This window comes from Neovison vison, chromosome 1 (assembly GCF_020171115.1).
Source record: "Neovison vison isolate M4711 chromosome 1, ASM_NN_V1, whole genome shotgun sequence".
NCBI classification, from domain to species: domain Eukaryota; kingdom Metazoa; phylum Chordata; class Mammalia; order Carnivora; family Mustelidae; genus Neogale; species Neogale vison.
The window spans coordinates 257,908,926-258,899,357 of NC_058091.1; the positions used below are offsets into that span (position 1 = coordinate 257,908,926).

Sequence of the window (990,432 nt, forward strand, 5' to 3'; positions counted from 1 at the left end):
ACTTCTGTATTCTCATCACAGAATGGGGACAATAATACCACCTAACACATAGTGTTGTGAGGATTAGATGAGATATGATATGCATCGTGATTGGAAAGGTGGTGGCACATTGTATATCTTTAGTAAATATAAGGAAGGCACTATTAGTAAACGTGTTACCTTAGAAAAGGCCAGTCACATGACTGCTTCCTATCTCAATATCCCCTTATATAAAAAGAGAGAATATAATTATTATAAGGATTAATTGAGAGTGTGTATTTTGTTCATTTAATTTTAACCTTTTTCTTTTTTTTTTCCACTTTATTTATTTTCAGAAAAACAGTTAATTTTAACCTTTTTCATTGTTCATTTAATTTTAACCTTTTTATTAAAAATACTGTAAACATACACAAAAGTAGAGACTGATGTGACCTTTGTTCCTAATTCTCCATATGAGGAGCTTGGAAGTTGCCTCTCTGTTCTAATAGGTAAAAAGCCAAATAAACGAGAAAAATAAGAACTCTTCTAGGATGTGTTAGGAGAGGATGCAGGGTAAACCCCTGCCTTCAACATTGGAGAGACAGAGAGATGAATACAGAAAGGCATAACTTTCTGGAATAGAGACTTAAGTGGGTACCCTTAGAGCAATAAGTGGCATGTAGGAAAACACAAGCCATAATTGCCAAATTGCTTGAGGCTCAGTGCAGACAAGAGTCAGAGTTAAAAACTCCAGGGGAATCCAGGCATAAGGGGACCCTATAATATTGTGAGATTTACCTCCAGGAGCTTGGCCAGGTTCACACAGTAAATATGGGAGAAAAATCCCATCATCTTTACAGCAAGGAGAGGGGAAAATAAATCATTTTGAAATATGCCAGAGCACTCTGTTCTTAACAAGACCTGCCATGAGGAGTAGCTAGCTAACCAGGGCCTAACCTGGCAAAGTATTATCATAGCTTAACTGACCCAGGGAACAGAAATAACCCGTTTCATCTGGCTCCAGCTACTCTGTGCCAACTAATGGGGGAGAAAAACAACAACAACAACAACTGAGAAACACTTGTGAAGTTCACAGTCCAGAGAGGTAGGCTCACTGAAAGTTTGAAACCTGATCATAGCACTATAGTACATCTCTCCCCAGCTACTACCACATTACTAAACACTATATATATATATATATATATATATATATATATATGTATATATATAAAATAGTTTGAAGAGACAAAGCAAGACATGGCAGGAAGGTTGGAATTAGACTGAGAATTTAGAACAACTGTGATTAATATGCTAAGGGCTCTCATGGATGAAGTAGGCAGCATGCAAGAACAGATGGGCAATGTTAGCAGAAAGATGGAAATCCAAAAAATCCAAAAAAAAATAAATTCTAGGGAGAATAATATAAATAACTGTATATGCCCATCATCAAGCATTAACAATGATCACTTTTTGCCATTTTTGTTTCAACTGTTAGTCCATCAGTTTTTTTCTGGGGCTTTTTGAGTAAGTTACAGATGTTACATTATTTTAACCATAAATTCTTCAGCATGCCGATACAATAGATTGTTTGCAAGATGGCCACAAATACTCTTCTGTGTACAATGTGACTTTGCAATGTGAGTTTATATCTCCTCCAGTTAGGAAGTGGAGTCTGTTTCCAGTCTTATGACTTGCCTTGATTATTGAATCTGGAAAAAGTGGTATTGTGGGATTTCAAACCTCCAAAAATTGTCCATTTGAGCCTAATCCAACTGCTGACCTCACAGAATCGTGAGTTAATAGCACTACTAAGTTTTGAGTGGTTTATTTTGCAGCAATAGATACCTAATGTAGTGATGTGTTTTTAAAAGTGCCTAGCACAGGTCTTCATACATAACAAACACGAAGCTTTTACCATCCTGTCCAGAAGACTGAACTCACAAGGTTTCAGACATTTTATAACTCTGGAAGAGATTATCAGCATGCTAGGGTTAGTGTGGAAATAGTATCCCATGGCATGAATCCTAAGTAAGATAGCCTTCTGTGGCTGAATCAGATATTTCAGTTTAAGGTCTAAGGGATGCTGATCCTTGACCCAAGCTTTATTGGATCAGAGTCTCCTTTGAGGATCTGATGTAATCTATACACCTTCTTCTTAGAAACAAATACGTGTGTACACAGATCACTTTGCATGCACATGTGCATGTGCATGCATGCATGTAAGTGTGCTTACATCCTGGGGGATCGTGGCTCAATCATCTTGCATGAGCACTGAATCCCTGTGGCTGCATCGTCAATGCTAACTGCCAGACAACTGTCTAGGTATTTGCTTCATTGTAATTGCTGTTGCAGCTACTAGTGAATGAGGAAGAACTCTTGGTATGGGTATGGCTGGATTTCAGATTTAGAGTCTAAAAGCTTTTTTTTAAAAAAGTCTTTCATATATTTTATTTTTTAAAATTATTTTTAGTTAGCCACCATATACTACCTCACCAGTTTTTGATGCAGTGTTCAGTGATCATTAGTTGTGTGCAACACTCAGTGTTCATCACAACATGTGCCTTCCTTAAAGCTTCTTGGCCAATGCTTAATTTAACCAGTTCTGTTTCTAGACCCTTCACAGCTTCCCTACCCAGACCTTCCTTTAGCCCAAACTCTGGGTGACAGAATGCTTGGAGGGTGGCAGCTCCCCAGAAGAGCCTCAGCAGCTGCACCTTACCATTCTGCTGGCGCTGTCCGATGTACTGGATGCTCCCACAGGACTCTGCTTTGCATTTCTTGAATATTGAAGATGGTCATTTGTTTGGCTTGCACAGACTGTAAATATTGGCCTTGGTTCACATTTTACACTGCTTGATTGCTATCTGCTGTGTACCATACACTAGTGGGTTCAAGAGCTTATTGATGGAGATGGCCAGCTCTTTGGCCATTGAGTCCATCTTGTGCTAGTAGTCATAGTGTCCACTATTCTCCAGGAACAGGCGAAGCTGGATGGAAGCAAGGACATGCTGAAGACTAGAGAGCCAGCTGTAGACTCGGGTGAACTGAGAACCTGGAATACGTCTACAATCAAAATTAAAGTAACTTTATTATTTATAAAAAAGATAAATGAAAGGTATTGATTATTGGTAAATATAAAGTAGCACCACTTCATGTCAATTATCACTCTCTCTCCTCTTTGTTTTCTTCTTTGAAATAGCACTTACTGCCTTGCATAACAATGTGGATCTATTTATTTATCGTTCACCTTCCTCCATTTTAATGCAGGCTTTATTAGAACATGGACTCTGTTACATTGCCAGCACAGTGATTGGCATAGAGTAGGTGCTCCATAGTTACTATAATTCCCTTTTGAATAAGTGGATGAATACTTGAATGAACTAATGGTAGTAAACTGGTGGTTCCCAAAGTTCTTCCAACATTCTTGTGTGTAAGCATTCTCTGGAGAGGGCTTCAAAAGATGGAACTGTCCATTCTATATTTCGAGGGACTCTCATTATTAGGATGAGAAATGAACTCCAGAATCAGGTATTTAAGCTCTCCAAGTTATGCTGACACAAGATCCTAGATAAGCATTTTGAAAAGCTGCCTCAAGTGATTTATTTTCCCTCCAAAGATGTACACCAGGAACATTTAGCAAAACACTGGAGTCCCATCCTTTGTCCCTGGTAATTTGGGATAAATAAAAATATAACAAAATTCTAAAATAATCAAATAGTAATTCAGTAAATCATTTTCATTTAAAATAATTTTTCTGTTTTCTCCCCATTTTTTTACTGTGTCCCTGGATTTCTGTTGTTTTAAGTAAAGTTAGGTAATGGATATATGGTGTTGCTGTAAAATCCTTTTTTTTTTTTTTTTCTTAACATTTTATTTACTTTTTTGAGAGAGAGACATTGAGAGAGAGCATGAAAGGGGAGAAGGTCAGAAGGAGAAGCAGAAGGTCAGAGGGAGAAGCAGACTCCCTGTGGAGCTGGGAACCCAATGTGGTCTTGATCCTGGAATTCCAGGATCATGACCTGAGCTGAAGGCAATTGCTTAACCAACTGAGTCACTCAGGCATCCTGTAAAATTCTTTTTCTAGAAAAATTCTAATGTAGCTAGCATACAGTGTTATACTAGTTTCAGGTGTACTATATAGTAATTCAACAATTTTATATATTACTCAATGCTCACCACAATAAGTGTACTCTTAATCTCTATCCCCTATTTCCCCCATTCCCTCTCTGTATATGTGCTGCCGAAGCGAGCACACCCCATTCCCTCTCTGATAACCATCAGTTTGTTCTTTATATTTAAGAGTCTGTTTTTTTGTTTGCTTGTCTCTTTTTTCTTTGTTTTGTTTCTTAAATTTCATGTATGAGTGAAATCATATGTTATTTGTCTTTCTCTGACTGACTTATTTTACTTAGCATTATACCCTTTAGATCCATCCATATTGTTGCAAATGGCAAGATTTAATTCTTTTTTTTATTACTATGTTATGTTATTCATCATACACTACTACATCAATAGTTTTTGATGTAGTGTGCTGAGATTCATTGTTTGCACTGTTCTTAACCTCACTGTTCTTTTTCGTGGCTAAGTAATATTCCATTGTATACATACAACATACCTTCTTTATCCATTCATCTGTTGATGTACACTTGGGTTGCTTCCATATTTTGGCTATTGTAAGTAATGCTACAATAAGCATAGGGAGACATATATACCTTCAAATTAGTATTTTCATTTTCTTTGAGTAAATTCCCAGTAGTGGAATTACTGATTCATATGGTAATTCTAGTTTTAATTTTTTGAATAACCTTCATACTGTTTTCCACAGTGGCAACACCAGTTTGCACTCCGTTAGCAGTTCCTTTTTCTCTAAATCCTTGCTAACACTTCTTTCTTGTGTCATTTATTTCTTTTTGTAGGTTTTCCTGAGATATATATATCTCATAAAGGCTGAAAACTGCTCCTAACTATATATTTTTTCTGAGGAAAATGTGGTATCAGTTTGCAAAAGGAAATGTTTGAAAAATGGACAGACTCACTTTGGCACTGGAGTCTTTTTTTTTTTTTAATTTTTTATTTATTTTTTTAATTTCTTTTCAGTGTACCAGAATTCATTGTTTATGTACCACACCCAGTGTTCCATATAATACATGCCCTCCATAATACCCACCACTAGGTTCACCCAACTTTCCACCCCCCACCCCTCCAAAACCTTCAGATTATTTTTCAGAGTCCATAGTCGCTCATGGTTCATCTCCCCCTCCAATTTCCCCCAACTCCCTTCTCTCCATTTCCCCATGTCCTCCATGTTATTTCTTAGCTCCACAAATAAGTGAAAGCATTTGATAATTGATTCTCTCTGCTTGACTTATTTCACTCAGCATAATCTCTTCCAGTCCCGTCCATGTTGATACAAAAGTTGGGCATTCATCCTTTTTGATGGAGGCACAATACTCCATAGTGTATATGAACGACATCTTCCTTATCCATTCGTCCATTGAAGGGCATCTTGGTTCTTTCCACAGTTTGGCGACCATGGCCATTGCTGCTATGAACACTGGGATACAGATGGCCCTTCACTACATCTGTATATTTGGGGTAAACACCCAGTAGTGCAATTGTAGGGCCTTAATTTCTTAAGGAACCTCCACACTGTTTTCCAAAGTGGCTGTACCAACTTGCATTCCCACCAACAGTATAAGAGGGTTCGCCTTTCTCCACATCCTCTCCAACACACATTTTTTCCTGTCTTGTAGATTTTGGCCATTCTAATTGGTGTAAGGTCTCAATGTGATTTTGAATTGAATCTCCCTGATGCCTAGTGATGATGAACATTTTTTCATGTGTCTGTTAGTTGGCACTGGAGTCTTATAAGTTAAAGAGCATATAGGTCAACTAACACCTATACTTAAAAAAATCAGTTAAGCGTCAAAGAATATAATCAATTAATTCATTTTTTAAAAAGAAATCAAATAGTTAAAAGCATTTTTAAATTTTTTACTGATCAAAGAAATGTAAGAGTAGTGAGATTTTTCACTGACCAGTTTGGCAAAAATTAATATCCATTGTGGGAAATGTTGTAGAAAAACAACAAGGTGGTCTTGTACACAAAAACAAGCACTCCTACATGACCTGGAAGAAGTTACCTAAAGGGCGGCTTAGAAATAAGTGTCAAATTTTTAAATGTGAAGACCCATTGCCCCAGCAATTATATTTGTGGGAACATGTCCATAAGAAATCATTAGATATGTGTTAAAGATATATTTTCAAATATATTAAAGGATGAACCATTTATAAAATCAAATATTTTCAAACAATACTAATATCTACTAATCAGGATTAATGAACTTAGTTGACATATATCCATAAAATGAAAGTAGCTAGCATTTATTGAGCACTCACTGTTTGCTTGCTTTTGTACTAAGTTCGTTATAGGAATTAACTCATTTAATTCTCATAATAATTCTCTGCAGAGATAGTACTATTATCTCATTTTAAAAATGAGGGGAGTGAGGCACAAGGAGGTCAAGTAACTTGACCAAGGTTATGCATCTGCCAAGCAGTTGAGTTGGGGGTGACACCCAGGTACTCTTGCATGAGTCTGCATATGTGGACTATAACACAACAAGTATATGGAAAGGGGACAAGGATATATTAAGTAGAGGCAAGTAAATTTCAGAAGAATCTAGCATGGTTACAGGAAGAATAGAGTGGAGGAAGGAAGAATATATATAGAATGCTTAGACAAAATTTGCAAGAGGTAATGCCTAATATATCTGGGGTTACTTTTAGATGACTTCCACTTTCTTCTTTATAATTGATTACAATCTGAGATTCTTGTTTAGTAGGGTTGTTGTTTTTTTGTTTGCTTGTTTGTGTTTGTTTTTTTTTTTTTTTTTTTACAATTTAAAAGGTACTTTAAAAACAATACCATCCAACCTTTAACCATAAATTTGTTTTGACAAATTTCAGGGCATTCATTTTTAAATCAGTTGGTATTGGTTTTCCCTGCCAATGTTTCCTACAAGTCAGTACCTTCCTAAATTTCAGTTATTAAACAGTTTAATGCTGGTTCCCATCTATATTTTAATAAAACTCTATATAACTATCCTGTGAGTTGCAATTAAGGAAGTTGCAGGGATATGAAGATATAATACTGAAATGATTATAATAGACACGGTTACTTAGTTACCTAACTAGTCATTGTTGGGATCTCCACTCTGCAGATTAGGAAAGCTGAATACTCACTTTCACAACCACTGTTGGACCTAGAGTTGGTCATGGGACAGAAGAGACCAAAGGGGCTGGCTGCTGCATGAGCTTCTACAGAATATTTTCTTTTCCTGGTAGAAAGATCAAACCTAAGTTGTACTGCTTTTCTGTCCCTCAAGCTGACAGCCAGTTGTGACAGCATGATTTTTGCAGTTATAGAAGCCATTTTGTGAATTTGAGGTTACAAGTGAGGGCAAAATCAAGAGAAGTTCTGATCCTAACATATGATGCTGCTGAACCAAAAACAACTGAAGCTTACCTCCAGACTTCTTGTTTTGTGTGGAAAAAGAAAACCTTATTTGTTTAGGCCACTGTGAACTCTTTTATTACTTGCAACCAAGAATATTCTGAATGGACAAAATGCTCAGGTATTATTTTTTATTGCACTTAAAAATGTCTTATATCTTACCTTGTGTAGAAATACTGTTTAACTGATTTTTATGGAATTCTAAAGAGCTAAAAGTAAAACTAAAATTGAAACTTAATTAGAAATAGAGTTCTTCTGGTTAAATTATTTTTTTACTGCAAAAAATATTTAGGGAGAGTAAATAATTAGCACAAGTTTGTTTGACTAGTAGATTTTTTTTTTATAAACATATTCTGGAACTTTGTATGGTGATGCCTTAAGGTGGCTATTTCTTCTTACTGAGAGTCATAAGTCACAAGGTATATGAAGTACAAGATGATAAGACTATGAACAATCTACAGCATCTCAACAAATAAACTTGCCTGACAAGAAATATGTCTGCTCCTTCCCTGAGCATGGGAACTACTGGCTGATGAATTCACAGAAGATATGCATGAAAAATGCTTGCCTGAGTGTATTGGTAGCTGTTCTTCATCATAAGCACTTAAAGAGTCATTTTGTTGGATGATTTTGGTCACTGATAGAGGTTGAGATGTGCAAGCCTATGGCAGCCAGCACAGCAATGAACTCATTATTTTTGTCTAAAAGGCTAGCTCAGCCTCCACGAGAACATCTTTTTGGGATTTCTGTATCACTCACAGCTAATGAGTCTGGACTTGCAACTTACATTTCCAAAGTGAATTCCAGTGGAATAATATCATTTTAGAGTGAAGCTTAAAAAGGAAGAAGGTTGACACTAAGGTTATAATATACCACCTCATCCACAAGATATTTATTATAATAACTGCATATGAACCTCTACCAATAAGATCTTTTTTTCATGGCCAAGCCATAAAATGGCCCCCAAATCAGAAAACAGCTCTATCCTAACATTTGTGAGTCAGCTCTCAGCTCAAAAGTCACCTCCAGTAGAACATTCCCTAATTCTTCAATCTGAGGCAGTCTTTCAGCCACTCTAAGATATAACTACACTTTAGTTTCTTCTAGGCTTTTATTACCATCTGGCCATTATTTTGTTAGTTTTGCTCCTTGTTCATTGTATCTCTCCCCTCACTAGCATCTCCTATCAGAGGCAGCCAGACCCACTTTATTGTGTTCACTGTGGCATCCTCAGTGAAGATGTTGGGCCTGAGAGTAGGAGTTCAATAAATTATATGTTGAATGAATTGTTGAAAGAGTGACTATAATGCTTTCTTTACTTTGACTATTTAGTCAAGTCAACAAATTATCTTTTCAGGGGGAGATGGAAGATGAAGTCTCTCTTTTTAGTTTTGGTGGTGGTATCAATTTATGAGTTAGCCGAGTACTTATGTCTTGGCCTGAAGAGTTACAGTACAAATTAGTGAAAATATATTGGAGCAGTTAGAACTAGCACATGCCTTAGTCACAACAAAATTTATATTTGTGTGTGTGTGTATGTGTGTAACACATGTTGATTGGTCAGGTTTCTATAACTTGCTTTTAACTGGGTGGCCAGTGGCCTAGATAACTGAGGAAAAGATACTGTTTAAAATTATGCCAGAATTACACAGCTATTTTCACATTTTACTGCATAATGTGTTAAACAGATATTTTCACAACCTTCAACTGACCCCGTGCTCTAAGCATACATATATATCACTTATCCAGTGTAGACCCCAATATTAAAAGCCCTGAAACCACACCAGCATCAGACTCACTTAGAAAACCTGGGGATCTTGAGAGGTTGATGCTATGCCCAAGGGAGAAAAGCCCATAGTGAACCCTGACACACCCTGCCTACTCTTGGGATGGGAAATCATGTGGGATGTGTATAGCAATAGCATCATTCTGCTCCAAAGAGTAGCTAAAGCTGCCAGGAAACTAAATTTTCAGAGCAAGATAAAACATTAATTACAGATGTCAAGATTAAAGTTTGCTTTTTCTGCAGATTCCATGAGGTCTCTAAGCAACTTGAACTTTGTATTCCCAAGGTACTAAAAGTCTACACAGAAGAGATGGTTGTCTTAATTTTGCAAGAATCCCCACCTTCAACATTGCCAAATAAAAATCTTGCTTAATGACACAGACTACAAGGAATATTTTGGGGCTTCTTTTAGAGGACTGACATTTAAAATACAATTTAAGCTGATAATTTAAGTTCTTCCAAAAAAATCTATGAGTATACAAGTGCCTTGCCTGAGCTTAAAGAAACAACTGTGTAATAATCAAAATTGGATTTTGATTTTAGGAAGCCTTTCCACACACTACTTTTTAAAAGTCGTGCCACTCTGAAAGTGTTCATCATTTTAAAAGAAAAGCACTTACCAAAAGAGGAATTTGGCTGCTGGAAGGCAAAGAGCTGAGTTCTCGTATTAAGTCAACTTTTCCTCTCTTCTTGCCTTCGTCCATTAATACTGATCTCAGAATCCTAGGGAACAGAATACAGATTAAATTACCAATGTCTAGGGTTTGGAAAAAGTTACAAATGTACAAGTAATATCTATTAGAGAGAAAATGTTTTTGTTCTGGGTATATGCTCTCAGACCACAGAAAGATAAGTATACAAGAAATGGAATATGCTTTTTTTCTCTCTCTCTCTCTTTTTTCTTCTCCTTTTTTTTTTTTTAAGCACTGACCTATATCTTAATATCAAGCCCCCATTCTGTTGAATGGCATAAAACATAAAGTTAGTTGTGGGTAAACTCCGTCCTTCCAAGTTTAAGCTTCGTAAGTTGAGAGTTTCTTTCTCTGTCCTTTTTCCTGGAATAGCATTAGCATCGTGGCAATTTACAAATCTCTCTGAAGCAGTGGGAATGATGCAAAGCTTAGCTGCTCTGGTCTGTCTTTAGTAATGTGGTTGGCCATCTTCAGCTCACTAGGCCTTCAACAGTGCATGCAGCCTTCTTTACCTTTTTCCTCCAGGCAAGGCCACTGTCTCCAAAAATCCAGGTGGGAAGTATAATACAAGTCTTCTATGTTATCATATCTGAGCATTATATCTCTTCCCCTTCTGCAACAAACACTAGCCACTTTGATGAGAGCCCCCCATTAACATCTCACTATTATGCTCTTTTCTGATTCTTTTTTCTCCATTGCAAAAAGTTTGTTAATTTTGAAAAACTCAACCTTCAGAAATGTTGTAAGACTAATATAATGAACATCTGTATGTCTTTTACCTAAATATGCCAATGGTTAATTTTTATATCATTTGCTTTTTCTCCTTCTGTCTACACACAGAGATACACAGACACAAACACACAGACACACACAGTTTTCCTTCCCCTGAATCAATAGAGTTGCCTACAACATATCATTTCATCCTGAAATACTTTATCATGTGTCTCCCAAGAACGAGGCATTCCTCTACCTTATTGCATTTGGGAATTTAACATTGACACAATGCTTTTACTAGTATTACTAATATAGATCCATATCTAAAAATTTCTAGTCCTCTTGGCAATGTCCTTTATACATTTGTTCTTTTATAATGATCTTTATATAATAGTCTGGGATCCAGTTTGGGATTACTAACTGCCTTTAGGTATTATGGATCTGACTCACCCTTAAATGAGATTATCAGCTCAGAGAATTATCTAGTCAGAGTGCATGGAGGGAAAGAAGGAGAGAGTAGAGAGGGAAAACCTCACTTTGTTCTTTAGGCCAAGCCTTTGGTTTTTAAGGCTCAGAAGCCAAGAGATCTATTATTGTACCGCTATCTGCCTCATTGCTCAGCTGCCTATCTTATAGGCAATATGAGTGCTAGCAAAGGAAAACTGGAAGGAGAAAGATCATGCCAGTTAATATTACACTTCAAATTGTTACCCCGCCCCAGTGTTACTACAGAAAAATGGATTTGTATCTCCCATTAAAGTACATTCTTCTCCTTGGGGATTTCTTGATAGTGTCCCAGAGTCATCTTGTTCTGCCTTATAAAACTCGGTCTCTGGAGGATGGTGTTCTTCCTTCTCACCTTGCTCTCTCTTCTGATACCCTTCTTAGTGTCATATTATTGCAACTGATGCTAGAGAACAAATACTTTTAGTTGGCTTTTTGGAGGGATGTTTTGGACGCTGACTAAATTTAGAAAGACAGTCCTGTGGATCGGTATGAAATCAGTACTCTTTTTTTTTTTTTTTTTTGACAGAGATCACAAGTGGGCAGAGAGGCAGGTAGAGAGAGAAGGGGAAGCAGGCTCCCCACTAGGAGAGAGCCTGATGTGGGGCCCAATCCCAGGACCTTGAGACCATGACCTGAGCTGAAGGCAGAGGCTTTAACCCACTGAGCCACCCAGGCACCCCAAAATCAGTACTGTTAAAGATCAAAATTTGCAGGACACTGGCAATGAAGTGAATTGTTTTTGCACAGGCCTCCTGTAGCTAAAAGCATCAGTAGCAGCCTCAAGTTAAGTGTAGCAAGGTAAGAGTGTCTTTGCTTTCTGATTGTCTCTGTAACTGTCTCTGGGCAGATGAGCTCAGTTTATTAATTAGAGCTGATAACTTGTGAAGTTTAAATCATTTGCAGGTTTTCAGCATGATAACCTCATACTTTTGAGAGGCTTATATTACAAAGACAACAACTTTATGACAATGAACTAACAGCCTTTTGTACTGTTCTAGGCAGTATTTTACTTGATGTAGGGAGATGTTGTATAAATACTTACCAATTGCAACACAAAAGAGTAATTATTCTTATTCAATGATAACATAAACAATTGAGCTCAGCTTCTGGGATTTACTCAGTTATCCCTCAGAACATGCTTTGCTACTACAGAGATGTGCAGGGGATAAAAGAGAAAACAAACAAACAAAAGAACTCCGCTTTTCTTTGAAAGACTAGTCATAGACTGGGAAAAATATATATTATTTGCTAATAGTATATTTACTATTTACTAATAATATATTTTCTATTCACCTATATGATAAAGGAATTTTATCAGAATCTACAAAAATTTCTCACAGTTCAATAATAAGAAGGCAGACAATCCAATTAAAAATGGGCAAAAGATGCAGACAGACACTTTGGCTGATAAGCAGACAAAAAGGCACTCAATAGCATTAGTCATCAGGGGAATATAAACTATAATGAGATACCATCTCACACCAACTAGAATGGATAATGTTAAAAAGACTGCTAATACCAGGTATTAGTAACCCAAATATCTGTCAGGATGTGAATATGTTAGTATGTCCACACAATGAGATACTACTCAGAGAAACAATAGAAAGGCATGAAGCAATAGCCTGGATAAATCTCAAAATGATTATACTGAGTAAAAAAATCCAGGCAAAAAAAGAATACATATGATATGATTCCTTTCATATGAAACTCTAGAAAATGTGAAGTAATCTGTAGATGCAGAAAGCATACCAGTGGGTACCTGAAGGTGGAATGGGGAGAGGGTGTCTCAGGGGAATGGACTACACAGGGGCATGAAAGAACTTTGGGAGATGATGCATGTGTTTAGTTTCTTGACTCTAGTGATGGTTTCATAGGTGTACAGATAGGTTAAGACTCATCAAATTTTACACCTTAAATACCTACAATTTTTTGTATATCAGTTATACCTCCCTAAAGCTGTTTTAAAAAAAGAAAGCATAGATTGGGAGAAAATGTTTATGATATATAAAATTTAAAAAGGACTAATTTCCAGAATATAATAAATCAAATTTACACAGCTCAGTAAGGAAAAAAGACAAACCAATAGGAAAATGAGCCAATATCTCTTATGGAATATATTATCTTACCATGGTAGCTCAGAAGTAAGATGGCAGGAGGGAGGTAAATGGAGTTAAAGTGTTCTATCATCCTTGAATTTCTTGGGAATTGGCAGAAGTACTTATTTATATTAACTTTAAATATGTTAAAGATGAATATTCTAATTTCTAGGAAAACCACTCTAAGAGTATATAAAAATACATGACTAACAAGGTAATAGGGAAGGAAAATACAATAATAAAAACCTTTATTTTTAATGCTCCCTATCCTAAGAGCTCTGAGTTTAAGTTTTCCATATCCCTCTCTAACCCTGGTTCAGTGTTCAAAACAGGACAAATTTGGAAATTGTTCAGGTTTCTTTTGTTTTTTCTTTTTTCCTGGTTTGGGGTAAGAGTTATGTGTGTATGTGTATATGTCACTTATTTTATTTTTTGCTTCTCCTGCTTATTCTTTTCTTATTATTATTACTATGACTAATTATGTGCTGTATGTGAGAACAAATAATGAAAGAAAATTTAATCTGTTACTTACCTAAAACTGGGTAAAATACTTAACTGAGAAGGAGTCTGAAACTCCTAGTTTACATGCATGATTTATGTCTCCTGTAGTTTTATCTGCACTATCACAGTGTACTTTGAAAACAGATAATTGAGAAGTACGATATTTTGCTTTCAAATTTGTCTCAGGGACAGCAAAAGAGTCCCATCACATTTACATATGTAGGCATCTGAACTTTAGCCCCTACACTCAGTAGTTTTCTTACTCCTTTTTCCAATGAGTCATGACTAGGGAATTGCCAGAGAGTTGGGTGAAAGATTTTAAGTTTGTAGACTTGAATCTACAATAGCTCTATAATAAATTACTACTGTTTCTGAAGTTAGTATTTATATGTATTTAATCACATATTTACTGTTGCTCTTTATTACTTCTTGGATCTCTGTGCTTCAACCTAGGATCATTTGCCTTCCACTTCCCTTCACTATTTGTTTATATGAAAATGACTATTTTGTCTTCATGTTTAAAGAATTTTTTTATTGGACATTGAATTATAAATTTACAGGTTTTTCCCAGTGTTTTTCTTATATGCTTCCATTGTCTTCTGACTTCCATTGTTTATGTTGAGAAGTCAGTGTCAATTTTTTGTCTTCTTTGTCAATAATGCATCATTTTCCTGTGTCTACTTTTTTCCTCTTTTTATTTTGAAAAAAATTAAAACTAGAAAATTTGAAATAATGGTACAGTGAAAACCTATATATACTATACCAATATACACCAATTTTTTAACATTTTTCCAAGTTTGTCTTCTCTCTCACTCTCTCTGTTCCCCATATACATGCAGACATATATACATGCACATATGTATATTTTTATGTATACATTTACATATATACATGCGTACACACACACACACGTCCTCACTGTCTTCACTCAGAATATCTTACAATCTGTCCTCACTCAGAAATGTACTGCTCTTAACAGTAGAATCTGATTGTCCTAATTCATCTCACCAACAACTCTGTTCACTGTTTTTTTTTCTTTGTTAAATGCAAATTCTTTTTTTTTGTTAATTATTTTAATTAACATATAATGTATTATCTGCCCCAGGGATACAGGTCTGTGAATCGTCAGGCTTACACATTTCACAGTACTCACCATTTCACATCTCCTCCCCAATGTCCATAACCCAAACACCTTCTCAATAACCCCCATACCTCCAGCAACCCTCAGTTTGTATTGTGAGATTGAGTCTCTTATGATTTTTCTCCCTCCCAATCCCATCTTGTTTCATTTTTTCCTTCCCAAACCCAAACCCCCGACTTTGCCTCTCAAATTCCTCATATCAGGGAGATCATATGATAATTGTCTTTCTCTAATTGACTTATTTCACTCAGCATAATACCTTCTAGTTCCTTCCACGTAATTGCAAATGGGAAGATTTCATTTCTTTTAATGGCTGCATAGTATTCCATAGTATATGTATACACCACATCTTCTTTATCCATTCATCTGTTGATGGACACCTAGGTTATTTCCATAATTTGGCTATTGTGGACATTGCTGCTATAAATATTCGGGTGCATGTGCCCCTTCAGATTACTACATTTGTATCTTTAGGTTAAATACCCGAGTAGTGCGATTGCTGGGTCATAGGGTAGCTCTATTTTCAACTTTTTGAGGAACCTCCATGCTGTTTTCCAGAGTGGCTGCTCCAGCTTGCATTTCCACCAACAGTATGGGAGGGTTCCCCTTTCTCCACATCCTTGCCAGCATCTGTTGTTTCCTGATTTGTTAATTTTAGCCATTCTGACTGGTGTGAGGTAGTATCTCATTGTGGTTTTGATTTGTATTTCCCTGATGCTGAGTGATTGTTGAGCACTTTTTCATGTGTCTCTAGGCCATCTGGATGTCTTCTTTGCAGAAATGTCTGTTCATGTCCTCTTCCCATTTCTTAATTGGATTATTTGTTCTTGGGGTGTTGAGTTTGCTAAGCTCTTTATAGATTTTGGATACTAGCCCTTTATCTGATATGTCATTCACAAATTCTCCCATTCTGTCAGTTGTCCTTTGGTTTTGTTGACTGTTTCCTTTGCTATGCAAAAGCTTTTGATCTTGATGAAGTCCCAATAATTCATTTTTGCTCTTGCTTCCCTTGCCTTTGTTGATGTTTTTAGGAAGAAGTTGCTGTGGCTGAGGTTGAAGAGGTTGCTTGCCTGTGTTCTCCTCAAGGATTTTGATGGATTTCTGTCTCACATTGAGGTGTTTCATCCATTTGAAGTCTATTTTTGTGTGTGGTGTAAGGAAATGCTCTGGTTTCATTTTTTTCTGCATGCGGATGTCCAATTTTCCCAACTCCATTTGTTGAAGAGACTGTCTTTTTTCCATTGGACAATCTTTCCTGCTTTGTCGAAGATTAGTTGACCATAGAGTTGAGGGTCTATTTCTGGGCTTTCTATTCTGTTCCATTGATCCATGTGTCTGTTTTTGTGCCAGTACCATACTGTCTTGATGATGACAGCTTTGTAATAGAGCTTGAAGTCTGGAATTGTGATGCCACCAACTTTGGCTTTCTTTTCAACATTCTCCTAGCTATTCAAGGTCTTTTCTGGTTCCATATAAATTTGAGGATTATTTGTTCCATTTCTTTGAAAAAAAATGATGGTATTTTGATAGGGATTGCATTAAATGTGTAGATTGCTTTAGGTAGCATAGACATTTTCACAATATTTGTTCTTCCAATCCATAAGCATGGAACATTTTTCCATTTCATTGTGTCTTCCTCAGTTTCTTTCATGAGTACTTCATAGTTTTCTGAGTACAGTTTCTTTGCATCTTTGGTTAGGTTTATTCCTAGGTATCTTATGGTATTGGGTGCCATTATAAATGAGATCAACTCCTAATTTCCCTTTCTTCTGTTTTGTTTTTGGTATATAGAAATGCAACTTATTTTTGTGCATTGATTTTATAACCTGACACTTTACTGAATTCCTGTACAAGTTCTAGAAGCTTTGGAGTGGAGTCTTTTGGGTTTCCCACACAAAGTATCCTATCATCTGCAAAGACTGAGAGTTTGACTTCTTCTTTGCCCATTTGGAAGCCTTTTATTTCTTTTTGTCTTATTGCTGAGGCTAGGAATTCTAGTACTATATAGAATAGCTATGGTGATAGTGGATGTCCTTGCCTTGTTCCTGACCTTAGTGAAAAGCTCTCAGTATTTCCCCGTTGAGGATGATATTCGCTGTGGGATTTTCATAGATGGCTTTGATGATATTGAGGAATGTACTCTCTATCCTTACACTTTGAAGAGTTTTGATCAAGAAAGGATGCTGTACTTTGTCAAATGCTTTTCAGCATCTATTGAGAGTATCATATGGTTCTTGTTCTTTCTCTTATTAATGTATTGTATCACACTGATTGATTTGCAGATGTTGAACCAATCTTGCAGCCCAGGAATAAATCCCACTTGGTCTTGGTGAATAATCCTTTTAATGTACTGTTGGATCCTATTGGCTAGTATTTTGGTGAGAATTTTCACATCTGTGTTCATCAAGGGTATTGGTCTGCAATTTTCTTTTTTGATGGGGTCTTTTTCAGGTTTTGGGATCAAAGTAATGCTGGCTTCATAAAATGAGTTTGGCAGTTTTCCTTCCATTTCTATTTTTTGGACAGTTTCAGGAGAATAGGAATTAGTTCTTCTTTAAATGTTTGATAGAATTCCCCTGGGAAGCCGTCTGGCCCTGGGCTCTTGTTTTTTTGGGAGATTTTTGATGACTGTTTCAATCTCCTAACTGGTTATGGGTCTGTCCAGGTTTTCTGTTTCTTCCTGGTTCAGTTTTTATAGTTTATATATTCTTAGGATACATCCATTTTTTCATGTTCACTGTTCCATGTTCACTGTTGTTGATTTAGAGAATCTCTAAATATTTAACCAAACAATATAAGCATTTGAAAAATACGTTAGTGTATTAGTTTTCTATTGCTTCATAAGAAGTCACCACAAACTTAGCAGCTTAAAACAACACATTTTGTTATGTATCTCACAATTTCTATAAGGCAGGAGTCCTAGTGTAAGTTAGCCAGGTCCTCTGCTAAGGCTCTCATGAGTCTGCAGTTATAGTGTTATAGCTGGGGCTGTGACCTCATTGAGACTAGGGTCTTCTTTCACACTCACTAGTTGGTTGGATTCAGTTCATTGTGATTATAGGACTAAAGTCCCCATTTTATTGCTAGCAAGAGGAACAGCTCTCAGCTGCTTTCAGGTCCTTGTTACATGTTCCCCTCCACGGGCAGTTTAGACATGGCCGTTTGCTTTTTCAAGGCCAAAAGGAGAATCTCACTCTTGTCTGCTATGATATAGTCTCATGTAACATAACACAATTACAGAGTGACTATCCCATTGTTACGGTCCCTATCCACATTCATAATGAGGGAATTACACAGCACAAATACACCAGCAGGCAGGATTCTTGGGGGCCATCTTTCTATTCTGCCTACTGCAGTAAAATTTAAAGACATTGATTAAAATGATATTTGGAGAACGTCCTACTTCCCTTTCCCTTGGAAACTCAGATTGCTAAAGCATTGCAGACATGCACTTGTTCAGAATTGTTTTCAGAATTGTTCTTTACTTAATTAGTTGTCTTCCTACTTTATTTTCAGAAGTAAATGCAGTTGACCCTTAAGCAATGCAGGGGTTTGGAGTGCTAATCACCTGCATAGTTGAAAATCCACATAAAACCTTGATGCCCTCAAACTTAACTGCCAATAGCCTACTGTTGACTAGATGTCTTACCAGTAACATAAATAGTGATTAGCACATATCTGGTATTTTATATTTATTACATATGGTATTATTACAATAAAGGAAGCTAGAGAAAAGAAAATATTATTAAGAAAATCATAAGGGGGAGAAAATACATTTATTTTACTGTTCTGCATTTGATACTATAATCAAAATACATTTGATACGTAAATTTACATCATCTGCTTACAAGATGGATTGTCTGTCAGTACCTATGTCTACTGTCTTATGTAATACAAAATAGTGTAGGGTTATTATTATTATATGGTATTATAATACTGACTACAGTTAGTATTACTAACATGACATCAAAAATGAAAAGAATGTGAAAAGTATTTATTTACAGGTGTAACAGTTCATTCATTGATAATAAAGAAGCAGCACTATGGTTGCTTTTGGTGGCCTCGTGTAATCAATATGATTGCTTCTTGGTAGCCTAGCCTATACACTAATGAATGAATAGTTATAGAAATTCTATGACATAGAGTATTACAGTCATATTCATAATACAGTGTGAATACATTGCTAATATGTTTTAAAAAAACACCTGTGATTGTAGGCTGTTACAAAGTTTCTCTAATTAGAGAGAGAGGCAGGCATACTGTATAGTAATATATTTTGAGAACAAATTTATAAATCAGTACTAAAAAAACCCACATCATTAATTTTTTTTTTTAAAGATTTTATTTATTTATTTGACAGAGAGAAATCACAAGTAGATGGAGAGGCAGGCAGAGAGAGAGAGGGAAGCAGGCTCCCTGCCGAGCAGAGAGCATGATGTGGGACTCGATCCCAGGACCCTGAGATCATGACCTGAGCCGAAGGCAGCGGCTTAACCCACTGAGCCACCCAGGCGCCCCCACATCATTAATTTTATACTAAATATCATTCACCTTGTGGCTGTCCCATTTCTTTACAAGTCTTGCACACAGTGTTCTACATGATCAATAATACTTAGGTGATGATGACAATACAAAAAATTTACAGTTCTTGCTATACAGTTGTTAGTTTTTTCACATGAAGACACATACATGCATACACAAACAGGTAAGTTTATTCACTATATGGCGTAATGATTATTTATTGTTAATTAAATGAAAGTGGATCATCATCAAGGTCTTCATCCTTGTCAGTTTCAATGTTGCATAGGCTGAGGAGTAGAAGAGGAGAGGTTGGTCTTGCTGTGTCTGTGGTAGCAGAGGTAGAAAAAGTAAAGGAGGTAGAAGGGGAGACAGGAGCAGTAGGCACACTAGTATAACTTTACAGAAATACATGGCAATTCCTGAGTTTTTGTTTTTCATTTCTCTAAAACTGTTTCTTTATAGTACCAATCCTTCCACCATTTGCTTTAATTTCAGCACCTGTTTCATAGAAGCCTCTATGTTGTAAAAAAGTCAAAAGCAGTCTTGAATAATCAGAACCTTTCTGCCAGATTGTCTACTGTCAGTTTGTTTTCTGGCACTGCTTCTACATCTTCTTCAACGTCTGGCACTGGTTTAGAAGTACTCATCTCCATCAAATTCCCTTCTGTTCATTCCTCTGGTGTGGTGTCTATTAGCTCTTGAATTTCTCCAAGATCCATATCTTGAAACCCTTTGCCTCTCACCTTTTTTGCCATATCCACAATCTCTTTCATGATTTCTTTGATTGACTGTGTTGTTATCCTGTGAAGTCGTGAATAACATCTGGACACAATTTCCTCTAGCAGCAATTTATTGTTTTGAGCTTTGATGGCTTTCACAGGTTTTTATATAACTGGGATGGCATCTCTAATGGTGCAGTCCTTCCAGACTTTCATGCTGTTCTCCCTATCGGGATTCTCATCCATAGTATTGACAGTTCTTTCCATGGAGTACCATGTGTAATGAATTTTAAAGGTCCTTTTGACACCCTGATCTGAAGGCTTAAATAGAGAATTTGTGTTTTGGGGCAATTAGAACACTTAATTGCTTTCATTGTTGAGCTCATGGAGTTCTGGGTGGCCAGGGGCACTACCCAATATCAAAAGAACTTAAAAGTCCGTCCCTTACTAGGAAGGTATTTCCTGACTTCAGGGACAAAACATGGATAGAACTAGTGCAGGAAAAGCATTCTCATTGTCCAGTCCTTCTTGTAATCAAAAACTGGCAACAGGTGTTTGTATTTTCCCTTTATGGCTTGGGGGTTAACCACTTTATAGATAAGGGTAAATAAGAGTAGTCTTGATTATAAGCGTAATTGCATTTGCGTACAACAGTAGAGTTAAACTATCCATTCCTGCTTTAAATACTGTATTCACTGCTCTTCCTCAGTAATAAATGTCCATTGTGGCATTTTTCCCCCCAGAATAGGACACTTTTGTCTGTATTAAAAACCTGTTGATAACAGACATCCTGTCTCCTCAGTGATTTCTTCTGGCCTTTGGAACTCATCTGCTGCCTCTTGATCAGCAGAAGGTATGTTATCTCAACTAGGCATTCAGTTTTAAGCCAAACCTCTTTCTAAAATTATCAAACCATCCTTTGCTGGCATCACATTCTCCAGCTTTAGACCCTTTACCTTCTTTTTGCTTAAAGTTGTCACATAATGACTTTGCTTTTACTCAGGCTGTGTTAGATTCTATAGACATGACTTTCCTTTAGCAATCTTGCACTCATAATATAAGCTACATTTTCAATACAAGATAAAAAGGTAGTTCACAAAAAGTGCAAGGTTTTTGTATCTGCTAGGATAGCTACAGTAACAGTTTTACACATTTCCTTTTCTATTTTAACCACTTCCTTACACTGGATTAATTTATCTTGAAATAGTGGGCAACCACAGCTACAGACCTCAGTCCATGATACATACCAAGCAATTCATCTTTTTCTTATAATGTCATGACTTTTCTCTGCTTCTTGAGAGCACCTCCAGCATCACTAATGGCACTTTATGTGGGTTCCATGGTGTTACTCAAGGCTTACGGTATTACACTGAACACAATGAAAAATATGCAAGAACCATGAGAAATCACTTTTCACAGCAATATTCAATTTACCAGAGAATGAACTGCTCACAGAAATGATTAGTGTCATATAGCATTTTAAGTGGATGCTCACAGCACTTGAACTCACCACTATGAAATTCTTACAGTAGTACAGCATGTGCTACAATTTACTTCACGTAGTTAGGATTAGTATTGCATCCTTATGTTTTGTTTACATTTCTCTTGACTGCAAATGATCCCATGTACAGTCTGTAAGTGTGTGTGTAAGTTTTGATAAAGTTTAACTTTTAATAATACATTTATGTATATTTTAAGGTAGTAAGTGATAAAAGAGTGTGTCCATATAACTTATGTATTCTTGACATATCTTTGTCTTAATTTTTCAGTATTTCTGGGGCACAGGGTTCATCTGTAAGTTGTTTCAAATTGTCACAAAAATCTCAAAAAAAATGTCCGATATATTTATTGAAAAAGTCCACATGTAAGTGGACCGATGAACTATAAACCTGTGTTGTTCAGGATCAACTGTATTTTTAAATGTATATAAGTAAAATAAAAATCTATGTTTGTAAAAAAGCTTCTCAGATGCAGCAATGTAGAGAGGAAGAAAGTGATCTCCTTTCAGTTCCTCTTTCCATTCAATCCAGTTCATTCTCTAGAGATAATTGTTGCTATTGGCTGGTCCTTTCACACTTTCTTCTATGCTTTTATGTACTTATACATGCATGTTTGCCTAATTATACTTAAATAATTAATAGAATCATCCTTCACTTATTGTTCTGCCATCTTTTTTCACCTCACAGTGTATTTTTCAGAGTTTTTAATGGCAGAAGCTACCGCTGGATTCTATTTTTAAATACTGCATAATTCTGTATTTAAAAGAAGAATCGTGCTAACATGTACTAAGTACCTGTTATGTGCCAGATAATGTTCTGGCTCTTTAAAGAGGTATCTCATTTAATTCTCACAACAGCCCTACAAACAAGGAAGTTTTGTTTTCTTTTTATCATTGGGGAAGATTGAGTCACTGGAAAGCTAAGCAATTTGCCAAGGTCACATAGTTGATAAGCAGTGGAGCTGAAACGTAAGCCCAAGCAATTTGGTTCTGAAGATTTTGTTCCAACTACTATACTCTGCTCCTAATAGGAGATATATATATAGATATATATATATCTATATATATATAATATATTTTTAGTACTCACCTATTCCTGGACATTTAGGTTATTCCAATTTTAGACTATTATAAGTAATACTACATTGAAAAATCCCTGTTTATATGTCTTTGTGTTTCATGTACAAATATTTCTATGGGATAGAGACTTAAAAATGTACTGTCTAGGTCAAAAGGCATGCACACTTTAAAGTGTGATAGTTCAGATAAATGAAGGCCCATTGTATTTGACCATGATTAATGGTCATGATTATTGACCATGATTAAAATCAAACTCAGGGGCGCCTGGGTGGCTCAGTGGGTTAAGCTGCTGTCTTTGGCTTAGGTCGTGATCTCAGGGTCCTGGGATTGAGCCCGCATCTGGCTCTCTGCTCAGCAGGGAGCCTGCTTCCCCCTCTCTCTCTGCCTGCCTCTCTGTCTACTTGTGATCTCTGTCTGTCAAATAAATAAATAAAATCTTTAAAAAAAAATAAAAACAAACTCAGAGCAAGTTATCACAGGTCCATCTACAGGATTTGTGAAATGTCTGAGCACTCAAGCCCAGTTTATTCTTTTATACTGTGATCTCATCCTTTGCTTCATGGACCTTGCAAAACTCCTTTCACAATCTGTCTCTAAGGAGAAATTGCCTAGTCCACATGTTGTTCTGCCCCAAATTATTGTTTATTTCATTTGCATTTGGCTTGTCTTGTAATGATGCAATTAGCAGAGGAGTAGCAGTTGCCCAGGGGGTTGTGAAGGGAGACCAGAGTTCCATCTCGTTGGGACCTCCTCAGGTCTTTTTGGTTGGTTAGACTCTTAACAGTGCTCTTGGTTATGCTTATTCTTGGAGTCACAAGAATATAAACATCTTCTCTGCCATTCTTTGTTTATTTAAAGGTCTCATCAGCCTATTCTCTTTACCTCTAAGTTTTCTAATTTAACTCTTTACTTTGACTTACTCATCTTCCTACCTTTCTCTTCTCCACTATAGTATATTCACTTTCTGAACAATACCGAATACTCAACATAGATGTCATTTGTCCAAGATTGCACATTTATGTTAAGTTTCTCATTTAGATGTGTGCCTTAACCGACTTAAGAGAGCTGAAATCTCCAAGTAGTCAAATATAATTGCCTTGATTTATTGAAAATGCAAGCAAGGGCTTATATTTGAGTACCCTGGGCATAAAGTAATCAAGTAATCATGTGATGTGATATAGAGATTATGAAATCAGATTTAACCTGAAACTTTCTTTTTGGGGAACTACCTGAGAGGTCCCCTCCTGGATAAGCAGAGGACATTTTGTAAGGGTCCAACTCTGTGAACATTTTTAGAGAAGACAGAATTTTTAGAGAAAACAGAGAAACCTGTGCTTGTTGGTGGAATGGTATTCTGCTTTCCTGACAAATATTCTCTTTCTGCCAATACCTTAAGGTGATGTATGTTCCATTAAGGCTTTTTTTTTTTAAAGATTTTATTTTATTTTATTTGATAGGCAGAGACCACAAGTAGGTGGAGAGGCAGGCAGAGAGAAAGAGGAGGAAGCAGGCTTTCCGTGGAGCAGAGAGCCCAATGCGGGGCTCGATCCCAGAACCCTGGGATCACGACCCGAGCCGAAGGCAGAGGCTTTAGCCCACTGAGCCACCCAGGCGCCCCTCCATTGAGGCTTTTAATAAATATTTGATATGGTGTTCATTTCTTGTATTTCAGGTAAACTGATGGAAGTAGTCAAAATTGGTGTTTAAGAGAAATTTAATTATAAGCCTCCCTTCATTTTTATGTATGCCATACAACTCCCTAAGTCAAATACATCTTTTTATTTCAACTCTCCATTGCATGGTTAAGTAATGGCATTTCTAACCTCTGTGAAGGTAGAAATTAATACAGAAATTTTATCACTGAATTAAAGTCAATTCATGAAAGATGACTTCAGTCTCTTTCCAGATTCTTTTGAGTCTCTTCCTTGAAATCCTTCCCCATGCATGTGGACCAAGGGGTCCAGAAGGACAAGGTCTTCCCCCACTAAAGGGAGAATCTGCCAGCAAGCTGTGCAGCAAATTGAGCCACAGTCAGAAGCAAAACATCAGTGGAGATGGAACTAACAGAATTGAGGGGTCTCCTGATAGCACCAGTTCCACCACTGCATAGAATAAGCCACTGATGTGTTTTGACTTCTGGAGCATTTCAGAGTTTACTGCATCTCTTGTGGACTCCCTTTTGCTAGGAGAATGCCCAAAGTTAAGTAAACAAAACACAAGAGGTTGACTTGCTGTGGATAATAAATAAGAAGGGGTATGTGAATGTTCCTGCATTCATTGATTAGATTTGAGACACATCTTCTATTTCCTATTAAAATCTAATGTCCTAGAAAAAAAGCATTTTTGGAAAAACTCCACTAGAATAAATACTAATCAAGAACTTCCTATCTTCGTTGAAATATCTGGTACATTCTCTCTTGGCCAACCAGCCATTGTTAGGCCAGATCCATTGAAAAGGTGAAAGATGCACATCACCTACATGAATTTCAAACATTGCCCTTTGCTCTGATAATTAAAACGTTGTCTTTGAGGCTGGGCTTCAAAATTATTTCCCTTTGATTGCCAAGAGCTCCTGTTTTCCACAGGAATGACAAAGTGTCTGGTGAAAGGTAAGATTATCATTATCATCATCTTCATTGTCATCATGACAGTGCATTCTCAACTGAGGAAAAGAGCATTTTAAGGTTATAAGTATTTAATTTTCATAGCTCTGCTCTTTCCATGTATTTTTTTAAAGACATGGACATTTTTATAAATGAGGCTAACCCTGCTCATCCTTTTTTTTTTCTTCAATTTATTTATTTTCAGAAAAACAGTATTCATTATTTTTTTCACCACACCCAGTGCTCCATGCAATCCATGCCCTCTATAATACCCACCACCGGGTACCCCAACCTCCCACCCCCCCCGCCACTTCAAACCCCTCAGATTGTTTTTCAGAGTCCATAGTCTCTCATGGTTCACCTCCCCTTCCAATTTACCCAAATTCCCTACTCCTCTCTAACGCCCCTTGTCCTCCATGCAATTTGTTATGCTCCACAAATAAGTGAAACCATATGATAATTGACTCTCTCTGCTTGACTTATTTCACTCAGCATAATCTCTTCCAGTCCCATCCATGTTGCTACAAAAGTTGGGTATTCATCCTTTCTGATGGAGGCATAATACTCCATAGTGTATATGGACCACATCTTCCTTATCCATTCATCCGTTGAAGGGCATCTTGGTTCTTTCCATAGTTTGGCGACTGTGGCCATTGCTGCTATAAACATTGGGGTACGGATGGCCCTTCTTTTCATGACATCTGTGTCTTTGGGGTAAATACCCAGGAGTGCAATTGCAGGGTCTTAGGGAAGCTCTATTTTTAATTTCTTGAGGAATCTCCACACTGTTCTCCAAAGAGGCTGCACCAATTTGCATTCCCACCAACAGTGTAAGAGGGTTCCCGTTTCTCCACATCCTCTCCAACATGCTCATCCTTTTGATGTGATAGGCAAGCAAACTTTGTGGAAACTGCTTCCTTTCAGATTCTATAGTCAGAAAAATATGTCCCATTTTCTTTTTTTTTTTCATTTATTTATTTGAAGCATAACAGTATCATTATTTTTTCACCACACCCAGTGCTCCATGCAATCCGTGCCCTCTATAATACCCACCCCCTGGTACCCCGACCTCCCACCCCCCCCCGCCACTTCAAACCCCTCAGATTGTTTTTCAGAGTCCATAGTCTCTCATGATTCACCTCCCCTTCCAATTTACCCCAACCCCCTTCTCTCTAACTCCCCATGTCCTCCATGCTTTTTGTTATGCTCTATTTATATGGATAATTGAGAGCTGATTAGATTTCTAGATGCATTACAATAAGTGATTAAGTTATAAACCACTGGATGTCACTCTTAAGCTATGCAAGTATAGCTGCAGTAGAGATTTTTGATAGCGAATTGGAAGTGGATAGTTAGGAGATAGAGCTAGGGATAGAAACCATTTGAACTGCTGGGGTAGGTACATTTACAATGTTAGTGAACTATGGCAGAGTTTGCCCTTAAGTTCTTATATATTTTCTCTAGTCTCATTTCTCAGTGACAGTTAAACTAGATTAGTAATCAGAGAAAATTCTCTTGGCACCGAAGAGCCAAAAAGACATTCATTTATCTGTTCAATATGTACATTAATCACATGCTATAAGCAGGTTACTAGGCTAATGAACTATAGGATTCCAAGAAAAGGTGAATTGGCATCATGAATACATTTATCTTACTGGAATTCAACTATGGTAAAAGAAAATGAAGGAAAACTGCCTATTATTCCACTCAGTGAATTTATGCCTGAGAGTAATTTTACCTACTGTCTCTCAGCCTCAAGCTGAGAGGATTTTACACTCCACTCTAGGACACTGGAGCTGAGACTATGCAAACTACATTTCCCAGACTTCTTTGCTGGCCTCTGGTTAGGTTCTGCTGACGGGAGGCACTGGCAGGGGACAGGAGAGCAGAAGAAATATTGTTTCTGTTTTCTGTTCTAGCCAGCTTCTCTCCAGCAGTAGCACTCAAGTAGGACTCCAGGCTTGAGCTGATTTTAGCATTTCTAGCACCAGTTCTCCTGTAGTCCCTGCAGAGGTACCAGTAGCAACTGTGCCACATTTCCTCTTCCAGCCATCTACCAGAGGCAAGTAGCAATTACGTGATGCCCCCCCTCAGAAGTCCCAGAACTAGCTGAGCAGTGACGCCTTGGAGGTCTGAACATCTGCTCTGTGGAGACACTTCCCCCAAGATCCCAGGTTCTGCTAACACCATTTCTTCTCTTTCATACTCTCAGCCCTCAGAACAGTTACTGCTTCCTGAGCTACTAATACCAGGGTTCCCTTAGCAACTGGTTTTGCTCTTTCAGCCTTCTAAATGTTGTATAACTGATCCTCTGCATTAAATCACCTCTGTCTTGAAATGTCATGAATGGTTTCTCTTTACTTGATGGGATTCTGACTACAGTGAGCATGAGATGAGAGACGTGAATGTTCTCTTTCCTCATTCAGTATCAGATTTTGGTGCTTCTGATAGTTGAGACATCTTGTAACACTGAACGAAAGTCTAGTGTTTATAGTTCTCCTTTTCAAATAATGTGGGCCTTAATCATAAGGCAGCTAAAAACAGTAGAATGTAAAGCTTCATGCAAATAAAGGATTTAATAATACACCACCCTGTTCCAACACCAAAGGAAACCTGGTCACAAAATTGCCCTTTTCTAAGAGCTTTCCAAGGATGATTTGACCATATAATATTTTTGCCTTTCAAGTTGATTTTAGAAACTGAATTTCTCACAGTACATGTCTCCATAGTATAATTTTGGAAAATTGAATAGGATAATAGTTCTTGCCTTCAGGAGTTTTCAGTCTGGTAGAAGAAATAAGTATATACAAACAGGAAGAAAATACATGGCAATGTTTGATAGGAACAACATACAAAGACAAACCCATTTGTCACATTAGTAGTCAGGCTTCATGAAATAGGTTGAACCAGTAGCAGGAAAACAGGGAACATGATGCACAGTTTCTGCTAGAAATTTTATTCAGTTCCCTGCTTAGAACAAGAAATGATTATCATTATTACTATTTCAATTTGAAAGACCTGTTTAGAATAAGATGCTTGCCTAATCATGGAGTTTTGCTTCCTGTATAACCTTATCTTCTTTTGATATGTTTCAGTTCCATTTTATATTATTTTTCCCAGTGACAATAGAGAACATCTTATTCCTCCTCAATGTCCTTCAATAATATACTCTTTAAAGGTTTAGAAGACCAGTGTTAATTCTTCATTTTATGCTACCAGAGTTTCTTTTTCTTTCTTTTTTTTTAAAGATTTTTTATGTATTTATTTGACAGAGAGAAATCACAAGTAGATGGAGAGGCAGGCAGAGAGAGAGAGGGAAGCAGGCTCCCTGCTGAGCAGAGAGCCCGATGCGGGACTCGATCCCAGGACTCTGAGATCATGACCTGAGCCGAAGGCAGCGGCTTAACCCACTGAGCCACCCAGGCGCCCCCAGAGTTTCTTTTTCAATGTTTGTTTGTCTGATTTTTTTCCCTAGAAAACCCATGACTATATTCACTAGTTCCGATTGTTATCATCCCCGATCCTTCTTCATGTCTTACTTCCGGGACCGATGAAATAATCATTGTCCTTTCAGCACAGAACACCAGGTTTAGAAAGACAAGAAAAGAAATATTCTAGCTCTAGTTCTGGGAACATCACTCCATAGGCACTTTTGAACTTCAGTATGTTTCATCCTCATACCAGGTCATTTATCTTTGAAGGTGGCAACATACTAGGGTGAGAGATGACCTAATGATGAGGGATGTCTTCACAAGTTATGAAGAAGTAGTTTAACTCTTTTCTTAACTGCCGATCTTTGGGGATTCAGCACTTTTTCAAAATATATTTGCTTAAAATTCTTTAAGGATTCCTTTAAAGGACAGGAACAAAAGGGAAACATAGAGGTTCAGAGCTGAAGAGAAAATATTTGTTGCTTTTTTCCCTCATGATTTGAGCTTTTTTGAGCAGTGTTTGGCCTGCCAAATGACTTAGGTTGAGGGGCTCTCCCTGTTTTGAACAGTGAGAGCGGTGTAGAAAAAATTTTTTCCCAAAATACCTCTCCTAATACTTAGAACTATATCAGAACACACTCCATGCATAATTCTGTGCATTTACCTCCTCTCTCTCTCTTTTTTAATGGCAGCTCATTCTAGATGAATGTGACAGTCTGAAAGGTATTAATACAATGGAAGTAATACACTTATTTAAGTCAGGGTTTACTCTACCCTAGAATGAAATATTTATGTAACTATAGCTTTCTGATTAAAACTTTTTACAAATGAAGGATCTGACGAGATACTGATATGTTTTGAATATAGGTCCATGTTAGAAGAACTTGGCTGCCTTACAACATTACATTATGGACACACTTCAGTGTGGGGTAATACAATTCATACACACCTTAATGGGAACCTCCTGGCTCTGACTCATGGCAAGAAAGGAAGCCAAACACTCTGGTCTATAGTGCTTGTTTTAAATCTGGAGTCATATTTACTTTGCACTTACTTTCTGAAGTGAATAGTATCATGGTGGCCAGCACTAATGGGTAGTTAGGAGATACTTCACCCTTTGGAAAAAAAAAATTCATATGGTACACCAAAAGAGACCATTCTCAAACAGTAAAGGTATAAACAAGAGCCCACAGAGAAAAATCCAAAGGAGGATTTCAACTTTATTCAACTTTATAATATGATTTAGAAATCATCTAACCAGGATATATGGGGGGAAATAATGCTAATTTCTAAAACAGGAAAAAAAATTCATGGAGCTAAATCTTAGCCTGTAGCACCTAAACTATATGAATATATAAAGGGATTTCAAATTTGCAATCAATTAATTAAATAACAACGTCAGACCAGCTTTTGCTGTCATTGAATTAGACTGGTTGATTGATTAGTCACTTTTGCTATCTTATAAAATGAAACTGGCAATAAGCTTAATGTTAGATCTATGTAATATGATTAAATTCCCTTGGGATGATTAAATCATTGCATTTTACTATCTATATAACTGATTGTGGTAATGGTAACTTGATCCACAGTGGTGCAGCAAAATTCTGTTTTTGAGATAGGCCCCCATGGCTTGTACAACTATCATTATTTTAGTTGTGAAAACACAGTCTTAGTCTTCATGACCTAAGCAATGCAGGTGGTTAGGGCAACTCTCCAAGTACTCTAATTCAGAGAAAACATAGGCTCTTCTAGAAATTAGCTGGGTCACTTGACATGTGGTTTGCTTGAACTTGTTCAATACTTTTTCCAATCCCTTACTTTACTTCCTCCAAAGAGACACAACCCTCTGATGTCTGGACACAGAATATAAAATAGAGATGGAGAATTTCCTTTTTAAAAAAAATTATTTATTTATTTGACAGACAGAGATCACAAGTAGGCAGAGAGGCAGGCAGAGAGAGAGGAGAGGAAGCAGGCTCTCTGCTGAGCAGAGAGCCTGATGTGGGGCTCGATCCCAGGACCCTGAGATCATGACCTGAGCCGAAGGCAGAGGCTTTAACCCACTGAGCCGCCCAGGCACCCTGAGATGGAGAATTTTCTATGCTGTAAGGCTTGAATAGGATTTTTCTGACCTGGCAGGTACAGTTTCACCTAAAATTAGGAAATATTGTTGACCCAGGTCTGCGTTGCACTGGATGTATGTGGAGTGAAATAACAGAGATCTGTAGCTGTTGAAGATCAGGAACTAGGATGCCAAAGCAGCTTTGCAATCAGATTTACAAATAATATCTTCCACACCAGTAGTTTTCACAAAAATTTTTTACTAATTATTCTATCAGGATTCCACTATCTTAGAAAAAGTCAATATTCTAAAAGAGGAGACTTATATGATTATAGTAGGAAATACAAACTTAAATGTCAGGATAAGATGACTGAATTAAATGCCCAAGTATAAACAATAGGTAATGGTGGAGACTACAGCAAATTGGAACTCATGCCTCATCTAAAGACAGCATTCATTCGTTACTCAGTTCATCCAATGCATTTTGGGTGCAAATATGACCCCAGTCATGCCAAATCTTTCATTTTTCAACAAAACTGAGAAACCTAGACCTTTATGTGAAATTTCCCAATGTTTAAATGTTGACAACCTCTTGAAGTTTGTAGAAGTCAATTAATAACACCCCCTTACTTTGCTTCTTGAGTTCATTAGCAATTAAGAAATGACACAGGAGTAAGACAGGTGGAGATCAAGATGTCAGCATTATTACTGATAAAGCTGATTGAAGAACAAGTCTGAAATCTTCAGCCAGATATATTTTCTAATCACCACTCTCCTCAGAAGAAACATTAGGTATGCAGAACTGCCTCAAGGTGGGGGGGTGGGGATGAAAAAAGAGCTCATACTACTCTCAAATTGTTAATAGGATAACTTTACCCAATTAATAAATGACCAATGGAGATCATATATAGTCTTCTACACATTTGGGAGAGAAATCAGAGGGTTCCTAGAGAGGAAGTCCCCAACACACACTATCACTTACACATGAAAATGTAAGGTGTAAGGCCAGGGGAATAGTAGAAGTTACACCATAGTAAAAACTAATTTATTTTTTAAAATGCTGTGTAGGAGGGGCATTTGGGTGGCTCAGTCAGTTGGGTGTCTGCCTTCAGCTAGGGTCATGATCCTGGGGGTCCTGGGATCAAGTGAGGCTCCTTGCTTGGCAGGGAGCCTGCTTCTGCCACTTCTCTGCTGCACCGCCCACACCTGCTTGTGCTCTCTCACTCCTGTCTCTCTAATTAATTAATTAATTAATTAACTTAGTTAATTAAAAATCTTTTAAAAAAGACTGTGCAAGGGACGCCTGGGTGGCTCAGTTGGTTGGACGACTGCCTTCGGCTCAGGGCGTGATCCTGGAGTCCCGGGATCGAGTCCCACATCAGGCTCCCAGCTCCATGGGGAGTCTGCTTCGCTCTCTGACCTTCTCCTCGCTCATGCTCTCTCTCACTGTCTCTCTCTCTCTCGAATAAATAAATAAAATCTTTAAAAAAAAAAAAAAGACTGTGCAGGACAAATACAGCTAAACTTAGCCCACCGATACCCAATTTGCAACTCTGGTTTATACTTAAACTGTTTTTGGTCAATTAATAGCAATTTTAAGACTAAACATTTTCAGTAATAATATTATAAACATAAGTGCTAAAAATAATATTTACTTTTATCAGAATTCAACATATTAGAATACTTTTTGATGATTTTATGTGATAATTTAATAATTGTGTCTTCATTCATTGGCTAAATTTTCCCAACAATGTATGTCATGAAACAGATTTCAGATGATGTCCAACTCTGTGCTCTTTATTTTCCTGACCCCATAAAGAAAGTCTGTGTTCAGGGGTCCTGGGTGGCTTAGTGGGTTAAGCCTCTGCCTTCGGCTCAGGTCCCAACCTCAGGGTCCTAGGATCGAGCCCTGCAACGAGCCCCACATTGGGCTCTCTGCTCAGCAGGGAGCCTGCTTTCCCTTCTCTCTCTCTGCCTGACTCTCTGCCTAGTTGTAAACTCTACCTGTCAAATAAATAAATAAAGTCTTAAAAAAGAAAAGAAAAAGAAAGCCTGTGTTCAAAGTTCACAGCCCCACTTCCGACTTCACATTTCTCTCCCACTTGCACTTTAGTTTCATATCTGCTAAGACTCATCTTCTAATTTCTGTCCTTGCCTTACCCTTCTTTTTTAACATCTGAAGTTGTTTTCTTGGTGACTATTTTAACTGCTCCCTTATTCCGATTTATCCTTCCCTATCCATTTCCAGCCATGCTCCCTCTAGGTGCTTTGGGTAAACACTCTACTAGATTCAACACCAGAGATCTCCAGACACTGTGTGGTTCTCCCGTTACACTTACTCCAGACACTTCAACAGGTGATGGCATTCATAAGTTTTCCATTCTTGGTGGTTCTGGAAATTTTTATTAAATACATTTTGCAGTGAGTGGACCACTGGCCAGGGCAATGATATTTGTCATAACAGGATCAGTCCTGTTCTAATGGTTTGGCATTTTAAATGGGTTTCTTATTCAGCAGAGAAAGAAATCAACGTCATCCTTGATGGGAATATCTTGATGTTTCCTCCCTAATGTGACTAAATCTCAAAAAGTGATTTTAAAATCTAGATCCCACTTTTTATAAAACCCCTCTCTTAGAATTATAATTGAATAAAAAAGTATTTTTTTTAACTTCATCATAGTGGTAGTCTGAGGCTTTTTTGATGTGTAGTCCTAATTCACTGCTTGCTCTTTGGTGTGTTTTTTATTACTTAAAAGCTGTTTTTTAGGCAAATGACACCTACATATCAAAATGATGACCCTTTCTTGGCATATTATCCCTGGTATTTCCCCCATTCAGAGCCTTCTCCCACCAATATTCAAGGGAGGTCTAGACGATCAGAGTGCTTTGAAGGGGGCATGAAACTGGATGATGGAATCTGTTCTTGTCTTATTTTTCCCTAAGATGACCCTATAAAAGAAATTAACTATCTATTTGGGGGCATGGGGGAAGAAACCTCAGACCTGGCTTCTCAGTCTTCTCAGCTATGGGCCTTGAACTTATGCTATGGCTAGCACAATACAGTACAGAGAAGTTAATCTCAACTCAGGCAGGCAGAAGGTCAGAAGACTTGGCTGACCAGCCATGAGCTGTGCAGAGAGTTAGGCTAGAAATTGTGGGTACCAGCTAGGGTGAACCCTAGGCATGTAGCATCCACCAAAACTCAGTTACCAAATGGTGTCCACTTATTAAGTACCTACCATGAATTTGGAACTGCACTGTTTTTCATATGTAATCTCTTTTAATTTAATCCTTACTACATCCATGAGATAGGGATCCTCATAGATGAAGAAACTCAGGCTCACATGGTTAAAGTCATAAACAAGGTCACACATCCAGTTAGTAGCAGAGTTAGAATTTAACTTTGGTGATTTGATCCAGTGCCTGTCAAACACTGTCCATTGGCCTGTCCCTACAGTTTTTGTTTTCACTGAGGCATTCCATTCAGCATTCCAGTTCTCCATTTGTCTGGGAACCACAACATTTGCCTTGCTTTTAATAAACTGCCCAGGTAGATTTAGAGCTGCCATCAATGGGGTGACTCTGACTGTATCTTTAATGCTGAACTCTCAGTTGGAGACAGTCTGTCTTAACTTGCATCCCTTCCCATTCAGCAGAAAAAGGGACTTCAGAATGCCTGTCATTATGCCTGTGATTGAAAAGACTGATGCTCAAGGCCGTTCTCTGAATATGAAAATTGTTCCATGAAGTCCAGTTATATTACAGATTAAAGATATATCCTAACTTGAGGCTCTTACTTTTTGCCATTTTGATCTTTGTGTTATAAGATGAACCTTATCTCTCTGGCAGACATTTTTATAGCTGATGAGTATTGAAAAGTATCTTTTGGGGGAGGTTCTGGCAGTGGAATGTCATGGTTATATATATAAACTCTGGGATCTGATGCCCTGGTTAGTTTTTGAGCACTACTTTATGGCTAAGTGACCTGGGGTAGGTTTCTTGATCTCTTTATGTTATACTTTCCTAATATATAAAGAGAAAAAAATAATAACAACTACATAATGGAATTTATTAACATTAAGTAAATTAAAATATATAATGAAGTTACAACAGTATCTGGCCCATTGTAAGTACTCAAAAATCTTAAATCTAATATTATTAGTGTGAGAGTTTATAGAATTGTCTTTATCCTTTAGTTTTGTTTTATAGTAGGTAATTTTTACAAAATGTGGATTGTGATTCATGGAGGGTTTTTTTTTTTTTTTTAGTCTACAAAAGATAAAAACATGATCCAACTGGTTTATATATAGAAAAGAAATTACTGACTCTTGTAAATTAAGCAATTCATAGACCAGTTTCCAGTATGGTTTGATCCAGGGCTCAAATGATGTCTCTGAATTCAGTTTGTCTCTATACGTTTCTCAGCTATGTTGACTTGGTTTGTTTCCATTCTTGGTGGTTCCTTTCTTATGTTTGAAAGATGATTATTTTTTTTAAAAGATTTTATTTATTTGAGAGAGAGAGAATGAGAGAGAGAACATGAGAAGGGGGAGAGCCAGAGGAGAAGCAGACTCCCTGCTGAGCAGGAAGCCCCATGTGGGACTTGATTCCGGGACTCCAGGATCATGACCTGGGCTGAAGGCAGTCACTTAACCAACTGAGGCATGCAGGCGCCCCTGAGAGGTGACTATTATCAGCCTTTGGAGCTCCGTGCTTCTATGTTGAAATCCAGTAAAAAGGAGTGAGCATCTTTATCCTTGAATTCCCAGAAAACATTCTGGGGTCTACTCTGATTGGACTAGGTCAGTCTGTGTGCTCATCTTTGATTTGATAACTGATGCCATTTTGGTCAGGTCTGGATCATTAACTCCATTTTTGAGTTAAGGGTGAGTCAACTCCATAGCAAGCACATGGATTGAAAGGGGAAATTGGGGAATAGATACCAGAAGAAAGATAAAAATATCCCAGATAGCAAAATAAAAGGTGTTCACAGCGTGAATGCTTTTAAATAAAGTTGGACTACTTTGCAATTATGGGGACCCTAGTTATTACAACTCAGCTGTGTTGTGTTTCCAAACCCATTACACTGGATTATGTCTAGCATTATATAAAAGACAGTATGAATGCAATAGAGATAGTGGATCTTCTAAATGAACCAAGCAGATATATGTTAACATATATAATGCTGAGGTATGAAAGATTTTCACATTTTGGTTTCTAAGAATGGAGAAGAGCTCTTAGACTCTTCTTTTTTTTTCATTTATAACCTCTTCCTTCCACCTGCAAAAGGGGGAATTATGGCTACAGTTGGGCACTTTGTGTGAAGTTCCTATACACAGATGGTTAAGAAGTTCATTTCCTCTTTTTAGAATAGTCTATTACACTTGGTCTTGCTACGTAGGGAGAAGGCCTAGCCATCTCTCTTTGGGTGCTTTTTTTTCCAGTGGGTCCTAAGAATTCCCAGTTTAGCTTTGGGAGCTAAAAATTTTGCAGAGATAAGCATTCAAACTGGTTGGGCTTTGTTGAGATGGAATATCCTTTCTGTTGGCTTATAGTTCTTTCAGACCCATTTCATTTTGATATATATAGCTGTCTATAGATTCAGTCCTGACTTGCTTGAATTTTGCGTTGGCTTTTGGGGTCAAAGCTCCTGTACTTTATATTTGTTTAATAGCTCGCTTGTAGATATTATAAAAGAAATAGTGGTATACTCAAGGCAAGAATTCAGGTAAGGTCCTCTGGCTAAAATACCATCAAAATACCTTTATACCATCACTTAATTGCACCTAATTATACATTCCAAACACAACTTTTGAGAACATTTAGATGTAATATTATTGGCTTTAAACTCCAGAATTAAAGGTCCAAGGAACAAATAAAAGGGAAATCAAAGGCACATTATATTGCTCACACACTTGAAGAATTTAGATCAGTAATCTGAGCTGGGCTGTCACAACTTTTTGTTAAGAACAAAGGAATCTGGCTCAAAAAACCAAACTTGAGTAAAACCTCTTAACAGAACTGAATGTTTACTAATATGATTTCCATGGGAGGAATCTGGCCCTAGATCAAAATTGTATTTAGTACAAACTAATCTACTAAGGGGATTTGTTTTCTTAACCCAAAGCCTGAAAATCATTTTTGTGAAGTCCATCACTGTATACAGTGTGACTATTGTGCATTCCCCGTATTAGGAGAAAGAGTGGAAAATATCAATCTTGTCAAATGAAGCAAAGGAAAAAAATTAGAGTTTCATTTGTAGGAGAGAAAATAACACCCCTGGGACTGAAATGCCTGCTCTATTACTAGACAGTCTCTAATTGAGCCCTCCTTCAAAAATCTAACTTCATGACATGTCTTAGAAATTCCCTCTAATTTAAAGTGCTCAACAGTTTAACATCTGAGAATGTCCCCTTCTGAGCTATAAGGACTAATGATCAAACAGAAACCTGTGAGGTATAAAGACAGTTAAATTCTCTCATGTGAGTTCAGTGATTTAGAAAAGATTGATATGCTAGGTTTTTTTTTTTCTTTAATGACCTTTCTTGTATGTGGCCTCTCTGATTCCCATAATAACATTTTGTTTATACAGGTAATTTTCTCTCCAGCAGGAGCCCTTACATGCTTTAATACCCTTTTCTCATAAATCAACTCAGTGCACTGTAAAGTTTGATGAGGTACAGGGGCCAGGAAGGGTTTCCTTAAGTCTGTCAACTGGGGCTCTGATTGCTTCATTACCCACTCCTGAACTTTCAAGTGGGTTGATGTTGGTGTAGGGACCTGGGGGCAGGGCTTGACTAGGTAGGGAGGTCATGCCACAATGGCCCAGGGGTGAGTACAAGTTCTGTGAGAAACAGAGTATCTGAGAAGGTCTCATGTGAAGAAGACAAAATCTGCATTTGTGTTCATAGTGAGGAAATCTTGGATCAGAGATTCTTGGGTTGGTTGTAGATTACCTAGGAATGCCATACTTTTTACTGACCCAGGCCTTCACTTACAAAATAAAAATGTCTCCACTGGATGATTTGGGTAGATTACATAGTATTCTTTTGGTAGCACAAGACAGAAACAGTTCAAATTGGCACAGACACAAAAGAAAAAAAAGTGGATGGTATTAGTAGGATACCCAATGAAGGGGTTTAGGTACAGTCTGATCTAAGGAGCTTTTTCTTTTTCTCATTTTTTGGCTTTAGCATTCTCAGTCAGGCTTTTTACACATAGTGAGAAAAACAGTTAGCAGCCTCCTTTTTCTCATCTTGATAATGTAGGCTCCAAAGGAAGAGAGAGAGAGAGAGAGAGACCTTCCCTCTCTTGGCATGTCTGTATCAAGCTTTAAGGAATACAGTGACACTGTGGTTGATAATCCCAGCAAGACCCACATGAACTCCATATGAATGGGTTTCCCAGAAGTGTCAGAGAAAGGAAATGGGAAAATCTGCTAGAATGACCCATCTGTCAGCTCTATCATCCTCTTTCCTATAACCTGCCTTGCCCCTAGCACCCACCCACATACATGCATGTGAGTATATATAACCCACACATACATATGAAGTATTGTTTACAGTTCTGGCTAAAATATTCTGAAAGGAAACCTCATAAAAATTAAAAAAAATAAAGAAATATGACATAAACAACAAATTATAGTTCTTGTGGGTCTAATTGTAGTACTACAAGAAATTCCCTAGAATCACTTAATGTCTGTTTTATTTCACATGTCTGTACTAGGCACTATTCTAAGTATTTTACAAATATTAACTTATTTAATTCTTATGACAACCCTATGAGGTACATACTATTGTTATTCCTATTTTAGGAATTTCCAGTTTAGGAAATTGAGGCACAGAGTGGCTAAAGCATTTGTACCCAAGTAGTAGGAGTCAGAACTAGGATTTTTTTTTAATTTTTATTTAATTTTTATTATTTTTATTATGTTAGTCACCATACAGTACGTCATTAGTTGTTTTTTTTTTAAGATTTTTTATTTTATTTATTTGACAGACAGAGATCACAAGTAGGCAGAGAGGCAGGCAGAGAGAGGAGGAAGCAGGCTCCCCGCTGAGCAGAGAGCCCTATGTGGGGCTTGATTCCAGGACCCTGGGATCATGACCTGAGCCGAAGGCAGAGGCTTTAACCCACTGAGCCACTCAGGTGCCCCCAGTACGTCATTAGTTTTTGATGTAGTGTCCAAGATTCCTTGTTTACGTATAACAGCCATTGCCATGCAATTCGTGCCCTCCTTAATGCCCATCACTGGACCAACCCATCCCCCACCCTCCTTCCCTCTACCATCAGTTTGTTTCTCAGAGTTCACAGTCTCTAATGGTTTGTCTACCCTTCCAATTTTCCTCCCTTCATTTTTCCCTTCCTTCTCCTAATGTCCTCCATGCTATTCCTTATGTTCCACAAGTAAGTGAAACCATATGATAATTGACTTTCTCTGCTTGACCTATTTCATGCAGCATAATCTCCTCAGTCCCATCCATGTTGATGCAAAAGTTGGGTAGTCATCCTTTCTGGTGGCTGAGTAATACTCCATTGTATATATGGACCACATATTCTTTATCCATTCGTCTGTTGAAGGGCATCTTGGCTCTTTCCACAGTTTGGATATTTTGGACATTGCTGCTATGAACATCAGGGTACACACGGCCCTTTTTTTCACTACATCTGTTTCTTTGGGGTAAATACCAAGTAGTACAATTGCCGGGTCATAGGGTAGCTCTGTTTTGCAGACTGGATAAAAAGAGAGGACCCCATCCATATACTGTCTACAAGAGACTCATTTTGAACCTAAAGATACATCCCGATTAAAAATGAAGCCATGGAGAATCATCTTTCATGCCAATGGATCTCAAAAGAAAGCTGGGGCAGCAATTCTCATATCAGACATATTAGATTTTAAGCTAAAGACTGTAGTCAGAGGTACAGAAGGACACTATATCATTCTTAATGGGTCTATCCAACAAGAAGTTGTTGTAAATATCTATGCCCCAACATGGGAGCGGCCAACTGCATAAGCCAAATGTTAACCAAAATAAAGAGACATATTGATAATAATACATTAATTGTGGGGAAATCTTAACACTCCACTCTCAGCAACAGACAGATCTTCTAAGCAGAAAATCAACAAAGAAACAAGAGCTTTGAATGACACACTGGACCAGATGGACCTCATAGATACCTACAGAACATTTCACCCTAAAACAACAGAATACTAATTTTTCTTGAGCTCACATGGAATTTTCTCCAGAATAGACCACATACTGGGTCACAAATCAGGTCTCAACCAATACCAAAAGATTGAGATTATTCCTTGTGTATTCTCAGACTACAATGCTTTAAAACTGGAACTCAATCACAAGAAAAAGTCTGGAAGAAATTCAAACTCTTGGAAGCTAAAGATCATCCTGCTCAAGAATGTTTGGTTAACCAGGAAATCAAAGAGAAAGTAATGAGAATGAAAACACATCAGGTCCAAAACCCATGGTATATGGCAAAGGTGATCCAAAGGGAAAAATGCAGAGCCATTCAAGCCTAACTCAAGAAAATAGAAAAATCCCAAGTGCACAAACTGTCTTTACACCTTAAAGAATTAGAGAATCAACAACAAATTAAGCCTACCACATGCACGAGAAGGGAGATAATTGAGATTAGGACAGAGATCAATGAATTAGAAACCAGAGGTACAGAAGAACATATCAACAAAATTAGAAGCTTGTTCTTTGAAACAGTAAGATCAATAAACCACTGGCCAGATTAATCCAAAAGAAAAGAGAAAGGACCCAAATTAATAAAATTTATGAATGAAAGGGGGCACATTGCAGCTAACACCAAGTAAATAGAAACAATGATCAGAAATTATTATCAACAGCTATATGCCAGTAAGTTATGCAAACTAGAAGAAAGGGATGCATTCCTGGAAACCTATAAATAACCAAGACATAAACAGGAAGAAATTGACAACTTGAATAGACCAATAACTAGTAACAAGATGAAAATCTCCTAGTAACCTAGTAACAAGATAGTTAAATATCTTAAGTAACTAGTAACCTAGTAACCTAGTTAACCTAGTAACAAGATTAAAAACCTCCCAAAAAAACAAGAGACCAGGACCCAATGGATTTCCTGGGGAATTCTACCAAACATTCAAAGGAGAAATAATACCTATTCTTCTGCATCCCTGGGATGCAAAGGTGGTTCAACATTCACAAATCAATCAATGTGATAGAACAAATTAATAAGAGAGGGAAGAACCACAGGGTCCTCTCAGGTGATACAGTGCAACTTCCTAAAGGTGCACAGGAGAAGAATGAGGCACAAACAAGTCAGCTGTTAAGAGAGAGGGAGCAGGGGACAACAGCTGGAAGAGCTGTCACCCTGAACAACTCCTCAATCCCCTATTTATTAGATATAAGATAACAACCAACAAAGGAGAAGAAGGTTATATATTAGCCCTAGGTCTTGTAGGTAAACAAGAAGGAATATGAGTCATATGTTGGTCACAAGTCTTACAGGTCAACAGAAGAGTAAGGTGTGTCTGGTCAAGCAGCATGAAGCTATAGTTGAGCAAGTGCACTTTAATGGATTACCTTAACAGCAAGTATCTCTGAGGTGGGGAGACAAGGAAAAAGGGAAGCAGGCGGTGTTCCACTTTGAGCGGGCTGGGTATCCCCAGCTGCTCAACTTCAGTGACATATATCATCCTCTCCACCAGAGGCCTGCTGCTAGTATAGGTTTTTCTCAAGGTCATCTTTAAGCACGCTTGCATGACCAGTACATCTCCTCATTAATTAAAGTTATGTTTTAAGCAGCGTATTATTCTGGTAGACGGTTACAATGCAGAAAAAGCATTTGACAAAATACAGCATCCTTTCCTGATTAAAACTCTTCAGAGTATAGCGAAAGGGGGAACATTCCTCAACTTCATAAAATCTATCTGTGAAAAACCCACAATGAGTACCATTCTCAATGGGAAAAAGCTGAGAGCCTTTCCCTTAAGATGAGGAACATGACAAGGATGCCCACTCTTGCCACTGTTGTTCAACATCGTACTACAAGCCATAGCAACAGCAGTCAGGAAAAAAAAAAGGAAATGAAAGAATTTCAAATTGGCAGAGAAGTCAAACTCTTGTCTCCTTACAGATGACATGATACTTTATGTGGAAAACCAATGCACAGAAATCAGTTGCTTTCTTATAAACTAACAATGTTACTGTACAAAGAGAAATGAGAGAATTGGTTCCATTTACAATAGCACCAAAAACCCTTGGAATAAACCTAACCAAAGAGGTAAACTATCTATACTCTAGGAACTACAAAACACTCATGAAGGAAATTGAAGAAGACATGAAAAGATGGAAAAACATTCCATGTTCATGAATCGGAAGAATAAACATCATTACAGTGTCTATGCTGCCCAGAGAAATCTATACTTTCAGCGCCATTCCAATCAAAATACCATCAGCATTTTCTAAGTGCTGGAACCGTCCTAAAATTTGTATGGAACCAGAAAAGACCTTGAATCATCAAGGAAATGTTGAAAAAGAATAACAAAGCTGGGGGCATCACATTGCCTGATTTCAAGCTGTATTACAAAGCTGTGATCACTAAGACAACATGGTACTGGCACAAAGACAGACACATAGACCAATGGATCAGAGTAGAGAGCCCATGTATGGACCCTCAACTCTATGGTCAAATAGTCTTCGACAAAGCAGGGAAAAATAACCAATGGAAAAAAGACAGTCTCTTCAATAAATGGTGCTGGGGAAATTGGATAGTTATATACAGAAGAATGAAAGTGGACCATTTTCTTACACCATACACAAAGATAAACTCAAAATGGATGAAAGACTTCAATGTGAAACAGAAATCCATCAAAATCCTAGAGGAGAACATAGGCAGTAACCTCTTCAATATGGACCACAGCAACCTCTTTCAAGACACATCTCCAAAGGCAAAAGAAACAAAAGTGAAAATGAACTTTTGGGGCTTCATCAAGATCAAAACCTTCTGCACAGCAAAGGAAACAGTCAACAAAACAAAGAGGTAACCCACGGAATGGGAGAAGATACTTGCAAATGACACTACAGACAAAGGGCTGATATCCAAGATCTATAAAGAACTTATCAAACTCAACACCCAAAAACCAAATAATCAAGTGAAAAAATGGGCAGATGACATGAGCAGACACTTCTCCAAAGAAGACATACAAATGGCTAACAGACACGTGAAAAAATGTTCATCATCATTAGCCATCAGGGAGATTCAAATCAAAACCACATTGAGATGCCATCTTACACCAGTTAGAATGACCAAAATTAGCAAGGCAAGAAACTACAAATGTTGGAGAGGATGTGGAGAAAGGGGAACCCTCTTATACTGTTGGTGGGAATGCAAGTTTGTGCAGCCACTTTGGAAAACAGTGTGGATGTTCCTCAAAAAATTAAAAACAGAGCTAGGATTTGAATCCAGGTATTCTAGAAAAAGTTCCATGGAAAAGAAATTAAATATATTAAATTTACTATCTCCTGCTCATTAGCCCTTGTCCCATTAAAACTACTTCATTAACGTCTTCTGCATCCTTTGCTTGAACTGCACTTTAGAGTTACCAGCATGTATATGTAATATGCTATCCACTGCTTCTGACCAATCTCCTCACCTATTACATACAGCAGGGTTGGCATTGCTTCTGATCCAGACAGACCACAGAGATACTATGCAAAGAATCTGACACACAGTGGACTATCAATATGGATTCATTTTATCTACCTAAACTGTTTTGTTTCAGCTTACTGTTACTTGGCTATTTTATTTATTTCTTAGTTTTGGTTTTTTAAAATGAGGGGATCACTGTATCTCATTTGAAAGAGCCAACATACTGAGCTTTGAGCAGAGTTGGGAATAGCTTTGTGTTCTTATAGAAATATAAATGCCTTTCTTCTTGGGATCTGTTATATCATGGACCATTTATCCAGACAGATAATCCAGCAACTAAAATCTCACTCCTCCCAGACTATAATCCTATGATAGAAGACTGAACCATTTGTAGTGGGTTGAATAGTATCCCCCAAAATTCATGACTCTCTGGAATCAGAATGTGACCTTACTTGGAAATAGGGTCTTCGCTGATATAATTAATTAAGATGAGGTCATACTAGATTAGAGGGACCCATAAACCAAATGACTGTTGTCCTTATAAGACAGCCATGTGAAGATCCAGACATACAGAGGGAAGAGGGCCATGTGAAAACAGAGGCAGAGATTGGAGTGATGCAGCTACAACCAAGGAATGTCAGGAATCTCTGGCAACCAACAGAAGCTAGAATAGGCAAGGCAAGATTCTTCTTTAGAGCCCTTAGAGGGGCATGGCCCTGCTGATACCTTGATTTCAGACTTCTAGCCTCCATACTGTGACAGAGTAAGTTTCTATTATTTGAAGCTACCCAGCTTATAGTAATTTGGTATAGCGGCCCTAGGAAACTAATGCACTCTTTGTGCTGATTATTTTCTCAATGCTTCAAGTACTCCCTCCTAGATTCTGCTCTGTGATGCCAGGGCTAGTACTTTGAAGCCGTGTTTATGCTTTGCCAGCAGCTCCCTGTTAGCTCTCCCAATTTGAATCATAGAAGGAAGCTTCACAGTTGGGGAGAGTTATGAGTTATGAGGCACACTTTGTCCTGTTTGCTACTCTTCTGATATGTGTTAACACAGCAATGCTTCTTCACCCTCGTGTGGACAGTTAATTCCAGGAGCAGCCCATACTCTCAGAACCAGTCTCATTGACCTCCTCAACCAAGAAACCAGTTCCAATCTTCTCATTTCCCCACAACAATCATGGGGCTCCATGTCCTAGGAGATCGTCCTCTAAGTTTTTACATGATAATAATCCAACCTCCTACCTTTACTTCCACAGCCCTAGGGTGGTCAGCTATAGTTAGTCTGTAGCTATAGCCATAGTCTTTTTTTGCTCTGCCAGTTCTTAGTACTAAGTTAACAAGTCTTTAAAATATACTTCACCCTTAAAATAACTAATGTAGTTTCTCCTTCCTAACTGGACTCTGGTTCAGCCTGTAGTCCTTGGCTTAGTAAAATGCTCCATTCCTCCCTGTTTGTTCAAATTAGCCATGGGGAGGCAGATCAGTTAGGAGGATTGGGAGCAGTAACAGTAAGACCTGACTACAATGGCTTAACCCAAAGGCTTTTCTTTCTTTCCTTTTTTTTAATTAAGACTTTATTTTTTTAGAGTAGTTTTAGTTTTACAGCAAAATTGAAGGGAAGGTACAGAGAGTTCCCATATGCCTCCTGTCTCCACTTTTACACAGCCTCCCCCATTATCAACATCCCTCACCAGAGCACATTTGTTACAACTGATAAACCTACGTTGACACATGGTAATCATACGAAGCCCATGATTTATCTCAGGGCTCACTCTTGGTTTTGTGTGTTTGGACAAATGTATAACAACATACACCCATCATTATAATATCATACATAGTATTTTCACTACCCCAAAAATCCTCTGTGCTCTGCCTTTTCTTTTCTTGGCTTCTCCCCCATCCCATCCACAACCACTGATCTTTTTTCTGTCCCCATAGTTTTGCCTTTTCCAGAATGTCATGTAGTTGGAATCACACAGTATGTAACCTTTTCACATTGGCTTCTTTCATATAGTAATATGCATTTAAATTTCCACTGTGTCTTTTTTTGGATTGACAGCTCGTATCTTTTTAGGGCTGAATAATATTCCATTGCCTGGGTGTACTACTCTTTGTTTATTCACCTACTGAATAGGTGAATAGGATATCTTGGTTGCTTTCAGGTTTTATCAATTACGAATAAATATGCCATAAACATCTCTGTCCAGGTTTTTGTGTAGATACATGTTTTCAACTCCTTCGGGTGAATATAAAAGAGTACCAAAGGCATTTTTTATGAGGAAATATCCAGAAGCTGGCTTCCCTGTTGATTAATTCAGTGGCTCAGGGCTATAGTGTCATGACTCATTCAAAAGCACTTCCTTTTTCTCACATCTCCCTCATGGCCATGGGATGTCTACAACAGTTCATGACACAACAGATGTCACAGGGAGAGATGAGCATGCTTCATCCTATATGCCTTTTACTAGGGAGTAAAATCTTCACAGAAGCCTCAAATTCCCCCAAAGGTTGAACTGGCAACTCATGTCCATACTCTAGCTTGGATAGGTGTCAAAAGTGAGCATCTGGCATTTGTAGCCTCTTATATGCAGGACAGTCACCATCAGCTTCCTTCACTTGACAAACCTTTTCTAATATGAGCCTCATTTTCCTTGTCTATTAAGTAGGGTAATAAAAACTATCCATAAAAGATTTTTGCATGAACTAAATGAGGTAAAGGACTCAAATGTTCCTAGCATGTGTGGCATTTAACACACATTCTATAGAAACAGACTTGTCCTCCTGTTATCTGACTTCTTGTCCAAGGGGACTGCATACCCTATACAACCAAGAAGATGCTCTTGGTTCTTGGTCTTGTATGTGGGAGGCCAGAGCTCAAAACTCCTGCTATAGCTAATGGATCTTCCTTTTACACAACACTTTGTCTTTTTTTGGAGTGCTGTCACCTATGTCACACAAAAATTGTGTTAGGAAGTCATCATTACCACAAATGTGGAAGTTGAAGTGCTAAGGAAAGAGTTGGATCCCTGCCCCTGATGAGTTTATCAATATGACTTTTTAGTGCAGAGTTGTGGGAACCATTCTACCTTTTAGGATGAATCTAGATGTCCACAGAGATTTTGCCAGGAATAACATAGACCCCCATTTTATGCTAACAAGGCTTTCTGCTCAAGTCTCAACCACTGAAATTTTCTGAGGAGTTCCTGGGAGTATACACTATGGAGTATTATGCCTCCATCAGAAAGGATGAATACCCAATTTTTGTATCAACATGGATAGAACTGGAAGAGATTATGCTGAGTGAAATAAGTCAAGCAGAGAGAGTCAGTTATCATATGGTTTCACTTATTTGTGGAGCATAAGAAATAATACGGAGGACATGGGGAGATGGAGAGGAGAAGGGAGTTGAGGGAAGTTGGAGGGGGAGATGAACCATGAGAGACTATGGACTCTGAAAAACAATCTGAGGGTTTTGAAGGGGTAGGGGGTAGGAAGTTGGATGAGCCTGGTGGTGGGTATTATGGAGGGCACAAATTACGTGGAGCACTAGGTGTGGTGCATAACCAATGAATTCTGGTACACTGAAAAGAAATTAAAAAATAATAAAAAAATAAAAAAAGAGTTCCTGGGAGAAGTATTTTCTGTACACAGTTGTAAATGTATTCATCTATACCCTAAGAACATCATATTTTTAACACTGCATTTTTATTTTGACTTCGACTCTCCCCAGCCTTGTTCATCTGCACAAAGAACCACTTTGAATCCTTTCTGTTTCTGCTGAACTCACAAGCATATTAGAAGCATCAAAAAGAGGGGCGCCTGGGTGGCTCAGTGGGTTGGGCCGCTGCCTTCGGCTCAGGTCATGATCTCAGGGTCCTGGGATCGAGGCCCGCATCGGGCTCTCTGCTCAGCAGGGAGCCTGCTTCCTCCTCTCTCTCTGCCTGCCTCTCTGTCTGCTTGTGATCTCGCTCTGTCAAATAAATAAATAAAATCTTTAAAAAAAAAAAAAAGAAGAAGCATCAAAGAGAAAATGAGGTTGTTGGATCTGGGACAATGCATTCTGAGTAATGGAGGATGTATGCTGTGTTATGGCCCAAGGCAGCCCCTAGGACAAAAACCTTCCCAGCTCATTTCTGGGGCCACTGGGGTATCTTCATGCTCTATCCTTGTAGGTCTGGGGAGGATTGCTCATTTGAAGAATCAGGACTACTCAGTCTTCTCTTTTCTTTATTTTTCCCTATTTGTGTTACATAGTATCCCTCCTGATATGGGCTGTTAAGTGTACAGTCTTTTAACTATAATGTATCAGGAAGCAAAGGGTATTCACATTGATTAACCAAGAGGTAAATTACCAAGTACCTTGACTTTGAAACATCCCTCTGAATCTTCTATCTTACAAGAATTCTGTAAGCACTGGTTTCCTCTCCCTACCTTTCCCATGATAGTGTAGACTTACCCTGGGAAACACTGTCTTTCCTTCTTAACCAGAGAGACTCTGTTGCAATGGAGTGGTTCTCAAACTATGGTAAAAATACTAGGTTCTTCCACTTAACATCTTGAAGAACTGTTTAGATCCAGTGTGTGTGTGTGTGTGTGCACGCACACACGCGCACACACTCTTGTGTGGGAGTACACACAAGCATGCTTGCACAGGTGCATGGAGGGTAGGCAGTAAATGTTACATTCTTCTCTAGGACAATCAGAATTTCTCATTCCTTTTTAAATCTTCTGTAGCAAAAGAGCTGAAGCACCCTCTTGCCATTTTTTATGGAATCCTCCCCCCTCCCAACACACGCATGCATCTCTGCAGTTAGTGCTTAAAAAACTATTACTGTCTGGGTTTGAAGTGGCGGGGGGTAGGGAGGTTGGGGTACCAGATGGTGGGTATTATAGAGGGCACAGCTTGCATGGAGCACTGGGTGTGGTGAAAAATAATGAATACTGTTTTTCTGAAAATAAATAAATTGAAAAAAAAAAACAAAACAAAAAACTATTACTGTCTGGCTGTACTTGGAAGGAGACAGGGCAGGAGATGAAGGGCGCCATATCTGTGAAAAGCTTCCCCTTCAGTCAGCAGGAAGCTTACTTGTCTACTCTATGGAACTTGGAGCCCAGCCTGCCCCCTACATAACAGGACATGTTATCAGGAAGGACGCTATTTGACAAGTATAGATCAAACTGGTCTTATGGATGGCAATTGGTATTCTTGTATGTAGCATAGTGGGGTTATCTGAGCATCTGTCAGGCCTCCTTTTAATTTGATGAAAATGCAAACAAGTTATGTGAAAAGTCAAATGAAAAAAGTTCTCAAAGCATTTTGAGGCGTAGTGGAAACAAAACAACAAATAAAAACAAAGTATTTCCTTCTCCGGGAACTGCATATGAAGACTTCTGGAGAAGCAGGAAACAGCCTGACTAGGAACAAAGATTTTCCTCAGGCCTGGGTTCTGGTCCTTGTAACCGTCCCTCAATAATATATTGCTCAAAATATAACTTTAACTAATGAGGAGTTGTACTGGTCACACAAGCCTGCTTAAAGATGATCTTGAGAAAAACACGTACTAGCAGCAGGCCTCTGGTGGAGAGGATGATATATGTCATTGAAGCCAAGCAGCTGGGGATGCCCAGCTCTCGCAGGGGCAGGACATCACCTGCTTCATATGAGCCAAGCATCTGGAAATGCCTGGCCTGCTCAAGGTGAAACACTGCCTGCTTCCCTTTATTATTGTTGTCTCCCCTACCTCAGAGAAAGCTTGCCGTAAAGGTAATCCCTTTAAGTGCACTTGTTCAACTACAAATCCATGCTGCTGGACCCCACACACCTTACTCTTTAGTTTACCTTGTTTGCCTTTAAGACTTGTGACCAACATATGACTCACATTCCTCCTTGTTTACCTACTAGACATATGACTATTGTATAGCCTTCTTTTCTTCTCCTTTGTTGCTATCTTGTATTTAATACAAAGATGTTGTTCAGGGCTACAGTCCTTCCAGCTGTGGTCTCCTGCTCCCTCTCTCTTACAGTTGACTTGTTTGTGGCTCATTCTTCTCCTGTGTGCCATTAGGTCCTGTCCATGATACTTACCCAGAGATCATGGGCAGGTCATTTAACCTCTGACAGTTAACAGGGTTAACTTTTTTTTTTTTTTAATGGAATTTTAGGATAAAATGCAGGGACATCTGCTGTGACTGCAGGAGCAAGCTGGCATTGGCAAAGGATGAGAGCTAAGTGTTCACTAATAAGAGTTCTGTGTTTTGTTTTACAAGTTGGAATATTTTTTTTCTCTAATACATGGTGTATTTGTATGTAAATCTATGGCATGCATTTTAACATGGGGTTCATGTTACTCCAAAGAAGCAGCAGACTTTTTAAAATCTCAGCTTAAATGTGGCTCATTTTTAAAGAATCTGAAATGAATTATTCTGCCTTTTTTCTTTCCTTCCTTTTTCTTACTTTCTTTCTTTCTTTCTTTTTTTTTTTAACAAAAAATCATTTAGGGAGAAAGGTCAAACCTTGAACTTCTCTGTTGGAGAAGAAACGTTTCTGAAAAAGAAACCCTTCAAAGTTGAACATGAAGTAAAAAATATATACTTCTAAATAGGTAATAAGTGCCAAAAAATTAATCTAATATGTTCTCAGACTCAACAAACATGGTTCTCTGCACAGGAGACAGATTTCCATGCCCAGTAGAAAGAGGTGGGATGGGGGAGAGTATGGAGAACAGGGGTCTGATATCTATAAGCTCTTCATTTCTCCTCAGTCTGCCTCTGTCATCACCATTCCCACCCTGTCCGACCCATGGCAAATGAAGTCAGAGATCATACTACTATATTATGACTTTAACCTTGTTGATTTCTAAGAGTTAAAAATTGACATTTTTAAAATGTTTAGCCTAAATATATTATGCAATCACAGCAACCATGTTTTAGCTTAGCACTAAACTGCTTTGCTACTAATGAAACAGATAAAACCACATTTTCATGCCTTTTCCTGCAGCAAATATGTTGCCTAGTTCAAAAACACTTTATTCAGAGAGGGAGTATAGGAATAATCCCCAGGATCAAAATTACTTAACCTTCAATATTTGCTATTATGAGCAGTGGTGCTGTGAGCATTCTTGCATGTCTCTTCTGGTGAGGGGTTGCAAGAGTTTGGTGTATTGGCTTAGGAGAGGAATTGGTGGAAGATAGTAAATGCAATTGTTCAATCTTACAAAATAATGTCCAGTTGTTTCCTGAAGTATTTATACTAATTTACACAACTGTAAGGAGTTGGGTTGCTACAAATCCCCACTGATACTTTGTATTATCAGACCAACCGATCTTTGCCAAACATCTATCTACATATTGAAGCAATAATACAATGACAAAAATAAAAAAGACAGCATAAGGTATACTATTTTTATAAAGTTCACAAAAAAGGCAAAATAAAACTATTATTTAGAACACATACATAAAACAAATTTTATAAAGTATCAATCTAAAACTGAGTAATGGTTACTTTGGGGAGTGAAGGAAAGGACAAGGATAGGATTAGGCAGGAGCACACAGTTATTGGTAATGATCTAGCTGTATTCTTATGCTTCGTAACTTACACACTGAGGCTTCCATTCATCCTCTCTAGAAAATGGGGCCAATGAAGAATATAAATTTCTTAAAGTTGTTGTGAGGACTAAATGACAGAATGCAAATAAATAAAGTCTTTATTCTAGAGTTGGTACCTTTAAACATGTTAGTGTTTGTTTTACAAGAACTCTCTTGCTGGACCTTAGAAGTTTAGAGAAAAGGATGGGTAAATTTGCATTTGGGTCTTAGATACCTTTGGAAGAGAAGCCTTTGCAACTTTTCTTCTCAGACACCCAAAAGAATCCATATCCATCTGGATGACAGATTGAAGTTGGTGTTTGTTAAGTCCCTGGGGCAGGAATTATACCCTGAAGTAATATTTTGGTCGTGGAATGAGATGGGCCATGTGGGGTGGTGTTCAAAAGGGTCTGCAAAGTTACAGACACACTAAAACTTGTCCTGAATCGCGCATCTTGGTGTCAGGCCACAGTCCTAGAACACCAAGCAGTGGGTATGAATCTAAACAGGCCAGAATTTGACCACCACTATCACCTCGTATCATTAATATGCAATAGCCACCACGTCAGCAGTGAGCAGGATACTCAGTCCCAATCACAAGTCTTTGCACTGCTGGGATTTCCTTGAATGTTGACTTGGACTCTGTCCTTGGTGTGTACAGCAGCATCAAGTAGGGCATGGAGTCATTCCAAGCTTGTAACCCTTTGGGTTGCATATTTCCAGAATGATGAGGATTCCAACCAGTCTTTAACTCCAACTTAGGCCTCTGTGGCAAGCAGGTATTCTTTGGCGGTGGCAGGGAGACCTCAGCCTCAATGTGTCTTTGTAGGTAAGAGCAAGTAGGTCTGGATGTGGGAGCAAGATGAAAAAGCACCACCGGGTTTGTGCTTTCTAGACATTGCAGAGTTGCAGGGAAACCTCTGCGAGGAAAGACAGGATTTCCTTGCTAACCTCGGCCCTGGGAGATCTGAGTGTTTACTATACTTTGGCCCACAAGTGGTTGGGAAACAATCATTATTTGGAATCCAACCTATAAAGCCAGACACTCCATCAAAATATTTTCATATTGATTACAATAAGATGACATGTCTGCAAAGTATGAAGGCTGCCATCAGTTGAAAATGAGGCCTTGTACTCTGTCAGTAGGATACATATTTATGTCCTCATCTTGGTTAGATCTTGTGGGATGGAAGGGAAACTCTTTTTGAGTGTACACTGGAGTGTGCTCGCTTCGGCAGCACATATACTAAAAAATGAGTGTACACTGGATAACTTAGGACCTATAGTGGTAGTTCTAAGTCCTCTAAATTGCATTTAGAGGGTTTTTTAAAAAAACTTCATTTGTATAATTTTTAGTATAATAAGCACTCTTATTCCTACCATATAATATTAATAATTGCCAACATTTGTTCTACTTGCTAAATATTTTAAAAAGAAATAAAACATTATAAATAGATCAAGTTGAAGTTCTTTTTCTTACCCATTCTATCCTATTCTTACCCATTCTGTTTTCTTGCTCTTCCGAACTGCTCTAAGGCAACTAATAATACAACTTGGGAGGCATCCTTCCCCTGCATGTTTTTATACCTTGACCATACTTGATATATCCTTACAACATTATTTAGGTTTGATTCTTTGTTTTTTAAGTCACTATAAATTGTATCATCTGTACATATTTTTCTGAAACTTCTTTCATGCATTTGTTTTTGAGATCTGTCCACTTTTGATGCATTACAATTTTGCGATAATATGAATACTATAATATAAATATTCCATAATACAAATATATAATGTTTTATTTATCTATTCTTTTACCCATGGCTATTTAGATTTTTAAAAATATTCACAAATTCAAATAAAGCTATAATGAATAACCTCTTAAAGGATGTTCTGAGCATGTTCTACCAGTTAGATTTGCCTACTTCACAGGAAACATGGTTTATTGTAGCATCAACATAGTCATCAAGGGCGATCTGTGATCACACTGTGGCCAGCTTGTCTTGTTTTGCAAAAGGCAGTTGTTAAAATTTCGTGAATTTTGTAAGGCAGTTAAAAATAGCCATTATTAAAAACACAATCTAATTTTACAGTATAATAAAATTATATTTTAAAGGTAGTAAGTACTCAAAACTCAACACTTCCTATTTCACAATAACTTGTGATTATGCTCTTGAAATTATTTATGTCTTATTTCTGTGTGGTGGAAATACTATATGATGATGCATGACTCTAATCTCTCAACTTTGCCTTGTATTGTTAGCTTGAAATTAGCCAAAGAGGGAGTATTTACACTATAGAAATCAGCGACGCTACCAAATCAAGGCTTGATTTATTGTTTTGTTGATTACACAGACCAAGAGTTGGTAAGCTTTTTCTATAAAGATCCACAGAGTAAATATTTTAGGCTTTGCTGGCCACATGCAGTTGCTCTCCGCACCCCCTCCCCCACTTTCTTCTTCCCCCTCAGCTCTTCCTCCTCCTTCTTTATAATCTTTTAAAAATGGAGAAAAAACAGTTAGCTAATGAGCTTTACAGAGAAAGGAACCAATGGCCTGTAGTTTGCTAACCCCTGGTCTAAACATAAGAAAGTAATAGAGAAAATGTTAGTGCAGATTAACTTAAGAGTGTGTGGGGTATATAAATACACATTTCCGAATAGTGAAAAAAATTGGAGATGTTCTTCTAGTGTTTGAAAACTGTTACCTGCTTCAACAAAGAAGCTGTTCACATCCTTCACAAAGGAATAAAATTTTGACATATGTGGGGGACAAGATGGCGGGGTACTAGGAAGAGGCGTCTTTTCAGCTGGTACCCCAAAGTGAGCGGATTACCTACCAAAGAACTCTGATCACCCATGAAATCAGCCTGAGATCAGAATTATACACGTCTGGATCTCTACAGGGGCAGAAGACGCCAGTGAGCAGGTAAAGCGGAATGGGAACAGCGGACTGATATCGGAAGATAAACAAAAGGGGGAGGGAGCCACCAGAGGCGACCGGTGCAAAAGTAATACCCCGATACGAGCGAGAGTGCCCTGCATCTGGGGACCAGCATTAACTTGGAGACTGGTTGAAAGCACTCCAAAAGAGCAAAGGATCTCGGGGGGAAATTGTGGGAATCGGGGAGGCTAGGGACAGGGGCTTAAGTCCCCGGTCCCAGACGGCCTCCCCGGCGCGGAGGCAGAGAGAGTGCGGCGGAGAAACCGGCTCCTGGTCCCTAAGCCGCCAGCGCGCCCCAGAGCGCGTGGGTTCCGGCTCCTGTGAGGGGATGGGAGCCGTGCCGGTCTGCAGAACGTGCGCTAGCCCTACCACAAAGCTTGAGATGCGCGCGCACGTCGCTCCAGCTCTCCTGGGTTTCTAAGGCCCGGGGGCGCTTCTTGACCCGGGCCATTGTTTCAAAGTCTAAGCCAAGCGCGGGCGAAACTCTTCCCCAGACAGAGGCGCGCAAAAGCCCAGCCTGCGGCTTACGGACCAGCGCCCCATTCTCAGTGCCCCAGACGCGCGCCCGACCCACAGCCGCCTCTGATAAGAGGTGCGCGCAAGCCGGGCACTCCCAGCCCCGGCCGACGGCAAAATCTCAGTGTGCGATCGCTGCTTGGAACCTCTCTGGCGGTCAGGAGCTCCCAGACAGCCGCCACTGCCTTGGCTTTGGGGACGAGCAAAAGATCCTGCGCCCCCAGGGTCTTTAACTTGGAACCTGCACTGCCAGCGTCCAAGGGGGAATTTATTCAGCTTCTGCACCCAGACTGAGGCTTCTCTCTGAGACGGAGATCAGGAAGTGTTCCAGGGTGCACCTTGACTGCACCAGAGTTGATACATCCAGCTACATCTGTTCAGTCTTCTCCCACCAAAATGACTAGGAGGAGGAATGCCCAACAGAAGAAAAATACAGAGGATGGACCTTCTGCAATAGAGCTAACGGCTATCAACATAGACAATATGTCGGAAAGAGAATTCAGGCTAACAATTATCCAGGCAATAGCTAGGTTGGAGAAAGCCATGGATGACCGAACAGAATTGATTAGGGCCGAACTGAAAGCGACCAGACAGGATGTTCACAATGTTAGGGCGGAGCTTAAAGCTACCAGGGAGGAGGTCCACAGTGCTCTCAATGAGTTCCAATACAATCTAAACTCTCTCAAAGCTAGGGTAACTGAGACAGAAGATAGAATTAGTGATCTGGAAGACAAACAGATAGAGAGAAAGGATCAGGAGGAAGCCTGGAACAAACAGCTTAGATCCCACGAAAGCAGAATTAGGGACATAAGTGATGCCATGAAGCGTTCCAACGTCAGAATTATTGGAATTCCTGAAGGGGAGGAGAAAGAAAGAAGTCTAGAAGATGTCGTGGAACAAGTCCTTCATGAAAACTTTCCGAATCTAGCGAATGAAACCAGCGTTCATGTACTAGAGGCTGAACGGTCTCCACCCAAGATTATACACTCCAAAAAAACATCACGACACCTGATAGTCAAATTGAGAAATTATAATTGTAGGTATAATCTCTTGAAAGCTGCCAGGGCAAAGAGGCTCCTTACTTACAGAGGGAAGCCCATCAGAATAACGTCAGACCTGTCCACAGAGACCAGGCAAGCCAGAAGAGGCTGGCAAGATATATTCAGGGCACTAAATGAGAAGAACATGCAGCCAAGAATACTTTATCCAGCAAGACTGATATTCAAAATGGATGGAGAGATAAAGAGTTTCCAAGACCGGCAAGGCTTAAAAGACTATGCAACCACCAAGCCGATACTGCAGGAAATATTAAGGGGGGTGCTATAAAAGAGGAAAAATCCAAAGAATAGCATTGAACAGAAATATAGAGACAGTCTACAGAAAGAAAGACTTCAAAGGTAACTCGATGTCAATAAAAACGTATCTATCAATAATCACTCTCAATGTGAATGGCCTAAACGCACCCATAAAACGGCACAGGGTTGCAGATTGGATAAAACAACAGGACCCATCCATATGCTGTCTACAAGAGACCCATTTTGAACCTAAAGATACACGCAGACTGAAAGTGAAGGGGTGGAGAAGCATCTTTCATGCCAATGGGACTCAAAAGAAGGCTGGGGTAGCGATTCTCATATCAGATAAATTAGACTTCAAACTAAAGACTGTAGTCAGAGATACAGAAGGACACTACATAATCCTTAAAGGGACTATCCACCAAGATGATCTAACAATTGTAAATATCTATGCTCCCAATATGGGAGCAGCCAATTACTTAAGAAAACTGTTAATCAAGATAAAGAGTCATATTGATATGAATACACTAATCGTAGGTGATCTTAACACGCCTCTTTCAGAATTAGACAGATCATTGAAGCAGAAAATCAATAAAGAAACAAGAGCATTGAATGACACATTGGACCAGATGGACCTCATAGATATATACAGAACATTCCACCCTAAAACAGCAGAATACTCATTCTTCTCAAGTGCACACGGAACCTTCTCCAGAATAGACCACATACTGGGTCACAAATCAGGACTCAGCCGATACCAAAAGACTGAGATTATTCCCTGCATATTATCAGATCACAATGCTTTGAAACTGGAGCTCAATCACAAGGAAAAGTTCCGAAGGAACTCAAACACCTGGAAGCTAAAGACCACCTTGCTTAAGAATGCTTGGATCAACCAGGAGATCAAAGAAGAACTGAAACAATTCATGGAAACCAATGAGAATGAAGACACTTCGGTCCAAAACCTATGGGATACAGCAAAGGCGGTCCTAAGGGGAAAATATATAGCCATCCAAGCCTTGCTCAAAAAAATTGAAAAATCCAGAACACACCAGCTGTCTCTACACCTTAAAGAACTGGAGGATCAACAACAAATCAAACCAACTCCACACATAAGAAGGGAAATCATCAAGATTAGAGCTGAGATCAATGAGGGAGAAACTAGAGATACAGTAGAACGTATCAATGAAACTAGAAGCTGGTTTTTTGAAAGAATCAATAAGATCGATAAGCCACTGGCTACACTAATCCAAAAGAAAAGAGAGAAATTCCAAATTCATAAAATTATGAATGAAAAGGGAGAGATCACAACTAACACCAAGGAAGTAGAAACAATCATCAGAAGTTATTACGAACAGTTATATGCCAATAAGCTTAGCAACCTAGATGAAATGGATGCATTCCAGGAAAAATATAAACTACCAAAATTGAACCAGGAAGAAATCGACAACCTGAATAGACCGATATCTAATAACGAGATTGAAGCAGTGATCAAAAATCTCCCAAAAAACAAGAGCCCAGGACCTGACGGATTCCCTGGGGAATTCTACCAAACCTTTAAAGAAGAAATAACACCTATTCTCCTGAAGCTGTTTCAAAAAATTGAAGCAGAAGGAAGACTTCCAGACTCTTTCTATGAAGCCAGCATTACCCTGATCCCCAAACCAGGCAAAGACCCTACCAAAAAGGAGAATTTCAGACCAATATCACTGATGAATATGGATGCTAAGATTCTCAACAAGATCCTAGCCAACAGGATCCAACAGCACATTAAAAAGATTATCCACCATGATCAGGTGGGATTCATCCCTGGGCTATAAGGATGGTTCAACATTCGCAAATCATTCAATGTGATACAACAAATTAATATGAGAAGAGAGAAGAACCACATGGTCCTCTCAATTGATGCAGAAAAAGCATTTGACTAAATCCAGCATCCGTTCCTGATTAAAACGCTTCAAAGTATAGGGATAGAGGGAACATTCCTGAACCTCATCAAACCTATCTATGAAAGACCCACAGCAAATATCATCCTCAATGGGAAAAAGCTTGCAGCCTTCCCATTGAGATCAGGAACAAGACAAGGATGCCCACTTTCACCACTCTTGTTCAACATAGTATTAGAAGTCCTAGCAACAGCAATCAGACAACAGAGAGAAATAAAAGGTATCCAAGTTGGTAATGAAGAAGTCAAACTCTCTCTCTTCGCAGATGACATGATTCTTTATATGGAAAACCCAAAAGACTCCACCCCCAAACTACTAGAACTCATACAGCAATTCAGCAACATGGCAGGATACAAAGTCAATGTGCAGAAATCAGTGGCTTTCTTATACACTAACAATGAAAATACAGAAAGGGAAATTAGAGAATCGATTCCATTTACTATAGCACCAAGAACCATAAGATACCTGGGAATAAACCTAACCAAAGAGGTAAAGGATCTGTACTTGAGGAACTACAGAACACTCATGAAAGAAATTGAAGAAGACACAAATAGATGGAAGACCATTCCATGCTCTTGGATCGGAAGAATAAACATTGTTAAAATGTCTATACTGCCTAGAGCAATCTATACTTTTAATGCCATTCCGATCAAAATTCCACCGGCATTCTTCAAAGAGCTGGAGCAAATAATCCTAAAATTTGTATGGAATCAGAAGAGACCCCGAATCGCTAAGGAAATGTTGAAAAACAAAAATAAAGCTGGCGGCATCACCTTACCTGATTTCAAGCTTTATTACAAAGCTGTGATCACCAAGACAGCATGGTACTGGCATAAAAACAGACACATAGACCAGTGGAACAGAGTAGAGAGCCCTGATATGGACCCTCAACTCTATGGTCAATTAATCTTCGACAAAACAGGAAAAAATATACAGTGGAAAAAAGACAGTCTCTTCAATAAATGGTGCTGGGAAAACTGGACAGCTATATGTAGAAAATGAAACTCGACCACTCTCTTACACCGTACACAAAGATCAACTCAAAATGGATAAAAGACCTCAACGTGAGACAGGAATCTATCAGAATCTTAGAGGAGAACATAGGCAGTAATCTCTTCGATATCAGCCACAGCAACTTCTTTCAAGATACGTCTCCAAAGGCAAGGGAAACAAAAGCGAAAATAAACTTCTGGGACTTCATCAAAATCAAAAGCTTCTGCACAGCAAAGGAAACAGTCAAAAAAACAAAGAGGCAACCCACGGAATGGGAGAAGATATTTGCAAATGACAGTACAGACAAAAGGTTGATATCCAGGATCTATAATGAACTCCTCAAACTCAACCCACACGAAACAGACAAACACATCAAAAAATGGGCAGAAGATATGAACAGACACTTCTCCAATCAAGACATACAAATGGCTATCAGACACATGAAAAAATGCTCATCATCATTAGCCCTCAGGGAGATTCAAATTAAAACCACATTGAGATATCACCTTACACCAGTTAGAATGGCCCAAATTAACAAAACAGGAAACAACATGTGTTGGAGAGGATGTGGAGAAAGGGGAACCCTCTTACACTGTTGGTGGGAATGCAAGTTGGTGCAGCCTCTTTGGAGAACAGTGTGGAGATTCCTCAAGAAATTAAAAATAGAGCTTCCCTACGACTCTGCAATTGCACTCCTGGGTATTTACCCCAAAGATACAGATGTCGTGAAAAGAAGGGCCATCTGTACCCCAATGTTTATAGCAGCAACGGCCACAGTCGCCAAACTATGGAAAGAACCAAGATGCCCTTCAACGGATGAATGGATAAGGAAGATGTGGTCCATATACACTATGGAGTATTATGCCTCCATCAGAAAGGACGAATATCCAACTTTTGTAGCAACATGGACGGGACTGGAAGAGATTATGCTGAGTGAAATCAGTCAAGCAGAGAGAGTCAATTATCATATGGTTTCACTCATTTGTGGAGCATAACCAATAGCATGGAGGACAAGGGGCGTTAGAGAGTAGTAGGGAATTTGGGTAAATTGGAAGGGGAGGTGAACCATGAGAGACTATGGACTCTGAAAAACAGTCTGAGGGGTTTGAAGTGGCGGGGGGGTGGGAGGTTGGGGTACCCGGTGGTGGGTATTATAGAGGGCACAGCTTGCAGGGAGCACTGGGTGTGGTGAAAAAATAATGAATACTGTTTTTCTGAAAATAAATAAATTGGGAGAAAAAAAATAATTTTGATAAAGTAAAACTCATATGTGATTCACTATCAAAAAAAAAAAAAAAACTTGCCTTAAGCTACCAGATTGCCTTTGCCACCACTAGCCATACTGTATGTTTGTTTGTTTAATTTACTTTCACGATAAACTCTCATGTCATGAAAAATAAAAATATAAATGTATTATGATCAACCCCCCCCAAAAAAAAAAAGCTTCATTTTCACAGTTCTTGGTTAGTTCAAATAAAAATTCTGAGGAAAAAAAAAAATTTGACATATGTTCTTATTGTTTATCTCTTTTTCTTTTTTTTTTTTTAAGATTTTATTTATTTATTTGACAGAGAGAGACCACAGTAGACAGAGAGGCAGGCAGAGAGAGAGAGAGGGAAGCAGGCTCCCTGCTGAGCAGAGAGCCCAATGCGGGACTCGATCCCAGGATCCTGAGATCATGACCTGAGCCGAAGGCAGCGGCTTAACCCACTGAGCTACCCAGGTGCCCTGTTTATCTCTTTTTCATCTTACTCATTAACACAAATGAAATATCAACCAACATTCATCAGAACTACACCTGGAAATGTAGTTGTTGAACATGTATCAACATCTCTGGATCACACCCATTCAGTTTATGAAGAAAAGAAGCACAGAGTAATTTGATTGAGATGCCTTATTATACACCACAAACACCCACCCACCCCTGCCCCCACACACACCACTCATAGAGTTAGCATATCTTCTTCTTATGTATGGTCTTCCAGTTTTCCACTTAAAACTATTTAAATTGCTACTTTTTTTTAACATTTTTTTCAATTTATTTATTTGGAACTTGTATTCCCACCAACAGTGTAAGAGGGTTCCCCTTTCTCCACATCCTCTCCAACACATGTTGTTTCCTGTTTTGTTAATTTTGGCCATTCTAACTGGTGTAAGGTGATATCTCAATGTGGTTTTAATTTGAATCTCCCTGAGGGCTACTGATGATGAGCATTTTTTCATGTGTCTGATAGCCATTTGTATATCTTGATTGGAGAACTGTCTGTTCATATCTTCTGCCCATTTTTTGATAGGTTTGCCTGTTTCGTGTGTGTTGAGTTTGAGGAGTTCATTATAGATCCTGGATATCAACCTTTTGTCTGTACTGTCATTTGCAAATATCTTCTCCCATTCCGTGGGTTGCCTCTTTGTTTTTTTTGACTGTTTCCTTTGCTGTGCAGAAGCTTTTGATTTTGATGAAGTCCCAAAAGTTTATTTTCACTTTTGTTTCCTTTGCCTTTGGAGACGTGTCTTGAAAGAAGTTGCTGTGGCTGATATCAAAGAGATTACTGCCTATGTTCTCCTCTAGGATTCTGATGGATTCCTGTCTCACGTTGAGGTCTTTTACCCATTTTGAGTTTATCTTTGTGTACGGTGTAAGAGAATGGTCGAGTTTCATTCTTCTACATATAGCTGTCCAGTTTTCCCAGCACCATTTATTGAAGAGACTGTCTTTTTTCCACTGTATATTTTTTCCTGTTTTGTCGAAGATTAATTGGCCATAGAGTTGAGCGTCCATATCTGGGCTCTCTACTCTGTTCCACTGGTCTATGTGTCTGTTTTTATGCCACTACCATGCTGTCTTGGTGATCACAGTCAATGTGCAGAAATCAGTGGCTTTCTTATACACTAACAATGAAAATACAGAAAGGGAAATTAGAGAATCGATTCCATTTACTATAGCACCAAGAACCATAAGATACCTGGGAATAAACCTAACCAAAGAGGTAAAGGATCTGTACTCGAGGAACTACAGAACACTCATGAAAGAAATTGAAGAAGACACAAATAGATGGAGGACCATTCCATGCTCTTGGATTGGAAGAATAAACATTGTTAAAATGTCTATACTGCCCAGAGCAATCTATACTTTTAATGCCATTCTGATCAAAATTCCACCGGCATTCTTCAAAGTGCTGGAGCAAATAATCCTGAAATTTGTATGGAATCAGAAGAGACCCCAAATCACTAAGGAAATGTTGAAAAACAAAAATAAAGCTGGGGGCATCATGTTACCTGATTTCAAGCTTTATTACAAAGCTGTGATCACCAAGACAGCATGGTACTGGCATAAATTGCTACTGTTATTAATACTATGAACATCTTTATCATCATCATCATCATCACCATCATCATCATCATCATTTCACAGTCTTACTTCTCACCAGTTGGCAAACTTCTCAAGGGTAGGAACTTTGTTGTAATTATTCTCTCTAAGCCTCAGCATTCTCATTTGAAAAATAAGCTTAATAATAACTACCTAATAGGAGTTTTCTGTGAGCATTAAATGAGATAATATATGTGAAGTGCTTTTGATGGTACCTGGCATATTGTAAACACTCAGTAACTATTAGGTATTATAACCTTTATAAATATTAGTGGTATTAATATTATTCCCATTATCCTCAATATCAGGGTAGCTTCAAATCCCAAAAGAGTTCCTGGCCTATTGCATATACACTGCAAGTGTTAAATTCATGAACGTGACCTCTTCTTAGCATATGGGATATACCAATAAAAAAAATTAAGCTGTTTAATCTACTTTCATGTCCCTACGACAAAACACTAGGTGATGTGGTGATACCAATGTATGTGACACATAATTGCAATTCCCTTATTTAATGAGTTGACTAGGGAGACTGACCACCCTAAACAGTAGATGGTAAAGTGCAGTGGAATGGAATAGGCTCTAAGTGCCAGGGCACAAGAGGTCAGGGAAGCTACTATCTTCTGCAATGATCAGGGAAGGCTTATGGGTGAGATGGGTCATGGCCTGTTTCAGAGGGGCAGAATTTCTTTTGTCATGGCCACCTAATACCACAAATTAATGTAGATCCTTAAAATAATGTATCTACCTTCCCCTCTCTTTTTTTAGCAAATCATTTTCTTCTCTCTATGAAATGCCCTCAGTCTCTCTCACTTATGTATCCAGAAAAGCATCTCACCTCTCAAACCATAAAAGCAAATTCTGACATATAAACAGCACCAAGTGCATCCTTGCAGATGCTGGCAGCCTCCCTACCTAAAAGAATTTGCAAATTCCTACTAACCCTAGACAGTACTCCCACATCCCATAAAGAGCTGCAGTAAGTTACTCAGGAAATATTCTACTTCCATGTTAATATTCTCAATATCTGACAGGGCCATCTTGCAAGAAGGCCTGACATCCGTCTTAATGATGCTCATCCATGAAGCTGTCCTGTGGTGAGCCAGGCTTTCTCTGAAATGGCCTCACCCAGATCCCCAGGTCTTTTCTTCTGTCTATTGTGATGTCTGTTGTGATGTTTCTGATCTACAAGGTGTCCTAGGGCTCTCATCACAAGCTCAGGAAGAACCTGAGGAGGACGCATAATTCCAAAAGAATGGTCTTGAATATTTGTTGGCCTGCCAAAAAGGTCTGCATATTCTACTAGCTGGGTTTCTAGTACTGCAAAGTAGAGCTGTTATCATGCATATCATGTACCTTTCTTTCTCTTTACCTGTTGGGTTTTGTGAGGGTGTAATTAAACTCACACTTCACCCCTTTGAGGTCTAAGCCTTTTAAGTAATACACACCCAAGTCAGATGGAGCTCAAAATATCTATAACATAATTGGCAAAGATGGTAGAAGAATGATTTGTTAGGGCCTAATGAGCATCCTGTTCTTTACCTCTAAGTCTAGATCTTGGGATGAACATGGAGTAAGTGGGTCTACATAGCAGATTCTCCTCTAACCAGCCACATGGACAGACATGGCTGGCCTCATACCCTGCTGAGGCCAGAGTCCTGAAAGAGAGACACAGAGACCTGGCCCTAGACAATAGTGCCTTCAAATCATTACCCTGCCCATAGAGACTGGCAAACACTAGATGCCAGAATCTGATCCCCTCACCAAGCAGAGAAGTCTCTCTTCATCATAGAGGAGGGCCAGAAAGAGGTAGAGAGAAGTGCAGCAGTCTCCCACTTCTCCTCCACGCCCAATGCCTCTAAGAAGGGGACATTCCTATTTTTGAGTCAAGATGTTGGGCAGAGGGAAAATGCTCAGTTATCTAACACACACAGAGGAATACCTCATTCCCAAATAAACTGCTGACCAATCACTATGCATCTCCATATTGTGACCAGTTGTTGTTGGCCTAAGGGAAAGCCTCTCTCTCTCCTCTCCTCTCCTCCCCCCGCCCCGCCTCCATTCCCCTTTCCTCCGTTTTCTGCACTCCCATTTTTTCTTTTCTTTCCTCTTTCCTTCCTTTGTTTTGTTTTGTTTTTTTTTTTCCATTTTTCTTTATATTTTCCTTTCAATAAATATTTATTGAGTGCCTGGTGTATGCTGGTGATAGAATGGTGACCAAGACCAATATAACCCTTACTTTCAAGGAGCTTACATCAAGTGGGTAAGACTGTTGAAAAAGTAAGTACCAAGCAAATAGTAGTTAAGTCATGGTAAATGATGTGAAGGAATCAAACAAAAATCTGAGATAGAGAATAATGGAAAGCATTTAGGCATTTATTTAGAGACCTAAGGTCTCTATGAGAAAGTCTCTTTGGAGAGGTGTGTTATAGCTGAGTTCCAGAGTTCCATAGGATAAGAAGTCAGGAGAGAAGAGAAAGTAGAAAGGTAGGGGGAATAGGGCAGGGGAGAGCTTTTCCTGGGCTACTTACAGGATTGGCCCTTCAGACAGGCCAAAGAAAGCAGCCTCTGTCACCAGATAGGAGCTGCCTGTTGGTTTTCTCTCTCTGTGCAATGCTGATAAGTTGGCTTCCTCAAGTGTTGTCTTTTAGGTCCTTAAAGTCCTGATAGTAAAGAGGTCCATGGAAAATTGGTTGTGCCTGCTGTGGGAGTAGAAAGGGCTCTTGGGACAGAATTGTCCCTCCTATTCTATAGGATTTTTCTGGTGGTCTGATTTCTAGGAGGTGAGCTGGGAAGAATATGAGGATGATGTAGTTCCCACTATTACCCTTAAAATAAAATTATTCCACTCCACACCTTCTATAGCAGAAGGTTTAGTAACTCATTCAGCAAGCATTTAGCCAATGAGCTGCAAGATTGAATGTATCTGACCCCACCTTAATGTATCTCTTCAAAATTATTCCATAACTCTCCTATGTGTTACTTCCAGCAGTTGGACAAATTCCTAAAGAGAAGTGAGGAGTAGATTCCTCCCCATCCTGCTTTCCCATTTTAGAGTCTTTTTGTGACCCTACTATATGGAAAGTTAGGTGGCCTATTTTTGTGAGGGTGGAGGGATGCAGAAAATTTCTTTGGAGCACTTGGAATTGCAAGAACTACTACCTCTTAAATGGGGTTTGCCTCATTCAATAAAAACCCATAAAATCCCGTATCACATGATATACGTGCAAACCTGTATATTTATGAGTCATTTGGATCTGTGTTTCTCAAGTGATATATTCTTATCAGTAGCTGTACATGAGATAATGTTATGTGGTGTGTGGACTTTTTAATTTTAATATGTACGTTAAGATAAGAAAAGCATTGGTCTATGATTTATACAAGAGATAAAATGAACTTTTCTAGTGAATCTATGTCAGTACAAGATGATTTTTAAATAGGGGGTTATCATATAGATGGTATATGAATGTAAGAAAGGTATGATGCTGATGATATGTACACAGCTGACATTTGGGAAACACATTTCAAGTTTTATATGGGTTCAGTAGTGTTCCCCCCAAATTAGTATGTTGAAGTCATAACCCCTAGTACCTCAGAATGTAACCTCATTTAGTTAGTTTCTTTTACTAAGAGTGAGCCCTAATTTAATATAACTAGTGTCCTTATAAAATGGGAACACTTGGGCACAAAGACAGGCATGCATAGAGGAAAGACCATGTGGAAAAACAGAGAGAGAAGACACCTATCTGTAAACCAAGCAAAAAGACCTAGAACAGATTCTTCCTTCATAGCACTCAGGAAGAATGAACTGTTCCTTGCTCACACCTTGATTTTTAACTGCTAGCCTCAAGAACTATGAGACAATAAATATCTATTGCTTAAGACATCTGATTTACTTCATTTTAGTAGCCCTAACAAATACAGAGTTTATTTTTGTAAAGTTGCGAACAATTGCCTCCTGGACGATTGTTGAAATCTCAGAAGTGTGGGCTTCTAAAGGATGGGAACTCCCAAGTGCCTGTAATGCCCAATAGCATGTACAGAAGATAGCTTAGTAAATCCCTTTTTCGTAGACAATCAATATTCTATTAAGTGTGTGTGTGGGGGAAGAAGTTGCTTCTCAATATCTAGATTATCTAGTAGAAACAGTACTGGCCTTGGAGTCCAAAGACCTGAGCTCAAGTTCTTACTCTGCCACAGACTGTAAGGACTTTTTTTTTTTTTTTTTTAACAATTTCTTCATTTCTGAACTCTCCTGGGGTCCTATGGTACCTATTCAGTTCTGTTTTTCTCTCTTCAAGAATCTATGTTTAGAAAGTATATGTCAGTCATCTCCACAGCTGGAGAGGAGGAGAGTCAGGGCAGGGCTCATGAGATGGGAAGAGGTTTGACTAGCTGTCTAGACAGACAACCTCAATGTTTAAACCTGGCTGAACATCTGTTATTCATCTAAGATACTCCTGACGCTACATCAGTCTGGTCACCTGGCCAGCAAAGATATTCTCTGATTGTGGCAACTCAGGGGCTACAAGATAGTGAATTAGTGAATGGGAAAGAATCTATCTAGTCTACCTAGAATCCAAGTCCTAAATGATATTAGGAACTTGATTAGGCTACTAGCTTTGGTCTACTATGATTAAAATTCAGTTTTCCTCTTAATTGGCAGGATTCCAAGACCTAAAAACTCTCATTGCCAAGTGTTTAGTCTGGCTATAAGAAGATGTATAAATTTTATTCTCAAAAAAATAAGTTAATCTGAATTGGAAAAGGTACCTCTTTATTTAGTCTTTACTCCAAGAGAGGCCCCGTCCTCTCCAGTCACTACCAACCAAGTGAGGGAAAGACACTTACTCTGACATTGGAGATTATCTCCTACTACCTTCTTGTTATCTCCTTGAATTTTGGGGAACTCAGAGTGAAAATAAGAAAGGAATTTGACGGGCTCCTGGGCAGCTCAGTCATTAAGCATCTACCTTCTGCTCAGGCCATGATCCCAGGGTTCTGGGATCGAAACCCACATTGGGCTTCCTGCTCCTTGGGAAGCCTGCTTCTCCTACTCCCCAAGCTTGTGTTCCTGCTCTTGCTGTCTCTCTCTCTGTCAAATAAATAAAATCTTTTTAAAAAGTAATTTGAAAATCAGTCACATGAAGTCAAGTTAATCACATCACGAATCCAATCACGGTGAGCGGCTGCCTTTTTGGATCTGTCTTAGGCAGCAAGAATCCGACCAGAACTCCAGCTAGGTTGGTTGTGGTTATTTAGTTTCCATCTTCCCCTACAGTGATAGTTGCTGAAGCTGCAGGAGAAAAAGGAATCTTTAGATGGGAAAGACATAGGCTCATCCTCAGCTCTGTATTTATCTGGCTTCAAATGAGAGAGAAGCTAAGAATATCAATATTATTCAATTATTCAATATTCATTATTCAATATTATTCAATATTCATATTTAATAATCAATATTATTTAATATGAATAATCAAATGAGAGAGAAGCTAATCTAAAGAGAATGAAAAGATATGAGGCAAAAAAATATTGTTTCTTCAATCTCTTTTCCAATACCACATTGTCAAAACAACAATAAATGTTTCTCTGAGATAGTATTAGGCATTAGAGATCCACCAATAGCAAATATAGCCCTGGTCTCTCCCCTTTCCGAGCCTGTTAGGAGGGAAGCCCAGTGTTTTTCAGAACACTGGATGTGCTAGTGTTTTACATGGTTTATCTCATTAAATACTCCAACAACACTATTGGGGGACTATTATGATACCTGTTGTGTTATTAGGAAAATTGAGGTTATGCATGGTTTATCTTTGCCTATGGCCATGTATCCTAAAAATGGTGATAGTGACAATTGATTCCAGGCACTCTAGGGCGGAAGACCGTATACTTTTTTTTTTAATTTATTTTATTTATTTATTTGACAGATAGAGGTCACAAGTAGGCAGAGAGGCAGGCAGAGAGAGAGGAGGAAGCAGGCTCCCCATGGAGCAGAGAGCCCGATGTGGGACTCGATCCCAGAACCCTGAGATCACGACCCGAGCCGAAGGCAGAGGCTTTGACCCACTGAGCCACCCAGGCGCCCCGGAAGACCATATACCTATTCATCCGTTCTCAGACTTCCCAACATAGTCCTGTAAACAGTTATATATATTATCTCTGCTCTGTTTACATGTGTGTTGGTGCCCTGGGAACCAGGACACATCCCTGACTGGACTTTGGCTTACTCACCAACATCTCACTCTTCTCTTAGGTCCTGGAATTCAGAATTCAGCATTCTTGTTTAACTTACCTCTGTCTCTCAGAAAGCTCAGTTGCAGAATGCTATTTCAGTTCTGCAACCTACTTTTTTTTTTAATGTGTCTTCTGACCTCTTTGTTCTCATATTCTCATAGTAACAGTTTGATAAGGATTTTTTTAAAGATTATTTATTTATTTATTTGACAGAGAGAGAGAGATCACAAGTAGGCGGAGAGAGGCGGGGGAGAGGGGAGCAGGCTCCCTGCCGAGCAGAGAGCCCAATTCGGGGCTCGATCCCAGGACCCTGAGATCATGACCTGAGCTGAAGGCAGAGGCTTAACCCACTGAGCCACCCAGGCGCCCCTGATAAGGATGTTATATCTGATTCTGAATTGGTATTTCTTCCAGATTTTGGTTCTGTATTTGAGGTTTGATACCAGTTACACATTCATTTCCTTCCTTCCTTCCTTCCTTCTTCTTTCTCTCTCTTTCTTTCTCCCTTCCTTCCTCCCTTCCCTTTCCCTTCCCTTTCCATTTCTGTCCCTTCCCCTTCCCTTCCTCCCTCCCTCCCTCCCTCTCTCTCTCTCCTTTCTTTCTTTCTCTTTCTTTCTTTCTTTCTTTTCCTTCCTTCCTTCCTTCCTTCCTTCCTCTGTCCTCCTTTTTTCACCAGTGGCAGACAGATATAAGGAGATGGGGAAGACCAAATTCCTGGATCAGCTTTATGAATACCCAGATTTAGGGCCACTGGCACTCTGTGCTGGAATGTAGAGTGACCTTGAAGTAATAATGGGTCTTCCGATAACTGCCTCTTCCCCATACCCTAAGTTTAAACTTTGGTACTCTCTTTGGGTCTGCACAGATGATTGGTAACTAACCAGTTACCTGAAGGTCTGTAGAGATAAAGATAGGATAACAGGATAAAGAGCTGAAGAGGGGACTAAGTTTCTAGATCTTCCCTTGGAGACAGATCCATAGCCTGACCTGGCATGCTGTCTGTGTAAGAGCAGGAACACAAAGTACAATTTGACCCCTTTGCTGGGAGGCTGGCTGAAGTAAGAGTGGGCAGAGCCTGTTTCCCACTTTTGTGGCAGAGTTTCTCCATGCACTAGATCCAGGATTTGGCCTTCCTGAGAATTTTCTGGGCAGGAAGGTAGTGATCATATTAGTGGGTGGAGAGAAGAGTATAAGTGCTGGTGGAAGTATACCCTTTTCTGAAAGAGTAAAGGTAAGAAGAGTAAGGAATTCCTTCAGCATTCAGACATCTGACGTATGATTTCTCCATTTAGCAGACTATAGAACTCTTCTTTCTGGGTGGAAAAAAGAGCCGGAAAAACACTCAGTGCTGGAAGAGGCAAACTCTTTAATTTTGCAGGTAGAAAACCAAGAACTTCAGTGATTTGCCTGAGGGCGCACATCTGCTTAGGAACTGAACCAAGGAACCAGAAGTCCTGACTCCACTTCCAGTGCTTCTCTGTTCATTGACTCAGGCTGAACTTAAAGACTTCTCTCCCTGAGAACATCCACAACACCCACAAACAGTTTTCAACTCACTCTCAAAATCATCATATAATAGCTAAATTCACTTTGTTCAAGAGCTTTGATCAAGTGGCCTTAGGCAGTACATGGCTCATTCCATTCTCAATCCAATTGTCTCTGTCTGTTGACTGTCACCCTCTTCCCAGCAGTCTTTTGTTCTACACCAAGAACCCTAAGGGCAAGCCTGGAAAATCAAAGAGCCATCCTAGTAAGTGCCCTGTTACTCTGGACCAGCCTGGAATAGGAATAGGTGTTTAGTGACCCATCTTCCTAATATTCTTCTTGAGAAATTTTTAATTTGAATTTCTGTTTATTAACCAAGTAGTATAATGAGAGTTATAAAGATGGCGTTCTCATCTCAATGGAGGACATGAACGGGTGCAGGCTTGAAATCAAGGAGGACTGGGTGCAACTTCTAGCTCTGCCACTCCATTGATTTATGACACTAAAAAAGCTTAATCTCTTTGAATTGTAGCTTCTTCATCTATAAGTGGAAATAAAAAAAGGTGTGTGTGTGTGTGTGTGTGTGTGTGTGTGTGTGTCTATTAAAGCAATAATGTTTATAAGGTCCTGGATATGTATTTTCAATAAGCTTTAGTTCTCCCCCACTCTCCTTCTTTACTATAGCATTTTAATTTTTCTGTACTTTCTTTAAGTTCTTGTCCAAATGCAGATATATCTTCAAAGGCAGTGGATGTAATTTTGCTTCTTGCATTTTTCATCTAATGTTATACCATCATTTGTTTTCCTCCATTTCTTTTACGTTTGGATTCGATGAAATTGCTCATATTCATCTGTTTTGAGCCAGATAAAGGAATTTTATATATTCCCATCTAATACAGAGTTTTTAGATCATCATTGTAAAAGATTATTTTATTGGAATTGATATACCATGATTTGTATAAAGATTCCCCATTGTTGAACATTTTGGTTATTTCTCATTTTTCCCCATTAAAAAATCTTCCATAATAAAAATCTTCATCAACACAGATTTTTTTCCTTTCTTTGGATTAATATTTTTGGAATGAATTTTTAGAAGTGTCTCCAGTTTTTATTTTGAGGCCTAATGAACTCTATTCATTTTTCCCATATTTATCACTTCCTTGATCTGTTCCTTTGGTCTGGTTAGGAATGAAATCTTGGGTAGAAACAACTCAGAAAACAATGGTAATTCTAGAAACCAGCACCTGGTGTTTGTCAGGGCTGAGGCAGAGGGGCAAAGAACAAAGATACAGTGGGAATTCATTTCTGGAGGCCTGGTCAATCTCTGCTAGAAATTAAAAAAAAAAAAAAGAGGAAGGAAGGGAAAGGAAAGGAAAGGGGAAAGGAGGAAGGAAGAAAGAAAGAAAAACAGTTAATTCATGTTGAGCTGTCAAAAAGGAAAAAAAATGTACAAAAAGGAGAATCTTGGAAATGTTCATCAGTAGGAGAATAAATAAAATGTAATGTGGTTCTCTGATGGACTATTGTAAGCAGTTAAAAGTGAACTAAATCTATATATAGCAATATGAAAAATTCTCAAAAAGAATTAATGAAGAAAAGTTAATTAAAGTACAGTATATAATGTGTTGTTGTCAACTTAAAAACCATATGTTATAATACTTTATATTATCATGGATACTAACATATGTATTTAAAATGAATGAAAACAAACAGGAAAGATACACATCAAAATCATGATCCTCTTTACCCATGGAAAGGAGGAACAGAGGTGATTTGAATTATGCCTATAATGTTTTTAATTAAAAAAACACAGAAGCAAATATGGCAAAAAGTGAATGATAGTGAATTCTAGGAAGAGATGCTTAAATTCTAGGAAGAGGACATCTTCTTTTATTATTTTTGGTTCTTGTCTGTATTTGTTAAATTTCTCAAATTGTCATTATCTTCATCATCAATAACAAAAGCTCTAATGATGAGAAGTGGCAGAGTTGATGGACAGGGGAGAAGGGCCACCCAAGTGGAACCTACAGCAATTCTCTTATCTAGTTCATACTGTCTCTTTGTTACTCTTTGCTAAGTCAGTTTTCCTTTGCTGACATTAAGACAGCTCTGCCCTCTTGTTGGCTTCTAGACACTTTCAAGTGTTCAGTCAGCTGGTGTTTCTAGGAAGTGCTAAAACCCCAAGGCTATTTTTCCAGTCTTGCCAGGATCCCATGGAGTCTGAATCTCCACTTGAGATTCTAGGAGTGATCTGATAGAGCAGCTACTTACCTGATTCTGGAGCAAATACTGGTGATTCGGACACTGACCAGTTGCTGGTTTAGCTAATAAGTAGTTTTTGGTAGTTTATTTCTGAGCAAGAGCAAGAAACTGCAAGGAAGGGACAACCTATGAAAATTTTATTTTTGATCTAGAATGAACACATTTTAAGTCAGGTCAGGCATGTAAAACATAATAGCCAGAGAATAGATAGAGCTGAATGCCAAACACAGAGGTTAAGCTGAGAAGGCCAAGAGATCATATTGTCATATTACCCACCTGTTGTGGATACTGTGATATACCACAGGGCTCTGCCTTTGGATTGAGACACTTGCCAGGCGCCGGTAATGTTGACTCCTGACAGCTCACAGCTCTGTCCTTCCTGAGGAATTGCCTAAAGCAGTTGCCCTGCCCAGGGTTATCCTTTTTCCTTAGGTATAATGGATATCCAAAGAGTGGGCTCAGTGGATATATAAACACCTGGCTCCTTTGCCTCAGTTGGGACGATTCAAGGGCCGTTTCAGCACCAACGCTCCCTATGAAATTGACTGAAGACGGTTAAAACTATAGCACAGTTCAGCGTCTTTCTTCCTCTGCCCACTCTTCATCCCTTACTCCTTGTCCCTCGTGCCCCAGAGCTGTTGATCTCAGAGCAGTAGCTTTCTGAATTCAAATCTCAGTCTCAAACGAAAGCAAAAGTAAAAGTGAAAACAAAATAACGATAAAAAACCCTTCGAGTTTTCACTGTCTGTTTATAGGGAGCCTGATCTACAATGTGTTGACCTTGAAATCAGCTTTTTCTTACACTTGTCCCCATTTGGGTCGTTTATATTACTTCTGTAAATTGATAACCCTGATTCCTGTCATCCCTCATAATTAATTAATCACCTATTGTGCTTGCAAGAAGAAGAATCCAATACAAGTCCTGGTCTTGAGTAATTTATTTAATCAGATTGAAAACTAAGATTTCAATTTAAAAAATAAAGTTCCTCCAAATCAAATGATAATGAAAATCTAGCTAAGCAATACTACAAATCTACTTGCTTTGAGTGGAACAGACTTATTCTGTGAGCGCAAAGGAAAGAAAATGTGGTGGATTAGAGAAGTTAGCAAAGAGATTGGAAAGTTAGCAAATAATAAGAGAATTAGAAAATTAGAAGAAAGTTCACAAAGAAATTCTCCATAGATACAGTGATGAATTAGATGCCTAAGGAGTGAATGGAGGTAATTCTGTATTAGAGTTTAGACTGATTAAAGGAGGAGCAAAAAGCTAGCTGGAGGAAGTGTAGGGAAAAAGAGGGGAAAGGTATACTGGGACTCACTCATTGACGGATTGTGAAGAACATCCCCTATTTGGCTAAGGAGCTTGGTTTTACCCTGAAAGCAATGGGTTGGACTTAAGGAGGGGGCAGACACTGAAAGCTTGGGAGTAGGGTAGAGACAAGTGGGCAATAGTGTTGAAAGAAAGCTGAACTGGTGGAGGGTATGTAAGATCCACTGGTATAAGATCCAGTGGTATAAGTTCCACTGGAAGGGATGAACCCAGAGGCAGCCTGAGGCTTTGTGTGGAGGTCTACCTTCTAATTGTAAGACAGAAAATAAGGATAATGGCAAGCCTGCTTCCTGGGATGACTACTGAAAATTAGTCCATAGGTTTAGTGCAGATGTTTAGTGCAGTGGCACAATAGTTGCCATATCTCTGCTTTTGGTTCTATTCCCTCAGTAACCTCCTTATCCATCAGAAGATGGATCTACATACCACTTGTTCAGTGCAGCCCAGGACAAGCCATGCCTCCTTCATGAAGTCCGCTCTGTCCCCTTCAGTCCACGGTCATCTCTCTCTTCTTTGAACTCCTATAGGCTTTTAAGCCAAACTGTTTAATTATTTGGTCTGAGTTAATCTCAATTAGCACTGTCTTATAACTTATTGTTGAAACTCATAATTATGTCTAGAAAAGTGCTAGGAACCAGCTATGTACCACTGTGTTGTCTGGTTTCTTAATTCTTTTCAAAAATAAATTAACAATGTTTATTCTTCCAATCTGTGAGCATGGACATTTTTTTTTCCATCTTTTGTGTCTTCAGTTTCTTTCATGAGTGTTCTGTAGTTCCTGGAGTACAGATCCTTTACCGCCTTGGTTAGGTTTATTCCAAGGTATCTTAAGGTTTTTGGTGCTATTGTAAATGGAATTTATTCTCTAATTTCTCTTTCTACAGTTACATCATTAGTGTATAAGAAAGCAACTGATTTCTGTACATTGATTTTGTATCCTGCCACATTACTGAATGGCTGTATGAGTTCTAGTAGTTTGGGGTGGAGTCTCTAGGGTTTTCCATGTAAAGTATCATGTCATCTGCGAAGAAAGAGAGTTTGACTTCTTCTTTGCCAATTTGATTCTTTTTGTTTCTTTTTATTTTCTGACTTATGTTGCTAGGAATTCTAGTACTATGTTGAACAATAGTGGCAAGAGTGGGCATCCTTATCATGTTCTTGATCTTAAGGGAAAGGCCCTAGCTTTTCCACCTTGAGAATGATGTTTGCTGTGGGTTTTTCGTAGATGGATTTTATGAAGTTGAGGAATGTTCCCTCTATCCATATACTATGAAGAGTTTTAATTAGGAAAGGATGCTGTAGTTTGTCAAATGCTTTTTCTGCACCGAGGGAACCATGTGGTTTTTGGAGAAGTTGTGGAGAAGGGGGAACCCTCTTACACTGTTGGTAGGAATGCAACTTGGTGCAGCCACTTTGGAAAACAGTGTAAGGTTCCTTAAAAAGTTAAAAATAGAGGTACCCTTTAACCCAGCAATTGCACTACTGGGTATTTACCCCAAAGATACAGATGTAGTGAAAAGAGGGGGCACCTGCACCCCAATGTTCATAGCAGCAATGTCCATAATAGCCAAACTGTGGGAAGAGCCAAGATGCCCTTAACAGATGAGTGGATGAAGATGTGGTCCATACACACAATGGACTATTACTCAGCCATCAGAAAGGATGACTACCCAACTTTTGCATTAACATGGGTGGGACTGGAAGAGATTATGCTGAATGAAATAAGTCAAACAGAGAAAGTCAATTATCATATGGTTTCACTTACTTGTGGAGCATGAAGAATAGCACGGGGGAAATTAGGAGAAGGAAGGGGAAAATGAAGAGAGTGGGAGATGAACCCTGAGAGACTATGGACTCTGGGAAACAAACAGAGGGTTTTAGAAGGGAGGGCGATTGGGGATGGGTGAGCCTGGTGATGGGTATTAAGGAGGACACAGATTGCATGGAGCACTGGGTGTTATATGCAAACAATGAATCATGGAACACTACATCAAAAACTAATGATGTACTGTATGGTGACTAACATAACATAATATAAATAAATAAATGAATAAATAAATTTAAAAAATTAAAAATAAATACATAGATTTTTTAAATTGAGGTATAATTGAGATATAACATGATATTTGCTTCAAGTATATAACATAACATTCTGTATTTGTATATATTTACAAAATGATCATCACAGTAACACCTATCACATAGTTACAAAAAATTTTTTTCTTATAATGAGAACTTTTAAGATCTACTTTCTTAGCAACTTTGAAATAATGCAATTCAGTATTATTAGCTATCATTGCCATGTACATTACAACCCCATGACTTATTTATTTTGTAACTGGGAAGTTTATACCTTTTGACCTTCTTCACCAATTTCTCCTACCCTCCACCCCTCTACCTCTGGGGACCACCAATCTGTTCTCTGTAACTGTGAGCTTGTTTTCTTGGCTGTGTATTGATTTTGGTTTTGTTTTTTAAATATTACACATATAAGTGAGATTGTATGGCATCTTTTCTGATTTCTTAATTCTTAAATAGTCGATGGATTTCCCTTCTTCACCCTCATTTCTAAAATATTCTTCTCATCTATCTTTTCCACTTCTGAGTAAAGACTAGTGTTTGACACTTAATAGTGACAATTGAAATTCATTAAACACTTACTAAATGTCAAACCCTTGTTTTGCACTTACAGCTCTCTAATTCTCATAGCAATCCCAAGAGGTAAGTCTTGTCATTATCTGCATTTTAGGGAACATGAAGCACAAGAGGTTCAATGACTTGCTCATATTTACACAGCTAGTAAATAGTAGAGTCCAGGTTCTAAACTAGGCAGCCTGACTCTACTACCTACCCATTTAATCCCTGTACTATTCAACAACGGACTCGGAAAAGAGTTGATGGATGCATGAGGGAATGAGGAATGGATCAGGTTTGACATGTCTAAGTCTTGTTACACAGTAAGATATTAGCTTCTCAGGGAGGGTATTCTCTGAATGTTTGTAAGGAAAGAAACTTTGCTACAGATCCCAGGTATTTCCATGGTAGATTTAGGGTGTGTGTATAGGCTGCTGTTGAAGGGAACCATCCAGTTCTTAAAGATTAAGAGAATATGAAACTCTCAGAAAGAGTACTGAAACTAGGAACTTCTACAAAGCATGTTTGATTGACTTAGATGTATATTTAAATTAAGTGCTAAACCAGTCACAAATCCTTTTAAGTATATTGTTCATCTCAACTATAGCTTCAAATGCTCATAAACCTCTCCAGATATCATTAGATGGGCCTATAGGGCTTGGATTCCTCTGGGGCTCTGTTAACTTAAAACAACCAAGGCAAAAGTACATCCAGTGGTGTTTATCATCAAGGCTCATCATTGTTTTCCACTTTTCTCTTCCTTTCTTCCTCTGATATGTGGTTATCAGAGGGTTATCGCTTATTGCCAAGTGAAAAAGCACAGCTGAGTTGGATTTAGCTTGATGGCCCCACTGCTGAAATTCAGGATCTCTTATCTTTGCTTCCACTTCTCCTGTCTAGACACTTGACAATGATTTGCAGGAAATTGAGGAACTTACCCCTGCTAAGAAGTCAGGGCTAAAACATTTCTAAATATAATTTGTGTGTGTGTATGTGTGTGTGTATTTGATGCAAGTTAATGTTCATTCAAAAGGAAAACAACGATGTTTTTCTCTGGCACTGGGGTTAGCTGACTCTCACTCAGACAGAGATATGTGACTTTTCATATTCTAGTTTTTCGAGGCCAGTAAGTTTTTCTAGTTTTTCTTGTCCGGTTATTTAGGGCACAAAACACTGACCTCTCTTCCAGGAGATTCTTGTATTCAACCATTGTTTTTTCTTTTATTTGCTTTCTTTTTATTTTATTTTTCTTATAAAAATGAAAAAATAATTTTATTCTTTTCACAGCTGGTATCAGAACTTCTTATAAAGAAAATTTGGGTTTTGTTGAAAAAAAATGCAATAATAAATTCACCTCAGGGTTTCAGGGCCTAGGTAATTGTCATCTGGCATCCAGGTTTTGAAAGGAGGAGAGAGGTTTTACTGCTAGATAGCAGAGAAGGAATTTGGGATTTGGCTTTCCTGGGAGCATCTAGAGAGGGTGAGACTTTAGGGTGAACGCTGTTGGGGAAAGAAAAGAGAGGGCTTCCAAAGTTGTCAATTTTAAGAAAAATATTTGAGGGAGTATAAAAAAGGCTAAAGGCAGGTTTTAAGGTTTTTGCTGTTGGATAATTAATATAAACTACTCTCACCTCACCCCTCATTTCTCCTATGAAATCTAAGGGGGTTTTTTTGGAGGAAGAGGAGCCAAATTGTATGTTCCTGTTAATGACCAATATTCTTTCATGGATCCAAGAGCCAGAGTTAAGGAACACAGTTGTCTGGGTCATATAGGACTATCTAAATGTTGAATTTTTGCACAGTGGACCTAATTAGTTGCAGATTTTATCTGATTCAGTCAAAATAGCTAACTGACCAATAGGCAGTGCTTAACCCCATTATCTTTCATTCTGCTGCCCATTCAGGAGGAAGGAATTGAGGAAGAGCTAGCACTTGGCAAAAGGCCAAATTTTCCTATAAGAAGCATTTCAGACTGCAATGGAAATTTATTTTCTCACAGTTCTGGAGGCTAGTCTGAGGTCATGATCTCAGTGGGTTGATTTCATCAGAAGGTTTCTCTTCTTGTCTTCTAGAGGGATGTCTTCTCCCTTTTCTTCACCTGGTCTTTGCTCAGTTTCTGAGTCAGTGTCCTAATCTTCTCAGAAGGACACCAGTCCTTTTGGATGAAGGCCCACTCATACGACCTCATTTTACTTTGATTACCTCTTTAAAGGCCTATTTTCAGATACAGTCACATTCTGAGGTATTGGGGGTTAGGACGTGAACATACAAATTTTCTGGGGATACAATTCAGTTCATAACAGTAGGGTTACTGGGGAAATTATTAACAGGAAGGTTTGGGGAAATTTCTGCACAAGTGCACATATAACACACATGCACTACATCTGAAGACACACATTTTTAGCTGCTACACAAAAGCACACATGCATGCATTTTAGTAAGTTTGAAGGATTTCTGCCATTGCTGGAGGCATGAGTGGAGGATATGCAGTAAATTCTACTGAATATTGCATGATGTAGCCCACCAGGAATGTTTTCTGTTTTGCAGCACTCTTTACAATCACACTGGGGATTCTTTTCCCATGTCTGTAAACTCCAAACGGTATTACTTTAAACCATGCTATGCTTGTGAAACTCAGACCTTGATTTTGTCTCCTGCAACAGCCAATGCTTTTTTTGTTTGTTTGTTTCAACTCAGCTCCTGGTTTTCTTTAGTGTTTCTACAATTGCTCAAGTAGGATACCTCTAGTATCTATAAACGGAATTGGCAAGTCTTTTAAATATCTCCAGCCTGCCCACCTTGCTTTTTTGAGAAACATATCAACCTTGAATGTGTCTAAGGATGTTCCTTTTATAACTGGAGATGAAGAAGTTAGCCATAGCATCAGAGCCCGGCTTTTGTTCTGGTGTCTGTGGCCCTTTGCTTGAAGAAATGAGGGGCCTCCACTCTGGAGGAGCTTGTGTGACTCGTGATATGCTTAAGATAATTGTGAGAATTTCCATTCCTCTTGCTAGTGACTAGTTTGAGCATGGAACCTTAAAGAAAGTCTGCTCAGTGGCTTTTGGGAAGAGGTACTTGGGAGATAATACCCCTTCTGTTTATTACTGGCTGTGCTTTTATGGGTTTTTATATTTGGACTGTTGCAGCTATCTTATGTCTATGAAGGGTCTTTGTCTCAGTGTAATAGTATCTCTCTTTAAAGTGTCAAGAGGACCAATTATGTTAAATGCTTATAAAATATTTAGGACTGCATAAAACATATAAGCATTCAACATATGAATGTGAGGGGCATTTTATCAGCCTTGCTGAAGGTGGCAGGGCCCCAATAGTAATGATATTGCTGAAATTCTGAATTAACTAACTCCAACTCTGTAGCTACCTACCACTGGGCATCTTATTTTGTGGGATAATACATACCCTCATTATTATTGAAGATACTTTTTGTTGGGACTTATGTCCCAACATAAGTCATCCTTACTGATACATATCAATAGATTCTTCTGAGTGAAGGCATGGGTAGGATCACTAGATGCTTCCATTGTTTCCAAGGGTACTAAATGCACTTGAGAAATTCTTGTGGGATAATACATACCCTCATTATTATTGAAGATATTTTTTGTTGGGGCTTATGTTACTTGCAACAAAAGTCATCCTTACTGATACATATCAATAGATTCTTCTGAGTGAATGCATGGGTAGGATCACTAGATGTTTCCATTGTTTCCTAGGGTACTAAATGCACTTGAGAAATTCGTCATTTTTTAAAGAGTTAACTATGCTTCATAGTCAAGGGCAGTATTTTTCATCTTCCAAGTAATTCATGGCAGTACTCTGGGATTCAAAAGCAATAGACCTTGCATTTCTTGGAGGCAGTAAAGGCAGTAATATTATAGTGAAAAGAGCCTGGAATTTGTAGTCTCTAGTAGTTGAGCTTACATACCTAATGAACCACTTACTGGTTCTGTGATCCTGGACAATCTGCTTAATCTGTATGTGTCTGGGTTTCTTTATCTATAGGATGGAAACAAATAATCTTCACTTTCCATGGTTACTAAGAAGCTTAAAAAATTATATATGTAGTAATAATATTGAGGTTTTCCTATGTGCCATCAGTCACTGTGCTAAAACACAGACATGTTTTTCTCCCATCCATGAATCTACCTAAAACAGCATTAAATATTTCATCAAAGCAGAGTCCCATTTTACTCACAGATGTTTAAACTGCCCTGACTGAAGATCTTGACATTAGCGCACTTGAGAATAGGAGTAACACCAGTTATAGATGAGCCTCTTCATAGTTATTTCCATTTGTGGAACATTTGAAAATGGCATTTGGTTTTCAATGATATGCTGAGAGAAATGATGAAATTTTCCCCCAACTTGACACAAAAGCCTTAAAATATTTCACTGTATCAGAAAAGCACTTATTTGATTTCAGTGTTCCTGAGACTATTCTGAATCAAAATGCAGTGGATCAGAATAATTTGCATTGAACAGAGCCTTAAAGAGGCTAAAGAAATGCTTGCCAAACGCAACTCCCCTTAGAAAAATGTGCCAAGACAGGTTCACTGTCAGATACCCAACTAATTGGTGTGTTCTGAGTTCAGTTAACATGAGTGGAGATATGTTGATCAATATCCCTCAAGATACTTATAAAAAGAATCCTAATGTCATGTTTTTCTCTTTAGGCAGAGTACAGCATGTTTCTTTTATACTCTCATAATGATGTTTACTTTTTATGTCTTAATTTCCAGAAGTCCCAGAGGTAAAATTTTGTGTTTAATAGTGGTAAGTAGCTTTAGGTAATGGTTCTGGTCAAATTAAATTTCCCTTCTCCACCATTTCATGGTTCTTGATCCAATGTCCTTCTTAAAATGGTCTACATATACTGTATGGTGAGTCACCTCAAATCTTTTTCTAGGAAGTGGATATTATCCATTCATTGATTTATTCATACAACCATGAACAGGTATTTTTGGGCTATCTGTGCTATTTGCAGAGAACTCAGAGGTAAATAAGAACCTCTGCCTTCATCCCCATTATTCTAATAACCCACTGGGAATGAAAGATGTTAAATAACTTATAAGTAATTTTTTTAATTACTAAAAATTAGAAACACAAGGTCCAATGAGAATGTGAAATAGGACTTGTGGGAGTACACAGTCATCACATGCATATTCTATAAAAAGTCTCTCTAGCACTCCATGAATCTGAGTTGCAGATATCAATAAGCTCTTTTACTGATATGTATAGACAGCGCCTGAAGGAGATCCTTTACACATAAAGAATTGGGTCCTTATTATTATTTGCCATTTAAAAAATTCATCCATATTTAGCTCATGATTATCTTCATCAAATATAATCTTCAAAATTCCCAAACCATAATATATGATAAAGAAATTTACTTGACATATATTTTCTCAACATGCAAGTTCTGTTGTCATTTTAACTTTTTTCTCTATCTCTGCTGACAAGAAAGGAGGAATTGTAAGTTCCCAGAGGAGGGTTCTACATCTTTCTACTTTGTTTGGCAGCATATATTGCACCAAGTCTGTTTTAAATAGGAATTTTTGTTATTTTATTTTGAGATTATTTATCTTGACCATTAAGTCTTTGGAAATTTTCTAGGCAGAATTCACAGCTAAGTGTATACACTGACAAATGCATTTGGGAAATTGTTCAAGAATTTAGAAACATAAAATCTTAGTCAAAAGGACTGAAGACATTACTGAGGCTTAATACCTCATTTTTGGTGGGGAAACTGACCAGATAGAAGTAATATACCTAAGCCTAAGTGCTATATCTCATAGGCTATTGCTTATATATCTTATCCTTGGTAGACTCCCAATTTCATCATCACTTCTGCTATTTCTTACTCTAATTTCTGGACCGACAAAAGGGCAGTAGAGTAAGGACATGGAGTGACGTACAAAGGCATTCAAATAACATTAGGGGGCACCTGGGTGGCTCCGTGGGTTAAACCTCTGCCTTCGGCTCAGGTCATAATCTCAGGGTCGTGGGATCAATCCCCGCATCAGGCTCTCTGCTCAGCGGGGAGCCTGCTTCCCTCCTCTCTCTGCCTGCCTCTCTGACTACTTGTGATCTCTCTCTATCAAATAAATAAATAAAATCTTTTTTAAAAATTAACATTAGACCAGGGCCTGGGTGGCTCAGTTGGTTAAACGTCCAACTCTTGATTTTGGCTCACCTCATGATTTCAGGTTCCTGGAATCGAGCCCCAATTTGGACTTCACACTCCATGGGGAATCTATTCAAGATTCTCTCTCACCCTCTCCCTCTGCCTCTTCTTGTGGACTATCTTTCTCTCTTTCTCTCTCTAAAATAAATAAATCATTTTAAAAATAACATTAGATCATCTAAAAAAGTCACAATGATGGCTATACTTAACTTCTTTGAGACCAATTTCTTGCTCTTTATCCATATGTAAAGCAGCATGCTATAAAGTACAAATGTAAAAACTGAAGGTTTGTACCAGGAAATACATATCTAGGAAAAGCCCAAGAAATCACTTTATTCATATTTTGGTTTCATCTGGATACACATGGTTAGAGCACAATTTATGAGGAGAAAATAAAACATGACATTGTTCATTTTGAGGAAGGTTTCGCCCTTCAAATCCAGGGCAGTGAACTGATTATTTCTTTTTTAGACAAAACCTATTTAGTCTGACTGAGGAACCTGCTGTTTCTTTCTACCTTTTGCAAAATTGCTGTTTAAATGTAACCTAATGGAAAATTTCATTGTTTTGCCTCAGGAATTTCTGTGGCCTTTTGTCTAACAGGAAGTCAAGGTCATGAAGTGTTTGCATCTTCCAGAATCTACTCTGAAATAACATAAGCTTCTGAGGCATAATGGCTTTCTAAGGTATCCTTCTAGGTAACTTTGCCATTTTTTAATCAAAAGGGAAAAATAGGGTACCATAAAATAAAATTTGCTCCAAGAGGCTTGTTTTTTTTTTTTTTTTAAAGATTTCACTTATTTATTTGACAGAGAGAGATCACAAGTAGATGGAGAGGCAGGCAGAGAGAGAGAGAGAGAGGGAAGCAGGCTCCCTGCTGAGCAGAGAGCCCGACGCGGGACTCGATCCCAGGACCCTGAGATCATGACCTGAGCCGAAGGCAGCGGCTTAACCCACTGAGCCACCCAGGCGCCCCAAGAGGCTTGTTTTGATGGGTGCTTTTGAGCAGTGATTCTCAATGCTGGCTGAACATTCAAATAACCTAGGAGCCTTAAAAATAATGCAAGCTCACAGACATTCTAATGTAATTAGTCAGGAGTGAGTTAGGGTCAGAAATACAAGGGACACATCTCTTCCATCTTTCTAAAGGATCCTCTTGCCTCTCTGACAATTTTCCACTGCTTCTTCTTTGCTACACGGCTGCTCAGCCACCTCCCACACCACACATATACCACCTCTTCAATTCCCACTTCTCTTGAGCTAGCTGGAGCTCAAACTTCAAGTAGCAAGAGTCTTAAGCACCAAATGTGGAGTTTTTGCTACTTAGAGTCTTCTCTCTTTTTCTGTAGATTTGGATAAAATGCTACATGCCAGGGCATGGGATTTGATTTCCCGAGAGTAGCCATGGGCTGATGATATCCAGGAAGCAGCTTGCCATAAGGTGAAACTGGGAAATAGGAGACAAAAGGGAAAAGGGCAGATAAACTTCCCCCCTCTTTTTCTCTTCTGTGGACTGCTCTGATGTGAGACTGCTCCTTGCATTTCTGCAGAGGTCCTCATGAGCAGCTGCTCTGTCTCTTCATACTTTACTGGTAAAGTGCTGGCCATCAAAGTAAGCCCATATGACATTACTTTGCGTCTTTCTTTGCCTATTTCTCTTATCTCTTCACCTTCACTGTCCTGTGCTTGCATCACACAAATAAAGTGTCAAGCTTTTTAATCTTTTCTTCATGCTCTGCTTTCTACAGAACTTAAATTCAGGCCTTTTTTTTTTTTTTCCCGGTTCCCTGAATGATTCTACCTTATAGCCAAAATGGAAAAGCACTGCTTCTGAGAAAGATGTGAACTCCCATCTCTTCTAGAATATCACATGGGAATGGGATTTTTCTTGATGTTGTTTCCTTTTATTAATTTTTCAAAATAAGCTTATAATTAAATTTAAAAATTCTCTCTTTACATTCCTTTTCCTCACCATTCCCTATCCACTAGCTTTCTCAAAGTTCCAGCATTAACTACTATAAATGGTTTGATATACTGTCTTATAGAAATGGATTTCATAAATGGACAGAGTCCAGAGTTCTTTTATTTTTCACGACCTTGATCACCTATCCATATTGTCTTATAATGCTTTTGTTAGTTAACAATATCTCTCAGAGATTGTTGTAATACCAAAGGCTCCTTTATTGTTTTGAGTTGTGGTATATTATTTCATGATGTGGTTATATGGAATTACCCTGAATAAAAGAGCTTTAGATCGCTCATAACTTTTTGATGTTAAAAACAATGCTGAATTGAGTATCTCTTAGTGTGTATCTTTGTGCACATGTGAATGTAGTTCTCAAGTTAGAATTGGAATTGTTGAGTTGAAAAGCATAGTCACAGTAAATTTTGATATATTATTCCCAAATGCCCTTTAAAATGGTGTCTCAATTTATACTTCTACCAAGAGTATATGAGAATTACCATTTCTTCACACCTTTGCCAACAGTGGGTATTTTCAGTTAAATAAATTGTCAATTTGTGTGAATAATGATTGTTTAAATTTATTAAACACCATTTTTTAATCTTTATTTTAAATCTCTTTTTGGCCTTGCATCTCCAGTATGGAAATTTTTATTAGAAACTTTATTAGAACAGGATGTGAGCACAGTATGGCTGAATTAAGGCAGATCTAATTACTTCACACTCTCTATAACATTGGGGTTTGGAATTTAGAGGGCTGAACCATCCCAGCCCCCTCTCTGAGAGGAATCAGACCTAGGTACCAGAGGATGATTGAAAAGGCTTCTAATATTTGAGTTGCTGGAAGAGACTTTCACACCTGCCTGGCCTGCTCTCCAAATTCCCTGTTGACTCCAAGCAACCAGTCTGAACAGAAGCAAAGCAGGCTGAGAAGTTTCTCCAAAGACAAACCAATACCCTCTGCCAGAGAGTCTGAGTCAGAGAGGCTGGGCCAAGATTTCCTTGGTAAACAAATTTTAGGTAAAGCTAATGTTGACTTGCCAACATGAAACAGCCCAGCTCTTTAGTATGATTGGAGCATGGTAGTAGTAAAGATAGGGAAACTGTGGTAAAATTGAGGCTTTTTATCAGATATAGGCTGTAGGCCCCAAGCCAGCCTTGCATCTCTACTCCTTATATTGGTAATCAATATTTTCATGTATTACCCTTCCCTGAGAAGAAAAAAGGCATGGTCCCTATCCTTAGGATGCACCTAGTCTGATAAAGAGACATGGTCCTTGGTCCTAAATGCTCCCACACCTACTGAGAAAATAGATAGTGTTATGTCTAGTTGAAATTTACAATATAGTTGATGAAATGAAATGTCAGCACAAAATGACTCAAGAACACTTCAAAAAGCAATGTATAGTGAATTTAATGTATGCACATTCAGCACGGAAGGGACCAATAGGAGTAGTTAATTTGGGCACAGTTCTAAGAAGCAGTGTTTAGCACTAAGGAGCCCAGGAATTTGGCTCCTTTCCATTCTTTTCACTTAATTTTTCATCCCTGCTTATCCCTAGGTATCTCCTTCACTGTGGCCCAAGATAGAAAGTCCGTGAGTACTCCAGACTGGTTCTGCTTCCTTAATTCATCTTTCAGAGAGAAAAACAGGTCCTGTTTAGTGTGATGGCTTTTAGCTTAGAATGTTACTCTCCCCTGTCTCTGAAGATCTCCATATATGTGGAATTCAATCTAATTCAGCATACTTATTAAGAAGCCCTCTAGTGTCAGGAACAACAATGACAAAAACACAATCTCTACTAACAACTTGAGAGAGAGAAACACAAACAAGTAGCTATAAATAGTGTGATGAATACTACAGGGAGATTTTAAAAAGAATTGGTGGGAACCAATTATTTTGTATACGTTCCGTTCTAATAGCTTATGGGTCATCTAGCAAAACATGAACAGTAAATTGTTGGCTAGATAGATCTAGAAATGACACAACAGACTGAGGTAATGATGGAAATTCGGTATTCATCAACACATGGGTTTACTTGAAATTTTGGGATGAGATAACCCAGGGATAGAGTGATAAAGGTGAAGAACAATTGAATGGAAAAATACCAAGCTTTAAAGAATGAACAGAACTAGAGCCCATGAAAAATAAGGAAGCACAGCCTTACAAAATGTTATTACCAGGGACCTCCATGTTCACTTAATGTAGAGTAAAAGTGATCAAATTCACCCTCCCACCTGAAAAAATAAATAAATAAATAAACACCATCACCAACAATAAAACAATAAAATAAAGCACCACCAACAATAAAACAGAGAAATATGTAACAAGAGTTTTCAAAATACTGGACATTGAGCAACAAAGCATTGTGATGCATGTGAGATGGGAAAAAATGAGGTAAGCCCTAAAATTGCCCCAGCTTACTGCCTTGAGAGAGTTTCCAGGCTTCAACACAGAGGGATCCCTGATAGTGCCTGGTGGACTCCATGAGTTGACAAAAGGTAGTAGAGAGTCTGGGGAGGGCAAGGCAGCTATGATTCACAGGACAGAATACAGGAGGGAGAAATCTGCAAAGAAAGAGAATTTCAGCAGTCTGAAGATGGTTCTTCTCTAATATTCAGATGAAAACTGACTAGTGTATCCATATGAAGAAACTACGCAAAACCAAGTAAATAATCACCTGAAATGAATAAAGGGACACTCTGGGGTTCATATATACAAGACCAGGATTAATGCTTGTTCTTACCAGCTAAAGTGGAAAATTTTGATATCTTAACTATATATAAGGGAAAGTACTCAAAAGGGTTTTACTTTAGTAGTATGGTAAAATTAGCCTTAGACTAAATTCACCTAACAAAACTTAGAACCAAGACCAAAAGGATCAAGCTCTCTCCAAGTAACTTAACAGTATTATAGAACAAAGCTCAAGAATATTTATAAGAATACTAAAGTATTCAACAGCCAACAATGTAGAATTCACAATGTCTTGTATTCAACCAAAGTTACCAGTTAATCAACTGAAACTCTTTCAGACAGGCACCTGAATGGCTCAGTCAGTTAAGTGCCTGCCTTTGGCTCAGTTCATTATCCCAGGGTCCAAAGCGACAGGAAGATAGACCGCGGAGGGAGGGGCCGGCTCCCGGCAAGCGGCAGAGCAATGGAGCATAAAATGAGGACTTTTAAAAGTCTGCTCCACCGAGGGACATTGCTCTAGAGGCTAAACCAGGGAGAAGCCCATGCGGGGTCAGCATAACCCCAGGTCCCATGGGGTCACAGGACTGGGGGTGTCTGAATGTCACAGAGTTCACAGGTATTAGAGCGGGGAAGCCGGCTACAGAGACAAAGCTGAGGAGTGAGCTCTCAGCTCAGGGTTACCTTGAACCAGGCACAGGCTGGGTGAGCTCAAAGCGGGGCCAGAAGCCAGGGAAACAGAGTGACTGAGCACTTGCCTCCAAGTGCATGGCTGGAGGCCAGGGAGATGGAAGCAACTGAGCTCTTTTCTCCGAGCATGAGCGATTGAGCACTTTTCTCCAAGCATGACCAGAGGCCACGGAGATGGGAGCAATTGGGCACTTTTCTCTGAGGGTGCACTGAGGAGTAGGACCCCGAGCTCTCGGCTCCTCCGGGCCAGAGATTGAGAGGCTGCCATTATCATTCCCATCCTCCGGAAGTCTAAAGAAAGCATTCAGGGAACAAAAGCCACCGAAAGCAAACCCAAGTGGATTACTTAGCCTGGCCCCTGATAAGGGCGGGGCAATTCTGCTTCCCCCAAAGACACTTGAGAATCATTACAACAGGCCCCTCCCCCAGAAGATCAACAAGAAACCCAGCCAAGACCAACTTTACTCACCAAGGAGAACAGCGGAATTCCAGAGGATGAGAAAGCAAATCTTATCTGGACAAAATGACAAGGTGGAAAAACTCACCACAAAAAAAAGAACAAGAGGCAGTACCGAAGGCTGGGGACCTAATCAATACGGACACTGGTAATATGACAAATCTAGAGTTAAGAATGATGATTCTCAAGGTTCTAGCTGGACTTGAAAAAGGTATGGATGATATTAGAGAAACCCTCTCTGGAGAGATAAAAGCCCTTTCTGGAGAAATAAAAGAACTAAAATCTAACCAAGTTGAAATTTAAAAAGCTATTAATTAGGTGCAATCAAAAATGGAAGCTCTTACTGCTAGGATAAATAAGGCAGAAGAAAGAATTAGTGACATAGAAGACCAAATGACAGAGAATAAAGAAGCTGAGCAAAAGAGCGACAAACAAATACTGGACCACAAGGAGATAATTCGAGAGATAAGTGACACCTTAAGATGACACATCATTAGAATAATTGGGATTACAGAAGAAGAAGAAAGAGAGAGAGGAGCAGAAGGTATATTGGAGAGAATTATTGTAGAGAATTTCCTTACTATGGCAAAGGGAACAAACATCAAAATCCAGGAGATGCAAAGAACATCCCTCAAAATCAATAAAAATAGGTCCACACCCCATCATCTGATAGTAAAATTTACAAGTCTTAGTGACAAAGAGAAAATCCTGAAAGCAGCCCAGGAGAAGAAGTCTGTAACATACAAGGGTAAAAACATTAGATTGACAGCGGACTTATCCACAGAGACCTGGCAGGCCAGAAAAAAACTGGCATGATATATTCAGAGCATTAAACGAGAAAAACATGCAGCCAAGAATACTATATCCAGCTAGGCTATCATTGAAAATAGAAGGAGAGATAAAAAGCTTCCAGGACAAACAAAAACTGAAAGAATTTGCAAACACCAAACCATCTCTACAGGAAATATTGAAAGTGGTCCTCTAAGCAAAGAGAGAGCCTAAAAGTAGTAGATCAGAAAGGAACAGAGACAATATACACTAACAGTCACCTTACCGGCAATACAATGGCACTAAATTCATATCTCTCAATAGTTACCATGAATGTTAATGGGCTAAATGCCCCAGTCAAAAGACACAGGGTATCACAATGGATAAAAAAACAAAACCCATCTATATATTGCCTACAAGAAACTCATTTTAGACCCAAAGACACCTCCAGATTTAAAGGGAGGGGGTGGAATACAATGTACCATGCTAATGGACATCAGAAGAAAGCTGGGGTGGCAATCCTTATATCAGATCAATTAGATTTTAAGCCAAAGACTATAATAAGAGATGAGGAAGGACACTATATCATACTCAAAGGGTCTGTCCAACAAGAACACCTAACAATTTAAAATATCTATGCCCCCCTAACATGGGAGCAGCCAACTATATAAACCAATTAATAACAAAATCAAAGAAATACATCGACAATAATACAATAATAGTAGGGGACGTTAACACTCCCCTCACTGAAATAGACAGATCATCTAAGCAAAAGGTCAAAAAGGAAATAAAGGTCTTAAATGACACAATGGACCAGGTGGACATCACAGATATATTCAGAACATTCCATCCCAAAATAACGGAATACACATTAATCTCTAGTGCACATGGAACTTTCTCCAGAATAGACCACATCCTGGGTCATAAATCAGGTCTCAACCAGTATCAAAAGATTGGGATCATTCCCTGCATATTTATAGACCACAAAGCCCTGAAGCTAGAACGCAATCACAAGAGGAAATTTGGAAAGAACCCAAATACATGGAGACTAAACAGCATCCTTCTAAAACATGAATGGGTCAAGCAGGAAATTAAAGATGAATTGAAAAAATTCATGGAAACAAATGATAATGAAAACACAACAGTTCAAAATCTGTGGGACACAGCAAAGGCAGTCCTGAGAGGAAAATATATAGTGGTACAAGCCTTTCTCAAGAAACAAGAAAGATCTCAAGTACACAACCTAACCCTGCACCTAAAGGAGCTGGAGAAAGAACAAGAAGGAAAGCCTAAACCCAGCAGGAGAATAGACATCATAAATATCAGAGCAGAAATCAATGAAATAATAACCAAAAAAACAATAGAACAAATCAATGAAACTAGGAGCTGGTTCCTTGAAAGAATTAATAAGATTGACAAACCCCTAGACAGACTTCTCAAAAAGAAAAGAAAAAGGACCCAAATAAATAAAATCATTAATGAAAGAAGAGAAATCAAAACCAACACCAAAGAAATACAAACAATTATAAGAACATACTATGAGCAACTCTATGCCAACAAATTCGACAATCTGGAAGAAATGGGTACATTTCTAGAGACATATAAACTGCCGCAACTGAACCAGGAAGAAATAGAAAACCTGAACAGACCCATAACCAGTAAGGAGATTGAAACAGTCATCAAAAATCTCCAAACAAACAAAAGTCCAGGGCCAGAGGGCTTCCCAGGGGAATTCTACCAAACATTTAAAGAAGAATTAATTCCTATTCTCCTGAAACTGTTCCAAAAAATAGAAATGGAAGGAAAACTTCCAAACTCATTTTATGAGGCCAGCATCACCTTGATCCCAAAACCAGACAAGGATCCCATCAAAAAAGAGAATTACAGACCAATATCCTAGATGAACACAGATGCTAAAATTCTCACCAAAATTCTGGCCAACAAGATCCAACAGTACATTAAAAGGATTATTCACCACGAACAAGTGGGATTTATTCTAGGACTGCAAGGTTGGTTCAATATCTGCAAATCAATCAATGTGATACAACACATTAATAAAAAAAAAACAAGAACCATATGATACTCTCAATAGATGCTGAAAAAGCATTTGACAAAGTACAGCATCCCTTCCTGATCAAAACTCTTCAAAGTGTAGGGATAGAGGGCACATACCTCAATATTATCAAAGCCATCTATGAAAAACCCACCGCATATATCATTCCCAATGGAGAAAAACTGAAAGCTCTTCCGCTAAAGTCAGGAACATGGCAGGGATGTCCATTATCACCACTGCTATTCAACATAGTACTAGCAGTCCTAGCCTCAGCAATCAGACAACAAAAGGAAAATAAAGGCATCCAAATTGGCAAAGAAGAAGTCAAACTATCACTCTTCGCAGATGATATGATACTCTATGTGGAAAACCCAAAAGACTCCACTCCAAAACTGCTAGAACTTACACAGGAATTCAGTAAAGTGTCAGGATATAAAATCAATGCACAGAAATCAGTTGCATTTCTCTACACCAACAAGACAGAAGAAAGAGAAATTAAGGAGTCCATCCCATTTACAATTGCACCCAAAACTATGAGACACCTAGGAATAAACCTAACCAAAGAGGCAAAGAGTCTATACTCAGAAAACTATAAAGTACTCATGAATGAAATTGAGGAAGACACAAAGAAATGGAAAAATGTTTCATGCTCCTGGATTGGAAGAATAAATATTGTGAAAATGTCTATTCTACCTAAATCAATCTACACATTTAATGCAATCCCTATCAAAATCCCATCCATTTTTTTTCAAAGAAATAGAACAAATAATCCTCAAATTTATATGGAACCAGAAAAGACCTCAAATAGTCAAAGGAATATTGAAAAAGAAAGCCAAAGTTGGTGGCATCACAATCCTGGACTTCAAGATCTATTACAAAGCTATCATCATCAAGACAGCATGGTACTGGCACAAAAAGAGACACATAGATCAATGGAACAGAATAGAGAGCCCAGAAATAGACCCTCAACTCTATGGCCAACTGATCTTTGACAAAGCAGGAAGGAATGTCCAGTGGAAAAGAGACACCCTCTTCAACAAATGGTGCTGGGAAAATTGGACAGCTGCATGCAGAAAAATGAAATTGGACCATTTCTTTACACCACACACAAAAATAGGCTCAAAATGGATGAAAGACCTCAATGTGAGAAAGGAATCCATCAAAATCCTTGAGGAGAACACAGGCAGTAACCTCTTTGACCTCAACCGCAGCAACTTCTTCCTAGGAACATCACCAAAGGCAACAGAGGCAAGGGCAAAAATGATCTATTGGGATTTCATCAAGATCAAAAGCTTTTACACAGCAAAGGAAACAGTTAAAACCAAAAGACAACTGACAGAATGGGAGAAGATATTTGTGAATGACATATCAGATAATGGGCTAGTATCCAAAATCTATGAAGAGCTTAGCAAACTCAACGCTCAAAGAACAAATAATCCAATCAAGAAATGGGAAGAGGACATGAACAGACATTTCTGCAGAGAAGACATCCAGATGGCCAACAGACACATGAAAAAATGTTCTACATCACTTGGCATCAGGGAAATACAAATCAAAACCACAATGAGATACCACTTCACACCAGTCAGAATGGCTAAAATTAACAAGTCAAGAAATGACAGATGCTGACGAGGATGCGGAGAGAGGGGAACCCTCCTACACTGTTGGTGGGAATGCATGCTAGTGCAACCACTCTGGAAAACAGTGTGGAGGTTCTTCAAAAAAACTAAAAATAGACCTACCCTTTGACCCAGTGATCGCACTACTGGGTATATATATCTAAAGATACAAACGTGGTGCTCTAAAGGGGCACGTGCACCCTAATGTTATAACAGTAATATCCACAATAGCCAAACTCTGGAATGAACCTAGATGTCTATCAACAGATGAATGGATAAAAAAGAGGTGGTATATATATACAGTGGAATACTATGCAGCCATCAAAAGAAATGAAATCTTGCCATTTGCAACGATGAGGATGGAACTAGAGGGTATCATGCTTAGTGAAATAAGTCAATCGGAGAAAGACAACTATCATATGATCTCCCTGATATGAGGAAGTAGAGATGCAATGTGGGGGGCTTGGGGGGTAGGAAAAGAAAAAAATGAAAGAAGATGGGATCAGGAGGGAGACAAACCATAAAAGACTCAATCTCAAAAAACAGACTGAGGATTGCTGTGGGGAGGGGTGACCGGAGAGCGTGGTGGGGATATGGACATTGGGGAGGGTATGTGCTATGATGAGTCCTGTGAAATGTATAAACCTGGCGATTCTCAGACCTGTACCCCTAGGGATAAAAATACATTATATGTTTATTTAAAAAAATAAAAATTAAAATCAGATAATGCAAAAAAAATAAAGCTGGTTTTTTGAGATCATTAAAATTGATCAAGTGTAGCCAAACTGCTGAGTTAAAAGGAGCATACAAAGTACCAATATCAGGAACAATTGAAGTAAAATCATTGCAGAATCTATAGATATTAAAAGAATAATAAGGGGGATCTTATGAACAACTTTATACCTGTAAATTGAACAACTTAGATAAATTGGACAAATTTCCTTGAAAAAACACTAACTACCGAAATTCATTCAGGAATAAATAAATTACCCAAATATCCTTAAGAAACTGAACTTGTAATTAAAAATCTTCTCACAAAGAAGCTATTCAGACACAGATGGATTCACTGGTGAATTCTACATAACATTTCAGGAAGAAGTAACACCCAATTCTACATAAACTCTTTTTAAAAAGCAAAGAGGGGGAAATACTTTCCTACCCATTATTTGGTGCCAATATTACCCTGACTCCAAAGTAAGACCAAGACATCATAAGAAAAGAAAACTACAACTTGATAAATATGATGTCACTAACATCAAAAACTTCTGCATCTTGAAAGACACTGCTAAGAGAATGAAAAGACAATGCACAACTAGTAGAAAATATTTTCAAAACATAAATTTGATAGACCCATATTCAGAATATATAATCATATCTCATAACTCAATAAAAATAAAACAATGAACCTGATTTAAAAAATAGGTGAAAATTTGATATGGCATTTCATCAAAGAAGCTATCCACATGGTAAATAAGCATACAAAAAATGCCCAATATTAATTAGTCATTGAAGAGATGCAAATTAAATTCAAAATTATATACCACTAAATACCCATTAGAATTTCTGAAATTAACGACTAAACCTTACCAAGTGTTGGTGAGGATGTGGAGATACAGGAACTCTCAAACACTCCTGCTGGGAATATGAAATGATACAATCAATTAAGAAAAAAAGGTTGGCATATTCTTAAAATATTAAACATGCACCTCACATATTATCCAAACAGTTGATTCCTAGGTTTTTACTCAAAAACACAGAAAGCACATGCACATATAAAATCCTGTACCTAAATGTTTATAGTAGCTTTATTTGTAATAGCAAAAAACTGTAAATAACCCAAAAGTGTATCAGCAGGTGAATGAATAAACAATTTATGGTATATACATACAAAAAATATTACTTAGCAATGAAGGGGAATAAGCTATTGATGCTGGAAACAATACGGATAGATTTCAGAATTATGATGATGAATCCAGACCAAAACCAAAATAGCCTGTATGTTTCCATTTATAAAAAACTCCTGAAAAAAAAAAAAAACCTCCTGAAAATGCAAACCAACCCATAATGATTGAAAGCAGATCAGTGGTTGCTGGGCATGTGGGGTCAGGAGGGTAAGAAGGCAGTATTACTTTGGGGCATAAGGAAATATGGGGGAGGGGATGATGGATATGCTTACTTTTTTGATTGTGATGTTTCATGGGTGAAACTCGTATATCAAAACATCAAATTATAAATGTGTATTTATTATGTATAGTTTATTATATATCAAATCCCAATAAAGCAGCTTTTAAAAATCCTATAATCATTTTTCTGTATTGACATAGGTGAAATTGATTTTCTTCATGTTAAATGAAGAAACCTTTCAAGGGCATTACACTTCTACATGTCCTGTTGTTTCTAAACAACCAAGTCAAACCTAAACAACCAAGTCATCTTTACCATGATAGCTGAAATGCCTTCAAGAAATAACACAGCCGGTATACAAACCTAGATAAGGCTTATAGTATTTAGGGATAATTTGTAATCTCCTACAGATCTGCCACATGTGGTGTGCTTCCTTTCTATGTGTGATAGAGAAACTTGAGATGGTATAAAATAGGGACCAGGAGGTGGGCACTGCAAAGAGATTCCTGTCTTTGCCATTAACTAGCTATGTACCTTAAGGCAAGTCATTTGCCCTCTGTGTTCCTTTATTCAGTTTTAAAATAAAGTGGTTTTGATTTGAATTTCCCTGATGGCTGAAGATTAATACCCATCACCAGGCTCACCCATCCCCACCTTCTAAAACCCTCAGTTTGTTTCCTGGAGACCATAGTCTCTCCTGGTTTGTCTCCCATTCCGATTTCTCCTCCTCCAGTTTTCCCTTTCTTCTTTAATGTCCTCCATGCTATTCCTTACGTTCCACAAGTAAGCAAAACCATATGATAATTGACTTTCTCTGTTTGACTTATTTCACATAGCATAATGTCCTCCAGTCCCATCCATGTTGATGCAAAACTTGGGTATTCATCCTTTCTGATGGCTGAGTAATATTCAATGTATATAGAAAACATCTTTTTTTAAATTAACATATAACATATTATTTCTTTCAGAGGTACAGGTCTATGAATTATGAGTCTTACAAAATTCACAGCACTCTCCATAGCAATGTCCATCACCCAGCCACCCTATCCCTCCACCACCCCTGGCAGCCCTCAGTTTGTTTCCTGAGATTGAGTCTTTTATAGTTTGTCTCCCTCCCCAGTCCCATCTTGTTTCATTTTTCCTTCCCTTCCCCCCAACAAACCCCCACCCTGACTCTCAAATTCCTCATATCAGAGAGATCATATGATAATTATGTTTCTCTGATTGACTTATTTTGCTTAGCATAATACCCTCTAGTTCCATCCATGTCATTGCAAATGGCAAGATTTCATTTTTTGATGGCTTCTATATATTATGCAGCCATCAAAAAATGAAATATATATATATATGTACATATATATATCACCTCTTCTTTATCCATTCATCTGTTGGTGGACATCATCTAAGTTTTTTCCATAGTTTGGCTATTGTGGACATTGTCGCTATGAACATTGGGGTGCACATGCTCCTCTGGATCACTACATTTGTATCTTTAGGGTAAATACCCAGTAGTATGATTGCTGGGTCATAGGGTAGCTCTATTTTCAACTTTTTGAGGAACCTCCATGCTGTTTTCCAGAGTGGCTTCCCCAGCTTGCATTCCCACCAACAGTGTAGGAGGGTTCCCCTTTCTCTGAATCCTCGCCAACACCTGTCATTTCCTAACTGGTCAATTTTAGCCATTCTGACTTTGAGGTGGTATCTCACCATGGTTTTAATTTGTATTTCCCTGATGCAAAATGATGTTGAGCACTTTTTCATGTATCTGTTGGTCATTTGGATGTCTTCCTTGCAGAAATGTCTGTTCATGTCTATTGCCCATTTTTTGATTGGATTATTTGTTCTTTCGGTGTTGAGTTTGATAGGTTCTATATAGATTTTGGATACTAGCACTTTATCTCATATGTCATTTGCAAATATCTTCTCCCATTCTGTTGGGTTGTCTTTTGGTTTTATTGACTCTTTCCTTTGCTGCACAAAAAAAGCTTTTGATCTTGATGAAGTCCCAATAGTCCCTTTTCACCCTTGCTTTCCTTGCCTTTGTTGATGTTTCTAGGAAGAAGTTGCTGTAGCTGAGGTCGAAGAGGTTGCTGCCTGTGTTCGTCTCAAGGATTTTGATGGATTCCTGTCTCGCATTAAGGTCTTTCATCCAGTTTGGTACTGTTTTTGTGTGTGGTGTAAGGAAATGTTTGTTTCATTCTTCTGCATGTGGAACACGCAGAAGAACCATTTGTTAAAGAGACTATCTTTTTTCCATTGGACATTCTTTCCTGCTTTGTTGAAGATTAGTTGATCATAGAGTTGAGGGTCCATTTCTGGGCTCTCTATTCTGTTCCATTGATCTATGTTGGACCACATCTTCTTTATCTGTGTTATGTACAAACAATGAATCATGGAACACTACATCTTAAAAACTATTGGTTTTTATGGGGACTAATATAACACAATAAAATTAATTAATTAATTAATTAATTAATTAAAGTGGGACAGGATGATCCCTAAGTTTCTTTTAGGCACCAAGATTGGGGTTTTTAGCATACTCTGTGATCATACAAAGGTTTTTTAACCCTGTTTCCAATATATGGAAGACTATTTTCACCACTTATCCTGTGATAGCATGATTCCACATTCAGGTAGATTTACTACTGCTGTAGCCACCTTCTGGATTATTGCAGTGTACGTCAGCATGTTAAGTGCTTGGGAGGTCCTGCAGGGGGGAAAAAAAGAATATAATTTTGTTTTTACTCTGTCTTCCCAAGTTTTGACCACAGCATCATATGTTTCACTAAACACCTTATAAATACCTCAGGATTTGGGGAATGCTGATGTCACAGATTGTCCTCCAGAGGGCAGAAATTAACTGGGGGAGGTTGCCCTTGGATGGCTGGTGTGCTGACCCTTTGGAACCAGGAAATGGAGAAGTTGAAAGGGATATGCATGAAAGTGACCAAGTATTGGAAAGAGAAAGCTTGGAGGGTCGTGAAAATGTGTAGACATTTTGGAGTGGGCTGTTGGGGAAGCAAGGGCAAGTGGCTTCCTTTGGGATATATATTCTAAGACCTTCAGAGTCACCTCCATTCTCTCCCCACCCTCCCCAGTTCCATGCAGAATCACTGCAAAGTACTTTTCTTTATATCCATCAGTCTGCATATTCTGCTTGACTTTGAATCTCTCTAATTAGATTTTTAGCAGACAGAAGTCTTTCTGATGCTTTAGATCAATATCTCCCATTGTGTACGGAAAAAGGTTTGATGCAGGTGTGGTTCTGTAGGCACAAATTTCCTCTGAGGCTGGAACCTCCCCATCCAGGGCCCAGTGCTTCTAATATTTGAGAGAATTCAGGTCACACATCCTCTTAAAATTGATTGCTAATGAAACTTGCTGTGTTGCTTTTTTTTCTGTACGTAGATTTACAAATAGTCAAAAAGATAAAAACGCTATGTAAAATTTTGAGGAAAATGGTGGAGAATTAAATTTTACTGCCTGTGATAACTACTATAATTATGATGACCATCTTCCATTTGTCATTATATATGTATATATAAAAATGCATATTTATAATATATGTATATATATTTGCATACTTATATATGTATACACACACGTATATACATACACACGCACATAAATATATGCATTTACATTTGCAGGAATGGAATATGATTTGTGGTAGACAGAGCTCTCACAGTTCCTAATCCTCAGAACCAGTTTGTTACATTACATGGCCAATGGGATGAAGGTGGCAGGTGGAACTAAGTTTGCTAATTAGCTGACCTTAAAATGAGGAGATTATGCTGAATTATTCATTTGGGCCTAATATAGTCACAAGGATTTTTCAATGTAGAAGTCAGGAGCAGAAGAGTTAATAATGTCAAATTGTTATGATATGAGAAACATTGAACTGGTCATTGTTGGCTTTGAAGATGAAAAATGCTGCCACCAGTCAAGGAATGTGGTTGGCTTCTTAAAGCTAGAAAGGCGTATAAAACTAATACATGCTGTAAATACTATTATTACGAAGAACACTTTTCAACCTAAGTCCTTCTACCTCCTTTCCTGGTCTTTACTTCCCCACCCCATATAAACAGTTTTAATGACTTGTTATGTACCTATCCTTCCATGCATTTTCATGCTTTTTTCTTTTTTACATGCCCACTGATAGATGACTTTGAAATTATTTTATAAAAATGGAAGCACAGTTCCCATATGCATCATATTTGAATTTTTTAGATTGATTTTACAACTAAATATGACAGCATGTGTCAAAATTAAGGCAGGGATCTACCAGCCTTATGAGAATTTTCTTGGTTTCTGAATGGAGTCCAAGGATATGACCGAACCAATGGCAAAAAAAAAAAAAAAAAAAAGTGATGCAGAGGTTCTGAGCTGTTGGAGACAGTGGTTGAGCTGTTAGATTGAACTTGGCCACGTCTGAACTTTTCAGCTACATAGGTCAATAAATTCACTTTACTTTATTTTATTTTTTAGCTATTTTGAGCTGACTTTTTTTTTTTTAGTAACGTAGCAACACATCATCCTGAGATATAAACTCTAAAAATCTGTTCATCTTTGGCTATTACACTATTTATTACAAGGTTTGGGAGGCTAGATGGCTTATCAGCTCCTTCCCTCTCCCCACCATATTTCAAACTCTGGCAATTATTTTAGTCAAAAGGCAGTAACAATCTAGCTTATACCAAAAAATAAATAAATAAATAAAAAGTCCCTCATGAAACTCGGAAACACCACAAAAGTTGTCCTCTTAGCTTTATTGTCTTTCTGTTTTCTCTGAGAAGCTCTCTTCAGTGGACTGGATCTGTACCAGGGAGTGCTTAGCTCATGTCCTCAAAGTGTAACAATCAAAGAAGAAAGAGACCTTCTCGATCCTAGCTTTGGTTCAGAAAATCCAATTTTTGGTTCAGAAAAGGAAAGCTTTCTGATTGACTAGCTTGGGTCAGGTGCACAAGGGATAAGAAGCTATGGTTGGTCCATCTTGGGTACTAGTCTACCTCAGTGGCCATGGTTGGGGTCATAGTCTTTTCCCAGATGATAGAGTCATAGTACAGATGTTTCCAGAGAATTATTGCAAATACATTACATGCAAACTTGACAGTCAATAAAAGACTGAATCAAAGAAAGGTAAGTCAGAGAATACTCATGTTTGAGTGTGTCCCTCTTGGGCCTCTGGGTTTTCTTGCTAAAATATGAGGAAAATTTAGGACAAAGTGAAGTACTTACAATGCATCATTAAATAAAGAAAAACAAGATGCAGACAAATAACATGGAATACACAGTCTGTTTCATATGTTTAACTTTTAAGGCAAGTTGACACCAGAGGCGAATATTGAAGACACTTCTTGCCCCATGACATAATTCCTGATAGGCTGGTCATTTTCAGAGGTCACAGGTCCATTTCTAGGAAGAAGCACCTTTGAGACTCTCCTGTTCCTACAATTCTCTTGTGAAGGTGGTTCTGGCTGTCATCTTTTCTTTCCCTCCCTGCTAGACAAGTCTTAGTCCTCTCCCTGGCACAAGACAGATGACATTTTGAGTCAAGCTGTCTCTTGGAAACAGAAATCATTATGAGAGTCTGGGATGGGATGATGGGAAAACTGGCATTCAGCTGAGTGGGAGGATGAAGAACAAACCACTTGCCAGATGCTGAAGAGAATGTTTGCAAAGCATATGAAAGAGTGATAGAAGAAAAATGCTGAACATCGTGTGTGGGGGCGTGTGTGTGTGTGTGTGTGTGTGTGTGTTTGTGTGTACAAATGCCATTCTCCCATCCAAGCTTAAAGAAGAGACTAATGGCATGGGAGCCCCAAACCTCCCACAGATGGTGTAGGACCCTTTATGGTCTAGAAGGTGGAGTGGATGGCCTCTTTCTCTCTGAGGCCTCCATCACACCATTTAAAGCTTATCAGTGCTTACATTACTTCTGTGTGTATGTAAGACTCATCACCTCTCCCCCATCTGTACACCTTAGGTGGGTAATTTAACCTGCTTGTGGATTGATCCCAGTGACTGGCCCACTCCAGATTCTCTTCAACTGCTGCCCTAAGATGATGAAATAGGCACTTTTTATTGAGCTCCAATTGCATGCATGGACTGTGAAGTCAGACTTTCAGGTACTGGCCCTTCTAGCTACTAATTTAGATATATCACTTAAATGCTATTGCAGCAGTGAGATAATAGAAAGGGTATAGAAGAGTAAATACTCAACAAATGTTAACTATTGATATTAACCTTGTACCCTTCTTGAAACAATAGGGGGAAGGTGGTATATTGCACTTTAGAAATGAGGAAACTGAGTGCCAGGGAATAAATTAGTAAGTGGCTTTCTGGATCACACAACTTCTGAAAGATGTTGTTCCTGCTGTTCCTCTGAATAGAAAAGCTGCATCTTATTAAAGAGGCACCTCCTTCCAAAGTTCATGAACATGTAGGAAAACAAATTCCTGCCTTTAAGACTGAGCTGATTATGTAATGCCTCAGAACCTGTTTCCCTGTTTATATGGTATTCTTGCATAACAGTTGTTATGATGGCTAAATGAGATAATGTCATAGAAGTAGTAAATATTCATGTCTTTTCAGTCTCCTTCCTTTTTATAGCAAGCAGAATGAAACATTATGGAAGATGTAGATTTCATACCTGAGAATATGCTCTCAAATGATAAGTTCTTTTTGGTTTATTTTATGTTGTAGATCATGTGCATTCCCACTCTCCTCATGGTGATGGAGAGTCAACAGCTGATAACTCAGCATCTTCTAATCCAAATTGTCTCTTTCCTTCCTTAGAAAGACATGAGATATGTGTGCAGCAGTAGATAGTACAAGGTAGAGACAGGCATTGGGCAGGCATTCAGAACATTGGTGTCCCAGACCAATTCTGCTGTTAACCACTGTGGGTATGACCTTGTCAATCACTGAACATCTTTGGGACCCCAATTTCTCATTTTAAAGTGTAGCCAACGACATATCCTCTGATGTCCTCACATGAATTATTGTGAAGGACACAAGAAAGAATTACAGCAAAATAAATTCAAAGAGTAACATGTTATAAAAATGCAGGTATTTTAATTGATGTCATACCCAACTTGATCACTGTTCTTGGGAACTTCTGACAGTCCTTCCCTTTTAATAACAAGGCACCACAGAGGGCTTGACTTAGCATCTGCATGGCACAGTTCAAATTTTAGCTTCAGAACCTTGGCAAGTCACATCTCTTCTCTGGACTTACATTTTCTTTTCTGTGAAACTGGAATTATTACTCCTGCCCTGACTACTAAAATATTTGTCATGAGGATCAGATGAGATCATATATGTAAAAGAGTTTTACAAACTGCATGACATCATGTAAACTATACAGAACCCAAACAGGGAGTCATCCTAGGCATTTCTATTATGTGAACAAGAAAGCTTCTAGTTTTTATTCTCTGGTTTTTATTCTCACCCTGAGAACTTTACAGCCCTGCCCCATTCTCTGTTCTTTCAGTCTCTCCATCTTTTACTTCCCAGTTCAGAGATGGCACACCATCTCACTAGCTTTGTTTGTCTTGAGTGGGTGGCCAAAGGCAAGTTGATGATAACATCTAAACTGGCCTGGTGGTTGGTGTTCTCAGACCAACAGGTATTCAGCCAGGGACAATAAGGGGTGAATAAAGCAGTGTGGAGGACTAGGAAAACTTCTCTTTTCTTTCCTTCTAGGTTCCCTGGCTAGCCTAATAATTAAATTGATGTAAGAAAAATTAGCAGGAGAAAAACAAATTTAATTTTGTCTATACAGGACCTCATAAAAATATGAGACTCAAAGAAGTAACCAAAGCAGGCATCTTTTATACATTTAATCATAAAAACAATAAATTTGTGCAGAATTGACAAGACCTAAGAAGTCTGGGCTTGAGATAGTAAATTAGTGAAGAAGTAGCAAAGTTTAAAGCTTTCTTGGTCCTGAATTCCATATCTTTCTGATAACGATGTCTCTTTACCTCCTGGTACAGAGAGGGTATCTTTCATATAGGAAATTTGTTTTCTGTTTTCAGGGTGGAGGGACAAAGGAGGATCAGAGTGTCCTTTTTTTTTTTTAATTGTTTCTTAAGTAGCTTTAATTTCTAAGTTATCAGTATGCCAAAGTGGCATATTTGGGGGCAGCCTGCCCTGAACTTCATCAACAAGGAAGGTTTGATATGGCAACCTCATTACTAGGCCTACAGAGTAGAGATTTCTTTCCTGGGGTGACAGTAAAAGTTAATGACAGGAAGATTGGGCAATGCCACCCTGGTAATGAAGCAAGTTTGGGGAGACTCCTGCAGTATTAGGAGACACCCCTTTGGTTGCTGGGTAGTATGGAAGTATTGGTCATAGGAGGTGAACCAAGCACCTAGTATGATAGTAGAACATTCAGGAGGAGCAATGGAAGCAATGGAAGCAATGGATATTCACTAGCCAGTTTGCAAATCAGCATTTTCAGTGTGTAACTATTTTCTAGTACTGCCTTAGCTGAGACTACCAGATGAGTACCAGATTTGCTTTTTACCTAGACATAACAAAATGAACCTTATCTTTAGTTTCTTCAAAGAGTAGGGCAATGTGCCCAATGTGCTTTTTCCTCTTCCTCCTCCTTCACTTTCACCCCCTTCCCTCCTTCATCTCCATTTCTTCTTCTACCTCTGCTTTTTTCCTCCTCTTTCTTGTTTCTTTTAACACGGTATGAATAAAAAACCCAAACATATGAAAAAAAGATGACGCATTCCTGCACATTTGGCCCTGAACATTTGGTCAGGGTTTGGCCCTCTCCCTTCTAATGACTCCCTTCAGTCATTTATTGAATCAATTTCATTCTCTCCTTAGTCTTTAAAAAAAATATCTGTTTATAATTCAGCCACAGTGTTAGTAAACACTTGATTCAAACAGGAACAAGAATCTTCCATTTCTTCCCTGGCCTTCCTCTTAGGGCAAGACTGAAGGTTTTCTTTCTAGAAAGGGATTTATAGCTGCCATGAAGAATAATGGGAAACCCAAAAATATGATTAATTAAGCCAGGGGGCAATAAAGAAAATTCAAATCTATTTGCATGGAAAAAGTTGAATTTAAACTGTCTTTGTAACATGAGAAGTGCTGTTTGTTTTTGTTTTCAAATATGAGAGTATCTGATTTGAGATCTAGAAAGCCACCTAAATAAGTTCTGGGGAGCTTGACAGCTGGGCTATCATCTGTCTGAACTAACTAGCTCTGTGAACTTGGAAAAATAACTTAATCTCTGTTCCTCAGTTTTCTCATCTGTAAATGTGAATAAAAGGACTAGTTACTATGTCAGAGTCGGTGTGAGATTAAATGAGATCATTCACGAGCATGCTTAGAGCATTGACTGATATATAGTAATTGCCTAATAAATGTTTGTATTAATCAAGCTTCACCAGGGGATAGAACAAATAGGATATCTATCTCTATATATCAATATCTATCTCCGTACATATATCTATAGAGAGAGACAGAGAGATGGTTAGACAGACAGAAAAATATGAGGAAGATTTGGCTCATACAATTGCAGAGGTTGAGAAGTCCCACAGTTCGCCAGCTGAAAGCTGGAGAGCCAGAAAGCCAGTGGTATAATTCCAGTTTGAGTTTGAAACCCTAAGAACCAAGGGGCACATGATGTGATGAGCACTGGGTATTCTATGAAACGGATGAATTACTGAATTCTACATCTGAGACTAATTACATACTATATGTTAGCTAACTGAATTTAAATAATAAAAAAGAAACTAAGTCTTCTATAATAGTAAAAAATAAAAAGAGAAAGTGGTGATGCAAAAGGCAAATACCTCTCAGAGTTTTTGTAAAGTTAAATTGACTTAATATAAATTTATACTTATATTTGTATATATACGAATTTGTAAGTTTGTAGCACACAATAGTCCTTAAGAAAAACAACTTATTTTTGAGTTGTTTTATTCTTCTAAAAAGAATTTTAGTTACTTTATTAGATTACTTATGGACATTTATTAAGTGGATGTCTGGTTCTTTTTACTCTATTCTCTCTCTCTCTCTCTCTTTTTTTTTACTCTTGTGATGTTTATTTATTTATTCATTCATTTTTTTAATTCTACCAAACATTTATTTTTTTCAGATTTTCAAAATGTGATTTCTTTTTTTTTATGTTTTATTATGTTCAGTTAAACATACAGTACATCATTAGTTTTTGATGTAGTGTTCAGCAGTTCATTAGTTGTGTTTAACACCCAGGCTCATGACAACACATGCTCTCCTTAATCCCCATCACCAGGTTACCCCATTCTCCCACCCCCCTCTGTAACCCTCAGTTTGCTTCCCAGAGTCAAGGGTCTCTCATGGTTTATCTCCCTCTCTGATTTCTTTCTATTCAGTTTTCCCTCCTTTCCCCAATGGTCCTCCATGTTATTCCTTATGTTCTACATATGAATGAAACCATATGAGAATTGTCTTTCATTCCACTGTTGTGTACCCTTTTTCAAAGGAGGCTCTTCCTATGCTTTGTGACCCTGATTTCCTGCTGCCCTTGTAGTCGGCTATCCCACTTTATGTCCCCTTGAGTACTTTCTTCTAAAGAGGCAACATCTAAAGTGTGACCTTAAAAATCCTTGAAAAATCAACCACTCTTTTTTTCAGCCAAGGCTAACTCCTCTGGTTATTTTATTCACACATTGCTGAGGCAAAAATGACTGTGATGGGAAACCAGCAGAGGGGTACCAGAGCACTGGAGCTTTTGGCCCTTGAGATTTTTGAGATTAAGAGGCTGAGTTTCAAAAAAAAGAGGCTGAGTTTCCATACTATGTCTCTGCTTTCTTGTAGATTCCGTGGATTGGGAATTAAGAAAGGGAAGTAAAGGGATAACTTACTCTGCTTCATGATGTCCGGGGTCTCGGCTGGAACACTTATAGGCTGGAGGCTAGAGTCAATCATCTGAAGGCTTTTTTACTCACATGTCCAGTTGTTGGTACTGGTTGTTGGCTTGTGGCCTCAGTTACTCTCCTTGTGGGCCTCCACACAGGTTTGATTGGGCTTCCTTGCAGCATGGCAACTGATTCCAAGTAGAAACATCTTGAAAGAGAGAGCCTTTTGTAATTTAACCTCCGAAGTCACAGAATATCACTTTAGCACTGTGTTCATCAAACTTGTTACAAAGTCTTACCCAGTTTCAAGGGAAGGGAAGATACAGTCCACAAATTTTTGAAAAAGCATGTGGGACCAGAAATATGCTATAGCCAATTTTAGAAATTATGACCTTTCATAGCTTAAATGCTCTAAAGTTCCTGGGATCATAGAGATCATCACATACTTGCAACTTTTGGAATGACTGCTAATTGAAATGGTTCTGGGACTTCTTAATTTGATGATTTCAGTTTATGGACTATGCTGATGGCTGAGGATGGCCCTGTTCTTTTAGAGTTTCTCTGGTTGTTTTTTTCTGGCAAGAAAGTAGAGACCTATAGCAGAAAATATTTTCACACGTTTCTTGCATTGTTCCAGGCTACAAACCTTCCACAATAAATTCTGCCCTTTAAAGTTAAGATTCAGTTAATCAAATCATCTGTGTTTTTACTGAAAGCATATTTAATTCCCATACCCCAAATCCCAACATTTGGATACCAAGGTTCTACCAAGTTGATGACATGGACCAGCACGCTTCCTTAGGACTCTACAGGGAAGGAGTCCAGACTGGGAATCTGAATTAGAGACCAAGTTAGAAAAGCATTCATTCTTCTTGTAGGATATCTGCTTGCAAGGAGCATTCATCTCTGTTCATTTACATTTCTACCCAGAAACATCCCACATAAATATTTTAACATGGTGATGGTGTTGACACATTCTTTCTTTCTGCCACAAGTGTAAAGGATTCTGTCACAGTGGCCAGTTGATGTATTTTATGACTTTGGTACTCAAGCTACTAAAGATTGGGAACTAAAATTAATTTATAATGAATTTGAATTAGATACTTTACTCTTTATTTCTTGTTCTTAAATCAGCTTCCTTTGGTTTCACTCTACTTGCAGAGAAGTCAGGAAATTTTAATGTAGTCAAGATTGTGGTGGTGGTGGTGGTACTAGCAAATCATGGGGGTTAAGTGGGGTGGGGAGGTTGCTCTCTATTTCTTCAGTTTGTACATCTTGTCTAGAATATCAGATTGTAGCTTCCTATCTTCAGTCGGTTGCTATTGCTATTGATATTCTTACCGTTCAAGCTGAAGAATCAACAGCTACCTAAAGAAAGTTCTTCCCAAATCAAGAGCAGGAGTCAAGAGGGTGAGTGAAAACCCAAGAGGCCTCTTAAGGCCTTAAAGCTAAAGCTCAGAGCTTTGCACTGCCAGTTCTGCTGCATTCTATTTTTCAGGCAACTTTCATTGCCAAGCCGAGTCAATGGCAGGCAAGTACACGTCTTCCACAGTGGAGCATTGCCATGGGTATGGATGTAGAAAGGGTTGAATAATGGAGGCCAACAGTTCAGTCAGTCACAGTTCCCCTTTTCCTCCCTATAATTTATTTGTTGAAGAAACTAAATACATTGTCCTGTGGAATTTCCCACATTCTGGATATTTCTGATTGCATATCTGCATATCCATGGTATCATTTTACATGTTTCTTAGTTTTCTGCATTTCCTATAAACTGATAGTTAAATCTAGTGGCTCCACTGACATGACTTTTTACAAGGATGCTCTGTAGGTAGTGATGTGTCCTTTCATCAAGAGGAGCATAACATCTCGTTGTCTCTCTTTTTGTGTTGTTATTTGCCATCATTGATCTTTACCTAGATCCATTATTTAGTTGGGGGTTTACTAGAGAATAATAGCATTTTTCCTTCATTTATTACTAGGAACCCTCTATAAAGAAAAAAACTTTTCCTTATCAACCCTTATCTAAGGAATAGGTCCTACAGGAAATCAGGATAATAGCTTAATTCTTTCCTTTCTTTACCAGTTTTAAGAGTAATGTGGTTCCTCAGCAAGCTCCAAAGAGGACATTTAGTATTGCTTTTAGTACCTTCTGAACTCATGGAGATATAGATAGATAGATAGATAGATAGATAGATATAACTTCCTTGGTATGATATTATTCATGTCAGTGCTTGAATTGCCCCATTTTAGTCAATGGAAGTCTTTTTTGGACTAATTATTGACCTTCTGATTTGACTCCCATAGTCTTTGACAGTGATCCTACTCTCAGGTATGGTAAGACATTCCAGGGTCATCTTGTACATTTTCTGCCTCTGTTTTTGTTGTTGTTGTTGTTCTGAAGGATTAGGATAACTCTGCCTCATTTGGGTGCTAAATTGAAAAAAAAAAAGATAAACTTTTGGGGGTAGTGCTTAAACTAGTATATTTAGAGGTGGGCAGGGGATTTAATGAGGAAATGGGCATTGCTAATGGATAAGACTGTTTACTGACTGAGCCACAGAAAGTGGGAAATCCATATTAGGAGAAGTCTTGGGGTTTTAGAACTCTGACATTCCTATTTACCTCTTTGCAGGTCTGATTGTCCATAGATCCATGACCCAGTGTTCTCTGGGAGCTTTTGGTAAAGCCAAGAAATTTGTGTAACAACAATTAATGAGCATAATGGATTTGTCTCGAGGCAATGCCATCTCTGGACAATAAAACAGCCTTTAAGCTCTAGGGCACAGCTTCATTTTTAATCTGTCTGCCTGCTTGTTCAGATAGCCATTTACAGATCAGCCCCTCAGTCTTGAGTTTTGAACAGCTGGTAGTAATTTTCTTGCACTAAATGACCACTAATTATCCTATACACCACACTTAATTCATGCCTTGTTGACTGAATTGTGAGTTCACCTACTCATTGTAATTACTCCTTACCCTCATTCATTTTTACTGCCCCCTTCTCTCTTATCCTGCCTTGTATTTCCAGCACCACAATACGGGGAGTTAGATCCAATTGAAGAGAGGTTTCATAGCACTAGCAAGTCTCCATGGGTCAGGAGATGAACTGTGGTCTCTGCAACATGCCACCTAATGATGAGACGATGAAAGCTCCAAGGAGAAATTGTCATCTCAGCATTATGGTAAACCAGAAAGCATCACAACCAGGAGGCTAAAACCTTGGTATTTAGTACCATTGTTAGACTTTCTGCCTTTGATTGTGTCATTTAATTTAATACATCAATCTCAGATTTTTCACATCTAGAATGAGGATGATAACCCTTCCCTGTTCATCTCACAGGCTTAAAGTGGGATAATGTATATAATTTGGATTAATTATAAAGTCCTAGTAAGTATTAATTTTGAAAATTCAAGTATTTTGAAATATTACCAAATCTTCACAGTAAATGGCAAGGGGGAGAAAGTCTTCCAGGCATGTGAATAGTAATATGTCATTTCTAAAGACTTTCTCTGTAAAGACAGTATGTCTAAAGACATTATCCTACTGAGTCCTCATAAAAAATGATGATCTGGGTTAGACAGGTGGAATTATCCCTGTATGAGTTGAATTGTATCCCAGAAAAAGATATGTTGAAGTCCTAGCCCCCAGTACCTCAGAATGCAGACCTATTTAGAAATAGCTTGCTGCAGGTTTAGTTAAGATGAAATCGTACTTGAATAGGTGGACCCTTAACCCATAGGACTGGTGTACTAATGAGAAAAGGAGGCGTGCCTGGTTGGTTCATTTGTTAAATGATTGCCTTTGGCTCAGCTCATGATCCTGGAGTCCCAGGATTGAGTCCCACATTGAGCTCCCTGCTTGACAGGGAGTCTGCTTCTCCCTCTGACCTCTGCCCTCTCGTGCTCTCTCCCTCTCTCTTTCTCTCTCTGTCTCAAATAATTAAATAAAATCTTAAAAAAAAAAAAAAAAAGAGGGGCACTTGGGTGGCTCAGTCATTAAGCATCTGCCTTTGGCTCAGGTCATGATCCCAAGGTTTTAGGATCAAGCCCCACATCAGGCTCCCTGCTCAGTGGAGCACCTGTTTCACCCTTGCCCACTCCCCCTGCTCGTGTTCCCTCTCTTGCTGTATCTCTGTCAAATAAATAAAATCTTCAAAAAAAAAAAAAAAAAAAGGAAAGAACCCCACAGAGAGAATACCATGTGACAACAGAGACAGAGGTTAGAGAGATGGAGCTATAAGCCAAGGAATGCCAAAGATTAACAGCCACTACCAGAAGGGAAGAGACAAGGAGGGATTCTCACCTATAAATTTCAGAGGGTTGATACCCTGGTATTGGATTTCTATACTACACAAATGTTACAGAATAAATTTCTGTTGTTTTAGACCACCTAGTTTGTGGTACTTGTTATGAAAGCCTTAGGGAACTAATATAGTTCCTATATTTCCGACCAGTATTCTGAGTTTTAAAAAGTTTAGTCAGCAATTTTTTGTTTAGAGTCAGTTGTGTGCGAGGTACTTTTCTAGGCCCAATCCATACAGATCTAAATAAAACAAAATTTAAATCATGCTCTAGATTATACAGCTTGTTAAAGACAAATAATATAATGATACCCAGGTCTCTGGGCTTTCAGATCAGCATTTCTGTTGTGTTTTATTTTCATTATATCCTCCAAAGTAAGGAGGCAATGCTTATACTGCTTGTGAATGTGCCTAGATTGTTTTGCTATTCTCTTGGGAACTCAGGAACCTATCTCCTTAATAGTGAACCTATATTTCCCTACAGATACATTACATGTATGATTACATTCCTCTCTAGCCCTGAGGATGGACACCCTTTTTTCCCTTTACCCTGAATTTGGGAATCAAATAATCTGATTCAAGAATAGCTGCTTGTGATGGGGCATTTTTGAATGAAGAGAGAGAAAGGGAATTCCAAATTGCCACACTTTGAGTTATGGAAGTAAGTATTTAAAGCCCTCTGAAGTGTTGAGAGTCACTGGTCAAGGGACTTACATAGAAAAGTCCTTCTGGAGCCCCTGAACTTACTCTTCCACATATGAGGAAGAACAGGAGATGGTAGAGTATTGTCTGACTTTAGTCCTGCCATGGAGAGAACAAAAGTTGGCTTCTCAGCTCCTTGGTGATGGGGCTAACAGACTTGTTATTTCATCACTTAAGGGTAAGAAAAGGTAAAATAAGTGTGTACAGGAACCTTACTCCATAAATAAAACCAACCACAGCAATAGCCTTGAAAGACTTATTTCAAGACCTCCTTTCCCTCCTACCTTGACATTTTAATGGGGTAGGCAGCTTGAACTTCATTGTAATGGAAACCAGAAGACAATCTCCAAAAGTGAAAGGCTACAACAGAGGCCCAGCAGCCTTTGTGTCTAAATGTATCAACTCTGTCCTCAGCAAATGGCAATGTTGCCTGACAGGCAATTACTGCTGTTCCTAATTGCTTCCATCAAACCCAGCTGTTTGAAATACCTAGAGCCCCATACCAACCCATGTCTCAGCCAACAGTTTTCTTGGCTTTGGTTAATGCTTTATTTTTGGCATGCTGGTTTCTGTCTGGCAATTGAATCTATTCCGACCCATTAAACTTTCTGAAGACCCTCTCTGATCAAAGCCAGAAGACAATCTAATTAGGTTGTTTTAAGTGGAAGATTGGCAAGGCAAAGAGTCTCCTGTTCAATTTGTTGGTACAAGGGTAGAAGATGAAAGCTCTACTTAGAACTCTGCCCACAGATATACAGCTCATGATAGAGCTGCCCAAGAGTGGCATTTTCTCGAGTGCCTATAAAAATGGTTTTTTTTTGTGGAGAACTCTGAGCAACATGAGAAAGGGTGAATGAGTTTACATTTTTTTTCTTTTTAATTTTTTATTTTTTATAAACATATAATATATTTTTGTCCCCCGGGGTACAGGTATGTGAATCACCAGGTTTACACACTTCACAGCACTCACCATAGCACATACCCTGCAATGGGTTTACATTTTTAAAGTGCGTAAGTTTTATTAGTTTGCTATAGGAAGCATGACTTTTTCTTAACCTAAAAGGTTTCCAGTGCAATTATATGAGAACTCTTGATATTTTTCTCTACGAGTATCCTCAACTCAGGAAAGGTACAGACATGCAGATAATTATGAGTCATCTTTGGGGTTTTCATGTCCCTCATCTGCTGTTACTTTGAGTTCCTTTTCTATCTCCACTATTACCAATGTTTCTCAGTCCCTGCTATCTTGCACCTGGACTGGGAAATAGCTTTCTAATAATTCTTACTGATTTCTGTCTTCCCTCTCTCCAATTCATTCTCTGCAATGCAGCAGTGATGCACTTTTAAAAATGTACATCCAATAAAAGGCTACCTACTTTATGATTCCCTGTATATGACATAGAAAAAGCAAAACAAGAAAGAAAAAGAAACTGTTTTCCAGTGTCTAGGGACTGGATTAACCTCAAAGGAGGGAATTAAAACTTTTGGTGAGGGTAATAGAAATGTTCTATATCTTGATTGTGACATTGGTTAAAAGAGTGTAGGTATTGCCAATATTCATCAATCTAAATACTTAAAATCCTCAATTTCATTGCATGTAAGCCACAATAAACTTGACCTTTAAAAGTAAAAAACAAAACAAAGCAAAACAAAAAAACCAAAAAACTCCAATCTTAGGATTTGTCTTTATTTGACTGATGCAAAGCTCTGCTGTCTGTGAATAGCCCACTTGTCAAAAACAATCAATGGCAATTGTTTAACATCAGAGTTGTTGTGGTAGCATTATCAGTTGAGGCTAACAAGAAACTTTGAGCCAGAACAACTTTAAAGGAAAAATTTGGGAATAAGATGCCCACAGGGGAATTTGAAAACTAATGATATATTCCTGGGATTCTAGAAGGCCTTACATATATGCAGGGCAGCGCACCTTCCCAGAAAAGACACAAGAGAAAAAGAAGTCAATACAAACTGTCCCTGAGGAATCTCAGACATTGGGCTAACTGGTTAAGTACTTTAAATCAAGTCCTAAAAATAAGTTCAAAGAAATAAAGAAAGCAATTTAAAAAGTAAGTGATGAAAATGATACTTTCTAAATGGGGAATATCAATACAGAGATAGAAATTATTTTCAAAAATAAAAATTCTGGAGTTGAAAGATACAATTTGAAAAATCCACTAGGGGTGTTCAAGAGCACATCTGAGATAGGAGAAGAAAGAATCAGACGAAGTGAAGATAGATCAATTGTGGGATTAACTAGTTAGAAGAACAAAAAGGAAAAAGAATGAAGAAAAAAGAGCAGAGCCTCTGAAAACTGTGGGAAATACCAAGCCTACAAACATACACATCACATAGTGGGAATCCTAGAAGGAGAGGAGAAAGGGAAAGGAAAAGAAAGAAATTTGAAGAAACAATTGCCAAAAATTCCTTAAATTTGGTGAAAAACATTAACCTACACATTCAAAATGCTCAATTAATCCAGGTAGAAAAAACTCTAAGAGATATATATCTGAATACATAATAATCAAACTATTGAAAGACAAAGAGAAAATCTTGAAAGAAGCAAGAGAAAAACAATTCACCCTGTACAAGGGATCTTCAATAATAATTAAAAACTGATTTCTATTCAGATTCTCCTATGGAAGCCAGAAAGCAGTGGGATGACATATTCAACATGTTGAAAGAAAAGACTGTCAACTGGGAATTCTATAACCAGAAAATTATTCTTCAATAAAGGAAGAGAAATTGGGTAATTTTCAGATAATTACAAACTGAGAATTTGTTATGAGCAGATATGACCTATAAGAAATGCTTAAAAAAAAAAAGTCCTTCAGGCTGAAATAAAAGGACACTAGGCAGTAACTTGAATTCACATGAAGATATAAAGATCACCAGTATAGTAACTATGTAGTTACCATTTATATAGGTAAATATTTAAAAAAGTGTAAATATATTTCTGTTTATAACTCTTTTTTTCCTCCTATCTGATTTTAAAAACACTGCATAAAGCAGTAATTATAAAACTTTTGATCAGCTTTTAATGTATAAACATGTAATTTATATGACAATAAAAGCATGAAGAAGGGGAAATAAAGGAAGTTTTATTGCAGCAAAATTTTTTGTGTAGCATTAAAAATAAGTTGGTGTTAATCTGATCTAATTTGTTTTAGGTTAACATGCCAGGGCAACCACTAAAACTAAGTTAAATTTTAAAAAATTATATATATAAATTAAAATGATATATGACCAAATATGTATTTAACACAAGAGAAGGCAATAATGGAGGACTAGAGGAACAAAAAGGATGTTCAATATATAGAAAACAAATAACAAAATGGCAGATGTAAATCCTACTTTATCATAATTATACTAAGTGTAAATGAACCAAACACTCTATTAAGAGGCAGAGATTAGCAAAATTGATTTCTTTTTGCCTTGCTTTCTTTGATTTAAATTCAATTAGTCAACATATAGTACGTCATTAGTTTTTGAGATAGTGTTCAATGATTCGTTACTTGCATATAACACCCAATGCTCATCACATTACATGCCCTCCTTAATGCCCATCACCCAGTGACTCCCCAACCCCCACCCACCTCCCTTTCTGTAGCCTTAGTTTGTTTCCTGGAGTCAAGAGTCTCTCTTGGTTTGGCTCTCTCTCTGATATCTTCCCATTCAGGTTTCCCTCCCTTCCCCTATGAAATTCTGCATTATTTCTTATATTCCACGTGTGAGTGAAACCATATGATAATTGTCTTTCTCTGCTTGACTTATTTCACTTAGCATAATACCCTTAGGTTCCATCCATGCCAATGTAAATGGTAAGTATTCATCCTTTCTGATGGCTGAGTAATATTCCATTGTTCATATAGACCACATCTTCTTTATCCATTCATCTGTTGAAGGACACCTTGGCTCCTTACACGGTCTGGCTATTGTGGACATTGCTGCTATGAACATTGGGGTGCAGGTGTCCCTTCTTTTCACTACATCTGTATCTTTAGGTTAAATACCCAGTAGTACAATTGCTGGGTTGTAGGGTAGCTCTATTTTTAACTCCTGAGGAACCTCCATACTGTTTTCCAGAGTGGCTATGCCAGCTTGCATTCTCACCAACAGTGTAAGAAGGTTCCCCTTTCTCCACATCCTTGGCAACATTTGTTGTTTCCTATCTTGTTAATTTTTGCCATTCTAACTGGGGCAAGGTGGTATCTCTTTCTGGTTTTGATTTGTATTTCCCTGATGACTAGTGATGTGGAGCATTTTTTTCATGTGTCTGTTAGCCATTTGTATGTCATCTTTAGAGAAGTGTCTATTCATGTCTTCTTCCCATTTCTTGATTGGATTATTTGGTTTTTGGGGGGTTGAGTTTGAGATGTTCTTCATAGATCTTGGATACCACCTTTTTATCTATACTGTCATTTGCAAATATCTTCTCCCATTCTGTAGGTTGCCTTTTAGTTTTGTTGACTGTTTCCCTAGCTGTGCAGAAGTACTTGATCTTGTTGAGGTCCCAATAGTTTATTTTTGCTTTTGTTTCCCTTGCCTTTAGAAACATGTCTTTCAAGAAGCTACTGTGGCCGATGTCAAAGAGGTTACTGCCTGTGTTCTCCCGTAGGATTTTGATGGATTCCTGTCTCACATTTAGGTCTTTAATCCACAAAATAGATTAAAAAAATACATAAGTTTATGTATTTAAACTTAAAATACATAAATAATTTTAAAATAAAAAGAGATATCATGCAAATAATAACCAAAGAGAACTATATTAAAGCCAGGCAAAACAGACTTCAACACAAAAGGTGTCACTAGAGACTAAAGAGGATTTTTTAATGGTAAAAGTGTCAATCTAGAAGGAAGAAAAAATAAAAGTTATAAATATATGTACCTAGCAATAGAACTGAAAATACATGAAGCAAAAAACTGACAAAATTGAAGAGACCAGCAGAGAGAGTCAGCTATCATATGGTTTCACTTATTTGTGGAGCATAACAAAAAGCATGGAGGACATGGGGAGTTAGAGAGAAGGGGGTTGGGGTAAATTGGAAGGGGAGGTGAATCGTGAGAGACTATGGACTCTGAAAAACAATCTGAGGGGTTTGAAGTGGCGGGGGGGTGGGAGGTCGGGGTACCAGGTAGTGGGTATTATAGAGGGCACAGATTGCATGGAGCACTGGATGTAGTGAAAAAATAATGATACTGTTATGCTGAAAATAAATTTAAAAAAATTGAAAAGAAAAATAGAAAATTCAACAATAAGAATTGGAAATTTCAATATCTACATTCAATAATATTTAGAACAACTATATAGAAAATCAAATGGAAATAGAAATCTTTAAGAACATTATAAATCAAGTAGACCTAACAGATATGTATAGAATACTACCCAACAATAGAATAGATATTCTTCTTAAGTACACATGGAATATCCATCAGGATAGACCATATTTTAGGCCATAAAACAAGTTAAAAAATTTTAAAAAGGATTGAAAACATACAAATTATATGGGAGGAAATTAGATGACAATAATGAAAGGAAATTTGGGGAAATCACAAATATGTGGAAATTTTACAATCTGCTTCTAAATAACCAATCGGTCAGAGAATAAATCACAAGATAAATTAGAAAATACTCTGGGATGAATGAAATAAAAACACAGAATACCAAAACTATGAAATGTAGTATAAAGCAGGGCTTAGAGGGAAATTTTACCTTTAACTTATCATATTAAAGAAGATCTTATATCAAGAGCCTAAACACCACTTTAAGAAATTAGAAAAAAGAAGAGCAAACCAAAGCCAAAGCTATAAGAAGGAAGAATATAATTCAGATGAGAGTAGAAGTTAATGAAAAAAATAATTAGAAAAACAATAAAAAATGTATAAACCCAACAGTGTATTCTTTGAAAAGATCAATGAAATTGACAGACTTTTAGCCAGACCATTAAAAAAAAAAAAAAAGACCCAAATTACTAAGGGACACCACTACCAAACTTAAAGAAATAAAAAGTATTATAAGAGAATAGTGTGAACCCTTGCATGCCAAAAAATTAGATAACAAAGATGAAATGAAAAAAAAAAATCCTAGAAAGACACAAACTACCAAAATTGACTTAAAAAGAAATAGACTATCTGAATAGACCTACAGTAAGTGGAGTAAATTATTAATATTATTTTTTTTCACAAGGAAAATCTCAGGTCTGGATGATTTTGCTGTTGAATTTACTAGATGTCTAAAAAGAATATAATCATTAGCAAACTCTCCAAAAAAAAAAAAAATAGAAGTTGCAGGAGCACTTCCTAACATATTCTATGAAGCCAATAATTATTCTGATACCAAAACCAGACAAAGTCATCACAAGAAAACCACAGATTAATATCCTTTATGAATATGAAAGCAAAATTCATCAACAAAATACTAGCAAACCAAGTCCAGCAACATATTTAAACTAGTATACACTATGACCAAATGTGATTTACCTTGGAGAATGTAAAAGAATGCAAAATTGGCTTACAATATGAAAATCAATCAATGTAATATATTAACAAAACAAATAACATAGATATAATAGTGCTATTGACTCAAAAAAGGCAATGACAAAATAGTACACCCTTTCATGATAAAAATACCTAACAAAGTGGGAATTAAGGGCAACTTCCTCAACCTGATAAGGAACTTATATAAAATATACACTTCTAACATGATACTTAATGATGAAAGACTTAAAATTTTACCCCTAAGGTCATACATAAGAGAAAGATGTCTACTATTTCTATTTCTATTCAATACTGTTTTAGAGATTCTAGTCAGGGTAATTAGGCAAAAAAGGGACACACATACATGCATATACTATTGGGTTAATAAAAAAGTTCAGCAAGATTGCAGGTATGAGAACAATATACAAAAAACAGTGTATTTCTATACACCACTAATGAACCATCCAAAATGGAATTTTAAAATCCCATTTGCAGTTGCATCAAAAAGGATAAAATGCATAAGAGTAATCTAAGAAAAAAGTATAAGATGTGTACACTGAAAAGCACAAAATATTGTTGAAAGAAATTAAAGAAGATGTTAATGATTAAGTGAAAAATCATCATATATTCACAATCTAGAAGACTTAGAATGAAATACTTTACAAACTGACCTGCAGATTTAATAGTATCTCTGTCAACATTCCATTTGGCTCCTTTTCAAAAATTGACAAGCTAAACCTAAAATTCTTGAGGACTCATACTTCTCAATTTCAAAACTTGCCACAAATCTACAGTTATCCAGACTGTGTGGTACTATCATAACGTAGACATACAGGTAAAGTAATGAAATTGCAAATCTACATCTTTAATGGTGAAATGATTTTTGAAAAGGGTGCTAAGACTGTTCGGTGGGAAAAGAATAATCTTTTCAATAAATGGTGCTGGGACAGCTAGATATTTATATTGAAAAGGTTTAGTGGGACTCTTGTCATACCACATACAAGAATTAATTCAAATTGATCATAGACCTAAATGTAAAAGCCAAATCTATCAAACTCTTAAAAGCAGAAAGTATAGGAATAAATCTTTGTGACCTTGTTAGACAAAGCCTTATTAGATACAACAACAAAAACACAAGGAACAAAAGAAAAAATAGGTAAATTGGCTTTTATCAAAATTAAAACTTTTTGTGTTTCAGAGGTTATTATTAAGAAAATTAAAAGACAACACCCAGAATGGGGAAAATACTTATCAATAATATATCTGATAAAAGACTTATATCTAGAAAATATAAAGAACTCTTCCAACTCAGAAACAAACAAAAAGGGGCACCTGCGTGGCTCAGTGGGTTAAAGCCTCTGCCTTCGGCTCAGGTCATGATCTCAGAGTCTTGGGTCTGTATCAGGCTCTCTGCTCAGCAGGGAGCCTGCTTCCCCCCTCTCCCTCTGCCTGCCTCTCTGCCTGCTTGTTATCTCTGTCTAGCAAATAAATAAATAAAAATCTTTAAAAATTAAAAAAAAGAAACAAACAGAAAATAATTAAAAATGGGCCACGTATTTGAATGAGCATTTCTTCAAAGAATATGAAAAAATAGACAATAAACACATAGAAGATGCTCAACATTATTAATCATTCTGGACATGTAAATCAAAATTACAATGAGATACCACTCTATACCCACTAAGATCACAAAAATAAAAAATAAAAAAAGATAATAACAGGTATTGGTGAGGATGTGGAGAAATTGGACTATCCTTTGTTGCCAGTAAGATTGTAAAATCATAGCAATTTTGGAAATTGGTTTAGCAATTCCTCAAAAAGTTAAATACAGAGTTACCATATTACTCAGTAATTCTATTCTTAGTCATATGCCCAAGAGAAATAAAAAAAAATCCACATAAACCTTTATACAAATGACTATAGTAGCATATTTCTTAATAGCCAAAATGTAGAAACAACCAAAAATATCCATCAACAGAAGAATGGATAAATGAAAGTGATATATCCATACAATGCAATATTATTCAGTCATAGAAGAAATGAAGTAGTGATAACGTGCCACAAGATGGATAAACTCTGAAAATCATGCTAAGTAAAAGAAACCAGATTCCATTTATATGAAATATCCATAATAGCAAATCTACAGAGAAAGTAGATCAATGGTTGTCAGGGTCTGGGACTAGGAGAAAATGAGGAGTGACTATTAATGGGAGTTCTTTCTGAAATATTTGAGATGGTCTAAAATTAAGTAATGGTGATGGTTGTATAACTCTGTGATCATACTAAAACTACTAAATTGTACACTTTAAAAAGAATGACTTATGATATGTGGATTATAGTTCAATAAGTCTACTATTTTTTAAATGTAAATTATATTATTCTAAATACATTTTTAAGCGCTTCGGTAGCTAGCTTCTTATTCTTACAATAAAGTCGAAAGTTTGGCCATGGCCTACACTATCCTGCCCCTGTAGAACACAATACTCTCCTGCAGAATCCTGGCTTTTGTTTTTCCTTCTACCTGGAATGTCCTTTTCTGCCTTGCCCATGGCTTTCTCCATTTCACTTTTTCTTTGTCTAAAGTAATTGCTTCTCCTTCCATATATTTTATCACATCAAATTTTATTTTTTTAATTTTTATAAAGATTTTTATTATTATTATTTATTTATTTCACACACAGAGAGATAGCAAGAGAGGGAAAATAAGCAGGGGGAGTGGGAGAGGGAGAAGCAGGCCTCCCACTGAGCAGGGAGCCAGATGCGGGCTCAATCTCAGGACCCTGGGATCATGACCCGACCTGAAGGCAGATACTTAAGGACTGAGCCACCCAGGTGCCCCATCACATCATATTTAAAAATTTTTTTTATACACTCATAATCCTAAATCTTGTTTATTTATGTATTTATCTGTATATTTGCCTATTTATCCTCTGGCCTTTTACCTCTACAATAAGATATAGCTTCCTCAGGGAGGACTACCTCTGTCTTGTTTTTCACTCTATATGTAATTTTGAGAAAAGTGTTTATCCAGCAGTTAAATGCTCAGTGTGTATTTCTAGAACAAATAAATAAATGCTCAGTATAATGAATGACAGATCTGTCTCTAAACTTTTCACAGACAATACATTCTACACAAGGGCCCTCTAACAGATAAACTTCCTGGGAACCAGATGGGTGGTTATGTTTTTCCTCTTAATGGCATCAGGGAACCCAGAAGTTCTTGCCTTTTGCCCTTATTTGGTATTTCATCCACTGAGTCCTGCATTCACATATTCTTCCAGGTTGTAGGAATGTAAAAAGGCTGCCCTTAAGGGGCCCACATCCTAAGGATGGAAACATACCCAAACAGTTGTGAAATAATGCAATAAATGCTAATGGAGAGCCACAGTGCACTAGGGAAATACAAAGTTGAAGGTGTAAATTCTTAGTTATAGGAATATGGCTTTAGGGAAGACTTCACTGAAGGGGTTAAATTTATGACTCGTGATTCTCAGATTGGTGGTGGGGATAGTAGGGGAGATGGTTTTGCCCTACAGGGCATATGTGGGCATTGTCTAGAGACATTTTTATTGTCACAACTGGAGGCAGGGGAGGTGCTATTGGAATCTAGTAGGTAAGGACTAGGAATGCTACTAAACATCCTGCAGTGCACTTGACAACTCCCACAAAAGAATTACCCTGTCTAAAATGCTGATAGTGCTGAGGCTGAGAAACTCTGATTACAACAATAATTATTAATTGCTAAAACTGTTAGGTGAGAGGCTGCTAGGTAATTTTAGGATGGATGGATCAATCTGATAATACTGATTAGTCTTACCAGAAAAAAAAAGAGATAGCCAATTGTTCCATGTCCCCTCATGATGTAGTATATGAAGTGCTCTCACCAAAACATCAAATCTGAGCCTGACCAAAATTCTAGTACAGCACTGACTATGTGAAATATGGGAGCCACATACGTAATTCTAAATGTTCTAGTACCCATGTTAAAAGATAAAAAGAAACAAGTAAAAATTAATTTTAATGAGTTGACCCTTGAACAACACAGGTTTGAATAGCATGGGTCCACTTACACACAGATTTTTACAGTACAGTACTTGAAATAAATTTTCTCTTCCTCATGATTTTCTTAATAATATTTTCTTTTCTGTAGCTTACTTTATTATAAGAGTACAATATTTAATACCTAGAACTAGAAAATATGTGTTAATCAATGACTTATGTTTTTGGTAAGGCTTCTGGTCAACTCTGTGCTCTTAATAGTTGTTTTTGAGGAGTCAAAATTATACATGGATTTGACTGCGTGGACGGTCAATGCACCTAAACCCTGCATTATTCAAGAATCAATTGCATATTTTACTCTACCCAGTATAAGCAAAGTACTATTATTTCAACATATAATCAGTATAAACATTATTAATGAGTTATTTTACTTTTTTTTGTACCAAATCTTTGGAATCTGGTGTGTATTTTATACTTACAGAACCTCTCTATCCAGACTAACCACATTTCAAGTGCTCAAAAAGCACATAGCTAATGGTTACAATTTTGGATAGAACAGTCTAGAATTAAACACCAGTTTGTAGAACAATTAGAGAACAGAGGGATATGTTACACATACTTCAAGGATGTAATCAGAAGAGATCTGGAATGTGGGAAACCTTTTAGGAGAATGATCTGGTTTCTTTCACAAATTAAAGAAAAAGGGAGGGGGGTATATTATCAATTTAAAGTGACTTATGAAATATACCCATCAAATGGATTTGTGGATCTTGCTTGAATCCTGATTTGAACAAAATGACTGTAAAAAAATTATATTTGAAAGATTGAAGGCTATTTTGATATTAAAGAATTATTAATTTTGTTAAGTGGGAAGCTGGTATTGTGATTATAGTCAAAATCAAACTCTTCTTAGAGACACGTACTGACATATTTACAGGTGAAATGAAGCAACACCTCTGTGACTGGGGAGGGAGAAGTGGGTGTGAGTATAGAGGAAACAAGATTGGCCATGAGTTGGTAATTCTTGAAAGTAGGTGATGAGTGAGTGCATGGGTGTTTATTATACTTTACTTATGTAAATATTTTTAAAATTAAGATTCATTAAATATCTTAATAAATATTTTTTAAAATATGCTTGATTTTAACAAATACTACATGCGAATATGTTTTGTTGTCCTGGCCGATGGCATGCATGTGCCTCTGATACTTGATGATGGCTTTCCAGAGGAGATCGCTGTCTTTTCTTCTCCCCCATTCCCCTACAGAAGCCACTTGTAGGTGATATATTCAAAGGGACGTGAAAAGAATTGATGTTTATATTACTTATTTTCATTTAGGAATTGTAATCTTTTCAAAATAAGGCATTCTGAAGATTCTGCATATTCTAGCATTGAGATAAGAGCAGCAATTGAAAGTTTACATAAATGTTTATGTCAGGAATGAAAAAGAGAAACTGAAAGAGAATGTTTATATTGCTAACCTTCTGAGACAGCATGTCCCTATTGCACAAAGGCAGTTGGTTTTTCCCCCTAAAAAATTTACCCATAAGATATGATTTTAGATGGTATAAAAGAGCTTTAATATTATATTCATTTTATGTGTAGTAAACTAAAAATTAAGTAGCATATCAAACTCATAATTATGTGGATGTTATCAATTGGGGGAAGGATAAGAAAGATAAGATAATAGATAAGTTTAAACATAAGTATTAAATAAATATAGTAGGTGGGACACAGATATGGCATGGCATAAATTCTGAAGGTGATTCACAAATGGTTGAGAGTTTGGGGAAATGCTAGATGCAGAGATTTTCTTCTCCTCGTAACCTGGATCTTAGGGGAAGAAAATTACTGAAAAGCACATGGAGAAATAATCATATAAAACAATTCAGGCTGAAACATCATTTTAATCAAGAGTGATTTTCATTATGAGAGTGACATATTCCTAGATCAATCTCTTTGTCTTGTGCCAAGACATATTTTCCCATATCTTGTGCCTCCCGGAGCACAAATCTGGTGGGAAATATAAAGAGAGAAAGTATGATGGTTTTGCTCTAGGGACAACATGTGCTGGGTAATAAAGTTCTGGATAGAGATGGAGAGATCTCTGCTTACATGTGCTATATCACAGACATTATTAAGTCAACTAGTGCCTCAGTTGTTGGCCTTGTGTGATCTGGTCCCTGCTCCTCTCCAACCTACATCTCACCCTGTAAGCTCAGTTTTATGGCCAGCTTTCTGAACCCCAGTATGCAAGACTTGTCCTATTTCAGAGTCTTTGCACTTGCTCTTTCTTCCTTCTGTCTGCCCTCCCAAAGTTCTTTGCTTGACTAGTTTCTTATCACTGAGCATCAGGTCCAACATTATAGCCTCTTCTCAGGGTCTTTCTCTCGAAAGAACCACTTCTGTATCAAAGAACCACTTCTTTATCACATTATCTCATTTTTGTCTTCTTCATAGAAACTAATGGTCCCTGAAATCATGGTTTTTGTTTACTTGCTCCATGAAAGAAGAGACTTGTCTGCTTTGTTCCCAGTATTTCTCCATCATGTTGAATGGTGTCTGGCAAGTGGAAAGAGCTTGGCAAATATTTGTTGAATGAATACACGAATTAGATAAGCTGGGGTTTGGACTAGATCATCTCTGCGGGTCTCCTTCCAGCTATGAAGTACTATGATTTTCAAAATCCATCACCAAGAGCATTCATCTTTCCAACACAGAGGTTTTCTCCATAAATCGGCCAAGATAGGATTTCTCAGGGCTTAACTGAAATGGTGGGTAAGCAAGCTAAGTGAAACAGATGCCTCCGGGTGCCGACACATCTTTCTCTGAGTTTAGGAACAGAGCAAAGAGCAATCATCATAATCAGTGAAGAGGTGGATGAGAGAGTAACTAGGTCCTCTGCCAAATTGCCTTTGTGAATGTCAGAGCCAGCGTCTCTGAAAACAGCCCTTTATTTAAAACATTACTCCAAGTGAAGCGAGCCCCCAACTCCACCCCCTTCCCTCTTACTTGGGCCTGGGCCCTCCAACTTATCACATATGTGTTCAATTGCTTTCTTAACATCAGTTTGGGTAACCCTGATGTGAGGGAGATGTGAGAGTCAGCCATTAGCTCTGTGAAGGCCTGATGAAAGCAACTTTAACACATAACCATTTGCTTTGGCAGGAGCTCAGGCCAAGAGCAAAAGTCCTCTTGATGTGTCAAATTATAGATAAACACAAGTTTCAAAAACATTTGTGATATAACTGCAAATAAATGCTGGTAACTGGCAGGGTGCTCCGTTTACAAATAGTTCCTGTCAACCAAACAGTAAGAGGATAAACTTGAACACGACTGACTTCCCAAACATTTGAAAGCACTTTAATAGCAAGGCTCTGAGGCTGCAAGTATAAAACAGAATAGTAATTAAGGCTTAAAATGCCATCCGGCCAACGGCAAAGCTGCACGGGACTGTGTCTTGGGTTCTGGGGTTTATCACGATGAGTCAGTGTCTGATTCCTTGGGCCTCTCTCATATTTCCGAAGACCCTCTGAGATGTCCATGCCCTGGCTTTGGTTTGAGTTGTCTTGTTTTCTTCACATCCCCAATCCAAGAAGCATGACCTGTGGAAACTGGAACAGTTGATACTTAAGAAGAGATGATGCATTTCTTGCCTAGGTGGGGAGTTTTAGGCCCCAATAAAATAGTTTCATCTGGTAGGTTTTTTGTAATGGGACAAAGTCAAAACAGACACTTGCCATGTCTGTGAAGCTCTTTGGTGATAGTGATAATGGTAGGATGAAGATGGGAATATACTTCCTTCTGTTCATTGGCCACTATGAGTTTTCATCCATCAGTGCATCTATCCATGATTTGAGAAAGAAGTATTAAGTTCTTCTGATATGCCAAACATGGTGCTAGACACCAGAATACATTGGAAGAAAAACGTGGGTACTGGAATCTGATGTCTATGATACAGTAAAGCTCTGAAAAAGGAAGCTGTAAGTATAGGTTTGGGTCTGTATTAACATTAAATCTGTTGTCTTAGTGCTATATCAGGAGATTCAAACTCAGTGCTTTATTAGATAGCAAGTGAATGAAGCAATCAGGGTAGGAACCATGTCTACTCTGGAAATTTTGTGCCCCATGCACAGCAGGTGGTGAGACCCACCTCTGGCTAAGTGTTGCGCTTGAAGATGGTAGAGATTTCCATATTTTCAAGACAAGCAGGGAATCTTGACCTTTAAAATGTAAAATTCCCTCATAAATATTCATGATTTAGTTTTTAAAAACACTGGTCAGGACAAAAAAATTAAAACCCAGGGTATAATTTTCTCAGTTTGTTCATCAGTAAGAGAAAAGTCCTGTATCTGTGGAGTCTGATGATCCATGTGGTGATTTATAGGCTGCAGCTGGGGCAGCCTGCCGCATGCTTGCTAGTTGTAGGTTCTAGTTAAGTTGTTTACCTTTTCTTTTCCTCACTGTCATTTTTAAAATGGGGACTACAGCAATATCTACTCACAGGAATAGTACGAAGAGGCAATGAGTCAATATAAATAAAATGATTAGAACAAGGCCAGATGTGATGATGATAGGTAGGTAGGTAGGTAGATAGATAAATATCTCTATTATATTATATTATATTTGATTCCATATATAAAATTGGGCTATTATTATTTTAATTTCTAGTTCCTCTCACTCCCTTCTCCATTCTTTTCTCTCCTCACTTACCTCTCTTTTTCCCATTCAGAAACAAAAACAAAAATATGTCCATGACTTGTCTCTATTTTCACCCAGATTAGTTTCTCTTCTTTCTCCTCTGAGCTCTTGGCTCCTGCTGATGTCATATCCCAAGTATGTTTACCAAGGTGTTTTCCAAACAATGATAGTTCCCTCCCTAAGAAGGATTAAGATGTCAAATGTCAAGAAAATATTTTTTCTACATGTTATATTTTATAGATGTTCCATATTTTAAAGATATTTTATTTATTTATTTGACAGACAGAGATCACAAGTAGGCAGAGAGGCAGTCAGAGAGAGAGGGAGGAAGAGGCTCCCTCCTGAGCAGAGAGCCCAATATGGTGCTTGATCCCAGGACCCTGGGATTATGACCTGAGCCAAAGGCAGAAGCTTTAACCCACTCAGCCACCCAGGTGCCCCAAGGTGTTCCATGTGTTAAAAATAAGTATTAAAAACACTGGTTAGGTCTTCAGGGTGTTTTCAGCCTCTAAAATTCCATGATTCCAGGGAAATGAAGTTTCCTAGCAGCCTGAGATGCCTCCGTACATGTCTCCTCATGATGGATCAGAAAAGGCTGGAGCACACAGCCTGGCTAAAGCTCCTCCAATACTCCAGAGCTTGGAGATACTGTTGGCCCTTTCCTAAGGAGTCAAAGAGGCTGCAGTTCTGGAATGCTAGAACCTTGTACAATATTCAGATTATATACTTTCTCCTCAAAAAAAAATTTTTACCCCATTACTCTTAGATTAAATTACTATTTCTAGCCTCTTTAATCCACCCTACCTTGAGAAAAGTCAATCATGCCGATGATATGGATGGAGACAGACTTCTCTCGGTAAAGAGAAAGAATTATCATAGATTTTTTAAATCTTATTTTTGTATATTGATTTTGGCTTATAGTTAGAATTAGCATATACAAAATCCTCAAAGATCCGTTCTCTTCTCATTCTTCAATAGAGCCAATAATCATATATATATACACACACACATAAATATACACACACACATATATATAAAGCATATATATGTGCATTATAATTTTTACAAAGCATTTTTTCATCTATTACAATATTCATAGAGGAAAACAACACTGAAAAGAAAACCTTCCAAGATCTATCTCAGTTTTAGATCTGCTCTATGAGACCTTCCTTTCTTGTCACTGTGGCTTTGATAAAAGGATGGCAGTCTGATTTTTTGGTGACTAGTTTCTATCCTTGGCATTTGTTAGAATGAGAAGTTGAGATATTCTATTGTAGGTTTGGGAATAGATATTAGGAAAATGAAAGGAACAGGAAAGGCGTGTTCTGCAATCTGTTTCACAAGGTGTGTCATGGAAAGAGCATAGCAGACTTGGCACTGAGTTTTAGCTCTGACCCTAACTAGCTTTATGAACTTGGGTAAATAAAATTAACCTGAGCTTAGATTCTTCCTTTGTAAGGTAGGAATGAAAATGTCTGCCTCAAGAGGCTATACAAGTTTGATAACACCTGTAGCAGGGGTTGGTCCTCTTTTGTGAAACATGTTTCTCTCCTATGGAGTCTGCTTGCATTTTATTACTACCTTTTTAGCTCCTCCTTCTCAGTCTCCTTTTCTTTTCTCTAGGCTAGTTTGAGTTGAATTAAGCTCTTCAAAATTTGGATCTAAAAGCAATTGTCTTCTCCCTTGACACTTTTCTCCTAATTTCACACATACTATATTTATTTTTATTCCACTAGAAAGGATAGGAGGATGGTTTCCCATTTCCTCATGGAATAGAAAAAGAGGAAAGGAGGAAAGGAATATATAGTAACATATTGGTGCCCAAATGGTTTTCAGTTTTGGTTTTTTTCCGGAAGACATTGCCCTAGAAGATAAGCAAGAGCCTGTTCGAGGAGCAGTTGAGGTAGGCTGAAATGGGGAAATGATCAGTGGTCTAACACCAACTAGGTCTAGTACCAACACCCTGTATTCATGACAGCAGGATCCTGAGAGCATGGAATATTTCTCACACTAGTAGTGAGTCCCAAAAATCATCTGAGGGAACTCTGAGGCCCTGCTGCCATGTACGGGGTGTTGGGGAGCACTGAGGTGCAAATGTAGCTATACAAGGGAACATGGCCACATTTGTGTCTACAGGCTGGTGAGACCATCTTGAACACCTGTTATAAATGTGGAATGCCTAACCAACCATGGGTTCCCGATACATTTAAATAATCTCTTTCCCATTTATTTGGGTACCAGAAGCCATATGTCCTATTAAGAACTAGTCATTTTTGTTCTAATGATTGAATTTTATTACAGATTTCATGGAATTTTATAGTTGGAAGAGACCTTAAAAAGTCAGTGTAGGTTCTTCTTACAGTTCTTCTTCCAATGGGATTAAAGAAGCTTGCAGATTCTTTCAGTATAAAATAAATAATTTAAGAGTAAAAGAAAATTGGGAATATCTGAAGGACTCAAAAGGAGTTGATGTCTTTAGACACCTGATTTGGGCTAATTATAAAACTTGCGGTAATACATTTTTGGCACAAACTTCCTGGCAGTGAAGGCAAAATGGAAACATGTTGGGTTATTTAGTTTTGGTTTTCTGATGGTGGAAAGCATACACATTTTTCTGTAAGGACGAACTTTTTCCTGGAACCAAACTTAGACATTTATCACATGAGTCACTGTGAGGCAGAATGGACAATATCTCCCTCCATGCCTTTTTATGTAATGTGCAGTTTTTCAACTGTATGTTCTCATCTTGACCATTTATGAAAGTGAAAATTCAAGTAACTAAGAATCCCCTTTCTGATGCACTGAGAGAGTCTGAAATAAATCCAAAAACCAAATCACTTATGCTGTTCTCCTCACCACTGTGAAGAAAACCTATGGAGAAAAACTTTGGAAGGGGCTCTATTTAGGTATAATCTGAAGGCAGTCATTTTCATCATCATTATAACTACCTTTTATCAAGCACAAATACATTTTATAAATAAAAGCACATTAACTAAAGCTTGGTGAGATTAAATAACTTTTTTAAAGATTTTAAAATTTTTTTTATTTATTTGACAGACAGAGATCACAAGTAGGCAAAGAGGCAGGCAGAGAGAGAGAGAGAGAGGAAGGGAAGCAGGCTCCCTGCTGAGCAGAGAGCCCAATGTGGTGCTTGATCCCAGGACCCCGGGATTATGACCTGACCCGAAGGCAGAGGTTTTAACCCACTGAGTCACCCAGGCGCCCCTCCTCCTGGTTTCTAACTGCATTTGATTGGTGGTGTTTCCTTGAACCATTGTGTTGAGGAGGATTCTGAGGTCATGTTGTATAACAATAGCAAAGAGTTCCATGATCAATTCATGATGTTTGCCTGTGAGAGGGTAGTGAGACTTGCTGGCCTTGCATCTACCATCAATGTGTGGTTACATTTTCCTGCTAGCAAAGCAACTTTCATGTGACAGTAATTAGCAGATAAATGTGCTGCATATAATTCCTCTACATTTGTTGATGGAAATATCCCAAGATGTATGTTACTTAACTACTTTCTATTACATACTGCTTGGAACTTAGGGATGCCCAGAAGCTGATATAAATTCATAAGAACCAAACCAAATGAAAATCCCAACCTCATCACCTACCCCCTGCACACAAAAAGAACACCCAAGCCCACAATGCTAATTAGAATTATCAATATGAATTAAATATGTCTGCATAATCCAGTTTACAAATTTATTAACTGCTTTTTAGTCTTATCTCATAGCTAGTATATAGTATTTACTTATTTAACCAAGTGATAGAATCCTTTAAGAGTTACAAATTTTATAGGTTCTCTATGTGACACTTTGAATGATTTAGCAATTTCAGACTGTATGCATCAGTTGAAGTATAGTGACTCTGTCTCCTGAAGAGCTGTGGTCCCTCAAAACAAAACCTTTATTCCAAGGTTGCATGGGGCAACTGATCATCCAAAGTCAGGGGCTGCTGCTTTTACCTACCTACCCTCTCTGTATCTGGAAACAGGAACATCTCTTTCTCTATCCTCAGAGCATTAAATTCTGGTAGAATTGACTCCGCCTCCTGACCTAGGCGTATACCCACCCTGGCACCTTGTTCCCCCAACCAATGAATGAGGCAAAGATGTACAAGTTACCAAGTCAGGCCACTTAAGGCCCACCTACCACTTTGGTTGAAGCTCCAAGATAAATGCCTTCACTATCCTTGGTTTGCTGGGCTAGTAGAATGAACAGCCAATAGCTGCAGGTGTACATAATCTGAGCAAATGAATGTAGCCCCAAACAAAGTATCAGTGGGTGGAAAAAGAGGGAGTCAGAGCTTTGAGTATATATGTGAGTTCTGTATCCATAACCACAATCAATTTTAGGACATTTTTATAACCTAGGGAAGAAAGCTCATTTCTCTTAGCCATCATCCTCAAATGCTCCAAGCACTGTCTCCAGTCTTGGTAACCACTAAGGTACTTTTTCTTTCCAGATTTGCCCATTCGGACATTACTTATAAATGGAATAATACAATATGTGGTCCTTAGTTCCGTTTTCATTAATTTCATAGCTCCCTTTCCTTCTTCTTGCAGCCCTTATTACAATTAAAATTTTTTTCCCAATTTATTTATTTTCAGAAAAACAGTATTCATTATTTTTTCACCACACCCAGTGCTCCATGCAAGCTGTGCCCTCTATAATACCCACCACCTGGTACCCCAACCTCCCACCACCCCCCCGCCACTTCAAACCCCTCAGATTGTTTTTCAGAGTCCATAGTCTCTCATGGTTCATCTCCCCTTCCAATTTACCCAAAAGCACATACCCTCCCCAATGTCCATAAAATTTAAAATATGTATAATCATTTGTTTAATGTTTTTCTCTTCCATTAGACAATACATTCCATCAGAGCACAGTCTCTAAGTGTTTAATTGACTATTGTACTCACAATACCAGTGTCTACCCCAATACCTGTACACCACAGAGTATACACTTCACAATATTTACTCAGTGAATAAATGGATAACAAATGGATGGCTGAATGAATAAATTAGATACCCACCCTGTCACCACCAAGACTGATCCAGAAATTCCAGTCTAGTTAGTACAGTGAAAGAGGCTGATCTTGTTAACTTACTTCAAAACCAGTTCCCCATGTTAGGCAGAAAGAGAAATAAATATCTATTTAATGAGAGTGTGTGGTCACACATGCAGATGTGTAATGTTTGTAAATGAGACGTGAATTGTTTGTGTATAGGGGTAGAGAAGCTAGAGACTCAGTAAGCTGGAGCTAAGTTAAAGTAAATTATTTATTGCACTAAGCCACAAAGTCGCCACTGCCAACTGATCACAACTGCAGTCCCTTCTTTTTCTTTAAGACCTCAGTCTCTGTAAGATACACTCTGAGTAATAGGAAAGAAGACATTCTTTATCTCAGAATTTGTTCATGGCATCTTCAAGTGTTTAAGGCCTTATTCAATGAGTATTTAGTTCTAGTTGTTTTCTTCCTGTGCCTGTAACCACACAGGCAAAGAAAGGGATGGGAGAAAAATCAGATGCCTACTTTGTTCCTTGGACAAGAAGATCGTGGAGTTGGAAACATACTTCCGCTGCTACACTGAGGCTTGGCAAAGCAGTTGCTGAAAACGTTGAACAAAATAAACTACAGAATAGAGAAGGAATGCAGAAAAAGTCATGAAAAACAAATTGATGATTCATAGAGATTGCAGTCTAATGGCTACAAGATTTTCCCGGCTTTGATTTGAACTTTCCCAAGAAATCAGTTGCAGTAGAGTCTCCGTTGGTGGTTGGACATGAGAGGGGGCTTTCTAGAAATAATGAATTTTTTTTAGGGTATTTATTTTATTTTTAATAAAGCAAATACTGTTTTTATTCCCTTGCTTCTGCACAAGAAATAAAATCTCTAAGTAATCCCAGCTCTTGTATGCATGCAGCATAAAGAATACACGCAAAGAGATCATTTCAGAGATGGGATCCTTTTTGTAATTTATGAGCACTTCAACGACTATAAGAGTTATAAATGGCAAATATGGCAGGTATGTATCTGTGTGTGTGTGTGCTTCTGCCCCTTCTCTTGCGCTCAAACAAGTCCTTAATTAGAAATGTGAGATTGGGGGGCGCCTGGGTGGCTCAGTGAGTTAAGCCTCTGCCTTTGGCTCGGGTCATGGTCTCAGGGTCCTGGGATCAAGCCTCACGTCGGGCTCTCTGCTCAGCGGGGAGCCTGCTTCCTCCTCTCTCTCTCTCTGCCTGCCTCTCTGCCTGCTTGTGAACTGTCTGTCAAATAAATAAAAATCTTAAAAAAAAAAAAAAAAGAAAAAGAAATGTGAGATTGGGGGTGCCTGGGTGGCTCAGTGGGTTAAAGCCTCTGCCTTCAGCTCAGGTCATGATCCCAGGGTCCTGGGATCGAGCCCCACATCAGACTCCCTGCTGAGCAGGGAGCCTGCTTCCTCCTCTCTTTCTCTGCCTGCCTCTGCCTACTTGTGATCTCTGTCGGTCAAATAAATAAATAAAATCTTAAAAAAAAATGTGAGACTGAATTCTTAGATGAAGATCTCTATTATGATTATCCACAAGGTTATAATTGATTTTTTAAAAAAAGATTCAAGATTCAAATGAAGAAGTGACCAAGATAAGTTTGACCAGTGGGATATTTAGTAATATAGTTTTTTGGAATGTGTACTCCAGAGATACTGTACAAAGTTAAAATGCCCAGAGCAGCTTTGCTCAGTGAAGGGATATACACATACCTACCTTGTATAATAAATAGGAAGAGCCTATAGTGTTTTGCTTCCTTGGCCTTGTCCCCAGCCACTTATCTCTCACTTGTCTATAGCTCTTGTTGCTAAATTCTCCATTCATCCCTCAGTTCTTTCAAATAATTCAGAACTTTCTAAATTCTTCTGATGGTAAAAATTACCTGAGACGCTTGTTAAAATCAGAGATTCTAGGTCTTACCCATGCAAACAGATTTCTCAGACAAATCCCTCATTTTAGATGATTTTTATAAACAGAGGAATTTAGGAAACATGGGGCTAATAGTTTTTCACTTTTATTTTACAATAACAAAATGCTTTCATGAAACCCTTTCAGAAGATCATCATCATGAGTCTGTGACAAAAATATTATTCCTGGGGTGCCTGGGTGGCTCAGTGGGTTAAGCCTCTGCCTTCAGCTCAGGTCATGATCACAGGGTCCTGGGGTCGAGCCCCACATAGGGCTCTCTGCTCAGCATTGTACCTGCTTCCCCCTCTTTCTCTCTCTGCCTGCCTCTCTGCCTACTTGGGCTCCCTCTCTTGCTGTCAAATAAATAAATAAAAACTTAAAAAAATATATTATTCCCATTTTACATAAAAGGTAACTGAGCTGCTAAAAGATAAAGTACCATGTTTAAGGTCATTGGCACTATATCCTGACTACAGGCCTTGTGGCCTAGTCCAGGCCCTCCCCACCAAGCCACACTGCTTTTCAAGAGCTTATGGTAATAGTGATGACATTGGTATCAAGCAAGTTTTGGTTGAGCAAAGAAAGGAGAGGAGGGAATTGTTGATAAAGGCTTTGAGAGAACTAAGCCTTGAAGAATGAGAAACTCTTAATAGTTGAGGATGAGAGAAGAGAGTAGATGAACAGTCATGGAAATGTGAAATCTGTTGTATTTTTGATTAATGAGAAGCTGTTGAAAATAGTGGGATCCTAAGAGTTCTGTAAAGTCTCCTCTACAGAACACTAGTTCTTTAAGATATACCACATGAAGGGGGTTCTTGACTCAAATAAGTTCGGAAAACATAGTGACCTTTACTCCAGTGAGTAGATTCCCAGAGCACATGAGCATATTAAAGGCTCTGCAAAGTCTAGCAGAAAAAAAAAAAAAATTAAAGCTTTAAACCTGCAATATCACAAACTTACTTGATCATGGAACTCTTACCCCATTTACTTATAAATTATACAGAAACATCTGAGGAAGCCCACTATGGGAAATACTGGCCTAAAGCATAAATTTAGATTTGGGAATAAATGGATGGGAACAGTTGTAGTATTAAACACCCCAGAGATTGTTTTTTGTTTTTGTTTTTTCTATTTTGCCTTTGCTCATTCTGGAGAGAAAGACAGACAGACTACCACCCATAAAATAAGCAACAGAATATTTATTTCTCTGAAGTTTGTTCTCTCTTATTACTAACACAAAGCAAGTGTATGGCAAGAGAACCAAGCAGGAGCTGAGCTAAGCCCTGGGGTGTAAAACTCTGGTCTGTCTCGAGCTTCTGACTCTTTCCAGTCATCTGCATTAGAAGCCCAGTTTGTCTTCCTTTCTGTCCTTGCCAATTTGCCTCTGCAGGAATGAGCAAGTCTAAAGATGTCTCCTCACGGACATGCTTCCTGCTCTTTGTGTTAACTGTATTGATTCAGAGGGATTCTGCATTCCAGAGGCCTTTTAGGCTCCAAGACTTCCCTAAGCAAGATACAGGTTGTCCCTGGTCAGAATAGCAGCAGAAGGAAAAGTAGGCAGGTTTGCCAATTCATCAGTGAACATCACTCTGGCAAGAATGGAAATGGCATGGGCTTGTGGTTATGAGTCCCATACGTCAGAGCCTGATGCACCCAGAGATGCCTCCTTAGCTTAAGTGGGTAGTCAGGTAAAGACAGGCATGGTGTACAATAGCTCAGATGACTGGATGGGACTCACATTCAGGATGGAGGGTTAAGGAAGAATGATCTTCCTTCTTCATTCTTTGTAAACTTAGGCTTTACACAGGGAGAGAAATTATTCCAGTTGCTTGTGTTTGTATGCTTTGGAGATGAGCATATCCAAATATGTTCATATGTTCCTCAGAAATATGTACATTTCTCAAAAATGTAAACTCTAGTATTATTGTTCAAGTGAATCCTGATCTTGACCTACCATAGGTCTGACATAGCAAAAATGGCATTTGGAGGAAGGTAGAACAAAGAAGTTTTGTTTAGAAGAACAGGGTTTTTAAAATGAATTTGTATGCATTCTCAAGGGATGGTTTATTACCATCTCAGTGTCTTAGGGGCATGTTGATGAATATTTAATGACCAGTTCTCCAAAAATTAATAAAGTGTGTGTGTGTGTGTGTTTATAAATTTTTACTGACGTAAAGGACGTATAATATAAAACTTCTAAATCATAAAATATACAGTATCTTTTATTATAAATTTCATATAGCTAGTTGATTCTCAAGGGATTATTTCACTGATTTTCATTGAACTATCTTATCCATAGCCAACCTATAGTTGCAACTGACAAACAAGTACAATTCCAACAAGCATGATTACTGATTTTTTAAAAAATATTTTATTTATTTATTTGACAGAGATCCCAAGTAGGTAGGGAGGCAGGCAGAGAGGGAGAGAGGAAGAAGCAGGCTCACCGCCAAGCAGAGAGCCCGATGCGGGGCTGGATCCCAGGACCCTGAGATTGTGACCTGAGCTGAAGGCAGAGGCTTTAACCCACTGAGCCACCCAGGCACCCGTTACTGATATTTTTATCTATGTTAAGGGTAAGATGAAACAATGAAGATATACATATCTCTAAGGTTGCCAGATTTGACAAATAAAAATTCAGAAGACTCAGTTAAATTTGAATTTCAGATAAACAGTAAATAAAATTTTAGTGTAAGTATGTTCTGAACCATAGTTGAGATACACTTAGGCTAAAAATATTCTTGCTGATTTAAATTTAAATTTAACTGGGGCTGCAAGTTGCCTCAGTCAGAAGAACATGTGTCTCTTGATCTCTAGGTTGTTGAGTTCAGTGGGTGTAAAGATTACTAAAAAACCAACCAAACAAACAAGCAAATAAATTTAACTGGACATCCTATATTTTACCTAGCATTAAAGAATTTCACTGTTCTTCAATAAAACAAATGACTTCTTTGCTGAATCATACTAGATTTTGAATACTAGAAGACTATTTCCTCAATTTTTTATGCTATTCATCGTGTAATGATTGTAAACATAACATAGTTTTGATTTTTGTCATCATTATGACATTTTGCCATCACTCTCTTCAGTCCAGGAAATCAACAAAACAATAAGCCAAACCCTGTTTTGTAGCATTAGCCAATTTCTGTGATGCCTAAACTCCCACCATAGACAATTTTATTCAATCAACTTGACATCACTGGGCAAGGAATTTTAAAGAGATGCACAGGAACACAGAGTATAGCATTTCCATCATACAAATACAGTAGACACAACCTCAAAAACATAGATAGGGGCACCTAGGTGGCTCAGCCAGTTAAACATCTAACTCTTGATTTTTGGCTCAGGTCATGATCTCAGGGTTGTGGGATTGAGCCCCAAGTCAACCTCCACACTTAGTGGGAAGTCTGCTTGAGATTCTTTTTCTGCCTCTCCCTCTTCCCCCTGCCCCTCTCTCCCACTTGCGTGCTCTCCCTTTCTCCAAAAATATAAATATTTTAAAAAATAGATAAAGCAACTCTTATTAAAATAATTGGGAAGTGATGAGTTTTGAGTTTTATTCCCTTTGTTTTTTAATATAATTTATATAGTGGTTAAGTTAATAAAAGCTTTGCTTATGCTGGTTCACAAAAGTCTTCACAGTGTAACAGTTGGCTCTTACAAGCTGGTAAAACCACTGCAATGTACTGAACCTGTCCATGTCATCTTACCCAAGTCTTTTTTATTAATTCACAAAATCTTCTTGTCTCCTAGAGTTGTTTGAGTTTGTGGCCTTTGTTAAGTTGTTGAGATTTTAAAGACCAAAAAAAAAAAAAAAAAAAAAAAAAAAAAAAAAAAAGATACAACGTTTCTCTAGGGAACTTGGAGCTGTTCAAGGGAAGAACTAACATTTATTGAGCACCTTCTCTATTTGAGACACTGCTCTCTACTACAAATTTAAGATTACAACTTATAAGATGCCATGTTATACAAAAGTCAGAAAGGTAGAGGGGACATACACTCTAGACAGAAAAAGGTCACTAACACTGTAAAGTAGAAAGTTAAAAGATGAACTCTATTTGCATTCCCACCAACAGTGCATGCATGAGTGTTCCTTTTTCTCCACATCCTTACCAACACCTGTTGTTTCTTCTGTTGTTGATTTTAGCCATTCTGACAGGTGTGAGGTGATATCTCATTGTAGTTTTGATTTTCATTTCCCTGATAAGTGATGATGAGCATCTTTTCATGTGTCTATTGACCATCTGGATGTCTTCTTTGGAGAAGCGTCTGTTCATGTTTTCTGCCGACTTATTAATTAAATTATTTGTTTTTTGAGTGTTGAGTTGTGTAAGTTCTTTATATATTTTGGATATTAACCCTTTATTAGATATGTCATTTGCAAACATCTCCTTCCATTCTGTAGGTCGCTTTTTAGTTTTGATGATTGTTTCTTTTGCTGTGCAGAGGCATTTTATTTTGATGTAGTCCCAGTAATTTATTTTAGCTTTTGTTTCCCTTGCCTCAGGAGACATCTAGAAAGAAGTTGCTGCTACTGATGTCAAAGAATTTACTGCCTGTGTTCTCTTCTAGGATTTTTATGGTTTCAGGTATCATACTTAGAATTTGGAATTTATTTTTGTATACAGTGTAAGAAAGTGGTCTAGTTTCTTTCTTTTGCATGTTGCTGCCCAGTTTTCCCTCGCACCATTTGTTGAAGAGACATTCTTTTTCCCACTGGTATTCTTCCCTGTTTTGCTGAAAATTAATTGACCATATAATTGTGGGTTTATTTCTGGATTTTCTATTCTGTTCCATTGATCTGTGTGTCTGTTCTTGTGCCAGCATCATACTGTTTTGATCACTATACCTTTGTAATAGAACTTGTACAGAATTGTGATGCCTCCAGCTTTGCTTCTCTTTTTCAAGATTGCTTTTTCTATTAGGGTCTTTTAGGGGCTCATACAAATTTCAGGATTCTTCTAGTTTGTGAAAAGTGCTGTTGGTATTTTGACAGGGATTGCATTTAAACTTTTTTTTTTTATTAAGATTTTTTATTTATTTATTTGAGAGAGAGAGACAGGGAGAGAGAGCATGAGCGAGGAGAAGGTCAGAGAGCGAAGCAGACTCCCCATGGAGCTGGGAGCCCGATGTGGGACTCGATCCCGGGACTCCAGGATCACGCCCTGAGCCGAAGGCAGTCGTCCAACCAACTGAGCCACCCAGGCGTCCCCAGGGATTGCATTTAATATGTAGATTGCTTTGGGTAGTATATATGTATAGATTTTTTTAAAGATTTTATTTATTTATTTATTTGACAGAGAGAAATCACAAGTAGATGGAGAGTCAGGCAGAGAGAGAGAGAGAGAGGGAAGCAGGCTCCCTGCTGAGCAGAGAGCCCAATGCGGGACTTGATCCCAGGACCCTGAGATCATGACCTGAGCCGAAGGCAGCGGGCTTAACCCACTGGGCCACCCAGGCACCCCTAAACATCTATATAAAACATATAGATGGTCAAGTTTCATTCTTCTACATATAGCTGTCCAGTTTTCCCAGCACCATTTATTGAAGAGACTTTTTTCCACTGTATATTTTTTCCTGTTTTGTCGAAGATTAATTGACCATAGAGTTGAGGGTCCATATCTGGGCTCTCTACTCTGTTCTACTGGTCTATGTGTCTGTTTTTATGCCAGTACCATGCTGTCTTGGTGATCACAGCTTTGTAATAAAGCTTGAAATCAGGTAAGGTGATGCTGCCAGCTTTATTTTTGTTTTTCAACATTTCCTTAGCGATTCGGGGTCTCTTCTGATTCCATACAAATTTTAGGATTATTTGCTCCAGCTCTTTGAAGAATGCCGGTGGAATTTTGATCGGAATGGCATTAAAAGTATAGATTGCTCTAGGCAGTATAGACATTTTAACAATGTTTATTCTTCCGATCCAAGAGCATGGAATGGTCTTCCATCTATTTGTGTCTTCTTCAATTTCTTTCATGAGTGTTCTGTAGTTCCTCAAGTACAGATCCTTTACCTCTTTGGTTAGGTTTATTCCCAGGTATCTTATGGTTCTTGGTGCTATAGTAAATGGAATCGATTCTCTAATTTCCCTTTCTGTATTTTCATTGTTAGTGTATAAGAAAGCCACTGATTTCTGCACATTGACTTTGTATCCTGCCATGTTGCTGAATTGCTGTATGAGTTCTAGTAGTTTGGGGGTGGAGTCTTTTGGGTTTTCCATATAAAGAATCATGTCATCTGCGAAGAGAGAGAGTTTGACTTCTTCATTACCAACTTGGATACCTTTTATTTCTCTCTGTTGTCTGATTGCTGTTGCTAGGACTTCTAATACTATGTTGAACAAGAGTGGTGAAAGTGGGCATCCTTGTCTTGTTCCTGATCTCAATGGGAAGGCTGCAAGCTTTTTCCCATTGAGGATGATATTTGCTGTGGGTCTTTCATAGATAGGTTTGATGAGGTTCAGGAATGTTCCCTCTATCCCTATACTTTGAAGCGTTTTAATCAGGAACGGATGCTGGATTTAGTCAAATGCTTTTTCTGCATCAATTGAGAGGACCATGTGGTTCTTCTCTCTTCTCATATTAATTTGTTGTATCACATTGAATGATTTGCGAATGTTGAACCATCCTTATAGCCCAGGGATGAATCCCACCTGATCATGGTGGATAATCTTTTTAATGTGCTGTTGGATCCTGTTGGCTAGGATCTTGTTGAGAATCTTAGCATCCATATTCATCAGTGATATTGGTCTGAAATTCTCCTTTTTGGTAGGGTCTTTGCCTGGTTTGGGGATCAGGGTAATGCTGGCTTCATAGAAAGAGTCTGGAAGTCTTCCTTCTGCTTCAATTTTTTGAAACAGCTTCAGGAGAATAGGTGTTATTTCTTCTTTAAAGGTTTGGTAGAATTCCCCAGGGAATCCGTCAGGTCCTGGGCTCTTGTTTTTTGGGAGATTTTTGATCACTGCTTCAATCTCGTTATTAGATATCGGTCTATTCAGGTTGTCGATTTCTTCCTGGTTCAATTTTGGTAGTTTATATTTTTCCTGGAATGCATCCATTTCATCTAGGTTGCTAAGCTTATTGGCATATAACTGTTCGTAATAACTTCTGATGATTGTTTCTACTTCCTTGGTGTTAGTTGTGATCTCTCCCTTTTCATTCATAATTTTATGAATTTGGAATTTCTCTCTTTTCTTTTGGATTAGTGTGGCCAGTGGCTTATCGATCTTATTGATTCTTTCAAAAAACCAGCTTCTAGTTTCATTGATTTCTACTGTATCTCTGGTTTCTACCTCATTGATCTCAGCTCTAATCTTGATGATTTCCCTTCTTATGTGTGGAGTTGGTTTGATTTGTTGTTGATTCTCCAGTTCTTTAAGGTGTAGAGACAGCTGGTGTGTTCTAGATTTTTCAATTTTTTTGAGGGAGGCTTGGATGGCTATGTATTTTCCCCTTAGGACTGCCTTTGCTGTATCCCATAGGTTTTGGACCGAAGTGTCTTCATTCTCATTGGTTTCCATGAATTGTTTCAGTTCTTCTTTGATCTCCTGGTTGATCCAAGCATTCTTAAGCAAGGTGGTCTTTAGCTTCCAGGTGTTTGAGTTCCTTCGGAACTTTTCCTTGTGATTGAGCTCCAGTTTCAAAGCATTGTGATCTGAGAATATGCAGGGAATCATCTCAGTCTTTTGGTATCGGCTGAGTCCTGATTTGTGACCCAGTATGTGGTCTATTCTGGAGAAGGTTCCGTGTGCACTTGAGAAGAATGAGTATTCTGTTGTTTTAGGGTGGAATGTTCTGTATATATCTATGAGGTCCATCTGGTCCAATGTGTCATTCAATGCTCTTGTTTCTTTATTGATTTTCTGCTTCGATGATCTGTCTAATTCTGAAAGAGGCGTGTTAAGATCTCCTACGATTAGTGTATTCATATCAATATGACTCTTTATCTTGATTAACAGTTTTCTTAAGTAATTGGCTGCTCCCATATTGGGAGCATAGATATTTACAATTGTTAGATCATCTTGGTGGATAGTCCCTTTAAGGATTATGTAGTGTCCTTCTGTATCACAGTCTCTTCAATAAATGGTGCTGGGAAAACTGGACAGCTAAATGTAGAAGAATGAAACTCGACCATTCTCTTACACCGTACACAAAGATAAACTCAAAATGGATAAAAGACCTCAACGTGAGACAGGAATCCATCAGAATCCTAGAGGAGAGCATAGGCAGTAATCTCTTCGATATCAGCCACAGCAACTTCTTTCAAGATATGTCTCCAAAGGCAAAGGAAACAAAAGCGAAAATAAACTTTTGGGACTTCATCAAAATCAAAAGCTTCTGCACAGCAAAGGAAACAGTCAAAAAAACAAAGGGGCAACCCACGGAATGGGAGAAGATATTTGCAAATGACAGTACAGACAAAAGGTTGATATCCAGGATCTATAATGAACTCCTCAAACTCAACACACACGAAACAGGCAAACCTATCAAAAAATGGGCAGGAGATATGAACAGACACTTCTCCAATCAAGACATACAAATGGCTATCAGACACATGAAAAATTGTTCCTCATCATTAGCCCTCAGGGAGATTCAAATTAAAACCACATTGAGATATCACCTTACACCAGTTAGAATGGCCCAAATTAACAAAACAGGAAACAACATGTGTTGGAGAGGATGTGGAGAAAGGGGAACCCTCTTACACTGTTGGTGGGAATGCAAGTTGGTGCAGCCTCTTTGGAGAACAGTGTGGAGATTCCTCAAGAAATTAAAAATAGAGCTTCCCTATGACCCTGCAATTGCACTCCTGGGTATTTACCCCAAAGACACAGATGTCGTGAAAAGAAGGGCCATCTGTACCCCAGTGTTTATAGCAGCAATGACCACGGTTGCCAAACTATGGAAAGAACCAAGATGCCCTTCAACAGATGAATGGATAAGGAAGATGTGGTCCATATACACTATGGAGTATTATGCCTCCATCAGAAAGGATGAATGCCCAACTTTTGTAGCAACATGGATGGAACTGGAAGAGATTATGCTGAGTGAAATAAGTCAAGCAGAGAGAGTCAATTATCATATGGTTTCACTTATTTGTGGAGCATAACAAATAGCATGGAGGACAAGGGGTGTTAGAGAGGAGAAGGGAATTTGGGTAAATTGGAAGGGGAGGTGAACCATGAGAGACTATGGACTCTGAAAAACAATCTGAGGGGTTTGAAGTGGCGGGGGGGGGTGGGAGGTTGGGGTACCAGGTGGTGGATATTATAGAGGGCACAGCTTGTATGGAGCACTGGGTGTGGTGAAAAAATAATGAATAATGTTTTTCTGAAAATAAATAAATTGGAAAAAAACATATAGATGTTTTAACAATAGTTATCCTTCCAATTCATGAGCATGCAATGCCTATTTCTTTCTTTTTTCTCTTTTTTATTTAAATTCCAGTTAGTTAACATACAGTGCAATATTAGTTTCAGGTGTACAATTCAACACCTGAATTCACAACTTCTGTACATCACTCTGTGTTCATCACAGCAAGTGCACACCTTAATCCCTATCACCTATTCAACCCATCCCTCCACAGACCTCCCTTCAGGTAACCATCAGTTTGTTCTCTATAGTTAAGACTCTGTTTCTTGGTTTGCCTCTCTGTCTCATTTTTTTCTGTTGGCTCATTTGTTTCTTAAAATTCCACACATGAGTGCAATTATATGGTATTTGTCTATCTCTGACAGAATTATTTGCTTAGCACACTACTCTATAGCTCCATCCATGTTGTTTCAAATAGCAAGATTTCATTCATCTTTATGGCTGAATAATATTCCAATATATACATATATATCATATCTTCTTTATCCATTCATAAGTTGATGGGTGCTTGGGCTGTTTCCACAATTTGGCTATTATAGATGATGCTGTTATAAATGTTAAGGGGCATAGTATGTCCCTCTGAATTAGTATTTTTGTATTTGTTGGATCATTACCTAGTAATGTGTTTGTTGCATCATAGCTAGTTCTATTTTTAACTTTTTGAGGAAACTCCATACTGTTTTGTCTTCCATTTATTTGTGTAATCTTCAATTTCTTTCCTAAGTCGTTCACCTCTTTGGTTAGGTTTATTACTAGATATCTTATGATTTTGTGTCCAATTAGAAATGGGACAGTTTTCTTATAAATGGGATTCTTTCTACTGCTTCATTATTGGTTGGAATGCAAACTGGTACAGACCTTGTGGAAAACAGTATAGAGGTTCCTCAAAAATTATGTATGTATAATAGAATACTGTTCAGCCATTAAAAAAGAATGAAATCTCACCATTTACAACAACTAACATGGATGGAGCTAGAGTATATTATGCTAAGTGAAATAAGTCAGCCAGAGAAAGACAAATACCATATAATTACACTCATGTGTGAAATTTAAGAAATAAAGCAAACAAGCAATGGGAAAAAGAGAGAGAGAGAGGTCAAGAAACAGATTCTTATTATAAAGAGCTGATGGTTACCAGAGGTGAGGTGGGTGGGGGGATGGGCCAAGTAGGTGATGGTAATTAAGGAGTGCATTTGTTGTGATGAGTATGGAAGTATGGAATTACTATATCATACACCTGATACTAGATAACACTGTGTAACATCTAACAAAGTTGAAAACTTAAAAAAAATAAATAAATATGGGCATACTTCAAAAAAGTGATGAAATCAAAATTCCTAGCATGGTTGTAATATTACTGGTCATCTATACCCATAATTAATGACTGGAAGGGCTTATATGTAATTTTTCCTTTAGGGCAATGGTCTTAAAGAGTGATGTATTTTTTCTATATTTTTCTTTGACGTTTTTGTGAAGATTTTCTGGACAATAAGCACTAATGTCTACAATTCAGACAACAAATACATTAAAGTAATTGAAGGGGCATTTCTCTGTGCTGACAGAGCTTTGAGGGAGCATGTGGAGTGCAAGCTAGGCCTTAAAGAATGGGAGGGATTTAGACAAGTACAGAAAACATTCTAGGCAGGGGAAATGGCATAAGGGTTAGAGAGAGGTATTTTGAAGGAATAATAAATAAAATAGTCTGTCTGGAAAAGGTTCAGACATATCCATATATGTATAAACTATATAAAACCAGGCCCCAGAAAGTCCACTTTTGGCCTGGAATCAAATTCAAATAACTAATAGTTGGAAAAATTGAAACTAATTTAAATCTTTACTACAGCTGCTTTAAGAAAACACAAAAGCTAGAGGACTTCTGCCCCTCATCACCAGTGTTTCTCTCCCCTTAGGTTCTCATCTCTTCTGGTAAATTTTTCTCTCCCTGTCTTGGCCCTTCTCTACTTCATTGATTACCTCAGTCTTCCCATTAAGTTTCGGGACAGGATTGAATAGAAATAAGAATTTTCCTTAGTAGGCTGCGGAGAGAAATAGGCTGGGTACTATTGTAAATTTACCTCTTGTCTGACACACGTGGCAATAATAGTCATACGCACATATGATGATTATATCAATAAGCCATTTCTCTATGCTTCCTCTCCTTTCCAACTCTATAGTATTAAATTATGTTCATTTCTTGATTTTTTTATTTGTTCTTCTTTGCATTAGTCTTATACTTGCTATCAACCTGCATATAATATTCATTTCTTACCCAATTCATGCTAATCCTGAAGGATTCATTTATTTTTATTTTATTATTTTATTTTATTTTGTGGGAGGAGGGAGGGAAGAGAAGAGAGAGAATCTTAAGCACTGGGTGTGGAGCCCAACATCTGGCTCGATCTCATAACTTAGAGATCATGATCTGAGCAGGAATCAAGAGTCAGACACTTAACTGACTGAGTGACCAAGGCACCCCAGGATTCATTTTAGAAATGACTTCACCCAGAAGCTTTCTTTGACCATGTAACCTGGAGTAGTTGCCTCTCTCCTTTGAATCCAAACTACCTCTTGTTTTAGCACTGATTGCATTACCTTATCATTGCCTGTTTTACCTGTCATGTCCCCACTGGACTATGGAAGATTTGAGGACAAACCCTAGGTCTTATTTGATGTGTGTGTATATACTTATATACAACAATATCTCTCTATGCATGTAATATACATATATGATGGATTTATATACATATATATTTATTTATTTTTGAGTGCTCCTTTTATAGTTTTGGATAAATTAGTCCCTTTATTAGCAATTTCCGTGTGACAGACACTATATTAAACAATTTGCAAACAAAGTTTTCCTTCTCTGAACAACCATATAAAGTAAAAGTTACCCTTAATTATCAAAATAATCAAAAGAGAAATCTAGGACTTACAGAGGTGTGATGCTTGCTCAAGGTCCCACAACTAGGAAATGGCAGCAAAATAATTTGAACCCCAGGGTGTGACTATGTGTATGCTTCAGCATAATGCATAGAAAGTCCATTATGGAGCCTGCCTTCAACAGGGTGGAGAGAGAAGATGTGTTATCAGACAAGAGATGGGGGCTGTTTGGAACTGACTGTCACCCAGGCCCTGGTTAGCCATTGGGAGATGAGCTTATGCCAGCTAGCTGCTGCTAATTCAGTCAAATACTGAGAAAAGATGGATGGAGAATAGATGTAAGCACACATTCATCACTTGTAGTTAAGGGACTCTTGTTTTTTTATTCCTTTGCTTCCCTTATTATGAGACATTTAAATAAAAACAGCATTTCTTTTCAATAATGACCTCCTGTCCTCCTTTAAAAGACTCTGAATGGGTCTCCTAGGTGACAAGCAGATACTCTCTTTTAAAAGTTTTAACAGTTGTATAAAGTTGTATGAGTATCCTACAATGGCTATAACAAAGTACCACATACTTAGTGGCTAAAACAACACAACTAAGTTCTATAGGTCCGAAGTCCAACATGGGTCTCACTAGGCTAAAATCAGAGTATCGGCAGAGATACAATACTTTTTGGAAGTTCTAGGGAAGAATCTGTTTCCTTGTCTTTTCCGGTTTCTAGAGATGATCTGCATTCCTTGGCCTGTGGCACCTTCCTCCATCTTCAAAGCCAGCAACAGTAAGTCAAATCCTTCTCATGCTTCTCTCTCTCGCATACTTCCATTGCCACACTGCATCAAACAACAACCAGGAAGGTTCTCCACTTTTAAGGATTCAGATGATTAGATTGGCCCCCCCTGGATAATGCAGGATAATCTCTGCATCTCAAGGTTCTTATTCTTAATGACATTTGCAGAGTCCTTTTTGCCATATAAGACAACATAGTCACTAGTTCTGGGGATTAGAGTGTGGGCATATCTGGGAGGCTGTTATTCTGTTATACCACGAAATAACCCATTCTACAGATGAAGAAACTAAGACTCAAAGAGGTGAAGTGACTTTTCCATAGTCTCATGTCTAATAAGTGACAGATTTGAGATTCAGACTTGGCTCTGTATGACTCAGAAGTTGATCACTCTTTCTGGAACAGCAAGCTGTCTTTTCTAACATTTCTGTGCAGGTCATAGAACTGAGTAGTGGTCTTGAAGAGGTGGCAACTTACAGAATGTAATGATTGGATGGCTTTCCAATTGGGAGCAGGGAAGCATCATTGAGTAATGAGAAAACGGAGACCCCTTACTGATAAAAAGGCCCTTACTGACAAAAAGGATAATGTTGCATTTTATCTCAGGTGTCTTTTTACAGTTTCCCCCGCAAATTACATTGCAGGTGACACTACCACATATTAGATGCTGGACCATGGCACATTTATTAGTCAGCTTGGACTGCCATAACAAGATACCATCGACTGAATGGCTTAAACAGAATTAATTTTCTTAAGTTCTGGAAGCTAAAAGTGCAAGACAAAGGTGTTGTGAGGGTTGATTTCTAGTGAGGCCTCTCTTCTTGGCTTATAGATGGCTGCCTTCTTGCTGTGTCCTCCCAGGGACTTTTCTTAGTGCTCAGAGAGAGAGAGAAAGAGAGAGAGTACTTTGATGTCTCTTCCTCTTCTTACAAGAACACAAGTCCTGTCAGATTAGTTCTCCACCATTATGACTTTATTTAACATTTTTAACTCCTTAATGGCTCTATTTCCAAATACAGGGGGCTAGGACTTCAACTAATATAGATTTTGGGAGGACACAATTCAATCATAACAGCATATAAAAGGCATTCAGTAAATATTAACTGAATGAATGAATCAATCAATCAATCAATTTGTTGAGCAAATATTATATGTCCATCACTAGAAATCATCATTTGTTGTTCTTTTAGTCCTTAGAACAATGTACAATGTAAGTTTTATTAACCATACTTCTCTAGGCCTTGATACATTGACCTATAATACAAGGTAGTCTCAGTTTAAGAATCTGTGATCCCATTAATTACCTTCTATGGGCTTTTTAGGGATCTTTTGTCCTGACACCTCTGACCAAAGATCATGATTGATAAGAGTCTTGGCTTCTATTAGACAAGCCTTGTATGTTTTTTTCCCTAGATCAGCCTTCCATGGGAAGTATAGTAATAGTCCCCGGGTCAGCATTTTCATTGGCCTGGAGGTCAACAGAACACATTACCTGAAGCATGTTACCTAAAGAGGTGGTGATAGAGGAGGCCTTTGCGAGCAGAGAAATGCACCACATATACTCTTGCAGAGCCCCAGCCTACTCAGGTGCCTGGTTTGCATTGACTCCTATCTATTACATGCCAGGTGCCAGGATTATAGAAATTACTTGACCCTGAAGGTGTTTCTAGTCTAGTCAGGTAAACACACAGGTAAATCAGCAAGTACAGTCTAGTATACTAAATACTATATTAGAGCAAAGAGCTAGGGCTATGAAAGTATAGAAAAGGGATATGTAAACCAGTCTAGAAAGGTTGGGAAAGGCTTCCTGGGAAAGGTGGTGATTGGACTGATTATGCAAGGATAAGAGATATTTAGCCACAGGAAGAAAGTAGAGGGAGTTAAAAAGAATGCTTAATTATAACTGTGCCATTCCTGTGTGTACATTCATAGCAAGAAAGAGGGCAGTATGTATCAAGGTACTACAAAGTGAGTATAATTCTTCATCTGTTAATTTCACTTCTAGGAATTTATCCTGAGGAATTTACTAGACATGCACATAGAGATTTATGTGCATGGGTGCTCATTGCTATATGATTTATAAAAATAAAAAAACAGAAATAGTGTAAAAGTTTATAGTGAATTGGATAAATGAATCCATATGATGGAATATAATGTATATATTAAAAGCCACATTTAATGAGAGGAAGTGCTCAAGCTGTAGTAAGTAGGGAAAAAGTAGTTTAAAATATGATCCCAATATTGTTAAAATTGGCTATAAAGTAGAACAAATGTATATTATTTATATAAGTTCTCCATGGAAAAAAAAGATTAGAATGAAATATATCAAAATGGTCAGGAGACAGTAGAAATATTGATTTAAATTTTTTCCCTTTGTATTCTTTCAAATGTTCAATAGAATCATTCATTACATTTATAATTTTAATGCAAATTTAACCCCTCAAAACTGCAAAGTGTTGTTTTTTGCCACTCACACATCCCTTAGCATCCTCTCAATGCTATATCCCATTCATGCTGGGGCCCCAATCACTATATCTCCATCTCTACCTGGGACTGTGCACATGTCTGCAAGAGAGAACAGGAACACAATTTCAAGATGGTATTTCTATTTCAGTACCCACAGCTTTCCTTTTTCCACGTCCTTTTCCTCCTTTTTCATGATCCCTTTCCTCCAGATAGGTCCAGTTCTGTGCAAGTGGCTCTGTTGGTCAAGCCCTACTTTTAGGGAATAAAATAAGTGCATTTATTGAACACTATGTGGCAGGCACTATTCTAAGCACTTTACATGGATTGGCTTGATTAATCCACAGAGCATCCAATAGATACTACTATAACTTCCATTTTACTGATGCGTACACCAAGGCCTGGGGAAATTCAAGAACAGGCCCAAGTTCACCTAATTAGTAAGGGCTGGAACCTGGATTTGAATGCAGGATGTCCCTGTGCACATGACAGATTCTGAAAGAGATGCTTATATGTAATCAGGAGCAGAACTTTTCCCGGGAAAGTGTGTGTTTTCGTAGAAGACTGAATTCTCAACTGACATAGAAAAATGCAGTGGGATTGGGATAGAGAAGTTAATATTTAGGAGGTATTGTGCCTCCCATTCCTATGAGATTCTCAGGGTGTTTTATAGACCTGTTGATATATGATTCCATGTTCTAATTTCTTTGAATCTCACTTCTGGACAAAACACCCATGGAACAATGAGGAATTGAGCTCCTGAATGGAACTAAGAGAGTGTACCTATAGAAAGGGCACACAGAAACTGCATTCTGTGATTCTGCAATTTCATGAGGTGCCCTATTATTGTTTTTCCTTATGCCAAGGAGGGGAATACCCAATCTCTAAAGGGTTGTATGCAGAAAAAAACACCTAGCATGCAAAAGGGCCTGGCCAGAGCTTTTAGTAGGTTGAGAACCCCAATCCTGAAGGGGTCCCTCAGTAGGGCAAACCCTTTGTACCCAGGTGAGCATGGGCTGCAGAGGCAGAGGCCTGGGCCTGATGGTGAAGTTAGTTGCCAGATATGCATAAGCTGAGGTTCCAGGGAGCTCCAGCTCACTGGCATTCACCAACTCAGCCGACTCCAAGATGACCTTTTATATTTGTGCCAATGTGTTCCATCCAGCTCAGAGTGCTTGATGCAGTCCTCCAAAGGAATTTTTTGGCCTTCCAAAAAGGAAATCAATTGTTAGAAATCAAAAGATTTCTTTAAAGCTTTAATATAGGTAACCTAGAGCCAAGATAATAGCTTTGGTAATACTAAGAATACACAGTTCATTTTCACATACATTGACCCAGGGGTAAAAGAAGCATTTTAAAGCCTACATTGAGGTACTCCACCTGTTGTCTTTGTCAAGGGAAGGAACTGCTTTATCAGTCATCTTGGTTTCCTCTCCATGCTTCCTTTGTACCTTGAGTCAATAGGATGAGATGAGTATGACCCTGAAGAAGGTCTGTCCCCCCTATCTGCCTGTCCCTGATACAAGGTATGAGTCATCCACTACAGAACCAAGATACAAAGTCCAAAAGCCCATACTATCAATTTTTCAAAATGTGAGACAGAAGGAGCACTCCTTTGGAACCTGCAAGATAGTTGTCCTACCTTATAACTAGGAAAAAGGCAGTTGGGTTGAGAAGAAAGGAAGGGGAGTCAACAATGTGAGACTGATGAACTCGGCAGACTCCATTTATCAGCAGAGCCAAGTGGCAGCTGAGATACCACCCATTTCTCTTTGTCACTGTCAACCAATGAGAATGACCAGCCATCAGCCAGATGGTTCCCAACGATCAACAACTGTCTGGGCTTAAGGCTTAGCTTGGCTCCCATCCAACCATTCCACGAAGACAGCCCTCATTTAATGGCCCAGATTCTGAGCATCCTTGAAAGGACTCTGCACTCCTAGAGGCCATGCCTTAGCCTGAGAAGGAAGCCTCCATCTCATGCTGGTGGGACTAGATAGAACTAGACCTGGAATTCTTACGGAACCTTGCTTAGGTAGAGGTGAAACTCACAGTCGTGTGTGTGTGTGTGTGTGTGTGTGTGTGTGTGTGTGTGATCTGTTATCCTCCCTGCCTCAGCAGCAAGGAGTAGTTGGAAAGTGACCCAAGCAGGGTATAGGAACCTCAGTTTTGGTACTGACTCACAAGGAACCAGCCTTTGCCTTGGGGCAAGTCCTTCCAGTTCCCTCTCTGCATTATCAGCTACCTCAAGTAAAAATATCAGGCCAATGATTTCCATCATCTCTGCATTTAAATCACCTGCTTTCCCTTTTCCTAACATATGCCCTTGTGAAAACTTACCTTCACCTCTTTGAACCTCAGTTCCTCATCTATACGTTGGGGATTGAAATACTTAGAAAATAAAATAAGATGTACCCCAAACAGTTGTTTTCAACTCTGGCTGCATATTGGAATCATCTTCAGAGCTTTAAAAAATACTGATGCCCTGGCCCCACCTCCAAAAAATATAACTTAATTGGTGTGCAGTGCAGCTTCTAGGAAATACCAATGTGCAGCCAAAGCTGAGAACACCTATATAAAAAGAATAGCACATTTTCTGGCTCCAAAATATGTGTTTGATGAATGGACGGTCTTAGATAATAATAACCTTCTCTAAGAAGATTCCCAATGGTAGAAACTTCAGGTGAGGTGAAGAACTCTTTGGCTTTTTGTAGCTACTGATATCAGGGCATGTGCGATCAACTGCGTCCATGGCAGAGGGGTTCAGATGCAATATTCTGTGTTCAAATCCTTTTTAAAAATAAATAATACTTTTTCTCAATGTAGAAACGTTGGAAACCATGGAAAATTATGAAGAATTCCATCACCAAGGGTCAACCACCATTAATGATTTGATGTATCTTCTAGTTTTTTCCCCACCGTAGTTAAATTCAACAACTAACTTAAGGTATTTGCTAGTGTTTATTATGTATCTACCATACATCAAGTACTATTTGGGATACTAAACTAGTTTATCGCATTCCAAGACAAATGGATATAATTTCACCTTCTACTTTTTTCACTGGACATTTTAGTTTGAGTGTGTTTTCACACCTTATTAAATATTCTTCCAAATCCATGGTTATTAAGGGCTAAATAATCCATTTTATGGTCTTACTGTGATATAACCACTGTTGGATATTTAAATTATTTCTTGTAATGTTCAGATCTTAGGAATAACCTTTAAAGCATTTTATTTATGTCCCTTGCTTTTTTTTCTTAATGTATCATAACAAATGTTCCCTAGCAGATCAAATCTTTTTTAAAAAAATTTTATTTTTTGACAGAGAGCGAGCACAAATGGGGAGGAGCAGCAAGCAGAGGCAGAGGGAGAAGCAGGCTCCCTGCCAAGCAAGGAGCCTGATGAGGGACTTGATCCCAGGACCCTGGGATCAGGATCTGAGCTTAATTTAAGGCAGTGGTTTCACTGACTGAGCCACCCAGGTGTCCTAGATCAAATAGATCTTAATTTTTAAGTGCTTCATCATAATCTATTATTTAACTGAACTGTAATTTGTTAACCAACTTTCTTTCAATGGAGTTTAGATGTTGTCAATTTCTGCAATTATAAAAATTGTAATGAATATTCTTACATACGTTCTTAATAATATTTTTTCCTGATTATGAAAAAATATTAACTCATCTATATAGAGAATTAAAGAAATACAGAGAAAAAAGAAGACAATAACATTTATCTAAAGATATTCATCATTAATATTTAGTTCCTTTGTCTTCTTGATACTTGATTTTTATATTCATTTGTATGGTACAATTTTTTATTCTTTATTTAACTTTTACTTTCTATGAGCATTTTTCCTATGTCACTAAACACTCTTCAAAAGCAACATTTTAGAATGCTAGAGAATTTTCCATCATATGGCTATACTTTGATTTATTTAACTATCGCCCTTCTATTGGACATTCTGGTTGTTTGGGGGATTTTTGTTTGTATATGTAGTACTTCAACATACACATTTGTTCATAATCTTTGGGTTTCTACTTATACTAAGAGGAGGTTACTTGAAGAGGAGAATGAACTTCCCTTTAGACCTGTTATACACATTTTCAACTTGCTTTCTAGAGAATCTGTGCCAATTTGCCCTGCTACCAAGATGCCAGTGAGCATCCATTCACCTAACTCTTGCTAACATTGTGTGGTAGTTACTAGGGCTTGTCACAAATATTTCCCTTTTCATCTTCCAGGCGTAATGTCTGATTGCACTTCTCTACTGCCTTAAAGTTAGAAGTGGCTGTGTGACTTGACTTGCTTTGGTTACTGAAATGCAAGTGGAATTGGCATGTGTCATTTTTAGGTGGAAATTTATGAGGCAGTGTGAAAATCACTGTCTTTTCCCCTATCACAGCAACCAGAAACATTCTGAATGGTGGAGACACTATCTGCCTGAGTTTCTGAGGCAGGAGATGCAGAGCCAAAGTCCCAATCACTCCTCTTTGGATTCTTTGCATGGATGAGAAATAAACCTTTGTTTTTAAAAAGCCTAAACATGAAGTTTTTTTGTCACTATTTATATAATTTATTTTTGAAGCAACATGTGATAAACCTCAAAGAGAAAAGCAAGGGAAGGCCCCAATGACTAACACATTCTCTTTTTATATAAGACTTTGCTACCTTCTTCTGTTATCAAAAAGAATTCCAAAGCGGGCTCCAGGAATGATAATGCTCTACTTCTTACACTAGGTGGTGTACTTACTGGTGTGTGCTGTCCTACAATCACATACATTATTAGAGCCCATCAAAAGTCACATATAAATATTTTATTTTTCATTTTTTATGGTATTATCTTTTTTTAATTATGTCCAGTTAGCTAACATTTAGTACATCTTTAGTTTTTGATGTAGTGTTCAATGATTCATCAGTTGCATATAACACCCCAGTGCTCATTCACAACTTGTGCCCTTCTTAATACCCATCACCTGGCTACCCCATTCCCCAATCCCTCTCCCTTCTGAAACTCTCAATTTGTTTCCTGGAGTCAAGAGTATCTCATAGTTTGTCTCTCTCTCTTTGGTTTCTTCCCCTTCAGTTTTCCCTCCCTTCCCCGTTGGTCCTCTGTGCTATTCCTTATGTTTCACATATGAGTGAAACCATATAATAATTGCCTTTCTCTGCTCAACCTATTCCACTTAGTATCATATCCTCCAGTTTCATCCATGCCAATGTAAATAGTAGGTATTCATCCTTTCTGATGGCTGAGTAATATTCCATCGTACATATGGGCCACATCTTCTTTATCCATTCATCTGTTGAAGGACATCTTGGCTCCTACCACAGTTTGGCTATTGTGGACATTGCTGCTATGAACATTGAGGTGCAGGTGCCCCTTCTTTTCACTACATCTGTATTTTGGGGGTAAATACCTAGTAGTACAATTGCTGGGTCATAGGGTAGCTCTATTTTTAACTTCCTAAGAAATCTCCATACTGTTTTCCAGAGTGACTATAACAGCTTGCATTCCCACCAACAGTATTAAGAGGGTTCCCCTTTCTCCACATCTTTCCCAGCATTTATTATTTCCTGTCTTGTTAATTTTTGCCATTCTAACTGGTGTAAGGTGGTATCTCATTGTGGTTTTGATTTGAATTTTCCTCATGGCTAGTGATGATGGGCATTTTTTCATGTGTCTCTTAGCTGTATGTCTAGTTTGGAGAAATGTATGTTCATGTGTTCTGCCCACTTTTTCACTGGATTATTTGGTTTTTGGCTGTTGAGTTTGAGAAGTTCTTTGTAGATCTTGGATACCAGCCCTTTATCTGTTCTGCCATTTGCAAATATCTTCTTCCATCTTGTGGGTTACCTTTTAGTTTTATTGACTGTTTCCTTTGCTGTACAGAAGCTATTTATCTTGATGAACTCCCAGAAGTTCATTTTTGCTTTTGTTTTCCTTGCCTTTCAAGAAGTGTCCTGAAAGAAGTTGCTGTGGCTGATGTCAAAGAGGTTACTGCCTGTGTTCTTCTCTAGGATTTTGATGGATTCCTGTCTCACATTGAGTTCTTTCATCCATTTTGAGTTTATCTTTGTGTATGGTGTAAGAGAATGGTCCAGTTTCCTTCTTCTGTGTGTAGCTGTCCAGTTTTACCAGCACCATTTATTGAAGAGACTATCTTTTTTCCATTGTGTATTTTTCTTCCTACTTTGTCAAAGTTTAGTTGACCATAGAGTTGAGGGTCCATTTCTGGAGTCTCTATTCTGTTTCATTGTTCTTTATGTGTTTTTGTGCCAGTACCATGCTGTCTTGATGATCACAGCTTTGTAATACAGCTTGAAGTCAGGCATTGTGATGCCCACAGCTTTGTTTTTCTTTTTCAACATTCCCCTGGTCATTTAGGGTCTTTTCTGGTTCCATACAAATTTTAGGATTGTTTGTTCCAGCTCTATAAAAAGTACCAATGGTATTTTGATAGGGATGGCATTGAAAGTGTATATTGCTCTGGGCAGCATAGACATTTTAACAATGTTTATTCTTCTCTTTTAATGGTGCTCATCAGGAAAACTAAGCTCTGCTGCCCTAAGGATCTGCTGCAAATGAAGAATCATCTTTTCGCTTACCCATCTAAATGGTACTACGTACATATTTCCCCCAAACCTTGTATATGCATCTATAAAAAGAACATTTAAATTCTTTCCGTTAATATCTTTAAATGTGCATCTTTTCCTGCCAGGACCCCAACAATCCTAACAATTAACATTTATTATGCTCTTACTATATACCAGGCATGGGTGCTATATACTTCTTATTTATTGCTTAATGTTATCTCTCTATGATTGTATTCCTGTTTTATGGATGGTGAAACTGAAACTCAAGGAGCTTAAGTAATCTGCTTTTACTTATTTTATTTTTATTTTTTGTGGTATAGTCAAAAGTATATTGACAATGATTTATTGCCTAGAAGTGTAAATTTTCCAAATACTTGTCTTCTTATGGTTGATACATGGTTTGCAGCCAGCAGAACTGCAGGGACATGCGCTGCTCACAATCTGGTTACAGCCTTTGTTCACCATGAAAAATTGCACAGTAGATAATATTAACTTCTGACGGCACTTTTTCAATGTTTGTTCCTTTTACCAATACTGTAAATATTATTATAGCAAGTTTTAGTTTTTCAAAGACTTTACTGTGGTGAAGATAATTTATAACATTATTCAAACTTTTTTTTTATTATTGGTAACGATTCTCATAGAAATTTGAACACAAATGGAATGTGCTTAGCACTTTAAACTTTCTTACATAGCTTTTAAACATTATTTCCATCTGATATCATTGGGAGACATTCTAAAATTAATCTGCTTTTAAAAAGTAACCTTACTACATTAGTGGTAAATGGTGAAGCTAGTTTTGCAACCATGTCTTCCTGACTCCAGGTTTTAGAGTTGATTAACTCCATTTTTCTATTCCCAATTGTCTGCACTAGACATCAAGAGAAGGAGTCACAAGCAGATATCTTTCAGACAGGACCTAGCCATCAGATAAATTTTGTTTTATTTTTTTCTGTTTTTAAAAATTGGAAAATTTCAAAGTATCTATGTCTCTGATTTCTACTGACAAACCAGATGTGAAAGCAATGAACCTGAATTGTGCAGAAACAATTGTCTGAAATGAAATAGCAGCTTTCTTCTTTAGATGGGTTATGAGATCTCTAGCCTCCACAGTCCCCACTGCTCCCTATTGTCCTGTAACCAAATCACTGTTCCTGGCTGCTATCTGTCCAGCCTCTGGAGTCATTGGATTTGTGAATCCTGACCTGAATCTCACTGTGGTATTGTGCAAAGAATGATTCACTAGAATACGCGTTCCCCAAGACAGGCAGGACTTGTTGTCTGTTTTCTTTTTTTCCTTTCCTTTCCTTTTCTTTTTCTTCTTCCTTTTCTTTTTTTTTTTTTTTTCCTTTAGAGAGAAAGAGAGCATGTGAGTCGAGGGCAGGGGGGATGTTGAGAGAGGGACAGAGGGAAAGAGAGAATCTTAAGCAGGCTTCCTGCTTGCCTCTATCTCACAACCCTGAGAACATGACCAGAGCTGAAATCAAGAGTTGGACACTTAACTGACTGAGCCACCTGGGTGCCCTGTCATCTGTTTCCTTAACTGTATCTCCAGGACTTGGAACAGTGCCTAAAGGATTCTAGACTTGCAGTATATATTCGTGAATGGATGAATGGTGTCTTTGTATGGAACAGGTGTTTTGATGGTGAGGAGAAGTAGTCAAGAAAATTCTTTTGGTTGAGAAATATGTGCAAAGCCATCTGATACTAAATCTCTTTCTTTGCCTGATTTCATACCATGGAGGATCCAACTCTTTTGCTGAACTTGAGTTTGGGGACAGATGCTCTGAATGTTGCAGGTTGCACTTCCCTTCCCTTCCCTTTCCTGCCCACTAGATTATTCTACCCGGTCATCCTGAGGCCCCTAAAAGTGTAAGACCCCAGCATATTTGGATTACAGACAATTTTAATTGTCTTTCAAGAGCCTACTTAGTGAGATTCTACCATCCAAGAAAACTGCTTCGCATTCAGAGCTCCAGATGCTTTGGGTGGGTTCTTGGCAAAGAAAGGACTTTTGAACCTAGATGAAAGGTGTTAAGAATAACTGGGCTTGAAAATCACTGGCTGCTGCATTAGTGGAGCTAGGATTTGTTGGAGCTAGGAAGAGAGGAAACTTTCTCTTCCTCTACTTGGATCCATGTGAATTTCTGCTCTGCTATGACTGCATCAGCAGGGGAGTCAGAGACATTGGAGCGATGAATCCTCTGTGACCCTCACAAAGCATTTGCTTTGACTTGAAGTGGTAGTTGCTAATTCCTCAGAACGTGCTGGTGGAAATAAGTTTTGATGCAATATAGTAGCAACTTCTGTCAACAGTTCAGAGCCTTGCTAGGAAAGAAGTGAATCCCAGTCACTGGACATTCTCAGGACTTCTTTCCCTAGAGCTACATATTAAGGAATGAAGTTGTAGTTTGCCAGGGGAATAGTAACCTTCCACAAGCATATACTATGTCATTGGCTGGTTGCATATCTGTTATCTCTTTTCATCTTTACTCTATTTCATAAATAGAAAACCTGAGACTCAGAGAATTTCAATGACTTGTCCAAAGTCACATAAACAATAAGTAGAAGAGTCAGAATTTAAACCCAAAACCCCAAAATCGATTGCTGTTGGTGTCTGTATTTGCCATAGAGAAGATGGAAAACCCATCTGGGCGGAGATGCAATGAGCATGTGTAAGACAAAAATGTAAAAGGTTGGGATATTGAGGTAAGTGGGGAAACTACATTGCAAATTGTACCAAGGGTACCTGTCATGGCGAGAAGGGTCAGCCTTCTTTTTTTAAAGACGACTTTTATTATACTTTTAGAAAAATGAGGAACAAATACATAAGCTGTTCTTCCTGGGTATTGCAGTAAATAAACTGAACGATTTTAAGATCCAGACAATGAATAAGGAGCCCATGTTCACTTAACATTTTCACCACTTAATCCTTAAATCTTCCCTCACCCGCCCACACTATTGCAGCTGGGGCCAAAGAGGCCTTGGCTTCTCTTACCCAGAAACTGGAGCTACTTCTGTGGTAAGCCACAGCTCCCTGGGGCCTGGCCTGTGATGCGGGTTAATGACGTCATCTTCAGCAGGAGTTTCAGATGGAGAATTCCCTAAGGACCTTATAATCAATATGTCTCCTGCCCCTGTCGCCTTCCCAGACAGAAAATATATTCATTCCTTGAGTTTTATATGCTGCTCTAATATCTCAGCTTGCCACCAAGCTTGATATTCCTTCTTACTCATATCTACCACCCACTCCCAACCCATTTCATCAAAGCCCAGCTCAAGTATGGTGAACTTCAGAGCATTTCAGCAATAAAAATGCCCAAATTTGGAACATTCACTTTTCCATTTGTCCTCTGTGGCTTCTTCAGTGACTAGGGAGAAGGATGGGGCACCAGAGTAAACCTTCTCTCCTCACCTCTTTTTAAGGACAGCAGATGCTCTTTTATCTGTTTTAGATTTTGAGCTTGTACATATAATTCTTTTTGAGCCAGAACTGAAAGAATTCAAAACCTACCTCCTTACAGAACATCTCTGCAGAGGTGTTAGGGATTCTTGGGAAACTGTCTGATTGTACCATATTTCTGGGCAAAAGCTGTAGGGGACCCATCTGGCAGGGCAAATGGAAGCCATAATGTGAGCTCATGGAAGGAACATGAATAACTGTCATTTCTTGGCCCCACTTGCATTACTGAGAAGGTGAATGGAAGAAAATTATCATGCATTCATTAAATCAATATTTTATTTCCTCCCTGCCCCCAGCTACCCTTCCAGCTTTGATCTCTTTGCCTCTGGAGCAGAGCTGGACCGGTGACTTTCACAATGCAAATTAGGACCACTGGGCTCTCTGCCCAGTCTTTGATCTCTACCAGAGGAGAAGGCTGGTAGGCAATGCCATGTGCCCTGGTCCTTTCTCACCCACTGTAACCTTGGGTAAAGTAGAGCCTGTGGAAGGGCTTTCCTTTCATCCTGTAGAAGAGTAACATGGCTCATAGCAGCAGTCATTAAGCTGAGTTATGATCATTTACATCATAAGAGGCACAGGAGAAGCTGGAGAGGAAAGGGCATCTTGTTGAAAAGATTTTATTAATTTACATATTTTTACTCAAAGGTTAAGAAGCTGAGTTTAGAGCAAGACCAAGGATATTGGGAAATAATTTTTCCCACCCGTCTTAATTGGTAGCTGCTTTATTGAGTCTGATAAAAGCTATGTACCCTCCCCCATTTCCCAAAAGTTTATACTTCTGATGGCCCCTCTATACTGTCTGCATAGATGTTTAGCCATAAGCCTGGGGAAGGGAGGAAGAAGGACATGACAAAGAGGGAGTGGGAGGTCTGGAACTACCTTTTGCTAAGGAAAGGGCAGGTTGAACAAGAAAGGGAGATAAAAGCAATTCCTAACCTTTTCAGTCCTGGGGTTTGTGAGGAAAAGCAGAGAGACAGAGGGAGAGGGATCAAGGAGAATCATCAATGTTGCCATTCTTAATAACCAAGAATTTGATGATGAGTGCTTGGGAAGTGGGGATTTGATTCTATCTTGCTTCACATTTCAGACTCTGAGTACATCTATTTGACTTCATTAACCTGAATAAATTTAGCTTCATGAACAAAAATTCCTATATTGTCTTTATATTTCTCATTACATTGCTGAGTGGTGAGAAACCCATTAGTGCAAGTATTTATCCATGGACTAGGTTCTGGAAATCTCTGCCCTATACTATCACCACATAGGTATTTAGTCTCCTTCTAATTGGATTTTAATTTGTTATATTGATTAGAGTTTAAGGAAAAAAGATTTCCTCAAGTTGGTTCAAGTAAAAAAAGGTACTTTGAAGATAGACGTGCTTCTATTAAGCACTAGAAACCTTGGACACCACAGCAGTCCTGGGAACTGACACTTCTCTTGGAAACTATACTTCTCTATGTCCATCTCCTTCCTTTCCCGTGGACCTGCTCTGGTTATCTATTGCTGCCCAAGCCACTCTGAAACTTAGTGACTTAAAATAACGCTCACCATTATTTTTCATAGTTCCGTGAGTTGACTACACTCTATAGTTCTCACCTGAGGTGTTTCATGTAGTTGCAGTCAGATGGCAGCTGGAGATAATGTGATCTAAAGGCTCAACTGGGCTGGACTTATAAAATGTCTCTCTCACATGGTTGGCACTTGATTCTGGCTGCTGCTGCTGGCAGTTCAGCTGAGGCTGTTGCCTGGAGGAACTACATGTGGCCTCCCCATGTGGCTTGGATTTCTCTTTGCATGGCATCTGGGTTTCCAAGAGAGACCATTTCAAGAGCCAACATTCCAAGAGACCTAGGTGGAAGGCAAGGCTTCTTGTAGCCTATACTAGGAAACTGCAACTCTCTCACTTTCACCATATGTGACTGATTATAGAGTCAGGCCAGATTCAAAGGGAAAATACTACAATGAAACATGAATACCAACTGGATATTAGGGTTGACTGAGAGGGCCATTTCTGGAGACCAGTTACCATAGGACTATTTGTTTGCTTACCCATAGTTTCTACTCCCTCGTAACTTTAGTTTGCATGTCATCCCTTCCAACGGCTGCCCCTGGCCTCTCTAGACTTTTTCTGTGACATTCTTTCAAGTTCCTGTCCTTACTCTCACTGGCTTACTCGCCTAGTTGACAAATTTCAATTTTTTTGTAATGTAATTAGTCATGACACGTTTTTGTATATTACTTTTTTTAGTTATTGAAGTGTAGTTGACATACAATGTTATTTAAGTTTCAGGTGTAGAACAGTGATTTGACAGTTGTAAACTTGACTCAGTGCTCACCACAGTAAGTATAGCTACCATCTGTCACCATACAAATTATTATGTTATTGACTATATTCCCTATGTTTTACATTTCATCCTTATGTCTTACTTATTTTATAACTGGAAGTTTGTACCTCTTAATCCCCTCAGTTACTTCTGGCATCTCACACACCCCATATCTCACACATAGATTTATTATACATCTAGCAGTGGATACATAGGTTGCTTCCATAATTAGCTAATATAGATAATGTGCAGCAAACACAAGGATGCATATATCTATTTTTTTCTTTTTTTTAATAATGCTAAGCATTTTTTAAAAGATTTTATTTATTTATTTGACAGACAGAGATCACAAGTAGGCAGAGAAGCAGGCAGAGAGAGAGGAAGGGAAGCAGGCTCCCTGCTGAGCAGAAAGCCCAATGCAGGGCTCCATCCCAGGACCCTGGGTTCGTGACCTGAGCCGAAGGCAGAGTCTTTAACCCAATGAGCCACCCAGGTGCCCCTGCATATATCTTTTTGAATTCGAGTTTTCTTTTTCTTTGGGTAAGTAACCAGTAGTGCAATTACTGGATCATATGGTATTTCTATTTTTAGTTTTTTGAGGAACCTCCATGCTGTTTTCTACAGTAATTGCACCAATTTACATTCCTACCAACAGTGCATCAGGGTTCCCTTTTCTCCACATCCTCATCAGCACTTGTTACTTCTTTTCTTTGATTCTAGCCATTCTTATTGGTGTGAGGTGGCATCTCATTTTTATTTTCATTTCCCTGATGATTTTTGATATTGACAATTCCAAGTTCTTGACGGCACACTCTCTCCAGAGTTTCCCTGGACAACCTATGGATTGCTTGTTCAATTCCTTTCCTATCAGTTATAGACAGCTTTGTGTGGAGCCAAGTGGCACTAACCAGATTTGCCTTCTCATTAAGGTTATGGGTGGGATAATCACTCTAGAAGGCATGTCTTGTACAAATTGCTTTTTCTTTTCCTTTGTTCATAGGATTTGATAATTAACTTATATAATTATAAAGGGACCAAAAGTTCAGAGAGGTTATTTCCACAGCCTCTGTCTTATGTCTGACATACAGTTTGTAGCTCTTAAATTTTGCTGCATAGTTCTATTAGGATAACATCTACAAATACTGGCATTTAACCTTGGCCTTTGTTGTCCATGAGTCAGAGAATACACTTCAATATCTTAGTGCTTGAATAAAACATGTGGTCATAAGTTCTGGAACCCTCATTTTAGAGATGAGGAAATAGTGACTTCAGAAGCATATTGATTATAAATTCCCTAAGCATAAAGGCAGAAATAGACCAAACTCATTTCCCAAGACTCCAAATCCAGCCTCCCCAGTGTACACTGATGTTTCCTTGGGAGGAACAAGCAACTCTGTGACCAGAAAAAGTAGATACACAGAACAAAAATGAGAGCAGGTGGGCCTGTGTTGATGCCAGCAAGTCCCATTCAGACAGAAAATACTACTCACTTTCTCACAATCAGGTTTTTACTCTTTGGTTGACTGCCGGCATTTGCAGGTCCAAGTGACCCTCACTACAAGTCAGTATGCAGATCTTGGTTAGCTCAACTCTCTGCCCATCCCAGTGACTGGGCTTAGCTCTGAATCTCCTGTCCCACTCCTGCTTCTCAAAGAGAAAGAGGTCAGCATCTTGGCACATCTCTATAAAGCCATTTTCACATGCTGCTATAGGCTCTTTGGGGATTTTGATAATATTCTGGGCTCAGTGACTTCAGGCTGTATAAACTCATAGAGTATTTACTTATATGGGATTTTTCAACCCCACTTTCTACTCTGGGCTGAAGAATTAGGCAAAATGCCTTGAATTTATCCTGGGAATCATAAAATGGGTTCTGCAGAGCAGTATTGGTTAAAAAATAGTTCTCCATATGGAACATAGAAGAGTGCTGGAGAACAACCTTCCTTGAAGATTTTTAAGATAAAAACAACAATGTTTATAGTTTAAGGATAAATTGGGTGACAGGAGGACTAAGTTTGTCAAGGTTCTTTCCAGGTGCAGCTCTTAGGAAGTAGTATTTTTCTTACATATAGTAAAGAAGAAGAAGATACTACATTTCTCAGTTTTATATATTTTTAAGTGCTTGAGACAGAGCTGTGGCATTAGAGTTGGTCAACTTTAAGGTCTACATAGACAAAACTGTGAATTCAACTTATCTGCTATTCCACCATTCTTTTAGGCACATTTTCACTCCCATCACAGAAATCCTTTTCTCCCCTTTCCAGTGGAATTCCACTCCTTTACTCTGTTATCAAAACCTGTTAAATATTAAGCATAACCTAGCGTATATTGAGTGATGATCATCATCCAATATATTGATTAACTTAAGGGAGGGACTTCTCTCATATTTCCAAAATTATGAAAGGCAGAAATGCTCTCCCTCCACCTTATTAATGCATTGACCCTGGACCTGTTTGCCTGGTGTAGTATCATGGAAATAGCTAGGCAGACCTTGCGTGAGTGTGAGCAGTCATTAACTCTTAAGTCTCTGTTTTCTCCTTTGCAGAACAATAGCTATTGGGGTGAACTCTTTGAAATTGTCAGGTTAGTATCTCCTGACCTGTCAGGCTGGTACCTAATATTTCCCAGGGTTGTCATGAGTTTTAAATTAGATAATGTACAGAAAGTGTGTAGCACATGGCCAGTCACATATCAGATGCTTCCTCTTGTTTATTGAGTCTGTTCCAATGCCATGACAATGGTATTACTCTCTTCCTTTCTAAAAATGAAAACAGGTCCCACCAATTTTCTAGAGAAAGTCCTTTAGTTTTTCACTTCAGTTTGTGGTTTACATGATGAAATATTGCTCATCTAAATAACAGAGAGCTACCAGACTTATAGAATTTTCCTTTATCCAAAATTTTCTTATACTAACTGATAATGGCCTCCTTCCCTCCCTCATGCCTTTTTTCCCCTTAGAAATATGCTTTGCCCCAGAAACTGGCTATTTACAATACGTATGTTCCAGAAATCCCTTGTAATGAACCATACAAATCTATTTGTCCTGCTGCTACTATAATTGCCTATATCTTATTATAACTTAATATGTAACAGATTTTTTTGGCGAGGCCAGAAGCAACTGAGCATTCACTGAAAACGCAGACGCTGAAGGTTGTTGAGGAGCCAGTGAACCCACTAATTGGATAAAGTGGGGGATGGTGTGGAAATTTAATTAAACTGGCATTTGCTCTAGCTGCTGAAAATATTAATCAGAAAATGAATTTTGCAAAAAAAAAAGGTAAAAGGCGGGGGTGGGTGGCAACATGAAAAATTCCATAGGTGCCATTCTTTCTGGCATTGATGAGAAAGTTACTTTTTTTTCCCCTATGAGGTGTGGGTCATCTGTCCAGTGAGCTCTGCCTACAGCTTACTTGGGCAGAGATCACAAAGAAAGGCGCTTGGAAAGCTGTGAGTTGGGAGGAGGAGTGTGAGATTCTTGATTTGGGGACCAGATGCATCTCTTGGCAGTCCTTGATACAAACATAAAGATAAAATATGTGTCTGGGAAAAAAAAAAAGGAAAAGAAGAAAAAAGCCAATTTCCCCTTTTCTTCTAAAGAAACACTCTTCCCAACAAGAGATGAGCTGAACATCTGCATCCATTCAAGCAATAATACTTAAACAATTGTCAAATTTGAGAGGGGTAGATGAGGATTTTGAACCAGGCGTTTAAATACATTCCATAACCCAGGAGCCATTGGAAAGACATTGCCCTCCCTCGGCTTGCAAACAAGAGTGGAGGAGGGCAAACACAGATGGGGACTCTTGTGTTTGGTTTAAGAGCTGCTCTTATAGGTTTGTTTAAGTGCTTTGAGTGGCCCGGACAGTTGTTCCCCCAGAGACCATTGCCCTGTCTCTACTGGGGACAGCTGGACCCTGCAGGAAACTCAGTGTTAATGGACTTAGCTCAAGAGCCTGTAGGAAAGAAGATAATTCTTCACTCAGAAGGCTAAAGGTCCTAGAGTTTTCTCCTCAGGCTTGGCCATTTGGACTTCAGCTTCCAGAAGAGCCTTTTCGGGCAATGATTGCTTCAGCTTATGGTTTAATGTTGCTTGCTCCAAGAACACCTATCATATGAAAATGAGAAGGTACAAATGCCCAAGATTCTTGCTACTTTTTCGTGGCTGTTTTTTAATTTTTTTTAAGTCATTTGGGAGAACTCTGATGACCAGTGCTGATCTAGACAAAATGTGTGGCAATACTTCTATATAAATTTTTTTTCCAATTTATTTATTTTCAGAAAAACAGTATTCATTATTTTTTCACCACACCCAGTGCTCCATGCAAGCTGTGCCCTCTATAATACCCACCACCTGGTACCCCAACCTCCCACCACCCCGCCACTTCAAACCCCTCAGATTGTTTTTCAGAGTCCATAGTCTCTCATGGTTCATCTCCCCTTCCAATTTACCCAAAAGCACATACCCTCCCCAATGTCCATAACCCTACCTCCCTTCTCCCAACCCCCCTCCCCCCAGCAACCCACAGTTTGTTTCGTGAGATTAAGAGTCACTTATGGTTTGTCTCCCTCCCTATCCCATCTTGTTTCATGGATTCTTCTCACTTAAGCCCCCATGTTGCATCACCACTTCCTCATATCAGGGAGATCATATGATAGTTGTCTTTCTCCGCTTGACTTATTTCACTAAGCATGATACGCTCTAGTTCCATCCATGTTGTCGCAAATGGCAAGATTTCGTTTCTTTTGATGGCTGCATAGTATTCCATTGTGTATATATACCACATCTTCTTGATCCATTCATCTGTTGATGGACATCTAGGTTCTTTCCATAGTTTGGCTATTGTGGACTTTTGGGATTTCATCAAAATCAAAAGCTTTTGCACAGCAAAGGAAACAGTTAACAAAACCAAAAGACAACTGACAGAATGGGAGAAGATATTTGCAAACGACATATCAGATAAAGGACTAGTGTCCAAAATCTATAAAGAACTTAACAAACTCAACACCCAAAGAACAAATAATCCAATCAAGAAATGGGCAGAGGACATGAACAGACGTTTCTGCAAAGAAGACATCCAGATGGCCAACAGACACATGAAAAAGTGCTCCATATCACTCGGCATCAGGGAAATACAAATCAAAACCACAATGAGATATCACCTCACACCAGTCAGAATGGCTAAAATCAACAAGTCAGGAAATGACAGATGCTGGCGAGGATGCGGAGAAAGGGGAACCCTCCTACACTGTTGGTGGGAATGCAAGCTGGTGCAACCACTCTGGAAAACAGCATGGAGGTTCCTCAAAATGTTGAAAATAGAACTGCCCTATGACCCAGCAATTGCACTACTGGGGATTTACCCTAAAGATACAAACGTAGTGATCCAAAGGGGCACGTGCACCCGAATGTTTATAGCAGCAATGTCCACAATAGCCAAACTATATAAATTTTTGACTATTTCTTGTGAGTGGCCCTGAGAACCACTGCCCTCAAATGGGCAACTGCTGAATAGGGCACACTCTCCTATAGCCTCCAATGTCCAGATCCTCTGTCACCTCCCCTGCTCTCTCTTTGGCCATGTAGCAAGACAGTAGGGCCAAAAACTAGGAGAAGAGGAAGTATTTTTCCTTGACTTCACTTAGTTCCCTCAGAATAGCCTCTATTAGTTTCCTAGGGTTACTGTAACAAAGTACCACACACTGGGTAATTTAAAACAATGGAAATTTGTGACACCTGGGTGGCTCAGCGGGTTAAACCTCTGCCTTCGGCTCAGGTCATAATCTCAGGGTCCTGGGATTGAGCCCCGCATTGGGCTCTCTGTTTAGCAGGGAGCCTGCTTCCCCTCTCTCTCTCTGCCTAGCTCTCTGCCTACTTGTGATCTCTATCTCTCTCTTTGTCAAATAAATAAATAAAATCTTAAAAAAAAAAAAAAACACACACACAATGGAAATTTAATGTCTTATAGTTCTGGAGGCCAAAAGTCAAAAATTAAGCTGTTGACAGGGCCAAGCTCCTTTTGAAGACTCTGGAGACAAATCCTTCCTTGCCTCTTCCTAGCCTCTAGAGGTTCCTGGCAATCCTTGGCATTTCTTGGTTTGCTTCCATTTTCACATGGCCATCTTCCTCTATGTTTGCCTCTGTCTCTGTGCTGCTCTCCTTCCTCTCATAAGGATACCAATCGCTGAACTAGGGTCCACCCTGAGCCATTATGTCCTCATCATAACTTGATTACATCTGTAAAACTGTTTCCAAATGAAGTCATATTCATAGGTACTAGGAGTTGGAACTTCAGCATATTTTTTTGGGTGACACAATTTAATCTACCAGTCTTTACTGAAAAAAAAAAATGGTATTATTAGTTATATTGCTTCCATTTGTGCCCACATGCCTGTGTCAACCTGGATTTTAAATAAAGGCCATGATAAATTTTAGAATATGAATGAGCTCTATATTGTGTTCTGCTGGTGAATGTATTTTCCTAACTTGACCTAACTTGTACCAAAATGAATTACATGCAAAATAACACCACAAATTTAAAATATATTCTGCAATTCTTCAACATTTAAAAGGTTTTTAAAGAATCATTATATTGTTGTTTTTTTTTTAAGATTGTATTTATTTGTCAGAGAGAGAGCACAAGCAGGGGGAGAGGCAGGCAGAGGCGGAAGCAGGCTCCCTGCTGACCAAGGAGCCCTATGTAGGATTCGATCCCAGGACCCTGGGATCATGACCTGAGCAGAAGGCAGATACTTAACTGACTGAGCCACACATGCATCCCAAGAATCATTATTTTGTACACCCAAGTTTCATATAACATTGTATGTTAATTATATTTGAATTTAAAAAGAATATAAAATAAAAAATGAATACATAAATAAAATTTGAAGTAAAAAATATCTATTTTAAAATTAGTGTACTACTTCCAACTGTTATTTCTTTTTTTGTTTGTTTGTTTGTTTGTTTTGTTTTGTTTTGTTTTTCCAATTTATTTATTTTCAGAAAAACAGTATTCATTATTTTTTCACCACACCCAGTGCTCCATGCAAGCCGTGCCCTCTATAATACCCACCACCTGGTACCCCCAACCTCCCACCACCCCGCCACTTCAAACCCCTCAGATTGTTTTTCAGAGTCCATAGTCTCTCATGGTTCATCTCCCCTTCCAATTTACCCAAAAGCACATACCCTCCCCAATGTCCATAACCCTACCTCCCTTCTCCCAACCCCCCTCCCCCCAGCAACCCACAGTTTGTTTCGTGAGATTAAGAGTCACTTATGGTTTGTCTCCCTCCCTATCCCATCTTGTTTCATGGATTCTTCTCCTACCCACTTAAGCCCCCCTGTTGCATCACCACTTCCTCATATCAGGGAGATCATACGATATTTGTCTTTCTCCGCTTGACTTATTTCGCTAAGCATGATACGCTGTAGTTAATTCTTTGGAGGATTATGTCTTTCTTGCATTTTGGTGTTCAGATGTCACTCCTATAATGAAATAATCGTGATTCTAAATGGTATTTATTGGGACTCCTGGGTGGCTCAGTTAAGCTTCTGCCTTCCACTTAGGTCATGATTACAGGATCCTGGGATTGAGTCCTGCATCAGGCTCCTTGCTCAGTGGGGAGCCTGCTTCTCTCTCTGCCTCTGCCAGATCTGCCTGCTGCTCTACCTGGTTGTGCTCTCTCTCTCTCTCACACACAAACAAATAAAATAAATAAATCTTTAAAAAATGGTATTTATTTTTAAAAATTGTATAATGTCCTAACTTGCAAACTGAAGTTTTAATAAACTGAAGTTTTAATAATCCTGTCAATTCCCAAATACTTTGGACTCTTTTGTTTTAAATTTATATTTATTTACCTTTTAAAGTCCAGTATATTTTACATATAGTGTTATATTATTTTCAGGTGTACAATATTGACAGTCCTATACATTACTCAGTACTCATGATGATAAGTGTATTCTTAATCTCCTTCACCTATTTCACCCATCCCCCCACCCACCTCTCCTCTGGCAATCACTGGTTTGTTCTCTGTATTTAAGAGCCCGTTCTTTTATTGGTCTTTTTTTCTTTGTTTTGCTTCTTAAATCCCACATATGAGTGAAATCATGTGGTATTTGTCTTTCTGTGACTGATTTATTTCACACAACATTATACCCTTTAGATTCATCCATGTTGTTGCAAATGGCAAGATCCCATTCTTTTTATGGCTGAATAATATTCCATTGTGTATATATACTACATCTTCTTTATCCATCTATCTATCAATAGACACTTGGCTATTGTGAATAATGCTGCAGTAAACACAGGGATGAGTATTTCTCTTTGAATTAGTGTTCTCATTTTCTCTGGGTAAATACCTAGTAGTGGAGCTACTGGATCATATGGTAATTCTATTTTTAACTTTGAGCCATTTTATAACCTAGTAAATCCCAAAAGTATAGGAATCACTGTAATAGTTTTCTATTTTCATCTCTTAATGACTAAAGAGTTCCTTTATTAAAGTAATCTCTTTTTTTTTAAAGATTTTATTTATTTATTTGACAGACAGAGATCACAAGTAGGCAGAGAGGCAGGCAGAGAGAGAGAGAGGAGGAAGCAGGCTCCCCGCTGAGCAGGGGCTCGATCTCAGGACCCTGGGATCATGACCTGAGCCGAAGGCAGAGGCTTTAACCCACTGAGCCACCCAGGCGCCCCTAAAGTAATCTCTTAAATAGAGAACATCACTAATTCCTTAAAGTTTGGTTTTTTTTTTTTCCAATTTATTTATTTTCAGAAAAAAAAATACAAAAAAAAAAAGTTTGGGTTTTTATTGTTGTCATTATCCATAAAATTAACTCTGTCTAGGAAGAGATGGAGCTGGAATTTACAAATAAACCCAAGGTTGACATACTGAATCAGAAATTGAAAATTGTTAGAATGTAGTTGACAATACATATGGAAAGTTAATTCTGGTTTACAAAAGTTGCATATTCCTGACTTTTTAGAGGCTTTTTAGACTTTTTAGAGGCTCTTCTATATCAGATGTACTATGTCATTTTCAAATTGCGATACTGATGCCTCATGTGTGGCTGTGATTCAGTACATCTGCAAAAACCAAATGACACAAGGCTCCATCTAAGTGGTGTGAACTTCTCTCCCAATTAGTCACGAGATTGAAAGGCCTAGTATAGTGATAGGCTTGAATGGTCCGACAAATAAGTAAGTCACAGACAGGACAGCTAAACTAATCATAGAAAATGGATTTCTAGATTTTTTAAAATGTGAAAATTAGTTCAGATATACACACTTCAGCAGGAACAAACAGCTTTTCATCATGTGAAAGAGGCTAGGCAAGCATTAGACCTGTTGATTAGACAAGATTGACTCTGGATATCATCATTTAACCTTATCAGAGATCTTCAGAGCTCTCAAGAGAGGCTGATTAATTATTGACAGGCAGGGTATGAAGAAATCCCATGGGATTGTGGTTACCTAGAGATAGAAATCAAAGCTAAGGAATGACTTAATAAAGTCTGCCCAGCAACCTGTAAAAAGAAAATGGGTTCCCACTGCAAGGGGGAGAAGGAGAGGTAGGACAACTGGAAGAACTTCCTATCAGGAACTTGAAGAGTTTTCAAGTGCAGCTGTGATGCTATTTCCCCAGAGATCATTCAGGTTCAGATGAAGTGACATGTGTCTGGGATGGTTAGGCAGGTTTTCTCCTAAGTGGGCAGGGGAATATAGTTGAGCTGTATTCCGTTGTAATGATAGGACTCTGTCTTCTTCATGGTTCCTATCATGTGTTCCCGTGAATACAGGAAAAGAGGATTTGGCTGTCTGTGTCAGGGCTCGCTTTAAAGGTATGTTTATCGACAGAGCAGGTGCACTTATATGTAGACAAATCCTACCTCACCTGTATACAACTCAGCGTCAGTTTTAACTTCAGTGAATGCTCTTTCCCAAATTAGGTCAGTTAGGTCATTTGCAAATGGCATAGGCTTGTTTGGGGCAGCATAAATTAAGAAAAGCCCTTTATGGGGAGGAGAACTTTATCTCCTCTCCCTCCACAATTCTACATAAGTCTAGAGGGGAAGAAACTGCATCCTTCTCCCCATCTCCACACACATTCTCTATCCTTCCCAAGGGAAGTGCTGCTAACTCTGTTGATTGAATAAAAAATATTCACTGGGCCCACCTGATGCTAGTGGGTGAGTTAGCTGCATCAGGCCTCAGGTATGGTCTTTCTTCTCTTTCTGACTCTTCATGCTACTCAGCAGAGAGCCTTGCTCTTTTCAGACAGGTTGGTCATCCTTGGCCACACAAACTGTGGGATTAATAATTTATGGGTCTGCATACCTAGCTCTATTTTTTAAAGGAGGAAGTAGATAAAGCCACATTTTCTAGCTTCACTATCGGATATGTTATCTATTGTGGGAAAGAAGGAATGGAAGAAGAACGAGGTGGCTTGGACGTACCCTTCTATAACCCACCTACAGCTTTGCGGTTAGTTTCTTTGTAAATAAACCTTCCTCAATGAGTGTAACCCTGGGGTTCTAGATGATAGAATAGTCCTTGTACATATGACAGTGTTAGAAGATTAATTTTGTATATCACTAATTACTTTTCAAAGGAGATCCATCTTGAAATTTCACTTTTCTTACATTTAGTAGCTTCAGAATATCTCTCCATTCTCTCAACCATTATCCTTGGTTTACTGAATGGTGGTGGTGTTATCTCCTTGAATGCATATGTTGTTTTAGAGAAGCCAATCTTCAGTCTCCCCATGACTTGACTTTGGAACCTCTTGGGGAAATAGATATTGAAAGAAGAAAGGAATAAAGATTTCAACTTTAATGCCTTTTGAGAATGCATTCCCCCTTTCTAGCTGAAATTTAACTTATGTGCTCACCCATATATAGAGAGGAGAAGCCCTGCTCCATTGAGTTTGCATCCCATGGGACTGCAGGAAATGCAGAAAACACTCAAACTCTGTGGACATGTCCCAGGGAGCCAACTCAGATGGGGCTGAGCCCTGCAAGTTTTTCTCCATTTTCCATTTCATGAGTCAAACCATTCCTTCCTCCTTGGCAAGAGGGCAGAGAGGGACTTAAAAGGAAGGAAACCTGTTGTTTTTCAAGTATCATAGAAAAATGAGAAGTTTTATTGTACATAATAAGGCAAGAGTACTGGGAGTACTTCTATATAGAAACAGTCTTCTAAAATCAAAACCTTCATCTGGCTTGACCATAGGTTGGGAATGGTGTGACTTTCTTGATATTTTAAAAAGAAAGCTTCCTCCCTAGTCTGGTCCCTATATGAGGTGGGAAAGGAGAGTGTATTCTGCCCTGAGTTGCTATCATATTTTCATATATCTATTCCTTGGACACTTTTGAATATTATCTTTCACTAAGAATGAATGAATGAAGTGCTGGGTTTTTTTTAAAGATTTATTTATTTATTTATTTGACAGAGATCACAAGTAGGCAATGGGAGGGTGGGGAACAGGCTCCCCGGTAAGCAGAGAGCCCAATGCGTGGCCCAATCCCAGAACCCTGAGACCATGGCCTGAGCTGAAGGCAGAGACCCAACCCACTGAGCCACCCAGGCACCCTGAAGTGTTCTTTAAATCAGGAACTTTGTTGAGTGCCTGTCATGTCTTAAGTTTTATACCAGATGGTGATAGAGGAATAAAAGATAGGAACACTATCCTGAAGAAGTTCACAGATGGATGGGAAAGAAAGCTGTAAAAATATAAGGTGACAGCAACAAGTGATATGAAATAATGGCTGCTCATATTTATTGAGTGTTGAGTGTGCCAGATATTGATGAAATAAACATGAAATACACTTTACATGCATTATATAATTTAATCCTCATAACACCCCTTCAAGGTGCTTTTATCTTCCCCATTTTACAGATGAGGAACCTGAGGCATAGACTTATAAACAACTTGTCCAAAATAACAATAAATGGCAGACTTGGGATTTGAATTCCAGCAGTTCAACTAATGGCCAGAGCTACTGATTGATACAAACATGCTATCATAGAGATAAGTATGGGTAACTCTGGGTATGCAGAGAAACGGGCCCTAAACAGGACCAGAGGTTCACGAGATCTTTTTCAGGGGACTTCACGGGTCACTTGTTTCCACAATCTTTGGGGACAGCTGGAGATTACCATGTAGAGAAGAGCTTTTCATTTAACCTAGTGCAAGGTCCAAGGGAGTCAGAGTCTCCTCTGAGATTTGTTTGGCTTTGTCTTCACATCTTTCCCTTCCAGAGATAGACCCAGGGAGTGGGCCAGAGGAACCAAGCTCTCCTTCCTTCAAAACATCCCCATATCCCCATAGAACCGATAACTCTCTATTAGGAATCTAGAAATGGATCCTCTCTTTGCCAGCCTTTGTTACAAAGAACAGAGTTTCATGAGCAAATCTGGCTCCTTCCTGCCTAATGACAAACTTGTGAGCATCTCTCTGCTTCAGTCAAGTGTGACCTTTGGGTGATTAAATCAGCTTATACCCTTGTAAGATCTTGGACATGCAGAGCACTCTGGAGAGTCTCTTATTGTTCCAAGATGCTTTGGAGATCGGTTGGGAATCCTATGAGGAATTCCATTCACATTCCCCCATAGACTGCAGAGTAAATGCTCTCTGTGCTGACACCCACAAAGGGACAGATGTGGTTAGCATCTGTGGAAGGTCTCTCTTTGCTCCCAACTCAGCTTCTTGGAATCCTTGCAGGCTAAAGCTGTTGATTATCTCCAGGATACAGTGTTTGTACTCACACTTTGCTGTAACACAGTGGTGAAGAGAATAGGATTCGGAGTCCTGGAGCCCAGGGCTTGAGCCCCCTTTTCTCCACTTATATTGACTGGGGAACCATGTAAAACAACCCCATAGGATTTGTGGGAGGGTCAGTGAGCAAGGTAGGCTGTGCTCAGTATTGTCAGCTCCCAATAAGCGATGGAGAATATTACTACTGTTACTGTTATAGCTATTAAGTGTTAACAACTGATTGTGCATAAATATCCTAAATTGAAGACACAGCCTTATCCTCTGGAATTCTCTGAAGCCTGCCTTCTCCGGTCTAATTTTTTCATGGCCATATGATAGGTAGATAGGGACAAGGCTACCTAGGGCCCAGGTAGAAATGGGTGCTCTTGATGCCAGGTCTATATCCCAAACACATTGCTTTTTATCTAGGAGTTTACCTAAATCATTTTTGGATTTATTTGGAGTTATAGTCAAAAGCTAAAGAAGATTCCTGTCTGCTCTGTAAAGTAGCATTTCAGCTGCAACTGATCTGACCCTGTGAGGTCTAGTTTTCTAGGATTATGTAACCTTATCTCTGTTTGCTCTATCCATGTCCATTATGGTTTTATAACACCTGTCTTTGGTTCTTCCCTATAAGGAAGAATTTCTTCACAAGTATAGATGCCCATTTAAAGAGCCATTCACATATCTCTCTTCTTTGGTGTCCTATGAGAAGCAGAAAGATTACAATTTTGAATTATCTTTCTTACGAATTTTAACTCCATGCTTGGCTGGGATGCCTACATCCTAAAGGACAGGATAAGTTAGTGTAAGTTAGTGGCCAAACATGTGCTTCGCTATCTAGGTTCCCTCAAGTACCAGCAGTATTAATTCTTCAATCACAGGCCATTATCTATAAATGGGGATGATAATAATGATTTCTACTTTGTAAAGTTTTTATAGACTTTAAGTGAAACAAAGAATGTCGTACAGAACCTCTCTCAGAGTAATCCTAAGTAAATGGAATATTAGGATTAGCAATACCAATTGGAATGGGGATTAGAATTAGCATTAATATTAGTACCCCTTGTCTTCACATATTCTATGCCTCTGTCTGAGTGGCCCTTCCCCAGTGTTCTTTGTAGATACCAAATCATCCCTCAAAATCCATTTCAGATGAGATCTCTTCTAGGATACCTCCCCTTTTCTCCCAGGTAGAATTTATCCATCCCCCTAGTACTTTTTTTTTTTTTTAATTTGACAGAGAGAGATCACAAGTAGGCAGAGAGGCAGGCAGGGAGAGAGAGGAAGGGAAGAAGGCTCCCTGCTGAGCAGAGAGCCTAGGGCTCCATCCCAGGACCCCGGGTTCATGTCTTGAGCCCAAGGCAGAGGCTTAACCCAATGAGTCACCCAGGCCCTCCCCCCCCCCCAGTACTTTTTAATCTCCCTCCATTGTAATACTAATTCCTCTAAATGGCATTCATTTATTAATGAGGCCATCTCTCCTGCTAGACTGCTTCCTGAGTGGGCCCTGGGCCTAGGTCATGTCTGTATGATCTGTCAGCAAATCTACTAGAACTGTCCCTTCTTTTTTTTTTTTTTTTTTAAAGATTTTATTTATTTATTTGACAGACAGGGATCACAAGCAGGCAGGGAGGCAGAGAGAGGAAGGGAAGCAGGCTCCCTGCCGAGCAGAGAGCCCGATGCGGGGCTCGATCCTGGGATCATGACCTGAGCCTAAGACAGAGGCTTTAACCCACTGAGCCACCCAGGTGCCCCTAGAACTGTCCCTTCTTAAAGGCTCTATAATTTGAAAAGAACTGCAAAGGCTACTCAAGATACAAGCAGACCCAGAAGTACACGGAGATATGATGACTAGAGGAAAATCAATACAGAGCCCTCTACCTTAGCTGTATTGTGCAACTTCCAGACAGTGTTTCTTTTCACAGGAGCTAGGCCAGCTTTGCCAGCTTTGGGGCACATTGAGGAAGTTTCTGAAAGTTATACCAAGTCTCTGCCTTTGCAGAGAGACAGGAACTAGTGAATGGCTGTCTTGTCATGCTGTCAGATGCCATGAAGACACCAGGGCCTGTGACAGGGAGTGTGGAAAGGAGGCACATCACTTTTCAGTTGTTAGCATTGCTTTATTTATTTACTTTGTAGGAAGGGGAGTTGAGTGCTTCATGCCAGCCCCGCTCCTTCCCTTTTATTCACGAAGCCTCCTTTCTTCTTGATATTTATTGCTATGAGTCACTCCTCTGTGTGCCAGATGGAAGATGCAGAAGCTTGGGCTCCTGTGAAGAAACATGAGGTTGAGGGTGGGGGATCAGGCTGAGAGTGGGGTGTGGAAAGGGAGCTGGAATGGGGACACGAGATTTGTTTTCAGATGGAATCAAGCTCCTAGTCTCCTCCCTCTAGTCCCACAGGGTTTGAGCAATTCTCTAGAGATGGTTATTTGCATGAGTTTTCTTTCTTGCTCTTTGAGCCCATCTGCACATTGCGGGAGAAATTTAATCCTTATGGGCTCATTCATTAAACTCATTAAGCTATTGTTTAATGAGAACACTTTTCTGACTGTACACCCCTCCAAGTTGACTCCTAACGGCTATGATTTCCTATGTGTGAAGACCTCGGGCACTGAAGACTGAGATGGGTGTTCCTCAGGCCTCTTGTTCTAGAAGTGAGACCTCTCCATTCCAGAGAGGGCTGGAGAGGCTGTGTGTCCTGATTGCCAGAAACAGCATTAGCACCATATCTGTCCTTCTAGGTCAAAATGACCACATCTATCTAGACCTGGAAGATTTTAGAATCTCAAAAGCCCTGGTCTTTTGGATTTATTACAGGTTATATCACTTCCGTGAAACTTGCTCCAGTACCTGAACAGGATCTCTTCCTTGGTTTGATTCTCTTTCTACCTCTCTTATATCACTGCTTATATATTTCTTATATTATAGGTATAACTGGTGTGCTCCACTAGATGATAACTAATTTATACAGTGGGTTAAGCCACTGCCTTCGGCTCGGGTCACGATCTTGGGGTCCTGGGATCGAGTCCCACATCGGGCTCTCTGCTCAGCAGGGGGCCTGCTTCCCTTCCTTTCTCCCTGCCTGCCTCTCTGCCTACTTGTGATCTCTCTCTCTGTCAAATAAATAAATAAATAATCTTAAAAAAAAAAAAAAAGTGCTTAAAAACACGGGTCTTGAGATCAGAGAGGCCAGGGATGTCTTAAGTTGATGGGTATCCCATCTTAGAAAACTCAGTTAAAATCTCTGAGCCTTGGTTTTCTATCCATTTAAAACCTCTTTTAAAACAGAGAATATGTACAAACCATAAACATATGGCTTAATGAATTCTTATGAAATGTGTGCACGCAGGTCACACCAATCAGGGCATGATATAGAACTTTATCAGGACCTTAGAGGCCCTCTCTGTGCCCTTTTCCCATCACACATCATCCCCCTCACCTAAATATAACTATAATTTGAGGTATATAGTGAAAACTTATTTACATTTCTTCAGTTTCACCATGTAAATACTCCTAAATACTGCAGTTCCCCACCCCCCGGTTTGAATGTTGTTTAAATGGAAATCTGTAGTATGTATTCTTTGTGCATGGCTTCTTTTCTTCAATATTGTATTTGAGTGGTTCAGCCACCTCATTGTGTGTAGCTATAATTCACTCACGTTTGTGATTGTGCAACGTCCCATTGCATGCATATACCCCAGTTCATAAAGCCATTCTACTTGTGATAGACAGTCAGGTTATTCCCATTTTGAGCCAAGACAGGTAATGCTGCTGTGAACCTTCTTGCTTTTTATTTCCAAGGAACTTGTTCCTGAATCCTGTATTACTGGGTCACAGGCTTGGATTAGCTTCAAATTTAGTATCTAATGTGAAAGTGTTTCCAAAGTGTACCAACTTAAAATTCTATCAGCAGTGTATGAGAATTCTCATCACTTGATATTGTTCCATCTTTTTAAGTTTCAACTATATGACTAGGTGTGTGATAATATTTCATTCTGGTTTTAATTTTCCTTTTCTTGATTATTGATAGAATATGTATATTTATGTTTATGGATTACTTGGATTTTCTCCCTTCCTCCCTCCCTAGTTTCCTTCTTTCCTTCCTTCCTTCCTTCCCTTTCTCTTTTTCTCTTTCTCTTTTTCTCTTTCTTTCTCCCTATCTCCCTCCCTCCTCCTCCCTCCCCCCCTCCCTCCCTCCTGCTTTCTTTCTTTCTTTCTCTCTCTCCTTCTGTCTCTCTCTCTCCTTCTCCCTCCCTCCCTCTCTCTTTTCTCTTCTCTTCTCTTCTCTTCCCTTCCCTTCCTTTCCCTTCTCTCCTCTCTCTTTTTTTTTCTTTTTTTTTTTTAGAATCTTAAACAGGCTCCATGCCCAGAATGCAGCCCGATGTGGAACTCAATCCCATGACCCTGAGATCATGACCTGAGCCAAAGTCAAGAGTTGGACACTGAACTGACTCAGAGGCCTCAGATTTTCCCCTCTTTTGAAGGATCTGTTAGAGTCTCTGCTCCATTTTCCTTTTATTTTTCTTTTAAACTTTTCTTTCTTTGCCTATGTTTCTGCTGGATTGTCTATATTATTTTTATCAATTTATAAGAATTCTTTAAATCTTCTGAATATGAACTCCTTTTGGGTTATGTTTGCTAATATCTATTCACGAAGAGAGTCACTAATAGAATTGCTAATATTCTATCATGTGGAATGCCTTTTTATTTCTTAGTAGTACATCTTGAAGAAATGAAGTTCTTAATTTGAATGTAGTCAAATTTATCAACCTGGTTCTTTTTTTATGTTATATTTAGAACTTTTGTCTGAAACTAAAGTCATAGAGATAATCTTTTCCATTATAATCTAAAATGTTATTGTTTGCTTTTTATATTTACATCTGTAATACTCCTAGAATTGACTTTTTGTTTATGGTGTTAAGATAGGAGTCAAATTTATTTTTTCCCATATGCTACTTAATTATCCCAGCACTATTTATTGAAAAAGCCATCCCTTCCTTCTCTACAGTGACATTTTTAGGATAATCAAGTGTCCCTTTATTGTGTAGATCTGCTTCTATTTTACATTATTGTTTATTTGTTGAAACTGATACTTATAAAATATTACCTTCTTCTTATAACTTTATAATAAATATTGATATCCAATATAGCAATTCTCCTCACCTTGTTTTCCCTATTTAATTGTCTTTGCTATTCTTGCATGTTTGCACTTCTATTTACATTTTATTTATTTATTTATTTATTTATTTTTAAAGATTTATTTATTTGACAGAGATCACAAGTAGGCAGAAAGGCAGACAGAGAGGAGGAAGCAGGCTCCCTGTTGAGCAGAGAGCCCAATGCGGGGCTCCATCCCTGGACCCTGGGATCATGACCTGAGCCATAGGCAGGGGCTTTAACTCACTGAGCCACCCAGGTGCCCCCTATTTACATTTTTAAATCATATTGAAAAATTCCACAAAAAAGATTTTAGGATTTTTTGAAGGCAGAACCAATATGAAGAGAAGATTGAACATTTTGTAATAATGAGTCTTCTAATTTATAATCAAGATATATCTCTGTCTATTTAAGACTTTTAAAATTTCTATTATAATATTTTGTGATATTCTATTCGAAGTTTTTCACAAATTTTGTTAGATTCATTCCTATGAATTTGTTTTTTAAAATCTACTGTGAATGGTATCTTTTTATAAAACTTGTTTTCAAGCTGCCACTTGAATTTAGAAATATAATTGATTTTTATATGTATCAACCATGTTAATTTTATTTTGCTTAGTCATTTCATTTAGATTATTTCTCATATTTATCATTTTAGTTGTTCCTTGTTCCTTCCTGAATCTCACTTTCCTTCTGTCTTAATGGTATCCTTTAGTATTTCCTTTAGTGCAAAACTACTGGCGGCACATTCTCTGTTTTTCATGGTCTGAAAATGACTGCATTTAATTTTTTTCCAGTTTGTTTTTGTGAATTGAAATCCTAATCAAGTCTATATACATGGTAACTACGGAATAAGATTTTCAATTATTTTAACCTATCATTTCTCTCCAAGTCTTCTTTTTACTACATTTTAATTTTTGAAGCTATCCTGATTTTTCCTATAGAATTTCCCTGTAAACTTAGTTTTACTGATGGCATCCCTGGAGCATCATTTAACATGTCCCTCTCTCCCTCTATTTCTCACAAATTAGTAGTTAAAGGACTTATTGCATACAGATTCAATTATTTGGCAAGACTATTCATATATGGTATTGAATCTTTTCCTCAGGACGCACATAATACCTGGTTGCCTTTTTTTTCTGATGAGAGCAGTTATCCATTAAGTGTAACTATATTATGTCAGTAATTCTCATATTATGTTAGACAACTCACTTTGGTTGTCTGAAGCCTTTCATCTAATGCTTTCCTCCAAAAGTGCTAATGAGATAAATATTCTTTTTTTTTTTCCAATTTATTTATTTTCAGAAAAACAGTATTCATTATTTTTTCACCACACCCAGTGCTCTATGCAAGCCGTGCCCTCTATAATACCCACCACCTGGTACCCCAACCTCCCACCCCCCCGCCACTTCAAACCCCTCAGACTGTTTTTCAGAGTCCATAGTCTCTCATGGTTCACCTCCCCTTCCAATTTACCCAAATTCCCTACTCCTCTCTAACGCCCCTTGTCCTCCATGCTATTTGTTATGCTCCACAAATAAGTGAAACCATATGATAATTGACTCTCTCTGCTTGATTTTTGTCAATTTTCTTAATCACTTTTAGCTTTGCAGTCTATATCTGTGGGTTAGAATCTTTATCATTGTTTCTGGTGTAGTTTCATTGTCTGTAAGGGTGTTAGTCTGCTCCTCATTTTCTTTTTTTCATCATATCTTCCAATGGGTAATGAACAAGGTTCTTTTTGGTTTCTTTTCTTTACACATCAAATTAGTGTTATTGGACTTTCAGGAATGAGGGTAAATAGTTTTTGTAGCTTTGCTACTCAAGAGTTCTCTTTCTGTTGTTGTTTTTGTAAAGTGTTAAAAAAATATGATCTCATATTTTATGAAACTTCCTTGCATTTTTCCCCTTCTCCCCTTTTACCTGGCTCTTCTCTTTTCTTTGCTCCTGCAGACCCTGTCCTACTCAACTTTAACTCTTTTCCAACCCTTTTCCTACAGTGGAAGATTTCATGCTGGAAGAAAACTTGAGCAGTTTAGTTTTGAGAATTTGTAGGACCCTGGGTGCTTCAGCCATTCATACCTTCTTAAAGATCCCTTGCCCTCTGTTGTAAATAGCAGTGTAAAAAATTCCTCCCAGTTTTAGCTTCTCAATCTCAGTTTGAACTCTTAACATTTTTCAGAGAATAACTATCCAGGATTTCGCATTTCTTATTTCAGGGCAATAAATGTCCTGTTGCTTCCTTCTGCTGCCATTCCTATACATGCTGACACCACACATGTCCAGTAGCTGCTGTCCAGTGATTCATCCAAATCACTTGTGTTTGGATCAGTGGAGGTACCTTTGTCTCTATTTTGTTGTAGATATTACTCTTGGTCTCTTAGTTTTTCAATCTTAATTGCTCTGGATAATTTTTACAGGATGATTCAGAGAGATTAAAGAACAACCATTGCTATACAACTACAGCTATATTCCCAGAATTCTTCCCTTCCCTTTATTATTGAAGAATATTTTTTTGTTGACAATTGTTTTCTTAAAGTAAATAAAAGCCTGTCATTCTGCTGTCTGCTGGCTTTCACTGTTGATGTGGAGAGTCAGCTGTCATTCTTATTGTTACTCCTTCAAGGTTATCTGCATTTTCCTTTAGCTACTTTAAGAATATTTCCTTTTAAAAATTTTCAATATGATGTTTTTAAGTGTGGGTTTATTTTTATATTATGCTTGGGATTTATTAGGTTATCTCAAATCAGTAGGTCAATATTCTCATCAATTTTGAGCCACTCTCAGTCATCATCCCTTCTTCCATCTTCCCTTTTCTCTTCCAGTGCTCCAGTTACAGGTATGTTAGACCTCCTCATTGTATCCTCTGGGGTTCTGCCTGATCTACTCTGTTTTATATACATTTTTCTTTTATGATATTTCCTGAACAGTTTCTTCTGACCTCTCTTCTAGTTTACTTACTCTTTCTTCAGGTCTATTTAATAAACTATTGAATCAAGCCAGTGAGTTCCTTTTTAATTCTAGAATTTCTGGTTATTTTCTAAATCTGCAAAGCTAGATTTAATAGTTTCTAGTTCTTTGCTGAAAATACTAAGTTCAACTTTTGTATTTGTGAGAATAATAAGCTAATTGTTTTCATAAGTTATTTCTAGAATTTTCACTATTTGGAACACTTTTCAATTTAAGTTATTTTTATTGGTTTTCTTTTATATTGTCTTATCTTCTGTTAGCCTGGTTGTTATTGATTATGTACTGACTATTGTATATGAAAACTCATTTTTAAAAATAATTTGATGGATACGATGCTCTTATCTTTGTCAAGAAAGAGTTCTCATTTGCTTTTTCTAGATACCTGGGGTCTTTAGCAGCACAGGGTCATCTGAATCAAAATTCAGGCCTTGAAATTTTTGTTGGCCACTCAGATGAATTAAAACTATTTCATATGAATGTGATTTCTTCATTGCGTCTAGAATCTAGTTCTTCCAGGTTCTAGTTTATAATGTAGCGTGTTTTCTTAGGACCCCTAAGTTTGGCAAGCCCCAGATTTCAACTTTTATCTACCTACACCTGTATGATGCTGTGAAAAGCACGGCTTAGCCTCTTATCTACTTATTCTGCATTAATAGGCATTAGTAATATTAGTAAGTATCCTTTGAGTTGAAGTGGAACTAAAAGGAAGTGTAGCTTCCCTTTTCTGAATGTTTGTTTTCACTCAGGTCTTTCCCTAATAATTCCATTCTAATTTGCTTGCTCTGTATTGCTTTTAGAGGAAGATGTTTTACATATTTTTTCTAGAATTTTTTAAAATTGTCTTCAGCCAGAATAGCAGCTTAAACCACCTAATCCACTGCTGCTCAAGACTTGATTTCTTCATCTGCAGAGTCCCTGAATATTGATCTTACGGTTTTGTTGTAAGACCCAAATGATACATTAATAAAATATTAAGCAGACTATTTGGCGTATAATGAGCTCTCAATTTAAAATAGCTATTATTATCATTGTGTCATTGGCAAGGACAATGTCTTACTAATTGTTACACCAATGCAGCAACTGTTAAATCTCTCTGACACAAGGGGAAATAATCATATAATTAGCACATTATTGAGAATTTCAAACTATGTAAGTGGAAAGAAAATATTTTTCCATCCCAGGCTTACCTTGTAACTAAGATAATCAGAAAGAGATAGAAATCATTAAGGAATGGTTAGAATCCATTCATGTTTCTTAAACATTTCAACAAGTTATCCATTGATTATGGAAGGGATAGATAAGATAAAAATAAAACAAGATTAAAATACAAATGTTTTATTCAATATCTTGCTTGAAAATAAGCTCATTGGCCTTTCTAGTCTTCATCTACTTAACCCTCTATAAGATTACATGGTAAGTAGGAGAGACAACAAAGTTCATTAATTTCTTAAAATATGGAATGAACAAAAGGTCATGAAGCCTATTGGGTAATTTAATTTCATCCTCTGATATATTTGTTTTAAAAGTTACTGATTGGCAGGAGCGACTGCTGAGTTTAGTAACAGTTGAAATGAGATATTATCAGGTTGGAGATTCAGTTGCCTGTCCTTCCTTATCCAGGGGCTCTAATGGCTTTGGTTTCTTGGTCAAGAAAAATAAAAGGACACTGAGATCCCTTCACTGCTCCATCTTGGCCCATGTATGTGAGGCCAAGGCCTCCTGAAAACAGCAGACTTTGCTCCACTTTCAGACCCATTATTGAACACTATGCAATAATGACAGTTATAAAACTATTATAATCACTAAATGAATTACTAAGCACTTTGCATGTTTTAACTCACTATGATCACAAGCACTGTAAGCACTAAATGTTATTATTATAACCATGAAAAAACGGAAGCAAAAAAAGTTTAATCATGCAAAGCCCCATATTGAGTAATGTCTTACTAACCTCTCAGACTTTATACTATCCACCTGCAAAATGGTAAATAGTAATTAGTCTTGATGGGATAATTGGATAAGGAAATTATATAATATACCTGACTTGTGTAGGCACTCAATATTATAGTTGCCTACAAAGGTAGAAACATGTCATAGAATGATAGAATCCAATGAACTATTTTTTCCACTGGTGGGTTATTTTGATCATTACAGATCTAAGTGCCTAACATAGTGCCAGGTACAGTATTGGTACCCAATAAGTATTTGTGAAAATGTTAGCATATAAGTATTACATTTAAAGAAGGACTTTAGAAGTCATCTAAACCAATCTGACTCATTTAAGAAATCCTTTATTAAGACATCACCAAAGAGAAAAAGCAAAAAATTCACCATTTTCATAAGCCAATCATTTTGTTGTTGAAAAATCCTTATTCTTAGAAAATTCTTTTTTTTTTCTTTTTTAATCTTAAGGCAAATAATCTGTAAATTTAGGGCATTAGCTCTGATTCTGACCTCTGGAAGTTTATGGAATAAGTTTGTTTGTTTTAAATATTATATGATTTTGCCCGAATCTTCCTTCAGACACTGCAATACAGTTCATATCCACTTGGTATCTTCCATTCCAGACCAGATATGTCTAGTAACTTCCATTATTCATCATATAAACCAGATGTCAATTCGGACAGTCTGTCCTTTGAGATTTAAATAAAATTGGCTAAAGCCTTCTATCCCACATCCTGTGGGAAATTCAGGTCCCAACCCAAGGTTTCTGTGAATTCCTGGCAATTTATGTTCTTAAGGTAACCTCTGGCTTTTGAGTTTCTAGGTCCACAGAACTCTATCTTACTCAAGTTTCTTTGTCTTGGATTTTTCTCAATTCTCTGCCATGATCTTGACATAAGCTTATCCTCTTGAACCTTTAAAACCACACACATGTAGTATCTGGGTGCATGACAGAGTTTACTGATAGTGATGATAGAGGCAATTTTCACTGTTAAGCATGATTTGAAAGTAAATCTTTGATAATACAGTTCTTTAAATCTCTTATCCATTATGCCACTGAGAATTTATTTTTTGCCCCCTTTTCCTTTGTATTATGTCTTCTAACATATTGCCCTAGCCCTCCTCTCTTCATTACTCTTCACATTTCTTATTCTTTTTTTTCTAACAATACACAAATTTCTGCTCATTACTTATGCAGAGTTCTCTCCTTGCAAGCTATGCCTGCAGGGTCTTCCACACCAAAGCTATTTATCAGAATACTTAACTAAACAACAAAATAATCTTTCTAAAAGGGCCCCTTTATACCCCTTCTTCTCTCTCCTAGATGTGCTCATTAAATAAGTTTACTTGTTGATATCTTTTCTGGAATAGATCTCCCAGATGGGATATGTGCGGTCTGAGAAAATACCTTTATTATGTAAAAACTGTACCCGTTAGAGTTCCACAGTGGTGCCTCGATAGGCCCTCTATGTAATATAAATGCCAGACATGAATAACATGATGGCTGTTATTTCTTCTCCCTTAAGGTGTTTCCAGCCAGCTAGAGATTTAATTTACATATGCAGGCACCAGTAGAATACTTAGTTGTTACTCCAGCAAATATTCTACACTACGGATGGGATGCAGATACCCTGGGCACAAGACTCCCATTCTGAGTGATGGACATGTTTTCTTCTCTCTGCGTATATGGGGAAAGTTATATTAATGTCACATGCATACTTTTAAATCTACATTTGATTGCTTATGGATGTCAAGATGTGACTCGGGCTTCTTAAAGCATAAGAAAGCAATCAGATCCAGAATGATAATAACAACTTGGGAAAGCCCCAGTTTTGGTCTAGCAGTCATCATTTCTGTAGACAGTTTTGGAGTTCCCTAGAATGCTAATTTGAAATTGCATTCATAATTGATGGCTTGAAGGACAGAGGAGCCTAGGTTTCCTTTCAGGTACAATTGTGCATATTTCCTAAGTACTTACTTTGGGCCAAGTACTGTGTTAAATGCATTATATCTATTATCTTATTTCTTCCTCCCTAAAGCCCTAGACTATAGATAACTTTATTCTCCCCATTATGTAGATGAAGAGATTAAGGTATAGAGCGGTTAAACAGTATGCTCAAGGAGAGACAGCTAAGAAGCAGGAGAGTGAGTTGCCAACTCCCTGGCTTAAAAGGCAGTGTTCTTAACCCCTGTGCTCTTCTCCTACTCCTCCCATCCTGAGGTGGAAGAAAAAGAGACCAGGTAGAACATTTCTCTTCTAAATTTTAATTTTTTTTTGCAGGGTGCCTCAACAGCTTCCTTTTGGGTCTTTGACATACTATTATTGGCAAATCTAAACCAGGTGGCTGGTCGATTTTTTAAAGGGAATTTGAAGGAGGAATTGCTTCTTCGACTTTCCCTTTTGGGAGACAGAGCTGCATAAGAGTAATGGGAAAGCTCACTGAATTTTAAAGAAATTTTGAAGAGGAAGGAGGCAGTGGCTCAGAGAAGTCATGAAGAGGTTACCAGGGAGATGCAGGGGTGACAGCTATCAGAGATGAACTGGTCCTATCTTGGTCTCGGTGGAAATGTCAGTCCCTTTCAGAGAGGATTATTTTGCATCTTTATTAAAGTGTCTCAGGAGATGAACCTTATTAAATAGAAACAATTGGTTGAAAGCGTGTAATTAAGCTAAACCATTTTTGTTCATCAAACAGCTTCCTTGGGCAAAAGACAGTGATAGCCATAGACTCACAGTAGTAAGAATTCTCTGAACGATTAGAAGTCCTCATATTTCCTCAGGGCCTGAGCTCACTTTCTAAAACTTAAAACTCCTACTTCACAGAACACACATGCATGAGGACACTCACAATCTGGAATATCAGAGTCAAAGATACTGCTTGGGACATCACCTACTTTATTGATTTGCTGATTGATTCATTTAATCTTTAGTAAGGCCCTAACATATATCAGGTACTAGGAACCCAGGAGTGATGAAGGCATATTCCTGGCCTCGAGAAAGGTATAATCTAATATGAAACACAGCAGTCTTCCTTTAATGTTCTATAGGGATTCTTTCTTTATTCCTTTTCCTTTCTTTCTGTTTTTACTTTTTATTCTCATCTAGGTGATCTTGGCCATTCTCATGAAATCAAACCATTTTAATGAAGATGATTCTCAAATATATATGACCTATCTGGTCTTGTCTTGAACTTCACACCCATACACTTAACCATCTCTATGTTTTTGCAAATTAAATGACACAAATGAATCTTAAAGTTCACGCAGCCAAAATTCAACTTTCAATTATCCTCCAAAATCCTTCTCCAGCCTTCTACCATCCTTATAAATGGCCCTATAATCTACCTTGGACTTGAAATCAGAAACCCGAGAGACGTGCTGAACTTTCCTCTTATACCCTCCATGTCCAATGGATACACAAGCCTTCTTCCTGCTCTTTCAAAGCTAACCTCAATAGATTATGTCTCTTCATCCCTCTATCCACTTCACTATTCTAAATCTCTGGTATCTTTTACCAGGGCTACTGCAACAGCCTCCTAAACAGTCTCCTTGCTTCCATTCTTATCCTTCTCCAACCTGTTCTCCACACAGCAGCCAGAGTGGCCTTCTCAAAGTATAAATTGGACTATCCCTATTCTGCATAAATTAGCATAATGGTCACAATAATTACTATGTTCTGTAAGGCCTCTCAGATATGGCTTGGCCTACCCTCAACCACTTCTTAGAAATCTCAGCCCTCACAGGTCTGGTTTGGCCTGATAGTAGGTTACAGTGGGGAAGTACACGGGAGAGATTCTAAAGTCCTTATAATAATGGCTACCATATGCCCAACCCTGTACTAAATGGTTTACTTATAGAATTTTTAATCTAAAGCCACACTCCCCTGCAAAGAAGACATTAATATGCCCATTCTACAGATGAAGAAGTATAGACGTGATGTCACTTAGCTATTGACTGGAAGAACTTGGACTCAGCCCTAGGCCTCTGTCGCTTCAAGGTAGATGCTGTATCTAATCTACCTCTGTTGTGCTTCTTAATGCCCAACAAATATTCTGCCTCAAATTGTACAGCATCAATGACTATTTGAACCAGAATTTGAATCCAGAACTCCAAAGCCTGGGCTTTTTTAATGCTACTGATATAACTCTTCCTCTTCTATCAGGAAGTCATAAAAGTTATGCTGGCTGTGCAGAAGAAATTTTAAGTGTCCCTATAAGTAACAATCAACCCTGGCATCATAAGCTCATGTAGAACTTTCATAAAATAGTCATAAATAGGCCCCTTTTCAGGGATTCTGTTTGAATTGGACTGTGTTGGAACAGGAGGTCCAGATACATTTTTTAAATGTGCTCCAAGTGATTCTAACATATCCAGAATTGAGAAGCTGTTTTCGTTTGGTTGGAAGGTGCCTAATTCAAGTTGAGACTATCCTCATGGGCTGTTTCTCCCTTTTTAAGCCCACTGGCCAGGCCAGGTGAGCGGGCAGCCTCAGCACCTGGTTAACTAGAGTCTGATGGAGAGCTTACATCACTTCCTGAATGGTACACTTGGACAAAGGAACACTTCGAGAACCAAATATGATAACTAGGGTTTCTAGAGACTATTTGGTTACACAGAATCATTTGAACAATAGTTTCAGATCTCTTCCAAAAATTCATTTTATGCTGAGCAGCTTCTGAGGAAATGTAATCAACGTCTCTCTTCCTACCATCCTCCAGAAGTTTCTTTTCAGGTAGATGAATGGCTCCTGAAGATTGAGGTTCTATTCATCCCTAGGGGAAACTTTGAAAGTTTAGTTAAGATCTGCAAGAAGTTTGGGGGGAAAGATGAGGAATTAAGGATAAGGCTTGGGTAGAAGGAGGAGACATTAATAAGCTCTCTCATTTTCCTATTCCTCTGGACTGCCCTTGTACAGAATTGAGACGATCCATCAGCAGGTTAAACTGGGAGTTAAAATATACTACTTTTCATTTTAAGGAGGAATAGTAGTCCCATTGTTCAGTCTGCAAATCTTACCCTATAGTGTAAGGATCACCTCGACAATGGGCCACTTCCTTCTCTTTACTATCATCACATGATCCCTGAGTACTGTTAACAGCATCAAAATAATTGGAGTCAAAGTTTACTCCCTTTATAATGGCAGAGCTGTATGATTAAAAACCTGAACTCTAGAGCTTGATTCTTTAGCAGATTAGATTCTTTAGATTCTGAGAATCTGCTCCTTACTGATGGAATGAATACTTTAGGCAAGTTACTTTGCCTGTTTATCTATAAAATCAGTACTCTAATTTATGTGGATTAAAATAATATATGTGAGTACTTATAATAATTCCTGGCACTTAGTAAATATTATATAAATATTTATCTTAAGGGGTGCCTGGGTGGCTCAGTGGGTTAAAGCCTCTGCCTTCGGCTCAGGTCATGATCCCAGGGTGCTGGGATCAAGCCCTGCATCGGGCTCTCTGCTCAGCAGGGAGCCTGCTTCCTCCTCTCTCTCTGCCTGCTTGTAATCTGTCTATCAAATAAATATATAAAATCTTTAAAAAAATTTATCTTAAAATATTATAAAATACAGCCCACAACCAGGTGGATTAACTGCTAGTTTGTCAAACTTCCATGAAAAATCTAGGAGAACATTCAGTCTTTGAGTGTGGTGGTATTCCCTATCTTACATACATTTTTTTTAAAGATTTTTATTTGTTTATTTGACAGACAGAGATCACAAGTAGACAGAGAGGCAGGCAGAGAGAGAGAGAGGGAAGCAGGCTCCCCGCTGAGCAGAGAGCCCGATGCGGGACTCGATCCCAGGACGCTGAGATCATGACCTGAGCCGAAGGCAGCGGCCTAACCCACTGAGCCACCCAGGTGCCCCTCTTATATACATTTTATATGGGCTAGAGAGTAGAGAAGAGTTCTCTATAATATTCTTGTCATCTTTCAGTTCATCTAAAAGCTTGGGTTATTAGCTGTGGGCTTCTGGGAACTCCATGTAGCATCACTAATACCAGTAGAAACCCCTAACATCCCTTCTTGGGCACTAGTTCATCTGCTTCCATGCCTTCTTAATCCTTTCAATTCGTTGTTTCTCCCAAACTCCACTCCTTAGCCCTCACTAAGGTTCTGGTCTAATCATCTGCTGGCATAATTTATCATTTATTCATGTCTCTTGCTTCCAACACTATTTAAAGATTGGAAGTTAGATCTTGAGAATGGAGGCAGGAAGACAAGAAGATGCTCTCACCAGGGTTTGGTCACAGAATGAGTCTCTGCATGATAATCAGACCTTTCATTCTATCTATATTAAATGCTTGCTGGTGTGTGTGCTTTTTTTTAATGCAGCATCATTATAAAATTTTTTCTTTGCCATTTATTTTCTTGGATTGTTATGTGTCAGCTCTTATGGAAGGTATATCTGTTTCACTGTGAAATCATAAATAATAACTGCCATTCATTGAGCACCTCACCATAGGCCACACACAAACCATACTGACACTGTCTGTACTAAGACCCTTCAAAAGTAAGCAAGCATTATTATTCCTACTTAGAGTCACAGAAACCTGGGATAGAGGGATTCCTTATCTATATGAGGCTGATTTTCAAGACCTTAAAAGGTGAATCACTTCAGGAACCACAGGCACCAAAATAATTAAAGACTGCTTTAACCACATTTTAACCACATTTATTCTTTCAAAAATCATAGTAAAGCATTCATTATCTTTCCCATTTTTTAAATAGGAAAACCAAATTTGAGAGGGTTTAAAGGGCATGCCCTAGGTAACACAGCTAATACAAAACTGGAACCAAAAGCTGGGTCTCCTGACATGAATCCCACATCCTGGCCACTATACCAGTTGTATATACAGCCCACATTTCTTTGTGGCTTTTCTTAGTGCAAAATTGGAGCCTAGCATGCAGTACATTATCATCATATATTTTTTGAATAGATGAATGAGAAAGTGAAGGCTGTCTTTAGTCCCTTCTTCACCTCTTTTCCATGCCCCCCCAGATAGCTAATCTTAGTTGATACTTAGCAATTTCCTACCCAACTCTCAGGCAGCTTCCTGTTCCCTGTTCCCATTAAGAACTTAGCCATCTTTTATCCCATTCTTTCTAGTTTATAAGAACATAAGCTGTCAGACCAGTTAACAGTTATTACGTATGTACTATGCTTTAGGTACTTACTCATCATATTAAATCCTTATAGCAAACGTTAAGGCTTAGGATTATTTACATTTACAGGTAAAAAACCAAAACCTTAAAAGTTATATGGCTTATAGAGCTAGAAAGTGTGGGATCTGGAATCCTATCCCAGGTTTATCTGATTCCTGAAGTTGAAGGCCATACTTGTTGAACTTCCGTATCTCCACACAAAGCTGAAAGTGACTGCCAAGAATTTATTTTTTCACTCATCCTTCCCAGAAGACACTTGCATTTTAATAAGGTCTTTCAGCACTTTATCCCAACAGTTCTCAAAGTGCAGTTCATGGCCTCTGGGCTCCTTAAGAAACTTTCAGGAGGTCTTCAAAGTCACAAGTATTTTCATAATAATGCTAAGATCTGTCATTCTCACTAAGTTAACATTTTCACTAAGTTAACATTTGCACTGATGGTGCAGGAGCAATTGTGGACATAACTGCTGCCACTTTAGAACAAATCAAGGCAGGATACCCAACTATCATTGCATACTTCCACACCACACATTCATGGGAAAAACAAAAAGGAAGTTTCCTTAAGATTTTCTGTGATGAAGCTATATTACTAATTTTATTAAAATCCCAGCCCCTGAGTACACATATATTTTTTTAAAATTTATTTGTTTATTTGAAAGAGAGAGAGAGTACATGCATAGGGGAGGCAGAGGGAGAGGAAGAGATTGAAATTTTAGCAGACTCAATGCTGAACACACAGCCCAACACAGGGCTCGATCCCACAACCCTGAGACCATGACCTGAGCTGAAACCAAGAGTGAGACATTTAACTGTGCCACTAAGGTGCCTCAGGTACACCTATTTTTAAAATTTTCTGTGACAAAATGAGAAGCACAGATAAAACATTTTTGAAGTATACCAAATTCTGAAGAAAAAGCATTTATGAGATTTTTTTTTTTTAACTGTGAGCTAAACCAGCCACTTTTGCCATGGAACACCATCTTTTCTTGAAAAATTGACTGACAAACTGGTTATTCACACTTGAGTATCTGGCAGACATTTTCTCAAAAATGAACAAAGTATGTCTGTCATTTCAAGGAAAACAGCTGATGCTATCTGATTTCAATGATCAAATTTGAGCTTTCAGTGAAAATTAGAACTTAAAAATAAATTTACCTGCCACCATGAGCTTGACAAGTTTCCAATACTTAATATTTGTCTCATAAGATCAGGGGTGATATTAATAGATGTGAGATTTTTTATATTGTATAGTGGAATGTATCAACATTTGAAAGATCTGCATAACTCAGTGAATCGATATTTCCTAAATGATTAATGTATGATATTACAGAACCATGCATGGATAAAATATCCATTCAAAGTACAGGACAGATTAGTGGACTTTAATGTAATAGAGTATGAAAAGTTCATTGATATGGGGTCAGGTTCCATTCTACAACTAACCTGTTTTGGTGTACTAAAAAATCACCACAGTTATCTAAAAAGTCTCTTGAAATACTCCTCCCTTGCCTAATTACATACTATGTGAGATGGGATTTTCTTCATAACCTTCAACCCAAATAACATATCACAACAGACTGAAAGCAGAAGTAGATCTTAGAATCCAGCTGCCTTCTATTAAGCCAGACATTAAAGAGATTTTCAAAAACGTAAAACAGTAATAGTCTTCTCAACCAAATATTTTTTATTTAGAAAATATATTTATTTTTTCAGAAAAATATTATGCTAATATATGATGATATATTGTTATTTTAAAGGAATTAATGAATTGAAATTTAAAATTTTTCTCAGTTTTAATTTCCAATATAGTAAATATGGAAAGGTATGATTCACACAAACAAAAGCTCTTTGTAATCCTCCATTATTTTTAAGAGTATAAATGAGATTTAAAACCAAAATGTTTCCAAACCACTGCTTTAATGCAAGGAAGTGATAATTTGGGTATTTCTGATAAACCAGAGGAGTGGCCATTGAGCAAGAGGACTTTTTACCCTCGCTCTAAAAACCAAATATACAATCCATGCATATTCCTCTGAGAAAACTTGTTCCCAAGAAACTCCCAATCAAGACTTGGGTTGCATGCTCTCCTTACATTACCATTTCACAGTGCCAGTTAAATCTTTGCTCAGGCAAAAGCTCAGCATGGCATGCATTTAATTCAGATTTTTTCATGGATCATGACCTTTCAACTATAGAAGTCAGTAAAGGGAGAGGATTTCTATATAGTACAACTGGGAGGGTATATTTCACCCCCAATGTGAATCTTAGTCTGAGAACATTTTTTGGCAGGTTCTAAGAGTCTGTATCTAATTAATCACCTCTTCAGATACTCGAGTGGACAGCCCTTGGGGCAGGAAGGGAGAGGCCTGGGAGGCAAAGCAGAATAAACATCTTAATCCAAGTCAAGACTGAGGCCAGCTGTCCAGGCTGTCTTGTGGCCACAACTCACAGTGCTGCTGCCTATGGCTGCCTCTACTTTATCCCTTGAAAGTGCCTCCTTCCTTCTCCTTCCCACGCAAGCAGCCAGTCCAGTGTATAAATTTGTGGGTTGGACTCTAATTGCTAGCTGTGCTGGGAAGCCTGCCTTCCTGTAATTCAGCCTTGACACAAATAGCTAGAAAGTTCACTTGCAAAGCCACAACTCCCACAACAAGGCCCTTGGAGGTTCCCTTCTAGAGAGAGGACTTCTATTCCATTCAGGTCAACAGCTAGTTACCAAGCACCTATTTGGTACTTAGCATACACTGTGAAAAATTAATCTGAAAAACAAATTTGACAGAATCATAAAGGCTTGGAGTTTCTAGGTATCTCATCATAGCTCTACCCTCACACAGGGCCCACCAGCCTCTACTTGGACCACTTCAGTGATGGAGACCTAGCTGCCTCTTCAAGCATTTTTAGAGAGCTTTAGTTGGTAGAAAATTCTTTCTGCTTCTCTAGGAGAGGCACCATAGCACAATGGTTAAGCCACACAGACCTGGTTTTTAATCTCATCTCAGTCACTTATGATCTTGAGCAAGTTGCTTTATCTATCTATGCCTCACTGTCCTTATCTATAAGAAGGGAATAATAATACCCATCACACACCATTGTTGTGTTAAAATAAACTATACTTGTGAAATATACTGCCCAGGTCCTGGTACAAGTTAAGTGCTTATTAAGCCAGTTCCGTCGTGTAATCACATTTGACCTTTAGCAAAGTTGTTAATTCAGACTCTAACTGAAATAATACTACAACTTAGGGTTGTTAGGATGCATCTCTGATTAGAAACCTACTAGTTTTAGGACATTGGACAAGTTATTTTAAATCTTTAAAGCTAGAAATGTCTTTATCTGTAAATAGCAGTAGCGGTGCTTGCTACCTAAAGGAGTTTTGTGAGAAATAAAGTATATTAAGATACATATTAACTCTGTGCTTGGTAAACAGTAGACTTCATTAACATTCACTCTATCCATTTGTCCTGAGAGACATCTCCCTCCCATGGTCTTTTGCCCACTATTTGGATCTACACAGACTAAGTCAAATCTTTCTACCAGTTGGATTCTTCATTCTAATGTTTCCCAGGTGTGTTCTTTCCTCTGGTGTATACTTCTCCAGTATCTCCAAAGCATTTCTTGCTTTTTACCATCCTGGGAATGTTTCCCAGATGACCTTTAGTTTGTCAAGTTTCTTTTCAAAATATGGTATTTGGATTTAAATGTGAAATTCCAGGTGAAGACTGACCAGCCCAGAACAGTTTGAAACCGTTGTCTTCATTGTGTATGATGCTGAATTTCTTTGAATGCAACCAAAGTTTAAGTGGTCGGTTTATCATATTACTGATTCATATTGAACTTGTAGTCGACTTAAATCATAGAGTTGTTTTCATATTTAACTGCTGTTCAACCACGTCTCTCCTGTACCATACTCATGAAGTTTAATTTAAAAAGGAAAAAAAAAACATGGAACACTTCACAAATTTATGTGTCATTCTTGCTCAGGAGCCATGCTAACCTTCTCTCTATCATTCCAATATCAGTTTATGTGCTGTTGAAGTATGTTTAATTTTTAATCCTAAATACAGGATTTTTTTCTTCATCTCTGATAAAACTGATTTCATTATTTTGACTCATTTTTCTTACCATTCCTTTTAAAATAAGTCCGTATTTTGATATCCAGCATATTACCTACTTGCTGCATTCTCTGTTTACAAATTTAATCAGAATGTCCTTTATTTAATTTAATTAAATTGTTGGATAGGCCAAGTCAGAGCTCTGTAGGATGAAAGAGTGCACCCCACCCCCAACCAGATGGATTTTGATCAACATTATGAAGGTCTAATCAGTTAAATCCTAGTAACTGTCTGTATTGTAATACTATCCAGGTCTCAGTTCTTTTCCATTTTATACACTCCATGCTTGCAATATGATGAAATGAAGTTATCTCCCTCCTCTGTGGCACAGGGGAAAACATATAGCTGAGAACAGGGATTCAAATCTTTGTTCTTTAACACACTTGTTGGATGTCATGTGAAAAACTACTTAAACTTACCCTTGATTTTCCCATATGCAAAAAAGACAACACTATTACATTCCTCACCTTTTATCATTACAACACTATTACATTCCGCACCATTTAGCACCTTAACAATGGTGATAATTAGAATAAATTCTCCGTAAAATGCAGATATTGCTTACTTCAGTAACTGGATTGGAATACGGATTATCTTTGCATATGTTTTAAATATACAGTTAAAGAAAAGATGTTCAACGAAGTAAAGTAACACCAAAATTCAAACTCGTATCTGTTTTTCTTAAAAATACATTATCTTTTGTTTCCTTTGCCTTTGGAGATGTATCTTGAAAGAAGTTGCTGTGGCTGATATCAAAGAGATTACTGCCTATGTTCTCCTCTAAGATTCTGATAGATTCCTGTCTCACGTTGAGGTCTTTTATCCATTTTGAGTTGATCTTTGTGTACGGTGTAAGAGAATGGTCGAGTTTGATTCTTCTACATATAGCTGTCCAGTTTTCCCAGCACCATTTATTGAAGAGACTGTCTTTTTTCCACTGTATATTTTTTCCTGTTTTGTCGAAGATTAATTGACCATAGAGTTGAGGGTCCATATCAGGGCTCTCTACTCTGTTCCACTGGTCTGTGTGTCTGTTTTGTTAAAATGTGCAGTTCAGTGACATTAAATACTATTCACATTGTTGTATAACATCACCACCATCGTTTCCAGAACTCTTTTCCTCTTGCAAAACTGAAACTCTGTACCTACTAAACAGTAACCTGATTGTCCCCTTCTTCCAGCCCCGGGCAACCATTATTCTACTTCCTGTCTCTACAATTTTAACTGCTCTAAGTACCTCACATAAGTCAAGTCATACAGTCCTTTTTTTGTGTGATTGGCATATTTCACTCAGCATAAATTCCCTAAGTTTCATTCATGTTGTACCATGTGTCAGAATTTCCTTCCTTTTTAATACTTAATAATATTCCATTGTATGTAAATGCCACGTCTTGCTTATCCATCTGTCAGTGGACCTTGAATTGCTTCTACATTTAATTATTGTAAATAATGTTGTTAAAAAAAAATACATTATCTTTCCACAATGCTATGGTACCTGAGAATTATCTGTATAAAGTGCTTTGTATTATAAAATCTCAGATTAATATGAATTGTTATCATAATTCAGTTTACCATTTAGAAAAGACAGTTAGGTTCATTTAGCATAATTTGTCCTCCATGAATGCAAGTGGCCTCTGGTAATTACAAATTCACCTTTTTATATACTCAAAAAACACCTTTTAATAATTTTTTTGCTAGTTTTTTTTTTTAACTTTAGACACAATAAGTTTATAAATTATAGAATCATCCCATCTTTCTTAGAAAAACTGAAAATATTTAACCTTCTCAGGTTTCTGGTACTTCTCACATGGAGAAATATGCCAGGTTATTTTGTGTGGGTTTTTGTTTTTGCCTACAAAATGTTACATGTAAATGTGGGAAACTATACAATAGGTAAAGAGTTACGTAAAATGTGGTAAGGTATTAAAACGAATGACAGAACTCAAGAATTGTTCTAGAGGATCAAGAAAGTGATTAAGTGTGAGCTGCAGATGTCAGCAAAGACCTCATGGTATGGACTGTAATTCTAGACTCCAAAAGATCAGTCCTTGATTTTTGAATTTTCCATAATGAAGCAAGGGAGCATTGATTGTGTTCCTTGAAGATTCCAGGAATCTGTTTTCAGTGTCCTGTGCTTACTTGGGCTCCTTCTATCTGCACTGGTACCCAGTAGCAGTGTCAACTGTCAGAGCTGACTGGTTCACTCCTGTTGACCTGTTGTCCATGAATCCAGATATACTTTGCTGAGAGAATCATCAGAAGAGCATGGGTTTTGCTATTGTGAATATTGCTGCTATGAACATTGGGGATACATATGGCCCTTCTTTTCACTACATCTTATCTTCGGGGTGAATACCTGTGTTGACTGAAAAGCAGGGGGAGTAGTTATTGCCCAGAATTCCTGAAAAAACGGAGCGACAACAAACCCAGGCACTTTTGCCCAAAGTCTGTAAGTTTTTAACTTATTTGTATTACAAACATGTATTCAACATTTGCTCTATAGGGGACACTGGACTAAATGTTGGAGATAAAAAGTCAAATTAAACATGTCCTCTAGGAAGTTTCTCATAGAAAATGAAAACTTAACTTTTTAGTTGAATTTTGAGGAGCCACCTGCTATTAGTTGGATGAAAATGTGAACAGAGTTAAGGTATACCAGAGAGTGGAAACAGGTAAGGGAAAGCAAGCAGAGAAGCATGAGATATCCTGTCAAATTTGGGAAACTGAAAATGCTTTTAGGTGACTAACAGTACAGTGACTATGAGGGAGTGATGGGGGCAAAACTAGAGGAGTAGTCAGGAGCCAAATGGTGAAGAATTCTGGCTGCTAAGATTAGGAGTTTGAACTCTTATCCTGGAGGTTATGGTGGCCCACAAAAGGAATTTAATCAGCAGAATGAAATAATTATAACTATGCTTTTAAAAAGATGGCTTTTATGAGAGGTATTTAGAGTAAAATGGGAAAAGAACTGTTCTGAAACCCAGAGAGTCCAGTTAGGAGGCTGTGGCAGTAATCAGATTAGAAGCAATGGCTACTGACTAGAGCAGTGGCCATTAGTGGGAATCAAGTAGAGGGAAGAAATGCAAGTGATATTAAAGGAGGTAGAATTTGAGTCCTTGGCAGCAGCAAGAATGACATGGGAAGAAAGGGAAAATAGTAAAGAGTCTAAGGCAATTCTCATATTTCTTATATGGCTCACTGCATTGATTATTGTTCCTTTCATTGAAATAGGGCATGAAGTGGGAATATGAATTTTGGGGTGGTAAGATGATGAGTTCAGTCTTCAGTGTATTATAGTTTGAATCTACAGGATTTCTAAGGAAATATTCTATTTATCTATCTATCTATCTATCTATCTATCTATTCATCTATCATATTATGTTAGTCACCATAAAGTACATCATTAGTTTTTGATGTAGTATTCCATGATTCATTGTTTGCATATAACCCCCAGTGCTCCATGCAATACATACCCTCCTTAATACCTAACACTGGGCTAACCCAACCCCCAACCCCCTTCCCTCTAAAAACCTCAGTTTGTTTCTTGGAGTCCATAGTCTCTCATGGTTTGTCTCCCTCTTCATTACCCCCCTCTTCATTTTTCCCTTCTTCTCCTAATGTCCTCCATACATTTCCTTATGTTCCACAAATAAGTGAAACCATATGATTTGTCTTTATCTGCTTGACTTATTTCACTTAGCATAATCTCTTCTAGCCCCATCCACGCCGATGCAAAAGTTGAGTATTCATCCTTTCTGATGGCTGAGTAATATTCCATTTTATACATGGACCACATCTTCTTTATCCATTCATCTGTTGAAGGACATCTCAGCTCTTGCCACAGTTTGGCTATTGTGAATATTGCTGCTATGAACATTGGGGATACATAGGGCCCTTCTTTTCACTACATCTTATCTTTGGGGTAAATACCCAGTCGTGCAATTGCTGGGTCATAGGGTATCTCTATTTTTAATTTTTTGGGGAATCTCCACACTGTTTTCCAAAGTGGCTCTACCAACTTGCATTCCCACCAACAATGTAAAAGGGTTCCCCTTTCTCCACAACCTCTCCAACATTTGTTCTTCCCTTGTCAATTTTTGCCATTCTAACTTGTTTAAGATGGTATCTCAGTGTGGTTTTTTTTTTTTAGAGAAAATATAACTTTATTTAAACACTAAAAGAACCATAGTCTTAATTTGCATTTTCTTTTTTTTTTGTATTTTTTTTCCAATTTATTTATTTTCAGAAAAACAGTATTCATTATTTTTTCACCACACCCAGTGCTCCATGCAAGCTGTGCCCTCTATAATACCCACCACCTGGTACCCCAACCTCCCACCCCCCTGCCACTTTTTTGATTTGAATTTCCCTGATGGCTAATGATGATGTGTCTGTTTTGTTTTTGTTTTTGTTTTTGTATGGGTCTGTCTTCTGCTCCCCCCCCTTTTTTTACATGATTATTTGGTTTTTGGATGTTGAATTTGAGAAGTCCTTTGTAGATCTTGGATATCAGCCTTTTGTCTGTAGTGTCATTTGCAAATATCTTCTCCCATTCCGTGGGTTGCCTCTTTGTTTTGTTGACTATTTCCTTTGCTGTGCAGAAGCTTTATATCTTGAGGTCCCAAACGTTCATTTTTACTTTTGATTTCCTTGCTTTTAGAGATGTGTCTTGAAAGAAGTTGCTGTGGCTGATGTCGAAGAGGTTACTGCCTGTGTTCTTCTCTAGGATTTTAATGGATTCCTGTCTCACATTGAGGTCTTTCATCCATTTTGAGTTTATCTTTCTGTATGGTATAAGAGAATGGTCCAGTTTCATTCTTCTGCATGTAGCTGTCCAATTTTACCAGCACCACTTATTGAAGAGACTGTCTTTTTTCCACTATGTATTTTTTTCCTGCTTTGTCAAATATTAGTTGACCAAATAGTTGAGGGTCCATATCTGGGCTTTCTACTCTGTTCCATTCATTGGTCTATGTGTCTGTTTTTGTGCCAGTACCATGTTTTCTTGGTGATCACAGCTTTGTAATATAGCTTGAAATCAGGCAACGTGATGCCACCAGTTTTGCTTTTCTTTTACAACATTTCTTTGGTGATTCAGGGTCTTTTCTGGTTCCATATAAATTTTAGGATTGTTTGTTCCAGCACTTTGAAAAATGCTGGTGGTATTTTGCTTAGGATGGCGTTGAAAGTATAGATTGCCCTGGGCAGCATAGACATTGTGACAGTGTTTATTCTTTCAATCCATGAGCATGGCATGTTCCTCTATCTTTTTGTGTCTTCTTCAATTTCTTTCATGACTGTTCTGTAGTTCCTAGAGTATTGATCCTTTACCTCCTTGGTTAGGTTTATTCCAAGGTATTTTATGGGTTTGGGAACTATTGTAAATGGAATTGATTCTCTAATTTCTTTTTCTACAGTTACATTGCTGGTGTATAAGAAAGCAACTGATTTCTGTGCATTGATTTTGTATCCTGCCACATTACTGAATTGCTGTATGAGTTTTAGTAATTTGGGGGTGGAGCTTTTAGGTTTTCCACATAAAGGATCATGTCCTCTATGAGGAGAGAGAGTTTGACTTCTTCTTTGCCAGTTTGAATACCTTTTATTTCTTTTTGTTGTCTGATTGCTGTTGCTAGGAACTCTTGTACTATGTTGAACAATAGTGGTGAGAGTGGGCATCCTTGTTGCGTTCCTGATCTTAAGCAAAAGGCTCTCAGCTTTTCCCTATTGAGAATGATATTCACTGTAGATTTTTCATAGATGGAGTTTATGGAGTTGACAAATGTTCCCTCTATCCCTTTATTCTGAAGAGTTTTAATCAGGAAAGGATGCTGTATTTTGTCAAATGCTTCTTCTCTACCAATTGAGAGGACCATGTGGTTCTTGTCTCTTCTCTTATTTATGTATTCTATCACATTGATTGATTTGCAAATGTTGAACCACCCTTGCATCCCAGAGATAAATCCCACCTGGTCATGGTGGATAATCCTTTTAATGTACTGTTGGATCCTATTAGCTAGGATCTTGTTGAGAATCTTGGCATCCACATGCATCAGGGATATTGGTCTGAAAGCCTCCTTTTTGATGGGGTCTTTGCCAGATTTGGGGATCAAGGTAATGTTAGCCTCATAGAATAAGTCTGGAAGTTTTCCTTCTGTTTGTATTTTTTTGAAACATCTTGAGAATAATAGGTATTATTTCTTCTTTGAATGTTTGGTAGAATTCCCCCAGGGAATCCATCAGGTCCTGAACTCTTGTTTTTTGTGAAGTTTTTGACAACTGCTTCAATCTTGTTCTGGTTATTGGTCTATTCAGGTTGTCAATTTCTTCCTGTTTAAGTCTTGATTATTTATCTGTTTCCAGGAATGCATCTGTTTCTTCCAGGTTGCTCAATCTATTGGCTGTTAATTATAATTTCTGATAATAGTTTCTATTTCCTTGGTGTTAGTCATGATCTCACCCCTTTCATTAATAATTTTATTAATTTATGTCCTTTCTCTTTTCTTTTGGATAAGCCTGACTAGTGGTTTATTGGTCTTACTCTTTCAAAGAACTAGCTTTTAGTTTCATTGATGTGTTCTAATATATTTCTGGTTTCTAATTCATTGATCTTGGCTCTAATCTTAACAATTTCCCTTCTTGTGTGTGATTTAGGCTTAATTTGTTGTTGATTCTCCAGTTCTTTGATGTGTAAAGAGAGTTTGTGTATTTGGGATATTCCCATTTTCTTGAGTGAGGCTTGGATGGCTATGTATTTCCCCCTTAGGACTCTCTTTGCTGTATCCCATAGGTTTTGGAGTGTGTTTTCCTTCTCAGTAGTTTCCATGAATTGCTTAAGTTCTTCTTTGATTTCCTGGTTGACCCAAACATTCCTGAGCAGGATAGTCTTTAGCTTCCAAGTTTGAATTTCTTCCAAACTTTTTCTTGTGATTGAGTTCCAGTTTCAAAGCACTGTAGTCTGAGAATACTCAGGGAATAATCTCAATCTTTTGGTATCAGTTGAGACCTGATTTGTGACCCAGTATGTGGTCTATTCTGGAGAAAGTTCGATGTGCACTCAAGAAAAATGAGTATTCTGTTGTTTTAGGGTGGAATGTTCTGTATATATCTATGAGGTCCATCTGGTCCAGTGTGCCATTCAGACCTCTTATTTCTTTGTTGATTTTCTGCTTAGATGATCTTTCTGTTGCTAAGAGTGGGGTGTTGAGGTCTCCTACTATTAATGTATTATTATCAATATGTCTTCTTTATTTTGGTTAACAATTGGCTTATGTAGTTGGCCACTCTCATGTTGGGGGCATAGATATTTACAATTGTTAGATCTTCTTGTTGGGTAGACCCTGTAAGAATGTTATAGTGCTCTTCTGTAGCTGTAACTACAGTCTTTGGCTTAAAATATATTCTGTCTAATATAAGAATTGCTGCCCCAACTTTCTTTTGAGGTCCATTGGCATGAAAGATAATTCTCCATCCCTTCACTTTCAGTCTGGATGTATCTTTAGGTTCAAAATGAGTCTCTTATAGACAGCATATGGATGGGTCCTGTCTTTTTATCCAGTCTGCAACCCTGTGCCATTTTATGGGAGCATTTAGGCTATTCACATTGAGATGATTTTTGAAAGATATGATTTTATTGTCATCATGTTGCCTGTGAAGTCTTCGTTTCTATAGATTGTATCTGCAAATTTCTGTTCTATATCACTCTTAGGGTCTTTCTCTTTTTATAGAATCCCCCACCTTAATATTTCTTGCAGGGCCGGCTTAGTGGTCACATATTCTTTCAGTTTCTGCCAGTCCTGAAAGCTCTTTCTCTCTCCATCCATTCTGAATGACAGCCTTGCCAGATGAAGAATTCTTGGCTGCATGTTCTTCTTATTTAGTACCCTGAATATGTCTTGCCAGCCCTTTCTGGCTTTTCAGGTCTCTGTGGACAGGTCTGACATTATTCTGACATTCTTCCCTCTGTATGTAAGGAATCTCTTCCCCCTAACTGCCTTAAGATGGTTTCCTTGATTCTAAGATTTGTGAGTTTTACTAGTACATGCCGAGGCATTGATCGGTTCTCCTTGATTTGGGGAGGGGTCCTCTCTGCTTCTAGAACACGAATACTTGTTTCATTCCCCATATTAGGGAATTTCTTGGCTATGATTTACTCAAATATGTCTTCTAATCCTCTCTCTCTCTCTCTCTCTCCATCCTCTCAGGGATCCCAATAATTCTGACATTGGAATGTTTCATGGCGTCATTTATTTCTCTAAGTCTGTTTTCATGGATTTTAAGCTGTTTGTTCCAACCCTCTTCCTGTTCCTTCTTTTCTATCAATTTGTCTTCTAGATCACTAATTCATTCTTCTACCTTATTTACCCTAGCTGTTAGAGTATCTATATTAGACTGGATCTAAATGATGGCATTTTTAAGTTCCACCAGATCAGCTCCCATTGGTGCTATTAATGAGTTTTCTCCATCCTAGCTATCATCTTCATAACTCTTACTCTGAAGTCTATTTCTGACATCTTGTGTATATCCATATTGATTAGTTCTGTGGCAGAGATCACAATCTCTGAGTCTTTCCTATTTTGGGGGTTCCTCCTCTTAGTCATTCTGTTGAGGGGTAGTTGAGGGAATATACAGAGTCCAAATTATTGCCCAGAACCCAAGCAAGATGTATCTGTTTTATAGGGACCTTAGGATAGTTGGCTCTTGTTCTTCTTGACTGTCTTCCGGGAGAGGAGCCTGTGGTACTGTTACTCAGGTAACCCTGTTTGGACAGAGTTGCTATACCCCTGTTGTGGGAGGGTGGGTCGTCAGTGAGAACTGGTTTTGGGGGCTTTTGTTCTCTGGTGACTTTCCCTGATGGCTTTCCTTGTCTCTTCTGAGAGTCAGAGCGGAAGTGACCATATCCAAACCTCTGTCTCAGAACAGAGAGATCAAAGTCTGCCCCTCGGTGAGCTCTCCAGGCCACACTGTCTCCATTTCTTTCTGTGCTGCTAAAAACTGCAGCATCCTGGATTATGCACCCAATAGCAGCACTCCCAGCCCTCACTTCCAGGTCCAAGCACATTTCTTCCCTTTGTGCTTCTAAAACTGCCAGCCACCCCCAGTTCACACATGTGCCCCTGTAGCTCCAGGTTTCAGTTTGGGAAGCTGCCCTAAAGTCTTTTCTCCTCTGCTACCAGTCTGCAAGTCTCTGCCTGGTCCCCAGCACATGAGTCTTTTGCATTCCCATGGCACAAGATCCCAGAGGCTCCTTACCCCTTCTGTTCATCTTCTGATATCTTCTTGTAGAATCATGGCTCCCCACTTCATACCTCTGAGACCAACCACCTGAGAGATCTGTTTGTATAGATCTAGATATATCTTCTTACATCACAGGCTGATTTCATGGGTGTTCAGAATGGTCTGGTAGATATCCAGCTCAATTCAGAGGACTAGTTGCAATAGGGTCCCCTACTCCTCCACCATCTTTGTGACTCTCCCCAGGGGAGTATTTTAGTTGGCAGTTTTATATAAGAGTCTGAAATTCATTTGAAAGAACAGAGCAAAGAGAGATTCATTGGTGTATAAAAATTGTGGCTTGAAACCATGGATTGACATGGAAGGAGGAGATACCAATAACAATTATTTTGGAAGGTCTGTCCAAAACATTTTTTTTCTCTAAGAATTGTCCCTCACCTGATCCATAGGTGGACATGTTTGAATAGTATGACCTTGCCATACTGTCCTAATTGTCATAGCTAGTTGGTACAAACTGGACAAATTAGAATATATCAGCTAGAGGATCTGACATTGAAACATCCTTGCACAATATCTCCATAAGTTGTTTGGCTGTGGAAATGTAAATTCAGGAAGTATGGGACAACCATATTTGGCTATTAAAAAGCTTAACTAATTAAGTTGAGAGTAATGGAGGCAAGCCTGGGAGATAAGAGAGAGAAAAACTCCATATTACTTAATAGTTTTTGAGACTGTGACAGCCCTTCACTAAGCCTTGGTTCCTTGGGAAATACCCCCCAAAATTCTACCATTAAATCCCAATTCACCCCCTCAAACATCCCATTTCCCCCCTTAATCTTATATATGATGAAAATGTTATTTACATGCAGAAGGAGAATTAGAATATAACTGATTTGAAAGCCTTAATAAAACTATGAATCCACGCAGTAAGTAGTAATAGCTGCTAACAAAACAAAAACTAAGCAAATATTATGTGTCTCTAGGTGGAACTGGACAACATCACCTATGGTGAAATACTCCCAGAAGATCAAACTTGAGTCTGATCAAGTCTCTAAATCTAACTAACAGTTTACAGGAAACACAGGGTCCAGGGGAGCATGTTAAGCTTTCCCATGGGGATAAAATCAGTAATATCCAGACTGGACAAGCATTACCAGACCAATTACCTTATTTTTTTTCATGCAGAAAAAGAGACGGGAGGAGGTGGGAGGGGGATCCAAAAAGTTAAATGAAAGTTAAGGGACATATATGAATCAATTTTAATATTTAGACCTTATTTTGATCTTGAGTCAAATTTGTTAAAAGGTATGATATAATGAAATGTGTTCCCTGACTGGACATTTTTTGATATTGAGGAATTATTGCTTTTAAATATGATAATGATACTATGACTATTTTTAAAAATAGTCTTATACCCTTCAAGATACATATATAAGTAGTAACAGATGAAGAATATAATTTCTGGGATTTCCGTCAAAATTATGAGAATGTGGCAGAAAAAAGCAAAGAGTATAGGTGAAATAAATTGGCTCTGGAGTTGATAATAATTGAAGCCAAGGGTTTATTTTATTATCCTCTCCACTTTCTATGTGTTTAGAATTTTCCCTTATAACAAGTTGGTTGCTTTTAGTAACAGCTTGACATACCTAGGAAATGGTGTCTGAATATCACTGTACTATACCTTGTCAATAAAGGATAAACCCCACATGGTCATTTCAATAAATGCAGAAAATACATATGACACTTGTCAAACTAGAAATGGAAAGGAACTTTCTCAAGCTGATAAAGGTCATCTACAAACAAAACAAAACAAAACAAAAACAAACCCAGGAAATAAGATACTTAATTGTCAAAGACCCAATGTTTTCCCTCTAAAATTGAGAACCAGGCCTGCTTTGACTATGTCTATTTAAAACTCTGCCAGAAGTTCTAGCTAGCACAATTAGGCAAGAAAATTAAATAAAAGACATTTGCGTTTTAAAGGGAAAAGTAAAACAATCTCTGTTTGTAGATGATATGACTTTGTATTAGGAAATCCTAAAAAACTCACTAAAAACATTTAGAATACTAAATGAGTTCAGTAAAGTTTTCAGGACATTAGATCAATATACAAAAATCAGTTGAATTTCTATATATTAGCATTGAACAATCTGAAAATGAAATTAAGAAAACAATTGCATTTATATTAACATAAAAAAGAATAAATAGAATACAAAAAAAACACTTAAGAATTAATTTAACAAAACTTATAATCTGAAAACCATAAAACACTGATGAAAGAAATAAAAACCTAAATAAATGGAAAGAAATGCCATGTTTGTTAATCAGAAGGCTTAATATGTCACGATTACAGTTTGCCCCAAATGTTTGTCTGATTCAATGCAATCACTATTCAGATCCAAGCCTGTATCTTTTCAGAAATTAGTAAGCTGATTCTAAAACACATATAGAAGTGCAAGGGAAGAAGAACGGCCAAAACAATCTTGAAAAAGAACAATGTTGGGGGAAATCACACTTTCTGATTTTTTTTAACGTTTTAGCTTTTATTCCAATCCTGTTCCATTTGTTGCATTGGGGAAAGCATAAGCAGCAACATCTGTTTCCAAGAACACTGGAAGAGGAGTGCATATAGACAAAACATGCAGTCATAAACAGACAAGTCAGGAGACAAAAACTCTCCTAGTTTATAAATGGGAGGGCTTGAAGCAGTAAAAACCAGAGTGATCACTGAGCAAGAAGATTTAAAAGAAGAAGAAGAAGAAGAAGAAGAATAGCAGGCGAAGAAAGATTGTACAAAAAATAAAGGTGTACAGATCTCCAGAATGGATTCATCTTGCATAACTGAAACGTTGTCTCCTTTGGCTGACAACTCCCCATTTTCCTATCCTTCCAGCCCTGGGAACTGTTATTCCACTCCCTGGTTTTGTCAATTTGACCATTTTATTTTTTTAATTTAATTTTAATTTTTTAAATTAAATTAAATTAAATTTATTTATTTTGTGTGTGTTCCAAAATTCATTGTTTATGCACCTCACCCTGTGTTCCATGCAGTACGTGCCCTCCTTAATACCCACGACCAGGCTCACCCAACCCCCCACACCCCTGCCCTCCAAAACACTTTCTGATTTTATTTTATTTTTTTTAAGATTTTATTTATTTATTTGACAGAGAGAGATCACAACTAGATGGAGAGGCAGGCAGAGAAAGAGAGAGAGAGAGGGAAGCAGGCTCCCTGCTGAGCAGAGGGCCTGATGCGGGACTCGATCCCAGGACCCTGAAATCATGACCTGAGCCGAAGGCAGCGACCTAACTCACTGAGCCACGCAGGCGCCCCACTTTCTGATTTTAAAACAGTAAAAATCTACACTAATCAAAAGAGTATATATTGGCATAAGGACAGATGTGTAACTGAATGGAATAGAACTGAAAGTCCTAAAATAAAACTCTCACAGGGATGGAAAGTGCTCCTTCCACTAACCACTGATGACTGAAAGAAAAGAGAAATGTCTTTTTACCAGGGAGAGTGATATGTGGGGCTGTTGGCCCTACTTAATTTTAATTGCTTTAATTTATAGCTCATTAGAAAAAAAAACATTAAGTTTTTGCCCATATGTAAAAGACTCCATGAAAATCAGAACACACAAAGAAAAGGAAAGAGGAAAAGAACACTAATTACAACTACAGTGATGATGACAATAACAGCCAACATTTATACAACATTTACTAAATGCTGGGACTATTTCTAAATATTTTCGTTTATTGGGTTGTTTAATACAAAAATCATATGTGCCACAAAAATCATACATACCATTATTATTATTCTCATTACATAGATGAGAAAACTGAAGCACTAAGAGTTTATCTAGCTTACCCACAATCAGGTGGGTTGGAAGCGTAAAGACAGGGGTTCTCAACACTGATTACACATGAGAATCATGTCAGAAGCTTGTAAAACACCTAATGATCAGTTCATATCTCAGACCAAGGTGATTTCACTATGTGATCAAGTCTAAGAACCACTATATTAAAGCCCATCCTTAGTGATCAAAGAGGCCTACTCACCTGATAGTACAGTGTCCTCTGCTTTAAAGACTGATTTTTCAGAAAGTGGTTCCCAGAGGCATTGCATGAATTTTGAAGTGAAAGTGAACTAAAATTGTCAGGTCTCCATCAAAACCTTGGGTCTGTGTTTTAACTACCCTACAACGTAAGTCTGATGCTAGTTCAAGTTTGGGAACTAGTAGTACGAGGATTAGGGCAACTTCCTCTTCTCTTGTACCATGGCCTAGGAGACTAGAGGTGAGCATTTTTAGTGCAAAGTTCCATCTTGGGTGTATATCCACTGGCAAGTGTTTTGTCTATGAAGTCCTTAGATTCTTCAGTTGTAAAGTGAGGAGAAAACAAAAATCTCTCAGATGTTCTCTAAGGTCAAAAACTCTACTTTTAAAGAATTCTTTCCTAATTTCCAGAACTGATTCAAGTTACCTGATAAAAGGAGATTTTCCTAAACCATAAACAAACACACCCTTATTAACAAATATGAGAAGTCACTATAGCAAAGTGATTTAAGAGCATGGGCTCCTGGCCCTATCGAGGTTTGAATTCCATTCCTACCCTTCCTATCTGGTCATAGAAAAGTTTTAAAATATGTGGGCCTCAGTCTTTATTATAAAATTGGATTCCTATTCATACCTACATCTTAGGCTTATAGCAAGGTTGTATAAACAGTTATATGCCAATAAGTTAAGTGACCTGGACAAAATGGATGCATTCCTGGAAACCTATAAACTTCCAAAACTGAATCAAGAAAAAACTGACAACCTCAATAGACCAATATCAGTAACGAAATTGAAGCAGCAATCAAAAACCTCCCAAAAGCAAAAATGAACTTTTGGGGCTTCATCAAGATCAAAAGCTTCTGCACAACAACGGAAATAGTCAACAAAACAAAGAGGCAACCCACGGAATGGGAGAAGATATTTGCAAATGACAGTACACACAAAGGGCTGATATCCAGAATCTATAATGAACTCCTCAAACTTAACACACATAAAACAGATAATCATGTCAAAAAATGGGGGGACGCCTGGGTGGCTCAGTTGGTTAAGCAGCTGCCTTCAGCTCAGGTCATGATCCCAGCGTCCTGGGATCGAGTCCCATATCGGGCTCCTTGCTCGGCAGGGAGCCTGCTTTTCCCTCTGCCTCTGCCTGCCTCTCTGTCTGCCTGTGCTCGCTCTCTCTCCCTCTCTCTCTGACAAATAAATAAATAAAATCTTTAAAAACAAAAAATGGGTAAAAGACATAAACAGGTACTTCTCCAATGAAAACATACAAATGGCTAACAGACACACGAAAAGATTCATCATCACTAGCCATCAGGGAGATTCAAATCAAAACCACATTGAGATAGCACCTTACACCAGTCAGAATGGCCAAAATTAACAAGACAGTAAACAACACATGTTGAAGAGGATGTGGAGAAAGGGGAACCCTCTTACATTGTTGGTGGGAATGCAAGTTGGTAAACAGTTTGGGAAGTTTGGAAAACAGTGTGGAGATTCCTTAAGAAATTAAAAATAGAGCTACCCAATGACCCTGAAATTGCACTACTGGGTATTTAACACAAAGATATAGATGTAGTGAAAAGAAGAGCCATCTGTACCCCAATGTTCATAGCAGCAATGGCCACAGTCGCCAAACTGTGGAAAGAACCAAGATTTCCTTCAATGGACAAATGGATAAGGAAGATGTGGTCCATATATACAATGGAGTATTATGCCTCCATCAGAAAGGATGAATACCCAACTTTTGTATCAACATGGGTGGGACTGGAGGAGATTATGCTAAGTGAAATAAGTCAAGCAGAGAGAATCAATTATCATACAGTTTTGCTTACTTGTGGAGCATAAGGAATAACACAGAGAAAATTGGGAGATAGGGAGGAGAACTGAGTTTGGGGAAATCGGAGGGGAAGACAAACCATGAGAGACTGTGGACTCTGAGAAACAAACTGAGAGTTTTGGAGGGGAGGGAAGTGGATGTTGGTTGAGCCTGGTGATGAATATTAAGGAGGACAGGTATTGCATGGAGCACTGGGTGAGGTGCATAAACGATGAATTTTGGAACACACACACACACAAAATTAAATTTTAAAAAAAGTGCTTTTTTTAAAGCACTGAAAACTCTAATCCCAAAACAGCAGTTATCTTTTAAACAACACATTCTTTTTGTTTTGTTTTGTTTTGTTTTCTAAATTTTATTTTATTTTATTTTAGTGTTCCAAAATTCATTGTTTATGCACCACACACACCCCCCAAAAAAGTATTAAGTGCAAAGAAGTAAAGAAAAATAAGTTATATTTTCTTATAATAATAGGAGCTATTTATAACATACATTTTTATATGTCAAGCATTGTGTTAAATACTTTACAATCATAATCTTTATAATAATACTGAGAATTAACATTATTATCCCAGGTTTACAGAGAAGGAAACTGAAATTTAGAAACTAAGTGATTTGCCTAAGGTGAAGAAGTGGTAGAATAAAGATTTTAAACCTGCAAAAAAAAAATGCTTATGGAACACTTAACATCAGCTGAGGCACACACTGAGCTCTCAATAAATGAAAGCTATATTTATAATTATTAACATTGTTTTTCCACAGTGGATATTGCACAGAATTTGTATTTCAATATTGCCCCCATTTCCAGGCATACCCCAAAGGCAGGTATGAATAAGAAACTTTTGGCAATTAGAAGAGAAAGTGACTATAGAGGACATGGGGCTGTGAGCAGAGATTATTCAATAAAAATGAAATCCTAGGTTCATTCTATCTTAGAGCTGGCAGGGACCTTAACTACCTTCTAGGTCAACCCTCCATCCTTGTGGATCTGGAGAAAGGGGCCATGGTGGGGTAGAGTCTTGGCCTTGAGGGGTAGCAATTTATGAAGCATTAATGCGGGGGGTCCTATTAATGAATGTGACTGGGGTTGGGCTTTGACCTACAAATAGACTACTATTAATTCAGAATGAAAATAAAAGCCAATATAGGAGAAAGAAGATTTTGGATGGAGGAAGTCCCACATTGTCTTAACCATCAAACCAAATGTTAAGTGTCCTCCAATTCACCAGAATGGCTCCTGAAAGTAATCTGTCTTGCATACTGAAAGGTGTTTCATCCATTGGAAAGTTCTGTCAGACACCCACAAGATTTATCACCTGTTACACAAAATTCCCCATACCTTTCCTGTGCCAAAAACTGATTTTTAAAATACACATGAGATAAAGGGCAATGAGAAGGGAGGATGCAGAATGGACTTAAGGTTGAGAGTAACACTCTCAGTGCCCCTCAGAGGAGGGCACTAGAAGGTATTCTTGGCTATGGGAAGACAGAGTGGGGTGCTGGTACCTGAGGCCAGAGACATGAGAAGTAGTTGCCAGGTGTAGAAAGCAGATGTGGGAGAGTGTTGGAGGACAAACTGTAATCTCAGTTTTATGTATTTCCAAAACCCCTGGCCTGTAATAATCTGCTGCTCTTTCAGAAGCAGAGGAGGATGCTAGGTAAAAGACTCTGAATCACTGTAGTAATGTAATTCTCTCAGGAACAGCCATAGTAATTTTCTGAGTCTGCTGAAACAAAATTTGGAGGCTTGAAGTTCAAACTCAAGGTATTAGCAGAATTGGTACCTTCTGAGGGCAGTGAGGGAGAATCTTTTTCCTCTCCAAGCTTCTGTTGACCTCAAACATTCTTGGCTTGCAGATGATGTTCTCCCTCTGTGACCTCACTTATGTACTTCTGTATGTGTCTGCCTCCATGTCCAAATCTCCCCTTTTCATAAGGACACAGTCATATTAGATTAAGGCCCATCCCAATGACCTTATCTTAATTTGGTCATTTGCAGAGACCCTATTTCCAAATAAGTTCACATCCACAGTTACTAGAAATTAGGACATTAATACCTTTTGGAAGGAAACAGAGTTCAACCCATAATATAGCCCTTGCATTGCTCCTAACTCTGGCTAACATGAGGCATATACAAACTTTCCTTTGTTATTCAATTTCTTGAGTCTTCAGTGTTCTATCTCTTATTCAGAACTGTATGGCTTCCAGGCAAATTCTCTACTGCCTTCTACCTGGAGACGTATGGGTGGTCCCCATACCTCTCTGCAAGGCACTCTGTCTAGCAGAGAAAATCCTTAAAGTTTTCTTCCTAGAGCCGTTGGCAGGCAGCTGTTGCATAGAGAAAATGTAGATCTGGGAGGAACCTCAGGGGTCATGTGGTCATAGGATAGAACAGTGAACTGGGACACAAAGTCATTCTTGTTCAGGTATATAGCAGAACTAGTTACAAACTCAGTGTCCTTATTTGAAGGGCAGCACTCTTTCTATTCCACTTTTGACCAGCTCAGTATTATATCAGGCACTGTACAAGAGTCAAAGGAAGTATAATATTCCATTGAGTTAAAGATGTGCATTATTAGGGGCTCCTGGGTGGCTCAGTGGGTTAAAGCCTCTACCTTCGGCTCTGGTCATGATCCCAGGGTCCTGGGATCGAGCCCCAAATACAGCTCTCTACTCAGCAGGGAGCCTGCTTCCTCCTCTCTTTCTCTGCCTGCCTCTCTGCCTACTTGTGATCTCTGTCTGTCAAATAAATAAATAAAATCTTTTAAAAAAAATAAAATAAATAAAAAATAAAAGAGTCACTTCTTTGAAAAACCTTTTCTAACTCCCTGAATAGGTCAAATTGGTTCCTTATAAGCTCTCAAAGTAACACATATCTTTTCCTTTGTAGCATTTGCTATGGATACATATAGTAATACATAAATTTGATCATTTGAGTAATACCAGTTTCTTCTATTAGACTTGAAGATCCTTGAGGATGGATTCCTGTCCATTGTGTCCCAGGACCTAGCATAAAGCCTGGTACATAGATGATGCCAATAAATATCTGTTGATGAATGAATGAATGATCAATCTATACTTATTTATAAAAGATGTCATGGTAGCTTTATGATTTGACCTTCATCTTGAAAAATGGTGGGCAATGAGCTTAGAGAATATCACAGTCATTGGATCATGCAAACATGAAGTAAAATCCTAATTCTGTCTTCAGTGGAATAATTGAGATCATTAAATTAAATAATATATAAAACACCTATGCAGTATCTGGAATGCAGATAACAATAAATCACAGCCTTTTTTGTTGGTATTACATGCTTATCTCTAAGAGGCTCTTTGGGGATAGGGATCATGCTAAATCGGTACTTCTGTACATGTGTTGTATCTTCTGCCTGCCATGTCCATAAATGTCCATTGACTGAATGCATGGCCTTTAAGGTTAAAGAAACATCTCTGGGATAAATACAGGAATGCTTTGTGTCTAGATCTACATGTAAGTAATAACTGTAAAAGTCACTTTTATGTTTTTCAAGAAATCATTTATGAATGATAGGGAATCCTTCAGAATGGTAGGAAACTTTATCCCATCTCTCTCTCAGTGCAAATGTTCCTCATGTGGCACCTGTGATTCAGTAGCATTTTCAGTTTTGTCACCAGTCCATGGCTTAAGGGGGAAATGGAATGCCTAAATCAAATCATGGGACAGGGCTTATTAATGCCATTGGCTTAGAATTCCCACTGTGGCCCCCAGGGCTATTCACAAGCTCTTGGCTCCTAGCTTCTTCATCGGACTATCATTTTTGGCTACAAGACTCCTAATACAGAAAGTTTGACACTGTTTTTAAGTCAAGCAGAGAAAGACAATTATCATATGGTTTCACTTACTTGTGGAACATAAGGAATAGCATGAAGGACATTAGGAGAAGGAAGGGAAAAATGAAGGGGGTGGGGAATCAGAAGGGGAGACAAGCCATGAGAAACTATGGACTCTGGGGAACAAACAGAGTTTTAGCGGGGAGGGGAGTGGAGGGCTGGGTGAGTCGGGTGATGGGTATTAAGGAGGGCATGTATTGCATGAGTACTGAGTGTTATATGTAAACAATGAATCATGGAACACTACATCCAACACTAATGATGTACTGTATGGTGACATGCATAATAAATAAATAAATAAAATGTCTTTTCTCTCATTATGCCTAAATTTTGATGAGTCTTTTAAATCCATGAATATTGGCATTTTTTCACCATAGAAACATTTTAATCTCTTTTTACCTTTTAGTTCCATTTTTTAATACTATTTGTCTATATATTGTTTATCTATTCTCTTATCTTTGTGTATCTATTAGATATTGTAGCTATTCTCTTATCTCTAATTCTCTAAATGTCCTTATAGTTTTGTTTTTTTGTGTGTGAGTTAACTTTTCCTTTGAGATCATTGTAGATTTACATACAGGTATAAGAAAAATATAGAGATCTTATATACCCATTGTTCAGTTTTCTCCCATGGTAGTACCTTGCAAAAATATAATATAATTAATATAATATAATATAATATAACATCACAGTTAGGATATTGACATTTCTACATACACCGATTGTTCAGTTTTCTCCCGTGGTAGTATCTTGCAAAAATATAATATAGCATCACAGTTAGGATATTGACATTTCTACAATTTTCCAATCTTACTCAGATTTCTCCAGTTATACTTGTATTCCTTGTGTGTGTATGCATACTTAGTTATTTGTAATTTTATTACATGCATTGGTCCATTTTCTACCTCCACAGTCAAGATACAAGAGTTCTATCACCACAAAGATCCCTGATGTTGCCCTTTTATAATCACACCTAACTCCTAGCCATAGTCCTCACTTCGCTATTTTTCCTCTACATTACTTTCATATTTATCTACTACCGTACTGACTGGATTTTCTGCAATATCAATCCTGCTCTTCACTGCTTCCAGTATAAATGGTAATTCGACAGACATACTCTTTTTTTCCCTCATCATCCTTTTTTTTTTTCCAATTTATTTATTTTCAGAAAAACAGTATTCATTAATTTTTCACCACACCCAGTGCTCCATGCAAGTTGTGCTCTCTATAATACCCACCACCTGGTACCCCAACCTCCCATCCGCCACTTCAAACCCCTCAGATTGTTTTTCAGAGTCCATAGTCTCTCATGGTTCATCTCCCCTTCCAATTTACCCAAAAGCACATACCCTCCCCAATGTCCATAAACAACCCCCCTTCTCCCAACCCCCCTCCCCCCAGCAACCCACAGTTTGTTTCGTGAGATTAAGAGTCACTTATGGTTTGTCTCCCACCCTATCCCATCTTGTTTCATGGATTCTTCTCCTACCCACTTAAGCCCCCATGTTGCATCACCACTTCCTCATATCAGGGAGATCATATGATATTTGTCTTTCTCCACTTGACTTATTTCGCTAAGCATGATACGCTCTAGTTCCATCCATGTTGTCGCACATAGCAAGATTTCGTTTCTTTTGATGTGGTATATATACACAATGGAATACTATGCAGCCTCATCATCCTTTTTTAAAAAATCTTGTTTGTATCTCTTGTTTTCTTATTCCCTTTTCCTCTTGTAGCTGTTCTCACGTGAGCATAAAATTGAGTGGGAGCATGGGGAGTCATCTAATCCAGGGAGGCAAATTCTTAGAAAATATGCTGACAGATATATCTATACTTCATATATGGTAAGCTTATGGCCAAGGCACTTACGACTAATCAATTGGATGTGGCCTACAAAAGCACATCTGTTTGCCATTCATGGCCTTTTCCAATCTTCCATGTCGCAAATGAAGAAACTAAGGACAAGTATAAGAGAGTCTGTACCAAATTGTACAGGTAAGATTGGGAAATAGATCCATATCTGAAAATGAAATGGAAAACCAATGCCATTTGCATTCTTTTAGTTCCAAGTGTCTTTGCTTGGCTTCAGGGATGCTTTGCATCTAGGCTGGATGTAGGGTCCTTCTGGATGACAAAGAACTCTCAGGAGGGATCTGCTGATAAAGCTGTTTTTCAAAAGTCTTCTCCGCCTGAAGAATTTACTGCCTAAATAAGGCAAAAGAAGGAAAGACTTCCTCTTTATCCCACCTCTAGTTTTATTTATCTTATTTAAGACTTCTCTCCCCACCTTTCTCTTCAGCTAATCAAATCAATCTTTAAAAGCAAACAGGATCTAATCTGGCTATATGTAACTAACAATGCAAAACAGCACTAGTAAGAATGGGTAAGGAAAGGCAATTTTCTATTTTAAAACAAAGAATATGGCTATGTATTATAGACCTCACTTCAGAAGAGAGGCAGTATTATTTAGTGGCTAGGGCCATACATACTGGATCCAGCTTCTGGCATTTGAAGTCCATCTCCAGCACTTTTTGATTTGTGACTTTGAGCAAGTTAGTTAAGCTTTTATTGCCTCAGCTTCTTCGTTTGTAAAATGGGGATTATAATATCAGTACCTACCTTACAACAATGTTGTATAGATTAAATAAGTCACATACACAAAGCACTTGGAAGGGTTCCTGGCATATAGTAAGTGATATGTAAGTGTTTGCAATGGTTATTTCACCACACCCAGACGTAATGTACATAATGATCTTATGACGTAGATATTGCTTTTCCCATGAGGGAAATAAAAACTCAGGAAGTTACAGTACCAATTTTAAATAAAGCATAGAAAGCTATGGAATGCTTCTTAGAATAGGTGGATAAGTACATAGGGAAGGAAGGAGACCATTAAAATATGAATGGTTGAAAAAAAAGAACAAAAGATGTCAAACCCTGGGTGTCAGGTCTTCTGGGGAAGGATACCAGATGCATAAGACTTAGACCAGCAACACTGTATCATTCCTTACCTATTTATTGGGCATTAGTTAAATATACACCTGGATGTAATTATGATGAGGAACATAAGACAGTAGAGAAAACATAACCCCAGCCTCAAATGTAAGTACTATGTATTCTTCTAGGAGAGAAGAAATGGAGGGTAGAGATTGGTCATTTTCATGCCCTTTTATTATATTATTTTCTAATAAATTTCTTAGCACTGATCAGATGAAATTTTCCATAATGATCATACTTTGAGGTCCATTCCTATTACTGAAAATGTCATCAAAGTCTGTCCTCTCAATGATGGTGTCAGAATAGAGGTTGCAAACTGAAATCCTATAGGAGCCAAAAGGGATAATAAACCAATGAGGCATTCTGGATATAAGTGCAGGAGCTCTAGGAATGTAAAAGTTGAGGTGTAGACCACAGAAACATGGGGAGCATACAGCCTGTATAAAGGGCACACACTCTTCACTTGTAGTGAGTTATTGCCAGGTCTTTTTAAATCTTTGAGAGAATCCAGAAATCTGAGAATTTAATGTGAAAGCTCTTTATTTTTAAATACTGCATCAAATATTATAAACAAAACTAGGTGTGCCAAACAAAACGTGTCTGAGAGTCATTTTTTAGCACTTGGCAACCAGCTGGGAGCTCGAACAATCAATGATATACAGTGGATGCTGTTGTCTTTCCAGCTCTCTGAGAAAACCCAAAAGTCCTGCTCCAAAGCCCTCCTCCCAGATACCCTCTACTCTATCCCCTTATGCCCATTGGCTCCCCAGACAATAAGCCAGACAACTTAAACCAAGGGTCTTACCGCCAAGGTATTGCTGCTGAGATTTTCAAGTTTCAAGTCCCTGGTTTAGAGTGAGTCATTTCAGATTCAATTAGTGGAGAGTTCCTCTGGGTTTGTCACTATTGGCAGAGGGGAAATGACTCAGACAGTGGAGTATGCAGTGCCTAATGGGTCCAGCATGTGAGGGCTTTTGAGGTTGCTGGGTATAGTGCTCATGGTACCCAAAGGGAGCCCAGAGGAGGGCTAGAGGTTGCAACATGCTCTCAGCTGAACTCACTGCTGGCTCTTTTCAACTAAAAAGAATTTGAGATATTTGCATCTGTCCTCGAACATAAAGTAGGTCCAGCTCCTCAAAGATATGTATTATTACAATTACTCTGGTTCCTTCCCTAACCTTCTTTTCTTCTGTCTGTCCAAACTGTGTGTGCACTTTGCATTTGGTATCACCAAGCTTTGCAGTTCTCCCAACCCCCTTTCTTGCTTCTATACCTTTGTAAATGCCTCTTTGTCTTCCTGGGATGCCTTTGGCATTTATATTTTGCCTTTGTATTTCACAGTACCTTGTACATAGACAGGCAGTCAATAAGGGTTTACAGACCTGTATTGAATTGGAATACTACACAGCCCTGAAGTGATCACATTGTGACCTATCTCAATTTTGTGGGCCAGACCTAAAATATGATTGACTCAGGCTCTGCCATCTAAGCCCTTCTGAGCTATCTGTGGGCATGAGTGGAGTGATTAGAGCAGAGAAAACAGGAATACACAGATAATTGAAAAGCCAGTAGTTTCACCCCAGTGCTATCATTCACTCAAATTCAGTAAACATTCTTTGAAAAAATACTTTGTCAGGTATTATTCTAAACACTTGGGATGTAGCAGTCAGGGAGAGGAATCTGTTCCCTGCTCTTTTAAAGCTTATATGTGGTAGGGAGGAGAAGTAAATCAGTAAATATAAACATGAGAGTGCCAGGTAATATTAAATTCAATGAGAAAAATCCCATAATCTGATAGAGACAAAATAGGTGAGGTGGCATCCCAAACAGAGTAGTAGGCTTGGTCTTTCTAGAAAAGCATTGTTTGTGCTGAGACATAAGTGATGAGGACTCAGCAATGCTGACAGGAAGAAAGAAAGAGCATTCTCATAGAGGAAACAGGAAATGCTAGGCGCTGGGAATGAATTTGGTGTGTTCCAGAAAGAAAAGGGCCAGAATGGCTGGGGCAGCATCACAGAGGGCAAGAAATAAATTTTAAGAAGTAGTCAGGCCCAGAGAATGAGGGGCCCTATGAGACCACAATAAGGAATCTGAACTATTTTGAATGTGATAGCAAAGCAGTTTTATACAACTTTCTGTCACGTTATGACTTTCCTCCACTTGGCCATGAGAGGAGGAGAAACAATAGAACAGAACAGCTGAGGCTGAGATGGAATGCTGGATAGCCCTTTGCTTATGGACCCTGTTTCAGGCCAAAAGGCCTTTATTGTTAGGGATCAAGGCCTTGGCATTGCTATTAGGAACTTGTAGACTCCATGACGTGCACTATTGTTGAAACCATTAGACACAGGCAATGTCCTTTCTGATGCATAGAGGGCTCTTTGGGGGGTCTGTATTCTTCCTTTGCATATAAAATCTATGAGATGTTGTTTCTCAAACCTTAACATACATATGAAACATCTTAGCAGATCATATTACAATGCAGGTTCTGATTTGGTAGATTTCCTTTTCTTTCTTTCTTCCTTTTTCTTTTTCTTTCTTTCTTTTTTTTTTTTTAGCTGCTTGATGAATAAGTTTATTATCTTTATCTGAAAAATCTTAATAGAAAAATGTGGTTTGGTTTATTAGCTCTCAACAGCCCACTCCTGAGTGCTAGGAAGCTAGCCTTTTTCTGAGCTATGCAGTTTCTCTCCTGGGCAAGAGGCATTTTGGGATGGTTCCACTTTTTTCCTTTTCACTTCTTTTTTAGGCTTCTTCTCATAGAATAGATTCTCTCATATAACAGTGTGAGCTTTCTTAAAAATGTCCTCCATTTTGTCTGGAGTTACATTGTTTGGGTATTGAGAGAATTGTTTTTTATAAGTATTTCATCTTCTTCCATTAGGTATCACATATAATCTGCAACATTCTGACCCATGATGTGCTTCTACTGTAGTTCTGCATTAAATTCATTGCATTCTGAATCATAATCAGGGAATAATTTGGTACTGTGAGGGGTAGACAAGTCTCCATCCACAGCTCCCTTGAGTGCCCCAAAAACTTCATTTCCAGTAGTAGTTCTGGCAAGCCTTGCATCCAGATAGTGGATGATGGCACCACGTTGGCCATCAGTCTTCCCATATTGTATTCATCTCTGGTCACCTCCAGTTGGCCTTCATAGATCTTGTCCATGCCAAACCTGTTGAGAAGCCTGTGGACCAGCAACATGCCCATACAATATGATGCATCATAATTTTTCAGGCCAACCTTCATACCATACATTGGGAGTTCATAAGCATAAGCTGCACAGACTATCATATCTCCTTCTCTACAGGCATAAACAATCTGACAAATGACATCTCCTTTGATCATGCACTATCATCCTGTATTTAGGTGTGTTGTACTTATTTTTATCCTATAAGTTGTACTTATAGGATATAAGGCTTATAAAACTTAAAAACTTATAAAACTTATAAGTTTTATAAGTTGTACTTATTTTTACCAAGCATTTCTGAGTATAGTAATCAGTTTTACCCTCTCATCTTTTTCTAAATTTCACATGGTATCTCTTGAAGTAAGCCTTATTCTTTTAACCCCCATCCTGCAGAACAAAGACTAGTGTCTGGCTTGCTATCAAGCAGCCAGGGTGTTGCATTTCAAGTAATCTCAGAAGTGATACTGAGGCATCATATAGTCAGATCATGCAGTCTGAGGACTACATTTTAAGAAGCCAGAACTAAGGCCCCTTTGACAAGGATGCAGTTGGATTCCTTCACCTGTCTCCAGTTTACACGTTCAGATTCAATCCCCTTGGTTCCAGAGCTGGAGTGACCTGATATAAAGGGAAGTAAAAGATGAAAAATATAAGTATAAGATGTATAAGATAAGAAGTATAAGATGCAACTTGAGGGGCACCTCTCACCCTTTAACCTAGGGTGGCACCTAGGTTAAAGCCTCTGCCTTCAGTTCAGGTCATGATCCCAGGGTCCTGGGATCGAACCCCGTGTAGGGCTCTCTACTCAGCGGGGGGCCTGCTTCCTCTCTCTTTCTCTCTCTGCCTACTTGTGATCTCTGTCTGTCCAATAAATAAATAAAATCTTAAAAAAAAAAGATGCAATTTGAAATCATACCTAGGCCCATGGGATCCTGAATTAAATAGTGAGGCCAGATGGACCAAGTCAAATAAAAGTCCTATGCATGTTAGGTAGTCACTCTATTTGCCCCTCCGAAGACACCAAGGTCATTTGTTCCAGAATCTCTTAGAAGACAGAAGGCAATTTGAAACCAAACCTGAACCCTGAGCACCTAGGGCTGGCCAGTGGGGCCAGCTGACCCTGATCAAATGGCACCCCACTTCTGTCTCCAGAGACACGAGTCTCCCCAGCCTGGCTCCTGCAATGAAAGTTTTTTTTTTGTATTGCACAGGATATTAGCCACTTCCTTCTCTATAATTCATCCTTCCACTTTGCCATCTGGAATATTTCTCTTTTACAAGTGCCTAAGTTGTTACAGTTTGAGGCAGTTGAATCTTAAATTTGCCATTTTAGGTAATTTATTGTTTTTAATGCTTTCTTCCCTAAATTCAGAGTTTGTGGTTTGAAACAGACTCCAGTCAGGATTTCTGCTTCCTACTTGGATATCTGGTGGTCTGCCCTTTCCAGGTCTTCTCTGGATTTATTTTTCAGCTTCCCACTGGTGACTACCAAGGGTTTCTTCAAATCACTTCTCCCACTGAATCCCATTAGTTTCCACCATCCCATCACTGTCCTGAATGCCTTGGTCAGACCCCTTATGGTGGGAGCTAAGAGGTCTTACTGTGCCTAAAACTTCTTTATACTGATAATCTAAATCCTGCTTTTAAAAACCTTTTGGGCTATGGTCATATAAACAATAGGTAGAAATAAGTACAAAGTAAACAATGAGATTTGAAGGGAAAGAGGCCTCACAATTTTGAATATTTACTATGTGTAAAAGTCTGAACTGATAGAATAAAAAATATCATTCCTACTGTGCAGATGAAGAAACCAAGGCTCCAAATAATTTTCCCAAGGGATCCTGAGTTACAAAGTGGTGAGGTCAAAACTTGTACAAGATCTAACTCAAAGCCCATGTGTTTGTCATCAGGTTAGTACTGGAGGATTAGGTGAAGAACAGGATACCGGGCAAAGGATGAAAACCAGGTTCTGAGGGTATTCAGGGGTGGGATAATCGAGCATAAGTCAAATAAGGAAGCAGAATGGGCACAGAATTTCTAGAACAAAGTACCAGCTACTAGACAGAAGCTTTATGTTGAACTAACCTTGGCATTATCTCAAGATTTTATGAGCTTCTTATTTATGGAAAGAGCTGTACTTCTGGTTTGGTTACCTTGAAGCTTACAAATGAAAGTGAATGGCAATAATCTGCTTTATGGAAATTTTGAGTAGGAGTGGGAGAAGATTAGTTGATCCCTGGAAAATTTTCCATGATTCTCTTTGAAGAGGCATGTTTAGGTAACAATACCCTAGTGGTTCTCAACCCTTGGGAACTTTGGAATATTTAGTATATATGGGCTCCATCCAAGACCAACTGTTGGGTTTCTAGCTGTGGGACCCTGGCATTTATGCTCTCGAAGCTATCCAGGACTGATGGGATGCCAGGGTTAAAACAACAGCCTCAGGATAAATGAACTTACTATTTTTCCTTGCTCTGAGAAGGACAGACTTAAAACACTGCACAGTTCTAAGGGGCAGAGGAGAATAGGGGAAGCTTTCTAGTGCTAGAAGTTGGAAACCTGAACTTTTGTCATTTGGAAGGAGAAAAAGACACGTTTTAACCACTTTCCAATTTTGTCAAAGGACCATCCACCCAGAAATTCTCTTCATCTCATGTTTTGATGAGTCCAGTTTCCAGGGTTTAACCTTCATGGAATCAGGTTCCAGAGTGAGTTTGGTAACATCTGACACTCACTTAAAAAGCTCAATTTTAAAACTCACCACACTACATACAAGATCTGCTCTTTATCTAAAGCACTGACAGCTAGGGAAAACGCTGCTTCGTTGATTTAGACCCAGATAATCAAAGGAACACATTAGTTATTTGTCCCGACCAAGCTGCTTATGAAGCCATCAGGGAGCCAGAGCTAGGCCCTGCCCATCCTAGACTGTCTTCTTGAAGTGGAGCAGCATTTAAGATACTCCTGAAATGTGATGAGAAATATAATCATCCCAATAAAATTAACAGGGGGTGCTGAAGGGAAACAGTCTGTGTACCCAGCTCAACCCAGCCTCATAATGGTGGCCTCATAATGGGGCATCATGGTTATAGTTCCAACTTTTTAGCAAGCCTCTCTTTTTTTGGAATTGCTGTAATACCCCAAGATGAACTATAGCACACTAAATCAGAAATGAACTATAGAAGATGATGGAAATTTCAAAGCAAGATGACCCCCAGCTAGCATTCACTCTTTCCTAATTTGTCCTTGGTCTCTTTCTTGGGATGTATTACAACTCAGAAAAAATAAATAAATAAATAAATAAATGAACCATATTCATGATAGCTAAATGAGATTTTTGCCTAAGAAGAGGTATGGTCGAGAGAGAGAACATAAAAATCCCGTAGAGTTGAACAAGAATTTTAGAGTTCATCTAGGTTAGTGTATCCATCAGGATTGGGCAAGAAATGAAAATGTCTTGGGGCGCCTGGGTGGCTCAGTGGGTTAAAGCCTCTGCCTTCGGCTCGGGTCATGATCCCAGGGTCCTGGGATCGAGCCCCACATCAGGCTCTCTGCTCTGTGGGGAGCCTGCTTCCTCCTCTCTCTCTCTCTGCCTGCTTGTGATCTCTGTCTGTCAAATATATTTAAGAAATGAAAATGTCTTCCCCATATCCCATGAGTTCATTTCATTGGTAGGATGTAATCCAAATACAAAACCTTGGCTACCCAAGTCTGAGAAATGTAATTTTTATTCCTAACTATTCTAAATGGAAGGATGGTAAAAAAGAAAGTTTAGAGAACCAATCCAAGGATTGCCCAAAACCAGCAATTTTCAACCTGTATACCATGGAATAGTGACATGTAGCTACATGTTATTTTTTTAAGACTTATTTGAGAGAGAGAGAGAGAGAGAGAGCATAGGAAGAGGGGCAGAGGAAGAAGAAGGGAGAATTTCAGGCAGACTTCTCACTGAGTTTGGAGTCCAACATGGGGTTCAATCCCAGGACCCGAGATGACAACCCAAGCAAAAACCAAGAGTTGGACGCTCAACCAACTGTACCACCCAGGTGTCCCCATGTTTTGTTTTGTTTTGTTTTTTAAGAGGTTTTGTTCTCAGATGAATTTGAGCCATCCTTGACAAAACAAAGCTGAATATGATTCTTTACTGAAATAGGCCTCAGGGTCTTCAACATCCATGCAGGCAACCCAGTTTTTCATATTTTAGGAAACATGAATTGGGTAAACACTTATCTAAGCCCATTTTTCTGATGAGAAAATTGGAGTCCAGAGAGATTAAATAAGACACCTGAAGTTGAATAGCCAGTTCCAAACCAGAATCCATGTCCCTAAAGCAGCCAGGCACGTTCTCTGCTAGAAGAGAATGAAAAAGAGGTAGGGGTGGCAGACCAGCCAAAAAGAAGAAAGATGAAACTGACATGAAGGTGAGAAGGGCTAGAAATCTAGAGGAAAAATATGCATCTATGTCTCTCCTAGTTACTGAGAGGAAAAAGTACAAATCACTCTGCATGTGTCCTGACCCAGATGCAGAGTGATTTCATTAAAGAGGTCGGAGCCCTGAACCCACTTCTCATCCCTTCCCACATGTGCCTAGAATATGTTGATGCTTTAGCCTCAATTAGTAACAGAGAAAACTGGTTCTGTGGAACATGTCATCTTTAAAAATAGAACCAGAGTCCAATGGTTTCTAAATAGTCAGGAGAAGCTCTGTCTTCTGGTATCAGCTATTTATTTGTATTTCTGTTTCATAAAACGCACCTTCTCTGGTCCTAGGCTTCCATTAGACGTCTGCTCTCCTGCCCCAGATGTGCTACACAGGTTCCTGTCTTCTTGACTCAGACCCCTGGGAACAGGGCCAGTGGGCACTTTCTCCTCTGGTCCCTGCCAAGGTTGTCACTGTGGTGAGGATGTTTGTGTTTGATAGTAATTCCTCCTTTAGATGGTGCACTTAGGGGAAGGAAGGGAAAGAAGAAATATCTTTTTCAGCCGCTATGCCTCAGTGGCCACATCTCTTTCTCTCAGCCAACCTGCACATTTGTTAATTCTTTTTAATAAAAATTTTAGTGTGTCAGTTTTTCTGGTTTGGGTATATTTTGTCACTCACAAGAAGTAAATTGTAATTCTGAAATGATGCTGGGCAATCTGGTGATGTTAAGGTGCCAAGTCTCTCCTCCACTCCTGTCTCTCTCTCTCTCTCTCTCTCTTTCACAAGCACTCTCTTCCTCAGGTAACAGACAGAAACCTAAGCTCAATCAGCAAAGCTGAAAAAGACTTAGGATTCTTTAGTAATGTAGCATTTCCTTTTCTGATAGACTTGATTTTAAATGAACCATTCTGGAAATGAAGAACTCAGTAATTTGTGAAGCAATTTATACTATAAATAGCTATTTGTCTCTATTAGTTAACACATGTTTGGCCACAACTAATAGAAGAGCCAATTAAAACTGGCTTAAACCCCACCTCATACATACCCCACCCCCAAAAGGTAATTTACTGATCACCCAAAGAACAGTTAAGGAGTAGACCTACTTGTTATACTGTCGGATCCAGGAGCCAAAACGTTACCGGGACACAATTTCTCCCTCGCTACCCCTGCTCCCTGCTCACCCTCAGCAGACTTCTCTCAACCAAGAGGTGCCCAGATGCCCCAGACTGACAACCTCACAGCTCCCAGTCAGCAAAAAGAGAGAGTCTATCCTTCAGTTGCTCAAGCAGGTCCTTAGATGAGTTTCACTGTACCAAGTTCAACCATGTCCAGTCTCCAGAACCAGTCACTGACCAGAGCTGTTCATGGGATTGCCATGACCTGGGTCATGGGCCCACTTCTGGAGCCAGCAGTGAGGTGCTGTTACCAGGATGTCAGGCAATTATTGCTGGTCAGGAAAAAATACTCTTGGTTACACTCTATTTAGGTATCATTCATTTATTCATTTTTGCAGAGATGAATTGAGGACTTGTTTTGTGCTGGAAACTAGGGATAAAATCCTGGATAACTTCTGCTTGTCCTTCATGATACAGCTGAAGAGTCAGCAATTTTATGATGAATTTCCTTCACTGACACCCCCTCAGCAGAACAAGGTATTCCCTCCTGATGCTCCTGCTTTTCTCAGTAAATACCTACCATAGCACACACTATTCGGATTTATACTGATGTCTCATCATCTTTCTCCCTAATTTACTGTGAGCTCCTGGAGGACAGGCCTTCTGTCTTATTTATTTTGGCCTCCCCAGATACCAACAGCAGGCACAAAGCACTCAAAAAACCTTTGCTGAATAAATATACGAGCGATGAGTTATTTAATTAGTGAATTAATACATATGTTCCTTGGAGATTTTGGAAACTCTCAGGAGAAAAGAAATCCTTAAATAACTAACTGGAATACATGCAATCAATGGGACAACAGCTGTATGACCAGAGACCTGTGAAGCACAATGGAAGATGATGTGTAACAGAATTATTGAAAAAATTTAAGGTATTTTTTGGTATTTCAAATCTAAATCTATCTCCCTATGACTTGTACCTGCATTTTTTAGTTTTTCATTTTTTGAATAACTCCAAATATGTCTATCTGTTTTTCTAGCATCTGGGACAATTCCTGACAACACATGAGGCACTTAATCAATATTTCTAAGAGAAATCATTGCGTTTTCTCAGCTACATAACAGTATCAGTTGTGTAAAGATAGGTATCTTATCGTACTATTGGATATTCTCTGATAATTGCTATTTCATTGTAAGAGTGAAAATACTCTCTTGTTGACAGTCCCCTGTGTTGGTATGTCTGCAATCCCAAAATCAAATTGAAAATTGGTTGTTTGAAACCTGAATTACATTTTTTTAGGTAAAATATGGTCAGTGGTGCTTGCTTTCCAACCTATTACTCACTAGCTGATTTGGTGGCTATTGGCGCTCACCTGGGACTCAGGAGTCAGAAGCCTCTAAGTAGTCCCAAGCCTATTTAAGGTATAAGTTGGGTTCAGGCAGAACTGGGTCAAATCAGTCTCAGCCTCCTTTAACTGCTGATATTCCTCTTCCTTCCTCTACTGTCCTCTGAGACTCTTATACTTGCAGTTAGCACCCAGTCTTCCTCAAGACCCTAAAGTCAGATAGATAATCTGCTCTTCCTGATTTCCTGACTTAAATTTCAGACTGTTTCTTATTTTTACTTGATTTATACTTTAAAATTACTTTGAAGATTCATCTTGATCTGCTTTTACATGGAAATAAATGGGAGTAAAAAGAAAAGGTTTCCAGTGCAATTTTTTAATTTAAATTCAATTAGCCAACATATAGTACGTCATTAGTTTTGATATAATGTTCAATGATTTCATTGGTTGTGTGTAACACCCTGTGCTCATCACATCGTGTCCCCTTCTAAATACCCATCACCCAGTTACCCCATTCCCCCCACCTCCCTTTCCTCAACCCTCAGTTTGTTTTCCAGAGTCCAGAGTCTCTCGTGGTTTGGCTCCCTCTCTGATTTCTTCCCACTCAGTTTTCCCTCCCTTCACCTATTCTCCTCTGCACTATGTCTTATATTCCACATATGAGTGAAACCGTATAATAATTGTCTTTCTCTGCTTAACTTATTTCACTTAGCATAATCTCCTCTAGTCCCATCCATGTCCTTTCTCATAAATGGTAGGTATTCATCCTTTCTGAAGGCTGAGTAATATTGCATTGTGTATATGAACCACAACTTCTTTATCCATTTATCTGTTGAAGGACATCTCAGCTCCTCCTGCAGTTTAGCTATTGTGGACATTGCTGCTATGAACTTTGGTGTGAATGTGCCCCTTCTTTTCACTACATCTGTATCTTTGAGGTAAATATCTAGTAGTGCAATTGCTGGGCCATAGGGTAGCTCTACTTTTAACTTCTTGAGGACCCTCCATACTATTGTCCAGAGTGGCTGCACAGCTTGCATTCTCACCAACAGTGTAAGAGGGTTCCCCTTTCTCCACATCTTCACCAACATTTGTTGTTTCCTGCCTCATTAATCTTAGCCATTCTAACTAGTGTAAGGGGGTATCTCAATTGCACCAAAAACTGTAAGATGGTTAGGAATAAACCTAACTAAAGAAGGTAAAGGATCTGTGCTCTAGAAACTACAGGACACTTATGAAAGAAATTGAAGAAGACACACAGTGGTGGAAAACACTCCATGCTTATGGATTAGAAGAATAAACATCGTTAAAATGTCTATCTTGCCCAGAGCAATCTACACTTTCAGTGCAATCCCTATCAAAATATCACTGACATTTTTTTAGAGCTAGAACAAACAATCCTAAAATTTATATGAAACCAGAAAAGATCCTGAATCACCAGGGGAATGTTGAAAAAGAATACCAAGGTGGGGGACATTACAATGTCTGACTTCAAGCTATGTTACAAAGCTTTGACCATCACGAGAACATAGTACTGGCACAAAAACAGACACATAGATCCATGAACCAGAATAGAGAGCCCAGAAATGGCTCAGCTCTATGTTCAAGCAATCTTTGACAAAGCAGGGAAGAATAGCCAATGGAAAAAAGATAGTCTCTTCAATAAATGGTGTTGGGAAAATTGGACAGCCACATGCAGAAAGATGAAACTGGACCATTCACTTACACCATACACAAAGATAAATTCAAAATGGTTGAAAGACCTCAATGTGAGACAGGAGTCAATCAAAATCCTAGAGGAGAACACAGGCAGTAACCTCTTCAACATCAGCCATGGCAACTTCTTGCAAGACATGTCTCTAAAGGCAAGGGAAACAAAAGCAAAAATGAACTATTGGGACTTCATTAAGATAAAAAGTTTCTGCACAGCAAAGGAAAGAGTCAACAAGGCTAAAAGGCAACCTATGGAATAGTAGAAGATATTTGCAAATGACATAACAAATAAAGGGTGGGTATCCAAGATCTATAAAGAACTTATCAAACTCACACCCCAAAAATAAATAATCCAGCCAAGAAATAAGCAGAAGACATGAACAGACACTTCTCCAAAAGAAGAAATATAAATGTCCAACAGACACCTGAAAAAGTGTTCCACGTCACTTGCCATCAGGGAAGTACAAGTCCAGTGCAATTTTTCTGAGTTTCTGTCCCTTCACCTCCCAGCAACACTATGCATGCAGTCCTGTCAGACTGAGACATTGGACATGTCAGGTGAATAACCTGGATCCTTTTTACACAATTTTGTCTGTTCCTTTATACATCTGTTCAGTATTTAATAGGAATGGAAAAAATAATAAGAATAAATGCTTTTTTATGTTTAAGATAAAGAAATATTTTCCATGTACATACTACACATGATTTTTGAACTAGACAATTTCTTGAGGAGGCATATTAAACTCTTTAAATGTAGACATTTTAAGAAGCCATCCCCAGAAAAGACCACATACAGCATCATGAATTTTTCAGTTTCAGAATTTCAGCAGGCTGGTTGGTTACACAGAACTCTCAGAGGGCCAGTCTCAAAGTTAGTGGTGAAGGCTTGTACACACCATGTACTGCCACAAAAAAATATCAACAGAGAGAGGTTGGCAGCAATAGGGAGTGTTTAACTGCAGCCAAACCAGTTTATGTCTCACCAGTTTTGTTAACCATTGTGTGTGGAGAGCTGAGTTAACTGGATCCCTACCCTAGTTTTATGCCAATAACATTTTGGGAGCCCCTATTGACTGGTGCTCTGGACATCTGCCTAGTGGTTCACCCATTAAACTGGCCTGTATCATTCTTAGCCTGGGGTATAGAATGGACTCAGACTGAAATACCATGTCATGTCTCTGAAAAGCCCCCAGAGAGCCTGAGTGCCATCTGGCCAGAGGAAGACTGGGGAGAGGGGAACCTGGTAGAGATAGATGAAAGAATTTGGTGCTGGTCATGTACCTGGAAGGGTGAAGGAGAGCTGTGGCAGGAAATCACGGGTTTTTCTCACCATCTGAGAAGGAATGTCTTCAGTGAAAGAAGGGAGGGGGTAGAGGTTTTCAGTTTTGCCATTCCTCCCGCCCCCAAGAACATTTGGCAAAGTCTGGAGACTTCTTTTGGGTTGTCACAACTGGTGGAGAGGTGCTATTGGCATCTAGTGGGTAGAGACCAGAGATGCTGCTAAACATCCTATAATGCGTGGAATAGTCCCCACAACGAAGAATTATCTGGTCCAAAAGATCAGTAGTGCTGAGTCTGAGAAACCCTGCTAGACCCAGGCTTACCTCTAGTCCTGGGCTAGGATAATTTATGAGTCTTTTATTTCCTTTCTCTGATAAAAGCTTTCCTACAAATCTTCCTTTGCTTCAACCTTGGTTTACCTTCTTCTTGTCTGAGTCCTGTAGCACCTAGAGTATGTTCCACACCTTTATTCCATACTGGTGGAGAGCATGAGTGGCCAGAAGCTGGGATGGAGGGGAAGGCAGGGAGCTTTGATACAAGGCACTCCCCATCTTCCCTGTCTGGGCCTTTCATTTGTACCCTGAGGCATTCACAGGAAGGGAAAGCCTTACAGACTAACAAGGAGATGGCTCAAGAATTAGTGACATCCAGATTTGTGCAGAGGAAGGAGAGTTTCCAGAAAAAATAAGTTTCCTTATTAACACTTACATGGGAGAGGGAGTGTGAGTGGTATGCTTATGTCCTATTTATCTAAATAATGTTTCCATAAAGTCAGAAACCTTACCCTACGTTCTGACTATCCATAAATGCATAACAAACCACCCCTAAATTAGCAGCTTAAAGCAATGTATTAGTATCTCTCACAGTTCTTGAGTTGGCTGGGCTCAGCCAGGTAGTTCTTGCTTAGACATCTCACATGTGGTTATAATCAGATGGTGGTCAAGGCTAGTCATCTGAAGCCTCGACTGGCCTGGATGTCCCAGACAGCTCACTAATACTGGCTGCATTTATTGTTGGCTCTCAGCTTAGAACTCAGCTGAGGCTCCACCTGGAATGTCTACCTGTGACCTCTCCATGTGGGACAGACTTCTTACAGCATGGCAGCTGTCCTCTAAGAGGGAGCATATGGAAGAGCAAACTGCAAATCTTTTTGTGACCTAGCCTCAGAAATCTCAGATTTCAGATGGTTAGAATAAAGTCACTGAGGCAGATTCAAGAAGAGGGAAATTAGACAACTTCATCTGACGTGAAGAGTACATGCACACAGGGAGGGAAAGGATTGATTCTTGCCATCTTTGACTGTTTACCACTTCCTACTCTTTGAAGTCTCAAACTCTCCCTCCCAACCCCAAACAAAAGGGCCCAGCATAATGCTGTGCCATGTAGGTGAGAACCAGTATAGAGTAGTGGTTAAGACCATAGGTGTATAGAGGCAGGGAGACTTGGGTTTGAGTCTGGGATTTTCCACTTACCATCTGTGGATCTTGGGCAATTTGTCTAACCTATTGCCCATTTGTGAAAGGGTGTTAATAAGTACCTCCCTTCTTTGTATCTTTTTGGGGTGTGGGAGAGGATGCTGATCTCAATGAATTCCTTTGGCTTTCTGGCTTCTGTTTAGGTTCAGTCAATGAAGGATCCAGCAGGAGACTGAAGGGCACAAAGCAAGAGAGTTTGAAATATTTATTCCCAATGGAATGCTGCAGTTCTGTCATTATCTGTGATACTCCATGACCACAGCTTCTGCAGGGCAACTCACCATCCTGGCTCCAGCTGTCACTGCTTCCTCCCCTTGCCTCTTCAGGCCTAGGGGTAAAAATGGCTTCTCATTGTAGCTTTGCTTGGGTGCCTTAACATCTTGCCTTGGTCCCTTTAACTCCACCATGCACAGGAAAATAATTCCCTCTGTAAATTATTTCAACATTTCACTGAAGTATGATTCAAGCAAACCAGCAGTTACCTCCTAACATCTTAAGGGCTACATCCACCAGTGGTTTCCTGTTGGTCTCAGGGTGGAGCCCAAGCTCTTCTTCACAAGGGCCCCATAGCCCTGCTAGATCTAGACCCTGCCTGCCTCTCTAGCCCCACTGGGCTGTTTGTCTCCTCTGCATCTAGTACCCTGCCTTTAAGTTAGTTTTTACAATGCTCGTTCCCACTGAATGTGCCTTTAAGCCTTCCTGGAAATCCTGTCCTCATTATCCCACTTCCCTTGCAGAGTTCACTCAACTTACCCTCAGCTCAAATGCTCCTTGCTTGGGAAAATCTCCACAAATCACTAGATTGGGCATTTTATTTGTTTCTTAAATTTCCTTCATATTTATATCACAATTTATGTATTTGTTTGATCAGACTGTCTCTCCTACTAGACTATAAGAGGCAGGGGATTGAACTCATAGAAACAGAAAGTAGAAAAATAGTTGCCAGGGGCTGGGAAGTGGAGGAAATAGAGCTAGTCAAAGAGTACAGATTTGAGGTATAAGATGAATAAGGTGTGGGGGCGCCTAGGTGGCTCAGTGGTTTAAGCCTCTGCCTTCAGCTCAGGTCATGATCTCAGGGTCCTGGGATCGAGCCCTGCATCGGGCTCTCTGCTCAGCAGGGAGCCTCCTTCCCCCGAATCTCTCTGCCTGCTGCTCTGCCTACTTGTGATCTCTGTGTCACATAAATAAATAAAATCTTAAAAAAAATGAGTAAGGTCTGAAGATTGAACGTATAGCATAGTTGCTCTAGTTGATAATACTATGTTATATAATGGAAATTTGCTAAGAGAATAGAACTTGAGTGTTCTTGCCCAAAAAAAAGGGGGAGAGGAAATACATGAGGTGATGGGCTTGTTAATTAACTCACTAGGGGGAATCCTTTCACAATGTGTATGTTTATCAAATCATCACATTGTACACTTTAAACATCTTACAATTTTATTTGTCCATTATACCTCAGTAAAACTGGAGGTGGGGAGAGGCAGGGAATAGGCACCATGTCAATTTGGCTCACTTTTACATCCCCAACATCTAGCATGGTACCCTGGCACATTTAGAATTTTTTAATCAATACTTATAATCCAAAATTCCAGATCTTACCACAGGAGGTTAGAAAAAATGAGTTGGTGCTTCCAAGGTCATTTTAAGAAATTAGATGCCGTGTTGAGGACTTGAGTCACCAGATTTCCTACGACTTAAATTGCCCCTCTGCACCTTCAATTCCTTTTGGATATTTTTAGAAACCATGTGTCCAAACAAAGCTCTGCAAGGAAAATTTATACCCCCACCACCACCACGTGTGTGGTATGCAGCAGAGCAGAAAAACAATCAGAAAAGCACTTGATGAAGGAGAAAACAGCAGAATGTGAGTCCCTGGGCAAAGCATCTTGGAGAAGCCAGCCCAACAGCTGCTTGCATTAAAAATGATTGCTTTATATTTACGGCGGACGGGCAACAATAAGCAGTTTATAGCCTGTAATCTAACACAAATGACTTGGGAAAATAGTCTTAATAGATAGTTCAGCTGAGTATCCCAGGGCGTTAGGAAGCCTAGCAGGGAACACTCAGAGTTGGCCTTCATTGATCCAACAAAACCTCACTGACTGGCTGCATGTTAAACCATTTCGCTGTACAATTTTATATTCTCCCACTTAAGGAGACTCTGCAGAAGACCCATCATACTCTGGGGGCACAGACTTTACTAGATACTCATACCCCAGAGTTCCCACTGGCTTCTTAGAAACTAAACCCTTCTCCCTGGGCTGCATCAAGCCAGAGAAAATGAAGCGTGACCTTGTAAAATATCAGTTCCTGGCTATTTTTCCCCTAATTGTGGGGATGTTATCATGGCAGAAGAAAAATATCATTTTTCTGCCCTCCATTCTGGAAAATGATATCCATCTGTGGGAGTGCTGAGCAGGCACAATTGCTGTGGCCAGGCATGGTATCAGACTGACAGGCTGAGTAAGAGTTTGGTTTTTATGAGGGGTCAGCTAGAAGAAAGGAAGTAGGTTCTGGGGGAATTTGTGTTCTCACTGCCCTTTCTTCTGTCCCTCTCACCGGTGCCTTGGGCCTTCTTGCTGTGCAGTGGTGCCTATTTGAGCCCGGAACACCATCTTATATCATTGGTTCCTGTATTGTACACACATATTCCTAACTAGACTACATGCTCCTCAAGGTCAGGTCAGAGTATCTGACCTGAGTCAGACCTCTTAGTCTCTCCTGGACCTCATTAAGACAACCGTTTTACTACTTCCTGCTAGAAAAATAGTAGTTCCATCTACAAGAAAGAGCACAGCCTCCCACCTCCTAACCGTGGGTAATATTTTGTGTTACACCAATGCCCCCACCTATGTTAAATTGGTCTGACCTATATTCCCATTTCTCTTTCCTCTTAATAGTTAAGAACTTAAGATCCAATAGCAGGGAATTAGTGGCCAGCATTCCAGCTCACTCACAGTGGTGTGATCTTTGGGCAGTTATTTAATCTCTCAGTATTCTTATCTGTAAATGTGGCTAACAACAATACTTACCTCACAGTCTTGTTGTAAAGACCGAGTGTAATATGTACAGCATGTTCATGTTGTTTGCACAGCACATCCACATAGTTAGCATCAGTCAGTGTCAGCTTCTTGCTATAGTCTGGATGTTTGTGTCCCTTCAGAATTCAATTTTTCAAATCCCAGTGGCCAATGTAATGATATTTGGAGGTGGGGCCTTTGGGAAGTTGATAGGATTCTGAGGGTAGCACCCTCATGAATGGGGTTAATGCTGTTATAAGAGACTCCACAGGGGTGCCTGGGTGACTCAGTTGGTTGAGCATTGAGCTCTTGGTTCTTGGTGTTGGCTCAGGTCATGATCTCGGGGGTCACGGCATGGAGTAGCATCGGGCTCTGCACTCAGTGGAGAGTCTGCTTGAGGATTCTCTTTCTGCCCGTCCCCACGTCTCAAATAAATAAATCTTTAAAAATATATAAATAAGAAAATAAATAAAAGAGACTCCACAGAGCTTCCTCACCCCTTCCAACATGTGAGGACAGAGTGAGACGGTGACAGCTATGAACCAGAAAGAGCCCTCACAAGAGTGTGACCATGCAGGTGCCTTGATCTTGGGCTTTCCAGTCTCCAGAACTGTGAGCAATACATTTCTGTTTATAATCTACCCATTCCGTGTTATTTTCTTAACAGCAGCTAAATGAACTAAAATATGAATTCTCTCCCTTCCCTTTTTTTCCTTCATTTATGAGGGTAATCTCATCATTGCCTACAAATATTTACAGATTTTTTTTTTAAGAAGTAGAAGTTTCCTACTAGAAAGGATTGCCCTAATGAGGACCAAGAAAGACAAGGAGGTCTGAGACACGGACCTGACCTGCAGGAGCTTGTAGTTCAGTTAGTGATAAATGTGTGCAATACTGGAACCAACAATACAAGACAGTGAGCTCTGAGTCCACAGCAAAAAGAGCAGATACTCTGAGCACAAAAAGAATAGCTCCATAAGCTTGGGAAATCTTATCAGAGAAGCAGGGTCTTTAAGTTCTCAGAAAAATCAACAGGAGAAGTACTCTGGACTGGAAAATGATATCAGTAAAAATCTTTACGTAAGAAATAGAAAGTTCAAAGGACAACAAATAGACCATATGACTGAATTGCCCTGCGTGTGCTTGGCCAGTAGTGAAACATGTGGCTATAGGAAGCCTTTGCTCCAGGAACCATAGCCCCATGGGTGTTTTTACACATGAAGTTGGGCTATTCAAAGTCACAGAATAACACAGTATGTCTTCCTGGAGCTTCAACTTTCTTGAAAATTAAATTTCAAATATATCATGTTTACATTAAAATAAATCCAGATATAATGTGCAGCAGACTAAAAGATTCACATGAAAATCAGGATAAAGAAAGAGAATTTACAAATGCTATGCATTTTATTTATTTATTTATGTATTTATTTTATTTGAAGGAGAGAGAGCATGAGAGGAGAGAGGTCAGAGGGAGAAGCAGACTCTTCACCAAGCAGGGAGGCCAATGCTGGGATTTGATCCCAGGACTCCAGGATCATGACCTGAACTGAAGGCAGTTGCTTAACCAGCTGAGCCACCCATGTGCCCTGTTTTGCATTTTGGGAGGCTTCTTAGAACTACTGCACAGATCTTATGGAGACTCCCCATTAGAGTACTTGGTAGTCAAAGTTTGAGATTAACAACTAAACCAGGGAATTGTTTCTAGTAATTGAAATTGTGTGGGTAAGAGAAAAAAAGAGTGGTAAAATTTTAGATACCAAATCCCTTTTCCTAATTTTGTATTTGGAGAGAACAAGGTTTCAACAGAAAGCAGTTATTGCCTGGGGGTACCCAGCTAAGTCTCACCAATGCTTTTTAAATAACAACCAAGAGATCATATGTGGGGTGGCTGTAACATAATCTGTTTCCCTGCTTCTGAGATGCTCTCTCAAAGATGAAACCTTACAAGTTGTGATAGAAACCTTGTGTAATCTTTTGAATAGCTTGTAATTTTTCTATGTGAAATATAAAGCTTCTTGTTCAGGGATTCTGAATCTAGGCACAATTTTCAGTCTGGGAAAAACATGTGGGAAATCTTTTCCTGGCTGCTTGTCAGTTGTTGCTCAAGTGGTGACATTTTAGGTTTCCAGTCTTTTTAGCTCTCATTCTGATGATGTCAGGTGAAATGGTTCAGGAGGTCTGGGTGATCAGTGAACCCTTAATTCTACTGGCAGTCAAGAACCCGAAAGACACAAATCAGTTAGGAAGATCAGTCTGGCTTCAAGAGCAGTGTCTACATGGGTCCCAAAAGAACATGGAAAATTCACCTACTCCTATGGTGTCCCCACTACACTATAGCAAGGTGGAAAAGGATAAGCAAGACATTTTAGCAGACAGACTACAGAAATCTTAATCAAGCAAGGTTTTCTTCAGACCCTAAGGAAAGTCTCCAAACCACAAACTGGAAAAAAATACTTAAAATTCACAGCTGACAAAGAATTACATCCAGAAATTATAAAACTTCCTCATAAATCAAATAAAGGGAAGACTGAATTACGATAGAAAAAATGGATAATTCACAGAAGAAACCTGAAAAACCATAAGCATGGAAAAAAGTTCAAATTCATAGTAATCTTGTAATTGCAAATTAAAACCGTAATGAAAGAACTTTCTGTATCAGATGGACAAAAAGTAAAAGGTCTAACAAAACCATGTTTTGAGTTGGATATTGAAAAGTCAAGATCATATTCTCTATCAAAATGCTTATGACTATAAATTAGCACAACCACCTAGGATAGTAATTTACCAACACTTAATAAAGTTAAAAATGTCCAAATCCTATGACCCCATAAGTGTATAGCCCAAAGACACTTCCACAAATGTGTACAAGGAATATTCATGCAACAGTAATTTATAATAGTGAAGAATTGGAAACAACCTAAATTTCCATTAATAGAAAAATGGAAAAAATATTGTTTTTGAGTTTTGAAAAATGGAAAAAATGTTATAGTGGATTACTATACAGCAATTAAAATGAATGGGCTTGATCTGTATCTGTCAGCATATTTAAATCTTGAAAATATGTTTACTGTAAAGAAAATAGGCTGTAGTATATAACCATAATATAATATGAATTGGTATAAATTTTAAACCACGGATCAACACTATATACTAGTTTTAGACACTTAGTCAAAGTATAAATACATGAATAGGAAAGACACAAGCCATCTTCAGAATATGAATCACTTCTGGGGAACAGAGTTGGAAAGGGGATAAGAAAAGCTTTAACTGAATGCTCTGTGGCTGAGAAATCATATCCCCAAGCTTGTTGCTTAGATGAATATGAGTCCATATTTTTTAAATTTTCAATTAGCCAACGTAGAGTACATTATTAGTTTTTGATGTAGTGTTCAACAATTCATCAGTTGTGTATAACACCCAGAGCTGATCATAACACATACCTTCCTTAGTACCCAATACCCTGTTACTCCATCCCCTACCCTCCTCCCTCCTATAACCCTCAGTTTGTTTTCTGGTATCCAGAGTCTCTTAGGGTTTGGTTCCCTCTCTAATTTCTTCCCATTCCATTTTCCCTCCCTTCCCCTTGAATATGAGTCTAAATTTACAGTACTTGAGTGACATAAAAATCTCCAGCTGAGAAACTGGTATTTAATAAAAGCAGTCTTGTACTGATAAATGCCTAAAACATACGTGGGGAAACACTTTCACAACTTGGGGTACACATGATTGACTACCACACTCATGCACACATAAATCCCTACTGATAATCAGCTCACAAACAAACAAAGAGTAGAAAGTTGTACATCATGAAGAAGAGTCAGTGGACACCACTAAATGAAGAATGTGCCTTCCAAGAAGTGGGTATTATAGAACATTCTTTTTTTATTTTTTATTTTTTTTATTTGACAGATGGAGATCACAAGTAGGCAGAGAAGCAGGCAGAAAGCTAGGAGGACGCAGACTCTCTGCTGAGCGGAGAGCCTGGATGCGGGGCTCAATCCCAGGACCCTGGGATCATGACCCAAGCTGAAGGCAGAGGTTTTAACCCACTGAGCCACCCAGGCGCCCCATTATAGAACATTCTTAAAGAAACTAAATAACAATCAAGAAGTTCCTATCCCTATTGAAGTGGGCCATCACAATATGCATCTTCCTTTTCCCCTTTTCCGAATAGATGTTTTCCCTGAAATTATCCTGCTGGTGTTGTTCTATTGTTGTGCTGGGGAGAGGGGGAGATAGATACTTTTTGTTTCATAGACCTCAAGGCAAAAAGGAACCATGTCCGAATCTGATGGAATTTAAACTGAATGAAATGACTGGATGGACTTTTGTGTAGCTTCCCTTGGGGGAGGGGATGGCTTGAATGTGTTCTACAACTGGAAAGAAGGGGGCAAAAGAGTATTCAGTTATTAAAAAGCAGAAACATGTACTGTTCACCAAATATTCATATGTTCCTCACAATTTTCAGGCCACTTACAGTTAGATAGGAGCATGTGACTATTTCTTCTTCTTTTTTTTTTTTTAAAGATTTTATTTATTTATTTGTCAGAGAATGCACAAGCAGGGGGAGCAGCAAATAGAGGGAGAGGGAGAAGCAGGCTCCCCACTGAGCAAGGGCCTGATATGGGACTTGATCCCAGGACCCTGGGATCACGACCTGAGCTAAAGGCAGATGCTTACCTGACTAGGCCACCCAGGCATCCCACCATGTGACTATTTCTAAGCAGTGCATTGAAGTGGAAGTAACATGGGTTACTTCTGGACCAAAGCATAGAAGAGAAGGCACAACATCTTCTGGCCTTCATGAAAAATTCCTCAGTGACAATGGCAGCTCCATCTTGAGATAGTTTAGCCCCTAGATGGAAACAACTGGGTTGCCAGATCACGACTTGGAAGGAGATGCTGACTTTCCATGAGAGAAAAATAAACTTTCATGTGTTAAGCCAAAACTTGTATTGCGTGTGACTCTTATAAACAAATGCACACACAACCAAGGCTCATTGAAAAGAAGATCTCATACTGGGGTGCCTGGGTGGCTCAGTAGGTTAAAGCCTCTGCCTTCAGCTCAGGTCATGATCTCAGGGTCCTGGAATCGAGCTCCACATTGGGCGCTCTGCTCAGCAGGGAGGCTGCTTCCTTTCTTCTCTCTCTGCCTGCCTCTCTGCCTACTTGTGATGTCTGTAAAATGAATAAATCTTTAAAAAAATAAAAAAAGAAAGAAAAGAAGATCTCATACAAAAATTAAAATTACCATGAAAGGCCATCCAGTATAAGGAGAACAACAGATATAGCAAAATGGGAATAATGTTTCAGAAGTCTGAGATAATGGAACTATATGATAGAGAATATATTAAAAAGTACATTTTAGATACTTGAAATGCCATTTACAGAGATACAGGGTAGTATTGGGAAAGTTTTTAAAAATTTATTTAAAAACAAAATTAACAGACCTATTAAAAAGGAAAAGCATTGCATTTCAAATTAAAAAGAAAAGAAGACACACACACATATGTTTACTCATTTTATGACAGAAGTGAAACTGAAATGTAGTAGGAAGTAGGGTCTCTTTTCAATAACTTAATTTTTCATCAATTAGATACCCATATGAGAAAAATGAATTTTGATTTATACTTCACATTATAAAAAAATTCCAGGTATATTGCAGATCTAAATATAACAATAAAGTTTCTACTTGAAAACATGGAAAATATTCATGGCAAAGATTTCTTAAGTAGAATAACTATAAAATATTAATTAAAGACATGCTGGACTGTGTTAGAAATAAAAATTCCTGCTTGCCTAAAAATGCCACTATGAAAGTGAAAAGGCAAGCCATAGAATGGGATAAGATATTTACAGTATGTATATCTGACAAAATATCAAAGGAACTACCACAGAATAATGATAAAGACATAAACTCAATAGAGAAATGGGCAAAAGACTTAAAATAAGTATTTCAGAAAGAAAGCTTTCCAAAAGCCACTTACCACTGAAAAAGATATTCAATATTATTAGTAATTAGAGAAATACAAATTAAAACATCAGTGGGGTGCCTGGTTGGCTTAGTTGGCTGAACAGCTGACTCTTGATTTTGGCTCAGGTCATGATCTCAGGGTCCTGGGATCAAGCCCCATATTGGGCTTCAAGCTCAGTGGGGAGTCTGCTTGAGGGTTTTCTCTCTCCCTCTCCTGCCTCTCCCCCCACTATAAATAAATAAATCCATCTTTAAAAGAAACAAATTAAAACATCAGTAAGATAACAATCCAACACCACCAAAATGAGTAAAATGAAAAAATAAAATAAGTGTTGGCAAAGATATCAAGCAATGGAACTCCCCTCTACTGCTATAGGAGCATAAATTGGTACAGACAATTTAGAGAAATATTGCAGAGTAATATACTTATATACATACACATATTCTATGTGGTAGAATAATGAGGGGCGCCTGGGTGGCTCAGTGGGTTAAAGCCTCTGCCTTTGGCTCGGGTCGTGATCCCAGGGTCCTGGGATCGAGCCCCGCGTCAGGCTCTCTGCTCAGTGGGGAGTCTGCTTCTCCCTCTCTCTGCCTGTTGCTCTGCCTACTTGTGATCTCTGTCAAATAAATAAATAAAATCTTAAAAAAAAAATCAGTAAGATAACAATCCAACACCACCAAAATGAGTAAAATAAAAAAATAAAATAAGTGTTGGCAAAGATATCAAGCAATGGAACTCCCCTCTACTGCTATAGGAGCGTAAATTGGTAGAGACAATTTAGAGAAATATTACAGAGTAATACACATATATACATACACATATTCTATGTGGTAGAATAATGGATCCCCAGAGATATTTGTGTCCTAATCTCCAGAACCTGTGTTAGGTTACATGGCAAAGAGGAATTAAGTTCACAAATCACCTGGCCTTAAAAGAGGGAGATTACTGGAATGTGCCCATTGTAATCATATGAGTCCTTAAAAGTGGAAGAAGGAGTCGGAAGAGAGAATGGATGAAACAAGAAGGATCCGTATTGAAGTTACTAGAGGAAGTCAGGTGCAAGCCAAGGAAAGCTGGTGGGTTCTAGAAGTTGGAAAAGGCAAGGAAATGGATTATTTCCTAGAATCTCCAGAAAGAAAGGCAGGCCCGCAAATATCTTGCTCTTAGCCCAGTGAGATTCATGTGGGACTTCTGACCTACACACTGTACATTATTAAATTTTTGTTGTCTTAGGCCACTTTGTCTGTGGCAGTTTGCTACAACATCAAAATGAATCTATCCTGTGACCCAGCAATTCTACTCCCAGATAGGTACTCACAGGAAGGCAGAGATGCATACACAAAAAAGACATGTACAAGAAGGTTCACATGGCTTTATTTATAATTACCTAAAATGAGAAACTACCCACATTTACATAAATGTCAAATGGATCATGTGTAACATCTTAATACAATGGAATACTAAACCACAGTGAAAAATGCTGCACACAATGGTGAGATGGTTCTCACAAACATAATGTTGAATAAAAGAAGCCAACAGAGCTCAAGTAGAAAATTCCATTTATATTAAGCTTAAGATTAGTATAATTAAACTATGGTGTTATAATCAGAATTGTGGTTGCCTTGGCAGGTGTCTGGATAACTGAAAAAGGGTGCAAAACAGGTCTACTGGTGCTAGCAACAGTCAATTTCTTGATCTGGGTGGTGGTCTCAGTGTTTGTTTTGTGGAAAATGAGTTGAAATCTGTGATTTATGTGTAGTTGTGTATGTATTTTTTATTTCAATAACTAGTTTAACTTTAAAAAGGCAGTAGATTGCTTAAAAAGCAGATAGACACAATAAGGGTGAAAATTGAAAACTGAGAAGTAAATCTGAAGAAATTCTCCAGAATGCAACTAGAGGATGAAAAGATGGAAAATATAGAAAGGAGTGTAAAAATGAGAAAGATCAAATTTATCTATAATAGATGCTACATCAAGAGAGAGTAGAGAAAATAGAAGAGGAAATATTCAAAGAGGTAATGCCAAAAATTGTCCAGGCCTAATAGAAGATAGGAGACTTCAGATTTAGAAAGCAGGGTTTAAAAAGATGAAAATAAATGCATCCCTTTATATATTGTAGTTAAGCCTAGAAATACCATTATCAACAACAGAGGATTGAAAGCAGTGGAATAAGCTCAAAGTTCTGAGGCAGAAGCAGAGCAGTCAGCCTATGTATTTTTTTTTCTAAACTCAGGTTAAAACTTAGTTTCCGTAAGGTAAAATTCTCTCTTTTTAGCATATGGTTCTGTGAGATTTGAGAAATGCATACAGTCATGCAAACTCTACTACAGTCAAGATACAGAATGTTTCTGTCACACACACACAAATTCCCTCATGCCTCATTGTGATCAACCCCTCCTCCCACCCAGTGCATGGCAACCACTGATCTATTTTCTGTCTCTGTAATTTCCAGAACATCATATAAATGGAATCATACAGAATGTGGGCTTTTCAGAAAAACTAATTTCACTCAATATAATGCATTTGCAATTCATCTAAGTTGTTGTGTGTATCTAGAGTCATTTTTTTTATTGCTGAGTAATATTCCATTGAATATATGTAATTCAGTTTATTTATCTATTCACCAAGTAGAAAGGCATTTGGGTTGTTTCCAGTCAATAAAATTTATGGAAAAAAATTACTATAAATATATGCATACAAAGTTCTGTGTAAACATGTTTCCACTCTTTGGGGTAAATAACCTAGGGATGAGATTGCTGAGTCATATATGACAAGTGTATATTCAACTATATGAGGAAACTAATGATTTTCCATACCATTCTGTATCTGTACCATTTTGCATTCCTACCAGCAACATATGAGAATTTTGTTTTCTCTATATCCTCACCAGCACTTTGTAGTACCCATTTTTTCTTCTAAAAATGTGTGTAGTGATATTTCATTGCCATTTTAATTTGTATCCTTGCATGTACTCATTTATCACTGGTATACTTCATGAGTTAAGTATTCAAATCCTTGCCCATTTTAGTTCAGTTGTTGGTTTTGTCTTTTAATTGTTTTAACTATATTTTGAAGAACAAAAATTTTTAATTTAAATGAAGCTCAATTCGTGAATTTTTTAAATATATAATGCTCTTGATGTCCTATCTAAGAAATATTTGCCTAATCTTAGATTACAAAAATTTTTTCTTATGCTTTTTTTTCTAGGGATTTTTAGGATTTGCCTTTAGGTCTCTAAATTCATTCATTGTTGTTTGTGGTACAAGATATGGGTGGAGGACTTTTGTTTTTTATTTTATTTTTTCATGTGGATGCCCAATTATTTCATCACAAATTGTTAAAAAGACCAACCTTCTCTACTGAATTACCTTTATGCATTTATCTATTGTCTATATATGTGTGGGTCTTTTTCTGGACACTATTCTGTACTATTGATTCAAATGTCTACTTTTTCACCAATACCACACTATCTTAAATACTATAGCTTGACATTAAGTCTTGAAATCAAGTGGTTTAAGTTTTCCATCTTTGTTCTTCTTTTTCTAATTGTTTTGACTATTCTAGTTTTTTTTTTCTTTACAAATAGATTTTAGGTGCAATTTGTCAATTTCTACCAGAATGTTGGTTAAGATTATCTTAAATCTATATGTCAATTTGGGGAAGGATTTACATCTGTAGAATATTGTGTTTATCACTCTATAATTCCAAAGAATCTATTTTAAATCTTTAAAACTGTTTTTCAATATTTTGTAATTTTAGCATATAGTTCTTGCACGCACAAATGTTATTAGGTATATACCTATTTACTTCATGACTTTTGGTGATATAAATTACACTGCTATTTAAAGTTCTAATTTTTCATTAGTACTATATAGAAAAACATTTGATTTTTTAATTCTTTATCCTGTAACATGTTACTCTGGCAGATTTTTGGAGATTCTTTGAGATTTACTCTATGGCAATCATGTTATCTGTGAATATAGACAATTTTATTTCTTCCTCTTTAACATAAAATCTTTTGTTTCATGCCTCACATAAATATCCTCACTTTATTCGTGAGAAAACATTCAGTTGTTTAGTAATAAGGTATCTACAAAACTCTACAATTAACATCACACTTGTGACAAATGATAAATACTAACAGTACAATGATATTGTACTAAGCTATTTGGTCGAATCATAGAATTATTTTTTTAAATATTTTATTTATTTATTTAGAGGGAGTGTGTGTGAGTGGAGGGAAGGGCAGAGGGAGAAGGAGACAGATTCCCAAGCAGACTCCCTGCTGAGTGTGGATCCTGACATGAAGCTTGATATCACAACTCTTGAGATCATGATCTGAGCCAAAATCAAGAGTTGGATGCTTAATTGATTAAACCACCCAGGTACCCCTAAAATTAATTTTTTATAGCTTCCCAGTATAAAGAGTACAACTGGAATTCTTTTTCATAGATAAGGAAAATTAAACTCTTGTTTATTAAGTCATTTTTCCTAGCAAATGGAAAGCCCGGATCTCTAATCTGGGTCTGATTTCTTCCAAAGCTGTACTATGAGGGCCTGTCCTGCTTGCTTTCCTGAGTTTAAGGCTCTTCTCCCTAAGCTTTAGCATCTCATAGATCTAAGATCTTTCCAATCTCTCATTCCAGTTACCATAAGATATTTTATGGCCTACCATAAGATATTTATGGCCCCACCTCATGGACAACCATTTTTACGTAATAATGTTTAGAGATTAATGGGCAGTAATAGTATAATAACTTCCTTCCTACACACATGATGTAGTTACAGGGATCTACCTTCAGAATCACGAAGCCTAAACCCAGAGTTAAAGATGGGAAGAGACTTCCTCAAAGCATATTTGAAAGAAGAACAGAGATTTCTAAGGATCCTTGAGATACAACATGCCTATGATTCTTTTCAAGATTTTATTTCAATAAATGGTTTTCTCCAAGCATATGAATAACTTATATTAGCATGGGTTGAATGGAGAAGCTTGGATTTGGGACTCAGATAGACCCAGCTCTATAACCTACCATGTGAAATTAAGCAATCTGCTTATTAGTTTATTCATTCAGTGACACTGAATACCTATTATATGCCAAGCTCTATTCTTAGCATTGGGTTATATTACTAATTAAAATAGAGGATCCTTCCCTCAGGAAGTTCATATTCTAGCATAGGAGATAGTCAATAAACAATACACATGAAAAATAAGTGATATATTGTACCAAAAAAAAAAAAAAAAAAAGATAAGTGCTTGGCAAAAAAAGAAAAAAATAGAATAGGGCAAGGAGGAGTCAGGAGAATAGGTAGAGAAATGGAGGTAGATTGCTATATTAAATAACATGGTCAGTATAGGACTCATTGAATAGTCAGATAGGAACAAAGGCTTGTAAGAGGGGAGGGTGAGACAAGAGGGTATTTAGGGGAAGTTTGCTCTAGGCTTAGGGAAAGTCTGGAGCAAAGCAAGACAAAAGGGTGCCTGGTACATTCAATGAACAGGAAGGAAGTCAGTGGGGCTGGAGTAGAATACACAAAGTGGGGAATAATAAGGAAGGTCAAAGATGTAATCTGGGTGTGTGTCAGATTATGTGGAGTTTAAGACACTATAAAGACTTTGACTTTGAGTGAAATTGGAAGTCACTGGAGTATTGTGGCAGCAATGATAGAAACAACCCAATTAAGGGACTATTGCAATAAACAAAGAAAAATGTCGTTATGGTTTAGAGAAGGGTCATGGAAGGGTGAGAATTAGCCGGAATCTGAATGTATTTTGAAAATGAAACTGACAGGATTTCCTGAAAAATTGGATGTAGAGGTGAGAAAAGGGAAGGAGTCAGGGATGATTACAAAGTTTTTGGGCTGAGAGACTGGAAGGATAAAGTTGCCATTCACTGAGATGGGGAAGACAACAAAGTTTTAGAGGGAAGACCAGGAATTCAGCTCTCTGGACATTGACCCTATTACAATAAAAGAAGAGATCTAAAGGTTGTAAGTGGCTTAAAAGGAAAGTTTTGTCAAACTGCCTTTTTTTTTTTTTTTTTAAGTCTCATTTCTTCCCCTCTTTTCAAAAGTTTGAATTAAATTAATTCCTGGGTCAACATGTCCTTGCTGATAGAGTGAGATCTTGCTCCTTCTCAGCCAGGGAAGAATATAGGTTTTGAACAACAAACATAGGTACTAGAGCCCAGATCTGTGATGCACAGGGTATATGGCCCAAGGCAAAGCCATTGAGATGCTCTGTGCCTTAATTCATCATTGTGAAATAGGAACCATACCTATGTCACCTGATGGTTGTGGGGGTTAGTTCTAAGTATTTAGTATCATCCTGCATCCAATTACCAATGAATGGTAATGATTGCCATGTTATTATCATTATTATAATTGTTATAATTAAAAAGCAAAATAATGATTATGGTGGTGCAGTTTGCAGATAGGTCTGGTATAGGACATTTAGCTATGGGTATGTTTAAGGAGTTTGTCTCCAGTTGAAATAAATGACTAGAAATTGGGCCCATAAGATGTGATACCTCAAGACAGTTGGGGGAGAAAATCTGTGAAGGCAGTAGATACAAAGGTCAAACCACAAGCATTACTGTTAGAGTTGTAATGGGACCTAGATACAGGCTGAGTTCTGAGACCAAATGAAGGAGTAAGCCCACCTCCAGAGAAAGTGGAAGAAAACACAAAATGTATTCAGTTACTCTAAGTGTAATTATGTCAGCTATGAAAATGCATTTACATGTTGTACTGTTGTATGTCAGAACTCTGATACCTCCTAGGCCACAAGAAATAAATAGAAACATTTTTCTAGAATTTTTCCTTCAACCCAGAGAACATTCCAATGCAAACTAAGAAAAGAGATTAGGGTGTGAATTCGAAAAGCAGAATGTATTCACTACAGTCTGAATTCCAGGGTATCTGCTTGACCCTGAGAAGACTGACTCTGTCTTCCTCTTTTATTAAATGTCATTCTCACTTAAGTATTGCCCAATTTACCAGTACATATGGAGCATAATAAAAGATGCTGGTCATAAATATATTTTATCTTTATTTCATTTTATTTCAAAATGGCAAATAGTAATCAGAGCAATGAATTAGAAATCAGGGCCAGAATGATATTTTCATGGAAAAGATCATTTAAAAAAATTACAACAGTAGCTGCAATTATATAGATGAAGAAACTGAGACTTAGATGAAATTTTGAGGAATCAGGTTCATTGAGATATTTATAGATATTTATGAGATATTTATACTTTTTAAGAGTATAGTGAAGTAAGTTTTGACAAATGGGTATAGTCCTATAACCAAACCATAACTAAGGCAGAACATTTCTATTACTGCAGCAAGTTCCTTTGTGTCTATTTATAGTCAGTTATCTCCCTTCACCCCCAGTCCCTAGCACTCAGAGATCTGGTTTCTGATCTGCTTTTTGCCTTTTCAATATGTCATAGGAATGTAATCATAAAGTACGTAAGTTTAGTCATAAATATATTTTATCTTTATTTCAGTCACATAGTGGCATAGTGCTTTTGACATTCACCTACTTTTTGCCTGTTTTGATGCTTTATTTTTTTATTGCCGAACTGTGTTCTATTATATTAATGTATCACGAATTGGTTATCCATTTAGCAGTTGATGAGCATCTGAGTTGCTTCTATTCTTTATTATAAACAAAGTTTCCATAAACCTTTGCATATGCATGTTTTGTGAACATAGGTTTTCCATTTTCTTGGATAAGTATTAGTAGGGTTTCTGGGTCACACAATAAGTGAATGCTTAACTTTCCTAGAAAGCACCAGACACTTTACCATTTTGTCTTCCCATAATTCATGTGTATGAGGCTTCCAGATGCCTTATATACTCAAGAGCACTTTTCAGTTTAAGCTCTTCTAACGGGTATCTAGTGATATCTCATTATGATTTTAACTTTCATTTCCTCAGTAACTGGTGATGTGTAGTTTCTTTTCACAAGTTTATTTGTCATATGTGTGTCTTCTCTAGTAAAGCTTTTACCCCATTTTTATTTGGTTTCTTGTCTTATTGAATTTTGAGACCTCTTTATATATTCTGGACATGAACCCATTATCAGATATGTGTCACCTCTTTATGTATGTCACAATATCTTGCAAAGGACAGATGCTTTTAATTTTTATTCAGTTCAACTTATCAATTTTTTTTTCTTTTCTGGTCTGTGCTTTATGCATATTATTTAATAAACTTTTGCCTAATTCGAGAGCAAAAGGATTTTCTCCTATGTCTCGTCTTCTAGAAGTTTTTATACATTTAACACTGACATTTAAATATAAGCCATTTCATGTTAATTTTGTATATGATGCAGGAAAAGGTCAAGGTTGTTTCCTTATTTAGCATATAAGTAGCCAATCTTTCCAGCACCCGTTGCTGAAAAGATGATCTTTTGTCTTTTTTTTTTTTTTTTAAAAGATTTTATTTATTTATTTGACAGAGAGAGATCACAAGTAGGCAGAGAGGCAGGCAGAGAGAGAGAGGAGGAAGCAGGCTCCCCGCCGAGCAGAGAGCCCGATGCGGGACTCGATCCCAGGACCCTGAGATCATGACCTGAGCCGAAGGCAGCGGCTTAACCCACTGAGCCACCCAGGCGCCCAGATGATCTTTTGTCTTTTGAATTACCTTACCACTTTGGTTGAAGATCAGGGAGCATATGTAAGGGTCTGTTTCTAAACTGCAGATTCTATTCCCTTGAATTCTGTCTCTCTTACAGCTAATACCACACTGTCTTGATTATTACAGCCTTATTGTAAGCCTCCAAATCAGGTTATCTGAAATCTCGAACTTTGTTCTTCATGTCCAAGACCTACTTTAGGTCTTTTAGTTCTTTCATTTTTCAATATAAATTTTAGAATTAACCTGTAAATTTCTACAAGAAAAAAATTCACACCAGGATTTTGATTGGGATTACACCGAATGTATAAATTAATTTGAGGAGAATTGACAGCTTAACGATATTGAATTTTCTAATCCATGAGTACAGGTATATAGCTATCCATTTATAAGGTCCTCTTGGTTTCTCTAATCAACCTTTTTGTCATTTTCAGCTTTTAAATCCCATACATAGTTTTGCCTCTAAGTATTTATTGTTTCTTGTTTTTTTTAAAGATTTTATTTATTTATTTGTCAGAGAGAGAGAGAGAGCATAGGCAGACATAGTAGCCGGCAGAGGCAGGGGGAGAAGCAAACTCCCTGCAGAGCAAGGAGCCTGATGTGGGACTCTTGATGTGTAATCATGACCCGAGTCGAAGGCAGCGGCTTAACCCACTGAGCCACCCAGGAGTCCTGTATTTCATGTTTTTTTTAATGCTATTTTTTGTTTTTATTTATTTATTTTAAATTTTATTATTTTTTATTGTTATTTTAGTCACCATACTTTTTAATGCTATTGTAAATGGTACTATTTTTGTAATTTCAGTTTCCAGTTATTCATTGCTAGTATCTGAGAAAACAATTGATATTCATATATTGACCTTATATCATACAACATTACTGAATTCACTTATAAGTAGATTCTTTAAGATTTCTTATGTAGACAATCATGTTGTCTGTAAATCCAAGTTTATGTCTTCCTTTAAAATCTGCATGCCTTTTTACTTTTTCTAATATTACAACATCAGTTGGGACCTCCAGCATAGTGTTGGAAGTGAGTGATCAATCAGACATCCTTTCCTTGCTCCTGATCTTAAGAAGAAAGCCTTTGTTTTTTCATCTTAGCTAACTGTAGAGTTTTTGTAGATATATGCTATTAGTCTGGGGAAGTTTCATCTTTCCCATTTTCTGAGAATTTCTATCATGAATAGATGTGAAATTTTGTTAACTTTTTCTCCATCTCTCTAGATGATCATATGCTTTTCTTTTTTTTACAGTCTATTCATGTTTTGCACTCTGCTTTTATTTGTTACACTTTTTTACACTCAGTTAAACAATACTGATTAATTTTCAAGAATTGAACCAATTTTTCATACTTATGCCAAACTTTAGTTGGTCATGAGGTATTATCTTTTTTATTACTTAATTCCATTTTCTAATATTTTGTTAAAGATTTTTGATATTTATGAGAGACATTGGTATATATTTTTTATTTTTTTATAATATCTTTTTTTGGTGGGCAGCAAAGTTTTTTTTTTATTATGTCCAGTTATATCTTTTTCTGTTTTTGATATCATGATAATTCTTACCTCATAATGAGTTTGAAACTCTTCTCTTTTTTTCTGTTTTCTTGAACAGTTTATGTGAAGTTGGTTATATTTGCCAGTGAAAATATCTAACCTGGATTGTCTTTGTGGTAAGGTTTTTAAACCATGAATTCAAATTTTAATAGATGTAGGGCTAATCAGGTTATTTCTTCTTGAATAAGCTTTTGTAGTTTGTGTTCTTCAAGGAATTTGTCCATTCCATCTAAATTATCAAATGTTTGGCATCAAGCTTTTCATAATATTCTATTATTCTTCCTTTAATGTTCATTGGCTTTATAGAGATGTCTCCTGTTTAATTCCTGGTATTGATCACTTACGTCTTCTCTCTTTTTCATGATTATTATTTTAGAGATTTTCCACTTTATCCCTTCAAAGAAAAAAAAATGATTTCATTGGTTTTCTCCGTTGCATTCCTGTTTCAATTTTAGTGATTTCTGTTCTCCATTATTTCCTTCCTCCTGTTTACTTTGGATTTGACACACTCTTCTTTAGCTAGTTTCTTAAAGTAGAAACTTAGGTTATTGATTTCCATCCTTCTTTCTTATCTAATAAAAGCATTTAATGCCAAAATGTTCCCTTTAAACACTACTTTAGCTTCATTCCACAAATGTTCACATGTGGTGTTTTCATTTTCATTGAATTAAAAATATTTTTTAAATTCCCTTGTGATTTCTTCTTTCACCATAGTTTATTTAGAAGAGTGATGTTTAATTTTCAACATTTTAAGTGATTTTCCATGTATCTTTGTATCTTTGATTTCTAACTTAATTCCGTTGTGGTCAGAGAATATTTTTATACAATTTGAATCCTTTTAAAATTATTGTAACTTACTTTATGACCCAGACTATTGTTTATCTTAGTGAATATGCTAAGTGGATTTGAAAATAATGTATATTCTGCTATTGTTGGGTGGAGAGTTGTCTAATGTCAATTAGTCTTATTTGGTTACTAATTTTTTTTTCAGTTTCTTATATCTTTAATGGTTTCTTGTCTACTTGTAGCAATTACTGAGATAAGAATGTTGATACCCACAACATAATTGTGGAACGGTCTATTCTTTTTTTTTTTTTTTTTTTTTTTAGCTCTACTGCATTTTGTTTTCATGTATTTTGAAGCTGTGTTGTTCGGTACATCCACATTTAGGATTGTTATGTTCTCTTGGTGAATTGACACCTTTATCATTATGAAACATATTCTCTTTATCGAGGGAAATAATGCTTCTTTTATTTGTTTCTTTTTTTAAAGTTTCATGTAAATTCAGTTAATTAACATCTAGTGTGGTACTAGTTTCAGAGGTAGAGTTTAGTGATCCATCAGTTGCATTATAACACCCAGTGCTCATTACATCGCATGCCCTCCTATTGCCCGTCTCCCAGCTACCCCATCCCCCCTACGTACTTCCCCTCCAGCAACCCTCAGTTTGCCTATAGTTAGGAGTCTCTTATGGTTTGTCTCCCTCTCTGACTTTGTCTTATTTTTTTTCCCTCCTTTCCCCTATGATCATCTGTTTTGTTTCTTAAATTCTACATCTAAATAAAATCATATGAAAATTATTTTTCTCTGTTGATTAGAAATAATGCTTATTTTAAATTCTGCTTTCTCTAATAATAATATAGCCACTCTAAGTTTCTTTGAGTAGTGTTTTCATGCTGCATTCTTTTCCATCCTTTTATTATTACACTCTCTGTGTCTTTATGTTTAAAGAAGATTTATTGTAGATATCATTCAGTTGGGTCTTGCTTTGCTTCATCCAATCCCACAAGTCTTTGGCTTTGCTTATTTTATTTATTTATTTGTTAAGATTTTTAATTATTTGAGGTGCCTGGGTGGCTCAGAGGGTCAAGCCTCTGCCTTCAGCTCAGGTCGTGGTCGCAGGGTCCTGGGATCGAGCCCGGCATTGGGCTTTCTGCTCAGAAGGGATCCTGCTTCCCCTTCTCTCTCTGCCTGCCTCTCTGCCTACTTATGATCTCTCTCTGTATGTTAAATAAATAAAAATCTTTAAAAAAGTATTTTTAATTATTCATTTGAGACAGAGAGATAGAGAGACAGAGATCACAGGTAGGAAAGAAAGGGAGAAGCAGGCTCCCCACTGAGCAGGGATCCTGATGCAGGACTTGATCCCAGGACTCTGAGATTATGACAGACATTTAATCAACTAAGCCACCCAGGTGCCCCAAGTCTCTGGCTTTAAATTGGATTGTTTAAACCATTTATATCTAACGTTATTATGGCCATACGGGTTTGAGTCTACCATCTTGCTATTTGTTTAATATTTGTTCCATCTGCTCTTTCTTGCCTTTTTTCCTATTTTCTTATTTTAGTGAGAAATTTTTATCACTTCATTTTATTTCTTCTACTGGCATTTAGTTATATGTCTTTTTTTTATGATTTCCTTAAAATATTGTTTATAACACATATTTTAAATTTTCATAGTTTATCTTCTACTCTCCAATAATATTATACCACTTTTCCTATAGTATAATAACCTTACACAGTATACTCCCATTACCTTCTCCTTTCCTTTGTGCTATTATTTTCATATCCTCTACTTTTGCATATACTATAAACTCAGTGGTAAACTGTTGTCATTTTACTTTAAACAATTAACTTTTTAGCAGCTTTATTGAGGTATAATTTAAATCCACTTGCCGGGAGCCAGCCCCACCCCCCTGCAGTCTATCTTCCCCATCGCTTTGGATTCACTTCTCCGCCGGTCCTACCTTTCAGAAAGTGGTGGATTTTCTGTTTCTAGAATTGCTGATCTTATTCTCTTTGATCTCCTGTTGGATTTGCAGGTGTTCAGAATGGTTTGATAGAATATCTAGCTGATCTCTTGCTACCTGATGTCATCTCAGCCTGCTACTTCTCCGCCATCTTGACTCCTCCTAAATACAGCAAACATTTTTAAGTCCAGTTGACTTTTGAGTTTGGGTAAGTATATAGATGAGCGACTATCATCACCACAATCCACTCTTGAACAATTCCAAAAATTTCCTTTATACCTGTTAGCAGTTAATTTCTACTGCCCATCCTACCCTACACCCAGCTCCAGGAAACCACTAATTTGCTTTCTGTATCTATAACTTTCCTTTTCTTTATATCTGATGTAAATGGACTCATAGAAAATGTAGTCTTATATTTGCATCTGGATTATTGCAATTAACACTATGATTTTGATCTGTATCCACGTTGTTGCATGTATCAGGAGTTTGTTCCTTTTAATGAGTGAGTAATACTCCATTGTGTGGATATATCATTTTTAATTTTGTTTGTTTTATCTGGTCATCAGTTGATGGACATATGGATGGTTTCTAATTTTGAGCTATTATAAATAATATTGCTATACAAGATTTTGTGTAGACATATATTTCCCTTTTTTGTTTGGTAGGCATTTAGGAGTGAAATTATTGGGTCATGTGATAAGTATATGTTTAACTTTTAAGAAACTGCCAAGCTGTTATCCAAAGTGTTTGTACCATTTTTATTCCTATTAGCACTGAATGAGTGCTCAAGTTTCTATTTATCCTCTTCAACACTTAGTAATTTCAGTCTTTTCAGTGCTAGCCTTTTTAATGGCTGTGTAGTGGTCTCTCATTGTGATTTTAATTTGCATTTCCCTTATGACTGATTTTTTTAAAAGATTTTATTTATTTGACAGACAGAGATCACAAGTAGGCAGAAGGCAGGCAGAGAGAGAAGCGGAAGCAGGCTCCCTGCTGGACAGAGAGCCCGATGTGGGGCTCGATCCCAGGACCCTGGGATCATGACCTGAGCCAAAGACAGAGGCTTTAACCACTGAGCCACCCAGGCGCGCCCCCCCCCATGACTGATTTTGAGCATTCTTCCATGTGTCTACTTGTTACCTATATCTCTTCATCTACCTCCTTGGATGAAGTGCCTCTTTAAGTCTTGGGTTTATTTTTAATTTGGCTATTTGTCTTTTTTTTTTTTTTTTTTTAAAGATTTTTATTTATTTATTTATTTGAGAGAGAGACAGTGAGAGAGAGCATGAGCGAGGAGAAGGTCAGAGAGCGAAGCAGACTCCCCATGGAGCTGGGAGCCCGATGTGGGACTCGATCCCGGGACTCCAGGATCACGCCCTGAGCCAAAGGCAGTCGTCCAACCAACTGAGCCACCCAGGCGTCCCGCTATTTGTCTTTTAATTATGGAGCTATATTAGTTTTGGGTTTTTTTGTTTTGTTTTGTTTTGTTTTGTTTTGTTTGTTTGTTTGTTTTTATGAATTCTGGGTACAAGATTTTGGTGAATTTTACCTGCTGCCAATACCATCCAGTGCCTTTACATGTTAGATACTAATTTTACATCTTTAGAAGTTCCATTTGCTTCTTTTTATATCTTCTTTTATTTTTGCTTCCTAAATATTTAGGAAGTTATGTTTAAAATAGCTGTTTTAGGGCACCTTGGGGGTTCAATGGGTTAAAACCTCTGCCTTTGGCTCAGGTCATGATTCCAGAGTTCTGGAATCGAGCCCCGCATCTGGCTCTCTGCTCAGCAGGGAGCCTGCTTCTCCATCTCTCTCTGCCTGCCTCTCTGCCTACTTGTGATCTCTGTCTGTCAAATAAATAAATAAATAAATAATCTTAAAAATAAATAAATAAAATAAAATAGCTGTTTTACTATCCTTGTCTATTAATTATTATCACCTCTACCATTTCTGTGTCTGTTTATATTGATTTTTTTTCCTTTTTTTGTAAATCATATTTTTCAGGCTTCTTTGTGTTCCAGGTGATTTTTGATTGGATGGCAGTCATTGTGAAATTTCCATTGTTGGTTGCTCTAGTATTTCTTTAAAAAGCATGGAATAGCCAAACTGTAGAAAGAGCCAAGATGCCCTTCAACAGATAAATGGATAAAGAAGATGTGGTCTATATTATGCAATGGAATATTACTCAGCCATTAGAAAGGATGAGTACCCAACTTTTGTATCAACATGGGTGGGACTGGAGGAGATTATGCTGAGTGAAATAAGTCAAGCAGAAAAAGTCAATTAGCATATGTTTCACTTACTTGTGGAACATAAGCAATAGCATGGAGGACATTAGGAGAAGGACGGAAAAATGAAGGAGGGTGGAATCAGAGGGGGAGATGAGCCATGAGAGACTGTGGACTCTGAGAAACAAACTGAGGGTTTTAGAGGGGAGTGGGTAGGGGGATGTGTTGGCCCATGATGGGTATTAAGGAGGGCATGAATTGCATGGAGCACTGGGTGTTATATGTAAACAATTAATCTTGGAACACTACATCAAAAACTAACTAGTCCTATATGGTAACTAATATAACTTAATAAAAAACAATAATAAATAAATAAATAATAAAAAGCATGGACTTCGTTCTTCTCACAGTTAAGTTACATAGAATCAGTTGGAGACATTTGGCCCCAAATGTCTTCAGCTCCACTGCAGAGGTAATATTACTCTGAGGTTTCTACTCAATGCATTATATTATGAGGGTCTATCAGTGTGGCTGGTGGAAACACTATCTATTCCTAGTCTTATGTGAACTGTGAGAATAATTTAGCCTATTCCTGTCAGAGAGTTCTCTCCTCAGCCTCATGTATTTTTCTCTAATAAATACTTCACCAAAGACTCAAGGAAATCTCTCAGTAGATCCTAGATTTCTCTTCTGTTCAGCTCCCACCTCTTCGTTACAACTCTAGTTGTAGTGTTACAACTCTACACAAAGTTGTCTTTCCAGTCTCTGTCTCTTCAACTTCAACTTAGAATGCTGAGTTCTCATCCCTATACTGCAATCTGGAAATTATCTATAGGAAACAAGGTGTAATTGTACAGTTCACCTCACTTGTTTCTCATTTTAGGGAGGGGTCATATACTTCCTATCTTCCGATGTTTGAAAATAATCTTTTTTATATATTGTGTCCTATTTTCTATAGGCTTAAGGTGGAAAGGTAAATCTAGTTTCAGTTATTCCATCATAGATAGAAGCAGAAGTCTCCATAGGAAGTTTTAGATCACAAGAATTACATGATCTGATGTATATTTTAACAATGTGGGGCTGCTGAGTTAAAGGTTGGCTATAGAAGGTAGGGAGTAATGGAGGCAAGGAGTTAGGAGATGATTGCCAGAATCCAGGCCAGAAGTGACCATCATTTGTTGTAATGGTAGACATGAAACAAAAGGATTGAGTTCTGGACTTGAAGAAAAAAACAAATGTGATTTGCTGATTATTTAGTTGTGTATGAAAAGAAGGTAGAAATGAAGGATGACTCTAAGACTTTTTACTTAACTAGAAAATGGGGGAGTCATTGGAAATAACAGTTTCAGCTTTGGGGAGAAATTCTGAAAGGGGTGGTAGATTGAAGAAAGAATAGAGGAGTTAGACACAGTGAGGATAGACCGCTCTCTCAAGAAGGTCAATCAATTACATTCCATCTGTCAAGAGACCCACAATCTAGTTGGGCAAGCGGAATATTCATAAGTAGATAATTACATCAGTGTAGGAGTGCAGAATAGAAGTTTACAGCCACAAATCAAATGAAGAAGTCTCTAATATAGGAGGGAAGCATAAAATACTTCACAGAGGTGGAAATGCTTTAGCTGCATGGCAAAGGACCAGGACAATTTCACCAGAGGAGGTGGGCAATGGCATTGCAGAAAGTGTGAAGAGAATGGGATAACTTGACAGATGGTAGACAACTCAACACTTTCAGGAAATTCTAATTCTCTATGGCTCAGCCTAAAGTGGGAAGAAGGATTTGTGAAAAAGTGAAGCAAGAGATAAAGGCAGAGACAAAGACCTTTCTTTACCATGTACATAGTTTAGACTACACTGTAAGTAATGGAAATACTTCTAAGGCTCTGAAATGTGACTGGAGGAGTTGAGCAGGGAAGCTAGGTAAGAGCCTGGGTGAGAGGCCATTATGGGCAGAACAAATCCAAGGAGATGGAACATTTGGGGTATGAAATCACAACATTTAAAGCTGAGGAGTCAAGAGGTCTGGGTGAGCTGATGGATGGAGTAAATTAAAAGGAATAAAAGGGGAAAGTTAAAGATGATGTTTAGGTTTTTTTCTTGGCCAACTGGGTAGATGGTGATGCCATTAGCTAAAGTTGGGAAATAAAATATTTTACAGAAAAGCACACTTTTTACCCAAGACTAGATAATCCCTCAATGAGCTGGTGGCTCCAAGAGTGGATTAGAAGATCCTTAATCTCCTACTCCAGTGGTCTTCATCAACTCCATCCCTTATCCCCTAGCCACATTAAAAACTTAAAAGCTATGGGAAAAAAATATGTTGCTACTTATGCAAGATACCTTTAACTCAAATCCCTTAATTAATGTTCATTTACTAGCCCCTTTATCTACAAATATCCCTGGAATTGCAACTGATTCTGTGTCCAGTCAGATTAGTACAAAAATTTAGGTTTCTCTTCATACATACAAATAATAAGTAGTACTTCACATAGCCCAGGATCAGTACAACATGAAGAAGAAATAATTCTGGCCTTCCCAGAAAAAGTGTCCCTCATATTCTAGGATCCATACAGTGCCCTTTTTTATGTTCCTCAACTAGTGAACTCACAGCATAGGGCCTTTGGATGTTTGTCTCTTGGAATAGTGACCTATCCCATACCTTATTATATCATAGCTATATATCATGCATATTTTATATATATATATATATATGTGTGTGTGTGTGTGTGTATACACATATATATTATATCATAGCTATATATCATACATATGATATATATATATGTGTGTGTATATATATATATATATCTCATATTCTTCAGGTCTTTTGCATCTCCTTCCATGGCCATTTTTGAGACATTTCCAGCCTCAGTTAGTCTTTATCATATGACCTTGTTGATTCCCTTCTCAACACTTTATAATTTCTAATTATATATTATTATTAATTGATTTTTTACAATTAATTGATTGTTTTACATCTATTTCCCAAATAAGACTCTATAAGAGTAACAATTATGATTTACCATGTCTTCATTAGAACATATATGATGTGACCTTTACCCAAAAGTACACAGTAAATATATGTTGAATCAATAAATAAGAAATAAATAAGTCAGACAATTAGGGTTACTATTTAAAAACATTTCATTAATTAACCAATAGGAGGAGGTATTATTTTGGGAAGGGAGAAATTTCCTGTTGTTTCTGAAATCATACCACATAGATAATGGTTTTTCCTAAGATTCATCCTGTGTGATTTGGGGAAGACATAATTTCAAAATTGCATTGTTATCCCTTGCTTTCACAGAGCAAAAATGAACTTTGGGGACTTTATCAAGAGAAAAATCTTCTTCACAGCAAAGAAAACAGTTAACAAAACAAAAAGGCAACCCACAGAATGGGAGAAGATATTGCAAATGACATTACAGATAAAGGCCTGTATCCAAGATCTATAAAGAACTTCTCAAACTCGACACCCCCCAAAAAACAAATAACCAAGCCAAAAAATGGGCAGAAAACATGAACAGACACTTTTCCAAAGAAGATATATGAATGGCTAACAGACACATTAAAAAAATGCTCAACATCATTAGCCATCAGGGAAATTAAAATCAAAACCACTTTGAGAAACCACTTTGAAATACCACCTTACACCAGTTAGAATAGCAAAAATTAACAAGTCTGGAAACAACAAATGTTGGAGAGGATGTGGAGAAAGCCTCTTACACTGTTGTTGGGAATGCCAGTTGGTATAGCCACTTTGGAAAACAGTATGGAGTTTCCTTAGGAAGTTAAAAATAAAGCTAACTTATGACTCATCAATTGTACTACTGGGTGTTTACCTCAAAGATACAGATAGAGTGAAAATAAGGGGCACCCCAATGTTCATAGCAGAAATGTCCACAATAGCCAAACTGTGGAAGGAGCTGAGTGCATTCAACAGAAGAATGGATAAAGAAGATGTGGTCCATATATGCAATGGAATATTACTCAGTGATCAGAAAGGATGAATACCCAACTTTTGCATCAACAAGGATGGGACTGGAGGAGATTATGCTGAGTGAAATAAGTCAAGCAGAAAAAGTCAATTAGCATATGTTTCACTTACTTGTGGAACATAAGCAATAGCATGGAGGACATTAGGAGAAGAAGGGGAAAATGAAGGAGGGGAAATCAGATGGGGAAATGAACCATAAGAGACTCTTGACTCTGGGAAACAAACTGAGGGTTTCAGAGGGGAGTGGTGTGGGGATGGGTTAACCTGGTGATGGGTATTAAGGAGGGCATGTATTGTAATGAGCACTGGGTGTTATATGCAAACAATGAATCATGGAATGCTACATCAAAAACTAATGAAGTACTGTTTGGTAACTAACATAACATTAAAAAAAAGATTTCATTGGTATATCAGCCTATATTAATAATAATGAACAACTCCAAATCTTAGCGGGGGTGTTAAGTTATTCTCCTATTACAGACTGTATGGTAATTGCCTTCTATGTAGTGATTCAAGGATTCCAGTGTCTTCCTTTTTGTGGCTCCACCATCCTCTCGGGCAGGACACTGTGATTCTTCACTGGATCCCCTCTGTTTGTGTAGCGAACAGGCAGAGAGAAGACCTGCCTGGTTACATATGAGGTTTCACAGATCAAGTCTGGACGTGGTGTGCATCACTTCTACACAAACTTTATTGGTCAGAATGAAGCATATGACCCCACCCTAAGTTCTGGGAAGGCTGGGAGGGAGGCCGGTAAATATAGTCTTTTTGTATTCCCAAAAAGAAGAAACTGGATCTGTGAGCATCAGGCTAGCCTCTGCCACAAGAGGGGACTTCATTTGGTTGTTATTAAGATTAGAGAGTTAATATATGTAAAATACTCTGAACAGGCCCAGCATATTGGGGGCATCCATGATGTCAGGTTAAGTTGCAAGAGGAGTTTCTCTGATTTTGCACTAATCACTGCTTGCTAAACAAGGGTGGCATTCTAAAGTTTCTGTCAAGCCCAACAGCTGGCTGGAGAGTTTTTTGAGCCCCAGTGCCCAAGGAAGCCAGCCAAGAATGCAGATGCCACCGCCAAGTCCGTGTGGCACATCCTCATGCTTTGTTTAATTTGGTTCCCTGGGTGGGATGAATTTTATGAGCAGGTGTTCTGGTTAATTAGGTGATTAATACTCTTCAAATTGGAGAGCCATTTCCCCAGTGACAGTTCTTGCTTTGCTCAAATGTGAGACAAAGCTTCATTGCATAGTTTGTACAGACCCATGATTGCACTCACCTGTCTGCCAGGCCTCTCAGGTCCGCCCTCTGGTGCTGAGGACCAAGAGCCTGACCCCACATCTGGCTGAATCACCACCATCTTGATGTACCAGTTTAGAGAAAAAAGAGCTCTTCACTTCATCTGGCCTCCTTTCAGACCAGGGCAAAGCTGATCTGGGATATAGTTCTGGTTCCTTTCTGGGGATTCCAATCTGTATCATCTCTCCTAGAGCCCAGATGGCCAACCCATGTCCAAAAGCAAATCAAGTATCAGAGCTTTTTCCCGAATTTGCTCTCAAAACAATAGGAATCTGTCCTAAACTCTCTTATGTTCCACATTCCCAAAGCCCTTTCCTTACACTCATATACCATTCTTTTCCTGCCTGTTCATAGGCATAGGTTCATAGTGTTTGCTTCCCTCAAGAGGAAGACCCTTTTCCCTCACATTGAGCTCATCAAATCTGTGTATTCTCCAAAAACTGACTGGCATTCCTCAGCACTTCCAATCCAGTTCGAAGTGATTTTTTTTTTCCTTTTTAGAATTTTTGTAGCACTTACTATCTGACTCACATTAATTAGCATTTAATTATATACCATATCTTTTATCTTCTTTCATATATCTTAAACTTCTCTTCCTAATTGGATTGTTGGCAGCTGTGAGCTGTGTCTTCTTCTGGGCGTATATAAAGTTCCCAATAAATGGCTGCTCGATTGCTAAATTAAGCTAGATTCCACTTACACTTCTAGAAAATGGGTCAAATCCATTTTATTATACCAGCTGGGCCATACAACTGAAAATACGTCTACTCATTCTAGTTTCTCACATGTTCCAACTTTACAGTTACAGAGGAACTGAATCTCTTTCTCCAGTTCCAGTTGGAAAAATTTCAGGAAAGACTCCGATTGGCTTTATGTCAGTGCTCACCCCTAGAAAATCACTATTATGAGAGAGAGGCAAGATCATATAACAAGAAAGTTCTAAATTATAATCACATAGTTGGAGTGAAAGATGAAGTAAGAGTTGTCCATTACAGGTGGCTCTGGATTTTGGAAGGTTCTATTGCTTTATCTTGTTCCCCAGGATAGGTTATATATTTTAAAGTTATGTATTCAAGTCATCAAACATTTATCCATTCAGAGTAGATCTTGCCCCTTTGGGAAGCTCAATAGTATAACTGGCAGTAAAACTTTAATATTCTTTTTTTCTCAACAGAGAGAAAAGAAGCCTTTGCATGGAAAATAATGACCTTCCAGGTCCAGTTGATGGTACCTTTACTCAATCCTGCTCCCCAGAAATGCCCTAAAATTCACATATGTGAATTTTTCCCTCCCCTGGGAAGATTTAGCAGGAATCACAGTCTTAATCTCAAATTGGAGTTTTCGTCATCTTTCCCTTCCCTCCCCGTTCACATATTCCTCAGAGATCTACTAGGATGGCTCAGTGAGGGAGTGTGTCAGTTCCGGGGCCCCTGGTAAGAAGCAGACAACACAACCCAAAGGAGTAATTTGAAGAAGGTGAAGTAGAGGGACTATTTAGAAAAGTGAGATAGCGTTAAGGAATCAAAAGATGGGGACTGCCCAAGGTTTAGCAATAATGGAAGGCTACTCCTACTCTCTAAAGAGATAAGGGGATGGGAATGGCAGCTGGAGGACATGAACTCTGACCTTCAGTAAAGGAAGGTAGCCACTGCCACACTGCTGTCCTTATAGAGGAAGCGCTGACTTTCCTCCAGATTTCTGGGCTAGTTCCCCACATGGGCAGACCCAAGGGAGCACAGGTGATACAGTCCATATAGTGGGCAGAGCAGTCTGGACAGTTCACTGGGGAACAACCAGCACAAATGGTAAGTTTCAGTGGGATGGGAGCAAACATATCAGAATGTGGGGTGGGGCGGAGAATGCACATAGTTATCAAAAAACAAAAAACAAAAACCCACTCAGAGTTTCTAGAAGAGTATAGTCTCCTCCTCCTCCCACAGAAGATCAAGTAACACTGATCGAAATAAGTAAAACTGCAGCAAGAGGGTGTCAAATAAGCTAGGTGATTGGAAAGATGATTCATTTGCATACTTGTAAATTAGTCATTCACCAATCATCAGAGATGAATTTGTACCTCTAGGCATCAAGCATGCAAAAATGAATTAGATACTACTGTATGTTTGAAAATTTTAAAAATAAATGTTGGAATTAATAGATTCTATACATTCCCTGACTTTGAAAATCTAATAGACAGGATCCGCAAGGTTTCCTGGAGAAATGAAAGGCTCCACTAACTCTGGGCTAGCCAGACAGGAAAGAGCCAGGAAGAATGTTCAGGAGGGATGTTACGCGGAGTGGGTGTGGGAGAGCAGAAGGAGTTGAGGTACAGAGGTAGAAATCTACTTCAAAGTTCAGGTTTGCATTGCAATGTGTGCATTTTAGAAAAAAATCCCTTCATCATCTGGACCAAGGATGAATTGTTGGAACAACAACAACAAAAAAGTAAGAAAAAGAATTGAGTTGGGGGCTGGTGTGAGCAATGGCTGTGCCTGAAACAAGGATCTGAACAATAGAGCTGGACGCCCAACGATGAAGAGGGAACAGATGCAAGTGATACTCCTGAGGAATAATTAACGGGACTCGGGAACTGAATGGCTGTGGTATGAAACAGAGGGAAGATGCTTTGGTGCTGTTTTGCCTTCTCGTCATCCCCTTACTTTTTCAGTTTACAGCTCCCCAGTTTTCCTTTGAGAACACTGCTCCTGCCTGCCTCGCTGAGTATAACTTTCACGGAACTGTTATCCACAGATTCTGGCCTTCTGTGGTTAACAGGGTGATTACATAACCTAAGCCAGGCCAGTCTTTGTGTCTTGGGAATTTGGAAGTTTGGGCTTGATCCTAGATCCTGCTTGGTTTGTGTCTTTTTAAAAACTTCCTTCTTTAGTTTCTTCCTCCTTAAATTTGTATGCTACCCAAAGGCATTCATAAAAATTATTTCTTTTTAACTTCAATTAGCTAGTTTCTATTGCTGAAACCAGAAAACCTCAACTGATTATAGTAGCCATGTAAATAATGTTGCCTTCCACTGAGAGACAGAAAACAGGTGGAGGAGAAAGTTTGAGGTGAGTTTCTTTGGGGAATGGGTGGGCAGTTTGCTTTTGAGAAGCCTCGAGAGAACTAAAGGAAAAAAATCCAAAAGTTGGCCCTGGAGGCTTATGCGAAACTCTGAAAATGACACCATAAGGTGTAAATGCCATCTCTGGTACTTAGACATAATAAGTCCTACCCAACAAACTCGCCTCCTAAGGACTCACTCATACTTCTCTGGGAAGAGTAATGCTTCAGAAGCCGTAAGGGAGAGTGGGTAGAGCCTAATTCTAAGCACTGGGAGCCCTGAGTCCTGGCTCTGGCTCTTTCATTAATTAGCTGGATAACCGTGTACCAGTGACCCTCCCTCTCTGAGCCTCAGTTTCCACATTATTGAATACAGAGGCTGAATTATATTGGGTGTTCTCCAAAAATTTCAAAAGAATTTTAAGTTTATATGTAAAAGGGTCAGCTATATCAGGGAAACTGGGTTCAACAAACCTTAAACCAGTTTCCCTACTGCAGGACTTCTCAGAATCTTAAATATGCTCATTGGTGATGCCAATCTCCAAGAGTGGTGAAAGCGAGCATTTCTCACCCTATTTTTGCCCAAGAAACCCCCCCCCTTCCCCACTTTCTTTTTTTTTTTTTTTTTTTTTCTTCCCCACTTTCTTGAAGAAACATGTAGAACTAGTAGTCGTCAGAACACACTTGCAGAAATGCTGGATCAGGTGGCTTTCAAGGTGGTTCCAGCACTGCTCCCTAATTTTGTATGGCCCATGCCCTCTTCACCGCCTGTTTCTTTGGGATGATTGACTCCCAGGCTCTGTTCTGAAGTGTTCTCCCAAAGAAAAGCAAGCACACTTGAATGCCTATTAAGTCACTTAAAGATCTAGTCAGGCTCATGAAATTTCCCATCAGCTTAAATAGAAAACAAAGTCCCTGCCCTCCACCCCACCCTCACACTGTGCTCAGAGCACAGACCCAGGCCCAGCCTAAAAGGATTGCAAAACATGCTCTAGCGTGCATTTGGGAAAACAAAGAAAACTCCACTCTTTTCTGCTCCAGACAGTCTGAGACGCTTTTGTGCCTTTGGTTCTTTGCCCAGTTCTCTCATCTGCCTCAGTCCTGGTACTAAATTGGTTCAAGGTTTGGAGGAAAGTTTCAGAGGAAAGGATGTTTAGAGTTCTTAGAAGCTGAAGTCACTCTATGGACCAGGGCTTAGACTCTCTATGGTCACCAGAGGGCGCTGAGAACAGCTTCGGTATGGAAAGCTGCTCCCAAGAAAAACAGCAGTAAATTACGCCTAATGTGTTTATGAATGATGGAGGGGCTGAAGTGTGTGTGACTGTGTATGTACGTGCACACGTACGTGCAGTTGGGTGCCTGGAGCTATGATTTAGAAAATATGTTAAATAGTATAAAATAAAATCTACACCTCTACTATAAATTCACAGGATACGGTCAAGTCGTTGAAAATTTCCTTCAAGGAAAATGAGGTAGAAGGAATTAGAATAGTATTTATATGAAAGAAAAGGAAAGAGCTCTCAGTAGCGTAATTATTATTGTGGTATGTGTGATTGTGCATAGTGTGAGGCGATGCATGTACACATGTGGGTATGTGAGTGTGAGGGTGTATAAGGGTGTGTGTGTGAGCCTCAGTATAAGCATGTGTGTGCATGCAAATGTGTGTGTGGTTGGGGCTGTGTGCACGCACGTGCATGTTCAGGGCTCATTTAGACTTTTCCAGTGTGAGCAGACCTTAAAGAAGTCTGGGCAATACTTCCTCCAGTTGCTGCCCTCTCCCTCCAAACAAACAAACAAAATCATTCCTACAAGTATTTATGGAGCCTCTAACACACGCGCCCCTCCCCACCAGCATCTGGAAAAGCTCAGACCTGGCCAATTTAGAGCGCTATGGAAGAATGAAGGCTCTGGGGCCGAAAGGATGTCTCACATGCGAATGACTGTTTTGCAAAAGCACTTTCTCTTCTTTGATGCTCCAAACAACCCAGATAGGCGGTCCCAAACAGAGCTGTGGCCCCTTGCTTTGAGGAAACCGAGGCTCAGAGGTGACATGATTGGCCCGGAGTCACCAAGTCAGGGAGCAAAAGCTGACTATGGACAGGCATTGTCAGTCCAGGGATCCTAGTCCCGGCCATCGTGACTTGTAGCTGCACAGTGGGCGTTGGGTCTAGGCAAAGCAGGACCCGTCTGCATGTGGGGTTTGTCAGCAGCAGCCTGATGAACGACACTATCAAACATTTTATGTGACACGTGTGACTGTGAAATGCGTAGTATCAATAAAACAGGTCCTTTAGGAAGAAGTTGCAGATCTTTGCCAACATGAGGTAGGATCTTTGAGGATCTTCCTAGATGAGTGACGGACACAGCTTCGATGGGCTGTGGTGTAAAATATGAGTGAATGTGAGGACTGCTGTTTGGGGTACCTAGGAGCTGTGTGGCCTTGAGCAAGTCCCTTTACTTCTCTGAACTTTGTTTCATTTATAACATGGGGTACTCAGATGCCCTCTTGCGGGACGATATTGAAACCCAAGGAAAGAAAACTGAGCTAAGTGCCTAGCTCAGTGCCAGAATAAAGAGAAGGTGCCACCAGCCTGATCAATCCTTGGCTCCGTAACAGTGAATGGGTCTCAATTTGGGGACCCTGCTGGCCGAGCCCTCTTTCCTCCCCTCTAACACATCTCCTGCCTCCTCCCCTCCGGGCTCTGGGTTGCTCCAGCAAAGTTCCCAACTTAGTCGACATGACGTGCGGCGCAGCCAATGAGAGGCGGGGCTGGCGTTTTTGGGGGGGGGCGGGAGGGGTGGGCCCCGCGTCTCCGGTGTCTGCCCTGCTCAGTGAATGGAGAGAGCGAGCGCAGTCCAGCTCACCCGGCCGCCCCGTGCCCCAGCCGCCGCCGCCGCGCTCCCGAGCTCAGCCCCAAGTCGGACCGCCTCGGGCGCCGTGCCCCACTGCGCTCGCCCCCAGGTCCCCGGCCCGGCCCACGCCCCGGGCAGCGGGCCAGCGGGCCCAGGAGGCGCTCTGTACCTGGGCACTCCGAGCGATGCGCAGCGGGGCAGCAGCAGCCCCGCGGATGGAGCTGCTGCCGCCGCCGCCGCCGCCGCCGCCCGGCGCGCCCCGCTCCGCCCGCGCCCCGTGCGCCTGAGCGCCGAGCTCGCTCCTCCTCCGCGCCAACTCCGCCGCCCGCTCCCCAGGCCGCTCGGGCTCCGCGCGCGATTTCCCGGGCTCCACGCGTCTTGCCCCGCCGAGGCAGCCTCCTCTGGGCGCGGGCCCCTGCACACCATGGCCCCCGGGCGGACAGGGGCCGGCGCCGCCGTGCGCGCCCGCCTGGCGCTGGCCTTGGCGCTGGCGAGCGTCCTGAGCGGGCCCCCAGCCGCCGCCTGCCCCACCAAGTGTACCTGCTCCGCCGCCAGCGTGGACTGCCACGGGCTGGGCCTCCGGGGGGTTCCCCGGGGCATACCCCGCAACGCCGAACGCCTGTGAGTACCCCCGCCCCACCCAACCCGGGCCACCCACCTGGGTCCATAATGGGGCCCCCAGGCACCAGATCTTTCCTCTCCCCTTGGCCGCACTGGATGCAGTCTCTGCTGTCACCTCTCCCGGGTCGGATCCTTCATCCCCTGAATTGGGGTCTGTGGCATTGGGCAGGTCTAGGGAGAGAGGTCTTGAAGCCCACTGCGATGGGCAAAGAGCACTGCTTCTCCAGGGGTGAAGGCTCCAGACGCAGGGCCGGGTGACAGCTTCCAGCAGAACGCTGGCAGGAAGCGAAGGGAGGAAAGAACACTGCAGCCAGTGAGGTCTTAGGACGAGGGCAAGGGATCCGCGCACACTTAAGAGGTGGGCGAAGGAGAAAGCCGAAAGGTGATGGGGCGTAAGGGCACGGAGACGGGAGAGGGCCGAGACTCTGACCTGCCTGAAGATCAGAAAGGGCCAGTCACTTTCCGGCTGCCCTTAGAAGCGAAGTTGAGAGTGTGTATAAAGGTCTAACTTCTGAGGAACCAAGCGAATTGAGAGTGGGGTGCTTGCAAAACCCGCCCTGCCTGGAGCGCAGCCTCCCAGATGCCAAGTTGCAGCCGGGGTGAATTTTTTATGGCTTGGTTATAAATGCCTCCCCAAACGGGCCGGAGAATGGAAATGCTGACAGCCCTTTAAATGAGACCGAGCGCTATAATCTTACAAACCGCACTCAGCCTCGGATCCTGGGTTTGGCAGCAAGAGGAGAGGCGTTTGGAGAGTGGGGTGGATTGACCCTCGTTTTAACCCCAATTGTGCAACCAAATATTTACTTTTCATATGTCAACGTTTTGGAAACATTTATCATTTTGATCCTCGGACCAAATTCAAAACTTGGACTCCGAGGGTGGGCTCTTCCCAGCCCACAGTTGGAGTAAGGAAAGAAGGAGAAATGGAGGAGGGGGTTGGAACCGGCCTGGGAACACAGCCCAGAAGTGGGTGAGGGTTTGCTCCAGTGTAATCGACTTCTCCGCGTCTTGCTCTCCTTCTGTCTCCCTTGCCCATTGCATCTCAGGGGTGGGTGCATTGGGTCTTCCATTCTGCTCTCTTGACTTGAGGCTGTAAGAGAGTGGCACGAGACTGAATTGTCCTACAGCGTGTTACTCCTGTTGATCACCTCCTGTCACCTCACGTCTCTTCCTCTAACTCTGCGTGTCCCTAGGCAGAGACTCAGTATAACTGCTTTCCTTTCTCCTGGAGCTTTCCTGTGGCTCAAAACATACATTTTTTTTTTCCAAGTGCATTCTTTATTCTGTGTGGTCGTGCAATTCTAGAGCACTGGAGCCGAACCTTCATTAACATAAGTAGAAAAGGAGGCTCAGACTTTTAAGAAGACTTGCCCAAAGTAATGCAGCAAGTTAGTGGCAAAAAAGGGGCCACAATCCAGGTGTCCACAGCTTAATTCAGATCTTATATTTTACAGTACCAGTTTAAAACTAGTCGTAGTGGTATTTCTGGGTATCTCCCACTCTACTAGCCGTCTTTGGAACAAGGGTCAGTTGGGGCCAAGATCTGTAAATAGATGCTTCTGGGAGGTTTCTGGCTGGGCTTGGGTCTTAGGGTAGCCTGCTCTTGCTGCTGCTTCGGGTGGACCCCGCCAACATTCAGCTTGCTGTGACATTGGCTCTCCTGTTTGGAATCGTGAGACTACCTCTCCTTCATCCTCAAAATCATGGTACCTGTTTGGGAAACCGCGGGTGGGGGTGTGCATGGGCCCTTCTCCTGCTGGCAGGTAGGAAGTCCTCAAAAGCTATAGACACAGCACTGCAGCCAGTATGCCACCCACCCACCTTCCCCGGGAGACCCAGGCAGCTTGGAGCGCCCCATCTGCTCTACCACTGGAGACACTGGGTGGAGACCGAGTCCTGGGGATTCCCATGCCCCCCTGCTGCAGTCACCGTCATTCGCAGCCACTGGCAGAGTGGGAAGTGCTTTGGGATATCTGAGTCTCAACTACCTTGGTTCCGGGCACTGGTGCCTCTTGGGCTGGGGTGTGTGGAGTGATGTGGCTGCCAAGGCTGGCTCCTCATTTTGGTCTTCCTACCCTGGGAGAGGGGACAGCCTTTAGAAGAAAGCTTGGTCAGGAGGGTTGCACAGGGGAGGCCCAGCCCACCCACAGTCCTTCACCACATCTCATCCTCTGTCAGTCAACGCAGATGGAACGTTTGAGTTCTGCAAACTCTTGGGGGGATGTTTGGCATTTCTAAGCTATGGGAAGGATTTTTTTAAGGGAGGAATTTCTCATTCATTCCTTTCTTCATTCATTCAACAAACATTACTTGAACCTCTATGCATTCCAGTAACTGTATATAAAATCATTGCATATACAGAAGAAAACCAGCAATTCAGCTTAAAGAATGTAAGCAGAGGACAGAAGAAGGAAACTTCCTTTAGTCAGGCTTTGAAACTCCCCAGCACTCGTTTTCTTCACCGGGCATATGGTCTGTCAGCATTGGCATCACATGCTCAGGACTTTCCTCAAATCCAGTTTTCTGATCTCTAATGTTTATGTTGTGTTTTATAACAAAGGAGAAGCATTTTCTCCCTTTTTCCATTCCTGCTACTTGGCCTCCCAGAGAGGCTTCTCCGTAGGAGTGTGTGTATGTGTGTGTGTGCACATACATGTGCAAATGTGTGTCATTGTCTCTCTGGGGGTTTTAACTTCTGAGGCCTTATGTGCTCATGCTACCCCTTAAGGAAAATCTGTATGGGTATAATGTGGTCACCATTTGGACTTTGCTTCAGGCCGGGAATGGGGCTTGTTTCATTGTTCATGATTAAGCTGGTATCAGAGTTGGGGGTCTGTGTTCCAGCTTCTTCTCCATAATGTCAGCACATTACACAGAAAGAGAAACTCTATCGTTTATAAACTACTGACATTTTTTCCCCTCAGTGAGGAGGTGACACCCACAAGAAAACTAAATAAACGCAGGGGAGAATTCAGTGTAATTTATTATCCGTGCAGCAAAGATAGAGGACAAGAGGAGAGGAAGTGAATGGTGGTGCTTGAAACAAAACATTTACCATGGAGCACAGAGTAAACAGATGTCGCATTTACCCTTCTGAGTACAAAAGGAGCCCACAGATGTAATTCTTCTCCAACCACAATCTCGGCCTGGAAAAAGAGGAGACAGATGAAAACGAACTCTCACAAGGGGCCCCTTCTCCCCATGCCGCCTCAAGGCAGGCAGAGGCCTACTTCTCACCCGCAGCGAGGTGGTGGCCTAAACACGGAATGGGGCAAGAGTGGACATCTTTGGTTTTTCACTTGGCTCTGGAACATGCTGGAGACTGCTGTATTTAAATAAACATTTCCTGTTTGCGAAGGAAAACGGGCGAAAGGCTGAAACGTGAGAATGTGGTAACTTAATTTTCTCCATCACTCCAGATGATGGCAAGCTTCGCCGGTGGTTGGGTCCAATAAAAACCGACACCATGTCACAGGCTTTCCCTCACTTGACCACAGAGGTCTCCAGGTCAAGTGGGAGACGTTCCAAGATGCTCCACAGCCAAGCCCTGCATCCTGGTACTTCTAGCCTTGGAGGCAGCCCTGCAGACGAGGGGCAGTTTGGTGAATCACGGGCCCTCTCTGAGCCACCCGTGGTGATGTGGCCTTTCAGAGAAGCACAGTGCTCTCCTGGTGAACCCGTGGGCTGGACGGGGGCAGTTAAGCGCACCTGCCTCCAGTGTGCTGTGCTACTGGACGGATTGCTTTGCCTTTCTGGGCCTCCTTTTCCTGAAAGCAGAAGTCTAGTGTAGTCCTAATAGCTTTCCCTGTACGGTCCTCTTCCCCAGTGCCTGACAAATGGTAGGTTTTCAACCGGTATGTGTTGATTAAATAAGTAAGTCTCAAAAATACAAGTTTCTCTTTAGTTCTTACAAGTAAAAGATGGGTGATTATGGTTTTGCGTTTTTTATGTATGGCCAAGGGCAACTTACTAGTAACCTATTACATGAGTTATTAAGGGTTTCTAAAATTTGGCTTTCATGAACTAAAATTATTGTCTTACTAGAGTTACCAAGGACTCCTAATGAGGGATGCACTCTGGAGTCTGGTTGCCAGGCGTTGCTTAGCAACCTTGCAAAACTCCTACTGTGCACATGCCCATGAAAAGAGCTGGCAGTCCCGAACACTTAAACTGTAGGCCTTTCTAATCAGAACCTCATCAGCATCATCCTGAGCTCTCTGTGGTTTTTGATTGCTGCTCTTCTTGTATTAATTGATGTATTTGTAGGATCATTATTAAGTTTTGCTTTTGCACATCATCTGGGTCTTGTATATTTCTGCATTTTTTGCATTTTGATTGTTATTTTGTTTCTCTCCGCTTCTGTTTGTTGTCTCTGAGTTCTTCCTCCCCTGCAAAGTGAGAATGGTAGATCTGAGAGCCATGGGATCTTTTGCAAGGACTAAGTCGACTGTGGCAAGGTTTCAGAACCCCATGCCTCCCAGTTCAGGCTGTGGGCTCTGCAGACAGGCAGCTCTGGTTTGAATTCTGTCTCTGTCAGGGCTTTGCTGTTGCACCCTGGGCGAATGACTCCGCTCCTCTGTAGTGTGTTGAATCCCTTTGTACTGCATTTCCGCAGCTGTAATACTGGGATGATGATCACACTGGCCCAGTGAGCATGCTGTGAGTGTGGCCCCGGACGAGCCATGTCAGGCACTCAGCACAGTGCCCAGTTCTCCAGCTACTGCTCTCTACCGGTAAAGTGTGCGTCATATATGCTCCTCTACGGGACAATCAGAGAAAATAATGAACAGGAAGCGCTTAACACAGTACCTGGCGCTTAGGCCTCTACCAGCTATCCCTAGTGGTGACCATGGCCGTTTCTTCTGTTGCTTCATCTCGGGCCCCATCCAGCTGGAAAGTTGGAGATGCCCACTGTTTCAGTGTGCGCCACTGAGGCAAGCTCCTCGCCTGCACGTACACTGTGCCCGGCGTAACTCGTGCCTGGTCCCCTCCCTTTCCTCTCCAGCTAAGCCCAGGTTGGCCTCAGTTCCATAAAAAGGGGATTACGGTTGAAGTGGTTTATATCTTTTCCATGGGCGTGCTGCTTTGTGGTATATTTAAATAAGGAATGTGTTTTATTTATTTATTTTGGGGGGTTGCATTTTCATGGGGGAATTTTTGGCCCTGACTTTTTTTTTTTTTTCAAAGCTCATTCTTTCTGTCTTTCCCTAAATACCTTTTACTGACTTCCCGTGTCTGCCTCTGTTACTGGTTTTACTTGAAACAGCTGTATTTACTAGTACGCTCCACCCTCATTACGTAAGGTGGTCTTAACCCTTTTCAGAACGGCTGAGAAGGAAAAAGTGAGGCACGAAGGCTTTTCCAGGACGCTTTTCTAGGCCATTACTAATCCCAGATAGGATAGATGCAGAGGGTATCCTGCTCGGGTGCGTGGTGTTGAGTTTCCAAGGCATTCTCCAGCCTTGCCTAGATGAGAAGCTCTCATAGTGGGAATCTTCTGCTTCTCGGTTCTGAAGACCAGCATTGTGTTTCTTAAGTACTGCTAGGGCTGGTCTGCCAAAAGGTGTCCTTTCCTTCCCACTCATTGTGGTCTTTGTAGCTCTGTGGCCAGCACTGTATTTGATACAGCATTCCCTGGAAAACATTCATCAGGATTGTGTCGTTAAAAGCCCTCAATAGTGAGTGGATGGGGAGGTGGGAAAAGCAACAACCTTTGGGTAAAGGCCTAGACTTCAGAGGCAGACAGGGCCCACTCCTGGTTGCTCCGCTTACCAGTTGGGTGACCTCAGTTTTCTCATCTGTAAGGTGGGGATGATAAAACTACCCCCTTCGTAGGAGGCCGTGAGTACCGAATTTACTCACACGGACTGCCCAGATCACAGCACATCCTCCCGAAGTATTCCTAGTGTGGTTTTCATAGTGATTTTTACTGACTGTAGCCCTCCTTCCGGGACAAGCCCAAGTCACAGCCTGATGGGAACAACATGGACTGTCAGGGTTGAAAGGGCGGCTCTGGTTCATGTTCCAACCACGTGCAGACTGATCTTCCACCGACATAATTTTGGAGAGAGTGGCCATTCTCCTTTGCTGGATTACAGCTAGTGGGGAGGAACTCAGTTTTCCCTAAAGCAATTTATTCCATTTTAGAAAACAGTTTTAACAAGAAAATTTTCTTTGCCTGGGGGTTGAACTTATCTCCCCCTGACTGTTGTTACACAGAGCAAATATAATCCTTCTTCCAAATGGTAGGATTTCAAAAATGTTACTGCTGTCGTGCTTCTCACTACCCACTTATCTTAGTCTTCTTCTTTCTTCCATAAATTTTTATAATTGCCTCAACTGTTCTGTGTGTGTTAGGCTCTGAGACAGGCCCTCTTCCCGTTCCTAGTTATCGTCCTCCAGATAGGTTCCAGTCTTCTTTGCTGGTCTTAAGAGTTAGAATGAGTCCTTCCACTCCCTTGCTATCTAAACTTCTATCAACATCCCAAAGGGATATTTTCACATCAGAGAGCCACACCCCTGGCTTGGCTCTTTCCCACCAGGCTGTTCATTGCATCCCTGGTGTCACCCAGCCCTCCCTGCTGTTGGTCCTATTTTCTCCATCCCACATTTGCACAGTTGACTTTTTGGAGTCTAAGTGCAACACTCTGCATTTTCGTAATTAAATTTTGGCAAATAGTTTAATTTCATCAGCTCTTCAGCGACATTTTCTGTTCGGATTCGCTCATCTAGCGTGTTACTACTCCTCCCCCTTCTCCCTCTGCAGGGTTCCTGAGCTCGCCCTGTGGATCTTGATCCAGCTTGTCAATGGAATCAGCGGAGTCCTCTCTGCTTGTTTAAAGTCTTTCTATGGCTGGGGTTTGGATTACATGAATATATTGTCCTGTTCTTTCTGGCTGGGATGCATAGAAATGTTGCGGTCTTCTTGGCCAGTAGCATCTTCATCCCCTGGGGTTCTGTTGTTCATATTTTCTCTGGAATGATTTCCTATTAATGCTTAATTCCTCTGTTTGTCAAATACTTTCTAAAGTCTTGGTTACTCTTGGCCCTTTCTGTTATGATTTGAGTTTCATCCTTGTCCTATTAGGCTGGTACCAGAAGCCCCCCTATTAGGCTGGTACCAGAAGCCCCACCAGCATGGGATGGGCCTTGATGGGACATGTGTGTGTGAGCGTGTGTGTAGACACGCCCACGTGTGTGTTCTCTCCTGTAAAGTACTGTAACGTGTGAAGTTAGCTCTTCTGTCAGCAGCAGAGCGCCATGGAGAAGCCTCACTCTTGTGAAGTGATTTCCTTTAACATCTTGGGCACCCACTGGCACAGAGCACATTTGCTTGAGCAGTGCTGGGCATGGACGTGATGGGGAATGAGGCATAGAGGTGCACAGGCTCTCCCCGAATTTTGAACCAATGATAACGATAATGACAACAACAGTCACTGCCACACGGGTTGTTAACCCCCTCATTGTGCCTGGCACTACTCTCACCCCCTCATTGTGCCTGGCACTACTCTCACACTTTCTGTACATACTTTCTCTCATTTAATTTAACAACCGTGCAAGGCAGAAACCCATCCTGTCCTCATTTGACGGATGAGGAAACTAAGAGAGGTGAAGTAATTTTCCCAGGTTTGAGCAGTAGAGTCAGGGCTCATTCAGGCAGACTGGTCTCAGGTCTGAGCTCCCCCCGCTGATATGCCATCATTCCTCAACAAGCCTTCTAAGTCAGCCCCCTTGCTTGTTTTCCAAACCCAATTCTCAAATAAGAAGGAGGAAAGAAGGAAAAAAAAAAGAATCCCGGTTGAAACAGTGAGCACCTGTTTGATGTGAGGCATCCCAAAAGAAATGCTGGGGCTGCGTTCTGGATAGTTGGTGGTAGAGCCGTCATGTCCAGTCTGGAGAAGCAGGCGGCATTCAGATTGGAGCTCGAAAGATGAATAGAGTTCCCATTGGGAGTGATGGAAATGTGGTACAGATTTGCGGGAGTTCATGGTAATGTTGAACAAAAGAGAGCGTGAGCCCAATTTAGAATGAATAGAAACTGTTCTTGAAGAAGTGTCATCTAACAAGGGTGTTTAGAGAAGAATCCATTAGGTCAAGTCTGAGGAAAAGTATCACCATGGTTAGATGGCTAATATTTTTATTTTGGATTTGAGGAGATAAACTCCCTAAGAAGAATTCTGAGGAGGCTTCTTGACCAATATTTTCCCCAAAAGTATTTGCTTAAATTTTTGCTGGGATTGCCTTCCTTCCCAGTTAGATGTACCACTGGGCTTCTCTCCGCCTTGATCTCTGGGCTCCCCCACCCTGAAATCGGGTCCTGATAGAATAGGACATGTAGAAGATGCATCCCAGTTGGAGTAAATATGCCTCCACTTTCCACTGCCTGTGTGGGCTTCGACTCCTCTTGTCCAAAATGCCAGTCTGGCTTCTCGACCCCTGATTCATTCTGCACTTTGGCAGTAGTGTGGATTGTGGTTCCTGAAATTGAGCCAGCACATTTAGCCACCCACCTTGACTCCCTCTTGAGTTTTTCGGGCTCCCTAGTTCCTGTACTTCCTGTCTGCTACCTGGCATACTCACTACTTGCTCCCCTGCCCTCTAGAATTAGTGTATGCCCTGACTCAGGCTGGTCTATAAGATGTGGAGCCCATGGTCCTCTTCTAATCTGAGATATGTGGGCTTAACCATGGACCTGTACATTTTGTGCTTCCCTCCTTGAACTTGAGCTGCTCCTGGCCCCTGCCTTGACCCTTCCAGCTTGGCTTCTTGCCTTCACATCCTGCCCTCCCTTTCAAGTAGCTCTCCATAACATCGGCACTGAATTTGGACATTCACCACCTAAGCCTCAGGTCCTGGAATTGTATTTCAGGAGGTTCTTTGTGACCTGGACCTTCACTGGAGACTGGAGACGCCCAGCTTGCGGTTGTGTCCTGGAAACACCTCAGACTTCCTGTTCGTGGCCACTTGAAGGCATTTATGATGCCCAGGGTGAAGTGTAGAGATGCTCCAGGGCTGGGCGCTGTGCATGATCAGTTACTTACAGTGTGCAGTTACTTACAGTTGCTGCCGAGTTTCCTATAACCCAAAGAGAGAATAGAGCAGATTTTTCTGCAATTGAAAAGCTCAGCTGTGATGATTTCATTGAAGAGATGTCCTGTTCAGAAATGTGGTACAGAAATTTCTGGCCTGTCTAGCACTTTGCTGATATTCTTTCTTCTCTTCTCCATCTCTGCCCAGCTCTAGAGTGTACGTAGATTAGTGTTTAAATATGGGGTTTCTTTTTTTTTCTTTTTTTTTTAAATTTAAATTCAATTAACCAACATAGTACATCATTAGTTTCAGATGTAGTGTTCAATAATTCATCAGTTGTGTATAACATCCAGTGTTCCTGGGTGTCAGGATTAAGGAGGGCTTGTGATTATAGAGGGTTTCTAACTGGTATTAATGAGAAACCAATAATGAGTACAATTTGATATAACCTTAACTGAGTAAAAAGACTGAGGCCAAACCCTGGTTTCTATCACCACCCTCACTTTTTCTTTTAACTGTGGGACCTTGTACAAGTGTCTTTCTGAGTCTCAGTTTTCTCATCTGAAACCTTCAGAATGGTAGGACTAACCCTTCTCCTATGGGGCTGATGCAAGGTTTATATGAGATCAGATGTCTGCAGATGCCTCCTAAATTTAGAGCTCTGTGAATACCTTAATGAGTCCACCCACGATATCTGATTTTAACCACTAAATCCTATATCTGAAAGACGATCAGCGTGCATTTTCAGAAGAGGAAACTCAATAATGAGTTCAAAGTCACGCATGCCTTCAGACTCTTGCTAGGTTTTCCTTTTCACTTCTTAAGGGGCATCTTTTACAAATGCAAATAAAGCACCTCACCAGCCAAGTCAGCAACCCAACTGGGGGAAGTTTAGAGGAATTTTCGCCTGAGTAATTGAGAAATGGCAGTTTCCAAGAAAGTAGAACCACAGAATGGGGCTGTATGAAGGATGGAGGTGTTTAAAGGAGCTGTTGATTGAATGCCTACTATGTGCCAGGAACAACAATGAATAAAGCAAGTGAACTGTCCTCATAACTAGAATAGCTCAAAATGACATGGAATGCAGTCTGGGCTGTTGCTTCCCACCCAGTGACTGACAAGGCAAAGGCCACCATGCTAGGTTCAGAGAGGATGGAATCGTGGGGGGAGATGCGAGAACAATAAGGGAGGTGACACCAAGCCCTCAGGAACCACTGATGAAAACTAGTCCCACTCATCCCTTTTAGTGGATACAAATATGCAGAAAAACTCACATGTCATTAAAAAAAAAAAAGTACAGTAGAATTAAAAAAACTCATGGGGAAAATATTAATCTGAGAACAATTGTATCCGAGAAAGCATTTAAGTATGCCTCTGCAGCTAGCTGGCAAACAGCACCAGTTCTGCATTTTATTAGAGCCCTAACTCTGTGTAGAACACTGACCTTATTTGAGAAGCATTTTATAAACACTGACACACAGCGCTGCAGCATTGGAGGCCACGAGGAGATCCAGGGCCGCCTCTGCGCCGCCAGCTTCCCCTCCTGGGTGCTTGTGGCTGTTGCTAGACCACTAGACACTATTCCCCTGTGGTGCTAATTCCCTTTCTTCTCTTTTAGGTTTAACAAACAGGTAGGGATTTTCCCAGGGGAAAATGAAACAGGGGGCTTTGGACTGGCATGTGCTCTTTGTGCAGGTTTGCCTGCGAGAGGGCTGGGCCATGTGCTAGACTAAGCTTAGAGGGGAAGGGGAAGCTGAGAACTTTGGTTTGGCCCCGTTTCTTGTTGGAGATGTCATCTTGTGCCTCGGACTTAGTGCTGTGTGTACGTAGAGGAGGCTGGTTCTTAGGCGGCATTCACCTGGTCCTTTGATTGGAAGGCCTGTGGCTTGTAAAAGCCCTGAGAAATGTGTACACCACATCTCCTCCTACTAGAAGCTGGCGGTTTTCTTTCCATCTGCTGCCAGCTGAAAAATTCTGAATTTCTGCCGTGGAACTTGGCTCTGTCCCTCTCCCCTCTCGTTTCCTTCCCTAGCCAAGAGATTTTTAGGCTTTGGAGGTATCTCTAGGGATCATCTGGTCTATTCCTTCCCCACTGATCCAGCCTCCTGGACAGATAAGTGTCTTAGAGAAATCATAAGAGGCGATCTCCTGAGAAGTTTGCCCCCTCTCATGTCAGCCTTGTTCATAGCGTTGGTCCAGAATAAAGATCTCTCACCCTTAGGAAGCCTCTGCCAATCTGGGAAGCTAGGGAGACAGAAGAGGGACCAAATCTAGTACCAAAAAACCCAAAGAACAAAACAACAACAACAACAAAAACAAAAAAGAAAAACAAGGAATAATGTGGAGCTGGAGGGGAGAGGCACAAAATGGGTGAGTTGGGACAGTAGCTCATACTCAAGGCCCTAAGCACCAAAGTAGCTTATTTAGAGTCTAGAAAGGAAAGACCTCAGATAGGAAAACTGTAAGGGAAGGAACGCTGGGAACCAGGTCTGGAGCAGGAATCCAGAATGGGAAGGCCAATTACTTCATGGGAGTTTTTAATGAGTCTGGTGCCCCCCCTTCTAATTACTTCATACCACAAGATGGTATCCAATCTGCTCTGTTTACTCTGTTTAGGCATACATTTTAATACTTTCTGAAACATTTCCCATAAGCTTCCTCCTGCCATGTGCCCTCCTTGTATGTTCTAGAAATTTTGCAAAGACCTAAATCTCCTCTGCGTTCTTTCCTGACTGGAGCTGCATGCTGATTCAAGCCATATTCAGCCAGGAAGCTCTCTTCCCGTCTTTAAAACAAGAAACATCTCCTTCTGAGAAGACTGTGCTACAGTTTTCTTTGTCTGTGTTGCTAACGAACAAAGAGGCCCCACTGCAAAACAGCATTTCACGAGCATAGCAGGGCTGATAGGACCTCTTGCCAAATGTGACTGTGTGTAGTTGTGCGGGGTGGGGGAAGCAGCTTTGTCAAGAGGAGAGCCGAGGGAGGCAGCTCTGGGGAATTTTTAGCAACTGCAGCATGGTGTAGTGGAAAAAATACTTGCATGGGAATTCGGAGACCTGGCTGCGTGTCCGACACACCGAGTGCCCTCAGACAAGTCACTTGACCTCACTGGGCCTCAGTTTCCTCATCTTTAGAGGGGATGAAGGGAACAGGCTGGATGATCTCCAAGGATCCGTTCAGCCCTATACATCCTCACTTCTGGGGGCTGGGATTTGAGGTTTAGACCTGAGCCAACATCCAGCCAACCCAAGGGACTTTAGAAGCAGTAGAATGGCCGGGACAACTGCTTCAGGGAGTGGCTGGTCCTTGATTAAGGCTCAAATAATGAGCTCAGCTCCACAGTTAGCCTTCTGAAATTAAGAAAGAAAAAGATGTTTCATTTCAAAAATAGCAGTTGGTGTCTCTTCAAACTGATTGGCTTTGGGTTTTGTAGACTTTGTGCACAGACATAATTTTCCTCCCTCTACAGCAGCGCAGTGTGGAGTTATCAATACCAGAGTTGGCGTGACCTGGGCTCGAATGCTATAGCTAACTAGGTGATCTTGGGCATGTTCTTTATAAGACCAGTGCTCTAACCCCTGAGCTATGGGGCCTGGCATGGTCTTTAATAGTAAGCTGCTTCATCGGGTTCCTGGAAGTTTCAGATGAGTAACACATGTCGAGCTTAGAGGACAGTGCCTAACCTTAAATGACCACTCAAAAAGCCATTATCCTGATTACTTACTGCTGCTTAACAAACCACCACAAAACTTAAGGTTGTAAAGCAACAACCATTTCACTGGTTTTTGCCCTATGCTGCCTTGAGTTAGGGTTGGGGACATAGCTCAAATGGGATGGCTTATCTCTGCTTCTTAATGTCTGAGACATCAGTGTGGGAATGATTGGGGGAAGAGTTGAATGGCTGGGTGCTAGAATCATCAGCAGGCTGTTCACTCACATACCTGGCGAATAGACTGGGTTGACTTGAAGGCTGGCCTTGGCTGTGATCATTGACCAGAGCCCCTGAATGTGACTTCTCTATGTGACCTGGGCTTCCTTACAGCATGGTGGTTTTTGAGTGCTCTAACTTCTCACCTGGAGGCTCAGAACTCCAAAAACAATGTGACAATAAACAACAAAGAGGTTGCATGACTTTTTAGGAACTGGGCAAAAATGGTCACTTCTGTTGTATGTGATTGTTCTAAGCAGCACACGTTAGCCCAGATTTCAAGGGTGAGGATCAGCTCTCAAAGGAAGTCCCAAAGAATTTGTGGCCATTGCCACTGTGTTTTACAGCCTCTACAGCCATATAATTCTCAGTGTTGTTATCTATACTGTGTAACTGATATCTTAAGTAGGTAAAAGCTTCTTGAGGGCAGAAGCTATACATTTCTCTACAGGGGCTTAGTAAGACTAAGTCAACACATTTTTTTAAAATTTCTAATTTAATTTTATTTTCTTTCTTGTCAGTGTTCCAGAATTCATTGTGTATGCACCACACCCAGTTTAAAATAGCAAATTGACTTGAGTAGGCAGGAGGTTTAGTGGAAAGACCCTGAGCCAAAGAGAGTTAAAATCAGAACTCTGTGTTAAAAAACGAGAACTTTGGTGAATTATTCATCTTTCTACATTCAGCTTTCTCCCCTCACCCCACCATGGAGACACTAATACCTATCTCAAGCATTGTTGGAAGAATGAGGGTTAATATATGCAAAGTGGCCAACACATAGTTAATTGATGTTAGTGGACATTGTGAAGCATTGTGGCACTGTGGCAAGGACACAGATACTCAAGGTGATAGACTGATTTCAAATCCTATCGCTCACTGTGGGACTACAGAGAAATCCTTTCATCTCTATGGGTAACATGGATATAATAGTATATATGTTTTAGGTTTATCGTGAGGATGATTAATACATTATGTAAAGCTTCTAGCTCAGTTCCTGACGCATACTAAGGACCTTAATACCTAGCACCTGCACATTGAACAGCCATAGTTAAAAATTGTTGTTCTTTTTTTCAAATATTGACTTATCCATGAATTGACACATAGAACAATTATTTATTTAATGCTAATAACTCATAATAGACTCATTTCTCAAGTCTGTGCATGCTAGGGGTCTGTGGATGCCCAGATCTGGGAAGATTATTCATGGATGGAGAACTGGTTTTTTGGCTCCTGGGTGCAGGCCAGCTGCTTGGGACAAGGTTCTTTTTGAACACAAGTGCAGTTGAGTTTTAATTGCCTTTGTTAATTCTTGACCCCAGAATTCCCCTGGCTTCCTTCAGGTATAGCCATTTTGCTCAGATATACATTTGTGTCCTTTCCTCTTTGGGTCTGTCTTCTCCTTCACTGCCATGTAACTACAGACAACACGCAAGCTCTTTGTTTCTGTTTTTGTTGTGCGTGATCTTTTAAAAAAGTGTTGTTTTCCTGGTTCAAATGTGTCGAACTGTACCAGTCTTGTCTGTGTGAGCCAACCAGGACACCCAGTTTAATTTTTCCAGGTGGTTCTGGGGACCTGAAGCTCTGTTAGGAACTATTGACTAGGAGCTCCTTCCTTTCTTTCTGAAGATCTCCCCAAAGCCCCAACCTTAGCCTTTTTTTAGAAAACAAGTCTAGATAATCTGATAAAATAAATTGTCCTTTGGAAAAATACACACACTCACAATATTTTGCGAATGATCTTGAGGCCATTTGTTTTCACCTTCCCAGGTGGTGTATTTCTTCTGAATCACTGTTTCATGGGCTTCTGGGTTTCTGCTAAGTTCTACTTGAGGATCATAGTATACCTGTGAGACTTAGATCTTCCCGTTTTTCCATGTCTTGCACTTCCTTCATCGTGATAGACATGTGCTGTGTTTGGCTGCTGAGGATTCAGTCTTCCTTCCTAGCCAAGTACATCTTCTGTACCCACAGGGTACAGATGGGTTGGTGTGTCATCTGGGGCCTTGCCCTACCCTGGTCAGAAGATGAGCTCATGCCCCAAAGTCAGGTCCATCAGGTGCTTCCTCTCTGAAAATGGAAACTTGACCAAAGGACAGAGAGATTGGCCATGATTTCTTGCCATTTCAGCTAAGCACTTGTGCAATGACCAGAGATTGCCTTCTTTCCTTCTCCCCAGCCCTGTCCTTAAGAATCTCTTTGAGTCTAGAAGTTCCTGATAGTCTTCTAGTGAATTCCCTTTTGCTCAGGTTCATAAACTTGCCACCAGATAACTCTGAGAAAGCCACAGACAATAAACTTCTGGGGTGGGAAGTGGCATAATGAAAAAGATTGTGACTGGCATTTGGAAAAAGGCAGACCCAGGTTTGAATCACAGTTTTACCAATTCACCAGCTGGGTACCCTTAGGCAAGTTCATTTTTCTCTTAGGATGTCAGCATCACTGCAAAATAAGGATAATGAGTCCTGAAAACTTGATTCTCAAACTTGGCTGTGCCTTAAAATCACCTGGGGAGATTTTAAAATTACCAATGTCTGGGTCTGGTCCCCAGAGATTCTTCTGAATGATTTTGGGGTGCTTTCCTGGGTGTTGGGATTTTATAAAGCTCCGGTGTTTCTAATGTGCCGCAGCACTTGAGAAAATTGACCTGAAGAAAGTCTTCAAATTATAGAGAAGATTAAATGATACAAGTTACGTAAAACCCTTAGCATAATGGAGAGATTGATAAAAGTCATTCTCCTTTCCTTTCCTTCTTAAGATGAACCAGAATCTCTTGCCTTTCTTTGCTTCTAGTATAGTTTTCTTTGTTTGGAGTAGTCAGAGCCATGCATGACAAGCACAGTGCAATACAGCCCTGCTTATTTATACCGTTTGAGGTAAAGGCCAATCATGGACATAGCCAGAATTGTAGAATATACAAAAATGTGGTTACCGTCACATCCGTGCAATAGCCAGGACGAGTTCAACAATGTTTTGTGAGAGCATTCTATGGAGTAACTGCTTTAATGAGAAATGAAATTGATTTATAATTACCATGGCAACAGCAAAATAGAATGATGTCTTCCTGAGGGATCTGGATCAGGAACCTGAGAGGTCTGCCAGATCTGTCCTGCAACTTGCTGAGTGACCTTGGCTCAGGCAGTTCATTTCTCAAGTCCTCAGTTTCCCCAGAGCCCATTTGCCAATGGGTACAGCTTCAACAGAAATTTTTAAGGAAATATGTTGATGTGACAGTTGTTAAGACACTGATGAAAAGATTCCTATAGGAAGCAGAGTGAAAGCAGGGCCTTGAGCCTCTTAGAGAAGATAATTATAGATCTCACTTCTCCCATCTGCCATCTCCCCTCTCCCTGTACCCTACAGACTCCCCCATATCTTACCACGTAGGAACCTATCCAAACCTCCATCTTTATAAAGGGCTTTCTATAGAGAGGGTGCGAAGGGAAACTTCCATCTTAGCCTAGGGTTTCTCTACCTGAGTACTGGTGATATTTAGGGCTGGGCATTTTTTGATTGTAGGGAGTTGTCTTCTTCATCTTTAGCTATCCAGCAGCATCCCTGACCTCTGCCCACGACTCCAATCTCAGCCCCTCTCTACTCTGACGACCAAAAGATATCTCTAGACATTGCCAAATGTCCCTTGGGGGACAAAACCATTTCTGATTGAGAACTACTCCTCTAGCCCAGTCACAGTAAAGTGGGTTTAAATTAACAAAGCACCATAAATGTTGTGAAGGTACAGTGGTTAATCTCTCTAGTGCCCTCACAGATTTTCTCAAATGCCGCTGAGCCAGAGAGCTATCAGGAGTCCTTACATCCATTGTTACAGATGGGGGTTCTGAATTACAGAAAAGTTAATAATAATAATAATAACCACTGGCTACCATTTATTGAGTGTTTATTATGTGTTATGTGCATGGGTAAGTGCTTTCTTTATATATTACATTGTCCCAATTAATAGTTACATTGACAGAGTTCACAAATAGTGGCCAGTAGGCCAAATCAAGCCTTCCGACGTGTTGTACTTGGCTCACAAGGTATTGGCTCATATAATTGGTCTTTTTAGTGTCAGTTTCTTGCCAACATTTTAAGATTGGGTGAATTCATATAAAAATCTACCACTAGCTTCTTTTTTAAAAAAATTGGTAAAATGTGGCAAATAGGAGGGTCAGCTTGGCTCAGTGGCAGTAACTGGCTGGCTTTTAGATGAGGCATGTCCCCATTGCACCACAGTCCCCACCATTCCTTGTTGTAACTCCAAGTATGTTAGATGCCATTTGGCGTCGTGTTAGTTTCCTCCTGCTTAGCCCAGCTTCCCTCACTGGTATCTTCAGCCTGGTTTCTCTAGGTGGTTGTATTTGTGGCTTCCTTCCTTCCATCTACACTGTGTCGTGTATATTACTATTCCCATTTGAAAGTGGGAAAACTGAAGCTCAACCGGAGGAAAGCGCTCGTCCCAGTTCAAACAACACATCAGCTAGGAGAGAAGTCTGAGCCTCCTTCCTCACCAGCATAGCCTCCAGCCATCACAAAATAGTTGCTGGTGGAATCTCCCCGCATCCTAGGACCCTCCAGCCAGAACTTCTGCATGGCAGGGTTTCCTTGGAGAGCCAAATCGCACCGTCCTTTTGCTCACCAGGAGACCGTATGTCACCAGCATAGGAAGAGCGTCCTCCGAGTGTAGCTCCCAAGCTACGTTTCCCCTGTGTCTGTGCCACTCTTTGGTCTGTGTCCAAGGGCTGCTCCACACACTCCCACATAGCCGAAGGGCCAGCTGGTGTGTGTGCTTCTGCCTAAGATGAGGCGGCTTGCCTGCGGGGAGGCTGTGATTGCTTTAGGAAATTAAGTGGGAGTGATTAATTAGGAAATGTACTGAGGACTCTGGAAAGAAATAGCTGAAAAAGAAAAAAAAAATTGGAACTCTAAATACAGAATGCTTCTGGCCACATGGCTAAGGATACTGTGTTCAGTGGAACCTAAGGCATTTGATCTTGTTATTTCTGCTGCTTTGATATACCTCCCCCCACACCTTGCACAAGGATGCTGGAAGGAACCACAGAATCAGCTGGTTCAACCTCTTTTTTTCACCAAATGGCAGCGAGAGCCTTGAGAGACCACCAGAGAAAGCTGGCAGCTTCTAAGGAACAGCTAGACTTGAGACTCAGAAAGACCCAATGTATAATCCTGGGCAGATCTCTGAGTCTTGGGCTTCACACTGTGAAACCAAGGTAGCATTAACCATTGCCAAGTTTGTTGCAAAGAATTAGTGAACAAACGCGTGCACAATGACTGCTTAAAGTAACACGTACCAGGCACTGTTCTAGCACATTGCTATGTTTTCTTACATTTTTACAGCAATTCTATGAGGTTGGTACTATTACTAGCCATTTTATAGAAGAACAAAGGCACTGAGAGGATACATTATTGACTCAATGTCCCATAGCTAATAAGTGGCAAAGTCAAGTTTCCCATGTGGTCTGAGTCAAGAATCCACCTTGACCACTAAGAATTCTGCCTCATATACGTATTATATAATGTATAGGTGACATTGTATAATCAACATAATAAGGCATTTATGTGTGATACAATTTATTGTATGTAAAATAATTAATATATAAGTAATTAATATATAATATGCTATATTAGATGGAACCCTATGGAATTGCCATTCTCGTTAGTAGAAAAATTGACTAATAGTAATTTTTAGAGTTCATCCTAAAAAATGATACATACTTCACAGAAATTTTTCCTTCTCTTACCCTTCAGCAAGTTCCTAACTTTGAACCTCAGTTTCCCCCTCCATAAAATGGGGCTGATTTCTCAAACACATGGGGCTGCCATACGGAATCAGTCAGACCGTGATTGGAAAGCACCTAGCACAGTGCTCGAAAAATAGGATCCGTTGTTTTTTTCCAGTCACAGCCGTGGCTCCTCACTCACCTGCAGGGTCCTGCTATGTAACAGCCCTTCTCTCACCCCCAGTGGTTTGGCTTTTGGCTTGAGGGTGTCCATGTCCAATAAAACAATTTTAAGTTATAGGCAAAGTATTAGGCTCAGGGGCTATTTTTCATTCCATGGACTTTGATATTTTCAATATGCTTCAGTCTAATATAAAGCTTCCTATCAGGCCAAGCTGAATGTGTTGCCTTCCACTCACTTAAGAATTATGGTGCTGCCAGCATGAAATACCACCCTGCCTAGCCTCATGGCTCATTCCTTCGGTGTTTCCCTTGGGGCCACATGGTAAAGCCCCCTGCTGTTCCCACTGAATTTTTGTCAGTCAGTCTTCTCTTTGGAAACTCAACTTGAGTCCCATCTGTAGGTTTTCTGAAAGTTCTTTCTGGTCCTTTGGGGTGTGGGCTTTGTGACTTTGCAGGAGAGCTGCGTGGTGGTAGCCCCTCTCTTTCCCTAAACGCTTTGCCAAAATGAAGACATAAGACTAAGACCTCATCTCAAATCCCAGCTGTGCATCCGGACGGGTGTTTGGAGTCCTTGCAGTTAGCCTGGAAGATCTTTAGGAGACTGATGAGTCTGCCTTCATCCCAGAGCCCTTCTGGGGGTCTTGGGGACTAGAGGAAGTAGCTGAAGTGGGGTGGGAAGTAGTTTGGGTCTGTGCACTAAAACTAGAGTAGCATCACATTGTGTCAGGCACTATGCTGAGTGCTTCTTAATGTTTTATTTAATCCTCCCAAGACTAATTAGGGCCAAACTGAGGCACAGAAAGGACTTAATAGTTTGCCCATGGTCACACATGTGACAAAAAGTAGATTGGAAATTCAGGGCGGTCCACTTGACCCTTAGCTTTGGTTTTTTAACCACCACACTCTACACCTTATTGTCTTCATTTTTGAGCTTCTACCAAGTGGGCTGGCTTCCTTGATGCTAAAGTAGTAAGTTTTACTGATTCCTAGCTATGGAAGCAAATGCAGAAGCTGATGCAGCTGGTCCCTAAATTAAAGCCCTGAGATACTTGTGATCTCACTTGCTGCCTGGGTCTCTTGCAGAGCTATGCTTCCTTGTGCAAGTTTCAAATCCTGTGAGCAGGAGAATCAGGAAGGAGTTGTATGTACGAGCAGTCAAGTCCAAAGGACTGATAGGGGTACTGTAAACAGGAGAAGCCGGTGCATTCATTTGGCAAAGCTGTACTCGGTGCCCCCACGTGCACCTGTGATACTCTGGTGACCAAGCCATTTCTTATCTCCTCAATTTGCTCTTAACAGGAAGCAGTTGCACCGCACCTTGCACCTTCCGTGGTGGTTGTAATCAAAACAACAAAACAAAGACCAAAAACCCAGCAAGTGACAAGTGTTGGTGAGAATGTGGAGAAATTAAAATACAATGTAAAATGGTTTCCGTGGAAAGCAGGGTGGCTGTTCCTGGAAAAGTTAAACGTAGAATTACTAGATGATACCACAATTCGACTAAGTTTACACTCAGAAGAATTGAAAGGTGGGGCACTCAAACAAATGTCTGTGCCACTATTCAGGGCTGCATTATTCACAATAGTCAAAAGGTAGAAACAACCCAGGTGTCCATCAACAGATGAATGAATAAGCAAACGTGATCTAGGGATACAATTGAATGTTATTCAGCCTTCAGAAGGAATGGAGAGTTCTGAAACATGATACAACAAGGATGAACCTTGAAAATATGTGAAGCAAAATAAGCTAGACACAAAGGACCAGTATTGCAGGATGTCACTTACATGAAATATTCAGAATAGGCAAATTCATAGAGACAGAAAGTAGATTAGAGATTATCAGGGTCTGGGAGTGGGGTGGGGTGGAGAGTAGGAACTCAATGCTGATGGGTATAGAGTTTCTGTTTGGGGTGATGAAAAAGATTCAGAAATAGCGGTTATGGTTGTACGATATTGTGAATGTACTTAATACCACTGAACTATGTACTTAAAAATAGTTACAATTAGAAAGGATGAATATCTACCATTTACATCAACATGGATGGACCTGGGAGGTACTATGCTAAGAGAAATAAGTCAATCAGAGAAACATAATTCTCATATGGTTTCACTCATATGTCGACCATAAGGAATAGGGCAGAGGACCACAGGGGAAGGGAGGAAAAACTGAAGGGGAAGAAATTAGAGAGAGAGAGGCAAACCATGAGAGACTCTCGACTCTGGGAAACAAACTGAGGGTTGAGGGAAGGGAGTTGAGTGGGGGGATGGGTGATGGGAATTAATGAGAGCACATGATATGATGAGGACTGGGTATTATATTCAACTAATGAATCATGGAACATTATATCAAAATTAATGATGTACTATACATTGGCTAATTGAATTTAAATTAATAAATTGTTGAAATTATAAATGTTATGCTATATATATTTATAGCATCTTATCACAAGAGAAGCAAAAAATCATTTTTGCAAAGGAGCAGCATCTTGCAGAAATCTCTTTCTTACTCATCTCAGCATTCAGGCCTTACACCTAGCACAGGACCTGGTATATAGTGGATACATATGCCTTTTTTTGCTGAACCAAACTGGGAACAGACTAATTTCATTTGTAGTTGAAAATGGCAGTGAGGCTGTTGAGTGTAAATTTTACTACCATGGCAACTGTGGAACACAAAGACAATAAATACGAAAACGCAGTAATATTTTTGGCAGGTAGGGTCAGCCGGAGGTAACATGGCCCATTGCAGGTAAATATAAGATTTGAGGGAGAGTGAATTGTTAGTAATTGTTATAAAAACTCAGAATTGCAGCTGGGCTCTGTCCTCTTTGTTCTGGTTGAGGCATTCAGAGAACGCTCTGGACCAGCGGAACCAGAATGTGTGGAAGGGTGGAGTCCACATTGGTATTGGACTCCAGGAATCTTTGTTCGAAGGAAGCTCTCCTAAGGGCAGACAGGAGGCCACCTGTCGTCTTCCATTTATTCATGACATACAGTTCAAATCCTCACGAAGAGGTGTTGTGGGTCTCCGCATGTCCTCGGCTGTTAGCAGAGTCACAGCTGCTATCCAGAAGAAAAAAGAAAGACCATAATTTGGCATTTAAGGAGACAGGCTGGGAGGAGAGAAGACGGCTTCATCTTGCCATGGTGTTTCATGGGCCCAATGCTTCTTTTAGAAAAAGAAAATGGTTTCTAAAAGCTGATGTGAATTGTGGGTTATGTTTTGTTGTGCTTCTTCTGTAAACGGAGGCTGAGATAACCATTTTTGGATGAGGAAGGAAAGTCATTGTCTCTTCTCCCCTCTAACACCCTCTCTATCTTGATTGATGTACACACATAGACATGAAATATATACATTGAATTACTATTAGCACGCAGGGAGCAGTCTTGGAATCCAAGAGGTTGATCCCCTGCAGTATCCACCATGCTGTACCCAGCCCACCTGTGACTTCCTTCTTTAGACGCAGAGTTGTGAGCTATATTCCCTTCTCATGTGTTGTGGGACATGGCAACACCATGAAAGAGCCTGGCGCTCTAACGCAGCTGCTGGGTAAACCCCGTTTGGAAAGGTCCTTAGGCACCTCTGAAGGAAGTCTGGAGCTGATTTCATGATCATACAAAGACCATGGGATTTGGAATTATGGCTAAATTTGAATCCATACTTTGATACTTAATAGTTACTTAACTTTGATGAGTCACTAAACTTGTTTCCTCATCTGTAAAATGGGCACAAGGATACCTGTCTCAGGGTTCACATGTACAGCACCTTAAATGAGCAGCCCCTGCACACAGCCTATAAGTAAGCAGCTGCCTAGTACTTGGGAGCTATTATGAAGATACCAAGCAGCCATTTTGTGTTGCTTGGTTCTGGCGCTAGAGTGTATTGATGCTGGTCTGCTTGAAAAATTGAAGCCAGCCATAATTTAGCAGAGGTTACAGTAGCACCTAGCTGCGTGCCATGATACAAAGAGCTAACATGTAGAGATCGCTCACTGTATTTAAAGCACCAAGATAATTGCTTTATGCAAGTTATCATGTTCTCTATAATGTTGGTACTATTCTTATAGCCATTTTTCAGAAGATAAAACTGAGGCTTAATGAGGTTAAATGACTCATCCAAGACCACTCAACTAGTAAGTACTTGAGTCCAGATAGTTTGACTTCAGAGCCCAGGTACATAAGCAACACACTGGCTGTTGTGGGCAGGAAAACCTTCTTTGGGATTGTTTTGCAAGCTGAGCCAAGAAGATGCCAGTCTCAAGATCTGTCATGTGTTTTGACTGCTCAGTCTTAGAAGCCCATGTCTTATCTTGAAAATCTCCCCATTTGCCTATTGAATCAAGTACCCATTCTTTGTTGCTTTTCCAGGCTTGCCAAATCCAGTCCCCATCAATCATATATTGTTTTTCATTCTTTCATTCATCCTGTCAACATTCATTTGCTCAACACCTCCCTTGAACCATGACTATTAGTGCTGGAGATCATTTATTGGGTACTTATTAGGCCCCAGGCACAGTTGTGGTGACTTTTACACATTTTCCTTGGTATTCCTAATACATCTCTACATGATAGACTTCATTACCACTCACCACTTATTACTGCTTTACAGTTGACAAAACAGAGGCCATTAGGAGGTTAAAGTAGTTGTTTAAGATTCCAAGAAGTATGTCAGAACTAGGAGCCAAATTCTTTCATCAATTCTTGACCCAAGGAACTGTCTTCCCTTTCCAATGCCTTTAACATTAACTAGTCCTCTAAACTAGTGGTTCCTAAACTTGAGGAGGCATCAGAATCACCTGGAGAGCTTGTTTAAACACAGAATGATGGACCTCACCTCCCAAAGTTCTGATTCAGTAGGCTTCGATGAGGCTGAAGAATGGGCATTTCTAATAAGTTCCCAGATGATGCTGATGCTTCTGGCTGGGGGACCCCACTTTGGGAACCACTTCTAGTCCAAGCTCTTTGAGGACAGCGATCCTATCTTTGTTGTTGTTCTAGCATTGCACAGTGGCACAAAGTAGTTGTTTGATATGTATTTGTCATTTTGAATTATTTTTTTTTTAAGATTTTATTTATTTATTTCAGAGACCGCATCAGAGAGAGAGACAGAGAGAGAAGTGAGCAAGCATGGTGGGGGGCGGAAGGGCAGAAAGAGAGGGAGAAGCAGACTCCCACTGAGCAGGGAGCCTGACCTAAGGCTTGATTCCAGGATCCTGGGATCATGACCTGAGCCGAAGGCAGATGTGTGACATACTGAGCCACCTAGGCATCCCTGTCATTTTGAACTGTTTAATTGTATATCCATTTCTTCTTTGTATTTCACATTGTGTTTTTATTTTTCAGTGTACCAATTCTTAGGCTTTGCCATTTAGGATTTAAACTCCTGGGGGTCGGAAATTTCAACTTACACTTCTTCTTCTTTTTTTAATTTAATTTAATTTTTTCAGTGTTCCAAGATTCATTGTTTATGCACCACATCCAGTGCTCCTTGTAATACATGCCCTCCTTAATGTCCACCACCAGGCTCAGGTAACCCCTCACCCTCCTCCCCTCCAAAACCCTCAGTTTGTTTCTCAGACTTCTTAGACCCAGGCTTGGACACACGGGGTGTTAAGTAATTGTCAGCTGGTTGGTTGGTTGACTCAGAGACCAAACCCACCAAGACCCAATTCGCAAACCACTTGAACTCCGGGAGTACAGCTTTTGAGACGATCTCTATATACCTAGAAGAGGACCAGAATAAGTTGGTGCTCAGTAGTATTCATTGAATGAATATTACCAGTCTTTGTGGCTTTGTGGCAAAAAAACCTCAGGTTTCTCTGATATCTTGATGCCCAGTTCCGGCTTGGGGGCTCACCCTCAAAGCATAGTTTGGTGGATGGAATTTTCCAGAATTTTCAGTTCACCTGTAGTCATGATTCTTAATCCTAGCTACACATTGGAATCACCTGGGGGGCTTTAAAATAATATTGATGCCTGATATCTACACCGAGAGATTCTAATTTCATTGTGCTCCATCTGACCTGGGCAGCAAAGTTTTAATAGCTCCCTGGGTGATTCTAATGGCCAGCCAAGAATGGGAACCCTGAGCATTTGGCTTCATGTATTTCTTTTGTGCATTTGGAGAGGGCTGTTCACGCATGTGGCTGTGGGGAATATGGGTGCACACGTGTGTTGAGCAGTGCAGAGCTCTGCAGTCCTTGAGTGGCACAGAGTGAGCATAAGGGCGCAGAATTAGAAGTCAAGCCTTAGGTAAAAGCTTGGCAAAGCCAGAGGTACCTGAGAGTGTTGAGCAGGCCTGCCTCTGTCTCCTGTGGCTGCCTTCAGCTGACCGCTGCTTGCCACTTTCCACGGCTGAGGTGGCTCAGTTTCAAGGCTGAATGCAGGTGGTACGGCTTTTGCAAGGCCCTTTTGTTCACCCTCAGTTCAGAAGGGGCCGTCCTCCCAGGGGCTGAGGTGTGGGCCTTAGTGTTTGGCAGCATGCACATCAGGGCTACGTTTATTCTTGGGTTTCTTGCTGGAAATGCACACGGCTACTTGAGACCCACGAACTGGCTGAGAGCAATGGGAAAGGTCATGCCTGGGCCCCCAGCCTAGCGGGTTGCTTGACTCAGCACAATCCTGGTGTAATTAAGCATGACAAGAAGAAAAAGGGGAAAGGGCTGGTGGTTACCACTGTGCACTCTGTCCAGGCCCCCCGGGACCAGAGCATTCAGAAGTACCAGCTGTTCTCAATTTTTTTGAAGCCGAGACTTGGCTCCCCTAGAGCCATCTCCACCCATTTCTCCCAGGCATTTGGGGTGTGGTCCAGTAGACCTGTAGCATCAAGTATCCCAGAGAGATGGTTGGGTGAGCAATTCCTTATTCCCGTCCCTTCTCTTCTCTCGCCTCATGTGGTCTCAGGAGCTGTGCATAAGAGACACGATCACATTAGTACCTTCAAATTGCCTACTTGTTGTTTGAGCAGTTGCACTGGGTAAGGCACTGGGCTAGCCACTGGAGCAAGGGCTGGTTCATAAGACTTGGTTACACTAGTGGGAAAGCATTTAATCGTGATAAAGTCTAGGATCACATCCAATCACCTACCTGAGTCAGACAGGTGAATTGGGCTGCCCCTGAAGATATACGGAGTGATGAGGGCTGATGGGGGCCATCAGTGAACTGGGGACCACACGTCCAGCAAAAAGTCACCATTTAAAATCCCTCTTTGCCAAGCAAACATAACAGGGTCTGTAGAGTGAAGTTCACTGGCGAGGAACCCACGTGACACGACACCCACTTCTAACTACTTAGGATGGGAGAGCACTCAGCTAAAGGACCGCAGCTCCCTCATGTCTATGTGAGGGTCTAGAAACCCAAATTCCAGAATGAACTCGTGATCCTGGAGGTGCTCTTTTCTGAGCCAAGCTCCATCTGCACTTGCTGCTTAGGGAGCCCACCTTGACTGAGCCCCTGACAAGCTTCCAGAATGCCACTGGCTCAATTGGAAATTCACCTGGTTTGGTGGGTCAGTGTGGAGGTAGCTCATCAGGCTGCAGATGTGATAGGGAAGAGATTGTAGTGACTCTGCCCTCCAGGTGTGATTTGAAGGCTTATCTCTCCTTTTCTGTCCCTCTAGGAGCATGAGAAGCAAGGGACAGAGGAAGGAACAGAATGGGATCCTGAGTACTCTGGTCCATGTTTCCTCCCACTTAGACTTAGGAGAGCTTGGTGCTTCTGCCCTGTTCCCACCCGGTTTCCTTCTGGTCTGCCTCTCCTTAACCTGCCCACTTTCTTCAGCACTGTACTCACTGGCCCATCACTGGACTGTGGATTCAGATCTCCCTGGGGAAGAGCTTTGCTTGTGGCCTCAGTTTCCTGACCTCTACCCTGCAGTGTTAGGGTCAATGGCAAGGTTACTGTAGATCAAGAAACCTGTATCAGGGCCTCAGATGTCCTCCCTTCGAATGGCTTATGAAGAAACAGAGTCTTGGGCTTATGAACTTGGAGGGGCAAGTCCTTTTCTCTGGGATTTGAAGCACTACATAGCTTCCAGTGCTTATTTGCTTCTGACGTGATGCTATTTTTAGCATTATTCTCCAGATATATGGGACACTCCCACTGCTGTTTTCATTTTATTTGTTCACCCATGTGCTTGTATTTTCCACAGTGAGTATGTTGCAGTGAAGCGGTTTCTGTAAAGCCCCTTGCCTCTTTCCTAAAACAATTTACCCCTTTTCAGTGCCCCACACAGCCAACACCATGGCCCCAAGCCACGTCAGAGTGAACAAACCACAGGCTGAAATTGCAACCATTCAGGAAAGAGGAGTCTTTAATTTGGGCTTAAAATAGCCCACAGCCTGAGAGTTGGGGGGGCCCAGGAGCAAGGTGTAATCGCAGGAATGGGCATAGGAGAGCCACCCCAGGATGACTGAGTGGGGGCTATGGGCTGAGAGAAAGACAGGCATAGAGGTTGGGGGTCTGGTCTGGAGTCCCCCACAGCTCATTTAATATTATCTTCTTGAATCTCTTTTCACAGTGGAAGAGTGAATTACATGGCAACAAAAATACATGACAGCTACTTACTCCATCTGAATGGTGTATCTGCTCCCTCTCTTTCCTCAAAACTCTGTGCAGGCATTGTTGTAATATTAGCTATGATGAGAGCCACCATGCTGCTGAACTCCTGGGTCACTATGCATGTTGTCTACTTCATGGGTGACATTCTCACTGTATACTCTTGAACAACGTCCCCTGGAGTTGTGCAAGCACCAGTACTGTTAGTAGTAAGAGCAAAGAGATGTTGAGTATTTATGGGCTAGACATTACCCTGTCCTCTTGATATTAAAAAACTACACTAATTCTCAACCCAAGGAGGAAGACACTGTGATTATCTCCATTTTATAGATAAGGAAGTGGAAGCAAAGAGAATTTAAATAGCTTCCTGCATCATGATACTAAGTAAGCCATGTGTAAATGAGCCTTCTGTCCGACCCTGGTGCCCATACTTAACCATTGTGTATCACCCTCCATGGTAATATTGTGGTTTTTATTCTTCTCATTATTGTAGTGTGGCCTGTTTTAGCTCAGGATGCTATAACAAAATAGCCTGTGGCTTTAACCATAGACATTTATTTCTCATAGTCATGGAAGCTGGAAATCTGAGGTCAAGGTGCCAACATGGTTGAGTTCTAATGAAAGGTACCTTCTGGTTTGCAGATAGCTGTCTTCTCTCTGTGTCCTCACATGTAGAAGAGATGCTGTGATGTCTCTTCCTCTTCTCACAGGGCACTCTTCTCATCATGGGGCACTACCCTCATGATCACATTTAAACATAATTACTTTCCAAGACATCACCTCCAAATATCATTGTGCTGGAGATTAAGCCTTCAACATAAGAATTTTGGGGAGACAGTAACATTGACATTTCCTTATTTTCGAACCTTACTGGGCTACGTGAGTTCCTGCATCAGGGGTCAGCAGACACTCTCTGTAAAGGACCGCACGGTACGTATTTAGGCCCTAGGGACTGTACAGTCTCAGTAGCAACTACTCAGCTCTGCCCGTGGAGCACGAAAGCAGCTATAGCCAATCTATAAATGGATGACTATGGCTGTGTTCCAGAAAAACTGTATTTATGGATACTGAAATTTGAATTTCATATATTTTTATGTGTCATGAAATATTATTCTTCTTTTGATTTTTCAACCATTTAAAAATATAAAAACCATTCTTAGCTCATGGGCCATTTAAAAACAGGCAGTGGGCTCGATTTGGTCTGTGGGCCATAGCTTGCTGACCTCTGTTCTAGAGCACAGAAATCTGGAAGGTTGGGTATTTGTTTTAAATCTGTGCCTTCCCAGGATCTCTCTTGATTCTGACCCTCAGTCTCCATCAGTAAGTGCTGATTGAATGAATTCCTGCATGGTTTACTGAGGCTCTGTCTCAGGTATCCTAGATGATTCTGGGATACTGCTGATTTTCAGAGAAAATGAGTACATTCTCATTTCAGAGAATGAGTACAGGGTTTCCTTTTCTCAAAGCAAGGATTGGAAATCTAGTTTTTGCCACAATTGCTAGAAGCGGGCAGGAGCCTCCCTTCAGGGATTTTTGTAGAACAGTGAAAAGAGAAATTTTTTTTTTCCTACATGAAGTGTAGAGATTTATTCTTTGCAAATAGACCTACAGAATGTGATTCCTAATAGGAAACAGATTTCCCCCTGAAGATAAATGGAATGTCCCCACCTCCCAAACTGAGAAGAGAATTGTTTCCTCTTTACAAAGGAAACAAATTGGATTCTCAAAGGAATAATCAGAGAAGTTTTTTAGATTGTCATAATAAGCAAGATATGGTTTCATGAATGATGAAAGAGATATTTGCCTCTTTGGGTCTGGACATGCAGGACGGTTGGAAGATCAGATGAGCCCTTCTCTCTCTCAACCTAGTTCTTGTCCCTAGGCATTTTATCAGTGCCAGATGGGGGAGAGTGGCTTCTGCCTGAATGGGGTTGGTGAGTCCATCGCTGTCTCAGTGGCTTACTGTAAAGACACCCTCTTTCTTTCCAGCTCTACTTTTTTAGCACACTATTGAAAAAGGTCCCTATCCTTCAGCCAAGCTTCCTGATAGATGCATTCATTTTGGTCTGTGGGAGAGGGCATTACAAATGGGAGACTTGCCTGAGCAAAGACGTGGTGCTTGAAATTAGCCTAGTGGATGTGGGGGATCTGCCCAGATAGATGAGCTCTTTGCACTACACTTGGAGGCAGCCAGGGCATAAGGCTGAGGTCTGTTGCCTTGCTGAAAGGAGAGAAACGTGATGATGCTGTTGGGCGTGGACTCCAAGAGCTGACACAGAAGTAAGAGTGTCTGGGTCAGGGAGGAGCTACAGTCATTTGACCCCAAAACCTTAATTTCTCCTTCTTTGCTGGATCCTGGCATGTGGAAGGAAGTCCCACACAACCCTTGCCCTCTGTTTGTTCATGATAAAGTAGACAGAGTCCATTCCTTTAAATCCTTCTGTTCCCTGGGACATAGAGGAGCAGAGAGCAGGGAGCCCTGACAGTCCAGTCTACCCTCCAGAATCATTACCTTGTGGATAATACTTAGAAGTGTGAGCTGGGGAAAGTTACTTAACCTCTAGGGAGCTCGGTTTTCTGTAAAATGGGGATAATAATAGTACCTACTCTTAGAATTGCTGTGAGCACTTAAAGGAGATGAACAATGCCTGCCGCGTAGTGAGAACTCAATACATGTCAAACTATTATTATTATTAATTAGTATTATGCTTTCCAGCAGTTATAATTTTCTACATTTGTACAACTCTCTCTTAATTTACGAAGCCCTTCTCGTGAATATTTCATCATCTCCAAAGCCCTCTACAGTTCAGTTGGTGCTATGAACCCCCTCTGCAGATGAGCAGTGACTTGCCCACTTACTGAATGGAGAGCTGTGTCGTGAGCCCTGAGGCTGCAGCTCCTGGTCTGGTTGTCATCAACTCTGCGCCATTCTGCTTCCTTGCAGGGGTACAGGGCCCCATCAGCTCCACAGGGGATGTCCAGATATGTACGACATGTTCTCTGCTCTCAAGGAACTTCTAGTCTGGTTGAGATTTGAAGAGCCTTGCTCTAGGAAGTAGGGAGCCTATATACAAGTGAAATCCACTTATGCTGTGTCCAGCAAGAGAAAGCAGGCCAGAAATGGACTGGCCAGGAGTCTTCTATGGTACCATTAGATGACACCCAGAATTTTCTTGTGCTGAACCTGCAAAGACCTGTCTCTGATTTCCTGCATGTCACTCAGCAAATTCCCTCCATGTGTGAAATGAGCAATGGAGCCAACTCTCTGGTGGATGGTGTTAGCTCCAAGTTGCATCACATTCCACCCCCTCCTCCTTCGCAACAGACCTTAACATTATTCTGTGATTACTTCGCATCATCCTTCCCAAATGTGCATCAAATTAAAGAGTTATTAGGGCATGGCAGGACATGTTTATGGGGAAGAATTTCCTTTAAAGTCACAGCTCAGCCTGAACTCACTTTATTAGTGTTTATATAAAGTATGTCGTCTGTTCCAATGTGATCCGTGTTTATATCTGCAGCAATCATTGCATTCCTTGGGCTGCTCCTTCCTGTTTTCTTAAGGGGATTGCTGCGCCTAAATTAAAAGTGAATAGTACGTGTGCTCTGTGGCTATCAGGTTTGGAGATGGGACATGACCCATTCAGAGAATGACACTTAACCACAACTTGTTCTGCAAATATTATAAACTTTGAAGTGGACAGGAAGGGGCATTGTTTAAAGAACAAAGACATGGTGGACTGTCAGGACCCCTTGTGAGTACTCTTTTTGTCACTTACCTTGTGGTAGGCTATTGTGACTCTAGCAAGGATGGCCATTTGTGCTGACTGGCTCAGAACAGTCCCAACTTCTGCCTCTTTTCCTGATATAATCATTAATGCCATTCCCTTGGACTCACAGAAACATTGAGGTTTGGATGAGAAATTATATGATCACTCCAGTTTCTCCGTTTTATTGGTACAAATGAAATACTTTGGATTTCAAGGCACTGTCAATGAAAGGCAAATGAAACTCAGTTAAAAGTGTTGATAAAGAACTAGGTTCAGAACCTTCAGTCATTCAACAAATGTTTATTTGTGCTTTTTATGTGCCAGACATTGTGCTGGACCCTGGGGATTCAAACGTATATGGCTGCAACTCCCAAGCAGTCAGAGTTTATTGGTTTAGCTAATATTTGGGGTATGTTAAGGAAATTGTCTAAACAGGTCATTTCAGTTTGCCTTTCACCCTTCAGGACTCTATTTCTTGCAAGTTGATTGCTGAGTTCTCAGGCTCTGACATCTGTCTAGATATAAATGCCCTTGGTGTACATACAAGCTTGTGATCATGGATAAGGTAAGGGTCCTAATCTCCCTGTGCCTTTATTGTTCATTCATAAAATGGGACTAATAATAGCAGCAACCTTGCAGGCTGGTTGTAAGGATTATAAGAGACACCGAATGTGAAGTACTTAGAATAGTGCTTGGCACATGGTAAACACCCAACACACGTTGGCTCTTGCATAATAATTACTCACTCCACAGATATTTATTTAGACTGTAATGTGGGCTGGCTACAGCTTTTCTACCTCTGTTGACTAGAACTTAGGTGGCCTTCTTAAAAATGTAATTTAAGGTAGTATGTTAATGGAGTTCAAAGCCTGTGAGAGTTTTCATGGGTAAGAGTTCAGAGTTAGTGAGATTCTGAATTTATGGGAATCGATCAGTTTATTTTACTCCTTTTAAAGATTGGGGATGGGTAGCTTCTCCAAGATCATGCTATGGTTAGAACAGAGCACAGAGGAAAAATCACAGATGTTTATCTTCGAGGCTTTCTTTCCCACTTCGCCAGACTATCGTGTGTATCAGTCAGCACGGATAAGGCTATGCCGCAGAAACAAATAAATCCGGATGTAGCAGAAGCAAAACAACAAAATTATCTTACTTCCTTATACCAGAGTCCAGTGCAGTTGGTCTGGGTAGTGGGCTATTTCATATGGTCTCTCAGGAACCCGGGTTCCTTCCATCATAGGACTCCACCATTTTTGATACATGGTCTACACATGTTGAGGAAGACAAGGGAAAAGAGTATAATGTGAAGGATGTTTTATGGTCTTGCCTGGAAATGGCTTATATCACTTCCATCTACATTTCTTTAATCGTAAATCAATCATATGATACCACCTAGATACAAGGGATGCCAGGAAATTTAATCTTGCTGTTTACCTAAGAGGGAAATTAAATGGTTTGGTGAACTCATAGCATTGTTCCTGCCATATAATGTGCCCAACGTTTCTTGACCCATTTTCAAAGGCTGATCCCAATCTCTTTTGATTTTGGTCTCCTAATTCCCAGGGATTTGTGGAGCCAATTTTTTTTTTTTTTAAGGTGGTCTCATATATAGGGTGGAGAAGTATTTTAAGAATGGGCATTCTGGGAAGAATTTGGAAAGGTATGAGATTTCTGGGCATGATAAAGTAGACATGTAGACTGAACCCCTCTAGGTTGATAGTTGTTACCTAGAGGTTATTGCTCAGGAAGAAATAAGTTGCCTTAAGTCATCATAGGAAGAATTTAGGAATGATTTGTTTATTTTATTTTTTTGTTTTGTGAGACTCGGGGCTAGACTAGTCTGGGGGTTGTCATGAAGGGAGGGATTGAAGGATGTGGTTGAATAGACTAGGAGGATATGGGGAAAAGAGCTATGGATTAGACTTTATGCCCCTTCAAGTTTTGTTAAGCACTGAGGTTCCATTAACCTATTCTGCATCTTTCTGTGGTCACATTTTGTATGAATAATAGTCAACAAATTGATGGTAATGATTACCTGTTGAGTATTTACTACCTGACCAACCCTGTGCTAAATCACGTTATCATCTCTTTTACCCCTCATAACATCCTAGGAAATAGGCACTGTTATTATACCCATTTTACAGGTGAGAAAACAGAAGCTTAGGGATGAGTTAAGGAATTTGCCTAAAACCATTAACGCTGTCTGATAAAATTTGAGCCCAGACCATCTGATTTTAGCACCTGCTTTCTTAAGCATTATGCTCCAGAGCAGAGATCTCAAACTCCAATGCCTGTGAGGGCCATGCAGGTGGCATAAGTGAGGGAAGCAGATGAATGGGACTAATGAATAGCAAAGTCTATACCTTGTCCAGAATGGGCCGTTGCCTCTCAGCTCCAGTTTCCAGTGGCCATGAAAGTCCAGGGGGTCAGATCATCTGATTTTTTAGAGATAATCTAGAATTCCAGATTTGTATGTGAAATGCTTCCAAATTGGCAATTAGTTTATAAATGCTAAAATCATACTGAAGACCAGACTAAACATGTCTGCAGGCCAGAATTGGCCCATGGGCTATGAGTTTGCAAGTTCTATTCTACTGCCTCCAGCAAAGAGCTAGTTATGTCCCCTGTATGCCCTTCATGCTGGAGCGTGAGACTGAATAGAGTGAGACAGGGGCCAGCAGGGAGCCCTCCTGCAGCAGGGAGAAGAAGAGTGGAGACCCACACTCGCCCCTCCTCCTTGCAGAGCCCTCACCACCCCCACATCCAACCATCCAGGTTGCCCCTCTGTCTGGCTGTTCTCTTCCCTGCAGGTAGCTATCTGCAAAGCACTGGCTGCAAACTTTTGCAGGTGTAAAATTATATATGCGAGAGTGTTGCCAAGCCAGAAATTTAGCCCAGGGAGGCTTAGTTCCCAAACAACTGAGGTAGTGTGAAGCCAGTTTTTTAAATCAAATTCAGTCATTTCTTTCCCGAATGCGTGTATGTGTTTTTAAACTTGTATGTGGTTATGTAACTGATGAGGATGAAGTGAAAAAGTCAGAGAATAATTCAGTAATGTCTCCATTGTGCGGTAAGACATGAGATGGAAGCTCTATGGGGGTATCCACAGTGAAATGTGGCTGCACCTGACCTACTGGGATGGTGATTTGGTGATTCTTGAACATACATGTATTGCTTTCTCTCTTCCATCAGGGAAGATGAATGGATGACTGGGGAGAGAAAACAAAGAGAAGAAGGACATCCATATGGGTAGGGCCATCTGAGCAGCTTCTAAGAATTGTCCTTGAGCCCATCAAAGAACTTCTTCTTTTGGCCAGACTTCCAGGTCTTAAATGGCTTTAGCTCTGCTGGTCACTTTAGCCATGAGAAGAGTCCAATTTCAGCTGGGCCACTTCTTTTCAACATTTTGGCAGGGAGAGGGGAGAGTGCATGAGTAATACATATTTACTGTGGAAAACATTGCTAAGAAGCAAAATGTAAAATATTTAAGAAAAAACAACAAAGGAGTAACATGGAGGGCTTTAGGAGAAGAAAAGGAAAAGTGAATTGGGGAAAATCGGAGGGGGAGATGAACCATGAGAAACTATGGACTCTGAGAAATAAACTGAGGGTTTTGGAGGGGTGGGAGGTGGGGGGATGGGTGAGCCTGGTGGTGGGTATTAAGGAGGGCACAGATTGCATGGAGCACTGGGTGTGGTGCATAAACAATGAATCTTAGAATGCTGAAAAAATAAAATTAAATAAACACACACACACATACAACAAAAACTCTTTGCCCCAGCATCCAGAGAATACTAGTGTACATTTCTCTAAGTGTCTCCAAGGGACTTCACTTCATCCAAGGTGTCTGGGAGGAAGTGAGGGGAGTATGATCTGTGGTTTTGGCTCCCACAGAGCTTCACACTCCTTTGGGAGACGAGGCAAACACACAGGAAACAGGCAGCACACACGAGGTGGGAGGAAATGTGATGAAAGGCCAGAATGGATTGTGCAGAGGCTAAATGATGCAGAAGTTCAGAAGTTCAGAGAAGGGAGAGATCAGTGCAGGGTGGAGAGTCTGAGAAAGCTGCAGAGAGGAGGCTTGGTGGGGGTGGGGGGGTGCTTCACCAAGCCTGAAGAGAGGCTGTATGTTTCCTGAGGCAGCTGAAACAAAGTACCACAGACTGGGTGACTTAAATCAACAGAGATGCATTCTGTCACACTTCCTGGGCCCAGAAGTCTGAAATCAAGAAGTCAATATGGCCATGCTCACTCTGAAGTCTGTAGTGGAGGGGAATCCTTCCTTGCCTCTCCCTAGCTTCTGGTAGTGGCTGCTGATCCTTGGCATTCATTGATTTGCAGCTGCCTCAATTCAGTGTCTGCTTCTGGTATCCCCTGGCATTCTCCTTGTGTCTCTATCTTGTTGTCTAATGAGGACTCTAGTCATAATGGATTAGGGCCACACTAATGGCCTCATTTGAAACTAATTCCATCTGCAAAGATCCTACTTCCAGATAAGGTCACTCTTACAGGTACTGGCAGTTAGGACTTCAACATATCTTTTGGAGAGACACAATTCAAACCACAACATAGGGTAGGGTTTGGTTGGAGAAAAGATGTTGAAGGCTTCAGAGGCCAGCAAGTAGCAGGAACATAAATGTCGATGGAGTGTCTTTCAGAGTCCCAAATCAGGAAGGTGCTCAGTAAAGGTCTTTGGACTGAAAGAAGGAAGAATCCAATAAGGAAGGCTAAGCCCAGTTGTGAGATCTTCCCATCTATAGTGCTATTGCACTGTGAAAAGCACTGGCATCTTGGGGAAATGTGTCTGGTTGTAAGGGGCAGGTTTAATGTCAGGGGGAAGAGGTGGAGGGCTTAAACCATTTATTTCCCTGCTTGACCGCTTCTGTGGTTCCAAGTGCTGAAGGCATGAGAGCTGCCCCTGGGTGCTCCACAGTCTGGCTGCCACCTGCCTCTGTGATCCCGTTTGGTGTTATTCTACTCCAGTCACCTGACCTTTCTGTTTCTTAGACCCTCCAAATGCTTTCTCTCCTCAGGGCCTTTGTGATTCTCTTCTGTACTTAGAAGTGTCTCCCTTTAGCCTCTCCACTTGTCTGGTTCCTTCTTTCCCTTCAAGGCTCAGACCAAAGGACTCTCCTGACCACCCAACCTAATGGCCCAACCTCCTCCCGTGCCCACTTTCATTCTCCTCACCTCACCCTGAAATGATTTTCTAGTTGTTTCTTTGTAGTCTGTAATTCTTTTGTTAATCTGTGATTACCTCTGTCCCCCTGTGTTAGTTTTCTGTTGGTGTGTAACAGTCTTACCATAAACTTGGCTTAAAACAACTCTCCAGTTAGCTAGGGGCCTCTGCTTCAAGGTCTCCCACAGCTGTTCATGGGGGCGGGTGGGGGGAGAATGTGGTCTCATCTGAAGGCTCAGCTGGGATGGATGCACTTCTGAGCTCTTGAGGTTATTGGCAAAATTGCAGTCTGTTAGATTGAAGTCTTGAGGCTCTTGGTGGTTGTCTTCAGTTCCTTGTTGGTTGTTTGTGGGGGCTGCCCTCAGTGCCTTGCCACGTGATCCTAATATGGTCGCTTGTTCTTCATAGGTAACAAGGGAAGGGTGTCCCAGCAGGATGGGAACTAAAGTTGTATATAACATAATCACAGAATGCCATCCTGTCATCTTTGTCATATTATATTAATGAAAACCAAGTCAGTAGGTCCTGCTTTGCTTAAGGAGAAGGGATTATTCAAGGGTGCTAATACCAGGAAATAGGGATCATGTAAGTCACCCTAGTGTCTATCTGCCATGCTCAGCAAGAGAATAAAACTTCCCTGAAAGGAACAATTTTTGTTGTTCAACATGCTAACCCTAGCCATAAACACAATACCTAGGTCCAGAGTAAGTATATAGTAAAGGCCTATTGTAGGAATATAGGAAGGATGAGGAGAGCAAGAGAAAAAGGGAGGATGGAAGGAAAGAAGGAAGGGAGAGAAGAAGGAAGAAAGGAAAGATGGAAAGGAGTGTCCTGTCCTGCTTTCCCCTGTAACATGCTTTAACAGCCAAATAAATCTTGCAGTTATCCTAAAGCAGTGATGCTGGGCTTTTACACATGCTGCTGATTTTCCCTAGAATCCTTTTCCTCTCTCTCACATATTCCCATGCCAACCAGCCTAGCTGTGGCCAACTCATTCTTCAAGTCTCGATTAAAACATTACCTTTTCCTGGAAGCTTCTTCTGACCCTTTAAACTTGGTATCCTCTCCTGTAAGCTTTTGTGTATAGCTCTGGCACAATATAGAACAGGAGTCTGTAAACTGTAGCTCCCAGACCAAATCTGGCCTTCAGCCTGTTTTGCAAATAAAGTTTTATTGGAGCACAGCCATACCCATTAGTTTATGTATTGTCTATGCTACAGAGCTGAGTTGAATAGTTGTGATAAAAAATATGACTGGCAAAACCTAAATTATTCACTGTCTGGTCCTTTACAGAAAAAGTTTGGCACTTAGTGTAGACTGTTTAGCACAGTCTGTGGGAGTTGACCCTTTATTTCTTCCTCATTATACTTGCTCAATGTCGGAGACCATGCCAGTCTTATTTACACCTGTGTCGCAGCATCTAGTATAGTGCCTGAAACTTAGTGGTTAAGACAATATACTGAATGAATGACATGAATGATGTATCAGTCAGAAAATGAAAATAGGTAGAAAAACTCAAGTTAGGATTATGTAAAGAAGATTGATGTACAAGGGGACTATTTTAGTAGTTGGGTGTGGTTCAGAGGACCAGGACTAGAAGCAATAGAGATGTTCTGATCCAGAAGAGATTAGAGAAAGCAACTGTTCTGGAACCAGGAAATGGTCAACTGTGAAGAGGAGTCATGATCTTTGGTGGAGACGTTAGCTAACCTGAGTAACCTCTCAGGGAGGAAACCAGAAGAATAAATACACTCTTGTCACTCTGTTTTCTTCCCCCACCTCCTGCTCAACTCAAAGTGAAGCAGGAGGGCACAGCAGCCAACCTTGTGATGTGGTCCCTTCAGGTTAGCCTTGTGGGGTAAAGAGCAAATAACTGAAGTGGAGACCAAAGCCTCTTGACTAATTTATTCTGACTTGATTGGAACTTCTTTCCTGGCCGTAAATAAGGGGTCAGGCTGGACCACAAGACATCTTAATTCTGGCCCCTCCTACCACTTTCTTAAGCAGAATTCCCCAGATTAGGCTTTGAGATTTTGAACATGAATGCATCACACCATCCTTTTTCAGAAGTTCGCTGTCCTTGTCCTCAGACCCTTTACTTCTCTGTGATCCCCATCAGAGCCCTTGCTGTAACCACCACATCACAATGTACTTCCTTCTCATCAGCTCCAGGTCTTCTGAGCTCCTGTTTTCACAGCTATCTCAAATCTCTGATTGCTCACTCGCTATGGAATCTAGACCACATCTCTCAACATCTAATTTTGTATATTCTTACATTGTTCTCTAAGTAATTCATGAGTCTCAGTCCATCTCCTCAACTAGATTCTACACTGAGGGCAAGGAACAGGCCATATTTTTAAGCTCATGTGGTTCTAGGCCCCCAAAATACAAGAATTCTAGATCTTAAAATTATTAAGACTTACAGGTCATGTCACCCAGCTTCCTACCTATCACAACTACATCCTGTCTGGCATGAGTTAACTACTGATTTCTGCTTATATACCCCTGTGATAAGGAATTACTTCATTGCAAGACAACCCTTCCAAATTTACCTTAGACAGAGATATCATCTTTCCTGAACTCTGTAGATACTTGCTGTATGGGGCAGGTGGTCTTAAAGTCTGATTCGAATTAATGATGTATTCTCTAACTCTGTAGTTAGAGAATCCTCTTTTTTTTTTTTAAAGATTTATTTATTTATTTATTTGACAGAGAAAGACCACAAGTAGGCAGAGAGGCAGGCAGAGAGAGAGGAGGAAGCAGGCTCCCTGCCGAGCAGAGAGCCCGATGTGGGACTCGATCCCAGGACCCTGAGATCATGACCTGAGCCGAAGGCAGCGGCCTAACCCACTGAGCCACCCAGGCACCCGAGAATCCTCTTTTTTGATGATTCAAAAAACATGTACCATCATAGGAAACATCTTTTTTTTTTTTTGGACACCAGTCCTAAGTTCCACCTCTGCATCCTCTTCCTGCAAGTTGTTGGCTGTGAGTGAAAAAACTAACTACTCTGATCACTATTTTGCTATTTAAGAATAGTTCCTCACATAGTTTATCTCTTGAGCCTCATGCTCAACCTGTATAGCTGGTGTTCTTGGTCATATTTTATAAAAGTCTCAAGAACAATACAAACAACTGGGGTTAAACAAGTTTAAATAGTGTTCCCAAAGCCACCCAGCTAAGAAGGAAGAGGGGACTGAAATCTACATCTTTTGGGTTTGGTATTGAAGCCCTTTTCTCCACACTACACTGTTTTTACTGCTCCCTCTTCCCAGATGTGCCACAGCAAAAAGAACATTTTGCTGGAATGCCACAGAATGAATCAAAAGAAGAATGCGAATATACATGTGCCAAGTTAGGGACAGTGGCCGGCCCCAGAATATTTTTGTTTCATTTTTTCCAATGTTGTTCTGAATTCCTCATCCTCCCCACCCCACCCAAGGTGTCAAACAGATGTGAAAATACCACAAAGCTGCAACTCACAGCATTGGTTTATGATTCACTGATTGGGGTGGAGAAAAATAATGCAGGAGATTACCATGGCAATGCCTATTTATATAGGCAATATGGTAGATGATGAGCAACATGGCAGAAACAGACATGGGCAAAAACATCAGGAAAACACCCCCACCCCATCTAGCTTGCAGAGGGTCTCAGCACCCCCACTGGCCCAGACCTCACTAGGAGACAGAAAAGGAAATGGGCCACTTGGGCTGAAATGGGAACCACTGGTCACCAGGAGAGCCCTTTGCTTTCTTTAAGATGGGATGGGAAATTCTGTTCTGTACTGTTCTATTTATTCATTTATTCATTCATTTGTCTCTCAGTCAGCAGCTAACCTGTTGTAATAGAATATGCTTAGAGTCTAGCTGTAGATGAGGAGCATGATGTGATTTAAAAAATATATATATATATCTTGTCCATTCAGAGAGCTCAAGTTCACATCCCGGCTGTTGCCACTTAATGGTTGTGTGACTTCATGGCAAGTTGCTTTATCGGTAAAATCTAAGGTGGATTGGGGTGGGGGAAATTATGCTTCAGCTTCCTCCTGTGCAAAATGGGATAATAGTAGTACCTACCACATATGATTGGTGTCTGGATAAGAGAAAATGAACATTTTCTTCACTGTGTTTTTAACACAGTGTACATAGTTTGGGCCCAGCAAACATCAGATCTTATTAAGATTTATCTTCAGTATTTTTATCTGTTTAAGGAAGATAATAACACCCACCTTTCATAACTGTTGTGAAGAGAAAGAAAAAATAAAAAAGATGGGAAGATCCTGACTCAAAGATACTGCATTTGTCAGTGTAGACCGCTGTAACAAACAGGCCTAAAATTTCAATGGCTTTAAGAATTATTTCTTGAATGTGTCTGAGTTTTATGTAGGTAACTGGAGAGACAGGGGAGAGAAGGTTGCTATTCCACGCAGTCGTTCAAGGACTCAGCCCCTTCCTGGCTGCCCTTTCTAGAGTTCTCCACTGGATTTACTGAACTCAGCCCAAGCAGAGGGAAGAAAAAGAGCACAGAGGATTGGACAGGAAGTGTTACTGGTCAGGCCTGAAGGCAGTATTTATTGTCTTTGCCTGTGTTAATAGTGAGAACTTGGTCATATGTTTGCCCATCCCTGCCAGGGAGACTGAGAAATGTTATGCTGTGTTCACCAGACAGAGGAGAAATGGTTTTGTGGACGCTTTGCCAGTCTCTACCATGATGAGAATGGTATGGTACCCACTACTGCGGTTATTAACATAACACCAGGGTGATTCTCATGGTATCATAAGGCTCACTTGAAGAGATGGGCAACCATAACTATGCAGCTTTTACTCCTGAGAGAAGAGCCAGTTCTCACTTCGTTCCTAGAATGGGTGTTTTTTGCACCTGTGAGCCATCTTTGACCATAACGACGGGACTGAGGATCTTAGGCAAGTATAGAAAGGGCATGCCATTGAGAGTCATATGAAGGGACTTCCACTGTCAATGGTCAATTAAACATTCAAAAGGTGTCTTTCTTTTCCTTTCTCTTCCATCTCCCTTTTGTTGCCAAGCGAATCACTCCAAAACTTAAAGACTTAAGACACAGTGCTCATTTTACTGTTCTCCCTCACAGTTTCTGTGAGCAGGCATTCAAGAGTAGTTCAGCTGGGCCATCTGGCTCAGAGTTTCTCATAAGTCATAGCCAGATGATAGCTGGAGCTGGAGACCTCAAAGGTGTTTGTGTGAGTTTTAGTATTTTACCTAACTTCTCTGAGCCTCCATGCTTTATGGAAGCCTGACCTCTAGGCTGGAAATAACCAAACAGCCAGAGTGGAACTGCCGGGGCCCCTCTGGCACCTCTCTGTCTCTCCCTCTCTCTGGTCCTCTCACATGGCTGTACCAGTGGTGGCTCTAGGCCTTCTGGTCTTCCCACATGGTAGCTCAGGGCTCCTGTACAAGTGCTCCAAGAGAGAGCCAGGCAGTCGCTTACTACCTTTTCTAACCCAGCCTCAGAAATTCCGCAACATCATTCCTGCCCCAGGTTTGTCTAGGTGGTCATGAGGCCTGCTCACTTTCAAGGGGAAGGGACCTAGACCCCACCTCTCGATGGCAGGCTTGTCAATGAAACAACTTGTAGGCATGTTTTCATACCACCCCACTTCCCTAGCCCACAGCTAGAAGTGCAGTGGCTTCCCACCTAGTGTTCATGCTTGCATGAACTCGTCTGAAGCTAAGCTATACTGATTCTGATTCCCTCAACGGCCAAGGCTGAAGGCTAAGGAATCAGGCTGAAGTTCCAGAGTAGCCCGGACCGGAACAAGGGGACCTGGGGGAGTGATGGGCACATGAGGTAGTATAGCCTGTTCTCCGTGTCCATTTAATTAATTCCCATTTTCAGCCAAGCATGCTTGCAGTCAAAGGTGTTATGCTCCTCGCCATTCTAAGGTTGCAAGTAGGAGAGGCTTCCATAAAGCACGGAGGCTCAGAAAAGTTAAGTAAAATACTAAAACTCACATAGCTGGGAGTAGGGGATAGGGAAGAGATTTGAACCCTGACCTGTCTCACCTCAGAGCCCAGGAACGTGCTCCCTGACCTCCCTCCTGGCAGGCGGGCAGTGTGTGTGCTGGCGGGCTGGGGAGGATTTGGAAATAGGTGTCCTAGAAATGTGAGAGGGAGGGGCAGCGTGGGGGGGCTGCTTGTGGTGCCATTTTACCACGTATTGATCACAAAATGTACCCCCCTTCCATCTACAGGAAGATAGGGTCCTGGAGTTCCCAGGATTCATCTGTAGGCACAGGGTTTGGGGAGGTGCAGGCAGCTGCTCTCGATGTGCTGGAATTTCAGGCCGGAAGTGGTGGGTGCAGGGGAGAAGGATGTAGTTCGACTAATGATAGTAACAGTAGCTGCCACGACTGAGTCTCTAACACGTGCCCTGGGTAAACACTGTGTATGTGTCATATCGTTTGACTTTCATAAAAGCCCTGGAGGTTGAGGTGACCACCCTGTTTGTGGATGGAGCAGCTGAGCCTCGGAGATGAAGTGAATTGCCCAGAGGTCACGAAGCAGGTGGCAGGGAAGGGATTCAAACTCAGGGCTGCTTGTCCCTGAAGCTCTGCCTCCCCAATATGGACTGTGTGCCTGGGGCAACCCCATGACCGGTCCCTCCCCCCACCCCCACCACCAAGTCCTCAGTGTTTCAGCAGCACGCTTTGTGCCCCTTCACATAATAAATATTAATTGAAAATATTGGTGCCACAGTCACCAGCACAAGCTGCTGAGATACCATGCTGGGTCCTGGTAATTAAACCCTTAGTTGCGTTGTCATATCTGCAGTTTTCGGTGTCCCCAAACATCAGTCCCGATTGAGACGGGAGTTGAGGATACTACTCAGGGTGAGCATGAGCGCGCATGCGTTCCTAGCTGTGCGCTGCTGTCTCATTCTCACACAGGCGACCTTTCTTTGTTTCCCTGGGTAGTTCTTGCTCCTCCTTTACCAGCACTCAGCTTGGTCTGGGAAGGCTATATACTGCCTCTCTCCATCACAGGCTAGTCAAGAAACAACTTGAGTGTTCTTTGAGGCAGTGGAAAACTGGGTGAGGAAGGGAGATGGTTCCCAGGTGAGGCTCCCCAAGGACTCACTTGATTTTTATTTTGGTATTATTTTCCAAGTCAGGAGTATAAGCCCTCTTCAGAAAGTGCTAGAATCTGAAGACTGTTTCCCTGTTCCTTTGACACTGCTGCAGAGCTCACAGGTCCCTCTGAGGCTTGTCTGCCAGAGGACAGCTTCAGGCCCTGGCTAGGAAAACCCAAGGAGTAGTGACCGTGTGGATGGGGATCTGTCATAGGGAAAATGCCCTCCTTGGTTTTTGAATGTTCAGAACAAGAGCAAAGCCAGTTGACAAGTGACTTTTTGAAAGTCCAGTGTGGCCAAAACCCTGAGAAGTTTCTCAGGAAGGTATTGTAGATAAGAATTAGTCATTTAGCATCGTTATTAAGCACTGTAACATATTATTCTTTTTTTTTTTTTGGCATCTAGTCTTAGATAATGTTAGTGAACACAGAGTATATGTACAGTTATTGATAGGCTCATTCTTGACTTTGGTTTTATCGAACCCTGGTTTTCCATTACCCATGGTGCCCCTTCTCTCCAACACAAATACCACTGTAATGCTTTCAGTCCTTCCATAGCAAATTCTTCTCTTTGGGACCATTTTTAGGAGCATAAACCTACCAGTTGAGGCAGGAGCCATCCACGTAACTGTCTTTACCTAATATATGAGATCAGCAAGGTTCCTTCTACTCTGTGCCAGGCACATACTCTCTAGATTGGGCTATGGAAGTGAAATGAGATATTACCTTTGTCCTCAGGGAGTTTGTCATCATAGAAGCCAGCAAACCAGCTGGAAAATAAACAAATACCTAAGTAGGTACCAACGTCAGTCAAGATTCTTTTGGTTTCAAGTGGTAGAAAATTCAACTCAAACAGTTTTAAGACAAAATATAAGGGAGATGGGGGTAGATTGGCTCAAGTAATTTCAAAATGAGGAAGTACTCAGGCCTGGGTAGGCCCACATCCTCACAGGACAGCACCAGGAATCAGTCTCTGTTTGACTCTGGAGAACTCTCTCTTCATGGTGGCAAAATGGTTTCTGGCAATGATGAACAGCTTGGAAACCCAGCGGGGAGAGAGCTGTTAGGAATCTGAGTCATGTATACTTTCCTGAAACAAGTACTGTGATCAGGGGGAGTCAAGATGCTTATAAGCCTAGTCTGGCTTCGGTCTGGACCTGGGAAGAGGGGTCAGCCTCAGTGACGTGACATGATCTGAGAGTTGGGGGAGGAGACTTCCAAAGAAAGAGCTGTTACCCAGAGAAGGGGCCACAGAAGCCAGGCGGCTAAATATAGCAGGGCTCTACTACCTACATAATGGGTAGCTTATTCCATACAGTATCCTTAAGGTTGGTTGGGCATGCTCAGGGGATGACATTAATCATTGGAATTACCTTCTGCTTAACAAGCAACATTCTTTCAAGCCTGCCTGAGTTGAATAGACCATAAGTATAACCTGCAAAAAAAAAAAAAAAATCTGACCCAAATTTGCTCTCTATTGCAGTGACCTGGACAGAAATAACATTACCAGGATCACCAAGATGGACTTCGCTGGGCTCAAGAACCTCCGGGTCTTGTAAGTAACACAGGGCTCTTTGATGCATTTTCATTTTCAGCTCTTCGGCCTTGTGAAAATGTTCTGCTGCCCTGACATCACACCCCCCTGCGCTGGGTGACAGGAATGTACCATTCTGCAACAGAAAACCCTTCATTCGTGTACCCGGGTTTTCACAGGTATCTCATTCTGTGTCTCCATGCTGCAGGCTGGGCTCGACCAGTGGAGGAAGTCAGGGACAGAGGAAACAGAAGGCTCTGCACAAATAAATCAACATCCCCAGCTTCTAGGATGATAGCAATACCAGCTTGAGTAACCATGCTACTCTTCATAGAGATTATAATTCCTTCTCCAGCCTGTGTGTTAAAAGGGTACCAGAAGGAAAGTTATTTATCTTGTTGCTTACTGGAGAGGAGAGGAGAAGGGAGAGAGAGAGTCAGGCAGGGTCAGAGCCCCTGCTCTAGACGCACAGCTGTACAGAGACAGGTAGCAAAATTGGAGCTGGGTATTGATGCAACTGGGGAGCAAGAAATACCAGGTTTCCTTGCTAAATATTGAACACCTTCACCCATCCCTAAGTCTGTGAGTGTTGAGAATGTGTCTCACTGCTTGTCCGTTGCCAAGTGTGAGGCACGTAGAGGTACAGAAGAGAAGCAATTGGAGCCTCTTTTCTGCTTTACTCAGGGGCGGATTTTGCCCCATAGGTGTGGCTCCAGCCCGGGAACATCATCCAGGCAATCTGGCCACTGCCTTGGTGTTTGTCAGGTAATCACAGATGGCGAATCCCTACTAGAAGCAGCAGCCAGACTCTTGGTATCTGAAGCCATCTCCTTCTTTTTACTAAGAGCCCATTGTAATACAAAGAATTTTATTGTAGGAATAGGAGGTACCATGTTCTGGCCCTACATCAAAATTAACTGCCCATGTGATTTGGGGGACATCACTATAGCTGTTTGGATTTCAGTTTTTTTCATGTGTAAGTAAGTAAAGCCCTAGTTCAGCAGGGCTGCTGTGGCAAAGAACCACACAGTTAGTGGCTTGAACAACAAAATGTATTGTCTCCCAGTTTCCGAGGTCAGAAATCCAAAATCAGGGTGTCCATGGGGTTGGTTCCTTTTGAGGGCTGAGGGGGAGGATCGGATCCAGCCCCTCTTCTAGCTTCTGGTGGGGGATCCCTGGTTTCTAGATGGTTGTCTTCTCCCTGAGTCTCTCACACTGTCCTCCTCCTGTACCATCTCTGTCTCTGTTCACATTTTCCCTTGTCACAAGTGACACCAGTCGTATTGGATTAGTGCACACCCTAATGACCCCATTTTAACTGAATTACCTCAGTGAGGACAGTATCTTTAAATAAGGGCACATTATGATAGCTTAGGAATTACAGCATATGAATGTAGGGGGTGGATATAATTCCATCCATAACAAATTGTCAGAAGTCCTCCTAACTCTCATGGTTGCACAGTTAACGCTCTATGGTTTTAACATTTTCACAAAGTCTGTTTATTCTCACCGCAACCTGTGGAATATTACTTGTATAGCATTGCTTTTCTGATGGAGAAGTAGGTAGTGGTAACAATGGTGAGGATAATGAGATATATGGTGAGATATATGGTAGCAATGGTGAGGATAATGAGATATATGATGAGATATATGGTACCTTTCACAGACCAAGCTCTGTGTTACATGGTTAGTAACTCCTGTCCACCCAGAGAAAACAGAGGCACAGTTGGTTAAGTTGTCCCAGCTTCACATGGCAAGGAGAAATCAGAACCCGGAATGCGTGCTTTCTAACCTCTGTGCAGAACTGCTATCCATTTGCATTATAGAAATTTTTGAAAACCAAGAAGCAGTAGTCGCCCCGTCTTATAAATGCAGCCCTGGTGTGCAAGTAAGCGGCTTACCTGAGTTTCCCTGAACATCAGTGTGTGGGGACACTAGGATCTGTATGTGGGGCCTCCAGATACCAGATGTTTCCTCCTTGATATATTCTCCAGCTGTGGCATGTTCAAACTCCCCTCACCATCCTCAGGAGGAAAGGGTGGGGGGCAGGAGGCGGTGCCTCTACCCTCTGGCCAGTCTTTTGCCCTAAGCAGTCCCATGTTTGTCAAATGACCCGCAGCTCTCAGGAGATGCGTGGGGGTCAGAATTGAGACTGGGGTGGGTTGAGGGAATTCCGGGGCTCCGTTTTAGAGTAACTTTTATTGACGAGATAGAGGCAGTAAACTGATTGCAGGTCATTTGACAGCTTAAAAAACAAACATTTAACTTCTCTCTTTGTTTCCATTTTCCCCCTTGCATCTGTGAGAGATTTCCTTTCATACAAGTCAGAAATTTCACCTAATGCTTCATTTTCTAACCAAGTCAGAAAAGAAAACCCTTTGATTTTCTTACCATTACATCAAAAAGGCTAATACAAATTCCAATTTCCATATCTGCTCTCTGCAAATAGAAAGTTTAAAACAATCACAAAAGATTGTATTAATATCCTCTGGATGGTCTACAAAACATTGCTTTGACTCCAGTTTAATTGGCACATTCTTCTTATTTTGATAAGCAACACCAAAACACTCCCCCTCCCCCCCTTAACAGACTCTGTTAATATACTGTGTTTCATTATCTTCCTTATCAACTCAAAGACAATCCCATTCAAGTGGCCCTTTATTACTGTGAAAGAATCTGTTAGGTGGGATAGCTGAAATGCTTTCTCACACCAGTAAAATACCCAGACATTTAAACCATATTTTCCCTCAATCTATTCTTTTTAGCGGAGTAACCTAGACAACTATCTTTTTTGAAAAGCTTTCATCACACCTTGGCACATTCCCTGTATCTGTTTCTTATTTACAATTTATAGTGAAGCCAGGAAAGACTCAACAGTCTTGAATAATTTGAGCTTGCCACATATTTCCGTGCAGAACTTTTAATACAGCGCAAGTGAATGGGCAAAAGCGGATAAAATGGAGATTGGGGGACTTTGGTCTCATCCCAAGGTAGTTTACCCCAAATAAAGTACATTCAAGGAGAAATAGAAGAATTGCCCGTAACAATTCTTTCTCCCACAGGGTGAGAGTAGGAAAAGATCTCTTCTGGTGTTTTATCAATTACATTTCGTTTCTTAGTAGTCTGTTGCAAGAATTCTGCTATGCCCACAATGTGGGAGCCAGCTTCATGCCAAATGGGGTTAATAAAAGACTTAAACTCCTCCCCAGCCATCATCACATGGGGCGATTTCCGATTCTGATCCAGTGTTAAAACTAAAAAAAAAAAAAAAAAAAAAATCAATGCTAAAAGAGCCAAAAATGAACACAGTCTGTGTGTCTCTAACTCAGAACAGACTGAAACCATGGACAGCCTTTCTGGGCATCCAACCTTTCCTGGATCCCTGACTGCCTGCATCTGGTCAGTAGAATGAGAGCGATAGCCATGGCGTTAGCCCAAGCTCCTGCACTGCATCTCAGCCTGCAAGTCTGGATGGAAGGTTCCCAGCTGCTTCACTCGTTCGTTGGTTCGTTGGTTCGTTTGTTTGATCGTTGATCAGATGTTGATTACTTATTGCACCTTTAAAAGTCAGGTACTAGGCTAGACTCTCATAGGTCTAGGAAGTAGATCTAAAAAGGGACCCCAGTTACCTTACCAGCCAGGATTCCAGCAGGAAAGAGATAACACTCACTCAGGACAAATAAGGAGAGCTAAATAAGGAATTATTTACAAAGGTGTGGTCAAAGTTAAGGGAAACCAAGAAGACGTGGTGCGGTTTCCTGGGGCTAGCAACAAGGAGCTACACCAGTACTCTGGGCCTCAGTGGTCCCACCAAGGTAGGAACTACCTGGCAGGATCTGTGGTCTTAGGTAGAGAGACACAGTCAAGCTGAAGTTACTTGGCAGGGAAGGAGGTGCGAATAAATCCCAGGATATCCCTCCATCCCACCCTCTCATTTTCTTCTGGTTCCTTCCATTGGCTGGTTCAACTAGAAACCAGAGTCCAAGAAGCTTCTCAAAGTGATAAAAATTAGCCTCCTAGCCTGAGCAAAGTAGAAAAGGGGCAGATATCTAATACAGATGTCTTTGCTTTTTTTGGCTCTCCTTTCTGAAAGAAGCTAGTAGTGTTAGATTAATTAGTACAGAACTAAAAGATTCATCAGCAGTTGGAGTTAAACTCCTTCAGAAACCTAGCAAGAATATCAAACTCAGTCACTGTAGTGTTGCTCTTTGTTATAATTGGGAACTTATGACAACAAGCACTGCGGATTGATTGATAGTAAAAACCCAGCTAAACAAATCCCCAGTCACTAATATTGAACGGGTTCCCTGTTTAGCGAGATGTGCTAGTGTGAGTCTGTTGGCATTCCAAGGCCCTCCTCGCCATATGGCAGGATAGAGGGAAAGACAAGGGAAGGAAAAAGAACATTTATTAAGCCTCTGATTGTACTCCAGATCCTGGACTAGATAATTTACACACTTTATTCCATTTTTACCCTCACAAGGACTTAGGAGATTTTTTTTTTTTTTTAATTTTACAAATGAGGAAACAGAGTCCCTGAGAGGTTGACTGAATAACCCAGTGTCACACCATCAGCTGGTGAGAAAGCAAGACAGGGGTTTTACACCAGATTTGACAAGCACACTAAACTGGGGGTTAGAGAGCCTGTCCTAGATGACTGTGTCACTTTATCCGAATAATTTCTCCCTGAGCAAGTCTCTTAGCCTCCCTGCTTCATGGTGTCCACATCTGTTAAGTGAGAAGATGGTAAGGGGCCAGAGCAACATGAAGGTATGAACTGGAGTGGGCGAGGACTGAGACAGACTGAGGGGCTCTTGTACCTTGCCTGACCCCATACTCCGTTCCCACCACTTGTTGGTATTTGGAAATACAGGAGCTGGGTTTTCAAAAGGAGCTTCTTTTGTGATACGGCTGGGTGTGTGTGATACTGATTTTTAATTGTTTGCAAAAAACTCATCAAAAATGTAAAATGTCATTGAACCCAAACAAAATCCCTTATCATTCTGGTAGTCTGAGTCAGACACATCATATGCCCTAGACTAGCTTTTCCCTTGATAGAAAATCATGTTTTGTGGCCCCAAGGCATCTTTAGTTTTTCATTATTGAAAAGCCTTTTTTAAGTGGCTGCTGCACTAGGCAACGGTGTTAGGGTGAAGAGTATAATAATAAACAGAAGTTCTTACCCTCTTAGTCCTTAGGCATCTTGGGGAAGATGAAGTTGAAAATAAACACCAGGACCCCAGTGTTAAGCCCAAAAAGTACGGAGGTTATGAAATGCCTCGGAGACATGGGGCTGGCATGGATGGAATCATTTTGAGATGAAGGTCAAGCTTCCTTAAAGCTGCCTCCCATCCTTCTGCTTTTCCTTTAGGTGCTCGGGGCACCTCTCCTTCTGCCTAATCCAGGGGCACCCACAGCCCTTCCTAAACTCCTCCTTCCAAAGACTCATCTTTCAAACATAGTTGCATCCCCCTAAGTCTTATTCAGCCAGCAGGATTGGTCCTGGATGAAAACTGGGCAACCTCATTGCTTTCCTTCTCTCATTGCTTCCCTTAGTCTAAAGCTAATCCAATTTAAACTGCCATTGTGTGTGTGTGTGTGTGTGTGTGTGTGTGAGTTAGGGAAACAAATGTTTCATTGTATACTCAGTTCTTAGGATATGCACTTAAGCAAAGTGTTTAGGTTTTTAATCATCTGCATGGAGGACTTTGGAGGTCAGCGGAGTCTGTGGCTGGACTAGCTTTTGTGACCATCACCCTCAACGTTGGGAATAGCCAGGCTCTGGGTGAGGAGATTTCCTGGCACAGACTGTTGTCCAACAGTAAGGTCACTCTTTCTACTAGGTGACCCACAGACAGAGTACACAGAGAAGGCCCTCTTTAATGAAGTATTTTTACATCCCTAGAGGAGGGAGCTCCAAGGGAAGAGATGCTGAATATCTGTGTGGTTTTTATAAGAAGCAGCTTTTACCTCTTCTTTTTCTGTGCAACATCCTGCAGTGCTTGGGGGGACATTTGCTGAGAACATTCTTAAAATAGAGGCATGGAAACCAATCTGTCAGGTAGAAGTGTGCAGGCGGCGAAACCCTGGTTACCGTGACACCAAGCTGGCATGTGAATTATCTTGTCCCACCAGACTGATCCTGGCTTGGGGTGGGGGGCGGGGCAGAGTGTTGTGGGAGGGGCTGAGTAACCCTGCCTGCTGGGCCCAGAGCCTAGCACCAAGACCCTTCAGGCCCCTTGTCCTTGACCGCTGCTGTTTCTTTGGTTCTAGGCATCTGGAAGACAACCAGGTCAGCGTCATCGAGAGAGGCGCCTTCCAGGATTTGAAGCAGCTGGAGCGATTGTAAGTATAATACCACCTCCTTTCTTGAAAAGTTTTTTTTTTTTGTTTTTTTTTTTTTTGTTTTTTTTTTGGTAAATCGACTTCATTGCGACCTTGCCAAAAAAAAGTCTCCAATGCTTAATGAAATGTTTGCTCTTTCGTTTAAAGCATTTTAGATACATGTTAAAGAGACATGGAGTTCCTTTTAAACTCTTTCTCTTTATTTTATTTTAACTTTTTTTAAACTCCTTTTCTTTAAAAGATGCTAGGATTGGCATCTGGGGTGTATTTTTCTTCTTCCCAGGCTTGAGCTGTTGCTATCGATATCTGTACATGGCGCTGGTCCTTGCCCAAGCCTCTTCCCTTTTGCAGAGGGTGGAAGCCAGCAGTGGGTTTCGCTGTCATGGAGGCCAGTGTTGGATACTCGCTATTTCGCTGCCCCCTCCTCCCAGAGCCGCCCCCGCCCCTCACGGGAGAGCAAGGACGGGAGAGTGGGCAGGACCTTCAGTGTGCCTGCATCTCCTCTGAGCATCAGCCTGTCAGGAAGCCCACATGTTTCCACAAGAGAATGTAGTGCCAGGGTTTAAAAATAGGCTGCTATTCTATCAGAGGGAGAGATGAAGACAGTGGGGATGGAGATGGATGAAGCCTCCATTTGTTGTGATGATTAATGCTTTTGCAGAAAACTCTTGGGTCAGTCGGATGGGGCTGCTGCTTAGATGGTTAAGTGGGCAGCTTCACCTTTCCTCAGTTAATCACATCTGGCAGCTCGTAACATCTGGATATTTGCTTCCTGCCCTCTAAGTGGGGCCTGTCCCCAAGAGCACTTAGTCATGCCGGTGGGCGTTCTCTTCCACGTTTCCCTCTGCATCCTGGTTGGCCTGACATTTCAGCCTCTTTCTCCTGCAGTTGGGGTGCAGGGCTGCCACAACTCACTGCTCCAGCAGCCTCCCTAGAAGGTTCCTGCTCGAGTTACCTGTCCTGTAGCCACATCTCGTCTATAGAGATGGGCGTGGGTCAGGTGGAGGGCCTGCCACCAACGTGCTGGCTTTATCATCTGCCACCTTTTCCCTTGGACTCATTGCATCTGGGGTGACACGGGTATTATCCAACAGAACCCAATACTCCCCCTGCTTTGTGTGAACCCTCTCCTTTATTGCTGTCCATCTGGGTCAAAGGTCAGCATATGTTTCTGTTGTTGGTTTAAAAAACATGACATTTATTTCTTATAAAGGAAGAGTTCTAAAAATAATGAATGCTGCCTCTGTTTATGCTTATATTTTTAAGTTGCTTCAAACCTAAATTCTCCTTATTTAGACTAAGGGAAAAAGGTAGAAGTATTTGTTGAACCTGGTTCTTTTTGTATGAGGTAGTAAACATTTCTGTGGAAGAGTAAATATACAGTTCTTTGTGAAAAGGCCACGTCTTGCTTAGTCTTCTGATTAGAAAGGTAAATAAACTCCTAATTTATTCATTTCATGATTGTGGGGAGTGAACTAATTGATCATTGAGTACCTTGGACATGCTTGGAACTATGCCGATGTTTTGTATGCTATCTGTTGTTTTACCCCCACTAAATTCCTAGGAGGTGTTATTACCCTCATTTTGCAGATGAAGAGACAGAGGCCCAGGGAGTTGAAGCCAAAGAATTGTCAGGGGTAGGGGGTGGGGAGCCAAGATTCAAAGCCACATCTGTCTGACATCAAAGCCCACGGCCTTTCATAGTTCTGTGCTGCGGACATTAGATGAAGTGTGATCTTTAGCAATGGCCCTGCAAATAGCCTCTCACATACCCACTTAGCTCCGGGGACTATCAGCGAAATATGCTGGCAAAAAGATGCTTTTCTTTGGGTTGGTGAACACAGCAGAAATCCCATGCACGTTTGCTGGACCCAGTGGCTTGCAGTCGCAGGGTAAACCTGGCTGTTTCTCCACTTTTGTGTAATAGGAGACAAACGCTCACTGCTCTACTAGATAAACCCTCAGCTCTTACGGCTGAATGCAGAAGTTGATTTCTTGTTCATATCCAACCCAGGAAGGGTGTTCTTGGTTGCTGGACCTCTCTCCTCCAAGGGGAGACTCAAGAACACAGGCTCCTTTCACTCCTCGGCTCTGCCATTTTTAAACAGTGGCTACCAAGGAACCAATGTGTGTGTCTGAATCAAACCACTGGAAGGGAAAACAGCATGAAGGATTGCACATGGGAGGTTTCTAGGGGCCAGACCTGGAAAGAGTACATGTGACTTCCCCTGTTACATACCTTGGATTAGGAATTGTTCACACGGTCACAGTATGCTGCAGAAGAGGCTGGGAAAAGTAGTCAGGGTGTATGCCCAGGAAGTAGAGGACCAGAATGAGTGAACAGGTAACCTGTCTCTGACTTACACTGCAAGTGGTTTAAAGAAGTACTTGGGCAGGAAGGAGAATGAAAGCATAGGTGGCTGGACCAGTATGCACAGTTGGATGGACCCCCTTAGTTAAGGCTTTCCAGTGTCAACAAGAGAGGGTGTGTGTGCCATTATCCTGACGTGTTAATCTGGTGTTGCTTATCCGTTGGGTCCCCAAACAGACTGAGAGCTATAGAATGGGAAAACTGAATGTGTCTGTGGCTAACAGCTGAAGATTTAGATGGCTGAGGGTGTCCTCTGTAGCTCCCACTCCTGACGTACCTTACTGGTGTCTCCATATTTGGTAGTAGATTTATCTTTATCGATCTTACTCTGAAATAAAGCCTGGAAATTATATGGGTTTTGATAATTCATTTCTGAAGTATTGATTTTCATTATGAATGGCCTTTATTCATTTGATCTCTTGAGCCTTCCTGGGAAAGGGGAGAGAAATCTGTCCCTCAGGTCTCCAGTCAGAGTTCTCCATTATTCCATGAAATGGCCTCTGCTGCAGAATAAGTTGCGTGCCTCTCTTCACATACAACAGTGATTGTTCTTTTTTTTTTTTTAACAGTGATTGTTCTTTTCACAGCGCTTATCATGCCGTCTATTAATTCCCTATTTGCCTGTTGTCTCTCTCCAAAACCACGAGTATGTTGAAGTCAGAAATCATGTTTCATTAGGTCTTAATCTCAAAGCTTTGCACAAGGCGTGATAATAAGTACTTGTGGAATACTTATCAAATACTTGGGTTTTTGTTCTATACTAATGGCTCTGAACTGGAACCAATTCCCCCCACCTCCCACCCAGGGGACACTTGGCAATGTCTTGTGATATTTTTGGTTGTTGACAACAGGAATATGCTACTGGTATATAATGGGTAAAGGTTAGGAATGCTGTTGAAGCACATCGTACAATGTCCAAGACAGCTCCCACAACAGAAAATTACCGGGTTCAGAGTGTTAACAGTACTGAGGTTGAGAAATTCTGCTCTTTACCTACTATGTATCAGATGGTATTATAGACACTTGACATATGCCATCTCATTTAATCCATACAACAATTTTTCAAATTTAGAATTCTGTGTCCTTGATGTGACAATATATAATTCAAAACATTGGCTTTAAAGTGTTGTTGCTAAGTATGTCTCTCCTACATCTAATTTAGCTACATCTCGCTTTTGGTTTCTGAAGAGTAGACAGGATAGACGACCAGGTTAAATGAAACTAAGAGGAACCAGTAAATCCTATAGATGGAACATTCTACAAGACAACTGCCTTGGTCTCTTCAAAAATGTCACGAATGAGATGGAAGCTAACTGTTGTAGATTAAAAGACACTTAAGATAGAAACAGTAGCAAAAAGTTGGGAGGGTCAATGGAATATAAGTGTTCTAAGATCTTTGAATTGTCCAGGAAGTGATAATAGCATAAAAGTTTATTGCCTTATTAAATCAAGGATGCATGTTGCAACCTGTAGGATAACCTCCAAAAAGAACAGTTTAAACAACCTAATAACCTAATAGAGGGAGTAAGGACATAGAATGATACAAAGAAAAATATGGTTAATTCAAATAAGGGATAAAGGAAAGAAAAGGGAACATTGAACAAATGAGACAAAGAGAAAACAAATAGTAAGATGATCGTAAACACAAAAATATCATAATTATTGTGTATGTAAATGGATTAATCCTCCACTTAAAAGACAGAGTGGATAAAAAACAAACAATAATTATATAATATATATTATAATATATATAATATATATAATTATATAATATAATATAATTAATAATTATATGCTTCTTAAGAAGACAAACGTCAAACAAGAAGATAGAGAAAAATTGAAAAATTGAAAGTAAAAGGGCGGGAAAGATATCATGAAAATACCAACCAAAAGAAGGATGCTGTGCCTTTATTAATACTACATAAAAAAAACCTCACTTTTTAAAGATTATTTATTTGAGAGAGAGAGAGGGAACACACAAAACTAGTGAAAGAATTAGAACTAGTGAGAGAGTACCTGAATTGAGTGGAAGACCAGAGGGAGAGGTAGAAGCAGGCTCCCTGCTGAGCAGGAAGCCCCAATGTGGAGCTCAATCCCACGACACTGGGATTATGACCTGAGCTGAAGGCAGATGCTTAATTGCCTGAGTAACCTAGACTAGGTACCCAGTCTATCATAAAATAAACTTAAAAAAAATTATTGGAGAGAAAGAGGGCTGACATTTCAAAATGACAAAGGAATAAATACACCAGAAAGGAATCTGTATTTGTATGTGTAAAAACATAGCCTAGCGATACATAAAGCAAATATTGACAGAATTAGGAGGATAGACAAGTTTACATTCATAGTTAAGATACTGTTCTTATAATTAATGGGATAAGGAGATATAATCATTAGTAACAATCTGGAGTATTATAATAGTAGTAACAATATGAAATACTATTAGTAACAATATGGAACAATATGACAAAGTTTGCAAACCTGACCTAACTGATAATTAGAAAATACTGCAACCAGAAAAATGTAGAATAAACATTTTTTTCAAGTGGGTATGAAACTTTTATTAAGCATGGGTCTACAAAGCAGGTCTCAAAAATATCAATTGGTTGAAATCATATGGCATATTTTCTTTGGCCACAGCAGAAATATTCAAGTCAATAAGAAAACAATAACTAGAAAATTGCAAAATATTTGGAAATTGAGTAATATACTTCAAAGTAACATCTGAATCAAAGAACATATCATAGGGGAAATTGGAAGATATATTTTCTGAATGTTATTAAACATATAACATATTACAATGTGTTAATTTTAGCCAAAGCCATGCTCAGAAAATGGATAGAAGGGGCACGTGTACCCAAATGTTTATAACAGCAATGTCCACAATAGCCAAGCTATGGAAAGAACCTAGATTTCCATCAACATATGACTGGATTAAGAAGATGTGAGATATATAGATAGATAGATAGATAGATATAATGGAATACTATGCAGCCATCAAAAGAAATGAAATCTTGCCATTTGCAACGATGTGGATGGAACTAGAGGGTATTATGCTGAGTGAAATAAGTCAATCAGAGAAAGACAATTATCATACGATTTCCCTGATATGAGGAATTTGAGAGGCAATGTGGGGGGCTTGGGGGTGTAGGGAAGGAAAAAATGAAACAAGAGGGGATCAGGAGGGAGACAAACCATAAGAGACTCTTAATCTCACAAAACAAACTGAGGGTTGCTGGGGTGTGGGGGGTAAGGGATAGGGTAACTGGGTTATAGACATTGGTGAGGGTATGTGCTATGGTGAGTGCTGTGAAGTGTGTAAGCCTGACGAATCACAGACCTGTATCCTTGGGGCAAGTAATACATTATATGCTAATAAAAGAAAGAAGAAAATGGATAGCCTTTAAGTTACATCATTCAATTTATGACTTATGTATGCTATCATATATTTTAAAAGAAATAAGGATAATTTTTTTCTTTTTCTTTTTTATTATGTTCATTTAGCCAACATATAATACATCATTAGTTTTTGATGTAGTGTTCAAGGATTCATTAGTTGCCTGTAACACCCAGTGCTCCTCAACACATGTGCTCTCCTTAATACCCATCACCCAAATAAAATCTTGATGAAAGTATCCATCTCAAGAAACTAGAAAAAGAACAAAGTAAAAGGAAGAAATCAGGAAGAGCAGAAGTATATGAACTAGAATCATATATAAAGTGTTTAAGAACTCTGAAAAGCCAAACTTTCATTCTTGACACAATAAAATCACAAAAACTAGCAAGACTGATCAGAAAACAGAAAAGAAGACCAAATTGCCTATATAAAGGATAAAAAGGAGAACATATCTATGAATTTTATAGATTAAAGTGATAAGAGTAGATTTTGAAGAATGTTAGTTCAGTGATTTTAAAGATTAAGTGGAATTGAAAACTGAAGCAAGGAGGAATAGAAAGTCTATATAGTTCTATATCTATTAAAGAAATTAAATCTTTAATTAAAACATTCCACCTAACAATCAAGATTCAGATGACTTCACTAGGGAATTTTATCAAAGCTTTAAGGAATAAATAATATCAACTTAACATAAATTGATTCTATAAAAAGAATAGATGTTTGTCATTTGGACGATATTTTTTTTTTTTCTCCCAGCCAGAGAGTGGGAGATTCTTGTGTGACTGCCAAGCAGGGCACTGGTTACTTGAGCTTTATGGTCCATGAGCAGCGGGACCCAGGCCGAGGTTGGGCATTACAGGGTCTCAGCTCCTACCAGGGAGAGGAATGTCCCCCAGGCCTGTGAGGCAGTGGCCAGCAGGGTGGTGGGGGCGGGGGCAGTCCTGCCGAGGCCAGAGCAGGTGGCAGGGTAGACAATATAATTTTTATAGCAAAATCCAACAAGAATATTTCAAGAAAAATTATAAACCAGCATATTTCATGAATATTTATATGAAGTTTCTAACAAAATATTAGCAAAGTGAACCTAGTAGTACATGAAAAAGATATATACAACCAAGTTTGGATTATTGAAAGACCAGGTTGGCTTAATATTTGAAAAGCCTTTTCCAAATTAAAAAAATGCTGAGCAACTAGGATAGCAAAACCAAAGACATAGGCAACATCTATAATAAAATGGTTGACACAATCTCTTAATAAACCTCTGCATTCCCAATAAAAGTAAGCAGGGAAAAACAACTGGTGGTTACAAGACTGTTGTGTTATCTCCTCTGTGTGGGACAAAGCAGAGGGAAGCCAACTGAAATTCTTATGACTCTGAGAACAGGAGATGGCTTAAATAACCAATATGTACTCATTGGAAAACACAGTGGCCAACCTGAGAAAAGCTGCCAAAAATGGAAGGGAGTTGGATTAGCTCCAATTCATGGTAAGTACAAAGGAACTGTGATGTGATAATGACTGCTAGTACTTGGAGTATTCCAGGCCCTATAAATTCTTCAAACTAACAAAAACAGGGCTCTTTTTCAAAGAAAGAGCTAGCATTGATAAGAAACTCCTGAGTGTAGTAGATCAGAACAGGAACAATAGTAGAAATGAAAAGAGAACTTCTTGATGAAAGTGTTAGAAATCACCAGAAGAGTTAGGTTTTAGAAAATCCAAGGCCATGTTTTTCATTAGTTTGTGCAAAAAAAACAAAGAATGAACTCTAGACTCTTGAGGCTAAAAAAGCTATCACTTCCCACCCCTCCCTCATAAAACTACAGGAATTTCTTTCATTTCATTAAGGTTAAGCAACCAAAAAGATTATGGTTAAAGCACATACAAAAAGTTTTTTCACAAGAAAAATAAAAAAGAGTAAGAAGTATAACAGCCCTTCTAGAAACAACAAAAACATGCAAGGAAGAGGTATCCACAAAACAGATGAAAACTGTAAATAGTTCAAAACTAGCCACATAAATTTAAGGTCTTATAAACTATAAAAGTACAACAAAAATTTGAATTTTAAAAACTTGGAAATTAGCTGACTAGAGAAAAATAGAATGTGAAAGGAGGGACAAAGAACTCAGGGAACAGTTTTGGAAGGCAGCTATGCTCACCACTATACCACCAACGCAGGGAACAGTTTTGAAATAAAAGAACTAATTTCAAAATAAATACTGTCAATTTTGAAGAAGAATGAACTTGGAAGAATCACACTATCCAATTTCAAGACCCACTATAAAGCTGCAGTAATCAAGACAGCATGGCATTGGTAAAATAACAGACATATGAATTAACAGAACAGAATAAAAAAAAACAGCAATAGATCTATTGAAATACAGTTAACTGACTTTTGACAAAAGTGCAAAAACAATTCAATGGAGAAAGAATAGTCTTTTCAACAGATGGTCCTAGGACAATTGGATGTTCATATGCCGAAAATTGAACCTAGGCACAAAATTTACATCTTACACTGAATTTAATTCAAAGTGGATCATAGACCTGAATGTGAAATGTAAAACTATTAAACTTCTGAGACAAGAAAAAAAAAGTACATGACCTTAGTTTTGGGGATGCGTTTTTCAACATAACAAAAACATGATCCACAAAAGAAACAAAAATGATCAGTTGAACTATATTGAAATTAAAAACTTCTGCTCCACAAAGGACACTGTTAAGAGAATGAAAAGTCAGAGACTGGAAGAAAATTTTTGCAAAATGCTTACCTGATTTGCATATAAAATATATGAAGAGCTTTAAAAATTTGACAGCAAGAAAACACCCCTCCCCTACAAAGAGAAAGAAACAGGCAAAAGACTTAAACAAGAACTGTACCAAAAGATATATATATAAAATAAGCATATGAAAAATTCTCAATATCACTTCTTATTAGGATAAGACAAGTTAAACAACAATGAAGTAGTATTGTCCCCTTTCGTTACAATGGCTAAAATACTAAAGACTGATAATACTAATTGCTGGTAAGAAGGTAGAGTAACAGGAACTCTCATTTGTTGCTGCTGGAAATTCAAAATGCTATCGTCACTTTAGAAGGTAGTTTCACAGTTTCTTACAAAGCTAAACACAGTCATATCTTGCAGTCCAGTTCAGTGGTTAGGGATTCAGGGAAGAAGAGGGGATGGAAGGTTGAATAGGTGAAGCCATGGGAGTGGAGGGGTTATGGATGGCAAAATAATGCTGTATGATACTGAAATAGTGGATATATGACATTTGCATTGATAAAACCCATATAATATTTTTATTAACATAAAATATATTATTTGTTTCAGGGGTAAAGTTCTGTGATTCTTCAGTCTTAACAATTCATAGCACTCACGATAGCACATACTCTCCCCAGTGTCCATCACCCGCCACCTCATTCCTCCCATCCCCTTCCACTCCAGCAACCCTCATTTTGTTTCCTGAGACCAAAAGTCTTTTAAAGTTTGTCTCCCTCTCTGGTTTCGTTTGTTTCAATTTTCCCTCCCTTCCCATGTGATCCTCTGTCTTGTTTCTCAAATTCCTCAAATCAGTGAGATCATATAATTGTCACTCTCTAATTGACTTATCAATTATATGTTTATAGCAGCATTGTCCACAGGAGCCAAACTATGGAAAGAGCCTAGATGTCCATCAACAGTTGAATGGATAAAGAAGATGTGGTATACACACACACACACACACAATGGAATATTATGCAACCATCAAAAAATGATATCTTGCCATTTGCAATGACGTGGATGGGACTAGAGGGTAAAACCCATAGAATTTTATAACATACAGAGTGAACCTTAATGCATGAACATTTCTTTATAAAAAAAAGATTTTATTTATTTATTTGAGAGAGAGAGAATGAGAGGGAGAAAACATGAGAGTGGGGAGAGTCAGAGGGAGAAGCAGACTCCCCACCGAGCAGAGAGCCTGACATGGGACTTGATCGTGGGACTCTGGGATCATGACCTGAGCCAAAGGTAGATACCCAACCAACCGAGCCACCCAGGAACCCTGCATGAAGATTTCTAAAAATTATTTAGAAAATTGGAGGATCCCAAGATGGAATACAGACAGTGATGAATGTATGAGTCAGCCTCCTGAAGGTCATGGGGGAAAGGTGCTGACCTAAGGAGATTTGGAAATGAGTCTGTGCAACAAAAGGCAAAAGGAACCACACGTAAGAACTGTACTGTAGTTAACAAAGTTGTTTACCATAGGAGTCTGAGTTAACAATTCCGAAGTCACTGTACATGTGTACTGGAATTGAACAATGGATGCTGGATGGTAGAGACAGATTTCTTGTGGCTGAAATGGGTGATTACAGACAGGCAATGAAGAAAATTATAATGATCCTGTGTCAATGGATTGCCATTGGAGACATCAGTATGAACAAATGTTTAGTCTAATATAGATATGTTCACTTAATACAATGGATATATACATAGAAATATATTAATATGTAAATAGACCTATTTGTATATAAGCACATATTTCCTTGCTGTTAGCAGGAAAGCCTAGAAGTGATGACACTGCAATAGCAGTGAGCACACCTAGTGCCCAGATCTTGGTCTCTAATACCATTCCCCAATAAAAGGAAGCTAAGGCTCTTAGAGAAATGGGAGGATTCTAGGACTGGTCATGAGATAGATTGTGCCAGAAAGGAAGTGCTCAAAACAAAACAAAACTGAAGCCACAATTAGGGGATATGTTAAGTAAAAGAACATAAAAAGCAAACTGAAAGAGCTCCTAAAGGCCAAAGCTGAAATAATTTCAGCAATAAATAAATAAATTGGTATTCAATTATAACCAAAGTTATATTTTCCATGAGTTCATACTGACATAAATAAATTATTGGACAAATGAATGAATGAGGAGAGGAGAAGTCTCCCATGCAGAAGAATTTGGAGTGATTTATGTAGATTTTCTGCCCTTGCAGAGGTGTGGAACATAACTCTCCACTCCTTAAATGAAGGCTTTGCACAGTAACTGCCTTCAGAAGAGTGCTGTATGAAAAGGAGAGGGCAGAGCATAGAAATTTCACAGTGGAGAACTATAACACACACTACTACCTCAGCCAGATGATCAGGGCCAGTATCCAAAATGCTAAGTCATGTTGATAGTATGCACCTTTGGTATGATGAAACGATAATAGCAGTTTACATCTGTGATCTCTATCTCAAAAACCCATAACTATATTCTGATGAGAAAAACATCAGACAAATTCCGATGGAGAGACATTCTTTAAACCATCTGAACAGTTCTCAAAACTGTCGAAGTCATCAACAGCAAAAGAAGTCAGTGAAACTGTCAGAGCCAAAAGGAGCATAAGGAGATGTGAAGACTAAATGTAATGTGGCATCCTGGATGTTATCCTCAAACAGAAAAAAAAGAAGATGCAGATAAAAAATTAGGGAGCCCAAATAAAGTATTGACTTTAGTTAATAATAACATATCAATATTGGCTCATTAATTGGGACAAATACACTATACTAATATAAAATGTTGATAAGGGAAACTGGGTGTAGGGTGTATAAGATTGCTCTGTACTGTTTTTCCAACTTTTACGTATATCTGAATCTATTCTACTCTACAAAGTCTGTTTTTAAAAAGTTCACTAATGGCAAACCCTCCTTGAATTACAGATTCATAAGCAAAATAAATGTTATTGTTTTACACCAAACATGCATGCATATATACTTATGTAGATACAACGTGAGGGCAGATAAATGTTTTAAGAGAAATGGAAAACGAGTATTTTTTCAATCAATAAGAAGTGAGTATAGAAGTTAAGAGGGTTTAAGAGGAAGTGATAGATACAGAGGTGAAAGACATTCTATCACATATATAATACAAATCTCTGAGGAAGAAGACAAAAACAATTACTCTGCGAAACTCTTGGGCGGTATCATCTACCCCTGAACATACATATACCCCATGACCCAGCAGTTCCCCTCCTGGATATACATCCTAGAAAAAGACCTATGAAAAGAATATTCATAGGAGCAGTATTTGTAATAGCCCCGAAATGGAGACAGGCCAGATGCTCATCAGCATGAGCAAAAATCGTGTGTGGTCTCTTCATGTAATGGGAGAGCCTGATGGAAAATGAAAAATTACCCCAACTCCTACCCACACAAAAACTTGCTGTATGGAACAACATGATATATCTCAGAAACAGAATGAGTGACATAACCTAGACATAAAAGAATATATATTACCTGTTTTCATTTATATAGCCTTCCGAACAGGTACAACTAATCTATGGTATTACAAGTCTGGGTAATGTTTATCGTTGGAGGGCTGTAAATGGAAGAGAGCACTAAAGGGTTTCTGGGGTGTATCATCATCTATTTCTGGATCTGGGTAGAGGTTTTGTGGATCTGTTCAACTAGGTGAAAATGCTTCTAGCCATAAAATTTAGATTTGTGCTTTTTTCTATGTATATTCTATACTTCAAAAAAATTTTATTTTATAAGGAGACTTTAGAGACAGATATAACAACCAAATTCAGTGCCTGGCTCTTAATTGAAGCCTGGTTGGAAGAAACTAATGTATAAAATAAAATTTTGAGGGACACCTGGCTGGCTTAGTTGGTTAAGCGACTGCCTTCGGCTCAGGTCATGATCCTGGAGTCCCGGGATCGAGTGCCGCCTTGGGCTCCCTGTTTGGCAGGGAGTCTGGTTCTCCCTCTGACCCTCCCACTTCTCATGCTCTCTCTCTCTCTCTCTCTCAAATAAATAAATAAAATCTTTTAAAAAATATAAAATTTTGAGACAAATGGGGAAATCTGAACATGGTTTGGGTATCATGAACATGGTGTCAGGGAATTGTTTATTAACTTTAAGTGTGATAATGATACTCTAGTTATGGAGGAAACCCATTCAGTGTTTTGAGATGCATGCAGAAGTGTTTAGGGGTCAAGTGTCCTGATTTCCTTATTTCCCTTAAATGGTTCCATAGAGAACACAGAGTAAAACAAATACAGCAAAATGCAAATAATTGCTGAATCTTGAGTGGTGGGTATACAAAAGTTCAAAATACATTTTTAAAATTTTCTGTTATGTTTCATCATTTTTTATTAAAAATTTCTAAATGTATTTTCGTAAATTATCACGTACTTTTTGTGGAGAAAAAAAAACTCTGACTCTCTGAAATTAAAGTAACTTGCCATGCTGAGATTTAAATCCAGGACTATTCCAAATTCAGGTGCTAGGAAAAGAAAACATAACCGTCAGGAACTGGAATGAGATTGTGATATTGTATTATCCAATTTCCTTATTTTACAGACAAGGAAACGGGCTAGAGAGGAATTTGACTTCTATGAAATGTTAATGCAGCGTGCAGTATTGGAGGGGTTGAGTTGCCTTGGTGTTAGCTCAGTTTTTCCAACGAGCAGAACACAATAGTGTTCTTAGCTCTAAGCCTTGAGTTCCCACTTACCCTTTAATTAGATGTGAAGTAAATAAAGATTATATATTTAAACGCATATGGGTCGCAAATATATATTTTTAAATTACTGCAGGACTTATTTTGTTCATGGTAAGATAGAACCCCACTTGTCCCACCAGAACTGAAATGTGTTATGTTCCTTGAGCCAATCATTTAGACACCCGACACTCCAACAGCCCATGAATGTGGCTTTTTCTTCCTTGGCCTCATTTATATCAACATCAAACACTGACCATTGTTATTAACTCAGAATTATGGACAGGGTTTTCTTTGTGCAATTTATTGCCTGCAGTGTCTACACTTAAATTACTCTACGTCCATGAAAAAAAAAACCAGTGTCTGTGTGGGTGTATAGTTGCCAACACCAGAAACACCACCGTTGATGGATTTTTGATTGGTTTATGTTATTGTTCCTTATTTTTTGGGAAAAAAAAGTAACTTCTGTCTTGGAATATATTCTCCATTTGTTCCTTAAGAATTGCAAGACAGTGTGAAGGGGAGACTTAAAACTAGGGAAATGTTAGGGGACAAAAATAAAAGCTAGAAAAAATGCTCACCGCCATGTGATGCTCTGAGCTGGGCAAGCCCAGAGGCCGGTGTGGGTGATTCTCTCCCACCAAGCCCTTTCCTCTCCGGCTGCACTGAAGGACCGAGGCAGATGAGGAGGGGTCTGTTGGGAGACGTAAGCCTAAACTCATCAGTTGTAACTATAACTATAACTTCGTAGAGTAGGTAATGAGGCCAGCTCCCTGGAGAACAAGACTCAGGATTATAAGCCCCTTGATGGCAGGAATTTAAGTGCATATGTAGGAATAAAGTGTAATGAAGTAGTAAGGAATGTGGGTTCTGGTGTTCTGGCCCACATGTGCTTGCTGTATGACCTTGGACCAATTAACGAGCCTCTCTTAGCCTCAGTTGCCTCATCTGTAAAGTATCTAGATACCAACCTCATAGAGGTTGTTGTGAAAACTAAATAGTGTGAGAAGAATTTAGACATGAGAAGAATTTAGGACAGTGTCTATTTTGTAGTAAATGCTCATAAGCATTTCACAGCAGGCTCTGGGGGGGAAAAAAGTTTGATTATATGTTCGTGGAGAACCTCTAAGAAAGGTATTTTCAAAATTTTTCCAGCAACATCCTCTCCCACTTCACCCCACAGCAGCTCACCCATCTCCAGACAATTCCAGGTAATGAATATCTATTAAGCATCTATGCCACCAGGAATTGTGTCAATGCTAGAGTTTTTGAGAAGAATACAGTAAAGCCCTTGCCTTCAAGCTGCTTACCATCTACTTAGGAAGGCAAGCATGTAAACACAAAACGTTCAACAGGGCAGATGGTGAACCCTTGAGAGTACAGAGGAATGACCACCTCTACTGGTAAGGCCAGGGAAAGCTTTACCCAGGAGGCATCACTTGAACCAAGTCTTGTAGATCTAATGGGAGCACAAATCATGTGACCAAGAATAATACATCTAGCATTCAGGATGGAAGCAAGTACAAGAGTCATTCTCTAAAAGTTTCCTCAGGCCCTTATATCTGTCAGTTTAGTTGGAGTATGTGGTGGATATTTAGTTTAATGATTTAAAGATTAAGAACGTGGACTGAGGAGCACCTGGTGGCTCAGATCATGATCTCAGGGTCCTGGGATCGAGCCCCGCATCTGGCTTTCTGCACAGTGGGGAGCCTGCTTCCCTCTCTCTCTCTGCCTGCCTCTCTGCCTACTTGTGATCTCTCTCTGTCAAATAAATGGATAAAATCTTAAAAAAAAAAAAGAACGTGGACTCAAAAAAGACATACAGACGGCCAACAGACACATGAAAAAGTGCTCAACATCACTCAGCATCAGGGAAATACAAATCAAAACCATAATGAAAAACAGTCTGAGGGGTTTGAAGTGGTGGGGGGGTGGGAGGTTGGGATACCAGGTGGTGGGTATTATAGAGGGCACAGCTTGCATGGAGCACTGGGTGTGGTGAAAAAATAATGAATACTGTTTTTCTGAAAATAAATAAATTGGGAAAAAAAAAACAAACCATAATGAGATACCACCTCACATCTGTCAGAATGGCTAAAATTAACAAGATGAGAAAAAACAGGTGTTGGTGAGGATGTGGGGAAAGGGGGACCCACTTACACTGTTGGTGGGACTGGAAGCTGGTACAGCCACTCTGGAGAAGAGTGTCAAGGTTCCTCAAAAAGTTAAAAATAGAGCTACCCTATGACCCAGAAATCGCACTACTAGGTATTTACCTCAAAGATACAAACACAGTGATCTGAAGGGGCCCCTGCCCCCTAATGTTTATAGCAACGATGTCCACAAGAGCCAACTTTGGAAAGAGCCCAGATGTCCATCAACAGATGAATGATTAAAGAAGATGTGGTATATGTATATACTCAGCCATCAAAGAGTGGAATCATGGCACTTGCAATGCCATGGATGGAACTAGAGGGTATTATGATAAGCGAAATAAGTCAGTCAGAGAAAGACAACTATCATATGGTTTCACTCATATGTGGAATTTATGCAACCAAATAGATGACCATGGGGAAGATAGGAAAAATGAAATAACATGAAACCAGAAAGGAGGACAAACCATAGAAGACTCTTAACCATAGGAAGCAAACTGAGGGTTGCTGGAGGGGAGGCGGGTGGGGGAATGGGGTAACTGGGTGATGGACGTTAAAGAGGGCACACGCTGTGATGAACAGTGGGTGTTGTATGCAACTGATAAATAACTAAATTCTACCTCTGACACTAATAATATGCAATATGTTAATTAAATGGATTTTAAATTTAAAAAAAAAAAACAGTTAAAAAAAAAAAGCAGAACATGGACTCAAAGTTAGGAAAGACTTGGATTTGAACCGGGATAAATCTTTCCATTTCTCTTACCAACCATGAGGCCTCAGGCAAGTTTCTTAGTAGCTTCCAAGTGCCATCTGGTTAATGGGATAATCATTATTCAAATTATTGACAGTTCTGTCTCCCATAAGGAAGACATGTAGGGACAGTTTATACTGACAAGGACAGTTGACTACTGGAGTCTCCACCAACAGACCGCGCCTGGTGGGCAGCGCATGGGGACTGAGATTGAACTAGAGGCGGTTCTCATCTCTCATCCTTGTCATTTGGGGGCACAGGTTCATTGAGAAGAAGAATGATTGCTAGGACCTTGTCTACCTTGTATTCCTTTTTCTTTTCTTTTAATTTTTGCTGAGTGCCTATACATGCGTTTACCTGTGAGTTAAATGCACCCGTGGATTCCACTAACCCACGTCTTGAGGCTCTCATGAGAGTTCCTGTGGGAAGAGCTTCCCACAGTGACTGGCACAATTATCACCGAGTTGGTATACTCAGGCACCCTCCCAGACTTTCCTTCCCTTCATCATCATCACAGGCTAAGAGTGATGGATAGAGGAAAAGGGCAATTTATTTGACCCGGTGATCCAAAGGATTAGTCATTGCCTTGTTTTCATCTCTTAGGCCAAAGACACTACACCAAACACATACCAACTCCTGTTATTGTTTTCCTATCAAAAATTGCCTAACCTTTTTTTTTTTTCCCCCCATTTGGGAAACAGGCTTACTAGTATTTTCTGTCTGGTAAGAGTAAGGGCATTTTCAGAAAATACGTATCCGCTAACGTAGCCTAAAAAGGCAAACAGACTAAACAAAGCAAATTATCATGGTTATTTCTATACTCCTTCCCTTGAGAGGGGCACAGCAACACAGCGGTTTAGATTCTGCCCAGTCTTTCCTCCGGATGCCTAAGAGCAAAAGAATTAATATTTTAGGTTTGTTTGTTTTACGGTCTTTCTTTTTTACTGTTTTGTTAGAAGTAGAGAAATAGCTGAAAAGTCCATTTTCGCATTTCAAAGTATAACAAGTAGAACTGCTCTAAGTCTGGGAATATGCCAGCCAAGTTTTGAACCTCAAAATGCTTATGTCTCTCTGTCTGTCTCTGGGGGCTGTGGGGTGTGTGTGTGTGTTGGGCTTCTCCGAGATGTGGCCGTTTGGAATGAAAATGGTAATTGACCTTTAACGAGAGAGCAGAGAGAACTGCTTCTGTATATTATATGACTGTGAGCTGGATTTTAAATGTTTGATTAAGTTATTAGAGTGTTTTGCTTTGGCATAAAGTACTATAAATTTACGATCACTGGCCAAAGCAGTTAGTCAATGGAGAAGAATAAATTGTTTTGAGAGATGCTTCAAAACCTGGATTTTATTCTCTTGGAAAGACAGGGTTTTAAATAAATCATGTAATACAAATGAGAATTTCCATAATTAAGGTTCAAACCAGGAAGATCCCTAGGAGCTTTCGAGAGTTAAAATGAAGAGCAATATTCCAGGATGCTTTCATTTTCATTTCTTTTCTCTTTAAATGAATGTTTTGTGTGCTAACTCTGTTTTTAGGGACCCAGGACCGAACAGCCCAAAACGAGCATATATTAAATATATGTTGTGAAACGATTTTTCTCTGAAATGTACTTTAGAGAGACTTTTTAAAAAGTGTTCAGGACACCTTTGCTTGGAGTGTTTCCCGTGTTAGAGGCCGCTGTCAAGGGCGCCCATGTCACTCCTCAGAGAATTTCTGTCTGGCCATCCTCACTCCCTGTCACCCAGTAATGTCACTCCCTGACAGCTTTTGTGTTTTCAGAGCATGTCCTCTTATTTCTGTCGTTTAGGAAATCTCTCTTAAATGGCAACTCCCCTCTCTTAGGCACTCTTTCTGGCTCCTGGACTCAGATCTTCTCCCCAAAATTCTTCTCCCTCTTTCCTCAAAGTCCCCAGCCGCCCCCCGCCCAGTGCTGCTAGGCTTCTCCCAGGAGCGACTAAGTCAATAAAATGTGATTAAAGGTATGTGATTGGTTCTTGTACCGCTTTATTTAGTTGATATAGGCATGCACTAGAGAACTTTCTACCATACATTGTACAAATATACCATTTATAATTGATTAAGTAGGGCAATTGTGGTCATTTCTAGAAAAGTATGCTATCAAGCCCTCTGTTGGGAACCTGGGCATGTACTCTGATGTTGTTTCCGTTGGATCCCTTGAGAAAAGGACTGCAGCTCTTTGTAGAATATTGTGAAGTGCTACCCAAATTGTACTACTAAAACTATGATTTTCATTGGAGATGGGCTTAGTGATTAAGAGCACAGGTTGTGTCCTCAGGCTACCTCCCTGGGAAGCTCAGGTTCTCCACTGGCCAGCAGTGTAGCCTTAGGCAAATGCCTTCATCTCTTATCTGTACAGAGGGGTAGTAGAATTACCTAACCCAGAGTTGTTGAGAGGATCCAATGAATTAATGCATGTTTTGTGTCTAACAAAGCACCTGACATGAAACAAAGTAAGTGGTTAATATATATATATATATATATATATATACTATTAATTACATGATCATTGTCATCATGATCAGATATAAGTGACAATTTAGTATTAAAAAAAAAAAAAACCTCTTCCAAAAATGGAAGCAAATGTAAATGTAAGGATTGACTGTTGAGCTGTTCCCTCGCTCCTGAATGCTCGAATAGATGCTGATGCCCATCCAGGGTTGGCCACACTGATCATGTGCACAGCAACCCTCATCTCCCCAGTGGCCTCCGTGCTCCCCTTCACCCATGAACTTGCAGACCTGCTGTATCACTCAAAAGCCACCATTTTCCCAGCTGGTCCCCACTTCCTGCAGGGTGAGGGCTGTAGTGACAGGACTGAAGGATGGGGGCCCACAGATGTGGGAAGTTCAGGTAAATTCCCTGCCACTCCTCCAGCCGTAGTATATATCTCACTGAAGCATTCCCTGGGCGCAGAATGTAGATTGCCTCTTCCCACATCTACCCTGTAAGATGTCTGAGAGATTGCAGGCCTGGATCTTGGCAAAAATTGAAGCTGAATCTTGAGTCTCTGAGCATCCTGAGACCTAGCATTAGTATGTCTCCAGATTGTGACAGAGTGAGAAAAGAGACTGAGGATAACAGACTGGCATTAGTGATTTTGGTCTTAGCTTTGCCCTTAGAATAGTGAATGTGCTAGCATTTACTAAACACCTACTTAGACACAGTGCTTGGTACTGTACAGATACGTCTGACTGCATTCTCTGAACTGTCCCACAGGTAGAGGTTATTGTCAGCATTTTACAGATAAGGTCACTGACTCTTAGGGAGGGTGAATCCCTTTTCAGTCCCACAAAACAGAGACTGGAGCCTGAGAACTAAACTTAGACCAAGGCCAAGTGCTCTGGATCCCTATGGGTCTTTGGTTTTGTGTTGGAGGCTGAGTTGGTGGGAAGTGGTTGTAAAGCCACTTCCTTTCCACCTCAAGAGTGGGGAAGGGGTGGGGAGAAGACAAGGGCTGAGGAGGAGTCTTTCTTGCCTCCCAAAGGCATGTCTGGGCAGGAGACTGTCTGCCACTGGGGTCCAGCCATTCACCTCCACTCTCTATACTCCCTGAGCATTCTGGAATTTACCTGAGAGTTCTCAGGAGCTCCCATTGCTCAGCGATGGGTAGTTAGTGGACATGATGGTGGGGATTTCACATCCACATCACTATTCCTAGGAGCTAGCAGGGCCTTCCTATTTGTAGGGGCTGGCAAGTCCTGGAGGAGGAATATAGAGCAACGAGGGAGATGGTGGAGGCTGCCTCCAACTACGGCCTCTCGTTTCTCCCCTTGTCTTCATCCTTATGGCTGCTGAACCCACCCATGGCATCATCATCTCTTGCTTGAAGGACCACAGATCTCTCTTACTCACCCGCTTCCACTCTGGTGCCAGGGAAAGAGTTCTTCACTCTACAGCAAGCTAGAGTGAGCTTCTCAAATACAGATTGTGCTTAAAATCCTTCTGAGGCTTCTGAGCCTCTAAAATCTACTTCATTCGCTTGGTCATGGCCAGTCTCCCCTGTCCCCTCCTCAGCTAGTAAACGCCATTCATCCTTCAGCAATCAGCCACAAGGTCACCTGCTCAGGGGTGGCTTCTGTGCCCCTCCAGCCTGTTCAGGGCCTCTCTCACACATTCCTACAAGCCTCTGACCCTTCGATCATCTCAGTCTGTATTTATACATTCCTTAGTGATGCCCAGTTAATGTTGATCTCCCTCATGACAGCAGTGCTGGCCTCTACCGTTAGGCCAGCCCAGAACCTGCCCTTGTTAACATTTGTTGTGTGAGTGAGCAGTGTCACTTGTGATTCTTGTGCTTAAGAAACCCAGGCAGAACACTCACACAGATGTAGCCAGACCAAGGGTCCTGTGGTTACCCCACGTGGCTTCCCTTCCTTCCTTCCCCATGTAGATCGGCTCTGCTGGGCTCCCCCCCCCCGCCGCTGTTCCCCCAATGGGAACGACAAGCAGAACTTCCTTTGGGGTACCTGCCTGTCACACTCACTACCTCGTGAGGCCCTACGCTTATCCCAGTGAGGAACTCATTTGTGGAACTCCCCTTCTAGAACTGCCTCCACCTCTCCCCTGGCAGTCCACACAAGACCTGGCACAGAGTAGGTGGTGTTCTAGGGACATTGTTGAATGCTCAGCAGCATTCATCATGCTTGAACATCCTTCTTCATAGCAAATATTTTTTATTGAGATAGAATTTATATAAAAGAAAATATATACATTTGGAGTGTTACGTAATTACCGGTTGGACTATGCATTTTATTTAAAAACTGAGTAATGCATTTGGAGCCGGGTCAAGTAATTAGAGTAGGTCGGTAGGCTGAACCGTCTCCTCTCCTAGGAATTTTCTGTATATCATCTGATCTCTGCAGTGATGTCCTGTTAGGGGTCTGGCATTCTTTCATTATTTAGTCCTGACTGTAACCCTAGGGAGTACTTGTTACTAGCCTCATGTTTGCCAGTAAGGAAATGGGTCCTGAGAGGTTAAATGATTGGACATCGAAGTCTCGATGCTTTGAAAAGTGGAGGCAAGATTTGAAAGCAGCTCTCCTTGCCTCCATAGCAGGTGATGTCATTACTTGCTCCTGTGTATCTTCTTAAAACCTACGTGGTGAGGACAAGCTGCGGTTACAAATCAAAAGCCTGCTTGTTCTGCATGACTTGTAAGCAGGCTCTGAAGGTAGCACCAAAGGTGGAGGACTCCTCTCTCAGCCCTCGCTGTTCTCCGAAGCCTCTTCCCTTCCCTCCCAGATCCTGCAGAGGGGCTGGGAGACATGTGCACGCCTTGCTACAGAAACAGATCTCTGAGTCAGCCCTTGAAAAAAAGAAATCTCTTTGCTGGTTTTATTTTTCTTGGTTGATTTATTTGACAAGAACCCATTTTGTACATCCATTTTGGAATTTCAGAATCTTTTTTTTTTTTTTTTTATCTCCAAAGGTCTGTCTTAAAAAGCTGAAGAAAATAAAAGAGAGGGCATGTATGCTACTCCCTGTGTGATGCTTTCTAAACCAGGGCTCTGCCTTTTTATTTTCTGACCCTGAGATCACACTGGTTGTGGAATAGGGGCTGAGCAGAGCTTAAATCCCAGCAGGTAGGAGTCCAATTTTGACTAATCCCTAAAGACACATCTCTATCACTGTTGTTTGACTTGTCAGGACACCTATGTTGCTAAACCCCACAGAGGAAGAGCACATGAATTATTCACTTTCTAACAGAGCTCCTCGGTGAGATCAGGTATTACAACCAGCCAGCAAAAGGAAATGTTCCCAGCTCTGGCTGGCTGCAGATATCATTACTGTTGGTCTTCTTTACCTGGAGGTCCATGAAAGCCCACTCTGAGGCCTTCAGCAGAGATTCTAGGCCAGTGTTCCTGGGGTCTCCGATTCGGCAACGGTCACTTAGAGTGATCGCTCATTCTGGCCCATGGCATGTCAGATGCAATGAAAACGGGCACCAAGCTTCCCTGGGAACTTTCTCCACTTTAACATGTGTTTCAGCTGAGGGAAAAAAAGTTTGGTGAGGGAGGGGGTGGTGAGGAAACGCAGCTGAATTTATAGTTGCCTTTAATAACCCATGCAGCTAAATTTATTAGGTCACAATGCCCCTTTGAACTGTGGCATGGAATTTTCCATGCATAGTCCAGTTTCTCCAGTGAGAAGCAGATCTTCCCATTCAGTTTTGTATCCTTGTCGCGTGAATGCCCATGCCTTGACCATTTTGGTTAAGAACCAGCTTTGATCAGGGATGGGCTGGGAGCATTTCCCCATGGCGCTCCATGCTTGTATCTGATGACAGTAGCTACAGCTGACACCCACGCATGTGGATTACCACGCGTATACCAGCTCTCCATGCACGATCGGGTCTGCAGACATTTTCCCTCCTGAAGACACTTAAAGCAGCAGTCTGCGTCATTTTTTGCAAGCTCTGCTTTCCTGCATTCTTTGTTGTTTTGCTAAGAATAAGTTATAGCATCACTTTGTCAGTTTCCTTAGCCCCTTCTAATTGAACCAAGAAGCTCAGGGCAAAGATGTCCTTTGAATAGCTTCCAAATCTCAAGGCCTACAAAGCAGGGAAATAATTTGCTTAGATCCTGGAATCTCTTTTTTTTTTTTTTTCTTTCCCCATCACAATCCCAAGGAGTAGAGTTTGGTTAAATGGCACCTGAGATCAATTCAAATGAGCAAATTGATATTGGGCACTTACTGTGTGCACTAATCCCTTGCTAGCAATGACGGGAGATAAAAAGAGTTCAAGGTACAATGGAGTCTATTGACTTCTGAGTGATGATTTGGCTTCCAAGCGTGCCAGGGTGTGAGAGGCTTAACATTTTCATTTTCACTTTTATGAATTTTTTGTGATGTGTATTAGATAAATAGCCATTCAAAGTCATAGCCTTGTGGGTAATTTTGCTATGCATGAGAGTAAAGCAGGCACTTAAGGACAATAAAGGAGGTGAGTTAATTTACAGCCATATATTAAATAAAAAATCAAGATGATCCCTAAAAGTGATAACGAGATAGTTTGTGAATGATTAGAGTATCAAAAGCCACCATCCTAAATGTACTTAAACACACCCCCAAGGAACAAGTCAGTTTATTATTCAGGGAGGTAAGCCAAGGGCCTTTGAGTATTTGACAATACCTGGTCATTAGCTTGCATGGCTCACTGCACAGCCAAGTCATGATGGACTTTTAATGAAACTGCTCTCACACACGTCCTTGTGACTTCCCATCATCCACTAACAGGAACATTGAGATGTAGACCACTCCCTGCAATCTTGACTATCTAGATGCGGAGGAGACATGGTGGAGAGAAATGAGCTTCCCATTAAACCTCACACATCCCACTCCACACATTAGAATTGGAAGGGGGATGCCGGCGACATGGCAGAGGGCGGATGCAGCGCCACAGGCTGGATGGTCCAAGGTCAGAGGGGGGACAGAGGGAAAAGGATGTCCTGAGGCATGGGGACTGCTGGTCTGATGAGCCACAGTACTGACAGCCCATCCCCTGCAACAGAAGCTGTGAATAAACCCCACGGCACACACCCCCCCCCCCCCCCCGTGAGGAACCTTAAACCCATTCAGATGTGTAATGCTGTTGAGTGCAGTGAGTAGGCTAACAGCATCTTGGCATCGCCGTGGTGACTAATTTGTGGGCTCTCTGATTTTGTTCTGAGTTAAGTGGTCTTTATGTTCCAATTCTGGCAGGGCTGAACAGTGATATATTGTGTCCGCGATTCCGCCCGGTTTATTGGCGCTCACATAATGACAGCCTGTTGAATGGGAAGAAGTAGTGCGTAAACAAAACAGCCCGAGCGGGGCCGGGGTGGGGGGTGGGGGGAGCACTCATTTTCTGAGCTGTATTTGTTCTCAGTTAGGCACAAGATTTTCTTCTATCTGTGTGAGCCGAGACTTTGAAACCTGATGTGTATCTAAGTTTACCTGTACACTTGGAGTTCCAAAAGAGCTCAAGTTTGATTACACAGGGCAGTCGGCAGTTAGCATAAAGACCTCTTTGCCAGATAGAAAAAGTGAATTCTGGAGCCCTGACTCCTTGCTGTGATGCGGGAGAGAAGGGGAAGCCCTGTAGGTTTGGGATCTCAGGAGTCAACACAAGATACCCCACACTAAGGAAAAACCTGAGCTCAGATCACGGGCAAAGTCCTTTGTCCTAAGAAGACAGATCAGTTGATTAATACAAAGAGCAGGAGCTGGAAGTCGAGGCCACAATTAAGGTCACTAACTGGAAAGATCTGGTATGGTTGTGGGTGGTGGGTTTGAGGGGGCTGCGGTGCGTCTGTCTTGAAGGGCACCATTTCGCATTGTTGGACACGTATGTACTGTGCTCTGTTGGGGGGCAGGGGCTGGTTTGAAGATCCAGTCTAGAGTGGACACATGACAGGACCGTATTTCTCTCACCAATTCTACATGTTTTTTATTGTTGTTATTGACTGTTGTTGGAATTGAAATTAGTAGGTACTGCATATTCATGGTACAAAACCATTAAGGATTGGAAATGAGCAAAAGGAAGTGTCCCTGCTTTACCCAAATCCTGGTTCCCCCTTCCTAAACATAGTCGTTGTCTTGTTTCTTTTGGATGCTTCCAGAAATTATTTGTATACAAACTTATAAAAGTGTGTGTGTGTGTGTGTGTGTTTGTATGTACATATGTATGCATGTATCTATATGTGATTTCATACACTAATCAGAGGTCTATCCATAGATGGAGAATATTATTATTTCTTTGGTTTGGTTGAAGGAAACCAGAAAGTGCAGTAGCCAAAAAACACATGCCCGTGAACTACCATGGGTCCAAGATTTTTTTTAACTCTTTGAAAATTATTCTTTAGATTTTAAAAAAGTATTAAGACTATTTAGAGCAGTTTTAGGTTCACAGTAAAATTGAGGGGTACGGAGAAATGTGCCATATGCCTCCTTCCCCCATACACCCACAGCCTCTCCTATCGTCAACATTCCCCACCAGAGTGGGACATTAGTGACAATTGATGAACCTACCTTGACACATTTAAATCACCCAGAGTCTGTAGTTTCCATTACCTTCATTCTTTGTATTATCCATTATGTGGGCTTGGGATTTAGATTTTCTTTTTAAACCTCCTAATTAAGACTTCTCTTGCATTTGATTGGATCCATCTGCCAGCGTGTGAATGAAGAAGGCCAGTCTGCCAGTGGGTTTTAGTATCTTATCTTTCATCTTTTCTGTGGGGGTCTCAAGGGGGCACTGGCCACACGGGGCACTGAAGTGCACAGAGCAGTGTAGGGTCCTAAGGACTGGCAGGGGCTGAATGGGAAGGCCGTGAGTACAGCGAGACCAGAGCGGGGAGAGTGAGGCCATGTCTGAGGAGGGGAGCCAGAGACACACTACTGGAGAATTGGGGGCTGGGACAAGAGCCCAGACTCTCTTGCATTGGCTACCGGGTGCATGGGCCAATGGGCTGTAGGGAAGAGACAGCACGGAGGAGAGATCACAGCCTCCAAACTTGCCTCTGCATCTGTCTCCACACAGAGACATTGAGTCTCTGCACCTAGAGGCTTCTTGACAACTTGGGGTCTCAAAAGATTTCCGAAAGCAACAGAGGAAGAGGCGGTCAGTGAACACTCACCTATAATCCTGTGCCTTTGTCGACAGATGTCTGTCTTTGTACTTAGGGTGATAAACCGCTTCTGCGATTTCATCTTTTCAATTTCCCTATTGCCTTCCTCGGGATAGGGAATAGGCATCCCAGAAAGTGTCACCACTCGCTTGTAGATGAGGCTGAGTAAGATGAGAAGCCCTCCCTCCGGCAGGATCTGGAATCCGTCCCTCCGAAGGTGGGGCAGTGGGGTGAGCCCCTTGCTGCAGGCCTCAGCCAGCCCACCCTTGCCTTTCCTGGGCAGCCCAGGATGTCTCGGCCACACCGGATAGACAGACAGCAGGAGGGCAGTGCTCAGTGAAGGCACAGGTGAGGTGAGAGGGGCACTGTGCACCTGACCAAAATCCTGGTTCTGCTACTTACTAGTGGTGTGATGAGTCCTATAGCAAGTGGCTGAAGTTCTCTAAGCCTTGGTTTTATCATCTGTAAAATGAGATAAAATAAGTAATGGTCTGGATCTTATAGGGTTGTCAAAAGGATGCAGTTAGTTAAAACCTACAAAACCCTTAGAACACTGTGGCACTCAATGAGGCTTAGGTGTTGCTGCTATTATTCTGGCATCTTCCTCTGCTCCTGTTGTCAACTGATGCCACTTTCTAAAATGCAGGTGGGTCCGTCCAGCACTATGGCCTTTCTCTTCCTTTTGGCTGTAAACCAGTGCCGGGCAGGTCCTGAGGTTGACCTGATTCCTGTCTGCCTCTGCCCTCCGGGAATGTGTCCTCCAGGCGGCCCTGGTGTGTTTGCTGATCTAATCAGGAGAGTGATTCCGGGCCCATTCCAGTGTTTATGTTGGCTCTCAGCCTAATCTTGTCGGTCTTGAATCTTGAACTGTAAGACTGAGAAGATGGGCCAGATCTGGTTCAAGTACTCTGCAGGGTGGAGTCTTCCAAATGTTTGGAGTGATAAATAAATGTATCTGGGGAGGGTGGCTGGGTGGGTGGTAGCTGCATTTTGGTTTTACTGATTCATTCCTTTGGGAACATCCTGTTACGTGGAGTGGTCAATTGGACCATCATTCTGCCCCTTGTCTTGGACGCTGGGTTTCTAAGAACCATCGCTGGTGTTAATTGGACGTTGACCAGTTATAAGCTTGTGCTAACCACTTCCATATGCATAATCCCAGGCAAGACTGAGAACTACTGAATGAGTCAGCTGGATTGTTTTCCCCTTTGCCTCGATGAAGAAATAGAAGCTTAGAGATGATAAATCACTTGCCTAGGTCACAGATGTAGTAAGTACAGAACCAGAACTTAGGCAGCCTGTCCACAGAGCTCTGATCGTCAGACGTTAATGTTCACACGAGCCACCCAGAGACACGGCTAACAGGCCAAGGCTGGTGTAGCAGATTCCAGGCATGGCCTAAGAGGCTGCATTTCTCACTAGCTTCCAGGTGATGCTCACCTGCCGGTCCCTAGATGCTTTGAGCGACGTGGCACCCAACTAGGAAGGCACCCAGCCTTGGCTTCGCATGTTATATTTTGTTTGGGCCTAATGGTTGACTTCACACAAAGCTCCCTGGCAGCATTCATGGTGAAGATGATCTCACATGGAGCTCTCAGCAAGTGACACAATATAAGCCCTTAGAGTCTGGGGAATGCACTTGATGAAGCAGGTGCTCTGCTCTTAAAAGGTCTAGGAATCCATTCTGTTTGAGCAAGGGCCTTTCTGTGCCCCTGGATATGTCTGTTTTTCTAGTCTCTGCTGGGTGCCTGGATTTGAGTCCCAGAGGAAACCACCATGACCTTGATTTTTCACCCCAACCTCTTTCTCTTATTGTGCTCCCCACCTCCAATCATGGTCTCATTTAGCCTTTCATTCCCCTAGGCTCAAATTCTTTCTGGGATCTGATTCCTTCCTTCATCCCAGCTGTCCTTTCATCGTCAAGTCCTAGACAGATTCAACCTGCATAATATCTGTGGCACCTCTGCCCTCTAAAACCTAGAGAAAGGGACAAGGTCCTGATCACCTCCTGATAAAAGGAGCCATTATTTATTTGGTAGCCAACATGTGCATTATCTACTTCATGGAGCTCTTACCACTGTCCAGCAAAGACACTATCAATTATTGCCGTGGGTCTGATGATGTACACAAGAGTCAAAAGACTTGCTCACTCCAGGTCACCCAGAAGGCAAGTTTTGGCTCCAAGACTGAACCCAAAGAGTCCAACCCAACTCTCACTCCTAACCTTCTGTAATACTGCCTTTCTCCTTTCCTTCCATCTCCACCCCAGCTAGTGGAGTCCCAAGTTTGGTCACTTGTTCATTCACCAGCTGGTGATTAGGCCTCTAGTATGTTCCAGCACTATGTGACATGCTGGTAATTACCGTGGAGAGTGAGACAGATGTACTCCCTGTCTGTCTGGAGCTTCATTTCAGTAGTCACATCATTGCTACTTATTAGCCATGTGACTTTTGTTGGGTTATTCAACCCATATGAGTCTATGTGACCCATACAAACTTCGGTTTTCTCATCTGGTAGTGGGGAATCATTATAGTACCTACCCCACTGGGATGCTGCAAATATCCAATGAGGTCATGTATGTTGCACTGAGCACTGGCACATCATAGATGGACCACATCTTACCTGAAATCACATGTAAATGAAATTTAACTTCCTCAGCATGCCATTCCAGGACTTTTATCCCAAGCACCCATGTGCCCCCCAAGATGAATCATTGTTCCTCCCCAGGTAGGACACGCTTTTTCCCAATTCCATGACCTGACTCAAGTGCTGTTTTCTTTTGCTGTTTATGACACCCTACCTCTTCTCTACGGTCAGACTCCTACCTACTCTTCAAAGGCCAGCAGTAATCTTGCCGCCTCCTCTAAGGCTTCAATCTCACCTATAAGAACAGTGCTCTGTTCCGTGATCGTCTTGTCCTCTGGCTCCCACGTAGCACTGAATCATGCTGCCTTGTGTTCTAGAGTACAAGTCTGCCTCCTTGGTTCCCCATTCATTCAGCAGATGTTTCATGAACACTCACTATGTGGTAGGCACTGTGCTACCTATAGCGGTATAGAATGGAGATAATAACTTCCAGGACACCTGTCTTCACAAAGCGTACTGTCTAGCACAGCATTGTCCAATAGAATGTTCTGCAGTCATGGAGGTATTCTCTCTCTTCTGCACCATCCAGTATGATAGCCCTTAGCCACATGTGGCTATTCGCCACTTAAAATGTGACTAATGTAGCTGAGGGATTGAATTTTTAATATTGTTTAATTTTAATTAATTTTAATTAAAATAGCCACATGGCTAGTGACACTATTGGGCATTGCAGGTAGTAGGAAGAAGATGTTAGTCAAATAATCACAGAAAATGATGGAAAATTACAGTCATACTAAGTTCTGTGCAGAAGGAGTACATGGTTGTATGAAGGCATACTGGGGGGGTCTGACCTACTCGGATGGGGGTGGTAATCAGGGAAAATAGTAATGATTCCCTGAGGTAGTAATGATTGGCAAAAATCTGAGGCTACTCAAAAGAAGGTTGGGAAGCATGAAGGGCACACATGCAAGATAAGTAGCTAGCATGTGCAAATGGCTTGTGGTAGAAAGAGCATAGCCTATGAGAAGATCTCTGAGAGACCCAGCCAAGAACAAGCACCATCTCCCTCCATGCCTCTTATTTGAAATCTCCAAAGCACTTGGCGCCTTGCTCTGCACATAGTGGGTATGGAATTAAATTTCATGTTTGGTTGTGTGAAGTCAAGGTCTCACAAATGATGCAGCCTCACCCGTTTCCTCCTCAGAAATGCCCCAGCTGGAGAGCCAGGGAACAGGTGCCCCCACTCCATCTCTGCTGTGGAGGCCCCAATCAATAAGGAATCTTGTTTCTTGTCCCAGAGAAGCTTCTTTATAATGTATATGGCTGGCAACCTCCCACCCCTTAGGACTGTGAAAAATACTCAGGGTGTTGTTTGGAGGAGATGAGACCATAGACAGCGGCTGGAATCACAAGAGAACCTGTGTATTGTACCATTTGTTCATTACTGAGCAAACACATGTGAGTACTTACTATAGGCAGATGCTCTGCTAGGTGTTGATGTTGTGGTCAAGGGCAGAAGCCATAATGTCCCTGACCTCACAGAGCCTGTATTATGGCAGGGACCCCCAGAGATCCCAGACTGTAGCAGCGAGGGCCACTAGCTGTCTGTGGAACCTGCAGACTGTCTGTGGTATTCTGTCCTATTCTCTTGGGTCAGTGTACAACTCAAACGTGCTCTCCAGACTCAGCCATCCTACGCTGGGTCCCAAAGGCCTTGGCCACCGAGTCGAGCCTTCAAATTGCCTAGTAATTGAGCTGTAGACTCCTGGGACCTGTACGTAATTTGCTATATGTTCTCCCCAGGAACTCTGCCTTGCACACAAGTGGGGAGTGTGTGAACTTCACAAAGTCATCATCTTTTAATAAGAAAAAACAAATAACTCCTTGTTTACACCCCAGCTTGCAGTCCCCACACCAATTTCTTATTCACACCCTTGGCTCACAAAACGGCTTAAACAAAGTTTAGTTCCCCAAGGCTGGGGGAAGGGTGGAGAGTCTTTTTTTTTTTTTTTTTTTTAACCTACTCAAGGTCTTGTCCAAACGAGTTGTCACCAAAAAAATGAAAGCCAGATGTTATTTTAGTAAGAAATAAATATGTGGCCAAGCTGTGGATTGAACCTGAGGTCCCCCTGGATAGTTTCCACGTGTGTCGGTAGCCGGACTCCCAGGTATCGGCCGCGCACATTCTTCTCTTGTCTTCTCGCTGAGGCGCAGCACGCACAGATGGCTAATGAGCAATTAACATCGCAGCCTCCCACCCCGCCACGGCGATACCCCTGGGCTCGTAGCTCAGATTCCGACCAGTGCCGTGAGCCGCCAGGGGCTGCTGAGTTCAGGGTGAGAGGCAGAGACCCCTGTCTGGAAAAGCGGGGAGAGGACAAATCCAGGCTGAAAGTGCCGCCTCCAGCTTCTCAATGAGGGATCTGCTTTTGTTGGGAGCCCTTAAATCCTCTCCGGGAACATACTTCTGATAAACATCGAGAAATTACAGATGAAATCAGGGCCTCGGAGCAAAGAGAGGCCCTTTGGGGTTTAACATTACAGCGCGTTCTTCCCCCAGTCTAATTCAATGGTGAGCCTTTCAGCCAAAGGAAGTGTTTCGGTAATTGGCCGAATCTCCGTAGGAAGACCGCTGAGCTTGCTACTGCTTCTATCAGAGCATTTCTCTTCTCTTGGATTTTTCTCACACTTTTCAAGTTCTAGATACGATCGTTTGTGCCCTGGACTTTGAAACGGGTCATGCTGGTATTAGAACTTCCTCGGATCTGGGGCAGAATAAAGGTGAGAGAGGGGGAAAGTGATAGAATGGAGCTCTGAGGGTCGGTAGGGCCCAGAGCAGTGATAGACCCCTGGGGAAAGGCAAGAAATCTCACACCTGGAGACTGTGGGTGAGGGAATTGGATGACTCGGCAGGCAGGTGATCCGAATTAGGAATGGCTGACCCCAGATTGGGTGCGTGGCACACGGACAGAGCAGGCTTCGCAGAGGCAAGCGTCAGGCCGACCACAGAGACACTGAGGGAAGGAGTCCAACCGAGGGGCTGGATCACTGGCACTGAGCCAGGGTCTCTAGGGTAGGAGGGCTCTGCTGAAGGCAAAGCTCTGGCTTTGTGGAAACTCTCTGAGATTTCCTCCTGCACAAACTGAAGATAAAATAGTTCATAGCTCATAGGGTTATTTTGAAGATAAAATAGACTAATCATCATCAAGTGTTTAAAAGGGCGGCACTAATAAATACTATTATTTCATGACAGGGTTTTAAACAGGAGGGAACAAGAAAAGACACAGTTCTTAAAATACGAGTTTAAGTGTAAGAAACATGTTTTTCAAACCAGGTTAGCTTGGCTTTAAAAACATACCATTAATTTACTCAGATACTCATGTGATCTTTCCTCCTTTATTCAAGAAATCCTTTTGGCGCCCCTTTGATAGTCCTAGGGTTACAGGGACAACCTAGAGCAGGGTTAGCCAAGTGCAGTCCGTGGGCCAAATCCAATGCACTCCTGTTTTTGTAAATAAAGTTTTATAGGAACACAGCCATGCCCAGTCATGTATGTATTGTTTATGGCTGCTTTCATGCTAGGTTGGCAGAATTGAGTGGTTGTGACAGATAGCCTAAGGCCTGCAAAGGCTAAAGTAATTACCACCTGGCTCTCACAGAGAACACTGACCAGCCCTGGTGTAGGGACACCTTTCAGTACAGCTGTCACTCTGTAATGAAAGAAGCCAGTCAATAGGCCATTTCAGAAGGAACAGGAAATAATTTCAGAAGACCATAGGGGTAGAGAGAAGGATTGGACAGGACATCTAGAAGAGATGCCCTCTCAGTGGAGACCTGGAGGCTGAATAGGAGTTAATGAAGCAGAGGAGAAAGGAAGAGAATTCCAGATAGAAGGAACAACATTCGCAAAGGCCTGGAGGTAAGGAAGAGCAGGGTATGTTCGGGGGCTAAATGAAATTCATCACAGCTAAAGGGACCAAGGACAGGTGACACCGCGCTTCCCAAGCAAGACGAAGATGTTTCAGTATTTTCTGACGGCAGTGGGGAGGTCTGGAGGGATTTTCAGCAGGGGAAACAATATAATTAGGCTCATTTTATAGGGAAGTCACTTTACCTGGAATATGTAGAATCACTTTAGGAGTTGAGTGGCTGGGTGAGGAGTAAGACTGGAAGCAAGAAGGCTGGCAGGGGAGACCATGGTAGCAAGAATTAGGACAGAGGCAGTGGAGGGAGGGGGAGAGAAAGGTTTGGAGACCTATTTAATAGGCAAAGCTCACAGCACATGGTGACTTGTGGCACATGGGGAGTGTCAAGTGAGGAGGAGAGAAGCATGAGAGGGGGTCACTCCCTGAGATGGGGACTGTGTAGGTGGGAGCAAGTGTGGGGTGGAGGGAGATGGCAGTATCCACATGCCGATGGGATGCCCGGGAGATGTCCAGTTGGATTCAGAGCAGGCCATGTCATCCATTCCACTGCTTTAAGACTGGAGGTGAGGATGTTAGCTACTTAGATATCCAGAGGAAGTGTTTTCTAGGAGGAGGGAATCAAGAAGAAGGCCTAAGGAGGGGAGCACCCTGATGTGTCCCAGGAGAAGCAGGGAAGCCATGTGGCTGGCCCAGTTTGAAAACGCAAGAGAGTGGAAGGAGCTGAAGTTTGAGAGGCAAAGGGGGAGGGCGGTGGACATGGGGCCCATTGCAAGAACATTAGCTTTCACTGAGTGAGATAGGAGCCATTGGAGGATTCTCCGCAAAGGAAGGACTTGATGTGGAGTTTGAAAGGATCCTTCTAGCTGCTAGAGGAGAAGAGGATATAGGTGGGCAACGGTGAAAGCAGGGGGACCAGACAGGAGACTACTGCAAATCTGAAGGCAACTCCTCCTCCTCTGTGTTAGTCAGTTTCCTTTTTTATCTAAACACCCTCAGAACCTCAGTGTCTTATGGAAAATAAGTTTATTTTCCTTGCTTTATGGGTCATAAGTTGGCTGGGTTTGGCTGATTTCAGCTGACCTCAGCTGGACTAAGCAGGGCTTGGATTCAGGCTGTCGACGGGCTTAGGACCATTTCTTATTCTCCTTGGGCTTGTGACAACCAGAGCCATGTTTTTTCTCAAGGCAGGTGGAGGAAGAGATGAGATCAAGCCAAACCACAGAAGCACATTTATTTTTTTTTTCCAATTTATTTATTTTCAGAAAAACAGTATTCATTATTTTTTTTCACCACACCCAGTGCTCCATGCAAGCCGTGCCCTCTATAATACCCACCACCTGGTACCCCAACCTCCCACCCCCCCGCCACTTCAAACCCCTCAGATTGTTTTTCAGAGTCCATAGTCTCTCATGGTTCATCTCCCCTTCCAATTTACCCAAAAGCACATACCCTCCCCAATGTCCATAACCCTACCCCCCTTCTCCCAACCCCCCTCCCCCCAGCAACCCGCAGTTTGTTTCTTGAGATTAAGAGTCACTTATGGTTTGTCTCCCTCCCTATCCCATCTTGTTTCATGGATTCTTCTCCTACCCACTTAAGCCCCCACGTTGCATCACCACTCCCTCATATCAGGGAGATCATATGATAGTTGTCTTTCTCCGCTTGACTTACTTCGCTAAGCATGATACGCTCTAGTTCCATCCATGTTGTCGCAAATGGCAAGATTTCGTTTCTTTTGATGGCTGCATAGTATTCCATTGTGTATATACACCACATCTTCTTGATCCATTCATCTGTTGATGGACATCTAGGTTCTTTCCATGGTTTGGCTATTGTGGACATTGCTGCTATAAACATTTGGGTGCACGTGCCCCTTTGGATCACTACGTTTGTATCTTTAGGGTAAATTCCCAGTAGTGCAATTGCTGGGTCATAGGGCAGTTCTATTTTCAACATTTTGAGGAACCTCCATGCTGTTTTCCAGAGTGGTTGCACCAGCTTGCATTCCCACCAACAGTGTAGGAGGGTTCCCCTTTCTCCGCATCCTCGCCAGCATCTGTCATTTCCTGACTTGTTGATTTTAGCCATTCTGACTGGTGTGAGGTGATATCTCATTGTGGTTTTGATTTGTATTTCCCTGATGCCGAGTGATATGGAGCACTTTTTCATGTGTCTGTTGGCCATCTGGATGTCTTCTTTGCAGAAACGTCTGTTCATGTCCTCTGCCCATTTCTTGATTGGATTATTTGTTCTTTGGGTGTTGAGTTTGTTAAGTTCTTTATAGATTTTGGACACTAGTCCTTTATCTGATATGTCGTTTGCAAATATCTTCTCCCATTCTGTCAGTTGTCTTTTGGTTTTGTTAACTGTTTCCTTTGCTGTGCAAAAGCTTTTGATTTTGATGAAATCCCAAAAGTTCATTTTTGCCCTTGCTTCCCTTGCCTTTGGCGATGTTCCTAGGAAGATGTTGCTGCGGCTGAGGTCGAAGAGGTTGCTGCCTCACAGAAGCACATTTAAAGCCCCTGCTCACATCACACCCACCAGCCTTCTATTGGCCAAATTAAGGTACATGTCAAAGCCCGACACCAGCAGGGAGAGGAGATAGACACTCCCCTCTTTCATGGAAATACTGCAAGGACACATTGCCAAAGTCTTTGGTATACGATTGTATCACAGAGGAGGAGGGAAGAATTAGGACAATAAACCCATATACCATGTTTTCTCTCTATTCCAGCTATCCTTGTCATCTTCCTATTTGTCAGCCAATTGTAACTCTGGTCCCCTGTGACTCATACTGCCTCACGTAATGGGCACCTCCGTGTTCTCCCCCATCAGCTCTTACTTCTCACTGATACAACTTCCCGCGTGCCCTGTCTGAGTCTTCTTCCTACAGTGTTCTTTTCTTCATGTCCTGGTCAAGAAACTTCAGGGGCCAGCCATTTAGCAACACAGATTTCCCCCAAATATGAGCAATTTCTGTACCCCCTTCATGTTTCCGGGCAATCTGTGTCACACCTGTACTGTTATTATTTAATGTTTTTTTTTAACTTGACTTTAAGTCGACTTACTTTCCCCCCTTAGCTTTATCTTAAGTAATAATCACAAGAGTTATACATTTTTCTAAAAACATAAGGATATATGCTGATTGATAAGCATGTTTGTGCATTTACCCTCTGAAATCACTTTAGAGGTTTGTTGACTGCATTCGGGGACCCACTGGCCTCCCACGAGCCCTATAGCTTCATCCTATCCATCTAGCTTTCGTTTTTGCCTCTATGTATTTCCACTGCTGCAACCATGATGGTTGCCTCACTATCTGTGCACCTGTCATGGAAAAACATTTGCCTCTAGCTGTGCTCAAACTGATCTCTGAGCCTGGAAGACCCTAACACTTTCTCTCCACCTGTCTTTGAAGACCTGCCTCCTCCACAAGTCCCCTGGCCCCCGATTGGCTCTCCTTCCCTGCTTCGCTTACAGCTGATGCCCATCACCTTGTGTTCTAGATCATGCTTCTCCCATTGCTTTACATGTGCTGACCTTACCAACTTGATGCACAGTTGCGCCTAGCCTCACGTGGCTTGTGCCTGCCAGGTCTTACTCCGTGCACCCACAGGGCCTCGCCAGCCATCATTCAGCACATTAACATAGATGCCGTGCCTAAGGTGTCCCATCAAAGTTCCTTTGACCACGTAGTCTCTCTGCCCTTTCTCTGTTTTTCATTCCCTAGCTCTTTCCTCTTTCTTTTGCCGGATGCGAATCCAATAGTGCCTCCTCCAAGAAGTCATCCAAACTTCCCCCACAGCTTCCTCAATTCCCTTTTCCATCAGCACAGATCGCATTTGCCTATGGTCATCAACGTACTTCTCTTCCTTGTTCAGTGGACTGCCTGTAAGCTCTTTAAGGAGAGGACCTTGCTGGACTTTGTGTCCCAGAGCATGACACAGAACAAGCATGAAGAAGGTGCGATATGCATGCACAATGGACTGTTACTCAGCCACAAAAAGGAATGAAGTCTTGCCATTTGCAGCAGTATGGATGGGCCTAGAGGTATAATGCTACATGAAGTAAGTCAAAGACAAATACCATATGATTCCACTCAAGTGGGATTTAAGAAACAAAGAAAGAAAAAGACAAGAAAATCAGGCTCTTAAGTATAAACTAACTGTTGCCAGAGGGGAGGTGGTAGAGGAGGGGGAATGGGTAAACTAGATAAAGGGGATTGAGTACACTTATGCTGGGAGCACTGAGAACCGTATGGAATTGCTGAGTCGCTATCTTGTGCACCTATAACTAATAATACTGTATGTTAATTATACTTGAATTAAAAGAGGGAAGCATCAAAAATGAGTAAAAGTAAAAGAAACAGGCACTGAGTAAACATGACATTTCTCAATCAGTTTATGAGTTTAGTGACTTGAACTTTGCTGTTTCTACCAGACTCTGTTCTTTAAGTCTTGCCTTCTCTCCTTTTCCTTCCCTATATTGCTTGTCCCAAATAGGCAAATAGTGGGTGCTTGTTAAATTTCCAGTAAGGTGAGTTTCATAGGAAATGCAGGAGGTGACTAGGATTGACAATGAAAATTGATGCCTATTAAGATAGTTTAGCAATTCTAAGTGCTTTCAGGCCTAACCTGATTTTGAACACTAAATGTATCATGGTTTTGATTATCAAAGGCAACAGGGGATGTGTTTGGAGCCCTTTAGCCTTTGTCCGTGATTGAAGAGATGTAATTCATGTTAGGTAACTAGTCCTGTCCATTCTACATTAGCTCTACATCTGGAGATGGTGTCGAATTCTTTTTCAGGATGGAACTGGTATTGTATGTGTGTGTGTGTGCTGTGTGTATGTGTGTGTGCGTGTGTATGTGTGCATGCATGTAAAATAAAGAAAAAGGGAGACAGCAATCCAGATGCCAACACACCTGGCCTCTATTTGTGAGGATCACTGGTTCCGTCCGCAGCTTGGGCCATTCATTTATTTCTTGCTAAGTGAACATCTGGGATTCAGTTTGAGACGCCAACATGTTTGGAAGGGATCTCAAAGCCGCGGTTGGGATGGGGAGCTGCTCGCCTGAGGTGGGAGTGAGAGGGGTGAGCAGGGGATCTTAAACTATTCTGCAGACTTCGGTTCAAATGCAACAGCCAGAGGGTGGAGAAACCCTTCCCAGGCTGGAAAAGCATTCACAACCAGGAATAGCCAAAGAAGGTTCAATCAGATTAAAGCAATAATGCAACCTGAAAAGTGCCCCCTTCCCATCCCACAGTTCTAAATATATCCAGGTATCTTCCTTTTCTAGGAAAAAAAAAAAAAAAGAAAGAAAAAGAAAAAGGAAAAACCTTGGAACTAGACCAAGAAGGAAATGCTATGAGAAAGTAAAATTCTAATTAGTTATAGATGAGAATTGGTCACAGAAAATTACTCTACATTCCTTGGCTCATGCCCGAGAAGGCTGCAGAGATCTTTTTTTTTGTTGCTCGATATGTAGACATACTTCTAGATACCTAGATAAAAACACAGAGAAGCACGCCATCATTAACGGATCTTGCAAAGCCCAAGTGTTTAGAACAGAAACAAAAGGGAAATTTGTCATTTACAAGCTAAGAATGTTTGAATCTTTTGCTGTCAGGCCTTTTTTCCTTTTTTTTTCCCTTTTCTCTCTTCTTTTTTTTTACTTTGAACTTTCTTAAAACAAAAACAAGAGCCAGTGGGTTCAAACAGGACCATTTTAAACAGTGTACTTCCAGAAAATTGTGTTGAGCTGCACCTGCCCCCTGCGACATCCACCAACTAGTGTGTTTCTCCTTCAATTTGCATCTGTCATTTTCCTACCTGTGGGTCAAAGGGGTTGGAGACCCAGATGATGGGTTGAGAACAAGCCAGAGAAAGCACAGAAGTCTGAGACAGGCTCTGCTCATGGCATTCTATTTAGAACCAGCTTTACTGCATTGTTTTGGGGGATCTGAAAGGGGGAAAATCCTCATAGCTGCCTAATGTATTTTTCTCTTAAATCCTAGTAGAAATGACTCGACATCAACCATAGGCCGCTCGAGGCATGCTTAATATCTTGATGGAGCATGCTTTTGCGGAGCAGTGCCAATGTCTGAGAACGTCTCAGTCCTCCTCCTTTGCCCTCCCCAACATATTCACTCCCAGGCAGCACACACAAGAGAGAGTTCACCTTTGGGGGCCTTCTGCCTTCTCACGTCTGCACCCCCATTCTGCTGATACAGACACCTCACTCTCGTGCTTCACGTGGTGTAGGGACTCTCGGCCTCCCTCTGGCTTCACTCGGTTCTAGAGTTCTCCTTGCTTCCCCTCACCCCACTCTACAAATCGTGCCCCATACTCTCAGGACCCTCCTTCCAGCACTGTGGCCCAGGGTATCAGTCTGTGCTCTTGGGACTGCAGCTCTCTGGGAACCTGGTTGCACCATTCCAGCAGGTCCCCAACAAGATACTCTGGTTTCAACAGCCAGAGTGAAATGGCCAGCTCAGGGGTGCCTGGGCAGCACTGCATAGCAACTTACAGCACTGCTGGCTTTTTGCAGAGTTTACCATATTTTTTCTCATTTGTTCCCTAGTAATTTCATGGGATAGGTGAATGACGTATCCCCTCACTCATTGATTCATTCATTCAACCAGCCAACTGAATAACCAAACAGCAGATATTTATTGAGCATCTACTAGTTGCCAGGAACTATTCTAAGTACTGAGTTGCAGCGAACAAAATTGACCAAAACAAAACAAAAACAAAAAAAACAAAACAAAACAAAACCCTCTTCTTGTGGCACCTCATATTTGGATTGATGATCTAATTGGTATCATTATTTCATGTTTTTTTTTTATATATGAAGAAGCCAAGAGAAAGAGAGATTAAACCCTCAGGATTTACAGCTCATTTAGAGCTGGATGTAGGATCTAGGTATCCTATCCATCCCTCAGAATAAGGAGAATAAAAAAGGATCTTAGGAATCATCTCAATAACCCATTGATTCTGTTGATGAAGAAAAGCAGGGTGCTGCCATGTAGCTCTTGGGGGCAGAAATAGGACCATCACCCACCTTCCCTAATCCATAGGCCTGTGCCCTATCCATGAGCTCTTGGACCCTGCATTGGTCTATAATTCATTGGCTCTGTCATTTTGTCACTGTTTCATACCCACCTAATGACCTCTGTCTCACTCCATTTGGGCCTGTAACAAAATAGCGCAGTCTGGGTAGCATAAAGCAACAGGGAGTTATTTCTCACAATCTGGAGGCTGGCAGTCCAAGGTCAGGGTACCAACGTGGTTGTGTTCAATGGAGGGCACTCTTCTGGGCTGCAGGTTGCTGACTTCTTGTCATTCCTCACCTGGTGGAGAGAGCAGTAGAGCTCTCTGGAACCTGTTTCGGAAAGGTAATAATCCCATTCATGAGCGCTCTGCTCTCAAATCCTAATCAACTCCCTAAGTCCCATCTCCTAAATCATCACCTTGGGGTTAGGATCTCAGCATATGAATGTGGTAGGGGGAGGGGGACAGAAGCATTCAGCCTATGACAACACCCCTTACTTTCTTAATCCACACAAATATCATGGCCCATTTTCATAAGAATTCTAACTCCCTTAACTCCCTTGTCCATCTCTCCCTCTGTTGTGGCTCCTGAAAAAACCCTAACCTAGGCTGAATTCAATTTCACTTGTGTGCACCCCATCACCCAGGCAGCTTGGATGTGTCCGGAGGACAAACACATGCTTATGGAGGCAGATCTCGCCTACAACTCAGGATCACTAACCTCACCGGATGCTGGCCCACCAATCTCTAGCCTTTCCTGGTCAGTTCACGCTCCTGCTCTTTCTTGGAAAACTGTCTTACCTTCTCCCCTCAGTCACCCACCACCCTTCTCCCCTCATCAATCTCTGCAGACAATCTAGCTTCCTTTCTCAGTGAGAAAATAGAAGTACTCAGAGGAGACCTTCCATAGATTCCCACCACTGTGTCTGCCATCACCTGTCCCCTAACTTTTGCCTGCCCTGCTGTTGCCACAGACAACCTTTGGCCCTTTCGAGGGCCATTGCCATCACCTGTGCACTGGAATTTTCCCTATCACCTGTTCAGGAGCCTTGCTCTTAACAATATTCCCGTCATCCCCTGCATCATCGATTTCCCCTGTTTACCAGATCACTCTCATCAGCATAGAAGCATGTTGCAGCTCCCCTCTCCATCTAAAAACAAAAAGCCTTTCTTGACTCCATATCCCCTGCTAGCTACCAGCCTGTTTTCTCTCCTGCTTGATAGCAACCCCCCTGAAAATCCTTGTTTGCCCTTGATTTCCTCCTCCCACTCTTTCTTGAGCCACTCCAGTGAATAGGTCATGCCAACCTCTGTAGCAAGCTGCTCTCTCCAGGTCACCAGTGAGCTCCTCCTTTCTAGATGCAGTGTCATCCTTCTCTTTGTCTACCTGTCAACAGCAATCCCGCCCCACCTGGGAACTCTCTCCCCTCACTTGGCTTCCGCGATTCCGCCCTCTCTTGCTTCTCTTTCTACCACACTGTTGGCTGTTTCTTGCTATCTCTGCTCGCCAGCAGATGGTACCCCCCACCACTCATCCTCATTCCTCTTCCCCTTTCTTCATCTCCCATAGCAAGACCATGGTTCGTGCCTTTAAATATCATCCACTTCCTATTTTGGTCTTATAATTAAAGCCCAGATTGGCATATCCAGTGGTCTATCAGGTGTCTCCACATGGATATTTATAAGCACATCAGATTTAATATATCCAGATCTGATCCTCAGACCTTCTCTTACCCATACTCCTCCCTGATCTCTAGTAGCAATAGTTCTACGGTTTGAGATGCACAGGCCCCACCACAGTGTCCACATTCCTTCCCCTGTCTCTCAAGCTTCACTTCAGTTCGTTGGCAAATCCTGTCTGCACCACCTTCAGAACATTCCTATCTTAACACCTCCACGGCTGCCACCCTGGTCACTGGGTAAAGAAAATTCCCGGAGAAGGGAAGAGCATGTGTAAACACCCTGAGGCAGGAGAGGATGCAAGACCAGAATGTCCCAGAAGGGATCAAGGCATGATTTTTGAGTCAGGAGCTGCCTGCCTTGTCAGTGTGAGGACGTCACCTTGGGGATGCAAGTTGTGGCCAGTGTCAAGGGGTCTGCTTGTCTGGAATGGATCTGGTCAGCTCTGACAGATATACGTGACTCTGTGAGGTTGCATGCTCTGTATCTGTGGTAAATGTTAGGTGCCTTGTCTGGGTCTGTGTGTTCCCATGCATGCATAAATATATGTTTTCTCCCCCAGATATGTTTTCCTGGAGTCTGAGCCCTCAGTGTTCTAATGTGGTTTCATGTACAGTCTACTGGGAAATTCCCAGAGACCCCTGCTCTTGAATTTAGTCCTGGGTAAAGCAGCCTATTAGTCATAGTCCCTGGGGTTCTCTGAATTGTTTTAGGCAAAAGTGACTTAGGTCTTATAGGTCAGCCATCCTGGAACAAGAGGGTTCAAGGCTTTCTGGAAGGAGGGATATTGGGCTTATGGGTCAGAGGCAAAGCGGCCTCAGGCCACTGATGTGTTCTGCTTTCTTTCTAACGACTGTATAATTGGAGGAAAATTGGTCCAATGTGAGGTGCAGGAAAGTTCAAAAGGGGTTGTTTGGGAGTCTGTGTGCTTGTTTTCTTTTCACACTAGAGTCCTGGGTTGGATCCCAGCAAGGTGAGATCCTGGGAAAGACCCAGAGCTCTCTGAAACCGTACGTAAATCTCAGTACAAAGTCACCTACAAGGGCAGGCAGGGAAGTTCTCAATAGACAGATCCTTTGGGTCTGAAACATGAACAAGAATAAATGGCTTGTAGCGATGGCTCTGGATTTCCCTCCTGTTCTGGGAACAGTGATTCCGGGAATCTTAGAGCCTTCCAGAGAGGCAGTATCATTAAATAGGCCTTGGACAGTAAAGCCAAGAGAGCACAGGGTCAGTTTCCTAGTCTGCTTTGACTCAGTTTCTCTAGCTGTAAAACAGACAAAAGCTCTCTGTTACTGACCTCCCTCCCAGGATTGTCACAAGGCCTGCTGGTCAACCAAGCACCAAAGTATTAAGGAAGGAGAGTATTGAAGTGGTTTAAAACACAGGCTCTCGTGTCAGAGAGATCTCTTTACAAACCTTGTTGATCAGCTGTGTGACTTTGGAGATGTTACCTAATCTATCTATGCCTCAGTTTCCTTATGTAATAGAATGGCAGTAACAGTGTTTTTTTTAAAGAGTCACTTTAAGGGTAAAAAGAGAGAGTATATATAAAACATCTCACACAATATAGTGTAAGTGCCCTATCTTGAGAGAAAAAACTAAGAAAAAAAGACACAAAAAGGACAAAGAGGTCATGACTGTTGCTGTGATGCTAAGACAGGCTGGCTATTGTGATAGTTCTCACCAAACACCCAAGATCCCTGTCGATGTCCCAGCTTCCTTTACAGTTAGGTTTCCATTAGTTCTGGCCAACAGACCGAGAGCAGAAGTGTTAGGAGTCACCACTTGGTCAAGAAACCCAAGAACTGGTATGGCTCCTTGTTTCCTCTCTCCACCAGCCCAGCGGCCTTGGAGGCCATGCCTTCCCTATGTCATCTCACAAGACTGAGCAAGTCCTTTATGTGAGTGTAGAATCTGCATTTACTGTGTTAACCCAGTGAGATCTGGGAACTCATCTGTTATGCTAATAGCCTTGCAGACCAGCACAGTCGTCCATACAGGAGAAGTAAGTCTATTTCTGGCCTCCTGGGGGATCTAAGGATGATGATGGTGACAAGAACAGTCGCTGTAACAGTCGCTGTTTATTGAGCCTTAAGGAGCAGGGGAGAGACCTGTGCAGATGTTAAACTATTCATTCCTCTTAGGGACCTCATGAAGTAAAGATTTTGCTATTACATAATAATCGTGTTCCTGAAATAAACTTTATTTTTAAAATGGTTTTTCTGGGGCACCTGAGTGGCTCAGTCAGTTAAGCATCCAATTTTTGATTTCAGCTTAGGTTATGATCTCAGGGTCCCTGGGATCAAGCCCTGCACTGGGCTTTGTGCTCAGCGGGGAGTCTGCTTGAGAGTCTCTTCCCCGTCTTCGTCTGCGCCTTTTCCCGTTCTCTCTCTCTCTCTCTCAATTAATAAATAAATCTTTTTAAAAAATAAAAACAAATAAAATGGATTCTTTCAACTTTAATGAAGAAAAATCTGCTTAGGGGGTAGAATTTTAGAAAGTTATTTCTCTCACAGAAATGTCAAAAATAAAGGTTTTAATTGCTATTAAGGACATTTTGAAGTTACAAACTAAAAATAACAGATTTTCAAAATTGGCATAACCAGCCTAAATGTCAGGGAGCAAATGCTGAATTCTGTGGAAGATAAGACTCAGGTCAACTTGCTCCTAAACCTTCAAAATAAATTGTGGTTTGGACCAGAAGTGTTATTAAAAGGAAGCCCCCACTAGATCTCAAGAAAGCTGCTAGCAAAAATTAATTAATTAATTTTAAAAATAAATAAATAAATACATAAATTTTAAAAATGGAAATCCCAGTGGCAAAGAAGAATCAGCCACCCAATAGACATGGCCATGAATGCTGAAGCAAATAGGCTTTTTGTCCACACATGTGGGAAGCATGTCCGGTCATGACAGTGATGTAAACCAACAACATCTCAAGTCCGTTGTCTTACTGAACTGATCAGATGACATATAGTTTGCATTATGAAATTTGCATAGCAGGAAAAAAGCCTGAATGTGACTTGACCAGTGAGGAAACCAAGAAGACAAGAGGACATCAGTGTTTACAGGGAACAACTGTGGAAATAGCACCACGTCAGGGCTGTCTGCTTTTTTCACTTGCTGACGTTCAAGTTTTTTCCCTAATGCTCACAGAGTTCCCCTGATGTATAGTGACACCTGCTTACCCTCATGGATGATGGTGGCCCCCTCTGAGCTAGGATTTGAGACCTCTGCCGTTGGGGGCTGCCCTTCCTCTGGACTTATCTGGAGACTCAGCTCCGGGGTCCTCTCCATCTATCCCCTCCTTTTTGGGGGGAGGGAGGGTTTCAAATCTAGTTTAATAAAACAGCAAGGGATTCAAGGCAGTTCTCACTTCACAGTGTGGTCCTTGGTGGGCTGAGGGATGGTCGAGGCCAACTCTGCAGACGGGCTTGATCCAAAACCCTCTCCTGGCGACACCAGGGTTGGGGAGTGCTGCCCTGGCCCCGTGGAGGACTGCACTCCAATTTGTAAACAGAAACATAAATAAAACGGGGGCAGCTGGGAAAGAGAAGGACCAGGACCCCAAACCATCGTGCTGGGGAGCTTCAACCGAAGAACGACCTACAGGGTCGTTCAGCTCCGTGGTCCTCTCCATCTATCCACCGGGGGTGGCTTAGAGCTTCCGCTCTGAGCGACAGGGACACTTTGGCCTTGTTGCTTAGACATGTTGACATTTCTGAAAGTACCAGTTGACCCAGAGAGCATCTAGGCAGTCTAGGAAAGTGCCTGGGGCTAGGGAACCAATTAATTTCATTACTAAAGTAAACAGTCCCAGTGACCTTTGGGAGTTAGCACATTTTGACTTTTCCCCTCCTTCAGGCCATAGCTGGGCAGCTGGACATGCCACTGTTCCCTGAGGAAAGGAAGGCTTGGCCGTGCGGTGGCCTTGCCTTGGCCTGCTGCTGACATACATGCTTTCTTCCTGGACGCCTCTCGCCCCACGTCCTTCACCCAGCGGGGGAAGTACTGAATGAGCCCTACAGTTCTTGCCTTGCCTGTCAGTGAGGCAGGGGAATCTGCAAGAAGCTTCTGGAAAATGCAGATAGACGAGTGGGCCCTCTGGGAGTTGTGTTCGCCTCCAAACAGGATGGCTCCTGTCACCTAACCCAGGAAGGCTGTTGATTCTTCAGCCTCCCCAGATTTGCCATTCTTCCCTTATGATTTATTCATAAAATTCAGCAGGCCCTTCCTGAACACCACCCACTGCCTGCCTGTGGCTGTGTGGGCTGAAGCTGGGACAGCAGGAAGATAGTAGATGCATTTTCTACTCTGGAGGTCCTTCAGAACTTAGTGGGTAGATGATACTCACACATTAGGTGATAAGTTGAGACAGTGTATCATGAAGAGCTAATTAAATAATTATTATGATACATGGCATCTAAGAGCACAGATACAGCATCCGGTGTCTGGGTTCAAATCCCATCACCATCATTTTGATCAAGTTTGACTCTGGGCAGATGCTTTAACCTCTTTAGTCTGCTGTTTCCTTATTATAGGGCTACTGAGGGTACAAGCCTCCATGTGTTTCTGTGGGAATTAGGTGGGGCAGTGCAGGTAATGTGCCTAGTACAGTGCCTAAGTCATGGCCTCACTGTTATTACCAGCTACTGATCTTAGTTGTCAGAACGCATTTGAGAGACCCCAGTAGTACAGAAATCAGGAATCTGATCACGCAACATTCTGTGTCCTGGTCTCCCTTCTCTGTTCCTTTAGCAGTGACTGGTAATCTCAACTGATCAATTACTCAGTTAACAGGAGCCCCGGGGAAAGGTTTTAATACCTCCACCCCTGTAACGCCTTCCCACTCTGGTGATGATGCCTCCCATGTATCTCCTACACCCCAGTCCCAGTCTCATCCTTTTTTTTTTTTTTTTTAATTTATTTATTTAACAGACAGAGATCCCAAGTTGGCAGAGAGAGAGAGGGAGAGTGAAGAAGCAGGCTCCCCGCTAAGCAGAGAGCCCGATGTGGGGCTTGATCCCAGAACCCTGGGATCATGACCCAAGCCGAAGGCAAAGGCTTTAACCCATGGAGCCACCCAGGCGCCACTCCCATTCTCATCCTTAAACCAGGTCCTCAAACAGCCAGGTGAATTACACAAGAGCCCTCTTAACTAGTCTCCTTGGTTCCTTTTTTTGCTCTCTGCTAAACCGGGTTTATTGATACTCCAGAGGACTTTCTAAAATCCAAACCAGATGACCATTCCTTTGCTCACACGCCTCCTGTGGCTTCCCATTACTCTCAGGAAACACCCGAGCCCAGCTCCTTTATCATGACCTACAAGGGTTCTTGCTGTAGTACCCCTGCCTAGATTTATAGCTTCATCGCTTCTGTTTCTCATGTCATCTCCACGATCCAGCAAGGCAACCCGCTCCCTAAGTGCTGCTGGGTCTCATGGCCCTCCGTGGCCAGGCACAAGTCTCAAAACCTCTGTCCCTGTCCCCTGAAAAGTTGCACTCATGCTTCAGAACTAAATTCCAACCACTTCCTTTGGGAAGCCTTCCTTTACCAGGTCTGGGTTCACTGGCCCCACTCTGTTCTCGTAGATATCTTTGTTTTCATGCCCATCTTTTCCACTGCTGTCTGCTAATTTATAAGGTAATATTCTTGTTCATCTTTGTATGTTCGTATTGAAAAAGGGCTGGAGAGACAGATGGATGGTGGTTGGATGGAAAGCTAGATGGATGGATGGATGGATGGATGGATGGATGGATGGTTGAAAGGATAGATAAATGGACTAATTCAACAAAAAAAAAGTGTCGAAACCTCAAATCAGATCTTACATCCAGGTGCCTCCAGGAAGGTGATAGCAATACTATAAAACTTTGGAGTTCAGGTTGAAAAGCAGTATGACCTTGAAACTCCTAGCCAGTGGATTTTTGACCTTGATGCTGCCCATTGTTCTAGCAGGAAAGCTAAAAATGAGTACTGATCTCAGAGGGAGGGGGACAGCCAGGTGGACTTTATCTCCTCACTGACCTGGCCTGTGGCCTGTTTGTCAAGCTCCTCGGGTCTGCCCTCATATGGGTCCCATTTGGTCCTTTTCTCCATCCAGGCATCAGGGATCTATTTTCAGCTGGAACCGTGGCAGGGGATTTCAACCTTTGGTTCCAGGATGACAGAGCCTCGGATGGCATGAATGATGGAGGGCCTCATTGCCAGAACTCCCGTCTGCAGCCCAGGGCTTCTCTGTCCACTTACCAGGACAGTGACACCTTACCTACTGTTTTCCTGCTCAGGGGCTGCTGTGCAGCAGCTACATGGGGAAATGCACCTTATGCAGCTTGGAGCCTTCATCGGCTCTTCATTTCGGCCGGCTTGGTTAGTGAGTAAATCCTGGAATAAACTGGAACTGAAACAGAACATCGAACTCCTTGTGATAGGGGAAACCAGCACAAGGCCTGCCCAGGCCGCCGCGGAAAAACCCGGAGGCTGTGGGAGAAGAGCCCGGCCCAGCTGCCCTGGAAGGCTCATCAGGATTTACAGAGCAGCAGGCAGAGCACAATTGGCTCAGTTTGGTTGTGTTTTTATTTTTGTCCAGCCACAAATACTGAAAAATGATTCCTTCCCTTCCTGGAGCCCTGGAGCCAAGCTGGTTTTATTTTTAGCTTAACTCTGGTTTGGGGCTTTTAGAACTAAACACCCTACCCCGCTACAGGCCACGGCGGGCCAGATTCTCGGATTTTTGCCTAGACTGGAGCGTCGGTCGCCTGAATGTAGCTCTCACTCGGCTTTGTGGGGCTGTGACAATAGAGGGTGGTTCCAGACAAACCCACAGAGAGACCCGTTCTGGCCTTAGGGACCTCCTAGGGAGTCCTTTTCAGGGAGGGAAGCATGTCCAGGGAGGATGGTTGTCTGGGGTGGGGCACAGGGGGCGGCAACCGAGAATGAAAGGGAGCAAAAGGGGGGAAAAAAGAAGAAAAGGAAAGAGGAAGGGACCTGTCAGTTATTGCAAGGCTTCGAGTGGTTCGTCGTTCAGAACCGGGGCTCTGGAGGCAGAATGCCTGGGTCCCAATGCTGTCCCTACCCCTTCCTCACACCGTGACCTTGTGGAAATGTGCCCAGCCGCTCGGGGCACCCGCGTCCTCAGCTGTGAGGTGTGGATCATAATGGTGCCTTCATCCGGGTTCTATTGCCTGCCATCCTGCCCAGCATCGGACGTGCAGTTAGGACTCAACATGCATCATTTATTATCATAATATTATCATGTTATTATCACCATGTTCTTACTGCAGTGCTAGACACTTAGGCATATACTGTGTCATCATGAATTACTGTAACACAACAAATAGGGTTATTTTGCACATGGAACCCTGAGGCTCAGCAGGGCTAGGCTAGGTCCCACAGAGAGATCAAGGTATCATTAGACCTGGCCCCAGGCCTAGCCAGCCCCAAAGTCATACTATCACATCTCCCCTGGGATCTGTGCTCCCACATGATGTAAAGGGGCCTATCGCTGACCATTGGGGAACTGATCTAAGTAAGCAGCTAGATTACCCCTCACTCTCCCCTGGGCCCCCCTTGTCTCTCCATTTTAATGACAAGAGCACAATGAGTAGATACTGGGAATGATCAAAAGAACACTGGTCAAACTCATGGAAACAGAAAGCGTAGTGGTGGCTATCAGGGACTGGATGGGGCAGGGCGGGGGTTGTCTGATGGGGATAGTGTTTCAGTTTTGCAAGATGAGAAAGATCCAGAGATCTGTACTACAATGTGAATGTACTTAACACTGCTGAACTATACACTTAAAAATGGTTAAGGTGGAAAAAGAATTTTTTTTTTTTTAACCACAATTAACAAGAAATTTAAAAAGAGCACTGGTGTGGGAGTCAGGCTGCGGTGGGGATGAGGCAGGGAATTTGAGCTTATCGCGTCCAACTTCCCAGCCTCTTGTCTGGCCTCCTTGCCATCATGGGGCTCACTAACAGCATCACTGGTTCATACCTGCCCACATACAACATGAGCCCCTTTAGGGCTAAGCAGCACACTGCTGACAAGAGCCTTACTCTGGGGTCTTAAATGCTCCTCTCTTACATGCTTTGCCCTTTTTAACCCCCTCCTAGTTCCCTGTCCCTCTCAAGTATTTGGCCATCAACCTGGGATGAAAGGGGGAAAATGCCAAAATCCTACCTAGGGAATCATATCTGCTTGGCCTCTCGGAGAGTGTGGGCTTTGGGGGCAGAAGCAGAGATGAAGCTCACCTTTTTTTTTTTTTCCAATTTACTTATTTTCAGAAAAACAGTATTGATTATTTTTTCACCACACCCAGTGCTCCATGCAAGCCGTGCCCTCTATAATACCCACCACCTGGTACCCCAACCTCCCACCCCCCCGCCACTTCAAACCCCTCAGATTGTTTTTCAGAGTCCATAGTCTCTCATGGTTCATCTCCCCTTCCAATTTACCCAAAAGCACATACCCTCCCCAATGTCCATAACCCTACCCCCCTTCTCCCAACCCCCCTCCCCCCAGCAACCCACAGTTTGTTTCGTGAGATTAAAAGTCACTTATGGTTTGTCTCCCTCCCTATCCCATCTTGAAGCTCACCTTTTCTTCAGTTTGCTTAACTCTAAGAAGATAATAATGGTTGTCCCAGGTAACCAAAGAGGCACTTCACTCTAAGGAAGAAATTCAACCAGGCTGTGAACTGTTCTTTTCTCTAGGACATTCTGGGGACAGATTTGGAGACACTGATTTGGACACTCACTGATGATCCTAGGAGAGGGGGATGTGGGAGCCAGCAGGAAACAAGGTCTCCCTCTTGGCCTCCCACTCCCAGGAGAGCAGCCCTCCTAGAGGCCACAAAAAGGGTTCTGTGTCCTTTGGAAACACTCATGGCCTTCTTTACTATTGGCATTAGTATTGACCATTCTCAGGAGGGTGCCTGGCAGGCTTCCAATGTGGGGCATCCATTCTGGCTGAGTTTACCTCCAGCCATGTGGCATGCCCACACTGTGACCTTTGACCCGGAGCCAATTGCCCCATTAGGCACAGTGGGGCAGGGTCCAAGGCCAGCAATACTTCCAGAGGCCCATGGAAATGCTTTCATTTCTTTTAAAATTATAAGGAAAAAAAAAGACCTTTTCAGGTCAAAGTAAATTTTATTATATATAGTATAATATGTTTTATACATTTAAACTTATAAAATATGTTAATGTTTTATAGAGACAGGGACCTGCAAAGGCAAAAGTGCCAAGGACCCATGGAAGTTAGAATGCAGTCCTGCTCTGGGCCAAAGAGCCAGGCTGGCAGGGATTCCATTTGTCTCCTCCACCTGTGGCTTCTTCAACTCCCATAATAACTGCTGTCACCCCACCACACCACCACCACCGTCTAGGATAGAATATTCTCTCTGGTAGTTTATTTCTTTTTAGGGACCCACTTTGCAGCTTAGTTTCATCACTGGCAAGAGCTACCCAGAGCACATGGCCAGAGAGTTTCAAAAGCCTTGCGTGGGATCTGTGGGAAAGAATGTGGGATCAGTTAGTGATGTCTGTCTGTCTGTCCTAGGCTCGTGCCAGGGGAATGGCAGCACGCATGCTGTGTTCTTGGCTGTGACTGACCTTTGCCTTCTGTCCTCGACTTGACTGCCCACTTTCCAAGACAGAATATGCCTTAACGTGATGTGCATACCACGCTGAAAAATCTAGAAGATCTCTTTATACCTGTTGATTGATTGATTAATTGATTGAAGTGATATCTGTCAATACACCTGATCCAATTTAATGTCCCCTGACATCCTCTCATTCTTCTCTTTATCCGTAGGCGCCTGAACAAGAATAAGCTCCAGGTCCTCCCGGAATTGCTTTTTCAGAGTACACCGAAGCTCACCAGACTGTGAGTAGAATTGAATTGTGTTTTCTGCCTGGCGTCCTGCCTGGCTTTGGTGATATGTATATTGTGATTGCCTTTGTGAGTGGAGCCTGGTGCCAGGCACAGCTTGGAAGTTAGACCGTCTGCACGGGGACTTGGAGCTGGGCTTCAATGTGGTGTGCCCCCACACCCAACTTTTTGCCCCCTTTCTTCAGAGATCAGTGGCGGAAGTGGCCACTGAGAGCTAGTGACTTGCAGTGGGTCTCTTCTTTGCAAGGAAAGACATGAGGTCGTTTAACATGGGTCTGACCTTACCTCAGGGAAATGCTCTGAGAATGGGATTCGAGATGGGTTTATTTACAGGAGACAGCAGTGGTGTCGGGAGGCATTGGATTGGACCGATCATCCCAGCCTCACCACCCTGCAGACTAGAACACCTCTTGCCCTTTTCCTGCCTCCTACCACCACCAGCCTGGGAACTCTGGGTCTGGAGATCTGGTCTTGTGGGAAAAGGAAAAAAACACCTTGAATTTGGCTTTCTCTTCGGGGATGATCCAGGATATAATGCAGGGGGGAGATTGGAGATGCTTCTGTGCATTTCTACAGTCTGCGAGTGTGGAGGGTCAGAAGCTGGAGATGCACGTCAGAATGGAGACTGTGGTTTGTAGGTCTGGGGTGTTAGGCAAGTGCTTGTGCACTGATGGTGAACGGCTCTGTGATCCTGAACCTACACGTCATACTGACTCTTGTATCTCTTGGGGTAAACTGGGTTGGCCCAAGCCTTGGTTTTCTGAATGGAGAGACAGAGTCTGGCTGCTTGGTCGTCAAGCAGTAAGATTTACAGCCTGGCTGGGAAGACTCTAACATTACCGGGGAGGCTCCAAACTTGTGGCCACCATTCACATTCCCAGTGGCTGTGTTTAATACCTGTTTATGCAGTCGAGCAATGTATGTAGGCTCCAGGATACATTGGGCAATATGAAACACATGTCACTGTGTGTACTTAAGAATGAGCTCTGAATTAGGGATCTGCATCCATATCTGTATCTGTGGGTACACACAAAGAAAGAGACCATATACATAAGTGTATTTGAAAGGGTACTTTGTTGGAACAAGAACAGTAAGGGTTGGTTTGTGTTTAAGTGGTAAGCAGTGTGGCTCGCCTTTTCTAGGACACACCTGTACCTTTTGTCAAAGTCTCCTCGTGCTGTTTACTGCATTTCTCTGGCTCAGACCACCTGGATCACTTTGCTAAACATGAACAAGAACATGCCCCCCCCCTTTCCACCATTCCTCTCTGAGCCCACCCTGATCAGCGTGAGGGTGGATAAAGGGACATTCGGCAGCCTGGGTGTCCAGCTGAGCTGGATAAGCAGTACGAAATGGGCATGAGGGGCAACAACCCGGTTTTTAATTTCCTATTCCTGTAGCGTTCTTTCCCTCTGTGCTCACTTACTAGCCGTCTCTGCACCCAGCACTACGTTGTGCCTTTTCAGCCGGCTCCTAATTAAGGCTGGCTATCTGTTCTTCATTGGGAACGTCAGCGTCACTTTCTCGGCATACAGAGGGTGGCCATGGGGCTGGGACTGCTGGAAGGCTTGGAGCAGGTGGGGTCTGACCATTCTGCTTGTTGTAGAACGTTGGGTGGGCTGGTTTTTGCTCGCGGAATGTGGCCTCCCAGCTGCTCCCCACGGCCATCAAAGTGATGCCTCTTTTATTCTAGGCTGCTCTTGATCCGATCAGAGGAGGAATTTCAAGCATGGAGATGCTGGGGGCCAGGTCCAGGCAGACAGCCCGGGGCATGGGAAATCCCAGGGTGGCATCCTGTCATTTTCTGAGAGAGGTTAAGGGAGTCACTTTCCCTTCTGTGCCTGAATATCCTCATCAGTAAAAGGCAGACGCCCCTCTTCCCTTTCACCTTCCTCACTGAGGAGCTGTAAGCCTCAGACGAGATCACAGTGTGGGTGTGTTTTCTAGGGTTTACAGTGCGGCGTGAGTGTCCTCACCAAGATAACTGTGACTACTCCTACACTCCCCATCCCCTTCGCCTGGCTCTCTGTTCTCTTTCTCCGGGATGCGGGATGCGTGAAGGGACTGGGAGTTGCAGTGAGCGCTGAGGTGGGTGACACTGAGCTTTTGCCGGAAGCAGGAAGAGCTGCAGCTGGGAAGGCAAGGATGACATTCGACTCCGTGTGGTGTCCGTCCCTCTCCGGGTCCTAGCCAGGCACCGAGGCTGGCATATATCAGCTCTCAGTGAGAAGAGAAGGATGCAGGCCTACGTGTACAAACAATGCCCTCTGCTTCTTTTATCCCCCTTTCACTCATGCATTCATTCACTCATTCATTCATTCATTCATTCAACAAGCTCTTCCACTATCCCTGTTCCAACCTGGCTTCTGCTGGGTTTTCGGCTATAGACATGAAGGATGCCCACTTCTCTGTGTGCCTCATCATAACACATTCTGAATGGCTGCCAAAAAGCTGAGAGCTAAATATAATTTTTTTTAATTTTTTTTTTATTGAAGGAACTATATTAACCCAGGTTTCAGCTATAATCAGCAATCCCTTTTTTCTCTCTGGGCTTGATCTTTGATTTTTCTTAATGGCCCCATTGTGTCTTTGTCTTATTTTGTCAGCCACTCCAGGGTCTTTTGGAAGTAAGCTGGGTACAAATTAGAAATCAATAAATGTGCAATCATGAGTGTGTATACATATGCCACTAGCTCTGTTTTAAAAGAGCATTGCATCTCAATAGACACAGTGAGCCATTTACTAGGGAATGCTAAATGTGGGTACTGTGTGGCTGTCTACTCTGTAGTATGCCATGTGGGATAAGTAGCAATTCTGGACACGCCTTTTCCTTTCTTGTTAGATCTCTAGACAAAAACTGCCTAATACTCAGTGTTTATCCAAAGAATACCTTTTGGAAAGGCTATGGGCATGTAATAAGATGTTTTCAGGAGTGATTGGAAAGGGAAATAATATTTATTGAAAACCTGCAATTATAATAATGCTACTAAACAGTAAGTGACAGAACTGTGACTAAAGTTAGTTTAATCCAAAGAGAAAATATATTTGTTTATATACCGGGAAGTCCGGAAATAGTTAAGGATGGCTTCAGGAACAACTGGATCCAGGGGCTTGGTGATGTCATTAGAACATCATCTAACTCCTCCATCATGTGTAGCAGTACACCTGCAGCAGCGAAACAATGGTGGATTGCTTAGCCTTGGCCACTCGTCTATGTCAGAGCACATCACTGTTGCCAAAGAGGTGGTGTCCTTTGACTGATCCAAGTCCTAATGTCCTACAACTACCAAGTAACAGAACCCAAATTCAAATTTGGGTAGTCTGCCTTTGGAGTCTGTGCTTTTCTCTACTACAGTCAGCTCCCTGCCTCAATACTCCCATTTTATAGTAGAGGAAACTACAACTCAGAATTTAAATTACTTGCCCACGTGGCCCACATTTCTAAGAAGGAGCACTACCCTGGGACTGTGCCTCGATTCTCAGATTTAATCTTTATAATCTCTGCAATCCTGCAAAGAGAGCATTTTCAAATCTTCTTCTGAAGCTTAAAGGGGTTATCTAACTTACCCCATAGCTGTGTAACCAAGGAACAATGGAACTGGGACTTGAATGTGTGTCTGTGTTCCTGCAGGGTCCTTCCTTTCCTGCCATGCCAAGCTAGCTATTGTGAAGGCCTGAAGTGATGATAAAAAACAGATTGATATTGGACCTGTCATATATCCAAGTGTTTCTGCCAGGCCTTTGCTGGTCACTCTACCCCCATTCACCCCCAGATCCAGCACCATTGATTCATTGGTCCATATGCATATTAGTGGTATGTCTGTCCTCTTACCCTGTTTTCAAGCACCAGAGTACAAGCCAGAGCATCCTAGAGCTTGGAAGTGCCCTGAGATTTAGGTAACATCACTGTGGTTGATAAAGGGCCAGCAAGGTTTCTGTCATGCCCTGGGCACTCAGTAAATATTAGCTCCCTCCCCCACCCCCATCTTGACATAGATCATGAGGTTCTCAAGTGTCAGGACTGTGTTTCTGCTCTTCCTAAGTTGCCTATCATTCCTGACCCAGAGCTGAGCATAGGAGGTGGCAGTAGACTGAAGGGGTTAAGGGGCCGTGAGACTGTGGACAAGTCACTTAACCTCCTTGGGTCTCAGGTTCCTCGCCAGTAAAATAAACAAGAGAACCTACTTCTCCACACCGTGGTGAGGATAAATGAAAGTAACCCATGCACAACCTTCAGCTTTGACTCTGGCGCATAGCGCATGCTCAGGGAAAGATGGCTCTGGGTGATGTTGCTAGTTGATGTGAGCGTACCTAGGACAGGGCTTTGATATCTGTGGTTAACACTTCCACACCTGGCAAAGACTTCAGATTCCAAAAGAGATGAGGGTGAGGAGACACTGCACTTGGGGTGGGAAGATCCTGGTCTTCACGCAGGCTCCACCACTCACAAGCTCTGTGGCCTTAGACATGTTATTTCCCCTCTCTGGGCCTCAGTTGTCTCATCTAGAGAGGACAGGATGGAACACAGCCTGTTACATGGTCTATAGGTTATTAATTTCTCCCCTCCCCCCCTTTGTTTTGTATCCCCTTCTAGCTTTCTCTTTCACCTACACATGGGAGAGGGAACAAAGGATTTCTGGTTGTTTGGTGGTTAAAGTGTTAATGTTGCCAAAAATCATTAGAAGGAACAGAAGATGAGATAAAAAGTGTGATTAAAAGTCCTTTGCATTTTACCAGAGCACCTGGGTGACACAGTTGGTTAAGTGTCCGTCCGACTCTTGAACTTAGCTCGGGTTGTGATCTCATGATTGTGAGGTTGAGTCCTGCATCAGGCTCGGGGCTCAGTGCAGAGTCTGCTTCAGATTCTCCCCCTTTGACCCTCCCCCACTCTTTCTCTCTCAAGTGTGACTGTGGTTTTTAAGGGTTTGACTTCTCCATATGAGGATGAGCAGACCACTGAGGTTTTTGTGGCCCATCTGTTCTGGATTCATAACCAAAGAGCCCATTCAATATTTGATGGTGGTTTAAAGCCCGTAGCTGAACAAGCAGTATTTCGTAGCAGACCAGCACCGCGCCCCCACCCCCCCTGCAATTCTTCCCCACTCAGTTCTACGAGGTATGTGACAGCTTTAAAAAAAACTGCCATGAGAGACTATAGACTCTGAAAAACAATCTGAGGGGTTTGAAGTGGCGGGGGGGGGGTGGGAGGTTGGGGTACCAGGTGGTGGGTATTATAGAGGGCACGGCTTGCATGGAGCACTGGGTGTGGTGAAAAAATAATGAATAATGTTTTTCTGAAAATAAATAAATTGAAAAAAAAATAAAAAATAAAAAAAAACTGCCACTGTGGTTAAACCCCCTGGCCCTTACTTGGATCTATAGAGTTGCAAGACACTTAGAAGGTTAATCCCTGAGGCAGCTGAAAACACTAGGAAGTGTGGCCAACTGATCAGCCTGGAGTCACTGGGCTGTTGTCACAATAGATCAGCATACATCCAGAGTTAAAGGCTCTGCAGCCTCAGTTTCCAGGGAACTGACATCCAGTGAGGGAGCCCTCCTCCCAACTCTCATTCCTGCCTGAGTGTACCTCTCCTTCCTCTTCACCATTGGCCGCCCTTGTGGCCACCTTGCATGTACATGCTCCATACCCCCAAACAGACAGGATGCTGCATTCAGCAAGGTGCTCTAGTGTTCCTTTGAGGCAGCCTGGTGGGAAAGTAAAGAATGTGGCCTTTGAAAGGGTAGAGACCTGGGTTTGGATCCTGCTCTCCCGTGACACTAGGCAAGTAGCTTCAACTTTCTCCGTCTCGGTTTGATTCACTGCAAAATTGTGCCTGTCTTCGTTTGCTCAGGCTGCCATAGCAAAGGAGCTCAGATTGGATGACTTAAACAACAGAGATTGATTTTCTCATAGTTTGGATCCTGGCTGGGTTGTTTTCCTCGGTCTCTCTCCTTGTTTTACAGATGGTGGTCTTCTTGTGCTGCTTCATGTGGTTGTCCTCTGTTCGTGCTCAGCCCCGTGTCTCTCCTTCTTCTCATAAGGACATCAGTGACACTTGCTTAGGCCCTACCCTAATGCATATGTTTTAACATAATCACCTCTGTAAAGACCTGATCTCCAAATAGAGAAACATTCAGAAGTAATGAGGCCAAGGGCTTAAATATGAATTTAGGGGCTGGGAATGACGCATCAGCCCATAATAGTTCCCAAGTGCATATTATATATTTGCATGGATTAGGTGCTTTATGACCTGCTTCTATCTATAGTCTCTTACTTAATCTCAGATTTAGGGTGTCATAACTATAATGTATCCATTTTAGAGATAAAGAAACAGAGTCCTAGAGATATGGACAGCTTGCCCAAGGTCAGAGCCAGCAACTGGCAGAACCAAAATTCAAATCCAAGCTTGTCTGACTCCAGAGCCCACACCCCTAACCACAGTCTCCTTACTGTATTTATGAGAAGTTAGTAACACATGAAAGTGCCAGGCACCTAGTAGAACCTCAATTAACGTTTGTCCCTTTATGCCTTTGAAGCCTTAAATGAGCCCAGGCTTGGTGAGTGACTGGGTATTACCATACCTCTAGGTAATACCTTTTGCTGTTCATAGATCCGTTCCCAGCCACCTTAGTCTTTCAGCTCTGCATTAAACTTGAAAACATAAGTACATGCAGTATGTGTCGCTGTAAAACTCTATATCGATGTGAAACAGTACTATAAAAATGAAAAACCAGTGGAGAAAACAAAAACCATACTACTCAATTTTCCAGCAGAGTTGTTATCTGATGTGGTGAAATGATAATAGGACAACGGGGAAACCAATCCATCAGGACGGTGGGGGTTTCGGAAACAGCCCGCCTGCCTAGAGTTCTGTGTCCCAGAGACCTGCTCCCCCTGTGCTAGCCCTGCCTTCAGAGGCCAGGGATGGACCAGCCTCACCGTCGCAGACGTGGTGTCACTTTTTCCAGGGGCACAGCCACCAAAAGCTCATGGAAAATATCCCTGCAAACTGGAGCTCCCGTCCCCCCCTCCCCCTGCATTCCCCCACTCCCTGAACACTGCAGTGAGGCCCTGGCCTTCGGTTGGCTTTACAGAGGGCCTCACCAACTACAAGTTTCGTCATGTGCTTAAGGACAGGTTTAGCTTTAATCTTCATGTGAGCAGATAGTGGGTTACAGCGGGGGCTGTGTCACTCCTGGGATTTCTATTTTACGTGAGTTGCAATCTGGCTGTAGTACTTTAAGCTAAAGCCAGGAGAGAAGGCATGGAAGGTTTCTTTTCTCCACCACTGAGGCGTTATCTGGCTGAGCACAGAAGCCTGCAGACTATCCACAGTGCTGACTACACGCTAATGCTTGGATTGTCTTATAGACTTTTAAATGGTAACATTTTAGAGTGAGGAATAAGTTATATAGGCCAGAATTTTTTAAACTTCACTGTGCATCTGAACACCTGGGGATCTTGTTAAAATGTGGGTTCTGGTTCTGTAGGCCAAGGGTGGACCTAAGAGTCTATGTTTATAACAAAATTCCAGGTGATGCCCCTGGCCCAGGACCACATTTGGTGAGCAAGGATCTAGATTCCACTGCTTCTCAGACTTAGCATTTGTTGGGGGCGGGGGGGATTCCCTTGCAATATTGATTAAAATGTTGATTCCCAGGCCATGTAACCAAGATATCTCGTTCAGTAGATCTGGAATGGACCTGGGTTCTGACTTTGTACATAGGCACCCTATGTGATTTTGGTGTGTGTCACACATGAGCATACTTCGAGAAGCACTGATCTAGTACTAGATTTGATCTAGTACAAATCTAGTATAGTTACTTTATAGATTTTGGAGCAGGCAAAAAAAACAGACATTTCTGGGAGCACCTGTTATGTACTAGACACCCTTGGCACATACAGTCTTCTTTAGTTCTCCTGTGGGGTTGGTATTTTTGTGCCTACTGCACAGATGATGGAACTGAAGTCTAAGAGACTAACTCACCAGGAGTACTCCCAGGGCTTTCTGACCCCAATTCTATGGATTGATTTCAACCTTATCATATGCCTCCTGTGCTATAACATGCCTTACCAAAGAGAGAGAGAAAATAATCATGGATCTCTGAAGCTTCAGTGTTTTGTACTTTTATGCTTATATGAGTGTATATGGGCAGATGCTCATATCTGATATCTAAAGCATTAAGATATCTAAAGCATTTAAGACTTTATAGACTTAAATAAATGTGTGCAAGTAGACCTTCCTAAGTTCCCTATAACGTATCAAAAGTAGAGTTGGGTTTTATATTTTAAAACTCTTCGGCCCTTTGGGCCAACAGAAGAACTTTCTAAAGTGATCAGGTAATACTTGAACTGAGAACATCCTGCCAGACGGAAAAGTTTTTTTGGTGGTTTTTGTTTTTTGTTTTTTGTTTTTTGTTTTTTTTCCAGAAAAAAAAAAGCCAAGCTGTGACTTTACAGTGCTTTGGAATTACAGAATATGCTTGTAATTTTTACAATTCTGCACAGACTTCTTGGCCACATCTGGTTGATATTACTGGCAGGGATATATGGGGGAATAAACCATGGGCTGGAATGTGAAACATCCCACAAAATGAGTTTCTTATAGGTTGCTGCATAAAACATTTTGATTCTCCCTCTCTTTGGAAGGATGGCTTAAGTGATTTCATGGATTTAGTATTTTCTTTGGTTTGAAGGTAAGGTTTTTTGCTGGTCTACTTGGTGGGGGATCCAAGATGGCTTTCTGAAGACGTGTGCAAAGGGTTAACCATTGTACAGCCATGCCATGGATCAGGGTGAGAAACGGCACCCTTGAAGGAAGTCAGACAAAACTGGACACTGGTAATAATGGTGAAACCCTGGGGCCAACTGAAGTGCCACAGAGAAAGGAAAAATATAAAGACACAAGGTTATATGTGTAAGGGGTTCAGAAAAGCTCCTGAATTTTTGTTCTAGTGATACATTAAACAGCTCACAGCAAGAAGAGCTCAGCTCCTTGCACACACAGCCGGAAGCCTTCATATGGTGGTGTGTTCTCTGTGCTGTATGTGAAAACAGTGAGTTGGGAAAGTGGAAAAATAAAACAAACACCCAGCTGATACCTGGCACGTAGTCAATTCCCTATTAGGGACATTCCTGCTCAATCCCCAGGAAGAGAACCGTGTGATCGGGGACAACTAAAATATTCATTGAACACCTAGTGTGTGTGTGTGTTTGTGTGTGTGTGTGTGAGAGAGAGAGAGAGAGAGAGAGAGAGAAATGTGCTGGTGTTGGGATGCTGAGTATAGAATGCAGACATGTCTAATCTGAGCCCGGAGGGTGTGAGCATGGGCTTCTTGCCACCTGGCTCCTTCTCAGAGTTCCTTGGCTCAGACCCACCTGCAGAGTTGGAACCTCTCTCTACAACACCATGTGCTGCTCTCAGCACCTTGTGGCATGTGGTAAAGTCAGCTAGCCTCAGCACGGCTGTGTGGCCATCACTGAGGGTGCTCACATAAAGACTGTGTTCTTAGTGGCAACTTAGGCCATTAATGAGAAGGAGAACCAGAGGCCAGCCTATGTACATACCCTGGGATCCTTGTTCCCCTTCTCTGGAGTTAGAAACTCACAAGGGAATTGAGAATATCAGGGAATTATCACATTATATATAGAAAAATATGAGCATTTTGAGGTGGGTGGACCGCAAACACACATTCTTCAATTGCCTGAATGATGCAAATGTACCCACATCTAATAATCTTGAATTGTTTGTTCTCGAACCACATTTAGCATCAACAGAAACATTTCTAAAGAGCCTAATCATCTCTTATTTTCAACCAACATTTGGGAATCTTTCCAGGGGACAAATAATGTTTTTAATTTGATGTCCCAAATTCTAGCATAATTTCAAGTTATTTAAAAAAAATAATCTGTAACTTTGGATTTCTTCTGTCTTTCCTGTGGGCTCAGTATCCTATATGTTGAACATTCATTTTCATTTGTTAGGTTTGTAGTCCTTTACAAAGTCCTGGAGACTGAAGATTGTAATGAAAATGTTCACACAATATTAATAAGAGCCAAACTATACTAACATAGTACTGTCTGAAACAAATAGAAATGGAGAAATTTGAGGAGGCAATTCAAGACGGCATCATAGGAAGACCTTGAACTCACCTCTTCCCACAGGCATGCCAAATGTATAGCTACATACAGAACAATTCTCTATGAAAAACACCTGTAAACTAGCTGAACAGCTCCTCCACAACAAAAAATAAAAAGGCCACACTGGAATGATTAGGAGAGGCAGAGATGTGATCTTGCCAAAACCCCCACCCCTAATGGGGGACAACCCGATAGTGGGAGGGATCCCACAAATATGAAGTGTATCTCTAAGGAACAAGGGATTCAAACCCCATATTAGGTATCCCAATCATTGGGACATGCAATGAAGAAATGAGCCTACAAAATATCTGACCTTAAAAACTGAGGGGGCTTATATCCAAGGGACCTACAGGGCTCTAGGAAACTGAGACTCTACTTTTAAAGGGCTCGAAGATTCACTCACCCTAAGACCCAGCTCAAAAGCAGCAAGCTGAAAGGAGCCTAGACTATCTCTGAAGGAGAGTCATTGGCTAAGCTTAAAGGGTCTACCAGAGGTGTAGGAGTCTGTTAGAGCTCTCTCTAGGACAGAGGCACAGGCAGGCACCATATTTGTACTTTCCCTCTTTCTAGTGCTGCTTATCCCATCCCTGTGCTCTCCTGCAGCCTTGCCAAACCTGGTAAGTAAGCTCATGCCAGCCCCAAATGCCCCCATTGCCCTGCCCTGTAAAACCTGGTGGGCCTATTTGCCCTGGCCCAATGCTCCCCCATGCCTCCACCCTGCAAAACTGACTTGGAAAGCTCATTCCAGCCTGGCATTCTTTTTCCAACCTGGCACTCTCCTGGGGTCTCAAAAAAAGATGCAGTTCTTAGAAGGCTAAGACGCTGGGGGCACTGCATAGACATCAGGCTGAAACACACACCCCCAGGCTTCCTGTGACCACTCCTTTAAAACTAGGAAAGGTACCTGGTTTGCCTAATACCAGAAATGAACACAGAGAGTCAAGCAAAACAAGGAAACAGAGGAATATGCTCCTTGTAAAAGAATAAGATAAAACCCTAGGAAAAATTATTAATGGAGATAAGTAATTTACCTGATAAAGAGGTCAAAGTGTGGTCATAAAGATGAGAGAGAGGGAGAGGAGAAAAAAGAGAAGAGCAGAGGAAAACAGAGGAGAGTAAGGAGAGGAGGTGAAGAGAGGGGAAAGGAGGCGGGGAGGGAAGGGAATGGAAGAAAAAGAGATTTGTCAATCTCAGGACAAGAATGGATGAACACCGGGATAATTTTAAGGAAGAGAGAAAAAATATATAAGAAAGTACCAAGCCAAAGTCGCAGAGTTGAGAAATATAAGTTAACTTAAAAAAATACACCAAGGGGGCTCCTGGGTGGCTCACTGGGTTAAGCCTCTGCCTTCGGCTCAGGTCATGATCTCAGGGTCCTGGGATTGAGCCCCATAGGACTGAGCCCCTGGGATTGAGGCTCTCTGCTCAGCAGGGAAGCTGCTTCCCTTCTTCTCTCTCTCTCTCTCTCTGTGTGTGCCTCTTTGCCTACTTGTGATCTCTGTCAAATAAATAAATAAAGTCTTTAAAAAAAATAAAAGAAAAAGAATGAAATACTTAGGAATAAATTTAACAAAGGAAGTAAAAGACCTGTACACTGAAAACTGCAAGACACTGATGAAAGAAACTGATGAGAACACAAAATAGAGAGCTAGCTATTCCATGCCTATGGAGTAGAAGAATTAATATTGTTAAAATGTCCATATTACCCAAAGCGATTTACAGATTCAGTGCAATCCCTATCAAAATCCCAGTGGCATTTTTCACAGAAATAGCACAAACAATCCTAAAATTTTTATGGAACCATAAATATTCTGAATAGCCAAAGCGATCTTGAGAAAGAACAATGCTGGAGGTATGCCCGTGTGCCCTTTGTAACTATATTAGAAAGTTATAGTAATGAAAACTGTATGGTATTGGCACAAAGACAGACACATAGGTCAAAGAAACAGAATAGAGAGCCCTGAAACCCTTTCATATATGGTCAATTAATTCATGACAAAGGAGGCAAGAATATACAATGGAGGAAGGCCAGTGTCTTCAATAAATGATACTGGGGAAATTGAAGAGCCATATACAAAAGAATGAAACTGGTCTACTATCTTGCACCATATACAAAAATTAATTCACATTGGATTAAAGACTTAAATATAAGACCAGGCACCATAAAACTCCTAGAAGGAAACATAAGTGGTAAGCTCCTTGACATCACTCTTAGAGATAGTTTTTGTATTTGACTCCAACGGTAATGGCAATGAAAGCAAAAATGAACAAATGGGGTTATATCAAACATAAAGCCTTCTTCACAGTGAAGGAAACTATCAACAATTTTTTTCAATCCAGTCTACCAAGTGGGAGAAAATATTTGCAAATCATGTGTCTGATAATGGTTTAATATCTAAAATATATTTTTAAAAGTCATACAACTCAATAACAAATAAAAAGTCTGGTTAAAAAATGGGCAGAGGATCTGAATAGACATTTTTTCAAAGAAGACAGACAGGCACATAAAAAGATGCTTAATGTCACTAATCACCAGGGAAATGAAAGGCAAAACCACAGTGTACCCTGATGTTTATAGCAGTAATGTCCACAATAGCCAAAATATGGAAAGAGCCCAGATGTCCATCAAAAGATGAATGGATAGAGAAGATGTGATAGATATCTATCTGTCTATCTATCTATCTATCTATCTGTCACATCTTCATACACACACACACACAATGGAATATTACTCAGCCACAAGAATGAAATTTTGCCATTTGCAATGACATGGATGGAACCAGCAGGTATTAAACTGAGCAAATTAATCAGAGAAAGACAAATACCATATAATTTCACTCATATGTGAATTTTTTTTTCGGTTTTTTAAAATTATTTATGTGAATTTAAGAAACAAAACAGATGAACATAGGGGAAGGAAAAGATAAACAAGATAAAAACAGAGAAGGAGGCAAGCCCTAAGAGACTCTTAACCATAAAGAACAAACTGAGGGTCGCTGGAGGGGAAGGTATAATTGGGTGATGGGCATCAAGAAGGGCACTTGACTTTCTCTGCTTGACTTATTTTGCTAAGCATGATACGCTCTAGTTCCATCCACATTGTCGCAAGGGTTGCTGGGGGAAGGGGGGTTGGGAGAAGGGGGGTGGGGTTATGGACATTGGGGAGGGTATGTGCTTTGGTGAGTGCTGTGAAGTGTGTAAACCTGGTGATTCACAGACCTGTACCCCTGGGGATAAAAATATATGTTTATAAAAAATAAAAAATTTAAAAGAAATAAAAAAAAAGAAGGGCATTTGTGTAAAGAGCACTCGGTGTTATATGCAACTGATGAATCACTGAATTTTACCCCTAAAAACTAATAATACACTGTATGGTATCTAAATTGAATTTAAATAAAAATAAAAAACCAATGAGATATCATCTCATAATGTGAGAATGACCATTATCATAAAGATGAGAAATATCAAGTGTTGGTGAGGATATGGAGAAAAGGGAAGCCTCATGTATGTATGTAAATTGATGGAGCCACTACGGAAAACAGTATGGAGGATCCTCAAAAAAATAAAAATAGAATGCCATATGATCTAGCAATTCCACTTCTGGGTATTGAAAAAAAAAAAAACTAGTTTGAAAACATATGCATCCCTATGTTCATGGTAGCATTGGTCCCAGTAGCTGAGATATGGAAACAATCTAAGTGCCCATTGATGGATGAATGGATAAAGAGGATGTGGTGTACATATGCATTGGAATACTACTCAACCGTTAAAAAAGAAAATGAAATCTTGACATTTGTGACAGCTTAGATGGACCTTGAGGGTATTATGCTTAGTTAAATAAGTCAGATAGAGAAAAACAAATACCATATGATCTCACTTACATGCAGAATGTGAAAAGCAAAATAAACGAACAAACAAAACCAACATGTAGATGGAAAAAACAGATTGGCAGTTGCCAGAGGGGAGGGAGGATTGGGGGTTGGGTGAAAAGGGAAAAGGGGGTCCAGAGGTACAGAGTTTCAGTCATAAAATGAATAAGTCATGGGGATGTAATACATAGCACTGTGAATATAGTCAATAATAATGTGTTGCTTATTATACGATTTTATATGGGTAGAAGCTAGACTCACTGTGGTGATCATTTTGCATTATATACAAATATCAAATCATTATGTTGTACACCTGAAACTAGTATAATATTATGTGTCAACTAAACCTCAATTAAAAAATAGTAAATAAATATGATCTGGTTTGAGTTTTTTAAAAAAAGAAAGAAAGAAAGAAAAGAAATGGAGAAGTTTAGTAAATTTTACGCTTCTTGCTTGAATGTGGTGTGCTAGACCAGAGTTTTTGGTTCATGGTTTAGAAAAATAATTTAATGTTTTATTCGTGATGTTTCTTTCTTCCTGTGATTCCTTCTCTAATTCTCCCCCCTCTGCTTAAGGTGATGAGCCTGTTTAGAAGTCTGGCCTCATCTTGACTGGCATTGCCTGTTGTAGAGCCAAGAACTTCCCATGGTTGGCTAAATGGAGTATTTAGCTATTAAACTGATGGTTTGGCCTCCCATTGGTGTGTCTAGGGCCCTGGACTAGAATTTCTCATCAATGAGTCAGCTTTTGATTGAAATACACGTAGAATCATGCCAACATTTCTCCCAGTGAAGAAAGCATCCTGACTTTTTGAGGTCAAAATGCTCCAAGGGGAAAAACTGCCTTTCTAAGAGGGTTAAATTTCATTTAATTTCATTAAATTTCATTTAATTTGAGATTTATGAGATCCTAAGCTACATATCATGATGCTCAGAGAGACCTGACTTCAATAATTTAAAAAATATATATTTTTGATAGGAATTGCTGATAGTGATATAGAAAGAAATGCTGGATCGTCAATTTTATTAATATCACGGCCTTAATCATCTCCTTCCTGTGTCTCCACATTTCCTACTCTGCCCTTCCTCTTTCCAAAAGCACATGCCACATACACATCACATTCCACCAACATGTACACATAAAACCTTCTCTCTATAGAAGAGTCCCAGACAGATAAATGAAGATCCCTTCCAGGCCGTTAAATCTAAGCACAGATATAATTTCACTTTAGTGCAAATACTGATTTTTAAATTAGCTTGAATTATTGAGCAACACTGTAAGAAGATATCAGAGGTCAGAAAGCCAGCCCAGTGGTGGAGGGGAAGATGGTTTGTCTCCTTGGCTCGTAATTGGTGTTTTAGGTGCATAAAGATGGTTAGTGGCAGATCTGTGTCAGAGACAGTAAATTATTAGTGTAAATGTTTTCTAGTCTCCAGAGAGAGCTTCTGTCTTCCCTGGAAGAGATGTGCATGGTCAGGCTTCTACCCGAGACCTTCCGGGACTTTGATTCCATTTTAAAACACAGAACAAAGCATTGTCAAGCACCAATTCCCAAGGGCTCAGCCATTGAACAAAATTATCTTTGGGAATAATTGTTATGGCTTCCATCGCTAATGGCGTTCTCTGCAGATCTTTTCCCCTGTGCATGGCACTTCCTTATTTAAATGAGAGTGAAAGATGGAAGATCATTAGGCCTCATGAGGCCAGAAAAGCAGGAACAGGGGAAGATGGGTTGCCCGGAGAGTACTCTACTCACAAGCTTCTCCCCAAGGGTAGAATCATTGACAGGAGGGTGGGTAGAATTTGTCAGCTCTGTCTTTACCAGTTTGTCCACCACCTTCCATCTCTGCTGCTGTCACTTTTATATAAGCCACCATACTTTCTTGACTAGATGACCTCAAGGACCGCCTCAATAAGTCTTCCTGCTCCTACTTGTGTCCCTTCATCATCCAAGGTCCATCCAACAGATGCCGAGATCATTTTGGGATAAATCAGATCTCCTTACTCCACAGTTAAATCTCGCTGTGACTTCTTGTTGTTCTAAAAAAGAACCCCAACTCCTACGTCACACGGTCTCACCTCTGTCACTCTTCCTGGTGCCATCTGAGGCTTCTCTCTAATTCCACCACTGCAGCTCAACAGGCCTTCCTCCTCTTGCTCCAACACTGCTACATCTTTCTCAGCTCAGGACCTTGGCCTTGCTATTACTTCTGCCTGGGACATTCTGACTCCAGACGTTGGCCTGGGTAGGCCCTTCTTGAAATGTGGATCCTGATTCATACACGAGTTCCACAGAGAGCCCTTTTCTGATAACCCTACCTGCAGTGCTGTTTTTTTCCTTGCTGGCCATTGTCCATCATATGACCCAATTTTCTTTTCTTCATGGCACTTACCACTCCCTGAAATTCTTTTGCTCATTTATTCATTTAGTTGTTTATACTCTGTTATCTCATTCTCCCGTTAGAATGTAAGCTTCTTGAGAACAGGGATTTTGTCTGTTCTATTGACTCTATAATTGCCTAATATTTTATCTAGCACATCATGGGCATTCAATAAATATTCTGCGAATGAGTGACTGAGAGACGGTATTTTGTCTCTCTATAATCTGCTTTTTGTTCAATGTATAGTCAAAGGCGCCTTCTGTTCCGAATTATTGCCCTGAAAAAGCCCCAAATCACTATTTAATAGCATATGAACACATATACACACACAGACACATGTGTGCACACTCGTCAAGGATGCACACAAAAGTGAGGATGAAACTAACACACCACATTTCCTTCTTCCGTTTCTGGCCTCTGTTTCACGTTTTGCAAGAAAAATTATTTGGGTTTAAAAAGTAGGAGGATCCTGCCCTGGAGTTTTGAGAGGGCCTGCGTGGGATGAGCCCATCCACACACAGCTGGGCTATGCAGCCTGGAGGTGAACTGGCTTCAGGAGCCAGCAGGGTAGGATTTCATACTCCCACCAGCGAGACAAACAGCCCATCCAAGATCCTCTGCTGGCTGATTGGAAGCCAGTGCCTCAGACCAAGAGCTGGGGAGGGAGTGTTATTTTCTGATGCTTATTTCAAAGACCTGAGGATAATATTCTGATACAATGAAATGAAAAGATAAACTGTGTTTGCTTCATCTCCCAGCCTCATTGATTTTTTTTTTTTTTTTAAACTTCCAATGGGCATTGAAAGGGATTACATACCTATTAGGAGCCTCAGCTCAGTGAAGGCTTTACAAAGAAGAAAAAAGAAGACTAGTAGGGAATCGAACAAAAACCAAACCTAAGTCTGGGGGTAAAAAAAAAAAAGAATAAATTACACTAATTTACTGAATGCTGACCTAAACCTCCAAACTATTCTCCTCTTGATCTGAGATCTAAACCAGAGATTGTTCAAAAGACATCTGGTCACTTAGTCCAAACCTGAAGTGAACCCTATCTTCTGAATCAGTTGAACCAGAACCACACTGGAACATTGCATCATTAATGTTCTCCAAACTAACTCTGTCCAAATCTCTGGCCAGTGCTGTGTAAAGCTGCAACACCAACCCACCGTTTCTTCTTCTCCACCCCGGTCCTGCTTCCCACCCCTGTCCGCCACTCCTCCCTTCTGCACACATACCAGCCTTCAGTGATGTGCCCGTCATCTGTGCCATGCTGTGGAATGCAGGCCTTCCAGACTCCCTGTCCTGCTTCGGTGGTGTGAGAGATGCTGTTGTTCTGCACAGCTCTACCTACTCACCACTTTTAATTCAACAAACTGGGGAAAAGAAGAGCGTCTTTTCAGTGAGGGCATACTCATTTATGAATGGGGAGAAAAAAAGAAGATGGGATAGAACGAACAAAAGGAAGAAAACCTAGAATAAGGAAGAGAGGGAGGAAGGAAGACCACCACCAACAAAAAGGAAACGTGGGGCAGAGGTGGTAAAGATAAAGAATCAGTGGAGGACAAAGGAAAGGAAAGCAAGAGAATAGGAATATTGGGGGGGACATGTATTTCAGATCTGTTTTTGTGCTTTTGTCCTTTTCTCGTTCCTTCCAAGGCAAATCAAAAATTTTTGATCACACGTGTTCCTCTTCATTCTGTGCCCAAGATGTGTGTGAGCCCTTGTCTGTACAGGAACCCCTCAGGAGGAAAGAAGCATCATCTTCACAGATGACCAGAGCCAAATGGCACCTTCTGGAACTTCTAGACCAGTGTGCTCATTTTACAGTCGGAGAGCCTAAAGCACGGAGCAGTAGGGAACTCAAAAATCCCAGCCCTCAGATTTTTGGTGTCCTACTGTGGGCACAGCCCAAAGTTTCGTTCTTACCTTGGCCATGATTTTTCATTAAGCGACAGGGAAGAGAAACCATGGAAGAAGGATCATTGGCTTGTAAGGGATCAGTATTGATGCTTGAGGGGTCAGGCCGGCTGGGGTAGCAGTTATCTTAAAGGATATTCCTTTGATAGTTGTAATACTGGCAATAGATTTGCTGGGGAAGTAAGGATGAGTGATTCTTATCTATGATAGGGTTGTTGGAGGTTCGTGATGACTGCCTCCTGATAGTTTTGTCATGACATAACTGAGGAAGGGAATTGAAAGGTCAGACCCCTCATAAGAGCCATTCTAAGGAAAGACTCAACAAACCAGGTAATCAAAAGGAATGAGTAGAGGCTGATTCCCCGAGGCTTTCAGCCTGGTGTTGGGAAAATGGCGGTACTAACAAAGGAAGAGAGGAAAGTTTTGAAGTAGGGTGATGGAGCCTGCCCCCAGGGATGACAAGCCCTGGGATATTTGAATTTCCACCCCCTACTAATTTCAGAAATTAAAAAGCTAAAGTAGGTTTGGTATCAGCCTGAACATGATTTTCTTTCCCATCCTAGTGAGTTACTTCTCTAAGGACACATTCTTTATAAGGAGGCTGGGCATTTAAGCAAAAAGACCCTAGCCTGTTACTTATTACCAGCAGACACTGAGGAGCTCACCAGGTTTTCCTAGTGGGCAGGGGCCCTGTACCCTGCTTACCTGTCATAAATAACCCATTTACCTGTAGCTAATTAGCCAGACTTCAGTGTGGAGTCTCAAATTGCTATGCTAATGATGGCCACCCTCCCCTCCCAAGAAGGGCTGATTTCCCAGCTCAGCATGAGGGATTTCAATAATATCTCTTTCCAATGATATAATTTGATTCCTCCATGGGAGGCTGCTCTGGTCCTAGCTCACTTAGCACTAAATCTCTCGATAGATAGTCTCATTACTTAATCTTTTCAGGCCCCAGACCAGCCCAGGCCTCTTATTTATTTATCTGGGGCCCTGTTTACTTCCCTGTTGTAAATTACTTCTGGCTCCTGGCCGTCTGATCGCTGCGGTGATAGACTAATAGCTCGGAGCTACCACATTTGCCTTGTGTGATGAGGCAAATAATATGCTTAACTTATGGGAGAGAAGTGCACCCTCCATTTATTTCAGTGGGGGAAAATATTACTCAGGGGAAAGGGCCAAATCATTTACCTAATGGCTGCTAGTGGAAGTCGGTGTAATTACTGACAGAATTATGTGAAACAAATTGCCATGTGAATAAATCTAAACTTCCAGTTTCTCCAAGGCAGAGGGAGAATTTCGGCAGCTGGCATGAGTTCTGCCTTTCTGATGAGTGGGTTTCCAAAGGGATGTTGGTAGAAAGAAGATACTGGCCCTCTGATTTGCTTAGCAAAGGAATGGATGCTCTTCCTGAGCTCCAAACTCCTTAAACATCTAAGACTGGAATGGGCAGTCTACAGCCTTCCACCCTGTCCAGCCCACTGTCACCTGCTGTAGTAAATAAAGTTTTATTGGCACATAGCCACACCCACTCATTTGCATACTATCTGCGACCCTATCTGTGCTACAGTGGCAGAGTTGCTTGGTTGTGGCAGAGATCATATGGCCCCCAAAGTCAAAAATATTTATAATATGGCTCTTTACAGAATGAGTGCTGATCCTTGTTCTACTAGAAGAAACTTCAACTATTTTATATGGAGATAGATTAATTTGTATGACTCTCCTTAACCTTCCTTCAGACAAGTTCAGTCCCATGACAAGGAAATTTGAAGGGAACTAGAATGGTTATCTTACTCTGTAGGGCTTCTGAAACCATTCATTGGCTTCTCTCAATAGTTGTGTGGTTTAGTAGGGATCATGAGCCCATTTGACAGAAAAGAAAACTGAGACTCTGAAAGGGCAAGTGTTTTGTTCAGTGTTCTTCAGTTTTGCCCAGTGTCCTTCAGTTCATACCTTGTCTGTCTGACTTCCACTTTTGTCTCCTTTCAGCTCAGCCTCATTGCTTTTTAAGGTAAAGGTGAGAGCCCTCGGCAGAGGGAGAGGATGTATCTAGGCTTCCCTCTTTCAGCAGAAAGGCTGCTCAAAGGCGTCGTGTGAGCAGCCAAGTCACAAGGAACACAAAAGCCAGAGGAGAAGTGAGGGGTCTTGCTTTCTTCAATTGGGATAGATGGTGGAGCAAACCCTGGATACTTTGTCATGCTAGGAAGCATAGCAGTTGTCTGTCAGGCAGCAATAGGAAAATCCAAGAAGAAGAAGACCTGGGTGATAAAAGCTCATTTCATGGCCATCGTTGCCTGTGCAATGCAGATTGCTGGAGACAGAGCCTGGTCCGTGTGGTTTCCTTATGGGAAAGATGGATGCCACCAGCTATGCTGCAGCCAGGCTGAAAGCTGGCCTTGGCTCTTGCACCCACTGGAAGCAGTTCTCTAAGCTTTGGGGCAGCCTGGAGCCAGGTTCAGATGCCCTGAACTCGTGCAATGGGTGTGAGAAAGGTGGTGTGTCCACAGGCCTGCTGGCATCACCAGTGTGCCTGCTGCAGCTGTAGACAGCTCTGGTTGAAAACAAGACCAAAAGCACCTCTTGTAAAATAGCCTTTGGGCTCTGAACCTAGGAAGACAAGAGAGCACATTGAAATGACGGTAAATAACAACCGTGTAACAGCAGCTACAATCTGTTCCACGCTTACAAAGCACCAGCCATTGTTCTCAACCCCATAATCTCCATGATCTCATTTAATCTTCATGACCATCCTGTGAGGTGGGTATAACTATTCCATTTTCTCAAAAAGGAAATGAAGCTCAGAGACGGGAAAAAGTTTGCTCAAGCTAATGGGTAAAGAGTGCAGCTGAGAACAGAATCTGCCTGACACCCAACCACTCCACAGACCAGGGCTGGGGGGTGGGGAAACCCCAGACATAAAGCCAAACTGTCATGGAGTAGCTTTGCCATTTGGGTACATAATTTTGCTTTTCTGAGCCTCGGTATCCAATGTTTGAATGGCTGTGACAGCCAGGGTTATGGAGCAATAAGAGGTGGTAGTATATTTTCAGCCTAAACCTATTGTCTGACTCATAGTAAGAGCTCATCGGGGCCCTCTCCATTTTTTCTCCACTTCCTGTGCCTGAGAGAACACAAATCTAAGCCTTTCCATCACTACCATCATTGTCCATGATACTCTGCTGAGCTCCTCAGGGAGTGAGAAGCACAGAGCCAGCCTCTCCCTTTAAGGTATTTTCCACCTGAGGTGGACATATGTTTTTTCAAGTATAAATGGATATTCATTTATGGACAGTGGCAAGGGGAGAGAAGAACATCCCACCAGACGTGAATGGAGCAAGATGTATTTGTATCACATACACATCAAGGGAAGTTGCATTTTAGAGGAAGACATTTTTCTAATTCATTCATCTTTGCTGGGCTCCTGCTCTGGGAAATAGAAAGCAAGGAGAGTTCTGCAAGTATGCAGATGGGACAGGTGAGGGCTGGCTGTCACTTGTCTTTTGATCAAGCTGCAAAGGCTCTTGGTTCAGTCATCTCCCCGCCTGGAACTGGCAAGGTTTGTGATATCCCGATGAGCAGGGCTTCAGTAGAGGAACATGATACTCAAGAGAATTACCATTGTACTACATGCTGCACAAGTACTTTCTCTGGCATTTTTCCTTCCAACCCTGTGAGGTGGATATTAGTCTTATGTCCATTTGACATCAAGGGAAGAGGCTTAAAGAACGTATGGTCTAAGTTAGGGAGAGATGGAAACAAGACCAGAACCCATGCCTTCCCAACTCCAGAACTCATTATAGACTACACACCAGGTGATGTCTTCACTCTGAGGAGGAGAGGTACTTTCTTCATATCCTCTGCCTTTCTTATGACATCCCAGCTGACTCCAAAGAATTTCTAGGAATTATTCCAGGATCTGCGTACAGTTTCTTGAAGTCTGACTACTTCCAGCTTAGAGGGATTGGGCATTTTGGGACTCTCAAGATTACCACTGACAGAAACCTGAAGCAAAGTAAAATAAGGAAAAACAAAGAAGCACCAATAATGACAACACAAAGCCATAACATAGGATTGATATTAAAACTCACAAGTCCTAGGCCTGGAGCCCAGGGGGGGGGTGTCCTTTGTGATTCTCTGAATCTCATCTCTGTATCTCTCTACCTGGGAGCACCATTCCCTCAGGTATCACCCTGTGATGAATCCCGGGTAGGTAGGTAACTTATCCTTACAGCTTTGGTCCTTGGAGCAGTCCCTGGGACTATGTGGCCAGAGTCTGGGCCTATGTTCAGCCAGTCTAGGTCACACACCCACCTGGTATTGCTAGAAGGAAACCAGATGGATTCGAGGCTTACAGAGCTGAGAGCAAACATGCCTCAACCAGATGAGGCTGGTAATGCCAAAGGTCACAGTCCCCTTATGTCCAGAGCACTACACCTCTTCAAGCCAATAGCCTTGTCAAGAGTGCCTTGCCATTGTCTATTCCTGGTCCTTCATAAAATAGAGAAAAAACATCTGCATCTCTTCCTAAGACTCACCCAGGGAGCCAAAAACAAACAAACAAAAAAGTACACGTAGTAGGACTGGAGAGACATCAAGGCTGCTGGAGGAGCAGTAAACATTTGAACTTCTGAGCCTGGGGAAATAATGGGAAGGAGGTATGCACTCAGGAAGCCGATGCCTCTTATTTCCAGAGCTAAGAGGCAGCTTCCATGAAGCTTGGCGGGACTTTGTAGAACAGAGAAAACTTGGTGGAAGTCTAGATCTCTCTCTCCTCTGCCTCCCTCTCCAGCTTGCATTCCTGCCATGTCTTCACTCGCTTCTTTTAATCCTGTCATTTCAAAACGGTCTTTTGCAGTTCAAAAATTCACCAGGTTTCACTTTTGTCTGCATCTTTAGGCCTTCTTATTCATACTTAGAAGGCTCTTCTCACAACCTGTTGTTTGAGTAAATATCACTCTTTAAAACTCAGCACTCATCTCTCATCCGGGAAGTCCTCCCTGATGACACTGGTTTTATGTATTAGAAAGACTTCCTCTGGCCTTGTCTTCCTGGGTGAACTATTTATCTGAGCCTCAGCCACATCCACTCTTTTTTTTTTTTTTAATTTAAAGATTTTATTTATTTATTTGACAGACAGATATCACAAGTAGGCAGAGAGGCAGGCAGAAAGAGAGAGAGAGGAAGGAGGAAGCAGGCTCCCCACTGAGCAGAGAGCCTGATGCGGGGCTCTATCCCCGACCTCGAGATCATGACCCGAGCCCAAGGCAGAGGCTTTAACCCACTGAGCCACCCAGGCACCCCCATATCCACTCTTGAGACTGATGCTTTGCCTGCCTTTCTACCAGACTATAAACAACTTGTGAATGGGGAGTTGTGTTTGTATTTTGACAGAGTTTATAACAGAGCTAAAATAGTTTAAAATAGTTTTAATGGAAAAACTGAGTAAGTGATATCTTAGTCGGGCTGCTATAACAAAATACCTTGCAGTTGGTGGCTTAAACAACAGACATTCATTTCTCACAGTTCTGGAGACTGGAAGTCTGAGATCAAGGTGCTAGTATGGTTGGGTATGAATGAGAACTCTTTTCCGAGCTTGCAGATGGCCATCTTTTTGTGGTATCCTTACATGGAAGGAATTAGGGGAGGGAGGGAGAGAAAACTCTCTGCTCTCTTCTTATCAAGGCACTCATCTGAACAGGAAGACCCTACCTTCATGACGTCAACTAAACCTAGTTACCTCCCAAAGGCCTCACCTCCTAATACCATCACAGTAGAGATTAGGACTTCACAATCCGACTTTTCCAGTAACAAACGCTCAGTTTAACAAATAGGAAGTAGTAGCCACAGACCAATGTTGATTTTGTAGAACTCACTACCTCAGACGTATTCAAGGTGGAGGATATGAACATCAGCCTTAAGTGTCTAGATATTCATTTTCCAAATGTGTTCTGTCTTAATAGATTTTCAGAAAAAAAGAAAAAGAAAAAAAAAGTATCCTGGTCAGATGAGTTTGGGAAGTGTTCTAAAGGAAATACGGGAGGCTTCTTGATTGCAGGACTTTTCCACACTTGACTTGGCTAAGATGCTGAATTTCCAGGAGGTGCAAACAAGTGTGCATCTAGTTCCCAAACATTTTTTGACTGTGGGATCTGTGTTCGTGGTGCACTGGGTAGTACTTGAGTCTTACAGTACTGGTATTAAGAAAAGATGAGGTTAGAACTTTTTAAAATTAGGTTAATCCATAGGTAAAAGAGCCATAAGAAGAGCCTGAAAAAAATACTGAGGGCAGTTCGGTATTTTGTCTGGGAATGCTATGGTGATCAATCCAGGTTGGTGATTCTGAGGTGCCTTTTAATTGCCATCTCAGTTTGGCCTTCAAGCACCTTCTCATTGTTGGTTCTGATACAGGGCCAAGTTCTCCCTCCAGGCACTTCCGTCTGCTGAGGTTGAGAAGCATTTCAGAGGCTTTCATAACACCCCACGTCTTTCTCAAAGCTTTCCTTGATTTGCTAGAAGAAAGGTGTCAGTTTCCCTCCATGCCATTTGTCTCAAGTTGCCGGTCCTCTCTCTCCCTCTCCAAGCCCACCCCCCTCAACATTTCCTCTTTGACTCTGTCTTTGGGAAAGTCCTCTAGCCTCAAGGGCAGAGAGTAGCTGTTGACTTCGGAGGCATTCCAGGCGGGATGTGGGAACCCAGATCCCTACCTGAATCCAATGTTCTCACCCCAACCCCACCCAGTTTCCCTCCAGAGGTGGAGCGCATTCTTCCCAGCTGAATCCTATGCAGTGGATGCCTGCAAGGACTCAGCAGCTCCCCCAAACAAAGAATATTTATGCATTCACAGGGTGCGCTACATTCCAGCCTAGGGATCTTTCCTGCTCTGCCACTCTGTCCCTCAGACTGTATTCTGATCCATGCCCCTCCTGTGGTGAAAATAGCAGTTAAATGGGGCCTCAGAATAGCCAACCTGGACTGATCACCATGGTGCTCCCAGAGGAAGTACTGAATTGTTCTCAGATACTTTTTCTCATGCCTGAAGCCTCATATCAAGGCACTGCTACACCATCTCAGGGCTGTGGTCACCTCTGGAATCGCGGTGTCAGAGGCTTGTACAAAGCACAGAAGCACAGAGGAAACCTGCAACACACACTCTTACCTCCCCCTCCCCATCTTCCCACTCATTTGTTTGACCCATTACTTCTCCCGTGCTTTTGCCCATGCTCTTTCTACTGCCTGGGATGCCCTGCTTTCTCTTCCAAGGCCCATCCAAGTCTAGAGAAGGTGCCATATGGTTCTTTTTTTTTTTTTTTAAAGATTTTATTCATTTATTTGACAGAAATCACAAGTAGGCAGAGAGGCAGGCAGAGAGAGAGAGAGCAGGAAGCAGGCTCCCCGCTGAGCGGAGAGCCCGATGCGGGGCTCGATCCCAGAACTCTGGGATCATGACCTGAGCCGAAGGCAGAGGCTTTAAGCCGCTGAGTCACCCAGGCGCCCCTGCCATATGGTTCTTAAGAGTGAGGGTTCAGGATGCCTGGGTGGCTCAGTCAGTTAAGTGTCTGCCTTCAGCTCAAGTCATGATCCCAGGGTCCTCTGCCTGCTGTTCTTTCTCTCTCTCTCTCTAACAAAGAAATAAAATCCTTTTTTAAAAAAGAGTGTGGGTTCTAAGTTAAGAGATCATTGCAACCATTAAATGAGGTATTTTTATCAAGAATTTAGCACCGTGCCTGGTGTTCAGTAAATGTCAGTTGCTTTTATCTCATCCTCAAGCCTCCACCCCTCCCCATTCAGTGAATACCTTGTGACCGTCTCATGCCACATGGGTCCCGCAAACTCCTCACTGTGATCCCCAGAACCACCTTGATCAGATTTCTGATGATACTGTTTTCACTGTTTTAACAGACTGCTGTTCATCTTCAGTGTTATTACACAGGGCTGTTTCTTCTCCTACCCATTTGGTTGACAGTCATGTTGTCTGCCGGGGTCCACTACACACACAGGCTAGTTGATTTACTTGTCTGTTTGATTCAGCCACATGATTGGCTAAAATCGAAGACTTGGAAAAATCACCCTTGTTCTCCTTTCATTTAAGGGGTGTGCAAGATGGTGATCCCGCAGATGGAATCCTGCCCGCAGATATATTGTGTTTGGCCTGCGTTTAAAAAAAAAAAAAAAAAAGAGCTGACTAGATTTAAAAATTGAGAGAATTCATATAAAAATCCAGACTGTTTGTTCCTCTCCCTGCAACAGGAGCCTTGGCAGCTGTAGGGGCCCTGATTCCCATTTGGCTGCAGTCCTCAGAGCCAAGTCTTGGGAGCCCTTTTGAAGAGCATGCTTTCTCCATTTTGCTGAAATTCCCATCGCTGTCACTGCCCCACATGGGCCTTGTGCATTTGTTTTCATAACCCTTGTAGTCTTTCACATAAAGGGACAAGACCTTCTTTGTCCCCTAGCAATGTGGCACAGAAGAGGCAACTGAGGCCCACAAAGCTAGGGCCACTGATCGGGCAGTGATGGTGGAGATCATTGATGGGCAGAGGACCATCAGGCTGCTTCTTCATTCCCCTAAATGAAGAATAGGTCCCTAACAGGGTTCCCCTTTCCTTTGCTGGATCTGGAAATTGTTGAAGACCCTGCTGGACCTTTCTCTGATGGTTTTCACAGTTCTTTCACTTCTGAGAGGGAGACAGGGCAAACCTCACGATCTCTATCCCATACAGTAGGGTTCCCAGCAAAGTTGAGGTCCTCAGTGCTCTTCTTGGGACTCTGAAAGCCAGTGGAGGGAAGCAACCCAAGCCTTTCAAGTGTGGGTATCTGAGTGATCTGCCACCTGCAGTCCAGCAAGACCACATCCCCTTCTTTGGGTACAGTCAGGGAGGCAAGGAGAGAATCCCACCACGGCATGCCCTCAGGAGTCCTTCACCTGGACACACCATTCTCTGTCCCAGGAAAGACACACTTGAGCTGCCCACCCCACAGTACAGGCCTTCCTCTCGGGAGGAGGGCTGGACTTGGTCTCTGTGGCTCATTGGACCCGGTGCCAGCAGCATCACATGGTCAAGATCAGGTCTTATAGCTCTTCTGCCTAGTCAGGCTTTGCAAACAGGGAGTTTAGAGGAATGGGTAGGTCTGTTTTTAATTAAAACAGTTACTTCACTTCATCTCAGAGTCCGTGGGTCAGGGCCCTGATTTTGTGGTAAAACAGCCTCTCTCTAAAGTTCAGGCCTCTCTGTCTCCAGGTCTTACTTACGTTGTTGCCGGCAAGTGATTTGGGGTGCGCTAATTACTGCCTGAACCCAGCAGCAATTCTCTGTGGTAAGAGAGCCTTCCCTTGCCAGAGATCCTCTCTCTAATTTTCTGCACCGTGAAAACTTCCATTCTCTCTCATTTGACATCTTGAAGTTCCTGGGCTCAGGACCCTTTTACATGGAAAGGTTTGGGAGAAGCAGCTAATTTATTTTCCCAAGTTATGTCATTGAAAGCTGGTTCCATTATTTATTCCAGAAAAATGTGTGTTTTGGAGCACTACCATGCGGGTGTAGACATACCATAAAATGATATATTAATCTGGAAGGGTCCTTTGAGATCTTCTCATTTAGGCATGGCGACAGATTACATTTTAAACGCCAACTGATTAGATAAATGGTGCCCAGGGCAATATGTTGAGAAGAATTCTGAGGCCCATCTAAACCCTAGAAGGCACCCTGGGACATACTAGACCTGGTTACTGTGGGGCTAGTACCTGGAGTGGCAGCACATTCCCTCGGTAGAGGTCCCCCTTGAGAAGGTTCAGGCTCCCCATTTTACAAGCGAGGAGCTTGTGCTCACAGACTGGAGGCAACTGGGATGCTTCTGGGCCTTACAACACCCCAGAGTGAGTTGGAAAAGGAGACACTTCCTGGGCTGACAGTGCTGCAAGGTCACAGATTTGGGATGTGTCTTAAATGAATGGCTTCTAAAGAAAAGTTCCCACTACCATGGTGGAGGGTAGAGAGGCATAGAGCATCCCAGCAAGGTCTCTGGCCACTGGCCACATCCCCGGGGTCAAGGAGCTTTTCTCCAGTTTGCCTCCTGTCATCATTTTCTATTGTCCCTCGCGAAGGATACAGGCAGATCAGCCACCAGCCATCAGCCATTAGGAACATGCCTGAGAGTTGAGAGCTTGAAGGGGATTCTGTATAACTGAGTGGTTGGAGACTATGAAATTCAGACAGACCTGGGTTTGAATCCTGACTTCGCCACTTTGGGGTCCTTGCCAAGTTACTTCATTTCCCAGAGATTAAATTTTGTTTTATTTTGTTTTTGAAGTAGTGATACTAACACCTACCTCATTGAGCAGTTGTAAAAATTAAATGAGATGATGCATGTAAATCTTCTAGCACAGAGTACAGCATTTCAGTCAATACTGTCTCAGTAAACAAATGCTCATTTTACCCTCTGATGCTGTGGAGCACATTTTCCCCCATCAAAATGATCTGAGGTGAAGAATTTACCAAGGTTCTGGGACTCTGCAGTCTTGGAACAATAGAAGACAAGATGGCAGAATATTTATTATTTTCTAAACTTACTTTTCACCAATTAAAAATTATTTGAGAGAACAATTTTGGAAATAGTACTAAATTACAGTTTAGCAAGACATATAGTCTACTCTCTTAAAACTGTTTTCATTACCATGAGGTTGTCGAAAGGGGCTGATCCCATGCTCAGAATGAATGACCCAGGAGGATATGAGAGGTTTGGGTTCTTTTGACCTACGGTCCAGGAGAAACGCTTGAAGAGATGAAGAGGTGCTCCCACAGGAAGCTCCCTCATTAATGCCCGTCTTCATTGCCAGAAACCTCAACAGAATATAAAATCCAGATCCTCACTGTGGAGAAGTTAGGAAGTTCTCTGGTAGTGCTCCAAAGGAGCTGTGTGCTCCCCTTCCCCCAGGTCAAAACACTTTCCAGAGTTCACTCTCTCTCTGTCCCTCCTCCTCATCACTCATCTGTTGTTGTTGCTGCCAAAGGATCAACGAAAAGGGGTGTGAGGGTGTGGGTGGGGTGAGCAGAAGGACCAGTGCCTAAGGTCAGCCTACCTGGGCTTGAATCCTCTGCTTCTTACCTCAGACAGATTATTTAATCTCTTAGGGTCTCAGTTTTGTTGTCTGTGAAATGGGTATGATAACAGTACCTAGCTCATAGAATGGCTGTGAGGTTTAAATGAGTTAATGCATGTAAGCACATAGAATAGTACTTGGAACCCAGAAAGCATTCAGTTCATGTTGGACAACATTATTGTTATTAACACAAGGGTGGGGGAAGGGAGGTGGGAAGATTACTTTGGAGAATCTTCCAGATTCTCCAATCCCAGATTCCCCTAAGAACATACATGGAATTTTCTAGATAGGAAGGTTCATTCTCCTCATTTCTGTCTTTCCTGAGTTTCTGTTACCTGTAATTTCAGTTCTATTACTAAAGTAAACCAGAAACTGGAAAAGATGAGACCTGAAGCATTAGAGAAGGTGGTATTGGCATGAGGGGTGGGGCAGGGGGGTACCTACCAATCCCCCAGCCCTCTGCTACGTGCTTACTAGATTAGCTTAACCAAAATATAGGAGGGTATTTTTCTCTATAAGTAAGGACATGGGTGCCCGGAGAGGTGAACTGACTTGACTAAGATCTCACAGTTCTGGTATAATAAAGTCTCACCAGACAGACTGACGTGGGTAGCTCTGGGACCCAGGCTGTTTCCGCCACCTCTGCTGCTTCCCTGTTGCTCAAGAAGATCCCATAGCTCTGCCAACAATAATACCGTTATCGTGTACCTTGATGTGTCCGCTGCTAAATGAAGCATGAGTATGAACACACTGAGTGAATCATTCACCAGGCAGCAGTTTTTTCATTAAGAACACGTGTTAGCAAATGAGTCTGTATCTCGGCATGAATGAGTCCTTTGGGGTGGGGGGGTCACTGGTCTCCATAGAAAAGAAGGCCAGAAACAAAAGCAGTGATCCCAGAAGAAGAGGAGAAGAAGGGGGGAAAAAAAAAAACAAAAACAAATCTGGTAGTATTAGTGCAGACACTGACCTTAGACAGAAAGGGGAGAGAATATAGTGTGTGGTTTCTGAATTTGAATCCTGGCTTTTATCTTTACTATGGGACTGTTGTCGAGTTCCTCAGTCTTCCTGTGCCTCACTTTCTTCATCTGCAAGACAGGCATAATGATGCTGATATCGCTGACCCCATCAGTTTCATTCAGCCAGCAAATGTCTGCTGAGCACCCACACTGGGCTAGACACTCAGATCCCCTTCTGTTTCAGGTGCTAGGGACACAGCTGGGAGTGAAATACAGCAAAATGCCTGTCCCCAGGGGGCTCGTGTTCCAGTTGGGAATGCTCATCATAAACAAGGTTAATATATAAAACAATCGGTATGTTGGATAGTGATACAGGCTAAGAACAATTACACAGAAATGACAGCAGGTGACTAGGGGAATTTTAGAGCCCACAGTATGAAGGTGATGTTTGAGCAGTGACTTGCAGATGGTGAGACAAAGAACTAGGTGGATATCTGGGGGAAAAGCACTCTTAAAGAATGCATGCATGGGGTCATGTGGATGCAATAGCACTTAAAACAGTGTCTGATTATAGTATGTGCTCAATAAATATTAGCTACTTTTATATTTATCAGATTAATCATTGAAGTTGCTGCTGCTCCTTCTACTTCCAGCTTCTACTTCCAGCTTTCTAAAAAGTCATGTTCAAGGTAGGCAGGAAGGAAGGCTGCAGAAACCTCTTCTGATTCTGTTGGCAGTATACAACGCCACCTCTCTTTCATGCTGGCCTGGGCACAAGTTAAGACTCATCACACATTCAAGGGTCATGATCATGTTTCTTTATGCATGTATGTAGCCTTTTGGAGCTTGTTCATACTTTTGCATAATCTGAATCCCTCGTTCCTTCCAGCAGCCCCATGGGGTAGGTAAGGCAGGTGTCCCCCAGCTGCCCACCTCCTTTAGAAAGGGCAAAGGATCTAGCATTTCCTGAGCAGCTACTCTCAGAGCCAGGTGCTCTGCAAATCCTCCCAGGTCCAAGTCCAGTAGGACAGGAGTTGTCTATACCTGCTATTTGAGAGGTGAGAAAACCAAGTGGGGTTAGGGCTGTGGCTGGCTCAGCAAGGCATAGCAGTAGTGGCCAGCTGGGGACCTTCTGGCATCCTGTGGTCCAGTGTCTTGTATGGCTTATGTAGTGATCCTGCCCTCATCTTTGTCGCTCTGTGTAACCTTGGAGTGCCACCTTGGGATAGCATGAGAATCCGGGGGACAGGGCCTTGTGGGAGGCTTGCAGTTGAAATGAAGTGGAAAGCAACCCTGGGAGACAGGCATAGATCTGCTAATCCTGATCCTAAGAATGTCAGAGTTAAAAGCAACTGTGGGCCCAGAGAACAATAGCTCCACATACCAGCAGGAAGGGGCATGGTCACTGCCCCCCAACCCAAACAACTGCTCTTTATCCAGCAGAGCCTGGGCCTGGAGGGTTTGGCTGGGTCCAGCCCAGGAAAAGGCTGACTCACAGGGGAGGAGAGAACAGCCCAGAGAGGATGGGAAAATGCAAAAGCCAAGTTTGCCCCCAGTGGCATATACTTTGGGGCTGAGTAATGTGGCAGACAGATCACTCCCTTTACCATCCCACCCAGCATGGAAGCACACCCTGAAGCCGCAGAGATGATTTTTACTGAAACAATAAAGCAAAATGGAACCACAGACTCCGCTGCTTCTTCAGGAAAAGATGCTGTGGCCCTGAGCAGCCTCCCCCCCGCCCCACCCCACCACTGCTTTCTAGAATAGGACCTTTGGAAGCCAACCTTCCTTTAAGGGAATTGAATTAGCCAGAAATATTTCAGATCATATTTTCCCTCCCATTGACTTATATTTACTGGTCTTGGTGGGGAGTCTGTCGGTGGTATTTAGAGGGCCTTCAAGGGAAATTCTAAAACAATAGGCTAGACTTTCAAATATGTGGTCATGTTGAGATGTCTTGGGTTACTTTACCCTGGCTTGGAAAAGGAACAGCCAAAATAACTTGACTTGCTAAAATCCTTCCAGAACATAAATCACTGGGTGCTGTCAGAGCTCATTGTGAGATGGGCCCATTGCCTCTCTCCCATGATCTGCCAGTTGCGCACTGTCCTCTGTCCCAGAGTGGCTCTCTACTGGGCCAACAAGCACCAGTGCTGCCCAGGCCCAGAAGGAACTAACATGGCACAAATCCCAGAAATTTGTCTTGGTAAGTTTTGCAGGAAAACTAGCCTGAAAGTTATAAGATTGGAAGAGGACAGGAGTGATCATGTCACTTCCTTCCATTGTCCTGGAGGCTTTCCTGGACATCTTTATTTCCTGATTTGCCCCGGGCAAAGGTAAACCAAAGTTTCCAGATCTTCTGCCTTTGCTCTGAGCTAATAGCTCATGCTAGCTGTCTCATCACTTCCATGAGGTTTTAGGCCTCCAGAATAGGGAGGAAATAAATGTGAGACAATCACAACTTAAAATTTTTTCAATCTTTTTTCCCAGCCCACAAGTTATATTTTGGATGCTCCATCAGAGAGTATCCAGAGAGAAAGGAAGAGCTAAGGAATATCCCCAGCCCTTTTTCTAAACCTGGTAAATAAACAGGGTGTGGCTGGGACAGCCTGTGTCCGGGTCTAAGATACTCTGAGATCTTGAGTCAGCATTCCCAAGGTGAAAGTCAAGTAGGTCAGACTGCTTTTGGCCTACTAACTGTGAGACTGGCATGCCTTTTAACTCACTCTTTCCTAAGCAATGGTACCATTTTCTTCTTTTCCCTCGTGTCCATCTGCTGAGATTTGCACCCGGCATTGAAATCAAGTTTAAGTCCCCATTCTCTGTAAGCCTTCCTCCCTCGGTGCCCTTGCCCCGACCCCCACCTTACCTTTCTGTCATGATTTGGCATGAAACCTGTAGTAGCATGTGGTGACAAATCTTAATGATGGCCCCAGCCATTTAGTAACTAAGCCTGGTACCATGGGCTGGCTACCATATAAGGTGGTTGCCCTGATTTCATTTTATCCTTAGAGCAGCCCCAGGAGTTGGGGAGAGACGCCAGACCACAATGAGGTCACATGACTTCATTAAAGTCCCAGTTCGTGAGAATGGGACCCCCAACCTCTGAACGCTGATGCTTTTGACTCCCAGTGTGGTCTCTGCTGTTGGATGACTTTGTGCACATGCTTTTCTGGGCTTGATAATCAGAGAATACTCTGCGGGCAGCAAGCTCACATTTCTTTGTGTCCCCGTGGCATCTAGCACAGTACTTTGCACCCAGAAGATCTGTGTTTCTGTGTGTTGTTTGAAAGGTGTGTGTTATGCCCACTTTGTATTAGTTACCATGAGACAGGAAGAAAGGGAGCTTCTCCTCTTGCTGTGAGGGGGAGGTGGTGATTGTGCATCTCAACCTCTGGGCATCACCCCCTCCTGAAGAGCTGATTAAAACATTGCTGGACCCACCTTCAGAGTCCCTGAGTCAGTAAGTCTGGATGGGGCTGGGTACTTTGCATTTCTACCAAGTCCCTACATGGTCTGGGACCTCACTTTGAGAATCACTGTCATAAGGGGAAGTATAACCCAAGTTCTAGTCCCAGCTCTGCCACTTACTGTCTGACCATGGGCGAGTGTCTACAACTCTGAGAGATCCAGTAGAGTTTTCTCCAAAGGGTTTCTCTGATGACCTTATCAAGCTGTTGTGAAAATGAATTGAATATCATATAAATGTATGTAGTATTTCTTTACCAAATGTGGGCACAGCTCTGGCTGTCCTTTATAAATATGAACTCAGGTAATATCTATAATGAGCTTAGGAGGTGGTCTTCTTATTTTCTTCATTGTTCAGAGAGATGACTCAGGCCCAGAGGGGTTCTGTGACTTGCCAGAGGTCATCTAGCTAAGTCTGTGGAACTGGGTTAAAACCCAGGCAGGCTGGCTCCAGGGTCCACATGTTCAGTGCCATACAGTGCACCATACCTGGCCCATTGTTGGCACACATTCTTTCCTGTCTCCAGGCAGGCTAAGAACAGGCCCTCCAAAAGGGGAGAGAGGTTAGTTTTCTAGTTCATAGGCATATTAACCAGAAATGACAAAGAAAAGACAACTGTTTTATGACCACAGCTTGAAAATATCACGCTTGACCTCCCTTCTGATACCAGTATGGTTGGTAAGAGCGGCTGTTTTCTCTTTAAACTTCTCTGGCACCAAGGTTTATCATTGCTCAGGAGGAGGGTGCTTAAAAGAAGCCTCGTGGGCTGAAGGAGTGTAGGAGGTGGGTTGCGGGTCAGTAATAAAAGCAGAGAGAGGTTTGCAGCTCCCCCACTGAGGGCCTCGGGATTCTGGCCAGCAGGCGGGTGCAGAGGCACAGCCTAAGGAAGGGGCAGTGATGGACAGGGTGGGAGGGGAGCAAATAGTTTCAGCCTGGCCGGGTAGCTGACGCCAAGAGGGCAGGCAGTGGGAGAATTCCAGCTATGTCATGGGAAATGGCTATGGCCAGGGCTCTGATTAGCAGCCGACCACAAATCCTCTGGGACCCAGCCAGGGGTCAGGAGGCGGGGGCACACTCAGATGCCAAATGGCTGCTGGATTTTATTGTCAGAGAAGGCAGCGATTTTGACTGTTATCCCTGGATATGAGTGCTGGCACTGCCAGGAGCCGAGAGCAGGGTGGGGACGTGGGAGTGAGAGCGAAGCTAGAAAAATCCACTTTTCATTCCAGGGAACATAGAGGAAACACCAAGCCATGCTGCTGGGGCTTGGCGCGATCTCAAAGCTTTTTGGCCACCCTCTCTGACGCGTTTTTGCCCTTTCTTCTTCTCTTGGCAAGGTGAGACATCAAAGACTCCCATTGCCATGGTAGGGACATGAAAGGGGATACTTGACCTAGATGCCTCAAAGTGTAGAAGGTTTGGGACAGCTGGGCTTCTGGGAGAACAGATGACTCCAGTGAACCCCCATAGTCTGCTCGGCTCACATGTTGGGCTTGGAGCTGACCAATGAAATGTGGAAAAATCCATTTTCAGAGTAAACAAGCTCAGTGCCCAGCCTATAAATGGGGACCCCTGTGGGAATTGGATCGGGTCACCTGATTCATTCTAGTAGCTTATCTCAAGGCCCAGTACCATGAAGCCTTTATAAATGCTTGTTGAATGAATGAGGGGACTGGTTGATCAATTGATTGATTATGTCCAATAGAAACACCACCTGATCGATGTAAACTTTCTCTGGTAACATCATGGTCCTGTGTGACTATGGAAGGAAACCTTTCACTCAGGCTAGAGGAAGTAAGACAAGCCTGGTTTTTAAAAAGGATTTCACTGGGTTTCACAGTACACTGTTTAGGTTAATAGGTCAGGCTCTACAGTTAGACTTCTCACATTTTCGCTGGGCAGATGAGATGCATGACCCTGGGCAAGCCACTTAACTTCTCTGAGCAGTAGTTTCCTCACCATTATAAAATGAGGAAAATAGTATTTTTTCCTTTTCAGTTCATTAAGATAATCTCTCTGAAGGGCTTGGTACAGTGATATACCCATAGTAGCTTTCAGTAAGTATAACTCTTTGGTATTAGTGAGGATTGGGTTTAGCCACAAAAAATCCCATAGTAACAGGGTTTAAACAATGAAGAGATTTATTTATCTCTGAACTAAGAATCCTTGAAGAAGTCCAGAGTTGGTGTAACAGCTCTGCTCTAACATGTACTTCAAAAGCCAGGTTGCTCTATCTTTTAGTTCCATTACCCCTATGTTGTACCCTAATAAACTAAGTTGAATGGCAGCCATCACCTACATCTTCTAAGGGATAGAATGGAGGATGACTCAAGAAAAAAGGACGTGTGCCAGTTGCCTTTTAAGGGAACTAGCCAAATAACAATTTTGCTTATATTATATTAGCATATACTTGGATCATGCTTTTAAAAAAACAAAAAACAAAAAACCGTCAATATCTATCTTTAAATTGGTGTATTTAGACCATTTACATTTAATACCATTTATTGTAATTATTGGCCTGTTAAGACTGCCATTTTATTTTCTGTCTTCTGTTTGTTCTTTTTTCCTTTTCCTTTGTCTCCTTTTTCCTGTCTCAGAGTGGGTTACATGAACATTTTATTTGGAATTCCATTTTGAATCATCTATAGTGGTCTTGAATGTCCCCTTTTTATATAGCATAGTGGCTCCTCTAGGTATTACATTATATGTACTCAACTAATCACATTTTATTGGTGTTGACAACTTACCAGTTTGAGTGAAGTGTAGAAATTTTCATAACCTCCATTTATTCCCCTTTACCATCCTTGGTTTATAATAATAATCTTAAATATTTCCTCTAAATACACTGAGAAACACACCAGCATTATAATGTTTACTTTGACCACCAAACATAACTTAGAAAACTTAAAGGAAAAGGGAATAAAGTTACCCATATTTTTAAAATATTATTTATTTATTTATTTATATAAAGAGCAAAAGCATAAGCGAGAGCATGAGGGAGAGAGAGAGCACAAGAAGATGGGGGAGTGGAGGAAGAAGCAGACTCCCCACCAAGCAGGACGCTTAATGTGGAACTCTATCCCAGAACCCTGGGGTCATGACCTGAGGCAAAGGCAGATGCTTAAGCTACTGAGCCACCCAGGCACCAAAGTTACCCATATTTTTACTCTTCTCATTATTCTTTCTCTTTTTTCTGATTTTTTTTCCTTTCTGTTTAGAGAATTTCCTTTAACCCTGCTTTCTTTGTAGGCTATATCTGCTAGCTACAAAGTCTCTTAGTTTTATGTCATCTGAGAATTCATTCTGAAGGATGTTTCTGCTATATAGAATTCTGGTTGACAGTTGTTTTTTTAATTTTTGTTTTTGTTTTTATTTTAGCTCTTGAAAAAACTTGTGTCATTTCTTTCTGAACTTCATGGTCTCTGAAGAGAAATTTGCTGTTATTTGAATTATTTTTCCCTGGTATGTAAGGTGTTTCTCTTTCACTGCTTTCAAGATTTTTTATTTTGTCTTTAGTTTTCAGAAGTTTGATATATGTTTCTTGGTATGGATTTCTTTTTTATATACCCTGTTTGCGTCTGCTCACCTTTTTAAATCTGTTGGTTTATGTCTTTTCCCAAATTTGGGGAGTTTTCAGCCATTATTTCTTCAAGTACTTTTTCAGCCATGCCACCTTCTTTTTCTTCTGGGTTTCTAGTGACATGTTAGATTTTTAAGGCTCTGTCCATTTCTTCTCAGTCTATTTTCTCTCTGTTGTTGAGATTGGGTCATTTCTATTGTTTTATCCTCAAGCTTATCAATTCTTTCCTCTGTCCCTCCATTCTTCTGTGGAACTCATCTGCTGAATTTTTCATTTTGATCAGTTTATTTTTCAGTTCTGAAATTTCCATTTGAGTCTCCTTTTATTTTCAGTTTCTTTGCTGAGAATTTCTAGTTTTTCATTTATACCAAGTATGTCCAAGTATATTCTTTGTTGCCCATGGAAGCATTTTTATGATAGCTACTTTAACATCCATGCCAGTATTAGCATTTTTTTATTGTCTTTTCTCATTTAAACTGTGATTTTCCTTGTTTATGGTATGATAGGTGATTTTCAATTAAAACTGAATACTTTGGGTATTATGTAATAAGACTCTGGATCTATTTTAATCTTTTGCTTCTGCTGGCTCCTGACATTGCTCTGGAAGGAGGAGCACTGCCTTATTACTGGCAGGTGGCAGTATGAATCCTCATTTCCCACTTGGGCTCCATCAGTACCTGGAAGAGAGGACTACTTATTATAGCTGAGTAGGAATGGGAATTTCAGACCCCCACTAAACTTTTGTTGATGCTATCTAGCCGGGAAGGCAAGAATACCTTATTACAACTTCTCACATAACCTCACCAACATCACAAGGGTAGAGGGTGGTATTATTGGGCAGTGGTGAAAGTATTGACCTTCCTTGGGACTCCTCTGATGCCACTCCACTGGTTAGGTGACTGAGAAGAGCCACCTTGTTACCTACCACCAGGTAAATCTAGAAGACCAGGCTCTCCACATGGCCTCCACTAATACCATGGAGAAGAATTTCATTGCCACTCAGCAAGGATAACATGCCTTTATCTGATACCATCCAACAAGAGCTTGGGGCTCATGAGCAAGAGTGAGGCTCATGAGAGTAGAAATTTAACTTCCCCACTCAGCCAGTGCTGGAGGAGGTGAGATGACAGATTTTTCTGTAGTGTTTGGCTAGAGTAAAGTGCTAGGCTGCCTCTTTTCTGCTCCCTAGACTGGGAGAGGAGGCTTTATTTGTCTGTCCCCATTGGCATATTATAGTTGCTGACTTCACCAGCACCAGATCTGGGATGCATGAGGCAGAAAAAATGTACAGAGGCTACCACCATCCTATTTCTTGGGTTCCAAGTCCCTAGCCAGACTGCCTTCTCTCCATCTTTTAGAGGCTTCTGATATTTGTTTTATATTACATCCAGGGCTTTAAATTAAACTCAGTGGGAAGAATAAGGAAAAGTATCTCCATCTACTCCAGTTTCCCAGAAGGGGAAGTCCTGTCAAAAGGGCTTTTTAAGTATTTCATCAGGTATCTCAGTAGTTCTGACAGAGCAGACCTTTGATAATTTGAACTATGGTTTGTCCATATATAAATCTACCTTTAAATCCCTGTGATTTTTTTTAATAGATTCTGTTTACTGCCCATCAGAAATGAGATGGAAGATACTTTCTACTTAACTCTTGATGAGAAGCTGTTCTCAGTGGGAGAAAACAAGGCAAGACAAGGCAAAAAAGGAAAAAGAAGGGGTAGAGATGGGCCTTCCCACCTCCACAGCCTAGAAATTCTCTTCTTGCCGATACCAGAACCAGGCTGTTGGAGCAGGAAGACTGGACAGGCTGAGCAGGACATTTGGTATAGTAGCCACTGTGGGGGGGGAATCAATCAGAGTATCTTCAGTTTAATAAGGACTGTTAAATGGGATGTTGCTTGGTGTTGTGTGTGTATGTGTGTATATATGTGTGCACACACACACATGTGTTGTGGATTTCTGCAAGGTATGTGTCTTAGAGGAAACCATGTTTTCAGAGTGTTCCCTTTACCATTATAGTGATTTCTTACTTCATCAGGATGGAATGAGCTAGGATAAGAATTGTTGGTGTTCCCTTTAGCAGTCGGAAGAATGAAGTAGGTGGTTTATAGTAAGCTTGACAATTCCTGGAATATTTTAGGAAGCTTCTATGGACTAGAAATTACAAAGACCTGTGGTCAAAAACATTGGAGAAATCCATGGTTAAAATAAGTTAAATATTTTCCTTTATTGCAGGACTTCTGAGAATCTTAAATGGAATGATGTGCATTGTAAAATCTGCAGTGTTTCCCAAATGTACTCAGGAATAACTCCATAGATCCGTAGATCCATTTTGTTATAGGGTGCTGACGGATGCTGGTGTCCTAGAGAGAAATCTTCTAGGAAATATGCCGCCATAGACAAGGTGAAGGTTTTACCATTTTGAAAAGAAGGAGTCATGATGGCCCTTCTAATAACCAAGGTGCACACACAAACTCTCTCCCCACCCATGCCCACTTCTGTTGCTCCAGAAGGGGCAACACCAGTTTGCATCTGTCAATTGGGGAACTAGCTACCAATGTCTTTGATCCATGTCTTCCACAAATGCTTATTTTAAAGGAAAAGAAAAGTCCCAAGACTTTGCCATGGTTTTCCCACAAAGAATCAACTCTCCTGAGTTCCATAGCGGTACAGGATCATCCCACTGATGAGAAGACTAAGCTTCATATCTTCCCCCTTCCTTCTTAGTTGCAGCCCTGTATCCACGTTAGAACTGAAAACTCTGCTCATTTAGGGACCATTTGCCTCAATGATTTGGTTTCAACCTAAGACCAAAGGTTTGTATCTTAGCAGCTCGTGGGGCATTGGGGTTTTCAATAAGTTAATTTCACATCCAAATTGTTCATGATGTTGCATTATGTAAACGTGACTCGAGCCAGGAGAAAGGCTCTGATTGCTATCAGTTGCAGACACCGAGGTGTTGACAGCGGTTGGAACAGTCTTGCCTTGTCTGAGTAGGAATGCAACCTCAGAAAGCTGACCGCACTGATAGGGAAGACTTGAGTGAATTGTCCTTTTGTCGAGGCAAATGCGTGGATGTGCTTTGTAACTTAGTTCTTATCTGACTCACAGACACAGGGTTCAAAGGCTCAAGCACCAGCCACCAACACTAGGTTACCAAAAACTGCAACCATGTGTGTATATTGTAGTTAGTTTAACTAGGGTCTTAGTTGAAGCTAGTAAGCTAAAATGTCTTTAACTTTCTCATCCTACTTGATCCTTAGATCTGATCTTTAGATGGCTTCCTCTTTTAATGTTCCTAAGTAAAGCATTCTTTTTGCCTTGAGATAGGCCCCCAAAATGGCTTGGTCTGAGATGGTTTTGAAGGTTTATTTGGAAAAGCCTTAGTGTGCTTATGCATTCAAAAGAAACATTCTAACCAGACATGTTCATTTTCTCTGATTCTCATTCTCAGTTTGCTACGGATTTCATAATAAATTTTAGAATTCCCAAATGTCAACACCACATAATTAGTCTAATAACTAATATTTATCGTGCCCTTAAAAGGTACCAAGTAGCATGTTCTCCTTTCTATTCATTATCAGATTTAGTTCCCTCAGCAACTCTGTGAGGCTGTTTTGACTTTACAGTGAGGAAACTAAGGCACAGAGTGATTGAGGAACCTGTTCATGGTTTCACAGCCAACAAATTCTAGGGCTGGGATTTGAAGCCAATTGTCTAACCCCAGAGACCAGGGATCCTCTTTCAGGACAGGCCTGTGCACGGCCCCGTTCCTGGCATTGAGATGAGACAGGCAGAGGCCGGATGTAGAACTCAAGGAATAAGCAGAAGGAACATAGTGTAGGTGATGACAATGGGAAGAACCCAGGAAGGGGAGAATGTGGCCTCAGGTGCTGCCAAGGAGCTGTCAGCATGGGGGGGTACAATTAGGAGTAATGGGAGCAGAACAAAGGATGAAGTCAGGGGTCTGTGTTACCCAGAGACCTGGCAGGGTTGGCAGCATCAGGGTAGTTTTTCAAGGTCTCCGCCGGGTAGGTAGGGTTCAGAGGCAGGACCCACAAATGAACAAACTCGGGTGCCACATAGTTCATTTCGATGGGGTCAGGCTACAGGAAAATGTCTGGAACCAATAACCAGAACCAGAGTCCAAAGTGGAGACTGAAGGTAAAATTTGATTGGAAAGGTCAAGGTTACCACGAGACCTAAAGCCACGTTGATGATGGAGAGTCCCACCACGGGCAGCAGAGATCCCCAGATCCTCTCTGCCCAAGTGGTAATTAACTCCTAGTGTTGACTCAAGACAGCCCCCCCAGGCAGAAGGCAAGCAAGCTCTGCCTGACACACAGCCTGTCCTGGAGCCAAAGAGAAAACCCAGGCCTGGGCGTTTCCAAAAAAAAAAAATGCCAAGTATCTGAATATTGTCTGACAGTCTGTTAGTAAGATAGGAAAACAGCAGGCCTGGGTGTTGCAATACCACCTAGCTGTTCACACGAATAAAACCCTGTCTGCTGCCGCAGTTTACAGGGTATAATATTTGTTGAGAGAATGGGAATTCTACAAAGGGACCTGTAAACTGCCCAGTATAATTTCCATTGCTTTGTAAAGTCTGGAAGTTGGAAATGAAGTTTTTGGACTTGGGTCGTTCAGGGAGAGAAAAATCATTGTCTGTGTGCCAAATTCGGGAAACCTACTGTGAGTCAAAGACGGGTTGCAGGCCCTCCTGCCCTCCTCCTGGGTCCAAAAGGAGTGAGCGGCGGGCCGGGGACCTGGATTTGAGGCAGCTTGTCAGTATTGAGCTGTGAATTCTGAAACCTGGCCCACATCAGCACGAGTGATGTCTTAGCCAGACACACGCCATAGGAGATATGAACTGGATTGAAATCAGAGCAGGGAAGGCTGTGGGGACCTCAGCGCCTTCCGAAGGTATTTTTAGAATGCTTTTAACCTGAAAAAGGGAAAGTGCTACCCTTCTGGAGACCACGAAGCTGAGAATGGCTTGTAGCTAAACCAGGCTAATACTTCATTTGGGGGTAGCCCCGGGCTGCTCCCCTGGGGTGGGGTGGAGGCGCCTGTTGTTATGCTCTGGGAATGTGACATGCCGGGTTGGCTGTCATCAGAGCCGCCCCACCCACTTTCTTGAGCCTGAGACTGGGACACCAACAGTGTCAGGGAAGGAAATAATTATTCCTTGTATTTGCGAATGTGGTTTACGGAACACATGGACAGATTTTATGCCCGTGATGGCACCCGGTACACAGGCCTCCTGCCCCCCGCTTCTGCTGAGGATCTTGGGGGTCTCACATGTCCACACGGCTCTACGAGAGACCCAGCCTGGAGACCCTCAGTCGCTACACTCGGTACATAAAGCAAAAAAATGATGTAGAGTCACAGTTACCGGAAAAATAACGCAAGTCAGTGCCTGGCCTGTTTGCCGTCCAGCTGGCAGAGCTCGGTTCCTTCAGTAGCCTGCCAGCTGCTGTCGCTGACTTGCGTCTAGAGTCATGTTTTATGAAACAGGGGGAGTTTCTTAATGCTCAGCCTGCTGGGATGCACATACAGGAGAAGCACATAGAAGCTGAGGCTGTGCATGAGGGCAGGTGTGAGTCCTTGGTCCGCATTCGAGGGGGGCACTCGCCTTCCCAGCCGCGTGGTGGCTAACTGACTTTCTCTCTCTTCTTCTCTGTCACAAATGCATGTCATTGAATTGGCCCGATTGAAATGTGCGTGTGCTGGGATTGTACTGTAAGTTGTAGAGCACACGTTGCAACCAAAGGCGCCTGACCTCAAACCCGGAGCTCTTAGCCCCATGGTCACCTGACCTCCCTTGGTCCAGTGTTGCCTGGCGCTGGGAACTGTGTCTGCTAACATTTCAGTAATAATAATAATAATAATAATAATAGCAACAAGTATTGGGATGTCATCTTGCAGTAAGTGTTGTTTATCTTCTTTGCTCTTCTAACAACACCTTGAGATAGGTGCTCCATTTCAGATAGGGAAACAAAGTCACAGAGAGTTTGAACCAAGTCAGTCAGCTTGTAAGGGCCAGGATTTGAACCCAGACTTAGGCAGCTCCCAAGGCCCTGCTTTTAATCACTTAGCTCTTCTGCCTCTGTCTCACCCTTTTCCTGACCACTGAGACCTGTGCCCACATACTCTGATAGGAAGGCGAACCTTCTAGATGCCAGGAGGAGCAGGCCTGGGCACCTTACCCTGGGCTCTCTGGCTTGCTCTTGATTGTGGACCTGGAAGTCAATAGCAGATGACACTGTCATCTGACTCAATAGAGTCCCCGAGAAGGATGACACCGATGGCAAGTGGAATCACAGGGGGAGACTGCCGACACAGTCCCTCAAACATGGCCCACTGTACTCTCTAGCGGGAGCACATCCAGGTCCCTGATAGGAGAGTTATCTCTGCACTAGTTTTCCTCCTGCCAAAGCTGTTACTCAGACTAACTTTTTTAAAGTTAGTGAGTTCTTTGGAGTGCCACACCTTGCATTAGAAACCTCTCTCTCTGATGGCACCAGCTGGAGCTCAGGGAAGTCTCCGAAGTAAAAGGAGGCTTCATTGATTCCAATGAAGAGGGAAGCAGGGTCCACGGGGCAGAAGGAACGTGTTCTCAGTCCACTGGCGTTGCCCTTCATACGTGGCCGCCTGCTGCGCTAAGCAAGAGAGCCCCAGCCGGGCCAGGAGCCTGGGCTCAGTAGGAGACAGGGGTGATGGCTGTTTCCATGCCACACATTAATGTCAGTGCCCCTTATGCTGAGCCTCTCTCCCATACTCCCAACCCCAGTTCCGGGCCTGCCACCCAGCTTCCAAGTCCCCAGTGGTGTTCCTGACATTTCTTCCACTGCTCGGAGCCCGCCTGTCCAGAAGTCCAGCACAAGATGGGTTAGTGGTCCTCTCTCCTAGGGGAAGGGAAGTTTGAATTTTTTTTTGCCCAGATTGCTAGGGACTCAATTTCATTAATGGTTTCTAGCACCTGTCATGAGTTCAGATGATCTGCTCCCAAAGCCTTGTTCACCTGTTTCCCTGGAACCCTCTATATCCTCGTGCCTCCATAAGGTGAAGGGGTACCAGAGCGGCCACTCCACCCAAATTCTTACATCCCTGTGTGAGACAGGGGTGTGTGTGTGTGTGTGTGTGTGTATGTGTGTGAAGTGGGATGGGAAGTTGTCCCTTGTTCCCAGCCTGGGACTGAGACCATTTTCCCTTCCTTATTTAGACCTTTGTTTAGACCCAAGTGTCATCTGCTTGTCCCGGAGAACCTGCACAGCCTCACGGCTTTATCTTTATCTTACTTTATATTTAACCTCATTAGCCATTTGTGGGCCTTGCCTGGGCCCCATCATAATGGCAGACACACAGGACAAGGGGCCCTGATGTTTATCTCTGCTGTGGAGTGTCTGGTATAGTAATTAACTTTGAGGTCTTGAATACAACAGGATATGGAAGGAAAAATCAGAAAAGCCCTCGCTAATTTGCAGAAGGCTTTATAAACCAGAAACCAATTATTTGTTTGTTGCTTGTATAAGGAATATTTACAGTATCCAGTTGCACATCAAAAAATGATGGGGAGAAAGCTGATTTGGCATGCAGCTGCCAGGGCTGGAACACTTCCCACCGGCTGCATGGTCCTGGGCGCACCTTTTTCTCCTGCAGAGCCTCCATTTCTTTATGTGTAAAGCAGGCATGACAAGAGGAGGGCCATAAAGGTGCTTGGCACTGTCCCTGGCATGCAGGGGCATTGACAAAGGTAGGAACTCCCATCCAGCTTGCTGCAGCCCTACCTGCCACCACCACCACCCCCCGCCGCCACCCTGTGCCCAGCTGTACGCAGCATGCCTACAGCTCAGATTCCTGCTGGTGCAGGGCCATCTAACAGTGATTTTTCCTGACCAGGGAATGAAGACTCTTTTGGAATTTAACCATCCAGGGAGTACCCCCAGACCTTCTTAGTAGGCGACATCATCGCAAAACCAGATTTAAAAAATCATTCCACATTACTCACATGCTTGATCCTTCAGTTGTGCAATATCTGGTAATTGGTCCCTCTTTGTTTTCACAGGCACAAGAGAAAGATGTTTATTTGTTGGGGGGGTGGGGGCCCGCGCCTTGGTTTGAGGAAGCTCCCAGGGTCTTGATTCTGCGGATTTGTGCTGATAGCCACTAGAGGGTGCCCCAGGGGTCTCCGGGGTCTGGGTCTCCTGCTGATAGGCTGGAGAGTCAAGTCAGTAATTACAGACGCCTCAGAGGAAAGAGCCAGACTGCAGTGCAGATGACGGGAACAAAATTTTGGAGCTGGAATTAATAAAAGATTCTTACCACATGACCAAAAAACGCCCATGTTGTATTCCTTTGTGAGGTTAGGCTATATCTTTTTCTAACAAGACCATTTACAGTGATTTTACCCCCAATCACTGAGTACAAAATGCCTTTCTATAAGCAATCGAATAAAATCTGTTAGTATCATTTCCTCTTAATTAGTCATGTAATTAGTGTGTGATTAGAATTTCCCAGGTTGTGTTTCTTCTGTTTTAGGAGGCGAGGTGGCTGAAAGCCACAGATTTCAGAGTTAGAGAGCTCTGGCTCCAAATCCCAGCTTCCTCCATTACCAGCTATGTAGACTTTGAGGTCATGTAACCTTTCTGAGCCTCAGTTTTCTCCTCCATAAAATAGGACTGATGAAAGGCATCTGGCTGGCTCAGTTGGGAGAGCGTTTGACTCTTGATCTTCGGGTCATGAGTTCGAGCCTCACACTGGGTATAGAAATTACTTTAAAAAATTGAAATAAAATAGAACTGAGGGTACTCCTTTAAAGGATTTCTGTGGATAGTAGATAGATAATGAATATAATGTTTTGGATATAGTAGCTTTTTAATACATGACAGATGTTATGATTATTTGATTATTTTCAATGCCAGTGTTAGTCACAAACATCCCTGATCTGCCCTGGAGAGCAACTTAGTGACTTTTAGGATATGATGAAGTATGTCAGTTCTCCTGCTGTCACAGTTTAAATTTGATCCATCCTGTTTCCTTGTTACACATTTTTAGTTAAGACTATTTAAGAAATAAGCATTTTATATAGCACACTAGTGCCATATCACAATTAGTGACAATTTTTATACAACACCTAACAGGAGGGCAGGAACTGTTTATGCAAGATGACAACAACCACTGAACAATGTGCAAAGAAAATATTGTGCCTTCCTGGCCATTCCTAACATTTCAAGTCAAGGTGTTGCATTTAATTAATCTCCAGAAGGTTTAATCTCAGACTTATTAAGAGCATGATTTTGTGAAGGCAAACAAACAGCCCTGCTAACGGCACCAAACATGTTTATTCCAAATAGTTAATTAGATTGTGTCAGTTCCTGCCCTGGAGCTTTCAGGCTATTCTGTTTTTCTAGCCATGTGGACATTCCGTCATCATTCATGTTTATTTCCTCTCTGGCCTTTTAAAGAGAGAAGCCGAGCGGCAGCGGCAGCCCAAGCGTGCGAGTAGCTGGAGCATTCTGCAAAGTGAAATTCGTTAAATACAAGTTCAGCGCTGGCTGTCGGGGCTGCCTTCAGTATTCAGAACTCAGTGGGCTTTTCCAGCAACATCAGAACATCCCTGAACCATTCTGACCCTGAACATAAGCAGCCATGGTGACTAAGTCTTGGAAGTCTCTGGAAGTGCCCAGAGCTTGAAGCTGTGTGGATACAGGAGCTTAGACGGGAATCTGGGTGCGAGAATGTATGGCTGTTGGCTTCCAAAACTGCTAACCCATGTCTCTGTTTCTCTCTGATTTGCAAAAACAGGATATATCAGCTTGGGATTTTTCTCTAAGAAGTAAGGGGGGCTTCCTTTGGCCTCGGGGGTGCAGGGCACCAGCCCCTTGCAGGGCAGGGGGCACATGGAGGCAGAGGGAAAGGCAAACAGCTCTACTTGCTTGGGCTGGTTTGTATGGTGAGTCAGCAACAAGGAGGTTCCAGGTCTTAGACATCCAAGGCCCAGGGACGTGAAACTTGGGGCAGGCTAGACCAGATGCACACCGCTAAGAAGCAGGAGGCTCCAGTGTGTCCGTATTCCCAGTCTGCCACCTCCAAAGCAGTTCCGAAGGAAGGTGTAGAGAAACAGACACAGACCAGTCCACAGGTAGACACATACCTGCCAGTCACACCTGCGCACGAGCATCTGACATGGTTCCAGGCTAAGGAGCTGGAGTCCTGTGCGGTAGAGTAACAACCAAGATTAATGAGCCGAGCACTAGGGGAAGTCAGGTTGTCGCCTGCATTAATTCCGAATGCCTCTTTATGGTAGGTATAATCATTATCTTCATTTAACAGTCTAGGAAACTAAGGCACAAAGAAGCTAAGTGACTTGCCTGAGGTCACACAACTTATGAGGGGCAGCTCAAGGATTCTGTTGCATGAAAAGATAATATAATGGGGTTATGAGTTCAAATAGGTGTGTATACCAGCTTGGCGAATTTATGTACCAAGCAAAGCCTGAAAAAGCTATCGGTCATAGACGTTTCAAGGAGGAAGGGGTCTCTATGAGCTGGGGTTGGCAAAGGTGTCATAAGACCTGGGGAAGGGGGTGCCCGTTGTGTTCGGAAGAACTTACAAACGTGGAGAAAAGCTGGGAGAACATCCCAGTCAGAGAAGGTTTTGCAGGTGGCCATGGAGGCAGGAGGCGCTGGGGTGGTCCGAGCAGGTGGCAGAGGAGGGTATGTGAAGGGCAGGAGGATGGCTGGCACAGCTGGCCCATAGAGGGCCTTGAACTTGAAGCCATTGTCATCAAACCAGAACCAGGGAAAAGGAGGTGATTAAAGCCCCACAGCTGGCAGAGTCCTGGTTGGGGGAGGGGGTGGGAGGACTGGGCTCCATCGGGGCAGTCAGCTTCCTTGCCTGAAAGACAGAGACGGCTGTCAGCGGGATCATGCACTAAGCCCTGCATCGTTGCTGTTTGACAACAGCACCAGCCTGTGCCCGAGAGGGAATCCATTCTGTGGTTAGGCGCAAGTGCCTGGGTTTATGCTCCGGTTCTGCCACGTAGCTATGGGTCCGTGAAAGAGTGAATCAGTTTCTTGTGCTTCCGTCCTCTCTGTGCTATAAAATGGAGTGACGCATTCCTGGTGGGATTATTGTCATTGAATTAAAGTGCCGGACACCTCGTGGGTCCTCCATATGTGTTAGCAATTATCGTTTCCTTTGGTGGTGCCGCTGGTGTGGTTGTCATTGTCATCTTCAGCTTTGACACATGAGCTTGTTCCAGAGCCCAGAGAATGGCAGGAACAGACTAAGAGTATGTAGGTTTACCCTTCTCCCTGGTTCTCAACCCTGTGAGGCCACTAGCTCTGCTAAAGGGTCACAGGGAGCCCAGCCAGTGTGGCCTGGCCCCTTGACTATGATGCCCTTCTTTGTGGCTTCCTTACTACAAGGCTATGAACCTAGGTGTGTGTCCTTATAAGCAGAGAGCCTCACCAGGGGGAGGTCCACGGGCTCTGCCTGCAGCCCTGGGCTCCTTGGGCATCTGCGCATTTGTACCTTCTGAGCTGCGTTGTTGGGGGAGAAGCCGACATGCGGTGCAGCGGTTTTCCAAGGAAGGCTTCTTGTCCTCAGTGGACCTAGCAGGCATCAAGCAGGCATAAATTGTATTTCCTTTCTAGTCCAGGAGACAGGAAGCTCCAAAGGGGACCCCAGTTCACTCTGAAGGAACACGGATTTCTTCAGAGCCTGGAAGTTTCAGTTGGGTCTAAGGAGGTGTCACGCAGCCTTGGAAAATATTTACAACCACAATGACGGTGTCTCCCAAGCTGGGCTCCTGACGATACGCCTCAAACACATGTGTGTTTCTCCTGCCTCACAAGGTTCGCTGCCCTTAATTGCTACCCTGCTTCATTAAGGGGCAATTAATTTTGAGGCTGGGTTTTAAAAGGCGGTGATTATAAGGCGAGGACAAAAAGCCCATGGTTAGACATAATCAGCTGGATGTAAGAGGTGTTCCCTGGCCGATTAAAGAAGGAGGGAGAGAAGGAGCTTATGTCCCAGGCAGGCAACATTTTTCTTTTGGGCTTCTCTCTTCTCAGTTCACAACAAGCCCATCATTTTGAGGGCATGAGACTTATTCTCTTCTAGGTCTTCGATTTGGGCATTTAGGCCAGTGGACCTTCTCCTGCCATAAAAGTTGACGAGAAGGTCTGGACCCATGTCAGTGGCCCGAGGCCCTGAGTAGTAGGCTTGGCTTTCCGAAGAGACCAGACTCCTTTCCAGGATTTTTCCATGTTAGGGGTACTTGTATCTCTGTGTCATCCTGGATCCCATCCATTTCTTCATTCGTCATTCGTCAGACATTTGTTGAGAGCATTCTAGACACCGTGCTAGACTCTTGGGATGAAATGGTGAGCACAGCAAGTGTGTTCCATGCCTTGGGAGTTTATCCAAAGACGGGCCTGCTGGATGTTCCTGAAATGATAACCAGATACATCATTCAAAGCAGTGAAACATGCCGTGCAAGAAAGGGGGGCTGTGGAAGCAGAAACTGGAGGATCAGAGTGATTCTGGAAGATGACCTCAAGAAAGGGACTCTGAGCTGAGAGCAGGAGTCGAACTCAGTTAGCCAGGTCGTGTGGGAGGAAAAGGTACAAGGGCCCTGAGACAGGAGTGAGGGTGACACTTTGAAAGAAGAGTGGACCGCAGCACAGAGGTGGGGTTGAGTGTCCCTGGATAAAGGGAAGAAGCTGGGTAGCTTTGTGGACCGGTTTTTCTATCCATGAAATAAAGATGGTATTGCCTTCTCTGTCTATACCTTAGAGCACTTGTGAGGGAAAAGGGAGAGAATAGCTAGTGGAGGTGTTATCTGTGCAAGAGTGTTTAGTGAACTCCTACCGGGCACTAGTCTGTTCCTTTGAAGCAGACAGAGAGTCAAGACTGGAATCACAGGCCGAGGCTTAATGACACTATTTAATGTGAGCCATGTGAGATAGTAGGGCCTCTGCTTTGGCTTTTCTGTATTGTTACCCCATTTTTTACCATGGACCCATGTAATCCTGCCTGTTGTGAGCCCTCTCAACCCAGCTCTCTCTCTTTCTGGCTCTCTCTCTCTCACACAGACACACACACACACACACACACACACACGTGCATAGATTGTTTATGCAAACAAAATTGAAATCACACTGCAGCAAGGTTGTATGAGAGTTGGTGTGGGGGCCTGGGCTCTGGTGTCACTGGATTTATATCCCAATGGCTCTCCTAATCACTAGCCTTATAATCTTGAAAAGGTACTTAACGTTAAGCCTCAGTTTCTACATCCACAAAATGAAGGCGAGAACATCTATTTCTCTGGTGGTGTTTGAATTAGATGCAGCAATCATGGACAGCCCGTAGCAAACTATAAGCCCTCAACAAATAGTAATCATAGTGATAACATTATTAGCGCTGAATGGCCTATTAAAACGCCTAACAACTAGTGTGTGCGCAATGAAAGATAACAGTTACCAAAAGTAGGGTTAATAAGGATTCTTTAGGAAAAGAGCAGGGACGGGGCTTACACAAAAACTAGCACCTACTGGTTATTAGAACTCATCCTCTTTTCCTCTCTGTTTCTTCATCTCAGTTTCCTTCTCCCTGGAGCAAATTGGCTTTTTCTTTTTTTTAAAGATTTTATTTTTTTTAGAGAAGCTTCAGTCTTATAGCAAGATTGAGAGGCAAGTACAGAAATTTCCCATTAGCCCCTGCCCCTACACAGGCCCAGCCTCCCCCATGATCAACATCCCTCACCAGAGTGGGATGTTTGTTACAACCGATGTATCTATACTGATACACCCTGATCACCCAGAGCCCCTGGTTTACGTTAGAATTCACTCCTGGTATGTTCTATGGGTTTGGAGAAATGTATAGTGAGATACATCCCTTTCCTCCCTCCTGGTTTTGTGGCTGCCACAAAAGTTGGAGGTGGACCTCTGTTTGCTCTTAGAAGGAAGGAACGCTTTAGGGTCTCTGTAGTATCATCGAGCATTTTCACTGTGGATTGGTTTTCTTCATGTAGCAAGAAAGGTGGTCTCTGGTAGCTCCAAGGTCATCTTCTTCCATCAGGTAACCCACCTGAAAAGGGCTGTCTTTGTCCAACTCCAATGTGAACAGTCCCCCCATGTGGGCTGTCATTGGCTCTGCTTAGCATAGGTGCCTCACACTTGGACCAGTTAGCACGGCCTCTGGGATCCGAGCTTGGTGATTGGCAGCCCCCAGCCACATGGTTGGGTTGGGGGGATGGGTATTAGGGAGTGGGAGCCAGGTGTTCCAGAGAAGGTGGGGGAGTTGAGCGGAGACAGACCGTGATGAGGGCCCATGTCCAGAGCATAGCACAGGTTCAACATGCCAGTTCTCTTGCCCTGGCCAGTCCCATCATGTGGGCCAAGAGGACAAGGGTGCCACAGTTTGACTTGGGACCTAGACATTCCACGAGTCCCAGGTTACAGTCGGTCTCACAGCTCATGTACTGCTTTGCCATTCCTCTCTTGCTCTGGGCTGAATCCAGTGGGCAGTGACCCAACACCCAAGTGATTTGTGGGCCTGAAGGAGGAGGGGAGAAGCTGATTATGGAGTCAGCAATTACTCTGCCCAAGCCCATGCCTGGCAGGGCCTTATCTTTATTTATAGCTGGCTGAGCCTCCCAGAGCCCAGGTTTTGCCCTTGAGTGACTAGTGCACTGCAGTTTTAGTTCATAAAACACTGTTTGTTTATAATCCTTAACGGATTCTGTTTTATTAAAAGAGAAGTCTCCATCCAGAGTATAAATAAAGTTAACTGGTTAAGTTTTAGTTTATATCCACAGCGAATATGCAGTGGGTGGGCACTCACCACAGAATTATGCACACTCAGGAGCTAACTTTATTAATTTTTTGTAAAGGTCTCTGCGGCCTGGACAAAACCTTTTCCAAAGGCAGGGGAAGGTTAGCATGGAGGGCTTTAAGATCCTAAAATCTGCTTTGTGGCAGTGGATTTCTTTTTTTCTTTTTTTTTTTTTCATTGTTTAGTATCTTTTTGTTTTGTGTTTGTGTATTTGAAAATAGAGCAGGCAGTATGCCTTCTCATCCAGTTCTGTGATTGGGGGATGGGATTGGGGTGGACTTAGATCTAGTTCTGTTTGAGTGTGCATGAGTGTGTGTGTGTGTGAGAGAGAGAGAGAGAGGGAGGTAGAGGGGGAGAGGAAGAGAGAGAGGGAGCACATCTCAAGGAATAGTGAAGGCTGGAGCAGATGGCTGAATCTAGAAGAATGGATCAGACTCTGACCAAAAAGCAGAAAGAAAGGGGAAAAAAACATGAGTGAAATCCATGGTAAAGGGAAGAAGTTGAGGTTGTTTATGATATTGCATGAGAATCAATTTGTCAGGGGCATGAAGATGACACAAGGGAGACCAGATTCCAGGAGAGTGTCTCCTGCTGGAGGGTGGTGGCCGGTTCAGAAGGGTTATTTATACTTGACTTAGAGGGTAGTGGGAAGCACTGATTTTCTGAGTGGGGGAGGAGCATGGTTGGACTCAGACTTTGGCTGGTGTGATTCTTCCGACTGGTACCATCCCTTCAAAATGGCTCTTCCCCCTTCAGCCAGCATCTTCCCCAAATCTGGAAAGAGCAGCCCTGTATTGCTCTCCGGAGTGCCCCTCACCCTCGCCTTCCTTCCCTTCCTCCTGTTTTGGGGTTGCTCCAATTCCAGAAGTGGACCTCTGCGTGAAGTTTTGCTCTTAGAAGGAAGGAGGGGGGAACTTGAGGGCCTCTGTGAATTGAGTATCTCTGAATTTCTTACCCAAGACCTACTAGTGCTTTAAGTTTCTAAGTAAACTTTGGCCCCTGGTGGATAGAACAGTTCTTGCAGGCCTTCCTGCAGCAGCCTTGCTAGAGGGAAAAGAAGCCCAGATGTGAAGATGGAGTTTGTAAAGGCAGTAAAGCTCCAGGGGATTGGAGAGGTAGCCTGCCTACATCCTTCCTCCCTCCCTCTTTTGTTTCTCCCTTCCAAAAGAAAAATACATTTATTAAGCGCCTACTGTGTACTTATCATTTTGCATAGAGTGCTCCATTTCCTCTTTGGAGGGACCTAGAAGGATTTCTTGAGAAAGAAAGAAAACAGCCTCAAGCATCATCATTATCCTCATACATTTAGGAAGGCATGGCAAGTAATGGGCATATTTATTGAGACTCTCCCCTGGTATCCATGATGGACATCATAACCCAATCACAAAACACCATCTCCTAGAGCCCAGAAGATGCCTCAGCACCATTCCTGACACAATGCTCCAGACTGCAATTTTCAGTTAGTAAATTTAGATGGGCTTCTAGGTTTGCTCCTGCATGTCTGACATCCTCACTAAACACCTCTGGGGCATGCCCAATTCCTTCACACAAGTCTTCCTGCCATGCCTAGAGGCCCTTGTACACCCCATTTCACTTGTCCCTGCCTTTTGCCCATCTTTCCATCCACCCAACCCTTTCTATAGACACAACGGCCTCTCCTAAAGACTGGCCATTGATACTTGCCAGTCAGGAGGCAAGTGTTGTTTTTAGGAGTTAATGCTGCAGAAGACATAAGCCCCGGTCCTCTTCTGGCTGCCTACTTACTCCTTGGGACCCTGAGCAAATTAGGTCACCTCCGTGGGTCCTGGTTTCCTCATCATTAAAGAGAGAGCGTGGGTAAAGGGATGTCTTGCATCCCGTCCAGCTCTGGCATTTTCTGATCTAATGAATGAAAATATTTCCCTTGAAATCTAAGAAATTAAGTTCCAATCTTTTCTTTAGTGATAGAGAAAATAATAAGGGAAAGAGAACAATGGTTTCTCTTTTCTGGTTTTTATTACTGTATATACGCCACATATCTACATATAAATAAGATCTCTGTCATCCATGACTGAGCCAGACTCAGTGCCGGGTCTCTGCTTAGACTTCTGGCATCTTTATCACATCTCTTAAGCTCCTTGTCCCCTAGATCCCTGTTCCTGACCTAATCACACATCTCTGAAGCCCACAGAAGAAAGTGATAGGAGTTTCCGGAGCTCTTCATGGACAGACATGGCTGTATCCCATCATGGGGGCGGGAGGTCTTAGCATCCCCTGGACCCTTGCCCCCGAGCCAGCCCTGGTTCAAGAGCCTTGCAGATTCCTCCACCAGGAAGGAGAGCCTGTTTCTGGCTCCGACAAGGGCCATGGGGAGGTGGCAGGGGGCCAGCATCCCTCTCCCTGCTGAGGCATGCTCGCTGCCCTCACAGTGTTTGAGCTGCGGTTAATATATCAATATTTGCTCGGGAGGGTATTTGGCACAGAGCAGGGCCCTGGGATGCCGGCAGATAGATTGCCTCCTCTTGTCGCATTCTTTGTTTTTTGGCAGGGATGGCGGGGTTCCTAGCTGCTGACAAGAAGGCATGGAAAAGGAGCCCCTACTTTCCTCATGAATAGTTGCATTTCACAATTTGAAGCTGGATGATGTTGTCAGGGCTTCGAGTTGTCCCCATCACTCACTGTCTCCCTGTGCCTTGTACTCACTCTGCTTCTGCTGAAATTCTGTTCCTGAAACTCACAGTCGTTTCAACCACTGACTGAAAGCCCCCCAAGATCAGGCTAGTACTAGGGAGTGGGGAGCCTAGCAGAGGTGAGCATGGACCAGAATCACTCCGGCTGGGACAAGTCCTGCTCTCGCTGCCTAGACATACAACCTGCGCAGGCTCCCTCTTCTCTCGTGGTCTCAGATCTCCCTCTGGGAAGTGGCAGGGAGGATGACAGAAGAGCTGTAAAGGATTAAATAATGTCACATACGCAAAGCAGTTAGCAAAACACCCCGTGCATAGTAAGTGCTTGATAAAGGCTGGATCTTGTTAATCATGTTTTACTCCTTCCATAAATACCTGGTGATTCTTGGATACTTTTTGCCCATCCTAGGTTTCTGGAGGACAAGGACAGAAACCTTCATTTCTTCTCTAGTTCTTCTTCCCTCCCTACAACTTTGGGGCTTTAATCTAAATCCCTCGAAGGTCGGTGCCCTCATTGCCATGGGAAGTGGCACCCATGGAGAAACCAGGAGCGCCAAGGAGAAAACTTGTCCTTGGACTTGGGATAGGTCTTGCTAGTGAGAGATGAGAGGAGGAACCTTCTGCCTGTGATCTCTTTAGGGAGCAGGTTAAAAGAGGCCCCAGGCCTCCTGGGTGAGCTGGGACAGCAGGGCTAGATGTAGGCAGCCTTTCTCAGCGGTGATGAGTATAAGAAACCTACTTTTTGTCCTGCTGGTGCTTGCAGATGATTAGTACAAAAATCAGAACAGTTTCCTCTCTATCAGTGGTAGAGGGCCATTTCCATTCTGAAATAGAAGTCGCAGGTCAGGGATCGCGTCATAGCCGGGGTACCCAGCATTTGGCACAGCCCTGGGTATGCCCGTGCACCTGCATCCTGCATAAGGGCATTAGCACCACAGGGGGGCAGGGGAAGACAAGACCTGCAGTGCTGTGGGACAAGACTCAGTCCCACGGGTCAGGACAGAGAAGCTCCGTTCAGGGAGCTTAGTATGTGCTCAGGCTCCGACATGATGAGCATTTTAGGTGCACGATCTCGTTTAGTCTTTTCTGCAGTTCTCAAAGGCAGGTGCCTCAGCTCATGCTCTTCAGAAGCGGAGCCTGAGCCAGGGATACTTGGACAAGTGAGTTGTTGAGTAAATGTGGGAAGCAGGATCAGATGGGGAAGGAAGCCAACAAAGTGTGGCTGCAGGACAAATCCAGTCTCTGCCTGACCGTGCAGAGAGCACTGGCGTGTATGTAGCATCACAGATCTGTTCTCACTGGAGGCAAGGCAACTGGGCTTCTGTTCTCTCCTGTCAATCAGTCCCTGGTGAAAGGTCACACCTCCCAGGAGAGCAAGTGGCAGAACTTCCTATGCATTTCTAAAGTCACTCCCATATTCTGAGGGCAACTTTTTTTTTTTTAAAGATTTTATTTATTTATTTGTCAGCGAGAGAGAGGGAGAGAGAGAGAGAGAGCGCGAGCACAGGCAGACAGAGAGGCAGGCAGAGGCAGAGGAGGAGGAGGAGGAGGTTCCCTGCTGAGCAAGGAGCCCCATGTGGGACTCGATCCCAGAACGCTGGGATTATGACCTGAGCTGAAGGCAGCTGCTTAACGAACTGAGCCACCCAGGCGTCCCTTCTGAGGGCAACTTTAACCTATTAGTAGCAAACCCCAGGTAGGGGATGGGTGTATCAACCTGGAAAAAGGGATCTGAGTGTGGCACCAAGAGCATTTACTCCCATGGTGAGGCCCCTTTTCCATATCCATAAACTGAGGTCTAGAGTGTTTATGTAAGCGGTCCATGGCTGTGTGGAGTCAGGAGTCAAACCCAGTCATCTACCTCCAAGCCTTTGGCCTTGCTGACTTGTACTCCCCCAGTGTCCCAACTAAGGGCTAGGTAGGAATTAGTAAACCAGAGATAGCTAAGGCAAGTGCTCTGGAGGCCTGGAGATAAGGTTAAGGTCATGAAGGAAGCCCAAGCGGCAAGACAAGGCTTAAGGCTTCTGTAGTGTGACCAACTCATCCTGCTTTTCCCAGGACTTCCCCAATTTTGACACTGAAAACCCTGCATTCTGGGAAGCCCTCAGTCCTGCCCAAAATGGGCTTGGCAGTCAGCCTCGCTTTCTGGATGGGAGCATCGTCAGGATGCTAGAGTCTGTGTTTATGGTTCTGGATGTAGGTTAAAGGTGAGGCAGGTTAAAGGTAATTAGAACTGTCATTCCCCTTGGCTCTTAAGTCACAGCCTCATCTGCTAGAGGCTGTTTGGGGGGACATGGATAAGGGGGGGCAAGCCAGGAAAACCCCATGGCAGGAGATTATCCTGGCCAGGAGCTGAGCAGAGAGGGTGGTCTGAGATCCAGGGTGGGCTAATGAGAGGAGAGACTTGGATGGCTCAGAGAAGGGGAGGGGAGTGAGTTACCAGCCCCCTGAGGCCTCCTCGGGGAGCTTGCCAGAAATAGATACCCTTCTCCTGCCTCCCGCTTTGAAGCAGGCTGTTTGCTGTGGGGGGGGGTTGGAGGGAGAGAAAGAGAGAAGGGGTGATATACATTTGAATTAATCTAATGAGTAAATGTCCCATTAAGTTCCTACCCCATCCATAGGGCTGGGCAAAGTGAAATCGGCCCGTGTGCTTTTGAAAGTCCCTATCACCTGCCTCCGAGTAATCTGCACACCCAACAAGAAAAGCTGTCAGAAAGCCAGGGGCTATGTAACACATGAATAATCCTGTCCTTTGGTGAAGTTTCCTGGGGAAGAGTCAGAGACAGTGATTAGGACCTAAGGCCCAGAAGCCTCAAAGCAAAGTGGGTCCTGGGTCCCTAAGGTTGAACCTTCACCTAGAATGGCTCAGCACACACACACATAGATATAACACACATACATATTCATGTGTGTGTGTATGTATATACACGTGTATGTGTACACACATACACACACACACACACAATCTCCTTGTAGGCAGAAAAACATACTGGCCCATCCTCCAGATGGGAAAGCTGAACCCAGGTCCATACCTGTGTGTTAGGCTTGTTTTTGGGAGTTGAAAGGAAGGTCTGGGGTCACCAAGTTTAACCTCTAAGGTGGTGCAGTTGCACTGTAGACACATGGCCCACTGTGACCCCACGACCCGGCTGCTATTTCCTAATGCCTTCGGAATGCAGGTGCTTACTTGATTTTCCAGGAGCTGAGGAGTGAGCAGCAGCCCCGCTCCGGGGGCAGGTGGTGGAGGTGTGTGGGAGACAGTGGCAGGGACATGGGGACATGGGGATGTGGGGACGTGGTGGCATGGGCTTGGAGGGATGCTAGGAAAACAGCAAACCAGTATAAGAGGCGATGCCCACCGGCTCCCTTTCATCTGGAGTCTTTAGGTTCAGCACGGATGTTTCCATCTTGTGTTTCCTGCTGCTTTTCCTGATGGGCCCTCTTCAGTGTTACCTCCTGAGAAGTCTGCCGCTCTGGAGAAGGACTCTGGGGAAGCAGCCCCTCCTCCCGGCGCTGGCCTCTGCCTATTGTGTCCAGCCTGGCTCCTCCCTACAGAGTAGCAATGTTGAGACAGACTTTATTTCTAGTTCTGTGTGGCATTCTGACCCATCACGCTGTGTTTAGGAGGCTGTCCAGGAAGGAGCAGGATTGAGAAAGTGACATGTCTTTTCCTGCTTGGGGCACAGAAGATCTTTTTGTTAAGTCAAGGTGGTAAAGGCAGAACTGACTGGAACACACTTTCCCAGGGACCAATTCTGAAGTCTCTTGCTTTCTTCGCAATTAGAGAGACCTTCCCAGCCTGCCCCGGTAGCAAAGGGGACGTGGGGTAAGAGATCCGCGAAGGCTAAGACTGGGAGCCGACGTAGGGGTCTTGGACCCTGGGTAGTCTAGTCCTTTTCCAGCATCCCACAGTTGTAAAACTTGCTGAGGTGTTTTGTCTGTGGTCCACAGGAAGAGACATGGATCCTTTCCATCACAATCCAGTGAAGAAAGGCATGCACACAGATGCCAAAAGAAGGGTCTCCTGAAACAGTACTTACCCTTTTGGTTTCCCTGGCAGTGAAAGCATTGTTTCCATGTGCCTGGTAGTCCCTTGCTGTCTCACGCTTTGAGAGCGTTAGCCTCTGACAACCGCTGAACCGGTCTCATGAATCCAGAAGGAGAAACCATCCACAGGTGGAGAGAGTCCTGATCCGGTCTGCACTCTCACTTTGTGGAGGAGAGAAGAGGCGCAGGGTGAGGGAAAGGACACCCAGGGCTGCACAGAATCTGATAGGCTTACTAGCCAGGAATGGCCATAGGCAGAATATAGTGGTGAGAAAACAGGGGTAGCTCTGCCTTCCAGATGCTGAGTCTCTTGAGGCTAGCTGACATTGATCGAATGAAAGAACAAGCTGACATATAAAATTATAGTACAAGATGTGATCATTGCTACAGGGGGAGCAAGTCAGGAGCCTCAGTAGAGACCAGCCGGGGTCAGGGAGAGGTGGGGACTCCTTTTTATAGGGTGGTCAGAAAGCTCTCTCTGGGGCTACCAAAGTTAAGTCAAGTCCCGTGGAAGAGAGCCAGGCTGTTACAGAGGGGTGGGAGACGGTGGGAGCCGGAGGAGGAGCAGAGGATGGTTTTATGCAAGGGGAGTGGGAAGTATGAAGACCTTGGGTCCAAGAAGAATTGAACATGAACTGAAGGAAAGCCAGTGCGTCTGGAGCACAGTGACAGAACACAGACCCCAGATGGTCAGGAGGAGGCTCAGAACACTTCTGGCCTCTGGACCTTACTCTAAGGTCAGTGGGAGCACTGAAAGATCTTAAATCAAGTATGTAACATGTCTGACGTATGGCTTTAAAATGTTCCCTTGGCTGCTCTGTGGAGAACAGATCCGATGGGGCAAGTGTGGAAAGAAGGAGATCGGTTGACTTCTGTCTGCATCGTCTCCAGGGGGAGGCCAGCGGATCTGCCTTTGCAATGGCCCAGAGCTATGCACACTTAGAAAGACCGCACTATTAATGAAACATTGGCATCTTAGGAAATGATAAAACAGGCTGCTACGTGTAAAAATTAAGTAACTCAATTTGTTTTAACAGCTTGTGCTCTAGTACAGCAATTCGTTTGGCATATACACGGACCCCATCTGAACAGTAATTATGGCATGCTAATTATTTTACTGCATTGTGTACATCTGACATTTAATTACGGGCGAGTATGTGAGAGCGGATTCTCTTCCTCCCTCCACCTGCCTGACAGGTAGTTTTGTTTCCCTCCTTTCCACCTACGTTGTCTTTATGCCAACTTGTCATCTGCGACGAAATCGTGTTTCCATGACAGCTTTGCTCAGCCGTGTTGCCTGCAACTTGCAGACAATCACCAAAATAAACAGTTGACACAGATGTCATTCTCATCCTCCCATTCTGCCTCTCCCTGCCCCATCCCCCCCCTTGATCTAGCTCCTACTATAAAGATGTTAATTTTTTTTTCTTCCACTTTGAGAAAGGAAAGTGATCCCTGTCAACCTTGAGCATCCTTTGAGACATTGGCATGTCTCTCAGTGGCTTCTCTCGTGACCTCTGCCCTTCTCCATGGAGACCGCTGGCAAGCTGACTCCCATGGCCCTGTGCATAGATGACGCAGCTCAGCAGCTCTGGGTGGTAGACAGACAGGCTCCAGTCTTTGCATTCACAGGGAGGCGACAAAGGTGGGCTCATCACTCAAGAAGCTGGACCAAGGCTGCAGCGTGCCCATCAGAGGGGGCCATTGACAGACACCATGAAGCCATGTCAAGCTTGGTGCTGGCCTGCCTGCAGAGATGGGCCTAGGGGCTGGGAGGCTGGGGAATGGCATGAGGAAGGACAGAAAGCTCCTGCCTATGAGCAGAAATGCCAGACCCTGCTGGGTTAAGGGCAGGAGAAGGGGGAGTGGGGGGGAGAGGCAGATCAGCATCTCCTGCTGGTTGTGTCCTCTTGGCTGGTGTGTCTGTAATGGCCTCTCCACAAAGAGGAAATGCTGTCTATGTCTCTCTGCTGGTGGGAGGCAGTTGAAATGGGGGGGGGGGGAATTATGAGAACAGACCAAGAAAGAAGAAATGGCTTGAAAATGAAAGCTACCAGAACACCATAAGGCATCTTGAAAAAAATGAGCCTTGCTACAGGATTCCAGATCTCAACATGTAGCAAATGCAAATTAAAATACACACACAGTCTTGTTATGGGTAAAAATAAGTGTCCTAAGGGTTGAGAGATCACAGAGTCCTCCCAAGGCCCGAGGAGGAGCCATTCTTTCCTCCTTCTGTTCATTATATTTCCTTGTATACTTGGGGTTAGCTAAGAAATGTAGTGTACCTTAGGGAAATAAGGAGAGTAGACATAAAGACCTTCAGCTTGGTAGAGAATGTGCTCTTTGAGAAGTACTGGTTCCTGCTGAGTTCAAGCGATCTTAGATTTGGATCTTTCCAGCTTGCATTTTGCTATTTCAGACCTAAAGCTGCAAACCCTCTGGCCAGGAATTTGCATAATTCAACACTCCTTGTAAGTGCCAGGTAAACCTCTGCTGGTTCACAAGATGATTTTTGGTGGCACACGGACATCTGTGTGTGTGTGTATTTTAATAGTTAGGTATTCATTTTAATGTGCATTAAAATATATATAACCAGTACATCAAACCCATGTTTTAATGGATATAATAAAGTTTCTTGTATAAATACAGATTTGGCATGCTTTCTTTTTCCTCTCTGCCAGGCCTTTTCTCACTTTACAAACTTGTTCAAAATTTACTCCTTGTAGGCATCCTGTCCTCCGTAAATCCACCTGGCTCAGGCCAGCCCTTGGTCCTCGCTCTGCTTCTTTCCCCTGCTTGGCTTTCTCTTCCTCTCTCCTCTTCCTCCTCTCTGTGGTTACCCGCAGACATCCCGGAGAGCCTAATGTGTGCTGGGCATGTAGGGGGCAAATCAAACAAGTATGTGTTTAGCTGCAGGAACAGAGAAGTCACACCGTGGCTTAAAGAAGTAGTGGTTTTGCATCCTGCAGAAGAAAGAGCAGAGCTGGTGCAGTTGTCCCAGAGGCCATCAAAGTCTTCCTGGGCCTCCAGGCTTCCCACGGGACCTTTGTGTGTGCAAGAAGGCTGCCACACAGCGCTTATGCCTGTATAGTGCCCTTTTCCCTCTGGACCAGGTTTTATATTTAGAAAGCTCAACCCTTCGCTCACATCTCATAGGAGGCTCTGTTTCATATGGGTGTCCCTACTGCAAGGGGAGTGGGCAGAGATTGTGTTTTATATCTGCAGTCTCAGTGGTAGAGGAAGGCAGAGGAGAACAAGGTTATGGATGCCTTAGGGATTGCTGAGCCACGGTCAGCCAATAGAGAGAATAGGACTGGGCTCTGGCCTTATGGTCTCCCAAGTTGAAAAAGTGTGATGAAAAGTTGCCTTATAATCTTTTAAGTCAGAATTTTGTAGAATTGAAAAGGAATGTAGGGATCATTTGGACCTTATCCATATTTTAAGAGATGAAGTCAGAGATAAAGGGGCTTAGTTTTGGCTAAGCAGGTTAAGAACCCTTCTCGGCAGATTCTGCTAATCTGGTGGTTCTTGTCGGAAGCGAGCCTCAGAATCAAGAACAGGGCATGTTAAAATACCTACTGCTGGGCCCTATCCCCAGAGTTCAGAATGTAGGAGGTCTCAGGTTAAACCTGAGAATTTGCATTTTTTAAGGTTTTTTTTTTTAATATTTTATTTATTTGACAGACACAGATCACAAGTAGGCAGAGAGGCAGGCAGAGAGAGGTGGGGGGGTAAGGGGGGAAGCAGGCTCCCTGCTGAGCAGAGAGCCCCATGCAGGGCTCCATCCCAAAACCCTGAGATCATGACCGGAGCCTAAGGCAAAGGCTTAACCCACTGAGCCACCCAGGTGTCCTGCATTTTTTTAAGTTTTATTAAGTTCCCAGGTAGTGTTGATGCAGGAACCCCCCCTTTGAGAATCATTGTGCCAGCCAATTGCAAGCCTGCAGTTACTACCAGTGCTCCCACAGCAGGTTTTCCTAAATTATGCTATTTTAATTTGTGCTTTTGTATGTGTTCTTTAGCAGCTAAATAATACAGTAGCAGATAATCAATGTGGTTAGCGGGCCAACTAACCTCCGTCTTGGAATTGTCAGTGGTCATGTTGTTTGGAAGCCAGAGTCTTTCTGCTTGCATGAGCTGGCCATGCCCCAAAAGGGTTGAAGAGTGGTCCATCCTCGGTCACTCCACTCTTGCCCCAAGATAACCACTCCCACACATCTACTGACCTTTTCTGGTCCATGTTGCTTGATATTTTTCGCCATGTAAATAAATATCTAGAAACCGTTTATGGCAACCTTTTATGTATTTTCAGACATTTTGCATAAACGGTGTCCTATGTACTGTTCCATAACTTACATATTGTATTCAATGTTATGTCGAGCTCTGGTCATAGTGAAATATCTCAATGTAGTTTATTTATTTTAACTGCTTGATAGCATTCCATTTTCATATGCCGTGTTTCAAATGATTTTCAATAGGGTTGGTCAGGTTTTAATATTGCTCTTAATAGCAATAATAAATTGACGTGGGATGCCATATATTCACTCACATATGCAACATTTGTCAGGAAGCTAATCTGTGCCAGGCACTGTTCTAGGCACAGGGACTATTGCAGGGAATGAGCTCCCTTCCTCCCTCATGATACTTACTTTGTAGGATACTTGTAGCAAGTCTGTCCCACCGGTGCTCCTATTCAGGTGAGAAAACTAAAGTTTTCTGACTTTAAGTAGTTCACTCAGGTTCTCATTGAGAAGAGCAGGGAGTTTTGAATTAAATCTTTTCTCTCTAATTCCAACATTCATCTAACATTTCACCAAGATTTCTGGTGAACCTAAAAACAATTACTATTCTTCATCTTAACTCTCTTTGGGCCTTGATTCCTTTTTTAATAAGCTGTTAATTTGGAAATATTACTAGATTTACTGAAAAGTCACAGAGAATGCCCATTTTTCTTCATTATTATTATTATTATTATTATTATTATTTATTTATTTATTTTTTACACCAGGCTTGAACTCATGACCCTGAGATCAAGACCTGGGCTGAAATCAAGAGTCAGATACTTAACCAACTGAGCCACTTAGGCCCCCATGGTTTCCCTCATTATTAGCGTCTTATATCACGTTGATCCATCTGCCAAAACTATGAAACTGACATTTGCTTATTACTCTTAATTAAACTTCAGACTTTGTTTGGATGTCACCAGTTTTTCCATTAATGTCCTCCCTGTCTCAGGATCCTGCCCAGGGCACCACAAGGTATTTAGTCTTTATTGTCTCCCCAGTAGCCACTGGTCTCTTACAACTTCCCAGTCTTTCCTTGTTTTTTTGTCACCTTGCTCATCAGTGTACTGAGTCATTGATTTAGTGGAGTTCATTCCATTGTCCAAATGAGGCAATATCAAGAGTTGAGAGAGTTGTTAAGCACCTCACCTGAGAATGAGTTAGGTTAGTCCTGGCAGGAAAGGGATGTTGCCATTTCAGCACATCGCATCTTTTTGACACTGCAAGCCTGATGCTCTCTTGGTGCAAGGATGCAGGGACACAGTGGAGTGACACGGTGTCTGGAGGTTACAGGGGCCAGATACTTGCTGGCTGTAGCAAATAGCAGGTTTCAGTGGCTTACCAAGAGATTTTAACCTCCCGCCCCTCAAGCCCTATTCCAAGTGTCACATAAACACAATGTGACACTACTCCATCTCCCCCAGCTCTGCCTTTTTTTTTTTTTAAATATCTGTACCTCTCAAAAGTCAGTCTTTACTCCAGATAAAAAGGCCTTCTTTAGTCACAAAGGGATGAGAGTGAGCTTCTATTGCCTGGGTTCTGTGATGCTGTCAACAGAAGGAATTTAATAATTAAATTTTACAAACCTACTGTCCATGTTGGCAGCAACATGGAGGGCTCAGAGAACTATTAAAAACAATATCCAGATTGTTGATTGAAAGTATTATTAGGCTCAAGATGGAAGAACCCAGAAAGGGTCAATTTTTAGAGCCTAAATAGCCAACTGCTTTCTTAGAAGGGCAGTGTTCGGGACACATTCTGTTTTAAATTTATATATGTAAGTATGTATATTAACTTTATTTTGTCTTAAATTTATTTTACATTTGTATATGTATATGTGTATTTGAGTTTGTATATATATACATATATGTATATAATTTGTTTATTTGTACCCCATTATAAAGTGAATGGTCGCTGAAAAATTTTTAGAAATTTCTCAGAAAATAGAATCCAAAAATGGTTTTCTGTGATCCACTTCCCAAAAGACCATTACTGTTGATATTTTGCTTCTTTTCATCCATTCATTTATGCTTTTGTTTTCAGAATATATTATATAACATACTTGAAAAAAAATTTTCTTATGATACCATCATAAGCAATTTACTTAATTCTTTTAAGGAACTATCAAATAAATACATAACAGTTTCTTATTTAAATAACCTTTAATTTACTTAACCATTCTATGGTATAGTTGGTTAATTTTGATTCTGAGAGAAATATTTTGAAAGTAGAGCTCTCCTTTCCTTATATCTTTGGTTATTTCCATCAAATAGAGTTCCAGAAGTGGGACTGGTTGGTCAAAGATTATAAACATTTGTAAACGTATAAATGTTTGGGAGTAAAAGGCCAACCCGTCTAACTAGAGCTCTGCTGAAGCCAAGTAACTGTGCTACATTTTCTAACTTTGTCCTGCGTCATCGCTTGCTCTCTAGAGCTAAACAAACTTTGAACTGACCACAACAACGAAGGTTCTAATTCATTCATTCGGTCACTCAGGCATCAGTTTTGGTGTCAGGCTGCCAACAGATGCTGAGGATAAGATGCTAGCCAAAACCAAAGCTCCTGCTCTTGTGTCCAATATAGCATCTGGCTCAGGAAGACCATGATTTGGTTGAGAAGAGAGTTAGATGAACGCTTTGGTGAGCATCTCTTTTCATCAGAGGCTTGAAGCTCACTAGCTACCTCCAGTTCTGTTTGCCCAGTTGAGGTGTTCTGACTTCAGAGAAAGTTGGCTGGCCCATTTTCAATTCGAGGGGCCTTTGATTTGAGCCCAGGAGACAAAACTGAAAGAATTTTGTCTATGGTGGGAAAACCATTTTGGTTGCAAGGCTGATGCTGGGGCCTTGCTGTTTCTTGCTCCTTTTAACAATGGAAAGACCCTCAGATTTCTCACTACAATGGAAAGTGCAGTTTGAGGGGTTTCTCCAACTGTTTTGCAGGCAGTGACTATTTTACTATTCTCTGTACTGGAGAGTAAAGTCCCTGGTTTTATGGCTCTTCGGATCTTCCTCCTTGGTCCTCTTAACCTCCTGCAAAGAGTTTTCATTTGACTTTTTCCTTTTTGTTAATTTGCTTGGATATGAGAGGCGCCATCTTGAAATGACTACCCAAAAGGATTGGAGGAACAAACGTCTGCCTCTTGGCAGCCTGTGACCAAAGTCTATAGGAATAACTCTCAGACATGCTGTCTGATGATGAGGCCATGGTCAGTTGTCTGGGGAACATTTTGTCTAAATCACTTTAATCGTTGAAGTCAGTGCAGACTTTTCATTGTAATTATGTGGATCATGAAGTCCTGATGACTCCCAGTGGATGTCAGTAAAGAGTGACTAATGGATCATGGGGTCATTTGGTTCAGTTGGGGAGAGAAATCTGGGCAACCAAGGACAGTGCTTGAGGCGGTCCCCATCTGTGGCCAACCTCTTGCAGTGTTGTCTCCCTGTGTCATTTAGGAACTCTGACTCATCAGGGCCTGCCTCCCCAGCCTCCTTATAAGAAAGCATCAGACACACAGGCAGGTTTGTGCTTCTCCAGCTCGGCCCCATGCCCTCTGATGCCTCAAGTGGTCGATAGCACTATATCAAGGGAGCAGAGCCTATGTCTATGAGCAAAGTTGCCATGGAGCACTTGTGAAAGGTAGTGCCCAGTGTCAGCCATGATGTCATTTGAAAGTCAGCAGCCCAGGCTGTGCTCTTCATGATGTCACTGCTAAAGTTCCTTGGCTCTGAATCACAGTTTCTCTTATGCTAGCTTTTTTCATTAGTCGTTAGTAAAAAAAGAAAGAGGCCCTGAGGATATTTTACCTTTACCTCAAAATACTTCTAAATATTTTACCTTCAGCAACATCATGGTGTTCCCTGGATGAGGTCTCGCATCTCTCTTTCTCTCTCTCTCCTATTTCTCTTCCTCTCTGTCTCTCCCATTCTCTTACCTCTTTCTTTTTTTTCTATATACATTTGCTTTTTAATTGGTCAGAGTACCTGTCACTTCAGAACATAAAGAGGATGTCCAAAGTTGATGATTTTTAAAATAAAAAATCTCAAATGAAAATGTATCACAGGCATGGGAAGACATTACTACAGGGTATTTTGAGGTCAAAGGGTGTGTCATCAGAGAGCTGGAATCCAGCTAAGTCAGTCCTCCTAGGTCTGTGGGGCCCCTTTCCTCTGTAAGTTCCAATGCAAACATGTTGTCGCGAGATGAGCTAAAAAGCAAGTTAACTAAAACGAAGTCCCTGAGGAGTGTGAATTATGGGACGCCACTTGGTGCTGTCCCAACAGCCAACCTAGAAGCATATTTCATCTCTTGGCAAGCTGGTTTCATCGCTACCTGAGGAAAGATAAAGTACTTTGCTCAGGAAACATAAGCCCTTGTTCCCAGACCTCCTGCCTCTCAAGCTGATGGACAGGTGTGGAAGGAATGCATTTGTCGGCAGGAATTAGTTGGTGCCCAGGCACAAATGGAAGTCATGTTCTTATCCCTCCTCTCTCAGCTTTGGGGAAAAAAACTGTGGTGGAGGGGGATGCTATGCGGGGAAAGGGGTGCAGAACAAGCTGTCTCAGTTTCAGCCAGCTGTCACTTGTCAGCGGATTCCAACAATGGCATCTCGCTCAGTGAACGTGGAAGCCAGGAATGTGCCTAATAATTGGGGGCAGGGTGACCAGTGAGAGACGCAAGGTAGACCTTCACTGCAAGTCAGGAGCAAGCTGCCGGGACTTAGCTTACCCTGGATATATTCTCGCCAAGAAGGGTTTTTCCCTAACCCTGCACTGTTAATCAGTCATGGCTCTATCCCAACTGTGAGACTTGGTGTTCCCTTTGCTTCTGTTTCCAAACAGATGGCTTTCCATGGCAAGCAGGTGGTTAAGACAGGAATTTAGAGACCTAGTTAACCTGAAGTACCAACCACAGGCTTGCCCAAATGCATTACAGTTCAAGAGGATGCTGCATTGCTGGTGCAGTGATGCTAGAGATAGGTCTTAGCTCCTGTGCAAGGATGTGCCGGATATAATAGGCGAAAGCCAAAGACCACAAAACAGTACATATAATACATTTACATTACCATACTGGTATGCTCTGATCTCTCTTTTTTTAAATGTATCTTTTCAAAAAAGAAATAAAAAGAGTGGAAAGCAGTACACCAAAGATTTGAATAGTCATTATTTCTCAAGGAGGTATTTTTTTTTCTGGTGGTTATTTTTCCTTTGAGATTTTTCTGTTTGCCAAACTTTTTTCTTTCCCTTAATGGTTTATGATCATTCTCATTCTAGCAGGCTCTACCTATGTCCATAGTCCATGTCCATCCATACTTTTCTCCAGGGTTGCTCTGCAGGGGAGTAGGCAGTCATTGGACCAGCACTGGCTTAGAAGCAGTGAGTGGGGTCTGAAATCCGTCTCTTGATTTAGTTGCCAAACTATTCCTGGACTATGTCTTCCTAGATAAAAGGGAACCTTTTTTTTCTAATTTATCTCTGCAGAAGGGATGCCTTTTTCTAATTCATGTAGTAACAATGTAGTAACACTGGATTTCTTGCTGCAGGCCTGTGTGCGTGCATGAGTGCATATGTGTGTGTGTGTGTTTGTTTGTGCGCAAGCGCGCATGTGTTCATGTTGATCACTTTTGGCCATTCTATTTGATGACCTTATTGTATTTATAAAGGGTAATTACTCTCCACTCTAAAAGTGGCAGGAGACTTAATACTCTGATTGAGAGTTTGGAAATGGCTTTCTGGAGGGCTAAGTAAAGTTGAAGAGTTATTCAAGAGACCATTTTCAAAAGGGCCTAACTACTACTCTTTTATGAGCTGAAATCTGTATTTCCTAGGAATCAGAATAGGTTGTAGGAAGAGCAAGAATGTGTGACTTCGAAATGTCAGTAATAGACATAGACCAATAAAAGTACCAAGTAACCTCCTGGTGCCACGAGGATGCAAGCAGACTTTGTGGTTTTAGGAGATAGTGATGGTGTCACCAGCCCTGTAAAATCAAGGGACACCGTGACCATGTGGCTATGCCGGGGGGTAGAAGATGATCAAATTCTTTCATCATCTTTCCGATATATATCTCTTTGTATAGTCACAACTTTGTGATGTTGAGGAAACTGGGATAGCTTAACAGAGAGAACATACAGTTACCATGAGATATCCAGCCAGTATGAAATAATGGCACCCAATGGCTCCCAGAGTTCTTTCCTCTAGCCAGAGAAAAGTGTGATGAGCCGCAAGGACTCTGGGTACCAGGGCCCAGGGCTCTGATGCACATGCGGAAGGCAAGCTTACTCCAGAAATAGTATCTCTGACCCCAGAGACTGGGGAGGCCTTGTTTTAATTTCAGGGTTGGAATAATGACAGTTTTATGAACAACCAAATAGTTATTCTGGGTTCTTCTCTTGAGAGTGTGGTCTGAGACCTTGGCTTGTGTAGTCTAAGTGTGTAATAACGTCTGATTGTGCTCTCAATGATCCTGTGACAGTCTCCGCTTTGATTTCTATTTTGGAACCCCCTCCTAACTGGGAGCACCTAAACATAGGCCCTAGTGGGGTGGAACTTAGAAGCAGCCTTATCTCAGGGCATTCTGGGGCCAAGCTGGTCAAATCCCCACTCTCAGTGAAAAGAAATAAAAAGTCACCCCCGGCATTTTGGGGATGATAAAAGGAACTAACATTTGGTAGCAGAGGGATTCCTCCAGGGTGGCTTTTGAGCAGTTCTAGAATTCTCCAAGAAATCACTAGAATTGGGGTGTTCAGTAACATGGGTAGAGGAAAATGCACGGAAGTGGAATGACAGCAACTCCTGGGTAACCTCAGGTGCATCATTGTACTTGATGTTACTATCTCCAGTTCATAGCCAGAGAAAAAGCTTTAAAACTTGAAAGGAGTGTTGATTTTTTTTTCCTTGTCTTTGCAGAATAAATGCCTCCAATTTTTACTGACAGTAGGGTCTTCAAAATGTTAATGAAGAGATTGTGTTCCCCTAATAGAACGGCCTCCCAGAGTAAACGCAGGGCCGCAAGGACTATCAAGAGGAGTGATCCCTTGATCCATGGTTGGCTATGAAAACGAAGCCCTGTGAGTTCGAACATCAACAGTATAGGACAGCCTTGGTCTCAGTCAGTGGTTGGGGTAGACAGGACATCAGGGGTCATGGAAGAGTCTCCCTGTGAAAGAATCAGGTATTGGAGGCCAAATAGACACAAGTCCATGGTTGGGGCGGGGGGTGTTTGGCATTACTGTGGTTGGTGAATCTAAAGCTATACAAAGTATGCCACTTCAGAACTTAGATTTGCTCTTGCTCTCTCTTGAGTGTAATTAGGTGAGATTAACTCAGTTTCAGTGCTCACCAGAAACGTATAGGCAGTAAAAGTCCCAAAATTAATTCTGAGCCTTTGGGTTCAGAGATAAGGCCCTGGACCACAGTCCCTGGGGTTTCCCACGGCAAGGGGCAGTTAAGAATGGCCGTGTTGAAGCGTCCTTGAGAACACAGATTTGGAGTTTGGCATCTGGATTGCAATCCTGGCCTCAGTAATTAGTAGCTATGTTAATATTTGTCTACCTTTAACCTCTTTGTTGCTAAATGGTGGTGGGGGTAGAATTATTTCTCTATAGTAAGTACTTGTGAGAATAAGAGATCTCATGGTAGATTCCCAAGGAATGGAAGCTAGGATTATAAGAGAGAATCCTATATCAATTCTGAGACACAAACACTAGGATCATTGCTAACCCCTGTTAAAATTATAAGCTTGTACCACTTCATTCCTCTCACCTATTTCTAAAATAGGTCTTGAGGGTGTAATATACAGCATTGGGAATATAGTCAATAATATTGTAATAACTTTGTATGGTAACTATACTCATTATGGAGATCATTTTGTAATGTATAAAAATATCAAATTAGTATGATGTCCACCTGAAACTAGTAGGATATTCTATGCCAATTATACTTCAATTTATATAAAACCCACATACTATGAGCCAACCCAGCAGCAATAAAACAGGGAAAAGGGGTCTTAGCTCATGGCTAGGATGTGGATGTTGGGTCAGAGGCAGGTAAATCAAGACTGTGGTAAATAAAAATAAATAAATATATAAATAACAAAAACAGCGAGAAGCTAATTAGAACTGGATGCAACAATGAGGGTGGACACAGAGCAGGTGAGTGTGCAAGGTAGCAGATGTCTTGGACCACATGCTATATTAGTATCTTATTGCTTCTATGGTAAGTACTATACTTTAGTACTATAAAAAAACACACATATGTATTATCCTACAGTTCTGGAAGTCAGATATCTGAAATGGATTTCACTGGGCTGAAATAAAAATGGTGGCACGGCCACACTCCCTCTGGAGGCTCTAGTGAAGAATCCATCTCCTTATCTTTTATAGACTCTAGAGGCCACCTGCATTCCTTGGCTCATGGTTCCCTCCTTCATTGTTTCAAAGCAGCAGCAGCACAGCATTTAAATCTCACTGTCTTTTTCTATTATCACATCACCTTCTCTCTCCTCCTGGGCTCGGGGTGGAACTGCGATGGATGGCACTGACAGAAATCACTCTCCTTCCCCCTCCCCCCGCTTTTTTTTAAGATTTACTGATTTATTCCTTTGAAAGAGAAAGAGAGAGAGAGAGAAAGAGAATGTGAGTAGGGGGAGGGGCAGCAGGTGAGGGAGAGAGGGAATGCTCATGCAGGCTCTGTGCTGAACATGGAGCCCAACATGGGGATCGACCTCAGGACCCTGAGATCATGACCTGAGCCCAAATCAAGAGTCAAATGCTTAAACAACTGAGCCAACCAGGTGCCCCAGAAATCACTTCCCATTCAAAGGATTTCTCCAAAGCATCTGTTTCCAGAGTGACTCTGAGGAACATGGGGAAGGCTAGAAAATTAGTCCCTGTTGTTTCTCCATCTTATGTCTTGTACCATCACCCCCAAACCAGGCACTCTAACATTATATCTATGATCAACTGTATTTTTTTTAAGATTTTTTTTATTATTTATTTATTTGACAGACAGAGATCACAAGCAGGCAGAGAGGCAGGCAGAGAGAGAGAGAGAGAGGAGGAAGCAGGCTCCCTGCTGAGCAGAGAGCCCAATGTGGGACTCGATCCCAGGACCCTGAGATCATGACCTGAGCCGAAGGTAGCGGCTTAACCCACTGAGCCACCCAGGTGCCCCTGATCAACTGTATTTTTTGAAAGATAAAATTAAGTCTAATTTTAGATGGAAAGAAGGGTAGAACTTTCTTTACATTTCTACTTAAGAAAAGATATCCTTCTTGGTTCTATTCTGCCCATGGAGTAGAGTTTTTAATAGCCAGATCCAAGGCAGAATTTGGAAGCTGATGAGTGGTACAGAGACAAAGAGCTTTTTGATAAAAAAGCTTTTTTTATTGGCCTCCCATCGGTTAGCTGATTTTTTTTTCTTTCTTTAAATAATATGACAAATGAGCATTCTGATAAGGTTGTGTTTGGTATGGTTTCATGAGTTGACATAATCAAAAGCCATTTCCACTTGGCAGTGCACAAGAAAACCACCCAAGGCAGATGAACAAGGAAATTACTTAATTAGCAACTCAGGTGAGCACTGACTCTTGAGGAAGTAGATGTTATGATTGGAGAGAGGACAGGAGACCCACAGAGGCGGCTACCATGGTTTGGTGGTCAGCCAGAGACAGACTCCCCCATCCCTTTCCTGCTGCCCCTGCATGAGGACTTGCTCACTGTATACCTGAAATGGGATGTAGATGAGTTCTGACTTTGCTACAGCCCACCTGTCAATGTCAAGGAAAAATGATTGCGTCTTTGGTTCCCTCCAGTTCTCATGAAATAAACATCACCTGGCAATTCCTTTGAGATTGATTAGTCACTATTTCATTCCCTTGGGTCCTTCTTTCTGAGTTAATCATTGTTCTAAACAATGGCAGCATTAATCAGAATGAGAACAGTTTTTAGTCATTAAGAGCAAAACCAGGTTTTGTGCCTATTGGAGGTCCCTTTATCAAACCAGCATGAAGATCAGAAATGCATTCTATAGTGGGTACACTTTCCAGGAGAGCCGTATGTGCCCGTGTCAGGAAAATGTGCATGTCAGGGGAATGTGCCTGTGGGAAATTTAGTTTTGGATAGTTTTCAGGGGTCATCTGCAAGGCAAGACTGAAGTTTTTTCTGGTGGAACTCCAAGACCTTTGCTCTGGGTCAGCCAGTGTCTTTGACTTCCATATGTATCAACTCTGGTTCTTTTAATAGCTGCAGAGGCAGTCCAGATATCATGGGTCAGTAGTAGAGTTTTAGATCTAGACAGCTCACATATGAGCTCCAGCACTAACTGGTCACGGGACCTTGGGAAAACTTTAACACAAGGATAAATATCATCATCCATGTGCATTCCTTTCACGTGGTACCTGAAACATAGTTAGGGCTCATAAATGGCAGTGTAAAGACAGAGACCCCTGAAATTGTTGATGACATGAAAATGTCATGAGACTCCAGTCTGTTTTCTGGGACTTTTGAACAGCAAAGTATGTCCTGAAGGGCAGAAGAAAACCAAAGAATGCCATAAATGCCATTCAGGTGAAGAGATGGCTGGAGTGTTCCCTACTCTCAAAGTGAGTCACCAGAAGAGTGGCAGGCTTGAATATAGACAGGTTCCTGCAGGTGCCAAATGACACATTTAGCCCTTTTAACAGCTGTTAAGTTTCATCTCCTAGTGATGGCCAAGGTCCTAAATTCTTCAGAACTCTATACCATCCATATTCCTGGGTCAGTTCTTCTCTAGAGACCCAGAGCTGACCATTTGGGAGACTAATCTTGCCCCTTTAGCATAAAATGTGGACTGAGGCCTGCTCCTTGACACCATTGTCCTGGGTCAACAGGCTAGCCTTGACCTGACTCTACCTAGGGTTTCAAGAAGAGCAGGATGAAACCACTAACTCCAGATCTTCTTCCCACTTCTTGGTCCTGTCTGCCTTTCCAAAGGTCGTGGGGCAAAGACTGGAGGAAGACTTCAGTCCAGAAACAGCTCCAGGCACTGTCACTGGTGAGGCAAACTCAATCTAGTGCGTGGTCTTAGCACCATCTGCCAAAGACTTCCCCACCAACACATGAATGTCTTCATCTAAGACCTCACTGAATGTGATGCATGACCCATCTAACACAAATTCCTGGGAAAATAAAGGTGCTGTTATACATACACATCAGAAAGCCACACATTTCCAAAATACTAAAGTGGAAAGCGTGTATCTTAGAGTCACAGAACTACAACATTGTTCTGGGCCCATGTCAGAGCACCTTCCCCTTATTATGTCAACTCATGCCTAAGAAACACTCTGGAGGATTCTCAAGTACTATTTAAATGGCCAAGAGAGAAAACTCAGAGTTTTCAAATCTATTAAATCTATTTCTGACTTCGCTGGCAATATTCAGAGCTCACCTTGCATAGGCAGACAGGATTTTTTCTCTTGAGAATAGAGACCTTCTGGTGGCATGAAATAGTATTTGTCAGATATTTCCAGGGAATATGAACCCTTGACTGTGGGTTGGGTAAGATGTTTTAAACAAACAGAATTTTGGCTAACACTGCCCATGAGTGCCTAGAAATCCTGCCTTCCTCTTTCCTGCATCAAACTTGAGGTGAAGTTCGGGTTGGCAGCAACTTGGGTCTGCCATCATGTTCGAATTCCACTATTTCTGGCCTGAGTTTGCTTTTTCTGGCAGACTTGAGCCAAGTCCCAATGAAACATATCCATGGCTTTCAAAATTACTGACAAAATTGGGCTGGCAAGAGGTGCGGGGCAGAAGGAGGGAGGGGGAGGGGAGCACGTCCAGGGTAATCGCTGTGAATGGGCCAATGATGAGGGTCTACATCCAGGAAGTAATTTCATGGGGTCTCTGCTCACTCACTTCTGGTTTGGCTCTCCCCATTCCCTCAGGCCGGGCACAGAGCAGTGCTTTTTATAGACTGTAAGTCCATTGTGAGGTTATGTATCCTAGCAGTTTGTAAAGCAGTGTTTTCTTTATTTTTCATAGTGGGACCGTAGAAACACACTCACACATTTATTGGTTCATTCTCCTTCCACACTATCCTTGGATCATCAAGAAGGACTGTTCCCCTGAGCTGTTTGTAAGAAGCTGTGTTTCTTCTGGGTCCAGGGCCACTCTGTGTCCCTGGTTGAGGCTCCCCGAGCCCATCCTAATTAACGTGGGAATGAAGGAAGCATGAGGACGTAGCCCTTCCTGAAGGGTTATGCAAATCCGAAAGGTTCTGTGGACTTTGAGTCCAGCCAAGGGAAACCTCAACAAATCAGTGATCCCTTGCTTTTTATTAGATTCCCTATAAACAACCAAGCCACGGTGATGTGGGAATCAGAGGACGGTAGGCTGTTTGATGGTTAAGGACTTTCCTCCAGTGCTGGTGCCAAGCAGTTGGACCCTCTTATGATGCAGGCTTGATTAGCCTGGTTCTCCCTCTGACTTCAATGATTTGTTGAGGGTAAGGAATACTCGTGGCCAGAGGAAATGTAATTAACAGAAAGATAGTGATCACAAACTCTCATCTTTTTTTTTTTTTAATGGCATTATGGACTTTCTTTTTTTATTTTTATTTTCTATTACTTTTTAAATTTTTTTATAAAAATATAATGTATTTTTATCCCCAGGGGTACAGGTATGTGAATCGCCAGGTATACGCATTTCACAGCACATACCCTCCCCAATGTCCATAACCACACCATCCTCTCCCGACCCCCCTCCCCCCAGCAACCCTCAGTTGTGAGATTTTGTGAGATTAAGAGTCACTTATGGTTTGTCTCCCTCCCAATCCCATCTTGTTTCATTGATTCTTCTCCTACCCCGCTAACCCCCCATGTTCCATCTCCACTTCTTCATATCAGGGAGATCATATGATAGTTGTCTTTCTCTGATTGACTTATTTCACTAAGCATAATACCCTCTAGTTCCATCCACATCATCCCAAATGGCAAGATTTCATTTCTTTTGATGGCTGCATAGTATTCCAGTGTGTGTGTGTGTGTGTGTGTGTGTGTGTGTGTGTGTATACCACATCTTCTTTATACATTTAGATTCTTTACATAGTTTGGCTATTGTGGACATTGCTGCTATAAACATTTGGGTGCACATGTCCCTTTGGATCATTACGTTTGTATCTTTAGGGTAAATACCCAGTAGTGCAATTGCTGGGTCATAGGGTAGCTCTATTTTCAGCTTTTTGAGGAATCTCCATGCTGTTTTCCAGAGTGGACCACAAACTCTCATCTTATCAGTGACGATCATAGGCCTGGTTGCCGATACTTTCCCAGTTAGCCGCCATGTTCTGCCAGCATGGCGTTTGTAATTCCCCCTTCATTCCATTGTCAATGCCTTTGGGCTTCTAGTCTTTCCCTCCTCAAATCCATCTCAAATCCATCCCAAATACCATAACCAGGCCATTCAGCCTGGACAGCTATCTTAGCCTCTTCCACCCAAACATTCAGTAGCTCCTTATTTTTCAGGGGTAAAATCCTAACTTTGTATATGACATCCAAACACTCGCACAGTGTGGTCTCAAGACTTGTTTATGCCATCATGCCCCGTGTTGCTTCTGTGAATACCAGACCGGACATCTGCCTTTCCACATCTCTGCTCAGAATGGCCTCCCTTGTCTGGACTTCCTGAACAATGCTCCATTCAACTCCTCATCCCTCACAGGGCATCTATGACAGCCCCAACCCCAGAGTCTCTCTCCCCTCTCTCTCCCACCCTGCCCTCCTGGAGCTCCTTTAAATACTTGTAAACTGGGAATTTGTTTTTCGCCACATTATAGAACACCTGACCCAAGTGCAGGGAACGTCCTCTGTTCTCTGCAGAGCCTGCTGAGCCTGCTCTGCTAGGCCGGCCTTGTCCCGAGCAGAGGTGGACTGGCATGGAGCCCCGGAGCGCTGGCCTGGGTCAGGAACATGGAGCCTTGGATCCCACTGTAAAGCACAACTCTGGGCAAGTTCCTGTATCTCTCTGCTCCAGAGTCTCCGCATTGGCAAAATGAGGAGTGATGACTCATCTGGCAGAAATAGTCCTAAGGATTCCATGAGATATTCTGGATGTGGCACTTAGCAGGGTGCTACACGCACGATCATTCTCATTCTCATTAAGCAGAGGTGTGCTGGTGGACAGACTTCTGGTCACAGGACCCAGGGCCCTTCTGGGGAGTTGGGACACTTGGCTTGGTCTGTTTGGGGAAACCCTGGTCTGCATCTGGAAGTTTGACTTACAGTTTGACACTTTCCTTGTGTGTCAGTAGGACAAATGAGGAGTCCCTGCGTCCCAGGTTGTTGTAAGAACTGAATGGGATGATGGGTCTAAAATGCTGATGCTCAGGAAAGGCTTGGTTAATGTGAAAGCTATGGAATTTTGAGAATTACTGGAGTAAAGTGACCTGCATCTCCTTTGGGCCTTTGCTTGTGGGGCCTTGCTTTCCCTAGTGCCTCTGTTGAACTTGGTTAGGGCGGGTAACAGAAGCCTCCTCAGGCTCTGACTTCCTGTCCTTCTTCTCTTCTGCCACCATTGGCCCACTCTGTCTGACCAGAGCTGGGAGAGTCTGGAGACTTCAGAAAGAGGGCTCTTCAAGTGGCCAAGGCAGACAGGTCATCTGTATGTCCCCAGGCAGCTCATGAGGTCCTGCAGACCCTTCCTCGGGAACACTGAGTGCTCCTGGGATGGTGTGCTCCTGGTAGTGGGGACCAACGCAGACAGATCATCCTCATCCCTGCCCCTCCGTTTCATCAGCTTTATCCCGAGGTGGATCATGTTTCTCTAACTGCCTAATTGGGAGAATTTAGCTGGAAAATGGCCAGGGTGCGAGCGGCCGGGGTTGCCAGCTGTCATGTCAGCAGGTAATCCCCGCGTGGCCGCCACGGAGCCAGGAGCAGCCCTCTTGCTTCAGTCTGCCCCAGCGGTAGAACGTGCCACGGGCTCTACGAGAAAGAAAGGACGTGGAAGAGCACAGAGGTGGCCCAGGAAGCTGCTGCAAGCACTGACCTGCGTGCCTCCCACCCCTCCCCGCCCTCCGTGGCCTGCACCAGCACGGGATGGAATGCCACCGGCTGGACAGCCCATGTCCCTTGGTGCCACACCGTGGTGCCGTGGTCAGTTCCGTGGACTCTCACCACAGCCGCCCTGAGTTCACATTCGGTCCAAGGGTCATCCCGGAAGAGGAAAATCTAACTGTGAAAACTCATTCCTGAGTTTGAGAGAGAAACAGTGTGCAGCCTGTGCAGACCAGAGCCTGACTGCTTGTTTCAGTTCAAGTCTAGGCTCTGCCACTTGCTGGGCCAGAGACCTAATCTCCTGATTTTATCATCTGTGAAATGTGGATGGTAAATCCTAGCACCTGTCTCCACACCACACACCAAGGAACCTGGACGGATGGTGGCACTCCCTCCTTTAACCCCTGGCCTCCAGGATCATCCCGAAGGTGGATGTCTAGCCCACCCATAGAGAAGGCATAAAAGACTGGATGTCAGAGGTTTTGATGGGCCAGGCTTAGAAGGGGGTGGGGGGGCGCCTCACCCCGGTCACATTCCACCCTCTAGAAAGAATGTAGTCACGTGTTTGCAGCCTACCTCAGCCAGGGAGGGTCGTTAGCCGGTGCTCAAGATGAAGAGACCCTGCCCCCTCGTCTCTGCCACCAGAGACACCTTCTGAGTAGCAGCAGGCATGGAGGGAGCACGCGTGTTAGTGCTTTTCCTGTGTTAACGCCATCAACATGACGTGAGGAGACTCTATGCAGACAGGACACACCAACCAGGGTCTTGAGAGAAGCCCGGTGGGACCTGCAGAGGACCAGTTAGAGAGGGTTTAAGAATCTCTGGAGAGCCACCTTCATGACAGTGACCTCCTCATCCGCCAAAAGGTAGAAGCAACCCAGGTGTTCCGACAGACGCGTGCGTACGCAGAATGTGGTATATACGTAAACAGAATACTATTCAGCCTTTCTTAAGGACGGAAATCCCAGTGGTACTATAATACAACCTGGATGCACCCTGAGAATAATTATGCTGAGTTAAACGAGCTGACCACAAAAGACAAACCGTGTATGACTCCACTTAGATGCCGTATCTCGAGTTAAAACTTGACACGGACACAAAGTAAAGTGGTTGTTGCTGGGGCCGGAGGAGCGGGGAGAGGGGACTTACTGTTTGGTGGGTGCAGGGTTTCCATTTTGCAAGGGGAAAAGGGTTCTGGGGAAAGATAGTAGTCATGGGGGCAGAACAATGTGAAGATAGTTCGTGCCACTGGTCTGTATGCTAAAAAATCGTTCAAGTGGTAAATTTTATGTTACGCGTATTTTAGCACAATTAAGAATAAGTTTAAAGGTGGGTTTAAGAAGAAGATATTTACAAAGATCTAAATGAGTTCTAGGTACCAGCGAGTGATGGTACGGTGCAGAAGGAGTAGCACCATGGGAAGCTGCATCCGCCCAGAGACCTGAGGGGTGAACAGGGGAGGGGGCAGTTACCAGGACCGGTGGGAAGAGCAGCTGTGGGAGAAGGGCCACCGAACAGGAGGTGAGGCTTAGGGAGGTGAAATCAGCACTTGCAAAGCACAGCTGAGTAGAGAAGAACCCGTGGATAAATGCCCAGACCGCTGTCCTCCTGCCCATGACTCCCCTGTCCTCGCCCAGCAGGAATCAGAGGGCAGGGGAAGCTGGTGTTGGCCTCCTGTGACTCAGCCTCCCCAGGGCTCACAGGTTGGGGGAGAGTGGAGGGTAGGCCTCGGGGGCAAGCAGAAAGGATTCCGGGCAGCTACCGTACTCCCATTCCATAGATGAGGATTCTGAAGTAATGTAACTCATTCAAGGTCACGCAGTTAGTGAATGCAGAGCAGGCTTCCAACCCTGCTGGTCCCAGAGCCTCCTGGAGGAAAGGCCAGGCCTGAAATGTCCGGATGGTCTGTGAAGTGCCCAGCAGTATGCTTTCTCCTCCTCGAGTGAGTGAGAAAAGAGAGACTCGGAGAGCTTAATTCAGTACTTTTCCCAGGTCAGGCAGCTAATAAGCTGCAGATCCAGGATTTCAGACTCCAAAGCTGAGCTCTTCCCAACTTCAAGAACCTTCAGGCAGGCAGTCACTCACTGTCACCACCATTATCACCAGCATCAGGACGCGGTCATTGAGCAAGGGCTGCATTGTGCCTTGTGTCCGGACAAAGGAGGCTACTATGCACAGACCCTACGCCTCTCCTACCCCCATTAAGCCTTCAGGCCAGGGCATCTACTTTGTAACAAGCCACACCAAACACGAACTCAAAATGCAGTCCCTCCCCTGTCAGCAGACGCCAGAATGTTGAGCTAAAAGACATGTTTGAAACCATCTGTCAAACCCTCTCATTTTGCCTGGGCCGAAATGACCTGTTTGTCCAGGGTGAGTTCAGGTCACAAGTTCAACATTTACCGCGCACCTGGCTAATGCGCAGTGTGAGCTCGGTGTGGGGGTGACCCAAGAGGCAGACCTGGGTCTCTCACCATACCATCTGCTTCTTTTCATCTGCAACACCATCACTCAGACCCAGAGTCCAAAAGCTGTGGCCCATGGGCCAAATCCACCTGCTGGCTGTTTTAAGGTCATTGCCTTAAAGGGTCATTGCCATGCCATGTGGGCCACAATAGATAAACAAACACTTTTTATTTATCTGTTGACTGTAGCTGCTTTCACATTATGACAGCTCAGTTGAGTAATTATGACAGGGACATTATGGTCCCCAGAGTCCTGTGTGTGTGTGTGTACTGACCTAAACCAAGTACATTAGTTTGCTCAGGCTGCCCTACCAGGTTCCACAAACTGGGTGGCTGAAAATCACAGCCATTTACTGTTTCCCAGCTGGAGGCTAGATGTCCAAGATCACTGTGTCAGCAGGCTTGGTTTCTTCTGAGGGCTGAGAAGGAGAATCTGTTCATTCCTCTCCTAGCTTCTGGTAGCCTTGGGCATCTTGGCTTGCAGATGGCATTTTTCTGCATCTTCACATTGTCTTCCCTCGACTCGTGTCTATCTCTATGTCCAGATTTTCTCTTTTGGACAGATGTTGGATTTGGGCCTGTCCTCATGACTTCATCCTAACTCAATCATCTGTGGGTGATCAGAGGTCATTTCCAAGTAAGGCTGTTTCCAAATAAGGTCACCTTCACAGGCACTGAGGGTTAGGATTTCAAATTTTGGGAGACACAATTCAGCCTATAATTCCAAGCTACATTATTTCTGCCTGGACTATGGCGGGAGCTTCCTAACAGGTCTTCCACAACCCTCTGTGTGCAGCACCCCACCCCATTCTCAAACCCTTAGCCCACAAGCTGCCTCCCGTGTCTCAGCATAGTCATTTCACAGGAACATTAGGATATGTCGCCCTCCAAGGCACACCCCATGGGCAGAGGCTGAACTTTACCATCATCTGTGGCGTGCTGCATCCTCTGCTCTGGGAGACCTTGCCGTTTCTTCTAGGAGACCTGCCTGCACTTTGTCTCTGTCGCCACCTCTCTGGCTTTCTTTCTGGTGTCCGAACTTGCCACACATCCTTCCTCGACAGGGTCTGTATGTAAAATGTCCCTCTGCCTGCACCATTGTTCCCCTCACCTCTCCCAGTTCAGCCTTCACTCATCCTTCATAGAACGTCCTAAACATCCCTGTCTTCCCCACCAGGTCACATCGCCCATTAGCTGCTCATCGCACTTCTCCAACATAACGCTCCTGGAGGGGGTGCCTGGGTGGCTCAGTGGGTTAAGCCTCTGCCTTTGGCTCAGGTCATGGTCTCAGGGTCCTGGGATGGAGCCCCGCATAGGGCTCTCTGCTCAGCAGGGGGCCTGCTTCCCCCTCTCTCTGTGTGCCTCTCTGCCGACTTATAATCTCTCTCTCTGTCAAATACATAAATAAAATCTTGAAAAAAAAATAAATAATGCTCCGGGAGTAGTGTGTGTGATTTTGGAACTGATGAGTCTCTTTGTCATTGAATGTCATTGAATTTAATGTCTTTGTCATTAGATTCAATAGGTAAGACAAGACTCTTCAAGCTACTGTTGTTGTTTGCCTTTATATCCTGGCAACTAGGATTGCCCCGCCCACTGTGAGCTCTCCAAAACCATCTGTTGAAGGTAAAGAGAACTGAGGAAGGAGAATGGGAAGACAATCAGGGCCCTTACCCCTGAGGAGCTGAGGGCTTAGTGAGTGCAATCAATGTGCAAACAGAAAATGACAGTATAGTGTGAAAAGCTATACTGTCATTTTCTGTTTGCACATTGATAAGGCAAACACAGGACGCACTGGGGGAGCACAGATGAGGGGCTTCTAGAGTGGGAATAGAGTAAGACTCGGGAAGGTTTCCTGGAGGAGGTGATGCTCAAACTTAGTTTCTTGATTCTCCCTTGGTCCCACATTTCCAGATGGAGGGACAGCATGATTAAAGGCCTGGAGGCTTTTCCATTGTTTTGTAGCAAATTACTGTAAGCGTAGAGGTTCAAAAACAGCATACATTTACTATCTCACAGTTTATGTGGTCAGGAGTCTGGACACAGTTTGTCTAGGGTTACCACGCGTGGTCTCACAGCGCTGCAGTCAAGCTGTTGGCTGAATTGCATTTTCATCTAGAAGCCTGACTGGGGAGAATCATTTCCAAGATCCTTCAGGTTTTCGGTGGAATCATTTCTTTGCGGCTGTGTGACTGGGGCCTGCTTTTTGCTGCTGTTGGCTAGAGGCTGCCTTCATGTTCTAGAGGCTCCCACCATTCTCTGCCACGAGGGCCTCCCCAACATGCCTTGCTTCCTCTCACCAACAAGGAGAACCTCTCCTGTGTCCACTAAAGACAGAGTCTGGTGTGACTGAATAGAATCCTTGAGTGACAAGCCATCACTTTTGCTATGTAACATGGAGTAATCATGCGAGGGGCCTCCTACCTCCTTTGCTATGTAATGTTACTAAGTCACAGACTGACATTCCATTACCGTTCCCATATTCTGTTGGTTAGAAGGAAGTCACAAGTCCCACCCATACCCAAGGGGAGAGATCTCACAAAGGCACGGATACCAGTTGGTGGAGAATCATCAGGGGTGACTTGAGCCTGGACAGAGAATTGTGTGAGAGTATCTACTATTCCCTCTTTTACTTACATAGGCTTGATGGAGGACCCCTCTTACCAGGCACCATTCTTGGTGCTGGGAACATAGTGGAGGACAAGACAGACAAACTACCTACCCACCTAGAACTTCTCCATTCAGGGTAGCTAAAGTATGCAGGAGGGGGGAGACTACTTTGCCTGGAGTGGTCTTTGGTCATCTTCCTCCCAACAGCGTAACATGTAGAGAGCTCTCTTTGTCAAACCTGTTCCAATCCCCAAAAGCATTAGGCAGGGTCCTTGGCCCAGCCATTGGTTTAACCATCCCTCAGATGTCGGGGGTTATGATGCCCCTGGTCTTCCTAACAGTTGAAGCTATTGTTGTTCAGTCTTACAGGAACCCTACATGGCCTTGTGCCCCTCGCCTGCCTCTACCACTGCTCCACCTGGCTTCTTCCCTAGCCTTCAAGAAGATCTGTCTGAAAAATCCCTCTGGACTCCAAGGATGCCTTCCTTGGCCTGCTGTGCCATTGGTCCTTAGTGCATGCTGGGTCAGCTCTCTCTCATTCTGCCAAAAATCTGTTCTTCAGTGTAGACATGCCAGCATCCAGTCGTCAGGGCCGGGACCTGAACCCGGGTCACCTGACCTTGAAGACCTTTCTCTTCCACTGCACCTTGCTTTCTAAGATTGAGAGTATCTGATCTGGTCCTCCATCTGGAGAATTTTTGATCTCTCACTTATTCCATCAGTATTCAGTGAGTGCCTACTCAGTGCCTTAGGCTGGAAACAGGCTGGACACCTGCCCTTAGCCAGCTTACAGCCTAGTGGGGGAGACAGGTGTGGATTGAAGTATCATGCACCGAGGTGGAAATGGCATGTGATTCATCTGTAGTAAATGTTAAGAGTGACCCGAAGTGGTGATGAGAGAGCCCATGGCAGCATTTGAGCTGGTCAGCAAGGGCAGGAGAGGCACCCCTGCCTCCGGGGTTCTCGACCAGCAATTAGGAGGAGGAAAAGTCGACTAAGCCAAGGGCACAAGGGGGTTAGAACAGTCATCCAGGCAGAGGTTATAATGCAGGTGAAGGCCCTGAAGTGGGAGAGAGTTTGGAGAAATGAACCTAGCGTAGTTGGGCTGGAGGAAAGAGGGCCAGGTGGTTGTTCTTGCTCAATCTGAAGTCAGACAGCCAGACCCAAACAGAGAGAGTGCAAAGGCCCTACGCCCGTCTCATTCCCAGGCTCCCTGTGATCCCCACATGCCAGGGCCTCCCATTTATCATTCTGAAGAGCCCTGCCAGGCTCCTCCCTGGGGCTGTCACCCCTTGGGAGAGGTTATCACCACACAGAAATCCAGCCAATCCTCTTACCATGTTCAAGGCACACAGCTTAGAATAATAACCATTTTTTTCAAGCCTTCAAAAATGTCAAACCTGCATCTACTTGGAATGAAAGACCCATGTTACCACTCTTAGCACAAGGGTAGTATGCCGGCCACGGGTCTGAGTAAATTGAATACAGCCAGTAAGTGCATTTGGACCTCTAAAATGGGAGAGAGAAGCTTGATTTTCTACGCCTCTGGGTTTGGGAATGCAAGCTTGAGCTGGGAGGAGCATGAGCTGCAAAGACTGACCTACGGAAGAGAGAAAGAGAGACAGACAGACTCACTCGTCTTGTCCGTGAGCAGCAAGGAGCAGGGTCCAGCCATATGGGCAGTCCTGAGGAGGCAGAGACTGTGTGCCCTGCTCAGCACTAATTAGAAGCAAACTAAGGCCCGGCTGAAGTGGCTGCAAGGACACCCAGCGGGGACCATTTCCTGCGCGGGGCGGGCAGCCCTGGAGGAGGGGGCCGACAGGTGCTGCCTCCTCTGACACTTTTGGCAGCATCTCTCCCGCTCCCGCAGCTCATCCCAAGATGCCCGTGACCTTGGAATGCCCAGGGAAGCAGGGTTTGGCTCAGGGTTCTGGAGACTGCTTTCTGCAGGGAATGGCTGTCTCTCCAGCTCTCCCTTTTGAGGGTCTGTCTGCAAAAACTGAAGGACTTTCGCTTCTTTAGAAGTTTAGCACAGCGACGGCTGGTAGTTTGACCTGGCTGTCTTGACACAGGGTCATTTTGACATGACCTAGAAATCAAGCCAGTGAATTGTCGGTGGGGACTGTGATGCCTTAGCACACGGCAGGGAGACAGGGAGGGGGTGTCGAGACATGTGCAGTAGCATCAGGGATGGGGGAAGCTCGGGACTGAGACACAGAATGAGGAGACAAGCCAGAAATAGGAAAGGGTCGGGGATACGATGGTGGCATTCAATACTGGTAATTTTTAAAACAGTATTTTATGTGTCGAAGCAACAGTTGTAACATTGGAATGATGGTGCCAAAACGATCAGATCAAAATGACCCACTTTGCTTTGGCAGCGCAGAGGAAGTATGTTTTTGACAGAATCTCCAGGAGTTCTCCCATCTCTCCTTTTCTTTCACACCCTTGGCCCAGACTTTCAGTATCACTCCCTCATGCTATTGCAGAAGTCCCAGCCCTGGTCATCACTCTGTGGTCACTACCCTCCATGCATCAGCCAGAGAGTTGTTTTTTTTTTGTTTTTTTGTTTTTTTGTTTTTTAAACACATCCAATTAAAAAAAGGATCCTTGGACTCTGCCTCCTAATATAAACCCAAGGCTGCTGACTCTGGTCTCTGGATCCTGTTCCTTCTACTTCCTTCTGCCCTGGAACATGTTGGTTTGTCCAAGGATGACCTTGAAGGGCATCACCTGGGAGATGAGCCTTGTCTTCACAGGCCTGATGCCTCCTGAGCTTGGCTGCCCTCTACCCAGAAGGCAGCCTCAAACCTTGGTAACACCCAGCATGTCTTTGGGGGTGGGGGGCAGGGGAGAGTGTTCTTGACACAGTGGAAAATGGCCCTCATGCCTCCCTCTGCCTGTAAACTGCTTCTCCATGAAGATGAAGACAGAGCACGAAGTTGTACCTTGGGCATTTCCCTGGTTTCCAAGGAAAAAAGAAAGGCCTCCTCAGTCTGAGAGCATGTGCATATATGTGCATTAGAATTGTTCATGTTTCTTTGAAGAGAGGTAAAATTTATGTGTGGTTTAACCAAACGATGTGTCTCCAGTGGGGGAGAAAACCGCCCCTGACCCCATTAAACACTATTTGTGATGCATGGGGGAAAAAAAGAAAAGAAACCTTGAACTCTATGAGCGTGAGAAAACAAAGGGGAAATCGGAATTGTGGATCTGCCAGAAACCTGCCATTCATAGAGCCCACAAATCACAGGGAAACAAAGAGAAATGGAAAGATTTGGTATTAAAAACCCATTCTTCCCTGAACCTGTGCCAGCATCTATAAAACAATTACATGTGATCATACTTGAGGCTTTTCTGAGACACTAATTCTTCTCTTGACATTAAAATGTTGTACATACTGCTTTCAAAATGTCGCACCCAGTCAAGAAGGGCACACATCAGAAGAGCAGAGTGTGCGGGGCTAACCTAGCCAAGCTCCTGAACACTGGGCAAAAACTGTGGTTTTCTTCCTTTTCTCCCCTGGGAGGTTTCCTTGGAGTTGCTAATTTTTGACCCCCAGGGTGTGATGTCCTTGCCTGGCTCCCACACAGCTCCCTTGTTGCCAGGAGACCAGACAAGGAGGTGGATATTTCCCGAAAGCTCCCCACCCCCCCCTCCAAAATTCGAGAAAACTCACCAAGGCTCATGTCCAGAAGAAGGGGATGAGGCTCCAAGCGTGGCCCGAGGTGGCATGAACGCATGTGCCCCGTCACTGCAGAGAGCACTGACCCCTGGATCCATTAGTGGATGCTGAGTCCCCGGTTGTGTTCAATGGGTCTTTGATTTAAGATTAAATAGGGCCCCTGTGTGAAATCGGCTGTTGGTTTTAAAAGCCTTTTCATTTTGACAGGTGAAAACTTCATTAGAATTACCCTATGCAAAGATGTCAGGAAAAATATACAAAGGAAAATTGGAAAATGTGATGGAGTCGAGCGTGCGCTCCCTCTGTCCTGGTGTTTCCACCGGGGCTTATTTATTTCTCATGCACTTGCTCTTTGGCGTGTCCCCAGTTGGGGCTTAGATGTAGAAATGCACAAAAGGCAGGTGATTCCATGGCTTTTGGTTTCTTGCTGGCATGGCTTCACGGGCTCACTTCTTGGCAGGGGGATCCATCTCTGGATCAAAGGTGGGGGTGTTTCCAAATTGAGCTTTGGGAGGAGGAGCCCCAAGAAGGAGAGGCAAGAAGAAAAATAGGTGAATTAAATGAAAAGCATGTTGTGGGCCAATTTAATTAGGGCTAATATATCAGGCCCTATATTGTTTTTGGAACTGGATTCAGGAGTAACAGGATCCCTGACAAGTTGTAGCTAGCCCTGCTAATGAAGGACTCTGGAGTTCACAGACCGGTCTTGAGGAAACCCCAACACGGAGCAGAAAGGGGCAAGTCCACTCTGGTGGCAGGGTGGGACACAGAACCAGCCACAGCTCACCCTCCCCTTGGTCTCCCTGCCCTTCCTGCTGATGAGAGACAAGAGCTGGGAGCCAGTGCTTCTGGGCAGCGTGGCTGGCCTCAGGCTGTGCAGGCCTGCCCTAGCCAGAGGTCTGGGCCTGCATGGGAGTGGGAGACTGGGGCATGCTTTCAGAAAGCTCCTGGACTGAAGGCTTCAAGTATTCCATCTGGGCCTAGAAAAGGGGCAGACCCTCCCATCTCCCAGGCACAGCATGGGGGCCTTGGGGAAGGGGCTCTGTGGTGTGTAATTTAATCCTTGCATTTCACAAATGCAAAATGAGTGGCCCAGAGTGGGAAAGGGGTCTCACTCCCCACATACACTACTGGCTTCGGCCCAGGGGACAACTCAGGATACTGGCAGCCACTTGCTTTCAAAAACTCACCAGGCAGAATTGACCTTTCTTGTGCTGGAGACCACAGGCTCATATATCCTCTGCTTGGTTTCCCTCACAGGCCCTGAGGATCACCTGAGCTGGGGCTTCTCAAACCCTTCCTTCCAGGCTATGATTCTAGGGTCTTTGCTAGAAGGAAGGGGCCACAGGTCCACTTCCAATAAAACAGGCTTGATTTGTCTGTTTTACCTAACATGCTGCAGAGAAACCCTACCCACTGCGGTCAAACACAGTCCTCACTCCTTGCAAGCTGTGTGATAGACTATGTTACCTTCCATCCTCTTGATCCTCAGTTTCCACCTCTGAGAAATGGGAGTAGAGTAATAGTAGCTATTTAAATAGGCTTGCTAGGGAGAGTCAGTGACTCCATGTATATAAAACACTCTAAATATGGCCTGGATATAATAATCACCCAAAAAAGCTTGCGACTACTACTATTTATTTGTATTGCAATGGTCATTATCATGTTAGACTTGTAGGGAAGACTCAGTTTGAAGGAAAAGGGGGGTTTCCTGAAGGATAGAACGAATTTGAAATCCATTGGCCTGTGATAGTAACTTTTATGTTTCAGCTTCACAGGACCATGGGATGCCCAGATATCTGGTCAAATGTTATCCTGGGTGTTTCAGTAAGGGTGTTTCTGGATGAGATTAACATTTGAGTCACTCGAGGGAATAAAGTAGATTTCCCTCTAAGACATGGGTGGGCCTCATCTAATCAGTTGGAGGCCTGAATAGAACAAAAAGTCTGACCCAATCCTGAATAAGAAAACATTGTCCTGCTTGATGGCCTCTGAACCAGGACATCAGCTCTTTCTGGTTCTAAAACAGCCTCCTGGCCTTTGAACTCAAACTGGGACATCGGCTCTGCAGGTTTGGACTTGTCAGTCTCTACATAATAAATCTTTATATGTGTGTCTATGTGTATATATACACACACTTACTAATTTATATATATATATAATATGTAATATATTTGTAACAGGTATATATAACAGGATATATTATATATATATATGTATATATAAATCTGTGTGTGTGTATATATATATATATAAACTTTACTGGTTTTGCTTCTCTGGAAAACCCTAATACATGACCCAAGAGCTACATTTGGCCCTCAGTAATGTGTACGTGTACATGTGTGTGTGCATACACACATATGTCTGCATGATTTTCTACATGTTTTCATGTGAAAAATAATCCAAATATCCATGTTCTTTGAAAATTTTAAGTTGTGGCAGCAGTTGTCTCAAATTGGCTGGAAGTGAGTTCAGCTGTCCCCATCATACAGGACGTGTGATCCCCAGTTCTCACCTTGACGCAACATACATCCTCAAGAGCTGCTTCCATATAGGGAGTAGAGAAAATTTTTGAGAGATATTGAGGAAGTTGGTTGCCCTTTGGAATACAAGGTTCATTCATATAGTCAGTCTTCACTGGTAGGTGGCAGGTGCATAAGACATCACTTAAGGAGCTCATAGTCGGAAGAAGACAGACGTTTAAGTGGAATACTGCAGTGCTGAGTGGTGAGTGCTAGACCGGTCGGAGGGCCAGGTTCTCTGGAGTCTGGGATGCAGATGTTGAGGAAGGCCACTGGAAAGTGAGGAATGATGGAGCTGAGTCTTCAAGTTTGCACAGAAGTTTAGATAAGTGGGGAAGAAGATGAAAGATAACTCGAAGAAGAGGGAATAGGCTGTGCAAAGACCCTGTGGTAAGGGGAGCAGCATGGATTTGAAGAGCGGTTTGCCATAGCGGGAGCATATGGCAGCACTCAGGTATTGAGACTGGAGTGGTGGGGTCCCACAGGATCATCAGGTTCTTTTTCTTGAAAATGATTCTAGACTATTCCAAATTTTTTGCAGAGAAGTAACTGATATATTTCCGTTTTAGGAAGATCTGTCTAGCTGCACTGAGGAGAATGAATTGAGAGGGAAAGTTGTAGGAAAAGTGACTGTGGAGTTGCCACAGAAGATGTCTGGAAGTCTAAGATTTCCATTCCAAGCGTTAAAGCTTGGAATCCTGTCATATCCTATATGGGATAAGAACTTAATCTCTATCACACTTCATTGTGAATGAGTTCAGGGACCTTCTCCAAGAGCAAGTTTCCATGTAGGAGCTGTAGAAAGCACTAGGGCATAAAAAACAAACATCACCTCATCATGATTTTGCCCAGATCCTATCCTATGAAGAGGGACCAATCAGGAGCTTAGTGATGATGTTCAGTAGGACGTTTATGGGCTACTCTTTGGGGCTCACCATTGTACAGCAAACCAGAGGTCTCTTTGCCCCCCTGATGTTCATGTTTATGGCTTTCTTCTGGAATGATAATGGCCAGTTTTCCTTTATTGCACAAGACCCTCAGCATGAAAATCCTAATTTCAGATGTCCATGGGACTCAGGATGAGGCTGAATGCTCAACACTAACTTTTCCTTTGTGAGCAAACAGAAGCCAAACCAGTTAGCTAGGAGGAGTCCTTGGGAAGAGGACATGGATTGTCAACTTTCACTTGGGCTCTCACACTGGGATGTTTGTTTAAAAACCAAGAGGACGTTTAGAGAGGCACCAGCTAACGTCTTCTTGCCAGCGGGTTTCATCGACAGATGGGGTTTCCCTGTGTCAGCTTGTCATTAGTGACCATAGAGAGAACCCTGATGAGTCAGTCTGATCCTCAATCTTTACTCACCCCTGGCCCTTGGGTAAAGACGTCAGCACCTGAATTAGCCACAGGCACAGCGAAAGATGGAATGAATCAGTGTCTACTCTGGCCTCCCCTCCCCCACCCCCCCACCTACTACTATAGGCTTATGTTGGAAGCTCTGGCTCGGGTATTCACAGGAAGGTTGTGGGTAATGTTTTCAGCGTCTTTGTATCCCCTGTATTCCTCATCCTCAATGTCTCCAGAAATGAGCCAGCCTGGACAGGGACCTCACACATCATGTGTTGAGTGGCCAGTTACCATCCTTTGCCCAGGTGAGAGCATGGACCTATCTTCCTGACTCCCTTGGATTTTACAGCATCTTACCTGCTTTCATGTGGAAAGCACTTTTTCGGCACTCTTTCTCTCAGGTCTGAAGTGGCCCTGTGAAAGTGCATGCCCTCATCCCTTTGTGATGAATAGGCAAACCGAAGCCCGCGTACTTTGGAGGACTCAGCCCAAGTCCATCATGCATGCAAGGGGTTGCAGCAGGACGGAACCCATATGTTAAATTCAGAGCATTTGGCTGTGCTGTCTTCCCCATCCAGCTGGTGGTGTTTGACATTGTCTCCTGGGCCTCAGGGGAGCCCCGCCGTGCCATTCTTCCTTGGCTTTCCTTGCTTTGAACCAGATTCTGTACTGTGTCGGCTCCAGTCCTGCTCCTCCCCGCTTCTTCTCTGCTATCACCGAGTCCCAAGCACCCGTGGTAGCAGAGGCGGGCTTGACAGGCTGAGTAGTGAAGTAGGGATGAGGCACAGTAAGGTGCTCCAAGCTCAGGGCCAGTTGTTTCTCTGACATCTGCTCCCCAGGAAAGAAGCTGCTCGCTGGCTCATGGTCAGTTGGCTCTCATTTAAATAAACCCAGCAAGTGGGCCTGGACCGTCCTCTCCCAGGTGACAGAAGTCCCACTTGCCTTCAGGACTCCCCTCAGTTGTCACCTCCTTGAATAGTCCCTGTCCTCCTTCCCCTCGAGCTGGCCTGCATGCCCCTCCAGGGCACTTAGCCCTCCAGAAGCCCTAGGCACCTGTGTTGTGATCTATGCATTACCTCACCACCTTGCCCACTGTGCCATGAGCCGCCGAGGCCGAGACCAGGGTCCTGTGGCCGGCCACTCTTACAGTTAGGACTAGGATGGACTACGAAGTCAGACTGCCTAGGTTTAATCTCCAGCTCTAGTGCTCAGTAGCTGTATGACCCATTTAGAGGCTATGTTTGCTATCTGTGAAATAGAGCCAGTAATCACACCTGATCAAAACATTATTATGAGGATGAGATGCATGGTATATAGAAAGTATTGAGCACTAGGGAGGGCACACAGTAGGTGCTCAGCATGCCAGCTGTTATTACTACATTGTATCGCCAATGTCGAGTTAGCACACATGAATGGGAGAGAGGAGGTGGGAGGGAGGAAACGTGGAAGGAAGGAAGAATTGGTTGAATTAAGAAATGAATGATTGAATGGCTGATGAACAAGCCATACGTGTGTATTAGTCAGAGAAACAACCAGAAGGAGATGATGGATAGATGGATAGAGATTTATTATGAGGAATTAGCTTTTGCGACTATGGAGGAGGAGGCTGAGAAGCCCTACGATCTGCCATTTGTATACTGGAGACCCAAGAAATCCAGAAGTAATTCAGTCTGATGCCAAAGGGCGGTGTAAATCCCGGTTCAGGAGCAGGAGAAGATGGGCCAAGATGTTCCAGTGCAATCTGTGAGGCAGGAAGAAAGGGGCGTATTCCTTCCTCCTCTGCCTTTTGTTCTATTCAGGCCCTTAATGGATTGGATGAAGCCCACCCACACTGGGGAGGGTCATGGTACTTCACTGAGTCCATAGATCCAACTGCTAATCTCACCTGGAAACACCCTCACAGACACCCCTAGAAACAATGTTTAATCTGGGCACCCACAGCCAGTCAAGCTGACACAAAATTAACTGTCACATACAAGCATGAAGATGAAAACAAGGCCTCCAGCAGTACCCGGGGTCCTTCCTACCAGCCTGATATGTCAAGGCCACTGTCTCTGGGGGCTACTGGGCCCATGAATCACCTGTTTTATGCAAACACAAAGTGTAATCTAAGAAGCATATTCCACACTAATCAGAGGGTCCCAAAGAAGGGCAGTCCAAAAAGACAGCAAAAGTCTAGGGAGAAGGGGTGAGCCAGGGAGGACGCTTGCTTAGCCTTCAAGCCATCTCTGGAGAAGGTCAAGCAGAGGCAGTGGATTTATGAAACCTTCCCCGGGCCACAGAGAGCAGGTCTGAGGTCCTGAGCCATTGCGCTGCTGGCGGGCTGGGGGGTGGGGGTGGGGGGGTGTGCAGACACCCGAGATCCGACCTCAGAGCTCAGCACTCTGGCCTCCTCCTGCCTGTCCAGGTGTGTGACCCTCCTACCCCCTGGAATGTGGCTGTGCTGGAGATGTAATCAGCGGAATGCCTCTGGCTTCTCAAGAAATGCCCCTTTGGGAGGGAAAAGTACAAACAGGCTGGGAAAATGCGAATCCTGTTTCTGCGGCCGAACAATTGCTCCATTGTAATGACCGTGTGCTGTGAGGTAGAAGTCTAAGATTTCAGATGACATCTTTGTCAAGAACCATCCACATGTAACTTACATCGTTGGATGCTTTTGTAGGCCGAGCTGTGTCATGTCTACCAGGTTATGAGCAACATCGCTTTCTGGAATGATCCGGGCTGTAAATATCTAGAACCGGACTCGTGTGATGTGTGGAATCATAGATGGTGAATGTACTGGCAGATGGGTCCTCGGTGCCTATCGGCATTTGTTCCCATTCTGGCTCAATGTCATCAAGGTAGTCTCCCCTGAAGCTCTGGGCTCAATAAAGAAAGCCTGCTGCATCTGCCAGGAATGGATTCTCCCTTGGGCCAAAAATGTGCCCGAGTTTGTGCTCAGTTATGGGTTATGTGTGTGGGGTACGTGTTTGCATGGGCGTGGTATGGGCATGGGCTGCCCACGTTCAGAAGGATGAACTTCTTTTTGGAGAAGGAAAGACACTTGGTCACTCGGCTCCTTGGAAAGGGGACTTCTTCTTGGCGTAGTTTCTGACTGAGTAATGATCCCCAAGCCATGGAACCCCATGTGTGAGAAGAAGCCAGCTCTCCAAAAGAAATAAAACCAAGCTGGGCCCAGTGATAACCATCAGGAAGGCACGGGCAGCTTGCCCGGAGTCAGAGCTTTCCTTTACTCTGGGCATCCCTTCTGACCGTTTTTCTCCTAAACTGGGAATAAGCACTTGTCAAGTATATTAGAACATTAAAAAGGAGGAGAACATTTGGAATGGTCCCTGGTTCAGACCCCTTGGGGGTTCCCCACTTATATTTTTAAAACCTGGGCTTTGGCAGGTCTTGGCTTTCCAGCTGGCGTGAGGCCGAGTGGAAAATGCACTTGATCCTCCAAGTTGTGCCTCTGGAGCTGGGTTTGAACCTAACAGAGGACAGATAAGAGGCAGCATTTGGGGAGCTTCGGGGGCTCCAGAGAAAGCTGCAGAACACCAATGTCAAGTTGAGAATATTCCTTGTACTGCCACTTCACCTGACCACTTCTCCCAAACCACCTATGGCTGGATCTGCCCGTGGCTCCTAAGCTCACATTATCCATACTGCTCTTCTGGCAGAATACATGTCTCCCTGGTAGTCTTCCCTGATGGTTGTGGTCGCCAGACTGCCTCTAAGAGGTGGAAGCACATCAGTAAATACAATTATAAAAGCGCATATACATTTAACAGTAGTATTCTTTTTTTCTTTTCTCTTGACCTCCCTCCCTACCTCCCTCCCTTCCACCCTTCTTTTCCCTCTTTTCTTCCCTCCCTTCCATTCACTTGTTCATCCATCCATCCATCTTTTCATCCTTTAGTGGAAGGCCAGTTTTAATGTCACTTCTCAAATTTCCTGGACCACGGGGGGAAGAAAAGCAATTTCCTATGCAAAGAAGGGAATTGAGAGCTGCAGTATCCCAACCCCGTAGGCAGCCTGTGGTGCACGCTGCTGGTAGAGCTGACCGGTGGTAGCATTCCAGCACTGGGTAGATGCCCAGCCACACTGAGTCCTAATACAATGAATCTTAACCTGAGGCTCACGGGTAGCATTCAGGGGCTCTCTGAATGACCTGAAATTATAGGCAAAATACGTATTGATATTCCTGAGGGGGCAGTCCACCAAACCACCAGATTCTTAGTGGTGAGAGCCATCTGGGACTTAAATTACTGACTAGTTATGTGTGGACGCATCTGCACTCTACCTCTTCTCTTAATAGTAGAAAAACATTGCGATGTAGTAGTTAAAAAATTTTAAAAACGCTCTGGAGCCATGCTACCTGGATAATGCCAGCTCTATCACTTACCAGCTACGTGACCTTGAATAATTATTTAATGTCACTGAGCTTCAGCTCATTCTGCTGCTTCATTGGAGTGTTGAGTGGACTAAAGGAGATAACACTGGGAACGCCTGTAGCAATGGGCATGGTGCATCTGAGAGGCTCAGTAAATTAGTGATCATTGGTGCTATGGTGCTGTGGTTGTCTAGAAATACCCATTAAACACCAGTGTTCTACTTTGCAGGTGTGCTCTAAACCAAGGGATAGAAAACTACGGTCTATGGGCCAAATCCTGCACACTGGCCATTTTTGTAAATAAAGGTTTACTAGCCCTCGGCCATTCCTGCTTATTTACATATAGTCTATGGCTGCTTTCAGACCACAAGCACAGACTTGAGCAGTTATGATAGGAAATGTATGGCCTGCAGAGCCTAAAATATTTACTACCTGCCCCTTGACAAAAAAACATTTGCCAACCCCCACTCTAAATAGTCAGAAAGCAGTGATCTACTCTGGAGAAACTCATAAGTACACAAGGAGGCCTAGACAAGGCTGTCTTTATAACATGGTTATTTTACTCTCAAATAGCTGAAAACAATCTAAATGTCAATCAGAAAAGGCCTGCTATACTCATACCGTGGCAGATAAAAAGAAAGCATTCTATCTATATTGAGTACTGTGGAAAAGTCTCCAGTAGGGATTGTTGAGTAAAAAAAGCAAGGATGTTACCATTTGTGTAAAACATGCCAAACATATTATATATTTTATACTAGTTCATATGTAAATATGCAAATGCTTAGAAAGGGCTCTGGAAAAATATGCAACAAATGGAGAATATTGCTTGCCTCTGAGAAGGAACATGTGAGCATGGGGGTTTTTGTCGATAGAGAATTTAACCCTCTGCGTGATGCTTTTACATTAGGGCCAGGCAGACGCAGTCATGTATTTCTTGTTGAATTAAAATGGATTGGAAAAACATTGTATATAAAATGAATGACTCTTGGGCAGAACATTGAGATGTGGGTGCCATTCTGATAGGGATGATGAGGAAAGAGCGTGATGCCAAGCAGAGGAACCACAAGAGCAGAATGAGGGGGAGGGGTGGCACTGGTGTCGTTGGGCAGTGAGGACGGTGACCAGTGTGGCAGTTACTGAATGGCAGGAGAAGGTGAGGACTGGGGACGGGAAGCAGACAGTTAGCATTAGGGAAGTTATTTATCACAGTAAAGGTCAGAAAGGGGAATCAGGGCCTTACCTCTAATGCCACAGTGGGCCACGCCTTCCCGGCAGCAGGTGCACAGGTTATGGACACTTACAGTGAGGCTGAACAGAACCCTGGGGTCCATTGACCTGCCAGATAAGGAGGTGGGGGCTTGCTCTTTTTAGTTCTTCCCCTTTTTAATTCTTTTTTTTCTAAGATTTTACTTATTTATTTGACAGAGATCACAAATAGGCAGAGAGGCAGGCAGAGAGGGAGAGAGGAGGAAGCAGGCTCGCTGCTGAGCAGAGAGCCCGATGCGGGGCTCAATTCCAGGACCCTAAGATCATGACCTGAGCCGAAGACAGAGGCTTTAACCCACTGAGCCACCTACGCCCCTTTAATTCTTTTTTCTTAATTTCCTCAGATTATGTTCTGGGGGAAGAAAAACAGAATTCGCTCTCCTTCTCAGGGCTTCATAAAACAACTGGACAATTAGATTTGGTTTTTAGCATTAGGAGAAAAAAAAATGCCTATTTCTAAAACAGTTGCTATAACATGAAAAAGTGCCAGTCAGATGTGGCTTGAAGCAAGATGACTCTGCACTGATATTTTTAACATTAGGAAATCCACCCAGCTGGAGGAGAACTTAAATGTGCTTCCTGGGATGAGCGGCAGTTATACAATAACCAAGAAGAAACTGAGTAAGCGGCCAGATTCCGGGGTTCTTGTTTGAAACAAAGGTGGGCCCAGGCTGTGAGCACTTGGCAGAGACAGGAAGTCGGGCAGGAAAGGCAAGTTTCAAATCTACAGAGATGATTGTCAAACTTCAGCTCTGCGATTAGGTATGAGGGAAGCAGTCATTCCCTGTACTCCCTCTGCACTCCACAGCGATCCCTGTGGCATAAGGTGGAACTAGTGAGACACGAGCCTTCCTGGGTCCTCTTCAGGCAACGGTTGGTTGGCAAGCTGTTTCTATAAAGAGTCAAATAGTAAATATTTTAGGATTTGCGGGACAGGTGGTCTCTGTCACTATTCCTCAGTTTTGCTGTTGTGACACAAAAGTAGCTATAGACTGTACACAGATGAATAGAGATGGCTGTGTCCTAATAAAACTTTATTTATAAACATAGCATCTGCCTGGATTTGGCCACAGTTTGCCAGCCTCTGTTCTAAAGCAGTGATTTCACACCTTGGGGCATCAACACTCTATTCTTTCCCCAGGGGATTTGCAGTATTTGCGGGGGGGGGGGGGGCGGCGGGGGGGGTGCTGGTGGTTAAGAGCAGGGGCATTGAATTCTGGCCCAAAGTCCTTATGACCTTTGTGACCTTGGACAAATGGTATAACCTCATGAGCCTTAGTGTCTTCATCTATAAAACAGAAATAATATCTATATCACTAGGCTCTTTTGAATGGTAAGTTAGATTACTCAATGGGGGCAGGATAGTGTAGTAGTTAAGAATATAGAATACAGATTTACTGGATTCAAATCCTGGCCCCAGCATTTATTAGCCCCAGGGCTTGGGACCAGGTTCTTTTTATTTCCATTCCTCAGTTTCATCATTTGAAAAATAAGATTAGTAAAGGTGTCTACTTCATAGTATGTTAGGACTATGATTTGAGTTCAAGATAGGAAGAGCTTAGAACAGTGCTGGAAACATAATGCACTCATAATGAACATCAGCTATGGTAGTAAGTGGTTGTAATTACTTCTATGATAAGTATTTCGTTGCACATAATAATAGATCTTTACCTGCCTTAAAAAATAATAAATGTGATTTAAGGCTAACCTTATAATAAGGTCACTCTTACTTGCATTGCAAAATAACCTTTTCTTGAGAGGGGCAAGAAACAAATGAGACCATCCGCTTATAATCAAGTCTGTCTTGTATCCAGCACAAACTGGAGGAAGCAACTAAATTCTACTAATGGCATGTTAACTGTGTAAAAAAATTTAAAAAATTTTAAAACATGAGTTACTCTATTGTAAAATTTTACTTCCCATAAATTGGGGAACTAGGAAGGGTGGCAGGGTCAGGGCCTAGAGCAGAATCTCAGAACATTTAACGAAAGGAGCAACTGAGGGAGCGACCCCACATCATAGTCCAGACCGGGGCTAGCCAACTTCTGGCCTCCACCGCACTCAAGCTTGACCACAGGTTAGAGCAGGCAGGTGACCCATATTTGCCCAGTTGTACTCAGACCCAGGATTTTGCTGGATTTGGGGGGAAAATAAGCCTTTTTTCTTCTTCCTACGGGAATTGCTAAGCTGATGGGTTCCAGGCCTAGAAGGGCCAAAGACCATTACATGAACAAAACCTGCCTAAGAATGAAGCTGGGAAAAGACAAAAGCAAGAGAGTTAAATTCTTGACATGACTTACCTCACCAGATCCAGCTGTACCTGGATCCTGTTAACCCCCATACTTTACAGTTATAAATAAATTCCCATTGTTCTTAAATCAGTTTCTGTCACTTGTACCTCATAGAGGCCTGACAAATATATCCAACCTATTATGCTATGACAGAACAAAAAAATTGAAAATCATTTTCCAGAACTCTCCTCCAGATAAAACAGGGCAAACTTCCCTTACTTCCTCCAACTACTTAGAAATAAGCCAGTCAGCCCTCTGGGTTGGGCCAGGGTAATAGTCCAAAGGAACAGCAGTTCCTACCGGCTGAGATAAACAGCAACTTAATGTATAGAAATCGCTAGAGACCTGAGGACTGTCCTCAGAATGGGGGTGTGAACAAGGGGGCACCAGCACCACAAAGGGCCTGGATGGAGAGGCCGCTGCTACCGCCAAGACTGGACGCTGATCCTGGCTAGAGACAGTCCTCTCTGGTGCTTCTGCCCCAGAAATGGACCGTGCTGCCTCCCTGAAAGAATTCCACATGTGACTGACACCGAAAGCTCAGGATTTAAAATTCCCAGGCAATTGCATCGATTGTCTGAGCCTAGGTCCCCTGCTGAACCCTGACCATAAAGGAAGCTGGCAGAGTGATGTGACTGTTCTGACTTCGAGAGTGGAAGGCAGACTACACCTCCCCGTGAGACTCTGAGTAGCAAAAAACAGAAATGGAACAGAGTGGAGTGAAGAGGAGTAAACAAAATAAAACGGCATATGTCCACGGTAGTTCATCTTCCCTTTCCTAGAAATGCTGCCACTCCGCTCGGGGATCCGCTTACCGTCCTCGGCCTCTAGCAACTGCCACAGCTTATCTCCTACCTGCTGTGGGTCAGCCGGAACCCAAAACCTTCTCAACGCTGCCTGCCTACCTCTGAGGCATTTTTCTGGGCCACTCCGTGATTTCACGGGGACATGTTACCTCCCCAGGCTGTCAGCCTTGGACAGTGTGATTTCCAGAAGGCCCTCAGCCCAGCTCACGCCATCTGTGAGCCGACTCTAAATCCGCCCACAGCACTGAGTGGTAACTAATTATCAGACCCGTCCAGCCCCGCCATGAGGCTCTGCACACGTCTGCTCTGCATTGTGGGCGGAAGGGGAGTCGGGCAAGGAGCAGCACTGAGGAAGTCGCAGGTCCCAGCAAGCCTGCCCTTCTTGTCATTTCCCTTTTGTCTCCCAGGAAACTAATCCCATCCCTCTTGACGACTGCACAGTGAGGCTGCTTGCTTCAGCGATCGTCAAGGTAGCTTATCCCCTCGTTAATTAACTACTCAGAAAAATGCTGTACGACACTGTGCTGTTTGGTTTCCGGCTTGTTAACACAAGGGACTCCAGAGAAACTTTGACCTGGCCCATGGCTGGAAGTTGGATGACTCAAGAGAAGAGCTGGATGGAGGAGGGGTTTGTTTCCCCCATGGCTCACTGTCACTTTCAGGCACCATGGGTTGGATCTGGGTAGGGTGGCTGGGACCCCAGCCGCCATTAGGAAACTTGGGTTTTCTGCCATCTAAATAGAGGGTTCCTTGCAGGGCCCTGGGCTTGGGAGACCAGATTACAGAACAGAAAGAGCTGCACAGTAGAGTCTGGCTAGATGGCTAGAAATATCAGCATATTAACCTCTTCATTTGGGCAATATTGTCCTAAGGAAGAGGTCAAAGATCAGGTGTGGCTTAAAACCTAAATTCAATTGACCAGCGCTTATTGGTCATCCATGACCTGCCAGCTACTCTGCTGAGCACTGGGAAAATAAGTACCCAAGACGCAGTCCTGCCCTCAAGGAGGTCGGTCCATCTGGACAGATCAGCATTGACCTAGGCTACTGAGATGCAAGGGAACAGCGGACCATGGAGGTGGGAGGTGAGCATGACGCTAACTGGGAACCGAGAGAGGGCTATGGTGGTGTTTCCCGTAGCTGCAGTAACAAACTGTCCTGAATGCGTAGCTTAAAACAACAGAAATGCAATCTCTCATGGTGCTGGAGGCCAGACGTCGGAAATCAGGGTATCAGCAGGGCTGCCCTCCCTCTGGAGGCTCCGGGAGGGAATGGACTCCCTCCCTCTTCCGGCTCCTGCTGGCTGCCCTCAGTCCTCGGCTTGCGGCCGCCCCACTCCGGTCTCTGCCTCCACCTGGTCGTCACATTGCCTTTCCTCTGTGTGTCCGTCTCCCTCTGCCTCTCCCTTATGAGGATACATAGGTTGGCTCTCTGGGCCTGTGCAAAAAAATCCAAGATAAGCTCCTTCTCTAAGAAAATGTAATCATATCTTCCAGGACATAAAGTAAGACCATCACATAAGATAATATTCAGATGTTCTGAGGATTAGGAGGGGAATATATCTTCAGGGAACCATTTTTCAGCTTGGGATGGGGAGAAGGAAAATTCCCTAGAGGTCTTAGGCCCCACCCTTCCCCTGCTATTCTCTCTGAGTCAGGGGGCCAACCCCTGCCAGCTGCGGTTCCTGAGCTCCTGTGTCAGCTGGCTCCTGGCTGAGTGCTTCCAAGCAGAGTCATTCCCAGGAGACATGAGAAGAGGGGAATGAGAGGGAGAAGCCAAGGGATCCTTTTCCTTCTTTCCCTAGTAGCAGCTCTGGGACTGGCTGTGTCTCCTCCGTGCTTACATCTCCTGCCACTGGGGTCCCGGCGCTCTGACACCACCACCTGTTCCTCCAGCCCAGGAATGGGAACAGCTTCTTATTGTGGCCTGTCTGTGGGAGAACTCAGCATCCTCTGTTAGGCTCTCGGCTCTGCTCACCTGCGTAACCAGTTCCCCTGCATTAAAGTCCTTCTGTAGGACATACAGTGGCTTCAGTTCTTCTGCTAGGCCCTCAACCAACACCAGGTCCAAGCTCAGATTTGAAGGATAAATAGTTTAGGAAAGAGGGGAGGGGATTGTTGTCCCAAGGTCAGCCGGGCAGGCAGATCCTCAGATGGAAAAGACAGACATCAATGAGTTCATCACCCAAATAACTATATGGTGACAAACAATGGTCCGTGTATGAAGGGGAAGTAGGATAGCTTTGGAAAAACAGTGATGGGACATCCAATCCGGCATAAATGGTCATTAGGGCTCCCTGAGGAGTGATGTTTGTGCTGAGCATTGAGACCTGAGCCAGGAGATGATCCAGCCGAGGCAGCTCAAAGATGGGTTGAGTCATAGGCGGAAGTCCTGATGTAGGAGGGAGCCCCCAAGGGTCTGAAAGGTCAGTGCAACTAGAGCTCCAACTCTAAAGGGCTTCACCAAAAGGGGCAGTAAAGATAGGCAGGAGGCAGCTTGTTGTACAGGGTCTTATGGGGTTTGGGTTTGGGAAAGGCAGTCAAGTGGTATGGTTTTCTCGGAACAGAAGACAATATAATCTAGGACTCGCAGCCACCTAAGGAAGGCCTCAGCTGAGGCACAGGAGATCAGGGACAGATGCTACCCTCCTCCCCTCGGCCTGGATTTGAGCAACCAGTTTGCTTCTCAAGAAATGAGGTAGGAGGGGCGCCTGGGTGGCTCAGTGGATTAAAGCCTCGGCCTTCGGCTCAGGTCATGATCCCAGGGTCCTGGGATCGAGCCCCATATCGGGCTCTCTGCTTGCCAGGGAGCCTGCTTCCCATCTCTTTCTCTGCCTGCCTCTCTGCCTGCTTGTGATCTCTCTCTCTCTCTCTCTGTCAAATAAATAAATAAATAATCTTTTTTAAAAGAATGAAATGAGGAAGGACATAATGCACAGAAACCATGTGAGAGAACTGCAGGATGCAGACTCTAGGAAGAAGTTTCTAGAAGTTTACAACCACAGAGAGGCCTGCCATCTTCAAAGAAGTGCTTGGACTCAATGATGGATAGCCAGAATGAAGGATGGAGAAGACTCCAGCTGTACTGGAAAGGAGTCCTTAAGGCTTCTTAGCATCTAGATGCTGGCTAGGAGTCCAGAGCTGGTCATATCCTAGGCACATTTGCTCAAAACACAGGTTCCCTGACCCCACCCCTGGAGACTCACAAGCAGTTATTTCTGTAGAAGGGCCTGAATCTGAACTTGTCAAAGCCCCCTGGAGATTTTATTTTATTTTATTTATTTTTAGAGAGAGAGAACATGTGTGTATGCATACATACAGAGGGGCAGAGGGAGAGAGAGAGAATCTTAAGCAGGCTTCATGCCTAGGACAGAGCCTGACACAGGGCTCAATATCATGACCCTGAGATCATGACCCAAGCCAAAAATCAAGAGTCAGCTGCTGCTTAACCACCTGAGCTGCCCAGGTGCCCCACTCCAAGATTCTTATGCACAGCCAAGTTCATCAACCAGGGCTCAGGCTGATTCTTCTGTAGACTCTGCCCATGTCTCGGTGATGTAATTCTTGCTTCCTCCATGCTACACCCAGGCTGGTTGTAAACCCCCGTTCAGAAATGCCGGTTTTATGCCGGGACTCTTTCTGGGATGCCCGTTGCTTCTGTTGTTGTTAGTGTTCTTGTTGTGGTGGTGGCAACAGCTTCTTGTAAGCAAGACTTCGGCGGGGGGCAGGGGCCTGTGGACCTCAGCCTTCTGCAAACACCCTCCTAGACGTTCTGTAACACATATTTTGTCTTCTGAAACTTCTGAAGCACCCATTACCACCTAGCTAAGATGAGAACAACTTAGGAAGAAGGACAGGGTTTTCTCACTCACCAGTGCCAGGCAGACCACTCCCTCCAGCCCACCCCCAACTGTAGGAGTTGGAGATGCTTAGTCCCCACCTTACCTGCAGCTGTCCTCCTTTATTTCCTACTTCAGAGAGCAATCAGCCTGGAAGATAGCTGTAGGGACCGTCTGCCAACGTAGGCGGGCATTGGCATTGGCAGCTGGGGGTGCCCCCTGCCCTCTGGCTTCCATCGCCCCACCTTCTTAGAAGCCAGGAAGCCTCCTCTTATGGGCAGTCTGGGAAAAACAAGGTGGCAGGAGAATAAAGAGGACTGGGCAGGGACTAGGGCAATGCCAACACACTTTTAAAACTCAGAATAGAAAAAAAAAATTAAAATCAAACAAACAAAGAAAGAAACCCTCAAAATAGTGATTCTGGATTCCCAGGTCCTAATCCTAGCTCTTGGCCTCCTGCAAGTCATTATGTTTTGTTCATGTGTAAAATGGGGTGGTTGACCTATAACCCCTAAGCTCTTTAAAAAAAAAAAAAAAGGTGTTTGTGCCCCTTGGCCTTGACCATTCTCACAGGAAAATAAAAAATCGATTATAGAGGCTGCTGGAGCTTCTGAAGGACACCCCGTGGCTGCGAGTGGAAACGCCATTGGCTTTAGAGGAGGGTTTCCGTTTTTGCTCAGGAAGATGACCACCTTGAATCAAGGCCCCAAAAAAATGATTTCGGGAGCACCCGTGTGGAATGAAGGTCGGTGCTAACTCCGTGGACCTCAGGCTCGTGTGCTGTGGCCGAGTGAGCTGCAGATCAAGGAGCCAACTTCGGACCAACTTTGAAAGAGGGCTTGATGGTAACACCCATGTTACTTCTGCCCAGGGCTGGGCCTCTCTTTCTGTCCTGCCGTGAAAATCACAGAAGGAATTTTCACCAGACCTGTCATTATTCCAGAAACTAGGGAGAGGATGGATCAGGATTAGGACTGGGGTGAGCACTGCCCACCCCTTGCAGGTGCCATGAAGACCGGTGGGTCTTGGGGCGCTGGGGCAGGCTGTGTTTGGTATGAGTATTGACTCTAGGCCCTTCTGATTCATAGCAGTAACCTCCTTCTCGTTTCCGTTTCATTAATTTTCATTAAGGCTTAAACAGCCATGCCTGTGGCCTGGATTGGGGGAATCGGGGTGGATCTGGACAATTAACCGTTCTTTAAGTTTTGCAGGTTATCTCTGTGTAGAGAGAGACCGGAGAGGAAAAGTCTCTTTTTTTCACCCTTTTACTGCTGTGTTCGTTGAGGCAATTTCAGTGGGATTAATTGACTGCCGGAATGGTTTGCATTTTACTGCCCAGGTCTGCTCACTGGGTCAGAAGATGTCTTAAAAGCGGAGGCCCGAGGCTGCTGACAGCCTCCGAGACAGCAGGCCGCTCCACGAGGAAAGTGGGCCCGCCGTTCTCATTCTTTATGACTCGGCGGGGTACTACGCCGCCTGTGTTTCCAGCGACCTGCTCTCGCGTGGAGCATCAGGTTTTCTGTTTTTCCAGGGCCCAGGGAAGCGAGTAAGCCTGAGCAGAGCGGATGGGGAGGACTGAGTTTCCAAAAGCAAGAACACTGGGGTCTAGAGAAGACTGGACTTGGATAGCAACCCGGTAACAATTTTCTCTGAAAGCCGGGTGGGAATCTAATCTATGTGTTGGTGCTGTTGAACTTGTCAAAAGTTAATAGCTGTACGTTCTTGCTGTCTGTGGCGGGGATTAGCCACCCCAACCGGGAGAAGCAGGCCACGTGAATGGGTGACGTGGGTCAGGTGCCCCGTGGAAGGAACCGCGCTCCTCTGGCCCACGGCAAGGCTTTGTGTGAACTGGGGAGAAGGGCCCCTTCCTCCCCACGGAAGCTGGTGAGGCCGGCTTTGATTTCAGCCTGTCTGGGCCCCCTTAGCAGACAGCCGAATGCAGTGGCTCTCCCACCTAAGAACCGTTCCCTGCCAGGGACGCCTGGGTGGCTCAGTTGGTTGAGCGGCTGCCTTCGGCTCAGGTCATGATCCCACTGTCGTGGGATCGAGTCCCGCATCGGGCTCCTTGCTTGGCAGGGAGACTGCTTCTCCCTCTGCCTCTGCAAAAAAAAGAGCCGTGCCCTGCTCAGCTCGGGACGACATGCATCAGGCAGGGCTGTGGGACCCAGCTTCCCAGCTGGGTCTGATGTGCTTTTTCGCTTGCTTGCTTCAGAATAAACTGGAAACCTGTGTGTGTGAAATATCCCAAGTTTAACATGTAAGTCACCGCTTCAATTCTTTGTTTCCTCTGAGGAGGGCTAGAGTGTACCAGCAAGGCACGGGGGAGGCGTGGCTCGGGCTCCAGCATGCCGGCTCTAGTACTGTACTGTGCAGGAGTTACGTATACACGCTCTCCACTCCTATACACGCACACACCTGAGACAAAAGAATGGAAGATCCTGGGAGTCTTGTCTTTGAGTCTTATGCCCCAAGGAGCACACATTTGGAAAAGACCAAACGCCAAGCTTGAACATGTTCGGATGTTTTAAAGACAGTGAAATCCTAAGGGATGGAGAGCCAGGGTGCTTAAGGGCACAGGTGTGTGGGGTGAAGCGGGCAGAGTGAACCAGGAGGGACAGTTCTGATCCAGGTGGATATTTTCAGTAGCCCATAATGAGCGTTAAGTCTTTAATTGCTGGACAGACTCGAAGAATTCCAGACCCCCAACCCCCGGCATTAAAAGTTAGGAAGGGAAAGGAGGAATTTCTGGAGGGTGACTGGTATGCCAGCTTATTGGTGGACAGAGCTCTGGGCCATACTGTGTGCTTCCGAGAGGCCTGTGATGGCCTCCTCCAGCCGTGACACTGTTTGTTCTTCCCTGCTGAGCCCAGATTGAGCTCCTAGAGATGGTTAATTAAACTCTGAACTGCCAAACACACTGGAGAGGCCCGCTTTTGAAGAACGGGAAATCCTAAGGATAATTTCCTGTTTGCCAGTTTGCAACCGTAGATCTCACTGTTGCGTTAAATTTAACTAAGGCATGTGACAGCACTCAACACCCGATGTCCCCTCTGCTGAAAGTTCTCATCCTGGGTGGGTGATGATCTCTTTATTTCTCCCATTTCATTGTCAGGTATGTGTGCTTTGGAGGAGGTGGGGAGGTAGTCAGTCAAGTTTTAATGGCCCAGTTAATCTTTTCACGGACTCTGTTGTTAAAGGAACAGATATGTGTCCTTCTGTCCATGTATATCTTCTCACACATGTATAGAGATTATAATATGCATTTGATAGATAAATGCAGATACATGTAATATATATGGAAACCGAGTCAATGATGAGGTTAGTTTGATTTAGAGCCTTTACCTGTCCTGTTCCCCCTCTGGGGTGACCAATTGGTTCCCAAACAGCACTGGAAGACAGTGCATCTCACAGACAACCAAGAAAACAAAATTCTCATCTTAGATAAGTTATGTCACATGTGGTAGCCATTCAGTAAAGATCAGGTCTGATTCTGAGATGACTTCATTTTCTTTAGAGCTTTAAGAAAAATGGCTGAGTTCAAGTTGTGGACCCCATACTGGACTCGGAACACACTTAGCCATGACTGTGCAAGTGGTGCTGTTGAGGCAAGGGGGAGGCAGGGATAAATGTAGCTGAACAGAGCGTGAAGTTGCATATGGTTGCTTATGAAGGTACCAACAGCAAAAGGTAAACAGCGGGTCTCACAGGAGAGGAAGGGTTAATGAACACCACATGTAGATCTGTCATTTCTCTACTTCTTTCCAGGAACCCCTGGACTGATTAAATGGCCAGCTAATTCTAACTCTCAGTCTTGGTGCAGTCCCTTTTCCCATTCTGCCACATGGTTTTATGCACACATATGCACACATATACTTTCCAAAACCCTGGGCACTGGGGTGGGGAGAGCAGAGTGTAGACAACCAGTAGACAAACGTCCAACTTCCAGAGGCTTCTGTGTTACTTTTTTTTTTTTTTAAATAAAAATGTATCATTACTCTTAGAAATAGGCAAGGCAAACAGTTTGAAAAAAATAATTACTCCAACATTATCTTAACTAAAATCTTTGCCAAAAACTCAGACTGGGAGTTCTGTAGATTAAAAAATAATTCAGAGTATAAAATATGAGACTTATATCTTCGGTATCTGTGAGATTCCTTCGGAGTGTAAGGGGGAAATAGGAAAAAAGCTAGAAAAGAAGAAGGGTTTTCAACTACCCAAAGAAAGCAGTGGTTTGTTTAGCATGGTTTCCCACTCATGGACCCATTTGCTGGAATGGCCACAGGCTGGAAAGTTCTAGCGAAGGACATTTACTGTGTTGCTCTGTACAAATTCCTTTACCTCTCGGACTTCCGTCTTTGTCATCTGTGACAAGTGTTCACAGTAAGGACTTTCCAGAGAGTTGTTCACGTTAAAAGGGAAAACGGATATGCCTTACCTTGTACGGTCCTCACTGAACCTTCCAGTGGGGGTCTGGAGACAGACTGACCCGAGTTCAGAAGCTGTCTCTGCAACGCTCCAGCTGTCCATTCTCTCAGCTGAAAGCCTGTGCTGATAACGCTTGTCATGGTGAGGAGTGAGACAGTGTGTGCAAAAGAGCACAGTGCAGGGTCTGGCTGAGAATGAATTTTTTATAGGTCTGGGATGTTATTAGCTGCTTTAAATATAATTCATTCTAGGCAGCCTCTTATTACCACCGCTGCCCACTGCTCACACCTCCCGCTGGTTATCTGGGGAAGAGGGGTGTGTGCTGCTCAGTGGAGGAGCTCCCAGTGACTTTCTGGAACCTTCCCAGAGAAGACCCCTCAGTTCAGTATCCCCTCTCCTTGGAGGCCCTGATGGGAGAAGGTTCTGAAGCATCCAGTCGCTCCAAAACATGCCACAAAAATCCCAGGAAGGAAGGCCCCGTTAGCACCTGCACAATTGGAGACCCACGTCAGCAGAATGGCCGGGAGCTTCCTGCCGAAACCCAAGGGCATGGCAGGTTTACAGAGGCCCTTCATTAAGATGAATTATGAACCTGTGGGTCTCTGTGGCTCTGTCTGGCCCAGGCTAGGAGGCGGAGGCCCAGCTGGCCCCCTGCAGGCACCGCCTGAAACCCTCTACCTCTCCTCCCCTCCCAGGCTCCTTCCCATCCTGCCGTGTACCCCCAACCCTTGTTTAGTGAAAAAGAAAGGCACCACCCCCGCCCGGAGGTCCCCAGAGCAAGAGGGAGAGTTCAACCTACAAAAATTTCTTCTTGTAAGTGGCAGGCACCTGGCTGACCAGGCTTGGCGCAGGGCCCTTTGTGATGTGTGCCGAGCCCTCTCCATCTTCACTCTCCCCCGCTCCCCGTGGCCATTTACAAGACCACATAGCCAGGAGGGAGGGGAGACAATGGGGGTTGGGGGCAGCAGTCACAGACACGGAGCTGGCTCTGCATTTGTTCCCATCCTAAGCCACAGGTCAGAGGTTAGCCTGTCAGCTCCTCCAGCGTGCCTGGCTTTTTATGTTTTTGCTTTTTTTCTTTAAAACCGTGAAATATGATAAATGGTTGCACAGAGAAGCCAAGCACAAAATGCTCTCTAGGGCAGTGGTTCTTAAATGTTAATGTGCTAGCAAATCACCAGGGAATCCGGGCGTTGCCAGGGAAAGCCTCCAGCACGGAGGTGACATTTGGTGGCAGCCAGCCGAGAACTCTTGAGGGCTCATCCGCAGCATGAGGGATGGGAGTTGGACACCAACAAGGTCTCCCCACCTGACCACAGAGCTGGCTGTATGGCAGAGAGGAGAGTCGCTGAGGGGTCAGAGGACTGGGAGGCTTGTTACAAACAGCTTCCCCAGGAGAGTTTTAAAAATAGAAGAGGGAACTACTATTTACTGAAGACGAACCACGGACACGCTCTATAGTTTCCACCAGCAAGACCGAGTCACGCAGCCGCGCGTGTCTGGTTTTAGAGCCCGAGTGCCTGGGATCGGCTCCCAGCTCTGTCTCCGGCGAAGGGTATCTTGGGGAAGTGATGCCATGCCTCCCAGCCTGACACTCTTTGTCTTTACAGCGATCATGGTGGTAGTGCCCGTGTGGTCACAGAGTTATTTTATTGTGGGTTAAGTGAGATACTACGTAAAAGCCCTTAGTATGGCGCGTGGCACATAAACGTTCAATAGACAATCTGTGCGGTCCCCGTCCTCATCAACACCATAATCACCACCTCCACCCAGTACCCTCAGAGCTTGACATCCTATCTCTGACCCTCCTCTCTCTGGTCAGTGGGTGTCTTTTCTTCAGTTAGAAGAAGGGAAGTTCTCTTGGTCAGAGACCAAGGGTGAGAAGCAAAGCTTCCTGGTTGAGCTGGAGGCTGTGAGCGTTGAACACAAGCTGACAGCAGTCCAGGTTGTGCTACAGGCCTCACCCTTCAGTTCCCTGGTTTACACATCCACCTGGGCAAGCACTGCCCGGACAGCCGGGGGCCCCCGGGAAGCATGTGCTCTCCCACATGGAAAAGCAGGAAAGGCATCAGGGAGTCATTGCCTGTAGCAGCAGGATGAGCGACAAGGATCTGCTTCTCTCTCCCCACTCTCTCCTCAAGTCCCTCTCCGCTTCTCTCTTCTTTCCTCTTTAGAAAACCAAAGGGGAAGGCTGATTCTGGGAAGCTGTGCTTTATCTGATATCCCCAGAATTGTCTGCCATTAAGAAGCTTGAAATCTGGAGCGTCTTTTTTTTTTTTTTAAGATTTTATTTATTTATTTGACAGACCGAGATCACAAGTAGTCAGGCAGGCAGAGAGAGAGAGGGGGAGAAAGGGGGAGAGAGGGGGAAGCAGTCTCCCTGCGGAACAGGGAGCCCGATGTGGGGGCTCCATCCCAGGACCCTGAGGTCATGACCTGAGCCGAGGGCAGAGGCTTTAATCCACTGAGCCTCCCAGGTACCCCGAAAGCTGGAGCGTCTTAAGAAAGAGGATTCTGGGTTTGGACCATGACATTGAGGAGGCTAAATTAACTCTTCCAAGCCTCAGTATTTTCTCACTATCTTTATCTTTTGAAAACAAATGGTAATGGGAGCATCCACTAGACCATAAGCAACTTGAAGACAAGAAATGGGTTTGTTGGGTATTTTTTTCCCTCACTTCTTTCACTCCGAGCATCTCGAGCAGTGGCCGCCACACCACTAGCACGGGGTACATGTCTAAGGGAACACGCGCCCCTCGCCTTACTGAGCCATTGGATTCTCTGTGGAGATACTGTGTGTAGTGAAAGCCCATGGCCCACACTGAGTTTCACTCTATGTTTACTTTTCCTTTTCTCATCTTAGACATGCTCTAAGGAGAATGATGAAGGGGAAAGAAAGGAAAGTGATAGGAAGGGGGCGATGGAAAATAAGGAAGCAAGGAAAAGCAGGCGAGCAGGCTGAAGCAGGTAGGGCTCAGGGTTGGGAGCAGGCCGGCCTTTTATCACACACTAGGTCTCTGATTTCCACTTGGCCATTTGACTGATCTGAGTCTCAGGCTTCTCATCTGTAAGATGGGAGTAAAAACATTCATTTTACTGGTGGTGTGTATCTAAGGAGAAATATATTTGTGGAGACAGCCCCTGGAGCTCCTGGTGTGCTTAGGTATAAAATGGTATGAAATCTGAAGGCGGAGAGGAAAAGAAGAGCCAAGAAAATAGAAAGAAGGAAAATATGAAGCAAGGGAAGCAAAAGGAGAGGTTTGGAGTTTCTGCTTCAAAACACAACCATTTCCTGCTGCTTCTGGATGCTGGATGGCCTGCACTTGGGTCTGAGAAGTCCTCGCGCTTGGATACCACCTTATTGCTGAACCCTGTATTTTGTAACCCGATGGGATTCAATCAAAGCAGTGGGTGGCTAGGGTCAGGACTGGGTAATATACACACGGCATACAGCCATTATGGGGGAAGCAAAAGGAAGGGAGGGCCCTAGCCACGCTCCTAGAAAGTTAATTGTAGTTTCCTGGGATTCTGCAACAGACAGCCGTCTTGATCCTATGTGGGCTGGATGCGGTGACTCTCTGTCAAGCCAGACAACAACGTGGCTGTGTGTACAAAGCGACAGCCTGAGGAAAAGGCACCTGTGAAGTCCTGTTTTTGTTTTTTTTTTAAGTAACTTTAAATATTTTGGCAACAGCATTTTCATTTTAATAATTAAGGAAGTTGTAGGCACTTACTCTGAAAATTTTGGAAAATATAGGAAAGAATCTAAGTTCACCAAGATAATCCACCACTGACTTTTTGATATAAATTCCTTCCTGTGTGTGTACATACATACCTTTCTTTTGGGTAAGGGTGTGTAAAATTGGTGTATATTTTTATTATCCTCTAAGTACTTAGTTTTCCCAAGACCCATCAGTTAAATAATATTTCTTTGACTCTATAGGAAATCCTGAGCTAGATTCTGATTAGCTTTCCTCAAGTCTGAAATTAAAAAGAATATTCTTGGGAACTGTTGTTAATTGCAATATTCTACAATTTATTCTAGAATTTCCAGAGAATAGACTTTCCAGAGATTGAGTTATAACATGTCCCCTATTTCTCTTAGGCTCTCAAGACACATTTCATCAGCCTGCTCTCTTCTCTTAGAGTAAGTATGAGAGCAGGATAAAAACCCAGTTTTGACTCTTGTTTTTTAGGATATGTTCCACAAAAAAGCATTTTAGCAAGCTGAAGAGAGAGGTAGGAACAAAAGGCGAACATAGGGAAGGAAGGGGAGAGAGAAGACAAAGACAGTGGAAGAAGACAGACAGAGGGGTGAGAGGGTGTCCTCTGCTGTGGGACGTGCCATAGTCCTTTGTCCAGCTGATGCTTACCACATGTCCATCATGTGCCAGCCCTATGTAATAATCACAACCTCCTGAACAAGCCCTGCCCTAATATATGCTCTCTGATCTCTCTGAAGTCTGGAAAAGACCCCCAACCCCCTTAACCCTTGGATAACATTCTTCATAAACCATTGGAGAAACTCAATTTATCTTCTTTCCTGGAATCCCCTTACACCTCACAATGGCCGAGGGCAGACCAATGCCAGGCCTGCTCTTTCCTGAATGAAACTTCCCCTAAGGGTCGTGCCCTTGTTGGTGGGACCTTGTGCAGGAAGCTCTCCTAGAGTTTGAGGGGACTTTGCTTTGGGTGGGAACCTTCCAGGACACCTCTCACCACACTCAGATTCTCAAAGAGCAGGGTGGAATCCTCTCCGCATGCCAAGGGGCCAGGGCCTTTGCCTTTGCCCCTCATGGGGATGTGTTGTAGGAAAGCCCCCAGGGCAGACTACATGAAGCAGTGGCTCCATCCGTGGAGAGGGAGGGAGGGAAGGTTGCATCTTGTTGTAACTGACCGCTTGATTCTTTCACCCCCTCAAGACATGTCTATTGAAACAAAGAAGATAAATATGTGTGGGGGGGTAGTGTGTTGATTCACTGAATGGGGGGCTCCTTTCTCGATGTGTGTGTTTATCAGATCATCACGTTGTGCACTGTACATGGCTACCAGCTTTATTTGTTCATTTTTATCTCCACAAAGCTGAAAAAATAAAAATTTGGAAGAAAAAGGAGGTATTTGTGGAGGGTCTACTTCAGTTATGCACCAGACATTGGTGTGGGCCCTGAGGGCAGTCCGGTAAACCAACAAGCCAGGTTCCGTAGAAACATCCAGACGAACTGAGAGTAAAATGGAAGATCACGCTGTGATCAGCCCCAAGCGGAGAGCTGGCGGCGTGGGACGAGGCAAGAGAGCAGTGGTGCTCACTTCTGGTCAGGAAGCTGGCGACGTTCAAGCCAAGCCCTAACTCAGGGCTTCTCACACCTTCATGTGGACAGAATCCCGTGGGGATCTTGTTAAAAATGGCAGATTCTGATTCTGAAAGGTGGTGTTTCTGACCAGCCTCCCCAGTGATACCCATGCTGCTGGTCCCTGGACCACACTTTGAGCAGCAGGGTTCCAAATGCCAGTGAGGGTTGCTTTGGACCTGCTTGTGGAATGAGCGCTCCAGGCAGGGAAAGAGCCAATGGGAAGACAGATGAGGACTAGCACGGCTGGGGAAAGTGCCAGATGAGCTCTAAGAGGCAAGAAAGAACCATATCCTATAGGGTTTTGAGTGGAGGGCAATGGGAGCTCTGAATAGAGGGCTGTCATTAATAACGTTTCCCTCTGTTGTTTTATCTGTATATAAGAAGCCAAGTCTGTTCTGTGCTTCTGCCTAGACAATTCTGGGCAGGAAACAAGCTCAAGCAACCTCTCACAGATTTGGGGAGGGGGGCGGGGGGGCTGCAAAGAAAGCATTCCTATAGCCCACTCCATATAGCTAAAATTCAGGCAAACAACTTCCCTTGCTCTGGAGTTTGCGGGGTGGGGGGGAGGCAGGGGAGGGGTTGTGGAGAATTTCTTAACAAAATGCTTTCAACCTCACAAAATTTTAAGACACAGCTTTTTTTTTTTTGAAGATTTTTATTTATTTATTGGACAGAGAGATCACAAGTAGGCAGAGAGGCAGGCAAAGAGAGAGGAGGAAGCAGGCTCCCTGCTGAGCAGAGAGCCCGATGTGGGGCTCGATCCCAGGACCCTGAGATCATGACCTGAGCCGAAGGCAGAGGCTTAACCCACTGAGCCACCCATTCGCCCCTAAGACACAGCTTTTATGATTTTCCAGGACTTAGACATATGTACACAAGCAGCATCAAAAACACACCAAGAGAGAAAATTCCAGATCCTCACTCACCGCCAATGCAGAGAGACTTTATTCCCCAAATATGTGCTTATGGTAGTCGGTTCAGGAAAAATGACATAAAAATCCTGGCATCAGTTGATCCCCTCCTCCCTCCCTCTCCTACCAGAGTCACAGTTACTGTAGACGTCCCATGGCATGAGAAAAGACAAATAAAATGGTTAACCCAACCGTTATCCCAGAGTGTCTACTCCAAAATTAGAATAAAAACAAGACAATCAGGGGCACCTGCATGGCTCAGTGGGTTAAGTCTCTGCCTTCAGCTCAGGTCATGAACTCAGGGTCCTGGGATAGAGCCCCATGTCAGTCTCTCTGCTCAGCAGAGAGCCTGCTTCCTCCTCTCTCTCTGCCTGCCTCTCTGACTACTTGTGATCTGTCTGTCAAATAAATAAATAAAATCTCTTAAAAAGCAAAAACAAACAAACAAACAAAAAAACAACACAAGACAATCAGTCACTCTCAGGTGATGAATTATGACCCGGTCCCTCCGTGATGTGTTGCATTTCTATCCAGCTCTCCTTCTCGATGGTTGGCCTTGTGGGATGGGTTTCCTGCATTGTGAAACTGCCCCATGTCAGAGAAGAGCTCAATCGGCTGAGCTCTCAGCCTAATTAATCCAATCACGGGATGGTGATTAAGAGGTCAACAGTGGCATTTCAGAGAACTCCCTCTGCCTTATCAGCAGCGAGCTTGACCCCACAGTGTCTCTGGACCCAGAGAACTCTGGCGACCAGTCCCACTTTGGGCCCTCACTGCCGTTGTTCGTAGGAAGGCTGACCAAGGGAGAAGGTCCACCCCCAGAGGAGCCACAGTTGGCAGCCCCAAGCATGATGACTTTAATTAGGAATTCCCTCCTTCAGCCTAATTCCTTAGGAGGTGGTAGGAGGAAAGGGTGACCCTTAAGACCTCAGCAAAGGTACTTACCTCTCCAGCATTCTGCTTCCTCAGCTGTAAAACTGGATTACTGATTGTACTTACTTCTGAGTGTACATTTTAGGAGTAAATTGGTTATTATATAAAGAGCTTCAAGACAATGCCTGGAATGTGGAAATAAATACTCAATAGATGATAGCTATTACTATCAGTATTGCTATTACTATTATTGTTTGTGTCATTGAGTCTATTACTCAGAATTCCTAGTTTCAAGGTACAAAATCAGACTTTGCTGATTTGAGCAGAAAAGGAATGCACTAAAAATGATATTGGGTGGCCTACAGAGTTTGTCAGAGAGATGGGAAATGAGACCAGGAAACCACCCAGCCAGGAACAACACCCAAAATCACTGCGCAGACCTGCCCTGGAGGGTGACACGCAGTCCGCACCCGGCTGTGGAGACAGAGTGGCACATAACACTGCTCAGTCCAGCCACAGCTGCCCCAGCACCCTATCTGGCCCAGCCTCTGAGAAGGATTCTTCCAAATCCCCACTTCCTCTCGGAGCATTCTCCTCGCTCCCTTGTGGCTCTGCTCTCTGATTGCCGGAGCCCCAGCAGCATGCCCCTAGCTTACTGCAGGGGGGTCTAGGAAACAAACATCTGGCATTATCTGGTTCTGTTGTGGAAGGGGGCTCTGCCTCCCCGCAAGACTCAAAATATGGAGAATTCTGCAAGTGCTAGTTGAAGGATGGGCTTTGGTATGGTGGTGACCGTCATGCACACAAGCCTCATCCCCCCCCCCCACCTGCAGTGCTGGTGCTTATGGAAGTATAGAACTAGGAAATTCAGGCTTTCTAAACCTAAGGAGAAAACAAGGAGCCTGGGGAGTGGGGGAGGGGGGACTATGGTGTAAGATAAGGAGCTTTTTTTTTTTTTAATTTTTACGATTATTTATTTATTTATTTGACAGAGATCACAAGTAGGCAGAGAGGCAGGTAGAGAGGGGGGGAAGCAGGCTCCCCACTCAGCAGAGAGCCCGATGTGGGGCTCAATCCCAGGACCCCAAGATCACGACCTGAGCCGAAGGCAGAAGCTTTAACCCACTGAGCCACCCAGGCACCCCGAAAAGGGGCTTTAGAAGAAAAGCCTGATGGGGTGTGAAGGTTCCCGTCTGAAGGATAAATTTCCAGGGCTTACATGCAACCCGCACTGTATGAGCATTTACCAATAAATATTAAATGAATGTGTGTCATTACTGGATGAGCCCTCTGGCTACCTGGAGCTACCGCTGTGTTGGAGGTAGGCTGGGGTCTGCTGCGGAGGCTGGCAGTGCTTCAGCATGGGGGCAGGTGCCTTTCCCCGAACAGTTTGAGCTGCTGCTGGGTACAGCGCTGGTAAGCCAGAGGGAGACTGTGGGAGGCTGAGATCGGCCAGAGACAACAGGAAGAGCATCCAGAGGCTCAGACGGGGGTCAGGGGTCATGTTGCTCAAGAGATTACACTGGCCAGTGACCTAGCCTCATAGGTGGTGTGAGTTTTATCTTTCTTGGCTAGGCTCCCACTGGTCTGTGCTGACCTCTATCCAGCTGGAGTCTAGAAACATCCCTAACCCTCTCCCTGGGGGGCTGTGTCGGAATGACAAAACTTCTGCGGACAGGATAGATAGACCTAGCATGGTGGCTCGGTTGGTCACCCCGAGAGTCTTCAGCTTTGAATGATAAGTCACCTCTTCATGTGTACTCACCTGTTGTCATAGTCCTCTTGGAGCTGGAGGGACCTGATGTGAATAATGGAAGAGTTGGTTTTATACAGAGACATCCATGCCTTAAGTCATTTGTTCCTCTCAACCCCTTGAGGAAGGGCAAGCAGATGTTTACAAACCTCATGTGATAGAACAGGGGCACACCTGAAGCTCAGGAGGCTTATGTGACTTCTCCAAGGTCACACAGCAGTAAGGAGAGCTCATCTCAGGTCTACGGTCTCCCAGTCCAGTGCACCTGTTGCTCTCCTTGTGTGGAGACTCATCAGTGCAGGAGGTAGGAGAACACTGGTCCTAGGGACTGGACTCAGACCTCCCACGTGGCTGTAAGGGTTAAAGAAGATTTCGCTTGGAGCAGCCAAATGATAGCGCTCAGTAATGTCATAATGTTCTCATTCATCATGTTCATCAGTATTCTCTGCTGTTCTCTGGGATACTCCCAGCTGTCTGCACTCCCCCCGTACCTCCATACTGCCTAATGTCCCCTCTCTCTTGATCCAGTACATCTCTGTGGGGGCCATCTTCCTCTCCCTCTCATTGGTTTCTGGAATCTGGAGGTAGTAATTCTCACCCCTGTTCATAAATGACTCTTTGGCTCATTGGGGATCAAAAGTGAGCTATTGTTTTAGTCCCAGCTCAAGCCAACTTCGATCCAAGAAACTTCAAAGGGAGTTTTTGTTACCGTCTAGCATTTCCCTGTGACATGCTCAGAGCCCTGCACCTGTCGTTTCCCCCTTTCTCTTCCAACCAAAGTGACCCAATATCCCTCCTCTCTCTGCCCCGCCCACTGTCTCAACAGCTCACACAAAGCATGGAGAAGGCAAGAAGGGCTATTTCCTGAACAAGAGGCCAAGTCAGTCTTAGCGGTAGCTACAGAACCCAAGGCCTGTGTGGTGGAAAGAGACAGGCAGGCAGAATGTCCATTTCGGTCATACCTCTGGATTCTAAGCTGGCCCCCAGCTGTGCTCCCCTGTCAAAGGGGTACTGCAGAAACCCCCCTAATGCGGAGGCTCGTTTTGTTAGGGGAAAATGGAGAGCACAGGATATCCTAAAGGGCTGTGGCCTCATCAGAGGGACAGCAACCTACAGAAAGCACCAGGAGTGAGAAGAAGCCCTCGTCTGGTATCCTTTTCTAAGCCAGCCATTTGTCCCTCTCCATGCCCTCCACCAGGAGTCAGTGTCTTATGAACTACCTTTCCTGAAAAGCTCCTTCTCCTCCCTTACATTACACAAAACAAGAATCGAATTAAACTCTAGGCTCTTCCTGCTGCTACTTTGTGGAACAGTGAAATATAGCTGGAGCTATTGGACTGTGCAGGAATGATTTTATCTGTTGCTTCTGCTTTCAAAGAAGAAGAAAAACAAGCACAGTCCCCAGTTTTGTGTCAGCTACTAGGCTCCCATCAGGTGCTGAAGCTAGCACCCTCTGCAAGATTAAATGTACCAAAGACTTTTTGGCCATCATGGCCACATATATCAACAACCCACATGCGCTCCCCCCATCTGGCGTGATGAGCACCGTCTTAAGACCCGTCTCATATCAGCCTCTGAACTGCCTTACCTGGAAGGTGAGTTCTCTTAGAAGTAGCACTTCACAGATGGGGAACTGAGGCTAATGGAGGTTAAATGGCTTGCCCAAGGTCACCCAGCTAGCAAGTGAGGCAGCCAGGATTTGAACCCGGTGTACTGGCTCCAAAGCCCAAGGGCCCAGTTGTGCCACAATTTATGGAAGAGGGTTGATAATGATGAAGGTGACTTAGCAGCATGGGAGTCTAAAAGATGTGTAAGGCCAGTTTGAAAGTTGGGTCATCGGACTCTTTTTTTTTTTTCTTTGCAGGAAAAGGTATGGAGAAAATTTAGGCATGTGTCAGTGAACATAGCACCATGGCATTCAGGCGATGGGATTGGGAACTCAAGTGAGGAATCTGGCCTTTGCATCTTTAAATACCTCAGAAGGTCAGATTAGCACAGAAACCCTGATGCTGAACCAAACACTTGGTCCTCCCAGTTGGCAAAACATTAGCTGGTTGAAATACTTCCTGATGGAAATACCGATAACGCACTGACAAAAGTTCAGACTTGTTTCTAAAGGTCATCTCAACCAGCGGAGCAATTAGTTCAAGTTTGCCTTTTGCTTTTCCCTGGCGAGAGTTTTAGCCGAAACCTCAAATTTGCGTCCTCTTTGCAACATATGGTCAGTGACAGGAGACAGCCTGAGATCATACCTCACACAGGACGTGCGGTGATCCGAAGGTTTCTCTTCCTCGGGGCCGGAAGCAGACTTTGACATTGAAACTGCAGCGTGGCAACAGGTAGCAGCCTCTCCGAGGGGACTCTCATCCCTGGGATGCTCCCTGAACCCCAGAAACATCCTGCGTCCTTCTGCATCTAGCGTCTGAATCCTGCAAGCCCCACAATATCACTGTGTTGAGCCCCCAAAACCCCCCAGTTCCTTCAGCGTCCCCTGCCACCTTCAGCGTGGGACCTGCTTCAACTTTCGTCTTACCACATCTCTTTCCCCTTCCTTTTCCATTCCCGCTGCCGCGGCCCACTTTCACATCCCATAGCCTCTGCCCAGCCTGTCGCGGCTACCCTGTCTTCATCCCACCTTCCTGTGCCGCCTCCATAGGCAGGTGGGGTGACCTTTCTAATAGAACCCCCCACCTTGACTTAATCCTGCTTAAAATCCTTCCGAATTCCCCACTGCTTTCAGAATAAAGCCCAAAATCTTCTGTGGACGGGACAGGCCCCTGCTTGCTTGCCTGTCCTCGTGTGTCACACACTCTTCACACTCTCTCTTCTCCTCCTTTCTTTCTGCTGGCCTCCCTAGACTCTTGCCGAACGCCGAAGAGCGCGTGATCTCTTCCGCATTTGCATGTCCCGTTGCCTCTACCGTAATCGTCTTACTCTACTCGCAGAGTATGCAAAGCCCCCAGTGGAAGTTAGACATCTTTCTCCCAGCCTCCCAAGCTTTCTGGGACCACTCCTACAAGTCTGAGTTCCTCAGGAGCCCAGGACAGGCGCCCTCGCTCTATACTGAATTGCAGAGAAGCCGGGACCTGGTCAACGTGGAAAGCCCCCAGGGAAGCAGATGAGGACCGAAGGTACCTTCCGGTGCCATTGCTCGGTCTGCTGACTCTGGTTGCAAATCTCCCGCCTCGAGCTTTCTGGGGCCCCGCATGGCAGTTCTTCTCCGCATGCCTCACCTGCCACCCACACGCGACCCTGCTGCTCCTCGTTAGAGGAAAGCATCTAGAAGTCAGTCCCCACCGTGATAGGTGGTCCCGCATTCAACTCCAGTGTCTGACACTGATGATTTCTGTGCCTCTTGATATATGCCTCTTCTGTCCGTCGGGGGCAGTGGTTGTAACTCTCTCTGTGGGTTGTTGTGAGGATTCCATCAAGCATGTTGTCCGTGTCCAGGTAGTTGGTAAAGGTGTCACAGCGCTCCGTATTATTTCTTATCGGTGCCTTCTCCATTCTAGCCGAGTTTCTGCTATCCACTTATTTCCCTGTATGTTGCAAAGGCTAAAAAGTTTATTAATTGAAATTGAGTTGCCCCTGAGCTTCTGGGTGTTAGAAGGTAACCTTTCCCTATGGGATTATAAGAAAAAGATTCTGCGCTCTTTTTGAGGCTTTTAAAGTTTACATGTTTAATAGGATTTTGGCCATAATAAGAGTGGAAGCATTGCAGCAAACTTCTGCAGCTGGGTGGGCTGTGAGTGTGCTGTGTGTGTATGTACACACTCAGGTGTGCTTAGCCACAGGCAGTCTCCTCACCTCTCTGTCTGATTAGACACCTAGCTCCCTGGACCTCGTTGCCTCAGGGCTTTGGAGAGCATCCTAAGAAACAGTGTTGAAACTTGCCAGGACATGGCCTCTAAAGGGTATTGTTGGGGACATGTGGTTTGCTTGTTTCTTTGTTTGGGACTCACGGAAGAAATTCCTTCCAGCTTTTGGTTGCCAGAAAGGACTTTATTTCTATAGAGGGATTGCTACATTTTGAACGTTTACATCTCTCTTTACTTTGGCCACTGGGAAGCTCAGGATATAGTTTACAGCCTTCCTTCAACAGGTCCCTCTGGTGAACAATATTGTCTTCTGACTTTACTCTGGGCTTCCTTTTAGTGCCCTACCTTAGTTTCCTTTTACTTTAAGCTCTTTATCTCAGCATCTAGCTCAGTGGTTTGCCCATAGTAAAGCAATTTTAACCACAGTCTAGATTTTAAGTCTATTACCAACAGAATACTCTTCATACTTTTTTCTATGGAAATATAAATACGGGACTTTTTAGAAAATGGCAAGATATAAATGAAGAAACCTTGTTATTGACTGTTTTTCTTTCCCTTTCTCCCTCACTTTTTTCTGGCCTCATTGTCTCTTCTTAAAACATAGCGAGAGTTCCCTTAAAGTAGGATTTATTGTACTTTTACAGCCGAACAGGGAATAGTCCTTACCAGCTTGACTGGTGGAAAATTTCCAAGCTGCACAGTTCACTAGTTTATATTACCTAATAGAGAGATAAATAAGCCATGATTCTTCTTAAGGACTGGCTTTTAATTAGATTTTTAATGGATCCTCTTTGACTTTCCCAAGCATAAGTACTTCTGTATTAGTTCATTATTGTGATTAAAAGCGGCTAATAATGATCATAACTAAATAATTTTCCTCAAGTGTTCCAGCCCGGTTTACGGCCCTGTGTGTTTGCAGTATATAGCTGGCCTCAGCCTAGCTCTTTTTCTTTGGGTGCACAACAGAGCCACTGTTTTGTGCTGGAGGCAGGAAGCCGGCAAACACAGGAACATGCAGGGGACATAGAGCGTTCTCAGAGCCATGTCTATATACGTGTGTGTGTGTGTGTGTGTGTATACATATATATATATATATATATGAATATATATATATATGAATATATATATATATGAATTATATATATATATAATTCATTCATATATTCATTCATTCAACATATGTATATTCATTCATTTGACCACAAAGATACTGCCATTGTAGAAATTCTTGAAAATTCCTAGAAGGAACAGAATAATAATCACAATTTATTTTACTATTAATACTGCATGTTTGTTCTTCTCTTTTTATAGGCATATATTTATCTCCACATTATTTTCAGAAATGGTATCATGTTGTTGCCTTAGCAATATATCATGGCCATTTTCCCATGTCATTAAATCATCTTCTACAATATCATTGTTTAAGATCTGTAAAGTATGTCATTACATAGATGTATCATAATTTATTAATCTATGCCTATTGTTAGACATTTGAACTATTTTTAAGACATTATTTTAAGCAACATTGCAATTAACATCCTTTTAGAAATATAGTTGAACACTACTATGATTATTTCCTTGGGTAAAAATTTTAAAGGCTGGTAAAAGGGAGTGGAGAATTTCATGTTTTTGCTTACATTCTCCAACAGTGAGAATTAATCGTTTTTATGATTAATATTCTTTTCTAGGTTTCAAGGCACAGAGAACGATAGTCAGCTTTTTTTTTTAAGATTTTATTCATTTATTTGATAGAGAGAGGGAGAGATCACAAGTAGGCAGAGCAGTTGGCAGAGAGAGGGGGAAACAGGCTCCCCGCTGAGCAGAGAGCCCGATGGGAGGCTCGATCCCAGGCCCCTGAGATCATGACCTGAGCTGAAGGCAGAGGCTTTAACCCACTGAGCCACCCAGGTGCCCCACTATTTAATTTAAGCTTTTTTTCTTTCCATGTAAGTCAGATTGAACTTTTTGTCAGGCATGTGTCGGCTATTTGAGTATCTGATTTTGTGGCTTGACTCTCTTGTCCTTTTCCCATTCTGTGTTATGATGTTAATTTTGGTGTGATTACTTGATGAGGGGCTCAGGCTGTCCTACTTTACCAAAAAAAGGTAACTTACTGGCTATATATAATTCATGCCTAAGGGGAGGATAGGATCAACTGTGTGTTTGGGTTTGGGAAAATATGATACCGCTGCAGTTAAGTCCAGCAAAGTACACACAACAAATTACAGACTCCCCAAAGCTACTTTAAAATGCCATTGCAGGTGATATTTGTGTTATCATAGTTAGACCATGTCTTAGTCCTGGCTCTGCCATTACCTGCTTTGTGAACTTGGGCCAAGTCACTTCACTCCTCTAAACCTCAGTTTTCTCATCGGTGAAATGGGATGATGATATTTATCTCACAGCCTTCTTTAGTAGCAAATGTGCTAAAGCTTACAAAACACAGTGCCTGGCACAAAGATGGCAGTTGTGAAAGACACTATTATTATCATTTAAGTGACTGTGCAAAATGATGTCCAACTTTCTGTTGAAACATGTCTCTTTGGAAAAGATTTTTTTTAAATTTTTTAATAAGCAGTTTTGATATAACTGTTGAGGCTGCCTTCCGCCTCTCTACCTCCCTCTTCGCTAATAGGACAAGCAGGGGAAAGTGCATGCTGTGTCAGAAAGAAGTCTCCCAGCTCCCATGAATGGGCCCTCTTAGGGGATTTTCAGATTTCCCACCTTCATCCTGACCGACAATACTATGGGAATAGAAGCACTCCCAGGACCCAAGGGCATCTTGGGGGTTGGAGGGTGACTTGGCCTCCAATTGCCCTTGCAATGAGTCGGATGCCTGAAGTGGTCAAATCAAAGGTCATGTCAAAAAGAGGATTGCTTTGGTGGTCATGCTCCTCCAGTTCGTTCCCAAGGGACGCAGGCTTAGAACTTCTGGGGATGCCAGATGATTGGCTCAACTTTACAAACACTTTGCAGGAGCCACCCAAGTGGAGGGGAGTGTATTTATGAGGACTCTGGCAGGAACCTTGGGCCCTGCTCCGCGTGATGGCTTCCACATTATTCAATGGGATGGAGTAGGAAGACTTTGTTCTGTCGTTTTTTATTCTAGCACCCTTTAGGATATGCTATAAGCAGTAGCCGTTGTAAAGGTGGGTGCTGGATGTTTATCTGGTCATTAGGGGGCAGATTTGACTGCATTTGAAACTAGTTTGAGAGAGGCATTAATCTTCTTATGAACATCTAAGACTCTCTAACGGAATCCTCTTTGAGAATTTTAGGTAGTAGAAGTAATTCCCGCTTTGAGCCTCTCCACCAGTAGTATGTACAACTGTTTTCATTTGTTCATTTTAAAGATTTTACTTTTTTTTTTTTTTTTTTTGTCAAGGGGAGAGAGAGCACACAAGTAGGGGGAGTAGCAGGCAGAGGCAGAGGGAGAAGTGGGCTTCCCGCTGAGCAGGGAGCTCCATCCAGGACCCTGGGATCATGACCTGAGTCGAAGGCAGACTCTTAACCCACTGAGCCACCCAGGCCCCCTGCATATACAACTGGTAACCCTATGAAGTTTACCCCTCTGGACTTCCATTTCTTCAAGGCCAGTAGTAATAATTTCCACACCATCTTCAAAGAAGAAGTTTTGAGGAAAAAATAGTGGGAGTGAAAGGTCAAAACTCATAGTGTCAAGATGAGCAATTAGTCTGGGCTCTCGTTTCAAAACTACCAGGAAAAGCCCTCTGAGGCTTTCATGTCACCATCTGTAAAACGAGGAGTTTGAACTTGATCCCTAATAGCTATGCTATCCCAGGAATGTATATGGAATGTCCAAAAGGATTCATGCACAGTCAGTCCTGAAAACATAGACAGTGCTTCTAGAACTGAGTTAATATGGAAGGAAAGCCAGCTTTCACAGGACAGAGGTTCACAGAGGGAAGAGACTGCCCATCTTTTAGCTGCACTCAGCCATAAGCAGGATTAATGCTCAGCATACAGGCAGCACTGCCTAAAATGTACAGTACATTTGGTAGCAGAACTCCTGGGTTCAATTCTTGACTCTGTCACTTTCTAGCTATGTAACTAGAAATGTTCTCTGGCCTCAGTTTCCATCTCTGTAAAAAAATAAATACATGCATAGCACATCTGCTGGGTGTTTGTGAATGGCAAATAAGGTCGTGTGTCCAAAAATACTTGTATATTATAGGACCTCACACATAGAGGGCATTCACTAATGTGACCACCATTGCTATTATTGGACTAAAACAGAGAAGACAAGTTACTATTCTAGCCACCAAAAGAATCCAGAGGCAGTGGCCCAGAGCCAAGAAATGTTTCAGTAGGCAAAGACTCTGTGTTCTGTCCCCCTCTCCTTTCCTTCCCACTTCAATTAGGGGCCTTCCAGGAAGTCACAGGTGAGTTGTAAGAGTTCATTTCGACCTTTTAATAATTCAAGAAGGTGCCTCTGCTTATCTTTTTAAAGGGGAGCACCAGAATCCATTTTTTGACACCCAGCAGAATGGAAAGGTGTTCCTTTGTAATGGGCTGGTTTCGTGCCTTAAACCCTTTCCTTATGAAAATAATTTACCCTGCTAATTACATCACATTAACCAACTACTCCCGGTCTAGATTAAAGGACTCCTTTTTCGAATCATTCCATAAATTAAAAGCAGTCCTCCCAGATACATGATTTCGAGGATAAATGCTGCATTTGTGTTGTCAGAATTTATGTTGAGAGGAAATGGAGGAAATGTACCCTTAAAGAAATATTTTGCAGTAGTTGTTAACACCTTCCACTCCTGCTCCCTGCTTCTGGTACCACAATATAAACGTGCAAGCCGTTAGTGTGAGATGAACGTTCCGGAGCTTCATGGGCCACCTGCCTGCGTAGCTGGCTTGTTATATAAATTCCCTTTGCATTTCACAGATTTAAATACTGCCAGGGTCCTGATTTATGGTGTCCGCATCACACACATAAAACTTTCCCTCGGATCTCCCTCTTTCTCATGGGAGGAAGTCAGTTGTGGCCGCAGGTGGAATGGGTTGTGGAGCTAGTTGTCACCAGCAGGGTGAAAAGACCAGGCAAGAGCATCCAGAAGCCAGTTGGAATGTGGTGGCAGTGTTTGGAAGCCTGGTTCTGAGAAGTCTCTCTCAACTCCTGCCATCAGCCACAAAAGACTTAAGAGAATGTAGGCAGAATGAAGGAGCGGAGACATAGAGGAGAAGACATTCTGGGGCTCTCGCCTGCCCCTGATAGGAAAGAAACGCACAGCACCTCCTTCCAGACGTGGATCTCATGGGACGCTGGGGAGCAAGCCAGCCGAAGGAGATTGATCTAAGTGACCTTGGAGAATACAGAACTGACCATCAAGGTCCCACATCTGATACCACAGCAAGCTGTGGTCCTCCGTGCACGGCTGGCTCCGGGGCTCCACGAACACTTAGGATTCCAAACCTCCCTCCTCGGGCCACCTGCAGCAGCCAGGGGGCTTACCTGTCCCTAAGCATCATCTTTAAGCTGGGCAGATAATCCAACACTTGCATTTTTTAAAAACAATTGATACAAGTCATGTTTCCGTTCTGAAATGCAAGGGAACATCTTAGCAAAGGCTTGATTTTGAAGAGGTTTACGTGTGCGTGCACACTTGCACAGTCTCTTTATGAGTCTTGTTGCTCTTCCTGGTCCTCCCTCTCATTCATAGGTAAAGGTTCTCTCCCCACCCCTGGCTATGTTGAGAACTTATCCAGGTAGATGAGGCAAGGAGAGCACATTAATGGGGAAACGATTGCAACAGTAACACCTTACTGGGCCCAACCCCCTATCCGGGGGACTCGCAGGTGACACATCTCACAGACGGGGTCTGTGCGCTCATGGAATTTACATTATTTTGGGGAGAGCAGACTGTAAGAACCCAGACACAGGAATAAGTGAAATAATTTTTTAAAGTGTAAAATCATAAGAAAACACAATAGGATCCTGCAATTGGGACTGGTGACAAGGGCAAGAAGAAGGGCCTGGACTTGACACGTTCAAGGGGCAGAAAGGGGGTGAGTGTAGTGAAAATACAGTGAGTAGGGGAGGGGGAGTAGAAGAGAATAAAAGCCGAGAAACAGAAGATTCCAGATGTACAGGGTCAAGGTGGGGACTCAGAGATGTGAGTCCTTGCCTACACCATTATGGTAAGGAAAAGGACGTGGCAGTTACTAGTCTTTCCTAAACATCTTTGTAAACTCAGTGAGCAATAATGTTTTTCTTAAAACTTTAGTGAGCGCTAAGCAAATTGGGTGGGCTTATCTTCCAGCAATAAGGATTCTGCCAAGGAGGATGACTGGCAACTGTCTGTCAGATGAACTCTGGAGTTTTTTCTGGGGTGATCTAGAGTCTAACTGTCCCCCAAGTAGAGGAATGGACTCAGCCTCCCTGGGCACATTCCTGACCCAGAGGTGGAGGGTTGGGGTGGGAAATGATTCTATCATCAAGACGTTGGTCTGCAGCTGGAGGGAAGGGAGGGTGTTTCTCAGGGCATAAGTCATGACCTTAGATGAATGATGTTCCAGCATTTTCCCAGGAAGGTCTGGCAACATCCCATTGATGCTTGTTTTCAAGTGTTCCTAATCTAAGCACTCAAGGTTCTTTGTGCTCCATTGTCAATGACTGATAGGACAGAAATGAAGCCAGCCTTGGCCTACCCAGCTCTTGTCTGGGACTCTGTTAGAGCTCTGTAGTAAGGTCAGGTGGAGACCACAGGACAGGGGACCAGATGCTGCGTAGGAGTGTCTCTCTATCTGCCTTCATACGTGTGGCTAACAGGATGTTCTGTACAGTCAGGACTATAGGGTGTGTGGGAGGGAGCGGAGTGGCAGGTAAGTGGGCCTCTAAGTTATGGGTAAAGGGAGAATCACACAGAATGGATAGAAACCTAAGCCAAGCAGACCAGGGTTCCAGTCCAGCATGCGTCACTGGCCAACATCCAATCACATGTATGTGATCCCATTCACATGTGTATGGGAAGCATCAGTTTGGAGCCTTTCTCTCCTTGGCTGCATGGACCAAACCGCTGAAAGAGCCCTACCAACATACCACTGAAGCCACACACAGCATTCACCCCGTTGTAAAGGAGCATTCTCCTCCCTTGACCGAATTGAAAGTCCCTCTGAATCATTCAGGAAGGAAACAGTAATGGGAAACTAAGAGTTGCCTCTGTTTATTGAATATTTATTCTAGACACTGTGCTAGTGAATTACCTCACTGAATTCTCACAGCATCCCAATGAGGGAGAGTCTCTTTCTACCCCATTTGCGCATGAAAAAAGTGGGGTGTAGAGAGGTTACAAAGTTGCTCAAGGATATAGCTTAGGAAGTGACTGTGCAGAACGTCAGCCCAGGTGCCTAGGACCCCACAGTCCCTGTGGGTACCACTGCAGTCCCCTTTTAAGACAGATGATCAGTTCATCATAAGTAGGCAGGTAGAGCATCCCAGCGGCACTCCAGAGCTGCCCAGATTCTAGCCCAGGCCCCGTGGATTGGACCTGACTGGGATCAGTGCCTCACACAGTCTGGCGAGCACTGCTTTCATCCTGTATTTGTAGGTTCTTCTCTGCCTGCATCTGGGCTTCTGGTCAACCTCAGGTGGAGCAGAGAGCAGGAGACACACAGCGTCCTGATCCAAGATGCTTATGCTTCAGTGATACCCAAGGTGGTGGCAACATGAGACCAAACACAAAACTAGAGAAATCACACACCTGTGGAGCTGGGCAGGTCACCTAAGGGACAGAAGCCAGCCAAATACTGCCAACTTTCACCTATTGGGCCCCAGGGAAACAGGGCTGTTGTGTTCAGGTCTCTTAATTGTGTTATAAGTCAAGCCGGAAATTTGGGTTTTTAAAGATGTAATCTTCCATTTTTAAAATATTAGCAGCCAATTTTAAAAATTGTTTTTAATGTTGTGCTGTGCATACTAAGTATGTCTGTGGGCAGAAGGAAGCCCAGGGACTGCGCCTTTGCGATTTCTGCAGGATAGTAGGGGATGAGAGTATAGGGCTTTGGGACAGACTGCACCAGGTTCAAATCCCTACCCTTCCACTTCCCAGCAGTGCCACTTAGATAAATGACTTGATATCTCAGCGGGGATCCTAATGTCCTCTTGCAGGCTTGCTGTAAGTTAAACGAATAATGAAATGCCTGGCTTTTAAAATACCAGGTCCAGTGGCTGTCAGGTAGTAAGTACTTAAGGAAAGTTGCTATTGTTACCCCTGTTGTCAAGTAGGTGTGAAGGGGGAGCTGCCTGACTTTGCTCAGAGAAAGCAGAAGAGGTGCTTATATTGTATCCTGTCCTTTAAAGAATCTCTGTGGTCCTCTAGCGCTGAAGAAATGTCAGCTTTCTGTTTGCCAGGAAGACTCTGGCAGCAAGTTCTTCTGTACTGAGAAGTAAAGGATGCCATGGGCTTGTGATTGGTTAGGACAAAAGCAAGTGTTCCTGGAGCTTGTGCTTTAAAATGAACTCCCCCTCTTATTCAGAATTGCTCACCAGTGCTCACGGCAGACTCCCTAGCACCCCTGCTCCTCACTGGGCATTGCAGCATCCTGCATTTGGTCTGTGCAAAGGGACGTGAGAGGGCATCTTCCCGGCATAGAATGTTCTGGACGTTCTTCCTTGCCACCCTCTGGAGCAGCAGAGAGTCCTTTACCCAGAGGGGATGCATTTTCTAAATCTGAGGACACCCTCCTCTTTCCTCGGGCTCAGCCTGCTGTCTGAATCTCATAAAAGGGGTGAGAGACAGGGGAGGCTTGCTCACCCAGGTCAGACGCAGGGTGTCACCAGAGTAGGAGAATCATAAATTGTTGCAATCTGTGGAAAGTCAAGTTGCTCCAGAGCCTGTCCCAGCACAGCAAAGTGTTCGAATGGAACCACAGACCAGCATTCAAAAAAGAATGCCCCAGGATCTCAGTCTTAAAATGTTGTTTGTTTGTTTGTTTGTTTTTCAAATAGTACAACACAGAATTATATTCATACCACACAACAAAATTTCTGGGAATTCTCTCCATATCTCACGTATCCGGCAGCTGCTGCCTGCTCCCCAATTTCCTCCAACTGTTCTTCCCAATGTACCCAGAGCTGTTCTGGTCTCCTTGACCTGCTCTCTTACCTTCCAGTTCTAGAATCTTCTTAACTCTGCCTTCCCATGTGACTCAGGCTCACCTTCTCCTGTCTGCGCCCCTGGCCAGAACGCCAAGCAGCGCAGTAAGAGCAAGCAGGCCACAGAGCCTGCGTGGGGATGCTGCTGGTTAGGAAGGCTGTGAATGCATGTGCGCTCACATGCTGCCCCATCGCATTCGTAGAGCGGAGGTTACCGGCTCAGGGAGAAGCCATTCCAGAGAACGCTCTCTTGACAGGCAGAATGGAAGAGAAGCAGTGTGAGGAGACTTTTCATGGACGAACAGAGAATTCCTACATCTGCGATAATGCTCATCTCATTTGACATTGAAGGAAATTCCACTCTTTACACCTCGTGGAATGGGGCTGATCTTTTGATTCACTACACAGTGGGGCAAGCAACCAGGTAACCTATGTTCTGTTGCCAATCTTATCTTGATCTCAAGAGGAGGGGAGATCCCCAACCTTTCCAATGAAAAAAGAAGCCATCTCTTTTTGCTTACGTAGTTTGTTATGGGGAGCCCCTGGGTGGCTCAGTCGGTTGAGCTTCCGACTCTTGGCTTCGGCTCAGGTCATGATCTCAGGGTCCTGAGATGGAGCCCCACGTGGGTCCACACTCAGCGGGGAGTCTGCTTCTCCCTCTCCCTCTCCCCCCAGTCTGTCCCATTCCCCACCTCCCCCGCTCAGACTCTCTCACTCTCTCCAGAATAAATAAATAAACCTTAAAAAGAATATGTAGTTTGTTGTGGGCATAGAGAGGAAACTTCATACTTCTGATGGCAGGGGTGGACATCAGATCCTTGGATCCCTGTGCTGCCCCATCCCAGTCATCTGGCATCCATTGCTGGCGTCCGTGGCGGATGAAACTTGCTGTCTCTTCTCTCCACCTAGTGGGGAGTCCTGATGACCCATCCCACCCACCCTTGGAGCCTGGACCCCACCTACCTTCCGCAGTTTCTCTGTGGCTCAGACATGTTTTCTTTCCGGCCCCCTAGTGTATTCTTCCCTCTGCTTCCACTAAACAACCCTTTCATCCCCCACGTGTTATCCTCATGATGGGCCCCTGGCTCCCTTAGCCACCTTCCACATCCCCCCCACCCCGGGAGTTCATGGGGACTCTTCACTTTTCCACTCTCAAAACCCTACTTTTGGGATTCTCCGGCGAAGCTGACCGTATCACCATTTCTAGGTTTCCCTAGCTGCCCATGCTCGTCCCAGGGCACTTGGCAATGCGGGGAAGAAGGAGTAGCACCCCGCTGTGCTAAGCTTCTTCCCAGTCTAGCTCTGGTAACTCTCCTTGACCTGTCCTCCAGACCTCAGCTCAGGGTTATCTTTGCCAAGTACCCCCCAAGGCTTGGCTCCTCTAAATTTCTCCCATATTGTCCAAAGAGCATTCTTTTCTTTTCCGGATGGAAGGAAACTCACCACTATGCCATATCTTCCTCTCACTTTCCTGGATTATAGGTCAGAGCTGCTCTTTTCTTTCCTGGAACATTAAACCTCTACATGGACTAAACGGCAGATAGGATAGAGAGAAAGGATCTTGTTTACCAGAAAAGGGGAAATATATCAGGAAGGTTTTTAGTTTTTTTTCTTTTTTTTTTTTTTAATATTAGCACCATTTCACTTCTAGCATGCTTACTTTTGTCATAGACAGATGTGGTAGATAACATTCTCCTATTTTCCAGTTGAGAAAACTGAGCCTCAGAGAGGTTAAGAAAGCCGCCAGGGTCACACAGCTTATTGGTGGCACAGCGGGGAAGAGCATGTGGCTGTTTTGACCCTGGAGTTGAGCGCTCCTTCGGTGGCACTGTGCCGAGCTAGGACTCCCTTCTCCTCCGAGAGGCTGTGAAGTCAGCCATGGGGCACCATCAGCTCCACCAATCTGCTCCCCTGTCCCTTAAAGTGATTATAAAGTGGAAACCATGAAATCAGCAGCTGCAAGAACGGCAGGCATTCTGCCTCAAATAGGCACAAATCCTGGAAGCCAGCAGTTAATGCTGAAGTCACCGTGAGCTTCATTTAATCTTTTTTTTTTTAAAGAGATTGCCAGCTATGAATGTCTGGGAGGTGGCCAACGATCTGCTGTAAGCACTTAATAATTTGTAAGTCAAACCCCTCTATTGATGGCAATGTGATGTCGAAACCACTCAGCTTAACAACGCACATTGAAAAGACAAATCAATTATCCCTGGGTCTCTCCAAAGGTGGCTTGGGCAGGCAGCACATGGGTATGTAAGTATGTATAAACATATATATTTAATGGAGTGTGGAAGGAATAAAAACTGGCATAATAATTGAGGAATCTTTCGGACTCCCCTCTCCTGGCTGGGAAACCTGCCCAGCCATGAATCCACAAGGCCCCTGGATCAAGTAGGAGCCGTCTCCTTACCCACTGGGCTTAGGAAGAAGGAAGGCTCCCGCTGCTCACAGCAAAGGTTCCAGAGCCTACTCGGGCCCCATTCTGTGCAATACTCTTATGCAAGAAAAGATGGGACAATCCCATTCCATTGCCTTCACCAAGCCCCCTTCAGTTCCCACCTAGAATTGTATGGAAGCTGTCTAACCAGCCTCCTTGACTCTACTCTGCCCTCTACAATCCATTTCTATGGAGAAGTCAGAACAGTCTTTTGAGAACTAAGGTCAGATCATGTCTTGCCCGAGATCACTTCCACTGATGGCCTATTGTATTTAGAATAAAAGCTTTTTTTTTTTTTTTTAATTGTGGCTGATAATGCCCTACATATTTTGACCACTACCTACTTCTCTGACTTTTTCTCACACTTACACCCAGAATGCCTCTTCTGGCCTTCTTTTTTTTTTTTTTTTTTTTTTTAAGATTTTATTTTTGTATTTGAGAGAGAGACAGTGAGAGAGAGCATGAGAGGCGAGAAGGCCAGAGGGAGAAGCAGACTCCCCGTGGAGCTGGGAGTCTGATGTGGGGCTCCATCCTAGGACTCTGGGATCGTGACCTGAGCAGTTGCCCAACCAACTGAGCCACCCGGGTACCATCTTCTGGCCTTCTTGATCTTACTTGAACAAGTCAGGATGTCCTTTGGGCCTTTGTTCAACTTCTGCCCAAATGAGCAGCTTTCAACTTAGCACATTATTCAAGTCTAACTTAAAATGTTACTTCTTCTTTTTTTTTTTTTAAGATTTTATTTATTTATTTGAGAGAGAGAAAGAGAGACAGAAGTGAGAGAGCATGAGAGGGGAGATCAGAGGGAGAAGCAGATTCCCCATGGAGCTAGGAGCCCAATGTGGGACTTGCTCCCAGGACTCTAGGATCATGACCTGAGCCGTGAGCCACCCAGGTGCCCTAAAATATTACTTCCTCTTTGAAGCAGAAACAGGTTATACTCTTTTATTCCATTTAGCACATATTTTTATCTGAAATTTGTTTATTTGAGTCAATTATTCATCTGCCTGCTATGGAAGATTCCCAAAAGAGAGGAGTTTTTCTTTCCAGTACCTAGAGTGCTATTTGGCTTATGATGGGAATCCCTGGGAATCTGGATTGACTAGACTAATTCCTTTCTCCCCCTACCTGAAGAAATAACATTCACTCATTTTTTTTCAAATTTATTTCCACAGCGAATATTCACCAACTCCCTACTGTTTGCCACCTTGTACAACAGGCATTGGGGCCACAGAGTAGTCCATGACCTCGAAGAAATCAAAATCTAGAAAACACCATGAAACTTCTTCAACATGGTGACAAAGCCTCTGCCTTCAGCTCAGGTCATGATTCCAGGGTCCTGGGATTGAGCCCCACATCAGGCTCTCTGTTCAGCAGGGAGCCTGTTTCCCCTTCTCTCTCTGCCTGCCTCTCTGCCTACTTGTGATCTCTCTCTCTCTCTCTGTCAAATAAATAAATAAATAATCTTTTTTAAAAAAGGAGATTAATCTTGAGCAGTAACTTGGAGGATGTATGGGAATTAGGCAAGCAAGGAGTTGAAGTATTCTGAACAGTGCAAGCAAGTATTAGAAACTCCTCCATCTGGCTAGAGTAAATGATTCAAGCAGGAGCTAAAGAGGCAGATAGGGCCAGATTAAGTAGAACCTTTGTAACATTAAGGAGTTAGGACTTCATCTTGAAACAACTATAAACTTTTAAGATAATCACTTTGGTCCTAGTGGAGAGGATGTGTCTGTCAGAGGAAGAAAATATTAGGCTTAAGAGACCCTGTGGGCCTGGATTAGGAGAGTGTGATAGTTTCCTAAGGCTGCTGTAACAAATTGCCACAAAAAAGAGAAATTTATTATCTCACAGTTCTAGAGGACAAAGGTCCAAAGTCAAGGTCCGGGTAGGTCGTGTTCCTTCTGAAGTCTCTAGGAGAGGATCGTTCCTTGCCTCTTCCAACTTCTCATGGCCCCAGGTGTGCTTTTGGCTGGTGTCTAGCATCGGTCCTATCTGTGCCTCTGTCCTCAAATGACTGTCTTCTCCTTGGTTGTCCTTGTCTCAGCATGGTGTTTTCCCCCCTTACACCAGCACCGCTCATGTTGGACTAAGGTCTTCACTAATGACCTCATCTTGATGATATCTACAGAGACCCCATTTTGAAACAAGGGCACATTCACAGGCACTTGGGTGTCTTAGGGTTTTCAGGCTGCCCTCACAAAATACTACAAACTGGGTGGCGTATGAACAACAGAAATTTATTTCTAACAGTTCTAAAGGCTAGGAAATCCAAGATCAAAGCACTGGCAGATTCAGTGTCTGGTGAGAACCCTCCTCCAGATTTTAGGCGGCTGACTTTTCGTTGTATCCTCACATGGTGGAAAGAGGGCTAAGGAGGTCCATGGGGCCTCTTTTATGAGAGCACTAATCCCATTCATGTGGGCTTCACCCTCATGGCCTACGCACCTCCCCGAGCCGTCCCCCTCCCCCACCGCTCCCTGATACCATCACATTGGGCATTAGGTTTCAACATATGACTTTAGCAGGGGAGCACAAATATTTGATTCTTAGCATCGGAGTTTAGATTTCAATACATCTTTTGGGGGGACATAATTGAACCCATAACAGGGAGTAAAGGGAAAGAAGGGGGAAACTCCAGAGTTGAATAGAAATGGATTCAATAAGTCTTAGAAGCTAAGCAGATGTGAAAGTCTGAAGGAAAGGTGGTGACCTAGAAAGATCCCCACATTTTTGGTTTATGTGATCAAGTAGAGGGTGGAGGCATTCGCTAAAATATAGACTATATCATATAAGATGTAGAACACAAGATCCCTGTTTCTCTTCTTCAAATGCTTAGCCCATCAGCCAAAGTAATCTTAGTGGCCTAAAGAACTTCCTTAGAGAGGAAGAAATGGCGAAAAAAAAAAAAAAAGTAACCACACGAGTAAAGAGGGAATATTACCTCCCTCAAAATTCAGACCAGAAGCCAAAATGGAAATCAAATCACTGAATTCAGTTGATTTCTTAAAAACGAGAGCCACAGACACAACCTGAGTTTTCCTTGTGGAGGAAAAAGAAGAAGCCTGTTTTCCCAGCCTAATCTATTGACCCTTCATTCATTCTGGAGCCAAGCTGAAATCAATAGTGTCTTGTTTGGTCGGAAAACCTTAGGAAAGGGAGGCCACGGCATAGGCCAGAGCTTTCTTGAGCAGAGCATTCACAAGCGCAGGAAACAGCCGACTACACAGGTAAAGCATCCTCCGCGGAGGCCCCAGCCGCCCAGGGTCTGGTTCTGACATGGTTCATCCGGTGCCTGTGGCCGAGCCTCTTTGATGTCCAGACCAAACACGACCTGCTCTCCCATGGGCATCAACGCCTTTCCGCACGCATACCTGGAGGCGGTGGCTCTGGGCGACGTCCGCCCGCCCGTGCTTTGAAACAGAGTGGGGCGGAGGTAGGTGGGCCACCCCTGGGAAAAGGCTGACTGGATTCGTAGGCTCCAGGCAGAGGCGATGATGCGGCGTTTCAGCACCGGGCTGAGAGGAAGCTTGGATAGTGTGGAATGAAATCTACCTTCCTTCCACTCAGAGCCCAGGTCCACCTCCGAAGACCCCAGCGACGGGCTGGCTTATTGGGACCGAGACGTTGCCGGGTCAAGGCCAAAGAGGCTATGACCTACCACATTTTACAGATTGCTGACAGACGGGCTTACTGGCCTTCACACTCTGGATTCTTCTGGACATTTTCCCTCCCTCTTGTTCTCCTGACAGTCGGAAAGCCTTGTGTGGCTTAGCTGCCCTTGACAAGCTTTCTGTTGCCTGAGGCCGGGAAACCACCTCTGCTCTTAATGTGACCCAGCTAATTGGCCCTGAAGAAGTAAATTATGTAGAAAGAGGAGCTGTCTGTGACTCTTGCCACATATATCACCTAAGTAAAAGAGACACAAAGAGTGACCACAGCCTTCTTATAAATCTATTATGGCCTCTTGACCTCTGAGCAATAACAAATAGAATTCTTGCAGGCTGTCCCGAAGATATGAAGACGTTTTGTGAGAACATCTGGCATTCATTGAGTCAGGAAAAGGAAGGGGAAAAAAAAAAATCACAAGCCCTGGGACAGAATTTCATTTTCTTTTCATGTTGCCATGTGGGTGAAGGAGCCCTCTCTGTCTTTAAGCAAATGTGTGTGTGGGGTGGGGGGGGAAGGTTGGTGGTGGTATGTGAGCTCCCTTTCAAGTTTTAAAAGGGGCATAAAAATGCACATGCATTTCTGTGAAGACATTCTCTGGCAGGGGGAGCATCTTTTTGAAGGGGATGTCCGGTTATTGTAACTTGCTGTCAGTATGTCTTCTTTCCTTCTGCTCCTTGAAGTTTTCTCTGTGCTGCCCTCTGGGAGGACCTGGGTCACAAGTGATGGAATCTATAGGTTGCTCAGGGGACACCAGAGTGTGCACGCATGACATGGTCAAGAGCCCAGAGGGCGCGTGTGCACCCTCCCTCATTCTCGCTCCATCCTCTCCCTCTCTCCATTTCTGTAGATTTTGTCTCATCAACTCACAACCAACAAATTCAGATTCCCCTTGGAATGCAGTGGAAGTTGACTTCTGAAGCCTGGATTTGCCTCTCTCCCACAGGATAAGCATATGCTCTCTTTCCCCCACACAAAAGTTGGCCTCTCTTTTGATCAGCGAGTTTAAATCAGAATAGGTCTTAGGTAGCCAAGGTGGCTTAAAATGTTAGCAAACAGTGGGATCCCTTTTAATTTTTAAAGGGAACTCTAATTCTACCCTTTATGACTTGCTTAATTATCCTGGGCCCCTGAACAGCTGTCTATTGATTCCAATTAACATGATTGACATCTCCTCTGGAAGGTAAAAGCTAATCAACTACAGGGTCCCCCACTGAGAATTCATTTCCTTCTTGGAGTCACTCCTGGGCAGGAGGAAACTTAAATAGAGAATTGAGAATCGGCACCCACAGCTCTGACTTACTCTTTTATATACAGTCCCACAGTGTCTTGTGCAGGGGGAAAAAAAAAGCCTAGCAATTTTTTTAAAAATGGCAATTTATTTTTGAATCAAACTAGTATTAATTCTGTTGGCTTTCCTTTTCCTTCTTTTGTATTTTTTATGAATCTAAATTGATCCCTTGAATGTTTGATTTCCTTTTCCTTTCCAGTTCTGAAGGACCCACAAAAATCTACTCCTGATTACTTCTGACAAGTTCAGAAGTTGACGTGAACTTTCTAGTACAGTCAAATTTCAGCTTTCCATCTTTGGGATGCAGATCTTGATGGTTTTCTTGATATTTTCAGATTAAAAACAAAAAAGCAAATAAAAGGGAGGTTGTGTCTGATAACAAATCAGGCCCTATAAAGACAGCAGAGGGCTGGAATGATGCTGAACCTGACTATGCAATATAAAACAAAGAGAGCCAACAAATTCATTCAACTTACATTACTGCCCATTATATGCCAGGAACATGGAAACTTCTAGAAGGGTGGGTGTGATTTGGCCTTGATACCTATGGCATCCCCTTTCCTCCATGTGTATTCCTTTTGGCCAGAAAGGAAATCTAAGTGTTATAGTTGGCAGCAAGCTCAGTATGAACAGTGTTCTGTGGTTGCCAAGGGGGAAAAAAAAAGGACTAATACAGTCTTCAGAGTATCCAGTTCAAAGGGGGCAAGTGGTTAGGCAAATCGTCACACTGATTGGCATTTTATTTGACTATAAATTTCATTAGAGCAGACACACTGTTGGTCTGGCTGATCACCCCATTCCAATAACCTAGCACAGTCCTTGCTTGGCATGTCACAGATACTGAATGGCGATTTGTTGAATGAATGAATTCTCTGGGCACAGACCCAGTAATTTCAAAGAAATGTGGGCCAAATTTGTGTTTAGAAAGCTGGACAGAGAGAATGATCATTGGATGATGGGACAGATGGACAGACCGATGGGCAGACTGGATAAGGTGAGATTAGAAGAAATGAGATGAAGTTATATTTTGGACAAACAACATAGGATAACTAATAAAGCTCAGTGTTACACTCAAACAAGAGTTTGCAGACTGAGTATTTGTACATCAGGAGATCTAGCACTGCATCCCTGTTTGCTGAGTGACCCTCCTTTAGTTGGGTTGAGTGATAAGTGAGGAGAATGGCGGAAGGGCCCTTGACAGCAAGCAGTATGGTGTGCAAATCCCGGGCCAGCGGGGCTGTTCATTTCACTCTACTGACCGGAGAAAGTGCTCTCCTGACACACCTCTTCTTTTCTCTCTCGTTCTGGAGCCATGCCACTTACTCGAAGGACAAATGAGGAGGAAGGGAGACAGCCAAGAAAGAATAAATGGTTCAGCTCTGCTGGGAGACCAGGGTCCCAGTCTGGTTTTGCAAGGCTGCTCCCTCCCTGGGGCAGATCCAACAATTGTGGCAGCATTTCTTGACCAAAATGGAACCAACAACCAATAAAAACAGCACCACAAACCCACCCGGGGAGCTACAGGACACTTCTGTTTTGTTTCGCTTTCACCCGTTTCCGAATATAGGTTTGTGTCTAACAGATTAAAGTGTGTTGGCTATCATTTGTCAGCCCCAAATGCCGGTTTCTGTGTCTTAATGTCACTTCCCCTTACCACTACAAGAAATCTTCAGACAATTAGAAACTTCCTGGCTTCCTGCAGGAAGACCAGAGCCCTCAACCGGACTTCCTAGAGGGAAGCGAGTATTTCTGATGCTTCCCTTTAAAGCAGTTTTTATCGTTTTGCTTCCTATAATATTGATTTCATGCTTTTCTGTATATTGGAGCCAATATATTTTTTTTCAACCCCAGATATTTGCTTGTGCCCAGAAAGTTCCCGTGCCTCGGGAGTTGACAAACGCGTGACATGGCCTCACCCACTGCAGCAGCCCAAGGGGCCCCTGGAAGGCTCTTGGCTTCATAAGTCACCTGCCTGATTGTCCTCTCTGTTCAAGCTGGATTTGCAGTCGTCCACTGAAGGTCCAGGGCAATGCTGGTCGTGGTGTTGCTAGATTCCTAAGGCCCCAAGCTCTGGCCTGTTCTTTGTTCAATCTAATCTGAAGCTCAACATTCCAAGAGCAGTAGCTTAACTAAGTGGGGGATTTTTTCTGAGCAGCTGAACCAGTGGAGGAAGGGAGCTGAGTTCCCCTTTCCAGATTGTGATTCCTTCCAGAGGAATCCCATGCCACCTGCAGAGTTGAGACAAAGTCGGTCACTACAACAACTTAATGTGGCTACTATTATCTGAAGCAAAAATTCTATGGCGTTTAACATGCATTACTGTTACTCAGATCTGAAACTCAGAACTTGGATCGGAACTTGCTTTTTATACTCAAAGCTCAAAAGTACAAATTCTGAGTCCTTGAGGAACAAGGACAACAACAGCAACAATGGAGGAAATCTATAGGCAAACTAAGTATCTTGCTTCAAATGTTGATATTGGTGGTGATGCTTGAATTCCAGTAAGTCTGATGAGGAAAGTCACTCTCCTTACTCTTGTCCACCTCATTTGTCACCCCAACTCGACGACCAGCTTCACCAGGACAGGGAATGTCTGACAGTTTGAGGAGCTGTATTCAATAAAAGATCACTAAGGACAGTCATAAGGAATAATAATGGCAAATATTGTTCATTGAATGCTTACCAGATGCCTGGTTTTGTTACTAGAATGTTTTATACATTATCACGTTGCCCAGAGGTTAGGGCAACTCTGTAAATGAGCTGACGATGCTTTTTAAGAATAAGGAAACTGAGGGGCGCCTGGGTGGCTCGGTGGGTTAAAGCCTCTGCCTTCAGCTCAGGGCATGATCCTGGGGTCCTGGGATCGAGCCCCACATCGGGCCTCTGCTCGGCAGGGAGCCTGCTTCCCTTCCCCTCTCTCTGCTTGCCTCTCTGCCTACTTGTGATCTCTGTCTGTTAAATAAATAAATAAAATCTTTTTTAAAAAGTAGAAGAAGGAGGAGGAGGAGGAGGAAACTGAGGGGGCACCTAGATGGCTCTGTCAGTTAAGTGTCTGACTCTTACTACAGGCTCAGGTCATGATCTCAGTGTTGTGAGACTGAGCCCCACATCGGGCTCTGTGCTCAGCATGGAGTCGGCTTGAGATCCTCTCTCTCCCTCTGCTTCCACTCCTCCACCAGCACGTGCTCTCTCCTTCTCTCTCTCAATAAATAAATAAATCTTAAAAAAAAGAAGAAGAAGAAGAAGGAAACTGAGGCTTTGGGAAGTCAAGCAAGCTGTCTGAGAGACTACCATGGACTGAATGTTAGTGTTTGAACCTTGTCTGCTGCCAAGTCTGCTCTGAATCCCCTCAGCTTTTCCTTTCTGCTTTGCATTTCATTCAAAGGGCTTTCAAAGAAACAAAGAAACAAAATGAATTTGGGGGACAAGATGTGGATCTTGAGAGTAGTGAATTTGACATTTTGCTCCATTTTGTTTCCTTCTTTCCTTTCTCCCTTACACAAGCACTTACTAGACGTTGTGCTAAGCCGACTGTAGCCTGGTCCCGCTTTCAAGTCGCTGGTCGCCTAGAAAAGCAGGTGACCACAGAGTGCTTTCTTGCCGGGCAGCAGACCGAGGGGCTTCATGGAACCACGCCCCTGCATCCTGCAGCACAAGGGTGGGAGGGCTCCCAGGGAAGAAAGACATGGTATATGGGAAGGCCTGGAGGCAGGAAGTCACACAACATAGGGAGAGACAACACATCCAGGGGAGTTTGGTTAGACCAAATGGATTGAAGGAGCTCTCGTGCAAGATGCTGGTCATAAGGCTAACTGGAAATGTCATTTCAAGCCGTGCTATGGAGACATTTGGAGGAGACTAGAGGAAGAGATCCCAGTAAAGATGGAGGCCAGCCCCTGTGCTAGGACAGAAGGTATCAGAGATGAGGTAAAGGGTTGGCTTCAAAAGACATTTCAATTGTAAAATCCACAGGGCTTAGAGACAAATTGTCATTGTCAGCTGGCATTGTCCACCGGGCTGAGATTGAGGACGTGGCTTGAACGGGTGGCGGGGGAGACATCCCCAGTGCAATCTGAGACATGTTGCCTTTCGAGATGCCTGCAGGACATCCAGGTGGAGAAGTGTATTTTTTCAGCTATGCATTGTGTTTTGTGTTTTTGTTTTTATTTTTTCACAGTCTACAAATAGAACTTGAATCCTCCTTCGAGAAGTGAAGTTGCCAGTAAAAATAATGTCAGCATTAGTGTGTCTTGACTGTGGCTGGAGTAAGGCTATTGTAGCAAAGCCCAGAATACAGAAAGCAAATGGTGGTTGTTAGCAGTCGGGGACAGGCCCCCAGCTGCTAAGTAGGGGTTTAGGCCTGGAGAGGGGGCTAGGGAATTGAGGAAGGATGGGGGTGGGGAGGCAGGCAAATTATCTCTAAGAAGAAATCACTTTTGTTTTTAATTTTACGCACATGGGGCACATAATACTTGCAGGAACAGGGCTTAGCAATGGAGAGAGATGGAGAGATAAGAGTGAGCCTCCCTTACTGAGGGGCTGGGGGGCACTGTTGCTTTCCCCTGGACTGATTTCAGTGCTCACAGAATGGATTTTGGATGATGATCAACAAGAAAGCGACTCTCTACCCTCTTCCGACTTTCATGGCTTTCTTCATGCTTTGCTACATGCGCAGCCCCCTCTCAGCCCTCCGATCTGCCCAGAGTGCACCCCGGAGTGTCCTCTGGAGAAGTTTCAGATATACACCAGAGATTATGATGACTCTCTCTCGCACCTTACTTTTACTTACCTACCTTCTTACTTTTTAAAGCAAGGTCGAAAGGCACCAGCATCTTCTGCAATACATCACATTCTAGGAGCCTCACCTCCTTTCTTGTATTCATTTAGGAATGTTTCATTTCTGCAAAAATGGTGCTGTGATCTTTGCTTTTCTATGCATGCCTTTCATCCTGCGCTCACAATGTGCTGTGCAGATGTTCCACGGCCAGACCCTGGTGCCCCCTAATTTGCTCTGTGATCCCCCGCTAGTTACAGTCCCTCTAGGCCATACGTTTACCTGCAGCTAGGCACACAAACAGGACACGTTGGGAGGATGTGGTCTCCTCTGTGCATGGCCTTCTACTTCTCTGCCTTTGCTCATCAAACTCTCCCCACACTCTCTGCCTTCTCTCCTCAGGCCATACAGCTCCCTCTCAACAGGTTGCGTTCATTTGTTAATTCGATAGGTCTGTTTTGAATGGCATTGTAAGTATTGTGCCTGTGTGTCCCTAGGGATACAGCCATGAACAAAGAGTCAAGAGTCCAGGAGCTCATAGTATAGTGAGGGAGATGACAGAGAAGTCAGCATAAATATACCATCTGGTATGTAGACGCTAAGGTAAGGGCAATTGCAGGGTGCTCTGTGAACGCAGAACTTGGGCCCCTTACCAGGGTGAGGCAGGCAGTGCAGGCCTTCCATAGGAAGTAGGAGCTGGCGTGCTATGGTCTGGTTCCTGGATCCCAGGTCTACTCTTTACAACTTGTATTACTTTGGGCAAATTACTTAACACCTCTGTGCCTTTACAACGTGATAATAAATTTAAAACTTAGTAAAGTACCTAGCACATAGTAAATGCTTAACAAGTACACCTAGTAAGTATACTTCATTCATTCGTTCATTCATTGACTCCCTCATTCAGTCACTGCCTGCTGAGTACCGACCATGTGCTGGACAATGTTCCTGAAGGTGTGACGAGGTATGGCCAGGTCTTGGAAAATCAGTTCTTCTAGAAAGTAAATTACTTCCTCCCAGCCCATTTTATCCTGCATGGACTTTATTTGGAGAAAGTCTTCGAAGTGATATTAATAGAAGTTCCTTTTGCTGCCTCTAGAAGCTGCAATCAAGAGGCCTTCGCTAGGGGTGAGGGAGAGCCCAGGCAGGGAGCGAGTAGCAGGTGTAGCTCGGTCCAGCTTGCTCATTTCAGGCTCTTCTTCAGCTCCGATTGGCTCCCACTCACTGCAGCCTACAGCAGTCCCCCCTCTCCTGGGACCGCATTGCTCCCAAATGCCATCTCAAATGTAGGTCTGTTGGGTGCCTGAAGGTTTGACCCAACACCCACTGCATCTGAATACTTGCAATTCTTGGAAATAAAATGCAACGGTCCCGGGGGCTCTTCCTGAGGGAGAGCCTGGCCATCTTACTGATACATTCAGCTACAGCTGCTTAGAACCCTCACACAGAGGAGGCAGAGAGTCTGTAAGCCAGTGCTGTTCGCCAAGACCTGAGCATGGCCCAGCGCCTCTAGGGCTGCATTGCCCTAGAGCAGCTCTGAACCGTGGAGAAGTCCTCCCTGTGCTGGGATGGACAGGGGATGCTTCTCCAGAGAAAATAAACTTGCACGGTACAGAACCAGGGAAGGCTAGACTTATTGCTATCGTGACGCTCCAAAAATGTAGCCATAACGAGTCTCCTTTTCTGGTTCCAGAATGCAGAGCTAGGTTTTTCAGCCCCATTGAATTGAGAGATGGTAAAGTACCATTGTTTGGGGTCATTCCCTTTCCAGCAAAACCTTGTCTTTTTTTTTTCCCCTCGAGGTATAATTCCAGTAACACAGTATTCATCATCTTAAAGTATATAGTTCAATTTCGAGTATATTCACTATATTGTACAACCATGACTGCTGTCTAATCCTATAGCATTTCCATCACCCCAAGAAGCAACCTGTTATCCATTAGTCTCCCTCTCTCCATCCCCCCCTACAGCCCTGGCAACCACTAATCTACTTTTTGTCTCTATAGATTTGCCTGTTCTGGGCCTTTCATATAAATGGAATCACTCATGTGTACCCTTTTATGTCTAACTTCTGTCACCTAGTATAATGTCTCCAAGATTCATTCATGCTATAAGTATGTAAGAGTACTCCATTCCCTTTTTGTGGCTGAGTAATATCCCGTCGTATGGATAGAGCACTTTTTGTTTATCTAGGCATCACCTGATGGGCATTTGCCTTGTTTCTACCTTTTGGTTATGATAATGCTGCTAGTGGAAATGAGTAAGCTTTTGTGTGGATAGGTGTTTTCAGTTGTCATGGGTATATACTTAGGAGTGGGATTAGTAGGTTGTATGTTAATTCTGTGTTTAACTCTTTTGAGGAACTTAGGAAGAGTTTTCCACTACTGACTTCACCATTCACGTTCATGCAGTGTATCAGAGTTCCAACAATATACGAGAATTCCATTGTCTCCACATTCTCGCCAATACTTGTTATTGTCCTTGATTTTTCAAGTGTGTCCATCCTAGTGCCTACGAGATGTGAAGCGGGGCCCTTTCTTATGCCTATTAATTCAGCTGTTACAGGCTTTTTCTACTTCTGTCTACCCATAGCCATCTTATCGATGATCCAGAATTTTTCCTAGAACAAAAAGAAAAATGATGGACAATTTTTAATATTTTGTATCTCTCGTAGTTACATCTTTCTTGTTAACCCAGCCAGAATGTGCGTAATTCCAATATTGACCTCCCAAATCACATACCTTCCAAAGACCAACCTCCCTTTTACTCCTGCTTTTTCCTAATTTTATGACCTAAATTTGAGAAACCATAGATAGCTACTCCCCCTTAAAGCTGCCACCCTTCCCTCCCTGGGCAACTGGAGGGAGAAGAGAAGGAGCTCATTGTTTTCACATTCTTCTCTTTATTTCCAAACCAAGGGTTTAATGAAATGTACAACTTTCTTCGGAAGAAATTAAAAGCAAAGCATAATCACGTCAAAACTTACTCTTCAAGAATTTGCGCTTGAACCTAGCACCAGCTAGGACATAGCTAGTGTAAAGTGTCTTCAGGAGAGAATTTAATATGCACATTATTAAATTATATTAAACCAGCTTCAGGGAATGGAGTGTTTTCATGTATTTTAGTTGCGTGTTCCTATTACTTCTATGCGTTGGGGTTATGACTTAAAAATCCTTATCATTAAAGTAAGTCCTGAAGGATCTCCAGCAACCAGTGAAATCATCAACTCATTGTGTATAGTTGTGGGTAATCTGTGCATATTTTGTAACTCAAAATTTTCTAGTAAATTTAAATGGCCATGTGTCTCAACCAGCCCATATTAATGAGGTTTTTATTCAGTCGGATTTCTAACAAGACCAGAAGAGTGAAATGCAAAGCAAAACAGACTTAAGTTTGAATTCCAGCTCTGCTCTGGCTAGATGACCTTGGGCAAGTCACTTTTCTCAATATATGAGATGAGATTCCGGTATATAGGTTTCAGGGCTGTTTTGAGAAGTAAATGAGATAACTTATGTAAAGTGTCAGCACAGGAACAGTCACATAAATAGCAGGCATTCAATAAAGGGAAACCATTAGTAGTAGTACATTTAAATAATTGGTGTATTCCAGAAATGGTGCAAGTAAACACTTTTTTTTTTTTTTTTGTCTTGTGGATAATGAAACGTATTAACTAGATTAGGAAACTGATTTTTCAGGAACCCTTTTTTGTAAATGGATGAATTGGTTCGAGTTTTATTTGGTTGAGATACATTTCATTTCATTTTTTAATACTAGGATTTCTTGAAACAGGACACACCTATCCAGAATCTTAAGGCCCCATCTCCTGTTTCTGAAAAATACCATGGTTTGATTCTCATGTTGGCAAATGCTGGTGAGGCAAACAAACACAACCTCCCCACCCCCACCACCAACCTTGGTATGAGCAGACTGTGTGTGAGAGCCCAGTGTCTGTGGACTGAAGGAGGTACCAGCTCCTGGGAGGAAAAAAAAAGAACAGTTTTACTAATCTTGTTCTCCATTGGGATTTTAAGAGAAATCTCACAAAGATGTTTTGGTTAAAATGAAAGCAAAGTGCTCAAACCATAATAAGGGTCTCAATTATAACCCTGGAAGAGCAGATGGGCACTGGATTTGATAGAGAGGACCCTGTAGCACATCTGTCTTTGATAACTTCTAACACAGAGACTGGCGCCTTTGAAATTAATGGGTCACTCCAAAGCAGTGTTTTAATAATGCAACTGAGAACTTTTTGTTATGTAGAGCAGTCCTTACTGGTGCTGACTTTGAGGACTGAATTAATTTTTCATGAGTTCATAGTGCTTTAGGCTACTATTCCAGCTTTTCCTAGTTTCTGGGTTTGGGGTTTTGTTGTTGTTGTTGTTGTTGTTTTTTAGTGTGTAGGCTTTTTTTTTTTTTAAGGGTGATTTGTTTTAAGCATCTCCATATGAAGGTTTTGGGGAGCTCTATTTTCTCTTTGGTCAGTGAATGAGGGATTCTCAAGAGCTTGAAAATTCTCCAATAAGCCCTATCTCACTTTGCTTCCAAATATTCTTCTACCATCTTCCATTTTACTTGCATATGTCGTGGACCAGCAATGTACACACAGCCACTGAATCCAGAAGGCAAGTCGGGGAGGCAAGCTACCCTCTTGGAGAGAAGTGCCTTCTTCAGAACTGTAAGATTTGAATGAGGAACGAGATCCATTGCTGATTTTTTCCTTTTCATTCCAAGAAGGATTCTTAAGGCTCTCTACCAGCCCACTTGTGTTCCTAAGAGATTCTATCCTCAGAAGTCTGGTTGCTGGAAATGAGGGTCTTGTCTAGTGGAAATAGAAAGTACTTACTTTACCGTTACCCTATCTTAGAGAGCAAACTCAGCCTCCTCATTTTGGGAAGTATTTTCCAAATACTCTACTCCACACAGATTGGCCCCACTCTCTGAAGTCCTATAGGAACCATACTGTCTGCAACATCGGGTGTAGCATTTAATCATCCACAGCCATTTATCAAGTAATATATATTCATGGCATGAAAAAAACAGAAACGATCTTTTAGCCTGCCTTTCCCAGAATTTTATAAATATGTCATATTTCACTAGCTTGTAAGCACAAGAATTGAAGCGTGCCTGACATTTACTTTTATAGGAAGGAAGGTACAAAGGAAGGGAGGGAGGGAGGGCAGGCCCATGGTTGTTCTATAGTTCAGAAAACTTAATCTAAGTGCTGAGGCCACCGCAGATGTAATGGATTGGGGGTGAGGGGAAGCTCTCCAAAGTCTTCCCTGCACATCCTCCTGTGTTTGAGGTAGATGCCCCACAGTATCTGGGACTTGGCTCCTTCCAGCACTGTTCACACTCAGTTGTTATTAGCCATGTGCCTGTCTGGCACCCCCACTGTACTATGTTCCCCGAGAACAAGGAACTTGTTCTGTGTCTGTCTTGTTTGCAGATCCATGCCCAGTGCTTAGCACACAGCCTACACGCAGCTCAGTACATGCTGGGTGAATGAATAAAGTTGTTCATGAACGAAAGAGCCATGTAAATTAGTTGGGGCTTCTCCAAATAAATGATCCTGAAAAACAGTATGTGCATATCCAAGGTATTTAGAATTGATTCAGAGAACGGTACTGTACTTCTGTAATTTAGTTTGGGCCTCATGGTACCAGGAATAACAAGAAGAATGACAGATATGGAATGTTGGGGCCAGTAAGGAAATTATGGGCGGCTGTTTCTCACTATTACTCACCAGCTCTATCAGTTTCGGAGCCTCACTTAATGCATCATCATTTGCAGAGGTGGGGAGTAGGAGAAAGGAGCAGGCTGTAAGAAAGATTTCTGTTCTCTGATGGTAGTAGCTAAGCAGCAATGGTAGGATACCTACTGGTGGGATTCTTCAGGTCATAATGTATGCACAAGACCTTTTTTTTTCCCCCCTTTATTAAGGGATAATTGATTGAGGTCAGAAGTTTTGGAGAGTCCTGGGAGATTTTTAATCTAGTGCCATCATGCAAAGCTTACTACATCAATAAGACAGTTCCGTAGGGGGATAGAGGAGTAATTGAGATGCCACACCAGCTGGAATCCAGATGAAGATACATTTGGAAGCTTAATCACAATCATGTTCTACACTAAATATTCATCCGTCTGTCTCCCAAAGAGGACAGGAAATTAAGTTGTCAAGGGCAGGGGGGATGTGGATTTAGCTGAAAGAAGAAACCCACACCTCAGCCTTAATCTCTAAATATGCAAGACTGTCTTCAATGGTTGAAGCAAAATCCTCTCCTTTCCAGTTTTATTTTCTGAGAAATATTTGAGCTGTTTATACACAATTTATCAGCTTTACAGTTACCGAAATGGACTGTTAAGATAGCTCAGGCTCCTCACTGTGGGATAAATACAGATGAACAATGCCATCTCAATAGAAAAATGCTTTACTGAGCCAATATAGAAAAGTATTAAAGTTGTGTAAACATGTGAGGAGCAGCAGGGGAATTCCTAAACGGAGTTGACGGGCTGTGATTGCACATGCCTTGGGGTACTGTGTCCTGAAAGTTGAACTAAACCCCGCATATAGTCAGTAGGAATTATATTGCATACTGTGGGTATTCATTCATTTTTTTTTTTTTATTTCCAAGTTCAACTCTTAGGGGCCCTTCAAGACATCAAAATTTCATTTCAAAGGATGATTTGAAAAATGTGTGTTGTTGCCATACATTAGATGATCGTCTCCTTCACATTTTGGTCCTGCATTATGAATCAAACATTGGCTTTAATGAAAGGGGACAGTGTCCTATTAGAGGAGGAGGTTATATGAAGCAGGGTGTCATTGGATGCAAGTAACAGAAAAATCTCCACTCAAATCAGTTTTCATAAGGTGTACAGGCTTCTCTGCTCTCTGAAAGTTCGCTTGATGCCCACCATATTTTTATGAAAGGCCCACCTTAGTACCTGTTTTTGCTAACTGCAGGAAATCCAAAGAGGATTTTTGCTTTTACAAAATGGTGACTGCTTCTTTGCTTCATGCCACTTCAGCTTACCAAAGGCTTCATAGGAATCCTCTACTTTTGGATAGCAGGGAAAGCCTTTATTTCACACGATGGAAGTCTTTAGGTGGGGGAGACCTCAGATGCAGGATATTAGAGCTCCTGTCCTGCTTCTCCATGGCTCTTTTGGTGCTCTGCCTCCCCCAGTGTGTTGACACCATTCTCTAACTAGGACTTAGATGGCTGTAGGACATCCCAACTATCACATCCTAATGCCTGGATTTCCACCAAAACCAAGGTGTCATCTCTTCTCTAGGCATTTCTCTTAAGGAGTAAACATCCTAGAAGCTCATTAGTAGAATTGCTCTCACATGAAACCTACCTCGGCCAGTCCACTGATGATGATGTTACAGCCATCTTTGCTTGGAAGTGGTGGTGGGAACATACCCATTTTGTGAGTAAGACATAGCCATCCATGATGTCACCCAGTTCACATGGTGCAGCTGAAGGAACACGGGCCGTGTGGAGTCAGAGGTGCATTTGAATCCTATTATTGTCACTAAATAGCTGTGGATCACTTACCCTCCGTGAGCTTCACTGCCTGTTGGGTAAAATAGGAGTATGGCCCACCAAGATGGCACACAGAGCACTGGGTAGGCACAGCTCATTCCTAACTCCCTTTCCACATGTGCCTTTTCATTGAGTGGGTCTTGGTGCCTACTTGCTAATACGCGCTTGTGCCTCCTAGGCTTAGGTGTTCGTTTTGTAATCCTATCTCCTAATTGATGTACCGTGTAACGTATGATTTAATTAGATGTATGTGCATATAGCTATATTTGATATAATGTATCATAGGGATAATGTGTGTTTATATATGTTATCTATACATTACATATCTACTCAATCAACAGTTACATATCAAGGAGCTCCTTTATGTCCCATACTGTTTCGGGCATCCCCGTGTTCTGGTTTAGTGCTCCTCAAAATGTGGCCTATGGCTTTGCGGCAGTTAGCAAATTGTGTGTTCCTGGCCTGGAGCAGATAAGTGCAGAAACTGAGAGTAACCATTGAGACACACAATAGCCTGACACTGCTAAGACAGCCATACCCATGTTCGTTCTTGTAATACTTCATTTTTGTTGTAGTCTACAAAAGGACTGGGGCAGGAAAGATGGAAAATTAACACAAAAACAAAAACAGAAAGAGCCTGCTAGCCCTTCATGGAATCACAGGAGACGTTTGCTAGGGCAGACACGTACCAGAGCTCCTCCTTGCCTTCCAAGTGCTGAGGTTTATTTGGGGTCAGAAGAGACCATTACAGAAAGTCGTTGAACAACAATGCAAAGACAACCATGAGAAATAATGTCATGAGGCAGTCGTAAATGACCAGGTGCCACAACAGTGGCTGCGACAGCGCTTGCCCCAGACGCCCGTAGGGGGACGAGGTGTCTGGAGAGTCTTCCCTGAGCAGGTGGATGTGTTTGGATTTCCCCTGCATCCCAGGCCTCCTGTCCGGGTCTGCTCTGTCCCTTCTCAGTCGGCGGCCGGACGGGTTAATCTCCTGGCGAGCGAGGGCCTGTGAAGGAAGCTGGACGGAGTTAGATGTCAGTCTGCAACGGGCCCGCACTGAATATCCCGCTCTTTTTCCTTGACGGGGCTTTGATGTCAGCGCGAGACACGTCAGATTATATGGGACGTCGTGTCATGTGTGAAATCAGTGTTGGGGCTCCATCCTGACACTTTAATTAGTACGCGTGGAAGGAAAAGGATGTATTATTTTTCTGTTTCAAGGCAAAGACCCTGACACCCACTGAGAACTGTTAGGTTCTGCCGAAGCCCCTTTTAAAAACATAGCCTGTACCCCCACTAGGATCATGACCAGAGCGTCAAGCTAATGAAAAGAGCCGTGGGCCGGGAGGTACAAACCTCGCTAGACTCCAGTCCACCGGCAACGCCTTGTGTGAGCTAGAGACGCCTCCCACGTGTCCTCTTCAGCAACATAAATGCTTGTTAATTCTCGACCTTGCAGCCTTAAAAACTAGCCACTAATGCTTTCGTAGATCTCATCAGAGTATTAGGTGTTGAAGTGAGGTAATGCCTTGACAGGGCTGCAGAGGCCACAAATGATGCCAAATGGGCAGGGAAGGCCATGTAGAGGGGAGGGCAGGGGGGAAAGATGCCATTAGAGACCTTTGCTTTTAAGAACTGTCAGTTAGCAGCTGCTTACCCCACAGCTGGAAATACCTGCAAACACCTTGCTTTTCTTGTGCCACACCAAGCAGGCCAGGGTGTCCAAGCTCAGGGACGTATCCTATCCAGAAAGGCGCCCAGGCGTGAACGTAGCCCTTTGCCGCCCGTGAATGTGGACCCTGCGTAATGAGAAACCCGTGCTTTGCTCTCTGCTCCCGGAAGAAGGTCATCCAGCTTAATACTGGGTGAAATCTCTGAATATCAGTAAGCTGCATTCACTCTGACATCTAGACTCCTGTGTAATTAAGACCTCAGGTCTGGCGCTTGGTTTATCAGTGTGTCAATTCTCATTTACATAAGACTTCGGTTTTTCCCACATCTCTGCACAGACACCGCCAAAAAAAAAAAAAAAAAAGAATACTATTCACAATGAAAGGGCTGAGGATAGAGTTACACAGCCCATCGTGTCTTTAATCCCTGCTTAACATTTCCCTTAAAAAGAACATTGCCCTATTCGGAAATTAAACGCAATGTGTTAGTTGTTCTTTATGGAGGGTGAAGGGAGGTGGATTTTCCACTGATTTATTCTGAGCTTGAAGAACATCCGATTTCATGCCCTTTATTCAACTGGGAAGCAGAATCTGCTGCATAATTGGAGGGTGGTTTCTTCATCTGTGCTTCTAGAAAACAACAGACTCTTCTCCCCCTCCCTGTAGCTAGATGCTAAAATCTGAGACCGGACTCAGAGATCCCCTAGGTGTGTTCCTCCAGTTTTGTTTATTCAGACTGCAGTCTGCTGGGTGTAACTGGATCCTACAAAGGAGAAAAGTGACTTCTGGGCTGCTAGAAACCGTCTTTCCCTCCCCAGGGGAGCTTTCTCCAGGGCAGGGAGCAGTGGGGACCCAACGCTCCAGATGCCTCTTCTTCTTCTAACATTAATGGTTATGAGGCAGAAGCATTTATTGTTGCAACTCAAATGAGAACAAGGATGTCCAGGAGAAGTCTCACGAGACCACACATGGAGTTGGTTATATGACCTAGGAAACAATGCAGGCCTTCATTGTCACATCAGTGAAATGTACTCATCTGCAAAATTAGGGGTCGGGAAATATGTCTAATAAAAAGGCACAGGGAAAGGAGATTCTGGTCTGTATAATAGGATTCTAGGCTCTCAGGTATCTGTTATAAGCAGGAAACCATATGAAAGGATGGAAACTTGGGGTTGCTTTCAAGGAGGCTCCGTCCCAGCTCTGTCACTTACTACTTACTGTGTAACCTTGGCCAAGGCATTGCACCTCTCTGGGCTTTAGATGCCTTGTCTCGGAGACAGATAGTTACAGAGCTCCCTTTGCAGTGTTGCTGTGAATACTAATGACATAAGTCTTTTAAACTATTTGGAGGAGTAACTGACATAAAGTTAGCTCTCAATTCATACCGCCTGTTAGTGGTAGCACCGCTATACATTATTTTTATCCAGATGGCCATTCCCTTCTAAATGAGAAAGAAACAGCCATCAACTCCCCTACTGCCATACAGTCTCCCCATATAGTCTGTCCTTGATATCTGGCCAATCCTAGCAGGCCCAGGCAGTCCTGGAAGGCACCCAAGAATCTGGGTCGATGCTTCTCAACCTGGCTTCACATGAGGATCATCCCAGGGAACTTGGAACAATACTGAGGGTTGCAGGCCTTGAGAGTTTTATTTAACTGATCTGCAGTCCAGCTGGGCATCAAGAGTTTTAAAAGCTCTCCTGATGATTCTAATGTTAAGAATCCCTGGGCCAGGGAAATGTTCTATTAATTTTGATATTGAAAAAAGTTCCTGAAATATGAGTGGGATAAGCTATTACTTCCCAAGCAGAGTGGTTACCGCTGGTGTTATGTTGAGATTCTGTTAGATAGTTCTTTGTATGTTAACAGAGTTCCAACTATTGTCATGTGAATTAAGAAAAAAATATTTCAAAGCGATATTCTTTAGCTTTAAATTCATTAAAACTCAAAGTGGAAAGGAATATATATATATACATATATATATATTCAATTTAAATAAAATATCAAGTTAATATTTATACATTCCTGGGTTTAAAAGTATGACTTTGGAACATAAATGACTAAGGCCTGGGAAATATGGTATGAAGCAAATATGATTGCAATCATAATTCTGAGTAAATACGGTAACTCTAAAGAATCAAATTATTAAGTAGTTCTATAACTTTTATCTGTCGAAAAAAATAAAGGTAGATTTATGGTGGAATGTGCTGAAACTTCTAGCCCATCTAAGAACATAAACTCCTTGGTGTCTAGTAACTTTCTTTTGGAATGCAGTTGGAGAGAAAAATGTTACTCCATATTTACTCAGAACTCTAATTATAATTACTTTGTATGTACCGACATGGTTAATGATAATAGCATCCTGTATTTTAAGAACGCGTAACCATTTACAAAGCACTGGCACTTCCATTGTGTAATCAGGTTGCCTGATAACTCGCTGTGGTTGGGCTGGGGGCTCCTCCTCCAGCTGGGAAAAACGACGAGGCCTAACGGGTTAGTTAGATGGCCCGTCTCACGTTACGCGGATGACTTGTGGGAGGGCAGGACGGGAACCCTGTCATCTAAATCTACAGTAGAACTTTCTGTGTTTTACCCCTTCTGGCGCTTCTGAAGTCTTCCAGGTGAAGTTACAAAATTTCTCAAGGGCTCCTCTCGCTGCGTGACCGTGGATCGCCTTTCGGATCACTTGCTCCACACTGATGAGGACCAAGGTTTACTTCCAGTATTAGAAATTAATTGAAAAAAAAAAAAAGAAATTAATTGGGCCAGTTCCATCACCTATATACAAACCCACCTTGATGAGGCTCCTCGAACGTCGCTTCGCTTTATACTCCTGACCAACCCCACCTTTTTGTGGTCTGGACAGTAGCCAGAACCATCTTGGAAAACACGTCAATCCATCATGACATTCCTTATTTAAATCGCAGCGGTAGCTGTCCGTTTTGCTTCGCAGAAATTCTGAGTTCGGCCCCACTTGGCACTGTGGTCCAGCCCATCTCCTGGGCGTCCCTCAAACAGGCCACACTCTTGCTCCGTATCGCGACAGTGCTCTTCCCTGCGATGGGAACGCTCTCCCTCTCCCTGTCTGCCCTGCCAGTGGTTTCTCTATGGAGTGGAATTCCCTGACCTCCGAAGTGGATCAGAAACCTGCCCCTGCCCTTCCCTCTCCCCCACCCCCCTATTACTTCCATGCAACAGACAGATTTTCCGTAATAGCTCTTACTGTGATTTGGAATTATTTATCAGTGTGAAGCTCCATGAGGCCAGAGGAAGAGTCACTTCCGTGTTGGTTTCCTACCATTCTGGTGCCAGATCCTAGCACAAAACTTAGTACAGAGTCGCTGTTTAACCAGTATTTGTTGAATTTATGAACAGAATATGAAAAGGCTGAGGGGTAGCCTGCCCCCTCTGAGGACAGGGTGCCGTTGTCACCTCCTACACTGAGAGCAAGTCAGGGAGTCAGAAGTGTTTGCAAGAAGGTGAAGGCTGCTCAGGGCCACTGCAGCAGTACTCCCCTGAAGCTACCGTCCATCGCTGACCAGTACTCCTGCCCTGCTGGGTACTCCATACAGGAAATGACAACCGACCAGTGGCTCCCAAGCTGTTTTTTAAGGGAGGGAACATTCTAGTTAAACCCAGGGTAGTACACCCAGAGCCCTGTCAGCCCACCTTATCCATGGTTCCTCCAGAAGTTATGAGGCAGCAGATAAGAACCCTGCAGGTCTCAGAATGCAGTGTTAACACCACACATCTTGTAGAAAAATAGAGCCCCAGAAGTTAGAAATCTGTATTTGATTCCCAGCAATACCACTTTCTACTTTCTGAGCCAGTAAGTTGCTTTTATTGGCCAAATTTTAGTTTCCTTACCATTAAAATAAGTATAATACTGCTTATCCTACTTAACTCATTGAATTGCTTTGTAGACAAAATAAGATAAAATGAAAATATTTTGAATAGGTAGAAGCACTTTACATTATTATTATTTGAGCCTGATATGATTTCTTCTCCTTAAGGGCTTTTAAATGAAGGAAGACACAGTGATTTTCATAGATACAAAGGCGTCCCAAAGACATAAACACAGGGAAAGAACAAATGCATTATTCATTAGTCTTATGGATTTAGGTGGGTCGTCAGAAAGAGACAGTGTTCTGTAGCGGGAAGATCTTTGCCTGCAAAGCAGGAGACCTGAGTTTGAACCTACCTTGTCATCTAGTTACTAACTGTGGGAATCTGGTAGGTCATGTAACCCCGGGGAAGCCTCAAGGCCCCCCACATATAAATTGCAGAGGGTATGAGAGTGGATAGGGAAGTGGAGAAAGGCAATGATACTACAGTAGTTTGGAGGATCTCATGACACAAATAAGAAAGGCCTCTGGAAACAGCAAATTGCCTTAGCAATGCAAGGCATTAGTATTATCCGAGTGTTTGCATTACTTAGGCAAAAGGAAGTCAAGAAGTTTCAGGGAAGGCTGCCCAGAATAGCAAGGGAGTACCAAGAAGGACTTGAGTAATGACAGAGAGAGGGCAGGTCTCGCCAGAGAACGCGTGCTTCGGGCGAGGGTGCAGCCTGGGACAGGGCTTATTTCCAAGGGGCTGGCAGGACCCGCCAAGATGGTGGGTCATTCCCCCCTTCCCAGGAGCTGAAGTGGCTCCTAAAAGCTCTGGATTACAAGGCGGAGGACAGCATCCAGGTGGGCAGAACGTGTTAAAAGGATCCCAAGTACATTCAAAGGTGTTTGTTTTCTATTGGAAGATAAGGATTAACTGGATTAATGGAGCCTCATGGATGGAGAATGTGCAGACGCTAATTGCCCCTAAATTACAGCGGATTCCATTGGAATTGTGTATTCTCTTCTAGAAGCCTAACAGCTGCCCCTCCTTCCTTCCCTCCCTTTCTCCCCACACAATGCTAAATGAACATGTCATTGTAACTGAGATGAAAGGCCATGAAATTTATTTTCCACTTCCCTCCAGATCTCTTGTTTGCAAAATACAAGAGGAACTAAGTTACTAGTCTAGTATTCAGTTTGTTTTATACCAACAACAACAACAAAAAAAAATGTATTCCAGGGATTCAAATTTCTGGAAGATGATTCTGAGCCCTCCTTCCTTGCTGGGTCTCTGCCACACCAGTGGCCTAAGAATAAACAGTTCTCAGAGTTGAGCGTGCTTCAGAGTCATCTGGAGACCCTCCAAAAACACATTCCTAGGCCCTGCCCAGGACTCTCTGACTCAGTGGGTCTAAGGAGGTCTCCCAAACTTGGATTTGCTGGAAGTTTCCCGGTAACACTGATGGGGGCGGTCCCAAGACACAGTTGGAGAACCACTGATCCTGGAAAAAGTATTTTTAAAAACCTGGTCAAAGAAAAAAGAATGCAAACTTCAAAATCCTGGGGATGCATCTTCAGGGAAATGGAGGTACAACCACTCAGAACTTCAGAATGATTTTTTTCCTGAGTCAAAGGTGCATATTCCCTTGGATTTTGTAAAGCTTATGGGATAAACATTCCTTGCAATGCATGAGAGATGCAAAGGAGCCTGGGAGTGGGGCAGGTGCTTGCTGGTGGGCCCCACTCGTTCCCCCTTCACTCTGGTTTGCACACTTTTTCTCTGTCAATTATTGTTGTCAGCCAATTTTTTGGCACCTCCTCAGGCATCACAGCTCCAGACCCCTGAACTTAACTTAACCCTCTGCCTTAACCCCACCAATATATGTCCAGTCCTGTTCCACATGTATTGCTTCTTCTCTGCAACACTGGCTCAGGCTTGGGCTACTTTTGCTAATGCTTCTAGAACATTGCAAAGCACCGGACAGTGAATCAACAGATTCTGGGTTTTAGTTCTGGTCTCCCATCTGTCTTACCATGTGACTATGGAAAGAACACGCTAAACCACCGGGCATGATTTTAATCATTGATTAAAGGGGAAAGTCTAGCTAGATGAGTGGTTCTTCCCCGGTAGGGGAAAGTGAAAATTGAATATATAGACCTCTTCCCAGGAAAATGCACATGTGTATGACATGCAAAATGTTGCTTACAGTTGTTAGACTGCGTAAATAGTAGTATGGTAATAGCAAGCGATAATAATAGCGGGCATTTATCAAATGCCAACTTTATGCCAGACTCTGTGCAAAGCGCTTTACATCTATTACCTTATTTAACCCTTGCAACAAACCTCTGAGGTCGTCAGACCCAGCTTCGACTTGAGAAGATCATGGCAAAGACCAGAAGGTATGCATCTCAGGTCACCCTGTAGGAAGCAGCAGAAAGGGGATTTAAGGCCATCTGCACTGTTCTGAAGCTGGTAAATTCCTCTAGATTAAGGAAGGGACCCTGTTCTAGGTGATATTTCAAGTTCCTGAAGTTCTGATGTCCCAGGATTTGCATTTTTTCCCCCAAGTCCCAAGAAGCAAACATTGGGAAAATGACCCATGGTCTTCTCAAGGCTTTTATGTATCAGAGGTGATCACAAAAATTAGAATTTAAAGGTGATTTGGGGTTCAGACTCAGAAAAGTAAGTCACTTCTCTCCTTTGTGTTTGTCTTAAAAACGAACGCTTATCACAGCTTCCAACCAGAGGCAGCCGCCTCTCAAGGCGAGGGAAATACCCATCCCGGCTTGGGCAGGTCAGTGATGTGACAAGATAAAGGGCAGATCCTTAATGAAAACCACTCTGCCTCCTGCCAGCAAAGGAGTTTTCTTGGTGCATTTCAAGTCCGCTAACACCTCTTCGCAGATCAATGGCTTTTCATAAATGCACCAGGAGATCTTTGAACCACTAATGCTTTAGGGGCTGTTTAGGTTTGGAGTCCAACTGTTTAATATAACTCTCCTCCAGGTCTGGCTCTACTGAAAGGTCTCAGGAAACAAGGCGGGGGATGTATGAAAAGCAGAACTGCCATGGCCAAGTGACGTCCCCCCACCTAGGCCTCCTGTTTATACAAGCAAATTGGACCAGGCTGATTACTTGCAGGAGGGGAAGGAGGAATGAAATGACATACGGGTCATGGTGGAGAGTTGAGTGAAAAGGAATCAGATTAAAGGTGCCTTTTGATTGGAGGGGAGCAGGTCATTTGCTTGAGGCGGGGGGAGCCAGTGATTTGGGCTCATCAACAGACAAGGTCACCCACAGATGAAGCGCTATAATAAACACCGCAGCGTGCCTGGGAGCCACGGGCCAGGCTTCCTGTGTCCCCTAGAAAATAGTGCCATTTACTTTAAAACTTCTTTCAGCACTTAAGCTAAAGGAAGGGTCTTGTTCAGAAAGCGGAAGACCATTGGCATCAGGAGATGTGACCCCAAAGGGCTTTCCTCCGTCTACAGTGTGCCCACACCTGCTTTCCCAGAGCCCTTGGTGAGGTCATAGTAGTAGCTGGCATGTCCCGAATGTCCCCCAGCTGGTACTGTGTTCTGTCTTGACCCCATGGAAACCTCCAGCAGTCCTGTAAGGTGGATCCTCTGCTCTCATTACTCCACTTTCAGATGGGGAGTCTAGGCAGATAAGCAACTTGTCGCATCCATCTGGGATGGGAATCTAGATGATCTCTCCCTCTTTGCCACCAGACTGTGTCTACCTGTGTGAACAGGATCCTCCATCATCCAATGTTTAGTTCATTTCCTCCTAAAGATCGAGGACCTCGTGATGATTTCATGTATCCACTCATTTAGATGTCAGGTCCCTTGATGGCACAGACCATGCGGCCCTTTCATTTTGCCTCCCACCACAGTGCCTGGTAGAGGAGCCACCCGGTCCCTATCTCTTATTCTTGAAAAGTCCCTCTTAAAATCACTTTAGGGTTATATGAATTTTTTATCCTGATTATAATATCAATACAAATTCACCACATAAGATATTTAGGCACCAAAATTTTATAGAGACAAAAAGAAGAAACCCCCGGAGGTAACAGTCATGAGCACATCGGTATATGACCTTCTACTCTTCTCTTGATGTGTGTATGCACATAGAGATACAGCTTAAATGGGATTGCACTATGTTTGTCGTTTTAGAGCCTTTTTGCTAACAACCTATCACAGATGTCTCTGCCCTTCCGTAGTCACAGATCTTCAGTTGTTTTTACGTCCTAGTCATGCGGTGTCCCACTGTGTGGCCATGTCAGCATCCCCTTATCTGCGCTTGGTGGGCTGGGCGCTCCCTGGTATGTGCCCGTCCGGGCAAGATGCCACGAGCACATCTGCACAGTTGCGGCTCCTGTATTTCAGTCCTTGCTCTTGGCCCTGCTTCTTGGAAACTGCACTCTCCTAACAGTTGCTGGGATCCCAGTTCTAGAAATGGCAGAATATATAAGTTGTCTGTTGCAGGATGCCTTGGAGATGTAGACAGTCCAGTTTCTAATATGAAAATTGGGCTGTGGCATTGCCCTTAAAACAGAAGGATGTCACAAGGGCCCACTTCTGCCTCAGTCCCTCAGGAGGTTCTTGTCTCTTCTCCTGTGAGCTCTCCATCCCTGGACTCGCTGCAACCTGGGGCTCGTAGCTATTTCCAGAAATGCCCTATCTGTGAAATTGCTAGGGACAGCTGATAAACCCCGGGGTCAAGGGTTAATGAAAGCCAGCAAGAGCATGGGGAGAGGGGGGTCAGACTGAGGATCTGGGAGTTTGGGGAATGAGCCACTCCTGTTCCAAGTTCTCCGGGCCCAAGTGCATCCTGGGGAATCACAGGTAACCGAAGCTGTGTGAGGACCCAGCCAGGTGTGAGGGTGGAACTGGGGGAGCTTTGGGGCGTTGGTAGTGAGAGCTAGTACAAATGCAAGCCCCAGAAGCCCTATTTATTATTTTTCATCAGCTAAAAGAAGGCAATTTTTAGATTTAGATTTTTTTGATGAGCTGTCACCATGGTGATAGGATTGGAAATTCTTTTTCTGACAACATTGCTGTTGGACCATTTGTTGAATTATTTGCATACTGTGACTCTAGGAGGCCCCCAGAGCTGGGTGTTTCCCTCTCTATCCAGAGGAAGGTTGGTCTCAGCCATCCCTTGGGTTCTTTGCCACACAGAGGTCCATGTTCCTACATGCCTGGGCTCTACCAGGTAGGGAGGAGATTCCTGGATCACCACAGTGCATCCTATAGAAGGAACTCATGAGAAAACAAAATCAAAGACAAGAAAAGAGTGAAGAATTTACCATCTGTTCCAGGGAAATTTGAGTCTCTCTACTTTTCTCTGGACCCCCTTGGTTGGGTGTCTTACACATCACATCTACATAATCCACTGCAGGGCAGAGGTGCTGGAGGAGACGTGCACGAAGTATGACCTTCAAGAATGATCCAGGCACATAAGAACCCTGAGTTGCTGCTTCCACTACTGGGCTGGATCTGTCTGAATCCACTCCTATTCTTCTTTCAGTGATCATTTCTTTAAGATTCCAGATGGATCCAAGATAATTTTTCAAATCCTCTTAATTCTCTGACTGATTTCAGAACTGTAGCCAGAGAAATCCCCTCTTAACATCCTTTTTTGATTTGGGGCCAGCAAAGGAGGACAGATTGCATTCTGAAACTTCCAGCACTTTTTGCCCTCACACTTTCAGACCTCTTCTCTGAAAAAAGCACCAGCCCCACTAATGAAGAGCCAGGTCCTAATGAGAAATAGAATCATTACACCGATTGTCTTCTACTCCTGTGAGAATCGGATGTGTCTGGAGACTTCAGGAGTCACAGTTGCCCCCTCCAGGCCCTTGGCCCTGTGAGAATTCTCTACACCTAGGTAGGAACTGCTTGAAACTGTACCTGTGTCTTAGGTCTGTGCCTTCTCTTCATCTCGTCTCCTTCCCTGCACACCCCTCCCCCCACCCCCACCCCCCCGCAGAGCCCACTCTTCTACTACTCTTCTTTAAAGACAAGTAGGGGGTGGTTTATTCTGGGTAGCTATCAGTTTGCTTCTGGAGGATGGGTTGCATGTGACAGCTTGGGCAAGGCACGGAGCCCAGGCTGTTTGTGTCACACTCCGTTCCCAGTGACAAACACTGCTGCTCGCCTCCCTGTCCAAATCTGATAACACGTATGTTCTCCCAATTCCGTGCTGTTGCTCTGGAAACGGAAGCAGCAGCACGATCTAGAGTAGGATTATGGCTTAGTCAACCTCAAAGTCTCACAGCCCTTCTGGCAACTTCTGGCAGGAAAAGTGTATCCACTCCCACTGCCCAGTGACCAACGGCTTTCTCCCTCTGCTGGGAAGGTCTGACTCCTGAAGTTAGAGAAGGTGTGTCTGCCCACAGCTCACATTGGGGGAGTATAATTTATTAGAAGACTCAAACTTGAGAATCTCAACCGAATCCCAGCCCTGCTGCTCACGAGATAAGGCACAATAAGCACGAGCTGTTTTCACAGTCCCTTTGAGCACCTCTGTTCCTCCCAGGGTGGACTGGCCATCCCGGAGTCTCCCCGTTGTTAGACCTCAGAGCTGCGTTCACATTCAGTACTCGGCTCTGAGGACCAGCTTCCTGGCTCAGAGGCTTACCAGCTGGGTGACTGTTCATGTTCTTCACCTTTCCGATCCTCCCATGGGTTATTCATAAAAGGAGAATAGTTATGCCTACCTCGAAGCTGGTTTTGAGGAAAAACAAAGCAGCATGCCTGAGGTCCATAGCTCAGGACACACCCAACGTGACCCCCTGGGAGAATCCAATTCTTCACCTTCAGGATATAAATATTTCTACTGGGGAGAGAAATCAGCTTTTTCCCTTTCCCTGCATTCAGTCCTTCATCTCTTTCTGAAAATGCACCTGCCTTTAGGATTCCTGTTCCCCTCTGTCTGAAGAGATGGGTGAAGCATGGGTAGAAAACCCAGACGCTGGCTCCCTTACTCACACATGGACACACCCACCCAGGCTGTACAGTCTCCGCTAGCACCTTGCAGGCATGACCTTACGGTCGTGGGGGAGCCTAAGTGTTTGAGACACAGGAGGCAGAGTGAAGATTATAGAAGACAACCATGAGAGAAGGTAGCTAGGAGTGGGAAGGAAAAAAAGGGAGGGTGGTAATGAGGGGAGAGAGAGAGAGAGATTGAGAGAGAGCAGACTTCCCAATGAGCTTAGAAGTCCCCTAGATTCCTAGAAGCCTGTAGGGAAAGTTTACTGTGCCTCCCTTCTCAAGGCCACCAGCCTCCAACCCAGAGGTCCAGAACTACTGCTAAAGAACATAGAGGCCCTTGAAAACCTTTAGTCTTATAAGCATTCTTTTTTAAATAAAAATTACACCCCCCCCCATTTTTAATAGAGCCCTAAAGTAATACAGCTTTTTTTTTTTTTTTTGCAATTAACAAAACATTTTTTATTATAATGGAGTAAATGAAACCCCAAGGCCCTCTTTGCTGAGGAACTGCCTGCCCGGATACCAGCACGTGGGCCTCAAGGAGGAATTCACCCCGAGGTCTTGGTCCTCAGGACCTTCTGGTAAGGCTCACTGACATTATCCATGCCTGCGTGCATCTGGACATTTGTGCAGCTCTGCACCATAAGACAGGCACTCAGAGTGATCAAAATGGGGCTGGTGCTACCGTAAATAACTAGATGAAAAAATTTTCAGGAACACACAGAAAGAAGAGTGTGCTCAGATAATGGAAGCTAGAGCTTCCCTTTCCTTAGGCACCTTTATATAGGCAGAGAACATAATTTTAGAATGGGCATCACCAGTAGTACCACTAGCAATTTCACCAACAAGGTGATGTGTTTCTGCTTCGGACTTGTTCACTTTGGGCTCATTTTCCTGTGGAGCAAAGCAGGGCTTTAAGCTTGGGTGGGGTGAGTTCCCTCTCGGTGTGCTTCTGTGTTTAAGCATAGAGCTCTTACTCTGGGGTTTACTTGCCATGCGTCTTGTTCTCCTCCACTACGGCAAGTGCCAGAGAATTCTGTCACCTTGACACACCCTGTGTTTCATCTAAACAGTGAGAGGTCTGAAACCGCTTCTTTTATCTGCCCATTACCCCAGACACATTTTGTTCAACAGGATACCCTTAGATGCAAGAAACATTGGTCTCTGGCTCACATACAGCCTTCCATTATTTTCAGCAGCATGATTATTTTTGTACAAGGCAAACATAAGAAATACATAGTGGATATAAACTCAGTCTGCAAATACCAGTATATAGAACAATTTCTCACACATGCCCACTTTCCACAAAAACTAAATCTTTGGCACTTCTCTGTCCTCCTGCCCCCTTTCCCAGGGCTGTGTCCAAGCTCCAGAGTATTTGAATGGTGCCCACAGATAGGAGGTGGTGATGGGCATCTAGTTCATGGTACTTAAGTCTGTCTACCTTGGCATCCAATAAGACAACCACCTCTCTTCATCCAACTCCCTTCTTCCCTGCAATTCTGCCCAGCACAGAAAATTATCCTTTTAGTTCCTTGCTCCTCAGAGGCTCTGGGAAAGTCTCAAAGACTATCTTTCCTGCAAGGCTGCTAATTGCCGCCATGAATCCATTCTTCTCTAAGGCTCTTGCACCAGGTAGAGCAAAGGGAATCCTGAGAGACCTGACCACCCCATGTGGTTCCACCTGGCAGAGGTATGTCTCCTCAGACCCCCAGCTTCTCTCATTCCCCTTCATCCCATCCACGTCCAGTCCTGGTACTTGGTAGAGAGGGTTTAAGAAAGGGGTCTCTACCCTGTGCCCCTCTGTGTCTCAACTCCCTTCATGATCCTTTTAAATATTTTCCTCAGCAGGAAAAATCTTTGGATTTTTGCTAATCCTGACTAATCCAGTATACCCCAAGTACACTCGGGGCTTGAATCAGCACTGTCCAACAGAATTTTCTATGATGGACATGTTCATTATGGTCTAGCCACAGCTACATGTGACTGGTAGGACCAATGAACTGGTTGTTTAATTTTAATCGACATAAATTCAGATAGCCACACACTGGACAGCACAGGTCGAGATTTTTCAAACTTAAAAGCCAGGAGTCGATGTCTTTGTTCTCTATATTGTATAGGACAGTCCATCCCTAGGGCCAAGTTAGGCTATCTCCTGCGTGTTTGGATACAAGAAAGTGTATGAGTATTGGTGGATGTGACGTGGAACATATCAGTTATCGCTTCAAAGTATTCTCCCACCATAAATAAATAAAAAGTCATACTGTGCTGATTCAATCAGTAGGAAGCCCAGAATCTGCTCGTCGCCCATCCCTTAAACATTACAGAAGATCCTGAGGCACTTCTGAAGGATCACAGGGGTCCTTGGAACTTGCTTTGGAAATCACTGAGCTAGTTATATCTAAAATCCAGTCTGGTTCTGACATTTTCAAGATGTAGACTTGTTTTGATGAGGAAATCATGCCTTCCAAAGGGTGGTGACTTGTCTTAAGGTACATAGCTAATTTTTGCAGGACAGATCTGAGAGCCAGGTGGGCCACACCTTATGAGAACTCTTTCCCCTATACTTCCTAGTGTTCTCTAAGATTCCAACCTTGATACTAGACTGTTCCATCTCGCCTGGAAATAATTATTTCTTGGGGGAAAGGGCAAGTCTCCTCCTCTAGCACTGTGTGTGGCAGGGCACCTACCAGTCATCAGTGAGGGGAATAAATTCATCATGCTGGCATTGCAGGATGTGCGGAGTGCCCTCAGATAAATGGTTCCTGCAACCACTGTCCTGATCTTCCTCTACCCTTCTCTTGCCCTGTAAACAAGTAGCAACCCCTCATTCCCCATCCTGCTTTTGAAGATGCTAAGGACCTCACGCCTTAACTCTAATTTTTGAAGATTTTTTTTAAGATTTTATTTATTTATTTGAGAGAGGAAGAGAGAGAGAGCGCACTCCTGAGCAGGGGGAGTGGCAGAGGGAGAGGGAGAAGCAGATTGCACTCTGAGCAGGGAGCTCAACATGGGACTCCATCCAAGGACCCCAGGGCATAACCTGAGCCTAAGGCAGATGATTAACTGATGGAGCCGCCCAGGAGCCCCTCAGCAAACTTTTCATGCAGAAAGCCAAATAGGAAATATTTTCAGCTTCGCAGGCCATATGGTCTCTATTGCAGTACTCACTTGTGCCTTGCAATATAAAAGTAGCCGTAGACAATATGTGAACAAAATGACATGACTGCATTCCAATAAAACTTTATTACACAAACAGGCAGCAGGCCAGATTTAGCCTGAGGACTGTAGTTTGCCAATCTCTTTTCTAGACCTGGGAACGCACAGAATGGGAACATTTTAGACTACTTGCAAAGAACTGAAAAAAAGTATGTGCATTTTCTCTGGGTGCTGGAGGCAGCAGAAGAAAATGGATTCAGAAAATATAGGAGTTGTTGAAGGACTTATTTAATTAGTCCTTTATAAAAGAGAAATGTTTTCAGCTGTACTTCGAAGGAAAGCCATGATAGCTATGAAGAGAACATTTATTAAATATGTAGATTTCAGGATTCCACTCTCAGTATTTTGGGACAGGGCCCAGGAGTCTGCAGTTTTGGCATTATCCTCAACTGGTTTTAAGTAAATGGTAGAGGTGAGGAGACCACAATTTGCTAAATATTGCAAAGCCCTTAGGTTTTGTGATGCTCATGGATGTAACAGTTATGATATAATTATGGGCCTTCTGAGTTCATAAGAAATAAGATGCAAGGTACAGACAAATTCACTGATCTAGGTAAACCTAATTTTCTTTTTCCTTCAAGGAAGCTATCAGAATGTATGGAAGCAGAAGTGATCCTACAGGTCTTTCTAATTTATTTTTTAACTGAATTAGCTTGGGACTCTAATTAGGAACAAATTGCATATGGCGCAAACCACAATTGGTTGTGAAGCAGGGAATAGAATCAAGACTTCCAATGAGGCTGTGACTGGCAGGCAGCTTTGTTTTTTCTAGGCATTCCACCACTTGCTTCCCTCCTCTGATAAATGGCAACTCCCAGATCTGAAAAGGGACAGTGTTTGCACCAGCGAGAGAGTCACAGTCCACAGTCGTAGAGAATGAGTTGACACCATTGGGTGATTTCAATTCCTAACACCGTGTCACTTCCCTTCCCCTCTCCACCATTGCAGCTCAAAGTTGCCTGAAACAACCCGTCACTGCTTCCCCTCCTGCTGCCCAGCAACCCTGAGTGGGAGGAGGAAAATCAGCTTGGGAGAATTCGCAGTGGCCCAGGTGTCATTGCTGGGTGCTAATGGTCACCCCCGCAGAGAGAGGGAAAAATGCGCTCTATATGACCTTGAGAAAGTCAGGGCACGAGTGCCCAAGGAAGGGAGTCCCTTATGTCGGCCCATGTGTTCATGTTCCAAAGATGTAGTTTCAGTAGAAGGAAAAAGACAACTGCCTCTATAACACTGCATGTTAATTAGACTTTAAAAAAAAAAACACACAGACAAGTTAAAAACAAACAAACCAAAAAACCCTGCAGGCCCAAAAAACCCTAAAGAAAGAATACTGCTGTGGAGCCCTCTCCTTTCCCCTAGGACCAGCAATCACCCACCTCCGAGTGGGTGCAGATGTTTTCAGTCCCTTGGTAAGAAGACCACAGAGCACCAAGGAGTGAAGCACAAATCGGTGTGTGTTTCCACAGTTGAGCACTCAACTCAGAGATAAGAGGAGGGAGAAAGATAAATTACTCTTAAGATTTCTTTCTCTAGTAGAGGATGGCAGTGCTGCACTCAGATCTGATTTCTGGGCACGGGAATTTGCCCTGAACTGAGGTCCGCCCCCCCCCCTCTCAGCTATCTGTCTATAAAAGAAGGTTGCCTAAGCCAACCCTTTTCTTCAGTTTAGTAGCGTGGCTGTGCCCTGGGGTCATGGTGGGGCTCCAGCACTGAGCAGCCCATCTCCCTAGAAAAGGCAGTTTTCATTTCATTTTATTTGGTGCCCTTTGCAGCAACCCTTGGATGAGTTTGATAAAATGCATACATTCAGAAAATTCAAAGTGGAAGTCACCTTGCCTTGGTTCACGCCCCTCATGCGGAGGGGGGTGGGGGAGGGGGGCGCTCAAGGATTTCCACGTAGATAGGAACCACCTTGCAAGCTGTAAAATTGTGGGTTATGGAGCGCCCGTCCCCCCACCCCCACCCCGGGGATTCTGACTCAGTCGTCAGAGGCGGGGCTGAGAACTTGCATTTATACAAGCTTTCTAGATAATTCTAATACAGATTTAATGATGCTGGTAATTCTGAGACAAGTGGTATAAGTGGGAAGCATACAGGATTGGGGGGAGAGAGGGGTGTTTAGAATTGTTTTTTGAAGCTTTACAGGTAGAACCATAACCTCAATCTGCAATAAAACCTGGCAGTCTTACCAGCTTTGCATTCAAAAAGGGCTTTGTTTTGTCCAACTGGAATGTTTCTCCAGCTTAAGCCCCGTTTCCTTTTTTTGATCCCCATTGGCTCCAGATTCCTTCTCTGACTTCTCCCCATGTAAGCAAATAAACCAAATAAAATTTCAGAGCTGCTTCCCGACACCTAGGCATTCCTTAGCCTATTCTTTAGCTTAGTCTCTTTCTTCTTTTTCTTATAGACAAAATTCCTCTAGAATACCCTCTTGGGACTGATGATCCATGCCATTTTGCCACCCTTCCTAGTTACCGCGACAACGCACGCCTTTGAGGTCAGCCATTTCTACGGCAAGTTCGGCCCCGCTGCTCTGCAGAGGCTCGTGGGAAACATTTGGCGGATTTGGAGGCACTGGCTGTAGATGGTGTGCAATTTGGCTTGCCCTTCCCAGCCCTGCTGCAGGCAAGGGTTGGCATAAGCATTACGAATGTCCCCCAAGGTGGCTGCTTTCCTTTCCTTAAAAGCTTCTTTTGGTGAGAGCCTCTGGAGCCTTGCCGGGTCTGTGCCTTTCCAGCCCCATTTCATGCCCTTTCAGGTTCTTCTCGGCTCAGTCCTTGGCTTTTCTTTGTTGGGCACCCCCAGGGTCTGGTGTGGCTAGGTCATTAGGAAAGAGCAGGAGGAAATGTCCCAGAAGAGTCCAGAAATAGGGATGGGCAAAAAGGAATCACAGATGACAAAGCAGCCTCATCTGCCTCTCTCAAAGTAAAGACCGCAGACATCTCTAATTCTAAGGAGGGTCCTACTGTGTCATACATTTGCATGATTTTTCCAAGGTAAGATTAATAGAACTGCAGATGCACAATGACTTTCGAAGGTAGATTGCAGGACAAGTCCATGGTCGGTGCCAAGTTTCCCGGAAAATGTCAAGAAGTGGCCATTAAGCAGTGATAGTTTACATCACAAGGGACAAGAGAGTGTGATCACAGACCAACTTGCACTCAAACCCCCTCCTGGCCATGTGACCTCAGGCCACTTACACTCTCCAGACATTAATAGCCGAATGTGGGAAAACATCGCCACCAATAACAAATGATGTTCATGGGCCATTTACTACATTCTTAACGTTGTGTTAAGCGTTTTATATAATTTTTAATTGAAAAAACAAACACCAGTCCTGTAAGGACAAATACTGTTATTTGACCCATTCCACAGATGAAAAAATTAAGGTGCAGAGAAGAGCAGAATCTGTGTGACTAGTAACATGCTCTTAACACCACACTGACATCGGTCTCCTGTTTTATTATGAGGACTGAATGAGGTGTGGATGAGGAGTTTAGCACAGTTCATAGGTACAGGGCTCAGCCAATGATAACTACATGTGTTGTATGTGCTTAATGGATGGTTCATCCCCAAATGAAGTGATTTCTCAATTTATAGGAGTATAGTTGCACTTAATGAGGAATGATGATATTATGTTCTGCTAAACTTGCACATTATCCATTATCATGCCCTTTCCTAGGAAGGCTTTCCAGATCCCCAGAATTCCCTCCTCCCATACCATAGTTGCTAGATTTCCCCCTTTTGCTCTGTCTTGATTTCTGCAACAGAAATGTTGCAATTCTGGGGACACCTGTTTCTGTGTTTGACTCAACTTCTTGGTGCAGTGGCTAGATAGATGTATTGCTCTGTACTGCCAGGAGTTAAGCAGGAGCCTTGCTTTTGCTGACTGGCTGGTATGTATTATTTAATGCTCACCAGGAGACTTGGGGATTCGTCTTAGAGACTCGGAACGAGACAGTTGAATCAGAATTATGGGATATCAGCTACTCCAAACCTTGTGAAAACAGCTGCTGATTTGCTGGCTTTTCTGGTCAGCTACTGGGGGCAGGGGGAGGTCACAGGCCCCTTTGAGGCAATTGAAGAGGACTTGGCCAAAAGGAAGAAAGGAAAAAAGGCAGAAGATGAGACAGAAAGAGCAAGGGAGAGAAAAATCAAAAGAGCATAGAAAGAAAGTAATGTTTGCATAAAAGTATAGAATTTTTAAACTGGAAGACCCTTAGGGAATACCTGTTTCCATGTCTTAATTTTATCAATGAGGTTAGAACAGTCTAGACAGGTTATTATACAGAGTTCCACAGCTACTGATTCGGTATCACTTTTGGACAATCCTATCAAAAACAAACACTGTTCTTGCCTGTCCACATGTGTGTGCATGCATGCATATTGCTGAACTCTGGCTTCTGGAACCCCACGGCTCGCTGGCTGCTGACACTCAGAATCCCAGCTCCCTTTGCAGATGTGTCTACAGCCGTTAAAGGCACATCTGCAGGAGCTGTCCCACCACTAGACTGAGGTTCCCCGGGAAACATGCCCTAAACCTGCCCTAGTGGGAGCATTCCACCCTGAGCGTACAAACAGCAGCCCAGGAAGGGGCACGTCGTGGTATTTGCCATGACGGGGGCAGGGGGCGGGGGGTGGTGGCGGAACAGAGCAACTTCTGTCTTGTTCTTTCACAATGGAAACTCCACACTAGGGCAAATATATCTACTTGTTGAGAGTGTTGCTTTGTTTTTGTTTGGTTAGTTAGTTTGCTGTTTGATTTGCATGGATGTATATAGCCCTCCTCAATGACCAGGTTTTGCTGTATGCCCTTTTCGAAGTTTTGTTCTGTAACCTACAAAGTCATTACAGCCTCAAGGTTGCTTCTTAATCGTCCTGCAAACACGGCTACCCCTTCTCCGCAGCCCTCTGTACACAGAACACTGTTGCCCAGCTCAGAGGAGCCAAGGAAAGCGTTCATCGCCAGGTGAGGGAAACTAGCTTGACATGGGTCTTGAACCTGTCCTTTTCTGTTAATCTGTTTTAGACTTAAGTCAAAGGAAAGCCCAGACTTCTATTCTCTCTCCTCCCCCCTGTCTCACCAGGCTCTCTTGCCCCCAGTGCTTGAGATTTCTTGGCTCTCTGCAAATTTATACTGACTTACCACCCTGTGTACTTAGATAGCCAGGCTCTCAGCAATCGGGGTTCAGCACAGTCACTAGATACAGTGAGACAGAGGACGCAGGAGAGAGGATATGCGCAATATACAATGGCTGGTGACACTTATGAATAAAATGACTTTGGAGTTACTCAGGCCTTGTGTATGATGTCAGAGAGTATGGTGAGTCCATGTGTGTGTGTCATAAAGCTTTATGACATCAAAAGCAAAACAGCATAATTATCCTCCCTCACTCCTTCTTTCCTTCCTTCCTTCCTGTACTGAGCGTTCTCTATACTCCAAGCCCCAATGGCAGGCAGAACTCAAGATTTTTGTGTGGCATTATAGAAATCTTTTACCCTTTTCCCTCTCCCCCTCAGTACAAACTACCATGCGCCTGGGCCATGGCATGAACAAAACAGGTAGAACTTCTCTTCTCGGGGATCTGACAGTTTAGGGGTGGCAAGCAAGCACAAGTCAGCAAATATAGACATGAGAGGCTTTGATCTAAGTAATAGGAGGTCATAGAAAAGGCTGATGTGCAGAGGAGACAGGAGGCATGAGACCTTATATGCAGAGGTCTGGGGAGGACTCTCTAAGGGGTGGACACCTGGGCAGAGACTCAAAGGAGTAGGAGGAGCCAGGCTTGCTCCAGAAATATTTGTCACCCAAGGAGCTGCCTTGGGCCCTGGCTGCCCTGGCCTCCCTGTCTAGCGAGGGTTTAATTCCATGGGGGGCTTTGCCTCAGAATGGGTTTGAGGAGAGGTCAGGCAGCCCCTGAAAGCAGAGTAACCAATCTTGGGGATGAGCCGGCCCTTCATAAACATCTGGGTCCTTTGAAAAATGAAACCTGTGGTCCGGTGCCCCAGAACAGAGGAGTCAAGTTTCAGTTTTAATCATTAAACCAAAGAGATGCCCCTGTTTATATTCCATTTTGAAAAATTTTAGCTTCCCCTGGAAGAAGGGGTTTCTTGCCTTGGATCCTGGAGGCCCTGGTGTGCTTACCTCCTGCAGATATCGCCTGTCTGAGGAATGTTGGACATGGAACCTCAGTGGCGAGCTCACGAGATGGTAGGGTAGAAGCAGAAGTCCCAGACGCTGGATGCACGTGGGTGATGAAAAGCGTGTGGGAGGTGAGGACTGGTTGCTGGGTTGTTAGCATTCAGATTTGTGAGCTGTGGCTCACATGATGACATCACAGAAGAATGGGACGACTTGTGAGTCCAGGAGCAAGAACATGGCTTTTCCTCTCCTCAGTTCCCACGTAGTCAGCAAAAATTCCGCTAAACACAAGAGGGAACGATGCAGCAGAAAGATAGGCAGCGTCTGCAAAAGACCCCCTGTTCATAGCTCACATTTTTGGCACCTGCTCTGTGCTAGACACTGGGGTAGACAGTAGACATGCATTATTTTCCTTAACCCTCACCGTAGGTGACACAGTAGGTCACAGTACTCGTCCCGTTTTATAGATGCAGAAAGTGAGACTCACAGAAGTGAAGGAACTTGCCCAAGGTCATCCAGGTCGTATGCAACGGCCAGGACGTACCCTGCGCTTCACTTAAGAATCTGGATCCTCTCTAGTCTTCCTGATTGTGCTTCACTGCCTGTTTGCTTAGGCACCAGACCTGACAGAGTAAGACAAATGGGAAGAGGTGACCTACCTTCCTTAAGACGTTTTCTGAAATGATTTCTAAAGAGATGTGATGTGGGCAACTTTCCAGAACTCGCTCAGTCGTTAGTTGTTTAATAGATGACTAAGTGGGATTGGAGGTGGGGGTGGGAAGCAGGGAGAAGGAGAGACATGAGTGGAGAATGGTTTCCAAGGCTGGATCTTTTCTTTATTTGACTGTAGTAAATTTTAACAAGGCCCTTAATGAAATCCCAGGGCTTAGCAGAGTCTCTACGTTTGTAAGTCACTGGCCCTGGGGCGGAGAAAGGGAACACGGAAATCTGGCACAGAGTTTAGTCCTGCTGAGCTGTGGCCCATTCAGGTGAGCCAGCCTGGTCAGAAGGAGCCCCGTGCTCTGAGGGTATCACTTCTGCCCAGACACATCGACCAAGAGTCCTGATGCTCGTGCAGAGGAATAGCCCCGGCTCCTTGGAGGACTTGCCCCATGTCAGTGGCTGCCGGTTGATGAGATGTTTGAAAGAAATTCACAAAGACACTTATCATGGGTCTGCTGAGCTTCATGTCATGGTGCTTTGGAAACATTACAAAATAGATTTTGGGTAATGAATGTTTTGGTGATCATCGAAAACCTGTCTCATTTCCCAATCTATAAGATGCCCTTTCTCACCCCCCAAAAATGACTTCAGCCAACAATGAGGAGTTATCGTTGTTAGTGTTAAAAAATAATATTGTTAGTGGGCAATAAAAAGTAAAATAGGACAATAAGACTGGTTTCCATCTTCCAGCACTTCAAAAAGAAAAGAAAGAAAGAAAAAAAAGGAAAAAAAAAGAGAGAGAGAGAGAGAGAACATTTTCCTGCCATTGAAATCTTCTGTGTAGAGTGAAAAATGAAATTTTTATCAAGGTGGGCAGTAGTACACATAGGGCTTCCCCAGGATCATATTCTTGATTTCCTACAACATACTTTAAAAAAAAAAAAAAAAATAGCGCCAGCTTGTGTAATGGCAAAAACAGCTGCAGCCCATTTGCTGACAGCAGAACCAGGTAACTTTTCAAGTCTGGTTGAGCTTTTTTTTTCTCTTCCCTTTGACCTGACATCCATAAGTAAAGATTTTAGGATGTGTAAAACCCAGAGCTCTGACAGAGCAGGCCCTTCCCCCCCACCCCGCCCCAGGCAGAAACTGTCTTGAGTGTGCAAGACAGAGCGTTCCTCCGGCCACTCTCCTCAGGGGTCTGCAAAGCATCCCAAAGTCTGGCCTCCTTCTCCAGAAATCACCACCCTCACATTAGAATCAAGCCATCTTACTTGTCACCTGTCAGTTGTCACCTGACCTGGACTACAATGAACCCAAAGGTTTATCATCCAAAGTCTCGTCATCCCGGGTGATGGAGACCCTCACCAAGTAAAGGCGTTTTCCAACTCTGGCTCTTCTGCAAACCAGAGAAAGGTCATCTGGAACCAGACACCTCTAAAAGTTCACACTTCACAGAGGCTCATGTGAGGCATGTGGAACTGAAGTCTGGACTGCTAGCGCCTGGGCCAGGCTGGGGCTCGGAGGCAGTGCAGGGTCCCAGAGCAGAGCAGCCGAAACCAGTTTTGAGTTGCAGCTTTGGCCTGCGTGGACTTAGCATCTACAGCGGGCTTCGCTTCCCTGAGCCCCGTTATCTTCTTCTGGAAAAAAATTGGACTCACATTTCTCATCTCCCCAGGTTATTGGGAGGGTTGAACAATACAATATAAATGAAGGAACTGTATAAACTGTAAAACTCTCTAAAAATAAAAGGTGTTATATGTGAATGAGTATAAATCGCAGTGGACCATTTCGGTTCTACAAATGAATTTTTGTATGAATCTCAGATACGAATTTTTGTCCACATCGTTTGTGTCAACTTAATTTCTTCAGGTCCATTCCAGAGTTGCCAGACTCAGCAAATAGAAGTACAGGACACCCACCCAGGATAGGACATCCTCGATTGTCTCTGGCCACCGAGGCCCTATCCCTCTAGGCTACCAAGAAACCATGGTGGGTGTGGCTTAGGTTCCACTCTCAGTCTGGGCCACTGTTCTAGGGCCTTGTGGAAACCAAGCAAGTTACGTCTGTGATGCCCCTGACCCCCTCCATGTGGCAGCTAGGGCCGCCTGCTCTCTGTGGTCACACTGCAGAGCTGAGAATCGTTTTGCCCAATTATCTCCGGTCCTGTGTTTGCCTGGACGTACAACACAGCCTCGGCCTGTGGGGGGTGGAGGGTCTTGCTGAGGCAAGAGTCATGAAGTTGAGTCTTCCTTGCCTGAGCACCCAGCAGTCCCTGCCTCAGTCTCTCTCTGTCTCTCTGCCTCTCTCAGTGTCTCGTGCCCTCATTCTCCTCCTGCCTCTGCTCCCAGCCCCAGGATGTTTCTTTCTGTTCTGGAAAAAACCTGTCTCTACCTTGGTTCTCTCCAGTTCACTTTGCCTTTTCTTCCATCCAGTTCTTCTTTCGCCCCCTTCCCTCTCCACAAACCCTGCTGGTTCAACTCCAGGCATCGTCTTTCAGACTGTCAAAGCCAGAGAGCCTATGAGGGACTCCTCCTTTCTCTCTGCTTTGTACCATCTCTGAGGCAATGAAGGCGAGGCTGATTGGCCACGCGCTTGAGGAGAGAAGACAGGAGAGGAGAAAACAGAGGAAAAATAGATGCAAATGAATAGTTCAGAATAAGTTCCAGCCGTCACGAAAATGATGCTCATTTAGCATGTATTTAATTACACCCCGTGTTGGCGCATTCCTCTACTGGTCTTTTCCTGCACTACGTGTATAATGTGGGAGAGGGCCAGGCACTGTGTTTCTGCGTGCCTGCTACCTCGTCTGGAGCGAGAGCTCAGCGAGTGTTTGTTGAACGGGTTTGGTGACTTATGGCTGCTTTGTGTGATGTTGGGATGCACTATGAGGATGCTAAGCGCCTTCAAGGAATGTGGGCTGCTCTGGAGACAGCAGCAGACCAGATATCACCTCCGCGGTTTACCGATGGTTTGCCCTTCGTCAGCATAGATGGCTGCGTGGGCTGGAGGAGCCTGGCACAGAGAGGTGATGCGGAAGGGAGGTGGGAGCTGCATCGCACGCTTGCTCTTTGGCAAAAGAAGGAGGAGGATGTCTGCAGATGGACTACCCAGTGACACTTGGCATCGTTTCAAATTAATGATATCTTTCTGAGAGTCTTGCAGACCTCGTCAGCTGACTCAGTCCAGTTACGACCATCCAGAGACACAGCTACATGGGATCTGGAAAGTGAATTAGCAAGCTGCCGGTTTCCAAAGTTGCAGGGGAGGACTTGAGGTAGAATGGAAATTTCAAGAGGAGGAGGATGATTTTCTGGCTTGATACCTTTTGGGGTCCTTTGGCTTTGTGTCCCGACCTGATCCCTCTCTCCTGGTTGACAGTTCCTGGTTTCCTCTAAAAAGAGCAGTGATTTTTTGCTCTTACTAAAATGTGACCTTGGGTACAGAAAGCTCAAGGTGCCTTCGCTCAAATCCCAGCTCACCAGCTTACTAGTGGTGCGACCTCAGATAAGTGAGCTCATCTCTGAACTTGGGTTTCCTCGTCAGTGAAATGCGAGTGATGGCACATATAGACATTCACCATGAGCTGGTGCGAGGGTCACGTGTGAAAATGTGCTAAAGGGCTTGCCATAGGACCTGACAGATACTAAGGGCATGGGGAGTGTTTGCAGTTACTGCTTTTGGAATAATTTAGCTCTGAGGCAAAGTGAGAGCTGGAAGATTTCCCTTAGAAAGGGGATGGTGAGTTCAAGGGGCTTGTCTAGGCTGCAAGGGCTGGAAGCCTCTTTTCCTCAGTGAAGAGAGGGACCTGGCTGGGACCACAAACCCCCTGCGTTTCTCCGGCTCCTTCCAGATGCCGGCTCTAGCTCCGACTCTGGACTCTTCTCCCGGGTCCTGTGCTCCTCTGCCTGGCCGGGAAGGTGGGCCCCGTTCTCTACATGCTGCTCCTCCCAGCCCCACAGCTCCGTTGCCACAGATGATGTGCGGACCCGGAGATGAGTCACCCCAGAAATCATTTGCCTTGTTTTGTAGGAGTTTGGAGGCTGCCTTCTCCACGGGACCCAGAGTTGTTTCTACCTCACATCCTGCCAGAGATGGTTTCTTTCCATCACAGTGAATTGATTTTTTTCAATCAAAAAATTGAGCTGAGCAGAGAGCCCAATGTGGGGCTAGATCCCAGGACCCTGGGGTCATGACCTGAGCCGAAGGCAGAGGCTTTAACCCCCTGAACCACCCAGGTGCCCCTCTTTTTTGCTTCTTAATCTCTATCTTTTCCTTTATGGACTTCACCCAGGAGGATGAAGTTATCGTTCCGCCAGGAACCATATAGAGCTGGGGGCATATGCCCCACGTAGCAGCAAGAGGAGCCGGCAACCCCGCAGGAAAGTGGCAGTTCTCCTCAGACTGGGCTCCGGGAAACCCAGCACCAGAACCTCCTGGCTGGCCAGCTGCTTTGCAAGCGTCACTGTTTGGTACCCCATTAAGGCAGCAGGGAAAAGGGAGGCTAGCAGGGAAAATTGACATCCAAATGAACAGCCCGAGATGGTTGCGTTGTCTCTTGTGTCCCAGCTGGAGAAGTCCTGGGCAACCCAAGGTCCCTAAAGGCAAAGTGTGGGCACATACCTCTGTGCGTACAACCCCACTGCGTGGGGTCCTCAGCTCTGATAAACCCGAGGGAGGAAATCTGTGGAGAGGAGCTTTCTCCTTTACGCAAGTCAGGTTAGTCAGAACGTTAGCAAAGCCAGTAGCTATGCATTCCGCCAAGCAGACAGACTGCGGCGTATGTCAGCAAACATACCCGGGCTGTGCGCCCCAAATACACACCTCCAAGTGCACACACACATGCACAGGTCTGATGTAAACACGTTTACGCAACCCCCGAGACTCCTGAGCTCTCTCGACCTAATCTCATTTTAAAGTCTGTTCTTTCTGAATCAAAGAATAGAGAATGAGGCTGGGGCTAGGAGAGTAAGCTCATGCGCTGGCCCTTCATCCCTGATGGTCAGGGCAGGGCCCCTGAGGTTGCCAAGGAGCTGTGACGACAGAACAGGAGAGACGTGTGGGCCTGCAGGGGGCAGCCGCGGAAGGAGGCGGGCAGTGCCGTGGGAGGGGAGGGGTGGGCAGTGCAGTGGGAGGGGAGGGCCGGGCTCGCCCGGGACCCAGGCTGCTTCCTGGGCACCACATGTGCCTTCCCCAGCCTTTGCCAGGGAATGATGGCTGAGAGGGCCAGCGGGCTCGGTGTTACTCTCTGACTGGCTTGGATGGGAGGCGCTCCTGGTTTCTAGTAGAGTCATCTCTTATTTAGGAAACTTTGGGCAGGAAAAAACAAGTGGGGGTGTGGAACTGGCTTTCTCTCATTGGGCTTTCAGATCCTGCTTCTAATAGTAAACACCAGGCTGTCATCGGCTCTTTGTGCTCAGAGAAGTGGGAGTGTGTGTGTACATGTGCGTGTGCGTGTGCGTGTGTGTGTGTGTGTGAGAGAGAGAGAGAGAGAGAGAGGGCAGGGGGAGAGGGGTGGGGGGGAGAGTCTTTAAATTTTAATTGGTCTGCAATGAAAGATTTAACTGTTTAAAAAACAAAACCCTCTTAGTCCCAGACCACAACTTATGTGCTAATGTGGGAGGTTAGGGGCTAGTGTAGAAAGGAGGAGGGGAGGGGCAGATTCCTAATGGATCCCACGGGGGGTTGTGCTGTTAAGGGATAGGGGAACCAACCATATGGACAGTGGAATCCCGATCTGCTGACTCTCCAGCTCTTGTACCATCTCTTAGGTGGGAAGGGAATCTTTGCTCTCCTTTTATTTAAGATTATCCCGTAAGTGAAATAGATGATGAGGGCATGTGAAGTTGGTTTAAGGTTTAGCATATACCCTGCTTCAGAAGACACCCTGGTTGGTAGATGGTTATGCTGTAAAGTCCCAAAATACAGTGATGTAGCGGGTGCCTTGGGACTCAGGCATTGCTGTTGGCTAAGATGATTCTTTGCTTATCTGTCCTCCCCTTCACTCAGGTTGTGAACCCCAATCCCATGGTGTCCCTCCGCCCAGCACAGTGCCTCGTCCTGAGGAGAGATCAGCAAATTCCTGTTGGATTTTCTGCAGGCGTTTGGGGCAGGTACAGCCCCTAAGTGCCTGTGGCCCTGACGAGTTCTGTATCCTGCCACTGGGATACACCATGAGCCTTAAGTTTTAATGCCGACGGCCTTCCAGGCATCTTGCACTGAGTTTGCTGCGCTGGTGTTTCAGCCCCACCCCCACAGCAGAGAAGACTATGCCCTCCAGAAGGACAGGGACTACGTCTTCCCTGCTAACGCTGTATCTATCACTCTAGAAAAATGTCTGGACCATCCTGGGTACAATAAATGTTCATCAAATGAATGAATGAGTGAATGAGTGAGTGAGAGAATGGATGTTCCAGCTGCATTTTGCCCTGTACCCTGGTTATCCAGCTGAAAAATGTAACTGGGGCCATATGCGCTGGCCCTGTCACCAGTACCATTTGCAAATCCATTCTAAATGGCATGAAGCTGAGTTGAACTTAATGCCTCTGTTCTGGTTCAGCAGGTCATCAGGGAGGACTGGGGATGGTGATGCCTGCCATTAACTGAGAGCCTGTCGTGTGCCAGGAACTCATGCATTTTACGTGCGTCGTCTCATTGAATTTTCAGAGCTGTTCGGTAGTGCGGTTACTCAAGTTCTATTTCCCAGTCACTGTTGCTCAGAAGAGGTTAACCCACATGTCCAGAGCCCCAGAGCTGGGAAGGCGTGGAGGCTCTTGAGCAACCCCAAAGCCCCTTCCCTTACCTCCCTGTCTTGCTGAGCAGTATCAGACTCAGCGTTGGAGGAAGGCCCGGAGGGGTTTACAGTAAAAGCAGCAGAAGAAAAACAAATTGTAGGGAGTCTATTATGCTTGATCTTAAAAGTCTTGTAATGATCTTATTTTCTCTAGAGGACATTGTGAAAGCCGGTGATTTACCATTCTCCCTGGCCAGGAGAAGATGTCCAGGCGACCAGCTCTCCCTACCTGTGCCTCAGGGCTCTGAACCTAACCCAGCAGGGACTCTGGAGAACCCATTCCCACCCACTTGTATTTCCCTTAGACGCACAGAGGATCAGCCCCTCCAATTTCATGGTGTTTTTTTTTTTCCCCCCCAGGCAGGTCATGGGCTTCTAGCCAAAAATCCTTTCAATTAATGGACTAGGAACAGCACCCATGAAGAAAATTAGAAACAGATAAGAAGAGAAGGGCCTCGTGCTCAGAGCAGAGGAAGGGAATAATTCTTGGATTATGCTGATGATTTACCAATGTTTTCCTAATGTGAGAATCGGTCAGCAGGGGCCCGAGTTTTTTACGAGGGAGGAACCTCTTCCAGACAGCTCACTCCCCAACAGCCCCGATAAATCCCCACACCCCCACTTCCAGTGAGAACACTGCCCTCTCCAGAGTCACGGTGTCAAAGCCTGTTTAGCTGTTCTTTACGTATCGGCCGCAACCCCAACATTAGTTCATGCTTGGAATATGAAGCTATTTCATATTTATTCTTGTTTTATCTGGCAGGGAGCCTTAAAAGAAAAAAAAAAGGGTCCCCTGCTGGTGCTGTTCAGCTCTTATATCTTTATAGTCTCTTGAATTGATTTGACAGAGCAATCACCGGCCATGGGTGAGAGACCAAAGGCCTCTCTCAGCAACAGGCTGGAAGAACGGACAAGACTGCGCAACTCACCTCCCTGGGCTAGTCCAGCCACGTCCGTGTTCTGCCCTGGGGTGGACACGGGGGCCTAGGGGCCTGCCCTCACCTACACTGGACCGTGCAGACTGGTGCCATGGGAAGAGTGTTCTCAGGGCACTTGTTCAGTGGGGGCTTCTGAAAAGAGCAAGGGTATCTTGGGAGCCGTTAGGAATGGCTTTCACCACAGAACAGTGTAGAAACTGAGTGGGGTCAGACCTCCCCAGAGGAGTTGCAGGCTCTTGAATAGACTACTCTAAAGCCACGGTGAGTTTCAGGAAGATTTGTCCAGTGACCTGGCCTGCTGAGAAGCTAAGGTTCACATTTTGCAGGCTTCACATAAGTCAAAGGGTTTTAACCCAAGGGACATATGAAGGTCATATGAAGTTGTGTACGCACACAGACATACACTTGGTTTTCTGGGAAAAGATTCTATTGATGTTATTGGGTTAAACAGAGGGGTCTGTGACTGCAGCAAGCTTAAGAGCCTATGAACTAAGGCAACTTTCACTGATGGTCTGAAATGATTTGAAGTACAAGTCACTCATTTTACTTATCTCAGAAGTAAAAACTTATTTTACTATCTGTGTACTTGTTTTCAGGTGGGTTAAAAAATATATATAACTAATATATCACATTTATGATTTTGCAGAATATGCAGATTATGTTGAGTATATCTAACAGTCAAGCTATTAGTGGGTAAAGATAAAATGAGTATATAGCAGTAGAAGTTCTATGTATTTGAGGTAAAATTCACTTAGGATGAATTTGGGAAATACTTTGATCAAGGAAGAAAAACGTGGATGATTCCAGCCTTCACAATCCCTTTTCCTAATCATGGAGCTGTTTCGCAATTAGACCCCCAATTTGAGTCTCTCCCACCAGCTGCCTGCACACCACTGTGCATTCTAATATGCACTCCAGTCATAAGGCTCTCCCGCTCCAGAACACACAATGGCTCCCTGTGGCCATCACATTATGTCCCAAATCCTCTAACTGGGGTTTTCAAGTCCAGCCTCTTACCTGATGTCAGCCTCACTGTTTCCTGCTTTGGAAACTCTTCTCCTGCCAGACCATTCTTTTCACCATCCTCCCCAACTCCCCAAATTCTGTATTTATTTCTGCCCTGTTGCTTTTGCCATGTAATTACCTCCATATCCTCTGCGTCCTGTTTTTCTTTTGAGCCACCCCTCCCCCCTCCCCCAAATCTGCGGTTCCCACCGGTGTTTCCCTTCTCTGGAATATCGCTGCCTTGCCATTCTGCATGTCAGGAAAAAAGGGAGACTTTTGGTTAATTACCACTTTGTTTGGCACCAGTAAGCCTAGACGTGGAGAGGAGCCACAGTCAGGAGTCTAAAACTTCCCTTTTGGCTTGTTGAACTTGTTGACGAAATGGGATAAGTTTGGGATTAATCTTTGAAAAACAAGTGAGATAAACTTCTGGGTTCCAGAGATATTAACTCCTTGGTCCTCGTCCCGGCGTAGGTTATCAAAACCAAGAATTGTTCATTTTTCACAGTTTATGAGGTTTATCTCCGACCTGTCATGAGACGCTGACAGAAAGATGAAATTGGTCTGTTTCCAGTCTATTTCACTCTCTTATTCCCGCTCTTATAACAAGTTGAAATGCTCCATTGTAAACACTTGAGGAGGAAAAAAAATAAATAAATAAGGCATGAGCAGGGAATGTGCACATACCTCTTATAGATATTTTGCATTTTTTTAAAAGATTTTATTATTTATTTATTTGTCAGAGAGAGAGGGAGAGAGCGAGCACAGGCAGACAGAGAGGCAGGCAGAGGCAGAGGGAGAAGCAGGCTCCCTGCCGAGCAAGGAGCCCGATGTGGGACTCGATCCCAGGACGCTGGGATCATGACCTGAGCCGAAGGCAGCTGCTTAACCAACTGAGCCACCCAGGCATCCTGATATTTTGCATTTTTTAATCCACATTTTTTTGTTTTAATCGTGAAGGCCAAACTCAAAAGATGGAGGACCTCCCCCATCCTTGCAAACAGAAGGTGAATTTGAAGTGAACTAATCCAGGAGAATGGTAGCACATTGCTCTGTAGGGGTCGTTTTGTTTGGGGTCCCTCCCCTCAGGTCAGAGAGAAGATGCAGGTTGTTTGTTTTTGTTTCTTTTTTGTTTTCTCAGGTTAGACAGAGAAGACGCATGTTCACCAAAGGAGGGATGGAGAGGCCACTAGATGTGAGAAACTTCTAGAAGTGTTGGCTGATGTGTTTTTATTGCATTCCCCATCAGACATTCATTAAAAATAACAAAGCAGGGCTCCTGGGTGGCTCAGTGGGTTAAAGCCTCTGCTTTCGGCTCAGGTCATGATCCCAGGGTCCTGGGATCAAGCCCCACATCAGGCTCTCTGCTCAGCGGGGAGCCTCTTCCTCCCTCTCTCTCTGCCTGCCTCTCTGCCTACTTGTGATCTCTGTCTGTCAAATAAATAAATAAAATCTTTAAAAAAAATAAAAATAAAAATAACAATGCATTTGGATAAACGTGAAAGTGGTTTGAAATGGGAAGAGTACAAAGTATTGGCAGAAAAACACTTTTTCAATTGAATGGGCTTCTTTATGCCCCTCTGACACATCACAACTTTACTAATACAGAAGTTGACAAAGTAATAGCTTCTTACAGGCACCTTGCTCCCTGCAGAATTCACAGAAACGGTTTCTGAAATGACTCAAATTGCAGATCAGCAAGAATAGTTCAAGATGTGTAGGACTTGGATGCTCATCCCAGAGCGAGCATCTAGAATAAAATAAAGACTGACTTAAAAAATCATTCTCGGGGTGCGCCTGGCTGGTTCAGTGGGTTAAAGCCTCTGCCTTTGGCTCAGGCCATGATCCCAGGGTCCTGGGATCAAGCCCCACATCAGGCTCTCTGCTTAGCAGGGAGCCTGCTTCCTCCTCTCTCTCTTCCTGCCTCTGCCTACTTGTAATTTCTGTCTGTCAAATAAAAAAAATAAAATCTTTAAAAAATAATAATAATAAAATAAATAAATAAAAAATCATTCTCGGGACTTCTTATTGAACAGCAGATTTGTATTTATCAGATAGATGTTTACCGGATGCTCAGTGTTTTTACAACTGGCAGGTGTGTGTCTTTCTTTTTATGGCTGTGTTTGCATAAAGGTAATTTCTGGTGATTGTTTAGTGAGGTCAAACCAGGCCTGTGATGTTTGACTCTGGATGATATGATTCATCTCATGCTCTGACTTCTAACATCATAAAGTTTCTGTTATTCCTTCTTACCTAAAGGGTTTTTGTTGTCCCCATTGTTTTTAGGTCGTTGAGCATTTTTGTGTTTCCGTAATTGTGTTTCTCTTTGTATAATTCTGAATTGTAGAGTTCAGCATTAATGTAGCTGAAAGAACTTCCCATTTCTGGGAAGGGTCGGGTTAGTAGTGTTTACAGTTCTGTGTGTGGTTTTTTTTTTTTTTTATTTTCATTTATTTATTTGACGAGAGAGAGAGAGAGAGAGAGAGATATCACAAGTAGGCAGATAGGCAAGCAGAGAGAGAGTGGGAAGCAGGCTTCCCGCTGAGCAGGGAGCCCGATGTGGGGCTCTATCCCAGGACTCTGAGATCATGACCAACGAGCCAAAGGCAGAGGCTTAACCCACTGAGCCACCCAGGTGCCCTCCGTTCTGTGTGTTCTTAACTAATTTTTTTTAAGGCAAGGCACACACGTGTTTCAGAATCCCCAGCCTTTCCTGGCTGGCCCCACACAGTAGCTAGGGGCACAGGCCCTGCAGGCAGACCATCTGGACTTGAACATGGCCCCCTACTCACCTGTGTCACCCTTGGCTACTGGCAGAGTGTCTGTGCCTCAGTGTCCTCATGTGTAGAACGGAAGTGAATAATACTATATCTACCCACAGAGGATAAGAATGCATGAGTTAGTATATTGATTATTACGTGCCTGGCCCATACTCTTTTCTCTCTGTTTAATGTTACTATGCCTACCTGACAAAAAGCACTGTGTTCTTTTTTTTTTTTCCCACATAGGAATCTAGAAATACCATATAACTTCTTAGTAATGATCACAACATTGATGAGCACTGATTTTTGCAAACGGTGGGAAATGCTTGACCCCCACTTCTTCTATTTCCCTAGCAGGGCAAGGACATCCAGGCCCCAAGAGGAAAAATCATGAAGGGCCTTCAGGCTGTCTTCCCCTCTCCTACATTCACTTCTCCCTACTCCAGGCCCTAAGCTACAACATCTTTGAGGTTCAATGCACCGTTAGAACCCAGCAGGCTTCTTGTCATATAGATCTGCCAGCTCACAGACGGCATAAGTTCTGTGCCTGCCACCACAGAGCCTGCCCTTGGGGTGGAGTCACGACTGCCTTTGTGAGGCCTCTGGACACACCCTCCATCCATACTCCTGGAGTATGTCAGTGTGAGCCAAGGATTCCGATTAGATAGGCCCCTTCTACATTCTCCACCCTTCAGCCCCAGGCACATTGTCCAAAGTTCTGGGAGACAACACTAGGAGGTCCAGTGGTCAGTGGTGTCACCTCTTTTATCAGACCACCTTTAAGAGCAGTAAAGCCAACATTCTCTATCTGCTTGCTTTCACATTGGTCTTGAACTTGGAAGGGATGGGGTTGGGACTAGTTTTTACCAGTACCCCCAAATACCCACACCAGGCTCTGTGGGTGTGAGTATTATCTGTGATCTGACAATCCTCAGAGATGGGGATTATTAGGATCTTGATCAGATCAGAGAACCAGGCTGAGAGAGGTGGAACCAGCAGCACGAAGCGAACAGCCTGGTATCTGAAGACCCGGATTCAAACCCACATCAGTCTGACCCCATACCTCAGGGCCTTGAGCCTCCCCACAGGTTCCCATACTCAGAAGTCTACCCAGGCTCCCCCAGAGGACTCATTAGAACACGGGCTGGTAGGCACCCTCACAGAGCTTCTGATTCCATGGATCTAGGATGGAGCCCGAGAATGGAGCCTGCATTTCTGACAAGTTCCCAGCTGGCGCTGGTCCAGTGGGAACACTGCTCTATACCCAACCACGTACCATCCAATGGCTGTCTCTTAGTTCCGGACTTCAGAGTTGATACATGAGGTGGTATAAAATTTTGGTGCAAAACATTAGAACTGGGAAAGTAAGCTTATTTGAAGTATTAACTGAGGTATCTACAATCTTGCATAAAAGATGAATCCGTCTGAAGACATTTCAGGATTTGTTGTACTTTCTCAAGCCAAAATGAATCAAGAGAGGGATGAAGGGATGTGTCACTTTAAGCTACGGCGGAGTATTTTATTCTTAAAATACATTTTCTGGTGACATTTTATTCTAGAGACAATCTGGATGGCTTTCCTTCTTGTAACTGTGAAACCAGGAACCATCCCCGTGTCCCAGGAGATTCCTAGAATTTATTACTGAGAGCTCCCACCTGGTTTTGAACATGAACAGTCAAGAGGGAGAGTCAGATTGGAAATTGGTCCCCAATTCAGGGAAAAGTGATTACATGAAGAACAAGGCCCCTGGTCCTTTAATAGACACCAAAGAGAAGGCCAGACAGGAGTTCTAAGTGGGTTTTCTTTTTTTTTTTTTAAAGATTTTATTTATTTATTTTATTTATCAGAGAGAGAGAGCGAGTGAGCACAGGCAGACAGAGAGGCAGGCAGAGTCAGAGGGAGAAGCAGGCTCCCTGCCGAGCAAGGAGCCCGATGTGGGACTCGATCCCAGGACGCTGGAATCATGACCTGAGCCGAAGGCAGCTGCTTAACCAACTGAGCCACCCAGGCGTCCCTCCAAGTGGGTTTTCAAGTGCCCAGGAGAAACTTGGATGTACCAGAAATACCATTCCCATGAACCTGATTTTGACCTTTAAGTCCCCATTTTACATACGAGGCTGGTTGGAAGTGCTGTGTCACTCACTGTCTGGGTCTCCCACCCTCTTCTCCCCTCCCACATCCTTCCCAGCACAGTTAAGAGTTGGCAAGTGGCAGAAACCAAAGATGGCTAGCACTGCTCCCTGCAGTGTTGATCATTCCCACAGAGGACCCGTGAAAACCGCAGCCCTACTCAGAAAAAGTTTTGCTAGGAAAGGGAATTTGGGGCAATTTTGACTTCCAGATAGGCCAACAGGTATGATTCTGGGGTCTTTCCTCTCCCCGGGGCACAAAAAGGAGTAAAGCCTTTCCCAAAATTTTGGGCCCCCTACATATTTTTCTCTCTCTAAACCCTTTCTAGTTTTCGGGAGAGAAGCTGCTTCCCACCTCGTTTTGAGGCCACTCTCCCTTCATCAGTGTCCTTCCCCAGTAAGACTTGATGCCCACTAGACACAGAGTCCGTAATACTCAGCTCTTTCCTGGAGGTTCAGAAAAGTAATTTCATCCTATCCTTCCAGAACGGAAGAAGGAGTCAGAAAGCCAGCAGAGCGTGGGTTTGGTCATAAAGCCACGTGACGACCTTAGATTCAAGCCAGGGCTCTCGGTGGGAGGGTGTGTACCCCCCAGCCCTCCACATTCTTGAGGGGCAGCACACCAGGGGCACTGAGCTCAGGTTTTGTTAGACAGTGATGTGAACTCTCAGGGCAGCAGTTTCCAGGCCCTGTGCCCTGGTCCTTGCAGATGTCACTCTTAGGGAAGGGGCTGGCATTGTCACATCCCCTCACATATGGGGCAGGAAACAGAGTCTCACTAGGCTAGACATAGAAAACATGGAGAAATTGAGGAACCTTTGCACGGGGCAGTGAGTCCCTCCCTCCTGCCATGATTTCCTGGAGGTGGGGGTGCTCTTACCTTGCCTTGCAGCTGTAAGAGTGACCTCGTGACACAGCAAAGCCACGTCAGTCACTTGATTGTCCTGCAACAATGAAAGGCTCTGAAACCTGCTCAGACTGGGAGCCAGAGTCTACCCTTCATGAGCTCCTCCCCAGCTCAGCTCTTCTCCCCCCTCCCACCACCCCTCCACATCCCCCCACCCCGCACCCCACGAGGCCAGCCTAAGTCTCATTCTGCATACCAGTGCAGGCCATAAAAACATAGGTGGCTGGGGCCCCTCGCTGTCAGGAGCACTACTTCCTGTCACCCTGCCTGGGGACTGGATGGACTGGCCGGATGCCAAATCACGACTAGCCCACAGAGGAAGGGCCATTGAACAATCTGCTGCCATTAACTTTCATCAGGAAACTTCCCACCAGCCAAGAACTGTTGATGGTCAGAGTCGACGGAGTTCCTTACGTGTTTCTGAATTCACTGTTTCTAAGAAACCATGCAGTGGCATCGTGAAGGGGTTTGGCATTATAGCTGAAGCCCCCAAGGATAGTTAAGCAAGCCTAGGGTCATTAGAAGTCATAGATGATTTCTCCTGCATAAGTTTTGGGGGGATAAGTACCTAAGAGAGAATACTTCATTGGTGTTCATTAAAAATAAAGCTTTAGCTCCAGTCCTCCCTTCCCCACCTCCCATCAGCTTAAAATGGAACCATTTCATGTCACTCTGGTGCGAAATGGGAAAGGATATTCATAGCTCAAATGTCCCCATGTTGGCTTCAGCCCAGGAAGAGGACAGCAGGCTGGGCTCTGGAAGGGTTCTGTTTGCAGACGGAGTGCCTTTATATCTGTTCCACCATCTGAAAGGGTGAGGTCGCCTCTCAAAGGGAAGAGCTTCCCCACAGCAGAAGTCTAGTCATCCCCTCTTTTCCCAGCTGCCCCCAGACCTCCTAAGCTTCTGTGAACTTTGTGGCATGCCTGCTCTGGGCCCGGCGCTGTGCTAAGTGCTTTCTTGTACACTCATGATCTTGGCAGTCATTTGGGGGTTGAATGTTTGGGAGGGACGGGGGTTGGAGGCATGTGCATGGTTGGTCAGGAGAAGCCAGAAAGGACAGTGCTGGGGGAATCGGATTCAATAGCGATCTTGCTCTGGGAAATCAACCGTAGTTCTCAAGCTGTGTACAAGAATGCAGGCTCAGATGTCCAGCGCGTTTTGGCTTTGCTATCTGGGAGTTAGGCTGTGAGCAGAGCTGGCAGGTGCCGGCTGGATGCTGGTTTGCCACACAAACAGTTATGCTACGAAAGGGACAGGAAGTGGGGTAGCAAAGGAAGCCACCTTGGAGACCACAAGTTCCCAATCCGTTGGAACCATTTGCCATCTAATTAATGAGAATCATCTATTTTGCAAATGTGTCAAGCGGGTCCTCTCAGGGGAAGAGTTTTCTTGACACTGATGATTCTCAATCTTCTGACAGTAGATTAGCTAAGTTTTTTTTCTTCTTCATCCCCTAACACAATTCCAGTCATTTTCTTTCATCACTTTGTCACTGAGGACCCAAGGAAGACGAACTCAGCGTAGTATTTGTTTGTGTAAACCGTGACTAAGGTATCACAATTAAGAATGGAGGAAGCATATTTGAAAATTGTGTGATTAATTTGATAGAAGAATAAGGGACTTTGAGAACCCACCCCATTGAATTATGCACGTAACTAATTTGCCCTTGCTCCGTCCACATGCCCCCTCCGGTAGTCCAGCCTGAAGCAGCTCACTTGTGTTTTCCTCCTGTGTGTGTGGGAAGGTCCTGTGCGCTCTCATGCTGTGTCAGTCGGCTTGGTGGGGTACTCACATGCTCAGGGGCCTGTCCTGGGGTGTAGCGTCCATGCTGCCATTAAGGGACGTACTTAAAAGATGGGCTTTTAAGTGAGGTTGGTTTTAATCTTGCCTCTATCCTCTGCCAACTGTGTAATTTTAGGCAAGACAGCAGATTCTTCTGTACCTGAGTTCCTTCATGTAGAAATGGGGATAGTGATAGCTCCTAACTTTGTCGGCTTATGACAGGCATGAAATAAGACAATTCATGCAAAGTAGAAAGCCTGATGTGTGGTGAATCTTAATAGCACTAAATATTGTTAGTCTGTGCATCTCCATTTTGACGAGGGGATGGAACGGCTGTCAATCTGGGAAGAGAGGTGGGATTTATGTGGGCAAATAGATAAGTAATTTGGTTGGGCACCGAGGACACCGAGAGGGACAGATAACTGAATCCTGGGATATGCCTGTCGCCATTCTTGGAGTATGAGCAAGTCCCAGGTGAGAAGGTGTGGAAAATAAAAGTCAAAGACCATGTAAAAGTTAAGGCTGTTTTTCAATACGAATCCAGAAGATGTCTTCTGATTGTGTGTCTATGACCTATGTAGCCCTGAAAGAAGGTCCTCACCAGCCACAGCAACCCAGCATCACACCCTTCCCAGCACCAAGGGTTCCATTTCGCATTTGTTCTTTACTCCATGGGGTTCTGGAGGCTTCCAAGGAGTCCACACAGCCTTCCCACTCCAGTGCCTCTGGGACAAGGTGTCTTCAGACAGCCTGATCAAGTCATTTTCTTCTATCTTTTCTCAAAGCTACACAGCTAGCCTGTTAGGAGCAGTTAGAACAAGAACCCCAGCCTCTGATTTCTCAGCGACATCCTCAGACGCCCTGTAATCCCAGCTGATTCTAGAAGCCCTCAGTCAGCTGCTGCTAGAAGCCTACATTTTGTGTAAATGTTATGTTTTGTTTTATTTATATTATCATAGAACATCAAGAGAAATCCAAGGGCTTTGCTAGAATGGGGAAAAGGCAGGATACAGCAGAGAAGGTGGGCAAGGCCCAGGAGGACAGTGGTGGCTTCTCATGCCAGTCGCCGTATCTTCTTGTCTTTATTTTCTGCCTCTCATCATGTAGTTGGGATTTTTTCCCCCCTCATTACTGAATAAGTATAAGAGAAAATAAAAACCCTTTCTATGAATCTTGATGAGATGAGAGAAAACATGTAGTCATTTAAACCAGAAAACACAGGACTGAAAGCACCTTCAGAGCAGGGCCTGAGGGCACGTTGAGCTAAAGCAGAGAACACCCACCTGGGGGTTTCTTTGACCTTCACCTGACATTGCCTCACTCTCCATACCCTTACAATGGGCTGCTGTCTGTCCCGCCTGCTTCAGATGGCGTAGAGGAGGGGTCTCAAGGGCAGGATCGTGCCTGTGGACACCACGCCCGGGGCCTGTGGAAGCGAAGACTAACATATCAGAGCTCTTTCCAGGAGCCAGGACCAGAGCACAGAGCCGTCAGTCCCCCTCGCCAGAGCAGCTTATCAGCGGCTCCCCAAGGACCTGGCCATTCTGTACGTGGCTGACATCTCAGGCTTCCTTAGTCCCTTTGGAGATGGAGAGGAAATGTGTATTTTTCAGTTTGGGAAAGAAGATAAATCTCTAAATGTCAGACCTGAGGCTTAGAGCTAGTACATAAGGGCCGTTTTCATTTGGGGCCTGACAGATCTGCGTGGGTTTCCTGGCCTCCAGACACCCACCTACTGAAGTCCCAGAGGCTGACCCTCCTTGAGAGGCTCGAGGGTAAATCCCGCACCCTTGTCACCCTTTCCAACAAAGAGAACTCTTTGAAGCTCTGGCGGAGCTCTGGTGGTCATTATTCTGCATGTAAAGAGCCTTTGCCAATACCCACTGGCACTTTCCAGTACAAGGGGGGCACTGTATCAACCCCCACGAAACAGAAATGCTGCTGACCCTGGCATATGAGACTGCAGTTCCCTTCTGTGTTCAGTAATCTTGGGGAGACAACAACGAGAAGAGATGTTCTGAGGAGTAATCAGCCATAGAGAACAGTTTCTCCAACTGCATCCTTCGGAACCCTGAGGTTCCACGGCACATGTCTCAGGGTGAGGCAGAGGTCAGGGCTCAGGAGGAAAGGGGAGGGACTGGGGAGCCCAGTGGCAAGGCTCCAGGCCTTCCTCCTCCAGAACTTCTGCTTTCATCTCTGCTTTATGTCGTGGTTCTGGGGGCTGCTCCACAGACAGAAGTTTCCTCTGCTTTTAAAGAAAGTTTGAACACCACTGGCTGATTTAGAGGTTCTGTTTGCAGGATTCAAGCTATAATTATATCCATAGGAAAAAAATAAATAAAAGCCATTGACAAATCCAGCTTAATTAGCCCTTGCATAAAGTGAAAGTAAACTTCAGCAGAGTTCTACAGGATTCTGAGCCGACATAATCTTCTGGATGTAGCCGAGGGTCCTCGCATGTGTCCTCTAGCCCCCCTGCCCCTCACAAGTGAGGCTGCCTTGCACTGTCTGCGAGAAACTTCCATGGGCTCTAGCCGGAGAGTGCTCTACTCGCATAATCTTCACCAGCCCCCATAAAGCATCTCAAGAAAACCCAGGGGGTCACTTTCTTTTCTGCAAGGGGCAACTTTTCAACCACTGAATGGTGGCCCCAGAGAGGGGGATGGGGGAAGGGCGGAGTCCAGAGGCCAATGCAATGGCTTTGGGCCAAAAGGTAAAAGCGCACGTTTTCAGGAAAATTAGAAAAATTTGCCTGAGGCAGGTCCTACTTGCACACTGAGTTCTTATATGGGCCCTTTTATATTGCTGTTTGCTTTGCTTTTAAATAAAAAATGAGTGCCTGCCAGGCAGGGGGCCCCTCAGGCCCTGAAAGGGTCTGCACAGTATTGCCCCCACCCCCACTCCCAGGCTCCTGGGTCAGAGGCAGATGGGGACTGCAAACCAGCATCTCTCCATCTCTCTGTCCCTCCAGAGGGAGACCTGAGGTAAGAGGCAGGCCGGGGAGCCTGGGCTGGCTTTGTAAGCGCTATAAAGGAAAACAGGGGTGGCCACTCCAAGCAAGGGGCTTTCTCCTCTCAGGTTTCAGGGGCGGGCCCTTGAAAACAATCTGCCTGCTAGAAAGACTATAAGAGATCTTTGCAAGGTCCCTGGCAAAAAAAAGAGAGAAGTGCAAGCCTCTTCCAGGCTCTCCTGACACACCTCCCGGCACTCTGTTTTCCCAGGCCAGCCTTCCTGCAGCCCTGGCCGCAGGGCTGCTGCGGGAGAAGAAAGCCAAGGTGGACAGCGAGGCTTATGAGGCCCATAATCCACCTCTGCACCTGGGGCAGCAGTGTCCTTCCTGAGATGGGGGCTGCGGGCCCCCTGCTCTCTTCAGGGTAGGGCAGGTGGCAGGGGAAGGCCATGAACTTGCTGGTGGGAGCAGGAGCTGCCCCTTCCTCCTTGTGGACCCTCTGAGCCTCAGCTTCTTCTGCTCTAATACAGGCACAAGAACAGACCTGCTAGAATAGGCTTTGTGGAAGGATGAAGAGCAACCGTCTTTATGGAAACTCCTGCTCAATCCTCCGCACCTAGTAACCACTCACATGGTGGCTGTTATTAATTTAGTCCTGCTCGTGGGGAAGCAAGCACTCTAACATAGCATCGAATAAGTGTATGTTTTGCAATTAAAAAAAGGTCTCGGTGCCAGTCTCAGCTGTGTCAGCTGCTTCCTGTGTGATTTCGGATAAATTCCTTGACCTCTCTGAGCTTCGCCTTCTCCTTTTGCAAGATGAAGATGACAGCGTCCTTCTCACAAGGCAGCAGGGAAGAATGCAAAGAAGTGCTTAGCACGGGGCATGGCGCTTACCAAGCAGCGAATGATGATAGACCTCAGTATGACGGATGCTAGCTCTCACGGATGGTATTTTCTCCAAGGAGAACTTAAGTGTTTGCTTCCTCCCCCACCCCCCCACCCCTGCCCCGCTCTGCCTGCAAAACCTCCTCAGAGTGTGTGCCCCAGGCTGAACCCGTGGTCAGGTGAGGGACATAAGTACTGATACGCCCGAGAGGGTCGGCCTCCCCATGGGGCCTGCAGCCTGGTGCCCTTGAGTCTCCTCTGGGAGCCAGGCTGTTCCTGGCTCTTGGCTGGCACAGGGACATAACTGTTTTCAGTGTTTTGTTTGATTCTTATCACATTTAATAAAGATAATGCTGTCTAAGGCTGTGAGGAGATGGTGAAAGATAAAGCCCTAGCTAGGAAAGTGAAGTAGAATTAACAGGACTTCACAGGATCTGAATCACTTAAAACAAAAGAAAACAAAACCAAAAAACGTGGATCGTGAAAGCAAAGGTTTTTCCTGAGCGTTTTGAAGCTGGGGTAGGACTTTCTCTACCTGTCCCACTCTCTCCACACACCCCACCCCCTGCGGGGTGCCCATTTTCGCCCTTGGCAAAAGCACCCCACCACCATCCCAAAGGCCCCCCCATCTCGTCTCAGTTGGGCTGTCCTCAGAGCTCATCCCCTTCACATCTTCTGGGGAAAGTTGCTTAGGATCTGTCCACTTGGTCTGAGAACAGGAGCTCAAACCCTGTCTTGAACCCAAATAAATAGCGGGAGAGGCTGCGGTGAAATTTTTATGGCACGAGTCTGCCCTTTTCTTGTCTTCTCAGCTTCACCTCCTAACTGGTATGTGCCCGCTACACATCTCTCCACAGAACTGTTAGAAATAAAGGGACCTCAGAGGGTATTCCACCGGACCCCATCGCTTTAGAGGAGAAGGAAACTGAACCTTGGACAGGTGAAGAACTTGTTCCAGGTCCCACTGCTGGGTTCTGACCGCCCTGCGAGTAAACCCCAGATCTCTCGGACGATGATCGGTTTCTCAGCTCCCCCTCTCCTGTGCTCCCATTTCAGCCAAGCTGTGGGGGCAGCGACTACTGCTTCCTTTTCCAGGACTTTTGCCCACACTGTTCTGCATGAGTGTGTGTCTGCCTTTCCCATTCTTGTGGGTGTTGGTTACAACTCTGATTTGCTTAGCTCTTTTACAATTTCGCTAACTCACACAGAGAATTTTTGGAATTACATTAGGCGCAGAGGAGTTTAGCTCTGACTTGTCCCCCGCCTTCCCCTAGCTGGGCTCTCCTTCTTGCAAACCCTGAGGAGGGAGACAGATGGGGTAAATCCCACAGGAGATTTGCCGGCCGTGTCTACTGTGTTCTTAGCAGATTCCTTTCAAGCAGCCGAACCGAGTTTGAGTCCTCTTTTGTGGAAGAATCACTTAGGTGTGTTCCTTCTGCGTGTAGATAGTTCCATTCCCTGCCAAGTTGGTTTTGGAAAACCAATTGCTAAAAGTTTTCGTTATTCGTAAGAATTGTTTCGTGAGAATTTTAACCAAAAAAAAAAAAAAAAAAGTCCCCTCTTTAAGATGTAGACTCACCATAGTCAATCATTAATGGGTTTGCTGGTTTGCATGGTTCTGTAAAAGAACGATTCTTTCTATCCTGTTTTTGCAAAGCTTCCCTGCTTCCAGTTTTAGCTTTCTAATAAAAAACCTGAATTCAGTGTGTGTCTCTGAGCAAATCAGTTTACCGCCGGGGCTGAGACTGTGGAGATGTAAATGTCTGGTAACACTGAGGACAGGAGTTTGCTTCAGTAGGATTTGTTAATGAAAATAAATCCAGAAAATGTTGCCCTCTGAAGTGATCGAGGAGGGCAGGCGACTGCCACCGCTGAGGTGGGGAGCGCCAAAGAAATTCCAGGAGAAAGCTGGGGCATTCTTTGCTCTGGAGGCAAAATCCACGCGGGCTTGTGTGGTTCAGTGGGTACCCTGATGGTCCCTGAGAATCTCCTAGTTCGTGTTCCTCCAACACCTACCCCACCGTACCAAAGTGAGGGAGAAGCCGTGCCCAGTCCAGGTGAAGTGGAAATCCCAGATAATGTGTGCCAGCTGAGGGGCACATGAATTACCTAAGCATCTGGTGTGAGGTGAGGTTAGATCTTCTAGTCTCCCTGGGTGCGTCCTGTGCTGAGTTGCTGTTTTCCAGAAGCTATTCTGAGAGAGTGGCCAGGAAGCCCGACACCCCTCCTTCTGTATCCTGTGGCTCCGAGTGGACGGGAAGCCCATGGAAAGAGCGGCGTTTCCCAGCCTGGGGAAACTGGATGTTGTCTGTGATCTCTTCCAAATATGCAATTATAGAATTCTAGGGTTTTGGCAAATTGTGTGCCCATGTCATTGAGAAAGAAAGGAAAACCACGCGGTTGAGTGAGAGGAGCAATGTGGCAGGGTCGTCTTACAGTGGCATCCCAGTTTGCCTGGGACCAGGGGACTTCGCAGGACACAGGACTTTCAGCTTTAAAACCAGGAAGTTCTGGATAAAATGGTCACCCCAGGTGCACTTAGAGGCCCCACATCAGCCTCCCTGACAGCTTAAAGTAGATACAGGTTGAGGAAGCCCATCCTAGAGGGGATTTCTAAACCCAGGAGGGCTTTCTGATGGAGCCTGGCTGGCGGAATGAGGGGGATGGGTGCTGATCTAAAAGGATGCGGGGCGCCTGGGTGGCTCAGTGGGTTAAGCCGTTGCCTTTGGCTCAGGTCATGATCTCAGGGTCCTGGATCAAGTCCCGCATTGGGCTCTCTGCTCAGCGGGGAGCCAGCTTCCTCCTCTCTCTCTCTGCCTGCCTCTCTGCCTATTTGTGATCTCTCTCTGTCAAATAAATAAATAAAGTCTTTTAAAAAATAAAATAAAAATAAAAGGATGCCAAAGGGAACACCTTCTTGTACCGGCAACTTGTTCCGCTTTGGGCTGCTGTGTACCAACACAAACTCACAGACGGTGGAGGCGGGAGCTTACGAGGATTCTCAGTTCACCCCTGTAACCCCTCCACCACCAAAAAGGAAAAAAGAAAAGTCATCTCTATATTCTGCAAGAAAACATTTCATCTTCTTCCCGTTCTGGGTATGGAAGCTTCCTCCGCAATGGATAGGCTGCCACCTTGTGGCCATAGGGGAATGTGGGCGAGTGCAGGTAACCGCAGAGGAAGAAATGACTCTGGGTCAAAGTCAATTCAGCTCCCACCTCCTACCCGGCAGCAAGCTAAGTGCTGTAATGAGATTAACCTGGGTGGAGCTCGCTGTACACGCTTAGCACGTTGCAGGCCATATCCCCGCGGGTGCTCCCAACCCCCAGAGAGGTGGGAATTATCGTCACCATTTTACAGATGAGGGAACTGAGCCTGTGACTTTCTTAAGGTGACAAAACAAAGAACTAGAGCTTGAAAGCAGGAGAGCTTGGCCCTAAAGCTCATGGCCTCGGCCCCTTGGGTGGAGTGGAAGTAAGATGAGCTTGAACAGATAGAGTCTTCGTGGGAGAGATGGGCCATCCTGAGTACATGGGAGACTCTCACCTGGGGGGCGTGATGGGTGGATGCAAGGCAGGATGTGGCTCTGCCGTCGAGTGCAGTGAATGCAGAGCAGAGGGCTAGAACTCGAGTGGTGGAGATGACGGGTTAGACACCAGGCAGGATGGAGCAGCCATGGAAAGGCCAATGGGAATCAGAGAACACAGTGAGCCTCCACTTAGCCACCATTAAATGATGTGCTGACAGTCTGTGCAATGCTTGTTAGCTTCTATGACCAATGTTTACTAGCATGAGTTAGCCCCCGCGCTAGGGGTCTGAAACGTATCTCGTTAATGTACAACAACTCCGTGAGATCTGTAGCATGAGGACCCCCATCTCATAGGTGAGAAAAAGGAGCCTCAGAGAGGTTGTCCCTTACCCACAGTCATATGGATGGTGCATGGGAGTCACAGTTTGAACCCAGGTCCTTATGACTCAGAAACTGTGCTAAAACTGCCAAATGTGTACTGGTGGAGGAAAACAAAACTGGCGCAGACGTGGAGGGCAACACACCCAGCATGTGTGGGAGAGTCAAAGTCAGGCAGCAGCAGAGAAGGGTTTGTACAGGGCTGACGGACGAGGGTCTAGGAACTAGAGCAGGTGCCCAACTGGCAATGCATTGAGAGCCCTCTGCCTCCCGCTACCGGTGTGGGCGGAGAGCGGACTCTGCACTGCCTGGGGGTGAGGAGGACCCCACAGTCCCATGGTTGACTTTTCCTTATTCAAACCACGAGGAAGTGCAGTGAGAGGACACCTGCACTCATCCATTGACCTCAAGAAAGTTAAACCACCCCTCTGAGCCTCAGTCTTCTCACCTATGATACGGGGATCACTGTTTTCTGCCCTCCATCATGGTATTTACCTAGTCAGCATCTAGCACCTGGGAGGGGAAACTGAGAATTAACTGTAAGAAGGGATGCGAAAGGACCGTGGGAAAGTGTGAGCCCAAGAATGTATTCCGATCTCCGAAACTGAGTGTCAGCATGCTGTACAAAGAATGTTGAAAGTGGAATTTTGTGAGGCTGGACAGTTCATTTAAAAAGCCTTACTACATTGGTTAGATGTCTTTCAGTTACAAAGTTTTAGGAGAAGCTAACCCAAGTTTACCTTTAAAAAAAAAAAAAAGGTGATTGCTGCATGGGTCTGAAAAGCACCCCTAGAATGACTTAATCAGGGGTCTGAATACAACCACCACACCAATTCATCTCTCTCTCTGTACTAGTTTTCTCTACATTGCCTGCATTTGCAGGCAGGTGCCCCCCTCACGGTGGCAAGGCGGCCACCACAGCTCCAGACCTCACATCATCCAGGCTCAAGTTGAGTGGAGAATAATACCTGCCTTTGTCTCTGTTCCAGCATTTCTGCAAACACACCCCCTTCTGTTGGTTTCAGCTGGAGACAGAGGAATGAGCGGCTCTGGCTCAGCCCAGGGCCCCATGCTCTGCCCACCCAAGCATGAGAACTGAAATGCAAGGGATGGGGGGACTGACTTTGCAAACAAAGATGGGGGCTGTTGGAATAAAAATGGTAGGGAGAGAAATGCCGGAGAGATAGGGTATCAATCAACACATGTCCCCCATCATTGCCTTGACCTTCAGTTTGGGATACAGACTTGTTCAGCAGCACCAAAGCTGCTACTTTGTTCCTCTGATGACTTGCTGATGAACGGCAAAGCAGAGGTCACTGAAGCTTGTATCTCTACTTCCTAAGACTTTGCAAAATCCAGGGTGACCTTGGAGCCAGGATGGCATATTCCTGGCTCAGCTCCTATGGCAGCCGTGGAGGGAGTGAGGTCCTGACTTCTACTGAAAGCACTCAAGTGTACTTAGGTTGCAGTTTGGTTCCTCATCCAGGAATTGAAGTCCTGCGGGGTGCAGAGCCCAGGTGGCTGCCGGTGCAGCACCAGAAATCCCTGGCGGTAAGAAATCCTGTCGGGTGGGGAAGGCACTCGACGGTCAAGTCACTGTGATTCTATGAAGTGACCTGAAAATTGTAGCTGATTCCCTTAAAGCTTCTTGTAGCATTCCTCCTACTGTTTCTCTCCTGTGTGATGTTTCTAGATCATCTCTGAAAGTTTACCAGTAGAATCATCTGGGTGCTTGAAAGTACAGAACTGGTGCTGTTAGAGACCTCATGATTCAGGACCAGGGTTGGGTGGGGAGAGCAGGAATTAGCAGGTTCAGGAAGCACCCTGGGTTACTAAGTCCACTGAGGTCTGAGATGTTCTTCTATTACGTGTATATTTCCCCTGTAACTCAGTTTATCAGCTCTTCACTGAAAATCAGTCTCATATTCCAGCTGTTTTCTTCTGAATTCCGGAAGCAGTCCATTTAGGAGGAGAAAACATTGTCAATAGGGCCCCTCCTCTTGGACAAAGTAGGGCAAGCAAGGCCTTGGAGTTACCCCGACATTTTCCCAACGAGAGGTCACTGGGCCCCATCCGGTCTCACCTCGGTGTTGCAAGGGGACCGGAAAGCACGTTCTTCTGTTGTCAGCCTTACAGAAACAGCGTGGTGGCCCGAACTTCAGGATCAGAAGCCAGAACAGTGAAACAACAAGCCAGCTGAGAGAGAGAGTATTGACAGGAAGCACGCCAGGTGACTTAATTGAATTTGGGCAATTCAGATGGGGTAGCTGGTTCTTATTTAGGAAATTCAGATTGAATAACCAGTTCCCTTGTGAACAGGGGAGATGCAATTTGAGGAGTTCTGCATCAGGCCCAGACACCCCAGCCAGCCCTGCGCGGAGTCCTTGCTCCTGTGTGGGTTCGCTGGCATTTTAAATTCACTTGGTATTTGTCTGTTTTCCTCCTACCCTGAGAATTTTCTAAGTTCTGTTGTTAGGCTTTTTAATTTTATGGTTGTGAGTTTCAACGTGGAATGATACTCTGGTCTGTCACCAGCATATTTGACAATGCTGGCCTTCCTTTTACCCATTTTTTCATATCAGACTCTCCGTGTCCCTTTCCTTGTTTTCCTTTCCCTTTCTTCCTTGGCCTCGTTTTAATACGGTGATGCTATCCTAACTTAACTTACATCCAAGACTCAAATTTGGAGCATCTGGTTCTTTTGAGGAAGGAAAGATGTTCTGTGATCTCTCTGTCTATATCGTGTACCTCAAAAAATCTTTTGGAAATAGCGTATACCCTCTTAAAAAGTAAATAATTACACCAGCTAATATTTACCATGTGGCCAAGCACAATTCTAAGTACTTTACAACTTAATTTTCATGAGAAGTCTAGGAATCAATTCCTCCTGTTTTGCAGATGAAGAAACTGAGGCACAGAGAATTTCCCTCAAGGGAAATGACGTGATTTCCCTCAAGGTCCATAGCTGAAAGGTGGTCGAGTAGGGAACAGACCTCGGGCCTTGGCCCTTCTCCACCACCCTGTGCCACCTCCCACGAAGATTTCTGGCCTCACAATGAGGCCAGAAATAACACAACATCAAAACCCCATTTGGGATTTATAATATTTTTGATGAAGAAGATATTTGCTCCCATCCTGGGAAAGAGATTGCAAGGCTTAGGTGGAGAAAATCTTAGCACTAACCTACTATTGATTTATGTGGAAAGATAAATTGGCACCAGACAGGGAAATCCCTGGCTTTAGGTAATCTTGGGAGTTTACCTGGGGGATGAGGCTGGCGAGAGCTCTGCGAAGAGAGGAGCATTTTATTGTCCAGAGAATAATGTTTTGATCACTGAGTTTTCTGGAGCCAGTAGCTATTGGGAAGTCTGACTTAGCCTTTTGACATTCAAATCCATCTCAGTGCGAATGGAAATGTCACTAGAGACCGGGGCATCAGCTGACCCAGGCCTTCAGGACAGGGTAGGACGACTTCTCACCTTCCGGTTTTGATTGTTCGATGGCCCACCCAGCCATGACTTAAAATGCACGGTTCTTCTTCCTCAAAGGAAACTAAGGAAGCAAGTTAAAGCTGTGGGCGATATCTTATCCTCCCCCAGGTTTTGGTATACATTTTCTTGTAGCCAAAGCTGTTTTAAATAAAAATTTAATGTTGTTGGCACAGCTGTGCAGACCAAAAAGTTTGAGTAAGATTTCAAGAAAGCAGGGTGCCGTGGGGACAATGACCGTGTATGAAATAAGGAGATTAACAATGGGAGTCCCGCAGAACAAAGTAAGGATATTAGGCTCTAGAAAAATCCCATTCCATTGACCTGCTCATCAGCTTAGGCCAAAAAGAGCCTTAGAAGGCCCTGATGATCCTTCCACTCTCCACCCAGCTGCAGTTCTAATCAGAAACAGTTATAACCCAAATGCCAACTCCATTCAATTCTTTCTTTCTTCCTTTCCTTATTTGACAGAGAGAGGGGGAGAGGGAGAGAGAGCATGTGTGCACACAATCTGGGGAGAGGCAGAAGCAGGCTCCCCTCTGAGCAGGGAGCCCAATGCAGAGCTCCATCCCAGGACCCTGTGATCAGGACCTAAGCCAAAGGCAGACACTTAACCGGCTGAGCCACCCAGATACCTCTCTATTCAATTCTTGATCGTCTCCATTAATTAAAAAAAAAAAAAGCTGAGAAGACTCAGTTCAAACCTACTTAGTTACTTCTGAAACTATCTGTGGAGGTGGATTATTTTCCCTTTAAAAAAAAATCTCCGAGGTATAGATGAATGTATTTGTAGAACATAATAAAAATGAGGGGGGTTGGGAGGTAGGGAAGGAAAAAATGAAACAAGATGGGATCGGGAGGGAGACGAATCATAAGAGACTCTTAATCTCACAAAACAAACTGAGGGTTGCTGGGGGGAAAGGGTGGTTCGGTTATAAACACTGGGGAGGGTATGTGATGTGGTGAGTCCTGTGAAGTATGTAAGCCTGACAATTTACAGACCTGTACGCCTGGGGCAAATAATACATTATATGTTTATAAAAATAATTAATAAAAAAATAATGAAAATGACCTATCAGAAAAATGACATAAAAGGACATAGAAAATAGAGGTCCACATATTTAATTTTTAGATGAAACAGGCATGACACTTCAAAAAATATAATCAGAAAACTGGGAATAATATAATCATGCTATTATATTATATTACATTATATATTATACATATATATTGTGTATTATAGTATCTTATTGTGTTATATTATAATAATTACAGCACTGCACAGTGGTCATAGAAAGGGTGTGGATACGTTATGGATATCAGGTACTAGGGTGTGGCAATGGCATGTTGTTATAAAAGTTTCTAGAATACTTACTTTCAGCCTCTGTATGTATGTCCTCAGAGACCAGGAGTCAGTTCAGGGCCCGGCAGCGATCTCCTGAGACTGAGAGACGCTCCAGCCTCAGCTCCTGCTTTCCAGGCCCCTGAGTATCCAGGGTCCTAGAAGCTTCTTGGGAAACCTGATGCCTTTGAAACAATAACCCAGGGCTCTAGGAATCGTGCTCCTGACAGACATTGATTGAAACCATTTATCAGAGGACTAGGAGAGCAGCTGATGTATCTTTAGAATTCAGGCATAGAGCTATTGATCAGGGCAGAAATGAAGATGTATGGTTATCATAGTCATGGGTGGGAGGGATGGGGGCCGCAGTGCCCTGGGGCAGTAAGGACCCTTCCAACTGCATCCGCAATAATTAAAATCAGGCCGTGTTGGCTGGGCATGGTGCCAGCTGATTTGGCCTGCTCTTGGCTCTGCTGGCCCTGTCACCGGAGGCTCTATTTTATTTGGATGGGCACGGGGGCGGGGCTAGGTCTGGAACACCCACCAGAGGCAGTGGCGTAGCTGTTTAGGAGGAGAATGACCCTCCCACCTCTTTCCTCAGTGCTTCCAAGCCTCATCACGTGTTCGTCTTCTCTGCTGCCTCTATTCAGATCTGACTCCAACCTCCCTCGGATCTCCCCAACACCACAGTCGGACCTGTCGTGCGGTCAGATCCCTGTCAGCACGCCCCCCGCAGCTGGCCAGGCACACACTGGCGCATCAACCAATGTGGGCGTCAAACCGCACGTATGTTGATGAACCGGAGCAACTCGTTCATGCGCAGTATCCTCAGCACACGCACGAAGGCAAACCGTATGACCGAGACAGCTTCTAAAACGCGTGCCCTCCTCTGAGGGTTGAAATTGTTTTTAATACTTTTTCTTATTTAAAAAAAAAAAAAAGAATATGTTTTGAGGGAAAAATACTCATGAGAGCAAAAAGAAGACCTCCTTCTCGGTCAGTGCTTGTGCGGAACTCACTCTCTTCCCGTGGAGTGAGCATAATCCATTGCAAGGCTATCCCAGAATGGGCGTATCCATTCGTTTATCTGCGGACATTTGGTCACACATTCATTTTTTTTCACCTAACATTACATTGTAAACATTCTTGTGTTATTAGAAAACTATCCTATCCTAGTCATTTAATGACTCCATAGTACTTTATTATATGGGTGTGATTTTTTTTTTGTCCAATGCCATATTTTTTTCTCCCAAATTTCTGCTATCAGTAGTGTTACTGAACCTATATCTTTGTCTGCCTTCACCATTATTTCTGTCTCCATAGCCTCGTGAGTACTGGATCAAAGAGCATGGGACCTTCTTGAAGCCTTGCCATAATATGCAAATCAATATGGAAAATAAGAACTTCAACTGTAGAGAAAGGCTTTGGTCCTAATTCTCACTCTGCCGCTTACCAAGCTGTGTGACCTTTGTTAGGGACTGACACTCTCGGAGCTTCAGTTGCCTCAGTATAACACAGGGATGGAAGCAAAAGCATTGACTTGACAATGGCTTGAAGCTTACACAAACTCACGCATTTCAAGCCCTGAACACAGTTCCCAGCCTAGGAAATGGCCTTTCCCTGGGACAGCTGATGTTCAAGGGACACCGCATCTTTAACTCTGTCTGCCAGCTCCATCCGTTTTTCCAGGAGGCTCAAACTTGGGCATCACTCCGTAGTACATTTTAAGCAGAAGGAAGCGGTGTGCGGGCTGGAATTTGAGAGGCAGGCAGAACTGGTCTACTGCTTCGAGAATATGAATCAAACCTCCTGTGAGCAAATGGTGACCAGATAAAGAGAGTTTGTGGTTTGCATCTTCTGAGGGTTGTGTCCCGTTATCTAAAAGTGGGGGCCTCCAATTTGTGTGGTTTGATGAGCAAGACGTGGTTTGATGTCTGGTTCTGAAATCCCAGGGGCCGAGAGCAGGCGATTTTTGCCCAGGTCCTGCTCTCTCAGGGTTCTTTGTGAAGCTTGGTGAGAGCTAAGGAGAGAGAGAGAGAGAGAAATGACAGCCACTGATCCCCAGCAGAAATCCATGCATTTCCCTTTGATGTGTTTGGTTGAACCTACAAAGGTTAAAATTGAGAAAGCCCCCGGGGAAGGGGAGGGGTATGCAGTTTGCTTTGTTTGGGCCTCGAGTCCCAGGTCTGCCCTTGCTTTTACAGCAGACACATTTGTATGTTTGGATTTTCCAGAAGGGATAAATCACACAAACAGAGCACCTTGAGAACGCTTCAGGGAGGCCAGCTCTGCGCCAGCCCCTTCCTGTTGAACACATGCCCCATTCTCCAGGCCGCGCGGACTGCCGCACACACCACCCTTGTCTGAGAGCTTCTTTCTGGAAAACTCATTCTTGGAGAGAACTTTCTTTGTGCAGTAGTTCAGCCTTTTAGACTAAACAGATGATGCGAACATAGTGAAGCATAGAAAAGGAGAGAGAAAGAGAGCGTTCCTTTTGGTAAATAGAAAAGGGAAGGAGTCGCTTTTCGTTTAATGCTCTCTACCTCTCTGATTGATGGGCTCCACGTTGACAGTGGCCCCCAAGCCAAGAAGGATATTGAGAAACGGGCCCCCTCTCTCTCTGTGTCCTGTTTTCTCTTTGTTTTCTCATTGCTTGGATGACGCTGTGAGCCCGTGTAGCCTCTAAGCGCACATCTTGTCCTCCCCGGGCTCCCCAAACAGGCCTGTGGTATTTGGCCTGCAACGCAGCATTCATTTAAAATCAAAGCTTTGAAGGTTGGGTCTGGTTTGAGAACAATCTGGGAGCATGGGATTCCTTGGCATGCGGGCCTCTTGGGGCTAAGTGGAAAAAGCAAAGTCTGGTTTCCCCAGGACGAGCCCAAAGCGATGTTCAAGACAGCCTCGAGGACGACGGGCCCGGCTTTGAAACCAAAGCCCGGACAGTTTCCCTTGCCCGACATCCCTGTCCTTCCTCCGCTGGGGTTGGTCTGTGGTGCTCACATCCTGTTTTTATTATGAGGTGCATTTTGTCTCCAGCCCCCTCGGCTCCTGCCATGTCCCCTCCCCCCACCTCCCCCACCCTCCACCCCCCCCCAACCCCGGAGATGGGTCCGGGTCCCATTAGCGTGCTGATGGAGTCAGAGCAGAAGACAGCGCCGCCCAGGGCTGAGCTTCCAACTGAGGAGGGAGGGAACTTTGGACCGGCAATTTCGGGAGACAGTTAAAAGATTAGATAGTAAATTTACTTAACAGAGACTAATCGCCTGGGACTGGGTTTCATATCCTGTTTTGAAATAATGTATTTTCTTTTGTGCTCTGGTCTGAATCTGTCATCCCTCCTCTAATAATGAGAGGCAGCGGATTTTTAATCTTTGACCCTCTTCCATATAATCTAATCACAGTGGTTTTCGGCTCCTCTTCTCCTTATTTGGCCAAGTAGGGGAAAGAGAAAGGACTCGCTTCTCCCGCACCCCTGGCCGTTCTCTCCTTGTTGCCAGGGGCTGGGCCGACAGGTAGAGGCAGCTCTACCTGTGTGAGATGTTGTGCTCCGCGCTCTACCAGTGGGGGCAGATGGGGATACGGGAAGAAAAGAGAGGAAAGGAAGGCCGTGTCTCTTGCGTCTGAGTCAGAGAGGTAATGGTGCCAAGTAGAAACTGCGGTCCCGCCATCTCCCTGAGGTCAGGAAGGCCTCCCACGCGGTGAGTCACAAACCCCGAGTGGCCTAGGGCGAGGCAGGCATCCTCCCACAAAGCCTTTGAGTTGAACAGAATTACAAATGAGACCCAGGTAATCCTCCGATTGTCCATTGTCCTCGACACAGGGAAACTTTTACACATTTAACATGTTCCTCTTCCCTTTCAAGCTGGGAGGTCTTTGAGTGCCTCTCCTTTCTCTCTGGGTTTGGCCCATAGGTGGGGGCTTAACCCCAGGCATCCCATGCTGAGGTCTTTTCTTGGGGTGGGGTAGCCGGATAGGGTATCCCTTCAGGCTCTCTGATGCTGGGAGTCTCTCCCAGAGGAATCCTGGAGGCCGGGAGGTTGAGTTCAGTTGGAACAAGAAATGGGAGAACGTGAACAGAGGAATCCTTTCACTTTCCCTGCTGCCCTGCTCTCTCCATTTGTGTGACTGCTGCTTGGTTGGGGCTGGAGACGTGGACAAGATATCCATCGCTTCCCTCTCCACCTGTCCCAGCGCTCAGGGCTCAGTGACATTCCAGATGCAGCCAAGTCCCCGGACAGCTGAGTCCAAGTTCTCTGGTTGAAAGTAACAAAACTTTCAGAAAAGGGATTTCTGAAACCAAATGCAGTGGGGTATCTCAAATCAAAGAGATGTTGCAAAACAGAGCTTGCAAAGATGGGCACTGATTGTCCTCCGAGGGTCCTGACAGCAGAGATTGCTTGATAGTCCTGCCCGGGCCCCAGTGCTAATGAACACATGCCAACCACATTCAGGGTTTTTTTGGTTCTGTTGCCTGTAATTCAAATGCCATTTGATGGGGAGAGAATGTCACTGGCCCAGCATGGGTCTGCATTTGGCCCCAGGAAAGGCAGGGCATCCTGATTAACCACCTGACCGGATTGTATACAGGGAAAAGCAATGCCTCAACAGATAATTTGATCCAAAGATGAAGGCAATGATGGGCCGCCCAAAACCAACGAATTTCAGCCATACACCTGCAATGCCACGCCTCACTGGGATGTGACTTCACTCGGTAGGTCTTGCCGTGGGCGCACACAGCAGAGCAACATGAAAGTTCTTACGGGAAACACTGGTGATCGGGACGCCTGGGGGCTCCGTTGGTTAAGCAGCTGCCTTCGGCTCAGGTCATGATCCCAGCGTCCTGGGATCAAGTCCCACAGCGGGCTCCTTGCTCGGCAGGGAGCCTGCTTCTCCCTCTGTGTCTGCCTGGGCTCACTCTCTCTGACAAATCAATAAATAAAATCTTTGAAAAAAAAAGAAACACTGCTTCCCTTCCCTTCACCGGACACCATCACACGCCCACTCCCACAGCCATCCTCCTGCCAGCATCGCAAAGGTTGATTGGTGATTGATCCTAGAACTTGACCTTCTGAGTTGAGGTTTTTTAATTTCTCTTGCGTCTCCAAGGTTCCCATCTTCACTTGTCTTCATTAACTTTCCTCCTGGGCCCCTTTGATCCCCATTCCGATCCCTGCCACCACTCAAGATTCCCCTTCTCCCCCCTCCCCTAAATTCGTAGCTGAGGTAAATAATTCGTAGGCAACATTAATATCCAACCCCCAGCCCCAGCTCTGTGTCATTACCTCCCTGGTGTGCCTTGGCTTTGCCTTGTGGGGAATGTGAGAAGGGAAACGGGTCCTTTTAGCCTATGAATGGTGCTTTATTATTTTGATGCATGAATGCGGAAGGAATAAGAGACAAAATAAAGTTAATAATACATTGCAGTGTAGATAATTCATCACCTAAATCAATAGGAACTGCAGGTCACTGGACTGGAACTGGTGTTACTGTGATCCAAACATGGAATTAATAATTGAAACTGCACTGATCTGTCTTCCTGCAACGGGAAGACAGACAACCCCAGGGATAGATACATACAGCACAGGAGGAACGAGGCGATAGAGATAGACAGATGATTCATTTAATTCCTACAGCTGTCACATACAGTAAATATGAAAATCTGCTTTCTATCTGGAATCAGCCTCATTTGGGAGCGAGGTTAGCTGAATTATATCCTCAGCTGTGTGTTTATTTTTTCATTTATTGCAGGAATTTAAAATGATTGGTTAGCATGGAATGCCACATTCTCTGAGGTTGAAAAAGCTCTCTCGCAATAACTAGGCAGCAGTGTGCCCAGCCTACGTGCATTTCCTCCTCTTCTGGTACCTGGTAGTTCTGGGTCCTCAGTGTCCCAAGAAGGTCGGTTCTGAAGCTGTATTGAGGACAGTGGAATCCATTAGCAGAAGAGCATAACAGAAGGTCAGGAAGACAAGCTTGGAGAGAAAGCCTCAGGCCTATAAACTTGGGCAAGTTACATGATCTCTCTGAGCTTCAGTGTCGTACCCCGCCCCCGCCGCCGCGGCCCCCCCCCCCTTAAGGCAGCTGGCACCTACCTCATAAGGCATACCAGGAGTGAATGAGTTTGAATGGAAAGTACTTAGAATCATGGCTGACACCTGGTATCCACAATGTTTGACATCGCTCTTGGTGGTTGGTCATGGGGTCACTAGGCGAGGGTAAGGTGAAGTCTGTGGCTTATGGAGAGAGATTTATGTTGCTTGAACTAAAAATCAACGCTAGCACTTTGGCTCTTAAAGAAGTAGCGCCGCTGTAGACGTTCATCTGTGTCCCGTTGCCTTCTGCCTCTGAGCACGACGATGAGTGAGACCCCAGGCAGGGACCTGCTGATAGGTCTGGATACGTTGCCAAGGTAGAACTTGTACCTGGGGCAGGGGATCTGGCAGAGTTAAACTGTCCTGCCTGATATAATGGGAGGACGTGGGGTGAAGATCAGGCTTCCAGGGGACTCTTTCAAGAGGAAGAAGCAAAGGAGAGGACCCAGGGAAGCATAGAGGAGGCACAGCCTTGCAGAGAAAGGTAGCTAAGATTCCTAAGAACAGAGGTGCGGGGCCACCTGGGCGCCTGGGTGGCTCAGTGGGTTAAAGCTTCTGCCTTCTGCTTAGGTCGTGGTCCCAGGGTCCTGGGATCGAGCCCCACGTCAGTCTCTCTGCTCAGCGGGGAGCCTGCTTCCTCCTTTCTCTCTCTGCCTGCCTCTCTGACTACTTATGATCTCTGCCAAATAAATAAATAAAATCTTTAAAAAAAAAAACGAAAAACCGGAGGTGCTTCAACTTCACTTTAAGCCTCCCTTCATCCCCTCAACCTTCACATGAGTGTGCACCCTGTACCAACGCTCTGTGTGCCTGTGTGTTTGGGAGTCTGGCTGGACGTCCCCTGCCAGGTGTGCAGAAGTCCTTTTTCCAGGAAGTCCCTTCCTGTCTTTACCTGCATTTCTGCTGAAAGTAGGGTCTGCTGGTCCCTTGTGGTGACTTTTCTACCTAACTGGAGCGCAGGTCTGAGAAGGCCACGGGGATGTGTGGCCAACGTTGAGAAAGAGAATGGTGGAAGGCCAGCCCCCGGAGGCCAAGGAGGAAGACCCAGCAAATGGGCAGTGTTTCTGGAAGGGATACTCTCTGTCCTTTCCCCATCCTCAGAGGAGAGGCCAGAGTTGTGTCTGCAGGTAGAAGACAGGGCCCAGGGCAGAGAGTAGGTGGGTGAGAGCCCTTCCCTAAAGGCAGAGGCTGGTAGGTTCTGTCTGAACTGGTTGTTGTTGTTGTTATTGTTGTTGATGTTGTTGTTGCTGTTGTCTTAAAGAACCAGCTCCCCTCTTCTCTCAAGGTGACTTCAGAGCCTATTGGCTCTTCTAAATGCAACTATTTTTAGAGGGAAGTGCAATATAGTACCATTAATGTAAGCATTTAGTTCTAAAGGGAGGGGTGATGGGAAAATCTGTACACTCCGAGGTACCCTTGAAAATCCCTTAAATTACCCTTCAGTCTCCAGGGCCTGGTCCCTTCAAGACTCGAACGCCAAAAAAGGAACTAACTTTCTAAAATTCTGTTTTCCTTTGGGATCTAACTTCCCACCGAGTAGTAGAGGCTGAGATCTGGTTCAAACTGGAAAGAGGATCGGGTCAACAAAGGATTTTTCTCTTTTTGCTGAGCAGTCCAACTCTGTTTCATGAGTCAGAAGTCAGGTGCCCCTCCACTTCCCTGTATGACTTAAGCCAATAATGTTAAAAGTGGAGAAGGCAGTGAACTAAGAGATAAGACTTCAGGCTGAGGTCTAGCTCCACTGCAAACTGGTTGTGGGACTTTGAACAAGACCTTGATCTCTCTGGATATCGATTTCCCAAATTTTAAAACAAACTCAGTGAAAAAAAAATTAAGTTGGTAGGTAGATAGTTTCCAGCTTTAAAAATATGTATGTAATTTAAAGTGTTCTAAACAAGAGGAGAGCGGAATGGTTTTATAATCATGTTTTCTGTATTTTTCATAAAGCCCTATGAGTTATAAATCCAAACTCTCCCCGATATTGTTTAATTGGATTATAATTATGTACCAGAATTTATATAGATACTGAAGATATCCCATTTTAGAATTGAAATCAGCGAACATTTGTGATGTCCTCCTTGTTAATTAAGAAAAATTCTTCCTCACTATGTTCTAGATGTCATATATGTTGGGGATACAGAAGATAAATTAGGGGAAAGTCTTGGTTGACTGTTCGGTATCTCAGGTAGACAACTTTGGAGGAATTGTAATACTTTACAGAATTTGGAGGGCCTTCCTATTTAAGACTTTGTTGATCTGGACTTTTGGGAAATTTACGTCTCAGAGTCTGAAAGTACTCACACAAACTGTGGGGATGTTGGGCAGAATCAACGGCCTTCACATTCCTTGATTCTCTTGATAATGCCCCACCAGCCCTGTCAGGAGTGGGGTAAAGAGAAAGGACGTGAGGAACATTCTTTCTGTCAAGATTCCAGGTTTTCCTTTGCCCCTTCTTTCAAGGATATGGCTTTCTTTTGATCTGATTTATATATTAAGGTGTCCATGTAGGATTTCATTCAAAGAAAGGGTTCATCATGAGGGGAAAAAAAGAAAAGAGATAGATGATCTTTAAACTCTTAGGTCTCCTGTGTCCATGTTTTTGTGAGGCTTTGATAAACAGACAAAAATCTGAGTTGAGGAGACCTGAGCAGAATACCCAGTCCTCCGCTAGTTTCCAAGGACAGCTGTAGATTCCTTCCCATCATCCAAGTCACCCAAGGGCCAAGAAACCTATTTGCGTTGGATTCTCATGATTCATAGTAGTTAGAGTCTATAAAGTCACCTCAAACACTGAATTAGTGCATGTTGAATCACTGCTCCTAGGGGAAATAGGTACACACAAACCTCACATGATAATTTTAAATTATAAAAACAACTCATTCTGATAGATTCTGCTTTCTCTGTTTTATGAAATAAAAAAAACAAGGTTCAGAATTGTTAAAAGGCTTGCCTGAGGCCACCCCACTAACTGGTGACTGAGTTGGAATTCAACACTATTCAACGGGCCTAAGAGCTCCACCTTCTTGCACCACACTGCCTCGCTCCCAAGGTGTCCCCCCCAACTCCCCCCGGCCCCCCACCATCTCTGTATGACACCTGACACAAGAAGCCAGAGCATCACCTTGTCCGACCTCAACTGGGAACCCGTTGATCAGACGACTCAAATTTTTTAACTATGCTCATGTCTGCAAATGACTGCAGAAGCATTGTGAGTATTGATGTTGGGGTTATAAATAAATGTTAGCAAGTAAGTGAATTTGCAAAGATGGAATCTGCAAATAATGAGGATCTGCTATTTATGTAATGCCAGCCATTTGCATTCTAGTCAAAGCTAGAGAAGTTATTCATTCTACTATTCTGCTGGTCATATGCCCAGTGCATTTAATGTATCTGTTTGCTTTGGTCAGCTATTGGTCAGGTGATCTTGGTGAGGGGGGGGTACTCCTTGAACAAGTCAAAATCTTATACTGATGAATAAACAAAGTGAAAAAAATGCATGCATTATTAAAAGAAAATGTAATTATATGTATCCGTTCCCTCCTTCTCCTCCCCACCCCTATTTTTCTCTGCCCCACCCTCCCCTGCTGCCTTCCCTGACTCCCACCCCTTCAAAAGAGAGTCTTGTCTTTACCAGTCTAGTTCCTGCCTGTCCTGTGATGTAAAATCTGGAAAACAGATAAAGAGGCAAGACCTGAGAGATGGTAAAATGGCAGGATTGATTGAGGGATGGGGGCGTGTTAGCAAGTAGGAGTGTGCAGACATCCAGGCGGTGAGCACATGATACATGGAGATCAGAAAGAAGGGGTACCTGAAAAGTCTGCCTCCAGATGAGGGTCATTTAAGAGATTCAAGTAAATGCTGAAATTCCTTTTTGACCATCTGTGGTGGCCTAACTTCTTCTTTACACATAACTCTAGGGGCGCCTGGGTGGCTCAGTGGGTTAAGTCTCTGCCTTCGGCTCAGGCCCTGATCTTAGGGTCCTGGGATTGAGCCCCACATCGGGCTCTCTGCTCAGCTGGGAGCCTGCTTCCCCCTCTCTCTCTGCCTGCCTCTGCCTGCTTGTGATCTCTGTCAAATAAATAAATAAAAATCTTTAAAAAATTCAAAAAAAAAAAAGAGTCATACACATAACTCTATGTAGAAACTGGACCACAGGGAACTTTGTTTTATCAGGATTACGGGACAAACGTACAATCTGTGTCTATTAATGGGTATGTTCATGTGGTCTTTGCAGCATTATTTTTCTATGGTGAAGTTATTAGAGGACTGGCTTGGGATGATGGTTTGGGATGCAAACCTATGAAGGTGAATTTCACTTCTTTCTGGAAGAATGACCATAAAATTGGAGGGGGGAGCCTAGTGTCCCCAGAAATATGACCCCTAGGAAGAAAAAAATAATTTTCAGACTCAGTCTAACTGTATCTTTCATGTTTGGTTCTCTTAAAAAGAGAGACCCGAACGTGAGTAGTACCTAGGCATTTCTCTTTTCTTTTATGTCATTCAGGCTCTGTAAGCCGCTGATTCCTCATCTGTAAACTAGGGGTAATACTAATACCTATCTCTGGCCAGTTGGGTCAGGATTCAATGAGGTAAACTCAGCGTAGTTCCTGACACCGGCTAGCAACACAGTATATGTTATTTGCTATGATCATGGTTATTACCATACTGTTAGAGGGAAAATTTATTCAAGGAGAAGTTTTAAAAAGTTATTTCTAAAGAGAAATGAAGACAGGTCCACACATGTTGTACAGAAATGCTCGTAGCAGCATTCGTAATAGCCAAAAAGTGGAAAAAAATCCAAGTGTCCGTCATAGACAAATTGATAACTAGAATAGGGTATGTCCATGCAATGGACCATTGCTCGGCCATAAAATGGGATGTACGCTCCCACAGGGAAGCATCTTGAAACATGGGGAAAATACCACGTACTATATGATTCAATTCATACGGAAACCCAGAATGGGGAGATCTATAGAGACAAAAAGTAGATTAGTGGGTGCTTAGGGCTGGGGGTGGGGCAGAGATGGGGGATGAGGGATAGGGTAATAGTTAAAGGATATGGAATTTCATTTCAAGTTGATGAAAACAGCATTCATTGACTATCGCGATGGTTGCGCATATCTGTGAATATATTAAAAACCGTTAAATTACTTGCTTTAAATGGATAAATTACAAAGTATTTGAATTATGTCTCGATAAAGCTGTTTAGACATTTTTAATGAAGAACGGAGGGGGGAGGGAGGAAGAAGTTACTTCCAGATGATTTCTCTTCTGACCATGAGTCGGAAGCCAACAGTTAGAACACTGTCATTATATTCATGACAGACATGGAAACATGACAGAAGGAACCTGTCTGTGTCCCCTTATTCCTTTGGGATCTGCAAAGGCAATGCCCAGAGTCGAGTCTGTGTTAAGCTGAAGCTTAGCATCCCGCAGTTGGAAAGAATTTCAGAGGTCATCTGAGGAAAGCATGCTCCAGTCACTGCCAGCATTTTGGCTCGACCAAACACTTCTTATCTCTGCTTGTACCAGGAACTTACACCTAGAGAGGAGAAGGGAAACTAAAAAATCCATGCAGGGGATATTTGTGGCGCAGCATGGGGCAGGAGAAAGGACTTGCGAAAGAATGCACTTGATCCCGTGAACGGAAGGAGAGAACAGAGTGACAACAGCTGCCCCGACGTGTGGGTGAGATGTTGCACGCTGCTCACACCCACTGAGAGGCAGAAGCAAACGCGGAGTTAAACCGCAGAGATGGGTAGGAGCGTATAGAAGGCAGCAAAGGAAAGAGAAAGTGAGGAAGCCAGCAGCCGCGGAACTCTCATGATGTGTTGCCATACCAGGTCCTCTCCCTTAGCCCCTCCAGCATCCCTAAAAGCAGGTGTCAGTCAGTCCACCGCTTCTACAGCTAAGGAGAGACTCAGAGAGGGGCTCAGAGACCCCTTTGTCAGGAGGTACTCTATGAACCAGCAGGAAAACTGAGATTCAAGCATCACATCTTGAGTGTCTTTACCAATATTGCCCTAAAACACGCCTGGGAAATGGGTCCGCCATAATCCACCCAGTGTCTCCAGCCAGAAACCTAGGAGTCACTCTTTACCCTCCATCAGCCCATCAGCAAGCCAGGATGGATCACACTCCTCGCCTGGTCCCTCCAGGTCACGCACAGCCTGGGTCTGCCGTCCCTGTCCATTCTCTGCGCCGTTGGTCATCCTGCACCATTCTCTGCCTTTTGCTCACTCTTTCCCCCAATCCGCAGCAAGGCAACTGTGCCTCTCTCTACCTGGAATGCCCGTCTTCTTCACCACCGGCTCCTTCTCAGTCTCCAGATCCCACGTCAGAAGTTGCCACCTCTTCTGAGAGAACTGCTGGCGACCCATCTAATGTGGCCTCTTCTAAGTACGTTCTGTCCCGTCGCTATAATTATTTCTCACGTCACACTTACCTAAATCTGCACCTTGTTTTTGCAGCTTGACTTACAGATGGTCTTATTTGTTCCCTATGTTCCTAACTACAATGTAAGTCCAGGAGGGGAGAGACGCGACTGGCTCGTTTCCCAATAGAGTCCTGGCACCTGGAACAGTGCCTCCTGCTTACAAGGTGCTCAAGATAGAGAATGTGAACAGGAAGTGAAATGGCGCCCCCTGGAGGTACCCTACCAAAAGAGCCCCAGAGTGGACTTTTTTATGCAGCAGAGGGCTCTGGGATACCCTGGTTTTCTGCTTAATTGCCGTGAACATCTGAACACCTTTTCCGTGACTTTGTTTCTAGGGATATTTATTGAACATTTACAATAAAAGACTAAAATCCACTTCTCAGTGATTGAAAGCAGATATCCCAGGAGGCAGGAGATATTGATGCTAAGGTTTGATTTTGCCCACATGGTGCAGGTATGAAGTCTGTGTCCCCAGACTGGGTGTGAGAAGGGGCAGGACTGTCGAGGAAAAGAAAAGCCCCCGTCTGTTTTAGCACACATGAGGTACAGCCGCTGGCTCCGGCAGAGGTTCTGTTCCTGGGTCTTCTTACGCCGTTCATTTTAGGAGAGTGTGTTTTGGTTTTGGTTTTGGTCTTGGTTTTAAAGGAAATGATGGCAAGGAGGAACCAGGATGTTAACTAACCTCACATCACTAGGAGAAATGTGGTTTCAAGGACCCCGAAGAGAACCTGAGACCACCATCCCTTGCCCACCCCTGGGAGCCGGGGCAGCCGCCTGGAAGGGAAGCAAACGCACAGAACTGCACCTGTCACAGACAAATTTAGGATGTCTCGTCCCTGTTTATCAGGTTGTCAACCCCTCACCTGTCAGAAAACCATCTAGATGCGTTCACGTTTATCATGATTGAGCAGAGCAGCCACGTGCTGATAGCTTGATGTCTGTGTTCAGAACAACCTGGTTGAGGGAGGGAGACTCTTCCTGCCGCCGTTTCTCGGAACAGAAGAAAATAAAAAAAAAATTAAGGGGAGCCCCACAATTTGGGGTAATAGAGATGCCAGCCAGCTGGGGAAGGGCCGGTGGCAGGGTTCGCGCAGGCCAGCAGCGTGTTTGTCCAGTCGCACGCGGAGCCAGGGCGCTCCGCAGCTCCAGGTGCAGAAAAATCAAAGCCCAAACCTCCCCGTGTCATTTATTCTTCACAACCCCAACTTGACTCCCTGCCTGTCTGCATTCAGGCTGAGTCCATTTAGCTGCCTCCACTGTGTCTGTTTAAAGAGAAAACAGAAGAATCAGCTCAGGGGGTAAGAGAAACGAAAACACACAACGGCAACAAAAGTGCTTTTATTTTACTTCTCAAATGGCTTTGTTTCTCTCTGCTGGTTAAGACAAAAATGGCTCTGCCTCAGAATGATTAATTATTATGATTATCATAAGCTTGGTGTCTCATAAAAAATATACACTGGGTATTTTTGTTTTGTTTTGTCTGAGCAAAAGTTTCTGTAGACCAGAAACAGTGCTTGCTTCAGACCGACTCCGACTGGGTTTTCACCTGCTTCTGAAAACATCAGTGCATAGTAGACATTGTTGTCATCATTTTTTACATGAAGATCAGAGATGATAGTGACTGACCCGACGTCACAGAGCTAGCAAGAGACCTATGAAAGACTCTTGAGTCGGAGTGTCCACATTTGCCTGAGCTTTGTGTAGGAGGTTGTGGTCTGTTATGGCAAAGACCTGCAGAGGTAGGCAGGGGGCATGAGGTAGGAGATCGATGTGGTAAAGAAGAGAACAGACTCCAAGTTTAGAAGACTCGTTTTGGGTGACTTGTGAGGGAGGAACCAGATTTCTGTGGATGAGTGGGTGAGTGGGTAAAGGTTTCTGTCATCTCTCCCCAGTGAGGGTTTTTGCTCCCTGAAGACAAACACTTAAAAGGGTATACAATTAGGTCTGCAGAAGGATTCCTTTTGTAATGCGCTCAACACCGCGGATGACTACAGAGATGCCTTCCAAAGTAACAGTGATGCGGTTGACCATGATGGGCGTGAAGGCTGGCATCTGCCAGGGTGACGACGGGTGGGGTTCTGCCACCCTTCTGTGGAGACCGGAGCTTCCATCCCAGCCGTATTTGGGAAGAGAAGAGTTTGAAATTCCAGGAAAGCAGGGAGAGGCAAAGGAGAAGGTTTACACATTGTGCTTGGAGACACAGGAAGAGTAACAGTTGAGCAGGGCTCGGCGGTGGGGACGGGGGTGGGGTGGGGAGAGTGGGTAGGCTCGCTGGTGGATAAGGGTGGTGACAGCAATATCCCCAGCTCCGCTGACCCGAGCAAGCAGAGGAGGAGATCAGCTCTGAGACAAGAATGCCGTGTTTAACAGGAGGGCAGAAATAAATAATTCTTTATCTTTATGTTCAGGGAGGAGTGTGGTGAGGAATCTTAAAAACCCACTCTCTTTTCCAAGGCCCAGGGAGTGCAGGGTGGAAGGAATTTGAGCGCCTGCCAGAGCAGGTGAGCAGGGCTTGGGAAGAGAATCCAGTGCAAGCAGGCGATGCCGGCAGGAGGGGCCAGAGTGTCTGAGCGCGCAGACCTCATTTTTCTGCCAGCTTTGCCACGGTGGGGAGGAAAGAGGGAAACCATGTGCTGTCCTTTCTGCAGAGGCAGGCTGACCACCTCCGATATGGTGGGTGGAGAGCTGTTGGAGAGACAGGTGCAACAAAGGTAACCCAAACCCTTCCAAGATTGAAGACAGGGGTGCTGGAGGCATGCAGCGATTTTAAAAAGAAATTATCACACGAGTGTTTTATAGTCCCTGTGGAAAAATTACATGATGCAGAGAAGCCAAAAAATAAAAATTATTTACTCATAATCCCTCACCTAGGGAAAAAGAAAATCACTGTTCATATTTTGGTGCAATTTCTCCCCAGATCTTCTTCCCCCTTACACATCCACACACACGTGCACACACGCACACACATTTCTATTTATAGCATTGGATTACACCACACATGCTCTTTGGAAAGCTCCCTTTTCACTTAAAATACATAGAACATTTGTCTAAGCCTATCAACACCGTTCTTCCTTTTTTAAATGGCTATTGGTCTTCCATGGTAATGATAGGCTATGATATTCAGCTCCTACGGTTGGGAAGTTTAGGTGCTTTCCAGTTTTTTCCATCATCAGATGTGCTCCAGGCTCGTCCAGTCATTTTCTGGGCCTTTGTCAGACTATTTCCTTGCAAGGAGAGCTGCTAAACAACAGGTTATACACAGGAAGACCTACTGGGATATATTGCCAAGTTGCTCAACCCAAAGGCATTTGCAGCTTACATTCCTTCCAGAAGTGAATGGGAGCATCTGTCTCTCCCCATCCTCATCTTCACAAGGTATCACGTGGGAAAAATTGGTTAGTGCTGTTCAAGTTTGTGAGGCTGGAAGGAGCACCATGACCTGGCTTTGCCTTGAACCCCCCCATAGCACTTCCTCAGGGAGAAAAGGCTCAGGCAGTGGGGTACTTAGAGCCCTCAGAGACGGACTGGGGGGATCCAACCATATACAGGAGAGCACTTAGCGTATAGGCAATGTCAGTGACTGGGAGGTTCTCTCTCCGTCGGTTTTATTTACTTTTTTTAAAAAAAAGATGTTATTTATTTATTTGACAGAGAGAGAAAGATCACAAGTAGGCAGAGCAGAGGCAGGGGCGGGTGGGGGAAGGCCGAGCAGAGAACCCGATGCAGGGCTCGATCCCAGGACCCTGAGATCATGACCTTAGCTGAAGGCAGAGGCTTAACCCACTGAGCCACCCAGGCACCCCTCTCTGTCGGTTTTAATACGTAGACTCCAGAGACAGCCTCTGCCATCCGAACTGACACCTGAGAGAGGGGCTGACACTGGTCGCACATGGAAAAGAAGCCCCACGCCGCCTTCTCTTACTCCTCTTGTTTGTGATTCCAAGCAATGGCCCCACATTTTGACTGTCTGTTGTAAAAATCACTCTGGCTTTAAAATAAAGAAATCTGGGGCACTCCTGACTCTTCTAGGCAAAAGATTGGACTTCATCTGGGTCCCATTTGAGAAGAGTAGGCATATAAAAGTCTGACATAAATGGCCCAGATAAGATCGAGAGCTCACCTGGGGAGACTTACCAGTGTTTTCACATTCAAAGCACATGTCTCTAATGCTAATCAGATAACCGGAGCGTTTAGTTCTTACATCTGGCGCAAAACTCTTGCTTTTATGTTTCCTATTTTTTCCCAGAAGGTCATAAAATTCACAATTCTCACAATCAATATAGCATCTCTTCAGGCACTTCTGCACGTGATGAGCGCCTCAGCCCTGGCCTGCTTCAGATAGGGGAACCAGATGCTATTGCTGGTTTTGCTTTGTGGAGATGCTCTGTTCAAAGATGCTGTCACGGGGAGCATGTGGAAGGCAGGACTTGTTTCCTCAACCAGACAGGGTATGGCGGGTTAGAGCGAGCGACTTAACGGGTTCACAGTTGGGAAGACAGACACATCACCACACATTTCATTTGCGGTTGTTAAGCTCTTTGCCTAGAACCTGTAGGCACCACCTCGGAATCAAGTGAAAGGTTCATCTTCAGAAAGACAGTGAACTTTCTCGTGTGACTGCTGATAAGTGATAAAAGAGAAGAATTCTGTCTGGACTTAGAGTAGCCGTATGATATCAGTTTGTCACACTGGGGTGTCAGAGTGCTCTTGGCATGAAGTTCATTTTGGATGACCAACAAGAGATATTCCGTAAGGGACCAGCTCTTAAAGAGGCAGAACTCATCATATTTCCCTGAGCTAATTTAATATGAGTCAAAAATCCCCTGAAAGTCACAATTTCTCTATTTTGGGACTGATGAGAATGGACAAAATAACCTAGAATCTTAGAGCTGTCTCAAAATCATACCATAAAATAACAGGAGAAAAAAGGCCCTAATAAAGTTTGCTTCTGAGCTATGACAGTCACAAGGTTCATCTTCCTCGTCCAGCTTTACTTGAAGTTTTAGTTTCTTTTCTTGTTGAAGAAAGCAAATTCTCACACCCAATTCAGGTCTTGCTTATCCCCTAAATGTTTGAGAATATGCTCAAGCCTTAATTTGGTTCTTCCCATTTTGGCCTCAATAGATATTTTATCATCTTTAAATTCTTTCTCTCACAAAACTCCAGATGGAGGAAACCATCATTTCTCCTCTCCGAGAGCAATCCATTCCGGCTCGATTGTTCTGAGAAGAACAGAAAGTCCTTGTTGGAGCCGAGACTGGGATGAGACAAGCAGGGTGCTCACGGGGCACCGTGGAAGGAGGCCCTCGCCCTCAGAAACTTGTACGGTCAGGGTCACGCCTGCGTCTGGGCACCTCCCCTAAGGGCGTCCTAGGGCCTCCACTGGCCTCATGGGGACCTGGCTCTGGGCCAGACGTTTTTTTGGACCTATCAGTGGAATCTAGCTTTTAGAGCCTTCTTTACTAGAAATGGATTAAGGGCTCTACTAGATGTCAGAAGACAGACTTTGCGGTGTGCCCAAATAATAAAGAACAGACATCCTTACGCTAAAGGGGCTCCTCTTTGCTGATCTGCAGGTGACTTGACTGCTAACACAGACTGATCGCAATTTCTTCAGTGCCCAGCCCAGTTTGCGCGGTGTCTTTGCTTCCATTTCCACACTGGGGCCAAAAGTTTTGAAATAAATACCGCCACGCGACCAGAAATCTCGAAGGTTGAGCATATTCAACTAGATTATGTTTTTTTCAGCTTTTGCTTTGTTTACAAACAGTAAATTCACTCGGTTCACCTGGCTTCTTACATTTTGTTCAGCTTGAAAAATGAAATGAGGTGTTTTTGACACTATGTGTTCTGCAGTCTCCTAATCTCCCTTCATATGTCTTGTTGGCCAATAATATGTGAAACTGTGCCCCGGGCTTTCTGTAAATGCATGTCAATATCTGCCTCTTTCTTATCTCCCAGGGTAGTAATTTACCCAAGAAATTTATTTATAACAGGTTCGGTACTAAAGTCTCCCTTACATAAACCCACATTGATGTCTCTGATCAAATTATAATCTTCAAAGTATTCCATCAGAATCCAGTTAAATTGTTCCTAGTGTTTTCCCAAGACTGGGTGACTTAAAAATCGTGATTGTGCTACAAAAGTGTTTTCCCAAATGCTTTATTAAGAATTGCACAAATGTTCACCTTTTACCAGCAGGAATTCTTTGCCCACTTGGGGAAAAATCAAGCTAATAAATTTTTTTTCTTATTTCTTTTTTTTTTTTCTCCTTTTTCCCAGCCTCTTGCCTTTCTCTCCATTCAGGCCACCTTCTTTGAGCTTGCTGTTGTAATTCGGGATGATCTCTGTGGCCTCATAAATCAGAATTGTTAATATTTATAGTTTCGTTGGTCTTTAAAAATCCAGTTTGAGGATTTGGGGTTCCCCCCCCACTTAAAACTTTACCTTTTGTTCTCATATTATGGTTTTTAACCCCAAACTAAGTATAAGGCAAGCCATAAACAGAGCAAACAACAAAGTCTGAGGTTTACAAGTGAAAATTATCCTCATGGCCATTGACTCAGCAATGCCAACCTAGCATTTCTGAGGGTCTTTTAGCAAATGTGTATCAAGTTCATATATGAGACTCTGGGCAAGAAACCAGTAATAACCTGATAAACAAGACCGGCCTGGACTCTGCCCTCATGGAGTTTACTGTCCAATACAGAGGTCATTAACCTTTTTCTGTAATGGGCCAGAGAGTTAACCGTCTTGGGCTTAGAGGCCCATATGGTCTCTGTTCCAGCTCTACTCTGCCATGTGTGGCAAAGCAGCCTCAGGCAGTCTGTGAAGAAATGAACAGGAGGGACTGTGTCCCAACACAACTTCATTTACAAAAACAGACAGCGGATCGGGTTTGGCTCATGGACCATAGTGGGCGACCCCTAGCCAAATGAAAGAAAGAGTGAAAATTAGCAAGGAACTGAATATAACTGCCATGCACAGTCACTTCCGTAAAAGAGAGAAGCTGGGCGCTGAGCTACATGGTGACAGGGGCACTCGTGTTGGATGGGATCCTCTGGGAAGAGAGGTGGCTTTGCCAAGGCATCCTGTAAGCGGTGTCCTGAAGCAGGTGAATGACCCGTGTTGTGAGGTCGGGGGTTTCAGGCAGTGAGAACTGCATGTCCAAAGGCCGCTAGGAGGGAAAGTGCCTGGTGAACCTGGGGAGCTGGGGAGTCGGGAGGCCACTTTCACCCCTCCCCACTTCCTCTGTGCTTAATGTGGGGTGCTCCTGTGAAATGTGGGGGAGTCTATTGGCATGCCCCAGAATCTGGCCATGAAAGGGACAGCTCAGGTTGCCATGGGGGACTCCTCAGCTCTTTCAGTGTGCAGGCAATGACCTCTCCTCTAGCCACCCAGGGAATGTGGGGGTTGGGCTCACTTTTGCTTTTTTTTCCTGCCCTTCTACTTCTTAAGGGAGGACCTTTCACCAGCACACAGAATACAGAAAGCTTGCTTGGAATGTGTCAGGCTAAGCAAAAACACATGGTCTGGATATATTCTCCTAAAATAGAGCAAGAAAGGGGCGGGAAATAGAGCAGCCTCACATAAATCATCATTTGTCCAGGGAGAAGGTTTCTGACAGATATGCAGGGTACCAGTGTGTGTGTTGGGGGGGAGGGGTAGAGAGGATGTTGTTGTTTGATTTCCAAGGCAGAGTCTCATTGTCCGGTCCCGTCTGGAGAGCAGCATGCTTATGCATTCTATATTTGGAAGCCCATCTCGGTGTGGCTAGCCTCTAGAGAGATGCCCTGAACCCTGAGGAATACTGAAACTCCTTCTGGGTCCTGCAGCTGGCCAGAGATCCCTGCGGGGGGCAGGAGGCAAGCAGGTGGGCAGGTGGGCAGCCAGGGGTTCTAGAGCATCAGAATCCATAGCTCTGCCAGGCAGAGGGGGTGGGAACAGTACAATCCCCTGCGGTGGAAGTGTCTGCATAACCACCAGGCTCTGTGCCCTTGTCACACATCCCTGGCCTTCCCCATCCACACTCCACACGATGCTCTGAATGATCTTTTCAAAGCACAGCTCTGACCAGCTGTTTCTCCCCCTCCCCCCACCCCGCCATCCTGTCTCCCTCTGTGTGTCTTTCTTTCTGTCTCTCTCACACACATATATATACATACCTTAAATGGTGTCCTGTTGCCCTTAAGATAAAGAAAAAAGTTTCTAACATTTAGACACAAAATATACCTACACTTAGGTCCTTGGGTTTTCCTTCTCCTTACTCATCTCGTGCTGTTCTCCAGCCATGTTAAATTTTTTTATCAATTCTACCAATCCATCCTACTTCTTTCTGCCACAGAGCCTTTGCACATGCATGGGAAGCTCTGTTCCCTATTACCTCTTCATTTTGTTCTCATCTCCAACACCTGGCCTCCTACTCAGGTCCATTTTCCCTTCCCTAAACTCCTAAAACACCCTATAATTTCTCTTTCAAAGCCCTCATTACTATGTAGATTTACATTTACTTGTATTATTTGACTAATGTTGATCAATCTTTGATTAATCTTGGTTCTCACCTCGCCCCCTTATCCTGCTCATCAGTCCTAGGACAAGAAACAGGGCAGAGTCCGTACATAGGTTTTGGCTGTATTGATTCTGTTTTTTGTTTAGTTCTGTTTGCATTCGTCATTGTACCTTGTCTGGTACAGAAAACAGTGTCTGGTACATGGCCAAAACTAAAGACTTTTTTTTAATGAATGAGTGAATTTCCTGGCTGTTTCTTCCTACAGTGGGCACCTGAATAATGTCTAGTAATTATATCTTGGGGGTTCCCCTCTGCTGGGGCTTTTATCTAATCAAAGATGCGCTGGTCCCTGACCAGTATTTCAGCAATGAAAGGGAAAGGGTGGAGGGCTGGTGAATAATGACAATCCTTTCTGGAAATGAAGGTTTTTTGAACAAAAGGTGATTGTAGAGATTATCTACTGACTCTTCATGATACAGGTGAGGAGATGGTTTTTCAAGGTCAAGGGCTCATTACATCACCAGCCATATTTACAGCCTCGATTGTCAGTACTTCGGACCCCAATTCTTACATAAAACCTTGCTGCCTGCCCTCAGTCATAGTGCATGATCTTTCCTGAGTTCATTGCTCTCTTTTTTTTTTTTTCTTAAAGCAAGATTAGCCAAATAAATAAAGCTCAAGGATCTCTTTTCCTTCCCTCCTGGATTCTCTCTCTCCAATCTCAGTGTCCACCACCAACAGGCCCAATGACCCTTTCCACTGCAAGGGTGCCCGGCATCTTCTAGAGGGTGCCTCCTATGCCCAGCCTTCCCAATCTAACATCATCTTTAAAACTTACCTATTCTATATGCTTGATATCTTGATTTGTAACTTTGTTGACTCAACTGTCAGATAAAGCACCTAGTTGTGTTCATGGGTTTATATGCAGCACAGCTCAGTTAATAACACCCACTTTCAACCCAGGCCCTCCCAGAGCTGTTAAGCAACAGGAACTTGGGACATGTTCTAAACCAGCATGGGAGTCTATACCCTACTTAGATCGGTCAGCCCTGTCTCAGCAGAAAAAGCAGGAGATGTTACCTGTGCAATGGGGATTCTCCCAGGGATTACTCCAGCCACGCATAGGTTAAAGACCACTGCTGCTCATCAAAACTGAATTGACTTGATTTTTCTGTCACTTTCCATCTCTCCATGGACTGAAAGTGAAATCTTAAGTGGGATGTGTCCCATCTAAGTGTGCTCTAAATTCAGGCCCATGTGGACAGTGCAAAACACCCTGGGTTCTATTACTGGCTCAGCCCCGTTAGCTGAAGCTAAGTCTCCCTTCCTGACCTGGAAGTGTGAAATGTGTCCCAAGCCTTAACTTCCCCATCTCTACAATGACTCTGACCCAATGACTGCCTTCTGTATGTTTCTTCATGCATGCATGTTCTTTCACTTAATTGGGGAAGGGAAGGCATGACTTGGATTCATTATCTCATACCTGGCATGGCTAAAATAAGCCAAGTGTCAGGCAATGGGGAGTGGTGGAGAGCATGGTCCATTGGGCATGTGCCCACTGAGCTGGACAGGATGACAGAATCTGGTAGATAATGAGGCTGTCTCTCCAACCTCAATCCTGCCCCTCCCCCATTGGGTAGAAGCCATGTGCTTAGGCTGGGACCCATCCCAGCCCACAGCAAGATATTCCTACAGCCATAAGTATTACTTCAAGGTGATTCGATTAACCCAAAGCTCAGGTCTCTGCTGGACATTTTGAGGCACATGAAGGCTGGCTGCCTTTCAGTGATAAAGCTGTAAAGTCTAGGACCACAGTCACCATTTTGCCCCCATCAAGGAAGTCCTCCTTATGATGAAGGAAGCCAGGGAAGAATGGAGGACGCAGAAAGAAATTGGGTCCTCGATGACCTTATTGAGCTCTATTTCTAATCTATCTCCAGGCTTTTTAGGCATTTGGTCTGGGTTTTTTGTTTTGTTTTTTTGTTTTTTTACTTGTAAGAAGATTCTTACTCAGTTGAGCCTCATCCAATATTTACCATGTGAGAATACAGAACCTCAGTTTTGAGGTCTTTCTCCCTCGTGTAAATGTGGGAGTTTGGATTTGTAGCTTAAATTACATTATTCAAGTACCATGTTGGCCAAATAAGCATCTCTATGAACTCCCAGTCCACACTGCCTACTTCTCTAGTGGTCTGACTTCATTTTTTTAAGATTCCATTTATTTATTTTTAGAGAGAGAGCATGTGCACACGAGAGAGAGAGAGCGCGCGCACAAGAGTAGGAGCAGGGGCAGGGGCAGAGGGAGAGGGAGAAGCAGACTGCCCACTGAGCAGGAAGCCTGATGCAGGGCTCAGTCCTGGGACCCTGGGACCATGACCAGAGCCAAAGGCAGATGCTTAACTGACTGAGCCACCCAGGTGCCCCTGTAGGTGTCTAACTTTAATATTCTTTGGTTCTTTAACTACAGATCCTTGCTATAACCCCCATATTTTCTTTCCAATAGTCTTAACCTGGCTTTGTGTGGCCAGCTGTGTCTTTGCATCTTAACATTCTCTGGAACACTGAAGTAGCAGCCTCGAGTTCCCATTACTGAGCTAATGAATGTCTGGATGACTTAAGAGCTCTGAAGTTTCACAAGGTTCAGGCATGATGAGAAAAATTAGAAAAAACATCTAAAGTATCACACCTACCTTCTAAATTGCTGTCTTCCTCACCACCACTTCCAGCTGGCCAAGGGAGAGCACCTTCTCCCAGCTCCAGCAAGACCACTGCTCTATCTCCTGGCCCCCTTGATTCTCTTTCCTCGGGTCACAGACCATCAGAATTGGGAACAACCATTTGCTTGAGCCTCCTCCTTTTGCAGATGGTGGAAAGAGGTCCCAGATACGGGAGAACCTTGCCTATGAGCACATAACTAAATTAATAAAAGTGCCCAACCTAAAATCCACAATTTCTTTTTTTTTTTTTTAAGATTTTGTTTATTTTTTTGACAGACAGAGAGCACAAGTAGGCAGAGAGAGAGGAGGAAGCAGGCTCCCGGCTGAGCAGAGAGCCCGATGCGGGACTCGATCCCAGGACCCTGGGATCATGACCTGAGTCGAAGGCAGAGGCTTTAACCCACTGAGCCACCCAGGTGCCCCTAAAATCCACAATTTCTTACACTCAGTTTTATGTTATCTATATTTGACCATGTTGTACTTCTTTCTTTTATCCCAAACCAAACCATCCAGACCAAGAAGCTATCTTTGACCAGGGCACACTGTCATGGAATGATCATGGTACTTTGGGGCCAGTTGGCCCTGAGCTTGAATCCCAGCTCTGCCACTTGAATGGACAATTAACTTAAGCACCCTGAGCCTCCGTTTCCCCCTTATGTAAAGGAAGTATGAAATTGTACCTCATTTGGTTTTTATAATTAAAGAAACCCTTCGTGTAAAACATTTAGCACAGGATCTGCCATATAAGCGGGAATTTAACAAATGTGTTTAATCTCTTTCTTTTCAGAAAGCTTATAATTCCAGGGATGAGGCAATGCTGCTTAACTCTCGTCTGCTAGATTGTGCTCATCTCTTTATGCAAGCACTGATAAGAAATCAATGAGCACCGTCAGTGTACATGGATTTGCTAGACACCGTAGGTACAATAGCGAATAAGTAAGGTGGGGCTCCTGGGCTTCTAGCATTTGTTATCCAGGAAGGAAGATCATCACTTAAACAAATGTGTAGACATTTTGCAACAGAGTCCCTGATACTCTCTCCAGCTAGAAGCCATGTTAGGGAATTGATACAATATATGGTGAAAATGAAAGGCGCTGAGTCCCATCACTCAGGTTTGAGTCGTGGGTTGGCCTACTGGTGTATCACTGTGGGCCAGTCGCTGAACCTCCCTGAGCCCTTGTTCCCTTATCTCTAACACGAGGATAATAATAGTTCCTGCCTCACAGGACTTGTGCGAGGGCGCAGGCATACATAACAGTGCCTTGTGCCTGGCACAAAGAGAACAGTCAGTAAGAGTCCCTGTCATTCTCTGGGGTGACATGGTTCTCACTAATGCTGACTTTCACGGGGATGCCACAACCAGGGTCCCGCATGTCTGAGCTGAACAGAAAAGCAGCATCTCCAAGCTGACTCCCAGACACAGGGAAGACAGATCTGGGGGCCTGGGGGTACAGAACCAAGCAGCCATGTCCTCAAGACTCCAAATCCCTCTGCCCCCATCCCTGGGACGGATTCTTGGCCCCCATCTCAGGTTCCATTCCGGAGAGACCACCTGCTCCAGACAGCCTGGGAGGCAAGGCCTCTGCCAGGTTGTCACTCCTAATTTGAACAAACAATATTGTGTTTGCTTTTTCTTCTACTTACAGACACTTTATCCCACAAAGTCACAGACAACATGGCATAGTGGCCCCTCTGGGGTGGTTTCCACACGTGCGGGGGGCGGGGGGTGTTCTCGTACATGTTTGATCGTGCAGTCATTTGAACAGAGGCTCTCTTTCCCCTGATGAGCTCCACCTGGCTTTCAGTACCTGTCAGAACCCAGGATGTTATTTTTGGGAGAGACTGTAGATTCTCCAGGGCATAGGCCAACTCCTTGTCTCACAGATGAGTCAACCAAGGCCTACGGTGACACATAACCTGCATGAGGTCACAAGCAGGTCAGTGGAAGAGCCAGGGTTGGATCTCAGGCTTCCAAATTCCCCGATAAGGGTTATTTCTGCCTTGCTGTAGCACCAGGAAGGCTTAATGCTGAAAGGCAACCACTTTCTTATCAGATCTCAACCTGAGTCAGTTGGCTGTGCCTCCCTGGGGTGCTCTGAAAAGGAAGGTGGGGAAGCCACATTCAGTTTCTAGGAGAAAAGAGTTGTGATTGATTAGCAATGTCTGCTGTGGACAGGCATGTGGGGCATATGTATCCCACACAGTCATTATTCTCGGCCTGATGTAAGCCAAAAGAGGCACCACTGGTGGTGGAATTTCAATTGCAGGTGGCAGGCAGGAAGGAGAATCTGAGGTGTTAACTTGGGGTGGGCTGGAGAATGCAGAAGAGAGAATGTCGGTAGAAGACTACACCCTCTCCCTTCAACCGGAAGGTAATCCAGATGCCCCCTGCAGGCAGCTGTTTAATCTCCCTCCTCTCCAGCCCCTTCTCCTCTCTCACTCTCAAGATAAAAATCCTCCCCATCTCTGCCAAGGAACGGTCATGGGTTTGATGAGAAAGGTGGGAGCATCCATGGTGGTTACAGGCACAGACGTGCAGCCAGAGAGTTCTGGCATTAAATCCCAGCTTTCCACCCGATAGTTGGTTTACACAGAGCACCTTGTGGCCTCAGTTTCCTTCTCGGTAAAGTGGGGATGGTAATCCCTGCTGGTCCTATGGGAGGTTTGTGAGGATTAAAAGAGAGAAAGCACGTAAAATCCTGAGGTCAGTTCCTAGCATATTATAAGCTGTCCCATAATAAAATGACAGCTGAACATGAATGTATCTTGGAAATATAAAATGCCATGGCCGTAGCAACTTCTTTCCAGATACGTCTCCTGAGGCAGGGGAAACAAAAGCAAATATAAGCAACTGGGACTTCATCAAAGTGAAAAAGCTTCTACACAGCAAAGGAAACAATCAACAAAACTAAAAAACAACCTATGGAATGAAAGAAGGTATTTTCAAATGATGTGTCCAATAAAGGGTTAATAGCCATACTCTGTGAAGAACTTATAAAGGTCCATATCCAAAACACAAATAATCCGAGTTAAGAAATGGGCAGAAGACATAAACAGACATTTCTCCAAAGAAAACATGCAGATGGCCTACAGACACATGAAAAGATGCTCATCATCAATTATCACCAGGAAAATGCAAACCACAATGAGACACCACCTCACACCAGTCAGAATGGCTAAAATTAACAAGTCAGGAAATGACAGATGCCGGCGAGGATGAGGAGAAAGCGGAACTCTCCTACACTGTTGGTGGGAATGCAAGCTGGTGCAGCCACTCTGGAAAACAGTACGGAGATTCCTCAAAAAGTTAAAAATAGAACTACTCTAGGACTCAGCAATCGCAGTGCTGGGTATTTACCCAAAGAATAGAAGAACACTAACTTGAAGGGATACATGCACCCCTAGGTTTATTGTAGCATTATTTATAAAACTAAGACAGGAAAACAGCCCCAGTGTCCATTGATTGATGAAAGTATAAAGAAGTGAGATAGATATAGATAGATAGATGTAATGGAATATTATTCAGCCATAAAAAAGAATGAAATCTTCCCATTTGCCATGACATAGAGCCAGAAAGAGTCATGCAAAGCGAAATAAGTCAGAGAAAAACAGATTATCATATGATTTCACTCCTCAAAGGGAAAAAATTAAGAAGAGAGACAGACAAATCAAGAAACAGACTCTCAGGGTACCTGGGTGGCTCAGTCAGTTAAGCATCCATCCGACTCTCGATTTCCGCTTAGGTTGTGATTGTGAGATCAAGCCCTGAATCACACTCTGTGCTCAGCGGGGAGTCTGCTTGGGATCCTCTCCTCTCCTTCTGTCCCTCCCTCAAGCACTTTCTCAAATAAATAAACAAATATATCTTTGAGAAAGAAAGGGAGAAAGGAAGTCAGGCAGGCTCTGAACTACAGAGAACAAGCTGATGGTCATCCGGAGGGCGGAGTGTGGGGGATGGGTGAAAGAGTGATGGGGGTTAAGGAGTGCACTTGTGATGAGCACCAGGTGATGTCCGGAAGTGCTGAATCACAATATTGTACACCTGAGGCTAATATAACACTGTTAACGATGCTGGAATTAAGATAAAAACATAATTTTAAAAAATATATAAAGTGCTGTGCAGGGTTCCTTTGAGTAGAGAACTACTCATTCTTCCGGTTGGGTGACGGATACCCAAGCATGGCAAGGCCCCTCGGAGCCCTTTCACTACCAGGTTTTCTGAATCAACAGTGAGAGTTTTTAGAAAACTCATTGTGAGATCCCCGTATCTTGAAAAAATGAATCAATGGCTTGTAGCGTGTATAGGGTTAATTAGGATGCCTCAGGGATCAGAATACTCCATCCATGCAAGATACAGGAGGTGTCTGAATGAGAGGACTCATCGGTCCATAGGAAGGATAGTCGTCTGATTGACAGGCACCAGTTCGCAACAGCTCCTCAACAAAGTTTTAGAAAGGCAGTTGGGGGAGCCGAGGCAAGAGGAGGGAGAGAAAAAAGGCGGTTTGGTAATCACTCCAGCATTTAAAGTATTTTTACTTAAAATAGAAAGGAATTAACGATGTTTCGGTAATCAAACTGGGCCATTTCTATCAAACTGCAACCCCAGTGTATGCATTGAAGAGTTCGAGATTCAGAGTGGTCAAGGGACGCGTCTAAGGTCACACGGTGAGAAAGTAGCAGAACCAAAACTGGAATCCCCGGCACCATGGTCCCTCCCCATTTCCAGGGACACACAGTAGAGGGCGCCACAGAATCACCTGAGAAACTTGTTAAAAAATACATGCCTCAGGCACGCCTGGGTGGCTCAGTGGGTTAAAGCCTCTGCCTTCCGCTCAGGTCATGATCCCAGGTTCCTGGGATCAAGCACCACATCAGGCTCTCTGCTCAGCAGGGAGCCTGCTTCCTTCTCTCTCTGCCTGCCTCTCCATCTACTTGTGATTTCTCTCTGTCAAATAAATAAATAAAATCTTTTAAAAAAAAAAAAAAGTGGCAGAATGAACACAGGTATCTGCCTTGCACTGAAGAGATAATACAGACCTGGGATGAGGTCAAATTCAGCCTTTGACCTTGTGGGTATCAGCAATATTTTCAAAACCCGGCGACCTCGAAGACGCACGTCCTCTGTGTCTCTTCGTGCTTCAGCTGATGGAAACGTCTCACTGCAGGGAAAAGGCAACTTGATGTGTTTTTTAGTGAACCTTAATATTTCTTCAAATGTCTTGGCATCCGTCTTACCCTTGCCTACATAAATACAGACGAGTTTCTCCAAGTGGTCCTTATCTCACATCCTGAGAACATCTTCACTTTCTTATACTCTGATTTCTCATAAAGCTGTTCAGGGTCTTTTTATGTCCTTTGGTGTATTGTGGGGTGTATTGGGGGTGAAGAAGAGTTTTGCTCTGATATGAGTTCGAATAGTGGATGTTGTGGGGTGAACAATAACCAGCCTTTACATCTGGAATGAGGTGGGGAGGAATCTCTTTCTAGGAAAGCTTATTCTGTAATTTCTAGAATTACACCATTTGTGTGGGCGTTCCCCTCCCCCCACCAACTCCTTTAAATCCCAGAACAAGTTTCCCTTGTGCCTGAGGTGGTTGCAGAGTTTATGTTGAACCAGGCCAGCAGATGGCCACCCCTGCTATTTTGCTAGCATGGATTTGAATAAACCCAAATGTACTCTTGACTGCTCTTTCCTCTTGTTTCTTGAGCAAGGTAAGGCCAAACTCAGTGGGAGTGTCCCCTCCCCCGCCCCCACCAAACCTGCAGTCTTAGCCACTAACGGAGATGTTCCTGCAGAACCTGTTGGGCTGGGATGAGGGGGTACAGGGGGCAGGAGGGAAGGTTGCATCACTGCTCACGAAACAAAACTTAGCCTCCCCATTAGAGCTCTCTTCCCTGCTGGTACTGGTTTAGGTCCCCTCTCCCTCACTCCCTGTACCATGCAGTCCTTAAAAATCCCCACTCTTATCCCAGACCTTTCAACAGTGGCCCAAAGGTTTGGAAGTGGTTCCAAAGGTGACATGCCTCCCAAGCCTGCCCTTTGCACACACTAGTTCACCTGACCGTGTGGCCGATACTGGAGCGTGTCTCCCAGGGTGTAGTCCGAACCACAGAATCTGAGCTCTTGCCTTCCCATCTCTCGGTCTTCAGAACAGCCTGACCCAGAACAAGAGCTCACTAAGCCACCAACCTGAACTATGGAACAGGCTGGAATCAGTTGGCTAGAAGTGGGGTGGGAGATGCGGGAGGGACAGCAGGAAGCAGCTTAGTCCTGACCATTAGTATTCGCCACTCCGAGAAAACAGCCACACAGAGTCCCTCTTGGGGGAGCCTCCAGGGAGCACTGCTGTCTAACCTGCAAAAATAGAAAAATAATTTTCTTTTCAAAACGCCACACTACCCAAGTGATTTGCTAATGGGTTCTGGCAGCCTTTGTATTAGCCTGAGAAGCCATTCAGACCACCACTGACAATGTCAGACTTATAAATTGCTCTTGTTAAGACTTGCACATCAAAATTAAATAGGAAACACCTGGCGAGCTCCCCCCCAACCCCCACCCCACCCCACCCCCAGGAAGCCAGGAGTACCACTAGGTGGCCAGAGGAGTGTGGCCAAGGAACAGGCCCCCCTGTAGAAGGACCAGGGATATTCTGACATCTTTGGAGACAGGGGAGTGGGGAGGATGCCCCCTGCTCCCCAAACCCAGAGGACTTTGGACTTAGGGTCAAATCTTACACAGAAGTGCAGATGATATAGTTTTGGAATATAGGTGAGGCTTGGTGGGCTGAGATCCGGAACCCACGACCAAGAAAGAATTCTTCAGATGTCTTTGGTGCAAAACGGTGGTTTTATTAAAGCACGAGGATAGGACCAGTGGGTAGAAAGAGCAGTAGCCTGGGGGTTGTGAGGAGTGGCTGATTGTATACTTGGGAATTGGGGGAGGTTGGGAAAAAGGGAAGTGTCCAAAAGGACTTTCATATGCTCAAGAAGACTCAGGATTCCAGAGGCCTTATTGTCAAGCTAAGGCTGTTTTTCCCTCTAGCAAACTTTACCATTAAGACAGTTGGAAGTTTCCTAGGGCAATGTCCCCCAGATCCCACCTGGGAGTGGGGGGCGGGGAGGGTGCAGAGTGTCCCCTCTCTCGTGTTTTGTCCTCAGCTCTGCTCCCTTATCACAGGTGCTTCTGTCTTCCTTTTGTCACCATTAAGAAGCCACAATTTTTGTTCTGCTTAAAAATCAGAAGACCTGGCGACCCGGGGCCACATGCTCTCACAGCCACGGTCAGAACAACTGTGCCCTTTCAATGAACTGTTTACCCTCCATCTCCCCAAACAACTGCTTTCCTTCCAGACACTTCGCTCTTTGGCTTTACCAGCCTGGCCCCCGCTGTTGTGTGTTTGAACTCGGAGTTCCTAAGCTTTGGAGATCGAGGGCCTTGGCTTCAAATGACCTTGGAAAGGTCCCATCCTGCCTGTCAACCGTGGTTTGCTCCTCTGTAAAATGGAGGGAAGGAAGCCCACCTGGTAGTACTCTGTCCATTAACCAATAGAATAATCATCTCTGAGAACTCCTTCTTTCTCCAAGTGTCAACCCGCTTTCATCTGTACGACTGGAATCTTGGAGGCTAATGCCTTCCTTCTCACAGGGCCTCTTCTCCTCTTTGGGGGCACTTTCCCTCCCCAGCCCCCCATCCAAATAGCCAAATTTCTACTAAACAGTCACAACATTTGCAGAGACCCCCGTCTGTGCCAGACACACTTCTCTCACCTTGCGTCTGTTATCGGTGCTCCTCCACGCTGGCAAGGTTGGGACAAGGATTCCCAGTTGATCCGCGAGCAGGTAGGGCAGGAGAGGCTGAATCACCTGCCCAAAGGAACTGCGCTGAGGCCACCACCACCGCCTCGTCCCACCACCACTGCCTCTTTCCTTCCTGCGCTAGATCACCTAGAATAAGACAATTTTCCGTGAATTGCTAGGCCCTGGAGTGACACCTGTTTCCCCAGAGCAGAAATGACACCTTTGAAGTCAAATTTTCTCAGCTCCCAGCTCCACAGGAAAAACCTATTTGGGGGCCCATTATGGCTGCATTCTAGAAGCCGTCAACTCAGATCCTTAAATATAACAGTTCTTCAGTTCTCAGGCACCGGCGGCAGGAAAAACATTTTGAAGGGCAAATAAATATTTATGTACGAGGGATCTTTGTGCACAGTAAATGTTTGATTCTGTTGCCCCAATTCCCTGGGCTGAGAGTAAATTATGGAGCCCAGAAGAGAGCATGGAAGCAAATAAGCATTCAGCACCTACACCCCTTCCACGAGGCTAGAGCGACCGTCTCCGTGCAGGCACGGCGCCCTGAGCTTGGAAACCGGCCGTGGAGTGCTTGCATGTGCCTGGAGACCCGCCTAGTGCTTCGCACTAATTCTCCTTTAATTGCCGCAACCCTTCATTTTATAGATGAGAACCAGCTGAGGCTGTTTCTGGCCTGTTGTGCTTCAACGTGAGCCCAGGAAGCAAAATCTCGCTCTCTTTTTTTTTTTTTTCCCTTCCTTTTCACACTAAACTGTAGACTCCTTGGAGAGTAGCTGGAATGAGAACAGTTGCGAAGACGTGCGTGGGCCCTTCCCAGGAGCAGCCCCTCTAAGAGCTTGGAATTGCTGTGAATCCTCCCGAGCTGCGCGCTCAATGGAGGAATCAAGTTGTAGCAATCTACTCCTGGCCAAGGTGGTGGCAGGAGAAACCTCCGCGTGGATGCTTCCTACGTCTCCGTGGAGGAGATGTCCGAGCAAAGAATCCTCCGTTGGATCAGCGTGTTACAGGAAGGACTTTCCTCCCCGTTCTCTTGACCCTCTCTCCTTTTTCCTTTCTTACTGTCCTTTCCCTTTGTCCTCTTCTTCCTTCATCATCTTTTCACTTTCTTTTTAGTCTCATTTTTGTTCTACTCTTCCATTCTTTACTGTTGGGGGCATTTCCCACCCCCTCCCCATCCCCCCTTTCTTCTCTTGCTCTTTTCTCTCCCTTCTTTCTGCCCTCCTTCCTCTCCCTCCTCCGCCCTCCCTCTCTTCCTCTTTCCCTTCCTTCCTGCTCCTCCTCTTCCTCCTGCTCCCCACAAAGTTAGCCCTCAGGCCCCCGGAGAAGGCAGGGGAAATGTTTGTAAGAACTTTGGGGGCTGGGGGAGCCCGAGGGAGCATCAGCCACTTGGGGGAAGTAATACCAGATGTGCCCTTGGTGCTAACAATCAGTGTGAAATGTAAACGTGTGCAGAGTTCCAGGAATAAAGCCCTTGCAGCTGGAGGGCTGGCAATGCCAGAAGGAGGGGGAAAGGAGGCCTTGCTTCCTAACCAGAGATGGATCCCAGTCTGGTCTTTGCATATATTTCTGCCTCCACCATCCCTTTTGGCTTTTGTAGAAAGGTGATCTATCTTCCACCAAGTTTATTAGAGGCGGTTTTCCAACACCACTTATAAAATATTACAGGCAGCCCCGTGATTCATGGCCTCATTTATAACCCATAGCACTTGGGAAATTTGGGGGAATATTTCTCATTAAATCTATTTCCCAACTCTTTGGAGCTGCCTCCACCTCCAAGAAATGTCGGGAGATTCAAGAGCAGTTTGAGCCGTGGGGCAAGGTGGATAGCCCAGTGTTGGAGGGGGAAGGCTGGACTGAGGGAGATACACTGTGACCTTCCAGCAGGGTGTCTCTGGGCGCTGGGCTAGGTTTCCCACATCCATCAAAGCTGTGTGTGTCTAAGTGCTTCATCATAGGTCTGTTTACCCTGTGTCTTTCCTTAGCAGAGGTGTCTCTCCAGGAGATGGTTCTGTAAGGTAGACAGAAGGCATGACCTTCAGGCCAGCTCAGGGCTCAGCCTGTTGGTCAGCAGGAACCCTTATTATGAAGAGGGTTCCCTTCTATAAGGAGTAAACCGGGACCTTATTTCTCGGACTTTGCTATCAAATGGTGCAGCTCCTTCCAATTGCTTGGAGCGATATTTTTTCTTAACAGTAAGCATTGTTTATAGCTAGTAATCCGTTTCTCTGACCAGTGTGGGCATTAAGTCACTTTACCTTGAACACTAGGCCAGATGTCTGTAAGGCTGTCATGAGAACTTTTATACTTTGACTCTTATTTAAAAAAAAAAAAAAAAAAAAAAAAGGTACTGTTCTCTTGCTGGATCTTGACTTTTAGAAAACCCAGAGCTCTCCCCTTCCACGCCAACAGCAGTCCCTCCCTAATCTTCTATGCTAGTGCTGATGTTTCTCTTGGTGATGGCCCATCTCCTGAGATAAAGGGATGAAACCAGACTTTTTCTAATATTTTGCCTTCCTACCACCCATGGTTTAGATATGCCACAGTTTCAACCTATTGTTGAATGCAGCATAAATCAATGAAATTAGGAAAAAGATAAACAGGCTTGGTGTTTTTTATATTTACATATTGGGTTGTAAAGGGTAATAGTCAACTTACGGAATTCAACTCTGTGCTGAGCAGTAAGAGGCAGATAAGTCACTTAAATATTGGGCAACTTCACCTGCCATTCTGGTCCCTGTATGCCCAGGCAGATTCTGAGAAAGAAAACATGAATCTGTTACTCGCCACTCACCCCATATCCTCGTGTGGTAGTGTTTTGAGACCTTTTTTTTTTTAAAGTGAAATAGAGAAATTTATTACTCGTAGCCCTGGAGGCAGTACGTGGCACGCCTTGAGTGGCCACATGGGGAGGTCAGGGGAGGGGGTAGGCAGAGAGCAAGCAGCAGTACCTGCGGCACATGCCTCTGTTAGGATCTGTGGGTAGAGTGTTTTGGGGGTTCCCAGGCTAAGGCTGCATAGGTCCTTCAAACCAAAAATGGGAGGTTCTGGTAAGCTCTATGGTGGTCTTATCTCATGGGTGCACAAGAGAAGGAGTTGGGAGGCAGAAGAAACTGCGTCATCAGCCTCTTCTGGGCAAGTCCTAACAGAAACTTACACTTGTGACTGTGCTGGCTGTCCTAAATGGCATACACTTGAAAAGGGGGCTAGTGTCCGTTCAAGGGCCCTGCAAGCCATTTAGCTTACAAACTAGATGCTGAGGCAGCAATATAATAGAAGAGTTTAATTAAACTCTCAATGGCCAGTCAGTCTTCCACAGGGCAGACTACCCATGCAGGCCTACCTCTCATTCCGGAGGGTTGTTTAAAAGGGAATAGTTGTTCGTTGTAGAGCTGACACTGTTGACTGAACATGGATGAACAGCCTAAAGCGTATGCATGTGTGAATGGGAGGCTCTTCATGATACAAGAAGGACCTTTTTCAGTGTTCTTCATTCCTTTGTGGAGATCTGGGTTTCCTTGTGTTCCTTTATTCTAAGACCTAATTTTTATAAAATAGGTCCTTCCCGCTATTGCCTTCCATAACTAAAGGTGACAAAGTATGGCCTGGGAAATGGGCTAGAGGGCCAAGTCTGGCCCACTGCCTGTTCTTGCAAATAAAGTTTTATTGGAACACAGCCATGCTCACTTATTTATGTCTTTGGCTGCTTTATTTATTTATTTATTTATTTATTTATTTTTGCTACAATAGCAGAACTGTTGTATAGTTGTGACAGAGACTGTGTGACCAACAAAGCCTAAGATATTGACCATCTGGCTCTTTAAGAAGTTTTCAACAATTACATGTTAATGTACAGATCTGTGGGCTCAGAGCTGTCCTGTGTGGTGTTTTATGGATGTTTAAGGACTTTTCAAGGGCCATCTTAACTAGCTATGACTTTGCCTGACACACTGACTTCTGTTTGTCACTCCAGCAGAGGACTCCCTTCTACTGTGGGCACTTTGCTGTTGGTTTTGGGTTTTATTTTTTAACCCAATCCAGCCAGCAATTTTTGGCCTCGTGGGTGTGTGTAGTCATGGCACTTGCTTTGGGAGGGTTCTCAAAGGAATCCTTCCCCGGAGAACAGGCTGGCTGTAACGAGAGCAAGAGCATCCCTGTGTTGTGTTTCGGGGACTGGGGTTTTGCGCAGCGGCATGTGGGGGATATACTACGGACAGGCACCCCCGTTGATGACCTGATACTTTCTCACAGTGGCTTCTCTCTTATGATGTTTGTAAATGCTGAATGATCCCCGTGACCGCCAGCATCTGCTGTGGCCTGTGCTCTGGGGACACACTATTGGGAAGGAAGCTTAGATTTTCCAAGCCCACTCAGGTTTACTGAGGTTTAAAAGCAAGGCCACAGAGCCTTGGAACTCCTGCAGGTGGACAGACTCTCACAGGTCCGCTCGCTGTCCAGGGGCTTCCAGCCCCGATCGTGAGTCTCTCCAAAAATGCTTGTGAAAAATACAGACGCTCCGGCCTGGCCCCAGGCAGTGCCGTTCTCAGGGATGGGACGTGGTGGTGAGGCATCTCTTTTAACAACCCCACCAAGGAGTCTGAAGAGCAACCCCGTGTGGGAGCTGCTCATCTAGTCCACACGCCACCTTCGAGAGCTCAGGAAGATGAGCCTGAACGTGGCCCAGCAGATGACCAGCCAGGACCAAATTCTGGGGGCCTTGATAATCAGTCCCTACCAGTGGTTTCCCAGTCCACTTCAGTAGAGCCCTTAAGGGTTCACAACGATGCTTTCGAGGCTGCCCTGGGAAAAGAATGACAATGGGGCAGGGATGGGCATAGTCCAAAGAGCAGGGTTCTGGCCTTGTTTGTGTTCAACCAGACTCCCTTCACGTGCCTCTCTTATGTATTAGATTCTCCGTAGATCTTGTTTCTAGAGCAAGAACGGGCAGGAAGAAAGCGTCTGCTGGGGGGGCAAAAAAAGGGAAGTCTCAGCCATGCATCTTGCAGCAAAACCTTTTCTATTAGAATCTCCTTTTCTGAGAAATCTCAAGGGAGAGTTTACTACCTAAACTGGCAGACTATCCCCAGCATGATCTCTTCTCTCAGAAGCAGAGAGAAAGATGGACCGACGGTCCATCTGTAGTTCCCACAGGTACGGATCAGAGCGGGATTTGTACTTCAATCCTGCCTACTCCAAACGGAGTGCCTTCCCACTCTCCTTCTGCTCTAGACCCAGAAAATCGCTCACCCAAGCAGCTCCCGTGCCTCCTGTGGTCGTGACTGTAAGTCATAGAGTGGTTGAGCACCTTGTGTGTGTCAGACACCGTGTAAGGCTCCGGACAGAGCAGGCGTGATGCTCGGGTGCACGGTCTAGGCTGGGGAGAAGACAAAGGGAGGAATGTGTCCGTCACCACCCTTCCGTGGGCAGCAGCTTCTAGGGCCCTTCCTTTTCTACTTTTCTTCCAAGATGATGCAAACTACCTTTCAGGCTCCTTATCTATGGCTCAGGCCTTGGCTCTTCATCCTCGCTCAGGCCCTGGATATGGGGCACACGCTTCAAGAAGGTGCACAAACTGTGCAGAACTGAACCCCCGTGGCTGTGCTGGCAGACCTGGAGTTTTGCTCAGCCTGGACAGACAGTGGTCTGCTCCTTCCCTGGGCAGGGATGCAGGGCACGGATGATCAGGGCATCCCGATCTGGTTTTCCTTTTTTGCCATCCCTTTGGGCTTCAGTCTTGCACAGCATCTCTGCCCTGCCACCTCCTGGCCAAAATAAGGAGCAAGCAGTAGCCTGAGGGAGCGGGAGTCCCGCTGCCCAGGCTGCAGACTTCAGCTCTCCCGCAGCTCCTGAGGGATTCAGGGAACATCCCGGAGTGCAGGCTGCCGAGACCGCACCCACAGGCCATGGACAGGTGATGGGCAGACACCAGCCCAAATGCTCCCCCAGAAAATGGTCCCGGCAGAGGCAAGGATCTGTTTTCTCTCTTGTTGCATTTCTTTCAGCTTCTCCTTTTAGCTTCTCCTGCCCCTGGTGTCTGTTTATGTGTTGAAATGCTTGCCTGTGTGTGTGTGTGTGTGTGTGTGTGTATTTAGGGTCTAGTTCTGTGCGCAGTATATATTCCTTGGGTCCATAGACAACCTTTTCTCTTTATAGTGCAGATCAAAACAAGGGAAACGGCCTGATGAATATGAATGGGATGGTACTGAGAGACATAATAGTAATGATGTGACACCCAGCACGTTTGCTGTTTGCTTGTGAAAACTCTCTTTGAGGGGAGAACTGAGCTCATTTTTAGTTTCAAAAACAGCCACTGTTTTCATCAGGTAGTACTAACAAGACCTCATGAATGGAGATGTGTTTAGGGGTGAGGAAAGCTGTGGTGTATTCAGTTAGGTCGAGTGAGAGCCTCCTTCCCTAAACGCTGGGGTCCCTGAGACAACGGCTGGGGGAGAGGGGGTGAGGATCAGGCAAGGAGAGGCTGTGCAGTCGGTATAGAAGGACCCCGGAAAACTGCAGGGGGTTCGTTGACTGGGGAGCCCCAGATGCCCAGCCCCTGCTGATTCAGGGTCTGTGTGCCTGTAAGTCAGCCTGAACACTGTGGAAGATGCTGGAGCTTGGCGGTCCCTGCCATCACCCAGCCTCTCCCCTGGATGTCACTGTTGTGCTGTGTAAGCAACGTTGGGGAGCACTTCTGGGACCATGGAAAACCCTCCCTGGCAGCGGCTGCCCCTTGGGCCTGGGAAGGCCCAGTTGGAAAAGGTAGGGCCAGGCCAACTTAAAGGCTTTTGGGAGATTGGGATTCAGTGTCCCACTCGCCTCCCCAGCTGAACTGTGCTGCCCCCTGATAGCAGTGGTGGGCGACATCAAGGCTTTCTGCCCCCACTGGTGCTGGGACAGGACCAAGTCTTCAGTACAGAGAGGCCACGATGGCTGAGGAAATTGGGGTCTGTTGCGCCTTGGTCCCACTGAGGCTTTCGGGCCCTCGGTTGCCAAGCGGGTTCCAGGCCAGTGTGGGTGATGCTTGAGAGCAGGTATGTGAGTCCAGATCCCATCGTCATGGTCAACAGTCCAGCAAGGGGGGTGAAATTGTTTCCGAGCTCAGAGCCTCTGTTTCATCGCGGGCATTAAATGGGCCCAGAGTCCATCGTGGTGTCATTGTAAGAAGCAGCTGGGAAGGCTGCCCGCAGCACCTCTACAGACGGCGGCTGCCCAGCAGGGGACGGGGGAAGAGTTCACCAAGAACCTTCCAAGACCTTTGCCTGCCTGGGAGGCCAGTCTTGTGCCTGCTCCAATCCTGAACATTAGCACGAGCTCAGAGAGCAGAACAAATCAAAAGATTTGGCCCAGGCCTCCTAGAGGAAGTGCCCTCTCTTTTCTTTACTTGATTTTGAGTTTGGTGGCCTCTTCACAGAGCCACATATGCATGTGTTTTGATCGGTGTGTTGAGAGAAAGCACCTAAGTTTACCCCTACAGCAGTCCGAGGGCTTTTTTTCTATCATAGTGTTGATGTATTTAGAATAATTGGAAGCAGACTTGGCGCATACTAACAATAAAGCCGGTGCAGAGAGCTCCAGGCAGGGTGACCAGTAGTAATAACAGGAAGAGGTAGAGACCCTCGGCAGTGAGGCCAGGCCAGAATGTGTCTGCCTCTCCCCAGTCCTAGTGGTGCAATCCAATCCAGAAACCTGTGATCTCCTGCTGAATTTTCTTCCCTGGAATGAGTTTTCACACAGTAAAGACTGAAACAACTCCCAGATACGAATCAGTGTGGTGTGGTTTTGGGGTGGCGTAGGCTAGTTTTCCAGCTGGGGTCTCCGTGTATGTAAGCTGCCAGTTTCCCCAGGGTCCCACTCCCATTGCACAAGGTAAGCTTCCGTGTTGAGGACCTGAGCTGGAGAGAACCATTTCTTTCCCCCTTCCCTCTCCTTTCCTCTGGTAGCCCAGGTCTTCCCAGTTGGGGTTCTAACGCTCCTGTCCCCTCAGCCTTATTTCGATGACTGGAAGTACAGACCCCTCTGAGTATTGAAATGGGCTGATTTGGTGAGACCAGCGCTCTCTCCACTCAAAGTCAATTAGAGGTACAAGGGAGAGACCCATTTGATATTAAAGGGCCATCCTTACCCCACACAAAAGAGCTTGGAGAATGGGGAGTCCAGACCTGCTAGCGAGACTTCTACGCATAGACAAAGAACAAACTGGGAGATGGAAGACACCCTTTTGTTTTATTGTGCGTTTGAATGTTCCGTTTTTAGGGAACACTTTTGACATCGTCATTTCCCCATCACGGACTCAACCCCTGCTTCCTCTTTCAGAGCATTTTGGGCCTGTGCCCCACGAGGAGCTTTGTGCAACTTTGAGTCTGGAGGGTAATGAGGAGGACAGAGACAAGGGTGGCATGCTTCAGTGGGGGAAGGGTGGCATGCTTCAGTGGGGGAAGGGTAAATTGGAAAATGAGGAGGGCAGCCGTGCCCGAGCAGCTGCAAAATTGTTCAAAACCGCTTTCTCAACTGGGTTAATTGTTCTTCCCCATGGTGCAGAGACACCTATGCCTCGTGGGATCTGCGAGGTCTGCGTTTCTTTACAGCCTGTTAGGGAGACGGTCTACCACCAAGAAGCTGACTCTCCACCCCTCTTGGCTTTCCCTCTCTTTCCCACTTCTCTCCTGCTAACACCGCTGCCCCCCAGGGCAGAGCTCATACAACTCTTTCCCCCTTGGCATCCACTTTATCACGGGAAGAGTTGTCAGGGATAGGAGGGGTAGGCGGACTCAAACCAGCTCTGCTTGCAGAGTAGGAATAATTACAAAATCTCAGGCTGTTATCCAATTACTTTGACATGTGGCCATTCTAGGGAGTTCTAACTCGATTAAGTTCATTATAAAAAGATTAGTCCTAGGATGGGGACTGTGGATAACAAAGTGAACCTTCAGAATGTGTGCTGCTGGGCCACCAAGGACTTTGGGGATAAAACCAAGTGAATGGCTTTGTTTATTGAATTACCGTTTAGGGATTTGCCAAGGAGTTTTGTTCAGATAGTTTGTGGCTTAAAGGGATGGTCAGCAGTTTCCTGTTTGTTTTCCTTTTTTCAACACCGTTCTTCAGTGCCATTATGGTTATTGTCAAAGCGCTAATTCAAGATGTTTGTCCCTAATGTTCTATGGGAGCATGGAGGTGACGTTATTGATCAAAATGGGCCTGAGCCACACGGAGCTTATATATTATTCATAAGCTATGTGTATATATGCACATGGAGAGATCGAGCCCGGATGATACCTTGCATTTGCATAATGCTTCCAAGCGGTACAGAGCACTTGCCCATTTCTCATTTTGACCCACACAGCAACGCTTTGGAATAAATAGGCATTATTATAATGATTTTACAGATAATGAAACTGAGTCTCTGAGAGGTTAACCTGTGGCCACCCCAGGGAGACAGTCCCAGAACTGAGGTTACTACTCTAATCTGCTCTTCCTAACCCAGAACTCTACAAATACATGTGAACTCGGTTTCTATATGTATCTTAAACACCAAGTGTGTGTTCAGCTCATGGCAGTTGACTATTTGGATTAGCCAAGTGGGTTGAGATCCGTTTTTTGTATTTCCCATGAGAACTATATCAGATACAAGTTCGAGCAGACAAGTTTAGTTGCTAAAAATTGTTTTCTCTTTCTTCTGGGCTCAAGAAAAGTGTGTATGCAGGAAACATCATGTAACTGGTTTTGGGGAGTCACGCGAAACCCTTCTGGCATATTCCCTAGAGTCTGTCCTCCTTTAGGGAAATTGGTTATTACTTCATCTCTGTAGGATAAAGGCCCAAGCCCCTGCTGAAGACCCTGAGATTTGACACATGAATATTAGGGTTAGTGAAAAGAGGTAATTATCAGCCAATCTCTTATAATTCACTCACTTTTTGAGGACCCCAAAACCCTCTGGGTGAACTAAGGAGATTTAAAACTCCAAATAGGTAAGTAGGAGACCCCAACCTTTTTCAAGGTTAGCACTTGCTCCCCTTCCTTCTCCTGATGGTGAACACTGCCAGTGGATTATCACACACTTTCACTTGGCCGGGGCTGGCGCTTCTAACACCTCTCAGAAATCAGGAGTTGGCTAGCAAGGTGGCATCTATTACCATCTCAATCTCGGACTTTAGTGACCCCACAAAACTTGAGAGGCACCAGCAGACTGGCCATTCAGCCCCTTTATGTCTGATACCATCTTTAGGGCCTCATTTCATAATCAGCAACTGGAGACACCTGGGGAAGGTCAAGGAGAATGTGAAATGATCAAAAACCTTTACATTTAGGTAGTAAATATATTCAGAATACAATTACAGTAAATATTAGGGCAGAAGTTAGTATGCCAGGAAAGAAAGTTTGTGCATAAGCAGAAATCTAGATTTCTACAGACTAGTAGTTCTATGCACCCCCCCTTCCTCCCCCAAAGGAAATACACACAGATATGCTATGTCCTACAAATGTTTACTCCCTAAGCTTGTCCAGCCTAGAGACCAAGGTTAAAAAACAAGCAAAACCAATTTAGACTGTTGAAGTATGGCTAGGATTGTCATTTGCAAATAATAGAACCCAATTTCAAAATGACTCCTATGAAAAAAAAAATCGAGAAAGAAACTTACTGGTTCATTAAACTCAAGATTTAAAGGCTTCAGACAAGGCTGGACCTAGTAGTTCACTAATGTCTTTGGGACTTTTTCTATGTAATGGCTCCCAGCATTTCTACACTTACCTCTTCAGTGTGGAATTTGGCAGAAAAAAGAAGCATTTATTGTTTTGTTCTGTTTTCTTCCCTCCTGTAAAAGTACTGGAACTTACTTGGATTGGGTCTGGCTTGGTTGTGGGCGCATCCCTGAGCCAACCACTGCTCCCAGGGGACATTCTATTTGCACTGGGCCAGGCCTGAGTCATGTGGAGACTCTGGAGACCAGCCCTGCTCCCTTCTCCATCGCTAACACACACACACACACACACACACACCCCACCCCCACCAACGCCAGCTACTTACACTCCAAATGATAAAGTAACTAGAGGGAAAGCGCCATTGACTTTTTTTTTTAAGATTTTATTTATTTATTTGACAGAGAGAGACACAGAGACAGACTATAAGCAGGGGGAGCAGGAGAGGGAGATGCAGGCTTCGCATCAAGCAGGGAGCTTGATGTGGGCCTAGATCCCAGGACTCTAGGATCATGACCGGATCCGAAAGCAGCTGCCCAACGACTGAGCCACCCAGGTGCCCAGCTCCGTTGACTGTTGCTGTGTACGTGGCCCAGTGCTAGATGCTGAGAGAAGCCTTGACCCATAGGTCCAAAGCTTAGCAGTTTGCAGGCTCTTTTCAAACAAATAATCTTATTTGACCCTGACAAACACGAGGTAGATATTTTTATTACTGCCTCTGTGCAGATGAGGAAAGTTACATTCAGGAGGGTTCTGTTATCCACTCTAGTAGGCCTGGCACTTGAACTTTGATTTATCTGATGCCAAATTCTATTGCATTTCTCTAAGCCCTGTTTCTGGACACATGAAAAGATTAACATGAAAAATTGAAAATCCTCTCACTCCTTTACCCGAAAGAGGCAAATCAGAGACTGGATTTCTGTTTCTCCACTTTGGAACAAGCCTCCAGGCACCTAGGTGGCTCCGTTGGTTAAGCAGCTGTCTTCAGCTCAGCTCATGATCGTGGGGTCCTGGGATTGAGTCCTGCATTAGGCTCTCGGCTCATCGGGGAGCCTGCTTCTCCCTCTACCTCTCCCACCTGCTCATGTTCTCTCTCTCAGATCAATCTTGGCGGGGGTGAGGGGAGGAACAAGCCTCAAATGCTGGATTTACACCAAGGAAAACTGTTACCTCCACTGTTCATCAGCACTCAGGTACATTGGAGAAATAATACCAGCTGTGGTGTATTGAGCACGTATTATGTGCTAGGCACTATGGAAGCACTTTTAAAAATTATTCAATGAATGATAAGAACAACCCCATGGACTAGCACTTCTTATTCCCATTAGACAGCTGAGAAAAGCAAGTCTGAAAAGGCTGAAATGGGCTAACCTAGGTAGTGTGCCGAACCAGAGTTCGAACTACGCTCTGACTCTGTTCTCCTACCAACAAATGAATGAGCCCAGTGTTTTTGATTTCAGTCACTGACTAATTAGAATTCTTTAGAAAACTGGGGAGAGATAGGAGATGAGAAGGGCATCCATTCTAAACTGGAGGGTGATAGGCGGGAAAAAATGAAAGAAAATTAGATGGTAGATGAATTCCTGGTGATTCAAAAGGCCTTAAACCAAAATAATGAGAAATAAGGAGGCCAGCTACAGGCTAAAACAAGAATATCATCTTTCAAAGATTTCCAAAAGTTAAAATCGACGAGGTTTTAATTGTCCAAGCCCTGGGGGCTTGTCTGCTTTCTAGAGGACAGTCTTGTGTTTCTCTTGCTCCTATAACTCACTCGGGAATGACAACAGTCCCTGGGGGATCCTGAGTGGTTCCATCTGGAGACAAGGGCCGGCCAGCCAGAGCTCCCCTGAAACAGCTTATACGCTCCTCTTCACAACCCCATCCTTCGCCACGTCTGTTTGCTGCAAAACCTGCATTTTCACATCATTTATACTTCCCAAGGTACGTGTCTCCTGACAACGCTGGCAGCTTTCAATTTATTAGGCTTATTAGCAAATAAAACTGTCCTGAAAAACCCAGATTTGATATCTGCAAGATTCATTTCAGGATTGATTTAATTCAACCTGCCTCCTAGTTTATTTCACATCTCCAGGTTGGAGCTAAATCACCCTCGCCTTGTTGATACCCTTAATATGATGGTTGGTGTTTGCAAAATAGATCAGGGTGTAAAAATCTGGACTCCAGTTGCTTTTTTTTTTTTTTTTTTTAAACAGAGATGATAAAAATTCTTTGTAACTCTTTGTGTCTGGGAGATTCTGGGTAGGTTTTTTTTTTTCCTTCTTCCTTGCTATCAGTGATGTTGTTTGAATATAGAGTGGTAAATCTACTCAAGGATGTGGTCCTTCTTAACTGTTGATTTACAGCAGTGGGAAGTCACCTACTTCCTCTGGAATCACCACTCTACGTGAAGGACTGGTGACATCTGGCATTCAAGATGACAAACCTGTAGAAGCACCATCCAGAAACATTCCATCATTTAAGTCTTCTTGTTCTTAAGCCCTGGGCAACAGCACACTTTTTCAAGATGAAGACTTGAACAGAACAAACCTGTTATTACCAAACCAGCCAATGGCACTTACCAAGGGCTATTACCTTCTGTTAGCATTTATCACCCACATCTCATTTGACACTTATCATTTATTGCCTGACAGTTTTATTTAGCTTTTATCCTCCCCCACTGTATCACCATCTGCTGTGAGGACATGGGTCCCAGAGTTAGTCCTATCCAGTGTATTTCCCATCTCTGCCACTTACTACCTGGGTAACCATGGCTATTTAATTTAGCCCCTAATCTCCGTTTGCTCATTTGCAAAAATAGGATAACAGGATTAAACTAAGTAATGTATGAAACCTCTCTAACAGTGCAAAGCACATGAAAAGTGCTTAATACATGGTGGCTGTTATTATGATGATTAATATAGGAGCAGTAATACTTACTAATAGCATTAAAACATGGTCTTAAGTGTCACTTCCCGTTTCGTATACCAGAGTGCCTTACATAAAAGTAGATAATGTGCCTCCTTAAACACTCTTGATTATAGAACACTTATGAGAAAAGATCCATTTCACTAAATTTTAAAAAATAGGATATATATATCCTAACATGAAATAGAGTAGAGCTGCTTAAGGCAGCTTACTTTATAAGAGAACACTTAAAACTGTCCAATGTACTTTGAATGTAGGGTTTTCCTGGTGACATAATTTCCCCTCTGTCTTGCCTACATTTGTAAATTGTTCAGCCAAGCCTCCCTCTGTAGAATATACATGGATCATCTCAAGCCTTTTTGAATTAGCAAAAATTCCAAATTTTGGAAGTATGAGAATCCATAAGTTTTATTGTATTCCTAGGATATACTATACTCCTCAGACAGCGGTTCTAGCTAGACTTCCAAGCCAGGTACACATCTGAGCTCTTGCCTGTTACCTATTTTGACATAGTAAGTCAAGGGCCAGGAGGCACTGGGCTCACATGACAAAACATGCCCATGCACAGCAGTAGCCCCTGAAGACCTCCCACTCTTCTGCCCCAGCCTTCACCTGCCACCGCTTGGAACTCTTTTATGCCCGGGTGCCTCGATCTGGCTTGCTGCTGCTTTGTCTGTCTTGGCTTCCCCTTTATTCCGTATTTCTGGTTCTTTGCATGCCTCCCCGTGGCTGTTCATTCCTGTGTTGTCTATAGGGTTTCCTATACCCAGCAAGTACACTTTTTCATGTCATTGTCCAGCTGTAGATCTGGGGGTGTATCATGTCTTCTGTCTTCCCAATGAAGGCAGATTGGTCTCTGCCACAATTTTTATAGAGAAAAGAGGATAAACCAGGATAGAGGGGACTAAAAGCTAAATTTATTAAATTATCAGATGTAAAGCCCTGGCATTTGAGATGCTTACTGAGTGACATGAAAGGGTTCTTCTAATGTATAATGCTTGGACGTTGAGTTTGTTCTAGAACAGCAGTGTCTGCAGCAGCAGCAGCAGCAGCAGAACAGTCCTACCACCATGGATCAGTCACTCAGGCCCCGGCAAAGTGCCGAGCACTTCTGTCCATTCCTTACCTATTTCCTGTTTCAGTGTCCCTTTCTCCTGCACGTTAATGTCTTGGATTAGAACTACACATTCTCTATAAAAGTCAGGGGCTAAAATCCATGCATACTAATGGATAATGCCAACAGGGTTTTTTGGATACTTTTTTTGTCTTGTGTTTAGCCAGAATACATACAGTTCGTGTTCTCGCATGTGGACAGGATGGCAGCAAACTGTAAGAATCAGAAGAGGTTCACCCTTCCTCCTAGTAGTTTCCTCCATTGTGTCAGAAAACTGGTATGATGTATTGGTTTGTTAGAACAGGATTTTACAGCCAGATTCTGGGGAGGAAAACATAATAATGATACAGATGTACAGTGTCTACTATGTGGATGGACCCACCAGGATCATGACCATCTTGTGTGCCTGCCTTCTGGAAGTCAGACGTTCTCGCTAAGGAAGTCAGGGAGCTTTAGTGTGGACTTGATGGCTTGCGCTGGGAAAAATACTCAGGATGATTGTAACTACTATCATTTATTAGTTTCTTATATACTGGACATTGTGTTAGATACCACACTTTATTTGAAAGAAGGGCAATGTAGCTGTTGACCTCTATTAATCAGAGAAGAGAACAAAGGTGCATGGGAGGCCACATGATTTACCCAAGGTCCTATGGCTGGGGAGTAGCCAATCTGCGGTTCTCACATATGTTGTGATCTTCTTCCCCAGCTCCCAGTGGCTTCCAGTGTCCTGGGCTCAGAGAACACTAGAACCTCCCATCCAGCTCTGCAGGAGATTCGTGTCAGTCTCATGGGTTTTACCTCTGAAACACACAATAGATCCACTTCATCTTTTGCCACCACTACCGCCCAAGGCCAGATGGCCGCCGCAGGGACTCCCATCTCCTAAATGGCCTCTCCTTGTGCTCCCCATCCAACTCATTTTCCATGAAATGTGTGTCTCTTCCCAGATGCACATCAGATCCCCTTACTGACCTCCTTAAAACACTTTAATGGTTTTTCCCATTCTCTTAGGGTAGAAATGAAATCTTTCCACATGACCTGTAGGGACCCTGCATGATTTCACCCAATGTCATCACGACATGCATTCCCACAGCCCCTGTGTTCCAGACACACTGGCTTTCTCCCTGCCCCTCCAGTGTGTTGGACTCCTTCCTACCCCAAGGCCTCATTTGAACTTCTCATCCCCTTCCTCCACAAAGACTTCTCTGATTGCACCCTCATTCATACACACACACACACACACACCTCTGTGTATGATAAACTCACTTCCACAGCACGAAGCCTAGTTACAATTAAAGAGTTACTTATTATTTAATCTCTAGGCACCACCTCCAAATGGGAAGCTCCAGGAGAATAGGGATTACATTTAAATCTTCACGATTTGTAGCCCCAGACTCTAGCACAGGACAGGCACCTAGTAGGTGCTCAATAAATATATGTTGATTGACTAAATGACCTAATTATTCCAGACGAGATCGGGCGCGTTCAGGGTGGTATGGCCGTAGACATGACCTAATTATTCCAAAGCCCCCCTCCTTTTGCTGATCACCACCTTGCGTCCATTGAGGATCAGTGTCCGGGTATCACCCAGCCTGGGAACATAGCATTAAAGGAAGTCCAGCGACATGGAAGCTGTGTGCTTGTTATTCTAGCATGATCTGGGCTGCTCATTGAGTTTACTTTCTCTCCCTTCTGAGGACATTTATTCTTTCAGGGTAGACACTGTGGCTTGGGAGGTCTCTGACCACTTGCTTTGAGTGGAAAAGCTGTGGTCAAGGAGGGGCAGGTGAATGAGCTGGCCCCATCTTTGGTTTTGGCTCAATGATTGTTGATTTCACATCCACAAGTAATCAGATCCAAATACCTTAGTGCCGAGGGGCAGCTTTTGTTAGAATCTCTTTGTTCCGTTTCACTAATTTCACATCTATGCAGTCCTCCCTAGGCTAAGCATTGCTAATTGTGCAGAGAAAACTAGAACTATGGGATTCCAGAGTCTTTATTTGGTAGGTTCCGTTCATTTCATTGTTTGAAATTTGCTTACACTCTGATACTTTTTTTAGTTACCAAATATAAACAGATTTGCTTCTTTAAGGTTTGCCATCTTGGACAGAATATGTTTTTTTAAGATTTTATTTATTTATTTGGCAGAGATCACAAGTAGCCAGAGGGGTGGGGAGCAGGCTGCCCACTGAGCAGAGAGCCCGATGCAGGGCTTGATCCCAGGACCCTGAGATCATGACCTAAGCCGAAGGCAGAGGCTTAACCTACTGAGCCACCCAGGCACCCAGAAAGAATATTCTTTAAACAAAAATCAGACACAAATACAAAGGATGCTTCTCAAACCACACCACAGTGTCTGTAAGTGCTATGATGGGATTTCTCAGACTTTCTCCAGGGCCCTGGGAGCTCAGAACAGAATGTTGTGATTTGTGCTGAAACTCTTTCCTTGGTATTCATCGTAACCCTGTACATCTTTATTTATGAAAACAGAAATGCACTCAGACTTCCCTTCTGGGCAGGAGTTAGAGACATGTGTAGACCTAACAAGCTTTTCCATGTAAGAAGATCATTTTATCAGTATGACACTGGGGCAAAAAGAATGGTTAGTCAACAAATACTTTTGAAGGTGCTATGAGAGAATTAAAACAAAGAAATAAAGAAACACACCAAAACAACAGAGTGGAGGCTACACCCCCAGCCTTGGGGAAGATGCTCTTTGGTTATGGTGCTAAGAGGGGACCCAGTGATAAGTGGAGAAGGAATACTCGTCTTTGTAGACTGATGAAGTCAGGAAAGGCTTCCTGGAGGAGGTGTGGCTGGAGAGGTCCTGGATGCACAGCAAGGAGGCTCTGATTTCAGGACAAAGACAACCTGAACTGAATCCTGACTTTATTATATTTTAATAGGTGATGTTGGACAAATTAGCTTCCCTCTCTAAGTTAACTTCTAGTCTACAAAATGAGGGCAAGACCTACTCTTTAGGGTTCTTCTTGTTTTGCATTTAAAGATCTATGAGAAAATGTACATAAAGTATTTAGCATAGTGTCTGGCCCACAGTAAGTGCTCAAAATAGTTAGAATATATTATAATAATTATTATATTGCATAATTGAATAATAATGATTATTCAAGAATAATAGCTTACTGTTGTTGTTGTTGTTGTTTTAGTTCTCAAAACAGGCTTGCTTGCCTCTGCCTTCGCACGGGCTCTCTGCACCCCCTCCCAAACCACTCCTGCCCTGTCTCAAAGGCTGCCTCTTTCAGGACTGATGTGAATGTCAGTTCCAGCAAGAAGCCTCCCCCTCATCCTGTGTGGCTTCTGGAGCCTTATGCCTGCCTTGTTATCACAACGTAGTATCAGCCTGACACTTCCCATCAACCTGACCTCTGACGCTGTCACACTGGCCTCTGTTTCTTCCCACAGTAGGTTCAGTAATTACTAGTTGAATGAAGGAAGGAACAAGTGAGCTCCTTCTCTCCTATAATTTTGCTCCATGCAAAGAAAATGTGAATCCAGAGTGGATCATCTAGCAACTGGCTATTTAAGTCGAATCCTAACAAACAGGAAGGGAGAGCAGACTGTCTGTCAGCTCCCCAGGCTCTTTCCCGAAGCAGGTGCTCCCCGTAGGTTAATTAGTCCTTCGGGAGCTCAGGATGAGTGATGATCACTGTGCCATCTGCCAGAGGCCCTGCCCACCTTGGCAAATGTATCTTTTCAGAGGATGACTGAGTGGAAGTCCTGGTGGGCTTCTGGGAGGCAAGTCCAGCCCGTGGTGCCCTCAGTACTGCAGATCTTGTGTTTGTCAGATGCAGAGCCCCTGCTGCCCAGTAGAGCAGAATGCAAGCTCCTGGTCAGAAAGGGAGAAGATGGAGTGAGCAGCACCTTCTCAACACTACGCTCAACAAACATGGGTTGAATAGATGATGACTTTCTCCTTGTCTGTCACTATTCCATGTGCCACTCAACTTATCCCAGCCAGGTTCATCCTCCAAAACATCTTGTGCCTCTCTTCTGCTGAAAGACCTTCCTTCTTTCCCCATTGCTTGTTCTATAAAATCCAGATTCCCCTGTTGGGCCATTGTTGGCTTGGGTCTGGCCCCAGATGATACTTACCTTGTCCTCTTTGAGTCTTTTTTTTTTTTTAAGATTTTATTTATTTATTTGACAGAGAGAGAGATCACTAGTAGACAGAGAGGCAGGCAGAGGGAGAGGGGGAAGCAGGCTCCCCGCTGAGCAGAGAGCCTGATGTGGGCTCGATCCCAGGACCCTGAGATCATGACCTGAGCCAAAGGCAGAGGCTTAACCTAGTGAACCACCCAGGTGCCCCTCCTCTCTGAGTCTTTAAGAGGTCTGTGATTTGAAGCTAGAGGTCTTGAACCCAAGTCCAGACTCCATCACTTACTAATGGTGCTCGGTAGAGAAAGAGACACCGCTCCTTAGCACTTCAATGTCCTAATGTTCCCTAAGCAGGGAACCCTGAGTTTTACCTCCTCTACCAATTATAAAACTTAGCAGAGATGCCGGTCCAAAATACTTAGCAGACTGCAAAGTCATTTCGAATGTGCTAGTGATTATTAAATATCCTCCACTTTAACCCAGCTGTTGTGTTTAACACCCCATGCATATGTTGGTGTCCTTGCTTATGTTCTTCTCTCCCTCTCCTATGCTGCGAGGTTCTCTGTATCCATTGATAGTGAGTGTCGTCTCTATAAGCTGGCAATCTTCCCACTTTGCTGGTATTCTTGGTGGTAATACTCAGACTCATTAATAGTGTCAGCTTCCAAAGGCTGGGATCTTAACGCTGAGAGCTGCTACTGACTGAGCTCTTGCTACAGGAGCCTATCACACGGGGTTATGCATGCTGCACAGAATTAGTTCAACTCTAGGGGGCGCTACCCTAATCGTGGTCTGTGCTGCCAGAGTTTTTGTGTTTGTGGGACTGGTGTAGAAGCACATGACCTCACTAACGAACAGGAAGTATATGTCCCCATTTTACAGATATGGAAATAGACTGAGAAGGTATGAACTGGCCCGTCACACAGCTGGGATGTGGAGGGGCCGGAATCAGAACCCAGCTCTGTTTCCCTCCAGGTTCACTGGTGACTGACTGTGATGCCCCACGGGGTATCTGGGCCACATGTTGATTGATTGAGATGAATACACCAGGGTTTTGTCTGCAAACAGAAGGAAACATTTTGTCCAAAAAAAAAAAGTGGGGGGGGGGGCAAAAACTACTGTTTTATCTGCCTCCTTGTAAGGTAGGAGCCCAGAAAAGAGATGACTTAAAGAGAAGAAATCCAGGGGTCTGTGTTTTGGTTTTTGTTTTTCTCATGCCCTTCTTATCTATTCCAGAAGGATAACTTGAAAACTTATGGTGCCTTCTATGAAAAAGAAAAGTGTCCAGAGAAGAGTAGAAGTTGGGATGTGGGGCTGAATTGGGAGAATTGTCCCAACAGGGCCTACCCCATACCCGGGAGCTGGAGGCATACGGCAGCCGCGCTCCCTGCAGCAGGCAGCATGCCCTGTCTTCATCGGCCGTGGTTCTCTGTGGTAAAGTGTAGCCTCAGTTCCACTGTATTTGAAATCCCCACCGTCCCACTGGGAGCACTGTGACAGCGACAGGCCACCCAATAGGCAGGTTCCCTAAAAAGGTCAGATTCAGCCCATTGTTTCCCCATCCCCACCCCCGCCCCCCGCAGGTCTGTGACTCAGAGTAGATGTGTCAAAGAACATTTTAAAGTAAGGCTCCAGGGCTTGGGTACCTGGTGACAACGTCCCCAGGAAGCTGTTAAGGCGGGCTTTGAGAGGGGCACCTCCAGGAGTCCTCTCGGCCAGCAGGTCCTGGCAGTTCTCCCTGCACGGAAGCGTCTGCAGACAGACACCCGCGCCACAGAGCTTCTGGCCACACATCACCGCTTTGTTCGCTGACACTCAGTGCAATGTAGGGGGGCAGGGCCACTGAAGGCCTGACCACCCCGTGCCACCCAGCCCGGCTCCCACCTCTCATTACGTGTACTCAGACACACGATGACTTTCCTCCCCAGAGAACGGCTACTGAAACTCTCAACGTAGGACTTGAGTTCTTGCAGAGGGGCGGAGGGGGTCAAGGTCTCTCTCACTTCAGGCTTAGGCTCAGTGATGCCAGGGACCATGACTTTATTCTGCTCATCCCTCTATCCACAGCTCCTAACACAATGTTCGGCTCATGGCAGATGTCCAGTGGTATCTGCGGGGTGGATGAAGGAGCACATCCGTCTGTCAGTCATTTGCTATTTCGATTCCGCCTGATTTTTTTTTTTTTTCCCCCTGAAAGGCAATTGCCAGGTAACGGCATACATATGCATACATATAACCTGAGCTGAAGTGAAATGTGGTCTTTCTCTTCTGGGGGCGCCTTTTTGGTGGCTGCTGCTCTGACTTACCTGGGGAGTTTGTTCCGTTCCCAGGTTTCCTTCCTGCCAAATCACGGTCAATACTAAGAAGCCCATCTGTGAGGGACTCCCGGGCTTTCTGGGCTGACAGGGACGTGGAGGGCAGTGGGCCGGGGCTGGCTGTCAGCAGTCAGGGCGGGACACCGTATCAGTAGACAGAGGCAGCGACTCTGTGGCATTTGTCCTTAGAAATAGGCCGTTCGTGCTCGCTTCGGCAGCACATATACTAGAAATAGGCTGTTCCAGGGTGCCTGGGTGGCTCAGTGGTTTAAGCCTCTGCCTTCAGCTCAGGTCATGATCTCAGGGTCCTGGGATCGAGCCCCACGTTGGTCTCTCTGCTCAGCAGGGAGCCTGCTTCCCCCTTCTCTCTCTCTGCCTGCCTCTCTGCCTACTTGTGATCTCTATCAAATAAATAAATAAATAATCTATTAAAAAATCGTTTAAAAAAAAAAAAAAAGAAATAGGCCCTTCCATTTTCTGTGGGCCTGGAAGCACACAAGTTACTGACCAGGGCCCGTGGCAGCATGAAATGGGACAAGAGGCTCTGTGCTCGGTGCAGCAGGCCTCCTGGGGAACTCCTGGTGTGAGAATTTCCAGAACTGGACTTCTGCAACTTATATGAACGAAGCCGCAGGTGTCGCCTGTGGCTCCCTCCCCAGGGTTCTGTTTCTAGGCATGAGCTGGGGAGGAGGAGCCTGGAAGCCGGCTGTGGGAGGTGTGAGTAACCGACGTCTGCTGAGGAGTGGCAGGGCGCATATTGGAAACCACACCCCCCGACCTCGGAGCCCCAGAGGACAAGCCATTTGGCCTCCAAGCATGCCTGCCTGGTTTATTGTTTGCTTAAATATAGGCCTCTCTCCCTGTGTGGGAGTCTTGTGTGGGGAAGACTGAAAAAGAGGTCATCTCCTCCACACTGCTGGCCATAGGTAGAATGGCTGGTCCCCCGTACCCCTTCCCTCCCTCGCTTGGGAGCCATCTTTAGGCAAAGATGCAGCCAAGGGTTCCCAAAGCTGAGGGTAGATGCTGGAATGACCAGTCCTCATCCCCATGGGTGTTGTTTCATCTGGAGGATCTGTCCAGGAACCTGTGCTGAGATGTGGGTGGGTGGCTCTCCCCTACCTCACTCTGCCTGGAACCCCTTTTCTGTCTCCTGAGGGTGACGCGTGATACAGGTGCCTGGACTCATCATGTCTCCTCCTTGCCCGCCTGCCTTAAGTATTGGTTCCAGGCCGAAAAGTGGCTGGAGTCCTCATGGCAGGGGTGGGGTGAGCCCCATGGAATAAAGCAGGCCAGAGCCTGACTGTGAGGAGCCCTCCACCTCCCCTGGTGGCCTCAGCTGCTTCCCAGTGGTCCACATCCTCCCACCCAGGCGCCATTGGGAGCCATCAGGCCGTCTCTGCCGGCGTTTCCCCTCCCCCATGGAGCCAGGCTTTGTCTGTCTGCCCGGGCACAAAACTCCTCAGGTAGTCTTCAGATAAATAACCTGCCAGTCAGGAGAGAGAGCTATCCCTTCAGAGTAAGCGAGGGAGATGGAATCCCAGAAGTCTTACTTCCCGTTGGTCAGACCCCTCTCTCTGCTCCTCTCTGAGCCACACCCACCCTGGCTCCGGAGCGGACCTGCCTTTGGTCCTGTCTCTGCCACTCTCTGCGTGCCCACACAGCTTCGAGTAGGTGCGTTAACCCCTCTGTGCCTCAGTGTCCTCATTTGTAAAGTGACGGTCCTGATAGCACCTACTCCTAGGATTGCGGTGATGACTCAATGATTTAAATCTCATGAAAGGTTTAACACAGTGTTGGGCGCATGGTAAGCCCTCAATAAATGTTAGCTATTGCCATTATAGCAGCAGCAATAATAATGCTTAATATGATTTTGGGACATTGGGTGGGGTTGGGAATCACCTCACCTCTGTTAGCCTTGGTTTCTATATCTACAAAATGGACACAATAAGGGGCCTAAACCCACTGGGTTGTTGTGAGGATTGAATAAGTTCTTAGGACAATGCCTGGGAATAACAAGCACTCACCAAGTAGTAGCCGTTGGATTATCATTGTGATTGCTTGGTATTTTTAGTGAGTAATTTATTATTTATTATTGGATCTGGGTCAACGACCTATGACCTGTTGGGAAGAGTCGTGCTGAGGGTGGAAGTCCTGTGTCACCAGCCCAGGGACTTTGGGCAGAGGTATTTTGATGACCTTAGGCAGGGTTACTCTCTCGGTATTTTGATGACCTTAGGCAGGGTTACTCTCTCCATGTATAAAATAGTGCCCATTTCCCTTCCAAAGACAGGATGAAGAGAAAGTGGGGCGAACAAGTGTGAAGGTGTTTTGGCTCTAAAATTTCTATTTTAAGTCAAGTAGTACCTGAAATATTAATTAGAATCACTCCCGGCTGTTTCGATGTTAAAATAAATAATTAAATAAATCCTCTAAAGAAGAATGTAATGTCAAACGCTAGAGATTGTAACATTCTGTTCGGCATTTCCTCCTTGCAAAAGGCTCAAACAGCCACAGAGAGGCAAGAAGCAGCCCCTGAGCCAGGTTTCTAAACAGAGGGAGGATCCGGGGGCGGCAGATGTGATATACACAGCGGCCTCTTTCACCCGTCTTTCCCGGGCATGGCCCCAAATCCAGAGATCTGGAGGGACCCCGGCATGGCAGGGAGGCGAGGCTCCCAGTCTTTACACCCGTGTTTCTCAAAGAATGATAGTCCACCCAATTTAGGGATATATGGGAACCCTTTTAAAAAATTATTTTTAACGTGTAATAGAGAAAACGGTAACTCACCCATTAAATTCTTGATTTTACTGATATTACTGCTTTTCCTCTTTACATAATTTTTAAAATGCGAGCCAATTTAAAATTTAAAATTTGCTTACTACAAGTGTAAGTAAGCATGCCAAAAATCGTGACGTGGAAAAAAAAATGACAAAAGTTTGGGAAATGCTACATTAAACACCTCTTCATGGAGTACCTGTTACTTGCCAAGCACTCTATAGGAGGCTGTTGGGAATGTCCCATTTAATAACATATCATCCCTGGCCTGAAGCTTTCCATCTACTATGAGAACTAGCCACGCCCACGCTAACTAGGACACGATGTGAGAGACGATACGCTAGCCGTGGAAGAAAGTGCCAAGTAAACCAGGTAAGGAGGGGTCCATTCCATGAGGTAAATGAGAAGGGCTTCAGACAAGAATGACAACCGGCTGCGTGTCGAGCATGCTCAGACCTCCAGGTAATGGTGCATGAGCAGCACTGGGCTGAACAGTGTCCCCACGGCCACAGAGCTCACCTGCTCACAGGCCACATAGGCTCAGACATAACGATACGGAAATACGTGAGGCAAATGCAAGTTTTCGTAAATGCCACAAAGGGAATGAGCTTCAGAATAAGGATAGGGCCCTTCTATGCGGGAGCAGTCAGAGAAGTCCTCTCTCAAAGAGAAGGCTGAAACAAAAGACGAGACGCCACTAGCCATTGGAAGGGCCGCGTGAGAGTGTTCCAAGCAGAGAAGATGCAAACCCGGGCTTTGAGGCCAGAAAGAACCTTGGGATGTTCTAGGAACGGAAACAAGGCCAGTGTGACTGCAGGTCCGAGAACAAGAAGGCAAGTGGTCCATTGCCAGAGTCTCAAACGGCCTCCGGGACCAGAGTCGAGTTTGGATTTGATTCTCAACTCGGTGAGAAGTCAAGAAGAATGATTGGGATTGGGGGAGCTGTCATGAACAAATTTGGAGAAATGGACACCAGGCCAAGGGGGCAGTTGGAGCAAAGGCGAGAGATGGGAAGGGGCGTGATGAACTTTAGGAACAGTCCGTATAGTTAACTGTAGAAAGAAGCAAGAGGGTAAAGCTAGAACAGGTGGGAGCCCAGTGGCCTAAGGCGTGGAAAACCACAACGGGCACCTGGGACTTTAGATCTCTCTTTAAAGGCCTTAAATTGTGGTATGATACACATAACAAAATCTGCCATCTTAGCCATTTTTAAGTAGGTCGTTCACTAATGTTGAGGATATTTACACTGTTGTGCAAGCCATCCCCAGAACTCTTTTCATCTTGCAAAACTGAAACTCCATACCCCAAGATAACCTGCCCCAGCACCCTCGGCCCCTGGCAGACACCACTCTGATTTGCGCCTCTGTGAATGTTACTACGCTCAGTACTTCACTTAAGTGGAATTCTACAGTGTGGGGCTGTGTGTGTGTGTGTGTGTGTGTGTGTGTGTGTGGCGGGCTTATTTCACTAAGCCTCATATTTTCAAGGTTTGCTGATACTGTAGCACGTATTAGACGTTCATTCCTTTTTAGGACCAAATAACTGTCCATTTTGCGTATATACCCCATTTTGTTTATCCACTCAGGTTCCTTCTACCCCTTTCCTATTGTGAGTAATGCTGCTGTGAACATCGGCGTACAAACATTTCATCATGACCTTGATGTCAGTTTTCTGAGGCATATACCCAGAAATAGAATTGCTAGATCAATTTGGTCATTTCATTTTTTAACTTTCTGAGGAACATTCCCCACAGCAGCTACATCATTTTACCTTCCCACCAACCCTGCATGAGGGTTCCGCTTTCTCCAGATCCTCTCTAAAACATATTATTAGGACGTAATCCTTCTAAAAATAGTAGGGATCCTAAAGCATATCGTGTGGTATCTCACTGTGGTTTGGCTTTTCGTTTCTGTAATGATTAGTGATGCTGCGCATCCTTTCATATACCTGTCAACCATTAGCATGTCTTTTTTTAGAGCAAAGTGTATTCAACTCCTCTGTCTGTTTTTTAATTGGGTGGTTTTTGTTGTTGAGTCGACTTTATCTGTGACATAGCAATGACAAGCTAAGGGGTTCTTCAGCAGGACATTAACATAGATTAGATTGTAAGTACACATCTGGCAGTAGGAAAGATGAAATGGAGGGTACAAGCACAAACCAGGGCTCCCGGGGTGGGTGCTGTGACGACCCCATGGTGAAATGACAAGGTGGTAATGACCAACTGAATCATGACTCATGTCTGCTCCTGAAAATTGCATTCCCAGATTGGAAATCTATGTCCTCTCCTAGAGAGATGAGCTTCTGCTCAGGACTGCGTATGCTGAGTTGGGTGGATGGATAGACTTAGCTTTCCTGTGTTTGGGGACCCACAGATTGTCGTTTTATGGTGCTCCTGACTTCTGAGTTACTGCCCCTGGAGAAAAGCGCTATTGTCATTGAGCGACCTGGTGTGTGGAACACAGCCTGTGCAAATCATTTTCTGAATGGGGAGCTGCTGGAAAAGCTGATAGAGATCCCAGATTTTACCCATCTGGGTTCACAGCTGACCCTTGTCAGCTGACTGCTAATCTGTTTTCCAGCAGCTAGCTGAGCTCTGAAATGTGTCATTTAAGGCAGTAAGAAGGCCAAGACTCACTTGGTTACTGCCTTGATATATAACAAATGACATTCTCTTTCTTCATACCAGAACAGGCATGAGGCTTAGGGTTGACAGACCTGGACTTGTCTTTGAGACTGAGCACATCATCCTCAGAATCTTGGTTTCTGCTTCTATAAAATCAGGGGAATGGTATCCCCTCTTTTGTTTTACAAGATACAGACTACATATTGCCTCATTCTGTGTTCACACCAACATCCTCCTTTTGTACTTGCCTGTAAAGCAGAGATGGGAAAGCTAAACATGGCAGTCCTCAGACTTCCCTGCGGCTCAGGCGGTGACTGGATATCTGCCATCTGAGACACTTCTACAAGACTGGAATCCAGAACTGAGTCCATTGGGAAGAGAGGGGGCCTGCCAAGGATCCTTCTTGCTGGTGTGGCTCCCACAGGCCTGGTGTGGCTCTGCAGCCAACTTCTCTGGATGTAGCTTTTAAAATCCCCACAGGACAGCTAGGTGGTCTGACTTGGAACCAGCCGTTGGGACAGTTGCTTCCTGCTTCCCCAGCGCGTGCATTGTGGCAGCTCCCATGGCTGACCAGTTCTGTGGTATTGTTCCTGGGAACTACTCCCAGAGGGATACCCTGGAACCCATCCAACAAGTTGGTAAGCATTTCATCCCATTTGCTGCAGAATTGATAGATGCTTACAAAATTGTTGGTCTTCTTGCTGAAGCTCTAGAGGAGCTCCTGTTAACCTGTGATGAATCCCAGGCTCATTTACATGTCTAGGAGGACAGCACAAAATAACATTCCTAGCACTCTTCTTGACTGCTGGAAGATGTTCAGTCAGTACCCGTTGGCTCGGAATGAAACTGGGACTCTTCTCGGTGGAAGAGGCCATTGCTTTCCTCTATGACAGAATGTGGAGGATATGAGGAAGGGATTTCTCTACCTTTTCTTTCCTCTCTGCCAAGTCCTCCCACCTGCTTACAGATCCCCGGGAAGTTTTTTTTATTTTTGTTTTTGTTTTTATAAAGGGAAAAGTCTATCATTTAGAAGTAAGACTCAAAACTCTAATGTTCCTATATTCATTGCACTGGCTTGTGTTGAAATGAGGCGCAGTGGTTGAGTAGGGCTCCTGTGCTAAAAGGGGGACTTGAGAAGGAAGGAGAAAGAGGTATGCGGGTACTGGACCCCTGTCTATAGGAAAGAAAGAAGCCTGCAGAACCCAGGAAGGGAAGCCAGACAAAGCCTGGAGCTAGGAGTGTCCTCCCTCCAAAAGGACTGTCTCCCAGCAACACATGGAGTTAGGATGCTGTATAGTCCATGCCAATGCATGGCCGCCAAATCCCATTTCTGTGGCCCCCGCGCTCAGGGGGGAGTTGGCCAGAACCACTGGAGTGCCAAGGGCAAAAGGGTCAGCGGCATGAAGAGAGACTGGAGAGGTAGGTGGGGACTAATCAGGCAGGGTCTTGTGAACTGTTTTAAGGACTCCTTGTCCAGCAGTTACCCAACATTTTCTGCCAAGGGCCAGGCAGTCTCTGTCATAACCATTTTGCTCTGCTCCTGTGGCCCCCGAAGCAGCCCCAGACAATAAATACATCAATGAACAAGAAGCTGAGTTCCAGTGAGCTTTACTACTGGCAGGAGGCTGGATTGGGCCCCCTGGGGCCATAGTTTGCTGATGCCTGGCCTAGTCTAAGGACACAGAGAAGGCTTTAGAAGAGAAGGAAGTTACCCGATCATGCTTATGTTTGTAAAAGACCCCTCCCACTCCAGGGTGGAGAGCTCATTAAGGGGAGCAGAGGGTTTGGAGCAGCCCAGGAAGAGGTCGTGGTGGCTCAGGGAAGACGTTGCCAGCAGACACAGAGAAGTAGCTTGCACACATACTTGGAAATGTAAATGATAGAACCTGGTGATGGGGTGGGAGAGGGAAACATCCAGACTCATGCCAAGACCTCTGACCTGTAGGCTGTTCTGGGCATCAGCTTGTTTATGCTTCTTTTTTTTTTTTTTTCTTCCAGCTAATGATTTATTAAACCCTTTCCCAAAAATATTTTCAATCCAGGCCTTTCTTTTCTACTCATGGGCCCTCTATTGTTGTCCCGTCATCAAGACCCCAGGCTGGAATCATCCTTGACTCCTTTTTTCCTAGGAGTCCTGCTCTTCCTAATTAATTGTGTGATCTGTGCGCTGTGCCCCACCATCTGCAGTTACAGCCACACACCTCCTCACCCCCCCATGACCTTGGTCTCTCTCTCTCTCTCTCTCCCCCTTCAGAGCCTCTTGGTCTTGGTCAGTCCCTTCTCAAATGCACCACACACATTCCCACCTCTGCAGATTTGTCTCCACATTGGTTCCCCCCCTGTCTGTAGGATTAATCTTGTTTGCAAAGATAAAGACCTACCTCCCTTTGAAACTTGTTCCTTAACATAGTTACACTACAGGATGGGGCCAATTACTTCTCAAAACCTCAGTTTGCTCATCTGTAAAATGGGATTCATTTTATTAATAGGAGGAATAACATATGGGCATGAGTCTTAAGTCACAATGCATTTAGAATGTGATAAGTGTTCAGTTAATATTGCTTTCCTTCTCCCACACTCCCTAAGAGTAGTTTCTTTTGTTGTTCTTATTTATTTATTTATTTTTACTTTTAATTCTTTTTAGACAGGGAGAGAGTGTTGGGGTGGGGAGGGGGAAGGGAGGAGAGGGAAAGAGAGAATCTTAAGCAGGTTTTATGCCCAGCACGGAGCCCAATGCAGGGCTTGATCTCACAACCTTGAGATCATGACCTGAGATCAAGTCCGACGTTCAACATACTGAGCCACCCAGGTGCCCCCTAAGGGTGATTTAAATAATTAAGCAAGCATTTACAGGTAAAGTACTGGCACGTAGTAAGTGCTCAGTAAAGGTTGACCTTTTTTTTTCTTAGTGTAAGTGTCAAGCAGAGTTTATAAACTCTGTTCCCTCTGCTTGTCATTCCATCATTATGATAATCAGTTTGGGGAACTTGCAGATCAAGATTGCAGGGCGGGGCAGCAGCCTGGAGCCAGAATGGGAGAAGAAGCAGCCGGAGGCAGGAGGAGGGCACTAATGGTGTGCATTTCCCAAAATCAACTTCACCTAATTTTTAATTTTGCTAATGGCTAGTCTTTATTTGAGATGTCATGCTGAAATAACTCTTTTTAATAAAGGAAAACTAATGCAGTCATCCCCCTTCCCCTTCCTCTACATCAGCAAGGACTTGGTGCAATGATGTATATCACCCTTTTATTTTAATTAAGCATATAGCTGTGAGAAGCTTGTAAAAATGTTGCCAACAGAGAAATGCTTTAACGGATGTGAACTTGAGGTTGGCTTGTCCCATATTTCTTTACTACATAAAATTGCCCTCTTCATCTTGCACGTGAGGGGAATAGACAAGCCCCAGTGTGCACCTCTGGGTGGAAGCAGTGGAGGAAATGGGGTGTTTGGGAACATGAGGACGGTGCAGTTGTGAGCGCTTTCAAGAAGACTGAGAAGAGAAAAAGAAAAAGGAACGCTGTCTTCTGTGCATGATCATGTGCAGGGAAGTATCCACTTGGAGGTTCTCTATCACTTTCCCTTCTACATGTCTTGTGACCGATGATGTCTAAATACACAGATTTGGAGGGAAAAGATGAGGATTTTAAATCTGAGGCCTGAGATTAAACTCCAGTCGTCCAGCTCCAGAGCCTCTGCCTTCAGCCATCGTGGAAAGCTATTCCCCCACTGAAGGAGTGTAGCAAGGGGTCATGCGAAGAGAATGCAGTGATTCCATTCCATAAATGAAGGAGTGAGCGATGTGTCCTGGGTATTGATGCCACACCTTGCGTCTGGTTTATCAGTGAGTGCGTCCCAGGAGACTGAGTGGATGGGGTCTGTGATTCCTATTAAAAAAAAAAAAAAATGGGGGTGGGGTGCCTGGGTGTCTCAGTGGGTTAAGCCTCTGCCTTCAGCTCTAGTCATGATCTAGGGGTCCTGGGATCGAGTCCCACATCGGACTCTCTGCTCAGCAGGGAGCCTGCTTCCTCCCCTCTCTCTCTGCCTGCCTCTCTGCCTACTTGTGATCTCTGTCAAATAAATAAATAAAATCTTAAAAAAAAAGAAAAAAGAAAAAAAGGGAGAGAAACTCAGTTTAAATAAGCCAGGAAGATCGAGACTGAGAAACTGACTTATACAAAAGTGGTTTTGAGAGAAGAGACTTGCCCCCAACACACACACACACTCTCAGAGAAGTAAGCCTGCCATGGAAGATGGAGAAAGAAGGTGGGGATGCAGGGTCTCCACACAGCCCACATGAGGGCTGTGTGGAGACCCTGCATGCCCAAATGGCCCCTATCCAGGACACCTCGTCCCCAGCCAGCATAACTGCTCATACAGCCAGCCGGCCCTGTGGAGAGCAAGCACAACGTAACTAGAGGTGAGGACGATCACCTCAGAATGAATTATTCACCAGTGAGACACGTAGCAGCCGCAGGTGGGGATAAAGACCAATCCCCCATTCACCGCCCTGTGGGGCTACATCTCACCCACTTTCTTATGCAAGTTTAGTGCACTTTCCAGCCCTGGTGAGTGGAGTGTAGGGCAGGCAGGGGCTCTCCGCACCGCTTCCCAAACCACCACCTTCTTTCTCCATGATCCCAAAATACAGGCCAAATGAATCCAATCAGCATCCTGATCTTCCCCAGAGGCAGGGCTGACTTCCTTCCTCTGTAGCCTTTTAATGTCCTCTTCTAGAATTCTGTCCGAATGGGATCAGACATCCCAAAGTCACTTATCTTCCAGAATCAAGGCCATTGTTAGAGAGAGTCTGCTGTTCCGGAAACTGGGTTCCATAATTCCTGCTAGAAAGAAATGACTTTCATTTCCACCTAGGAAAAGCCAAAGCCCCTGTTTGATTTTCATCTGTTCTAAATCGCTGAGTGTGTACTACTGACTGTGGACATTGACTCTTCTCAAAGCGAAGTCCTTAAATGGAAGAAACCATATTAAGTAAAATCAAATTGAGTGTAGATCCCCAAAACATGGCATGGAAAAAAGCTCCTAGCTTTTATGTTCCCACTTTTTATCAAGGAGGAAGTGACTTTAACCAATAATGTACAGAATCTAAAATAAAACTTTTTGTTGAAAAATTAAAGCACTCAGTGGTATTTAATGTGGGAAATAAAAAAGCCTAGCATGTGATTCAATTTGTCTTTATTAAATAAGGGACTTCTAAAGTGTTTTAAATAAAGAACATTATTATTTTTATAAAAATCAAGTAACACCTAATCTTACAATCTAAAAGTTCCTTGTCATAGTCATAGCCATTATTAACAGCTTGGGTATCTTTCCAGAAAGTTTCTATGCCTAATCAAATAGAATCAGACTACATATTGTTCTGAAGTTTACCATTTCACTTAACATATCGTGGCAATGTTTCCATGTCAGAACACAATTATTTTTGAATAGACTTCTTGGTATTCTCTGATCTAGATGTGCCAGAATTTAGTATAACACTAACCAGGCAACCATCGACAAGATTTAAGTTGTTTCCAGCATCACTGAGACAGTGTTGTAGTAAACACCCTTCTGTGTCTATCTCCGGACATGACTCTGAGGATATTTGTAGGCGAAATCTCTGGAAGTGGAATGGCAGGGGCAGACCATTTTTAAGAAGAAATGAGATGGCCCCAAACTAAAGCTGGGGTTCTTTGAGTTAGACAAAAAGCAAAGCTTTGCCATCCCTGTATCACCTTGAATGCATCACTGAGGCTGTGACACCGTCTTTTCTGAAGAGCTTTAGGGAGAACCCCACCCCCCAAATGAGGCCCAGAGGCTGCCCTGCTGCCTCACCTGGGTGCTTGTTGCCGGGGCATAACCCCGCCACGCGCCTCTGTCCATGGAGCCAAACCGCTGAGAGCTGAATTCTTCCACCGGACTGTAATTAATGGCGAGTGCAAGAAAGTTGTTGGAAACACAAATCGGGTTCACAAACCTCTTATAAAACATCTTCTAAAACCCTTTACCTTAGCGCAGCCGTTGACATCGTGGCTGGGGCCCCAGTGACAACTGATATATGAACTTCCTTTACCCAAGTATTACCGGCCCCAGGGACCCTCTAAATCTAATTTTCTTTTACCCAACTCGGAACACTGGGCAGAAATGCATATATATGTAAGACGAATGCAGGGTACAGCTGAGACTTCCCCTGCTAGGAGTCTCTCCACACCTTGAATTTTGGACTCTCAAGCCGTTTTTAAATGCAGCTTCATTTTTCTTCCCTGTCATTACCTGATTTCATCTGAAAATCTCAGCATGTGGTTCTCTTTTCCTTTAATTCAGTAGATTTGGCATTGCTGTTTATTATATCAGTGTGACATCTATCTAATGTAACATCTTTGGAGCACTAGGATGTGTTTTGTTTTGTTTTTAAAGGGCGGTTTAACTCTTCAGGGCTAACTGGAGACTGTTTAAATTTATAGAGGTGACTTTAGCCCTTTGTAGATCTTCCTCTAGATAGAAATATATTTGTAATCAAAATGATAATCCATATTCCCTCATTCCTCAGCTGAGATGAATGGAAAGAGACTTGGGGGAAGGCTGAGCTATTTATTCAGATTGTTTAAAGTCAGAGTTAGTCTGTCTTGGGAGAGAAGATTGTATTAGCTTGATAAAGCTAACCCTTTCAGCCTGGGGAAGAAAGAATTACACAATAACAGCACACAGGTTTTTTTTGGCTTCTCTGAAGAGGAATTAGATTTTCACACACCAAAACCTTCCATATTGGAGGGTATGCTTCCAGAGATAATACGGACATAAAAGCAATACCAGATTGTTCTTTTTTATGAGATGCAGAAGTCATTACAGCAGACCCCAGGATTTAGAGAGAAGGCTGGCAGGGAGCCACAGGGGCATGGTGGAAGGACTATGTCCATCTTTCTTCAATACAGACAGAATTTTGTAGAACAAGCAAATAAAACACAAAACAAAACAAAAACCTGTCGTTCGTGTCTGCGGCAAGGGGTGCCTTGTTTGGAGTTCTGGTCGGAATTTTTCAACACGGAGTATCCGTAAGAAGCAAATAGGGAGCTTGACTGTGGTTTTTGTCAGGGGACCAGTTCTTTCCCTTCCTGCAGTGCCACACACAGATTCGGTAGTAGGGGAGGAAGCAAGCTGATATAGAGCTAAGGCACAACACCCCAGACAGAGCAGAGCAGGAGGAGTTTGAAGCAGCTAAAATCTGGCTTACAAACCTCAAGGTGTGGTAACACTAGGACTTAGCTAGAAGCTGCTGTTGACTCTGGCCCTAAGCTCACATCCACTTAACCTTAGATAAGGTATTGATATCAGATTTTTTTTTTTTTTAAGAGTCTTTCAGGCTCTCAACCTGATGATGATGAGTATGCGATGATGCCTGGGGCCGTCTGTTCCTAGTTACTCATCATCCCACTGGAGGGATAGAAAAACTCCTATTTAGCGATCCCTTCATTTATTTCTGTCTCCTTTGTACCTCTGAAGCTGAACATATTAGTCATGTTGTATGACAAGGATCGCAGGGATGTTCCCAGCTGTTTGGAAGGAAAGGGGGAGAAATGACAGGCAGAGAAGCCACTATCAATAATACAAAGCACCACGGGTGAGATGTACAGCATTTTAGTGTTGTCAGCAATCAAGCCAGACCCCAGTCAATCTCCTGTATGAGGTGTCCCCCAGTGGACTTGAGAGAAAAGTTGCCCGGAGAAAGAGATAGGGGGAGGGGGAGGTAAGAAAAGGCTCCCTAAGACTGAGAAATACATGATGTCTAAAATTGGCAATCCTTTTTGATGAGTTAAGTGGAAGCGAGTTATGATCTAAATCAATAGAATTGATAATGTTTTCATCTTGAAAGGTTAACAGTATTTTTGACACTCCCCTATCTCCCAAGCAGCTTGGCTTTTAAGAAAAAAGAAAAAAAAAATCCTCTGGGCAAGGAGCCTCAGATACACTTAATTTAGGGCTGATGTTTATGACTGGTCATTGACCTTGAAATTCCATTAGCGCTAATGAAGGACAGTGCGGGACGCGTCCTGCCTGGAGTCCGGTAAGTGACGGGCTTGGTGCCTGCAGGGGCCCCCCTCCTCCGGCTCCGCACTCAACTAGGATCTGACTTCACTGGGTCCTTCTACCTCAGCCAGGCTCTTCTCTGCCTGGCAGGGCTCTCGGGAACAGCCTACCCTGGCTGCAGCTTCCCTTGGGCCTGCCTTCCAGAGGAGAGAAGAGAAATCCTGTTAGAGCAAGTCTGGCATTTGCTGTATAAGCATCTCCTTTCCCAGAGCAGTGGAATTTCAACACAGTCATGCTGCTGGCTGAAACTTTCCATCTGAAACTGACACAGATAGCAGTTGTAAATATTCTGCTATTGGTGGGATCGCTGGGGTGGTTTCGCCGAAGTATTTTAAAGTAAATTATAGACATTGTGACACTTTATCCCTAAATATTTCAGTATGCCTCATTAAAAAGTAAAAATATGCTCTTCCAAAGCTACAACACCACTATCACACTTTCAAAAAATGAATAATAATTCCTTAGTATCATCCAATATCCAGTCCACAGGATAAGTCCCCCATTTTTCTAAAAACAGCTGTTTTGTTCACGTTACACACCAAACACCATGTACACACTGCATTTGGTCGTTACTGCTCTTTTAGCAATAGCCTCTGGCCACATGTGGCTACAAGCACCTGAAATGTGGCTGATCAAAATTATGATGGGCTTTAAGTGTAAAATGCACCCCAGATTTCCAGGACAGCACCAAAAGTGAATGTAAAATAGCTTTTTAACAACTTTATATCAGCTGTATGTTGAGATTATATTTTGGATATCGTGGATATGATAAAATACATTTAATGTGTTTTTTATTTTTTGACGTGGCTACTAGAAAATTTAAGATTCTGCAGGAGCTGGCGTTTGTGGCTCGCATTTTGTTTCTCTTAGATAGCGCTGGTGAAAAACATTACCCTCTGCTTTTCGTAGAGTTCCTTCCTCTATTTTTCTCTTGCCCTTGACTTACTGAGGAAACCAGGTCCTGAGGTGTCCACTTTCTGGATTTTTCTGATGGTTCCTCTAAGCTACAGTTGAATTTGTATCCTTGTATATCTAACAGCTGGTTCATTCGGCTTGCTCAGATTCAGGTTTAGGTTTTTTCACAAGAAGCCTCCACGAGTGACACTGTCTTTCAGACGCCCCTAATCTTTGTCTTCTTGCCGTCACGCTAAGGTTAATCATTGGGTTCAGGTGGTTGCTGTCTAATCCTTCTCTTCAAAGCTGTTTTTGGGGGGCACCTCACCTCGGTGGCTCAGTTGGTCAAGTGTCTGACCCTTGATTTCGGCTCAGGTCATGATCTCAGGGTTCTGAGACAAAGCCCTGCTTGGACTCTGCACTCAGCAGGGAATCTGTTTGAGGATTCTCTCTCTGTCCCTCTCTCCCTCTGCCCTTCTCCCTGCTTGTTCTCTCTCTCTGGCTCTCCACCTCTCTATCAAATAAATAAATAAATCTTAAAGGAGGGGGCTGTTTTTCCACCCTCATTACCAGCAATAATCTGTGACCAAGTATTTGGCACCCTGAATCAGTCTTTAACTTAATGATTTAACATTCATTGATAGCTGTTGCCCAAATTAATCATTTAATTGGAGGTTAAGTTTCAAAATGATTTTTTCTACCATTCTATTTAGATCTATTAATTAGAATTTCTATGTAAAGAAAAGCTCAGAATCCTAGACCAGTTGGTTACCCTGAAACACAGTTCCTATAGGAAAGATCAGATAAACACTTGATTGCTGCCCTGTAACTAACCAGCTTTCAGTATAAAGAATTGTAGAGTGGTGACAAAGGGTTGTTTTCTTGTTTTTTGGGTTTTTTTTTTACTTTGAGTGTTACTGTGAACTGAGGGATTTTTGTGTATTAATTATCAAATAGGATTTTAAATTTTTAGTTTCTATCATTTAAAAATCTAGAAAAAGAAATTCAGTAATTTTGCATAAAAATCTGTATTCTTGGATTCCCATGAGACTGGGGGCTCAAGCAGCAGTAGGCTGACATGTTCACGAGCCCCCAGCCCCACCCCTGGAGTCCTCTGGAGGAGAGTTTGGCTCAGTTCTTAAACTGGACATCTGCATCCAGCCACTGAGTCAGGTTCTCTGCCTTCTCCCCGTATTCAGTGTGTGACCCTGAGTCCACCTTATATCAGGAATAAAGAGATGAAAGAACAGAGAGAAGGGCCTGGCTAAGGGTAAAACAGCACCATGAGGGGCAGAGCTGGGCCTAGCAGCTAGAATTCCTCCCTCCCCGGAGGACTCATCATGAGCGGTGCTCATCCTCGGAACCAGGAGGCTGTTTCCAGAAAATCTGAGTAACAATACAGCAGCTAGCGGAAGGCGCTCCTTCAGTGTGTGCCCTGCATTTTCGTACTGCTGCCACTGTGGTTCTCTCTGGCCTTGATTAAATCTGATTAAATCTTTCCCAAACCCTGGGCAAATTCTGACACTGCCCACAGCATTAGCCCTACTTCGGGGCCCTCCTTAGGGACCATGACCTATAGAGTCTACGTGAACTACTCAAAATAAATAGCATTAGTACAGCCTCTTTGGAGACCCCTTGGGCAACATTTATCAAAATTCTAAGTGCATATACCCTTTAAGACCCAGCAATTGCACTGCATTTGTCTAACAGATACATTCATAAAATATTCCAAGACGTATGTGCCTTGAAGCTCACTGTCCTCGCAGAAAGCTGGAAGCAGCCTTCACTGGGACACGTTAATAGTTTACGGCACGTCCATATGTAAAAGAACAGCACGTGGTCGTTTAAAAGAGTGAGACCTGGGCACCTGGGTGGCTCAGTGGGTTAAGCTTCTGCCTTCGGCTCAGGTCATGATCTCAGGGTCCTGGGATTGAGTCCCGCATCGGGCTCTCTGCTCGGCAGGGGGCCTGCTTCCTCCTCTCTCTCTGCCTGCCTCTCTGCCTACTTGTGCTTTCTGTCTGTCAAATAAATAAATAACCTTTAAAAAAAAAAATTTAAAAGAGCGAGACCTGCATGTGCAGATAGGGGCGAGGTGCAGTGAAGTTTAAAAGGTACCATTAAGTTAAAAAAAGAAAAATGTAGAATAGTGTGTATATTATTTTCTTATTTGTGTATATTTTAAGTAATATGTATAAATGCCAGTATGTATAGAAATTTTTTCAAGAAAGAGACACAAAATATTAAATTCTTTAGGTGTAGAGATGGGAGGTCAGTGTGAGGGAAAAAATAATTGGTTTTACTTTCTGTTTTATACCTTTATGGGTTTTTTATGGACATGTATCCGTTTTTTTAAGTATTGAATTTATAAACAAGGTTGAGCGTTCAAACAAAGCAGCTGGGTTTGGGGAAGCGGTTTTTTTTAAAACCCGGTCTTCTGGTCAGAAGGGCAATCGTGCTTCTCAGACCAGCGGCAGTCATGAATCTCTACAGAGCCAGGTACAGCGGAGCAGGTACTGACAAGGGGAAAGAGCTTTTGCTGTCAAATTAGGGAGAAAAGACCGACAGACCTAAAATGATTCTAGCAAGAATGGCCCGTCTGGAGTTAAATGCTCATCCTGTCTTCTAGGCTATGGGAGTTTCAGGCCACAAGAGAGAATCTCTTAATCAGGAGACTGGCAGGCTGGGGTAAAATCCCAAAGCCAAATGCATAGTAATAGATGCATCAGGCTGGATAGGCACAGAGACGGGGGAGGGATAAGAGATAAGAGCAACACAGGTGAGTGTGACTGCAGAAAGTTCAAGACTTTGGTTTGGTGGGAAATGGATTTGCAGCCCAACTTGGCCATTTTGTCAAGAAACCATGGGCATGTATATACAACCCAGTTCCTTCATCTGTTAAGTATGTAAACTCTATCCTAGAGTCATTAGAGGGATCGAAGGGTCTGATGCGCATTCAGTGGTCAGTCCATTTGGGATGAACACCCCAATTCCTGCCTGGGCATGCGGAGATGGAGGAAAAGAGAGGGGTTCATGAACGGGGAAGTACAGAGGCAGCCTGTGGTAAAAATGGCTCAAAGCCAGAAGGTCTGACTCTAATTTGTCACTCTACTTCCTGGCTGTGCAGTAGGCAGCTTCTCTGACCTCTCAGATCCCTGGTTTTCCTGTCTATTAAATGGGGAGAAAGTGAAAAAAAAAAAAAAACTGGGGCATCCTAAGAACTTGATAAAGGGCAGTGACGTGCAAGTGAAGGTCAGTCCAGAAAGTTGAGGGTGGTCTGGGACAGCCAACGTTCATTTACACAGGTTAGGTTTCTGGCAGTTTCCAAGCATTACTATAGCGACTCCTAAGACTGTCCAAGATAAGTGAGGCAAGCGAGTTAAGACGCAGTGAAAAAGATTTCTCCAAAATGTGACGGAGCCCAGATGTAAATCTGAATCTATTAAAGCTCCGAACTTCCACTTTGCCTGCTGCAATCCCAACGACAAATGTGCCACCGAACAGAAATCTCCCTTATTCTGAAATCAGGCTGGAATTACTTAGAAAGGTAATCGGAGGATGGTCAAATGATGGCTACTTCTTATGGGCAGAGTGCATGTATATGTTTTCAATATGCTAACCTAACATTACGTGCGGTGAGAATGTTTCAAGAATTTCCTAAGCCATGCATTTAATTTACATTTTGCAAAACCCCATTTTTAATCAGACTGTTCATTAAAAGCATACTCATTGGGAGCTAATGGTAAGTGAGAGAAAATGAGTTTAAATCCACATTGCAGCTGTTCTCCCACATGCACTCGTTACCAGCGTTTGGAGATTGTGCAGAAAAGGGGGAACCTAACAGGACTGCTACTACAGCTCAGATACTTCATAAATTATTCAAAACGTATGCACTGCGGTCTAATACATAGATCTGCTACATACGTAATAATTATTCCCTCACAAGTGTTTTTAATCATTTGGTATTTAATTACGTGCACTATTTGTCTTGGGAAGGCAGCCTGAGATGGGAGTTAGGGCAGAGAGAGGAGGCTGGCTTTCATCAAACCAATGGAGAAGCTGTTTGATTTTAAATCCAGCTTTTTTTGCTTTTGTACCTGGTGCAAAAAATTAGGCTATACTCTCTTTCCCAGAGTCTAGGATGTCCATTGGTGTTTTTGTTATAATAGAGGATTGGGGGCTGTGGCTTCCCTCACCGTCTCCTAGGAAAGTCTCCAATGAAGACAAAGCATAAAGTGTGTTTTGTGAGAGGTTCTATTTGCAGACGTCATTTTGGTCAAGTGTACAGACCCACTTGGCATTACCATTTAACTCTGCAAGTGTCGTGGGATGGTTAAATCCAACACAGATGCATGGCCAAGTATGTGTGTATGTGTGTAAAACACACAGGTGTGCAGAGGTAGATTATATGAGTGTGTGTGTGTGTGTCTTTGTGGATAAAAAAAAATTTCTTTGAACTGGAGCAAGCTAATGTAAAGAAAATTCTGCTCATTTAGAGGTTTTCATCTTGAAGTTGGTTTCTCTAGGACAGGAGAGAGGAAGTTACATTGAATCTTTAGTTTCATTACTATTTAAGTAAACAGACTTCATCTATGCAGCTAGACCAAACCAGCCAAAGAGTTAAAGAGAAAACAATTGTTTTAAGAAGCTTGTCTTCATCCCAGATGTTTTGGTTCTGCACAAAATCATCTGATTATGTGCTTCTCTCAGCTTTGAAATCATGTACCGATCTGTCCGTGTTTAACAAGAAAGGGAATGTTGCGCATTTGTAACAAATTAAGTTAATAGGTTTAAAGCACATAGGGCAAAGGGGGGAGGTGGGACTTCTTTTGGGAGACAACTGGAGAGTATGGCCACATCTAAGTAGACAGGTCCGGAGTCTTGGCTCAGGGGATCATGACCTACAATACCTCAGAATATGCTCAAACCAAAAACCCGTTTTTGATGCAAGAAGGAGCTGAGTTGGGGGACCGGCACAGTGCAGAGGAAGGCATTGTTTTGTTTTTTGCGTCTTTTACTTTCTGTAATGCCTAAATAAATCTTCAGGCCGTTTTCTCAGAACTCTAGGCCAGGGATTACAACTCAAATGCCTTCAAGCAATGTAATTGAGTGAAGCGGGCAGGCATAATAAAATTATTTTTCTATGATGAGAAAAACAACAATGTGAGCCCAATGACAAACGGCAGTGGACACAGGGACCTAATGTTAGGAGGCAACCGGGACTTTGGTGGACAAAACCGAACTCAAGATAAAAATTGCCTGCGTCTTCTGCAGAGGGCAGCTGTCACGGAGATTCATGTGACAGGAGAGGCTAAGTTGATGGATCCTTGGAGTTTTCAAGAGTAGCCCCAAATTCAGATGTTTTTACAAATTTCCCAGTTTTTAAATGTTGGCTCAGGTTTTTTTTAAGAGCAGGCTGGCCAAATCAAACACCACTCCGCACCACCTATAGACAAAGGAGGACTCCACAAGAAGCAAAACTGTGCCCTAAATACTGGTGTCCGTGGGAGAACAGCTCGGGGGCTGCCCCTTGCTGTCTTGGGTGCTGCTTATTCACATCTACACATGGACAGGACAGATATGTGACTGGAGGACAGACATCTGTGTGTCTGATACAGGTTTGCGTAGAGGAGTCCTTGAGCATGTTGGGAGAAAATGGGTACCCTGATGTGGTTTCCTCATCACCTCCCAATCGGTCAGGGAGCCGCAAGTCAAGGTCAGGGTTAGGTAGGTGTTAAGAGTGCCCCCGGGGGGCCTCTTCCACAGGGTTTGTGGAATGTGTGCCTCTGTATAAATCAGAAATGATTGCAGCTCCTCCATAGGTCTTACGTGGAAAGCATTTTTTGTTGAAATAGAGCTTACATATATGAAATAGGGTAATCAGGCTTGGAAGAATTGCAGTGAACTTTACTATCCAGTCTGCATTTTTATGTTATTTCAGGCCAAGGTAAATATGTAATAAGCCATGTTCCCTGGTCTTCACGATTACTTTTTTTTTTTTTTTTAAGTGCAGACCCTTTGTTTCCTTTGTTTGTTACCCTGATTATATGTGTTCTAAAATCCCTTGTCCTAAGAGGAAGAAGTCTCTGGAGCCACCTTAGGAACAATCTATCCATAGCACTGTGTCCCTTCTTGGCTTAGCAGTGTGGCCCATGAAAAGTCTGGAAATTGGAGATGCTATTAATTCAGACTCTTCACAACCTCCTGCCCTTTCCACCACTCATGCTGCTTGACATCAAGACTCATTCCCATAGAGTGACATCAGCTATGCTGGAAACCTGCCCTTAGTCCTCCGCAGACCAGCCGTGGGCTGCATGCTAGTGGAGCAGACTGGGAGAAGAGTTTGGGCAAGAATGAGAAGGTTAGGAGGAAGAGGTGACTTGACCGTCACCAATGTGACTGACCTGGTCACCGTCTATCTCTTCCAGCATGTTTCCAAGGAATATAACACAACCACTCAAAAAGAAGAGTATGCAAGTACAATAGCACAGAAAATGCTGACTACAATAAGAAGTTATATTTTAATCTACTTCAAAATAGGCAATTCAAATCATTTGAAATTTAAAGATTCAAAAGGCATACAATGAAAATTTTTCGTCCCACCCCTGTATATATGGCCACCCAGGTTATGCTATTAAGTGAAGAAAGAGCGTAAAGCCAAACCTTTCTCCCTCCCTCCCTCTCTAAAGATATGTATATTTATTCATGTATTTATTTATAAGCATGTGTCCACACACAAATATATCTCTAGAGGGCTGGAAGAATGTTTTCCACTGTTGGATAGAAGGATTATAGATAATTGCTTCTACCTTCCTATATTTTCAAAAATGTCTTTGAGTGTTACTCTAAGGAAATAGTAAGTTTCTTTATTTTACATAAGATACCATCATTGAAGTCAGTAGGGGAAAATTGGACATGACCAATCATCCAAAAAAGAAAAAGGAAGGAAAGAAAAGTCATTCGTTTTGTTGCAACCCAGAACTCACAATCGATGGTGATTGATACTTTTGCAAACTGCTTTCCTGGCCTCTGCCATAGATGTGCTCATACTTGAATATTGCTGAATAACTGGCCTTCTGATTAACAGAATATTCAAGATATCTTTTCTGTTACCTATCCAAGAGAGGAGTAATTCAAAGGAAAAATACTGTGCACACCAGGATACAGGTTTGAAGGAAAGAAGAACAGATCTTCTAGCTGGAAAGCTGTAGGTAAATTTACATCTTGATGAGCCAGGAACGGAGACGAGGAAGAGGACAGTGGACAGTGTGCCCCAGTGATTTTCCCCCTTTCCATGTGAGATCCCAGCACCAGGCTGCATCGTCCTCACGCTGTGGTTCTGTGAGGACACGGGGCTTGATGGAGCAGAGGGACTGGCCTCAGCCGCTTGGAGCACAGAGGTTTAAAATGCTTGCTGAGAAAGTGTAAAAAAAAAAAAAAAAAAAAATCCCTTCCTTGCTCCCGGGAGCAGTAAAAGGGGGCTCTGAAAGTACAATCACTCACTTTACTTTTAACATTCAAGTACACATGAATAAATTACGAATACTTTCTTATAAAAATTATAGTACAGAAATATCAAAAGTTATAAAGTGTACGGTTTGGGTCATATATTTTTTCTTGTCCTCTATTTTTTATTCAAAAAAATATAAATTATTCTCCTTAACCTTTATCTCCCAATTTCGCTCCTCGCTGAAGAGAACACTATTTGGGATCTAGACAGAACTTTTCTGATGCACTTGCTTCCAAACCCACAATCACGCACAGATACATAATGAATGCATGCTTTTTTTTTTTAATTAAACTTAAACTCTCCAGGTTTTTTTTTTTTAATCCCCATGGGCTCTAAATCTCACTTACTCTAAAGCTCTTTTCCAGAGCAATAATGTTTTTCCACATACGAATCACCAAATGCTAAATGTGCTCTTCTCAGCAAATGCAATTCATTTGAGAATAACTCCCAATAAATTGCCTGTGATGTTTCTTTATTGCCGCAGACAATGGACAATGCCAAGGCAACGAGGGGTCGCACCAAACCAGCCATTAGTTTTAATGCAGTCTGGCAGTTTTAATCCTTTCTGTATTTTTAAGTGTAATAGTGTGGTATGGTGTGTTAAGATATTTTTTTTCATTCTTTTCTTTCTTGAACATTAAAACATAGAGGGAAGGTGGGGAGGGTAATGTGATATTTTCCTTATGAGAAAAAACATTGCTAACCCCATTTCTGCAGACTTCAAGTGATGTGGAGCAGAAATTTGGACTTGCTGATGATCAGGGTTCCGGGCTTGCTGTGTCTAGCACACTCACCGAGTTCTCGCAGGACCTTCTATTTCTTTAGTTTCCATCCCCTCCTAACGCTTTGCTGCCTAATAGTCAAAACCTCAACCCAGAACTTACTCAGAAACTAACTTCCACGTGGGAGTATATGCTACGTGATGAGGACTGTCCATGAAACTCTTCTCAAAAGAGACTGCCCCTTCAAATTCTGTCATAGCCCCGTCACCTCAGTAATGCTAAAGCTTTAGTGTGACCCCAATAAATGAAAGATGCTGAAATAAAAGTAGTCTTTAACTCCTGAATATTTGACAGTATTAAACCAAGAAAATACCAGCTTCTTTCCAAGTCAGAGGTCTAGACCTCCTCTCCGTGTGCGTGGCTATGGAAATCTGCCCTCTCCTCTAACTGGGCGACATCAAGGAGAAGTGGGGGTACAGGGTGGATGGGGTGAACTGAGCTCTTCCAAGTAACCATTGCACAGGCAGGGCACGGCTCTGGAGTCAGACAGACACGTTCAATCCCAGCTCCTCCTTGCTTTGGGCCCCTGGGCAAGTTGCATTTGGGACCGTAGTATTGGCCCTGAGGTCTCCTTACTTATAAAATTACAAAGGTGGTAATTGCCTCTGTGTTGTTTTTCCAGTGGAAGTGGACGCAGAGTAGGTCGTCTGCAAGTGTCGGTCTTTCTGCGTTTAAGTGCAGACTTGAGCTAAGACCCTCTAGGATCTCGTGGTGCTTTAATGGCTACCTCCCCGTTGGAGGGCAGAGTTTGGAATCTCTCTTTAAAGAAGGTTGTGGGATTATAACACTGAGGAAGCCCAGAATTATCTAAAACTCCTGTGCTAGCCCAGGGCACCTTTGGACTGCCAACACTGTGGCACGGAGGAACTGCCCTCCCCCGGAAACTGGTGATCTGACCCATTTCGTTATGGGCGCCTCTAATTATGCACGTGTGTCCATCACCATGTATTATCTCCATAGCAATTCACCCTCCTGCCATTACGCCTGCCCCCAAAGCTGGAATTTGCATTTTGCGGTGATGTCTGGGAGTTTTTCCTCTGTTCTCCTGATAGGAAAGAGAAATTTGAAACGTACGCCAAAATGCTTCTAAGGATCGCAGAAAACGTGGTAAGGGCTAGTTAAGCATGTGCAAGGTATTTTTATCACTGTTGTTATTTCTAAAGTAAAGTTTTCTGGATTAGCCCCACAGGGGACATAAGAGTCAGAATGTTTAAAGTTTCATAGCTTCCTCTTTGAGGGAGCTCTGATTCACCGCTGTGAATACACAGACACTGATTAGCAGGAATGAAGGATAAGGCTATATGGGGATTTTCCCTCACTGTTCAGCTTCTCAGCTCGTCTCCTACCCCAGGCACCCTAGCAGGATGGGCCGGGGCGGGGGTTGGTGGCGGAAGAGAAATGTGGTTTTTTTCTTATCTAGAATGGGTGGTCCCCCAAGTCCGTTAACTATAAACAAGTTCAGATGAGGTCAAACGGAGTCTTCGTGGAGTGTGCTGTCCCCGACTCTGAGCGGTCAGCTTCTGGACATGGCACAGGAGGGACAGAGTGCTAGAAGCAGGTGCCGTGGGCTAGAGGGTTTTAGCCCTCTCTGCTGAATGCTCAGACGAGGCACTGACATTTGTGCCTCAGCTTCCGAGGAAGCAGTGGGTAATACTCAAAGTCTCACAAAGCACTCTCGTTACTGGGGGTGTGACAACGCCGGGTTCCCCTGTCCCCTCTCCACCTAGAGAAGCTCCAGTGTGATCTGTCTTGTACATCAGGATACTATTGGAAACACCCAACAGACAAAATAATTCTGCATGTAAATAGCAGTCTGAAACCCACCGAACTAGTTTAAAACATGCTGGAAGGCACCACAGTGACTCTGCAATGTTTACGGGGAGTAGGGAGGGATAGACAGTAGAGATGGGGGTCAGGGGCAATGACAAGGGGTGGGGAGAGGAGGGAGGTGGGTGGAGACCTTGAGGAGGACCAGCCAGGGGGCACTGAGCTCCAGCCTGCACAGCAGGGATGACCCAGGGCCCGGTGACCCCCAAGCCGTTCTTTCTGTGCCCCCCACAAGGGCTGCCTTTTTGCCTACAGGACTAGAACAAAGAACAAGGGATCCAAGGGTCCTGCCCTAGTTTTCTGTAACATTGGGATTTTGGAGCGAAGCCGCAGCTCTCTGCTCTGGAGAACAGGATCCAGCACCCCCACCCCCATCCCCGCCCCAATGAAGTGTGGAGGTGAGATACGTTTATGACCCATTAGAAGATGCAAAGACAGTTAAAGCCCTAGCCTGTAAACCTGCTGAAGCAAGAACCCTGTCTGGGTTTCCCAGGGGCACCAGGTTCACACCCCCCAGGGAAACCAGCTGCTTTTGAGTTCTTTCTCCACCCATCTGCCGCCCTGCCCTCTGGTGCTTACGGACTAGGGCTGCGCCTTCCTGCAGAGAGCTGAGAGAGGAGGAGGCTTAGGGTGACACCATGCCTGTCTGCGGCCTTTTCTGTGAAAATCCACCTGTAAGTGGAAATGCGCTAAAATATCAGCTATTTTTTAACAAAAGAGCATAAGGAAGACCTATTCCTGCTGGTCTGCTGTTTTCATTTCAAGAGTCTCATCAACATTAAGAACTGTCCCCTCCCCTGCTTAGCACCTCCAGTGGCTCTTCTTGTCCTGAAATCATGTCCAGACCTGATCCCATCGGCCATCACCTCCTCTCTTCCCCACCAGCTTCCGCTCACCCACACTCTGCCCTCGCCCCATTCTGGCCACTCTCCCCCTTGGTCTGCTCCTCAAACCGCACCATCCCCCTTACCCCCCACACCAGTGGACTCTACGCCAGCAGTTCTGGCCATGCTGACCTCACCTGAAGCCTTGGTTAAAACTCAGGTGGCCCAGAGGCCGTGCCGGACTTTGTTAGAATCTTGGCTACAGACTTACTGTTCGTTTTGTTAGGTGTAATAATGCCCGATGGTTAAAGTCCTTTTTGATTAGAATGACATCCTGGAATACACACACGCATACACATATGTGTGGTAAAATGAAATGATGTCTAAGATTTGCTTTTAAACTACCCCAGAAAGAAAAAAAAAAGTGTGTATGTGGAAGGAAGGGGTGGGGAGGGGTGAAATTAAATTAACACACTATTGATACTTGTTCAAGTTGATGTTTATTATACCATTCTCCCTACTTTTGTGTCTGTTTTTAAATTTTCTACCGAAAAATAATATGTATTTCCTCAGGGGAAAAAATATGCAAGTGGCTTTTTCATACCCCCAGGTTTTCGGTTTAGACTGTCTAAGATTGCGTCTGGGAATCTGCATTTCTGGTAGGTTTCTGGCTGACATTAATGCGGCCAGTCCAGAGACGACACCAGCCCCACCATTTCCCTTGCCTGATTCCTACTCACCCATTCGAGCTTTGCTCTTCCCCGGCTGCCTCGCACAGACTACTGAGCGCTCCTGTTATACATGTTCCTATCATGCAAGCGTCGAACTGAATTATAAATGCTCATCTGTACGGTTGTTTGCTTATGTTTATCCTCCCTATAATTCCGTAGACTCCATGAACAAAGATCGTGGCCATCACCTACCGCCTGTGACGAGCATGTAGTAGGTGCTTAATAAATGTGTGCTGTGTGGATGAATCTAGTAAAAGGCGAAAGATTTATGCGATCTGAAGAGAAACCAGAGTGTGTGTGGATGAATCTAGAAAGACGACTCATTTCAAATGCAGATGGAGCATCAGGAAGGCTGCTCGTATGTTGCAGAGAAATAACAGAAGAGCACACCTGCCCAGTTAGCCAGATCGGCCGGATGCTCCCTGGCAACCTGGGAAATGATAACTACTGCACCCAGACCTCCCTGACAGCCCACGCTTTTTTTTTTTTTTTTTTTTTGAATAATAAAACAAACAATACGTGTGGAGGTCAGAAGCCTTCTCCACAGACTCTGGGTCCTGCCTTCTGGCCTCAGGCTGTGTGATATTGGGCACTATCCTTTCTCCCTTGGAGCTTCAGTTTGCCATCTGTAGACCCAGAAGGTTCTATCTTCTACCCTAAAATTTGTTGCGAATCACAGATTCTGTGCAAAAATGCTTCATTCTGAATAACACCCAATGATGGTAGGGGTGTTTGGTCCTTTTCCCTAATGTTAGCCACATCATGTCTGCAAAGGAAATCAAACTGGGAAGACTTAAGCTGTTTCTTGATTCTGGAGCCTTTGTTCGGTGCCACCCTTCCCCAGGAACTGGCAGGAGGCTGGCTATGAAAGGGTGGGGGGCACAGATACAGCCCCCATACACCAGAGCCTCAGGGGAACCAGGGAGCCCAAATGTTTGAGCAACACTCCCTTCCTGCTTCTTGTCATTCTGCTTTATTTAGGGCATGTTCAAACCAGTGGGCCTGGCCGAGGTTTCAGGTTGTGTGTATTTCAGATCAGCACCCCCAAATCATTTCTATGTATTTTTTCTTTCTTGCAATCCCCATTCAGATAGTAACTCTGAATGTACATCATAATACTCCCAGCTCTGCTCGCTCTGCCTGGGATGTACCAGGGGGACCCCACTACAGCATCCCGAATGCTCCCTATCGCTCAACTGGCTCACTTTCGCATTTTGAGTACATTTGTACTTGCCTAGAAGTCTTCTCTTTGCTTTCTGTCTTTGGGGAGAGAGACTACAGTATGACACTTATATACAGAAATAAATTGATTAGAAAAGCTAAGACCAAAAGCATAAGAAGAGAGAAGCAAGAGTCTTGGCCTCCTTTGCCACATTATTTAGTTAGAGAAGATAGGCTTTTTAGCCTGGCTTTTACAGAAGAAATTTAGAATACGTTTACCCAGATATGTTGATGTTCTGGTAATAGCCTTCTCAGTCATGATGCTTTTAACCTTTGGCCTCCTTGGGGTTCTCTTTGTCAGGGCAGAGGGTGTGTGCCCTCCTCTGTGTGTGTGTATCAGGGAGTTCCAATTATAGATGATTGAAAAAGTAAGCTCTGAAGGACCAGAAGAAAATGAGGGCGTTTGCAGGTACAATGATCTGAGGCTTAGAAAAGTTGATAAGAAGGATTAGAACTGAAAAATGAAAAAGACTCTTAAAAAAAACCTAATCCATTATAGGGCCCATTACATTACACATATTGTCCAAAAATCTCATGAATAAAGGGGAAAGAAAAGAACGAAGGAAAAAACCTGGCCTCAGTTCAGAATGTCAGTTATGTCTCTTTTTAATCCTCTTTTTACAATTTATTTGACGTTTTGAACAGTGGCCAGAAAAGCTATTATAACTATAAAACATATTCATTGGTATAAATCTCATTAGGTCGAGTGATTTAATTAAAGTATTGACATGCTTAATTGATACATGTAAGCCAAGACCGTTTTCATATCTCATTTCCATATGCTTTCTGCTTTAAGAGAATCAAGGAGCTGGAACTTAAAAAAAAAAGTCTCCCTCCATAAAAACTGCCATAGATTCATCAGTGCCTGATGTCCCAGGGGACCACTTCCTGCCACTCTCCTGATTCCCAGCCAGCTACTCCTCTAAATGGTGCTGCTCAGAGGGACGGTGATGTATACCCAGCTTGAGTGCCTGTCAGGCCCTCTTATGATCAATAGGAGAATATTTATATTAATAAAGCATCAAGTTAATTAAATAAAATGGTCCTCTGGGTAAACTTAAGATACTAGAGGATGGGCAGGGATCGATATATTCTGCCATTTGAGCATTAAGTATGTGCCTTGAAATTTTATGGAGCTTTTAAAAACTCGCTTCGTAATGTAAAAAGTTTGAAACCTTCGCAAGTTTTCCTCTGCCAGAACCTCTTGTGCCTGCCTTCTGGAGCTGAGGGATGCAGGGACTGGAGCCATTCCTTAGAGATGGGCGCTTGGGTGATACCCCGCTCCCCTCCATGTAGGGGGCTGTGGTCTGTGGACGAGGCTCAGGAGGGGATGGAGGCCTGAGTTCCGTGCAGGGTGCAGGCAGGAGAATAACAGTCCCTTGATTCCAGAGCAGCCCCCCATGTCTGATGGAAAAGAGACCTTGGATCCCCTCCCTTTCTTGCTCCCCTTATCCGGAGAAAGCCCAGCCTCGAAGGATCTGTGGAGAGGGATCTCTGCAGAGCTTCCCCCGGATCCTTGCCTCTTGCTCTCCTCTGCCCCTCGTTCTCCCAAGCCAGCTCTTCCCGCGTGTTTGCACTGGTCTAGACCGGGTGTCCTTTGTTCACATCTGTGCTTTTCTCTTTCTCTATGCATCTCTGCCTTTCATGATCTCTTCTGGGAAATCACTGTTTCTGTGCACGTGTGTTTCTCTCTGACTTTTTTCTTTTTTTTTTTCCTTTTGTTTTCTCTATTCTGTCTCATTGTCAATCTCCCTTCCTCTTTGTTTTTGTATCCCTGCCTCTTTTTCCCTCCCTCTTTCTCTATTGTTCTATCTCCCTATCTCTATCTCTCAATTTCGTCTATTTCTCTGTGTATCTCTGTCCCTCTCTGCTTGGCTTCTTCCAGCCATCCATAGCTGACTTTAAAGAATATCACAGACATGGCCCCTCCACACCAGCACTCAGAAGCTAACTTTCTGGTTCCTTCCTCTGACTCCTACGGCAGCCTCCAGGGTGGGTTTGGGGATAGGAGAGAGGACAGAAGCCCAGGATCTTGCCTTGAACAGCTGAGTCTGTCTGCAGAGGTGACTTTCATTTCCTAAGAGGTGACGTCATACGTGCTGTACCTTTTTGTCCTCTCCCACAGACTATGTTTTCTCCTTTTCTTAGCTTTCACCCATAGCCCCTAACTCCATGGTCACCTTATTAATGATTACCTTGCTTTGAAATGTAAGCCACAGGACCGTTTTAACGGGGTAGGAAGTATAACCAGGGAATTTGCTTTAGTAGCAAATTCAACTCCCCTTCCTATCTTGAGTGATCTCAGCCTCGCCACTTGTGGCTGTTTGCTGCACGGCTGTGGACCCCAGGCAAGGTCATGTTCCCTGGCTTCCTTCGGAAGATGGAGGGCTACTTGGATTTGTCCCAAGGACAAATTGGGAATTGGTCACCAGGATTGGTCACCAGCCTGTCCTCAGCCCAGAGCCTGAGTTAGGGTTGAGGACACCTCCCATCTAAACCCTGCCTGACTGGATCCTCCTACCAGCTCTCCTACCAGTGGTCCCCCCTGCTGCCTCCTGCCCCCCCCCCCATCGTTGTCCCGCCTCTTTGTGGTGCCTCCTGCTGGTCTCTCTGCACAGCAGTTGCTGTTGGATCCATAGGTCTCCAGCCAGCTTCCAAGAGGGCGTGCAGAGAGCTGTGGGGCTTTAACTCTGTGACTGTCCATCCTGACCATGCATCCCAGGAAAAGCCTGGTAGAATCTGTGAGGTCAGGTCTCCCTGCAGGACCCAGGGAAGCTCTGAGGCACGGCAGGCTGAGCAGAATCCAGGTGTTGCTCTCTTTGGTATTAAATTTGACTGGGAATTGCTGCTTTGCAGTTGAGCTCCTTTGTAATGTTCTCTGGGACAAGGAATGTGGGCAGATTTTCTTGTCGTCTACTCATAGTGTTTTGAACGCAGACTTGAACAGATACTCATAATAACTGATATTTATCAAGTGCTTCTTACCAGCCAGGTAACATACAGCTCTAAATTCATTAGCCATTTTATAATAATTCCTACCATGAATATATTCCTTGTCCCCATTTTACAGATGAGGAAACTGAGGCTCAGAGAGGGTGATCTGCTCATACAAAGTCACACAGCTAGCAAGATGCCAAGTGTGAATTCACACCGAGGTTTTCTGGCTCCTGAGCCATGCTTCCAGTAGCGTGCCTCGCTGCTTCCTGGAATCCTGACCATAGGCAGGATATCTGGGGTCACTTACGAAAGAAGGGAGCTGAGTTACCAGGCAGAGTATGGCTCGGGCAACGGTTAATGAACAGAGAGGCAAGGGAGGTGTTTCAGAAGGAGTCGCCCCCTCTATCCCTCCTCTCCACCCCCATCTCCTGCTGTAGAGGTCCTACCCTCTTTGCCTGGGACAGGGAAGTTCGTGGTATTGGGCATCAGACCAGTGACAGCAGCCCCACATTCATCACCGCTTACTTTCATCTCTGCGGATCACTGGGTTCTTCCAGCGCACGCCCCTCATCTCCTGCCTTTCAAGCTAAATGGCCAGAAGCAGGTCTGGGATTAAACCTCAGAGTTAACTTCAGGCTTGGTGTCAGCCTATTGGGCTGCATCCGTTCCTACATAAATAAGCAAGAGAACAGCATCTTTTCCGCCCGAGTCGATACCAGGACATCCACAGGTGTGAGTTATTAGCAATAGCTGTAATTGTTTTGAATGGAACAATAAATAGTGCAGGGGGTCACGGCGAGAAATGTCATGCTATAGTATTAACATAGCTTAATGGCTTTAGCCATGATATGCTTCACCCAGCCCTGGGCTTCGAGAAGCTGGCTGTGCAGCTCAGGGCACTGAGCTCTTGCTGAATTGCTTTCCTGCTTGGGCAGAAGATAATTGTGAGCCTCTCTGAGACTGCATTGATTTTACCAGCGGATGGCCCCAGGATAGCATCTCACCTTCATCCCTGAGGTTTCACTTATTTAATGGGGTTCTGAAAAGTTACAAGAAAGAACAGGCATACACAAGCCCCATTTCCTTGATCTGCTGCTCTGCCTTCCAGACTCCAGCCACTGGGCAGCCACAGGCCAAGGCATAATCCCTCCCAACCCAACACCCCCTGACCCCTAGGGGCTCCCGTTTCTTCAGTGAAAATGAGCAGAGGCAGAGGACGAGCCCCAGTAGCATATCCTCCAGTGGAGGAAGGAGGAGTTGCTCAGTCCATAAAACATGAGTCCTGGGTCAGACACACACAGGGTACCCAGAGAAAGGATCCTTTCTTCATGACCAAGTTGAACACTGAACATTACAAGGATAGAAATCAGGAAGTGGCTTTACCCGCTCCCAGACGACAATGCCTCAGCCCGTTGGCCTGCCTCTCTGCTCCCACCTTCCCCGGTTGGACTCCTTATTTCTCAGGCTCCATGGGGGTTTCCACACCTCTTAGACCCTTTGGCAGAAGGGAGAGTGATCACAGAGCAAATTATCACAAAGATAATCAAAGCTTTCTCCCTGCCAGTCATCCCCTTTCTGACATGTCCTATAGTTTGATGCTACAAGTGTCTCCTTCTGTCCCCAGGGTTTGATTATCAGTATTCTCCTGGTCCCAGTGAGTGCCAGAATTCAGAAATGAGGAGCGGAGGAGGGGTTGTTCTTGGAGATGTGTCTTTGTCAGGCACACAGCCCTTTTCTGAACCGAATTCATTTTCCAAATTCTTGGTGTCCTCTCAGGCCAGGTTTAAACCCTATTACAAAAAGCCAAACCATTTGCTTAGCCTCCCTTCCCAGGTACCTGCTCATTCCCAGTCTTCAGGGTAGCTCACTAAACCCATCTCAGTAAGAGACTTTATCAGTGGCTCTTTAGAGCACAAGCCTGTTCTGGTGGCGTTAGTTCTTGAACCCTGCCCTGCATCAGGGAGGCTGAGATAGAAGGGTAGGAGCACAGGGACAGAGCGCTCTATAATCTAAAGGGATAGACAGGACTTGGGGAAAAATCCCCGTAGCTTTGTATTCTTGACCATTCATGAGCCAGGCAATGACATGAAATCATTTTCGCTTATTTTTAATCCACTCAACAAATATTTTTTAAGCGGTGTGTCAGCACTTGGGCTCAGCAGAAGTTTCTGACCATGTGAGACTAATAATTTAATGAAGGAGCCCGTGGAAATGACCATGGTTCCATACAAGCTTGACCTTCAGTCAGCACAAGGATCGGCAAGCATGTGATCTCTCTGGATTCAAACTCACTTCTACCTGTGGCTAAGTCCCTAATCTGCCTTCAGCTTTTGGGTAAGGGCAGATTTAACAGCGCCCAGGGTTAAAGGACCACTTCTGGTGGATGGTGTGGCATTTCATTAGAGTTTTCTTTTCCAGAGGCGTTAAGGGGTACAGGGAAAAGAGATTAAGTCAATCACAGACACGCTGGGATCCTTCCTGATGCCAACAGAAATGGGCCCACGTGGTCATTGAAAATATGAATTTGGAGTCTGCCAGAAAAATGTGTTAGAAGGTACACTTTCCAGCCCCCTTAATTTTTGCTAATTGTACAAGCAGAGCCTTGCCTCTGGGATATTCTGCCTCAGAACCTAGGCTCTCAGGCTGCCATCTGGGAGGCAAATGAAGGTGCCCAGGTCAGCAGTTAATCCTGAAGAAGCCCAAAGGCGCATACTTCATTTCAGAACGATTCCATAAATGCTCCCCCAACCCCTGCTGCCTCCACCCCCTGCTCATAAAGTTTCATCTCCTAATTGCAAAAGCTTTTTGGCATGAGAATGTCTTTGTGAAGAAGAGAGGACTCAATTTGGGCCATCTCTCTAAAGAAGACACGGGAACAAGGACGCTTCTCCAATTAATCAGCAAATGCTTGGCTCCAGCTTTCGGCCGGAGGATCGATTTACATAAAGCTATTCTCAAGATGAATTTGCCTCCCCCTCTGCTCCCCATCCACTCCCCTCGTCCAGCCAGCCTTAGACGTGCTACTGGATTTCGGATTGACGGTGTCAGCTACGACAATCAAATTAGGGATGAGAGACTCAGAGGGCTGCCAAGGGAGAGGGACAGAGGGAAGGGAGGGGGTAGGAACAGTATGTCAGCCTGGAAGGAGGATGGATTGCACAGAAATGGGCTCCCTTTCCCCAACTCCATTGAGCAGATGCACAGCTCCAAACAAAGGAAAAAAGTAAAACCCTGGTCCCCATCCCTTTGAACTAGGTGGATTACCCCCCACCCACCGCGTGCACGTGCACACGCGCGCGCGCACACACACACACACACACTCACATCAAGATTGGGAAGTTAAACCAAAACATTCCATTGGGCTTAAAATTGGCAAAGGGCTATCTCGGGCATGTAATTCAATCCTTAGGATCAGGTGATTTTCAGCATCAGGTTTCTGCCCACGATGTAAGAACACCACAGTCTCAGTGCCATCCCCTAAAGGGTGCGTGGCAGTGGACACACGAACTCGAGTCAGATGCAGGTAGTTAGAATTCTGGTGATGGGGGTGCCTGGGTGGCTCGGTGGGTTAAGCCTCTGCCTTCAGCTCGGGTCATGATCTTGGGGTCCTGGGATCAAGCCCCGCATCAGGCTCTCTGCTCAACAGGGAGCCTGCATCACCCTTCCCTCTCTGCCTGCCTCTCTGCCTACTTGTGATCTCTCCCTCGCTCTCTTTGTGTCAAACGAATAAATAAAATATTTTTAAAAAGAAAAAAAATGGAAAAGAATCCTGGTGATGTTTCTTAGCCACTTAGTGAAGCAGGGAATTCTGGACCAGAACAGAAGGCACAATTAGACTGATAACAAGCGCTCCCCAATCCCATCTGATGTAACTACCTTGTCGCTAAATTGTGATAATTCTAGGAATTAGGGAGCTGTTGAGAAGCTCAGCTTCTGTACCATTTGCTGGAGATGATCAGTCAATTATAATGCTGTTTCCTGAACGCAAAGAGCTTTAGTTGGCGTTGCATATGATAATTCGATGAGGAAAGCTTCTGTTTGGACTGCAAGCATTGGTTAACCCTGCCAGCCCTGGAAAGTTCGTTCAGAAAGAGGCATATTAAATCCTTTGGCTGGAAGGAGGTTCTCTTTGCGGAGGAGGAATGGCTGAATGACTGGGGTATTTCAAGCCCTTAAATCCAAAGGTTTCTATCTTGAGTGGCTCCCTTCCATATTTCCTATTGTTTACCCATCCACCCTGCCCCCAGCCTCTGAGGAGTCCCGCACTGGACTCCTTTAGATTCGCTCCAATAGCTGATACTCTTTTCCTCTCTTGAAGATGAGTGGGTGCAGAACTCCAGCATCGAGCGCCTCACCTTATTCTAGAAGTGCTCTGTTCAGTATGACATGTGCTAGCCGTGTGTGGTTACTGAGCACTTGAACTGTGGCTGGTCTGACTTAGATGGATGTAAAATACACACCAGATTCCAAAGACTTGGTGTAGAAAAGAATATAAAGTATCTCAATATATTTTCATACTGATTACATGTTAAAATATTTTGGATATATTGGGTTAAGTAAAATGAAAATGAAAAAGATTCATTTCAACTGTTTCTTTTTATTATTTTTAATACAGCTAATGGAACAAATTAAATTACATGAGTGTCTTATGCTATATTTCCATGGGATGATCCTGCCCTAAAATTAGCGGATCCCCTCTGGAGGGGTGTTGGCCTCTGTACCCTTCAGCCTTGGACTGCAGTGTCCTGGCACCAGCATGGAGGGTTATTTGATTTGAACTGGGGGGAATTCAGTGGATTGGGCCCTGTGTCCTCCATGTTTGTGGGTCTATGGTCAGCCTGATTTGCTCATTTTCTTGAACCTGTATGATCCTAATGCAATTGAATTTGTGATTTCTAGAACGTCTGCTCCTAAGGAGCCAGAAGGTGTGTATGTTAGTAACTAATCATAGAGCAAACCAATAACCCTAATCCTACTTGCAGCCTTTAGTCTCTCCGCCTGGGGGATCTCCTTAACTCCGGGTGCTCAGGCATCAGGTCTCCACCTGCTCTAGAATGGTCACGGCTTGGGATCTGCCTCAGAGCCCAGCTGCTCCTGACCTGTCCTCCAGTGTTTCTCCCCTCCGCTTCAGTCCTCTAGAAACCTGGGGGAACACTTGTCTGTGAGGCCCAGCCCGGAACGCTCTCATCCCAGTCGTCAGTGTCTTCCCTGCTGGTTTAGGACGGTCCAGGGACAAAGGGCTTGGTTCCCTCCTGGTGATTTGCTGGGGTCCTCGGGAGGGGTGCAACCACCTATGGACTCTTAGCCCTTCTAGGTCGACCTCCAAACGGGGCCCCTGAATGGCTTCATCAGGTACGAATTAGATATTGTCACTCTGTCCCCCTTTAGCCTTCTGTGACACTATCCCATAAGCATTTTGTCCAACACCAGCAGGCTCACTCACACCTGGGACACAGGAAGCCTTTGCATCTTGGACCCCAAATCTCCCCTAGACACTCAAGGTACTAGGATACTCTAATTGTGAGCTTCATGCTAATAAAACAAAGATAGTGATTTGCATTTATATCCTGCATTAGAGTATAGAAAGTACTTGATTTTTCATTACTCTCGTTGCTTATCCTGATTTCACAGAAGCACAAGTTGAGGCTCAGAATTGAATTGATGTTCTTAACAGACACACAGCCCATTAAGTAGCATGGGGTGTGAACTCAGCACAGATCATCCTACCTGTGCTCTCAAACTTGTCCAAAGTTGATGCTCCAGAGCCCATCCCCAGGGTTTCTGACTCAGTAGGTCCCAGAAATCTGCATTATTATTTTTTTTTATTCTGGAAAATTTCACATATATGTAAATGTCAAGCACAAATTATAAATGAACCTCTTTTGCACCTAACACTTGGCTCCAGGAAGTACCCATTCACGGCCAATCTTACTCCTTCTCCACTCCACCCACTCCCCCCTTCTTCCACATTATTTTGAAGCAAAACCCAGACATCATCATTTAATCGTTAATTGCTTCAGTATGTATCTCTCAAAGATAAAGACCTAAATGAAGGGAAACATAGCCCACAATACCATTATCCTATTTAAATTATTTTAGAAGCCAGGGATTTGTATTGTTTTGAAGCATCATCGGTAAATTCTGGTGAGGTAGCCCATGAGCCCCGCTGTGAGAACAGCTGCCCGTGCCATCCCGTGCCGACTCCTAATATCTTCAGACAGTCCTTATTTTTATCAGACTGTCCACTTTGAAAGACAGAACCCAAGTACTTGATGAAACAAGACTGCAAGCCCCAGTGATTCAGATCAGCATCTTTCCCTCCCCCGCCCCACCCCACCCCCCAAAAAAACTAAAAAGATGTCCAGCCTCGAGTAAAACAAAGCTGTGAATTCTTTTCCTTGCTGGTTAGGAACAGTCTGCAATGGGATTTTAGATACAGGGTTTTTTCTGGTTGAAAAGAAAAAAAAAAAGTAAAACTGCAGCTCTTACATTTGGGAACATCTAGATATTTACTTTCCAGTAAAGAGTTCTGTTTGTTTGCATCAGGGGTCAAAGAGAATGCAAGCTCCAGGAGGACAGGAACTCGGTTCTTTTTGCTTCTGTGTCTCAACACGTGACACAGCATAGCACATAGTAGGTGCTAAATTTATGTTTTACTGCATGAAGTAAGAATCTGAGCTGAAAATTTAAAAAAAAAAGAATCTGAGTTGACACTTAATCTTCCATATTAAACATCTGAATGGTGGGCTGGGACTTTGCTAATGGGCTTGTCAGAGGAGGCAGAATGAAAGGAGCTTTTCCTCATCTCTTTCATTCAGTAACTTTAGCATCAAGAACGCAAGCCTGTAAACTAATGCAATGAAATATTCAGAAGCCAACTGGAGTGGTGGAAAATGACTGAAGCTTTTTTTGTTTTGTTTTGTTTTGTTGGTCATGTTTTGGGTTTTGGTTTTCTGTCCCCCATGGATCCTTTGATTCTCTGGGTCCCTGACGTTCCTGGCAGTTCTTTCAGGGAATGATTCAGTTATCCCATTATAATCTCCCTCAGACAAAGGATGCCATTGACTAGGCACCCAGCTGGAGGCACCAGGGCTTCTTAGCTGGGACATATGCTCGGGGCTCACTTGGTTTTGACAGTGACCCAACTGCAAACATATAATCTTGCTTATTAAGATAAATTGCCTGCAGAAGAGATTTCCTTTTAAGATAAATCCTCCCCAAAGTCCACATTGTAAAATCCCCAGGGAATAATTTTTCCTGCATGTCTATCCCTCCCACTGTATAAAATAAGGAAAGCAAGACCATCTTTCTCTTGGGCTCCTTGGGCAGAGTGATAATGTTAAAGTTCCTCTATTATTAGGAGTTGGGGCTAAGGGGAGCAGGATTCAGCTTTGTATGAGATGGCAGCAGGGAGAGTATAAGAATTTTTGGATTCATGGATTATCCATCAGAAAATTTTTAGCTCCCTAAATGACTTTTGATTGATAGGGCTGGTTTCCTCCTATTAGACAGTGACCAAGAAAGTAATTTTAATACATACTCAGGCCAAAAAGAATCAGAGTGGTAATCCACAGCCCTGATTTCAAATCCAGTAATGGTTCCAAATAGAAGTGCTTTTATTTTTTTAAGATTTTATTTATTTATCTGACAGAGCATGCACACGTACAGGAGAGGGAGCAGACTTCCTGCTGAGCAGAGAGCCTGATATAGGGCTCGATCCCAGGTCGCCGAGATCGTGACCTGAGTCAAAGGCAGCTGCTTCACTGAATGAGCCACCCAGGTGCCCCTAGAAATGTTTTTAGGTCATTCCATCTTTTAGTCTGGCTAATCAAGAGTTGATGGGATTTTCTTTTTTTTTTTTAAGTTAGTAGACCTGATTGGTCTCAGCGCAAGAAATCTGGGGAGGTAGACAAAGGAAGGTATCAGACTGGGTTTTTCCAATTTCCTTTGATCACTAACCTTCCGCCTGTGACCTCTTGCTCCTTGAATGGGTCATCTTTCATGAATAATTTTTTTAATCTTCTGAGAACTTCTCAATCAGGAGAATTATCCTTACGGCCTTTGTATGAATGCATTGGGTTGGATCCCTTGGGTCTTTTTACTGACACTGGTACCCATCTCCTGCTTCTTCAGATTTTGAGGATAAAGATCAGGACCAGGAACCTCTTCAGCGATGTGTCCTTGAGTTGTTATGGTCACCTTGTTCAGCCTTATGGAGAACAGGCAGAACCGGGCAATTTGTGTTATTCTTGGGTGTTCTCTAACCAAGGACTGTCTGGTGCAGAACTCTAAAGGCCCAGATCCCTTGGTTAGAAACAGGAGCTCCCAGGGTATGGGGCTAAGGCTAGGACTTTTCCTAACTGACCTTTATTTCCCTTCTTGATCCTGCTTCCTGCAGCCATTACTGGTGTCTTCCAGCAGCACTTTGTGAATCCATCACTTGGCTACTTGTCAGCTGCTTTAAGAGCCCAATCTGAGACGAACCTTTTCCCCTGAATTAAGCTCTCCTCTCCCATTCAAAAGACTCTAGAATAAAATACGGATACTCCTATCTCGATGATAGAGGAGGGAAACTTTGATCCCTCCCCCAGATTTTATGGAAAGAATATTAGCAATGTTTATGTGTTCAATTCTTTGCACAGTTGTAGACATATGTCCTGAAGAGGGTCATAAAGGATGTTTTCAGCAATGTAAAATGCAGGACTAAATGGGCAGAAAATCCAAGAAATAAATACAGCCATCTGGTGAATGCCTACAGGGTTCCAGGTGCTACGCAAGACACACACATATCAACTCCTTTCATCCCCATGATGAACCAAGGAAGTCCATAAAGCCCCTGCTGTAAAGATGGGGAAACTGCAGCATTTCAGTAGTTTGCAATGATCGTCCAGCTAACTGGCTTGCCCCACCTCAGAAACAAGAATGCCCCAAGGTTGGGGGAGCTTCCAAGCCCCATCCTGTACCTTTAGAATAATTGAAGATTGACATCTAGGAGTAAATTCCACCCTCCACTAACTGCCATTTAACACGGGACTTCCTGGGAGCATGAACGTGACTGAGACAAGCACATTGTCCCTACCACAGCAAAGAGGACACTGCCTTGCCGTCTTCCCTGGAAAACACTGGGTGGGCAGAGGTGGGGGTGAAGGTGGGGACTGTCATTCACTGTTGCTTGGAGAACAAAGCACGCCTGACATTGCAGGGAGAGCCCCGGGAAGCATTTCAAAGCTTCACTGGAACTAGACAGCCTTTCAATCCATTTATCAAAGTGTCTGCAGTTCCCGTTTCAAGGTAGATGAAACAATAATAAATTTGTGAAGAAAGTTAATCTGTGTCCAAAGCATTTTAGTAAATTAAAAAGGGGGGGGGCGCTGGCTGGAAGGGGGATATATGGGTTCTTGCCAACTCCTATTTGACTTACTGTCTCCTTAATAAGTCCTCTTTGGTCTTGTGTTTTTGGATGGAATAATCTGTCGGTTAATCATTTTCCGGAAGCAGGAAAATGCACTTTAGCTAATGCAGTCCCCCTTTCTTTCAGAGTCCTAATTATTTAAAAAGACATCCCAACCTGTATCCCGACTTCCCAACCAAGAAAGCATTTCCCAACAGCTGTCTTCCTTTACTTCCCCCAGAAAATCTCAGCATGCCCCTTACCCTCTTGCCGTGCTCCAGCCTCGTACCTTTCATCTAATGTTTAAAAAAAAAAAAAAGTTATTTTTCCCTGGTTCCTTCTAAGCATTTTCCCTCAGGAGGGGCAAGGAACGAAACTCCCAGCAAGCAATTGGCCGGAACTAGGCTCTGGGGCACTATGGATAGATTTTGTTATTTTTATTTAAATGTCTGCTGAAAATGGTGCCTCTTGTCTCTCTCAAGGGTAGAGCTTAGCACTGGCTCCGCGCTCTGGCATCACGCTGAGATAAACAGGCTATTAGGAGCCTTCACAAAGGCCTCGAGATAATTGTGAAGGGACAGTTACCGAAAACGAAGCACCCAGCCCTGAACCCTCCTCCACGCCGCATCAGTAACACCATTAAAGCTGTCAGTTGGTCAGCCTACTGGAGGTATTTATGAAATCAATATACAATCCTGCAGATGGATGGCGGTGGTATTGTTAGCTGGAGAAGAGAGGCTCAATGGAAAATAAAATTAATAAAATTTACAAGCAGATTGTCATGGGGAACAGATGAATTCCCTATGACCCACCGTTTTGCTCAGTTGGCAGCAGGCGGAAAGCCATGGCAGGGAGGTGGAAAGAAAGCTGTGCTTTCATCTGGGGCCCTTAAACTAGGAGCAAGACTGGGTCAGCTTCCAGCAACAAAATAGGGCTGAGAAGCCCGAGTGGCTGCCCTGAGCGATTGTAGGATTTCGCCCGTGTGATTGCTTCTGTGGGACGTTTCCCAGCAGCTAGGCTGGGTATCTCGCTAAAATGCTGCTCTCCTCTCATCATCCCACTGTATTATAAGTCAGAACTGTCAAGAGATGGTTATTTCTTCAGTGCGTTTGGGGCATAGTAAACTCTAAGGGTTAGTGAACTACTGAAGCACATGTGCTTTCTCCTGGCTCCCAGTCATGGTTATTGCTGACTCGTCCAAACCTCTCTCCTGTTTGCTCCCATGCCCCGGATTCTGATCATCAGGGGTTGGCCAGAAATGTGGCCGGACCCATTTCCCAGAGCGGCCAAAGGTAGCAGCCAAGCCTGGGAGGGGAGAGGGCAGGGGCTCGCCGTCCTGGAGACCAGCCTTTACTTGGCAGAGAAGACTAGGCCCATTGTGGTTGCTGGAGCCCTGGGTACAGCCCAGATGCCTGGTGGAAACTGCATTAGTCAGATGACAGGACCTGTGCCCTCTTCTCCTGGAGTCTGATGGAGAGCAGAGGAATGACCTTGGTAACCCTGCCTGACCCCTGCTGTCTCTGTGGGCTTTGTTCAGTGCCCTGACTGCAGGCTGGAGCCCTGCTCATTGAATCAGGCTCAGCCGGGGGAGCCTGCAGACAGAGGAAACTGGATTTGAGATGGGGAACACCGTGTTATTCAGCCCCCGAAGCCACCGGTAGTCATAGCTACACCCTACCCCAACTCCGAGCCTTGCCTTGGGGCTTAACTGTGGCCCCAGACAATCCCCAAGTGTCCAAGGTTCCAGCCAGCTGCTCAGAGTGTGGTAACTCCTCTCTACAGGGGAAAGCAGAAAGGAACGCCGCTCTCCTGCTTTCTGTTTTTCCTCCTGCTCCTTCACACGAGGTTAATTTAGACAGCCCAGGTTTTTGTGGAGGATGGTTGGCTGACCTCTCTTTCCAAATATATTAGGAGTTCCTCTTTAGCTGTTGATTAGGTTCCTGTGGAAAATCAGGGTGGGTGGGTATCCATTAGTACAATCTGCCTCTGGGACAACTTGACAGTTAAAGATGTTGACCCTGCGACCCAGTATCTTCTCCTTACAGGACTTCCTACCAAGGAAGGAGGTCAACAATTGCCCCGGAAAGGTGTGGGGAGGAAACCTCATCCTCACATTCCCTTAAATGACAAATCCCTTCCCCCGACCCCGCAGTACGGGATCCTATAGCCCTGTATACAATTGGATGATATACAGTGATTAAAAATATTGGCATACGTGGACTGTTAATGACATGAACAGATGTTCTCAGTATAATAAGTGAAAAAAGTTTATTACTGACTCTATACTGTGAGATCACATTGGTGAAATTTATATATATTGCTCCTAATTTGTAACTCTGGTTATGGTCTGGGTAGGTGATTTTTTACCTTTGTATCTAATGGTTTTTGTGTTGTTTTCACAATATTTGAGATATATACCTGTGTCTATAGATGTATATGCAGACGATTGATGTGTGTGTGTGTGTATGTGTGTAGACATATACTGGTGTGATTGATTACTGAGATTCCAAGCAAGCTCGAGGTATGAATGAAAACAAGTGCATGTGTTTGGTTTGAGTGGGGGTTTGGAGGGAAGGAAACAGAAAACTAACCACATGGGCCTTAGGAGAGGAAACTGAGGTTTGGGGGATTGTTAACGAGGACCCTGGCACGGGACCTGGGTCTGAGACAGCTTCAACACCTGTCACTTTGTCCCTTACCTTTCCTCCTCGAAACAGCACATTAGCACTGCTTAATGCTAGAGGAGGTGCCCGTGGGATCCTTCATTTTGGGCAAGGTTTGTAGAAATGCAATTTGAAGTCATCATGCCTGTCACTAAGCCCAGGAGGCCCCCAGGGGGTGTCTGGGGTAAACAGAGATGGTCACCCCCATCGGAAAATCAGGATGGCTAGGCTCCTTTCCAATTCCAAATGACAAAGGCAGAGAGTCCCTGAGAGAGTGGGAGACTGAGTACTGTTGACCCTGCCGTGGGGGAGGGACGGCAAGAGAGGAGGGGGGCAAGGGGTCTCTCTGGGAGGTGGCAAAACAGAGAATTGGGTGCGGTATGCGCAACAAACAACCCAGAGTCTTGGCTCGTGGCCTGGAGGTGCGAGACCACCCACAGAGCCCGCCCTGGAGGCAAGCTGCTCCCGCCCGGTAACCATTCCCGCAAAGGCCATCGCGGCAGGAACAATGTGGAGGCTGTAGCAGCGGGGGGCCTGAGACTGAACAGTCCCTCCACCACTCCTGACCGCAGAGGCCGCCAGCCCAGGGGTTTTGTTGTCATAATGAGATGCAGATAACGCCGGGCCTGGGTCCTTAACGCGGTGTGCCTCTTCTCTTCCTGTTTAGAGATCTGAGCGAAAACCAGATCCTGGGGATCCCGAGGAAGGCGTTCCGGGGCATCGCCAACGTGAAGAACTTGTAAGTGATCTTTTGTTGTTGTTGTTGTTTCCTCTGCAGATGTGGCTTTCTGGCCAGAACAGGGGTGAGGGATGGGACAGGAAGGTGGTGGGACAGGAAGGTGGTCTCCCCATGCTGTGTGGTATCTCGGTGCAGGCGCCTCGGGGACAGGGGGAGGGATGTGCTTGAGTGGCTTCCAGGGAACACACGTCGGATGCCATGACAGCTCCATGGAGTCCTGTCGCGCTCTGGTTTTTCGGCCCCAAGTGTGAGCCCTGGAGTCCCAGACCTGGGTCAGACCCGGGCCCCAGAGTAGCTCTGTGGCCTGGGACTTGACTCAGCTACTCCCAGGGTCGTTATTTTCTATAAAGTGGGGACGACAGACTGGTGGGCGTGTTGACACAAATGAGGACATGTGCTTCGTATGTGGTACGCGTTCAATAACCAGGAGCCTTGACGATGGCGGCGAGGATCGTGATGGCGAAGATGTCACTGTTATTAACAATAAGATCTCGTGAGAGGGCCTACCCACTGGTGTCCCCAGATTGTGGGGGAACACAGCCACCTCCACTCACTGTACTTGCTGGTTGGTTTGGAGGGTGTGTGTAGTTTTAATTTGAAGTGAGTATCGATTCACAGGAAGTTTCAAAAATAGTACATAGGTCCATGCGCCCTTTGACCCCAGTTTCCTCCCAGGGGTAACGTCTTACATAAGAAGTACAGTATGAAAACCAGGAAACTGCCATGGGTACAACCCACAGATGTTATTCTTCAGATCTCAGATAATTACACACCCTCGTTTGTGTGTACTCCTGCCCGTGTGATTCTGTGTAATTCTACCCCATGCAGATGCCTGTGTCCATTGATGCGATCCATGTGGAACTCGTCCATCACTACGGTTCTTAACTTGCCAAATAACCTTTGTCATTGTTAGCCCGGCCTCCCCTATTTCCTGTTTAGCAGTGACTCCTGGGCCCTTACTTTCACAAGGACTGTGCCTTCCAAATCCTCTTCCCTGCCACCGTGTTGGTGTGTTCAGAGCGTGTGTTGGGAGAGGGGCACAGAAGGGAGTCTGGTTTGCCTAGGCAGGCCTTTCTGTCCACTGGCCTCTACGAGCTCACGCTCAACTTGAGAAGTCTTGAAGGAAGTTTCTTTAAAACTACTTTAGCTATCGGTTTTCCTTATAAGGACTGCAGGGATAGGAGTGTCCTGGGAAGCCGATGATGGCTTCCAGATACAGGCTGTCTGCTTCCCCTGTTGCGGAGAACTTGGCGGGAAGCTTTAGCTGTTTAACATGCAAAGCACACAAGAGGGTAGAGGCTTCTCAAGGTGAAGGGAGCCTAGGGCAGAGAGGACTTTCAAGGGGATCCCACACAGGAAGCTGCCCTCTTGCTTCTTCTGGGGGTGTCTGCTCAGAAGGAGGAGAGGGCAGGCTGGAGCAGGCAAAGCCCTGGAGAATGTGACTGAAGACTGCATATAAACCAAAACTAAGAGACTGTGTGAATTAGCATCTCAGAAAGGCAAGGCAGGAGGGGAACTTAGAGATCCTCTAAAACCCCACAGGTCAACAGTGAGAAAATTGAGGACTAGAGCAGGGCAGTGACTAACTCAAGGTCAACCAGCTTCTTAAGCTGGCTGATCCCCAGACTAACATTTTACATATGCAAAGTGTTTTATCTGTCCTGTCTCCTGGCTCTAATTTTAAATGGGCCAGTTAACAACAACAGCAACAGCGAGAACAAAACCGTGCAGGGATGTGTGCGCAGGGCTGTGGAGTCACCAGCTGCAGTTTGGGTTCTCAAGAAAGTGACTAAATCTCACAGTGGGTCACGGTAGCTGCTGAACTGGGGGGCTTGTTGTTTTCCTGTAATATCTTTAACCTCACAAAGGCCTCGGGGACTCCAGGATTCAAGATTCTGCAAACACAGACTCCTGAGTCACTCAGGGGGCAAGTGTCAGGCCTTCCTTCTTCAGGCCTTGCAAATAGGTCTGACTCAAAGGCCTGAATTTAGGGAGGATTTTCTCTTTTGTTTTTTATAGCCACTGTCAGCATGTGGTCCTGGGGGGAGAGGAGAGATCAGTAAACACACTGCTGAAGGAATGAATCAGCCAGCAGAACTGAAGGGGGGTTGATTACTTTACACTTGGAATCAGTTCCTTCCGCATGCATTTGTGGGGCAGAACCTATGAGGCCCAGAAGTATTCCATTCTCGGATGGCTTATGGTAAAACTGGCGACAAGAAACACATGTGTACCAGACGATGTTCAGTGATTTAACAATCCAGGTGAAAATTGGCAAATAAGTAGCTATCAGAGCTCAGAGAAGGAAGATGGCTTTAGGGAGCACAGCCTAAAGGTTAGAAACATGGCTTTGGCCACCTGGTGGATCTAGGTCTGATTTTCAGCTGTTGTGCACACGAGTCTATGACCTCAGGCACATTACTGGACCCTTCTGAGCCTAGATTTCCTCCACTATAAGACAAGGATAAGAATTGTACTTAACCTCCTAGGCTTTTTGTGAAGGCTAATAAAATAATGAGTATGGAGAACTTAGTGATGAGGGAGCAGGAGGCTGGCTGAGGACAGGGCAAAAGCTGGCGCCTTGCACCCCCTCCACCTGCTCCCCTCCATATGTGTAGCATTCCTCCGGCACCCCTGACCGCCATAAAACATTAAATAGTTAACTTGCAGGGATCGCAATCCTGTAGAACAGGAATCTCCCTTGCTCTACAGATGTCCTAGAGACCTAAACAGGGAGGTTACCTTATCAATAGCACAAATTTCCAGAGGAAAATAACTCTCAGTTCCTGAAGCCCTAATGTCTCCCTCCCCACCATAAACTGGAGGAGGCTGAGGTAGAAGGGAATGTAAATGACAGCAGGATCATAATACCCCACCAAGAATCTCCCAACTATCTTGATGTTAATGCCTGACCTAAGGACGACATTGATCAAGCCATAAGGGCAAGGACTCCCCCCCGCCCCGGCACCTTGTAGGCCCTCCTTAACATGTGAAAACTCTGTTGAAACCTCCCATCCCTTCCCCTCACCTTCCCCCAACCGCAAGGTATATAACATGCCTACCCTCACAACCCGTACATCCTTCTCATCCGTGTGTTTGAGAAGCATCTCCCATTCCCCCTGCTGCGCCTTCTCTACCGCCTTGTGTGAGCTCAGGGGCGGCAGTTCTTCCTGCCCACGGGTCCTGTCCCCGTGCTTTAATAAACCACCATTTTGCACCAAAGATGTCTCAAGAATTCTTTCTTGGTCATCGGCTCCGGACCATTAGCCCACCGAACCTCACCTAGGTACTAGAACTTCATCATTAGTACTATCCTTGGTACATGGAAGAGATTTAGAAAGTTCTAGCTATTGTTACGGATGTATTCCTTGGTTGTTGTTATAATTGTAAAGACTTTACCCTGGCCTGAGTGATGGTTGGAATTCACAAAGTAAATGAGGCAATAGTGTGTGCAAATATAGAAGCAGGATTGTATAAGGTACGTTTCAAGGGACACAAGCAGAGCCATCTCGTGGGGGCCGGGATTTATGAGGCAGAACAACAGATGATAAGGTTAGGAAGAGAGGTGAAAGCCAGGAGGCAATGAGACTTGCCTGCAGGGTTTATGGACTTTAGAGGTAGGTAACTGTGAATGTAGATGGCTTCCAATGTGGGAAAAGTCAGGATGAAATCATTTATTGTGGAAGAGGACCCTAGGACAGGAGGAGGAGAAAAAGGAAAGGCGGGAACAGGAGATGGTGCTGAGTCCTGGATAAGGGGTCAGGGCTCGTGCTTGGGAAAGAGAGCAATCAGAAGTGAAGGAGGATCCAAAGATGCCAGTAGGGGCCCAGTCAACAGAAACTGGCAATTAATGAGGTATATGTGGCCAGGGGGAGGGAAGGAGTGTGTGGAAAATGACGAGTTTCCAAGCTCAGATGATACAAAGAATGATGGTCAGTTTCCATAGTCTTTCATCTATGCAACCACCAAAATGGTTTTTGAACCTACTAAAGTGCCAGGTCTGAAGAAAGCCATAGAAAGTGAGATCTGTAGATCTATGAGCTTTGCCTTCTTGGAGCTTCCACTCTGCAAAGACTGAAAGGTCCGGAGAAGAGCCAGACTTGAAGACCCTAAGTTGGGTGTGAAGGGATGTCAGGTCTTCCACGGGCAGCGTGAATGGAGCATCTTCTGTGTCTTCGGAAACTGGGGAGCCTGACATCCCATCCTCTTGTTCCTGCTGGGTAAATGACTTTGGTTTCTGGTCCACAGCTATGTCGATAGCTGTATAGTCTCAGCTTCCATGGTTTTTATAAGAGGAAGGTAGAGGAAATGGGCTTAGAGCCTTCAGACAAAATACCGTGTGGGTAATTGGAGACATAGGAACAGAGCTGAGGAGCAAGTTCAAGGGGGGGAAGCATCTGCGTCGAGGTGATAATTGAAGTTATACATTTAAATATGCATCAGTACATGTAAAATAGAAGACGCTTTGCAGAAATTAAGTTTGTATAAAACCTATTAAGGAAACACTCCTCCTCCTACCAGACCTCAATTACCCGCATGTAGACTGTCTCTCTTGTTACAAATTTAAAATCTCAGGAATGTACATCCTTCTCATCCGTGTGTTTGAGAAGCATCTCCCATTCCCCCTGCTGCGCCTTCTCTACCGCCTTGTGTGAGCTCAGGGAACATCACACTGTTTCATTTCTTAGGTAAAATAGAAATAGAAGATAAGTGATTGGAGTATCAGACTATGAAATGACAACAGTTGGGCCTGTCCGAGACACCCTATTTTTCATTAGGAGAAGGCGATCAAGGATTGTCTTTTTTTTTTTTTTTTTTTTTGTAACTTTTGTAGTTTTGACATGGAGTTTTCTTTGCTTGTCCACCATTCCCCTTTAAGAAGGAAGAGACTGTGATACAACCATTTTCCAGCTGATAAAGTTAAGTTCCGATCAGTGTTTGATTTGGTAAAAGTCAGCAGACACAGTTGGGCCTAGGCCTCCCTACATACCTCTTCTGAGTAACACCCGCAACCATGTTCCAGACTCTACCCGTAGACACTTCTGTGTACCCAGATCCCTCTCCACTCAGCTGTGCTCACAGCAGGAAGGAACCAAGAAGGCTGTAGCTAGTGATGCCCTGATTCACAGAGGCAGAGAGGTACGTGGGTAGCTCTCGTCAGAGCCCAGGGTGGGACACAGGTGGCGATGAACCCAGTGGGAATGGGGGCTAATGGCCCCCACCCCAACAAGGCAGTGGAAGAAGTCCCTGATTGCTTCCTGGTTCTCAAGAGAGAAAAGGTCCTTAGCCGGGGATACCACTCTATGCAATTACTAAAAGCTGGTTTTACGGGCCCGTCCTGCTCTGCTGCCTGTCTGGAAGAGGGGAGAGGTGCTGTATTTAAAGAGAAGCAGTGAGCTGGACAAACAGGTCTGGAGAAGAAACCCTCAGAGAGACTGACCTGTAGATAAAGCAGTATCCAGCATGGCACAGTGCCTCCCATAAGCCAACGCCACGCCCGGTTCTGGACCAGAGACATAGTGAGGGTGAGAGAGAAGGAGAAAGGGAGGTCACCGGGACAGCGCAGAGAGAGGAAAAAAGAAGTGAATTGGGGGGGAAAAAAAAGATGACAAGCCACAATCCAACAAAGCATAAGAAGAAAAAGACAAAATCCAGTATAGATTGTTTTTTAAAAAAATGTCGCTTGCCCTATCTTTCCCAGCACTTGTGTTTTCCTCTGTTTTTCAGTTTCTATTTGAGAGGACTCTGTAGGACATGCATTCCAGAAGGGAAAATCAATAACCCCCTGTCTCTGCCAGCCAGCAGAATTTGGAATGGACGGTTTCAAAACAAAGCTGGGCAGGCGGCCTTTGTGTTCTCTAGTTAGTCTGGGTTGCCGCACTGCCCCAGTCTGCCCTCCTGCTTCCTGAGATTAATGAGGGCTGTCTCCGCCCGCCCGGTGAGCAGCCAGTAATCTCATGTGAGGGTGAGGGAGGCGTGCGGAGGGACTCGAAGCACCCGTTCGCTGGGAGCATCCATGTCTGCTAATCTCCGCAGCCATTCCTTCTGTCACTGTGCCTGGAACCGGGTTCATGCTCCTGGCCATGCCCTGCAAGACTCTGTATGGCTGGGCCCCCCTCCCCCACATCATGCTCCCCATGCTCCATCTCATCCCATGAAACACCCTAAGCTGCTTCCCGCCTATGGGACTTGACGCTTACCGCTCCCTTTGCATGGGATGCTAAGCACTGGCAGCTCGCCGTGGTCAACTCCTTCAGATCTGTTAGGTCTCGGCTCCAACATCGGCTTGTCAGGGTGGCCTTCCCTGACCCAACCAAAGCAGCTCCGTCCCCCACTGTCCCTCCTCTCTATCCCACTACCCAGTTATATTTCTTCAGAGCACTCATTGCCCCTGAAATTATCTTGTTCACTTATTCGTCACCCTATCTCCATCTGTCTCACAGAATGAACGTGAGTACGCGGTGCCTACCTTTGTAGTAACATGCAGAATAGCTTCACTGTCACTGTGGGGTCCCTGGTGCCCAAAACAGTTCGTGGCAGAGAGTACAGTTGACTAAAAATGTATTGAATGAATGTTTGTTCAGTCGCTCCTTGAGCATTTGCAGTTGACCTGTCACGTATAGGAGATCATTCACAATCATTAAAATGTTGAATATGGAAAAAATATTATAGAAGTAACAAGGTACCATCCTTGTACTTAAAGAACTCAGTCTAGGGAAGGGACAGACTAGTAAATGAGCAGGTGTAGGCTGTGTACCAAGACGCCGTTGGAGATAATGGAGGAAGGGTTAGGAAAGCCCCCAGGCAGGCTCAATTCTGGCTTCACTGAGGAAGTAACATGAGTTGGGTCTTGAAGGATGAGTAGGAGTTCTTCCAGGGGAGGGGGTTTCCAGGCAGTTGGAACAGCATGTGAAAAATCACCCACCATTGCAAAGGCACAGAGGTATGTGAAAGAGTCGATGCTTGGAAGAGTTGATGGCTGAAACACGGCAAGCAAGAGAGGCACTGAAGACCGCCAAGCTTAGTGAGGCCGGGAGTTGGGGCTGGCGGGAAGGGAGGAAGCTGTTGAGAGATGGCAGGACCCCAGAGGCAGGTTCGGTGGACCTAAAGAGGCAGCGGCAAACTGCAGAAACCTACAGAAGCCTGTGCAGGCGGACTGGCCACGTGAACCGCGTGCCGGTCACCAGGGCCTAGCAGGCCAAAGGCAGAAGTAGCTTTCAACGCCAGGCATCTCTGCCGACTCAGGCCCAGGAGTGGTGGCTGCCCCTCCTGAAGAAAGCCATGCTTGCCTCTCGGCAGGGGTTTGGAAAGTCTGCTCCCAGGAGGCAACCAGATCCTGTGTGATCACCTGCCCAAGGGGCGGCAGGTTTTCCAGCCTTTCCTCCCTCTGCGCTAGTGGCTCTGACTACGTCAGGTTCAGAAATGCTGCTGGAGGAAGTTGGACTAGATCCCTGTCTGCGAAGTGCTACCCAAATAAGCTATCCTTAAAAAGGGATCCTGTCAACCCACCTCCCTTCTCTCCCCCTCTCCTTCCCTCCCCCCTTCCCCCCTTCTTTCTGCTCTTCTGTCTTTGCGTTCCTCCTTCCATATATCATGATTGAGCGCATACCATTACCGGACCCAAAACCAGTCCTGGAAATAGATGTGTAAGACACAGTCCCTGTTCTTGAGAAATTTCATCTGCAGAGGGAGGCAAACAGATTCACACGGAGCATATGTAATATGATAAATATATCCCTAGAGCGTTGTCTTTATCTGCCCCATGGCCCACAATGCAAGTGCTCAATAAATAGCAGTTGATTTATTAAAGTAAATCCACTGAAGTGAGAAAAATAGTGGAAGACACCAGTGAATTCAATCCTATAGTCTGGAAAAGCTATGTTACTATGTTATCCAAAGGCAAGGAGGTGGAGGGGTAAGGGCCCCATCCCCGATGCTGTGCCTAGAATTAGCGGCTGTAAGTGACAAACAGAGGCCCTTCCCAGCCAGATCACACAGGCTGTAATCTGTGTTAGGGGTCCTCTGTTGGACTTTGGGTAGTTCTTATGCTCACTCTAAGTCATAACTGTCTGCTCAGTTGTCTTTCTCCTCCAGTGGCCTGAAGCTATGTAAATGGAGAGGTCGAGTCTGTCTTATTCACTGTCTGCTTGTTTCCAAGAGTCACTCTATGCCTGGCACATATGATAGATGCTCAAACAATGAAAATTAATAAGTGGATGACTTTCAGAACAAAAAGACTCCAGCGCTTAGAGAATCACTAAAACCCTGAATGAAAGAGCATGATTACATCTGGGGACAAAGGAAAATTAAAGCAAAGCCTCGAGAACCAACCCAGAGAATCCCTGTGTTTTTTTCAGGATAATGGAGAGCACTATTCGGAGGCCAGCACCGAAATTTACTATCTGGGATATTTTTATTTGTGGACAGAATGCTTTTTTAACTCATCACAGATGTTTAACCGCAGTGAGCATTAAATCCACAGAAAATGAGGATTTTAAAGAAGCCTGTAAAATAGAATCCCATCTTTCCTGCACCCTGGCAAGAAGGCATAGTGATTCTGGGCTCCTCAGAGTTGGGCTTAGTGGTCTTATGAGAAATTCACCATAGGGCTGAGCATTTTGCCTGGAGATTTTTAGGTCTACAAAGAAATGAGGGCATCTGGGTGGCTCTGTGGGTTAAGTGCCTGCCTTAGACTCAAGTCATGATCCCGGGATCTTGGGATCAAGTCCCGCATCGGGCTCCCTGCTTCTCCCCCTGCCTGTTTGTGCGTGCATTCTCTCTTTCCCTCTTTCTGTCGAATAAATAAAATCTTTTAAAAAGCGTCTTCAGAAGAGGAAATACGAGTTTTACAGTGGAGATTACACTGGGAGACTCCAGTAACTAGAATGTTGTTCTCATTCTTTGTCTCACTGGAGACAATGTATATAGTTTTGAAGAGTGTAGATGTAAAGTATGAGTTTTGGAGTCAGACTTGATTTTTTGTTGTTTAATTCCAGCTTTGCACTTATGACCTGTATTGCTTTGGGCAAGTTATTTTAACCTTTCTGAGCCTCAGTTGCCAGATCTATAAAATGGGGAAACTACTGGTGAGGAGTTTAACTGGAAAGTGTGTACCTTACATGTATGAATAATAATGCTTCATGGTTTGCCCAAAGCCTTCATAGGTATTATCTTTTTTGTTTTAAGGATTTTATTTATTTGAGAGAGAGAAAGTATGAATTGGGGGAAGGGAAAGGAAAAAGGAAAGGATAAGCAGACTCCCCCCTGAGCAGGGAGCCCGATCCAAGGACCATGGGACCATGAGCTGAGCTGAAGGCAGATGCTTAACCAACTGAGTCACCCAGGTGTCCCATAGGTATTATCCTGTTTAATTACCACAACAGCCCTGCTAGATTAGAGAAAAGTCTATTAACCTCCAGATATAGATGAGGCAGGCTCAAAGAACTACAGGAACTCTCCAGAAGAAGCAGAGCTGATCAGTGGCAAGGCTGGGGCAGAATCCCAGGATGTGTCAGTGCTTTTCTGAGTGGCTAGCTAGGAAGGGCCCTGAGATTTGGTGAGCATGGGTGATGTTTTGTTGGAAGCAGCAGGTGTAGATTAGTGGGGGTATGTTGGGAAAGCATTTCTGGCACCCAGCTCCAGCCAAGCCCCTGGGAGGCAGGAATAAATGGTGATGGTCACCATCTGGGAAAGAATTTCTGAGAAGACCAGCAGGAGTATCTGGAAGTGTGAGTTCTTTAATTAATAGACTTGATTTTTTTTTTTAAGAGCAGTTTTAGGTTTATGGAAGAATTAAGCAGAAGGTCCATAGTCCCATATACCCTCTGCCCACACACATAGTTTCTCCCATTAAATCTTGCACTCCTGTGGTGCATTTGTTGCAATTGCTGAGCCAATATTAACACATTTAACTAAGATCTATAGTTTCTAGTAAGGTTTGCTCCTGCTGTTATACATTCTGTGGGTTGTGGCAAATGTCTAAAGATACATATCTACCTTTGTAGTAACATGCAGAATAGCTTCACTGCCCTACAAGTGCCCTGTGTTCCCCCATCCATCACCCTTCCATTCTCCTAAGCCCTGGAGTGTGAGTTTTTAAATGGACAGGGGAATCCCTTCACATTTCACAGCCCTTCGTAATAGCTTCTATTTATTCCATTGTTCAGACTCAAACAACCCACGTCATCTTTTTGCTTCTTTGAGAGAGGGGGAGTGAAGGGTCATAGAGCTCATCAGCAAGAAAGCCAGGAGCAGTCCCCACTTTCTCACCTTGTAGTCTGAGGTGTGAGCATTAAATTTTCTTCCTGACGCCGCTCCTTCAGAGAAGACCTGTACCGCTCCTTCAGAAAAGACCTGTAATCAAAGCCCCACCCAGGCCTGGTGTTGGTCCAGACTCTGTAGAAACTCCCCAGAGTCTCCATAATGGTTTCAATCTCAGGTTCCCAGGTCAGCCTGCATGGGGTCATGTGACCCCTGGCTCTTACCGCCTTTGTGGTCTGTAGCCAAATATGTCACCTTCTGGCCTCAGTTTCCCCATCTGTTAAGTGGAAATACTACCTTTGTCATGGTGCTGTTATAAAGGTTAATAATAATTATTGCTCCTTTATCTCATCTCTGAGAAACAATTGGAATCAGACTATCACATCTCATTGTTTATCTTCCCCTCTGAGACAAAATACATGCCCAAAGAAAAAGGTTATATTTACGGTGTTCTGCTTCAGATTCTTAAACATATTTAACTTCATCACACCTTCTCATCTTTCTTCCAGTGGGGCTGCCGTGTTCTGCTTTATGGCTTGTAATAGGCTAGGTACAAAACAGGTCAGGGAAAAGGAGGTGTACCTTCCCCACCCTGATCCATCTCCCTGTCCCCATCAAGACACAGAAAGTACCAGAAGAGCCCACACAAGTTATGGGCTCCGTCTCAGCTCTCCTATTAACTGCTGTCTACCAGTGATGGGCTGAATCGTACCCCCCACCCCCCTGGAGATGGCCACATCCTAAGCCCTGGAATATATTACTATGTACCCTACATGGCAAAAAGAACTTTGCAGATGTGATTAAATGAAGGCTCCTGAGATGGATACACTATTTTGAATTATTTAAGTGCACCTAATGTAATCAGAAGGGTCTTTATAAGAAAGAGGACAGTACTGGAAGCAGAGGGAGAGAGACCCTGTGATGCAGCCAGTGAGGACAGAACTTACCTGGAGAAGGTGAGGAAGCAGGTTCTCAGGAGCAGAGCCCTGCTTGCACTTCGACGTGAGCCCAAGTGAAACCAATCTGGAACTTCTGACTTCCCAATGCTGAGAAAATATATTCCTATTTTAAGCCTCTAAGTCTGTGGTAATTTGTTATGGCAGCAGTAGGAAACCAATACTAATACTGCCCTTGGGCTGCCACTTAACCTCTTGGTGTTGGCTTCCTCCTCTGTTCAGATAAGGAATTGGCGCGCTGTCATCTGTGGATTTCCGTGTGTATTCTGAGAGGCTCTTGTGCTTCAGGAGCCTACAAAGAAAAAGTTACTTTTAATAATGATAAGGTTTTTAATTCTCTCTTTTAGACATTGATATTCAACATGAGATTTTGAGTAAGCAAGAGTCCTATTTAAAAACAAACAAACAAACAAACAAAAAAAAACCTTGAAAAGTCACCAGACTAGGCAATCCTTCAGGTAGGCTCTGACTGCAAATGGTGATGATTCTTTGGGACCATGGTCCATCAGGGAGGAGCTAGGTTGTGTCACTGAGAGAAAACTCTGGGCAGCAGAATCAACAAGCCAGGATCTGGTGGGGCCCAGCGGAGAAGAAGATCAGAATAACACCTTCTCTCAGTGCCTAGAAGGGTGACCACCCAGGTTGAGGGTCAGGGCTGGGCTTACCCTCGGAGAGAAGGAAAAGAGAAAAAGAAAGTTGAATATTGACTGGGAGACATTTTCTGGAATGGGGCTGAAGGCACCCGAAATCTTTGGGACATCCTTGGGAGGGGTTCCAGATTTCTGCGGCATGACTGAGTTCAACCAGCTCTCCTGCACAATCTCCCTTCCTACTTGCCTCACCAGATCAAGTGGTTTGCATCTCAGGGAAATAGCTGCTTCGGGGAGGGTGCCCATGGCACTCAAGCAATATTTGCCGGATGAATAAGGAAGTCCTCTGTGCAGGGGCAGAGACGGTGGTTTCCAGAGCCTGAGGTGTCAGCCCCAGCATAGTTCACGGGTGTGTTACGGGAGCTGGTGTTTTCAGAGCGCCTCGCTGTGTATCAGGACTGACAAATCCACACGCGCTGGCTTTGCTGGAGTGGAGCTGGCTTTGCTGGAGTGGAGCGCTTCTGTGTCTGCCGCAAGTGCTCAGCTCTCTAAATGGACAATGTGTTACAGTGTTTCCATTTAGAAGACAGCCCTTATTTGCCATTGTTAACACTCTCCTTTAAAGCTGTCTCTCTAACCAGGCTCCAGGCACAAATGCCCAAAGCTAAATTACTTCTAAATGCCAATGATCCATTCTCAGTTACTGTGTCTGCCAGGAAAACTACCTAGCTGGACAGATGAGTACCCAGTAGATAAGATTTGGTTTACATGGCACGTGGCCCAGCAGCCGTTCTGAGATTTTTTTTTTTTTTTTTTTAGATTTTATTCATTTATTTGACAGAGAGAGAGAGATCACAAGTAAGCAAAGAGGCAGGCAGAGAGAAGGGGGGGAAGCAGGGTCCCTGCTGAGCAGAGAGCCCGATGCAGGGTTTGATCCCAGGACCCTGAGATCATGACCTGGCTTAGGCAGAGGCTTAACCCACTGAGCCACCCAGGCGCCCCAGTTCTGAGATTTTATAGTTCATTAGCATTTCATTCAGGTAGTTGCACTTCTTTCTTTGCTCTTAGAAGCTATACCATTTCTTGGACTTAAGGATGGGATATGTGTGCTGAGATCCCTCTAAAGCCCATAATGTAACCTGAAATGCTCCTATCTCCTCTCCACTCCCTCACAGAATAAACAGAGGCTGCATCAAGAAAGGAGTAGTAGCTTCAAAACAGTCATTCTTCTTAGTAATAAGTTCTTATAGGGCCCTTAATCTTATTAATTAATGCCTATCATCTCAATCTCCATGACAACCTTATGATGATTATTGCCAGTTTACAGATGATCAGACTGGGGCACAGAGGAGTGAAGTGCTAAATCCCAGGGTCGTACACTAGTAAGTGGCAGAGCTGGGACTTGAACCCAGAGAGTTTAAGTCTAACACCTATAACCGCTATGCAATGCTGCCTGTACTTAGAAAAGCATTTAATGAAAATCAAAACCAATGGACAAAATCCCACCTCCAGACAAGTTTTATTTCTTAGTCGTTGTGGGCTTTCAAAGATCAGTAAATCTTGCTTGAGAAATATGGATATCCAGCTTCTCTGGAAAAAATCAGATGTGTTAACACTGGACGCTCAAGCCTGCTTAGCAAACAGTGGCCTGAAGCTGAATTGCAGCTTTCTTCTTAGAAACAGTGTGCTCTGCTGTCCCTACCTGGCCTGCTTGCCTAGTCCTACAAGTTTCCCAAGAACCCCGTGGTTATGGAGAGCCATCCCAAAGGAAGAGCAACCAACCCACCTCTTCCCTAAAAGGGTCCCTGGTCTGCAACGGTTGCTTTACTATTGAGGCATACTACTTCTCTTCCCAGAGCCTTCATTACCTTTTCAGTAAAACGATGATTATTAGCCTTTAAGCAAGTCATAAATTTTCATGTTAAAGTTAAAAGATATAACAAGTGGAAAGGCCTGATGATAGAGCTTGGCACAAAGTAGATGCTCAGTAAATATATATTTTCTGCACCCCATCCCCCCACATTCTTTCTCCTTCACCTTCACTGATGAGAGGAGAGAGAACCCCACAGTCAGCCTATTGGCATGAAGGGTTGGAGGAAAGGGAAGGTTTGGGAACTTGGTTTGGTTGGCTTGGGCATTCTCTCTGTCCCAGCATCTTGAAGACAAGCTCTTCAGTGGGGGGTTGTAAGCTCACATACCGTGAGTGGACAAACGGCGCGGAGATGGAGCTTGATGCTATTGAGGGAGGAACAGGAAGTAGTAGATGCTATGGCTCTCTGGAGAACGATGGCTCCATCTAAACGTTACTGGTTGGCTCCAGCAGGTACCTACAGGCTCACCATTAGCACATTTTTTTTTTTCATTTTCCTGCGAGAAGCAAGAAATGGAAATTTTTCTGTAAAATCATCTGATTTTGCAATGCTAAGACCTAACACAAAATCTCTTTTAACACTGAGTATCCTCACTGTGCAGCCTACATAACACCATCTGTGGGTCAAACAGGGATCTGACTTAGATGGTGCCTCCCACTCCCTCAGGAGTGCCGGCTGCGGGAGTGGAAGTGAATGGAAGGTTCTGGTGGTTTGTCCCAAAGCCCCACGTGTCAGTAATTTGATCCTTGCTAATGTGTCGGCAGGCCATAGTGCCATAATTCCTTAAACCAGTTAAAATCCACCAGCGTCCGAAGGCCGTGGAGGAGTGACTGTAAACAGTGGCTGTCGGGATGGCTGCAGAGGGAAGAATTTAAGAACCATACTCCTGTAACCACATCGTGCCGATCACTGCTAATTGTGCTAAGCAGAGCACTGTCCCTGGACTTGAACTTCCCTCTTCACCACATCCCATAGGGTTTTGAGGCCAAATACCCTGCCAGGAATTGGGTTTGCTGCCTCAGAGTATGGCCTTGGCCCATCCCTGACGTGAGTGACTTTGCCGTGCTTTTTGCAAAGTCACACCCCAGTGGTCCTCTTCACGGAAGCATCCCAACGCCGCCAGCCCCCCGAGGGACTGACACATTCTTCAGCTTGACTCCAGGTTATTTATTTTGACTAGACTATTTACTCAATGCACACAGCTTCGTCTGTGTGCTCTGCTGGCACCAGTGTCATCTCAATGCCATCATTGATTGCCTGTCCTCTCAGAGCTCAGCAGTGGAGTCCTGTAGTCCCCTTCCTCCCTGCCCGCCCGCATATCTGCAGTTGTTTTTTAAAGAAACAATGGTGAAGTAATGGTCACCTATCTTCATTATAGTCACGTGTAATGTTTCCAAAATCTGGCTTGATGATGCTCTGCTTCCAGATCCAGACCTCAGCAAAAGGGCAAATTCCTGCACCTTATTAATGACTAAATCGTGATTTCTGGTTGGGGCCCAAGAATCTGCATTTTAGCCCCTCTCCAGCTTGATTCTGTAAGGCTTGGGAATGACTCGTATGCTGGATAAGGACTTGGCATTGAAGTGAGAGAAGTCTGGGGCCGAGTCCCAGCCCTCCCCACTGATCTTGAGCAAGTGGCTAATTTCTCTGAGCTTTGTTTCCTGCCCCCGCCCATGGAGACTAATCAGAGACTGTTTATAAAGTAGTTAGAACTGACACATAGCGAGCACTTCAGATGTGCATTTTTTATCTCATGGGGTTTGTTGTAACCACCGAGTGAGGTAGGGGGCATTGTCCCACTTTTCAAGATGAAGTTTGGACTCAGGTTCAGTAGTTTGCAGAGATCACGCAGCAGAGCTGAAATTTGAACCTACATCAATCTGACTCAAACTGTTAACTGTTCTGAAAACAGTAGTGGGAAATCAAATCAGAATTGAAATGAGAGCAAAGGGGCCTGGAAGAAAAAGCATAGGGGAACCCAGCCTTGCTTATGAGGCCAGTGTCTGTGGTCTGTGTTGGGCTTTCCCCATAGAGGCCGTGGTCGTGGCTTCCATTGACTCCTTTGTGTCCAATGCTCTGGCCTTTGTTGCTCTTAATTTGTCAATCCCTTGGAATGTTGTCAGTGGAGGAGGTCCCATGTCCTGACAATGGATTGGAGAACGTGGGAGGGCCTCCTTTGGAGCGAAGCCAGAAAACAAAGCCTCCCTTTCAGTTACTTAGATGCCTTTGTCTTCCCCAAACAGTGTAGAGTTGAGGACCTCCGGTTTTCTTTGGAGGCTTTCTGGGTTTTTCCCTGTGAGTGCCTTACAAGCTGGGGAATGAGCCTGGCCTCGCTTTAAGTTTTTGCCGACTCTGCTACCCCGTGAACCACGACCCCAGAGGGTTGCCATCTGCCCAAGGCCAGTGTAATGCACACATCTTATAGGGACAAAGGAAAAGGCATCTGAAAAAAGAGATGTCAAAACTCATCATGCTTCCTCAAACTCGGTTACTCTACAAGGATGATTTTTTTTTTCTAACCGATGGTCAGGTGTGTGGGGGGGTGGGGTTCAGGGGAAGCCCACTACTGTTTCTGTTAGGAATGAGAAAACAGTATGAGATAAGGAGTTAAACTGTTAAATAAGCTATTGAAGAATCTAGCCAATATGTCATTAAGATGTCTTTAAAATTCAGATCCCTGAACCCTATGTTCTCATTTATTTTTTAAAAATACAATGAAAGGTACATTTTAAAGTGTGAATATGGCGGTGTATTCAAGTGATTTTAATTTTTAAATCAGCTTTATTGAGGTATAATTTCCCTACAGTAAGTGCATCCCTTTTAAACTATACAGATCAGTGCATTTTGATGAGGATATTGTCCTGTAACCACCACCCAAAACGTGCTTTGTATCTGCATGCAGTCAGTCCCCGCTTCCCTTCACCCATGCCTCGACCCCTGCAGCCACCCACGGGCTTTCAGGCGCTACCACTTTGCCTGAGGAACTGGTTCATATAAACAGACTCGTATCAGTGTGTTGTCTTGCGTAACTAGCTTCTCTCATTTTCTGTAGTATTTTGAAATTCATCTTCCATTGTATCGTCAATCTGTTCTTTTCGGTTGCTGAATAGTATTCCGCTGTGCAGATCGACTACAGTATGTTTATCCACTCTCCTCTGGGTGGGCATTTGGGTTGTTTCCAGGTTGTGGTTCTTATGAATAAAGCTGCTATGAACTTGGACTTGTTTGTTTGTTTCTCTTGGATAAATACTTAAGAATGAGTTCACTTTATTTTATGTTTTGTTTTGTCTCTTTTCTGACATATCTACAGTGAACATGCATTACTTAACAGCAATCAGAACAAATACCAGAGTAGGCTGGTATCTCATGTCCCATAGCCCATAGCCCACTGTTAGAAGGCTGGCATAAGTTGAGAAAAAGACCTCACTGTATTTTGTCTTTATTCCGGGGTAATGTGTCCAACTGCTCCCCATGAGATTTGGATGTGATTAGAGAGCTGCTTTTCTTGAGTGCTTGCTAAGAATTCAAGGGGCGCTCAGCTGGCAAGGATATGGAGTGGTTATTTTACACTGACAGAGGGAGTGTCCCCAGTATAACCCCCTTAACAAGCAATCTGGCAACCACTATCAAATGTGAAAATACACATATTCCTCAATACAGCCAGTTAACTTCGATGAGTCTGTTTTATGGATAAATTTATACAAGTTCTCAAAAGGCATGTAGGTAAGTGTCATTTGTAGCAAAGATGTCTTGGGAGCCACCTAAAATCCCATCAGTAGGCCGCTAGTTACATGAATCGTGGTATGTCATTCACCCGACTGTTACAGAGTAGTTACAAGCGGTGAAACTGATCTTTGTATATGATACAGAACAGCATCCAGAGCTGATGAATGAGAAAACAAGGTGCAGGAACATTGATACAGTTATGTTTTTTTGCTTTTTTGTTTTTTGGGTGTTTTTTGATTTTTTATCATTTGTGCTTTTAAAATAGGACACTTGCATTTGTTCTCCTACGCTTTTACCTATGGTGAGATATTTGTGGACATATTCATTGGAGATTCTGACATTATTGCTGGGGAAGCTAAGTTGCAGAATGGGAGGAATAGGGCAGGAGGGGTATTACTTTCACTCTAGACTTTTTGATGCTCCTTGAACCTTTCTTCATAATGTGCATATATTTACATATTAAAAAATTGTAGGTTAAATCCATCTGATCTCAGCCCAAAGAACGGGAGCTCTCCTGTTTTCATTTGATTCCCTGGTATAACATAGATAAGAGAGAGTGCTTTTCGGAGCAAGAACTCAAAAGACTCTGAGCCGGCCATGCCCCATGCCCACCTGTCTCTGTCACAGTTGACCCTCCGTAACTGGAAACTATGATCATTACCATTTGCATAAGTACAACCACGTTGACCCACAGTTCTGCCTGCCAGTTTTGAATGAGGGGAATTATTTGTATTCCGTAGGCATCTCTTATTGTGGCCTTGACCAGCCCTGAGATATCTTTCAACAACGAATCACCAGCAGCCAACCCCATGACCTTTGGAAAATGAATTTGCCCGCCTTTGGGCCCGCCCCAGTTCTCTTGCCCAAGTAAAATGTCAATTAGATCACTGGCTGAATATCGCTTTTGTCTACTTAAGCACATTCAGCTCACAAACCCGCCAATGTTTGCTTGATTCTTAAAAAAAAAAAAAAAAAAAAGACTCCACACCCAAGTTCAAAGTGTGCTCCTGGCTCTGCATGGTCACAGAAAGAAACCAGTGTATCGATTCATTGGGAAGATACAAATATTGAGTCATGATTCAGCTGTCAGGGAAATCACACCGTATGTTGTTGTGAACAGACTGTGTTTAATTTGGGTTTGTGAACACTTCTGGTCTCATGGCACCGAGGTCTCATGCCCAGTGTTTTCCTCCTCCTTCATGCCCAGCTTGCGCTGTTCTCTACACCACACAATGAAGAAGATAAAACCCAACTTAGGTGATCTTGAGGAGTTAAATAGATAAGAGAGAAATGAATGGGGAAGAGGAGATGGCTGAGCAATAGAGATTCAGCTTTGGGGTGCCTGGGTGGCTCAGTGGGTTAAACCTCTGCCTTTGGCTCAGGTCATGATCTCAGGGTTCTGGGATCGAGCCCCGCATTGGGCTCTCTGTTCAGCAGGAAGCCTGCTTCCTCCTCTTTCTGCCTGCCTCTCTGCATACTTATGATCTCTGCCAAATAAATTTTTTAAAAATTTAAAAATCTTAAAAAAAAAAAGAAAAAAAAGATTCAGCCGAGAACCATAGAGTAAGAGGACACTGCCAGCCAGTAAAACCTCAATTAGCTGTTAACCAGTTTCTGGAGTCTTCTGCACTCAGGCTTTAAGACATTTCACTGGGATTGTAACCAAAGGGGTTTTCCCAACATTTCCTTAAGCAGATTATCCCTGTCCCCATTCTCTTTTATCTGCCTTTTACTGCCTGTGTCTAATTTTACATAGGGACCAAGGAATTCCTTTGGTCCCAAGTCAGCCTTAAGTATGTTTTCCAGCTATAGGGAAAATATACAGACCACGAAGCCAAGATTCTAAACTTGACCTCTGCCTTAGAAAGGGTCGCGTTGTGTTCTCCAGAGAGAAGAACAGTCTCTACTAGTTACATCTCGCATACATAGAACAGTAAGTTCTGCTAACGACCAGCTGCTAATGTTTAAAAGGGCTCATCTCTGCCTTGGGCACAAAAATCCCAAGGGCCCCAAGCTAGGGATTTCTGTTTTGAACTTTGAGGGGCTTCCTTCTTGTGTGTCTCGGAGGTTGAATGGTTTGAGTCAAGCTTTTCCAAGTCATCTTCACGTGTCTCAGGCCATTTTAAAGCAAGGGCTGGCCCACAGCTTCCTTTTGTGTTTGTTATGAAATTGGTTCATAGCATTTGCACCTTCCTAGCGATTAAGATGGCCCATGTGCAGCTTGGGGAACCTGCCGTCCACCGGTGTAATTGAGTTGTGAATGTGCAGATTTTCTCTGCCGGATTGTTCATCACAGAAGACGAGCCTTCTCAGTAGACTATTAATCCAAATGCCTTTTCTGGAATCAGCTCCTTAATGCAATTAGATTTCCTAAAATGAATTCCTTTCTTTGCCCATTTTACTACTGAGACAAGTATGAGCCCTGCTTTTATAATAAGTGGTTTGGCCATCATGTACTTCCTCCCCTGCAGCCAGCCTCTGCCTGCTGACTTGAGGACCTGGAATTCACGTTGCTCTATTTAGAGTCCTAGACTTAACCCAGCCAGAAAGGACTTGCAAATACAGTCCACATCTCTCCTTTTTTTAAAAGGTGGCGATTTAACTTGTCCAGAATCATTGAGACAGTGGGCAGGAATTGTGACCAAAACCTGGGTCCCTTTGACCTGTCCCTGGGTCTTGGTTTGTAAAAGGTGAACAAGTGATTACACGGGAGGTCAGTGCCATTGAAAAAATAGTTCGTTGTTACCCAGAGCCATGTTATAAATGAGAGGCTCTTCCAATTTACCCAAATTCCCTACTCCTCTCTAACACCCCTTGAACCATGAGAGACTATGGACTCTGAAAAACAATCTGAGGGGTTTGAAGTGGCGGGGGGGTGGGAGGTTGGGGTACCAGGTGGTGGGTATTATAGAGGGCATGGCTTGCATGGAGCACTGGGTGTGGTGAAAAAATAATGAATACTGTTTTTCTGAAAATAAATAAATTGAAAAAAAAAAAAAAAAAAGAAATGAGAGGCTCACCACGGCATGTGGGGAGAGCCACATAGGGAAGCACTGAGGTCAGGAGGAAGAAGCAAAGCGAAAGCATAGACCACAGCCTTTACTGAGGTTCGCCCGGGAAAGGTGAGGCAGGGCGGGTAAAAGCTTGGGATTGGCTAGTTTGAATCACTCCAGTGGGCCTTGGGGTGTGGGAGCTGTTCCAAATGCTCTGCTGCCTGGGTCTGCATGATTGAGAGCGGCTGATACCAGCCTGGTGTGTATGTGTGAGAGAGAAGCGGGGTTGCAGGTATGGACGATAGGATAGTGTAGTTTGCATAGGAAAGACCGGCTTCCTGACAAGTTGTTGACCATCTCCAGGGCTTAACTAGCTCTGGGAGATGCGGTCTCTCCTCAGTCAGCAAGACACCCCTCCAGAACCCACCTCCAAGATGTCAGACAATCATAAAATACAGAAAACGAAAAATATGATGCTGGGGCGCCTGGGAGGCACAGTGGGTTAAGCCTCCGCCTTTGGCTCAGGTCATGATCTTGGGGTTCTGGAATTGAGCCCCACATCGGGCTCTCTGCTCTGCAGGGAGCCTGCTTCCTCCTCTCTCTCTGCCTGCCTCTCTGCCTGCTTGTCATCTCTGTCTGTCAAATAAATAAATAGAATCTATAAAAAATAAAGAGAGAGAGAGAAAAAAAGAAAAATATGATGCCTGTATTCCTTAATCCCTGGACTCAGTTCTTTTTTGGCCCCCCACCTCCTCACCGCAGTCCAAGCCCTGGATTGAAAGGTTCAAGCATCCCTGGGTTCAGACTTGACAATACAGTTTAATCATCATTCACTGTCTCAGTTTTTTCCCTGACGTATCGTACATCACTCTTCCCTTCCCAAGTAGTGTGACCTAAGGGGGTTGTGATCAAGCCCTGAGTATTCTGCCAAGTGTTATCTTAGGATTTGAAGTAATTATTCCCCTCTCTGAACCCCTCTTTCCTCTTTTTTTAAAAAATGATGGACTTGGACCAGATAGTCTCCAAGATTGATTCCAACACAGAAATTCTACAACTCAACAGTTACCATCACCCAGAGGGCTGGAATGTCCTTCAGCAGGACAGAGGGCCATAGTAGGTGATACTGTTAATGACCTAGAAAGAGTGAGGCTCTGAAGTTTGGTGGATGATACGGTAGGTAGGTGGTTGTTTCCCAAGAAATCACAGTGTTACAGTTTGCAATCAGGGCTCAGAAAATAAGTCCAAAGCAGGGAGCTCATTAGGACTGAAAGACTTTGCTATCCCACCCCCTTTCTCCTCTACCTCCTCCTGCTCCCACTCCCGAATAAAACAAAAAGGTCATCTTCTCCTACACACACACACACACACACACACATTCTCTTCTGAAATATGTGGGATGCATAAAATAACAAATGCCGTCAGATCTCAAGTTGGGCAAATACAGAGACAGCATTTTCAGTCTCATTGAAAAGTAGTTGTCAGAAATATGCCATTCATTCAGAGTCTCTAAGTGCTCTGTCAAGCTTTAACTTGATTAAAATTGAAAACCACATTGCTTGCAAACCAAACGCAAAATCGAAATCTCTTTACTCAGTGCTCTTAGATTCCAAAGCCCGGACTTATGGATTATCCTCAGTTAATTTATGCCATCTTTGTGCCATACATTAATTTTGAATATATTTGTTGAAAATTTCCTGTAGCTTGCATTTATGGTTGTCAAAGGGGCTTTTATCTTGAAAAAAATGGTGCTGGTTTTAATTACAATTCTAAATGGCTTCATAACCATCGTGAACCCTGGATTTACATCATCTTTATGACAGCCGCGCGATCCCCGCTTTATTGATTTTGTCATTTGCTTCATTACAGTTAATGCAAACCTTTTGTACAGACACAATTCTGGTGCTGCGCTCTTCTTGGAGGGGTTCATATAGAACAGCGTGACCGAAACAGACCCCATCCCTCCGCCCCCCTACTTCCACCGCAGTGCTGACCAAAGGAAAAATCAGGACGGGAAATAGTTCCAAAGTGCTATCCATCACAGACAAAGGAAATGTTAGCTCTGACTATCCAACCCTTTCCTCTGATCGGATGGGTCCCGACTTTTCCGTTTTGAAGTCCCGTGAGATGACATCACTCACTGGGGCAGGACTGTTGGGTTCACCCCACCCCAAGCCATGCCTGTCTTCTGTTCAGAGAAGACCTATGGCAGTGGTCACCCCCTTCCACTTTTCATATGCGAACCCCCTGCACCCAGGCTGGCCAGGGGCAAGGGGACCGAAGTGTATTGGGTTGTGAATGTGTTGTAAACGTAAGGTTAGTCCCAGAGTGTGAGCGCCCAGAGAGTGAGTAAGGATTTAGGATGGAGCACTGGAAACTGGGGTGGTCAATTTGAAATAAGAATTTTTTAAGGGGGAAAAAAACCAGAATTCAAGAGTTCAGGAAAGTATATGAAGACACAAACTTCTGTATTTTTATCCATCTGGCTCCAGCTGCAGAAGGGCCAGCAGTGGCTGAGGAAACCAAAAAGGAGGTTGACTCCGGATAAGTAAGGGAGGCTGCTTCAGGGCATTTTGTGGACAAAAGCCAGGCCCTATCTAAGTGGAGGGTTGAGAAAATAGCACTTTTAACCTGGAAATGAGCATTTTTCCTTCTAGGTTCAGTTTCAAAGGGCCTTGCTTTTCCTAAACCAAGGGCTGTGAGACAACTAGGCTTTAGCTGAGATGTAAAAATAGGGTGAGTTTGCCAGAAAGAGCAGTGTGGGTCCAGAGATCATTTCTGGAGGGCAGAGGGGATCTCTTCTCTGCCTTTGGGCTAAGATCAAATGTGGAGGGGAGAGGGGTTTCATTTCTAAAGGTACTTTAGGGGCAAATTCAGCCAAGTCCTAGAAGGCGTTCTCTGCCCTGTTACCTCCTTGAGACATAATGGTGAATCACTCAACTCGAGAGTATCACTGGGATGGCCTTCTCCTCTCCTGCCTTCAGAGGCTGTGTTCCCACAGCATTACTCTCCTTTTGCCTGTCCCTTGTTTGACTGGGGACTCTAGCCTTAGCTTTCTGGGCTTACTGTAAACATTACTGGTTTTCAGAAGTCGTCTCTGTGACTAATGGGATGGAGAAAGATGCCATTCTGACCAGGAAGAGGACACATTTCAAGATGAGGTAGAAGGAGCCACAGCAGCCTGACCCCTTATTTCTAATCCCACAAGCATTCAAAGGTTTGAGAGTGCTGGTCTTATCCCACCTAAGAAACGCTACGTGATCTCTACCCATCAGACACTGTTTCAGACTGCTGAGCTCAGTGGGTTTCTGTGGAACAGTTTAGCAGAAGTTAATACCACGTTTCATTCATTGTTGTATTTTTTTTTTCTTTACCTGTGCAGACCTCCAGGGTCTCCATCCTAACTGTTCCAGCCAGGAGGAAACTCATATTTGCATTCTCAACATACTGCACTAAAAATAAAGTCTGACTCCTCCAATAGTACCTGTAACCACATCATGAGAAATTTCTCACACGAGGACTTCAGGGGCTGGATTGAAATTCCGCAGCCCTGACTATTCAGCTCTGGAGGGGTGCACAGACATTGTCTTTTTCACAGCTTTGTTTTACTGATAGGGGAGTTTTAGCCCAGAGGAGTTAGGTCGTGACCCAGGAAGGTCAAAGATCTTTGTCATTTGATTCCCGAACAAACTTTATTTCTCCACTAAACCCCTCCATCTTAGATAAAACTCTATTGCCGGCAAATGAGAAAAAGAACATCGTTCTTGTTCTTTTCTTCCCCAGCATGGTGTTGCTTATCCTCAGTTTCAAAGCATAAGCCATGTTCTCATTTCCTTTTCCTGGGAATCACAGGAGGGCTCAGAAGCTCTTTTCAGGCTTGACATGACCAGGAGGTAGCAGCAGCCTCGGTGGAAAGCTGGAATCCTTCCCTTGGGACTTGGAACCTCATCAGTAGAACTGGTCCTCACCTTGCACCCAGGCAGGAACTATCCCAATGGTGCCTCGTCCCTATGGCTTCCAGCACTTTCTGTTTTTTGTTTTTCTGGCCTCTTCCTCCCGTTCCAACTTGTTTGGATTCGTTCAACTCAGTGAGACCATGTGGCTGCCCTAGAGCCCTGAGAATTTGGGGAGGGAAGAGTACAGAAAACAACTCAGCACCCTACCCATGTCTTTCCCCAGGAGCCTTGCCCAGGGGGCTCCCAGAGGTCCAGTCAGGCAAGAGTTTCTGGTTAGAGACTCTTCTTTCTCTGGACCGAGAAGAGAAAAGCTTGGCCTTCTTGCTAGCCTTCTTGGTGGGGAGCCAAAGAATCAGCCTGAAGAAAGGCAAGAAGGAAAGTCAGTACAACCTACTGAGTTATCTGTGCTGGATACTGATGGGGAAAGAGGGAGCAGTGGTGTAGAAAATACAGCATAGTAGCTAATCCCACAACACTGTACATTTGACTTGGGAAGCAAGCCCATTGTTTCCACCCCTACTCCCTCCCCATCAAGTTTGCTAGCCTCATTCTCTTTGCTTAAACTGGTTTTATTTTTTGCTGAGTGCTGAGTGACTGCTGGTATCCCCAAAGCCAGCTAGGAGAATTTTAAAATTTGCTATAAATAATTCCCAAAAGTAGGTGGATCAACTCTCCCCCATCCCACCATATTTTTCTCTTTCATTCTCTTTGCTCTTCGTACGCCGAGATATTTTTTTTCACGTCAGATGGAATTGGCTTTGCCGCCTGATGGTGCCTCGTATAAATTACCCTCACAGTGTGATGCTCTCATAAGACTCCTCTCTGCCACAGAAAGAGCAAGTGAGCAAGCCCCTCTTTTTGGGGGGGGGCCAGTCAGGAAGTCAGAAGTCATGTAACAGAATTCATCATTTTTTTTTTAAGATTTTATTTATTTATTTGACAGAGAGAGATCACAAGTAGGCAGAGAGGCAGGCAGAGAGAGAGAGAGGAGGAAGCAGGCTCCCTGCCGAGCAGAGAGCCCGATGCGGGACTCGATCCCAGGACCCTGAGATCATGACCTGAGCCGAAGGCAGCGGCTTAACCCACTGAGCCACCCAGGCGCCCCAGAATTCATCATTTTAAAGTAGACAAATTTAGGGTGCCTGGGTGGCTCAGTGGGTTAAGCCTCTGCCTTCGGCTCAGGTCATGATCTTAGGATCCCAGGATCGAGTCCCGCTTTGGGCTCTCTGCTCGGCAGGGAGCCTGCTTCCTCCTCTCTCTCTCTCTCTGCCTGCCTCTCTGCCTACTTGTGATCTTTGTCTGTCAAATAAATAAATAAAATCTTTTTAAACAATTAAAAAAAAATAAAGTAGACACAATACAGTGGTATTTCCTGTGTTCATAATATTGTGCAACCATGTTTTATCTAAACCATTTCATCCCCCCAGAAGGAAACCCCATACCTATTAAGCATTTACTCCCCATATCACCAGTCCCTGGCAAATGCTAATCTGTTTTCTGTTTCTGTAGATTACCTGTTCTGAATATTTCACAGAAATGGAGTCATGCAGTATACGTCCATTTATGTCTGGCTCTTTCACTTAGTTCAATGTTTTCATAGTTCATCCGTGTTGTAGCACGTGTCAGGAGGTCCTTCCTTTTTAATGACTGCATAATATTCCACCATGTGATTGCATCAGTTTGTCTACCCATTCATCTGCTGATGAACATATGGACTGTTTCTGCCTTTGGCTATTGCAAAGAATACTGCTGTGAACATTTGTGTGCAAGTTTTGGTTTGCACACCAGTTTTCAATTCCTGGAGGCATATCCCTAGGAGTGGAATCACAGGGCCATCGGATGACTCTATGATTAACTTTTGAGGAGCCACCAAACTCTTTTCCAGAGTAGCTGCACCATGTTACAGTCCCACCGGCACTGTGAGAGGGTCCCTGTTTCTCCACATCACTTTCCATCTTCTTGATTCTCACCATCCTAGTGAGTATAAAGTGGTGGCTTACTGTGACGCCCCCGGGGGTGTGTGCCAAGCACTCCCTGTGTGCCAGGTGCTCTGGGGCAGGTGCAGTTGTGAACCAGACAGATCCTGCCCTTGCTGTCCCATTGCCAGTGTGTCCAGGCTTTCTCCCTCCTTCATCAAGAATAGTGAAAGAGAAGCCAGCCTTTTCCTAGAGTATTTCAGTTCTGTGCGCTAGCTGGATTGAAAGTAGTTATCAGCACGGCCCATGTTGCTGAGTTTTGATGCCCCTTTTTCCAGCAGTTAATTACAGGGACCTTGATATCCCCTTATAGTGAGCTTACGAGACGTATTTTAATTGGCTTCTGCTGCCACAAAGACACCTTTGAGTGACACCTCACTAATGGCCGCTGATCCTGCGCATCCCAGTACATGACCTGGTTAGTACTGCCCTGTTGTTTTGAGTTGTGCAACTTTAGAAGACATGCCTGTGTCGCCCCTGGGGAAGGCCGTGCCTGGGAAAGACCGATGAAATTCCGGGCCGTTTGAAAGTCGCCAAGAGGACAGAGAGCCATTTCCTTGAATGTGCCTCCACCTTGCTCAAGAAAGCACAAAGCTGTCCCAGGCTGGTCGGAGGCCACCTGCCAGGTCCCAGTAGTCAGCAGGATATTGTAGCATCTCCTTAAGGCATAGGTGCCTGCTTCCGCCAGTGGTCCTAAAAGTTAAATAGACTGGGACTTCCAGGGAATCTCATTGAGACACACACAGGGGATAGCAAGGGGACACTGTGAAATGTACTGCCCTCACCTTCCATTGTTTGGGTCAGAATGCTTGCAGACCAGTGAAAGCAACTGCGTTCCAGCAACCACTGCCAAGACCAAACCTTGACTTTGTTCTCTTCCCAACTGAATATAACTGAGTTAACTCCACGTGCTCCTAATATAGGCTCCCTCTCTTCTCACTTTGGAAGTCAGAGAGGGAAAGAGAGCAACGCCGGGTAAGCCCCGGGTAAACTCCCAGATCAGGAAGGCAGGTTTGACCCTGACTCTCCGATGTATGAGCTGAGTTCCCTTGAAGATGCCACGTAACCTCTCGGAACCTTGGTTTCCTTATGTGTTTACAAGTAGCCCTACTGCTGTGAAAAAAAGTGCTCTAATGGAAGGATGACCAAAGGGTCAGGAGGGTTTGCAGAGAGCCGTTCATTTTGCTGCGTTTGCACAAGAAAGTTTGCTGGGTGTCGTGGCCTCTGAGGCAAGCCCTGATGGATGAGAGGGGATTCCCCAAACAGAAGAGGCAAGAGGGACCGGCATGATGAGGAAGCCTGCACACCCTTGGCACGCTCACATACCATGGAGCGGATGGAGTGGTGCCGTTCTGAGGCACTGGGGCTCTTCACAGAGAAGCAGCACCACCTGTCGTCATTATGAGCCCGGACAGACCTGGGTTCAAGGCCAAGCTCAGAGGCTGAACTTTCCAGGCCTCACTTGCTTTTTCTGTAAAACGGGAATCACGATATTATGAGACCCAACTGAGATAAGACATTGAAGATGCCTAGCTCAGTACTTGCTGCCTAATAAACGGTGACTGAGTACTACTATGTGCAGTTGTGATTGTGGTTGTGTTGTTGTGATCATTTATAGTGTAGGCCACAGGGAGTCATTAAACATCCATGTCCCGATTAAGGCATGTTAAGGTTAAGAAATGACACACCGCTGGAGCACCTGGCTGGCTCAGTCGTGTGGAGTGTAGGACTCTTGATCTCGGGGTTGTGAGTTTAAGCCTCATGTGGGGTGTAGAGATTGCTGAAAAATAAAATCTTAACAACAAAAAAGAAGGAAATGACACACCAGGGACAGGAGTGTGGCAATGGACTATTTTAGGTGCTCAACACATAACTTGGTTGGTTATTAATTGAAAAAGGTCACTAAGGAATGGGGTTCAGTTTTGTAGTCACTCTCCCTAAAAGTTCTCACCTATAAGAATTATAAATATGGGCCCATATTGACTCATTCTCCTGGTAAAAGAAAAATTTGTATTTTCCTTCATGGAGGTTTTTGATGGCTTCTCATATTTCAATCTCCTATCAGCTGGAGAAGTACCAAAAGCATGTGGTCTGAACTACTGCCCTCAGTCCAGAAAAAATGTATTGAATATCTCAAATAATAGATTCTTTGGCCTGGGATGTAGGAAGAGTGGATAAAGGGATAGGCTCAAAGCGCAGAAGGATCTGAGTGAGATGAACAGGAACTTTTTCTTAAGAATCTCATAAGAAATTGACCTCAGGCTGCATAACTTCAGATCTGAAGGAGACTTTAGAGATTACAGAAGACGAATTCCTGTGTTTACGTTTATTTATTTCAAAGGAAAGAAAATTAATGCCACAAATACCTTTTCAGAGTACATATATTTCATTCCTTTCATACTCAAAACTTCCTTTTGGGCTAAATGTTATTCCATTTCACAAATGAAGAAACAGACTCGGGGGCGTGGATGCTGTCCATAAACTAGGTGCTTTATAAACAGCAGAAAGTTGTTTCTCGCCCTGCTGGAGCCTGGGATGTCCAAGACCGGGGTGCGAGCCCATTCCGTATCTGCGGAGGGCCTGCTTCCTGGGGCAGGGGCTGGGGGCAGCTGTGTTTGTGCTATAATGTCACATAGTGGAAGGAGCAAGGAATCCGTTTCTGGATTCCCTTTTATATGAATGAGTCACTCATGAGGACTCCACTGGCATGACTTCTAATGACTTCCAAAGGCCCCACTTCCTAATAGAATTACCTTAGAGAAGAAGTTTTAACATAGGATTTGGGGTGGGGGGAAACATTCAGTCTCTACCATTCTGCCCCTAGCGCCCCAAATTTCATAGGCTTCTCACAGGCAAAATATGTTTCATTCCATCTCAATAGACTCAAACTCATTCCAGCATAAGCCTAAAAATCTGAAGTCCTAAGTCTCATCTAAATTGAGGCTGAAGGGGCGCGCCTGGGTGGCTTAGTAGGTTAAACCTCCGGCTCTTGGTTTCAGCTCAGGCTGTGATCTCCTGGGTCCTGAGTCTGAGTGGCGTGTCAGGTGCCACGCTCAGCAGGAGTCTGCTTGAAGATTTTCTCCCTCGGCCCCTCCCGCTGAGTGCAGTCTCTCTCTCTCTCTCTCTCAAAATAAATAACTCTTTTAAAAAATAAATAAATTGAGGCTACAGGTAAGATTCATTCTGAGCCAAACTGCTGTCTAGTTATGAACCTGTGAAGTCAGACATGTCCTTCCAAAGTGCAGTGGTGGGACAGGCATGGGACAAGCATCCCCGTTCCAAAAGGGAGAGATAACAAAGAGGAAAGGAGTGACAGGCAGGTCCCGAGCAAGCTCAAAACCTTCCAGCCCCACTGGGGCAGATAGGAGTCCCTTCATTCATCAACCTGAAATTTACAGGCGACCTAGTCTTCTATTTTACAGAAAACGAGTAGCAAATGGTGAGAGCGTCCAAAAGTTCCTCCGTATGGGTTGGAAATTTGAGTAAATTCAAAAGGTCTTTAATTTCTCCATGAGAGATCCATGTGATTCTCTTAAAGGGAGACAAAGTTCTTTCAAGGGCTTAGGAGGCCTTCCCTGGCCTCCCTTGATGCGGCTCTGATGGGCTGTCAGGGAGAGATCCCCTTGACCAGCACAGAGTAGAGCTGCTTACGTCCTGTGCCTGAGTGGAGCTCAGCCTCCCGCCAGGCTCTGATGCCTGCAGCTGTCCCGTCTGGGAAGAAATACTTTGCTCTGCTGCTTCTTGTTGCTCATACTTGCGTGGCTGGAACAGTTTCTCTGGAGTCCAGCGGGAAAAACTTCTGAAACCCTTGGGGGTATGGGGAGTGAAAAAAATTTTAAAACTCTGGACAATGTATGCTGAGGGACCTAAACACACACAAAAAAGCAGATCCGTGGAGGGTAACTTTCAGGCCCATTAACAAAAGCCCATTTCATCTTCTGGTTTCTCACTCCCTCTCCCCTCCACTGGGGAGGAACCCCAGACGGTTATTGCTCAAAGAGTGTAACTAGGGAAACCACAAACCTGCCCCAGTCACTATGGAGACAGCCTTTTATTTGTTTGGCCTCTGAGTATTCATGACCTCAGCAAGGAGGCCAGTAAAACGCACTGGTGCTTCGCACAAAGACATTTTAATTCCCAGGGAGGAAAGTTGGGAACGTATGTTAGGACATCTCAGCAACTTCCAGAGCTCCCGCTTTGGGTGTGTTTGTAAAAGGACAGCCCATTTTACAGGAGATGCAGTGAGGAGCCTCTTAGAGTAGACTTAACTGAAGGCTGAGTTTGTGAATCAGCACGCCTTTTATGGTTTTAGGAACACTGGTGAAGAAGTGATGTGCCCAGAGTCCATCTGTCTCTCATGCAGTCAGGCCCCGGGACCTCACCTGGGAACAGCCACTGCAGTTTGCCAAGACTGATGAGTCCCCCAGGATGGGTCTCAAAAGTTTCAGGGCTCAGGCACCTGGGTGGCTCAGTGGGTTAAAGCCTCTGCCTTCGGCTCAGGTCATGATCTCAGGGTCCTGGGATGGAGCCCCACATCAGGCTCTCTGCTCAGCAGGGAGCCTGCTTCCCCCACCCTCTCTCTGTGCCTGCCTCTCTGCCTACTTGTGATCTCTGTCTGTCAAATAAGTAAATTAAAAAAAAAAAATATATATATATATATATATATATAAAGTTTCAGGGCTCAAATGGGAACGTTCCAGGCAAACCCTGGCAGTTTGGACATCCTGGGTATGAAGCCCTTTGGTCCCTAATATTAGGTTGATACAAGAAAGGATGGACTGGAGACAAGTCTGGAACCGTGAGAGCACATTCTGCAACAAGAACCCAACTTCCTTGGTCCCGTGGTCTAAAGTTGCTGCGAAACGAACAGAACTCTCTCATCCTGAATACAGGATGTGTCCGTTTGGTTTGGTTTTTGTTTGGTTGGTTGGTGTTTTTGTTTTTGTTTTATTTATCTAGAAATGTTAGAAATTGGTTTCAAATGGATAGTAGCCCAAATTAAGTGAGAGCTCAGTTTCTTCCTAGCAACTATCCTTCATGCAAAATTGGTTTATGGGGATTCTCCCCCCTGCATTTTTCAGCACAAAGTCATTTGCCAAATCCCCAACAAACCGGAAACTATGTAAACACAGAAGTGGAGTTATTGATATTTCCCAGTGATGTGTAAAACACCCCTTTATTCTCCAAGGTCTGGCTTGCCTCTTTTGTGTTAATCCATCATCTGTGTTTGCATGACTGTAGGGCTTGGTTTTGGGAGCATCTACTGGAGTGGATGCGGTTGTGCTTCTGCTGAGAAGTTGCATATGTTGAACAGCAATAGGATACGTACTTGATAAAAGGTATTATGCCAGCCATGTGGCAAAGTCTATACAAGGAGGCTTGTTGGAAAAGATTCATGCTTCAGTTTTTAACTGAGTTCTAAGCGGGGTGTTCTGATCAGAGAGCTTGATTAACCTAGGATTCTGTCCTTTACGAAGTAGGTTTAGTTGGTAGAACTCTTTGGAATACTCTCAATCATTTAATTATCTAAATGTATCTGTAAGTATGACCAGATATGGGCATTGAATTTGAGAGGTCAGCAGTCACTTTAACTATTTCATAATAGTTATAAATTTTATAATTTAATAATTATATAACTTATGAAATTTATATATATAATTTATATATGTATCATATATTATAAATTATATATATAATTTTATAATAAGCACTTGCATTTACATGCATACAGTAGGGAGATACTGCATGTAATTATTATGTAGGGGAAATAGGCATAAAGTTGTCAGTTCTATAGACAGGAACCATTGTGGATACCTAAATAATTCATGGATCGGTAAACATATCAATATGCATGTATTCTTGGGTCTGGTGGACAAGTGTACCAAATGTGCAAAATAATAGATTCACCTCTTTTTGTTCATTTGAGATGTCATTTTAATGTGGAATTACAGTAGCTCCTTAATGATGAAAGCAGTGACAATTCATTAGCAAACTGTGGCTTAGATCAAGTGTTTGATTTGCCTACAAAGTGTGGCCAGTACTCAATTATATGGAGTGTATACATTTCTTTTTGAACATATTTTTTTCCCCTTTGCTAGTTAAAATAACCTTGAGCTTTTTTTTTTCTTTTGAAGACCCCAGCCAGCAGCAGACAAATACTTCTATAATTTGTTCTTCAATAATGATTTTTTAGAATGTTAAACTGTCATTTAAAGAAAAACAACCTTGTTTTCTGCTTAAAGGACATTTGGATAATGCGAAGAAAAGAAGCCTGGGCTACTTCGCTTTGTTTTAAGAAAACACGGATTCCCCAGGTTTTTTGTTACTGTTGTTGTTTGTTTTTTGTTTTTTGTTTTTTTTTAATAGTTACAACACTCTGTTTCTCTTCTTTTGGAAAAAGGAGTATACTTTGAGTGTGTATATGTAGAAACATATATATTTCATCGAAAACAAATTTAGATTAGTTTAGTTTTAGAATTCCCGTATACCTCTTAAGATAATTGAAATGTAAACACCACAGGTGCCGGCTTCTTCCAGAAATTTTCAAAGGATGTCTTACACTTCATTCTGTATCCTAGGCACCCAACACAGCATGAATAGCTACTAACCCTCAGTTGCTCTTACAGATTAGTTAATTGTTGGATTCGGAGCCCATAGGCTTGCTTTGAATTTCTTCTAAGGCTTCCCTTGTGGATTTCATGCAGAAGTCCTTCTCCTTATTGTGTGCCTTTTGTGTAGATCATTTTGCTTGGAAATTAGCAAACTGTTTAATTCCAAAGAGCTCTGAACCTTAGCTCCTTCTCCATTTAGCATGAGGACTGCGGGTCCTCTAGCTGCCGTCCTGGAGCACACGCGGGACTGGATTGGGGGCCTGGAGCAGCAGTGCCCTTAGGCTAAGTTTCACTGTCCAAGGGCAGAGATTCTGGGGTCTCCCAGAACATCTGCATGAGAAGCACACATCTGGATGGATGTGCCTCGGTATGTAGACCCTGCATCATCTAGATGACTAGTTGGGAATTCTACTTTTCTTCCAGAAGCCTGTTTCTGGAGATCTTTCAGGTGTTTTCTCCTCACGGCGACTCCAAAGCGTCATGGAACTCGTGACATTTTCTTTCTTTGTTTGTTGCTGTTGGCGGGGGGGGGGGGGGGTGAAGGGGTGAGGGGGGTGTGGGAGGGTGGGGGGATGGTTAGGAGATAGGTAGATGGCTCTTAATATTGTCATCAGGTTTTTTTAAGCCCTTTGAAAAGGATTTAAATATGCTTCTTCAAGTTTCTGAACTGCAAAAATATTTCTTTTCTGCTTCAGTTATGAAATTTGAAATTGTGATTGAAGGAGATGAATGGCGATAATATTATGCTTATGAAGGGGAATTCTGACAAAAGTGCTATCTCCCCCGTCTGCCTTTGGTGAAGATTATTTTTAAGTCCTCACTCATGCTGGCTTTCCTTGTGGACTTGTTTATATTCGCAGAGTATAAAAATCCAGTAGTCGGGAAGCTCCTCTCAGGGAGTCTGCTGTGAGCTCTTGTTGGAGGAGTTCTTTCTAAATGGACTCTGGTATCATTTTAGCACACATTGTTTGGTGAAACCTGAGCTGCCCAGGGAAATTAGAGCAGCTAATTTAATATCATGAATGTTTTGGGGCTTCCAGACTTAGTCACAGGCAGGAGAGTGTAAATCAAATTGAGTTTTCTGTATAGAGTAGACGACGATGAACGTCGCCTCCAAAAAAAAAAAAAAAAAAAAAACAGCCAAACTTCCCTCCATCCACTGCCTTCCCGCTCCTCATCTTCAACACAGAAATCTCAGGTTATTCCAAACATCCTCTCCAAATACGCCCCCAGCAGAGGTCTGTGTGGCAGAAAGCTCCCCATGTAGTCAGAGAAGGAATGCTCCATCACATAGGGCCACAGCCAGGACATCATAGCTCATGGCTTGAACCCCACCTTGCCATACCTTCAGTAGAAGGACTCACTGTGCAACCAAGCATGGCCAGCTGGCAAGTCCCTGGCACTGTGCTAGGCACCAGGGCAGGTCATTTTGTGTGATAAAAATGGATTCAGTATCTGTGAAATATACCTCTTACTGCCAGGGGAAAATAGAAAGATCGGGCATCCCAAGACTTGCTGAGTTCTTTGAGTTCTGTGTGCTCCCATATCCAGAGTTCCTTCTGCACATTCATGCCTCCCGAGCAACGGAATATGGAGTGAGCAATGGGCTTTTTTTATTTGTTTTTGAGAGGACCTTTGAAAGAGTCCTTACAAAGCTGCAAAATGGACCTTTGACCCAAGAGCTCAGAACAGAGTTCAGCAGCCTCCATCCACCCTCAGAAGCAAACTGCTAAGTCAAAGGCTTTGGCCTTAACTCCAGAAGGATCTCTGTGTGTTTGGTAGTGCCCCACTCCAAACAACTGCCAAGGGATGCTGGGCTTGCATTTATTTCGCATCCCCCACCCCGTGCTTGGGGACTAACTTTTGTGTATCTGAGATGTGATTTTGAAAGAAAAAGCAACCTTGTTTGAGAAAAGTATGTATTTACTTTGCTTTAGGGGCCTAGCTTATTTGCATGAAATATCAGGATTGATTGCAGACAATTAATGACCTTTACGGAACACTCTGATGCTCAGTGCCATGAAGATATTAATAGCTGGGCCATGAAGCAATTCTCAGGTTTTCCTTTGCTTGACACGCTCCTCCTAGGCCTCATACCCCCGAAGACTTCCCTGATAAACTACACGTATGGGAAATGACTGATGACCGAGGCCAGGGTACTGTTTATCTGTGGGTAGAGTAAAAGGAGGCAATCGTGGTTATAATAAATGTACACCCCACTTCTGCATAAATATTTGAAATTTTGGTACATTTCATACATTCTAAGAGCATCTATGAAAACTCACCCACAGAGACGCTTCTGTTACTGCTCAGTTTTCCTCATTACTAATATACAACCAGGTGTCCGCTTGTGCCGCCCAGTGAGCCTGTTTAAACATCACAGAACTGATCACATAGGAGACCTTCCTCGCTTTTAGCCTTAGAGCGAGCAAGTCCCTCCCTGAGACTCTGTTCCCGCTGCTCCAGGAATCGCCGGGCAGGACTCTGGTGGAACGTTGAACAGTGGGCTTGGTTTGGTTTGTCATCTTTCCCACCTGTCCTTTCCCCCACCCTTTTAATCTCTTTCTACCTCTTCATTCTTTCCCTTCTTTCTATGAATTTCTCTTCTCCCCTGCAAACTGCATTCTTTCCATGTAACATTCTGTACATTTTTGATTTCTCATGATCGAAAAGAAAAGCAACAGGAAGCATCTCACAAATCCAGCAAATAAATAATATTCTAATGGCAAGGACCTCTCTGAAATGTCTGCCCAGAAGCAGATGCACCACAAACGGCCATCGTTGTACGCTACCCCAGACTTCTCAATCTGATGATTTAGATACTTCTGCACTTAGGTGGATGGGGCCATTTTTGCCGAATTCAGCATATTTATTGAAGAATTTCTTGGAGCCAAAAGCCAACTCCATTGCATTTTGCTTGGTAAGGTTTGGTGGCCTTGATGTGGGGCAGGCATTGTTGATCATCTGCCCTTAAACTGATGATAAATCTAGAAACCAGGCAGCAGGACTAGGCTGCCGTAATAGAAACTTTGCAGGGAAATCCGCAGCCCCAGTACTTACAGGAAATCTTGGGAAAAGATATTCAGCAAACTCATGTTAAGAAAGACTCGGGAAGAATTCCGGGTAGTGAGGACACTGGGAAGTGGGCATCGGTAAGAACTTTGAATTCTAGATGTAGAAGTTGTCCACCTAGGGCGCCTGGGTGGCTCAGTGGGTTAAGCCGCTGCCTTCGGCTCAGGTCATGATCTCAGGGTCCTGGGATCGAGGCCCGCATCGGGCTCTCTGCTCAGCAGGGAGCCTGCTTCCTCCTCTCTCTCTCTCTGCCTGCCTCTCTGCCTGCTTGTGATCTCGTTCTGTCAAATAAATAAATAAAATCTTTTAAAAAAAAAAAAAAAAAAGAAGTTGTCCACCTAAAGAGTGTTTCTGCTTCTTGTGATACCCATTTGCCGCTTATTTTTAAACCCTAAATGTCTAAATCTTATATCGGGGGCATTTATGGAAATGATTCGGTTCCCTGTAATATCGTGGCAGAGCCCATCTGTTGTGACACACGACATCATTCTGATTGTATGTGTTTCATTCATGTGCCTTTACAGAAATCCTATATCTATCTGGTCTCTCGATGCTGATAGTATTTTAAGTTGAATCCACCTTCCTGCAGCAGAATATAAAACCCTCCGTGAGGTCACTGAACGTATTGTCGACACATCTTTTGCACAGAGTTGTTGAGGTAGATTAGTACAAGTCACAAATGAAAATTCCAGCATCAGGAAATCCCTTCACCTGAGAGGGGCTGATTTTTTTTCTGAGACAAAAGAAAAAAAGAAGTCAATAAGGGAGTTTTTCAGGACAGTCGTACTTCTTTCGGCCATTCGCCCCAAAGACCATGGTGTGTTCTGCACACAAAATACAACAGACAATCTGGTGCCAATAAATGTTTTCTGTTTTACCGTCCTTTATTTTAGAAATCAAATGACTAATATAATATATAATGTGAGATTTGAGCTGGAGTGTGGTCGCGACTTACACTTAAGACCTATATTGATTTAGGGATAATGGTATATATTCATTATCTTTCAACTAAAATACCTCAGTCCCCAACTAGAATGTATATTAGTTAAGGCATCCTTTTAAGAGACATTATTTTCGTGCTCATAAGATGGAAAGGGAAATAAAAAAGGAGTCTCAAAATAGGTGCATTTAATTCTCCCCAATTTAAATTTAAGTGGTACATCTTTAAGGCAATAACAATATTCCTTTTCTTCCCCCATCAGGAATGCTTCCATCAATGGATTTCTTTAATGTTGATGGTGGTTTGGTGCAGTTTGAGGGGCTCTGTAGTTAGTCAGAAAATGCTTCAATAGAATGACCTACCAGATGGACCCCATAACAAAGCACAGAGGCATCAAACCACCACAGACATTTGGTGCTTAGAATAATAAAAAGACTATAAAATTAGATTAGTTGAGTCTAATTTGGAATCGGTATATTCCCCATGCACCCTCGCTGCTCTTGGGCAGATAAAGCCTTGAGATTTAGCACTGTGTCAGAGCAGAAGACGGCAACTTCCAGTAAAGGGAGACGAGGGAGAGGGAGAGAGGGAAAAAAGCATTCTGGGAGGTCGCGGAGGGCAGAGCAGTGACCTCCAATGATTTACAGGCCTTTAGCTTAATGAAATTGTTTCAGTGACATGACGGTAAGAGCTCGTAATGGATTGGATGCCCTAATGTAATGAAATTACTCCCTTCTGCCTAAAAAAAAAAAAAAAAAAAAAATGCGCAATTAATATTTACTGAGACCTGACAGCCTTTGGTGCGCTCGTCTGTGTAGTTCTCTCCAACAGTCAGAGAGCAGAGACGGAGCAGCGTGGCAGACAGGCTGGCTCTGCGCGAGCTCCTGGCAGGGACGAGCAGAGCCTGCCAGGGGTGGAGGGACAGGCACTCGGGTGGCCGGGGACGCCCGGCCCGGGCCGCCCGGCTCCTCGGCGCTGCCCCCACTCAGCCTTCACGCCCTCCCCTTGCTTTTCCACAGGCAACTGGACAACAACCACATCAGCTGCATTGAAGATGGAGCCTTCCGGGCGCTGCGCGATCTGGAGATCCTGTGAGTTGATTTTGCGACCGGTGCTGCCTTGTGTGCGTGTGCGTGTGTGTGTGTGTGTGTGTGTGTGTGTCCCTGTGAGGAGGAGAGGGGGGCGTGTGTGTGCAGGGGGGGGTCCGTGTGGATTGCATTTCTGTGTCTTCTGCTGCAGTGCTATTAAAATTGGGAACCGGGAGATCCCTCTGGCTCACCTTGGCCAAAGTGTTTGTAGGCAGCAAAGTGTGATTTCTCACCTCCCGCAAACTGGGGTTCCTGCTAATTAAGTCGCAATTGAGCCCTTTCTCCCCCGGTGCTCCCGCGGTATTTGTTGCTGGGTGGAACAGATGGGCCGGAATAGCCCCCCGGCGCCTGCCAGGGCGTTCAGGGAGAGTCTGTTTGAGTGTGAGCATGGGAAGAGACAGGTTACAGGTCTGGGAGATGCGAGAGGGGACAGCACCAAGGGGTCAGTTGGAATTACCCAGGATCACAAAGGGACCTTGGCACGGGGCAGGGGGGATGCCAAACAGCCTGGTAAAGTCTAGTCATTGCCATTGCTCCTGGGATCTCGCCTCGGGTTTCAGTGCAAACTTTAAGCAGTAACCTTAAAGTGGCAGGGTGGGGGAGAGGCAAGAGGAGGTGTCATTTCCCCCACCCCCATACCTTGTGTAGCTGCCTTCCTGTGTTCTGGATTTTCCAGTGGTTCCAACCTGATTTTCAGGGGTGGGTTGGGGGTGGAATTCAGCTAGGAATCATCTTGGGGTCATTCAAACTGAAGTTATATTGTGTAAGAAAACATTTTGATTGTTGTCACTCAAACAACACTTCCAGCGGTCCCTGATTTAGAGAAACCTAGAAAGGAAGGCAATAAAGCCTAGTAGAACTTGGGTCAGGAGATGTGTGGTTCGGTCCTGACTCAGCCCCTAATTGGCTGTGTGACCTTGGGCAAGTCCCTTCCGCACTCAGAGTCTCGGTTTTCCCATTTGGAAAGTGAAGGGTTTGTTGCTGTAACTTGCGGATGGCTTCCCCTTTCCAAATTCTGTAATTGCTTGGTTCTAAAAATAGTTCTGATGGTATAGTTCTATCCAGCGAAGGATAGGGTAGGATTTGTTCAGCATCCCCCTGGAAAAAAAAAAAAAAGCACAAACCCCTACCTAATCACCAGGTTATAGATCTCTGACTTCCAGAGGAATGAATAAATGTCGAACCAATGACTGAATGGATTTATTAAAATGTCCCTTTCTTTTCACCTGGCCCCCCAGACAGTGGGCATGGGTTGGAGAAAGCCTCTCCACGTTGTGTGAGAAGAAGGTGATTCCAAGAGGAATCACGGGAAATAAAAGGGGATGCTGATGCTGCAAGGAGCCGGAAATCTGATGAAAGCCGCGAATTCCTGGGACAGAAACGGCTGGACCCACAGCCAGGGAGGTCAGGCTGTCAGTCCTAAGATGGATGGTGGCTTCTCACCCAAACTCTGACCCCGGAATGGGCAACAAATGCTTGTCTGCTAGGGAGAGGATGCCAGCCCCGTTCAGTGACCCAGGATTTCTCTGATCAGGAGAGAGGGGCTGGGAAGGGTAGGTGCAATTTTCCCGCCGGCACAAGAGCATTTCTGGAGAGGGATGCAGGAGCATGTCACCCCTTTCTTCAGGAAGATGAGAGAATTCCTTGGGAAGAGACCAGGAAATGGAAATCACCAGCTGCCATGGAACAGCTGTGACAACCCGACAGCCCGCATGTTAGCTCTCTGTACTAGGAGTGGTGCCTCGTCTCACCAGAAGGCTGTCTGGGGGAGAGAGGATGGGGATGGACAGTCAGACACACCTGGGCACAGTGGGACTTTGGCCAAGCTATGCAACCTCTCTGAGTCTGTTCCCTCAACTTTAAGAAGAGGTGGCTTCTGACCCTTCCATTCCCCTAACTTCCTCCCTGTTGTGCCCTCATCCCCATCAAACCCCTGCCTGGGACAGAACTGGATTGCTCTTCTCTACCCCAGTGTTTGCTATTTTTAAAATGTTGGTATAGTATAGCATGTTGATACACCAGGTTTCTCAAACTTGAAGCTTGAAAGCCTATGGTGGGGTTTAAAAAAAAAAGTTCTCATTCCGTATTTTTACAAAGAGATCACGGGATCTGATGAGTTTATCTTCTCAGTTCCAAACAAAGCCAGATCAATAGCTTTGTTTTAAAGACACTCTCATTTGGCTTCACATGGCTAAGTACTCAAAATTAATCATAATCATTTATTCCATGGGTTCTTAATTTCCAGCAGAGGCATGCGGCTTTGGAACCATCGATCTTAATGGTGAGCCATTCTGAATTGGCTGGAGCCTACATCTCCATTGAAAGAATCTCCCCTCCCCACCCCCAGACCTTCCAAATCTCATCTGCACATTGACATTTTATAGCAATTCTCTGTAATCACAACTTAGGCACCGAAAAGAATCTTGACAATGAAATAATAAATAGGAACTAAGTGAAGGCATCATATATTAACTTAATAAGTTCCTGAAAGAGAGAGGTTCAAAACACACTATCCCCAGAAAGGTCATCTTTAAGTATCCAAAGCTTTAAAAGTCTTCAAATTAAGAAGACAAAATAGAGTCTTACTCTAGGTGTTTTCTCTCTGACATTAGGCATAATGAAATAAAAAAACGAGGAAAGACTCACAATAACTCCCATGGAAAGCTCCCTCAAATTTAACTTAAGGAAAGTTTGTGGACGTCAACTACTGGTGGAAATATTTCACATAGGATCCCCCTGTTGTTCCATTGTTTTCTGTGGGTGGAACTGCTGTGAAACTTCTTCCCATCCAGGCTGAGGTTGGTCCTACAGGACACGTCATGGGAATTGAGGGGAGCCCGTGAGAACCCCTGGAGGTAGAGAGAGAGGAGTGTGTACCAGGCTGGAGAAGGCTATAACAGCTGCTCGCTTCATCCTCATTTTTGGCTCCTGCACAGTGGGGGATGTCTTGCACAGAATATGGGGAACAAAGGAAAAGAGCCATCCCCTTCTCCCCTTCCCAGGTAGCCAGAAAAGGGACTAAGGAAAATAGCATAGTGCAGGTGAAACTCCTCAAAGTCCCCATGCCACACGGAGGGGGGAATCACAGCGCAGAGGGTACTGCCTTGGTAGCGTGTGCTGTGCAGTAACCCGTGCCCGACGGTGGCCATGGTGCTCTTATGGACCTTCTCCCTCAACATCCTCACGGCCCTCCTTCTGCAAAAGACCCATCTCAAAGAAGCCAAGTAGCTGCTTAACTAGTAAGTGGCAGAGCCCATGTGACTAACTGTCCTACTGAGCTGGCCCCCGAGAGCTGGGCTATGTGGCGATTCACAGTCCTGCCCAGGAGAGTGGTGGAGCCTCCCACATGCTTCTGAAATTGTCATTTCCTTTACCCCGTTAGTGGACCCCCACAAAGTTGAAGGTAAATCAGACTTGCCAGGGAAAGAAAACAGTCCTGCTTTTTCACTGAATTACATTCTAGTCCCAGAGGTGATTTCTTCTCGCTTCTGCACGTCACCAGTTGACTTTGTCATTCAGTGGTCTGTGGGCTCTTCCAACGATCCAGCCCCAGCTTTCTGTATGGCCTTAAGGTTCTGAACCAAGAGTTGCTATGACTCAGATGGCCTTCTGTTGCCCAAATCACTGGCCTTTCCTTTCCACCTGTTCTATACATTTGGTGATTCACATACTCGGTCTCCTCCAAGTTGGGGTTATACTGCAGTTGCATATGCCAAGACTGCATTTCTGACCCTGTGTGGTCAGGAGCCACTCCGTCACAGCTCTCTGAGCTGGTTTCCTGGCCAGCTAGGTGGAGGACAGCCAGGCACCTCCCTGCCCACCGTGCTGTCCTGGGCCAGAAATATGTTTAATGAAAAAAAAAAAAAATTAAGAGTGTGGACAAAGAAAACAAAAGCAAGAAAACCTAGTTAATAAAATAATTTTTTTCAGTAGTCCTGCAGGAGAAGAAAAAAATATTTTCAAACATTGTCTCCTGACAACATGCAGCAAATCAGAAGTTCAATAGATATACGCTGCCAAAAGTGCCGTGTAAAAGCTATCGGGAGCATAGCCTGAAAATGCTCACGTACCCCAGTGAGTGGCCTGCCCTTGATAAATCACGGTACCTGCTAAATTGCATGCAGGTCCAACACATCTGCAGATAACCAGCGTGCGTTGTTTTGAAGGTCTCCCTTCATTTATGTCACTTGCCAATTTTGGAAATTCATCGGCTTTATTATAAGCTGGGCCTATAAGGACCTTCAGGATGACCTCTTATTTGGAGATAAGACACAGAGAGATCAAGAACAGGCAGGAATGTGGCCTGGGCCATATAATATTTTGCACCCGGGTCTCTACCCCCGTCTCTCACCCTTTTCCAGGCTCTGGCCAAGAGATTTGTCAAGGGAAACTGCAAGTTGGTGGCATCAAGGGGACTAAAACCTGTCTGCAGACCCCTGATCCTATGCTCTTTGCCCACACTGGACATCTTCATGCAACTAGGCAGTCCAGAAAAATAACCCTCAGTAAGACAGGGGATCCCAAGCACAGCTGTCCTTTCAGAGCCATTATTAAGTATGTTATTTAGGAGATTTGGGGAGGAAGGCAGACTTGAGTACTTGAGTACATGACAGAATCAAGGAATGATCCTGCTTTCTGCTCTCTGGAAACCAGATGTTGCAAACTAGATAGACCACAACCTATGTTGCATCCACACATGAGGTTTGGTTTTTTTTTTTTTTTTTTCAATCTTGTGGAGTATTTTTTAATTGACATTAGCATCTCATGTTTTAAAATTATAAAATTTTTCATAAAAGTACAGGTGCCCAGCTTTGGGTTTCTGGCAAACCAGAAGCATTGGCAACCCTGGGCTGCATTTCTGCACTGTGACAGTTATGGCTAAAGAGCACATTCCCTCCTTAGAAGGGATGCATAGACTCTCCTTTCCCACCGACCTCCATCCATTTCAGCTATTTACCAGCCGGGGTGGAACGTGCTATGATACATCCAAGAAGCAAGGACACACTGTGTGCCAGCATGGCGCCAGGTGCCAGAGTCAGTAAAGCTTCAGAAGAGCAGTTCTCTGGCAGATCAAAGTCTAGAGGCCAGAGATTACCAGAATTGTTGAATGGACATGTATAAGCAGAACCAAGTGACATGGAGTCGAGGACCCCCAAACTGAGCGAGGACATCACAGAAACAAGCAGGAATCTCTCATGCTCCATCTTCTGGAAAGTTCTTCTCAAGAGTTAAACTAGCCTCCAAATTCCCTTTGATTTTAAATTGTCATTGGGTCTATGCAACTGATGAGAAGTGAGATAAACACGCCCCACCCAGTTTCTGGTTTCCTGGACCCCTTCATTATCCCATGTACTGAGCTCCTTCTTGGTCCACATTTAGAGAACGATTCACGAGTTAAAGCAGTGGTGGGTGGGAATCGACCAGACTTTTAGGGCAGGTATTCAACCACATGCCTGCAGGTACAACATGGCCTGACCCCAAGCCCTACTTGTAGACACAGAAGGATGGAGAAGAAAGTCCTTTGCTGGTCTAAGAAGAAGTCAGTGACAAGAAATTAACAATAGTCCTGATACCCAGATCAGGGTGTGCTTACTCCTCTAGCATGGGCTTGCTGTCCTGGCTGAAGGGTGCTGGGCATTGGGTATAAGGATGTTATAGATCTTGTCGGCCCAATACAGAAAACCCAGAGCTTTATAGGAATGGAGAGCTATCCTCCACTTCAGCTGAGCTTCCTCTGGGTGAAGAACTAGATGCTCTGATTAACAAATAGTAATTAACAACATATAATACAATGATATGATAACAATTATTAGTATGGTCACTATAGATATTATAATTACTGTTGTCGCCTCCGTTTCTTAGTGTCTGCTATCTTCCAGAGACTATGACAAGATACTAGAATGCCACATTTTATGCAGATCCTCACCACAGCCTTACAAAGTAGAACCTCTAAATCTCATTTTTCTGAGGAAGAAACTGAGGCTCAGAGAAGCTAAATGACTTTCCCAAAGTGCCCCTGGCAAGTACTTGGGCCTGCTCTTCAAGTAGCAAATCCAGCTCTGCCTGGTGTTTGAGCCCCTGAACTTCCCTGCTCTGCTACCAAAAAATTTTAAAAATGCATCCTGGAGCGCATATACCAAAGGAACATTTATATGCATTAATAGGATTACAGGCTATTGTAAATGCCCATAATGATTCAGGAATGATAGTTTTTCTTTTTCAAAAGTTGACCCACAGGGTGCTCAGATCTAAACCTGTGACCTTAGCTTAATCAGCATTACATCCAGTTCCACAGAACCACCCTGGCCCTGGAGGTATAAGGCCACAGTTGACCTTGGGGGTGTTAGAGTCCTCCCATAGGACTGGCTGCCAGTCCAGCTTCACCAAACTGGGTGGTTTGGGGTTCGTTTCCTCATCGAGAAATAGAAGCAGTAAGACCCACCCTGTAGGCTAGTACCTGGATTGAAGGAGGTACCATAGGTGTAGGTCTAGCAAACAACAAACACCCAGCCAGGATGCTCACCACAACCGAAGATGGACATGCCTGCACTATTTCACTGCCTTAACCCCAGAACCTCACACAAACCTGAAACAAAGTAGGTGGTCATTTAAAGTACATGGAACTGGGGTGCCTGGGTGGATCAGTCATTTAAGCATCTGCCTTCAGCTCAGGTCATGATCTCAGGGGGATCGAGTCCCAGGTAGGGCTCTCTGTTGAACAGGCAGTCTGCTTGTCCCTCTCCATCTGTCCCCCCCACTCCCCACCACACCCTCTAGGGCTCACTCTCTCCCTCTCTCTCAAATAAACTTAAATAAATAAATAAATAAATAAATAAAGTACACGGAACCAAATTCAGTTGAAATTAACTAACCGAATGGAAGCCTACTCCACCCCAACCTCCAGATTCTCTGTTACGCTTCAGTCCTGAATAGAACAAAAGCTGTGATTGTCCCAAAATTATTTTAAATACTGAATGATGTAGTATTTTACTGAAACAGCACATTTCTCACGTTACCTTTGTTTTTTTATTCCTCCAGCTAAATGGCATTATTTTTTTATTAACTATGAACAAAATTAGAACCATAGTAAAAAGTGGTGTTTTCTTTTTTTTTTTATAAAGGTTTTATTTGACAGAGAGAGACTCAGTGAGAGAGGGAACACAAGCAGGGGGAGTGGGAGAGGGAGAAGGAGGCCTTCTGCAGAGCAGGGAGCCCGACACGGGGCTCAATCCCAGGACCCCAGGATCATGACCTGAGCTGAAAGCAGACACTTAACGACTGAGCCACCCAGGTGCCCCCCAAAAGTGGTGTTTTTCTAACAGACAAGACTTGTTTTCATTTATTGACAAGGTGTTTCACCTGGGCTTCTCTAGGAGCTGAAAATGTTTTTGGAATCAAGGTATTTCGACACAACATAGCTTTGAATATAGAATTGTCACTGCCTATTCAGAGTCTTAAAATACTGCCAGAATATGATTCTTTTTGCTACTGTGCTACAAATTGTGATTTGTTCAGGCAATCAGAATTAAAATTGCACTTTGTGGAAGGCACCAGTAACTTCCATTGAACTCCCAGGATCCTAGGAAAGGAACCAGGTTTTCTGTGAATGCTCACATAGGCCATACAACACACACCCCTCCTTCAGAGTAACCCAGGCTCAAGGCTCAGTCATAGCCATGTTCTTAAAACGGCTGGCTTGTTTTTTTTTTTCCCGTTTAAATAAGCAGCACTTTAAGGTTCAAGTAGCTAGAATTAGGGTGGGGGAGGATGTTCCAAGGGTTCCCATTCGATTGTACTTTCCTGTTAACTAAAGTCCTGTTTAGTCTCTGGATTGAAAATGCATTGGTGTACATTCCTGGGTTAAGAGGATATGGTGAAGGTCGTTGAACTGTTCTTGAGCACAGAGGATCTGGGAATTGGTAAGTGGTGCCCTGTGAGCACCACTTAGGTGCAATCAGGTGTTGGAAGTCTTACCGTTCATAGCGGCCACAGACTCCTCCAGCCACCCGGTCTCTGGCCTGAAATTCTGGCTTGACAAACTAACTTTGCTTTATCCCACCTTAAATGAACTAGAAAAATAACTGCATCTTTCAAAAGAGATTCCAGAGAATTTGCTCTTGGGGGCAAGATGAGGAGGCCAGTGGGGAAACACCACAGAGCTACCAAGTGCACACAGGGGTCAGTTCACTCCCAAAATGGAGCTTCTACACCGATTTGCAAACGCACTCCTGAGCCGATGGTCAGCCTCTCTCCTTTCTCTCTCCCCCAGCAGCCAGCAATGGCTTCAGTGACCAGTGTATGAGTGTATTCAGGGAGCGAGCATCCTGCCCTTGTCCAGCTTTTATCTCATGGCTGTCAAGGGTCTCCAGGCCAGGGACCTGTGACTCCTTGAAGAGCTGAACCTGCCCCTTTCTCAACCTCCACTTCCATCCAGGATGCAGAATATTGGCTGGCTCAGTTCACCTGTGGCCAAGAGTCCATTACTCTGCAGAACTGTGTCTTGAAAGTCAAGGTCCTAGGAACTCAAGGAAATTGACCCACCCCTTCCTGCTAGTTGGCTCTGTGGAGGGGAGGAAGGCATGGGGACGACATGGAGATGCAGGGCTGGGGGAGAATCAGATCATCAGCTGTACCTTTCTCAGCTTCCATTTTTTATCTGCAAAAGGGCTTAGAAACAAGGGATGGGGAGGAGGAAGGATGGAGGGAATCTGATTCTGTTTCTCCAAGGTCATCTCTGGACTCTTTAGGACTCATAGAAACTCTATCTAGAGCACCCATTCCCATTTGACTTACAACTAAATCAGAGGACCCCATCTATTGGCACATAGTTAATTGAAAACTTCAGATAGAGAGTGTGATTTTTTTTTATTGTTTTAGTCTTTGCGGTGCTTAAAAAAAATATAGAATTTGTTGCCAATGTTTAAAACCCAGGTAGTTTTATTTAAAAGTTATACAATTTCAACTTCCCCAGAATATCTGTAACCTGGGGCAGTCCTTGGCATGTGGCTCTGACGGTCTAGAGTGGCGCTGTCTCATAGGACTGTGTGTGGTGCAGGAAATGCCTCTTATCTGTGCTGTCCAGCATGATGGCCACTAACCACAGTGTGGCTCTGGAACACTTGAAGTGTGGCTTATACAACTGAGGAACTGAACTTTTATTTCATTCTAATTGATCCAAATTGAAATCGCCACCGTCAGCTTGTGGCTACCTTATTGGACCTCGCAGGTTTAGAGCTGAGTGGTGAAGAAGTACCCCATTTGGACAAGACTGGCCTCTGCAAGTCCTCACAGCTCCCACCATGCCTGTTTCCCTGCTTGCTTTGTTCCAGATCACCAGGGCTGTTTCACCTTCATTAAGAGACACTTTTAAACAGTCTATTTCCTGAAGTTAAATACTTTGAGATATCTGCCACTCCCCCTCACCCCCGCCCCCCGGCTCTGTCCTTTCTCTTTCTGAATTTAACCATTTGGATCTTGGACCTGCAAAAGACCCTTTTTTTTTATTAAAACCCAGGAGTATGATTATTAAAACTGTCTCCCACCCATGTGAATTTCTGTCTCTGCGAGAATTAGTTTCCTGATCCCATTTATTCACTTTTTCAGCCTTGCAAATCATTTCCACCAAGTCAGCTGGGTAGGAAAATCGCTCCCATGTCTGGACCCGTCCCTTCTCCATACACAAAATAGAGACGAGAGATCTAGTTAGGGAAGCAAGCCCATTAACCCCACAGAAGCTGAGTGGAACTGTAACTTGGAATGACCTTGGAGGTCAACCAGTCCCACTGCTTCATTTTAAGAGAAAGGAATTACCCCCAAATGGTTGAGTGACTCACACATTGCCATAGAAAAATTTCACGGAAGAACCAAGCCTTTGACTCTTTATCCAGTGCTCTGTATTGCCGTCTACGTTTCCCCTGTATTGGCAGAAGGGAAACGAGGAATAGTGATGCCAGCCTCTATGCACTATCCATCCCATCATCTCTTAATCTCTAGCATTTTTCCAGAGAGAACAGCGTATGTTCAGTATGGAGACCAAAACCTTCCCTTTCTAGGGCCCTATAGTCCTGCAGCCACTGCTTGGGAGATGACCACCGCAGTAGCCAACAGGTTGCTGTCTGTTAGGAAGGCAGTCTGGGAAGAGATTGAATTCTGCATCATTGATCCTGGCTACCAGTGGTGATCAGAGGCTGGACGCAGAAGCACCCTGCCTCTCTTTGAACCCAAGTAGCCCAAGTAAACTGTGTCTAGCTTCCTGAGAGAGCCCTTCCCTTGTAAATATCAGAGGGTAAACCTGGACCTTGCCAGCATCTAAGCCCAGGAACCGAGCCTCATGCGCCCTGTGGCTTAACTCCAAACCGTACATAAGAAATAACTTACAGATTTGGCCAGAAGAGTGATGCACGGTGTGTGGAAAGCTGGCAAGAACGCACCTTCCTGGTGGGACCCCCAGACTTACCCTTATAAACAGAAACTTTCTTAAAACTCTTTGTCTCCAGGTAATGATAGTTGGAGAGGGTGGGGGTGGAAGAAACTTGAATAATTTTTTTTATCACTTAAGATAGTTCACTTGAGGGGCACCTGGATGGCTCAGTCTGTTAAACGTCTGCCTTCAGCTCAGGTCATGATCCCAGGGTTCTGGGATCAAGCCCCACGTTGGGCTCCTTGCTCAGGAGGGACCCTACTTCTCCCTTTCCCTCTGCCTGCTGTTCCCCCTGCTTGTGCTCTCATCAAATAATATATATATTTTTTAAGACAGTTCTTTTGAATGGTAGGTTCCTGGTGGCTGCCCTCCTGCAGTTGCAGTATGGAAGGAAGGTGTCAACCACATTTCACCATGAACATACTTCGATTTTATGTATAAATATACATACGTGTATACACACACACACACCCCTACATTTATATATCTCAACATGTCTCAGAGTGTGTTATATATAGGATATGTATTGAATATACATATATGATGTATGTGTGATACATACGTGATATATATATGATTCAAATTGTTTAATTGATTTTTTTTTTGGTTCAGAGACTAAAAACGGTCATCTGCAAGCCAAACCCAAGTTATTTTTCATTGTGACTTTTGTTCCTTTGTATGATTTAATCACCAATATTTAAAAAAAAAAAAAACCCAGGAGACTTCACATAAAAATTCTACATGTCTGGTTTTCTCTTAAAAAAAAACAAACAAAGAGGAACAACCAACAGCAGGTGCACCCACATTCCGGCATAGCAACAAGCCTTTGAAACGAGAAGTGAGGATCCCAGGTGGCAGAGCGGGGTTTACTGCAGACCCCACGCAACCCACTTACTCCGATGTAAAGCCTGGCTCCTGCAGGCAATTGAGTTTGTACTCCTGGATCAGCCCAGGCGGCTGTTCAGAGTGGAAATTTATTTTGATGAAAAGATGCCGAAAGCATGACCCTTCACATTTGGAAACTCATCCATCCATGCAGGAAATATTTATCAAGTTGTTCTATGTGCCAAGCACTGGGCAAGGCCCTGCCTGTACCACAGGGCGCAAAACTGGCGTATCCTCTCATCTCTCTCTGTGTCCCCGTTAGTGGGTGTTGAAAAACTTCCCCCTTCTTCCTCTCTTATGGGCTGAAATGCGGCTGAGGGGGGAATCGCCCATTGCCCGCCCCCAAACCCGCCCCCCCTTGACTGCACGTTCACCTGTTCAGTTATGTAAGCTGGAGGTCATTCTTCCATTCTCAGTCCGCTGTGGGCATCTTGGCACACTGGCAACTTCCTGATTTCTAAATAATGTAGTAGACAAGACGGATCGTCCAGTTTCCCAGCCCATGGATGACGAAACAGAACCAGGAGAGGCCTCTCATTCTTGTTGTTGTTGAAGATATATTTTACAATTAAATTGGTCGTTGGGAGGCAGTGAAATCATTCTGAATCACCACCAGCCGGTGTCTGTGATGATCTCAAAAAAAGAGTAAGGAGAACTAAAGGACCAAAAATACTGGAGCCCCAGGAATACCGAGCTACCGGACATCCGACCGGGCAGTGGCAGGATTTGAAGATGCATCATTCTCTTTTGATCTTCCACTTTCTACATTTATTTTGGAGGCATCTCCCCGCCCCCGCCCCCGCCTTTGAACACTGAGGCTCTGCTGGGTAGAAGGAGATGAGTTTCTTCCTGTCACAATGTGAATATATAATGAAAGGAGAACCAAAGACGAGCCCTTTGGTTCCGGAATCCGTCTCATCAAAGACTCACATTGGCAGCTGATTGTTTTTATTTATTTCTGTAGGTTTTACATGACACCTGGAGACCGTTTAAAATGTTACTTGGCGGTAAGAGCTCTGTGTTTAAAAATAACACTCACCCGATGCCAAATCACTTTAGAGTCGGGTACAAATATTGAGACAAAAACCCCAGCTGTTATTGCTTTGGCTGCTAATTTGAGGTGTCAAATGAGAGCTCGCCTGCTATACGTCAGTGAATAAGGCCCCTTGTGAGATCATTATGTTTTCTAACAGTTGAGAGTAATGGACTCATCAGTGCAGCATCAGTTGGTTTCATTATATGCCCACACAATGGTTATGAGCTTTAATTTAAATGGTCCGCAGGGAGATCAAGGGAATCAGTAATAGGCGGCACCCAGGATAGTCCCGGAGAGCAGGTAGTGTGCGAGAGAGGGCTTCCCACCGTCCTCTCTCCTCTCCCTCCGTCCCTCTCGGTCCTCCTGCGCCGTCTGCCCGCAGGGACTCACTACCTGCTCCAAACAGCCCAGAGATGAGCTTTGCTTAAGAAGCAGATCTGTACTCTTGATTTGGCGGGGAATGCTTAAAAATCCCAACCAACCGATCCAACAGCAAGGGCGGCTGCTGACGACGCTTAGACACGTTGAGACGGACGTTGAGCTGAGAGGGCTCTGAGACCAAATCGCCCCTCTCCTGCGTAGCCTCTCTCCGGGCCCTCACGGTCCGTGCCGAGCTCTGTGCTCTGCAGACAAGAGGAGGCTCAGGTCGTGCTAGTGCCTCTGAGTAGCGTTGGCAGGGAGGCCAACGTCATGGTCCCCACCACGTGGAAGCCTGTGAGGGCTGAGCACAGCCCTGGCTTCTAGGACTCATCTCGGCCTTGGAAAAGGCATGGAAATTGGGCAGCCAGCCTCTGTCAGACCATCCCGTGAGAGGCAGTTTTGCACAACGGTAAAGAAATCAGGCCCTGGCATCCCGCTTCCCTGTATTTGAACACCGTCTCCACAGCTGTAGAGCTGTGGTCAGAGCAGATCTTTTGAGGCTCCAAAATGGAATGGATTACCTCAGCATTGTGGGGAGAATTAAATGAGATGACATGTGAAAACTGCTCGACCCAGTGTCCTCACATAGCGACTCCTTAATAATTAGTATCAGTGTTTTTATTGCTCTTGCTGACATCTTGACTGGAGGATCTCGGCAGGCTTGCCTCCAAGCCACAGACTTCGCTAGTCTCGCCGATGAGAAGGCAGAGAGTTCGTGGCAGAACCGATAACGTTCAGTTTAGATTTTCTCAAAGGATGCGTGTGTGTACGCTCTTCCTGATTTCTAGAGTTTCCTAGAGCCTCCGGCCGAAGCAGAAAGTGGGCAGCTGGGTGATAGGAAGGGAACACTCAGGGGAGCTTCCTCCAGAAATGACTGAGTCATTGAGTTGGGGAGAGATTCTGGGCTGGGGGGAAGGCTTGGGGATGCCTCCCTTAACCTCCGTGGGCACTCGGTGTGTGTTCTCCCGCAGCCAGGCCACAAAGAGACACTACCTATACCCGTTATCATGGATTCAGCCAGCCCAAAGCATTCACATCCCCAGGACCTAGGAGCATGTGGAAGGGCCTGGTCACCAGCAACGGGCCTTATTCCTGGGACCACAGTGGATCAGTCAGCAGCCACCAAGCAAGACCGAGACATGCCAGCCCTGCTTTGACGTACAGGCCAGAGAAGGGAGCAGGCATCTAAAGCATCCTCAGTCTCGTTCCTCTGTCCCTGTCAGAGTGGCCGTGAGCCCTCAGCCCCTCCCTCTGAGGCCCTCACGTTGCCTGCCGGAATCCCCTGTGATTCCCGTTCCCCAGGCCGGCAGTATAGATCCTCCCTGCGGGGTCCCACCGCCGCAGTTTTTGCACTCTGCTGCTGTTCAGACAATGCTGCTGCCTCCTTTGGTTTGTTTCTGCCCCTGGGAATTCAATACAGGCCCTGCTGGAGAAGTTCCAGCTTCAGGGATTGGAGGGCTGGCCGTGGAACCTGGGTATGTGTAAGGACAAGTCAGGGCACCTCCAAGCTCCCTTGAAAAAGACATTCCACTGCCATGGCTGCTGATGACTCACTATGCATGTCCTTCCTGGGGAGTGTTAAGGAGGGAACCACCTTATTTATCGAGACGTAAGGAACAATCAGCCTGCCTCGGGAAGAGGGCTGAAATAGGCCTATCTTCCAAGAGGGATTATCCAACCCAGGGAGCCTAGATCCCTACCTGTGCGGAGGGGAAGAGGAGGGGCTCGAGGAGTACCCCGAGGGCTGGCACGCTGGGAGTCTGCGGTGGCACTTACTGTGGGTGCCTGGTTTTGCAATTATGTGATACGTGCTCACAGATAATACTGCTGCATTAGAGTCAATTACATAGTGCTATGGACACACAACACGCAGATTACAGCCAGAGCCAAGAAAGCACAGAGTGATAAAGCAAGGGCCTAATCGGAGGAGACAGAGGGAAATGTCAGCCTTATTAAGGTTGCCAGGGTGGCGTGGCTGCAGCTGGACGTGGCCCCTCCAGACCGAAGATGGCTATCTTGAGGGCCGTGAGGGAGAGCCACATGTCAGCACAGAGCAGAGAGCAGCGGGGAGCCAGGGGCAGATGCCAAGTTGGAGCTTTCCAAGGGTGAGTACAGCAGTTCCATGGAGGGCTGTCTACTAGTTCAGACCTTGGGGCTCTTTCTAGGCAGGAAACCCCCATGCCCTCCGCAGAAGGGGCTTCCAGTCCCAGAGTCAGCAAGAAGGTAGCCTATACGCTGTCCTCCCACTCAGGTAAAGGCACTATTTTTAGTTTTTTGTCTAGCTCGGTGGTTTTCAATCTTGAGCTTGCATAGAAAACTATGGAGGGAGCATCTCGTGTTAAAACACACGAGGCTGGGGGACATCCCCCCACCCCCCACCGCCACGCCGAGCATCTGCTATAGTAGGTCTGGGTGGGGCCTGAAGACATGATGCTGCAGGTCTGGGGACCACACTTAGAGAACCACTACCCAAGTTCATTCCACACCCAGCCCAAGGTGGATTCACCTGCCCTGTCCCTTGAGCAGGGCCCTCTCTTGGTTTGGATTTAATTGCAGCATCGTAGGTTCTGAAAGGACTGGGACCCATCTTCCAGGTGGGCCTGTGCTGTGGGCCAGGAGTGTGGATTCTAGAGTCAGACCTCCTGCTTTCAATTCCCAGCCCTACCAGTTGCTGCTTGGGGTTTCCTACCTGGGTTTTGGGAGCTTCTGACCTAATCCCCTCCTTACAGAGCGGTTATGCTGCCTGCCCACATCACAGGCAATTACTGACAAAGGCAAGTCGGGAACTTCCCAGTTCTAGAGAACCAGGATTGTAAACACTTTCTATAAAAAGGCAGATGGCACTATTTTAGGCGCGAACAGCCCCGTGGTCTCCGTCGCATCTGCTCGGCTCTTGTAACACAGAAGCAGCCGCCGTAGACAATACGTAAACGGATGGGTAAGACCTTATTTACAAAAACAGGCTGTATGGGATGGGATCTGACTTGTGGTCGGTAGTTTGTCATCTCCTGGAACAGACCCGTACGTGCACAACTGCTTTGCGTTCTTCCCTACTGGGGAGCCTGGTCTTGCCACAGTACACAGGATTCAGCTGAGGAACATAAGCACATTCTTTCTGGGTATCAAGGTTCTGTTTGTGCTCCCCAGGAGCACAATCCCTAATTCACTAATCGCTTAGTGTCCTGGGAAAAAACAGTTTAATGCCCTCCCTCTAGTGCTCAGAACTGAGAGAGCGTGGGATCCATTGGGAGAAGTAGCATTGCCTACATGGATCATTTTAATATGGAAAATGATCCTTTTTCATTAAACATTTATGTTCTGATGATGACAAAACAGAAAAGTGATTGCACAGTATATAGGTCACCCTTAGTCTCAATATAAATACAGTATAACAGGTAAGGGTTTTAGGGAAAAGAAATGGGAGGTAGGCAGACTGTCTTTAAATCTCATGGGGGGGGTGGCCTTATTTCTAGTTAATACTGAGATGCCCATTTAGTAGCTTGTGATGGTACAAAAGTTGGGGGGAGGGCAGCGTAGTTCTGAAGTCTTAGAGAATTAATTTGACCCTGATCTTGATCTTGACACTGCATTTATTTGAGGAGAAACTTCCAACCTGGGTGACTTGGGGTAAAATGTATTTTCTCAAAATATCTCCAAAGGAGCAGAGCAGAGAGGTTAAAGCTAGATTGTAGAACTGGCAGAACTCCAGAAGATGGAGGTACATAAAACAAGATGATGAGGTCCCCACAGCTCAGTCCAGGCCAGCCCTCCAGAGGTGGGTCATCGTTAGACCCAACTGTTTATTTTCCTGTTGGTTAATTTTCAAGGAAGTTCATAGAACAAGAGACACTTGGACACTTCTTTCCAGCTTTGGGTGCCAGGGTGGACATGACAGAAAACATCCACGCTGGGGTAACAAACTGGCTTGAAAACAGGAGGCAGTGGGTAAGTTGGGGGAAATTGTGGTATAAAGAATAATAGCGATTCCCAGATCCTCCCAGGAGCTCACGAGCTACCATGGGGGTCCCTGTCCTAGCCTCAAACCACTCGTCTCTAAGATGGAGGTAAGAATTCCAACCTCAGAGTCCTACAAATATCCAATAAGGTGAATGCGAAAGCTTATTGTAAACCATAAAAGAGTAAAGAGACACAAGGTCAAACAACAACTAAGGGTTCCTGAGTGCTGCGCAGGAGCCAGGCCGTGTGCTCACAAGTGTGCTTTGTTTCAGGGCAGGGTGGTTGACTGGATCAGGCCCCTCCCTCCACAAAAGTCCATGTCCTCATCCCAGGAACTTAGGAATATTACCTTTTATGGCAAAAGGGACTTGGTAGATGTGACTAAGATAAGGATCCTGAGATGGGCAGTTTATTCTGGATTATCCACTTCGGCCCTAAATGTCTCACGAGGCTCCTCATAATAGGGAGCTGGGTCACAGTGGATGGGGTGGGGGGAGATGTGACAGCAGAAGCAAGAGGTCAGGGAACTGCAGGGACGGACCACAGGCTGAGGACAGGCAGCAGAAGACAATGAAACATTCTCCTGCTGCTGCCACCATAAGAAATGTGGTCCCCTGAACCCACATTAGACTTCTGACCTCCAGACTGTGTTGCTTGAAGCCACAAAATTTTTAGTAATCTGTTCTCCTAGCAGAAGGTGACCAATGCAGGCGTCATTCCTGGAATTGGGCTTGCTTCGTCCGTGAAACAGAGGCGATCACAAAAGTGCCTGTCTCATAGGGTGTTTGCAGCAACTAAGAGATGGTACAAGTGGAACCCCCAGCCCAGTGCCTGCGTGGCACACAATAAGCTCTCAGCTAACACTGGGAATACTAGTATCATCGTTTATATCACCCCTAAAGCTCTGTGAGATTGGTGCTATTATTATCTCCACGTTAAGGGAGGAAACCTAATGAGATTCAGAGAACTTACTGGGGTTCCACGGACTGTAAGTGGCAGAGCCAGAGTCTGAACCAGGTCTCCCTTCCAGGCGCATGCTCCCCAATGCTGCTCCACTGTGGGGTTGCGGGGAGGGGTGGTTATAACACCACCACCTCCTTTGGAAGCCGACTACTGAGGGGTACGGGCACCAGAGAGAGCGCTGTACTCCATGCATGGGTGCAAGCCACCAAGACTAGAGATCAAATAAATCTAGGTCTATCAGGGAAACAAAACCTGTAGCTGCTATGGAGATCAGCATCCAAGAAGTCACCAGCCCTCTGTCATCCCCAGGCTGGCCAGCCCCATGCAGCAAATCAGGAAAGTCTGAAGACTGTGTTTAGTCATTTTGGTTCTGGAATAATTGCTATTATCGTAAATGTTTTATAGCCCTCATTACAGCTCACATTTAAACATCAGTGTAGTAATACATTAATAAGTCATTGCTGCCAGATGTACTTACGGTCAAACCCTGTACTGTGTGTTCAGCTCAGTTAGGGCTGGCTGTGACTCTCCCTGATGTGAGTGGCTGGGTATGCTTGGAAGGAACCTCTTCTTTCCAAAGGCTTCGTGCTCTTTGCCTTTGGGAGAGGAAGATGGTTAGACTGTTGTCTGGTAGTGAGTCCATGACCCTAATGAGGTATCCGCAAAGTGTGGAGCCTAGAACTTTGGCACAGAAAGGGAAATGAAGGCATCATTTCAGCCCCAGAGGTATTCCTCATCTGAAGGAGGACTGGTGGGGGGCAGGGGGACATAGTCCCCACAACCAGGAAGCTTCCTGCCAAGGAAGTGGAGTGACAGACTCTTCAGCCTTGTCGGATGAGATATTCCAAAGGCTACCTGGGTGTGGGGAGACAGGATGGGTTAACACACACTTCACAGAAAAGACAAGCCACAGAATTAGTGCTGGACCCATGGTAAATACCAGATGAGGTAGAGAGAAGTACTGGGCTCTGTGTCTTCAGGTAAACAGATTTCCTTCTGGCCTTACTAGCCAAACAAATGCTAAGTAGGCCCTGAGGAATTGCAGGGAGGGCCTGAGGCAAGGGGGTATGGTGGGGTGGACTCCCCCTGTGGTGGGGTGGAAAGGGAGAGGATGTGCAGGCACCTTGGGTGCAGTGGGTATGGGGGCCACTGTGCTGGGTGAAGCTGGATTTCCACTTCCATGGAGGTTGGGGTGGGGGGAACCATGAATGACCAGGACAGGACCAGATTCTCTCCGCCAGTGTCCATAAAATGGTAGGCTTCATTTACCGAATATAGACTGCACACTGAGCTTTTTACCAGCCCGTGGGAGAGGTACCGTTACCCGCCTGCTTCTGCTGATGAAGGGCCTGTGGCTGAGAGATGCTGGTAATTTGCCCAAGATCACACAACCAGGGCATATAAGACTCAGTCTGAATCATGTATGGACCAGGTCGTGGGGCTACAGTCGCGCACGGGATAGGAAACGTTGGAAGGCATTCTAAGAGAAAGGCAATATGTTTATCAAGAGCTGAGGACAAAAGAAGTCAGCTTAACCATGGAAGGCTCCAAAGAAAGGCTCCTTCCTGGGCCAGCGGGGGCCCATGGGAGGAGAACAAAGGTGAGCTCATGAGAATATACTTCCAGAATAAACTGTCCATGTAGCACCCTGGGTTAGGCGGTATGGGCAGTGGGCAGAGCAGGGAAATTGGAGCAAGACAGTGCTGGATTCCAATCCCGTCTCCCAAGCTCAGCAGCTAAGGGTCCCTGGGAGAATTCGGTCCCCTCCGTAGCTCCACTTCCTCATCAGTAGCACGAGGACAATGTCCACCTCGCAGGGACGTGTGTCACTAACCAGAATGACACATATCTGTTTTCTTCTCTCAAAAAGTAGGACAGTGATACGTAACTGACACTGGGCTTGTGAGAATTGGAGATGGCGTCGTAGGTCATCTGTTCTCAGCACCTGGTAGGATTTCAGGAAGTGACGGTATTGCCGTAGGTGGGTCTGAGCCTCTCTTTCCTCTGAAAGACGGAGTCAGGGATTCTCTCATCTTCTGGAGACCCACCCCCTTGTCTCCAGCTGCCCCATAGCTATTGATTGATGATCCTCTTGACAGTTGCACCAATTCCTCCCCCCACCTTCCAGAAATCGCTACTGCCCCCCCCCATGCTACGTCCTTGTTAACCGTTTCCCTTCTTCCTCTACCTTCACAGCACCCTCAACAACAACAACATTAGCCGCATCCTCGTCACCAGCTTCAACCACATGCCGAAGATTCGCACTCTGTGAGTAAAGGCCCCTGCTTCTGCCCCACACTCCGCCCCATGTGCCCTGCTCTGACCTGCACACGGGTCCTAGAGCAAACCTGCCTCCTCCCGCCGTTGACGAGGAGATCTTGGTGAGCCCCAGATGGGGGAGAAGCTTCGCAGTGCCACCCACAGTTCTGAAACCCCATTCCACAGCAGACAGATGCGTTTCTCTTTACCCTGTTGACAGGGGAATGCGTCGTTGTGTGTCCCATCTTGATGGAAAAGTTTATTAGTGTTACATTGTGACAGAACATGGCTAACTGGGATGTAATGATGCGGTGTCTCCTGAGCTGATGTCACCTGCCATTGTCAGTTCTGTCAGAGCACCGTGGTCATGTTTTCCCCTCTATGTCCCGTGGCCGAGTGGGAGGCTTAATCCCGCCTTCTCCCCATCCTCGTGTCCCACACCCAACAGAGTGCCCTACTCCCTTGATGATATTCTGGTAGGATACAGGAACTTGTTCTTGACCGTTAATTTTGGGGTAGGCTCCCGCTTTCCTTTTCCGTGTACTCCCAAAGCAAATCTTCCCACAACACCCCATGTGGAGAGCAGTCCCGGTGCCTTTATTACCTGGGAAGTTCCTTCTCCTCTCAACCAGAACGCCTTGTAAGTTTCTCTGCAAATGGAATCCGTTGGCCTTTCCATAGGGGTTCACAGGCATGGTTTCCTTGTGTTGGGGCAACTTCACCAGCATGTGCATTACAGTAATAGTGGAGAGCCAGCCCCCAAGAGCTTTCAGCTAAATACATGTAGGGCCAAGGCAGCGAGCTGGAATTTCTGCTGTTCCCTTTGTTAGCTCCAGGACCTCTGTTCCCTCTAAAAATGGGGGCACTGGAGAGGATCAGATGAGAGGAGGTACGAGCAGTGCCTGGCACAGAGTGGATGATAAATGATGTTGACTATTACTGTTACCGTCACTCTATCCAGGAATCTGCACTGAAAGTTCCAAGCAACCAACTCATCAGTGGCCCCTGAGCAACATGGGATCCACAGGGATTTAAAAATCCGTAAAGCAGTGGTTCCCAAAGTTGGGTCCCTGGACCGGCAGCATCAGCAACATGGAATGAGATTAGACCCAAGGAATCGGAATCTGGGGGGGTGGGGCCAGCCATCGGGGTGTAACAAGCCCCCAGGGAGATTCTGTTGCTCATAATGTTTGAGAACCCCTGCGTGAGTGAGAAAGTGACCTTATCAGGGCGGCGTGGGGAGTGGGCAGGGAATGAAGCAGAGAGCGGTGGAGCCCTGTGTGAAGGAACAGCATGGACTTCCCTGGACAGACCTGAGTGTAGTAAAGGCGAGCTCTCACTGCCCCTGACTCTGGGCAAGTTTCTTCCTCTCTCTGCCCTGCAAGGACAGGGAGCTCGTAAGTGCTTGTCTCACAGTGGTGAGAATGAGGTACGCTTGCAGGTAGAGGGCCTGTGTCATGAGGTCCACTCAACAGATACTGGTTACTGCGAAGAAGCATCCAAGCCCAGTGTCCCTCATTGCTCCCCATTTCTCCCTTTGACCCCTCATGTGATAGCATCAGTCCACCAAGAAAATCTTTCCTTTTCCTTGCCCTTTGAAATGGGATAGCGCAGTCGTGGGGTTTTAAGGAGAAACCATGGGGGTCTTCAAAGACCACCTCAGAGCCCACGGCAAGCTACAAATGAGCTGCCGAGGAGTGTGCCCGGAGCTTCTGGCCTGAAAGCTGAAAGCGAGCCTCCTGGTGCAGGGCCTGCCTCACCCCACATGGGCTTGCGGAATAGAAGAAAAAGGACGCTCCCCTGCAGAAACCCGCAGTCCAGCTCCTGTGGCTCCTTCTCTGTGACTTCGGCTTCCCTCTTGCTCTTCTCCATCTAGGAGCAGCAATAACAGAGGCTTGGCTGGGTCCATGGGACGGGGCCACTGGGGAGCTGGGTGTGGCTCTCAGGTCCCTTATTTGGCGGCCTCCAGTGAGAAAGGAGGGTGGAGGAGGGTCTTCTCCTTGTTTCTGTTGTCATCCTTCCCTGCGGTCCTGAGCACTCATCTGATGAGTTGAGATCAATCAATCAATCTCGTCTGTTCTCTTTGCTCCGTGCCTGCTGCCACTTTCTCTTTAGTTTAATTTCAGAGATGGCTCTGTACAGAACTCCCCAGAGACTTGCACTGACTAATCCCCCTTCACTGTAATTAAAGTAGGGGTGCGGGAGACAGGGGGTGGGGAAGGGGGGAAGAGGAGCGAGGAAGGAAGTCATAAATGGGATTTCTAAAGGAAAGCTTTTATATTTAATTCAGAAAGCCACATTTTATAGAAAATGAACACTGACCCTCTCTAAAAGGATTTGCTGGAAATTTAATTTAGCGCCTGTGGCTAAAAGGCACCTTTTACAAATTGGCGTTTGTATGCATTCACCTTATCTTCTGTGGAGGTGGATTTGCCGACATGGGATGTGAGGTTTCCATCGCAGAAGATCGTAGAAATGCATGCAGGAACCACCTCGGCGCCTTGATGCCTTGGTGTCTAAGTAAGAAATGGTGCCCTGTACAGGGAGGGCTCTGGGCTGGGAGGAGACGGAAGTGTGGAGCCAGAACCCTCACAAGTGTAGTAGCTGCACACATTCCTTTGATGGCTTATAGTGTGCAGGGCCTTGTGTTGGGTCCTTTTCATGAACCGTTCCAGTCCTCACAACAGCCCTAGGAAGGGGCACCGTTAATAAGCCCCACTTTACAGTTCATAGCACTGAGGCCCCGAGTCCAATCACTGCCCAAAGTCAGAGTCGGAAAAGCGCAGAGCCAGTGTCAGATCTGGGCAGTTTGACATCAGAGCCTGAGCTCATTCCATTCAGCAGAAGCAAAAGCAGAGGAGCTGAGGAAGGCCTGAAAGGCCACTGGAGGCCACCTTGCCCCCCAGGTCACGGCCATCCCAATTCACCAAAGTCATGAAAAGGAAATAAAATAATTTTTCTTCCCACTTGAGGAGATTAGGAATACTTTTGGCAGTGTCCAGACTTACGTTTCCTCATCGATGTGATAACTTTCCTTTCAATAGTAGGATTTGGGGTGATACTTCTCAATTTGATCTCCCAAACCTGGTTTGAAAGGCTGGAGCTTGGAAGAGTCTGGCCGGCTCAACTCTCCCAGAACTCCCGGCGGTTAAAATTCTAAGGCGGGTGGGAGGATCTGAGCCCATCCACTGCTCTAGGCTTTTGACAAGAGCCTTTAGGTGGATTCCAGGTCTGTTTTGGTCACCTGTTTTCCATGGTCCCTCTTGGAAGTGGAGGCATCCCCACAAAGGCAGACAAAAGGTTAGGAAACCATCTGGAGGAAGGTAAGGAAAAAAAGGTAGCTTGGGGCCGCCTTGCAGTGGTTGAGAAAGAACCAACCTGGCATCATCTTCCAAAAGGAAAACCTCCAACATTTTCAGTCTCCCAGAAATTAATCTGCTTAATAAGGATCTGACTGACCTAAACCTCACTTTAGCCATTCCATTGATCTCTTACGCCTGATGGGAACTGATGGGAAGTCGTTGACATTGATCTATCTTGTGGACCCATGTTCAGCCCTTCATAGGAATCCCTGTTTGCTCAACTTCCGTACGTCACTGCCAAAGAAGGCAACCGCCTTTCCTCATTGAAGCTAGACTCTCTTTAGAAGGCTCTGATCCTCCAGACGCACAGAAGTCTTCTAGCACCTCAGCCTATGCAGGCACTGCAGCCTGCCTTTGCTCTATCTTGTCACGGATGCCGTTACTTGTCACTGTCGCCAATATCCTCAGCAGTCTTTACACCAGTGGTCTCTTTGTGTCCACAGAGCCAACACCCCATCCCCTCTCTCTCTTGCTCCTCTCCCTCTCTCTCTCTCCCTCCTGTCCATCTGTCTGTCTCTCTCCCTCCTGTCCATCTGTCTGTCTCTCTCCCTCCTGTCCATCTGTCTGTATCTCTCTACAGCTCATAGGTCAGGAAGCAGATCATTTTCACACATGCTGAAATTTCCCAAGAAGGCCCAGGATAGAAAAGGAATTCCCTCATCTTCACGTTCTTCCCCTAGTTGAGGATTGTGCCTCCCCTACCCTTTCCTGCCAGCGGCACCTCTTTCTGAAATGCCAGATGAAGAGGAAGCGGCAAGGGGTCTGAGCTTTGAAACTCAAAGGGGAGAATTGCTTGGGGCCCATTCCAGGCACAGGATCTTGGGACGTCGAGCCTCTGAAAATGTGTTCAACTTTAAAGTATTGACTCTGAAATCCACAAGAACATTGCAACATCAAAATTAATCATTTGGAAACAAAAATCATAAAAATCTTTTCAAAAAATTTTAGCAGAAAAAAAGAATTATATTCTGCATGGGCATGGGTTCATGTCGTTGGTCAGAAATGATGGTATCTGGAACCCCCTGAGGCTGTTGAGCCTCCCAGTGGCCCGGGCCTGCCCAAGGTTTGCACCCACACCATGGCAGGAAGGCTGTGCTGGCACGCCCCTCCAGTTGGCTGCACGTGGCCAGTGCTGAGCAATGCTGACTTTATGCTCAGTGGAGTGTAGTCAAGAGCCCTTCAGAGCTCTCCATTTCAGGCATGGAGGTAGCCAAGCCACTGTTACAGGCCGCCACTCAATAATAACCAACTTGACACAGAGTACTTGAAAGTCTCAAGATACTACTGGCTGATTAGCATGTCCAGGATTGGGCGCTTGAAATTCGCAGCAGAAACCCAAGTGTGTGATAAGCTGATGTGACTAAAACTTACCACCATCACTTCTAATGACCTAGGGCTGTGGGGAATATGGAAATTGGAAGCCCCCGATAGCAAAACCTTAGGAAAGAACCTGTAGAAACCCCTAGATATCCTTAGTTTGTCCCTCAATTACTGGAAGGTAAATTCAAGTCATTTAACCAGATGGGATTCCTTTCAGAAGTAGAACGTGCAGATCCCTCTAGCAACTCTTAATCACTCAGAGGCAAGAAATTGATCTGGAATCACAGCTACTGGAGGAGGAAAGCCACAGAGTCCCAGAACCAGCTAGGAGGGTTTTTCCAGGGGCACCTAAACCAGAATAGCAAATACACCTGGTGGAATTGAACTTGAGAAGAAGAAGGCACTGTGGAGACATTGCATTGGGCTCCAGGAGTCTGCCATGGGCAGCTTCTTATTTAAATGGAGGTGGGTAGGGTCACCTGTTTGGCTCAGTCAGTTAAGTGTCTGCCTTCAGCTCAGGTCATGATCCCAGCCTCCTGGGATGGAGCCCCCTCAGGATCCCTGCTCAGCAGGGAAGCTTTTTCTCTCTCTCCCTCTACCTGCTGTTGTGCCTGCTTCCTCCCTCCCTCCCTCCCTCTCTCTCTCTCTCCCTCTCTTTGTCAAGTATATAAATAAAAGCTTTTAATGGGGGTGGATACAGAAAAGATGCCTCCTACAGAAAGGACCCTTCCTGGCATGCCCTGCTCCCTGGGCCAGTGCACACAAGCCTCCCAGTATTCCCGGGGTGGGGTGGAGGGTTCATTCACTGTATGGAGGAAATGCAGGAGAAAGAGTGAAGGCGATGGCCTGTGTTGGCCACAGAGCCACTATAGACTGAGACAGTGAGCCTGCGAAGCCGTTTCAAGCCATCGGGAGCCCAGGCTAACTATAGTCCTGAAATCTGCAAACCTTAGAAGTTTGACTCGCATCTGAACCATTGCTTTAATCACATCACTTTTCCTCCTTCTGTATGCCGAGGCTTTCTTCAGTGGGGGAAAAAAAGGTGGAATTACTATTAAGAAATGGGGACTTGCTCAGAACCCCAGAGGCATCCGTCGGATGTGGCCTGCACGTGAAGATAACAGTCATTTGTGGTTTGGCAATAAAGGGCTGAGGGTCCCGTGGTAAGTCACGAGCGCAGAGGGAAATGCTTCCCGGGGCTCCTGAGGATTATCACGCCGGGCAAAGGGGCACGGAGGTTTGGCCTGCTATGTTCACTTCAGGCCATGACAGCGTCTTACCTCTGTCCCTCCCTCTCCCAGGCGCCTCCACTCCAACCACCTGTACTGTGACTGCCACCTGGCCTGGCTCTCGGATTGGCTGCGACAGCGGCGGACAGTTGGCCAGTTCACACTCTGCATGGCTCCTGTGCACCTGAGGGGCTTCAACGTGGCAGATGTGCAGAAGAAGGAGTACGTGTGTCCAGGTGAGCTTGCCCCGCCCCTCTCTCCTCTGTGCTGTGACCCATGCACCACCGAGCCCACTCTCACATCATTGTGGGCATGAGCCCACACCCAGCCCAGACCTGGGTGTGGAATCTCCTAGGTTCCCCAGCACCGCACAGTCCCTTGGACTCTGGGGCGCCCTGACTAGAGTCCTGAGAAAGAAGCTCTTGTCCTCTAGTAAAGGAAACTGCTCAACGAAGTCATGAATCACTTTCTGTTGAGCTTTGTAGTCCATTGATGCTAAGAAACTTAACATGTGTTAAGTGCATTGTTTAACGTTTCCTAAACACTTGCCTATTATCTTAATTGTTCATAGAAATTGAGAGACAAGTGAGTGGAGGTGTGGGGGGTCAGCCTGCTTGGCTGGAAACCCTAGCTCTGCCCCTCAGTAGTGTGTGACTTTGGCAAATTACTGCATGTCTGCAAAATGGAAAAATCATAGTATGTAACTCTAGGGATGGTTGGGAGGATTAAATGAAACTAATGCATAGAAAGCCCTTAACATAATACTCAGCACTTTGGTAAGAGCTAGTAAGTGGAGCTTAATTTTTATAGTTTAGTGGACCCACAAAATGCACTGAGCCAACAGCAGAGTTTGATCTGTGGGTAACTGAAGTATAATAGAAGCACAGAGTGTCTAGTACAGGAAACAGAACTGTGCACAGGCCGGAAGGCAGTGCAGACCTCCAGGGACAGGAGGTGGCTGAGCAACCCAAGAAGATCTTCCCAGAGGATGTAGTGGCTTTTAAACCGAGCCCTCAATTCCAAGTTTGCCTATTTGTTTTTACTTCTCATTGACACCTTCCATTCCCACCAGCTCCCTTCTTCTGGGGGCAAAGAAGGAGAGCCCATCCCGGAATTTCCTCAAAAAGAGAAAGTGTTCAGTTGAGTTTCTCACAGAGGCATCCCCGATTTCCAGGAACCCAATCCCGAAATGGGAGCCCAGTGGCCTCTGAAAGCTGATCTTAGGGGATCGGCCTAAAGGAAGGAGGAAGGAGAGGGACCTCAGCACTGGGGCGGGAGGGAAGGAAGTGCACCCCTGACATTTCTTGACCATTGCTGTTTTCAGAATTGAAGGCAGCCTGAGCCCCATGTGTACTGCAGGGCCCCGACCCAGCCAGCAGTGCAAACCGGCCCCCTTCTGCTCTTAGGCGGCATTGGCAACGGAAGATTTTTTTTTTTTTTTAATTCAACTTCATCTCGCGCTCCCTCCTGCTCTCTCTTGTCATGTTACTACTTCATCAAGTTATTTATTATCCAAAAACATTTTAACATGTCTCGGAGCAGCACCTTCATAATTTCCTCTAGACGCCCACTTAGAAATCACTTCCCGTCAAACACATATAATAAAACCGTTTATCACACAGGCACCCAACTCACATACACTGACTATAATTACAGTAATTATTAGGCAAAGAGTACAATATCGCATAAGTGCCAGTGAAAGAAATAATTATAGAGTGCAGGAGTCATCCAAGAGCTAGTGAGAAAAACTAATTAGAGAGAACGTGAAAACACATCATTACCGGTGGGTGCCAGGCTGACGCTCCGCACCAACACGCGTACCACCTCGTCAGGAAAGCACCTTCCCGACCAAGGAGGGGCGGCTTGCTTCCCTGTCACTGTCACCATCAGGATCTGAACCCTGGATCCTGCTCAGGGAGAGAGGCTGACCCTCCCAGGTCCTGGATGTCCTCGTGCCCTAAACCTCCCTGCTTCGAAAAGGCTAGATCTAGCAGGCAGGTTAACGGTTCAGTACGAGCGACCCTGTTGCCTCCCCTGTTTATATCCATCCAGCCCAGGGCTTGTGGTGATCCCTCAGGCTTGGTAGGACGAAGCTGGGTGTTTTCTGAGGATAGCAGCATCTGGCCCGCAGGCTCCAGACATGAATGCACCGTTCACCTGCACCCCTCACCCGTAGGAGAAATGTACTGTGGGAAATTCAGTGTGGGAAGCCCTCTGCGGGAGGGATTCTTGGAGGCTCTCCAGGCTCTCATGGGTTAAAAACAGAGCTGCGCAGGGGGTTGCCTTCCTTGAGGGTCCAAGTCAGATGTCATGGTTGGCTGAATTGACTGTCCCCGACGAAGGAAGCACTGCCATCCTAGTGGGGTGCAGGAGGAACATCACCTCCGGAAGGTTCGACCTCTTCAATAACTGTTAAAGGTAGTTTGTGAGGTTGTGTGCGGGGGATGGCAGAGGAAGCCTCGCGGAGCAAGACCCCGTGTGTGCACACTCAGGAGGCCAACAGGGAGGGCTGCTTTCATGCACCGACCGCCCCCACCCCAACACCCACCGGGTAGAGTACGGGCTCCACCCGTGGCGGATCCCACAGGGCATCCGCATGTGGCCGTTTGGTAGGAATCGACCCTGCCGGTTGTAGACTGTGAAACCATCAGTGTTCCTTGTTCAGGCTCTTCCCCCGGTGACTCCCCAGAGGAGGACTTCTGTGGAGAGAGGCAGGAGTAAGAGCATCTCCGGGAAGCTCGAGGTCATCTGCTCCGGAGAGAAAAAGGCTCGGGGCGCCAATTAAGCCATCCCTGCGTGTAGCTTCATCACCAACGGCTCCTGTCAGGGAAGCGTCAGAAAACCTCCAGGGCCCTTAAACTATATCAAAAAATTCGCTCAACACATGACTCCAGAGACAGGAAAGAGCTTTATCTCGCTCAGCCTGGGCGGGCCCTGCCTGTTCAAGTCCCCGCTATCTCCCTGTGAATGAAATCCAGCCGACCAGAGCCAGGCCTCTTCTCCCCAGGATTCCTGGCAGCGGGCGCCTTATCACTCCAGCTAACCCAGAAATTGGCTAGCAGGGCACTTTGGCCACCCTTCCAACTGAAGGTATTTATTTCTTCCTCTAAGGAGACTAGGAATTTTTCAAAGGGTGGGAGACTATATTTCATTTTTTATTAACGTTTTCTCAGGTATACAGTTGGACTGCTTGGTTTCCTTCAGCCACTGCTGCAAGGATTCCTCTGTGAATTTTTTTTGTTGTTAAGAAGAGGGTCAGGGCCCTAGGACTCGAAGAGGCTGTGGTCCCTGCTGCTTGTTACCTGAACGGGACTGGGACTTTATTGAATTCATAAGAACAGGCCAGAGAAAAGGTTCTACTTTGGCCATTACTGGACTCATGTGCGTTCCACGTTCTGGGTTTTAGCCCATCTTTACCTAAAGGGTTTATGCTGGGGTTTAAGCTCTAGGATTTGTCTTCCATGCATCAATTTTCTGGTTCCTTAATCTGAAAAAGTTTCTACTGGTCACAATTTGTAATTCAAGGGTATTAGTTAAATATTTGACCCCTTGAGTCAATTATCTCTTTCCTTTAGACATCTTTGTATTCATTGGTTTGTCCACCTGTTTCACACTTAACCTCCGCATAGTCTTTGAGGGTGAGATACTCTTTCCTGAAGGTCAGTCTTGTCTTCTAGTACGAAAGGCTCACGTCAGACATTTTTCAGGTGCCCCAATGCCTAGAACAATACTTGCTCTTAAAAACCTCTCAAGAAATCCTTCCTCATTTATTATTAAAAATGAAATAGGCATATCTCCCTGGAAACAAGACACTTTCCCCTTCCTTCCTTTTTTTTTTTTTTAATTTGGGACTAGTTACTAAGTATAAAGATAATTAAGGTAAGCCATGACTAGCCGCCCATCTCCTTAGGAGGTTTTAATTAAAACACCATAATTGGACATTGCAAGAATGAGATTATTAGGTTTATTTAGCCATTCCTAAAATTATCATGCCTCTGGTATTTAAATCACATTCATTTATATTCTCATCATAATTGCTCAAGCTCCATTGTCATTGCAGTCTGTTGTTGGCTTTTGAAAGGCCAGAGGCCAACAGGGATGCTTAATTTGAATGCGGGAATTAATTTATTTCCACATGCTCACGAGGCCATTGGATTTTTCAGTTCTGTGCACTCTGCTGGGTGGGAGTCCCTTTAAAGACAGAAAGGAATAAACACACCTCTAACAAGAGTGTCCCGCCATCTCCAGAAGAGCTTACACAGTCTGTGTCTTGGCCCCTGAGCTTCCTCTTCCTGCCTCCTGCGATTGCCAGGCTCTTACGGTTTTCAGTATCATGGCAATAAAGAGAGGCGTTGGGTGTCTTTTTTGGTAGAGGAGGTGGTACAAAGAGCACTGGACCAAATTTTAGAACTTTGTCGTTCACCGGCTCCATGATCTTGAACAGTTTGCCCGACCTCTTTATTCTTCCCTTTTTTCATTGGTATAATGCAAGTAATAAAAAAATAATATTAGAACCTGTATCACAGATTTTGTAAGAACCTAGTGAGATCATGCCCGCAAAGCACTGGATGAAATACGGGGCACATAGGAAACCGTCCCTAAGCCCTAGCTGCTATTGTGAGAATGACATCATTCTTAGTTTGGCCACCATTGTGTCCCTGGGCAAGCACTCTCCTCCAAGGGATGGTTTCCTCACCATCTCTGTGGCCCTTTTCAGGTCTGAAGTTTGGTGACCTTTGCCCCACTCATTTGGGCACGAGTTCGAACTTTCCCCTTTTGGCACGATGTCGAGTAGAAGAACAAAGTTGAGGAGGCAGCCAGCAGGAGCCAGTCTCCCCAGTCATCACTTCTCCTCCTTCTCTCTCAGACCGGAGGGGGTGTGGCGCAGTCAGCAGAGACAGGATGACATGATCACTGTCCATGCCAGCCGTCACAGGCACTTCCCCATGACAGGGCTAGCCAGGGACACATTCCTGCCCTCGTGCTCATTGTGGGTCCCCTCCCCGCACCGGGAAGCAGCAGCCTCGTGATGGCGATCAGGGAAGAGCAGGGAAGGGCCAGCATCTGGTTGCCCCACATTCTGCTCTGCCCTCCCTCAAGACATCAGACCACAGTCTGAGGCGTCAGGAGACGCCAGAAGGCGGACCGTCTCTGTTTGCTCCGTGTGTGGCACCAAGGTGGCTCTGGTTCCACATTGAAATTCCCAGTAGTGATTCAGAAAGGGGAGACAAGCCCCGAGGGCAGACAGGTACTTGGCCCATCTCCCTGTCTCCCTGTTCTGCATGAGAACTTCCTTCTACCTCAAGGCAGCAACATTTTCATCCCACTGAAAGAGTGCTCAGGGCAGATAGTTTGGGAACCCATTTAAAAACAAAGAGCAAAGTTCATGTGCTCTCCCAAGTTCATCACGAAACATCTCCGAACATGGACTACAGGGGTTCTGTGTGCTAGTGAATCACTACGCTCTGATTTAAGCTGCTTTCTTTGCCAGGAAGAGGAGGAGGTGGTAGCAGCAGGCAGGCTTGCTCGGGACCGTGAATGTTCATGGCTGGCGTAGGCACATGTTCCTACAACAGGAACACCCCCTTGTGTGTAGGCAGACACTGGCCCAGATCAGCCCCTCCCTTCAAAGACAGGTGGAGACTCTTTCCACCCTGATCAAAACACTCTGTTCTCATTCCTCTCTGCTTCCCAGCTTGTATAGTACTAAAATTTCTCAGAAGAAAGGTGGGTGTTTCATCACTTTGGCCCCCTGGGAATCCACTGTCACCTGCACCAACCCCATCGCATATGGACAGGAGAGGCTGGGAGGGAGGGATTTGCTAACAGAACTAAGGGAAGCCTGGGTCACTCTTACCTGTGCAGGTGAGCAATGCTCAGAGGGAGCCCCAGGGGACTGGGCAGTTGGCCTTTGTTGGCACTGAGCTGTGGTAGAAAGACCTGAACTTCAGGCATGAAAGTCCCATCCACCTAATAGCCACTCCATCCTTCACACTACTGCGGAGCCCAGGGCCCTCAGAACTCAGGCGGCCTCCCTTCAGGACCCTTCTAGAAGGATTGCTTGCCCCCCCCCCCAGATAGCTTGGTGACATTCAGCCCCCACTCTGCCAGGCTTCTAGACCAATTTTATCCATGTGTTCATCCTTTCACTCACCCAAGGTATGTTTACTGAGTTCCTGCTCTGTGTTTCAGTCCTATTTTGGGCACTGGGGATGGAAGAGGGCAGAAGACAGAACAGGTCACTGCCCTTATAGAATTTACATGCTAGTTGCCGTCTCTCCAAAGACCAAAAGCCAAGGGGAGGGACTTCTGCCATCAGAGCACTCCCAGGCTCAAAGGGAAGTGGGCTCAGTCCGTCGGACATTGATCAGAGGGGAAGGTTTCCAGGGGAAATGAGCCCATCTTTCCACCCCATCTTAAACCTGACATGTTTGTTTCAACAAGAGGATAACACCCTCACCACGTGTGAATGCCTGGTTGGGCACTGCCAGTCCAGGATGCCGACAGAGGCTATAATTACCTTTGTTTCTCTCTTCGTAATTAAAGGTGTTGTTAGTGACCTGGTTATGGAATCTTTTTCAAAGGCTTTTTTTTTTTTTTACCTTGACAACATCCCTTGAAATGTAGCACATGCTGCCTGCAGAATGAAAGCCACCCTCTGAAAGACCCAGCTCATCCCCAGAGGGATTCCAGACTACAACCTGGGTCTGGTTTAAACAGATTTAATTTCAGCATAGATGTCAAAAGGGACATTTTGGGGAAAAAAAAAAACAACCCTCCATTTTAGAACTTCCTGTTGCCCACATGAGCCCTTGACTATACTGTCTTTCTCCCCGACTTCCCTTTCTGACACAGCCCAACCAAGTAATATTTTTACAGATCAAAAGATGGGCAGCCTCTGCCTCAACGGATGGAAGTTCAAGGGCACAGACTTCAGCCTTCCATGTAGCCCCTGACTTACCCAAGCAGGAAGGTGCCCAGGGTGTGACGACTCTCCCTGACCTTGTTAGGTGCCCTTTGCCCCAGGATGTGGAGGGCCCGGCCTGGCATTTTTCTTTGGGGAGCATGATCTGCACTTTAAAAGCCCTGACACCTGAAGCCATGCCTCTCCCAGCCTCTCTTGTGTGTGGGGAGAAGGAGGGAGCACTTCCCACAATAGATCCCCCTGACCGCCTGCAAAGCGGTGGAGCCAGGGACACAGAGGTGCTGTTGGGTGTCTTACTCCTGCTTCCCTTCCTCTGAAAACCAGGAGTCCTGAATCTTTCCATCCAGAAAGGACTTCAGAAGTCATGTAGTCCAAACTCCTTATTGACTGAGATCGAAGCAAAAAAACTCAGAGGAGCATTATGACTTGCAGATCATTAGTGGCAGAGCCAGACTCATTAATAGTAATGATAACAACTAACAGTACTAAACTCCAACTCCGTGCTGTGCATTCTTCTAAATCTTTTACATGCATTAACTTCCTTTACCTTCACAACAAAACCATGCTATGAAACAAATATTGTCATCTTCCCCCATTTCACAGATGGGGAAAACTGAGGCACAGGATATAAGGATGAAATTACAGAACCAGGATTCAAATTGAGGCAGTGGGACTCCAGTGCCACAGCATCCTTGTTCCTGATCTGAGACTCTCACAGACTGATTCTCTGGGATTGCCATTTTTCTCAGAAATGGGAAACTTCTCCAGTTTTGAACTAAGTTGGTATCCCTTCTCTCAGAGAATGTTCCAGTTGGGGACTTTGGTATAAGTCATCATCTCTCCAGCATTTTTCTGGTCTCCATGAAATCCGCTAGTGCAACACTGGAGAGTTGGACGTCCTTGTGCCCTTGACAAGAATATTTTCTCAAATGCCCGTGCTAGGAGGACATTTTTAAATATTTGATGTGTGTGTGTGTGTGTGTGTGAGAGAGAGAGAGAGAGAGAGATGAGCCAAAGGAAATAAGAATCTTTGGTTATTGAGTTAACACTGTCCAGCGAGGTAAGTGTTCCACATCAAGCCTTCTGCATTCATTTGAGCCCTTGCAGAAGGGCCTGCCCCAGGCCTAGGGGCTGTCGAGTGTGGAGAGGGAGCCTTCCACTTTGAGTCTCAGTGTCTGAAAAAGCATTTGCTATAGACCCCCTTGGTCTCTGATGCAACCACTGTAGCCAGACCCTCTCTGGCTTCCCAGACTTGGCTTCTCCAGTGAACAGAGGCCACAGCAAAATTAGTTTTTCCCTGCCGACATTTTTGTGTTTCATGTTTCATCTCTTTCCAAGGGCTCCCAGCCGGAAGTCCCATGTCCAAGCAACGAGATCTTCAGGGTTGTTCTGAGCTTACCCAGCCCGTGGCCCTCTGCTCTGGGGCTGGGAGTCTGGAAAGACATTGACAGCATCTCTGCTGACTAGATCTAGCCGGTGTGGGATATAAAGTCCTGAGGAGGTTTGGGGTTGAGTCTACTTTTTGGGCCACAATGTTGTCATTTGGAAAACTAACGACAGGTTCGAGATTCTTGCCTTACTTTGAAGAAACAGGGATAGCATGAAAGTTTTTCGGTCTTGAAAACATCTAAATTCACTGCTTGTGACTGTTTGAACCCTGAGTTAGTTTGCTAATATATGCACTTCTCTGCATTTGATATTCTAAGTAAGCGCCTTAGATGCCACGTACTCGAGTTTATACTACTTTGCTTTAAACTCACATTGGTTCTCACCTCAAAATGAAAAACTAACTCCAAAATATGTAGTAAATTATTTCCCATTTTTTTTCCAATAGGTAGGTTTTATTTGCATATTCTTTGGACATACAAGCTGTTTGAAAATGCCTTGGATGTTGTCACTGCTGGGGACTCTTGACAGTTGGACAACATCAGTGCCCCAAATAATGAAATTCTGATGCCTTTTTTCCTCCCACTTGGTTTTAGTCATGAGTTCTAGCCTCTAGAGAAAAGAATGAAAATGTGTCTATGTTCAGTATCCAGTCCTCCAATAAAAGCCAAACAACGTGGGTGTTCATTCAAACATGGGGCTGAGAGCGTAGTCCCCGTGTATGCTGTTTGCATGCCTGTGGCATATTTTCACGCGGGATTGACTCTGTGAGCAACCCTTTCTCTGAAAGATGAGGCTGATGGGATGACAGAGCAGGTGAGACAATCCAGAAGCAGGTCAAGGTCAGAATCACTCCTCTTGGCTAAATATTTAGCCAGTGGCAGCTGTGTCTCCCACCTGAGGGAAGATGTCAGCTGGCGAAAGTGTTTCAGGTAGCTTTTCAGGTAATGCTGGGAAGTGGTGAAGGGGCACAGAGGGCCAGGCAGCTCCTGACCCTGCCGTGACTGACCGCTGTGTTCCTGCCCGACAGGCCCGCACTCAGAACCTCCATCCTGCAATGCCAACTCCATCTCCTGCCCCTCGGCCTGCACTTGCAGTAATAACATCGTGGACTGTCGAGGGAAGGGCTTGACTGAGATCCCCGCCAACTTGCCAGAGGGCATCGTCGAAATGTAAGTGCCCCATCTGCCACTCTCTGTCCCTGGCGAGTTTACCTCTCCGTCTCAGCCAGTCCCCCGGTGGTCTGGCAGCACGATGGCCTGTCAGAGCTAACTATGGAGAGCACTCAGGAATCTCTTTGCTATCCTTCCAGGCTCTCCCAGGTGTGGTAGTTTCCAGAACGCAGTCAGCAAACTGCCTAGGGGTCTAAATACTCCGAAACTTAGTTCTGTGAATAAAATTTTCTTGGAACACAGCCACACCTATTGTGTAGGCATTGTCGGTGTCTTCCTCACAAGGCAGGATTGAGTAGTTGTGACCTACAGCAAACCAAGCCCCGTTGCATGTACTCTCTGGCCCTTTCTGGTGGCAGTTTGCCAGTCCCTTCCCTGGAGCCGCCCTGGGATCACCTTCTAGCTCTACCTTCCCCTAGCTGTGTGGCTTTGGGCAGCATAATTGCTCTCTTTCATCTAGTTCTCTCAGCTTTAACAATGTGGTAATTATAGCATCATCCATGGGTCACTGTGGAAACAGTGAAATACAGCGCGTAAGCCCTTAATTCGGTCCTTGGCACATGAGCAAGTGCTCTGTGCAGTGTGGTAGTGTTGGCAGAAAGTACACGAGTGACGAACTCATTTCATGGCTGCCATTAACTGAACAAGAGACTGAACTATTAGTCATTTCAAATCAGATTCTTGTCCTCTAGACGCGGTCTGTAGATAACACAGACGAGATTGTGCGTGTCCGTGTGTGTGCACAGATCCACTAAAATTCCACTAAAAATCGGTTGACCGTATAGCCCAATCTTGTCTACGCTTCCCCCGCGCATTAGATTTTAGCCGGTTTCTCATTCTGGATCGAGTAGAGGGTCAGTCGACACCGACATCAACATCACTCATTAAATGACCCCAAGTGTGTTCGTGTTCTACCTTCGCTTTTAGGTGGCTTGATTAAAAACACAGTGAGATACGACCCTCCTGCTCCAAATATCATCAGACAAAATCCTCCAAATTAGACACACATTCCCCTAGCCTCTCCGCTGCTCTCCTCCCCCGTTCCTCCTCCTACACATGCCCTTCTGGTCTGATAGATGGCCCATTAACTCTTCCAGCCATTCATACATTCATTCAACAAACATGTGTTGTTAGCCCACTGCATTCCAATCACAGTTCTGTGCTTGAGGAGCATCAGTGAATAAAAAAGATAAAATTTCTGCCTTTATGGTGCTTGCATTCTAGTGGGGGGTGGGGGAGGGGATAAATAATAACCAAAGCAAAGCAAATTATAGGATATGATCGAAGGGGGTAGCTTCTGTGGAGAAAAATAAAACAAGGAAAAGATTCAAAGTAAGTAGGGAGGAGAAAATAAAGTGGCTATGTGGAGGAACAGTATTGCAGGTCAAGGGCACAGCACAAAGGTCCAGAGGTAGAAGTGTGTCTGCTGTACCAGAAGGCCAGTGTCTCTGAAGTGAAGTAAACACAAGGGAGAGTGTTGGAGGATGAGATCAGAGAGGCAATGTGGAGCCAGATCAGGGGGGCATTTTATGGACTCTGCTTTCATCCTGATTGAGATGAGAAGAAACATGATTTACCACAGTGGAGACTCGGATTCCTCTTTCTTTATTGGTTTTACCAGCTTTTCCCTAATTCCCTTTAACACTTTCTTCCCCAGCCCCGGGGAACACAACTCATGCCTGCACCTCTTCCTGTGGGCAGGAGCTAGTCCGTCAAGCGTCCTTTCGTCCTGACACCCACACCTTGTGTGGCCTTCTCTCAACCTTCAGTCTTCCTTTCAGCAACAACCAACAATTAATTCACTTCACATTTTGCTGTGTTCCTTCACTAAAGGGTCTATTGCTCTAGCCTTGGAGATCCCTTCCTTCTGTGGAGCTCACTTAGACCCCATGCCTCTCCTGTTCATCCCCTCGCTTCTCTTCTTCTCCCATTTCCTTTTATTCCTGGCCTTATGCTCTCTCCTTTCCATACTGTTTCCCTTGTCTTCATCTTCCTCCCCTAATTCATTCCCCTCTTCTCTCCCTCTCCCACCCATGATCCTCCCAGTTCCCTTCCCAGCCCCATCTTCCTCTTCACCCAGGTAACACTTTGCTCCTTGTCATAAGAACCTCCACCTTCCCTCTCCATCCATGCCAGGGTAGGACTCTGGATCTCCCAAGACAGATGTTCAAGACAGAATTCTTGCCCACGTTCATCTCATTTCAGATTCCCATAGATCTTTGCTTTCTTTTTCTGCCCCACTTTGTTCCTTTCTCCCTCCATCTGCCAGGTTTATCTTCCCTCCTCAACAACCATAGATCTTTCCTCAAACCACAGCCTGATAAAAGAGGCCAGTCTAGTAGTCAAGCGGTAACTTGACCCCCACCAGCCCCTTCTCTGCTCCCCATCTTTATACCTCCAACTTGGGCCTCACAGGCACAGAGCTCAGGTGTCTGGGAGAGAGAAAGTGCAGATGTCCACATCAGAGGTGGGATCCGCGCAGACCCAGCCATTCCTGGACTCTTGACTTCATACCTGGACACCAAATTTTTAAAGGGATATTAACAAACTAGTGTAGTGATTTCTGAAAGGCTCTCTGATCACTGATATCTTTTTCCTGATGTGAGGTAAAGTGAGAAAAACAAAAACAATGTGATGTTTTTCTGTTGAGCAAAACTGGTCAATTTAAAGGACTATCCTTTATTTTAAATTCCTGGGCTCCCTTATTCTGTTATTGTTGTTTTTAAAAATGCCCGTTATCTTATGAAATGATGGCCACTGAAGGCAGAATGCATATGCTTGTGTGCCTACGCACAGGTCCATGACAAGTATGTGTGTAATTACATGTGTAATTATTACGTGATTATCAATGTATGTCTCTGTATAAACACGTATCATATATAACACACAGGGCACCTTAACTGGCAAAGTAAAAGGTCTGGAACCACCTAGGCTGTGGTGGGAATAACCAACCTAGCTAGATTGCTTCTAAAAACAGCCGCAAACAGCAACCAGATTCTTAAGAGTGTAGACGGTGAATTCAGGGAGCTAGCTCCACGTACTGGCTCTGGCCCTGCCTTTTAGCTCTTGCTAAATGACTTTTCTGAGTCTTGTTTTCCTCAACAGAGACATGCAGAGGCCAATGGTACCTTCTTTTTTTTTTTTTTTAAGATTTTATTTATTTATTTGACAGAGATTACAAGTAGCAGAGAGGCAGGCAGAGAGAGAGGGGAAAGCAGGCTCCCTGCTGAGCTGAGAGCCCAATGCGGGGCTCAATCCCAGGACCCTGGGATCATGACCCAAGCTGAAGGCAGAGGCTTTAACCCACTGAGCCACCCAGACGCCCCCCAATGGTACCTTCTTAACAGTTCTTGTGAAAGTGAAATGAATGCGTTTAGCCAAATGCTTAGCATTGTGTCTGACACATAGAATAGACTCTGTTAGCCGGGACTGTTGGTATTTTACTACTGCTAGTACTAGTACTAGTACCACTTCTGTTTAACTACTACCACTTCCACTTGTATCAGGCTCAGTGAGAAGGGTTGGACCATATCATCGGCACTGGAGCTACCTGCATGCGCAAACCTTCCATAACGCTATGTCAGGCTTTTGAGGGTTTGGGGTGAGAGAAGAGATTCAAGAAACAGGCTGGCCAGTTGCATTAGGAATGGAGCCGGACAGTGGCTCATCTTCATGCAAATGTATGCAGACATGGAAATAAGGCTGCCCCTGCTTCCCGAGCACCCATGGCCCACCAGACAGATTGCCCAGGATTTCTCCTTCTGTGATGAAATGAAGCTGAGACATTAAATCAGACGAGGCAAGATTCTTTGGTTCAGAATATATGGGGAGAGGTGACATGTAGGAGAGACCTTTGAGGAAGAAACCTGCTCCTTCTTCAAGGCGACAAAGCCTGTGCCTGGGGACCTGTGTGTTGGCCCAAAAGTCTTGAAAGCAGCTGAAACGCATCCTCTTAGCAGGGAGAGAAGACCAGCAGATGGGGGAGGTTGAAAGATGAGACAGAGAGTAGAGAGTTGAAACTGCAGTACGCACCCCAGGATGAATAAGAAGTGTCTGATTTATCATCCCAAAGACATCTGAATGTGACTTTTTCTTTTTACTGTCAAGAATTCTGCCTCTTATCCATGGCACGCATACAATGCAGACTTTCCCTCTCTCCTTAGGGATGCTGGGCACCCTATCAGGCGCTCCAGGCCCTATGCACAACCCTTAGCAAGCAGTGGTGCTCCACCACCTCGGGAGGGGTTCTGTGCTCCCCAACATGTTAGAGGGAGGAAGGGCTATCTCTCATGCAAAGCAATCTGGCGAACTCTTTTCAGAAATTTTTTTCAAAGCCGAAGCGGCTCAGAGAACTGTATGCTGGTCTCCCCGCATGGCAGAGCCAATTCCTCTAAAAATAGCTTTCTTCCAGAGAACCCACAGTGAGGCAGCTCCCTGCAGATTTTCCTCGAAACTGAGCTACCACCAACAGCACTGTTCTTGCCCCTCCCTGTCGTTTCTCTCCACCAGCTCGAGCCTTTAGCTGGGGTAGATTCTGGGAAGAGCCAGAGGCTCACACCTTCTCTCTTCTGTGGTCTTCTGTCTTCCCTCCATGGTCCTTCTCAAGGCTCAAGAGAACCTTCTGTAGCTAGAGCTTCTTCTTAATCTGTGTTCCGTCTTCCGGTTTGCTCCGTCCCCCTCAACCCACGGCGCCGTCCAGTGTGTGTCACGCCCTCTGCTCTAGCAGCTCAGGTCAGTTGGTGGAGAAAGGCCGTGGATGGGCTTACTGGCAAGTCATAAGGGACCCCAGCTCTCTGACAACCTTCCAGAGGCTGGGGGTTTAACCCAAGCACTTGCTGGGTAGGACCACCGCTCTCGCTGGGCTGTCCACCCCTGGACTGCCTCTGCAGCAGTTCTCACGGCCCAGCAGGGCTGCACGGCACCCCAAGTTCTTCCTCACTTTCATTGCTGGCTTAAGAGGAGCTGGAAGTAAACTCACCAGACCAGTGTGCGGCATAGCTGGTCTGACTAGAAACATCTTCCCATGCAATGACTCTCATGCCAAACAGAACAGATTTGGGGTACAAGCTGCCAGTGTCAGACCAGGGGTAGGCAGGTCAGGGCCTGACTGAGAGGTGGCTCCAGGCATCAGGAATCACATTGTGTCCTGAGAATATTTTCTTCGTCCCCTCCTCCCCTTTCTCACTCTTCTTTGATACTATCTTTAAGCAACTATAACGACCCATAGTCCACACACAACATGATTCATCCTTCTAGAAAGTACGACTTGATGGCTTTTACTACATATTCAAAGAGTTGGGCAAACCTCCCGCAGTCATTTTGAGAAGATTTTTGTCACCCCAAAAAGAAACCCCTCACTTCTTAGATGTCAACCTCAATCCTCCCTCCCCAGCCTTATGCAACCACTAAAAAAAAAAAAAAAAGCGTCTGGGGTAAAGTAGCCCCACTTTGCACCTCATCTCACCTCCTGTTTATCTGGGGTGAAGAGATAAACAGTGTTTATCTGCTTAGCACAAGCAAATATTCTCCTGTTATACTGGTCACCAGGGGATTTAAAAGAGAGAGTGGGGGTGGTGGAAAAGCAGCCAACAGAACAAAAGGACTGGAGGGTTCTGGAAGCCATCACCATCTGGGATTCTTAAACGTTCTGAGAGCACCAGGTTTCTAAGGGACTGCCACGTGGAAAGAGAGGAGATGGGGTGGGATGGGGCAGTAGTATACAGGGGAAGCAGAGGAAGCACAGAATAATTAGGAACAGAGCCTTGAGATAAATAGGTCCATGGTTAAATTCCCAATTTTGCCTCTTACCTAGGGCACCTTTCTTAACATCTCCTGCTTCAGTCACCTCCCCCCTTTGGACAATGGGGCTCATCAGACCTACTAGAGATTTTCTGTGAAGATTAAATAGCACATTTGTGCAGAAAATTAGCACAATGTTTGGAGGACATTGAATGGAACCTAAATAGAAAACCTATTCTCCAGGTCACATGTACGACATTGTAGAATGGTTTATAGTCTCAAGTTCCCCATACTATTTTTCTTTCATTTTTTTTTCCTAAGGTGATAAAAAAAAAAATTCTCTGGGAGAGGCATCTGGGCATATGCATAGAGTCAGAGGAGCAGCTCTGGCTCTGTGCCTGTTCCTCTGCTTTCCACAGGCAAATGCCAGGTATTGTGCAGAGCGGGTTACGAATGACTCATGTCGCGTGTGCCTGCCGCCGCGTCTTTGTTGTTATTACGCTAATGATGACACTTGCTTGATCGGATTGTTGAAGGAATGAAATGAGCCAGCATGCAAAGAGCCCAGTGTCTAACCTATCAGCTGGTCCTCAGGAGATGGTAGATGTCTGTCCTTCTTGTCCCCTCAGCCATCACCGCCACCAACCCTCGAACCCTGCTCCAGAACCGCTCTGTCAGGAGACTCGTGGCCATGACCTGGCGCTGCCGGGCCCCTGCCAGTCTCTCTGGCATCATGTTGACTTCTGCGCTGCTAGAAATATATGGTGTTCAGTCGCAGGTTGGCAAATGACAGATCATTAAGGAAGCACCGAGAAACTAGGGCAAATCAATACAGAGCGCAAATGGCTGAAATCCCCATCAGATGTTCCCATTGTGTTTACTGGTGCCGGAAGACGTTCAGATGTTTGATTTGTATGTTTGTTTTTATGCTAGTTCTATTAAATCGGTTTGCTGCCTGAAGAATGTTTGCCAGACAAAGAAAGACACATGTGCCGTTTAAGAGAGACCTGAAACAGCTGTTGGCTTCAGACACCTCTCTAAATGTGACAGTTCTTGCTGATGCTAATGCTGCTTTTCATCCTTCACTCCGAAATTTTGTCACTGGGAATATGGATCTTTGCATGCTTGTGCTAGGCTATAGCCAACCCACCAGGGGCTATCTGCTGCATAGAAACTTTGTGTGTGCACGTGGCACTGTGGGCTTACCCCCTTGACAAAGGGGCCGTTTCCCTGAGGATGAGCTGGCAGTGACTGGAAATAGACATGCCTCTGCTCCAAATGGGATTCGGCAAAGCTCAGTGATGGACAGTTCAGGTTGTTGAATGGGATGGAGAGTTCAGGTGTCATCCGGCTATATAGCTCTTCCTGGCTGTGTGAATTTGGACAAGAGACTTAACATCTCTGAGCCTCCATTTTCTCACATTTAAAGTGGGGATGATGAGGATGACTAGGATTTGCCTCAGAGAGATATAAATATTAAGATAAAGCATGTAAAACGCGTAGCCTAATGCCCAACTGACAAGCACCTGATAGCTATTAGATCTTACTATTGTCCCTTTCCCTACCCTCATCTTCACTTGGCATTTGAAGAAACTGACTATTCACAACTATACCCCCCGCCAAACTCTGATTCCCCCTGGGGCAAGGTTAACCCCCACACCGTGGTACTCGCCATGGCCGTGGCCCTCCGTAAGGGCTCCGGTGTCTAGCCAGGACCCACAGCAGCATGAGCAGTAGAGAGACTACAGAGACAAATACCATCCCTGGGGTGTGCATGTCTGCCGAGTACAGGATGCACAGAGCCGTCCCTGCCGAGACTGGCGTTCTTTGTTCAAAACCACACCTTTGCACTCTATTTGCATATTTATATATATTCTCATCTGTACTGCGTCTGCCTCAACTCCAAAGCCTTTGTACAAAACATCGACCTCTGCAGAGGCTGCCTGATGTCTCAGCATCAGCAATGGGGTCTTACCCTCCCAAATGCCTCTGTGACTCTGGGGAAGTCACTTTGGTCTGTAGGCCTCAGTTTCTCTGTTTTCAGAAAGAAAGGCGGAATGTCCAATGAGTAGAAACAGATGTCAGTCCTGCTCCTTGTTAGCTCTCTTGTTCTGGACAGGCTATCTGATCCCTCTAGGTTTTATTTTCTGCATCCGCAAAAGGAGGCCACCACAGCTTGCCTCATAAATGTAAGGATTAAAACAGCTAACAGACACAAATCAACTTAGCCTCATGAATGGTAGCTCTTCGTGTTTGTTCTGTGAGCCGTGGAACTTGCTTCTCTGATGGACCGTCTTGGGCTGTTGCTGGCCCCAGGTTATTAAACTCCTTGGTGCTCAATGGTTCATCCCTCCCTTGGCCTTTACACCCATCAGTGAAGTGGAGGTCAACTGATTATGAATTGCACGGAGAGCTGGTTGACCTTGCACATGGTGCTGACCTGACTCGCCTGGGCTCCTGGCCTGCGACTGGGAGCGGTAGGTCCTCTTGCAAAAACTGAGGGGGTTGCCTCATTACCGACAGTGTCTCTGCCCAGAGGCATCCTCCAGCCATGATCCCTTGCCGAAGTGGCAGGTGAATCACAGGATTCCCGGAGAGCATTTTCCACCTGACTGGCAGTCCCACAGACCCACGGAGCTGCCGCCTTGGCTGAGAGATCCCTGCTCAACCCTGCTCGGCTGGAAAACAAGAATGTCCTTGGAACTTCTCAGTCAAGGCAGCTGGCCCCGAGTCTGCTGACTCCATGGGTGGCTGGATCCGGGAGCTCCCAGACTCCGAGACCCAATGGCTTGCTCTTGTGCCTTACCGTGAGCCAGCCGGGCCGCCATCCAGCCAGCCTGTGCTCATGTGCCCAGCAGAATATGCTCCCCGCCCCCTCCGGCAGGCCACAAAGGCTTTCCTAATAGACCGTGGCAGTCTCATTTGTAGACTCTATTCATCCAGCAGCCAAGAATGATCCGTCCTGATGCTCCTCTCTCCTCCCACCCACCCTTCCCCCCCGCCCCCAACCCTTCCTTTGGCCCAGAGAGTGATTTGTCTGTGTTATGGGTAGGCCTGACAAACCATTCCACATTAGCGGCCGAGATGTTGTTTGAAATGGGAAAATTGCTGGCAAACTGCTCCATTAGCGGTTCCAGTAACAAATACTCTCTTCCCCCAATGAAGATGAGATCGCAGAGGCACAAATTAATACGGCTGTCTCCCCGACTCTGCAGCGGGGATTACTCTTCAAGATGAATGGGCTCATCCCCGCCAGAAATGCACCCACTAGATGTAGCCTCCAAGGGAGCCACTTCCGCCCGTCTGTTCCTTCTGCTCCCACCATCCCTCTCTGCACACGCTTTTTTGGGCGTCTTCCCAGCCGAGGGTTCAGGGAACATCCATGCCAGATGAGGAGGTGATGAAAATATCCGTGCCTTGGAGAAAAGGGAGATGGACGAGGAGAGGCTGAGTCCTTAGCCAAAGCCAGGGCATCCCTCATCCCCTCTAACAGAGGGAGACCTATGGCCCACCACACGGGTTCTTGGTGACAGGAAGTCATCTAAGAGGCAGGAGAGGAAAGCATTGAGATGCTCACTTGTTCCCCGTGGCTTCTTACCTTCAAGGGAGTTCTGGGCCCTGGGCCTGTAGCACTTCTTATTCTGGAGTCCTAGGAGAAGAAGCACTTCAGTAAAGTCTATAAGGTGGTAATGCCATGGATTCTAGCAGCAGCCTGGGGTGGGGGGTGGTCCAGCTGGAGCCTCTAGAGCCCTCAGGGTGCCAGGGAGCCATTTTGATGGCTGTCAGGCTGGAAGCCTAAAGACTTGAAGGCCATTTCTCCAGCACATTAGAATAGCCCATTGAAAAACCCCAGAAACAAATATCTAATGTTGTTATCTACTGTATATCATACTCTTAAAACTAATAAATCGGTTATACCTTAATTAAGAAACCAGAAGTGAAGTCAGCCATTGTCATTTCTGCCTGTTTGGTTCCCCTGTGGCAGGGGGATTGAGTCTTTAACTGAAAGGTGACATGCTTCTCTGGCTAATGGGCATTGCTAGCTTACAGGTCATTTCTTCTTTTTCCCCTTATCCCTTTGACTTTTTCAGCACTCTGGTGCTATAGCTTTTTTGAAGAAGGCCTCTGCCTTCAAAGATGGCTTATAAGAAGCAAGAGCCAGAATCCTCAATTACTTTTCTAATTTTTCCAGAGCCCATTAGATCCTGGGATGGGTGCTCCATCCACCAGAGCACGAGTCTCTAGCTTTCACATGGTCTTTGCCTGGTGTTCTGGAACCAACATGGATGCCGTGTGATGAGGGGGACCATCCTGTCCTCGGGGCCCTCAGCCACTCCCTGTAGACAGGTGGGTGGTTAACGGACTCTTCTCTGCTCTGTTTCTCAGACGCCTGGAACAGAACTCCATCAGATCCATTCCCGCTGGAGCCTTCACCCAGTACAAGAAGCTGAAGCGAATGTGAGTTTTCCCTGGGGGGAGACGAGGCCGATGTTTCCATGTGGGGGGTGATGTGTCCTGGTTCGTGGGCAAGCCGCCCAGCGGACAGCCTGCGTCACATTCTTCTGGGAGAGTTCAGGGTCGGACCTGAATGCTGTCTGAGATGGAGAGGTGTGGCTCACGAGGGCTGCTTTCAGATGCTGAGGTATACGGATTTAGACACCTCAGAACTCAGGGTCTCTCCAGCTAGAGGACAGTAAGATCATCCGGGTGAGAGGGGGAGCCCAGCCGGCTGAGAAACCCATACCACCATGTGGATTGTCCTCGCTTTCCTGATGTGGACCTGAGGTAGGAGAGTCAGGAAGGCTGGGACAGTGGCCTGGGGTCGGTCTCCAGCGCCCTAACTGACATGTCCACAGCCACGCACACACTCACCTAACAGAGAGTGAGCGTCGGCCGCGTGCAGGAACCGCAGGGTCTGTGGACAGAGCGTGCGCTAAAGCCAGGTCGGCTCTCGTGGAGCTTACGTACCGGAGTGGGAGAACACAGGAAAGAAACAAATACCAGAAATCGGTAAGCCCTGGGAAGGAAAACTAAGGAAGGGTCCACAGAGGCCTCTCCGTGCAGGTGACCCAAATGAAGGGAGGGAATGAGGCGCTCTCAGGAGAGAGCGAGTCAAGAGCCCTGGGGAGCGTATGCCGATGGTTTGCAGAGCAGCAAGGCGGACGGGAGGGTGAGGGAGACAGCGGTGGGGATTGTGGTGGAAGGTAGGTACGTAGGGGCCAGACCCTGTGGGCCCTTTAGGCCATGGTAAGGGCTTTCTGTCTTTCTAAGTGAAATAAGAAGCCTTGGGCCCTTCCTAATCCTCCAAGCACATATATCTTGCCTGTGATTATCCCCACCATCCCCGTTACCGCGGCATCCAGGATCACTGCCACCACTGTACCCTATCAGTACCTGGGGGACAGCAACACTGCTGCTCCTTCCCTACCACAGCGCCACTGACAGCATCAGGCTTCCTGGCCCTCATACCCCCATGGTGGCACCATCACCACCCTTCCCCAGCCTGGGACTGCCCTGAGCCCCGCTCTGTGAGTCACTCAGACCAGGGCGCTCGGGAGAGAGCCTAGTGGGATTCAAAACCGGTCCAGCCATTGCCAGCGTAGATATTAAGAATCGGGGAAGGAGAGACCCCTTTCCCTTTTCCAGGCTGCAAAATCATTCATCATCGTCCAATAATCAAAATGCTGTTTTCATCCCAGTTCCTTACCCTCTCTGGCCCCCACAGAGGAAGAAAGAGCAGGTAGAAATATGCACCGACCCATCTCACGCCCTTCCGCTGAAGGCTGATTTTTCGGTTTCCCTGGAGTAGGAGGGCCTCCATTAAAGAGGTTAAGTGTGTGCTGACTTCTTTTATGTTAAAAATAAACATCCCCAAGAAACACTGGCATTGGTAGGCTTTACCGTACAATCTTGGGAAGGCAACTTCCCATCTCCCTGGAAATCCAAACCAAACAAGATTTTCTCCTGGTACAATTCCAGCAGTAGAAACCAACATAATGAGCTAGCCCCGGGCACGTACTTTTTACCCTCCCCTTGGCAGCATTCTTGCTGGAGGAGCTGTATAAATATAGGCCTTAATATTTAAAACCTTGGGCCATTAATCTCCTGGTCTCCCTGCTTCCCCAGCTCACTCCATACCGCCCCCCCCCAATTCATTTTTAAAGCCTAGCTTGATTATGCAGCCAGATAGTAATTTCAGTGAAAAATGACAAGTTCAGTCACTGCCCCAACCTATATCTCTTGCATGATTTAAGTTACTGCTCTAATTTTTTGTGAAGTCCAGGTAATTTAGAGCTTGGCTATGTTTTACTGTCCTTTCTTCATCCCATTGGAGTTGCCATGATCTGTGCATTCAAAATTCATAAGACCTTCTCAGTCACGATCTAGGAAGGGAATTTAATTTTTGATCACTTCTGATGCTACTGATATTTATTATGATGCCCTTTTTTTCCCCCAAGGAGATGGCGGTGGGGAAGAGAGACCACTTAAAAATTTCTCTGATTAACAGAACTTCACAAGCCAAGACTGGAGTAGGATGGTTTGGGAGAAGTAGGGCCCCTGGTGAGAATGGATTTTAAAACCCTAAGTGTGAATTGCTTCTGGGTATACATAACCACTCTCTCTAACAGATGTTTCCCCTCAACTAAACATGAACCACACCCTCCTCTTACCTCTAATAACAAAACAAAACAAAAAAAGAATTGTCCTGGAAGGAATGACTTTGTGCCTATTTCTCATGGCCAGCTTAGTATAAAAAGTGTTTCCGGGTAAAAACTAGTATCACAGTAGAGAAGCCACTTATGAGGAGAGTAGAAGGCCCTAGAGAGGAGCCCCTGGTCTTCCAGGGCTGGTTACCTGGTGGCGCTGGCTAACGGGAGCCACAGCTGTGTGGTTTGGCCAGAAAGGCGTGTTCTTTGGTTTCTGTCTCCCGTGTCCATGCTCTTACATACAGTAGGATTCCACCGGTGCCAGCCCTTGCTAGAGTCCCACAGCTATGTCCCCTACTCTGAGCATTGCCAGCAGGGAATTTACCACCTTGGTTCTGAACCATCTGGAAAGTCCACTGCCTCTTAGCGACCCAGTCTGTAAGCCCTGGGACACTGGGGTATGTCTGAGACCAACCAGATTGGAAAGCACAATGGCCCAAACGATGACCCTGGCACCATGTGCATGGGAATCACGGGAGGTGGGCTGCGCATGCAGATTCCCAGCCCCCTTCCCCTTGCTGGCCAGAGCAGACTCCCTGGGGGTGCACTTTAGTAAACACCCTAGTGATGTTTGAGAACCGCTGACGGAGAGTGACCCAGACTCCGGGAGGCAGCTCAAGGCCACCTGCTGTGGACCTGGAGGAGTCAAGCGTGGAGGTCAGTGAGCGGCAACAGCCTTTCCCAGCCTGCCTTCTGTCCAGCGCCACTGCCTAGTGTACCCGTCATTGGGAAGCGAGGGGAGACCTGAGGTGCCAAGTACTTAGCTGTGTCAGGTCATCTGTGGCTCTGGGTCCTTTACCTTTACAGGCTGCCATTTGCTATCTGCAGAACTAAGAACTAAAATGAAGTGACCACCAGGGGCAATTCCCAGCTAAACTAACACTAGTCCACTTACGTTCCCCATCATCTCCGAGACCACCAGACATCCCTCCCATGCTACAGAGCAGAGCACGTCCGAAAGGCCAGCTGTGGCCTGAAAACCACTTGGCCCCAACGAGGCTAAAGCAGAAGGCTCCTCCCCACCCCGGCGTTCCAGAACTTCTTCCTGCAGGCTAGAGGTCTAAGGAGCTTGAAGGGACATCCCATGATCAGGAAGACAAAAGAGAGCCCCAAAGCAAAATGAAACAAAACCGCAGGCTCGCTCAGCAGGCTGATGGGAGCACGGACCCCACGTGCTGGCCTGACGTGCCTTGCGAGACAGGCAGGCGGAGGGCGAGCAGGAGTGGGATAATCCTGGGCATTTGCTTGTTAAGACCCTTCTACAAAAGTGGAGCGCTGGAGAAAAGCCTGGTGTAAACTGACGGGTTTGTGAGCACAATCTGCGGATTTGTGAGAGGCGATCTTGCCAGCTAAAGGGATAAGCTCGACAGCTGTGCCTAAGAAGCCTTAACCTGTGAAATATCTTTCAACTTACTGGCTTTGGAACCAGGGAGGGAAGGGAGCGGAGGCCTAGGAAAGGTGGCTGCGCAGCCCTTTGAAGGCTATTAGAAGGAGGGGAGAAACAGACCCGGGGAGTGTGTTTCAGAGGCTGGGGGCAGGGTGTCTGGCCTCGCCAGAGGCAGTCGCTTAAGATTCTGCTTAGATGCGCTTTCTTCTCCATACTCCCTCGTCTCCTCCTTGTTGACCCTCCAAGACCCCAGCTCTCTCTCTCCCACACAAAAGCAAAGACCCATTGATTTCTTTTGTTAAAGGAAAGAACTGGAGAGGGGCACGGTCTCTGGAAACTGGAGCAGCTCACCTTCCAATGACAGGAGCCCAGGGGCCAAACTCAAGCTAAGGACTCACAGAAAGTCTTCAGCCTCAGTGAGGTGCCATTAACAAGAACTAGAGGCTGGAGGCTCGGAAGTCACTGGGCTGCAGGAAAGGGGCAGCCTCTGGGCTGCCAAGGGCCACTCCTCACGCAGCCTCCTGCTCATCCCCGCTATCCCCCAGCCCAGGACATCACTCCCCCGCTGCCCCCTCCCACCCTGGGCTCATGCCCTGCCAGTGACAGACCCACATCTCAGAGCCATCCCGTAAGAACCTTATGATTCTCACGTGACCCAGAGGGTGCACCGAACCAGACAGAGACTTAAGTCACTGCTCAAAACCTCTTTTCAGGTCAGGAAGGAAAGATCACTGGGGAGGTGAAATGACTCAGAACAACATGGGGAAGGAAATCAGCATTGGCGGAGGCATGCGACAAGAAGATGCATGCCTGTACCCTGGCCCTCGTTTGGCCCTTGTTTATGCTGTAATTGCTTGGTAATGCCGCAAGGCCCCGGTGTGCCCGGGTGCGGTCTTCCCTACCAAGGGAGGGCTCACACGGACAAAGCTGAAGTCAAGATGCGGAGGGTGAGCATTCTCTGAAGGCCAAGAAAGAGCAAAACAAATGTATCTTATTTCATCGAGACACAGTTGAACTGAATGGTCTTTAAGCCCTTTTTCTTGTACTAGGAATAAACTGATTAGTTCTCACCAGTTTAAATATCTGAAGTGCTTGATTCAGAACTAGGAATGACCGTTTCACACCTTGGAGCTGTGTTCTCAGACTCTCCCATTAATGTGTTTTAGAGACATCAGCAAGAATCAGATATCGGACATTGCTCCGGATGCCTTCCAGGGTCTGAAATCACTCACCTCGCTGTAAGTGGGGAGCAGAGTCGCGTGGGGGTGGGGGGGGGCATTGGCAGTGCGAGAGGGATGTGTCCGTATATTTCAGGAGGTGTTTATCAAGGCTTTATGTTCGCTTACACACTTGTGGCAACCTGGTAAAAGAAACAAATATTTCTTCAGGGGAAATTGATCTTGGGGAATATTTCTACAAGCAAATGCATTATTTTTATTGATTAAGTGCCCAGCAGCCTTCCCAGTTATTGGCTTCTAATTCAAATGCATCTTCTGCTCTACCCGCACTTCCCCCTCCCTCCTGTGTGCCTCAGCAGGGCTCTCTGGGGAGCTGGAGGGACAGAATGGTAATGTATGTTTATGACCCGTGCGCCCATTTTGCCCATCTGTGTGACCTTGTCAAGGGAGAAGCTAATTTTCTTCCCCTGATTTTCAGGCTTTTTCTCCAAACCAACCTCACAGCCTTTGTTCTGAGTAAGCATCCCTCCCATCCTGGAAGGCCTTCTTTTCTTGGATATTGCAATCCTAGGGCAGCCTCCTGGGTGGAGCCACAGCCTCGCCCACTGGGGACTCAGAGACCCACAGGGGCAAGAAGGCGTGGAGCTTTGTCCTGATTCTGTCAGTGACTCACCTGTCATGTGGCACAGAGGATGCCCCTTGAGTCTACTGTATATTTTCCCGTCAGACAAAATGGGGATGGGGCTATCTTTCCTGTCTAACCCACATTCAGTGGTGACCATGATTAAAATAATTGGCAGTACCTATGACGACCTAAGGGTGTGCCAGGGGTCTTGCAGGTTTCGTGCTCTTAACAACCTAAAACAGAGACTCCATCCTCATTTCTTTTACAATAGAAGGAATCAGGTGATCTAAACTCTACATAAATAGGAATTTTTTTTATTTTTTTAGAAGATTTTATTTATTTATTTGACAGAGATCACAAGCAGGCAGAGAGGCAGGCAGAGAGAGAGAGGAAGGGAAGCAGGCTCCCTGCTGAGCAGAGAGCCCGATACAGGGCTCGATCCCAGGACCCTGGGATCATGACCTGAGCTAATGGCAGAGGCTTTAACCCACTGAGCCACCCAGGCACCCCATGAACAGAAATTTTTACCTCTCTTGATCTTGGCTGAATCTCTGGCACCTTAAACAGCACCTGGCTTAGAGTAATTACACAAAAATAAAATTTGTCGAATAAGTATAATTATCCAAAGTCCATGACTGGGAGAGGCAGGATTTGAACCCAAGCAGTGCGACTCCAAAACCCGTGCCCTCAATTCTTGTGCAATGCTGACTCCCCAGATAATGTGAAAAATACACACTAAGACCCAAGAAAGGTATCATCAGTTGATGTTATTTGTATTATTGGATGACCCGCCCACTGAGTAGGGGCGAGGACGCTCAGAAGCAAGCTGTCGAGGCTTCATTTCTCTCTGCAACCTGCTTGCTTAATTTATGAGTAGGCAGGTAACAAGATACACATTTCCCCCCACCTGGCCCCATCCCACTGGGAAGGGGTTGAGGACAGGGAAGTCTCTTGATTCAGCTGTTGCCTGCTGCTTGCAGAGTAAATTAGTTTCATTTATCGAATAGAACATCTGGCTGGGATATCAAAGACAGGATTGTATGTGAGATTAGTGTCTGCTTATTGTGCTGAAGATCACAGAGGAGCAGAGAGAGAGGCTCCTTGTGCTGCCAGGATCCGATCCCTGCCCCCCTACCCTCCCATTCCCCTTATCTGGCTTCCCTCTGCTAGAACTTGGGCACAATCTGAGGACTGTGAGATGCTTCTGGTCCTGCAGGGGGGAAAAAAATTCAAAATCTGGTTGCCAAACATGAAATTGGCATCTCACTGGCCAGTGTTGAAATATACTGGGACCGTAGGGGAAGTGCCCCTCACCTCTAATTTATGCATTCGTGCATTCAAGTAGAGGCCTGCTAGGCACATAGAATGTGACAGTGAGCTGGATAGACAAGACCCTTGGTCTCATGGAGCTTGGAACGCAAACACACCCAGCCCAGACTCAGGAGTGGCCAAGCTAACTAAAAGGCAGGAAGGCCTTGCCTATACGTATTCATTTGTTTAAACAAATACTATGCTAGGCTGTGTCAGCTCTGAGCTTTAGGGAGGCGCTCCAGCCATGAGCTCCAGCCATGAGCTCACCACATGTCACCACACGGAGCCGACATTCCAGGGAGCTGAGAGGTAGAGGCACAGAAAAATGTTTAAATAAATGAATACAGAAGTAATAGAACATAACCTAAAGAAAAGTGATGAAGAAATAAAAACAGGGTGACAGGTGGTAAAAAAATAATAATAATAATTAAAATATTTAGGAGAAGCTTCCCAAGGAAGGGATGTGGTCCCTCAGACCTGAAAGGTGGGAAGAAGGCAGTCAAGGAAAGATTTGAGAGCAAAGCCAGGTGGGTTTACTCCCAGAATGCTCCAGGGTAGCCCCGCAGCCCTCTCCAGTCTGCCGGAGAGTGGTTTGACCCACCAGGTTAGAGCTGTCCCATCTGGAGAGATGATGGGTTATAGGAGAATGCCCTGCCCCAAGTCCCCGGTCCCACCACCCCACCAGCTGCTGCTACACCAGAAGCTTTGACATCAGCTGAGATGAGCAGACAGTGACGCTACAACGTTTGGCACAGAGAGCGGTGGGACGTTAATATGAATTACAAATGTGAGTCTGAGCCATCATGCTGACTTTTATTTACTCATTAATTTGTTGAAACATTAATGAAACACACCCGCCGGCTGAGTGAGACACTTTTTCCCGGTGGCGTCTGGAAAACAGGGGGCTTGGCTTATCGCTCCCATTTACTATTTCCTCACCCTAATATTTTGTCTCCTCAAAGACGTGGAACAGCCTGGATTTGAAGTCCGAGTGGGGATTGAATATTGTACCCATTCCGTGTACCTCAAGGCCCAAGAGGGAATTGAAAGGGAAAAAAAACAAAAAGAAAAAAGCTCTCCCCCGCTCAGTTTCCTCCAGACCGAGAGAAGCAGGCTGTGCCACGGATGAGAGCGGAAAGAGGCCAGCAGTGGCCTTCAGCGCCCATGCAGAGGGCCAACCAGACGCCCTGGGCGCTGGGCCAGAGAGGCTGACCGCAGAATTCTCCCCCAAGCCCTGTCCCCCCACCAAGTTTCAGAAGGCCAGACCATGAACAGGAGACACAGTGTGAGGGACCCTGGAGGTCTGACGGAGAGAGGGGTAAAAGAATTCAGAGTCTCTTGGTTCCTGCAGCTCAAAGAGGGGCTGGAGTGCAGGGGCATTGCTCCGAGGTCACAGTTCCTTGCTCTCCCGTGTTTCCCAAGAGCCAATCCTCGACTCAGCAATTTCTGTGCCACCCGGATAGGACCCCAGATCCCCAAAGCCCTGTCTGGATGGATGATTAAGGAACTCCACTCAGGAATTCCTAGGATGCAATGGGATATTAAAAGGAAATGTTCTCTAGGCTGGGCTCAGCCTGATCAATACCCATTGAAGACACGGGGCTGACCAGCTTCCTACACGTCTTATTTACTGCTGAGGTGTGAGTCATACTAGCTACTCAGGGAGACACTACAGAGGGACTGCTGCTCCCTGTTGTGGTTTATTGAACTGGCCTGCCCAGGGGTGAAACAGGATAAAGCCCGTTTCTCCTTGCCTCCCACACAGCCTGCCTCTCCAGCCCCTGGTGGCACTCGCCCGCTGTCCCCCTGGTAAGGAGCGGGGCTGAGGCCGGCCAGAGAAGGAGATGCTATGAGAAACCCCATCCACCCACCCGCTGGAGTTGGCCGAGGCGGTGGCCTCTACGGGAGTGGGTCCCAGTGGCCTTGCCTCCACCGTGACCGCTCTCTTCTCTGCTCTGTTGCAGGGTACTCTATGGCAACAAGATCACGGAGCTTGCCAAGGGACTCTTTGATGGACTGGTATCCCTACAGCTGCTGTGAGTAGGCCCCTTGTCACTGTGTATGTCTTGGGGACTCTTTGCAGGTTCTTCTCTGCAAACTTCGAGCCACACACTGTACAGTTCTTTTGAGTTTGCACATACCAAAAAGAAAAAAAATCTGAGCTGTCCACCCCACACCTCTGTCACCTCTTTTTGGTGGAAGGAAAACCAGGGAGTTGGCAGAGGGAGGCCAAGGTCAAGGTAAACAAATCTAAATGCTGTAGCTCAGGAGCCTGGCCTGGGCATGAGTCACTGACCACGGATCTGGGGGCTCGGAATGAAGCCTCGTTGAATCTACAAGGGGCAACGTCTTGCAGGGGTGAGCTAGGAAAGTAGGGAACTTAAGACACTGACACACCATATTGCAAGAAAGCTGCAGGGGAGCTGCTGTCAGGCATGTGACCTTGAAGACGGGTGGGGGAGGGGTGATGAAATAATTATACAGAAGAGCGTAATCCGTCACCGGTGCGACTCTTTCTTGCTAAGATGTGGCTGAGGGGGGAAGTGTTTATTTAATTTAAAGGAAGATTTGTTGCCTTGAATTTTAAGCTCTGGGATTATTTATTTGCATTTATTTCATTCTGGTCATTTGAGCTTAAATGTTTGAAGAAGATAATTGGACTCTGATGAGGAGAGGAACTTAGCTGGTCCTGTATTTAAAGATTTTATGATGGGGGTGAGTTATCTCTGATGTGTGATGAGGTAGTGTGGCGTGTGCGTGAGTGCGCAGTGGGTGTCAGGGTGTGTGTCTGCGCGCACACTTCCTTGCCTGCTCGGTGACCATCGCAGTTCCTGGAAGTTGATCTTGAGTATCCTGGGAGCACTGGAGTAGACCGAGGTCTCACGGAGGTAAATGACCTGCCCTCGGGCACACAGCAAAATCAGTGTGGAGCCTGGAGAAGGCGCTCAGCCCCCTGAGTAGAGTGCCTCTGAGGGCCGACAAGTGAGCAAGTGGGTGCCTGTATCTTTGTAAAACCATCTCCAAGCCACAGGCGGTGAGGAAGGGGCCCCCCATGTCCCCACGTGCAGTTAAGCAAACCTGGCGGTCGGCATTTGTGGACCAGGGAGTCAAGCTGGTCTCCGGCTGGAAGGGAGGCCAGAGGCTCAAGCAGGGAGAGGAAGGTGGGCAACACTTTCTCAGGGTGACGCCCAAAGACTCTTCGAGGAAGAAGATGTGAGACTTTTCCTCAGTCTTTCCCTTTCTGCATCTTCACTCCCTACCCTTCCTGTGTCCTGGAATACTTGGGCCTGGACAGGTCCTCCCGGGACCACGCAGTCAGGCGGCTGCCCCGGCCTCATGGCCGTCTGTGAGCAGTCGTCGCAGTCGTCGGGTTTGTTGCAATGAAGTGGCAGGCGAGGGAAGGAAGGCTCCGGGTCTTTTTGTCTGTATCCCCCATCACCTCCGTCTCCACGTCTGTCTCAGTCTGAGTCTGTGTGGGCATACGGGTTTTAAGTCCCCCGCCCTCAGGTGAGCCTTGAAGGCTGTTAGTTACAGTGACACACGCCAGGGCTCTGCCGGGAGCTGGGAGTTTCACAGATGGTGTTCTTTGCTTCTAGCAAAGAAGCTTTAAGTTACAACCACCACCATCAACTAGCTAACTGTAGCTATTAATGCCTGGAAAGAAGTGTAACCATTGCGTGGGCCTTGTGGGAGATTTTGGGGTGTTGTGTTCCACTGGGCTGGGGTGAATATCCCTTTACAATCAGCATGTCTGGTGCAGCATGTCTGATCAGGAAAATGCCCTTGCATACATTAAGGAGAAACCTAGCTTGCATCAAAGTGCCTAGCCCAGGGCATCGCTTGTTACAAAGATCAATAAATGCATGGGTTGGGGGAGGGGATGCATGTTTTTTTAAAAGAGGAAATGTCTCCCTGCTTGGAGCTGACAGCAGTGATATTAATAGAACTCGTAGGACTTTGCAGGGGCAGGGAAGGCAGCTCTAGTTCAATCCCACCACAGTTTTGAGCAGATGGAATGGAGTAGTTAGGAGCAAAGACAAAGCATCCCCCCTCACACGCTCCCAAAAGTTGACACAACTGAGGAGGGCTTGCTTTCCAGAAAGAAGCAGCTACCGCCTGTCATTGGGCTTTGACCTGCCGCTGAGCAGTTGGAAAGCTCGGCCTGATTAGATCAAATTTAGCGTCCAGCCCGCTGTAGATTGGATTTCTCCTTGTTAGGCTGGAGACACTCTGATAAGAAGGCTCTGATGAGAAAACCCTGGTAGTCTGGGTAATTTCCTCTCCTTTGACTTCAAGGCTTTTTGCAAGAGGTTTGTGTTTATTTTTCTCTCTCCGCTTCTCAAATTATTGGTACATCACAAAGTCAAGCTGTCTCTGCCGTGAAGCGATCCCCGCTCTTTCCTTCCTGGCACTTGTGAGGCTGCCTGTAGCAAAGTGGGTACATTGAGTTGTCCTGCCTGCACCCCCTTGTCCCATTTCTCCACATTTTTCAGCCATCCCACCAAATTTGCCCCATCCCTGGGTTGTCCTCCGGGTCAATTTCTTCATAGCTTGGTTCCAGCAGATGGTCAACACTAGGCCATCTCAGGCTTCCAAGTTTCTCAGAAGCTGCCACAAATGGGTCTATGTGGAAAAGCTTCATAGTAAACCCCTAAACCCAACGCCCTGTCCTCTGGGTGTCAGCCTCGAAAGAGCGACCTCCTTTAGTTTAAGTCCCAGAATCTTAGAGATCAAAGGAACTTCAGGGCTTCAAGCACAGTCTCCTACCCAGCTGGTGCAGAAACCCCTGCCCCATGCCCTCTATGACATATCCCACCTGTTCTTACTGGTGGTGTTTGCAGTGCGTCATCACTGTGTGCTGAGAAGCTTAGGAAGCTACCTTTCTTATACTAAACCTCAGTAATGGCTTCTGGGAAACTCAGAAAAGGCTATTCTCAAAGTCTTCGAATGTTTTAAAATAGCTAGTATGTCTCCCTGTAATTCATCCCAGACAGGTTCAGTTCTTGCAACACACTCACCAGGGGGAGCATGTGGTGGTCTATCAGCTTCCCTCCTTAGAACAGACAGCTGGGGAGCAAGCCCAGTGCCCACTGGGACCTGAAATATGTTTAGAGACTCCCTCCTAAACCTCTGAGAAGTCAGATATCCCGCATGAAGACATCTCAGAAGCCACGGCTAGGACAGGATATGCCACTGCACATATGCTCCCAACTCCAGGGATGGAGGCAGTTGGATGACCAGAGAGGTGACCTGTCCTCTTGTCCCGGGCTGCACCTGTCCCCTTCCTCACCAGAAACTTAGAATCAGTACTTAGGATGCTCCTGTTCCTGTCCATTCCCCTGCCTATCCAGGCTCCTGGGCTCCTAGGACATTAGCCAATCAAGTTCCCCCAGATCCCTCATGTTGTAGCTCAAAGGTCAACCTCTCCCAAAGCAAGAAAAGCCATCAGCATGTCTCTAGAACCATCACTTTCTCTTCTGACAGGCAGCCGCCAGTTGTGCTGCTTCAGCTTCCCCAGGAAAAAAAAAAGCATTCACTAATTGCATGGCCTGCATAGAAAAGTCACCTGAGTGGGGTGTGGCATCATTTGAGGCAGAAGCTTTCGTGTAAATACTGGCCGTGATCGATGTTAAGCCTGCCCCAGGAGGTCTTAAACCAAACCAGACTGTCTTTGGGCTGGAATAAGTTAAGACAACCCAGGCACCTGTTGTTTGATTTTCTTGGAAAGCAGACAAAACCATTTGAGAATCTTGGAGTTTGCCAAGCAACATGCCAATTACAGGGCAGTAAGCAAAACTCCACTCCCGTAGCTCCCTTTTCCTCACCAGCTGTTTCTCAAGTAATATCACTGCTACTAATAGTAGCCCTAACATTTACTGACTACTTACTATGCTCGAGAGCCTGTACTAAAGGAATATGATGTGCTTACGTGCTTCTCTAATCCGTACAACGATGCTAAGAGGAAGGTATTGTTGAAAGGCCCATTTTATGGATGAGGAGACTGAGGCATTGAAGGGTTAAGGAACATAGCCATCGTCACTCAGCATGTAAGTGGCAAAGCATTGGCACTCAGGCAGTCTCATTCTGGAGTCCATGCCAGAGACTTCTGCTTCAGCCCCAGTCCCAAGCAGATCTACAGAGCTAGTTTGGGGATCCATGGAACATTCCTCACTGGCTCACGCCAAGGAGGAGGTGCCGCTGAGCTAACTGTATCTCGTTCCTTTGGCTGTGCCTCAGTATCAGTCCTAGGCTGCTGTCTCCCTGGGACTTCCTCCCGTTCCTTGGCATCCTGCTAATCCCATGAGTGGGCTCAAAGATGCTGCTTGTCCTTAAAGACTGGGTCAAGGCAAGATGAGAACTCTCCCCCGCTGCAGAAGTAAATTTGCTTTTTGATGCACTCCTGAGAGAAGCCGTTTCCCCTTTCTCTTGTACCTGGGGCTTCCCAAGGAAGGTCATCAGGGAGGCTGAAAGTCCGGGGTCATCCCATGCTTGGTCATCGAGTGAATAACTCACCCCTCTTAAAGGACCAGTTAGCAAGCAGGAGGCAATGGAAAGGTGATTGACCACCCTAGTCACTGTTAAGGAAGAGGAGGAGCCAAGCCAGGTCTCACTAGGCGAGGCCTTTGACTTCCTGAGAGCCGGTAATGGCTTCCCTGTCTGGTCCCTCAGTCTCCACTACCCTCTGCTTGAACCCTCTTTCTAGAGTCATCCTGTGTCTGTGGACTCCAAGGAGGAGTTTCTCAGACAGGCCACCTGCTGGCATTGCTACATTTGCAGTTTCCCTCCCATCAGGTATCACCATGACAACCCACAGCTGGTGACCAGCAGTGCAGCCATGATCAGGAGAGAAGGAAACAGCCCCCTTTGTCCTTAGTTGGGCCTGGGAGGGCTCCTCCTGTTTCCTCGCATGGGCGTTTAGCCCCACATGGCCCAGAGCAAGACAGGGCAAGGTTAGACATTCTTGACCTCATAGCCCTTGGCATCACCAGGCTCCTCTCCGTGTCTGCCTGCAGTAGGTTCCTGAAGGTCAGAGCAAATCCCCCACATGATACGGTAAGGGTAAGAGCATAATATTTGTTCTAAGGCAAACAAGTAGGATAAAGAAATTCAGGATGGTCGGAGGTTAATTCTGGAGAAATTAAAAGAAAAAAAAGAGGAAGAGATTAATGAGGGAGGCTTGACTCTGTACCCAGCAGCTTCATCAGAGGTCCGAACTACCTCCCCAGATTGGTGTCCTCGCTAATAGTTTATGCCCGTGTGTAATAGTGGTAAATACTTTCAGGGAGCGCTCTTCTAAGAAGGAACCGTAGAAAGGGCTATGCCAGGCCCTTGCTGGTACCATCCTTCCCCTCCTGTGTATCTGCGTCTGAGTGTTTATGAGACAGAAACTGACTCCCCAGCCTTGCGTTAGGAAAAGGGGGACCCACCAAGCACCACCCCCCACCCTGCCCCTCAAGGCAGGATCCTGGGCCAATTTCCTGTCCCATGGTCTTTCCTGCAAGGGTTTCGCTTATTTCCAGGAAGGGGGTCACTCTACTCTTTCTTGGCACCAGTTTTCTGAGAAAACCTTGCACTGTGGGGTCTGAACATGCTCAGGGCATTTCCCGACAAACATCACAGGAGTAGGAGGGGTAATGTCTCCGCTGTCTGCCACAGACCCGTGGGCAGGTGTGGAGAATATAAATGCCACCCAGAATGTTAGCTCCGGGCCACTGAATCAACACGTGGACTGCCGGAGTTGCCAAGGTGATTTTAATGCGATTTATCAGTAAACCCAACTCCAGATGTTCGTGTTTTCCAAACCTTGCAGCAAAGGCCTATGAGCTCCATGGGACTCTTCCCTGAGGATATGCGGGCAAGGACAGGGGCAAACACTGGGGGCTTGGTGGCCTTCTGTGTCACTGGCTTCTTCAGGGAAACTGGAGGTGGTGGGTCCTCTTCACCGATCAGGGCAGACCTCATCTCCCGGCCGTGGTTCTCTCTCCTGTGCTACCTGGGCCTTGAAGGAATGAAGCTGCCAGCTGCTCCCCATGTGGAGAGCAGCTGGGACTTCTGTGGCCAGGCCAGGCCGAGTCCCCTAGCAGAAGGACCTGAGTCACAAGGCCCTCCTGAACACAGACTCAGGGTATTTCACCCCCCACCCCACCCCCAAACACACACATACACAGACACTCTCTCTCTCTCTCTCTGTGGTTCTCAGTGGCTTGCTTCCAGCCTTGCCTTTTCTGAAGGCAGCAGCTCTGGAAAGGATTATCTCTCAGCAGCGTCGTTACATTGGTTAGTCAGTGGGCTGAGCGCTAATACCTCTTGACACGGAACATATGTGGAAGCTGAACGTGCTCCGAGAAGAGGGGCGGCCGAGGGCCTCGTTAGGGCTCATGCTGGAAATAAATGTAGAAGGCGATATCCGTGTGCTCCCACTCTCCTTAATCTCCTCTGAGGGGAGCATGGCTCTTTTCGTTTTGTTTTATTTTAATGCAGAATCATCACAAAGTCACAAAGCCCGTGAGAGCTTCTACGGAGAACATTCGGCCACCTCCTCCCAGAGGCATTAGGTGATTCCCCAGGCCCCTTTGTGGGCATCAGGGTGGCACCTAGCTGGGAGCAAAGTCTTCGGGCTAAGATAGCTTGGGTTCACTTCTCAGCCTACACTTACTAGCTGTGCAGGTTTGGTCACTGGTACTTAAGCCTTCTCTGTCCTAGTGGTGTCATCGGTCACACAGAGATGGCACTCGTCCTGCAGGAGAATGTGTAGAGATTCATGAGTTCATGTTTGTAAGGGCTTTGGAGGGTACCTGGCTGAGCAGCGTGCTTGTTACCGGTAGGGTCATGTGGCCCTGCTCTTCGTCTGGCCTGACCATCTCAGCCCCCCTCTTCTTTTGCTTATGAGACCTCTGAGGCCCTTTGGGAGGTGGGCCTGGGAGCAGGTGGCTCTGGGAGGAGGTGGCCCCACAAAGTGGTTCAATATGCTTCAGGGGAAAATATTTATGAACATGGTATGCCCCCAGCCCCTGATTCCCTGGATCCAACAGACTAAGCTGGGATGAAGTCAGGAGGTCAAAGTTTTGAGTTAGAGGCAAGCTGGAGCTTCTCATCTTTTTTATTTTTTTTTTAAGATTTTATTTATTTATTTGAGAGAGACAGTGCATGAGGGGGAGAAGTCAGAGGGAGAAGCAGACTCCCCGATGAGCAGGGAGCCTGATGCAGGACTCGATCCTGGGGCTCCAGGATCATGACCTGAGCTGAAGGCAGCTGCTTAACCAGCTGAGCCACCCAGGCGCCCTGGAGCTTCTCATCTTGCATGAGGGACGCTGTTGTCTCTGCTTCATCACTGCCGCCTGATCTGTCCAGGGTGGAGTGAGAATTCAGGGGAGCCATGCATGCCAGCTCCCAAATCAGCATGTGGTCAATGATCGCTGGGCAGTGGGAACCCTGCTTTGTACATGTGTGAGCCCCTCGGTGAAGAACCAGCCACTTTGTGCCAATGGCAATTTGGTGAGTGTCCCAAAGAGTGTCCCATCTCTGACAGCTTGGTGCCACGTCCTTCCTAAGAGTTGGCAGGATTCTTTTTTTTTTTTAGATTTTATTTATTTATTTGACAGAGAGAAATCACAAGTAGATGGAGAGGCAGGCAGAGAGAGAGAGGGAAGCAGGTCCCCCGCCGAGCAGAGAGCCCGATGCGGGACTCGATCCCAGGACCCCGAGACCATGACCCGAGCCGAAGGCAGCGGCCCAACCCACTGAGCCACCCAGGCGCCCCGGCAGGATTCTTGATACCTCTACACAACCAAGAGGCAAGGCCTATGTCCACCTGGTGCATTCTATGCCCAGGTGCATTTCCAAGCTAGCAAAAACAGCCACTCCCAGAGTCAAGGAGCACCCTCCAATGGGCACAGAAAAGACAGTTGGATATTATATGGTGGAAAGAGTTGAAGTCTGAAGTCAGGTTGACCCTTTACTTATCACTGGATGACCTTGGTCAAATCCGTCACCACTCTGACCCTCGGTCTCCTCTCCAGCCAAGTGAGGACAATCCTAGTGCTGCACAGAGTGGTATCTCTAGAGATGACACTGTGTTTTCAGTATCCGTCCACCAGCAGCTACATGGCTGCTCCTCAGAGGGGGGTGATGTCATGGAACAGGACAGATGGAGCAGCCTTGAAGGAGAAAGAGGGAGAACCAGTCCCTCCAGTGGAATACTGAGAAGGCCTGTCTTCAGGACTTCTTAGGGAAGTTCTGAACCCCATTCCAGATAGCTACTACCTCTTTGCTCTATCCCAGTGTGTTTTCTTAATTCCCTTCCAACTCTTGTCCGCGTACCAGGTAGCTCGGAGGTCCCCCCGTGGAAGGCAGATGGAGCTGAGTAGCCACCAACCTTCCTCCCAAAGGACAGAAGCCAGGAGGACAGGTTTTCAGATCTTGCTGGAGCTAGGGATCAGCAAGGCTGTCCCCAGCATCTAAATCTGGATAAGCAACTTAATTTTATCTCTCCCTGCACCTCCGTGTCTTGCCTTAGAGGCAGGCATCCTGGGAGAGAACGAGTGACCAGAACACTGTGCCCATCTGCGTTTCCTCACGTGCTCAGCGCCTCATGCTGTCTTTGCCTGGTCATTCCGCCAGCCCGGCTTGTTTTGATGCCTCCTGTCTTGGCGCTAGCATCCCACACTAAAACATCTAGAAGCAGCAGGGAACAAGAAGCCTCAGTAGGTCCCATGAGTGAGGAGGGTGGCCAGAGTAGCAGGCCACTGGGATACCCTTTCAAGGCAGGTCCAGGTCACCACGGCGCTCTCCCTGTGGGCCTCGTCCTTGTCCGACATCCAGCATTCCCCAGAGCGGCAGCCGGGCTCGCTCATCTGCACGAGGGTCCCCAAAATGAGTGCCCACTCAGGAGAGATGGGAGAAGAAACTAGTGAAAGGTACTATAGGGACCAGTGAGGACTATGGCAAAGGGGGCAGCGGTCCTATCTAAGGGGGACGGCCACTCCGTGGCCTCCTCCAGGTTATGCAACATTGCTAGAACGTCTTAAAAATTTTTTTTTCTAAAGGAAATAGAAATCTGATGTGTGTGTGTGAGAGAGAAAGAGAGAGAGATTTCCTGATTTTAAAACACTGGGAGGGTAAATAAACAGATTTGCATGTGGGATGTTCTAAGATCTTGTGTGTGGTGGGGGGGTGTTCCCTCCTCAGGCCATCAGACCTCTGACTTCGTCTCTTTCCTGAATTGTTCAATGTTTCCTAGCAAAGTGATGTCCTCAAAAGGCCCTGAATATCAAGGTTTGGAACAAATCTCTCACCACATACTTTATTCTTCTTTGTAAACAAGCAAACCAAATACAAACAAGCCTGTGTGATGGGTCCGTTCCCTCCCTGTGGGCGCTCTGCCGTGCTGGGTCCCTCCAGACTTCCTCCATGGTGCCCTTCTTGGAGAGTAACCTTGACTGAAGTGTCATACACAAAGCACAGGAAACTCTTGGGGGCCTGCCACCGAGGGGATAGACAGATGGGCAGCATGTATAAGACATTCATAAAGAAGAAAGTGCACCCTCCAGAGACCTCAATTCTTGTAACTGCCTCCAGCATGCTCCTTGGCAACACGTGTGACCTTGACCAAACCACCACACTCTCAGCCTCCGTATTCTCACCTATACGTAGGAGGCTGGCCCTGCCCATCTGCCCAGGTTACCGTGGGAACAATGGGATGCCAGGAAAGCACTTTGGAAAGCAAGAAAAGTATTCTAGTAGTGGGAGCTTTCCTCCAGGAGGACATCTGTGTGAAACCTTGGGACTCTGCCCACTATTAGCCAGATTATTAACAGGCATTTTCCCCCTGTTGCTGCTGCAGCTGCCTGCCCACACACAGGCTGCAGGGGGCCCACTGGGAGGACAGGCCTGCAGCAAGGGAGCCGTGGCACAGATGACGGGGCTCCCGTGGGCAGCCTCATCATCACCAACTCCAGTCCCCCTGGACCCTGGTGTCTGGGCCTCCAGAGGCAAGCCAGCCCACAACGAGTCTCCTGGGCCATTCCCCCATGGGAGAAGCACTGAGCCAGCCTTGAAAAGAGAAATTTTAAAAATTTAACATTTTTACTGCTTAGTTTAGTTCTCCCCATCCTCTCTTCGATCAAAGATGGAATGATAACTGATTTTACACCAGTTAAGAGGGCACAACTAGTCGGTCTAACATTGTAAGGGAAATTCTTAGGACTCATATTTGCTTGACTTGCCAACCCTGTTCTGGAGGATGCTCCTAGAAGCCTCACGGCATCCCCTGTGCTGGACCAGAGCTTTTCTGGAAAGGCAGCTTCCTCTAGTGCTTCTTGTTTGTTTGCTTGCTTATTTGTTTTTGGTGGAGGCAGGGGTCTGAGGCTCTAAAACCAGGGCAGATGGGTGCCCTCTCACCGGATTGTGGCCCCCTGGAGTTGTGGATGGGGTTGGGTGTATTTCTTAGTCACTAAGAAGCACTAAGAAGAAAGGGAAGAAAAGAGATGTCATTTGTGCCATCAGGGCTTATAGTCATCATAGGCGGGAGGTAAATGATAAGCAGCAGCGAACGTCCATCACAAATTGAGAAGCGTGCTACAAAGACAGTAAACTGGGCTATGGGACACCATGGTGGGGAGCTTGGGGGTCTTGCTGTGGATGAGGGGATCGGGGTTGGGCTCTCCGAGGAGGTGACATCCACACTGAGACCAGAGGAGGGGAAGGAACCGCCTAATGAAAGGGGGTAAAGAGTGTGTTCAAAGGACCTGGGTCTAAACGCTTGTGGGGGTGTTTGAGGAACAGAAGTGTCATGAGTTTGTGTACGTGGGTGAGAAAGATGGGGCAGAGGTCAGGTCACACGAGGTTTGATCCGCGTGCGTGCATGTGTGCACACACATCAAAGGGAGGATGCTCACCCATGGGTGTATTTTTCTGGGAGACCGCACGGCCTATAACCGCCATCAGATTTCCAGCGGGACCTGTGGTTCAGAAGCACTCCAAGGAGTTCTCTGAGTCAAAATTGCCCTTTGTCAATCAACAAAAGGTTTAGCACGATTGTGCCCAGTGATTGTTTTTGCAATTCCTGGAAGCTCTGCATTCTAAAGCAGAAAGGAAAGCATGGCCATGCCGTTTTCAGCCTCCCCCCGGAGGGCACAGGGAAGGCTCCAGGTGACCTCAGCCTGTGACGCAGCACCCATGCTATCTGGTGCCAGATGTGTGTGGAGTTCCGGGGGCCACAGGGATGCAGGAGCTCCCCCCCCCGACCCCCACCACCCACTCTCAGCAGCAGGGGCTGTGGCTGTAAGGCACACGCGGAGTCTGTAGCCTGTCACCTGTGGGCACAGCCTTGCTTCACAGGGAAGTGGCAGGATTACTGAGTCACTGGCCTCTCTCCTGCTTGCAGCCTCCTCAATGCCAACAAGATCAACTGTCTGCGCGTGAACACATTTCAGGACCTGCAGAATCTCAACCTGCTCTCCCTCTATGACAACAAGCTGCAGACCATCAGCAAGGGACTCTTTGCCCCTCTGCAGGCCATCCAGACCCTGTGAGTACACCCCCGCAAGTAGCAGCACGTGCCCAGAAAGCAAGTGACCCTAGATGCCCAGACACACGGAGCACCCCAGAGAAGGCAAAGTGAGCATGTCCAGGAGGAGGTCTAGAGCCTGCGGTGAGGACAGACTAGTAACAGTGGTTCTCACTCACCCCTACCGAGCACTCCCCTGGTGCTCCACACCTTGCTGAGGACTTTCCCCTGTAGTCAGAACTTTACCCTGTAGTCAGAACTTTAGGCCTCAGCAACTCTTTGAGGTAGGTGCTGTTATGGTCTCTCATTTCTTTGTGAGGAAACCAGGGCACAGAGAGGTTAAGTTAACTTACTCAACGCTGCACAGCTAGTAAGAGGCAGGATATGAATGGCAGAGTTGCAGCTCACCTGCTCTCTTAACCACTGTGGCCAGTGTATTCTGAGCCGGCTCCGTCTCTGCTGATAGCCCAGTCCTGTCCCCCTCAAAGCCACCCCACCATCACCCTGCAAAACCAAAGCTCTGGTGCAGGCACTCGGAATTTTTCCCTCCATCCTCAGGGAGCAACTCCCCACTCCCGAGCACGGCAGATGTTCCTAAGTAACCCCGTCAGGTACAAGACACGCGGGAACAGATCTCAGCCCAGCCTGGGCCTGACCTTGAACCGGGGGCTTCTGGACACCTTCTGAGTCACCTGGCACTTCCGTGTAGCCAGAGGCAGGTGCTGATCAAGTGTTAAGAACGGCCGCTGTATGTTGAACAGCGACCACATGCTGAGCACCGTGTTGGCGCGGAGAAGAGTTTTCTCGTGAGCCAGAGGAAGCCAAACCATGGTGCTGGCCCGGCGACGAGGCGAGCGGCCGTACCCACTACTCTGTGTGGGACGCCCGCCATGTGCCAGTCACCATGCCAGCCGCTTTCTGTGCCTGGCCTTATGAAGCCTAAAGAAGTCCAATCCGGGCGGCTGTCAGGACAGACCCTGAGCCTGCCACGTTATGTGGCCCATCAGAACTGGTGTGGGTCCGAGGCGAGGTCAGTGGTGGGTCCTGCCCCGAGTCAGGAGAGCAGGGACATGGTCCCCCCTCCGTACCCCACCCCCCACCGGCTGGCTGCCAGCTGCACCTGGGACAGTCTCTGGCCCACAGCAGGCCTCCCCCGCTCAGCTCCCCGCTGCCCCCCAAGGGAGAGGCCCAGCACCAGGAAGGTGGTGGTGGAGCGTGGCACCCTGGGTCACTCCTGATCCGTTCTCCTCCCTCTCGCAGCCACTTGGCTCAAAACCCGTTTGTGTGTGACTGCCACCTGAAGTGGCTGGCCGACTACCTACAGGACAACCCCATCGAGACGAGCGGGGCCCGCTGCAGCAGCCCGCGCCGGCTGGCCAACAAGCGCATTGGCCAGATCAAGAGCAAGAAGTTCCGCTGCTCAGGTAATCAGGTTAAGGGGCTGGGCCCCACCTTCCGACTCAGAGCACAGCAGCCCCAGAGAGGCCAGTAATCCAATCTGGAGGACAGCAAGCACTGTAATGGCTCCTAGGGAGCATCTTTGCAAATTAAATTGGGGAAATTCAGTTAGGCCTGCAGAAAACCAATTACCTTATGGATTTAAAATAAAACACACACACACACACACACACACACAATAAAAGCATTGGAGGGGGTGCACAATTTCAGGAGAGACAGAACCCAGGTGGCAGCCCATCTCCAGGGCCAGGTGGAAGCTAGGGGAGAGCCAGTCTCTGCCCATGTGCCTTTTAGAGGCCACGATTTACTTTCTTTTAGTTCCCAAGGTGTGCTCCCCAAATGGCAGATAGGGAAATAAATATGTCCCAGGCAAGGCTGCAGGCAGCGTGTAATCTGGGGGGCTTCCCGTCCCCTCCAAGACCACCTTTGGTACAGCCCTTAGGCCAGAGTTTGTTACAGATTTCGTGGACATTTTTGCAGGCTAACTCCTCTGCCTAGATTGGTGCTTTCTGCATATGAAGAGAACAGCAAAGAGCTGTGCTCAGTGGGAAAGCAAAGCCTTGCCCTTCCCTCTCCAAGCTCTCTCTGGAAACCTTCCTCCTGTCCACACCCGGGAAAGATACCAGGGGTAAATGGCAGGGGAGTTCTTGGTTCATCTTGGAAAGAGACGTAGCTGTCCTTGATCCAGGAGCTAGATGAACAGGCCGTTAAAAATGCCAACCATGTGTGTCAGTTGCTGCTGGAAAAAATCACCATGCTGCATTGTGTATGATGGGCTGAGGGGTTGGCACAAGCCCTTACAATCTGTGTGTCAGCAAGAGCCCTTCTTCTCTCCTGCCCAAGAGCATCTTATGTAAGCGAGTTCTCCCGGGGAGAATGGCAGCGTGGGCTCTGGTGGCCAGGAGAAGACCAGCAGACAGACTTCTGCCTCTTTCATGTTGTTCTTGTCCTCTAAGTCAGATCATTTAGTCCATGTCTCCAGAGGGGTAAACTTCAGCTATTTGCTTTTTCAGTCGAAACTAATACCTGGAAAAGGCTTGGCGGTACCGCAGGGACTCTGTGCCCAAATGAGGCATTGGTCCCACTTTGTCTTCCACAGAATAACAATGTCAATTACAAGAGCAGTTTCTGGCCAGTGATGAACTCTGTGCTGAGTGCCCCTCGTTCGATCTGGTTCTTCCACTAGTCAGTCCTCTGAGCTCAGTGGGAGGGGTCTCCTTTCTGCAGCTGAGGAAGCTAGGGGCTTAGAGGTCAAAGGGCACCCACCCCACAGTTATAGCAAGCAGATGCCGGAGGGAGGACCAGACCCCAAGTCTGGTTGACTCCTCGATGCTGCACAGCATGTAGGAGAGAAGGAACAATTGGGAAGGCAGTCCAACTGCTTGGGTGACTCCTTTCACAGTCTCATGGCCTGCCCCCCACTCTCTGCAACCCTTCCTTAAGTTCCTTCTTGGGGCCAGCAGCATCTCTGGGAGGAAAACCCTCTCCCAGCCCAGAGGTGTCTCCTGAAGAGCAGCCCTCCTTCCCCAGGGCCTTTCTCATAACACGCACCTCTTATTCCCTCTTCCCATTCTGTTCCTCTCCAAATCTGTCCAGGGCTGAGTTCATTAGCTCTGACAAGCAGTGGTGCTGCAGAAGAGGGGCAGTAAGACGCAGAGGAGGACGGGGTACCACCTGCCGACCCCAACCCCTTGGTCTTCCATCGTGATGTCAAGGCTCCAGGTTGATGCCAAGACCCTGGGGGGCAGAGCAGGAGTGGAATCAGCCCAGGGTCCTAGGACCGGCATCTCCCAGGGACCGAATCTGGACAAGTGCCTAGGAATGACTGTAGGTTGGGACTCGGGGTGGCAGGGGGGACGTACAGACAGACCAAGTAGAGAAGCAAACAGCTACCTGACCCAGGACACAATAACGCTTCGTTCTCTTGCTCTGCCCCTACCTGCCTATGCTGGCATGGGAGAGATCCTGGTTGCTTTTCCTGTGGAGGGCAGGAGTGGTTGGAAATTGTAAAAAGAAACAGAAGTGCAGGGTTCTTGGACTGACCCTGTCGAAAAGCCTTTTTCTAATCAATACTAAGCAGATTATTTCTATAAAGGTAGAGAATGTCAGAGCTGACGCCTGACATAGAACGTTCTGTGTGCTATTATTTCATCTAGCTGCAGAGAAGAGAGGTAGAGAGAGCTACTGGGGAACATCAGAGGCATGGGCTTTGACAGACACTGGGGCCCAGACCTCCCTTGGCTTTAGGGGATACAGAAGCCATAGGTCCAAAGCTCTGTATTTCCAGGAAGCTCCAGAAGAAGGAGGGGCAGGTGACACATACTGGAGTTGACAGATAATAACTGTGTTTTACTTTCTCCTAAAAGCACCCCCATTGCAAAGACAGCTGATGTAATTAGAATCCAATTTGAGGGCTGCTCCTGCAGCGCATGAAGCCCCTCCTTAGGCAGGGCGTCTGGCTCCCAGCTGCCCTGTGTCTGCCTCTATCAGCTGCATCCGCCGCCCTGGGCAACAATATCGGGTTAGAGGTGAACACTGCCAGCTGGGGTCATCTGGCCATTGGATTAAGTTCCCCTGAAAAGGCACTGTCTGGCTGGCTGGGACCCCAAGCCCATCCCCAGGGGAGCCCTTGGCAGTTGGAAGATGCTGCCCGTCTTCCGTCACACCCCCTCCCTTTGTGTATAGAGATCTGTTGGCAAGAAGAAATTCACGGGGAAAAGCACGGAAGGTGGTGATGTGGTATGTACAGAGAAGGCAAAAGACATTACCCCACTCAGGGCGTCAAGAGTCTTAGAGAACTCAGTAATCGCCCGGTCCCTGCCAGAGATGGTGGAATGGAGGCCCGCACAGCAGAAACATATCATCTGAGGTTAGAGAGTAGTATTTGCAAGATCTGAAACCCAGCACCTCTGATGTACTGAGAAAACTTTCTCCAGTGTCTTCCCTTTTCTTTTTGTTGAAGGAAATCAAAGAGCATGTTTCAAGGCTTGGAAGCAGGGATGATTTTTCCCTGCTCTGATCAAACTGGAATATGAAATCCCCAAACCAGAGTGTGGCAGAGCCCTGCATGTCCAGGGATCGAAGCAAGATTGAGACCAGTTTGCAGTGACTGCCTCTTGCTGGTCAGGTGGGAGGGCTTTGAACGAGGTCAGATCTGGGGCTGTGATGTGACCTTGACCCACTGACCAACCATTGCAGACAACCTATGTATGCACAGGCGAGATGCACCATCTTGTCCCAAAAGCACCCTGTAGAGGAGCAGCGACTCCGTCTCTCCTGTCAGAGGGCAAGAATAGGAAGGATCCCAGTCCCTGGGCCCCGACTCTGGCCTCTGCAAGATAGACACATGTCCTCCCAGTGGCTTGGGAGGAAGTTCATAACCTGATCTGTTGCGGATAGGGATCTGGAGGCTGGGTGCCCTCACCTAGGCCCGCGGCACCCAGAAAGAGTTGGTTGTTGGACCCTCCACCCACTCCATTTCCATCCCTGGAAATCTGGAAATCAGGAAGGACCCTAGAATCTGGTGCCCTCCCCCTCCCCTTCCTTCTCTTATTCTAAAAGAGGCCACTCATCCTGATGGGAACTGCTCACCTCCTCTGTGAAAGTCAGTGTTCGCAGACAGTCGGGATTGTAGGTTTCCTAGTCCCAAACCCAGGGCTCCATCGGCTTCCCCGTCTTTCTCCCTGGCTAAGGTCCTGTATTTTCTTTGGATGCCATACCCACCCCCCCCACAATTCGTCGAGTCATCTGGGATGAATGTCTGTCAGCCCGAGGGTTTCTGGGTGCCTGGAAGGGTACTGAGGAGACTCCTGAGGTGTGGAATATCAAAGGCGCTTTTCCTGAAGAAGAGTGTTGCAGCTTTGTTAGCCCACCGGAAGCGGTGCCTGTCTCTTCATTGAAGAGGCCGGGAGATCAGACTGCTACAGATCCACTCGGCTATGGGGACGGACGTGTTGCAGAGCGTGAGGAAGATGCTTCTGCTAAGTCTGATATCTGGGCAGATGGACAGTGGGATCTAGAGGTTCAGTGCAGGCCTGTGATATGACCAGAGACATCTGCGCTCATAATTCCCTTGGGAAGGCTCCAGTGTGCCCTGATCCTCCTGCGTAGAGGTTTCTAACAGTGTCCCACCCATTCTTCTCCCCTTCCCCTGTATCTCCCCTGGGAACGGGGTACAAAGGCGGTGGGGCTCCGGTCTTCAGAAGTGTTCCTGTGGAACCCTGCTCCTGGTACTAATCACGCTCAGTGGGGGCCTGCTCCGGCTTCCGCTTCTCCACGCTGCTTCCTCTGAGTGCTCCTGTCCTCTCTCTGACGCTGCTTCCTGACCTTGACTCTGACCGGTCGCCGCGGGGCTTTCCTTTGTGCTTGATCTAACCATGTGGTGGAACGATGGAAACGGAACATGGTTCTGTCAAGCACCGCGGAAAGCACCGCGCTCTCCTGCAGCATGGCCCGCCACCGCCGCCGCCACCGCTGGACACCACTTCTCTGCTCTGGAGCACCGCAGCCCAGCACCCGCCAGACCCACCTGTCCCGGTCTAGGCTCCCAAAGGGCGGGGGGTGGGGGTGCGGGGGAGGGAACAGTCTCGAAGGAGTCCCAGAGCACCTCCACCTCCAGGTAGCAGATATGGGCTGAAACGGGTATGGAGACGCTGACTGGGGACACGCTAAGATCTATATCCGCATCTCCTACCCCAGGTGGAGTCATCATCCCCCAGAGCTACATTGGATGCCAGCCGAGGGGTAAAGTCTAGGTCAAAGCTCAGAAACCACTGTTTTTCTTCTATTCAGAGAGAACAGGTCCCCCAATGGCATATGCCCCATGGTTTCATGGCAGGGTCCCAGCGCAAGGTTTTTTTCCCAAGTGGTAGCTAACCCAGAGGTCATACTGGTGTGACCCACTCTCTACCCACCATCTTTACCGGAAGTATTGGGGATGCACGTGCGCATGAGAATGGGTGAAAGTGTCTGAGACTTTGGATTTAGCCTGTGGCTCCTTTTGAACCCAAACCCCACTCCTCATGAGTACCTTGGCCCTCGCCCCCCAGCCCCCGCCATGCAGCCTGAAGTCCAGTCCGTGTCCTTCATCTCCCAAGAACAGTTGACATGGTGACCTAGGTGCTAGGCTCTCACCTGGTGCTGATTCCATGCCCCGGAGGGCTGTGCAGAAATCTGCTGTCTCTGACAATAAAGGGATCGTGGCACCTGCCATTCTGTTTGCTTCTTGGTAAATCCTTAGTGTAACTAGAAGATTGCTTTTAGTTCATTCTCCCTGAGGTCACCCCTCAGAGCCAGGGCCTCGCTCTTGCTGAGTACCAAGGAGTCCTGCGTGCCTCTCTGGGTGCTTTCCCCATACCCTGAGTGCTGACTATAGGTCAGGGATTGAACTCTTTCCATCATTACTTTTTTTTACAACAAGCTGATAAGGCCCATTGCACAGAAGCAGATAGATACCAAGTTAGAAAGGTTACCTAACTTGCCAGGGTCACATGGCTGCTCTCTCCAGCTATAATACTCCGCCTTCTCAGCTGTGGACAAACCCATTGCCTCGAATTATAAAAAGGAAAAGAATGATAGGATTGACTTGAATTGACAGGGAGTGGGAAAACTATGTTACCACTCGGTTTCCAGCTCGCTTCTGTTAATAGAGGAAAACGTGAGTAAGCAGGAGAGCAAGGAGCACGGTTTAAGTGGCTCCCCTGTCCAGCGTGGACATGCCAAGATCCGTTTGGTACAGAACAAACCCTCAAGCCTGGAGCAATTCCCCATCCTGAACAGGGGAGGCATTCTGGGTTCTCGGAGCCATGCCTACCATGGTGCTACGATGTAGCTACGATGGCAACTTTCTGGGCACCTCCCTGGTTCTGCAGCAGCAGACTTGCATGCGGGCAGTGCCCAGCCACAGACCATGGGCCTTTCCCTCTGCTCTCAGGCAGATGGCTGCATCCGTAATCGACCCTGATAGGAATAGGTTACGAGGACAGCTGTCTGCCCCACTGATCCCCAAAGTCCTGGGAAAGCAGTGGACATCTTCTAGCCACGGGTGTCTAATCCCCTAGCCTCTGCCTGTGACCCTGTAACTGTGTGCCTAGCCATGTTCTCTTGATTCCAGTCATTACTTATGACCCTTTGCTTGTCCACATGATTCTCTCTTCAAGCTGATGGACTGTGCCCCCCCCAACCCAGTTCCTCTTTCTGCTGCTTTCCTCCTTTCATCCTACCCCTCTCAGGGCTATTGGAGGTAGAAGAGGAGAGTTCTGGACATGTGCACTGGCAGGGCTGTGGTCGTCAGATGACAACAAATATGTGACTTTCATTCAACAAACGGGTTGCCCAGAGAATGATGCAAATCGAACTGCTAATGACAGGAGCCGTCCAGGGCCCAGCGCTGGCCTCAGCCTCCAGGGCCATCCAAAGAATGGGAGCTGTGGTTCCCTACCTGCCCCAGTCCCATGACCCTACAAATGTCAAAGACGGTCTCTCCTGGGAAAGCACCATAGGGCAGGGATTGGTAATAAAACCGCAGTGCTGTGGGTTTCCACCCCCTCGACTATTAAAGCTTGTCTGTGATCATGTACCAAGTGTCGTTGTTCTGAGCTTCAAGCAGAAAGGAAGGAGGGCTTCAGGGGCAGGAGCTGGCGAGAGGCCTGATGACATCAGCTCTCCCACGACCGTTGCTTTGGTTTATGGCCCTTCTTCCAGTCCTCCGAGATCTCCGCTGTCTGAACTCGCCCCAGAGAGAAGCAGCCGCAGCCCGTTCAGTTTCTCCCCTCCTACTAAGTATTTCTGGCAGTGACAAATATGCACTGAGATTGAAATTGACTTTTAAAGCTCTGGAAAAGTTAAAAATACTTTTGGGTAGTTATGAGCATTAGGCATAACAAATGGCTCCGAGAAACCCTGGGTAGTTTGGGTAATGAAATACGAAGTACTGGGGGTGGCATTTCAGGCTGGCTCTGGCTGGGGAAGGAGCTCTTTGGGATCTGGGCAAACGCTGTTATTAACATTTCTGGCTCCCACGCCTATAAAATACCACACTCCGACCCCCGCGTTATGACAAAGCAGGGCAATAACAAAAACAGCAGGGGGGAAATGTTGGAAAGAACATATTAGTCCATCGAATCTAATTGCAAAATCATTTCATTAAAATGGGTCAGCGGTTCCATCGCAGAGGTCCACCAGTTATGATCTAACTATACTACAGAGAGCGATTCCTGCTAACTACAGACGCTCTCACCTTGATTAAAATGAAAACGCATTTAATCGGCCGCAGTCCCCGGCCACAGCCCAGCCGGTCTACATCTTCAGGCTCGCTCTGTTGAAGAGCAAACCGTGCTCCCTCCTGTCTTTCAAAGGCAAAATTTGATCGGCGCTCAGGGTTCCTCTACTTTGCAAGGATTCCATTGTAGGCGCCTTCTAAAGGAAAAATAACATGCCTGCGTACGAAGTGTCCGTTCATGCCATCACCATGTAGAGCCACCAGCAGGGAACAAGAGAGGATTGTCATTTAGCAGGGTTTGCAAAATGAAACTCACCCAGGACTCCGCACGCTGATGTGTCTGGAGGAAAATGGCCCAGGTCAGAGTTATTCGGTGGGATGGATGCTGGCAAGCCAAGGGCAAGAGATTTGCATAATGCATTGGATTAGGAAGCAGCCCAAAGAACTGCGGGGATACGGGGATACGTGCACAGATTCTGCTCACACAAGCCTGGGGGTGGCAGGTGGGATGAAGGAAGGGGGTGGGGAACGGGCAAAGAGGGAAAGGAGACAGGTCCAGGCCTCCGATCCCATCTTCAGGAGAAGGTCTCACTTCAGAGTCAGAGACCACCAAGTTCATCAGCTATCAGGGATTAGCGTAAATTGATGAGGTGAGGGGTGAGAAGCCATGAGCGTGGAAGATGGCTGCTTCCTACCTCCCACTGCCCCCTGCAGGAAAGCGCTGTTCCGTCTCCCTCTGCCAAGTTGGACTCTATAATCAGTCCTAGAAAGACCGGGATGAAGGTTTTGTCAAAAATCCCGCACATTTGCAGGAAAGCACAGTATTGGTCACACAGGCCCTGGTATCTGCCTGCCTGGGTTCGTCCCTCTGTGGTGTACCAAGGGCCCCAGTCTTCTCATCTGTAAAATGGAGTCACAATAATCTCAGAGTGTTACAAGGACTAATGGGCTCCCCCATCTGAATTTGGAAGCATAGTGCCCAGCTCGTGCTCCGTGCTCCGTAAAAGTCAGCTATGATCACTAGCCACACGGATGTTTTAGTGGCCTCCGATAGGCCAAATGTTCTACTAGGTTCTGGAAAATTTAACAGTAACAGGATCACAAATGTCCATGCAGTTGTTTTCCCTTCCCCAGAGCCTCTCCAGTGTCCCGCTCTTCCTTGCATTGGCACAACCATCCCCACGAGGCGGGGAGCAAGTCCAAGACCCCCATTTCCCACGTGGAGGGGCGGAGGCTAGGAAGTGCCAGAGCCTGGACAAGCCCACGACTGCTAAAGTTTCTGCAATGCTAGCGGCCCACGCTGGCCCTACCGCGGATCAGATCACCAAGGTCCGCCTCAAGCCCTTACACAACCCCGTGATGTTCACGTCCTCCGAAACACTCTGGGGACATTCACGTACAGGACGGACAGCCGGAGCGCTAGCAGCGCCCTGCTTACCCAACCGGACAAACGCGGACCAAGCCTGGGTTGTGTGCCTAGCACGGTGCTAATGAACCGTTGACCCCTGTCAGCTGGGAGAAACCAGGGCTTCCCCAGTGACCGCCGCTGAGCCTGCTGGTCTCCCAAGGTGTGCCCCGGGTGCCGAGGGATCATTTCTAATCAGTAAAGCAGCACCCCGGGCCTGTCCTGAGACGTCACTTGCTGATCCTCTTGCTGTTACTGTGGGATCTCGGGAGAGATCCGATGGCAAAAATAAATAAATAAATAAATAAATCTTCATTCCAACCACTCTTAGCTCATCCGAACTGGCTTCTTTCACTGTAGTTAAACCAACCTTATTCTTAGAGACGGGACAAATCAGTTGGACCCTCCCGAGAGTTGTGCTTGCCTTGACAGTTTTTAAGTGTGAATATATTGCTATTACTGGTTTTAAAGAGGATCCTCAGGCAGGATTCACACGCATTTAGGGCCCTGGGCTCCAATTTCCCAGGTCCGCAGCCCTCATTATTGTTCTCCCAGTGCTGAGACCTGGTGTCAGTGATCGTTGACCTCCATATGCTGGGTCTCCTTTGTTGTTTCATTAGCTGCTTGAGGAGAACTGAGTTTGTGACCCCCTTCCCTGACCTCGTCCCCACCCCGACACAGCCCCCATCAAAATGCCATCAAAATCTCTTCATTTGGGATTTTCATGAACGTTTAGAGGGTCCACAAATGATGGGCATCAGAAATAAGTACTCTCCACCCCAAATTGTAACCCAAATACTGCACATGTGCACCTAGGAGCATTTCTCTAGGAACATAAATTTGCATCAGCTTCTCAAAGAGGTTCATGACCCACAAAAGCTTAAGAGCCCACAGAGCTTGAGCCTGGCTTCCCAGAGGACTCAATGAGTGACAAAGACCAAATGGACAGTGGGAGGGTGGGATGGGAAGGGCACCAGCCAGGTGGTCACAAATGAAGACAATGCTGTGTCTATGCCTGGGACACCCCCCACCATCACCACCACGTGCCTCCCAATTGCACTACCCATAATCTCGGCCCAGGCCGGGCGCCCGGGTGATCCTGACTGCCCTCTTTGGCCCCGCCCAGGCTCAGAGGATTACCGCAGCAGGTTCAGCAGTGAGTGCTTCATGGACCTCGTGTGCCCCGAGAAGTGCCGCTGCGAGGGTACCATCGTGGACTGCTCCAACCAGAAGCTGGCCCGCATCCCAAGCCACCTCCCCGAATATGTCACCGATCTGTAAGTACTACCTGGGCTGGAACTCCCTACACGGCCCCAAACACCCTGTCACCCTAAGCCAGCCAGAGCGGCGTCTTTGGGAGGCAGCCCCCTCCCAGCTCAGTCCCTCGGGTGCTCCTTGGCCATCCTCCACGTCCTCAGCAGAAATAGCACACCCAGGCACCCCCTACTGACCACTGCCTGGAACTGCTTCCTCGAAAGTAAAGACCATTAGTTCATTCTACAGACATTTCCTGAACACCCACTGTGAGCCAGGCATGGTGCTAGGCCCACCGGCTTCCACACTGCGCAAAGCAGACAGTCCCGCCAGGCCCTTAACGAAGTTTATCACGTAACCGAAAGATGCTTGGTAAATAGTTGTCAAAGTCGAGAAGATGCTGGAACGATGAGGTGTATCTGAGCCTCCGGTTACACTCATAACTGGAAGGGTGTGCTCGTTTGTGCAGAAGCGGGAGAGCTGAAGAGCTACGGCGCGGTAGGGGTGAGGGCGCGGCACGTGCGGGATGGTCGGACCCACAACTGGCTCCCGTTGTCTTCACCTTCTTCTGTCTGGGCAAGGTGCTTCTCAGACCTCGGTGTCCAATGCTTCACTTTAAAATGGGGGGGAAGATGCCTGCCCCCTAGGGGTTTAAGAAGATCAAGCAAGAGAATGCAAGCACGGAATTCACCTTGACCCCTGCAGGGAGTGAGCCCTGCATAGAGGACGCTGCCTCCCTGGTCGGCGGTGCTCGGGCTAGCGTTCCCTTCCACTGACTCATCACAGAAGCACACGGCCAGGCACAGCCTCCTGGGCCCTCGTGCTCTCCCTGAGTTTTCCCTGGCTCCACTGACCCTGGCTGAATGTGAGGGCCAGGTGGCTACTTAGGTCAAGCCATGGGGGAGCTGGGGAGGGGTCCACAGAGGGCGGCGGAGGGGACGCCCCCCTCCCCGGCTAACCCACCACCTCGGCTGCTTGTTTCCCGTGTAGGCGACTGAACGACAACGAGATATCCGTTCTCGAGGCCACTGGTATCTTCAGGAAGCTGCCCAACCTGCGGAAAATGTAAGTCAGCCTCCCGCACCTGGCAGCAGGCTCCAGGCCTGGCCAGGGTCTGTGCCGCCGACCAGAGCAGAAGGCCAGGGCCCCCCGTAGCCCCCTCACCCTCTGCTCCAACCCCCCCTCCCCCAGCCTCTTCCTGCCCCCGCTGCGGGCATGTATTTGGAAGCAGGACAGTAAGGCACAGCCATGCAGAGACAGACCCAAATGAAACTTCACTGTTTTGGGTTTTGTTTTGTTTTGTTTTGTTAATAAAGATTTTACTTACTTGAGAGAGAAAGAGCAAGAAAAAGCAGGAGTGGTAGGAGGGGAGAGGGAGGAGGAGCAGAGGGAGGGGAGAAGCAGGCTCCCTGCCGATGCGGTGCTCGAGCCCAGAACCCTGAGACCATGACCTGAGTCATAAAAGCAGACGCTTAACTGACTGAGCCCCCGAGGCACCCCAAAACTTCACTGCTTTTAAATTGCCACGTATTGTGCAGAGTGTCCATTCAGCACTAACCCCAGTACTCAGTCCAGGCGCCCTTTGCTGGTCCTGATCCTCCACCTCCAGCTTCTGCCCCAAGGGCTGGCAAGAGGAAGTCAGGTGAGGACCAGCAAGGGGACCCAAGAGTCTAGGGGCCAGTGCACTTAGGACTTTTCACAAGGTGACAAATGTTCTGTTTTTAGATGGCTTCTAGAGGCTTCTGCATCAGGGAGGCACACTGGAGCAGAAGTGCTAGACGTCTTGCACATGGGGCTTCAGCCCAGGTGTCCTTGGCCCTGACCTGAGCCTGACCTCGGCAGAGGGCCCACATGCTTGCATTGGCTTCTCCAGTGCCAGAGCTGCCCGTCCACATAACCCTCTCCCTGCCTCCGAGTTTGGGCCAAACAAGAATCATGTGGCTGAGCTAAGGGAGCATTTGTCCCGGGCCAGAGGCCACATTCCCTGCCTCATGCGCATCATCTCATGTCGTCCTTATACACCTGCCCGGTGCTGGCCTCACATTGCCCTTTATATGGGGGTTGTAGCTGGCAGGGCTTCTTTAAGGCCACATGCCAATAAACGCTGGGGCTGGCACTCACACTGGGGTTCATCCGTAATCACAGCAGTGTCCAGTGAGGCTTGCTTCCGCTCATCTTCCCTTCCCAGGGACCCTCGCGGAGGTACCCATACAAGCAGGGGCTCTCTACCCTCTGATTCCCTTCTCCTCGGCCCCTCTCCCTGCTCCCACCCCAGACTCCACACCTCCTGGCCCCAGCATTGGGTTTGCCTCTGGAACAAAGGAAATACAATCAAGCCTCATCATTCACAAATCCCATAGTTGCTAATTCACTTACTCGCTGAAACTTCTTTGTCATCTCAGAATCAAGCGTCATGGTGCTTTTGTGCTCATTTGTAGACATGGACAAAACAGTGGGGAGTTTGAGTTGTCCTGCACACCTGTTCTCAGCTGATACCAAACAAGGCCGTGCTCTGATTTCTTGTTTCAGCTCTCAGACTGTAAACTAGTGTGCTTTTCACAGTATATTTGGTGCAACATCTTTTTTGCACGTTTATGCGTTTTGTTGATGATTTTGACACATACTGCGGCATCTAGCTTTCCGAAGCATAGGAAGGTCGCAATGGGCCTCGTGGAGAAAACACGTGCATTACTTAGCTTTGTTCAGACACGAGGACTGGTGCTATGGGCTGTGTGCGCAATGTCAGTAAATCAGCCACACGTATAAAATAAGATGTCGTCAAGCAGAAGCACCCGTCAGGCAAGGTTAAGTACTGATCAGCGGATGACAGCGTTGTGAGCTGAGGCTCACAGGAACATAACCCTGCATTTCTCCTAGGAGCTGTGGTTTGGCATTCCCTAATTCAGTTTTCCCCAGGACTTTTCAGACTATAACTACGTGAATAATGAGAACTGATGATAAACCTTTATTTTTTGTCATGTGCTCCACTCTTCCACCCGTCAGTCCCCTGCAGACCAGAAGGAGAAAGGCCTTCCCCTGCCCTGTGCTGCACCTCCCTCCCTCCCCGCCCACAGCCACCACCTTTTCCGTGGCCTCAGTGATTGCTCTGTAACTAGGAGCAGGAGGGGAGCACTCTGAAGGCACAGAGGAGAGAGGGACACACGTGGGTCCTGGTGAGGATTGTGGTTGTCTGTAGGGTCAAGCTTTGGAGGCCAAGCACAGGTATCATCCATCTCCTGCGAGGAAATGTCGTGTTTCATTCAAACCTGAGAAAGGCATACTGTTTTAAACCTCAGCAGAGAAACTGCCCTGCCCAGAAGGCAGGTATTAAAATGAGTGAGGCTGGGGCGCCTGGGTGGCTCAGTGGGTTAAGCTGCTGCCTTCGGCTCAGGTCATGATCTCAGGGTCCTGGGATCAAGACCCGCATCGAGCTCTCTGCTCAGCAGGGAGCCTGCTTCCTCCTCTCTCTCTGCCTGCCTCTCTGCCTGCTTGTGATCTCGCTCTATCAAATAAATAAATAAAATCTTTAAAAAAAAATGAGTGAGGCTGCCCAAGTACACAACTATATAGTAAACAGGATGAAGTAGTCTTTGCTTCCTTGGAGAGACATTACCCTCCCGTGTGAGATAAGATTCACACACTTGGAATCTCTCTCTCGTCTTCCCCCTTGTGACATGGATGGGAGAATAGAGAACCATTTCTGTGCATCGAGAAAAACAACCACACGAACACGATGCTCAGTGACCCCCAACTCCCAGCCTCAGCATCCAAGCCACAAGAGAGTGGTGGGGACTGCGGCAAAACACAGACCCGGTTCTCGCCGAAAGAGGCAAAGGTCACTGGGTTTGTTCCACTGTTTGCTGTGCTGGAACTCGAAGGTCTGGGCTGCCAGACATTCCCCGTAGCAGCCAGAAATCCAGGTGCAGGCCTTACCTGCATTTGTTCTGAGTTCAGCTTAATCTCCCTCCTGCTGTGTCACCCCAGGAATGCCCTTGACCTTGCTGAGCCTTAGTTACGGTTTTGCATGGTAGAAAGAAATCTACCTTCCTTGTAAGTTATGATGAGGATCAGAAATAAGTGTGAAGAGGTTGTTGAAAGACGTGCCTCTGACCGTGGACCTGGGATGGTAAGATGCAGGAGGACAGAGGAGTACATCTGGGTTGAGTGACCAGCGTGGCTAGCTATATATTTAAAACAGGAGTTGCAAGTTCAGATACTTCCAAGAGCCAGAGAGTAGCACAGATGTGGAAAGGAGCTCGGTGCATGGCAATAATAATAGTAATAGAAATAGATAACCACTAACAATTATGAGACGCTTCACTCCGTGCCAGACTGTACTGATATTAATTCATGTAACTCTCCGCAAGAAAAACAAAAAAGCTTTGAGATTGCTTCATTTTACAAATAAGGAAGCTGAAACACAGAAAGTTAAGTAACTTATCCGAGGTTAAAAGTCAAGCAGCGGAGCCAGGAGTGGTAACAGTGCCGATGGGCTGGGGAATGCGTGCGCTATCTGAAGGCAGTAATCCCGTGTGTGTGCACAAGTGTGGGCATAAGTTCATATTCATTGCAATAGCCAACCAGGCAAGTGCCGAAGGAACAGATCTGGTCCCAAAGGCTACCGGCTGCAACCACGTATTTAAAATAACCTGATGGCAGCTCTTTTTGTTAAGTAAAGGGTCTTAACTGGGACCCATCGCTGTCCCCGCATTTCCATAGAGGTAGTGGGCCAGCTGGGTCAGAGTAAGGTTAAAGCCAAGTCTGCTGAGCTTCCTCAAGGACTGTGACGTCAGGGCCCTGAGGTTATGCTCTTGACTTTATTCTGACCCGGCCCAGGAGCCGAGGAGGGTGAGCATAAAGCCAGGTGTTGAAACTCTACTATGCCTTTACCTGTCTTGTTGGAAAAATGAGATCTCCAAGAATATCATGTGTACTAAGGGATGTCCTCCCGCCACCCCTGCCAAAGAAAAAAATATATAAGCCATTACCCAAAAGGATTATTGGGACGACTTTTCAAATGACGTCACATTCAGACTGCGGTCACGGCCTCTCAGGCAGACTTCAAGGTCAGTCCTTACACGGAAGGAGGATCTCAGCCACAGGCTGAAACCCGGCAGCCCTCTAGCCAAAATCAGGTACATGCAGGCACATTTGTTGGCAGTAGTTGTGTTTTTAGTAAGAATTTGTTACCCACCTTTAAAAATCAAGAGTGTTCACGGGAAAAAAAAAAAAATCCAAATTTCTGGGATCTCTCAGAAAAGCAGAAGATCTAGCAGAACAGGGCCAAATGTCTCCAGCTGAGTTAAAATGAGGAGCAGCAGCTGCCCCACTAAGTAAGGACAAGTGCTTTTCTGGTCACTGGGCTTGTGGACTGGCTATCCCCCTGGACCTGCTTCCTGCATTAAGTCACCAGCCTGGGCCCTATGGACATTTGAGCTTTCAACCCCATCTTGAAATAGAATTTCCACCTTGGCCGGGGAGAGGTTCATCAAAAGGGTAGACAGGACCTCCCTGCCCTGACAGCATGCAGAGTGTGTGCTCCAGGATGACCCAGTATCCTCAGTTTCTAGAACAAAATCCACTTAGCTCTCTCCCTACTATCCTTTCTTCTGGGACTGGGCTTGAAACAGGATTACAGATGCCTCCCTGCTGCCAGAGTGCATGGGCTGTCTTACAAGCCATGGGCTAGAAGAGGCCCAGGCTTGCCTTCTCAAACTCGGGCTTTCCAGGGGAAGCCAGACAAATCCCCAGCCTGCAGGGGCCTCATTGTTTCTCAGGACAGCCAGCAGAAGCAGTGGAGACACACTGGGTTTATCAGGATACTGCCCTTCTGGACTATCTCCTGAACCTGCGTGGGAATCTCCAAGGCTGCGCCCTTTCAGTGTAAGATTCCATCCTCATCAGAGGCAAAGCCAGGATGAAACTGTATTCTTTCAGGTGTGTTCATATATATGAAACTGAGGAAAGGCCACCAGCCTGAGTGGTCCTGGCTTCACATTTTGTGGTCCCTGGGATCTGGGTGTCTTCAGAAAGATGGTACTCTGAGAGTAAGATAGAATTCCTATAGAAGCCGGATGCTCTCGTTTTGTGTGTGGCGTGCTTGCCCCAAGCTGCCTGTAGTTTTGAGCAGCGCTTTGATGAATGGAGAGCTAGCCACAGCCTGGTCTTCTAGAAAATTCTATCCCCTCCCTTTTTGTTCTCCTTATGTTTTCCATTCTCCCAGCCTGAGGAAATCCAATTCACAAACCTTACAGTAATGTGATGTTAATTTTGCTCATTTGAAGAAACAGATGTCAGGAAATGGGAGTGCTCCCCCTTCATGGTTGCTTTAACTCATCTTCATTGCCCGTCCTGTGGACTTTAATTCCCCACGGAGCCTAACTCTCTGGAGCAAAATCCTTCTCCTCCGGCGTTCGTATGAGTTACAACTACTGGGGGAGCCTTTATCTCTCCTCTTGTGTCTAATTTGGGGGTAATTTGCAGTCTCCCCTGTGCGCTACCTTCATTCCTGGGTTATTCCCAGACCAGGACTACCAGGATTTATTTTTTAAAAAGAAAAAAAAAAAAGAAAGAAAGAAAAGAAAAGTCTGAGTTTAAGGACAGCCAGCAAGGGAGGGGTGGGTGGGCAGAAGTCCAGTGAGAGAGTCTCCCAGCCCTCTCAGACCTTGGGGGAGGGCGCTGAGGAGTACTGCTCTTGTTTCCTCAGCAGGACAGAGCACAGAGGGGAGCAGGACCAGGACAGGAGCGCTGAGGGGGCCGACGGGGCTCCAGCTGTTTCCTCTGTACCTGCACACAGGCCTGGGCACTGCCTTTGCCTTGCAGGCCGTGCCCTGTCTGGGAAGGAGGCAACAAGCTGGTGTCGAGGCCATGGGTGCCCGGTCCAGTCACTGGCTCTGAGCCAGTTCCCGAGAGAAGCCTCACCCCCTGGGATTGCCATGGGTGAGCCCAGAGCTGTACAGGCGTGAGGGAAGCAAAAGCACCAGGGGCTCTGTGTGGTGGGGACATGGACCGGGACCTGGAGCCGCGTCCTCACCTCTCTCATTCCCAGCACGACCGTGGGCCAGCCTGTCCACCTCTGGTGAGCCCCGGGTCCTGACATCCTCAGTGTGCTTAGAGGGTTAGCAGGCTCCGTCTACACCACCAGATTTCACCATTCACAGAACACCATTGCTTGTGCAAGGCATGGACAGGCTCTTTGCTCCCGAGACTGGATTCTTCCCCCAGTTTGTGTAAACACCATCGCTCTCCACTCCATCCGTCCCGCCTGGGATGCATTTCAGGCCCGACCGTTTGGGTGGTCCACGGAGGCCCCTTGCCAAGGAGCGTCCTGGGGGACGCGCAGCCCTGGGACCCTGCGGGAGTTCACAAGAGGCCTGGCGTGTGGTGATCAGGCATGGGGGTAGAGGCCTCCTCAGAGCTCGGGCAGACTTGGAAAGGATGGCCACATGTCTTGGTGAGACCATGCTGTTAGAAAATACAATATCTCAAGCCCTGAGTCCCACAAAGCAGTAACAGAAGGGTACCGAGTATCCACACCACCAAAGGAACATTCACTTAGGAAAGAGGCAGACTTTTGATGCACCAGAAAGCCTGGCCTCAACCCCAGTTCTATGAGCTGTGTGACACTGAGCAAGTTACTTAAACTCTCTGAACCTCAGTCCCCTCATCATAAAATGAAGCAATGATAATACACGTAATACTCTTCTGATAGGTGTTGTTTGAAGGGTTTGACGTGATTCTGTGGGCCAGACCCCTCACATGGAACCCACTGTGTGATGAGTACTCAGAAAGTAGTAACTAGAAGGTGTCCATTTAAATGAAGGATCTCAACTGTAGAGCTAGAAGCTAGAAGCTCTACAAACATCCCACCCCCGCAGAGGGCACATTTTATATTTTTTCCTGCCTTCCACTTGAGAAGCACTGCTGGGCGAGAGTTTCTGATGAAAGGAAAAAATCAGTTTGAGACTCACCCTTTTAAATGTGCTCAACCCCGAGGTTTAGAAAAAAGGATCACCCTGAAAAGACTTAGGGCTGCACACGGCGTGTTTTGACATGCGAGCTCCAACCATGCAGGACTGGGGTCCCTCCACAGCCACAGGTGCTAAAGACCAGACATCAGGGAGCCCCACCATCCAGTTCTCAGTCCAGGGGCACCTGAGGGTCCCCTCTGACTGCAGGGCCCGTGATTCCCTCCCTGCATCCTGACCCACTCTGTCCCCTCCTTCTAGAAACCTGAGTAACAATAAGATCAAGGAGGTGAGAGAGGGTGCCTTCGATGGAGCGGCCGGCGTGCAGGAACTGATGCTGACCGGGAACCAGCTGGAAACGCTACACGGACGCATGTTCCAGGGACTCAGCAGCCTCAAGACTCTGTGAGTGCCTAAAGCCTGGGCCAAGGCTTGCAAGGAGATGGGAGGTCAAGGGACCAGGGGGGGACTATGAGGCTGGGGCGGGCAGCCCCTGGGCCTGGGTCCTGTCCCAACAAGCTGAGTCCCCCCCTTCCTGGAGCCAGAGAGGCGCTGGATATTTGCCAGCCCTTGATGGGCAAGAACTTAGCATGTTCGGCTCCCCAGCCCGCACACCCCAAAAAGTCCTTGCCCTGAGGTGTGCACATAGACAGATTCATGCCGGAAATGTGCTGAGAGAGGCACACACACACTTACCCACTTAGACACAGACACATGTGCCTAAATGTGACACACTCACAGGCAGCATGCAGATAAGCACAGACTCAAACAAGCGTGTGCACACAAGCACACACACACACAAGCTGATGGCCCACAGCCACACCATTTTTTTTTAAAAAAAGATTTTATTTATTTATTTGACAGAGATCACAAGTAGGCAGAGAGGCAGGCGGGGGTTGGGGGGAAGCAGTCTCCCCGCTGAGCAGAGAGCCCAATGTGGGGCTCCATCCCAGGACCCTGGGATCATGACCTGAGCCAAAGGCAGAGGCTTAACCTACTAAGCCACCCAGGCATCCTCCCCCGCCGCACCTGGATTCTCCTTTCTCCTCACAGAAATATCCAGGCAGACACTGACCACCACACAACATACATGTGCACGTGTATGCACTCACGACACACACATTTACGTAAAGCACGCACAGGCAAGAGTTTACGCACACATTCGTGGGGGGCCGCAGTGGAACCCCACACCCTGCTAGCACAGAACAAGCCTCAGCATCACGACTGGTCTGGGCCTGGAGTTGGGGAAAGCATCCCACCTACACACACACACACCCTGTGGCTCGGTGGGGAGAAGATCATGCCTGTGTTCCCTCATCCCTACCCCTCTCTTTGCAGGATGCTGAGGAGTAACCTTATCAACTGTGTGAGCAATGACACGTTTGCTGGCCTGAGTTCAGTGAGGCTGCTGTCCCTCTATGACAATCGGATCACCACCATCACCCCTGGTGCCTTCACCACCCTTGTCTCCCTGTCTACCATGTAAGTCCCCCTCTACCTGCACTGCACACTGACTCTGGGCTCCTCTCCTGCACACCTCTCCCCTGGCAGCTCCTGCTATGTTTGGCCAAGGTCACCTACCCATTTGTCAACTTAATAACCATTTGCTGGGCTCCCTCCGTGTGCCAGGCACCACTTGGTGCTGAGGATTCACAGACATGGTCCCTTCTTGCTGGAGCTCATGGCATAGTGAATGATCACAGAACGGAGGTCCACAGTAATAGCAAAACCCAACATAGACTTTGTCAAAGAACACTGGAGTTGTGTTCTGGAAGGTGAGTGGGTGTTAGGTTGTTCAACAGAATGGGAAGTGCATCTCCTTCTATCAGAAGAACATGTGCAAAGGCCCTGTGGTGGATCACTGCAGAGCAGATGTACGAGACAGAGCATGGTCCAACATGGTCATAGCACAGAGTAAGGGAGGATGAGGTATGAGGCAAGGCAGGAGGGAGGCTAGGGCTAGGTTACAGGCTTGCCGTGGACTATTTTGGTCTCCATCTAAAGCATGTCAAGAAGCCACTGAAAGTTTTAAGCAGGCTGGTGACATGGTCTGACAGGGTTTTAAATGATGTCACTGGCTGCTTAAATGTGTGTCAGAACCAGAATTAGAATCTAGCCTTCTGGACACCTAAACGAGTGCTCCTGCCCAGATAATTCACTGTATTGGTAAAGAGTGTTTTAGAATAGTAAAGTGATGGGATCTAGAGCAAATTTCCTCGGTTCAAACCCTGGCTTTATCTCTTCCTAGCTGTGTGGCCTTAGAAAAGTTACTTCCTCACTGTGTGTTTCATTTGTTCCTTGTCTGTAATCCATCTCATAGGATTGTTATGAGGATTGAATCTGTTAGTAGTTATAAAATGGGCGGGAGGGATCTGACATATAGACACTACTCAGCATTTATGATTGCACATAGTATTTCCACGTGGCTCCATTAACCTTAGTTGCTGGTTCATCCTTCTCTCTCTCCTTCCCAGTGACTCTTTGAAAGATAGAAGAGAAGGCTTTTGGTTGCATCTCCTATTGCTGCTTCTTGTTCCCGTATCCCACCTCACTGGGAATAAAAGCCAAATTATAAATGTCCTGAAGGGCCCACACCATCCGGTCCCTCCTAACCTCCCTCCAGGCCAGCGCCACCCCCGCCAGACTCCTCACTGGCCCCCATGCTCTAGACCCACTCCCACTACCTGGAAGAGCCTTCCCCTGGCCTCATTCCACTCTGTTCAAGTGTGGGTTACCTCACCCTATTCTGTCCCCGTGCCATCCCCTCCAGCTCCTCAGCCCAGCTGTGCTGACCTCCGCAGCGTAGACCATTTCTTAATTGACCATACAACCAACCTTTGCCTTGTGGATCCATGCTGTCCACCTCCCATCAGCTGGAATGGGAGTTCCAGAAGGACAGGGATGTGCAGCTCTTCTGTGCACTGCTATGTCCACTATGCCTGTATGTGTGCCTGGCACTGAGTGCCCCTGATATACCTGGAGAATCAGGGCATGAATGGAATGAATAAATGACAGCAAGACAGGGGTGGGGCAGGGGGCTAGGAACTGCCACCAGCAGGTTGGTTTATTTGAGCCCACTTTTCACCCCTCCTGTGTGTCTCCACACTGAGAATCCAGAGACACACAAGATGCCCAGAGAGGTAGAGTCACAACACATCAGGGGAACCAGCTTTGACACGAGAAGAAACTTGCCTGACTTGGCACAGCTGGAGCACATCAGTGTCAATTCAAACCCAGGCTGTCTGACTCCCAAGCTCTTAATTTGTCCTGTCTTACCACAGCCACTCAGGGCTGTCTGGCCTCTTAGGTAACCTCCCTGAGCCTTACTTCCTTCGTGCGTGAGATCAGAATAATGTCCCGTCCATCCTCAGGCTCATGAAGTGCTGAGCCTAGTCCCAGTCCTCTAGCAACACTCACCTGCCCACAGCTGCTCTCCCCTTGTCCCTCCACCAAGCCAGTCACCGCATTCCCCAGATACATACACAGTGGCCGTGCTGGTGCCAGGCAGGACCCCGGAGACACAGGATGGACAGACAGGTCTGATGCCCACACTGGGGGAGCCGAGAGTGTAAGGAGGGAGGCCAGTATGCGCTCTGTGGGCGCTGTGCCAGCCACGCTCGCGAATGAGGGAGAAGACCGGGGCAGATGCAACTCCTCATTTCCGTGTAAGCCAGGACTGAAGGAGGAGAGCAAGGACGCAGCCAGGCAGACAGTAGAGAGAGTCATGCCAGGCGGGGGACCAGCGCCTTTGGGGGCGCTAAGTGTAAGAGAATGTGCTGAGGGGCTAAAGACAGTCCACAGCTGGAGCTCAGCGGAGAAGGGAGGGTGTGGCAGGAGACCACGGTCCTGTCATCCTCAGAGGTCCAGAGCGAGAGCCTTGCGAAGATCGCCTCTGGATTCTAGAAGAGAGTCTGCATTTCCTTTCCCAGACCTCCTCCCTCCTCCCCGGAACCCAGAGCAGGCCTCCCTGGAGAGCTGGGCTCCATGTTGCATCCCTGGATCCCAAGACCAACTTCCACGGTAGAAGAGTGGGTCCTAACCACTCAGAGAGGCCCCTTCTTTCTTCCCAGAAACCTCCTGTCCAACCCTTTCAACTGCAACTGCCACCTGGCCTGGCTTGGCAAGTGGTTGAGGAAGCGGCGGGTCGTGAGCGGGAACCCCCGGTGCCAAAAGCCATTCTTCCTCAAGGAGATCCCCATCCAGGATGTGGCCATCCAGGACTTTACCTGTGAAGGTGAGGAGGCTGGGCCAGGGCAGAAGGGCAGTACCTGGGAAGCCAAGAAGCATACAAGAGAAGAGAGATGCAGCAGAGAACTTAACAGTCAGGACCCCCTGAGATCTGACACGACTCTACCCTCTGGCATGAGCCTGTGGCTTTGAAGGGCTCTCCAGGTCTGGGGCTAGCCATATGGCTCCCTCATGCAAATTAAGAAAAGGGGTCTGTCTCTTTCTAAAAGGGGTCTCTTTACTTTTGTCAGAAAAGTGTCATAGTTCACTGATTTTTTTAAAACAAGACACTTTATGGCTATAAGAATACTCTTGTACTAATATCTTAAACTGTCTCATCCACAGTACCCAATAGATGATGAGGCACCCTTGTGTAGTACGTAACCTACACAACTGTGCATGAGAGCCCTGGCCCTCAGTTCTCCTGTCTGTGTCATGAGGCTTATGTATCCTGAGAAACAGACTTCAAGAGGAGCTCCTGAGAAATTTCTGTCACTGGCTGGGGGCGGGGGGGTTATGAATACCTGGAGGTCCAAGGCTTTGAGTGTCAGAATTCCCAGGGGCATATTAACATAAATTCAAGCCAGCACAATTTGTACTTGGTCAGCTATAGCTTATCTAAAGACAAACTAACCGGTTAGTAGATTAACTGAGGTTAAGGTATAATGGGGGCTGGGGACACATTTACCACCCCAGAGGGACTGTGTCCTTGGAAGGAGTGGAGAAAGGGAGGAGAAAGAGGTAGTAGACAGGGCTGTCCACCTACCCTGGACAGCTCCTTCAGTCAGTTTGGCTTATCCCTGATTCGGTAACCTCTTCCCTATGTAATTCTCTGGTGAATCAAGTTTTTAAAGTCTTCAGGTAATGTTGAGTGTGGCAGCAGAGGGTGCCCTTTTCCCCGATCCAGGCGAACGTTCTTTCCCCTTTGCCCATGGAGCCCAGCAAGGCTTCTTATTTCTGGTTTGGGCTCCCGAATGGAGGGCTTCCCTTTCCTGAAGACAGCTTGGTCCCTGGTGCCTGGCCTTGCTCACCCGTCCCCCACCCCCCCCACACCCCCACGAGAAGTTAGTCCCCCATGCTCATGCTAGGATCCTCCACAGGCAATGACGAGAGCAGCTGCCAGCTGGGCCCACACTGCCCGGAGCAGTGCGCCTGCGTGGAGACAGTGGTTCGCTGCAGCAACAGGGGGCTGCACGCCCTCCCCAAAGGCATTCCCAAGGACGTGACCGAACTGTAAGTACCCCCACCCTCGAATCCCACCACCGCCAGCATTCACCACACTCCATCTCTAGTGTCTCCGGCATGACTGCCTGGGGTGCCCTTCCTTGAGGGGACCCCAGCACCGTGGCCTCAGAGCCTCCTCCCCAGTGCCCCTGCCTGGCAGGTGACAACCATCAGGCCCTGAGAAGTTTACCATCTTGTTTTCTAGATCACCCCCAACCCCCTGCTCTGCGCTCCACCTTCCAGGTTCCCCAGCAGTCTCAGTCTGACACCAGAAACAGCCCGGGGTTGATAGTAAGAACATTGCCCAGCGGGCACTGTGGCTTCCGGAGCACTTCTACCAACATGATCCGTGCCCCCCTTACAGCCCCCCACGTCACAGATGAGATCTTAGCCCTGGGTCTTGCTCATGCTCCACCCAGGAGCCATCTGACTCCGCAGCCCGAGCTCTCCACATGAATTCCTCGGGGCTGCTCCTGCCCCAGAAGCTCCCACTTACACAAAAGAGGTCTCATTCCCTTCCTGAAGCACTCTTCATGTTGTGGAGGAAGCTGTCTTTCCGCCCCGTGGAGAGCTCAGCCGGTCCGGAGGCAGGGAGGTGTCTCTCAAGTGGCCAGAAGCCCAGACCGCTCACACCATGTTCCGGCTTCCATTTGGCCACTCATTCACTCAGCACCTGTGTGTTGAGGGCCTGGTGTGTCAAGTTCCTCTGCTCACACTGGGGAGACCCCCACCCATGTGGGACCCCCACTTCACTGGGGAAGGTTGACGTATGCTCAGCCATCTCAGCAGTGTGTGCGAGGTGACAGCTATCACGGTGCCACAAAAGAGAGGATAAGGTCACTGTGACATCCTAGGGGAAAGACACTTCCTTTGGGTGTGGAGATCAGAGAATCAGAGAAATCTTCCCTATGGAGATGAAGCCCGAAGGGCCGGGGCGGTGGGGGTGGGGGCGCCCCACATGCCCCACGGCAGCTGCTGTGGGTTGTGGCAGAGTCAGGTCAGGAGTGACCAGGACCCAGAGTGCCAGCGCGGGAAGCCACACTTGCCTGCCACTCCCCACCCATATCACAAGCGCACACCATGTCCCAGACCCCGGACATGCCCCTTCCTCTGAGGCAGCTTAGCATGCACCCTGCCCTCGGACACAAGTGGCAGAAGTGACCCGGACACCCGCAGGGACTGTTCTGTGTTTGGCTCTGCCCGTGCTTCCCCGGGGGATCCAGAGTAGGACAGTGACATAGGATAGCAGGTCAATGCCTCGATGTGCGTTGTGGCTCCCGACATCTCCCAACACTCAGGGAGACTGTGACCTGGGCCGCCCATGCCAGGAAAGGAAAGGAAAGGGGGAAAAGGGAAGGGGGAGGGAAGGATAGGATGGGTGGGGGCAGGGAGGGAGGAAAGAAAGAAAAGAGAGAGAGATGGGGAGGGAGGGAGGGAGGGAGGGAGGGAAGGAGATCGCTAGGTCTTGACAGTCACTGAAACATCCACAACAACTCTGCGTTCAGGTTCTGGTTGTGCTGCTAGAGGTCAGCACGAGCACCACTATGTAGCGCCGCCAGCCCCAGGCCCTTCCCTTCCCCAGTGCCGTGGGGTGGGGGCTGCAGAAATGACCCAGGTACTTGCCTCCTTCCTAGGCCAACTGAGTGCCAAGTGACACATGCCAAAGAGGAAAAAAATGCCATGAAAACAGGCCTGTGGATGCTTTTCCCCAAAGCTCATGAAATAGAGATGGAAATAACAAAGATAATTGGCTGTAATGATAAACTCAACTCCTGGGCTTGGGGAAACACAATTTCCTGCTTTGGAAATGATGGCAGCCCCCTCAGCCAGGCTGGTTTCCAAAGCACACCCAAGATGGCGGCCTTCACCTCTGAGCGCAGACTATTTCCTGGAGGGAAGGAAGTAGGAGGATCTGGGGAGGGGTCTGAGGAAGGGGTGCAGGGAAACTGATGCTGGAAAAAGTACAAGTCAACAGGCCCAGAAAGCAGTGGCTTGGAGCCTTCGGTTCAAGGACCAGATTCAGTGTTTGGATCCAGTGCTGGTTTCCAGCTCCCTTAGGCATCATTAATGGTCTCAGGCAGAGCTGCCAATGTACAAAACAATATTAGGTTTAATTCATTGAGAAGCAGAGAAAAAAAGTTCCACAGCATTTCTCCAAAGGGAGGAGGAGTGCTTCCTACCACAGGCACCAGCGAGGTGGTACCGCACAGGCGGGAAGTGAGTTTTTCCCTGTCAGGCCTGCTCTCTTCTTGGATGAGGGGCCACCTGAGACTTGCGGCTCTCGCCCTGGCAGGTTCAAGCAGTCCCTGAGGTCGGCATGCCATCCCCCAGCTCTCTCTCAGTGCTGAGAACTAAGAGCCACTCCCTAAGCCTCATCCCCAGTAAGCAGCCAGTCAGGATCAGAAGGCAGCTTGGTCTGATCCCACATGCCATGCTCTTGTCCCCTACCCCAGAAGTTCTTAAATTTGGGGGTCTCAGGACCCCTTTAGGTATTTTTCAAAAGCCGATGAGAACTCTTACTTCCATTTATGTGGTTATAACTATGACATTTACCATATTGGAAACAGCTACTAAGTATTTTTTTTTAAAATATACTTATTAATCCATTTAAAAATAACAATTTCTCATTGCATGTTTATATAAACAGCAAAGTTCTGTGGAAAACAAACCAAAAGAAATTTAATTGAGAAGAGGGACATTTTTACAAATGTGGTAGAAGGCAACTGGATTTTTTTTTTAATTTTTAAAATTTTTAAATTTTTTACTAACATATAATGTATTATTAGCCTCAGGAGTACAGGTCTGTGAATCACCAGGTTTACACAGTTCACAGCACTCACCATAGCACATACCTTCCCCAATGTCCATAACCCCACCACCCTGTCCCTACCCCCTTCCCCACCGGCAACCCTCAGTTTGTTTTGTGACAGTAAGAGTCTCTTATGGTTTGTCTCCCTCCCGATCCTATCTTGTTTCATTTATTCTTTCCCTACCCCCAGATGCCCACATTGCATTTCAACTTCCTCATATCAGGGAGATCATATGATAATTGTCTTTCTCTGATTAATTTATTTTGCTCAGGATAACACCCTCTAGTTCCATCCACATCATCACAAATGGCAAGATTTCATTTCTTTTGATGGCTACATAGTATTCCATTGTGTATATATACCACTTCTTTATCCATTCATCTGTTGATAGACATCAAGGTTCTTTCCATAGTTTGGCTACTGTGGACATTGCTGTTATAAACATTCGGGTGCACATGCCCCTTCAGATCACTACATTTGTATCTTTAGGGTAAATACCCAGTAGTGCAATTGCTGGGTCATGGGGTAGCTCTATTTTCAACTTTTTGAGGAACTTCCATGCTGTTCTCCAGAGTGGTTGCCCCAGCTTGCATTTCCACCAACAGTGTAGGAGGGTTCCCCTTTCTCCTCATCCTCGCCAGCATCTGTCATTTCCTGACTTGTTAATTTTAGCCATTCTGACTGGTGTGAGGTGGTATCTCATTGTGGTTTTGATTTGTATTTCCCTGATGCCGAGTGATGTGGAGCACTTTTTCATGTGTCTGTTGGCCATCTGGATGTCTTCTTTGCAGAAATGTCTGTTCACGTCCTCAGGCAACTGGATTTTTATAACCACTTTAGCATTCCCTGTGTCATAACATGATGGTTTGGGTCAAGTGCAAGCAGCAAATCTGGCTTCACATAGTCATGTAGTTGGAAAAGGGAGGATCTTCATAGCCCTTCCAAATAATTGTGAACATTCTTTGATATCACATGGGGTAGTTTCGTAAAGGCTAGTTGTTGTGTGAAACCCAAAGCTGTGTCAGTGGACTTTCTGTCCTATGTTACTTGAATGGCGCTTTCCCCCATGAATGATCGTGTAACAGTGTGCACTGGTCATTTGGAAGATAGTGGTTCACTGAGTTATGCAGAAATTTCTGAGGTTGGCACATTGCATCACACAGTATCAGGAAAGTCATAGTCAGTAACATCACCACAGACCCCCTCAGAAAAGCCTCCCAGGAAAGAGATACTGCTCAGTGTGGCAGTTACAAGTTTTCTAAACTTTGAATTTTCACTTGGAAGCAAGCTTGAATTTTATCACTGCCAATAAGTATTATTAGTGGTTTTCCTGGAAGTGACAGGCTTCCAGTATTTACTTTTGACACATTGCCAACTAAATACCCATCCCGGAGTGACCTGTTTGCTGGCCATTCTTCAAAGCAGAAATGCTTTATGGAAGAAAAGTTTAAAAATGGCTAGTTGAGCTGGTAACTCCATGACACCACAGCTTTTTCTCCAGAAAACCAATGCCAAAATGCTTTATGCATGTTTCCCATTTTGCCACACAGAATAGTAAAAAGATGTGTGTTCAAGGGTTGGTCTTCAGTGCAATTAATAATTTTTCATGGCTTCATAGACGACATGCTTAAATGAAACTGGTTTTTTTTTTCTCACCTGCATGTACTTAAGGGGAAGAATAATGCCCCCTGTTAGCATGCGGTGCCACAGCTGCGACTCATACTGAAGTGCAGGCGACTTCTCTGACCCATGCAAATGGAAAACAGTGTTTTAATTGTTATCAAAAAAGTAGTTCTAGTCTTCCAGAGCCCTGAAAAAGTCTAGAGGAGCCCCAGTAGCCCATAGTACACACCTTTTAAGAACCATTCAAGTAATTACACATGACCCTGCAAGCAATCCAGACGCCCTCTGGAGGGGGACACTAAGGTCCTGATTTAGAAGCAAGCCTGCAAAAGCTTACTGACAGCAGGGCAGAAGCAGACATGTCAGCCCCTGCCCCCCAAGGAAGGTGACACTAATTCAGTCTGCAAAGGTAGGCCATCATCAGCTTCAGAAGAGTTCTGTTCTTGCTGGACCATGAGCCTCATGGATTCAGGCTTGCCATTCCAGAAGAACTGAAACCTAAAAAATCTCTTTGCTTGCATTTAAGGGAATGTTTATTAACATCAGACCTTCCTGATTCTGGAAACAAACCTGCAAGTCCACATCTTCCTGAGGGCTAAAGAGGAGAATGAGAATCTAGAGTCAGCAAACCATACCCCCTCCATCCCCCCGTCCCCTGCCGTCCTCTCCTGCTTAAAATCCAGGAAATTTTCAAACTGATTTCATGTGAGGACTGTGAGCATGGATTTGTTGTCCCACCACTAACATCCCAAGGAGTGGAGAAGGGGAGGATGACATATCTCCCAGGCACCCTTGTGGGAAGAGGGGATTTCTGCTGGGGTGTGGAGGCTGGGGACATGGGGGAAGCAGGCTCACAGTAACCCCACATCCACAGTACTGATAGGAGGCTTGAAAGGGTTTGGGGCTTAACCATCAGGCGACAGGCTGAGAAACAGCTCTGTGAGACTGTGTATGGCAGGGGGAGATGAGGAGAATGTGCTGCTAGAAGGAGGGGGGATGACCTGGCCTGGCACTGGTTAGCTCCAGAAGGTCAGAGGATGGGGGTCTGGGGCACAGCCAGCAGCTCAAGTCTAGGGCGAGGGAGGTACGTGCTAGAGAAGGGGCAGAGCAATGTAGGAAGTGACAAGCATGGAGGCATGGCAGGGACGTACATGCGCAGGGAAAGGGAGGAGTGCAGGCCTTTCTGCCCACCCCAGCCTTTAGGAAAGCAAGGGCAGATGTGTCTGTCCAGCTGCGATTGGCCACAGCCAGCAATCCGAGGGTGGACTGTGTGCCAGACGCTGCGGTGGTCGATTGTTTCCTTTTGTGATCTCATTTAATCCTCCCAGGAATCGTACAAGGCAGGTATTGTTACTCTCATCTTGCAGAGGAGGTCACTGAGGCCCACGAAGGTTGAAGAATTTCTTGAGATCACACTCCCAGGAAGCAGCAGAGCATCAACATGAGCCCAGGGCGGTCCGACCCCAAGGCCCATCCATTAGCCACTCAGCTACTCCCACGGGCAGAGGCCTGGGTCCCCATGTGCTCTATCCCATGGCCTAGCTCATTGGTGATTTGCAGGAGGCAGTCATCTGTCTCCTTGAGATGCCATGAACATCATCTGCCACCTGCATTTCAGCAGGGAGGAGGCAAACCCAGCACCCCTGCCATGATGCTGGAGGTGCCTATCTGGTTCCAACTGGGGCCATCCTGACAGCTGTGCCTTGTCTAATAATGCCAGCTGCTGCTTTCTTCATGTACTTGCCACCTCCCCCCACCCACCCACGTTGGGCGGTTCCCCGGAGCACTTTAGAGAGCAACTGGCTATATCCTTGCCTTTATCTGGCCCAAGGAGAGGGACAGAGATTGCCTGCAGCCAGCTGGAGGGCAGCTGGCTCTGGGCAGAGCAGCACTTAGGAGTCCAGGCACAAGCCTTGGCACAGAGAAGCCCTCAGCAGATGGCTTCAGTAGGGGATACTTCTAGGCTAGCGGGCAGTCATGGCCATCTGTGGGAGGGCCTGAGGGAAGCGGGAGCACAGGCCACAGGCTCAGAGAAGCCTTCTTCATGCAGTCACGTGTTCACTGAATTTATTGTGCCAGATAATGTCACAGGAGCTGGGAGCACAGCAGCTAAGGTGACAGATGAGACCCCTGATGTCAGAAACTTAGAATGCGGGAGAAAGTAAGAAGGCTAGTCAGGAAATTAGGCATTTCAGATAGGACGGAGAATAGTGTTTCCCAGGAAAAGGTGGTGGCGGTGGAACGTGGGAAGCAGTAGAAAGAAAGAAACTGTTTTGAGGGACGCCTGGGTGGCGCAGTTGGTTGGACGACTGCCTTCGGCTCAGGGCGTGATCCTGGAGTCCCGGGATCGAGTCCCACATCAGGCTCCCAGCTCCATGGGGAGTCTGCTTCGCTCTCTGACCTTCTCCTCGCTCATGCTCTGTCTCACTGTCTCTCTCTCTCAAATAAATAAATAAATAATCTTTAAAAAAAAAAAAAAAAAAAAAGAAACTGTTTTGAGAAATCCCAAATGTGGAAAGCTCTGAAAGTCAAGAGACCAAGAAGACCAGTAATGGAGCAAATAGAACGGAAAGGAGACTGGTGTGTCCTGAAAACTCCAGAAGGATCTGCAGTTCCCATAGGCTGTGTTGAGGGCTGACTCCTTATCCCAGGAGAGATGAGGGAGCCAAGGAAGAATTTTAAGCAGGAAAGTGACACGATGCAGTTCTCATTTTAGAAACATTACTCTGGAACGAGAATAGACAGCATGGGGATCATTATCTGTTTTCCAATATTCATATGTATTACTGGATGGAGAGAGAGAGTGTGTGTGCACTGAGAGAGAGAAAATGCACTGAGAGCTTGGACTGAGTAGCCTCTGTGTGTGTGTGTGTGTGTGTGTGTGTGAGTGTGTTCAAAACACTGAACACCAATGTACTGAGCACTGCTCCAAGAGCTTTCCACAGAGACTCCTCATAATCACTTCAAGGTGGTGATCATGATAAGCTCCCCCATGTTACAGATGAAACGTATGCTCAGAGAGGTTAAGTAAGTTGTCCAGGGTCACACAGCTATTAGCTTGTGGAGCCAGGATGTGAGCCTGGGCGGCCTGATTCCTGAGCTAGAGCCATGAACGTCATCCCAGGCTCCTGGTGGAAACCCTGGCCATGAGTGGGGGCTCCTGGAAGGCAGCCGCCCTTCTCCTTCATGATTCAGCAGGTCTGAGAGTTCTTCATGGGATGCCCGTCAGTGCCTCCAAACTCCGAACAGAGAAGGGGAGCATCCATCTGACAGAGCTCTGTGTGGATTTTCATGTGAGGCAGGCACGTCCTTGTGGGCTGGTGCCGGGACTAACACAGAGTGTTTAAATGCAGAGCAACACAAAGGTTGACCCGCTAGGGAGGCTCTGATCGTTCGGAGGCCGGCAGGGCAAGCGTGGCATCTTCTGAAAGCATCCCTCCGGGCCTGGGCTGCAGGCTGCAGGCAACTTTAGAGTTCAGAGTCTTCGCGAAGGGCTTTGCACAAAGAGAGCTTTCCCGCACAGCCACCTCTGTGTTTGTGAAGTGAAGCCTTTTGATTTCATGTCTTCTGCGCCGCCACACCAGGGTGCCAGGGACCTGGTGCCCTTAGAGTGGGTCCCACACGGGCCCCCCTCAGCCCTGCAGGGCCACATGCAGCTCTCCCTGCGGACTTCGGGGCTTTGCATCACACAGACAATGTTTCCTGCGCCTCAACCGCTGCCAGCCAGCGTCCTGGGGTGCCACAGGGAGCAACCAGACACGGTCCTGCCCCACTAATCACAGACTCGCATGTGGAGGTCACAGCGGGGCGATGCTGTGAAGAAAATGCACTGAGAGCTTGGACTGAGCAGCCATTGGAGTGGACTAGTGGGGGTTGGGGGGACGCATGTGTGCCCAGACTTGCCCTCCAAAAGGAGCATGGGACATTCGGGGGGGCAGGGCTGAGGCCAAGGGAGAGTTTGCTGTGGGGTGAACAGCAGAGGGAGGCAGGGCCTGGGACGGTGAATCTCATGGGTCAGCTTGCCTGGGCTGCGGGCCCACGTGTTTCCCAGAAGGTATTTTGTAGGTGCAGTTAAGTAAAGGAGCTTACCCAGAGTAACGTGGATGTAGGCTTCATATAATCCGTAGAAGGCCTTAAAAATGAAAAATTGGAGTTTTCTGTAGAAGGGGGAATTCTGCCTGAAGATCATAACACAGAGGTCCTACTTGAGTTTCTGACTTGCTGTCCCTTCTTCCTTAGAGTAAATTCTCTCTCGTGGTGCCCGGGGGGCAGTGGTCGGTTCGGCGGCCAACTCTTGCTTTCAGCTCAGGTCATGATCTCAGGGTCCTGGGACTGAGCCCCACGTGGGTTTCCACACTCAGCGGGGAGTCTGCATGAGAATCCTCTCCCTCTGCCCCTCTCTGCATGCGTGTGTGCGCGCACGCTCTCTCCCTCTCAAATATTTGTTTAAAATTTTAAAAAACAAATTCTCTCTCCTTCTGCATATATATTCATATGTGTGTGTTGTGTGTGTATCTCTCCTATTGGTCTGTTTCTCTAGAGAACCCTGACTGACTTAGGACAGACCTCAGACAGCTTGGAAGGATTTGGGCAGGATTCAGGTAGTCCTTCTCTAGCAAGCAGTGGAAGCCAGGGAAGGGTTTTTAGCAGGGAGCAAGGCCGATCAGGTCGGCCTCGGCAGAGCACTGATCAAAGCCAGGCTGGAACCCAGGGGACTGGCACGGCTGCCCAGAGGTTCCAGAAGCTTCTGTGTCATGTTGCCTGCCCTCCAGGGACCCCCAAGCCTCCCCACCTCTGATGAGCATGCTGTCAGCCTCCCTGATTTCCAGTGGTGGTTTGATGTGTTCATTCAACTTTCAGCAAACGCCCGCATCCACAGAGCGTGGCCTGCCTTACAGATGGACATGGGCCAGCCACAGGGCATCTTTGACACCACTGTAGACAGCCCTTCTCTTCATTCATTGTCATTCATTCAGCAAATACTTGAGGTCCTACTGTGTGCTAAGCGCTAGACTGTGCTCTGGGGATGCAGCAGGAAACAGAAGTGGCCCAGATCCCTGCTGCGTGCATCTTCTGCTCTAGCAGAAGTGAGAGAGTAAGTTCTCTGGTAGAGTGATTCCTCTCAGGACAGAGATGGCCAAAGGTGACAATAAGAAGCTTCAGGGGGCGCCTGGGTGGCTCAGTGGGTTAAAGCCTCTGCCTTCGGCTCAGATCATGATCCCAGGGTTCTGGGATCGAGTCCCACATCGGGCTCTCTGCTCAGCAGGGAGCCTGCCTCCCCCTCTCTGCCTGCTTGCGATCTCTCTCTCTCTGTCAAATAAATAAATAAAATATTTTAAAAATAAATAAATAAGAAGCTTCAGGGGGAGAGTTGAAATACCGTGGGTTTGGCTTCTTGGACGGCGCAGCCCAGTGGCCCTGAGTTTCCATCCCGGCTCCTGGGCTCACTCCTCCCTTCTCAGAGCCTCCGTGTCCTCGTCAACAAAATGGACAAAACACCCAGCAAAATATCTAGAGGATTAAATAACAGACCAGAGTCTCTGGATCCCACAGCACTAGGCTATGCACCTGTTGTTTCTGTGTTGTTATTTTCCTTGTCACTATGTTTCCTTGTCTGTGAGGTTAAGTAACTTGCTTCCGATGTGCTTGTCACGGGGCCTTCTGTAAACATCCCAGCAGGGAGATTTGGGGTTGTGGTGTCTCATTCTGGGTTTCCTCTTAGATGCCTCAAGTTTGCTAAGTAGCTGTAGCAAACAGACAAGAATGAGAGAATGAGCAGCATGGGAGAGGGTGAGCCGTCACAGCCAGCCCGAGGCTAGACCCCTTCAAGTGGCTCCCTCGTGATTAATTAGCCTGCCTCCAGCAGTGATGCTCCCTGGACCAGTGCCTCCGCACCAGCCCTGCTCATTCACCCAGCTCCTCCCTCCCTCCCTCCCTCCTTTTTTCCCTCCCTCATGTCACACTGTCCACAAAACACTCCCTGAAAGCAGGTGGCCCCGCATGACCCCAGAATCCCGCCCCTCCCACAGCGGAGAATGCTGGAAGCTCTTCACACGTCTGCTCCTTGCCACCACGGTTGAGCCACAGGGCCCGTGTCTGCACAGGATGTGAATGCCCCGCCACCCGTCCCTCAGTGCAGAGCAGAAGGGTGAACGCAGGGCAAGCCCTGTGTGCCGCCAGCCCCCTGCACCTGTCTGTGGCCACGCCCTGCCCCGGGAATAGACACCCCTCCCAGGCTGCAGTGTGTGATCCGCCCCTCCCCCTTAGCCCACCAGCCTGGCTTCCCAGGCTTCTTTCTCTGCCTCAACAGCACCCAAGCCCAGGGCCTTCCACAGGCCTCACTCTTGCCCAGCTGTCCCACCTCCCCGGCCGTCCGAAGCCCCCTGCCTCAGCAGCATCTCCATTCCAGAACTTTGCTTCTTTCCTTCAAAGCATGCATCAGTTTGTAATTTCTGTCGCGTTCTGTGCATGTCCTTAATCTCTCTCCCTCTCTCTCTCTCTCTATCTCCCCCAGGCTTTCTCTCCTCCCTGCACCCTCCCAGTCCCTCCCCCTCCCTTTTCACATTCGATTTTCAAGTGCCAGGAAACCAGGCATCACGCCCGTCTTCACCAGTACGTACACTGCCCAACACGCTGCAGTTACCCAAGAAATATTTCTGCCTGAATACACAGATGTGTCCACGAATACATGTCTCTTAGCCCCTCTGCCTGTGGGCATGATCTGAGTGTATGTGGCTGAATTTTAGGCCAGATGATCAAGCTCCCTGAAGGCAGAAATGGGCTCTGGTTCATCTTTGTATCTACCTCCCTCGTCTGGCATTGCTCTCGGCACATAATAGGTACACCCCCAAAGGATTAAGGACCAAAGGGACAATAATCCAGCATGCCATGGCCACCTCAGACCTTATGGGGTCCTGCCAGTGCTCTGGCCCATGAGGATTCCCAGGGGCCAGCCCTGGAAGTAAAGTCACTTGGCCCTAATTTAAGGAAACACCCATTCCAACTTGACCTTAAAAATAAGCCTGGGTTGGCCATTGACAAGCTGACTCCCATCCTGTTTCAACCCATGTCATCCCATTCAACCATTTGGCAGTGGGTCTGCTGGGTGCCAGGCAGTGTGCCAGCACCTCGTGACTCAAAATACAGCTTGCAGACCAGCAGTTCTCACGCTCACCCAGGAGCCTGTTGGAAATGCAGACTCTCCAACCTGGTGCAGACCTACTAAATTAGAATCTACCTTTTAGCAAGATCCCAGGTGATGCGTACCCATGTTAAAGTCTGAGAAGCATTGGGCTAGGGAGAAAGACAGAGGATCTGCCTCTTTGGAGCTCAAGGCAGCCCTTGCACTGTTGGGCACCAGTACCATTCCAAGAGCAATGTCCCTTGACATAAGGGAGATTCGCCCAGGAGACCAGATCAGCCATCGTAACCCATCTTAAAGATTTTGTCATTTTCTCCCAAGAGCAACAGGAAGCCCAGGGAGAAGGAGTTTACAGCAAGGATGGGATTGAATGAATTGGCCCATGAGGCCTCTTGAGGGTAGTCATGACTTTCGTAATTCATGATCAAAACAAGACTTCCTTCTCTTGTCCTCAAGCACACTCCAGTGTTGGAGGAGGTGACCTCATCCGAGGTGAGCAGGTCAGTGCAGGACCCTGCAATCCAGACAGGTCTAGGCACAGCCTTTGCCTGTCCAGGAGGAGTCTCTGTCTGTTGGTACGTCTGGGGTCTGAACCGTGGTCCCCGCCCGCAGGCAATCATCCTGCTGGGAACCACTGCATAGTGCTCCAGGAATGCATTCTTCTCAGCTTCCTGGTGCAACCCTGAATTAGGGTTCTCAGCAGGAATTGTGGCTCAGCTCTCCCGTACCTTCCAGTAGCTCAGTAAAGGCCACAGGGAACTGTAGTGAGATGGCAGTCAGAGACCTGGGTTCGAATCCTAGCTCATCCACTCATTTGCCGTGTGAACTTGGGCAAGTGTTTTAACATCCCGAAATTGTTTCCTCAACTGTGAACCCTTGCCACGTGAGAGTATTGTGAGGTTTGGGTACAGAGTGAGTGCTTTATGTATTCAGGAAATGTTTATTGGACACCTACTGTATGCCAGTTCTGTACACACTCAGGGAGGGTGGGGAGGTCCACCACTGGACAGTTTTAGGCAACAGCCCTACCATCATGGAGGATAGTGGACCAGTGGGGGAAAGTGTCGTTTGTTGAATAATCACACAAATCAATATTAAGTGACAAATGTAGGATGTGCTTTGAGATGGGGGGTGGGGGAGAAAAGGAACTATGAGAGAATAAAACAGAGGCCCGACCTCGCCCAGAAAGTCGGAGGAGGGATATTGGTGAAATGACTACCTATGCAGCATCTCTGGACCAGGGGTCACTGTGCACCTCTCTTGCAGGTACCTGGAAGGAAACCACTTAACAGCCGTGCCCAGGGAGCTGTCTGCCTTCCGACACCTGACACTTATGTAAGGAGCCTGGCATGGGGGGCGGGGGTGGGGGGACATGGAATGTTCTTTCCTGGGGAGGCTCAGGAAACTCATGTGGAGGGTAAAGGAGGATGGTCTGCGGGCTTCTCGGCGTTCCTGCCCTTCCTCCTGGGGTGGAACACAGAGAGGCAGCTGGCAGGCGTGAGCAGGTCTGACATGTCAAGCCTCACCAGGGAGAACTACACACAGATATACCCAGAGCCTGGCATCACTGACCGTCCACATCACCTTCCCCCTGGGCTTAGGGACAGGTAGGGGAGCCTCTGACTTTCTGGGTCCCCAGCTGAATCAGGAGACTCCTCAGTCTCCAGGTTCTTGCAAGCTGTGGCTGCCCTGAGGTTTTCCAGGAACTTAAATGAGCATTTCTTCTTCCTCCTCTAGTTGCCTAGAAAATGTTCCAAGTTCAAACTGATGTTCCTTCAGGTGGCAGCTCCTACTGGCTCCAAGTCTGCCAAGATCCAGGAAAAACTCCCAAATAAAGAACAGGACTACGGGACGTGGGTGGGGCCCAGGAAGCTGCATGGTCCTTGAGCTTTGTCCCTTGAAAGCCTCACTGCCTTGCCAGGAGGGGACCCATAAGGGCACAAAATAATTCTTTGGGGCGAGTAGTCACTGGAAGGTCACCCTGGCTGCTCAGGGGGCAGGGAGCCAGTCCACCGGGGGAAAAGGAACGTTCTTTCGGAATGAATCACTGTGGCTACTGAAGAAAGGTGGAAGAAAGCCACCTGTCACCTCCTTCAGCCTGGCTTCCTATATATCCCCCAGATGAGCCTCTAGATGAGATTTCTACCCCTCAGTCCTGTGGGCATTTGGGGCCAGGTCATTCTTGCTTGTCGGGCTGTGGACACTGTGGGACGTTGAACAGCATCTCAGGGCCTCTACCCATGAGATGCCCGTAATGTCCCTCCCCGAGTGACAACCAAAAATGTCTCCAGACATTGCCACATGTCCCTGGGGAAGCAAACGTGCCCTGAGTCAAGAACTCAGCTGATTAATTTGTTTGTTTGTTCAGTACTGATGCTCTAAACCACCCTCAAGCAATTAATTCAGAAGATCTGACTTATAAACCCGAGTGTCTGGACATGGCCCCCAGGCCTCGGAGGGTGTAAGCACTCTCCAGGGGACTGTAATGCGCAGCTGCTTTTAAAAACCACTGCTTGGGATAGTTATCCCTGCCAAGAAGCTGGAGCTTGTACTTGGCAGAGATGTGGGAGGATGAATGGAAGGGTAGACTTGGAATTGGTTGACAGGGTAAATGGATGGATGGACGAATGGACAACAAGTGCTTAAAAGAGTGATTGAATAAATGTTGAGCGAAAAAACTGGACGAATGGGTGGCCAGGTGAGTAGACGGGTGAGTGGATGGATGGAGGAACGGAATGATCGATGGGTGGATGGATGGGTGGACAGCCGGTACACACGGATGTGCGAAAGTTGGGAATGAACCCCTGCAGATGCAACTAACAGTCAAGTGTGGCCCTTCTGTTTTCCTCTTCCTAGTGACCTGAGCAACAACAGCATCGGCGTGCTGACCAACTACACGTTCAGTAACCTGTCTCACCTCTCCACGCTGTGAGTACAGGGGGTGCTGTGTCTCACATGGGCCTGGCAGTAAGTGGCCTGTGGCCATCCCCTCTCCCTGCCCCTTCGGGCCGGTGTTCTCTGCTCTGGTGGTCCTCAGGGCCATGGCTGCCCTCACATAGTGCAAACCTTAATCATCAGAAGGAAAACAAAGTAGGTCAGAACCCTACTGTCTGGGCGGTAAGAGAGGAATTATAAGACCTGATTATTTCTGCAGAACGCCCTCTTTGGAATACCTTCTGGGGTTGGTGAATTTTCCTTCCCAGTGGAAGGTTTCCCTTCACAATTACATTTTGCTCAGATCCATTTATTTCCTATTAGCTTGACACAGGGTGAGCACTGACCATTTGACCATAGAGGGAGGCAATGGCAAAGCTGGTTAGGAGGCCAGCCTGCCCTGGAACACGAGAGGAAGCTGGGGAAACAAAGCCAGTGAACTTTCTGGAGCAGTGGAGAGCATCTCTCTTCCTTTTACTGTTGGGATGTTTTTTTGTCAATATCTTAAAACTGAATTAGAGAAAGAAAGCATTTGCCTTGACTGGTTCACAGCGTGGACAGTACACCCTAAGCAGCTGAGAATGGCAGTGGCCAAGAGCACCCTGTGTCTCCTTCCACAGGATCCTGAGCTACAACCGGCTGCGGTGCCTCCCCATCCACGCCTTCGACGGGCTGCGGTCTCTCCGGGTGCTGTGAGTACCCCGGAACCCAACTCCCGCTGGGCTTCACCAAGTCACAGCGGGCAGTACTGAGTGCTCCTATCCCCCCGCCAAAATGTCCCCAGCCCAGCACTCCTGCGGGCTCAATGGGGTGGGGAGTGCAGGGGGGCAGCCCACTACCGCCCATGGACCAGGAGCAAATCACAAACACCTGGAGTTTCTGCTGTTTTTTGTGCCCAGTGAGATCAGCAGCGCCTCTCTAGGGAGGATTAGCACATGCAGGCGTATTCTGCACACACACACACACACACACACACACACACACACCCGTAGAGCCCAGCGTGTGGCTTGTGGCCCCTGTGCTGATGAGCATGCTGCTGCTGGTCCCCCTGGCTTCCAAGGGCCAGCGTAAGCCCTGTAAACCTCTGTGAGGAGTGTCAGGGCTCACAACTAGAAGCCCAGAGACCTGGTTCAGCTCACAGACAGCCATGAGTCAGCCATTGTAGAGTTAGTGGACTCACAGAGCATCCTTTCAAAAGAACAAAGTTTTAGTAATTTGCTAAGAATTAAACATCAGAGGGCTTCTCATACAAATCCTTATTTCTAATCTCTCTCAGAAAATGGAGAGGCATGGCCATTGCAGGGCTTCCTATCTACATTCCTACGAGGACAAGCAGCCCTGCCCCTTTAGATGGGGCTCCAGAGTCTGCATCCTCCACACCCACCACCCCCTCCCCCATCACCATTATGACGCCTGCCTCGCCCTGTCCTACCCAGGGTAGAGGGCAGCCGACTGAGGCGGGTAAGCTCCTAACAAAGACAAGACAGCCACAGAATCTACCTCTTTCTAAGCATGGCTCTGCCCCTCCCTAGCCATGTGTCTTCCATAAAATACAGGTGGTAATTACCCCATACAGTTTTACAAGGATTAAATGAGATGATGTATATACAGCCTTTAGCATAGCTCTGGTCCGTGGTAAACACTTTATAAATATTCACTTGTTACTATTGGTACTTGTATTACTTTACAAGAGCAGGAATGGTGCCTCACTGTGCCACCCCCATCCTGGGGCCCTGTTGTCTATCACCTCATCTTTGTGCCTTGTCATCCTGCATATTTTGTTGGCAAAGGAAGATCCTTTGAATGATGTTCCCATGAGGACAGAAAGGCCACTTTTCATGGCCATTGCCTCATATAGCCCTTTCCAACAGTGCTGAGATTGAGGGGATTGTGCCCATTTTAAAGATGGGGAAACTGAGGTCCAGGTTGTAACTGGCCCAGAATCCAGCCATCAGGAGGCTACAACATCCAGCCCCCTGACTCAGAGCCCTGGGACCCTTTCAGGATCCACTAGCAATCAGCAAACAGCACCCAATGAGCCCGTCCATTCCAGAGCCTAAAGGCTGATGTGATTTATTGGAGCCCACAAAACACTGGTGTCAGCGACAACTCCCGCCACATGTCATCTGCGCTGTTATTAAAAATCAATTCTCTCGGGGCAAAGAAGTGCCCGCGCTGACAGTGTGCAATCTGTTATTGTCACTTATTTATTATCCGCCTTCTCTGGGGAGTTTGAGAATGGAAACATCAGCAGAACCATTTCCCTGTTTCTAGTTGAACACAGTGGAAAATGGGCTCCTCTCATTGGCCGGGACTGGGGTGGACCTGCTGTCCCCTCCCACATCCCACCATCCCTCCCCAACCCCAAACTATTGTCTCCCATCCTGGTCTTCCAGTTCTCTGCATGGGTTTGCTGCCAAATTCAAGTGGTTCCAGTGCGGCAACCCAGCACAGGAAAGGGAGGGAGACTGAGAATGCTTGCCTGTCCATTTGTCTAGTCTCCCAGGGTGGCCACGTGAATATTGCCGGGGTTTCCTGCTCTCTGGGCACCTCGCCTGTCTCACTCCAGACTGCTCTCATTCGTTCATCGGGAGCACACAGCAGAATACCACATACTTCTGCTTGTTTCTTGAATTAAGAATTAGTAGGCTTATGGCATCATCATTTTAGAATCATGGGATCTCACAGATAATAAGTGGTCTTAGAGGCCCTTGTTGCAACCATCTGCCTCAGTGGGGAGCAACCATTTTCTGCATAAAGACCAATTCAGGAAAAATAAAAATGTTTATGGACGACGTTTCTTTTATGATATTTATCTCCTTTCCCTCAGTAATTGCACAGCTAGAAATTTATGCTAAGGAATAATACAGTATTATGAGAGAAAGGTTCTCTGCTTTAAGATCTTGGTTGCTCTGTTATTTTTAACCTACACTTTATATAGTACCCACAAGCGCCACAGTGAGGAAATGTTTAAGGAAAAGCATAACGCAGGCGGCCAGCGAAGGGCAATTATTAAAAGAGGTAAAGACGAAAACAAGGTAGCAGCATGGGGAAGTGTTTACCACATAGCCTTATGTGGAAAAGTGAACCTAATTGGTATATATGTTACAATTATAACTTGCCTACCTTTCTCCTTATAAAGAAGGACTATAAGGGAACATAGCAAATGAGAAAAGAAATCATTGATCACTATTTGCTAATGTGAAGTTGTTTCTGTAATAAAAGAAGGCAGAGTTAAAGATGAATGAATATAGTAGGATATTCGCAATTTAGAGGGTTAGGGGGAAAAGGTAGGTTTTTGTGAGATCAGGAGTTGTAATAGCTACAACTACATTTGAGCATTTATTCTTTTCTCATTTCTAAATGGTTTCATTACTTTGATGAAAATTTCAGAAATGACCAGAGATCCAACGGCTGCTGGCAGTTTGGGGTAGGAGAAAAGAATGAGCATCAGGTTTAGCCAAAGACAAAGGCCAAAAAGTATTCTAGAAAGATGTGAGAATTTTAGAGTGAGAGGGTGTGTGTGTGTGTGTGTGTGTGTGTGTGTGTGTTATGGTGGGTGGATACGAATACATTTCTGAGACAAGAGAGCTGTCAGGGAACCCTGAGTACAAAATGCTGGGTGAAAATTTGCTTTTCCTCGTTTGCTCCTAATCTAAAAATAGCTAGAAGAGAACATTCTCATGGACATTCTCGTTCTTCTTCAGGGATCTGCGTGTTCCCTGATCTTTGCCCCACACTGAGCCACATGCCTTGTGTGCGTGTGTGTGGTCCCAACTGTCAGTGCCCAGCCCCAGCTGCAGGGGGGCCACCTGGAATCAGTTAGCTCTGCTCATGATGGAGGGAGTGGGATTATCAGTCATCATCCTCAGTATTTTTAGCCCCTTGTCCCTGAAGGAAGATGGTGCTTGCTATTCATGTGCACCGGGCTGTTCATTCCCGTTCTACCAATTGGATGGGTCCTCCCTGTAGCATCTTGCAAAGGGCTCCACTGCCCTTTGCTTGATTACCTTTAGAGACCAGAAGCTTGCTCCCTTCCCAGATAACCCCACTCCATTGAGTTAGTTAGTTAATTAGTTAAGAGGGAGAGAGAGAATCTTAAACAGACACCACACCCATCGCAGAGCCAGACACAGGACATGATCTCGAGACCCTGAGATCATGACCTGAGCTGAAATCAAGAGTTGGGCGCTTAACCAACTGTGCCACCCAGGCATCCCAACCCCATTCCATTTTTTTTTTTTAAGATTTACTTTATTTATTTGAGAGAAAGAGTGAGAGGACTCAAGCTGGGAGAGAGGCAGAGGGAGTAGGAGAAGCAGGTGCCCCAAAAAGCATGGAGACTAAGTCAGGGCTCCATCTCCATACCCTGGAATCCTGTCCTGAGCCCAAGGCAGACGCTTGGCAGACAACTGAGCCACCCAGGCGCTCCAATCCTACTCCATTTTTGACTGGCTACTGAACATTAGACAATTCTGGTGAGCCAAAAGATGATTTCTTATGACCTCTAAACCCTGGTTCTGGTTTGGCCCTCTGGTGCTACCAAAAAATAAAATTAATTTTGAATTTTAGAAATGGGAGGTGAGTCTCAGAAATTATTCTAACCTGAGGCTTTCAGTTAAGTGTCTGACTTCAGCTCAGGGCGTGATCTCAGGGTCCTAGGATCAGACCTCACATCGGACTCCTACTCAGCAGGGAGTCTGGGAGGGGGAGTCTGTTGCCCTTCTTCTCCTCCCCCTGCTCATTCTCTCTCCCCCCAACCCAAATAAATAAAATCTTTAAAAAATTATCCTATCCCAACCTCTTGTTTATAAGATAAGAAGACAGATTCAGAAAGGCTTAGCAACTTGTCCACATTCACTTGTTTATCCTTTCCTAAATGCCCACTATCAGTTGAGTACCGTGCTAGACATCAGAGAGGAAAATAATGAAACACAATTCCCATCTCCAGAGAGCTCACAGTCTAGAAGAGGAAACAGACAAGTAGATAACCTCCTGCCACACGTGGTGGTACCTGGGAGGGAGCCACAGGACTACACAGGAGAGGCATGTGACCCAGTCCTGGCCATCCACTGAGAAGGCTTTCTGAGAGGGATATCACAATCACGGCTGACAGTTATCAAACCTTCTGTGTGTACTACACAGCCTGGGCTACGTGCTTTAGTTAATCATAGCCTCTTCTCATATCCACCCTCTGAAGAATGTACCACTATTATCACCATCCCCCAGACCAGGAAACAGGCTCAGCAAGGTTGAGTCACTTTGCCAAAGTGGAGTGGAGAATATTCTAGGCCGGGAGAATATAATTTTCCTAGACAGAGTCCTTGAAGGAAGGGCATGTGCGTGGGGACCCCCCCAAGGAGCGGCAGTTGGGAGGGGAGTGCGGCTTCTGGGGGCGGGAGCAGGAAGCAGTGCTGCAGGACTAGCCCACAAGGCCGGAGCAGAAGCTGGATGGGAACCAGGCTCCCAGCGACCAGCCCAGTCCTCTTGCCACCACATTCTCTCCTTCCCCGCCAGAGGTTATCTCTTTTCCTTGTTGCCCATTTCAGACTTTCCTTGACGACTAGAGAGACATGGCCTAGAGAGTCCTCTGATGAGAGTTAAAGAGTGTGGTGGAAAGAGACACGGGCCGGAAGGTGATGGACGCAGGGTCACTCTGCCAAAACCCAAGGTGTCTCTTCTCCAGCCTGGGAATCTGACTCACTAGTGCCTTTGCAGGGTATAGACCGCATAGCTTCAGGCGTCCACTGTGTGGGGGGAATGTTTTGAGAGGGCGAGCCCCAAAACATGTCCCGGAGCCTTGAGGGGACAGAATCATGACGAGGCTAGCCATACTCGCAGCTCACATGAGCGAGTACGCATCCCGGGCAGGCCTCTGCACTGAGCTCTGTGCCATCGGAACCTTTTGCATTGTATCTTTAATCTCTGCAACTGGTTTAGGAAACAGTATGTTAGATCCCTTCCTGACTGAAGGAGGAGAAAATCATTTCAAACCACCTTAAGCGGGAAGAGAATTTCTCAATGCAGGTAACTGAAACAGTCAGTAGTAGACGTTACATTCTGGGACTGGGTGCGGGAGCTCCCGTTGTACTATCAGAAATGTGCCTCTTTCTGCTTCTCCAAGTGAAACTGTCTCTGGCTTAACAGTTCCAGAGAAAGCTCCAGAAATGTCTCCCACTGGTCCACTTAGGTCACATACTCAGCCTCCAGCCCCTCTCAGAGACTCTGGGCTGACGCTGACTTGGGCCACAGTTGTGCCCGTGTGGACGGGGCACAGACGGACTGAGAGGTGGGGAAAGGTGACCCCCCCATGGCAAAGGAACTGTTACAGAAAAGAGATTGATGCCTATCAACCCACACCCCTGAAAAGATATCTACTGTGAGTGGATCCTAAGAATTCCTCCATTTCAGAGATCAGAAAACTGAAGCAAAAAGAGGAAGTCCCTTGAATCGGATAATCACATAGCCGGCGGTGTTCAGAATAGGGACGCACACCCAGGCATTCTGATCTAGAACTTAACCCCCAAGTCACCTGAGAGTGACCTAGCCTGCTCAGAAGAGAATCTGCCCACCCACCCCCACGCGCATACAGGATAGGATGATGGTCGTCCCTGCCATCTGTCACACGAACCCTGAGCACCTGCCTCATTCATGTACACATACCGGGAGCACCTGAGGGTATGGAGACCTGAGGTTCAGGCAACCCAGAACTGTCATGAGAAGGTTCCGCTTTCATGTTACTCCAAGTGATGCCCTCATCTGCACCTCAAATGCCCAAGTTTGGGCCTTAACACCTCCTAAGAGTCAGCAGGGAAGGAGTCCCGGGCCCTTGAAGATGAGCTGTCCCACTTCCGGACAGCCCTGAGGATGGTGGCGGGACAGGCAAGAGTCCTTCTTTGGGGGCCAAACCGGGAGTGGGATCCTGCAGTGTAGACAGATTTCTTTAGTGCTGTCCCAGTAAATTACAGCCCCGTTACTCTGCAGTTTATGGGGATCTCAGAGGCTCAGCTCGTAATAAATGGGAGCGTGACTTGCGGGAGTCACAGCGCCAAAGCTGCCTTTGGGTCATTTGGTGTTTTTAAATTAGGGCTTCGTGCCTCTCCAGGGGCCCAGGCCTCATTCAGAAATGATTAACAACGGGGCTGGGTGCATTTGCTGAACAGCAAGCAGCCATGAAGTCATCCAAGCTAATAGCAGGCAGGAGCCGGTATGATTCATAAATAACCACATGCATTCCAGACTAGATGATACTGGTGAGTGTTAGGAAGTACTTCTGGCCCCTTCTTATCCGGGGAATGAGAAGCTACCTCCAGCTCTCTTTGGAGGACTGGGCACTTTCTTCCAGCTGTCCTGGGGATAGGAAAGGGGAAGGGGCTTGAGGTGATGAGGGTAATGACCTAGGGCAGCTAAATGTGGTTCAGGGGACCGAGAGCATGAGCGTCACTCGGGAGTTGGTTAGAAATGCAGCCTCCTGCCCCCGCCCCCATCCAAATACATGGGATCAGCGTCCCTGAGGATGGGTCTCGGAAATCTGTTGGCTCTGGCACTCAGTCTGTCGGAGAGGCTCTGTTCTGTGTTAAGTGTAATTAAGCTCCTGTCTATATTCCAGCTCAAAGCCCAGGGCAGGCTATCAGCTACAAGGAAAACAAAAGGGCAGATTCATTAGTTAGGATCCTTCTACACTTCCGCAGTCACTTCTCATCACCCCATTGTTTGGTGGGCTCCTTCCCAGCACAGGCGGCCGTGTGCAGTAATCACCAGTGGAGCTCCTGAGTGTCTGTGAATTTCACCTACCGTGCATTTCGCAGGCCAGACCCAAGGGAGTCATCGGGATGGGGACTTTCTATGGCGTTTGATGATCAGTCCTTCAAAGGAGGGTGTAAGCCATGAGTTACGGATTTACTAGTGCTACCTGAGTGCTGACGCAGTGTGCATTTCATTTTTCTTATGGACCTGTCCTGCAGCCGTTTACTAAAAGCGCCGTCTATGCTGTCATTCTGCAAGTGAGAATGGCTCCCAGCTCTTGCCACACAAGGTGGAGAGGGGTGGGATGAACACCGAGTGCATCGCCTGGCCTCTTGGACATGCTGTCAGGAAATGCACTTGGAGGCACGCGAGCACCAGATACGTTGGCTTTACGGCAGACGCCAGACCTGGATGAGTGTCCAGCTCCATGGACTCTGCCAGGGAGCACCCCCCCTCTGTCACCTGAGCTGGGATTCATCACATTTCTCAGTCTGCCCCAAATCTCTGTAGGTGAATGTGGAGGGAACTAATTTATTGATCTGTACCAGCCATTTTTCAAGACCCTTTCACATATATGAATAATGGTTGGTCATTTAGCACATAGAAAATGCTAGACTTTGTATGGATTAATGCACCCACAACCACCTTCTCTGACAAATCTGTTTACTTTCATTTCCGTTGAGAGAACAATAGGCAACTGAGGCACAGAGAGGTAAATAACTTTGGCCAGAGTCACACAGCTGGTAAGTGGCAGAGTCAGGAGTTGAAAGCAAGCAGCATAGCTCTGGAGCTTCGTCTCGACCATGGTTCTTCCCAAAATCTCTCCATTGCCTCCATTACATAGACAGCTCTCTCCATGTTTCAGGTGCCAAAACGGAGGCTCGGAAGAGTAAAGCTAATGCACCCAGGATCCCACAGCTAAAAGGGACTAGTTTCTCCTTCCACCCTGGGCCTGTCAGATTCAAAATTCCATCCTCATCTCCCTCAAACCCTCTACCCACCTCCCACCATCCGCACGGTTGAGCTGGACGTGGAAATAGGCACACACCTGCCACAGACAAGGCAACTCCTTCTAGGAACAGTGGGACTCTGCGTACAGCCAAGGGGCGTCGGGGCCAGTCTGGGACCCCAAGGCCCTGCTGAGCTCAGAACCGTACCTGGGGCTTAACCTCCGGCCTGTGCTTCCTCTTCAGGACTCTCCACGGCAATGACATTTCCAGTGTTCCCGAAGGCTCCTTCCGTGACCTGACGTCTCTTTCCCATCTGTAAGTAGCTTCAGTTCTCCTGGGTATGGATCCGCTGAAGACAGAGTATCCTGATTGTGCCAGGGACCGTGCCATCCCTGTACCCATTTCAGTGTATGTTCCTTCCGGGACGCACAGAGCGCATTCCATAAAAACGTGCCCACGTGGTGCACCTCGTGTGTTCTCTGCCTCAGACGCCTTCAAGGGCGTCATCAATTATGTAAACAACGTAAATGTTTAATAAGAAGAACTAACATAAAACTCTTACTATGTGATAAACACTTTAGATGAATTATCTCATTCACTTGTTACAGCAATAAAGCATTTCTGTCCCCTTATTACACATGGCGAAACTTAAAAATTGAGAAGAGCTCAAGACTTTGTCCAAGAGCTGCACAGAGAGTCAGCAGCAGAGCCCTGGTTCCAATCCTGGTTCACCTTGACTCTAGAGCACAAACTCACCACCACTCGGCATGAGGTGTTCCCTCCCCATTTTATGCAGGGGAAACCAAGGTCTGCCCGTATTAGCTGTTACATACCTCTGCCAGTGACCGTTTTTGAGTCAGTATACCAACTCCATGCATATTTAATTATTTTCATAGGGCATGCATATACTGTGATACTGATACATTATGTATGCACCTTATAAAACATTCAAGAAGTAGAAATGCTAAAGAATATGATTTTTGAAAGAAGCAAAAGTTCTTGTATTTTCTGTCTGGATACTCCTGTGCAGAGGTCTGCACCAGCCCGTGCCATCCCCTCTCCTGTGCATTTTTAAGCTGACTGGTGTAGTCAGCTTCTACCCCCTTGGGTCCTGTGACTGGCCTAAGAATTAGATGATGAACATAAGACAGAGCAACAGGAGAAAAGCATACAAATGTATCTGGTATTTTTATGTGTACGTGGGGGTCTTTAAAAGGAAAATGAAGACCCGAAGCCACCATTGGGCCCAAAAGCTTATATACATTTTTATATAAAAAATGATAACTTGTGGGGATGGAACAAGACAAAGGGCCTTGGGCTGGGGCAGTCTGTTAAGGGGTGGTGGCCAGGAAATATATCAAGGGACTGTTGGAAGATGAGGTTTATTTGAACAGGCTTGTTCGTAGGGGTCCATTTTGGCATTGACTCCCAGGCTCTGGTGGTAAGAATCTTCTCTTTTTGGTGCAGGGAAGGCAGCTTTCTCACGGGAAACTTTATGACTTGCTTTTAGGTGGAAAGAGGGAGGTTGGGACGCCTGGGTTGCTCAGTTGGTTAGGCCGCTGCCTTTGGCTCGGGTCCTGATCCCCGGGTCCTGGGATCAAGTCCCGCATCGGGCTTCTTGTTCAGCAGGGAGCCTGCTTCTCTCTCTGCCTCTGCCTGCCACTCTGCCTGCTTCTGTTCTCTCTCTCTCTCTCTCTGACAATTAAATAAATAAAATCTTTTTAAAAATGAATGAAAGAAAGAAAGAAAGAAGGAAGGAAGTCAGAGAGCCCTTCTGGCACCTGCCGTTTCTCAAGTACCTTTAGCTCAAAATCATCAATATACTGACACAGAATGTGTAGGTGTGGCAGGCTCTGAGCCCTTTCCATGGTCTGAAGCTTCTCCCTAGGCTGCTGTGTACCAGCACCTTCTCTGCAGAGTAGACCCTTTCAGCAGGGCAAGTTAGCTGGAGAGTCAGCCAGCCAAAGTTCGAAGCATCCTGGAAGGGCTAGGATTGGGGTTGAGTTGAGGATTGAATCTTCGCAGGGCAGGTGCAAGCAAAACCTCAGACGTGGGAGGGCCTTAGATGGGGTGGAAACATCTGGAGGGATTGGAAGGACTATCTGGAGTCTGGTGGAAACTAACCCAGTGGAAACTACTTCTCCATTAGGCCTCCAGTCAGACACCCCTAATCCTGCCAGAGTCTGAAGATTCTGTTTTTCCGTGGAGCCTCTGGGCCAAGCTGAGCAGGGGGCTCTGACGTCTTGCTCTGCCTTCTAGGGCGCTGGGAACCAATCCACTCCACTGTGACTGCAGTCTGCGCTGGCTCTCAGAGTGGGTGAAGGCGGGGTACAAGGAGCCCGGCATCGCCCGCTGCAGTAGCCCCGAGCCCATGGCCGACAGACTCCTGCTCACCACCCCCACACACCGGTTCCAGTGCAAAGGTACCTGCTGACTCTCCCCTGCCCCCCCCCAGGGGTCTGCTCTGTCTCCAACAGCCCGTCAGAGCTGGGCATCTCAACAGATGGGACTTCGGCAACCACTGCCCTGTCTCTTCCATGGGCCACCTGGAGAGACTCAGACGCTTTGTCATCTCTCCTCCAGGTCCCTCTGCTGGCATCCCTATGCGTTCCTCCCTGACTTCTTTCTCTACGTAGTTTTGCACAGAGAAAAATCTTTAGCCTGCATTTCTTTACCCAACATTCTTAAAGCATAAGCATTTTCCCATTTTTACTATGGCAAGCTTTTGGTACATGAGATTTTAATAGACTATATCATTATGATAACAAACCGCTACTGAGTTCTTATGTGCTGGGCATGATGCTAAGCCCTTTTTTGTGTGTTATTTCATTTAATTCTCAATTTCCAAGTATATATTTAATTCTCTGATACTCTCGGTAGACTTCAGTATTACCCTTATTTTTAAAAATGAGAAAGCTGAGGCTTACCTAGATTAAGGGACTTCTCAAGACTTGTCTTAGGAGGCTTCCAGGTCTTTCTGATCCCAGAGTTCACAGTCTTGCCCACCAGGCTAATATTCTGCCATAACTCCTTTAACCAATTCCTGCTTCTGAACCCATAGTACTCACTGATATTTCCAATTATTTTCTTACCACTGATGCATAAAGGTCTTTCTCTATTTAAAATTATACACTTAGGGGCACCTGGGTGGCTCAGTGGGTTCAGTGTCCAACTCTTGATGTCAGCAGAGATCAAGCCCCACATCGGGTTCCACATTCAGCACAGAGTCTGCTGGGGATTCTTTCCCTCTCCCTCTGCCCCTCCCCCCACCCTCTCTCTCTTTTCCCTCCCCCTAAGAAAATAAAACACAATTATATCCTTAGTAATATTCAGAGAACAGAAGCTACTGAACCAGAGTATGTGATCATCTTTAAGGTCTTCACGCATATTGCCGATTGGTTTCCAAAAAGGTCGTAAACCACTTTATGCCCCCAATAGCACCATTTGAGTGCATTTTCGACCAGACTCTTGCATTATTTTATCTCATTTCATCTCATTTCTAATTAGAGAGGCTTAAAAAAATCATATCTCCTATTTTGTCTGTCTTTATTAGGGAAACAATTTTTTTCCAAAAATTTACTTTCCGCTTGTATTATATATTTTCTGTTAATGTCCTTTGCTCATCTCTTAGAGCCTTGAGTTTGATTTACATACATGCTTTGATTACTCTATAAACTTCATGTGTCTCACATTTTTGCTTAAAGCAGGAAAACATTCCTTTGGTTTTAAGCTAATTTTTCATTTTCCTCCTCCTGCTTCCAAAACATCTGACTTGATTGATGTTAAAGAGGCCCGGCTCACTCTAAAACAGTGCTTCTCAATCATAGCTGCACATTTTGGAATCACTTAAGGACCTTTCTACTGGTGCCTGGGCCCCAAGCTCCAGGTTTTAAATTCAGTCGGGGTAGGGCACAGCCTGGACGCGCTGGGGATATTTAAAAGCACCTTGGCTGTTCGTATCGTAAGGTGACCTGTTCATCCCAGTTTGACTGGGACCTTCCTGGTTTTTGCACTGAAAGTTCTGCATCCTGGGAATCCCCTCAGTCCCCGGCAAACCAGGCCAGAGAATGTCCCTTTCCTAATGTGAAGCCTGGGGTTGCGTCAGCTGGCAGAGGCTTCGTCGGGCCGTTCTTTCTATTCCCTTACCCACAAATGGTCAGATTTGCCTGGGCAGGTCAGTCTCAACCCAGTCTCCGAAGCTCTGTGCAGGGACCATGAGGGCCACCCCCCCCCACACACACACACAAACACTCACATCATTACAGCTGAAGAGAACAGGACGTGGTCGGAACTGTCTTAGAGGCAATGTGCGCCTGAGCACAGTCTGCCAGCCACCACTGACCTCATCGCTGTGTCTTTTGCCATCACCTCTTCCCTCCTCCTGCCAGTTCAAGGGTTCCACAAGAAGGACTTCCTTTGGCCCAGGCACTATGCCCTCCTTAGCCTAGCCTGAACTACTCCATGGGGAGGGGTGCTTGGGGGCAGAGGAATGGAAGGTCCAAATGGAGCCTGGACTCAGAGCTCCCAGAACATTAAAAGATACACAAGGGGCTTCTAATTAAGGTGCATTGTTTGTAGATTAGCTCCAAAATCGGATCAGGCTAATTATAGTAATTGATTTGACTGCAGAAGTGCTTCTGAATGATGCCCCACTGTGATTTTTTTCCCTCACTGGACAGTGACTTCATTAATGGGACTCTACCTAGACTGGATGGTGCTGGCTGGGGAGGGCCAACTGCCCTCTGTGTGTAGAGATGGAGAGGAGCCGGCAGCTGGCTGAGGATGGGGCCAGAGAGGAGAGGAGGGGAGGGAGGGGTGACCGTGACCTGCTACCAACATTCTGGTTTTGCTGTCCAGGGCCAGTGGACATCAACATTGCAGCTAAGTGCAATGCCTGCCTCTCCAGCCCATGCAAGAACAACGGGACGTGCAGCCAGGATCCCGTGGAGCTGTACCGCTGCACCTGCCCCTATGGCTACAAGGTAAGACAGGAAGCCTTGCCCCCACCCTCCACGGCCCCAGGAGGGGACCCTGTGCCCTGCTGACCCTCCCTTCTCCAAGGGCAGCCTGGACAACTCCATTTTGCTGGTCACTCTGGAGCGGTCTTTGCCAGTACCACTCCTCGTCTACTGCTGCCCAGTCATGCAAACCACAGCGAACCCTTACAGTCTTGACAGTGACACTCAGAGATAAGGAGGAAACATAATATTTGTATGCTCTTTGCTAAACATGGGGAAGTTAAGTCTCAGAGAGTTCAGATGTTTCCAAGCAGAGGCATCCGTGGAACTCACCATCCTGGCTTCCCTTCAAGGGGATTTCCACATCCTCCCTTCCACCTCCCCAGCTCTGCCCTCGGATGGCCAGAGCTGGAAGCACCGCTCCAGCTCAAGTTCAAGAAGGATAGAGGGATGGTCGATTGAAAGGCCTGGGGGCTGCCAAACCGACACTGACAGGCTCAGGTCAGCCCATAAGGAGATGGAGGTGCCGGTTCTCCTGGGTGTCCTCCCCAGAAATCCAGGCTACCTCCAGAACAACTTTTCCTCCTTTCTTCTCATCCAGCACCATCTAGAACATGTTATCCTGCCTCCCTACTAACATCTGTAGAGTATGGATACGGCAGGTGGTCTGCTTGGCATTTTATTCACCTTTACTTTTTAAACACACCCTATGGGGAAGACTAATTACTTTCCATCTACAGATGTGGAAACTGCATCTTGGACTGTTGGAAGGGCTTGACTCAATGTCCCAAAGCTCATAAACAGAAGGGTCGGGATAGGACCTAGCGCTATGGGATTCCAAAGTCCCCACCATTTCCCCTGGATGGCCGAGCCCCTCCCTGGGCCTTCCTGGGGTCAGCAAAACCGTGGCTGAATCCTCTTCCCCAGGACCTCCCCCGCTTCCCACCTCCCCAGGGTGCCCATCCAAACGGAGTGGGCAAGCCAGGAGTTGCAGGACCACGCCAGAGACTATCTAACGCCCACGGCGAGTGTGGCCGAGTGGGAGGGAGCCGGCGTCGCTGGGCCTGCTGTCCCCAGGGGCATCTGTGTGTGTAGTGACCAGCTTGAGGGGCAGACTCACTCTGGGGAACAGGGCTCCCCCGGTGGCTCTTTCTCGCCAGCTGTGTCTCCAGCGGACAGTGTCAGAGTGCCACCTATGGGCCTGGCACAGGAGAGCCAGAGGATTCCCTTTGCAGCCTGCCAGCCAGTCTTGCCCCAGCCAACCACGCCAGACCCAGGCATCCTACGTGTGCACGTGCACAGACATTGCAGGGGGAAGTAGAGAAATTAAGATGACATCCTCGGGCGTAGGTCCTCAAGCTCCCTTGTATTGATTTTTTTTTTAAGATTTTATTTATTTATTTGACAGAGAGAGATCACAAGTAGATGGAGAGGCAGGCAGAAAGAGAGAAATATAGGGAAGCAGGCTCCCTGCTGAGCAGAGAGCCTATGCGGGACTTGATCCCAGGACCCTGAGATCATGACCTGAGCCGAAGGCAGCGGCTTAACCCACTGAGCCACCCAGGCGCCCCCTTGTATTGATTTAATGCAGAAAACAGGCTGTGGAATTACACAGAGGGCGAGTGTGGACTCCAGCTGTGCTGTGCGGTGGTGGCCAGGGGTCTCCTCTCCGCCTTCCATCGACAAACCAGGGCCCGTCTCACAGGTGTGCGGTGCAAATCACAGGCACAGTAACGTGTGCAGCGCACCTAGGAGAGTCGTTCAGTAAGCACGCAGTAAAGCCGGCCTGTGCGGCCTTTGACTTCACCTTCACCCAGGACTCTCGGTCCATGACCCTGAATGGTCAGAGGCCATCAGTTGCTCTCCTAGAAAGGGGACATGTACATTTATGACATCCCCAGTTCCAGATGTATGTTGTTCTCTTTTATGCATTGACTGTGTGCTGGGCATTCAGCTGGACGTTTGCATTTATTCCCTCCCCTAAGTTTTATAATCGCCTTTGAGGCAGGCAATGTCATCCCTCTCTGAAAGAGAAGGGAAACCACTTCACAGTCTGAGTCTCGCTTCCTTCTCTGTCCAATCAGCCTGTGTCTGAAAGTCCGGGAGCTGGGTTTCCAGCCCCCGGCTGCTTCCTGCCCCACTTCCTGCTACGCTTGTGAAACTGGCCTGGCCTTCGGTGTCAGAGCCGAGTGCAAGCCCAGGACTCTGGCGGGACAATGCCGCTTGTTTGGACTTTGCTCGCAAGGTTCTGAGTGTCTTGTGGAAGAATTTGAGCAGAGATTGGGGCCTTTAGGAAGCTGCTGGGCTCCGAGCCCAGGTCTGGGGTACGTGGAGGAGGCTGGTGGTGGGCCGGTGCATGGCGGTGATGATGGTGATGACTAGGACAGCAGGAGCATGAGCAGGCAGCATTTACTGAGAGCACACTGAACAAGGTGCAAACATTATCTTGCCTACCCCTCCTTGAAGCCCTAGGAGGCTGGGTCCATTTTCCAGTTTAGGAAACTGATAGTGGAGGGGACTGTTGGGATTCAGAGCTTAGAACCACCTGATTCCAGAACCCATGCTCTTGACCACTGCATTCATGACCTGTTGGCAAGCACCATGAATCCGTGGCCATGTGGGAGCTGTTGGAGTCTCCAGACCAGGGCAGAGTAGGGTGTGCTGGTGGAAAGAACACCAAGCAGGACCCCTAGAGCTTGTCTCTACCTGACTGTGTGACCTGGAAGAGCTCTTACTCCCCGGCCCCCACCTCAGGTTCCTTAACCTCAAAATGCAGCAGGTAGAACCAAAGAGGTCCCTTAACCATGGGCTCCATCCAACCCCCTGCCCTGTGTTTATTCCACTGCGTTGCCTTCTTCTGGGGTCAGAGCCCACCAGAGCAGAGTGACTGAGTAGTCCCGAGTGAGTTGCAGAGTTGGCACCAATCAGCAGACACCCACAAAACCACGCTCAGCATTCTGACATTTATCTCATTATTTCCCCAAATCTCAGTTTTTCCACTGACTGCCTGAGTGACCATGGGAAGCCGCAATATCACCCCAAAAAGCATGACCCCCCACTGTGTAATGTTCAGTAACAGCTACTGTTCATCTATAATGCCAGGTCTCTGTGAAGCAACATAGCACATCACCTGATCTCATACTCTCTTTTATCCTCTGAAAGACATTTTGTTGTCTTCTTCTGGTAGTGGTAGAAACTGGGGTTCAAAGGATTAAATAATATCCGCAGCTCCCACACCTAGGAAGTACATGAGCTAAACCCAGAGGCCACATCTCCCTTGCAGGAGAGTCTACACCCCACAAGGAACCAGTTCCCTCTGAGCCTCACGTGCCCCCCACCCTTCCCCTCCCGGCCCTGCACACGCGCGGCGTCTCCTCACCGGAGCCCCTGTGAGGACGGAACAGGTCATGCATGCACTTTGGCAGCCTCAGAGCCAAGACTCAACAGCTGCTTCAGAGAGAGAACAGTTTTACAGCTATGCTAACGCTGGGGGAAAGACTGTGTGTTTGGGCTCATTCTGTTTTCAGCCATTTCGTTTCATGTTCAGTGTCCCAGCACAGCGCCCCTCACACTGTAATGTGTACGGGAGCCTCTTGGAGACCTTATTAAATGTAGGCTCTGACCCATAAGAGGTGAGGTCAGGTCCAAGTTTATGCATTTTTAACAAGATCTCAGGGAATGCCAATGCTAGTAGCCCAAGGGCCATACTTTGACTAGGCAAGGTCCTGGAGTGGCCCACCTGGCCCCATCTCAGAAAGAGGTTTCCAGTGGGGACAGTGACTCCCATACTCCTTTAAAAGAAGCCAGAAGTCCCAGCCATGGTGTCTGTCCTCTTTCTCTCTCTCATACACACACACACACACACACACACACACAGCGGTGGGAGACCATGGAGCACCATAATCTAGTAGATTTGAGCAAAGTGAGGCTGAAGAGAGTTGAACTGAGCTAATTAGCCAGGCATTGACAATGGTGATTATTTCTCAAGGACACGTAAGTGACAGAAATCCTCACCTCCAGGCCCAATTAGCACATCGTCAAGAGCTAGATTTTGCCTCCTGGATTTCTGAGCTCAGCGTAAGGGACTGCAGGAGACCCCACCAACTCCACGTCTCCCCATCCCACCCCCAAAGGAGGATCCCACCTGGAGTCCCTGATCCTTGAGAGTTCCCCAGAGCTGAGAGGCTGGCCCCGGTAGGAGCGAGGAAGGCCCCCGCCTTGACCTGATCAAGGTCCTCCTGTCCTGCTCTTCACAGCTCATCCGTCTAACACACACTCACACTCCTGAACAATTCAGTCCCAACCAAAGGCCTGAAAAAGTCTTTGGATCTCCCCCCGACCCCCACCCAGCCCTGCCTCAGACCCCTGACGTCACCCCCATCTCAAGAGCTCTTCCTTCCAGGGCTATCGTCACATGCCAGGTGCACGTTATATGCGTGCATGATTTCTCGTCACCATAGGCTAGGTCATTATTATCCCCACTTTATAGATAGTGCCAACAAGGCTGAGAGAGAGCTGGTAATCCCCTCAAGGCGCACAGCAGTCGGACGGAAGCGTCTACCCAGGCGTGCTGAGTCTGGAGCCGTGCAGGGCCAGCAGAGAGGTCCCCGGCGCTGGCTACGGACTGGCTGGCTGGCTTCAGCTGCTGCCTGCTCCCCTTGCTGCCGTGCCATCTTGGACATATTAGCTCACTTTCCAAGCCTGCCTTCCCGATCTGGAAATGGCCGTAATAACAACCATACCAATCTCAGAGGGTTGTTGTGAACATTATATGTGATCGTGAATATAAAACCCTTAGTGTGAGGCCTGGAATGGAAAATATGCTCAATAAATTGAGAATGAGTATTGCAGTTTCCATCGCACACAGTGAGTCTCTGAAAGGGATCCCATGTTGCTCTGGTTTAGAGTAAGCCCAGATCCCACCCCAAACTGCATTCTCCTTCTCCTCCTTGAGAAACCCCCAGACTGGCCCTTTGCAGTGAGAGCCGTGAGGGCCAGACCCACGCGGCTGTGCCTCCAGGCTGCTGGAGACTGCCTGTGGCTTCAGGGTGTGAGCCGGGAAGAGGGTCGCAGGCCCCGTTGGCAGTGACCTCCAAGCCAGGGAGCCCGGCCCCACTCCGCCCCAGGCCCTGGCAGCAGCCGCAACAGGAAGAGGATTTTCTCAGGCAGATGGTGAGCAGGTGGTGTGGCAGTGGGAGGGCTCCCATGATCACCCTGCCTGGCATGCTGCCGACACCAAGCCCACAGCCCAGAAACGAATGCCACGGATGCCTCCCCAGACCCCATGGGTCCTCCAGGGGACTGCTTGTCAAGACTTAGCTGCAGTTTTGGAGCATCAGTCATACGGGAGAAGCTGGAGCCCGGGCCAAGCAGTGGGCGGCTCCCTCGGCGGAGGCTTAACGGCCACAGTGTCCGCATTGGGATCCCTCCTCAGTGCCTTTGCCCTCACTGTCCTTCTGCCCAGTGTGCTCCTCCCTGCCTACCGCACAATTGGCTCCTTCTAAGCTCAAGTGTGCCCCTTCAGAGGAGCCCGCTCCAGAGGAATGCCGCCCCACCCACAGCTGTCTGTCCCAGCGTCCTCAGTCCGGCTGATTCTGATCCTGAAAGAATCAGAACTTTCAGTACCAACACCCAGGCCCACTTCCAGACCCATCAAAGATGGGCGACTGGGGGCGTTGTCTCTTTACAGGGGCGAGGTCTGCTGGCCGCACCTCAGCACTCCTCTGCCCTACCCATGTTGGGGCCCCACAGAAGCCTCCGCAGGACTAGGAATACAGTCACCGGCTAGCATGTACCAAGCGCCTACCGTGTGCCAGATGTCTAGAAGGCTTACACAAGGTCACGGTCAGCCCACCAGAACGAGATGAAGCTGGACCGTGAACCCAGGTTTTCCTGTATTCGTGCCCTGCAGTTCGGGATAGAGAACAAGCTGTGAATTCTGGGAATTAGTGAAGCTGAGGCCCAAACTCCTGAGTTCGCTCACTCACTCCCAGGGTCCCCTTTGGCTTCCTCCGGGCCACACAGCAGACTGGTCCCGGGGCCTCCTTGGGGCCATCTGCCCAGCCCCATCCTCTGGGATGGGCCATTGAAAGGCCATTGAAAGCCTCCCTAACCCGGCGCTGTTCCCTCCTCTCCTCAGGGCAAAGACTGCACCGTGCCCATCAACACCTGCATCCAGAACCCCTGTCGGCACGGGGGCACCTGCCACCTGAGCGACAGCCACAAGGACGGGTTCAGGTAACTGCACCCTGTGGGCCTCTTGTCCCTCCCTCAGAGGGCTTTCTGGGCTGACTCCTGGGGCAGGCTGAAGAGGCATAGCTGTTCCCAGAGGACCTACTACGTGCCCACACTGTGCCAGGCCCATCGCGCGGATGAGCTCAAGGCCCTTCTCACCCTATGAGGGAGCTCCTGTGATCCCTATAATACAGATGAGAAGGTCGGGGCACCCACAGGAGCCATCTTCTCCGGTGACATGGTTAGCAAGTGCTGGTGCAGGGAGTTCAGGGAGTCTGTCTCCAGAGCCAGGAGGGCACCAGGGGAGGCTACAGCTGCTGGCAGAAGTCGGAGAAGGATGGCACAACGGCTCAGGGTCCCACCAGCATGGGAACTCCAGCACTCTTCTGGGTGCTACAAACAGTAATAACAGGTGACATTGACTACATGTTCATTATGTTCTGGGCATGAGCTAGTCTGTAGTATCTCATTTAAATCCTCATAGTGACCCTACCCACTGGAGGCTGGGGCTAGACCCATTGGACAGATGAGGAAACTGAAGCACAGAGATGGATTTGCTCAGTCACCTATCCTGACACTCATTCCTGGGTCTTCCCACCCAAACTTGTTCCTCCTTAAGAGCTCAGGAAGAAAAGAGAATAGAAGCCACTTACGTTTTTCCCATCCCTGTTTTAAAAGCGGGCTTTCAATGCCTCTGCCAATCCCCAGGCCCCCTTCCTACTTCCCACCCTTCTCGATTGCTTTCAGATGCCCAGTTTTCCTGGCCCCTGGCCCTGGCAAAAGCAGACCAGTAGGAAGTGGTTCCTTTAACACCCCTAGCGAGTGGGTGGGAGGCAGGAGAGGAAGGGGTGCCAAGCCAAGCTGTGTGGATGTGTCAGAGCTCAGATTGCAAACGAGTATCAGAGGCACTTGCTTGGGGCTGCCATGTGGTCTACAATAGGTTCTGGGCTCCCAGTTCTCCTACCCAAGGAACCCAGCCTGCCCCTGCGTCTACCTGCCAAGCCAGCCCCATCAAACTCTGGCTCTTAAAAAGTGAAATTCAAGGCAAGGTTTGTTTTCCTGCCTGAAGTCAGCCAAACTACCCACTCCAACCTTATCGCTGGGAGCGGGTATCAGGGTGGGGGGGGAGAAACCACACAGGAACTTCACGGAGGTGGCCATGCGGCCCCAGCCAGGAAACACCTCCAGGGTAAGAGCCTGGCTCTGCCCACCCAGCCAAGGGATGGAGGTCTGCAAGAGAGAGGGGTGCCCCTGCAGGCAACCATGTCTCTCCTCTCTGGTTCGCATTGCAGTACACCTTCCCCCCACCCCAAACACGCCCCGCCCTCCTCTCTGTGGGTGCCTCCCTCTCTGGAGCTGCAGGTGAGCAGAAGGATCGTGTTTCCACCTCAGTTGCTGAGGGGATACAGAGAAACTGGAAATACTTTTCAAATTTCATTTTCAAGAAAAAGGGCCCAGACCTCCGAGATTAGGGAAATGGAGTGGAGGATTAAGGCAGTGTGGACCACATACTGGAGGCAGCACAGTTTATGGGGGGCCCCCAAGAGCAGCCCGTTCCCTCACTAGGTTAACCCCTGATAGGTTGGCAAAGTGAGGGACACTCGTCGGGGAAGCTGTGCTCCCTTTTTCCTTCCTGTGTCCGTCTGCTAAGGCTGCTGTAACGAAGTACCACACAGGGGTATCTTGGAACAACGGAAATGTATTCTCTCACGTTTCCAGAAGCCAGAAGTCCAAACTCAGGGTGTCAGCAGGGCCACGCTTGCCCTGAATCCTGTAGGGGAAAGGCAAGGATCCTTCTTCGCCCCGTCCTAGCTTCTGCTGGTGGCTGGCGATTTCGGGCCTTCCTTGGCTGGCAGCTGCCCCACTGCGGTCTCTGTCATCATTATCACGCAGCATTCAGCCTGGGTCTCTGTCTCTACCTGGCCGTGTTCTTACAAGGACGGCAGTCATATGGGACCAGGATATGGTCCCTCCCCCGGGATAACTGCATCTAAGTTACATCTGCCTCCTCATCAGATGCTTCTCCAGTCTTAGTGCATTATCTGCTCACAAAAAGAGCGAAGGCCAGCAGAGCTGGGCGGGCAGGAGACCAAGACAGGAGAAGGACCTGTCCTACATCCCCAAGCTAACTGGGTGCTCTTGGAGTCTCCTTGACAACCGCCTGCCGAGGTTTCCAGTGAGGGCAGAGGAGACTTCAGTCTCCTTCCGACCCTCCGTCCACTGCATGAGCAAGCCGTTCCCTGACCAGCCATCCGTATCCCAGTTTCATGCAATCCCGAGGCTCTAGGGACAGCCCGGGTAACTCATTTCAGGAAAATAGGCAATTCTGTGGTTTCAGACCTTCGAAAACCTACCCTCTGTCTGGCTCTGAGAAAATCACTTTTCATGAACACCAGAGTCCCTCACAGAAAACAAGAATCCATCATTTTGCTTTACCTCAAGAGCTCAGACCAAAGAACCCCCCACCCCGAGCCTTCTATAGAAGATGTGACACAGCTTTCAGGTTGTAGAGGAAAGGAAGTTAAGTGGGATTCTAGAAATCCACTTCCTTTTAGTTTAGGTTAGTGCCTAAATCCCAAATCAGAAGAGTCTCTAAAACAGAGAAAGGCCTGGAATCCTGAGTCTGAAGCTGGAACATATGTCCGTGAATGGGGTGTAAATCCCTGATGGGGGGCTGGGCCACAGAGGAAGGAAGTCCCTGCAGCTCATTTAATCAGATACTCGTCTCCCACCTGTGCCCCTTCTCATTCGCTCAGGGTTTTCGGTCCCGGCTTAGTTTGCACCCCTAATCCTGGGATGTGACTAAAGCTAGGCAGAGGACTGCCAAGGTTTGAGGTTTTTATCCAAGAGATGTAGTGCTTCAGAGACAAGTTAGGGGAATGCTTCATGCAATCCAGTGTTTTGAGCGAAGCTTACCCGAGAGCCGCGGCGTGGGCAGGAAAGCAGCCTCCCACCCCGTCCGCTTACACCCCAGAAGCTGGAGGGGTCCCAGAAGTAGGAGTACACACAGGGAACAGTGGTATCCCTGAGAAAGGGTAAGGAGGTCAGATGTAGAAGTATCTAGAAGTGAAGCTAGCTAACATGTTCTGAGCATTTTCTGTGTGCCAGGGTCCCACTAAGCCTTTTATTTGTGTCATCTCCTCATGCCCCACAACCACCATGGGGGAAGGCTATACTCCCCCAGTCACTAGATGTGGAAACTGAGACATGGAATTTAATTAATTGGCCTAAGGTCTTATAACCAGGAAGCAGCAGACCCAGAATTCATTCCCGATACTTGGCCGCGGATCCTGATCTGGCCACCCTGTCCTATTCCTGCTGGAGGTAGAAGGCCTGTCCTTGAGTAGAAAGTCACTCAGAGGGGGATGCGTGTTCTGCTGTTTCTCTCTCTGTCTACAAACCACTTCCGGAGAAGAACCAAAGGAAGACAGCTGGAGAATTTAAGCTCTCTCCAGGAAACCACTTCCACCTGGGGGCTGGGGGCATGGAGACAGGCAGCCATCCAGGGCCAGGGGATGGAATATTGCCCAGAAACAGCAGGCTAGATGAAATGATCTTTGTGGCCCCTACGGGTCTCCCTGCTCAGGACCCCAGGGCTTCAGGTATACAGAGTGCCGCCTGGGACCTCCATCCAGAGAGAAACCTGACTAATTATCTCCCCCCAACCTTCTTTTCTGCCACCCCAACCCCACCCCACTCTCTGTCACCCCCCCCACTCCCTTCCTCCTCTTCCCACACATCCCCAAAGCTGCTCCTGCCCTCTGGGCTTTGAGGGCCAGCGCTGTGAGATCAACCCAGACGACTGCGAGGACAACGACTGTGAGAACAATGCCACCTGCGTGGACGGGGTCAACAACTACGTGTGTGTCTGCCCTCCTAACTACACGGGTGAGGCCCCCCGCACCTGTGCATGGCGGTGGGCCAGGGGTCATGTGCTAAAGAATTCTCTTTTCTTAGCTTCTTTCAGGGCCCCCACCCTCTGCCCCCATGGACAGAGATGTGAATCCCCCAAACCCCGTGCTGTGCCAGGAGGGGCTTCCCAGAAGCCCTCTTGGCTTGTTGGCCCCTCCCATCCCTCCCCCACCCCCCCCTCACTCACCCCATCCCGACACATCCCTAGCCCCATTTGAATCCGGTTCCCAGGGCACTTGCAGCTGTCTGCTCCAGTGGCTGATGGCCATCCCCTCCTTTGGGAACCCCGGAGAGCCAGTGCTGGGTGAGGCCAGTGAAAGGCATTTGCTTTCCATTTCTGCTTTGTTCAGGTCTAGTCTGCTTTCTCTGGAAATTCACAGCTCCTAGACACTCTGCTAGGAGCCGGGATACAAAAATGGCCAAGACAAAGTGGCCTCTCGTAAGAAGCTCATTGTCAAGTAGAGAGAGACATGTAGAAAGAGAATACAACACCTGTAAGCCCCCGGGGAGTCGTGGGGTCACAGAGGAAGAACCTAACCCAGACAGAGAACCCAGGAAGGCTCCCACAGGTCATTCGTCAGTATCCTCATGCTACCCATCCACCCCTAAGACACAGCACCTCTCTGTCCTGTATTGACAGCCCCTGATGAGAACAGTTACATAGACTAGATGATGGAACAAAATGCCGCCCCGTGGCGGGAGCACAGCCTCCTTTGTAGGAGCAGCCCAAAGTGGCATATTCAAGAATGCAACTCCATAAATTCCGTGAGTTCTTTGAGGAAAAGCCTCCAGGAACGAGAGTTGGAGCGGCACTGTGTGTAGTAATAGTTCTCTTCCGTATGATACAGAAGCAGCACGCTAGAGGTTCCGACAATTCTTGCTTGAAAGAATGCTGTTTAACTTTGTTTAACCCTGCAAGTCCCAGATGTATCTGAAGTCAGAGCTTCCCTCCTACCCTACCCCAGATCTCCTTCCCAACACAGACATTGTGTGTTGCAAGAAATGTATTTTAGGAAATAGCAGCCCAAGGCAAGGATGAAAACAAGGACTGGGCATCCCAGGGACGGCAGCAGCCTGTCCTTTTGGCACCTGGCTTGACACCAGGAACGAGGTAGGAGATGAGAATACATGGACAGTGATTAGAGGCATTCTGAGGCCAGGGAGAAGGAAGCCAAGTAGCCCCCAGTGCCCTTCGGGTCCCTGTGCCATATGCAGACCCTCAGCCCGTTAGCCCGGTATCCCCCAAGCGCACTCTTGGGACTGTAGTAGAGCATGCCAATGGTGACTGAGAAAACACTGCTATTCCTCAGCCTCCTGGGTCCCAGTAGAGGCTCTCTGCTGGAGAAAAGTGCAGGGAAGTCTGCTGACGGTGTCCTCCTCTATATCTTCTACCTTCCCAGAGCAGAGTTGTAGCCAAGAGTTAAGTTAGCAATAGGCAACACTTATTATGAATCTACTGTATACAGACCACTGAATTAGCTATAAGGGATACCAAGAAGTCTAAAAGTATGCTCTCAAGGGGCATCTGGTCTACCTAGAGGAGAGGAGGCATCATATAGGGTTAAATTGTTGATCCAGAAGAATCCACTTGGTACCAGAAGAGAGACAGTAAAAATCCCAGCAGTTAAAAAGAGAAGGCGGGGGCACCTGGGTGGCTCAGTGGGTTACGCCTCTGCCTTCGGCTCAGATCATGATCTCAGGGTCCTGGGATTGAGTCCCGCATCGGGCTCTCTGCCTAACTCTCTGCCTATTTGTGATCTCTCTCTGTCAAATAAATAAATAAAATTTTTTAAAGAGAGAGAGAGAAGGCAAAGCAACTCAAAATAAACTTTGGGGCAAAGGAAGGGCAGTTGGACTGAATTTATGGTGGGCAAATGAGCAGTGGTGGGGGGACTGAGGAAACATTTATTGAGGTGGCTTCCTGCTAGTGGGATACCATGGCCTGTGTCTGCAGTTAACTCAAATGCATCTCTGCCTGAGAATGGGATGCCATGGTCCTCTCTGTCCTAGAAAATGCCAGTGTCACACAGACGACTGTCTCTCTGGGTCTCCCCAGGAAGTGAGGAAAAGGAAATGCCTATAAAAAACACAGCAGCCTCTGTGATCTTGAGAGGCTGGCAAAATGAGGATAAGGTAGGGATCAGCTTCTCCGCATCACAGCACAGAACAGACACCGGGGCTGTGTGTGTCATCCATTTCCACCCCAGCCACCCTCAGACCTTCCTCTGCCCTGTCCCAGCAGCCCTCACTGCCCGTGCTCCCGCCCCCACCCCTGAAAGAAATCCCATGGGTCACATTTTCCTCTCTTAGGTCACTCTCCACCTGGCTTGACCAGCTGGATTTAGGGGTGCCCAGAGCTCAGGGGTGCATCTGCCCCTGCCGTCACCCTGCTGTCCCATCTCATTCTGCTCCACATTCCCAGAGAACATCTCAGGTGGTGTGAGCTTTGGGGAGCTTGTGTGCAAGTGCCATCCCTGGGTATTTCTGACCCATTAGGCATTTCTCAGCATGATGGCTTTCAAAGGGAGTGTATCCAGAGACCTCAACTTCAAAATTCCTTTCATAGTTTCTTCTCTGAGAAAATCCAGGGGGGCCTACTTATCTACAGCAGGTGGACTTTGCTGCTAACCCACGTCCACTCCTTCAAGAAGCCTCTGAGTTTTCACGGACTTTACCCCGTGGTCACACTTACATCTTACATAGATGTTACAGTCATCTACTAATTTGTAGATCTACACCTCCCACCCCAGGCCATGGGGAGGACAAGACTAGGTCACGGTTGTGCCCCTAGTGCCCGTCAGTGTGTCTACCACGCGAGAGGTGCTCCATAAATGGATGTGGAAGGAGAAATACAATTAAGCATAGACCAAGGTCAGGGGCTGGCATCCTATGGTTTCAGCTGCAGCAGCCCCTGAATGATCAAGTGAAACAGCTGAAGGATGGTGCTGTGACAGTGCCCAGGGGAATCCTCACGTCCTCCCAGTGTCACTGCTACGGAGACCAAGGCAGGGGTACAAGAGAAAGAATGCGCCAAGAGAGTGAATGCAGGGCACCTGAGATCCACGACCTCCTGATTGGGGGCTGGATGGATCTGGCCTTCTAGCCAGGGTCTCCCAGGCACCTGACCTTTCTACCCACCCCACAGGTGAGCTGTGCGATGAAGTGATTGACCACTGCGTGCCCGAGATGAACCTCTGTCAGCATGAGGCCAAGTGCATCTCCCTGGACAAAGGATTCAGGTAAGGCTTGGCTTTGTGTCCCCAGCAACACAGGGTCCTAGGGGCTCTGCCTCTAATGGGGCCCTCTCCATTCTCTCCCACTCCCGATCTCTCTCTCTGCCTGTTTCTCATTCATTATTGTGTGCTTCTCTATGTCTCTGTCATGGTCTAATTCTTTCCGTCTCTCTTTGTTTCCCTATGCATGTGCCTCTGTCTGTCTCTTTGTGGTTCTCTCCGTGAGTCCGTCTCTCTCGGTGTAGATAGACAGACAGACAGATGGAGATTAAGATATCCCCTCTTTCCCTTACCCTCTCCTTCCCCTCCTTCCTTGTCTTCCCACACCACACCCCAACTCCAGTATTCTTTCCTCTCCAGAGCTAGTATGATAGAACAAGCCCACTGAGGAAGCTGAAGGGCATTTGCTCATCTTCCTTGCATGCCTCCTTCCCAGCATTCTGCCCTCTGTGGCTCTGGAGAGGTTGCCAGCTTATGTACCTGTGTACGCTGACGGGGGAGGGAGCACGGGGAGGGGAGAGGGGACACTGACTCGGTTCAACAGTACGGCCGTTGTTGGCGCTGTCTCTATGATGAGCAGCAGAGCCCAGGGGAGATCGGAGAGCTCAGGAGCAATTCCTAAGGGTGGAAGGAGTGTCTGCCTCAGAAGGTAACAGTTCCAGAGCCTGAGAATCAGATGACACCCCGGGAAATCTCTCCCAGGCTCTGTCCCTACTTCCTTCACAACCCCTCTTTCATGAAAACATGTACCATTGCCTCTTCTGGAGAAAACCGTGAGATCCTTGAGTCCTGGGATCGACTGACATCAGTAGGAACATCCCAGAACCCTAGGGCCAAGAACAGTCTCCCCTAAACCCTCTCCCAAAGCTGCCTTGTGCACACAGTTGGCTCCCCTCATCCCCAGCAGACTCTGTCCAATACTGAAGAGGTGGTGGGAGCCTCTAGTGCCAGTGAATCTGGGGGAGCCAAGGCCCCTTGAGTTCTAGCGGGAATATAGAATACGGAATAGGAAGAATATAGAACATAGAAGGAAACCAGTCTAATTCTTAGTATCTTGAGATGATGTAGTTAGGCACAGTGTCTCCCAGCATCTTGAAGAGGGCTATAGCCAGCTCAGTAATGTGGATTGTATTAAAATGCATTTAAATCAAACACCCCTTCTCCCAGTGCAACATGTCCTAATCTTAGTGCCCCTCCCTCCCCCTCCTCTCTGCTGTCCCCTCCTCTCCTCTCCTCACCCATATCCCAAGGCAGGCTGCGGGGACAGTAATAAGAGGCAGGCAGCCAATGCAGGGTTGGCCCAACTTTGAAGATGTTTATCCTTGAAGATTTCCTCGTGTGGTGCTCTAATGAGGACGCAACAGAACATATAAAACCATATACCTATCTGTGATACAAACACTGAAATCGTAACGTACCAAACCTGGAAGATAGTGAAGCACACTGCGCATGAACCGAGGCAGTCAGAATGACAGAAGCACGTCACGGTGATTACCGTGCGCAGAGGACTTCACCTACGGCAGGCACGCTGGCCTGTCTCCCACCACACTCCGCAGTCTCCGGCTGTAAAAACAACTCTCCGCTTGCTAGGCTGGGGCCAGGTGCCGCGAGCTGAAGCAAGCCGTCCATGCAGTCACACACAGAAACACTGGGGCTGCGAATCAGTCCAGGCCTGACTGGCTTATTAGCTACATCGGGAGACTCCTGATGTTCCTGGGACCAAGGAGATCACTTGGTTATGCCCCCTTGTCCAGAATCAAAAAGTTCTCTACATCACAAAATCATCTAAGCCCTATTACACTTGGGAAGAAAGGCAAGGGGGAAACACGGGAGCACATTAGGGAATGCACGTTATGCCCCCAGATGCTCCTCTGAGCAGATGAGGAAGTGGTGGGCAGATCCTTGCTGTGGGAAGCCAGGTGCAGGAACCTGCAGCAGCAGCATCCCAGGGACACTTGTGCGGAGTGCTGATTCCAGGCCCCACTCAGCCGCCCCGATCAGAAGCTGCACTGTAACAGGAACCGGGGGGCTTTGTTGGAGCAGCAGGGGTGTGAAGAGGGCTGTAGCGTTGCCAGGAAGAAGGACAGGCACACACTCGCCCCCAGACCTGCTGTCTGCGAGGGTGCACGGCCTCCGAGTCCTCATGGAGACGTCCTCGGCCACCTTGACTCCATGCCTCCCAGGCTGGACCTTACCCTGCAAGGACTGAGCGGCCGCTGCTGCCTCAGAGGGGCCCGTGCAGCTTGAGTTGTGCTGCAGGTACTTCTAGACAAACGCCTCCAGGGGCCTGGCTTCACGGTAGCAGGTATACTGAGCCCGTGCCCCACCCCCACCAAGAAGCTTGCCCAGTTGGTCTCTTTAAAAACCTAGGCAGAGTGAGGGCTATGACATCAAAGTTTGCATTTTCTGGGGTAGCAGGAGGCCACATATTTGAAATTTACCCTGCAGATCAGTAAAGGTGAACAGGTCAGATCGCAGTTGATTCCAGTTTCTGAATGCAGGCTCAGGAGATCCTCAGGCTGAACTTGTCCTCCTCCAGCGACACCCCAGACACGGAGTCTTAGCTAGCCACGAATCCACGGCACATGCCGTGCTCTGCCAAGCGAGCCCAGCAATGCCAGGATGCATCTGTGATTCCACTGCATCCACTCCTACAGGAGGAGGAGCAGGGAGAGGAGGAGGGAGGACCATCCCTTTGTCCTGTGGCTTCTCGGGTCGGGCTCCGCTGTCCCAGGTGTATTCAGAGGTCTTGCTTCCCTGGCCACCTTGGCCACCCGGCCCACCTTCCTCCTCTGACCTGGGTGGGCTGTGGTTACTCTTTATACTCAGCCCAGTGGAATTCAGCAGGTGGGCCCACAGCAGTATGTGGGCTCCAGGCCTGCAGGAGGCAGAAGCACCAGGAAGTGTTGGTGTTTGCGTGTGCCTGTGTGTGTGCCTCTGCCCCTGTGAGCAAGGCAGTCCCTTCGGGTCTGTTTCGTGCTGGGACTCTGGCCAGTGTCACCCAGACAGAGGAGCCCAGGGCTGCGTCCTCCAGGTGCACACTCTGGGGGGCCCTGTGTGCAGCTGGGTGCCGCTGAGCCAGCAGGTGCTGGGGCTGCAGCGCCCACCCTTCTCCCTGAGTGCCGCCGCCAGCTCCTAAAAACAGGAGCTCCCGCGTGACATAAGCAGACATCAGCTTGTGGGAACCCAGAGCCCACAGACGGCTGGTGCAGCCGACCGTGGGCCGGGCTTTAGGGAGCCCTTGAGAAATGAGAGGGACTTAGGAATGTGGGTACCCAGAGAAGACAGGAGGCCCCCTGGAAGCCACCCTGGCCCACAGAACAGCCTTGCTCTGCTGCATTCCAGGTGCGAATGTCTCCCCGGCTACAGTGGGAAGCTCTGCGAGGTGGACAACGATGACTGCGTGGCCCACAGGTGCCGCCACGGGGCCCAGTGCGTGGATGCGGTCAACGGCTACACGTGCATCTGCCCCCAGGGCTTCAGGTATGGCAGGGGGCCCCTCGGGAAGGAGCCGTCAGGCTGGGGGACGGGCAGGCTAAGGCAGGCAGAATGAAGACCCACTCCTAGGCAGCGCTAGCCCTGGGCCTCCTGGGTGTCCTTGGAAGGTCAGCCCTTCCATGTCTGAGAGCAGATGCTGTTAAGCCCATGTAATAGACAGGAGAGCCATCCAGGGCAACTGTGTGGGAGTTGGACTTAAGATGCGGCTCATGTGATGTCAAGCTTGGGCATGATTCCTTCCAACAGAAGATGCTACCATCCTGGAGCTCAGCTTACATGGTGGGGTAGTCAGATGGCCACACAGGCGGGGGTCTTCTTTTTAGGCTAGAGAACGAAAGCATTATTGTACCCTGATGGCAGAAAAATGGAGGTAAATGGGAAAGCTTGGGGTTAATCACTGGAATTAGCGAAGTAGAAAGAGGGAATGGGAGGCACTGGCGGGTTGTCAGGAGAGGTCCTTGGGGTGTGTGGATGGAGACGCTGGGTACCCGCCCTAGCTCCCACACTGACTGGAAGGGAAAGGTGCAGGGGGCACTGTAGGGGCACCAGGGACCAGACTTAAGGTGAGGGGTGGGGGTCAGTTTGGGGAAAGTTCCGCATACATTAGTACTTGCCACACGGCATAAAGACAACCATGCAAATGACCCTTGGTCACAGACTCTGAGAAGGAATCATGAAGAAGTCTGGTTTTTCCAAAGCCTGATTGAGACCATCTACATGAGGCTTGTGAAAATAGACATTCCTGAGCCCCACCCCAGAGCTACTGATTTAGAATTGCAGGGCGGGGGAGCGGGGCGGGGGGGGGGGCAGAAAAGGGGCTAGGAATCTGCACTTTCTTTTAATGTCTTTAAATTCCGGTGAGATACATATAATGTAAAATTTTCCACCTTAACCATTTTTAAGTGTGCAGCTCTGTAGCATCAAGTAAGCCAACCATCGTCCGTCTCCAGAACTTTTTTTAATCTTGCAAAACTGAAACTCTACATGCATTAAACACTAACTGCCCACTCCCCCTCCCTACGGCCCCTGGTAACCACCATTCTACTTTCTGACCCCATAAATCTGACCGCTCTAAGTACCTCATGTAAGTGGAACCTGTAGTATTTGCATTTTTGTGACTGCTTTATTTCACATCCTCAAGGTTCATCCACCTTGTAACAGGTGTCAGAATGTCCTTTCTTAAGGCTGAATAATATTCCGTTGCATGTATGTGCCACCTTTGTTTGGCCATTCCTCTGTTGGTGGGTGAGAATCTGTGCCTTTAACAAATGTATGCCAGAAGATTCTGATGACACTGAAATTTGGGGACCAGCACTCTCCAACCCCGTTATTGTAAAAATGGGGAAATGGGGGCTTAGAGAAGGAAAAGGACTTTTCCCAGTTAGTGGGAGGGCTGGAACAAGCCCCAGTTCCCATCTTTCTTTCCTCTCTCTGTTAGTGGCCCTCTGGGCAAAATAACTCCTGATCGCCTCCTCTCACTGTCCTCCGCTCATTCCTCCTCCATCTTCTCTCCCCTCCTCCCAGCGGGCTCCTCTGTGAGCAGCCCCCACCCATGGTCCTGCTTCAGACCAGTCCCTGTGACCAGTACGAGTGCCAGAATGGGGCCCAGTGCATCGTGGTACAGCAGGAGCCGACCTGTCGCTGCCCCCCGGGCTTCGCCGGCCCGAGGTGCGAGAAGCTCATCACCGTCAACTTTGTGGGCAAAGACTCCTACGTGGAACTGGCCTCCGCCAAGGTCCGGCCTCAGGCCAACATCTCCCTGCAGGTGCGCCTCTCCCCAGCATGCCCCCAGGCTCCGTCGGACCGTTCTGAGAACCACGGCTGTTCTTAGGACAACTCCTGACTGGCTGTCACCGCAAATGACGGCCCCCATTCCCAGCCACATCCATTCATTTACCTAGAAAATAGTCCCTCAAATATTCTATGTCAGACACTGTGCTGGCAATGGGGATTTGACGGTGGGCAAGGCAGACAGAGCCCCTTGTCCAGAGAAAGATGACAAACAGGGCCGATGCCAGCCCCGGGTGTTGCGGGAGCGCGTGGGTGGGACAGAGATCCTCACCCGCTGGGAAGGAATGAGGAAGGCTCCGCAGAGACAGGGATAACTGAACTGAGATCTGAAGGATGAGTAGGGGTTCATCTAGAGAAGGCTAGAAAGATGAGGGGATGCCCTTTTCACCTGAGGGATCAGCATGGACAAAGGCCCAGAGGCACAAACACTCAGGGCATTTTTTAGGGAATGGAAAAACATTTAGTAGGAACCAAATTCTTTTCCAGCTAACTTCTTTCAAGTTCCTTACCTGTGGACCCGAGCACATTTATTCCAAAATGCATCTCTGGGTGACCTAAATGCTTCTGGGAGGGGTGGAACGGGGATGGAATGGGGTTGAGAAGCAGCAGAGGAACCCCAGAGAGAGGAACCCCAGAAGAACCCCAGAGACACAGCAAAGGGATGCAGACCAGCTAGTGCCCCCCCAACACGTGGCACTAACTAGGGCCCTGCTCTCCTTTCGCTTATGGCCGCACTGGCCCAGCTTTAAGCTTATGGCAAAAATATTTATTCAGCACAGATCTGTTGAGTGCCTTTGTGTCCATGCCCCTTGCAGGTGTGTGGGGCTGCAGAAACGCACAACATTCAGACTGCCTTAGCTTTTGGAGCACCCAGTGCAGTGGGCAGGCCTCTGAGATGAGGGTTGACCCTGGGCACTCACAAGGAGGCAGCTCTGGCTACCATCCGCCTCTCCTGCATTCTCCTCCTTGCCCTCCTGCCTTCCCCTCTCTGTCCCACGGACCCAGGCACCTGAATGTTGGGTCCCAGTTAGCCTGCGCCACAGACATCCAGAGGTCCCGTCAGACCATCTGCTCCATTTCCAGTCCTTCAGGCTGCACTTGTGCTAGGTGGTGGGAGGGGACAGGCTGGTCAGAGGATCCCATCCCTGCAGCACAGTGCCCTCTGGGCAGCAGTCTCTGAAACCAGGGGCTCTCAGCCTTGGCACCACATTAGAATCACCTGGAAAACTCCTACAATTATCTTTGCCTGGGCCCTGCCCCCCAGAGATCCATCTGGAGTTGATTTGGGGTAAAGCCTAGACACAGGTGTTTTTAAAAACTCCCCAGATGACTCTTAACACAGTGCCTCGTTCATGGTAAACACTGAATGCAACGGTCATTGTTAGCATTTTGTTCATGATTATTATCATACTTTATACCGAGAGACTGAGGCCCGGAGGGGAGCGAGGATTTGGGTGGGATCACATTGTGTGCTGGTGGGAGAGGCAATTAACACTCAAGGCTCCTGACCCCACCCCCACCACCCGCACACACAATAAAATACATGATTATATATATTCTATATATGTTATATACTTATGTATGTGTATATATATCTTATACATAATAATCTAATGTTCCTGTACATAAATAAAGTGGCACATAGTGGGTCCTCAGTAAATAGTTACTGAATTGAATTGCTCCATCCGCACTTGCTGGAGGGTAAGTATCTGGGCTCTGGGAAACTCCCAGACTAGACAGAGGAGGAAATGGGAACGTGGATTCAGATCGGGGGTTCATCCAGAAGATACCCTCTGTAAGAGGTCTCTGTGAGGGTGGGGTTGGGAGGCCAGGCCTCAGGGGAGCCCTAACCCACATGCCTCTCTCCAGGTGGCCACGGACAAGGACAATGGCATCCTTCTCTACAAGGGAGACAACGACCCCCTGGCGCTGGAGCTGTACCAGGGCCACGTGAGGCTTGTCTATGACAGTCTGAGCTCCCCACCCACCACGGTGTACAGGTAGGAACCACAGCGCTGCCTGCCAAGGCACGAGCCCCTAGAGGAGAGGCCAGGGGCCGCTCTGAAGCCGCTCCTCCCTGCCCGCCCTGCGCCCCCCCTACCCCACTTTCCCCAGCTCGGAGCTGCGGGCGGGAGGGGGAGGGGCGATGCTGGAGGAAGAGGCCGGACACGAAGGCCGACCCCCGCGGGGAGATGACACCTCATTACCATAAGATAAATGGCCAGCTGGCTACTGTGCAGGAGCGCGTGCGCCAATGCGATGAGGCTGCTTAATGAGCTGCCCTTTTCAAAATGTCATCCTAATCTTTTATTAGTTTAAGAAAGAAAACAGGGGGAGATTAGCTTGCAACTCAAGGGGAAGACATCCCAGAGCACGAGGGAGCAGGACTCTTCCTTAAGTGACTTTCAAACTGTTCTGAAGGATGGTTTTTCCCTAAACTTCAGTCTTTCCAACAGTCACCCTGATTTTTCTGTAAAACTATAAAAACACGGCGCGCCAGCTGTCCTGTTCCATAGCAGGCCGCTTTACATCAGCTTTTAAATCCGCGCCCTCTTCCCTTTCAGCTTCATCTTAGGTCATATCATTGGTGAAATCACAGATATGCTAGTTCAGTGTTAGTTCTTTTTCTACTCCTCAGTAAAATAAATACTAAACTAATAAGTTATTTTAGTTATATTTTTGTAATAATTACAAAAATCACCATTAAAATGAGAAATATTTGTGTTACACCTAAAATCACATAGAAACTGTCAGTGGCAGGAGAGGCATTTCTTGGGGGGAAAGCACGTATATGAGAGAGACCACATCTGGAGGCCAGCCTTCCCCTCTAGAAGCAGGCGCACGTTCACGGATGGCTAGCAGTTTACAGACTTTCTTCCCAGGAACTAAGTCAGTTATGCAGTCACAACTTTATACTGAATTCAAAATATTAAATACGCCGAAGCGTATTTAATACTGTCCCCTGTACAGGGCTGAGAGGGAGCAAAGTTTCTTCCCTCATACTTACTCTCATGAAGGCCCCCAAAACAACTCCCAACAAGCCCAGTTGAAAACCATTGGTTTAGGATGCCTGGGTGGCTCAGTGGGTTAAGCTGCTGCCTTCGGCTCAGGTCATGATCTCAGGGTCCTGGGATAGAGTCCCATATCGGCTCTCTGCTCGGCAGGGAGACTGCTTCCCTCTCTCTCTCTCTCTGCCTGCCTCTCCGTCTACTTGTGATCTCTGTCAAATAAACAAATAAAATCTTTAAAAAAAAAAAAAAAAGAAAGAAAACCATTGGTTTAAACCAGTGGTTCTCAAAGTGGGGTCCCAGAGCAGCAGCAGCCAGGAACTTGTCAGACATGCCCATTTTTTTTTCTTTAAGATTTTATGTATTTATTGGACAGAGAGAGAGATCACAAGGAGGCAGAGAAGCAAGGAGGAAGCAAGCTCCCCGCTGAGCAGAGAGCCCGATGCGGGGCTCGATCCCAGCACCCTGGGATCATGACCTGAGCCGAAGGCAGAGGCTTAACCCACTGAGCCACCCAGGTGCCCCCAGACATGCCCATTTTCAGACCTCACCCCACACCTACCGACAAGCTCTGGGCTAGGGCCCAGCCATCAGTTTTAAGGAGCCTCCAGGTGATTTCAATGCACAAGTCTTGAAGTGGCAGCTTACACAGGAAGCTTTCCTGGAGGAAGAGCCTTTTGTGATGGGTCTTGAAGAAAGGGTGGAGTTTACATGAGCAGGGAGAGCAGGTGGGCGAGCAGGCCAGGAGAAGAGCAATGACCAGCCTAAGGGACAGCTCAAAGGGCTGGACCAGACAGCAGGTGCGCAGCAGAGGGTGGGTGGAGGGAACCCCAGGCAGGTTAGGACAGTGGGCTACAATGGACACCAGAAGAAGGAACTCACCTCAATGGCCTCAAGAGTTCCCTTAGAGTCAGGGGCTCCCAACGTCTGTGTTCTTGGAGCCACTGGTCATGGTCATGGGCCTGTGGTGTCAGACACATCTGAAAGCCTATATTTAAAACGGGTTTGTTTCCAAACAGTCTTCTCTGCGGCAGGACTGGTGGTGCCCCAGTAAAGTGCTCTTTCACACAGTCTGGAAACGTCTCTTTCCTCCCCTGTGCACTGTACATAATCACAGGATGCATTTTGGGGGGTGTTGTTGAGGGCTGGGGGTGCGAAGGTGTTTGGCAAACTGAGCCTTGACGTGGGCATGTCTCAGACAGAAGGTGTCGCAGAAGAAGGCCTCAGGAGAGGCTGGGCTCTTTCCGGAGCTGGGAGCCCATGCCCCACACTGACATGAGCTCTTAAGGGATCCTGTTGTTGGTGAGAATGCTGGAACCCTTTGCTAATGCCTGACTCGGGATGTGAGGAATGAAATGGGAAGCTAGAGAATTCTCTACTACAGCCCTTGTCAGGGAGCCAGTGGGCTGAGGGTTAGTGCAGGGCTCCGGGGAGACCCCAGGCTCTTTCTCTTACCCCTGGGACAAACCCCATAAAGGATGCCCATGTCTAGGTCTGCGTGCCAAGCCTAGGGACAGACCCTTAGTGTCCTGCCACTCACAGTCCTAAAGGACCCAAGTCTGCAGAAATCCTGTATTTAAAATGGGTTTGTTTCTCGGCTTCTCGGAGGCAGCACCCACTGTGCCCCAGGAGCGTGCTCTTTCACTCAGTGAACATCTCCCAGGCGCCTTATGTGAGCCGGGCCCTGGACTAGGTATGGGCAACACAGAGTTAAACAAAACATAGCCCAGAAAAGAAGGCAGGTGTAGAAACAAGCAATAGTCACAGAGGCAGAATTGAATAGGTCTCCCAGAAGACACTGGGACATGCTAAGGGACATCGAAGGAGCAGACATTTCTGTTCAAAGAACCAGAGAAGGCTCCCTGGAGGAAGAGGTAACATTTGAGCTCAGGCTGGAACTGGGGCTGACAAGCATTTCCACAGGCGGAGAAGTGAGAAGGCCCTGGGCAGGGGGAGACCATGTCTCCCAGACCCCTTCTGCATGCACAGAAGCCATGCTTAGGGGCTGGAGTTAATGGAGAGCACAGAGTCACTGTGGTGACCTCTGGCCACCTAGGAAGGCCTCCTCAGCCTCAGGGCCAGGGTGTCAAACCAAAGCTGATTTAATCAGGGGAATTGGCAGCTTGCAAAATTTTGCCCACCGAGGCCCCATGGACAGCCCCCAGAGTGAGAATGAGAAGTTAGCACCCCCAGCAGGGATTTGTAGGCTTGGAGCAGCTGCTTTCTGGGCCGCTTTCATGGGGGTGCCTGATTTTTTTCATCTGCCCAGCTGTAGTCACAGGTGGGGGTGCTCTACTTCAAGGTCCTACCCCGGGCTCTAGGGCAAACACACAGTAAAGCCTGTCTGAGCCCCTACCTGCCCCAGAATGGGAACAGGCTGCGCTATTGCTGAGTTCTGAGACTTGAGAGGAAATTCAGGCATTATTTCCTACCAGCGAGGCCAAGGGGCCAAGTAAGGTAACAGACTTGGGAAAGTGGACTGTGGTAGCCTGGAGAGCAGAGGCTTTGTCCAGAGGGACTGCTGACCTCAGCTCCAGCAGATGCTGCCTTGTGGGAATGTAGATCATTAAGAGAAGCTAGAAACCCGGGCTTTCTATGTGAAATAGCTCAGTGTTTAAATGTGGGCCACAAGACAACTCTGTTTAGCCCACAGTGCAGGCTCCCTGAGTCTTAATTACCATAGTCCCATCCACTGCCAAGGTCTTTTTCTCCCTTGCCCCTCCGCACAAGTCCCGGGCAAGCGTCATCACTCTTATTTTAGGGATGAGCTGCATATTGCGCAGATGAAGTCTTTGGCCCCGTAGCACACAAGCTAGCAAAGTGGCGGAGCAGAGAGTCAAACCCAGGTCAGGTTCCCACCAGAACCCACTTTTCCACCATGCTGAGGCATAACGGCCAGGGCAAGAGAGAGGGAGAGAAAGACCATGCAGACACAGTCCAGGAGTTGGGGGGCAGGGCAGGGGGCTGGTGTCTCTGCCTCCTGGTCTTGATGTCTCCAGCTACCACTTAACGGAACTCCCAGGGACGATTTGGTCCAGTGGGGCTCTATCGCCACCTAGTGGCCACAACAGCATCCAGGTGAACACGCCCAGTACCTGGAGGAATGATGATGATTCATTTCATGGTGGAGTAGGGTCCTGTGGCTTGGGATCCTGGGTTTCAGTCTTGCCTCCACCACTTCCACTTTAAGACTGTGAGCTGGACACTAAGTCTCTGAGCCTTAGGCCTCATCTCTAAAATGGAAAAAAAAATTGTACCTCTCCTGTGGGGGTTATTAGGGTTAAGTGAGAGAATGCTGGTCAAGTGCTTAGCACAGAGTAGCACAGAACATGTGCCTGCTATTGGTATTAAAAGCAGAAGAGGGGGCGCCTGGGTGGCTCAGTCAATTAAACACCTGACTCTTAATCTCAGCTCAGGTCTCTATCTCAGCTCGGGTCTTGATCTCTGGGTTGTGAGTCCAACTTGGCAAGGAGCCTACTTTTAAAAATGCAGAGGGGAGGGAGGCAGGAAGGAAGGATGGATGAGGGAAAGAAGGGAGGGAAGAAAGGAGGAGGAAGGAAGGAGGTGGGGAGGGAGAAATGCAGGGAAGGAAGGAAGGAAAGAAGAAAGGAAGAGGGAGGGAGGAAGTAGAACTCGAAATGTCCTCATGCCATTCCCAGACAGGAGCCACCCAGCTAGCTCTGACATGTCCAGTGCTCTCCACCTCCCACGTGGTGCTGGTTCATCTGGCCCAGTGGCTACTGAGAAAGACTCTCAGAGCCCAGTTGTCTCCCCTGTAATCCCTATATCTCTCTCTAGGAGACTAATTATGGGACTTGGAACCTTAGTAGGATCCTTTCTTTTAGAGTTAACAGTGGATAGTTTCAGGTTGCTTTTTGGGGGTTTTGTCTGTTTTACCCCAACCTTTTTTCTTAGAGCAGCAGAGCCATTTTTCTCATTTACTTCAAGGGCCAAGATTACAAAGGAGAAAACAGTGAGAAGAAATGGAGCCATCCTGATTTATGAGATGGTGGTGGATAATCAGAACCTGTAGCACCACCTACCCCAAATCTCCAGGGACCTGCAGTCTGAAAACCACTGGCTTTAGGCATCACCTCCAGGAAACCCTAACAGAGATGTACCAGGAAGGCATCCTATTAACCCAGGAGCCCCTACTGGCACAGGTTATGGGAGCTTTGGATTTGGAACAAGTCCTGACTTTGAACCTCACTTCTCCCACCTCCTAGCAATGTGTCCTTGGTTCCTTCCCTGTAAAATGGGGCTCATGAGTGCCTTCCTCAGAGATGGTTATTAGCCAGCGGAAACAGAAACCAAAAGCCCTGGGCAGCTGGAAGGTAGAAGAGCTCTTCTAGGGTCCATGAACCTGCTCCCCGACTCGGTCCCTCCTGCCACACCCAACTCCAAGCCCAGGGTCAGGGTGGAGGAGATCATCATTCTACCTTTGAGTGCTTGCTAGGTATCAAGAACCATGTGCTGTCCATCAGAGCATGGCGAGGTCGACCTCTGTGCCATTGCTGGAGTGTGGAAATGGAACCTCCGGTCTACAGAGTGGTGGGATTTGCCCAGGGTACCTCAGTGGGAAGGCCCATGCGAGAGCAGATCTCTCCAACACCCGAGCATGAACTAGCAGAAGACTATAGCCAGAGGAAGGGGCCTGCCTAGGACTCCCCTTGTGGGAATCAGAGGAGGCCTTCCACAGACCCAAATGGCTAGGGCACTGGGGAGCCTAGCAGTTACTCGGGGGCAGGGGCGGGGGTGGCCTCACGTCCTCTCTGCTCCTGCGGCTCCTACCAAACCACTGTCTCCAGGCTGGGGCCCTCAGCGAAGGCGTGCCAGGGCCTGGGCCAGCACGTGGAGCCCAGGAAGGAAGCAAGCAACGGGCTTGGCACCCGTGGCCAGGAAGGGGTTAGTGGTGTGTGTTTGTTCACTGTGTCTGTGTGTGTATAACTGCCACCTCAGACTCCATGAATTTTAGTCAGAAGGGAATGCCAAGACCACCCACCCGGAGCCGTGGCCTCTCTACAGCTCCGTCTCTGACAGGTGGCTGCCCAGCGTTCGTCACGTGGCTCGGGGATGGGTGGGTGGCTCATTCAGGACAGCGTCAGTTTGCCAGATGGTCTGGGGACACAGCTGCATGTTCTTGCGTGTGTGTTTACAAGCTGCGTTAGGACTCCAGGTCGGAAGCTTGTAGTCTCCACACACGGGCCTCATTCCCCCCACCCAGCATCAACTCATCTTCGGGAGCACAGGTCTCAGCCTTTCCTCAGCTCACTACTTAGAGCAGTTAGAAGCTGCTGGAATTGAACAGCTCTATCTTCTTATGACTTCCTGGCTCCGCATCCCAAATGAGATCCTCCAGGCGACTCTTAGCTACCACTCCACCCCTGTTGCCCTATTTCTTGACCTGCCCGTACGCTGACATATTGGTCGTTTGGTTTGGAGGGAAGGCTGAGGAAACGTGGGCTCTGTGAGTGTCTGTCCTGTTTGCTGCCGATCTCTAGCTCCTGGGACAGTGTGGCTCAGAGCAGACACCCAGTGGGTGGGAGACGGACGGCTGGAAGGGTAGATGATGGATGGAGGATGACGGATGGGAGGGAAGAGAACGGTCAGGATGGGTTGGGGAGGGTCCTGCGCCCCTGCACGTCCCCCTCAACCAGCACTTTCTCCCAGAGGTCATCAGCATGAGAGCAGGAGTCGCTAGTTTGCAGGCAATGGTGGGTTCCTGCTGCTGTTAACGGACCAGCCAACACTACTGATGATGGTCACATTTTCCCAGCGATTTACAGTCTATAAAGCACCTTCAAGTACTTCCTCTGCTTCGCTCATCACGCTAATTCTGTCAGGTTGTCCTCCCCCTGTTACAGATGAGGAGACTGAGACCAGAGGGGTTCTGAGTGGTCACAGGGCCACCAAGGAAGGGGCTAGGACAGACTCCGCTTTCTCCACTCCACTCCACCCCACGTGAGCCTCTCTTCCCCCAAGTATTTTCCTCACCTCTCTGCTGAAACTCCCTTCAGTCGAAAAGGGCTGAGGAGGCAGCCGAACTCTGCCCTCTCCAGTCAGATGGTGGTGAATGCGGAGGCTCCTTCTCCACTTGAGGGCTCAGAGGAAGAGTACAGTATTTCCAAATGCCTGTCACCTGCGCTCAAGTCTCCCTCCCAGCCCCGGTCAAGGATTGAATAGCAGAAAGAGCAGAACTTTGGGGTCAAAAGTTTTGCCTATGCATTCTCTTTTGGAACATATTAGCTGGATGACTTCAGACAAATCCTTTCACCTCTCTGGGCCTCATTGGTCTGATCTGTGAAATGGGGTATCTGAGGTCACTTGACAGAATGATGGTGAGGGTCCAAAAAGAGCATAGAGCCATTCAGCACGATGCCTGGCTCTTGCACTTCCCTCCTGAGCCCTCACTGAGGGCTGCTGGGACTGAGGGAGGCAACACGGGAAAGGAGCGTATGTGTGGGCTTTAAAACTAGACGGACTTCAGTGTACAGTCCTGCTCTTGTTGTGGGGACCTAGGAACATTATTTGACCTCCCTGACCTTCTGTCTCCTTCTCTTTTTTAAAGATTTTAACTATCTATTTATCTATCTATTTATTTATGAGGGAGGAGAGAGAGATTACCTATGGTGGGAGCAGAGGGAGAAGCAGACTCTATGCTGAGCTGGGAGCCTGATGCAGGGCTTGGTCCCAGGATCCTGAGATCATCACCTGAGCCGAAGGCAGACGCTTAACAGACTGAGTGCCCCCAGGCACCCCTCTTTCCTCGTTTCTGTAATGCTGTAAACGTGTGAAGCAGTGGTGTGCAGTGTTACTAATCCACGTATGGTCAGCAGACTGCCGGAGGTGCAGGAGATGAATTAGATGCCACAAACTATTGACACTTTAATTGAGAGCCTTTATATTTCATATGTACTAGGAAAAATAAAAATCACCCTGAAGTATTCTTTTCATGGGCAGGAGTCCTTAGAACAATGCTAGCTTTATATCCTTACTAATGCTTATGGGGGAAATGGAGCAATTGAAGAAAAACATGTTAACAATGGTCCTAGGGGCATACCCTAGAGCAAATATTGAGAAGGCGGTCTGAGGATGAGTTTGCTTAACTCTGTAAAATTCAAGAAAGAAATGCTAATAATATAACTGAATGCATGACATGGCCGTAGACTGGCTCTTGTACTGGAAGGGGGGAAAAGTGCTATAAAGATACTACTGGATCCACTGAAAAATTAAAATCCAGCCTGAGTAGATAAAAGTATGTTACCAATGTTAAATTTACCAAAGTTGAACATTGCAGTTTGCTTCCGTAAGAGAATATCCATGTCCTTAGGAAATGCACACTGAGGCATTTTGGGATAAGGGAAAGGTATGTAACTTTTAAAGGATTCAGAGTGTATATATGTATATACATCTGTGTGTATGCATGTCTATGGAGATAGATGGGTATGGAGACAGAAAATTCATGATAAAGCAAGTGGGGCTAATAGGAGAATCTATGGGTTTAAGAAGTATTCTCTGTACTGTTTCTACTTTTGCAACTTATTTAAGTTTGAAGTTATTTCCAAATGCAAAATACAAAATGCTAGGCATGCTGGCCAAGTTCATGGGCCAGTGCCTGGCTGTGGGAGGCACCCAGCAAACCCTCTGATTCTCGCCCCTTCTCTCCTGCCCAGTGTGGAGACCGTGAATGATGGGCAGTTTCACAGTGTGGAGCTGGTGATGCTAAACCAGACCCTGAACCTGGTGGTGGATAAAGGAGCCCCCAAGAGCCTGGGAAAGCTCCAGAAGCAGCCGGCAGTAGGCATCAACAGCCCCCTCTACCTTGGAGGTAAGGCCCTTTTCCTCTCCCATCCCCATCACCTCCACCTCCCACCCACACTCTGTGCTTGGGCACCCACCCCGGCCTACTGACCGGGGTTCCCCTGATCTCACCATCCACTGCCAAAGCAGATCAGGAAAGGCTTCCTGGAGGTAGTGACAACCAAGCTGATTACCCTAAAGGGTAAATAGGCAGATCATGGCGAGGAGGAGAAGGAGAGAATATAGGCCCCTTCTGGGGAACTACAAGTGGTTCAGGAGACAAAGATGATGGGAATGGTGGGGAAAAGTGAAGGTGGAAAGGGGTGGAAGGGGATGGGAGGTCAAATCCAGGCCCTACTATCCACAGACTTCAGGTCACATTCCCTCTGCTCTGCCACCCACGTCAAACACTGTGGGGTCAGGTGACGTATGTAGTACAGGTTTGAGATGAAGGTCATACAAAGGCCAAAAAGGAAGTAGCCATCTTTCTGGCAGAGCCTGGACCTAAAATGCAGCCCAGGGCCTGTAATTCTCAAAGGGTTATGTGCAAAAGAAAAAAAAAGTCACCAGAGCAGCTTGTGCAACAAAGAGACTCCCAAGGCCTCCCTGCCGAGGAGACCCCTCTGGAAGGCTCAGGAATCTGTACTGTTCACAGCTGATCCAGGTGCCAGGAGCCCCAAAGAAAGCCTTCCATCAAGAGCAGTCCCAGAAGGGACACAGTTTCTCCCCCACTGGAGATCCCCAAAGTTCCACAGAGCAAGGCTGCTCCCCAAAACCCCTTATCTCCCAAACTCTAGCTCTCCCGCCCTATGTTCTGTGGGGCTGTGACAAGGGGCAGGGGAGGTCTGGTGGGGACATCAGAGGAATGGGATACACCCTCTGTCCCCTGCCTGGAGGGGGTGGTCCTCCTCTGTCCAGCAGGTGTGGCCCTGTGGCGAGCCAGACCTTCTATTTCTGAAGAAGTTTGAAATAAGGGTTTGGGGGGGTGGTTTCTATACTTAAAATGATGGCAGCAAATTCACGTTTTTTAAAGAGTTAAAATACAGGACAAAGGCTAGGAGCCCTCGTGTGGCTGTGGGCCCAGGCTTCGGTCCATTCCCTCCATCTGAACAGCAGATGCTCAGAGCTATGAGTGCTCAACTCTGAGCACCCTGAGCCCTCCTTCAGGCTCGGAGGGGCTGGTGGGCAGGGGAGGGTCTTCAGGCAGCTGTCCCGGCACCCCTCCCACAGGCATCCCCACCTCCACGGGCCTCTCGGCCCTGCGCCAGGGCACAGACCGGCCGCTGGGCGGCTTCCACGGCTGCATCCATGAGGTGCGCATCAACAACGAGCTGCAAGACTTCAAGGCCCTCCCGCCGCAGGCCCTGGGAGTGTCCCCAGGCTGCAAGTCCTGCACCGTGTGCAAGCATGGCCTGTGCCACTCTGTGGAGAAGGACAGCGTGGTGTGCGAGTGCCACCCGGGCTGGACCGGCCCGCTGTGCGACCAGGAAGTCCGGGACCCCTGTCTGGGCCACAGGTCAGTGCCCTGCGAGCCCGGGCTCCCCACACAGACTCAGTCCCTGCCTGTAGCCCTTCCCTACCCAAAAAGCGGCACTGAGGAAAGCTGGAAGGACTGTGGTCAGACGGTCCCCAGAACCCACGTCAGTGTGACTGCTCAAGCGGGCAAGAGCTCACACAGCCCACAGCAGGTCCCCCTTAGAGACCGTGCGTGAGGGCCTTGCTGAGAGCACCCATCTCCGTCAAGTGGAATGACGGTGAGTTTCAGCATCAGTTTCTCCATCTCAGAGATGTGGGTAAGACTATGTGCAGCATCAAAGCCGCAGAGGAGAGGGGATTGTAGAAGGTAAGAATGATGTCAGGTGTAAAGCACTTATCCCCTTGCCTGGCACCGCTGCGGGTGGGTGGGAGGTGCTGGGGGGAGGGGGTGTACACTAGTGATGTTGTTACCAATTAAGATGCCAGAGCAATTACAACATTTAGAGAACGCTTAGCTGCTTCAGAGCAAGTACCTGCTACTTGGAGAGGGGAGTTGGCAAGCCAGCCAGCCTCGTGGCCACAGCCGGCATCTGACATGGCGCGATCTGAGCCTCCAGCAGGTCGATGCTGCTGCTCAGCCCCTGAGCTAGCAGAGGGCAGACTATAGGACGGAGAAGACCTACAAGACCCGCTCTGAGCCTGGGCTTGGCTGTGGTGGACAGAGAAAACCTCTGCAGTGCTCTGCCTTCCCCTTTCTCATTCTGTCCTCTGCCAACAGCTGCAACCGCGGGAAATGTGTGCCAGCTGGGACCTCGTACGTGTGCCAGTGTGCAGAAGGCTATAGCGGGGCCACGTGTGATCACAAGAATGACTCCAACGCCTGCTCTGCCTTCAAGTGTCACCAGGGGCAATGCCATTTCTCCGATCGAGGGGAGCCCTTCTGCCTGTGCCAGCCTGGCTTTAGTGGGGAGCACTGCGAGCAAGGTGGGTTCACGGTGCACAGGGGAGGGGGACTGGAGGCGGCCACGGGAGGCAGAGCTAGACTGGACCCAGACTGCCAGCAGTCCAGTTCCCGCCCAGAGGCTGCGTGCTCTTGCACCTTCATCGTGAAAATGGGGGAACACCCTCCCTCTCAGAAGCAGTTGTCCACTGTGGTGTGTAACTAGCCCCACAACCCCGGGGATCCAAGCCCTCCTCCTTTGCCTCCTCCGTGACCGTGACCCATGGAGTTTGTTCATTTTAATGTTCATTTAATGTTTGTTCATTTCAAATAAGCTCAAAACAGGAAAATTAAAACTGAACTGTATTAAAATTCAAATCTACCTCCCCCAGGAGGGCTTTTTTTCCTGCATGAAAAAAAAGAAGTCTTCCTCCCTGGGCCCAGATTTCTAGGCAGACCCCTCGGTCTCTAAAGGACTCTCACATTTATACCTAGTTGTAATACTATTCTCAACCAAAACACAACAGGTTTTGAAATTTTTTATTAAGAAATATATTTTGAAATAATCTGAGATTTAACAGAAAACTTGTCAAAAAACAGCGTTCACACTCCTGTCACCAGATTCCCCAATGACCATATTGCCACATGGGCTCTCGCCCACCACCCCACATTGTACACACAGGCACTAATGTGTAATTTTTTTTTTTTAATTATGAGCTTGTTCCATCATGCTTACCAAAATTCATTAAAATGAATAGAACCCTTTCTCCTTCAGTCTCCCCTGAGGCTCATAACCTGTGAAGCAGTAGGAAGAACAGGGAAATGGGTCACTGCCTTCCAGACGAGGAGAGTGGCTCAGGGATGACCAGTGTCTTGACCAGGCTGCAGGGCTGGGGGTCTAAGCTCCTCCTTCTCCTCAGGGCCTTGCTTTAGGCCTCCTCCTAGTGTCCACACAGAGTTTGGCTGGGCGTGGAAGATTCAGGCTGCTATCGGGGCTCATTAACTCCTCATTCAGCTCCCCCCTCCACGGCAGGTCCCCCAGACACAGCCCTGGGCTACATCCACCACCTTGCCCTGGTCAGTTCTGTAGCCCCCATCTCAGTTTATCCTTACCACGCATTCACTTCGGGGAGGAGAGAATTAGTATCTCAACTCTATACCAGTGGGCACGGGGCGAAACTAGAGACTTCCTGGTTTGGGGCCAAGCCAGAAATCCCAGTATTTAATTGATCTTGTGGGGTTTTTAATGGGGACATTTAATTTGGTTTCTAAGTCTAGGTGGCACAATCAAAATCTGGGGCCAGGATTTAGCCCGTAGCCTACTACTTGGCCATATCTACTGTGGTGTCTGAATTGCTTGAAGGAAAGGACAGGGCCTGCTTTTGTCACCAGGAAATGCTCAGGCCTTAGTTGTAAATCTAGCAGCAAGGCAGGCACAGAAGAAGCACTCCGTATTTGTGCAACAGCTGCATGGGTTCATGGACAGGCAGGTGGAAGAACGCGTGAAGAAGTACAAAGGGTCTTCAGGCCACCAAGGTTCGCGGACAGCCGGCCCAGGAATGGCCCCCGGCCGGTCATCTGTACCACCCAGGCCCTGACCTTGCCTCTTCTGCCCTCTGCAGAGAACCCATGCCTGGGGGAGGTGGTCCGAGAGGTGATCCGCCGCCAGAAGGGCTATGCCTCATGTGCCACGGCCTCCAAAGTGCCCATCATGGAATGTCGTGGGGGCTGTGGGCCCCAGTGCTGTCAACCCACCCGCAGCAAGCGGCGGAAATACGTCTTCCAGTGCACCGACGGCTCCTCATTCGTCGAGGAGGTGGAGAGACACCTCGAGTGCGGCTGCCGCCCATGTTCCTAAGGCCGACTGCCCACCTGCCCCCCCACCACTCAGACTCCAGCTTCGTGGGGCTGGGACAGCCATGTGGGACCCCCTTGAGATTTGAGGTGAAGAAGTAGAAGCTGGAGAGAAAGCAGAAGAAGAGAATATTAAGTATATTGTAAAATAAACAAAAAATAGAACTTATTTTTATTATGGAAAGTGACTATTTTCATCTTTTATTATATAAATATCACACCGTCTGAGTATATGTACCATATAGTGAGTTATTTTTACCAAGTCCTGTGTATTTGTTGTGGTTTTTATAAACAGCTGTTAAAATTTTTAAGAAAAAAGACTAATAAAAATGTTTTAAAACAAAAGGATAAGAATAAAGAAGTGATAGCCTGTCGGAGAAGAAGGAAGGAAGTTTTTATGCTGATGAAACAGTATCGTGTCCGCAGAAACCAAGACCTGCTTACTGAGCTCAGGAAAAGGAATGATAAGAGGAAGAGAAGGAAAAGATTTTTCTTTGTTTCTTCTTACTTTTAATGACTCTCTTTTTCTTCCCTAAAAGCACCCAGCGTTTAAGTCCTGGTTGCCGAAGGCCGTCCTTCCAGGAAAAGCAGCTGTACCCTGGCCACCTCCGCCTCACAGCTGCTGCCCCCACCCCCACCTGCCCCAGGCCACCAGCAGGTTCTGAAACCTCCTGCAGACCCCTCTTCTCCCTCCTGGCTGGCCCTCCCTGCCACTACAGGGTTGTTGAAAACTCTGCCACAGGCTTCATCTGAGCCTGCTGTGCCAAATTTTAAAACACCGCCTCTTTCCCTGCCCCTCTCCAGGTGAGTCAATGGAAGGGGTCAATGACATCTCCTCAGGCCCCAACCACTGGCCCTTCCTTTGAAAGTTCTGAACCATCCTCTTCTCTCCAGCCCATTTCACATTGGAATGCAGGACTAGGGGAACAGGCAGCCAGGGCTAGGGGGATGAGGAAGGCCAGGAGCCCAGACTGCCCACAGCCCTGGTAGATGTCCAACTCTGGAAAGTGCTGGGAGAATCTGGCTATGGGACAAACAAGCCTCTGCCACCTGATCCTCCAGACCACCCTCATGAGCTGTCATCACAACGCCCTGCCCATCTGCAACACTTTCCAACACATATCGGTGCTGCACCTGTTTTCATCTGTGCCATGCCTGCTCTGTGCAATTCCTACTCCCATAAGAAGGGTAGAGCCATACGGCCCCATTTCACAGACAAACACGCCTCTCTCAAGCTCTGTATCTGGCCTGAAGCTATATATCTGATAAGTAGAAGAGCCAAACTCAAAGCTCTGGGTTCCTTCTCTAAATAGCATAACCATAAGAAAGTCACAGGTAGTTCATCAGACAAGCCCTACCAGGAAAAGAAAGTAGATGTTCTTTACTACTATTTTTCCTGCTTGTGTTCAAGTCTGGTTCTGTTCCCCTAGTATCCAGAAAGCTTCTAGACAGAGTTATAGATCAGGGAATGTGAGCAAAGGCAGCCCACCCAGTGGAGATTTGCCCCTGTCAGCTCCTTCAGACTAGTACAGGCGCTCAGGGTCTCAACTGCTCAGCCCAATGCCTTGTCTCTCACTCATCCCTCCTGCCCCTCGGGAGCCTCCCCTGCAGAAGTGTGAGGGAGGGCGATATGGAACTCAGAGGACCTTCCAGGATGGAGCTTCCCCAGAGGAGCCTAGTGGTTCTGTGAGGACCAACAGTGGGCCAAAGGGTCCAAGAATCAAGAGAGAGGCAGAAAAGGAAGACGGAAGAGCACAAGGCAAGTGGCAAACAAGGAGGGAAGGAGAAAAGGAAAGAAGGGATGGTGGGGGGACCACAGAAGGAAGAAAGGGACGACCAGGAGGAGGGGAAAGGAGGGAGAAATAAGATGGAGGAACTTCAGGCAAGGGTTCAAGCAGTCAGAGCCACGTATGGCAGGCTAGATCACAGGGACCCAGCAGGGTTTTTAAGCAGGGGACTAGTAAGACAAGGTCTGTTTTAGGAAGAGAATTGGTGGCCAAGATGAGACAGTCTTAGAAGAGGAGAGAGCACTCTGCCACCCAAAATGGCTCTGGGGGCTTCCCAGTTGTTCACTTGAGTTTGTTGTAGCTAAACAATGCTGATTTCCGGATAGGTCCCAAAAGTCTTTGCGGTAGCTCCAGAGTCCTGAAAGGGGTATACTGAGACCTCCCCAGTACGTTCCCCATCCCTCATGCCTTCAGTCCACCTCCCTCACACAGGTAAACCCTAGGCTTCTTCTACCACCAACACTCCCAGCTAGCCTCTCTCCATGTGACATGAGCCCACTCAGCCTGCCGTCTTGAGAGCCATGCCCCAGGGTCCCTGACTTTCTGGGAAGACTTAACAGGCTGCCAGCTTTCCCTCTGCCACCCCCAAGGAATCCAAGCCCTGCCTCTGCCAGCCATGCCCTGCACCTACTCCCGAGCCCAGCTGCAGTCAGCCAGGGTCTTAGTGGGGCTTGAGGGTAATTTTGAGACTTCCCCTCAATTTTGCAAGCCCTGACTTTATGAAATGCCTAATCCAAGATTAAGAAAATGTTCCCCAAAAGGAAGTTTCTCTAACAAATGCAGATTAAAATGTTCTTATTTCAACAGCTAAATTCTAGTCCCCCAGAGCAGGAAGAGGTCAGTCAGGTAACTTGCATGCTTAAAAGTATGGTTCGGTGTTTGCATGTGGGGACGGGCAAATGTGAAAGGGGGCTTGGGCTCTGTTTCCTCCTGAGCAGGATTCAGGGGAAGGAAGAATCCCTTTGACTCAACCAAGGGACCCTAAAATGGTTATGAGATGATGTATTTAAAAGCTCTTTGTAAAGTGTAAACTAAAAATCTTTCATGTAAGCTGTTACTGCTATGGTTGTTGCTGTGATTGACATGCCAACAGGCCCCATGGAGAAGATGGCTTTGCGTTTTCAATTTCAGAAGGGAACCAGAGTCTAATGCTTCAGAAAGAGGATAGGATAAGGGAAAGAGGGGCAAGGAAAGAGAGGGAGATTTCCTGGGGCCAGGGAAAGAGGAAATCCCCCTGAATGACCCTTAGGAACCTGGGAATGGCCAGGAGCGGGATGGAGCTAACCTCGCCTTCCACCAGATACAAAGCTACCATCAGATTGAGGCCTACGGCCAAGCAGCCCCCCACCACCTTTGCTGGGAGGAGAAGCCTCTAGCCTAAGTGAACCTGCCCCTCAAAACTCACAGGTATCAGAGCTCAAGGAATCCGTGGTGAGGGATAAACCTGAGAATCAGAGAAAGGGAGTGTCTAAACCAGAGACCAAGATCATCCAACAAATGACCACCTCAGGCAGGAACAGACCCAGGTGTCTACCCAGGCCGTCATTCTTCCTGCTGCTCCACTGTGAGCACAGGAAGAGTGAAGGTTGATACAGACCCTGTGATACCTTCTAGGTGGCCAGAAAAGTATCCTTCCCCAACACCAGATGGGTGATGGCTGGGAAGCTGGGGCAGTGCCTGGTTTGCGGGGCACTTATCCATATGTTCCAGTCTGGATTAGACGGTACCAAAGGAAACACTTGGGGAAAGTGGGTGAGAGACGCCCCCTAGCCAGAACAAGCAAAGGCAGAGTAGGGCGCTTGGCAAAGCTTATTTCTCTAATTCTACAATAGGTTCTAAGGGAAAAAAAACAAAACAAAACAAAACAAAACAAAAAAAAACTTTTAAGATGGTTTTTATAAAACAATGTTATAGTGCCACTTCACCATTATGGGATAAGTAATGTGCATTTTTTGATTCAACAGACTGTCATTATCTGATATCATTAAAATAAATGAATGAGTCACAGGAGAGCTGAGCTATGTGATGTTCTTATGAATACCATAAACTCAGCCCTTCTCCCTGGTCTGTGTTTTATTTTTATTCCTGACCTTCACTCCCTGGGGCAAAGATTACTACATTCATGGGGTTTGGACAAGTCTGGTGTGGAGTTAATGAAAACAATTGGTTTCCTGAAACATGAAGTGTGGAAAAAAGGATTCAGAGGTCTCTAGAGACATGGGGGAGAAGGCCCAACACATGGCTTGAGGACTGCAGGGTATGTGATTTGTATGGTCACAGACTGGGTGCCAAGGGGCACAGGGGAAGAAGCCACTCCAGGGCAGAGAACATTCAGTAAGATGTGGAAGAAGACTGGTCCTGGACACTCCAATGCCTAATTAAACCCCCTCTTTTATTCATTCCTTCCCAAGCATTTATTCAACATCTACTATGTGCCAGTCCTCATCTAGGCATTGAGGACAACACAAAGATGATCAAGACAAAGTCTTTGTTCTCCTGGAACTTAACTTTTTTTTTTTAAGATTTTATTTGTTTATTTGACAGAGAGATCACAAGTAGGCAAAGAGGCAGGCAGAGAGGGGAGGAAGCAGGCTCCCTGCTGAGCAGAGAGCCCGATGCAGGGCTCGATCCTAGGACCCTGGGATCAGGACCTAAGCTAAAGGCAGAGGCTTAACCCACTGAGCCACCCAGATGCCCCTGGAACTTAACTTTTAATTGAGTGTCAAACAAATAAGTAAAGACGTCATATAATATTAAACACACACACACACACACCCGAGTTGACAGGACCAAAGAGCTGGGGGTACTTTCCATGGTGAAGTCAAGGAAAGCTTCTCTGAAGAACTGGGGCCTGGGGATAGGTGAAGTACCAAGAAACGTAAGGAGGAAGCCTGACCCCACAGTACTCACTAGATAACCGGCCCCATGCAGGTAGAATGTGAGTGAGAGCCCAAGCATCTTAGGAGGCCAGAGGCGAAGATGTGAGTGAGCAAGCACAAAGAGTGGGCTTGCAGGTGAGGGAAGAAGTCGCCCTTCAGCTTCCCAGCCCTGAGGAATCCTTGGGAGCACATGGCCTTTCTAAATGAAGAATGCCATGGGTCTGGAGGCCACCACCAGCTGACTGAAGGTCACTTTTGCTTCCCTAGCAGATAGCCCTGCACTTCTGTGAAGAACACCATTGGGAGCAAGACAATGGGGGGCAGCAGATGCACCAAGTGTTGGAAAAGCACCCAGGTCTGTTGTTCCTTCTTCCCCTGGTATTTCCAGAGCAAGACATGGCCACACAGGCCGGGGCGGGAGGCACTGAGCCTCCATTAAGATGCCCTTAATATTAGCTTCAAAGCTTTCTGTGTCAAAGAATCTAAGATGGAAGCGGGGAATAGATTTTGTGCTGATGCCTCCTAGACCAGGCTGCCCGGGCATCCCTGCCAGGAGGAGCTGCTGCCCAGGAACCAATAGCCTCCACCTTCCAAGCTTAGACCAAGTAGCCCCTTCTCCCAGGGATCCTGTCAAATTCCCTTCTGTGTCAACTGCAGAGTTTCTCAACTGGGAGAGATTTTGCCACCAAAGGAGGCATGTGGCAATGCCTAAAGACAGTTTTGATTGTTTGACTAGGGCAGGGGGAGTGCCTGGGATGCTGCGAGCATGCACAAGACAGCCTCCACAACAAAGCAGCAGCCCGCCAAGGAAGGGATCAGTAGTCTTAAGATTGAGAAACCCTGTCTGGGATTACTCAGATCCTTCCTGCAAGACCTGAATGGAATCATTTATAAACGAAGAAGAGGGTGGAAGTGCACAATAAGCAATGAATAGTGGCCTCCTCAGGGGAACCTGGTCCCTTGGTGCAAATACATAGCAGGCCGGTGGTCTGTCCTTGTATTTAGAACACAATTATTGATGGGAAATGGGCTGCGACAATTTCCAACAATGAGGTGCCACCATCATGCTTCCTTTGCCACTCTGTCCTTACTACCCAATCATGGCAAACGGGTGCAGAACAATGGATTATGGACTTGTTATGCTTAGGTGAAAGATATAAAATATGGTGGAGCAGGGGGCATTCATCTTTGGACCTGCCACTGGCAAAATAAGATTTTTAAAAAATGAGGTTTCTATTTCCTGGAACTCTACCCTTCAGCTAGGCTCCTGCAGGAAGAACAGTGAAAGTTATCAAATCAAAACATGAGGACTGTGGATGTGTCTATGGAATGTCAAAGGTGAGTGCAGAAAGTATAGGTCAAAAGTCGTAAGCAGCCCAACTCTTAAGATGGGGCAAGGGATGTTGGACAAACTCCCAGTAAAGATGGCAGGATTAACTCATTGTCAGAGTAACCTTGCTCACTCAAAATAATCTTGGAAATTGCTGCAGGGATAGGAGAGGCTCTCAGCACCTGACCAGAGCTCTGTAAATAGACCTTGTAAATGTCCATGTTTGCAGGGGTACTAGAGGTGAGGCAGCCTTGAGAGCAGGACTGGAGGAAGGTCTAAATGGTAAGTGAGGAAGGTCTAAGTGATAAGTAAGCAGGCCTCCATCTGGCTCCAACTCCACTGGCCCTAAGGAGCTCCACATTCTCTCCCCTATTTGGCTGTTTGACTTTGGAAATATCACTGTGAGTTTCGGTTTCCCCTTCTAAAAATTGAGGATGGCCATACATCCGAGGATGGCATAAATCTCTAAAAATTATAAGTGGCAAAAAGCAATTCAGATTAAGCCACAAGAAGAATATGTTGGCTCAAGTCATTGGAAAATCTAAGATAGTTCTCACTTCATCAGATGGAGATGTGCATATCCGAGAGCTCATACAAGGTCATAACGGCTCTGGGTCTCTCACACATATTTGGCTTTCTTCTGCATGGGCTTCATTCTCAGGAAGGCCCTCCTGGGGAGTTGGCAAAGTGACTCTCAGCCATTGCACAATCAAAGTAGTACATACTACTAATTTCAAGTCCAGGAGAAAAGGGCTTTTTTCCAATAATCCGAGCAGAGTCACTGCCAGCAGAGTCACTGTCTCTGACAGGCGTGGATTCAGGCAAATATCCACCACCGAACCAGACATTATGGGCAAAAGAATAAGATTCATTCATTGGCCAAGCCTGTATCACATGACCATCCCTGGAGCCAGAAACAGGTAGTCGAAGGTGAAGACAAATGTTTCCCCAAAGAAAATAAGTAATAGATGCTGGGTGGGCAAAAATGGCATATAGAAACTACTCATCACAAGGAATTATTTAGAAGAAGATTTAAAAGATTTAGATTTTTTTTTAATTTAAGAAATCTAAGAAATTTTAAAAATTATTTAGGGATGCCTGGGTGTCTCAGTTGGTTAAATGTCTGCCTTCAGCTCAGGTCATGATCCCAGGGTCCTGGGATCGTGTCCCACATAGGGCTCCTTGCTCAGCAGGGAGCCTGCCTCTCCCTTTGCCTGATGTTCCCTCTGCTTGTGTTCTCTCTGACAAATAAATAAAATCTTATTAAAAATTATTTTTAAAATGACAAGTTCCAGTTCAAGGTGGTAACAAAGGAAGGATCCTGAACTCCTCACTTCCCACAGACAACAAATCTACAGCTACATATGCAACAGTTTCTACAGAAAGAAACCTAAGAACTCGTTGACCCACTCCTTCACATTGGGTGAACCAGAAAAAACCCACATCAAAACCAGTAAGGAAAGGCCAAGACACAATCTGTTCATAAATGCCTTGGCACAGAGACCCACAATCAGAAGTAAATTAATAATCCTGAGTTTCTCATTGAGGAGTGAAGGGTTTGAATCCCACATCCCAATTTTTAAGACCTACACTTCAGAAGTGAGCCCCCAAAACATCCAGCTTTGAATACAAACAGGGCTTGCATCCCTAAGACCCACAAAGCTATACCAAACTGAGGAACAGTTCTTAAAAGGCTCTCGCCTGTGGATTCACCCACCCCAGAATACAGCACAGAGGCAGGAAAGCAACCAGTTTTTCTGTATATGAAGCTTATCTTAAAGCATCTGATTTACCACACATAAACTCTCACATACCACACATATACTCATAAACTCTCATATACCACACATATACTCTCCAAAGACAGAGGCCAGTAGATGCTATCTTTGCCCTCTCCCTCTGCCTGCATCCAGTTCACCAGTATCTACTGGAAAGGAGCTTGTGTACCCATCTGGCACCCGTTTTGTGGCTGCCACCCAGGGAAAAACTCTTGACCACGTGACTCTGGTGGCCCATGGGGCTTACACACATTGATAAAGACTTCTGCACGGCTACACTCCACAGCATAGTGGGGAGGCAACAGACTGAGGTACTCAGGGTTTCTACAAAAAAGGCCAATTACTTTATAACTTCAGCCTCAGGGACCAGCGCCTAATTAAACACACATATAAGAGTTGACTACAATCCTCTACAGAGACCCGGGAGGAAAGGTGCTATCTTCACACTCTCCCCAGTGTGCTTCAGACTACCGGTGTCTCCCAGAAAGGAGCTTTTGCACATGTCAGGTGCCCTGTCTTTTTGTGGCTGCCACCCAGGGAATGACCTGTGGTCACCCCTGGCTCAGGTGGCCAGCAGGGCTGATATTATCAAAGTGCTGAAAGTAAGAAAACTGCCAACATGGGTGCCTGGCTGGCTCAGTCGGAAGAGCAAGTGACTCTTGATCTCAGGGTCATGTGTTCAAACGCCATGGTGAGGGTAGAGATTACTTAGGTAAATAAAGTATTTAAAAAAAAAGAAAACCCGCCAACCAAGAATACTCTACACAGCAAAGCTATTCTTCAGAACTGGAGAAATAAAGTTTTCCAGGTAAGCAAAAGCTAAAAGGAATTCACTACCACTAGACTGACTTTACAAAAAATGTTAAAGAGCCTCTTTAAGTGAGAAATAAAGGGTACTAACTAGTAACAGTCAAACATCTGAAAGTATAAATTTCATTGTTAAGGGTGAATATAGGGAACTCAGAATAAACTGATTTTGTAAAGATGGTGGGTTAATAACATAAATTAGTAGGAAGGTTAAAAGACAAAAGGAATTTTAAAAACCCTAAAACCATAATAAATAGATACACAGGATTTAAAAAATGTAAATTGTGACATCAAAACCATAAGACATGGGTGCAGCAGGGAATAAATATGTGTAGCTTTAGAATGTATTCAAACTTTTTTTTAAAAAGATTTTATTTATTTACTTGACAGAGAGAGAGAGATCACAAGTAGGCAGAGAGGCAGGAAGAGAGAGAGTGGGAAGCAGGCTCCCCGCTGAGTGGAGAGCCTGATGTGGGGCTCAGTCTCAGGACCCTGAGATCATGACCTGAGTTGAAGGCAGAGGCTGAACCCACTGAGCCACCCAGGTACCCCTTCAAACTTTTTTTTTTTTTTAAGATTTTATTTGAGGGAGAGAGAGTGAGTGAATGAGAGCATGGCAAGTGAGAGAGTGTCAGAGGGAGAAGCAGACTTCCCATGGAGAAGGCACTCTGGGATCATGACTTTAGTTAGCCAAAGGCAGATGCTTAACTGACTGAGCCACCCAGGGGCTTGAAACTTAAACTATAAATCATTTTACATAAACCTCAGGGTAACCAGAACAAAAACCTACAGTAGACAGAAAAAAGTTAAAGGAATCTAAGTATAATGTCACAGAAAATCATCAAATCACAAAGGAAGAGAGCATGAGAAAAAGGAATTAAGAAACAGCCAAAAAACAATTATCAAGACACCAGCAGGTATCAATAATTACTTTACATATAAATGGACTAAATTCTCTGACCAAAAGACAGAATGGCTGAATGAATAATAATTTTTAAAAATCCCATCTATACAGTGTCCATGAGAAACTCACTTCAGATGTAAAGACACACACAGACAATGCAAGAATAGAAAAAGATATTCCAAGCTAATGAAAACCAAAAGAAAGCTAGAGTAGCTATCCTTCTAACTAGACTAAGACTTTAGACAAAGACTAATGAGAGACAAAAGAAAGTCATTATACAATGAAAAAGGGGTATATCAAACAAGATCTAACATTTGTATTTCTGCACAAAACAGTGGAGCATCTAAACATACAAAGCAAATATTAACAGACATAGAGGGAGAAAAAGTCAGCAGCACATTAATAACTGGGGACTTTAATACCTCATTTTCATCAATGGATACATCATCCAGAGAAAATAAATCATAAAACATTGGCCTTAAATGCCACCTTAGACCAAATGGACTTAACAGACATACAGAACATTCCATCGTAAAGCAACAGAATATACATTCTACTAAAGAACACATGAAACATTCTTCTGAACAGGTCACAGTTTAGGTCACAAAACAAATCTTAATAAATTTTATAAAAAGACTGAAATTACATCAAGCATCTTTTCCAACCTCAGTGGTATGAAACTAGAATCAATTACAAGAAGAAAATTAAATTCCCAAATCTGGAAATTAAACATGCTACTGAACAACCAATAGGCCACATTAGAATTCTAAGAAATCAAAAAATACCTTCAAACATATGAAATTGAAAATATGCCAAGACTTAAAGACACAGTGAAAGAAGTTCTGAGAGGGAAGGTCATGGCAATAAATGCCTACATTAAGAAATAAGAAAGATGTCAAATAAACTTTTATACCACAAGGAACTAGGAAAAGAAAAATCAAGCCCAACATTAGTAGAAAAAAGAAAATAAAGATCAGAGCAGAAATAAATGCTACAGAAACAAACAAACAAAAAAAACCATTAAAATGTATTAAACTAAGAGCTGGTTTTTTTAAAAAATAAATAGTTAAACCAAAATAGGCTACCTTTAGCTAGACTCACCAAGAGAAGACCAAGGACTCAAAATGAGAAATGAAAGAGGGGATGTTACAACTGATACCACAGACATACAAAGGATCACAAGAGGCTACTGTGAACAATTATAAGCCAACAAATTGAACAACCTAAAAGAAATGGTTCAAATCCTGGAAATGTACAACCAACAAAGACTGTAACAAGTAGAAAATTTTAACAGACCATGAATGAGAGTAAGGAGACTGAATCAGTAATCAAAAACCTCCCAAAAGACAAAAGTCCAAGCCAAAATAATGTCATTGGTAAATTGTACCAAACACTTAAAAATAGCAGCAATCTTCCACAAACTCCAAAAAGAGAAGAGGATGGAACACTTCCAAACTCATTTTATAAGTTGGCATTACCCTGATACTGAAACCAGACAAGAATACAAGAAAATTATGCATCAATACTTCAGATGAAAATACAGAACTCCTCAACAAGATAGTAGCAAACCAAATTCAAAAATACATTAGAAGGATCGTACAAGGGGCATCTGGGTGGCTGAGTCAGTTAAGCATCTGTCTTCGACTCAGGTCATGATCCCAGAGTCCTGGGATCGAGTGCTGCATCAGGCTCCTTGTGCAGTGGGGAGCCTGCCTCTCCCTCTACCTGCCACCGCTCTGCTCGTGCCCTCCCTCTCCGACAAATAAATAAAACCTTTAAAAAAAAAAAAAAAAAGGAGGAGGAGGATCATATAAAAGGAACATCACCAACACGAAGACTTAAGTCATTCCTGACTTTGCTGCTTATCACAGGGAAAACAACTAACAACTATTTGTAGAAGAGACACCACCTAGAAAGTGGAGGTGAGGCTAAAGCATCCTCCTGCACCCAAGACCAAGACGGACATTAGAAGGGTAAGAAAGGTGGTTACATGCTGATTGCATTGTCCCTTCCCCAGACCACTGCAACACACACCAAGAGGTCTCCCCAGAGCCTACATTTCCTCCAGTAGGAAAAGAAAACCCAGCATGAAGATCTGCCCTCCCCTACATTGTGGGCTCATTCTTGGGAACCCCCACCCTGGTCTCATACCACAGGGATTTCAAGAGAATGTGCAAGCACTGACCACTGGTAATATGACTGTGAAGTAGAAAAAGGAATGGACCTGCAGCAACCAGCACTCAAATCTTGGCAGACCAACTTCCTACAGTGCCCAAATGGATGTCCCATCCAGCACCTCTGCTGATGTGCAGAGCCAAAACGGTAGCAAAGTCTGACAGGGACCTCAGCATGGCATAGGTCTGCCTGATTTGGCATCTTAAATCAAGAGCCATGAAGTCTGTATGCTGACCCCACCCCCCACAAGCCCCTGTAGGCAGAGGAGTGAAATCATATCCTCACCCACTACTAGGTGTTCCTGGTCCTGCTCAAGCAGAAAGAGCCTTGCTGGCCTTGAAGCCAGCTATCCTGCTTGGACCAGATAGGTGAGCTAATTCAGAACCTTGCCCACTGCTTGAGTATAGCTCCTGATCCCTCCCAACCACAAAGCCTCATACTTGGAAATTCTTGAAAACTGCTTGGACCTCCCCCCTAGCCCCTCCCCAGCCCTAAACCCTGCCAGAGCTAAATTGTAGCCCTATCTACACCTCTATGAAGCATCCAGACCCACCCACACAGAAAGCCTGGCCAGAACGTCAGCAAAGCTATGTGATCCAGCAACACTGAAACAGAAAGTCCAGCACCCAGGACTCATGGTCTCCAGAACAAAGCCAGGCGCCCCATTAGACCAGGAAAATTAGGGACAGCACGCCTAGAATCAAGACCACAGAGTCTTTGCAGCCTTGGAACTAGTTTTCTTGCTGTACCTGGGCAGGGAAACTAATCTGTAGCTCAGTCACTTGGTGAATAGTCTTCAGCCCACCTGAACAGAGAACCTAACCAGAGTACACAGGGAGCTACATTCCCATTCAACAGCACTCTTTACAGAGGCCTTAAACACAGAACACCGACTTTGCCATCTGCTGAGCAAAACCAGGGGCTCTGTCTTATCAGCAAATTCAGTGCACAGTCTTGTCTGATTTGGGTCCCCAAAAACCAAGCACACAGATCTCTCAGACCCATCCTACTGCCCCAGCAATGCAGAGAAGCTAATTCATAGCCCCACCCACTACTGAGTATATTACCCAATCGCACCCATTTGGTAAGCCTGACTAGAGAACCCAGATAACATCCTATAGCCTCATTTAGGCAGGGAAACAAGCCAGCAGTACTCGCCAACAGTTCTCAGCCCCTAAAATAAATCTTTTTTAAAAGTTAAAAATAGTTCTTTTTTTAAAAAAATTAAATTAATTTATTTTCAGAAAAACAGTATTCATTATTTTTTACCATACCCAGTGCTCCATGCAATCTGTGCTCTCTATAATACCCACCACCTGGTACCCCAACCTCCCACCCACCCCCCCGCCACTTCAAACCCCTCAGTTGTTTTTCAGAGTCCATAGTCTCTCATGATTCACCTCCCCTTCCAATTTACCCCAACTCCCTTCTCCTCTCTAAGACCCCTTGTCCTCAATGATATTTGTTATGCTCCACAAATAAGTGAAACCACAAAATAGTTCTTTTAAAGAAGTCTACTGAAGGGGTGCCTGGGTGGCTCAGTGGGTTAAGCCGCTGCCTTCGGCTCAGGTCATGATCTCAGGGTCCTGGGATCGAGTCCCGCATCGGGCTCTCTGCTCAGCAGGGAGCCTGCTTCCTCCTCTCTCTCTGCCTGCCTCTCTGCCTACTTGTGATCTCTCTCTGTCAAATAAATAAATAAAATCTTTAAAAAAAAAAAGAAGTCTACTGAAAGAAAAGTCTAGTGAACTACAACAACACACCAATAACAAAATGAAATTAGGAAAACTGCATGTGAATAAAATGAGTAGTTCAAGAAATAGAAAACAATAACAAAAACAAAACAAATTCTAAGGCTGAAAAAAAAACTAAAATAAAGGATTCAATAGAGAGCTTCAAAAGGAGACTTAACCACACAAAAGAATCCTCGATCTAGAAGATAGGAAATTTGAAATTACCCAGTTAGTGGAATAAAAAAAAACAAAAATGATGGCACATGGGTAGCTCAATCAGTTAAGCATCTGCCTTTGGCTCAGGTCATGATCTCAGGACCCTAGAATCCAGCCCCACACTGGGCTTCCTGCTCCTCTGGGAGCCTGCTTCTCTCTTTCCCTCTGCCTGTCACTCCCCCTGCTTATACTCACTCTTTCTCTATCAAATAAATACGTTTTTAAAAAAATGAAAAAAAGTGATGAAAGCCTATGGGACTTATGATATATAATCAAAATAAATAATACCCATATCATGGGAATTTCAGAAGAGAAAGGAACAGAGCAATGATGACTGAAAATTGCGCAAACCTGAGGGGAGAGATAAACATCCATCTCCATGAGGCTCCAAAATATCCCAAATAGTTTGAATCCAAATAGGTCTAAAGCAAGATTTATTATAATCATTCAGAATTTTTTTTCTTTGAATATTTTCAATATATCATCTAATTCTCTCCTGGCCTGCAACATTTTTGTTGAAAAATCTGCTGATAGTGTTATGGGGCTCCCTTTTATCTAATTTCTCTTTTCTCTTGCAGCTTTTAAAATTTTGTCTTTGACTTTTGACTGATTTTAGAACCAAGAATTCTATACCCAACAAAGCTGTCCTTCAGAGATGAATGAGAGATAAAAGCTTTTTCAAACAAACAAAAGCTGAAGGAATTTAGGACAATAAGACCTGCCTTACAAGAAATGCTAAAAGGATTTCTCTGACTTGAAGTAAAAGGTAAAACCTTAAGAAAGGAGTATAAAATTCATTTGTAATGGTAAATATATATTCAAAGTTAGATTCTGTTATAGAATATTGGTGGTCCATAATTCATTTACAAGTCTAGTTTAAAAGTTAAACATCCATATCCACATTAACCTTTATTAGTTACACAATATAAGAAATAGGTAATTTGAACATAAAACCCAAAATGTGAGAGAAATAAAAGTGTAAAGTTTTGGAATTCTACTGAAGGGAAGTTGTTGGGAGGTTTTACAATTTTAAAGTATTTTCTGTAAGCCTAATGGTAACCACACTGGAAGACCTATGGTAATTACACAAAAGAACATGATGAAGTCAAAATATATGGATACCACAAGACATCAAAACACAAAAACAATACAACAGGGGGGAAAGGGCACAACAGATCTATAAGCCAAACAAAATAAAATGGTAACAATTTCACACCTCTCAAAAATTACTTTAAATACAAATGGTTTAAATTTCCCAAAAGTCAAAGAATGGCTGAGTGGATTTTATTTTAAAGATTTATTTATTTATTTATTTGACAGACAGAGATCACAAGTAGGCAGAGAGGCAGGCAGAGAGAGGAGGAAGCGGGCTCTCTGCTCGGCAGAAAGCCCGATGCGGGGCTCGATCCCAGGACCCTGGGATCATGACCCGAGCCAAAGGCAGAGGTTTTAACCCACTGAGCCACCCAGGCACCCCTGGATTTTATTTTAAAAGGTACAATGATATGCAACCTACAAAAGACTTATTTTAGTCTTTTAAACACACATAGACTGAGAGTGAAGGCATTTAAAAAGATATTTCAAACAAAAGTAACAACAATAAAAAGCAGGGACAGCTATACTTGTATCAGACAAAACAGATGTTAAACCAAAAGAGGGTTTTAAAAAAAAAGAGAGAGAGAGAGACAATGAAGGTCATTATATAACAATAAAGGGGTCAATCCACCAAGATGGTAGAACATTTGTAAATATTTATGTACCCAACATCAGAGCACCCAAAAATAAAGCAGAAGCTAACACTGCCAAAACACACCTTAGAAATAAACAGGAATATGGGGCACTGGGGTGGCTCAGTGGGTTAAAGCCTCTGCCTTCAGCTCAGGTCATGATCTCAGGGTCCTGGGATTGAGCCCCACATCAGGCTCTCTGCTCAGCAGGGAGCCTGCTTCTTCCCCTCTCTCTCTGCCTGCCTCTCTGTCTACTTGTGATCTGTCTGTCAAATAAACAAATAAAATCTTTTTTAAAAGAAAAAAAGAGAAATAAACAGGAATACAACGATAGTTAGAGACTTTAATACCCATCTCCCAATTATGAGCGGATCATCCAGAGAACCAACAGAAACCGTGGATTTGAACAACATTATAGACTAAATAAACCTACTAGCCACATATAGAATATTCTATTCAAAAACAACAGAATACCTGTTACTCTCAAGCACACATGGAACATTTTCTAGGACTCTATGTTAGGCCACAAACAAATTCAAGAAGACTGAAATCATTCCAAGAATCTTCTGACTACCTTCATATGAAACTATAAATAACAAGAAAGAAACTAGAAAATTAAAAAATACATGGAAACTAAACAAGCTCTTGAACAACCAATGAATGAAGAAAAAAGAGGGGAAATAAAAAGTGTTTTGAGATAAACAAAAATGGAAACATACTATACCAAAACTTATGGTATGTAGCAAAGCACGTCTAAGTGGGAAGTTCATAGGAATAAACATCTATGTTAAGAAAAAAGAAAGACCTCAAATGTGCAACCTAACTGTGCCCTTAGGAACTAAAACAAGAAAAAAATGAACTCAAAAGTTGGAAGGAAGAAATAAAGATTATAGCAGAAATAAATAAAATAAGAAGAGGAAGACAATAGAAAAATAAAATTAAGAATTGGTTCTTTGAAACAGAATTGGGGGCGCCTGGGTGGCTCAGTGGATTAAGCCGCTGCCTTCGGCTCAGGTCATGATCTCAGGGTCCTGGGATCGAGGCCCGCATCCGGCTCTCTGCTCAGCAGGGAGCCTGCTTCCCCCTCTGTCTCTGCCTGCCTCTCTGCCTACTTGTGATCTCACTTTCTCTCAAATAAAATAAATAAAATCTCTAAAAAAAAAAAATCTATGAAACAGAATTGGGAAAACTTTAGCTAGACTAACCAAGGAAAAAGGGGAGCAGACCCAAACCAATAAAATTCAAAATGAGAAAGAAAACATTACAACTAAAAGTAAGAGGCTACTGTGAATAATATATGCCAATAAACTGGACAACCTAGAATAGAAAAATTCTTAAAAACATACAACCAAAATTGAATCAGGAAGGGGGAAAAAAGAAACTAAAAAGACCAATTATCAGTAAAGGGACTGAATGATTTTAAAATATCCCAAAAAATAGAAATACCAAATGACCCTGCAATTGCACTACTGGGTATTTACCTCAAAAATACAGATGTAGTGAAAAGAAGGACCATCTGTACCCCAATGTTCATAGCAGCAATAACCACAGTCGCCAAACTGTGGAAAGAACCAAGAAGCCCTTCAAAGGATGAATGGATAAGGAAGATGTGGTCCATATATACTATGGAGTATTATGCCTCCATCAGAAAGGATGAATACCCAACTTTCATATCAACATGGACGGGACTGGAAGAGATTGTGCTGAGTGAAATAAGTCAAACAGAGAAAGTCAAGTATCATACAGTTTCACTTATTTGCGGAGCATAAGGAATAATATGGAGGACATTAGGAAAAGGAAAGGAAAAGTGAACTGGGGGAAATCAGAGGGGAAGATGAAACATGAGAGACTCTGGACTCTGAGAAACAAACTGAGGGTTTTGGAAGAGGGGGTGGAGGGATGGGTGAGCCTGGTGGTGGATATTCAGGAGGGTGTGTATTGCATGGAGTATGGGATGTGGTGCATAAACAATGGATCTTGGAACACTGGGGGAAAAATAAATAAATAAAATTAAGATCTTAAAAAAATAATAAAAATAAATAAATAAAATATCCCAAAAAAGAAAACCCAGAATGACATCCCTGGTGGATCTTACTAACATTTGAAGAATTAATGCCAATTCTCAAAGTCTTCAAAAAACAAAAACAAAAAATAAAACAAAGACAAGAAGGAGATGGTCTTAAACTTATTTTACCAGAACATTACACTGATTCCAAAGCCAAAAATCACACTACCAAAAAGAAAATTATAGGCTCATATTCCTCATTGATATAAAAACAAAAATTCTCAAATACTAGCAAACAGAATTCAGCAGCACTTTTAAAGGATTATTCACCATGCTCAAGTGACATTTATCCCTGGGATGCAAGGACAGTTTAACCTATGCAAATAGTGCAGCACATCACATAAACAGAAAGGGAAAAATCATATGATCATCTCAACACACACAGAAAAATAGTCATTTGACAAAATTAAAACCCATTTAGAATAAAAGCTCAAAAAACTGGGAATAGTAGGATTTTACCTCAACGTGATAAAGGCCACAAATGACAAGCCCATACCTACCATCATACTTAGTGATAAAAGTTGAAAGCTCTTCCTCTAAAATCAAGAACAAGATAAAAGTACTCCCTCTATTTTTATTCAAGATAGTACTGCAAGTCCTAGCCACAGCAATTAGGCAATAAAATAAATAAACTGCACCAGAATTGGAAAGGAAAAACTAAAACTCTCTCTACTTGTAGATGACGTGATTTTTTATGTAGAAAATCATTAAGACCCCAGGAAAAAAAAAATGGTTACCTCTAATAAAAAAAAAAATCAGTAAAGTTACAGGATTGCAAAACTAACATGGGAAGCAATTGCATTTTTTAAAAGATTTATGTAGAGAGAGAGTACATGCACACAAGTATGGAAAGGGACAGAGGGAGGGAATCTCAAGCAGACTCCCCACTGAGTGTGAAGCCCAAGGCTGGGCTCAATTTCATGACACAAGAGATCATGACCTGAGCCAAAAACCAAGAGCCAGACACTCAACCAGTATTGCTATAGCATTTCTATACACTAACAATGAATTACATGAAAAAGAAAATGATCCCATTTACAATAGCATCAACTATAAAATACTTTGGTATAAACTTAATCAAAGAGGTAAAAAGATCTCTACTCTGAGGACTACAAGACTTTGGTAACAAATCAAAGACAATACAAATACATGTAAATAATGCTTATGAATTTGGAAGAGAATTGCTAAAATATCCTAAGCTCACTTCATGTCCCACAGATACAACTGGATAACATTCACATCAGTGTAAAGGACCCAAAGACTGCAAGAATAAACTCCACAGCTAAATGCAGAGAAGAGGCCACAATGAAGATGGTAGGAAGGGCAGGGACACATCAGGGTGCTAAATAGACTCTCAAGTCCGTCCACTGGAGGGAGGGAGCGACAGGCAGAGAAAGGAAAGAAACAGACCCTCAGGGCACAGAAGTCAGTTGCATTTCTTTACACTAACAATGAGGCAGAAGAAAAAAAGCAAATAATCAATCCCATTCACAATTGCACCAAAAACTATACCTAGGAATAAACCTAACCAAAGAGATAAGGATCTGGACCCTGAAAACTATAGAACATTCATGAAAGAAATTGAGAAAGACAGGAAGAAATGGAAAAACATTCCATGCTCATGGACTGGAAGAAAAAATATTGTTAAGATGTCTATCCTACCCAGAGCAATCTATTCATTCAGTTCAATCCTTATCAAAATAGCAACTTTTTTCACAGAGCTGGAAAAAAACAATCCTAAAATTTGTATGGAACCAGTAGAGACCCCAAAAAGCCAAAGCAATCCTGAAAAAGAAAATCAAAGCTAGAAGCATCACAATCCTGGACTTCAAGCTGTATGACAAAGCTGTAATTATCAAGACAGTATGGTACTGGCACAAAAACAAACACACAGATCAATGGAACAGGATAAAGAACCCAGAAATGGGCTCTCAGCTCTGTGGTCAACTAATCTTCAACAAAGCAGGAAAGAATATCCACTGGAAAAAAAGATGGTCTCTCCAACAAGTGGTGTTGGGAAAATTGGGCAGCCACATCCAGAAAAATGAAACTGGACTATTTCCTTACACCATATATAAAAACAGACTCACTGTGGATGAAAGAGCTAAATATGAGACAGTAATCCATCAAAATCCTAGAGGAGAACACAGGCAGCAACCTCTATGACCTTGGCTGCAGCAACTTCTTGCTAGACATGTCTGCAAAGGCAAGGGAAACAAAGGCAAAAATGAGCTATTGGGACTTCATCAAGATAAAAAGCTTTTGCACAGCAAAAGGAATAGTTAACAAACTTAAAGGAAACCTGTGGAATAGAAGGTGATATCTGCAAACATCTTGTCAGATAAAGGGCTAGTATTCAAAATCTACAAAGAACTTATCAAACTCAACACCCAAAAAAACAAATAACCCAGTCAAGAAATGGGCAGAAGACACAGACAGACATTTCTCCAAAAAGACACCCAAATGGCCAACAGACACATGAAAAAATGTTCCTCACTCAGCATCAGGGAAACACAAATCAAAAATCACAATGAGATAACATCTCATACCAGTCAGAATGGCTAAAATAACCACTCGGGAAATAACGAATGTTGGCGAGGATATGGAGAAAGGGGAACCCTCCTACACTGTTAGTGGGAATGCAAGCTGAGCAACCACTCTGGCAAAAACTATGGAGATTCTTCAAAAAGTTGAAAATAGAACTACCCTATGACCCAGTAATTGCACTACTAGGTATTTACCCAAAGGATACAAAAATATAATTTGAAGGGGCATATGCACCCTAATGTTTATAGCAGCAATGTTCACAATAGCCAAACTATGGAAAGAGCACCGATGCCCATCAACAGATGAATGGATAAAGATGTGGTATGTGTATATACATATGCACATACATACACAATGTGTATACACATACACACACACACTGTATACATACACACATATGTGCATGCACATACACATACACACGGGAATATTACTCAGCCATCAAAAAGAATGAAATCTTGCCATTTGCAATGATGTGGATGGAACTAGAAAGTACTATGCTAAGCAAAATAAGTCAATCATAGGAAGAAAAATACTGTAAGATTTCACTCATATATGGAATTTAAGACACAAAACAGAGGAACATAGGGGAAGGGAGGGAAAAATAAGACAAAAATCAGAGAGGGAGGGAAACCATAAGAGACTCTTAGGGAACAAACTGAAGGTTGCTAGAGGGGAGGTGGGTGGAGGGATGGGATAACTGGATAGTGGGCACTAAGGAGGACACTTGAAATAATGAGCACTGGGTATTGTATATAACTGATGAATCACTGAATTCTACCTCTTTTTTTTTAATATTTTACTTATTTGTTTGATATGGTGGCAGGGAAAGAGGGAGGGAGAGAGAGAGCAAGCACAAGCAGGGGGAGCGGCAGGCAGGGGAGAAGCAGCTCCCCACTGATCAGGGAGCCTGATGCGGGGCTTGATCCCAGGACCCAGGATTATGACTTGAGCCAAAGGCAGATGTTTAACCAACTGAGCCATGCAGGCGCCTCCTGAATTCTATCTCTGAAAATGATAATACACTTTGCTAATTACATTGAAATTAAATATATATATATATTTATATATATATATATATATATATTTTAATGGAAGAAACAGACCCTCACACAAGGGAGCCTCATGGGGAAGCCAAATCCACATAGCATTTGGCTTTGAAAATCCAAGAACCATGTGAGTTCTTACAACATGCAGGACTTAAAGCCTGGGACTTTAAAAGTCAGCAAGCTTGGGCCTGGGAGAGCCCAGACTGTGAAAGAACCTGGGTCGCCACGGTTAAAGATAAAGTATTAAAAATAGTCCACAGAGAGTCAGTACAGAAGGAGCAGTTTGAAAAATGCCTGGGGCATACAGGAAGGAGACTTATTCACTAGTCTCAGAGTGCATTTGTTCAGAAAGGCAGGGCAGGGATTACTGAGTGACTTCTTCAGGAATAAGAAATGTGGCAGGTGCCATTTTCCTTCCCAGTCCCCAAGCATAAACACACAGCCACCTGCAGTAACCAGCAAGGTACCAGCATTCACTACCTAACTTGCTTACACAACACCTCCACACCCCCCATCCCTCCAGCTGGGCCTGCCTCAGTGCCAGCACTTTAAGTCCTGCCCCCTTCGGAAGACTAAAACAAACCCTGTGAACACTGTGTCTCCCTAATGTACATTCTGCAGGGTCTCAATCCTGGCAGTGGCTGGTTACCTTCTGTGGAGGATGCATACACCTTCTTAAACTGAGCTTGCTACCCACTACTTTCAAGAGCAGGTAACACATAGAGAAACACAGAGTTAGACAAAATGAGATGGAGGAGGGGATCATAAAAGAATAAGACCAAAAAACAAACAAACAAACAAACAAAGAGACCTAAGTGAAATGGAAATTAGTATCTCAGAGAATTTAAAGTAATGATCCCAAAAGATACTCCCAAGGGGCATGTGGGTGGCTCATGTCATGGTCTCAGGGTCCTGGGATCAAGCCCGGCATCAGGCTCTCTGCTCAGCAGGGAGCCTGCTTCCCCCTTTCTCTCTCTGCCTGCCTCTCTGCCTACTTGTGATCTCGCTCTCTCTAATAAAAATAAAAATTAAAAAAAAAAGATACTCCCAAGTCCTGAGAGAGAGAGAGAGAGATTGGAGGATATCAATGAGACAGTTAGAGAGATAAAGAACTAATCAGAGATGAATACAATAATTGAAATTAAAAATACATCAGATAAAATAAATAGCAGACTAGAGGAAGCAGAACAACAACAAAAAATCAGTGACCTAGAAGAAAGAGTAATGGAAAGTAAACAAGCTGAGAGGGTGAGAGGAAAAAAAGATTATGCAAAATGAGAGTAGATTTAGGGAACTCAGTGACTCTATCAAGTACAGCATTCATATTATACGGATCCCAAAAGAGAAAAAGGGAGCAGAAAAATTATTTGAAGAAATAATAGCTGAAAATCTCCCAAATCTGGGAAAGAAAACAAATTCCGACCCAAGAGACAGAAAGATACCCCCAACAAAGTCAACCCCAGGTCTACACCAAGACACATAGTAATTAAGATGGCAAAAAGTAGCAACAGAATTTTAAAAGCAGTAAGAGAAATGAGGACAGTTACATACAAGGGAAACCCCATAAGCCTATTAGATTTTTCAGCAGAAACTGCAGGCCAGAAGGGAGTGGTAGGATGCATTTAAAGTGTTGGGGAGAAAAATCTGCAGCCAAGAATACTCTATCCAGCAGAGCTATCATTAAAATAGAAGGGAAGATAAAGAGTTTCTCAGCCTAACAAAAGTTAAAGAGTTCATTACCACTAAACCAGCCCTAACCTAACAAGAAACATTAAAGGTAGAGTAGAATGGAAAGACCATAAGTAAAAGTAAGAAAGGTACCCTTGCAGCATCCTCCACGATTGTGCTTCCTGCATGAAGGTTATGGACAAGATGGTGCCGCCAGTACAGGTCTCCCCACCAATCAAGGTTACCTGAAACCTCGGGCAGAAGAGGAGAGAAGGATAGCTGCTGAGGAGGAAAAGCAGGAGGATGAACAGAAACAGATTAAGAGAGAAACTGGTAGAAGCCCAAGATGACAACATACTAAAGTGAGCCTGCCTTTCTCTGGAATGGTGTGGATGAATAAAGCTTTCTGTGTTGTTGGGGGGGGTGGTAAAGAAAGGTAGAAAGCACAAAAGCAGTAAAATAAGTATACCTGCAAAAATTAGTCAAGGGATTCACAAAACAAAAGGTATGAATTATGATAACACATACCTAAAATGTGGGGAAGAGAGTAAAGAATAGGTTCAAACTTCAGCAACCATCAACTTAATATAGGAGTAGATGTTATATACAGACCTATCGATAACCACAAATGAAGATACAGTAACAGGGCACCTGGGTGGCTCAGTGGATTAAGCCGCTGCCTTCGGCTCGGGTCATGATCTCAGGGTCCTGGGATCGAGTCCCGCATTGGGCTCCCTGCTCGGCGGGGAGCCTGCTTCCTCCTCTCTCTCTCTCTGCCTGCCTCTCTGCCTATTTGTGATCTCTCTCTCTGTCAAATAAATAAATAAAATCTTAAAAAAAAAAAAAGAAAATACAGTAACAGATAAGCAAAAAATAAAGAAAAAGGAATCAAAGCATAACACTCAAGAAAGTCCATTTATAGGGGCGCCTGGGTGGCTCAGTGGGTTAAGCCGCTGCCTTCGGCTCAGGTCATGATCCCGGGGTCCTGGGATCGAGTCCCACATGGGGCTCTCTGCTCAGCGGGGGCCCTGCTTCCCTCTCTCTCTCTGCCTGCCTCTCTGTCTACTTGTGATTTCTGTCTGTCAAATAAACAAAATCTTTAAAAAAAAAAGAAAGTCCATTTATAGTAAGAAAAGAAAGCAAAGAAAGGAATAAAGAACTACAAAAATGACCACACAAGTATCAAAATGGCAATAAGTACATACCAATCAATAATTACTTTGAATGTAAATGGACTAAATGCTCCAGCCAAAGACTCACGGTGACAGGAGGGATAAAACAAACAAACAAACAAAAACCAAGACCCATCCAAATGCTGCCTAGGAGAGATTCATTTCAGATGGAAAGCCACATGCAGACTGAAAGTGAGGGGATGGAGAGGGCACCTGGGTGGCTTAGTCATTTAGTACCTGCCTTCTGCTCAGGTCATGATCCCAGGGTCCAGGGAGTCAGGCTCCCTGCTGGGTGGGAAGTCTGTTTCTCCCTCTTCTACTCCCCCTGCTTGTGTTCCCTCTCTCACTGTGTCTCTTTCTGTCAAATAAATAAATAATCTCAAAAAGACCATAAATAAATAAATAAATAAATAAATAAATAAATAAATAAATAAAAAAGAAAGTGAGGAGATGGAGAAATATTTACAATGCAAACTGATGTGTAAAGAAAGCCAGGGCAGCAATACTTGTATCACACAAAATAGACTTTAAAACAAAGAACATAACATGAGACAAAGAAGGACACTATATAATAATAAAGAAAATAATCCAACAAGAAATAATTATAAATATTTATGGACCCAACATGGGAGCACCCAAACACATAAAACAGTTAATAACAAACATAGAAATATCTGATAGTAATGCAATAATAGTAGGAGATCTTCACACCCAGCTGACATCAATGGACAGATCACCTAAACAGAAATCAGCAAGGAAAGCATAGCTTTCAATGACACATTGGACCTGGTGGATTTAACGGATATATTCAGAACATTCCACACTTAAACAAAAGAATACACATTCTTTAAGCTCACATAAACCCTCTCCAGAATAGATCACATATCAGACCACAAAACAGGTCTCAACAAATTAAAAAAAAAAATTCAAAATCCTGTAGTGCACCTTTTCTGACCACAATACAGTATGACTAGAGATAACTCACAGGGGAAAAAATCTGGAAAGAGCACAAATACATGGAGTTTAAACAACATGCTACTAAACAACAAATGAGTCAGCCAGGAAATAAAAGAAATCAAAAAACATACAAAGACAAAAGAAAATAAAAACACAATGGTCCAAAATCTTTGGAATGTAGCAAAAGTGGTTCTAAGAGGGAAGTTTATAAGCAATACAGGCCTACCTCAAGAAGAAAACTTTCAAATAAATAACCTAACCTTATACCTAAAGGAGCTAGAAAAAAAAGAAATAAATCCCCAAGCCTTCAGCTTGAGTCAGTCCCCTATGGGCCTCCTTGCTGAGCGTCTCCCTCTGTCTGCTCTGTCTGCTGCTCCCCTTGTTTGTGTGCTCTCTGACAAATAAAAGCTTAAATAAATAAATAAATCCCAAAACCAGCAGAAAGAAGAAGAATAAACATTAGAGCAAAAATAATGAAAAATAGAAACTAAAACAAAACACAGATCAATGAAACCAGGATCTGGTTCTTTGAAAAGATCAAGAAAACTGATAAACCTCTACTCAAATTCATCAAAACAAGACCCAAACAAAATCACAAATGCAGGAGGAGAAATAGGATCTGACATCAAAGAATTACAGAAGATTACAAGAGAATACTATTAAGAATTATATGCCAACAAACTGGATAACTTAGAAGAAATGAAAAAATTTCTAGGAATATATAACATACCAAAACTGAAGAAGGAAGAAACAGGAAATTTGAAGAGACTGCTATCCAGCAAAGAAATTGAGACAGTAATAAAAAACAAAAACAAAAAATCCTCTCTGGCCCCCCCAAACAAACAAAACCAAAAAAACAAACAAACAAAATAACAGAAGTCCAGGACCAGGTGGTTTCACATGTGACTTCTACCAAACATTTAAGGTTTTTATTTATTAGAGAGGGAGAGAGAGGGGGAGAGAGAGAGAGAGAGAGCACGAGTGAGGGGGAATGAAAGAGGGAGAGGGAGAAGCAGACTCCCTGCTGAACAGGGAGCCTGACATGGGGCTCGATCTCAGGACTCTGAGATCATGACCTGAGCCAAAGGCAGATGCTTAACTGACTGAGCCAACCAGGCACCCTCTACTAAACATTTAAAACAAGAGTTAATACCTATTCTTCTCAAACTTCCCAAGAAAACAAAAGAGAAGGGAAACTTCCAAATTCATTCTGTGAGGCCAGCATTACCCTGATACCAAAACCAGATAAAGACACCACAAAAACAAAACAAAACAAAAAAAAAAGAGAGAGAGAGAGAGAAAGAGAGAACTATAGGTTAATATATCTGATAAACAGAGATGCAAAAATCCTCAACAAAATATTAACAAATGCACTCCAACAATACATTTAAAAAAAAATTATTCACCATAATCAAGAGGGATTTATTCCCAGGATCCAAAGGTGGTTCAGCATTCACAAATCAACAGGATACATCATACCAATAAAAGAAAGGATAAAAACCATATGACCATTTCAACCATATAACATGCAGATAAAGCATTTGATGAAATACAAAATCTGCTCATGAGGAAAATTCTCAAAGTAGGTTTAGAGGGAACATACCTCAACATAATAAAGGCCGTGAATGAAAAACCCTCACATAACAGCATACTCCATGGGAAACACTGAAGGCTTTTCCCCTAAAGTCAAGAATAAGACAAGGATGTCCACTCTCATTACTTTTATTCAACATGATACTCAAAGTCTGAGCCCCAGGAATAGTGCAACAAAAAGAAAAGGCACCCAAATCTGTAAGGAAGAAGTAAAATGTTCACTCTTTGAGACGATATATAGAAAACCTGAGAGACTCCACCAAAAAAACTGCTAGAAAGAATTACTGAATTCAGTAAAATTGTAGGATACAAAATCAATGTACAGAAATCTGTTGCATTTCTTCTATACACTAATAATGAAGGAGCAGAAGGAGAATTTTTTTTAAAAAAATTCCATTTACAATTGTATCAAAAATACAATACGTTGTCATAAACTTAACCAAGGAAGTAAAAGACCTGTACTATGAAAACTATAAAACACTGGTTAAAGAACTTGAAGATGACACAAAGAAATGGAAAGACAATCCATGCTCATGGATTGGAAGAAAAAATTTTGTTAAAATGTCTATACTACAAAAACAATCTACACATTTAATGTAATGCCTATCAAAATAACACCAGTATTTTTCACAGAACTAGAACAAATCCTAAAATTTGTATGGAGCCACAAAAGACCCTAAATAGCCAAAGCAATCTTGAAAAGAGAAACAAAGCTGGAAGTATCACAGTTTCAGATTTCAAGTTATATTACATAGCTGTAGTAATTAAAATAGTATGGTACTGGCCCCAAAGTAGACATATAGATCAATGTAACAGAATAGAAAGACCAGAAATATATCTACAATTATATGGTCAATTAATCTTCGACAAAGTAGGAAAAATTATCCAATGGGAAAAAGTCTCTACAACAAATGATGTTGGGAAAACTGAAAAGCTACATGCAAAAGAATGAAAGTGAACGACTTTCTTACAACATAGACAAAAATTCAAAATGGATTAAAGACCTATTGTGAGACCTGAAACCATAAAAATCCTAGAAAAGAGCACAGGCAGTAATTTCTCTGCCAACAGCCATAGCAACATCTTTCTAGATAGGTCTCCTGAGGCAAGAAAACAAAAGCAAAAATAAAATATTGGGACTACAACAAAATAAAAGGCTTCTGCACAGAAAAGTAAACAATCGACAAAACCAAAAGACAACCTACTGAATGAGAGGAGATAACTGCTAATGACATACCCAATAAAGGGATAGTATCCAAAACACAAAGTACTTATAAAACTCAACACCACCCCTCCAAAAAATGGGTATAAGACATGAACAGACATTTCTCCAAAGATATAGAGATGGCCAACAGACACATTAAAAGATGCTTAACATCACTCATCATCAGAGAAAGGCTAATCAAAACCACAGTAAGTTACCACCTTATACCTGTCATATGGCTAAAATAAACACAGGAAACAAGTGCTGGTGAGGATATGTAGAAAAAGGAACCCTCGTACACTGTTGGTGGGAATGCAAAGTGGTATAGCCATTGTGGAAGACAGTGAAGACATTCCTCAAAAAATTAAAAAAAGAATCCATATAAAAATAGAATTCCCATATGATCCAGTCATTGCACTACTGGATATTTACCCAAAGAATTAGAAACACTAATTTGAAGGAATACATGCAGCCCTACATTTACTGCAACATTACCTACAACAGCGAAGATATTGAAGCAGCCCAAGTGTCCACAGACAGATGAATGGATAAAGAAGATGTGGTATACATAGGCAATGAAGTATTATTCAACCATAAAAAAGAATGAAATCTTGCCATTTGCAACAACATGGATGGATCTAGAGACTATAATGCTAAACGAAATAAGCCAGTCAGAGAAAAACCAATACCATGATTTCATTCACATGTGGAATTTAACAAAGGGGAAAAAGACAAATAAAAAAGCCCAGACTCTTAACTATTGAAAACAGATGATTACCAGAAAAGAGATGGCGGTAGGGGAAGGGAAGAGAATGGTGAAGGGGATTAAGAGTACACTTAACACAGTGATCACTGAAAAATATATGAATTGCTGAATCACTATATTGTACACCTGAAATTAACATTGTGTATTAACTAAACTAGAATTTTGTTTTAAGATATATTTATTTGAGAGAGAGAGAGAGAGAGAAAGAAAGGAGAGAAAGCACGTAGAGGGAGAGTCAGAGGAAAAAGCCAACTCCCTGCTGAGCAGGAAGCCAGACATGGGGCTCATCCCCAGCATGCTGGAATAACAACCCAAGCCAAAGGCAGACGATAACCCACTGAGCCACTGAGGCACCCTAAACTGAACTTAAAAAATTTAAGTCTTCTTAAACTATTGATCTGCTCTTAATAAGACATGTGTCATTTTATCTTTAAAATTAACTGCCTATAAAACAAGGATTCTATTTTGCCAGAATAATTACCTACATTTATCAAATCTTTGATTTACCTTTTAAAAAACTCAATATTCTATAAAGCTAAATTTGCTTACAGCTATTTGACTTGATGTATTTGTCTTTGATATCTTTTACTGTCACTTTAAGTGAATAATTAAACAGTTTCATATTGAAAACAAATGCCAAATTCACAGAAAAAGATTATATTTGTGCTTACCAGAGGCAGGAGGTGGGGGGAGGGAAGATTGGATACAGGCTATCAAAGGGTACAAACTCCATTCTAAGATAAATCAATATTAGGGTTGTAATGTACAACATGATAATTATAGTTAACACAGCTGTATGGTATTTACAAAAGAGAATAAACCCTAAGGGTTCTCAAAACAAGGAAAATTTTTTTCCAGTTTTATCAGATAATGGATGTTAACTACCCTTTCTGTTATGATCATTTCATAATACATGTAAATTGAATCGTTGTGCTATACACTGTAAAGTTACACAGTCCTATATATCAATCATATCTCAATTAAAAAAAAAGAGAGAGAGAGAGAGAGAGACATGCCTGGGTGGCTCAATTGGTTAAGAGTCTGCCTTTGGCTCAGTTCATGATCCCAGAGTCCTGGGATCAAGCCCGGCGTTGGGCTTCCTGCTCAGTAGAGAGCCTGCTTCTCCCTCTGCCTGCCCCTCCCCTTGCTTGTGCTCCCTCTGACAAATTAATAAGTCTTTAAAGAAGAAGAAGAAGAAGAAGAAGAAGAAGAAGAAGAAGAAGGAGGAGGAGGAGGAGGAGGACGAGGAAACAGGATCATCATTATTCCCACTTGATGCATGAATGGTTCAACTTTATCAACTGATGTGACCTTCCATATTAACTAAATGATAAAAATCGTATCATCTCAATAGATACAGTAACATTTAACATCCTTTTATGATAAAAACTCCTAACAAACTGGGTACAAAGGTAACATACTTCATCATAATCAAGGCCACATACCGCATATGTACAACTAAAATCATACACAATGCTGAAAACCTGAAAGATTTTCCTCCAAGTTCAGAAGCAAAACAAAGATGCTCACTCTCACTTTTATTTCAGCATAGTATTAGAAATCCTAGCTAGAGCAATTAGGCAACCACAACAAAAAAAGGCCTCCAAATTGGAAAGGAGAAGTAAAACGGTCACTAGTTGCAGAACACATATTACATGTAGACAATCCTAAGACTCAGCAAAAAAAAGGAGAGAGAAATTAGATCAATGAATTCAGTAAAGTTGCAGGATACAGAATGAACATATAAAAATCTTATGTTTGTATAAACTGAAAATGAACTATCAGAGAAATTAAGAAGATAATCTTATTTACAATTCCATCAGAAAGAATACCTCAGAATAAGTTTAACTAAGGAAGTGAAAAACCTATACGCTGCAAACTATAAGACCCTTATTAAAGAAATTGAAGACCCCAGTGAATGGAAAGATATTCCCACTTATGAGTTGAAAGAATATTTCGTTGAAGATTATTTATTTATTTATTTAGAGAGAGAGAGAGTGCATGTGCACACAAGTGAGCTGGAGGAGAGGCAGAGGGAAAAGGAGAAAGAATTCCAAGCAGACTCCATCCCAAGCTCAAAACCTGACATGGGGCTGGATCTCATGACCCTGAGATCATGACCCAAGAGGAAATTAAGGAGTCAAATCACTTAATCGAATAAGCCACCAGGCGCCTATGGAAGAATATGGGGAGTTAGAGAGGAGAAGGGAGTTGGGGGAAATTGGAAGGGGAGGTGAACCATAAGAGACTATGAACTCTGAAAAACAATCTGAGGGTTTTGAAGAAGCAGGGGGGTGGGAGGTTGGGGTACCAGGTGGTGGGTATTTTAGAGGGCACGGATTGCATGGAGCACTGGGTGTGGTGAAAAAAATAATGAATACTGTTATGCTGAAAATAAATAAAAAATAAATTAAAATAATAAAAGAAAACAAAAGAATATTCTTAATAGAATATTCTTGAAATGTCCATACTGCCCAAAGCAATCTACACATTCAATGAAAACTTTATCCAAATTCCAATGGCATTTTTCACAGAAACAACAATCCTGAAACTGCATAAACCACAAAAGACCCCAAGCAGCCAAAGCAATCTTAAAAGTTGGATGCATCATAATTTCTGATTTCAAACCATATTATAAAGTTATAGTAATCAGAACTATGGCATTGGCATAAAAACAGACACAGACCAATGGAAAAGAATTGAGAACCCAAAATAAATGCATGCATGTAAGGTTAATTAATTTTAGGAAAAGGGGCTACAAGTATACAATGGGGAAAGGACAATCTCTTTTAATAAATTGTTTTGGGAAAACTGGACAGCCACATGCAAAAGAATGAAACTATGTTGCTATCCTGCACCATACACAAAAATTATCTCAAAATGGATGAAAGACTTAAATGTAAGATCTGAAACCATAAAACTAGAAGGAAACAGGTGATAAATGCCTTGATGTTGGTCTTGACAATCATATTTTGGATATGACACCAAAGTCAAAAGCAACCAAAGTAAAAACAAAAAACAACAAACAAAAAAAAGTAGGACTTCATCAGATTAAAATGCTTCTGCACAGCAAAAGAAATCATGATCAAAGTGAAAAGGCAACGTACTGAGAGAAAATATTTGCAAATCATATATATAAGGGGATATTAGCCAAAATATATAAAGAAGTCATATGACAACTTAGGAGCAATAAATCAATTTAAAAATGGGCAGAGAATTTAAATAAACATTTTTCCAAATACAACATACAGATGGCCAATAGGTTCATAAAAAATGCTCAACAGCACTAAGCATCAGGGAAATGCAGATTAAACCCAAAAGTTATCACCTCACACTAGTTGGGATGGCTATTTAAAAAAACAAAAAGGCAATAAATAAGTGTTGGTAAAGATGTGGAAAAAAAAGGGACATTTGTGCACCACTGGGAGGAATGTAAATTGGTGCAACACTATGGAAAACAGAATGGAGTTTCCTCAAAAAATTAAAAATAGAACTATCCTATGACCCAGCATTCTGCTTGTAGGTATGTGTAAAAAGGAAATCAGAATGCTATCAAAGAGATAGATGCACTACCCATGTTCACTGCAGCATAACATAATAGCTGAGACATGGAAATGCCCTAGGTGGCTACTGATGGATGAATGGATAAAGAATATGTGACAGAGAGATGACCATTACTATAATAATTAGTTACTAAAATTGTAAATACAATATTATATTGTGTATATTTATGTATATATAGTGCATATATGCACACACTCATAATGGAATATTTAGCAATAAAAAAGTAGGCAATCTCACCATTTGCAACCACAGATACACCTTGAGGGCATTATGCTAACTAAAAATAAGAAAAGACAAATAACATATGATCATACATGTAGAATCTAAAGAAGAAAAAAACTGAATAGAGAACAAACTGGTGGGTCAGAGCAAGGGTTAGCAGCTATTCTGTCACCCCCACCCCTCCTCCAATGTAGGGGAAGAGACATCTTTAGGCTGCACATGTGGGGGGTGGGTGAAGGAGGGAGAAGGTGGTCAAAGGTACAAATACATAAGTTACAAATAAGCAAGTCCTGGGAACCTAATGCATAGCATGGTAACTACAGGAGTGTATTGTAGATCTAAAGTTGAACATAATACTCTAGGGGTGCCTGGGTGGCTCAGTGGGTTGGGCCACTGCCTTCGGCTCAGGTCATGATCTCAGGGTCCTGGGATCGAGTTCCGCATCGGGCTCTCTGTTCAGGGAGCCTGCTTCCTCCTCTCTCTGCCTGCCTCTCTGCCTACTTGTGATCTCTCTGTCAAATAAATAAATAAATAAATAAATAAATAAATCTTCCAAAAAAAAGAAAATAATACTCTACTAGGTATGTGAAAGTTGCTTAATCTTAAAAATTCTCATTATAAGAAAAACTGTTAACCATTTATGGTGATAGAGGTTAACTAGATTTATCATGGCAATCGGTTCACAATATATACAAATACCAAATCACTGTTATACATCCAAAACTTAGGTAATGTCATGTCAATTATCTTAATAAAAACAATTATGACATAATATGGATATGATAAGCCAAGACTAGGAATTCACCAAGTATCCATAAATATACAGCAGAGGTCAACATTTGGCAGCTAAAAAATAGTGAAAAAAAAATTAAGATTTTATTTATTTATTTGACAATAGAGCATACTCAAGAACACAAGCAGAGGGAGCTGCAAAGAGAGAGGGAGAAGCAGGTTCCCCACCGAGCAAAGAGCCCAATGAGCATCTCGATCATGGGATCATGACCTGACCCGAAGGCAGACACTAACTAACTGGGCCACTCAGGCATCCCTAACACCAAGTTTCTCATTAACATTTTTGAATATCTAGAAGTTTCATCATTGGACTCAAGATGCACTTTCCACGTGGCATTAAAAATTAAACTTAAAAATGAGGCTAGGGGCACCTAGGTGGCTTAGTGGATTGGGCGTCCATCTCTTGATTTCAGCTCAGGTCTTGGTCTCAGGGTTGTGGGTTCAAGCCACACAATGGGCTCCATGCTGCGTGTGGAACCTACTTAAAAATAATAAAATAAAAATGCCTCTTTCCCTACGTTGAAGGGGAGGTGGGGGAAAGAATAGCAGCAGAATAGCTGCTAAGCATTGCACTACTGGGTATTTACCCCAAAGATACAGATGTAGTGAAAAGAAGGGCCATCTGTACCCCAATGTTCATAGCAGCAATGGCCACGGTCGCCAAACTGAGGAAAGAGACAAGATGCCCTTCAACGGATGAATGGGTAAGGAAGATGTGGTCCATATACACTATGGAGTATTATGCCTCCATCAGAAAGAACGAATACCCAACTTTTGTATCAACACCCAGGGGACTGGAAGAGATAATGCTGAGTGAAATAAGTCAAGCAGAGAGAACCAATTATCATATGGTTTCACTTATTTGTGGAGCATAAGGGATAACACGGAGGACATGGAGAGATGGAGAGGAGAAGGGGGTTGAGAGAAATTGGAGGGGGAGACGAACCATGAGAGACTATGGACTCTGAAAAACAACCTGAGGGTTTTTAAAGAGAGGGGCTGGGAGGTTGGAGGAGCCTAGTGGTGGGTATTATGGAGGGTACGTATTGCATGGAGCACTGGGTGTGGTGCATAAACAATGAAATCTGTTAACCTGAAAAGAAATTAAAAAAAAAAAAAAAAAAAAGAATAGCTGCTAAGCCCTGCTTGGAGTCCTAAGATAAAATAGAATGAGCTGAGGAGATTCTCAGGTTGACTACTTCTCAGTGACCCTGTTTTGAAAAGGACTTCATCTTCCATCTCATTTTGACAGCAGCTAATAGGATATCAGAGCAGTGTTTGGAGAAGTAGAGGATTGCCTAGTCACAAGAGAGAGGGTGGATTCACGGAATGAGATGACAAAATCAACATTCATGAAGCACAGGCTATCCTTTTGTGTAAGACCAAAGCAATGCTGCCTTCACGTTCTGCTCTCTCCACTTCACCAGTGAGTGAGAAAGACTTGAATCCCATAAGTAGGAAATAGGAGAGGGGGCATTTGAATCAGGTTTGGCTGAGAACAATGCCCTTGTCCTTTCCACTATTACACCATACTTTGCACAAGCCCTTGGTAAACGTCTCTTGTTGGCTGCTTGCCCACATTCAGGGGGTCTTGTGCAAGAGACCGGAGCTCATGGGATTAAGGAAAGCTGGCGAGCTAATTAGTGGAAGACTGAAACCAGACCTTGTGTAAGTGCTGGAGTAAAGCCAAGGCAACTATTAAGGGGAAATAATGGGAACAGCTTTTATAGAGCACCGGCTGTGGGCCAGTGGTTTTACACATTTATCCCTACTCCTCACAAAAATTCTTTTTTTTTTTTTTTTTTTAAAGATTTTTTTTTTTTTTTTTTTTGACAGAGAGAGATCACAAGTAGGCAGAGAGGCAGGCAGAGAGAGAGAGAGAGGAAGCAGGCTCTCCACTCAGCAGAGAGCCCGATGCGGGACTCGATCCCAGGACTCTGGGATCATGACCTGAGCCGAAGGCAGCGGCTTAACCCACTGAGCCACCCAGGCGCCCATCCTCACAAAAATTCTTAATGGCTGGGATTGTTATCTCCAGATTATAGCTGAACAACCTGAACCTTGGAGAAGTGAGGTCATTCCCCGAGGGTTCCACAGCTAGTAAACTGCAGAGCTGGGATTCAAACCTAGGCCTGCTATCCCACCTTTGGCCTCCAGAACAATCATCTCTGTTTACCATGGGTGGGGGGGGTGGGACTGCAGGAAGTGTTTCTAAAGACAAGAAGAGGTTGTGAGTCCAAGGTAGCAGACACCGGAGTCTCACTAGCAGGCCTCAAACACGGTAACCCCAGTGCAGCTGGTGAGGCTTGCCCTTCCCACGAGACAGCCTTCAGCTCATGCCTAAGAAAGCGCTCTTCCACATACATCCTCATGGATCGGAACTTTTCAGCTGATGTGGACCACTGCGCTAGAGAAAAGCCACAAAAACTGCAGGCCGAGAGCTGCCTCTAACTTGCTAGGTCATTTCCATAAATAGGTCATCTCTCTGGGCATCCACAAAAAAGGGAATGGGTTGGTAAAATCTACCTAAAGCCCAAAAACGTTACCTGGTTAAAAGATTCTGCAATAACCCAATTTCCAGTGAGGCCGGGGCGGGTGGGGAGAGTGTTATCCCCCACATACCATCAAAAATTCTCGGGCACCAGCTGGGTGTCTTACAATTTAACTCCGTTTTGACACTACCCTGAAATAGCATCAGATTCCACGAGGTAAGGGTACAGTCTTCCAAGATGCACCCCTCCCCCAATTTCAGAATCTACATGCTCAGGTTGTTAGCAACGGGCTACAGACTGCAGGTTCTAAGAACCTGCCCCTGCCTTAGGTTTGATAAATTTGCAGAAGTGGCTCAGAAAACTCAGAAATACCTTTCACTTACTAGATTACTGGTTTACTATGAAAGGATGTAACTCAGGAACAACACGATGGAAGAGACACTGAAGGCAAGGAATGGAGAAAGGACAGAGTTCCCATACTCCCTCTGAGGGCACTGCTTTCTCCAGAGCTTCATACGCCCATCAACCCAAAAGCTCTCCAAACCCAGGGCTTATGGGTATTTTATGGTGGCCTCATTACACAGGTGTAACTGATTAAGTCATTGTTGTTGGTGATTGAACACAATCTCCAGCCCCTCTCCCCTCCCTGGTGGGTCAGGTGATAGGTCTGTAAGTTTCAACCTTCTAATCACTAGGTTGGTTCCACTGCCAACCAGCCCCCATCCTTTTGCTCTTCAAAGTCACTTCATTCCCCTAACAAAAGACACCATTATGGCTCTCATCACAAGGAATTTCAAAGGTTTTAGGAGCTCTGTGCCAGGAGCAAGAAGGAAGACCAAATATATAATTCTTATTATAGACCACAGTATTACACCTGGCAAGAATTCACCAGGAGAAATAAATTACATTAATACACTTTGTAAAAACATGAAGATATGGATTACTCCTAGAAACAGTATCTAATCTGTATCAACTTCCTGGTGCTACCGTTATGAAGTATCACAAACTGGTTTGAAACAAGAGAAATCTCTTCCCTTCACAGTTCAAGAGGCTAGAAGTGGGAAATAAACGTGTCAGCAAAACTGACTCCTGGAAGCTGAAACTCCCTGCCGCTCACCTAACTTCTGCAATTTGTCCACCACCTTTGGCATTCCCTGGCTTGTAGACAGACCCCTCCAATCTCTGCCTACCTCCGCTTCCACCCTGTGCGTTTGTATGCCCTTTTCTCTTATTGAAAGACACCTCCATTTTTACCTCAGACTTTCCAATTGATTAAGTTCTTTCCAGCTTCTCTCTCAAAGCAGGCAAAAGACCCTATAGGCAAAGCATCTCAGCACGGGAACCAGCAACAGAAACTACCCCACCAAGCAATAAGGACTTCCCTGAGCCAGCAAGACCCTGCCAGTGATTGACCCAAGATAATGATCGACCTGCCCTTTACTGCATGTATCCACTGACCTTTGTCCCACCTTCTCCTTATAGAAATCAAGGAGTATTTTCAACACTTTGGAGACAGTCTTTGAGATATTAGTTCACTGTCTTCCCGGTTTGCTGAAATAAATTCTTGTTTGGCTACCACTCATCTCTCTTCTTTGGATTTTGTTAGTGGCAAATGGCGGAACCTGGTCTGTTTGGGACCCATGAAGCCTGGTACTCTTGCAACCCTGTGCCCCAACAACATTATAAGGACACTGTCCTTTGGATTTAGGGCCCATCCTAATCCAGAAGGCTCTCATCTCAGGACTTGCCTTAATTACATCTGTAAAGACGCCAACTCCAAATAAAGTCACATTCTGAGGTTCTGGGTAGCCATGAACTTTGGAGGGTAAGGACACATTCAACTCCCTACACAATCTAATGTCTTCTTTATGGCCGAGAAAGCTCAAGTTTTGTAAAGGGAAATGACTAATCCAAGGCCATACAGCTTCGCATGCATAACCAATGCTGGATTTTCATCAATGGACAGGCCCTCCTAGGTCAAGATGAAAAAGCCCATCCTGCATGAAGACAACCAGAAGGAGGTTCTATAATTTTAATTTCTCCCTCCCAGGAAAGACAGGGAGGCATCTCAGTCCACAGAAAAACCACTGAGGCCAGAGAGAGAAACCGCGGAGCCTGCAGTGTGTCACAAGCTAGCTCCTCTACCAGACATAGAAAAGCCACCGCCTACAATTTCCTCCGCCTACAATTTCCTCCCCTTAGTTTCAAAACTCTGCCATAATTCATTAGAGAAGTGGCAGCCCCGGACACAAGTTTGTGATGTGCTTCTCTGCTGCATTCCCAGTTCTTGGGGCCAGGTGTGGCCACTGGGGATGTAAGGGGCAACTGGATCCAGTAGCTATTTCCCCCTGGTTTTCTGTCTTGTGGAACTCTAGCCACACCAGTGTCTCAACAGGGCTGCATTTTTCCCCCCCCCAAACCCAACATTCCGTCAAGGGCACAGAGCATCTGTTTCAAGTCAGGAGCTAGAGCAAGCCTGTCTCACACGTGGTGTGGCTCAGAAGCCACAGCCACGGTACTTAAAACCCAGTGCCCAGATCATTTGCCTTTAAACCAAATTCAGTGGCTGAGCCCTAATCAGAAATTGTTGGCATTTTTTTCCTAACCCAATTTAATTCCCAATCCCAACCCCAACCCCCACCCTTTAACCTTTGCTTTCTCAGGCCTAAGTCCTGGAAAATGGAGTTTGGAAATGCCTGGGGGACTTCTTGGGTGGGCCCCAGGGCTTCAGGGAGAAGAGATAGGACTGAAAGGTACAAGAGGGATGAGGAAAGGAGCCCGACACAAAAGGTCACTGTGCGATTTCATATGTAAGAAATGTGCAGAATAGGTAAATCCACAGAGAAGGGAAACAGACCAGTGGTTGCCAGGGTCTTTTGGGAGTGACTACGTAAATTGGGGACTCCCTTTCGAGAATGATGAAAATGTTTCGGAACCGGAGAGAGGTGATGGTTGCGCCACAGGGTGCATGTACTCAAGGACACGGAGTTGTTTACTCGCTAATGGTTACTTCTCTGTTCTGTGAATTTCACCTCAATCTAAAAAACATTCAGGTGGTTCAGTCGGTTATTTGGCAGACTCTTGGTTTCAACTCAGGTCATGATCTCAGATTCATAAGATCGAACCCCACATTGGGCTCTGCACTCTGTTCAGCACAGTGTGCTTCTCCCTCTCCCTCTGCTCGCCGCCCCCCACCTGGTCATGTTCTGTCTGTCTGTCTCTCTCTCTCATAAATAAGAAATAAATAAATAATTTTAAAAACATTCAAAATGGAAGAGAACAAGGGTGGGAGGAGGATGAGGAAGGAAGCCCTGCAGCTGAGAGCAGCCAGCCTCCAGAATAGCCCAGAGCAAATGTCAGCTAACCCCTGCCCTTCCAGCACAGAGCGGCTGGCTAAGTGCCTGTGGCAGCTTCCCTAGGAACCTCAGCTGAGAAACTGTGCCCTGAGCCAGCTGGTCCCAACCCTAAAGCTACAAAGTCCTGCCTCTTCAATGCATCAGTTGAATCATTTTCACAAGCTTAAAATGAAATAAAGTGGAATGATGTACAATGGGAAAAACACATTTTTTTTTAAGTTAGGACTCTCTGCTTAGCTTCTCAGAAGTGCTTAAAATGTGCACTGCCTTTTCTAAACTGAACTGAATTCCTGTTTTAAGCCACCATCCTGTAGCACTAGGCAACATTTTAATTTCAGTTCAGCATCTGCCACCCCCTTTCTCCAGAATCACACTTGAGTTCCAGGTATCTCCACGTATCCTCTGAGGGTGTCCACCCCTTGCTGTTTCCATGTATTCCTGCAAGCTGCCAAAATGCCCCCATACCCTGGACCTCTGGACACCTGTCCTGCTTTTGCCCTAAGTATCTGGCAGGTCATCTCCAAGTTTGCGGTTTCCCTGTGCCCCCTCGCTGTTTTCCACGAATGGGAACACTTGGTGGCCCCTCTGCCATGCTGCGGCCATGTTCGTGACAAGAAATGAGGTGGAGCTAAGGCTGTTTACCCACTCACTTGTCCCTCTGAGACACAGAGAAAAGTCATTTGATTGCTCCCCCACTGCACAAGGCTTTGGGAACTCTTCAAGACTGACTCAGTCATGGTTTCCAGCAGCTCTTTCTACTCCTTTCATGCCATGTTATGGCATCTGTAATATCCCTAGGGATACATCCCATCCCCCAGGTTCTACCTGCAAAAGTGGACACAGATCTCTATTCTGGAATTCCCCAAACCTATACGCAGTCTGTGAGGTGAGATTCAAATCCAACCTGACTTTAAAACACAGGTACTTCCTCCTGCACATCACCTTGTTATATTTAATTGGGTGCCTTAGAAAGTCATCCATCTTTGGACTACAGTTGAGGTGAGGGGGTTTAAGGTGGAAAAACTGAAACAGATACTCCAACAGAAGAGCCTCAAGAGCACTGCAAATGGGATGCAGAAATAGAAACCTATCAAACAGAAGTGTGTCAATGTGTTAGAGGATTCTTTTTCCTCTGTCGGTGCCCGCGGTTCTTGGCAAGGCAGCTTCGAAGAATGAAGGCATAGACCAGACAGAGTGGTAGGCAGCAAAGCAAGGTTTATTGAGTGATAGCAAAGGGACAGTACAAAGATCCCAAGGAGGGAGGGGACCCGAGACAGTTGCCACTGGAATTTCTAAGTATAGGGGTGTTTATGGGCTTGTTAGTGGGTTGTTTTAATCTGATTAACCCTCCCTGCACCTGTCATCCAATCAGGTTTTTGTCACTGATTTTTGTCACCCGGAAAGGGTGGAGGGCTCCTTCCAAGGTGGTGCAAAATCCTTTTAGGGTGATTTCCTCTTGAGTGAGGGAGCGCTTGTCCCTGCCGATCTGCCTGCCTTCCAACTGTCCTTCATCAAATGTGCCCCACTTGTTTGCACCCACCATTCCCCATGCTCACTTCTTCAAGGTTCCCTGTTCCCTGTAGGAGACCCTCAAGGAGGAGGTAACCTGAAGAAGTCAAAAAGACACACGAGTTTATACAAAAACAAGTATCTAAAAATTTCCAGGCAATGGTTGAACCTTGAAGACATTACACCAAGTGAAAGAAGGCAAACACAAAGAGTCATATATTGCGTGATTCCATTCACATGAAATGTCCAGAATACACGAATCATGGAAACAGAAAGTAGATCAGTGGTTGACTATTTAACAGGTATGGGGTTTCTTCCTGGGGTGATAAAAATGTTCTGGAATTAGTAATGAAGGTTGAAGAATTTATGTACTTCTAGTACATAAATGTACTAGAAGTCACTGAATTACACACTTTAAAATAGTTAAAATGGGAATTTTCTTTTATATGAAGTTTACCTCAATACAAAGGATCTTTCCAGACATGCTTGGGTTTGGGAATTAAGACTCCTTTATGTCTGGTTGGAGTGCTCAGAGAAGGAATCTGTACTGGAATACCATTTGGGCGAAAGTGTCATCTCTAAGCCTTTGCCCTTGATACACATTTTCAGTCAGCTTCTTCTTTAATTCTACAGCTGTCCCTTTAAAATTCTGCATAGATCTGGTTCAGACCCTCCAGCTCTTGATAAGCCCCACCTGGAACACACAAAAAAATTTGAAGGTGTGGGACTTTGCTCATTTCCAAACAACTGTGAATGTCTACAGTTGGAGGCATAGACTTCTAGTCCAAAAAGCCCCAACAGAAGTCACCCACCTACTGTGTGGAAAAGAGATTCTTCTAGTCTTGTCTCTCTCCTTTAGGCCCTCCGTAAAAGAACACATCATTCTCTTAACAGTAATGACCACCTTTGGTTATGATAATATGCTAGATCTGGTGCTAAGCACTTCATATATTTCTCACTCTCCCAAAAAACTATGAAAGTGATATTATCATTCCCATTCTGCAGATAAGAATATACAGACCCAGTGGGTGGAGCTTCTTGTGTAAACTCATACAGCTGATAAGTGGCCCGGTTATCTGCCCCCACAGTCTCTGCTTGTAACCAAGCAGAGTATCACAGAGTATCACACTGCCTCTTTCCAGCTAGCCATGTTGAGTTGCCCCTCAGGACTTTGTGCCATCGCTTCTCTGACTCCTTAGTTCTCCCTTTTCACTGGTGTTGAGATTGTAGGAAGATACGCGAACAAGAGATTCTGGTTCTGATAATAACAGAATAGCCTGTATCAAACTAACCCTCCCACATAACAATTAAATACTCTGTATAAAATACTTTTAAAAAACAATTACCTTCAGGCACTGGACAGCCACCAAAGCAGGCAGAAACTAAGGGGATCCAACCCTTGAGAGAAATGAAGCACATTGGGTAAGATCTTCCCCTAAAGGCACATCCCTTTAATTACACTGTGTATAGGGCCAGAGTGACTGGAAATGGAGTGAAATCCAGCAATGATAGAAGCACAAAAGAGACTTCCTTTTAAAATCAGTGTGCCAATTCTCCTCTACTACTTGGCTGAGTGTCCATAGTTCATACACAGGGTAAGACTAAATTACCCAGAGGAAAACAACTGCAAGGAGATTACAAAACTGAGCAAACACAGCCACATTAGAGAAGCTTGGTAAGCACATGACCTTTCCACTGGCGCTCCTTCAGGACTGAGGACCACATACTAGGACTAAGGTCTATACCCAAGACTAGGATAGAACTGCAAGAGACAAGTCTAATAAAGGCTGAAACTACACTCCCCTGGAATTAAAGTGATTTGTCAGCAAGTGAACCAACTACCGGGACAAAACCCAATTCTTTTCAGAGAAAGATAACAGAATCAAAAGACTCTGGAGTCTATTACATATATAAGTACATAATAAAAATTACCTGGCATACAAAGAACCCAGAAGAGGAATCAGATATTGGAATTAGCAGATGGGAACCTTGAAATTAAATATAATAGACATATTTAAAGTATTTTATAGGAAAAGATGAATATAATATCTGGAGAGCTGGGGAATTTCAAGATAGATAAGAAAATTCTAAAAAGTAAGCCAAATGTCAACTCACAAACAAAAAGTACAATATTTGAAATAAAAAAAATTCCCTAGCTAAGGTAACAGCATACTGCATACTCTAAAAGTAGAAATAAATATAAAGATACATCAGCAGAAATTATCCAAACAGAATCACAGAGGGAAGAAATATTTTTCAAACATGAGCAAAGCCTCAATGGGAAACCTTAAGTAATCTGACATCTGTGTCATTGGAATCCCAGAAGAAAAGGAAAGAGAAAACTAGGCAGAAAGCAAATATATGAAGGCATAATGGCTGAAAATTTTTCAAATTCAATAGGAAAAATTGCAATCTACAGATTTAAGAAATTCAGAAAACCCCAAACATGACAAATAGACACACACCCCCATACAAAACCATGCCAAGACATACCATAATCAAGTTACTAGTGACTAAAGACAAGGAGAAAATCTTTATTATACCCAGGATGAAATTTAAAAAAAAAGACATATGACATAAACAGAAGAACAAATATAATTACTGCTTACTGCTTTTCAGAAACAACGGAGGACAGAAGACAATGGGATGACATCTTTAAAATGCTTAGAGAATGGGTAACACCAGTAAATGGGTAACACCAGTAAAAAACCTACTCATACATGAAAATTATGTTCTTTAAGCGCCTACTTTTAAGAGAATTAAAGTTTGGGGCACCTGGGTGGCTCAGTGGGTTAAGCCTCTACCTTTGGCTTGGGTCATGATCTCAGGGCCCTGGGATCAAGCCCCACATCAGGCTCTCTGCTCGGCAGGGAGCCTGCTTCCCCTCTCTCTCTGCCTACTTGTGATCTCTCTCTCTCTCTCTCTCTGTCAAATAAAGAAATAAAATCTTTAAATAAATAAATAAGAATTAAAGTTTGATGTTTTCTCATTGCTACAAAGGCAGCCAGAGCTTTTAGTCTAAGGCCCAGCTCTGAAACTACACTAGCTATGTGCTATTTCCTCTCCGAACCAGAGTTCTCCTATGGGAATGGAAATGATAATATCACCTTCATCTCCTAGAGGAACTAAATGAAATTGTCAATGTAAAGCACTTACCACAATGCCTAGCAGATACTGGGCTATAGACCACAGGGTGGACAGGAGATGGAAAGATATAGACGATGGGGTCCATGCCTCCCAAAGCCCTTTCCAACTAGCTAGGCAACCAAGCTCTATGGCCAAGGATACTTGATATGAGGGACCTAGACTGTGGTCACGAGCACCACTATGACACCAGGTGAATGGGACCACACCTGAGCTACTTGGACTGAGAGTGCAGGAATGGTAGCTCCCTGGATTAATACTAGGGGCTGTTACTAAAAGAGGGGATGATGGAAGTGGGAAGGTAAAGAACAAATGTACACCCTATATGCTAAAGGTGGGTCACAGTTTTCCTTCAGGGACCTTGTACATAAGGAAACAATTTGGCATAGGAGACAATACAAAACACTAAACATGATGATGAGGGATGCATGGGTTACAGAGGGGCAAAAAGGGAGAGGAGAAAGGGGTGATCGGGGAAGACCTCTCAGAAAAACTATTCATTGGATGAAACAAGATGAAACCAAAGATGGAGACAAACCCTAAGAGACTCTTAATCTCAGGAAACAAACTGAGGGCTGCTGGAGGGGAGTAGGAGTGGAGGGATGGGGTAACTGGGTGATGGACACTGGGGAGGGTATGGAAGGGATGGGATGGCTGGTGATGGACACTGGGGAGGGTATGTGCTATGGTGAGCACTGTGAATTGTGTAAGACTGTTGAATCACAGACCTGCACCCCTGAAACAAATAATACATTATACGTTAATAAAATAAATAACAATAATAATAGTTTAAAAAGAAAAACTATTAATCTGAAATGAATATTCAGGGAAAAGTAGGAGTCCACAAACAAAAAAGAGGAAAAAGATTTTTCAGGCAAGCCAGGAGAAGACACTGGGAGAGGGGGTGGGAGTTGAGGCCACAGAGATAGAAACAGGCCATGCCCTGTTTTGTGAGCTGTGACAAAGAATTTGACTTTCTCTTCTCATGAGTAGCTTTCATTGTGTGTGGGTTGTTTTTTTGTTTTGTTTTGTTTTGTTTTGTTTTGTTTACCAAGACCCACAATAATAAAATCATTTTATGTGACTGGACCATAGGTGTGTACATACATATATCATACATGTATGTGAACATATGTGCATATAAATCTCAGATGTAACTACTCTGGAAAACTGGTACTTTTAAAAGTTATCATACATCTACCCTGTGACCCAGAGATTTTACTCCTATGACTATGGCCAAAAGAAATGAGTAGAAATGAAAAGACATGTATAAGAATATTCACAGGAGCATTTGTTCAACTCAAATGTCCATCGACATGAGAAGTGGATAAGGAAATTGTGGTGCATTCACACAATAGAATACAATAATGACAATGGGCTAACTACAGCTACATGCAATGTCACAAATGTATCTCACACATATTGAGTTAAAGAAGCCAATCTCCAAACCCCACTTAGTTCAAGAACAGGAGAAAAAAAAAAAAAACCCTAATTGATGATTAGAGCAGTCAGAAAGGTAATTATCTAGCAGGAAGGGTGGGCTAGTTTTGACTAGGATAGGAGAATGAGGGAGCCTTCTGGGGTACTAGATATGTTTCATGTCTTGGTCTAGGTGGTAGCTAAATGCGACTGTGCACATAAAAAAACCCATCAAGCGGCACACTTAATCCTTGTGCACTTTACTGAATATGTTGTACCTGTTGGGAAATGCCAGTTGTCCTGTGAATATGACCTGGGCACTTGGAGGGCTCCTCATCCTCTCCTCTGTCCTGGGAATGTGGGTTTCTCTTGCCTTTCCCACTCCCAGAGGCTGCTCCAAGAACATAGCCTTGAGATGGCGATGTGGTGTTGAGAACACCTGCATGGTACATGTGACTGAGCCTAGTTGAGTCCTCTTTCTAAGCTTTCAAGATTTGGGACACCTGGGTGGCTCAGTCAGTTAAGCATCTGCCCTCCGCTCAGGTCATGATCTCAGGGTCCTCTGATAGAGTCCCATATTGAGCTCCCTGCTCAGTGGGGAGTCTATTTCTCCCTCTGCCTATAGCTTCCCCTGCTTGTACTCTCTCTCTCTCTCTCTCTCTGACAAATAAATAAATAAAATATTTTTTTTTAAAGTAAGCTTTTAAGATCTGAGGAATGGATCTGGGGGGAGCCATTCATCTTGCAGTTGCCCAAGACAAGCCTCGTATGTAAGCTCCCTTTGCTTGTTAAAACTGCCACCTACTAACTTGGAGCACCCTGCCCTTCAAGAGGTGGGCAATTCGGATTATACTCAGGAAGCTCCCAAGAGAGTTCTGAACCCACAAAACCTCAACACAAGATTACAAGCTTACATTTAAAATACTCTGAAATAAATGTTTTGCAAAACAATACTTACATGTGACTGAAGCTGACATTTAATCTATTCAGGTTTTTTTCATGCTGGTTGCAATTCACTAAATTGATTTCATTACCCACTAAAGGTCATATTCCATTATTTGAAAACTACAGTTTTAAACACTAGGGAGCCACTGAGTGTTTCAAGGAGAGGAGGGATGTGAAATGGGCTAGCATTTCAGAATATGCCCTCTGGGGCAGCATGAAAGATGGTCTCAAGTTGTAAGACTCAACTGGGAGCCAGCTAAGAGCCCATTAGGTCTGAGGATGGGTGTCAGAGGAGAGGGTCTTGAGCAGGGTCTTTCTTTCAGGTTGTAAGTTTTTGCACTATGCATGGACCTCTCACCCTGCAACACACCTGGCCCCCAGTGCCCACAGAGCTGATGCCCCTCCTGCAGGCAGTGGCATCCCCCTGGGAGCAGCTGGCTGAGGGGAGTAGGCCCATTCTCTCCACCATCATAGCAAGCATACAAGTGTTTGGGACAGAGGCTGCCCTCCCTCTTCCCAGCAAGCAGTGCTCACCTCACAGTGCTATTAGGAGCCAGGTTCTAAGTAAAGCTGACAAGGAAAGAAAACAATTTGTGTGTCCTGTATTTTCCCCAAACATCACACAAGTCACTTTTATTAGTTTCATCTCATTTCATTCCTACAACAATCCTTTAGAATAGATCTGATCGTCTGCAAGGATGAAGAAAGTGAGGCTCAGTGGGGAGTAACACACACACACACATACAAAAAAAACCACACAGGGTCACACAGCTGTTAAGTGATAAAGCCAGGCTTAGGATCCATGTAGACCAACAGAAAGCGCAACCCTTTCTGAAGAAAAGGCCTAATAATGTGAGCGGGTCCCATCTTGATTTAAGATGCTGACTACAGAAGGGGAACCTCGGTCATAATATGTGCCAGTGCCCCTGGGGCTCAGTGAGAGTTTGCAGCGAGGGTGGAGAAACCTCCAGGAAGCAGGCTGCTTTCCGCATGGTACTGGGATTTCACATTCTCTGTCTGAAGTGTGGTAAACTATGACTTTTCCCAATCTTTCATCCTTGCTTCAGTTGGGCGGGCAGTTCTGCCAGGAGCAGATCTCACAACTCCTGTGACCCAAGCCCTGGGCAGCACTGGTAGTGGCTCTGTTACCTCATCTCTCTGGCAGGGGACAGCAGGTCAGAGAACTAGTGATAGACAGCAGGATGTGTGGAAGTTCAGTGAAAGTGGAGGTCAGGAAGGGCCATGTCCCTGGCTACCAGGCTCAGACTGGCCCAACAACGTGCCTCTATTTCTACATGAATATCACAAGATGTGGGGAAGCTGGTGAAATGCCTTGGCTCTGAGGCACATGTTACTTCTAGTCACCTCTAGAGAATTCTGGAGGCCGAAGAGATTCTAGCTAGAAGTGTTGAGGCCATGGAAGCTGGTGCTCTCTGAAGAAGAAAGTCAGTATAATGAGTATCTCCCAACAACCCTCATCACTATGCCTACAGAGAATAAACTTGGAGTTCCCACACGGGTATGTGTGCCTATGCACATACACATACAAGCACACACAAGCACACCGGCCAACCCAATCACTATTGTCTCTGTCCTGGACAGCATCCCTTGGGTTTCTTTACCAGCTGCCTTGGTGGAAGCTCATGCCACTCGTGGTAGCCTTGACTCATTAGACAGGCTCTAGCCAACTTCTTGCCTTCAATTTTAGAAAGGACTAGTTCTCTGTTCCAGATTGCCCTCTAAACTCCAGGCGATACTTGTCAGTCTTTCAGTGGTTCTCAGGGAGCCTCTGCCCTTCACTTCAGGTATGTGTGGGCAGGGATTTCTGCTCTTAGTCAATCTCTCTTCATCATCTATATACCTCTTTAAACTCCCAAAGCAGCAATGGGACCAGATTTTTTTATCCCCACTTAGCATATTCTACATAGCTGGGCTAACTCCTCCCTTTAGAAATTAGAGGTTATTAACACCTTTTGTTCTCAGCTTCATGGATATTTATGAGCAAGATAAGTATAATATTAGAAAATCAAGAATTCTGGGGCACCTGGAATGTTTAGTTGGTTAAGTATCTAACTCTTGATTTTGGCTCAGGTTGTGATCTCATGGCTCCAATGCTCAACCTCTCTCCCTCTGCCCTTCCCTCTGTTTGTGCACACCCTCTCTTTCTCTCAAATAAATCTTTTTTTTTTAAATTAAGTATATTGTACACCACTCACCTACCTTTCTTTCTTTTTTGTACTTCTGCATACAGCAGATGAATTCCAGACCCCCCAAATATATGTGCATATCCGCACACATGCTTTCAAATACACATGCATTTCCCATACTCATACAAATACAACAGCTGAAAATGGAGTCTAGTAGTTGAGGCGGTATCTCCACAGATATCATCGGTGCCCAAAGTACCTGACATGTGTCAGCCTGTGGAGACATCTGGCCTGCGTGTAAGGTGAAGTTTTGAAGCTAGGATATACTCAGCCCCCTCTGGCTGCACATCATTGTGTTCATTTCAGTATCATATTATGGGAGGCCATCTGATTTCCTCATTTCTAAGCCCTCAGGGGAACCTCATAATAGTCCCCTAATACTTACAATCAAATCATTCCAAAAAAGAAAGTATCGGGCCATGACCCCTGTGCCTGGGTCCCCCCAGGGGTCATCACTAGATCTGCTCTTATGTCATTGAGTCACATGTGAGTCAATAACCAGGCAAAATTAGATATTTTCAGTGAATGTCTTTCCCCTGTCAGCAATGCATGGCTCTCAGTTCCCAGCACCCTTCATACACCACCTCACTTTTCCCAGTCTTGTGCAGAGCTCTGTGAGAAGAGAATATTACCCATCTCTGGGAAAGATACAGATGCCCATTTCAAGCCTACTGATGCTATTAATAAGCCAACTAAATACAATGAAAGAAACCCTGATTACTTTCCTCCCCTGCCCCATTTTCCCCATTGCAAACCTTCCTGCACTGATACCCACTGATATAGCACTCCTCCCTTCCTGTAACACTAGGCAAGGATAAAAGGCCCACCTGGACTTGGGACCCCATCGCTCTACTTCCTCAATACAAGTGCCTTTCATGGTTTATCGCACCCTCCTCAAGTAGCTTCTCTCGCTCTCGCTCTCGCTCTCACTCTCGCTCTTGCTCTCTCTGTCCCCCTAAACCTTCCTAGTCACTTGCTTCATTTCCAGAATGATACAAAGTTAGGCTTAGAGAAGACAACTAGAAGGAGGTAGGAGGGAAGGGGTGAAGGAGAAGGGAAGAAGGAAGGAGAAAGAGATGGGAAAGATGGAACTGGCTCTTCTCCAGAAGAAACAAACCCACTTCTGTTTCTTCTGACGGGACACTTTCTCCAGCCATTGACTTAAGCTCTCTCCTTTTCACAGCCAAACATTCTGGGAGAAAGTTCTATGTTTTTCGCTACTTCTTCACCTCCAATTTATTTCTCAGCTGGCTTTAATCTGGTTTCTGTCCCCTCCTCTCCACTGAAACTGATCTAAGTTCACCAGAGAGCATTTAACTGCAAAATCCGATTGACTAAAAGAAAAGATAGTTTCTCCAGATTCTCTGTTTCAGAGGATGACCCCCTTCCTTCTCTTGAGACTCAACTTTCCCCTGGCCTCTGTGGCCCTACCTTTTCCTAGGATACACCATCCCTCTCCATCTCCTTTTCTTTCTTTGTCCACTAAAGGTTAAATGCCAGGACCACTCCCTAAACCACCTTCATTCCTTACTCTACTTACTCCCATAGGGATGTGACATTCAAATCCACAACACCAACCATCAGCCTTGGCTCCCCACTGATGCCTGCCCACACACTGTCATAATAATGTAAGAACAAAAACAATGGTTAACATACTATGAGCCAAAACAACCCTCTGAAGCAGATGCCATTATCAGCCATATTTCACAGATGTGCAAACTTAACTAGCCCAAGGTCACGTGGTTATCAGGAGGCTGTTTTAAAGTCCACACTCACATGATACTCTATATTGGAAACACAAAAGACTCCACCCTAAAATTGCTAGAACTCATACAGAAATTCAGAAAAGTGACAGAAATCAGTTGCATTTCGGGATGCCTGTGTGGCTCAGTCAGTTAAGCATCTGACTTCAGCTCAGGTCATGATCCCAGGGTCCTGGGATACAGTCCTAAATAGGGCTCCCTGCTCAGCAAGGAGTCTATTCTCCCTCTCCCTCTGCCTCTGCCCCCAACTCATGCCCACGTGTGCTCTCTTTCTCTCTCTTGAATAAATAAAATCTTTAAAAAAGAAAAAGAAATCAGTTGCATTTCTATAGACTAACAATAAGGCAGAAGAAAGAGAAATCAAGGAATCAATCCCTTTGGTGCTATTTACAATGGCACCAAAAACCATAAGATGCCTAGGAATAAACCTAACCAAAGAGGCAAAGAATCTGTACTCAGAAAACTATAGAACATTCATGAAAGAAACTGAGAAAGACAGGAATAGAAAAACATTCCATGCTCATGGACTAGAAGAACAAATATTGTTAAAATGTCTATGCTACGCAGAGCAATCTATACATTCAGTGCAATCCCTATCAAAATATCATCAACTTTTTCCACAGAGCTGGAAAAAAACAACCCTAAAATTTGTATGGAACCAGAAAAGACCCCAAAAAGCCAAAGCAATCCTGAAAAAGAAAATCAAAGCTGGAAGCATCACAATCCTGGACTTCAAGCTGTATGACAAAGGTGCAATCATCAAGACAGTATGGTATTGGCACAAAACAGACACACAGATCAATGGATCAGAATAAAGAACCCAGAAATGGACCCTCAGCTCTATGGTCAACTAATCTTTGACAAAGCAGGAAAGAATGTCCAATGGAAAAAAGACAGTCTCTTCAACAAATGGTGTTGGGAAAATTGCACAGCCACATGAAGTAGAATGAAACTGGACCCCTTTCTTACACCATACACAAAAACAGACTCAAAATGGATGAAAGAGCTAAATGTGAGACAGGAATCCATCAAAATCCTATAGAAGAAGGTAGGCAGTAACCTCTATGACCTTTGCTGCAGCAACTTCTTGCAAGACATGTCTGCAAAGGCAAGAAAAACAAAAGAACTACAAAGAAAAACAAATGAACTATTGGGGCTTCATCAGGATAAAAAGCTTTTACACAGCAATGGAAACAGTCGACAAAACCAAAAGACAACCAACAGAATAGGAGAAGATATTTGCAAATGACATATCAGATAAAGGGCTAGTATCCAAAATCTATAATGAACTTATCAAACTCAACATCCAAACAACAACAACAACAAAAAAAAAATCAAGAAATGGGCAGAAGACATGAACAGATATTTCTGCAAAGAAGACATCCAAATGGCCAACAGACACATGAGAAAATATTAAACATCACTCAGCATCAGGGAAATGCAAATCAAAACCACAATGAGATACCACCTCACACTAGTCAGAATGGCTAAAATTAACAAATCAGGAAACAACAGATGTTGGCAAGGATGCAGAGGAAAGAGAAACCTCTTACACTGTTGGTGGGAATGCAAGCTGGTACAGCCACTCTGGAAAACAGTATGGAGGTCCTCAAAAAGTTGAAAATAGAGCTATATGATCCAGCAGTTGTATTACTAGGTATTTACCTAAAAAATACAAATATATTGGCTTTTGTTTCCTTTGCCTTTGGAGACATATCTTGAAAGAAGTTGCTGTGGCTGATATCGAAGAGATTACTGCCTATGTTCTCCTCTAGGATTCTGATGGATTCCTGTCTCACGTTGAGGTCTTTTATCCATTTTGAGTTTATCTTTGTGTACGGTGTAAGAGAATGGTTGAGTTTCATTCTTCTACATATAGCTGTCTAGTTTTCCCAGCAACATTTATTGAAAAGACTGTCTTTTTTCCACTGTATATTTTTTCCCGTTTTGTTAAAGATTATTTGCCCATAGAGTTGAGGGTCCATATCTGGGCTCTCTACTCTGTTCCACTGGTCTATGTGTCTGTTTTTATGCCAGTACCATCCTGTCTTGGTGATCACAGCTTTGTAGTAAAGCTTGAAATCAGGTAGCGTGATGCCCCCTGTTTTATTTTTGCTTTTCAACATTTCCTTAGCGATTCAGGGTCTCTTCTGATTCCATACAAATTTTTGGATTATTTGCTCCAGCTCTTTGAAGAATACCGGTGGAATTTTGATCGGAATGGCATTAAAAGTATAGATTGCTCTAGGCAGTAGAGACATTTTAACAAAGTTTATTCTTCCGATCCAAGAGCATGGAATGGTCTTCCATCTTTTTGTGTCTTCTTCAATTTCTTTCATGAGTGTTCTGTAGTTCCTGGAATACAGATCCTTTACCTCTTTGGTTAGGTTTATTCCCAGGTATCTTATGGTTCTTGGTGCTACAGTAAATGGAATTGATTCTCTAATTTCCCTTTCTGTATTTTCATTGTTAGTGTATAAGAAAGCCACTGATTTCTGTACATTGACTTTGTATCCTGCCATGTTGCTGAATTGCTCTATGAGTTCTAGTAGTTTTGGGGTGGAGTCTTTGGGGTTTTCCATATAAAGAATCATGTCATCTGTGAAGAGAGAGAGTTTGACATCTTCATTGCCAATTTGGATACCTTTTATTTCTCTTTGTTCTCTGATTGCTGTTGCTAGGACTTCTAATAATGTTGAACAAGAGTGGTGAGAGTGGGCATCCTTGTCGTGTTCCTGATCTCAACGGGAAGGCTGCAAGCTTTTACCCATTGAGGATGATACTTGCTGTGGGTCTTTCATAGATAGATTTGATGAAGTTCAGAAATGTTCCCTCTATCCCTATACTTTGAAGCGTTTTAATCAGGAACGGATGCTGGATTTTGTCAAATGCTTTTTCTGCATCAATTGAGAGGACCATGTGGTTCTTCTCTCTTCTCATATTAATTTGTCAAAATCAAAAGCTTCTGCACAGCAAAGGAAACAGTCAACAAAACAAAGAGGCAACCCACGGAATGGGAGAAAATATTTGCAAATGACAGTACAGACAAAAGGTTGATATCCAGGATCTATAAAAAACTCCTCAAACTCAACACACACAAAACAGACAATCATATTAAAAAATGGGCAGAAGATATGAACAGACACTCTCCAATGAAGACATACAAATGGCTATCAGACACATGAAAAAATGTTTATCATCACTAGCCCTCAGGGAGATTCAAATTAAAACCACAGTAAGATATCACCTTACACCAGTTAGAATGGCCAAAATTAGCAAGACAGGAAACAACGTGTGTTGGAGGGGATGTGGAGAAAGGGGAACTCTCTTATACTGTTGGTGGGAAAGCAAGTTGGTGCAGCCTCTTTGGAGAACAGTGTGGAGATTCCTCAAGAAATTAAAAATAGAACTTCCCTATGACCCTGCAATTGCACTACTGGGTATTTACCCCAAAGATACAGATGTAGTGAAAAGAAGGGCCATCTGTACCCCAATGTTTATAGCAGCAATGGCCACGGTCGCTAAACCGTGGAAAGAACCAAGATGCCCTTCAATGGACGAATGGATAAGGAAGATGTGGTCCATATACACTATGGAGTATTATGCCTCCATCAGAAAGGACGAATACCCAACTTTTGTAGCAACATGGACGGGACTGGAAGAGATTATGCTGAGTGAAATCAGTCAAGCAGAGAGAGTCAATTATCATATGGTTTCACTTATTTGTGGAGCATAACAAATAGCATGGAGGACATGGGGAGTTAGAGAGGAGAAGGGAGTTGGGGGAAATTGGAAGGGGAGGTGAACCATGAGAGACTATGAACTCTGAAAAACAATCTGAGGTTTTGAAGGGGCGGGGGGTGGCAGGTTGGGGTACCAGGTGGTGGGTGTTATAGAGGGCACGGATTGCATGGAGCTCTGGGTGTGGTGCAAAAATAATGAATACTGTTATGCTGAAAATAAATAAAAAATAAATTTAAAAAATACAAATATAGTGAACTGAAAGGGCACCTGCACCCCAATGTTTATAGCAGTAATGTTCACAATAGCCAAGCTATAGAAAGAGCCCAAATGTCCACCAACAGATGAATGGATAAAGAAGATGTGGGATGGATAGATAGATGCACAGACAGACAGACAGACACACACACGCACACACAAGTACAACGGAATACTACTCAGTCATCAAAAAAATGAAATCTTGTGATGAATCACAGACCTATACCTCTGAAACTAATAATACATTATATGTTAATTTAATTTAAATTTAAAAATAAATAGATAAATTTTATGGGGGGAACTATAATGACATAAAACCACCTAAATTAATCATACCAAAAAAAGGCTGAGCACAAGATAGATACAAAAAATACATGCTGGTGGCGCCTGGGTGGCTCAGTGGGTTAAAGCCTCTGCCTTCGGCTCAGGTCATGATCTCAGGGTCCTGGGATCGAGCCCTACATCGGGCTCTCTGCTCATGGGGAGTCTGCTTCCTCCTCTCTCTCTCTCTGCCTCTCTGCCTACTTGTGATCTCTGTCTGTGTCAAATAAATAAATAAAATCTTTTTTAAAAAATGCTGATTCCTTACATATAAAATGCAAAAATTGATAACACAATACACAACAATAAAAAAATACTCTTTTAGAAGTCAAAATTGTGATTTTCCTTAGTGACAGTGTGAGTAGCGATTGGTAATAGGCACAAGGGAAATTTCTTGAGTGTTAGTAATATTTTGTTTTTTTTTATTTTGCTAGTTACATTAGTGTGTTCATTTTCTGAAAATCCATTGAGCTGTTTCTTTTTTGTTTGTTTGTTTGTTTGTTTAAAGATTTCAGTTATTTGCTTGACAGAGAAAGACACAGCAAGAGAGAGAACACAAGCAGGGGCGTAGGAAAGGGAGAAACAGCTCCTCACCGACCAGGGAATCCAATGTGGGGCTCGATCCCAGGACCCTGGAATCATGACTTGAGCCAAAGGCAGACGCTTAACAACTAAGCTACCCAGGCACCATTGAGCTGTATCTTATTATGTGTTTGTATTTCTATATGCATTTAAAATTTTTAAAACAACACACAGTAAGTGACTGAGGCAGGATTCAAACTCAGTCAGTCACACTTAAGAGAATGAATCCTAAATCTTCATTCTATAATCAGAGTTACACTATTCTCTAGTACAGCTGAAGAAAAAGATCTAACTATATCCCTAGGTTAGTCAGAGTTCTGTGAAAAACAGAACACTAGGATGTGTATAGAGAAAGAGAGAAAGGAGAGAGCAATTTTTTTAAAGAAACTGGCTTGTGCGATTGAAGTTGGGGTTGCCCAGTCCAAACGCCACAGAAAAGACCAGCAAGCTGGAGACTGAGGGAGGAACTGATGTTTTAGAAGGCAGTCTGGAGGCAGAATTCCCTCTCGATCAGAGGACCTTGACTTTTTTTCTCCTAAAGCCTTCAACTGACTGGATGAGGTCTACCCACATTATATAGTGTAATCTGCTTTACTCAAAGCCTATTTATTTGTTTGTTTTTAAGTAGGCTCCATGCCCAGTGTGGGGCTTGAACTCACAACCCCAATACCAAGATCTGAGCTGAGACCAAGAGTTACATGCTCAACTGACTGAGCCACCCTGGCACCCGAAGCCTATTGATTTAAATGCTAATCTCATCTTAAAAATGCCTTTACAGAAACATTTAGACTGGTCTTTGAGCAAATATCTGGGTACTGTGGTCTGGCTAAGTTGATACCTAAAACTAACCGTAAGAAACCCTAACAATTCATTTTTTTAAGATTTTATTTATTTATTTACTTATTATTTCTTTAGTTTATAGAGAGAGAGACAGAGAGAGCAGAGGGAGAGGAAGAGGCAAACTCCCCACTGAGCAGGGAGCCCGACGCCGGGCTTGATCCCAGGACCCTGGGATCATGACCTGAGCTGAAAGCAGACACTTAATGGACTAAGCCACCCAGGATCCCCAACAATCCCTAACAGAAAATCGATTCTTTTTTTTTTTTTTTAAGATTTTATTTACTTATTAGAAAGAAGGAGAGAGCACAAGCAGGGGAGCAGCAGAGGGAGAAAGAGAAACAGGCTCCCCACTAAGCAAGAAGCCTGATGCACGACTCCATCCCAGGACCCTGGGATCATGACCTGAGCCAAAGGCAGAAGCTTAACCAACTGAGCAACCCAGGCACCCCAGAAAATCGATGCTTATACTCTAAGTTCTTCAGGTTTCGTATTGATTCTCCAACTTGGTCAGTAATTAGAAAACATAGAGTGAACATCCCAGGAACCAAATGGAAACAAAATCCTTTCCAACATGATCCCTGTGGTGTTCATAATTATCCAGTAACGGGATCCCAGAAAGCAATCCTAGCAGCAAGCTACATTTTGCCAGGCCTCTTCATTTATGCCATAACAAAAGCCATCCCAGTAGAGATAGTACCAGTGACATGCATTACAATGACCTAAAATATCTTCAATCCTGAAATCACTTTTCAGAGAAATTGGGCCAAAGTCCAAACAACTTCTTGATCTCTCCCCTGAGTCTGAGAATCTGCTTTCCACAGTCCCTCCGGCATCTGAGAGGTCTGGGACAAATGCAGACCAAAGAGACCATGGAACTAGGTATTCTAAGATGTGCTTAAGAGAGAGGACGACAGACTGATAAACAATTTCAGAGGGCCTGAATGGCAGCATTTAGAGAGACCCTTGTCTCCCACAGTTGGAAGGCTGATAGAGCAGCCCAGTTCTCTGCTAGGAACATCTATTCACACCAAAGACAAGGCCCTGACAGGGAAAGAAGGGATGCAGATTCTCGGGAGGGGCTATTTGAAGAGATAAACCCAGGTACACTTGAAACCTCTCTGGGCCTACCAAGTGTCCCTGTTCCCTTGCTGGAAGATAAGCCCTCACATCCACTCTACCTTGCTGAAAAATGAGTCGGGGGTTTTATAAACAATGTTTGCCCTCCTAGAGATTTGCCCCACCTCCACTCCTGGCCACCAGACTGATCGTGGGGGAAAAACCTGAGCATGGACCAACTCAGAAAGTGCCAGGCCTACTGAGGAAAGAAAGGGATTATATATTAGACCTGGCCAACATGCATAAGCCCAAACTGGGGGAGGGGAGAATGTCTGGGGAGGATTAAAAGGGTGATGAATCAAGGAGGGTGATATAGAAGCTGGGTAAGAGTTTGTTGATGAAGAGGAGTCCTCTCTCCAGTGTCACAGGATGGCCCCAGGAGATGTTTTCAATATGCCATAGAGAGGCTCTTGAAAGACTGAAAAAAGCAATAAGCCAAACAACAATTCAGAGATGCCAGAACTGCCACTGCAAACTGGAGGGAAGGTCTGACCCCCTCAGAGCAGTGGGCATGCTAGAATGGGCCTACCAGATGAGACAGGAAAACCCATCAGCAGACTGTATTTCTTGAGAAGGCCTGGAGGACTCTCCCGTTAACAGGGAGATAAGAAAGTATTGGTGAGGGCCACATGGGAGGCTCAGTCAGTTAAGCGTCTGTCTTCAGCTCAGGTCATGATCCTGGGGTGCTGGGATCAAGTCCTGTCTCAGGATCCTTGATCAGCAGGTGCCTGCTTCTCCCTTTCCCTCTGTAGCTCCCCCTGCTTACGCTCGCTCATTCTCTCTCTCTAACAAATAAGTAAATAAAAATATTTAAAAACAAAACCTTTAAAAAAAAGAAATACTGGTGAGGTTGGCAATAGTACCTCAAGAAGCTTATAGTAGCGGTCTCCTACAGGACTTGCTGTAATAGAAAAAAACTGGATAATAAAATTCCAGAATAGCAAAGACCAGAAAAAGCACTCAACCATAAGAAACAAGATGGGTACAATTACCATAAAGGGCAACAAGGGTAGAATGGTGGCCAGGGACCCTAACCTGCAAGGATCTAGATAGATGGCTCATCAAAGATAGTAATCTTGGGAGCAAATCAGGACATCCAACTAGGGTACTGCTTAATATATACAATGAAAAGAGATCAAGAATTGATGGGCCAAAAAATGAGGTCAGAGATACTCACAAGCCTAAGACCAAAGCAATCACATAGGGTCCAATGCTCATAAGGGCCTCTAGCTTGAAGTTTACTGCTCTGCACCTGCCATCTTGAAATTCTTAAAAAGTTTATCTTTGAATCTGTTTGTAGGGGAAATCCTATTAAATTAATAAGGATGAGCAGGGACTTAGAGCCTTGGCTCACAGGCAGTGCCACCTCCCAGCACCTTCCCACCTCCTCCACCTCCTTACACCCTTCTTTCTGCCCCACCTCTCCCTCCCTGCCCTGCCCAGTGATGGCAGCAGCCCTCTGCCCACAGCAAGGGCCTGAGTGCAGACACAAGGAAAGGTGGGGCTGGGCAAGGTGGTGGCTGTTCTTACCTCTGGCTGGAAATGCATAGCACATTTGGCAAGCACTATGGGAAGAGCAAGCCTCTCACCTACCCCCAGTGAAGGTAGCTAGACTCCCAGCACAGAGGCTGAAATAAGCTTAGGGTGTCCTTCCACTGTGGACCAGAATGGGTGATCTATGGGAAGAGGACATTCTTAGCTCAACTTCCTGAGCCCAGAGGCAGCATGTCAGGTGCTGGTGTATCTTTCTGCCTTGCACATCCTCCCTTCCAACCTTCCTGGATCTGGCTTGTGTTTGTGTCTTCTGACTAGCTTGAGGCACCTTCTGGGGATGAAGCACAAAAATACAAACTAATATAATTTGGATGATACTTGCACTTAAAATTGGCACTGTACAAAATGAAAATAAGTGGGAGTCTTCTGGTAGGTGGCATGGGAGGAAAAAGAGGCTTGAGGGGCAGGGCTGGGCAGATCCCCTTCTCTCCCAGCGTGAGCAGTGTTCTGAGCTCCAGTTAGGCGGAGGCTGCCCAGAGAGGTGGAGCTAGTGGCCAGGCCAGGAACGTGAAGCAGTGTCTCTCGTCTTCTTGACCAGCGTGGTTCCTTTTGTGCTGGAACCACCACCTGCGGATGATTCCCCGGAGTGACTGGAAAAGCTTGATTCTTTCTCAGACTACAAAACCCTCTCTTTATCCAATATCCAACAGCACACAGTAAGAAAAAGGGGTCGATTGACCTCAACACATTTAGAAACACTACCGACTTTTTCAGCCTTGAAAAGGCAGTTTAAATTATATCTGACATCAAGTATTGAACACTCTTCCCAAAATTTCAAAGTCGTGGTGGTAGATGGTAAAGATCAAAGTGAGTATACCAGCAAATTGCAAGACTCCTTCAGTGGACATGTGGTTGGTGAGCCTGACTCTACAGTTCTTGCCCACATAGGAGATGATGATATTACAATAAGAATCAACACCGATGGGGCAGAATATAATGTAGAGCCACTTTGGAGACTAATGATACTAAAGACAAAGGAAAATTAGTTCATAAATCTGAAAATATCAAGAATGTTTCATATCTACAGTCACCAAAAGTGTGTGGTTATATAAAGGCAGATAATGAAGAGCTTCTTCCAGAAGGTCTGGTAGACAGAGAGCTACCTGATGGGCTCCATCCCAGGGCTCTGAGATCATGACCTGAGCCGAAGTCAGATGCTTAACCAACTGCACCACCCGGACACTCCAAAGATTTTATCTTTAAAGTAATCTCCAGGGGTGTCTGGGTGGCTCAGTAGGTTAAAGCCTCTGCCTTTGGTTTGGGTCATGATCCCGGGGTCCTGGGATTGAGACCCTCATGGGCCCTCTGCTTGGCGGGGAGCCTGCTTCCTCGTCTCTCTCTGCCTGCCTCTCTGCCTACTTGTAATCTCTGTCTGTCAAATAAATGGATAAAATCTTTTTAAAAAATAAATAAATAAAGTAATCTCCACATCCAATGTCAGGCTTGAACTCACAACCCTGAGATCAAGAGTCACTCGCTCTCCTGATTCTGCCAGCCCAGCGCCCCAGGACAGATCACTTTAGGGTTATTTAAAAACCTAACCATCTTGGAGAAATACTCTACTGTCCTCATTTTTGAAAACTTGGAAAAATATAACTAACATTTTAGTATATAAATAAATCCTCAATTGGATATTTGATAAGAAAAAGGACCTATTACCATAAACTAATTTTTAATGTCTGATTATCTGGATAGTTTTACCATTGCTTTGTTTAAATTATCAATGTCTAGAAGAAAATGACAGTTCCATAGCCGAACAATAAATTAGATGATTGTTTTACTTTTTTTAAAAAATGAAGATAAATGGTAAAATTCATGCTAATAATTTAAATTTTTATTTTTCCTTTACTTAGAACTACATTAAATAGCAAATAAAAAATACCATGGCAAGTTGTAAGAAAAATGGTTGAAGAAAGAAAAAAGTTTTATATGTTAGTATCTTTAACAACACTTTTTCCCTGTTCTTTTGAAAATGGGCTCCCCCCATCTTCATTTTGCTCTGGACCCAAAAAACTGTGTAACTAGTCCTGCTCACTCCCTGTCTCCTGAGAGCATTGTCCCCCATAAATCACCTTAACAGTGTCCCTATCCCTCTCCCACACAGCTTCTATAGAATCTGACATAGGATACATGCCTGTTTATCCAGGAAAGAAGAAACTAGAATTCAGGCACTGTGTCCCATCAGCAAGAGCAGACCTGAGCTCTCCTTGACTGCCACACCTTTTCTTTCTCCCAAATTCACCCTGAGTTCCTCTCTAAAACCAGTTGGCAGGGTTTTCTCTGGGGTTCTCCCAGCACCTTTGTCCACTCACTCCACAGGCAGGGGCTGAGCACGTAATAGTAACAGCTATCAGAGAAGTGCTTACCATGCCTTACGGCCAACCCACAGGCTAACCCTAAGCAGTAGGTAATAGGATCCTCATGTTACAAAGAGGACACAACCTTACTGCCCAAGGTCACTCATCAAACAAGTGATAGACTCAGGATTAGAATACAGGGCATTTCAGTTTCATTACCAGGTTACCTGTCCTCTGTCTGCCCTAAGCTAGAGAGGTATGCAAGACACAGTCCTTAGAGGAGCACACTTGTTAGTGAAATATAGGCTCATTTATACATACTCCAGGTGAAATGATATATTCAAACAATTTGCATCTAATAAGAAACTCCCAAAATAAAAAGGGGCTCAAAGTCAATCTAAATATGTCTCTCTCCACCATGCTTAACAGTCAAGCAGGGTCAGGCCAGCGTCCTGGAATCAGACAGCTCTAGTGATGGGGCACTCACTCCCCAACTAGAAATTTCCACATTTTCTCCAGCAATCACTATTGAAAACAACATACTTACCATCGGTTACTTCTTAACCCCTCTCTTTGGTCTAGTTCTACTCTCGAGAACAGGAACTAGACAAGACAAACAACAGCCCCACCCACCAGCAGCCCCTGAGGCAGAGGTGAACACTTCTGGTCTTCCTATGATTTCTCTAGGACATGATTTCCCACACCCCCTCACATCTTGGTTGCCTTGTCTGCTCATTCCAGTTCCACAAAGTCAGATGTATTACTCAGGACTCTCTTCACTCCAAGTGTCAAAAAAAAAAAACTTGATTTAAGAAAAGAAAAAAACGGAGGAACTGGGTTTATCTGTTTAAGTAACTGGAAGGGGAGCCTGATAAGATGGAGGAGCTGGAATGATATTGTAAGGTCTCTTGCCTGATTGCCTCCACTCTGAGCTGAGCTCTCTAGGCAGAAGCAAGATTACAGGCCCAGAGTTTAGCATGTCTGAGGCAAAAGGCGGCCAATAAAGGCACAGAAACTCAGCCTCATTGGCCAGTTTTGGATTATACTGCCATCCTGGAACCAATCACTGCAGAAAGAGGAATGGAAGGCACTAACTGCTAAGCCTGGCTACAGACTTACCTGGACCTGGAACAGGGACTAAGAGTGGGAGGTTAGTTTCCCAAAGGAAAATAAGTCAAGTTATTTTTATAAGAAGTGAGAATGAATATTCAGCAGGCACAACCCACAGCCTTCCAAATACCCACAGCCAAAAGCATGAAAACACATGGTCTGACAAACCCCTGACAGCAAGATTCTAATTCTTTCTGTCCCACCCAAGGGAAGGGGATAGTTTCTGGGGCTCCAATGGGAACTGGGTATAACTTGAACCCATGTCCAATTTTTTTTCTTTTTCCCTCTTCTCACTTCTTCCTTATCCAACCCACTAACACAGACCCGGACTTCTTCCTATTGAATCTAGAGGCAAAGAGAAAGAAACATAACAAGGGAACCTGGATTCATTTGACCTCCTAGAACCTTGGAAGACTGCCAGTCCCAGAAACACTCCTTCCAAGGGAAAGGAAATCTAGGACTGATGAGATTATCTTGAGGCATTCAGGGGAACTGATGGAGAAATTGCTCCTTCCTAGTGATCAGGTTACACAACTCAGTCTTTCAGGTTAGCCTCACTGTACGTAACACCCACGCTTCTGTACAGGTTATTGTTTAAAGATCAAATTATAGTTAATTTTTTAAAAGATTTTATTTATTTATTTGAGAGAGAAGGTGAGAGAGCATGACCAGGGGTAGGGGCAGAGGGAGAAGGAGACTCCCCACTGAGCAAGGAGCCCACCGTGGGGCTCCATCCCAGGACCCTGGGATCATGACCTGAGCCAAAGGCAGATGCTCAACGACTGAGCTACCCAGGTGCCCCTCAAATTATAGTTTAAATGTACTGTGAAAATAATACAGTAAAAACTAACTACTATTCATTAGGTATCCTCTATTTGCAGGAATATTTCAACACTTTATCAAGTAGGTATTATAATCCTCATTTCACAGTTAAGAAAACTAAGTCTCAGAACCTGCTCAAGTTTCCAAGGGCAGTAAGTGACAGAGTAAAGATATGAATCCAAGTCTGCTCTCAAATCCCCCTGCCTGCCTCCAAAGCCTCCACTGGGTTTTCTATCGCACATTCTAAAGAAAAGGAATTCCATGGCAGTGATTTTTATAACATTCTTAATAATGCCTCAGAATATCAATCTTGTGCATATAGGTTTATATCTAAACTTGTTTATAGTATAGTGTACCTATAGTTATTCTGATGTTTAATGGGAATAACCAGTATTGAATACTTTTTGATATTGAGGTTTTTGATAGTGAGGTTACAGCCATACGTGATTTTGTTCACCCCCTCAAATGTGCTCTGTACTCCAAGATGCTTTCCATATGCAGGGTAGCACAGTGGTCAAGAGCATCGACTAGGGCCCAGGTTCAACTAAGTGAATGACTTTGAAAAAGTGGCTTATCCCTGTGGGCCCAATGGTCCCTTTCGTAAAATTAATCAAACAATAGGACCCACATCATAGGATTTTTATAAAGATCAAGCGAGGTCATCTAAGTTAAATTCTCAGCACCATACCTGGTACCTACTAAGTATTCAATAAATGCTCCCACACTGGAAGCAATATGAGGGCAGGGAATATGCATACTTTTCTTCATCACTTCAGCCCTAGAACCAAGTCCAGTGCCTTGCACACTGTAGGCACAAAATAAAAATTTGTTGAACAAATAATTTATTTAAGCAAGCACATTTAAACATTAACTAATCTAAGACCTAGAGACAGAAAATAAACACCACTCATTTAATGTAAAATAATTTTAGGTGGTATTAAGTGCAGAAAGAAAAACAAAGCAGAGAAGGATAGTGAGTGACAGAAAAAAAAGGGGAGGAAAGATGTGTTATAGAGAGCCAAGAACTAAACCAAGTTAGACCTTTTTTTTTTTAAATTTTATTTATTTAGTTGACAGACAGAGATCACAAGTAGGCAGAGAGGCAGGCAGAGAGGAGGAAGCAGGCTCCCTGCCGAGCACAGAGCCCCATGCAGGGCTTGATCCCAGGACCTTGGGATCATGACCTGAGCCGAAGGCAGAAGCTTGAACCCACTGAGCCACCCAGGCACCCTTTTTTCTTTTTTTCTTTTTTTAACCAAGTTAGACCTAATAGGGAGTGTTATGGACTGAATATTTGTGTGTTCCCTCCCCTCAAATACATACAGTAAAGCCCTAACCCTCGGTGTGGCTGTATTTGGAGATGGGGCCACTAAGGAAGAAATTAAGGTTGCATGAAGTCATAAAGGTGGGGCTCTGATCCAATAGGCCTATGTCCTTGGGAGAGGAGACATCAGGGAGCTTACTCTTCCCACCTGACTGTGTACATGCACATAGGAAAGGCCATGTGAGCACACCAAGAGATGGAGGCCACCGAGGAGCCAAGAGAAGAGGCCTCCCAATTAACCTATCTTGCTAACACCTTGACCTTGGACTTCCCAGTCTCCAGAACTGTGAGAAATACATTTCTGTTGTTTAAGCCACTCAACCTGCGAGGGCATTTTGCACACCAGCTAAGACAGCGCAAGTTCTAAGAAAAGGAAACATCAAGTACAAAGGCCTTAAGGACAGGAACAGCAGAAGGCCAGTAAATGAACAAGAGAGAAAGAGGAAAGACAGAGAGTCAGAGAGTCACGTCAGTCTTACCCGACAGGCTCTAATAGTACTGAGCCAAAAGAAAGCCCCATCCCAAACAAAATTGTTATCATAGCACTGTGGTAATTAAAATGAACTGACTTTTTTTCAAACTCATGTGGAGTATAAATAAAGGTCTTTTAGAAAACTAAGATACTTGTATAGTTTTTTAAACAGAATATATGGATAAATCATATTCTTGCCCTGCAAATTTAGTTCCCATACAAATCAGACTGCTAAGCCCATGCCCCCCCCCTTTTGAAATTCTGTGCTTACTACTGGAAATAGAACCCTTTTCCTCTCCCTCAGGTAATGACAAGTGTGTTCCAGCTATAAGCCACCAAAGCTATGCCCCTCAACCCCCAGATGAGATCTGTGTAAACAGTGCTAGGGAAAGCCTCCAATTTCTCTGCACTATCAGATCTGGCCAACTCTGTTATTGCTCTTGCCAGGGTGGATCAGCAGACCTGGTTAATGTTGAAATCACTGCAGGTAATTAAACGGGCAAAACTGGGCTTGGCCTCAGAGAAGGAAAGAGGGAGGGGGCTGTGTAGATTTTCCTTTCTTCAGTGTCAGCACTACCAAATTGGCGTTAGTATCTACTTTCCTCCTGATGCCATTCATTTAGTCTTGGAAGAAAAAAAAAAAAAAAAACAACCATGAAAGGGAGTCGGGCGGATTGGGAAGTTAAACTCAGAAGTGGATGTTAGAGTCTATAGCTATAGGCATAAAAGTCTGCCTTTTATCTGATGTAATGGTTTGCAACAGGCAGCCATTTTGCCCACCCAATCTCTACCCCTTGGCCCATCCGGCAATACGTAAAAACATTTTTGGATATCACAACTTGGGGTCAGAGGGAGTGCTACCACCAACTTGCGGGTAGAGGCCAGGGACGTTACTAAACATCTTGCAAAGACAGGGTAGCCTTCCACAACAAAGCATTATCCAGCCCCAAATTTAAGAAAAAACACAAGGAAAAATAAACCAAAATATTTAATTGCCTTTCATGTGTCATATGGTCTCATTTCCATGCACATACACAGATGTCATTTAATCTTCACATCAAGTCCACAAAGTGCTGCCCACTTCCCAGGTGAGAAGTGGGGACTTCACTCAGCTAGTTCCTGACACAGGAAGAATTTGAACTTGGCTCTGGGTGAGTCTCACTAGACTGTGAGTTCCATGAGGACAGGTACCTTGCCAACCTTGTTCAGCTCTACGTACCCCGTGTCTCACAGATTTTGGTAACCAAGGGAAGTACAATGACTTCTTCGCATTAATATTGGGTAATAACATGAATATCTCAATCAATGGCCCTAAAGTACATGCTCATTTCTTCCCACCACTCCTTGAGAATAATAAAGATCCTCATGTCAGGTCAGCATGTTGCATGTCGGAAACAGAAATCTCCCTAGGCCAATACAGCAAAAACGGATGTTTATGGTAAGAATACAGAGGTATAATGGAAACAAAGCACAGCCAGGACTTATGGACTTGGAAATCAGAGTGCCCCGTGCTCTCTGTCATCTTTACACCGTGGTTTTCTTTTCCAACAGATGACTTGTTTTGTTTAACCATCTTGCCTATGACCAGCGTATCAGCCTCTGCAACATTTTGACTCTGGAAGTCTCCACGGCCTCTCCCCTTGGCTCTCCATAGTTAACTATCTTAATCTGTCCATATCCTGGTTACTATACATTCTCCAAGGAGGGATGAGATTGGTATAGCCTGGGCTAACCTTCAAGATGACTCTGGCCAGACAGTTGCAACTTCATGAGACACCTGCATGAGAACGGGCTAAATGAGCCCCATCAAGCCAGAGGACCATAAGCCATATTGCTTGTTTTTAGCAATATTTCTTACTATAAATCACAATATTATAATTATCATGTTTGACCAGCAGGCAAAAGCTAGAAGGGCCTCAAAGACCATGTTAGTGGAAATCTAAAGGGTCTTGATGATGACTTAAAGGAAAATGCTACTGGAAGTTGGAAGGAAGGGGACCCCTGTGGGCAGTGGAAGATTTGGTGCACTGTTGTCTGTTGTAATGTGGAAAAGGAAATATTCCATAATATGATGACCTGGCCAACCTATGTATAGTAAAATGCAAAGGAGAAAGAGCAGCTAACAAAAGAAACTTTTTGGTATTAGAGCAAATTTTAGAAAGTATATAGAAGTGTCAGGGTTTTCTGGGTTTGAAAATAAAATGACTTCTCATGCCCAGCCTCTCCAGAGGGCAAACTCTTCTCAAATTAAAGTGATCTTCAGCAAAGGGGTCCTGCTCACTACTTAATTAACCCTTTCAAACAGCCAAAATGCCCCTGAAGAATTTCAGACTGCACTTGTCTGTCTTAATTAAACAACAGGATGTGCCTAAAAAAGCATCCAAAGTAGAAAGTACATACATGAGCTGAAGAGATTTGTGGTCATGGCTTTTTCCCCAATGGAAGGAACTCGAGGAAGAATCATGTAAAAACTCAACATTTTTTAGAATCAGTTTGAACTAAAAGAGAAGGAAATAGTGCACAGTGCGGAAAAAGAGAGGCTTTGGATTCCAGAACTTCTCTGAGCAGGAAGCAGGCTCAGAAACCTCAGAAACCACTCAGGGCAAACACAGTTTACATTTCATGGAAAAGGACAGCTAAATTCAGAAGGTAGAACCAAGAGCTCGGAAGACAGAGCTGTAGAGAATCACCGAATAGAATTGGATCCTAAGAAAAAAATTCTATTGCCATTTCCTGATGCCTATCCCACCACTGTATGTTGGGTGTGGAAAACAAATAACCTGTCTTTTTATTTTGTTTATATTCTATATCTATCTATATCTATATCTAAATATAGATAGATATTTTTTTAAGGATGGGGAGGGGAAGGAACTGAGGGAGAGGGAGAGAGAGAATCTTAAGCAGGCACCACACCCAGTGTGGAACCGGCTAGATGCTGGACTGGATCTCACAACCCTGAGATCATGACCTAAGCCAAAATCAAGAGTCAGATGCTTTACCAACTGAGCCACCGGGGCATCCCAATAATCTGTCTTTTTGTTCACAGATACTCAGATCAAAAAGAATCATTCCTGAAGAGCTATTACTAAAGATCCAGACTCAAGGCCCCTCATCCATAACTAGAAGTAATACAGAAGACAAGGACCTGGACTTCATGCCTGTCCTAGATGGCACAAGATGTTTGGGAGAGTCTTTGGATAGGACAACTGAATTTTGAGTGAAGAAAGAACATAATTTGTGGTCAGAGGCAGACCATGGTAGTTTTAAAATCTGACCTCCCAATTTTTTGACATTCCTACCATGTAAAAGTGGGCTCTGTCTCCTTCCCTTCCATCTTGGCTCTGTAACTGCTTGATCAATAGAAAACAGCGTAAGTGGTACTTTGTCAGTTTCTGGCCCAGGCCTTAAGAAATGAGCAGATTCTAATTCTTTTCTTGGAATTCTCACTTTTGGATCCCACCCATCATGCTGTGAGGAAAGCCCAGGACACAGGGAGAGACCAAGGGATTGTGTTCTAGAAAGCGCCACTATGGTCCCAGTCTGTAGTCAGCATGGGAGTAAGAAAACTAAGAAAATTCCAGCCCCAGCCGAGATCCAACCATAAGCATGTAAGAGACAATGAGTGAGATAGGACTAGATGAACCAGGCAGGCCTCAGAACCATGAGAGAGAATTAAATTATTGCTTTCTATTTCCAAGTGTATCTTTTTATTGATAGAAAACAGGCAAATCTAGAAGGGCTTGTGGCTGAAGGATCTTCTCGAAGGCAAAAGTTAAGGGTCAGCTGAGCTCCACCTTTCCAGGATAAGTGAGATCCTCGTCCTCACCCCCTTCTGGAGCAGCAGTGGGGGTTCCCAACCAGCTCTAAGGCCCCATCACCAACTGCTCAGCACAGCTTCTCCCCTCTGACCAGCAGGATTTCTTCAATATTTCTCTTCCTATCCGGTCTGAGAATCAGCCCAGTTTGTCCACGATGATGCAGTGCTTCTGGCAACAGGGGCAGTTCACCAGGACCACGCCTTGGTGATAGGCCAATTTGGAGATGTGCTTGGAGGACAGTGTCCCACAGACTTTACAAGTGTAGACAAGCCGGTGGTTCCAGACCCTGGCCCCAGACTGCTTTCTCCCAAGGCCTCCAGGCCAGCCCCATGCCCCACAGCCACCTCAGACCTGGCTCCTGGGGCCACGTGCTGCTCAGCAGCCATGGCCCGCAGCATCCCCTAAATCACTGCTGTTTTTTTTTAAGTCACTAAGCACTGGAGTGATTTTTTACACAGTGATAGATAGCCAGAACAGACAGTTCCCATAGTTACTTTATATAATCTTAAATTGCTTGAGTTATGACAATAAACATATATAATCTTAATAATTATAAAGAATCTTTACATATAAAGTAAATTTAAAATTACTATTAAAATGACACAAGGTGGGGCGCCTGGGTGGCTCAGTGGGTTAAGCCGCTGCCTTCGGCTCGGGTCGTGATCTCAGGGTCCTGGGATCGAGTCCCACATCCGGCTCTCTGCTCGGCAGGGAGCCTGCTTCCTCCTCTCTCTCTCTGCCTGCCTCTCTGCCTACTTGTAATCTCTCTCTGTCAAATAAATAAATAAAATCTTTAAAAAAAAAATAAACATAAAAATAAAAATAAAATGACACAAGGTTTTGGAATCAAAGAGAACTAGGCATAAATCCTGGTCACCATCCTATTAGTTATATGACATTAGGTAAGTTACTTAGTCTCTCTAATTCTCAATTTCTTTCTCTTTAAAATAGTGTTAAGGGCTGGCTCACTCAGTAGAGCATGTGACTGCTGACCTCAAGGTTGTAAGTTCAAGCCCCACATAGGGTGTAGGGATTACTTAAAAATAAAATCTTTAAAAAACCTTCATACATGTAAAAAATAAATAACTAAAATAAAATGGAATTAGTTAAGAACACCTATTGTATAAGATTGTTGTGAGATTTAAAATGGAGAAAAAATGTAAATCCTCAGCCCAGAGCCTGGTACACAGTAGCTGGTCAATAAACATTACTCATCACTGTTCCTTGATATTGACTGAGCCAATGTTGGCTAGCAAAGCCTCTGGTAATGAATAGGTCTTCTCTCATGTAGGAGCACTGACAATTCTATTAAGCAAGCCAAATGAAAGTTTGCCTTGTGCAACAGACTCTGTGGCTGGATGACTCTAGAAGCAGACATTCCAAACAGGGCTTAGGCATTTATTTGGTTCCAGATGTTAATTGCTCCAGTTCAGTTGCTGCTGGAAACTGACTCACCTGTAGCCTCAACCATCAGTGGGTGTCAATGTAAACAGGCAAGAAGTGAACAAGGTTAAGGAGACAGACAAATACAACATGGGTACGATCAGTGCTCTGCACAAGGATTCAGCTTCAGTAGAGGGGATGGAGAAGCTAGGTTGATTTTCTGTTAGCTAGTCAATTCAACGAGCTATATATAAATTAAACATTGACTTTCACAAAGACCTAATGCTTATTTTGTAAAACATCCAAAGTAAGAGTTGGTGAGGCTCATGACATAAGGGAGCTTGTGGTCTAGTTAATGATGCTCACTCAATCACTCTTACACTTATGCCCTCAATCCACAGTCAGAATGTCTTCCCCCAGCTGGTCTCTTGCCTGAGCTCCATCTAAGCTGTTACCTTTACCACAGCCAGAGTAAACTTTCTAAACCCTGGTTCTAATCCTGATACTCGCCTGCTTTTAAATCTTTGAAGGGTCTCTGTTGTTCTCTGGAATAAGTCCAAACTCTTTAACGTGGTTTCCAAGAAATTTTATGACCTAGTTTAAAATCCTCCAAAGGTTTTGTATTGCTTTAAGATCAGAATCCAAACCCTTTCTATATGTTCTACTAGACCTGCATGAACTGGATCCTATCTGACCTCACCTCCCCACCCTCTACCTCCCTGCTTCACTCTACTCCAGGCACACTGGTCCCCTTGTTTCCCCAACATGCCTCAGAGCCTTAGTACATGCTCTACCCTCTACTTGGGATACTCATCCTCGAGTTTTTTGCATAACTGGCTGCTTCTTAAACTTTTCAAGTCAACCATTTCCTAATCAATCAATCTGTTATATATCAGTTAGTTGACTTTCTTTTTTTTAATTCATTTTTTAAAAAATATTTTATTTACTGGGGTGCCTGGGTGGCTCAGTGGGTTAAAGCCTCTGCCTTCGGCTCAGGTCATGCTCCCAGGGTCCTGGGATGGAGCCCCGCATTGGGCTCTCTGCTCAGCTTGAGCTGCCTCTGCCTGCCTCTCTGCCTACTTGTGACTTCCCCAGCAACTTGCAAGGATTCTAGCTCATACACTACTTTCTGGGAGAGACCTTCTCTGACTGTCCAAACTAAAATAAAGCTTTCCCATGTGCACCCAAATGTTTATAGCAGCAATGTCCACAACAGCCAAACTGTGGAAAGAGCCTAGATGTCCACTAGATATCCATCAACAGATAATGGATAAAGAAGATGTGGTGTGTGTGTGTGTGTGTGTGTGTGTGTATAAATGTATACGTGTATGCATGCGCGTATACGTATACACACACGCACACACACACACATATATATATATATGAATACTATGCAGCCATCAAAAAACCCCAAAATCTTGCCATTTCCAAGGACATGGATGGAACCAGAAGGTATTATGCTAAGCAAGATAAGTCAATCAGAGAAAGATAATTATCATATGATCTCTCTGACATGAGGAATTTGAGAGGCAGGGCAGGGGGCTTTGGGGGCTAGGGAGGGAAAACATGAAACAAGGTGGGATCTGGAGGGAGACAAACCATAAGAGACTCTTAATCTCACAAAACAAACTGAGGGTTGCCAGGGAGAGGGAGATAGGGAGAGGGTGGTTGGGTGAGGGACACAGGGGAGGGTATATGCTATGATGAGTGCTGTCAAATGTGTAAGCCTGATGATTCACAGACCTGTACCCCTGGGGCAAATAATACATTATACATTAATAAAATAAAAAATAAACAAATGCACAAATAATTTATGAAACAAAAAAATAAAATAAAGCCTTCCTCCTCTGCCCTAGCACATCAGCCTGATTACTTCTTTCACATCAGATATCACAGCCTATTCTTGTTCACCAATTAGTTGGCTTGATTATTAGTTCTCTCTTTTTCACCTCTCTCTCTTCCTAGCATGTATTCCAGTGTCCAGAACATAGTCAAAGCTCAATTAACATTTTTGTATAAAACTGTGCTTCCGGTTTTATGGTGATGCTGATGATGCTCATACAAATGACGCCCTCTCACAGTGAGATGCTAGTTTGTGTTTGTGGATCCAAGTACTGACTGGAACATATTCTCGGCCATCTAATTAGAGACAGAATCCACTGTCACAAGCTTGGTCTGGGCTTTGAAGCTAGGGGTGTGTGTGTGTGTGTGTGTGTGTGTGTGTGTGTGTTTACTTTATGCCAAGAGACCTCATAATCATCATTAGGTACAATCTACCACCTGTCTCAATGGATACCCACTTGGTAAAAGTAAAATGAGGATGTGGTAGCTCTCCTCTGTTCTTTTGCAAGATAGCATGAATTTATGGTGTCTTGTAAACTGTAAGTATTGAGACAGGAAGACAGTCTCTTAGCCCCTTCAGATATTCTCCCCAGCTCCCACATTGGCTCTGCATGGAGGGGTTTTTAGAACATGCTAGAGAAGAGAGAAAATGCAGTTACCCAGACAGTACTGGAGGGAGGGATTGGGCCGACAGGCAACAGGGGCTGCAGAAGAAACTTTCCAGTCAAAATCTGAATCAGGATAACCTTATCAGTTTCAATAACACTGGAAAAAACCTAAAGGAAAGCACAGTTGAATACATCTCATAATGTTTCTGAAAAAGAGACATTTTAGTGAACCTCAACAATCAGAAAGGGAAGAAACCCCAACTGTTTCATTTTTAAATGGGTAATCTGAAACCCAGAGACTTTCCCAGGATCACACCGAAATTCTGTGGCTGATCTAAGACTAGAATTCTCATTATTCAAAGTTCAGTGTTTGCTGGCACATATCATCACCAGTATAAACCTAACTTTTAAGTTAAATTAAGCTAAGTCATATCCACATGACATTCATCTCTGTGGCCACAGAAACTAGCAAGTGCCTGTGTCCAAAACTCATCCAAATTTTTATGAGTTCTCATTTCTAGCTCTCCTGCCTCTCAGTCCATGGCCAACCTATCACAAGACACACTTATCACTTCCCCTTTGATTTCCAAGCTGATGCTATCAGAAAGAGGCCGGAAATAACCAGAAGATATATGTTGGTAGAGAACAGGGTATGTACACAATACTTACAAAAACAGCAGGTGAACCCGTAATAGATACTTCAGTTTTTGAAGCTATATCCGATCAGAAATCGTGATTCTCAACCAATAAAACTGTGGGCAAACAGGACCGTTTGAGGACATCCATAGTTCTGCATGCGATGGAATGGGAAGAGGGGAAAAGAAGAGGAAAAGAAGGTTAAGTCTACAAGTCATGGTTCAGAGTTATCGGGTCACACACACATCTGGGAACTCAAAAGACTGTTTCTATAAAAAATAAAAATAAAAATATTTTTCCAAACAACAAATGTGGAAACTGGGGTCAAAATAACAAAAATAAGGTACCTCAAAGTACCAATTAGACCTGAGGTCCAATCCTAAATAATTACCTTAGCCTAACAGCATAGATAACCATTCTTCATATTTACAATAAGGATAACAATGGCAATAACAGATGTAGTCCTCACTTACTGATCACTACCCATATGACAGGCAATGAGTTAACCACTTTTTATCCCTTCTTTCGTCTAATCCCCATCCCAATCCCATGGAATATAGACATCATTATTTCCAATGAGAATCAGAGAGATGAAGTAATTTGCCCAAATATATTTTCAAGTTATTGGACCAAAAATTGAAATCTTAAGTTCTTATTCATTATATTTCAAAGGGTGGTTGTGAGGATTAAATCTAAATTTAAATCTAAAATTTAAATCTAAAATTTAGATTTTAACTGCGAAGTGCCAGCTCTCAGGACATGCTCCTTGGGTAGTTTGTGTCCCTTTCTGTCCATATTCACAATCCTTGTGTCATCCTTCACAGGGGAATGACAGTAAAGCTTAATCGTCCAGGGCCCACTCTCTAACCATCTGAGGTAGAGGGGCCGAAGGGAGGCCAGGAGAAGATCCCCAGTGCCATCCCTTCCTGTTCCAGCTAGAAAACACGGAATCTAGGAGGCGGAGGGAAAGGGGTCTCCGTCTTTCCTGTGAGAACTGGAGCGTCTAATTTTCTTCTCCGGAGATTCTCCCCTTTGGAAGGACAGAGCCGGACTGCATGGAACTGTGGCAAAGAGCACGTGTCCCACAAGTTATTTAACTTCTCAGATCCCACCCCATCCTCAAAATGCATGGTAACGGTTGTAACGCAGTTTACAAAGTTGCTCGACCGAAGCAAATAATTTCACTAAATGTGCTTAGCAGAGTGTCTAGGACATGGCAAGCATTCAATAAATGTTAGTTATTATTTTTGCCATTATTTTTATTATTCCAACCCCCACAACATTGGAGGTGCCTCTATTGAGCCAGGGGGTCGCGTTGTGAATGACTTGAATTTACAAATGCATTCAATGTTCTGCCTGAACAGCGGACCTACAGTCCGGCCATTTAGGCTTTCCATGGTACAACGACCACGTTTTCTACCTCCGGGGGACGTCCGCGACTTACAGAACAGCGACACCCATACCAGCACGGAGTACCCTTTCCCTTATCTTTCAAGGGCGGGGTGAGGCCTGAGCCCCCGACTTCCACAGCACGCCCATCTCAGCCATCATTGGTCGTCTCGTCGCTGGCGTGATTAAGGCCCTTCCCCCTTCTCTCTGGGACCATGCTGAGGCGATCTCCGGAAGTGGAGGGGCCTTAAAGGAGGGACCGCGACGGATCCTGGGCTTTGTAGTCCGACCCTACAGTTGCAGCCAAAGACCAAGGCGTCAGGACCCGGAGAACTACAATCCCCAGCAGCTCGCGAAGAGCGGAGAGAGGGGGAGCTTGTGTCACGTGGGCTCTCGGCCTGGGCGGGCTATTTCTTAGTGCGGCAGCGGCGGCGGCGGCGGCGGCGGCGGCTCGGGGGACCGGGGCCTTTTGTTTGGAGCAGCTGCGGGGGGGCCCCGGAGCGGCGAGGCCGGCGGCCTTCCCCAGCTCGCTCGGTCCCGGCACACCCTCTCGGGGGTGGGGAGGCCGCCCCTGGGCCGGGCCTCGCCTCAGGCGCCGCCGCCCCGCCCTAGGCCCGCCCCGCCCGGCCTGAGGGGAGGAACCGGCTGGGCCTTCCCGCGCGGCCCAGGCAGCTCCAGAGTCGCCGGCACTACCTGCGTGCTCCGGGCCCGAACCTGCTCCTGGTTCCTTCCGCAGACGCCATGAAGATCAAGGATGCCAAGAAACCCTGTAAGATGAGGGCTTGGGGCCGCCGGGTTGGGAGAGCACTTTGGGCCCCGTGTGTTAGCGCCTTAACGGAGCGGCCTCGTTCCCGGCCTGTCGCTGGTCGCCGGCGCCCTGCACGGGATGGGGGCGCAAGGACCATTTCAGCCTCGGGATGGAGCCGCCTTCTCCATCCTCCTGGGCGCGCGTGACGAACGCCTGCCGCCCCCTAGCCCTTTCCTCCCACTTCCTTCTCGAGATCTGGGACGCGCTTAGGGGGGATTTTTGATTTGGTTTGCCTTTGCCAGGCAAGGCTAGAGCTACCAGTCCACTCCCCCAGCTTCCTCTGAAGTCGGGTTGAAAACGGGTGTCATTTGCGTGGGGGCATTTGCCACCTTTTTCCTTTTTTCTTTTTCTTTCACTAATTGTTGTGCTTCCCGCTTGTGTCCTTGAAATACCGGTGTGTTCCTGGGAGTTGTCACTGCTGTTAAAATTAGAATCTTTTTAAAACACGCCTGTAACCTACCAGTGGGTAATTGCCTTGGCCTGTTTTTGTTTAGAATAACAACTAGGTCGTGTTTGCTTAAAAGAAGAGACAAACAAAAAAGATAAAAATCACGGGTATTCCCGCCACTCAGAGCTCACCACTATTAATACTTTGTTAGATGTTCTTATTAGAGGTTTTTCTACGACTGTTTTTGTACGTGCTTTTTAATAAAACATTTTTCACGTGTTTTTAAAAGAGATCAGCTTTCCTTTCCTTTTTATTAGGAGCCTTTTAAAAACCTTTTACTCCTGTGAATAGCTTATTTAATCACTCATCGTGATTTTCATACTTTGTAAGTATATTCTCCCAGAGGAACCAGGAATGTGGGGAACCATGCTTATCTTAGGATTGTATTGGTATTTAACAGTTTTTAATGTCTTCATGTGATCTTAGAGTTCTAAGAAATCTTTAAAAAGGGAGCATTGACACCTTCCCTTCTGGCCCTTGAGCGTTCTTGTAACCTCACCAGAAAGGCAACATACCAAAGCACTTTGAAAACGACTAATTGTTATTTAAATGTGAGATGATTTGGTCTTAATTTTACAGATGAGGGAGTTGAATTTATTTAGCCTCAGAGTAACTTTTCCAAGGCTGTACAACCAACTCTGTGCTAATGAGGTTCCCTCATACTCCAGTGTTTTTTCTGCACCCCAAGGGATAGGTTAGTCCAAATACTTAGAGAAGAAACCCTTTCTGATCTGGGGGGATTTATCTGCCTGCTGAAAAAAAATTTTTTTAATGATGATATCCTGTAGTAACTAGAGTTCTTGTTCAAGGAGCCTATAAAATAGTGAGGGTTTAAATAAATAACAGTACTGTAAAACCACTTACAATTGTTTTATATTTGCTGAATTACTAATCTTGAACAGATGCAGTCATGTAAAACACTTGGACATCTTCCCTTAACACATACATTTTCCCTGCTTGTCTTAGAACTTCCATTTAGTAAAGTAAGTTTAACTATGACAAGCTCATATGCAGACTCTTAACGGTATTTTCTTTTCTTCCATGACAGTAATATGATGTGTTAAATTTGGTCACACTTGTAATCAGGTATGAATGCCACGTCTGTCACAGGTGTTTCCGCAAAGATATAAAGTTTTATTAAATAAACTTTAGGTTGAGAAAAGAGTGCCTTTAAAAAAAATTTTTTTTTAAAGATTTGTGTATTTGAGACAGTGCACAAGTGGGGGAAGAGGGAGAAGCAGATTTCCCTGCTGCAGAGCAGGGAGCCTGATGCAGGGCTCCATCCCAGGACCTTGAGATCATGACCTGGGCTGAAGGTAGATGCTTGATCAACTGAGCTGCTCAGGTGCCCCAAGAACACCTTTTTTTTTTTTTTTTTTTTTTAAAGTTACTTGCTATTACATTATGAGGCTATTAATGATGAAATAGTCATGTTGAAACACTAGTCAGTTAATAGGATTTAGAAGTCTAACATTTCCTGTTTCTTATGTGTAAAAGATGATAGTACTGCTTCATTAGTTCTTTATACGAAAAGTAAAGAACATCTTGTTTTTGTGAGGGAAGTATTTCCATTGTAAATAATAAACATACGTAACTGGAGAGTGTTATTTCTAATATTTTTAGGAATATTAACACTCAGATTACCTAAAAATATATTTGTGTTGTTTTTGAGTAGTTGGGTAGGTTTGTTTGTTTTTTTTCGTGATTATAAATTTAGTGAGCACTTCATATGTGTAAGGCTTTATCTTTACATGCATTTGCATTACATGCAAAGCAAGTAGCTTTGGCTTCACACTTTCTTACCTTCCACTGAGTGTTAGAACATTGCTTTTAGCTACATCACTAATATGTTAGGAGGTTATAAATCAGATCATGTATTTAATCAGAAAATAAGAAAAGGAAGTAGTTTCATCTGCTGGACTATATAATACAAGTAAAAGGTTAGCATTGGTAGTACGTGTTAATTCAACTCCAAGGGAAGGATGAAGTCAAACATTAACCTAGTAAAAAATTTTTCCTTGTGAAAATATGGAAACCTGAAAAATGGCAGTGTTTGTTTGCTTTACCTTTACTTAAATATTTCACACTGCTTAAATATTAGATACTAAAAAGCCAAACAATCATGGGTTCCTTTGTACCTCAGCTGATGGGATGTCTTAAGGTATGTTCAACCTTTGTTTTGCTTACCTTTGTGGCATGGAGCCTAATTAACACGATGATACTAAAAGACACATTTTTTAATTTGATAAGATGAAGGTTTTTGAGTCTCTGTTTTGCTAACCCAGGCTGTTACCTAAAGCTTTTGTCAAGAGCAGAAAGAATTATATGGCATATGTGCCTTTGCTTCTATATGATTTGATTGGCCTGTTTGTACATTGAATCATTACTTAAAAATCTTTACTTCCATGAGCATGTAGGTGGCTCATTTGGTTAAACATCTGACTCTTGATCTCAGGGTTGTGAGTTCAAGCCCCATGTTGGGCTCCATGCTGGGTGTGGAGCATACTTTAAAAAAAAAAAAAGAATTGTCCCTTCCAGTTGTTAATGAAGTACAATTGAATGTGATAGTTTCTAGTATTCCCTTGGATGTACCTAATTTACCAAAGGAAAAAGAAATATTTATCTAACACTCTTCTAAGGAATTATGATACTGAAGGTGTGAAGATGGTTATTTTCTTAGTCTATTTCAAAACACCAGCATTTTTAGTCGGGAAGAGCAAAATTAATGGCAGTGGAATTTACTTGTGCGCATGCCCATTTTAGAATTTTGTTTCTTAAAATAATCTAATGTTTTAAACATTTTTATCATTTGGCCCCTCTTTCTGCTAAAGAATTAAATCTGGCATAGGATCCCTTTGGGCTGAAATCTTCATGGAGCCAGTAGCAATTAAACAGTTCTTTAATGTTTCTCCCCCACCCCTTCACATCTAGCAAGACACCAAACTCTTATAAGATATTTTGTTAGAAATCAACAGTTTGCCCTGTGGCAAGGTATCTTCGGCTAGATATCAAGGGGATTAGACTTGGCAGGTTTCTTCACACACAGTCTACCTGGTAAGAAAGATAAAATTCTTGGTAGCACTTTATGCTTATGGTAGTTCTGGATGTTTTGTTACTGATGGGGAGCTGACAGCTCTGTTAGGTTCAGCTGGGAAACAGAATAGGAGTTACTTTTTTTGAACACCAAATAGATTCTAGAAAAGTCTGGAGAAGGCAGTGCATATTTCCCATCATCAAAAGTACTCATTTGTATTTATGAAGTGTGTATTTTACTTTTGGAATGTGTGTTCTGGTTCATTATTTTCACCTTGGCAGTAGAGAGTTTTATTATCAAAGAATAAAAAATGTTGACGTTATATGCAGTAAGTAGCCTGCTTATGTGCTGGTGACCGACCTTTAACCTGTCTCAGCTAGAAGCAACAAAACTATCGGTATAGATGCTTGCCTGATTTTTTAGGAAACTTGGTATTTTTCTTAACCTCATGATCTATTAGTGGACCTGTGGTTGAACTTAATAACCTTATAGTTCCCTCATATTTAGAATTGTAAATAAAGTTTGAGCTCCATGTCCCTTCCCCCTTCCTGTTTTGGTGACAAAATTTTTTTTTTTTTTTAATGTACTAGAAAATGTAAAGATCAGTAATCAGACCACTTACTAAATGATAGAAGTGGATCATAATTAAGAATTTGTGTTTTCTGTGAGACACACCTTACTGGTTCAGTCAGTAGAGCATGGGACTCTTGAACTCAGGTTGTGAGTTTGAGCCCCATGGTGGGTATAGAGAGTGCCTAAAAATAAAATTAAAATTTTAATTGTTCCTTTTTTTCAAGTTCCAAAGAGGCTTTAGTATATACAGAGGGGGGAGAGGGGCCAGTCCTTCTTGGCTGCTTCTTACCCCTGGCTACCAGGACATTGCTCATTTCCTCTCTTTTCCTCTTGGCACGGGTGTATGTCACCACCCTTTTCTTGATGAACTTGGGGGTGCACTTGTCCTTGGAGACCTTGTGCATTCTGCTCATGTGGGGCGACATGGCACACCTGGGATCATCTGAGACCACACAAACTTGGTGTGCTTGGTGAGGCGCCCATGGCTGTGCCTCAGTTTGCTCAGTTTGCTTGAGCCATGGCTTCTGCTCCTCCATGGCTCCCATGGAAGAGGGTCCCCATAATTTTTTAATGTGATTTTTTTTTTTTCTCCCCCTCTGGCTTAAAGAAATGTATTCCAGAACTCTGCTGAGTTAAATGTCTCACTGTGCCAAAGGTGGCTATTAACCAACTTTTTTTCTTTGGAGTCACTGGCAAGGCTGACTTCTTTCAATCCCTACCTTCCTGATTTTAAGAAAATTGTCATAATTGAAATTTACTAAGAAATAGAAAGCACATGTCATGTTCTAGTTTGCACATGATTACTGAGAAATTCGACTACAATATAGCATCTTTAGAACAGACGGCACTAAAAGAACAAATGTGTGTCATATGCTAGATGTGAGATGAGTTTGGGCTTTTTGCATTCTTAATTTTAAAAACTGACCTCTGTAGTCAATAACTGTTAAAGAAATCATAGTTTTTCCAATTTAATTTGCAGTTTTTTTCATAGAACCTTCTGTTCCTGTAGCCCAGTCTACAAAAGTGGGTCACACAAAGATTTCAAGTTGAATGGTAATACTGTTTCATGAGTTCATGGTGATTGTTGGTGGTTATTCTTTATTTATTTATTTATTTTTTATTTTAGAAAGAGAGAGAGAAAGAATCATCACTCAGACTCCCCACTAAGCGCAGAGCCCAATGCTGGGCTCAGTCACGACCTTGAGATCATGATCTGAGCTGAAACCAAGAGTCAGTTAACTGACTGAACCACCCAGGCTGGTGGTTGTTATTCTTTATGTGTTACATGTCATAACATATCTTAGAGTATTCTTCAGTAATTAATGTAACTTAAAAGAAATGAGGGATTTGATATACTGTAGTAATAAAACACAGCTTTGTTTACAAATTTTTTTACTTTCTGTGTGGAGTTTTCTTTTTCAGATAGGACAAGCTTGGTTGTTAAATGCAAATATATCAACAAAAGGCTTTTTCTTTTTTTTATTATTATTATTTTAAGATATTATGTATTTGTTAGAGAGAGAGCACATGCCCAAGCACAGGGAGCGGCAGGCAAAGCAGGCAAAGGAGAAGCAGGCTCCCTGCTGAGCAAGAAGCCTGATGCAGGACGTGATCCCAGGAGTGTGGCTGGGATCATGACCTGAGAGCCAAAGGCAGATGCTTAACCAGCTGAGCCACCCAGGCATCCCTCAACAAAAGCCTTTTAAAAGAAGAAGCAGTGGAAGGTTTTGTTTCTTTTTCCTTATCAATTTAACTATAATTATATCTAAGCAGTAGTTTTCTCTGAGAAAGAACTAGTTAATACTTTTGAGTACCCTAGATTTCACAAACAGGATTTCATTCAGTGAGCCTTTCTATTGCCTACTCCACAGTTAGGTATTAGAATTGGCCCTTGACCTTTGGGCTCAAAAACCTTGGAGCTCCTGCATAGCTTTAGAAAAGTAGAAAATTTATTACTCTCCAGTATTTCATCTGTAAACTTCAGATAATCTTCCTAGGCTGTAAGGTCCTTTTGAAAATTAATTTATGTTTTCATGTAAGAATTAAAAGTTCTTGGGGTGCCTTGGTGGCTCAGTGGGTTAAGCCTCTGCCTTCAGCTCAGGTCATGATCTCAGGGTCCTGGGATGGAGCCCGCATCAGGCTCTCTGCTCAGCGGGGAGCCTGCTTGCTTCCCCATCCCCCTCTGCCTACCTCTCTGCCTACTTGTGATCTCTCTCTGTCAAATAAATAAATAAAATCTTAAAAAAAAAAAAAAGAATTAAAAGGTCTTCACATAAATGTTAAGTAAGGTTCTTTTGAAACTTAATTTATGTTTTCATGTAAGAATTAAAAGTTCTTCACATAAACGTTAATTGGGTTTTTTTCTTTCAAGAACAGCAGTTTTCACATATTTATAAACCTGGGAGCAGACAGGGACTTCTGACTGAAAATAAAAATATCATGAACTTTGAACCTGGTAATGTTTGCAGCATTGTAGTTTGTTCTGAAGTAATATTTTTATTTGTATATTTTGACACCTGACAAAAACATAGAAAGGAAAACTATAAACATAAAACAGTTTTTAAAGTATTTTTAATTTTGGAAAATAAAGGTTTTTAGCTTAATAAATCTTACCTTGTAGAAATTCTTCTATCCCAAAATGCACTTGATGTGGAACAGTGATTTGCACACCTGTCCCCATGAAATCTAGAATCAAACATCAACAAATAAGAGAAATCGGGCTACTGGGTGGCTCAGTGTCTGCCTTTGGCTCAGGACATGGTATCAGGGTCCTGGTATGGAGCCCCATGTCAGGCTCTGTGCTCAGCAAGGTGTCTGCTTTTCCCTCTCCCTTCTTCCCTTCCCCACTCTTGCCCCCTTCTTTTCTTTTTCAAATAAATAAAATCTTAAAAATAATTTCAGTTATACCAGTAGCATTCCTATGTTTTATCTAATGTACACTGAAAAGTGTCCTAATTATGATTAGGAAAACTCTGGAGGTATCTCTGATTTATTGGATCAGTAGAGGTACTCCATATTGTTTTCTCTTTCAACGGGTTGTTCAAGCAAACAGTTGCTGTAAATTTCACCTCTATAACTGTTAGTATTGCTACTTGCTACTAGGGATTTACAAATTAAGAAAATTTACTCTGTTTCTTTAATATTTTAGTTGCTTATAAAAATCTATAGGTGACACAAAAGTGTTATGCCTGTTTCGGATCTTATTGCCCCTCAGATTATAGTCTTAAGTCATTTTACTTTTTTTTTTTTTTTTTTTTAAAGAAGTTTCTTTTTGAATACTCTTCAGTGTAGATCTGGAAACCCAATCTGGAAATAGGGTTTCAAATACAAATACAAGTGATCTTTTTTTAAAAAAAAAAAAAAAAGACAAGTGAACTATTTCTCCAAGAGAAGATAATGAGAACTACTCCTTCCTCATTACATAAATTCTGAAATAGAGAAATATATAGAATCTTTTCTTGTTGAATTGTATGAACCTGGTTTCTAATAGTCACATATTTCAAATAAAATATTAATATTTAAGAAACAGATTTTGGAGGGAACTAGTTTTCCTTGACAACTTAGACATAACTGTTAAATACATTTTGTTCTGAAGTATTCTGTAGTGTGTCTGTCTTTTCTTTTTTTAAAGATTTTATTTATTTATTTGACAGAGATCACAACTAGGCAGAGAGACAGAGGAGGAAGCAGTCCCCCCGCTGAGCAGAGAGCCTGATACGGGGCTTAATTCCAGAGGCTTTAACCCACTGAGCCACCCACGCACCTGTAATGTGTATATCTTAAGTATTAAATTATTCTTGAGTCTCTATCATGTTAAGATCCCAGAGAATAGAAACAGACCTTAAAAAACTAGTTTAAGAAAATTTTAATTTAATGGCTTTTCCAAAGTTCTTTAAGTACAGTTAGTGAAAAAGCACCAGGTTCCAAACCTAAATGATATAACTGCCTGCCTAATGATATAACTGCAAATGTACCTAAGTAGACTTATCTTCAACATTAACAGCTAATTTTATTAACTAGTTGTACCAAAGAAATATAATGTTTAATGAGCAAAGACTAAGATTTCTTTTTAAGGAGGTACTTTTTCCCTTGGGTTGCTTGAAGTAATTATAGGCCAATTTTATTACATTAAAATCTTACTAGAAACATTACCAAGCCATAGGTGATGACCTATTTATTAAAACAAAATTGGTCCAAATTTTTCTTGATCCCTTGGGGCATATGGTAAGTATTTAATAAATGAAAAGGAATACCTACCTGACCAGGGAAAAGGTCCTGGGCCTTTGTTACAGGTTTTTAGAAAACGTATAAAGTAATACTTGGAAGGGAAAAAGTTTGAGTTCCATATAGAAGAAGCATCTAACCCCCCAAAATTGACTGCATAATTCAGGATATATGATGTTTGTGGATAATTAACTAGCTCCTAATTTGCATTTCTAGAGTTGATATGTATGTTTTTTTATCCACAGCTTTCCCATGGTTTGGCATGGACATTGGGGGGACTCTAGTAAAGCTCTCATACTTTGAACCTATTGATATCACAGCAGAGGAAGAGCAAGAAGAAGTTGAGAGCTTAAAAAGTATCCGGAAATATTTGACTTCTAATGTAGCATATGGATCCACTGGTATTCGGGATGTACATCTTGAACTGAAGGATTTAACACTTTTTGGGCGAAGAGGGAACTTGCACTTTATCAGATTTCCAACTCACGACCTGCCTACTTTTATTCAAATGGGAAGAGATAAAAACTTCTCAACATTACACACGGTGCTATGTGCTACAGGAGGTGGTGCTTATAAGTTTGAAGAAGATTTTCGCACAGTAGGTATCTTACTCAAAACACAAAATTGATACCCATTCTCTCTCTCTCTCTCTCTCTCTCTCTCATTTTTTTTCAAAGATTTATTTGAGAGAGAGTGTGTGGCGGGAAGGGTGGGGATGAGAAGCCAAGGGAGAGGGACTAGCAGACTCTGCACTGAGCATGGAGCCCATTGTGGGGCTCACTCTCACAACCTTGAGATCATGGCCTGAGCCAAAACCAAGAGTTGGACTCTGAACCCACTTAGCCACCCCCTCTTTAATTTTTAAAATACAAGGCTGTTTATATCCAGCGTGCTTCCTAGATTAGTTCCCCATGCTGGATATGGAGGAAGTATGTATTCATGACCAGCTTTTCACTTGCGGCGCTTAATTATTACCTTTATAGGCTGAGTAGAAAATTGTCCAGATTTGGGCTTATTGTCCATAATATTTGGTAAAACCTGCTAAGTTTAGGGAATACTATAAAGCTACAGTAAAAGGGTCAATGTCAGTGAATTTGGTGGTATACAAAGCCAAATATAAGTGATGTTTGAATTATTTTCACTATTATTACATTGCCCTGTGTTTGCATTGCTTTTATGTATTATCCATACAGTACTTTCTCCCAGGGCCATCTCTTTCCCTGCCCACCGCCCCACCAAAAAATAAATAAATCTGCTGAAGCCAGTGTCTTTTGATTAAGTAGACATTGAATGAGAGTCCCCATTACCCCTTTTTTCTGGTTTTATCCACCAGCCTTACCATGTTCCTATCTCAAAGGGGGTCATTTGGATATGGCAAGAGGACTATGTAAACACTGATCTAAGTACTACTGGGGTTTGTCAAGCTTCTAGTCCTTTCCATTAGAATAAAGATTAGAATGTTGGCATTTGGGGCTACTAAAATTTGTTTTCTTTGAAAATATGCATGTAAACCATTTAATTTCTTAAGTTTTGTTAATAGAACATAAGTGATTTATATGGCTCACATAAGTGAGACCCTTAAATTATGGGATAGTTTAAAAGTCTAAATTTGTATTCAATTTGTTAAGTAATTTTAACATAAATTTCGTAAATTTGAGACTAGTTTGCTTGAACATGTGATATTTAGTGTTTGCCAGAATTCTTACCAGAAGGGGCATCTTTGAAGCCAGCTTTTACCTGCCCATTGAAGTATCAGTATTTTCTTTTTTTTTTCTTTTTAAGGGGTGTGTGTGTGTGTATGTGTGTTTTCATGTATTAGAGCATGAACAGGGGAAGGAGCAGAGGGAGAGGCAGACTCCATGCTGAGCAGGAGCCCATACACAGGGCTCAGTCCCAACCTGAGCTGAAGGCCAACGCTTAACTGACTAAGCCACCCAGGTGCCCCAGTAGTATCAATATTATCTAGTGATGAAGTTCTGTAATAACTGTTTATATTAATACTCAATCATTTATTAAGCTAATACTTGAGCACTTAGCATGTGTCTGGTATTAGGCTAGACACAGAACTCAGCTGGGAATAAGACACAGTCTTAGCTTTGAAAGAGTGCAATACCTAGACCGCACAGAACAGTGGGTTACAAGTAAAGGGACAGTGTGTTATAATTAATAGTATTGCTATGACAAGTGGGGTCATGGGAACACCATGTATTACCCAACAAGTTGTGGAGAACAAAAGTTTCCCAGAGGAAGTGATCTCTAAGCTGAGATCTTTTTTACAAATAGTTTATAATACATTCTTTACTAACCTGAAATGACTTCAATAATTTCAAACTAGTTACCCAAACTATAATATAGAGACAGGAAATGAAGGTATTTAGAAAATGGGTAGATTCTCTGGTATGATCACATGAGAGGGCATAATGAGATAGTTAGATGCTGGCACTTAAACATAAATTCACCATGAATTCTAAACCCACAAATGCTGGGAGATTCATACGGTATGTTTTAGGAGAATCTTGTACCATAAATGGTGTTGCTGTTTGTGACATAACACTTGGGAAAAATCCAAGCAATAAAAACGTCTGTTACTTCCTCAGTTTAAATGGTGGTTGCATTCCTAGCAAATTTAGCATATATATATTAAAGCCAGATGAAGAATACTTTGTGCTTCCATAGGCTCAGATAATTACAAACAAATTTCCTTGCTGCTGCCTTAAAAAATGTCTGTCAGAATGCTCAAAGATTAGGCAAGAATGGGATAATTTGTTGTTTTTGCACAATTGCCCTACCCATTGCAGGTATCTGACATCCCAAGTCCTTCCCACTGTATGTTAGTTTGGTCCTGTTCTCCTCTCCATCTTTATGAAAACTGAAATATCCCTAAAAATTCCCAGAATGTATCCAGAGGTAATACCACCATCACTGAGAACCACTGGACTAAGAGATTCTGACACGAAACAAAACAAGTGAAAATGTATGGGTCATAGATGATTTTGAAGTTTTATAAAGTACATGAAAATTATACAGTGCATTTGAGTCAGATATTTTGAATACTGTCCCTTGTTCACTTTATAAAACTTCTATGGTGTTTTTTATAGATTGGAAACCTCCACCTGCACAAACTGGATGAACTTGACTGCCTTGTAAAGGGCTTGCTGTATATAGATTCTGTCAGTTTCAATGGACAAGCAGAGTGCTATTATTTTGCTAATGCCTCAGAACCTGAGCGATGCCAAAAGATGCCTTTTAACCTGGATGATCCCTATCCACTGCTGATAGTGAACATTGGTTCAGGAGTCAGTATTTTAGCAGTCCATTCCAAAGACAACTATAAACGAGTAACCGGGACAAGGTAGTGACCTTTCTGTTCTTATTGCAGCATTCATGTTGTTTTATACACAGAAGTTGTGAAATCATCTTAATGCTAGCCTCTAAGGTACATTTATTTGTGCAGTAGCAGAAAATGTAGATATGTAAGTATAAGTTAGAGTGTTACAAATAATGTGTTTTATAAAGTATGTATGTAAAGACTCAAACTAAAATAATTAAATATTTATATTTGCTTAACATCAGTTGGCATCAAAATTTCCATAATTGTAAGAGGGAATTTTTATCTGGAATGATTCCAATGACTTTCTCTTTTCCAAAGCATTCATTCCTCTCCTTGTTTTTCCCTGTCATATAGATCTGTTTAAGCCTGAAGTTTGCCACTGGTCAGCTTGCATGCTGGTTAGATTAGATTCACATTTAAGTGGGCAACATTGTAATAATTGTTTTTTTCTTTAAGATTTATTTTACTTATTTGAGAGAGTGGGGGTTGGGAGCAGAGGGAGAGAGAGAATCTCAAGCTGACTTCCATCTGAGCAGGGAGCCCCATGCAGGGCTCAGTCTCATTACCCTGAGATCATTACCTGAGCTGAAATCAACAATCAGATGCTCAACCAAGTGAAATAATTCTTACAAGATCAATTTAACATAAGCTCATTATGGGATAACATGGATCTTTTAAATATCCCTTAAGATTTTCTATAATGCCTGAAATATTATTGTGAAATGAAGTTTTATAATTGTTTTTATGATTCTGATACATGTACTTGATCAGCTTTTAAGGATAGAAACTGGGGTTGGCTCAGTTGTTAAGCCTCTAACTTTGGCTCAGGTCATGATCCCAGGATCCTGGGATTGAGCCCTGCATTGGGCTCTCTGCCCAGCGGGAAGCCTGCTTCTCCATCTCCCACCCGCCTTGCTTGTTTCCCTCTCTTGCTGTGTTTCTCTCTGTCAAATAAAATAAAATCTTTTAGAAAGGGGGGGGTGGGGTGAAACTCCTCTAATTATTTGAGGAAGAAAGATTTGGGGGTTTATGAAAAAAACTCATTTCTGTTTTAAAGTAGTACTCTTATTAAAGTGATACTTTAATAAATTTTTTTGTTTTAAGTAAACTCTAACCCATGTTGGGCTCAAGACTCAAGACCCTGATATCAAGAGTCATGTGTTCTACTAACTCAGCTGGCCAGGCACCAAAAGGCACTTAAATTTAATTAGTATTTTATCTCTCTGGTGGCTAAAAATCTACCTCTACTGTAACTCTGAGCCAAAGAATTACAGGGAAATATTACCTATTTCAATCAATTCTAAAAGAAATTCAGTCCATTAACTAAATTCTAGCAGTGATCGGGGATAGATGGAATCTGTTAGAAATTTAGGAGAGACTGGGGAGCAAAGGTTTTTATTTTAGGGATTAGAGGGGTATGATTTCATTTTAATCAGCATATCCAAAAGAATAATAGAACCAAGTAAATTTTTGTCATCAACATATTGACCAGCCTAACATAAATTTTCTCACCATACTCATTTCTGGGTTATTTAAAATGCTAATGTGTCACATTGAACTGATTTCAGCTATGTCAGACCAAGTAAGTAGGCCTTTCACTAAATCCTTTCCTGGAAACCATTTATTCTTTGGAGTTAAATTGTTTTCTCTTTGTAATTCATATGGTACTAATTTTTAACACTTACTGCTTTTTCCCCCCCACATGTAAGAGCATTTATTTTTAGCATTTACTAAGTTTTAAGGAATTGGGTAAAGATATTAGAAGTTAATCTCTTTCAGCCTTTTTGTTGCTATCACCAACTGATTCCCCCCACCCCACCCTGCCCTTGCTTTTTTATTCTTCCATCTGACAAGTTTGGTTTGGCATTTTTCTTACCTTCGTTATGTTGATATTTCAGCACTTGACATTAGCAGTGTGTTCGTTATTTGTGTTTATTAATTACATGGATATTCCACCTTTTTACTCTGGAGGAAGAATACAGTGTGTAAATGTAACTTACTTAGTGTTCTTTTTTTTTTTAAGCCTTGGAGGGGGTACCTTTCTGGGTTTATGCTGTTTGTTGACTGGCTGTGAAAGTTTTGAAGAGGCTCTTGAAATGGCATCCAAAGGTGACAGCACCCAAGCTGACAAGCTGGTCCGTGACATTTACGGAGGAGATTATGAAAGATTTGGTCTGCCAGGTTGGGCTGTAGCATCTAGGTAAGTTTAATATTTATATTATAACTAAAGTTGTTTATTTAGTTTTTAGAAGGCAACATATTAGGAAGTTGTTGGGGGCTTACTCTTAACCCACATTAGGTTCCAAGTTTTGAACACTCATGTAGTTTAAAAATAAGATCCACATTAAGGGGGCACCTGAGTGGCTCAGCTGGTTCAGCTTCTACCTTCAGCTCAGATCATGATCTCAGGGTCTTGGGATTGAGTTCTGCATTCTGGGATTGCTCCCCAGCAAGTCTGCTTCTCCCTCTACCTCTGATCTCTCTCGCTTTTGCTCTCTCTCAATAAATAAGTAAAATCTTCAAAAAAAAAAATATATATATACACATTAAGTAGTCAGTAGGCAATATATCCTAGTCTCTCTGCCAGCTTCCCTCGCTACCTCCCTCCTTTTCTGTCTGTCTGTCTGTCTCTCTCTCCCTCCTTCCCTCCCTCCCCCTTCTCTTCCTTTACCTCTCACCCTCCTACCCTTCCTCCTTACTAACAGCCTCTTGGTATTTTATTGTGTGAATTTATCTGAGTTTGAGGGTGCTTTCCAGTATTCTGCTATGTGTAGTTAAGTGGGTCAGTCAGTAAACTTGTTATATACCTTATTTTGTACTTTTGTAAATTTATCTGTGGGATAAATTCCAAAAATATATGAATTGTTGCTTATAATCAACAGAATTTTGTTTTTCATTTCTCTGCAGTTTTGGGAATATGATTTATAAGGAGAAGCGAGAATCTGTCAGTAAAGAAGATCTAGCAAGAGCTACTTTAGTTACTATCACGAATAACATTGGTTCTGTGGCACGAATGTGTGCTGTTAATGAGGTAAAAAAAAAAATAACTTTTCGAAAAATGTGGATTGGAGCTTCCTGTACATGCAGCAGGGCTTCTTTGTGTTCTTTAAGGAGGCCTATAGAATTGAGATCTCTTTTAAATCCCAAAGCTCATTAGCTGTATATGCCATGTGCACCTAATTGTTACGTTACTTTTAAAGAAAGTAGCAGATAATTCAAATTGGAAATAGAACAAAGAAATACTTACATTTTCAAATTTATCTAGAAACTAGTTTTTCAGAAATATACAACCTAAATTTCTTGAAGATAGAAAAGAAAAATCTTTCCAAACAGGATGGTTCTGAAGCAACTAATTATTGAAAAGGGTGTTTTTTGCTGTTAATGTTAAATTTGATTAGTGAGGTGCTTAGAAGTTTTCTTACTGCCTTTGGCTTCTTTACAGTGCTGCCTTGTTGCATATGGATCAAGCAGCATTGTACAGGGCTATGAAGGCATTGAGACTTGTTCTTCACCTGAACTTTGAATGATGTATACTTAACGAAAAGCATGTACTCCTATATTTACTTTCATTGTTGGGTTATTTTTATTTGAAGGAGATTATATATATAATTCTGCCTTCATGTAATAGATGTATTTACCTATTTAATTTTTGTAAATATCAAATACTTCAAATGAATTGGGAATTTTGCTTTTTGAGGAAACCCTTCATTTGTTCATTCATTTATTCATGAAGTATTTTATAGAGTACCATATGCCAGGCATTGTTCTAGGCACTTGGGATACATTGGTGAAAAAAAAACAAAGGTCTGTGACTTTATGCAACTTCATCCATTCTAGTGATATAATAAAATTTTTAGTGTGTATATGGTGATAAATGCTATTTTTTTTTTTTAAAGAAAATCATTAAATAAGATACAGAGAATTGAGAGTAGACCAGCAGAAAACAAACTGCTGAGTAATTGGATTGTTGAAGGAAGGCTTTTTTGAAAACGTAACCCTTGGATAAATATTGAAAGGAGGTGAGATAATCAGCATGCATATATTTGGGGAAAGAGAAGCTCCAGCAGAGAACATCTGTGAAAAGACCCAAATTAATTCTTTAGAATTATTCTGTTTAAATCCAGGATTCTAAGTTTCTCAATAACAGTGTAGTAAGTTAGCTAAGGGAGCCATTAGCAGATGTTTTAACCCAAGTTTAGGGAATATTTCACTTTGGGGGGCTGACAATAATCTGGAACCTTTTTTCTTTGCCCTATAGATCTAGATTTTCACCAGCCACTTGACAATAATTAAGGGCCATAGTTTACAATAACCAAACTCAGTATGCAAAAATATATGCTCAAAAGTTCAGTATATTATTGTGAGTAGAAAGATTGAAACACCAGTTCCTCCATATAAGATTTCCTTCAAGTTATCTATGGAACCAAATTAGTGAGTGGAATCTTAAAGTAGAGATTTTCTATATTATAAATTCTACTTGATAATTTTTATTTCAACTCATTTTCTTTGTTCTTTTCTTTTAGAAAATAAACCGAGTTGTCTTTGTTGGGAACTTTTTACGTGTCAATACTCTCTCAATGAAACTTTTGGCATATGCACTGGATTATTGGTCAAAAGGTCAACTGAAAGCATTGTTTCTAGAGCATGAGGTATGATAGGAAAATAATGCTTTGTGAATTTTAACAGCATGCAGCATACAGGTTTCATATGTTGCTTCTTACTGTGTACTCATAAGTCTAAAACTATGATTTACCTAAATAGTATATTGAGTCTCTCATTTCAGTTTGAGTTGGGGGGATAGGGTTTACTGTAACCTGGTAGGCATCCCATTAACATGGAGTTTCCTACTTCCTCTGACCAAGAGAGAGTGATACTAGATCTTGTGAACTCCTTAGTTATTGGGGCTGCTTGTGTACTTAAATTGTATTCTTTTCTCTTTTTCTCCCCTGAGATAACAAATGTGAACACCACAAAAATAAATAGTTTAGCAGTGAAAATTCTCCTTAATCCCCCCCACCACAACCTCACCCCCTACCTCCAGAGGGACCACTGTTAAAATTTTGGAGTTCATTCTTTAGGACATTTTTCGTGTTCATTCATTACATTCATTTATTCTGGTCTGAAATGTCAGTTCATATAGTGGTTTGGATTAAGTCAATTTACCTTGAATTGTTTTGTTTCTGGTCAGATGGACATATTAATAATTCTGATAACACAGAGTCAGAGTATTCTCTTGTGTTTATGTTTCATTGTCACTGCTCTCTCTACGGTGTACTGCTGTGCAGGCTCCACATGCCGTGCTGGATGCCAGGAGAGTGGCGGGTGGAACAAAAAGAATTGTATTGAAGAAAGAGGAGAGGGGCTCAGAATGTAGTAATGGCTCTCTGTAGAAGCTTTTCAGTGTCTGTAAGCCATACTTGAAAATTATGTATTTCATGTTTTTCAAATACTAGCTTACAACACAAATAGGTTTCTGAATAAGAATTCTTAAATAGATCATATATAAATATCTGTTCCTAATAGTTGTTAATATCATATGCTAATTTAAAAGCTGAACTGCATTAATAATTGTTTTAAAATTATGCAGGGATACTTTGGAGCAGTTGGTGCACTTCTTGGACTGCCAAATTTCAGCTAAAAGGCATCAGGTTATTCTCTACTAATAAATGTCATCCATGAGGAACTGAAAACCAGAGGCATTATTACTGCATTATTTGTCACTGGGAACCAAAGGATAACAGAGTAGCACTATTCCTGTTAATTTTTAAATGTCAAGATGGTAAGCTGCCAAAAGTTGCCATATTAAAAGAAGGAGCTCGGTAACATATGAAGTATTTCTCATTGAAATGCTTTCCCTTCTGTATATATCCAGTGTTAAATCCTTAAAATGCAATACAGCCTCTGATTATTGAGCTTCCTCTCAGAAGATTTTCCTATTTATTTTATGTAGCCAACTATTTCAGTACTGTATGCTCAAACACAAATCTTAAAGTCTCTGAAATGTTTAGCTCCTGAAGATAATTGGATCTGAGTATTTGTTATAAGTGTGTTCTTACGTGTCTTGGTTACTAGTAAATGGGCAGTAACATACCCTGTATCAAACTTACTGAAATGGCTATCAAAGATGATTGTTTTGATGTGATTTTAGAAATGGTAAGGCAGTATGAATTACTCATTATTGCAGTTTTCTTAACATTTCTCCCACCAAAAAAGCATGTTAATGTGATCTTTTCCCAAAGTATAAGCTCTTTCAAATGCCATAATTTAATTGAAATACTATTGTTAAATATTAGCCTGAATTTTAAGATGAGTCCTAGAAAATCACATAATTGGTGATAATTGCACTTTCTGTATGTTATGTTAATCATTATATTTAAAAAATGTTTTGTAATTTTTAATTACAATTAATTTTAATTACTAATTAATTTTAATTAGAGACTTAATTACTTCTTTGAAAATCCATTTAATGAGGTCCCAGGACTATACTAATAGAATATGGTTTGTGTGCATTGATAGAGACCTGTGCTCTTTCCGTACCACATTATCTTGGGCCTGAACTTAGTCATTTCTGTTTAATTAGGTCTGAAACTTCAAATTCAAATTCATTATTATGAATAGCAGCAAAAATCACATTTATTCTAAAGAGATCTCTTGGAAATCTGAAAGATGAGTTGTTTCGAAACTGTAGGGGTTTGAGGGCAGTATTGCAGAATTAGGAAAGGATCAGTGTTTTATACATTCTGGTAATAAAGGCATTATAGTTCCAGAATTTGTAAATCCTTTTGCCTTGGAATTTGTGCTCCAATTTGAAGTCATTTTTTATAATGCTACTAATTTTTTTCAGATATTTACTTTGGCAGTAACATTTTTGGAGGTCTAGTTCAGCAAAATTGTTCAAACCTGTTACTTAATTGGTCTAATAAGTAGACTTGGGAAAAATATTCACCTCCTTAAATTACTAGTAAGTGTGGATATGCCTTGAAGAGCTTAAAAATTGTTTACAGGAAGAAAGAAGTATTAGTATGTTTTTATGGAACATAATTTTGCTCCATAAAGAACAGTTTGCATAGAGGTGCTTGATAAAGACATTTCTCCTTATAGTTTTCAAGTTTCATGCTCAGATGTTTAAAATTCTGTTTTATTTATCTAAAAGCATGAAGGTATGAATAATAGGAGTGAATATTCAGAGGGAAAAGCATGTAAGGTAATTTTTTAGAATTTAAAATATTTGGAACTTGGAATTCATGTCAGGTCAAAGTAAGTCACTTTGAAAACCTACAATGACTAAATGTTTCTTACTTTAATGTTTCCATTGTTATGGCTAGATATCTCTGTCACTACAAAAAGCCATGTGTTCAGTTTATTTTAAAATTTTGTGATTTGGACATTTGAACAAAACGTTTTTGTTTTTAAATGATAATTTCATGTTCATGGCAAACTGTATTAGCAGCCATAGCATGGAGCTGTCTTTAAGAAAGAAACAGAATGGTCGGAGTCCGTGTAAGTTAATTTGATCAGTGCTTTGGTTAATTTGAGATGTAATTCATACTTTATGTCCTTTGAAACTGAAGTTACCTGTTAAAATGCATATACAGTGAACAACCATTTTACCATTTTTGTTCTTGGCTGTTCTCATGTTTAGTCAAGAATTAATGGAATAATAAGTGTGAATACAGAGTTGTGATAAAGACTGCCAAGATTTTAGTTTTTTATTACAGTCTCACAAAATTCTCTATAAGCATACAGAGGTAAACAGATTTAGTTCTTAGCCCAATCAGCGTAATGCCTCAAAGTCCTATAATAGAAATAGACTGTACAGTTTAAGAACATGAAGTGTAAGCCATATGTAATTTTACATTTTCTAGTAGGCATATTTAAAAAGTAAAAAGGAGGAGGTGAAAATCGTTTTGATTATGTATTTCTATTTAACCCAGTATATCTGGTATGTCACCATTTCAACATACAATCACTATAAAAAGTTATTTAGGAGATACTGTATTTTTTTTTCAACTTTGTGTTTAAAACCAGTGTATATTTAAACAGGACACACCTCCGTTTAGGCTAACCACATTCCAATTTCGCAAGAGCCATGTTTGGATAGTGGCTCCTGTACTAGACAGTGCAGTCCAGAACTAGCTCTTAAAAATGAACACTATTGTATATCCATTAAAACTTTATTTTTTAAAGAATTTTTGAGAGGTGATATGGGAAGTGTTATTTTTTATGAGAAAATACGGGAACTTTTTTTTTTTAATACAAAAGGAGATAAAGAAGTAGCTCATTTGGGCTAGTTTATTTTACACAGACTAGCTGTATTTCTGACCAATCCAAAAATGTCTTACTTTGGATCCTGCCGTTTCATCATACTGTGTATCATTTTTCCAGTGATACTGATAAAGTTGCCCAGGACCCATCCTGACTGGCATCAGCAATCTCTAAAATGTCGGTTTTCTTCACTGAAGCAAATACGATGATTCCAGTGACTTAAATTCCCCCAACGTTATCTAATTGAACTTTGAAAAGACAATTTTAAAGGACTAAAAAGAGACCCTTTTAATTCTTGAATTCTGTACACAGAATCTTCTTTGTAACTTTTGGATTTAATTTCCATTCTTTAGAAGTGGTAAAATACTTTCAGATACAAAGAGCACTCTCAGGTTGTCTTGGGCTTGATGAAGAACACAAGGTCTAGAACTTTGCACCACCAACACCCCCCCCTCCCAAAAAAAAGTCTGCCTTTTAACTAGAGACGTTTAGAGCTAATGGTGTTCAATTCTATACCCAGTTTCCCCAAAGGTGTAATATTAGACTGGCTTGCCTGTCAACAGGGGTATTCCTTTTTCAGCTACTCTGAATAGGTGGCCTCTTCGTTTGGGTTAAGTCCGTGCCATTGCCAGTAATATACATGGCCATTGACAGTCTTTCAAGAGGTTCAGAGTCTGCCAAATATTAGACTCTGTAAAGATTCTTGAGTTTTTTTCCTTTGCATGCAAATGTGATTACTGTATTTTAGGTACTAGTTCCTGAAAGTCCCATTTCTGTAAGAAAAATGATGCAGCTAAAGGGAAAGGTTTTCCTCTATATCCGATAGAACTTTTGCCTTGTAAGAGCAGTCTGTCACATCTTGCCTTTCTAAGGCTGCATTCTTTGTGGAAAGCTTAGGAAGGCAATAGTTCCAGATATCATTTATAACCACTCTGCTTTCTATATGCAAAAAATGTTGTATTTTGTAGTGGATCTTTTTTTTCTGTTGAGCACTTTATGCTTTTTAGTCTATTGCATTTGAGAAAATATAGTTTAGAAATCCTTTCTTATTTAAAGCCATGTAAAAACTGTTTAAAGGATAATCAGAAATAAATGAGTGTGCTTTATTTAGCATTTAACTCACTGTTTTGTGGTATGTATAAGCAAAATACTAGAAATATATTCCCTTTTTGTAATACTCTTTGACCTTATTTAAGATGATTTACCAGGAAATGTCATTGATGTCCTATTTTCCTAATGAGTTTATTAAATGTCGGTTTTATTCTAATACCGAAGGAATTCACCCAACTTTATGTCATCAGATAACCTCAGAAAATAATGTGCTTTATCTGTATTACTGCCTGTTTTAAATATTTAAATTAGTAGTGGTCTTATAATTTCTACTGAGCCTAATAATCAAAGACCAAAAGACGTAATTTTTTTTTCTTCCTTTAAGGTATTTTTAATAGTCAAATAAAAATGATGGTGGTATAAAAAGTAAATTACCCCAGCTTTTTGATCATATCTAAAATTCTGAGCAGTTTCCACTTCCAAAAAGACTTCTCAGAGAAGTCTCTATTCCTTGTGTATTCAGTGGATGTGGGATCATAACTTGGTATTATATTAGAAATAGTGCCAGCCACTGGTCTAAATTCTTTGAATGTTATTTTCTTTCATTGTAAAATGAGGGAATTGATTTATTACAATGGGAAACGACTTCGTTATCATCAGGATCCTGAAAAAAGTTTCTCCATTCATGGCTGCATTTGGAAAGATTAAAATGTTCAGATATGTTATATCCTGTTTTGGTGTTAATTTGATTTGTATATGTTGATAGAGGCACTAGATTCTGGATTCTCACCAAGCCAGTAGAATGGTATTAGTTATTCTCTCGTAATGCTATGTTCTTGCCTATGGTGGCCAAGTAGTTAAAGTAATATGAGGGGTTTTATATATATTATTAAAGAGTGTGTATGTGGGTGTGTCCACTTGAATCTGTGGAAGTATCTGGAATTTTTATTGTGTTAACTTTAAAATTATGTGGACATTATTACAGCTTTTCCATTGTACAAAAAGAAACATCTGGTAGGTTCATGTATGTTTGAATAGTAGGTATATTTGGGATTTTTAGTGGCCCTTTTCTTTAAGCTGTTCTTCTTTCTGGTCATTTTGAGTAGGAACAGATAACGGAATAAATCCCTTCAGGAATTATTTACTGCTTTTGTCAAACACATTTTGTAAAGAAATTTATAAAACAATTTTAATTACCTTCAAGTGAATTGAAATATCATGTGTTCTAGTCATTTACATCAAATACAAAGACCTGAAATCCTTTTATCCTTAGAATTGAGGATAAAAAGATTGTACGTGGTTCTGACATTCCTAGCTTATTAAAATAAATGTAGCAGTGAGTTGATACTGGGACTTCAAGTACTAAATAGTTGTGCTGAATGATGTGTTTGAGGGGAAATAAATTTTTTTTTTTTCCTTAAGAAAAAAAAATCTAGAAGTCTTTATATTCCAGCTCTTTGGGTAAAGAGATTATTTTTCTTTTAAATTTCCAGTCATTTTGCTGCAGCTGCCACTAATTTTGTGTTTAAAAGAACTAATGAGGAATATATTTTTCAAAGGAGTAAATGAAGTTAAAATTCAAGGTTTTGAATTTATAAAATATGCAAGAATTTCCATTCTAAGATATTGCTGACTTTTTTTTTTGCTGTTAACATCTTTCATTCATTACATGGCTTACAGTTTCAGTAGCTTTCAAAGAAAACATTTGAGCTTTTGCATAATTTGTAAAGTATACATAAGTAATGCAAATAGTTTGAGATTATTTTAGCTTTACATTGTATCTCTGAATCATGGACATCATACCTGGCACAGTTAGTAGTGATTGCAGATCAGCCATTTTTAAATTTACAATTTTTTTCTGAGATGCCCTTTTTAGTTTGCAAACTTTTGTTTAGAAACAAAAGGTAACTTTATACACCTACCATCAGTATCTTAGTTCCTTTGTCCCAAATACAATTAATGGAATTAGGATGTAAGTCCTGTTAAGACGGTTTTATTATTTTTTTTATACATTGTATGCTTTCCCTTTTTTTTTTTTGAAACTATATTGAGACTTAGACTTTTTAACTGAAGTTGAATGGTATTTGTCTTAATCCTGTCCAGTTATTGACCAAATCATATCTAGATGTTTGTATGTTTTAATTTTATTTATACAGGCCATTTCAGTTTAAGTTGCCTTATTCTATTGCATTGTTCTTGTCAAGTCTAAGCTTTGTCATGTTGGAATTCTTTTAACACTGAATCTGTGATGTAAAAATGTATGATGTGTTACAAATTTTATTCATAATAAACTAACTTATAGCCTATTGTAACCTATAAAACATTTCTTGTAAATTGTCCAGTTTATTTTTTCATTTATGTACATTTTCTTATGTAAATTTTTAAAATACTCATTGTGGCCTGTTCTATCAACATTCCTGTGCTCTTCTCTTTAATGCTTATTTGCATGAAAGAATCTTGGGTTTTGCTTGTTTGTATTGGATGGCCATTAAGCCAGCTTCGGTACTCTCTGCCTTCTTTCCTGTAGTTCAACTTTTTCTAGATTTGTTCATATTCTAAATAAATGTTAAAATCATTCTTTTTATTTCCTACTTTTCAAATAAATTCTCTAAGTTGTTTAATATATGTGTATCTTTTTATTATTTCATTTTCTATATTGTATTCCCACATTTTCACTCTGATTAAATTTTTAACTGAGATTACCTACAGTAGAATGTAAACTCTGAGAACAAGAACATGGCACAGCTTTAAATATGTCCCCAGTAGTTGGCACAGAGAAGGCATTCAGTAAATAAATACTTGCTGAGTGAATATATTGTCCTTATCTAGTCTGCCTGTGTAAGACAGAATTATAGTTTTTCCCCACCTTCTGATTTCCCATCATTAGAAAGCATATTAAGTTCTTCTTACATTCAAACCTTCATGAAATACAGAACTTAACGTTTATTAAAATGTAGAGAACGTAACTTTTTCTCAGAATGAGGCCATGTTACCATATATAAGGAATGAATGTCAACAGAGGGGTTCTTCCAGACTCTTTGGATATGCTCTACAGGAGATGCCAGAACTTTGTGGTCTTTTGGAAGTATTAACTTCATACATGCTTCCTCTAAACCAAAACTTCATTTACTTTTTTTTTTTAAATTTTTTTTAAGATTTTTATTTATTTATTTGACAGAGATCACAAGTAGGCAGAGACGCAGGCGGCAGGGGTGGGGTGCGGGTGAGCAGGCTCACTGCTGAGCAGAGAGCCCAATGCAGGATTGGATCCCAGGACCCTGGGATCATGACCTGAGCCGAAGGCAGAGGCTTTAACCCACTGAGACACCCAGGCATCCCTCATTTACTTATTTTTAATAGACAATGACTGTTAGATTTGTTTAAAAAAAAGAAAAAAGATGATCTTAATATGTGAGGAATTAATTTGGAAAGTTTATCATTTTCAAATCGAATGTTCATTCCAGGCACATATGAATGGTTGAAAACATGAAGACTACCAATATGACTTGGGGAGTACATAGCCTTTCTGTTTAAGGGAAAAAGAAATCCCTTGGAATGCCTGGGTGGTACAGTCATTTAAGTGGTTAAGTGTCAGACTCCTTGTTTTAGTTCAGGATCATGAGATCAAGCCCTGCATTGGGCTCTTCACTCAGCGCTGAGTCTGCTTGAGATTCTCCCTCTCCCTCTCCCTCCCCATGCATCTCGCTCTCTCTGAAATAAACCTTTAAAAGAAAAAAAAAAATCCAGTAAACAGTTTGGATGAAAAAAAGTGTGAGATGGTGACTAAGGGGAAAGTTGATGAATGAGTCTGGTGTGGAAATGCAAATTTGAGATGTAGTTTATTTATTTTTTTTATTTATTTGACAGAGATCACAAGTAGAGAGGCAGGCAGAGAGGAGGAAGCAGGCTCCCCACCGAGCAGAGAGCCCGATGTGGGGCTCGATCCCACGACCCCGAGATCATGACCTGAGCCGAAGGCAGCGGCTTAGATGTAGTTTAGAAGTACCGCAAGCAACTGGAAATAAGTCACTGAAGAGCAAAAGTAGTTAAAGGCTATTACACGTACGTGCTTCATTCAAAACTAACTCACTCTGGGAGGGAAAGAAAGCTCATACTGGATTCTATTCACAGAGCTTACAAATGTTGAAGGCAAGATACCTCCTTTCTCTTGATGTGTTCCTCCATTAAAGGTATTGTATATTGAGCAAACACTGTTAATGCTTCTGCATCTAAGGTCTGTTGATCACTTAACTTTTTTAAAGATTTCCAAATTATTCTTTTTTTTTTAAGATTTTATTTATTGGACAATGAGATCACAAGTAGGCAGAGAGGCAGGCAGAGAGAGAGGAGGAGGCAGGCTCCCCACTGAGCAGAGAGCCCAATGCGGGGCTCTATCCCAGCACCCTGGGATCATGACCTGAACCAAAGGCAGAGGCTTAACCCACTGAGCCACCCAGGCGCCCCAAGATTTCCAAATTATTCTTAAGTAACCCCTACCACCAACATGGCACTTGAGTTCACAACCCCAAGACCAAGAGCCACGCATCCTACCAACTCAGCCAGCCACATACTAACTATTATAAAAGCTTTGTGCATTTCGTATTTTAAGATACTCCTATGCTTCTGGGATGAGGGTTTTTTAAAGAGCTTTGCTTTGGGTTCTTTTCTAAAATAAACTTGGGAAAACCTAACATCTATGGGACTGTACCTCTTTTACATGAAAAAAAAAAAAACTGGTCTTTTTAATGTTGCTTTTCCCAGATACTAATAAGAACCCCAGAAGTGCATTCGAATGGATGTTGATATAAATAAATGGGCATCTCCAATCAGGGCTTTAAAAAGTAAACTTCACAGTTTCTGGAAATAGATTATGGAAACCATGATGGCATGTTCTTTTGGAATGAAAAGCCTAATTTGCTTGTTTTTCTCTAGCAAGAGTTTGGAGTCAGCTACCCCTTATTTCTGGGGGTGGGGGAGTAGGGGGGGTCAGGGAGAAACATCAACTACATCATTTAGAAAACTCAAGGCTCTCAACTTGAAAAAGATAAATGAATATATATTATGTAGCATGTGGCTTGGGTTTTGTTGTTTTTAAATATCCTGTTTTAAGAGTTGAAATTTTAAAATCCTGATGTTTTAGATTTCTAGAACATTTCTTCAGGTTTTTTCAGGATAACAGTTTAATACTTCAAAAAGTGATTTCAGTAAATTTGTGATACTGGCTTTTATTTTTGGTTTTGGACTTGTTTTTTGGGTTTTTTTTTTAAAATAGTCTCCATGCCCAGCATGGAACCCAGTGTGGGGCTTGAACTCAACAACCATGAGATCAAGACCTTAGCTGAGATCGAGAGTTGGACACTTAACCAAGTGAACCACCGAGTGCCCCTGGGACCTATTGTATAAAATCCTCTTATTGAAGTATAGTTGAAGTAAAATAGTAGTTAATTATATACTTAAGTAAGCTTGATAAATTTATACACCTCTGCGACTACCACTCCCAAGGTACTTCCATCATTCTTAACAGTTCCCTTGGCCTCTCATCTTAGTCCCTTCCCATACCAATCCCATGGCAACTGAGAAATGCTTTATGATAGTAGATTCAATTTATCTTTCCTAGACTTTAAAGATAAGTGGGCTCATAGGGTATTCATCCTTTTTTCACCTCCCAATACCCCATCCCTCCCTACTTTAGGCTTTCTAGAGTTAAAATCTACTTTCTGTCTACAGATTTACCTATAATATGTATTCATACCTGACTGCTTTCTCAGCATATTTTTTGAAATTAGTGTATGTTGTATCAGTAGTTCATTCCTTTTTACTGCTGAGTAAATATTCCATTGGGTGAATATACCACAATTTATATATATCAAAGTATATTACTAACATTCTGTTTTTTTCTTGGGTTTCTTTCCATAATGCTACTTTAGCCTGAAATTGTCCCAGTGCTGTAAAGAAAGGAAGGCTATCTTGAATCCAAGTCTTATTTCAGTGAAACTGGGCAAAAAAAAATAAAGACTCTTCATCTAAGAGTAAACTTCAAATTTCAATTGCCCTAGTATCTCCACACTCCCATAGCCAGTGACCAGCCAAGTTTGGGCATAGAAAATCCATGAGTTAGAAAGAATCTTGCAGGGGCGCCTGGGTGGCTCAGTCATCAAGTGTCTGCCTTCGGCTCAGGTCATGATCCCAGGGTCCTGGGATCGAGTCCTGCATCAGGCTCCCTGCTCAGCAGGGAGCCTGCTGCTCCCTCTCCCATTCCTCCTGCTTGTGTTCCCCCTCTCACTGCTTCTGTCAAATAAATAAATAAAATCTTTTAAAAAAAGAATCTCATTGGAAGGGGAGGTGAACCACGAGAGACTATGGACTCTGAAAAACAATCTGAGGGGTTTGAAGTGGCAGGGGGGAGGGAGGTTGGGGTACCAGGTGGTGGGTATTATAGAGGGCACGGATTGCATGGAGCACTGGGTGTGGTGAAAAAATAATGAATACTGTCTTTCTGAAAATAAATAAACTGAAAAAAAAAAAGAATCTCACAGACTGCTGATTCAAACCCAGGATTTTACAGGGAATTATAAAGCTCATGGAAGTCAATTGTCTTGTCCCAGGTCACACAGCAGGTTATTAACTGAACTCTAGCTTTTCTTAACCCACGCAGTGGTGGTGGTGGTGGTGGTGGTGGTGGTGGTTTTAACCCTCCTTCTGTTGGGCAAGTAGCATACAGGAAGAGAATGTTATTAAAATTAAAAAGAATAAGGTTAGAACATCCAAGAAAGAACAATCAATATAGAAAAATCAGAACAACTACAAGTACAAAAGCAAAACCATAGAAAAAGTATCTTCATAAACACAATAAATATAAGTGTACTAAATTTGCCAATTAAAGGAGTAGTCTGGGTTTAAAAGGAGGAAAACATATATATGCCTTTATAATATAGAATATTCACTAAAGTAAAAGGTAGGAGAGGCAGAGTAACCACTTTAGAGTAACAATTTTAGAAAAATAAAAAACCCAACACCCAGAGCAACAATACAATAGGGAAGGATCTCACCAGATACACACTTCTCTAGAAGTGAAAAACCATATAGATGAGCATTCTTCCCAGGGCAGATCTCCAGGACAGGAGGTACCCAATTTGGGACCCCACATCAGGTAGTCCAGCCCCTAGGATCTATCCCAGAGAGAAAAGCCCCAGAACATCTGGCTTAGAAAGCCAACAGAAAAAATAATAATTAGAAAGCAGGGGTGGAGCACCTATCCAGCGCACTGGGTAAAACATGTGACTCTTTTTCTTGGGATCATTAAATTTGAGCCTCACATTTTGTTGTAGGGATTACTTAAAAACAAAATTAAAAAAAAAAAGAAAAGAAAAAAAAAGGAAACTAACAGAGCTGAACCAATGCCCAGGCATCTGAAAGTGCTATAGGAAACAGGTTCCTCTCCTGGAGGGTTCATATTCAGTCTCACTAACCCCAAAACTCAGGAAAAAAAAAGTTGGAACCCACTTTTGTGTGTAGCCATCAGCAACCCACAAACATACAGACTACCACAGGCACAGAGGACTTTCCTCAGGAGTGAGGGGTTGAAGCTCCCAACAGTACCTCCTGCTTTGGAGAGCTGTCCAGGAGAGATCTAGCTTTGAAAATTGACAGGGCTTAACTCCAGGGGCTTTGAATATTAGTGTGTTTAACTCCAGGAGAGCCTGAGGGCTATGGTTTACTAAATCTCTGCTCTTAAGGGGCCCAGGCACCATCTCACTCACTCTGAGGCCCAGAACAGAATCAGCAGTTTGAAAAGCACCGGGCCATAAATGTAGATCTATTGACTGATTTTAGGTGCATGCCAGAGGGACAGAGATCTGTAGGAACGTTCTCTGGGAATAAAAGTGATGCTGGGCACCATTTTTCTTGACCCTTTTCAACCTAGCTGGCCCAATGTTGGCAGACACTCTCCAACTACATTGCTAGCAACATTCATCCCACCCTGGTATTCCCCTGTGGATTTACCACTTAAAATCCACCAATCCAGACAGGTGTATCTCCAAAACAGTTCCTGCCCTGCTTCACCCAATAGGCAGTCCATTGGGACCAGCATTCCTCCAAAGCAACAGCCACCCTGGGGAGGAAGGGAAGTACCTCTGCCCACCAGCATACATGTAGCAGTGCTGGGGGCCAATCCTACCCTCTAACAAAAGCCCCACAGCAGTTACCTCCCAGGCATAACATGAGTGTGCACAAAGTCCACAAACAGGTTACCCCAGGAGCATCTAGTTCTGGTGACCAGAGGGAACTGTGCTTCTGGGCCCCACAGGCCCACACATAATACCACTACCTTCAAGACCAGGAGAGGAAGCTGACCTACTAATCCATAGAAAAACAGAGAATCAGACCAAATGAGAAGACAGAGGAATATGTCCCAAGTGAAATAACAAGACAAAACCTCATAAAAAGAACTAAATAATGAAGATAAACAATTCACCAGATAAGGAATTCAAAGAGATGGTTATAAAAATGGACAATGAATTTGGGAGAAGAGTAAAACTCAGTAAAAACTTCAACAAAGAGATAGAAAATACAAAAAATAATCAAGCTGAAGAATACAATAGCTGAAATGAAAAATACACTAGCATGAATCAACAGCAGATTAGAGGATGCAGAAGAATGGGTCAGTGGTCTGGAAGACAGGGTAGTGAAAATCATCCAAGTTGAATCCAAAAGGAAGAAAGAATTATTATTATTATTTTTTAATGATGATAGATTAAGGGATCTCCAGCAAAACATCAAGTGTACCAACATACACATTATAGATGTCCCAGAAGGGAAAGAGAAAGAAAGAGTATGGAAACTTATTTGAAGAAATAATAGCTGAAAACTTCTCTAACCTGGGGGAGGAAACAGACATCCAGATCCAGGAAGCACAGAGAACCCCAACAAGATGAAACCAAAGAGGGTTACTAAGATACAGTAATTAAAATGTCAAAAATTAAACATAAGGAGAGAATTTTTTTTTAAATATTTATTTATTTATTTGAGAGAGAAAGAAAGAAGGGAGGGGGAGGAGCAAAGGAAGGGGGACAAGCAGACTTCACATTGAGTGTGGAGCCTGACACAGAGCTCTATCTTACAACCCCAAGATCATGACCAGAACCAAAATCAAGAGTTGGATGCTCAACCAACTGCTTCACCCAGACACCCCAAAAAGAGAATCTTAAAACAGTAAGAGAAAAGAAACCAGTAACATACAAAGAAATAACCATGAGACTATCAACTGAATTTTTAGGAATTTTTCAGACCAGAAGAGAAGGGCATAATATATTTAAAGTGCTGAAAAGAAAAAACCTACAATGAAGAATACTCTATCTAGTAAGGGTATCATTCAGAATTGAAAGACCGATAAAAAATTTCAGAGACAAAGAAAAGTTAATGGTGTTCATCACCACTAAACCAGACTTACAAGAAATATTAAAAGGACTTAAGTGGAAAATGAAAGGCCATAAGTAAAAAAATTACAAAAGGAAAAGTTCAGCAGTAAAAGTAAACATATAGTAAAGGTAGTATAGATCAGTCATTATCAAGCTAGTATGAGAGTTAAAAGATAAAAGTAGTAAAATCAACTATATAATAATTAATTAAGGGATACTAAAAATAATAAGATGATGCAAAATACATAAATCTTGTGGAACAGGGCAGAGAAAAACGTAGTGCTTTTAGAATGTGTTGAAAGATGGGATGCCTGGGTGGCTCAGTCAGTTAGGCTGCTGCCTTCAACTCAGGCCATGATCCTAGGGTCCTGGGATTGAGTTCCGCATCGGGATCTTTGCTTCTCTCTCTGCCCCTGCCTGCCACTCTGCCTGCTTGTGCGTGCTCTCTCGCTCTCTCTCTCTCTGATAAATAAAGAAATAAATAAAATATTTTTTTTTTAAAAAGAAAGAAAGAAAGTTAAGTGATGGGACACCTGGATGGTTCAGTCAATTAACCATCTGGTTTCGGCTCAGGTCATGATCCCAGGATCCCGGGATTTTGCCCTGAATCAGGTTCCTTGCTCAGCAGCAAGCCTGCTTCTCCCTCTCCCTCTGCCTCTGCTCCCCCTGCTTGTGCTTGTGTGCTCTCTCTCTCCCTCCCTCTTGCTCTCAAATAAACAAATAAAATATTAAAACAAAAAGAAAGTTAAGTGACTATCAACTTAAAATAGACTGTTATAGGGGTGCTTGGGTGGCTCAGTGGGTTAAAGCCTCTGCCTTCGGCTCAGGTTATGATCCCAGGGTCCTGGGATCCAGCCCCACATCGGGCTCTCTGCTCAGCGGGGAGCCTTCTTCCTCCTCTTTCTCTGCTAGCCTCTCTGCCTACTTGTGATCTCTATCTATCAAATAAATAAATAAATAAATAAAATCTTTTAAAAAAATAGACTGTTATACATATGGGTGTTATATATGAACCTCATGGTAACCACAAAACAAAAACTGAAAAGAGATGCACAAAAAATAAAAATAAATCCAAGCATAACACCATAGAAAGTCAACAAATCACAAGAGAAGAGAGCAAAAGAAGAAAGAAACAGAGAAGAATTACAAGAATAACCAGAAACCAACTAACAAAATGCTAACAAATAAATAACCTATCAACACTTATTTTAAGCTCTCTCCTCCAGTCATCCACGATGCTGAAGGAAAAGAAGCCTAAGGGGAAGATGACCCCAGCCCCTGCTGTTGTGAAGAAGTAGGAGGACAAGAAGGTGATCAGTCCACTGTTTGAGAAAAGGCCCAAGAATTTCAGTATCAGTCAGGACATCCAACCCAAAAAGGACCTCACACACTTTGTGAAATTGCCCTACTATATCCAGATGCAGTGGCAAAGAACTATTGTCCATAAACATCTAATAGTGCCTCCTGCTCACCATAAGCAGGTGGGATTTATTCTAGGGACGCAAAAATGGTTCAATATCCATAATCATGATATACCACATTAACAATATGAAATATGAAAATCATGCAGTCATCTCAACAGATGCAAAAAACATTTGATAAAATTAAACTTCTATTCATGATAAAAACTCTCAATAAAGTGGGTATAAAAGAAATATAGCTCAACATACTAAAGGCCATATATGATAAGCCCACAGATAATATCATATCCAATGATGAAAAACTGAAACCTTTTCCTCTAAGATCAGGAGCAAGAAAAGAATGCATACTTGCACTTTTATTCAACATAGAACTGGAAGTCCTAACTGCAGCAATCAGACAACAAAAAGAATTAAAAGACACCCAAATTAGTAAAGAAGAAGTAAAATTTTCACTCTTTGTAGATAACGTGATAGTCTATATAGAAACCCCAAAGACTTCAACAAAAAAACCACTAGAAATGATAAATGAATTCAAGAAAGTCATAGGATAAAAAAAAAATCAATGTATCAATTTTCAAAAATCTGTTACATTTCTATGTCAATAATGGAGCAGCAGAAAGAGAAATTAAGAAAACAACCCCACTGAATGCAAGCTGGTGCCGCCACTCTGGAGAACAGTATGAAGGCTCCTCAAAAAGTTGAAAATAGAGCTACCCTATGACCCAGTAATTGCACTACTAGGTATTTACCCTAAAGATACAAATGTAGTGGGGCGCCTGGGTGGCTCAGTGGGTTAAGCCGCTGCCTTCGGCTCAGGTCATGATCTCAGGGTCCTGGGATCGAGTCCCGCATCGGGCTCTCTGCTCAGCAGGGAGCCTGCTTCCTCCTCTCTCTCTCTGCCTGCCTCTCTGCCTACTTGTGATTTCTCTCTGTCAAATAAATAAATAAAATCTTTAAAAAAAAAAAAGATACAAATGTAGTGATCCGAAGGGGCACGTGTACCCGAATGTTTATAGCAGCAATGTCCACAATAGTCAAGCTATGGAAAGAGCCTAGATGTCCATCAACAGATGAATGGATAAAGAAGATGTGATATATATATCTGTATACACACACACACACACACACACACAATATGGAATACTATACAGCTATCAAAAATGAAATCTTGCCATTTGCAACAATGTGGATGGACCTAGAGGGTATTATGCTGAGCGAAATAAGTCAATCAGAGAAAGACAATTATCATATGATCTCTCTGATATGAGGAATTTGAGAGGCAGGGTGAGGGGTTGTGGGAAGTAGGGAATGAAAAAAATGATACAAGATGGGATCTGGAGGGAGACAAACCATAAGAGACTCTTAATCTCACGAAACAAACTGAGGATCGCTGGGGGGTGAGGGGGTAGGGATAGGGTAGCTGGGTAATGGACATTGGGGAGGGTATGTGCTATGGGCAATACTGTGAATTGTGTAAGACTGATAATTCACAGACCTGTACCCCTGGGGCAAATAACACATTCTAGGTTAGTTAAAAAAATAAAAAAAGAAAAGAAAAGAAAAAGAAAACAATCCCACTACAATTGCACCCCAAATAATAAGATACCTAAGAATAAACCTAACCAAAGAGAGGCAAGACCTGTATCTGGAAACTATAAAACACTGATGAAAGAGATTGAAGACAACACAAAGAAATGGAAAGACGTTCTGTGTTCATGGATTGGAAGAACAAATACTGTTAAAAATGTCTATACCACCCAAAATATTATACACATTTAATGTGATCTCTATCAAAATATCACCATATTTTTCACAGAACTAGAACAATACTAAAATTTTTATGAGCCACAAAAGACCCCTAGTAGTCAAAGCCATCTTGAAAAAGAAAAGCAAAGCTGAGGCACAGTTCCAGACTTCAAGCTATATTACAAAGCTATAGAAATTAAAGCAGTATGGTACTGACACAAAAAATAGACACATAGATCAATGGAACAGAATATAAAATGCAGAAATAAACCCACAATTATATGGTCAATGAATCTTCAACAAAGTAGGAAGGAATATGCAATGGGAAAAAGAATGTATCATCAATAAATGCTGCTGGGAAATCTGGACAGCAACTTGCAAATGAATGAGACTGAACCCCCATACACAAAAATAAATTCAAAATGGATTAAAGAGGGGGTGCCTGGGTGGCTCAGTGGGTTGAGCCTTTGCCTTCAGTTCAGGTTATGATCTCAGGATCCTGGGGTTGAGCCCCAAGTCAGGCTCTCTGCTCAGCAGGGAGCCTGCTTCCCCCTCTCTCTCTGCCTGCCTTTCTGCCTACTTGTGATTTCTCTCTTTGTCAAATAAATAAAATTTCTTTTTTTAAAAAAAAGGGATTAAAGACCTAAATGTGAGATCGGAAACCATAAAAATCCTGTAAGGTAACATGGGCAGTAACCTCTTTGACATCAGCCATAGCAAAATTTTTCTAGATAGGTCTCCTGAGACAAAGGAAACAAAAGCAAAAATGAACTGTTGGGACCACATCAAAATCAAAATCTTCCACACAATGAAGGAAATAATCAACAAAACTAAAAGGCAGCCTACTGAGGAATACCTGGGTGGCTCAGTTGGTTGAGACTCCAGCTCTCGATACTGGCTCAGTCATGATCTCGGGGTTGTGGGATCAGCCCCACGTCAGGCTCCACTCTTAGCAGGGAGTCTGTTTCTCTCCCATTCCTTTTCCCTCTGCTCCTCCTTCTGTTTCTCAATCTCCCTTTCTTCCTCTCTCTAAAAAATAAATACTTTTTTTAAAAGGCAACCTACTGAATTGGAGAAGATATTTGCAAATGACATACCTGTTAAAGGGTTAGTATCCAAAATATATAAATATCTTACACAACTCAACACCAAAAAACAAGTAATCCAATTTAAAAATGGGCCGAAGACTTGAACAGACATTTCTCCAAAGACAGAGATGACCAACAGACACATAAAAAGATGCCTGACATCACTCATCATCAGGGAAATGCAAATCAAAACTACAATGAGATACCACCTCACACATGTTAGAAGGGTTAAAAATCAACAACAGAAGAAACAACAAGTATTGGTGAGAACGTGGAGAAAAAGGAACCCTCTTGCACGCTTGGCCAGAATGCGAACTGGTGCGGTCATGGTGGAAAACAGTATGAAAGTTCCTCAAAAAGTTAAAAATAGAACTATGCTCTGATCCAGCAATCACACTACTGGGTATTTACCCAAAGAATACAAGAACACTAATTCAAAAAAACACATGCACCCCTATGTTTCTAGCAGCATGATTTATGATAGCCAAGATACAGAAGCAGTCCAAATGTCCATCGACTGATGGATGTAGAAGATGTGGTGTGTGCATACACACACTAGAATATTATTCAGTCATCAAAAAGAATGAAATCCTGCCATTTGCAATGACATGGATGGACCTAGACAGTACTATGCTAAGTGAAATAACTCAAAGACAAATGCCATATGATTTCACTTATATGTGGAATCTAAACAACAACAACAACAAATGATTGAACAGAACAGAAATAGACTCATAAATACAGAGAACTAACTAGTAGTTGGCAGTGAATGAGAAAGTGGGCAAAATAAAAGGGGATTCAGAAGTATAAAATTCCAGGGCGCCTGGGTAGCTCAGTCGGTTAAGCATCTGCTTTCAGTTCAGGTCATGATCCCAGGGTCCTGGGATGGAGCCCCACCTGGGGTTCCCTGCTCCACGGAGAGCCTGCTTCTCTCTTTCTCCCTCTCTCTTTGTGTGCTTGTTCTCTTGCTCCCTCTCCTTCTCACTCTCTCTCAAATAAATAAAATCTTTTAAAAAAGAAAGAAGTATAAAATTCCAATTATAAAATAAGTAAGTCATAATAATGTAAAGTATGGCAGAGGGAATACAGTCAGTAAAACTGTAATAAATTTGTATGGTGACAAATAGTAACTACACTTACCATGGTGAGCATTTTGTTATAGATAGATAAATAGATAGGGTCACTACACTGTACACCTGAAATTAATATAATATTGTATGTCAACTATAGTTCAATTTTGAGATAAATAAAATTAAAAAATGATCAGGCAAACATTAACAGAAAGCTTAGGTAGTTATATTAAGGTAAGACAATAAATGTGAAGACAAAGGCCATCATTAAGAATAGGGCCCATTGCACAATCACAAATGTTAAATTAATCAAAAGATGTGATAACTTAAAATATATATGCAAGTAATAGAATAGCCACAAAAATAAAGCTAAAATTGATGAAACATTAAGTCATAAAATTGCCATCACAGTGGGATATTTCAACACCTCTTTCAATTATTAATAGTTCAGGTAGGGACACCTGGGTGGCTCATTGGGTTCAGCCTCTGCTTTTGGCTCAGGTCATGATCTCAGGGTCCTGGGATCGAGCCCCACATCAGGCTCTCTGCTCAGCGGTGAGCCTGCTTCCCCCTCTCCCGCAGCCTCTCTGCCTACTTGTGATCTCTCTCTGTCAAATAAATAAATAAAATCTTTAAAAAAAAAAAACAGTTCAGGTAAACAAAAATTCAGCAAAATATAGGTTTGACTACTACAGTTAAGCTAGACCTAAATGTTAAATTATCAACCAGCAGTAGGAGAGTACACGTTCCTCTCAAGCACACAGAACATTTACAAAATTGATCACTTACAAGACCACAGGGTCTCACTAAATTTCAAAAAATAAGACCACAGTCTCTGAACATATCACAATTAAATTACATGATAATAACAATGTCCGCTGATGGCTTGAGAGGAAGTGTAGAGCAGTGGTTAGAAGCAAGTGTTCTATAACATGGATTTAAATCCTGCTCTGACTTATGAGGCATATGATATCAGGCAAACTTCCTAACTCCATGTGCCTCACACATGCAGGACAAGGTTAATAATTGTACCATCTTGTAGTCTTCATTAATGCTGTTCAGCAGAAATGTTCAGTATTCCCCTTTTCAGACACATAGCAGGATTGCACTTCCTGGATCCCTTGTGGTTAGACTAGTTCTGGCCAACTAGTGAGTGAATTGTGATTGGAAATGATGTGCACTACTTCTCAGCTAGATCACTTAATCACTTGTTTGAGACCTTCCAGAGCCATCTTTTCCCTCTAGTATAACAACTAGCAGTATTCAAGACAGAGATCAAACTAACAGGGCAGACACTAAGTGACTCAAATAAACAGTGGCCCTATCTCTCCCTCACCCACCACCAAATAATGAAGGTGCTGCAGTGTGAGGGAGAAAACCACTGTTCACTTAGGCTTTAAGGCTTGGTTCATAGCATAATTCATCTGATATACCTATCCCAACTGATACAGTTGTTGGATGAGAAATGGAATGCCACAGAACACCAAAAATTTTAAATACGTGGCACTGGATTAGGGGCCAGCAGCTAGGAGACGATGGAAGGATAGTGATTTATGTTATGAAGAAGTGAAGCTTTCGTCACCCAATAACATGGAAGCTGGGTAACGTGTCAGTGGGGACTTGGGAGAGACCTTAGGAGAGGTTGAAAAAGAGTGTTGGTAGCATCTATTGGCAGCTTTATTTCCATTTGATCAAGTGCTCCAAGAAACAGCTGGGTTCAGAAAAGAACTGGACAAGGAATTCAGCCAGGAAATAACTATAATGGACCATGAGATCTTAGCCAGGTAAAGAAGGAGATGAGAACTTGGGGACAAGAAGCAGGGAGTTGAAGGAGTGGTAAAAAGATGGCGAATCACTGGGGCTAATAATACATTATATGTTTATTTAAAAAATTATTAAAAATTAAAAAAAAAAGAAGAGGGTGGATCAGAGAGTTGGGGGTCTTCATGGGGTTGAATGATTGTTGGATCTACCAGTCCTAAAGGCAGTGAGGTGGACAAATAAGTGAGAAGGAAGGAGGTTTGGATGAGAGAATATTAGAATCATAGGAGGAGATAAGAAAGACATGGTTCACCATAAAAATAACTTCTAGTTTCTTCCTCAGCTCTTCTTGTCCAGCATTTCTGGAAGCCATCTTGTGTGACGGAGATGAAACACTCTGCCACACATAATGGCTACTGCATGTAGCCAGATTTCTTTTTTTTTTTTTTTAAGATTCTATTTATTTATTTGACAGACAGAGATCACAAGCAGGCAGAGAGAGAGGAAGGGAAGCAGGTTCCCCACTGAGCAGAGATCCCTATGCTGGGCTCGATCCCAGGACCCTGGGATCATGACCTGAGCTGAAGGCAGAGGCTTAACCCACTGAGCCACCCAGGCGTCCCTAAAAAAAAATTTTTTTTAACTATAAGCAACAACTTTAATAAGATGTAAATTCCCAGCCAAATGAGATGCAGAACAAGAGGAATAGGGAGGGAGGAGAGACTTTATTCTCCCCTAAGCGCAGGAGGGAGGGATGGATGGATGGAACAGGCGGCAGGGAAAACCGTCTATAGGACGTGTCTGAGCTAAGTCTGAAAGCACAAGGAAGGAGGAAGTCAAACAGATGATGTGGAGAAGAAAGTACATTATAGGAAGAAATAATCCGGGCAAGGCCCGCGCTTCTGAAGCACAAGAGGATACAAGCAGTTCACAATGACTGAAACCTGACATTCAGAGTGATGTCAAACAAGATTGAAGAAGTAGTTGGTGGGCCTTTGGAGGGCTTTGAATGCCATGCTGTTTTAGTCCCTCAGGTGACAGAGGCAGGGTTGTTTACAGACAACAGGATCCTATTTTTCGCAGTGCTGAGGCTGGAAGTCCGAGATCAGGGCACCAGCACAGCTGGGCGCTGGAGAAGGTCCTCTTCCAGCTCACAGACCTGCAGCTTCTTGCTATGCCCTCACGTGGCCAAAGCGGGGGGAGATCTTTATAAGAGACGGCATCTCTTTTATAAGGCACTAAGCCCATTCCACAGGGCTCTGCCCTCATGACCTAATCACTTTCCGAGTCGGTTCTGTCCCCCAGTGCCACCCTGTGAAAGCGGGGCCTGTCTCCGTCAGCAGTTCTCCGGCACTTTCTGGTTGCCCTTCGATGCAACTCAGTTCTGACAAGCTCCAGAGCCTCCCCGTTCCACAGGCTGAGGGCTCAGCCCCACAAGATTCCCACCCTCTTGGGGCGCCTGGGTGGCTCAGTCATTAAGCATCTGCCTTCAGCTCAGGTCATGATCCCAGAGTCTGGACATCAAATCCTGCATCGGGCTCCCAGCTCAGCGAGAGGTCTGCTCCTCCCTCTCCCTCATCAGCTTCCCTTGTTGTGCTCCCTCTATCACTGTGTCTCTGTCAGATAAATCGATAAAATCTTTAGGAAAAAAAAAATATTTCCGCCCTCCCAACTTCGGACGCCAACAACAAGACAGGGCTGTTACCTGTGCTTCTGAGTAGCTATGAATCAGAGGAGCCCCTGCTGGGGGGTGTGTTCAGGCCCAAGTCCTGCAGGCAGAGGCTTGGCTGGAGGCAGTAGGTGGAGAAGTGTCTAGTGGACAGCGGACATGGAGTCATATTGGATGGGAGGCTGGGTGGCCACCAGAGAATGGAAATGGTAAGCAGGAGAAAAATACAAGAAAAATGCAAAGGCAACATTTTGGGAAGAAATCTATAAGTGTTTTTGCTCAAGAGACAGAAAAGCCCATTCAAAGCAACTTATATGTTGAGCACTTTTAGAGTCTGCCTGACTCCTGATGAAATATAGGTGTGCAGTCTCTTGCGTCTGATCAGAGGGGATCGCAAAGGCTCCACTCGGCAGACCCGCTGTGGGGTAGGGAGAAGGTGCCTTCCCATGCCAGTCTCGGGGCACAGCCTGCACCCTGCAGTCTCAGAAGCACTCGGGACCCCCGGCAGATAAATTCACATTTCTACCCTGTCTCTTCCTGTTTCTAGGTGTCCTTATCTGAGGCCTTAGAGGTCTCCTTCAGGCTTCTCTGCTACCTGTTGGAGGCTGCAGGGGAAATGAAGATGCTTTTCCCCTCTCTGATTCAAAACTCAAAAAACTCCTCCTCATCTTTCCTCTCATCCCCCATTACCCACCTCAGAGTCCATAAAAGTGTCTTTTTTTTTTTTTTAAAGATTTTGTTTATTTATTTGACAGAGAGAGATCACAGTAGGCAGAGAAGCAGGCAGAGAGAGAGGAGGAAGCAGGCTCCCTGCTGAGCAGAGGGCCCGATGCAGGCCCTGATCCCAGGACCCTGAGATCATGACCTGAGCCAAAGGCAGCGGCTTAACCCACTGAGCCACCCAGGCGCCCCATAAAAGTGTCTTTTGCTCCAGGTGCTGGAAATAGTGAGATGAACCTTACTCCCGCACCCCAGGTAGCTCTCAGCCCCCTGACCCTCAATCAGGGCCATTGCGTGGGAGAAGTGAACCACGGGGAGTCACCACTTTCTCCAGTTTTCGCCTCTTGCTTATTCCATGGCAGTAAGTACGGACTTAACTCTGATACCTGGCAGCTCAGCTGACCTCCTGACCAACATGATCTGCATGTAGCTCTCCGGGGCCAAATGCACAGAAACATTAATAACTTTGTTTTCAGGCACAGACTTCAAACCTCTCCTCCTCTTTGGAATCTTAGGGAGTACTTGGGCTGTTACAGAGGCCCCAAGTCCCAGCAGGCACCAAAGAAAAGCTCAGCTACTGTCTTCCAGTTATTCAAAACCCTGTACTAAATCTGCCTTTCCTGGGGCACCTGGGAAGTTTTTCATTTAAAAACTTAATAAAACAAAGTTTTTCATTTAAAAACTTTTTTTTAAGATTTTTATTTATTTATTTGACAGACAGAGATCACAAGTAGGCAAAGAGGCAGGCAGAGAGAGAGGAGGAAGCAGGCTCCCTGCTGAGCAGAGAGCCCAAATATGGGTCTCGATCCCAGGACCCTGAGATCATGACCTGAGCCGAAGGCAGAGGCTTTAACCCACTGAGCCACCCAGGCACCCTTCATTTAAAAACTTAACAAAAGTTAAGTTTTTAACCCCTGGCTCAGTGGGTTAAAGCCTCTGCCTCTGGCTCGGGTTGTGATCCCAGGGTCCTGGGATCAAGCCCCGCATTGGGCTCTCTGCTCAGAGGGGAGCCTGCTTCCCTTCCTCTCTCTCCGTCTACCTGTGATCTCAAATAAATAAATAAAATATTTAAAAAAATAAAAAATAAATCTGCCTTTCCCAATCAGTGACAAGAATGGTATGGAATTGTAAATAGTGGGTGTTAGCCCTGGGTACACATTAGAATCACCTGCGAGGTGGATGAAAAACACTGAAGCCATGTCTTTCCCTGGAGCATCTGATTTTCATTTCATTAACTTAAAGAACCAACACAATCCTGCTTTCCCAGTTTCCTTTTTTTTTTTTTTTTAAGATTTATTTATTTGAGTGAGAGTGGGGGTGGAATGGGGAAGAGGGAGAGAATCCTCAAGTAGACCCACCCCTACCTCTGCTGAGTGCAGAGCCCCTCGTGGGCTCCATCGCACAGGCCATGAGATCAAGACCCAGGCCGAAACCAAGAGTGGAACACTCAGCTGACTGAGCCACCGACGTGCCCCTGTTCTCCTACTTCCTCACTAAACTACATTGGGTGACTCATATCACTTTCCGGAGCCTTGGTTTCTTTATCTGTGATGTAGGGGTGATAACACTTACCTCCCAGGGGTAGTTGACCAAGGTGGACTAATTTAAGCAAGGTGTCTGGAAGCCTAGTAAATGCTACCTCAATCCGAATGTGAATGAATCAAGGGCTTTTGAAAGAGGAATTTCCTGGGAGCCCAAAGGTCTGGAAGATTCCTTGGAAAAACTGGATTTGCCTCCTTAAGAAGGAGTGTTGACGCTTGGATGGGTGGAGAGGTGAAGAGGCCACTTGAAGGCAGAAGCAACCAGTAGCCCCTTCCTGGACTTTACAGGACTTTGCTCTGGTTTTCCTATCTCTGCACCTTGCCCCGCAGAGCAAGGAATCCATAGAGAACAAGGCCATGCCCCCCAGGAATCCATGTCCCCATTTTCTAGACCCTGGATCAGGCACGAGAACCCAGCCTGAGCAGCCTGGGTCTGCTTCTATTGTATTCTCCAGCCCAGTGTTCCTGAGAGAGGGTCACACTCCCAGTCTGACACTCTAGCTCCGTGGGGTGCCTTAAAGGAGGCTGTTTATTAAAAAGCATGGGGGAAACTTGAAGAGTTTATTAAAGAGCATTGGACTTGAAGGCAGGGATTCTACAGACATGCGCATGAGGCCTTCGAGGTTATAGGCAGACCAGGGGTGGAAGGAAGGAAGGGACAGGCCACAGGCTTGCATACATTCTCTTGCTTCAGACCACACAAATGTTAGAAGTAACTCCAATACCAGTGTTCATGTTATAGCACTCCATTAAACTGAACATTAACGTTTCAGTATTTTTCTGGTACGTTTGTTCTCATTATTAAATTTAAAATAATATTAAAAAAAAAAAATCAGGGCACCTGGCTGGCTCAGTGGGTTAAACATCTGCCTTCGGCTTGAGTCATGATGATCCCAGGGTCCTTGGATTGAACCCCACATGGGGCTCCCTGCTCGGCAGGGTCTGCTTCTGCCTTTCCCTCTGCTGCTACCCCTGGTTGTATTCTCTCTCTCTCTCTCTCTCTGTCAAATAAGTATATAAAATATTAAAAAAAAAAAAAATCAAACAGTGCTTAGCTCCCAGCCTGAGACCTCCTAAGCAAAAAACACGAGTGAGGCAGAACGCGAACATACTCACTGCAACATGGGTGTGCACCTAGCTTCACAGCAGGACGGCCGCGAGGACGGAAACGGACGGACATCAGGGTGACGGCGAGAGCCGGAGAGATTGGGTCTGTGTGTTCTCCACGCCACTCCCCGCCCAGCTTCTGCTGACTTGCTCTGGCGCAGAGTTCATCACTCCTGATGTTCGAGTATCAGCCTCTTACCTCCCTGCACCTGTTGCAGGGGTGCCTACAGCTGGTCACGCACGGGCGCTTGGGCCAGGCTCCACTGTGGCTCTTGTCGGCCTGCTGATGCCCTGAAACTCAGCAGCCACTTGCATCTACCATTCAGCTGGAACATCAGGCCCCTCCGAAAGCCCTGCTGAGTTCCCCTCAACTCCAGTGCAGCCCCAGGCTTGTATGCTCCTCCTTAATTCTCAGCTACGTCGTCATCTTATATGGACAAACGGAGGAAAGATGGGAGGGAGAAACAGTACGCGGAGCTCGGTACGAGTATTTCACGTTGTACGTTGCTTTCCTCAGTCAGTTCTCACAAACCAGTAAGACGGGCATTTTAGCAGAAGGTTCCTGCCCCAGCCTCGTGTTATGGGCTGAACCATGTTCCCCCAACGTCAAGTGTTGGAACCCTAACCCTCAATACGACTATATTTGGAGACGGGGCCTTTAAGAGGTAATTAAGTTTAAATGAGGTCATAAAGGTGAGGCCCTAATTTGATAAGACTGGTGTCCTTATAAGAAGAGGAGGAGATACCAACGATAACTTTCCCTATCCCCTCTGCCCCCCACCAAACACACAGAGAAAAGGCCATAAAGGACACAGGGAGAAGGCAGCCATCAACAAGCAAAGGAGAGAAGCTTCACCAGAAGCCAATCCTGCTGGCAGCTTTGACCTGGGACTTTCAGCCACCAGAACTGTGAGAAAATATGTATTGCTTAAGTAACCCAGATTGTGGTATTTTATGATGAGGACCCAAGTGGTCTAAGACACCTAGATAGAGATCATAATTTAATACATTCTAGGAACCCAAGCATTTCTGGCTCTGAGCATGTCAGGTGCCCAGTGTCACAGCTGCTTACTTCCGGGCCTCGCTGCCCATCCTTTTCCCTGCCTTTATTCTCCAAATCAGGTTCCAGCTTCCTTCATTTGTTCCCTCAGTCTTAGTCCCATATTTCTCTTGGTACTTACTGTGTTGTTCCATTGGCCCAGGAACCCATCTACAACACAGAGATACTCTTTAGGCGGTTGTTTTTTTGTGTCATTTCTCCATTAATGTCCCCAGTGTAAGCAGCATCAGACATGGACTATAAATCGGCCCTGTGGGTATACATAGGAGTGCTCATGGCAAGGAACGAGGCTGAGTTTTCCCTGTAAAGAAGAAACAAGTGCTCCCTTTTGAGGCTGAGCCAACTCTGACCAGGACTGGATCCTGTCACATTCTGGAACTTTCCTGGGAGTCCATCCCCAGCCTCAGGGATTCATCCCAGCATCAAGTTAAATAAGCCTAGGATTGAAGAGAGGGATTTTCAAAGCAAAAGAGCCACTATAGATCTGCAGGGAAGGGCCACAGATTTTGGAATCTGTTTCCAATGGGTTTGATTTCTGGCTGTGAACCCTACTGGAAGGTCTTAAGCTGGTTATGTCATCTTTCTGAACTGCAGTTTTTTCTCATCTGTTTAATGGAAATTATCATCATTGCTTTGCAGGATTGTAATGAAGATTTCATATTCTTTTTGGAAATAACAGGTTTGGGTTTCTGTAGGCATTTATTCCATTCAACCTATTCTTCCTGAGTCTGTCGGGGCCAACACACCTGAATGGTAGTTTTCACCCTGCATTATAGCATTTACGTGCATGTGGTGGGAAATGAGGAGAGGAGTGGAGATACGGACGCCTTTTTAAAAAATCTGATTAATATTATTTTACTCAGGAAATACCTGAGAATGCAGACTAAGGCAATCTCTACCCCTGCCCATCTTTAGGAAGGCAGAACCATTCTCCAAAGAATGCATTAGTGAACAATCATCCCCAGACTCAGTATCAATGACCTTGGCAATGGGGATTTTTTTTTTAAATATATGAGTGAATGAATAAATAAAATGTCTTTCTAAAGGCCTAGTTGGGGAACATTCCCAGCTCCCCTGGGATTGCTTATTCTTCCACTCCCTTTGGACTGGTTTAGAGAGCCAGAATTAAAGGTAATGGGTCCAGCAACTCAGGGTCTGCAGGAAATGCCCTTCAGTAACATACTTTCTGAAGGCATTTTTCTGGTTGTTTCTCAGACACTCGGTGATACCATCTTGAGTATGTTCTGCCTTGCAGTGGGGACACTTTGCAAAGTAGACCCACATCCTACCCCCACCCCCACCTTATTTTGTTATTTTGAAATCTAAGGGCAGCAGAGGAAGGTGGAAGAAAGAACACAATAAAACCACAGAACTCTGTTTTGTATGTGTCCACAAGTGAGGACTTGCATTTTGTCCAGTGTGGGTCATATAGGGAAGAGCTATGATCCCAGTGGTATAGAGAAAATTGCTGCAGATTTAGAGCCCAAGAGTGGGATTTAAATTCTATCTTCTAACTGATTATGCAAACTTGGGCAACCAGTTTACCTTTAAAAGCCCTGTTGCTTTGCAAGTAAAAGGGGCATCGTTAACAAAGCCATCCCAGCGGGTGGGGTGAATAAGTACTAGGGGATGCAAAAAGGGCTTAGTTGAAGAAGAAAGTACCAAATACATATTGTACCAGAACTCTGGCTTAAAGTCAGACACTCGGGTGTGTTATACTATACTATGGTCCATCAATATTCAGGACCACTCATTGGAGTCAGGGTCAGTCATGTGACTTAACCCATGTAAACCCAAGTGTTCCCTCAGTTCTAATGAGACTTTCCAGGCTCATTAGTAATTCCCCAGCCCTCTTCCCCATATCCCTGTGATGGGAAAGCATGTGTAAGGAGGAGTCCTGGGACATCAGGGCGCTAAGTGATTAGAGTAAGCACAACTCTCATGCTCTTTCTTGGTGGGTTCCTATCATCAGCTGTTTTAGCTCTTTAGGGATTTGAAGATTTGGAGACTTAGGGATTGATTGTTATTGCGGTAAAACTGTCTGGCCTTACCGATGATACGCCTCAGTACTGTTTCTTTATGCCATTTAATAGACGAAAGAAAAACAACCCACGAAGAAAACACATACATAGTTATACTGAACACAGCACAGTGTTGGGGAGATCGCGGGGACAGCCCTTGCTGGGTGCTACTTGCTGCTGCTCTTGGGAAGGGGCCGGTACACACCCACGACCACAGCGTGGTCCCTCTCGTAGGGCTCCAGGGTCAGTTGCTCTTGGGGCTTTAAGTTCTCCTGCTGCAACTTCCTCACCTCGGAAGCAAACACCGCCTCCGCAGATGCAGTGGAATCGATGCAGTTGGCCTTGATAGAAATGAGAAAGTGGCCCCCGTTGCGCAGGAAGGTGTGGGCATTCAGAGCCACTATCCGAGACTGGTCAGGCTGGGCCACGTCGGCAAAGATCACGTCCACCATCCCTATAAGCATGCGGTACTTGAGCGGGTGCCGGGCATCTTCCAGAACCGGGATGATGTTGGTTCGCTTCTTGGCCACGTTCACCAGATCGCGGCCAGCGCGGTGGGAGAATTCAACTGCGTAGACCACGCCGTCCGGGCCGATGATGTCAGAGACATGAGAGACCGTGGTCCCTGAGGCAGCGCCCAGGTACAGCACTTTGGACTTGGGCTTGATGTGAATCTGGTCGACCCCGCCCAGGATGGCCGCTGCCAGCTTGGAGCGGAAGGGGTTCCATGTGCGGTACTCTAGTTTCACACCGCCCTCCGTCACAGTGACCCGCCGCTCGCCGTACACCGACTGGCCCGGCACCATATTCAGCGTGACCAGAGCGTCCTCCGCTCCACGATAGATGAAGACGCCTTCGTGCCTGTGTGGCTCCACCGTCACAGTATTAGCGCACTTCCTGCGGCGGTTTTTGGTTTTGCCCACACCGCCACGCCGCTGCCCGCTGCCACCACGGTCCCTACTGTCCCCCCCTCCGCGCCCCCGGCCCCGGCCACCGCCGCCAAAGCCACGCGCCCGCGCGCCAAAACCGCTCTTGCCCCCAGGGCCGCCATCGCCTCCTCCTCCCTTGCCCCCTCCTCCCCGCCCCCCGCCCCAGCCCCAGCTACCACCCCCACGGCCACCAGACCCACCCCCGCGTGAGCTAGAGGCAGACTTCATGGCGCGCCCTGGGCACCCGGGTGGGTGACTAGCGGTGATTTTACGGTGTCGCGGAGCTGGCGGCGGTTGTTAGGGGTTACCAGTGGCTTGGAGCCGTTGTCAGGAGTCACAGGTGGTTCTGGATGGTGGTCCTGACGTGGGACAATGGCGACAGCGGACGCTGCTGGCCTGGTTAGCCACAGCAGGAGACTGGGGCAAGGTGCGCGGTTGTCGGGAACAGCTTTACCGCAGTGCCCGCATCCCCGGAGCCGCCCTTTGACGCAAAGATGGGCGTGATTACATCACAGCCGCTTTGGCGACCCTGCAGCCCCGGAAGCCCCGCTTCTAACCCTCGAGCAGACGCAACCTGCTTCCTTTTAACTCTTCCCCTTCCTCAACTCCTGGTTTCTTAGGGGCCCTTTGCACTTCTCCTGGGGCGCAGAGAAGGAAGCATCTCTCCGCTGCAGATGAAGATGAGAGTACTTAATCGCTGTGTGGTCTTAGGAAGCTTACCTGACCCTCTCTGAAATTCTTGTTTCAACTTGGCCAAGTTTTTTGAGCTGAGTCTCAACATCCCATCTGTAAAACAGAACATACCTCAAAAGTTTGTTTTAAAGCGCTTCATACACTTATCCCAGCCATGGCGCATGATAATTACTTTGTGTTAGTTTTTCTTTTTTTTTTTAAATGCATTTCTTTTGGTCTTTTTATTGAGGTATAAATAAATATAAATTGAGGTATAAATAAAATGCATTAATTTTTGTTTGTTTCTTTGATGAGCAAATTGGTACACGTATTCTGACAAAACACTTAACCAATATACCCATACTCTAACTTATTCTGCTTTGAAAATGTTATCCTAAAGGGATGATCCCAGCAATTATCATGGTAATTTGTTTTGTTTTGTTTTTTAGATTTTATTTACTTCTTTGTCAGAGAAGAGAGTACAAACAGGAGGAGCAGCAGGCAGAGGGAGAAGCAGGATCCCGCTGAGCAAGGAGCCTGATGTGGGACTTGATCCCAGGGCCCTGGGATCATGAACCGAGCTGAAGGGAGATGTTTAACTGACTCAGCCACCCAGGCATCCCACCAATGATGGTAATTAGAACTGCTAGAGCAGGGGTGTTGATGGTGGTAGTAATAATGATTACTGTTGTCAGAGAAGTGGCAGAGATGAGATGAGATGAAGGAAGTATTTAGAAGATAGAAGTCATGGGGCTTTCTGATGGACTGGATATAGGAAGTCAGAAGGAGGAAAATTTCAAGTCAGAGATTGCCAAAGAAGAGTGACTCCCCTTAAAATAAATAAATAAATAAATAAATATTTTTAAAAATTATTTATTTGTTTGAGAGAGTGCAAGTGAACAGACAAGCAGGGTGAGGGGGGACTGGGGAGAGGTAGAGGGAAAGGGAGAAGCAGATTCCCTGCTGAGCAAGGGGCTTAATGCAGGGCTAGATTCCAGGACCCCAGGATCATGACCTGTGCCAAAGGTAGACACTTAACCAACTGAGCCACCTAGGCACCCATGTGCCTCCCCTTTTTGGTTAATACTCTACAAGCTGCAGCCCTGGCTGTTCTCTACTTAGCTTTGCTCTTTTCCATCAACTGTGCTAAATCCCAAAATTTGTTCTGGGAATATGTAACAGCAGGAAATTTTTGATTCTTCAGTGTGAATGAGGATTCATGGGCTCAAGCCGTAAATCCTGTAACACAACTCAGTAGGAGCCAAAATCTTATGTTTACTCCCCAATTCTAGTCTGTTTCAAAAGCTGTGCTCTTTCCATCCACAGCATCTTTTTGAGCATTAAAAACAAAAACAAAGACGAAAACACTAGGCAGCACATTACAAGAGGGAAAACAACTGTAAGGAAGAGAAGCATTCAGTCAGCACCTCGGACAGGGACACCAACAGAGTGGTTTTGCCTACTGTCACTGGTTTGGGACTCAGCCAAGTGGGGAAAGGTGGTGTATGTAGGTGGTATAAACAACCTGTGGACCTCCCTATTAGTGGAATAAAGTGCCTGTTCCAGAGAAAGACAAAACATACCTGAAGATGAGGGCAAATGTCAGGCAGGATGTACTGAATACACACATGTCAAGGTTTTATTTCATCCTGGACCAGAACTCTTCCTGTTTCAAATTCATGGACAGCAAAACCAAATCTGGTTTTCTCAGAGCGTCAAAATGCCTCCTTAACAAGGGCCATAAACTTATGTGTTGGAATGCGGACAGGCAGTTAAAGAGTGCAATGTACAGTTCCTGAAGTGATGATTGTTATAAAACATTCTCCTTGGAGGTTTCTGCTCTCATTGCGAATTGAGGAGTTCTCCAAATTGATGAACTACACTTGGTGCCTTGGTTTGGATTCCTCCCAAGCCAGACCCTATAACGGTTAATTTTATGGATCAACTTGACTGGACTGTGGAGTGGCTGGATGTTCGATCAGACTTACGCAGTTTCTGTGAGGGTGTTTTGGGATGAAATTAACATTTAAACACGTAGACTACATAAGCAGTCTGTCCCCAACCCCAATAATGTGGGTGGACCTTATTCAATCCGTTGGAGACCTAAATAGAACAAAAGGCTGACGTTTCCCAGAGAGAATTCTCCTGCCTGAGAGCCTTTGAACTGGCACATTGACTTTCTGGTTCTATAGCAGCCTGCCTGCCTTCAGACTTAAACTGCAACATTGACTCTGCAGATTTTGAAATCACTGGTCTCTATAATTGGGTGAACGATTTCCTTGCAATCTCTCTCTATGTACAGATGTAGCTGTGGATGTAGATCTAGATGAGATACAGATCAATCTATTTATCTGGTTCTATTTATCTGGAGGACAGACTCTGAGACAAGAACATGGGTCCAGGTGGTTTTTTTGAGAGGTGATCCCAGGAAGCACATATAGGGGTTGGGGAAATAAGACAGGAAAATAGAAAGGCTAAGATAAGGTACATTAATTAGAGGATTACCACAGTGGGAGATGAGGGTTCAAATGAGCACCCTCTGTGGAGGGCATTCAAGCAGCCTTCAATCACAGGCTGGGAGGCTAGGGCATTAATTCACCATTCTCCCTTTCTCTATTGTTAAGAGTTGTTTCTGGGGCATTAACTCTCATGCCCTTTGAGTTGCTCCTGTGTGTGGCTCAGCAAACTCCTCTAATGCTGCAGAAAGCCATCAGGCAGAGAGGCAGGCTCTGGGGTAGGAAGATGCTGTCATGGTAGAAACTGTTTATTACAGCTGCAGATGAACTCAGAGCTGGGCCTAGGGAATATTAGGTAAGGCACTAACAGTTCACTTGGCTACACTGTCTCTTATACAGCCAGAACTTTGTAACTGAGAAAATGTGCATGAGCTCATAAAGTTTACCTCAGCATGGGGGGAAGCTTATTACATCGGGAAAGAAAGTCATAATATAAATACACTAATATCACCTGTAATATAGGTATACAAACTCTCCTCAGTATTATTCTTTTTTTTAAAGATTTATTTACTTATTTATTTATTTGACAGAGAGAGAGAGCGAACACAGCAGGGGGAGCAGGGGAGGGAGAAGCAGGCTTCCTATCCCCCACCCCCAGTGGGGAGCCCAACGTGGGGCTCCATCCCAGGACCCCAGGATCACGACCTGAGCTGAAGGCAGACACATAACCAACTGAGCCATCCAGAGGCCCTCTCCTCAGTACTTTTTACTCTACTAGACAGCATCATGGAGGTCTGCAATTGTATTTGAATAGCTAATTCCTTCGTTGTTTTTATTCAGGGTATTAAAACACAATCCTCCACAATGAACTCTCTCTATTATGCCTCCAGACCACTGAAGAGGATCCATATTCAACACCAAGTGATCCACCAACTTTTACCTGAGTTAGTTTAGATAATTCTGTACAGCATTCCAGGTATAAGCCGTAAAGGTCACAGCTACTGACACATTCCAACCTTTGTCTTATCGCTTTCTATTATACTATTATTAACATCCCTTTACCACAATACAAGCAAGCATCTCTCAGGTTCCTGTTCCTAGCCTGTGTTACGTGGACTGAGGTGGCTTTTCCACTGCACGTGCTGTTCATTTCAGAACTGACATATTCAAGAATGTCATGCATTTCCTTGTGATTTATTACATGGAATCTCCTGGGAGGGGTGGCTAGTGATTTCAAACTCTAAATCTAATAACAACATCTTCCTGAATTTAGAGTCATTCTGTGAGAGTAATTTCTGCCAACTGGCAACAGCAGTGGGCTACCTCCATACCTCCGGTTTTGGTGGCCCACTCTGCTCACCAGATTTCATACTAGGGCTTGAGGCAACCTCTACTTCACTGTAACAGTGAAAATTCTCCAGATCTCTTCTCCCCCAACCCCATACCCCATCAGTTTCATTATGTCACTGCTGTCATTTCCAACTTGCTTAGCAGGTTTCCAATCTGGTAAGGGTTCCAGAACGACCCTACCTTACGTATGCAAGCCTTGGGAACTTTCTTAGACCTCTGTCCCACTGCTGGTGACAGCCTTAGAACTAAAAATTAAGTTTTCAAGTTTTGCTTTTCACCAGAGGCATCCTTGCCCAGAACAGGGTTTGATGACTCCCGGAGAACTTTTCTGTCTCCTGGCTTTGATTCCTATTTGGCAAAGCCATTTTTTGAATAACCTATCAGTTGAGATGCTGTAACCTGGGAGCACCCATGAGCCAGCAAGAGCTGTGCATGGCCCCAGAATGCTATCAGTGCAAGGACTCATGCCAAGGATTGTCATCTTAAGGTGTCAAAAAACCCTTCCACTAAAATTTTCATTTGGAGCCACTGATAATGTTGAAATCTGTTTCATTCTCAAAGGTTCATGAACAGTGGGTTCTACTTACTCAGGGTGCTTCCTAAAGTGATAATCTGTTTTTTTCTGAAGATTATCTATTTACATATTTGACGCAGAGAGAAAGAGAGCACACAAGCAGAGGGAATGAGAGGGAGAAACAGGCTCCCTGAGCAGGGAGCCTGATGGAGGACTCAATCCCAGGACCCTGAGATCATGACCTGGTGCCGAAGGCAGATGCTTAACCTGACTGAACCACCCAGGAGCCCCAGGTAATTTGTCATTACAATTCAGAGACTTCTCTCTGACAGTAAATAAGAACAACTATAGCCACTTTAAATTTCTGTTTACAGTTGGACTTAGTATTCCATGATACGTCCTATAGTAATAGGGCCTTAATAGTTAACATGGAGTACACCAGTTCTACTTAAAGACTTAAAAATATACATGAGCAACTTTGTCTTATTTCTCTCATATACAATTCTAGTAAATTGCCTAACAAATGACTAGCCATAAGTTAGGTAAAACAAGCTGGAAGGCTGTGTAACCTCATTCCCAGTCTCATTCGTATTTAAACAGTCATGCATGAAGTGGTTTCCCCAACCCGGTTTCTAAAAACCACAGTTCACTTCCAAAGGTGACTCCAGGGATTTGCATCTCCATCCCAAGTGACAGCCATAGCTGTATTTGATCAAGACGGGCTGGGCCAAGATTCAGCAATATGACCCTCAAATCTCAACAGAATAATAAAACTATGTTCATTTCTTGCTTACTTTTTTTTTTTAAAGATTTTATGTATTTATTTATTTGACAGAGAGAAATCACAAGTAGACGGAGAGGCAGGCAGAGAGAGAGAGAGAGGGAAGCAGGCTCCCTGCTGAGCAGAGAGCCCGATGCGGGACTCAATCCCAGGACCCTGAGATCATGACCTGAGCCGAAGGCAGCGGCTTAACCCACTGAGCCACCCAGACGCCCTTCTTGCTTACTTTTTAAAAGAGATTTTATTTATTTATTTGAGAGAGACATAGATAGTGTGAGAGAGAAAACAGGCTCTTGCTGAACAGGGACCCTGACGTGGGACTCCATCTCAGGACCCTAGGATTATGACTTGAGGCAGACACTAACCGACTGAGCCACCCATGTGCCCCTCTTGCTTACCTTTCATGTCCACTGAAGATCAGTTGGAGGTTTGCTCCATGTAGTCACTGAAGGGCTCAGGTAACAATGTCTTGTGGCTGTAACATGAGAAACAGGAGGGCTTACACTGTCACCACTGGGGAAAAGTGTGCATGAAGGACTCACATTCCCTTTTCTATGGTTTGGCCTAGGGTTTGATGTAGTCATTTCTACTCACAACCCATTGGCTGGAACTAGTTATATGCCCTGTCTAACTGGAAAGCATCTGGGAAACAATGAGTGAGATAGTCAGTGATCGATAAAATGTTTTTGCCAGAAGTATTTATTGCATAATGCCAGGCTGGCATACCTTGACCAGTGTATCCAACACAAAACATCACAAATGAAATTTACGTTCAATGTACATATATTTAAATTTACTAATCAAGGCAAAATATCAGTATCTTTTTACTAACACAGGACTAAAACACAGAGCCATAATCAAATCCCAACCATGTTTCTAATATAGCATGTTAAATGAAGTAGAAAATGTCTCTCCTTTCCTAGTCTGTGCCTAGGGAACAGCTTAAGTTCCTTAATTGGGATTCCATTAATATTTGGCTATTCCTTTGCTGGGTGTGGCACTTTGTGTTTAGGGTGGCTTAGACTCACCCTCTATTGCCCTCTGCAAAATTAGTGACTGGAACTTAGTTAATGTTTAGAAAGCTTTGATGGGTGTATTAGTCAGGGTTCTCCAGAGAAACAAAAATTTATTTTCTCACAGCTCTGGAAGCCGGAAGTGCACACTTAGAATGCCAGCCTGGTCCGTTTCTGGTGAAAGCTCTCTCTTTCTGGTCTGTGGAAGGTTGCCTTCTCACTGTGCCCTCAACTGAGGGAGAGAGAGTGAGTGAACTCTCTGGTGTCTCTTCTCAACTGACCTCAACTAATCTTATTTATTCCCTTATTCTAAACAAAGACTTTTAGAGTTAGGGCTTCAACATATGAATTTTGGGGAGACACAATTTAGTCTATAAATAACAACCTACCTTTTCAAAGATCTTCCTTCTAGAAGAAACCTTAGAAATCATGAGTAATTCCTCATGGAAAATGAGATTCAGAAGGGAGCCAGCTTGTCCATATTACAAATCCTCTAATCTACAATCCTTACAAACAAATTACCTAAAATCCTCACAAAAATACAGTGGATCTATTTGGGCTTTTATCAGTTTGTTACATTTTACATTTTACAAGCATTGCCTATACTTAAGTCATGGAAACGCTGGCTATTTGGAAACGCAAAGCATCAAACAACAACAACAAAAAATCAAAAATTTTTTACCTCAACCAACCCCATGTAATTTCTCCAACTTCAATAAAACTTCTATAACCCAACTGAATATTATTTAACTAATTTCCCAAGACAGTTAATGCTGGGAACTTGAGCTGATATTGGCTAAGAAGGAAGTCAAAGACTGACAGGAAAATTACATCATGACCTAGTGTAAATTCTTTGTAAAAATTAATTGTTCAATGGAGAAGAAAAAATCAAGGCTGCCAGATGACTCATCATTTGCCCCAATATATTAAGAATAATTTCTCTATGACCCCATTTGTACCATTAGTTTGTTCTGCTTTCTAAGAATTTGATAGCCAGTAGGGAAACCACAATTATAGCCATAAAAATTAAAACAACACATTTAGGATCACCTGGGCAAATCAGTCAGTTAAGCATCTGCCTTCGGCTTTGGACATGATCCCAGGGTCCTGGGATTGAGTCCTGCAATGGGCTCCTTGCTCAGCGGGAAACCTGCTTCTCTCTCTGCCTGTTGCTCCCCTTGCTTGTGCTCTCTCTCTCCCTGACAAATGAAAATAAAATTTTAAAAAATATAAAAATCTTAAAGGTTAAAACACAAGTCTGTTAATGGGCATCTGGGTGGCTCAGTCAAGTAAGCATCTGCTTTGGCTCAGGTCATGATCTCAGGGTCCTGGAATTGAGCTCCACATCAGGCTCCCTGCTCAGTGGGGAGTCTGCTTCCCCCTCTCACTCTCCCTCTGTGCTTCTCTCTCTCTCTCAAATAAATAAAGAAAGAAAATCTTTTAAAAAATAAACACCCCCCCCCAAAAAAACCCACAGGTCTGTTGAAGTACAATGATTCTGCCTCCACATAGTACTGTAACTGAACTCCTTTATTCTGTTCCCTGGGTCACAGTATGAAATTGTTTTGGTCAGAAATATTCAGGTTCTCCAAACATGCCATTTTTAAAAGCAGCACCTTCAAAATATTCTCTATTTATCTTGGAAAGGCTGAGACTGTTTCACTGAAACACCTACATTTTCTTCAGTGACTCCGGGACTCAGATTCCTCTGGGTTCCTTGGCTCCCGGGCCCCTGTGCATCTTGGTATGTTATTGAGGGCTCTGTGCCCTGCAAAGAAAGGGCACCCAGTATCCCTCTTAGTCCACCAAACGCAGGGTCATGGGAACGGATGACCTGGAAGCCATAGGGAGAGGTGATACCCCTGGTAAGGGTGCGAAGGTAGGCCTGAAATCTGGATAGACTAGAAGGAAAAGGAAGGAATCTGAAAAGTAGTGAGGAAAAAGAGGAGAGAAAGAGAAAGTGGAGAAGGAAAAACATACACTTCAAAGCAAATGGGCACAGGTCCCAGTCGTGGCTCCTTGAATTGTTAGTTGTGTCTTCAGTGGAAAAATCAGGTGGTTATAAGGATCGTGGAGTCTTATGATAAATGCTCAAATGAGTAGTTCTTACCAAAGCTATTAAGGCAGACTAGGTACAGAGGGGCTTTATGATGTTGGCAGAATTCCTTTGCTGCTAGATATTGGCACATTTTAACTATGCTTGAAATCTCCTAAGCATATAGGTATTTACTAAGCAAAATCGTAAGAAAATATTTCTTCCTTTCTTTTCCAATCCCTACTCTTATTTCAGTCTCCTCAATTGGTGCTTCAGTCTTATTAGATTTTTTCATTCAGTCAGGCAAGCCTGGTGACAGGAAACTCAACATCAGCCTAAAGGAATTGAAAGGCTCATTTTTCCAAGAGAAAGGGGAAAGACTCTTGACAAAGGTAAAGACTTAATTTGACCAAGTCTCACTGATTCAACCATGATTTTAGAGTTCCTAAGAGAAGAAACTCTTTGGGTCATTAATTTGTCAGGCATTGTACATTATTTCTCTAAATGCTTTTTTAAAAAAGCTTATTTGTTTATTTTTAGTAACCTCTATACCCAACATGGGGCTCCTGCGAGGGACTCTGAGACCAAGAGTCACACACTCTTCTGACTGAGCCAGCCAGGCACCCCTACACATTATTTTTCTGACATCAATTTCTAAAACATTTCTAAGGGAAGAAATGTTCTGTCTGTGTTCCTGGTACTGAGCTAACAGTTTTATCTCTTACAGTCCTCAGAGGAACCTCAGGGAGAAGGTATTATGATCTCCATTGGACAGTTGGGAAAGCTCATAGTTGAAGAGAAGAAATAAGTTTCCTAAGCCAAGGTATATAACTTGTAAGTGGTAACTAACATTTGATGAATGTCTCTCAATTATTATTACTGGTAGTAGTAGTAGCAGCATGGCAATTATCATTGTTGAACACTGTGCCTATAGTAACTATACATCTATAATTGTTAGCTCATACATAATATATAATTCTGCAATTCTGTCTAGGTGGGAAGAGTAAATAAGAATATACACATACACACACATCCTCATTTATCTTTCTCAACTAGACACACAAAAAAATTAATAACGTGTCCAGAGCCACACAGCTAATAATTGGTAGAACCAGGATTTAAAACCATCCATCTAACCTTACACATTCCACCCTTACCTGCAATGCTATCTGGCCACATCCCCACTGTGTTAGTCTATTTGAATTGCCATAACAAAATGCCACAGCCTGGGGGGCTTCAAAAACAGAAATTTCTTCTCTCATCATTCTCAACACTGAAAAGTGAGATCGAGATCCCAGAAGGGTTGGTTTCTGGTGCGAACTCTATCCTTGCCTTATAGGTGGCTGCCTTCTTATGTGTCTTCATAAGGCCTTTCTTCTGTGCATGTGCAAGGGGGGAGAAAGAGAAATACTTCTGGTGTCTGTCTGTCTCTTCCTCTTCTTATAAGGTCATCAGTCCTGTCAAAGTAGAACCCCATTCATGTGACCTCATTTAACCTTAATTACCTCCTTAAAGGTCCTATCTTCAAGTACAATCACACTGAGGGTTAGGCTTCAACATATGAATGGGTGTGGGAGGAAGAGGGAACAAAATTCAGTCCATAAACTCACCGTCCTCAGAACTGATAAGCAAGATTAAGGTGAAGAGAGATTAAGCAATCAATAAGTGTTTGAAGTGTGTAAAAAATCCAGTCCATATTCTGTGAATTTCTTCAGAGCAAGGACATGTCCTTCTCTTGTATTTTACAGACTTAGGGTACAATTTTTAGGCTGATTAAGTTTTCCAGTACTAACCTTGCATTACCAAACCTGTCAAATTCAATGCCCAGCATTGATGAAGGTACAAGGACATTGTTGCTGAGACTGTGACATGGGTACCCTCTCTCTGGAAATCATTTGTTAATGTGTGCTGAATCCTGTAATATGAGTGTGCCCTTTGACGCAACAATTCCACTTCTTTGCTATTTATTAGGAGATGATCATGGATATGTGCAAAAATTTAACTCCAGGAATCTTCACTGCAGTATTATCTGAAAAACGTAAGTTGAGAAATAAGCTCTATGCTCAACAATAAATAATATAAAGTAGTCATTTATGTAGTATATACATAAAATTAAAAGGATTTCAGCTAATATTGATGTTTTGTAAGAATATGCAAAGCCATGGAACAATGACCATGACATATTAACTAAAAAAAGACTGGTTAAAACAGGACTCTATTCCATTATAAATGTAAACACATGCAGATATTCATACACAAAAAAGAATAAATGTAATAGGATTATTGATAACTTATGTTCTTCTTTTCTGGTTCATCCATAGTTTCTAAAATTAGTTTTGTTGCAAGGAAAAAAACATTATTTTTTAAACGTGGGGCTTGAACTCACAACCCTGAGATCAAGAGCAGAGATGGATTCAGATGCTTAATCAACTGAGCCACCCAGCCACCTACCCCACAAACATTATTGTTTAAAAGAATAACTATAAAATTACCTCTGAATTGAATTTTAATTAAAACAATTTGAGTATCCATAGAAACAAAGAAAATTTAAGAAGGAAAATAATAAAAACTTTACATTCCAGCTTCAGAAAAATAAGCTGCATTTTTCTGTAATACACTAAGGGAGTGGTCTAGACCAAAAATACGTAAGGTTCAAGTAGAATACAATGCTCAGACCCTGCTTTCCTAACCATAAGCCAATATTTATTTTGGGGAAAACACCACTTTTTAAAATTAAGAGTTTCTTGAATAGTTGACTCAAACTCTCTATTGAATTTGCCCTTGATATTCTGCAAATCTTTATACAAATCAAAGCAAGGAAAGTATGCTGGTCTAGAAGCTCCAGAGGTCAAAGTTAGCAAAGAGCCCTTACACAAACCCCATACCCTTTTATTTAAATAGACTATTTTTTAGAGAAGTTTTAGGTTCACAGCAAATTTGAGTACAAAATACAGAATTCCCATATGATTCCAATCCTACACATGCATGGGCTCCCCCACGATCAACATCCTATGCCAGAGTAGTACACTGTTCCTATCAGTGAACCTACCCTGATAAAGAATTATCAACCAAAGTCCATAGTTTATATTGGGGTTTATTCTTGGTATTATATATTCTATGAGTTTTGTCAGACACAATTTATCTTCCTTAAAGAACTAATTTTATTAAAATTAGTTTCATAATTACAGCTAGTGCTTACTGGGGAGGGTGAAGCAGTGTTGAAAGAGCCAACAGGGATTGAGGGAAGATTGGGTCATTGTCACCATTCCTTCTTACCTAGGGAAGGGGGCAAAGGTGGTGATCCCAGCAAAGCAGGGCTTTCCCTGAGGGTGGTCTAACACAGGCTCTACTCCCTCTACACCCAGTCTGCAAAAGATATGTGGGATTTCTGGATTCCTCCTGTGTCAGGTGCCAACAGAGGACACCCAGCCCGGCATTCTTTGTGGCATAGCACCCTCTCAGCTCCACTGAGGTCCCTACTGTGCATCTAAGCTCTATGTTCAGTTAAGAACTACCTGAGAATGGGGCCTGTCCTTCTCTTTCCTTTACAGAACACAGGGAGCAATCCTGGATGGCCTCTGTTATGTCCCAAACCTCCTTTCCTTGCCAAACTAAACGACTCAAACTTTCTCAAAATTACGGTAATGCTTGTCTCTGGTTACTGTTTGCTGCCCCCCAGGTTAACTGTATAGACTTTGTCCTATATATCTCTCTCAAGCTGCTAGTCTCCAAAGATGAAAGCTCCTCCTGATCCATCCCACTTCACACCACTGTGCTGGAGGCTTTCTACTGCTTTCTAAAGTGAAGAATTCTTGTTCTGATCTATTTTGAAGAAAGTGGGTTGGGAGGAAGCCCTTCAGCCACATCCTAGACCTCAAAATTAGAGGCTTAAACTTTTTCAAGTAATTCAATTCACTATTTTAATATATTTATTC

At 44.0% G+C, this 990,432-nt stretch overlaps 3 protein-coding genes, 1 non-coding gene and 2 pseudogenes across 4 annotated transcripts; 3 read left to right on the forward strand and 3 right to left on the reverse strand.

Annotated features, from left to right (window-relative positions):
* Positions 1-194,438: 194,438 nt before the first annotated feature.
* On the reverse strand, positions 194,439-194,541 carry LOC122897845. Its single transcript, XR_006382681.1, has one exon. It is a non-coding gene; the product is annotated as a U6 spliceosomal RNA (small nuclear RNA).
* Positions 194,542-218,745: 24,204 nt separating this feature from the next.
* LOC122892342 lies at positions 218,746-260,698 on the reverse strand (annotated as a pseudogene).
* Positions 260,699-266,953: 6,255 nt separating this feature from the next.
* Positions 266,954-860,308, forward strand: SLIT3 (slit guidance ligand 3). The gene is made up of 36 exons (XM_044229780.1): positions 266,954-267,165; positions 312,139-312,210; positions 318,463-318,534; positions 369,357-369,428; positions 665,954-666,025; positions 703,993-704,064; positions 723,939-724,010; positions 729,985-730,148; positions 739,254-739,395; positions 749,521-749,592; positions 754,395-754,466; positions 758,307-758,378; positions 769,727-769,870; positions 771,110-771,273; positions 781,058-781,208; positions 782,176-782,250; positions 789,414-789,557; positions 790,491-790,634; positions 793,223-793,386; positions 794,480-794,612; positions 807,444-807,512; positions 809,034-809,105; positions 809,732-809,803; positions 818,051-818,122; positions 820,067-820,230; positions 822,665-822,789; positions 828,905-829,002; positions 832,748-832,887; positions 836,057-836,150; positions 839,490-839,627; positions 841,167-841,407; positions 843,303-843,433; positions 852,115-852,269; positions 853,472-853,757; positions 854,496-854,701; positions 856,280-860,308. Exons 1-36 carry the CDS (start codon positions 266,969-266,971, stop codon positions 856,513-856,515), a joined length of 4,569 nt encoding a protein of 1,522 aa, XP_044085715.1. The 5' UTR covers positions 266,954-266,968; the 3' UTR covers positions 856,516-860,308.
* Positions 860,309-914,861: 54,553 nt separating this feature from the next.
* LOC122892385 lies at positions 914,862-919,450 on the forward strand (annotated as a pseudogene).
* An 11,433-nt stretch (positions 919,451-930,883) lies between these two features.
* PANK3 (pantothenate kinase 3) lies at positions 930,884-954,701 on the forward strand. Its single transcript, XM_044229789.1, has 7 exons — positions 930,884-931,160; positions 939,724-940,076; positions 942,577-942,830; positions 944,833-945,009; positions 945,717-945,840; positions 947,333-947,458; positions 948,397-954,701. The coding sequence occupies exons 1-7, from the start codon at positions 931,133-931,135 to the stop codon at positions 948,445-948,447; spliced, it is 1,113 nt and encodes a 370-aa protein (XP_044085724.1). The 5' UTR covers positions 930,884-931,132; the 3' UTR covers positions 948,448-954,701.
* Positions 954,702-976,793: 22,092 nt separating this feature from the next.
* Positions 976,794-977,974, reverse strand: FBLL1 (fibrillarin like 1). Its single transcript, XM_044240975.1, has one exon. The coding sequence runs from the start codon at positions 977,902-977,904 to the stop codon at positions 976,915-976,917; it is 990 nt and encodes a 329-aa protein (XP_044096910.1). The 5' UTR covers positions 977,905-977,974; the 3' UTR covers positions 976,794-976,914.
* Positions 977,975-990,432: the final 12,458 nt, after the last annotated feature.

Bases quoted from the DNA above. Each gene is read 5' to 3' on its own strand.
- SLIT3 (XM_044229780.1), top strand. From the start codon at position 266,969: ATGGCCCCCGGGCGGACAGGGGCCGGCGCCGCCGTGCGCGCCCGCCTG. The intron at 769,871-771,109 runs GTGAGTACACCC...TCCCTCTCGCAG, and splicing joins CTGCAGGCCATCCAGACCCT to CCACTTGGCTCAAAACCCGT. The intron at 843,434-852,114 runs GTAGGAACCACA...TCTCCTGCCCAG, and splicing joins CCACCCACCACGGTGTACAG to TGTGGAGACCGTGAATGATG.
- PANK3 (XM_044229789.1), top strand. From the start codon at position 931,133: ATGAAGATCAAGGATGCCAAGAAACCCT. The intron at 945,841-947,332 runs GTAAAAAAAAAA...CTTTTCTTTTAG, and splicing joins GAATGTGTGCTGTTAATGAG to AAAATAAACCGAGTTGTCTT. The intron at 947,459-948,396 runs GTATGATAGGAA...AAAATTATGCAG, and splicing joins CATTGTTTCTAGAGCATGAG to GGATACTTTGGAGCAGTTGG.
- FBLL1 (XM_044240975.1), bottom strand. From the start codon at position 977,904: ATGAAGTCTGCCTCTAGCTCACGCGGGGGTGGGTCTGGTGGCCGTGGG.